Source organism: Dendrobates tinctorius, unplaced genomic scaffold (assembly GCF_039654945.1).
Source record: "Dendrobates tinctorius isolate UK_male_01 unplaced genomic scaffold, ASM3965494v1 ptg000011l, whole genome shotgun sequence".
NCBI lineage: Eukaryota > Metazoa > Chordata > Amphibia > Anura > Dendrobatidae > Dendrobates > Dendrobates tinctorius.
In genome coordinates this window covers 109,911,128-111,045,199 of record NW_027361679.1, presented here as the reverse complement: position 1 = coordinate 111,045,199, position 1,134,072 = coordinate 109,911,128, and the positions used below count along the sequence as shown (strand labels likewise).

At 44.4% G+C, this 1,134,072-nt stretch overlaps 3 protein-coding genes and 1 long non-coding RNA gene across 4 annotated transcripts; 2 read left to right on the top strand and 2 right to left on the bottom strand.

Annotated features, from left to right (window-relative positions):
- The first annotated feature begins 101,617 nt into the window (after nucleotides 1–101,617).
- Nucleotides 101,618–109,093, top strand: LOC141100499 (uncharacterized). The gene is made up of 9 exons (XM_073589060.1): nucleotides 101,618–102,211; nucleotides 102,364–102,447; nucleotides 102,662–102,682; nucleotides 102,897–102,911; nucleotides 103,006–103,089; nucleotides 107,649–107,749; nucleotides 107,940–108,111; nucleotides 108,603–108,798; nucleotides 108,908–109,093. Exons 1-9 carry the CDS (start codon nucleotides 101,977–101,979, stop codon nucleotides 109,014–109,016), a joined length of 1,017 nt encoding a protein of 338 aa, XP_073445161.1. The 5' UTR covers nucleotides 101,618–101,976; the 3' UTR covers nucleotides 109,017–109,093.
- A 74,766-nt stretch (nucleotides 109,094–183,859) lies between these two features.
- On the bottom strand, nucleotides 183,860–190,258 carry LOC141100266 (uncharacterized). The gene is made up of 3 exons (XR_012234663.1): nucleotides 190,086–190,258; nucleotides 188,645–188,719; nucleotides 183,860–184,079 (listed from the first exon to the last, which is right to left on the bottom strand). It is a non-coding gene; the product is annotated as an uncharacterized lncRNA (long non-coding RNA).
- Nucleotides 190,259–324,329: 134,071 nt separating this feature from the next.
- On the top strand, nucleotides 324,330–363,489 carry ISYNA1 (inositol-3-phosphate synthase 1). The gene is made up of 11 exons (XM_073546142.1): nucleotides 324,330–324,435; nucleotides 329,176–329,296; nucleotides 335,803–335,964; nucleotides 336,391–336,520; nucleotides 336,855–337,048; nucleotides 347,794–347,943; nucleotides 348,694–348,909; nucleotides 358,789–358,953; nucleotides 359,371–359,484; nucleotides 361,281–361,498; nucleotides 363,041–363,489. The coding sequence occupies exons 2-11, from the start codon at nucleotides 329,183–329,185 to the stop codon at nucleotides 363,264–363,266; spliced, it is 1,689 nt and encodes a 562-aa protein (XP_073402243.1). The 5' UTR covers nucleotides 324,330–324,435; nucleotides 329,176–329,182; the 3' UTR covers nucleotides 363,267–363,489.
- A 64,331-nt stretch (nucleotides 363,490–427,820) lies between these two features.
- Nucleotides 427,821–952,569, bottom strand: SSBP4 (single stranded DNA binding protein 4). Its single transcript, XM_073546131.1, has 18 exons — nucleotides 952,301–952,569; nucleotides 842,532–842,604; nucleotides 793,689–793,750; nucleotides 754,663–754,747; nucleotides 543,936–544,025; nucleotides 461,471–461,554; nucleotides 459,314–459,373; nucleotides 458,659–458,725; nucleotides 450,255–450,325; nucleotides 450,074–450,141; nucleotides 449,937–449,982; nucleotides 448,205–448,240; nucleotides 447,905–447,959; nucleotides 443,298–443,368; nucleotides 442,760–442,838; nucleotides 434,189–434,217; nucleotides 433,646–433,747; nucleotides 427,821–432,539 (listed from the first exon to the last, which is right to left on the bottom strand). Exons 1-18 carry the CDS (start codon nucleotides 952,354–952,356, stop codon nucleotides 432,510–432,512), a joined length of 1,164 nt encoding a protein of 387 aa, XP_073402232.1. The 5' UTR covers nucleotides 952,357–952,569; the 3' UTR covers nucleotides 427,821–432,509.
- Between the last annotated feature and the right edge of the window lie 181,503 nt (nucleotides 952,570–1,134,072).

Sequence of the window (1,134,072 nt, the reverse complement as noted above, 5' to 3'; positions counted from 1 at the left end):
GACAAGGTGGGATACAGCAGGATGTTTCTCATTTAGCTACTGAAAAAATATTATTTAGAATTATTTATTATTTAGAATTCTATACTTGTGCATGGAGCACAATAGAAGCCGTGCACAACACACTTGTAGAACATGTGCCCTGCTGGCTTTCTGTGGCCAAAAAAAAGTGCTGGAAGGTAAATTTACCAGCCACACTGGACACTATCTAGCTACATTATCAAACATTTTTGATAAAGGATGACTCGAGCGTTTGAAATAAGTAATTATATCTTGCCAAGTGAACTTTGTCATTGCCATGGTTTTTTTTCTTAAGACGCAATTTCTATTAAATTTTTGGATTCAAAGAAGTTGGAACAAACCCATCTCCTTTCTCTCATCAGTACATAAATCTGAAACTGCTCTCACATTTTTGCACAGCTTTTAAGAAACCATTCCTTCACTTTCAAAAGGGGCAAACCTATTCCTGCTCCCAAAAAAAGGAATAATTTTTGGTAAATAACTTTTGGTTAAAAAGTCAATGTTCAGTTTGCAAACAGAAAACCTATTGATAATCCCAAAATAAGGATATTTTTTGCACTGCTTAAGATCTCGCTCCCTCTCTTTTCAAACAGTGAACCTTTTTGCTTCCAAAATTGATAAGTGTTTAAGGGAATCTCTCACCATGTTTTTACTACCTGATCTGAGACCATCACAATCTAGAGAGACAGATTCTCGTTGCAGTGATGTCCCTTATTAGGCTGCCTAGTGTAGTTTTGATCTCCTGTTAAACAGTGATTTTATTTCTCGGGGACTAGTAAACCTGCTGCCATATAGTTCAACCATGCCCTTACCACTGATTGGCAGGTTTGGTAGCTTTCTACCTATACTGTACACAATCAGTGGTGGTGGTGGGGGGGTTATGCAGAACTCTGCTGCAGATCTATCAGTTGTCTGTGGAGAAAACGGTGATTTCTATCAGAATGACAGGACCAGGAAAGATATTTGAACAAATTATTAAACAGCATGTATGTAAGTAGTTGGATAAGAATACAGTAATTAACCAGAACCAGCATGAGTTGGTAGGAAACAAGTTATGTTCGACTAATCCAATTTCCTCCTTTGATGGAATCGCTGACTGGGTGGAGCAGGGAAATGCGGTAGATATAGTATCTCAACTTCAACAAAGCATTTTATAAAGTATCTCACACTGTCCTTATTGAAAAAAATGACCAAATATGGGATTGACGAGGCTACGGTTAGGTGGATTCATAAGTGGCTCAGTGATCGTCCTCAAAGACTGGTAATAAATGGTTTCACATCCAATTGTTTCAAGTGTAGTACCACAAGGCTCTGTCCTGGCTCCAGTGTTGTTCAACATTTTTATAAATGATATGGGAACTGAATGTAAACAAAATATTTTCACACTATGCAAAGCTAGAAGGGATAGCTAATACTAGAGAAGACAGAGAAAGAATTCAGAAATCTCCCGATAAGTTTGATCAATGGGCAGCGACTAATAGAATGGTATTTAACAGGGAGAAATTCAGACTTCTACAAGAAAAACGAAAATTATATCTATAAAATGGGAGTAATAGACCTAAGCAACAGCACGTTTGAAAACGACTTGTGTTTACTAATAGATCACAGACTGCACATGAGTCAACAGTGTGATGCAGCAGCAAAAAGGCAAATGTAGTTGTAGGATGTATTAAGAGAAGCAAACTAGATCACGTAAAGTAATTATCCCCCACTTACTCCTCCTTGGTCAGGCCTCACCTGGAATACTGTGTACTGTTCTGGGCACCACATGTAAAAAAAAAAGACATTGAAAAACGAGCAAGTACATAGAAGAGTGACCAGGATGGTGAGTGGCCTGCAAAGTATGTCATACAAGGAACGGTTAACCCCTTAGTGACAGAGCCAATTTGCAGCTTAATGACCAGGCCTATTTTTCAATTCTGACCACTGTCACTTTGAGGTTATAACTCTGGAACGCTTTAAAGGATCCTGCTGATTCTGAGATTTTTTTTGTGACATATTGTACTTCATGTTAGTGGTAAAATGTCTTCGATATGACGCGTTTACTTAAAAAACGGAAATTTTGCCGTTTTCAAACAAATTTTTATGCCCCTAAATCAGAGAGATGTCACACAAAATACTTAATAAATAACCTTTTCCACATGTCTACTTCAATACAATTTTGAAAACCACATTTTTTTTGTTAGGAACTTTTAAGGGTTAAAAGTTGACCAGCGATTTCTCATTTTTACAACAAATTTTACAAAAACTTTTTTTTTTTAGCGACCCCATCAAATTCGGAGCGGTCAATATGACAGAAAATATCCAAAAGTGACACCATTCTCAAAACTGCAACCCTCAAGGTGCTCAAAACCACAATCAAGAAGTTTATTAACCCTTTATGTGCTTCACAGGAACTGAAGCAATGTGGAAGGAAAAAACATTTAACTTTTTTTTTTACAAACCTTTTACTTCAGAACCAATTTTTTTTATTTTCACAAGTGTAAAAAGAGAAAATAAACCACAAAATTTGTTGTGCAATTTCTCCTGAATGCGCAATACCTCATATGTGGGGGTAAACCTCTGTTTGGGCCCATGGCAGAGCTCGGAAGCGAAGGAGCGCCGTTTGACTTTTCCAATTCAGAATTGGCTGGAATTGAGAATGGACGCCAGGTCGTGTTTGGAGAGCCCATGATGTGTCTAAACAGTGGAAACCACCCACAAGTGACACCATTTTGGAAACTAGACCCCTAAAAGGTCAGATTAATACATTGTGAATACAGTCTAAAAAACTGTTGGCCAGTATAGCCCCTTGTCTCAAAATCATGTAGTCTTTGCAGAACTCTAGGATTTAGGGCATTCTGCTGATGTCTTGAGAAAAACGGCCCATAGACTAGAATATGAACGCCGAGTTATTTTCTAGGAACAGACTTTCTATTGCTGACCCAGTTGGTAACCTCTTTGGACTTGGTTTCCTTAGAGTTGCCTATGAGAGAGTGCCACGCCAGTTTATGGGCAGGATCTGGTTTTGTGTTCACTTCTATGGGGTTGATCTGGAATACAAGACACGGTGAATAGATAGGAGCGGTGCGATTTCTAGAGTGAAAAGGGCTCATATGGGTGCCCTCAAAGCAAACCTATATGGAGGATATACCTGATTTGGTAAGGATGTAGGAGAAGCTTGCAGTTAATCGGTTGCGTTTTTGATCAATTAAATTTTCCACCATTGACAAGTGTTCATGAAAATGGATCACATTTCCGAAGACGTGCGCCGGGGCTTGTATGCCAGTTCTTGTAAGTTAAAGGAGCTTTGCACTAGTTGGCTCCTTTTACAAGACACAATTTGCTTGTTGTGTAGCAGACTGAAAAATAAAGAACATGGCTTTAATAGATACTGGATATTCAAAGCCTCTCTGTCAAGCTCAAGGGAGTGAAAAGCTATTGAAACCCTTTGGCTTTGTGCCTGTTGGTAATATGGCCTTCTTTTTACATACCCATTCAAGCCCAGCCACATGCCAGCCTTCTGCCTGATGAATTTGCTTTGTACAGGGGTAGGAGATAGAGAATGCCTTCACCAGGTTTTACAGATGCTGTATATTTTATTAAATATTTGAATCCCATTGTACACTATATTAAGCAATCCTAAAAAAAAAAAAAAGTCATATCAAGTGCAAACAAGTCAGGTGATACATGACTTCTAGTGTTTTAAACGGTGGTTCTTGTGTATTCCCTTATGCCAATAATAGTTCTGCACCACCATGTTTCATAGTAGGCATGCTAATTTTTAGATGGTATCTTGCTCATATTTGCCAGAAAAAGCAATCATTCTTTCCCATAATTAATAAAAATGAAGTACCTTTTACACCAATATGGCCCATATCCTTTGCCTATTACCTGTCCTCGCTGCATCCTGTACCTTTGCCCTGCATGGGTGCCTATCACTTCTGGTACAGGTGAGTGGCAGTAGCACAATGCAATTTCATTATCACTGATGTAATCTTTCATGAGACTGCTTAGTAGGGGCATAAATCCTTCCATGTAACACAACCTACCGGGCCCTCTGTAATGTGTTGAATGACCTGTGATTGGATCTGTCTCATCTTCCATTCTGCAGGAAAACAATAGCTTCGTATCCTGTTATGGATTTAGGCAATATTTAGCGCCACATAGTCAGGTTGGCTCTTCTGAAATGTGCATATAATCTCTAGCTTTAGTACAGTAGTCCTATTAATGCCTAATCTCTTGTGTCCTAATTTGTGACGTGGACGTACTGTGTGAGCGGGTCATTGCTCATAAATAAGTCAAGCCCTGTATACATGTTGGCAGTGCTCCGTTTCTACTTAGTGTCTTGTGATGGCCTACGGGAAAATATTGTCATCCACTATGGGTGCTGCTTTGTATAAAGGAAAACATTTGGAGCAACAGAAGTTTCTGGTAGTATTCATGTCACTTTATTAGTATTCGTGTTGCTCCAGTTGTGTTTTTCCTGAAAAAGCGGTGTTTGTAGCAGGGCCATGGAGTCAGTAATCCAAACTTCTGACTCTGACCCCACAGCAATGGTCTCTACTGAGCATGTATATAAAATGCAGCACAGATTCATCTCAAGTAAAAGCCGAGATCCTTAGAACAGGAACAGAACATAGGACATTTCAGAACTTTCCCAAATTATGGAAACCTTTACAGCCCATCCTGCACTGTAGTACTGTATCCAATGTATTATATTAGAGGTGTCAGTCCATTTTATACCGACTCCACCAAAATGCACACTGCCTCCGACTCCTCATCCCTGGTTCGCAGTGTATTACAATATTTTGGTGTATTCACTTGGTTTTTTGACATGACTGATTCGGAGATTGGGACCCATCCATGGCACAAGCGAAGAACATTGATACGCGCTGAGTGCATGTACTAGCAGACATTCACAATCTCTGTTAAAGGAATGTGTTGTTAGAAAATGACCTATTTGCATCAAGTTTTTATGCTAAACAATATTTAAGCTTTTTATTTCAATTTTTTAATGTCACTTTATAAAAAAAAACGACTTTTTACACTGATCTATGGGCTTCAAAATGTACTGAGTAGTGATGAGGGAACATGCTCGGATAAGGTGCTATATCCGAGTGTCTTCAGCGTGCTCGAATACGATGTTCCGAGTCCCCGCGGCTACATGTTTCACGGCTATTTGGCAGCCGCAACACATGCAGTGATTGCATAACAAACAGGTAATCCCTACACGTGTTGCTGCTGTCAAACAGCCGAGACATGCACACACGCTGACTCGGAACATGGTATTCAAAGACACTCGGATAACACCCAAGCATGCTCTGATAACATCTTATCGAGCATGTCCACTCATCACTAGTACGGACACATCTTGTTCTGTAGAGGTCACTTTTCATCAGTGATTGGGTATGATCACAGTAATTTAATATAATCTAGGTCATTTTTGGCATGACGTATTCCAGGAGGCAGCCATGCTTGAACCCAACTGGCGACCGTGCTATCCACTATTTTAACTTGTGTGATTACTTTTTCAAGAGTTTACGAGGAGATTCACAATTAAATCACAATTTGGATGACATGTACACTTTGGCATCATAGCTGAGGCCCTAAGTGGCTTATGAATACACCATATGATCACTAGCAACACCAATATAATCAGTAATTCCAATAACTGAATGCATTAGGCATGTGGTGTTTTTTCTTTATTTTTCCTTAATGAGTACAACATACGATTAATCTAATGGCTTCCTTGAAACCAACCTGAAGAGTATTGCTGGTGTGAACAATACGTTGCGTTCTTGCGGTCACGTTTGTCTGGCTCCCCTCAATTGGCTCTATGGAGAGACGCTAATTGCGGGCACGTGACGAAACTATGCAAATCACATACATGTGACCACTGGGAATAATGACCGCGTGTACCGCACAGAGTGACTGCAGACTTTTGTCCCAAGCCTGGACAACCCCTAATAAATCTAAAATGTTTTAGAGATTAGTTCCGTGTTTAGGAGTACTGAATCAGAGGGCTAAGTATTGCAATACTCTGCATTGTCTATGAATACCGGCGTCGGATGCTTGGCCGGTCCAGGCATTGGAAATTTCCACTGTCTAATGAGATGCTGCTAACTAGTCCTGGAAATTTCCACCAGCATCCTCCATTCAGCTTCTCATTAGCCATTCTGACAGATTCGAGATTCTTCACCCCCAACAACAGTATCACACTGCTCTGGAATCCAACTCCTAAGCAGACACCATTTCTCCCAGAGATATTTCACTGCCAGTATTACACACTTTACACAAGTGCACATTGTGATTATAATGCAAGTCATCTTAAAACGGAACGGTCAGTTTATAAACCTTTTTTTTTTTTTTTTTTTTATATTGCAGGCTTTGAATAGTGTTGCTAAAAGTTTTACAAAGTGGTGGTTACACTAACTTTGACATACATTGAGGAAACTAAGTATTTGATACACTGCCGATTTTGCAAGCTTTCCCACCTACAAAGAATGGAGAGGTCTAATTTTTATTGTAGGTACACTTAACCTGTGAGAGACAATCTTAAAAATAAAAAAAATCCAGAAAATCACATTCTATGATTTTACATGATTAATTAGCATTTTGTTGCATGAAATAAGTATTTGATGCAATAGAAAAACAGAACTTATTTGGTACAGAAACCTTTGTTTGCAATTACAGAGGTCAGACGTTTCCTGCAGTTCTTGACCAAGTTTGCACACACTGTAGCAGGGATTTTGGTCCACCCCTCCAAGCAAATCATCTCCAGATCTTTCAGGTTTAGGTGCTGTCACTGGGAAACATTGAGTTTCAGCTCCCTCCAAAGATTTTCTATTGTGTTCAGGTCTGGAGACTGTCTAGGCCACTACAGGACCTTTAAATGCTTCTTATGGAGACATTCCTTCGTTGGCCCAGGCTGTGTGTTTCAGGTCATTGTCATGCTGGGAGACCCAGCCTCGACACCTCTTCAATGCTCTTACTGAGGGAAGGATGTTTTTGGTCAAAATTTTGCAATACATGGGCCCCTCCAGCCTCCCTTCAATACTTTGCAGTCATCCTGTCCATTTTGCAGAAAAGCACCCCCAAATTACGATAATTCCCCCACCATGCTTCACAGTTTGGATAGTGTTGTTGGGGTTTTACTCATCCCCCCCCATTCTTCCTTCAAACACGGCGAGTGAAGTTGATACCAAAAAGTTCTATTTTGGTCTCATCTGACCACATGACCTTCTCCCATACCTCCTCTGGATCATCCAGATGGTCATTGGCCAACTTCAAACTGGCCTGGACATGTCCTGCTGTGAGCAGGGGGGCCTAGTGCACCCTACAGGATTTTAATCCATGACAGCGTAGCATGTTACTAATGGTAATGTTTGAGACTCTGGTTCCAACTCACTTCAGGTCATTGATCAGGTCCTTTCATGTAGTTCTGGGCTGATTCCTGACCTTCCTCAGAATCATTCTTACTCCATGAAGTAAAATCTTGCATGTAGCCCCAGACCAAGGAAGATAGAAAATGCAAGAAACAAGTTAAATGTCAAACAATGGTGCCAACAGTTGTCGCCTTCTCACCAAGCTGCTTGCATATTGTCATGTAGTCCATCCAAGCCTTGTGTAGGTCTACAAGTTTGTTCCTGGTGGCCTTAGATAACTCTTTGGTCTTGGCCATGGTGGAGAGGTTGGGGTGCAATTGAGTGTGTGGAGAGGTGTCTTTTATACAGGTAACCAGTTCAAACAGGTGCAATTAATACAGGTAATGTGTAGAGTAGGAGGGCTTCTTAGTTTTTCTTTAACGGGTCTGTGAGAGCCAGAATTCTTGATGGTTGGTAGGTGATCAAATACTTATTTAAATGCAATTTAATTATTTAAAAATCATACAATGTAATATTCTGGGTTTTTTTTTAGATTCTGTGTCTCACAGGTGAAGAGTACCTATGATAAAAATTTCCAGACCTCCATTCTTTGTAGGTGTGAAAACTTGCAAAATCTTCAGTGTTTCAAATATTGATGGACGAGACCACACAGGTGGCTGACCCACCTCACCTAAACTCCATTGCAGTGGCTGCCCTTTTTTTCAGGCAAGATGTCGGGGTTTTTTTTTCTCCCACTAGTTTAATTGAGTAATATACAAAGCATATAATTAGTTGCTAAGGCTAAATAAAAAAGGAAAGGAAAATACATAAGCACTTTGCAATCAGCTATTTCATATCTTCTTAAATACATACGTGTGAAATGAAACCTATGACAAATGTGTTAGTCAGGCTAATAATATTGGAGGATACAGATCTTGTGATTACAGCTAGTGTAGTTACTGACTGAGGGATAGCCCACTAATGAAAGACTGAGCAGTGTATATGGTAAGGGCTGATGCACATCACATATTCCCAGCATATGTGCTATTAATCTCGCTGTGGCCGGCGTCCATAGGATACTCAGATTTCTACTATACATCAATACTTTAGTGTTGCTGTATATAATTTAAGTGATCGGATGATCCCAGGTTTAAGACCCCCAAGGAGACTACAAAATGTTAAAAAACCACAGGTACAGCAAAAATAAAACAAAATCCTCTTCTCCCACATTAAAAATTAGCGAAATACATTTTTTAAAAATGTATCGTTGCGTCCAAAACATGCGGATATTGAAATATAAAGGTAATTAACCTGATTGGGTCAACTCAAAAAAAAAAAAAAAATATGAATGACAATGAGTTATGACTCTTCAAAGAAAATTAGGAAAAATGAAAGCCTACAAAAAAATGCAAAACAATCACTTGTCATGAATAAGGCTTCTCCTAAATATTTTGATATGACATTTCATCAAGAATCCCAAAATGACATCATTCAGGAACTTGAACCAGGGGTATTTGTAAGATCAAGGATAGATGGAACTGTGACCACCTTCCGGAAAGTCTGAATGATTGGACCATCTCATATCGTATGCCTAGCACTTGTACATGCACACTTAGGCTGCGTTCACACGTTGTGTTTTTTTTGCGGCGATTTTCCGCTGCAAAAAACCTATCCCATACAATCCTATGAGATTCCGTATTGCTGTGCTAATGCTGCGGATTTTACCGCTGCAGAATCGCATCGCGGTAAAATCCACAGCATGCGCATTCTTTTTGCGGAATCGCGGTGATTCCGCACACACAGGATTGCATTGATCTGCTTTTCACATGTGGCTATGCCGACCATGCGCAAAGTAAGTGGATCATGTGCGGATGGTACCCAGGATCTGGAGGAGAGGAGACTCTCCTCCAGGCCCTGGGTACCATAATCCTGTAAAAAATAGAATAAAAATAAAAAATAGTGATCTCACCCTCCGGCAGCCCCCCGAAATCCTTCCCGCCTCTCGCCACGCTCCCGGCATCTTCCGGTCCCAGTAATGCTTTGCGCAAATGACCGCGGTGATGTCGCACTCTTCCGAGTGTGACGGCATCTCAGGTCCTTCGCGCAAAGCATTACTGGGACCGGGAGTGCCGCAGAGCAGATTGGGGGCCGTCGGAAGGTGAGAATAATATATATATTATTTTTATTATTTTAACATCCTACCTATCACATTCCAAGAGATGCTAATTGCTTGGAAATGCGCAAGCGAAAAATGTTTGCAAAACGCTTGTTTTCCTTGGGAAAACGCATGCGAATTTGCATGCGTTTTACCGACAGCGGAAATGTTGTGGAAATGTCCACAGCATTTCTGCAACGTGGGTACATAGCCTTAATGTAGTCAGTGAATAGCAAGAACCCAATCTCAGAGGGTATCTGTTACAGAAAAAAAAATCAGTGTAATCTGCAAATATTTTCTTTCTTTTTAGAAAAATATGAAAAATGTTAATTTTTTTTTTTTTTTAACTTTTAAACAAGAGAGAGAAGCTGTTTAGCCGCAATGAAAATTTACAGTTATTCAGATTACTCAGCCATGTGTCTCAGCAGCTGGTTGATTAGCGGTGCCTGAAACGGTCATGGCCAGGATCTGTGTGACAGATTCCAAAAGCAGCAGCTGACAGCACTTCAGAAACGGGATGCACTTTCAGAATCCACAGGACCCAATTGGAGAATACATATCAAAAAATAGAGAAGAACAGCATACAATCCGGGTATAAAAAAAAAAAAAACGATTAACTCTTTGTTTTGCCATAATGGAACTTTTTCAAGACCTAGATTGGATGCTTTTTTTTTTTTTTTAGGAACTGTGTGACATGCATCTTCTTTAGCTAGAACTACATCCAGAGTGAGGAGATGAAAGGGCGAGTGGTCTATATGTAACATTGGCCTACGGCACCAAGAGATCTTATCCAGGCCATGAAAAGGGTTTTACATTGTTGCACCAAAGGTTTAAACTGATTGTTGCTTATCTACACAGGAGCGTACATACCGGGTGAGTCATAAAGGACGGACGTTTTTAAACTAATCATAAAATCGTTAAATATTTATTAAATATAAATGTATTCACAGATTTGGTTACGTATACTAATAGCATTTGACAAATTCAAGTGTGGAAAACAACATCTGCCATGTGGTGGCCATTATCAGTGATGCATTTCCAAAGGCGTTCTTGGAAGTTGGCATCAACACGTTCCAACACAACTCTGTCGATTTGGGCAACTTCCACTCGAATAGCTTCCTTCAGTTCTTGTAATGATCGAGGCTTAAGCTTGTATACACATGATTTGAGGTGACCCCATAAGTAATAATCGCACATGGACAGGTCTGGGGACCTAGGAGGCCAATTAATATCGCCAAACCTGGAAATGATGCGACCAAGGAAGAGAGGGCGAAGAACGTTCATTGTTGCTCCGGCTGTGTGGGCCGTTGCCCCATCTTGTTGAAACCACACACTAGAGATGGGGATATGTTGCCGTCGTAACTCAGGAACAAAGAAGTTATTTATCATGGCGATATAACGTTGTGAGTTCACGGTAACAGTATTGCCATTATCGCCTTCGAAAAAGTACGGACCGATCACGCCATATTTGCCCATAGCGCACCACACCGTTACCTTAGGGCTGTGCAGCGGTACGTGCCGTTCGTGGAGCCCCCGGTGGTCGTTTGTTCATTAGTGTACCTCGTGTACGGAGTGCTTCAACCCAACGTAGGATAGTGTTACGAGCGGGAACAGCTTGATTTCTGTGAATATTGAAATGACGCCGAAACTCACGCTGAACGGCTGTGATACACTCATTATTCTTGACAAAACTGTCGTACGCAAAAACGCGATGTTCTATCGTCCACGGCACCATAGCTTAAACTGAAACTAAAATAAAAACAATGCTTTCACCTCACAAACATAACCCCGCCTCCCGCACATCTCTACCTCCACCTGGTGGTGAGTTATAGCCACTTCAAATACATCCGTCCTTTATGACTCACCCGGTATAAATCTCGATGCTCAAAAGCTAAAGTCCTAGTTGATCACCAATGTCCTTCTGACCCCCACCCCAAGAAGAAAAAAGTAAAAAAGTTGGAGATTGGGCGCGGTCATTGCACTTAGATGCAGTTAGAGAAGGATATTGTGTCACTACTCACGGATAAGGCATGAAGGGTAGTCAAGAGGTCCGAGGTCAAAAGCCAAGAGATTACATCATGGACTGAGGGGTGAGACAAAGGTGTAGTCCGGCGGAAATGGTCACAGGTCAATATTCCAAGAAGGTAGCGGATCACGACAAAAAGGGCAAGGCAAAAGAAGGGCCAGCACAAATCCTAGATTGAGCAGCAAAGATCATAATTCCAGACAAGGAGCACAGAGCAAGCACAAACCTCATGAGAAATGCTACAATTGGCAGCTATCAGAGGCAGAGAGCTTTGGTTAAATAACGAGGTAATTATTGTGGACAAGAGACACATGGATTAAGCCCCTGCACACCCTGATCCAGCTAGACTTGTCACTCCAGACACTGACATCTCCGCATGCCCCAGCATCCGATTGGAAGGCTGAGCTGTCCACCACCATACTGACAGCTCAGCACACCCCATTCCTAGATTGGACGCAGAACTGTCTTTCACTGCGTCCAGATACTCAAGTAGGAATCGTGACAAACATACCTCCCAACTTTTAACCCCTTCATCCATGAGCCCATTTTTTTCACTTTCCTTACCAGGCCAAATTTTACAATTCTGATCAGTGAAGTACTTAACGGGGTGAAGTACTTTTAGAAAAGTGATGTCCCAAACAACTGGATAGAAGTAAAACAAAGCCAATACCCATCCTCCTCAAATCCAGTGCAAGGCTCCCAGCTGCTGTTTCCTTCTCGGTGTTTCGGCTGCAGCGGTGAAGGCACGTTTGACAGCACACATCACAGCTGCAGTCAGTCCCTCAGCTCGGAGGCTTGTGCAGTCTGTCAATAAAGTTGCTAAGTTCAGTGATTGGCTGCATGAGTGAAGTGTGTTGTTTGACATCACTGCAGCAAACAGAACACAGATGGCAGCAGCGGTGGGTGGCTGGCATTGGACCCAGGAAAAGAGAGTTCTGTTTTTTTCTTTTTAATAGTATCCAATCACTTGGGTACCACTTTTCTAAAAAGGAAGACCTTTTTACAATTATCCAAAAGATCAGCATTAGGGTAACTGCTACCCACCTGTCTTTGTTGACATAGCTACAGCAGTCACATTGAACTACAGCATGTGACCACTGCAGACAGTCTGCTCCGCCTTAGCATGACTGCTTTACCCAGTGACAGGCTGTAGGTGTAACATGATGTAGACACAAGAGTGTAGTACTAATAGCGGCAGACCACGTGATCCATATGGGGCCTGGGCAACTGCTCGGCATTGAAGATGTTAATGATATTGGCTTACTGAGTAAGGAGATACATTTACAAGAAGGGTGTAACGGAACCATCGGTGCTGATGGACCATTCAGCCTGTGCATTTTGCTCACTAGATCGTGCCTGGTGAGTGGAATCTCAGTCCACACACTGCACAGAGTAGAGCAGCACATTGGGTGAATGGGGCGAGCAAATTTATATTTCATCAGTAAATTCTTGTTTGGGCCTGCATATTGTGTCATGGACTCTGGGAAGATACAGTGTGTGAAGGCAGAAAAACCTTGAAAAAACACAGTGAAACTGTCCATATAAATACTGCAAAATTTTATTGATACAAAATTATCATGACAAAGACACCACAACAATGGGGTAGACTAAAAAGTGACAGGTACAATACACCGCACATACTAAGACAGAAGGAGTATCCTGGTTAATAAGTATGTGACCACTCATAATTCCCTAGCATGATAATGAGGGGAAACCATATAGGGCACATGCATAGATAACCAACAGCAATAAACATAGTAATTCAAAAATCTCAATCCTATGTGCACCATATGGATATCCAAGGTATTAACATCACACCCACAATGGGCAACGATAGATGGTGGACATACCCGATGGAGGTATTCAGGATACCCCGCTGTCTCCTGCCATCCCAGACACTCATTTCAGCACTTTCCTTCCTCAGGGGGCGTGAGGGCATCATACTGTGTGTGGTGGACACTAGGGCCATCATAGTGTGTTTTGGGAGTGATTGAGGACTTCAATGTGTGTGGGACACTGCATTGTCAAACTGTTAGTGGCATTGTGGCAACAACGAACTGTTTGGAGCATCATACATTGCTTTGGGCACTGTGGGGTTATCATACTGAGCATTTAGGGGGTACCTTTGGGGAAATTCATGATCGTGTTATCATACAGTGTGTGGAGGTAATTTTGATGGTATACTCATAGTGGGTAAAAAAAAAGGTGCTTCCATACGGGCAAAATTACTGTAAGGGCAGAGTCACACTGCCATATTTCTTCTGCGAGAATCGCATCGTAAAACTCGCACCGGCTGTTGGCTCTCCTGATCTCAGCTTGACAGCTGCATAGTAATCCATCAGGCTGTCATGCTCAGGTCAAGAGAGGTGCCGGCCAGTCCGTGCAGTGCGATGCGATTATCGCACGAGAAATATGGCAGTGTGTCTCTGCACTAAGTGTCGCAGTACATCTCCTGATCTTCAACCCCTTCACAACATTTGATGTATAGGTACGTCATGGCAATCGTGGGCGGCACAGGAACTGTCACCGCACGATTGCCACCAGGAGCTCGGCTTACATAATAGCCGAGACCCAACTCTCTCTATAGGGAACCCCCGACGTAAGATTCCCTATAATGAGGCAGCTAGAGACACTGGACACCGTCTGATCTGTGATCCAGTGGTGTCCATCTTTTTTAGGATTGCATAAAAGTGCCATCGGCTACAGTTTTGTGCACTTCTGTAAAGGACACCGCGGAACAGGCCAGACAAAGTCCAAAGTAACCCTGCTGCCTCATAATAGGGAATGGATCCCTCGGGGGTTTCTTCTGAATCACGTCACTTGGAGATTTAGATGGAAACCCCAAAGTGCGTGCTCAGCGTAGAGTGCCGGATAACTGTGATCTCAAACATTATGTAAAATGTTCCTAATAAAAGCTTCAACTCAATCTACAAAAAAGCAAGTCCTCACTCAGATCCCTTATCTGTTGTTAACAGAAATATAGCGTGCTTCTATGTTACTGGTAGCACAAAAGCTCCGGAAAAGCGAAATGGCTCCTCACCCGCCCAAAGAAATTTAGCAAATTCTGCGCTCTCAAATCCAAATGCCCCCCTCCCTTCTGAGCCCCACAGCGTACCTAAACCACAGTTAACAATCACGGTTGGCATCTCTGTAGCGATGAACGTCAGCTTAATTTAAGGGTGCATGTCTCTAGAAGGAAGAGTTGGGCATAATATATGGGTACTACAATGTACGGTCAATACAGTGGCAAATTTGCAATTTTCACCCATGGAGTCAAAATTGTCACTACATCTGTAGATAAATTCCCAGAGGAGTGCAATTTCCAAAAATGTGATAAACAATGGGAGACAGGGAAGGGAGAGACAGTTCACTACCTGTTGCAGCAAAGTCCTGCTGTACACGTATGGAAGGGCCCGGGATGCAGCTGGTGGAATGGACAAGATATTGGAAACCAAAAAAATAAATAAATTTGAATTTTTTTTTTTGTTTCTATAATCTCTACATGGTTTTACATAAGTTCAGCTTTGAATGCATTTCCATTATTAAGTGTTTGTGTGTTTACTCTTTGTCCTTTGTGTGTATTATACCGTATAAGCCGACCCCCCCCTAATTTTGACACAAAAAGCTGGGAAAACTTATTGACTCGTGTATAAGCCGAGGGTGGAATCCATAGACTTTGCCCCCATATGCTGCTCCATAGAATAGGCCCCCATATGCTGCCTCATAGAATATGCCCCCATATGTTGCCTCATAGAATATGCCCCATATGCTGCACCATAGAATATGCCCCCATATACTGCTCCATAGACTATGCCCCCATATGCTGCCCCATAGTGTATGCCCCCATATGCTGCTCCATAGAATATGCCCCCATATGCTGCCCCATAGAATATTATTATTATTTATTGTTATAATAATAATATGCACCATATGCTGCTCCATAGTTTATGCCCCATATGCTGCTCCATAGAATATGCACCAATATGCTGCTCCATAGCCTATGCCCCCATATGCTGCCCCATAGAATATGCCCCCATATGCTGCTCCATAGAATATGCCCCAATATGCTGCTCCATAGAATATGCCCCCATATGCTGCTCCATAGAATATGCCCCCCATATGCTGCAAAAAAAAGCAGTGAGCAGCGATGGACCGGGGGACAGGTGAATATCGCTATACTCACCCATCCTGCCGCAGTCTCTGCAGCCTCGCTCGCTTCTCCACTGTCTCCCTTCCCTTCCTGTCTTCAGCGGTCACGTGGTACCGCTCATTACCACTCATGAATATGCGCACCACGTGACTGCTGAAGACAGGAAGGGAGACAGTGGAGAAGCGAGCGAGGCTGCAGAGACCGCGGCAGGACAGGTATGATCTCTGACACCCCTGCCAACCCCCAGGTATATGACCCGTGTATAAGCTGAGGGGGACTTTCAGCCCAAAAAAATGGGCTGAAAATCTCGGCTTATACACGAGTGTTTTTATTCACTTTTATTACTTCCCTACAAACATGCTCGATTTCTTCTTCCTGTAATTTCCAAAATGGTGCCACTTGAGGGGGATTCGACTCTTCTGGCACTTAGGGGCTCTGTATATGCAGTCCGCAAACTATTCCACAATAATTTCTTCACCAAGATTCATATCACGCTCCTTCCCTCCAGTCTCGCTGCGTGGCTAAACAGTATTGTATAGCCACATTTAGGGTATTTCAACATTCAGCAGCAATTATGACAAATTTTGGTGCCATTTTTTACCCATTTCCCCTTGTGACAATGTAAAATCTGGGGGCTAAAACAAAACTTGTGGAGCCGGAGAGACCATGGAGGAGAGAGAACAGTCCTGAAAGTTTGATTTCTATGAGCCCTACCATCTGGGCTGAAGTGAATGGGCGAGCCATTCGTTGCTTGTTTGATACTGGTTTGCAAGTGACCACCATGCTGGAAGCGTACTTTAGATGTCATTTTCCAGAAGTGTCGCGGCCAGAGTGGGGCCCAGTGATCAGACTGATGGCTGCCAACCAGTTGCCCATCCCAGACGCATGGGTGGTCTGGATGGAGATTAAACTGTGCAGAAAGGATATGAGCCGAAAAGGAGTCATGTTAGTGGACGGAGATGTCGGCAGTGTGCCTGTGGTGACTCTCGGGATGAACGTACTGAAAGGAATCTGAACTCTCCTGATCAGTGAAAGAGGCCTTTCTGGACCGTTGGCACCCATGAACCCCCCAGAGAAAGGCATTTCAGCAACTGATACGGACTGCCCAGGAAACGTCAAGTGAACGAAAAGTTCTGGGAAAGGTGATGATTCCTGCAGCTGCTAAACTCATTCTGCCACCCAGTCAGACTGTGCTCACATTGCCATTACGAGCCTGTATACCTCTCGAGGGGGTGGAAGTGCAGATAGAGCCAACATTGGTGGATCAGGTACCCCAGGACTCCTCTTCGCTTGGACATTAGCCACAGTCCATGATCGTAACGTTGTGGTGCGTTGTGTCAACCTGGGAGAAGATAAACTTGCCCTCCCATCTAAGAGTGAAGTGGCCCAGGTGCTAGGAATGCCGGAAGAGTTGGTGCAACCGGAGGCTGTACAGCTGGCAGCAATGCAAGATCCATGAACCTTAGCTGTTACAAAGACACCGGAGCATCCTCTTAGAAACATGAAGGAGGGTCGTCGAATCTTGTAGCAGATGCGGGCCGAATTGACGGGACTCTCGCCGCAACAGGTGGAAGCTGTAATAGAGCGCTACCAAGAGGTCTTCACTCGCCATGAAGATGACTTCGGGTGCACCCAGGCTATTGTAGCAAGATCCCCACGGAAATGCTGCGCCAGTCCGGGAAAGATAACAGATACTGCCTCAGATTTTCATGGAAGTGAAGGAAATGCTGGCTCACATGTTGCAGAGCGGAGTCCAAAGGTAGAGTCAGATCCTGTGATCAGCTCCCATTGTTCTAGTTCAGAAGAAAGACAGAACACTGCGCTTCTGCGTTGACCATAGACGATTGAATGCTTGTACGGTGCGGGACTCCTACCCATTGCCCAGAATTTGCTTTGGGAAAGGCAAAGTATTTTTCTTCCCTGGATACTGGCAGTTGCCCATGGCTGAACACGACCGGCCAAAGACGGAGTTCATACTGCCCACGGTATTGTTTGAGTTTAATAGGTTGCCCTTTGGCCTGCTCACGCTCCCGGGACATTTCAACGGTTGATGGAAAGATGCTTGGGTGACTTGAATTTCAAGGCAACACTCACCTATCTTGATGATATCATTGTCTATGCGGCCACGTTTGAAGAACAAAGGCTGGAGCAAGTGTTTAGTCAGCTGCAGAAGCACAGCCTGAAAGTGAAACCACAAAAATGACACCTTTTTCGCAAACAAATTGAGTACCTGGGACACATCGTATCCACTGAAGGAGAGAGACCGGCGCGAGAAAAGATAGTTGTGCAAGAATGGCCCACCCCGAAAACGGTAAACGATGTTTGGGCCTTTATGGGGCTTACAGGGTACTACTGAAGGTTTGGAAAGAATTTCGCCCATCTCGCCAATCCGCTGCTGGAATTACTAAATGGAGTGGCATCTGGTTCGAAGAATCGAGCTATGCAATGGGGAAACAGCCAGGTGGAAGCTTTCAGAGCCTTGAAAATGGCCTTGACCGAGGCCCCAATACTTGGGTACGTGGATTTCTCACAGCCCTTCATCCTTCACACTGATGGAAGTCTACATGGTTTGGGAGTCATTCTATCACAAATGCAGGAAGGAAAAAAACAAATGATAGCCTATGCAAGCCGGTCTCTTCACAACTCTGAACAGAATCTGGATAATTACAGCTCTTTCAAGTTGGAACTGCTGGCGTTGGTGTGGGCCATGATCGAAAAGATTGCGGAGCATTTGTCGGGGTCCAAAGTCCTGGTGTGCACTGATAATAATCCTCTGGCCCACCTAGAAAATTGGTGGCCTTGGAACAACGGTGGGTGGCCCGCATGGCGAAGTATCTGTACAAGATAGCTTATCGGGCCACCAGTCTCAGGGAAGTGCCTGAGCCTGAAGCAACAGAAATGGCAGCGTCATCGGACCAAAATATTCTCCCACCTCCTATCAGTCAACCTGAACTACGCCGGTCAGCGCAAACGACAGCTGGAGTAGCTCCCACTCGTTATGGACAAAACCAATTTATTTGGCAACGAATTATTCAAGGAGTGGAGGAATGTGAACGATTGCTGAAGGAACTCTTGCCCGTGGAATGGCAAGTTAAAGGAGGGGTAAGAGTGTAAGGAGGAAGGCCGGGCTGTGGGGTACCTGTGCAATGCCGGGTCCGGAACTGTCGGAGTTTTCAGTATTGCCGGGGGGAATGAATGGGGAGCCGGACAGGACTTGAGAAGAAAGATCCAGCTCAGAAGTGTAATAAAATCCAAAGCTTTATTTCAGATTCAAGTATAAAATCCAACAAACCCGACCGGGAGACCCGGAGGAAAGGTTGCCCATGGGAGACTGGACACGTTTCGAACAACTTGGCGTGTTCTTAGACTCAGTATGTCTCCCATGTGTGAGTAATGAGTATAAGAAGTCAATACACAGGTGTTAAACATTAATGACAAAAATTTGAAATAAGAAATAAAGGAAAAATATAAAAACAATTAATAATACAGCATGAACTCCCTTTTGAGATTTAACCCCATAGGGACTCGAGTGTCCAATAAAAGAGTCCATAGGGCTTTTCTATCACGCAAATGTCTCTCCCTGTTACCCCCACGTGGATGATTAGCAATATGTTCGATTGCAAAAGTGTTAAAATGGGAAATATCCCTGTTATGAGACATTATAAAGTGTTTAGAAACATTAGAAATATTGCGGGTAGTAGGGTGAATAATATCATAAATATGTTCCCGTATACGATCTTTTAATTTTCTGATCGTAGAACCCACATATTTTAATTTACATTTTCGGCACTCAATAATGTACACAACATATTCTGCGTTGCAATTCAAAAATTCATTAATATTAAAATTTTTATTTATGATGGGGTTACAGAAAGTGGTGGTCTTAATTGAATGTGAACACGTTTTACATGGAAATTGTCCACAATTGAAATCACCCTTTATGGACAACCAATGACTTTTACCCCGCTTTTGTTGTTGGCAATAATAACTGGGAGAAAGAAATCTACCAAGAGTGGGGACACTTCTCGAAGCAATCCTCACACCATGTTCTAAAATATTGTCCATTATGTGATCACTCCTAAGGATGTAAAGATTACGTTTTATTATATCAGAAATCGGTTTGAAAAAAAACCGCTGTGTGTGAGTACTAAAGTAGGACTTTTATTCTGATAACTGGTGTTATTTTTGGAAGCATTAGATAAAGGATCAGTAGTTGTAACAGTCTGATCCAGATCAAGCAAAGAACTACCTGATTTGTTTTTAGCAATATTTTGTGCTCGATCCAGACACCAACCAGGATACTTGCATTCTCGTAATCTGTCACAAATGTTTTTACTTTCCTGTTCAAATGAAGACTGATCACTACAATTGCGCCTGGCCCGGGTGAGTTCCCCTCCCGGAATAGACCTTAGGCTGGAGTCACACACAACAATTAAATCGGACGAATGCAATGCGATAAAAAATCGCATTGCATTTGTCCCAATATTATTCTATGGTGCTGCTCCCATCATGCGTTTTTTTGTCGGATCCGTTCCTCGGACCAAGACAATCGCAGCATGCTGCGATTGTCACCGATTTTCGGATCGGACTCGCCAATGCAAGTCACATTTATATATGTATTTCTAATTCATACAGTTCATCATAGCAGAATAGCCGCTGAAACATTTGTCGGCTTTTGGAAAATCATTCTCCTACCCGACATGAAATGACACATGGTTTACATACAGTTAACCATTTCATTTCATGGTTTTTTTTAGATGTCTATCACTAGTAATTAGATGAGGGTTTGTGGGTTAAATTTTGGAGTTGTAGGGGTTAATTTAAGGGGTTAATTCGCTGTTAAAAATTACGGGGACTCCCTGCAGCCTCAGTGACGTTAGCGGGTGTCCCCGCAATTTTATACAACGCATTAACCCCTTAAATTAACCCCTACAACTCCAAAATTTAACCCACAAGCCCTCATCTAATTATTAGTGATAGACATCTAAAAAAAAAACATGAAATGAAATGGTTAACTGTATGTGAACCATGTGTCATTTCATGTCGGGTAGGAGAATGATTTTCCAAAATCTGGCAAATGTTTCAGCGGCTATTCTGCTATGAAGAACTGTATGAATTAGAAATATATATATATATAAATGTGTCTATATGACATATATATGTGTATTCTATGTGTCTAGATCTATTCATTCTTTGTGTGGGGAAACCTGTCATTGGGCTCCATTATATGTCCATTTTGCTAGCCTGCGAGAAAATCTCGCCAGACGGATGTCAAACGGATGCTTAGATGCGAGTTAAATCACATCATCACACGAAATTCGGCTGACAGACGGATCCCTGGTGAAGAAACCTTTGTGCGATTTCGGTCCGTCAAAATTGGACCGATTTTTTTTATCGTTTAGTGTGACTCCAGCCTTATCGATTATTTCCAAGGTGGTTTTATCCCACCAAATACGGGTTTCATCAAGACTTAGTTTTTCAATCTCCTGCATTAATTTCAAAGCATTGGGAGAAGTGTCCGCATTTGTATGCATTAATTGAAAAACTTGTGCTCCACGTTCCTTTCTGATAGCACCAGCGGTAGGATCCATGGTCAAAAAAGGAGTTCATACAAAACAATGTGGCAACCTTTCCATTCAATTTATGGGGATGCACTGTTTGACTAACATGCAATCCATAAAATGAGACCGAAGAGTCTATATGCAAAAGGGAGCACGAATTAAACAGAAGCAGCAAGCATAGAAAAAATGATTCAGCTCACCCTTTGAATGTCTCTGAACCTTCGAAGCACAGTTTTTTCTACAACAGACAGGAGTTTCAATGGGAGCCAAATTCTCCCCATCTGTTGCAAACTTAGTCATGGCTTGGTGGGAGGAATTATACATCCTTAATACAGAAAATCCATTTTTGAATAACATACAATATTATTCTAGATTCATTGATGACCTATTGTTGGTTTGGAAGGGAGATCAGGCAGCTATTTCTTCCTTCATCGATTATCTTAATTCTAATTAATTGAATCTTAAATTTACCTATAATTTTGATAAGGAATCTATTTGTTTTTTTAGATCTCCGTTTAGTTGGTATACCTTTCAACACGGTTACTAGCTCAGCATACCGCAAATCAACTGTGGGCAACACAATTTTGCATGCGGAGAGCTTCCATCCTGTTCACACAATAAGGTCTATTCCGGTGGGGGAACTCTCCCGGGCCAGGCGCAATTGTAGTGATCAGTCTTCATTTGAACAGGAAAGTAAAAACATTTGTGACAGATTACGAGAATGCAAGTATCCTGGTTGGTGTCTGGATCGAGCACAAAATATTGTTAAAAACAAATCAGGTAGTTCTTTGCTTGATCTGGATCAAACTGTTACAACTACTGATCCTTTATCTAATGCTTCCAAAAATAACACCAGTTATCAGAATAAAAGTCCTACTTTTGTACTCACACACAGCGTTTTTTTTTTTCAAACCGATTTCTGATATAATAAAACGTAATCTTTACATCCTTAGGAGTGATCACATAATGGACAATATTTTAGAACATGGTGTGAGGATTGCTTCGAGAAGTGTCCCCACTCTTGGTAGATTTCTTTCTCCCAGTTATTATTGCCAACAACAAAAGCGGGGTAAAAGTCATTGGTTGTCCATAAAGGGTGATTTCAATTGTGGACAATTTCCATGTAAAACGTGTTCACATTCAATTAAGACCACCACTTTCTGTAACCCCATCATGAATAAAAATTTTCATATTAATGAATTTTTAATATGCTGTGTACATTATTGAGTGCCGACAATGTAAACTAAAATATGTGGGTTCTACGATCAGAAAATTAAAAGATCGTATACGGGAACATATTTATGATATTATTCACCCTACTACCCGCAATATTTCTAATGTTTCTAAACACTTTATAATGTCTCATAACAGGGATATTTCCCATTTTAACACTTTTGCAATCGAACATATTGCTAATCATCCACGTGAGGGTAACAGGGAGAGACATTTGCGTGATACAGAAGCCCTATGGACTCTTTTATTGGACACTCGAGTCCCTATGGGGTTAAATCTCAAAAGGGAGTTCATGTTGTATTATTAATTGTTTTTATATTTTTCCTTTTTTTCTTCTTATTTCAAATTTTTGCCATTAATGTTTAACACCTGTGTATTGACTTCTTATGCTCATTACTCACACATGGGACGCATACTGAGTCTAAGAACACTCCAAGTTGTTCGAAACGCGTCCAGTCTCCCATGGGCAACCTTTCCTCCGGGTCTCCCGGTCGGGTTTGCTGGATTTTATACTTGAATCTGGAATAAAGCTTTGGATTTTATTATTCTTCTGAGCTGGATCTTTCTTCTCAAGAAACTGCCCTATATATCATCTGACATGGACGTGATCTGTGCTTCGAAGGCTCAGAGACATTCAAAGGGTGAGCTGAATCATTTTTTCTAAACCGGTCAGGACCCATGAGTCGAGTGTCGGGCGTCTGTGCTCCGAGCCTCTCGCACAGAGAGAATCGGAGCACAGCTGCGGAGGAGGTCCACGTATATCACACATTACTCGGATGATATCTGAGTCATGTGCGTTGTCTCACTCGTACCCATAGGCTTATATGGGTGTGAGTGAGCCAATACTCAGCGATTTCACTCGCACGTTAAAAACGGCCGAGAAAAAAATGCTGATGGGAGCTGCCCCATAGATGAATATTGGTCAGAGTGCTATGCGATGGCGATGTTTTATCGCATACCACTCATCCGTATTCATTGCTAGTGTGACTCCGGCCTTACTCTGAACTTTGTCTGGCCTCTGTTCGACGGTGTCGTTCTTTACAGAAGTTCACAAAACTCTGGCCAACAGCCGTTTTATGCAATCCTAAAAAGACGGACAGCGCCGGATCAGACGTCAGAAAGTGCCTCCATACGCATCATTATAGGGAATCTTCTGCCTGTGGTTGAGCTCTTGTTTTTTGCGGGATGAGTTGACATTTTATTGGTACCATTTTTGGGCACATTACATTTTTTGATCGCTTTCTATTCTGAGTTTTGGAAGGCAGAATGTACAAAAACCAGTAATTCAAGAATTTTTTTTGAGGGGGGGAGGTGTGGTGTTTATCATTCTGCGCGTGGTAAAATTGATAAGGCAGTTTTAGGGTATGTGCACACGTTGCAAATTAGTCTGCGGAATTTTCTGCACAAAATCTGCATCTCTTGGCAGAAAACGCAGGGGAAAACACTTGCGGATTTCATGCGGATTGTAATGTGTGTTGGTGTGCGGATTTGTTAGGCAGTTATTTGATCTGTGGATTTTCTCCCTTGTGCCTCTGTGGAGAGAGAGAGAGAGAGAGGATCAGCAAAAAGAATTGACATGCCACAGAAAACAAAACGCAGCATGTGCACAGAAATTCAAAATTTACCATAGACTAACATTGCCTGTGCACTACACTGCAGATCTGATGCAAATCCGCACATCAACAAACGCTGCGGATCCGCATCAAAATCTGCAACGTGTGCACATTCTTCGGGTCAGTACGATGACAGTGATTACTCACTTATGTTTTTTTATGTTTTGGAGCTTTTAAGCAAAACTATTTTATTGAAAAAATAATTATTTATTCATTTCTTTATTCTGAGAGCTATAACTTTTTTTATTTTGTCACTGATAGAGCTGTATGATGGCTTATTTTTTGCGGGAGAAGATAACGTTTTCAGTGGTGCCTTGTTTATTTATATCCATCTTTTTGATTGCATTTTATTCCACTTTTTGTTCAGCGGTATGATGATAAAGCATTGTTTTCTGCTTTGTTTTTTATTTAATTTTTTTTATAATGTTCACTAAAGGGGTTAAATAGTTTGACAGTTTTATAGGTCAGGCCATTCCGGATGCGGTGATACCAAATATGTGTACTTTTTTTTTCATACGAGCACTTTTGGGTACAATTTTGTTTTTGATTTTCTTTAATTTATTCTGACAATTATTTGAAAAAGAAAATTTAATTTTTTTAACTTTTTTTTTTTTACTTTGTCCCACTATGGGACTATAATTTGCAGGCTGATTGCTTGTATAGTATAGGGATGCAGCTGCATCCCCATGCTGTGAAAACTGTCAGCTCTGCACTGACAGAGAAATTTTCTGATCATGCAGTGCTCATGATCAAGCAACATTCCTAGCTCTGGTGACCCTGATGTCATCATGACGACATCGGGTCACCATGGCAATGATCGGGACCCGCGCTATGCAGAAGGGTTTCCGATCCAAGGGCAGGGGGGCTGTCATCCTTCTGCCTGCTACAAGAATGCTGCGATTGCATTCGATAGCAGCTTTTAGGGGGTTAAAGTGCCGGGAACAGTGCGGGACGGCTCCTGGCACTTAATGCCGGGTGTCAGCTGTCACAATCAGCTGACAGCCAGCGGCAATCGCATGCATGTTGGAACATCCCATGTCTCTCTGGTTTGACTTTCCATTTTAAAGCATTGGAGATCATTTTAGCTGAACAGTCTATCATTGTCTGCACTGCATTATAATATTTACCCTCTCCAATCAACTTTTTAATCAAAGTACACTGTTCTTCTGAACAATGTCTCAAACTACCCATATTTCTCAGTCTTTCAAGGGGAATTGCATGTACAACATGTCCTGCCTTCACCATTAAATAAGGGCCACCTGATCCACACCTGTTTCTTCACAGAATGATTAACTTCACTATTTGAACTCCACACTGCTAAGATTTTGAACACTTTGATTAGTTATTCTAACACACAGACTCAAAAACATACAAATCATGAATGCTGAGTCTGTTGGTTTTCCTAGAATCTACTGCACCAACTGGTAAATTGTTTGACATGTGGTATTATAATTTATACCAAAAACAGTGATTAATCAGGTTAGTCATATTGGACTGCTATTATTTTGAATAGTACTTTACATGCTTAAGGCAAAACTTAATGCAGAAACACCGACAAACAAGCAACAACTGATGCCGTGCGCGCTGGGTTATGTTCGCTGTTTTTTCTGTATTCATAGTGATTGATTAGGCTGCTGTGCACACACAGCAGCCCAGCCCTGCCCCAGAGCTCTAATTAATTGTGCACCTGTATCTGGGCCTGTATTGCCTTTCATCTGTGATTGCTGGTAGGGAGACTGTGGAGGTTAAACCTGAGATGTCTGTCTAGACCTGGTTGGCCTTTATCTGCGCTACCCTTTCCTGGCTTCATGGGAGTGATTCAGAAACGTTTCAGGTACAGTGTGCATTTGATATGGTCTTGCTTTTAATTCATTTAGGAGGCCGTAATGGCACAGCGAATATAAAAAACGTAGAGTAGGACTGCCCCATATGAGATTGCCTTGGCGTGGTGGGGTAGCTCAAATGATTGATCAATTTTTTTGCTAAATATCTCATTTTGAAATACAGTTAGAAATTAATATGTGCATATGCACTTTATGAATTGCGTTCTGACTACAAGCAGCGCTGGCTTCTCTCCTATTTTTACTTTAAGCAACAACTGATGTCTGGTACCGTAAGGCTATGTGCACACGTAGCAGAAAATTTCTGCTGAAAAACCTGACTCCCTTCCCAGAAACTGCGCGTTTTTTCTGCGCGGTTTTTGTGCAAAAAATGCGCGGTTTTCATGTGTTTTTTCCGCGCGTTTTCAAGACGCATAGAACTAGCCAGAAATGCGGAAAAATCAGCGAAATTAATGAGCATGCTGCGTTTTTTTCGTGGTAAAAAACGCATCAGTATGCACAGAATGGGAAGCTTATTTTTAGTGGTTTTATTGGAAAATCTGCTAAAAATACAGCTAAAAAACGCTGTGTGTGAACACAGCCTAAAGGCGAGCGTTTGGTGACGTCCATGGCTTCAAGACTTCAGGCAGTCATTGTATGCAAGGAATTCTCTACAAACTATTAAAATTGAACATTTTATGGTAAATTTAATTTGTCCAATTACTTTTGAGCCACTGAAATGAGAAGGCTTTGTAGGAAATTAGTTGCAATTCCTAAATACTTTATAGGAAATTGTTGTTCAGTCCTTTTAGTTCAAGCTGAAAGTCTGCACTTCAATTGCATCTGTTTCATTGTAAGTGAATAGTGGCATAAAGAGCCCAAGTCATGAAGATTCAGTCACTGTACAAATATTTCTGGACTGAACTATGTATGTACAGTGGGGAAAAAAAGTACTTAGCCAGCCACCAATTGTGCAAGTTCTCCCACTTAAAAAGATGAGAGGCCTGTAATTGATATCATAGGTAGACCTCAACTATGATTGTCAAAATGAGAAAACAAATCCAGAAAATCACCTTGTCTGATTTGGCAAGATTTATTTTGCAAATTATGGTGGAAAATAAGTATTTGGTCATTAAGAAAACTTCATCACAATATTTTGTTATATATCCTTTGTTGGCAATGACAGAGGTCAAACGTTTTCTGTAAGTCTTCACAAGGTTGTCACACACTGTTGTTGGTATGTTGGCCCATTCCTCCAAGCAGATCTCCTCTGGAGCATTGAGGTTTTGGGCCTGTTGCTGGGCAACACAGACTTTCAAATCCTTCCAAAGGTTTCTATGGGGTTGAGATCTGGGGACTGGCTAGGACACTCCAGGACCTTCATATGCTTCTTACAAAGCCACGTCATTGCCCTGGCGATGTGCTTGGGATCATTATCATGCTGAAAGACCCATCCATGTGTCATCTTCAATGCCCTTGCTGAAGGAAGGAGGTTTGCACTCAAAATCTCACAATACAAGGCCCCATTCATTCTTTCATGTACATGGACCAGTCATCCTGGTCCCTTTGCAGAAAAAAAGCCCCAAAGCATGATGCTGCCACCCCCATTCTTCACAATAAGTATAGTGTTCTTTGGATGCAACTCAACATTCTGTCTCCTCCAAACATGACGAGTTTTGTTTCTACCAAACAGTTCTACTTTGGTTTCATCAGACCATATGACATTCTCCCAATACTCTGCTGGATAATCCAAATGCTCTCTAGCAAACTTCAGACGGGCCTGGATATGTACTGGCTTAAGCAGGGGGACATGTCTGGCACTGCACTATCGGAGTCCCTGGTGGCATAGTGAGTTACTGATGGTAGCCTTCTTTACGATGGTCCCAGCTCTATACAGGTCATTCACTAGTTCCCCCCGTGTGGTTCTGGGATTTTTGCTCACCGTTCCAGATTGAGGGAGATTATCAGTGGTCTTGTATGTCTTCCATTTTCTTATTATTGCTCCCACAGTTGTTTTCATCACATCAAGCTGTTTGCCTATTGCAGTTTCAGTCTTCCCAGCCTGGTGCAGGGCTACAGTTTTGTTTCTGGTGTCCTTCGAAAGCCCTTTGGTCTTCACCGTAGTGGAGTTTGAAGTGTGACTGTTTGAGGTTGTGGACAGGTGTCTTTTATACTGATAACAAGTTCAAACAAGTGCCATTACTACAGGTAATGAGTGGGGGACAGAGGAGCCTCTTAAAGAAGAAGTTACAGGTCTGTGAGAGCCAGAAATCTTGCATGTTTTAGGTGACCAAATACTTATTTTCCACCATAATTTGCCAAATAAATCTTGCCAAATCAGACAGGGTGATTTTCTCAATTTTTCTAATTTTGACTCTCATAATTGTGATCTACCTATGATGTCAATTACAGGCCTCTCTCATCTTTTTAAGTGGGAGAACTTGCACAATTGGTGGCTCACTAAATACTTTTTCCCCACTATATGTGCATGTTTCATCCCATGGTTCTGTCCATGTACGATATACTATTAGTCTAACTGGTCTTCCATTAATCAGTCAGATTGTTATAATAACATATTGACCCTGTGAAAAAAATCAGTTGTCTGCAATGACAACCATGCACATTAAAGATGGGGGTGGGGACGTCAACCAAAACAATCATTTATTGGGTAAAACCTTAAGAACAAATAGTCGCTTTAGCTGATATATCAGGCTGTCCTTGTTTGAAACTAAGTTGAAAGAAAACTTCTAGTAAGGTGGCTTGTCACCTGGTGTCACAAAACATATATGGCCAGCTTGGTGGCTCAGTGGTTAGCACTGTTCTTTGCAACATCGGGTCCTGGGTTCAACCCACCAAGAACAACATCTACAAGGAGTTTGTATGTTCTCTCTGTGTTTGCGTGGGTTTCCTTCGAGTTCTCCAGTTTCCTCCCACACTCCAATGACAGAGAGTATGGATTGTGAGCCCCAATTCGGACAGAAATGGTGATTAACCCCTTAACCCCCAAGGGTGGTTTGCACGTTCATGACCGGGCCAATTTTTACAATTCTGACCACTGTCCCTTTATGAGGTAATAACTCTGAAATGCTTCCATGGATCCCGGTAATTCTGACATTGTTTTCTCGTGACATATTGTACTTCATGATAGTGGTAAAATTTAATTCATATAACTTGCGTTTGTGAAAAAAATGGAAATTTGGCCAAAATTTTGAAAATTTGGAATTTTCCAACTTTGAATTTTTATGCTCTTAAATCACAGAGATACGGCACACAAAAAACTTAATAAGTAACAATTCCCACATGTTTACTTTACATCAGCACAATTTTGGAACCAAAATTTTTTTTTGTTAGGAAGTTATAAGGGTTAAAAGTTAAGCAGCGATTTCTCATTTTTGCAACACCATTTTATTTTTACGGACCACAACACATTTGAAGCCACTTTGAGGGGTCTATATGATAGAAAATACCCAAAAGTGACACCATTCTAAAAACTGCACCCCTTAAGGTGCTCAAAACCACATTCAAGAAGTTTATTAACCCCTCAAGTGCTTCACAGGAATTTTTTGAATATTTAAAAAAAATGAACATTTAACTTTTTTTCACAAAAAAAATACTTCAGGTTCAATTTTTTTTATTTTACCAAGTGTAAAAGGAGAAATTGGACTGGAAAAGTTACTGTGCAATTTGTCCTGAGTACGCTGGGGGGGAACCACTGTTTCAGCGCATGACAGAGCTCAGAAGGGAAGGAGCGCCGTTTGACTTTTTCAATGCAAATTTGGCTGGAATTCAGATTGGATGCCATGTCACGTTTGGAGAGCCCCTGATGTACCTAAACAGTGGAAACCCCCCACAAGTAACCCCATTTTGGAAACTAGATCCCCCAAGGAACTTATCTAGATATGTGGTGAGAACTTTGAACCCACAAGGGCTTCACAGAAGTTTATAAGGTACAGCGGTACAATTAAAAAATCATATTTTTTCCACAAAAATGATCTTTTCACCCCCAATTTTTATTTTCCCAAGGGTAACAGGACCCTAAAAGTTATTGTGCAATTTGTCTTGAGCACGCTGATACCCCATATGTGGGTGTAAACGACTATTTGGGCGCATAGCAGAGCTCGGAAGGGAAGCAGCGCCATTTGACGTTTTTGGCTGGAATTGAGATTGGACACCATGTTGCGTTTGGAAAGCCCCTGATGTACCTAAACAGTGTAATCCCCCCACAAGTGACCCCATTTTGGAAACTAGACCCCCTAAGGAATTTATCTAGATGTGTGGTGAGCACTTTGAACCCCCCAGTGCTTCACAGAAGTTTATAACGCCAGGGCATGAAAATAAAAAAATCGTATTTTTTCCACAAACATGATAATTTAGTCCCCAATTTTTTTATTTTCCCAAGGGTACCAGGAGAAAATGGACTCCAAAAGTTGTTGTCCAATTTGTCCTGAATACACCGATACCCCATATGTGGAAGAAAACTACTGTATGGGCACACGACGGTGCTCGGAAGGGAAGTAGTGATGTTTTGGAATGCAGACTTTGATGGAATGGTCTGCGGGTGTCATGTTGCCTTTGGAGAGCCCCTGATGTACCTAAACAGTGGAAACCCCCCACAAATGACACCATTTTCGAAACTAGACCCCCTAAGGAACTTATCTAGATGTGTGGTGAGCACTATGAACCCCCAAGGGCTTCACACAAGTTTATAATGCCCGGGCGTGAAAATAAAAAAATCGTAGTTTTCCACAAACATGATCATTTAGTCCCCAATTTTTTTATTTTCCCAAGGGTACCAGGAGAAATTGGACCCCAAAAGTTGTTGTCCAATTTGTCCTGAGTACGCTGATACCTCATATGTGGGAGAAAACTACTGTATGGGCACACGTATGGGCTTGGAAGGGAAGTAGTGATGTTTTGGAATGCAGACTTTGATGGAATGGTCTGCGGGTGTCATGTGCGTTTGGAGAGCCTCTGATGTGCCTAAACAGTGGAAACCCCCACAAGTGACCACATTTTGGAAACTAAACCCCCCACGGAACTTATCTAGATGTGTGGTGAGCACTTTGAACCCCCAAGTGCTTCACAGAAGTTTATAACGCCCAGGCGTGAAAATAAAAAAAATCATTTTTTTTCCCACAAAAATGATATTTTTGCCCCCAATTTTTTATTTTCCTAAGGGTAACAGGAGAAATAGGACCCCAAAAGTTGTTTTGCAATTTGTCCTGAGTAGGCTGATACCCCATATGTGGGGATAAAACACTGTTTGGGCGCATGGCAGAGCTTGGAAGGGAAGGAACACCATTTGACTTATTCAACGCAGAATTGGTGGGAATTGAGATCAGACACCATGTTGCGTTTGGAGAGCACCTGATGTGCCCATACAGTGGAAACCCCCCAATACTAACTCCAACCCTAACCCCAACACACCCCTAACCCTAATCTCAGCCCTAACCCTAGCCCTAACCCTAATGGGAAAATGGAAATAAATACATTTTCTTTTAACTCTATTATTTTTCCCTAACTAAGGGGGTGATAATGGGGAGTTTGATTTACTATTTATGGCGGTTATTATTTTTGGCAGCTGTCACACGCTAAAAGATGCTTTTTATTGTAAAAATAGTTTTTGCATCACCACATATTGAGAGCTATAATTTTTCCATGTTTTGACCCACCGAGTCATGTGAGGTCATGTGAGGTCTTTAAGAAAGAATAGAGGTACAGAGAGATGCATAAAGTGCATGTATACTAATGCCAGAAGCCTCGCCAACAAAATGGAGGAATTGGAGTTAATGTTGTTGGAACATAATTATGACATGGTGGGGATATCTGAGACATGGCTGGATGAGAGCCACGACTGGGCGGTTAATTTACAGGGCTATAGTCTGTTCAGAAATGACCGAACAAATAAGCGAGGGGGAGGCGTGTGTTTATATGTAAAATCATCCTTAAAACCCATCCTTCGTGATAATATATATGAATCTAATGAAAATGTAGAGTCCCTGTGGGTAGAGATAAGGGGAGGGGGAAAAATAATAAATTACTGATAGGGGTTTGTTATAAGTCTCCAAAAATAATGGAAGCAACTGAGAATATCCTCATAAAGCAAATAGATGAAGCTGCGACTCAAGGAGAAGTCATTATTATGGGGGACTTCAACTACCCTGAAATACATTGGGGAACCGAAACCTGCAGTTCCAGCAAAGGTAATAGGTTTTTGACTACTATGAGAGACAATTACCTTTCACAACTGGTTCAGGACCCAACAAGAGGGGGGGCACTGCTAGACCTAATATTAACCAGCAGGCCAGACCGCATATCAAATGTAAGGGTTGGGGGTCACTTGGGTAACAGTGATCACAAATTAATAAGTTTTCATGTATCCTTTAATAAGATGTGTAGTAGAGGGGTTACAAGGACACTAAACTTCAGGAAAGCAAATTTCCAACGGAAGAGAGATGATCTTGGTGCAATTAACTGGGACGATATCCTGAGACATAAAAATACACAAAGAAAATGGGAGACGTTTATTAGCATCCTGAATAGGAGCTGTGCACAATATATACCGTATGGGAATAAACATGCGAGAAATAGGAAGAAACCACTATGGCTAAATAGAGCTGTAAGGGGCGCAATAAGGGACAAAAATAAAGCATTTAGCGAATTAAAGCAAGTAGGTAGTGATGAGGCATTAACTAAATACAGAAGATTAAATAAATTCTGTAAAAAGCAAATCAAGACAGCAAAGATTGAGCCAGAGAAAGTAAAAATAATCCCAAAATATTCTTTAACTACATAAATAGTAAGAAACTAAAAAATGATAGTGTTGGCCCCCTTAAAAATAGTCTGGGTGAAATGGTGGATGAGGATGAGGAAAAAGCCAATATGCTAAATGACTTTTTTTCAACAGTGTTTACACAAGAAAATCCCATGACGGATAACATGATCAGGGATAAAAAATTCTCTGTTAAATGTCACCTGCTTAACCCAGCAGGAAGTACGGCGGCGTCTAAAAATCACTAAAATTGACAAATCCCCGGGCCCGGATGGAATACACCCCCGAGTACTGCAGGAATTAAGCACAGTCATAGATAGACCATTATTTTTAATCTTTAAAGATTCCATAATAACAGGGTCTGTACCACAGGACTGGTGTATAGCAAATGTGGTGCCAATATTCAAAAAGGGGACAAAAACTGAACTTGGAAATTATAGGCCAGTAAGTTTAACCTCAACTGTGGGTAAAATCCTGGATGGTTTTCTAAGAGATACTATACTGGAGTATCTGGAGAAGAATAACCTCATGACCCAATATCAACATGGGTTTACAAGGGACCGTTCCTGTCAGAATAATCTGATAAGCTTTTATGAAGAGGTAAGTTCCGGACTGGACCAAGGGAATGCAGTGGACGTGGTGTACATGGACTTTTCAAAAGCTTTTGATACGGTGCCACACAAAAGGTTGATACATAAAATGAGAACAATGGGGATAGGGGAAAATATGTGTAGGTGGGTTAAGAGCTGGCTCAGGGATAGGAAACAAAGGGTGGTTATTAATGGAGCACACTCAGACTGGGTCAAGGTTAGCAGTGGGGTACCACAGGGGTCAGTTTTGGGCCCGCTTCTTTTTAACATATTTATTAATGACCTTGTAGGGGGCATAGAGAGTAGAATTTCAATATTTGCAGATGACACTAAACTCTGCAGGGTAATCAATACAGAGGAGGACAATTTTATATTACAGGAGGATTTATGTAAACTAGAAGCTTGGGCTGATAAATGGCAAATGAGCTTTAATGGGGATAAATGTAAGGTCATGCACTTGGGTAGAACGAACAAGATGTATAATTATGTGCTTAATTGTAAAACACTGGGCAAAACAGTCACTGAAAAAGACCTGGGTGTATGGGTGGACGACAAACTCACATTTAGCGGCCAGTGTCAGGCAGCTGCTGCAAAGGCAAATAAAATAATGGGATGCATTAAAAGAGGCATAGATGCTCATGAGGAGAACATAATTTTACCTCTATATAAGTCACTAGTGCGACCACACTTAGAATACTGTGTACAGTTCTGGTCTCCGGTGTATAAGAAAGACATAGCTGAACTGGAGCGGGTGCAGAGAAGAGCGACCAAGGTTATTAGGGAACTAGGGGGTCTGCAATACCAAGACAGGTTATTACATTTGGGGTTATTTAGTTTGGAGAATCGAAGGCTTAGGGGTGATCTTATTACAATGTATAAATATATGCGGGGACAATACCAAGAGCTTTCTAATGATCTTTTTACTCTTAGACCTGTGACGGGGACAAGGGGGCATCCTCTACGTCTGGAGGAAAGAAGGTTTAAGCATACTCACAGACGCGGATTCTTTACTGTAAGAGCAGTGAGACTATGGAACTCTCTGCCATATGATGTTGTAATGAGTGATTCCCTACTAAAATTTAAGAAGGGACTGGATGCCTTTCTTGGAAAGAATAATATTACAGGGTATATACACTAGTTTCCTTAATATTGCGTTGATCCAGGGAGCTAGTCTGATTGCCGTATGTGGAGTCAGGAAGGAATTTTTTTCCCCAATGTGAAGCTTACTGTTTGCCACATGGGTTTTTTTTGCCTTCCTCTGGATCAACATGTTAGGGCAAGTTAGGATAGGATATGGGTTGAACTAGATGGACTTAAAGTCTCCCTTCAACCTTAATAACTAAGTTAATGTCTTATTTTTGGCGGGACGAGTTGACGCTTTTATTGGTACCATTTTCGGGCACGTGACATTTTTTGATCGGTTTTTATTCTGATTTTTGGGACGCAAAATGAACGAAAACCAGCGTTTCATGAATTTCTTTTGGGGGGTGCGTTTACACCGTTCCGTGTGTGGTAAAATTGATATAGCAGTTTTATTCTTCGGGTCGGTACGGTTACAGCGATACCTCATTTATGTCATTTTTTTATGTTTTGGCGCTTTTATGCAATAAAAACAATTTTATATAAAAAATAATTATTTTTGCATCGCTTTATTCTGCGAGCTATAACTTTTTTATTTTTTCTCTGATGATGCTGTGTAGCAGCTCGTTTTTTGCAGGACAAGATGACGTTTTCAGCGGTACCATGGATATTTATATGTGTCTTTTTGATCGTGCGTTGTTGCACTTTTTGTTCGGCGGTATGATAATAAAGCATTATTTTTTGCTTCGTTTTTTATTTTTTATGGGGTTCGCTAAAGGGGTTAACTAATGGGACAGTTTTATAGGGCAGGTCGTAACAGACGCAGTGATACCAAATATGTGTACTTTTATTGCTTTTTTTGTTTTTTTTATTTCCAAAAAATGTATTTATTAGGGAAATTTTTTTTTTAAATTTATTTAGCGATTTTTTAAAAATTATTTTTACTTTTTTTTTTTTAACTTTATTAGGTTGTCCCAGGGGGAACACCACTGTCCTGTGACAGATCGCTGATCTGTCACATCACAGATCACTGTGACAGATCAGCGATCTGTCACAGGCATTGAAGAAGACTTCCTCTTGCCTGCCAGCTCCCTGCACGCCCCTGAAGGTCCCCGTCGCCATCCTGGATTCGGGGACCTGCAGGGAAGGAGACCCCCGCAGCAGCGCTGCACATTGCGCTTCTGTGGGAGGCTCAGGGAAGCACGGAGGGAGCCCCCTCCCTGCCGATGCTTCCCTTTAACCCCCGGTACACCGCGATCGTGTTTGATCCCGGTGTGCAAGGGGTTAACGTGTCGAGGGCGGTCCGTGACCTCCCCTGACACATTGTGCCGGGTGTCAGCTGTGATAATCAGCTGACACCCGGCCGCGATCAGCGGCGCTCACTACGTTGGCGCCGCTGATCGCTGTGACTTACTATCCCGTCCCTGGGAATTACGTCCCAGGGCACATGGACGGGATAGTACGTTACATGGCAGTAAGGAGTTAATGTAAAGTGCTGCGGAATATGATAGTGCTATATACACAATGCAAAATAATGAAGTATGGGCTAAAGTGTATGTGGCCATTGAGCATTACAATTGTTGATTAAATAATTATTCAGCCAGCAATATACTTTAATGTGCATGAGCACAGTGCCTTTATGAAGCTGTTTCACTTGCCATCTAATGACTGTCAGCTACTTCACACTGTGTTTAATTGCTAATGTAAGGCACATGTTGAGTATTTGCTTGCAGAAATTTCTGCGAGTTTTGCATCTATTGGCAGGACAATTGCTGAGGCAAAAACAGGCATTTTTTCCTCGTTTTTGTATGCGTTTGTTGTATGCGTTTTTGTAAAGCAATGAAGGCTTTTTTTTTAGCTAAATAAAGATATTTAAAAAAAAAGTGTTGTGATGTAACTTCTTGGTTCAACACCACCTTTTTCATGCTGATGCAGTGGCATCAGGGTAATGGGATTGGGGCTTGGTGTCAGCAGCTGTGATTGACACCTAGCCCAAGGCTTCATAATTAAAAGGTGTCAGCCCAACACACTCATTACTAAGCTGGTAAGTAAACACAAACATACAGTTGTGGACAAAAGTATTGACACCCCTGCAATTCTGTCAGATAATACTCAGTTTCTTCCTGAAAATGATTGCAAACACAAATTCTTTGGTATTATTATCTTCATTTAATTTGTCGTAAATGAAAAAACACAAAAGAGAATGAAGCAAAAAGCTAAACATTGATCATTTCACACAAAACTCCAAAAATGCGCCAGACAAAAGTATTGGCACCCTCAGCCTAATACTTGGTTGCATAACCTTTAGCCAAAATAACTGCGACCAACCGCTTCCGGTAACCATCAATGAGTTTTTTACAATGCTCTGCTGGAATTTTAGACCATTCTTCTTTTGGTAAACTGCTCAAGGTCCCTGATATTTGAAGGGTGCCTTCTCCAAACTGCCATTTTTAGATCTCTCCACAGGTGTTCTATGGGATTCAGGTCTGGACTCATTGTTGGCCACCTTAGAAGCCTCCAGTGCTTTCTCTCAAACCATTTTCTAGTGCTTTTTGAAGTGTGTTTTGGGTCATTGTCCTGCTGGAAGACCCATGACCTATGAGGGAGACCCAGCTTTCTCATATTGGGCCCTACATTATGCTGCAAAATTTGTTGGTAGTCTTCTGACTTCATAATGCATGGCACACAGTCAAGCAGTCCAGTGCCAGAGGCAGCAAAGCAACCCCAAAACATCAGGGAACCCCCACCATGTTTGACGGTAGGGACCGTGTTCTTTTCTTTGAATGCCTCTTTTTTTCTCCTGTAAACTCTATGTTGATGCCTTTGCACAAAAAGCTCTACTTTTGTCTCATCTGACCAGAGAACATTCTTCCAAAACGTTTTAGGCTTTTTCAGGTAAGTTTTGGCAAACTCCAGCCTGGCTTTTTTATGTCTCGGGGTAAGAAGTGGGGTCTTCCTGGGTCTCCTACCATACAGTCCCTTTTCATTCAGATGCCGACGGATAGTACGGGTTGACACTGTTGTACCCTCGGAATGCAGGGCAGCTTGAACTTGTTTGGATGTTAGTCGAGGTTCTTTATCCAACATCCGCACAATCTTGCGTTGAAATCTCTTGTCAATTTTTCTTTTCCGTCCACATCTAGGGAAGTTGGCCACAGTGCCATGGGCTTTAAACTTCTTGATGACACTGCGCACGGTAGACACAGGAACATTCAGGTCTTTGGAGATGGACTTGTAGCCTTGAGATTGCTCATGCTTCCTCACAATTTGGTTTCTCAAGTCCTCAGACAGTTCTTTGGTCTTCTTTCTTTTCTCCATGCTCAATGTGGTACACACAAGGACACAGGACAGAGGTTGAGTCAACTTTAATCCATGTCAACTGGCTGCAAGTGTGATTTAGTTATTGCCAACACCTGTTAGGTGCCACAGGTAAGTTACAGGTGCTGTTAATTACACAAATTAGAGAAGCATCACATGATTTTTCGAACAGTGCCAATACATTTGTCCACCCTCTTTTTTATGTTTGGTGTGGAATTATATCCAGTTTGGCTTTAGGACAATTCTTTTTGTGTGTGACGAACAGCACGAACCGCCGTTCGCCACTTACGGGCGACTAACGGGGGTCCCGCTGCCACCAAAACGCGACGGACAGCGGACCCTGTGTCACCACTATGTCACAGTCCCACCACTGACACGGGTGTATCAGCGGACGGAGGGACGAGACACAATGCTGGCACATGGCTATCACAGGCACAGTTGGGGCTTATCTTAGTTATCCCACCACTGGCACCATGTGACAAAAATATCCAGCAAGCTACTCTCGCTCTACAATTTGCCGCAGGGGGAGTTTAATTTGCATGCCCCACCACTGCTATCAATCTTCCAAGTACTGCGGGGATTTATGTATATCCCACTTTCTCAGTTCCACTTTGGAACTCGCAGCTCTCCGGCGCCCCCCCTTACCCTCAGGTCAGTCAGGGAACTGCACCTAGGATAATTAGTCGCCGGACGGACTGCCTGTTGTGAACCGGCAATTAGGCTTCTGCAGTAAGGGAATTATCAATGCTGTGGCCGCAGCCCCTTATTCAGCAATATAAGACCCTTCTGTGCTGCCAGCAAGCCGCAATAGCCGTTCACAACGCGCTGCCACCAGTCACGGTTACTTAATTCACAGTGTTAAATTAAGAGGGTCCCTGGCAAACCCCTTGAATTAGTAGCGATTATCTATCAAAGGCGTATAGTTTGATTCTTAGAGCATGGAGACAGGCTAAATATTAAATCATTTATTTTCCGAAAGAGGACAGTGATTACAGATAAAAGTTGCTATAAAATTTAGACATAAAATATGTACATTAGACAAGTATAAAACAAAGTGGATGAAAGAAGAAGGTACACTCACACTCAGTCAGTTGTTGTTAGGCATCCCATGTGGCTTTAAGGGGGGTGGAGGCGGAGCTGCACGTCTCCACTCATCTGGGTTCTGCTCAGCACGAGGATTGGAGCTCTTCTGAGCTGGTTTTGCCAGGGAATGCCTTATAGACTTTCCTATGTGACATCACGGAGAGATGCATTCTGGGTTGATCCCACCTCTCTCATCCAAGTTAGGTTTTGGCTACAAAACTTAGATTAGCTATAACTTTATGGGAGAAGCTGGTATGGACTCATCAGTGGTATCATGTTTCCCAGCGTAATGAGCCTATCAAGAAAACATCAAACATCTATGCGATATGACCATCCATTTGGGCGCAAATCATATCTCAGGTTCTCGACATGTTAGGACTTCGGAAGTGACACTGTAGCGGAGCTGGGACCGCTCGGATCACAGAGATATGGTTATTATATCTCTATGTTATAGGGCTTTCGCAGGGCAGGCTCTTAAAGGTTTACTTCTAACTCCTGATTTCAAACAAAGAGTTTTCCTTTCCCGCACTTTTTTTCCCTCTTTCAGCTGAGGCTGAGAGAAGCCAAATGGTGTGGCAGGAAGTTGATTTATAACACCTGGGGGGGAAAGGAAGCTGCTGCAGTGTGCAATGTAACTGAGACACTGGCAGGCAGCTTCTTACAAAATGGAGGATTTTTAGCACATTGCAACAGAAAACATATCTTGCAGACATTGTACATCACACCTCCCCCCTTAAGAGGGCGCTAAGAAGGCATTACCTCTCGGTAATCGGCCATGCGCACCTCAGCGGGTTCGCCCCGGCGGGACAACCCATCAGCATTGCCGTTTTCACTGCCCTTCCTGTGTTTTACAGTAAAGTCGTACTGTTGAAGGGCAAGGCTCCAGCGGAGCAACCTTCCATTGGTTCCGGACACTGTGTGCAACCAGCTCAGAGGGTTGTGGTCAGTTACCACCGTGAAGGCGCGCCCGTACAGGTAGGGCTGCAAACGCTGCAGTGCCCACACCATGGCCAGACACTCCTTCTCGATGGTCGAGTATGCCACTTCCCTCGGCAAAAGTTTCCGGCTCAGATACAACACGGGGTGCTCTTGGTCCCCCGAATCGACCTGGCTAAGCACAGCACCGAGGCCAAACTCGCTGGCGTCGGTCTGTACCAGAAACGGGCGACTGCTGTCGACTGCTCTCAACACTGGAGAGTTGCACAGGGCTGCTTTCAAAGCTTGGAAAGCCGCCTCACAGTCATCTGTCCAGTTGACTGTTTGGGGTAGCCTCTGCTTGGTGAGGTCAGTCAAGGGTTTGGCAAGGGCGCTATAGTCCTGTACGAACCGCCTATAGTACCCTGCAGTGCCCAAGAAGGACTTCACCTGTTTCTTGGTCCTGGGGGTGGGCCAGGACACGATTGCGTCCACCTTTTCTGGCTCCGGACTCATGGAACCCCCGCCTACCCGGTGCCCCAGGTAGTGGACCTTGTGCATGCCTATCTGGCACTTCCCCGGCTTGATGGTCAGGCCTGCCTGGTGAAGATGCTTGAGCACCTCCTGGAGGTGCTGAAGGTGTTCCTCCCAGGTGGAACTGAAGACGGCAATATCGTCTAAGTACGCCACCGCGTACTCCTCCAGTCCCCGAAGCAGGTGGTTGACCATCCGCTGGAAAGTGGCAGGGGCATTCTTCATGCCGAAGGGCATGACCGTGGACTCGTACAGCCCAAAGGGGGTGATAAAGGCGGATTTCTCCTGCGCCTCAGGGCTCAGGGGAATCTGCCAGTATCCCCGACTCAAATCCATGATGGATATGTAGTTGGCGTTTGTCAACCGCTCGAGCAGATCCTCGATGCGCGGCATCGGGTGGGCATCAGAGGTTGTGATGGCGTTGAGCCCCCTGTAGTCCACGCAGAACCGGGTGGTCCGATCCTTTTTAGGCACGAGGACTACAGGTGAAGCCCACGCGCTTTTTGACCGTCGAATCACCCCCAGCCTTAACATCTCATCGATCTCTTGGCGCATGACTTGTTGCACTGTTTCAGAGATCCGATAAGGTGTTCGCCGTAATGGGGCACGATTCCCGGTGTCCACCTCATGAACCGCTAACTCCGTCCTCCCCGGTTGGTTGGTGAACACGGGCCGGAAGAGTTCCAGGGTGGCCATCAACTGCAACCGCTGGGACACGGTGAGCGAACCACTTATCTCCTTGTCCTCAATGGACCCATCGGCCTTGGCCTGGGCCAGCATGTCCAGGAGGGGATCTTCCTCCCCATCCTCGGGCAGGTTGCAGACCGGTAGGACCCAAGCTTCACGTTCGTAGTGCGCCTTCAGCATGTTGACGTGAAAGGCCTTGCGCCTACCCCGAGTATGGTCAAGCGTGACCACGTAGGTGACCGGGTTGAGCTGTTGGTGGACGACGTACGGGCCTTCCCAGGCTGCCTGAAGCTTATCCGTTGGTACAGGGACCAGCGCCCACACCTTTTGACCCACCTGGTAGGTCCGCTCCCGGGAGTTCTGGTCGTACCAGCGCTTCTGGTCAGCCTGAGCCTGCGTCATGTTGTCATGCACCAACTGCGTCAAGGTCTGCATCTTGTCACGGAAGCGCATGACATAATCCACGATGGACACTTCTGTGGGGTTTGGCTCATCTTCCCAGGATTCTCTTATCAACCCAAGGGGTCCCCGGACTCGCCTGCCATACAGGAGCTCGAAGGGGGAGAACCCGGTCGAGGCCTGCGGAACTTCTCTGTAAGCTAACAGCAGGTGTGGGAGGTACCGCTCCCAGTCGCGCCCTTGGGTCTCAACCAGTATGCGGAGCATCTGTTTGAGGGTACCGTTGAAACGTTCACACAAACCATTAGTCTGTGGGTGATACGGACTCGATACCAGGTGCGTCACCTGCATTTTCTCACAGAGAGCCTCCATTAGGCGAGACATGAATTGGGGCCCTTGATCGGTAAGCATCTCCCTGGGAAATCCTACTCTTGAAAAGATGGTCACCAGTGCGTCAGCCACCTTATCTGCCCTGGTTGAAGACAGAGCTACTGCCTCTGGGTACCGGGTAGCGTAGTCTACCACGGTGAGAATGTATCGCTTTCCGGAGCTGCTGGGGACAGACAGCGGTCCTACAATGTCCACCGCGATTCTCTGGAAAGGCTCCTCTATCACCGGCAAAGGAATAAGGGGAGCCTTAAGAGCAGGCCCCGCCTTACCCACTTTTTGACAGGTGGCGCAGGAGCGGCAGTAGTGTGTTACATCTGTCCCCATCTTGGGCCAATAGAAGTGTTGAGACAGCCGTGCCTTTGTTTTGCTGATCCCCAAGTGTCCAGCGAGTGGAATCTCATGGGCAATCCGCAACAACTCAGTTCTGAACTGATAGGGGACGACCAGCTGTCTTTCCCTCAACCACTCCTTTTTAGGATCTCCGGGTACTGTCTCCCGGTACAACCTTCCTCGTTCCCAGAACACCTTCTCCTTATCAGACTCGGAGGTAGGCGTCTTGGCGAGACCTCTCAATTTCTCCAGGCTGGCATCTGAGTGCAGAGCAGCCTGGAACTCCATGCTGGAGGCTGCCAGAAGTGACGTCAGGGTCCCCTCTTTACTGGGACCCTCTGGAACCGGCTCTGGGTTCACCTCTGGTTCAGTCTCTCCTGTAGCAGCAGAGGTTCCAGAAGACGTTACCTGCGATCTGGGCACTCTGACTGCGTGTGACAGCTGCTATGTATGCTGTCTCCCTGGGGATTTCTACAGACCCACCAGCCGGTGCTGCCCTGGGCTCTACCTCCCCATCCACCCCCAACACTTCAGGAGCAGTGCTACTTATGGGCCAGTTACCTTCCTCGGTGGCACTGGTCAGCTGCATGGCATTACCTTCCTCATGGTCCCCATGCACCTCCCCATTTCCTTGAGCACCGTTGCTTACTCCTGCCAGGGGTTCCTCAGCCGTCTCACTCCGCAGAGTGACGGGGCTGAGCACTTCGGTACCTGTGGACACATCTACCGCTTCAAAGAAAGGGTTAACGGGTTCAGTCGGCACAGATACATCAACATCATCATCATCCTTCCTAGGAGAAGAATGGTTATCAGTTTGCTTTGGCACATTCACATCAGCATCATACCTGGGGAAAGAATGGTTGTTAGTTGCATCATTACTCATCAAGGCATTAGCAGGTAACACATTCAGTTTCCCCTCATCAACATCATCAGGGTTAACGTTACCCTTATTATCAGTTTGGGGAAGGGTGTCAGGGACATAGTATGCAACCATCCTCCCCAAGTCAGTCCCCAATAAAACATCAGTGAGCAAATTTTCAGACACTCCCACCTCCCTCAACCGGCTCCCGGCACCCCAATCAAGAAAGACCCAGGCCACTGGCAAGGGACAACGGGTGCCTCCAATCCCGGTGACAGTCAGGGTTTTCCCCTCAACAAACTCTTCAGGGGCCGCCAGTCCAGGACGGATGAGGGTTCATTCAGCCCCGGTGTCCTTGAGGCCTGTAGCAAGACGGGCCCCCACCTGAACAGGTTGAACGTTGTCGTCAGCCCTCCCAACCACACCTCCCACCAAAAGAACAGAGGCGTTGGGCCCGGGGGCCTTGGCTGGGGGGTTCTTCGGCCTATTCGGACAGGCGTAAAAGAAGTGACCAGGCCGCTGGCAGTGGTGACACAGGCGACTGTCAGTAGCCGGCCTGTTGTTGGCAACAGGGACAGGGCCTCCGGAGGGACGGCTAGCTGGGGCACTGGGGTTGGTTGCAGGCTTACCCCCTTTCCAGCTGGTGGCGACTGGCCTCCGCGTCTCGGGCTTCCGGTTGGCCTCGTAGTTGTCGGCGATCTGCGCCGCTTTCTCCGCGTTCGTTGGTTCGCGGTCCAGGATGAACTGTCGGACCTCAGCTGGGCAGAGATGCAGGAACTGGTCTTTGATCATCAGGTCCCGTAGCTGCTCAAAGGATTCAACGGACAGTCCATGGATCCACTGGTCAAAGTGAGTCCTGAGTCCTTGCACCACATCACTGTAGCTATCATGTGGGCCACGTTGGAGGTGCCGGAACTTCTTTCGGTATACCTCAGGTGTCAGCCGGTATTTGGCGATCAGCGCCTGCTTTATGGCGTCATAGTCGTCATCGGCTTCTGGCGGAAGAGAAGCAAATGCCTCCAGGGCTTTGCCTTTTAGCCCTGGGGTCAAGTACCTTGCCCATTGGTCTCTAGGCAGCTGGTACTGTCTGCAGGCTTTCTCAAAGGCTCGCAGAAACGTGTCCAAGTCCCCGTCCTTTTCCATCACGGGAAAATGCTCTGGCCGGGGTTTAGGAGTCTGGACGCTGCTGGGCTCACGGCTTCAGGCTGTGGGGGCATTCCCACCCCGCTGGAGTACCTCCAGTTCATGGGCCCTCTGCGCCTGGCGCTCGGCTCTCTCAGCCTCTGCTCGGCGCTCAGCTCTCTCAGCCTGGGCTTGACGCTCGGCCCTCTCAGCCTCAGCTTGGCGCTCACGTTCGGCTTGGGCCTCCTGCCGATATTGCTGGATCAGCCTCACCCGCCCATCACTGTCTTCGGCGGGGAGTTCGTCCAAGGCCATTTGCAGATAGGGGTCCACCCCGTTCTGGTTGAATGTGGGGCCAGCGCTCAGGAGTGGAGCCTCTGCTGCAGCCCCATTGCCACTTGGGCCAACTTCTGCGCTCGCTGGATTCTGGTCGTTGTCCAGCTGCACTAGAGCCGCGATCATTTGAGCTCTGTTTTTGTTCGTGGCGTCAAGGCCTTGGTACGTGCATAACCCAGCAAGAACTTCCTTTGTCTGCCGTTTGTACCAAGGTTCTCCTTTTGCCGCCATGGTTGCCAAATAAAAGATAGAAAAGAAAACGAAGAAAAAAGGAAGGGGATACTTGCACGTACACAAAAATGTCTCAGGACTAATAACCACTGAGTCTGTTCTCCAAAACCTATGATGCAGGATTCCCGCAGGAACCGTGCAGGTTTTTAGTGAGAGGACTGATTGCTCAAACCAAATCACTAATGCTCTAGGATTATCCCACCGCTCTGCCCTCAATATGTGACGAACAGCACGAACCGCCGTTCGCCACTTATGGGCGACTAACGGGGATCCCGCTGCCACCAAAACGCGACGGACAGCGGACCCTGTGTCACCACTATGTCACAGTCCCACCACTGACACGGGTGTATCAACGGACGGAGGGACGAGACACAATGCCGGCACACGGCTATCACAGGCACAGTTGGGGCTTATCTTAGTTATCCCACCACTGACACCATGTGACAAAAATATCCAGCAAGCTACTCTCGCTCTACAATTTGCCGCAGGGGGAGTTTAATTTGGATGCCCCACCACTGCTATCAATCTTCCAAGTACTGCGGGGATTTATGTATATCCCACTTTCTCAGTTCCACTTTGGAACTCGCAGCTCTCCGGCGCCCCCCTTACCCTCAGGTCAGTCAGGGAACTGCACCTAGGATAATTAGTCGCCGGACGGACTGCCTGTTGTGAACCGGCAATTAGGCTTCTGCAGTAAGGGAATTATCAATGCTGTGGCCGCAGCCCCTTATTCAGCAATATAAGACCCTTCTGTGCTGCCAGCAAGCCGCAATAGCCGTTCACAACGCGCTGCCACCAGTCACGGTTACTTAATTCACAGTGTTAAATTAAGAGGGTCCGTGGCAAACCCCTTGAATTAGTAGCGATTATCAAAGGCGTATAGTTCGATTCTTAGAGCATGGAGACAGGCTAAATATTAAATAATTTATTTTCCGAAAGAGGACAGTGATTACAGATAAAAGTTGCTATAAAATTGAGACATAAAATATGTACATTAGACAAGTATAAAACAAAGTGGATGAAAGAAGAAGGTACACTCACATTCAGTCAGTTGTTGTTAGGCATCCCATGTGGCTTTAAGGGGGGTGGAGGCGGAGCTGCACGTCTCCACTCATCTGGGTTCTGCTCAGCACGAGGATTGGAGCTCTTCTGAGCTGGTTTTGCCAGGGAATGCCTTATAGACTTTCCTATGTGACATCACGGAGAGATGCATTCTGGGTTGATCCCACCTCTCTCATCCAAGTTAGGTTTTGGCTACAAAACTTAGATTAGCTATAACTTTATGGGAGAAGCTGGTATGGACTCATCAGTGGTATCATGTTTCCCAGCGTAATGAGCCTATCAAGAAAACATCAAACATCTATGCGATATGACCGTCCATTTGGGCGCAAATCATATCTCAGGTTCTCGACATGTTAGGACTTCGGAAGTGACACTGTAGTGGAGCTGGGACCGCTCAGATCACAGAGATATGGTTATTATATCTCTATGTTATAGGGCTTTCGCAGGGCAGGCTCTTAAAGGTTTACTTCTAACTCCTGATTTCAAACAAAGAGTTTTCCTTTCCCGCACTTTTTTTCCCTCTTTCAGCTGAGGCTGAGAGAAGCCAAATGGTGTGGCAGGAAGTTGATTTATAACACCTGGGGGGGAAGGGAAGCTGCTGCAGTGTGCAATGTAACTGAGACACTGGCAGGCAGCTTCTTACAAAATGGAGGATTTTGAGCACATTGCAACAGAAAACATATCTTGCAGACATTGTACATCACATTGTGTTTTTTCATTTAAGACAAATTAAATGAAGATAATAATACCAAAGAATTTGTGTTTGCAATCATTTTCAGGAAGAAACTGAGCATTATCTGACAGAATTGCAGGGGTGTCAATACTTTTGGCCACAACTGTACACACACATTGTCACCAGCCTATGTAGAAGCATTAACAGAATGAATGTACATAGGCTGTAACTAAACAGCAACTATTAATTTTATAGAAAAAAAAATGAAGAAAAAAATGTTGTGGGCTCCTGCATAATTTTAATAACTGGCACAGGGAAAGCCGACGGCTGGGAAGGAGCCAATAGCCATAAAGGTTCCCAGTGAAAATAGTAGAAAAAGCTACTGACCAGACAAAGCAGGGATCACCATAATAATATAAATTTTATTACGGACACATGAACAACATCGGATAAAAACAATTAAAAGTCATACAAGTGACAATGCAAAAAACGCACACAAAGGGCTCGTAATAGAGCCTAACAAAGCACCCCCCTAGTGAGCAAAAATACCTGGCTTTATGGTTGCAGAAATGTATACCATATGAGTAATAACCTTTACTTTCTATTGTCAGTTGACATCAAGCCAACAGGTTAGTGATAGTGTATAAAAACCCTATAGTGATACTGTATAAAAAAAACACCCAGAATAAAGTCTTATTTGAAATAATGACACAGACTCCTTTAATAAATCTTAATTAAACCATACTCACCGAATGCCTAATCCACTGATGCCAACATTTGCTGCAACAAAAATAAGATAATAAACCACAATATTCCTCACCTGTCTAGAGTGAAGATAATCCACAATGTCCCACAATGATCCTGATTACTTTGAGAGCAGTCACTGATGTGATTGCTCTCAAAGACAGCTGGCGATACACTGCGGGAGCGATTACCTCCTGTCACTGTATCACTGAGCTAGTGTAGGGTCGGTGGGCCGAGCTGGGGGGTGGTCCCTCTCTTACCGCGCAGAGATGTAACAGAGACACGATGGAGGCAAATGTCGGGTACAACAGGTCCAAGTTTTATTCTCTCTTGCCGCCCACTTGACGGCCTCCACAGTACACCGCACTTCAATGCACTTCTTCACTTTACTTCATTCCCAAAGCCGCTTTCTGCACACCGTACTTTACACTGGGGACGTGTATGTATACACCGTCCCCTCTTTACTCTTTGACACTCCTGTCAGATCCGTCACTGTGGCCGCCTTAGGCCCGTAAACCAACAGTACTTTTACTGATCAGTCGTCTCTCTCAATACGGTATGCTTTACCTCAGTGCCTCGTCTTTTCTGCGGTACTTTCCTGTCAGGACCACCCCCCTGATGTTCTCTCTCCTCAGTCCCCCCTGCTTTGGTTTTCCTCAGAGTGCACAGACTGTCATAGTCCTCTTGTCACTTGAGCTCCCCCTGGGGACTGGAACTTTCTGGAACCCTCCCTCAAATTTATACCTTTCCTGGTTCCCTGTAACTCCGCCCCCCATGACCAACGGTTTCCTAAGCCCTAAGCTGATGTTAAGTCCTTTGCTCACACTCCTCCCTGCCCTCTAATGGTCAACCCAGGTACTGCACGTCCGCTACACTTTCCTAGCTGTTTCCCCATTGTAGTAACTGACAACTATCTGAACTGTGCAAACCTTTCCTTCTCTATACCGACAGGTCCGTCCGTCCGTCCGTCCGTCGGGTCACCTTCCCTACACTGCCATGAGAGGGTTCTCACACAGAGGTGCCGTAAGCGAGAGCAATGAAGCTGATCAGCTGATGAACTCCAGTGAACACTCTCACGGCAGCTCACGTGAGATCGCCATGGGACACTCGGGATTATGTGGACTACGGCAGACAGGTGAGTATATGGTGGTTTTATAATTTTTTTCTAGGAGACGAGAGCATCGGGGATTTGGTGTTAGATGAGTATAATTTTTTTTATTTGAATATGTATGGAATTTTATTTATTTATTTTTTTTAACTGTGAGCACAGTTACTGGCTGATGAGACTGCATCTCCCATCAGTGGCATCTGCTGCCACAGTTATCAGTGACAGCACAGCAGACGTAGCCCAATGGGAGCAGTAGTTTCATTGGCCAACACCAGCTGACCTGTCGTAAGCTTTTTACTGCAGGTCACCACTGTGGGGTCACACTGACATCTGACAGCATGACCCCGCAGCGCTCTGACAGTCTTACTGACTGTAGTGTTAACGTTGATAAGAACCTCAGCGCCAGTGTTTCCCATGCTGTCACACAGATGACAGCATGGGAAACTCCATAGGAAGTACATGAACAAAAACTCAGCAAATATCTCAAACTTAGAGGCTGTCCACTACTTTTACATTGATAGCCTACCCTCAGGCTAGGTCATTAATGTCTGATCGGCCAGGGGTCCAACAACTGACACTTCTGCCGATCAACTGTTATCGGTGGCAGCCGTCGGCTGGCCGGAAGTACTTACTTGTAGAGCTGGCAGTCTACTTCTAGTAGCTGGGGCTTGGTGCTGCACATTAGCTTGGTACATGAACAAAAACTCAGCAAATCCGCAAACATTCCTGCGGATTTAAATGACTCAATTGAAGTTGATGGGTGAAAAACGCTGCAGAAATGCACAAAGAATTGACATGCTGCAGAAAAATGCAAATACTCAAGGAAAATCACTGATCATGTGCACAACATGGGCTCACAGAGTGACGCCAGGGGTATCATATGTTTGCTTACAAATTTCTCTTTAAGACCGAACACCACATGTCTATGTATGACTGGGAGGCATATACCCTTTTCTCGGCTTCTGGAGGACGCACAAGTCGCAAAACGCTGCTGGAAATAGCTTCAATTATGCCGATTCCGGAAATATATTGGTCCTGTCCCTATTATTATTCTGTGATATTAAATTTGAGTTTGAATGAACAAAGAAACATTTACTTTAAGCAAAGCCGGATTTAACCGGTCAGGAGCTCACATCACACAAAGCTTGTTTCCCTGCAGGAAGGGGAGAGTGGACATTCAAAAAGGGAGAAAGAGGGGACTGGTGCAGCTGCGAGGGGGATGTTTGTGAGCTGTGCCTGCACATGGGGCTTCGCCTGTACACTGCACAAGCCTAATGGGGGAGTGGAGCAGCGCGGGCACTGGAAGCGAGAGGACGGCACACAGCAGGCATCCCTACAATGCCACCACTATAATACAGGACTATGTGCCCTGGTGACAGGATGGCACACAGCAGGCTCTGTACAATGCCACCACTATAATACAGGACTATGTGCCCTGGTGAGAGGATGGCACATAGCAGGCATCCCTACAATACCACCACTATAATACAGGACTATGTGCCCTGGTGAGAGGATGGCACACAGCAGGCTCTGTACAATTCCACCACTATTATACCGGACTATGTGCCCTGGTGAGAGGATGGCACACAGCAGGCATCCCTACAATGCCACCTCTGTAACACAGGACTATGTGCCCTGGTGAGAGGATGGCACATAGCAGGCATCCCTACAATGCCACCACTATAATACAGGACTATGTGCCCTGGTGTGAGGGTGGCACACAGCCGTCTCTGTACAATGCCACCAGTATAATACAGGACTATGTGCCCCGGTGTGAGGGTGGCACACAGCCGTCTCTGTACAATACCACCAGTATAATACAGGACTATGTGCCCCGGTGTGAGGGTGGCACACAGCCGTCTCTGTACAATACCACCAGTATAATACAGGACTATGTGCCCTGGTGTGAGGGTGGCACACAGCCGTCTCTGTACAATACCACCAGTATAATACAGGACTATGTGCCCTGGTTTGAGGGTGGCACACAGCCGTCTCTGTACAATGCCACCACTATAATACAGGACTATGTGCCCTGGTGTGAGGGTGGCACACAGCCGTCTCTGTACAATGCCACCAGTATAATACAGTACTACGTGCCCTGGTGTGAGGGTGGCACACAGCCGTCTCTGTACAATACCACCAGTATAATACAGGACTATGTGCCCTGGTTTGAGGGTGGCACACAGCCGTCTCTGTACAATACCACCAGTATAATACAGGACTATGTGCCCTGGTGTGAGGGTGGCACACAGCCGTCTCTGTACAATACCACCAGTATAATACAGGACTATGTGCCCTGGTGTGAGGGTGGCACACAGCCGTCTCTGTACAATACCACCAGTATAACACAGGACTATGTGCCCTGGTGTGAGGGTGGCACACAGCCGGCTCTGTACAATACCATCAGTATAATACAGGACTGTGACCTGTTGTGAGGGTGGCACACAGCCATCTCTGTAAAATACCACCAGTATAATACAGGACTATGTGCCCTGGTGTGAGGGTGGCACACAGCCGTCTCTGTACAATACCACCAGTATAATACAGGACTATGTGCCCTGGTGTGAGGGTGGCACACAGCCGTCTCTGTACAATACCACCAGTATAATACAGGACTATGTGCCCTGGTGAGAGGATGGCACACAGCAGGCTCCGTACAATGCTACCACTATTATACCGGACTATGTGCCCTGGTGAGAGGATGGCACAGAGCAGGCATCCCTACAATGCCACCACTATAACACAGGACTATGTGCCCTGGTGAGAGGATGGCACACAGCAGGCATCCCTACAATGCCACCACTATAACACATGATTATGTGCCCTGATGCGAGAGTGGTACACAGCAGGGTCCTTCCATACAATGCCACCAATATAATGTCGGACTATGTGACCTGGTGTGAGGATGACACACAACACGCTCCGTACAATGTCACCACTATCATACAGGACTATGTGCCCTGGTGTGAGGATGGCACACAGTAGGCACTGTACAAAGCCACCAGTATAATACAGGACTATGTACCCTGGTGTGAGGGTGGCACACAGCTGGCTCCGTATAATGCCACCACTATAATACAGTATAGGACTATACGCCCTGGTGTGAGGGTGTCACACAGTAGGCTCCGTACAATGCCACCACTATACTACTGGACTATGTGTCCTTGTATGAGGCTGGCAGACAGCAGGCGCCGTACAATGCCACCACTATAATACAGGACTATGTGCCATGGTGTGAGGGTGGCATACAGCAGACTCCGTACAATATCATCAATGTAATACAGGACTATATGGCCTGGTGTGAGGGTGGCAAACAGCAGGCACTTTACAATGGCACCACTATAAAACAGGACTATGTAACTAGGTGTGAGGGTGGCAAATAGCAGACTCCGTACAATGGCACCACTATAAAACAGGACTGTGACCTGTTGTGAGGGTGGCAAACAGCAGGCATCCGTGCAATGCCACCACTATAATACAGGACTATTTTCCCTGGTATGAGGGTGGCACACAGCAGGTTCCATACAATGGGACCACTTTAATACAGGACTATGTTCCATGGTGTGAGGGTGGCAAATAGCAGGTTCCATACAATGGGACCACTTTAGTACAGGACTATGTGTCCTGGTGTGAGGGTGGCACACAGCAGGCTCCGTACAATAGGACCACTATAATACAGGACTATGTGCCCTGGTGTGAGGGTGGCACACAGTAGCCATACGTACAATGCCACCACTATATTACAGGACTATGTGCCCTGTTGTGAGGGTGGCACGCAGCAGGCTCCGTACAATAGGACCACTATAATACAGGACTATGTGCCCTGGTATGAGGGTGGCACACAGTAGCCATACGTACAATGCCACCACTATATTACAGGACTATGTGCCTTGGTGTGAGGGTGCCATACAGCAGCCATACATACAATGGTACCACTATATTACAAGACTATGTGCCCTGGTTTGAGGGTGGCACACAGCCATCTCTGTACAATACCACCAGTATAATACAGGACTATGTGCCCTGGTGTGAGGGTGGCACACAGTAGGCTCAGTACAATGCCACCACTATATTACAGGACTATGTGCCCTGGTGTGAGGGTGGCACACAGCAGACTCTGTACAATGTCTAAACTATGATACAGGACTATGTGCCCTGGTGTGAGGGGGGCACACAGCCGTCTCTGTACAATACCACCAGTATAATACAGGACTATGTGCCCTGGTGTGAGGGTGGCACACAGCCGGCTCTGTAAAATACCATCAGTATAATACAGAACTATGTACCCTGGTGTGAGGGTGGCACACAGCCGTCTCTGTAAAATACCACCAGTATAATACAAGACTATGTGCCCTGGTGTGAGGGTGGCACACAGCCAGCTCTGTACAATACCACCAGTATAATACAGGACTACGTGCCCTGGTGTGAGGGTGGCACACAGCCGTCTCTGTACAATGCCACCAGTATAATACAGGACTACGTGCCCTGGTGTGAGGGTGGCACACAGCCGTCTCTGTACAATACCACAAGTATAATACAGGACTATGTGCCCTGGTTTGAGGGTGGCACACAGCCGTCTCTGTACAATACCACCAGTATAATACAGGACTATGTGCCCTGGTGTGAGGGTGGCACACAGCCGTCTCTGTACAATACCACCAGTATAACACAGGACTATGTGCCCTGGTGTGAGGGTGGCACACAGCCGGCTCTGTACAATACCATAAGTATAATACAGGACTATGTGCCCTGGTGTGAGGGTGGCACACAGCCATCTCTGTAAAATACCACCAGTATAATACAGGACTATGTGCCCTGGTGTGAGGGTGGCACACAGCCGTCTCTGTACAATACCACCAGTATAATACAGGACTATGTGCCCTGGTGTGACGGTGGCACACAGCGGGCTCTGTACAATACCACCAGTATAATACAGGACTATGTGCCCTGGTGTGAGGGTGGCACACAGCCGTCTCTGTACAATATCACCAGTATTATACAGTACTATGTGTCCTGGTGTGAGGGTGGCACACAGTAGGCTCCTTACAATGCCACCAGTATAATACAGGACTATATGCCCTGGTTTGAGGGTGGCACACAGCCGTCTCTGTACAATGCCACCAGTATAATACAGGACTATGTGCCCTGGTGTGAGCGTGGCACACAGCCATCTCTGTACAATACCACCAGTATTATACAGGACTATGTACCCTGGTGTGAGGGTGGCACACAGCCGGCTCTGTACAATACCACCAGTATAATACAGGCCTATGTGCTCTGGTGTGAGGGTGGCACACAGCCGGCTCTGTACAATACCACCAGTATAATACAGGACTATGTGCCCTGGTGTGAGGGTGTCACACAGTAGGCTCCTTACAATGCCACTACTATAATACTGGACTATGTGCCCTGGTTTGAGGGTGGCACACAGCCGTCTCTGTACAATACCACCAGTATTATACAGGACAATGTGCCCTGGTGTGAGGGTGGCACACAGCCGGCTCTGTACAATACCACCAGTATAATACAGGCCTATGTGCCCTGGTGTGAGGGTGGCACACAGCCGGCTCTGTACAATACCACCAGTATAATACAGGACTATGTGCCCTGGTGTGAGGGTGTCACACAGTAGGCTCCTTACAATGCCACTACTATAATACTGGACTATGTGCCCTGGTTTGAGGGTGGCACACAGCCGTCTCTGTACAATACCACCAGTATTATACAGGACAATGTGCCCTGGTGTGAGGGTGGCACACAGCCGGCTCTGTACAATACCACCAGTATAATACAGGCCTATGTGCCCTGGTGTGAGGGTGGCACACAGCCGGCTCTGTACAATACCACCAGTATAATACAGGACTATGTGCCCTGGTGCCTGGTGTGAGGGTGGCACACAGCCGGATCTGAACAATACCAACAGTATAATACAGGACTATGTGCCCTGGTGTGAGGGTGGCACACAGCCGTCTCTGTACAATACCACCAGTATAATACAGGACTATGTGCACTGGTGTGAGGGTGGCACACAGCCGTCTCTGTACAATACCACCAGTATAATACAGGACTATGTGCCCTGGTGTGAGGGTGGCACACAGCCGTCTCTGTAGAATACCACCAGTATAATACAGGACTATGTGCCCTGGTGTGAGGGTGGCACACAGCCGGCTCTGTACAATACCACCAGTATAATACAGGACTATGTGCCCTGGTGTGAGGGTGGCACACAGCCGGCTCTGTACAATACCACCAGTATAATACAGGACTATGTGCCCTGGTGTGAGGGTGGCACACAGCCGTCTCTGTACAATACCACCAGTATAATACAGGACTATGTGCCCTGGTGTGAGGGTGGCACACAGCCGGCTCTGTACAATACCACCAGTATAATACAGGACTATGTGCCCTGGTGTAGGGGTGGCACACAGCCGTCTCTGTACAATACCACCAGTATAATACAGGACTATGTGCCCTGGTGTGAGGGTGGCACACAGCCAGCTCTGTACATTACCACCAGTATAATACAGAACTATGTGCCCCGGTGTGAGGGTGGCACACAGCCGGCTCTGTACAATACCATCAGTATAATACAGGACTATGTGCCCCGGTGTGAGGGTGGCACACAGCCGGCTCTGTACAATACCACCAGTATAATACAGGACTATGTGCCCTGGTGTGAGGGTGGCACACAGCCGACTCTGTACAATACCACCAGTATAATACAGGACTATGTGCCCTGGTGTGAGGGTCGCACACAGCCGGCTCTGTACAATACCACCAGTATAATACAGGACTATGTGCCCTGGTGTGAGGGTGGCACACAGCCGGCTCTGTACAATACCACCAGTATAATACAGGACTATGTGCCCTGGTGTAGGGGTGGCACACAGCCGTCTCTGTACAATACCACCAGTATAATACAGGACTATGTGCCCTGGTGTGAGGGTGGCACACAGCCAGCTCTGTACAATACCACCAGTATAATACAGAACTATGTGCCCCGGTGTGAGGGTGGCACACAGCCGGCTCTGTACAATACCATCAGTATAATACAGGACTATGTGCCCCGGTGTGAGGGTGGCACACAGCCGGCTCTGTACAATACCACCAGTATAATACAGGACTATGTGCCCTGGTGTGAGGGTGGCACACAGCCGACTCTGTACAATACCACCAGTATAATACAGGACTATGTGCCCTGGTGTGAGGGTCGCACACAGCCGGCTCTGTACAATACCACCAGTATAATACAGGACTATGTGCCCTGGTGTGAGGGTGGCACACAGCCGTCTCTGTACAATACCACCAGTATAATACAGGACTATGTGCCCTGGTGTGAGGGTGGCACACAGCCGGCTCCGTACAATACCACCAGTATAATACAGGACTATGTGCCCTGGTGTGAGGGTGGCACACAGCCGTCTCTGTACAATACCACCAGTATAATACAGGACTATGTGCCCTGGTGTGAGGGTGGCACACAGCCGTCTCTGTACAATACCACCAGTATAATACAGGACTATGTGCCCTGGTGTGAGGGTGGCACACAGCCGGCTCTGTAAAATACCATCAGTATAATACAGAACTATGTACCCTGGTGTGAGGGTGGCACACAGCCGTCTCTGTAAAATACCACCAGTATAATACAAGACTATGTGCCCTGGTGTGAGGGTGGCACACAGCCAGCTCTGTACAATACCACCAGTATAATACAGGACTACGTGCCCTGGTGTGAGGGTGGCACACAGCCGTCTCTGTACAATGCCACCAGTATAATACAGGACTACGTGCCCTGGTGTGAGGGTGGCACACAGCCGTCTCTGTACAATACCACAAGTATAATACAGGACTATGTGCCCTGGTTTGAGGGTGGCACACAGCCGTCTCTGTACAATACCACCAGTATAATACAGGACTATGTGCCCTGGTGTGAGGGTGGCACACAGCCGTCTCTGTACAATACCACCAGTATAACACAGGACTATGTGCCCTGGTGTGAGGGTGGCACACAGCCGGCTCTGTACAATACCATAAGTATAATACAGGACTATGTGCCCTGGTGTGAGGGTGGCACACAGCCATCTCTGTAAAATACCACCAGTATAATACAGGACTATGTGCCCTGGTGTGAGGGTGGCACACAGCCGTCTCTGTACAATACCACCAGTATAATACAGGACTATGTGCCCTGGTGTGACGGTGGCACACAGCGGGCTCTGTACAATACCACCAGTATAATACAGGACTATGTGCCCTGGTGTGAGGGTGGCACACAGCCGTCTCTGTACAATATCACCAGTATTATACAGTACTATGTGTCCTGGTGTGAGGGTGGCACACAGTAGGCTCCTTACAATGCCACCAGTATAATACAGGACTATATGCCCTGGTTTGAGGGTGGCACACAGCCGTCTCTGTACAATGCCACCAGTATAATACAGGACTATGTGCCCTGGTGTGAGCGTGGCACACAGCCATCTCTGTACAATACCACCAGTATTATACAGGACTATGTACCCTGGTGTGAGGGTGGCACACAGCCGGCTCTGTACAATACCACCAGTATAATACAGGCCTATGTGCTCTGGTGTGAGGGTGGCACACAGCCGGCTCTGTACAATACCACCAGTATAATACAGGACTATGTGCCCTGGTGTGAGGGTGTCACACAGTAGGCTCCTTACAATGCCACTACTATAATACTGGACTATGTGCCCTGGTTTGAGGGTGGCACACAGCCGTCTCTGTACAATACCACCAGTATTATACAGGACAATGTGCCCTGGTGTGAGGGTGGCACACAGCCGGCTCTGTACAATACCACCAGTATAATACAGGCCTATGTGCCCTGGTGTGAGGGTGGCACACAGCCGGCTCTGTACAATACCACCAGTATAATACAGGACTATGTGCCCTGGTGTGAGGGTGTCACACAGTAGGCTCCTTACAATGCCACTACTATAATACTGGACTATGTGCCCTGGTTTGAGGGTGGCACACAGCCGTCTCTGTACAATACCACCAGTATTATACAGGACAATGTGCCCTGGTGTGAGGGTGGCACACAGCCGGCTCTGTACAATACCACCAGTATAATACAGGCCTATGTGCCCTGGTGTGAGGGTGGCACACAGCCGGCTCTGTACAATACCACCAGTATAATACAGGACTATGTGCCCTGGTGCCTGGTGTGAGGGTGGCACACAGCCGGATCTGAACAATACCAACAGTATAATACAGGACTATGTGCCCTGGTGTGAGGGTGGCACACAGCCGTCTCTGTACAATACCACCAGTATAATACAGGACTATGTGCACTGGTGTGAGGGTGGCACACAGCCGTCTCTGTACAATACCACCAGTATAATACAGGACTATGTGCCCTGGTGTGAGGGTGGCACACAGCCGTCTCTGTAGAATACCACCAGTATAATACAGGACTATGTGCCCTGGTGTGAGGGTGGCACACAGCCGGCTCTGTACAATACCACCAGTATAATACAGGACTATGTGCCCTGGTGTGAGGGTGGCACACAGCCGTCTCTGTACAATACCACCAGTATAATACAGGACTATGTGCCCTGGTGTGAGGGTGGCACACAGCCGTCTCTGTACAATACCACCAGTATAATACAGGACTATGTGCCCTGGTGTGAGGGTGGCACACAGCCGGCTCTGTACAATACCACCAGTATAATACAGGACTATGTGCCCTGGTGTAGGGGTGGCACACAGCCGTCTCTGTACAATACCACCAGTATAATACAGGACTATGTGCCCTGGTGTGAGGGTGGCACACAGCCAGCTCTGTACATTACCACCAGTATAATACAGAACTATGTGCCCCGGTGTGAGGGTGGCACACAGCCGGCTCTGTACAATACCATCAGTATAATACAGGACTATGTGCCCCGGTGTGAGGGTGGCACACAGCCGGCTCTGTACAATACCACCAGTATAATACAGGACTATGTGCCCTGGTGTGAGGGTGGCACACAGCCGACTCTGTACAATACCACCAGTATAATACAGGACTATGTGCCCTGGTGTGAGGGTCGCACACAGCCGGCTCTGTACAATACCACCAGTATAATACAGGACTATGTGCCCTGGTGTGAGGGTGGCACACAGCCGGCTCTGTACAATACCACCAGTATAATACAGGACTATGTGCCCTGGTGTAGGGGTGGCACACAGCCGTCTCTGTACAATACCACCAGTATAATACAGGACTATGTGCCCTGGTGTGAGGGTGGCACACAGCCAGCTCTGTACAATACCACCAGTATAATACAGAACTATGTGCCCCGGTGTGAGGGTGGCACACAGCCGGCTCTGTACAATACCATCAGTATAATACAGGACTATGTGCCCCGGTGTGAGGGTGGCACACAGCCGGCTCTGTACAATACCACCAGTATAATACAGGACTATGTGCCCTGGTGTGAGGGTGGCACACAGCCGACTCTGTACAATACCACCAGTATAATACAGGACTATGTGCCCTGGTGTGAGGGTCGCACACAGCCGGCTCTGTACAATACCACCAGTATAATACAGGACTATGTGCCCTGGTGTGAGGGTGGCACACAGCCGTCTCTGTACAATACCACCAGTATAATACAGGACTATGTGCCCTGGTGTGAGGGTGGCACACAGCCGGCTCCGTACAATACCACCAGTATAATACAGGACTATGTGCCCTGGTGTGAGGGTGGCACACAGCCGTCTCTGTACAATACCACCAGTATAATACAGGACTATGTGCCCTGGTGTGAGGGTGGCACACAGCCGTCTCTGTACAATACCACCAGTATAATACAGGACTATGTGCCCTGGTGTGAGGGTGGCACACAGCCGGCTCCGTACAATACCACCAGTATAATACAGGACTATGTACCCTGGAGTGAGGGTGGCACACAGCCGGCTCCGTACAATACCACCAGTATAATACAGGACTATGTGCCCTGGTGTGAGGGTGGCACACAGCCGGCTCCGTACAATACCACCAGTATAATCCAGGACTATGTGCCCTGGTGTGAGGGTGGCACACAGCCGTCTCTGTACAATACCACCAGTATAATACAGGACTATGTGCCCTGGTGTGAGGGTTGCACACAGCCGGCTCTGTACAATACCACCAGTATAATACAGGACTATGTGCCCTGGTTTGAGGGTGGCACACAGCCGTCTCTGTACAATGCCACCACTATAATACAGGACTATGTGCCCTGGTGTGAGGGTGGCACACAGCCGTCTCTGTACAATGCCACCAGTATAATACAGTACTACGTGCCCTGGTGTGAGGGTGGCACACAGCCGTCTCTGTACAATACCACCAGTATAATACAGGACTATGTGCCCTGGTTTGAGGGTGGCACACAGCCGTCTCTGTACAATACCACCAGTATAATACAGGACTATGTGCCCTGGTGTGAGGGTGGCACACAGCCGTCTCTGTACAATACCACCAGTATAATACAGGACTATGTGCCCTGGTGTGAGGGTGGCACACAGCCGTCTCTGTACAATACCACCAGTATAACACAGGACTATGTGCCCTGGTGTGAGGGTGGCACACAGCCGGCTCTGTACAATACCATCAGTATAATACAGGACTGTGACCTGTTGTGAGGGTGGCACACAGCCATCTCTGTAAAATACCACCAGTATAATACAGGACTATGTGCCCTGGTGTGAGGGTGGCACACAGCCGTCTCTGTACAATACCACCAGTATAATACAGGACTATGTGCCCTGGTGAGAGGGTGGCACACAGCAGGCTCCGTACAATGCCACCACTATAACACATGACTATGTGCCCTGGTGAGAGGATGGCACACAGCAGGCTCCGTACAATGCTACCACTATTATACCGGACTATGTGCCCTGGTGAGAGGATGGCACAGAGCAGGCATCCCTACAATGCCACCACTATAACACAGGACTATGTGCCCTGGTGAGAGGATGGCACACAGCAGGCATCCCTACAATGCCACCACTATAACACATGATTATGTGCCCTGATGCGAGAGTGGTACACAGCAGGGTCCTTCCATACAATGCCACCAATATAATGTCGGACTATGTGACCTGGTGTGAGGATGACACACAACACGCTCCGTACAATGTCACCACTATCATACAGGACTATGTGCCCTGGTGTGAGGATGGCACACAGTAGGCACTGTACAAAGCCACCAGTATAATACAGGACTATGTACCCTGGTGTGAGTGTGGCACACAGCTGGCTCCGTATAATGCCACCACTATAATACAGTATAGGACTATACGCCCTGGTGTGAGGGTGTCACACAGTAGGCTCCGTACAATGCCACCACTATACTACTGGACTATGTGTCCTTGTATGAGGCTGGCAGACAGCAGGCGCCGTACAATGCCACCACTATAATACAGGACTATGTGCCATGGTGTGAGGGTGGCATACAGCAGACTCCGTACAATATCATCAATGTAATACAGGACTATATGGCCTGGTGTGAGGGTGGCAAACAGCAGGCACTTTACAATGGCACCACTATAAAACAGGACTATGTAACTAGGTGTGAGGGTGGCAAATAGCAGACTCCGTACAATGGCACCACTATAAAACAGGACTGTGACCTGTTGTGAGGGTGGCAAACAGCAGGCATCCGTGCAATGCCACCACTATAATACAGGACTATTTTCCCTGGTATGAGGGTGGCACACAGCAGGTTCCATACAATGGGACCACTTTAATACAGGACTATGTTCCATGGTGTGAGGGTGGCAAATAGCAGGTTCCATACAATGGGACCACTTTAGTACAGGACTATGTGTCCTGGTGTGAGGGTGGCACACAGCAGGCTCCGTACAATAGGACCACTATAATACAGGACTATGTGCCCTGGTGTGAGGGTGGCACACAGTAGCCATACGTACAATGCCACCACTATATTACAGGACTATGTGCCCTGTTGTGAGGGTGGCACGCAGCAGGCTCCGTACAATAGGACCACTATAATACAGGACTATGTGCCCTGGTATGAGGGTGGCACACAGTAGCCATACGTACAATGCCACCACTATATTACAGGACTATGTGCCCTGGTGTGAGGGTGCCATACAGCAGCCATACATACAATGGTACCACTATATTACAAGACTATGTGCCCTGGTTTGAGGGTGGCACACAGCCATCTCTGTACAATACCACCAGTATAATACAGGACTATGTGCCCTGGTGTGAGGGTGGCACACAGTAGGCTCAGTACAATGCCACCACTATATTACAGGACTATGTGCCCTGGTGTGAGGGTGGCACACAGCAGACTCTGTACAATGTCTAAACTATGATACAGGACTATGTGCCCTGGTGTGAGGGGGGCACACAGCCGTCTCTGTACAATACCACCAGTATAATACAGGACTATGTGCCCTGGTGTGAGGGTGGCACACAGCCGGCTCTGTAAAATACCATCAGTAAAATACAGAACTATGTACCCTGGTGTGAGGGTGGCACACAGCCGTCTCTGTAAAATACCACCAGTATAATACAAGACTATGTGCCCTGGTGTGAGGGTGGCACACAGCCAGCTCTGTACAATACCACCAGTATAATACAGGACTACGTGCCCTGGTGTGAGGGTGGCACACAGCCGTCTCTGTACAATGCCACCAGTATAATACAGGACTACGTGCCCTGGTGTGAGGGTGGCACACAGCCGTCTCTGTACAATACCACAAGTATAATACAGGACTATGTGCCCTGGTTTGAGGGTGGCACACAGCCGTCTCTGTACAATACCACCAGTATAATACAGGACTATGTGCTCTGGTGTGAGGGTGGCACACAGCCGGCTCTGTACAATACCACCAGTATAACACAGGACTATGTGCCCTGGTGTGAGGGTGGCACACAGCCGGCTCTGTACAATACCATAAGTATAATACAGGACTATGTACCCTGGTGTGAGGGTTGCACACAGCAGTCTCTGTAAAATACCACCAGTATAATACAAGACTATGTGCCCTGGTGTGAGGGTGGCACACAGCCATCTCTGTAAAATACCACCAGTATAATACAGGACTATGTGCCCTGGTGTGAGGGTGGCACACAGCCGTCTCTGTACAATACCACCAGTATAATACAGGACTATGTGCCCTGGTGTGACGGTGGCACACAGCGGGCTCTGTACAATACCACCAGTATAATACAGGACTATGTGCCCTGGTGTGAGGGTGGCACACAGCCGTCTCTGTACAATATCACCAGTATTATACAGTAATATGTGTCCTGGTGTGAGGGTGGCACACAGTAGGCTCCTTACAATGCCACCAGTATAATACAGGACTATATGCCCTGGTTTGAGGGTGGCACACAGCCGTCTCTGTACAATGTCACCAGTATAATACAGGACTATGTGCCCTGGTGTGAGCGTGGCACACAGCCATCTCTGTACAATACCACCAGTATTATACAGGACTATGTACCCTGGTGTGAGGGTGGCACACAGCCGGCTCTGTACAATACCACCAGTATAATACAGGCCTATGTGCTCTGGTGTGAGGGTGGCACACAGCCGGCTCTGTACAATACCACCAGTATAATACAGGACTATGTGCCCTGGTGTGAGGGTGTCACACAGTAGGCTCCTTACAATGCCACTACTATAATACTGGACTATGTGCCCTGGTTTGAGGGTGGCACACAGCCGTCTCTGTACAATACCACCAGTATTATACAGGACAATGTGCCCTGGTGTGAGGGTGGCACACAGCCGGCTCTGTACAATACCACCAGTATAATACAGGCCTATGTGCCCTGGTGTGAGGGTGGCACACAGCCGGCTCTGTACAATACCACCAGTATAATACAGGACTATGTGCCCTGGTGTGAGGGTGTCACACAGTAGGCTCCTTACAATGCCACTACTACAATACTGGACTATGTGCCCTGGTTTGAGGGTGGCACACAGCCGTCTCTGTACAATACCACCAGTATTATACAGGACAATGTGCCCTGGTGTGAGGGTGGCACACAGCCGGCTCTGTACAATACCACCAGTATAATACAGGCCTATGTGCCCTGGTGTGAGGGTGGCACACAGCCGGCTCTGTACAATACCACCAGTATAATACAGGACTATGTGCCCTGGTGCCTGGTGTGAGGGTGGCACACAGCCGGATCTGAACAATACCAACAGTATAATACAGGACTATGTGCCCTGGTGTGAGGGTGGCACACAGCCGTCTCTGTACAATACCACCAGTATAATACAAGACTATGTGCACTGGTGTGAGGGTGGCACACAGCCGTCTCTGTACAATACCACCAGTATAATACAGGACTATGTGCCCTGGTGTGAGGGTGGCACACAGCCGTCTCTGTAGAATACCACCAGTATAATACAGGACTATGTGCCCTGGTGTAGGGGTGGCACACAGCCGTCTCTGTACAATACCACCAGTATAATACAGGACTATGTGCCCTGATGTGAGGGTGGCACACAGCCAGCTCTGTACAATACCACCAGTATAATACAGAACTATGTGCCCCGGTGTGAGGGTGGCACACAGCCGGCTCTGTACAATACCATCAGTATAATACAGGACTATGTGCCCCGGTGTGAGGGTGGCACACAGCCGGCTCTGTACAATACCACCAGTATAATACAGGACTATGTGCCCTGGTGTGAGGGTGGCACACAGCCGACTCTGTACAATACCACCAGTATAATACAGGACTATGTGCCCTGGTGTGAGGGTCGCACACAGCCGGCTCTGTACAATACCACCAGTATAATACAGGACTATGTGCCCTGGTGTGAGGGTGGCACACAGCCGTCTCTGTACAATACCACCAGTATAATACAGGACTATGTGCCCTGGTGTGAGGGTGGCACACAGCCGGCTCCGTACAATACCACCAGTATAATACAGGACTATGTGCCCTGGTGTGAGGGTGGCACACAGCCGTCTCTGTACAATACCACCAGTATAATACAGGACTATGTGCCCTGGTGTGAGGGTGGCACACAGCCGTCTCTGTACAATACCACCAGTATAATACAGGACTATGTACCCTGGAGTGAGGGTGGCACACAGCCGGCTCCGTACAATACCACCAGTATAATACAGGACTATGTGCCCTGGTGTGAGGGTGGCACACAGCCGGCTCCGTACAATACCACCAGTATAATCCAGGACTATGTGCCCTGGTGTGAGGGTGGCACACAGCCGTCTCTGTACAATACCACCAGTATAATACAGGACTATGTGCCCTGGTGTGAGGGTTGCACACAGCCGGCTCTGTACAATACCACCGGTATAATACAGGACTATGTGCCCTGGTGTGAGGGTGGCACACAGCCGGCTCTGTATAATACCACCAGTATAATACAGGACTATGTGCCCTGGTGTGAGGGTGGCACACAGCCGTCTCTGTACAATACCACCAGTATAATACAGGACTATGTGCCCTGGTGTGAGGGTGGCACACAGCCGGCTCTGTACAATACCACCAGTATAATCCAGGACTATGTGCCCTGGTGTGAGGGTGGCACACAGCTGTCTCTGTACAATGCCACCAGTATAATACAGGACTATGTGCCCTGGTGTGAGGGTGGCACTCAGCCGGCTCTGTACAATACCACCAGTATAATACAGGACTATGTGCCCTGGTGTGAGGGTGGCACACAGCCGTCTCTGTACAATACCACAAGTATAATACGGGACTATGTGCCCTGGTGTGAGGGTGGCACACAGCCGGCTCTGTACAATACCACCAGTAAAATACAGGACTATGTGCCCTGGTGTGAGGGTGGCACACAGCCGTCTCCGTACAATACCACCAGTATAACACAGGACTATGTGCCCTGGTGTGAGGGTGGCACACAGCCAGCTCTGTACAATACCACCAGTATAATACAGGACTATGTGCCCCGGTGTGAGGGTGGCACACAGCCGACTCTGTACAATACCATCAGTATAATACAGGACTATGTGCCCCGGTGTGAGGGTGGCACACAGCCGTCTCTGTACAATACCACCAGTATAATACAGGACTATGTGCCCTGGTGTGAGGGTGGCACACAGCCGGCTCTGTACAATACCACCAGTATAATCCAGGACTATGTGCCCCGGTGTGAGGGTGGCACACAGCCGTCTCTGTACAATACCACCAGTATAATACAGGACTATGTGCCCCGGTGTGAGGGTGGCACACAGGCGGCTCTGTACAATACCACCAGTATAATACAGGACTATGTGCCCCGGTGTGAGGATGGCACACAGCCGGCTCTGTACAATACCATCAGTATAATACAGGACTATGTGCCCCGGTGTGAGGGTGGCACACAGCCGTCTCTGTTACAATACCACCAGTATAGTACAGGACTATGTGCCCTGGTGTGAGGGTGGCACACAGCCGTCTCTGTACAATACCAACAGTATAATACAGGACTATATTCCCCGGTGTGAGGGTGGCACACAGGCGGCTCTGTACAATACCACCAGTATAATCCAGGACTATGTGCCCCGGTGTGAGGGTGGCACACAGCCGGCTCTGTACAATACCACCAGTATAATACAGGACTATGTTCCCCGGTGTGAGGGTGGCACACAGGCGGCTCTGTACAATACCACCAGTATAATCCAGGACTATGTGCCCTGGTGTGAGGGTGGCACACAGCCGTCTCTGTACAATACCACCAGTATAATACAGGACTATGTGCCCTGGTGTGAGGGTGTCACACAGCCGTCTCTGTACAATACCACCAGTATAATACAGGACTATGTGCCCTGGTGTGAGGGTGGCACACAGCCGGCTCTGTACAATACCACCAGTATAATACAGGACTATGTGCCCTGGTGTGAGGGTGGCACACAGCCGGCTCTGTACAATACCACCAGTATAATACAGGACTATGTGCCCTGGTGTGAGGGTGGCACACAGCCGTCTCTGTACAATACCACCAGTATAATCCAGGACTATGTGCCCTGGTGTGAGGGTGGCACACAGCTGTCTCTGTACAATACCACCAGTATAATACAGGACTATGTGCCCTGGTGTGAGGGTGGCACACAGCCGTCTCTGTACAATACCACCAGTATAATCCAGGACTATGTGCCCTGGTGTGAGGGTGGCACACAGCCGTCTCTGTACAATACCACAAGTATAATACAGGACTATGTGCCCTGGTGTGAGGGTGGCACACAGCCGGCTCTGTACAATACCACCAGTATAATACAGGACTATGTGCCCTGGTGTGAGGGTGGCACACAGCCGTCTCTGTACAATACCACCAGTATAATACAGGACTATGTGCCCTGGTGTGAGGTTGGCACACAGCCAGCTCTGTACAATACCACCAGTATAATACAGGACTATGTGCCCCGGTGTGAGGGTGGCACACAGCCGACTCTGTACAATACCATCAGTATAATACAGGACTATGTGCCCCGGTGTGAGGGTGGCACACAGCCGTCTCTGTACAATACCACCAGTATAATACAGGACTATGTGCCCTGGTGTGAGGGTGGCACACAGCCGGCTCTGTACAATACCACCAGTATAATCCAGGACTATGTGCCCTGGTGTGAGGGTGGCACACAGCCGTCTCTGTACAATACCACCAGTATAATACAGGACTATGTGCCCCGGTGTGAGGGTGGCACACAGGCGGCTCTGTACAATACCACCAGTATAATACAGGACTATGTGCCCCGGTGTGAGTGTGGCACACAGCCGTCTCTGTACAATACCACAAGTATAATACAGGACTATGTACCCTGGTGTGAGGGTGGCACACAGCCGGCTCTGTACAATACCACCAGTATAATACAGGACTATGTGCCCTGGTGTGAGGGTGGCACACAGCCGTCTCTGTACAATACCACCAGTGTAATACAGGACTATGTGCCCCGGTGTGAGGGTGGCACACAGCCGTCTCTGTACAATACCACAAGTATAATACAGGACTATGTACCCTGGTGTGAGGGTGGCACACAGCCGTCTCTGTACAATACCACCAGTATAATACAGGACTATGTGCCCTGGTGTGAGGGTGGCACCCAGCCGTCTCTGTACAATACCACCAGTATAATACAGGACTATGTGCCCTGGTGTGAGGGTGGCACACAGCCGTCTCTGAACAATACCACCAGTATAATACAGGACTATGTGCCCTGGTGTGAGGGTGGCACACAGCCGTCTCTGTACAATACCATCAGTATAATACAGGACTATGTACCCTGGTGTGAGGGTGGCACACAGCCGGCTCTGTACAATACCACCAGTATAATACAGGACTATGTGCCCTGGTGTGAGGGTGGCACACAGCCGTCTCTGTACAATACCACCAGTATAATACAGGACTATGTGCCCTGGTGTGAGGGTGGCACACAGCCGGCTCTGTACAATACCACCAGTATAATCCAGGACTATGTGCCCTGGTGTGAGGGTGGCACACAGCCGTCTCTGTACAGTACCACCAGTATAATACAGGACTATGTGCCCTGGTGTGAGGGTGGCACTCAGCCAGCTCTGTACAATACCACCAGTATAATACAGGACTATGTGCCCTGGTGTGAGGGTGGCACACAGCCGGCTCTGTACGATACCACCAGTATAATACAGGACTATGTGCCCTGGTGTGAGGGTGGCACACAGCCGTCTCTATACAATACCACCAGTATAATCCAGGACTATGTGCCCTGGTGTGAGGGTGGCACACAGCCGTCTCTGTACAATACCACAAGTATAATACAGGACTATGTGCCCTGGTGTGAGGGTGGCACACAGCCGGCTCTGTACAATACCACCAGTATAATACAGGACTATGTGCCCTGGTGTGAGGGTGGCACACAGCCGTCTCTGTACAATACCACCAGTATAATACAGGACTATGTGCCCTGGTGTGAGGGTGGCACACAGCCAGCTCTGTACAATACCACCAGTATAATACAGGACTATGTGCCCCGGTGTGAGGGTGGCACACAGCCGGCTCTGTACAATACCATCAGTATAATACAGGACTATGTGCCCCGGTGTGAGGGTGGCACACAGCCGTCTCTGTACAATACCACCAGTATAATACAGGACTATGTGCCCTGGTGTGAGGGTGGCACATAGCCGGCTCTGTACAATACAACCAGTATAATCCAGGACTATGTGCCCTGGTGTGAGGGTGGCACACAGCCGTCTCTGTACAATACCACCAGTATAATACAGGACTATGTGCCCCGGTGTGAGGGTGGCACACAGGCGGCTCTGTACAATACCACCAGTATAATACAGGACTATGTGCCCCGGTGTGAGGATGGCACACAGCCGTCTCTGTACAATACCACCAGTATAATACAGGACTATGTGCCCTGGTGTGAGGGTGGCACACAGCCGGCTCTGTACAATACCATCAGTATAATACAGGACTATGTACCCCGGTGTGAGGGTGGCACACAGCCGTCTCTGTTACAATACCACCAGTATAATACAGGACTATGTGCCCTGGTGTGAGGGTGGCACACAGCCGTCTCTGTACAATACCACCAGTATAATACAGGACTATGTGCCCTGGTGTGAGGGTGTCACACAGCCGTCTCTGTACAATACCACCAGCATAATACAGGACTATGTGCCCTGGTGTGAGGGTGGCACACAGCCGGCTCCGTACAATACCACCAGTATAATACAGGACTATGTGCCCTGGTGTGAGGGTGGCACACAGCCGTCTCTGTACAATACCACCAGTATAATACAGGACTATGTGCCCTGGTGTGAGGGTGGCACACAGCCGTCTCTGTACAATACCATCAGTATAATACAGGACTATGTGCCCTGGTGTGAGGGTGGCACACAGCCGGCTCAGTACAATACCACCAGTATAATACAGGACTATGTGCCCTGGTGTGAGGGTGGCACACAGCCGTCTCTGTACAACACCACCAGTATAATACAGGACTATGTGCCCTGGTGTGAGGGTGGCACACAGCCGTCTCTGTACAATACCATCAGTATAATACAGGACTATGTGCCCCGGTGTGAGGGTGGCACACAGCCGTCTCTTTTACAATACCACCAGTATAATACAGGACTATGTGCCCTGGTGTGAGGGTGGCACACAGCCGTCTCTGTACAATACCACCAGTATAATACAGGACTATGTGCCCTGGTGTGAGGGTGGCACACAGCCATCTCTGTACAATACCACCAGTATAATACAGGACTATGTGCCCTGGTGTGAGGGTGGCACACAGCCGTCTCTGTACAATACCACCAGTATAATACAGGACTATGTACCCTGGAGTGAGGGTGGCACACAGCCGGCTCCGTACAATACCACCAGTATAATACAGGACTATGTACCCTGGTGTGAGGGTGGCACACAGCCGGCTCTGTACAATACCACCAGTATAATACAGGACTATGTGCCCTGGTGTGAGGGTGGCACACAGCCGTCTCTGTACAATACCACCAGTATAATACAGGACTATGTGCCCTGGTGTGAGGGTGGCACACAGCCGACTCTGTACAATACCACCAGTATAATCCAGGACTATGTGCCCTGGTGTGAGGGTGGCACACAGCCGTCTCTGTACAATACCACCAGTATAATACAGGACTATGTGCCCTGGTGTGAGGGTGGCACTCAGCCGGCTCTGTACAATACCACCAGTATAATACAGGACTATGTGCCCTGGTGTGAGGGTGGCACACAGCCGGCTCTGTACAATACCACCAGTATAATACAGGACTATGTGCCCTGGTGTGAGGGTGGCACACAGCCGTCTCTGTACAATACCACCAGTATAATCCAGGACTATGTGCCCTGGTGTGAGGGTGGCACACAGCCATCTCTGTACAATACCACCAGTATAATACAGGACTATGTGCCCTGGTGTGAGGGTGGCACACAGCCGTCTCTGTACAATACCACCAGTATAATACAGGACTATGTGCCCCGGTGTGAGGGTGGCACACAGCCGGCTCCGTACAATACCACCAGTATAATACAGGACTATGTACCCTGGAGTGAGGGTGGCACACAGCCGGCTCCGTACAATACCACCAGTATAATACAGGACTATGTGCCCTGGTGTGAGGGTGGCACACAGCCGGCTCCGTACAATACCAACAGTATAATCCAGGACTATATGCCCTGGTGTGAGGGTGGCACACAGCCGTCTCTGTACAATACCACCAGTATAATACAGGACTATGTACCCTGGAGTGAGGGTGGCACACAGACGGCTCCGTACAATACCACCAGTATAATACAGGACTATGTGCTCTGGTGTGAGGGTGGCACACAGCCGGCTCTGTACAATACCATCAGTATAATACAGGACTATGTGCCCTGGTGTGAGGGTGGCACACAGCCGGCTCCGTACAATACCACCAGTATAATACAGGACTATGTGCCCTGGTGTGAGGGTGGCACACAGCCGGCTCTGTACAATACCACCAGTATAATACAGGACTATGTGCCCTGGTGTGAGGGTGGCACACAGCCGTCTCTGTACAATACCACCAGTATAATACAGGACTATGTGCCCTGGTGTGAGGGTGGCACACAGGCGGCTCTGTACAATACCACCAGTATAATACAGGACTATGTGCCCTGGTGTGAGGGTGGCACACAGCCGTCTCTGTACAATACCACCAGTATAATCCAGGACTATGTGCCCTGGTGTGAGGGTGGCACACAGCCGGCTCTGTACAATACCACCAGTATAATACAGGACTATGTGCCCTGGTGTGAGGGTGGCACACAGCCGGCTCTATACAATACCACCAGTATAATACAGGACTATGTACCCTGGTGTGAGGGTGGCACACAGCCGGCTCTGTACAATACCACCAGTATAATACAGGACTATGTGCCCTGGTGTGAGGGTGGCACACAGCCGTCTCTGTACAATACCACCAGTATAATACAGGACTATGTGCCCTGGTGTGAGGGTGGCACACAGCCGTCTCTGTACAATACCACCAGTATAATCCAGGACTATGTGCCCTGGTGTGAGGGTGGCACACAGCCGTCTCTGTACAATACCACCAGTATAATACAGGACTATGTGCCCTGGTGTGAGGGTGGCACTCAGCCGGCTCTGTACAATACCACCAGTATAATACAGGACTATGTGCCCTGGTGTGAGGGTGGCACACAGCCGGCTCTGTACAATACCACCAGTATAATACAGGACTATGTGCCCTGGTGTGAGGGTGGCACACAGCCGTCTCTGTACAATACCACCAGTATAATCCAGGACTATGTGCCCTGGTGTGAGGATGGCACACAGCCGTCTCTGTACAATACCACAAGTATAATACAGGACTATGTGCCCTGGTGTGAGGGTGGCACACAGCCGGCTCTATACAATACCACCAGTATAATACAGGACTATGTGCCCTGGTGTGAGGGTGGCACACAGCCGTCTCTTTACAATACCACCAGTATAATACAGGACTATGTGCCCTGGTGTGAGGGTGGCACACAGCCGTCTCTGTACAATACCACCAGTATAATACAGGACTATGTGCCCTGGTGTGAGGGTGGCACACAGCCAGCTCTGTACAATACCACCAGTATAATACAGGACTATGTGCCCCGGTGTGAGGGTGGCACACAGCCGGCTCTGTACAATACCATCAGTGTAATACAGGACTATGTGCCCCGGTGTGAGGGTGGCACACAGCCGTCTCTGTACAATACCACCAGTATAATACAGGACTATGTGCCCTGGTGTGAGGGTGGCACACAGTCGGCTCTGTACAATACCACCAGTATAATCCAGGACTATGTGCCCTGGTGTGAGGGTGGCACACGGCCGTCTCTGTACAATACCACCAGTATAATACAGGACTATGTGCCCCGGTGTGAGGGTGGCACACAGGCGGCTCTGTACAATACCACCAGTATAATACAGGACTATGTGCCCCGGTGTGAGGATGGCACACAGCCGTCTCTGTACAATACCACCAGTATAATACAGGACTATGTGCCCTGGTGTGAGGGTGGCACACAGCCGGCTCTGTACAATACCATCAGTATAATACAGGACTATGTACCCCGGTGTGAGGGTGGCACACAGCCGTCTCTGTTACAATACCACCAGTATAATACAGGACTATGTGCCCTGGTGTGAGGGTGGCACACAGCTGTCTCTGTACAATACCACCAGTATAATACAGGACTATGTGCCCTGGTGTGAGGGTGTCACACAGCCGTCTCTGTACAATACCACCAGTATAATACAGGACTATGTGCCCTGGTGTGAGGGTGGCACACAGCCGGCTCCGTACAATACCACCAGTATAATACAGGACTATGTGCCCTGGTGTGAGGGTGGCACACAGCCGTCTCTGTACAATACCACCAGTATAATACAGGACTATGTGCCCTGGTGTGAGGGTGGCACACAGCCGTCTCTGTACAATACCATCAGTATAATACAGGACTATATGCCCTGGTGTGAGGGTGGCACACAGCCGGCTCCGTACAATACCACCAGTATAATACAGGACTATGTGCCCTGGTGTGAGGGTGGCACACAGCCGTCTCTGTACAACACCACCAGTATAATACAGGACTATGTGCCCTGGTGTGAGGGTGGCACACAGCCGTCTCTGTACAATACCATCAGTATAATACAGGACTATGTGCCCCGGTGTGAGGGTGGCACACAGCCGTCTCTTTTACAATGCCACCAGTATAATACAGGACTATGTGCCCTGGTGTGAGGGTGGCACACAGCCGTCTCTGTACAATACCACCAGTATAATACAGGACTATGTGCCCTGGTGTGAGGGTGGCACACAGCCATCTCTGTACAATACCACCAGTATAATACAGGACTATGTGCCCTGGTGTGAGGGTGGCACACAGCCGTCTCTGTACAATACCACCAGTATAATACAGGACTATGTGCCCCGGTGTGAGGGTGGCACACAGCCGGCTCCGTACAATACCACCAGTATAATACAGGACTATGTGCCCTGGTGTGAGGGTGGCACACAGCCGTCTCTTTTACAATGCCACCAGTATAATACAGGACTATGTACCCTGGTGTGAGGGTGGCACACAGCCGTCTCTGTACAATACCACCAGTATAATACAGGACTATGTGCCCTGGTGTGAGGGTGGCACACAGCCGTCTCTTTTACAATGCCACCAGTATAATACAGGACTATGTGCCCTGGTGTGAGGGTGGCACACAGCCGTCTCTGTACAATACCACCAGTATAATACAGGACTATGTGCCCTGGTGTGAGGGTGGCACACAGCCATCTCTGTACAATACCACCAGTATAATACAGGACTATGTGCCCTGGTGTGAGGGTGGCACACAGCCGTCTCTGTACAATACCACCAGTATAATACAGGACTATGTGCCCCGGTGTGAGGGTGGCACACAGCCGGCTCCGTACAATACCACCAGTATAATACAGGACTATGTGCCCTGGTGTGAGGGTGGCACACAGCCGGCTCCGTACAATACCAACAGTATAATCCAGGACTATATGCCCTGGTGTGAGGGTGGCACACAGCCGTCTCTGTACAATACCACCAGTATAATACAGGACTATGTACCCTGGAGTGAGGGTGGCACACAGACGGCTCCGTACAATACCACCAGTATAATACAGGACTATGTGCTCCGGTGTGAGGGTGGCACACAGCCGGCTCTGTACAATACCATCAATATAATACAGGACTATGTGCCCTGGTGTGAGGGTGGCACACAGCCGGCTCCGTACAATACCACCAGTATAATACAGGACTATGTGCCCTGGTGTGAGGGTGGCACACAGCCGGCTCTGTACAATACCACCAGTATAATACAGGACTATGTGCCCTGGTGTGAGGGTGGCACACAGCCGTCTCTGTACAATACCACCAGTATAATACAGGACTATGTGCCCTGGTGTGAGGGTGGCACACAGGCGGCTCTGTACAATACCACCAGTATAATACAGGACTATGTGCCCTGGTGTGAGGGTGGCACACAGCCGGCTCCGTACAATGCCATCAGTATAATACAGGACTATGTGCCCTGGTGTGAGGGTGGCACACAGCCGGCTCTGTACAATACCACCAGTATAATACAGGACTATGTGCCATGGTGTGAGGGTGGCACACAGCCGGCTCTGTACAATACCACCAGTATAATACAGGACTATGTACCCTGGTGTGAGGGTGGCACACAGCCGTCTCTGTACAATACCACCAGTATAATACAGGACTATGTGCCCTGGTGTGAGGGTGGCACACAGCCGTCTCTGTACAATACCACCAGTTTAATACAGGACTATGTGCCCTGGTGTGAGGGTGGCACACAGCCGGCTCTGTACAATACCACCAGTATAATCCAGGACTATGTGCCCTGGTGTGAGGGTGGCACACAGCCGTCTCTGTACAATACCACCAGTATAATACAGGACTATGTGCCCTGGTGTGAGGGTGGCACTCAGCCGGCTCTGTACAATACCACCAGTATAATGCAGGACTATGTGCCCTGGTGTGAGGGTGGCACACAGCCGGCTCTGTACAATACCAGCAGTATAATACAGGACTATGTGCCCTGGTGTGAGGGTGGCACACAGCCGTCTCTGTACAATACCACCAGTATAATCCAGGACTATGTGCCCTGGTGTGAGGGTGGCACACAGCCGTCTCTGTACAATACCACAAGTATAATACAGGACTATGTGCCCTGGTGTGAGGGTGGCACACAGCCGGCTCTATACAATACCACCAGTATAATACAGGACTATGTGCCCTGGTGTGAGGGTGGCACACAGCCGTCTCTGTACAATGCCACCAGTATAGTACAGGACTATGTGCCCTGGTGTGAGGGTGGCACACAGCCAGCTCTGTACAATACCACCAGTATAATACAGGACCATGTGCCCCGGTGTGAGGGTGGCACACAGCCGGCTCTGTACAATACCATCAGTATAATACAGGACTATGTGCCCCGGTGTGAGGGTGGCACACAGCCGTCTCTGTACAATACCACCAGTATAATACAGGACTATGTGCCCTGGTGTGAGGGTGGCACACAGCCAGCTCCGTACAATACCACCAGTATAATCCAGGACTATGTGCCCTGGTGTGAGGGTGGCACACAGCCGTCTCTGTACAATACCACCAGTATAATACAGGACTATGTGCCCCGGTGTGAGGGTGGCACACAGGCGGCTCTGTACAATACCACCAGTATAATACAGGACTATGTGCCCCGGTGTGAGGATGGCACACAGCCGTCTCTGTACAATACCACCAGTATAATACAGGACTATGTGCCCTGGTGTGAGGGTGGCACACAGCCGGCTCTGTACAATACCATCAGTATAATACAGGACTATGTACCCCGGTGTGAGGGTGGCACACAGCCGTCTCTGTTACAATACCACCAGTATAATACAGGACTATGTGCCCTGGTGTGAGGGTGGCACACAGCCGTCTCTGTACAATACCACCAGTATAATACAGGACTATGTGCCCTGGTGTGAGGGTGTCACACAGCCGTCTCTGTACAATACCACCAGTATAATACAGGACTATGTGCCCCGGTGTGAGGGTGGCACACAGGCGGCTCTGTACAATACCACCAGTATAATACAGGACTATGTGCCCCGGTGTGAGGGTGGCACACAGCCAGCTCTGTACAATACCACCATTATAATACAGGACTATGTGCCCTGGTGTGAGGGTGGCACACAGCCGACTCCGTACAATACCACCAGTATAATACAGGACTATGTACCCTGGAGTGAGGGTGGCACACAGCCGGTTCCGTACAATACCACCAGTATAATACTGGACTATGTGCCCTGGTGTGAGGGTGGCACACAGCCGGCTCTGTACAATACCACCAGTATAATACAGGACTATGTGCCCTGGTGTGAGGGTGGCACACAGCCGTCTCTGTACAATACCACCAGTATAATACAGGACTATGTGCCCTGGTGTGAGGGTGGCACACAGCCGTCTCTGTACAATACCATCAGTATAATACAGGACTATGTGCCCTGTTGTGAGGGTGGCACACAGCCGGCTCCGTACAATACCACCAGTATAATACAGGACTATGTGCCCTGGTGTGAGGGTGGCACACAGCCGTCTCTGTACAATACCACCAGTATAATACAGGACTATGTGCCCTGGTGTGAGGGTGGCACACAGCCGTCTCTGTACAATACCATCAGTATAATACAGGACTATGTGCCCCGGTGTGAGGGTGGCACACAGCTGTCTCTTTTACAATACCACCAGTATAATACAGGACTATGTGCCCTGGTGTGAGGGTGGCACACAGCCGTCTCTGTACAATACCACCAGTATAATACAGGACTATGTGCCCTGGTGTGAGGGTGTCACACAGCCATCTCTGTACAATACCACCAGTATAATACAGGACTATGTGCCCTGGTGTGAGGGTGGCACACAGCCGTCTCTGTACAATACCACCAGTATAATACAGGACTATGTGCCCCGGTGTGAGGGTGGCACACAGCCGGCTCCGTACAATACCACCAATATAATACAGGACTATGTACCCTGGAGTGAGGGTGGCACACAGCCGGCTCCGTACAATACCACCAGTATAATACAGGACTATGTGCCCTGGTGTGAGGGTGGCAGACAGCCGGCTCCGTACAATACCAACAGTATAATCCAGGACTATATGCCCTGGTGTGAGGGTGGCACACAGCCGTCTCTGTACAATACCACCAGTATAATACAGGACTATGTACCCTGGAGTGAGGGTGGCACACAGACGGCTCCGTACAATACCACCAGTATAATACAGGACTATGTGCCCCGGTGTGAGGGTGGCACACAGCCGGCTCTGTACAATAACATCAGTATAATACAGGACTATGTGCCCTGGTGTGAGGGTGGCACACAGCCGGCTCCGTACAATACCACCAGTATAATACAGGACTATGTGCCCTGGTGTGAGGGTGGCACACAGCCGGCTCTGTACAATACCACCAGTATAATACAGGACTATGTGCCCTGGTGTGAGGGTGGCACACAGCCGTCTCTGTACAATACCACCAGTATAATACAGGACTATGTGCCCTGGTGTGAGGGTGGCACACAGGCGGCTCTGTACAATACCACCAGTATAATACTGGACTATGTGCCCTGGTGTGAGGGTGGCACACAGCCGGCTCCGTACAATGCCACCAGTATAATACAGGACTATGTGCCCTGGTGTGAGGGTGGCACACAGCCGGCTCTGTACAATACCACCAGCATAATACAGGACTATGTGCCCTGGTGTGAGGGTGGCACACAGCCGGCTCTGTACAATACCACCGGTATAATACAGGACTATGTGCCCTGGTGTGAGGGTGGCACACAGCCGTCTCTGTACAATACCACCGGTATAATACAGGACTATGTGCCCTGGTGTGAGGGTGGCACAAAGCCGTCTCTGTACAATACCACCAGTATAATACAGGACTATGTGCCCTGGTGTGAGGGTGGCACACAGCCGGCTCCGTACAATGCCACCAGTATAATACAGGACTCTGTGCCCTGGTGTGAGGGTGGCACACAGCCGGCTCTGTACAATACCACCAGTATAATACAGGACTATGTGCCCTGGTGTGAGGGTGGCACACAGGCGGCTCTGTACAATACCACCAGTATAATACAGGACTATGTGCCCTGGTGTGAGGGTGGCACACAGCCGTCTCTTTTACAATGCCACCAGTATAATACAGGACTATGTGCCCTGGTGTGAGGGTGGCACACAGCCGTCTCTGTACAATACCACCAGTATAATACAGGACTATGTGCCCTGGTGTGAGGGTGGCACACAGCCATCTCTGTACAATACCACCAGTATAATACAGGACTATGTGCCCTGGTGTGAGGGTGGCACACAGTCGTCTCTGTACAATACCACCAGTATAATACAGGACTATGTGCCCCGGTGTGAGGGTGGCACACAGCCGGCTCCGTACAATACCACCAGTATAATACAGGACTATGTACCCTGGAGTGAGGGTGGCACACAGCCGGCTCCGTACAATACCACCAGTATAATACAGGACTATGTGCCCTGGTGTGAGGGTGGCACACAGCCGGCTCCGTACAATACCAACAGTATAATCCAGGACTATATGCCCTGGTGTGAGGGTGGCACACAGCCGTCTCTGTACAATTCCACCAGTATAATACAGGACTATGTACCCTGGAGTGAGGGTGGCACACAGACGGCTCCGTACAATACCACCAGTATAATACAGGACTATGTGCTCCGGTGTGAGGGTGGCACACAGCCGGCTCTGTACAATACCATCAATATAATACAGGACTATGTGCCCTGGTGTGAGGGTGGCACACAGCCGGCTCCGTACAATACCACCAGTATAATACAGGACTATGTGCCCTGGTGTGAGGGTGGCACACAGCCGGCTCTGTACAATACCACCAGTATAATACAGGACTATGTGCCCTGGTGTGAGGGTGGCACACAGCCGTCTCTGTACAATACCACCAGTATAATACAGGACTATGTGCCCTGGTGTGAGGGTGGCACACAGGCGGCTCTGTACAATACCACCAGTATAATACAGGACTATGTGCCCTGGTGTGAGGGTGGCACACAGCCGGCTCCGTACAATGCCATCAGTATAATACAGGACTATGTGCCCTGGTGTGAGGGTGGCACACAGCCGGCTCTGTACAATACCACCAGTATAATACAGGACTATGTGCCCTGGTGTGAGGGTGGCACACAGCCGGCTCTGTACAATACCACCAGTATAATACATGACTATGTACCCTGGTGTGAGGGTGGCACACAGCTGGCTCTGTACAATACCACCAGTATAATACAGGACTATGTGCCCTGGTGTGAGGGTGGCACACAGCCGTCTCTGTACAATACCACCAGTTTAATACAGGACTATGTGCCCTGGTGTGAGGGTGGCACACAGCCGGCTCTGTACAATACCACCAGTATAATCCAGGACTATGTGCCCTGGTGTGAGGGTGGCACACAGCCGTCTCTGTACAATACCACCAGTATAATACAGGACTATGTGCCCTGGTGTGAGGGTGGCACTCAGCCGGCTCTGTACAATACCACCAGTATAATACAGGACTATGTGCCCTGGTGTGAGGGTGGCACACAGCCGGCTCTGTACAATACCACCAGTATAATACAGGACTATGTGCCCTGGTGTGAGGGTGGCACACAGCCGTCTCTGTACAATACCACCAGTATAATCCAGGACTATGTGCCCTGGTGTGAGGGTGGCACACAGCCGTCTCTGTACAATACCACAAGTATAATACAGGACTATGTGCCCTGGTGTGAGGGTGGCACACAGCCGGCTCTATACAATACCACCAGTATAATACAGGACTATGTGCCCTGGTGTGAGGGTGGCACACAGCCGTCTCTGTACAATGCCACCAGTATAGTACAGGACTATGTGCCCTGGTGTGAGGGTGGCACACAGCCAGCTCTGTACAATACCACCAGTATAATACAGGACTATGTGCCCCGGTGTGAGGGTGGCACACAGCCGGCTCTGTACAATACCATCAGTATAATACAGGACTATGTGCCCCGGTGTGAGGGTGGCACACAGCCGTCTCTGTACAATACCACCAGTATAATACAGGACTATGTGCCCTGGTGTGAGGGTGGCACACAGCCGGCTCCGTACAATACCACCAGTATAATCCAGGACTATGTGCCCTGGTGTGAGGGTGGCACACAGCCGTCTCTGTACAATACCACCAGTATAATACAGGACTATGTGCCCCGGTGTGAGGGTGGCACACAGGCGGCTCTGTACAATACCACCAGTATAATACAGGACTATGTGCCCCGGTGTGAGGATGGCACACAGCCGTCTCTGTACAATACCACCAGTATAATACAGGACTATGTGCCCTGGTGTGAGGGTGGCACACAGCCGGCTCTGTACAATACCATCAGTATAATACAGGACTATGTACCCCGGTGTGAGGGTGGCACACAGCCGTCTCTGTTACAATACCACCAGTATAATACAGGACTATGTGCCCTGGTGTGAGGGTGGCACACAGCCGTCTCTGTACAATACCACCAGTATAATACAGGACTATGTGCCCTGGTGTGAGGGTGTCACACAGCCGTCTCTGTACAATACCACCAGTATAATACAGGACTATGTGCCCCGGTGTGAGGGTGGCACACAGGCGGCTCTGTACAATACCACCAGTATAATACAGGACTATGTGCCCCGGTGTGAGGGTGGCACACAGCCAGCTCTGTACAATACCACCATTATAATACAGGACTATGTGCCCTGGTGTGAGGGTGGCACACAGCCGACTCCGTACAATACCACCAGTATAATACAGGACTATGTACCCTGGAGTGAGGGTGGCACACAGCCGGTTCCGTACAATACCACCAGTATAATACTGGACTATGTGCCCTGGTGTGAGGGTGGCACACAGCCGGCTCTGTACAATACCACCAGTATAATACAGGACTATGTGCCCTGGTGTGAGGGTGGCACACAGCCGTCTCTGTACAATACCACCAGTATAATACAGGACTATGTGCCCTGGTGTGAGGGTGGCACACAGCCGTCTCTGTACAATACCACCAGTATAATACAGGACTATGTGCCCTGGTGTGAGGGTGGCACACAGCCGTCTCTGTACAATACCATCAGTATAATACAGGACTATGTGCCCCGGTGTGAGGGTGGCACACAGCTGTCTCTTTTACAATACCACCAGTATAATACAGGACTATGTGCCCTGGTGTGAGGGTGGCACACAGCCGTCTCTGTACAATACCACCAGTATAATACAGGACTATGTGCCCTGGTGTGAGGGTGTCACACAGCCATCTCTGTACAATACCACCAGTATAATACAGGACTATGTGCCCTGGTGTGAGGGTGGCACACAGCCGTCTCTGTACAATACCACCAGTATAATACAGGACTATGTGCCCCGGTGTGAGGGTGGCACACAGCCGGCTCCGTACAATACCACCAATATAATACAGGACTATGTACCCTGGAGTGAGGGTGGCACACAGCCGGCTCCGTACAATACCACCAGTATAATACAGGACTATGTGCCCTGGTGTGAGGGTGGCAGACAGCCGGCTCCGTACAATACCAACAGTATAATCCAGGACTATATGCCCTGGTGTGAGGGTGGCACACAGCCGTCTCTGTACAATACCACCAGTATAATACAGGACTATGTACCCTGGAGTGAGGATGGCACACAGACGGCTCCGTACAATACCACCAGTATAATACAGGACTATGTGCCCCGGTGTGAGGGTGGCACACAGCCGGCTCTGTACAATACCATCAGTATAATACAGGACTATGTGCCCTGGTGTGAGGGTGGCACACAGCCGGCTCCGTACAATACCACCAGTATAATACAGGACTATGTGCCCTGGTGTGAGGGTGGCACACAGCCGGCTCTGTACAATACCACCAGTATAATACAGGACTATGTGCCCTGGTGTGAGGGTGGCACACAGCCGTCTCTGTACAATACCACCAGTATAATACAGGACTATGTGCCCTGGTGTGAGGGTGGCACACAGGCGGCTCTGTACAATACCACCAGTATAATACTGGACTATGTGCCCTGGTGTGAGGGTGGCACACAGCCGGCTCCGTACAATGCCACCAGTATAATACAGGACTATGTGCCCTGGTGTGAGGGTGGCACACAGCCGGCTCTGTTCAATACCACCAGCATAATACAGGACTATGTGCCCTGGTGTGAGGGTGGCACACAGCCGGCTCTGTACAATACCACCGGTATAATACAGGACTATGTGCCCTGGTGTGAGGGTGGCACACAGCCGTCTCTGTACAATACCACCGGTATAATACAGGACTATGTGCCCTGGTGTGAGGGTGGCACAAAGCCGTCTCTGTACAATACCACCAGTATAATACAGGACTATGTGCCCTGGTGTGAGGGTGGCACACAGCCGGCTCCGTACAATGCCACCAGTATAATACAGGACTATGTGCCCTGGTGTGAGGGTGGCACACAGCCGGCTCTGTACAATACCACCAGTATAATACAGGACTATGTGCCCTGGTGTGAGGGTGGCACACAGGCGGCTCTGTACAATACCACCAGTATAATACAGGACTATGTGCCCTGGTGTGAGGGTGGCACACAGCCGGCTCCGTACAATGCCACCAGTATAATACAGGACTATGTGCCCTGGTGTGAGGGTGGCACACAGCCGGCTCCGTACAATACCACCAGTATAATACAGGACTATGTGCCCTGGTGTGAGGGTGGCACACAGCCGGCTCTGTACAATACCACCAGTATAATACAGGACTATGTGCCCTGGTGTGAGGGTGGCACACAGCCGTTTCTGTACAATACCACCAGTATAATACAGGACTATGTGCCCTGGTGTGAGGGTGGCACACAGCCGTCTCTGTACAATACCACCAGTATAATACAGGACTATGTTCCCTGGTGTGAGGGTGGCACACAGCCGGCTCCGTACAATGCCACCAGTATAATACAGGACTATGTGCCCTGGTGTGAGGGTGGCACACAGCCGTCTCTGTACAATACCACCAGTATAATACAGGACTATGTGCCCTGGTGTGAGGGTGGCACACAGCCGTCTCTGTACAATACCACCAGTATAATACAGGACTATGTGCCCTGGTGTGAGGGTGGCACACAGCCGTCTCTGTAGAATACCACCAGTATAATACAGGACTATGTACCCTGGTGTGAGGGTGGCACACAGCCGGCTCCGTACAATACCACCAGTATAATACAGGACTATGTGCCCTGGTGTGAGGGTGGCACACAGCGGTCTCTGTACAATACCACCAGTATAATACAGGACTATGTGCCCTGGTGTGAGGGTGGCACACAGCCGTCTCTGTACAATACCACCAGTATAATACAGGACTATGTGCCCTGGTGTGAGGGTGGCACACAGCCGTCTCTGTACCATACCACCAGTATAATACAGGACTATGTGCCCTGGTGTGAGGGTGGCACACAGCCGGCTCTGTACAATACCACCAGTATAATACAGGACTATGTGCCCTGGTGTGAGGGTGGCACACAGCCGGCTCCGTACAATGCCACCAGTATAATACAGGACTATGTGCCCTGGTGTGAGGGTGGCACACAGCCGGCTCTGTACAATACCACCAGTATAATACAGGACTATGTGCCCTGGTGTGAGGGTGGCACACAGCCGTCTCTGTACAATACCACCAGTATAATACAGGACTATGTGCCCTGGTGTGAGGGTGGCACACAGCCGGCTCTGTACAATACCATCAGTATAATACAGGACTTTGTGCCCTGGTGTGAGGGTGGCACACAGCCGTCTCTGTAGAATACCACCAGTATAATACAGGACTATGTGCCCTGGTGTGAGGGTGGCACACAGCCGGCTCCGTACAATACCACTAGTATAATACAGGACTATGTGCCCTGGTGTGAGGGTGGCACACAGCCGTCTCTGTACAATGCCACCAGTATAATACAGGACTATGTGCCCTGGTGTGAGGGTGGCACACAGCCGTCTCTGTACAATACCACCAGTATAATACAGGACTATGTGCCCTGGTGTGAGGGTGGCACACAGCCGTCTCTGTACAATACCACCAGTATAATACAGGACTATGTTCCCTGGTGTGAGGGTGGCACACAGTAGGCTCCTTACAATACCACCAGTATAATACAGGACTATGTGCCCTGGTGTGAGGGTGGCACACAGCAGGCTCTGTACAATACCACCAGTATAATACAGGACTATGTGCCCTGGTGTGAGGGTGGCACACAGCTGTCTCTGTAGAATACCACCAGTATAATACAGGACTATGTGCCCTGGTGTGAGGGTGGCACACAGCAGGCTCTGTACAATACCACCAGTATAATACAGGACTATGTGCCCTGGTGTGAGGGTGGCACACAGCCGGCTCTGTAGAATACCACCAGTATAATACAGGACTATGTGCCCTGGTGTGAGGGTGGCACACAGCCGTCTCTGTACAATACCACCAGTATAATACAGGACTATGTGCCCTGGTGTGAGGGTGGCACACAGCCGGCTCTGTACAATACCACCAGTATAATACAGGACTATGTGCCCTGGTGTGAGGGTGGCACACAGCCGTCTCTGTACAATGCCACCAGTATAATACAGGACTATGTGCCCTGGTGTGAGGGTGGCACACAGCCGGCTCTGTACAATACCACCAGTATAATACAGGACTATGTGCCCTGGTGTGAGGGTGGCACACAGCCGTCTCTGTACAATGCCACCAGTATAATACAGGACTATGTGCCCTGGTGTGAGGGTGGCACACAGCCGTCTCTGTACAATACCACCAGTATAATACAGGACTATGTGCCCTGGTGTGAGGGTGGCACACAGCCGGCTCTGTACAATACCACCAGTATAATACAGGACTATGTGCCCTGGTGTGAGGGTGGCACACAGCCGTCTCTGTACAATGCCACCAGTATAATACAGGACTATGTGCCCTGGTGTGAGGGTGGCACACAGCCGGCTCTGTACTATACCACCAGTATAATACAGGACTATGTGCCCTGGTGTGAGGGTGGCACACAGCCGTCTCTGTACAATGCCACCAGTATAATACAGGACTATGTGCCCTGGTGTGAGGGTGGCACACAGCCGTCTCTGTACAATACCACCAGTATAATACAGGACTATGTGCCCTGGTGTGAGGGTGGCACACAGGCGGCTCTGTACAATACCACCAGTATAATACTGGACTATGTGCCCTGGTGTGAGGGTGGCACACAGCCGGCTCCGTACAATGCCACCAGTATAATACAGGACTATGTGCCCTGGTGTGAGGGTGGCACACAGCCGGCTCTGTACAATACCACCAGCATAATACAGGACTATGTGCCCTGGTGTGAGGGTGGCACACAGCCGGCTCTGTACAATACCACCGGTATAATACAGGACTATGTGCCCTGGTGTGAGGGTGGCACACAGCCGTCTCTGTACAATACCACCGGTATAATACAGGACTATGTGCCCTGGTGTGAGGGTGGCACAAAGCCGTCTCTGTACAATACCACCAGTATAATACAGGACTATGTGCCCTGGTGTGAGGGTGGCACACAGCCGGCTCCGTACAATGCCACCAGTATAATACAGGACTATGTGCCCTGGTGTGAGGGTGGCACACAGGCGGCTCTGTACAATACCACCAGTATAATACAGGACTATGTGCCCTGGTGTGAGGGTGGCACACAGCCGGCTCCGTACAATGCCACCAGTATAATACAGGACTATGTGCCCTGGTGTGAGGGTGGCACACAGCCGGCTCCGTACAATACCACCAGTATAATACAGGACTATGTGCCCTGGTGTGAGGGTGGCACACAGCCGGCTCTGTACAATACCACCAGTATAATACAGGACTATGTGCCCTGGTGTGAGGGTGGCACACAGCCGTTTCTGTACAATACCACCAGTATAATACAGGACTATGTTCCCTGGTGTGAGGGTGGCACACAGCCGTCTCTGTACAATACCACCAGTATAATACAGGACTATGTTCCCTGGTGTGAGGGTGGCACACAGCCGGCTCCGTACAATGCCACCAGTATAATACAGGACTATGTGCCCTGGTGTGAGGGTGGCACACAGCCGTCTCTGTACAATACCACCAGTATAATACAGGACTATGTGCCCTGGTGTGAGGGTGGCACACAGCCGTCTCTGTACAATACCACCAGTATAATACAGGACTATGTGCCCTGGTGTGAGGGTGGCACACAGCCGTCTCTGTACAATACCACCAGTATAATACAGGACTATGTGCCCTGGTGTTAGGGTGGCACACAGCCGTCTCTGTAGAATACCACCAGTATAATACAGGACTATGTACCCTGGTGTGAGGGTGGCACACAGCCGGCTCCGTACAATACCACCAGTATAATACAGGACTATGTGCCCTGGTGTGAGGGTGGCACACAGCGGTCTCTGTACAATACCACCAGTATAATACAGGACTATGTGCCCTGGTGTGAGGGTGGCACACAGCCGTCTCTGTACAATACCACCAGTATAATACAGGACTATGTGCCCTGGTGGGAGGGTCGCACACAGCCGTCTCTGTACAATACCACCAGTATAATACAGGACTATGTGCCCTGGTGTGAGGTTGGCACACAGCCAGCTCTGTACAATACCACCAGTATAATACAGGACTATGTGCCCTGGTGTGAGGGTGGCACACAGCCGTCTCTGTACCATACCACCTGTATAATACACGACTATGTGCCCTGGTGTGAGGGTGGCACACAGCCGGCTCTGTACAATACCACCAGTATAATACAGGACTATGTGCCCTGGTGTGAGGGTGGCACACAGCCGGCTCCGTACAATGCCACCAGTATAATACAGGACTATGTGCCCTGGTGTGAGGGTGGCACACAGCCGGCTCTGTACAATACCACCAGTATAATACAGGACTATGTGCCCTGGTGTGAGGGTGGCACACAGCCGTCTCTGTACAATACCACCAGTATAATACAGGACGATGTGCCCTGGTGTGAGGGTGGCACACAGCCGTCTCTGTACAATACCACCAGTATAATACAGGACTATGTGCCCTGGTGTGAGGGTGGCACACAGCCGGCTCTGTACAATACCACCAGTATAATACAGGACTATGTGCCCTGGTGTGAGGGTGGCACACAGCCGTCTCTGTACAATACCACCAGTATAATACAGGACGATGTGCCCTGGTGTGAGGGTGGCACACAGCCGGCTCTGTACAATACCATCAGTATAATACAGGACTTTGTGCCCTGGTGTGAGGGTGGCACACAGCCGTCTCTGTAGAATACCACCAGTATAATACAGGACTATGTGCCCTGGTGTGAGGGTGGCACACAGCCGGCTCCGTACAATACCACTAGTATAATACAGGACTATGTGCCCTGGTGTGAGGGTGGCACACAGCCGTCTCTGTACAATGCCGCCAGTATAATACAGGACTATGTGCCCTGGTGTGAGGGTGGCACACAGCCGTCTCTGTACAATACCACCAGTATAATACAGGACTATGTGCCCTGGTGTGAGGGTGGCACACAGCCGTCTCTGTACAATACCACCAGTATAATACAGGACTATGTGCCCTGGTGTGAGGGTGGCACACAGCCGTCTCTGTACAATACCACCAGTATAATACAGGACTATGTGCCCTGGTGTGAGGGTGGCACACAGCCGGCTCTGTACAATACCACCAGTATAATACAGGACTATGTGCCCTGGTGTGAGGGTGGCACACAGCCGGCTCTGTACAATACCACCAGTATAATACAGGACTATGTGCCCTGGTGTGAGGGTGGCACACAGTAGGCTCCTTACAATGCCACTACTAATTTTGGAACTGTGAACACTCCTGGTTGGGTCTCCTTCATGTGTGTTGCCTGTAGCAGTAGGCCTCCGATACTGTCAGTGCTCCCCTGTCTGTGAGTCAACTACCCATGTTACTATCCGTACAGTATTCTGACAGCGAAACAAAAACCAGACTCATCATAAACTGCACCGGGCGTACTAACACCCAAGTCAGTGCAGTTAGCCACTCTGCCAACGAATCAGACGAAACAGGAGAGCAAGCAGAGTTTAGCGTAAAAACATGAACAATCTTTATTAATATACACAAGAATAAAAGCGGCATAACAAACATAGACCATGTAAAGACACCAATGAATCCGGAATGCCCTGTACAGCTCCAAGCCTGCAAATGTTTTGGCGTTGCCGACCCACCGTTTCTGTTGTTGGAAGCCTATCACTGCGATGTGCACTGTGTGCCTCACTGCTGTCACGGGGAAAACCACGATCTAGATTGTCTTCCAGCATGTTTTGATACTGCAGCATGGGCGCGTCTCTTTCCAGGAGGGAAGCAACTGGCAAAATTTACTTTTGTATCACAGATAGAACACACTGGCAACCCAGTAGTCAGCACTATTTGGAGCCACAAGTACAGTAGGTACGGAAAGTATTCAGACCCCTGTAAATTTTCCACTCTTTGTTTCATTGCAGCCATTTGGTAAATTCAAAAAAAGTTCTTTTAATTCTCATTAATGTACATTCTGCACCCCAGGTTGTCTGATAAAAAAAAACAGAAATGTAGGAATTTTTGTAAATTTATTAAAAAAGAAAAACTGAAATATCACATGGTCATAAGTATTCAGACCCTTTGCTCAGTATTGAGTAGAAGCACCCTTCTGAACTAGTACAGTCATAAGTCGTCTTGGGAATGATGCAAGTTTTTCACACCTGGATTTGGGGATCCTCTGCCATTCTTCCTTGCAGATTCTCTCCAGGTTGGATGGTGAACATTGGTGGGCACTGGACAGCCATTTTCAAGTCTCTCCAGAGATGCTCATTCGGGTTTAGGTCAGGGATCTGGCTGGGCCAGTCAAGAATGGTCACAGAGTTGTTCTGAAGCCAGTCCTTTGTTATTTTAGCTGTGTGCTTAGGGTCATTGTCTTATTGGAAGGTGAACCTTCGGCCAAGTCTGAGTTCCAGAGCACTCTAGAAGAGGTTGTCATCCAGGATATCTCTGTACTTGGCCGCATTAATGTTTCCTTCAATTGCAACCAGTCGTCTTTTCCCTGCAGCTGAAAAACACCCCCATAGCATGATGCTGCCACCACCATGTTTCACGGTTGGAATTGTATTAGGCAGATGATAAGCAGTGCCTGGTTTTCTCCACACATACCACTTAGAATTATCACCAAAAAGTTCTATCTTCGTCTCATCAGACCAGAGAAACTTATTTCTCATAGTCTGGGAGTCCTTCATGTGTTTTTTTTAACAAACTCTGTGCTGGCTTTCATATGTCTTGCACTAGGGAGAGGCTTCCGTCGGGCAATTCTGCCATAAAGGCCCGACTGGTGGAGGGCTGCAGTGATCGTTGACTTTGTGAAACATTTTCCCATCTCCCTACTGCATCTGTGGAGCTCAGCCACAGTGATATTGGGGTTCTTCTTTACCTCTCTAACAAAGTCTCTTCTCCAACGATTGCTCAGTTTGGATGGACGGCCAGGTCTAGGAAGACTTCTGGTTGTCCCTAACTTCTTCCATTTAAGGATTATGGAGGCCACTGTGCTCTTGGGAACCTTGAGTACAGCAGAAATTCTTTTATAACCTTGGCCAGATCTGTGCCTTGCTAGAATTCTGTCTCTGAGCTCCTTGGCCCGTTCCTTTGACCTTATTATTCTCATTTGGTCTGACGCTGTGAGCTGTGAGGTCTTATATAGACAGGCTTGTGCCTTTACAAATCAAGTCCTATCAGTTTACTTAAACACAGCTGGACTCCAATGAAGGAGTAGAACATCTCAAGGAGGATCACAAGGAAATGGACAGTATGTGACTTTAAATATGAGTGTTTGAGCAAAGGGTCTGAATACTTATGAACATGTGATATTTCAGTTTTTCTTTTTCAATAAATTTGCAAAAATTTCTACATTTCTGTTTTTTTTTCAGTCAAGATGGGACGCAGCGTGTACATTAACGCCTTTCTGACATTTGATGTAATATTCCGTCCATGTGACCTGGGAATGTTTGACCATGGACGGACCGAAGTCTCGTTGATCGCATTAAAATTCTGGCGCCATCATCCTCAGGGTGTCGCCGCCCACTCGCACCCACCATTGCTGTGATTGGCTGTTCAATTCTGCACAGCCAATCGCAGCATTTCTAAGTGTTTAAGCCAATCAGATTGCTTGAAACACTGATGTCTGGGCCTAGGATCATGCACCAATCCTAGGCTGGTGCCTGGCAATGCCAGGCATTAACAAAAATGACTGATTGGCGCGATCGACGATCACATCAATCGCGCCAATCACAGGACACAGCTGCGGTGTAACCGTACTGTGCCCTGCTAGTGACCTGCCTAGGATCGGAGCTGTAAGAGCACCGATCCTAGGCCGGTGCCTAGCTATGCCTGCGTCACCAGGGCCAGCTCTGATTGGTGTGATCAACATCATTATCAATCGCATCAATGACAGGGCACAGTAGCGGTATGACCTGTCTGTAACCGCGCTGCAGGTCCACTAGCTGAGGATTCCTGCAGAGCGGTCACGCTACAGAATCTGCTGCTGTGCAGGGCCTTCTGGTGCCACAGAAGCGTGTGATACCACAATCTCTGCTGAACAAAGAAAGAAGACAAAACAGAAGAAAGTGTTTTGATCCCTGATCCCATTTATTGGTGACACAGTTCAACGATCAGCACTTGTGTCTGCTGTTTTCCACCTCACTTTGCGCCACCCCCAGGTGCACATTCAGCAACCGCCGAGCTTTGATTAGTGACACAGCTCACTCATCAGAGGTCATGACTGCTGTTTTACACTTTTCTTTTCACAGACATTTTTTTCTCCCTGGTTGTGCTTTTTTCTTTCAGACAAAAGTTTACACCAAGCACTATCCCCCCACACACAAACAGTTAAAAATAAAGTAATGACACTATCACCATATTAATAAAAAAGTCATCTCTCCTGTCCCATTCCTCCCAACAATGCTATTCAGTGGAGGAGGCATATGCTTTTCTTGCCTTGCTATTCAGCTCATGACTGCTGTTTTACACTTTTCTTTATCATCTCCTTTTGCGCCACCCCCGTGCGCACATCCCGCAGCCGCCGATCTTTGATTAGTGACGCAGTTCACTAATCAGAGCTCATGACTGCTGTTTTACACTTTTCTTTTCACAGACATTTTTTTCTCCCTGGTTGTGCTTTTTTCTTTTAGCTTTTTTTTTCAGACAAAAGTTTACACCAAGCACTATCCCCCACACACAAACCGTTAAAAATAAAGTAATGACACAATCACCATATTAATAAAAAAGTCATCTCTCCTGTCCCATTCCTCCCAACAATGCTATTCAGTGGAGGAGGCATATGCCTTTCTTGCCTCCGACACTGATAGCAAGGGAGAGGAACCCATATTTCTTTGTGTCTCAGATTTGTCATCCTCTTCCTCCTCATCTTCCTCCTCAGGTCCTGCTGAACTGCCTCACAGATGTCCCAGGAGAGAAGATGAAGAAGCGCCCACCATTCCAGAAGATGAACCAGCGCACCCCATTATGGACCCCGTATGAAACTCGCTCCCCAAAAAATATGAACCACTGATTCCTGATTTTGTGGCAGATTCAGGAATCATGTTTGACACCACCGGCCTCACAGAACTAGACCTTTTCAAAGTCTTCTTCTCTGAGGACTTTGTTAACCTCATGGTGCGCCAAAACTAACTTATATGTTCATCAATTTTTGTCACAAAACCCAGGTTCATCATTTTCTAACTGGTCTCCTGTAGACGCAGTTGAAATGATGCAGTTTTGGGGCCTGGTTCTTCACATGAGTACCCTGAAGAAGCTAGGACTTCGGCAATATTGGAGTGTTGATGTTTTATACAATACTCTAGTGTTCCGATTGGTCATGGCCGGGACACGTTTTGAGGCCATCCACAAATTCCTGCATTATACCGATAATGCGCAGTGTCCCCCACGAGATAACTCCAACTTTGACCGTCTGTTCAAAGTTCGGCCGGTCATCAAACACTTCAACAAAAAGTTTGCTGAAGTGTACGTGCCCCAAAGGGTCATCTGCATGAATGAGTCCTTAATTAGTTTTAAGGGAAGGCTCAGATAACGTCAGTACCTGCCCAGCAAGAGGGCCTGGTATGGAATTGAATTCTATAAGCTGTGTGAGAGTACCTCAGGGTACACCCACAGGTTTAGAGTTTACGAAGGGAAGGACACCCAGATTGAACCCCTGGAATGTCTTCCTGTCCTGGGAGTGAGTGTGAAAATTGCGTGGGATTTGGTGCACCCACTGCTGGATAAAGGTTACTGCCTCTACACGGATAACTTTTATACCAGCATCCCACTCTTCAAATCCCTGTCTGCGCGAGGTACCGCAGTCTGCGGTACTGTCCGCAAAAATCATAGACCTCCCAAAAATGCTAATTGGGCATATGCTCAGAAGGGGTGACAGCAGAGCCCAATGTACCGTCCACCTGCTGGTGGTCAAGTACAAGGACAAGAGGGATGTCATTTTCTTGACCACCTTACACGGTGATGGCAGCGCCCTCGGCACTGTACGAGGTATCTCTGCACAGGTCAGCAAACCGGACTGTGTACTGGGGTCCAACAAAAACATGGGGGGCATTGATCTCTCTGATCAATTCCACCAACCATACAGTGCTTTGAGAAAGGCCAAGGTGTAGTGCAAAAAGCTGGCCGTGCACATCGTACAGATGGCAATGCTCAACGGTTTCCTGCTGTCACAATGTGCAGGCCACACCAATATGTCATACCTTCAGTTACAAGTGGTAGTAGTTAAAGCCCTAATATTTGGCACTCAGGAAGGAGCGGGCCCCCATACTTCTGGAACTGAAGGTGTTCGTATGTACCAGGTCAGAATTTCCCAGGGGAGGTCCCTCAAACTGAAAAAAAGGTAAGTTGCAAAAAAGGTGCCAAGTGTATTACAAAAGGGGAATACGCAAGGACACTATTTATCAATGCAACACCTGCCCCAAGAAACCTGGCCTGTGTGTAAAAGAATACTTCAAACTGTACAACACCTCCATGCACTACTAATTTACTTAAATTTACATAACAGGAAACAGTAGATTAGTTCCAAAAAGAGGGCACTTGTTGGGCAATGCCACTGTTTAGGCACATCTAGATAAATTCCTTGGGGGTCTAGCTTCCAAAAAGGGGGCATTTGTTGGGCATTTCCACAGTTTTGGAACATCTAGATAAGTTCCTTGAGGGTCTAGATTCCAAAATGGGGTCACTTGTGGGGGGTTTCTATTGTTTAGGCACATCAGGGACTCTGCAGACAGAACATGACGCCCACAGACCATTTCATCAAAGTCTGCATTCCAAAACGTCGCTACTTCCCTTCCGAGCCCTGACGTGTGCCCAAACAGTAGTTTTCTCCCACATATGGGGTACCAGCGTACTCAGGACAAATTAGACAACTTTTGAGGTACAATTTCTCCTGTTACCCTTGGAAAAATAAAAAATTGGGGGCTAAAAAATCATTTTCATGGAATTTTTTTTTTCGCGGCCGGGCATTATAAATTTTAGTAAACCACTTGGGGGTTCAAAGTTCTCACCACACATCTAGATAAGTTCCTTAGGGGGTCTGGTTTCTATAATGGTGTCACTTTTAGGGAGTTTCTACTGTTTAGGCACATCAGGGGCTCTGCAAACGGAACATGACGCCCGCAGACCATTCCATCAAAGTCTGCATTCCAAAACATCACTGCTTCCCTTCCGAACCCCGACTTGTGCCCAAACAGTAGCTTTCTCCCACATATGGAGTACCAGCATACTCATGACAGATTGGACAACAACTTTTGGTGTCCAATTTCTCCTGTTGCCCTTGGGAAAATAAAAAATTGTGGACTAAAAAAATCATTTTTGTGGAAAAAAAAGTTGTTGTTTTTTTCACGGCCAGGCATTATAAACTTTAGTGAAACACTTGGGGGTTCAAAGTTCTCACCACACATCTAGTTAAGTTTCCTAAGGTGTCTAGTTTCCAAAATGGGGTCACTTGTGGGGAGTTTCTACTTTTTAGGCACATCAGGGGTTCTCCAGACGCTACATGGAGTCCGATCTCAATTCCAGCCAATTGTGGTTTGAAAAAGTCAAACGGCGCTCCTTCCCTTCCGAGCTCTGCCATGCACCGAAACAGTGGTTCCCTCCCACATATGGAGACAAATTGGACAACAACTTTCTCTGTCCATTTTCTCCTTTTACCCTTGTGAAAATAAAAAAAATTGTTGCTAAAAGATCATTTCTGTGACTAAAAAGTTAAATGTTCATTTTTTCTATCCACGTTGCGTCTGCGCCTGTGAAACACCTCAAGGGTTAATAAACTTCTTGAATGTGGTTTTGATCAGCTTTAGGGGTGCAGTTTTTAGAATGGTGTCACTTTTTGTCATTTTCTGCCATATAGACCCCTCAAAGTAACTTCAAATGTGAGGTGGTCCCTATAAAAATGGTTTTGTAAATTTTGTTATAAAAATCAGAAATCGCTGGTCAACTTTTAACCCTTATAACTTCCTAACAAAAAAATAGTTTCCAAAATTGTGCTGATGTAAAGTAGACATGTGGATAATGTAATTTATTAACTATTTTGTGTGACATATTTCTCTGTTTTAAGGGCATGAAAATTCAAATTTTGAAAATTACAAAATTCTCCAAAATTTCACCAAATTTCCATTTTTTACACAAATAAACACAAGTTATATCAAAGAAATTTTAACAGTAATGTGAATTACAATATGTCACGAAAAATCATTCTCAGAATTGCCAAGTTGTGTTGAAGCGTTCCAGAGTTATTACCTCATAAAGGGACAGTGGGGAGAATTGTAAAAATTTGCCCGGTCATTAACGTGCAAACCACCCTCTGGGGTTAAAGGGGTTAATGAGAAAAAAACTTTTTGGAATTTACCAAATGGCTGCAATGAAATGGAGTGAAAAATTTAAAGGGGTCTGAATACATTCCGTAAATACTGTATGTGACTCACGCATATATATAGTGTATGTGTATATGTCTGTTTATGTACACAATGTTAATGTAGACTATATAAAGTTCAAGAGCATAAACATTATGCTTGTAGTATATTTATAATGCAGGTGTATATGTTTGTGGCCTGTATAGTGAATGTGTAAATTTGTGAGTAGCACATATATGCTTTATGTTTATGTGTGTAGCAGATATGTGATGTACATGATGATTGCCTAGCCTGTATATAAAGTGTAGGTGTGTTTGTGGCCTGTGCAGTGGCGTAGGGTGGGGGGGCGGGGGGGGCGGTCCGCCCCAGGCGGCACGTGTGTGGAGGCGGTGCGGCAGCAGCAATTCCTCTCCTCTGTGGGAGAAGCGCAGAGGTACAGTGCAGCAGCAGCCAGCAGGACCTGTCCCGCCGCCTCATTTACATAGAATGTGGACATGTGATTTAGTGGAGGAACGTGACGGTGCAGTGGGAGTGATGTAGTGATGAACAGGTGAAGGCTCCGGGTGACAGTGCTGAGCCGAGGAGCAGTGAGTGATGACGTGATGGCTGGGAGCTGTGTGCAGGTGTCCTCCGCCATCCTCAGCACAGGTGAGTGGGGATTGCCCCCAGCCTGTGTGCGAGAATCACTGTCCTTCTAACCCACTGCCAATGTGAGGTCTGTGCTAGTCACCCACCTCAGCGCCGCCACAGCCACTGGGGGTTTTGTGAGGATGTGATCCCTTAAAAGGGATCCTGTCATGTTGAAAATGGTGTCTTATCTGCAGGTAGGGTGGTATAGACCAGGAGCTGGTCAGATGTGCATCTGTATGGGGCGATCTCCATAATAACTTGTATTTTATTCATTGACATCCCTGATGTTTGTGCAAGTCTGGTGGGCGGTCCTACTCTGTGATTGACAGTCCGACCTGTATTACTGCATGTGGATAGCTGTCACTCCATGCATAGGAAGGACCCATGTGTACAGACACCAAGGATTTAATGAATAAATACAAGCTATACTGGATCTGCTTCAACAAACCCATATATAGTTCTGCTCAGTGTGTGTGTGTATACAGTATATATATATAGTTTACCATTCTGTCCAGAGATCGGTCTGTGCATAGAATGTGATCAGTCCCCTTTAAGCGATTGTTTGCTTCTCAGCCCGGTGGTACACTAATTCCTCTGATCTTTTGTCAACATCACAATCCCAGATCACCAAAGCTAAAATGAATGACTGAAGAAATAGTTTCTATAGGGAAATGGTTAAATAATGTTTCCACCCAATGGGAACGCATGTACGGCCAAGTGCTCTACAGTGAGGATACAACAGAATCCCATTTATAAAGATGAGAACGTTCCCCGCCACTAGTGTTACACAGAGGACAGGAATTCCCATCATGGTAAACTATTTCAGCATGGAAATCCCCCGCACAGCGCAAGGTCATAAGGCCTCTCTGATGGACTCTGTACCAGGTCCGCTGGAGCGTTGGTGTGGCGCCCCTGAGGCTTCCGTCGCCAGAGGTACTGCACCTTCTCCTAAGGTGTGGTACCCCACCATCCAGGTAGGCTGGGAACTCCTTTCTGCATTCCAACACTTGCACCCCACACACAGGATAGTTCAGCAGGGACCCATCCATGCTTTATGCTGGAAAGGTCATAGGGTGCCTTTTGTAGTCCCTGGCTTCGTAACATGAGAGGTGCTGGGGAGGCGGGTGGAGTTAGATATAAAAGAGAGGGAAGGTGTAGGATTTCAGGTCAGTCTGACAGGTCAGTCTGGGGTGAGTCCCAGAGAGAAGGAGAGAGCAGGCTGACAGCGGGTCAGCCTGAGAGGAGCTCAAGGCGGAGGAAGGCAGTCAGTCAGGAGAGGCTGAGGACTGGTCTTAGTGGAACGAGCTCCTCAGGGAAGGAAGAGAAGGAGAAAGAGACGTAGACTGGAGACTACAGATTTCATAAGAGAGATAGAACAGATCGGAACGAAGGAGAACAGAAGGGTGGTGGGAAGCAGGTTGAGAAAGAGAGATAACCCTTCCAGTCCAGAGAGCACAAAGGCCGGGGCCCGGTCCCCGAGGTTGATTGGATCTTTATGTCCGGCAACAGACACCGGAGGAGTAGTGAGCCGCTAACGCCTTGCTCCCATCATAGACTTGGGACACAACAGCAATTGTATAGAGAGCCGGGACGCAGTGAGGAGTCCCCGAAGCAGGCTACAGCTGTCTGTCATACAAGTAAAGACTAGAAACACCTAGAGAGAGGCATTCCATTAACTAAGTACTAAAGGCGCATTGGAGGAGTCGTTCAGTAAGGTACATGTTGGCGGAGTGTGGAAGGGAGAATCCTATCCTGCCTGGAGGTTGGCTGGAGCCCTGACCTGGAGAACACAGTACGGAGGCAGGCAGTTGTGTGAACTGCAAACAGTGAGTAAAACTTTGGAACCGCACACCCTGGTGTTCTCCAGTTATTCCCGCACCACTACACCTGGGTACCAGCATCCATACCATTCTGTGCCTCTCCTCATCCATTGCACCTACACTGCCCTGGGACTACAGCTCCACCTGTGGGGAGCTATACCATCTCTGCAGCACCACACCATCAGTCCCAGCGGATCTGTATGCAGCGTTGGCTCAACATCTTACTTGCCAAACACCACGGGTGGCGTCACGAACTACCTAATAAACTATTACACCATTAACATCACCGCCATTGATATTGGGCGCCCAGGGCCACGGACTGGGGCACCGCTGCTGTGACACATTCCCGCCTTGACACCGGCCCGGTACCGAGTACCCTGCTGCCCTGGGTGTGCGAGGTCAGCCCATTGGGGGAGGTGATGGACTTTAGAGGTCATTCCCACCTTCCCTCTTCTGGAATATCCACAGGAATTGTCACCTGTACTGTAAAGTTTAGAGTAAATAAGAAGCCACTGTAGTGAGTGTTGGCCCCACCTGTGCATTATGAGACTATACAATATACATGCCTTGGAGGCGATGGTCACCTCTGGGACCTGGAGATGGGTGCAGCATCTGTCTCTATTGCGTCTGAATGTATCTCCAAGTTCACTTATAGGAGTTGTCTAATGAAGTTGACGGATGATTATATACCCTATTAATGCATATGAACATCATAGAGGAGGTCCTCACTTCGAACCCACCAACATGATGCAGCAGAGAGAGCCACTATATACAATTGATTTCCATTCTGATGGTTTTGAGTCATATATCCGCTATATCAGAATCATTATGAATGGATGCCATGTAATGGCATGGACCTGTCAGCTGAGTTCTGTGGCCACTGTAGTTGAGGGAGTCAGACAAGGCATTGTCTCTGGAACAACTCTTTTACATGTTAGAAAACTGTCGGCCGAGCTCTCGTTCCAGTCTAGGTGGTTACATTAGATTGGTGGTGGTATGTCTGGGTATTTTTCCAATGCACATGGCCAGCTTATCAGGTGTATGCTGAAGTTACATCTTTAATTTTCTTTTTGTCTGTGCATCAGTATGTTTGAAAAAAAAAAGTCTTTAAGCAAGGAAGATTTATTGTAGATATGTTCTCATGGAAATTTTCGAATTCTGAATGTGCTGGTTGTGAACAGAATGAAGCCTTAGGGCTCATACTCACTTGTGAGAGACTCGCACGATTCTCGTGCGAGTCTCTCGCATGAAAACCTGGCACTGCAATCGGCACTTGGACCGGAGCGTGCGGCTGCATAGAAATGCATGTAGCTGCACGCTCTGGTCCCAGTGCCAGCAGCAGTGCCTGGTTTTCATGCGAGAGACTTGCACGAGAATCGTTAGAGTCTCTTGCAAGTGACTATGAGCCCTTAGTTTTGACCCAATAGGTGACAAGGGAATTTCGGGCCATTACGAATGCACATAAAAATGGTATCGCTGAAAACGTCATTGTGTCACGTAAAAAATAAGCCGTCATACAGCTCCATTAGCGGAAAAATGAGTTATAGCTCTCAGAATAAAGAGCACCAAAACATAAAAAAAAGATATAAATGTGGTATCACTGTAATAGTACTGAGCCAAATAATAAAACGGCCTTATCAATCTTACCACACATGGAAAAGCCATTAGGTCTTCATCCAGCATCATCAAGCTAATACATACATATACATAGAGAACTGCAAGAAGTGCAATATCTTCATAGGTGTATAGAGGCCCATTTCCAACGACCATCAATCCAGTGTTCTTATGGTACTTTGTGTTTGCTAACTGTGTATGAAGGCTAATGGATAGTTAGAATACCCTTGAAAACCCTTGTGCAAGTATGTTAGCACAGCTGAAAACAGTTTGGCTGATTAGAGAAGCTATAAACCTGATCTTCCTTTGAGCTAGTTGAGAATCTGGAGCATTACATTTGTTGATTCCATTAAACTCTCCAAATGGCCAGAAAACGAGAACTTTCATGTGAAACTCGACAGTCTATTCTTGTTCTTAGAAATGAAGGCTATTCCATGCGAGAAATTGCCTAACAACTGAAGATTTCCTACAACGGTGTGTACTACTCCCTTCAGAGGAGAGCACAAACAGGCTCTAGTCAGAGTAGAATGAGAAGTGGGAAGCCCCCCTGCACAAGTAAGCAACAAGACAAATACATTAGAGTCTGTAGTTTGAGAAATCGATGCCTCACAGGTCCTCAACTGGCAGCTTCATTAAATAGTACACGCAAAACGCCAGTGTCGACATCTACAGTGAAGAGGCGACTCCGGGATGCTGGCCTTCAGGGTAGAGTGGCAAAGAAAAAGCTATATCTGAGACTCGCTAATAAAAGGAAAAGATTAATATGGGCAAAAGAACACAGACATTGGACAGAGGATGATTGGAAAAAAGTGTTAGGGACAGACGAATCCAAGTTTGAGGTGTTTGGCTCACACAGAAAAACATTTGTGAGACGCAGAGCAACTGAAAAGATGCCGGAAGAGTGCATGACGCCATCTGTCAAGCATGGTGGAGGTAATGTGATGGTCTAGGGTTGCTTTGGTGTTCGTAAAGTGGGAGATTTGTACAAGGTAAAAGGGATTTTGAATAAGGAAGGCTAACACTCCATTTTGCAATGTCATGCCATACCCTGTGGACACAGCTTGAATGGAGCCAATTTCATCCTACAACAGGACAATAATCCAAAGCACACCTCCAAATTATGCAAGAACTATTTAGGGAAGAAGTAGGCATCTGGTATTCTATCTGTAATGGAGTGGCCAGCGCAGTCAGCAGATCTCAACCCCATTGAGCTGTTGTGGGAGCAGCTTGACCGTATGGTACGCAAATAGTGCCCATCAAGCCAAACCAACTAGTGGGAGGGGCTTCTGGAAGCATGGGGTGAAATTTCTCCAGATTAGCTCAGCAAATTAACTGCTAGAATGCCAAAGGTCTGCAATGCTGTAATTGCTGCAAAGGGAGCATTCTTTGACGAAAGCAAATTTTGAAGGAGAAAATTATTATTTCAAATAAAAATCTTTTTTTCGAAACTTGTCAATGTCTGGACTAGATTTTAAATTCATTTGGCAACTCATTTGATTAATAAAAGTATGAGTTTTCATGGAAAACACAAAATTGTCTGGGTGACCCCAAACTTTTGAACGGTAGTGTATATCTATGTACATGATTATTGCCTAGCCTGTATATAGTGTAAGTGTATATATGTTTGTGGCCTGTGTATATAGTGAACGTGTAAATTTGTGAGTAGCATATATATTTATGTACATGATGATTGCCTAGCCTGTATATGTAGTGTAAGTGTATATATGTTGTACGTGTATACTGTATGTGTGCAGCATATATAAAGTGATTGTGTCCATGTGTACAGTAAGTATATTTATGTATATGTTACATGTTACAGAACCACTCAGCACCCAGAATATGTTGTGCAGTTATATGTATGTATAATAGGCTCCATGTGAAATGCATGTCCCTAATGCATCAGTTCACAGGCTGCGCCCCTGAGCAGAGGGGACACGATATTCTCCTTTTGTCCGCCCTCCCCCCACCTTTGCAATTCCCACAGTAAACATCGGCAGGTTCCGGCCACCAGTGTAACGGGGTCTACAAAAGGAGAATATCGTGTCCCCTCTGCCCAGGGGCGCAGCCTGTAAACTGATGCATTAGGGACAGGCATCTCACATGGAACCTATTATACATACATATAACTTCACAACATATTCTGGTTGCTAAGTGGTTCTGTAACACGTAACAGTATATATACAAAAATGTGTATATATGTGTATAGCGTATGCGTGATGTCTCTTCATATCTGTAAAAATCTACAAGATGAGGCCTGGAAATAAAACTCCTACAGCTTCAATTACAATGAATTCCCGACTATGAGACTAATGGTCCATTCCCAGTGACTGATCTGCCCATTGCCCAAGGGTTAAAAGCTCCCTGCATTTACCATGTGAATGGTGTGAACATACTATTCAGCCCTTCTGATATCTTATGTGTTCTGGACATTATTTCCATATGTGATGTGTGATACATATTTGTTTCCACTGGACTTCCTAATAGCTCATGTGTCACTGAGCATGATTTGCATATTCCTTATGACATCACTGTCCCTTTGTGATGTCATAAAGGCATCCTCTGGGCTTCCTAATAGCTCATGTGTCACTGAGCATGATTTGCATATTGCTCATGACATCACTGTCCCTTTGTGATGTCATAAAGGCATCCTCTGGGCTTCCTAATAGCTCATGTGTCACAGAGCATGATTTGCATATTCCTTATGACATCACTGTCCCTTTGTGATGTCATAAAGGCATCCTCTGGGCTGCCTAATAGCTCATGTGTCACTGAGCATGATTTGCATATTGCTTATGACATCACTGTCCCTTTGTGATGTCATAAAGGCATCCTCTGGGCTTCCTAATACCTCATGTATCACAGAGCATGATTTGCATATTCCTTATGACATCACTGTCCCTTTGTGATGTCATAAAGGCAGATTCCTATAAGACACTGTGTGAGGTTCTAAACTGCATCAGTGCTGTTTTCTCTTTGTGGGATACAGTTCTGTTTTCTCTGCGACTTAGCGACTAGCGACTACTAGAAGCGATTAGTTTGATTTTATTTCAAAATGTCTGGTTTTATCCAGACCAAACCATGGCTTTTCCAACTGTGCCTGGTGACATCTTTCCTCATTGGACCGTCTCTCGGCTGCATTCAATGTAACCGCAGAGGCGAAAAGGCTATGGAGAAGTTTAAAATTTACATAAATAGCCAAGTCAATGAAAACATTGATGAATTTGTGACCATCAAGCGGTATGCCAGATCTGCTGAACGAGCAGTGGTGCAATACCTGGAAGACGACGTTCAGATGCTGGGTAATTCTCTCATTCCTATTCACTACATTTCCTACATCTCTTCATGTAGGATGGATGGATGGATCTGACACCGATAATGATTGTATTTATTCCATTACAGATAATTTCGCCATATCAGAAATAGTGTCTGAATACAAGAGATGTGTGGACCTGATTGAGTTTTCGGACTTTACAGGTAAATTCTACATTTCCATGTAGATAAAAATTCACTTTCTGCTACTAATGCAAAATTGATAATAATGTGTTTTGGGGGCTGAGGTGGGGTAACACTAATAGACGGAGTCGCCTGTAATATCTGTCATTAATCCTTCTCTTTGTACATTGTAGGGGCCCAACTCCTTCAAACCGTCGGCCTTCATTTCCACCGGCTTTTACAGAAAGTGCGGAAAATTGTGGAGGAATATAACGACAGTAAGTGAGATATTTCTTCTTGCGGAGCCAGGCTGTGCCTGGAATAGAAGCATTTCCCCATGTCCCATGTACAGAGATCTCCCAATACTGATGTATTGGAAGTAATAGCAGTGCAAGAAGGGAATAGGTTTTATTTCTCCCCATTATATACTGTATTTATCTGCTCTTTTGGTTTTAATTAATAATTCTGCATTTCTTTAATTCTCTTTTATAGGCAGGTGCCCAAATAAGCATGGTAAGTTCTGATACAGTTCTACAAGCCTTTCCCAGCCTCCTGTAGAAATACTAGTAGACACCAACTCTAGGTTTCCCCATAGCCACCTGTACAGTCCTTCCTCTTATTTCCTTCTCCTCACTAGTCTGTAATGTCTTCCAGTCCGGGACATTACTGTTACTGTAGGAGTCTGACAGCCAAAACTTTCAGTAATTTGTCCTTTCTCATTTTTCAGGTGCAAACAGTTGTGGTAAGTCCATTTTATACTTGATTTCAGCCCTTGATTGATGTTATCATTGTCTGTATCATTAGAAGGTTTTAATACTGTCTGTGCATTCCTCCAGGTTTAATGATACAATCTGTTACCCACTGTGATACCTGCCTCAAGGAGAACATCATCTGTGCCGGTGGCCATGCAGAAAATCAAGGTACTTTAAAAAATTTATTTTTTTTAGTCAGAGAAAATATATAGGCCCCAATTCATCAAAGTCATCTTACCAGAATTCTGTCAGAAATGGCTTTGAAAATTCGCAAAAATTTTGAGCAACTCAAAATTGCATAAAAATGTTGCGACTTTTGGCGTTTTCATCTCAGTTCCTCCCAGAGCCACTAAAATGGTGAAGCTGGGGCAGGATGGGTGCGTGATGCCACAGATCATCTAATTGATGACTTACTGTGGTGTTCGTTACGTGGGACATCTTACTCCAGAGTTAGAGTTGTGGCGAGGTGCACAGAGGCACACACCACTCGTCAGACGCTCCTGATTCATTACACAAACAGAGAGCACAAAATGACAATTGTGCAGAAATATCCTGCAGTAAAACATATAACAGTAGTCAGCAAGTGCTGATAGAAAAGATGATAACAAATACAGGGTATTTAGTCGATACGTTTTTATGCTCCTGATTCATTAGTAGACATGCACCTCTTAATGAATGAGGAGCTTCCGACTCCTATAAGCGCCCTCCTTGATGAGTCGGAGCCATTGTTATATATGTAAATTATACTTGTAAAATATTTTCATTGCGCTCTGCCGGGAGAAAGCTGTGACTGCTGACTGGTTACTCACATATATATAGTACACGTGTATGTTGGACACACCTTGTGGTTGGCGCCTTCTGGGATCTCTGCGGCCCACACTGTAACACAGAGGCATATATTTATATAACACCCAGATATATAACACCCCAGATATAACGCCTGTACTAATCAGAGCCACTAATAAATATTATCTGGAGAGCTGATTAGATCCAGTAGCCGGATGGAGAGAATACTCCAATATATGGCGCCATTACAGCTCAGGTCACTGTCTATACGAGCAATGTTTCACGAGAGGTTAGATATTATAACAATGTACTTATGAGAAGAAGTAGTGACAACTTTCCTCTGACTGGATGATGGGATTTATTGTATGATGTCTCTTCTCTTCACAGAGTTCTTCGATGGATGCAGCTGTTTGTGCATTGGAAACAAATGTACCGGTAAAGTATCATCCTACGTCCTATATATACATCTAGATACCCTGTGTGCACAAGGATTAGGCAATTTTGTATTTTTCATTAATTTTCTAATGGAACAACTACAGCGCTGGCGGTCAATCCAAAAAGTTATTAAACCTGAAACCACAATATATAAGAAAAGTGAGGCTTTGTGTTTCTAAGAAGAATATCTATGTGTGCAGAATTATTAGGCAACTATGAAATATCAGTGAGCAATCTAGCCCAGCCTCTTCCTTACAAGAACTGCCATAAGCCTTCCATCCTTTTCCCTTACCACTGTTTGAAGAAAGTGTGTTCTAAAAATTGGAAGGACCATAGGTTTGGGAGTAGATTTTGAGCCCCTCTTCATTCTGAAAAAGTCCACAACTAGTAATACCAACCCATAGCAGTTCCACACCTCCAATCTGCTGGCATCTGAGTCAGAGTGAAGGTGTGTGCCAGTTACTGATCAAGACACAACATCAATCCATCTGCTTTGTCAAGAGTCACACCCATATCACCAGTCCAAATAATCTTTGGAAAATCTGTCTTCAGATATCTCTTGTCCTGGTCTTGAGGTTTCCACTTGTGTCTTGTGCAGTAGTGGTCTAGTTTTAGCTTCCCTTAGGCTGGTTTCAGACTAGCACATTGTACATGCAGCGCACGGCGCCGCTAAGCCCCGCCCCCTTCCTGCCCCGTCCGGTCATTTCCTCCTACTATCGCACACGGCTGCATGCGATCTGCACACCCTATCTTTAGCATAGGGTGCGCAGACCGTGCGCTGGCCGTGCGCTAGTAGGATTTTTGCGTGCGCTGTGCACTTTTGAAGATGTGCGCCGAACGCACCATGTTGCATTTTCGTGCGCTTGGCGCACCTTCAAAAGTGCGCAGCGCACGCAAAAATCCTACTAGTGCATGGCCAGCGCATGGTCTGCGCACCCTATGCTAAAGATTGGCTCCTGGTTCCTTCATATTTCCTTCTTCTCAAACCTTTGGCAGTTAATCTGCGCCTTTTTTTTCTCAACACATTTTCTGCAACTCTGTTGACTATTTGCAACAAAACTTTTGATGATTCTGTGATCACGCATCAATATTTTAGCAATTTTAGGAGTGCTGCATCCCTCTGTAAGACTTTTAACATTTTTTTTGCACCAGTTTGCCTGAGGAAAACAAGCTGCCTAATAATTATGCACAAATTAAGAGGGGGTTGATATTGTTAGTCCACATCCTCCCTCATTACACAAATACACATCCCCGGATCTGCTTCAGTTCTAGTGGCGTAACTAGAGTTCAATGGGCCTCAGTGTAAAATTTAGTCCTTGGACTCCAATTGCTTGTTGGTTAGTTGTATGAATCCTGTAGTGTCCCCCAACTGCTTGTTGGTTAGTTGTATGAATCCTTGTAGTGTCCTATGAAGGCAAATGTGGTTCTTTCATTTAATAATGTCTCCATCTTGGGATCCTTTCTGTTATAATGTGCGCCATCCTAGCTCCTTTATTTAATAATGGCCCTCATCCTACCTTATTTCTGTATTATTGCCCCCTCCAGACTTCTTTCTGTAATATAGTCTCCCAACCTGTCTCTTATCGTGAATAATGTCCCCCATTCTGACCCTTTTTCTAATATTGTCCCCATCTTGAGTACCATTATTTAATAACGTCCCCCATGATTGGACCCTTCATGGTACAATGCCCCATCCTGGGCATCCTGGAATAATGTCCCTTATCCTAGGCCGCTTTCCGGTACAATGTTTCCCATTCTTTGTAGGCACTGGCGTTGCTGATACAGTATGCCCCTGTTCAGGCTAATCAAGTTTATACAACATGTGATTTAAAATATTCATAAAAATGATGATATGGTCAAAATACTCAGTGGCCTAATAATTGTGCACACAGCGCAGTAAACCACAAGTTTCAGAAGACTTCCAATAGGCCTGAGATCATGTCAGACAATCTTGAAATGTCTGAATATGATTCCGAATAATTAGATTCCTACAGGCTCTATAAGCAGAATCTAAGGGTCCGTGTGTCGCCCATGTGCTGGTGACTGAGGTGGGGGTTACACATCAGGACATTATTAGACTTATTTTAATATAATAGAACATGTTTAATGCTAACTTCATATTTAATTGAATTCTTTTTTTATTATCAGATTTGAAAACTGGACTTTGGTGTTCTCCATGCAGAAACCAGGAGAAATATCTTTCTCAGACTTTAGACTGTGGAGGTGAGGAGATACTGTAATGTGACCAGTTACTTTTAGGTGTAGGCTCCAAATCATCAAAGTGTTTCAGTCAGAAATCTAATGCAAAAAACTGAAAAAAGTCACAAAATGTTTGCACCATGCGAGGTTGTGCAAAAATGTTGCAAGTTTTGGCAGTTTCCTGCCTGATTTGACCAGCTCCTCCAAAATGGACAGAACTGGGGTAGGACGGGGTTTGCTATATTCCTCAACATGACATATGGAAGGAGCTGTATTAGGAGACAAGCCCTTCACACATAGAACTATACTTTCAACACAGTTTCCATAAATCAATGGTAAAGAGAATTCTCAGTAATGTTATATCTTATCAGAGAAAACTGCTTCTTTTCCCACTTATAAGACACTTTTTCGCTTCCCCACTACCTCCTGAACTTGTTCATTCAAACAGTTCAAATCCATCTTCCTCACCCAAGACAGGGGACATGTTCACAGCCCATTATACTCTAAGTAGATGGGAGACAAAGGAAGAGTGAGGAGCAGGGAGAGAAACCGGGTAGAGATAGACACAGAACCATTTGTGCGGAGCTTTCTATCAAGTCTTTTACCTCACATCAGAGATTGATTCACATCCATACAGCTCAGCATTGCATTATAACTTCATACATGATCTTTCTGCTTCATACTGTGTGTAGAGCAGCAATACATCTAGTCTGCTCCCACCAGCTCAGAGTGGATAGCAGACTAAGGCTGGGTGCCCACGATCCAGAACTAGCAGCGCACGCTCGCTGTGTCCAAAGCGCTGCCTTCTATTAAATGCTGGTGAATCCGGATGTGCTCACTTAACCGTGCGGATTCAGCACATTCAATATATTTTATTGATGTAATTTCTCTTGCGGAAACTAGAGTTTTCTTAAGAAAAATTGACATGCTGCAGTCTGAAAAGACACGCCACATGTCATTCTTCACAGGTGAGCCACGAGCGTCTGTGGATGCATAGTGGACATTGGATTTTTTGAAATCCCACCCACTATGCTGTCACAGCTGGCCACTGCAGGCACGCAGCGTCAATCCCGCAGCATCTCGTGGATTGTGGGCTCATACCCCTAAAGATAGAGCCTGTAAAGAAGACAGTTTGTGACAAATGCAGGGTACAAGTCATATAATATCCAGATATAATGTTGTTCTTTCAGTTTATTCTGAAAAGTTGCTTGAAGTTATGTTGATCCTTCCCTTTAAATGCTTTAAGTAAAGGGAAAGAATAGCTAGATGATTTCTTATGTAATGTTTTTTGTTACTTTTTAATTTAGAGAGAAATATAGAAGTTCCAGAGGATGAAGATCTAATCCTGGACTGTAGATTTGTCTGGCATACCAGGCTAGAGCAGTCACGTAAATTAAAGTTCATTAGTGTAAGTATAAAGGCAGAATATCTAAAAGATACGGTTAAAAATCCTAGATGAGATTATAATAATGATTTTATCATTGTACACACGACCATAATATTTTGGCATTAATTGCCACATTAATAATAACAATGCTAGAAATAAGCTTAATGGTAAATAATTGTGACTTCTAAAACTCTGACATTTATCTTTCCAGGTTGTGCCGGTGAGTCTTCCATTTCCACACTTGCTTGAACTTGAATCAAGAGACATTGCGGAGCCCTATGTAGAGTTCAAGGGCATCCAGAAGATTGACGAAGGCATGTACAAGTGCACCACCATTCTGGAGTCTGATGTACCAGTCAGTACGATCACATATAATGTGAAAGGTGAGGACATATCATCACTGACACTGCTGAATGATAATATTTAGATATGTGGGATTCAGATCTATCTAGAGATGATTATTATGTACAGATCTACGACTCGATTCATCAAAACTTTTATACCAAAAAAGTGTCATAAAAGCGTTGAAAAGTGTCTAAACTTTGGCGCAACTCTGAGGGGTTCACAGGAGGACTGAGATGGCAGCCATTGAGGACATGCGCATGCCCCTGGCTGCAATGACTGGCAACTCATTGGCAGCCCACGATTAAGGCCTAAGGGCCAGTAATTGACAATGACATTTAAATGGTTAAACAGCAGAGATCGGAGCTAGCTCTTGCCGATGTATCTCCCGGGTATGGTGCGGGTTCAGCTCCTGAGCTCGATACATACATGGAGACCCAAAGTAGGAGGTACAATGGCATCCTATGTTGGGAAAGGGTTAATGTTCTATTCTTTAGATGGAATAAACTAATATATATTTCTGTTATTTTAGTTATCACAGGATCTGGAAGGACGACCGAAAAATACAAGCCTCGTCCTACACTTCCTCATGTGCTTGACCTCACCATGCCTCAGCCGACACCTATTAAGGACATGACTCCTGCTACGGACATGACACCTGAGAAGAAATCCCTGATAATATTCTTGGCGGTCAGCTGCATCATCATCGCACTGACTGTTGCAATATGGTATTTATCCTTTATAATCCACAAATAATAATTCTGTGTCTGTAGGAGAGATCTTACAGTTACGTGTATATAGCTGATATTACAAAGTATATACTGCTTTTTTTTTCAGCGTTTTCATCTGCATAATGCGGATTGTAGAATGGAAACATCAATCGGCTCAGGAAAAAGACCCGGGACAGAAGGCAGAAAGCCAAGCACCACCCTATCATCCTGTCTGATCATAGCCCAAAAAGAAAATTGCGCTGATCCAGGGAGCTAGTCTGATTGCCGAATGTGGAGTCGGGAAGGAATTTTTTTCCCCAATGTGAAGCTTACTGTTTGCCACATGGGGTTTTTTGCCTTCCTCTGGATCAACATGTTAGGGCAGGTTAGCATAGGATGTGGGTTATACTAGATGGACTTAAAGTCTTCCTTCAACCTTAATAATTATGTTACTATACAATTATACAATCTTTCCTTTCCCTATTCCCCTTCCTCAAAAATAAATTAGTGATTAACCATCTAATGACTGCGGCATTTCTATTCATTAGAGTCTGGATTCTTTACTCGGGGAGAAAAGCAATGATGGGGACAGGACGATCACTAATACCGTTGTCCTGTCTCCATCCACAGCACATGTTATCGGTGACACATCAGCTGGTTACACGGGGCGATGTGCAGCAAGGATTCTTCTACATGCACAAAAACCCAATTACTTGATGAAGGGACGGTGTTCTCATTCGTGGGGAGATTGCCGGCATGTTTGCATTGGCGACAATTGGGAACAAGTTTTCCTCTTATCATGTACAAGGGCCGTTACAGAGCTGAAGGCTAAGCAGTGGAAAGCAGAAGCATGTAGTTAGGAGTAAAGGGTAGAGTTGAGCGAAACGGGTCGAAAAATTTCAAAAGTCGCCGACTTTTGGCAAAGTCGGGTTTCATGAAACGAAACCCGACCCTAGGATGAGGTCGGCCACAAGGTCGGCGACTTACGCGCCAAAGTCGCGTTTCAAAAGTTTGTTTTGTGCTCTTTTTCAGCCAATCAGGATCCACAGACACTGTGGGCAACGTGATGACATAGGCAGGGGTCACCACCATCTTTCAGAAGGGCATGCAAGTGATTGGCTTGCTTTGGTGGGCGTCACAGGGGGTATAAAAGGGCGTGCACGCCGATCTCAGTATAGGGAGAGTTTGCTGCTGATTCTGTAGGGAGAGCGTTAGGCAGGGAAGAAGACAAAAAACTGCTTCTGCTGCTAGCGATTTGGCCTGCACAACACACCAGTCACTGTGTGTGCAGTGCAAGGGGAGGCTATATAGTGGTGTATCAGTGGTGTTGGTTGTTGGGCTGCCTTCTAAGGCTTCCCGACATTCCTGCATTGCTGTTTACTCACTGCTCCGCAAACTGCTTTTTTAAAAGCAATCCCAATTTTTTTTTTTTGTCCTGCTGAGAAGAAAAAAAAACTGCTTCTGCTGCTAGCGATTTGGCCTGTACAACACACGAGTCACTGTGTGTGCAGTGCAAGGGGAGGCTATATAGTGGTGTATCAGTGGTGTTGGTTGTTGGGCTGCCTTCTAAGGCTTCCTGACATTCCTGCATTGCTGTTTACCCACTGCTCCGCAAACTGCTTTTTTAAAAGCAATCCCAATTTTTTTTTTTGTCCTGCTGAGAAGAAAAAAAAACTGCTTCTGCTGCTAGCGATTTGGCCTGCACAACACACCAGTCACTGTGTGTGCAGTGCAAGGGGAGGCTATATTGTGGTGTATCAGTGGTGTTGGTTGTTGGGCTGCCTTTTAAGGCTTCCTGACAGGCTGGCATTGCTGTTTACCCACTGCTCTGCAAACTGCTTTTTTAAAAGCAATCCAATCTCCCTTATCCTCTAGTCACTTTTGTCACAGCTGTGCCATCGAGCCTGTGACATAGCGCTCAGATATCAGTGGGCCTCACACAATCCAAAAGTGTCCAGTGTCCACAAGTGTCTGCAGAAATTCAAAATCTCCCTTATCCTCTCGTCACTTTTGTCACAGCTGTGCCATCGAGCCTGTGACATAGCGCTCAGATATCAGTGGCCCTCACACAATCCAAAAGTGTCCAGTGTCCACAAGTGTGTGCAGAAATTCAAAATCTCCCTTATCCTCTAGTCACTTTGGTCACAGCTGTGCCATCGAGCCTGTCACATAGCGCTCAGATATTCATTGGGCCTCACACAATCCAAAAGTGTCCAGTGTCCACAAGTGTGTGCAGAAATTCAAAATCTCCCTTATCCTCTAGTCACTTTGGTCACAGCTGTGCCATCGAGCCTGTCACATAGCGCTCAGATATTCATTGGGCCTCACACAATCCAAAAGTGTCCAGTGTCCACAAGTGTGTGCAGAAATTCAAAATCTCCCTTATCCTCTAGTCACTTTGGTCACAGCTGTGCCATCGAGCCTGTCACATAGCGCTCAGATATTCATTGGGCCTCACACAATCCAAAAGTGTCCAGTGTCCACAAGTGTGTGCAGAAATTCAAAATCTCCCTTATCCTCTAGTCACTTTGGTCACAGCTGTGCCATCGAGCCTGTCACATAGCGCTCAGATATTCATTGGGCCTCACACAATCCAAAAGTGTCCAGTGTCCACAAGTGTGTGCAGAAATTCAAAATCTCCCTTATCCTCTCGTCACTTTTGTCACAGCTGTGCCATCGAGCCTGTGACATAGCGCTCAGATATCAGTGGGCCTCACACAATCCAAAAGTGTCCAGTGTCCACAAGTGTGTGCAGAAATTCAAAATCTCCCTTATCCTCTAGTCACTTTGGTCACAGCTGTGCCATCGAGCCTGTCACATAGCGCTCAGATATTCATTGGGCCTCACACAATCCAAAAGTGTCCAGTGTCCACAAGTGTCTGCAGAAATTCAAAATCTCCCTTATCCTCTAGTCACTTTGGTCACAGCTGTGCCATCGAGCCTGTCACATAGCGCTCAGATATTCATTGGGCCTCACACAATCCAAAAGTGTCCAGTGTCCACAAGTGTGTGCAGAAATTCAAAATCTCCCTTATCCTCTAGTCACTTTGGTCACAGCTGTGCCATCGAGCCTGTCACATAGCGCTCAGATATTCATTGGGCCTCACACAATCCAAAAGTGTCCAGTGTCCACAAGTGTGTGCAGAAATTCAAAATCTCCCTTATCCTCTAGTCACTTTGGTCACAGCTGTGCCATCGAGCCTGTCACATAGCGCTCAGATATTCATTGGGCCTCACACAATCCAAAAGTGTCCAGTGTCCACAAGTGTGTGCAGAAATTCAAAATCTCCCTTATCCTCTAGTCACTTTGGTCACAGCTGTGCCATCGAACCTGTCACATAGCGCTCAGATATTCATTGGGCCTCACACAATCCAAAAGTGTCCAGTGTCCACAAGTGTGTGCAGAAATTCAAAATCTCCCTTATCCTCTAGTCACTTTGGTCACAGCTGTGCCATCGAGCCTGTCACATAGCGCTCAGATATTCATTGGGCCTCACACAATCCAAAAGTGTCCAGTGTCCACAAGTGTCTGCAGAAATTCAAAATCTCCCGTATCCTCTAGTCACTTTGGTCACAGCTGTGCCATCGAGCCTGTCACATAGCGCTCAGATATTCATTGGACCTCACACAATCCAAAAGTGTCCAGTGTCCACAAGTGTGTGCAGAAATTCAAAATCTCCCTTATCCTCTAGTCACTTTGGTCACAGCTGTGCCATCGAGCCTGTCACATAGCGCTCAGATATTCATTGGGCCTCACACAATCCAAAAGTGTCCAGTGTCCACAAGTGTGTGCAGAAATTCAAAATCTCCCTTATCCTCTAGTCACTTTGGTCACAGCTGTGCCATCGAGCCTGTCACATAGCACTCAGATATTCATTGGGTCTCACACAATCCAAAAGTGTCCAGTGTCCACAAGTGTCTGCAGAAATTCAAAATCTCCCTTATCCTCTAGTCACTTTGGTCACAGCTGTGCCATCGAGCCTGTCACATAGCGCTCAGATATTCATTGGGCCTCATACAATCCAAAAGTGTCCAGTGTCCACAAGTGTGTGCAGAAATTCAAAATCTCCCTTATCCTCTAGTCACTTTGGTCACAGCTGTGCCATCGAGCCTGTCACATAGCGCTCAGATATTCATTGGGCCTCACACAATCCAAAAGTGTCCAGTGTCCACAAGTGTGTGCAGAAATTCAAAATCTCCCTTATCCTCTAGTCACTTTGGTCACAGCTGTGCCATCGAGCCTGTCACATAGCGCTCAGATATTCATTGGGTCTCACACAATCCAAAAGTGTCCAGTGTCCACAAGTGTGTGCAGAAATTCAAAATCTCCCTTATCCTCTAGTCACTTTGGTCACAGCTGTGCCATCGAGCCTGTCACATAGTGCTCAGATATTCATTGGGTCTCACACAATCCAAAAGTGTCCAGTGTCCACAAGTGTCTGCAGAAATTCAAAATCTCCCTTATCCTCTAGTCACTTTGGTCACAGCTGTGCCATCGAGCCTGTCACATAGCGCTCAGATATTCATTGGGCCTCACACAATCCAAAAGTGTCCAGTGTCCACAAGTGTGTGCAGAAATTCAAAATCTCCCTTATCCTCTAGTCGCTTTGGTCACAGCTGTGCCATCGAGCCTGTCACATAGCGCTCAGATATTCATTGGGCCTCACACAATCCAAAAGTGTCCAGTGTCCACAAGTGTGTGCAGAAATTCAAAATCTTCCTTATCCTCTAGTCACTTTGGTCACAGCTGTGCCATCGAGCCTGTCACATAGCGCTCAGATATTCATTGGGCCTCACACAATCCAAAAGTGTCCAGTGTCCACAAGTGTCTGCAGAAATTCAAAATCTCCCTTATCCTCTCGTCACTTTTGTCACAGCTGTGCCATCGAGCCTGTGACATAGCGCTCAGATATCAGTGGGCCTCACACAATCCAAAAGTGTCCAGTGTCCACAAGCGTCTGCAGAAATTCAAAATCTCCCTTATCCTCTAGTCACTTTGGTCACAGCTGTGCCATCGAGCCTGTCACATAGCGCTCAGATATTCATTGGGCCTCACACAATCCAAAAGTGTCCAGTGTCCACAAGTGTGTGCAGAAATTCAAAATCTCCCTTATCCTCTAGTCACTTTGGTCACAGCTGTGCCATCGAGCCTGTCACATAGCGCTCAGATATTCATTGGGCCTCACACAATCCAAAAGTGTCCAGTGTCCACAAGTGTGTGCAGAAATTCAAAATCTCCCTTATCCTCTAGTCACTTTGGTCACAGCTGTGCCATCGAGCCTGTCACATAGCGCTCAGATATTCATTGGGCCTCACACAATCCAAAAGTGTCCAGTGTCCACAAGTGTGTGCAGAAATTCAAAATCTCCCTTATCCTCTAGTCACTTTGGTCACAGCTGTGCCATCGAGCCTGTCACATAGCGCTCAGATATTCATTGGGCCTCACACAATCCAAAAGTGTCCAGTGTCCACAAGTGTCTGCAGAAATTCAAAATCTCCCTTATCCTCTAGTCACTTTGGTCACAGCTGTGCCATCGAGCCTGTCACATAGCGCTCAGATATTCATTGGGCCTCACACAATCCAAAAGTGTCCAGTGTCCACAAGTGTGTGCAGAAATTCAAAATCTCCCTTATCCTCTAGTCACTTTGGTCACAGCTGTGCCATCGAGCCTGTCACATAGCGCTCAGATATTCATTGGGCCTCACACAATCCAAAAGTGTCCAGTGTCCACAAGTGTCTGCAGAAATTCAAAATCTCCCTTATCCTCTAGTCACTTTGGTCACAGCTGTGCCATCGAGCCTGTCACATAGCGCTCAGATATTCATTGGGCCTCACACAATCCAAAAGTGTCCAGTGTCCACAAGTGTGTGCAGAAATTCAAAATCTCCCTTATCCTCTAGTCACTTTGGTCACAGCTGTGCCATCGAGCCTGTCACATAGCGCTCAGATATTCATTGGGCCTCACACAATCCAAAAGTGTCCAGTGTCCACAAGTGTCTGCAGAAATTCAAAATCTCCCTTATCCTCTAGTCACTTTGGTCACAGCTGTGCCATCGAGCCTGTCACATAGCGCTCAGATATTCATTGGGCCTCACACAATCCAAAAGTGTCCAGTGTCCACAAGTGTGTGCAGAAATTCAAAATCTCCCTTATCCTCTAGTCACTTTGGTCACAGCTGTGCCATCGAGCCTGTCACATAGCGCTCAGATATTCATTGGGCCTCACACAATCCAAAAGTGTCCACAAGTGTGTGCAGAAATTCAAAATCTCCCTTATCCTCTAGTCACTTTGGTCACAGCTGTGCCATCGAGCCTGTCACATAGCGCTCAGATATTCATTGGGTCTCACACAATCCAAAAGTGTCCAGTGTCCACAAGTGTGTGCAGAAATTCAAAATCTCCCTTATCCTCTCGTCACTTTTGTCACAGCTGTGCCATCGAGCCTGTGACATAGCGCTCAGATATCAGTGGGCCTCACACAATCCAAAAGTGTCCAGTGTCCACAAGTGTCTGCAGAAATTCAAAATCTCCCCTGTCCTATAGACACCTTGTACCTTGTTTTACATTACTATATAGTTTGTTGGATTTTGTCTACATTTCTACCAAAAATGAGGAAGGCTGGTGGAAGAGGCCGTGGAATTGGGCGGGGGTTGGCAGCTGGTAATGATGGTGTTGGTGGTGGATCTGATGGTAGTGGCAAGAGCAAAATAGGACCGAATGCAGGAGGTGTTGAGCCTGCGTCATCATCTGGCTACATAAGGCCTCGAATGCTTAGTTTTCTAGGAGTTGGCAAACCGCTTTTAAAGCCAGAGCATCAGGAAAAAGTTTTGTCTTACATTGCTGACTCAGCCTCCAGCTCTATCGCCTCCTCTTCTTCAGTTGTAAAAAGTAAAAGCACTGAGTCGTCATTGGAGGCTCATGTTCATGAACCACACCTTTCCTTGTGTCCTTCACCCCAACCAAGATTGAAGGATGACGCAGGCCATACTACTGATTACTCCATGGAGCTGTTTTCACATACCATGCCTGGATTATCAAGTGAAATGGTGAATTACCCAGGCCAAGATGAATCTGACATGGAGTGCACTGATGCACAGCCGCTGATGGATGATTCTGCTGGTACATTCACTCAGAGCACTACATTGTCCTCGCAGTGTACAGAGCCAGATTCTGACCCTGATGAGACTCAGGTGCCCCTTCCCGCACACTATACCACCATACACGGTGACACAGAGGAAGGTGCACATGACATAGAAGAGGAGGTGATGGATGACCCAGTTGTTGACCCAGATTGGCATCCATTGGGGGAAGAGGGTGCTGCTTCCAATAGCTCAGATGAGGAGCATCCACAGCAGACATCGACATCGCAACAGCTGTTATCTGGCAGGCCCGGAGCACTCCAAAGACAGGTTCCAAACATCAAAAGAGTTGCTGGACAGCTTGTCCAGAGGGTCAAAAGATCACAGCGTGCTAGGCCGCAAAATGTCTGCCAAAGTAGGAAGAGTGCAGTGTGGCACTTTTTTGACCAAAATCCTCATGATCAGGCCAAGGTTATCTGTAAGAAGTGCGCAAAGACCTTTAGCCGAGGGAAAAATCTGAAAAATTTGAATACCAGTTGCATGCTTAGACATTTAACCAGCATGCACTTGCAAGCGTGGACACAACACCAAACCTCAAGTGCCACATGTGCAACTGATCACAACGAAGGTAGTCAGCAACGCTACATTGTTTCCCCCACTGTAAGCCCACCGGTTAGCACAGCAGCAAATGTTGAGGTGTCGTTGCAAGGCCACAGCAGTCAGGGAATCCCACTGTTATATCAACAAAAGACTGATTCTAGGCCATCAGAAAGAACACCAACTCCATCACCATCATCAACCCTCTCTCAGTCCGCCCTGTCCACCGCTACTTCCACCATATGCAGCTCTCAAGTCTAGCTCACCCTCCCAGACACTATGAGTAGGTTAAGAAAGTACTCAGTCTCTCATCCGCGTACACTGGGTTTGAACGCCCACATTGCCAAACTAATCTCGTTTGAGATGATGCCCTTTCGGTTGGTGGAAAGCACAGCTTTCCGCGAACTCATGGCCTATGCAGTACCACGCTATGACCTACCCAGTCGCCACTTCTTCTCTCGCAAAGCCATCCCAGCCCTCCACCATCATGTGAAAGACCGCATTGTCCATGCACTCAAGCAGTCAGTGAGCGGAAAGGTGCACCTCACAACTGATGCATGGTCCAGTCGGCATGGCCAGGGCCGTTACGTGTCCATCACTGCGCACTGGGTTAATGTGGTGGATGCAGGGTCCACAGGGGACAGCGGTGGTGGGACAGTGCTGCCTAGCCCACGGTATAGGAAACAGTTGGCTGTAGGCGTTCGACCCTCCTCCTCCTCCTCCTCCAGAAGCGAAAGCTCGTCCACAGAGCGCAGTCGTACGAGCACTCCATCTGCAGCTGCCACTGTTGCACACGATGTGTCCCCCTATCGAGCAGCTAGTGGAAAACGTCAGCAGGCTGTGTTGCAGATGATGTGTTTGGGCAACAGACACACCGCCGAGGTGCTGGCCGAGTACTTGAAGCGACAAACTGAGTCATGGCTGGGCAGTGTACATCTTGAGGCAGGCAAGGTAGTTAGTGATAACGGCCGTAATTTTGTGGCAGCCATAGCCCTTTCAAAACTCAGCCATATACCTTGCTTGGCTCACACCTTGAACCTGGTGGTGCAGTGCTTCCTCAAAAATTATCCGGAGTTAACAGCCCTGCTCCAGAAGGTGCGAAGACTGTGCGCGCACATCCGCCGGTCGCCTGTACACTCCGTTCGTATGCAGAAGCTGCAGCGATTGCTCCACCTTCCCAACCACCGCCTCATTATCGACATTGCAACAAGGTGGAACTCCACCCTGCACATGGTGGAGCGGCTGTGCGAGCAGAGGCAGGCCATAATGCATTTGTGGGAGGATACACGGCCAGGCACTTTGAGAGCAGACATGGAGTTGACAGGTGTGCAGTGGTCGAAGCTGAAAGACCTCTGTAAAGTCCTTCAGTGTTTTGAGGAATGCACACGGCTGGTAAGCGCAGACGACGCCATCCTAAGCATGAGCATCCCACTTATGCGTCTGCTCATGCAAACTTTGACGCACCTTAAGGAGCAGGCGTCTGCAGCCAATGTTGATGAGGAGGAAGAGGAGGAGGGAATCCTTGATGACATTCAGCCATTGTCTGCTCAGGGACCTCTCCTGGACGAGGTGGAGGAAGAAGAGGAGGAGGAGGAGGATGATGGGGATGATTACTTAGGGGAGGAGGATGCATCTTGTGGGGCAAGTGAAAATGTTGGCGTGGCAAGGTCTGGTACAGGGTTTGTGCGTGACTGGAGGGATGTGGATTTGCCAGAAAGTGCTCCTCCAACCAGCACTCGCAGTGCATCATTGACATCGGGAACATTGGCCCACATGTCAGATTATGCCTTGCAGATCCTAAAAAGGGACCCACGCATTGCCAAAATGATGAACGATGACGACTACTGGTTGGCCAGCATCCTGGATCCACGCTATAAAGGCAAATTACAAAACATCATGCCACAGGAGAACCTTGACCTAATATTGGCTAATAAACAAGCAACTCTGGTAAATCGGTTGCTTGAGGCATTCCCAGCACACAGCAGCGGTGATGGTTCTCACACGAGCCGTACGGGCCGGGGGCAGCTTGGCAGAGGTGTTCGTGGTGCACACAGCAGAAGTGGCGTTGGAGACAGGGGTTTCATGACAATGTTGTGGACTGATTTTTCAAGTACCGCTCACACAACTGGTAATACTGCATCGATGGAAAGTGACAGGAGACAGCAGTTGTCAACTATGGTTACAAACTACTTTTCCTCCCATATCGATGTTCTCCCACACAGGTCATTCCCCTTTGACTATTGGGCCGCTAAACTGGACACCTGGCCTGAATTGGCACAATATGCCTTACAGGAGCTCGCTTGCCCAGCTGCAAGTGTGCTATCGGAAAGAGTCTTCAGTGCAGCTGGATCAATCCTGACAGAAAAAAGGACCCGTCTGTCAACCCAAAATGTGGATGATCTAACCTTCATTAAAATGAACCACACATGGGTTTCCAAGGATTTTGTCCCACCTTCCCCTGATGACACATAGGGTGACAGAAAAATGGCTTGCTTTGGTCCACCTCTTTCTGGGACTTGACCTATTTCACCTTTTGCATCAGCTGAATGTCCAACATCAACATATGCCACTTTCTAAAACTCCCTAACTGTGCTGCCTCCCCCCCCATGGCCGGGGTCACCACCTAGCGCACGACACCGTACGAGTGCCGTTGCCCTGGACAGGTGGGTAGGCCGACTCTTGGGCGCGGGCACTGGTACAGGGTCCTTCATAGTGCAATCAAGTGTCTCTGACGGTGGTGGTGCACACCGGCCGTCAGACACACCGCCGCACTATGAGGGGCCCAGTGCCAGTACCGACGCCCACGAGTGGGCCCCCCTTGCTTGGGCAGGGCCCCAGCATTTGCAATCTTTACCTCTCCCTGCTCCTCCGCTGTGTAGTCTGGGCCGTCAAATCCATACTGTGCCTGACACCGTCTGAGCCTGCCTCCTGATGTATAGACATATATTTTGAATGTGTACGCTATCCATACATGTTATCTGGGGATACGGTACCCTTTCTAACCTTTGTGCAATCACGTGCAATTCATACTGGGCCTAACACCGTCTGAGCCTGCCTCCTGATGTATAGACATATATTTTGAATGTGTACGCTATCCATACATGTTATCTGGGGATACGGTACCCTTTCTAACCTTTGTGCAATCACGTGCAATCCATACTGGGCCTAACACCGTCTGAGCCTGCCTCCTGATGTATAGACATATATTTTGAATGTGTACGCTATCCATACATGTTATCCGGGGAAACGGTACCCTTTCTAACCTTTGTGCAATCACGTGCAATCCATACTGGGCCTAACACCGTCTGAGCCTGCCTCCTGATGTATAGACATATATTTTGAATGTGTACGCTATCCATACATGTTATCTGGGGATACGGTACCCTTTCTAACCTTTGTGCAATCACGTGCAATCCATACTGGGCCTAACACCGTCTGAGCCTGCCTCCTGATGTATAGACATATATTTTGAATGTGTACGCTATCCATACATGTTATCTGGGGATACGGTACCCTTTCTAACCTTTGTGCAATCACGTGTAATCCATACTGGGCGTGAGAACGGCTGGCGAGCTGTTAAGCAAGCTACAGCACCTGTGGTTTGCACACGTAAGTTTTTCATTTTTTTCAGGAATGACGGTTAGGCCTAATTCCGGAACTGCGGTTGACCTGCACTTACTGGGAAATCATTGTTCGCGGGTAATAATTGTAATCAGTGATCCCCATCACTAACGTTGTTCAGCGGGTTATCTGCACCTGTAAGCGACAAACGCTGGCCTTTTCAGTGTAGCGCACATGCAGCCACGGACATGTAAGGGCATGACACACCAGTTATTGGCCAATCTCATGTGCCAGAGCCTCACGTGTCCCTCTAGTAAGCCGGACTCGGACCGCGGGGCATGACGGAGTCTCGTTCGTTAACGGAATTAAGCTTGCAATGTGTGCATCTGTTCTGTAGCTGGCATGGTTGAGGTTTCCCAGGTGGAGTCGAATTTAACCGTAGGCTCCACTCCTGGTGGTGCCCTTCTATACATTCCTTTAAGGTTCAGCTTTGCAACCATACTGCCCACGTAAAACAAACACTTTGCCTTCATGAACGCTGTTTGGAGGGTCATGACTCGTGGGAATAACGCCGCCCAATCAGTTAACCTGCTAGAGAGATCGTTCGTTGCTCCCAAGCATGACATCGCACTCCCTAGGAAGAAGGTAATGCCACTGTGGCGACCGTACTCCTGGGGGCGACACAAGTGCACTGATGCCCAGCCACTGCTCGATGAATCTGCTGGTACATTGACCCAGACCACTACATTCCCCTCGCACGCTACACGACCTGAATCTGACCCTGATGAAACTCAGGTTACCCTTCCCATATACAGTTCCATCTTACACGGTGACAAAGAGGAAGCTGCAGATGAAAGTGCAGGTTCGGCCCACCCGCCATCAGACACACCACCGTACTATCAGGGGCCCTGTGCCAGTGCCGTCGCCAACGAGTGGGCCCCCCCTGCTTGCTCAGGATCACAGCACTTGCAAAGTTGAAATACTGTGCAGTGAGATGGAAGATGGGGACGACGAGGAATCCAGACAAGTACAGGGATTCCCTAGCGAGGAGACTTATTTGATTGTTTTCAATGTTGGGACAGCAATTTTTGGGGAGCACTATACTCTGGAGAATGATAGATGGGGCCCACCATACACTGGAACATTCCAAAGGTGGACATCAGACACTGGAGCAGCATTTACAGGGCCCATTATACACTAGAGCATTAGAAATGGGGCCCATTATGTTTGGAGCATTATTTGGGCCCATAAGACAGTGGAGCTTCATCCATGGGGACCAACATATACTGTAGCATTATGTGGAGCTCATCATATACTGTTTCAAACATTATATGGGACCAATGATTCTGTATGGAGAAATAGATGGGCCTCGTCATGAGATGTAAAAAGTGAGGTATTTTTGATTGTACTATACCGCTACCGGGGGTCGGCGTCATGTTGCCTGGACAAACAGAGGTCTCTATGAGACCTCTATGGTTGTTCCAGGCATATGGCTTTCAGCGCCACCCGGTGGTCGGCGCTGAAAGCACAGCAGTAAATCTGCTACATATGGGCGATCTGCTCATCGCCCATATGTAGCAGAGCCGATCGGGTTGCGCAAGCTTCTAGACTCCTATGGAGGCAATTGAAGCATGCCAAAAGTAAAAAAAAAAAAATGTTTAAAAATAAAAAAAATTAAAAAAACCTAAAAGTTCAAATCACCCCCCTTTCACCCCAATCAAAATAAAACAGTAAAAAAAAATCACACATACACATATTAGGTATTGCCGCGTTCAGAATCGCCCGATCTATCAATAAAAAAAAGCATTAACCCGATCGCTAAACGGCGTAGCGAGAAAAAAATTCAAAACGCCAGAATTACATTTTTTTGGTCACCAAGACATTGCATTAAAATGCAATAACGGGTGATCAAAAGAATGTATCTGCACAAAAGTGGTATAATTAAAAACGTCAGTCCGGCACGGAAAAAATAAGCCCTCACCTGACCCCAGATCATGAAAAATGGAGATGCTACGGGTCTCGTAAAATTGCGCAAATTTATTTATTTTTTTTTTAGCAAACTTTGGAATTTTTTTTCACCACTTAGATAAAAGAGGACATAGACATGTTTGGTGTCTATGAACTCGTAATGACCTGGAGAATCATAATGGCAGGTCAGATTTAGCATCTAGTGAACCTAACAAAAAAGCCAAGCAAAAAACAAGTGTGGGATTGCACTTTTTTTGCAATTTCACCGCACTTGGATTTTTTTTCCCACTTTCGAGTACACGATATGGTAAAACCAATGATGTCATTTAAAAGTACAACTCGTCCCGCAAAAAATAAGCCCTCACATGGCCATATAAACAGAAAAATAAAAAAGTTATGGCTCTGGAAAGAAGGGGAGGGAAAAATGAAAATGTAAAACCAAAAATACCCCTGGTCATTAAGGGGTTAAGTAAGAAGAATTGATGCTTTTGGCATTCAAATGGGCACTGTAGGTGTGTTTCCTGTCCTCCTCTCACTGCCGACTTTTATTCCCCATTGACTTACATTGGGTTTCGTGTTTCGGGACGACCCCGACTTTTCCCCATAATCGGACGAACTTGCTCGACCCGACTTTTGGAAAAGTCGGGTTTCACGAAACGAAACGCGACCCTAAAAAACCAAAAGTCGCTCAACTCTAGTAAAGGGATCTAGAATTTTAAGTAACCATTTTATTTCAGATACCATCCATAAGTAGCCGCAATGTTTCAAAGGTTGAAAAAAGTTTAACCCCTTAGTGAGAGAGCCAATTTGCTACTTAATTTTTACAATTCTGACCACTGTCACTTTATTAGGTTATAACTCTGGAACGCTTTAATGGATGCTGCTGATTCAGAGACTGTTTTTTCATGACATATTGTACTTGATGGTAGTGGTAAAATTTATTTGCTAATACTTGCCTTTAGTTAAGAAAAAAATGGAAACATGGCAAAAATTTTAAAAATTTTGCAATTTTCTAAATTTTAATTTTTATGCTCTTAAATTAGAGAGATATGTCACACAAAATAGTTACTAAATAACATTTCCAAAATGTCTACTTTACATCAGCACAGTTTTGAAATTTTTTTTTCTTTTTTTAATATGTTATAAGGGTTAAAAGTTGACCAGCGAATTTCTCATTTTTACAACAAAATTTACAAAACCATTTTTTTTAGGGACCACATCACATTTGAAGTCAACTTAAGGGGTGTACATGACAGAAAATACCCAAAAGTGACACCATTCTAAAAACTGCACCCCTCAAGGTACTCAAAACCACATTCAAGAAGTTAATTAACCCTTCAGGTGATTCACAGGAACTGAAGCAATGTGGAAAGAAAAAATGAACATTTAACTTTTTTTCAGAACCATTTTTTTATTTTCACAAGTGTAAAAAGAGAAAATGAACACAAAATTTGTTATGCAATTTCTCCTGAATATGCTGATACCCCATATGTGGGGAGTAAACCACTGTTTGGGCGAACGTCAGAGCTCGGAAGGGAAGGAGCACCATTTAACTTTTTCAATGCAGAATTGGCTGGAATTGAGATTGGACGCCATGTCGCTTTTTTGAGAGCCCCTGATGTGCCTAAACAGTGGAAAGCCCTCAAAAGTGACACAATTCTGGATGCTAGACCACCCAAGGAACTTATCTAGATGTGTGGTGAGCACTTTGAACCCCCAAGTGTTTCACTAAAGTTTATAACGCAGAGCCGTGAAATAAAGAAATCATTTTTTTTTCCACAAAAATGATTTTTTAACCCCCAATTTTCTATTTTCACAGGGGTAACAGGAGAAATTGGACCCTAAAAGTTGTTGTGCAATATGTCCTGAGTACTCTGATACCCCATATATGGGAGGAATCACTGTTTGGTCGCATGGCAGAGCTCACAAGGGAAGGAGCGCCATTTTGGAACGCAGACTTTGATGGAATGGTCTGCGGGCATCATGTAGCATTTGCAGAGTCCCTGATGTGCCTAAACAGTAGAAACCCTCCAAAAGTGAACATATTTTGGAAACCAGGCCCCCAAAGAACTTACTGCATATACTTGAGTATAAGCCGACCTGAGTGTAAGCCGAGGCCCCTAATTCTGCCACAAAAATCATTGTGACATGACATCAGTAGGTTAAATATTTTTGAATATCCATATTGAATCAGGAGCCCCATATAATGCTCCATACACTTCATGATGGCCCCATAAGATGCTCCATACAAAATACGCCCCATATAATGCTGCACAAAGGTTAATAATGGCCCCATAAGATGCTCCATAAAATAATATGCCCCATATGCTGCTCCATAAAGGTTATGGCCCCCATAAGATGCCCCATAAAGGTTTCGACCCCATAAGATCCTTTTTAAAGGCTATAGCCCCATAAGATGCTCCATAGAATAGGCCCCATATGCTGCTGCATAAAGGTTATGTTATGGCCCCATAAGATGCTCCATAAAGGTTATGGCCCTATATGCTGCTCCATACAGGTTATGGTCCATTTGCTGCTCCATAAAAGTTTTGGCCCCATAAAAGGCTCCATAAAGGTTATGACCCCATAATATGCTCCACAGAATAGGCCCCATATGCTGCTCCATTATGGCTCCATAAGATGCTCCATAGAATAGGCTGTTGTGAGTTCATTTTCCCCTTCATTACCGAGGCCCGAGGAACTCCCTCTTCTGGTAAAGAAAGGTAGTGAGCCTGATTGTCAAACACCTGAGGCTGATGATTGTGACTGGCTGAGTGGAGTTACGGACTGGATATAATGCTGCCGATGCCCTTCTGCCCCGCGGGTGATTTCTCTGTGGGATCCTTGGAGACCAGTCTGAATTCCTGCTCCTCCAAAGCTAAGTTTGCTGCTCGGCCTTTTGCTTTTTGCTTTGACTTTGTTTTTTGCTTTGTTTTTCTGGATTTCTGCCATTCCCTGCTGGGGTGTGCTGAATTCATTTAGCTCTGTCTTCTGAAAATACCTGAGTGCTGATTCAGTTTTTGAAGCCTAGCTGCTTCAGGGCCTTTTTCATATCAGCTGGTTGGCTTATGTCTTTGATAGGGTTTTTGCAGATTGCAGACAGCAGCCTTCCTTTCCTTTCCTATCTAGGTAGTTTTGGGGCCCCGTCTTTGCTCAGTCTATCTTTCTGTCTGTGTTAGTATTTTCATCTTGCTTCACCGTCATTATATGTTGGGGGCTGCCTATTGCTTTGGGGTCTGCTCTGGGGCAGTTTAGATTTCCCCTTTCTTTCTTTAGGCTTATGTATTTCTCCGGCTGTGATCGAGGGGTCTAGGGCATCGTAGGAACCCCCCACGGCTACTGCTAGTTGTGTTGATAGGTTCAGGAGTCTGCAATCTGATAGTTGCCAACTTCTCTGGTTTTCTGGACTTAGCTTGTATAAGTGCTTTTGCCTCCTACGGTGACTCATTCATAACAGAATCACCCGCCGTACCGCAGATTCTAGGGTACTCAATAGCAGGAAAGAATTGTTAAAAAAAAAAAAAAAAAAAGTGTATATTTTTTCCTCTATATCTCTGAGGCCGTAGGGGGAATTTTTTTTTCTCTCAATGGAGATAAAGCAATTGTCTGATCGTGTGGAGCAGCTCGCTGCGGAAGTGCGGGTAATTTCCGCCTACCTTGCTCATTCACATGCTGCTGAACCAAAGATTCCTACACCTGATGTATTTTTTGGGGATCGGTCTAAATTTTTGAATTTCAAAAATAATTGTAAATTATTTTTTGCCTTGAAGCCTAATTCCTCAGGGAGCTCCGCGCAGCAGGTTAAAATTGTCATCTCTTTGCTGCGTGGCGATCCCCAGGATTGGGCGTTTTCTTTGAAACCAGATGATCCTATTCTGACTAATGTGAACGCATTATTTCAAGCTTTGGGGTTGTTGTATGACGAACCTAATGCCATTGATCAGGCTGAAAAGACCCTGCTGGCATTGAGCCAGGATCGTGATTCTGCAGAATTGTACTGTCAAAAATTCCGAAAGTGGGCAGTACTTACTACCTGGAATGATAATGCCTTGGCTGCTCTCTTTCGGAAGGGGTTGTCAGAAGCCGTAAAAGATACTATGGTGGGATTTCCTGTTCCCTCTGGTCTTGACGATTCTATGTCATTAGCCATTCAGGTTGATCGGCGTTTGCGCGATCGCAAAGCTGCACGAGAGGTGTTGCCACCTGTTGAACAAATGTCTGAACCTATGCAATGTGATAGTTTTTTCCAGAGAGCAGCATCAGGAGTTCAGAAGGCGTAATAAGTTGTGTTTTTTCTGTGGAGATGCCTCGCATATTATTTCTGTCTGTCCCAAACGAGAGAAACGCTTTGCACACACGTTTTCTGTTGGGGGTGTTCAACCTAAGTTTCTTCTGGCTATTACTCTGATCTGCTCCCTGTCCACATTTTCCGCCAAGGCGTTTGTGGATTCGGGAGCAGCCCTAAACCTAATGGACTTGGATTTTGCTAAACGTTGTGGATTTCCGATGACACCTCTGCAGACGCCTATCCCTTTGAGGGGAATTGATGCTACTCCTTTGGCTAAAAATAAACCCCAGTTTTGGACCCAGGTGGTAATGCGGGTCGCCCCAGACCATCAAGAAAATTGCAGATTTCTGGTGTTGCATAATCTGCATGATACTGTTGTTCTGGGGTTTCCCTGGTTACAGATTCATAATCCAGTTTTGGATTGGAAATCTGTGTCTGTGGTGAGTTGGGGTTGTCGGTGTGCCTTTAGTGAGGCTCCGGTGTTTTCCACCTCTCCTCAGTCGCATGATGTTCCTGATTATTTGGCGGACTTTTATGATGTATTTAGTGAGAATGAGTCTGCGTCTCTGCCTCCTCATAGGAGTTATGACTGTGCAATTGAACTGAGCCCGGGGTGTAAATTTCCCAAGGGTCGGCTCTTCAATTTATCTGTACCCGAGCACGAGGCTATGCGATCCTATATTAAGGAGGCGTTGGAGAAGGGTCATATTAGACCATCCTCGTCACCTTTGGGTGCCGGTTTTTTTTTTGTAGCCAAAAAGGATGGATCATTAAGACCTTGTATTGATTATCATTCCCTCAACAAAATTACTGTTAAATATCAGTATCCGTTACCCCTGATTTCTGATCTATTCTCCAGAGTTAAAGGTGCTTGCTGGTTTACCAAACTTGACCTCAGGGGGGCGTATAATCTTATTCGCATTAAGCATGGGGATGAATGGAAGACGGCGTTTAATACTCCGGAGGGACATTTTGAGTACCTGGTGATGCCTTTTGGGCTCACTAATGCCCCTTCTGTCTTCCAGTGCTTCATGAACGATATTTTCCGAGATTTTGTCGATAAATTTTTGATTATCTATCTTGATGATATTTTGATCTTCTCCAAGGATTGGGATTCTCATGTGGAACATATTCGGACTGTGTTCCGGATCTTGAGGGAGAATTCCCTGTATGTCAAGGGATCTAAATGCCTTTTTGGAGTACAGAGGATTTCTTTTTTGGGATTTATTTTGTCCCCGTCAACTATTGAAATGGATCCGGCCAATGTACAGGCCATTCACAATTGGGTTCAGCCCACTTCTTTGAAGGCCCTCCAGAAGTTTTTGGGTTTTGCTAATTTTTATCGGAAATTTATAGCAAAATTTTCTAGTATTGCCAAGCCATTGACTGATTTGACTAAAAAGGGTGCTGATGTGTTAAATTGGTCTCCGAAGGCTGTTTCTTCCTTTCAGGAGTTGAAGCGAAGATTCACCTCCGCCCCGGTTTTGCGGCAACCTGATGTCTCACTTCCATTCCAAGTAGAGGTGGATGCTTCTGAGATTGGTGCAGGAGCTGTTTTGTCCCAAAAGGATCCTGTAACATCTAAAATGAATCCCTGTGCTTTCTTTTCCCGAAAGTTCTCTCCATCTGAACGTAACTATGATGTGGGGAATAGGGAACTGTTGGCCATGAAATGGGCATTTGAGGAGTGGAGACATTGGTTGGAGGGAGCTAAGCATCAAGTCGTGGTCCTCACTGACCACAAGAATTTGATTTACCTAGAGTCGGCTAAGTGCTTGAACCCTAGACAGGCTAGGTGGGCCTTGTTTTTTACACGTTTTGATTTTGTGGTTTCTTTTCTTCCTGGAACAAAGAATGTCAAGGCAGACGCCCTCTCTAGGAGCTTCCTTGCTGATTCTCCTGTGGTGACCAAGCCTGCTACCATCTTAGGCGAAGGGGTAGTTCTTTCTGCCATCTCGCCCGATTTGAGACGTGCTCTGGAAGAGTTCCAAGAGGACAAACCTGAGCGTTGTCCCACTGGAAAGTTGTATGTTCCTGACCAGTGGAAGAAGAGAGTGATGTCTGAAGTTCATTGCTCTGCTTTGGCTGGTCATCCAGGTATTTTTGGTACTAGAGATCTGGTGAGTCGGTTTTTTTGGTGGCCCTCCTTGTCTCGTGATGTCAGGAATTTTGTGCAGTCCTGTGGGACGTGCTCCCGGTCTAAATCGTGTTCTCACTCTAGTGGGTTGTTGATGCCTTTGCCTGTCCCCAAGAGGCCATGGACCCATATTTCAATGGATTTCATCTCTGATATGCCTGTCTCTCAGAGGATGACTGTTATTTGGGTGATTTGTGATAGGTTCTCTAAGATGGTTCATCTTGTACCACTCCCTAAGTTGCCGTCTTCCTCTGAGTTGGTGCCCCTGTTTTTACAACAGGTGGTTCGTTTGCACGGGATTCCTGAGAACATTGTATCTGACAGAGGAGTGCAGTTTGTGTCTAGATTTTGGAGAACTTTCTGTTCCAGGCTGGGAATTCAGTTGTCCTTCTCCTCTGCTTTTCACCCTCAGACCAATGGGCAGACAGAGAGAACAAACCAGACCTTGGAGTCATATTTGAGATGTTTTATTTCTGCTGATCAGGATGATTGGGTTTCATTTTTGCCCTTGGCCGAATTTGCTTTGAATAATAGAGCTAGTTCTGCCACTTTGATGTCACCTTTTTTTTGTAACATTGGGTTTCATCCTCGATTTTCTTCAGGGCAGGTGGAGCCCTCTGCCTGCCCAGGTGTTGACACTGTGGTGGAGAGAATGCACCAGATCTGGGACCAAGTGGTGGATAAGTTATCTCTCTCCCAGGAGAAGGCCCAGCGGTTTTCCAACCGACATAGGACCATTGGTCCCCAGTTTAAGGTTGGTGATATGGTGTGGTTATCATCAAAAAATATTGCTATGAAGGTGGCTTCTCCTAAGTTTAAGCCTAGATTTATTGGACCTTACAAGATTGTGGAGATTATTAATCCGGTCTCTTTTCGTTTGGCTCTTCCTGTCACATTTAAAATCCATAATGTGTTCCATAAATCTTTGTTGAAGAGGTTTGTTGAACCTGTTGTTCCGGGGGTGGCACCTCCAGACCCTGTATTGGTTGAAGGTAACATGGAGTATGAGGTAGAGAAAGTACTGGATTCCCGTCTGGCTAGACGGAGACTCCAGTATTTGGTTAAGTGGAAGGGTTATGGTCAGGAGGATAATTCCTGGGTCTCCGCCTCTGATATTCATGCCAAACGATTGGTGCGTGCCTTTCATCGGGCTCACCCTGATCGCCCTGGTGGCATAGTTGAGGGTTCGGTGACCCCTCCTCAAGGGGGAGGTACTGTTGTGAGTTCATTTTCCCCTTCATTACTGAGGCCCGAGGAACTCCCTCTTCTGGTAAAGAAAGGTAGTGAGCCTGATTGTCAAACACCTGAGGCTGATGATTGTGACTGGCTGAGTGGAGTTACGGACTGGATATAATGCTGCAGACGCCCTTCTGCCCTGCGGGTGATTTCTCTGTGGGATCCTTGGAGACCAGTCTGAATTCCTGCTCCTCCAAAGCTAAGTTTGCTGCTCGGCCTTTTGCTTTTTGCTTTGACTTTGTTTTTTGCTTTGTTTTTCTGGATTTCTGCCATTCCCTGCTGGGGTGTGCTGAATTCATTTAGCTCTGTCTTCTGAAAATACCTGAGTGCTGATTCAGTTTTTGAAGCCTAGCTGCTTCAGGGCCTTTTTCATATCAGCTGGTTGGCTTATGTCTTTGATAGGGTTTTTGCAGATTGCAGACAGCAGCCTTCCTTTCCTTTCCTATCTAGGTAGTTTTGGGGCCCCGTCTTTGCTCAGTCTATCTTTCTGTCTGTGTTAGTATTTTCATCTTGCTTCACCGTCATTATATGTTGGAGGCTGCCTATTGCTTTGGGGTCTGCTCTGGGGCAGTTTAGATTTCCCCTTTCTTTCTTTAGGCTTATGTATTTCTCCGGCTGTGATCGAGGGGTCTAGGGCATCGTAGGAACCCCCCACGGCTACTGCTAGTTGTGTTGATAGGTTCAGGGGTCTGCAATCTGATAGTTGCCAACTTCTCTGGTTTTCTGGACTTAGCTTGTATAAGTGCTTTTGCCTCCTACGGTGACTCATTCATAACAATAGGCCCCATATGCTGCTGCTGCGAATAAATTAAAAATGACATACTCACCTCTCATCGATGGGGGCCAAGTGCCGGTGTCCTGAGCAGGCAGGGACACCGGCGCTATGGGGGACAGGTGCCGGTGTCGCCGCTGGCTCAGGGCCCTGGCACCTGCGATATTCACCTGTCCCCGTTCCACTCTGTCTTCCAGGTCCTCTGTCAGTGACTGTTCAGACAGCGGGCGTGCACTAACTACGTCATTGCGCCCTCTGACCTGAATGTTACAGCCAGTGGACATGGAGGACAGAGCTGCGCGCGGCGGTGGAATGGGGACAGGTGAATATCGCAGGTGCCGGGGCCCTGAGCCAGCGGCGACACCGGCACCTGATCCTCATACCGTCATACTCATCCCCTCCTGGAGCGGTCTCTGCAGCCCCTGCTGGTGCCGCAGCTCTTCCAGTGATCAGCGGTCACATGGTACCGCTCATTAAAGTCATGAATATGCGCATATTCATTACTTTAATGAGCGGTATCACGTGACCGCTGAACACAGGCACCGTAGGCCATGGGAGAAGCAGGGGCTGCAGAGACCATGCCAGGATGGGGTGAGTATGATCAGACCCCCACGCTCCACCTCACCCGCCGACCCCCTGGTATATGACTTGAGTATTAGTCGAGAGGGGCACTTTCAGCCTTAAAAAATGGGATGAAAATCTCGGCTTATACTCGAGTATATATGGTATCTAGATGTGTTGTTAGAATTTTGAACACTCAAGGGTTTCACTAAAGTTTATAACGCAGAGCCACGAAAATAAAAATCATTTTTTTCCACAAAAATCTTTTCGACCCCAAATTTTTATTTTCCCTAGGGTAACAGGAGAAATTAGACCCCCAAAGTTGTTGTGCAATTTGTCCTGAGTACGCCGATACCCCATATATGGGGTAAACCACTGTTTGGGCGAACGGCAGAGCTCTGAAGGGAAGGAGCACCATTTGGCTTTTTCAACACAGAATTGGCTGGAATTGAGATTGGACGCCATGTCGCGTTTGGAGAGCCCCTTATGTGCCTAAACAGTGGAAACCCTAACCCTAATCTCAACCCTAACCATAACCTTAACCACAACCCTAATCCCAACTCACTCCTGTCATGATCCAAACCGGGTTTGAATCCTGTCTGCCCCTTTTCCCTGGTCTGGTCTTGTCAGGTGTTAACTTTGCCTTGCCTCGTTTTGGTTTTAGGTTGGCTATTTCTCCCCGTTGCATCCTGCAGGCAATGACAGTTATTCTGTATATTTTGCCTACAGTGTGAGTATCTGACTCTGGTAGTACCCTGATTTTGTCCTGCTGCGCTTACTGACTTTGTCCGTGCCTGTTCCTTCATCTCTGCCCATCCCGTCTTAGTGTTTCCCTTTGTTTTTGGATTTCCCAGTGTTTGACTCGGCCTTGGCTCTGACCTGACTTTGTCTCTTGCTTCTGGTACTTCTGCTTTGGACTGGTATTGAGCCTCTGGCGCTGACTCTGTGCTTGTTTTTTCCCTTTGCACTGCGTGACAGTCTAGGTTTTGACTCTGCTTGTTTGACTACTCTGCAGCCACCTGGTGGTAGCCTCTCTGCAGTGCTGCAGGTCTGCTCTTGCAGACGTCCTGTCCTCCTTCCACTCTATTGCCATCTAGTGGAGCTTGCAGATACCTTCATAGCTGCAGCGTGACATTGTAACTGACCTATAACAGTTTCTTTTTTTTCTTTACTCTTCTCTATATGGATCCACTTTGCACGCTGGCGGATCAGGCGTCTAGTCTGATTCAAATGATGCAGGATTTGTCTGTGGAATATACAGCCCTGGCCACCTCCCATAATCAACTTCATAGAGAGCTCTCTGAGATGGTTAGGTCTTTTGGGTAATAGAACCCTGAATCTGCTTGTAAGCACTTGGAACCTATAGACATCTCGCTCCACTCTCCTGAACCCACGATCAGGCTCCCAGATACTTTTTACGGGGAGAAGGAGAAGTTCCGTACATTCAGGGAGAATTGTAAGTTGCTTTTCTCCCTTAGATCCCGATTCTCTGGGGATGAGCGTCAACGGGTGACGACAGTTATTTCATTACTCCAGGAGGGTCCTCAAATTTTGGCTTTTTCGCTACCTGCTACTGCCCCTGAACGTATGTCTGTGGATAGGTTCTTTGAAGATTGATTTTTGATGAACCAGACCGGGACGAGGTGACAGAATCATGGGTCTCTCCCAGGGTAAACTCACCGCTGAATGGTATTGCTGTAATGACCAGAGGTCCGAATAATATCCAGTGGGTCACAAACCAAGACTGAGGCAGAAATCCCAAGAGTCTTTACTCAAACAGCAGATAAAGTAGAACTTAGTATATGGAAGAAACAGACTGAAATACCCTTATACAGTACACTCACTCAACCGGAGCTGAAATCACTATGCCAATACAAGGTTCCCTGAAGAGTGTATTACACAGGGATTTGAAATAAATTTACCTACCAGAAAGGTCAATTCAGATACTCAGAGAACAGGTGTAAATAATTTCCTTCTATGACAGAATCACTGATTGGGTGGATCAGGGAAATGCTGTAGATATAGTATATCTTGACTTCAGCAAAGCATTTGACAAAATATCTCACACAATCCTTATTGAAAAAATTACTAAGTATGTGGGTCGCCCTCCCAGGGCTGTGGGGTACTCGGTACCGGGCCGGTGTCAGGGGGATGTGGTGTCACAGCGGCGGTGACCCAATCCGTGGCCCTGGGCGCCCAAATCAATGGTGGTTTATGATATAGTTTATGTGATAGTTCATGACGCCACCTGTGGTGTTTGGCAAGCAAGATGTTAAGCCAACGCTGCATGCAGATCCTCTGGGGCTGATGGTGTGTTGCAGCATAGATGGTGTAGCTCCCCACAGGTGAAGCTGTAACCCCAGGGCAGTGTATAGGCGCAGGCGGTGTGAGGAATGTTGGTACCCAGATGTAGCGGTGCTGACGGTGTTAGCGCACAAATGAATGGAACACACCAGGGCTTGTAGTTCCAAAGCTTTACTCACAGTCCGTGATACACACTGGTGCCTGCCTCTGTGCCGTGTCCTCCAGGGCAGATACTCAATCAACCTCCCGGGCAAGTCAGGATTCTCCTCTCCAACACTCCGCCAACATGTACCTTTCCTGAACGACTCCTCTATTGCGCCTTAAGGTGTGAAGAGCTCCAGTACTGTGGTACTCTGAAGTTCCTCCAGTCAGATGTTCCTAACAACTCTACTCGTATGGCAGACAGCTATAGCCTCTCTCGGGGACTCCCTTCTCCGGAGTCCTGGCTCTCTATTCAGTTGCTGTTGTGCCCCAAGTCTTAGATGGGAGTAGTGCATTTACAGCCTCCTACTCCACCGGTGTCTGCTGCAGAACCATATGTGTCCATACAACCTCAGGGACCAGGCCCCGGCCTTTCGCTGAGACCTATAGGCAGGGTTCCTCTTCCAACCCACAACTCCTCTCTGTTCTCCTACTCCTTCGTTCTGCACTGTTCCTTCTCTCTCTTATGGAAGCTTAGGTTGCAGTTCTACGTCTTTCTCCTTCTGTTCCTTTCCCGTGCCAGCCGGCTCAGGTCACTGAGGCAGCTGCAGCACTCCTTCCTCCATCCCTTCTTCCAGGGATCTTCACTCCTGTCTGAGTGACTTCCTACCCGACTGACCTTCTGTCAGACTAACCTGTAATTCTAAACCTTTTATATATCTAACTCCACCCACCTCCCAGCACATCTCGTGTTACGAAGCAAGGACCCACGAAAGGTGCTCTGCTACCCTCTAAGCATGGAGCCACAATGGGGTCCTGCTGAACTATCCTGTGTGTGGGGTGCAGGTGTTGGAGTGTGGAAAGTAGTTCCCAACTTACCTAGGTGGTGGGGCACTACACCTTAGGAGAAGGTGCAGTACCTCTGTGGCGACTGAGCCTCAGGGGCACCACACATGGAATGGACAAGGCAACTGTTAGGTGGATTTATAACTGGCTTAGTGATCGGACCCAAAGAGTGATCGTAAAAGGCTGCACACCAGTTGGAAGAATGTCTCAAGTGGGGTATCACAGGGCTCTGTCCTTGGCCCTGTATTTTTCAACATCTTTATCAAAGATTTAGATGAAGGAATTGAGGGTAAACTGATTAAATTTGCTGATGACACAAAGCTTGGAGGGAAAGCTAATACTAGAGTAGAGAGAGAGAGGATTCAAAAAGATACAAAACTGGATCAGTGGGCAGCAACTAACAGAATGGTTTTTAACAGGAAAAGATGCAAAGTACTACATCTGGGCAATAAAAATGAAAAAAGCATATACAGAATGGGAGGAATAGGGCTAAGCAACAGAACATGTGAAAAAGACTTGGGAATACTAATAGATCACAGACTGAATATGAGTCAACAGTGTGATGCAGCAGCAAAAAAGGCAAATGCAATTCTAGGATGTATTAACAGAAGCATACAGTCTAGATCACGTGAAGTCATTATTGCCCTCTACTCCTCTTTGGTCAGACCTCATCTGGAATACTGTCCAGTTTTGGGCGCCACATTTTAAAAAAGACATCATCAAACTGGAGCAAGTTCAGAAAAGAGCGACCAGAATGGTGACCGGTCTGCAAACCCTGTCTTATGAGGAAAGGTTGCAGAATTTGGGAATGTTTAGCTTGCAAAAGAGAAGACTGAGGGGAGACTTAATAACTGTCTACAAATATCTCAAGGGCTGTCACATTGTAGAAGGATCATCTTTATTCTCATTTGCACAAGGAAAGACTAGAAGCAATGGGATGAAACTGAATGGGAGGAGACACAGATTAGATATTAGAAAAAACTTTTTGACAGATAGAGTGATCAATGAGTGGAACAGGCTGCCACGAGAGGTGGTGAGTTCTCCTTCAATATAAATCTTCAAGCAGAGGCTGGACAGACATCTGCCTGGGATGATTTAGCGAATCCTGCTTTGAGCAGGGGGTTGGACCAGATGGCCCAGGAGGTCCCTTCCAACTCTACGATCCTATGATTCTATATCAAGGGACCCCCTGGAATGGCACACTGAGTATAACCTACACAAATCTACAATAACAATACATAGAAATATAATACAAAGGTTCTTAAGCCCGTCAACTAGGGATACCCGGGTATCTATGACTAGGGTACCTTTAACCTGAGGTAAGTCTCTTCTCAGGCACATAGATTGCATAGGCTGCAGCCAGTCACAAATCTTCGGCATCAATCAGTTGCAGCAACACAAGGTTCCTCGTCTTGTCGACTGGTGCTGAGCCCAAAAGCCGGTAACTTATATTTCTGTAGCCTCAAGACGCCGTCTCTCTTCCTGTAGTCCTCACAAATTCTCCTAGAAGCAATACGCCTTTTTCTGTATAAAATGTCTGTCCAATATTGCTTCTCAGCTTATCACAACAGGGACCCCACAGAGCTCTACAGTCACACAGCTCTCAGGAACGCTCAGTCTTTGTTCCACAGCAAGGTCTCAGGCTCCCAAGATGAAGGGGTTGCAGTAAACAGTCTCTTACAGCGTTCAATCTCTTTTATTCTCACAAGCTGCTCCACACACACAGTGTCTCTCGCGGCAGTCTCTCTTGATCTTCTGGAAGCTTCCCTTACAGCTCTAGACAGCCGACACTAGGCCCCACCCCCAGCACACACAGATTCCCGGGCACTCACAGCACCTGCTCTTAGCTGCAGCAGGCAAACACCACAGGGTCTTAGGGCTCTCGTGGTGTAATCACAGTTCACCCTCTTACATTGCTCTGAGTTCAGGCGGTGGTCCACCTAAGTGACCTGGAACAACTCTGCGCTAAGATGTCAGTTCAGGAGAGGACTGTTGAATCATCTCAAGGACACTCTGGCTCTTCACCCATCACCTAGCTCATTGGAGGAGGCTATGACTCAGGCCATTCATATGGATCAGAGGTTGCCGGAGAGAGGTGTTATGCAGCGAGAGGTTCCTATACTTCTAGCTAATTCTGATGTGGCACCATATACTGAACCTATGGAGGTTGGGGTCACCAACCTTAAAGAGGAGGAGAGGAGGCACCAATGAGAGGGGAGACTGTTTTACTGTGGAAATGCTGGACATTGGAAAAAGGATTTCCCCTCTTGCCCACCGACTGACAAGCTGCCAAGTCTGGGTGATCATTGAGGAGGTCGCCCAGACTCTCAGGTACCTTTTCCTCATGTCAAAAAATGTTGTTAGAGGTAGTACTTTGTTATGGGAATTGTTTCACACCCACTTTGGCTTACGTGGACTGTGGGTCCTCCATGGACTTCATTGACTCACGGTTGGTGTCCAAGTGTCAGATAGGGACAATTAGGCTTGAAACAACAATTGAGATCATTGCTAATATGCTGGTTAAGAATATTGTGAAATTAGTCTGGGAGGAGTTTCTCCTCAAGGTGGGTTCCTTGCATCAGGAACACATCTCATGTTATGTTCTCGACAATCTTCCAGCGGGACTGGTGTTGGGATTCCCATGGTTACGATTACATAATCCTGTGATTGACTGGGAATTTCGGGATATTGTGAAATGGGGTCCTAATTATTCTAAAGGTTGTCTTTCTGCTATTCTGGTGTCATCTGTTAATCTGGAGGGTATTCCGGAGTATCTGAAAGATTTTAAGGATGTGTTCTCAGAAAAGGGGCTGAGGTTTTGCCGCAACATCGCTCCTATGATTGTGCTATCAATCTAGTTCCGGGTGCTAAATTGCCCAAGGCCCGTCTTTGCAATCTTTCCGGCCCGGAACGTTCCGCTATGAAAGAGTATGTCTCTGAAAGTTTACGTAAAGGACACATCCGTCCCTCTGTCTCTCCTGTGGCTGCTGGATTCTATTTTTTTTAAGAAAAAAGATTGTGGTTTATGCCCTTGCCTCGATTTTTGAGAACTTAATAAGATTACGGTGAGAAATACCTATCCTCTGCCGCTAATCCCTGATTTTTTCAACCAATTGTCTGGGGCCAAGTGGTTTTCCAAGTTAGACCTCTGGGGAGTGTATAATCTTACCCGTATTCGGGATGGGGATGAGTGGAAAACAGCATTTCTCACCTCTGAGGGTTTGTTTGAAAACTTGGTTATGCCCTTTGGTCTCACTAATGATTGCTCTGACTTCATTGGGGGCTTTGTGGTGATATATTTAGAGGACATCCTGGTATTTTCATCTGACAAGGAATCTCACATGGGTCATCTGTGTGCAGTTCTTCAGTGGTTATGGGAAAACTTCATATTTGCTAAACCTGAGAAGTGTGTATTTTTTGTCCAAGAACTGTCCTTTCTGGAGGTAATTCTGTCTGCTAAGGGGTTTCGCATGGACCCTGGAGAGGTACAGGCCATTGCTGATTGGGTGCAACCAGGGCCGGCCCGAGAGATTACGGCGCCCTAGGCGAAACTATTTTGTTGCGCCCCTACTATTCTTGGCAGTAGATGAAAACTTGGGATATAAATTTAGGAGCAAAATAAACCACAACAACAATGATTAATTAACTCTCTCCTAACTCTTTAATCTTCTGAGAAGTTGTATAGGACAAATATATACAAAGTAATCAATAACACAAAACAAAAATGACCATAGGTAATTAAAATTTTTGTTTCCTTGCCTTTTTTTTTTTAAAAGGATGACACTAAGTCACCGAGATTAATTTGTTTAGCAACTTCAGATTCTATCGAAATTGTTGCCAACCCAACCAACCTCTCTTGCGTCATATTTGCCCTTAAATATGTACACTTTTCTTTCCATCCCTAAAACTTTTTGCCTTTTGAAAAGATTTTTTATAATTTTTTCTATTTTTTCTCTGGCGCCCTCTTTGGGTCGGCGCCCTAGGCGGCCGCCTAGTTCGCCTATACGTTCGGGCTGGCCCTGGGTGCAGCTCATATACCTTAAAGGTCTTCAGCGTTTTCTGGGGTTTGCCAATTACTATCGTAAATTTGTTAAAGGGTTTTCTCAGGTGGTCAAACCTCGCATTGATCTCACTCGTTAGGTAGATGATCTTAAAAACTGGTCGGTCCTGACAGTTGCAGCCTTTTCTTCATTGAAAAAATGTTTACCCCTTTAACCTATTTAGAGAACACCATAAAAAAAAACCACAAGACAAAAACCAATGCTTTCTCATCATACTGCCAAACCAAAAGTGGAATAAAACATGATCAAAAAGAAAAATATGAATAAAAAAGGTACCACTGAAGACGCCATCGTGTCCCGCAAAATACAAGTCATCTACATCTCCATCAGCAAAAAAATAAAAAATTATTGAACTCAGGATAGAGTGATGTAAAAATAATTATTTTTCTAAAAAACTGTTTTTGTCTTAAATCGCCAAAAGATAAAAAAGCAAATGTGGTATCATTGTAATCATACTGACCCAAAGAATAAAGCTGTCTTATCAATTTTACCACACGTGGAATGACATAAAAAAATCTTGAATTGCTATTTTTTGTTCATTCTGCCTCCCAAAATTCAGAATAGAAGGCGATCAAAAATGTCATGTGTTTGAAAATGATAGCAATAAAAAGCTGAAGTCGCTCCGCAAAAAAAACAAGCTCTCACATGACTCTGTGGGCCAAAATATGGAAAAATTATAGCTTTCAAAATATAGCAAGTTTTTGCAATAAAATAAAGAGATTTCAAGTGTGTGACAGCAGCCAAACATAAAAATGATATAAACCTACTATCTCTGTAATTGCAACGATCCGAAGAATAACAACGCCATATCACTTATACTACAGAAGGAACAGCATAAAAATAAATAAAACCAATTCTTCACATGCTGTTGATTTTTTTCATTTGTCTCCCAAAGATCGCACTAAGGCTCGGTGCACATTTATCCTGCACTCTGCAATGAGCGCTTTCACCTGGGTTTCCGTGTAAATCTCTGAAATACTTAATTCAGACAGAATTCCCAGCGGAAAATTCCCTATAATAAGGCTGATGGAGACACTATTGACACTGTAGGACCTGTGATCCGGAGATGTCCATCTTTTTAGGATTGCATAAAAGTGCCGTTGGCTAGTTTTGTGCACTTCTGAAAAGAAGGACACCTCTGAACAGAGGCCCAGAGGGAGTTCAGAGTAACTCTGCTGCCTCATTATAGTGAATGGATGCCTCAGAGTTTCATCTGAATCACGTCACTCACAGATTTAGATGGAAACCCCTATGTAAGTGCTCAGCGTAGAGAGTCGGATAAATGTGATCTCAAACATTATGTAAAATGTTCCTAACAAAAGCTTAAGCTGAATACACAAAAAAGCAAGCCCTCATTCAGTTCCGTCATCTGCTAACAGAAATATAGGGGGCTTCCACATTACTGGTAGCACAAAGGCTTTGGTAAAGCTAAATGGTTCCTTGCCCTCAAAAAAGAATCCTCAAATTCTGCACTCCCAAATGCAAATGCCCCCCTCCCTTCTGTGCCCCACAGTGTACTTAAACCACATATAGCATTCACATGTTTGGCCTTTATGAAGCAATGAGAGCCCTCCTAACTTACGGGGGCATGTCTCCAGAAGCACGAGCTGGGCATAACGTACTGGTCACTACAGCTTACTGGCGACTACAACAGCAGTTTGCAATTTTCACTTGGCAACATTCATTGCTGTTTATTTTTGGAAAACACCCATGAAGTCAAAATCTTCACTACGCCTGTAGATGAATTCCCAAAGGGGTATAATTTCCAAAATGGAGTTACTTGAGGGGGAATTCTGCTCTTCTAGCACTTAAGGGCTCTGTATATGCAGTCCGTAAACTATTCTAGGAAAATGTGTTCTTCAAGAGGCAAATAACGCTCCCTCTCTGACGAGTCTCGCCGTATGGCTAAGTAGCACTGTATAGCCACATATGGGGAATTCATCTAAGGGTGCAGTGATCATATTGACGTCACAGGTGTGTCACGGAATTTTATATCATTGAGCAGTGAAGAAAAAATAATTATATTTTTACCACCAAAACTTTGTTTTTGCCCCAGATTTTACATTTGCACACAAGAAGTGGATAAAAATTGCACCATAATTTGTCCCACAATTTCTACTGAACGTGGCAATTCCCCATATGTGGCTATAGAGTACTACTTAGCCATATGGAGAGACTCGTCACTCGGCACCACACCTCAAATCAAATCCAGGCCTTTTATCTGCTTAATAGAGAATGATATAACGAAGGGATTGCCCACACCTGTCCATGAAATAAGCTTGGAGTCAATTGTCCCTTTAAAAACAGGGTGGCACATGTTAAGGAGCTGAAACTCCTAAACCCTTCATCCAATTTTAATGTGGATAGCCTCAAATAAAAGCTGAAAGTCTGAACTTCAACTGCATCTGAATTGTTTTGTTTAAAATTCATTGTGGTAATGTCTAGAACCAAAATTAGAAAAATGTTCTCTGTCCAAATATATATGGACCTAACTGTAGGATAGATATATATACATAGAATAGATGGTTGAATAGATGTCAGTGACATATATATATAGTATATATATATATATATATATATATATATATATATATATACCGCACACTGTGTGCAGAATTATTAGGCAAGTTTTATTTGAGAGGATTCGTTTTATTATTGAACAACAACTGTGTTCTCAATCAACCCAAAAGAGTCATAAATATCAAAGCTTAATATTTTTGGAAGTTGGAGTGTTTTGTTTTTTTTTAGATTTGGCTATCTTGGGAGGATATCTGTTTGTGCAAGTAACTATTACTGTGCACATTTATTAGGCAACTTAATAAAAACCAAATATATACCCATCGCACTTGTTTATTTTCACCAGATAAACCAATATAACAACACAAAATTTAGAAATAAACATTTCTGACTTTCCAAAAAAATAAAAAATCAGTGACCAATATAGCCACCTTTCTTTACGATGACACTCAAAAGCCTTCCATCCATAGATTCTATCAGTTGCTTGATGTGTTTACGATCAACATTGCATGCAGCAGCCACCACAGCCTCCCAGACACTGTTCCGAGAGGTGTACTGTTTTCCCTCCCTGTAGATCTCACATTTTATGAGGGACCACAGGTTCTCTATGGGGTTCAGATCAGGTGAACAAGGGGGCCATGTCATTATTTTTTCTTCTTTTAGACCTTTACTGGCCAGCCACGCTGTGGAGTATTTGGATGCATGTGATGGAGCATTGTCCTGAATGAAAATCATGTTTTTCTTGAACGATACCGACTTCTTTCTGTACCACTGCTTGAATAAGGTGTCTTCCATAAACTGGCAGTAGGTCTGGGAGTTGAACTTCAATCCATCCTCAACCCGAAAAGGTCCCACAAGTTCATCTTTGATGATACCAGCCCATACCAGTACCCCACCTCCACCTTGCTGGCGTCTGAGTCGGAGTGGAGCTCTCTGCCCTTTACTGATCCAGCCTCGGGCCCATCCATCTGGCCCATCAAGAGTCACTCTCATTTCATCAGTCCGTAAAACCTTAGAAAAATCAGTCTTAACCCCTTCCTGACATCAGACGTACTATCCCTTCCATGGGACCCGGGCCCCTATGCCCATGGATGGGATAGTACGTCAACCGCGATCAGCGGCGCCCATGTGGTGAGCGCCGCTGATCGCGGCCGGGTGTCAGCTGATTATCACAGCTGATACCCGGCACTATGTGTCAGGGGCGGTCATGGACCGCCCCCGACACGTTAACCCCTTGCACACCGCGATCAAACATGATCGCGGTGTACCGGGGGTTAAAGGGAAGCATCGGCAGGGAGGGGGCTCCCTCCGTGCTTCCCTGAGCCCCCCACAGCAGCGCAATGTGCACCGCTGCTGCGGGGGTCTCTTTCCCTACAGACCCCTGAATCCAAGATGGCGACGGGGGCCTTCAGGGGCCTGTAGGGAGCTGACTTCCTCAGTGCCTGCAAAGCGCAGGCATGAGGAAGTCTGCAGAACTGCCTGTGACAGATTGCTGATCTGTCACAGTGATCTGTGATGTGACAGATCAGCGATCTGTCACAGGACAGTGATGTCCCACCTGGGACTATGTAATAAAGTTAAAAAAAAAAAAAAAAGTGTTACAATAATTTTTAAAAAAATCCCCAAATAAATTAGAAAAAAAAAAAATATTCCCCCAATAAATCCATTTTTTTTAAATAAAAAAAAACACAATAAAAGTACACATATTAGGTATCGCCATGTCCGTAACGACCTGCCCTATAAAACTATCCCATTAGTTAAGCCCTTTAGCGAACCCCTTAAAAAATAAAAATAAAAAACGAAGCAAAAAATAATGATATATTATCATACCGCCAAACAAAAAGTGCAATAACGCGTGATCAAAAAGACGCATATAAATAGCCATGATACCGCTGAAAACGTCATCTTGTCCCGCAAAAAACGAGCTGCCATACAGCATCGTCAGCGAAAAAATAAAAAAGTTATAGCTTGCAGAATAAAGCGATACAAAAATAATTATTTTTTATATAAAATAGTTTTCATTCCATAAAACCGACAAAACATAAAAAAACATAAATGAGGTATCGCTGTAACCGTACTGACCCGAAGAATAAAACCGCTTTATCAATTTTACCGCACGCGGAACGGTGTAAACGCACCCCCCCAAAAGATATTCATGAAACGCTGGTTTTTGTTCATTCTGCGTCCCAAAAATCGGAATAAAAAGTGATCAAAAAATGTCACATGCCCGAAAATGGTACCAATAAAAACGTCAACTCGTCCCGCAAAAAATAAGACCTCACATGACTCAGTGAGTCAAAATGCGGAAAAATTATAGCTCTCAATATGTGGTGATGCAAAAACTATTTTTACATTAATAAGCGTCTTTTAGCGTGCGACAGCTGCCAAAAATAAATACCGCCATAAATAGTAAATCAAACCCCCCGTTATCACCCCCTTAGTTAGGGAAAAATAATAAAATTAAAAGAAAATGTATTTATTTCCATTTTCCCATTAGGGTTAGGGCTAGGGCAAGGGTTAGGGCCAGGGTTAGGGCTAGGGTTAGGGTTAGGGCTAGGGTTAGGGCTAGGGATAGGGTTAGGGCTGAGATTAGGGTTAGGAGTGTGTTGACATTAGGGTTGGAGTTAGAATTGGGGGTTTCCACTGTTTGGGCACATCAGGTGCTCTCCAAATGCAACATGGCGTCTGATCTCAATTCCAGCCAATTCTGAGTTGAAAAAGTCAAATGGTGCTCCTGTCCTTCCAAGCTCTGCCATGCGCCCAAACAGTGTTTTACCCCCACATATGGGGTATCAGCCTACTCAGGACAAATTTCAAAACAATTTTTGGGGTCCAATTTCTCCTGTTACCGTTAGGAAAATAAAAAATTGGGGGCAAAAATATCATTTTTGTGGAAAAAAATGATTTTTTTTATTTTCATGCCCGGGCGTTATAAACTTCTGTGAAGCACTTGGGGGTTCAAAGTGCTCACCACACATCTAGATAAGTTCCGTGGGGGGTCTAGTGTCCAAAATGGGGTCACTTGTGGGGAGTTTCAATAGTTTAGGTAGATTAGGGGCTCTCCAAATGCACATGACACCCGCAGACTATTCCATCAAAGTCTGCATTCCAAAACGTCACTACTTCCATTCCGAGCCCCGACGTGTGCCCATACAGTAGTTTTCTCCCACAAATGGGGTGTCAGCGTACTCAGGACAAATTGGACAACAGCTTTTGGGGTTCAATTTCTCCTTTTTACCCTTGGGAAAATAAAATAATTGGGGACTAATTGATCATGTTTGTGGAAAAAAATATGATTTTTTTATTTTCATGCCCGGGCATTATAAACTTCTGTGAAGCACTTGGGGGTTCAAAGTGCTCACCACACATCTAGATAAGTTCCATGGGGGGTCTAGTGTCCAAAATGGGGTCACTTATGGGGAGTTTCAATAGTTTAGGTAGATCAGGGGCTCTCCAAACCCACATGACACCCGCAGGCCATTCCATCAAAGTCTGCATTCCAAAACGTCACTACTTCCCTTCCGAGCCCCGACGTGTGCCCATACAGTAGTTTTCTCCCACAAATGGGGTGTCAGCGTACTCAGGACAAATTGGACAACAGCTTTTGCGGTCCAATTTCTCCTGTTACCCTTGGGAAAATAAAAAATTGGGGACTAATTGATCATGTTTGTGGAAAAAATACGATTTTTTTTATTTTCATGCCCGGGCATTATAAACTTCTGTGAAGCCCTTGGGGGTTCAAAGTGCTCACCTTACAACTAGATAAGTTCCATAGGGGGTCTAGTTTCCAAAATGGGGTCATTTGTGGGGGGTTTCCACTGTTTAGGTACATTAGGGGCTCTCCAAAGCAACATGAAACCCACAGACCATTCCATCAAAGTCTGCATTCCAAAACGTCACTACTTCCCTTCCGAACCCCAACGTGTGCCCATACAGTAGTTTTCTCCCACAAATGGGGTGTCAGCGTACTCAGGACAAATTGGACAACAATTTTTGCGGTTCAATTTCACCTGTTACCCTTGGGAAAATAAAAAAATTGGGGACTAATTGATCATGTTTGTGGAAAAAATATGATTTTTTTATTTTCATGCCCGGGCATTATAAACTTCTGTGAAGCACTTGGGGGTTCAAAGTGCTCACCACACATCTAGATAAGTTCCGTGGGGGGTCTAGTGTCCAAAATGGGGTCACTTGTGGGGAGTTTCAATAGTTTAGGTAGATCAGGGGCTCTCAAAACGCACATGACACCCGCAGACCATTCCATCAAAGTCTGCATTCCAAAACGTCACTACTTCCCTTCCAAGCCCCGACGTGTGCCCATACAGTAGTTTTCTCCCACAAATGGGGTGTCAGCGTACTCAGGACAAATTGGACAGCAACTTTTGGGGTCCAATTTCTCCTGTTACCCTTGGGAAAATAAAAAAATTGGTGACTAAAAGATCATGTTTGTGGAAAAAATACGAATTTTTTATTTTCACGCCCGGGCGTTATAAACTTCTGTGAAGCACTGGAGGGGTCAAAGTGCTCACCACACATCTAGATAAGTTCCTTGGGGGTCTAGTTTCCAAAGTGGTGTCATTTGTGGGGGGTTTCCACTGTTTTGGTACATCAGGGGCTTTCCAAACGCGACATGGTGTCAGATCTCAATTCCAGCCAAAAACGTCAAATGGCGCTGCTTCCCTTCCGAGCTCTGCCATGCGCCCAAATAGTGGTTTACCCCCACATGTGGGGTATCAGCGTACTCAGGACAAATTGCACAATACCTTTTAGGGCCCTGTTACCCTTGGAAAAATAAGAATTGAGGGTGAAAAGATCATTTTTGTGGAAAAAATATGATTTTTTAATTGTACGTCTGTATGTTATAAACTTCTATGAAGCCCTTGGGGGTTCAAAGTTCTCACCACACATCTAGATAAGTTCCTTGGGGGGTCTAGTTTCCAAAATGGTGTCATTTATGGAAGGTTTCCACTGTTGTGGTACATCAGGGGCTTTCCAAACGCGACATGGTGTCAGATCTCAATTCCAGCCAAAAACGTCAAATGGTGCTGCTTCCCTTCCGAGCTCTGCCATGCACCCAAATAGTGGTTTACCCCCACATGTGGGGTATCAGCGTACTCAGGACAAATGGCACAATAACTTTTAGGGTCCTGTTACCCTTGGGAAAATAAAAATTGGGGGTGAAAAGATCATTTTTGTGGAAAAAATATGATTTTTTAATTGTACCGCTGTACGTTATAAACTTCTGTGAAGCCCTTGTGGGTTCCAAGTTCTCACCACATATCTAGATAAGTTCCTTGGGGGGTCTAGTTTCCAAAATGGGGTCACTTGTGGGGGGTTTCCACTGTTTAGGTACATAAGGGGCTCTCCAAACGTGACATGGCGTCCAATCTGAATTCCAGCCAATTTTGCATTGAAAAAGTCAAACGGCGCTCCTTCCCTTCTGAGCTCTGCCATGCGCCGAAACAGTGGTTCCCCCCAACATATCAGGTATCAGCGTACTCAGGACAAATTGCACAATAACTTTTGCAGTCCAATTTGTCCTGTTACCCTTGGTAAAATAAAAAAAAATTGAACCTGAAGTATTTTTTTTGTGAAAAAAAGTTAGATATTCATTTTTTTTTTAAATATTCAAAAAATTCCTGTGACGCACCTAAAGGGTTAATAAACTTCTTGAATGTGGTTTTGAGCACCTTAAGGGGTGCAGTTTTTAGAATGGTGTCACTTTTGGGTATTTTCTATCATATAGACCCCTCAAAGTGGCTTCAAATGTGATGTGGTCCGTAAAAATAAAATGGTGTTGCAAAAATGAGAAATCGCTGGTCAATTTTTAACCCTTATAACTTCCTAACAAAAAAAATTTTGGTTCCAAAATTGTGCTGATGTAAAGTAAACATGTAGGAAATGTTACTTATCAAGTTTTTTGTGTGCCGTATCTCTGTGATTTAAGGGCATAAAAATTCAAAGTTGGAAAATTGCGAAATTTTCAAAATTTTCGCCAAATTTCCATTTTTTTCACAAATAAACGCAAGTTATTTGAATGAAATTTTACCACTTTCATGAAGTACAATATGTCACGAGAAAACAATGTCAGAATCACCGGGATCCATAGAAGCGTTCCAGAGTTATGACCTCATAAAGGGACAGTGGTCAGAATTGTAAAAATTGGCCCGGTCATGAACGTGCAAACCACCCTTGGGGGTGAAGGGGTTAAGATATTTCTTGGCCCAGTCTTGATGTTTTATCTTATGTTTCTTGTTCAAAGGTGGTCATTTTTCAGCCTTCCTTACCTTGGCCATGTCCCTGAGTATGGCACACCTTGTGCTTTTTGATACTCCAGTAACGTTGCAGCTCTGAAATATGGCAAAACTGGTGGCAAATGGCATCTTGACAGCTTCACGCTTGATTTTCCTCAATTCATGGGCAGTTATTTTGCGCCTTTTTTTATCAACACGCTTCTTGCGACCCTGTTGGATACTTGCCATGAAACGCTTGATTGTTCGGTGATCACGCTTCAAAAGTTTGGCAAGTTCAAGACTGCTGCATCCCTCTGCAAGATATCTAACAATTTTTGACTTTTCAGAGTCCGTCAAATCTCTCTTCTGACCTATTTTGCCAAAGGAAAGGAAGTTGCCTAATAATTAAGCACACCTTATATAGGCTGTTGATGTCATTAGACCACACCCCTCCTCGTTACAGAGATGCAAATCCCCTGATTTACATAATTGGCAGCTGGCTTTCAAGCCTATACAGCTTGGAGTAGGACAACATGTACTGTATAAAAAGGATGATGTGAGCCAAATACTCATTTGCCTAATAATTCTGCACACAGTGTATATATAATGTATATGTATTTATATTACATAAATACAAGAAAAGCTGGCAATTCATGGGCCAGTGTACTGTAAAATTACTGCAGGGAGCCGACAGGATAGAAGAGATCGATTACACACAGTAAATACAAATAGAATAGGTAGATATATAGATGTCAGTGTCATACAATTAGTACAGTGTGTGCAGCTTACTATACATGTATGTAATTAATAGACTATTTTTGTCACGGTCCTGTTAAGGTCGGCGTGCAGCCACCGCTGAGCAAGGACTCACCCACACTGCAGAGGGGCCCGGGGTCAGACACGGCCGGATAGTTCAGGCAAACAGGACCTGGAGAAGCTAAAGTCAGTAAGCAGTGAAGGACCTATGGTCATGTGACTGCAAGGGGGCGGAGCTTAGCGTCCTGCTGTCAGAGATAGGCAGAACAATAATACAGGAATTCTCAAAGTCAGACAAACCGGGTCATACACAGAGATAACAGTAAAGTACCAGGGATGAGACAGAACGGAGAGTCGGGGCCAGGCAGTGGTCAAAGCCAAACAGACCTAGAAGGTACCAAGCAGAATCCAACAAGCAGTATCCAGAGAACAGACTGTCATACACAGAGTATCAGATAAACAAGAACACAGCACAACCACACTCATATAACTGACGGGGATAGGAGCTTCCTGAGGCTATAAGAAGCCTTTCCCAGAACCAGGGAGAGGCCACAATCATAAGCCCCAGGTGTGCAGGTAAGCCTGCACTGGGATCACAACCTTTAACCCCAGAAATGCCAGTCATCAGCACTGGTTCCAGACATTAACCCCACATGTGCAAGTCAAACCCGCACTAAGATCATGATAGTACCCCCCTCTCACCGGGGGCCCTTTGGACCACCAGGCTTGCCCGGGTACTTAGCATGGAAAGCCCACAACAGGCGATCAGCATGCATCAACCGGGCCGGTACCCAGGACCTGTCTTCCGGTCCATACCCCTTCCAATGAACCAGGTACTGTACCGACGCCATACCATCCTGGAATCTACGTTATGACCAACCTCGTATCCCACCTGCTCCTCGACCAAAACTGGAGGAGCAACGGACTCGGAGTCTCCCCGGACTGCTTCAAAAGGTTTCAGTAGAGATTTGTGGAAGACGTTAGGGTCTTGAAAGAGGGTGGAAAGCACAGCCTATACACCACTGTATTGATTTTTTACACAATCTTGTATTGGCCAATGAATTTGGGCCTCAACTTGGCTGAAGGAACCTTCAACTTAATGTTTCGCATGGAGAGCCAAACCTTGTCTCCAACCTGAAACGTGGGCCCTGGTGTTCGTTTCCTGTCCGCGAAAAACTTATACCTGCCATGAGACCTAGATATACTCCGCTGGACTTCTGCCCACGTATTCTGTAATCGCTGAACAGAGCCCTCAGCCCCGGGACACCCCGAGTCCAGATGAGAAAACTCACCAAAATGAGGACTGAGCCTATAATTGATCAAAAAAGGAGTCATACCCGTGGATTGACTCACCTGACTATTGAAGGCAAATTCAGCCAACGCCAGTGCATCGCACCAGTCATTCTGTCTAGCAGAAGTTAGACACCTGAGGATCTGTTCCAGGGACTGATTAGTGCGTTCCGTCTGACCATTGCTCTCAGGACGGTATGCAGACGAAAAGGACAGAAACATCCCTAATTTTTTGCAGAAAGCACGCCAAAACTTAGCCACAAACTGCACACCACGACCAGACACCACATTCAGGGGTACTCCATGCAACCGGATCACATGCTGCACAAACAACCTGGACAACGTCTCAGCTGATGGTAGTGCAGGGATACAAAATGAGCCTGCTTAGAAAAGCTGTCCACCACTACCCATACCACCGTATTACCCTTAGATGGGAGAGATTGGTGACAAAATCCAAGGATAAAGTGAGTCCATGGTCTTTCGGGCACTGCCAAGGGCATCAGCTCCCCTGCCGGCCGGCTATGAGAGCTTTTAGAACGAGCGCAGACCCCAGAACCAGCAATGAATTTTTTTATGTCCGAACCAAGGGTAGGCCACCAAAAGATCCTAGCCACCGCCAGACGCGTGGCTGAAATACCAGGGTGAGCACTCAGCTTGGATTCATGGAACTCCTGCAAGAGTTTCAGGCGAAGTTGCTCTGGGACAAACAACTTACCCCCCGGCTTGGCCGCCGGAGCCCGCGACTGGGCCCCCTGAATCTCCCGTTCCAATTCAGAAGAATGGAGGACGGTTGCTCAGGGGAGACACCGGCTGAAAACTGCGCGATAAGGCGTCAGCCTTTACATTCTTAGACCCTGGACGAAATGTAATAGTAAGCTGAAAACGGGAATAAAAGTGACCAACGGGCCTGTCTGGGCGTTAGTCTTTCAGCAGACTCAATGTATGACAAATTTTTGTGATCCATGATCACTGTAACCGGGTGACTGGCCCCCTCCAAAAAGTGCCTCCATTCTTCAAACGCCAATTTGACTGCAAGAAGCTCTCTATTGCCTATGTCATAATTTCTTTCCGCAGCAGAGAACTTCTTGGAAAAGAAAGCACATGGCCTGAGGTTGGTTAGAGTGGCAGGCCCTTGGGACAACACCGCCCCCACCCTCACCACGGAGGTGTCCACTTCCACGACGAATGGTTTGGAGGGATCTGGCTGTACTAACACGGGAGCAGACATAAACCTTCTTTTCAGGGTCGCAAAGGCCTCACATCAGTTTCTCACATCTGCACCTTTACATGTAAGATCTGTGAGTGATTTGACCACCTGTGAAAACCCCCGAATAAATTTGCGGTAATAATTGGCGAACCCCAAGAAGCGCTGAAGACCCTTAAGGTCTCGGGGTTGCACCCAATCCGCAATGGCCTGCATCTTCTTGGGGTCCATGCGAAAACCCTCACAGGACACAATTAATCCCAAAAAAGTCAATTCTTGAACAAAAAACACACATTTCTCCAATTTGGCATACAGATGATTTTCCCTCAGTCTTTGGAGAACGGTTCGTACATGATTCAGATGAGATTGACTGTCGGGAGAGTATATCAGAATATCGTCTAAGTAAATGACAACAAAACGACCAATGAGATCCGAGAATACCACGTTGATGAAATTCTGAAATATGGCTGGGGCATTGGTAAGACCAAACGGCATGACTAAATTTTCAAACAGTCCCTCGGTCGTGAGGAACACGGTTTTCCATTCATCCCCCTCCCGGACCGTTATCAAATTATATGCCCCCCGAAGATCCAGTTTGGAGAACCATTTTGCCCCTGAAAGTTGGTTACACAAATCGGGAATCAACGGAAGGGGGTACGTACTTCGTACAGTAATCTTGTTGAGTTCACGAAAATCGAGACAGGGACGTAAACCGCCATCTTTTTTCTTTACAAAAAAAAACCCTGCCGCCACAGGTGAGACTGAGGGATGTATGTGTCCTTTGAAAAGACTCTTAGCAATGTAATCTTTCATGGCCAAGCGCTCAGGACCAGACAAATTACACTGTGTTCCAAATTATTATGCAAATGATATTTTTCTCTGATTTTCCTAAGTAGTCGGTACAATTGACAGTCAGTCTAATAAAAGTCATCACCCGTTAGAGTATGCATCGAATTTTATTGAAGAAACCTCCCAATGATAACAGTATAATCTCCAAAATGAATAAAAGCTCAAATTGCACTGTTCCAAATTATTATGCACAGTAGAATTTCTAAACATTTGATATGTTTTAAGGAACTGAAAATGCTCATTTGTGGAATTTGCAGCATTAGGAGGTCACATTGACGGAACAAAAAAGCTATTTAACTCCAAAACATCCTAACAGGCCAAGTTACATGTTAACATAGGAACCCTTCTTTGATATCACCTTCACAATTCTTGCATCCATTGAACTTGTGAATTTTTTGGAGAGTTTCTGCTTGTATTTCTTTGCATGAAGTCAGAATAGCCTCCCAGAGCTGCTGTTTTGATGTGAACTGCCTTCCACCCTCATAGATCTTTTGCTTGATGATACTCCAAAGATTCTCTATAGGGTTGAGGTCAGGGAAAGATGGTGGCCACACCATGAGTTTATCTCCTTTTATGCCCATAGCAGTCAATGACTCAGAGGTGTTCTTTGCAGCATGACATGGTGCAGTGTCATGCATGAAGAGAATTTTGCTCCTGAAGGCACATTTCTGCTTTTTATACCATGGAAGACAGCTGTCAGTCAGAAACTCTATATAATTTGCAGAGGTCATTTTTACACCTTCAGGAACCTTAAAGAGCCCTACCAGCTGTTTCCCCATGATTCCGGCCCAAAACATGACTCCTCCACCTCCATGCTGATGTCGCAGCCTTGTTGGGACATAGTGGCCATCCACCAACCATCCACTACTCCATCCATCTGGACCATCCAGGGTTGCTCGACACTCATCAGTAAACAAGACTGTTTGAAAATTAGTCTTCATGTATGTCTGGGCCCACTGCAACCATTTCTGCTTGTGAACACTGTTTAGGAGTGGCCGAATAGTAGGTTTATGCACCACAGCAAGCCTTTGAAGAATCCTACACCTTGAGGTTCGAGGGACTCCAGAGGCACCAGGAGCTTTAAATATCTGTTTGCTGGATTGTAATGGCTTTTTAGCAGCTGCTCTCTTAATCCGATGAACTTGCCTGGCAGAAACCTTCCTCATTCTGCCTTTATCAGCACAAACTTGTCTGTGCTCAGAATCAACCACAAATCTCTTAACAGTACGGTGATCACGTTTAAGTTTTTGGGAAATATCTAATGTTTTCATCTCATGACCAAGGCATTGCACTATTTGATGCTTTTCAGCAGCAGAGAGATCCGTTTTCTTTCCTAAATTCCTTGAAACCTGTGCCCTGCTTAATAATGTGGAACATCATTCTTAAGTAGTTTTCCTTTAATTGGGCTCACCTGGTAAACTAATTATCACAGGCGTTTGAGATTGATTTCAGTGATCCAAAGAGCCCTGATACACAATAGCATCTATGAGTTTATTTGTAAAACAAAAAATTACATCTTTAAGACACTTAAATCCAATTTGCATAATAATTTGGAACGCAGTGTAAACAGACAGGCTTTAGGCAATTTAGCCCCCGGGATTAAAGCTGGAGTCACACATAGCGACTTACCAGCGATCCCGACAACGATATCAACGTGTCAGGATCGCTGGTAAGTCACTATGTGATCGCTGGTGAGCTGTCACACAGACAGCTTCACCAGCGATCAGCACAGCGACGCCGAGCGCGCTGTGTCGCTGTGTTCGTTAGTTATCAGCGCGCTGATGCAGTGAGCTGGTAACTAACGTACACATCGGGTATCCAAGGGACGTGCGTCTCTTAGATACCTGATGTGTACATTAGTTACCAGCTCCCTGCATCAGCGCGCTGGTAACTAACGTACACACCGAGTATCTAAGGAACGCACGTCCCTTGGATACTCGATGTGTACATTAGTTACCAGCTGATCGCTGGTCTCCCGCCTGTTACACGCAGCGATGCGTGCTGGCCAGCGGGAGATCAGCGACGAAAGAAATGTCCAGAGGTTTCTTGCAGCGATCAGTGATACCGGCAGGGGGGCCGGTCGTTGATCGCTGTCACACACAGTGATCTCGCTGGTGAGATCGCTGTTGTGTCACAAAACTTGTGACTCAGCAGCGATCTCGCTAGCGAGATCGCTATGTGTGATGAGGCCTTAACTCGATAGCGCAGTCAAAGGGTCTATGTGGTGGCAACGTCTCTGCCTCGCTTTCAGGGAAGACATCTTCGAATTCTTTCAGGTACTCCGGAATACCTTCCAGCTCGACAGATGACACAGATACTGATTTAACAGGTTCAACCAATAGTGCAGACTTATCACATAACATCGAGTCATTAAACCCCCACTGAACAATCTCCCCAGTTTTCCAGTTAATGACTGGGTTATGGCATTGTAACCAGAGCATGCCCAACACCAAACCTGCTGGTAGATTGTCCAGAACCAAACAACTTAAGTTTTCCACATGGGTAGCGCCCACTTTGAGCGAAAACAAGTCAGACATAAAGAGAATTCCCTCTTTAGTGAGGGGGGAGGAATCAATGGCCACCACTTTGATCGGAACCTTAAGTCTAACTGTCCCTCTCTTACAGCGTGTGATCAATTGGGAGTCAATAAGATTGACGAATGATTCGCAGTCCACAAAAGCTGTAGAGGGAAAAAAGCAACCGTCCACTAACAGTTCCACATGAAGCAACACCTTAGAAAATGAGGAAAAGGGTACCTGAGGGTCTGAGTAGTCTCCCCGCTGACTACCCAGACCTAGTCGTTTCCCGTCGGTTTTACCACAGTAGAAGCATAACTGCTTTTCTCTCCGGCGTTGTCTCTCCTTTTCCTTCAGGGAGAGAGCCCCTTCGACCATGAGCACAGAAACAGTCTCTTTTCCCACTAAGGAACAATGGAGTCTCCACCTGCATCACCCCCATGGCCCGCAGCCTGTGGTCCATCCGGACGGCCTGGGTCATGGCGTCCTCGAGTGAGTTAGGTGGGGAATGTAATGCCAAGGCATCCTGTAACCGCTCGGACAAGCCTCTGCGAAAGAGTCCTCGGAGTGCGTCGTCGTCCAAAGAGACCTCTGCGGCCCAGTGGCGAAATTCTGTACAAAACCACTCAGCCGAATGTTTCCCCTGACAGACACTCATCACCATGTCCTCTGTCAATCGCACTCGGTCCGGCTCATCGTATATGTGCCCGAGGGCCTCAAAAAACGCATTCACAGACACTCTCTCAGGGGCAGTGGGAGGAAGGGAGAAAGTCCAAGCTTGTGGGGACCATCTTACTAAAGACATAATGACCCCAACCTTCTGACTTTCATCCTCAGAGGAACGTGGCCTCAAACTAAAGAAGAGTTTGCACCCCTCCATGAAGACCCTGAACTCCTTTTTGTTCCCAGAAAAGAAGTCAGGCAGTTTAACAGGTGGTTCGGGGGACACCAAAACAACATCACTCGCCCCAGCCCCCAGAGACCCAGCAGCTAAAGCCCCCCGCACTGTCTCAGAAACCTTCTGCTGAGAACGAGCCAGAGCTTCCTGCTCCAGAGATAAACCCTGAAACATCTGACTCAGATTTTTCATTTGTTCAGCCAGAGATTGTAAGGGATCCATATTTCTCAGCAGAGAAAAAAAAACCCAAAAACTTAGCGGTCAATTACAATGTCACGGTCCTGTTAAGGTCGGCGTGCAGCCACCGCTGAGCAAGACTCACCCACACTGCAGAGGGGCCCGGGGTCAGACACGGCCGGATAGTTCAGGCAAACAGGACCTGGAGAAGCTGAAGGACCTACGGTCATGTGACCACAAGGGGGCGGGGCTTAGTGTCCTGCTGTCAAAGATAGGCAGAACACTAATACAGGAATTCTCAAAGTCAGACAAACCGGGTCATACACAGAGATAACAGTAAAGTACCAGGGATGAGACACAACGAGAGTCGGGGCCAGGCAGTGGTCAAAGCCAAATAGACCTAGAAGATACCAAGCAGAATCCAACAAGCAGTATCCAGAGAACAGACTGAGTCGTACACAGAGTATCAGATAAACAAGAACACAGCACAAACACACTCAGGGGTCACCACACTATGCCAAGGGCAAAAGTATAACTGACGGGGATAGGAGCTTCCTGAGGCTATAAGAAGCCTTTCCCAGAACCAGGGAGAGGCCACAATCATAAGCCCCAGGTGTGCAGGTAAGCCTGCTCTGGGATCACAACCTTTAACCCCAGAAATGCCAGTCATCAGCACTGGTTCCAGACATTAAACCCACATGTGCAAGTCAAACGCACACTGAGATCATGACAATTTTTAGGAAAAACAAACGGCGTGGGCTCCCGTGCAATTTTTATAACCAGCAGAGGGAAAGGCAATGGCTGGGGGCTGATGTTTTTAGCCTTGAAGTGGGGTAATACCCATGGAGCTTCCCAGGCTATTACTATCAGTTCACAGCTGTATACTTAGCCTTTTCTGGCTATTAAAATGGTGGACACTAAAAAAATGATGTGGGGTACCCCTATAATTAGTAACCAGCAAAGGCTATGCCGACAGCAGTGGGCTGAAATTAATAGCCTAGGAAGGGACCATGGATACTGGTCTCCACCCCAGGCTAAAAACATCAGCCCTATCAGCCCCAGATAAGGCACTACTGGCAACTAGTCTCGCTCTTCCCACTTGCCCTGTAGTGGTGGCATAGTTGGAGGGGTGGTTAATGTCACCTTTGTAGTGTCAGGTGACATTAAGCTCCGAGGTTAGTAATGGAGAGGTGTCAATAAGACACTTTAATAACCCATAGTCACATTGTAAGAAAACACAGACACTCAGAAAAAGTCCTTTAATTGAAAGAAAAAGACTCCTTTAACAATCTTAATTAAACCATAATTACGACCTTGCCTATTCCCCCAATGCCAGCATCATCTGCAAAAGAGGGAAAAAAAAGCAACATTCCTCACATTTCCGCAGAAATGCTTTTAATCCATTTCTCCCATGACGGGTCTAGGTCTGCTACACCTAGATGGCAGGCTGCATGATGCGTCCATACAACCTGTCATTCAGCAGACACTGAGCACTGTGTGCTCAGTGTCTGCCTGTGAACTACTATTCCCTGTCTGAGAGCACCGCGAGCATGAGAAAGTTCTCCTGCTCGCAGTGCCATCTGACAGGTCCTGCGAGTTCGCGGCCAATGAACTCAGCTCACCTATGTGACATTGGCACAAGCAGACTCCTTACAATGCCACCACTATGATATTGGACTATGTGCCCTGGTGTGAGGTGGCACACAGCAGGTTCCGTACAATTCCACCACTATAATATCGGACTATGTGTCCTGTTGTGAGAGTGGCACACAGCAGGTTCTGTACAATGGCACCACTATAATACAGGACTATATACCCTAGTGTGAAGGTGACACACAGCAGGCTACACACAATGCAGTCACTATAATACTGGACTATGTGCCCAGGAGTGAGGAGGGAACACAGCAGGCTCTGTACAATGGCACCACTAAAATACAGGACTATATGCCCTGGTGTGAGGGTGGCACAAAGCAGGCTCCTTACAATGCTGCCACTATAATACTGGACTATGTGCCCAGGAGTGAGGATGTCACACAGCAGGCTCCGTACAATGCCACCACAATAATACCAAACTATGTGCCCTGGTGAGAGGGTGGCACACAGCAGGCTCCGTACAATGACACCACTATAATACAGGACTATGTGCCCTGGTGTGAGGGTGGCACACAGAAGGCTCCGTACAGTGTCTCAACTATAATACTGTGTTATGTGATCTGGTGTGAGGGTGAGATGCAGCAGACTCCGATCAATGCCACCACTATAATATAGGACTATGTGCCCTGGTGTGAGGATGGCACGCAGCAGGCTCTGTACAATGTCACCACTATAATGCAGGACTATGTGCCCTGGTGTGAGGTTGGCACACAGCCGGCTCTGTACAATGTCACCACTATAATGCAGGACTATGTGCCCTGGTGTGAGGTTGGCACGCAGCAGGCTCTGTACAATGTCACCACTATAATACAGGATTATGTACGCTGTTGTGAGAGTGGAACACAGCAGGCTCCGTACAATGCCACCACTATAATACCTTTCTATGTGCCCTACTGTGAGGGAGGCACACAGCAAGCTACACACAATGCCACTACTATAATGCAGTTCTATGTGCCATGGTGTTATGATGGCACACAGCAGGGTCCGCACGATGTCACCACTGTAATACCGGACTGTATGCCCTGGTGTGAGGGTGGCACACAGCAGGCTTCGTACAATACCACCACTATAATACTGGCCTATGTGGCCTGGTGCGAGGGTGGCACACAGCAGGCTCCGTAAAATGCCACCACCATAATACCGGACAATGTTCTCTGGTGTGAGGGTGGCACACAGCAGGCTCAGTACAATGGGGCCACTATAATACAGGCCTATGTACACTGGTGTGAGGTTGGCACACAGCTGGCTCTGTACAATGCCACCACCATAGTACTGGACAATGTGCAGTGGTGTGACGGTGGCAAACAACAGGCTCCGTACAATGCCACCAGTATAATACAGGACTATGTGCACTGGTGTGAGGGTGGCACACAGCAAGTTACATACAATGCCGCCACTATAATACCAGACATGTGCCTTGGTGTGAGGGTGGCACACAGCAAGCTACGTACAATGCCACCACTATAATACCAGATATATGTGCCCTGGTGTGAGGGTGGCACACAGCAGGCCCTGTACAATGCTATCACTGTAATACAGGACTATGTGCCCCGGTGTGAAGATGGCACGCAGCAGCCTTCGTACAATAGCACCACTATAATACTGGACTATGTGTCCTGGTGTGAGGGTGGCCCACAGCAGGCTCCGTACAATGCCATTACTATAATACCGGACTATGTGCCCTGGTGCGAGAGTGGTACACAGCAGGTTCCTTCCATGCAATGCCGCCACAAAAATACCGAACTATGTGCCCTGGTATGAGGGTGTGAGGATGACACACAACAGGCTCCATACAATGCCACCACTATACTACCGGACTATGTACACTGGTGTGAAGATGGCACACAGCAGGCTCAGTATGATGCCAACACTATAATACAAGACTATGTGCCATGATGTGAGTGTGGCATACAGCAGGCTCTGTACAATGCCACCACTATAATACCAAACTATGTGCCCTGGTGTGGAGGTGGCACACAGCTGGCTCCGTACAATGCCACAGCTATAATGCAGTATAGGACTATGTGCCCTGGTGTGAGAATGGCAGACAGCAGGCTCCGTACAATGACACCACTATAACACAGGACTATGTGCCCTGGTGTGAGGGTGGCACACAGAAGGCTCCGTACAATGCCATCACTATAATACAGGACTATGTTCCCTGGTGTGAGGGTGGTACACAGAAGTCTCCATACAGTGTCTCAACTAAAATACCGTGTTATGTGATATGGTGTGAGGGTGAGACACAGCAGGCTCCGATCAATGCCACCACTATAATACAGGACTATGTGCCCTGGTGTGAGGGTGGCATACAGCAGTCTCCGTACAATGTCACCACTATAATGCAGGACTATGTGGCCTGGTGTGAGGGTGGCACACAGTAGGCTCCATACAATGCCACTACTATAATGCTGGACTATGTGCCCTGGTGTGAGGGTGGCACTCAGGCTGCGCACAATGTCACCACTATAATACAGGATTATGCACGCAGGTGTGAGGGTCAGAGACAGCAGGATCCATACATTGCCACCACTATAATACCAGACTATATGGTGTGAGGGTGTGACACAGTAGGCTCCTTACAATGTCACTACTATAATACTGGACTATGTGCCTTGGTGTGAGGGTGGCACACAGAAGTCTCCGTACAATGTCACCACTATATTGTGGGACTATGTGCCCTGGTGTGAGGGTGGCACTCAGCAGGCTCCGTACAATGCCACCACTATAACACTGGACTATGTCCCCTGGTGTGAGGGTGGCACACAGCAGGCTCCGTACAATGCCACCACTATAATACCGGACTATGTGCCCTGGTGTGAGGGTGAGACACAGCAGGATCCATACATTGCCACCACTATAATACCAGACTATATGCCCTGGTGTGAGGGTGGGACACAGCAGGCTCCGTACAATGCTACCACTATAACACAGGACTATGTGCCATGGTGTGAGGGTGGCACACAGCAGGCTCCGTACAATGTCACAACTAAAATGCAGGACTAAATGCCCTGGTGAGAAGATGGCATACAGTAGGTTCCATAAAATTCAACCACTATAATACAGGAATATGTGCCCTCGTGTGAGGGTGGCGCACAGCAAGCTACGCACAATGCCATCCTCAAGATTACGCAAAGCTTCCCTCTCGATGTCGCTTAAAGATTTCGACGGTCGACACCGGTCATGGGGTTTTCTAAGCAGAAGCTTATGGGAAAACAGCTGAAGGTCTTTTAGAGCTGTAAAACAATTAAATTGATTAGTAGGTGAAAATGTAAGACCTCTGCTTAAAACTTCTAATTGAGTGTCTGACAGAACGTGCTGAGAGAGATTCACTACCTGTAATCCTCCCTGGGATCCAGTCTGGTTAGGCCCGCCCCCGGATGCCTTATTTTTGGATAACTGACGAGTAGTGTTGAGCATTCCGATACCGCAAGTATCGGGTATCGGCCGATATTCACTGTATCGGAATTCCGATACTGAGTTCCGATACTTTTAGCATATCGAATAGCGGAATCGGAAGTTCCCATAATGCTATGAGCCAGTTTGATTTAATCTCAGCCAATGACAATCCTCAGAAGTGTGGGCACATCCTGTTAGGCATGTAGGCATGTTAACTAATGGCATGGCTGTGATTAGCTGCTGAAATGATGTCATGATGCACTATAAAAGCCGCCGCCGCCGCCATTTCAGGTTCACTCTGCTGTGAATTCAGCTAGGGACAGGCTGCTGTTCAAGGCTATGAGGGACAGTTAGAGATAGCAATTTGCTATATAATATTGTGCTTTACCCAGGTTCCATAATCCACCACTGTAGCTTTCTTTTGCCTAGCAGCAGTGTTCACAGCTGTCTGCAAGGGCTGTGTGACTGCAGCTGACGCTGTGTAGTGTGTCCTGCAGCCACGTCTGGTTGTAGGCCGCTCAGCGTGCCTCACTGCCTCACACATATTTTTCTTTTATGGCAGCTCATTTTTTCTCCTATTAGTGTGCATCCATCCGTATCCATATACGGTGGTTGCAAACACTCTAGGAGTACACAGCGGAGCCTTTCTGCAGCCTGTCAGTGCTAGTGCCCACTTAGCTGCACTGTTCACGGCTGTCTGAGAGGTCTCTGACTGTGTGTGAGTGCAGCTCACACTGTAGTGTGTCCTACAGCTACGTCTGGTTGTAGACCGCTCAGCGTGCGTCACTGCCTCATACATATTTTTGTTTTATTACAGCTCATTTTTCATTCTCCTATTAGTGTGCATCCATCCGTATCCATCTACATTGGTTGGTTGCAAACACTATATAGGAGTAGATTGAGGAGCCTTTTTTCTGGCTTGTGCCCTTCAGCTGCAGCCAGATTAGTATTACCCTATTTTTTGGAGCCTCATCTTTTGCATTGTAGGTTACCTTCCTGCATTGTAATAGCTCCAAAAAGTTTGTGATACTATCGCTTTCAAATCTTTGGTCACATCCTTTTAGTTTTTTTGAAAAAAACAAAAACAAAATAAAGTTCACCAAACACTCCATTTGACAGTTGTGTAGGCCACACTAGCTCATATTAAAGTGTAGTCCACACATTTTATAAAATTAGTGTTTCTTATACCTGTTAGCAGCTGTTCAGGAATAAGCACAATAAGACCCACCTTTGTACTTTTCTGCCTATCTTTATCAGTCTACCAAGATGAAGAAGGCAGGTTCCACCTCCTCTCAGGGCCAGAGCACTGAAGAGCAACCATCTGTCTCTTCACCACCTGCCAAATTGCCCAGGCAGTCAGAGAGCCCTGGACAGGAGCCATCACAGTCTCTACTTCTGTTCTCTGAATCTGTTGGCTTGGAAAGAGGGGGCCAGCCAAGCAGCATTCAAGAATGTGAAGAAGAGGGAGTATGCAGTGATGCACAACTGCTTTGTCCCTCTGAATCTGAAGAGGCGGGTGGACCAGTGCCTATGGTCAGCACACCTCAGTACGCATCAGATGATGACAAGACTCAGGTGCCACTTTCTGGTGTGTACGGTGCTGGCGAAACTGCCCAGGAGAAGCAGGTGTTTGAAGAGGGGAGTGTAGATGATGAGGCCCTTGACCCATCATGGCGTGAGGAACAGGAAGGTGGTGGGAGCAGCTCTGAGAAAGAGATTCCCCGAACGGCCAAAACAGGAGGGAGAGGGAGGGGGCAGACTTGGTTGCCTGTAGCCTCCACTTTGGCACCCGTTAGGAGCATTCCTCTTTCAGAAGCCAAAAAAGTGCCCTCCCAAGACTTGCAGTGCGTGGTCCTTTTTTGACACAGTTGCAGATGACATTTGCTTTGTCAAATGCAAGCTGTGTCATCAGAAAGTCAAAAGAGGGAAAAGTGTCAGCAACCTCAATACCACAAATATGTGGAAACATGTGCGGACCAAGCACGTGGTGGAGTTATAGAGACACACTGAAGACGTAGGCCAACCTACAGCACCACCTACCACCTCTTCAGCTCGTGTTGTAGCTTCTTCCTCCAGCTCACACACAGCTGGTTCGGCTTCCTCACAGGATCGCCATGGAAGAACCTCTGGCACTGTTGTCCAGAGACCTAGTGACATTCCACCCACAGCACCACGTTCCCGTTCATCCTCACACTCCCAGGCCACTCTACAGCCATCGGTAGCACAGGCATGGGAGAAAAGGCGGCCATACTCGGCAAACCATCCCCGAGCACAGGCTCTGAATGCTGGCATTGCCAAATTACTGGCCCTTGAAATGCTCTCATTCAGGCTGGTGGAGACTGACACCTTCCGGAACTTCATGGCATTGGCAGTCCCACAATACACTGTGCACAGCCGCTTTTATTTCAGCAGGCAAGCCGTCCCTGCCCTGCAGAAACATGTGGAGGCAAACATAAAACATGCGCTACTAAACGCCGTCAGTAGCAAGGTCCACCTGACCACCGATGCGTGGACCAGTACCCATGGACAGGGACGATACCTTTCCCTCACTGCCCATTGGGTCAATGTTGTGGAGCCGGGTACAGATCTTGAGAGTGGCGCTGTACGTGTTCTGCCAACTCCAAGGATTGCAGGAATCCAGTCTGTACACATTGACTCCTCCTCATACTCCAGTTCCTCAGAATCAGCGCTGCAGGAGTCTGTTACAACCGATATGAGCACAGCCGTGGCCAAGTGTCAACAGGCCGTACTGAAATTAATTTCTTTGGGGAATCGAAGCCACACAGCGCAGGAGCTCTGGAATGCCATCAAGCAGGAGAGCGACGTGTGGTTTCTGCCAGCGAATCTCCAGCCAGGCTTGGTAGTGTGTGACAGTGGCCAAAATCTGGTGGCAGCTCTGGGCCTAGGCAACCTTACTCACATCCCATGTCTGGCACATGTGCTCAACTTGGTTGTGCAGAGCTTTCTGAGGGACTATCCGGATCTTGATGCACTGCTGCACAAGATCCGCATAGAGTGCGCTCACTTGCGGCGTGTCAGCACGGCAAGATCGCGCATTGCAGCTCTGCAGCGCCGATTACGCCTTCCGGAACATTGCATCATATGTGACCTACCCACCAGGTGGAATTCAACGTTACATATGTTGGAGCGGTTGTGTGAGCAGCAGGAAGCAGTAATGGAGTACCAGCTGCATCAGGCGCAAACAAGTCGCACTGTGCGCCGGTCACACTTCAGCACCACTGAGTGGGCCTCTATGAAGGACTTCTGCCTCGTTTTGCGTGCCTTCGAAGATTCCACGCAGATGGCAACTGCAGATGATGCACTAGTCAGCATGAATCTGTCCCCCTTTTCTGCCTGCTTCAAAAAACACTGCAAGCACTAAGGGAGGAGGTTTTAAATGAGGTGGAGGATGAGGAGTCACAAATGCCATCTGCTTCTGGACAGTGTGCGCTACGTGGTTCCTCAAAAAGGCCTAGGCAGAGGACACATTGTGAGGAGGATGAGGAGGAGTCAATGGAGGAGGAAGACTTCTCTCCAGAGGAGGGAGGTACACAATGCTCTAGTCAGTATGTACAGTGAGGGTGGGGTGATGCAGAGCAGGCAGAGATGACGCCTCAAGCAGGGGTCAGCGTTTCTTGGGCAGTTGGGAGTCTGCAGCACATGGTTGATTTCATGCTGCAGTGCCTGAGAAACGACCGCCGCATCGCCCACATTCTCAACACGGCTGATTATTGGGTGTACACCCTCCTAGATCCTCGCTACCGGGACAACTTACAAAGCCTCTGAACACCGTTGAACCGGGAGCATAAAATGCGGGAGTACCAAGACACACTGGTGCAGTCCATCATGTTCTCCATTCCACCCGAGAGCAGTGCTGCTAGTGCTTTACAAAGCAGCTCTGTGCGTCGAGGCAGTGGAGGAAGCTCTGCACAAAGAGGGAGCAGAGGCAGCGCCTCAGCACAAGGCAAGACCAGTATGGCCCAAATGTGGCAAAGTTTTGTGTGCCCGCCACAAATGTCTACACTATCACAGACGGCTCCAGTCAGCAGGAGGCAACGTTTCAGTCAGATGGTGACAGACTACATGTCTTGCTCTGTCAGTGTACTCCCAGACGGCTCTTCCCCCTTCAAGTTTTGGGTCTCCAAGCTGGATACATGGCCAGAGCTTAGCCAGTATGCATTGGAGGTGCTGGCTTGCCCTGCTGCCAGTGTATTATCGGAACGCGTCTTTAGTGCCGCAGGTGGTGTACTAACAGACTGTCACACGCGACTATCCTCCGATAACGTTGACCGGCTTACTTCTCTGAAACTGAACAAGGCCTGGATCTCGCCAGAATTTGCCAGTCCTCTTCCAGAATAAATAATTGGTTGGCAACAGTATCCAGGTCTCCTGTTGTGTTTCTACCACCTGAACTGTAATCCCTGGGCTTCACCACAGCCAGTTGTAGGCCTCAGCCTGCTGCATGATTGATCCTGGGCGTCAACACAGCCAGTTGTCGCTTGGAAGTGCCGTCTGCACAGAAAAAAACACTAGCTCCTGTGTTAGTGGGGTTCAGTAACGCCAGCTGCTCCCCTGCTGTGTGGACAGCAATATCTCCTGCTGCCTCCTCATTCACACTACTACTGATTTTTAACCGTGCTCCACTTAGGCCTCTGGCTCCACTGTCTCTAGTATTTCCACTGGCTTCCAACACCACCAGTTGCTGCTCAGAAGTGGCGTCTGCACAATCCACACTTGTTCCTGTGTTACTGGGGCTCAGTCACGTCAGTTGATCCCCTGATGTGTGTCCGGCAATGTCTCCTGCTCTGTCCACATTCCCATTACTAGTAGTGGGAATGTGGACAGAGCAGGAGACATTGCCGGACACACATCAGGGGATAAACTGACGTGACTGAGCCCCAGTAACACAGGAACAAGTGTGGATTGTGCAGACGCCACCTCTGAGCAGCAACTGGCGGTGTTGGAGGCCAGGGGAAATACTAGAGACAGTGGAGCCAGAGGGCTAAGTGGAGCACAGTTACAATCAGTAGTAGTCTACAACCTATATAAAACTTGCTGCAATTAGGCCTCAGCCTGCTCCATGACTGATCCTGGGCTTCAACACAGCCTGTTGTTGCTCCGAAGTGCCGTCTGCACAGAGAGAAACACATGCTCCAGTGTTAGTGGGGTTCAGTAATGCCTGCTGCTCCCCTGCTGTGTGGACGGCAATATCTCCTGCTGCCTCCACATTCAAACTACATCACATATAAAACTTGCTGCAATTAGGCCTCAGCCTGCTCCATGACTGATCCTGGGCTTCAACACAGCCAGTTGGTGCTCGAAAGTGCCGTCTGCACAGAGAGAAACACTAATAGTAGTGGGAATGTGGACAGAGCAGGAGACATTGCCGGAAACACATCAGGGGAACAGCAGACATTACTGAACCCCAGTAACATAGGAACAAGTGTTGATTGTGCAGACGCCACTTCTGAGCAGCAACTGGCAGGGTTGGAAGCAAGGGGAAATACTAGAGACAGAGTGGAGCCAAAGGCCTAGTTGGAGCACGTTTAAAATCAGTAGTAGAATCATAGAATCATAGAATCATAGAATCGTAGAGTTGGAAGGGACCTCCTGGGCCATCTGGTCCAACCCCCTGCTCAAAGCAGGAATTCGCTAAATCTTCCAAGTCAGATGTCTGTCCAGCCTCTGTTTGAAGACTTCCATTGAAGGAGAACTCACCACTTCTCGTGGCAGCCTGTTCCACTCATTGATCACTCTAACTGTCAAAAAGTTTTTTCTAATATCTAATCTGTGTCTCCTCCCATTCAGTTTCATCCCATTGCTTCTAGTCTTTCCTTGTGCAAATGAGAATAAAGTTGATCCTTCTACAATGTGACAGCCCTTTAGATATTTGTAGACAGCTATTAAGTCTCCTCTCAGTCTTCTCTTTTGCAAACTAAACATTCCCAAATCCTGCAACCTTTCCTGCAACCTTTGCAAAACCAGGGGAAGAGTCTTGAGGAGATCATTTGCATATTCCCAGTGCCTTCTGGGATAAGTGAAGAGTCTCCGCGAGCTCAACGATCACTGGGTTTTGGCCGTTGCAGCTGAAAAGAGGAAATCGGAAAACCAGGAGAAGAGTCTTGAGGAGATCATATGCATATTCCCAGTGCCTTCTGGGATAAGTGAAGAGTCTCCGTGAGCTCAACGATCACTGGGTTTTGGCCGTTGCAGCTGAAAAGAGGAAATCGGAAAACCAGGGGAAGAGTCTTGAGGAGATCATTTGCATATTCCCAGTGCCTTCTGGGATAAGTGAAGAGTCTCCGCGAGCTCAACGATCACTGGGTTTTGGCCGTTGCAGCTGAAAAGAGGAAATCGGAAAAACCGCGCGCCGAATTTTGGCTCATCTTTCATCGTTTTTAAGAAATCTCAAGATGGAAGAGGCCAGGAGCCATTTGGTGAGCTGCATTTCTTGCTACATGTTCACAGATTTACCAGTGGAAAAGCCAAACTTCACATGCCACAAATGCAAGCTTGTGTCCCTGTTGGAGGAAAAGTTGCAAACTCTCGAAGAGAGGTTAGCTACGTTGAAGATCATTAAGGAAGGTGAAGAGTTCTTGGACAGAGCAGAATTATCTCTTCATGTTACAGAAAGAGAAGAAATTCGAAGTGCACCTGAAGAAACAGAGGAATGGAGACATGTGACCCAAAGAAGCAGGAGGATCAGGAGGCAGTCAGCACCCATACTGCTCAGAAACCAGTACCAGGCTCTCACGCAGGAAAACGATGAAGAAATACATCAGGATAAGACTTTGCCAACAAACAGCAACCTTGTACGACTTCAGAGTCCTCCTGGATGTAGAAAGAAAAATGTTGTGAAGAAGAAACGGAGAGTGGTGGTCATGGGGGATTCCCTGTTGAGAGGAACAGAGGCCGCTATCTGCAGACCGGATATAACTTCAAGAGAAATGTGCTGTCTTCCAGGTGCAAAAATTAAAGATGTGTCTGACAGGATATCAGGACTCTTCAGACCTACAGATGACTACCCATTCCTGCTACTACATGTGGGGACAAATGACACCGCAAGAAACGACCTGGAAACCATCTGCAGAGACTTTGAAGACTTAGACAAGAAAGTGAAAGAACTGGGAGCGCAGGTGGTCTTCTCTTCCATCCTCCCAGTGGATGGCCATGGAACAAGGAGGTGGAAAAATATTCTGCAGGTGAACAACTGGCTACGTCGATGGTGCCGTCAGCAACGATTTGGATTTCTGGATCACGGAGTGAACTATTTATACGATGGACTACTTGCTAGAGATGGGGTGCACCTTACGAAGACTGGAAAGCATGTATTTGGAAGTCGCCTTGCTACACTTGTAAGGAGAGCTTTAAACTAGAACAACATGGGAAGGGAAGCAAAAGACCAGAAAAAGCCATACACCTGACAAATGCTATTGAGAACTCTGCTATTAGAAGTGGAAAGGAAGAACAAAGACGAAAGAATCTAATTAATAAAAATATTGGAGAAAGAGAAACCAATCACAAACTAAAATGTTTCTATTCTAATGCACAAAGCATGGGCAACAAACAAGGAGAATTGGAACTACTAACACAGGAAAATAAATATGATGTCATTGGAATCACTGAAACTTGGTGGGACAATACACATGATTGGAATACAAGACTAGAAGGATACAACTTATTTGCAAGAAACAGACTTGATAAACGAGGAGGAGGAGTCACATTGTATGTTAGAAACGCGTATATCTGCACAGAGATTGAAGCTTCAGAGACTGGGAGTTCTGTGGAAACTGTTTGGGTAAGAATACAAGGACAGAACAATGGAAAGGACACCATTGTAGGCATTTACTACAGGCCGCATGTGCAAGCTGAAGATATGGATGAACTCTTTATGCATCAAATGGCCAAGTTCTCCAAAAAATATGACATAGTTGTCATGGGAGATTTCAACTATCCAGACATTTGTTGGGAATCTCTCTCAGGCAAAACTAACAGGTCAAGGAAATTCTTATCCTCTCTTGCTGACAACTTTATCTTCCAAAAGGTAAGGGAGAAAACAAGGGGAACTGTTACCTTGGATCTAATCCTTATAAACAGGGAGGAAATGGTTGAGGAGGTAAAAGTGGCTGGGACCCTAGGAGGTAGCGACCATGCTATTTTAGAATTTTGGATAACTAGAGGCGGAAGACCTGTGAAGACTCAGACGTCAAGGTTAGATTTAAGAAAGGCAGATTTTAAGGGATTCAGAAAGAGAATTGGAGGGATCCAATGGCTGGATATCCTTAAAGACAAAAATGTCCAGGAAGGATGGAAAATCTTGAAATATGAAATTCTCAAAGCACAGTTGTTAACAATTCCGAAAAGAGGGAAGAATAGGAAGCATTTAAGGAAACCAGGATGGATGAACACAGAACTTAAGCACATGCTAAAAAGGAAGAAAAAAATGTTTATAAAATGGAAAGAGGGAGGCATATCTAAAGAAGAATATAATGCTGTCTGCAGAACCTGCAGGGCACAAATCAGATTATCTAAAGCTGAAAATGAATTGAGGCTTGCAAGAGATGTCAAAAGCAATAATAAAGGATTTTGGGGATATGTCAAAAGTAAAAGAAAAGTCAAAGATGCTATAGGATTTTTACAGGATGAAAATGATGAAATGGTAAGACAGGATGTTGAGAAGGCTGAACTTTTAAATTCCTATTTTGCATCTGTTTTCTCTCAGAAAGGAAATGTAACATCAACTGTTATTCACTGTCCTATTAAGGGAATAGAAGAATCCAGGATATCTATAAACAGAAAGATAGTGAGGAAACACTTAGCTAACCTAAATGAATTCAAGTCTCCAGGTCCAGATGAATTACACCCCAGAGTACTGAAGGAGATAGCAGAAGAAATTTTTGAACCCCTCTCCATAATCTTTGAAAATTCTTGGAGAACAGGAGAAGTGCCAGAAGACTGGAGAAGAGCAAATGTTGTTCCTATCTTCAAAAAGGGGAAGAAGGTGGACCCAGGCAACTATAGGCCGGTGAGTCTGACTTCTATACCAGGAAAGATCTTTGAACAAATTATTAAACAACATGTATGTCAATACCTGGATAAGAATAAAGTGATTAAACAGAGTCAGCATGGGTTTGTAACTAATAATGCAATAAAACTAAAGGAACAAAAAGCGCAATAGGGTCTTATCCGGGTTATTGTTAGAAGAATAAATTAGAATCTACTCACCCTTTTCAGGAGAGGTTCAGGAATATAAGATCCGTAGTCAGCTTGCTGCACGTCCAAAGGTCAGCTCTGTGACCGTAAAACTTCAGATTCTTTGGAGTAAATTCATGGACTTCAGTGCGCTGCTAGACAAATTCACTTATCCAGGTTATGAGAAAGATTAACCGCTTATTTACAAACGCGTTTCAAAGTGTATATCACTTCTTCATCAGGGGTGACATGATGTCATATAGGAAGGGAAGTACAGGCTCATACTGTATATAGGAGGCTATATGCGGCCTCATACTGTATATAGGAAGCGATGTGCAGGCTCATACTGTATATAGAAGCTATATGCAGCCTCATACTGTATATAGGAGGCAAATACTGTATTCAGGAGGCTATATGTGGCCTCATACTGTATATGGGAAGCGATATGCAGGCTCATGCTGTATATAGGAGGCTATATGTGGCCTCATACTGTATGTAGGAGGCTATATGCGGCCTCCCACTGTATATAGGAGGCTATATGCGGCCTCATACTGTATGTAGGAGGCTATATGCGGCCTCATACTGTATATAGGAAGGGAAGTACAGGCTCATACTGTATATAGGAGGCTATATGCGGCCTTATACTGTATATAGGAAGCGAAGTACAGGCTTATACTGTATATAGGAGGCTATATGCGGCCTCATACTGTATATAGGAAGCGATGTGCAGGCTCATACTGTATATAGAAGGCTATATGCAGCCTCATACTGTATATAGGAAGCAATGTGCAGGCTCATACTGTATATAGGAGGTAAACACTGCATTCAGGAAGCTATATGTGGGTGCTCATACTGTATATAGGAGGCTATATGCGGCCTCATACTGTATATAGGAAGGGAAGTACAGGCTCATACTGTATATAGGAGGCTATATGCGGCCTCATACTGTATATAGGAAGCGATGTGCAGGCTCATACTGTATATAGAAGCTATATGCAGCCTCATACTGTATATAGGAGGCAAATACTGTATTCAGGAGGCTATATGTGGCCTCATACTGTATATGGGAAGCGATATGCAGGCTCATGCTGTATATAGGAGGCTATATGTGGCCTCATACTGTATGTAGGAGGCTATATGCGGCCTCCCACTGTATATAGGAGGCTATATGCGGCCTCATACTGTATGTAGGAGGCTATATGCGGCCTCATACTGTATATAGGAAGGGAAGTACAGGCTCATACTGTATATAGGAGGCTATATGCGGCCTTATACTGTATATAGGAAGCGAAGTACAGGCTTATACTGTATATAGGAGGCTATATGCGGCCTCATACTGTATATAGGAAGCGATGTGCAGGCTCATACTGTATATAGAAGGCTATATGCAGCCTCATACTGTATATAGGAAGCAATGTGCAGGCTCATACTGTATATAGGAGGTAAACACTGCATTCAGGAAGCTATATGTGGGTGCTCATACTGTATATAGGAGGCTATATGCGGCCTCATACTGTATACAGGAAGGGAAGTACAGGATCATACTGTATATAGGAGGCTATATGCGGCCTCATACTGTATATAGGAAGCGATGTGCAGGCTCATACTGTATATAGAAGGCTATATGCAGCCTCATACTGTATATAGGAGGCAAATACTGTATTCAGGAGGCTATCTGTGGCCTCATACTGTATATGGGAAGCGATGTGCAGGCTCATGCTGTATATAGGAGGCTATATTCGGCCTCATACTATATGTAGGAGGCTATATGCGGCCTCATACTGTATTTAGGAGGCTATATGCGGCCTCATACTGTATGTAGGAGGCTATATGCGGCCTCATACTGTATATAGGAAGCGAAGTACAGGCTCATACTGTATATAGGAGGCTATATGCAGCCTCATACTGTATATAGGAGACTATGTGCAGACTCATACTGTATATAGGAAGCGAAGTACAGGCTCATACTGTATATAGGAGGCTATATGCGGCCTCATACTGTATATAGGAAGCGATGTACAGGCTCATACTGTATATAGGAGGCTATGTGCAGACTCATACTGTATATAGGAAGCAATGTGCAGGCTAATACTGTATATAGGAGACTATGTGCAGACTCATACTGTATATAGGAAGCAATGTGCAGGCTCATACTGTATATAGGAGGCTATATGCGGCCTCATACTGTATATAGGAAGCGCTGTACAGGCTCATACTGTATATAGGAGGCTATATGCGGCCTCATACTGTATATAGGAAGCAATGTGCAGGCTCATACTGTATATAGGAGGCTATATGCGGCCTCATACTGTATATAGGAAGCAATGTGCAGGCTCATACTGTATATAGGAGACTATGTGCAGACTCATACTGTATATAGGAAGCAATGTGCAGGCTCATACTGTATATAGGAGGCTATATGCGGCCTCATACTGTATATAGGAAGTGATGTGCAGGCTCATACTGTATATAGAAAGCGATATGCAGGCTCATACTGTATATAGGAGGCTATATGCGGCCTCATACTGTATATAGGAAGTGATGTGCAGGCTCATACTGTATATAGAAAGCGATATGCAGGCTCATACTGTATATAGGAAGCAATGTGCAGGCTCATACTGTATATAGGAAGCAATGTGCAGGCTCATACTGTATATAGGAGACTATGTGCAGACTCATACTGTATATAGGAAGCAATGTGCAGGCTCATACTGTATATAGGAGACTATGTGCAGACTCATACTGTATATAGGAAGCGATGTGCAGGCTCATACTGTATATAGGAGGCTATATGTGACCTCATACTGTATATAGGAGACTATGTGCAGACTCATACTGTATATAGGAAGCGATGTGCAGGCTCATACTGTATATAGGAGGCTATATGCGGCCTCATACTGTATATAGGAAGCAATGTGCAGGCTCATACTTTATATAGGAGGCTATATGCGGCCTCATACTGTATATAGGAAGCAATGTGCAGGCTCATACTGTATATAGGAGACTATGTGCAGGCTCATACTGTATATAGGAGGCTATATGCAGACTCATACTGTATATAGGAAGCAATGTGCAGGCTCATACTGTATATAGGAGACTATGTGCAGGCTCATACTGTATATAGCAGACTATGTGCAGACTCATACTGTATATAGGAAGCAATGTGCAGGCTCATACTGTATATAGGAGGCTATATGCAGACTCATACTGTATATAGGAAGCAATGTGCAGGCTCATACTGTATATAGGAGACTATGTGCAGGCTCATACTGTATATAGCAGACTATGTGCAGACTCATACTGTATATAGGAAGCAATGTGCAGGCTCATACTGTATATAGGAGGTAATTCAAAAGCAGGAAATATCCAGCTACAGATCCAGGGAAAAATTGTTAAAAAGAAAAAATGAAGGAGAGCGATAAAGTGGCGCCTGTGTAAAAGGTTTTGTAACTGCTGCGACTCTAGATACCAACCACAAGGAAATCGAAAGGATTATAAATATTTGTGATAAACTCGCGCTGAAAAAACCAAGATGTGGGAGAAAAGCTAGTCACTTATTAATGAGACAAATAGAAGAATATTTAATAGGTAAAACCTGACAAGAATAAACAATAAACTGCAGTTAGCCCAATCGTGGGGATAAATGGCTGAGAAATAAATAGTGATTAGTATATCTTAATGAATATATTGCAACTCGCCCAGTACAAAGCTGTGAAAAAAATGGTAGTTAATGGAAATTTTAAGTATTGCACTGAAACAGTTGATTATCCAAGGAGAGATGGCATGTACCCGAATAGAATTCTCCTAGAAGTAAAGGGTTAATATGTACATAGAACACAATTGGGTGAAAATATTAAATGGTCATAAGCAATATGTCCCGGACCTGAAGAAAGAAGCTGAGTTTTCCGAAACGCATTGGTTTCGGCCCTTTTTGCCACCCGTATCTCCATCTAGCAGCAGTTACGCGGCACCACGTGATCCACCGCGTCACACAGGTCCTGCTCCTACTGCACATCTGCCGGGACGCAGCTATCGACCAGAGTGACCGGATCCCTGCCGACAGCTGGAGCGCAGGAGCGCTGGTCTCACACTACACCTCGGCATATTGCCGCATCTCCCAGGTCCGACCTTTACTGCACCAGCCAGAACGCAGTCACCGGATTCTACGCAGACCATCGGAGGTATTGTGAGTAGCAACACTCACATACAACTATATATGGTGAAATCACCTTGTACTGTTCAGCGCGCTATTTCACAGGGCACGAGCCCTCCACTCATTGGAGAAAGTACTTGGTGTATCCGTCATCGGCCGGGGCAGCTCTCCCCACGGCTATAGACATTGGACTATTTTATGAATGCAGGTTTATACCAAGCATTAACTATGGACTAAGGATATAATCACACTCTTTATGCTGGGACATATTGCTCATGACCATTTAATATTTTCACCCAATTGTGTGTTCTATGTACCTATTAACCCTTTACTTCCTGCCGCTCTTATTTGCAGCCTCTAGGAGAATTCTATTCGGCTACATGCCATCTCTCTTGGTTAATCAACTGTTTGATTGCAAAACTTAATGGAAATAGTAACTACCATTTTTTTTCACAGCTTTGTACTGGGCGAATTGCAATATATTTATTAAGATATAATAATCACTATTTATTTCTCAGCTATTTATCCCCACGATTGGGCTAACTGCAAATTATTGTTTATTCTTGTCAGGTTTTACCTATTACCGTATATACTCGAGTATAAGCCGACCCGAGTATAAGCCGAGGCACCTTCTTTTGCCACGAAAAACTGGGTAAACTTATTGACTTGAGTATAAGCCGGGTGTGCATTGACCACTTATCCCTATCGTGGTATGCATGGTTCCCCCGTCCCTGTCATTGTATGCATGGCTCCTTATCCCCTATCTTTGTATGTATGATTCCTGTTAAGAAAAAAAACATCCTATTTACCTGCCTGCGCTCCGTCGGTGGCACTGCATCTTGTTCCGGCCATATAACACGGATAATTCTTGGTAATGACAGTGAATATTTAGAACATTCATTACCGTGCACATTATACACATTATACATTCCTGCAGCTCAGTGGCGTAGCAACTGTTTGTGGCGCCCGGGGTGGTCGAAAAATTTGCCGCCCCTTTGGTCGTTGATATTCCGGAAGCATCCGAAGAGCCCACACTACACTCAAAGATCTAAATTTTAGTCTACTACTAACTCTTCTGTTATTAATTCTAAATTTCTAGACTTTCATCTTCTTGCAGTTCTCTATATATATTTAGATATATGTATGTACTAGCTTGATGACCCTACTGAACCTCCACCACTGCCCTGCATAGAGCCGCACCATAAAACAGTGTAAGGAGACCCACGTGTCCTCCCCCTGCACAGACCCACAGTACACTCCCTACAGAGCCCTCATGTTCTCCCCTTGCACAGCCCCCCCGTGTACCCCCCTGCACAGCCCCCCATGTCCTCCCCTACACAGCCTCCCCATGTACCCCCCAGCACAGCCTCCCATGTCCTCCCCTACACAGCCTCCCCATGTACCCCCTTGCACAGCCCCCCCATGTCCCTCCTACAGAGCCCTCATATTCTCCCATACACAGCCCCCATGTCCTCCCATGCACAGCCCCCCATGTCCTCCCCTGCACAGCCCATGTCCTCCCCTACAGAGCCCCCCCATGTCCTCCCCTACAGAGCCCCCTCATGTCCTCGCCTACAGAGCCCCCCATGTCCTCCCTCTACAGAGCCCCCCCATGTCCTCCCCTGCACAGCCCCCATGTCCTCCCCCTACAGAGCCCCCCCATGTCCTCCCCTACAGAGCCCCCCTATGTCCTCTCCCTACAGAGCCCCCCTATGTCCTCTACCTACAGAGCCCCCCATGTCCTCTCCCTACAGAGCCCCCCATGTCCTCTCCCTACAGAGCCCCCCCATGTCCTCCCCTGCACAGCCCCCCATGCCCTCTCCCTACAGAGCCCCCCATGTCCTCTCCCTACAGAGCGCCCCATGTCCTCCCCTGCACAGCCCCCCACGTCCTCCCCCTACAGAGCCCCCCATGTCCTCCCCTGCACAGCCTCGCCATGGTCACCTATCTGCACAGCCCCCCAATTCCCAGTATCCCTCCTCCCGCCCTCACCTGCCGGTTGCCGGCTCCGTTCAGCAGCGGCGTGCTCTCCCCAGCCTCCTCCAGCTGCTCCCGGCCGGACCACGACACCCTGTTGGCCACTTTGGCCATGCTCCGTGCTGTGCGGCCGCTCCGCTCGCTGTTTGGGCATGTGACAGCCGGAGCCTCGGCAGATCCCACGGTCATGTGACTGCCAATCTACAGCGCTGCAGCGGGGTCATACCAGGAACGCACGCCCGAGGCATGACGGTTAATGTAGTCCTACAGTGTTACCATAGCAACACGGCTGCTGGGGCCTTTCCTAAAAGCAGCCGAGGAGCTGTCATGCTGCGGACCGCCCCCCCCCCACGCTACTCCAGTGCTGCAGCTATGGGTCCCTGTTATCAGCCATTCATAGGCCAGGACCAGCCCTCAACATAAAGGGGACACAATTATAACACTGAGCACAATAGTCAGGGGGCCCGTGAGACCACCCCCTGACATCAGCAGAGACCTGTGCAGTGGCTGAAGAGTTAACCACCCCTCGGGAATCTGCAGAGCTTCATTATACATCAGTGCCAATGTTCACTACAGGACTGGCATTGTATTCATTAACCAGATGGCTCAGGATGAACTCCAGGCAAGTATCAGAGACTCCACAGCGGAAACTCCAGATCTCATCCAGGGCTTCCTGGTGCCTGATCAGTAGGCAATGAGGTCCCTGTATCCACAATAATCCTTGGAGAAACAATTGTCCAGCAGACCCAGCAGCCCTATAACTGGTAAAACCATCCTTTTTACCTCCCTGGTGGCTTTGCAGCTCGTTCTGGCTGCCCGAGCCTGCAGCTCTTCCTGTCGAGTGATCACGTGGTACTGCTCATTAAGGTAATGAATATGCGCTCCACGCCTAAGGGAGCGGAGAGGCGTGCAGGCATGTGAGTATGGTGTGCTGGAAACTGGTGGCCTCTGTGACCTGCTGCTCCCCTCCTCTCCCGGCTTTCTGGGACCGTGACTCGTGTATAAGCCAAGGGGGGTGTATTCAGCACAAAAAAAGTGCTGAAAAACTCGGCTTATACACGAGTGTATACGGTAAATATTCTTCTATTTGTCTCATTAATAAGTGACTACCTTTTCTCCCACTTCTTGTTTTTTTCGAGTCTATCAAATATTTAAAAGCAAAAAATATAGAATCATTGAATCGTAGAGTTGGAAGGGACCTCCTGGGCCATCTGGTCCAACCCCCTGCTCAAAGCAGGATTCGCTAAATCATCCCAGTCAGATGTCTGTCCAGCCTCTGTTTGAAGACTTCCATTGAAGGAGAACTCACCACTTCTCGTGGCAGCCTGTTCCACTCATTGATCACTCTAACTGTCAAAAAGTTTTTTCTAATATCTAATCTGTGTCTCCTCCCATTCAGTTTCATCCCATTGCTTCTAGTCTTTCCTTGTTCAAATGAGAATAAAGTTGATCCTTCTACAATGTGACAGCCCTTTAGATATTTGTAGACAGCTATTAAGTCTCCTCTCAGTCTTCTCTTTTGCAAACTAAACATTCCCAAATCCTGCAACCTTTCCTCATAAGACAGGGTTTGCAGACCGGTCACCATTCTGGTCGCTCTTTTCTGAACTTGCTCCAGTTTGTTGATGTCTTTTTTAAAATGTGGTGCCCAAAACTGGACACAATATTCCAGATGAGGTCTGACCAAAGAGGAGTAGAGGGAAATAATGACTTCACGTGATCTAGACTGTATGCTTCTGTTAATACATCCTAGAATTGCATTTGCCTTTTTTGCTGCTGCATCACACTGTTGACTCATATTCAGTCTGTGATCTATTAGTATATATATATATTGAAAAAATGTTCAAAAAACCATAAAGAAAATGATGTGTCAGACTTTCTCTTGATGAAATATTTCACTCTGCGGTGGATTAGGCTGTGAAGCTGGTGAAAATACCGGGAGGAAAGGGCTTCAGTGACATGACTACTGAAGACGGAAACACCCTTCAGCAAGTGAAGAAGAGGATGAGGAACAGTTTGAACAACGGGTTTAAGAAGAGGAGGAGGCTGGCCTAACACTTGATCGACTTGTAATCATGGTCATAATGGGCAATGTACTTCATCGATTGGCTGAGGAATAGGACCTCCGTATGGTTCATAAGAAGCAGAACCAGCATCTCTCCATGACTATGTTCATCACTCGAACAAGAGGTTGGTTACGCATTTAGTGGTAGTAAAAGTTACAGATGAGGCTGAAGATACTACTGCCTCACCTGAAGAAGCTCCTGATGAAGTGGTGCCAATAGGAGAGCTGTAATGCTCTTCCATGCTGTGCAGTACAGTACTGTACATTCATCCCATTTTCATCACCTTCAATCATCAGTACTACACAGCTAATTCATCATCTTCATCATGTAGAATTTGTTTAAGAACATAAGTAGTGTTTATAAAAAGGTGCAAAAGGTTAATAAGGAACTGGGGCCGATTAATAAGGGACTGGTAATGGTAAATAAGTGTGTGGGAGGGGTTTGTAAATCCTTAAAATATATAAATGCTAAAACAAATGTAAGGTTCTTACTTGGCGGATTTTCAACTATGGTGTTGCAGGTTTAGAATGTAATGCCCGCGATTGTGTAGGATTGCTGTGGATTATATTCACTTTTTGCAGTGGTTTTGAGGCTCTTTTTAAGGCAGATTCCAGGCAGAATTTAAAACCAATTGGGGGCAATATGAAAATAACACCTGACACCAGATTAAAAGGGGAGAAGTTGACTCAATCTTTGCAGTGTATGTCTCTGTGCCACACTAAGCATGGAGGACATAAAGAGAAGATGAGAACTGTGAGGACTTGAGAACCAAAATTATTGAAAGATATCAACAATCTCAAGGTGGGGCGTGGCTATGCCGTGAACGGGAGAGGACGCTGGCTAGGAGAGCTCCTCATCATCCTGCTGGATCCTGGACCCTATATAAGATATAGTTTGTGACACCACCTGTGGTATTCGGCAAGGGATAGCCGACGCTGCTTAAAAAGACCACTGAGGCTGATGGTGATGCAGCAGAGTTGGTACAGCTCTCCACAGGTAGAGCTAAGTCCCAGGGCAATTATATTATAAAAGATGGTGATGATGGATGTAATGCAGGGCTGAGGTGATGCAGGAAATAAACAGGAGAACACAGCGGGTTGCAGTCTTTACGCTTTTACTCACATTTTGAGTTGCAAACCAGGGCACTGAGTACAGATGGTAATGGAGATCCAGCCAGCCTGGAAGCAATTTAGGATCCACTAAGCCAGATGGGTTGGAGGCCTCCTTTCTGCGCTGTCCCATGAGGTCTAAAGCTATGCTCAGTCCTCTGTTCCTTACGGTTCTTTAGTCCTTGCCTGTATGGCAGGCAGCTTGAGCCTTTCACAGGTGTCACTCCTTCGTGATGGCTCTGGCTCTGGTATGCTGCTGTGCGTTCAGGTGTGTGATGAGGTCAGGAGGCCTGCAGTCTCCTGCCATCCGGATTTGGCTGCTGGGACTGTTGTACCCGTGCAGCCACGGACTCTGGCGTCCAGTGTCAAGCGTTCTTCGCTGGGGTGAGCTTGGTCACAGCTCCAAACTTAATGTGTATGGCGGTGTAGCACTATAGCACCTTATATTACTGGGTCATATTATAGTAATTTATATCTTGGCATATTTTAGTATACATAAACTTTCATTTGTATTTATCCCTCATATTTTGCAGTACTCTGCAATTCATCCATAGCACTGCAGTACTTTTTGTAGATCATTATTTCTTGGTTATACTTGTATATTCATTTATTTTCAATGTGCATTGTATGTTTTGTCCTCTAGCACTTTATAGTACTGAATCATTTACAGTGGATTTAATTCTATATCTTGCAATACTTTTCACTTTTGCACAATTTTTGTTTTACAGCACTATAGCACTTTTTAGTGCAATTTTTAGAATATTATGGTAGTACTTTCCACAATATTATTGTCTACACTATATATTTAACTTACACATTATTAATAGAAAAAAGTTTTTTGAGCGATATATTATATTTAAAATCCCTCTCTCTCTCTCGCTCCAGAATTCTGTTTCTTTAATTCCTACAGCAAGGCTGCTACAACGGATCAGTCATAAAAACGGATCCAGTGCATCAGTTTTTTGCAATATACGCAGGATCCGTCCACTTGACGGATCTGAACACTTTGACGGATTGTGACTGATTGCAAAAGACTGGAGTGTGAAAGGGGCCTTAAGAAGCGAGATGTGGATGAGAAAAGGCGGTGGATCCGTTAATTGATGGAATCCGCCAACGGATCCTCCTTTTTATACTGAGCATGCCCGAATGAATGTCCTTTCATGATATTTAACCCCAAATCCCATTCTGGCAGCTAAATCTCTCTCTCTCTCGTGAAACAGGCCTTACTTTAAATTTCATGCACTAGCGTCTAAAGCGGATCCGTACAAAAAACGGATCCAGTTGCATCCGTTTGCCACAAAACGGAAACGGATCCGTTTTTGCACACTGGCGGATTTTGACTAACGCCAGAAAACTGAAGTGTGAAACAGGCCTGACTCAGAGAAGAGGTCACCTATAAGGTACCAGGATGTACATTTTTAGCTATAGGTACTGACTGCGTCTCATCAGTACTATGGTTCCTGTATAGTCCACAGTCTGATAAAGACTGATAACTCCCAGCATCTCCTTACCATTGTTAAGGACATACTGGGAGTTGTAGGTTCATGAGGTACAAATGTATATGGGCCTGACTTAGAAGGATTCAGCTCATCAGTTATTAATCACATGATGTCATAGACCTAATGGAAAAGGGAAGAATTAGCTGGGTAGAAATGCAAAATGGGCGCCTTCGGCTTCATCTGCCTTGGGCACCCAAAATACTTTGTTTCGGCCCTGGTAACGGATAAAGCAAAATCCTACATGACCTATCAGTGTTCTACGATTTGGGTTGAGGACACTTATTGTATGTGGGCTGGTGAATTTTGTGTGCCAGGGCTGCTTTTTAGTCCCAACTCGGCCCTGAATCCCCTCGTGTATCTGAATGGGAGGAAGAGTGTGAACTTGTGCTAATTGTGCAGTCACACTTTGTCATCTCTGCTCCGTCCTGTCTTCCAGCGCAGGGTTAAATTGCTCTGACTTCATATCTGGCTTCATGGCTTGATCATAGATGCTGGATCCTGATCCCCAACAAAATCTCACCAACCGAAGATTGTGAAAGAAACACACAAAACACTTTTATTGGATGTTAAATTGACCGAATTTTAATACAAATCTCATCATTATTATTTCTTTCAGTGTCTGAAATTTAGAATCAGCCAATTACTATGAAAGAGACACTGAAAATGGCAGAACCCCCGACTCACGAAGAGTCACCCCCCAGCACTCAGGAGAGGAAAAACCCCCTGTGGTGGAAACCTCTAGGGAACCATGGCTGTAGGATTGCCCTTCCCTTGGGCTTAGAAGGTTAGTGCCAACATGTAACAGCAAATTGTACCTGAATTTGTACATTTTGTCATATTTGTTTTGGAGAAGCCTAATGCGACCTCTCCAGGCCGTACACATAAAGTGAAGGCGGCGAGTACTGGACGTGAGGGAGATCTGGCTGCAACATCTGTCACCCCATTGATCTGGCTGGCTAGGCGGTATGGCTGATCTGGCTGGCTAGGCGGTATGGCTGATCTGGCTGGCTAGGCGGTGTCCCCTTCCTCCCATTGTGGAGTGATGAAGCTCCAGGTCTCCAGACACATCAAGTATGGCTCCGTCTACGGCTGAATGACTTGTGGTTCTGGAATCTTCTCCTGCATCATAGATGCATGTGTTTATGACATCAGCGCAGTTGCCATAGTTATCACAGGTGTTTTATACTGTGGTTTCATTGGCTAGAAAGTCCCTCTCAGTGTTCCAAAGAATTAACCCTTGAATGACTGGTATTGTGCCTTTCTCCAGAAGCCTGTAAAATAAACTTGTCACTAGACAGGACCATTATCATTATTATATTTTAAAGTTGCCCCAACCAAAGTCTAATAAGTGAGCGCATCTAGAGTTGATGTATAACAAGCGCAATCATTCCATTAAGCCCTACTAAATACATAAATGCACAATATGAGAACAGAGCAGTCTCATTGAAAATTAATGATACCAAGGTAAATGCAGTTAGATATGGGATGCTATATAGGGGCTCATATTGTATATAGGAGCTATATGGGGACTCACACTGTATATAGGAGGCAATATGGTGGCAAACAATGTATTCAGGAGGCTATATGTGAGTGCTCATACTGTATATAGGAGGCTATATGGGGACTCACACTGTATATAGGAAGCGATGTGCAGGCTCATACCGTACATAGGAGGCTATATGTGGCCTCATACTGTATATAGGAAGCGATGTGCAGGCTCATACTGTATATAGGAGGCTATATGCGGCCTCATACTGTATATAGGAAGCGATGTGCAGGCTCATACTGTATATAGGAGGCTATATGCGGCCTCATACTGTATATAGGAAGCGATGTGCAGGCTCATACTGTATATAGGAGGCTATGTGGGCTCATATTGTATATAGGAAGCAATGTGCAGGCTCATACTGTATATAGGAGACTATATGCGGCCTCATACTGTATATAGAAGGCTATATGCGGCCTCCTACTGTATACAGGAGGCTATGTGGGCTCATACTGTATACAGGAGGCTATATGTGGGTGCTCATACTGTATATAGGAGGCTATGTGGATGCTCATACTGTTTATAGGAAGCGTTGTGCAGGCTCATACTGTTTGTAGGAAACGATGTGCAGGCTCATACTGTACATAGGAGGCTATGTGGATGCTCATACTGTTTATAGGAAGCAAAGCGCAGGCTCATACTGTACATAGGAGGCTATATGTGGGTGCTCATACTGTATATATGAGGCTATATACGGCCTCATACTGTGTATAGGAAGTGATGTACAGGCTCATACTGTATATAGGAGGCTATTTGCAGGCTCATTCTGTATTAGGAGGCAAAAACTGTATTCAGGAGGCTATATGTGGGTGCTCATACTGTATATAGGAGGCTATATGCGGCCTCATACTGTATATAGGAAGCGATGTGCAGGCTCATACCGTACATAGGAGGCTATATGCGGCCTCATACTGTATATAGGAAGCGATGTGCAGGCTCATACTGTATATAGGAGGCTATATGCGGCCTCATACTGTATATAGGAAGTGATGTGCAGGCTCATACTGTATGTAGGAGACTATGTGGGCTCATATTGTATATAGGAAGCAATGTGCAGGCTCATACTGTATATAGGAGACTATATGCGGCCTCATACTGTATACAGGAGGCTATGTGGGCTCATACTGTATATAGGAAGCGATGTACAGGCTCATACTGTATATAGGATAAAGTACAAATATATCCCAAATACTGGAAAAAATTCTTCAAATGCTTAACTCACTGGAAATATAATAGCAAAAAAAGTCTCATAAATGAGCTATTAAGCATCACAAGAGATCAAAATTGGAGTTTTTCAAGCTAAATAATTTATTTAGAATAATTAACAGAGCATAAATGCTAAATGCAAGTTACAGCAGACATAAACACAATATAATTAAACCAGCACCTTGACAGTTAATAAAGTTTTTATCTGTATAAAACATGTAGTTTCTTTGCTTTCCTTTCACAAATAGAATGCATAGTAAACAGCAAACTCCCCATTTACATAATATGTATGCCCAGATAAGGTTTTGCATACAATAAGTGCCCAGAGTAAACTGCTGAATATAAAGTGCATAAGTGCCTTGTATCAAATAAGCCTGGTAGGCGTTAAGTGTACACAGAGTAAAAACTGTCTATACAAATTCCAGAGTAAGATACAAGGACAGCATTAGAAAGTAACAACTTACATGTGCTGTGTATGTCGCTGTAAAACCTGCCGCCCCTACGCGCGTTACGCCGCAGCTTCCTCAGGAGGCGTGGTTTACAAGTGGCCCGAATCTAGTTTATATAGTGCGGTCAACCAATAAACCGCTTTCCCTAATAAAGCTTGTAAAATTCAGGACCTGCGCTGTAGTGTCCACAATGACATCAATAGTATCCAGTTCTAAACGTCCACAGCATTATCGGCGCATGCGCTGTTGAGTCCCCACTATGAACAGCGAGTCTATCATCAGCATGAAAGCGGCTCAAGCTGCAAAACAGCCAGAGACAGCCACATACCAGACTGAGCACGTCAGAAGGCTCCTAGGGAGGACAGAACTGGGCATGCGCTCAAGTGAGGACAAGAAAATAAAATAATTATGAAGAATAATAATCACTATTTAAAGTGATAGCAAGTGTTGAAAGCGAGGGGATAAAACATAATGATGCTGAAATAATTATAGCGGTGTGTATGAACCATTAAAGTGAATATGCCTGACATAGAGTGCAAAGGCACACACATATGTGTCAATTATAAGCACACTATGCAAGCAATAAAATTTTTTTTAACAATTAGCATAATGTGTATGCAGGCTATATGAAAGTGTATGTGCATCATATAACTATAACAACTATATATCATGTCTCTGTTAAAAAACAAATGTACATAAAAATAACACATGGCATTCAATACATACATCAAATGTCATATATCATAAAGTAATTATACACACAATTATGTATAATGCATAATACATAGCACAAATACACAAAGAAACTTGTAAAAAAATAAAAAATGAGTGAAAAAAAAAATATAAAAATAAAACAAATAAAAATGTAAATGAAATAAACAAATAAAAAAAGAAAAAATGAATAAAAATGTGAACAAATAATATGAAATATTGAAGACCCAATGGGTACGAAAAGAGCCGTAGATTTCTTGTGAGAGAAGTGTTTCTTCAAAAAATCTTGAAACGCCCTCAACAATGAATTCCATGCCAGATCATATATTGCGATGCGAAGATAGAGAACTGGAGTATAAGCACAGGAAAAAATAATTAAAAACAGAAAACTGAAACCAAGACTAAAAAGATACCCATACGATTTTTACAGAAAGGACCCAAAACCATTACTCTCATTCAATCATTTTTTTTTGATACTCTATATAGGAGGCTATGGGCAGGCTCATACTGTATATAGGAAGCTATGTGCAGGCTCATACTGTATATAGGAGGTAAACACTGCAATCAGGAGGCTATATGTGGGTGCTCATACTGTATATAGGAGGCTATATGCGGCCTCATACTGTATATAGGAAGCTAAGTACAGGCTCATACTGTATATAGGAGGCTATATGCGGCCTCATACTCATATACTCATACTCATATATAGGAAGCTAAGTACAGGCTCATACTGTATATAGTAAGCGCTGTGCAGGCTCATACTGTATATAGAAGGCTATATGCAGCCTAATACTGTATATAGGAAGCGAAGTACAGGTTCATACTGTATATAGGAGGCTATATGCGGCCTCATACTGTATATAGAAAGCGATGTGCAGGCTCATACTGTATATAGGAGGCTATGTGCAGACTCATACTGTATATAGGAGGCTAATACTGTATTCAGGAGGCTATCTGTGGCCTCATACTGTATATGGGAAGCGATGTGCAGGCTCATGCTGTATATAGGAGGCTATATGCGTCCTCATACTTTATGTAGGAGGCTATATGCGGCCTCATACTGTATATAGGAGGCTATATGCGGCCTCATACTGTATGTAGGAGGCTATATGCGGCCTCATACTGTATATAGGAAGAGAAGTACAGGCTCATACTATATAAAGGAGGCTATATGCGGCCTCATACTGTATATAGGAAGCGATGTGCAGGCTCATACTGTATATAGGAGGCTATATGCGGCCTCATACTGTATATAGGAAGCGATGTGCAGGCTCATACTGTATATAGGAGGCTATATGCGGCCTCATACTGTATGTAGGAGGCTATATGTGGCCTCATACTGTATATAGGAGGATATATGCGGCCTCATACTGTATATAGGAAGCAAAGTACAGGCTCATTCTGTATGTAGGAGGCTATATGCGGCCTCATACTGTATATAGGAAGCGATGTGCAGGCTCATACTGTATATAGGAAGCAATGTGCAGGCTCATTCTGTATATAGGAAGCGATGTGCAGGCTCATACTGTATATAGGAGACTATGTGCAGACTCATACTGTATATAGGAAGCGCTGTGCAGGCTCATACTGTATATAGGAGGCTATATGCGGCCTCATACTGTGTATAGGAAGCGATGTGCAGGCTCATACTGTATATAGGAGGCTATATGTGGGTGCTGATACTGTATATAGGAGACTATGTGCAGAATCATACTGTATATAGGAAGCGCTGTGCAGGCTCATACTGTATATAGGAGGCTATATGCGGCCTCATACTGTGTATAGGAAGCGATGTGCAGGCTCATACTGTATATAGGAGGCTATATGCGGCCTCATACTGTATATAGGAAGCAATGTGCAGGCTCATACTGTATATAGGAGACTATGTGCAGACTCATACTGTATATAGGAAGCAATGTGCAGGCTCATACTGTATATAGGAGGCTATATGTGGTCTCATACTGTATATAGGAAGCAATGTGCAGGCTCATACTATATATGGGAGACTATGTGCAGACTCATACTGTATATAGGAAGCAATGTGCAGGCTCATACTGTATATAGGAGGCTATATGCGGTCTCATACTGTATATAGGAAGCAATGTGCAGGCTCATACTGTATATAGGAGACTATGTGCAGACTCATACTGTATATAGGAAGCGATGTGCAGGCTCATACTGTATACAGGAGACTATGTGCAGACTCATACTATATATAGGAAGCGATGTGCAGGCTCATACTGTATATAGGAGGCTATATGTGGCCTCATACTGTGTATAGGAAGCGATGTGCAGGCTCATACTGTATATAGGAGGCTATATGCGGCCTCATACTGTATATAGGAAGCGCTTTGCAGGCTCATACTGTATATAGGAGACTATGTGCGGCCTCATACTGTATATAGGAAGCAATGTGCAGGCTCATACTGTATATAGGAGGCTATATGCGGCCTCATACTGTATATAGGAAGTGATGTGCAGGCTCATACTGTATATAGGAGACTATGTGCGGCCTCATACTGTATACAGGAGGCTATGTGGGCTCATACTGTATATAGGAAGCAATGTGCAGGCTCATACTGTATATAGGAGGCTATGTGCAGACTCATACTGTATATAGGAAGCAATGTGCAGGCTCATACTGTATATAGGAGACTATGTGCAGACTCATACTGTATATAGGAAGCAATGTGCAGGCTCATACTGTATATAGGAGACTATGTGCAGACTCATACTGTATATAGGAAGCGATGTGCAGGCTCATACTGTATATAGGAGGCTATATGCGGCCTCATACTGTATATAGGAAGCGCTGTGCAGGCTCATACTGTATATAGGAGGCTATATGCGGCCTCATACTGTATATAGGAAGCAATGTGCAGGCTCATACTGTATATAGGAGACTATGTGCAGACTCATACTGTATATAGGAAGCAATGTGCAGGCTCATACTGTATATAGGAGACTATGTACAGACTCATACTGTATATAGGAAGCGCTGTGCAGGCTCATACTGTATATAGGAGGCTATATGCGGCCTCATACTGTATATAGGAAGCGATGTGCAGGCTCATACTGTATATAGGAGGCTATATGCGGCCTCATACTGTATATAGGAAGCAATGTGCAGGCTCATACTGTATATAGGAGACTATGTGCAGACTCATACTTTATATAGGAAGCAATGTGCAGGCTCATACTGTATATAGGAAGCAATGTACATGCTCATACTGTATATAGGAAGCGCTGTGCAGGCTCATACTGTATATAGGAGGCTATGTGCAGACTCATACTGTATATAGGAAGCAATGTGCAGACTCATACTGTATATAGGAAGCAATGTGCAGGCTCATACTGTATATAGGAAGCTATATGCGGCCTCATACTGTATATAGGAGGCAATTCAAAAGCAGGAAATATCCAGCTACAGATCCAGGGAAAAATTGTTAAAAACAAAAAATGAAGGAGAGCGATAAAGTGGCGCCTGTGTAAAAGGTTTTGTAACTGCTGCGACTCTAGATACCAACCACAAGGAAATCGAAAGGATTATAAATATTTGTGATAGACTCGCGCTGAAAAAACCAAGATGTGGGAGAAAAGCTAGTCACTTATTAATGAGACAAATAGAAGAATATTTAATAGGTAAAACCTGACAAGAATAAACAATAAACTGCAGTTAGCCCAATCGTGGGGATAAATGGCTGAGAAATAAATAGTGATTAGTATATCTTAATGAATATATTGCAACTCGCCCAGTACAAAGCTGTGAAAAAAATGGTAGTTAATGGAAATTTTAAGTATTGCACTGAAACAGTTGATTAACCAAGGAGAGATGGCATGTACCCGAATAGAATTCTCCTAGAAGTAAAGGGTTAATATGTACATAGAACACAATTGGGTGAAAATATTAAATGGTCATAAGCAATATGTCCCGGACCTGAAGAAAGAAGCTGAGTTTTCCGAAACGCGTTGGTTTCGGCCCTTTTTGCCACCCGTATCTCCATCTAGCAGCAGTTACGCGGCACCACGTGATCCACCGCGTCACACAGGTCCTGCTCCTACTGCACATCTGCCGGGACGCAGCTATCGACCAGAGTGACCGGATCCCTGCCGACAGCTGGAGCGCAGGAGCGCTGGTCTCACACTACACCTCGGCATATCGCCGCATCTCCCAGGTCCGACCTTTACTGCACCAGCCAGAACGCAGTCACCGGATTCTACGCAGACCATGGGAGGTATTGTGAGTAGCAACACTCACATACAACTATATATGGTGAAATCACCTTGTACTGTTCAGCGCGCTATTTCACAGGGCACAAGCCCTCCACTCATTGGAGAAAGTACTTGGTGTATCCGTCATCGGCCGGGGCAGCTCTCCCCACGGCTATAGACATTGGACTATTTTATGAATGCAGGTTTATACCAAGCATTAACTATGGACTAAGGATATAATCACACTCTTTATGCTGGGACATATTGCTCATGACCATTTAATATTTTCACCCAATTGTGTGTTCTATGTACCTATTAACCCTTTACTTCCTGCCGCTCTTATTTGCAGCCTCTAGGAGAATTCTATTCGGGTACATGCCATCTCTCTTGGTTAATCAACTGTTTGATTGCAAAACTTAATGGAAATAGTAACTACCATTTTTTTTCACAGCTTTGTACTGGGCGAATTGCAATATATTTATTAAGATATACTAATCACTATTTATTTCTCAGCTATTTATCCCCACGATTGGGCTAACTTCAAATTATTGTTTATTCTTGTCAGGTTTTACCTATTACCGTATATACTCGAGTATAAGCCGACCCGAGTATAAGCCGAGGCACCTTCTTTTGCCACGAAAAACTGGGTAAACTTATTGACTTGACTATAAGCCGGATGTGCATTGACCACTCATCCCTACCGTGGTATGCATGGTTCCCCCGTCCCTGTCATTGTATGCATGGCTCCTTATCCCCTATCTTTGTATGTATGATTCCTGTTAAGAAAAAAAACATCCTATTTACCTGCCTGCGCTCCGTCGGTGGCACTGCATCTTGTTCCGGCCATATAACACGGATAATTCTTGGTAATGACAGTGAATATTTAGAACATTCATTACTGTGCACATTATACACATTATACATTCCTGCAGCTCAGTGGCGTAGCAACTGTTTGTGGCGCCCGGGGCGGTCGAAAAATTTGCCGCCCCTTTGGTCGTTGATATTCCGGAAGCATCCGAAGAGCCCACACTACACTCAAAGATCTAATTTTTAGTCTACTACTAACTCTTCTGTTATTATTTCTAAATTTCTAGACTTTCATCTTCTTGCAGTTCTCTATATATATATATATATGTATGTATTAGCTTGATGACCCTACTGAACCTCCACCACTGCCCTGCATAGAGCCGCACCATAAAACAGTGTAAGGAGACCCACGTGTCCTCCCCCTGCACAGACCCACAGTACACTCCCTACAGAAAATTAGGAAGGGGAAAGGGAAATTTGTGCTCACCAAAATAGTCCTATAAGCCGGTCGTGCCTAGGGATCAAATGGCTGACCACCATGTGTTGCAAACATGAAGAGAGAAGGATGTCTCTGAGGAAGAACCTGGTGTAAGGTTCGAAACGCGTCAGGCGTGGGGGTCTGTTTTCCCCTTTATGGTTTTATCATGAAATTATGTGAATAAAACTCATCACTCCCTACAGAGCCCTCATGTTCTCCCCTTGCACAGCCCCCCCATGTACCCCCCTGCACAGACCCCCATGTCCTCCCCTACACAGCCTCCCCATGTACCCCCCCAGCACAGCCTCCCATGTCCTCCCCTACACAGCCTCCCCATGTACCCCCCCACACAGCCCCCCATGTCCCTCCTACAGAGCCCCCATATTCTCCCATACACAGCCCCCATGTCCTCCCATGCACAGCCCCCCATGTCCTCCCCTGCACAGCCCATGTCCTCCCCTACAGAGCCCCCCCATGTCCTCCCCCTACAGAGCCCCCCATGTCCTCCCCTACAGAGCCCCCCTATGTCCTCTCCCTACAGAGCCCCCCTATGTCCTCTCCCTACAGAGCCCCCCCCATGTCCTCTCCCTACAGAGCCCCCCATGTCCTCTCCCTACAGAGCCCCCCATGTCCTCTCCCTACAGAGCCCCCCCATGTCCTCCCCTGCACAGCCCCCATGTCCTCTCCCTACAGAGCCCCCCATGTCCTCTCCCTACAGTGCGCCCCATGTCCTCCCCTGCACAGCCCCCCACGTCCTCCCCCTACAGAGCCCCCCCATGTCCTCCCCTGCACAGCCTCACCATGGTCACCTATCTGCACAGCCCCCCAATTCCCAGTATCCCTCCTCCCGCCCTCACCTGCCGGTTGCCGGCTCCGTTCAGCAGCGGCGTGCTCTCCCCAGCCTCCTCCAGCTGCTCCCGGCCGGACCACGACACCCTGTTGGCCACATTGGCCATGCTCCGTGCTGTGCGGCCGCTCCGCTCGCTGTTTGGGCATGTGACAGCCGGAGCCTCGGCAGATCCCACGGTCATGTGACTGCCAATCTACAGCGCTGCAGCGGGGTCATACCAGGAACGCACGCCCGAGGCATGACGGTTAATGTAGTCCTACACTGTTACCATAGCAACACGGCTGCTGGGGCCTTTCCTAAAAGCAGCCGAGGAGCTGTCATGCTGCCGCGCCGCCCCCTCACACGTGCCGCCTGGGGCGGACCGCCCCCCCCCCACGCTACTCCATTGCTGCAGCTATGGGTCGCTGTTATCAGCCATTCATAGGCCAGGACCAGCCCTCAACATAAAGGGGACACAATTATAACACTGAGCACAATAGTCAGGGGGCCCGTGAGACCACCCCCTGACATCAGCAGAGACCTGTGCAGTGGCTGAAGAGTTAACCAGCCCTCGGGAATCTGCAGAGCTTCATTATACATCAGTGCCAATGTTCACTACAGGACTGGCATTGTATTCATGAATCAGATGGCTCAGGATGAACTCCAGGCAAGTATCAGAGACTCCACAGCGGAAACTCCAGATCTCATCCAGGGCTTCCTGGTGCCTGATCAGTAGGCAATGAGGTCCCTGTATCCACAATGATCCTTGGAGAAACAATTGTCCAGCAGACCCAGCACGCCCTATAACTGGTAAAACCATTCTTTTTACCTCCCTGGTGGCTTTGCAGCTCGTTGTGGCTGCCGGAGCATGCAGCTCTTCCTGTCGAGTGATCACGTGGTACTGCTCATTAAGGTAATGAATATGCGCTCCACGCCTAAGGGAGCGGAGAGGCGTGCAGGCATGTGAGTATGGTGTGCTGGAAGCTGGTGGCCTCTGTGACCTGCTGCTCCCCTCCTCTGCCGGCTTTCTGGGACCGTGACTCGTGTATAAGCCAAGGGGGGTGTATTCAGCACAAAAAAAGTGCTGAAAAACTCGGCTTATACACGAGTGTATACGGTAAATATTCTTCTATATGTCTCATTAATAAGTGACTACCTTTTCTCCCACTTCTTGATTTTTTCGAGTCTATCAAATATTTAAAAACAAAAAATATAGAATCATAGAATGGTAGAGTTTGAAGGGACCTCCTGGGCCATCTGGTCCAACCCCCTGCTCAAAGCAGGATTCGCTAAATCATCCCAGTCAGATGTCTGTCCAGCCTCTGTTTGAAGACTTCCATTGAAGGAGAACTCACCACTTCTCGTGGCAGCCTGTTCCACTCATTGATCACTCTAACTGTCAAAAAGTTTTTTCTAATATCTAATCTGTGTCTCCTCCCATTCAGTTTCATCCCATTGCTTCTAGTCTTTCCTTGTGCAAATGAGAATAAAGTTGATCCTTCTACAATATGACAGCCCTTTAGATATTTGTAGACAGCTATTAAGTCTCCTCTCAGTCTTCTCTTTTGCAAACTAAACATTCCCAAATCCTGCAACCTTTCCTCATAAGACAGGGTTTGCAGACCGGTCACCATTCTGGTCGCTCTTTTCTGAACTTGCTCCAGTTTGTTGATGTCTTTTTTAAAATGTGGTGCCCAAAACTGGACACAATATTCCAGATGAGGTCTGACCAAAGAGGAGTAGAGGGAAATAATGACTTCACGTGATCTAGACTGTATGCTTCTGTTAATACATCCTAGAATTGCATTTGCCTTTTTTGCTGCTGCATCACACTGTTGACTCATATTCAGTCTGTGATCTATTAGTATATATATATGTTGAAAAAATGTTCAAAAAACCATAAAGAAAATGATGTGTCAGACTTTCTCTTGATGAAATGTATCACTCTGCGGTGGATTAGGCTGTGAAGCTGGTGAAAATACCGGGAGGAGAGGGCTTCAGTGACATGACTACTGAAGACGGAAACACCCTTCAGCAAGTGAAGAAGAGGATGAGGAACAGTTTGAACAACGGGTTTAAGAAGAGGAGGAGGTTGGCCTAACACTTGATCGACTTGTAATCATGGTCATAATGGACAATGTACTTCATCGATTGGCTGAGGAATAGGACCTCCGTATGGTTCATAAGAAGCAGAACCAGCATCTCTCCATGACTATGTTCATCACTCGAACAAGAGGTTGGTTACGCATTTAGTGGTAGTAAAAGTTACAGATGAGGCTGAAGATACTACTGCCTCACCTGAAGAAGCTCCTGATGAAGTGGTGCCAATAGGAGAGCTGTAATGCTCTTCCATGCTGTGCAGTACAGTACTGTACATTCATCCCATTTTCATCACCTTCAATCATCAGTACTACACAGCTAATTCATCATCTTCATCATGTAGAATTTGTTTAAGAACATAAGTAGTGTTTATAAAAAGGTGCAAAAGGTTAATAAGGAACTGGGGCCGATTAATAAGGGACTGGTAATGGTAAATAAGTGTGTGGGAGGGGTTTGTAAATTCTTCAAATATATAAATGCTAAAACAAATATAAATTTCTTACTTGGCGGATTTTCAACTATCGTGTTGGAGGTTTAGAATGTAATGCCCGCGATAAGTGGGGGCATCATTGTGTAGGATTGCTGTGGATTATATTCACTTTTTGCAGTGGTTTTGAGGCTCTTTTTAAGGCAGATTCCAGGCAGAATTTAAAACCAATTGGGGGCAATATGAAAATAACACCTGACACCAGATAAAAAGGGGAGAAGTTGACTCAATCTTTGCAATGTATGTCTCTGTGCCACACTAAGCATGGAGGACATAAAGAGAAGATGAGAACTGTGAGGACTTGAGAATCAAAATTATTGAAAGATATCAACAATCTCAAGGTGGGGCGTGGCTATGCCGTGAAAGGGAGAGGACGCTGGCTAGGAGAGCTCCTCATCATCCTGCTGGATCCTGGACCCTATATAAGATATAGTTTGTGACGCCACCTGTGGTATTCGGCAAGGGATAGCCGACGCTGCTTAAAAAGACCGCTGAGGCTGATGGTGATGCAGCAGAGTTGGTACAGCTCTCCACAGGTAGAGCTAAGTCCCAGGGCAATTATATTATAAAAGATGGTGATAATGGATGTAATGCAGGGCTGAGGTGATGTAGGAAATAAACAGGAGAACACAGCGGGGTGCAGTCTTTACGCTTTTACTCACATTTTGAGTTGCAAACCAGGGCACTGAGTACAGATGGTAATGGAGATCCAGCCAGCCTGGAAGCAATTTAGGATCCACTAAGCCAGATGGGTTGGAGGCCTCCTTTCTGCGCTGTCCCATGAGGTCTAAAGCTATGCTCAGTCCTCTGTTCCTTACGGTTCTTTAGTCCTTGCCTGTATGGCAGGCAGCTTGAGCCTTTCACAGGTGTCACTCCTTCGTGGTGGCTCTGGCTCTGGTATGCTGCTGTGCGTTCAGGTGTGTGATGGGGTCAGGAGGCCTGCAGTCTCCTGCCCTCCGGATTTGGCTGCTGGGACTGTTGTACCCGTGCAGCCACGGACTCTGGCGTCCAGTGTCAAGCGTTCTTCTCTGGGGTGAGCTTGGTCAAAGCACCAAACTTAATGTGTATGGCGGTGTAGCACTATAGCACCTTATATTACTGGGTCATATTATAGTAATTTATATCTTGGCATATTTTAGTATACGTAAACTTTCATTTGTATTTATCCCTCATATTTTGCAGTACTCTGCAATTCATCCATAGCACTGCAGTACTTTTTGTAGAACATTATTTCTTGGTTATACTTGTATATTCATTTATTTTCAATGTGCATTGTATGTTTTGTCCTCTAGCACTTTATAGTACTGAATCATTTACAGTGGATTTAATTCTATATCTTGCAATACTTTTCACTTTTGCACAATTTTTGTTTTACAGCACTATAGCACTTTTTAGTGCAATTTTTAGAATATTATGGTAGTACTTTCCACAATATTATTGTCTACACTATATATTTAACTTACACATTATTAACAGAAAAAAGCTTTTTGAGCGATATATTATATTTAAAATCCCTCTCTCTCTCTCGCTCCAGAATTCTGTTTCTTTAAATCCTACAGCAAGGCTGCTACAACGGATCAGTCATAAAAACGGATCCAGTGCATCAGTTTTTTGCAATATACGCAGGATCCGTCCACTTGACGGATCTGAACACTTTGACGGATTGTGACTGATTGCAAAAGACTGGAGTGTGAAAGGGGCCTTAAGAAGCGAGATGTGGATGAGAAAAGGCGGTGGATCCGTTGCCAACCGTTAATTGACGGAATCCGCCAACGGATCCTCCTTTTTATACTGAGCATGCCCGAATGAATGTCCTTTCATGATATTTAACCCCAAATCCCATTCTGGCAGCTAAATCTCTCTCTCTCTCTCTCTTGAAACAGGCCTTACTTTAAATTTCATGCACTAGCGTCTAAAGCGGATCCGTACAAAAACGGATCCAGTTGCATCCGTTTGCCACAAAACGGAAACGGATCCGTTTTTGCACACTGGCGGATTTTGACTAACGCCAGAAAACTGAAGTGTGAAACAGGTCTAAGAGAAAGAAAAGACTCAATCAGAGAAGAGGTCACCTATAAGGTACCAGGATGTACATTTTTAGCTATTGGCACTGACTGCGTCTCATCAGTACTATGGTTCCTGTATAGTCCACAGTCTGATAAAGACTGATAACTCCCAGCATCTCCTTACCATTGTTAAGGACATACTGGGAGTTGTAGGTTCATGAGGTACAAATGTATATGGGCCTGACTTAGAAGGATTCAGCTCATCAGTTATTAATCACATGATGCCATAGACCTAATGGAAAAGGGAAGAATTAGCTGGGTAGAAATGCAAAATGGGCGCCTTCGGCTTCATCTGCCTTGGGCACCCAAAATACTTTGTTTCGGCCCTGGTAACGGATAAAGCAAAATCCTACATGACCTATCAGTGTTCTACGATTTGGGTTGAGGACACTTATTGTATGTGGGCTGGTGAATTTTGTGTGCCAGGGCTGCTTTTTAGTCCCAACTCGGCCCTGAATCCCCTCGTGTATCTGAATGGGAGGAAGAGTGTGAACTTGTGCTAATTGTGCAGTCACACTTTGTCATCTCTGCTCCGTCCTGTCTTCCAGCTCAGGGTTAAATTGCTCTGACTTCATATCTGGCTTCATGGCTTGATCATAGATGCTGGATCCTGATCCCCAACAAAATCTCACCAACCGAAGATTGTGAAAGAAACACACAAAACACTTTTATTGGATGTTAAATTGACCGAATTTTATTCCAAATCTCATCATTATTATTTCTTTCAGTGTCTGAAATTTAGAATCAGCCAATTACTATGAAAGAGACACTGAAAATGGCAGAACCCCCGACTCACGAAGAGTCACCCCCCAGCACTCAGGAGAGGAAAAACCCCCTGTGGTGGAAACCTCTAGGGAACCATGGCTGCAGGACTGCCCTTCCCTTGGGCTTAGAAGGTTAGTGCCAACATGTAACAGCAAATTGTACCTGAATTTGTACATTGTGTCATATTTGTTTTGGAGAAGCCTAATGCGACCACTCCAGGCCGTACACATAAAGTGAAGGCGGCGAGTACCGGACGTGAGGGAGATCTGGCTGCAACATCTGTCACCCCATTGATCTGGCTGGCTAGGCGGTATGGCTGATCTGGCTGGCTAGGCGGTATGGCTGATCTGGCTGGCTAGGCGGTGTCCCCTTCCTCCCATTGTGGAGTGATGAAGCTCCAGGTCTCCAGACACATCAAGTATGGCTCCGTCTACGGCTGAATGACTTGTGGTTCTGGAATCTTCTCCTGCATCATAGATGCATGTGTTTATGACATCAGCGCAGTTGCCATAGTTATCACAGGTGTTTTATACTGTGGTTTCATTGGCTAGAAAGTCCCTCTCAGTGTTCCAAAGAATTAACCCTTGAATGACTGGTATTGTGCCTTTCTCCAGAAGCCTGTAAAATAAACTTGTCACTAGACAGGACCATTATCATTATTATATTTTAAAGTTGCCCCAACCAAAGTCTAATAAGTGAGCGCATCTAGAGTTGATGTGTAACAAGCGCAATCATTCCATTAAGCCCTACTAAATGCATAAATGCACAATATGAGAACAGAGCAGTCTCATTGAAAATTAATGATACCAAGGTAAATGCAGTTAGATATGGGATGCTATATAGGGGCTCATACTGTATATAGGAGCTATATGGGGACTCACATTGTATATAGGAGGCAAACACTGTATTCAGGAGGCTATATGTGGGCTCATACTGTATATAGGAGGCAATATGGTGGCAAACAATGTATTCAGGAGGCTATATGTGAGTGCTCATACTGTATATAGGAGGCTATATGGGGACTCACACTGTATATAGGAAGCGATGTGCAGGCTCATACCGTACATAGGAGGCTATATGTGGCCTCATACTGTATATAGGAAGCGATGTGCAGGTTCATACTGTATATAGGAGGCTATGTGGGCTCATATTGTATATAGGAAGCAATGTGCAGGCTCATACTGTATATAGGAGACTATATGCGGCCTCATACTGTATATAGAAGGCTATTTGCGGCCTCATACTGTATACAGGAGGCTATGTGGGCTCATACTGTATACAGGAGGCTATATGTGGCCTCATACTGTATATAGGAAGCGATGTGCAGGCTCATACTGTATATAGAAGGCTATATGGGGACTCACACTGTATATAGGAGGCAAATACTGTATTCAGGAGGCTATATGTGGGCTCATACTGTATATAGGAAGCGATTTGCAGGCTCATACTGTTTATAGGAAGCGATGTGCAGGCTCATATTGTTTATAGGAAGCGATGTTCAGGCTCATACTGTACATAGGAGGCTATGTGGATGCTCATACTGTTTATAGGAAGCAATGCGCAGGCTCATACTGTACATAGGAGGCTATATGTGGGTGCTCATACTGTATATAGGAGGCTATATGCGGCCTCATACTGTATATAGGAAGTGATGTACAGGCTCATACTGTATATAGGAGGCTATGTGCAGGCTCATACTGTATATAGGAGGCAAAAACTGTATTCAGGAGGCTATGTGGGTGCTCATACTGTATATAGGAGGCTATATGCGGCCTCATACTGTATATAGGAAGCGCTGTGCAGGCTCATACTGTATATAGAAGGCTATATGCAGCCTCATACTGTATATAGGAGGCAAATACTGTATTCAGGAGGCTATATGCGGCCTCATACTGTATATAGGAAGCGAAGTACAGGCTCATACTTTATATAGGAGGCTATATGTGGCCTCATACTGTATATAGGAAGCGATGTGCAGGCTCATACTGTATATAGAAGGCTATATGCAGCCTCATACTGTATATAGGAGGCAAATACTGTATTCAGGAGGCTATCTGTGGCATCATACTGTATATGGGAAGTGATGTGCAGGCTCATGCTGTATATAGGAGGCTATATGCGGCTTCATACTGTATGTAGGAGGCTATATGCGGCCTCATACTGTATATAGGAGGCTATATGCGGCCTCATACTGTATGTAGGAGGTAAAAACTGTATTTAGGAGGCTATATGTGGCTTTATACTGTATGTAGGAGGCTATATGCGGCCTCATACTGTATATAGGAAGCGAAGTACAGGCTCATACTGTATATAGGAGGCTATATGTGGCCTCATACTGTATATGGGAAGCGATGTGCAGTCTCATACTGTATATAGGAGGCTATATGCGGCCTCATACTGTATATAGGAGGCTATATGCGGCCTCATACTGTATATAGGAAGCGATGTGCAGGCTCATACTGTATATAGGAGACTATGTTCAGACTCATACTGTATATAGGAAGCGAAGTACAGGCTCATACTGTATATAGGAGGCTACATGCGGCCTCATACTGTGTATAGGAAGCGATGTGCAGGCTCATACTGTATATAGGAGGCTATATGCGGCCTCATACTGTATATAGGAAGCAATGTGCAGGCTCATACTGTATATAGGAGACTATGTGCAGACTCATACTGTATATAGGAAGCGCTGTGCAGGCTCATACTGTATATAGGAAGCGATGTGCAGGCTCATACTGTATATAGGAGACTATGTGCAGACTCATACTGTATATAGGATGCGCTGTGCAGGCTCATACTGTATATAGGAGGCTATATGCGGCCTCATACTGTATATAGGAAGCGATGTGCCGGCTCATACTGTATATAGGAGACTATGTGCAGACTCATACTGTATATAGGAAGCAATGTGCAGGCTCATACTGTATATAGGAGACTATGTGCAGGCTCATACTGTATATAGGAGGCTATATGCGGCCTCATACTGTATATAGGAAGCAATGTGCAGGCTCATACTGTATATAGGAAGCAATGTGCAGGCTCATACTGTATATAGGAGGTAATTCAAAAGCAGGAAATATCCAGCTACAGATCCAGGGAAAAATTGTTAAAAACAAAAAATGAAGGAGAGCGATAAAGTGGCGCCTGTGTAAAAGGTTTTGTAACTGCTGCGACTCTAGATACCAACCACAAGGAAATCGAAAGGATTATAAATATTTGTGATAAACTCGCGCTGAAAAAACCAAGATGTGGGAGAAAAGCTAGTCACTTATTAATGAGACAAATAGAAGAATATTTAATAGGTAAAACCTGACAAGAATAAACAATAAACTGCAGTTAGCCCAATCGTGGGGATAAATGGCTGAGAAATAAATAGTGATTAGTATATCTTAATGAATATATTGCAACTCGCCCAGTACAAAGCTGTGAAAAAAATGGTAGTTAATGGAAATTTTAAGTATTGCACTGAAACAGTTGATTAACCAAGGAGAGATGGCATGTACCCGAATAGAATTCTCCTAGAAGTAAAGGGTTAATATGTACATAGAACACAATTGGGTGAAAATATTAAATGGTCATAAGCAATATGTCCCGGACCTGAAGAAAGAAGCTGAGTTTTCCGAAACGCGTTGGTTTCGGCCCTTTTTGCCACCCGTATCTCCATCTAGCAGCAGTTACGCGGCACCACGTGATCCACCGCGTCACACAGGTCCTGCTCCTACTGCACATCTGCCGGGACGCAGCTATCGACCAGAGTGACCGGATCCCTGCCGACAGCTGGAGCGCAGGAGCGCTGGTCTCACACTACACCTCGACATATCGCCGCATCTCCCAGGTCCGACCTTTACTGCACCAGCCAGAACACAGTCACCGGATTCTACGCAGACCATGGGAGGTATTGTGAGTAGCAACACTCACATACAACTATATATGGTGAAATCACCATGTACTGTTCAGCGCGCTATTTCACAGGGTACGAGCCCTCCACTCATTGGAGAAAGTACTTGGTGTATCCATCATCGGCCGGGGCAGCTCTCCCCACGGCTATAGACATTGGAATATTTTATGAATGCAGGTTTATACCAAGCATTAACTATGGACTAAGGATATAATCACACTCTTTATGCTGGGACATATTGCTCATGACCATTTAATATTTTCACCCAATTGTGTGTTCTATGTACCAATTAACCCTTTACTTCCTGCCGCTCTTATTTGCAGCCTCTAGGAGAATTCTATTCGGGTACATGCCATCTCTCTTGGTTAATCAACTGTTTGATTGCAAAACTTAATGGAAATAGTAACTACCATTTTTTTTCACAGCTTTGTACTGGGCGAATTGCAATATATTTATTAAGATATAATAATCACTATTTATTTCTCAGCTATTTATCCCCACGATTGGGCTAACTGCAAATTATTGTTTATTCTTGTCAGGTTTTACCTATTACCGTATATACTCGAGTATAAGCCGACCCGAGTATAAGCCGAGGCACCTTCTTTTGCCACGAAAAACTGGGTAAACTTATTGACTTGAGTATAAGCCGGGTGTGCATTGACCACTCATCCCTACCGTGGTATGCATGGTTCCCCCGTCCCTGTCATTGTATGCATGGCTCCTTATCCCCTATCTTTGTATGTATGATTCCTGTTAAGAAAAAAAACATCCTATTTACCTGCCTGCGCTCTGTCGGTGGCACTGCATCTTGTTCCGGCCATATAACACGGATAATTCTTGGTAATGACAGTGAATATTTAGAACATTCATTACTGTGCACATTATACACATTATACATTCCTGCAGCTCAGTGGCGTAGCAACTGTTTGTGGCGCCCGGGGCGGTCGAAAAATTTGCCGCCCCTTTGGTCGTTGATATTCCGGAAGCATCCGAAGAGCCCACACTACACTCAAAGATCTAATTTTTAGTCTACTATTAACTCTTCTGTTATTATTTCTAAATTTCTAGACTTTCATCTTCTTGCAGTTCTCTCTCTCTCTATATATATATATATGTATGTATTAGCTTGATGACCCTACTGAACCTCCACCACTGCCCTGCATAGAGCCGCACCATAAAACAGTGTAAGGAGACCCACGTGTCCTCCCCCTGCACAGACCCACAGTACACTCCCTACAGAGCCCTCATGTTCTCCCCTTGCACAGCCCCCCATGTACCCCCCTGCACAGACCCCAATGTCCTCCCCTACACAGCCTCCCCATGTACCCCCCCCTGCACAGCCTCCCATGTCCTCCCCTACACAGCCTCCCCATGTACCCCCCCGGCACAGCCCCCCATGTCCCTCCTACAGAACCCCCATATTCTCCCATACACAGCCCCATGTCCTCCCATGCACAGCCCCCCATGTCCTCCCCTGAACAGCCCATGTCCTCCCCTACAGAGCCCCCCCATGTCCTCCCCTACAGAGCCCCCCCATGTCCTCCCCTACAGAGCCCCCCATGTCCTCCCTCTACAGAGCCCCCCCATGTCCTCCCCTGCACAGCCCCCCCATGTCCTCCCCCTACAGAGCCCCCCTATGTCCTCTCCCTACAGAGCCCCCCTATGTCCTCTCCCTACAGAGCCCCCCCATGTCCTCTCCCTACAGAGCCCCCATGTCCTCTCCCTACAGAGCCCCCCATGTCCTCTCCCTACAGAGCCCCCCCATGTCCTCCCCTGCACAGCCTCGCCATGGTCACCTATCTGCACAGCCCCCCAATTCCCAGTATCCCTCCTCCCGCCCTCACCTGCCGGTTGCCGGCTCCGTTCAGCAGCGGCGTGCTCTCCCCAGCCTCCTCCAGCTGCTCCCGGCCAGACCACGACACCCTGTTGGCCACATTGGCCATGCTCCGTGCTGTGCGGCCTCTCCGCTCGCTGTTTGGGCATGTGACAGCTGGAGCCTCGGCATATCCCACGGTCATGTGACTGCCAATCTACAGCGCTGCAGCGGGGTCATACCAGGAACGCACGCCCGAGGCATGATGGGTAATGTAGTCCTACAGTGTTACCATAGCAACACGGCTGCTGGGGCCTTTCCTAAAAGCAGCCGAGGAGCTGTCATGCTGCCGCGTCGCCCCCACACACGTGCCGCCTGGGGCGGACCGCCCCCCCCCACGCTACTCCAGTGTTGCAGCTATGGGTCCCTGTTATCAGCCATTCATAGGCCAGGACCAGCCCTCAACATAAAGGGGACACAATTATAACACTGAGCACAATAGTCAGGGGGCCCGTGAGACCACCCCCTGACATCAGCAGAGACCTGTGCAGTGGCTGAAGAGTTAACCAGCCCTCGGGAATCTGCAGAGCTTCATTATACATCAGTGCCAATGTTCACTACAGGACTGGCATTGTATTCATGAATCAGATGGCTCAGGATGAACTCCAGGCAAGTATCAGAGACTCCACAGTGGAAACTCCAGATCTCATCCAGGGCTTCCTGGTGCCTGATCAGTAGGCAATGAGGTCCCTGTATCCACAATGATCCTTGGAGAAACAATTGTCCAGCAGACCCAGCACGCCCTATAACTGGTAAAACCATCCTTTTTACCTCCCTGGTGGCTTTGCAGCTCGTTCTGGCTGCCGGAGCCTGCAGCTCTTCCTGTCGAGTGATCACGTGGTACTGCTCATTAAGGTAATGAATATGCGCTCCACGCCTAAGGGAGCGGAGAGGCGTGCAGGCATGTGAGTATGGTGCGCTGGAAGCTGGTGGCCTCTGTGACCTGCTGCTCCCCTCCTCTGACGGCTTTCTGGGACCGTGACAGGTGTATAAGCCAAGGGGGGTGTATTCAGCACAAAAAAAGTGCTGAAAAACTCGGCTTATACACGAGTGTATACGGTAAATATTCTTCTATTTGTCTCATTAATAAGTGACTACCTTTTCCCCCACTTCTTGATTTTTTCGAGTCTATCAAATATTTAAAAACAAAAAATATAGAATCATAGAATGGTAGAGTTTGAAGGGACCTCCTGGGCCATCTGGTCCAACCCCCTGCTCAAAGCAGGATTCGCTAAATCATCCCAGTCAGATGTCTGTCCAGCCTCTGTTTGAAGACTTCCATTGAAGGAGAACTCACCACTTCTCGTGGCAGCCTGTTCCACTCATTGATCACTCTGTCAAAAAGTTTTTTCTAATATCTAATCTGTGTCTCCTCCCATTCAGTTTCATCCCATTGCTTCTAGTCTTTCCTTGTGCAAATGAGAATAAAGTTGATCCTTCTACAATGTGACAGCCCTTTAGATATTTGTAGACAGCTATTAAGTCTCCTCTCAGTCTTCTCTTTTACAAACTAAACATTCCCAAATCCTGCAACCTTTCCTCATAAGACAGGGTTTGCAGACCGGTCACCATTCTGATCGCTCTTTTCTGAACTTGCTCCAGTTTGTTGATGTCTTTTTTAAAATGTGGTGTCCAAAACTGGACACAATATTCCAGATGAGGTCTGACCAAAGAGGAGTAGAGGGAAATAATGACTTCACGTGATCTTGACTGTATGCTTCTGTTAAAACATCCTAGAATTGCATTTGCCTTTTTTGCTGCTGCATCACACTGTTGACTCATATTCAGTCTGTGATCTATTAGTATATATATATATATTGAAAAAATGTTCAAAAAACCATAAAGAAAATGATGTGTCAGACTTTCTCTTGATGAAATGTATCACTCTGCGGTGGATTAGGCTGTGAAGCTGGTGAAAATACCGGGAGGAGAGGGCTTCAGTGACATGACTACTGAAGACGGAAACACCCTTCAGCAAGTGAAGAAGAGGATGAGGAACAGTTTGAATAACGGGTTTAAGAAGAGGAGGAGGTTGGCCTAACACTTGATCGACTTGTAATCATGGTCATAATGGGCAATGTACTTCATCGATTGGCTGAGGAATAGGACCTCCGTATGGTTCATAAGAAGCAGAACCAGAATCTCTCCCTGACTATGTTCATCACTCGAACAAGAGGTTGGTTACGCATTTAGTGGTAGTAAAAGTTACAGATGAGGCTGAAGATACTACTGCCTCACCTGAAGAAGCTCCTGATGAAGTGGTGCCAATAGGAGAGCTGTAATGCTCTTCCATGCTGTGCAGTACAGTACTGTACATTCATCCCATTTTCATCACCTTCAATCATCAGTACTACACAGCTAATTCATCATCTTCATCATGTAGAATTTGTTTAAGAACATAAGTAGTTTTTATAAAAAGGTGCAAAAGGTTAATAAGGAACTGGGGCCGATTAATAAGGGACTGGTAATGGTAAATAAGTGTGTGGGAGGGGTTTGTAAATTCTTCAAATATATAAATGCTAAAACAAATGTAAGTTTCTTACTTGGCGGATTTTCAACTATCGTGTTGGAGGTTTAGAATGTAATGCCCGCGATAAGTGGGGGGATCATTGTGTAGGATTGCTGTGGATTATATTCACTTTTTGCAGTGGTTTTGAGGCTCTTTTTAAGGCAGATTCCAGGCAGAATTTAAAACCAATTGGGGGCAATATGAAAATAACACCTGACACCAGATAAAAAGGGGAGAAGTTGACTCAATCTTTGCAATGTATGTCTCTGTGCCACACTAAGCATGGAGGACATAAAGAGAAGATGAGAACTGTGAGGACTTGAGAATCAAAATTATTGAAAGATATCAACAATCTCAAGGTGGGGCGTGGCTATGCCGTGAACGGGAGAGGACGCTGGCTAGGAGAGCTCCTCATCATCCTGCTGAATCCTGGACTCTATATAAGATATAGTTTGTGACGCCACCTGTGGTATTCGGCAAGGGATAGCCGACGCTGCTTAAAAAGACCGCTGAGGCTGATGGTGATGCAGCAGAGTTGGTACAGCTCTCCACAGGTAGAGCTAAGTCCCAGGGCAATTATATTATAAAAGATGGTGATGATGGATGTAATGCAGGGCTGAGGTGATGTAGGAAATAAACAGGAGAACACAGCGGGGTGCAGTCTTTACGCTTTTACTCACATTTTGAGTTGCAAACCAGGGCACTGAGTACAGATGGTAATGGAGATCCAGCCAGCCTGGAAGCAATTTAGGATCCACTAAGCCAGATGGGTTGGAGGCCTCCTTTCTGCGCTGTCCCATGAGGTCTAAAGCTATGCTCAGTCCTCTGTTCCTTACGGTTCTTTAGTCCTTGCCTGTATGGCAGGCAGCTTGAGCCTTTCACAGGTGTCACTCCTTCGTGGTGGCTCTGGCTCTGGTATGCTGCTGTGCGTTCAGGTGTGTGATGGGGTCAGGAGGCCTGCAGTCTCCTGCCCTCCGGATTTGGCTGCTGGGACTGTTGTACCCGTGCAGCCACGGACTCTGGCGTCCAGTGTCAAGCGTTCTTCGCTGGGGTGAGCTTGGTCACAGCTCCAAACTTAATGTGTATGGCGGTGTAGCACTATAGCACCTTATATTACTGGGTCATATTATAGTAATTTATATCTTGGCATATTTTAGTATACGTAAACTTTCATTTGTATTTATCCCTCATATTTTGCAGTACTCTGCAATTCATCCATAGCACTGCAGTACTTTTTGTAGAACATTATTTCTTGGTTATACTTGTATATTCATTTATTTTCAATGTGCATTGTATGTTTTGTCCTCTAGCACTTTATAGTACTGAATCATTTACAGTGGATTTAATTCAATATCTTGCAATACTTTTCACTTTTGCACAATTTTTGTTTTACAGCACTATAGCACTTTTTAGTGCAATTTTTAGAATATTATGGTAGTACTTTCAACAATATTATTGTCTACACTATATATTTAACTTACACATTATTAATAGAAAAAAGCTTTTTGAGCGATATATTACATTTAAAATCCCTCTCTCTCTCGCTCCAGAATTCTGTTCTTTAAATCCTACAGCAAGGCTGCTACAACGGATCAGTCATAAAAATGGATCCAGTGCATCAGTTTTTTGCAATATACGCAGGATCCGTCCACTTGACGGATCTGAACACTTTGACGGATTGTGACTGATTGCAAAAGACTGGAGTGTGAAAGGGGCCTTAAGAAGCGAGATGTGGATGAGAAAAGGCGGTGGATCCGTTGCCAACCGTTAATTGACGGAATCCGCCAACGGATCCTCCTTTTTATACTGAGCATGCCCGAATGAATGTCCTTTCATGATATTTAACCCCAAATCCCATTCTGGCAACTAAATCTCTCTCTCTCTCTCTCTCTCTCTCGTGAAACAGGCCTTACTTTAAATTTCATGCACTAGCGTCTAAAGCGGATCCGTACAAAAAACGCATCCAGTTGCATCCGTTTGCCACAAAACGGAAACGGATCCGTTTTTGCACACTGGCGGATTTTGACTAACGCCAGAAAACTGAAGTGTGAAACAGGCCTGACTCAGAGAAGAGGTCACCTATAAGGTACCAGGATGTGCATTTTTAGGTATTGGTACTGACTGCGTCTCATCAGTACTATGGTTCCTGTATAGTCCACAGTCTGATAAAGACTGATAACTCCCAGCATCTCCTTACCATTGTTAAGGACATACTGGGAGTTGTAGGTTCATGAGGTACAAATGTATATGGGCCTGACTTAGAAGGATTCAGCTCATCAGTTATTAATCACATGATGTCATAGACCTAATGGAAAAGGGAAGAATTAGCTGGGTAGAAATGCAAAATGGGCGCCTTCGGCTTCATCTGCCTTGGGCACCCAAAATACTTTGTTTCGGCCCTGGTAACGGATAAAGCAAAATCCTACATGACCTATCAGTGTTCTACGATTTGGGTTGAGGACACTTATTGTATGTGGGCTGGTGAATTTTGTGTGCCAGGGCTGCTTTTTAGTCCCAACTCGGCCCTGAATCCCCTCGTGTATCTGAATGGGAGGAAGAGTGTGAACTTGTGCTAATTGTGCAGTCACACTTTGTCATCTCTGCTCCGTCCTGTCTTCCAGCGCAGGGTTAAATTGCTCTGACTTCATATCTGGCTTCATGGCTTGATCATAGATGCTGGATCCTGATCCCCAACAAAATCTCACCAACCGAAGATTGTGAAAGAAACACACAAAACACTTTTATTGGATGTTAAATTGACCGAATTTTATTCCAAATCTCATCATTATTATTTCTTTCAGTGTCTGAAATTTAGAATCAGCCAATTACTATGAAAGAGACACTGAAAATGGCAGAACCCCCGACTCACGAAGAATCGTCCTTCAGCACTCAGGAGAGGAAAAACCCCCTGTGGTGGAAACCTCTAGGGAACCATGGCTGCAGGACTGCCCTTCCCTTGGGCTTAGAAGGTTAGTGCCAACATGTAACAGCAAATTGTACCTGAATTTGTACATTGTGTCATATTTGTTTTGGAGAAGCCTAATGCGACCACTCAAGGCCGTACACATAAAGTGAAGGCGGCGAGTGCCGGACGTGAGGGAGATCTGGCTGCAACATCTGTCACCCCATTGATCTGGCTGGCTAGGCGGTATGGCTGATCTGGCTGGCTAGGCGCTATGGCTGATCTGGCTGGCTAGGCGGTATGGCTGATCTGGCTGGCTAGGCGGTATGGCTGATCTGGCTGGCTAGGCACTATGGCTGATCTGGCTGGCTAGGCGGTGTCCCCTTCCTCCCATTGTGGAGTGATGAAGCTCCAGGTCTCCAGACACATCAAGTATGGCTCCGTCTACGGCTGAATGACTTGTGGTTCTGGAATCTTCTCCTGCATCATAGATGCATGTGTTTATGACATCAGCGCAGTTGCCATAGTTATCACAGGTGTTTTATACTGTGGTTTCATTGGCTAGAAAGTCCCTCTCAGTGTTCCAAAGAATTAACCCTTGAATGACTGGTATTGTACCTTTGTCCAGAAGCCTGTAAAATAAACTTGTCACTAGACAGGACCATTATCATTATTATATTTTAAAGTTGCCCCAACCAAAGTCTAATAAGTGAGCGCATCTAGAGTTGATGTGTAACAAGCGCAATCATTCCATTAAGCCCTACTAAATGCATAAATGCACAATATGAGAACCGAGCAGTCTCATAGAAAATTAATGATACCAAGGTAAATGCAGTTAGATATGGGATGCTATATAGGGGCTCATACTGTATATAGGAGCTATATGGGGACTCACACTGTATATAGGAGGCAATAGGGTGGCAAACAATGTATTCAGGAGTAGTGTTGAGCATTCCGATACCGCAAGTATCGGGTATCGGCCGATACTTGCTGTATCGGAATTCCGATACCGACATCCGATATTTTTTCAATATCGGGCATCGGAATCGGAAGTTCAAAGTTGATTGACAGCCGAAATGACGTCATCATGATGCGCGGTGTGTGCGCATCATGATGCGCCGTCATTTCGGGCCTTCCGGGGGTCTCTGCCGGCCTGCCGGGGGGCTGTGCTACATACATACTACATACATACTACATATATACTACATGCATGCTACATACATACTACATGCTACATACATACTACATACATACTACATGCATGCTACATACATACTACATATATACTACATGCATGCTACATACATACTACATGCTACATACATACTACATACATACATACTACATGCTACATGCATGCTACATACATACTACATGCTACATACATACTACATGCATGCTACATACATACCACATATATACTACATACATACTACATGCATGCTACATACTACATGCTACATACATACCACATATATACTACATACATACTACATGCATGCTACATACATACTACATGCTACATACATACTACATATATACTACATGCATGCTACATACTACATGCTACATACATACCACATATATACTACATGCTACATACATACTACATACATACTACATGCATGCTACATACATGCTACATACATACATACTACATACATACTACATGCATGCTACATACATACTACATGCTACATACATACCACATATATACTACATGCATGCTACATACATGCTACATGCTACATACATACTGCATACATACTACATGCATGCTACATACATACTACATGCTACATACATACCACATATATACTACATACATACTACATACATGCTACATACATACTACATGCATGCTACATACAATACATTCATACAATACATACATAGACATACAGTACATATAACATAGAGTAACATACTTACCAATACTTGTCACATTGTTCCCCGAAGCCATTGTCGTCTACGGAATAAATATTAACATAACAAACCACAAAAATACTCACCCATGATCCGAAGCAGTCCACGAGTGTGTCCCACGACGATCTTGGGTAGAGAACTGCAGCATCAGGAAATTCCCACACAGCTTTTACCATAAAGTGAGACTAGGGATTTTTTTTTTTTAAGTGGCGGAGGAATACAGTGCGGAAGGATACCTACCTTCCGTCATTGGATTCCTGCAGCCCGTAGAGAGCGGCAGCATCAGCTGATGCTGCAGTTCTCTACCCAAGATCGTCGTGGGACACACTCGTGGACTGCTTCGGATCATGGGTGAGTATTTTTGTGGTTTGTTATGTTAATATTTATTCCGTAGACGACAATGGCTTCGGGGAACAATGTGACAAGTATTGGTAAGTATGTTACTCTATGTTATATGTACTGTATGTCTATGTATGTATTGTATGAATGTATTGTATGTAGCATGCATGTAGCATGTATGTAGCATGTATGTGGTATGTATGTAGTATATATGTGGTATGTATGTAGCATGTAGTATGTATGTAGCATGCATGTAGTATGTATGTAGTATGTATGTAGCATGCATGTAGTATATATGTAGTATGTATGTAGCATGCATGTAGTATGTATGTAGTATGTATGTAGCATGTAGTATGTATGTAGCATGCATGTAGTATATATGTAGTATGTATGTAGCATGTAGTATGTATGTAGCATGCATGTAGTATGTATGTAGTATATATGTGGTATGTATGTAGCATGTAGTATGTAGCATGCATGTAGTATGTATGTAGTATATATGTGGTATGTATGTAGCATGTAGTATGTATGTAGCATGCATGTAGTATGTATGTAGTATGTATGTAGTATGTATGTAGAATGTATGTAGCATGCATGTAGTATATATGTAGTATGTATGTAGCATTAAAAACAAAATCAGTGTGCATAAAAATGCACAGGATGACATCACCACCTGGTGACCCTCCCAGCAAACAAATACACCAACTCCAATAAATTATGCCATGACAAGAGAAACTGGAGTGCACGGTGACAACAAGAAAGATACTTTTTTGTATAAAATTATAAATGTTTATTTATGCATACAAAATATATAAATAATTATACATAGTAGGATAGTGCACCAAGGAGCATACAAGCAAAACACAAGGGCCACCCCTCTGGCAAAGCAATCCTATTGCAAGCAAATACTCAGGTCAAGTGACCAAAAGAAAAAATGTATAAGAGGCAAGTCAGGAAGTTCCCATCATGAACCGCAATGTTACCGCGATATATCCTGAGTAGCCAAATTAAATAAATAAATAATACCGCTTACCGGGATCTAGGAAGCCAGAGAGGGAGCCCCAGGTGCCTAATGTCCACCCCCTACGCGCGTTTCGCGGGCTCTGAAGCCTGCTTCCTCAAGGGGATAGTGAGTAGTGAGGAATAGGACCTTAAAATAGCTCATGTGATGGGTCACGTGATGCAGATGAGCCAATAGCGGTGGTTTGTGACGGCGCATGCGCGGTGTGCGCGCCAGGTCCTCCACACAGCCCGGGCGTCATGCCATCTCATGCACAAACAGGACAGCAACTATCCCGCTGTGCATGGAGGCATAGAGACGCCCTGCAGCCAGAGGACACAGGCGCCCACCACCGCGGACGCGCACAACCACCCTGGCTCAACAAAATCTGCCGCCAAAAATATAATAATACAAGTGGGTGAACCCAAAGGTACATAATACACATAAAGGCAGATAGTCCGCCCCAGTAATAATGTAACAAAATAAACACCCAAAAATAATAAGAAAAGGGTACAGAAAAAACAAAGCAGAAAAAACAAATAAAAATAAATACACCAACAACAATACAATATAGACAATAAATAATACAAAATGATATGAGGCTCAACAGATATATATAAATAAAAACAGGCTGCAGAGAGGGTGAGGAAGGAATCATCACAATACATCCATCTGTTTGGGTTTTTTTTCTCTTTTCAAAAGTTCTGCAACCGTTTCAGATTTTGGGAGTTCTAAATATATCACAAGTTGAAAGATAAGGAATCCTATAATCACACAAAAAATTCAAGAAGTTAAAAACAATAAAATAAAAACAAAATTGAAACAAGGGACATAAGGCAGTGATAGAACCAGCAGATGACGGACATAGGCCATTTATACAGAAACTAGAAATCATAGGAAAGGTGCAAAACTAAGATGTTCATTTAGGCCTTTAGGGGCCATAGTGTCCAACTAAACAATCCAACGAGTCTCCATCTGGGCCAAAATCTTTTTATAATTACCCCCTCTAATCCCCAGATGGAGAATATCAATGCCACGTATTTTGAGGGACCCCGCATCACAATTGTGGTGGGTTTTAAAGTGGAGCGGGATTGTTTTTAATTCCGAGGGATCCATGACTGCTTTTGCAGCGCCAATATCACGGACATGTTCGCGCACCCGTACACGCAGTTCCCTTGTTGTCAAACCAACGTATATCCTGGGGCAGCCACAAGTGGCATAATAGACCACATTAGTGCTGCCGCAGGAAATACGATGGCGAATGTCAAAGGTGCGTAAACAATCCGAAGCGATGAAATTTGTACTCCGTTGGACATTAGCGCATGCAAGGCAGTGGCCACAGGGAAAAAAACCCGGAGTTGGACCACGAGAGCTGAAAATATTACGAGTTGCCGGAACATAATGACTCTTGACCAATAAATCGCCCAAATTTTTGGAACGTCAGGATGTCATTGCGGGGAGGTCACCCAAAATGGACTCAAGAACCGGATCAGCTTTTAAAACATCCCAATGCTTAATGAGAATCTGTCGCATGTTTGTCCATTGATGGTTAAAAGTTGTAATAAATCGAATGGGACCATCAAGTCCAACTTTATCTTGGCCCTTCTTGGAATGCAATAGAGTGTTACGTGGAGTTTTCCTGGCCCGATCATATCCTTGTTTGATAGATCTGCCACTGTAACCCCGGGCCCGAAAACGTTGTTTAAGGTCGGCAGCCTGGGCCTCAAAAAGGACATCGGAGGAGCAAATGCGCCTCACTCTTAGGAACTGTCCAACCGGGACGGCCCTAATGGTAGCTGGATGATGTGCAGATTCTGCATGAATCAGAGAGTTAACCGAGGTGGGCTTCCTGAACACATCCGTCCTGACCCGACGTGAGGGGTCAACCTCCAAAGATATGTCCAGGAAGTCCACTCTAGTACTACTATGATGGTAGGTCAATCTAATATTGAGAGAATTTTGATTAAGTTGATTCATGAAGTCTCCGAGCTGCTGCACCGTCCCGTCCCACAATATCAAGATGTCATCAATATAGCGAAGCCAGCACAGCACATGGGAAGCGGCCGGCACGCCCGCGTCGCCAAAAATATGTCTCTCCCAGGAACCCAGGAAGAGATTTGCATACGCGGGCGCACAGGCCGCGCCCATGGCCGTGCCCCGCCTCTGGAGGTAAAAGGCATATTTGAATACAAAAAAGTTGTGGGACAAGACATAGTGCAGCAGCTCGAGAACAAGATCGCACAAAGGGCCATCCAGGTTGGAGGCCCCCAAGAAGAGGCGCACCGCATCCAAGCCGTGAGTATGGTCAATGCAGGTGTAAAGTGACTCCACGTCAGCCACCACAAAGATGGTCTCATGTTCCACAAGGATGCCGTCAACCCGTGCCAGAACGTCCGTTGTGTCACGAACAAAAGATGGCAGGGTCTCTACAAGGTTTCAAATAAAAATCAATAAATTTGCAGACCACATCACATAAGCCATCAATTCCCGACACAATAGGACGCCCCGGGGGGTTGAGGGCATCCTTGTGGATCTTAGGTAACAAGTAGAACGTCGGCACCTTTGGATTGGAAACAACCAAACCATCAAGAACTTTCTTGGAGATAATATTGGATTCATAAGCCTCAAATAAAATCTTTTGAAGCTCAATTGAGAAGGAAGCCATGGGATTTGATGTTAATTTAGTATAAGTACTTGAATCCCTAAGTTGCCGAAAGGCTTCACGTTCATACTTATCACAAGGCCAGACGACAATGTTCCCTCCCTTGTCTGCAGATTTAAAGACAACGTCAGGAAGAGCCCGCAACTGCTGGATTGCCTGACGCTGTTTCAATGTTAAATTATCAAATCTCTTTCTAGTGGATAATTTCTTAAAATCATCCATGACGAGTTTTGTAAAAATCTCGATAGCTGGACTCAGAGACAAGGGAGGGAACCTAGCCGATCTGGGCAATAATGCGACAGGGAACCTACTTGTCTGGGGTGCTGCCTGTTCCTCAAGTAGGTCTTCAAGATCATGTAAGGCTTCCATCTCAAGAGTATTCAAAGATGCCGACGTTTGACCACGATGATGTAATTTTCTCAATAATAATTTACGAGAAAATAATTGTAAATCTTTCAAAGCTGTAAAAAAATTAAATTGGTAAGTAGGTGAAAACGAAAGACCTCTGCTGAGTATATCAATCTGTGCCTCAGTCAAAACATGTTGAGAGAGGTTCAATACCTGTGGTTTATTACGAGATCCATTTTGAGTAGACCTCCCACTCGACGTCTTGCTCTTTGTAAATTGGCGTATGTAGCATGCATGTAGTATATATGTAGTATGTATGTAGCATGCATGTAGTATGTATGTAGTATGTATGTAGCATGTAGTATGTATGTAGCATGCATGTAGTATATATGTAGTATGTATGTAGCATGTAGTATGTATGTAGCATGCATGTAGTATGTATGTAGTATATATGTGGTATGTATGTAGCATGTAGTATGTAGCATGCATGTAGTATGTATGTAGTATATATGTGGTATGTATGTAGCATGCAGTATGTATGTAGTATGTATGTAGTATGTATGTAGCATGTAGTATGTATGTAGCATGCATGTAGTATATATGTAGTATGTATGTAGCATGCATGTAGTATGTATGTAGTATGTATGTAGCATGCATGTAGTATACATGTAGTATGTATGTAGCATGTATTATGTATGTAGCATGCATGTAGTATGTATGTAGTATGTATGTAGCATGCATGTAGTATATATGTAGTATGTATGTAGCATGCATGTAGTATGTATGTAGTATGTATGTAGTATGTATGTAGCATGTAGTATGTATGTAGCATGCATGTAGTATATATGTAGTATGTATGTAGTATGTATGTAGCATGTAGTATGTATGTAGCATGCATGTAGTATGTATGTAGTATATATGTGGTATGTATGTAGCATGTAGTATGTAGCATGCATGTAGTATGTATGTAGTATATATGTGGTATGTATGTAGCCTGTAGTATGTATGTAGCATGCATGTAGTATGTATGTAGCATGTAGTATGTATGTAGCATGCATGTAGTATATATGTAGTATGTATGTAGCATGCATGTAGTATGTATGTAGTATGCATGTAGCATGTAGTATGTATGTAGCATGCATGTAGTATATATGTAGTATGTATGTAGCATGTAGTATGTATGTAGCATGCATGTAGTATATATGTAGTATGTATGTAGTATGTATGTAGCATGTAGTATGTATGTAGCATGCATGTAGTATGTATGTATGTAGTATTTTTTTTTTTTTTTACATTTAACACATTAGCCGGATGATGGGACTACTACTGTCCCATCATTGGCTAATGTGTCAATCACTGTCATGGTAGAAGGCATCGCCCGATGGGACTTGTAGTCCCATCGGACGATGCCTGCACAGACCCCCGGACATCAGCACAACCCCACCGGCAGGCCGGCACAGCCCCCCGGCAGGCCGGTACAGACCCCCACAGGGTGCACAGACCCCGGGCAGTCCGCACAGCCCACCGGCAGGCCGGCACAGACCCCCGGCAGGCCGGCAGAGACCCCCGGAAGGCCCGTACAGACCCCCGAGAGGCTGTACAAGGGCAGGAAAGGGTTTTTCCAATTCCGATACCGGAAGTCTCATAGACTTGAATGGGACTTCCGGTATCGGCATCGGCAATACCGATACTTTTTTTAAAGATCGGCCGATCCATTCCGATCCGATATTTTGAAGTATCGGACGGTATCGCTCAACTCTATTCAGGAGGCTATATGTGAGTGCTCATACTGTATATAGGAGGCTATATGGGGACTCACACTGTATATAGGAAGCGATGTGCAGGCTCATACCGTATATAGGAGACTATATGCGGCCTCATACTGTATATAGAAGGCTATATGCGGCCTCATACTGTATACAGGAGGCTATGTGGGCTCATACTGTATACAGGAGGCTATATGTGGGTGCTCATACTGTATATAGGAGGCTATATGTGGCCTCATACTGTATATAGGAAGCGATGTGCAGGCTCATACTGTATATAGGAGGCTATGTGGGCTCATATTGTATATAGGAAGCAATGTGCAGGCTCATACTGTATATAGGAGACTATATGCGGCCTCATACTGTATATAGAAGGCTATATGCGGCCTCATACTGTATAAAGGAGGCTATGTGGGCTCATACTGTATACAGGAGGCTATATGTGGGTGCTCATACTGTATATAGGAGGCTATATGTGGCCTCATACTGTATATAGGAAGCGATGTGCAGGCTCATACTGTATATAGAAGGCTATATGGGGACTCATACTGTATATAGGAAGCAATGTGCAGGCTCATATTGTATATAGGAGACTATGTGCAGACTCATACTGTATATAGGAGGCAAATACTGTATTCAGGAGGCTATATGTGGGCTCATACTGTATATAGGAAGCGATTTGCAGGCTCATACTGTTTATAGGAAGCGATGTGCAGCCTCATATTGTTTATAGGAAGCGATGTGCAGGCTCATACTGTACATAGGAGGCTATGTGCAGGCTCATACTGTTTATAGGAAGCAATGCGCAGGCTCATACTGTACATTGGAGGCTATATGTGGGTGCTCATACTGTATATAGGAAGTGATGTACAGGCTCATACTGTATATAGGAGGCTGTGTGCAGGCTCATACTGTATATAGGAGGCAAAAACTGTATTCAGGAGGCTATATGTGGGTGCTCATACTGTATATAGGAGGCTATATGCTGCCTCATACTGTATATAGGAAGCGATGTGCAGGCTCATACTGTATATAGGAGGCTATGTGGGTTCATATTGTATATAGGAAGCAATGTGCAGGCACATACTGTATATAGGAGACTATATGCGGCCTCATACTGTATATAGGAGGCTATATGCCGCCTCATACTGTATATAAGAAGCAATGTGCAGGCTCATACTGTATATAGGAGACTATGTGCAGACTCATACTGTATATAGGAGGCAAATACTGTATTCAGGAGGCTATATGTGGGCTCATACTGTATATAGGAAGCGATTTGCAGGCTCATACTGTTTATAGGAAGCGATGTGCAGGCTCATATTGTTTATAGGAAGCGATGTACAGGCTCATACTGTACATAGGAGGCTATGTGGATGCTCATACTGTTTATAGGAAGCGATGTGCAGGCTCATACTGTACATAGGAGGCTATGTGAATGCTCATACTGTATATAGGAAGCGATGTGCAGGCTCATACTGTAAATAGGGGCTATGTGCAGGCTCATACTGTTTATAGGAAGCAATGCGCAGGCTCATACTGTACATAGGAGGCTATATGCGGCCTCATACTGTATATAGGAAGTGATGTACAGGCTCATACTGTATATAGGAGGCTATGTGCAGGCTCATACTGTATATAGGAGGCAAAAACTGTATTCAGGAGGCTATATGTGGGTGCTCATACTGTATATAGGAGGCTATATGCGGCCTCATACTGTATATAGGAAGCGATGTGCAGGCTCATACCGTACATAGGAGGCTATATGTGGTCTCATACTGTATATAGGAAGCGATGTGCAGGCTCATACTGTATATAGGAGGCTATGTGGGCTCATATTGTATATAGGAAGCAATGTGCAGGCTCATACTGTATATAGGAGACTATGTGCAGACTCATACTGTATATAGGAAGCAATGTGCAGGCTCATACTGTATATAGGAAGCGATGTGCAGGCTCATACTGTATATAGGAGACTATGTGCAGACTCATACTGTATATAGGAAGCGCTGTGCAGGCTCATACTGTATATAGGAGGCTATATGCGGCCTCATACTGTGTATAGGAAGCGATGTGCAGGCTCATACTGTATATAGGAGGCTATATGCGGCCTCATACTGTATATAGGAAGCGCTGTGCAGGCTCATACTGTATATAGGAGGCTATATGCGGCCTCATACTGTATATAGGAAGCAATGTGCAGGCTCATACTGTATATAGGAGACTATGTGCAGACTCATACTGTATATAGGAAGCAATGTGCAGGCTCATACTGTATATAGGAAGCGATGTGCAGGCTCATACTGTATATAGGAGACTATGTGCAGACTCATACTGTATATAGGAAGCGCTGTGCAGGCTCATACTGTATATAGGAGGCTATATGCGGCCTCATACTGTGTATAGGAAGCGATGTGCAGGCTCATACTGTATATAGGAAGCGATGTGCAGGCTCATACTGTATATAGGAGGCTATATGCGGCCTCATACTGTATATAGGAAGCGCTGTGCAGGCTCATACTGTATATAGGAGGCTATATGCGGCCTCATACTGTATATAGGAAGCAATGTGCAGGCTCATACTGTATATAGGAGCCTATATGCGGCCTCATACTGTATATAGGAAGCGATGTGCAGGCTCATACTGTATATAGGAGGCTATATGCGGCCTCATACTGTATATAGGAAGCGCTGTGCAGGCTCATACTGTATATAGGAGGCTATATGCGGCCTCATACTGTATATAGGAAGCGATGTGCAGGCTCATACTGTATATAGGAGGCTATATGCGGCCTCATACTGTATATAGGAAGCAATGTGCAGGCTCATACTGTATATAGGAGACTATGTGGAGACTCATACTGTATATAGGAAGCAATGTGCAGGCTCATACTGTATATAGGAGACTATATGCGGCCTCATACTGTATATAGGAAGCAATGTGCAGGCTCATACTGTATATAGGAGACTATGTGGAGACTCATACTGTATATAGGAAGCAATGTGCAGGCTCATACTGTATATAGGAGTATAGGAGGCTATATGCGGCCTCATACTGTATATAGGAAGCGATGTGCAGGCTCATACTGTATATAGAAGACTATGTGCAGACTCAAACTGTATATAGGAAGCAATGTGCAGGCTCATACTGTATATAGGAGGCTATGTGCAGACTCATACTGTATATAGGAAGCAATGTGCAGGCTCATACTGTATATAGGAGACTATGTGCAGACTCATACTGTATATAGGAAGCGATGTGCAGGCTCATACTGTATATAGGAGGCTATATGCGGCCTCATACTGTATATAGGAAGCAATGTGCAGGCTCATACTGTATATAGGAGGCTATATGCGGCCTCATACTGTATATAGGAAGCAATGTGCAGGCTCATACTGTATATAGGAGACTATGTGCAGACTCATACTGTATATAGGAAGCAATGTGCAGGCTCATACTGTATATAGGAGGCTATGTGCAGACTCATACTGTATATAGGAAGCAATGTGCAGGCTCATACTGTATATAGGAGACTATGTGCAGACTCATACTGTATATAGGAAGCAATGTGCAGGCTCATACTGTATATAGGAGACTATGTGCAGACTCATACTGTATATAGGAAGCGATGTGCAGGCTCATACTGTATATAGGAGGCTATATGCGGCCTCATACTGTATATAGGAAGCAATGTGCAGGCTCATACTGTATATAGGAGGCTATATGCGGCCTCATACTGTATATAGGAAGCAATGTGCAGGCTCATACTGTATATAGGAGGCTATATGCGGCCTCATACTGTATATAGGAAGCAATGTGCAGGCTCATACTGTATATAGGAGACTATGTGCAGACTCATACTGTATATAGGAAGCGATGTGCAGGCTCATACTGTATATAGGAGGCTATATGCGGCCTCATACTGTATATAGGAAGCGCTGTGCAGGCTCATACTGTATATAGGAGGCTATATGCGGCCTCATACTGTATATAGGAAGCAATGTGCAGGCTCATACTGTATATAGGAGGCTATATGCGGCCTCATACTGTATATAGGAAGCAATGTGCAGACTCATACTGTATATATGAAGCGATGTGCAGGCTCATACTGTATATAGGAGGCTATATGCGGCCTCATACTGTATATAGGAAGCAATGTGCAGGCTCATACTGTATATAGGAGGCTATATGCGGCCTCATACTGTATATAGGAAGCAATGTGCAGGCTCATACTGTATATAGGAGACTATGTGCAGACTCATACTGTATATAGGAAGCAATGTGCAGGCTCATACTGTATATAGGAGGCTATGTGCAGACTCATACTGTATATAGGAAGCAATGTGCAGGCTCATACTGTATATAGGAGACTATGTGCAGACTCATACTGTATATAGGAAGCAATGTGCAGGCTCATACTGTATATAGGAGACTATGTGCAGACTCATACTGTATATAGGAGGCTATATGCGGCCTCATACTGTATATAGGAAGCAATGTGCAGGCTCATACTGTATATAGGAGGCTATATGCGGCCTCATACTGTATATAGGAAGCAATGTGCAGGCTCATACTGTATATAGGAGGCTATATGCGGCCTCATACTGTATATAGGAAGCAATGTGCAGGCTCATACTGTATATAGGAGGCTATATGCGGCCTCATACTGTATATAGGAAGCAATGTGCAGGCTCATACTGTATATAGGAGACTATATGCAGACTCATACTGTATATAGGAAGCGATGTGCAGGCTCATACTGTATATAGGAGGCTATATGCGGCCTCATACTGTATATAGGAAGCGCTGTGCAGGCTCATACTGTATATAGGAGGCTATATGCGGCCTCATACTGTATATAGGAAGCAATGTGCAGGCTCATACTGTATATAGGAGACTATGTGCAGACTCATACTGTATATAGGAAGCGATGTGCAGGCTCATACTGTATATAGGAGGCTATATGTGACCTCATACTGTATATAGGAGACTATGTGCAGACTCATACTGTATATAGGAAGCGATGTGCAGGCTCATACTGTATATAGGAGGCTATATGCGGCCTCATACTGTATATAGGAAGCAATGTGCAGGCTCATACTGTATATAGGAGACTATGTGCAGGCTCATACTGTATATAGGAAGCAATGTGCAGGCTCATACTTTATATAGGAGGCTATATGCGGCCTCATACTGTATATAGGAAGCAATGTGCAGGCTCATACTGTATATAGGAGACTATGTGCAGGCTCATACTGTATATAGGAGGCTATATGCGGCCTCATACTGTATATAGGAAGCGATGTGCAGGCTCATACTGTATATAGGAGGCTATATGCGGCCTCATACTGTATATAGGAAGCAATGTGCAGGCTCATACTGTATATAGGAGACTATGTGCAGGCTCATACTGTATATAGGAAGCAATGTGCAGGCTCATACTTTATATAGGAGGCTATATGCGGCCTCATACTGTATATAGGAAGCAATGTGCAGGCTCATACTGTATATAGGAGACTATGTGCAGGCTCATACTTTATATAGGAGGCTATATGCGGCCTCATACTGTATATAGGAAGCGATGTGCAGGCTCATACTGTATATAGGAGGCTATATGCGGCCTCATACTGTATATAGGAAGCAATGTGCAGGCTCATACTGTATATAGGAGACTATGTGCAGGCTCATACTGTATATAGGAAGCAATGTGCAGGCTCATACTTTATATAGGAGGCTATATGCGGCCTCATACTGTATATAGGAAGCAATGTGCAGGCTCATACTGTATATAGGAGACTATGTGCAGGCTCATACTGTATATAGGAAGCAATGTGCAGGCTCATACTGTATATAGGAAGCAATGTGCAGGCTCATACTGTATATAGGAGGTAATTCAAAAGCAGGAAATATCCAGCTACAGATCCAGGGAAAAATTGTTAAAAACAAAAAATGAAGGAGAGCGATAAAGTGGCGCCTGTGTAAAAGGTTTTGTAACTGCTGCGACTCTAGATACCAACCACAAGGAAATCGAAAGGATTATAAATATTTGTGATAAACTCGCGCTGAAAAAACCAAGATGTGGGAGAAAAGCTAGTCACTTATTAATGAGACAAATAGAAGAATATTTAATAGGTAAAACCTGACAAGAATAAACAATAAACTGCAGTTAGCCCAATCGTGGGGATAAATGGCTGAGAAATAAATAGTGATTAGTGTATCTTAATGAATATATTGTAACTCGCCCAGTACAAAGCTGTGAAAAAAATGGTAGTTAATGGAAATTTTAAGTATTGCACTGAAACAGTTGATTAACCAAGGAGAGATGGCATGTACCCGAATAGAATTCTCCTAGAAGTAAAGGGTTAATATGTACATAGAACACAATTGGGTGAAAATATTAAATGGTCATAAGCAATATGTCCCGGACCTGAAGAAAGAAGCTGAGTTTTCCGAAACGCATTGGTTTCGGCCCTTTTTGCCACCCGTATCTCCATCTAGCAGCAGTTACGCGGCACCACGTGATCCACCGCGTCACACAGGTCCTGCTCCTACTGCACATCTGCCGGGACGCAGCTATCGACCAGAGTGACCGGATCCCTGCCGACAGCTGGAGCGCAGGAGCGCTGGTCTCACACTACACCTCGGCATATCGCCGCATCTCCCAGGTCCGACCTTTACTGCACCAGCCAGAACGCAGTCACCGGATTCTACGCAGACCATCGGAGGTATTGTGAGTAGCAACACTCACATACAACTATATATGGTGAAATCACCTTGTACTGTTCAGCGCGCTATTTCACAGGGCACGAGCCCTCCACTCATTGGAGAAAGTACTTGGTGTATCCGTCATCGGCCGGGGCAGCTCTCCCCAGCTCTCCCCACGGCTATAGACATTGGACTATTTTATGAATGCAGGTTTATACCAAGCATTAACTATGGACTAAGGATATAATCACACTCTTTATGCCGGGACATATTGCTCATGACCATTTAATATTTTCACCCAATTGTGTGTTCTATGTACCTATTAACCCTTTACTTCCTGCCGCTCTTATTTGCAGCCTCTAGGAGAATTCTATTCGGGTACATGCCATCTCTCTTGGTTAATCAACTGTTTGATTGCAAAACTTAATGGAAATAGTAACTACCATTTTTTTTCACAGCTTTGTACTGGGCGAATTGCAATATATTTATTAAGATATACTAATCACTATTTATTTCTCAGCTATTTATCCCCACGATTGGGTTAACTGCAAATTATTGTTTATTCTTGTTAGGTTTTACCTATTACCGTATATACTCGAGTATAAGCCGACCCGAGTATAAGCCGAGGCACCTTCTTTTGCCACGAAAAACTGGGTAAACTTATTGACTTGACTATAAGCCGGGTGTGCATTGACCACTCATCCCTACCGTGATATGCATGGTTCCCCCGTCCCTGTCATTGTATGCATGGCTCCTTATCCCCTATCTTTGTATGTAAGATTCCTGTTAAGAAAAAAAGCATCCTATTTTTCCTGCCTGCGCTCCGTCGGTGGCACTGCATCTTGTTCCGGCCATATAACACGGATAATTCTTGGTAATGACAGTGAATATTTAGAACATTCATTACTGTGCACATTATACACATTATACATTCCTGCAGCTCAGTGGCGTAGCAACTGTTTGTGGCGCCCGGGGCGGTCGAAAAATTTGCCGCCCCTTTGTTCGTTGATATTCCGGATGCATCCGAAGAGCCCACACTACACTCAAAGATCTAATTTTTAGCCTACTACTAACTCTTCTGTTATTATTTCTAAATTTCTAGACTTTCATCTTCTTGCAGTTCTCTCTCTCTCTCTCTCTATATATATATATATGTATGTATTAGCTTGATGACCCTACTGAACCTCCACCACTGCCCCTACACAGACCCACAGTACACTCCCTACAGAGCCCTCATGTTCTCCCCTTGCACAGCCCCCCATGTCCCTCCTACAGAGCCCCCATATTCTCCCATACACAGCCCCATGTCCTCCCATGCACAGCCCCCCATGTCCTCCCCTGAACAGCCCATGTCCTCCCCACAGAGCCCCCCCCATGTCCTCCCCTACAGAGCCCCCCCATGTCCTCCCCTACAGAGCCCCCCATGTCCTCCCTCTACAGAGCCCCCCCATGTCCTCCCCTGCACAGCCCCCCCATGTCCTCCCCTACAGAGCCCCCCCATGTCCTCCCCCTACAGAGCCCCCCCATGTCCTCACCTACAGAGCCCCCCTATGTCCTCTCCCTACAGAGCCCCCCTATGTCCTCTCCCTACAGAGCCCCCCCATGTCCTCTCCCTACAGAGCCCCCATGTCCTCTCCCTACAGAGCCCCCCATGTCCTCTCCCTACAGAGCCCCCCCATGTCCTCCCCTGCACAGCCTCGCCATGGTCACCTATCTGCACAGCCCCCCAATTCCCAGTATCCCTCCTCCCGCCCTCACCTGCCGGTTGCCGGCTCCGTTCAGCAGCGGCGTGCTCTCCCCAGCCTCCTCCAGCTGCTCCCGGCCGGACCACGACACCCTGTTGGCCACATTGGCCATGCTCCGTGCTGTGCGGCCTCTCCGCTTGCTGTTTGGGCATGTGACAGCCGGAGCCTCGGCATATCCCACGGTCATGTGACTGCCAATCTACAGCGCTGCAGCGGGGTCATACCAGGAACGCACGCCCGAGGCATGACGGGTAATGTAGTCCTACAGTGTTACCATAGCAACACGGCTGCTGGGGCCTTTCCTAAAAGCAGCCGAGGAGCTGTCATGCTGTCGCGCCGTCCCCACACACGTGCCGCCTGGGGCGGACTGCCCCCCCCCCACGCTACTCCAGTGCTGCAGCTATGGGTCCCTGTTATCAGCCATTCATAGGCCAGGACCAGCCCTCAACATAAAGGGGACACAATTATAACACTGAGCACAATAGTCAGGGGGCCCGTGAGACCACCCCCTGACATCAGCAGAGACCTGTGCAGTGGCTGAAGAGTTAACCAGCCCTCGGGAATCTGCAGAGCTTCATTATACATCAGTGCCAATGTTCACTGCAGGACTGGCATTGTATTCATGAATCAGATGGCTCAGGATGAACTCCAGGCAAGTATCAGAGACTCCACAGCGGAAACTCCAGATCTCATCCAGGGCTTCCTGGTGCCTGATCAGTAGGCAATGAGGTCCCTGTATCCACAATGATCCTTGGAGAAACAATTGTCCAGCAGACCCAGCACGCCCTATAACTGGTAAAACCATCCTTTTTACCTCCCTGGTGGCTTTGCAGCTCGTTCTGGCTGCCGGAGCCTGCAGCTCTTCCTGTCGAGTGATCACGTGGTACTGCTCATTAAGGTAATGAATATGCGCTCCACGCCTAAGGGAGCAGAGAGGCCTGCAGGCATGTGAGTATGGTGTGCTGGAAGCTGGTGGCCTCTGTGACCTGCTGCTCCCCTCCTCTGCCGGCTTTCTGGGACCGTGACTCATGTATAAGCCAAGGGGGGTGTATTCAGCACAAAAAAAGTGCTAAAAAACTCGGCTTATACACGAGTGTATATGGTAAATATTCTTCTATTTGTCTCATTAATAAGTGACTACCTTTTCTCCCACTTCTTGATTTTTTCGAGTCTATCAAATATTTAAAAACAAAAAATATAGAATCATAGAATCGTAGAGTTTGAAGGGACCTCCTGGGCCATCTGGTCCAACCCCCTGCTCAAATCAGGATTCGCTAAATCATCCCAGTCAGATGTCTGTCCAGCCTCTGTTTGAAGACTTCCATTGAAAAAGAACTCACCACTTCTCGTGGCAGCCTGTTCCACTCATTGATCACTCTATCTGTCAAAAAGTTTTTTCTAATATCTAATCTGTGTCTCCTCCCATTCAGTTTCATCCCATTGCTTCTAGTCTTTCCTTGTGCAAATGAGAATAAAGTTGATCCTTCTACAATGTGACAGCCCTTTAGATATTTGTAGACAGCTATTAAGTCTCCTCTCAGTCTTCTCTTTTGCAAACTAAACAATCCCAAATCCTGCAACCTTTCCTCATAAGACAGGGTTTGCAGACCGGTCACCATTATGGTCGCTCTTTTCTGAACTTGCTCCAGTTTGTTGATGTCTTTTTTAAAATGTGGTGCCCAAAACTGGACACAATATTCCAGATGAGGTCTGACCAAAGAGGAGTAGAGGGAAATAATGACTTCACGTGATCTAGACTGTATGCTTCTGTTAATACATCCTAGAATTGCATTTGCCTTTTTTGCTGCTGCATCACACTGTTGACTCATATTCAGTCTGTGATCTATTAGTATATAGATATATTGAAAAAATGTTCGAAAAACCATAAAGAAAATGATGTGTCAGACTTTCTCTTGATGAAATGTATCACTCTGCGGTGGATTAGGCTGTGAAGCTGGTGAAAATACCGGGAGGAGAGGGCTTCAGTGACATGACTACTGAAGACGGAAACACCCTTCAGCAAGTGAAGAAGAGGATGAGGAACAGTTTGAACAACGGGTTTAAGAAGAGGAGGAGGTTGGCCTAACACTTGATCGACTTGTAATCATGGTCATAATGGGCAATGTACTTCATCGATTGGCTGAGGAATAGGACCTCCGTATGGTTCATAAGAAGCAGAACCAGCATCTCTCCATGACTATGTTCATCACTCGAACAAGAGGTTGGTTACGCATTTAGTGGTAGTAAAAGTTACAGATGAGGCTGAAGATACTACTGCCACACCTGAAGAAGCTCCTGATGAAGTGGTGCCAATAGGAGAGCTGTAATGCTCTTCCATGCTGTGCAGTACAGTACTGTACATTCATCCCATTTTCATCACCTTCAATCATCAGTACTACACAGCTAATTCATCATCTTCATCATGTAGAATTTGTTTAAGAACATAAGTAGTGTTTATAAAAAGGTGCAAAAGCTTAATAAGGAACTGGGGCCGATTAATAAGGGACTGGTAATGGTAAATAAGTGTGTGGGAGGGGTTTGTAAATTCTTCAAATATATAAATGCTAAAACAAATGTAAGTTTCTTATTTGGCGGATTTTCAACTATCGTGTTGGAGGTTTAGAATGTAATGCCCGCGATAAGTGGGGGGATCATTGTGTAGGATTGCTGTGGATTATATTCACTTTTTGCAGTGGTTTTGAGGCTCTTTTTAAGGCAGATTCCAGGCAGAATTTAAAACCAATTGGGGGCAATATGAAAATAACACCTGACACCAGATAAAAAGGGGAGAAGTTGACTCAATCTTTGCAATGTATGTCTCTGTGCCACACTAAGCATGGAGGACATAAAGAGAAGATGAGAACTGTGAGGACTTGAGAATCAAAATTATTGAAAGATATCAACAATCTCAAGGTGGGGCGTGGCTATGCCGTGAACGGGAGAGGACGCTGGCTAGGAGAGCTCCTCATCATCCTGCTGGATCCTGGACCCTATATAAGATGTAGTTTGTGACGCCACCTGTGGTATTCGGCAAGGGATAGCCGACGCTGCTTAAAAAGACCGCTGAGGCTGATGGTGATGCAGCAGAGTTGGTACAGCTCTCCACAGGTAGAGCTAAGTCCCAGGGAAATTATATTATAAAAGATGGTGATGATGGATGTAATGCAGGGCTGAGGTGATGTAGGAAATAAACAGGAGAACACAGCGGGGTGCAGTCTTTACGCTTTTACTCACATTTTGAGTTGCAAACCAGGGCACTGAGTACAGATGGTAATGGAGATCCAGCCAGCCTGGAAGCAATTTAGGATCCACTAAGCCAGATGGGTTGGAGGCTTCCTTTCTGCGCTGTCCCATGAGGTCTAAAGCTATGCTCAGTCCTCTGTTCCTTACGGTTCTTTAGTCCTTGCCTGTATGGCAGGCAGCTTGAGCCTTTCACAGGTGTCACTCCTTCGTGGTGGCTCTGGCTCTGGTATGCTGCTGTGCGTTCAGGTGTGTGATGGGGTCAGGAGGCCTGCAGTCTCCTGCCCTCCGGATTTGGCTGCTGGGACTGTTGTACTCGTGCAGCCACGGACTCTGGCGTCCAGTGTCAAGCGTTCTTCGCTGGGGTGAGCTTGGTCACAGCTCCAAACTTAATGTGTATGGCGGTGTAGCACTATAGCACCTTATATTACTTCGTCATATTATAGTAATTTATATCTTGGCATATTTTAGTATACGTAAACTTTCATTTGTATTTATCCCTCATATTTTGCAGTACTCTGCAATTCATCCATAGCACTGCAGTACTTTTTGTAGAACATTATTTCTTGGTTATACTTGTACATTCATTTATTTTCAATGTGCATTGTATGTTTTGTCCTCTAGCACTTTATAGTACTGAATCATTTACAGTGGATTTAATTCTATATCTTGCAATACTTTTCACTTTTGCACAATTTTTGTTTTACAGCACTATAGCACTTTTTAGTGCAATTTTTAGAATATTATGGTAGTACTTTCCACAATATTATTGTCCACACTATGTATTTAACTTACACATTATTAATAGAAAAAAGTTTTTTGAGCGATATATTATATTTAAAATCCCTCTCTCTCTCTCGCTCCAGAATTCTGTTTCTTTAAATCCTACAGCAAGGCTGCTACAACGGATCAGTCATAAAAACGGATCCAGTGCATCAGTTTTTTGCAATATACGCAGGATCCGTCCACTTGACGGATCTGAACACTTTGACGGATTGTGACTGATTGCAAAAGACTGGAGTGTGAAAGGGGCCTTAAGAAGCGAGATGTGGATGAGAAAAGGCGGTGGATCCGTTGCCAACCGTTAATTGACGGAATCCGCCAACGGATCCTCCTTTTTATACTGAGCATGCCCGAATGAATGTCCTTTCATGATATTTAACCCCAAATCCCATTCTGGCAGCTAAATCTCTCTCTCTCTCTCGTGAAACAGGCCTTACTTTAAATTTCATGCACTAGCGTCTAAAGCGGATCCGTACAAAAAACGGATCCAGTTGCATCCGTTTGCCACAAAACGGAAACGGATCCATTTTTGCACACTGGCGGATTTTGACTAACGCCAGAAAACTGAAGTGTGAAACAGGCCTAAGAGAAAGAAAAGACTCAATCAGAGAAGAGGTCACCTATAAGGTACCAGGATGTACATTTTTAGCTATTGGTACTGACTGCGTCTCATCAGTACTATGGTTCCTGTATAGTCCACAGTCTGATAAAGACTGATAACTCCCAGCATCTCCTTACCATTGTTAAGGACATACTGGGAGTTGTAGGTTCGTGAGGTACAAATGTATATGGGCCTGACTTAGAAGGATTCAGCTCATCAGTTATTAATCACATGATGTCATAGACCTAATGGAAAAGGGAAGAATTAGCTGGGTAGAAATGCAAAATGGGCGCCTTCGGCTTCATCTGCCTTGGGCACCCAAAATACTTTGTTTCGGCCCTGGTAACGGATAAAGCAAAATCCTACATGACCTATCAGTGTTCTACGATTTGGGTTGAGGACACTTATTGTATGTGGGCTGGTGAATTTTGTGTGCCAGGGCTGCTTTTTAGTCCCAACTCGGCCCTGAATCCCCTCGTGTATCTGAATGGGAGGAAGAGTGTGAACTTGTGCTAATTGTGCAGTCACACTTTGTCATCTCTGCTCCGTCCTGTCTTCCAGCGCAGGGTTAAATTGCTCTGACTTCATATCTGGCTTCATGGCTTGATCATAGATGCTGGATCCTGATCCCCAACAAAATCTCACCAACCGAAGATTGTGAAAGAAACACACAAAACACTTTTATTGGATGTTAAATTGACCGAATTTTATTCCAAATCTCATCATTATTATTTCTTTCAGTGTCTGAAATTTAGAATCAGCCAATTACTATGAAAGAGACACTGAAAATGGCAGAACCCCCGACTCACGAAGAATCGTCCTTCAGCACTCAGGAGAGGAAAAACCCCCTGTGGTGGAAACCTCTAGGGAACCATGGCTGCAGGACTGCCCTTCCCTTGGGCTTAGAAGGTTAGTGCCAACATGTAACAGCAAATTGTACCTGAATTTGTACATTGTGTCATATTTGTTTTGGAGAAGCCTAATGCGACCTCTCCAGGCCGTACACATAAAGTGAAGGTGGCGAGTACTGGACGTGAGGGAGATCTGGCTGCAACATCTGTCACCCCATTGATCTGGCTGGCTAGGCGGTATGGCTGATCTGGCTGGCTAGGCGCTATGGCTGATCTGGCTGGCTAGGCGGTGTCCCCTTCCTCCCATTGTGGAGTGATGAAGCTCCAGGTCTCCAGACACATCAAGTATGGCTCCGTCTACGGCTGAATGACTTGTGGTTCTGGAATCTTCTCGTGCATCATAGATGCATGTGTTTATGACATCAGCGCAGTTGCCATAGTTATCACAGGTGTTTTATACTGTGGTTTCATTGGCTAGAAAGTCCCTCTCAGTGTTCCAAAGAATTAACCCTTGAATGACTGGTATTGTGCCTTTCTCCAGAAGCCTGTAAAATAAACTTGTCACTAGACAGGACCATTATCATTATTATATTTTAACCCCTTCCTGCCATCCGACGTACTATCCCATCCATGGGACCTGGGCCCCTATGCCCATGGATGGGATAGTACGTCTCAGCGATCAGCGGCGCCCACGTGGTGAACGCCGCTGATCGTGGCCGGGTGTCAGCTGATTATCACAGCTGACACCCGGCACAATGTGTCAGGGTCACGGACCGCCCCCGACACGTTAACTCCTTGCACACCACGATCAAACATGATCGCGGTGTACCGGGAGTTAAAGGGAAGCATCGGCAGGGAGGGGGCTCCCTCCGTGCTTCCCTGAGCCCCCCACGGCAGCGCAATGTGCAGCGCTTCTGCGGGGGGCTCCTTTCCTCCGGGCCCCCGAATCCAAGATGGCGACGGGGGCCTTCGGGCGCCTGCAGGAAGCTGGCTTCCTCAGTGCCTGCAAAGCGCAGGCATGAGGAAGCCTTCGGCACTGCCTGTGACAGATCGCTGATCTGTCACAGTGATCTGTGATGTGACAGATCAGCGATCTGTCACAGGACAGTGATGTCCCACTTGGGACTATGTAATAAAGTAAAAAAAAATTAAAAAAAAAGTGTAAAAATAATTTTAAAAAAATCGCCAAATAAATTAGTAAAAAAAAAAAATATTCCCCAATAAATTTATTTTTTGAAAATAAAAAAAACAAACAATAAAAGTACACATATTAGGTATCGCCGCGTCTGTAATGACCCGCCCTATAAAACTGTCCCATTAGTTAACCCCTTTAGCGAACCCCTTAAAAAATAAAAATAAAAAACGAAGCAAAAAATAATGATTTATTATCATACCGCCAAACAAAAAGTGTAATAACGCGCAATCAAAAAGACGCATATAAATATCCATGGTACCGCTGAAAACGTCATCTTGTCCCGCAAAAAACGAGCCGCCACACAGCATCATCAGCGAAAAAATAAAAAAGTTATATCTCGCAGAATAAAGTGATGCAAAAATAATTATTTTTTATATAAAATAGTTTTCATTGCATAAAACCGACAAAACATAAAAAAACGACCTAAATGAGGTATCGCTGTAACCGTACTGACCCGAAGAATAAAACCGCTTTATCAATTTTACCGCATGCGGAACGGTGTAAACGCACTCCCCCAAAAGAAATTCATGAAACGCTGGTTTTTGTTCATTCTGCGTCCCAAAAATCGGAATAAAAAGCGATCAAAAAATGTCACGTGCCCGAAAATGGTACCGATAAAAACGTCAACTCGTCCCGCAAAAAATAAGACCTCACATGACTCGGTGGGTCAAAATGCGGAAAAATTATAGCTCTCAATATGTGGTGATGCAAAAACTATTTTTACAATAAAAAGCGTCTTTTAGCGTGCGACAGCTGCCAAACATAAAACATGCGCTGTTGAGTCCCCACTATGAACAGCGAGTCTATCATCAGCATGAAAGCGGCTCAAGCTGCAAAACAGCCAGAGACAGCCACATACCAGACTGAGCACGTCAGAAGGCTCCTAGGAGGACAGAACTGGGCATGCGCTCAAGTGAGGACAAGAAAATAAAATAATTATGAAGAATAATAATCACTATTTAAAGTGATAGCAAGTGTTGAAAGTGAGGGGATAAAACATAATGATGCTGAAATAATTATAGCGGTGTGTATAAACCATTAAAGTGAATATGCCTGACATAGAGTGCAAAGGCACACACATATGTGTCAATTATAAGCACACTATGCAAGCAATAAAAATTTTTTTAACAATTAGCATAATGTGTATGCAGGCTATATGAAAGTGTATGTGCATCATATAACTATAACAACTATATATCATGTCTCTGTTAAAAAACAAATGTACATAAAAATAACACATGGCATTCAATACATACATCAAATGTCATATATCATAAAGTAATTATACACACAATTATGTATAATGCATAATACATAGCACAAATACACAAAGAAAATTGTAAAAAAATAAAAAATGAGTGAAAAAAATATATAAAAAAAACAAATAAAAATGTAAATGAAATAAACAAATGAAAAAAGAAAAAATGAATAAAAATGTGAACAAATAATATGAAATATTGAAGACCCAATGGGTACGAAAAGAGACGTAGATTTCTTGTGAGAGGAGTGTTTCTTCATAAAATCTTGAAACGCCCTCAACAATTAATTCCATGCCAGATCATATATTGTGATGCGAAGATAGAGAACTGGAGTATAAGCACAGGAAAAAATAATTAAAGACAGAAAACTAAAACCAAGACTAAAAAGATACCCATACGATTTTTACAGAAAGGACCCAAAACCATTACTCTCATTCAATCATTTTTTTTGATACTCTATATAGGAGGCTATGTGCAGGCTCATACTGTATATAGGAAGCGATGTGCAGGCTCATACTGTATATAGGAGGCTATGTGCAGGCTCATACTGTATATAGGAGGAAAACACTGCATTCAGGAGGCTATATGTGGGTGCTCATACTGTATATAGGAAGCAATGTGCAGGCTCATACTGTATATAGGAGGCTATATGCGGCCTCATACTGTATATAGGAAGCGATGTGCAGGCTCATACTGTATATAGGAGGCAAATACTGTATTCAGGAGGCTATCTGTGGCCTCATACTGTATATGGGAAGCGATGTGCAGGCTCATGCTGTATATAGGAGGCTATATGCGGCCTCATACTTTATGTAGGAGGCTATATGCGGCCTCATACTGTATATAGGAGGCTATATGCGGCCTCATACTGTATATAGGAGGATATATGCGGCCTCATACTGTATGTAGGAGGCTATATGCGGCCGCATATTGTATATAGGAGGCTATATGCGGCCTCATACTGTATATAGGAAGCGAAGTACAGGCTCATACTGTATATAGGAGGCTATATGCGGCCTCATACTGTATATAGGAAGCGATGTGCAGGCTCATACTGTATATAGAAGGCTATATGCAGCCTCATACTGTATATAGGAGGCAAATACTGTATTCAGGAGGCTATATGTGGCCTCATACTGTATATGGGAAGCGATGTGCAGGCTCATACTGTATATAGGAGGCTATATGCGGCCTCATACTGTATGTAGGAGGCTATATGCAGCCTCATACTGTATATAGGAAGCGATGTGCAGGCTCATACTGTATATAGGAAGCAATGTGCAGGCTTATACTGTATATAGGAAGCGATGTGCAGGCTCATACTGTATATAGGAAGCAATGTGCAGGCTTATACTGTATATAGGAAGCGATGTGCAGGCTCATACTGTATATAGGAGACTATGTGGAGACTCATACTGTATATAGGAAGCGCTGTGCAGGCTCATACTGTATATAGGAGGCTATATGCGGCCTCATACTGTGTATAGGAAGCGATGTGCAGGCTCATACTGTATATAGGAGGCTATATGCGGCCTCATACTGTATATAGGAAGCAATGTGCAGGCTCATACTGTATATAGGAGACTATGTGCAGACTCATACTGTATATAGGAAGCGCTGTGCAGGCTCATACTGTATATAGGAGGCTATATGCGGCCTCATACTGTATAATAATAATAATAATAAATTTTATTTTTATAGCGCCGACATATTCCGCAGCACTTTACATTTCAGAGGGGATTTGTACAGACAATAGACATTACAGCATAACAATAATCACATACAGTAGATTATAACAAATACCAAGAGGAGTGAGGGCCCTGCTCGCAAGCTTACAGTCTATGAGGAAAGAGGGAGACACGAAAGGTGGGTGGTAACAGTTGCTCTGATTGTATGGACCAGCCATAATGTTAAGTGTGTAACAGTACAGACACAGAGGGCTAATGGATGCATAAAGCATGTGGGAACATGATGCTGGGAACCTGGTTATGGTAAAACTTTTGGCTCTGCCACACAGGGATAGGTTAGGTTAATGTGTTGAGGCGATAGGCCAGTCTGAATAAATGCGTTTTCAGGACACGCTTAAAATTGTGGGGATTGGGGACTAATCGTATTGACCTGGGAAGTGCATTCCAAAGAATTGGCTCGGCACGTGTAAAGTCTTGGAGACGGGAGTGGGAGGTTCTGACTATTGAGGATACTAACCTCAGGTCATCAGCAGAACGGAGGGCGCGGGTAGGGTGGTATACTGAAACAAGGGAGGAGATGTAGGGTGGTGCTGAGCCATGGAGGGCTTTGTGGGTGAGGGTAATAAGTTTATACTGAATTCTGGAGTGGATGGGTAGCCAGTGTAATGACTGGCACAAGGTAGAGGCATCGGTGTAACGATTGGTGAGGAATATGATCCTGGCTGCAGCATTCAAGACAGATTGGAGAGGGGAGAGTTTGGTAAGAGGGAGACCGATTAGAAGAGAGTTACAATAGTCGAGACGAGAATGAATAAGAGAAACAGTAAGAGTTTTTGCAGAGTCAAAAGTAAGAAAAGGTAGAATTCTAGAAATGTTTTTGAGGTGCAGATGACAAGAGCGAGCCAGTGATCGAATGTGGGGGGCAAAGGAAAGCTCGGAATCAAGTATGACCCCAAGACAGCGGGCATGTTGCTGGGGAGTAATAGTGGAACCACACACGGAATTGGCAATGTCGGGTGTAGGTACATTAGTAGCGGGAGGAAACACCAGGAGTTCAGTCTTTGACAGGTTCAGTTTCAGATATAGTGAGGACATGATATTAGACACAGCGTTTAGACAATCGCCAGTGTTTTCTAGAAAGGCTGGCGTGATGTCAGGAGAAGAAGCGTATAATTGGGTGTCATCAGCATAGAGATGGTACTGGAAACCAAATCTACTGATTGTTTGACCAATAGGGGCAGTGTACAAGGAGAAGAGGAGGGGGCCTAGAACCGATCCTTGAGGAACCCCAACAGTAAGGGGAAGGTGAGAGGAGGAGGAACCGGCAAAAGAAACAGTAAAGGAGCGGTCGGAGAGATAGGAGGAGAACCAGGAGAGAACGGTGTCCTTGAGGCCAATGGAATGGAGCATAGTGAGGAGGAGCTGATGATCCACAGTGTCGAATGCTGCAGAGAGATCCAAGAGAATTAGCATGGAGTAATGACCATTTGATTTAGCTGTTAGCAGATCATTAGAGACTTTAGTGAGGGCAGTTTCAGTGGAGTGTAAAGAGCGGAAACCGGATTGGAGAGGGTCGAGAACAGAGTTTTCTGAGAGATAGCGGATAAGACGGGAGTGGACCAGGCGTTCCAGGAGTTTAGAGATGAAGGGAAGATTAGAGACAGGTCTATAGTTAGCGGCACAGTTTTGGTCGAGGGATGGTTTTTTAAGTAGTGGATGTATGATGGCATGCTTAAATGAGGAGGGAAAAATACCAGAAGAGAGAGAGAGGTTAAATATTTTAGTTAGGTGAGGGGTGACAGCAGGGGAAAGGGACTGGAGGAGATGTGACGGAAATGGGTCACTGGTGCAAGTAGTTGGGCGAGAAGATGCAAGGAGCCTGCTTACTTCTTCTTCTGTGACTGGTTCAAAATCAGAGAGTGAGTTAGATGCAGTGGGGGAGGGAGGACAGTGCATGGTATGAGGGGATTTGGAGATAATTTCCTGTCGGATCTGGTCAATTTTTTCTTTGAAGTAATTGGCCAGATCGTCAGCTCGGAGCTCCGTGGTTGGGGCCTGTACTCTTGGATTGAGTAGAGAATGAAAAGTGTCAAAGAGACGTTTCGGGTTATTGGACAATGAGGTGATGAGGGTGTTGAAATAGGTTTGTTTGGAGAGGTGAAGGGCAGTGTTGTATGTTCTAAGCATAAACTTAAAATGGATGAAATCTTCGTGTAGATTGGATTTTCTCCACAGACGTTCGGCGCACCTGGAGCACCGCTGCAGGAAACGTGTTTGCACCGTGTGCCAGGGTTGTCGCCGTCTGTGTTGTGGTGTTCTATTTATAGGGGGTGCAAATTCATCCAGGGCACTTTGACGTGTTTCATTGTAATGCTTCAATGCAGAATCAGGACATGAGAGGGAGGAGATAGGGGCCAATGAAGACTGCAAGTTCTTCAGAAGTTTCTGGGTGTTAATGGCCTGTATGTTTCTATAAGTCTGAACAGTGGGGGTGACCTGAGCAGCCTGGCAGTTCTTTATAGAGAATGAAAGAAGATTGTGGTCAGAGAGCGGGAGAGGGGAGTTTGCAAAATCATCCACTGCACAAAGCCGAGAGAAGACCAAGTCGAGGGAGTTTCCGTCTTCATGCGTTGGAGAATTAGTAAGCTGCGAAAGGCCAAATGAGGAGGTTAGAGATAAAAGGTGAGTAGCAGATGGGGAGAGGGGAAGAGCAATGGGGATGTTGAAATCTCCCATGATGAGGGTAGGGATGTCACAGGAGAGAAAATGTGGAAGCCAAGTGGCAAAATGATCCAGGAACTGATGGGAGGGGCCGGGAGGACGATACACCACCGCCACTCGCATGGAGAAGGGGGTGTAGAGTCTGACGGCATGGACCTCAAAAGAAGGGAAGACAAGTGAGGGTACTTGAGGGATAACCTGAAAGGTACATTTTGGTGATAGGAGCAGACCAACGCCTCCACCAGCTCTATTGTCTGATCTTGGGGTATGAGAGAAGTGTAGCCCCCCGTATGAAAGAGCAGCAGCAGCGGTAGTATCTGACTGCTGGATCCAGGTTTCAGTAAGAGCCAGGAGGTTAAGAGAATTAGAAAGGAAGAAGTCATGAATGAAGGAGAGTTTGTTACACACTGAGCGAGAATTCCAAAGTGCACAATTAAGAGAGACAGATGGCATGCAGGGAATATTAATAAGATTAGAGGGGTTTCTGAGTGTAGCAGTGGGGGGGTTTGACTTTCTATAACATGGGGGACCAGGGTTGGGAGCAATGTCTCCTGCAACTAGGAGAAGGAGGATAGAAAGAGTGAGCAGATGGTTAAGTGATTTGTGAGAGCGTCTCTGGTGTTGAATGGTGGGACTGCCTGGATCTGTGCAATTTAACAATGTGAAAAGAGCATGAATGCTATACATAGGAGAGGAAAGAAGCGAGGGGCCAATATGGATGGAGTGTGGAGAGTTAATGCCAGGGCGGTGGATGTGTGTGAATGCAGCGGCCAGGATATAAATTACACAAATGCATATGGTATATATTTGTTGTACTCCAAATGTACAGGGAGTAGATGTATATAAATGTCTTACCTGTCTCCTGCCCAGTCTAACTGTCATGTTATAACTGCCAGAAGTACTTTGATACATGTACTTCGATTACATGTGCATAAATGCCACCCCTGCATACATGCTCCCCCTAGCTAGGTCTGAATATATAGGAGGTTAAGGCTAAGTTTTTTTTTTTTTTTTTTGTTTTTTTCTATTTTGGCTCTCTCTTCTCGTTAATCAATCACACTAAATTGAGACACCAGGACCCAATAAAATGTTGTGGTCAAATAAACACATGTCCAGCACTACATGGATCATAAAGCACTTTGAAAAGTTTCTTGACCTCACAACATAAGGGGACAAGCAGAGTAAGTTGAAAAAAACTATATACCAGATATAAGCTTGCAGAGTTAAAAACACATAGATAGCATTCAGGATTAACTGCTTGCTGACATTGAATGGAGACACAGGAGTGGATTCAGAGCAGAGATTGGAAAAGCTGGTTACCAGATATAAGCTTGCAGAGTTGAAAACACATAGATAGCATTCAGGATTAACTGCTTGCTGACATTGAATGGAGACACAGGAGTGGATTCAGAGCAGAGATTGGAAAAGCTGGTTACCAGATATAAGCTTGCAGAGTTGAAAACACATAGATAGCATTCAGGATTAACTGCTTGCTGACATTGAATGGAGACACAGGAGTGGATTCAGAGCAGAGATTGGAAAAGCTGGTTACCAGATATAAGCTTGCAGAGTTGAAAACACATAGATAGCATTCAGGATTAACTGCTTGCTGACATTGAATGGAGACACAGGAGTGGATTCAGAGCAGAGATTGGAAAAGCTGGTTACCAGATATAAGCTTGCAGAGTTGAAAACACATAGATAGCATTCAGGATTAACTGCTTGCTGACATTGAATGGAGACACAGGAGTGGATTCAGAGCAGAGATTGGAAAAGCTGGTTACCTGTATGAAGAGAATAGAGATGCGTGTCACATTCATCCATGTTATAACTGCCAGAAGAACTTTGATACATGTACTTCGATTACATGTGCAAAAATGCCACCCCTGCAATATATACCCCTGTATATAGGAAGCGCTGTGCAGGCTCATACTGTATATAGGAGACTATGTGCAGACTCATACTGTATATAGGAAGCAATGTGCAGGCTCATACTGTATATAGGAGGCTATATGCGGTCTCATACTGTATATAGGAAGCGATGTGCAGGCTCATACTGTATATAGGAGACTATGTGCAGACTCATACTGTATATAGGAAGCACTGTGCAGGCTCATACTGTATATAGGAGGCTATGTGCAGACTCATACTGTATATAGGAAGCAATGTGCAGGCTCATACTGTATATAGGAGGCTATATGCGGCCTCATACTGTATATAGGAAGCAATGTGCAGGCTCATACTGTATATAGGAGGCTATGTGCAGACTCATACTGTATATAGGAAGCAATGTGCAGGCTCATACTGTATATAGGAAGCAATGTGCAGGCTCATACTGTATATAGGAGACTATGTGCAGACTCATACTGTATATAGGAGGCTATATGCGGCCTCATACTGTATATAGGAAGCGCTGTGCAGGCTCATACTGTATATAGGAGGCTATATGCGGCCTCATACTGTATATAGGAAGCAATGTGCAGGCTCATACTGTATATAGGAGACTATGTGCAGACTCATACTGTATATAGGAAGCAATGTGCAGGCTCATACTGTATATAGGAAGCTATATGCGGCCTCATACTGTATATAGGAAGCTATGTGCAGGCTCATACTGTATATAGGAGGCTATATGCGGCCTCATACTGTATATAGGAAGCAATGTGCAGGCTCATACTGTATATAGGAGACTATGTGGAGACTCATACTGTATATAGGAAGCAATGTGCAGGCTCATACTGTATATAGGAGGTAATTCAAAAGCAGGAAATATCCAGCTACAGATCCAGGGAAAAATTGTTAAAAATAAAAAATGAAGGAGAGCGATAAAGTGGCGCCTGTGTAAAAGGTTTTGTAACTGCTGCGACTCTAGATACCAACCACAAGGAAATCGAAAGGATTATAAATATTTGTGATAAACTCGCGCTGAAAAAACCAAGATGTGGGAGAAAAGCTAGTCACTTATTAATGAGACAAATAGAAGAATATTTAATAGGTAAAACCTGACAAGAATAAATAATAAACTGCAGTTAGCCCAATCGTGGGGATAAATAGCTGAGAAATAAATAGTGATTAGTATATCTTAATGAATATATTGCAACTCGCCCAGTACAAAGCTGTGAAAAAAATGGTAGTTAATGGAAATTTTAAGTATTGCACTGAAACAGTTGATTAACCAAGGAGAGATGGCATGTACCCGAATAGAATTCTCCTAGAAGTAAAGGGTTAATATGTACATAGAACACAATTGGGTGAAAATATTAAATGGTCATAAGCAATATGTCCCGGACCTGAAGAAAGAAGCTGAGTTTTCCGAAACGCGTTGGTTTCGGCCCTTTTTGCCACCCGTATCTCCATCTAGCAGCAGTTACGCGGCACCACGTGATCCACCGCGTCACACAGGTCCTGCTCCTACTGCACATCTGCCGGGACGCAGCTATCGACCAGAGTGACCGGATCCCTGCCGACAGCTGGAGCGCAGGAGCGCTGGTCTCACACTACACCTCGGCATATCGCCGCATCTCCCAGGTCCGACCTTTACTGCACCAACCAGAGCGCAGTCACCGGATTCTACGCAGACCATCGGAGGTATTGTGAGTAGCAACGCTCACATACAACTATATATGGTGAAATCACCTTGTACTGTTCAGCGCGCTATTTCACAGGGCACGAGCCCTCCACTCATTGGAGAAAGTACTTGGTGTATCCGTCATCGGCCGGGGCAGCTCTCCCCAGCTCTCCCCACGGCTATAGACATTGGACTATTTTATGAATGCAGGTTTATACCAAGCATTAACTATGGACTAAGGATATAATCACACTCTTTATGCCGGGACATATTGCTCATGACCATTTAATATTTTCACCCAATTGTGTGTTCTATGTACCTATTAACCCTTTACTTCCTGCCGCTCTTATTTGCAGCCTCTAGGAGAATTCTATTCGGGTACATGCCATCTCTCTTGGTTAATCAACTGTTTGATTGCAAAACTTAATGGAAATAGTAACTACCATTTTTTTTCACAGCTTTGTACTGGGCGAATTGCAATATATTTATTAAGATATAATAATCACTATTTATTTCTCAGCTATTTATCCCCACGATTGATCTAACTTCAAATTATTGTTTATTCTTGTCAGGTTTTACCTATTACCGTATATACTCGAGTATAAGCCGACCCGAGTATAAGCCGAGGCACCTTCTTTTGCCACGAAAAACTGGGTAAACTTATTGACTTGACTATAAGCCGGGTGTGCATTGACCACTCATCCCTAACGTGGTATGCATGGTTCCCCCGTCGCTGTCATTGTATGCATGGCTCCTTATCCCCTATCTTTGTATGTATGATTCCTGTTAAGAAAAAAAACATCCTATTTACCTGCCTGCGCTCTGTCGGTGGCACTGCATCTTGTTCCGGCCATATAACACGGATGATTCTTGGTAATGACAGTGAATATTTAGAACATTCATTACTGTGCACATTATACACATTATACATTCCTGCAGCTCAGTGGCGTAGCAACTGTTTGTGACGCCCGGGGCGGTCGAAAAATTTGCCGCCCCTTTGGTCGTTTGATATTCCGGAAGCATCCGAAGAGCCCACACTACACTCAAAGATCTAATTTTTAGTCTACTACTAACTCTTCTGTTATTATTTCTAAATTTCTAGACTTTCATCTTCTTGCAGTTCTCTATATATATATATATATATATGTATGTATTAGCTTGATGACCCTACTGAACCTCCACCACTGCCCTGCATAGAGCCGCACCATAAAACAGTGTAAGGAGACCCACGTGTCCTCCCCCTGCACAGACCCACAGTACACTCCCTACAGAGCCCTCATGTTCTCCCCTTGCACAGCCCCCCATGTACCCCCCTGCACAGACCCCCATGTCCTCCCCTACACAGCCTCCCCATGTACCCCCCCAGCACAGCCTCCCATGTCCTCCCCTACACAGCCTCCCCATGTACCCCCCCACACAGCCCCCCCATGTCCCTCCTACACAGCCCCCATATCCTCCCATACACAGCCCCCATGTCCTCCCATGCACAGCCCCCCATGTCCTCCCCTGCACAGCCCATGTCCTCCCCTACAGATCCCCCCATGTCCTCCCCCTACAAAGCCCCCCCATGTCCTCCCCTACAGAGCCCCCCTATGTCCTCTCCCTACAGAGCCCCCTATGTCCTCTCCCTACAGAGCCCCCCATGTCCTCTCCCTACAGAGCCCCCCATGTCCTCTCCCTACAGAGCCCCCCCATGTCATCCCCTGCACAGCCCCCCATGTCCTCTCCCTACAGAGCCCCCCATGTCCTCTCCCTACAGAGCGCCCCATGTCCTCCCCTGCACAGCCCCCCATGTCCTCCCCCTACAGAGCCCCCCCATGTCCTCCCCTGCACAGCCTCACCATGGTCACCTATCTGCACAGCCCCCCAATTGCCAGTATCCCTCCTCCCTCCCTCACCTGCCGGTTGCTGGCTCCGTTCAGCAGCGGCGTGCTCTCCCCAGCCTCCTCCAGCTGCTCCCGGCCGGACCACGACACCCTGTTGGCCACATTGGCCATGCTCCGTGCTGTGCGGCCGCTCCGCTCGCTGTTTGGGCATGTGACAGCCGGAGCCTCGGCATATCCCACGGTCATGTGACTGCCAATCTACAGCGCTGCAGCGGGGTCATACCAGGAACGCACGCCCGAGGCATGACGGTTAATGTAGTCCTACACTGTTACCATAGCAACACGGCTGCTGGGGACTTTCCTAAAAGCAGCCGAGGAGCTGTCATGCTGCCTCGCCGCCCCCTCACACGTGCCGCCTGGAGTGGACCGCCCCCCCCACGCTACTCCAGTGCTGCAGCTATGGGTCCCTGTTATCAGCCATTCATAGGCCAGGACCAGCCCTCAACATAAAGGGGACACAATTATAACACTGAGCACAATAGTCAGGGGGCCCGTGAGACCACCCCCTGACATCAGCAGAGACCTGTGCAGTGGCTGAAGAGTTAACCAACCCTCGGGAATCTGCAGAGCTTCATTATACATCAGTGCCAATGTTCACTACAGGACTGGCATTGTATTCATGAATCAGATGACTCAGGATGAACTCCAGGCAAGTATCAGAGACTCCACAGCAGAAACTCCAGATCTCATCCAGGGCTTCCTGGTGCCTGATCAGTAGGCAATGAGGTCCCTGTATCCACAATGATCCTTGGAGAAACAATTGTCCAGCAGACCCAGCACGCCCTATAACTGGTAAAACCATCCTTTTTACCTCCCTGGTGGCTTTGCAGCTCGTTCTGGCTGCCGGAGCCTGCAGCTCTTCCTGTCGAGTGATCACGTGGTACTGCTCATTAAGGTAATGAATATGCGCTCCACGCCTAAGGGAGCGGAGAGGCGTGCAGGCATGTGAGTATGGTGCGCTGGAAGCTGGTGGCCTCTGTGACCTGCTGCTCCCCTCCACTGCCGGCTTTCTGGGACCGTGACTCGTGTATAAGCCAAGTGGGGTGTATTCAGCACAAAAAAAGTGCTGAAAAACTCGGCTTATACACGAGTGTATATGGTAAATATTCTTCTATTTGTCTCATTAATAAGTGACTACCTTTTCTCCCACTTCTTGATTTTTTCGAGTCTATCAAATATTTAAAAACAAAAAATATAGAATCATAGAATGGTAGAGTTTGAAGGGACCTCCTGGGCCATCTGGTCCAACCCCCTGCTCAAAGCAGGATTCGCTAAATCATCCCAGTCAGATGTCTGTCCAGCCTCTGTTTGAAGACTTCCATTGAAGGAGAACTCACCACTTCTCGTGGCAGCCTGTTCCACTCATTGATCACTCTAACTGTCAAAAAGTTTTTTCTAATATCTAATCTGTGTCTCCTCCCATTCAGTTTCATCCCATTGCTTCTAGTCTTTCCTTGTGCAAATGAGAATAAAGTTGATCCTTCTACAATGTGACAGCCCTTTAGATATTTGTAGACATCTATTAAGTCTCCTCTCAGTCTTCTCTTTTGCAAACTAAACATTCCCAAATCCTGCAACCTTTCCTCATAAGACAGGGTTTGCAGACCGGTCACCAATTCTGGTCGCTCTTTTCTGAACTTGCTCCAGTTTGTTGATGTCTTTTTTAAAATGTGGTGCCCAAAACTGGACACAATATTCCAGATGAGGTCTGACCAAAGAGGAGTAGAGGGAAATAATGACTTCACGTGATCTAGACTGTATGCTTCTGTTAATACATCCTAGAATTGCATTTGCCTTTTTTGCTGCTGCATCACACTGTTGACTCATATTCAGTCTGTGATCTATTAGTATATATATATATTGAAAAAATGTTCAAAAAACCATAAAGAAAATGATGTGTCAGACTTTCTCTTGATGAAATGTATCACTCTGCGGTGGATTAGGCTGTGAAGCTGGTGAAAATACCGGGAGGAGAGGGCTTCAGTGACATGACTACTGAAGACGGAAACACCCTTCAGCAAGTGAAGAAGAGGATGAGGAACAGTTTGAACAACGGGTTTAAGAAGAAGAGGAGGAGGTTGGCCTAACACTTGATCGACTTGTAATCATGGTCATAATGGGCAATGTACTTCATCGATTGGCTGAGGAATAGGACCTCCGTATGGTTCATAAGAAGCAGAACCAGCATCTCTCCATGACTATGTTCATCACTCGAACAAGAGGTTGGTTACGCATTTAGTGGTAGTAAAAGTTACAGATGAGGCTGAAGATACTACTGCCACACCTGAAGAAGCTCCTGATGAAGTGGTGCCAATAGGAGAGCTGTAATGCTCTTCCATGCTGTGCAGTACAGTACTGTACATTCATCCCATTTTCATCACCTTCAATCATCAGTACTACACAGCTAATTCATCATCTTCATCATGTAGAATTTGTTTAAGAACATAAGTAGTGTTTATAAAAAGGTGCAAAAGGTTAATAAGGAACTGGGGCCAATTAATAAGGGACTGGTAATGGTAAATAAGTGTGTGGGAGGGGTTTGTAAATTCTTCAAATATATAAATGCTAAAACAAATGTAAGTTTCTTATTTGGCGGATTTTCAACTATCGTGTTGGAGGTTTAGAATGTAATGCCCGCGATAAGTGGGGGGATCATTGTGTAGGATTGCTGTGGATTATATTCACTTTTTGCAGTGGTTTTGAGGCTCTTTTTAAGGCAGATTCCAGGCAGAATTTAAAACCAATTGGGGGCAATATGAAAATAACACCTGACACCAGATAAAAAGGGGAGAAGTTGACTCAATCTTTGCAATGTATGTCTCTGTGCCACACTAAGCATGGAGGACATAAAGAGAAGATGAGAACTGTGAGGACTTGAGAATCAAAATTATTGAAAGATATCAACAATCTCAAGGTGGGGCGTGGCTATGCCGTGAACGGGAGAGGACGCTGGCTAGGAGAGCTCCTCATCATCCTGCTGGATCCTGGACCCTATATAAGATATAGTTTGTGACGCCACCTGTGGTATTCGGCAAGGGATAGCCGACGCTGCTTAAAAAGACCGCTGAGGCTGATGGTGATGCAGCAGAGTTGGTACAGCTCTCCACAGGTAGAGCTAAGTCCCAGGGCAATTATATTATAAAAGATGGTGATGATGGATGTAATGCAGGGCTGAGGTGATGTAGGAAATAAACAGGAGAACACAGCGGGGTGCAGTCTTTACGCTTTTACTCACATTTTGAGTTGCAAACCAGGGCACTGAGTACAGATGGTAATGGAGATCCAGCCAGCCTGGAAGCAATTTAGGATCCACTAAGCCAGATGGGTTGGAGGCCTCCTTTCTGCGCTGTCCCATGAGGTCTAAAGCTATGCTCAGTCCTCTGTTCCTTACGGTTCTTTAGTCCTTGCCTGTATGGCAGGCAGCTTGAGCCTTTCACAGGTGTCACTCCTTCGTGGTGGCTCTGGCTCTGGTATGCTGCTGTGCGTTCAGGTGTGTGATGGGGTCAGGAGGCCTGCAGTCTCCTGCCCTCCGGATTTGGCTGCTGGGACTGTTGTACCCGTGCAGCCACGGACTCTGGCGTCCAGTGTCAAGCGTTCTTCGCTGGGGTGAGCTTGGTCACAGCTCCAAACTTAATGTGTATGGCGGTGTAGCACTATAGCACCTTATATTACTGGGTCATATTATAGTAATTTATATCTTGGCATATTTTAGTATACGTAAACTTTCATTTGTATTTATCCCTCATATTTTGCAGTACTCTGCAATTCATCCATAGCACTGCAGTACTTTTTGTAGAACATTATTTCTTGGTTATACTTGTACATTCATTTATTTTCAATGTGCATTGTATGTTTTGTCCTCTAGCACTTTATAGTACTGAATCATTTACAGTGGATTTAATTCTATATCTTGCAATACTTTTCACTTTTGCACAATTTTTGTTTTACAGCACTATAGCACTTTTTAGTGCAATTTTTAGAATATTATGGTAGTACTTTCCACAATATTATTGTCTACACTATATATTTAACTTACACATTATTAATAGAAAAAAGTTTTTTGAGCGATATATTATATTTAAAATCCCTCTCTCTCTCTCGCTCCAGAATTCTGTTTCTTTAAATCCTACAGCAAGGCTGCTACAACGGATCAGTCATAAAAACGGATCCAGTGCATCAGTTTTTTGCAATATACGCAGGATCCGTCCACTTGACGGATCTGAACACTTTGACGGATTGTGACTGATTGCAAAAGACTGGAGTGTGAAAGGGGCCTTAAGAAGCGAGATGTGGATGAGAAAAGGCGGTGGATCCGTTGCCAACCGTTAATTGACGGAATCCGCCAACGGATCCTCCTTTTTATACTGAGCATGCCCGAATGAATGTCCTTTCATGATATTTAACCCCAAATCCCATTCTGGCAGCTAAATCTCTCTCTCTCGTGAAACAGGCCTTACTTTAAATTTCATGCACTAGCGTCTAAAGCGGATCCGTACAAAAAACGGATCCAGTTGCATCCGCTTGCCACAAAACGGAAACGGATCCATTTTTGCACACTGGCGGATTTTGACTAATGCCAGAAAACTGAAGTGTGAAACAGGCCTAAGAGAAAGAAAAGACTCAATCAGAGAAGAGGTCACCTATAACAGTGGTTTTCAACCAGTGTTCCGCGGCACACTAGTGTGCCGCGACACATGGTCGGGTGTGCCGCGTGTCCGCATGGCTAATTTACATGCAATGCAAATTAGCCATGTGGAGGCAAGCAGGGAGGCGGGTCGGAGAGGCAGCAGTCTCGTGTTCCTGTGTCGCTTCCTCCCTGACACAGCAGTCAGCGGCGCGGCTGGATGACATCATCATTCAGCCCCGCGGCTGCTGTGCCAGTGAGAGGAAGCTGCCGGTGAGGAGAGGTGAGGGGTGTGTGTGTGTGTGTGTGTGTGTGTCTAGGTGAGAGGTGTGTGTTTGTGTGCGTGTGTAGGTGAGTTGATGGATGTGATGAGAAGCAATGATGGGAGTCATGGAGAAGGCGGTGATGGGGAGAGGGCAATGGAGAAGGCGGTGATGGGGGTGATAAGAAGGCGGTGGTGGGGAGAGGGCAATGATGGGGTTGTCGAAAGGGCAATAATAGGGTGGTGGGGAGAAGGAAATGATGGAGGTAGTGGAATGGGCAATTTCTACATGAAGGGGATTATGATGGGGCATATTACTACAAGAAGGTGATAATGATGGGGCATATTACTAAAAGAAGGGGATAATGATGGGGCATATTACTAAAAGAAAGGGATAATTATGTGGCTCATATACTGCAATATAAAGGGGTACAATGAGAAATACTATGGCCATGAGGCTGGAGTACAAGCGCCAGCTCATATACTATATATATATATGGTATATGCTGATAATTATGTGGCTCATATACGTGGGACTGTATGTATATATGGGAATACTGAGTGAGTAAAAATACATTTAGAATCTATATTATTAACTATATGTATAATATGTACTGTTTAGTGTCATTTTGTGCCATTTTGCTTGGTGGTGTGCCCCGGGATTTTTTACGTATAAAAAGTGTGCCACGGCTCAAAAAAGGTTGAAAATCACTGACCTATAAGGTACCAGGATGTACATTTTTAGCTATTGGTACTGACTGCGTCTCATCAGTACTATGGTTCCTGTATAGTCCACAGACTGATAACTCCCAGCATCTCCTTACCATTGTTAAGGACATACTGGGAGTTGTAGGTTCGTGAGGTACAAATGTATATGGGCCTGACTTAGAAGGATTCATCTCATCAGTTATTAATCACATGACGTCATAGACCTAATGGAAAAGGGAAGAATTAGTTGGGTAGAAATGCAAAATGGGCGCCTTCGGCTTCATCTGCCTTGGGCACCCAAAATACTTTGTTTCGGCCCTGGTAACGGATAAAGCAAAATCCTACATGACCTATCAGTGTTCTACGATTTGGGTTGAGGACACTTATTGTATGTGGGCTGGTGAATTTTGTGTGCCAGGGCTGCTTTTTAGTCCCAACTCGGCCCTGAATCCCCTCGTGTATCTGAATGGGAGGAAGAGTGTGAACTTGTGCTAATTGTGCAGTCACACTTTGTCATCTCTGCTCCGTCCTGTCTTCCAGCGCAGGGTTAAATTGCTCTGACTTCATATCTGGCTTCATGGCTTGATCATAGATGCTGGATCCTGATCCCCAACAAAATCTCACCCACCGAAGATTGTGAAAGAAACACACAAAACACTTTTATTGGATGTTAAATTGACCGAATTTTATTCCAAATCTCATCATTATTATTTCTTTCAGTGTCTGAAATTTAGAATCAGCCAATTACTATGAAAGAGACACTGAAAATGGCAGAACCCCCGACTCACGAAGAATCGTCCTTCAGCACTCAGGAGAGGAAAAACCCCCTGTGGTGGAAACCTCTAGGGAACCATGGCTGCAGGACTGCCCTTCCCTTTGGCTTAGAAGGTTAGTGCCAACATGTAACAGCAAATTGTACCTGAATTTGTACATTGTGTCATATTTGTTTTGGAGAAGCCTAATGCGACCTCTCCAGGCCGTACACATAAAGGTGAAGGCGGCGAGTACCGGACGTGAGGGAGATCTGGCTGCAACATCCGTCACCCCATTGATCTGGCTGGCTAGGCGCTATGGCTGATCTGGCTGGCTAGGCGGTATGGCTGATCTGGCTGGCTAGGCGCTATGGCTGATCTGGCTGGCTAGGCGGTGTCCCCTTCCTCACATTGTGGAGTGATGAAGCTCCAGGTCTCCAGACACATCAAGTATGGCTCCGTCTACGGCTGAATGACTTGTGGTTCTGGAATCTTCTCCTGCATCATAGATGCATGTGTTTATGACATCAGCGCAGTTGCCATAGTTATCACAGGTGTTTTATACTGTGGTTTCATTGGCTAGAAAGTCCCTCTCAGTGTTCCAAAGAATTAACCCTTGAATGACTGGTATTGTGCCTTTCTCCAGAAGCTTGTAAAATAAACTTGTCACTAGACAGGACCATTATCATTATTATATTTTAAAGTTGCCCCAACCAAAGTCTAATAAGTGAGCGCATCTAGAGTTGATGTGTAACAAGCGCAATCATTCCATTAAGCCCTACTAAATGCATAAATGCACAATATGAGAACAGAGCAGTCTCATAAAAAATTAATGATACCAAGGTAAATGCAGTTAGATATGGGATGCTATATAGGGGCTCATACTGTATATAGGAGCTATATGGGGACTCACACTGTATATAGGAGGCAATGTGGTGGCAAACAATGTATTCAGGAGGCTATATGTGAGTGCTCATACTGTATATAGGAGGCTATATGGGGACTCACACTGTATATAGGAAGCGATGTGCAGGCTCATACCGTACATAGGAGGCTATATGTGGCCTCATACTGTATATAGGAAGCGATGTGCAGGCTCATACGGTATATAGGAGGCTATGTGGGCTCATATTGTATATAGGAAGCAATGTGTAGGCTCATACTGTATATAGGAGACTATATGCGGCCTCATACTGTATATAGAAGGCTATATGCGGCCTCATACTGTATACAGGAGGCTATGTGGGCTCATACTGTATACAGGAGGCTATATGTGGGTGCTCATACTGTATATAGGAGGCTATATGTGGCCTCATACTGTACATAGGAAGCGATGTGCAGGCTCATACTGTATATAGAAGGCTATGTGGGCTCATATTGTATATAGGAAGCAATGTGCAGGCTCATACTGTATATAGGAGGCTATGTGGGCTCATATTGTATATAGGAAGCAATGTGCAGGATCATACTGTATATAGGAGACTATATGCGGCCTCATACTGTATATAGAAGGCTATATGCGGCATCATACTGTATACAGGAGGCTATGTGGGCTCATACTGTATACAGGAGGCTATATGTGGCCTCATACTGTATATAGGAAGCGATGTGCAGGCTCATACTGTATATAGAAGGCTATATGGGGACTCACACTGTATATAGGAGGCAAATACTGTATTCAGGAGGCTATATGTGGGCTCATACTGTATATAGGAAGCGATTTGCAGGCTCATACTGTTTATAGGAAGCGATGTGCAGGCTCATATTGTTTATAGGAAGCGATGTGCAGGCTCATACTGTACATAGGAGGCTATGTGGATGCTCATACTGTATATAGGAGGCTATATGCGGCCTCATACTGTATATAGGAAGTGATGTACAGGCTCATACTGTATATAGGAGGCTATGTGCAGGCTCATACTGTATATAGGAGGCAAAAACTGTATTCAGGAGGCTATATGTGGGTGCTCATACTGTATATAGGAGGCTATATGCGGCCTCATACTGTATATAGGAAGCGATGTGCAGGCTCATACCGTACATAGGAGGCTATATGTGGCCTCATACTGTATATATGAAGCGATGTGCAGGCTCATACTGAATATAGGAGGCTATGTGGGATCATATTGTATATAGGAAGCAATGTGCAGGCTCATACTGTATATAGGAGACTATGTGGGCTCATATTGTATATAGGAAGCAATGTGCAGGCTCATACTGTATATAGGATACTATATGCGGCCTCATACTGTATATAGGAGGCTATGTGGGCTCCTACTGTATATAGGAGGCTATATGCAGCCTCATACTGTATATAGGAAGCGATGTACAGGCTCATACTGTAAATAGGGTAAAGTACAAATATATCCCAAATACTGGAAAAAATTCTTCAAAGGCTCAACTCACTGGAAATATAATAGCAAAAAAAGTCTCATAAATGAGCTATTAAGCATCACAAGAGATCAAAATTGGAGTTTTTCAAGCTAAATAATTTATTTAGAATAATTAACAGAGCATAAATGCTAAATGCAAGTTACAGCAGACATAAACACAATATAATTAAACCAGCACCTTGACAGTTAATAAAGTTTTTATCTGTATAAAACATGTAGTTTCTTTGCTTTCCTTTCACAAATAGAATGCATAGTAAACAGCAAACTCCCCATTTACAAAATATGTATGCCCAGATAAGGTTTTGCATACAATAAGTGCCCAGAGTAAACTGCTGAATATAAAGTGCATAAGTGCCTTGTATCAAATAAGCCTGGTAGGCGTTAAGTGTACACAGAGTAAAAACTGTCTATACAAATTCCAGAGTAAGATACAAGGACAGCATTAGAAAGTAACAACTTACATGTGCTGTGTATGTCGCTGTAAAACCTGCCGCCCCTACGCGCGTTACGCCGCAGCTTCCTCAGGAGGCGTGGTTTACAAGTGCCCCGGATCTAGTTTATATAGTGCGGTCAACCAATAAACCGCTTTCCCTAATAAAGCTTGTAAAATTCAGGACCTGCGCTGTAGTGTCCACAATGACGTCAATAGTATCCAGTTCTAAACGTCCACAGCATTATCGGCGCATGCGCTGTTGAGTCCCCACTATGAACAGCGAGTCTATCATCAGCATGAAAGCGGCTCAAGCTGCAAAACAGCCAGAGACAGCCACATACCAGACTGAGCACGTCAGAAGGCTCCTAGGGAGGACAGAACTGGGCATGCGCTCAAGTGAGGACAAGAAAATAAAATAATTATGAAGAATAATAATCACTATTTAAAGTGATAGCAAGTGTTGAAAGTGAGGGGATAAAACATAATGATGCTGAAATAATTATAGCGGTGTGTATGAACCATTAAAGTGAATATGCCTGACATAGAGTGCAAAGGCACACACATATGTGTCAATTATAAGCACACTATGCAAGCAATAAAAATTTTTTTTAACAATTAGCATAATGTGTATGCAGGCTATATGAAAGTGTATGTGCATCATATAACTATAACAACTATATATCATGTCTCTGTTAAAAAACAAATGTACATAAAAATAACACATGGCATTCAATACATACATCAAATGTCATATATCATAAAGTAATTATACACACAATTATGTATAATGCATAATACATAGCACAAATACACAAAGAAAATTGTAAAAAAAAAAAAGAGTGAAAAAAAAATAAAACAAATAAAAATGTAAATGAAATAAAGAAAAAAAGAAAAAATGAATAAAAATGTGAACAAATAATATGAAATATTGAAGACCCAATGGGTACGAAAAGATACGTAGATATCTTGTGAGAGGAGTGTTTCTTCATAAAATCTTGAAACGCCCTCAACAATTAATTCCATGCCAGATCATATATTGCAATGCGAAGATAGAGAACTGGAGTATAAGCACAGGAAAAAATAATTAAAAACAGAAAACTAAAACCAAGACTAAAAAGATACCCATACGATTTTTACAGAAAGGACCCAAAACCATTACTCTCATTCAATCATTTTTTTTTGATACTCTATATAGGAGGCTATGGGCAGGCTCATACTGTATATAGGAAGCTATGTGCAGGCTCATACTGTATATAGGAGGCTATGTGCAGGCTCATACTGTATATAGGAGGTAAACACTGCAATCATGAGGCTATATGTGGGTGCTCATACTGTATATAGGAGGCTATATGCGGCCTCATACTGTATATAGGAAGTGATGTACAGGCTCATACTGTATATAGGAGGTAAACACTGCATTCAGGAGGCTATATGTGGGTGCTCATACTGTATATAGGAAGCGATGTGCAGGCTCATGCTGTATATAGGAGGCTATGTGCGGCCTCATACTGTATGTAGGAGGCTATATGCGGCCTCATACTGTATTTAGGAGGCAATATGCGGCTTCATACTGTATGTAGGAGGCTATATGCGGCCTCATACTGTATATAGGAAGCGAAGTACAGGCTCATACTGTATATAGGAGGCTATATGCGGGCTCATACTGTATATAGGAAGCGATGTGCAGGCTCATACTGTATATAGAAGGCTATATGCAGCCTCATACTGTATATAGGAGACAAATACTGTATTCAGGAGGCTATCTGTGGCCTCATACTGTATATGGGAAGCGATGTGCAGGCTCATGCTTTATATAGGAGGCTATATGCGGCCTCATACTGTATGTAGGAGGCTATATGCGGCCTCATACTGTATTTAGGAGGCTATATGCGGCTTCATACTGTATGTAGGAGGCTATATGCGGCCTCATACTGTAAAAAGGAAGCGAAGTACAGGCTCATACTGTATATAGGAGGCTATATGTGGCCTCATACTGTATATGGGAAGCGATGTGCAGGCTCATACTGTATATAGGAGGCTATATGCGGCATCATACTGTATATAGGAGGCTATATGCGGCCTCATACTGTATATAGGAAGCGATGTGCAGGCTCATACTGTATATAGGAGACTATGTGCAGACTCATACTGTATATAGGAAGCGCTGTGCAGGCTCATACTGTATATAGGAGGCTACATGCGGCCTCATACTGTGTATAGGAAGCGATGTGCAGACTCATACTGTATATAGGAGGCTATATGCGGCCTCATACTGTATATAGGAAGCAATGTGCAGGCTCATACTGTATATAGGAGACTATGTGCAGACTCATACTGTATATAGGAAGCGCTGTGCAGGCTCATACTGTATATAGGAGGTTATATGCGGCCTCATACTGTATATAGGAAGCAATGTGCAGGCTCATACTGTATATAGGAGGCTATATGCGGTCTCATACTGTATATAGGAAGCAATGTGCAGGCTCATACTGTATATAGGAGACTATGTGCAGCCTCATACTGTATATAGGAAGCGATGTGCAGGCTCATACTGTTTATAGGAGGCTATATGCGGCCTCATACTGTATATAGGAAGCAATGTGCAGGCTCATACTGTATATAGGAGGCTATATGCGGCCTCATACTGTATATAGGAAGCAATGTGCAGGCTCATACTGTATATAGGAGACTATGTGCGGTCTCATACTGTATATAGGAAGCAATGTGCAGGCTCATACTGTATATAGGAGACTATGTGCAGACTCATACTGTATATAGGAAGCGATGTGCAGGCTCATACTGTATATAGGAGGCTATATGCGGCCTCATACTGTATATAGGAAGCAATGTGCAGGCTCATACTGTATATAGGAGGCTATATACGGCCTCATACTGTATATAGGAAGCAATGTGCGAATTGCAATATATTTATTAAGATATACTAATCACTATTTATTTCTCAGCTATTTATCCCCACGATTGGGTTAACTGCAAATTATTGTTTATTCTTGTCAGGTTTTACCTATTACCGTATATACTCGAGTATAAGCCGACCCGAGTATAAGCCGAGGCACCTTCTTTTGCCACGAAAAACTGGGTAAACTTATTGACTTGAGTATAAGCCGGGTGTGCATTGACCACTCATCCCTACCGTGGTATGCATGGTTCCCCCGTCGTTGGCACTGCATCTTGTTCCGGCCATATAACACGGATAATTTTTGTTAATGACAGTGAATATTTAGAACATTCATTACTGTGCACATTATACACATTATACATTCCTGCAGCTCAGTGGCGTAGCAACTGTTTGTGGCGCCCGGGGCGGTCGAAAAATTTGCCGCCCCTTTGTTCGTTGATATTCCGGAAGCATCCGAAGAGCCCACACTACACTCAAAGATCTAATTTTCAGCCTACTACTAACTCTTCTGTTATTATTTCTAAATTTCTAGACTTTCATCTTCTTGCAGTTCTCTCTCTCTCTCTCTCTCTCTCTATATATATATATATATATGTATGTATTAGCTTGATGACCCTACTGAACCTCCACCACTGCCCTGCATAGAGCCGCACCATAAAACAGTGTAAGGAGACCCACGTGTCCTCCCCCTGCACAGACCCACAGTACACTCCCTACAGAGCCCTCATGTTCTCCCCTTGCACAGCCCCCCCCATGTACCCCCCTGCACAGACCCACATGTCCTCCCCTACACAGCCTCCCCATGTACCCCCCCAGCACAGCCTCCCATGTCCTCCCCTACACAGCCTCCCCATGTACCCCCCTGCACAGCCCCCCCATGTCCCTCCTACAGAGCCCCCATATTCTCCCATACACAGCCCCCATGTCCTCCCATGCACAGCCCCCCATGTCCTCCCCTGAACAGCCCATGTCCTCCCCTACAGAGCCCCCCCATGTCCTCCCCTACAGAGCCCCCCCATGTCCTCCCCTACAGAGCCCCCCATGTCCTCCCTCTACAGAGCCCCCCCATGTCCTCCCCTGCACAGCCCCCCCATGTCCTCCCCCTACAGATCCCCCCCATGTCCTCACCTACAGAGCCCCCCCATGTCCTCTCCCTACAGAGCCCCCCCATGTCCTCTCCCTACAGAGCCCCCATGTCCTCTCCCTACAGAGCACCCCATGTCCTCTCCCTACAGAGCCCCCCCATGTCCTCCCCTGCACAGCCTCGCCATGGTCACCTATCTGCACAGCCCCCCAATTCCCAGTATCCCTCCTCCCGCCCTCACCTGCCGGTTGCCGACTCCGTTCAGCAGCGGCGTGCTCTCCCCAGCCTCCTCCAGCTGCTCCCGGCCTGACCACGACACCCTGTTGGCCACATTGGCCATGCTCCGTGCTGTGCGGCCTCTCTGCTCGCTGTTTGGGCATGTGACAGCCGGAGCCTCGGCATATCCCAGGGTCATGTGACTGCCAATCTACAGCGCTGCAGCGGGGTCATACCAGGAACACACGCCCGAGGCATGACGGGTAATGTAGTCCTACAGTGTTACCATAGCAACACGGCTGCTGGGGCCTTTCCTAAAAGCAGCCGAGGAGCTGTCATGCTGCCGCGCCGCCCCCACACACGTGCCGCCTGGGGCGGACCGCCCCCCCCCACGCTACTCCAGTGCTGCAGCTATGGGTCCCTGTTATCAGCCATTCATAGGCCAGGACCAGCCCTCAACATAAAGGGGACACAATTATAACACTGAGCACAATAGTCAGGGGGCCCGTGAGACCACCCCCTGACATCAGCAGAGACCTGTGCAGTGGCTGAAGAGTTAACCAGCCCTCGGGAATCTGCAGAGCTTCATTATACATCAGTGCCAATGTTCACTACAGGACTGGCATTGTATTCATGAATCAGATGACTCAGGATGAACTCCAGGCAAGTATCAGAGACTCCACAGCGGAAACTCCAGATCTCATCCAGGGCTTCCTGGTGCCTGATCAGTAGGCAATGAGGTCCCTGTATCCACAATGATCCTTGGAGAAACAATTGTCCAGCAGACCCAGCACGCCCTATAACTGGTAAAACCATCCTTTTTACCTCCCTGGTGGCTTTGCAGCTCGTTCTGGCTGCCGGAGCCTGCAGCTCTTCCTGTCGAGTGATCACGTGGTACTGCTCATTAAGGTAATGAATATGCGCTCCACGCCTAAGGGAGCGGAGAGGCGTGCAGGCATGTGAGTATGGTGTGCTGGAAGCTGGTGGCCTCTGTGACCTGCTGCTTCCCTCCTCTGCCGGCTTTCTGGGACCGTGACTCGTGTATAAGCCAAGGGGGGTGTATTCAGCACAAAAAAAAGTGCTGAAAAACTCGGCTTATACACGAGTGTATACGGTAAATATTCTTCTATTTGTCTCATTAATAAGTGACTACCTTTTTTCCCACTTCTTGTTTTTTTCGAGTCTATCAAATATTTAAAAACAAAAAATATAGAATCATAGAATCATAGAATCGTAGAGTTGGAAGGGACCTCCTGGGCCATCTGGTCCAACCCCCTGCTCAAAGCAGGATTCGCTAAATCATCCCAGTCAGATGTCTGTCCAGCCTCTGTTTGAAGACTTCCATTGAAGGAGAACTCACCACTTCTCGTGGCAGCCTGTTCCACTCATTGATCACTCTAACTGTCAAAAAGTTTTTTCTAATATCTAATCTGTGTCTCCTCCCATTCAGTTTCTTCCCATTGCTTCTAGTCTTTCCTTGTGCAAATGAGAATAAAGTTGATCCTTCTACAATGTGACAGCCCTTTAGATATTTGTAGACAGCTATTAAGTCTCCTCTCAGTCTTCTCTTTTGCAAACTAAACATTCCCAAATCCTGCAACCTTTCCTCATAAGACAGGGTTTGCAGACCGGTCACCATTCTGGTCGCTCTTTTCTGAACTTGCTCCAGTTTGTTGATGTCTTTTTTAAAATGTGGTGCCTAAAACTGGACACAATATTCCAGATGAGGTATGACCAAAGAGGAGAAGAGGGAAATAATGACTTCACGTGATCTAGACTGTATGCTTCTGTTAATACATCCTAGAATTGCATTTGCCTTTTTTGCTGCTGCATCACACTGTTGACTCATATTCAGTCTGTGATCTATTAGTATATATACTGTATATATTGAAAAAATGTTCAAAAAACCATAAAGAAAATGATGTGTTAGACTTTCTCTTGATGAAATGTATCACTCTGCAGTGGATTAGGCTGTGAAGCTGGTGAAAATACCGGGAGGAGAGGGCTTCAGTGACATGACTACTGAAGATGGAAACACCCTTCAGCAAGTGAAGAAGAGGATGAGGAACAGTTTGAACAACGGGTTTAAGAAGAAGAGGAGGTTGGCCTAACACTTGATCGACTTGTAATCATGGTCATAATGGGCAATGTACTTCATCGATTGGCTGAGGAATAGGACCTCCGTATGGTTCATAAGAAGCAGAACCAGCATCTCTCCATGACTATGTTCATCACTCGAACAAGAGGTTGGTTACGCATTTAGTGGTAGTAAAAGTTACAGATGAGGCTGAAGATACTACTGCCTTACCTGAAGAAGCTCCTGATGAAGTGGTGCCAATAGGAGAGCTGTAATGCTCTTCCATGCTGTGCAGTACAGTACTGTACATTCATCCCATTTTCATCACCTTCAATCATCAGTACTACACAGCTAATTCATCATCTTCATCATGTAGAATTTGTTTAAGAACATAAGTAGTGTTTATAAAAAGGTGCAAAAGGTTAATAAGGAACTGGGGCCGATTAATAAGGGACTGGTAATGGTAAATAAGTGTGTGGGAGGGGTTTGTAAATCCTTAAAATATATAAATGCTAAAACAAATGTAAGTTTCTTACTTGGCGGATTTTCAACTATCGTGTTGGAGGTTTAGAATGTAATGCCCGCGATAAGTGGGGGGATCATTGTGTAGGATTGCTATGGATTATATTCACTTTTTGCAGTGGTTTTGAGGCTCTTTTTAAGGCAGATTCCAGGCAGAATTTAAAACCAATCGGGGGCAATATGAAAATAACACCTGACACCAGATAAAAAGGGGAGAAGTTGACTCAATCTTTGCAATGTATGTCTCTGTGCCACACTAAGTATGGAGGACATAAAGAGAAGATGAGAACTGTGAGGACTTGAGAACCAAAATTGTTGAAAGATATCAACAATCTCAAGGTGGGGCGTGGCTATGCCGTGAACGGGAGAGGACGCTGGCTAGGAGAGCTCCTCATCATCCTGCTGGATCCTGGACCCTATATAAGATATAGTTTGTGACGCCACCTGTGGTATTCGGCAAGGGATAGCCGACGCTGCTTAAAAAGACCGCTGAGGCTGATGGTGATGCAGCAGAGTTGGTACAGCTCTCCACAGGTAGAGCTAAGTCCCATGGCAATTATATTATAAAAGATGGTGATGATGGATGTGATGCAGGAAATAAACAGGAGAACACAGCGGGGTGCAGTCTTTACGCTTTTACTCACATTTTGAGTTGCAAACCAGGGCACTGAGTACAGATGGTAATGGAGATCCAGCCAACCTGGAAGCAATTTAGGATCCACTAAGCCAGATGGGTTGGAGGCCTCCTTTCTGCGCTGTCCCATGAGGTCTAAAGCTATGCTCAGTCCTCTGTTCCTTACGGTTCTTTAGTCCTTGCCTGTATGGCAGGCAGCTTGAGCCTTTCACAGGTGTCACTCCTTCGTGGTGGCTCTGGCTCTGGTATGCTGCTGTGCGTTCAGGTGTGTGATGGGGTCAGGAGGCCTGTAGTCTCCTGCCCTCCGGATTTGGCTGCAGGGACTGTTGAACCCGTGCAGCCACGGACTCTGGCGTCCAGTGTCAAGCGCTCTTCGCTGGGGTGAGCTTGGTCACAGCTCCAAACTTAATGTGTATGGCGGTGTAGCACTATAGCACCTTATATTCCTGAGTCATATTATAGTAATTTATATCTTGGGCATATTTTAGTATACGTAAACTTTCATTTGTATTTATCCCTCATATTTTGCAGTACTCTGCAATTCATCCATAGCACTGCAGTACTTTTTGTAGAACATTATTTCTTGGTTATACTTGTATATTCATTTATTTTCAATGTGCATTGTATGTTTTGTCCTCTAGCACTTTATAGTACTGAATCATTTACAGTGGATTTAATTCTATATCTTGCAATACTTTTCACTTTTGCACAATTTTTGTTTTACAGCACTATAGCACTTTTTAGTGCAATTTTTAGAGTATTATGGTAGTACTTTCCACAATATTATTGTCTACACTATATATTTAACTTACACATTATTAATAGAAAAAAGTTTTTTGAGCGAAAAAAATGTTTAAAAAAGTTTTTTGAGCGATATATTTTAGCACTTAGCATTTTTTTTTACATATTTTTTATTTATTTTTTTCTGGTGCTGATATTATACAAATTTTGGCAAGATGTATTGATTTATTTATTGTATGTATTCAGATTTTATATTTTAGCACTTAGCACTTTTTGATATATATTTTTTATTCTATTTTTTGTGTTTATATTATACTAATTTTGGCAAGATGTATTGATATATTTATTATTCAGATTTTTATGTCATCACATTATAATTTGGTATACAATATATATATTTATAATTTTGGCTTTCCATCATTTTTTCATGCTGGATCCGTTTTTTTCTCATAGACTTGTATTAGTGACAGATTTTGACGGATGGCCACACGTTTCATCCGTCGTCCAACGGATCCGTCAGAAAATCTCTGTCCGTCGGCCGGAGACAACGGACAGATGAACGTTTTTTGTGTACGTCGAAAAGTCGGATAGCGACGGATTCCGTCTTTTAAAACTGAGCATGCCCGGAATCATTTTTCTTCCTTTATTTTAACCCCTGCGGCTGCTTTTTCTATTCTGGCACAAAATCCCTCTCTCTCTCTCTCGCTCCAGAATTCTGTTTCTTTAATTCCTACAGCAAGGCTGCTACAACGGATCAGTCATAAAAACGGATCCAGTGCATCAGTTTTTTGCAATATACGCAGGATCCGACCACTTGACGGATCTGAACACTTTGACGGATTGTGAATGATTGCAAAAGACTGGAGTGTGAAAGGGGCCTTAAGAAGCGAGATGTGGATGAGAAAAGGCGGTGGATCCGTTGCCAACCATTAATTGACGGAATCCGCCAACGGATCCTCCTTTTTATACTGAGCATGCCCGAATGAATGTCCTTTCATGATATTTAACCCCAAATCCCATTCTGGCAGCTAAATCTCTCTCTCTCTCTCTCTCTCTCGTGAAACAGGCCTTACTTTAAATTTCATGCACTAGCGTCTAAAGCGGATCCGTACAAAAAATGGATCCAGTTGCATCCGTTTGCCACAAAACGGAAACGGATCCGTTTTTGCACACTGGCGGATTTTGACTAACGCCAGAGAACTGAAGTGTGAAACAGGCCTAAGAGAAAGAAAAGACTCAATCAGAGAAGAGGTCACCTATAAGGTACCAGGATGTAGATTTTTAGCTATTGGTACTGACTGCGTCTCATCAGTACTATGGTTCCTGTATAGTCCACAGTCTGATAAAGACTGATAACTCCCAGCATCTCCTTACCATTGTTAAGGACATACTGGGAGTTGTAGGTTCATGAGGTACAAATGTATATGGGCCTGACTTAGAAGGATTCAGCTCATCAGTTATTAATCACATGATGTCATAGACCTAATGGAAAAGGGAAGAATTAGCTGGGTAGAAATGCAAAATGGGCGCCTTCGGCTTCATCTGCCTTGGGCACCCAAAATACTTTGTTTCGGCCCTGGTAACGGATAAAGCAAAATCCTACATGACCTATCAGTGTTCTACGATTTGGGTTGAGGACACTTATTGTATGTGGGCTGCTGAATTTTGTGTGCCAGGGCTGCTTTTTAGTCCCAACTCGGCCCTGAATCCCCTCGTGTATCTGAATGGGAGGAAGAGTGTGAACTTGTGCTAATTGTGCAGTCACACTTTGTCATATCTGCTCCGTCCTGTCTTCCAGCGCAGGGTTAAATTGCTCTGACTTCATATCTGGCTTCATGGCTTGATCATAGATGCTGGATCCTGATCCCCAACAAAATCTCACCAACTGAAGATTGTGAAAGAAACACACCAAACACTTTTATTGGATGTTAAATTGACCGAATTTTATTCCAAATCTCATCATTATTATTTCTTTCAGTGTCTGAAATTTAGAATCAGCCAATTACTATGAAAGAGACACTGAAAATGGCAGAACCCCCGACTCACGAAGAATCGTCCTTCAGCACTCAGGAGAGGAAAAACCCCCTGTGGTGGAAACCTCTAGGGAACCATGGCTGCAGGACTGCCCTTCCCTTGGGCTTAGAAGGTTAGTGCCAACATGTAACAGCAAATTGTACCTGAATTTGTACATTGTGTCATATTTGTTTTGGAGAAGCCTAATGCGACCTCTCCAGGCCGTACACATAAAGGTGAAGGCGGCGAGTACCGGACGTGAGGGAGATCTGGCTGCAACATCTGTCACCCCATTGATCTGGCTGGCTAGGCGGTATGGCTGATCTGGCTGGCTAGGCGCTATGGCTGATCTGGCTGGCTAGGCGGTGTCCCCTTCCTCACATTGTGGAGTGATGAAGCTCCAGGTCTCCAGACACATCAAGTATGGCTCCGTCTACGGCTGAATGACTTGTGGTTCTGGAATCTTCTCCTGCATCATAGATGCATGTGTTTATGACATCAGCGCAGTTGCCATAGTTATCACAGGTGTTTTATACTGTGGTTTAATTGGCTAGAAAGTCCCTCTCAGTGTTCCAAAGAATTAACCCTTGAATGACTGGTATTGTGCCTTTCTCCAGAAGCCTGTAAAATAAACTTGTCACTAGACAGGACCATTATCATTATTATATTTTAAAGTTGCCCCAACCAAAGTCTAATAAGTGAGCGCATCTAGAGTTGATGTGTAACAAGCGCAATCATTCCATTAAGCCCTACTAAATGCATAAATGCACAATATGAGAACAGAGCAGTCTCATAGAAAATTAATGATACCAAGGTAAATGCAGTTAGATATGGGATGCTATATAGGGGCTCATACTGTATATAGGAGCTATATGGGGACTCACACTGTATATAGGAGGCAATATGGTGGCAAACAATGTATTCAGGAGGCTATATGTGAGTGCTCATACTGTATATAGGAGGCTATATGGGGACTCACACTGTATATAGGAAGCGATGTGCAGGCTCATACCGTACATAGGAGGCTATATGTGGCCTCATACTGTATATAGGAAGCGATGTGCAGGCTCATACTGTATATAGGAGGCTATGTGGGTTCATATTGTATATAGGAAGCAATGTGCAGGCTCATACTGTATATAAGAGACTATATGCGGCCTCATACTGTATATAGAAGGCTATATGCGGCCTCATACTGTATACAGGAGGCTATGTGGGCTCATACTGTATACAGGAGGCTATATGTGGGTGCTCATACTGTATATAGGAGGCTATATGTGGCCTCATACTGTATATAGGAAGCGATGTGCAGGCTCATACTGTATATAGAAGGCTATATGGGGACTCACACTATATATAGGAGGCAAATACTGTTTATAGGAAGCGATATGCAGGCTCATATTGTTTATAGGAAGCGATGTGCAGGCTCATACTGTACATAGGAGGCTATGTGGATGCTCATACTGTTTATAGGAAGCAATGCGCAGGCTCATACTGTACATAGGAGGCTATATGTGGGTGCTCATACTGTATATAGGAGGCTATATGCGGCCTCATACTGTATATAGGAAGTGATGTGCAGGCTCATACCGTGCATAGGAGGCTATATGTGGCCTCATACTGTATATACGAAGCGATGTGCAGGCTCATACTGTATATAGGAGGCTATGTGGGCTCATATTGTATATAGGAAGCAATGTGCAGGCTCATACTGTATATAGGAGACTATATGCGGCCTCATACTGTATACAGGAGGCTATGTGGGCTCATACTGTATATAGGAGGCTATATGCAGCCTCATACTGTATATAGGAAGCGATGTACAGGCTCATACTGTATATAGGATAAAGTACAAATATATCCCAAATACTGGAAAAAATTCTTCAAAGGCTCAGCTCACTGGAAATATAATAGCAAAAATAAGTCTCATAAATGAGCTATTAAGCATCACAAGAGATCAAAATTGGAGTTTTTCAAGCTAAATAATTTATTTAGAATAATTAACAGAGCATAAATGCTAAATGCAAGTTACAGCAGACATAAACACAATATAATTAAACCAGCACCTTGACAGTTAATAAAGTTTTTATCTGTATAAAACATGTAGTTTCTTTGCTTTCCTTTCACAAATAGAATGCATAGTAAACAGCAAACTCCCCATTTACATAATATGTATGCCCAGATAAGGTTTTGCATACAATAAGTGCCCAGAGTAAACTGCTGAATATAAAGTGCATAAGTGCCTTGTATCAAATAAGCCTGGTAGGCGTTAAGTGTACACAGAGTAAAAACTGTCTATACAAATTCCAGAGTAAGACACAAGGACTGCATTAGAAAGTAACAACTTACATGTGCTGTGTATGTCGCTGTAAAACCTGCCGCCCCTACACGCGTTACGCCGCAGCTTCCTCAGGAGGCGTGGTTTACAAGTGCCCCGGATCTAGTTTATATAGTGCGGTCAACCAATAAACCGCCTTCCCTAATAAAGCTTGTAAAATTCAGGACCTGCGCTGTAGTGTCCACAATGACGTCAATAGTATCCAGTTCTAAACGTCCACAGCATTATCGGCGCATGCGCTGTTGAGTCCCCACTATGAACAGCGAGTCTATCATCAGCATGAAAGCGGCTCAAGCTGCAAAACAGCCAGAGACAGCCACATACCAGACTGAGCACGTCAGAAGGCTCCTAGGAGGACAGAACTGGGCATGCGCTCAAGTGAGGACAAGAAAATAAAATAATTATGAAGAATAATAATCACTTTTTAAAGTGATAGCAAGTGTTGAAAGCGAGGGGATAAAACATAATGATGCTGAAATAATTATAGCGGTGTGTATGAACCATTAAAGTGAATATGCCTGACATAGAGTGCAAAGGCACACACATATGTGTCAATTATAAGCACACTATGCAAGCAATAAAATTTTTTTTAACAATTAGCATAATGTGTATGCAGGCTATATGAAAGTGTATGTGCATCATATAACTATAACAACTATATATCATGTCTCTGTTAAAAAACAAATGTACATAAAAATAACACATGGCATTCAATACATACATCAAATGTCATATATCATAAAGTAATTATACACACAATTATGTTTAATACATAGCACAAATACACAAAGAGAATTGTGAAAAAAATAAAAAATGAGCGAAAAAAATATATAAAAATAAAACAAATAAAAATGTAAATGAAATAAACAAATAAAAAAAGAAAAAATGAATAAAAATGTGAACAAATAATATGAAATATTGAAGACCCAATGGGTACGAAAAGAGCCGTAGATTTCTTGTGAGAGGAGTGTTTCTTCATAAAATCTTGAAACACCCTCAACAATGAATTCCATGCCAGATCATATATTGTGATGCGAAGATAGAGAACTGGAGTATAAGCACAGGAAAAAATAATTAAAAACAGAAAACTAAAACCAAGACTAAAAAGATACCCATACGATTTTTACAGAAAGGACCCAAAACCATTACGCTCATTCAATCATTTTTTTTTTGATACTCTATATAGGAGGCTATGTGCAGGCTCATACCGTATATAGGAAGCGATGTGCAGGCTCATACTGTATATAGGAGGTAAACACTGCATTCAGGAGGCTATATGCGGCCTCATACTGTATATAGGAAGCAAAGTACAGGCTCATACTGTATATAGGAGGCTATATGCGGCCTCATACTGTATATAGGAGGCTATGTGCAGGCTCAACAGTAGTAGTATAGTATAGTAGTCTACAACAGATATTAAACTTGATGAAATTAGGCCTCAGCCTACACCCTGATTGACCCTGGGCTCCAACATCGCCAGTTGCTGTTAAGAAGTGTCTTTGGCATGGGTACTCCCTCCTGCCCAGCCTGGGTCCAGCACGCCTGCTGTTTCCGGGTAGTGTCAACGTCACTTTGCCACCAATACGTTGTCCTGTCGTGTTGCGGTCGGGTTAGCCGAGTCTATGGTGCCTGCAGTTTAGGTGCTTCCTATGTGAGCTGCGGGTTCTGGTAATAAAGGCTGGTTCCGTAGTTCCAATAGGACAAGCACCCCCTGTAGGACTGTGGGTTTCGGTAACTGCGGCAGGCTCGCGGCCTTGCAACTTTGTTTTTCATGGGTACCTTCTGCTAGCCATCCGGGTTCCAGCACCGTCAGCTGGTCCTCGCAAGTTCCATTTGCTCTTGCAGTTTCTGCTACCCATCAGGGTTCCAGCACCGTCAGCTGGTTCTCGGCAATGCCTTTGGCCTAGGTGCCTCCTTCTTGGTATCCGAGTTCCAGCAACGTCTGCTGGTCCTTGGTAGTGCTTTGTAGCACATGTACCTACTGCTTAGTAACCGTGTTCCAGCACCGTCAGCTGGTCCACGGTTGTGCCATTGGCTCTTGTTCCTTCTGCTGCCCTTCCGGGTTCCAGCACCGTCAGCTGGTCCTCGCTAGCTCCATTGACTCTTGCAGCTTCTGCCACCCATCCGGTTTCCAGCACCGTCAGCTGATTCTCGGCAGTGCCTTTGGCCGAGGTGCCTCCTTCTCGGTATCCGAGTTCCAGCAACGTCTGCTGGTCCTTGGTAGTGTTTTGGAGCACAGGTACCTCCTGCTTAGTAACCGTGTTCCAGCACCGTCAGCTGGTCCACGGTTGTGCCATTGGCTCTTGTTCCTTCTGCTGCCCCTCCGGGTTTCAGCACCATCAGCTGGTCCTCGCTAGTTCCATTGGCTTTTGCAGCTTTTGCTACCCATCCGGGTTCCAGCCCCCCCTAGCTGGTTCTCGGCAGTGCCTTTGGCCTAGGTGCCTCCTTCTCGGTATCCGAGTTCCAGCAACGTCTGCTGGTCCTTGGTAGTGCTTTCTAGCACAGGTACCTACTGCTTAGTAACCGTGTTCCAGCTCCGTCAGCTGGTCCACGGTTGTGCCATTGGCTCTTGTTCCTTATGCTGCCCCTCCGGGTTCCAGCACCGTCAGCTGGTCCTCGTTAGTTCCATTTGCTCTTGTTTCTTCTGCTAACCATCCGGGTTCCAGTACTGTCAGCTGGTTCTCAGCAGTTCCTCAGCCTTCTTGTACCTTCTGCTACTTTTCCAAGTTCAAGCTTGGAAATGGTTTTTGGTTCTCACTGTGGATCTCCCTGACGACGACCCTGAAGACGATGACCCTGAAGACCACACCGAAGAAGACCAAAAAGATGACCCTGAAGAAGATGACCAAGAGCTCAAAGAACATGAAGACAACCACCAAGATGCAGAACAACAAGAGACAGAAGACCAAGAAGCAGAAGAACAAAAAGCAGAAGAACCAAAATCAGAAGAACATTAAGCATAAGGCTAAAAATCAGAGCAAAAGATATTATCTAAATTATAAGCAGAAGAAGACTAAGCAGTGTATGGGGGTGAGTCCGTTCCTCCTCGTGGTGCCCCTGGAAAATGCCTGCTGCTGCAGGCCAAACTGAACGCGGACAAATCCTGTTGTAAATCTTTTGTGACAGGCAGAAAGGAAGGTGTAATCTTCAAACTTTTATAGATAACAACTACAGGAATGACTGTCACAAATAAGAATATGATGAAGAAGAATAGGAAGAAGATGAAGAAGTAGAATATGAAGAAGAATAATAGTTGAATAAGAAGAATATGAAGAATGTAAAAAAAAGAATAATAGGAAGAAGGTGAAGAAGAAGAAGAAGATGAATAAGGTGAAGAAGAAGTTGATGAAAAAGATGCTGCTGCTGAGGATCATGAAGGAGAAAGTGTGGGAGAAGTAAAAAAGAAGGTGAAGAGCATGGATGTAGTGAAACATACATATCTGACAAAATATAAAAGAGGTTAACATAGTCAATATCTTTGTAACTCCGAACGTCTTAAAAAAAAAAATAATTCTTGCTATTCCATTTGATTGGGCTAAACCTCTATGCCTTTAATGTCTCCTCCACCTCCCCCAATACTTTCTACATTATTCTTAGTTGTTTTTCTTCATGTAGAATTAACCTACAAGGAAAGAAAGGTTTTTTTTTAATTCCGATATTTCGGTCCCATTGACTTGAATGGGACTTCCGGGATCGGAATCAGCGATACCAGATACTTTTTGGATATCGGCCGATCCAATCCGATCCGATATTTCTCAATATCGGATGGTATCGCTCAACACTACTGACGAGTCGTGACCTGCTTGTTTCTGGAGTTATGTGTCGAAGTGCCCTCTTTTTGTGGGGGAATGGAAGTTGATCCCTCATTAGTCGACACGTGTTGATGGACCTACATGCTTTATTACTACAGTACTTTTAACCATGAATGGTTTAATATGAGGAAGATCCTCATTAAACATTGGAATGTTCTAAACACCGAACCCTCTCTGGGCTCCTCTCGGGGTGACCTGCCCTCCATGACCTCTAAAAATCTAAATGACCTACTGGTTAGGAGCCACTATGTCCCTACTCCTAGGGCACTGTTTGGAACTCGTGGACCCGTTCCAGGCTTTTTTACGTGTGGCCATTGCCTTGCTTGCGCCAATGTCCTGCGCTGCTCCACTTTCACATCCTCTGATGGGGTTAAAACTTTTGACATACGCCGGCGTTTATCCTGTGGTAGCACCAATGTCATTTATTATGCCACGTGTGGCTGCCCCAGGATATACGTCGGGCTTTCCACGAGAGAACTGCGTATACGTGTTCAGGAGTATGTGCGGGACATTGGCGCAGCAAGGTTTGTTTCCGATTCCTCGGATCTGAAGACAATACCTCGTCATTTTAAGGATCATCATAATTGCGAGGCCGGAACACTCAGAGTCCGGGGAATCGATATCCTCCATTTGGGCATACGGGGTGGTGATAATCGGAAGCTACTGGCCCAGATGGAGGCTAGATGGATCATTAGATTTGACACCATGGCGCCTAAAGGCCTAAATGAGTCCTTAAGTTTTGCCTCCTTTTTATAGCGTGTTGTATTCCTTAGTTGGATACCCATCTTTTTAAGTTTGTCCTCTTTTTTGTGTTTTAACTCTTTATTCTTTTTGTAGTTATTTCAGTACTTTTGATGGCTTCAGGACCTTCATCAAGTACCTCTGTGACGTCATATCCATGGCCTAGGCACAGCATTATTGTACCTCTTTTCGCATAATGTACATGTGTATATGTTTTCCATTTTAATGTGTGTGTAATGCTTAACTCTGCCTTTGAATTTTATGTAATGCACAATGTATATTAACATGACTGTACCTAATGGAAGATGATATGTACTTGGGTCACCCTCCCTGGGCTGTGGGGTACTCGGTACCGGGCCGGTCTCTCAGATGGGAATGTCACAGCAGCAGTGACCCGGTCCGTGGCCCTGGGCGCCCATATAAAAGGGGTTGAATTGGGAATAAAATCTATAGATGAATAGTTCGTGACGCCACCAGTGGTGTTCGGCAATTAAGATGTTAAGCCAACGCTGCCTGCAGATCCTCTGGGACTGGTGGTGTGGTGCAGCCAAGATGTTGAAGCTCCCCACAGGTGGAGCTGTAGTCCCAGGGCAGTGTAAAGGGGATGATAACGGGGAGACGAGGATGGTGCAGAAATGTAGCAGTGTTGAGGATGCTGGCGCCGGAATGAATGGAGGACACAAGGGCTTGTAGTTCAAAAGCTTTACTCACAGTCTGTAGTACGTACAGGTGCCTGCCTCCGTGCGGTCTCCTCCGGGTCAGCGGCCCAGGTAACCTCCAAGCAAGATGGAATGCTCCCTTCAAACACTCCGCCAACATGTGCCTTCCTGAACGTCTCCTCTATAGCGCCTTTGAGTGAAGTACTCCCAGTACTGAGTTACACTGGAGTTCCTCCTGTCAGATGTTCCCTAGAACTATACTTGTACGGCAGACAGCTGTAGCCTGCTTCTGGGACTCCTTACTCCTAAGTCCCGGTGTAGGGTTCAGCAGGTTCGCAGGATGCAGTGACGAGACACGAGACTGAGTGTGGTTTGTGGAATAAACTTTTTAACTGTAGCCGCTGGGCTATATTGAGCAAACCAAAACTAGTCCACGCAGGGACTCAACAATCCTAACAACATTTCCTTATTGTAATGCGATTAACCCGGTTTGCCCGGGTGCTATAGGCCACGTATGACCAAACTACGGGTCCTTATCTCCTATATTAAACTTATCCTTCCAGGGGATCTGTTTGGGATCACAAGGGTGGCCGCGCAGGGGTCGCTGATGCGGCTGCCTGGACACCTCTATATTCCGGGACGGAACTGGGCTCGACAGGCCCTGAAGAGGCGATACCGGTGGGGCGCAACAGGCCCTGAAGAAACGATGCCGTTGGGGTGCAACAGGCCCTGAAGAAACGATGCCGGTGGGGTGCAACAGGCCCTGAAGAAACGATGCCGGTGGGGCGCAACAGGCCCTGAAGAAACGATGCCAGTGAGGCGCAACAGGCCCTGAAGAAACGATGACGGTGGGGCGCAACAGGCCCTGAAGAAATGATGCCGGTGGGGCGCAACAGGCCCTGAAGAAACGATGACGGTGGGGCGCAACAGGCCCTGAAGAAACGATAACGGTGGGGCACAACAGGCCCTGAAGAAACGATGACGGTGGGGCGCATCAGGCCCTGAAGAAACTGTGCCGGTGGGGTGCAACAGGCCCTGAAGAAACAGTGCCGATGGGCGCAACAGGTGTCTCCTTGTGGCTCTCGTCTCACCGCGGAGTTATGACGCAGTCTCTAAATATAACTGTTCACCAACCTCTGCTCAGGGTCCCTTGGCAAACCGGACGGGGGCCTCTACGGCCGCCTGTAGCGAGATCGCGTCCCCAGGGGCCGGTGAAGACAGGGCCGCAACTGTGGGAGAAGGCAGGGGGCAGTGTCCTGACCGCTGTAACGGAACGGTCCGTAGTTGCAGCGCTCACTGGAGGTCGCTGACTTGTCACAGCAGGGAGGGAAACAGCAGGGGCGGCTGTATGTGACCGTATCAGGGGAGCGGCCGCCGGTGAAAGTCTCTCACGTGTCACTTGTCGGTGAGTGCGCAGCTTTCCTTTTACAGACCCCTGTCGGTCTCTCCAGAATACACCATCTGCTCCCTCGGTCCTCTCTGTCTCACCCGGCTTCCTGCCTGTTGTCCGGCTCTCTGTCAACTGCCACTTCAGCGCGCCCCCTGCTCCCTTTAAGCTTGCCCCGCCCCCTGCTTCCCTGACAACTTCAGTCAAGTCTCTCCTTTTACTGTCCTCCCAGTATCGTTCCCTCAGGAACCCTGATGGCGGCCCCCTGGGTACCTGCTCATTCACTGTCTGGGAGTCCTCCTCCCCACACTCCTCCACCCTGTAAGCTCGCCAGTCCTCGGGCGAGGGCCTTAGTCTATTGAGCTCGGTCTGTAGGGGTTTCAATGTTTGTTGCCAAATGAATTGATCTTGCTCATATTGTTCGGGGGGTTTGCCGGCTGTTGACCGCTCAGAGCGTCTAAGTTCAAATGGGGTAGAGTCATCAGGGGTGGTGAACATTGGTGGGCTGGTTGGTGCAGGCGGGCTAATTGTGTCAGATGATTCATTACTGCGTGGAGGGCCTCCGGGTCCTGGGAGGCAATCTTCGTCGTCGTCTGGGTCCCAACATACGGAGACTGTTCGGATGTTGACGGGGTAGGCTCCGGTTGCTTCGGGTCGGAGGAAGTACATGGGCGTAACATATTATGATGCACAACACGAGTGGGCAGTGTTTCATCCTCCTCAGGTCGTATTTCGTACACCGATAAGGACTTTCTTCCCAACGCGGCTCCAGTTTGTTTTGGGGGCGTTGATCTAGCACAAGCAACCAGTCCCCACTTTGGAGGTGAGGAGTCGGGGTTGTATTTTTCCCTGGTGCTCCCAGTCTCGGAGCTTGGTGTGTACAATTCGGTGAAGCGTTTGCAGCCGATGACGATGATTTCGGACCCAAGACGACACCCCAGTCCAAGGCTGAGGTTCTTCAGGGTCTAACTCCACCTCCGTGATCCCTTTACCTTCTCGCCCAAACAACAGGGAATAGGGGGTATAGCCAGTCACTCAATGTACCCTATTGTTATAGACCCAAACTAATTCGGAAACATATTCGGGCCAACGGGCCTTCTTGTCACTCTCCAGAGTGCGCAACATCTGAATCAATGTCCGATTAAATCGTTCACAAGCCCCATTCCCTTGTGGGTGATACGGTGTGGTCCGGGATTTGTCAATTCTATAGAGGTGATGTAATTCTTCCATGACTTTTCCCAAAAAGCATACTCCCTGATCAGAATGTATTCGTTGAGGACAGCCGTATACTTGTAAAAAGTTTCTACAATTTGCGGAGGCAGCCGACTCCGCGGTCTGGTCTCGAGTAGGGGTGACCACAGTGAACTTAGTGAAATGATCTACCATAACGAGACAGTGTTCTTATCCCTGAAATGCGGGCCCAATGGTCAAATAATCCACCATCAGGAGCTCAAGAGGCGCTGAGGTCACAATAGTCTGTGTTGCGGCTCGCTGAGCGGGTGGTTTGGCTAATTCCTACAACCGTCAGGTCTGTCAAATTTCGTCCACAACAGCCGGCAAGCGCGGGTGGTAAGCTTTTTGTTGCAGCCATTGCAAAGTTTTTTAGTTCCGAAAAGGGCCCCTTTTTCATGAGCCTCCCGAGCCAATACGTGAAGTTGGGATCCTGGCGTAACCACCTGCCAAACCGTCATTGAGGTTGTTTGTGATGTTATTTTACGATACAATAATCCCTTTCGGATAACCAACCTCTCCCATTGTCGCAGCATAAGCAACAGGTCTTGAGGCAAATTTTGCTGTTGAGAGTCAGTGGGTAATTGTCCAGCGGCGACCCATGTCCTGAGAAGGCCAACCTCTTCGTCTTCTTGTTGCTGCTGTATCCACTTATCCCAGGATTGTTCCAGTATGTCCCTTGGGGTCTCAGATGAAGATATCTTTTCATTGCCAGGTGTGAGCACGGTAGCAGTGAGAGTGAACGGGATTTCCTCCCCTTCCAATTCTTCGTCTCGATCCTGCCCTGGAGTTGTATGTCGAATCCTGGAGAGGGCGTCTGCATGGACATTCTCGGCCCCTCTTTTGTAGATAATATTATAGTTGTACTTCGCCAACCGTGCCACCCATCTTTGTTCCAGAGCCCCCAATTTGGCATTTTCCAGATGAGCCAGCGGGTTGTTGTCAGTTCGCACTACCACCTCGGAGCCCGCTAGGTACTCTGCGAATCTCTCCGTCATAGCCCACACCACTGCGAGGAGCTCGAGCTTAAAGGAGCTGTAATTGTCAGGGTTATGCTCGGAGTCATGGAGTGAGCGACTTCCATATGCGATCAACCTCTCCTGGCCATCCTTAACCTGTGACAACACAGCCCCCAGCCCGTGAAGACTCCCGTCAGTGTGCAAGATGAACGGTTGAGAGAAATCCGCATTAGTCAACACTGGGGCATCCGAGAGTGCAGCCTTGAGGTCTCGGAAGGCCTCTTCCTGAGGCTGTTGCCACTGGATTATTCGCCCATTGGCCCCAGCGGGAGCCCCCTTCAGTAGGTCGTGCAGGGCTCGAGCTCGACATGCAAAATTCTATACGAAGCGACGGTAATATCCGGCTAACCCCAGAAAAGCCCGCACATCTTTCACCGTCTCGGGGGTAGGCCATTCCTGGATAGCAGCAACTTTCTTCCGGGATGGCCTCACACCCTCTGCCGAAATGACATGACCCAGATACTCAATCTGAGAGCGAAATAGGTGGCATTTCTGAGGCTTCACCTTCAACCCGTACTTTTGCAACCGGCTGAGTACCTGTCCCAACCGCTTCAGGTGGTCCTCGAAGGTGGCGGCATAGACAATGATGTCGCCCAGGTAGATCAACGTGGCCTCAAAATTGAGATCTCCCAGACATCGCTCCATCAATCGCTGAGAGGTTCCAGGGGCGTTGGCCATCCCAAACGGCATCCGATTGAACTCAAACAGTCCCATGGGCAATATGAATGCCATCTTGGCCCTATCTTCTTCTGGCATGGGCACCTGCCAGCACCCACTGGCCAAGTCCAGGGTCGAAAAATATGTTGCCTTCCCCAAGGCGGACAGGGATTCTTCTATGCGGGGCAGTGGGTATGAGTCCTTAATAGTGCAAGCTTTCAGTTTACGATAATCCACACAGAATCGTAGTGTACCATCTTTCTTCTGGACCAACACGATTGGGGCCGCCCAGGGGCTTTGACTTTCCCGTATCACCCCTTTTCGCAGCATTTGGGCTAGCAAAGTTTTCACCTCTTGATAGAGTTGTGGCGGAATCTGTCGATATCGTTCCCGGATAGGGGCCGCTCCTGCTGTGGGGATTTCATGAGTGATGGCAGTGGTACACCCAAAATCGTCCTCATGACTAGCAAATACCTCATGGTACTGTCCCAGCAATGATTTTACCTGTGAGAGTTGGGCCGCAGTTAATCCAGAAAGCTCGGCCCGCATCTGCTCCAAAATATTTCGGCTCTTCTCTTGTGCCGAGACTTTGTGGGCCTGTAAGGTTCGTATATTGTTACTTCCCAGGGATCCTTGGGGTTTACTCGTAATTGAACCGCCGGAGCTGGCAGCACTTCTACTAAAGACCTTACTAGCTTGGCCAGTACAGTCTGTGCTTTCAGAACGGTGTCTCGGTCTTCAAGGTTAACGCAGCGTACCAGGACGGCTCCTTTTTGCACGGTAGCCAGGGAACGGACCACCAGTATGCCAGGAGGTAAGCGCTCCGAGTGACACGGCTCCACCTGCACCTCCACGCCCTCCAAGGGTATCGGGGCTCCAATGGGCAGGGACACCACAGTCTGACCAGGAGGTAACACAAGCAGGGGAGTTGCTGGCGTGATGACCTTACCCAAAGCCTCGCCTTCCTGGCGGTCCTGATGTACCTGTGCTCCCCGCACCAGCTGCTGGAATACCTGTCCCTGGGCTGTGCGAGAACCCCACTGCTTCAGTATCCTCTGTGTAGGGTCAATGAGCAGTAGGTTGCCGAACTCTCGTAGCACATTCATGCCTAGGGTGGCGGGGTGTTGCTTATCAGCTTCTCCTTGAGTCAGTACCACCCCTCTGCGACCAAGGGATTTACCGCACAGCGTCACTTGCACCCACACCACCCCGGCAACTGGGACCGACAGTTGGTTGGCAGCTACTAGTCTGATCACGGGCCCCCACTGAGGCCTTGCTACTTCCGGGAAGTTCTGTTGAAAGTACGTTGCGGGCATAGTGGTTACTTGTGACCCCGTGTCCACCAGGCACCGGACGGCCCGGCCCTCCACTTCTGCCCAAACCACCGGACATTTTGCTACCAAATCTTCGGGACTTCCACCACCCCTAGTTGTGGTTTTCGGCTCCGAGCGGCGTACCCCCAGCCCGGAGCCCTTTAGTTTAATGGCCGCCGGGGAGGGTATCTCCCACGCCGCGGACACTCTCGGGCAAAGTGGCCTGGTTCTCCACACTCAAAACACCGGGCCTGTGTGCGCTGACCACCCCGCGGGGAGCGTGATCCCCAAGAGCCGGAGTTAAAGCTAGGTCGTCCAGTCCCGGTCTCGGTTCTTCTCTTTACTTCGGCCAACTCGCCCTTAATACTTTTCAGCTCTTGCTTCATCTCTTCCACCCACTGAGGCTCCTCGACTACACTCGTGGAGGCCTCCACACCTCGGACTTTCCCCACGGGAACTGGCATACCTTGCTTCAGCTCTCGAGCACGTGCCTGACTCCCCACCTCTGCAAAATCTATTCGGGGATTCATTCTGATCTGTTCCCGCAGTGCCTGTTGACTAATGGATCTCACAAACCAGTCACCAGTAAGTCACGTAGGGTAATGTCAACAGGTCCTGCCCCTACCCCATCCTTTCTTTCTATAGCCGTATGCAATTCTTGAAGGACATTCATATACTCTGTGATCGTCTCCCCACATATTTGCATTCAACTAAACAACCGAGTTCTTAACCGGGTCCCCATGGGTCTGGTCTACTATCTGTAACACTTTTTCAAAAGTGTTGCGGTGCCCCGGAGGTTTCAACATCACTGACCTCCGCGCCTCCCCGTCCAGTGCCATGAGTGCCACCTCGGCCTCCACATAAGGGGTCATTGGGTGCATCTGAAAGAGCCCCCGCATCCGCTCTATCCAGCTCCATAACATAGTATTGGAGTCAGAAAATCTAGGCAGGTTGTTCAGCATGGCCCCCAATGATATGCCGGTACGGTGACCCTCATCATTTGTAGAGTGTACAGCTCTACCCTGATCTGGGACACCACTGTCTGTGCTCGGAGACTGCATCCTGCCGACTACGCCAAGTGTAGGGTTCAGCAGGTTCGCAGGATACAGTGACGAGACACGAGACTGAGTGTGGTTTGTGGAATAAACTTTTATAAAACTGTAGCCGCTGGGATATATTGAGCAAACCAAAAGTATTAACAACACACTAGTCCACGCAGGGACTCAACAATCCTAACAACACTTCCTTATTGTAATGCGATTAACCCAGTTTGCCCGGGTGCTATAGGCCACGTATGACCAAACTACGGGTCCTTATCTCCTATATTAAACTTATCCTTCCAAGGGGTCTGTTGGGATCACAAGGGTGGCCGCGTAGGGGTCGCTGATGCGGCTGCCTGGACGCCTCGATATTCCAGGATGGAACTGGGCTCGACAGGCCCTGAAGAGGCGATACCGGTGGGGCGCAACAGGCCCTGAAGAAACGATGCTGGTGGGGCGCAACAGGCCCTGAAGAAACAATGCCGGTGGGGCGCAACAGGCCCTGAAGAAATGATGCCGGTGGGGCGCAACAGGCCCTGAAGAAACGATGCCGGTGGGGAGCAACAGGCCCTGAAGAAACAATGCTGGTGGGGCACAACAGGCCCTGAAGAAACGATGCCGATGGGGCGCAACAGGCCCTGAAGAAATGATGCCGGTGGGGCGCAACAGGCCCTGAAGAAACGATGCCGGTGGGGAGCAACAGGCCCTGAAGAAACAATGCTGGTGGGGCACAACAGGCCCTGAAGAAACGATGCCGATGGGGCGCAACAGGCCCTGAAGAAACGATGAAGGTGGGGTGCAACAGGCCCTGAAGAAACTGTGCCGGAGGGGCGCAACAGGCCCTGAAGAAACGGTGCCGGAGGGGCGCAACAGGCCCTGAAGAAACGGTGCCGATGGGCGCAACAGTTGTCTCCTTGTGGCTCTCGTCTCACTGCGCAGTTATGACACAGTCTCTAAATATAACCGTTCACCAACCTCTGCTCAGGGTCCCTTAGCAAACTGGACGGGGGCCTCTACGGCCGCCTGTAGCGAGATCGCGTCCCCAGGGGCCGGTGATGACAGGGCCGCAACTGTGGGAGAAGGCAGGGGGCAGTGTCCGGAACGGTCCGTAGTCGCAGCGGTCACTGGAGGTCGCCGACTTGTCACGGCTGTATGCGACCGTATCAGGGGAGCGGCCGCCGGTGAAAATCTCTCACGTGTCACTTGTCGGTGAGTGCGCAGCTTTCCTTTTACAGACCCCTGTCGGTCTCTCCAGAATACACCGTCCGCTCCCTCGGTCCTCTCTGTCTCACCCGGCTTCCTGCCTGTTGTCCGGTTCTCTGTCAACTGCCACTTCAGCGTGCCCCCTGCTCCCTTTAAGCTTGCCCCGCCCCCTGTTTCCCTGACAACTTCAGTCAAGTATCTCCTTTTACTGTCCTCCCGGTATCGTTCCCTCAGAAACCCTGTTGGCGGCCCCCTGGGTACCTGCTCATTCACTGTCTGGGAGTCCTCCTCCCCACACCGGCTCACTATCAAGGTTGCTGTTGTGCCCTCAAGTCTTAGATGGGAGTAGTGCATTTACAGCCCACTACTCCTCCGGTGTCTGCTACAGGACCCTTAGTATCCATACAACCTCGGTGACCGGGCCCCGGCCTTGCGCTTAGAACTTCTAGGCAGTGTTCTTTCCTAACCCACGTCCTCTGTTCCCTTTTTCTCCTACGTTCCGTACTAGTCTTTCCTTCTTATGGAGGATCAGGTGTCTATTCAATGTCTGTCTCTCTTTCTTTCCTTTCCCGTGCCAGCAGACCCAGGTCACTGTGATCTGCTGCAGCACTTCCTTCTCCCATCCTTCTCCCAGGGATCTTCTCTCCTCCACACTCCACTGACTGACTGCTGAACTCCTAACCCTTCCCGCTCTTTCATGTATTCTAACTCCACCCGCCTCCCAGCACGTTTCGTGTTCCAAGCAGAGAGCCACCAAAGTGCTCTGCAACACTCCAAGCAGGGAGCCGCAATGTGGCTTTGCTACACTACTTTGTGATGATGGGTGCAGGTGTTGGAGCAAGGTCAGGAGCCTCCAACTTACCTGGATGGTGGGGTACCACACCTCAGGAGGAGGTGCAGTATCTCTGTGGCAACTGAACCCTCAGGGGCGCCACATTCTCCTGCCTTATTGTGTATTCTTTGGGATTCTTTATTGTACCACTTGATGAAATGATTTGTTCCACACCATAATATGCTTAGTATTCTTTATGCATTTATGTGCTTTAATGTTATGAATGAGTCACCGGAGGAGGAAAAAACAAAAATGCAAGCTAAGTCCAGAAAACCGGAGAGGTTAGTAGCTAGCGGATTGCAGACCCCTGATCCTATTCACAACAACTAACAGTAGCCGTGGAGCATTCCTACGGTGGTCCTAGACGCCTCTTCACAGCCGGAGAACTAAATAAGCCTAAAGAAAGAAAGGGGAAATCTAAACTGCCCCAGAGCAGACCCGAAAGCAATAGACAGCCCCCAACATGTGTTGTCGGTGAAAACAGATGAAAACACAAACACAGATAGAAAGACAGGCAGAGCAAACGATGGGGCCCAACTAACTAGATAGGGCAAAAACCCTACCAAAAATGTCCCAACACGTCTGATAGGAAGAACGGCCCTGAATTCACTAGACTTCAAAATCCCTATATCAGCACTCCGATATATTCTGAAGACAGAGCAAAAGAGATTTAACCGATCAGGGACAAAAATGGAAATTCAGCAGAGGCCCAGCCGGGGCTGGCAGAACACAAAACTAAGCACATCAGACAAAATCTCATGGAACAATAACAGAGCAAAACTTAGCTTTAGAAGACAGGAACTGAACTGGAGGCCAGAGCTCAGAGCAGAGAAATCACCAGCAACCCTACAGGGCGTCGGCTGCCTTATATCCACTCAGAGATTCCGGATGTCCAATCGCAATCCACCTGTTCAGGTGACAGGTTTCTCCCATCCAAATCAGTTTCACCACCTCCTTTCACCAGCAGAGGGAGTTCATCGGACATCAAAGGTGAACGAGAAAATGAGCTCACAACACTTTAACCTTTTACTGACTGTGCTATGCAAATGTGGCACCCCCAGTAGTATGGCCGCCACAGTGGCTTTGCCTTCCTCCAGGGAGGGTAATGCCAGGCTTGGAAGCAGTGAAGGGTCTCTCTCGCAGTTAACCTATACATGCAACACAGTTCCACTCCACGCCAGCAGGGGGGATTCTGAACCGTAATTGAAGGAAGGAGTGCTCTCTGAGTGCAAGGAGGAAGTAGTGGTTAGTTAGTGTGAGGAGGGTAAGTGTGCAGACGTGAGGACGAAGCACGGAGATTGAGCGGAGAGGAAAGGCTCATCTCCAGTGAGAGCGCATGAACTGGAGCCTGGTCTCCACGGTTGTATGGATACTAATGGCACTGCAACAGACACCAGAAGAGTAGGAGGCTGTAAATGCACTACCCCCATCCAAGACTCGGAGGCACAACAGCACGGAGTGAGCCAAGAGAGGAATAGCGGCTACAGCTGTCTGCCATACGAGGAGTGATAGTAGAAGAGAATTAGGAGGAACTTCAGTGTAACTCGGTACTAGGAGTACTTCACTCAAATAAGTGCTAGGAAGGAGACTGCACAGCCCATCTGCTGAGAGAGAATCCCTGAGCTGCTTCCAGGCTAGCCTGCTCCGGTACCATCTGTAATCAGGACCCTGGACTGCATTTATCAAGTAAAGGTACAGAAATTGCACCCCGCTGTGTCTTTGTCTGCTTTCTACCCTTCCGGCACCGCTACATCCCCGTGCCAACCACATCTACACTGCCCTGGGACTACAGCTTCACCTGTGGGGAGCTTTTACATCTTTGCTGCACCATACCATCAGTCCCAGCGGATCTGCATGCAGCGTCGGCTTAACACCTCCCTTGCCGAACACCACAGGTGGCGTCACGAACTATTCATTTAATCAATTACATTTCACCATTTCAATTTCCCCATTACTTGGGCGCCCAGGGCCACAGACTGGGTCACCACTGCTGTGACACATCCCGCTGACACCGGCCCGGTACCGAGTACCCCACAGCCCTGGGAGGGTGACCCAATTTGGCGGCACGAACAGGATAACGGAGCCCAGTACCCCCCGGGTCCTGTGTGCCAGAGACTGTTGTGTGCTATAGACTGTGTGCGAAATTGGCACCATTGCTGGAATTATCCCGCTGATTGGCGCGCGCAGGAAGAAAAGGGGCAGGCTTTCATGGGAGGAGCCTGCCACAAAGCACGAAGAAGTGAAGTGCCACGCTGGAAGAGAGGACAGAGCGAGACGTGGGAGGAGCTGAGGCCTAGAGCCCGGAGCATCGGGCCTGCGAAGCGGCCGCCGGTAAGCTCACACATCCCCCGGCCCTGGCTAACGTTAACTAGGGGGGGAAGCGAATGTCTGCGCCACGCAGCAGTGCAGCGGCGGACGCCGCCACCAACCGCTGAGCGCCGCAAGATGATGGATCCAATGTGGCTGCGGCTCCGATAGCTCCCACCGCAGCGGTCCCCATAATGCCGTTGTCCATGCCCTACATACCGGGAGTGGCCTGGCTACTGCAGTACTCGGGTGAGTCACATACCCTGACTGAATTTAAAGAAAGACTGTGCAGTTTGTTTGAGGTGTATCCTCTATCTGAAAGCCAGAAGGTGAACATCCTGATTGGGCAGCTAACAGGTGCAGCACAGAGAGAAGTAAAAGCCTGGCAGGACACTGATAAAGAGACTGTTAAAAAATTCCTGGCTAAGCTAAAAAGCACCTTTGACACTGCAGCTGAAATCAAGATGAAGTTCTTTGGATGTAAACAGAAAGTGCAGGACAGCATAAGGGACTATGGTCTTAACCTGCAGGAGGCGCTGCGAGCAGTTAAACAAATTGATCCTGACAGTGTGAAAGAGGAAGACAAGCTGTTAAAGGAACAGTTCATTGAAGTACTCCTATCCAGTACCCACAGAGTACAGCTGCGCATCATAACCCTACAAGACCCTGACCTGGACTTTGCTGATTTTAAGGACAGGGCTATTCGGGTACTGCAGGAATCAACTGACAGCCATCCAGCACCCCCTAGGCGCCCAGCGATCACTTACCATCAGGAAGTAACATCTTTTCCATCCATCCCTGTGGAGGCTGATGCACAGACTCTGGATAAAGATCCAACTGAAGAGCTGCGTCTTCAGGTCCAGGAGTTGACCAAGGGTATGGCTGCACTTACTAAAACCGTGCAGTCCCTGCAGGTGGCCTCCAAAGAGAAAATCCAGCTTTCTTCCAGTCCAGAGGATGTCCCGTGGCTCCGGAAGAGGAGAACCCCGCCACTCCGAGGGAGGAGCAACGACCGCTATGACCAGGACGGACATCCCATCTGTCGTCGCTGCTACAAGGCAGGTCATCTTGCAAGATTTTGTCCTTTAAATGAGCAACCCCTGGGGCAGAGAGCCAACCCCCAGGAGTAGGACCACAAGGCCCAAGGAACTGGCGAGCCAAGTATGTTGGAGGGAGACCGATCCTTCCAGTGGTGATTGACAGCATCCCCATGAACGCTTTGCTGGACACTGGCTCCCAGGTGACCACTATGCCCTATATCCTTTATAAGAGGTATTGAGCTGACTCTGAACTCACCCGTGGCCCAACTGATGAACTAACAGTAGTTGCCAGTAATGGTCAGTCTTTACCACAAGTGGGATGTAAAGAAATTACTGTTAAAGTGGGGAGGGTGGAGTTGAAATCTCAAGGTCTGATAGTTGTGGATATTGATCGACGAGAATGTAATCCCATGATGACTCTTGGTACAAATGTAATTGAAAACTGTCTGTCCGAGGTTATTGTCTTGTTGCAACAGGTGACTGAGACTGCTGGTTCCAGTGAACAACGAGTCCTGCAGAAGGAGATCAAGACCCTGATGCAAAGACAACAGGTAGAACTCTCTGGCGGAGAGATTGGTAGTGTCAGAGTGAGTGATGCTTTCCCCATTGCAATACCCCTCAGATGTGAAATGCTGATTTGGCAGCCATAGGCCTCAGAGGGAAGGATCACCAAGCATTGGTAGAACCAGTATATTCTGATGGCAGGCCCACTGTCCTGACAGCCAGAGGGGTGGTTGATGTACGTAAAGGGAGACTACCTGTACACCTTTTGAATTGTGGGGAGGAGGAAGCCACAATACCTCAGTACGCCACAGTTGCTAAGCTGCTCACTGTTAGTAATAATGCAATGCAGGCAGCAGAGCCCTTGGTCTCATACGACCAGGTGGAGGACAATGGCTCTGGAAAGCAGCTAGAGAAGTGGTGCCAGCAACTGCAGGTGGGGACTGACTCTACACCTTCATACCAGAAAAATGGGGTTTATAGGGTGACCCAGGAATATGAGCGGGTATTCAGTAAATGTGGCGCCCCCAGGAGTATGGCCGCCACAGTGGCTTTGCCTTCCTACAGGGGAGGGTAATGCCAGGCTTGGAGGCAATGATGGGTCTCTCTCGCAGTCAATCCATACATGCAACACAGTTCCGCTCCAGGCCAGCAGGGGGAACTCTGAACAAGGATTAAGGGAAGGAGTGCTCTCTGAGGGCCAGGAGGAAGGGGAGTTAGTTAGTCTGCGGAGGGTGAAGTGTGCAGACATGTAGAGAGCTGCTGGAGGTTGAGCTAGGAAAGGAGAGCTCCCTCGCAGCAAGCGCACAAGAACTGGAGCCTGGTCTCCACGGCTGTACGGATACTAACGGTCCTACAGCAGATACCAGAGGAGTAGGAGGCTGTAAATGCCCTACTCCCATATAAGACTTGAGGCACAACAGCAGCTTGGATAGAGAGCCAGGACTCCAGAGAAGGGAGTCCCCGAGAGAGGCTACAGCCGTCTGCCGTGCAAGTAAGGTTCTTGGGAACATCTGACAGGAGGAACTTCAGAGTAACTTAGTACAGGAGTGTTTCATTCAAACAAGCACTAGGAAGGAGACTGCACAGCCCATCTGCTGAGAGAGAATCCCTGAGTTGCTTCCAGGCTAGCTTGCTCCGTTACCATCTGTAATCAGGACCCTGGACTGCAGTTATCAAGTAAAGGTACAGAAATTGCACCCCGCTGTGTCTTGTCTGCTTCCTACCTTTCCGGCACTGCTACATCACCGTGCCATCCACCTCTACGCTGCCCTGGGACTATAGCTTCACCTGTGGGGAGCTTTTACACCCTTGCTGCACCCTACCATCAGTCTCAGCGGATCTGCATGCAGCGTCGGCTTAACACCTCCCCTGCCGAGCACCACAGGTGGCGTCACAAACTATTCCATTCCACTTAAACTACATCACATTCCACCATTACTTGGGACCCAGGGCCACGGACCGAGTCACCGCTGCTGTGACACATCCCACTGACACCGGCCCGGTGCCGAGTACCCCACAGCCCTGGAAGGGCGACCCAATTTGGCATCACGAACAGGATTACGGAGCCCGGTATCCCCGGGTCCTGTGTGCCATAGACTGTGTTTGTGTAAAAGACTGTGTGATATTGGCGCCAATTGCGGCCAATGCTGCGCTGCTTGGCGCGCGCGGGAAGAAAGAGGCGGGCCTTCATGGGCGGAGCCTGCCACAGAGTGCGAAGAAGTGAAGTACTGCGTGGGAAGAGAGGACAGCGCGCGAGAGGAGGAGGAGGTGAGGCCTACAGCCCGGAGCGTCAGGCCTGTGAAGCTCCCGCCGGTAAGCTCCCAGAACCCCCCGGCCCTCGCTAACGTTAACTGGGGGGGGAGAAGATGTCCGCGCCAAACGGCGATGCAGCGGCAGGCGCCGGTGCCAACCCCGCAGCACCGCCAGGAGGAGCGCCTGCCACAGCGGTCTCCATAATGCCGCTATCTATGCCCTATATACCGGGAGTGGCCTGGCTACCGAAGTACTCGGGTGAGTCGCATACCCTGAGTGAATTTAAAGAGAGACTGTGCAGTTTGTTTAAAGTCTACCCTCAGTCTGAAAGCCAGAAAGTGAATATCCTGATTGGACAGCTAACGGGTGCAGCACAGAGAGGAGGTGAAAACCTGGCAGGACACTGATAAAGAGACTGTTGCAAAGATCCTGGCCAAGTTTAGGAGCACCTTTGACATTCGCACTGCAGCTGAAATCAAGATGAGGTTCTTTGGCTGTAAACAGAAGGCGCAGGACAATATCAGGGACTATGCTCTCAACCTGCAGGAGGCGCTGCGAGCAGTTAAGCAAGTTGATCCTGACACTGTAAAGGAGGAAGATAAACTGTTAAAGGAGCAGTTCATTGAAGGACTCCTATCCAGTACCCACAGAGACCAGTTGCGTATTATAACCCAGCAAAACCCTGATCTGAACTTTGCTGATTTTAAGGACAGGGCTATTCGGATACTGCAGGCGTCCACTGACAGCTGTCCAGCGCCCCCTAGGCGCCCAGCGATCACCTACCATCAGGAAGCAACATCTTTTCCTTCCATCCCTGTGGAGGCTGATGCACAGACTCTGGATAAAGATCCAACTGAGGAGCTGCGTCTTCAGGTCCAGGAGTTGACCAAAGAAACGGCTGCACTTACTAAAACCATGAAGTCCCTACAAGTGTCCTCCAAAGAAAAGATGCAGCTTGCTTCTAGTCCATAGGAAGTCCCGTGGCTCCGGAGAAGGAGAACCCCGCCACTTCGAGGAGGAAGCAACGATCGCTATGACCAGGACGGACGTCCCATCTGTCGTCGCTGCTACAGGGTCGGTCATCTTGCCAGATATTGTCCTTTAAACGAGCAACCCCTGGGGCAGAGGGCCAACCCCCAGGAGTAGGATCCCCAGGCCCAAAGAACTGGAGAGCCAAGTATGTGAGAGGGAGACCAATCCTTCCTGTGGTGATTGACGGTATCCGCAAGAACGCTTTGCTGGACACTGGCTCCCAGGTGACCACGATGCCGTACATTCTGTTCAAGAGATATTGGGCTGATTCAGAGCTTACCCATGGCCCAACTGATGAACTGACAGTAGTTGCTAGTAATGGTCAGTCTTTACCGCAGATAGGATGTAAAGAAATTACTGTCAAAGTGGGGCGGGTAGAGCTAAAGTCTCAAGGTTTAATAGTTGTTGATATTGACTGACGTGAATGTAATCCCATGATGACTCTTGGTACAAATGTAATTGAAAACTGTCTGTCCGAGGTTATTGTCTTGTTGCAACAGGTGGCTGAGACTACTGGTTCCAGAGAACGAGTTCTGCAGAAGGAGATCCGAGCACTGATGCAAAGGCAACAGGTAGAACTCTCTGGCAGAGAGATTGGCAGCGTCAGAGTGAGTGATGCTTTTCCCATTGCAATACCCCCCAGATGTGAAATGTTGGTTTGGTGTCGGGCAGCTATAGGTCTTAGAGGGAGAGATTACCAGGCATTGGTAGAACCTGCATACTGCGAGAGCAGGCCCACTGTCCTGACAGCCAGAGGGGTGGTTGACGTACGAAAGGGGAGAGTACCTGTACGCCTTTTGAATTGTGGGGAAGAGGAAGCCACAATACCTCGGTACGCCACAGTTGCTAAGCGGCTCACCGTTAATAACAACTCTTTGCAGGCAGCAGAACCCTTGGTCTCATCCGATCAGGTGGAGGACAATGGCTCTGTGAAGCAGCCAGATGAGTGGTGCCAGCAACTGCAGGTGGGAACTGACTCTACACCTTAATTCCAGAAAAATGGGGTTTACAGAGTGACACAAGAGTATGAGCGGGTATTCAGCAAACACCCACTAGATTTTGGGCATGCAAAAGGGGTTCAACATCATATCCCCACTGGAGACCATCCACCCATAAAGGAGAGGTACAGACCTACAGTATACCCCCAGCACAATACCAGTGTGCTAAGAGTATATTGAGGGAGATGAAGGAGGCAGGGGTCATCAGAGACAGTTGTAGCCCCTGGGCAGCTCCAATAGTGTTTGTAAAGAAAAAACGATGGTACCATGAGAATGTGTGTTGATTACAGGAAAATTAACATCATTACACATAAAGATGCCTACCCATTACCTAGAATTGAGGAATCATTGGCTGCACTTAAAACTGCTAATTACTTTTCCACCTTGGATCTCACTAGTGGATATTGGCAGGTTCCCGTGGCAGAGGCAGATAAGGAGAAAACATCATTTACCACTCCCATGGATCTCTGTGAGTTCAATTATATGCCATTTGGGCTCTGCACTGCTCCAGGAACATTTCAACGGCTGATGGAGTGCTGCCTGGGACACATGAACTTTGAGACGGTCCTGTTGTACCTGGATGATGTCATTGTTTTCTCCAAAACCTATGAAGATCATCTGGAGCACTTGGCTGAAGTGTTTGAAGCTTTGTCCAATTTTGGCCTGAAGGTGAAGCCCTCCAAGTGCCACCTCCTGAAGCCCAAGGTGCAGTACCTCGGTCATGTGGTCAGTGCAGAAGGTGTGGCACCAGATCCTGATAAGGTCACAGTCATCCGGAACTGTCCGAAGCCCAGCAACCTTCATGAAGTGCGCCAATTCCTTGGATTGGTAGGCTACTACCGAAGATTCATCAAGGGCTTTACTGAAATAGCCACCCCTATGCAAAATCTCCTGGTGGGGCAGTCCAAGAAGACCAAACAGAAAAATTCCACCTTGGAGTGGATTGAAGAGTTGGAAAGGTCCTTCACCAGGTTGAAGATGGCTCTCACAGGAGACGAAGTCTGGCCTACCCAGATTATGACAAACCCTTTGTGCTGTACCCAGATGCCAGCAACATGGGACTAGGAGCAGTACTGTCGCAGGTACAGAATGGGAAAGAAAGAATGATCTCCTATGCCAGCAGGAAGCGGCGCCCCACTGAAAGGAACCCTGATAATTACAGTTCTTTCAAGCTGGAGTTCCTTGCCATAGTCTGGGCTGCCACCGAAAGGTTCAATTATTACCTAGCCTCCGCCAAGTTCACTATCTTCCCGGACAACAACCCGTTGATGCATTTGGACACTGCAAAACTAGGTGCACTGGAACAGCGATGGATGGCTCGGCTATCGAACTATGAGTTTACTATCAAGTACCGGGCAGGGCACAAGAATGCCAATGCTGATGCGCTGTCCAGAATGCCTAACCTACCTGATGCAGGAGAAGACCCTGAGGCTCTTGAAGAGATAGAGTTACCTCCCTTCCACCGGCCACTTGCGGCCCAACGTGCTCAAGGAGTGAGGAACCGACGGTCTGGCTTGAAGGAGGTCACCCTGAATCGGTTGCCCCATCATGATTGGGCAGAAACGCAAGATAGTGACCCGGCAATCCGCCTGGTGAAGGAGCTGCTGACATGAGCTGACTCACGTCCAGAGTCGGATGCTCCTGAAGAAACTCAGCTGTTGTGGAAGGAGAGAGGCCGGCTGTTCATTTATGAAGGGAAGCTGTGTCGGAGGAGTATCAATGCCCGCACTCATGAGCTGGTTTGGCAGGTGATAGTCCCAAAGAGAGAGGCATCAATGGTCCTGGAAGCATACCACAATGGAGCTGGACACTTCGGATGGAAGAAGTTGGAAGTATTGCTCCGAGAGAGGGTCTACTGGGCTGGTATGAGCAAAGCCATTGAGAGGTGGTGCCGGGAGTGTGGACAATGTAACCTGCGCAGAAAGGATCAGGACAGCCAGAGAGCTCCTCTACAGCCAATCATCACCAAACAGCCCCTTGAGTTGGTAGCCTTGGACCATGTGAAGCTGGTTCCAAGCCGGTCAGGCTACATCTATGCACTTACCATTGTGGACCACTACTCAAGATTCCTGGTAGTTGTACCTGTCAAAGATCAAACAGCCAGGACAGCAGCCAGAGCATTCCAACAGCACTTCTGTAGACCACATGGGTATCCTGAAAGAGTGCTGACAGATCAAGGTCCAGCTTTCGAGGCAGAGGTGTTCCACGAATTCTGTAACCTGTATGGTTGTAAGAAGATTCGGACAACGCCGTATCACCCACAGACCAATGGCATGTGCAAGAAAATGAACCAGGTAGTGTTGGATCTCCTGAAGACTTTGCCCTTGGAGGAGAGGAATCTGTGGCCAGAGAAGTTGCCCGATCTGGTGGACCTCTACAACCATATCCCAGTGAACTCCACCAACTTTACCCCAGCCTATTTAATGAGAGCAAGACCTGGTAAGCTGCCTATTGACTTAGACATGGGAGTCCCGACACCTGAAGTGGCATCCCCACATGCTGATTGGGACACGGAGAGGCAGCAACAGTACCAGTGAGTTCAAGAATGCGTGGAGAAGAGTCTGGCTCAGGCAAGGCAAAAGCAGGAGAAGCTTTACAATCAAAATGCACCTGCCGTTCCTTTGTCGCCGGGGGAGCAAGTCTTGAAAAGGAAGAGAAGATTGCACAAGTTGGATGATCAGGGGGAAGCTGAACCTTATACCATTCTGCCCTCGAACTTTGATAATACTAAGGTATGCCTTGTTAGTAAAGATGGAGGAGAGACCTCAGCAGCGGTATCGAGAGATCATTTGAAGTTGTGTACTGACCAGTTGAAGGAAAGGAAAGAAGTGCTTGGAGAATTCCCTGCGAATTGGACTAGAGTGAACAATGCTATAGTGGTGCCAGTGTTGCTGTTTCCCCAATTGGTAGCACAGGAAGATGTGACTCAAGAGAATCAGGAAAATTGGGTAGCAGATGCCACACCAGCAGTGGAGCCAGAGAACCCTCGCCCTGCCAGTGGTGAACCTGTTGTACCTTTGGTGAATCTAAGAAGTCACAGTCAGTCTAATATCCCTGTGTTACATAGATCCCCCAGTAGTGTATCCAGTACATTACCCACTACACCAGTCTTACGCAGGTCTACCCGCACCACACAAGGTATACCACCCCTTAGATATCGCATATAAATAAGTGAAAGTAATGTTCACCTGTACCTGTAAATATGTAACCGTTCTCAAGTTTTGTGCCTACAGGTAACCTGTAAGAGTTTCCTTTCGAATTTGTTTTATGGACACTGAACCACAGGACTTGTGTGTGGTCAAAAACTTTCACCATTTGCCCAGGAATGGACCATGGACATTGATGCTTGGACTTGCCATCATAGGACCATTTTTGAAGCACTTGGTTTTTGTACATTTTTCATTTTTAAATTTTGTACAATTCTTATTGGGTAACTGTATATATGTTCAACTGTTTTCATGTGTTCCTGTTTTGTTCAGCCCAGGAGTGCTGACTTGCACTAGGGGGAATGTGGCGCCCCCAGGAGTGTGGCCGCCACAGTGGCTTTGCCTTCCTCCAGGGGAGGGTAATGCCAGGCTTGGAGGCAATGATGGGTCTCTCTCGCAGTCAATCCATACATGCAACACAGTTCCACTCCAGGCCAGCAGGGGGAACTCTGAACCAGGATTAAGGGGAGGAGTGCTCTCTGAGGGCCAGGAAGAAGGGGAGTTAGTCTGCGGAGGGTGAAATGTGCAGACATGTAGAGAGCTGCTGGAGGTTGAGCTATGAAAGGAGAGCTCCCTCCCAGCGAGAGCGCAAGAACTGGAGCCTGGTCTCCACAGCTGTACGGATACTAACGGTCCTACAGCAGATACCAGAGGAGTAGGAAGCTGTAAATGCCCTACTCCCATCTAAGACTTGAGGCACAACAGCAGCTTGGATAGAGAGCCAGGACTCCGGAGAAGGGAGTCCCTGAGAGAGGCTACAGCTGTCTGCCGTGCAAGTAAGGTTCTTGGGAACATTTGACAGGAGGAACTTCAGAGTAACTTAGTACAGGAGTGCTTCATTCAAACAAGCGCTAGGAAGGAGACTGCACAGCCCATCTGCTGACAGAGAGAATCCTTGAGTTGCTTCCAGGCTAGCCTGCTCCGTTACCATCTATAATCAGGACCCTGGACTGCAGTTATCAAGTAAAGGTACAGAAATTGCACCCCGCTGTGTCTTGTCTGCTTCCTACCTTTCCGGCACTGCTACATCACCGTGCCATCCACCTCTACGCTGCCCTGGGACTATAGCTTCACCTGTGGGGAGCTTTTACGCGCTTGCTGCACCCTACCATCAGTCTCAGCAGATCTGCATGCAGCGTTGGCTTAACACCTCCCTTGCCGAGCACCACAGGTGGCGTTACAAACTATTCCATTCCACTTAAACTACATCACATTCCACCATTACTTGGGCGCCCAGGGCCACGGACCAGGTCACCGCTGCTGTGAAACATCCCACTGACACCGGCCCGGTGCCGAGTACCCCACAGCCCTGGGAGGGCGGCCCATAAACACCCCCTAGATTTTGGAAAGGCAAAAGGGGTTCAACATCATATCCCCACTGGAGATCATCCACCCATAAAAGAAAGGTAGCGGCCTATACCCTCAACACAATACCAATGTGCTAAAGGTATGTTGAGAGAGATGAAGGAAGCTGGGGTTATCAGAGACAGTTGTAGCCCCTGGGCAGCTCCAATAGTTTTTGTAAAGAAAAAGGATGGTACCATGAGAATGTGTGTTGATTACAGGAAAATTAACAGCATTACACATAAAGATGCCTACCCATTACCTAGGATTGAGGAATCATTAGCTGCACTTAAAACTGCTAACTACTTTCCACCTTGGATCTCACTAGTGGGTATTGGCAGGTTCCCGTGGCAGAGGCAGACAAGAAGAAAACAGCATTTATCACCCCAATGGGTCTCTGTGAATTCAACTATATGCCATTGGGGCTCTGCACTGCCCCAGGAACATTTCATATGAACTTTGAGACAGTCCGGTTGTACCTTGATGATGTCATTGTTTTCTCCAAGACTTATGAAGACTATCTGGAGCACCTGGCTGAGGTGTTTGAAGCCTTGTCCAATTTTGGCCTAAAGGTGAAGCCTTCCAAATGCCACCTCCTGAAGCCCAAGGTACAGTACCTCGGTCATGTGGTGAGTGCAGAAGGTGTGGCACCAGATCCTGACAAGGTCACAGTCATCCGGGACTGGTCGAAGCCCAGCAACCTCCATGAAGTACGCCAGTTCCTCGGACTGGTAGGCTACTACCGGAGATTCATCAAAGGCTTCACTGAAATAGCCACTGCTATGCAAAAACTCCTGCTGGAACAGTCTAAGAAAGCCAAACAGAAGAATTCCACCTTTGAATGGACTGAAGAGTTGGAAAGGTCCTTCACCAGATTGAAGATGGCTCTCACAGGAGACGAAGTTCTGGCCTACCCAGATTATGACAAACCCTTTGTGTTGTATACTGATGCCAGCAACGTGGGACTGGGAGCAGTACTGTCGCAGGTACAGAATGGAAAAGAAAGAGTGATCTCCTACGTCAGTAGGAAGCTGCGTCCCACTGAAAGGAAACCTGACAACTACAGTTCCTTCAAGCTGGAGTTCCTCGCCATAGTCTGGGCTGTGACTGAAAGATTCAAGCATTACCTAGCTTAAGCCAAGTTTACCATTTTCACGGACAATAACCCGTTGACTCACTTGGACACCGCAAAACTAGGTGCACTGGAGCAGCGATGGATGGCTCGGCTGTCTAACTATGAGTTTACCATCAAGTACCGGGAAGGGCACAAGAATGCCAATGCTGATGCGCGGTCCGGAATGCCTAATCTGCCAGATGCAGGAGAAGACTCTGAGGCTCTTGAAGAAATAGAGTTACCTCCCTTTCATTGGCCAATTGCAGCCCAACGTGCTCAAGGAGTGAGAAACAGACGGTCTGGCTTGAAAGAGGTCACCTTAACCCCTTGCCTCACCATGACTGGGCAGAAACGCAAGATAGTGACCCTGCAGTCTGCCTGTTGAAGGAACTACTGTCACAAGCTGACTCACGCCCAAAGTCGAACGCTCCTGAAGAAACCCAGCAGTTGTGGAAGGAGAGAGGTCGGCTGTTCATCTATGAAGGAAAACTGTGTCGGATGAGTATCAATGCCCGCACTCATGAGCTGGTCTGGCAAGTGATAGCCCCAAAGAGAGAGGCGTCAATGGTCTTGGAAGCATACCACAATGGAGCTGGACACTTCGGATGGAAGAAGTTGGAAGCATTGCTCCGGGAGAGATTCTACTGGGCTGGTATAAGGAAGGCCATTGAGAAGTGGTGCAGGGAGTGTGGACAATGTAACCTGCGCAGAAAGGATCAAAGCAGCCAGAGAGCTCCTCTACAGCCAATCATCACCAAACAGCCACTTGAGTTGGTAGCACTGGACCATGTGAAGCTGGTTCCAAGCCGGTCAGGCTACATCGGTGCTCTTACCATCGTGGACCACTACTCAAGATTCCTGGTAGTTGTGCCTGTCAAAGATCAAACAGCCAGGACAGCAGCCAGAGCATTCCAACAGCACTTTTGCAGACCACATGGATATCCCGAGAGAGTACTTACTGATCAAGGTCCGGCTTTCGAGGCAGAAGTGTTCCAGGAATTCTGTAACTTGTATGGTTGCAAGAAGATAAGGACAACCCCTTATCATCCACAGACCAATGGCATGTGTGAATAGATGAACCAGGTAGTGATTGACCTACTGAAGACCTTGCCCTTGGAAGAGAGGAATCTGTGGCCAGAAAAGTTGCCAGATCTGGTAGACCTCTACAACCACATTCCTGTGAATTCCACCAACTGTACCCCAGCCTATCTAATGAGAGCAAGACCTGGTAAGCTGCCTATTGATTTGGACATGGGAGTCCTGACACCTGAAGTAACGTCACCAGATGCTGACTGGGATGCAGAAAGACAACAACGGTACAGAAGAGTTCAAGAGTGTGTGGAAAAGAGTCTAGCTCAGGCAAGGAAAAAGCAGGAGAAGCTTTACAACCAACATGCACCGGCAGTTCCCTTGTCTCCAGGAGAACAAGTCCTCAAGAGGAAAAGAAGGTTTGCTAAATTGGATGATCAATGGGAAGCTGAGCCTTACACCATTCTACCCTCAAACTTTGACAAAACCAAGGTGTGTCTTATTAGCAAAGATGGAGGAGAAACCTCAGCAGCCGTATGAAGAGATCATTTGAAATTATGTCCTGACCTGTTAAAAGAGAGAATGGAAGAGCAAGATAACATCCAACCCATAGAAGAAGAAGAGAAGGTCAGCACAATACTTGGAGAATTCCCTGCAAATTGGGCAAAAGTAAATGATGCTATAGTGGTGCCAGTGTTGACCTTTCCCCAACTGGTAGCACAGGAAGAAGTGACTCCAGAAAATCCTGAGGATCAGGAAAATCAGGCAGCAGATGCACACCAGCAGTGGAGCCAGAGAACCCTCGCCCTGCCAGTGGTGAATCTGTTATACCCATGGTGAGTCTAAGAGTTCCTAGACAATCTAGTATCCCTGTGTTATGTAGAAACACCAGTATGGTAGCCAGTTCAACACCAGTAGTTAGCACCAGACAACCAGTGGGATCCCCAGTCACACCAGTGTTACGCAGGTCTACCCATGCTACACAAGTTATACCACCCATCAGATATCGTGTATAGCTAAGTTTATGTGAATGTTGAAATTGTGTATATATGTAACTGTTTTCAAGTTTTGTGCCTACAGATAATCTGTAAGAGTTTCCTTTGAATTTTCCGGCTTTGTTTTTATGGACATTGTACCACAGGACTTGTGTGGTCACCAATTTGTATATAGTTCACCATTTGCCCAGGAATGGACCATGGACATTGATGCTTGGACTTGTCATTATAGGACTATTTTTGGAGCTTGTGGTTTTTGTACATTTTTCATTTTTCTAAATCTTGTACAATTATATTTGTTATTTGTTTATATGTTTTTCATCAGCCCAGGAGTGCTGACTTGCACTAGGGGGGAATGTGGCGCCCCCAGGAGTATGGCCGCCACAGTGGCTTTGCCTTCCTCCAGGGAGGGTAATGCCAGGCTTGGAATCAGTGAAGGGTCTATCTCGCAGTTAACCTATACATGCAACACAGTTGCACTCCAGGCCAGCAGGGGGGATTCTGAACCGGAATTGAAGGGAGGAGTGCTCTCTGAGGGCCAGGAGGAAGGAGTGGTTAGTTAGTGTGAGGAGGGTGAAGTGTGCAGATGTGAAGAAGCGCGGAGATTGAGCGGAGAGGAAAGGCTCATCTCCAGTGAGAGCACATGAACTGGAGCCTGGTCTCCACGGTTGTATGGATACTAATGGTCCTGCAACAGACACCAGAGGAGTAGGAGGCTGTAAATGCACTACCCCAATCCAAGACTCGGAGGCACAACAGCACGGAGTGAGCCAAGAGAGGAATAGCGTCTACAGCTGTCTGCCATACGAGGAGTGATAGTAGAAGAGAATTAGGAGGAACTTCAGTGTAACTCAGTACTAGGAGTACTTCACTCAAATAAGCGCTAGGAAGGAGACTGCACAGCCCATCTGCTGAGAGAGAATCCCTGAGTTGCTTCCAGGCTAGTCTGCTCCGGTACCATCTGTAATCAGGACCCTGGACTGCATTCATCAAGTAAAGGTACAGAAATTGCACCCCGTTGTGTCTTTGTCTGCATCCTACCCTTCCGGCACCGCTACATCCCCGTGCCAACCACATCTACACTGCCCTGGGACTACAGCTTCACCTGTGGGGAGCTTTTACATCTTTGCTGCACCATACCATCAGTCCCAGCGGATCTGCATGCAGCGTCGGCTTAACACCTCCCTTGCCAAACACCACAGGTGGCGTCACGAACTATTCATTTAATCAATTATATTCCAATATTTCAATTTCCCCATTACTTGGGAGCCCAGGGCCACGGACCGGGTCACCACTGCTGTTACACATCCCGCTGACACCGGCCCGGTACCGAGTACCCTACAGCCCTGGGAGGGCGACCCACTTATGTGCATCACATGGGTCCCCCATTAGAGCCTTTATACAGCTCAATTAATTGCCTTTCACGTTGTCGGCATTTAGACTCTTTTTATATATACATTGCCTTTCATATATTCACAGTGCTGGCTGTGCGCGTGTGCTGTGCTATGTCCCTGATCCTCCTGTGCCCGGGCGTCTCTATGCCTCTGACTCGCGCCGGGGCTCCTCCCCCGTTCGCTCGTCATGATGCATGACGTCTTGTACACTTCAGGTCCTGGGACTTTCACCGTGCATGCGCCGCTAATGCCAGCACTCATTGGCCCATTCAGACCATGCGACTGATCATGGGGGATATTTGAAGGTCCTTTTTCACATCAGCGTCACTCCCTTGATAAAGCGGCGTTGTGAGCCAGCGAAACGCGCGTCGGGGGTGGACATTCGGACGGGGGACTCTCCTATTACTGCCTCCTTACCCTGGTAAGCTCCTGTGTCATACACATAACTTTGATGGGAATTTTCACTAGCGTTACTATGGGTCTTAGCATGGGTTCTCATACTGGGGGGTGTTACTCCATGGGATTTTTCACTGCCCATATCTGACTTATACATGTCAGTCCTCCTCCTTCTTCTTCCGCATTTGTACTGATCTTGGATTGCATTACGTATTATGTATTGTTACGTTCTATGTGTGATTTTATATGCTCAATATTTAATAAAGCTTGTTACTTTTTTACATACTTTATCACCTTTGACTCCTATTTTTCTCATGATGTTTGACATGTTTTTGGAGTGGGTGTAGTTCTTGTATTGGGACAGTCCACTATTGTGTGAACTTGTTTTCCCATTTTTCATGTGTTAACATGCAGCTGGAGGTGTTTTCACTGTTAAGGATTAAACAGCGAGGACAGCAGCCAAAGCATTTCAGGAATACTTTTGTCGACCTCATGGATATCCTGAACAAGTACTTACTGACCAAGGCCCAGCTTTTGAGGCAGAAGTGTTCCAGGAGTTCTGTAACCTATACGGCTGCAAGAAGATCAGGACAACACCGTACCATCCACAGACATATGGCATGTGTGAAAAGATGAATCAAGTGGTAATTGACCTCTTGAAGACCTTGCCCCTGGAAAAGCGAAATCAATGGCCAGAGAAGTTGCCGAATCTGGTGGATCTATACAACCATGTTCCCGTAAACTCCACCAACTGTTCCCCAGCCTATTTGATGAGAGCACGACCAGGCAAGTTACCCATCGATTTGGATATGGGAGTTATGACATCTGAGACAACATCACCAGATGCAGACTGGGATACAGAGAGGCAGCAGCAATACCGCAAGGTGCAAGAATGCTTGGAATGAAGTTTTACCCAAGCAAGACAGAGACAGGAAAGAAATTATAATCAGCATGCCCCTGCAGTTCCCTTGTCATCAGGAGAACAGGTCCTAAAGAGAAAGAGGAGGATGCACAAATTAGATGACCAATGGGAGGCTGAACCCTACACCGTCCTACCTTCAAAATTTGATAATACCAAGGTATGCCTCATAAGTAAGGATGGAAGAGAAACCTCATCAGCAGTGTCGAGGGATCACCTGAAGCTGTGCCCTGACCAACTAAAGGAAAGGCTGGGAGAGCAAGACAACCTTCAGCCCATGGAAGAAGAGGAGAAAGAGATCAGCACCATACTCGGTGAGTTCCCTTCAAATTGGACAAAGGTGAATCAAGCCATTGTAGTTCCTGTACTAATCTTTCCCCAGCCTACTGCACCTGAAGTAGAAAGAGACTCAAGACTAGTTGGCTCCAGTAACAGATGCCACATCAGCAGAGGAACGCAAAAATCTGCCCCCTGCTAGCAGTGAATCTGTCAGACCCCTGGCAGTTGCCCAGTTTACCAACATCAACAACAGGCATGGGTCGCCCCTCACACCCAGGGCAGTGGGGTACTCGGTACCGGGCCGGTGTTAGGGGGAATGTGTGTCACAGCAGCGGTGACCCGGTCCGTGGCCCTGGGCGCCCAATATCAATGGTGGTGATGTTAATGGTGTAATAGTTTATTTGGATAGTTCGTGATGCCACCCATGGTGTTTGGCAAGTGAGATGTTGAGCCAACGCTGCATGCAGATCCACTGGGACTGATGGTGTGGTGCAGCAAAGATGGTGTAGCTCCCCACAGGTGGAGCTGTAGTCCCAGGGCAGTGTAGGTGCAATGGATGAGGAGAGGTGCAGAATGGTATAGAGGCTGGTACCCAGGTGTAGCGGTGCTGGAATAACTGGAGGACACCAGAGTATGCAGTTCCAAAGCTTTACTCACTGTTTGCAGTTCACACAAATGCCTGCCGCCGCACTTCAGGTCAGGGCCCCAGCCAACCTCCAGGCAGGATAGGATTCTCCCCTCCACACTCCGCCAATATGTACCTTACTGAATGACTCCTCCAATGCGCCTTTAGGTGTGAAGCACTCCAGTACTTAGTTACCCTGGAATGCCTCTCTCTAGGTGTTCCTAGTCTCTACTTGTATGACAGACAGCTGTAGCATGCTTCGGGGACTCCTCTCTGCGTCCCGGCTCACTATCCAGTTGCTGTTGTGACCCAAGTCTATGATGGGAGTAAGGCGTTAGTGGCTCACTACTCCTCCGGTGTCTGTTGCCGGACATAAAGATCCAATCAACCTCGGGGACCGGGCCCCGGCCTTTGCGCTCTGGACTGGAAGGGTTCTCTCTCTTTCTCAACCTGCTTCCCACCGTCCTTCTATTCTCCTTCGTTCCGATCTGTTCTATCTCTCTTATGGAATCTGTAGTCTCCAGTCTACGTCTCTTTCTCCTTCTCTTCCTTCCCGTGCCAGCTGGCCCAATTCACTGGGGCAGCTGCAGCACTCCTTCCTCCATCCCTCTTCCAGGGATCCTCACTCCTGTCTGAGTGACCTCCTTTCTCTCTCACCCTCTGTCAGACTGACCGACTGACTGACCTGAAATCCTACACCTTCCCTCTCTTTTATATCTAGCTCCACCCGCCTCCCCAGCACCTCCTGTGTTACGAAGCCAGGGACCACAAAAGGCATCCCATGACCTTTCCAGCATAAAGCATGGATGGGTCCCTGCTGAACTATCCTGTGTGTGGGGTGCAGGTGTTGGAATGTGAAAGGGAGGTCCCACCCTACCTGGATGGTGGGGTACCACACCTTAGGAGAAGGTGCAGTACCTCTGCGGCGACTGAAGCCTCAGGGGCGCCACAGGCACATTAAACCAAATTAGGCCATTAAAGGTACCCATGCTGCGTAGATCTACCCATAGTACAAGAGGTGAGATCCCAGCTCGGTGTAGGAACTAAAATGCAAACAGTAAATGTAAATCTGAAATGTACATAAGTTAATAATGTTTATAACTGCAACCGTTAAGCTTATGTGCCTACAGAGACTCTGGAAGAACTTTTGAGCTATCCTTTTGACTTGTTTTAATGGACAATGGGTCACTGGACTCGTTGTGACCAGGACAATACCTGTAAATAGTTAACCACCTTGCTCAGGAATAACCAAGGGACAATGACGCATAGACTAATCATCACTTGGACTATTTTTGAATTTGGTTTTTGTAATTTTTGCTTTTGAGACTTTGTAAAAAATCATTATGGTTTACTGTTATAATGCTTTTGTTTCCTCAGTCCCGGAGTACTGATTTTTACTAGGGGAAAATGTGGCACCCCAGGAGTCCGGTTGCCACAGTGGCATTGCCTCCCTCCCGGGGAGGTGATGACATGCCTGGAAGCAGAGAGGAGTTCCCTTATCTTGTAACCACTACACACAACAGTTTCCTACTCCAGACCAGAAGGGGGAGCTCTGAACCCTGTTTTAGGGGAACAAATAGTTTGCAATGTTCAAGAAACAGTGCCTCTCATATTGAGAAGATTAGGTAAGAATTGTTTACTAAGCATTACAAAAATTTTTGTATATTCCTGTATTTGTCAAACTTTGTTTTCTTGCAGCCCGCGGACATGCTGTGTTTAATGGGGGGTATGTGGTGCCCCTGAGGGTTCAGTCACCACAGAGGTACTGCACCTCCTCCTGAGGTGTGGTATCCCACTATTCAGGTAGGGTGGAGACACCTGACCACACTTCAACACCTGCATCCCACACAACATAGTAGTGTAGCAAAGCACCCTTGGTGGCTCCCTGCTTGGAACACGAAGCGTGCTGGGAGGCGGGTGGAGTTTAGTTTGCACTAAAAGAGCGGGAAGAGGATAGGAATTAGTCAGTTAGTCACAGGAGTCTGACGAGGTCAGTCTGTGAAAGGAGATCCCCTGAGTGTGATGGATGAAGGAAGTGCTGCAGCCGACCTCAGTGATCTGGGTCCGCTGGCACAGGAAAGGAACATTAACAGAAAGTCTGACTCTCCATAAGAAGGAAAGCATTAGTACGGAACATGAGGAGAAGAAGGGAACCAAGGATCAGGGTTAGAGGAGAACCCTTCCCAAGTTCTAAGCGCAAGGCTGGGGTCCGGTCCCCGAGGTTGTATGGATACTAATGGTCCTGCAGCAGACACCGGAGGAATAGAAGTTGTCACTTTATTCCCACACCAGACTTGGGGGCACAACATCAACGTGTGTGAGCCGGGACTAGGTAGTAAGGAGTCCCTGAAGCAGGCTACAGCTGTCTGCCGTACAAGTAGAGTTCATAGAAACATCTGACAGGAGGAACTCCAGTGTAACTCAGTACTGTGAGTACTTAACTACAGGCGCTAAGAGGGAGACGTTCAGAAAAGGCACATATGTTGGTGGAGTGTTGGAAAGGAGTACTTCATCTTGCCTGGAAGTTGGCTGAGCTCCTGACCCGAAGGACGCGGCACGGATGCGGGCTCTAGTGCCACAACAGACTGTGAGTAAAGCTTTGGAATTACATGCCCTGGTGTCCTCCACTTATTCCTGCGTCAATCTGCCCAGCGCTGCTACATCCCCTGCGCCCGACACTACATCATCTAAGTGTCACTTCACCTACTCTGCCCTGGTACTACAGCCCTGCCTGTGGAGGGCTATAACATCATTGCTGCGCCACACTATCTGTCCCAGAGGATCTGTCTGCAGCGTCGGCTCAACATCTTCCTTGCCGAACACCACAGGTGGCGTCACGATTCAATCATTCATAAACTCTAATCATCATAAGCAAACTGAACATTTCCCCCCTTTTACATTGGGCGCCCAGGGCCTTGGGCCGGGTCCCAGCTGCCGTGATATCTCCCAATGAAGCTCATCGGGCCTGGTACCGAGTACCCCACAGCCCTGGGAGGGCGACCCACAAGTACCAAGGACTGTAGAGAACAGAGGACCGAGTATAGCTTCAAGCTGCAGGGACCTCAGACACTAGTGCAGAAAAGAGGCCTCCAACAACACTTGGTTCAAGGGACCCTGATCTGCTTCCAGGCTGCTGGATCTTCATTTCCATCTGTACCAGTGCTTCGGTCTGCACCTCAAGCCTTCAGTAAAAGGAACAGTAACTCTTCTGTCTGCAGTTATTGATCACCCACGCAGCCCTGCACTACAGATATCCACCATCCTGCACTTACACTGCCCTGGGGCTAAGCTCTGCCTGTGGAGAGCTGAACCAACTCTGCTGCATCACCACCAGCCCCAGCGGTCTGTACAAGCAGCGTCGGCTAACACCTTTATTGCCGAGTACCACAGGTGGCATCACAAACTTATCTACACATAGACTTTATTCTTCATCAGTTCTTATTTTTCATGGACACTCAGGGCCATGGACTGGGTCACTGCTGCCGTGACACATCCCTTTAAGACACCGGCCCGGTACCAAGTTACCCACAGCCCTGAGGGGGTGTTCCATAACTCCTTAAGGACAAAGACAATTTTCATTATATGTTTGCATTTTTCACTCACCGTCTACAAAGTTTCACAACTTTTTTATTTTATCAGCATAGCCGTATGAGGTACAAGTTGTAGTGTTGAATGGCACCATTTATTTGACCATATAATGTACAGGAAATGGTGAAAAAAAGCAAGTCATGTGTTGTTTTTGTTTAACAGTAACTCTTTTGTTTGTGTCACCAATTTTCCAGACCTGTGTTTTTTTATTTTTCCAATAATTGAGCTATATGAAAGTTTGTTTCTTGTGTGGTGTGAATGTTTTATAGACAGGGACGCCATCAGGGCATGACTGCCCTTATTGCTGTATGGGGCCCTGTGAACAGCAGTACAGAAGGGGGCCTGCAGGTCAGGGGCCCCGATCCTGTGCTTCTAGCCATTGGGCTCCAAGTGCTGTGCGCTGCGGCCGGGCCCCAAGTGCTGTGCGCTGCAGCCAGGCTTGCGGTGCGCCGCGCACACATCGGCAGAGCCGCCACAGCGGCCAACATCAGAGCTGCCTGCAGAAGTGGAAGCACTGAAGGACCTGTGGTGATGTCATCATTATCACAGGCCTTCACCACTGATCAGCTCTGCCCCCTGATCACATGACGATGATGCCACCACAGGTCCTTCAATTCACACAGCACTGCAGCAGCTGCATCTTCGCCACAGGAGCGTGGCCAGGTAAGAAGAAAGTTTTTTTTTATTTTATTTAATTATTGAAAGCAGCCAATATGTTTCCCTGGCAGGATGGAGACACATGGACCATGTGTCTCCATCCTGCCAGGGCAGATTGGAGGCACATGGGCAGATTGGAGACAGGGTGGCAGGATGGAGACGGGCTGGATAGAGACGGGGCATGATTGGAGACAAGGGGGCAGGATTGGAGATACAGGGGGCATGATTGGCGGCACAGGGGGCAGAAGTGAGACATGGGGGCAGGATTGGAGATACAGGAGGCATGATTGGAGGCACAGGAAGCAGAATGGAGTCACAAGGGGCATGATTAGAGGCACGGGGCAGGATTGGAGGCATAGGGGTCAGGATTAGAGGCACAGGGGCATGATTGGAGACACGGGGCAGAATGGAGACACAGGGCAGGATGAAAGACATGGGGGCAGGATTGCAGACACTGGGGGCATGATTGGAGACCCAGGGGGCAGAATGGAGATACGGGGCATGATTGGAGACCAAGGGGGCAGAATGGAGATACGGGGCAGAATGGAGATATGGGGCATTGTAACGATAATGTAAAATATGACGTAAGATTCCCCTGAGTATCACATTGCAGAATTTTCTATTCACATACTGAGCTCTGCTATGTCAGTGGGGAGGGCTTGACCCCCCTGTTCTTGTCCCTGTGTGCCTGTCACACATTGCAGCTTTGTGTGTCCTCTGCCTGCATCTCTCCACATACACTCCTTGTAACGTGAGACTCCAGTGTGTGATCCACTCACTCTTTCCTGTCCCCCATCCTTCTTCAGGAAGGTCTTAATTAGCAGAAAGAATTTCCTTTGTCTCTTCTCCACCATGTGAGTACCTCTCATGGACAATAATGAGAATCTAATCACTTGGTCATAGAACGCCGCCAGATTATGATAGAAATATGAAAATGACATATTGGGACGTGCTCCGATCGGGTTTCACTACAGTGGTTCTTGCTAAATTCTTGCACCAACAGAACCAGAGAAATGGATTTCTCCTGAACAGAGCGGAATAGACAGCTAGCGTTTGATGTCATTACAAAGCTAATTTCAATATAAGATGAATGATGGTTCTGCCGATATTCTGCTAGGTTCTCAAGCCCAGATAAGATGGTTATAATTTTTCAGAACCCAAATCTGTACTTTGAGAAAGGGGATGACTGTCACAAGCTAACTCCTTTAGTGATGTCACAAGCCCAAAGGTATAAGGTATTTTCCCCTACCCCTCCCTCATTCTAGCTTGGGATGCCATGGCAATAAGATCTCAAATGAATGGTGATGCCTGGCTTCGCCTCCCCCCAGCATGGTTCTGCCTGAAATGATCTAAGCAATATGTAAGTCTATCTCTGCTTTTTACATCCCTTTTATTTGTATTTGTGGGTTGCCTTCCCAGGGCTGTGGGGTACTCGGTACCGGCCCGGTGTCAGGGGAATGTGTCACAGCGGCAGTGACCCGGTCCGTGGCCCTGGGCGCCCAAGTAATGGGGGTTGTAGTTAATGGAATGGAATAGTTCGTGAACCCACCTGTGGTGTTCGGCAAGGGAGATGTTAAGCCAAAGCTGCAGACAGCTCCGCTGGGACAGATGATGTGGTGCAGCAGTGATGGTATAGCCCTCCACAGGCAGGGCTAATGTCCCAGGGCAGTGTAGCGGTGCTTGGCACGGTGATATAGCAGTGCCGTAAGGATAGGAAGCAGACAAGACACAGCAGGGTGCAATTTCTGTACCTTTACTTGATAGCTGCAGTCAAGGGTCCTGATTACAGATGGTATTGGAGCAGGCTAGCCTGGAAGCAACTCAGGGATTCTCTCTCACAGATGGGCTGTGCAGTCTTCTTCCTAGCGCCTTGTGGTGTGAAGCACTCCAGTGCTTAGTTACTCTAGAGTTCCTCCTGTCAGATGTTCCCAAGAACCTCACTTGCATCGCAGACAGCTGTAGCCTCTCTCGGGGACTCCTTTCTCTAGTCCTGGCTGCTGTTGTGCCTCAAGTCTTATATGGGAGTAGGGCATTTACAGCCTCCTACTCCTCTGGTATCTGCTGTAGGACCGTTAGTATCTGTACAGCCGTGGAGACCAGGCTCCAGTTCTTGCGCTCTCGCTGTGAGGGAGCTCTCCTTTCCTAGCTCAACCTCCAGCAGCTCTCTACACGTCTGCACACTTCATCCTCCGCAGACTAACTGATCATTCCTTCCTCTTGGGCCTCAGAGGGCACCCCTCCCCTTAATCCTGGTTCAGAGTTCCCCCTGCTGGCCTGGAGTGGAATTGTGTTGCATGTATGGATTGACTGCGAGAGAGACCCATTATTGCCTCCAAGCCTGGCATTACCCTCCCCTGGAGGAAGGCAAAGCCACTGTGGCGACCATACTCCTGGGGGCGCCACATTTGCATTGTACATTCTGTTATTGTCTCATAACATAAAACCTTTTTATCTTCTGTAAACACTGCCCATCTTTTGGGAATAAACTATACATTTATTAGTTCTGTCTCCTTGCTCTGTGACGAATTCACATGCCTATAAGTTAATTACGCTACTAATTTGGGTTTGCTTCGAACCCCTCTATTAATTTTAAATATTAATAAGAGAAATCTGAAACTGGTGGCAGCGAAGTGTGTTCTGGCTAGGTGGGTAGTGCTGGCAGTGACTGAGTGGGTTTTATAAGCTGATTGTATGGCTGAGGCCAAAGCATTTACTGTATAACTCCCTCACTGCAAGCGGGCCTAATAGCCATTGCACAACAAGTAGTCCATCCGGTGACTAATTATCCTAGGTGCAGTTCTCTGACTTACCTGAGGGTAAGGGGGCGCCGGCGAGCTGCGAGTTCCAAAGTGGAACTGAAAGTGGGAAATACATAAATCCCGGCACCTTGTGATACAGTGTGGCAGCGGTGGGATAGCCAAAATACACCCCCTGCAGTAAATTGTTAGGGCAAGACTAACTTGCTGTTTTCATCACATTGTTGGCAGCGGTGGGATAACTAAGATAAGCCCCCCTGCACATATGATAGCCGTGTGTGGCCAAAGGTCATACAAACCCCTTTTCGTGACAGACATGATTGGAGACACGGGGCAGAATGGAGATACAGGGCATGATTGGAAACACAGGGGGCAGAATGGAGATATGGGGCATGATTGGAGACACAGGGGCAGAATGGAGACATGGGGCATGATTGGAGACACGAGGCATGATTGGAGACACAGGGGGCAGAATGGAGATGCGGGGCATGATTGGAGATATGGGGCATGATTGGAAACACGGGGCATGATTCGAGGCATGGGGCAGAATGGAGATATGGGGCAGAATGGAGACACGGGGCATGATTGGAGACACAGAGGGCAGAATGGAGATACGGGGCATGATTGGAGACACGGGGCATGATTGGAGACACAGAGGGCAGAATGGAGATACGGGGCATGATTTGAGACACGGGGCAGGATGAAGGACATGGGAGCATGATTGGAGACATGGGGCAGATTGGAGACACAGTGGGCACGATTGCAGACAAGGGGCAGAATGGAGATACAGGGCATGCTTGGAGACACAGAGGGCAGAATGGAGACACGGGGCATGATTGGAGACATGGGGCAGGATGAAAGACATGGGGGCATGATTGGAGACACTGGGGGCATGACTGGAAACACAGGGGGCAGGATGAAAGACATGGGGGCATGATTGGAGACAGGGGGCAGGATTGGAGACACTGGGGCAGGATTGGAGACAGATGGGGCAGGGTTGGTGACAGATTGTGCAGGATCATGGGGCAGGATGGATATGATGGAGACAGATGGGGCAGGATGGGGAGATCATATGGGGCAGAATGGATACTCATGAGGGCAGGATGGGAGAACATATGGCTGAAGCCAGTAATGAGAAGAAAGGGGGGCCAGGATGGGGATATTGTTACCATAGGGGCTAATTAAGGGATATTATTACTGCAGTGATGTATTTATTTTATTTTTTGAGTATACTGTTTTAAATGGGGGGGAGGTCCTGTTACTGTGTAGAGTTATACTATGTCGCCTTTTTTTCTTCATGTGGTGTAATGTAGAAGTTGGGGAAAAAATAAGTAATGTGATTTGCAAGTTGAGCTCTAGATAACTGTGTTATTTCCTGCAGAGACAAGTCCTGGCTGGAAGAAGTGATAGCAGTCTGTGCTGGATGAAAAATGAAAAGCAAAGATGAAGGACTTCACCTAGAGACGTCACTGGTGAGTCAGTGTGTTACCTGTACACTGACACTGTACACTGTATACTGTATACAGAGGTCCTGTGTATAATGTCACCAGTGATCAATGTATTACTTATACATTATATACAGGGCTCCTGTGTATAATGTCATTGATCACTGTATTACCTGTACACAGACACTGCGTACTAAGTACAGATCTCCTGTGTACAATGGCACTTATTGTGATAGTATTGTGTTTTTTTATTACTGATCAGTATTGTAGTATTCATTCACTATGTGGTGGTAATATGTGGTCTGGTCATGGTGTGGCGGTATTTGTTCCTTGTATGTGATATTATTAGGTCACTGTGGTGGTAATATGTGGTCTGGACATGGTGTGGCGGTATTTGTTCCTTGTATGTGATATTATTGGTCATTTTAAAAATTGAAAAATAGACAAAAGTATATCTAAATTGTATTGCATATTTTAACAAATATTTAATAGGTTACAGTAGAGTAGAGCTTGGCCAAAAACGTCTACCGTGTCATGGAGGCGGCTTAAAAAATATTTTGGCCAAAACAAAAACTGCCGGCTATATGTGTGATCTGGTGATGGGAACTGTTAATGTGTGATTGGTGAGAAGTGGAGTTTTTCCAAGTGAGAGCGATGGGACTGTGGACAGTTTGAGGGGTGGTGGAGGCGGGGCTGGGGTGGAGCCTGGGCGGAGTCTCAAGGGGGCCCCCGAAAATTTTGCCAGTATGGGGCCCCGAAATTCCTAGTGGCAGCCCTGTTTATAGATACCAATTTGGGGTAAGTACCATGTTTTGATTGCTGTTAATTAAAATGTTTTAGGGAGGTGTGACCCAGAAAAAATGCAATTCTGGTATTTTTGTTTTCTCTTTATGGTTTTTATCATACAGGTTAATAAAGTTTATATTTTGATAGACTGGATTTTTACAGACGCAGAAATACAAAATGTTTAATTTTTTTCTTATAATGTCTTGATTTTTAATGGGCAAAAGGGTTAACATTTTAATCTTTTTAAAACGTGTTCAATTGCTTACTTTATCTCTTTAGTTTCCTAAAGCCATGGTTCCACATAGCGTAAATACAGCTGCGTTTACCTGTAGACTAGAAACACGTCACCTCTTCTGTATTTATCACTCACTCCTGGTTTTGGCTTACAAATACTGATGGAAAATACTCCCCAAATACTCAGTGTGCATGTGGCCTAAAAATGCTGTTGAATTGTATGTAGGCTTCTAAAGGGAGCTTGGAAAAAAAAAAGCATGCAAAAAACAAACACATTTTTTCTTATAAACCTACAAGAAAAATATTAAAGGATGCTTCATATCTGCAATCAGAAAACACCTTAAGTAAAGGGGAAAAGAGAGCAATAGAATGCAGGAAAACCTCAATAATCAAAGCAGATTGTTATTGCGTAGTGTAGTGCAGACACTTGCAGAAAAATAGGCAGCATGTAGGCTGCGTTCACACGTCGCTTTTTTCGCGTTTTCGCAGCGGTTTTTAATGCGTGATTTTGCCGCAAAAATGCAAAAAACAGCATCCCATGCAATCCTATGGGATTCCGCAATGCTGTGCTAATGCTGCGGATTTTCCCACGGCGGAATCGCATCGCGGTAAAATACGCAGCATGCTCATTATTTTGCGGAATCGCAGCAATTCCGCCCACATAGGAATGCATTGTTCTGCTTACTTTCATTTGGCTGTGCCCACCATGCGAAAAGCAAGCAGAACATTTGCGGATGGTACCCACTGTGCGGATGAGACTGTCCTCCGGGCTCTGGGTACTATATCCCTGTAAAAAAAATTAAATTAAAAAATCGGGTTATATTCACCTTCCGATGTCCCGCGCAGCATCCCCAGGCTTTAGCGATACACGCGGCAGCTCCCGTTCCCAGTAATGCATTGCGGTAATGACCTCTGCTGCCGTCGCTGTCTCACGACACTGTAGCGGTCTCGCGAGACCGCAAAGTCATCAAAGGTCATTGGTGCAAAGCATCACTGGGAACGGAACCTGCCGGAGCATCGCGGAGGCCTGGGGACACTGCGCGAGACATCGGAAGGTGAATATAACCCGATTTTTTTTTTTTATTTTTTTTTTACTATTGTTAACATTATATCTTTTACTACCGATGCTGCATAGGCAGCCTCAATAGTAAAAAGTTGGTCACACTCGTCAAACACTATGTTTGACAAGTGTGACCAACCTGTCAATCAGTTCTCCAAGCGATGCTACAGATCACTTGGAAAACGCTCGCATTCTGCAAGCTAATTATGCTTGCAAATCGCTAGTTTTTCCGTGGGAAAATCGCAGGAATTTAAAATTTTCCAGATTTTCCCGTGGAATGGAATTCCGGAATTCTCGCGGTAACTTCCGCGGGAGTTCCGCTACGTGTGAACCCAGCCTTACACTGCATATTAACACATCCTCACAGGACTTGAACCTGCAATTGTCTAATGGCTTAGACCAGTGGTGGGGAATCATTTTTCTGCCAAAGGCCATTTGGATATTTATACCATCCTTCGGGGGGGTGTACAAACTCCGCCCACAAAGTACATCCTGACTCTGGCACTGCTTCCATGACTTAATCTTTCATTGCATGCCCTTCAATGTTCAGTAGTGAACACTGCGTGTGTGTGCGCTAACAGAGCAAGAAGAAGTTAATGAGCTTGTGGCAATCAAAATAAAGCTCCCTGCCCAAGAATGCAGTCCCTGAAAATCTGCTCGGGGGCCTGATAGAAGGTCATCGAGGGCCGTAAATGGTCCTGGAGCCTGAGGTTCCCCACCCCTGGCTTAGACTGTGTTCATATGTAGTATAAATGCTGACCTCAATAGGCTTTGATGGGGAGCCTTGAAAAGCACTTGTAATAAAGAACAGTTACAGTATTAAGTGCATAATCGGTAGTTTTATTTACTAACATTAAAATGCTGCTTCAGATATGCACCAGGAGTGCATGAAAAAAACGAATGCAACAATCCAAGATGATGATTGCGCATTTTTTTGTGAACACCTGTGTGGTGCCCCTGAAGCTCAATCGCCACAGAGGTACTGCACCTCCTCCTGAGGTGGGGTGCCCCACCATCCAGGTAAGTTGGAGGCTCCTGACCACGCTCCAACACCTGCATCCAACACAATAGAGTACTTCAGCAAAGCCACATTGCAGCTCCCTGCTTGGAGTGTAGCAGAGCACCTTTCGTGGCTCCCTGCTTGGAACACGAAAAGTGCTGGGAGGCGGGTGGAGTTAGAATACATAAAAGAGTGGGAGGGTTTAGGAATAGAGGTCAGTCAGTCAGTCACTCAGAGAGGAGTGAGGAGAGAAGATCCCTGGGAGAGGGATGGAGGAAGGAGGTGCTGAAGCAGATCTCAGTGACCTGGGTCTGCTGGCATGGGAAAGGAAAGAAGGAGAAAGACATTGAACCGAAACCTGATCTTTCATAAGAAGGCAAGACTAGTACGGAACGTAGGAGTAAAAGGGAACAGAGGACGTGGGTTAGAGGAAGAACCCTGCCTAGAAGTTCTAAGCGCAAGGCTGGGGCCCGGTCCCTGAGGTTGTATGGATACTAAGGGTCCTACAGCAGACACCGGTGGAGTAGTGGGCTGTAAATGCACTACTCCCATCTAAGACTTGGGGGCACAACAGCAACATTGATAGTGAGCCGGGACTCAGGAGTAAGGAGTCCCCGAAGCAAGCTGCAGCTGTCTGCCGTACAAGTAGAGTTCTTGGGAACTTCTGTCAGGAGGCACTCCAGTGTGACTCAGTACTAGGAGTACTTCACACTTAAAGGCGCCATAAGAGGAGACGTTCAGAAAGGCACATGTTGGCGGAGTGTTGGAAGGGAGCATTCCATCTGGCCTGGAGGTTGATTGAGTCCCTGACCCGGAAGACATAGCACGGAGGCAGGTACCTGTGTGTACTACAGACTGTAAAGCTTTGGAATTACAAGCCCTGGTGTCGTCCATTCATTCTTGCGCCAACGCACCCAGCACCGCTACATCTGGGTACCAGCTTCTACACCGCTTGTGCCTCTCCTCTCCCCCTACATCTACACTGCCCTGGGGCTACAGCTCCACCTGTGGGGAGCTTTACCATCTTGGCTGCAAACACCACCAGCCCCAGAGGATCTGCATGCAGTGTCGGCTCAGCATCTCACTTGCCGAACACCACAGGTGGCGTCACAAACTATTCATTTACATTCCATCATTTCCAATCTCCCCTGTTTATATTGGGTGCCCAGGGCCACGGACCGGGTCACCGCTGCTGTGACACATCGCGCCGACACCGGCCTGGTACCGAGTACCCCACGGCCCTGGGAGGGCGACCCAACTTGGCGTCACGAACAGGATGACGAGACCCGATGCCATCGGGTTCTGCGTGTCTAAGACTTAACCCCTTCCTGACATCCGACGTACTATCCCGTCCACGGTACCCGGGCCCGTATGACCGTGGACGGGATAGTACGTCTACCGCGATCAGCGGCGCCCACGTGGTGAGCGCCGCTGATCGCGGCCGGGTGTCAGCTGATTATCACAGCTGACACCCGGCACAATGTGTCAGGGGCGGTCACGGACCGCCCCCGACATGTTAACCCCTTGCACACCACGATCAAACATGATCGCGGTGTACCGGGCGTTAAAGGGAAGCATCGGCAGGGAGGGGGCTCCCTCCGTGCTTCCCTGAGCCCCCCACGGCAGCGCAATGTTCAGCGCTGCTGCGGGGGGCTCCTTTCCAGATCGCTGATCTGTCACAGTGATCTGTGATGTGACAGATCAGCGATCTGTCACAGGACAGTGATGTCCCACCTGGGACTATGTAATAAAGTAAAAAAAAAAAAAAAAAGTGTAAAAATAATTTTAAAAAAATCGCCAAATAAATTAGTAAAAAAAAAAAATATTCCCCAATAAATTCATTTTTTGAAAATAATAAAAAAAAAACAATGAAAGTACACATATTAGGTATCGCCGCGTCCGTAACGACCTGCCCTATAAAACTGTCCCATTAGTTAACCCCTTTAGCGAACCCCTTAAAAAATAAAAATAAAAAACGAAGCAAAAAATAATGATTTCTTATCATACCGCCAAACAAAAAGTGTAATAACGCGCGATCAAAAAGACGCATGTAAATATCCATGGTACCGCTGAAAACGTCATCTTGTCCGGCAAAAAACGAGCTGCCACACAGCATCATCAGCGAAAAAATAAAAAAGTTATAGCTCGCAGAATAAAGCGATGCAAAAATAATTATTTTTTATATAAAATAGTTTCTCGTTCGCCTTATTGGGGGACACAGAGACCTTGGGTGTATGCTGCTGCCACTAGGAGGCTGACACTATGCACAAAAAAAGGTTAGCTCCTCCTCCGCAGTGTACACCCCACCGACCGGCAGAGAATTCCTCAGTTTAGCTTAGTGTCAGTAGGAGGTCACGGAGGTGGACACAGGTCTTTTATTAGACCCATATCTACCTCGTCGTGCGTCGTTCCTTTTCAGGTTCTACGGAGGGATACAGAGTGAAAAGTCACATCTGTACTCCCACATGGAGTCTGCAAGTACGGCGTGTACTGCCACCCCGTATCCTTGCAGTTCTCCGCGGCAGGACCAGCCAGACGGACGCCGACACCAAGACGTGCCAGCGACCCCAGGGGTCCTTGTCGCCAGTCTCCCTCCCACTCGCCTACCAGAGCCTGTCGGTTGGATGAGACGCAAGACTTCTTCAGACAGGTAACGGATCGTGGATGGGTGAGTATTTTTTTTTTAATTTATTTACCTGGCTGCCCATTCCCGACGGTCGCCTCTTCAATGGTCACAGGGGAACCCCGGTTGTAGGCGCTGCGGTCGCTCGCAGTCGCCACAAGGCTATAGGCAGCTCAATCTTGCTGGACATCCCCCCCTTCCCCCCCCCCTTCTGGGGACAGGGAGCACAGGGTTTTTTCCCATTGGGAGCGGCTTGCGACTGCGGCGTCCCACTTTTTCGGACCTCCGCGCCGACCCCCTGCTGACAGGCGGCCGCCGCAACTAATTTAGGCCCCGGCTTCAGTTCGGGCCTACCGCTGCGTTGCGGCCACGCCCCCCGCCCCTTTCTTCTAAGCGGGCTTCTCTCCCGCTCTTCCCAGGCCCTCCCACCGCCTGTCCTTCACCTGCCCAGCCTGTTATTGGCTAGAGGGCGGTGAATTGTTAACCCTGCGTGGTGCTCCGCCCTCCCTCCTCTCCTGAACGCGCGCTTTTTCTCAGGAAGGCGCCATTTTCCCAGCCTGTTAGCCGGGCACCAGCTCCTCACTGGATAGCATCTTCTCCAGCTGGTTTTTTTCAGGAGGTCTGTCGGCCGGATTTCGCTCTGACCTGCATCCACTGACAGGTCGCAGAGCGTCGCTTCTGGGGACACCGGACCGTGAGTAGCTCTGCACTGCAGACTGACCCTTCTCCGCCCTCTGTCCCCCAACCTTCCGGCATTACCTCAGCTTTTCACTATGTCTAACTCTAAGTCTGATCGTACCCGCTCTACCGCCCCCCCCTGCACTTTAGTCAAGTACTTTGCATGTTCTTCGTGCAATCGCAAACTTCCCTCAGGCCAGTCCACTCCCCTCTGCCTGGATTGTAGCAATCCAATCCAGCCTGACGCCGCTCAGGAGCCATCCATAGCCCCAGTGGTGAGTGAGCCCCCCATGCCGGGCTGGGCCTCCTCGCTATCTCAATCAGTGGCAGACCTCACCAAGGTGTCTCAGTCCCTGGTGGCCGTTCTTGATAAGTTGCCCCTGGACTCTTCAGCAGGGCCAAGCAGGTCCCAAATTGTTCCATCTGAATCAGCCAGCGGTAGTCGCAAAAGACCCAGGCAAGATTCCCAGCCGGAATCCTCTCCTAGTCCCATCTCACCGCATAGCCCTTCTCACCAGCCTCCCTCTCGGGCCTCCTCTCCCGAGTCAGGGGAAGCGCTTTCGGACAGGTCATCTGAGGGGATTTTAGAGCTGGATTCAGACCAGGATGCAAGCATGAAGGTCACAGTGCAGGACCTCATTGCTGCGATCCATCATACCTTCGATATTGCTGACTCCCCTGCGAAATCCTCAGATCAGGAGGTTTCGTTCAGACGGGCAGAAACTCCTTCCAGGGTTTTTCCTTTCCATTCCGAGTTTGGGAAAATTTTTACCAAGGAAAGAGAGGATCCGACCAGACGCTTTCAAAGAGGAAAACGTCTCGGCATACTCTACCCATTTGCTAAGGAGCTCACGGACAACTGGTCGGCCTCTCCCTCGGTCGATCCGCCCGTGTCCAGGCTATCCAATAACACGGTTCTCCCGCTTTCAGGCGTGGCGTCCCTAAAGGATTCTAATGACAGGATTATAGAATCCCTGGCGAAGTCTGCCTTTGAAGCGGCTTCAGCGGCGGTGTGTCCAATCTTTGCTTCATCCTGGGCAGCAAAGGCCATAGCCACGTGGGCAGACGACCTTCGTCAGGGCATCTTAGATAAGGCGCAACCGGAGCATTTGGCCAATCTCGCCAATCAGATCTCCCATGCTGGGGACTATCTTCTCTCCGCTTCCTTGGATGCTGCATCCTGTGCAGTTCAGGCGTCAAGCAACGTTGTTGCAATTCGACGTACAATTTGGCTAAAGGCATGGCAAGCGGACTTGTCTTCTAAAAAGTCCCTCACTAACCTGCCTTTTCAGGGGGTGCGCCTCTTTGGGTCCCAATTGGACCAGATTATTAAGGACGCCACCGGAGGCACGAGTTCACTCCTCCCTCAGTCCAAGCCTCGCAGACCCCCTCTAAGGCGTCAGTTTCGACCCTTTCGGACTTTCCGCCGTTTCAATACGGCGGACAACTCCTCCAGCCAACAGAGACCGCAGGCTCGCCAGGAGAGAAAGAAAGTTTCCTTCAGACCCACTCCTTCCTGGCGACCCCACTCCTCCCAGGGCAGACCGTCCAGATCTAGATCTGTACGGTCTACTTCAGCATGACTATCATCGGGCACGCGAGGGGCCTTTCCAATTGGGAGGTTGACTTCTTTCCTTCAGGGACGTTTGGCTGGCCGCCGTGGAGGACGCCTGGGTCAGGGAGGTCGTATCCTCAGGATACAAGATAGAGTTCGTCTCTCTCCCACGGGATCGTTTCTTCGAATCCTGGCCTCCAAAGGATCCAGCCTTGATCCCGGGGTTCTCTACGGCTATCGCCGCTCTCCTCAGTTCCGGGGTGATTGTGCCCGTTCCCAAATCGGAGCGCTTCACGGGGTTCTACTCGAACCTGTTTGTAGTGCCGAAAAAAGACGGCGCAGTTCGACCCATCTTGGATCTCAAGCTGCTCAACAAGAAAGTCCGCCTTCGCCACTTCCACATGGAGTCGCTTCGCTCGGTCATCGCCTCCATGGAGGAGCAGGAATTCATGTGCTCAATAGACATCCAAGATGCCTATTTACATGTTCCAATTTTCTCCGGACATCAGAAGTTCCTGCGCTTTGCGATTCGACAGCACCACTACGAGTTTGTCGCACTGCCCTTCGGTCTTGCCACCGCTCCCAGAGTCTTCACGAAGATCATGGCTGCGTTGATGGCTTTGTTGAGAGTCAGAGGCCTCGTTCTTTTCCCGTACCTAGACGATATTCTGATCAAGGCTCCCTCATTCCAACAGGCTCACCAAAGTTTGTCAATCGTCCTGGACACTCTTTCCAATTTCGGGTGGATCGTCAACAGGAAAAAGTCCTGTCTGGTTCCTACCCAACTCCTGGTCTTTCTAGGTCTTCTGTTCGACACTCGTCGGTCAAGGGTCTTTCTCCCACAAGAAAAGATTCTCTCTCTGCAGCAGGAAGTACGATCGCTGCAGACCTCGCGATTCCCATCCCTCCGTACAGCCATGAGGTCCTGGGAAAGATGGTGGCGGCGATAGAGGCAGTTCCCTTTGCCCAATTTCACGCCAGGCCTCTCCAGCAGGCCATTCTATCAAAGTGGAACAGGTCGCCTCGGTCCCTGGATCGCCCTCTCCATCTTTCTTACCGGATCAAGCGGTCTCTCAACTGGTGGTTGTCGTCACCTCTCATTCTATCGGGTCGATCCTTCCTTCCCATTCACTGGCAGATAGTAACCACAGATGCCAGTCTCCTCGGTTGGGGTGCTGTGTTCCGCAACCACACCGTTCAGGGTCGATGGTCGGATCGGGAATCAGCGCTGCCGATCAACGTTCTGGAGATTCGAGCGATCCATCTTGCTCTGGTCCACTGGGAAAGACTCCTCAAGGGACTGCCGGTACGGATTCAGACAGACAACGCCACAGCGGTGGCATATGTCAACCGCCAAGGGGGAACACGGAGTGTCTCAGCCCTGGCGGAGGTGTCCAAGATTCTTCGTTGGGCGGAGATTTCCGTTCCGACAATTTCCGCGGTTCACATTCCCGGCGTAGACAACTGGGCCGCCGATTTTCTCAGCCGCGAGGGTCTCGCGGCGGGAGAATGGTCCCTACATCCGGAAGTGTTTCATCTGCTCTGCCTTCGGTGGGGAACCCCGGATGTAGACCTCATGGCGTCTTGCCTCAACAGGAAACTCCCACAATTCGTGTCCAGGTCTCGGGACCCTCTGGCAGTGGGCGCCGACGCCCTGGCCGTTCCTTGGTCCCAGTTCGAACTTCCCTACCTGTTCCCTCCTCTGCCTCTTCTTCCCAAGCTGTTGAAGAAGATCAAGGCAGAAGGACTTCCGGTCATTCTCATCGCCCCGAATTGGCCCAGAAGGTCTTGGTTCGCGGACATTGTCAACCTTCTCGCGGACGCCCCCTGGAAGCTTCCAGACAGAACAGATCTGCTGTCTCAGGGTCCGATTTGCCACCCCAATTCTCGGCCGCTCAATTTAACGGCGTGGCTGTTGAGACCGAGGTTCTGAAACGAGCAGGATTTTCCGACCACGTAATTCAGACCATGATCCGAGCCAGAAAGCCATCATCTTCCAAGATTTACTACTGTACTTGGAAGGCCTATTTCACTTGGTGTGAGACCAATGACGTCGCGCCCATGTCCTTTTCGCTCCCTTCAGTCCTAGCGTTTCTTCAGGCAGGATTGGATGCGGGGCTTGCCCTCAGTTCCCTGAAGGGTCAAGTTTCGGCGCTGTCCATTCTGTTTCAGAAAACGTTGGCTTCCCGTCCTCAGGTTAAGACCTTTCTTCAGGGCGTGGCTCACACGGTCCCGCCGTACCGGGCGCCCGTGGATCCATGGGATCTTAATCTGGTTCTTGAGGTTCTCCAAGGTCCGCCCTTTGAACCCCTCAGGGATATTTCCCTTTCTCTCCTTTCTTGGAAGGTAGCCTTTCTGGTGGCCATCACCTCCGTCCGGCGCGTGTCGGAATTGGCAGCTCTTTCGTGCCGCTCTCCCTTTCTGGTTCTCCACCAGGATAAGGTAGTTCTGCGGCCTCCGCCCTCGTTCCTTCCGAAGGTGGTGTCCTCGTTTCACCTCAACGAGGATATCGTGCTACCGTCCTTTTGTCCGAATCCAACTCCTCCCCGAGAGCGGTCCTTGAACAAGCTGGCCCTGGTTAGGGCGGTAAGAGTCTATCTGTCTAGGACGACTTCCTTGCGAAAGACAGAGTCTCTTTTCATTATCCCTGATGGAGCGCGGAAAGGTCACCCGGCGTCAAAGGCCACCATTGCTCGCTGGATCAGATCGGCTATCCTGGAAGCCTACCGTGTTAAGCGTCGCGGAGCCCCTCCGGGTATCAGGGCCCACTCTACTCGGGCAGTGGGTGCCTCCTGGGCGGTGCGCCACAGAGCTTCTGCACTGCAGCTTTGCAAAGCTGCAACATGGTCATCGGTTCACACGTTTGTGAAATTCTACAGAGTCCACACCTACGCTTCGGCGGACGCCAGCCTAGGTAGACGGATTCTGCAGGCCGCGGTGGTGAGTCCGCTGGCCTGATGGAAGTTTGTTTCACACCCCAGGGACTGCTTTGGGACGTCCCAAGGTCTCTGTGTCCCCCAATAAGGTGAACGAGAAAACAGGATTTTGGGTTGCTTACCGTAAAATCTGTTTCTCTGAGCCTTCATTGGGGGACACAGCACCCTCCCATGTTTTACAGCTCCTGTTCTTACTTTGGTTGAATGGTTACAGTTGAGTTGTTTATGTTGTCAACCTATTCTGTTACTTCTCCTACTGCTTTCTCACTAACTGAGGAATTCTCTGCCGGTCGGTGGGGTGTACACTGCGGAGGAGGAGCTAACCTTTTTTTGTGCATAGTGTCAGCCTCCTAGTGGCAGCAGCATACACCCAAGGTCTCTGTGTCCCCCAATGAAGGCTCCGAGAAACAGATTTTACGGTAAGCAACCCAAAATCCTGTTTTTCATTGCATAAAACCGACAAAACATAAAAAAACGACCTAAATGAGGTATCGCTGTAACCGTACTGACCCGAAGAATAAAACCGCTTTATCAATTTTACCGCACGCGGAACGGTGTAAACACACTCCCCCAAAAGAAATTCATGAAACGCTGGTTTTTGTTCATTCTGCGTCTCAAAAATCAGAATAAAAAGCGATCAAAAAATGTCACGTGCCCAAAAATGGTACCGATAAAAACGTCAACTCGTCCCGCAAAAAATAAGACCTCACATGACTCAGTGGGTCAAAATACGGAAAAATTATAGCTCTCAATATGTGGTGATGCAAAAACTATTTTTACAATAAAAAGCGTCTTTTAGCGTGCGACAGCTGCCAAACATAAAAACCGCCATAAATAGTAAATCAAACCCCCCGTTATCACCCCCTTAGTTAGGGAAAAATAATAAAATAAAAAAAATGTATTTATTTCCATTTTTCCATAAGGGCTAGGGCTAGGGTTAGGGCTAGGGTTAGGGCTTGGGTTAGGGCTAGGGTTAGGGCTGAGATTGGGGTTAGAAGTGTGTTGGGGTTCGGGTTGGAGTTAGAATTGGGGGTTTCCACTGTTTGGGTACATCAGGGGCTCTCCAAATGCAACATTGCGTCTGATCTCAATTCCAGCCAATTCTGAGTTGAAAAAGTCATATGGTGCTCCTTCCCTTCCAAGCTCTGCCATGCGCCCAGTGTTTTACCCCCACATGTAGGGTTTCAGCCTACTGAGGACAAATTGCAAAACAATTTTTGGGGTCCAATTTCTCCTGTTACCCTTAGGAAAATAAAAAATTGGGGGCAAAAATATCATTTTTGTGGAAAAAAATGATTTTTTTATTTTCACGTCCGAGCGTTATAAACTTCTGTGAAGCACTTGGGGGTTCAAAGTGCTCACCACACATCTAGATAAGTTCCGTGGGGGGTCTAGTGTCCAAAATGGGGTCACTTGTGGGGAGTTTCAATAGTTTAGGTACATCAGGGGCTCTCCAAACGCACATGACACCCGCAGACCATTCCATCAAAGTCTGCATTCCAAAACGTCACTGCTTCCCTTCCGATCCCCGACGTGTGTCCATACAGTAGTTTTCTCCCACATATGGGGTGTCAGCGTACTCATGACAAATTGGACAACAACTTTTGGGGTCCAATTTCTCCTGTTACACTTGGGAAAATGAAAAAATTGGGGACTAATTGATCATGTTTGTGGAAAAAATAAGATTTTTTTATTTTCATACCCAGGCATTATAAACTTCTGTGAAGCCCTTTGGGGTTCAAAGTGCTCACCACACATCTAGATAAGTTCCTTAGGGGTTCTCGTTTCCAAAATGGGGTCATTTGTGGGTGTTTCTACTGTTTAGGTATATTAGGGGCTCTCCAAAGGCAACATGACACCCGCAGACCATTCCATCAAAGTCTGCATTTCAAAACGTCACTACTTCCCTTCCGAGCCCTGACGTGTGTCCCTACAGTTGTTTTCTCCAACATATGGGGTGTCAGCGTACTCATGACAAATTGGACAACAACTTTTGGGGTTCAATTTCTCCTGTTACCCTTGGGAAAATAAAAAAATTGGGGACTAATTGATCATGTTTGTGGAAAAAATACGATTTTTTTATTTTCATGCCCTGGCATTATAAACTTCTGTGAAGCCCTTGGGGGTTCAAAGTGCTCACCTCACATCTAGATAAGTTCCTTAGGGGGTCTAGTTTTCAAAATGGGGTCATTTGTGGGGGCTTTCCACTGTTTAGGTACATTAGGGGCTCTCCAAAGGCAACATGTCACCCGCAGACCATTCCATCAATGTCTGCATTCCAAAACGTCACTACTTCCCTTCCGAGCCCCGACGTGTGCCCATACAGTAGTTTTCTCCCACATATGGGGTATCAGCATACTCAGGACAAATTGGACAACAACTTTTGGGGTCCAATTTCTCCTGTTACCCTTGGGAAAATAAAAAAAATGGTGACTAAAGATCATGTTTGTGGAAAAAATACGAATTTTTTATTTTCACGCCCGGGCGTTATAAACTTCTGTGAAGCACTGGGGGGTTCAAAGTGCTCACCACACATCTAGATAAGTTCCTTGGGGGGTCTAGTTTACAAAATTGTGTCATTTGTGGGGGGTTTCCACTGTTTAGGTACATCAGGGGTTTTCCAATCGCGACATGGTGTCCGATCTCAATTCCAGCCAAAAACATCAAATGGCGCTGCTTCCCTTCCGAGCTCTGCCATGCGCCCAAATAGTGGTTTACCCCTACATGTGGGGTATCAGCATACTCAGGACAAATTGCACAATAACTTTTAGGGTCCTGTTACCCTTGGGAAAATAAAAATTGGGGTGAAAAGATCATTTTTGTGGAAAAAATATGATTTTTTAATTGTACCGCTGTACGTTATAAACGTCTGTAAAGCCCTTGTGGGTTCAAAGTTCTCACCACATATCTAGATAAGTTCCTTGGGGGGTCTAGTTTCCAAAATGGGGTCACTTGGGGGGGTTTCCACTGTTTAGGTACATCAGGGACTCTCCAAACGTGACATGGCGTCCGATCTGAATTCCAGCCAATTTTGCATTGAAAAAGTCAAACGGCGCTCCTTCCATTCTGAGCTCTGCCATGCGCCGAAACAGTCGTTCCCCCCCACAAATCAGGTATCTGCGTACTCAGGACAAATTGCACAATAACTTTTGCAGTCCAATTTCTCTTGTTACCTTGGTAAAATAAAAAAAATTGAACCTGAAGTATTTTTTTTGTGAAAAAAAGTTAGATGTTCATTTCTTTTTAAATATTCAAAAAAATTCCTGTGACGCACCTAAAGGGTTAATAAACTTCTTGAATGTGGTTTTGAGCACCTTAAGGGGTGCAGTTTTTAGAATGGTGTCACTTTTGGGTATTTTCTATCATATAAACCCCTCAAAGTGGCTTCAAATGTGATGTGGTCCTAAAAATAAAATGGTGTTGTAAAAATGAGAAATCGCTGGTCAACTTTTAACCCTTATAACTTCCTAACAAAAAAAATTTTGGTTCCAAAATTGTGCTGATGTAAAGTAAACATGTGGGAAATGTTAGTTATCAAGTTTTTTGTGTGCTGTATCTCTGTGATTTAAGGGCATAAAAATTCAAAGTTGGAAAATTGCGAGATTTTCAAAATTTTTGCCAAATTTCCGTTTTTTTCACAAATAAACGCAAGTTATTTGAATGAAATTTTACCACTAACATGAAGTACAATATGTCACGAGAAAACAATGTCAGAATCACCGGGATCCATGGAAGCGTTCCAGAGTTATGACCTCATAAAGGTACAGTGGTCAGAATTGTAAAAATTGGCCCGGTCACCCTTGGGGGTGAAGGGGTTAAAGTTTTCGACTGTAAAATGAACATTAAAAATGGCCGCTGGCGCGGTGAAGAAGGGCGTGATAACATGGGAGGTCCTAAGAAAAGAACGCGAACTGTCTTGTGCCTCCTCTGCCTGAATTACTATGCAACGGCAACATGGCCCACCCCCCGAGGGGTTCGTATACTGGCTTGGTATGGAGGAGTTGGAAGAAGATGACGCCCCCAGAAGGAGGAGCGGAAACCAGTGGCGGGAAAGAAGCCGAGACAGGAAGAAGAACACCATGATGGAAAGGGAAAAGAAGTCAGAAGAACGGGGGGAGGGGAAGCCACTCGCCCATAGGCCGCCCCTGCGGAGGCTGCGACCGCTGATACATCCCCTGCAGCGCCCGCCACCACCTCACAGCAGATATTGCCATTGGATGAGCCCCGTCCGGAGGAGGTATATGAGGCTTCCGGAGCAGAATAGGGGGCCGGGAGGGCGTCCCCATCTGGACCGGGCGTGGTTGCACATGCCTCCACCGACGGCCCCGGCAGAAACCGGCCTTGCCCTTGCCCGAATCCAGCTGTGATCCACCCCATCGGCAACTCCGGGAGTTGCAGCTGCCGCCGTCCACTACCAGGTACCGGAACCGCAGCTGGGAGCGCAAGGTATGATTACCGCTCCGGACCTGACCCTGGTGTTAGGAGCGGAGCCAACGAATAGAAATGGCCCAATTGACCTCTGCCGGCGACCCCAGACTGCGGTGCCGCTAGCTGAGGTCCCGATGGACACAGAGGAATTGGACCTCGTGGTAGCAGCGTCAACACCGGCTGAGTCGCCGACCGCAGCCGAAGTGCAATGACCACGCTCCAACACCTGCATCCCACACAACACAGTAGTTCAGCAAAGCCACATTGCGGCTCCCTGCTTGGAGTGTAGCAGAGCACCTTTCGTGGCTCCCTGCTTGGAACACTAAACGTGCTGGGAGGAGGGTGGAGTTAGAATACATAAAAGAGCGGGAAGGTTTAGGATTGGAGGTCAGTCAGTCACTCAGAGAGGAGAGAAGATCCCTGGGAGAGAGATGGAGGAAGGAGGTGCTGCAGCAGATCTCAGTGACCTGGGTCTGCTGGCACGGGAAAGGAAAGAAGGAGAAAGACATTGAACCGAAACCTGATCTTCCATAAGAAGGCAAGACTCGGGCCCGGATTGGCAATATAACCAACCGGGCATTTTCCCGCTGGGCCGCTGTCACGTGGGCCGCGGGTGGCCGCTTGCCAGCTGCTGCGGCCACTGTTGCTCTTGCCGCCGGGTGATAGTTTCAAGTTCCTCCCGCACTGCAGGGAGCTAAGCCGCCACGCCCCCCCCCACACGCACCCCATCCTCGCCTTAGCATGAGACCCCCTCCCCCCCGCAGCCACTCACAGCGTCGCACTCGCTTGCCTGCTCGCTCTGTTCTCAGGACCTGTGATGAGGTCACAGGAGGGGAGGAGTCAGGGGGTCACATGATCAGGAGCCTTTGTCCAGACCCCCGATCATGTCACCCCTGACTCCGCCCCTCCTGTGACCTCATCACAGGTCCTGTGCGCTCAGCCTTGCCTCTACCGTCTGCAAGACTCTGCTTTGCTGTTGTCATGGTGCTGGTTGAGGTAAGTATGTGTGGGGTCAGGATTTACAGTGTGGATGTAGCAGAGCTGTGTGTGTACGAGGTGTACGAAGCGGAGCCGTGGGTGTACGAGGTGTACGGAGCGGAGCCGTGTGTGTACGAGCTGTACGGAGCGGAGCAGTGTGTACGAGGTGTACGGAGCGGAGCCGCGCGTGTACGAGGTGTACAGAGAGGAGCCGCGTGTGTACGAGGTGTACGGAGCGGAGCCGCGTGTGTACGGAGAGGAGCCGTGTGTGTACGAGGTGTACGGAGAGAAGCCGTGTGTGTACGAGGTGTACGGAGCGGAGCCGTGTGTGTACGAGGTGTACGGAGCGGAGCCGTGTGTGTACGAGGTGTACGGAGAGGAGCCGTGTGTACGAGGTGTACGGAGCGGAGCCGTGTGTGTACGAGGTGTACGGAGCGGAGCCGTGTGTGTACGAGGTGTACGGAGCGGAGCCGTGTGTGTACGAGGTGTACGGAGAGGAGCCGTGTGTGTACGAGGTGTACGGAGAGGAGCCGTGTGTACGAGGTGTACGGAGCGGAGCCGTGTGTGTACGAGGTGTACGGAGCGGAGCCGTGTGTGTACGAGGTGTACGGAGCGGAGCCGTGTGTGTACGAGGTGTACGGAGAGGAGCCGTGTGTGTACGAGGTGTACGGAGAGGAGCCGCGTGTACGAGGTGTACGGAGAGGAGCCGCGTGTACGAGGTGTACGGAGAGGAGCCGCGTGTACGAGGTGTACGGAGAGGAGCCGCGTGTACGAGGTGTACGGAGAGGAGCCGCGTGTACGAGGTGTACGGAGAGGAGCCGCGTGTACGAGGTGTACGGAGAGGAGCCGCGTGTACGAGGTGTACGGAGAGGAGCCGTGTGTGTACGAGGTGTACGGAGAGGAGCCGCGTGTACGAGGTGTACGGAGAGGAGCCGCGTGTACGAGGTGTACGGAGAGGAGCCGCGTGTACGAGGTGTACGGAGAGGAGCCGCGTGTACGAGGTGTACGGAGAGGAGCCGAGTGTACGAGGTGTACGGAGAGGAGCCGCGTGTACGAGGTGTACGGAGAGGAGCCGTGTGTGTACGAGGTGTACGGAGAGGAGCCGTGTGTGTACGAGGTGTACGGAGAGGAGCCGCGTGTACGAGGTGTACGGAGAGGAGCCGCGTGTACGAGGTGTACGGAGAGGAGCCGCGTGTACGAGGTGTACGGAGAGGAGCCGCGTGTACGAGGTGTACGGAGAGGAGCCGCGTGTACGAGGTGTACGGAGAGGAGCCGCGTGTACGAGGTGTACGGAGAGGAGCCGTGTGTGTACGAGGTGTACCGAGAGGAGCCGTGTGTGTACGAGGTGTACCGAGAGGAGCCGCGTGTACGAGGTGTACCGAGAGGAGCCGCGTGTACGAGGTGTACCGAGAGGAGCCGTGTGTGTACGAGGTGTACGGAGAGGAGCCGTGTGTGTACGAGGTGTACGGAGAGGAGCCGTGTGTATGAGGTGTACGGAGCTGAGCCGTGTGTATGGAGTGGAGCCATATGTGTACGGGATGTACGGAGCGGAGCCAAGTGTGTACAAAGCATACAAAGCTGGCTTTTCCCACGGACACAAGAGTACACGGCGGAGCCCCAAGGAGCATTTTAAAACACACACATTACGTTCCACCTGAAGTGATGTGCTGGAAGCTGACCGGAAATTAGATAATTTCTTGAGGAGATTGTGACGGAACCAGGAATGCTTCAGATCCATCACCGTGTCCTCCTCCGACAGCGCAGACAGCAGGATCGCCTTGGAATCGGGGATGCCGGCCATGTGAGCGGATCATGATAGGTCCTGCATCGGGAGGCTCAGGTGGGCACTACAATGGGAGCCGGGCTGCTATAGTATCTTTATAGAATCTTTCTTTATTTCTTTCTCTGTTCTTTCATTCTCTGTTCTGTCTTTCCCTCATTTTCTTTCTCTCTCTGTTCTTTCTTTCTCTCTCTGTTCTTTCTTTCTCTCTCTAATCTTTCTTTTTTCTCTCTCTGTTCTTTCTTCCCCTTTCTTTCTTTTTCTTTCCTCTCTTTCTCTGTTCTTTCTTTCTTTTCTTTACTTCTTTCTTTCTCTCTCTGTTCTTTCTCTGTCTCTCTCTGTTCTTTCTTTCTTTCCCCTCTTTCTTTCTCTCTCTGCTCTTTCTCTGTCTCTCACTGTTCTTTCTTTCTTTCCCCTTTCTTTCTCGCTCTCTCTGTTTTCTTTTTTCTCTCTCTCTCTGTTTTCTCTCTTCCTTAGTGCCAGTCAGTGTGCCCATAATGCCAGCCACTGTGCCCTCAGTACCAGTCAGTGTGATCAGCAGTGCTAAATGGGTGCGATTAGGTGTGGACATGGGTGTGACTAGTTGTGAAATGGGTGTGGCTGGGCGTGGCCAAAATTTGCCGCAGTCTTTGTCCATCTTTCCCTTCTTCAAAAGTTGGGAGGTATGATAGGGGCGGCTATAACCAGGGGGTCTGGTTGCCCAATGGATAGCAGTTCTGCCAGGAATTCTGTAATCATGCATACAAAAGGGGACAGAGATTTGGGAGGAGTACTGTACCTAAAAGCAATAAATAGGACTGAGCTAAAATACTGGGCACAGCTGTGACTACATGTTATATAGTCGTGTTAATCTCCTCTCACTTCTTGTAAACTACAAGTGTACAAAGATATTACATAGTCACAATGTGACTAGTGGGCCTGTGTAACTTCAAATGCCAGGGCTGAATTTTAGTCCCAGTCCGGCCCTGGCAAGACTAGTACGGAACGTAGGAGTAAAAGGGAACAGGACGTGGGTTAGAGGAAGAACCCTGCCTAGAAGTTCTAAGCGCAAGGCCGGGGCTCGGTCCCTGAGGTTGTATGGATACTAAGAGTCCTACAGCAGACACCGGTGGAGTAGTGGGCTGTAAATGCACTACTCCCATCTAAGACTTGGGGGCACAACAGCAACATTGATAGTGAGCCGGGACTCAGGAGTAAGGAGTCCCCGAAGCAGGCTACAACTGTCTGCCGTGCAAGTAGAGTTCTTGGGAACATCTGTCAGGAGGCACTCCAGTGTAACTCAGTACTAGGAGATCTTCACACTTAAAGGCGCTATAGAGGAGACGTTCAGAAAGGCACATGTTGGCGGAGTGTTGGAAGGGAGCATTCCATCTGGCCTGGAGGTTGAGTCCCTGACCCGGAGGGCACAGCATGGAGGCAGGCACCTGTGTGTACTACAGACTATGAGTAAAGCTTTGGAACTACAAGCCTTGGTGTCCTCCATTCATTCTTGCGCCAACACACCTGGTCCCGCTACATCTGGGTACCAGCTTCTACACTGCCTGCGCCTCTCCTCTACCCCTACATCTACACTGCCCTGGGACTACAGCTCCACATGTGGGTAGCTTCGCCATCTTGGCTGCAACACACCACCAGTCCCAGAGGATCTGCACGCAGCGTCGGCCTAACATCTCACTTGCCGAACACCACAGCTGGCGTCACAAACTATTCATTTACATTCCATCATTTCCAATCTCCCCTGTTTATATTGGGTGCCCATGGCCAAGGACCCGGTCACCGCTGCTGTGGCACATCCTGCTGCCACCGTCCCGGTACCCCACGGCCCTGGGAGGACGACCCACCTGCAGAAATCACCCTGTGCCATGATAACCCAACGGTGCCCCGTGATCACATCACAGAGGGCCAATGGGAGCTGTTGCGTGCGAGCGCCGGCAACTGTTCATTTATATGAAGCTTGTGCTGTATTCACACATGGTTTTTTTACCACGATGTTTGTAAAATGGCTGTGTAAAGAAAAAAAAAGCAACAAAACGGTGGGGAGTTTGAACGTTATCATAACAGACGAGAACTTCAGCCTCGTAGATGACAAGGGGTTTCTGAAATCCCATTTTCTTGCTCATAAAGCAGCGTGAGGTGGCCATTTATGACACTACTACATGTCCGCTTTTATTACGGCGCTTCCCTCAGAGAAGGTTCTGGAAGGTCTATCCGCCATGAGACCTGACAATGATTAATGGTGATGTACAGCGCCCTTTCCCTCACTGCACTGTGCAGACGTCTGTCATCACAGGTCCCCCTCCTCAGGGCTTGTATTGGAGGAGGGCGGGGGGCGGCCATGTGCCTAGGAGGAGGGGAAGGGGAGGGCTGCAGGCAGGGTGGCAGCAGCTGCAGACGTGGGTCACTAGTAGGAAGCTCCAGCTCAGCCGGCATCTTCTCACAACTCCAGGTGAGTGCCCGGAGGCTCCAGGTCTCCTGCCCAGTCTGAGAGCAGCAGGACTGGGGATATACAGTAGTAGGATGGCAGTGAGTGGCTTCCATGTCTGTCAGGCTGCTAGTACCAGGCATGCTGGCAGAATGGATGGAAGTGGGGAAGATGGCTAAACCTACACCGACTTCAGCCTTGCCCCCTGTGCCAGCTCCAGCTGTAGGTGCCGGCATCACCCTCCTAATGCTGTGGACTGGGTGTAGGATTAAAGCCCACACACACTGTAGATGTCCCCCAGCCGCTGTCGCTCCGTCGCCTCCATACACAGGAGCGCCTATGTATCAGTGGTTTTTTCCTGAAACATGTTTTTATAGTATTTTATAAACGTTTTGTGGGGGATTTTCTATTTCTCTTAACTCCATTAAAGGAGTTTTCTAAGGCCATGTGCACACGTTCAGAAATGCTGCAGAAATTTCCACACCTCCCCTCCGCGGGGAAAACACATGTGGAATTTGCATGCGTATTCCCGCTAAACACTCGTGTTTTGCAAGCGTTTTTAGCTGGCAGAATGCTTGCGCTTTCCAAGCGATTTGGAGCATCGCTTGGAAAAGTGATTGACAGGTTGGTCACACTCGTCAAACATAGTGCTTGATGAGTGTGACCAACTTTTTACTATTGATGCTGCCTATGCAGCATCAATAGTAAAAGAATGTTAATAAGAAAAATAAAAAATATTGTTATTCTCGCCTTCCAACAGCCCCCAATCTCCTCAGCAGCGCTCCCGGTACGTTGCGTTCCCAGGGATGCTTTGCGCGAAGGATCTTTGTGACGTCACGCTCGCGAGAGCGCTACATCATCAGAGGTCATTCGCGCAAAGCATCACTGGGACTGGAAGATGCTGGCAGCATGGTGAGAGGCGGGAAGGACTCCGGGGGCCATCAGAGGGTGAGTATATCCCGATTTTTTTATTTTTATTCTATTTTTTACAGGATTATGGTACCCAGGGACTGGAGGACAGTCTCCTCTTATCCAGACCCTGGGTACCATCCGCACATGAAGCGCTCACTTTACGCATGGTGGGCATAGCCACATGTGTAAAGTGAGCGTTTCAATACATTCTGCTGAAATAATGGACATACTGCGGATTTTACCGCTATGCGATTCCGCACAAAGAATGATTATGCTGTATGTTTTTCTGCTATGCGATTCCGCAGTGGAAAAATCCGCAGCATTAGCACAGCGATGCGGAATCCCATAGGATTGCATGGGATGCGTTTTCTTAGCTTTTTCGCAGCGGAAAAACACAGCGAAAATGCTAAAAAAAAGGCAACGTGTGCACTTAGCCTAACAAGGTTCATTGAATCATAGAATCATAGAATCATAGAATGGTAGAGTTGGAAGGGACCTCCTGGGCCATCTGGTCCAACCCCCTGCTCAAAGCAGGATTCGCTAAATCATCCCAGTCAGATGTCTGTCCAGCCTCTGTTTGAAGACTTCCATTGAAGGAGAACTCACCACTTCTCGTGGCAGCCTGTTCCACTCATTGATCACTCTAACTGTCAAAAAGTTTTTTCTAATATCTAATCTGTGTCTCCTCCCATTCAGTTTCATCCCATTGCTTCTAGTCTTTCCTTGTGCAAATGAGAATAAAGTTGATCCTTCTACAATGTGACAGCCCTTTAGATATTTGTAGACAGCTATTAAGTCTCCTCTCAGTCTTCTCTTTTGCAAACTAAACATTCCCAAATCCTGCAACCTTTCCTCATAAGACAGGGTTTGCAGACCGGTCACCATTCTGGTCGCTCTTTTCTGAACTTGCTCCAGTTTGTTGATGTCTTTTTTAAAATGTGGTGCCCAAAACTGGACACAATATTCCAGATGAGGTCTGACCAAAGAGGAGTAGAGGGAAATAATGACTTCACGTGATCTAGACTGTATGCTTCTGTTAATACATCCTAGAATTGCATTTGCCTTTTTTGCTTCTGCATCACACTGTTGACTCATATTCAGTCTGTGATCTATTAGTATACCCAAGTCTTTTTCACATGTGCTGTCACTTAGCCCTATTCCTCCCATTCTATATATGCTTTTTTCATTTTTATTGCCCAGATGTAGTACTTTGCATTTCTCCCTGTTAAAAACCATTCTGTTAGTTGCTGCCCACTTCTCCAGTTTATTTAAATCTTTTTGAATCCTCTCTATCTCTTCTCTAGTATTAGCTATCCCTCCTAGCTTTGTGTCATCAGCAAATTTAATCAGTTTACCCTCAATTCCTTCATCTAAATCATTGATAAAGATGTTGAACAATACAGGGCCCAGGACAGAGCCCTGTGGTACCCCACTTGAGACATTCTTCCAACTGGATGTGCAGCCATTTACGACCACTCTTTGGATCCGATCACTAAGCCAGTTATGAATCCACCTAACAGTTGCCTTGTCCATTCCATACTTAGTCATTTTTTCAATAAGGATTGTATGAGAGACTTTGTCAAATGCTTTGCTGAAGTCAAGATATACTATATCTACAGCATTTCCTTGATCCACCCAATCAGTGATACCGTCATAGAAGGAAATTAAGTTAGTCTGACATGACTTATTAGTTACAAACTCATGCTGACTCTGTTTAATCACTTCATTCTTATCCAGGTATTGACATACATGTTGTTTAATAATTTGTTCAAAGATCTTTCCTGGTATAGAAGTCAGACTCACCGGCCTATAGTTCCCTGGGTCCACCTTCTTCCCCTTTTTGAAGATAGGAACAACATTTGCTCTTCTCCAGTCTTCTGGCACTTCTCCTGTTCTCCAAGAATTTTCAAAGATTATGGAGAGGGGTTCAAAAATTTCTTCTGCTATCTCCTTCAGTACTCTGGGGTGTAATTCATCTGGACCTGGAGACTTGAATTCATTTAGGTTAGCTAAGTGTTTCCTCACTATCTTTCTGTTTATAGATATCCTGGATTCTTCTATTCCCTTAATAGAACAGTGAATAACAGTTGATGTTACATTTCCTTTCTGAGAGAAAACAGATGCAAAATAGGAATTTAAAAGTTCAGCCTTCTCAACATCCTGTCTTACCATTTCATCATTTTCATCCTGTAAAAATCCTATAGCATCTTTGACTTTTCTTTTACTTTTGACATATCCCCAAAATCCTTTATTATTGTTTTTGACATCTCTTGCAAGCCTCAATTCATTTTCAGCTTTAGATAATCTGATTTGTGCCCTGCAGGTTCTGCAGACAGCATTATATTCTTCTTTAGATATGCCTCCCTCTTTCCATTTTATAAACATTTTTTTCTTCCTTTTTAGCATGTGCTTAAGTTCTGTGTTCATCCATCCTGGTTTCCTTAAATGCTTCCTATTCTTCCCTCTTTTCGGAATTGTTAACAACTGTGCTTTGAGAATTTCATTTTTCAAGATTTCCCATCCCTCCTGGACATTTTTGTCTTTCAGGATATCCAGCCATTGGATCCCTCCAATAATCTTTCTGAATCCCTTAAAATCTGCCTTTCTGAAATCTAACCTTGACGTCTGAGTCTTCACAGGTCTTCCGCCTCTAGTTATCCAAAATTCTAAAATAGCATGGTCACTACCTCCTAGGGTCCCAGCCACTTTTACCTCCTCAACCATTTCCTCCCTGTTTATAAGGATTAGATCCAAGGTAGCAGTTCCCCTTGTTTTCTCCCTTACCTTTTGGAAGATAAAGTTGTCAGCAAGAGAGGATAAGAATTTCCTTGACCTGTTAGTTTTGCCTGAGAGAGATTCCCAACAAATGTCTGGATAGTTGAAATCTCCCATGACAACTATGTCATATTTTTTGGAGAACTTGGCCATTTGATGCATAAAGAGTTCATCCATATCTTCAGCTTGCACAGGCGGCCTGTAGTAAATGCCTACAATGGTGTCCTTTCCATTGTTCTGTCCATGTATTCTTACCCAAACAGTTTCCACAGAACTCCCAGTCTCTGAAGCTTCAATCTCTGTGCAGATATACGTGTTTCTAACATACAATGCGACACCCCCTCCTCGTTTATCAAGTCTGTTTCTTGCAAATAAGTTGTATCCTTCTAGTCTTGTATTCCAATCATGTGTATTGTCCCACCAAGTTTCAGTGATTCCAATGACATCATATTTCTTTTTCTGTGTTAGTAGTTCCAATTCTCCTTGTAACCAATAGATCTTGGAATAGTAAGTTCCACAATCAGATGTGATTTAATTGTTCCTGTGCTGAAATAATCTTATAAATGTGCTCCTGCTGTGTACTGTGTAATGGCTGTGTCTCACCGTACAGGGACATGGTCAGGGCAGGGAAGGAAGCAAAAGAGAGTATACAGACAGGACAGCACAGAATCACAGCTGATTATTTCTGGGAGGTAAAACATTGTTTAAAAACAGGCAGGGAAATATTTAACTTCACAGAAGGTCTCAGCTGTGATCCCAAATAAAGCGTGCACCTCTTCATAAGAAGTGTCTGACTCCAGCAGACCAGCCTGGATGAATCGGAGCCCTAGGTGTCTATGAATATAGTGGTCATGGGCATACTTCTAGTGTACATATGTATCCGATATACAGCCTCACATCGTTTCCATCTGTATTTTTGTCTAAAGTTGGAATTTCTCTTTGCTTTTTCCTCCCCCACCACCCCTGAGTTGTCCCCTTGGGCTGCTACTATTTCTATTGTCATGACAAGGACTATGGTTTCCTGTACAAAAGCATTTACTATAGATGTTTCATTGTCTGAATTTTTTTCTCCTTAAGATTAAGAATGGCAGAAAGGTTCAAGATTGAAAGCCCCAATGTACGATATTTAAAGGATCTTATAGAAGCAGATTACAGCTATAATACCACCCAAGTTTATGAAGAAAATGAGGTTACCAAGGTAATACCTGAAATCTCATGTAATGTAAAAGAGTTGATCACTCGTTATGGTAAGCGATAGGATAAGATGTCTAGCCACCGGAGGAGATGAAAAAAAATAGTTACCATGCAGTTAATGGGACTCCGGTGACACTTTGGTGCTGTCATTTTACACAACTTATTCAGCATTTAAAGGGAACCTGTCATGTGAAAAAAAAGGTGTTAATCTGCAGGTTAATCGCATTCTGAGCCTTCCTGGTGCCCATACTTAGAGCCCTGCTGCCAGGAGGAAATAAACTTCAGTAGCATTCGGCAGTCAGTCACAGGGGTGGCACCGGCACTGGTACAGTAGACTCTCTGTATGTAACCACGTCCCCCTGCACTGACAGCGGCTCTTCATTCAGGTTGGCTGTCAGTCAGTGCCGGGGACGCTCTTTATACACAGCACGGTGACTGAACCCACACTTGCGCCATTCCTGTGACTTACATTGCCTGGGGGAATAAAGCTAATTTCCTCCTGGCAGCGGTTCTCTAAGTGCAGGCATCGGGCAGGTTCAGAATGTGATTATCCAGCAGGTTAATAGGGTTTTTTCACGTGACTGATTCCCTTTATCGCCTGGTTGCAAAATATTACAAATTATTAGCTGAAATAAGCAGTCCCTCAGATATCTCGAAATATTTAGACCACCATTACAGTTATGCAAACTTGTTGTTTTCAGTTATCCATCTGCAGTGTATCGGTGCCCCTCCAGCATGTTATTCACAAGAGAAACAGGGTCAAGCTTATTTTAATATCAATTTCCATAACTTTTGTCTTCCATGGAGATGATCCTTTGCCAGAGGTGATCATGGCTTTCTGCCATCTTGGCCTGGTTGAGCATTTAGGCTATGTGCCCATGTTAGCATTTTTAAACGCTCAGGAAACTGATCCCCTTTCCAGAAAACGCGCGTTTTTGACGCGCGTTTTCTGGGAACAGTGAGGAAGGGTAAAAACGCTCAGCAATGCGGAAATTAATGAGCATGCTGCGTTTTTAGCCGCTAAGCGATTCCTGAGCATTTAAAAACGCATGCATTGGCAGAAAAAGTCAAAAACGCATGCTAATTAATTTGAAGCTTATTTTAAGCGTTTCTGCAGCGTCTGAGCCGGCACAAACGCTGCGGAAACGCTTAAAAAAAACGCAACGTGGGCACACAGCTTTATATGTATGGGATAGCTGAGGGAGAGAGCTATCACCAATAATCATGCAGGGTGTGTAGGCACTTTTAATGTTCTGTTCACAACAGCATAATATTTTCTTACTTATTTTATTGTATGAACGGTTCCAAATAGAGGTGAACAAATTCATTCACAGAACCCTGGTACAGAGGCCACTGGTTGGGAGTACTGTGACACACCTCTTGTCTGCTGGCATTTTTGTATCCTCTTTTGGTCAGCTAGCCTGGCGTGACGTCATTTTTTGCAGCAAGATGTGCACACAGCATTGTGCCAGACTGGCAAAGAGAGGAGCCGGAGATGCAGGCAGGTTCGCATTGCGCTTTCATCCAACAGCCATAGAATATTGATCTGGCCACGAGACCGGGAGTCACGCAAATTTATTCACTGATCTTTAGTTGCAACAGATCTTTTGTGTAGGAAAACTAATGGTTCCTCTGATGAGATAGTTGGGTTTCTTGTGGGCCACTACCAGAAAGTGCCTATATATCTTGGGTTAGCTCAACACTACTTTTGAACCAACCTTGCTGTCTTCTGTCATTTGAGACCCAGAATATGGAATTTTGACAGAACTCCAAACGATTCATTAATTATTGTCGAAACTGAATCCTAAATCTGAAACTTTGGACTTTTTTTTTCTGGTGGTCTGCATCTTTTAAGGTGAATACAACAACTTAAAGAGAGTCTTTCTGTGGGACCATCCAATCTCTGCTGCTATCAACATGGGCATGCAGATCATAGAATGTTGAATAAAATGATACTTTCACATCTGCAATCTGATGTCGTATTTCAGAGAAATCCATGTTTTTCTTATGTAAATAAGCTTTTAATATCTATGGGCCGGACACTGATCTGCATGAGAATCTGTGTCCAGAGATTATTTTAAATGAAAGTGTGAGACATGTGGATCAAAAGAGCTGACTGTCGGTCATTACATGCCTCGCACTGATAACTTCCCCTTTCATATATAATAATCCCTGGAGGCAGATTCTCATGCAGATCAGTGTCCAGCCCAGATCATTTACATATGAGAAGAATGTGGAATTCTCTGGAATAAGGGTCCCGTAACACATAGCAACGCCCCAACAATCTCGTCAATGGTACGACCTGGTAAGGATCGCTGGTACGTCGCTACATGGTCGCTAGTAAGCTGTCAAACAGGCAGATCTACTCAACGACGCAGTAATGATATGGCGATCCGTATAACGACCTCGGCGGAAGATTGGGACCTTGTCACACAGCAGCTATTCTGACGACTCAGACGTCGATAGGCGTGCTTTAGCTTTGCCTCTTCCACGCCCCTCTGCTCCGATTGGTGGCCACTTCTGCGCTATCACTACGCAGTTTGCTTCAGCGACCTTGTCTGAGTGCTCTATTTATTCGTGGATCCATAGTCACTGACGCGGGGACACGCGATTATTATAACTGTACATGTTAAATGTTATGATTGCATATAATTGATAGCTGACCTATAAAAGGAAACGCTACAAAGATCCTAATTTGAGACCACCAATCGGAGCTGAGGGGGCGTTGAAAAGACAAAGCAAAATCACTCCTGAGTTCTGAGTCGCCAACGAGGTTGCTCATCGTTGTTATGGCGTCAAATACAGCGATGCATGCTGGCCAGCGGGACACCAACGATCAAAAAATGGCCTAGGACATTCGAGCACAATCAACAATATCGCAGCGGGGGGCCGGTCGCCGCTATGTGTCACACGTAGCGAGATCGTTGGCGAGGTCGCTGTTGCGTCATAAAGCCTGTGACGTTTCAGCGATCTTGCTAACGATCTCGCTATGTGTGAAGTCCCCTTTAGACATCGGATCACAGATATCTAGGTATCATGTTATTCAGCTTCCTATGGCCTACATGCCCATATAGACTCAGCACAGAATAACCCTATTGAATCAATCTCAATCAACCAAATTGTGTTAGAGAAGCCAAGTGGACAGTAGGTTAAACAAAGTATGGTAGTTAGAAGTATTGTTGCTTACCCATAGTGAGGGAGATTAAAGGGAATCTGTCACCTACTTTTGGCGGGCTATTTAAATGAGATCTGTCCAGTCCGATGGGCGGTGTTTCCGATCTTTGCCACCTCACCATCCTTGGCCGCCGTCCGCAGTTTTTTCATGAATAGGAGTAGGTGTCCGCCATCTTTCGCGTGTGCGCTAAGCATTCTTGGCTCACGCACGCCCAGTATGCTTTGCCGAACTGCGGGCAAAGCCAAAAAGCCTGACTGCGCATGCGCCGGTTAACTAGGCCCCGGAACACAGCAAAATACTTCCGGGGCTTAGTTAACCGGCGCATGCACAGTCAAGCTTTCGTCTTTGCCCGCAGTTGGGCAAAGCATACTGCGCGAGCCAAGAATGCTTAGCGCACGCGTAAAAGATGGCGGACACCTACTCCTATTCATGAAAAAACTGCGGACGGCGGCCAAGGATGGGGAGGCGGCAAAGATTGGAAACACCTCCCATCAGTCCGGACAGACCTCATAGCCCTTCAAAAGTAGGTGACAGATTCCCTTTAAAATGTGCTCACCACGCTGCCCTGACGCGCGTTTCACGCGACACTTTTTCAAGGGGAGATATCATATGATTTGTGCCAATTAGAGCTGCTCATGGGCGCTGCTGCTCATGTCATTAGCCTGCTGCCGCCATCACGGCGGCGCACGCGTGTCGGGTCAATCAAGCCCAGTGATGTCATAGACACGCGCGTCGTACAGTGTATAACCAGATGGAGCAGGAGGGCATGGCCACTTGGCTTCTCTCAGTAGGGTTATTCTGTGCTGAGTGTTGCTTTGCACATTGGATTCTCGATGCTCTCCACATTTTTTCCTCTTAATTAGACTCTTCTATAGTTAATGATTTATTTTTTTAATGTGAATTTTTCTATAAACTATCTATTAAATGTTAATGGTGGTTTATGGCTACGCTGCCGGTTTTCTATTTTTTGCGATCTAATCACTAGACTTTCTGTCACAGCCGGTGGCTGTAATTGCAGGCCACGGTGATGTCTACGCTTGAGCATTGTCACACAGATCCAGTGCTTCTTCCACTGGTGAAGCTAGACATGCTTTCATAAATAAAATATGACCTCTATCACAGCATCACTGAGCTTGTCTCACATTTCCTCTGCTGATCGGCTACATTTAGTGGACAAGCTTTCCAGTTGATGGAGGAAGAAAACATCAGCATACCATTTGATAACCCCATTAAATGTGTTTGAAACAGCAAGATATACAACTTTAATAAACTTCGATTAACACTGTGGTCTAATCTGAAAATCTCAGTGCGCATTCCCCAGCACCAACTCTGTCTTGTGCTCCAAATTCTGCCATTGTGGATGCATAAACCAATAAGAGGGTGCAATAAAACGTCATGCTTAAAAATGCTAACAGTTTACAGATCAGATTTTTGGGTTTTTTTTGCTACTTTTGGGGACAATATGAAAGGCAGTGTTAAAGGGGTTATACGGAAGTTATCACTTGGTGACCTATTGTAGAATGTATAACCAATGTGAGATTGGTTGGCACCCCCAGTGATCAGCTGAAAACTGCACTTCATGAGATTGACAGATCATGTCTTCTGTGTGGCTGAGCCACTGGCCTGATTCAGACAGCTTCCGAGCAGCACCTGCACGCTGTATAGGAATTTACAAGCGTGCGCTCCTTGCCTAGTAAACCAGCCATGGCAAAGGTGGCTGGTAACTTGGTTAACAATTTGAAAAATGTAAAATAACCCCCCACACACACACACTTTATTCTTGAGAACCAAGAGGCGTTTTAATCAAGTTAGTTGCTTGTTTTTGCAATTGCTTTGCAATTTTAATCACTTAAGATCATGAGACAACCCCTTTAATCTCCTGCTGGAAGATAAACCATATTCAGCAGCGACCACAAAGCCATAGAAGAGGCTGTTATGTTCATTATCTACATCCGACTGCTTCCAGTGCTGATTTCAGATGACTGCTGGGGGTCCAACACATGACTTCTCTACCAATCTTATACTGATGACCTATTTCATGGATAGGTCATCAATAGGGATGAGCGGACTGGTGGAAGTTCTGGTTCTGGTAACCGACCTGAACTTTATTTCAAAGTTTGGCCCAGGTACCAGAACAGTATGTGAACTTCAACCAGAACCTGAACCCCATTGAAAACAATGGGGACCCGGACTGTGGAGATGATTTTTCACTCTCATTCTCCCACTCTCACCCCGGAACTACGAACATTGCAACGGACATCCGGGGAAAATCCGTGATCAGCATTTAGCACCGGACAGTTACTGTCTGGTACGAATGCCTAACTTGCAAGTTCGTGTTTGCTCATCTCTAGTCGTCAGGTATTCAGTCTCAGATAATCCATTTAAGAGTAGGGAACTCTGATAGCACTATTAATAATCAAGTCTTCCACTGTAGTGGGGAGCACACTGGTTGCACGAGGAATAATGCAGTACTATTAGTAATGACATCACTTTGTTAATACTAGTAATATCTGAGGACAATTCTTGATTATTGGGAGACTCTACTGATAAAGGGTCACCTTCACTTCTAAGCATACTACTTAATTTCTGACAATGAGCTCCTTCTTTCACTACAGGGCAAAATGGTCATTGGTTAATATGGGCACCTGTGACCCATGATACACATAAACAGAGCCTCGTGGGTACCATTCAGTAACCGATGAACACACTAGAATGCAAAACGCTCATTAGCTGCTTCTGTGACAAAGGTATCATGTAACTGTGTGACAGCAGCCTTAGCTAACCCATGACTGCTTTCCTCTGTAGTAAGGGGGCGCTCACTGACTAGTCAAAGGCGCCTGTATTTATTAATGAGCACCTTCTTTTACTACAAGGAAAGCGCTCATTGTAGTCTTGTAGGGGCTGGCCTGGCAATCGGCTGTGTTACTAAAATGGAAGACTGGAGGCAGAGTGGGCTGCATGCATGCTGGGGTGTTATGCTATCTAAAGCTTTAGGTATTCTTTTTTTACACTTTGGAACCAACTTAATGTCGAAAATACTACAGGTCATCTTTTGATAGCAGCACACCCAACATTGGGACTGGGGAACAGCTAAGTTGCACATTCATGCTCATTTTGTGGTTTATCATTTAAACCTACACGTACATGTATGCTTCTGCCATCATTTGATGCATGTGTTGGACGCTCCTCTTGGCTTTATCTGTCAATTATTTTGGCTAAATGTAAAGCTAAAAAGCTTTATACAGCAGACTTTATGTACACCCGTGCTCCATGTTTCTCCTGCAGACCGCAATTTCATTTTTCCTTGTCATAAATACGCAACATCTTGCCCACAGGTCAAACCATGTTCCACCAAGTTCACTTTCAGGACAGAAAGAAAAGTACCCAAACTTGGAGTTATGTTGGTTGGCTGGGGCGGAAATAATGGGACCACGGTTACCGCAGCAGTATTAGCCAATCGATTGGGGATGTCGTGGATGACCAAGACAGGAAAGAAGGTACTGTATGATACAGAAATATTTAATTTTACTGCCCAAAACTGTAACACTTCTTATGCGGTAACCTCAGCAAGCATAAAGGCTTCTAAGTGTATAACTAGGCAAGGCCTACTAGTAATGTAATATAACAGGCATGCACAATCACTTTAATGGGGCTACGCTGGCCCCAGGAATGGTATGTCATAGGTCACAACAAAAATGCATGTATGCACATACAGGGTTTGAGACAGTGCTACGTGTGATGTGAAAACTGCAGTAGTCCTGAAAGACATTGCACTGCACTATCAGGTTTCCTCTGCTAGTGATAAGATTATAGAAGGCTTCATACAAGTTTATTACTCTCTGTGTGAGGTTATTGAGTGCAGGGACATCTGGTGATACTCTGTCTAGATGAACCGATTTGACTCGTATGAATTCTATTTTTAGGTTGCCAACTATTATGGTTCATTATTCCAGTCCTCCACAGTCAGTTTGGGCTGTGGACCTGATGGAGATGTACATATTCCTTTTTGTGACCTTCTTCCCATGGTACACCCTAATGATATTATCTTTGATGGTAAGTTGTGGTTGGTCTGCTTTTTTGCATTCCATCAATCACCCAATCAAATTCAAGCTTGCATATTTCAGGAGTAAATTTGAAACGGTAAGAAGTGATCGAGTTGTTGATTTTGACAACACGACGCGTCATCATCCCCACCTATGAGACATTTGTGGTATATTCTGTCAATCTGCCTTTTAGATCTCCAAGGGAAATACACATTACTTACTCAAGCAAGATACTTGTTCAACTCTAGATTGGAGCCAAATGTTGCATAAAAGTGGATTTCTGCTCTAACAAATACTTTAAATGTAGTAAATATATACGTTTATATTTATTTGGAAAAATATAGGTTGGGATATTTCATGTTTAAATCTGGCTGATGCTATGAAGAGAGCAGAGGTTCTAGACTGGCAACTCCAGGAACAATTGAGACCTTACATGGAAAAGATGCAGCCGCGACCTTCAATTTACATACCGGAGTTTATTGCAGCCAATCAAGAAGACAGAGCAGATCATGTTATCCATGGCACCAAAGCTGAACAGGTAAGTAAAGCCCTACCCATCGGAAAACATGTGCAGGGCAGAATGACACCTAGTATGGATGACAAACAAAAGGCAGCACCACGTAATCCCACCCAAACGACAGCAATCAGGCAATGACACATAAGCCCAAAATGCATGTATAGAAAAAGGATGCATCTGGGCTCCAAGACCAAACATTAGAATTTCATGCCATATCTAATCTATACTCATTTTTATAGAAAAAGGGTGTATCGCAGCACTCCAGTTGGGACATAAATAAATCTTTTATTACATTGCAAAATAGGTAGCAGCGTTTCGACTCATTTCGAGCAGAAACACTGCTTTCTGTTTTCTTTGCATTGGAATAAAGAATTTATGTACCAAGTGGAGTGCTGCGATACACCCTTTTTCTATAAACTAGTTTAGATAAGTATGGCATTTCATTCTAATGCTTGCTTTTATTCTTAATAAATGTAGTGAGCTCAACTCCTTGCATCAAAAGCTTTCACAGGTCAGGCACAGCTACCTGAGTGGATAAGCTGCAATACCAGACTCAGTCCAGGGACAATCGTAGCTGTGTCTATGGTAAAAAGCCAACCCTTTAACTTCTTAACAATTGCCAATATGCATTAAAACGGCGACCGCTAAGGCACCTTATTCCCTCATCGCTGTTTTAAAACAGCAATCAGGATTAAGCCTATAGCGCCCCCCAGGGTCTGAAAATTTTCCAATCGCTATTATTCAATGAATAACATTGATCACGTAAAAAAAAAGTGTGCTATTAAAATAATTTCTCTCCCTTCTGACATGATATTCATATCAGAGGAGAAAGATGCTATGTCCTCCAAACCACCACCGGTACCTCCGACAATCCCCCAGGCCCCTCCTGCTCCATCCCTGGCCCTCCGCTTCCTCTTCATGGTTAAAGAAATGGCGGGCACATTCGCAGTGCGCCCACCAAGATCTGCTGGCCGGCAACAGCAGGGATTTTTCTTATTGCTGCCGTTTGATCACTGTGATAGGGTCTATCACAGTGATCAAAAGCCAATAATTAGTATGTCATCCCCCCCTCTATGTCATCCACTTAGTCAGATTATTTTTTTTATTTTATAATTTTTATTTATTTCACTCTTTGCAGTTAGGGTCAATAATTAGTATGTCATCTTCCATCTGTCATCCCCTAAGTCAGAATATTTTTTTATTTTATAACTTTTATTTATTTCATTCTTTGCAGCTAGGGTTGGGCTTAGGTTAGGGTTTTTACAAAAGTGAAGGAATAAAAAGAAAAAAATTATGACGATATGACTAGTGTTGAGCGCAAGTGCTCGCTGATCAAGTTTGCATTGGGGTCACTCGAGCATCCGCAATACTTGGTGCATACTGGAGCACCACAATTCAAACTCGAGTAACAAGCACTTGCACTCAACACTAATGACGACATATTCAATATGACGACCTAATTTTATCTAATTCTATGTAGTATCTTTGGGTTAAGAATCCTCACTATACACCTGGATAAAATCCTTGAGGTGTCTAGTTTTCAAAATGTGATCACTTATGGGGGTATCCACTGTTTAGGCACATCAGGGGCTCTCCAAACATGTCCACTCTCGATTCCAGCCATTTTTATGTTCAAAAAAGTCTAACAGTGCTGCTTCCCTTCCGAGCCTTGCGTGTGCCCAATAAGTAGTTTCCCCCCCACATATGGAGTATCGGTGTACTCAGGAGAAATTGCACAAAAATTTTGAGGTCCATTTTCTCCTTTTATCCTCAAAAAAAAAATTCTGAAAAAATGTAAATATTATTTTTTTCCCTCCACATTCCATAAATTCCTGTGAATCACCTGAAGGGTTAATATACATGTGCCCACCTTTTTTTTTTTTTTCTTTTCAGGAAGAGGAGGCAGAGGGCCATGGGGACATAGCTGGAGGGACTGTGACATGGCAGAGGTACTGAGTGGGGGTCTTGGGGACCTCATTTCTCTACTCTGACCTGTGCATCATGTCAGGAAAGAGATAGAGGGCCTTGCGAAAGTATTCAGCCCCATGGAACTTTTCAACCTTTTCCCACATATCATGCTTCAAACATAAAGATACCAAATGTAAATTTTTGGTGAAGAATCAACAACAAGTGGGACACAATTGTTAAAGTTGAACAAAATTTATTGGTTATTTTAAATTTTTGTGGAAAGTCAAAAACTGATAAGTGGGGCGTGCAATATTATTCGGCCCCTTTAACTTAATACTTTGTTGCGCCACCTTTTGCTGTGATTACAGCTGCATGTCGCTTGGGGTCTCTATCAGTTTTGTACATCGAGAGACTGAAATTCTTGCCCATTCCTCCTTGGAAAACAGCTCGAATTCAGGTTTGATGGAGATCGTTTGTGAACAGCAGTTTTCAGCTCTTTCCACAGATTCTCGATTGGAGTCCGGTCTAACACCTGGATACGTTTATTTGTGAACCATTCCATCGTAGATTTAGCTTTGTTTGGGATCATTGTCTTGTTGGAAGACAAATCTCCGTCCCAGTCTCAGTGTCTTTTGCAGACTCCAACAGGTTTTCTTCAAGAATGGCCCTGCATTTGGCTCCATCCATCTTCCCATCAATTTTAACCTTCTTCCCTGTCCCTGCTGAAGAAAAGCAGGCCCAAACCATGATGCTGCCACCACCATGTTTGACAGTGGGGATGGTGTGTTCAGGGTGATGAGCTGTGTTGCCTTTATGCCAAACATATCGTTTGGCATTGTTGCCAAAAAGTTTGATTTTGGTTTCATCTGACCAGAGCATCTTCTTCTACATGTTTGGTGTGTCTCCCAGGTGGCTTGTTGCAAACTTTAAGCAACACTTTTTATGGATATCTTTGAGAAAGAGCTTTCTTCTTGCCACTCTTCCATAAAAGCCAGATTTGTGCAGTGTACGACTGATTGTTGTTCTATGGACAGACTGTCCCACCTCAGCTGTAGATCTATGCAGTTCTTACAGAATGATCATGGGCCTCTTGGCTGCATCTCTGATATGTCTTCTCCTTGTTTGAGATGAAAGTTTAGAGGGACGGCCGGGTCTTGGTAGATTTGCAGTGGTATGATACTCCTTCCATTTCAATATGATCGCTTGCACAGTGCTCCTTGGGATGTTTAAAGTTTTGGTAATCATTTTGTAACCAATTCCGGCTTTAAACTGCTCCACAACAGTATCACGGACCTGCCTGTTGTGTTCCTTGGTCTTCATGATGCTCTCTGTGCTTCAAACAGAACCCTGAGATGATCACAGAGCAGGTGCATTTATACAGAGACTTGATTACACACAGGTGGATTATATTTATCATCATTAGTCATTTAGGACAACATTGGATCATTCAGAGATCCATAATGAACTTCTGGAGTGAGTTTGCTAAACTGAAAGTAAAGGGGCCGAATAATATTGCACGCCCCACTTTTCAGTTTTTGACTTTCCACGAAAATTTAAAATAACCAATAAATTTTGTTCAACTTCACAATTGTGTTCTACTTGTTGTTGATTCGTCACCAAAAATTTACATTTGATATCTTTATGTTTGAAGCATGAGATGTGGGAAAAGGTTGAAAAGTTCCACGGGGCTGAATAAATTCGCAAGGCACTGTAAATGTTTTTAATAGCGAGCACACTTTTTTTTTATAAATTGAACAGCGGCTGTCACGTGATCAGGGACTGGAAAAAAACAGCCCTGATCGTGTTCTCCAGGGTCTCAGGTAACCCCGATAGCTGAAACCCTGGGCTATTTCCTGATCCCTGTTTTAAAACCGCAGTGAAGGACTAAGGCCCTTTAACGGATGCCGTTTTAGGGTGTGTGCACACTTTACGGATTCTGCTGCGGATCTTTCCGCGCAGATTTGTCAAAGTCCGCAGGTCCGATGACCTGCGGTTTATCTGCGGATTTACTGCGGATTAGCCAGCGGTTTTCCCCTGCGATTTGACACCTGTCATGGAGCAGGTGCCAAACCGCTGCGGAATCCGCACAAATAATTGATATGCTGCGGATTTAAATCCGCGCTGAAAAATCCACAACGTCTGCACTGCGTTTTCCATTTTAGATTGACTAAAACGGTACTGTACAACGCAGCAGAAACTGCTGCGGATCCGCAGGGCCAAATCCGCTGCGGATCCGCAGCAGAATCCGCAACGTGTGCACACACCCTTAATGCGTATCTGCAGTCGATAAGGGGTTAATTTAAAGTCTGAAAATTGTGAAATTTTCAATATTTTTTTTGTCAAATTTTCAATATTTTCATAAATATATGCAAATCATATCTATTAAATTTTATCACTATCGTGAAGTACAATATGTCATGAAACAACAATCTCCGAATCAGTGGCATCCGTCGAAGCGTTCCAGAGTCCTAACAACATAAAGTGACAGTGGTCAGATTTAAAAAATTTGGTCTGGTCATTAAAGGGAACCTGTCAGAAGGATTGTGCACAATAATCTACAGACAGTGTCAGGTTGGCACCGTTATACTGATTAAAATGATACCTTGGTTGATGAAATCCGTCTTGTGGTTGTTGTGTAATATTTTTCATTTTTGAGTTAATGATATGCTCGTGCTCTGGGGCGGTCTGTGGGGGGTCTGCATGTGCTGCTGTGTATTTAATTATTTTCTTTGATGGTATCCATAAATTCATTAAAAAAAAAATCAGTTTGAAAATCGGCGATCTGATAGCCGCTACTGATCAAGCGCTGGTGGCGCCGGTTTTAATTGCCTCCTCCAAGATGTCGCCGCCTGCGCAGTATCATCTATTGGATTGCTGATAGATGCTACTGCGCAGGCATCGGTGGCACCATCTTGGAGGAGGTAATTTTTTTCTCTAGCGAGATGGCAATGCCGGCACTTGCGCAGTAATAGCTATCGGATCGCCGGCGCTATTTTGAAATTGATTTTTTTGTATGAATTTATGGATACCACAAAGGAGAAGAATTAAATACACATAGATGCGATCATGCTGCGGTGTCGCCTGTCTGCAGACCCCACCGCCCTGGAGCAAGGGCATATCATAAACTCAAAACTGAAAATGAAGATTAAGTAACTACCATAAGGGTATGTGCACACGGTGCGGATTCTGCTGCAGATCCGCAGCGTTTCTGGCCTTGCGGGTCCGCAGCAGATTTAGGTGCGTTGTACAGTACCATTGTTTTCAATGGTTAACTGGAAAAGTGCACATGCTGCGGATTTTTCCGCGTAGTTTTGCTGCTGTTTACAATCCGCAGCATGTCAATTCTTTAGTGAAGAAACGCTGCAGTTTCACATCTCATCCATTATGAGGTGTAAAACCGCAGGGCAAAACCACAGGACTTTAGTCCTGCGGATTTATCTGCGGTTTTTACTTCAAAATCCGCAGAGCCAAAAAACTCAGTGTGCACATAGCCTAACACGGATTTCATCAGCCAAGGTATCATTACCAAGGTATCATTAATCAGTATAACAGAGCCAGCCTGACACTGTCTGTAGGTTACTGTGCACATTCCTGCTGACAGGTTCCCTTTAAGTTCAAAATTAGCTCCATCACTAGGGAGTTACAGGAAATGCTTTACCAGGCCTTTAATGCTGCTGACTTCAGTTGTTGCCTATTTGTGGGTCTTTCTGCCTTAAGCATGTGAAATGCATGCTTAAAGGGAATCTGTCACCCCTTTTTTGAGATATCATGTAATGATATCATTCAATTGTGTGTCACATAAGGATTCTCTTAGTACTTTTGCTTCCCCCTGACCCCGCACCTTTCATGCATAAGTACCTTTTTTATATCGCTTCAGATGTATGTAAATTGCCGCCGTCCGGTCGGTCCGATGGGCGGGGCTTATTCGGCTACTCAGGCATATGAAGACTTCCGGGTCATAGACGCAGGGAAAAATACGGGCGCATGCGCAGTAACGATTATATGCTTTGCCCACAGTTTGGTAAAGCATACTGCGCAAGCTCCGGAGGCCTTTGCAGTGCGCAAGCGCTGAAACAATAAGTGAACTCAGGAAGAAGAAAGAAGAAATGCGTAGAGCAAGACGGGGGGGAGCAGGCGAATAAGCCCCGCCCAGCGGACCGGACCACGGCAGTTTACATACATCTGAACCAATATAAACAAGGCATTTATGCATGAAAGGTGCGGGGTCAGGGGAAGCAAAAGTACTAAGAGAATCCTTATGTGACACACAGTTGAATGATATCATTATATGATATCTCAAAAAAGGGGTGACAGATTCCCTTTAATAGGGTTGAATCTGGTTATTGACTCAGACATTGCAGAATACTCCACTTCTTTGCTTTAAAAAAAAAAACCCCTGGGTTACTTTTGTGGTATGTTTTAGGTCATTGTCAATCTGTACTATAAAGTGTCAATCTGAGCAGAAAATATGGCCCTGTACACTTGAGAATTAATCCGGCTGCTTCTGTCTTCAGTCACATTATCAATAAACACTAGTGACCAAGTGCAATTGGAAACAAAGCATGCCCAAGCCATCATACTTGACTCCACCATGTTTTACGGAGTATGTGGTGTGCTTTGGATCTTGAGTAGTTCCACTCCCTCTCCATACTTTCTTCTGCCCATCATTTTGGTAAGGATTGATCTTAACTTGATTAGTCCAAAAATGCTTTTCCAGATCTGGACTGGCTTCTGTAGATATTTTATTGGCAAAGGATTCTGTCATCACCCATCACTGTTATCTTGCGATGATGTCCAGGCCTTTTTGAGTTCCCAAGCTCACTAGTGCGGTGCGCTCTTTTTTTAAATTTTTTTGCAGCGTGTACCAAACTGTTTATTTGGCCGCTACTAACATTTATTCAATCCATCCGATTAGTCTGAAAAAAAAAAAGGAAATGAATGCTGGAAAAGGAAATGCAAATGAAATCAACTCCAGACCTTTTATCTGTTTAATTGATGATGGATTAATGAGGGAATAGCCCATGCAACCCATTTAAAGAGCATTTGAGTTAATTTTTTTGCTCCCTTGAAAAAGAGGCAGCTACATATTAAAAGAGCTGTAATTCTTAAACCCTTAGGGTATGTTTCCACGGTCAGGAAACGTTGCATGTGTGACACTGCGTACAGACGCAGCGTCAAACACGCAGCGCCCAGATGTTACAGCATAGTGGAGGGAATTTCATGAAATCCCATCTCCACTATGCGTTAAAAGACGCAAGTGGCAGACCCGCGTAAACGGACATGCGGCCTGTCTTTCTAGAATGCAGCATGATTGTTTACAATGCGGCGACCCTCTGCCGCCGCATTGTAAATTTCCCATAGACAATCATTAGATGTGGTAAAACCGCATCTAATGATTAGTCACATGCGTAGTAACTGCGTAAACGCAGCTTACTACACACGTCTACTAATTAACATAAGATCTTACCTGTCCCGCCGCAGGAAGTACGCGTCCACAGCAGTTCTCACGATAACTTAGCTTATCGCGAGAACTGCCGTGTTATTGCGAGAACTGCCGTGCACGTGATCGGGGGTTTTTTCTGGTCACTAGGCTAGTTCTCATGGTCAGCTGACCGTGAGAACTACATTGTAGAATAGATGATCGCCGGAGATCTCCGGTGGTCATCTACAAGCTCTGCTATATCTGGACGTCATGCATCCTGATGTAGCAGAGCTGGACTCGTCGTGGGACACTCGTGATTAAATGGACTACGTCGTAACAGGGAGTATTTGTGTTGGTTTGTTGTTGTTTTTTTTTTTTTTTTTTTCACGTGATATATGGCTTCACTTGGATTTGGGCGTGCAATAAAAATATGGAAATCTGTGTAGTCTTTTATTTCATTAAAATACTTTTTTCCGGCTGTGTCTTTTTTTTTAACCCTTTAACTATAGGATTAATAATGGATAGGTGTCTTATTGACACCTCTTCATTATTAACTGGGCTTAATGTCACCTTACAATCAAAGATGACATTAATCCCTTACTACTCCATATGCCACCGCTGCATGGCAGTGGGAAGAGAGAGGCTAAGCTCCGGAAATCTTAGAGATGCGCCATTTCTGGGGCGGCTGAGAGCTGGTGTTTGTAGCCAGGGGGGGTCCAATATCCATGGACCCTCTCTAGGCTATGAATATCAGCCTGCAGCTGTCTGCTTAGGCTTTCTGGCTATAAATTATAGGGGAACCCCATGTTGTTTTTTTTTTTTAATTTATATATTTAAAAAAAAAGGAAAGGACATTACATATTAGGTCAGGGTCAGACATGCGAGAAACTTGCACGAGTCTCGCATGTCAATACTCGGCACTGCCGCTGGCACTTGGACAGAGTGTGCAGCTGCATGTATTTCTATGCAGTCGCACGCTCCGGTCCGAGTGCCGGCGGCAGTGCCTGGTATTGACATGTGAGACTCGTGAGAGTTTCTCGCATGACTGATTCCAGCCTAACACAGATTTTGTGTGTGTGTCTTTAATTCTTTATGTAGGAAATGACATCACAATTCTTTTTTTTTGTTAAATAGTATATATTTAGGTTACAAAAAACGCATGTAAAAAAACGCATCAAAAACGCAAGTGACCTACCATGACCTCAGATGCAGATTTGGTGCAGATTTCACCTGCTTCAAATCCTGAGCCATTCATGACTGTGGAAACATACCCTTACTCCAATTAGGATGTGCATATGATTAAGGCCACGTGTACAGTACACATCCAGCATTTAGTCAGTATTTTACATCAGTATTTGTAAGCCAAAACCAGGAGTGGGTGATAAATCCAGAAGTGGTGACGTGGTTCTATTATACTTTTCCTCTGATTTTTCCACTTCTGGCTTTTGCTTTCAAAACACTGGCGTAAAATACTGACGAAATACTGAACGTGTGACCATGGCCTAAAGCTGAGAGTCTGCCCTTTAAAGGGAACCTGTCGGCAGGATTGTGCACAGTGTCAGGTAGGGTAGGCAAGTTATACTGATTAAAATGATACCTTGGTTGATGAAATTTGTCTTGTGGTTGCTCTTTACTCTTTATTTTCAGTTTTGTAATAATGATATGCTTGTCCTAAGGCGGTCTGGGGTATGTGTGCTCTGATTAGGTATTCATAATGGTAATGAAAGAAGAAATGATCCAGCTGAAGTGCTCTGGTGATTTATTGAGTGCTGTTCAGACTCTGAACAGCACTCAATAAATCACCAGAGCACTTCAGCTGGATCATTTCTTCTTTTATTACTGCTGTGCGGCCAGGGCAGGGCCGGATCCGAGTCTGAGGTGCGGTGAGGTCAGACGTGGGTGAGCTGGTCTTTCAAACCAGGTATTCATAATGCAGACTACTGACAGGTCACTGAACTCTGTGACCTGCCTCTTGTTTGCTTAATAAATATATGTACATAAATTTTAAAAAAAAACCTTCTGCAGATGCTCTGCAGCAAAATCGCATGTTTTATGTACCAATAAAATGTTTCATTCAAGTTATTCAGCTAGAGGAAGGGAAAAAAAACTCAGTTTGAAAATGGTGCTTCCTGCGCAGTAGCTGCTATCAGTGTCTATAGCTGTGATCCAAGCTGCTACTGCGCATGCGCCAGCGGCACCATCTTACTGGAGAAGGAAATAAAATTCCTCCTCAAGATGGTGCCGCCCCCGCCTGTGCAGTAGTAGCTCTTGGCTATCTCCAAGAGCTGCTACTGTGCATACGCTGACGGCGCCATCGTACTGAAAAAGAAAGAAAATATTCCTTCTCTTAAATTCGTCCTAGTGGCCAGTGTGAAACTTGCAAGGTATCGTACTTTGTTATTATAAAAAAATACTTTAACATAAAAACCTCGTTTAAGCAATAGGTCATTTTCTGTGACACATTCATTTTAACAAGTTGGATTAAAATTTGTTTCATACTTAGGAAATTTATATGTGTTTATTATTTATTGTGTAGGATTGCCTTTATCAACCACAGTTTAATTCCGTGTCTTATGGCTTTGTCAATTCTTTCTGCAGATTAGAAACCGCAGCAAATCCGCACGGAAAAATCCGCACCGTCTCCACAGCGGTTTCCATTTCCCATAGGATATTATGGTACTGTACACCGCAGCAAAAACTGCTGCGGTTCCGCAGGGCTAAAACCGCAGCGTGTGCACACACCCTTAAGCTATGTGCCCACATTGCAGAAATGCTGCAAAATTGTCCGCAGCATTTCCACAACTCCCCGCAGCGGGTAAAACGCATGCAGAATTTGCATGCGTTTTCCTTCAAATCACAAGCGTTTTAAGCTTGCAGAATGCTAGCGCTTTTCCAAGCGATTTGAAGCATCGCTTGGAAAAGTGATGATTGACAGGTTGGTCACACTCGTCAAGCATAGTGCTTGATGAGTGTGACCAACTTTTTACTCTTGATGCTGCCTATACAGCATCAATAGTAAAAGAATGTTAAAAAATAATTAAAAATAAAAAATATAGATATACTCGCCTCCAGGCGGCGATCCCGATCCTCAACGGCGCTGCCGGCAAGTTCCGTTCCCAGGCGTGCTTTGCGAGAATGACCTTTGATGACTGCCACATGCATAAAGTGAGCGTTTCAATGCAATCCTATGGCAGAGGAATCGCTGCGATTCCGCAGAATTAATGGACATGCTGCGGATTTTTCCGCTATGTGATTCCGCAGCGGAAAAATCCGCAGCATTGGCATAGCAACTGCGGAAAAAACTAAACGTGAGCACACAGCCTTAGTTTACTTTATTGATTGCTGTATAAATCATTACTATGAAATTGCACAGCACATTATTAAATTTCTTTGTTATTTATCAATATTTGTACTTTGTTTCTCACTTTATATGTAGGTCCAGAAAATTCGTGAAGACATCCAAGAGTTTAAGAGAACCAGTGGAGTAGACAAGGTTATTGTTTTGTGGACCGCAAATACTGAAAGGTTCTGTGATGTGATCCCCGGGGTTAATGATACTGCTGATAACTTGCTGAAGGCCATTGAGGTGAGTGCTCTGTGAGTCTTCTGGGCAAAATTCTGACAAGCAAATAAAATAGTCCCATGTGTCAGGAATCAGGACAACACTTGTGTAGCTTGTCCGAGAATACTGATGGAACAGGGATGCCACGCAACCAAGAAAGTGTTACCGCTACATAAGATGGCCATATCTTTCTTCATAATCTAACTCCGTTTAGGAAGAAAAGCTTCTGCTGCTGTCAGCTTTCCCGTCTGTTCCATGCTAGAAGCATACGCAGAATTTCCTGCTCTGTATGTATGAAATGGGACACCTCTTTTCTATGTATGTGGGTGGGGAAAATATGTAAGCCGCTTCGTTCCTCCCCATCACCTCGTGGTGCTCCGGTATCTGGTTGGCTCAGAGAGATGATGCCATTCATGCTGCTGTCTCTGCATTTCCTTCCTAAGGGTCAGGTTTCATCACACTGGTGCTCTCCCCAGACCTCTGTACTGCTCGCTGCTTGACACGTCACTCGACTTGCATAGGAAAATGTGTGCAATCAACAGCGATTAACACAACCTCGGGGTGATAAGACTTTTACACAAGAACACTAGTCTACCACTGAACTTTCCCTTACCTAACCACGTACTAGTTACTTAATAAAGTAATCGTTATGTAGTAATATTGCGCTCATTATACAATGGCATGAATTGGATGAATGCTTCTCAATCAGTGATTTTTGCTCACTTCTTGCTAGCTTCTTACTGATGTTCATTTCTGGTTTCTTCCCTTACACAGCTTGAACTTGAAGTCTCCCCCTCCACAATGTTTGCAGTGGCCAGCATTTTAGAAGGCTGTGCCTACATCAATGGTTCTCCTCAAAACACGTTTGTTCCTGGGGCGATTGAACTGGCTGTGAGGCACTCTGTCTTTATTGGCGGAGATGACTTTAAATCTGGGCAGACCAAGATTAAGTCCGTTTTGGTGGATTTTCTTGTCAGTGCCGGATTGAAGGTAAATATGTGCTCCGAAATATTGTTAGACTTAAGTTTGTGTGCAGCTTTTTTGCCTTTTTTTCAAATATGACCTCTGAAAAAGAGGCATTCTTCTAGTATGTAGAAGTAGACTGAAGCCCTTTACTGAAGGAGGTTTAGCTAAAATAAACTTTCTCACCCAAGAGGGATTGAGATGGATGTAACGAGTCAATGTCCTATCATTTAATGTCATATAAACCAGACTAGAGGGTCAGATGTTGGGAATATGCTATTAGAAGCTCTTCAGGCCATCCTTTCATAGCGTTTTGGAGTGTAGGAATGTATTTTACATATTAATCTGAGTCAAAGCCTCAATATGAGGAAGTATTCTTCAGTGATATATTCAGGTTAAGTTCCCCAGCTCGGCTGCCTTTACCTTTCCACATCTACAAAACAACACCGACAAAGGCTATGTTCTCGTTGAGTTTTTTTCAAGAGTTTTTGGAGCAAATCCTCTTCAGAATCCCCCTCAAAAACTATTGAAAACTCTTACAATTCATTTTTATGGGAAATCCACTTTGCTGCTCACATGAGTATTCTCTTTTACTTTTCTTTTTTCCCTCTGAAGAGGTTTTGAAAAGCTGGTGGTGAAAGTGCTTGTTACTTCTATAAAGAGGACTCTGAAGGAATGGAAGGGTTTGCAGCTTTTTGATTGGACAGTGGCTCGTTTGGAGAGGATTACTTCAAGAGTTAATTTGACACACATTTTCTTTTGTTTTAATCAGGCATTTTTCAAAACCTCTTCAGGAAAAAAGCAAACAAACTCAAACTCCTGATATGAACACAAACATAGATTTTCTACAGAAGTGAATTGAGTTTCCCAAGAAATTTTGAAGAATTTTTTGAGTCCATTTTGGAGATAATCCTATAAAAAAAAAAAAAAACGCCGAATGGTTGAAAGAAGTAAGCAGACAATTGTTCTGGTCTGTTGTTGTTTTGTTTTTGAACGTTTTGTCAAAGTTTTCACTTAAAAAAAAAAAAAGAGGCTAGTATTTTCTTCATTGCTTAATATTGTAAAAAAAAAAATCTCTGAAAACAGCTAAGAAAAAAATAATTTTACAAAAAACAGCATCAGGAATATTAGCCAACTACTTCAAGAAATATTAACAAAACGATAACACAATTGTTTCAGGATTAAACCCCTTCACGCTGCAGCCTATTTTCGGTTTTGCGTTTGTTTTTTGCTCCCCTGCTTCCCAGAACCGTAACTTATTTTTCTATCAATATGGCCATGTGAGGGCTTGTTTTTTGCGGGACAAGATGTACTTTTGTACAGCACCATTGGTTTTACCATATCGTGTACATTAAGGCTATGTGCACACTCTGCGGATTCTGCTGCGGATCCGCAGCAGATTTGGCCCTGTGAATCCGCAGCAGTTCCACAGACATTGTACAGTACAAGGTTAGCCAATGGGATTTCAAATCCGCTGTGCACATACTGCGGATTTTTCCCTGGTTTTAAATCCGCAGCATGTCAATTCTTTCTGCGGATTCCGCAGCGGTTTCCACCTGTTCCATTGTCCAGTTGTCAATCCGCAGGGGAAAACCGCTGGCAAATCCGCAGGTCACTTTACCTGCGTTTTTACCTGCAAATCTGCGCGGAAAAATTTGCAGGTGAATCCGCAGCGTGTGCACTCAGCCTAAAACAGGAAAAAATTCCAAGTGCAGTGAAATTGTAAAAATTGTAGTGTTTCTTATTTATTTATTTTTTTTTACCATGTTCACCAAATGCTAAAACTGACTTGCCATTATGATTCTCCAGGTGATTACAAGTTATTTTTCGTGATCTGGGGCTGGGGAGGGGGGTTTATTTTTTGCATGCTGAGCTGACGTTTTTATTGATACCATTATGGTGCAGATACGATCTTGTGATCGCCCGTTATTATATTTTAATGCAGTGTTGCGGCGACCAAAAAAAAACGTAATTCTGGCATTTTTCTTTATCGCCTTATTGGGGGACAGAGATTACCATGGGTGTATGCTGCTGCTGCTGCTAGGAGGCTGACACTATGCAAAACATGAAAATTAGCTCCTCCCCGGCAGTATACACCCACTGACAGGCACCAAGTACCCCAGTTTGTGCTTAGTGTCTGTAGGAGGCGGACCGGACTCTCCCCAGATCCGCATTTAACTTCCTTTTTCCTTTTTAGGGTTTTGTTGTGTGCATTAATGTTTTCCATTTATTTTTCAGATTCGGCATCGGGAAACAGGAATCATCATCAGATCATCCTGCTTTCCCATATCAAGCGGCTGAGCGAGCAGTGTGGTGTTACCCACATCGCAACTCTCAGTACCGCAGGCAGGACCTTTCCCCTATCACCCTCGGGTGCTAGGGCTGATGACAGGTGGCCGGTCCTAGCCGATTCCCCTCCTCACCCCTCTCCCGGGACAGGGCTGAGAGGAAGACGGCGGTCACCAGCGGTGACGTTTCCCCCTCTAACAAGAGATTGGCGCCGTCTTCTGCACCGTGCGGACATGGTGCGGGTACAGAGGATTCTTTCTCCCAGCGGCCTGCTCTCTATTCGTGGGCCCCTGCGGTCATCCTCTTCAGGGACGTCAGGTAAGCTGTCTGAATGTCCCCGCCAGCCCTGCATTCAAGCATGGACCAAATCTGATCCTGCAGCCGTCCCACAGGCTCCTCTAGTAGCCCCCCGGTTTCAAACTCCCGCCCTGCATTCATTCCACCTGGAAGCTATCATGGTCGGCGCATCGGGTACATCTCCACCGCCCCTGTTTGAATTTCCCACCCCCCTTTCTGCTTCAGACGCGCGCCTCTCTCTCTCTCTCCATTGCTAATCACTGGGGGGGTTCAGCAGTGGGGTCCGCGGACAGCGGTGGTCCCGGTACCTTTATTAGCTCTGCGGCCTCGCGGGCCCCGGGTGCGCCGCTGGTTATTAGACTCGGGTAGGAAACGCGGTGTTCACTTTCGCTTTCACTTTGAAAGCTCCCTCCTCCCGTTCTGCGCGTGCTTCCTTCGTGCCTTTTTTGCCCATCACAGGGCTGCTTTCTCCTTGGCGCCGTCAGCCTTCCCCTCCTAACTGCGCCTCCTCGGGTCTTTATCCAATCACGCAGTGCTGCCGTTAAGCCCCGCCCACCGCTATCGGTAACCTGGCGTTCTGCTGATATCGTTCTCTCCCTTCAACGGATCTCTGCTTGGGGGACACAGCGGCGTCCTGCTGCGCATCTGAACCTCGGTAGGCCCTGCTCTATTTTCCTGAGGCCACTATTAGCTCCCCGCGGCAGTTCCTTATCAGATTCTTCGCACATACTGCCTCAGAGTACACATATGCCCAACCCTGCAAGGGCTCTCTGTTCCAGACCCATCGCTATTCACTACGCCAGCGCGCGCTGTAAAAAAAAAAGTGGGCATCAGGTCAGTTGTCTCCCTTCTGTCCATCCTGCAGCCCTTCTATTATGTCTGCCCCTCAGGAGCATACCGAGCCCCGTAATGAGAGCACTCCCCCCTCCCCTAGAGTGGGCCGTTGCTATGTCTCAGTCAGTCTCTGACCTGACTAAAGTCTCTCAGTCCCTGGTCCAGGTCTTAGAACGTTTACCTCAGCTATCTACAGCCACCTGTGCGCCGACCGCCTCTCACGGTGAGTCGCCCGCATCTGACCGCGACCTTCAGACGGACAGACCGGGTAGGAGTTCTAGGAAGCGGGCTCTCTCCGGCTCTTCTTCCAGCTCACAAGGTCCTTCCGCTTCTCCCAGGCTACGTTCCTCGTCTCCTTCATCAGAAGACGACCTTAGGTGAGACGATGATTCCCAATCGGGATCTGACTCAGAGGCAGACAAAATGTCTAAAACACGAGACATGGTTGATAGTCTCATATCGACTATTTTCCAAACATTCAAAATAAAACAGGAAAAAGCACCTCTTCAGGAATGCTCTGTTTCCTTTAAGCGAGCGAAACCTCCCTCTCGAACCTTTCCTAATCACAAGGAGTTCGATATTTCCTTATCCAAACACTGGGAACACTCTGAGAAACGTTTTTCAGGCCACAAGTACTTGGATGTGCTATGTCCCTTCAATGAGCATCTACTCACAAAATGGACCAAAGCTCCCGAAGTAGATCCACCAGTTTCCCGTCTCTCCTCTAAGACGGTTCTATCCCTTCCGGACAGGGCTTCACTTAAAGATCCAACAGACAGACAGAATCGCTGGCTAAGTCAATTTTTGAGGCATCCGGCGCCTCTCTGTGTCCTATTTTCGCCTCCGCCTGGGTGGTGAAAGTCATTTCAGCTTGGGCCAAAATTCTTCGCAAGGGCATCTTAGCTGCAGCCCCGCAGGATGAGCTGGCAGATCTAGCAGACCAAATTAATCATGCGGGTAAATACCTTTTGGCCACCTCCTTGGACGCGGCCAGGTGCGTAGCAAGAGCTAACAGCAACATTGTAGCCATACGCTGCATCCTTTGGTTGAAGTCATGGAGTGCGGACACCACTTCTAAGAAGTCGCTCACCAATCTGGCATTTCACGGCTCTAGGCTCTTTGGCGCCATGCTGGATCAGATAATTTCGGATGCCACTGGTGGTAAAAGTACCTCCCTTCCGCAGTCCTGGCCTAGAAGGTTTTTCAACAGAAAAGCTTCTCGGCCGTTTAGGTCCTTTCGCCCCTTCTCTTCCACAGAAGGTTCATCCCAGCAGGACCGGCCCTCCGCTTCCAGAGACTGGAGAAAACCATCATATAAACCCGCTCCCCACTGGAGATCAAGAGGTCAGCCCTCCAGGCTCCTGGTCCGGCAGATTTTCATCCAAGTGACGGGTCACCCCCACCTGGAAATTCTTCCAGGGTGGGAGGCAGACTTTCCTCTTTCAGGGACGCATGGCTATCCGTTGTTGACGACGCTTGGGTCAGGGAAATCATCGTATCCGGTTACAAGATCGAATTTTCCTTCCCCCCCCAAACGGACGCTTCTTCTTGTATCGTCACCCAAGACAGCGGTCCCAGATTCCAGGGTTCCTTCAGGCCGTCTCCTCCCTTCTTTCCGCCGGACTTATCGTTCCCGTTCCTTCAAACGAACGGTTTTCAGGTTTTTACTCAAATCTCTTCGTAGTCCCGAAAAAAGACCGCTCCTTTCGTCCAATCTTGGACCTCAAGTTGCTCAATCGCCACGTGAGGTTCCTCCACTTCAAGATGGAGTCCCTGCGCTCAGTGATAGCCTCAATGGAACCCAGAGAGTTCCTCTGCTCTGTGGACATTCAGGATGCCTATCTTCACATCACTGTTTGTTTGCAACATCAAAGATACCGCTGCTTCGTGATTCAGGAAAATCATTATCAGTTCACAGCCCTTCCCTTCGGCCTAGCCTCCGCTCCCCGTGTTTTCACGAAGGTGATGGCGACAGTCATGGCCATCCTTCGCTCCAGGGGGATCCTCATCATCCCTTATCTGGACGATCTCTTGATCAAGGGCTCGTCCCGCCAAGACTGCCTTCAGAGTCTTCAGATAACCCTGGATACTCTCGACCGCCTCGGATGGATAGTCAACAAAGAGTCCATCCTGCTCCCTACTCAGCGTCTGACCTTTTTGGGCATGGAATTTGACACGAATCTAGCCCGGGAAAAATTTTCAGCCCTTTGCAAGGGAATCCGATCTCTGAAACGCTCAAGGCCAATTCCCCTTCGGTCCTGAATGAGGACCCTGGGGAAGATGATAGCCTGTGCCTTTCGCACAATTTCACACTCGCCCTCTCCAGCTGTCCCTCCTTTCAGCCTGGGACAAGATCTCTGGATCGCCCCATTCTCCTGCCTCTCAGAGTAAGGCAGTCCCTGACTTGGTGGACATTACTATCGTCAGTTGTCCAGGGAAGGTCCTTTCTACCGCCTCAGTGGAAAGTCATCACCACGGATGCCAGTCTTCTAGGATGGGGAGCAGTTTTCCATCGGAAAACGACCCAAGGGCACTGGAACGCCCAGGAGACTCTGCTTCCCATCAACCTTCTGGAGATCAGAGCGATCTTCCTTGCCCTACTCTGCTGGCAGCCTCTTATGGGCAAACCAGTCCGCATTCAATCGGACAACGCCACGGCCGTGGCGTACATAAACCATCAGGGCGGTACTCACAGCAGGCAAGTAATGACAGAAGTGGCAAAAATTCTGCGTTGGGCAGAGCGTTATGTTCCGGCGATCTCCGTCGTCCACATTCCAGGGGTGGAAAATTGGGCAGACGATTTTCTAAGTCGCCAGGGCCTAGCGTCAGGCGAATGGTCCCTTCACCCCACAGTTCTTCAATCAGATTTGCCAGCGTTGGGGCACCCCAGACGTCGATCTCATGGCATCGCGGATGAATCACAAAGTTCCTTGCTTCGTAGCCAGGTCCAAGGACCTTCTAGCCGTCGGTTGCGACGCCCTGGTAATTCCATGGTCCCAGTTCAGATTTCCTTACCTGTTCCCGCCCCTTGCCTTGATCCCAAGGGTGGTAAAGAAGATAAAATCAGAAAGCATCCCAGTAATTCTAGTGCCTCCAGACTGGCCAAGACGCCCTTGGTACGCGGAACTGGGGAACATGCTCGCGGACGTTCCCTGGAGGCTTCCAGATCTTCTCTCTCAAGGCCCCCTTTACCACCAGAATTCTCAGTCTCTGAGTTTAACAGCATAGCTATTGAGGCCGCGATTCTGGGAGAATCAGGTTTTTCCAACCAGGTTATCCAGACCGTGATCAGAGCTAGGAAACCAGTCTCCTCTCGCATTTACCATCGGTACTGGAAGGCTTTTTTCCGTTGGTGCGATGATAACAATGTTTTCCTGTTGTCTTTCTCCATTCCATCCATTCTTGGCTTCCTCCAGTCCGGCTTAGATGCGGGTCTGTCCCTCAGTACCCTCAAGGGCCAGGTATCGGCTCTGTCGATTCTTTTCCAGAGGGATCTGGCCCCCTTACCGCAAGTTAAAACCTTTCTCCAAGGAGTCACCCACGTGGTGCCTCCTCATCATTCTCCAATAGATCCGTGGGATCTCAATCTCGTTCTTGGCGCTCTTCAAAAGGCGCCGTTCGAGCCTATTCAGGACATCCCTCTGTCCCTTCTCTCATGGAAGGTAACCTTTCTGATCGCCATTACATCCATTAGGAGAGTTTCTGAGCTGGCGGCTTTGTCCTGTCGTTCCCCGTACCTAATCCTCCATCAGGATAAGGTCATTCTGAGAGAGAGCCTTGCGGGTCTACCTTGCCAGGACGGCTTCGTTTCGTCAATCCGATTCCCTGCTTGTCATCTCTGAAGGTAGCCGAAAAGGGCTTCCGGCATTCAAATCCACTATTGCTCGCTGGATTCGTTCTACCATTCTGGAAGCTTACCGCCTTAAGGAGAAACGGCCCTCTCCGGGAGTGAGAGCCTACTCCACCCGGGCTGTAGGGGCTTCTTGGGCGGTTCGACACCAGGCTTCAGCTTTACAACTTTGCAGAGCCACGACCTGGTCGTCTTTGCACACGTTTGCGAGGTTCTACAGGGTTCATACCCAGGCCTCGTCTGATGCAGCTTTTGGTAGGAAGGTGCTGCAGGCGGCGGTAGCTCGTCGGCCGACCTAAGCCCTTCCTTCTCGTTCCTTATTGCTGTCCCCACCCTCGGGACTGCTTTGGAACGTCCCATGGTAATCTGTGTCCCCCAATAAGGCGATAAAGAATGAGGGATTTTTGGGTTCTTACCGTAAAATCTCTTTCTTGGAGCCTTCATTGGGGGGACACAGCACCCTCCCTGTTTAAGTTGTACCGTGTTGGGTCTTCGAGTCCCTTGTTGGGTTGGTGCATATTTTGAGAGTTTTGGTTGCTTCTCCTACTGCTTTCTCACCAACTGAGGTACTTGGTGCCTGTCGGTGGGTGTATACTGCCGGGGAGGAGCTAATTTTCTTGTTTTGCATAGTGCTAGCAGCAGCAGCATGCACCCATGGTAATCTGTGTCCCCCAGTGAAGGCTCCAAGAAAGAGATTTTACGGTAAGAACCCAAAAATCCCTCTTTTTTTGCTACACCGTTTACCGATTGGGTTAATACTACTTTTTGTACATTGATATATTGGGCGATTCTGAACTTGGCAATACCAAATATGTGCTTTTTTTTATTGTTTTATTTTGAATGGGGTGAATGGCGGATGATTTGAAGTTTTATATTTTTTTTTTATTTTTTTTTAGATTTTTAATAAAACTTTTCACTTGCTTCAGTAGTCTCCATGGGAAGTTGGGATCTTCTGACCGCCTCTGTTGCACAAAGGCGAAGATCAGATCTCCTGTGTATGTAGCAGAAATTCTCACTTGCTATGAACGCTGACCATAGCAATCCGACAATGATAAAAACAGGGGTCTGCTGCAGACCCTGGGTTGTTATGCCAACCCATCGGCGACCCGCGGTCATGTGTGACATAGGCGCCGATGGGCAAGATTAGTGAGGGGCTTCCAGCACCATCACATTAAATGCCGCTGTCAGAGATTGACAGCGGAAAGATGTGGGCTCAGCGCCATAGCCCACATCAAAGGGAGAGACACGACATGTGCAGTACATGTATAACGCATGTCATGAAGGGGTATAAAAGAAAAAAAAGGGCAATGTTTCCTGAAGCAGATTCCACTTGAAAACCTCATCGTTTTCGCCTCCCTGAAAAATCATTGTGTGAACAATCTGACACACATCCGCCAAACGAATGTTCCTACTATATCCAGCTTGTCTTATCAGGCTTCCAGTCACCTGGCGAACGAGCAGACTATTAAACGAGATCTAAATTCGTTGTTCTATCTTGAATCTGAAGAGCATGCCAGAGAAGAAACTGAGAGAAAACGTTATTTGGTAGCACAAACACCTCTTTGAGCTGTTGAAAGCTCTTACAACTCCCCCGTCAAACAACTGATAAGGCAGCATGATTTAGGGTTAGAGACCCTGATTCCAGCTATGTCACTTGCTGGGCTATTTGGTGTCATTTTGATACAATCCGTTTTCTCCTTCCCCTGACAGCACCACAGAGAGAGGGTATTTCATTGCCTTTCCTCGCCGCCTCGTTGTTCCGCCCGCGATTACTGGGCCCGCCGGCATTGAACTGTAGTGAAGTTCAATGTCGTCCGGGCCCGTGGGCTGGAGTAGCTGAACAAAGAGGAACAGCTGCCGAAGCCCCTTGAGATGGGCCCGGATAAATGTCCTTGGTGGGGTTGCATATGGCCCACGGGCCATAGTTTGAGGACCCCTGATTTAGAGTGTCATTTCCTAGTAACAAGTTTCACATAAGGTAACAAATGGTGAGACTGAGAAAGTGAATTCTAGGACTGACGTGACCATTACTTTATGCATGAAGTAGCCTGCCAAGTATTTTAGGCAGCATGAAATACGGACATTACCATAAACTATGGGTGCTCTGATATGGTACAGCATCCCATAGAAGACATGGTTTTATTATGTCTCGGGCACAGGAAGAAAGGTCTCCTCAGCTCTCCCACCCGCTTGTTGTCTCTGCCAGGCTCAGTTATTTAATAGGTCATCAAATTAAAACTATGTTTTTTTCAAATATAAGTCTAATGTGTGTGTAATAAATATATTTTCACATTTATATAACTAGCTTTTGTTTGCTATAGAAACTACAAGTGTGATTCCAGCCTTTTCCTTTGGATAGAGGATAACTTACTGATTTGTGTGGGTCTGATTTCTGAGACCCCAGCACTCTCAAAACTGTGCTCTTCAGAACCCTGTCTTAAAAGGAACAAAAGTGCACATATGCAATCCACTCTGTGCCAGAGCCCTGTTCTCAGCGGGTGGACCCCCCAGCAAGCCTAAGCCAGTCCCTATCTTCTAGCCTTCAATTATGTGACTGCCCCTTTATGGAGTTTTGCAATATGCGTGACACTACAGAACTTCTCCATGACTTTCTTTTTTTTCCATGAATGAAACAGACGGTTTCCATAGTGAGCTATAACCACCTGGGTAACAATGATGGGAAGAACCTTTCTGCTCCTCAGCAGTTCCGCTCCAAGGAGATCTCCAAAAGCAATGTTGTGGATGACATGGTTCAATCAAACCCTATTTTATATGGAGCAAATGAGAAACCAGACCACTGTGTGAGTACTTCTTCTCGGCAGGGCTATCCCTTGTCTTCTTCTCTGTAACAGTTTGATCTTTGTTACAATAAAATATTTCTACTCCTGATATTGAATCTTAAATACTGAGTGCCCATGGACCAATGTAATGAATACTACATTTCAGCCAGTACCCTGTTCCAGCTGTTCCTGCTCTTTTTCTTGTACTTCGGCTGTCGTGTCGGACTGTTAGGCACTAGACAATTGACATTTACCTTTAGGCCTCCTAGTACACCAGCTTTACTTGTTCTTTCATTTCCTAACCATGGAAGGTTTTTTTTTTTTTTTTTTTTTTTTTGCTAGTTCACCATTTCCATGATAACATTTTGCTCCACCTACCAGTAGCGAAGTTGTGTTGTGTACTTTTTATAATATTCCATGTCTTTTGTCTGTGTCTAGGTGGTTATTAAGTATGTCCCGTATGTGGGAGACAGTAAAAGAGCAATGGATGAGTATACATCCGAAATCATGATGGGTGGAACCAACACCATTGTTATTCACAACACTTGTGAGGTAAGACTTGTAATATTCGTCTTGTTGACTTCCGTTTTAGAAATTTGTAATATGTTATGTTGTAAAGCAACTGCAAGAACGTCTATAGTAATGGTACCTATGTAGGGGAAACAGAAATTCCTTTCTGTATCTAAACGTCAATGCAAATCTCATAACATGTAGTAGTAGAAGTCTTTTCACCTCATTGAGGGTTGTAGTCAGAAAATGACAGTACATGGGTAGAACCTGTCGCCTTCCATTTTATTCATCTTAAAGGGTCTGTCTTGTTGTTTTGTAAGGACAATTCTTTGCTGAAGAGTAGCATGCCCAGTGATCTGCATTTTACTGCAGATACGGTTACTCTAAAGGCCCCGTCTCACTTAGCGAGATCGTTAGCGAGATCGCTGAAACGTCACAGATTTTGTGACGCAACAGCGATCTCGCTACATGTGACACATAGCGGCGACCGGGTCCCCGCTGCGATCTCGCTGATTGTGCTCGAATGTCCTGGGCCATTTTTTTGATTGCTGGTGTCCTGCTGTCCAGCATGCATTTTTGTGTTTGACGCAGACGAGCGGCCTCGTTGGCGACTCAGAACTCAGGGACGCAGGCGGGAGTCGTCAAAATAGCTGTTGTGTGACAAGGTTCCAACGACCGCCGAGGTCGTTTTACGGATCGCCGGATCGTTGCTGCGTCGCTGAGTAGATCTGTCTGACAGCTTACTAGCGACCATTTAGCGACCTTACCAGGTCGTATCGCTGGTGCGTCGCGTAGTGTAACGGTACCCTAACCCATAGTGCTGAGCTGTAACTACCAAGGAAAGGGACACATCTTTCCCTGTACTGATATTTTATTTAAAAAAAGTAATAATTTTGTACTTTTTTGGTATTTTTTATTGTGGGCTTTTTTATATGTATATTTATTTGCAAAAATATAATTTGATGAGCTTTTTTTTAGCCTCATAGAAAAGTTTATGAAAAAATTGGTAAAAAAAGAAACACCTAGAAAAAAAGTGGGACAAATGCTACAAAGCACATCATCAACAAAAAATGTAATAAACCCTCACTGTTATTTCCTTTGTAATTCCAACTGAGGTCTGGTTTTGCTGAAAATTGCTGAGTATGAGGGCACTATACGAGTACAGGGGGAGGGTCACTGAGTATGAGGGCACTATACTGGGGGAGGGTTCGCCTCGTATGAGGGCACTATACTGGAGGAGGGACCTCCAAGTATGAAGGTAGTATGCTGGGGGAGGGTCGCTGAGTATGAGGGTGCTATGCTGGGGGAGGGTCGCAGAGTATGAGGGCACTATGCTGGGGAGGGCCACGGAGTATAAGGGTACTATACTGGGGGAGATTCTAATCATATCAATTTATGCTGGATCCTATGCCATCATTTTTTTTGAACGTTGGAGGACCCAGTATTTTTTTTTTTTTTTAAGTGCTAAATAGATTTATTTTTGTCTGTAAAATCTTTCCCAACCCATGGTTATGCAGAAAACTGCTAATCTATTCCACTGTTAAAGTAGATTTGACCTCCTTTGTTCCAGGAATCTACAGACCCCCATTTGTAGTGAGGACGTATAGTAGCAATATAGCATTACCCAGTATGGTGGCAAAACCTCTTCGCCAGTGTGCAACCACAATGGTCATTCCCAGCTTTTGTCATGCATTCACGTTCCATACAGACAGCTAAATAATTCAGGATCACCTGTCCGTCTTTAATAGCTTTCACGATGTCACAATCATGTTTTCTGTTGCTATAAGTTTTTTTGAAAGTACTTACCACTTTTTTTATGACTTCTATTTTTTTTTTAGGATTCCCTTCTCGCTAGTCCTATTATCCTAGACTTGGTAATCCTTACTGAGGTTTGTCAAAGGATATCTTTCCGCCATGAAAAAGATGAAGATTTCCAGACTTTTCACAGTGTCCTCTCCATTCTCAGCTTCCTCTGTAAAGCCCCTCTTGTGCCGGAAGGAGCCCCAGTAATTAATGCTCTTTTCAGACAAAGAAACTGCATTGAGAACATCCTGAGGTATTGTGTAAGCTCTTTCTGTATTAAAGGGCTTGTCTCCTCATGTATTTCCAGATCTCCCTAGCGTCCCTGCCACCTGCTTGTTGAGAGCGGTGCTCTCCTGCCTTAGCAATATTTTTGCTTTTCTGATGCGAATTGTGCTCTCGTGATGCTGTAGCAGAGGCAGCTTTGCAGCATGGAGGAGTGCAATAGCACTGAAGGCAATTCGGACAGCTTCAGCCCAGTGCTTACAAGCTCTATTGGAAAGAGCATGTAAACACAGCACTAGTTCTTTACAATTTTACCCACTTTAGATGGTTAAATGTAAACTACTTTTTTTTGTATTTGTGGCAAAAGGGTGGCAAACCCCCAATTATCTACTGCAAAATGAACAATCCAGTAAGAAATCTGACTCTTTGCATCCTCCAAATTTATACCAACAGAGCTCAGATTAAGTCTTGTTAGTATTCCCTGGTAAAGTCTTGAGATGGCAAATATTTCATTCATTGTTTGTGCAATAGCTTCATCCGGACATATGTTTTTATTACTAAGTGCACTTTAGTATGGTTTAACTGGGATATGAATTTTTGTTTCTTTTTTTAAATTCTTAATGTAATTTTCAAAGAATATCATATAAAATGAATTGCAGCACTAACCAGAATATAAAATCTAGAAGACTTAAACATAAAATTACAGCAGGTAGGCATGTGGAATACAGAGAATATGGACAACAGCTGTTTCGCGCCTGATCCGCATTTCTTCCTGGTCCCAAAAGCACGAAATGGTGGTTGTCCATATTTTCTGTATTCCACATGCCTACCTGCTGTCATTTTATGTTTTTTGAATAAAGTCCTCTGGATTTTATATCCCGATAAGTGCTGCAATTCATACTATAGCATATGCTTTGCAATTGCTCTCTAGACTTTTCTAATACCATTGCTGAGCACCACTGAAGTGTGTACGGGGCTAATGTCTCCTAATATGTGGTGATCCGGATTTTCTTGCAATTGAGTTAATATTATTTTCATTTGCTTCTTTCTTGAAGTACCACTCTGAGGTTTTGTTATATACCCCCACCAGATAGGTAACATTTGTTCCCTGTATGTAGTAAAATACTTGTCAGTGGCTGTCTTCTACTGTTTCCAGTGCCGCTATCTTCTGACCACAGCCCTGAATGGCTGGAAGTCACTGTTGATGGTTACCATTACGATCTCACTGGCTGTGTACGTCTGAGAGCCTTATTCTGAGTCTCATTGTCTTACATTGAGGAGTGACTTGGGTCCAGCCAGCAAATACTGGAGTGCTCGGGCCTGTCACAACTCTGGTCAATTGGTTCAGAAAAGGACCGGAGCAGTGCCAGGAATAGCAGTAGATGGCGACTGGACAGTATTTTACTAACGACCGGGAACTTGCATTACTGATACCTATCTGAGGGTGAAATAAGAAAAAAAAACTGGTACATTAAGGTGACCTGTCCATACTGGGAGCAAATGTTTTACCTCCTATGCCTTGAAGTCGTGCCTATTCCATCTATGACATTCAGGAACTGTGTTTTTGTTCCAGGGCTTGTTTGGGTCTACCACCTCAGAATCATATGATGTTGGAGTACAAGATGCAAAGAAGTTTTATAAATCTCAAGAGATCCAGCCAAGTCTTAAGTTCTTGTCCTGTATCCAGTAAGAAAGGACCTGGCCAGGTTAATGGCTTTTATTACCCAGGCATGAAAAATGGCCACTGTAATGGACTGGAACAAACTGTGACCACCAGTGACACAGAGATAGAGAATTAGTTAAGGTCCACAAGTTGTTTTAGAATTTATCAATATGGACCCTTATGGAAGATTATTACCATAGAAGTTTGGGGTTCAAAATACGATTGCACTGATCTTTTCTACATTAGATCTTGTCAGTTGTTTGATATGATCTAGTTACTAAAATTTTGCACTTATTTCAGGTTAATATCCATATATTATTTTAATGATAACATAGGTTAATAAAACTAACTTCAAGCAACTTTGGTTGATGTCGTGTGATTGAACTACACTTATTACCCCGATAACTGAGACGTTATATATAAATAATTATTCGGACTATAAGACGCACCGGACTATAAGACGCACTCCAAATTTTCCGAAGGAAAATGGGGGAAAAAAATTAAGGCGTCAAAAGGGGGTCCGTCTTACAGTCCTGAATTCAGCTTAACCTGCAGTGGGGGGGGATCGGCAGCGCTGGTGGCAGCAGAAGTCTGGTGATTCTTCCAGTGGTTGACGCTGCAGGGCGATGATCTCGCTCTCATCCCAGCCTGGTGCGGCGGTGCTCGGTGGTGTGGGGGGCTCTGGCGACATTTTCGGATGTCCGATGCTACAGGGCGATGAATGGTGTGGATGGTGCAGCTGTGCTCAGTGGTGTCGGGGGCATCGGTGACATTTTCTGAAAGCCCAGAGCCCCCACACTTCGATTGCCTCGATGCTGTGGCCTCTGGGAAAATAGCCGACATCTCAATCTGCGCATGTGCCGCCTCCGGCGGCCATTTTCCCGGAGGCCAGATTGATTCCCCAGGCGCAGATTGAGATTTCGGCAACGACATCTTATCCCGTGATCTCGGGAGATGAGATTTCGGAGCCGAAAGCTCAATTTGTGCATGCGCCACCTCCGGTGGCCATTTTCCCGGAAGCCACAGCATTGAGGCAATAGAAGTGTGGGGGCTCCGAGCTTTCAGAAAATGTTGCCGGAGCCCCCGGCACCACCGAGCAACATCACACCATCATTGCCCTGCAGCGTCGGACCAGGACCACCGGAAGAATCACCCGAATCCTGCTGCCACTACGCTAAGTGTAAGTACCGTACATTCCGATTATAAAATTCATCCCTGTTTTTCCCCCCAATTTTTTTTTGGGGGGGAAGTGCGTCTTACAGTCCGAAAAATACGGTAGGTTGCTAGAAAGACAAAATGAACCCCACATGAGAAGAAACCAAGCCAAGTCACCCCGATGTGACAGTCTTACCTTACAGGGAATATGTCTTCCTGAACCCATATGTAAGTCAATAAGCTCTATAGGTGCAGCAGATGCCAAATCTTTATACTGAACACAATCCTGATGAGAACAAAACCAGATTTTCCATTTGGTACCTCTTCCGCTGTCATCAGTTTGGGCCTATTGGAGTTTGCAGACATGCTCATTCGATATACTTGTGTAAACCAAGCGTGGTCTGAACGTTGCCTTATTTTGCAGGTAGCCAATATACCCAGGTCCTCATTTTGATGTGTAGCTGTATTTAGACTAAATCATACATGGCTACACTTTTACTACTGCCTTGAAGCAATAGGATGTGTTCACATATTCAAGGCCAGTTTTTCATTTTTTTCCCTGCAGATTGCACAGATCCAGTTGTATTGCTATCAGATGTGAAGAGTAAATGCACCTTTACATTTTTTCTTTCCATACGTCCACATTACAAGTAGAGACAAAACTTTGTAATATGCCACTATTTGTCTCCTGCTCTGATCAACCACTTTCAACGAGTGATACGTTTACACATGTATCCTATAAAAGCCTATTCAGAGGGACAAGTATGGCACCATACTAGAAATACAGAAAGTGTTATTCCTCATATACACACTCCTCATCTGACATCTCTGATTATTCTCAAAAGTTGCGCTTTAAGGCCTCATTCAGACATTCATGAATTTTCTTGACTGTAATAACACGGACCGTTGTTCATAAATGATTTGGATCAGAATGTCCTCAGTGTTTGGTCAGTGACAGATTTTTTTTACCATCAGTGTTTCATCAGTGATTTTCACTGAAGAAAAATAAACTGCAAAGCTTCTACATTTTGCAATATGAATCCTGAATAGGACACTGATGCCATCAGTCTGCCATCTGTGATTTTGAGGGACCCATAGACTTGTATGGGTAATTTGATGCATCACTTATTTAAAATGGGATATGTTGCTGTATTTTTTTTAGACATGTGACCAGCCCTCTAGACTATAAGGGGTACATGTTCTATCTGTGAAAAATATAGAACACGTTCATGACTCATGGACATCTGAACGAGGCATCTGAATATGTATGTATTTTTTTTTAATGCATTTATTTTTGGTTAAAAATATTTTCTTTAAATTGGTTTATTTCAAACTTTTGCACCGTTTGCCTACTTCCATCTCTGGCCTCAATTGATCAAGCCGTTTCCGCTAGTTTTCTGGTTTACAATTGCTTGAAATGCTGACTTGGAGAGGCACAGAAATGTTGCTTCCTTTTGCATTGACCAACTCAACCAGCTTTTTGGAAAGTTTGCGTAGCCTGTTGGTGGTGTGGCAAAGCATATCCAACAAGCTCATTATAATTTAGTGACGTAAATTATTCCAGAAATGTATTCTGACTGCATTGCAGCTAAAAAATGTGCCAAATTCATTAAGAGGTTGCAATACAAGGTAACTGGTGCACAGCCTATACTGTGTGCCATGGTGCTACATCATGTGTCATAGGAAACCATAAAATAGAAAGAAAAAGATACACACCTGAAATATGCAAAAAAGTTTTATTAACATGAAACAACATACAAAGCCTTAAAACCGTGAAAACCGCACGCACGCAAGGATCCACAAAAGATCCATCCAAGGATACTACAAAGTGAGATAGGGCACATGCTGATGAACAATAAACAATCATGCAGTTAACCACAAATGCACGGCCACATATGTGTGCATGGCTAAATAATGTATATATGCAATAAATCACAGCAATTGTACAAAGCCAAATAATGAGAACTGGTACACAGATGGAATGGTCTTTGCCTAATACAACACACTAATGACCATAACCCTCAAAGCCACTCTAGAGCAGATAAAGGCCAATGATGAATGTGGGAGCTGACTATATAGTAGCACAAGCAAGTCCAAGGGGAGTTATAGAGCTGAAATAAATGCATCTGCCAGATCATGAAAAGCAGAAGGATCAAAGCCCTGCAATGCTAGGGGGGGTCACACATGATGAAAATCAAGACATGAGGGAAAGCAATGGTGGGAAATATAAAGCAGGAGAGCCCATGTGTGCGGAGTCACACCCCACGCGTATCGCTGTGTCACAGCATCAGGGGAAGTGTGGGGAAACACCAGGTGGAAAGAAGAGGGGAATATATATATATATATATACACACACACACACACACACACACACATAGTGGGTACAGAAAGTATTCAGACCCCTTTAAAATGTTTCATTGTAGCCATTTGGTAAATTCAAAAAAGTTCATTTTCCTTCTCATTAATGTACACTCTGCACCCCATCTTGACTTAAAAAGAACCAGAAATGTAGAAATGTTTGCAAATTTAATAAAAAAGAAAATACGAAATCACTTGGTATTCAGACCCTTTGCTCAGTATTGAGTAGTAGCACCCTAGTACAGCCATGAGTCTTCTTGGGAATGATGCAGCAAGTTTTTCACACTTGGATTTGGGGATCCTCTGCCATTCTTCCTTGCAGATCCTCTCCAGTTGCGTCAGGTTGGATGGTGAACGTTGGTGGACAGCCATTTTCAGGTCTCTTCAGAGATGATCAATTGGGTTTAGGTCAGGGATCTGGCTGGGCCAGTCAAGAATGGTCATAGAGTTGTTCTGAAGCCAGTCCTTTGTTATTTTAGCTGTGTCTTTGGGTCATTGTCTTGTTGGAAGGTGAACCTTCAGTCACGTCTGAGGTCCAGAGCACTCTGGAAGAGGTTTTCATCCAGGATATCTCTGCACTTGGCCACATTCATGCTTCCTTCAATTGCAACCAGTCGTCCTGTCCCTGCAGCCGAAAATCACCCCCATAGCATGATGCTGCCACCATCATGTTTCACTGTTGGGATTTTATTGGGCAGGTGATGAGCAGTGCCTGGTTTTCTCCACACATACCACTTAGAATTATCACCAAAAAGTTCTATCTTATTTCTCATAGTCTTTGAGTCCTTCATGTGTTTTTTAGCAAACTCTATGCAGGTTTTCATATGTCTTTCACTGGTTAGCACTGCAGGGCCGGGTCCAGGGTTCAATTCCACCAAGCACAACATCTACAAAGAGATTGTATGTTCTCCCCATGTTTGCGTGGGTTTACTTCAGGAAAGGCCGATTTTAGACAAAGTGGGGCCCCAAATGCTCGCATATTGCTCCATCACACAAACATTTCTGTTGCATTTACATGCACTGAGTTCAGGCCACTAAACAACAATATTGAAGTCGTTCGACGCTTGTTTCCCATGCTCTTTATGGTATGTGCACACGTTCAGTAATTGGCAGCGCTTTGGAAGCAGCACATGTCCGCTGCCGGCTATTGAATGCAAGTGAATACGCATGTATCACTGAACCGTGCGGATTCACCGCGTCCAATACAATCTATGGGTGAAATTTATAAATTGACATGCTGCGGTCTGGAAAGACGTGCCACATGTCTTTAAATTGCTGTAGAGATAATTGCGTTATGCTATATAAGTGAGTAAAATACAGAAAAACGTAATTTATACCGCATGCCAAACTATGATGACAGTTCTTACACAAACTCTACTCACTTTTCAAAGAGAAGGCGAAGCCGGCCTTGACTGGCGCAAAAATATGAAACGTCAAATAATGTCTGTGGAAGCAGATGAGGTCATACAGGACCAACGTCCCTTCTATCGCTGGAGCCACAGTTATAATGTAGAATACCCACCTTCAAAGCTTTTAAAGTGGATATATACAATGTATGTGTGTGTGTATATATATATATATATATATATATATATATATATATATACACACACACAATTGTGCTCAAAAGTTTACGTACCCCAGCAGAATTTTTGCTTTCTTGGCCTTTTTTCAGAGAATATGAATGATAACACCAAAACTTTTTCTCCCCTCATGGTTAGTGGTTGGGTGAAGCCATTTATTGTCAAAGTACTGTGTTTTCTCTTTTTAAATCATAATGACAACTCAAAACATCCAACTAACCTTGATCAAAAGTTTACATACAGTGTTGATTTTGGCCTGATAACATGCACAGAACTGAGCACTTGAGATCTCCCCAGAGTGGCTCAATGATATTGAGGTCAGGAGACTGAAATGGCTACTCCAGAACCTTCACTTTGTTCTGCTGTAACCAATGACATGTCGACTTGGCCTTGTGTTTTGGATTGTTCTCATGTTGGAACGTCCAAGTACGTCCCATGCACAGAAGCATTTGCTGATAACGTGCTGCATTCATCTTTCCTTCAACTTTGACCAAGTTTCCCGTGCCTTTGTAGCTCACACATCCCCAAAACATCAGCAATCCACCTCCATGCTTTATAGTAGGAATGGTGTTCCCTTCATCATAGGCCTTGTTGACCTCTCTCCAAATGTAACGTTTATGGCTGTGGCCAAAAAGTTAAATTTCGGTCTCATCACTCCAAATTACCTTGTTCTAGAAGTTTTGAGGCTTGTCTTTGTGCTGTTTTGCATATTGTAGGCAAGACACTTTGTGGCATTTGCTCAGTAATGGCTTTCTTCTGGCGACTCAATCATGCAGCCCATTTTTCTTCAAGTGCCTCCTTATTGTGCATCGTGAAACTTTCACACCGCTAGTATTCAGAGAGGCTAGTATTTCAGCTGATGTTATTTGTGGGTTTTTCTTTGCATCCCGAACAACTTTCCTGGCAGTTGTGGATGACATCAGAGCCCCTGATTTTCCATTTGTTAATCACAGTTTGAACGCTGCTGACTTGCATTATCAATTCCTTGGATATGTTTTGTATCCCTTTCCTGTTTTATTTAAACTACCCTTTCCCATAGATCCGTTGACTATTATTTTTTTTTCCCATGACTCACAATTCAGAAATGTCAGTGGCTGGACGAAAGATGCAAGAGCCTGTCTGGATCCCATAAACTCAGCTTTTATACACACACGCTGATAAGTAAACAGGTCACAGGTGAGAATGTTACCTGTTACCTTTAGTAGCCAGTCAAGCCCATTTGTGTCAACTTCTTTGCATGTTATCAAACCAAAATCATCAGGGTATGTAAACTTTTAATCAGGGTCATTTGGATGTTTTGGTTTGTCAGTATGATTTTAAAAGAAAACACAGTAGTTTGACAATAAATGGCTTCACCCAACCACTTACTATGAGTGGAGAAAAAGTTTTTGTTTTAGCATTCATATTCAAAAAGGCCAAGAAAGCAAAAATTCTGCCGGGGTATGTAAACTTTTGAGCACTATTCTGTGTGTGTTTATGTATGCATGTGTATGTGTACATATATATATATATATATATATATTATACTGCTCAAAAGTTTACATACATATACAGCTCTGGCAAAAATTAAGAGACCACTGCACAGTTTTATAAAAATGAGCTTCTCTACATGTCTGACAGTCATTCCATGCCATGTCAGTTGAATTCCAACCAGAGTACACCTCATGCTACTTAATGTGCTTCTGATTAGGTGATCTCCTCAACCAAATCTTATTTAACGAAGAAAAGTATAAAAAACCCTGCTGTGGTGTCCACAATCCTCTTGCAATAGGACAAGCTGGATGGCAAAACAAGTGCTAGTAATATCCCAAAAGTAATAGGAATGAAAAAATAACTTATAACCATGCCAAAGGAGTTGAAAAGAAAAGTCTTGAGTGAGGAAAAGAAGGGCTCAATTCTGGCTTTACTAGCAGAGGGATACAGTGAGTGCCGTGTTGCCTTCATCCCTAACATTGCTAAGATGGCAGTCCATTACAACATGGTCAAGCAGCAGACATTGGGGCAATTAAGCTATAGACCGGCAGAGGGCGAAAATGACTCTCCACTGACCGGGATGACCATCTTCTTATGCGAATGTCACTCAGCAACCGCAGGATGACATCAAGTGACCTACAAAAGTAATGGCAAATGGCAGCTGGGGTGAAGTGCACGGCAAGAACAGTTCATAACAGGCTCCTAGAGGCAGAGCTCAAGTCATGTAAAGCTAGAAAAAGCCTTTCCTCAATGAGAAGCTAAGGAGAGCCAGGCTGAAGTTTGCCAAATACCATAAAGATTGGACCACAGAGGACTGGAGTAAGGTAATCTTCTCTGATGAGTCTAATTTTCAGCTTTCTGGTCCTCTAATGGTTAGACGGAGACCTGGAGAGGGGTACAAGGTACAGTGTCTTGCTCCCACTGTGAAATTTGGTGGAGGATCGGTGATGATCTGGGGATGCTTCAGCAAGGCTGGAATTGGACAGGTTAATCTTTGCGAAGGATGTATGAATCAAGCCGCATGCAAGGTTATCCTGGAAAAACAGTTGATTTCTTCTGCTCAGGCAATGTTCCCCAACTCTGAGGACTGTTTTTTCCAGCAGGAAAATGCACCATGCCACACAGCTAGGACAATCAATGTGTGGACAAAGGACCACCACATCAAATCCCTGTCTTGGCCAGCCCAATCTCCAGACCTGAATCCCATTGAAAACCTCTGGAATGTAATTAAGAGGAAGATGGATAGTCATAAGCCATCAAACAAAGAACTGCTTACATTTTTGTACCAGGAGTGGCATAAGGTCGCCCAAAAGCAGTGTGAAAGACTGGTGGAAAGCATGCCAAGACGCATGAAAGCTTTCATTAAAAATCATGGCTATTCCACAAAATATTGATTTCTGAACTCTTCCTGAGATAAAACATTAGTATTGTTGGTTCTAAATGATTATGAACTTGCTTTCTTAGCATTATTTGAGGTCTACAAGCACTGCATTTTTGACCATTTCTCATTTTCTGAAAATAAATACAAAATTTATTGTTTGGAAATTCGAAAATATGTTGTCAGTAGTTTATAGAATAAAATAATATGCAAATTACCTCTTCAGGGAAAAAGAGGACTTGAACTCTGTAGCGCCACCTGTTGGTAGTAGCGATCCTACAAGTCACTATCAACCCTTTAACGAGTCTTGTAATATGACTTAGGATAAAAGCCAAATCAGAATCTCAATTTGCAGACACGTTTTTTTTAAAACCATTCAGGTTAGCTGTAAACAACTCAATATAAGCTCATCAACTTAAACGTTGTTGTTTCAACTCTCATCATCATGGTTCATATTTATTTTAGTATAACAAACCAAGGGTATACACAAAAGACATCCTGAACATCAATAAACATCACTAAAATTCACTGATATTTGATCAGGAGCTGCCATTTTTAAAATTTCCAGACACACTCTGCATCAGAACCACCACCCCCTTCGCTGTCTAATTTATAAATCAAGTATAATCTAGAAAGGATCAGCCCGACACACTTATTCACAGATACATGCTTCTCTTTGAAAATTCCTAAATTCCTCACATCCCACAAACTCTGTATCACACAAGTCATAATTAACTCTAAGATTCTATTTTTCACACGACCACATGCACCAATTCCAAACATTGCAACACGCCAGTCAATAAAACTCACATCCGCTAACTCCTTACACAACCCACCTACACACTTCCACACACTGCACGTGTAATCACAGTCCCACATAGTATGCCACACAGTCTCACATCCACCATATCCTTCACTCGGGCACACATCAGTTCTGGTCAGACCTCGTCTCTTCTGAACCTGTCGCACCGGCAAAATATTGTGCAAGGACATCCATACAATATCCCTTTGTCTATTAGACATCCCGTGCGTTCCCAAACTCTTCCATGCAACCGAAACTTCATTCCCTCTCAACTCCACAAAATTACATTCCACATCATTCTTACGTATTATTTTCATCACATTCTTAGCCATTCTAAAATCATTCATCGGCACACTCAGTAAATCATGCTTCCTCACAAACTTCTCAATCACCCCATACCAGACCGGACACTGGAAAGCAACAGGCACTCTTTCTCCAACATAAGCCATATAACATCCAACCAGCAGAATAACTTGCCAGATACGCTCCCTTATTTCCTTTATTCAGCAAAATAACAACAGTTTTGATATACTGAAGCCCCAGAAAAATCTCAATGCTTGGAAAGGCCATGCCACCATGGTGACACGTCTTAAAAAGACTTTCTCTCTTAAGATTCTCTATTTTACTGCTCCAGAAAAAAGTAAAAACTAACTTTTTCACTCTTTTTATTTTCCTACATGATGGTGGAAAAACTGTTGCAATAAAAAGCAAAATCGGAAGAATCACCGCTTTTATGACCAAAATCTTACCACTCAAGGTCGTCTCTCAGTCGCCAAAAATGTAACTTGTGCTCTATGCGCAATCCACACTCCTCCCAGCTCTCCTTACCTTCCAAGTCCTTAATAAATAATACTCCCAGCACTTTGATAGCACCCTCCTCACACTTTACCCCCTCCATTTTAACCCTGTTATCCCCAAAACATTTAAAACTACATTTATTCCAATTCACTCTAAAGCCAGATGCACCACAGAAAAACTCCAGAAGCAACTTAACCCTACTCATAGACGCAACACTTTCACTCACAGCCACAGCATCATCCATATATCCAAGAATTTTCACATGTTTCCCACCACTCCCAGGTACCAACAAACCTCGCATCATTTTATCACGTCTCACCACGCACAAAAAAGGTTCAATCACACACACAAACAAGACAGGCGATATGGGACACCCCTGCCTTACACCAGACATAATATTCACTTTCTCACTCAACCACCCATTAACAAGAAACTCACTTGACACACAATCATGCAAAGACATTATCCCATTCACAAATTTTTGAGGAAATCCCATTCTCTCCCGAACTTTAAACAAAAACACATGCGAGACCCTATCAAACGCTTTCTCAAAATCAATTGACAGAACCATACACTTCTGTTTCCTTCCCATGCAGTCTCCAATCAAATCCCTTAATAACAATAAGTTATCACTCATACTTCTTCCAGGCACAGCACACACTTGATCCTCATCCACAACATTACCAATTACCTCACGCATACGATTCGCCAACAATTTGCTATAGATTTTGTAATCTGCGTTCAGCAATGTTATAGGTCTCCAATTCTCTAAACACTTTCTCTCACCTTTCTTATGCACAAGCACAACCACCCCCTCTTTCATTGATTCGCACAACTTACCACTCTCCCACATATACTTACATATCTCAGTCAAATCAGCACCCAGAAAATCCCACACCTTCACATAGAATTCTACCGGCAATCCGTCTTTACCTGGAGTCTTATTCTTTTTAGCACTCTTCATCACATTTTCTACTTCTTCCATAATTACGTTCTCATTCAAAATATTACATTCTCCACTATCCAACTTGTTCTCTAACCCATTCAGCACTTCTGAAACAAGACCAGAATCAATCCATTTTTTATCATATAACTTACTATAGAACCTATTCACCTCCTTTATCACATTGTCACCTGACACACACAAACCATTCCTATCCAGGATTTTATCCATATCAGCCTTTCTCCCATTCATTTTCTTAAAAAAACCTCGTGCACTTTTCATCTTTCTCAAGATGTTCTATTTTGGTGCAATAGATGATTTCTTTCCCGTTTTCATCCATAACACGCTTTAATTCACTCTTTGTCTCAGCCAGCAGATCAGACACATCCATCCCACTTTCTCCACACTTCCTTAACCAGTCTAAACGCCTGTTTAAATCATTAAATCTACTCCGATAAATAGCAGCTTTTTTATAGCCCCATTTTTTGAAGAATTTTTTGCAACACACCTTAACCCAGTGCCACCATTCCAGCACACACGCAAAATCCCTCTTACATAAACTCCACTCTTAAGAATAAAGTATAAATTCATTCATCACATCCTCATCTTCTAGCAATCTTACATTCAGCTTCTAAACCCCACCCCCATACACACGGTCATCAATCGCACTAAACACACCTCTCAAACACTCATGATCAGGAAAAGGTACAGCACTTTGTTCAAAATTCATACACAACATATTTTTGGAAAACAACATTTTATCTATCCTGGATGCAATACCACCCCTATCAGCATGGTACGTTGGCGGTGGTGGGATGCCGAATTTCAGGGCAGCAGCATCTAGAAGGGAAAAATCAGAAATAAGATTGGATAACTTTTTACCAGTTATGTCACAATTCCCTTCTGTGATGCAATTAAAGTCTCCAACTAAAACTGTAGGCATTTTGCCCGGAAGAAACAAACTTAATTTTTCCAAAAAAGCCAGACGCTCCTTTTTCCTGTCGTGTCCTGATGGACAGTACACATTAATAATTCTAGCTGGCCACACCCTATAGCTAACATGTGCCATTATACATCTACCCAACTCTACCATCGTGTAGCTATCTAAACTAATCTCCCTGTTACCCCTTAATATCCCTACACCATCATTCCTATTAACACATGAGCCAGACCATACATGCTGTCTGTAAGGCCAGTCCTTATCGCTTGGAGCATCCACAAACCCACATTCCTGAAGACAAAAGATGTGAGCGTTCATCTGTTTAATATAATCTAGAACGATTGCCCTCCTGAATTTGGATCTAATTTGCCTGACATTCAGGGACGCGATGCCCCAACCAGTTGGGGAGCCATAACATGACTGTGTTATTTACATGACGACAAATACGCCACTTCCTCTTCAGCCGTTTTCGTCTTCCATCTGGAACTGCAACTCTTCGAATCTGTTTACGTCTACGGGAATGCCTAAAAAAGCATTGGTGTCAGGAGAGAAGACATTCTGAGGGTAACTACGTTCACTCACCGGACTTAAACCAACTTCACCGGGGTCTGCCTAATCCGTTCTGGGCTTCTTACAGGAAGTTCCAGGCTCCTCAGCCTCAGAGGACCTCGCAAGAGTTAAGTCACCTTGATCTCCACAACTGGCCAACTCCTCCTCAGTAGCAAGCCAAGATACACTGGGGGTATTGCCAAGAGTACTCTCCAACTCCCCCTCCCCACAGACATCAGACTGATGAGGGAGCTCACATTCAACATCAGCAACTCCCAAAACTGCCACCTCTGGGCTGGGAGACTCCGTTTGGGGCAGGGCCTCCTCATGTGCATCCATGATTTCAGGTTCCTCAATAAGATCCAGGTCTGAAACCTGTGGAATGTCAACAACAGCAGCAGGGGGCGCAGCTGCCCCACCTGAGACCTCAGCGTAAGACCTAGGACTGATCCTGGCCTTACAGTCCCGATACTTATGGCCCTCCTCACCACAAGCATTACACATAACAGGATTTGTGCAGCCTTTTGCCATATGGCCAGAAGCATTACAATTCCTGCAAGTTGGCATCTCCTTGCAACTATCCCGGGTATGCCCGAAATTTTTACACCTCCTGAAATACATCGGGGCATCTGGAAAGAACAAAAAAACACTATTTTTCCCAATTGAAAAATTAAGAGGGGGGGGTAATGGATGCCTCCTGGGCCTTGGGGATCCATCCCAAATCTTACAAAAAATTTGTACTTCCCGGTCCAGAGACCTTCTCCATTCAGGACCCTGTGGGAGTGCTGAACATAAATGCAATGTCTTTTCAAAAATAAAGCAATGTCCTCCAGGGAAACAAAAGGGTTGTGCATGAAAACTACAAGTGGGATATCTCCCTTAGCGTACAGCACAGTAAAGGTAAGACATTCCAGCAAAGGATTTGCAACTCCATTTTTCAGGGCAGTAAACAAATTCTGGCACGCCACCATAGAAGATAGCACCAGTACATACCTGCCTTCTCTCCTAAACTCCTGCAGGCATATTATATCGGACTTCCGAATCTTCAGGATGTCATAAAACACCATGTTGATCAAATATCCCAGGGAAAAATGCAGCTTCTTATCTTCAGCGATGTCAATCTTGAATCCATTTTTGACCCGGCTATCACCGGTCCCAGAGAATTGAAGTCGGACTCCCATCATCCACAACTCCAAGGATCTCCACCCCGAAACCTCCTGGTTATCTCTCAAAAGCAGCAACTGGCTTAAGCCACCAAAGTGGCGATGCCGGAAGGCCAAGAGACAGCACTCAAGGTATTCAGGAAACTCTGTACCTCGTCAGTGCAAAGTATGAGAACTAGAGATGAGCGACTTTGCCTTTTTTTAGGGTCAAGTCGGGTTTCATGAAACCCGACTTTCGCAAAAGTCGGGTCGAACGAAATCGGCCGACTATAGGGAAAAGTCAGGGTCCGACTGAAACACGAAACCCAATGCAAGTCAATGGGGAAGCAAAGTCGGCAGGGAGTGGAGGACAGTAAACACACCTACAGTGCCCATTTCAATGCCAAAAACATCAATTCTTATTACTAAAGCTTGTCAACCTTAATTTACTTCATAATAATAGTTACGCATTGAAAACTGGGGGTTATTTGGCTAAAGTTGTGGGGGGTAGGGCTGGCTCCAGGTTTTCATGTTCCCTGGGCCAAAGAGTGTCAGTGCGCCCCTTTAACACATACCACAACTCATGATGCTCCGATACGTCACAGAAATATAGGTATAGTATAATCACAAATACTTCACTGCTTACATGACATGACTGATGTATTTTAAATTGTACAATAGCTCAAAAAAAGGACAGTATATTACTCAATACAGTATTATGGCCACCACATTGTGCGCCATGCAGAATAATGAGCCCCATATATTTCTCCATACAGAATAATTGGTCACTCACATATAATGTTCCATACAGTACATGATAAGCTCCACATAATGCTCCAGTATATGATGGGCCTCATGGATGATGCTCCAGTGTATGATGGACCCTAATAATGCTGCATATATAATGGGCTCCATTTCTAATGCTCCAGTGTATAATGGGCCCCATAAATGCTGCTCCAGTGTCTGATGTCCCCAATCTGGAATGCTCCAGTATATGATGGGCCTCATGGATGATGCTCCAGTGTATGATGGGCTCTAATAATGCTCCATATATAATGGGCCCCATTTCTAATGCTCCAGTGTATCATGTGCCCCATAGATGCTGCTCCAGTGTTTGATCTGCCCCATTTATAATGCTCCAGTATATGATGGGCCTCATGGATGATGCTCCAGTTTAATATGGGCCCTAATAATGCTCCATATATAATGGGCCCCATTCTAATGCTCCAGTGTGTAATGGGCCCTGTAAATGCTGCTCCAGTGTCTGATGTCCCCAATCTGGAATGCTCCAGTATATGATGGGCCTCATGGATGATGCTCCAGTGTATGATGGGCCCTATTAATGCTCCATATATAATGGGCCCCATTTCTAATGCTCCACTGTATAATGTGCCCCATAGATGCTGCTCCAGTGTCTGATCTGCCCCATTTATAATGATCCAGTATATGATGGTCCCCATGGACAATGCTCCAGTGTGTTATGGGCCCAAATAATGCTCCATATATAATGGGCTCCATTTATAATGCTCCAGTGCATAATGGGCCCCATAAATGCTGCTCCAGTGTCTGATGTCCCCAATCTGGAATGCTCCAGTATATGATGGGCCTCATGGATGATGCTCCAGTGTAATATGGGCCCTAATAATGCTCCATATATAATGGGCCCCATTTCTAATGCTCCAGTGTGTAATGGGCCCTGTAAATGCTGCTCCAGTGTCTGATGTTCCAAATCTGGAATGCTCCAGTATATGATGGGCCTCATGGATGATGCTCCGGTGTATGATGGGTCCTAATAATGCTCCATATATAATGGGCCCCATTTCTCATGCTCCAGTGTATAATGGGCCCCGTAAATGTTAGAAACACGTATATCTGCACAGAGATTGAAGCTTCAGAGACTGGGAGTTCTGTGGAAACTGTTTGGGTAAGAATACAAGGACAGAACAATGGAAAGGACACCATTGTAGGCATTTACTACAGGCCGCCTGTGCAAGCTGAAGATATGGATGAACTCTTTATGCATCAAATGGCCAAGTTCTCCAAAAAATATGACATAGTTGTCATGGGAGATTTCAACTATCCAGACATTTGTTGGGAATCTCTCTCAGGCAAAACTAACAGGTCAAGGAAATTCTTATCCTCTCTTGCTGACAACTTTATCTTCCAAAAGGTAAGGGAGAAAACAAGGGGAACTGCTACCTTGGATCTAATCCTTATAAACAGGGAGGAAATGGTTGAGGAGGTAAAAGTGGCTGGGACCCTAGGAGGTAGCGACCATGCTATTTTAGAATTTTGGATAACTAGAGGCGGAAGACCTGTGAAGACTCAGACGTCAAGGTTAGATTTCAGAAAGGCAGATTTTAAGGGATTCAGAAAGAGAATTGGAGGGATCCAATGGCTGGATATCCTTAAAGACAAAAATGTCCAGGAAGGATGGGAAATCTTGAAAAATGAAATTCTCAAAGCACAGTTGTTAACAATTCCGAAAAGAGGGAAGAATAGGAAGCATTTATGGAAACCAGGATGGATGAACACAGAACTTAAGCACATGCTAAAAAGGAAGAAAAAAATGTTTATAAAATGGAAAGAGGGAGGCATATCTAAAGAAGAATATAATGCTGTCTGCAGAACCTGCAGGGCACAAATTATCTAAAGCTGAAAATGAATTGAGGCTTGCAAGAGATGTCAAAAGCAATAATAAAGGATTTTGGGGATATGTCAAAAGTAAAAGAAAAGTCAAAGATGCTATAGGATTTTTACAGGATGAAAATGATGAAATGGTAAGACAGGATGTTGAGAAGGCTGAACTTTTAAATTCCTATTTTGCATCTGTTTTCTCTCAGAAAGGAAATGTAACATCAACTGTTATTCACTGTCCTATTAAGGGAATAGAAGAATCCAGGATATCTATAAACAGAAAGATAGTGAGGAAACACTTAGCTAACCTAAATGAATTCAAGTCTCCAGGTCCAGATGAATTACACCCCAGAGTACTGAAGGAGATAGCAGAAGAAATTTTTGAACCCCTCTCCATAATCTTTGAAAATTCTTGGAGAACAGGAGAAGTCCCAGAAGACTGGAGAAGAGCAAATGTTGTTCCTATCTTCAAAAAGGGGAAGAAGGTGGACCCAGGCAACTATAGGCCGGTGAGTCTGACTTCTATACCAGGAAAGATCTTTGAACAAATTATTAAACAACATGTATGTCAATACCTGGATAAGAATGAAGTGATTAAACAGAGTCAGCATGGGTTTGTAACTAATAAGTCATGTCAGACTAACTTAATTTCCTTCTATGACGGTATCACTGATTGGGTGGATCAAGGAAATGCTCTAGATATAGTATATCTTGACTTCAGCAAAGCATTTGACAAAGTCTCTCATACAATCCTTATTGAAAAAATGACTAAGTATGGAATGGACAAGGCAACTGTTAGGTGGATTCATAACTGGCTTAGTGATCGGACCCAAAGAGTGGTCGTAAATGGCTGCACATCCAGTTGGAAGAATGTCTCAAGTGGGGAACCACAGGGCTCTGTCCTGGGCCCTGTATTGTTCAACATCTTTATCAACGATTTAGATGAAGGAATTGAGGGTAAACTGATTAAATTTGCTGATGACACAAAGCTAGGAGGGATAGCTAATACTAGAGAAGAGAGAGAGAGGATTCAAAAAGATTTAAATAAACTGGAGAAGTGGGCAGCAACTAACAGAATGGTTTTTAACAGGGAGAAATGCAAAGTACTACATCTGGGCAATAAAAATGAAAAAAGCATATATAGAATGGGAGGAATAGGGCTAAGTGACAGCACATGTGAAAAAGACTTGGGTATACTAATAGATCACAGACTGAATATGAGTCAACAGTGTGATGCAGCAGCAAAAAAGGCAAATGCAATTCTAGGATGTATTAACAGAAGCATACAGTCTAGATCACATGAAGTCATTATTTCCCTCTACTCCTCTTTGGTCAGACCTCATCTGGAATATTGTGTCCAGTTTTGGGCACCACATTTTAAAAAAGACATCAACAAACTGGAGCAAGTTCAGAAAAGAGCGACCAGAATGGTGACCGGTCTGCAAACCCTGTCTTATGAGGAAAGGTTGCAGGATTTGGGAAAGTTTAGTTTGCAAAAGAGAAGACTGAGAGGAGACTTAATAGCTGTCTACAAATATCTAAAGGGCTGTCACATTGTAGAAGGATCAACTTTATTCTCATTTGCACAAGGAATGACTAGAAGCAATGGGATGAAACTGAATGGGAGGAGACACAGATTAGATATTAGAAAAAACTTTTTGACAGTTAGAGTGATCAATGAGTGGAACAGGCTGCCACGAGAAGTGGTGAGTTCTCCTTCAATGGAAGTCTTCAAACAGAGGCTGGACAGACATCTGACTGGGATGATTTAGCAAATCCTGCTTTGAGCAGGGGGTTGGACCAGATGGCCCAGGAGGTCCCTTCCAACTCTACAATTCTATGATTCTAAATGCTGCTCCAGTGTCTGATGTCCCGAATCTGGAAAGCTCCAGTATATGATGGGCCTCGTGGATGATGCTCCAGTGTATGATGGGCCCTAATAATGCTCCATATATAATGGGCCCCATTTCTCATGCTCCAGTGTATGATGTGCCTCATAGATGCTGCTCCAGTGTCTGATCTGCCCCATTTATAATGCTCCAGTATATGATGGTCCCCATGGACGATGCTCCAGTGTGTTATGGGCACAAATAATGCTCCATATATAATGGGCTCCATTTCTAATGCTCCAGTGTATAATGGGCCCCGTAAATGCTGCTCCAGTGTCTGATGTCCCCTATTTGGAATGCTCCAGTATATGATGGGCCCCATTTTTAATTAAGCCAGGCATGGTATGTGAAAAGAGCTCCATGGAGTAATCTGAAGTGTGTGCTGCCGCATCCTTCACTTTTGGGATGGGTGAAGGACACAAGGAAAGGGGTTGCTCATGACCAGAAGCCTGCACTTACGACTCAGTGCTTGCATTTTTTTAAACTTCAGAAGAGGAGGCGATAGAGCTGGAGGCTGTTTCAGCAATGTAAGGCAAAAACAGTTCCTGATGCTCTGGCTTTAAAAGCAGTCTACCTACTCCCAGAAAACGGAGCCTTCCAGGCCTTCCAGAGCTACACCATGACGCAGGCTCAACACCTCCTGCCTTAGCTGCTATTGTGTTTTTGGCACTACCAGCAGATGCACCACCACCACCATCAGTACCATGTGGGTCCCCCCACGTCCACGTCCTCTTCCACCATACTTCCTCATGTTTTGGAAAATGGACCCAAAATACCAGCAGATATATGGTACTGTATCAGAAGTGTACAGCTCTATACAGTCTAGGCATAACAGTAAATCTCCGTATATACTTCATGAGTCATACACAGACGCTCACAGGCTCAGTATGGATTACCCAATAAAATAAAAAGTTGAAAAAGGGTACAGTATCACCAGATACAAGGTATATATAGTATAGTTTAAACATTCTGAATTTCCGTAAACATTTCAGGAGGCAGACACAAACGCTCTCAGGCCCAGTAAGGATTACTGTTGTGAATTCACTTTCTGGCCTACCTCTGGTTGCTGGTGAAGGTAGTGGAGATGGTTGTATTGACAGAGGGGTCGCGAGTTCTCTTTCCGGGCTCCCTCTGGTGGTTACAGGAGGTAATGGAGCTGATCTAATTAACAGAGGCCTGCCACCTGATAATGAGAAGAACGATTGGACATTGGGAGTTTCTGACTGGATTTAAGACAGCCGACTCCCTCTATCCCTGCTGATGATTTTTCCTGCCTCCTGAGGTCTTAGTTTCCAGCTCAGTTCCTGCATGCTCAAGCTAAGTGTTCTTTTGCTATTGTTTACATTTGATTTGGTTTTGTCTATTCCAGTTTTGTGTGGTCAGCTAGCCCCGGCTGGGGCTGTGCTGAATTTCCATCCTTATGTTACTGCTTGTGCCAGTTTGTTTTTGTCCTTTATTAGATTGGCCTCTCTTTGCTCTGTTTCCAGAATATACCAGACTGCTGATATAGAGGGCGAAGTCTAGTGACTTCAGTATTTTTTTACAGACGTGTTGGGCATTTTTTGCAGGGTTTGTTGCGTGATTGCAGACAGTTCTTTCCTTTCCTGTCCTGTCTAGTTAGTTTGGGCCCCATCGTTTGATCAGTCTATTTTCCTAGCTGCGTTTGTGTTTTCATCTTGTCTCACCGACAATATATGTTTGGGGGCTATCTATTCCTTTGGGGTCTGGTCTAGGGCAGTTTAGATTTCCCCTTTCTTGCTTTAGGCTTATTATTAGTTCTCCGGCTGTGACGAGGCATCTAGAATCATCGTAGGTACGCTCCACGGCTACTGCTAGTTGTGTGGATAGGATCAGGAGTCTGCAATCCGCTTAGTCACCAACCTCTCTGGTTTTCTGTGGCTTAGCTTGGTCTTGCTTTCCTCCTTGGTGACCCAATCATAACAGATTACACAAGAATATGAAAATCTGTAAATGGGTAATGTAACACAAGCGTACAGCTGTATACAGTGTTGGGGTAATCGTAAAGCTCCTAATATATTGCCGGAGTAACAGACAGGCTCATTATGGATTACACCAGAATCTAAATTGCTCAAAAGGTTACTGTATCAGAAGCGTACAGCTGTATACAGTGTTGGCCAAATTTGAAATCTCGGTATATATTTCCGGAGTCACCCTCAGACGCTCACTCAGTCTTGGTTGGACCATAATAAAAAATGTTGTAAAAAAGTACTGGATAACAAGATAGCAAGTATATATCTTATAGGGTACAATTGAAATCTCTGTATACATAGTCCCGTAGTCACTCTCAGACGCTCACTGAGTATGGATTTGACCGTAATACTAAATGTCGAACAAAGGTACTATATAATAAGATATATAAGAGTATAGGGTAAAAATTGGTATCTCCGATTCACCGTATATATAGAAGGCGTAAACCACACACGCTCACTCACTATGGATGATACCGTAACACAAAATTTTGAACAAAGGTACTGCATCAGCACATACCGGGTGTATCCAGTCTAGGAGTAATTGTAAATTTCCGTCTATACTTCCGGAGTCAGACACAGACACTCACAGGCTCACTATGTATTACACCAGAATTTAAAAAGTAGAAAAAGGGAAAGGTAGTCGAAGCGTACAACAGTATACAGTGTTGTGGTACTTTTAAATCTTCGTATACATTTCAATCTCAGTAAGCCAGTCCAGACTCTCCGCTACTGGAAACTACATGGATACAAGTACAGATGGAAAGTCGAGTGTTAGCAGAAATTTGGAAATTACTCATCGCGGGAAAACCTCCCGGTAGAAGTTGCAGAGGCGATGCAGACCCTCAATTACTGTGTCTGTGGAGATAGCGAAAGCAGTTCTTTGTGAAGAAAGGGTTGCTTTATCGCAGTAGCATGGATCACATCACCGTTACTCGTCTCCATCAAATTGTGATCACAGGGAGAGATGTAGACATGGTCCTAACTGCCTTTCATGATGTGTCTGGTCATTTTGGAGTGCAAAAGACAGAAGCCACAGGCCGTAGGTGATTCTATTGGATTGGCATGAGAGGAGACATTGAAAAATGGTGGCAGGAATGTCACACGTCTGTGACTATCACAACTGTGAAAGGTGATCATAAAGCACCACTGCATCTGCTTGTAAGTTGATGTCCATTACAAATGGTAGCCATTGATCATCTGAAGGTAGAGGCCAGCAGGACAGACTATAGCTACATCTTAACCATCATCAATCAATACACCAAATTTCTAGTGGCCGTCCCTGTGAAGGATTTACTGCCCAGACTACACAGCGGAGGAGCACGGAGAGGTACTGTAAGTATTGCAACTTGCAAGTGCTGTGGCCATGACCAAGCAGGGGGGAGCACACTCGTGGTCGACGGTACTGGCACAGGGTCCCTCATAGTACGCTGGTGTATCTGACGGCGAGTGGGCCCCCCACCATCAGAGACACTGTATTGTACTATGAGGGGCCCTGTGCCAGTGCCGTCGGCCATCAGTGGGCCCATCCACCTGTTCAGAGCAACGGCACTTGCCCGGGTGCGCCAGGTGTTGACCCCAGCCGTTGGGGGGGTGTGGGCAGCCCACTTAGGGAGGTTTAAAAAAATGGCATATGTTGATGTGTTGGCTGGACATTCAGCTGCTGCAAAGTGCAGAATTGGGCAAGTCCGAGGAAGAGGAGGACAAAAGCGAAACAGTTTTCTGGTAACCTATGTGTCATCAGGGGAAGGTGGGACAAAATCCTTTGAAACCCATGCATGGTTCAATTTAATGAAGGTTAGATCATCAACATTTTGTGTTGACAAACGGGTCCTTTTTTCTGTCAGGATTGATCCAGCAGCACTGAAGACTCTTTCAGATAACACACTAGCAGCAGGGTAAACGAGCTCCTGTAAGGCATATTGTGCCAATTCAGGCCAGGTGTCCAGTTTAGAGGCCCAATAGTCAAAGGGGAATGACCTGTGAGGGAGAACATTGATATGGGAGGAGAAGTAGTTTGTAACCATAGCTGACAACTGCTGTCTCCTGTCACTTTTAATCGATGCAGTATTAGCAGTCGTGTAAGCGGTACTTGAGAAATCATTCCACAACATGGTCATTAAACCCTTGTCTCCAACGCCACTTCGGCTGTGTGCACCACGAACACCTCTTCCATTGTGCCCACTACGGCTCGTGGGAGAACCAGCACCGCTGCTGTGTGCTGGGAAAGCCTCAAACAAACGGTTTACCAGAGTTGCTTGTTTGTTAGCCAATATTATCTCTAGGTTCTCCTGTGGCATGATGTTGTGTAATCTGCCTTTGTAGCGTGGATCGAGGATGCTGGCCAGCCAGTAGTTGTCATCCCTCATCATTATGGCAATGCGGGGGTCCCTTTTTAGCATCTGCAAGGCATAATGTGAGCCAATGTTCCAGGTGTCAATGCTGCACTGCCACTGCTGGGTGGAGGAGCACTTTCTGGCAAATCCACATCCCTACAGTTGTGCACAAACACTGTACCTGACCTTGAACGCCAACATTTTCTCTAGCCCCGTGAGAAGCATCCTCCTGCCCAAAATAATCATCCCCCTCATCCTCCTCCTCCTCCTCTTCTTCCTCCACCTCGTCCAGGACAGTTCTCTGACCAGACAATGGCTGACTGTCATCAAGGCTTCCCCCCTCCTCCTCCTCTGCTGCAGACGCCTGATCCTTAGGGTGCGTCAAACTTTGCATGAGCAGATGCATAAGTGGGATGCTCATGCTTATGATGGTGTCGTCTGCGCTTACCAGCCGTGTGCATTCCTCAAAACACTGAAGGACTTTACAGAGGTCTTTCATCTTTGACCACTGCACACCCGACAATTCCATGTCTTCCCTCAAACTGCCTGCCCATGTATCCTCCCACAAATGCATTACAGCCTGCCTCTGTTCGCACAGCCTCTCAAACATGTGCAGGGTGGAGTTCCACCTTGTTGCAACGTCTATGATTAGGTGATGCTTGGGGAGGTGGCGCAATCGCTGCAGCTTCTGCATACGAGTGGAGAGGATGTTTGAGCAACGGATGTGCGAGCACAGTCTTCGCACCTCATGTAGCAGAGATGTTAACTCCGGATAATTAATAAGGAAGCACTGCACCACCAGGTTCAAAGTATGAGCCAGGCAAGGTATGTGTGTGAGTTTTGCACGGGCTATGGCTGCCACAAAATTGCGGATGTTATCACTGACTACCTTGCCTGCCTCAAGATATAGACTGCCCAGCCATGACTCAGTTTGTCGCTGCAAGTAGTCGGTCAGTACCTCCGCGGTGTGTCTGTTGTCGCTCAAAGACATCATCTTTAACACAGCCTGCTGACGCTTACCACTAGCTGTTCGATAGTGGGACACCTCATGTGCAACACTGCCAGCTGCGGATGGAGTGCTCGTGCGACTGCGCTCTGTGGATTTCACTGATGGAGGAGGAGGGTCGAACGCCTACAGCCAACTGTTTCCTATACCGTGGCCTAGGCAGCACTGTTCCACTGCCGCTGTCCTCTGTGGAGCCTGCATCTACCACATTAACCCAGTGCACAGTGATGGACACTTAACAGCCCTGGCCATGCCTACTGGTCCATGCATCTGTTGTGATGTGCACCTTTCCACTGACTGTTTTAGTGCATGGACAATGCGGTCTTTCACATGCCGGTGGAGGGCAGGGATGGCTTTTCAAAAAAAGAAGTGCCGACTGGGTAGGCCATACCGTGGGACAGCGTAGGCCATGAGCTCGCGGAAAGCTTCGCTTTCAACCAAACGGTAGGGCATCATCTCTAATGAGGTTGGTTTGGCAATGTAGGCGTTCAAACACAGTGTACGCGGATGAGAGGATGAGTACTTTCTTGTCCTACTCAGAGTGTCTGGTAGGGTGAGCTGGACTGGAGAGCTGCATATGGGGGAAGTAGTGGTGGACCGGATGGAGTGAGAGGGGGTTGGTGATGGTATTGGTGGTGATGGCCTAGATTCAGTGTTGTGTTGCAAAACCATTGTGATTCCCTGACTGCTTTGGCCTTGCGACGACACCTCCACATTTAGTGCTGGTGGTGTGCTTAACGGTGGCGGTGGTCTTACAGTGGGGGAAGCGATGGAGCGTTGCTGGCTACCTTCAGTCGGAGCAGGTGCACATGTGCTACCTGAGGTTTTGTAGTCCGTCCACACTTGCAAGTGCATGTTGATTAAATGTCTAAGCATGCAACTGGTATTCAAATTTCTGAGTTGTTTACCTCGGCTAAAGGTCCTTCCGCACTTCTTACAGGTAACCTTTGCCTCATCAGTTGGATTTTGGACAAAGAAGTGCCACACTGCACTCTTCCTACTATGGTATACATTTTCTGGCCTTGCATGCTGTGCTAAGTTGACCGTTTGGCCAAGCTGTCCTGCAACTCTTTTAGTTTTTGGTCCACGTTTTTGGACAGCTACGGGCCTGCCAGATAACCGCTGCTGCGATGTCATTGCCTGCTGCGGATCCTTCTACTTATCTGAACTATTGCCAGCGCCACCCTCCTGCCCCAATGGATGCTAATTTGGGTCAAGAACTGGGTCATCCATCACCTCCTCTTCGAAGTCATCTGCACCTTCCTCTTTACCTTCCTCTGTGTCACAGCGTAAGGTGGTATAGTATGCGGGAAAGGGGCACTAGAGTTTCGTCAGGGTCAGATTCTGGCCTGCGGCCTCTTCCACCATACTTCCTCATGTTTGGGAAAATGTAACAAAAATACCAGCAGAGAGATGGTACCGTATGAGGAGCGTCCACCTGTGTAAGGTGTATTAAAAAAATTAAATCTACATATATATTTTGTTAGTAACAGACACTCTCACAGTATGTATTTGACCGTAATCCAACAAGCAGATATACGGAACTGTATCAGAAGTGTACAGCTGTATACGTTTTTTGTGTGACTAACAATATCGGTATATGTATTTACGGAGTGTCACACAAACACACGCTGACTCTGTATAGATGTGACTGTAATGCGAACGGCAGATATACAATACTGTTTGAGAATCGGACAGCTCTATACGGTGTGTGTATGGAAAATTGTCAATCTCCGTCTATTTTTATACGGACTGACACATGCTGTCTCTGTCTAGTTTTGACCGTAATCAAACAACAGATATACGAAACTGTTTGAAAAATGGACAGCTCTCTAAGGTGTAGGTCTGGAAAAATGGAAAATCTCCTCGACTTGTTTTTCCAGAGTCACACCCAGATAGCTTCTATTTGTCCGTGATACAAGGCGGTACACGCTAGTGTGTGAGGAGCGTACACCGCTATACGGTGTCTGTATGGAAAATTGTCAATCTCCGTCTATTTTATACGGACTGACACACGCTGTCTCTGTTTAGTTTTGACCGTAATCAAACAGCAGATATACGTAACTGTTTGAAAAGCGGACAGCTCTCTAAGGTGTAGGTCTGGAAAGATGGAAAATCTCCTCGACTTGTTTTTCCAGAGTCACACCCAGATAGCTTCTATTTGTCCGTGATACCAGCCGGTACACGGTAGTGTGTGAGGAGCGTACACCGCTATATGGTGTGTGAAAAAATGAACGCTCTGTAACTCACCAGAACAAAATAATAAAAGTTGGAGTGCTTTGAAAAAAGCAGTTTGAACAGCAGTGTGAACATAGCAATGCACCTAGCAGGTAGCCTTAAAAGGCAGCCTAATCACCACCAGCGCTGCTGCACACAACAAAAATCCTCCCCTTTCACTGCACACTAACTGTACAGTGAAAAGCGCTATCAGCAGAAGCAGTTTTGTTTTTCTTCTTCCCTGCCTAACGCTCTCCCTATTCAGCATCAGCAGCAGCACCTCTCCCTATTCTAAGATTGGCAGAAGTTAGATGGCATTCGGCGGTCACGGCCTTTTATACCCACTGTGACGCAACACAAAGCCAGCCAATCACATCAATGCCCTTCTCTAAGATGGTGGTGGCCGCTGCCCATGTCATCGCGTTGCCCACAGTGTGCATCCTCCATCATTGCACGGCGAATAAGCCTCCTTACCTTGACAAGACAAAGCTGTCATGTCACTCTCCACAAGGAGAAACCTTACCCCTTAGAATAAAATAGCAATTTACATTTTACTAAAAATTATACCTATAAAGGGAAAAATCAGACAAACTGAAAATGATGCAGTGGTCTCTTAATTTTTGCCAGAGCTGTATATCTTTGTCCATCTTGAGATTTACTCAATCATGTAATATTACATTACCCCATCAGTGGTTACCCTAGGAGAATGCCAACAGGTACTAATTGACTAGGGTGGACAATTCACATTTATTGTAGGCTAAGCTGCTGGAATAAATTTTTTTTGACTTAAGGGAGTCAAAGGTTTTTTTTGCCACAACACGTTTCACACCGTACGGGCATCTTCAACAAGTGACATTTGATTGCGATAGAGAGGTCCAATAGTGTTAAAGTGGGTCTTTTAACCGACTTTTAGCCACTTAGATGCCCCTCTCATGGCATTTAAGGGGTTAATCGGCCCCGATCACTTCCAAAGCCAGTCTGGGCCAGTTCCTCAGCTGTCATTTACAGCTCTTACCTGTGGGATTTTTGCTTGCTGGGGGGCGCTATTTACTTATTTATCACCACTGATTTAAAACAGCGATGAGGAAAAAGGCCCCTTAAAGAAGCACGTTTTTATCCTGTTAATATATTGCGGTCATCATATTATATAGCACTGTGTACTTACAATTGCTCATTTTCCCTTTCTACCCAGATAATTCTTCTCTTCCTTCTCTTCTCCATTAGGTCTATAACAACATGTGATTAATAACTGAGGAGCTGAATCCATCTAAGCTCTATGTAGAAGCAGGTAGTCTCTTTTCCCTGCATGAGTCATTCCCCTCTTCAACCCCTGACCCAACTGTTCTACTCCCCTGACACTGACAGTTTGATCTGAGTGACATTAGCATAATCGAAGCCCTGAGAATGAGCCCTAAAACTGAGCGTGCCATGTTACTGCAGTATTGATGAACCAAGAAAGTGAGAGTGGTAGTCTCAGTATGTACATGCACTGATTCAAGTGATGGAGGGAGAAAGAGATAGGATAAGATTGGCAACTGCAGAGTTCGTGAGACTTTGAAATGATTGATCCATGATATACTGCAGTATAGTAATTACCCCATTTTTTCTATCATCTTAAAACCACTGAAAACCATGATGGCAGTACCCGTGATCCTAGTTTTCCTTCTGAAGAAAATGGCAAAATCAAGGCTAGTCTGTCTAAGAAGGTTTGCTTCCTGGCTTGTGCAGCTGTCAACGAGCCATAAGTGACATCCTTTTGCATTTTGTTTTGTAAAGTGTGCATGTAACAAAAATGTAATTTTTCTTTTTTTTTTTGCATACTTGTTTTCATAGTTCAATTTATACCAGTGCATTCCATACCAATACAGTGCCCTGTCTAGCTTTCGGGATGTGTACTTACCTAGCAATTCTTGTCATATCCTTCTTGGAAAATGGAGCTTGTATAAAAAAAAAAAAAATAAAAGTAAAAAATAATAATTTTAGAAAAAAAATTAAAGGACTTGTACTTTTTGTATATCTATTTCTTGGACACTTTATTGGGGCACACAGGAACCATGGGTTTTATGCTGCCACCTGGAGGTTGAACACTAAAAACACAGCTTCTAAAAAATACAGGACTTCTCACCAACGGGCTATGCTTGCTACTTAGTCTTCAGTCTACATCTTTGCGGAGCTCTTACATTTGTGTCTAGGGATGCACGTCTTAGTGTACTCGGGTATGGACTGCTTTAATATGTCCCAAGGTTGCTGTGTCCCCCAATGAATCATCCGAGAAACAAAGATTTTTGGTACTCAGCATAAAATCTTTCTCATAGCCTTCATTGGGGGAGACAGCACCCTCATTTTTTGGGGGGTCTTGGCTTTGCTCCTCATACTGCTTTTGCATTAACCGAATAGCAGAGTGTCAGTGCCCAAATGTAGTCTGTCAGGGAGGAGTCAGCTTTTTTCCAAGCTGTATTCTTAGTATCAGCCTCTAGGTGGCAGCATATAACTTATGAATCCTATGTCCCAAAGGCTGTGAGAAAGAGATTTTACTGTGAGTACCAAAACTATTCATTTTACAAGTGCAACTTAGCAACTAAACTGTGGGCTTTTATCACACTTGGAAGCTTTGTACCTTATATTGGTTGTTTCATCATCGTTTTTGGCCAGGGTCATTTAATTTGCATATTTAAAAATCTAACAAGACATTACACTTAACCCCTTCACCCTGAAGTCTGTTTTCACCTTCCTTACCAGGCCAATTTTACAATTCTGACCACTGTCCCTTTATGGGGTCATATCTCTAGAACGCTTCAATGGATCCCGGTGATTCTGAGATTATTTTCTTGTGACATCGTACTTCATGGTAGTGGTAAACTTTTATTGATATGACTTGCATTTATTTGTGAAAAAAAAGGAAATTTGGTGAAAATTTTAAAAATTTTCAAACTTTTAATTTTTATGCCCTTAAATCGGAGAGTCATATCACATAAAATAGTTAAACAATAAGGGTTAAAAGTTGACCAGTGATTTCTCATTTTTACAACAAAATTTACAAAACCATTTTTTTTAAGAGACCACCTCATATTTGAAGTGACTTTGAGGGGCCTATATGACAGAAAATACGCAAAAGTGACATCATTCTAAAAACTGCACCCCTCAAGGTGCTCAAAACCACATTCAAGAAGTTTATTAACCCTTCAGGTGCTTCACAGGAATTTCTGGAATGTGAAAGGAAAAAAATAAACATATACTTTTCTTTCATAAAAATTTTCCTTTAGACCTAATTTTTTTTTACTTTCGCAAGGGTAACAGGAGCTGGACCATACATTTTGTTGTGCAATTTCTCCAGAGTACACCGATACCCTATATGTGGGGGAGATCTACTGTTTGGGCACACGACAGGGCTCGGAAGGGATGGAGCGCCATTTCACTTTTTGAATGTAAAATATGGTGGAATAATTAGCAGACGCCATGTCACATTTGGAGAGCCCCTGATGTGCCTAAACAGTGGAAACCCCCCCACAAGTGAGCCCATTTTGGAAACTAGACCCCTTAGTGAACTTATCTAGATGCGTGGTGAGCACCTTAAACTCCCAGGTCCTTCGCAGAAGTTTATAACGTTAAGCTGTGAAAATAAAAAAAACACCTATTTCCCACAAAAATCTTTTTTAGCTCCAACTTTTGAATTTTCACAAGGATAAATTTCTCCTGAGTTCACCGATATCCCATATGTGGTCAAAAACTACTTTTGAGGCACTTGTTTGAGGGTGCCATGTTACATTGGCAGAACGCCCCATAAGTGACCTCATTTTACAAACTAAGCCTCTCAATGAATTCATCTAGGAGTGCACTGATTATATTGACACCATAGGTGTGTCACAGATTTTTATACCATTGAGCAGTGAAGATAAAATAATTTAATTGTGTGTTAAGGGCCTTTCACACATAGCAAGATTGCTAGCGATATCGCTAAAGCGTCACCGATTTTGTGACGCAACAGCGATATCGCTAGCGATCTCATTTTGTGTGACACGTACCTGCGATTGGCACCCCGCTGGATATTGCTGATCGCGCTGGAATGGCCTGGGCCATTTTTTCATCGTTGGTGTCCCGCTGGCGCCGACTAGCGACGCATGGACGCAGGCAGAAGTCGTCATCATCGCTGAGTGACAGGTAAGAGCGACCCCCGACGGGTCCCTTATCGCTGCTGCATCGCTGGTGAGATCTGCCTGTTTGGCAGCTCACTAGCGACCATTTAGCGATGCACCAGTGATCCTGACAAGGTCATATCTTTGTCAGGATCGCTGGTGCATCTCTAAATGTAACGGGACCTATAGCCGCAGGTTTTACATTTTCATACATTTTCATACTGAGAAATCATAACTCCCAACTTTTAAAGAAGGGAAAGAGTGACAAAGGCTGCGGCGTGCACATTGGCAAATTTTAGGCCAAGCCCCGACCACACCCATTTCACAATTAGTCACACCCATGTACACGCCCCAATCGCATCCATTTAGCACTGCTGATCACACTGACTGGTACTGAGAGCACAGAGGCTGGCATTATGGGCACAGTGGCTGGTACTCTGGGCACACTGACTGGTACTGAGGAAAAGAAAGAAAGAACAGAGAGAGAAAGAAAGGAGAGAGTAAAAGAGAAAGAAAGAAAATAGAGAGAAAGAATGAACAGAGAGAGAAAGAAAGAACAGAGAGAGAAAGAAAGAGAACAGAGAGAGAAAGAAACAACAGAGAGAGAAAGAAACAACAGAGAGAGAGAGAAACAACAGAGAGAGAGAAAGGAAGAACAGAGAGAGAAAGAGGGGAAGAAAGAAAGAAAGAACAGAGAGCAAAAGAAAGAAGAGAGAGAGAAAAAAGAAAACAGAGAAAGAAAGAATGGACAGAGAAAGAAAGAACAGAGAGAGAGAGAAAAAGGAAGAACAGAGAGAGAAAGAAAAAGGGGTAAGAAAGAAAGAACAGAGAGAGAGAAAGAACAGAGAGAGAGAGAAAGAACAGAGAGAGAGAAAGAAAGAAAGAAAGAAAGAACAGAGAGAGAAAGAAAGAAAGAAAGAAAGAAAGCAGAGCCTCCCGATGCAGGACATATCATGATCCACTCACATGGCCGGCATCCCTGATTCCAAGGCGATCCTGATGTCCGTGCTGTCGGAGGAGGACACTGTGATGGATCTAAAGCATTCCCTGAATTGCCTCCATGGTTCCGTCACAATCTCCTCCCGAAATTACCTCATGTCCAGTCAGCTTCCAGCACATCACTTCCGGTGGCACGTCACTTGTGAGTTTTAAAGGGCTCCTCGGGGCTCTGCCGTGTACTCCTGTGTCCGCGGGAAAAGTAAGCTCCCGTCCGGGACAGCGGAGCAGACTTTCAAAATCGGTCCTGCTGGACTGTACTGTTGTACACGCACGGCTCTGTACACCTCATACACACATGGTTCCGCTTTTTATGCTTTGTACACACATGGCTCCAGTCCATACACCTCGCACACACACGGCTCCAATCAGTAAACACACATGGCTCCACTCTGTAAACCTTGTACACATGCGGCTCTGTTCCACTGCGTACGCACAGCTGGCTCAGCTCTGTACACTTCACACACACAGGGCTCCATTTTGTACACCTCGTACACACGTGGCTCTGCTCCGTACACACACACGGCTCCGTACACCATACACACATGGCTCCGCTCTGTAGACCTCGTACACACATGGCTCTGCTCACCCTGTAAACCCCTCCTGACCCCACATATAAACTTCCCCTCATCCAGCACCATGACAACCAGCACAGCAGAGTCCTGCATACACTGAGGCCCTTGATAATGTGATGTGATCCCTGACTCCTCCCCTCCTGTGACCTCATCACAGGTCCTGTGCGCACAGAGCACCCCAGCGATGTCATTGCTGGGATTTATCAGTGACTGGCTGTGGTGGGTCTCTCTGGGAGGGCGAGGAATGGATGGGGTCCGTGCATGGGGGTGGGGCGTGGCAACTCAGTGCAGTGTGGGGAAAATAAGCTTCCTCCCAGGACAGTGGGACAGGCAGTCAAAATCGGGACTGGATCCGGGACGGTTGGGAGGCTTGAGAAATGGGTAAAAATGCCACCAAAATGTGTGCCACAATTTCTACTGAACGTGGCAATACCCCATATTGCTCTGCAGTACTGCTTAGCCATACGGATAGACTCGGAAGTGACAGAGCGCTATTTGCCTCCTGGAGCGCAGATTTTCCTAGACTAGTTTGTGGATTCCATATATAGAGCCACTACGTGCTAGAAAAGCAGAATCCCTCCATCAATTGACCCCATTTTGGAAATTGAGAATTTATCTAGAGGTGTAGAGGTGTAGTGATGATTTTGCCTCCATGGGTATTTTCCGGAAACAGGCAGTAGTGGATGTTGTTGAGTGAAAATTGCAAACTGCCGTCGTAGTGACCAATACATTGTAGTGCCCAGCTCATACTTCTGGAGACACGCATCTGTAAATTATGCGGGCTCTCATCACTACAGAAATGCCAACTATGTGGGTGCTAAATGTGATTTAGGCACACTGGGGCTCAGAAAGGAGGGGGGCATTTGGATTTGGGAGCAGAGAATTTGCTGAATTTCTTTTGGGGGGGGCGAGGAGCCATTTCGCTTTTCTGGAGCCTTTGTTCTACCAGTAACATGGAAGCCCCTATATTTCCGTTAACAGATGACAGACCTGCGTGGTCACTTGCTTTTTTGTGGATTGAGTGGAAGCTTTTATTGGGAACATTTTACATAACATTTATGATCATACTTATTCAGTGCTCTACGCCGACCACTTAGTTTGGGGCTTCCATCTAAATCTCTGAGTGATGTGACCCCCTATGGATCCATTCACTATAATGAGGCAGCTGAGTTACTCTGGACTCTGTCTGGCCTCTGTTCAGCAGTTTCCTTTTCAGAAGTGAAAAAACTGGCCAACGGCACTTTTATGCAATCCTAAAAAGGCGAACACCACCAGATCACAGGTCCTATGGCACCCACAGTGCCTCCATCTGCCACATTATAGGGAATCGTCCACCAGGGGTTATGTCTGAATCATGTATTTCAGAGATTTACATAGAAACCCCGGTGTAAATGTAAGGGGAAGGAATTAACTAGGCATGTCTCCTCCGTGAAGGGATAATAGTGTTGTTTCTGGTGACAGGTTCCCTTTAAATTGTATTAAAGATCCAAAAATTATCCTTTTTTGGGAAAATGCATGCATTGCTGTTGTTTATACACTGGTGGATCATGTTTATACACTGGTGGAGCAAACCAAAGAAGCTGTTACATTTTCACACAGGGTGGTTCAAAAATTATCCCTTTTTGCAGAATATCAAGAGCTTTTTTCCTTCCATAATGAAGAAGCAATTGCCGTTCACAAGCTATCCAAAAATTATCTCTCTAGTCTCTCTATTAGGGAAATAAAATAGGCATACTGTTTTGAATATGAAAATGCAATGGGCCCTCAACTAGGAATGAAAAAAAATCCCTTTTCTGGGATCCACAGCAGGTTTGCTATTCATAAAATAACTAAGCAAGTGCAAAGGCTTCTTATTAAGCCATCCCAAAATTAGCCTTTTTTTTAGTGAGTAGGAACAGATTAGCTGTTTTCAAAGTGAAAAAACAATGGCCCTATTTTGGGAGCTGTTTTATGTTTGTTTATCCTCGAGAGTATTTTTCACATCAAGTTTACAGTCTATCACTATAAAACCCATTGGCCAGGCAACCAGGCGATATGTAAATGGCGTGACTGTGCAGAGGAAGTGATAGCAGGAGATATTGCACATTGGAGGATTAGCACTGGGCAGGCAAGGAGTACCAGTTTAGGGTCCGCAATAACAGCCCTGGCATCATCAGTATGGTCTGTCACTATGAAACACAATGAGCAGCCAGGGGATGTGTGGCTGGCTTAGCCCTGCAGTGGCAGTAGTAGAAGCTGAAGAATTAGGATGGCATAGGCAAGGAGATTGGCAGTTTAGTGTCAGCAACAGCAGCCTCAAAAGCAGTAGAACAGTGTAGCAGATAGACAATGGACAAGGAGACAGATGGTAAAGCCGAGCTAATAGATCATAGGTGAATGAAAGTTGGAATTATTCCATGCCTGATTCATTTTGACAAATGTTAGGTTTTCCACTCTTGTGGCAGATAACCTGGTCCACTTGGGTGTAACAAATCCACTGGGTGAGCTGAACAACTTCTATAACATTAAACTAGAAGTTATACTTGACAATAGACCAATAGGAAACTGGTCCAGTTCTTGACACTGGTTCAATGTTTTTACTCGGAAGTTCATGGGATTGGGGCTCATGGTACCTGCCTGAGAAGAGACACAGTCTTGGTATGGCTGAACCTTGCTGTTTATGTATTGTGGGTCTCTGATGAACTGCATCCAGTTGTCACAATATGATAAAACATATGGTCGTGTCAAACTGTAGCGTTGCTGTTGCTCCTGCCTTAGCAGCTTGCTGTAGCCCTAACTCTGGAACAGGCAGGGGAACATTGCATTTGCATGGATTGCAGTGGGATCTGCTGATCAGTTGTGCAAGCAGCAGACAGCAGGCATCCGCTCAGGGCAAGCAAGTAAATTTAGACTCCCTTCTGGACGCCGGGAAAGAAATCCCTCATTTTGCATTTATAGCAAGGGTCTAAAAATATGGCTATCCAATAGTCATCCTTAAGCTTGATGTTAATAATACATCTGTCATTCCACAAGCATTTTAGCATAGAGTTTGCCATGCTCACCGTGGCATGTGTCATGTTTTGGTTAACATGTAAAGTTTAATCCATGTCCAAAGCTTTCTTGACACACTTACCCAGCCCAGAAAAAGATATGAAATCAGCCAGAAATAGTAACAAGGTTCACATGATTGACAAAAAGGATAATTCAACAACAGCATGCTCGTAATATTGGTCTGGTGTGTTCATGCCTCCAATTTGTCAATTTAAACAGATTTGGCAAAACAGCCCTGCCCAGTTGAATAAGAGTCAGTGATAAGCGGTCATAAAGGAGCGCTTAGGAAGCAACCCAAGGGCAGACAAGGATGTCAGGTCTCCACCGCAGCTCCACCTGATGAAGACGGATCCTCCGTTGAAATGCGTTGTGGTTTAAACACATCTCTTGTCTGAGTCTCTTTCTTGCGCTCCTAAGACCGTTTTCCATTTTCTCACTGCACAGTTGAATGTCTCAATTTACTATAACAATTTGTTTAAAAATTTTGGGTTAAAGCTCATTAATTCCCCCTGGCCAAAAAAGACCACATACAAACAAATGCCAGAAGGTAGGAACACCACCCAAAAATCCTACAACATACTACAGTATAATTGCCAAACTGGAATATTAAAATAGGTATTCCTAAAATAAAACATGTGTAACCGTGTATAGTTTTTTGGGGGTCGGTGGGAGAGGGTTTTGTGTTTTCTATCCCCCCATGTTAGCATAAATAGTGTAATCCAAAAAACCTAGGTCGCTACGTATGGAAAGTAACATGCTGCAACAGACAGCAGTATTATTATAGCGCCAGTGAATGTTAAATGCAACCAACAAAACAGTTGCAAAGCCTTAATCTTTGCTTTTTGTTCTATGATTGCATACACCTGTACAGTATATATATATATATATATATATATATATATATTGTACATACATTTTTATTTTAGCTATCCTCCTTTCAACAAAAATGTAGCGCAAGTTCTGAAACCCTAAAATGATACATTGTGAAATAGCTACTCATAGGTTCCTAACTGGAAATGAAATGTGTCAAAAGCATGCAGTATTGTGGGCTGTAGGTTGTATAGTTGAAAAATTTGACCTTTCTTTAGAAGAGGCAAACCTTCCCCCACAAACAACCTTGTGTCTATACAAAAAAGGACGGGATGAAAAAACTAGCAAGATTCACATCCCAAAATCAAGCACCTGTATTCCGATAGCATGTATATGGCCGGGGTCTCACTTTCGAGTGCAATGCGAGAAACTCGCACGAGTCTCTCGCCTCAATACCCGGCATTGCTGCCGTCACTCAGGACCGGAGTGTGCGGCTGCATGTATTTCTATGTAGCTGAGCGCTCCGGTCCCAAGTGCCGGCGGAAGTGCCGGGTATTGAGGCGAGAGACTCGCTCAAATTTCACAAGTGTGACCCTGCAAGTTTGACCCCGGCCTATGGGTTTAATACTGGACTATAACAGCAACAAAAAAACAAACTTTTTTTTTTTTTTTTTTACTATTATCGCACTTTAGAGGTAGACAGTCTAAATTTCTGGATTTCAGAGACTATTCCTTAGGATGTAAAAAAAAATGTCTTACATTTTCTGTGACACAGCCTTGTTTTCAGTATTTTGTGCAGTTGCAAAAATAGCACTCGGTGGTTGAATGAAAGCTACAGGATAAGGTCTAAGCATAGGCTAGCCCTTTTATACCGCATGTGTTATCGCCCCATGAATTGCTGCGCTAAACCATATGATGTGTTGGCTGCAGGTCATTATGAGGAAGTCGACGTGGCGGCGCATGACGCAAAGTATTCATATTTTCAGGAATTGGTGACTTTCACAAAGTTGATTCATAATTGATCATCTGCAGAATGATCCGCTTATCTTTTTTGTATACATTTTGGCCCTCCCATGCACCCTATCTAGCACAGTTGATTCCATATTTTTCAAGAGTTGGTTAAATGTGGCTAAACAATTTTTGTAAACTTTATACTTGTGTCCAAATTGCATGGTAAATGAAAAATCTATGATGTTGTAGTGTGAGAGGGAAAAAAAGCACTGTTGGCACCAGCCATCCCAGCAGTTGTAGTATTAAATACAGGTCACAATTGGCCTCCTTTTCCTCTGTCAAGAGTATTAGTGAGAAGAAAGAGGATGGCGTAATGGAATTTATGTTACATCAGTCGTCGCACCCACAGACTGATGTTCGGCTCAGTCCACCTCCTCAGCTGCCTATAACATGCAACAGCCAAAAATGTGTCTCCAGTAGTATTTCTATGCACCACAGTCTGTGTGCGTTCTTGGCCAACTTCCCATCAATTTGCCAGCATATCCAAAAATGAATTATTTCCAAAGCACTGGAGCAATCAATACGGTGCCTTATAAATAACTGATTTATGCTACAGCCAAAATAGAGCATGAGTTACTTTCAGATCCACCATTAGCAGCTGATGATGAACATGTGTCCCCTAGTGAAGCCCTTAGAAGAGGCTAGTAAATTTGTTAGTAGGGACAACTGTGGCATCATTGATGTCATCCCGTTTATGTTTATCCTGGAAAAAAACAATTGCCTGGATGCAACGACATATGGAAGAACAACAGCAACTTGTACAAGTTAATCGCTGCCTGGTGCTATTGAGGACCCAAAGGGCTATGTTACATGCAGCAGGATGGGAGAGGGAGAAGTTGCACCCAGGGGTGGAGGGGGGTCCACTACCACCAGCAACTACTCTAGCTGGATGTGCATATGAGGACGTACATTCAGCTCAAATGTATTGCGGTGCAGGGAACCCACCAGCTCCCTACGATGCGATATACGCCGCCAGCCAATCAGAGGTTGGTAGCTGACGGTGTGCCTGTGACTGGGGGCACAAGGCAGTGACGTCATGCACCATAACAGGGATGCTGAAGACAGCTGCTGACTCCCGCTCCAGCTGTAGAAAAAGACCCCACACTGTTGTAAAGGAAGGGACAGGACTGTAGTCGTGATCTGAATAACCGCAATATCTATGTCCAGTCCTTCCTCTACAGAAAACTGTACTCTTCTCTCCAGCATACCTGGATCTCCGGATTCAACTTTCTCTGGGCACTTCCCAGGCGACACCGGTCCCTCTTTCAGGTGACCCCCAGCAATGGAGATGCAGTCCAAGTTAACTTTAACACTTTCCTTACTGAGTACTTCACACGTTACATCCACAGTTGGTACATTGTGACATTTACTGGTTTCCTTATCTTTCCCTTTCTGGCTGTCGCTTCTGTGCAGTACACGCCTGGACCGGACCGTCCTAGACTGCTCCAGCCACAAAAAAAAACCCCTCCTGGATTCCTGCAATATGTACAGCATCCAAGAACTTGCTCAACGCTTTCAAGGGTTAACTTTGGAAGTAGCCAGCATGCAACAGCACGTGAGTAATTGCCCTGGAGCACGCTTTGATGAACCTAAGTTAGGACTACCTGAGTTTTTTATGGTAAACGGCAGGAATTTTTTACGTTTAACAATGCATGTTTGCTATATTTTAGGCTTAGACCTACAATAGATCCTCAGGGGATGAATTTCAGCAGCTGGGGATTATCATGTCTTTATTGCAAAATGAACCCCAAATTTGGGCATTTTCATTACCTCCAGAAGGGGGCTGGAGGGGGCACAGCCTAAAGGAAGCCCCCCATGACTGCAATGGGCGGGTAAGTTTTTGAACTTGTTATGGCCGGGTAATAGTGATTGGCTGGGATGGGCCAGGGGAGGGGTTTGGGGTGGGGAGGCAGCCTGGTCAGGGGAAAAAGTGCGGGAAAAGCCACACTTCACCAACGTAACTGAAGGAGAGAAGACCCTACCTTACGGACAGCAACCAGATGGAGACCGTGGAGCAGCTGATGGCCAGACTTCAGGAGGCAGCCCGGTCCAGGAGGGGAGGATGGCTTCAAACCCAGCTTTCCTCCCTCCTCAGAGCAAAAGACCTTCCAGGGACCAGCCGGCGAGGAAGAAGGACCAGACCCCCAGAAAGGCTGTCACCGGAGGTGACGCGGCGCTGCAGGCGACGGCTGCGGAGCCCCTCCAGGGACCCTGCGGGCGGCGCAGGCACTGGGGTCGCTTCCCCTCCTAGCGCCCGTCCCGGCAGGAATCCGCTCAGCCGGCCTGTGGGCGCTTACAGCCGGAGAACGGAGGCCGCCCAGGAGCAGGAAGCAAGACCGGATGTGACGTCGCAGGCGAGAGACGAATCATCGCGGGGCCCAGCAGCGTCCAGCCGGCCCCAGGGAGACGGAGCAGGCCGCGGCAGGTCTGCTTCCACACGGGGGGGACGGCAGCGGGCAGCGACAGGAAGGACGGCGGCTGTTGGAGTGGCGGCAGGTACCCCCAGGGATGAGGACTGCTCCGGGGTGCCTGGCAGTCGGGGCGCCAGACGGAGTGGCGCGACGGGCGGGCAGGGGCAGCGAGGGGACGCCCTGCCTGGCCCCACCACGGCAGGGAGAGCAGAGGGAGCAGCGGGCGGGAGGGGGCAGCGGGAGGACGCCCCACCTGGCCCCAGCACAGCGCGGACGGCGGAGAGAGCGGCGGGCGGGAGGAGGCAGTTGGAGACCGCCCGACCTGGCCCCAACACAGAAAGGAGGGTAGAGAGAGCGATGGGCACCCCCGACCGGATGTCCGGCAGTCGGCTGGAGTGTCATACGGACCGGTCAGGCTGGTCCGGGTCTAGAGACCGTCGCAGATCCCGTTCAGGCGGGAGTTCAAGGGAGCGTCGGGATTCACGTGCTCGGGTCCCCCCTGGTGACGAGGAGGCCAGGGGCGCGGGCCTTGAGCAGCCGAGCGTGCTTCAGGATGACGGAAGGCGTCAGGATTCTGGATATCCGGCTGGCGGGGACACAGCACCCGCGCAGCTTGGTGAGTATGGCTCTATGTTTTGTTTGTTGCCCGCAGGGGCTGTATTACAAGAGATTGGAGATCGGATGGGAGATGTTAGGGAGCAGGGGGGGTGTAGGGGTCCTACCGGGGCTGAGGTGCCCGGACTGAGGGATATTTTAGATACTATGTCAAAAATATTGAGGAGAATGGAAGGGGGGGTAATTGGGGAGGCAGCTCCATCCCCGGCGGGGGCATGGTTAGCGGGGCGTGGTTCCGTCACTCAGTCAGTAGGTGAGGCGGTTCGCTCTGTGGAAGGTGACGAGGGAGCATCGGCGGGGGTATCTGTCTCGGTGCAGACGGAAACGGATAAGGGGGATAAGATAAAACTGGACGATAGGGCAAAGGGGGAGGTTTATGTGTGTTTTGAGGGGCCTCTGGGTGCCCATTTGAAAAAAGAGGTGAAAGAAAAGATTTGGCGTGACGAGTATGTTGAGATATTTTCCCTGTTTCCGTTAGAAAAATGTAATCTGAATAAGGGGAAAAAAGATGATAGTAAGAAAGAAGAGGAGGAAAAGAGGAGGTGGCGTTTGATTCCACAGACTTTTGTGAATTGGATGCAGGCATTCGCTATTTTGGCGAGTGTCATAGGTGAAAAGTCTCCGGATAATTGTTCTGGCTTGTTCTGTTATTTGGATGCTATTGGGGAGGCGCATCGTATATACGGGGGGCAGGCGTGGCTGCGATATGACGAGCAGTTTAGACAGAGGAAGGCGGAAAGGCCAGAGATAAAGTGGGACCAGAAAGATATCGGGCTGTGGTTGAAGGTGATGGCTCCAGTGAGGTATGGGCAGTCCTTTCACGGGAGCGGGGGCGGTAGTAGTCAGCCAGCAGGTCATGGAAGCGGTGGTCAGGCAACCCAGGGAGGAAGAGAAAAGTCAGGGACGTGCTGGCAATTTAATGATGGGCAGTGTAAGTATGGGACCAACTGCAAGTTCAGGCATGCGTGCTCCCACTGTAACGGTGGCTCCCACGGGGCTTCAAAATGTTTTAAGTAGGGGAAGGGTAAGCCAAACGTGGGTGACGGTCAAGGGGGAGAGCCCGGTGAGAGTTCAAAAGATGGCCCCCTTTCTAAATAGATACCCATCTAGGGCAGAGGCTAGTGTTCTTTGGCACGGTTTTGTTGAGGGTTTCAGGATTCCGGCTCCCGGCCATGTGGTTCCGCTTTCGTTTAAAAATTTGCGGTCGGCAGTAATGCATGCGGAGGTGGTTGATGCGAAGTTAAATAAGGAAGTGGAATTGGGCAGGATGGCGGGACCGTTCCCCGCGGCTCCAGTGGCGGGTTTGGTTGTTTCCCCATTGGGGGTAGTGCCAAAGAAGGAGCCGAACAAGTTTCGTTTGATTCAACATTTGTCTTACCCAAAGGGCTTGTCAGTTAATGACGGTATTGACCGAGAGTTGTGCTCAGTGGAGTATACCTCCTTTGATACGGCGGTGCATTGGGTGCGACGTTATGGGTCAGGGGCTTTGTTGGCAAAGACGGACATCGAGTCCGCGTTTCGGTTATTGCCGGTTCATGCAGAAAGCATTCCGCTGTTGGGTTGTTTTTGGGATGGGAATTTCTACCTTGATAGGTGTTTGCCGATAGGTTGTGCAATTTCGTGCTCGTTGTTCGAGATGTTTAGTACTTTTTTGGAGTGGGTGGTAAGGGATGTTGCGGGTGTGGAATCGATCATTCACTATCTGGATGACTTTCTTTTTATTGGTCCCCCGGATTCACCGTTGTGTAGGAATGCGTTGGCAGCCATGGTTTGGATGGCAGAGCATTTCGGGGTCCCGCTTGCATCAGAGAAGACGGAAGGGCCAAAAACCGTTAAGTTTTTTGGGCATAATCATCGATTCGGAAAGGATGGAGTGTCGTTTGCCAGAGGACAAGTTGTCATTGTTGAAACAGGAGGTGGATAGGATTGTGAAGTTGCGTAAAGTGACCCTGAAGGAGTTGCAATCAGTGTTGGGGCGTTTGAATTTTGCCTGTAGGATCATGCCTATGGGCCGCATTTTTTCTCGTCGCTTGGCAGGTGCGACGGCAGGAGTAAAGGCTCCGCACCATTTTGTTCGTTTGAATAAAGAGCATAGGGCGGACTTGTTGGTTTGGCAGCGTTTTTTGCAGAATTACAATGGTCGGTCACTGATGCAGGAGGAGGCATTGAGCAATTTTGATTTTGAGATTTATACGGATGCAGCGGGTGGTTCTGGTTACGGCGCCTACTGCAAAGGAAAGTGGAGCGTGGGGCGTTGGCCTCAGGCATGGAAGTTGCTGGGCCATACAAAAAACTTGGCATTGTTGGAACTGTTTCCTATTGTGGTGGCGGTTTTCGTGTGGGGTCCTATGTTTGCGAACCGGAAAGTGCGTTTTCATTGCGACAACGCCAGTGTAGTGGCGGTGATTAACAGCTTGTCGGCCTCTTCTCCCCCAGTGATCAGATTGGTTAGAGTTTTGGTTCTTCGCTGTTTGGAGTTGAATGCAGGGATTTCGGCAGTGCATGTGCCCGGTGTTACGAACTCAATAGCAGACTCTTTGTCTCGTTTTCAGTGGGGGCGTTTTCGAGAGTTGGCACCAGGAGCGGATGCCGCGGGCGTGGAATGCCCTTCTCAGCTGTGGAAGGTGATTTTGTAAGAGCGGGAAGACTAATCCGGGAATCATTATCGCAGCAGACCTGGTCGGCATACGAATCCTCGTGGCGAGTATGGCAGCGTTAGATGGCAGAATGGGATGGGGTTGATAGTGAGGAGGATAGGATGTTGGCGGTATTGTTTTTGGTTGGGAAGGCGGCCGACAGCGGTTGGTCCGCCGCTAAGGTAAACAAATTTGTGTCGGGCTTGGCTTTCGGTTTCAAGTTACAGGGGATGACGGACGTGACAAAGAATTTTTTGGTAAGACAGGCGTTAAAAGGCTTTCGTAGGGGTAAGAAAGTTTGTGATAAACGAAGACCTATTTCGTTTAATATGTTGGAAAGCTTAGGCAGAGTCCTGGAGGGTATTTGTACTTCAGGATTCGAGTTGGTGCTGTTTAGGTTGGCTTTTTCTTTGGCCTTTTTTGGAGCAATGCGGATTGGTGAGGTGGTGTCATGCAGCAAGGTCTCACCTGGTGGGGTGCAGGCAGAAGATGTGGAATTTTGGTCAGGGGGCATCGTTTTTTGGATCCGGCGTTCAAAAACTGATCAACTGGGTAGGGGCAGAAGGGTAGTTTTGGGGCGCATTGGTGGGGCACTAATGTGCCCAAGTAGTTGTTTGGAATCATATTGGAATGTGTGGGCAGGTAGGACGGGGCGTCTTTTGTGCCATGCGGATGGCACCTATTTGTCTCGCTTCCAGTTCATTGCAGGCTTGAAGAGGGGATTGTTGGAGTTGGGCCTTCCCCAGGACAGGTACAGGTCCCATTCTTTTAGGATCGGGGCGGCAACTGAAGCGGACAGTCTTGGTCTGGGGGCGGAGGCAATCAAAGGAATTGGCGGGTGGCAGTCGGATCGCTACTTACTGTATGTTCGACGTTAATAGGGGTTGTGGCTTTGTCCAGTAATTTGTTTTTCCATAATCTGTTATGTTTTCTCAGGTGGCGACCCCTTGCTTGCCTGGATATTTGGACATTCGTATGTGTATTGGGGTGCGCTGCGAGCTGATGCGAGGCCAGATGGTAGGCAGTTGGGTTTTAGGAGGGGACAGGTTCTGGTTCGGTGGTTGGGTTTTCGTGGTATGGTGTGGAGCAGGGTGTTCCCGGAATTTGCCAAGTCCGTCCGCCTGGACCAAACCCCCGACGTTATCGTCATACATGCTGGAGGTAACGATTTGGGGGTCAGGCCGGTGAGGGACTTAATTAGGGACATACGTTCCGATTTTTTAAGATTGTGGGCATCTTTCCCGGAAGTGTTGACTGTATGGTCGGACGTGGTTCCGAGGAAAAAGTGGAGGCAGGCGAGGTCTTTAAAGGGCATTAACAGGGCAAGGGTCAAATTGAATCGGGCAGTGTCGGGATTTGTGTCTAGGAATGGGGGCATTAGTGTCATGCACTTTGAGTTGGAGGCAGGTGTCGGTAATTTTTGGTTGGGTGATGGGGTTCATTTAAATTCTATCGGCATTGACCTGTGGGCATTGGCAATACAGGAGGGGATCGAGAGGGCCTTGGTGGTTTTGGGGCACTCACGAGCCTGAGGTGGTCAGGGCTGTTCGTGGTTGGCGGGGGGTGGGGTTCTTGGAGTTGACGGTGATTGGTCGGGGAAGGAGTTGGAAGTAATATTCCCGACAGTTTTAAAATTGTTATGGGGGATCTGGCTTTTTGGTTATGGGCTCTGGACGGGGTTTTTACCTCGGGAGCTCTGGTGGTGAGTCTCCCGGAACGAGAGTTACGGTGCCCTTGAGCTGGGTTGGACGGCTGAGGGTAACATGGTGGTTTAGTTTTTGGTCTTGGGCCAAAAAGGTTTTATAGCCAGATCTTTTAGCTCCAAGAACCCTCCCCTCATATTATTTGCATTTAATATTTGGATGTTTATTGTTAATGTTTATTGTTTGTTAATAAAATCGGCCGCTGTGGCCACAATTATCCAAAGAAAAAAATGGTAGTCTGTGTTATTTTAAGAATAGGGGATACTAGGAGTCGGGGAGGTTTTTTGGGAGAAGAGAGAAAAACTGGAGTCGCCATATGCGGTCATGATGATCCTTGTTGACATCAGTGGAAGCATTCTTTACTGCTATGGGGTTGTTATATGATGATCCTGATCGGGTCACAGCAGCTGAGGCAGAGCTCAAGGGCTTAAACAGGGTGCTGCTGATGCTGAAAGGTACTGCACCCTGTTCAGATGATGGACCGCAGAGGTCAGGTGGAGAGACCCAGCGCTCAAGAGTCAGTTTTTAGTAGGTTTGAGTGAAAGGCAGGGCCGGTTTTAGGCAAAGTGGGGCCCTAGGCAAAGTTTAAATTGGGGCCCCAAATGATAACATATAGCACATCACAGAAGCATTTCGATTGTATTTACATGTGCTGAGTTGAGTCCGCTAAATGAGTGTGATCGACAATACTAAAGAAGTCATTCAACACTTGTTTCCCGGCCTCTTTCCACCGTCTGAGAAAGAATGATGGGAACAGAACGATCACTAATGGATTGCTAAGGGTGTGTGCACACGTTGCGGTTTTTGCTGCGGATCCGCAGCGGATTTGGTCCTGCGGATCCGCAGCAGTTTCCATGCGGTTTACAGTACCATGTGAACCTATGGAAAACCAAATTCGCCATGCACATGCTGCGGAAAATTCCACACAGATTTGCTGCGGTTTATTTTCCACAGCATGTTACTTCTTTTTTGCGGAACCGCAGCTGCAGTGTACGTTCCGGGACATACAAATCAATCTCTCTCTCTCATCCGCACTGCCAAACCGCACTAGAACCTGCATCAAATCCACTGTACACATGCTAGGAATCCGCAGGAAAAATGCATGTGTTTTACCCTGCGGTTTTGGCCAAGATATATGGATTCTCTGCAGAAAAAGTCACAGACTAATCCGCAACGTGTGACACACCCTAACAGATCACCATACAGTATCATGTTATCAGCAGCACATCTACAGTTTACACCCCATAGTCCTCCATATAATATAATCTGCCCCATAGTCCTCCATATAGTATAATACACTCCTCAGTCCTCTATATAGTATAATAAACTTCTCATAGCCCTCCATATATTAAAATACACTGCTCAGTCCTCCATATAGTATAATACACTCGGCATAGTTCTCCATATAGTATAATGCACCGCCATAGTCACCCATAGTTCTTCATATAATGTATTCCCCATAGTCCTCAATACAGTATAACGCAGCCCACATATAGTATAATGCAGCCACCCCATAGAGCATAATGCAGCCACCCCACGGAGTATAATGCAGCCCCGCCATAAAATATAATGTAACCCCCATAGAATATAATGCAGCCCACCTCTTATAGTATAATGCAGCCACCCCTTAGAGAATAATGCAGCTACCCCAGAGTATAATGCAGCCACTCCACAGAATATAATGTAACCCCCATAGAAAATAATGCAGCCCCACCCCCATATAGTATAATGCAGCCCCTCCACAGAATATATGGCAACCCCCTCATAGGATATAATGCAGCCCCTTATATAGTATAATGTAGCCCCTCCATAGAATACAATGTAGCCCTCCTCATATAGTATAATGCAGCCTCCATCGAATATAATATAATACAGCCCCCCCATAGAATATAATGTAGCCCCAAATAGATTATAATACAGCCCACCTCCCCATAGAATATAATGTAGCCCCCTCATATTATATAACACAGCCTCCCCCTATAGAATATAATGTAAAATGTACCCCATGGTATATAACACAGCCACATAGTATATAGCCCAGCACCACATGCTATACAGCCCAGCCCACCATGGTATACAGCACAGCCCACCATGGTATACAGCCCACCATGGTATAATACAGCCCAGCATGGTATATAGCCCCCCAGAATGGAATAATACAGCCCAGTAGTATAATACAGCCCAGCATGGTGTATAGCCCCCCAGCATGGTATAATACAGTCCAGCATGGTATAATATAGCCCAGCATGGTATATAGCCCCCTCAGAATGGTATAATACAGCCCAGTATGGTATATAGTCCCCCAGAATAGTATAATACAGCCCAACATGGTAGAATATAGCCAAGCATGGTATATAGCCCCCCAGAATGGTATAATACAGCCCAGCACGGTATAATACAGCCCAGCATGGTATATAGCCCCCCAGAATGGTATAATACAGCCCAGCATGGTATAATACAGCACAGCATGGTATATAGCCCCCCCAGAATGGTATAATACAGCCCAGTACAGTATAATACAGCCCAGCATGGTATATAGCCCCCCTAGAATGGTATAATACAGCCCAGCAAGGTATAATACAGCTCAGCATGGTATATAGCCCCCCAGAATGGTATAATACAGCCCAGCACGGTATAATACAGCCCAGCATGGTATATAGCCCCCCCCAGAATGGTGTAATACAGCCCAGCATGGTATAATACCACCCAGCATGGTATATAGCCCCCCAGAATGGTATAATACAGCCCAGCACGGTATAATACAGCCCAGCATGGTTTATAGCCCCCCCCCAGAATGGTGTAATACAGCCCAGCATGATATAATACAGCCCAGCATGGTATATAGCGCCCCAGAATGGTGTAATACATCCCAGCTTGGTATAATACGGCCCAGCATGGTATATAGCCCCCCCAGAGTGGCCCCACAGTCCAACACTCACACTGATTTAAAAAAAAAAAACAAAAAAAAAAACACTCCTCACCTTCTCCTCGTGCCCTCGCTGCTGGCTGCTCCTGTCTCTTCCTGCTCTGTCTGGCACACAGTGAGAGCGCAATGACGTCATCGCGCCCCCGCTGTGTCAGAGGCAGAGCGGGGAATGATGGGAGAGGGAGCGTCAGCTGACGCTCTCTCCTCCATCACTGCCTCCTTCAATGCGGCGGAGGCGGGAGTCGGCGCTGGGGGCAGGCAGGCCCCCCTGCCTCACAAGGGCCCCATAGCGGCTGTGTGATGTGCCGCTGGCTGGGGGCCCCTGGAGGAGCAGGGGCCCTAGGCAGCTGCCTGGTCTGCCTGCCCCTAACGCCGGCCCTGGTGAAAGGGTTAAAGATTTACTTATTGCATACCCTGCATCTGCTACTTTGGAAACTGCTATGCAGTGAGCTATCCCTGTGGATAGAAGATTGAGAGACAGGCAGAGTGAAGACAGGGCTACTGCAGTGCTGGACCCGGTTTCTCAGGATGGCCCCGTAGACAGCGGGGAATCTATGCAACTTGGGGCGATGTCCTTCTGGTCCCAAGAGAGGGAGAGGAAGTTCTCTCAGGGGCTATGCTTGTATTGTGGTAAGGCTGACCATTTTATTAAGCAATTCGAGAGTCTCATAAGGAAAGAAAAAAAAAGGGGTCAGTCGGAGCAACACTCCCGTTCGTATTGCGTTTATACGGTCTGCAGCAGATGTATTTTTTGGTAATACCACCTATCGTGGTCAGTCCATTGATTTTCAGGTAATGGTGGATTGTGGTTTTGCACTTAATTTGATTGATCAACATTTTCTAGACAAATATAAGTTTGATTCTGAACCAATGTCTTCTCCTTTTCCTGTTGTGGCGATTGATAAAACTCCCCTGGAGCGTGGGTGCATTTCCCGAAAGGTCACCGGGCTCCCACTTATTGTGAATAGGGAATATCAGGAGTGTATAGACTTGTTTGTACTTGCTAAATTGCCTTTTCCAGTTGTCCTGGGTTTACCCTGGTTAAAGGTGCACAATCCTTTGCTGGACTGATCATCTGGTACTATAAGGTCCTGGGGTCAGGGGTGTTATGGTAAATAATGTAATATGAACATTGCTGCTGTTGTGAAGAGGGAGTTACCTGAACCCATTCAGGATTTTTGGAAGGTATTTTCAGAAGTTGAGTCACAAGTTCTACCACCCCATAGAGATTATGATTGCGCTATTGAGTTCGTCCCAGGTACTACACTCCCTAAGAGTCGTTTATTTAATCTGACGATTCCCAAGAGGGAGGCTGTTGTGAATTCGCTTTCTGGCCTACCTCTGGTTACTAGTGAAGGTAGTGGAGCTGGTTGTATTGACAGAGGAGTCGTGAGTTCTCTTCCCGGGCTCCCTCTGATGGTTACTGGAGGTAATGGAGCTGATCTAATTAACAGAGGCCTGCCACCTGATAATGAGGAGGATGACTGGAGATCTGGAGTTTCTGACTGGATTTAAGACAGCCGACTCCCTCTATCCCTGCCTTTTTTCCTGCCTCCTGAGGTCTTAGTTTCCAGCTCAGTCCCTGCATGCTCAGCTAAGTGTTCTTTTGCTATTGTTCACATTTGATCTGGTTTTGTCTATTTCAGTTTTCTGTGTTCAGCCAGTTCCGGCTGAGGCTGTGCTGAATTTCCATACTTATGTTACTGCTTGTGCCAGTTTGTTTTTGTCCCTTATTAGATTGGCCTCTTTTTGCTCTACTTTCAGAATATGCCAGAGTGCTGATATAGTGGGCGACGTCTAGTGACATCAGTATTTTTCTATCAGACGTGTTGGGCATTTTTTGCAGGGTTTTTTGCGTGATTGCAGACAGTCTTTTCTTTCCTGTCCTGTCTAGTTAGTGTGGGCCCCATCGTTTGCTCAGTCTATTTTCCTACCTGCGTTTGTGTTTTCATCTTGTCTCACCGACAATATATGTTTGGGGGCTATCTATTCCTTTGGGGTCTGCTCTAGGGCAGTTTAGATTTCCCCTTTCTTGCTTTAGGCTTATTTAGTTCTCCGGCTGTGTCGAGGCATCTAGGATCATCGTAGGTACGCTCCACGGCTATTGCTAGTTGTGTGGATAGGATCAGGGGTCTGCAATCCGCTTAGTTACCAACCTCTCTGGTTCTCTGTGGCTTAGCTTGGTCTTGCTTTCCTCCTCAGTGACCCAATCATAACAGTAGGCACTGTTTTGCCTGGTTCCATTTCTCCGTACCATATATCCCTGGGACAAAGAATGTTAAAGCGGATGCTTTGTCTTGTAGTTTCTCTACAGATGTTAATACTGAGAAGGAGGAATGTGTTTTGCAGAGAGGGGTAGTGGTGGCAGCATTGGGTTCTGAGTTGGAGAATAGCATCTTAGAAGCCAAGAATGCTGCACCAACGAACACTCCATATGGTAAATTATTTGTACCTAGAGCCTTGCGGAGTGCTTTGTTTGCTGAATGTCATGAGTCTCGCTTGGCGGGTCATCCAGGGATTTCGGAAACTAGAAAGTTGATCGGTCGAAGTTTCTGGTGGCCAGGGTGGCAAAGAGAAATCATCAAGTGGGTGCATCAGTGTACTGGGTGCGCTAGGTCAAAAGCCTCACATGCCCCGGCTGCAGGGTTGCTGTGCCCTTTGTAGGTTCCTAGTTCACCATGGACGCATCTGCCGGTTTCTGAGGGTTTTTCTGTCATCTGGGTTGTTGTGGACCGGTTTAGTAAGATGTGTTATCTGGTCCCATTTAATAAATTGCCCTGCGTCAAGACTCTAGCTAATCTAATAGCAGTGGCGTAACTACAAAATTATGGGCCCCGATGCGAACTTTCAAATGGGGCCCCCCATGCCAAAATACACACACATCTCCGCTCCATACACCTCATACACACGGCTCCGCTCCGTACACCTCGTACACACGCAGCTCCGCTACGTACACACACGGCTCCACTCCGTACACCTAATACACACGGCTCCACTAACCTCATTAACACACGGCTCCACTCACCTCGTACACACACGGCTCCGCTCCGTACACCTCGTACACACACAGCTCTGCTCAGTACACCTCGTACACACATGGCTGCGCTCTGTACACACATGGCTTCGCTCCATACACCTCGTACACACGCGGCTCCTCTCCGTACATCTCGTACACACGTGGCTCCGCTCAGTACACCTCGTACCCACACGGCTCCGCTCCGAACACCTCGTACACACGCAGCTCCACTCCGTACACACACGGCTCCACTCCATACACCTCGTACACACACGGCTCCACTCACCTCGTACACACACGGCTCCGCTCCGTACACCTCGTACACACGCGGCTCTGCTCCGTACCCCTCGTACACACACTGCTCTGCTCCATACACCTCGCACACACACGGCTTCACACAACTCGTATACACATGGCTCCGCTCCATACTCCTCGTACACACACGGCTCCGTTCCATACACCTCGTACACACGCGGCGCCACACAACTCGTACACACACGGCTCCGCTCCGTACACCTTGTACACACACAGCTCCGCTCTGCACACCCCATACACGCCATAGGGTCTTATCCAAGTAAGGTATCACTTTTTAAGTAGGAAGCTGCTCACCTGGCATTAGGTGGTTAAAGCACATGTAGGAAAGGCTGCCACAGATCCACAGGTCGGTCAACTACCTGACAATACAATACACTGCAGAGAAGATGTGGATTCCAGTCCGCGCTGCCCAAATAAAAGATTTCCAAGACGTAGTAACAGTTAAGAAGTGGTTTAATCGACGCGTTTCAGGGTGAATACCACCACTTCCTCAGCGAAATACCACATATATGGTATTTCACCGGCAGCGGTGAGATTAGACATCCCCTCGTCCTGGAGAATTAATCCAGTTTTTCATGTACCTTTACTGAAGAGAGTTGATATGCCAGATAAGAAGGCGATGCCGGCTATTCCTCCAATTGAGGAGGACGGCGAGTTTGAGATTTCACGCATTTTAGATTCCAGATGGCACAGAGGAAGGTTGCAGTATTTCGTTTCCTATAAGGGTTTCGGTTCCGAGGACAATTCCTGGGTGAAAGCTGAGGACGTCTCAGCCTCAAGGCTAATTAAGGCTTTTCACAGGAGATTTCCGAATAAGGCTCGGCCAAGAGGATCCGGAGGATCCTCGTAAAAGGGGAGGTACTGTTAGAATCTATTTCGTTTTGACCATCCGCCATCTTGTTGTGGTTTTCTGGCTGCTGGTCTTTTTCCTCTGGTGCAGGGTTTGTCTTAGGTCAGGTGATTGTATCATCCTTTATTACCCAGCACCTGCCTCCCAGTCCTCGCTGGACTACAGTGTTAATCTGCTAGTGTTCTGGCTTGTGCCTTGTTTGCTTTCTGTGTGTGATTTTGTGCAGTTCTGGGTTCTCTAGTTCTACCAGTTTTGTTTTTGGTTTTCCGTTCGGTTCTGCAGCTCCTGCTATTTTCCTACTAGGAGGTTACCTGTTTTTGTTTCTCAGTCCCTAGACTTCAGGGATTCCCTTCCACCCATACCTATAGGTCTTCATTTGACTTTAGTCTAGGAAACGTAGATGGGCCAGCTTCTCCCCTCTCTACCCTAGTCCTGAGTTGCAGATTCGTAACAGCAACTCAGCAGCAAAGTAAAGACTGACAGACTTTGTTGCTCATGCCTCTCCCTATGGGTGGAGATGCCTTAAGTACCCGATACCTCTTGGCAATAGGCTAGGGCCAAATTAGGGGTGTGCACTCTGTCTCTATAAGACTCAGGAAGTGCCGGCACCGCAACCTTAAGCATACAGCCAGGGAGTATACGGCAAGCAAGGACATGAAGCCCACAGCATGGAGCAGGCACTGGAGAGAACTCACAGCATGGCCTGGAGTGGTGAGTAAGATGAGAGATGGGAAGCCATGCAGTGATGCCGGCAGGGATGTTACATATTCGATACTATGCAATTGCTGTCACTGAAGCTAGATGCCCACACACATCTCCTGTGTTTGTCCAGAGTGTTGTATAGTAGTAATGAGCGAGTGTGCTCGTTACTCGAGTTTTCCGAGCATGCTAGGGTGTCCTCCGAGTATCTTGGGCATGCTCGAAGATTATGCTTCTGTCTCCGCAGCTGCATGATTTGCGGCTGGTGGACAACCTGAACACATGCAGGGATTGCCTGTTTGTTAGGTAATCCCCATATCTATTCAAGCTCTCTAGTAGCCACAAATCATGCAGCTGCGGGGACTCAAACATAATCTACAAGAACGCCCAAGATACTCGGAGGACACCCGACCATGCTCAGAAAACTTGAGTAACGAGCACACTTGCTCATCACTATTGTATAGCTATATTATATTGCAGCTGGAAATTGTAACTTCTTCAGGGTAAACAAGCATTAAACTGCTTTTAAAATAGGGATAATTCTTGCATGGCTTGTTGAAAACCAATTTCTTCTTATCTTGCTCCTGCTCCTCAAGTAAAGGGATAATTTTTGGATAGCTTGATAAAAATCATTTTACTAATAACAAATCTGTTGTGGGAAAAAAGGGGAAATTTCTCATGTTGCTAGCGGTGACGTCATGAAGGTTATGGCAGTTCGTCGGCTGGCTCACAGTGAACTGAGCTTAACAGTGACCGGCGGTGACCTCTATGACGGCTACCACTCCTCACTGAAGCCGCATCCAAAGCTCAGCTCAGTGTATTCTAAATTCATGGCTAAACAGTCGCATCATGCCACTGCTCAGCCATGCAATCCAAATGTGGCAGAGCTGGAGTTCTTTGTGGGACAAATAGATTGTTGTTGGACAGGTGATGAATATCGTGTTTTATTATTTTAATTTTTACGGTGATAAAGGGAAAAAGAGGGTGGGGTGTGTTTATTCCAAATAAAGGCATCTGTTTTTCTTTCAATTAAAGGACTTTATTCTTGCTGTGTATTTTTTTATAGTATTACTATGGGGTTAGTAATGGGGGCGTCTTATAGATGCCTCTCCATTTCTAACCCCTGGGTTTGATAGAGCAAGCCTAAGTGCCAGATCTTATGGATGCACCATTTCTGGGGGGGCTGAGGGCTGATGTTGTTAGCCTTGGGGGGGGCAATATCCCTGGCTCCTTCCCAGGCTATTAATATTAGCGCAGAGCTGTATGTTTAGCCTTTGCTGGTTAGAATTTATCGGGGACCCTATGTCATTATTTTTCTGCGATCCCTGTAAACTAACCAGTAAAGGCTAAGCAGACAGCTGTGAGCTGTTATTAATAGCCTAGGATCCTTTGGGTATATTGTCCCCTTTCCAGATTATTAACATCAGCCCCCAGCAGTTGGCTTTTCCTCTGCTGGTTATGAAAATTACGCTGGAGCACATGCTATTTTTATTTAATTATTTTACACACGATTTACACAGCGGTTGCTGAATACAACTCTCAGCATTGTCACCTGGTCACATTGATCTCAGGGAGACCAGGTGACAATGAACTGAGCTGCCTTCACCACTCGGTGCCTGGGAACAGTGTGAACTATACCACTTTCCCCAGGCGCCAGTACATGTCACACTTATGTGGCACACGGATGCCACACATATGTGACACTCAGACATGGATAGCTCTGGTACTGTTTTTTTCAGTACTGGAAATATCATGATGTGTGAAAGGGTCCTTAAACTGTGTTTCCATTAAAGAGCTCAGAAGGGGTTCAACACAGTCCTAGGAGACTTCAGAGTGTTAGAATTTTTTCTGAGCAATCAAAGACTTAACAGTACTGGCAAACTGTGGAGAATGGATTAGATGAAAATGGAGAAATGACAGGGCAGTCCAGAACATCAATCACAGTGTGTGAGTGTGACTGGAACAATCAGAAATGCCACCCATATGACTGAAAAACAAGGTTTCTGATGCAATTGCCTAAGGATAAAAAGCGTTTTATTTACAAATACTATAGTTGGATGTTTTGCTGGAGAACACCATGTTAGTGATGCATATTGCATGACTAATAAAACATTGGGGACAGTTTAGTATTGACAAATGATGATCTTTTATAGGAGGGGTAGGCAGTGCAGATAGAGACCTGTGCACAAATAATGACATTGGGGGTGGGGGTGGCATGGGAGGTGGGGTTAGAACAGTTAATAATTTAAGAAAGAATAGAGGTACAGAGAGATACATAAAGTGCATGTATACTAATGCCAGAAGCCTCGCCAACAAAATGGAGGAATTGGCGTTAATGTTGTTGGAGCATAATTATGACATGGTGGGGATATCTGAGACATGGCTGGATGAGAGCCACGACTGGGCGGTTAATTTACAGGGCTATAGTCTGTTCAGAAATGACCAAACAAATAAACGAGGGGGAGGCGTGTTTTTATATGTAAAATCATCCTTAAAACCCATCCTGCGTGATAATATATATGAATCTAATGAAAATGTAGAGTCCCTGTGGGTGGAGATAAGGGGAGGGGGAAAAATAATAAATTACTGATAGGGGTTTGTTATAAGTCTCCAAAAATAATGGAAGCAACAGAGAATATCCTTATAAAGCAAATAGATGAAGCTGCGACTCAAGGAGAAGTCATTATTATGGGGGACTTCAACTACCCTGAAATACATTGGGGAACCGAAACCTGCAGTTCCAGCAAAGGTAATAGGTTTTTGACAACTATGAGAGATAATTACCTTTCACAACTGGTTCAGGACCCAACAAGAGGGGGGGCACTGCTAGACCTAATATTAACCAACAGGCCAGACCGCATATCAAATATAAGGGTTGGGGGTCACTTGGGTAATAGTGATCACAAATTAATAAGTTTTCATTTATCCTTTAACCCCTTAGCGACAGAGCCAGTTTGCAGCTTAATGACCAGGCCAATTTTTACAATTCTGACCACTGTCCCTTTATGAGGTTATAACTCTGGAACGCTTTAATGGATCCCGCTGATTCTAAGACTGTTTTTTTGTGACATATTGTACTTCATATTAGTGGTAAAATTTCTTCGATAAGTCTTGTGTTTATTTATGAAAAAAATGGAAATATGGCGAAAATTTTGAAAATTTTGCAATTTTAAAACTTTAAATTTTTATGCCCTCAAATCAGAGAGATGTGTCACACAAATTTCTTAATAAATAACATTTCCCACATGTCTACTTTACATCAGCACAATTTTGGAAGCAAAATTTTTTTTTGTTAGGAAGTTATAAGGGTTAAAAGTTGACCAGCGATTTCTCATTTTTACAACAAAATTTACAAAACCATTTTTTTTAGGGACCACATCATATTTAAAGTCATTTCGAGGGGTGTACATGACAGAAAATACCCAAAAGTGGCACCATTCTAAACACTAGACCCCTCAAGGTGCTCAAAACCACATTCAAGAAGTTTATTAACCCTTTAAGTGCTTCACAGGAACTAAAGCAATGTGGAAGGAAAAAATTAATATTTAACTTTTTTTTGCAAAAAATTTACTTCAGAACCAATTTTTTTTATTTTCACGAGTGTTAAAAGAGAAAATCAACCACAAAATTTGTTGTACAATTTCTCCTGAATACGCCGATACCCTACATGTGGGGGTAAACCACTATTTCAGCACACAGCAGAGCTCGCAAGGGATGGAGCGCCGTTTGACTTTTTCAACGCAGAATTGGCTGGAATTGAGATCGGATGCCATGTTGCGTTCGGAGAGCCCTTAATGTGCCTAAACAGTGGAAACCTCCAACAAGTGACCCCATTTTGGAAACTAGACCCATTAAGGAACTTATCTAGATGTGTGGTGAGCACTTTGAACCCCCAAGGGCTTCACAGAAGTTTATAACGTAGAGCCGTGAAAATAAGAAATCTATTTTTTTCCACAAATATGATCTTTTCGCCCCCAAATTTTTATTTTTTACAAGGGTAACAGGAGAAATCATACCAGCACAGTTGTTATGCGATTTGTCCTGAGTACGCCGATACCCCATATGTGGGGGGGAACCACTGTTTGGGCGCATGGGAGAGCTCGGAAGGGAAGGAGTGCCATTTTGGAATGCAGACTTTGATGGAATGGTCTGCGGACATCATGTTGCGCTTGCAGAGCCCCTGATGGGCCTAAACAGTGGAAACCCCCCACAAGTGACCCCATTTTGGAAACTAGACCCATTAAGGAACTTATCTAGATGTGTGGTGAGCACTTTGAACCTTCAAGTGCTTCACAGAAGTTTATAACGTAGAGCCGTGAAAATAAAAAATCCATTTTTTTTCCACAAAAATGATCTTTTCGCCCCCAAATTTTTATTTTTACAAGGGTAACAGGAGAAATCATACCCGCACAGTTGTTATGCGATTTGTCCTGAGTACGCCGATACCCCATATGTGGGGGGGAACCACTGTTTGGGTGCATGGGAGAGCTCGGAAGGGAAGGAGTGCCATTTTGGAATGCAGACTTTGATGGAATGGTCTGCGGGCATCATGTTGCGCTTCCAGAGCCCCTGATGGGCCTAAACAGTGGAAACCCTCTACAAGTGACCCCATTTTGGAAATTAGACCCCCTAATGAACTTATCTAGATGTGTGGTGAGCACTTTGAACCCCCAAGCGCTTCACAAAAGTTTATAAACGCAGAGCCGTGAAAATAAAGTCTTTTTTTATTTCCACAAAAGTGATTTTTTAGACCCCAATTTTTAGACCCCCAAAGTTGGCAAATAGTGGAAACCCCTCAATTCTTGCTCCAACCCTAACCCCAACACACCCCTAACCCTAATCCCAACCCTAACCCTAATCCCAACCCTAATCCCTAATCCTAATTCTAACCCTAATTCTAGTTCGCCCTAACCCTAATTCTAACCCTAGTCGTGACCCGAGCCCTAACCCTAGCCCTAGCACAACCCTAACCCTAACCCTAGCCTAACCCTAGCCCTAACCCTACCCTAACCCTAGCCCAACCCTAACCCTAGCCCAACCCTAACCCTAACCCTAATGGAAAACTGAAAAAAAAAATATTTTCTTTATTTCATTATATTGGCCTATATAAGGGAGTGATAAACGGGGGGGTTATGTACTATTTTTCTTATTTTGATCACTATGATCGTTTATCATAGTGATCAAAATAATGCATGGAATCTGCCAGCCAGAGCCGGCAGATTCCCAGCGGGCGCACTGCGCATGCGCCCGCCATTTTCAAGATGGCGGCACCCATCGGAGGATGCCGGCGGGACGTGGGACCACCGGGAGGGGACGGAGGGCCACGGAGAGGTACCGGGAGGGGATCGGGGATCCTATTTCTCTCTCCTCTGATGTGCGATCACATCAGAGGAGAGAGAAATTAAATGTAAAATCGCGGCTTTTTTTTTTGCGGTCACCGTTATAGGGTTAATAACGGCGATCGCAAAAGTGGGGGTCGGTAAAAACCAACCGATTCATGTTCTCTGGGGTCTCGGCTACCCCTGGCAGCCGAGACCCCGGAGAAAATCCGACACTGGGGGGCGCTATTCACTTAAATCACAGCGCCGTGAATTAACGGCGCTGTGGTTTTAGTACCCTTAATTACCGCCGTTAAAAGGCGTATCGGCGGTCGTTAAGGGGTTAATAAGATGTGTAGTAGAGGGGTTACAAGGACACTAAACTTCAGGAAGGCAAATTTCCAACAGATGAGAGATGATCTTGGTGCAATTAACTGGGACGATATCTTGAGACAAAAAAAAGTACACAAGGAAAATGGGAGACATTTATTAGCATCCTGAATAGGACCTGTGCACAATATATACCATATGGGAATAAACATGCTAGAAATAGGAGGAAGCCACTATGGCTAAATAGAGCTGTAAGGGGAGCAATAAGAGATAAAAATAAAGCATTTAGAGAACTAAAGCAAGTAGGTAGTGATGAGGCATTAACTAAATACAGAAGATTAAATACATTCTGTAAAAGCAAATCAAGACAGCAAAGATTGAGACAGAGAGACTCATTGCCAGAGAAAGTAAAAATAATCCAATAATATTCTTTAACTACATAAATAGTAAGAAACTAAAAAATGATAGTGTTGGCCCCTTTAAAAATAGTCTGGGTGAAATGGTGGATGAGGATGAGGAAAAAGCCAATATGCTAAATGACTTTTTTTCAACAGTATTTACACAAGAAAATCCCATGACAGATAATATGATCAGGGATAAAAATTCTCCATTTAATGTCACCTGCTTAACCCAGCAGGAGGTACGGCGGCGTCTAAAAATCACTAAAATTGACAAATCCCGGGCCCGGATGGGATATACCCCCGAGTACTGCAGGAATTAAGCACAGTCATAGATAGACCATTATTTTTAATCTTTAAAGATTCCATAATAACAGGGTCTGTACCACAGGACTGGCGTATAGCAAATGTGGTGCCAATATTCAAAAAGGGGACAAAAACTGAACTTGGAAATTATAGGCCAGTAAGTTTAACCTCAACTGTGGGTAAAATCCTGGAGGGTTTTCTAAGAGATACTATACTGGAGTATCTGGAGAAGAATAACCTTATGACCCAATATCAACATGGGTTTACAAGGGACCGTTCGTGTCAGACTAATCTGATAAGCTTTTATGAAGAGGTAAGTTCCGGACTGGACCAAGTGAATGCAGTGGACATGGTGTACATGGACTTTTCAAAAGCTTTTGATACGGTGCCACACAAAAGGTTGATACATAAAATGAGAACAATGGGGATAGGGGAAAATATGTGTAAGTGGGTTAAGAGCTGGCTCAGGGATAGGAAACAAAGGGTGGTTATTAATGGAGCACACTCGGACTGGGGCACGGTTAGCAGTGGAGTACCACAGGGGTCAGCTTTGGGCCCGCTTCTTTTTAACATATTTATTAATGGTCTTGTAGGGGTCATAGAGAGTAGAATTTCAATATTTGCAGATGACACTAAACTCTGCAGGTAATCAATACAGAGGAGGACAATTTTATATTACAGGAGGATTTATGTAAACTAGAAGCTTGGGCTGATAAATGGCAAATGAGCTTTAATGGGGATAAAAAGACCTGGGTGTATGGGTGGACGACAAACTCACATTTAGTGGCCAGTGTCAGGCAGCTGCTGCAAAGACAAATAAAATAATGGGATGCATTAAAAGAGGCATAGATGCTCATGAGGAGAACATAATTTTACCTCTATATAAGTCACTAGTGCGACCACACTTAGAATACTGTGTACAGTTCTGGTCTCCGATGTATAAGAAAGACATAGCTGAACTGGAGCGGGTGCAGAGAAGAGCGACCAAGGTTATTAGGGAACTAGGGGGTCTGCAATACCAAGACAGGTTATTACACTTGGGGTTATTTAGTTTGGAGAATCGAAGGCTTAGGGGTGATCTTATTACAATGTATAAGGGCTTAGGGCTAAGTGACAGCACATGTGAAAAAGACTTGGGTATACTAATAGATCACAGACTGAATATGAGTCAACAGTGTGATGCAGCAGCAAAAAAGGCAAATGCAATTCTAGGATGTATTAACAGAAGCATACAGTCTAGATCACGTGAAGTCATTATTTCCCTCTACTCCTCTTTGGTCAGACCTCATCTGGAATATTGTGTCCAGTTTTGGGCACCACATTTTAAAAAAGACATCAACAAACTGGAGCAAGTTCAGAAAAGAGCGACCAGAATGGTGACCGGTCTGCAAACCCTGTCTTATGAGGAAAGGTTGCAGGATTTGGGAATGTTTAGTTTGCAAAAGAGAAGACTGAGAGGAGACTTAATAGCTGTCTACAAATATCTAAAGGGCTGTCACATTGTAGAAGGATCAACTTTATTCTCATTTGCACAAGGAAAGACTAGAAGCAATGGGATGAAACTGAATGGGAGGAGACACAGATTAGATATTAGAAAAAACTTTTTGACAGTTAGAGTGATCAATGAGTGGAACAGGCTGCCACGAGAAGTGGTGAGTTCTCCTTCAATGGAAGCCTTCAAACAGAGGCTGGACAGACATCTGACTGGGATGATTTAGCGAATCCTGCTTTGAGCAGGGGGTTGGACCAGATGGCCCAGGAGGTCCCTTCCAACTCTACGATTCTATGATTCTATAAATATATGCGTGGACAGTACAGAGACCTTTCTAATGATCTTTTTACTCTTAGACCTGTGACGGGGACAAGGGGGCATCCTCTACATCTGGAGGAAAGAAGGTTTAAGCATACTCACAGACGCAGATTCTTTACTGTAAGAGCAGAGAGACTATGGAACTCTCTGCCATATGATGTTGTAATGAGTGATTCCCTACTAAAATTTAAGAAGGGACTGGATGCCTTTCTTGAAAAGTATAATATTACAGGGTATATACACTAGTTTCCTTAATATTGCGTTGATCCAGGGAGCTAGTATGATTGCCGAATGTGGAGTCGGGAAGGAATTTTTTTCCCCAATGTGAAGCTTACTGTTTGCCACATGGGTTTTTTTTGCCTTCCTCTGGATCAACATGTTAGGGCAAGTTAGGATAGGATATGGGTTGAACTAGATGGACTTAAAGTCTCCCTTCAACCTTAATAACTATGTTACTATGTTTCTATGACAGGTTCCATTTAAGAATGCTGTTTTTCAAGCCAGTCTTAATGAAGTGCACTGGAGTATGGTGCAATTTCAGCTGTTTTGTGCTACCGCAAGACATCTACTCCAGTTAAAGACTGGAGTACATTTCTGTCATAATTTACGCCACTTTCATGAATTTGTTGGACTCTCTTGGGCATACATTGTCCAGGTTAAGCTCTACCTACTTTTCAAAAAGATAAAAGATTGGTGGGACTGGAGGTAAAATTCAAAAAGTGGCCATATTTTTGCAACACTATGAGCTGCACAAGCATTTTTGCAGCATTTTAAACAGTTTTACGCTGGAATTCTGGCAAAAACTGTTTGATAAACCAGCCCTTTTTTGCAAATAAATAAACAGTAATGAATCATAAAATATATTTTTTTTAAAGACCAAATATTTGTCAATGAGCATTACATAGTATAGTGGCTGGGCCTGGTACTGCACATCTGCCCCTTGCCATACCTGGTCGCAGCCGCTATACAGTTCACAGAGCAGTGCTGTGCAGTGCAGCTCCACAACTGATCACATCCGGCCGCCACTGGGAATAGCTGACTGGCGGAGTGCAGGGTGTTGCAGGATAGGGCAACAAAGTCAGGAAAAACCCCTTTAAAGACTGTCTCTACAGGGCCACATGTGACCCACGGTGAATTTTCATGCGGCCAGCGATCAGGTCCCCGGAGTCCGCAATCATTGAGCGGCAGCCGTATCCTGCCAGCTGCTGGTCCTTAACCCCCAAGTGCATGGTACGCAGCGTTCATTAAAGAATGATCAATCAAGGTGGGCGGAGTTAGCGCCCGGGTGGACAGGGATAGCGCCAAATGTGCTCCTGTCCTCCTGACCCAGAAGAGGAGCTGCTGCCAGAGAATCCAGAGCGATCTCTGTGCAGTGTGCCGGCAGCTTTGTGCCTGTCTGCTGGTGATTTCTGTGCCCGCAACGCTGTGCCTTTGTGCTAGTGATCTGTGCCCCTCAGCTACAGTGGGGAAAAAAAGTATTTAGTCAGCCACCAATTGTGCAAGTTCTCCCACTTACAAATATGAGAGAGGCCTGTAATTGACATCATAGGTAGACCACAACTATGAGAGTCAAAATGAGAAAACCAACCAGAAAATCACCTTGTCTGATTTGGCAAGATTTATTTTGCAAATTATGGTGGAAAATAAGTATTTGGTCACCTAAAAACATGCAAGATTTCTGTCTCTCACAGACCTGTAACTTCTTCTTTAAGAGGCTCCCCTGTCCCCCACTCATTACCTGTAGTAATGGCACCTGTTTGAACTTGTTATCAGTAAAAAAAAACCTGTCCACGACCTCAAACAGTCACACTCCAAACTCCACTATGGTGAAGACCAAAGAGCTGTCGAAAGACACCAGAAACTAAATTGTAGCCCTGCATCAGGCTGGGAAGACTGAATCTGCAATATGCAAGCAGCTTGGTGTGATGAAATCAACTGTGGGAGCAATAATAAGAAAATGAAAGACATACAAGACCACTGTAAATCTCCCTCAATCTGGGGCTCCACGCAACATCTCACCCTGTGGGGTCAAAATGATCACAAGAACGGTGAGCAAAAATCCCAGAACCACACGGGGGGACCTAGTGAATGACCTGCATAGAGCTGGGACCACCATAACAAAGGCTACCATCAGTAACACACTATGCCACCAGAGACTCAGATCCTGCAGTGCCAGATGTGTCCCCCTGCTTAAGCCAGTTCATGTCCGGGCATGAGAGCATTTGGATTATCTAGAAGAGTATTGGGAGAATGTCATATGGTCTGATGAAACCAAAGAAGAACTGTTTGGCAGAAACAAAACTTGTCGTGTTTGCAGGAGACAGAATGCTGAGTTGCATCCGAAGAACACCATACCTACTGTAAAACATGAGGGTGACAACATCATGCTTTGGGGCAGTTTCTCTGCAAAGGGACCAGGACAACCGATCCATGTACATGAAAGAATGAATGGGGCCATGTATCATGAGATTTTGAGGGCAAACCTCCTTCCATCAGCAAGGGCATTGAAGATGAAATGTGGATGGGTCTTTCAGCATGATAATGATCCCAAGCACACCGCCAGGGCAATGAAGGAGTGGCTTCGTAAGAAGCATATGAAGGTTCGGAGTGACCTAGCCAGTCTCCAGATTTCAACCCCATAGAATACCTTTGGAGGGATTTGAAAGTCCATGTTACCCAAAGAAAGGAGCAAAACTTCATTGCTGTAGAGGAGATCTGCATGGAGGAATGGGCCAACATACCACCAACAGTGTGTGCAAAAATTAAGAGACCACCACATCAAAACTCTGTCATGGGCAGCCCGTTCTCCAGACCTGAACCCCATTGAAAACCTCTGGAATATAATCAAGTGGATGACGGATAGTCACAAGCCATCAAACAAAGAAGAACTGCTTAAATTTTTGCGCCAGAAGCAGTGTGAAAGACTGGAGGAAAACATGCCAAGACACATGAAAGCTGTTTTTAAAAATCATGGTTATGCCACAAAATATTGATTTCGGGACTCTTCCTGAGTTAAAACATTAGTATTGTTGTTTCTAAATGATTATGAACTTGTTTTCTTTGCATTATCTGAGGTCTGAAAGCACTGTTTTTTTTTATTTTTGACTATTTCTCCTTTTCAGAAAAAACCCCCACACAATTTATTGCTTGGAAATTCAGAGACATGTTATCAGTAGTTTATAGAATAAAAGAACAATTTACATTTTACTAACAAATATACCTATAAAGAGAAAAATCAGACAAACTGAACATTTGGAAGTGGTCTCTTAGTTTTTGCCAGAGCTGTATAACAAAATATTGAGCTGAACTTTTGTTAATGACCAAATACTTATTTTCCACCATATTTTGCAAAATTAATCTTGCCAAATCAGACAAGGTGATTTTCTGGATGTTTTCTCATTTTGACTCTCATAGTTGTGGTCTACCTATGATGTCAATTACAGGCCTCTCTCATCTGTTTAAGTGGGAGAACTTGCACAATTGGTGGCTGACTAAATACTTTTTTCCGCACTGTATATGTCCCCTTGTGATCTCTATGCCTCCCAGCTATGTTCCCTCATGTGATCTCTGCGCCCACCTGTGATCTTTGTGGTCTCAGCTATGTGCCCCCCTGTGATCTCTGTGCCTCCCAAATATATGCCCCCTGTGATCTCTGTGCCTCCCAGCAATGTGCCCTCATGTGATCTCTGTGCCCCCCTGTGATTTGTGACCCCAGCTATATGCCCTCCCTGTGATCTCTGTGACCCATAGCTATATGCCCTCCTGTGATCTCTGTGCCTCCCAGCTATGTGCCCCCATGTGATCTCTGTGCCCCCTGTGATCTCTATGACCCATAGCTATAAGTCCCCCTTTGATCCCTGAGCCCTCCAGCTATGTGCCCCGTGATTTCTGTGCCCCCAGCTATGTGTCCCTCTGTGATCTGTTCCCCCTAGATCTCTATGCCCCCCACCTTTATGCCCCCTGTGATCTCTTTGCCCCCCATCTATGTTCACTCCTGTGATCTCTGTGGCTCCCAGCTTTGTGCCCCCCTGTGATCTATGTGCCCCCCGTGATCCCTGTGCCCCCCTGCTATGTACCTAGCTGTGATATTTGTGGTCCCATGTGATCTCTGTGCCCCCTGTGATCTCTGTCCCCTCCAGCTATGTGCCCCTCTGTGATCTCTCTGCCCCCCAGCTATGTGCCCTCCTGTCATTTCTGTACCCCCTCTGTGATCTTTGTGCCACCTCCTGTGATCTCTGTGCCCCACAGCTATGTGCCCCCCTCTGATCATTGTGCCACCCCCGGTGATGTGTTCCCCTGGTGATCTATGAGCCCTACCTGGTGTTCTATGTGCCTCCCCGGCGATGCCTGTCCCCCCAGTGCTGTATATCCCCCCTCTCCAAGTTCTGTATATCCCCCTCAAGGCTGTATGTGCCCCAAGTGATATGTATATGTATATATGTAAGTGATACATTTGCCCCAGAAGTGCTGTATATCCCACTGAGTACTGTATATTGCCCCAGTGCTGTATATCCCCCCACCTGTGATGTAAATATCCCCCAGTGATGTATGTGACCCCACTAGTGATGAATATTCCCCCCAGGGACATATATACCCTAAGTGCTGTCTGTGTTTCCTAGTGATGTATATAGCCCCTCTGTGATCTCTATTCCCCCCAGCCTCCATTGTGATGAATATGTCCCAGCATCTCCTGTGATGCCTTTGCCCCCCAGCCCCTCCTGTAATTTATGACACCAGAATCTCCTGTGATGCATATACAACAGACTCAATGTTTCCTATGTTATGTATGTACAGCAGTCCCAGCTTCTTCTATGTGACGTATATTCAGCAGTCCCGGTGTCTTCTGTGTGATGTATATACAGCAGTCCCTGTCTCCTATGTGATGTATATTCAGCAGTCCCAGCATCTTCTATGTGATGTATAGACAGCAGTCAGTGTCTCCTATGTAATGCTTTTATAGCAGTCCCATCGTCTCCTATCTGGTGTATATACAGCTGTCTCAGCGTCTCCTATGTGATGTATATACAGTAGTCCCAGCGTCTCCTATGTGATGTATATGATTTACAAGACTTATTAAGACTAAAAGTTGACTGCTCTCCTGGCCAACACAAACCTGGAAAAGCAGCTGTGAGAAGCAACATGATCAGTATCACCTAACATCACAGCTGCACCAAAAGGAAGCAGCTCCAATCGTCACATTAAGGGTGAGTTACCTTATTTAGTTGTTTGACTAAATATAACAGGGTTATTTTCAAGGTGATCATTTTTGTGTGGCCCCTGAATTATGGTAGAAATTTACAAATGGCCCCTGGCTGGAAAAAGGTTCCCCACACCTGGTGTAAAGGATGAGCAGGCTTTGGCAAGAGGCAAATTTCCATAATCTCCATGTCTGGCTCAGCTTGATTGACAGGTTTGCCTTTGCGCAAATTGGGACAAAGGAGTCATCTTCCCTTCGTTGTTTAGATTTCAAAACCTCCGAGTGAAGTATGGCTCCATTGCAGCCATTTTTGCTGAAGTGACAACAGAAGTGTAGCCTGAGGAGATCGTGTTTGTCTTCATTTTATCAATTAGTATTCCATAATTCAAACAAAGAGACTTCACTAAAATATATGAAAAAATTCAAATTACATTTATTGATGCAGTTTTGCTTTTTTTTCTTTTTTTGTTAAGCAACTTTCAGTCTAAAGAATTTTTACAATATAAAGAACATACAAATGACATGATGTACATTATATATATATATATATATATATATATATATATTTGTAGAGCCTACACTGGACAACTAAAATCTAGGACTGAATTCTAACCCTACGAGCAAAATACAAAGCAGGCTCTTTGAGAGAATGCTTTATATCCCAAATACTGTCATATCATATAAAGAACAAATAGCAGTACAATTTTATTTTTTTGTCTTTTAAATCCTGTCCTAATGTTACAGTATTTTACATCACACTAGAATAACGTAGACATTGCAGGAGGTAAAATAAAAGTATAAAAAATAAAGAATAGAAAGGGTGTGGGTCAATAGCATAATTCTGTACAAAGTTACTTTGGGATACAATAGAAAAAAAAATCCAAGAGAACAACAAAAAGAGCACAGACATCTTTTGCAATGAGGTCCTTTATGTTTAAATTTAAAAAAAACAAAAAAACAAAAACAAACAAAAAAACAAAAAAAAAACAAAACAAAATCCTTCATAAGAAAGTTAAAGTGTATTCTCTGTTCTTTACGAGACAGTTCATATTTCTCCTTAATTCATCCCTAACCCCTGCAGGTTCCAAAGGTTGGAGAATGTAAAAAGCTCCCACGTGAAGTATATTAAGAGTTACTTCATATCCTCGGCTTGTATGTTGCTTTTGTCTGCTCTGTAGCCTTGAAGGGGGCTCATAAGCCTGGTTTTATATTTCACAGTAGTATTACAGACCAAAAAGTCCCCCTCCAAGAGTCATAATGGAGGAGTTCCGGTATGAAACTGTATGTAAGATATGTAGTGCACATGTACTCATGCATATATCGGGAGCAAAATATGGGGTAGTGCCTCTCTTTTTTTTTTTATAGACAGAGGGCTCTTTCAATTTTTTGAAAACAGAAAAAATTGTATATAAATATATCCCAATAAGTATTTATATAATCGTAATGCTGTAGTGTGTAGACTAAGGTGGCACCGTGTCCCAACGGTGACAGAACGTGAACATTCAGTTATTTGAATGGAGGGAATCGTGGTCAAACTTTTGCCCTTCCTATAATTCGCCCATGACCATATCCAAGGTATTTCCCCAATAAGAACTGCAGCTTCTTGATCACAGTTGGCCTTGTAGGAAATATAAAGAATCAGATGAAAATGATCACATTCTCTCAGATATCTGTTCATTTTCGTGAGAGCCCACTTTTAATGACCAGATTAGGACAGGACTCCAAAAGATACATCTACTTGTGCTGAGGTTCTTATTCATTTTACTGATCCAAACATCACAGAATAGGTGAGATGCCTACATAACAATGGCTTTCAAACAACAGCAAAAAATATATGAGACTTATTTAAGATGTTATTGGGACCAACACAGACTTTACTGCTTGGAAGACACATGAATGGCTATTATACGGACCTCACGTAAAATAATCTACCAGTGATTCATTGCAACAGATTTTTCTAACCTGACTTTAAACCATGTGGACATTTACAATGAAAAAATAAAGTTCAATTACATTTACCAGCGATAAATCTGAAAACTCACTCCCTGTTTTATACCCAATCTGCAATTTTTCCTCATATTGACTCGGTTCCCAATATCTTTAGTATACACAATTGTCACTCAAGAGATAGAATTTCTACTGTTGCGTACTGGCCTAAAGAATATTGCTTCAGATATAACAGAAAGAAGGATAGCATGTCATCCTTTTCTTAGCTCTTGAACATGATCTAGTACATTTATTCATATAAAAACTACTATCATTGAGATACCATTTGGTAAAAATTGTGATAATATCCATTAGTGTGTTTCCATTGTTTTTTTTCCTAATTACATTGAGATGGAGGATCATGCTGAGATATCAGGATGTTATTATTATGTCACTATTTATTGCAGTAGTCACAGGTATGTCTGTGTATATTGTTTCAACAGCCTCCTCTATCCTATGTAAAATGAATTTGAAGAAAATCTGTCGTGTCTCTAAATGCTATGAACCTTCAGATATAGGGTTAATCTGCAGGTTAATAACGTTAAAATGCCTCCTTACTAAAAGCGTAGCTAACGGAAGAGTATGAACTATATTCCCTCCAGGAGCCGCCGGCTTTCAGTTATAGAGTCATGAAAGAAGCAGCTACAATCATTGCTCAGAGCATTGTGATCAGCAGCTGTAAGCATACCCAGCTGCTTTGATTGACAGCCCCCTCTGCACATATGGGCGGCAGAATGAGCTGTCTATCATAATGGGGAGCATGCTTATAGCCACCACTCACTGCGTACTGAGCGGTGACTATAGCTGCTCTGGGCAGGCCTCTATGACTGAAAGCCGGTGGCTCCCGGGAGGAATATAGTTAATTTTCTCCTGATAACTGTGCTTATAGTAAGGCAGACAGATGGCATTAGCCTGCAGATCAACCGTATATTTGCAAGTTAATAGTGTGTCAGACAATACAGATTCCCTTTAAAGTCCATGTACACCTTCTACACCTTTGCATCCAATCTTTTTATTGCTCCAATGCATGGAAAAGAAAAAAATGAAGCATCTTTGCAAGTAGTATTGATTCATTTATATATAGCTGTTATGCAGATTTACACCAATCAGCCACCAAGACCAATGACAGGACAAGTCAGTAATTGTTATTTTATGAGATTGGTAGGTTGTCCTAGACGGAAAGTAAACGATTCACTCTTGGTATTGATGTGTTGGAAGCATTTTAATTGGCAAATGCAAAGGCCTCCATACACATTATATAAAAGTCGTCCAAACCTGACAACTTTACCTGTGGATTGGCTGGACATCTGATGAGTAAGGGGGTCTCCTGACTCTCCCCCAATTGATTATATCAGCAGTTGGAATTCATTTACCCGATCCTTTAGTTCTGACGGTGGAAAAGCCACTTGCAGATTACTGTGGCTCGCCCACCTGCTAAGGTCAGCTCATCTGGTCTGACCTTACAGTGGAGCTACTATAGCGCAGCATTCTAAAGACATCAATGCTGGCTCTGAAAGAAAGCGTCAGAAATCAGGCGCCTATAGCATCTGTAGTACAGCCAGACATCCAGGCCTGATTACCAGATCATTAACCAAAAACCAACAGAATCCTAGATCCATGTTATACGGTTAGTTTGAGCCACATGTCGAGCAGAGATTAACAGCTGGAATACGGAAATTTAAATGTGCTGCATTTTTGGCAAATGGTTTCATCTTATGCCTGATCAATGCATGGAAAACAGATGGGCTTTTTACAAATTAATTGAGGGAGTTGTCAAAAAAGTGGACCCCAAATACCGTAAGTTACGTAAAATATCAAACACAGAGGTGCTCACATCTCCTTAGGTCCAGCAGTCCGCTGCTGCTTTAGTCTGTACTGGTGACGTCATATCAACAGCATCCATCACCGCTACAGCCTATCAATTAACTCAGCAGATGGTGCCATCTACCATGGCATAGTCAATGAGCGTAGTGCGTGCTGTCAACATGTCGTCACTGCTGCTGCCAAACCACTGAGACACCAGTCGCTGGACAGGGGGAGAGCTGAGTATCTGCTATATTATTTTAACTATTTTATGTTTGTGGTCCCCTTTTCTTAGAAGTTATTTGTGAGAAACTCATCCATTTCTTTTCCATGACAATGGAAGTCAATTGTTCCAGTAATGTGCAGATAAAGGCATAGAAAAATACACCACCACTTGCCATTAGGAAATGTTTGGGTGCAGGGGCCCATTTCGGTCTCTACTGTGTATAAAGAAATGCTTCATTTTCAGTTACACTAGAATCCATAATATGCTTGGGTTACATTGGGTCACAACACTTTACTCTATTACGTATGCATCTGTTTTCTTCATATTCCTCTAAGCATGTTATTTAGTTTTTAACAAAAGACCCATGTTGTACAGAGAAATTCAGGAATATTTTGTCCACGGAGAACTTTCCAGGTGATGCAGAGGTGGTGTGGCAGACATCAGGAGGTGATCGTAGAGCCAGTATTCATGTTGCATGACGCACTTTGCTGATGGGACTTTGTGGGTTGCTATATTATGTACACCGCAAGGAGGTGAGATAACAGGAGGTTGGGTCAACACATGATCCAGTAAGTAAAAAGAAATGTAATAATAAATAAAATCAGAAACTTGCACAGATATAGGTTTTAAACTCTTCAATGTCAGAAGGTTTTTTTTTCCTGGCACAAAAGAATCCCACGATTCATGGTAAGTCTTCTCCTCCGAAGCCAAGCTAGAATTCTTGACAGATTTTAGTTCTACGAGTTGATGGTTCATCCAATTACTTTTCTGACAGTTGAGCCCCAGTTTCGAGAGTTGTGTTTCAATGTCATGGAATGATCTCTTGTCTTTGTTAGTTGGGATTTGGCAGAAGAATAAGAAAGAACTTCACAAGGTCGTGGCTGAAATGTCCTTCTGTCACACCACTGTCATTGCGGAGATGCCGTTCACCTGCTCTGTAAGGATTCATAGTGTCTGTAGAGGAGCCTGGAGGGTGGGAACTTTCCTGCTTTGAAATATACAATGTACTACTTTGTAATCCTCCCTGCTTGGACACGGACAGTTCTCCACGTGAGAGGCTCAATGCACTGGTGTATATGAGGATATCACACACTCATAGTCATGCTGGGCGAATACTGTGAGGAGAAGAAAACATTGTCACTTACATGGAAGAAGTCTCTAGAACTTACATACAAGACGCGGAGAGAAGACATCCTCTGCTCTTCTTATTATTATGCGGATGGGGGTCTTACAAGTTCCCCCACATCTACCGATTTCTATTGTGGAATTCACACCAAAAATCTGCAATAATTAACCCACTCTAAAAGGTAAGATAAGAATTTATTTTTAATGGAAATTACTGACACTAATGTACTGATATTACTGACGACTGAAATTAAATTTCATAGATATTCCTACCTGGATATACTTGCATGTGACAAATGAATTAAACTATTACCTTTAGGCTTTAAAATGGATGACCATGGTTGCAAAGTCCTATTACAGTAGGCAGAGGAGCGCTGGGGCAAAAACTAACAGATACATTTTAGTTTTTATAGAAAGGTGCCTAAATATGGAGCCTCATTGCTTTCTCTAGAGTCATAGCGAGGCTCTCCACTGTGCACTGATCAGATTGGACTTAAAGGGAATGTGTTGACAGGTCTCTGATACCGAATCTGAGAGGAGGATAATGTAGGAGCAGCGATGTATCACTTCCTGGGACATTATTATTAGAGGACTAATAAACCTGCTGCTAGGCAGTCCTCCATATTGATGAGCTCTGTGTAAGTCTGCCCCCACCACTGATTTTCAGCTTTCTGCCTATGCACAGTGTACACAGGAAGCTGCCAATCAGTGGTGTGGGTGGGGTTAAACAGAGCTCAGCATTCAGAGAACTGCTAGATCTGAAGCAGAGAAAACAATGATTTTATCAAAATTGCATCAAGCAGCCCAGTGATACATCGCTGGAATCGGGGCTTTTTCCCCTATGTGATTCTGTTCTCAGATGGGTGAGACAAACCCTGGTGGCAGATAACCTTTAATGCAATCAAGTCTGGATAATCTCAGATTTGTCTATGAAGCCGGGTTCATCACATCACTCTTCTAGTCTGCCAAATAATGGCATGAAGCTCCTGAGAACATTGCTGGTGCTTTTAGGAGGACCTGTATCCTGACAACTGCACACGCCGTTGTCCTATTGTGTGAGCCTGTTTGGCATCTAATGGAACTGTGGAACACTTACGCTTTCACTTTGGAAGGGGTTTAAGAAATTCCCGGCCATCTCTCCGTCATCACGAGGCGTCCCTGGAGGATTATTCATCCCTGCCATGTTATTTGGAGAATTCTGGAAATAAAATAGGGAAACAAAAAGAATGTTTAGGTAACGCAGTAAGTAGTACAGAAGGACACACTTGTAACATATCTTATAAGACCACTCGACAGCCTGTCGCTAATCATTTGGAATACTTTTGAGAAACTTGTGAGAATTACAATGTTCCTTACAAGAATTGACAGTACTGACGGTACTGTTTGCAATATTTTCTTCCTTACATCCCAGTAGCCTGTTGGTGTCTAGCTCCCAACCATCAAGCAGATAACATGAGTTAATCTATGGCCTGAAATGATTGTCTGCTCTGACAAAATAAGGCAAAACATTGAGTTCTACCAGAGTTTGTTATTTTACACAAGTTCTATTGTTTAGAGACCACTTTACTTTTTTAAAAGTGAAGCCCTCCAATAACTCCTGTCATGCACAAGGTCCTGTATACAAATATTTCTGTAATACCTTTGGCAACACATCCATATCTCCAGAGCCTGTAAAGAGAAAAAAAGATGATGGTCAACACATTGAATTAAGAATTACAGACTTAGAATTAGGCCGGGGTCACACTTGCGTGAGTCTCTCGCATCAATAGCCGGTACTGCTGCCGGCACTCGGACCGGAGTGTGCGGCTGCATGTATTTTCTCGCATTGCACTCACAAGTGTGACCCCAGCCTTAGGCTGAGTTCACACGTGGCGTTTTTTTCGCGTTTCCGCGACGGTTTTAACCGCGTGATTTTGCCGTGAAAAATAAGCATCCCATGCATTCCTATGGGATTCCGCAATGCTGTGCTAATGCTGCGGTTTTTATCGCGGCGGAATCCCTTCTTGGTAAAAAACGCAGCATGCTCATTAATTTCGCGGAATCGCGGCGATCCCGCACCCATAGGAATGCATTGTTCCGCTTCCTTCCCGCATGTGGCTGTGCACACCATGCGAAAAGTAAGCAGAACATTTGCGGATGGTACCCACGGTCCGGAGGAGAGGAGACTCTCCTCTGGGCTTTGGGTACCATATCCCTGTAAAAAATAGAATTTAAAATAAAAAATATTGTTATTCTCACCTTCCGACGTCCCGCGCAGCCTTCCCGCCTCTCTCCACGCTCCCGATCCCAGTAAGCCTTTGCGAGCGATGACGTCCATTCTCGCGGGATCGCGAAGTCTCGCGGTCATTCACGCGACGTCATCGCGAATGACCGCGAGACGTCGTGATCCCACGAGAACGGACGTCACCGCGGTAATTGTCGCAAAGGATTACTGGGATCAGGAGCATGGAGAGAGACGGGAAGGCTCCACGGGACGTCGGAAGGTGAGAATAACAATATTTTTTTAATTATTATTATTTATATTCTATCTTTTACTACTGATGCCGCATAGGCGGCCTCAATAGTAAAAAGATGGTCACGCTCGTCAAACACTGTTTGACGAGTGTGACCAACCTGTCAATCAGTTCTCCAAGCGATGCTACAGATTGCTTGGAAAACGCTAGCAATTCTGCAAGCTAATTACGCTTGCAAAATGCTAGTTTTTCCGCGGGAAAATCGCGGGAATTTAAAATGCGATTTTCCCGTGGAATGGAATTCCGGAATTCTCTCGGTAATTTCCGCGAGAGTTCCACTACGTGTGAACCCAGCCTTAGAATGAATGTAGGTAGTGATTAAAATACAGTTTAAGATCGGACTCCCACAGATATAAAACCCAGCAATACGTCTTCTTTAATTGTGGCATTCTCATTCTGACATGTTGCATCTTGGAAATCAAAACTTTACTGAATTTCCTAAATCCCAATTTATATAATTTGACTAAGTATATATTATAAAATAACATTTTCTTGCCTCCTGATGAATTGCCTAAATATTAGGTGATGAAACGCGTTGGGACAGTATATGTTGTTGTCTTGGAACAGTAGCAGAAATGAAGGTTATCTCAGAAACCATCAAAAAGTTCTGTATCACTAAGTTCGATTAGCACATAAAGAAAGACCATGAGTATGATAAAGCAATCCGCAGATCTGCAGCACTTTATGTACTTGTTAACAGTTTCCTGGTAGCGACAGATCTACATTAACCCCTTTACCACCGAAGGTGGTTTGCATGGCAATGACCAAGCCAAATTTTACAATTTTGACCAGTGTCACTTTATGTGGTCATAACTCTGGAATGCTTCAACAGATCCCACTGATTCTGAGACTGCTTTTTCATGACATATTGTACTTCATGTTAGTGGTAACATTTCTTACATATAACTTTTGTTTATTTGTGAAAAAAACAAAATTTGGCAAAAATTTTGCAATTTTCCAACTTTGAATTTTCATGCCCTTAAATCACGGAGGTATGTCAGACAAAATAGTTAATAATTAACATTTCCCACATGTCTACTTTACATCAGCACCATTTTGGAACCAACTTTTTTTTGTTAGGAAGTTATAAGGGTTTAAAGTTTACCAGTGATTTCTCATTTTTCCAACAAAATTTACAAAACCATTTTTTTAGGGACCACCTCACATTTGATGTCACTTTGAGGGGTCTCTATGGCAGAAAATACCCAAAAGTGACACCATTCTAAAAACTGCACCCCTCAAGGTGCTCAAAATCACATTCAAGAAGTTTATTAACCCTTCAAGTGCTTCACAGGAATTTTTGGAATGTGGAAAAAAATGAACATTTAACCTTTTTGTCACAAAAAATTACTTCAGATCCAATTTTTTTTATTTTGACAAGAGTAACAAGAAAAAAATGGACCCCAAAATTTGTTGTGTAATTTCTCCTGAGCATGCCGATACCCCATTTGAGGGAGAAAACCACTACTTGGGCACACGGCTGAGCTCGGAAGGGAAGGAGCACCATTTGACTTTTTGAATGCAAAATTTGCTGGAACAATTAGCAGACACCATGTGGAGTTTGGAGAGCCTCTGATGAGCCTAAATAGTGAAAATTCTCCACAAATGACACCATTTTGGAGACTAGACCCCTCTGGAAACTGATCTAGATGTGTGGTGAGCACAATGAACCCCAAGGTGATTCACAGAAGTTTATAAAGTTGAACCATAAAAATAAACAAAAATCAAATTTTTCCCCACAAATATGTTTTTAGCATAAAAATGCATTTTCATAAGGGTAGCAGGAGAAAGCATTTATCTTTTTTTCACAAAAAATTACTTCAGATCCAATTTTTTTTTATCTTGCCAAGGGTAACAGGAAAACATGGACCCTAAACTTTGTTGTGCAATTTGTCCTGAGTATGCCGATACCCAGTATGACGGAGAAAACTAGTGTTTGGGCACATGGCAGGGCTTGGAAGGGAAGGAGCGCTATTTGATTTTTTTAATGTAAAATTTCCTAGAATCTTTAGCGGATGTCAGGTCCCAATTGGAGAGTGCCTGATGTGCCTAAACAGTGGAGACTCCCCACAATTGAGCCCATTTTGGAAACTAGACCCCTCAAGGAATGTATTTAGATTCATGGTGAGCACTTTGAACGCCAAGGTGCTTCAGAGAAGTTTATAATGTTGAGCCGTGAAAGTAAAAAAAAAAAAAAAAAAATCACATTTTCCTCACAAAATTATTGAGGGCTAATAGGAAATTTTTTTGAGAAAAACTGAGGTCCATTTTTTCCTGAGTGCGCAAATACCCTACATGTAATTGTGAAATATTTCAGTTCAAAGCTCTGAAAGCAAGGAGCGCCAGATTTTACGGTTATGGTTTTAGGTGCCATGACCCACTGGGAGAGCCCATGAGGTGCCAGAACACCAGAATCCCCATAAGTGACCCCATTTTACAAACAACACCTCTCAATGTATTGATTTAGGGGTGCAGTGATCATATTGACACCACGGATGTGTCACAGAATTTTATACCATTGAGCAGTGAAGAAAAAATAACTACATTTTCACACAAGAAGTGGGTAAAATGGCACCATAATTTGTCTCACAGATTCTGCTGAACGTGGCAATACCCCATTTGTGGCTGTACAGTACTAGGTAGCCATTCGGGAGACTTGGGAGAACGGAGCGCTATTTGCCTCCTGCAGCGCAGATTTTCCTAGAAGAGTTTGTGGACTCCATATAAAGGGCCTCTAATTGCTAGAAGAGCAGAATTCTCCCTCAAGTGACCCCAATTTGGAAATTTCCTTTTGGGAATTTATCTACAAGTGAAGTGCCAATTTTGACTCCATGGGTATTTTCCAGAAACAAGCAGCAATGAATTTTGCCGAGTGGAAATGGCAAATTGCCATTGTAGTAACCAGTACGCTGTAGTGACCAGTGCGTTGCAGTCACCAGTGCTTCTGGAGACATGAACCCATAAGTTAGGTGGGCTCTCATCGCTTCAGAAATGCCAAACATGTGAGCGCTAAATGTGATTTAGGTACACTGTGCAGCTCAGCAGGGAGGGGGCGCATTTGGATTTGGGAGCGGAGAATTTGCTGACTTTCTTTTGGAGGCTTATGGAGCCATTTTTTTTCAGAGCCATTGTACTACTGATAACGTGGAAGCCCCCAGTATTTCCATTAACAGATGACAGACCAGAGTGTAGACTTGCTTTTTTTGTTGATTGAGTTGAAGCTTATATTGGGAACATTTTACATAACGTTTGGGATCACATTTATCCGGCGCTCTATGCTGAGTACTTACTTACTTTGGGGTTTCCATCTACCTCTCTGAGTGACATGATTCAGAAGAAAACCCCCAATGGATCCATTCACCATAATGAGGAATATGTCAAGCAATGTCAGTGTATAGCAATAATGGCACTTCAAGCAATTAGACAACAAAAAACCAGACCAGTATACAGTGGGGAAAAGAAGTATTTAGTCAGCCACCAATTGTGCAAGTTCTCCCACTTAAAAAGATGAGAGAGGCCTGTAATTGACATCATAGGTAGACCACAACTATGAGAGTCAAAATGAGAAAGCAAATCCAGAAAATCACCTTTGTCTGATTTGGCAAGATTTATTTTGCAAATTATGGTGGAAAATAAGTATTTGGTCATTAACAAAAGTTCATCTCAATATTTTCTTATATATCTTTGTTGGCAATGACAAGAAAATATATATCACCACGCTGAAATATCGGCTGGTTGTATAGGCACTACTACAACCACTACCGATAATTTAGTAAAATTAGTATTCGCATGTACTGACGGTGGTGGTATAGTGTGCCGAGGGTTCAGAGAGCTGGACCTGCAGCATGGCAGGATTTGTGCTGATATCAGTGTTGTGGTATGCTGTGGACCCCTGACTGACACATTGTTGTGAAGCAAATGAGCAAAATAAATTTGTTAATTGAGCACTTACTTGTGTTGTCGGTGGTGATACACTAACAGAGCCTTTTTTCTATTGATAAGTATTTATTGTTCCCCAACCATTTTTATGAAATGGGTTGTTAGAAGGTGTACTTCTGTTGCACATGTGCTATACTCAAGTGCTACTACAGGAGACCCAAGCCTTAAGATGGGCAGTGGCCCGTGTAACAGTGGACGACTGCACTGTGCTTGCCCCCCAGGCTAAAATTTGCCAGCCAGCCCTTGCCCATAGTTGTGGTCTACCTATGATATCAATTACAGGCCTCTCTCATCTTTTTAAGTGGGAGAACTTGCACAATTGGTGGCTGACTAAATACTTTTTTTCTCCACTGTAAATACTTGGCCAGACGACGCGATGCATGTATAAAAACTTGATATTTTATTTAGCATTCCATAAAACAAAAAATTGAAAAATATTAAAAGACACAAACGAAGCTTACACAAAGTACCCTGTAGGGGGAACCCCAGCACTATCCAGCAAATGTAATGGTAAGTAAAAATAAATCCTGCACCAGAGCCCTGTAATTGGGTGGATGTCCTGAACTCAGCGATGAAAATAATTAGTACAAATAGAAGAGAGAATCATAAATCAGTCAAATCATAAAAATGAAAGTAGCTGTTCAGGAGCAAGGGCACAAATAGTAAGCCGCAGTACCTTGAACACTTGGACCACAATGGAGGTGATAGCGGATAGTCCAGGCGTTCCCCCTTACCTCCAAGGGTACTGTGGCTTACTATTTTCTATTTGGCATTACATTTATGCCACCAGTGGGGCTTACTATAGCCTCTTCATGTATCTTTAGGTGCAGATTTGTTTGGAGATGCTGTTGGCACCCATCCACCTTATTCACTCCTTATACTTTGTTCTCTTGGCTGCACCTATATCCTACACTACATATTACTGTGTCCTTGCTCCTGAACAGTTACTTTCATTTTTATAATTTGATTGATTTATGATTTTTCTCTTCTATTTGTACTTATTATTTTCATGGCTGAGTTTGGTCTGGTTTTTTGCTGTCTTTAGTGAGGCAGCAGAGTTACTCTGGACTCCGTCTGGCCTCTGTTCCACGGAGTCCTTCTTTTCAGAGGTGCACAAAACTCTGGCCGACGGCACTTTTATGCAATTCTAAAAGGAGAGACAATGCAGGATCACAGGTGCCTCCATCTGCCTCATTGTAGGGAATATTCCGCTGGGGGTTCTGTCTGAATCACGTGTTTCAGAGATTTACACGGAAATCCAGGTATAAGCGCTCAGCGCAGAGCGCAGGATAAATGTGCGCCGATCCTTACTGCGATCTTTGGGAGGCAGAATGAAAAAATCAATAGCAGGTGAATAATTGGTCTTATTTATTTTTCATGCCGTTCTTCGTGCGGTATAAGTGATTAGGCGACTTTATTCTTCGGGTCAGTGCAATTACAGCAATACCAGATTTATTTTGGGTTTTCATGTTTGGTAGCTGCCACACACTAAAAGATGCTATTTTTTGCAAAAACTAGTTTTTTGCATCACCACATTTTGAGAGCTAAAATTTTTCCATATCTTGGCCCAGAGTCATGTGAGGTCTTATTTTTTGCGGAACGAGTTGACGTTTTTATTGGCACCATTTTCTGAAACATGATATTTTTTTTTAGGGGTTGGCGGGGTTATGCCGTTCCCTGTGTGAGAAAACTGATAAGGCAGCTTTATTCTTTGGGTCAGTATGATTACAGCGATTCCTAATTTATATTTTTTTATGTTTTAGCGCTTTTACACAATAAAAACTGTTTTATAGAAAAAAATAATTATTTTTGCATCACTTTATTCTTATAGCTATAACTTTTATATTTTTCCTCTGATGGAGCTGTATAAGGCAACGTGCACACGCTGCGGAATGGGGTGCGGATTTGGCTGCGCGGATTTTGTAAAATCCGCAGGTGAATCTGCAGGTCAAAAGACCTGCGGTTTTACCTGCGGATTGCTCTGCGGTTTTGCCCTGCGGTTTTTCATCTCCTCAATGGAGGAGATGGCAAAACGTAGCGGAATCCACAGAAAGAATTGACATGTCAATTCTTTCTGCGTTTTCAAAACTGCAGGAAAACCGCGCAGAAAAAGCCGCACCGTCTGCATTGCGGTTTTTTATTCCCATAGGGAATAATGGTACTGTACACCGCAGCGGCCAAATCCACTGCGGAACCGCAGCAGAATCCGCAGCGTGTGCACACACCCTGAGGGCTTATTTTTTGCGGGACAAGAAGATGTTTTCAGCGGTACCATGTTTATTTATATCTGTCTTTTTGATCATGTGTTATTCCACTTTTTGGTCGGCGGTATGATAATGCATCATTTTTTGCTTTGTTTTTTATTTAATTTTTTATAGTGCTCACTAAAGGGGCTAACTAGTGGGACAGTATTATAGGCCAGGTCATTGCGGATGCGGCAATACCAAATATGTGTACTTTTATGGTTTATATTTTTTTCATACAAATTTATCTGTAGCTACAATATCTTTTTTATTTTTTTATTATTATTTTAGATTTTTTTTTTCTTTTTTTAAATATTTTTACAATTATTTTTTTTTTTTTTTAATTTTTAAACTTTTTTTTAAACTTTTTTTAATTTGTCCCACTATGGGACTATCATTTTTTGCAGGCTGATCTCTTGTACAGCATGAGGATTAAGCAGCAACCCCATACTTTGCAAACTATCAGCTCTGCACTGACAGTCGTCAGCATGGAGATCGGCACCCCGCGTCACAGCAGGGTCTCCGATCCAAAGGCAGAGCGGGTTAAACTCAAACAAATACATCATGAAGCTATATTACTATGATATATCCAATATTTTTTCTTAAAGCAGTAGCCTAAATTAATAGGATGCGTATTCTTACAAATATTCTGCTTCCTTTACACATTTTATCAACATTCAAACACAGTTGATTTTTTTGTCGTTCCCAGAAATACACACTTTACTGTTGCTTCATAGTTTAATTGAAGTGTTACAGTTTTTTTTTTCAACTGGCAGATGCTTTTTTTTTTTTAATTGTTTTGCTTTTTTTTTTTCACCATTGGTGTCAAGAATGAAAAAAATACAATAAAATGCTATATTGGTGCAATTTTTGAAAACAAAAAGAAAAAAAATTAGATTTCAATGTGAAATTATATTTTTAGAATGACTTACATCTTGCATGTGGAAAAAAAAAATGATGAAAATGATGTATATGTAACTATAGGTTTCTGCACTCTTGCTGATGAAATGCAGTTAGACTCAAGGCCACTAGGTGTCACTATAACAATACAGTATGCGACTTCAAACCTGCATGTAGCCCACAGACGTACTACAACATCCAGATACATAGAAGTATTTCATGACATTTCATTTTCTCCAGGGGTTTGAAATCACACCATAGCTATAACTCTTTCCTGTTTGCGATCTTTTTTTTTTCCCTTATGACTGTTTTAAGAAGACTGGAAAGTATCTCTTGCGAAAACACATATATATATATATATATATATATATATAAATAAAATAGATTTTTTGCTATGATCTTTCATCTGACGTTTCTGTAAAGATATATATGTATGAACGGCACACAGTACATTTGTTCTGATTGATGGAGAAAACCTGCATGGTCTTCATTGTTACATACTCTTCTCTGATAAACAGGTACATGCCAACACATTTTCCTTAGCTCAAATTTTATTTTTTTGATCATTAAATACAAAGTTGAATGCATTTAAATGTATTTCATAAATGAACCCACCTAATGATCCATTCATATGATGGGGTTCCATTGCACCCATTCCTCCCATTGGGCCATCAGGACCAGGACCCATTGGAAACTGGAAAAAAACCCGAAACACTGGTCATAAACAAGTATGAGAACATCACACACCTATAGTATCCACACAGTTTCTCGCAATGGGGACGTGAAACAGGATAATGCAAAAACTGAAGCTGAAGACCAAAACGTATGTCAGTATGAACAATTTTGGCCATGACTGTACAGTTCTAAGAATATGCCTAATTGCAATATATTATTATAATATCATTACTACAGTATATTGAATCATTTATTCACAATAATAATGTAATCCATAGTAATACTTTGATATGATCCCTCTTGTAGGAACCCAAAGATCTGTTGCCTTTGGTGTTCAGCTACTATGATGATGATGGTAATACACAAGAGCAGAGATCTGACACATTCACATCAACAGTCCCGCAGCAAGAATACAAGAATAGTCTGCGATGAAATAGTCCTGCGTGAATTTATACATCCAACTGTTCACTTCACTTACACCTGGCCTGCTCCCGCCAGGTCCTATTGGGTTCATCATTGTGTACATGTTCTCACTGGAGTTTGTGGAGTCTACAAAAAAAAAAAAAACACGCCGGAATAAAAAGCAAAATCCATTACATGGTTTCCATTGTACAGTTACACAAATTTCTAATCCACTTTGTATTCGACGACAAAGCAGATCTCTTGAAAATGGGGTACACAATTGAAGGAAGTAGCAAAACCTTTCATTATACAATGAATAAACTTTATGAAACAAGAAGAAAATTCTTACCCACTCCGTTGTGATGAATAAGATAATAAAATAATCTTTGCTTATACTAATTAATATCATTAATAAATAATTCTCAGGGTTTAGGTGGTTACTATACATAAATAGAGATATATACAGTAGAATGCAAAAGTTTAGGCACCCCTGGTCAAAATTACTGTTATTGTGAACAGTTAAGCAAGTTGAAGATAAAATGATCTCTAAAAGGCATAAAGTTAAAGATGACACATTTGTTTTGTATTTTAGGCTAGAAAGTAATACACATTGTCATTTTTTCACATTTTAAAAACTATAAAAAGAAAAATGGTCTGATGCTAAAGTTTGGGCACCTTTGGAGATTTGTGTGCTCAGATAACTTTGACCAAGGTTTCAGACCTTAATTAGCCTGTAAGGGATATGGCTTGTTCACCCTCAATGTTAGGAAAAGCCAGCTGATGCAGATTCCACAGGTTTAGAAACACATAGCCTCCTCTAACCTTGTGCGAAAAAACAGCCACCATGGGTTCTTTTAAGCAGCTGCCTAGCACTCTGAAAATGAAAATGGTGGAGGCCCACAAAGCAGGAGAAGGCTATAAGAAGATAGCAAAGCATTTTCAAGTTGTCCTTTCCTCAATTCAATATGTAATTCAGAAATAGCAGTTTACAGGAACAGTGGAGGTCAAGATAAGGTCTGGAAGGCCAAGCAAAATTTCAGAGAGAGCTGCTTGTAGGATTGGTAGAAAGGCATATCAGAAGCCCCACTTGACTGCAAAAGACCTTCAGAAAGATTTAGCAGATTCTGGAGTTGTGGTAATTGTTCTACTGTTCAGAGACACCTTATCAAATATGGCCTTCATGGAAGAGTGTTATGAATGAGTCACCGAAGGAGGAAAAAACAAAAATGCAAGCTAAGTCCAGAAAACCGGAGAGGTTGGTAGCTAGCGGATTGCAGACCCCTGATCCTATTCACAACAACTAACAGTAGCATTGGAGCGTGCCTACGGTGGTCCTAGACGCCTCATCATGGCCGGAGAACTAAATAAGCCTAAAGAAAGAAAGGGGAAATCTAAACTGCCCCAGAGCAGACCCCAAAGCAATAGACAGCCCCCAACATGTATTGTCGGTGAAAACAGATGAAAACACAAACACAGACAGAAAGACAGGCAGAGCAAACGATGGGGCCCAACTAACTAGATAGGAAAGGACAGAAAAGATGCTGGCTGCAATCCGCAAAAACCCTACCAAAAATATCCCAACACGTCTGATAGGAAAAACGGCCCTGAAGTCACTAGACTTCAAAATCCCTATATCAGCACTCCGATATATTCTGAAGACAGAGCAAAAGAGATTTAACCGATCAGGGACAAAAATGGAAATTCAGCAAAGCCCCAGCCGGGGCTGGCTGAACACAAAACTAAGCAAATCAGACAAAATCTCATGGAACAATAACAGAGCAAAACCTAGCTTTAGAAGACAGGAACTGAACTGGAGGCCAGAGCTCAGAGCAGAGAAATCACCAGCAACCCTACAGGGCGTCGGCTGCCTTATATCCACTCAGAGATTCCGGATGTCCAATCGCAATCCACCTGTTCAGGTGACAGGTCTCTCCCATCCAAATCAGTTTCACGACCTCCCTTCACCAGCAGAGAGAGTTCATCGGACATCAAAGGTGAACGAGAAAATGAGCTCACAACAGAAGAGTCATCAGAAGAAAACCTCTCCTGCACCCTCACCATAAAATTTAGCATCAGAGATATGCAAAAAAACATCTAAACAAGCCCAATGCATTTTAGAAACAAGTCCTGTAAATCATTGAAGTTAAAATAAAACTCTTTGGTCGCAATGATCAAAGGTATGTGCAGAGAAAAAATTGCATAGAATTTCAGGAAAAGAACATTTCTCCAACCATTAAGCATGGGGATGGATCAATCATGCTTTGGAGTTGTGTTGCAGACAATGGCACAGGGAACATTTCACAGGTAGAGGGAAGAATGGAGTCAATGAAATTTCAACAAATTCTTGATGCAAACATAACACCATGTGTAAAAAAGCTGAATTTGAAAACAGGATGGCTTCTACAAATGGATAATGATCACACACATCAAAATCCACAATAGACTACCTCAAAAGGCGATAGCTAGAGGTTTTTCAATGGCCCTCACAGTCCCCCGATTCGATCATCATTGAAAATCTGTGGCTAGCCCTCAAAATAGCAGTGCATGCAAGACGACCCAGGAATCTCACAGAAATGGAAGAATTTTCCAAGGAAGAATGGATGAAAATCCATCAAACAAGAATTGAAAGACTCTTGGCTGGCTACTAAAAGTGTTTACAAGCTGTGATATTTTTAAAAGGGAGTGCTACTAGGTACTAACTATGCAGGGTGCCCAAACTTTTGCATTGGCCTATTTTCCTTATTGTAATTTTTAAAATGTAAAAAATGACAATATATAATTTTTTTGGCCTAAAATACAGAGAAAATGTGTCATCTTTAACTTTAGCCTTTTTAGAGATCATTCCATCTTCAACGTGCTTAATTGGTCACAATAACAGTAATTTTGACCAGGGGTGCCCAAACTTTTAAATGCCACTGTATTTCATGCGTAATGACCCAAAGGGGGCCATTACAAATGTTTCTGCATTCATAGGAGCCTGTGGAATAATTCATGCTTCAATGTATTGCTTAATGTCATTCTGTTAGATTTAATGTAAGTTATTGCTCTGTAATACCACTGGAGACCAGTAGGTGGTGTTATAAGGTTTGGCGAGGGACTGTATTGGAGGATGTCTGACCAACAACCTCTATAGGCTGGTCAATACGTTGACCAGAGAGAGTGGCCAGTTGGAGGGAGTAGGGCCCGACTAGAGGTGAGTAGTAGGTTACAAGGGTGGCTAGGATTGAGTACCTTGCCAGGAAGCCTTTTCAGAGCCCTGACAACCAAGAGCTGACAGCAGAAGAAATATAAATGCACATGCCTGCATTATTCAGAGAATCTAAATAGAGACACCAAACAGGTCTGGACACTGGCGAGTGGCACTCAGCATCCTGCCCGCTATAGTAGTAGTCCAAGAGACCGAGGGTATAACACGAAAAACCCTAAAGCTTCAGAGCCCATCGTAGAAAGGCCAAACCTCAGAGATTTGCCAGAGTATCAGTCATGTTGCCATCTAAATGCTGAAGAAACTGTGAATCACTGATCTGTTATCCAGTAAAATGCTTAAACTGTTCATAACAAGGTCTGGTCTGCCTTTTTCCTACCTCTAAATGATCTAGATGCACCCTTGGAACAGGTCTGGAGCACGAGGAACCAGGTAGGAGCACCATGATACCCCAAACTGCACACCACAGAATAGCCATACACCTGCTTGGCACCTACGTCTGGGTCTAATAGTGCCTCCTGGCTCTACTACTTGGGTGTGGCACATGGAGATATCCATTTTCACCAAAATTACCTGTTTATAACGAATTTATGCACAGAAATTTCTGCAATGAATTTTCTGTTTGAGAATTCATCCTAATAAATATGTATTATATAAGGAACCCATCAGACATATAACGCTCTCACTGTGTTGTGTAGTTCCATGGATTATACACATGACCAAGTACTAAAAAATCATCAAGATAAAAACTGCTGAGAAAACTTCCCGTTGTCTTTTATGACGTCCAGGACTGACTTTCCATTCCTTTTTGCTCCTGTTCTTTGTCCTTGGTGACCTTATTTCTCCAGACACATCCCAAAAGCAGATGGGAGAAGTCAATTCCTGGCCAAATGATCAACTATGAGGCCATGGATATGTTTTGGGAGGACAAGCCTTGTTGTCTGTAGTACGACTGTTCGGATTAGGCTTTGTCAGGAGAACATTTGTTGGCGGTGTTCTCTGAGTTTTGTGCACCTGAACAATCTGCTCTTGTACCACTTGTTATTCTATCATATTTTTTTCTACAGAAACATAAGTGTTGGTTAAGTGCTAAGCTGCTCTGTGCAAAATAATGCTGAAAACAGTAGTAAATTAATTACAATCATAAAAATACTGGTGGAGAACTTGGACACAATTCTCTTTTGGGAGGTCAACATCTGTTTTACCTCTGAACTGGAAAACAGACAGGCTAGACCTATGCTTCTTGGCTGATATGGAAAGTACTTCTGAACTGTGTAACATATACTAAACAAAGCAAATAATGTCAAAAACCATAATGACATACAGCTCTAGAGTATTGACTGTATGCTGCAAGGCCCAACACAACATCTTTCTTTTTTGTAGCATTCTGTAGCATTGTCATCCATATGAAACACAATAGTCCATGTAAAAGAAATAACATGGCACAATGATAAAAAGTGTACATATATAAAGTTTACCTCCGGGACTGGGCATTATAGGTGTGCCAGGTGGGCCCCCGCCACCCGGAGGACCCTAAATTAACATATAAACATAAGAACTGTTATTAATATGAGCAAGATGAATAAATCTATAAAGATCTAAAATTTTTCTCAAATTATGTCAACTTGAAAAACTGCAATGCTGGTACAGTGGCAAGAAGCTTGTATAACACCACCCCAATGGAACCAATATGGCCTCATTAACAAAAGTGTCAAATTGAAAAATAAAAACATAAAAAGTGAACAAACAAAAAAACCCAAACAATTAAAATCTCTCACCACGTAGTTTCCTGGTGAAGATGATGAATATGCTATCTGAATATGAAGAAAAGTAGAACTAGTGAGACGTAAAGTACACTAACAATACGATTCCTGCAACTGTGACACGAGTTTTAAAATGACAAAGCATAAGGGAGAACTCTACCCTTCAATGACATTTTACATCTTGGCACAATACAAAGAATACAGCTATTATGTTAAGCCTGACAGCAAAATTTTCATAAATTTTGAAAGCAGCCATGTGTATATTTAACACAGTGGTGTAACACTAATAGCGGGAGACCACATGGTCACTATGGGACCCATGATTTGGGGTGGGAGGGGGTCTTGATCTAGAACACTCCCACCACTTAATGTCTCAATTTCAACAGTACCTGCATCCTCACTTATAGGAGTGGAGGGAGAACTGTGGGGACATCATATTCTGGGAGAATCACTATGGGGGGGTCTAATAATGTATGTGAAGGCCTCAAAATATGTGTGTATAGGGGAACTGTGGAGACATCATACAGTGTCAGGCAGAACTGTAGGGCATCCTGGTATGCTGAGGCCACTATGGGAACATCATACTTTTTGAGGGGCACTGTGGCAACATCTTACTGTATTGGGGTTACAGTGGGGTATCATCGGGTATCATACTGTGTGATTTTTGGGGTCATCATACTCTATGGGGGACATGAAAGGTTGAAAGGTGTATTGTAGTGGCTGAAAACACTAAGATTCTTCAATAGGGCCAAGCTATTGTTTAAATGCCACAATACATGTTCCTCCCCCTTTCTTTAAGTTTGGGAGGTATGGACTTCTAGGACTGTGCCCTGATTGTACACTTCCCAAAATATATATCACCAGAACTATGGACAGACAATGAGTTGGCATTGTTACAACAGTTCCACTGTGAATTATGAATCTCGAAGACATTTCTGAAGTATAATACTGTCTGTAACAGAGGATTAATGATAAGTAATGCTACGTGTTTACAAAGTTATTCATCCTCTTATAAGTTAATGATAAATTGTTCTTCAAAAGTGGATATACCTATTAGGCTGGGTTCACATCAGCTTTCAGCCACACGTCAGCAGCTCATTTGGGGTCTCTATCTGAAGCCCTCAAAAACAGGATTCAGCCACATCCTTCGACGGGGCCATTTACTTTAATGAAGCAGATGGTGTCACTTTGCGTTCCGTATGACCTTATTTTTGTCAGAGTCTGCCTTTTTTCAGGGGAGCACAAAAATGCAGTTGACCACATTTTTGTGCCCGCCTGAAAAAGACAAAAACTGACAAAAATAAGGCCAGACATAGTACATATTGACTCATTAAAGTCAACAGCCCTTTTCGAAGGATATGCTTCAATCTTGTTTTTGAGGGCTTCAGATGGAGGCCCAGACGGAGCCACTGACATGTGGCTAACACATGATGTGAACCTAGCCTCATTTATTTCATGTGTTTTTTTTATCTACTTAATCAAACAAAACTTTTAGAATTGACTATATGGGAAAGAAACTAATCTACTGAGATAACATCTGCCATTTTAGTGCATAAGAAAAAGAATAAATGATATAGACTACTGTAAACATTTCTATATGAACTGTAAGTTGTAATTTAAGCTCAGTCACAAAATTCAAGTGGACATTTTGTTGCCTCATCTTGGCTCTTTATTCGACCACCTTTGTTTTCATAGTGAGCTAGCTGAAATGTGATTTAGGATTGTTTCAATAGTCTCAATTGCTTACCGAATTAGCATTAGGGTTTGGCCAAGGACCTCGTCCTCCTGGGCCCCTATAAAAAAACATGAATCATTTTTTGAGATAAAGAAAGGTAACACATCTCACAACATAAAACCAATGAAACCAAATGTGAATGTGCCTACATGTTCATTCCAGGCATTCCAGGTCCACCTAATGAATTCGGAGGAGGTCTCATTCCACTGCCGTAATTCTAGGAGACGAAGAATCGATTTGTAAAGAGGAAAATAATCTTTATTTAGTAGTAGCAAGCAGAGAATGTTATAATATCATATTTCAAAACAAGGGTTACACTAATAAGATTACCTGAGGTCCCATGCCTGCCATGCCTCGTGGTGGGTTCATTCTTTGCATGGGTCCTCCCATGTTTGGATGACCTAGAAAAGAATCAATGATCAAAAAAATGAAACCATTATGTGGCATTTATACATACCTATATACATGGGAAATGTATTGAAATCATATAAACCATTCAATTAAATGCCTTAAATATTTAATTAACTTATTTAGCTCATGTTTTGAGGAAGGTACAGATATTATATAGAAATATATGAAATGATAAAAATATATAACCCAAAATGTAATCCATACAAAAAAGAATACTAATCATAATAATACAGGTAAGGCTGCTTTTACAGTTACCGTGTTTTAGCGAGTCGATTTTGCGGCCCCAATAGATTTCTATGGGGCCGCAAAATTGTCCCACAAAAATTCCACGGTGCGCCGTGTGCCATACGGCCGTGAGGGCCGTTTTTGCGGCCTTGATAAAAGATCGAACTTGCTCGATCTTTTATAAGGTGTACGGCCACGGCCCCCATTGTAAATCAATGCGGCCGCAAAAACAAAGGGAATTTTGTTTTTGCGGTGCACCATGACTTCCGGTTTGGCGGAACGCAGTTTTTCTTTTCCAATACTATTTCCATAGTATTGGAAAAATGAAAGACATCGATCCGCAAGCTTTTTTGCGGTCCGTTATTGTGGCAGACCGTAAAAAATGGGGTGATATGGCTCGCAATAACGGGCCGCAAAAAAAGCGGTAAGTGTAAAAGTAGCCTAACAAAACACAAAAAGTAAAAACTCATTAAGATTGATTCAAATTATGTAAATAAAGCAATGGCAGGTATACCTTTTTTCTACTTTACAGGAGAGACAAAAAAACAAATCTATACTGCACAGTATATTTAGTTTTTTACAAGTTAGTTGAATCAATGGATGACAAGCCTTTACAGTGACATAAGTCGTAGCCTTTTCTTGGAGGTATACTTTGGAAAATCTGCCTGATGTATACCTTTGAGTCAGTCTTTAGCAAGCCTACATACAGTAGGTGAAGGAAGACAGCAGCTTATGGAGATTTGAACCTAGTATAACGTTTATATGGAAAAAGTAAACCCAAAGGGAAATAAAAAGAAATCAGCTCAAAACTATACATAAAAAATTGAACTCAATGGAAGATACCAAAATAGGACCACCGGCTCTTGGCTGTGTGGAGCTGGTCAGTTCTTTGTGGGGTCATAACTCTTACATTACGCAACAGTAATATACACTCTATCAGTTATGTAATCAACCCATTATTATGCCATCTGAAGTAATCTAGTGCACGTTCTATGAATACAAATCAGGCGTATGTGGGCGGATTATTGGCGCATAAAGTCTACAGCGTTTTACAGTAACAGGAAAGTGGAAGCGTTTCAACTCTCTCTCATCCACATTCTGGGGGTTTGTTTCTTTTCGTTATTTTTAAGTTCACGGAAAGTGTTTTATGCTGCGTTTTTTGGCAGCATGTCAACATCTGCTTTAGAAACGCACCTTTTTGTTATGAAGTTTACTCATTTATTCCAACAGGTACCCTGTATCCACAGGTTAAATGGCCGGCTTGGCATTGTTTTATTTGCACTGTTTCAGTAACAAACATGCATGAATAAGTACAGCAAATAGATGCAAACTTAAGATTTAGAAATACTGCAAATTTCAGAGATCCATGTCCATAAAGTGTACCACATCTGCAACACGTGAACATGGCCTTTATATAAATATATTACGAGGCCCAAAAATCCAGAGAGCTGCAACATTTTCCCAGGGTTGCCATTTGGGCTCATGCACACTGACCAAGCCGGGAACACAGAGTTGGTGTGACGGTGCACGTAGGCAATCATAAACCATGTGTGCTAACGTACAATTTGCTGTTACCCCGCGGGAGAACACCTCAATTCATATAGCATGTCATAGCGAATACATAGTATCATCTTCTTAGAATGACTTTGTCCCTTGCAGCCAATTAAAGCATACATTATGGGGATTTCTGCTCAGAGCGAAAGTCTATCTGCAGTAATAGTAAAGCCACCAATCGGCTTTCAAGATTGAGTAGTTAATGATAAATCTGCTGGCACTAAATTGTGAGTTACTAGGGCAGTTAACAGGGAGAAGATTGGCAGTAGGACAAATGGTCACAGCATACAGAAAAGAGCAAGATACGTGGTGTCTCTAGCAATGCAACAAGAGAATACCCTGATCTATCATGGCTCTGGATCTTGATAGAACCTTGCACATATTACATATTAAGGCTGGTTTCACATTAGCGTTTTTTAGCGCAGCGCATCGTGCGCGTCCATGCGCATGCATCATGCGCCCCATGTTTAACATGGGGGCGCATGGTTTAGCGTTTGCACGCGTTTGTATGCGTTTTCGTGCGCATGCATTTTTTTGTAGTGTGCGCCTAGGCGCGCCGGACGCAACCTGTTGCATTTTTGGTCTGTCCAACCTGTGTAAAAAAAACGCATGCGCACGCTTGCGCATGGAATGCTCCAAAAAAAAATCACATTACAGTCTATGGGAATGCAGGCGTGCGCATGGATTTGCGCACGCCTGCATTTACAATCGCATGCGTTTTAAGAGATAACATGGCTAGAAACTGGTTAAAACGCATGCGCCTAAAAAAGAAAACACATGCAAAACGCATGATGCATTTTTTGCATGCGTTTCTATTGCGCACGAAGCGCAGTGCTAAAAAACGCTAATGTGAAAGTAGCCTAAATCAGAAGAAATATGGAGGAAGAGTAGCGCTGGAGCACAGTAGTGAAAATGAGCTACTACCCTCACTTTTGACCTGTGATATCGTTAAGTGTCTCCCTAGAAGCTATAATGGTGCCATAAAAAACAATGCAATACCATATAGAGACATGGCTAAAAGTGTTGGCACCTTTAAAATTGTTCCAGAAAATGAAGTATTTCTCCTAGAAAATCATTGCAATTAATCATGTTTTGTTATACACATGTTAATTTCCTTTGTGTGTATTGGAACAACACATAAAAAAACAGAGGGAAAAAAAAAACAAATTGGACATAATTTCACACAAAACCACCAAAAACAGACAGGCAAAATTGTTGGCACCTTTCCAAAATTGTAGGTAAACAACTTTGTTACAAGCATATGATGCTTGTCCAAACTCACCTGTGGCAAGTAACAGGTGTAGGCAATATGGAAATCACACCTGAAACCAGATAAAAACTGGAAAAGTTGACTCAGTCTTAGCATAGAGAACTTGAGAACCAAAATTGTTGAACAATGTCAACAATCTCAAGGTTTAAAGACCATCTCCAGAACTCATGATGTGCCTCTTTCCACTGTGCGTAACATAATTAAGACGTTTACAACCCATGCTACTCTCCCTGGCCGTGGACGGTAGAGAAAAATTGATGAGAGGTTGCAACGTCTGAATGATCGATAATCAACCCCAAATTCCAAAGAAATTCAAGCTGTCCTGCAGGCTCAGGGGGCATCAGTGTCAGAGTGAACTATCCATTGACATGTGAATGAAATTAAATGCTATGACAGGAGACCCAGGAGGACTCCACTACTGACACAGAGACATAAAAAAGCTAGACTGCAGTTTGCCAAAATGTACATGAGTAAGCCAAAATCCTTCTGGGAAAGCTTCTAGTGGAGAGATGAGACCAAGATAGAGCTTTTTGGTACAGCGCATCATTTTACTGTTTACCGAAAATGGAATGAGGACTACAAAGAAAAGAACACAATACCTACAGTCAAATATGGCGGAGACTCAATTATGTTTTGGGGTTGTTTTACTGCCTCTGGCATGGGTGCTTTGACTGTGTGCAAGGCTTCTTGAAATCTGAAAATTACCAAAGGATTTTGGGTCTCAATGTCAGAAAGCTGGTTTTGCGTCCTAGGTCACAGCTTTTCCAGCCTGACAGTGAACCCAATCATACTTCAAGAAGATACGGATAGAAACAAAGGGCTGGTGAGTTCTGAAGTGGCCAGCAATGAGTCCGGATCTAAATCCCACTGAACACCTGTGGAGAGATCTTAAAATTGTTGTTGGGAGAAGGCACCCTTCTAATATGAGAGACTTGGTGCAGTTTACAAAAGAAAAGTTGAGAGGTATAAGAAGCTTGTTGATGGTTTTAGGAAGTGACTGGTTGCAGATATTTATTCCAAAGGGTGTGCAACCAAATATTAAGCTGAGTTTGCTAACAATTTTGTCCAGACCATTTTGGGGGTTTGTGTAAAATCTGTCCAATTTCTCCTTTTTTCTCTGTTTTTTGTATGGTTCCAATACATGCAAAGGAAATAAACATGTTTATAACAAAACATGTGCAATTGCAGTCATTTTCTGAGAGAAATGCTTCCTTTTCTGGAACAATTTCAAGGGTGCCAAGTGAAAATCTCATGATAATCTTTGATTATATATGTAATGCACTGATACAAAAAAATTGCATTTCTCAATGTCAGATACCTGATGTCAGGCAAACTAGGTTCCCACCAGTTATACTGGGATGGGTCTAAGATGTGTCACAGACAGAACCCCTAGAACAACACTATATGTAAGTGAGACCCTTCTCATGTTCCTAGTAGTGTATTCATTATACTTACTCTACACATGGAAGCTGGCCAAACCTCAGCAGTAGTTGAAGCCATTAGAGCAGGTAGAAAAGGGCACATTATGTGGTCTAAACGGCTGTGAATTTCCATTGCTGGTGCCAGCTGCTGAGCAGTGCCTCACAGGAGAGGTAATGGGACGCCGGCTCCTCCTGCTACCTTTTCCCAAGCAAAGTTAAAGTCACCATATGGTGTTAAAGCAGCGTTCAGTGATTCTAATTCATGTACTTAGAATACACTACACAAGTGCCCCTTAATGGCAGAGAAGGCCTGTCTGGGGAGTGCTCAGGGAGAAGCCTTCTCTGCTTTGAAAGGCTGCTGTAAAATGCAGCCCTGGGCTTGGTGGCAGCATAATTATTTTTGCACTTTGTCCTTTTGTGTGTCCAGCACTAATGAGCCACTGGCGGGAGAGGAAATATGAATCGTAATGCAGAGTGGAACATTAGAGCATTGTCACAGGTTCTCCTTGGATGTCGAAGTAAGGTCCATATGAGGAAAGATCTTAAGCATGAATGATGCCTTGTGGCATAATCTCCCAACACGTAGCAACATAGGTATTAAGCACACACATACATGTGCCTATAGATACATAGATATTGTATATACAGTGGGGCAAAAAAGTATTTAGTCAGTCAGCAATAGTGCAAGTTCCACCACTTAAAAAGATGAGAGGCGTCTGTAATTTACATCATAGGTAGACCTCAACTATGGGAGACAAACTGAGAAAAAAAAATCCAGAAAATCACATTGTCTGTTTTTTTTTCATTTTATTTGCATATTAAGGTGGAAAATAAGTATTTGGTCAGAAACAAAATTTCATCTCAATACTTTGTGATATATCCTTTGTTGGCAATGACAGAGGTCAAACGTTTTCTGTAAGTCTTCACAAGGTTGCCACACACTGTTGTTGGTATGTTGGCCCATTCCTCCATGCAGATCTTCTCTAGAGCAGTGATGTTTTTGGCTTTTCGCTTGGCAACACGGACTTTCAACTCCCTCCAAAGGTTTTCTATAGGGTTGAGATCTGGCGACTGGCTAGGCCACTCCAGGACCTTGAAATGCTTCTTACAAAACCACTCCTTCGTTGCCCTGGCGGTGTGCTTTGGATCATTGTCATGTTGAAAGACCCAGCCACGTTTCATCTTCAATGCCCTTGCTGATGGAAGGAGGTTTGCACTCAAAATCTCACGATACATGGCCCCATTCATTCTTTCATGTACCCGGATCAGTCGTCCTGGCCCCTTTGCGGAGAAACAGCCCCAAAGCATGATGTTTCCACCACCATGCTTTACAGTAGGTATGGTGTTTGATGGATGCAACTCCGTATTCTTTTTCCTCCAAACACGACAAGTTGTGTTTCTACCAAACAGTTCCAGTTTGGTTTCATCAGACCATAGGACATTCTCCCAAAACTCCTCTGGATCATCCAAATGCTCTCTAGCAAACTTCAGATGGGCCCAGACATGTACAGGCTTAAGAAGTGGGACACGTCTGGCACTGCAGGATCTGAGTCCATGGTGGCGTAGTGTGTTACTTATGGTAGGCCTTGTTACATTGGTCCCAGCTCTCTGCAGTTCATTCACTAGGTCCCCCCGCGTGGTTCTGGGATTTTTGCTCACCGTTCTTGTGATCATTCTGACCCCACGGGGTGGGATTTTGCGTGGAGCTCCAGATCGAGGGAGATTATCAGTGGTCTTGTATGTCTTCCATTTTCTAATTATTGCTCCCACAGTTGATTTCTTCACTCCAAGCTGGTTGGCTATTGCAGATTCAGTCTTCCCAGCCTGGTGCAGGGCTACAATTTTGTTTCTGGTGTCCTTTGACAGCTCTTTGGTTTTCACCATAGTGGAGTTTGGAGTCAGACTGTTTGAGGGTGTGCACAGGTGTCTTTTTATACTGATAACAAGTTTAAACAGGTGCCATTACTACAGGTAATGAGTGGAGGAAAGAGGAGACTCTTAAAGAAGAAGTTACAGGTCTGTGAGAGCCAGAAATCTTGATTGCTTGTTTCTGACCAAATACTTATTTTCCACCATAATATGCAAATAAAATGAAAAAAAACAGACAATGTGATTTTCTGGATTTTTTTTTCTCAGTTTGTCTCCCATAGTTGAGGTCTACCTATGATGTAAATTACAGACGCCTCTCATCTTTTTAAGTGGTGGAACTTGCACTATTGCTGACTGACTAAATACTTTTTTGCCCCACTGTATATAAGACTCTATTAATTAAATTCATTAAATTTGGTTGCCACTTGCAGAAGCTACAAGGCCCTGCTGCTGACAACTTAACTTATAGTCAAGGCTACCCTCTCAGCACAGAATGGCTGTTCAAACCAAGTACAGGCGCTCGGTGCAGAAAGACGTGGCCAAACATTTAAGTACACCTCCCATCTCCATCCTCCCCTCTTTGATTGAGAGCTCTGGCTTCATAGGGCCACAGAAGAAAGGAGATAGATGGAAAACCAGCAGGTGGGAAGGTCTGGCCGAGCCATGGCACACTGATCCGCTTGTCCTTGGTTTGAACAGTCATTCTATGCTGACGGAGTCCATTCAAGGGAATGTTCATAACATAAATAACAAAAAGCAAACGCAGTCATGAATGACATTTAGGATTCATTTCCATTTGGCGGTCATGGTGAGGCAGTGAAGTATACTTTTGATGCCCTGCAAGAACTATAGCAAGGACATATAAAGGAATATTTTCCTAGAACTTTGACATGAAAATGTTTCTACTAAAAACCACAGCTACTAGGACCACTATTACTACACTGCCAATTATTTGTGTTATATATCTTTAATAGTGACCCCAGGCCTCAGGGATTCGGTCCAGATATTATCTTTTTAAAATCCTGTAGTGCCCGAGGGATCAAATACTTATTTCTCACTGCAAAATGCAAATAAATGTATATAACTTATAAAATGTGATTTTCTGGATTTTATTTTTGATATTCTATGTCTCAATCTTAAAATTAAGCTACTCTTAAAATTATAAAATTATAGACTGTTCATGGCTTTGTCTGTAGGCAAACTTACAAAATCAGCAAGGGATCAAATACTTATTTCCTTCACTGTGTATGTACATAAGTTAATAAACCCGATCAGTAAACACCATAATGACTAAAAAAAAAAAAAAAAGTCAGAAATGTGTTTTTGGATAGCCACAACTCTGTGAAAAATGCAACAAGAAGCAATCAACATGTTATATCTACTCCAAAATGGTATAAAAAAAAAAACAGCTTGCTTGGCAAAAAAAGCCCTAAAACAGCTCCCTCAACCAAAAATAAAAGCTAAACAGATTACAGAAAATGGCTGTACAAGCAACATTTTTGGGTGGAATTTCCAAACTATTTTCACTATTTAAAAAATAAATAAAAAAACAGAAAAACTATAAAGGTTTGGGATCACTGTAATCATACTCACCTGTGTAGAATCATGTTCTTGAATTATTTCTACCAATCAATGAAAACCGTAAAAACAAAACCAAAAAAACAATTGGAGAATAGATTTTCTAGCTCAATTTCACTACACTTGGAAGTTCCCCCCCCCATTCTCTAGAACATCAAATTGCCACTCAAAACTACAAGTCATCCCTCAAAATACAAGCTCTCATGTCTCTATGTTGAAGGAAAAATCAAAAGGTTTCGGCTCTTGGAAGAAAAGGGAGGAAAAGCTTAAAACTTAAAAACGCAAAATCACTTGTGAACAAGAAGGGGTTAAAGAAAAGTGCATTATGACTGGATCAGCTATGTTTATGAGCACAGGTAAGAAAAAAAAGAAACAATATTCTATATACACATATATGTCAATGTACCTTGTGGTCGTGTGGGGTCCATGGAATTTGGCAATAGGGGCTGTGAACCTGGGACTCCTACAGGGGGCTATAAACCAAAAAATCATATATTACCATTTATTTTTAATAAACTTTCAATGTAAACATCTTAAATCTAAAAAGCAATGAACACAGCCATTTTTCTCAAAGTTTCCTTAGACTATGACTGGAAGGGATTGTTTTTGTATACCACCTCTCACCTTTATTGTCAGGAGCGTTTGTCTCAGCAAACACCATAGGAAAAAGATAGTAGAAAACTAAAGTTCTAACACGTTGAAACTGGGATGAATGATACATGGGGTATAAAATTGGAGAAACCAGAAAGACCTGCTCCAGCTTATTTAGCAAACTTTCCGTTAGTTGAATGAACGTGGAGCATGGATAAATAGGCCACCAATCTGAGGTCAAAGTAATGTCGTTTTAGACTCCATGTGTCTTGTATAAATTAGGGCTAGCATCATTTTACTGTATGGAATAGCATAGCACACCTCCATACTTCCATACAAAGATATCTAGAAGCAAGAATATAACCCCATGGTGTGAGCTTATGGGAGTTGGATGCCGGTAAGCTGTAATATTAAAATCAATGAGTGTGATATGAAAAAAGCCGAAACCATTTTAATTGTTCTGAACAAACCTGATTTGGCATTCTTAGGGAAGGTCGAGGGCCACCAGGATACCGAGGTGACATAAATGGCTGCAAAATAAAAGGAAATATGGTTAATTGGGATATGTAGGTTATGTTTGAGAGTTATGCATATAATATGCTAACATAAAATTACCTATTGTTTAAATTTTTTTTGGTACATGTATTTTTTAGAACACCACACACATATATATGTGTGTGTGTGCTCTCTAAAAAATATCTGTATATATATATATATATATATGTATATATATATATGTTATACAGCTGGTGAAATATTGAACACATCACCTATTTTCTAAGTAACTATATTTCTAAAGGTGCTATTAACATAAAATTCTCACCATATGTCTGTAACAACCCATCTAATCCACACAGGCAAAGAAATCAAACCGGAGATATCCAGAAATTAAGTTATGTATAATAATGAGAAATGACACCGGGGAAAAAGTATTGAACATGCTTACTGAAATGTACCGTAATTAACACTTCGTACAAAAGCCTTTGTTGGTGATGACAGCTTCAAGACGCCTCCTGTATTGAAAAACAAGTCACATGCATTGCTCAGGTGTGATTTTGGTCCAATCTTCTACACAGTCTTCAAATACTGAAGTTTCTGTGGGCTCCTTCTATGAACTTCCATAAATTTTCTATTGGATTCAGGTCAGGTGATTGGTTGGGCCATTCTTACAGCTCTATTTTCTTTCTCTGAAAACATTTGAGAGTTTCTTTGCCTGTGTGTTCAGGATCATTGTCTTGCTGAAATGTCTACCTTCGTTTCATCTTCAACATCCTGGTAAATGGAAGATGATTTTTATAAAGATGGTTCTGGTGCAATTCTTTTCACTCCTTTGTCTGAAATCTTGTGCGGATCACCTGGTAGTGGCTGGTTTACGGTGAAATCATTTTATTTTCACTTCCTGATTATGGCCCCAATAGTGTTCCCTGGAATTTTCAGCAGTCTAGAAATTTTTCTGTAACCAATGCCATCAGTACATTTTGCAACATTAAGGTCGCAAAGGTCTTGAGACAGATCATTGGTTTTACCCATCATCAGATTTTTCTTTTGTGGCACCTTGGTTATGAGGCACCTGGTCTCATGACTTTCCATGATATTTTGCACCTCTCTTTCTTCATGTTCAATACTTTTTCCCTGCTTCATTTCTCATATTACACATAATTTAAATTATGGACATCTATGGTTTGATTTCTTTGCCTGAGTGGATTGAATGAGTTGTCACTGATATTTGGTAAGGTTCATGTCAAGAGCACATTCAGAAATCTTTTTACTGAGAAAATTGGTGACTTGTTCAATACTTATTTCACTCACTGTATATGAATGGAGTTATAGAAAATTCAATTTGTGTAAAAAAAAAGTTTTTCATGCCTTCCATCATATTTATTATGTTTTTTTAGACATATTCTGCCCTTTGCCCGATAAGAGGCATGTCTTCACTGAGATGTAGCCAAATGTGTACAAATTTCTGACCAATAAAAACAACTAATAAGTAGGGTAAATACAGACTATACAGTATAAAGATGCAGAAAATTTATCAAAAATCATGAACTACTTTAAAAAATCACATACTACTGATAAATATGCACCTAACAAGGAAAATGACCAAGTCTGGATGTAATCATAATGTGATTTTTTTTTTCATCACACTTCGTTTGGGGGAGTTACCAACTAGACATGTGCCCATCATTATTCATATTTTTTGACCACCAACCATAAAAAGTAAACATTATAAGATATTATTGTATGTCTGGCTTACGACTAAGGACGGTTGCCTTTCAGAATTTGAACAACTTAACACTGCCCTGCCAAGCTTACTGGAAATAATGTGCTTCCACCAGGCAAAAATAAAACTTGCAACTTTGTCCCTTTCAGTATTAAAGTAATTGAGATCAACTCAGTTGGGAAAGACGTGTAATTAAAAATATGCTCATAGCTACCATGAAGATGGAGGGAGGAGATTGATTGCTTTGTGACCACAGCTAGATAAAGTCATAATGTTCCAGTTATTGCTGTTGAGAACGTCATTCTTTAGGCATGCCCACCCATAATTGCCCAAGTTATTATAAATAGCCCTCACTTCTATAAGCTAAAAGCCTTGGAATGAAAAGTTTGACCTTGCTTGCCATTACCTGACTATGTGGACCTATCATTGGGTTATTGGGGTTGTGCGGAGGTGGTTGTGCATGAGGTGATGGCTGAGAACCGGGAGGACCCTATAAGACACAAACAAATATGCTCATGATCATTACATGTTTAGAATAATACAGGACACACAAACAGTGAAAAAAACATGCAGTATATCTCGTTCATAAAGAGATAGCAGTTGTATACCCTGTAAAGAAGTTCTGTACTGTAATGCAAAGCAAGCATAAAAGGACTGAGCTGCCAAGGATTAATAAGGAAAATTCTATTAAAGAGTGTTTCCCACTAAAAACATTTATCATCTATCCACTAATATGTTTTAAATCACTTGGGGTCTGATCACTGACACCCCCACTGATACTGAGTGATCATGCATATGAACTACCTTTTATTCACACAGGGGACTATAAGACCCTAGTTCTCAGGATCAGTGAGATTCCCAACTGTTGGACCCACAGCGATCATACATTTATACCTATTCCATCAATAGGTTATATGTATGTAGTGAACACACCTTTAAGAAAAAAGTACAACATAGATTATGATAGGACATTGTCATAGGCAACTAACACCTCTTCCCATTGAATGATTTGGTGTTACTGTGCAAAAATCAACCTTCCTTGGTTGGGTCCTGTCCTAACACTACTTGTTTGGGGTATAGTACTTCCAAATGTGGGCTTTCTGATAATTGGTAATTTTTTCATCTTCCACTTTACTTTAAGGTCGGGTTCAGACAAGCATATGAAAAATCGTTCGATTTTCATCCAGAAAAAACAGAGGATTTGCAACCGTATGGCATCTGCGTGTCATCCAGATGTCCATTTTTTCCATCTATATGGTATTTGCTTTATACACTCATCAGAACGAGCCCCAAAGACGTGCATTTAATTCTGGCTTCATAAGGAAAAGAAAAAAAAAGCATTACATAAGTTATATAATTCTGAGCCCAAAATATTTGGGACATTAATGTGAGCGAGAAACAGCTTGTAGCTTTCTGGAGCAAGTGTAATAATGGCTACATGCACAATCTAACATTTCACTTCTCTACGAGAACACATTGTAGATACCACCACACGCTATGTCTTGTCAGGTTACTCGAAAACTACGACATACATTAGTTGTAGAATGGTAAGGTCTGAAGTCTTTAGAAATCAAGCTGTTTCTAATTGCAGGAAGAAGAGCAGCTCTGGACGAAAAACTGCTCTTCCAACAAGTGACAAACTGGGCAGAAGAGCAGGAAGTTCTGGAGAGCTGATAAAAGGTGCATCTTCTTGGGAAAAGTCACCCTTAAAATATCTGAGGAGTCTTGTTTAAAGATATCCTGGCTTTATGTTGTCCATGCCAGGTACATGATCATTCCCATCTAAATCAATCACATAACGTAAAATGTCTAGAAGCAATGAAAAGCGCTAGTGCAAGGAGATGTCATAAGCCTGGGCTTGGCTGAGGATGTGAATTAATGATTTTTCTCTAACATTGGAAGTCTGAGGTGTCACCTTAGACCCTACGCTCAGCAAGGCTTATACTCATTAATGGAGGCCATATGCTTTGCACATTACTTACACATCTGATTGTGACGCGAAATAGTGTCACCATAACTGTACTAACCATTCAGCAGCTGGAAGAACAGGTATCCATCTAACCCTACCACAAACACCTTCTCTGTCTCCATCCTCCCACTCACGGAGAGCCTCTACCAGCCCATTACTCACTTATGTGTGAAGCAGGGAAATGCAGTTGGATTGTTTTTCAGCATTCTAAAAATTTACAGAGCGATATAATAAGGCGCTGTACGTGACCGAAAAGGGAATGCATTGCTGATACACAGAATAGCATCCTGTATTAGTTTGTCCTAACCTTTGCCTACCATGGGTGATTGACAGGCCACTGTATTTTTCTGCAGTTTTGGAAAATGGTAGATTATTTTAAGTTATGCCGTGTGAATAAAAGGTGAGGGATATCAGAAATCATTGCCTTTTATGCACAAATATAATAATAGTAAATTAATTAATTAATTAAAGGGAGTTTGTCACTCTCATAACTTGATTAAAACTACTTATACAATTATATCGCGGATTTAGCCTCTATAAAATGAATCCCTGTAGTATAGTTTTTGCTTGCTTGGTTTTTCAGCAAAGGAGTTGTATGCAAAGGAAGAAGCCTCTGTGCACCCTTGGCATGGACAATGGCCCAGTGCACCATTCTGCAACTCAATTATTATGTCACGCACCACCTCTTATGTTGATTGACAGCACTCACCCAGATCGAGAACTGCCTGAAATTAAACTTTGGCACGGTGCGTGCGCACTGACACTGCAGGATCACAGCAAACGTACGTACATAAAGTCAGTGTGTGCACAATCTTATCCTTCTCTCCTGTTTGCAGCACAGGCTCGCTGCATATATTGGTATCATTGGAGCAAGCAGTAGTTACGGACAGGAGAGAGAGATGAAAGAGCTGCCTGCAATTCCTGCAGTGTCAGTGCGCATGCACAGATCCAGGGACTCAGTTTAGGCAGCACGTACGCTGGGTAAGCGAGCACTGTCAATCAACATATGAGGAGCAGCACATCATGGAGATTGTGGGGCAGAACACCACTTCTGTACAGTTGAAATTTCATCTACAAATCAATTTTTTATGTTATTAGTAAATCGCACTTCTATGACAAACTCTACATTGCAAATCCCCATTATGTGATACAAAGTACATGAAATATCACTGCAGTCCATTTTCTTTATTTCCCATTTTGAAGCACCAATCTTGTTGCTTACATACCGCTGGACAGGCCCCTGGTCCTTCCCTGGCCAGGACTGGAGGAGTTCAATGGAGTTGTGAGTGGCCGGGTGCATCAAAGATTAGTGGCTCCATTAACTTTTGCCTGGCCAGGTTTGTGCATCCGTAGGAGGATTGGGAACAAAGTCCTCCATTCTGGCAGGCACACTGCTCTTTAAATAATCACTGATCCAAAGGGAAGCTGATCACTTTTATAGACCGGAAAACCTTTTTAATAGAATTGCTCAAGTGCAATGCATTTTCTATGGTATATTGTTTGCAAAAGTTTAGAAAAAAAAAGTAGCCAATGTTATGCTGCATGGCTGACTGCTTCCCGGTCACCTGGAGTTAAGTTTCCAGAGGACTTCACCCTAAATAATCAGCAGGATCCTGAGAAGAAATCTCTACTACTGCCCAGCCCAGTCACTCCGCTAGAAGAATTTCAATGCAACTGAGTGTTCTCATCTGACATCTTGCGGCTTTTAAAACTATTTATTGCCTGAGGTGTAGGCATTTTACATCTGGTACATAAGGGGTTACCATAAAAGCATTGGCTTTGATATTTAATAATGCTTCTTCCTGCTGCCTTGCAATTATCGTCCAGGGCTAATAAGAGACATATGGCAGTCGCTGGTTTGAGTCTTTGAGTCCAATCCCGCTAGGTACCAGCCCCGCCAATCGCATTTAGGCAAAAAGAAGGGGGATAAATGAAGCAATTAATAAAATCATTTTCTATCCAGCTAAGGAGATAAATGTTTGGCATAGTCACACTGGCCATCTATATGCACTAGCTGGGTATGCAGCAATAGATGGCACTGCAGCACTTCTCTTTTCTGTAGGACAGCGCTGGAAAAAAAATCTTACTTCCACAATTCTGACAGCAACAAGTTTGTTGAGATTTAGTTCTGCTTCTTCCTTTCTTTTCTGTCTATAATACACCATCAAATAAAACATGCCATGATTTAGCCAGGTGTACAAGCCAGAGTGGCGGACCAAGGTCCAGTCCCTTCATTATAGCCCGTCCTCCCTTATACCGCCTAGGAAGAGCTATAATCACACCATGACATATAATAACTGGGAAATGTAAAAATTACAGCTGCAGAAAAGGAGTAAAACTAGGCAGTGATAAGATGTAAGATGTCAGTGTTATAAAGGCAAAGATCCACCTTTCGCGCAAGATGAACGCTATACAAGTAAAAAGTGCACAATAGCTATAGAATATGTCTATGTTCCCTAGGTCAATCAGCTACATTTTTCGCATTGTGCGGCTATATCATTCTTCTTGGAAACCAGAAACAAGCTGATCAGTTTCTTAAGGCCGGGATCACACATGCGAGAAACATGGCCGAGTCTCGCATGTTAATACCGGGCACTGCCGCCGGAACTCGGATTGGAGCGTCTGGCCGCATAGCACTACATGGAGCCGCACGCTCCGCTCCCGAGAGTCAGCAGCAGTGCCCGGTATTAACATGCGAGACTCGGCCGTATTTCTCGCATGTGTGATCCCGGCCTAATAGATTATATTGTGACTTTTTAATTACGATGACAGGCAGTGGTAATGAGACCCACAATCAGATTTAGACACTCATAGTACTAAATGGAAAAAGAAAATGAAGAGCTATGAATAGTTTACAGATGGGAACAGGGGGTGTTTTCCACAATAAAATGAACAGAATTAATAAAAACAGTAAAACAGATAAATAAGGGTGATATATATATCACAGAGATGCCATATTTTTCATTTGCTGATTGTATATTGAATGTAAATCAGAGGTCAAGACTCACTATACTCAAAGCCTATGGCGAAAAAAGCCACTAAACCAGTACAATGTACCAGTTTTTGGATCTGCACTGGTTGAAGAAAGCAGTATTATAATAAAAGAGCAGCTAATTTCATTGATAAAGATATGGAAATATTCTGAAGGTCTTCAATGCTGGAGATGAAGTAGTGATTGTGGTGGACAGAATAGAATACTTTGCGGATTTAAGCCGACCATACACATTAGAAGGCTATTGGCCTAATGGTCAGATGATTGTTTGGCCGACTGTCTCTCTCATACACAGGAGAACTCATTCATCCAAGTGCTCTGGCCTTCTCTATGAGAAAGCCATCTACAGACATTTCTGTGGGTGGCTTATCTCTGGAAGAACAAAGCAATCGGCAGTCTGAAATCTGACATGCCCAATCAACCTAAAAGCCCCGTCTCACATAGCGAGATCATTAGCGATCGCAGATTTTGTGACGCAACAGCGACTTCGCCAGCGATCTCGCTACGTGTGACACATAGCAGGGACCGGGCCCCCCGCTGCGATGTCGCTAATCGTGCTCGAATGTCCTGGGCCATTTTTTGATCGTTGGTGTCCCGTTGGCCAGCATGCATCACAGCATTTGACGGCAACGAGTTACCTCGTTGGCGACTCAGAACTCAGGGAAGCAGGCGTGAGTCGTCAGAATAGCTGCTGTGTGACAAGGTCCCAACCACCGCCGAGGTCGTTATATGGATCTCCGGATCGTTGCTGCGGCGTTGAGTAGATCTGTCTGTTTGGCAGCTTACTAGCGATCATTTAGCGACGTACCAGCGATCCTTACCGGGTCATATCGTTGTCGGGATCGCTGGTGCGTTGCTTAGTGTAACGGCAGCTTAATCATCAGCTGGCAGGGGCTGCCACAGACATTATAGTATTGGCCGAACCCATCTAGATCAGTGGCTTCAGATGACCTTGCCACGGCATTTGTCCACCATAAAGGCAGATTGCAAAAAAATAGAGTATACAATATATACCACCCGGCAGATGGGAAACAAAAAAAAACACACTTTGGGCCTCTGTCTAGTGAATTGGACCAAATTGCGGGAGATTTTCCTGACATGTTGTTCGGCTAAGTGCATGAATTCCATGTGCAGTTTGCCTTAACTCCACATTTCACATAAATAATGTTGAACATATCATTTGTGAAGCCTGTGAAAAGGGGGCCCAATATGTTGGGGGGTCATGTCTTACATTTACATGGAACATAAGATGAGCAGCAAAAGTGATTAAAATATATTTGTAGCAGAATTTGTGATAAAATCCTCATATTTTACACACAGATTTGGAATGTTTTTCACCCTATGCTTGCAAGGCATGAACCCCACAGTGGAAATCTCAAGTTTTATCGGATTTTGATGAGAACATCATCCGAGTTTCATCAGTTTTTCTTGTTTGCAAAAAAAAAACAATTCCCACCCTCAGATCAATATCACACGTTTCTGCGATTTTGCACAAACTACTATGGTAGGCAAAAAAAACCATGGACATGTGAACAGCCCCATAGGTCGTCATACGAGGGTACATTTAGAATCCATGTAAAAGATTGCGCTAATCATTTTCACTGCTTACAAATCGACTGAGTTCACACAGGCACATGAAAAAAATTTTGCGTTTTTCATCCAGAAAAAACTAACGATTTTTGATGTGCATTGTCATTCATATGGGATCTTTAGGACATCAATATTTAAAACATGATGCATGACCAAATACAGTTTCCTATGTCAATAATTCTATTGGATCCAATAAGAACGCATGCCGTACGGATAGTGTATGTATGTTATCCATTTTATTTTGAGCACCGATTGACATATAACTAAAAGACAAGTGCTTGGTTTGATTTTCTTCCAGTTTGTCCTTGTGGAAAAAAACCCTTATATGAAGTAACATACTCATTGGTCCATTTCTCACAGGAATAGAAAAACCATTGTGTGAACATATTCTTACCGAGGTGGAACATAGGAGTGTTCATTGTGAGATGTTGGAGGGGCCATACATGGTTATTGCACAGGGACCTTCTGCTGTTTGTTTCTGACCCTGATATAATGGAGCTTTCTGGCTATCTGACGTTTCGAAGAGGCTTTGATGATTGGAACATTTCTTTTGAAGGCATTAAATAATTAATTACATTTCAAAACTGTTTTTCTGCACAAAATCTTCCACCCGTTGGTAGGAGAGCCATCGCTTCACTTGCATTTCACAGAAACAGTGGCTTGTTTCCTAAAACCCTACTGCAGGCTTAGTCAGGTGTGCCCAGTTAATTATAGCAACAGTTGCAGATGGGACGCAGCATGTCTGTGTCAATGTTCATTGTAGAGGCGTGCGCTGCCACCGCCGGAGAGCCTCCACAGGAGCTACATTTCCAGCCAGAGAGACAATGACAGTCATACAACTGAGTACACAGCAAAACTCAAAGAACCAACATTGATCTCAGGATTTGATAGCCATTGCCATTCTCTGTGCTCGCCTAATGCGTGCATGCTCTTTTCTGTCACAGGCTTCAGATTTGTAACAAATAATGAGAAAATATTTTAGAAGAAGGACCCATGAGCACCTTTGTTTCCCATTGTCAAAGCCCCATGCTGCTTAAACCTCACCCGTATGGGTGGCCAACCACCCAGCATTTTTAAAAGTAATGACCACACAATCATGCAGCTACTGGGCTCCACATGCTGGCACGCTTTCAATGACATGCAGCTACTGCAGCATGGAAACCTGGCCTTATCAGTTTGTACAAAACATGAATTCCTTTAGGATTAGGATAAAAAAGGGTCTTTCATTTATTGCTATGAAATAATCATATAGGTAAGCTATGGCAATGCTCTACACATGGGGGTAAGAGACATAGGTAATCAAACGTTTTCCACTGTGGCCTCACCATATGTAGTGGAGGTCCATGCTGAAATAAAAATCTCATGGTATGATGACCTCCACATAGTATGATGTCCTCCAAAGCTCCCTCAAACAGTATGATGGCACCCACAATAAAAAAAATAAGTATTACCTTCCTTGCCTTGTTCCACCGCTGTACTGCTCCACTGTGTGCATCATGTGGACTAATACCCTACGCCGCAGGTGAGATCTAGGGAAATCATTGCGTCTTTTGCTCTTAAACTCAGGTTCCCTGTTTCATCACTGTGTTCAACAATATCTGCATCCTGAGGATGCAGATAATATTGAAATTGAATAGCCAGAAAAGGGGATTGCGGTGACATTCTGCACCACATTTGCATCAAATGATGGGGGTACCGCAGGCTGGACAGGAACTGCCAAAGGGCTGGATGTTGCACAGGCCAGATAGGAACAACGAAAGCTCTGGGCTGCTGGTTGCACACATGGGTAGTAGAGCTTTAAAATAAGTAAAGAATTAGTCAGCTATGGCTGCAACCGTAGGAAGGACAATGCAGCATATAATCATTTCTATGGCGATTGCCTCCCAAGCTGCACTGTTATGATTGAGTCACCGTAGGAGGCAGACACAAAAATAGAAGCTACGTCCAGAAAACCAGAGAAGTTGGCAACTATCAGATTGCAGACCCCTGAACCTATCAACACAACTAGCAGTAGCCGTGGGGGGTTCCTACGGTGCCCTAGACCCCTCGATCACAGCCGGAGAGCTAAATAGCCTAAAGACAGAAAAGGAAATCTAAACTGCCCCAGAGCAGACCCCAAAGTAAAAGACAGCCCCCAACATATAATGACGGTGAAGCAAGATGAAAAAACACTCACACAGATAGAAAGATAGGCTGAGCAAACGATGGGGCACAAGCTAACTAAACAGAACAGGAAAGGAAGGTTGCTGTCTGCAATCTGCCAAAACCCTATCAAAGACATAAGCCAACAAGCTGATATGGAAAAAGACCCTGAAGCAGCTAGGCTTCAAAAACTAAATCAGCACTCAGGTATTTTCAGAAGACAGAGCTAAAGGAATTCAGCCCACCCCAGCAGGGAATGGCAGAAATCCAGAAAAACAAAGCAAAACAAAGTCAAAGCACAAATTCAAAAAGCCGAGCAGAAAACTTAGCTTTAGAAGAGCAGGAATTCAGACTGGTCTCCAAGGATCCCACAGAGAAATCACCCGCAGGGCAGAAGGGCGTTGGCAGCCTTATATCCAGTCAGTAACTCCACTCAGCCAGTCATCATCATTAGGCTCAGGTGTTTGATAATCAGGCTCACTACCTTTCTTTACCAGAAGAGGGAGTTCCTCGGGCCTCAGTAGTGAAGGGGAAAATTAACTCACAACAGTACCTCCCCCTTGAGGAGGGGTCACCGAACCCTCAACCACGCCACCAGGGCGATCAGGGTGAGCCCGATGAAAGGCACGCACCAATCTTTTGGCATGAATATCAGAGGCAGATACCCAGGAATTATCCTCCTGACCATAACCCTTCCACTTAACCAAATACTGGAGTCTCCGTCTAGCCAGACGGGAATCCAGTACTTTCTCTACCTCATATTCCATGTTACCTTCAACCAATACAGGGTCTGGAGGTGCCACCCCCGGAACAACAGGTTCAACAAACCTTTTCAACAAAGATTTATGGAACACATTATGGATTTTAAATGTGACAGGAAGAGCCAAACGAAAAGAGACTGGATTAATAATCTCCAAAATCTTGTAAAGTCCAATAAATCTAGGCTTAAACTTAGGAGAAGCCACCTTCATAGCAATATTTTTTGATGATAACCACACCATATCACCAACCTTAAACTGGGGACCAATGGTCCTATGTCGGTTGGAAAACCGCTGGGCCTTTTCCTGGGAGAGAGATAACTTATCCACCACTTGGACCCAGATCTGGTGCATTCTCTCCACCACAGTGTCAACACCTGGGCAGGCAGAGGGCTCCACCTGCCCTGAAGAAAATCGAGGATGAAACCCAAAGTTACAAAAAAAAGGTGACATCAAAGTGGCAGAACTAGCTCTATTATTTAAAGCAAATTCGGCCAAGGGCAAAAATGAAACCCAATCATCCTGATCAGCGGAAATAAAACATCTCAAATACGACTCCAAGGTCTGGTTTGTTCTCTCTGTCTGCCCATTGGTCTGAGGGTGAAAAGCAGAGGAGAAGGACAACTGAATTCCCAGCTTGGAACAGAAAGTTCTCCAAAATCTAGACACAAACTGAACTCCTCTGTCAGATACAATGTTCTCAGGAATCCCGTGCAAGCGAACCACCTGTTGCAAAAACAGGGGCACCGACTCAGAGGAAGACGGCAACTTAGGGAGTGGTACAAGATGAACCATCTTAGAGAACCTATCACAAATCACCCAAATAACAGTCATCCTTTGAGAGACAGGCATATCAGAGATGAAATCCATTGAAATATGGGTCCATGGCCTCTTGGGGACAGGCAAAGGCATCAACAACCCACTAGAGCGAGAACACGATTTAGACCAGGAGCACGTCCCACAGGACTGCACAAAATTCCTGACATCACGAGACAAGGAGGGCCACCAAAAAGACCGACTCACCAGATCTCTAGTACCAAAAATACCTGAATGACCAGCCAAAGCAGAGCAATGAACCTCAGACATCACTCTCTTCTTCCACTGGTCAGGAACATACAACTTTCCACTGGGACAACGCTCAGGTTTGTCCTCCTGGAACTCTTCCAGAGCACGTCTCAAATTGGGCGAGATGGCAGAAAGAACTACCCCTTCACCTAAGATGGTAGCAGGCTTGGTCACCACAGGAGAATCAGCAAAGAAGCTCCTAGAGAGGGCGTCTGCCTTGACATTCTTAGTTCCAGGAAGAAAAACCACAAAATCAAAACGTGTAAAAAACAAGGCCCACCTAGCCTGTCTAGGGTTCAAGCGCTTAGCCGACTCTAGGTAAATCCAATTCTTGTGGTCAGTGAGGACCACGACTTGATGCTTAGCTCCCTCCAACCAATGTCTCCACTCCTCAAATGCCCATTTCATGGCCAACAGTTCCCGATTCCCCACATCATAGTTACGTTCAGATGGAGAGAACTTTCGGGAAAAGAAAGCACAGGGATTCATTTTATATGTTACAGGATCCTTTTGGGACAAAACAGCTCCTGCACCAATCTCAGAAGCATCCACCTCTACCTGGAACGGAAGTGAGACATCAGGTTGCCGTAAAACCGGGGCGGAGGTGAATCTTCGCTTCAGCTCCTGAAAGGAAGAAACAGCCTCCAGAGACCAATTTAACACATCAGCACCCTTCTTAGTCAAATCAGTCAATGGCTTGGCAATACTAGAAAATTTTGCTATAAATTTCCGATAAAAATTAGCAAAACCCAAAAACTTCTGGAGGGCTTTCAAAGAAGTGGGCTGAACCCAATCATAAATGGCCTGTACCTTGGCCGGGTCCATTTCAATAGTTGACGGGGACAAAATAAATCCCAAAAAAGAAATCCTCTGTGCTCCAAAAAGGCATTTAGATCCTTTGACATACAGGGAATTCTCCCTCAAGATCCGGAACACAGTCCGAATATGTTCCACATGAGAATCCCAATCCTTGGAGAAGATCAAAATATCATCCAGATAGATAATCAAAAATTTATCGACAAAATCTCGGAAAATATCGTTCATGAAGCACTGGAAGACAAAAGGGGCATTAGTGAGCCCAAAAGGCATCACCAGGTACTCAAAATGTCCCTCCAGAGTATTAAACGCCGTCTTCCATTCATCCCCATGCTTAATGCGAATAAGATTATACGCCCCCCTGAGGTCAAGCTTGGTAAACCAGCAAGCACCTTTAACTCTGGAGAATAGATCAGAAATCAGGGGTAACGGATACTGATATTTAACAGTAATTTTGTTGAGGGCACTATAATCAATACAAGGTCTTAATGATCCATCCTTTTTGGCTACAAAAAAAAAAACCGGCACCTAAGGGTGACGAGGATGGTCTAATATGACCCTTCTCCAACGCCTCCTTAATATAGGATCGCATAGCCTCGTGCTCGGGTACAGATAAATTGAAGAGCCGACCCTTGGGAAATTTACACCCCGGGCTCAGTTCAATTGCACAGTCATAACTCCTATGAGGAGGCAGAGACGCAGACTCATTCTCACTAAATACATCATAAAAGTCCGCCAAATAATCAGGAACATCATGCGACTGAGGAGAGGTGAAAAACACCGGAGCCTCACTAAAGGCACACCGACAACCCCAACTCACCACAGACACAGATTTCCAATCCAAAACTGGATTATGAATTTGTAACCAGGGAAACCCCATAACAATAGTATCATGCAGATTATGCAACACCAAAAATCTGCAATTTTCTTGATGGTCTGGGGCGACCCGCATTACCACCTGGGTCCAAAACTGAGGTTTATTTTTAGCCAAAGGAGTAGCATCAATCCCCCTGAAAGGGATAGGCGTCTGCAGAGGTGTCATCGGAAATCCACAACGTTTAGCAAAATCCAAGTCCATTAGGTTTAGGGCTGCTCCCGAATCCACAAAAGCCTTGGCGGAAAATATGGACAGGGAGCAGATCAGCGTAATAGCCAGAAGAAACTAAAGTTGAACACCACCAACAGAAAACGTGTGTGCAAAGCGTTTCTCTCATTTAGGACAGACAGCAATAATATGCGAGGCATCTCCACAGAAAAAACACAACTTATTACGCCTTCTGAACTCCTGACGCTGCTCTCTGGACAAAACTCTATCACATTGCATAGGTTCAGACATTTGTTCAACAGGTGGCAACACCTCTCGTGCAGCTTTGCGTTCGCGCAAACGCCGATCAACCTGAATGGCTAATGACACAGAATTGTCAAGACCAGAGGGAACAGGAAATCCCACCATAGTATCTTTTACGGCTTCTGACAACCCCTTCCGAAAGAGAGCAGCCAAGGCATTATCATTCCAGGTAGTAAGTACTGCCCACTTTCGGAATTTTTGACAGTACAATTCTGCAGAATCTCGACCCTGGTTCAATGCCAGCAGGGTCTTTTCAGCCTGATCAATGGCATTAGGTTCGTCATACAACAACCCCAAGGCCTGAAAAAATGCGTTCACATTAGTCAGAATAGGATCATCTGGTTTCAAAGAAAACGCCCAATCCTGGGGATCGCCACGCAGCAAAGAGATGACAATTTTAACCTGCTGCGCGGAGCTCCCTGACGAGTTAGGCTTCAAGGCAAAAAATAATTTACAATTATTTTTGAAATTCAAAAATTTAGACCGATCCCCAAAAAATACATCAGGTGTAGGAATCTTTGGTTCAGCAGCATGTGAATGAGCAAGGTAGGCGGAAATTCCCCGCACTTCCGCAGCGAGCTGCTCCACACGATCAGACAATTGCTTTATCTCCATTGAGAGAAAAAAAATTCCCCCTACGGCCTCAGATATAGAGGAAAAAATATACACACCTTTTTTTTTTTTTTTTAAATTCTTTCCGGCTATTGAGTACCCTAGGATCTGCGGTATGGCGGGTGATTCTGTTATGATTGAGTCACCGTAGGAGGCAGACACAAAAATAGAAGCTACGTCCAGAAAACCAGAGAAGTTGACAACTATCAGATTGCAGACCCCTGAACCTATCAACACAACTAGCAGTAGCCGTGGGGGGTTCCTACGGTGCCCTAGACCCCTCGATCACAGCCGGAGAGCTAAATAGCCTAAAGACAGAAAAGGAAATCTAAACTGCCCCAGAGCAGACCCCAAAGTAAAAGTCAGCCCCCAACATATAATGACGGTGAAGCAAGATGAAAAAACACTCACACAGATAGAAAGATAGGCTGAGCAAACGATGGGGCCCAAGCTAACTAAACAGAACAGGAAAGGAAGGTTGCTGTCTGCAATCTGCCAAAACCCTATCAAAGACATAAGCCAACAAGCTGATATGGAAAAAGACCCTGAAGCAGCTAGGCTTCAACAACTAAATCAGCACTCAGGTATTTTCAGAAGACAGAGCTAAAGGAATTCAGCTCACCCCAGCAGGGAATGGCAGAAATCCAGAAAAACAAAGCAAAACAAAGTCAAAGCACAAATGCAAAAAGCCGAGCAGAAAACTTAGCTTTAGAAGAGCAGGAATTCAGACTGGTCTCCAAGGATCCCACAGAGAAATCACCCGCAGGGCAGAAGGGCGTTGGCAGCCTTATATCCAGTCAGTAACTCCACTCAGCCAGTCATCATCATTAGGCTCAGGTGTTTGATAATCAGGCTCACTACCTTTCTTTACCAGAAGAGGGAGTTCCTCGGGCCTCAGTAGTGAAGGGGAAAATGAACTCACAACACTGCACCTTTCAAACAACTAAGGGGTGCTCTGCTATTATTAGCTTAGGAAACAGGTACGCACCTACAGTGGGGAAAATAGGTATTTGATACACTGCCGATTTTGCAAGTTTTCCCACCTACAAGGAATTAAGAGGTCTGTAGTTTGTATCATCGATACACTTCAGCTATGAGAGACAGAATCTTAAAAAAATTCAGAAAATCACATTGTATGATTTTTACATAATTAATTTGCATTCTATTGCAAGAAATAAGTATTTGATACAATAGAGAAACAGAACTTAATATTTGGTACAGAAACCTTTGTTTGCAAATACAGAGGTCAGACGTTTCCTGTAGTTCTTGACCAAGTTTGCACACACTGCAGCAGAGATTTTAGCCCACTCCTCCATACAGATCTTCCCCAGAACTTTTAGGTTTCTGGGCTGTCGCTGGGCAACATTGAGTTTCAGATTTCTCCAAAGATTTTCTATTGGGTTCAGGAGACTGGCTAGGCCACTACAGGACCTTGAAATGTGTCTTATGGATCTACTGCTTAGATGCCCTACCTGTGTGTTTCAGGTCATTGTCATGCTGGAAGACCCAGACATGTCCCATGTTCAATGCTCTTACTGAGGGAAGGAGGTTATTGGCCAAAATCTCTCAATACATCACCCCATCCAGCATCCCTTAAATGTGGTGCAGTCGTCCTGTCCCCTTTGCAGAAAAGCACCGCCAAAGTATGATGTTTTCCCTACCATGCTTCATGGTTGGGATGGTTTTCTTGGGGTTGTACTCATCCTTCTTCTTCCTCCAAACATGGCGAGTAGAGTTGATACCAAAAAGTTCTATTGTGGTCTCATCTGACCACATAACCTTCTCCCATGCCTCATCTGGATCATTCAGATGATCATTGGTGAACTTCAAATGGGCCTGGACATGTGCTGGCATGATCAAGAGGTCCTTGTGTGCCCTGCAAGATTTTAATCCATGATGGCGTAGTGTGTTACCAACGGTAATGTTTGAGACAGTAGTTCCAGCTCACTTCAGTTCACTGACCGGGTCCTCCCATGTAGTTGTGGGCTGATTCCTGACATTTCTCAGAATCATCCTTACCCCATAAGGTGAGATCTTGCATGGAGCCCCATACTGAGGAAGATTGACAGTCATCTTGTGTTCCTTCCATTTTCTAATAATTGTGCCAACAGTTGTTACTTTCTCACCAAGCTGCTTGCCTATTGTCCTGTTGCCCATCATACCCTTGTGCAGGTCTACAGTTTTGTCCCTAGTGTCCTTAGACAGCTCTTTGGTCTTGGCCATGGTGGAGAGGTTGGAGTGTGATTGTGGGTGTCTTTTCTACAGGTAACGAGTTCGAACAGGTGCAATTAATACAGGTAATGAGAGCAGAGTAGGAGGGCGTCAAAGAAAAAAATTAAACAGGTCTGTAAAAGCCAGATTTCTTTCTGGTTGGTAGGTGATCAAATACGTATTTTATGCAATAAAATGCAATTTAAGTATTTAAAAATCATACAATGTGATTTTCTGGATTTTATTTTTAGATACCGTCTCTCACATTTGAAGGGTACTTACGATAAAAATTACAGACCTCTTTATTCTTTGTAGGTGGGGAACCTTGCAAAATCGATAGTGTATCAAATACTTATTTTCCACACTGTACGTTTATTTCACAGAGGAAAATATAATGAATAGCACTCTAGAATCATTTATTCTATCTTTGATTTCTTAGCTTAGCTTCTTTTCTAGGCTAAATAGACTAGAATAGGGAGCCAGGCTTGTCTTTATGCATGGAGTGTACAAATACAGTCGGTTATAACAAGACAAGTCTAAAATACCAAAATGTCACAAAGTCAGTCCCTAAACCAGAACTGAAAATACATGTTCTGTCAAAGGGAACATGTCTTAGGCATGGCTTTCTACAAGTGGTTGCATGATTTTTTAAGGATTAAAAACACATCTCATGAACCTAGCCCCCTTCCACTATGCCAAGTACACTTTTTTCAGAAAAGTGGCAAATGGGAAAAAGGTTGAAAATGTTTTGTGCAAATTTGTTTTGCAGCTGAAAAGCATAGTTGATTTTGGTTTTACATGCAGTTGAAGCAAAGTTAGACCTAAGTCTACTGGCCAAATGTATGTCTGGACAGTAGAAGTGTATAATCATGGAAGATGTATATGTCAGAAAATCCCATGATTAACTTGGCACACACCAATGCTTGAGCACGACCTGTACTGTATATACTGATGAAGCAATGAAGCTTCTACACGTGCATTTTCGAGAACACAAATTACAAGCCATATGGTTTATCTCTCTCCGCATTATTATATAATTCTGAAGGAATTCTGCAGTGAACACACCAAGAGTCAGATGAGGCAAACAAGTCTAGATACAATATGACCGTCTTAAAGAGGTTGTCTCAAAAGTCTTTTACACTTCTATTCCATTAGGATGCCAACTGCTACTAAGCATAATCCTGCTTTCTGTAAGAAGCGACTACGAGAATGTTAAATGCCCGTGTAAGAAATCTCTTCTGGAGTGAACCTACGATTTCGGTATGATATCTGATTGGGAGCTGTAAGCTACATCCGTTAGGGAATGTTACCTTCTCTTATTTTCCCAGAGACCTCATACATACAGTAGTAATTAAAGAGAGATGGTTACATTGCAGTAATTTATCGTAACGACTCAGAAAGGAAGAAAATTCACATACACAACTGTATTCTCAGTGGGTATTGCTGATTCGCAAAATGAAGGTCACAATTTTAAATCCATTTCATCTAGTCAGGGTCTTCTCTAGCGTACTACCAGACACAGTCTCAAAGCCTAGTCTAGGGAAGGGAAAAGGACTGCAAACCTGGTCTCCTAATTAGTAACTAAACTAGGAGTAGTTTACTATCTTTTGGAGAAAAACATCTCTTTCTCTACTTTTCAGCACTTTTTGTCTCCCTGATCTGAGCATTCATTCTGAAAAACCACTGTATTCACATCTTTTGACAATCTTACACTCGCCCCTATAAAGCCCAAAGGTAGGGTAGGGTGAAAAGCTCAACGAGAACCTGCCCATGCTTTGAGTGCAGGAGAAAACGTCTAAAAATGCAGAATTCAAGCCATTTAAAGGCTAGAAGTAGAGGTATTCCTCTTGTACACACGTGACAGCTCATTCTGAAAAGACACAGGAAAGTGAGGGAACACTTTGAAGGAATTGTCTGGTCACAAGATTTGTATTTCAAATATCAGGAATAAACTATGGTGCAATTGTGTAAAAGATTGTCTCAGACTTAAATGGGCTGTCCGGTCAGATATTGATGACCTATCCCTCTGATAGGTCATCAATATGAAATCAGTGAGGGTCCGACACCCGACACAGCACCATTTAGCTGATCGGGGAGGGTGCTAGGTGTATAATCCTCACTGATCTGATATTGATGACCTATGCAACGGATAGCTCATTGACATCTTTTGATCGGACAGCCTCTTCAAGTTTTAGACAATTTTCTATGGAATTGTACAAAAGTGTGTACTTGATAAGTTTTAAAATTGCTTCTCGTTTTTAAAGCGCTGTTCAAATTGCATTTGACCCTCCATTGGGTTTTTTACTACGTGTGTGTGTAGTATTGACACATCCTGAACACATGTAAAACCAAGTGTGAAAACACTCTACAAATCTATTAAATAACAATACAAAACCTCAGCAAAAGAAAAGTAGAAATATTTAAAGGGTTCTTTGGGACTTAAATATTAGTGGCATACCCTATGGATAGGCTACCAATGTTTGATTAGTGGAGTCCAATTTCCATAACAATAAGGGATGCATGGCGCTCCGGTCATCAATGTTAGTGTCCCAGAAAACCCCTTTAAATGCACTTCTGAAAGCACTATAGTACATGCTTGAAAGCACATCCTTACTGATTTTCCCCCTTCAATAAAGGGGTTAACAGAACATAATTTTACATAAACAGACTAGCAAATAATGTTTTCCATTTAAGGACTCTTAATAAATTAATACTGCATGGAATACCAACAAAATATAGCTACCCATTCAGTACTATTTAAAAGGATAGATTTTGTAAGGTAACCACTTAGGCTGTTAAATATTTTACGAAAGGTCATTTTTGGACGGATGTATTACACTATAACAGCTGTCAAATAGCTTCTAATGGAATCCTGGCGATCTCCTGAGACACGGATGAGGAGAATAGTAAGGGGAGGAGAGAAGAGCCAATCAGGGAGGAGGGAAGGCATTGATGAATGGAATCTGGACCATTAGGAGGAATAAACAAGGTAATTACAGAGCAATGGTTTACCTAAGAGGCTTGATATTCCACAATTAACGATTGGACTTTGGGGCATTGAACATGGGACTTCAATGTGGTCTTTGAACCTATGCTTACTATTCCTAATGAAAACTTCCCACAAGGCATTTACTGCAAGAAAAGCCTACTAATGGTGCTGAGGCATCTCATAGTTTCCAAAAGGTGTTACTACTTGTGGCTTTCCTATTCAAAATAAGAAAAACTTGATTTAATAATTTTATGTGTCTACTGTGAGTATGGCCACTTGTGGAATGCTTGTTATGAAACTTTAGCACATACAGAAACCATAATATAAAGGACTGAGATGCTAAACTTGTAACCAAACCAACTTAGAACACGTTACTCTAAACCCCACCATAGAAAAAAAAGTACAAAATAAATTCACTAATGCAGTAGTCGGTCAAGTTACTCATATATTTTAGGTCGATCATTGTAACTTGAGACTACAACTCAATGGAAACCTAGTTTGGCTTTAGAATCATTTGAATCATCAAATTGTTAACCAAAGATATAAATACTAATGAAAAATAAGGAGATAACTAATACAAGTAAAGCAGGTCACAGTTTCATTGTTTATAAAACTGAAATAAAATAAAGAACCATGGAGTTCGGCCTATTTTTCTAATTTCCCCATATGAAAGAAAAAAATTCCATCCTGACTCCAGATAAACATCCCATCAGAAAAATCTAGTATCCATAATTTCTAATAATTATTTAAGAAAAGCGTCCAAACACTACACTTTTAGTTAATCGACTATCACAACATTTTGTGGTAGAGAGTTCTACAGCTGACTGCTCTTACAGTAGAGAATAACATAAGTTTGGAAAGAGAAGCTTGAAGCTGTAAAATACTGTGATGCCGACAGGAGCTTCTTCAGGTCCATGTACAGAACCCAGAAAAAAGAGTAGCTCATTTGAAGACAGGTAGCTCTGGCTGGCTCCATTTGCTTAATCACAAGTGTTTTTAATGATAAAATGCCCATGGTGATTAGGTGGATCTGCCAGCCAACAGTATGTGCCCGAGATCAGCACTAACTTGTGGCGTTATTTAGTTCCTGAGTCTTATATAGTGCCAACATTTCCGCAGTGCTGTACAGAGGGTTGTCCTCACTTCCATCAGTCCCCGAGTCACATATTAGTGAAGTTATTTATGCAATCCCCTAAGGCTATGTCTCCACGGTCAGGAATCTCTGCGCTTTGGATGCAGATGATACCCCGCTCCGCCCAAAGCGCTGCCCCTTGTTGTACACACGGTGATTCTGTATGTGCTCATTGAAAACATCCGGAATCACCCCATCCTATTCATAGACTGTTATTTATCTTGCGGAGACAGAGCTTCTCCGCAAGATAAATAGACATGCTGCAGTCTATAAAGACGTGCCGCATGTCTGGTTACGCAAGGATGCCGGATGCGGCTGTACATGCATAGTGGAGACAGAATTTCATAAAATCCCCTCCACTATGCTGTAACATCTGGACGCTGCGGATATACGCAGCGTCCAATCCGCAGCAAATACTGAAGGACTCCGGACCGAGGAAACATAGCCTAACCAAGGTGGAGATTATCTTTAAAGACATTCAATGGATCTGGTTCAATATTCTTTTCCTGGGATTACAGAATTGGAATGAATAACATTTGTGTGAACTTGCAATTAATAAAACAGACACACAGCTAAATTATGAAAGACGTCACCCAGTGGACTATCAGCCACCTGCTTGCCCTGTCTGACCTTCCAGTTGTATTCTGAAATAAAATAAAATTAAACATGTGAAGAAATCCAGGAACGCCAGTAATGAATCCAGCAGATGAAACAGAAGGAACATGGCCAGGCTGTGAAATGAAAGCAATATCCAGAGCTGCAGAAAAAGGCTTCTAGCTTGGCTCATTCTCTGTTTGTGCGCTGGTGATTGCATTTACGCGGGACACTCAATCCATTAAGTAACGTGTGTAATTAGATATATAGACACTGGCAAGCCGATGACAGATTGACCTCAGCTACATTGTTCATTTTCTTTATACTCTTACAATACCGTATACACGTGATGTTGTAGATTCTCCAGTTGGATTACATTAGGAGTCATTACTACTAGTGGTCCATTATGTCCTACAGTAAGTCCTTCAGTGCACCTAGATATATATATCCAAACACGATGCAAGAGGCAATTACTGTGTGGACAGCAGTGCTGCCATATATGCCAAAACACCACAAACATGAATCTTTCTGGCAGCAAAATGTGACAAATAATGCCAACACATTAACGTGATGGGAAGCCCCATTCTCGCCATTTAGGATGAGCTTTCATCTTGAGGCACACTTCTGTTTCGGTTGGGTAGCCAAATACATTCTAACATACTTGAGCCATGAAGTAGTATTTATAACTGGATATAGGTATATAAATATGGAAGCCAGCGACATAAAACCTCATCAGCCAGAACGGCTCTCCACATACTTTCTATGTCGCTGAAAGGGCTGGTCATGTCTTCACTCTGTTCTTCTACTTAGACTAAGCATGTCCTGAGCCCAATTAATCCCTGCCTCATCTCAAGCATTGGTATGTGACTACAGGGATGCGGCACTTGGCCAAGTTATATTGTCTCCTGCCTCAGATGGTTGGAAATCTTTCTCTCTATGATAGGTTTTCTGACTGCATATCATATTCCTCATGAAGACCAAATTTTGACAAGATACAACAATAATTACCGTACATTTGATATACCGCATGGTATATCTACAAGGAGTTTGTACGTTCTCCCTGTGTTTGGTGGGTTTCCTCCGGGTTCTCTGGTTTCCTCCCACACTCCAAAGATATACCGATATGGAATATAGATTGTGAGCCACAATGGGGACAGTGATGGTGATGACATCTGTAAAGCGCTATGGAATTTAATTACGGTAAATAATAGATGGTATACAGAAATTACTGTTCACACATGGCGTACATTTTTACTAAGATTTTGGTGAAAAAAAAGATGTAATGTGAATTGAATGCACAGGGATAAATCTGCAGCAACTTAGTAGCATTTATACAAATAAATTTAGATTAGCGGTAATTTTATTTTAGCGGATTCTGAAAATCCCACAGCAGACCTGTCCTGATTAGATGCTGCCCTAGAAATCAAACCAGCACAAATGTTCCTGTTCTTGGAAAAAGGTGGACAATGGTCATCAGTATGGAAGGTCGTGGTAAGAGCGGTTTGGATGTTGACTCTAAAGCCAAAGCCACATTTCTAGATTCAAACTGGATACTGACTAACGGAAAGTACACGAAAAAAATGAATTGTTTCGACAGGTTTTTGTAGACATGTAAGAATATTATATTGCTTGTGGACCACTAATGATTTCCAAAATGAGCTGTAATGCTCTTACAGGGGCAGAAATCTCCAATAGGACCTAAAGTAGTTTGAGGGCTTTATAGTTTTGTAACACATAATAAAGGATCAAAAAAGACGTCCTGTATAGCGTATATTACACTTTGCTGACACCATAACATTTTAGGGTATAGAAGACTTTCTGCATCAGTTCTCCCATCCTGAAGAGTTAGAGGACACGACGGACTGTAAATCATTGTGCGTTGATTATTTGATAGACCGAACCATGCTATGGATATAAAGTGCACATATCCTCACCATATCGTATTGCGTTGACTTCAGAAACCCCTTCTCTACATTGCTCGTAAAACATCAATGCATGTTAAATGACACCCCTCTACTATTCTCACCTATCCAGTTGCAAATGCACATCCCCTGCCAATAGTATACTGGCATGGCTCCACCTTGGTATTGGCTGTGCTAATCCCACTCAATTAGTACAAGATGTCACAATGAGAAATAGTAATGTCTCCGCTACATTTACTCAGTGTATGCTGATTAATTTGTTGCTAGTAATTAAACGGTGTTGTAGGAAATCTGATCCGTTAACTAATGGAATACCACAACAATCATAGCCTTATAGCTGGCAAAGCAGAATTAGGGCCGGTTTTAATTGCTTTACTCACAGGTTCTTTTTAATAAATACAGCCTTGTCCTGACGGGTGAAGCAGATGCCGCCTTTACTATTTTACAGCACATCTGCCTCCACTGCGGCACATTAATAGCGACGTATGATCACACACCAATTGGCCTTGACTGATGCCGGTTACCTTAACTCCTTGTTCAGAGGACACCACTGATAGGCCTAATTTTTATTGTATAGCAGTTCTTTTCATACTATATAGAGGAAACAGTCCAAAATACTTGTATACTAATGCTCCAATCTCTACAGGTTTAGGTTGACTGGAAATGCCGTGTGTATGGGAAAAGTTATGGGTCCATATTTATCCCAGCAAGTGTACCTTTTTGGTTCATTGTGTAGGGCAACATGGTGGCTCAGTGGCTGGCACTGTTCTTTGCAGCGCTGGGGTCTTGAGTTGAAATCCCACCAAGGACAACATCTGCAAAGAGTTTGTATCTTCTCCCCATGTGTGGGTTTCTTCGAGGTTCTTCGGTTTCCTCCCACACTCCAAAGACATGCTGATAGGGAATTTATATTGTGAGCCCCAATGGGGATAGCAATAATGATATCTGTAAAGTAGTGTGGAAATAATGGTGCTATATAAGTGAACAAACAAGTTCCTATTCAAGGAGCTAATAACAGCTGATCGTTGGGGGTGTCAGACCTCACCAATCTCGAGGAGAGGTTATCAATATTATATGGCCAAACGACCCTATTAACCATTCGCACCAGAAATCAGAGCCATTTGCACCATGCACATCGGTTTGTAAAAGTGAAGGGATAAGCGCACATTGTCCGCGTGTCCAGGATTTTAAACATATTTTAGAATTGTGATTTCAAAGTTGAAAATGAGAAAAAAAAAGTTTCATCTCAACTTCTCACAAACACTGGGATGGTGCAAAACTGCTGTAGTGATGTACTTACATCCAGCCCGGATATTTCTCTTGGTCTTAAATATATAATTGTTATTATTACTAATAATTATAACACTTCAATTAAAATATTCATATACCTAAAAAAAAAAAAGAAAACATTAATGAATCTTAAACCAAATCTAGAGGGACGTAATTGTGAAGGATTGGAAACATTTACTTCATGTTCCAGCTCGGAATTAAAGGACATTTTAACACTTGTTAAGCTGCAAATTTCTAACTGATGACTACTCCTACAGCAATAGTGCACAGAATTCTATCGCCAGCAATGAAAGTGGTCCTTGATAATAATTATTAAGTTTCTATAGTGCCAACCTATGCCAAAGCACTGTAAATGATATATGATGTGGTCATCCCATAGTCTAATGTTTGTTAGGCGGCTTCTTCATGCACACGTTTTGTGTGTTATATAGTGACTTTAAAAAATGCAATTCATTTTAAAAGCTATTCATAATGTTTTTTTCCAATAATTTTTGGTGGCAAACTTTATGTTATTACATTTGGAACATGCATTTTTTGAGAATATACATTCAAAATGCTGCAAAAAAACATAAGTAGAACTGACAAAAGGAGATTCCAATGGAGGCATATCTCGTTTCGTTGCACTCCTGGCGCTGGCTAAAAAAAACATAATAAAAAAACTCCATATTTGAACCCAACCTAATATTCTCCCATATAGTGATATATTCCGGCATGTGTGTCCTGCTGTATTTAGGCTTAGCACTTGTTGCATTAGTTGCCAGTAGCTAGAAATAAGGGCCAAAAAAAATCTGACAAAAAAGGGCTAAAATCTGCCATAAGCAGCTTTCCTACGTACCTTTGTAATCTCCCGTACTCTCATCTTGTGAGGTGTTCTGTAAGCCAAGCTGCCATGATACATGCTAACAAGGGGTGATTAAACAGGTTGTCCACTACTTTTACACTGATGCCCTATCCTCAGGATAGTTTATCAATGTCTCATCGGCAGGGTTCGACACCCCAACCGATCAGCTGTTATCAGTGCCAGCTGCTGGCCGGAAGTACTTAATTGCGGAGCTTATTAAGTAAGTAAGTAAGATGAGAAAGCTTGGGTTAGGGGAAAATGTGTGTAGATGGGTAGGTAGCTGGCTTAGTGATAGAAAACAAAGGGTGGTTATTAATGGGGCATACTAAGATTGGGCCAGGGTTACTAGTGGGGTACCACAGGGTTCTGTATTGGGCCCCCTACTATTTAATATATTTATTAATGATCTAGTGGATGGCTTACACAGTAAAATATCAGTATTTGCAGATGATACAAAACTATGTAAGGTACCGAATATACTCGAGTATAAGCCGACTCGAGTATAAGCCGACCCCCTAATTTTGCCACAAAAACTGGGAAAACTTATTGACTCGAGTATAAGCCTAGGGTGGGAAATGCTCCATCGATTATTCCCCCATATAGTGTCCCCAGAAGAAGCTCCATAGATTATTCCCCCATATGCTGCCCCCATAAGAAGCTCCATAGATTATTCCCCCATATGCTGACCCCATAAGAAGCTCCATAGATTGTTCCCTCATCTGCTGACCCCATAAGAAGCTCCATTGATTGTTCCCTCATCTGCTGACCCCATAAGAAGCTCCAGATTATTCCCCCATAGGCTGCCCCCATAAGAAGCTCCATAGATTGTTCCCCTATATGCTGACCCCAGAAGAACCTCCAGATTATTCCCCCATACGCTGACCCCAGAAGAAGCTGCAGATTATTCCCCCATATACTGCCTCCATAAGAAGCTCCATAGATTGTTCCCCCATATGCTGACCCCAGAAGAAGCTCCATAGACTATTCCCCCATATGCTGCCCCCATGCTGCTGCTGCATGTAAAAATAAAAAAATGACATACTCACCTCTCTGTTGCTGGGTGTCAGGTGCCGGTGTCACTGCTGGCACCTGAGATACTCACGTGTCCTGTGTCCATGGCTGCTCACCGCTATCTGCCGCATCATCAGTCAGTGACGTTCAGACTGCAGGGGGCACGGCGCACACTAACCACGTCACCGTGCCCTCTGCTGTCTGAAGTCACTGACCGATGACAGCAGCAAGCAGCCATGGATGCAGGACAGGTGAGTATCGCTATACTTACCCGTCCTGATGCTGTGTCTTGAGCCCCCAGCTTCTCCCCGTGCTCTCTCTTCCTGCCTTTAGCGGTCACGTGGTACCGCTCATTAAAACTCATGAATATGCGCATATTCATGAGTTTTAATGAGCGGCACCACGTTACCGCTGAAGGCAGGAAGGGAGAGCACGGGGAGAAGCTGGGGGCTCAAGACACAGCGTCAGGACGGGTAAGTATGACCTGACACCCCCGCCCCCCTTTCCCCCTCCGACCCCCTTTGTATATGACTCGAATATAAGACGAGAGGGGGACTTTCAGCTCAATTTTTTGGGCTGAAAATCTCGGCTTATATTCGAGTATATACAGTAGTTAACACAAAGGAGGACAGCTTGCAACTACAAACAGATTTGAGTAAATTGGAGAATTGGGCTGAAAAATGGCAAATGAGGTTTAACACAGATAAGTGTAAGGTTATGCACATGGGAAGGAGAAACAGATGCTACAATTACTTACTAAATGGGAAACTGCTGGGAAAACAGACATGGAAATAGACTTAGGCATCTTAGTCAATAAGAAGCTAAATTGGAGTGCTCAGTGTCAGGCAGCTGCCACCAAAGCAAATAGGGTCATGGGATGCATTAGAAGAGGTCTGGGGACACGAGATGAAAACATAATTCTCCCTCTGTACAAATCACTCGTCAGACCACACTTGGAGTATTGTGTGCAATTTTGGACACAGGTGCTCAAGAAAGACATTACTGAACTTGAAAGGGTTCAAAGGCGGGCTACTAAAATGATAAATGGAGTTGGTTCACTACAATACCCAGAAAGGTTATCAAAATTAGGTCTATTTACTCTAGAAAAGAGAAGACTCAGGGGAGACCTAATATATATGTACAAGTATATCAGAGGCCAATACAGAGATCTCTCCAATGAACTGTTGGTACCAAGGACTGTGACAAGAACAAGGGGGCATTCTCTTCGTTTGGAGGAAAGACAATTTCTGCACCAGCATAGAAGAGGGTTCTTCACGGTAAGAGCAGTGAGGCTCTGGAATTCTCTTCCTGAGGAAGTGTTGATGGCCAACTCACTGAATGAATTTAAGAAAGGAATGGATGCTTTTCTTGTGAGTAACAGTATAGAAGGTTACGAATAACAGAATATTATAGGTAGATGGTTGACAGAGCATAGGGGAAGGAACTTTTTTCCCTATGGAGAAAATTGGCTTCTACTCTGTGGGTTTTTTGCCTTCCCCAGGATCAACAATGCAGAACAGCTGCACTAAAAATAGGCTGAACTAGATGGACATAAGGTCCTTCAGCCTTCAAAACTATGTGCAGTAACAAGCCCTGGGCACTACAAGTAGATGGCCAAGCTCCGGAAGTAAGCACTGGCCATTATAACAGATAATCGGTGGGGGTGCCGAGTGCCAGACCCTGGCCGAAAAGACATTGATGCCCCATCCTGAGGATAAGGCATCAGTGTAAAAGTAGTGGACAACTTCTTTAACTAAGCAAAATGCATGCATTGTACCAAAAATATATGCTATTGACTGTCATGATTTTAAATAGTCTTTTCAGTATACAGATGTAATCTCTATGACTAAGGCTGGTTTCACATTTGCGTTTTTTTTCGCGGTATTTTAGCGCTAAATAGCGCATGCGTTTTTTTTCCCTATACTTTGCATGGGATGCGCTTATGTGCGCATACACATGCGTTTGTACGCGTTTTTCCTCGCATGCGTTTTTTTGCAGTATGCGCTCGGGCGCACAAAATGCATCCTGTTGCATTTTTTGGGCGTCCGACTTGCCTCAAAAAAACGCATGCGCGCAATGCGTTTTTTTACAGCAAGACACCCATTATAAGTCTATGGGTGCGCATATGTGCGCATTGGCATGCTTATGTATGCGTTTTTTTGCACATGCTTTTTTTTTGTTAACCATGGAATTTAGGGGTTTGGGTTAGAGTTAGGGTTAGTTAAGGGGGTTTAGGGTCAGGGTTAGGGTCAGGGTTAGTTAGGGTTTAGGGTTTGGGTTAGGGTTAAGTATGGTTTGGTTAAGGGTCAGGGTTAGGGTTAGGGTCAGGGTTTGGGTTAAGGTCAGGGTTAGGGTCAGGGTTAGGGTTAGGGTCAGGGTTAGGGTTAGGGTCAGGGTTAGGGTCAGGGTTAGAGTTAGGGTTAGGGTCAGGGTTAGGGTTAGTAAAGTCATGGTTTGGGTTAGTGTGAGGGGCCACCTAATGTTGGAAAAAAACGCAAACGCGGTAAAAACGCACTAAAGACGCATACAAACGCATAAAAACGTTGCTTTTTTTGGTGGTGTCCACTTGTTGTACTAGTTATAAACTTCTTTTTGGTGGTGTCCACTTGTTGTACTAGTTATAAACTTCTTTTTGGTGGTGTCCACTTGTTGTACTAGTTATAAACTTCTTTTTGGTGGTGTCCACTTGCTGTACTAGTTATAAACTTCTTTTTGGTGGTGTCCACTTGTTGTACTAGTTATAAACTTCTAAAGTAAAAAAAAAAAAGTCTATATAAAGGAGGTGCCTGCCAAAACTCTGCCACTACTACACTGACAGATTGGAGAGCAGACAGTCACCAAGGAACCCATCTTCTATCAGCGTCAAGAATGTGAGTATATTACATTATATGCCTGTCCTTTTAAATTATGTATGTACTAATGATTTTTATTATTTTTACATGCAGTATGTCTTCAGAATCCGAATATTCCCCATCGCGGCAGGAATTGGCGCAAGCAGACCGTGAGGCGATTATTTTCGTGCATCTGGTAAGTATATCTGCTGCTACTCCAAATCTCTTACGTTTTTTTCAACTTTTTTAAGACATCATCATCATCATCTTCTGTGGACGGGACTAGTGAGGGCGAAGAGCAGGAGCAGCGAAGCCAAGTCCCGGTGGTGATACGGAATGTATGTATCAAATGATTTGTAATGTTCTTTATTTTTTATCTTCTATTTTTACTCTTTTTTATGTTTCTTTTTTTTGTAACTTTTTATTCAATTTAAATTTGATTATTCTAATGAATGTGTTTTGTCTAGGTTCCACAACGGGATGAAGACGTCTACCTGGATAATGAGCAGCTCATCAGCCTGGTCCAGGAGCGTGCGCCGTTGTGGGACAGCTGTGACCGGCTGTACAAGGACAATGTGGTGACCCGGCGGCTATGGAATGAGGTGGCCGCAGCGTTGATGGATGGCTGGGACAGCGCCACAGCATCCTCCAAAAAGGCGTTTAGTGAGTATTTCCCTGCTCTGTATTGTGCCGCAGTGACTATTGTCCTTGACGGCACTGTTGGGTTTCGTGCTAGGTACAGTGGGGAAAAAAAGTATTTAGTCAGTCAGCAATAGTGCAAGTTCCACCACTTAAAAAGATGAGAGGCGTCTGTAATTTACATCATAGGTAGACCTCAACTATGGGAGACAAACTGAGAAAAAAAAATCCAGAAAATCACATTGTCTGTTTTTTTTTTTCATTGTATTTGCATATTATGGTGGAAAATAAGTATTTGGTCAGAAACAAAATTTCATCTCAATACTTTGTGATATATCCTTTGTTGGCAATGACAGAGGTCAAACGTTTTCTGTAAGTCTTCACAAGGTTGCCACACACTGTTGTTGGTATGTTGGCCCATTCCTCCATGCAGATCTCCTCTAGAGCAGTGATGTTTTTGGCTTTTCGCTTGGCAACACGGACTTTCAACTCCCTCCAAAGGTTTTCTATAGGGTTGAGATCTGGAGATTGGCTAGGCCACTCCAGGACCTTGAAATGCTTCTTACGAAGCCACTCCTTCGTTGCCCTGGCGGTGTGCTTTGGATCATTGTCATGTTGAAAGACCCAGCCACGTTTCATCTTCAATGCCCTTGCTGATGGAAGGAGGTTTGCACTCAAAATCTCACGATACATGGCCCCATTCATTCTTTCATGTACCCGGATCAGTCGTCCTGGCCCCTTTGCAGAGAAACAGCCCCAAAGCATGATGTTTCCACCACCATGCTTTACAGTAGGTATGGTGTTTGATGGATGCAACTCAGTATTCTTTTTCCTCCAAACACGACAAGTTGTGTTTCTACCAAACAGTTCCAGTTTGGTTTCATCAGACCATAGGACATTCTCCCAAAACTCCTCTGGATCATCCAAATGCTCTCTAGCAAACTTCAGACGGGCCCGGACATGTACAGGCTTAAGCAGTGGGACACGTCTGGCACTGCAGGATCTGAGTCCATAGTGGCGTAGTGTGTTACTTATGGTAGGCCTTGTTACATTGGTCCCAGCTCTCTGCAGTTCATTCACTAGGTCCCCCCGCATGGTTCTGGGATTTTTGCTCACCGTTCTTGTGATCATTCTCACCCCACGGGGTGGGATTTTGCGTGGAGCACCAGATCGAGGGAGATTATCAGTGGTCTTGTATGTCTTCCATTTTCTAATTATTGCTCCCACAGTTGATTTCTTCACTCCAAGCTGGTTGGCTATTGCAGATTCAGTCTTCCCAGCCTGGTGCAGGGCTACAATTTTGTTTCTGGTGTCCTTTGACAGCTCTTTGGTCTTCACCATAGTGGAGTTTGGAGTCAGACTGTTTGAGGGTGTGCACAGGTGTCTTTTTATACTGATAACAAGTTTAAACAGGTGCCATTACTACAGGTAATGAGTGGAGGAAAGAGGAGACTCTTAAAGAAGAAGTTACAGGTCTGTGAGAGCCAGAAATCTTGATTGCTTGTTTCTGACCAAATACTTATTTTCCACCATAATATGCAAATAAAATGAAAAAAAAACAGACAATGTGATTTTCTGGATTTTTTTTTCTCAGTTTGTCTCCCATAGTTGAGGTCTACCTATGATGTAAATTACAGATGCCTCTCATCTTTTTAAGTGGTGGAACTTGCACTATTGCTGACTGACTAAATACTTTTTTTCCCCACTGTATATTCTAGCAGGAAACCCAACATTGTCATCGGGCTCTACAGTGACTGCTTTGAGTATTGTATTGCTATATTGTGCCGCAGTGACTGTTGTCCTTGACGGCGCTGTTGGGTTTCGTGCTAGGTATATTCTAGCAGGAAACCCAACAGTGTCATCGGGCTCTACAGTGACTGCTTTGAGTATTGTATTGCTATATTGTGCCGCAGTGACTGTTGTCCTTGACGGCACTGTTTTTTTTTTCCCAACAGTGGACAAAGTCCAAACACCTTGGCGTTCGATCAAGGACCGCTTCAACAGTGATGTTCGTACTGAGGGCCAGGTTCGCAGTGGATCTGCGTCAAGGACCAGAACTAGATACCGTCACTATCACGCGTTGCAGTTCCTAAGACCGGTCCTTGCCACGAGATCGTAAGTATTATAAATTTTGGGTTTTTATTTTTATTAATCTGTGTTTTTCTAATCCACAGCTGATGCTTCTTGTAAAGGCATGGTAGTAATGATTTTCCTTTCTTCCACAGCACCTGGAGCAGCACCCTGCAACCTGGCCCTGGAGCGGTCCTTCCTCGGACGTCCTCTGACCCGTCCCAGCCATCCGACAGCCAGGAAGCACCTTGCAGGTCAGCCACACACACAGTTGGTGACCAGGAAGCTGGGCCATCAGGTGTTCCCCTGTCCCAGGTCTCTGCCACTGGTTATGCGGGCACTACCCGCCAGCGGCAGAGGGCCTTGGACAGGAATGTCTTGCCCGAGTTTATGCATTTGAGCGAGGCCTTTAATTCCAGCCTCAAGTCGCTGTCCGACAGAGTTGAAAGCGGTTTTGCACTCATGGAACGTGGTTTTAACCACTTTGAACACCGCTTCAATTCTGTAGAACAGCGCCTTGACCGTCTGGAGGCTGACCTCAACAGACCAGCACACCATTTTTTTAGTAAGATTGAAAAGGGCATGGCGGAACACCTTAGTCCTGAGCAACAGCTGAATGTGCTGCAGGCCTGCAACAATGCTTTCTTGCAGGCTATGCAGCATAATCGGTACGGTCAGCAGTCAGTGGTGTCATTTCCACCTGTGCCACCATTGACTCGCTTCACCTCACTACCGACTTGTGCTGCATACCACTGCACGGACACCTCTATTCAAAGCCAGGACACCCACCGTTACACCACCACAAGTCTGAGTGCAGCTGGTCACTTCACCGACACCACCATGGCAAGCGCTGCTCCTGTCTGGAGCACCACCTCCACTCCCATGCATGCGTGGAGCTCAGCCACCACTAGGCAAACATGGAACAGCCCTGCCGCTACAACAACATGTAGTAGCCCTGCCACCACCACTCCGCAAACCTGGACCATCACTGCCGCCACCAGTCCTCCTGCAAGGACGAGCACTGCCAACCAAGAGCAGCAGCAGCAGCCACCTCAGCAGCAGCAGCAGCCACCTCAGCAGCAGCCACCTCAGCAGCAGCCACCTCAGCAGCAGCAGCCACCTCAGCAGCAGCAGCAGCCACCTCAGCAGCAGCAGCCACCTCAGCAGCAGCAGCCGCCGCCACCTCAGCAGCAGCAGCCGCCACCTCAGCAGCAGCAGCCACCTCAGCAGCAGCAGCAGCAGCCACCCCAGCAGACGGGGGACCTACACTCAATATTTGCCCCAAGTTCAAGGCGAAATCTATCAAGGCGGGCATTGGAGCAAAGTCGGTCCAGGCACACAAGCCTACGGCGACATGCCATTACAACAAATGTACCTGAACAGATTTCCTCTCCTCCAAGTGTTCCTAGTTTAATTCCCTTAACTGGACTACCTTCCCCCACAAGTTTTGTTGCCCCTTCCCCTCAAACACCGTCTTCAACTGCAAGTGTTGCATATTCCCTGCACACCCCCAAATTGAAACCATCTGCCCCCAAACGCCGGAAAAAATAATTTTTTTGTTTATTTTTGTGATTAAAAATAAATTTTCATTTGTGGTTCACCATTACAAAGTTTGATTAATGTTGTTTGCGCCGCTCACACACACTGATGGGTAAATACATGTTAAAAAACAACCCAAGGCCTAGTATAGTCATATGTGAAATAACACGGACTAGTATAGTCATACCAAGGCCTAGTGTAATAACTCTAGTTTTACCAACTATAATCTAAACAAACTGTTGAAACTTGTCAAGTTTCACCAGTTTGTTTTTCGTGAAACAAGATCCTAGTTGGTAAAAATCGAGTTATTACAGTAGGCCTTGGTATGACTATACTAGGCCGTGGTATTTCACATATGACTATACTAGTAGGCCCAAGGCCTACTATACTCATATTTGAAATACCACGGCCTAGTATAGTCATACCAAGGCCTAGTGTAATAAATCGAGTTTTACCAACTAGAATCTGGTTTCATGAAAAACAAACTGTTGAAACTTGTCTATTTCTACACTACCACAATTTTAAATAAAAGTTGGAATTGAGCTGATTACATTCATCCACTCAATGCTGACTTGTATTCCCCATTGACTTTCATTGGGGTTGGGTTTTGAAAAAATCACATACTTTTTTTTCAACTAGTTGGACAATTTTCTCTTGAAAAAAATTGGTTTCCTGATTCATGGCCTGCAGCTTTGCTCGTTCCAATATATTTCCGCAGACTAGCAATGCTGCATTTTAACTCATATGTGTATTTACCTGCCCAGGTGTGTGAACATCAAAAACTTCAGTTATACATGGGAAGTTTTTTATTTAATTGGAGTTTAAAAAATATAGTGCACTCAGTAATGGTATCAAATAAGGTTTTTTATTACCATAAACAAACAAAAACATTCTTACACCATTTCATCTTGCCAGTGCACCCGTCCTACATCAGAAATAAAGTAGGCCGCAAATTGGTCCCTCATTTGGCCAACTTCAACGGATGACCTGAGAGGGTGCTGAGTGAATTCAGGCAATGGGTTAGGAGCATCATCGTCCAGTTCAAAGGTCGGGTGCTCTTTAGCCATCACAAAGTTATGTAGAACCACACAGGCCTTCACCACCTCATCGACTGTTTCAAGTTTAAGATTAATGGCCGTGCCCAGAATTCGCCATCTGGAGACAAGAATCCCAAAAGCACACTCGACAGTTCTTCTGGCCCTGGTCAGCCTGTAATTAAATATTTTTTTGGTGTGGTCCAAGTCCCGGCTGGAGTAGGGTTTCAGTAAGTTTCCACACATTTGAAAAGCCTCATCGCCAACCATTACAAAGGGCAGTGGCGGAGCTTCGGTGTGAGGAAGAGGCCGTGGCATAGGGAAATTAAATTGGTTGCCATACAACCTCCGGCCCATGTCTGAGTTTTTAAAAGCCTGTGAGTCATTACCACGTCCAAATGCTCCAATGTCCACTGCTACAAACATACATCCGGCATCCGCAATGGCCATGAGTACTATTGAAAAGTACTTTTTGTAATTATAGTACTCAGATCCCGTTCTTTTGGGTTTGATGATCCGTATGTGTTTACCATCAACAGCTCCCAAACAGTTGGGGAAATTGCATACTGTCCAGAATTTGTCAGCAATTTCCATCCACTTTTCAGCGGTGGGCAGGGGCATAAATTCTGGACAAAGAACATTCCAGAGAGCCCGGCAGGTCTCTGCAACAATTCCAGACAAGGTAGAGATTCCAATACGGAACTGGAAGTGTAGTGAAGATAGGGTTTCTCCAGTTGCCAGGAATCTGTGAACAGAGAAAGAAGTTAAATTAATATTTATGTATATTATTTTAAAACACTATAAAATAAAATATTAGTACATTCACGAAAACTAATTACCCAAGGTTTTGAATATTAAATTTTTAAAAAAAAGCAATCAGACTGCACCCTTTGGTTTTTAAATATTACGTACCGTAATGTCACCAGTAGCCGTTCCTCAGGAGGAATCGCACGACGGAGCTGTGTGTCCTGTCTCCGGATGGATTGTTGGACACGAGCAAGCAAATCCCTGAAACTTTCTTGGGACATCCGGATATAATCTGTAAATTTCTCCGGGTTTGCCTGGAGCTCGCTGTAGAGGGTGTGGTATGCCCCACGGCTCTCCCGGAGTTCAACAATCGGATGTATCCACATACGCCGCCGCTGCCGTCTTCGCTGCCTCTCTCTCTTCCTTTGTTCATGGCAAGCAACTGCATACGCCTGAGCCATCGCGATATCCAAATCCAAGTTGAAGTGAAAACTCTTCCAGCGCAGATCCATGGTCACGAGAAGAATCAAGCAAATGTGAAGAATACTGTAGACAGGGTCTATATATTAACATACCACACCCACAATGAAGTCCCATTGGTCTTGTGTGTTGTTGAATGGTTTGTTTTTCTTTTTTGGGGGGTTTTTCCAAAATCTGTAAAAAAACGCAAACGCACAAAAAACGCATACAAACGCACAAAAACGCTGCGTTTTTTTCCTGCATGCGCATAAAAATGCTTGAAAAAAATGCAGCGTTTGTATGCATTTGTATGCGTTTTTTCTATGCGTTTTTTTGCGCTAAAAACGCACTGGAAAAAAAAGCAAGTGTGAAATTAGCCTAAGGGCGGTATCTGTGCCAGAAACGCGGCACAAATGAGAGTTTGGACAGCAAGAAAGAGATTTTAATGATATTGGAATAAAGAAGTTAAAATAGTGATTTTATACATACAAGTGGATAATCTGCTATGTTTATCAATTTTCGCATATAGCTTAAAATGCTGGTCCAGAGGACGGCAAAAACCCCATTGGGCAGACATTAATAGCTCCATATTAGGGGAAAAATTATTTCCTGATCCCATTGGAAAATCGGACTAGTTCCCTGAGTCAACGTCCCATCACAGAATCTAGTGCCCGTAACCTGTAATATTATATTTATCAAGAATGGCATCCAGGACCTAGTCAAATTTTAGGAGTGAAATTTGTGCCAGTTCGGCAAACATTCTTCACCCATTTTTATTAATTTGGTACAAAGTCCGCCAGCACAAATAGAAAGACAAGACCAAAAAAAAACATAAAATAAAAATGCATATGATGTATCTGGGACTAGGGTCCCATACGTGGCAGACTGGTTGCATAAGCTTCTGTGACTTGATGGAACCCTTGTCAAACAATTCATGCCTACACCACAGACAGCATAAATTGCACAGTAGCTGCATGATTGCAGGTATATTATTGTTTGCAATGCTACGCCGTTTCAGAGAAAATATACTTTGAAGATCTGGCCGGGGACCATAGCTGGAGATGAGACTAGTGTGGTTTTTTTGGTCGTCTCCTCTCAGCACCACTACAGGTGATTGACAGGTCCTCCTTTGCTGGTACGTAGGGAGAGACCTGTCAATCTCTTCTGTCTACCCTGGTAAGAGCTGGACGAGGGGGAAGCCGGCTCTACCTTACTCTTCTTTCAGGCTATGGTCCTTGGCCAGATCTTCAAAGTATATTTTCTCTGAAATGCTGGAGCGAATAATGGACATGTAATTGGGCAGCCAGTCTACTACTCACCATTAATTGCCTTTAACAAGCATTCAAGGTTGCGTCTACCTGAAAATATTTATTGTACTCATTTATATGGCACCATTACACTCCACGGCACATTACACACAATTCCAAAGTCAAATTTAAGGTTCTCCTGCAGCATGTGTGTCCAGTACAACACATCCTATTCAGATGAGCGAATCACAAATATTTATGCCTTTAAACTTTTTGCACAATATACTTTTACCATTGTTTTTTGATGATCTATTAACCAAGTTGAGCATATCTGGAAAAGGAACTGAACGTATCTGTAAGGCTGGACAGTGCTGTATTATAGTATAATAATAATGGATATTATTATTATTATTTTATAATTCCTGTAATCTTCCTATACAGTAGACTGCAGGTAAGGGATAGCAACTGAGAAAGTGATGTATTCCCTCCAGATAGCGAAGCCTAAAGAAAAACAATGACCTCATCATCACTATGAAAATGGGGTAATATCTGCTTTAAATGCAGCTCTGGAAAATTCACCAATGTCCCCTACCGTCATAGTCATCACTTTTTGTGGCTGCGAAATGCAGATCACTTTAAGAGCTGAGCTGCAAATACCTTCTCTCTGAATCCTCCTAAACCACAATTTGTCCCCTCAGGACGCTGAGCCGCTGTGTTCCGGGATCACTTCTCCTGCAGAGCGTTGGCTCCTGACACGGATCTTAAGCTGATACAGCTGGGGCTTCTATTTTTTTAATGTTGATCAACTAAAATGGACCAATACATGGTAGAATATCCATTAAGATGAGTGTGATATGCTTTCACAACACAATCACAATTACCACGGCAGGAAATATGATATAATTCATATCTTAAATTAACTCTTTGATTACGTGCCTTAGGCTGGGGTCACACTTGCGTGTGTAATGCGAGAAACTCGCGTGAGTCTCCTGCATCAATTCACGGCACTGCCGCCGGCACTCTGGACCGGAGTGTGCGGCTACATAGAAATACATGCAGCCGCAAACTCTGGTCCTGAGTGCTGGCGGCAGTGCCAGGTATTGATGCGAGTTTCTCGCATTACACACGCAAGTGTGACTCCGGCCTTAGGTTGCATTCACACATCCATTTCCATTTTTATATCCATCAAGAACTTGTATTTCTCTGTGAATTATCCTCTTTGCCTCCATTTGCATTTTTTTTCAAACACTTTTAAAAACGGAAGTAGGTAAATTAATGTTTTTACCACTGATATTCAGCAATTAATGAATTACAAACTTGATGACAAACACAAGAAAACGTCTATCTTATATTTTCGTAAAATTCTCATAGAGTCGAACGGTAGAGTCTGGTCAGTAACAATGGATCAGAATAAAATACAATGGAACCAACAATTTACCAATAAGGCACTGTTCACATCTATGTTGGTTATTTTAATTTATGTCAGGCTCAAAGACCCATACTAATTATTATTATTATTATTATGCATTTATATAGCGCCATTTATTCCATAGCGCTTCACATGTGAAAATGGGAAATATAGACAAGTATAATAATCATGTGTAAAACAAGGGACACACAGTACATAAGGAGAGGGGACACTGCCCGCGAGGGCTCACAGTCTACAGGGATGGGTGAGGATACAGTAGGAGAGGGTACAGCAGGTCGTGCGGTGGTTCAGTAGACCGAGGATCATTGCAGGCTGTAGGCTTGTTGGAACAGGTGGGTCTTCAGGTTCTTCTTGAAGGTTTCCGTTGGTGGCGAGAGTCTGATGTGTTGCGGCAGAGAGTTCCAGAGTATGGGGGAAGCACGGGAGAAGTCTTGCATGCAGTTGTGGGAAGAAGAGATAAGGGGAGAGTAGAGAAGGAGATCTTGAGACGATCGAAGGTTGCGTGCAGGTAGGTACCTGGAGACCATGTCACAGATGTATGGAGGAGACAGGTTGTGGATGGCTTTGTATGTCATGGTTAGGGTTTTGAATTGGAGCCTCTAGGCAAGAGGAAGCCAGTGAAGGGCCTGAAATAGGGGGGAGGCTGGGGAATAGCGGGGAGACAGGTGGATTAGTAGGGCAGCAGAGTGTAGGATGGACTGGAGTGGTGGCAGAGTGCTAGAGGGGAGGCCAGAGAGTAGGAGGTTGCAGTAGTCAAGGCGGGAGATGATAAGAGCATGCACTAGTGTTTTTGTGGTTTCGTGGTTGAGGAATGAGCGGATCCGGGAAATATTTTTGAGTTTGAGGCGGCAGGATGAGGCGAGCGCTTGGATATGTGGTTTAAAAGAGAGTGCAGAGTCGAGGGTCACCCCAAGGCACCGAGCGTGCAGGACTGGGGAAAGAGAGCAGCCATTGACATTGATGGATAGGTCTGGTGGAGGGTTAGAGTGAGATGGGGAAAGATGATGAATTCTGTTTTGTCCATGTTCAGTTTGAGAAAGCGAGAAGAAAAGAAGGCTGAGATAGCAGACAGACATTGTGGGATTACAGTCAGTAAGGAGGCGAGGTTGGGTCCAGATAGGTAGATCTGCATGTCATCGGCGTAGAGGTGATACTGCAAACTGTGGGATTCTATGAGCTGTCCCAAGCCGAAGGTGTAGATGGAGAATAGTAGGGGTCCTAGGACAGAGCCTTGAGGAACACCGACAGACATGGGGTGAGGTGAGGAGGTGGTGTGTGAGAGGGAGACACTAAATGTTCGGTCTGTTAGGTATAATGAGATCCAGGATAGGGCCAAGTCTGTGATGGCAAGAGATGAGAGAGTCTGTAGCAGGAGGGAATGGTCTACGGTGTCAAAGGAAGAGGACAGGTCCAGGAGAAGGAGGACAGAGTAGTGTCGCTTGCTCTTGGCGGTTAGTAAGTCATTAGTGACTTTAGTTAGGGCAGTTTCAGTTGAGTGATGCGGTTGGAAGCCAGATTGTAACCAGTCAAAGAGGGAACAGGAGGAGAGGTGGGAGGACAGTTCAAGATATACATGCTGTTCCAGTAGTTTTGAGGCGTAAGGGAGAAGAGATATCGGGCGATAGTTGGACACAGAGGATGGGTCAAAGGAGGGCTTTTTGAGGATGGGTGTGATTGAGGCATGTTTGAAGGATGAGGGAAAGACACCATTTGTAAGTGAAAGGTTGAAGAGGTGTGTTAGAGATGGGATGAAGACTGTGGTCAAGTTAGGGATGAGGTGGGACAGGAGTGGGTCGAGGGCACAAGTGGTGAGGTGTGATCTTGACAGAAGGGTCGAGAGCTGATCTTCTGTCATGGTGGAGAAGCTGGCTTTTGCAGAACAGGGCTGAGTGGCTAAGAGGGGCAATGGGGGCTGAGGCCAAAGTTTTGTCTGATCGTGTCGATCTTCTACTTAAAGAAGGAGGCAAAGTCTTCAGCAGAAATGAGAGGCGAGGGAGGAGGTGCTGTGGGATGAAGTAAAGAATTGAAAGTGTTGAAGAGTTGTTTAGGGTTGTGAGACAGGGAGGATATGAGAGATGCGAAGTAAGTTTGTTTTGCGGCAGAGAGCGTGGACTTAAAGCTGGCAAGGGACTGCTTGTATGCGCTGAAGTGCTCGGTAGAACGGGTTCTCTTCCATCTCCGCTCAGCGGCCCTGGAAACCCGTCGTAGTTCTTTGGTCAGGCTGATCAGCCAGGGCTGCCTGTTGATTGTTCGAGTTTTGCTCTGCGTGAGGGGGGCAGTCGAATCAAGTGTTGCTGTTATTGTGGTGTACTAATAAGCTTTATAGGAATCTATGAAGCTGTCCACTAAGTTCCAAGGTCAAGCATGGACAGTACGGGCAGAGCATCCACTAGGAATTTCGGGGCCCCCTTGAGAGTCCGACCAGGCTCCACCCCTTGAACCATCCACAGTCCCAACACCCTCTCTTGGAAAAATTCCACTTCTGCACCAAATCCTGACCAATCACACATTTACAGTTCCAAAACACCACATACATAACCAGTAGCTTTTGTTGTGGCTAAAAATTTTTTTAATCCGCCACTATGACAAGGTAGACTCTTTTGGCCGGGCTTTACTCTACTGTAACTTACTAAACATTTGTTAAACTATCCAATAAAATTAAGATATATTTTTATTTATTTTTCTATTTTTATAATGACCAATAATCTCATAAACAAGGAACAAATACTGCCACACCATAACCAGACCACATATTACCACCATATGGTGACCAAATAATACCACATACAAATAACAAAAACAGCCACACCATGACCAGACCACATATTACTACCACATGGTGACCAAAAAAGAAACAAATACCACCACACCATGTCCAGACCACATATTACCACCACAGTGTGACTAATAGCACATACAAGGAACAAATACACACAGTAGATCTCTATATAGTGTTAGTGTACAGATAATACAGTGAACACCAGTGACATTATACACAGGAGCTCTGTATATAGTGTCAGTGTACAGGTAATACAGTGATCACCAGTGACATACACAGGTGCTCTGCATATAGTATACAGTGTATAGTGTCAGTGTACAGGTAACACACTGACTCACCGGTGATGTCAATAGTTGAAGTCCTTCATCTTCGCTTTTCATCCTCATCCAGCGGACACCGCCATCACTTCTTCCACCCAGGACTCGTCTCTGCAAAAAAAAACACAGTTACCTAGAGCACATTCCCCAGTTTCCCCCAACCTCTACACTATGCCAAATGAAGTAAAAAAGCGACCGTGTCACCATATACAGTAACAGGACATCTCCTCCCTCTACACTGAAACAGCATCCTCAAAAATAATATCTTTTAATTCACCCCTACAGTAATAATATCCCACATTCCGGACCCCACGTGTCCTCCCATTCTGCCTCATGTCTCTCCATACTTCCCCTAAGTCTCTTCATATTGCCTCCATAGTCATCCATAATAGTATAATGTACCCCATAGTCATATATAGCAGTATAATGCACCCCCATAGTAGTATAATGTACCCCATAGTCATATAAAGTATAATGCACCCACATAGCAGTATAATGCACCCACATAGAACTATAATGCACACACATAGAAGTATAATGCACCCACATAGAAGTATAATGCAACCCCATAGCATTATAATGCACCCTATAGTACTACAATGCAGCAGCCCCATAGGAGTATAATGCAGCAGCTCCATAGGAGTATAATGCAGCAGTCCCATAGTATAATGGACCCATAGCATAACACAGCAGCCCCATAGCAGTATAATACACCCATAGTATAATGCAGCAGCCCTATAGTATAAAGCAGCAGGCCCATAGTACAATGCAGCAGTCCCATAGTATAATGCACCAAAGAAAAAAGGTCAGCTCACCCCTCAATCCATCCAGGAGCCCGAGCACGGAAGATCTGCAGTGCAGCAGGATTAGTAATCGATAGAAGAGTGAATCCAGCTCTTGGTTCCTTAGAAATTCATCTTTTATTGGAGTAAAATAATTTTTTAAAATCCAACTTCTTAATTACAGCATCGTGTCACCAACATCCCCAGGGATACATAAGCATCGTTTGGTGACACGATTTCTAAGGAACCAAAAGCTGGATTCACTCTTCTGTCCATAGGAGTATAATGCACCCCATAGTATAATGCAGCAGCCCCATAGTATAATGCACCCATAGGAGTATAATGCATCCCATAGTATAATACAGCAGGCCCATAGTATAATGCACCCATAGGAGTATAATGTACCCCATAGTATAATACCGCAGCCCCGAAGCACTATAATGGACCCTATAGTACTATAATGCAGCAGCACCATAGGAGTATAATGCAGCAGCCCCATAGCAGTATAATACACCCATAGTATAATGCAGCAGCCCCATAGTATAATACAGCAGATCCATAGCAGTATAATGCACCCATAGTATAATGCACCCCATAGTATAATGCATCTGCTTTGCCCTTCCCCATGGTAGTATAATGCACCCCCATACAGGTATAATATGCCCCATACTGCGGCTTTACAAAAACAAATTTTTCCTTACCTGGCCGAGCTCCAGCGATGTCCTTCCCCAAAATCCGGCAGAGGCGCGCAGCGTCGTTCCGGCGAATGACAGTGATGTCATACGTCGGCGACTTGCGCGCTGATGTCAGCTGCCGGCCTGTGATTGACTGGCAGCTGTTAACTGTTGCCGTGCGGGAGGAATCTCTTACACGGCAACAGATTTTAACTGATCATGCGTCGGACGATGCGTGGTCAGTTACTGAAGCGGCAGGACCCTGCTGCTCGGGCCCAGTGAGCAGAATAGAGGGCCCCATACGCCAGTAAGGGCAGTAATGCCCTGATGGTGGCCCTGAATGCGGGAGCCCAACTACACCAGTAATAAGCTTGTCGGAAACTGGCCTATATCAAGGATTCCCTTACAATTGTAGTGGTTCTTAAGTTGTCATTCCACTGTTTCTTTCATTTAGAGATTCATGATAACTCCCCAAGTAGCGTCATACATCGGTATGGTCAGTAACTCAACTGTAGCCTTTGCATTAGCTCGCTATGCCAAACGGACATTCCTTGAGAGTTAGTTCAGTGCACTGTCTGCATTAGCAGAAGACGCCTGCAGCTGTGGGGATCAATGATATTACTATTGACAGATCAGGATGTGTCAGAAACATGTCGAGTTTCATTAGTTTGCAAGAAACTTGTATTTTTAGAATTTAAAGGACAGGGGTTGAAGTTGTATTTTGATGGCTAAAGGCTTAAAAATGATTGGCCAACCCCTTTAAACTATGCAAATCATACCAGTTTTTCAAATGGAATAATTTGTGAATGGTCTTAGGTAAAAGAAAACAAGAAAAGAAATCTGAACATCTGGGAACATCCTGATAAATATGTAACTGCAACATCAAGACCGGCACGCTGGGCCTGAGCTATTGACTTTACTTCGCCCCGGGTATCCAGTCACTCACAGACTCAGCTATGTAGATTGTATGGTCACCGACTCTGACATCAGTGATGACAGACATTGCTCATCTATCCCCTGTTCCTAAGCTGCCGGCGTACCTCAAGGCACATTATCTGCAGAAGTTGAGAGCCCGAAAGTGATGAGGTGTCTGCTTGCCTGCAATATGCTACTGTTGCCAGCCTCAAAGGGGATATTCTAGTAACGCAATACTTATCCCCTATACACAAGATAAGGGATAATTATTAGGGCCAGTTCATATGGCAGCTCTTCAAGCAGAAGTTTGGAGTAGACAGCCATGCCAACATTCTGCTGAATATCCACAAAGGCCGCTTCCTTCATGCCTCCCATTGTTCTCTATGGGAGACAGCGATGAGGATTGCAGAATAGCGGGCTTCAATTAATTTCATTAAGAAAAATAAATAAAAATATACCTAAAAAGAGTATTGGGTATTTTAAGAAGTTTTTAATAGGTTAGAGTAGAGAACCAAAAGAGTCTACCATGTTGTGGTGGTGGCCTAAAAAATCTTTAGGCCAAAACAAAAGCTGCTATGTATGTGATATGTTGCTCGATGGGAACGGTTAATGTGTGATTGGTGAGGACGTGGTGCAGAAGTTTTAGCATACAGTAACACAAACGCTCACATAGCTTGCTTCTATTATCTTAATGTTATTTTCTGATCTGATGGTTTAATCTTTCATCCCAGGAAAGGAAAAAACTAGGCATCAGAGTGTAGTTCCACCCAGACATTCTTTTGCAAGGTACTCAGTGTCATGTGATGTAACATTAAGCAGCGCAGGATAGGCAGCGATACATAGAATTGAGTGCTAAGAAGTCAAGTCAGGATAAGAAATACTAGCAAACTGTGCTCCGCTCAAAAGAACACACTGTGCCCAGCTAATAACTATGAATGTAACTTACGCTACAAAATTCTGCGTAATGCCACCGAGAACTGTTCTAGAATGGTGTGGTTAGACTGACAACAGTGGCACAGGCAGATATGGATGCCTTTAGTGTAAGCAGTCAGGAATATGTGTGACACTTTGTACCCGGAACCATTTCTATTCCTTGAACAATAACGGTCTGTCAGTCCGTCATACCTTGCAAATCAATCTGTGCTACACTATACCTTTGATGTCCTCTTCTCTGGAACAAACAGCTCCCATTAATGAGTGCATTGTATGTAGGAGTTTCCCCTTTGCATGATTGCAGCTTTTAGGGTAGGTTACTTGCTGTCCTTAAAGCAGGTGTGGGGATCCTCTATAACCTTTTCTCCGGCCCCCAGTCAGATTCCTAGGGGCCACAGCTGTGTTTTGATGGTGACCGATCTTTTAATTTCTCCTTGCTCTGTGAACACAAGTACGCAACGTTCACTACTGCACACTGAGGCGCGTGCAATGAAAAATTGAGTCTTGACACCAGTGCCAGCAGCGTCAGGACGTACTTTGTGGGCGGAGTAAGTGCACAGTTTGTACAGCCCCCCGAAGTATGGTGTAAATATGCAAATGGCCCTTGGCAGGAAAAACATTCCCCACCCCTGGCTTAAAGAAATCAATTGAATATAGTCTAATTGGTAATAATCCTGGGAAAAACATGCAAATTATTTTCTCCTGGAAGGGAAGGAAATTATTTCTCAATTGCCTCCTATTAGAGATCATTTCTATACATGCTTGTACAGGGTTGATCCAAAGAGTACAATAAGAAGAGTAAGTATGCCATGAAATTACTGATTTTATCATATAAAAAAAATCACTATAAATTTAATTATGCAGTTTAATGTGGCACAGTGCACACAACTCGTTCAGCTGTTCTTTTGGGACACTTGAGCTTAGTCTACATTGGTGAGATTTAGGGCAGGTTCAGAAGGTCCTATCAGAACATGTGTCTGTCAGGTCCACAAATGGTGGATATGAATGGCTCTGCATGCACATAGTGGATGGTTGCCTGATATTTACATGCATTAGTCTGGTATGTAAAATGAATGATTATTATTCACATGGACCGTTGACTTCGTCAATAATCGCTGGTGTTCACTGGCTTCTAAGTTATCATTGGCGCAAATGAGCCATCCCCATGGACAGCATGCTGACCAAAAACATGGCTGTTTGAACCCATCCATTGGGTCATAATGATGTGAAATACCGTACATACTCGTGTATAAGACGAGATTTTCAGCCCATTTTTTTGGGCTGAAAGTCCCCCTCTCGGCTTATACACAAGTCATATCCCTGGGGGTCGGCGGGGGAAGGGGAGCGAGGGTGTCAGAGATCATAGTTACCACCCGGCGCGGTTTCTGCAGCCCCCCGCTTCTTCACGGTCTCCCTTCCTGCCTTCAGCAGTCATGTGGTACTGCTCATTAAACTAATGAATATGCACATATTCATGAGTGTAATGAGCGGTATCACGTGACCGCTGAAGGCAGAAAGGGAGACCGTGGAGAAGCGGAGCTGCAAAGACCGCGCCGGGGGGGTAAGAATAGCAATATTCACCTGTCCCTGGTCCATCGCTGCTCACCGCTGTCTGCTGCATCCTGCCCATGCCCATGTGGGAAAATATATGTGGGCATGACCTCTAGACCACTAAAAATCAGAATCAGAGAACACTATAGGGACATTAAAAATGCTCTCGAGACAGAAAATGACACCACTCTTAAACCAGTTCCAAGACATTTTAAGCTGTTCCATGACAGCAATCCTAAATTGCTTAAAGTGTGTGGTATAGATAAGGTCTTTATTGATCAGCGTGGTGGCGATTGGAGGAAAAAACTGGCCCAGATAGAAGTTGAGTGGATATATAGATTGGATACAGTACAGCCCAATGGACTTAATGAGGTTCTGAGCTTTGCCTCTTTCTTATAAGTGGTATGGTTAATTCATTTGGTTTATGTGTTTTTAATTATATTTTATTGTCAGTTTTATTGTAGTGCATCATATCTTTTATATTTCTATGATCTCTCCGTGGTATATATGGGCAAATTGACCGTGGCACTGCTGATTCCAGTATGGAGATTGATTATTCGTCGAGCCGCAACAAGTACTGGATTTTGAAGAGAAACTGCTCCCACCCATGGGAAATCTGGATGATCAGTGGTCCCTTGGAAGCATGATGGACATCTGGAGGATATCTATTCATTGACCCTAATATATATACTATTCACATTGTATATGTGAGGAGATATAAGGTTCTGTCTGGTTGTTACATTGTTATGATGTTTGTAATTAATCCTAGTAGATCATTCTTATTCGATAGGTACTGGGAGACTCTAGTGATTTGTGACATCAGGATTCGACATATTATTGCAAAATGAATGAGGGGTTAATTTGTTTACATGAAACCTAATTCCCTTTTTACATTAGTAACTTTGGGCATGGTATGTCTGGTGTCATTTTACTTATTGACCACGAGTGTCTCCGATGGATGTATCCCCTAATATGGGAAATTATGGCTAAGTGAGTTATTATTATTTATTTTCACGGATACTTGTTTTCTGTGGAATTAAACATGCTGTTGTGATGCATCTGTGTCCAGGAATGAAGTGAAAATTTTTCCCCCCCTTCCCCTCCCCCCTCCCCCTCCTTTAGGCACCATACATTATAATAATTTAGCTATGTATCATGTGTGTGTACAAAAATATTGCCTGTTTATGGAGGGAATTCCATGGATAACGGCATTGGTTATATGATGACAATTAGCCTCTCTTTATTTTATCTCATTTTTCCTTATTTTCTCCTTCTTAAAAAATTCCCCTCCCCACTGCTTCTTTCCAACACACTAGTGTCCCATGCACTCTCGGCGGGTATGTGTTCGCTGGATGCCGGAGCCACCCCTCTGCCTTGACACGTCGGGCGGAGGAGGGGCTCCGTAGTCTGCGACGTCATCTCGCAGCGTGGTGGGTTACCTTGGAGACGCGTCTCCTGTGGTTTGTCTCTGCCGCACTCACATCATGACGTGTCTGATGGGAGGTGGCTGGGCGGCCGTGGGACGCGCAGCGGGATGACGTCACACGCCGGGCACTGTGTAGCTGTGCCTTCACACATGTGAGTGATTTTTGTGATTATGCTCTTATATATGTGGCCCGGAGAGTCATCCAGCCATACCTACTCACCCCCCAGGACGAAGCTAAGGCGAAACGCGCGTCGGGGACTTCAGTATCACAAGGTCATATACTTATTACTTTGCTATTTCTTAGAGGATAGTTGCATTACATTCAGGGGACGGGACTAGACCATGGAGGAACCTTATGAGCCAGTCTTTTCCAGCTATCTATGCTGGTAATTCGGTGTTAATCATCTTTAGTAACTTTCATTCCATTTTTCTACAGAGTGTTATACCTTTTGACAGGCATTTGACTATATGATATTAAGGCCTATATATATTTTTGGTATGTTGGTTATTTTTTCATATGGCATTATTGTCTATACTACATTGTGTGCTCTCTGATAACATTCATTACTACATAATTTATGTGCATAGATGAGATCTAGCATTATAATTGTATATTCGGCAGAGAGCTCACATATGTATTTTATGACATATCTTTAGTGGTTTTCCTATGCAGCCTTAATTCTATACATGTTAACATCATGATACTTTTTACTTATTTTTCACACCAAGTATATTATACTGTGATTTCTCTTTGATGTACAAGTATCCCTTGATGCAGCTCTAGACACTCGTTTGAGACATATGTAATTGTGGTATTTAATTGGCTATCCATCTCCCTTTTTATAATTGTTTTTTTGTATCAATCAAAATAAAGCTTTGTGTATTTTATGGCTATATGCTTCCTGAACTTGTTTGAGATATATATACCTTTTGGGGAGCGCCATTTTTTGTAGGCCAAAATTTGTTGAGTTATATTTGTCACATGGACAGCATACTGACCAAAAACATGGCTGTTTGAACCCATCGATTGGGTCATAATGATATGAAATACCGTATATACTCGTGTATAAGACGAGATTTTCAGCCCATTTTTTTGGGCTGAAAGTCCCCCTCTCGGCTTATACACAAGTCATATCTCTGGGGGTCGGCGGGGGAGGGGGAGCGAGGGTGTCAGAGATCATACTTACCCCCCGGCGCGGTCTCTGCAGCCCCCTGCTTCTTCACGGTCTCCTTTCCTGCCTTCAGCGGTCATGTGATACTGCTCATTAAACTAATGAATATGCGCATATTCATGAGTGTAATGAGCGGTATCACGTGACCGCTGAAGGCAGAAAGGGAGACCGTGGAGAAGCGGCGCTGCAAAGACCACGCCAGGGGGGGTAAGTATAGCAATATTCACCTGTCCCCGGTCCATCGCTGCTCACCGCTGTCTGCTGCATCCTGTGTCAGTGATATTTAGGCAGCAGAGGGCGCTATGACATGGTTAGTGCGTGCTGCGCCCTATGCTGGCTGAACAGTCACTGACACAGGATGCAGCAGACAGCGGTGAGCAGCGATAGTCCCCGGACAGGTGAATATCTCAGTTGCTGGGTCCTGAGCAGGCATTTTTTTTTGCAGCATATGGGGGCATATTCTATGGAGCAGCATGTGGGGCATATCCTATGGAGCAGCATATGGGGGCAGCATATGGGGCAGAATATGGGGCATAGTCTATGGAGCAGCATATGAGGGCATATTCTATGGGGCAGCATATGGGGGCATATTCTATGGGGCAGCATATGGGGGCATATTCTATGGGGCAGCATATGGGGGCATATCCTATGGGGCAGCATATGGGGGCATAGTCGATGTGGCAGCATATGGGGGCATAGTCGATGGGGCAGCATATGGGGCATAGTCTATGGGGCAGCATATGGGGGCATATTCTATGGAGCAGCATATGAGGGCATAATCTATGGAGCATCATATGGGGCATAATCTATGGAGCATTTTATGGGGGCATAATCTATGGAGCATCTTATTGGGGCATAATCTATGGAGCATCTTATGGGGCATAATCTATGGAGCATCTTATGGGAGCATAATCTATGGAGCATTTTATGGGGGCATAATTTATGGAGCATCATATGGGGCATAATCTATGGAGCATCTTATTGGGGCATAATCTATGGAGCATCTTTTGGGGGAATAATCTATGGAGCATCTTATGGGGCCATAAACTTTATGGAGCATTATATTAGGCATATTATTCTATGAAGCATCTTATGGGGGCATTATTAACCTTTGTGCAGCATTATAATGGGTGTATTTTGTATGGAGCATCTTATGGGGCCCATCATGAACTGTATGGAGCAATATATGGGGCTCCTGATTCAATATGACTATTCAAAAACATTTAACCTACTGATGTAGGATTAATTATACTTTTATTGGTATCTATTTTTATTTTTTAAATTTACCAGTAGCTGCTGCATTTTCCACCCTAGGCTTATATGTGAGTCAATAAGTTTTCCCAGTTTTTGTGGCAAAATTATGGGGGGTCGACTTATACATGGGTCAGCTTATACACGAGTATATACGGTAACCAAAAAAGTTGAAGCATGTCAATATGAAATATGAATGGCAATAACGCTTCTGGATATTAGAAAAAAGATAGACACATAATTTGGCCAATTCATGCATGCCCAGCAGCCATCGACAAGGCGGTCTCAAATTTGCTGGGTCCTACATGTCTAGTGTGAATACCTCTCTAAGACTGAAGTCTACATAGCTGGAAAAATCCCAGTATGTAGCCAGCGCTCCCGTATAGAGATTCTCATAGGTGTTATATATAAATATCTGCTTTATTGAGGTAATAAAAATTACAGGACAATGCGTTTTGACTCCTACACCCTGGAGTCTTCTTCAGGTCATTAAAAATAAAATAATATGTAAAGATCAGCCACACTCTCTTTTTATACATTGAACTTCCAAAGGATTTTTGACGGCTTACGGACACGGTCCCCATTGAAAATCAATGAGGCCGCAAAAACAACGGAAGCTTGCCGACTGATTTGATTTTGCGGTACACCATGAAGACTGTATTTGCGGAATGGCGTATTTTTACTAGGACACTCCCATGTAGTTCCTGTTTATCACTTTGAAGTTTACCACTCCATGCCTGCAGAGACACAAGATACAAGATGGGTCTAGAGAGAATCATCGTTCTTGTTCAGGTATGTAGGGGTGCTTAAAAGCCCCCATGCCCCTCGTTGTAGAGGAGTGTAGGGGAGGCTGCAGATTATTATGGGGGACCGTGGGTACTGTTGTTTTTTGCTGTGACGGGGACCATCCAGAAATGAGAGGAGGTGTTAAAAGATAGAAAAATAGCGGTGGCAGAGAGTGTAAAAGCAGGGTGGCAGAGGTAAAAGAGGGGTTGCATAGAGTGCAAAAGAAGGGTTGGCAGAATGTGCAAAAGAGGGGTGGCAGAGTGCAAAATAGGGCTTGCATAGAGAAGATTTTTGCGGCCTGTTTTTGTGGAATACCGTGAAAATTACGGCAATACGGCCCGCAAAAAAGACCCGGATGGATAATTTAGATGTCCATGAATAACAATCACTTTACGGAACAAAGCACATGGATCGTCCATGCTTCTCCTAACCTGCATTTGATAACCTCATAGGCATTTACAAGGCTGTTGAATTTAGATTGGGAGACTCATGGCCAGTCGGAGCATTACAGTGCCGACATGGACCGTTATTCCCATGTCTGAATTTGCCCCGTATCTCAGCAGTGAATTTGAGGCCACATGACTAGTTAGTTACCTTTCACTATGTAATGGATTCAGCTAAATGTCATATTCCATAATAAAACATAGTTCAATCTCAGGAAAACTGCTGGTATTATTAAATTATAATTGTCACATGTGTAAAAATATCTTTATTATGTATATTTACAATTAAAGGTTAAGAAATATCAGCAAACCTCTTTGTGTGGACCGTTGTTCTTTGAGGAATCATTGTGCTCTATATACATAATGGTTAATCATAAATCAGAATGTTACACTGTTAACATTACATTAGCTCTTTGAGCTATTAAAATAAAACATGATCTTCAAAATGACCTTAACAAGTTCCTCTAAACTGGTGGAGCTGTTGAAATCTAAAAAAAAAAAAAACCCAATGCAGAACTGGGAGTAAGGCAACACAATGACAACCTTGCATGTTCTGGATACAATGTAGTGTGTTCACAGGTCAAAGAAAGAGAATTTGTATAAACTGTGAATAACAGAAGAGAAGAGTAGACCAGATCCTACTTGAAGAATATTGTGAGCCAGGTTCACAAAGAGAACAATTACAATTTCTCTATCAATATGACTATAATGTCTATACTTATAGAAACATGAAAGGCAATCTTGGTCTTCTACAAGAATTACAACTAGGTAAATGTGACCCCACTGTCTGTGTTAAAGCCACACCACCTACTCTAAACAGTCCTGGTTATATGAATGGCATCAAAGGAGGTGACAGCTAGACAGACGGGAGATGTGGAAGACTGAATATGGTATTACCGTGAGGAGCACCAGGGAGCCCATTACTTGGGAGGATCATGTGGGATTATTTGAGAGATATTTCAATTTTTGCTCTACCTGTCCCTCGTGTGTCTCCCCATGTGTAATGAATGGTATCTGAATTGCAGCTATTTCTCTCCACTATTCCTAGCATTCATTCATTCATTCAAAGGAAGGCTTTCAAAGAAAAGCGGCCTTTCCCCTACTCCTATCTGCGTCCCTCTAACCCTACGGGAAGCAGCCGCATGCCCATTTCAGCGTGATGGCTTTCACAAAAAAGAACTTCCAGCCTCTGATCTGCTTTGAAGCCAAGTCTGGTTAGCTGGGGCATCGCAGCTTAACTGGAGGGGAAGACACAGCACTTCAGTAACTTACAGTACATCAGTATATGCTGAGCGGGGAACGGTCAGGTTCAGGGTGTAGGGAAGGATGTAAATGAGGAGATCTCAAATGTGGGACCTTTTCTATGCACAATCTTCGCTCACCTTATCATCTGTGAATATGTCGACTAATAACTGCTACTTTTTGCATTATTATTATTAATAATATAATTTATTGGAACACAAAAAGAGAATAAAACAAAGTAATTCATCCCTTCTTACTTTAGCTATGTTACTTACCTGACAACTACCAACACCGATTACCAATTCACTTTCATCAGACATATTATACAGTAGCGTACTTGCTTCATGTGACATTTCTGGATAAGCTGTCTTGTGTATACTTGAGGAATAACACAATTTCTGGCAATTATATAACTTGTTACTGCATTTCTACCAGTTCCCCTCTGCATGCCCCATCTCTAATTTTCAGTTGTCTCTGAGTTAGTGGGTGAAGAATAGCTGCTAGGATACCACCCATACACAGACATAAAGGATTCTTGTTCTCCTGCCTTTATAAATATAAAGTATTGTTCATTTAGTTTCTATCTTAGGTTTTGTCTGTTTAACCCCTTAAGGACCATGCCACTTTGTAGGTTAAATACCAGGCCTTCATTTTGAAATCTGACCACTGTCAATTTATGTTGTTTAAGCTCAGGAATGCTTTAATGGATCCCACTGATTCTGAGATTGTTTTTTCGTGACATATTGTAATTCATGTTAGTGGTAAAATTTCTTCGATATAACTTGCGTTTATTTATGAAAAAACGGAAATATGGCGAAAATGTCTAATATTTTGCAATTTTCAAAATTTAAATTTTTATGCTGTTAAATCAGAGATATGTCACACAAATTACTTAATAAATAACATTCCCATATGTCTACTTTACATAAGTACAATTTTGGAAACAAAATTTTTTTTTTGTTAGGAAGTTCTAAGGGTTAAACTTTGACCAGCGATTCCTCATTTTTTCAATAAAATTTACAAAACCATTTTTTTTAGGGACCACATCACATTTGAAGTCACTTTGAGGAGTCAATATGACAAAAAATACCCAAAAGTGACACCATTCTAAAAACTGCACCCCTTAAGGTGCTCAAAACAACATTCAAAAACTGTATTAACCCTTCAGGTGCTTCACAAAAAGATCATTTAACTTCGGGCACAATTTTTTTATTTTGTCAAGGGTATCCGGAGAAATGAACCACAATATGTGTTGTGCAATTTCTCCCGAGTACACTGATACCCCATGTCTGGAGGAAGACCATTCTTTAGGCGCACAGCAGGGCTCGGAAGAGAAGGAGCGTCGTTTGAGGTTTTGAATGTAAAATTGGATGGACTCAAGAGCGGACGCCATGTCGCGTTTGAAGAGCCCCTGATGTACCTAAACAGTAGACACCCCCCCACAAATGACACAATTTTGGAAACTAGACCCCCAAGGAAATTATCTAGATGTGTGGTGAGCACTTTGAACCCCCAAGGGCTTCACAGAAGTTTATAACGTAGAGCCATGAAAGCTATAATTTTTCCATATTTCGGCCTACAGAGTCATATGAGGGCTTATTTTTTGTGAGACGAGTTGACGTGTTATTGGTACCATTTTCGGGCACATGACTTTTTTCATCGCTTTCTATTCCGATTTTTGTGGCGGCAGAATGAACAAAAACCTGCATTCAGGAATTGTTTTTTTTTCTGCATTCCGTGTGTGGTAAAATTGGTAAGGCAGTTATTCTTCGAGTCACTACGATTACAGCGATACCTCATTTATATAGTTTTTTTTATGTTTTGGCATTTTTACACAATAAAAACTTTTATAGAAAAAAATAATTATTTTAGCATTGCTTTATTCTGAGAGCTTTAACTTTTTAATTTTTCCGCTGATGGAGCTATATGGAGGCTTTTTTTTTGCAGGACTAGATGGCGCTTTCAGTGATACTATTTTTATTACCATTCGTTTTTTTTAATTTAGTTTTATTTCACTTTTTCCAAGTGGTATGATGATACCACTTGGAAAAAGAATAATTTGCTACTTTTTTGTGTTTTTTTTTTACGGCGTTCACTGAAGGGATTAACTATTGTGACACTTTTATAGATGGGATTTTTACGGACGCAGCAATACCAAACATGTGTCCTTCTTTTGTTTCTTTAATTTTTTTTACATAAAAATGTGTATTTATTAGTGGATTTTTTATTATTTATATTATTTTTTTATATTTTTTTTACATTTTCTTAAAAAATGCTTTGTTTTTTACCTATTCCCTTTATGGGACTTTCACTTTTTCCACTTTGATTGCAGGTATAATGGATTGCAGTGCATTAGCCTATGCTGAAGGCTTCTGACGCCATGCTGTGAGCATGCTCTCAGAGGCTTCCCATAGCTTGATGACCATGGCAGAGATCGGGCCCCGCGATGGCATCACAGGGACGCCAATCAGAAGGCAGAGGGGGCTCCCGTCCCTCTGCCTCCCTCCTGAACGCTGCTATCAAGCTGGAAAGCAGCAATTAGGGGTTTAACAGCCAGGGGTGGCACGGACGCCGCTCCTGGCAGCTAGTGCAGAAGCTCAGCCACTGGCAGTGCTGTGCTCCTGCACTGATCGGGCGGGAGATGCTGATATTTCAGCATTTGCTGCGCGGTCATGCTGTGATCGGTAAGTCAGATTGACTGACCGATCACAGTGTTCTGGGTGTGGGGACCGACGGCATGGGTCCCTGCACCCGTTGCCATGCCTCTCAGCTATTATAGACAGCTGTCGGCACTGAACTACCATGGCGTGGAGAAAGATGGTCAACTTTATTAAAAGGTGTGTGCCTCTCAAGGAATTTTGTGTGTCTTGTACCCATTGTGCACCACTGAATGAAAAGTACTCCAGTCAGGGCCTGAATTACATATCCTTAATTTACGTTACTTTAATGGTATAAATTATAACGATTTTGTTTGGGCGCCCTCGGTCATGCCCATCTATGTAAACTCCGTCCACCTCCCAAAAGTTTGTGGAGCTGTCAGGGATTGTCATACAAGCGTAAAATGTCACATTATTTACAAGTTGGGCAAAGATTTTGCAACATTCCAAATAGGTTGCCACAGAATTCTGAAAACAACTGACGCATCGGCCCTTGTACACTCATGTTTGTATGTTATTTATTCAGGTACTCCGGATTTTTCTCAAACTTTCTTGGGAAACTTACACTTTGAAAACAGTGAGTCCTGCTGGGGTCAGAGACTGATAGCAATGAATATACTGGGCTATAAAGTAATGGGAAATTAATAGAAATAAATAAAAATAAATCGTAATAAAAATATAGTTTGTAAAAAAAAAAATTAACTGCACCATGGAATTTAATTACTTACAAAGAAAAGCTGACCAATGCAGGTAGACACTAAAATATGTTAGTTTATTACGCTGTATAAGAAGCTAAACATTACATTTACCAATACAAGGTAGGTTATTACTGTGGCGCCCCTGAGGCTCAGTCGCCACAGAGGTACTGCACCTTCTCCTAAGGTGTGGTGCCCCACCATCCAGGTAAGTTGGAGGCTCCTGACCACGCTCCAACACTTGCACCCCACACAATAGAGTAGTTCAGCAAAACCACATTGCGGCTCTTTGCTTAGAGAGTAGCAGAGCACCATTGGTGGTTCCGTGCTTGGAACACTAAACGTGCTGGGAGGTGGGTGGAGTTGAGAACACATAAAAGAGAGGGAAGGTTTAGGATTACAGGGCAGTCTGACAGGAGGTCAATGAGGAAGGAAGCCACTCAGAGAGGAGTGGGGATCCCTGGAAGAGGGATGGAGGAAGGAGTGCTGCAGCTGCCTCAGTGATCTGAGCCAGCTGGCACGGGAAAGGAAAGAAGGAGAAGGACATTGAACTGAACCCTGAGCTTCCATAGGAAAGAAAGACAAGTACGGAACCTAGGAGTGAAAGGGAACACGGAGGACGTGGGTTAGAGCAAGAACCCTGCCTAGAAGTTCTAAGCGCAAGGCCGGGGCCCAGTCCCCGAGGTTGTATGGACACTAATGGTTCTGCAGCAGACACCGGTGGAGTAGTGGGCTGTAAATGCACTACTCCCATCTAAGACTTGGGGGCACAACAGCAATTTGGATAGAGAGCGGGGACTCAGGAGTAGAGAGTCCCCGAAGCAGGCTACAGCTGTCTGCCGTACAAGTAGAGTTCTTGGGAACATCTGTGAGGAGTAACTCCAGTGTAACTCAGTACTAGGAGATCTTCACACTTAAAGGCGCTATAGAGGAGACTTTCAGGAAAGGCACATAAGTTGGCGGAGTGTGGAAGGGAGCATTCCATCTTGCCTGGAAGTTGACTGAGTCCCTGACCCGGAGGACACGGCAAGGAAGCGGGCACTACAGACTGAGTAAAGCTTTGGAACTACATGCCCTGGTGTCCTCCATTCCATCCTGCGTCCGCCTACCTGGCACTGCTACATCCCCTGCGCCGGACACTACACCATCTAAGTGTCACTTCACCTATTCTGCCCTGGGACAACAGCTCTGCCTGTGGAGGGCTATAACATCATTGCTGCACCACACCATCTGTCCCAGAGGATCTGCATGCTGCGTCGGCCTAACATCTCACTTGCCGAACATCACAGGTGGCGCCACGAACTATTCCATTAACTACATTCCACCAGTCACATTGCATCCCCGCCATTACTTGGGCACCCAGGACCACGGACCGGATCACCGCTGCTGTGACACATCCCCCTGACACCGGCCCGGTACCGAGTACCCCACAGCCCTGGGAGGAGGGCGACCCATTACACTCTAAATTTTTACAGAAATCTATTGTATCGGATTATTCCTTCACTGTTCTGCCAATAGCCAGTTAATTTATGTAGTTCGAAGACACTTTTCAACATTAGCGACAGATCCATTTATTCCTGTAAGTTGTAAGCTTGGACCTCAAATTGAGTTCTTGGGAATTTGGAGGTCAAGACTTTGATTTTTTTCCTGAATAATGTGTGCAAACAGAGCTCATTGCACTGCTTAAAAAGCCTTGCCATAAACAGGTGTACTTGGTATGTCTACAACAATGTTTAGGTAGATGGTTGGTGTCAATATAACATCCACATTGATGTCAGCCTCAAGTTGCCTCCGTTGACTATAGTGTATGTGTGGCGTTTCTATAGTGTATGTGTGGCGCCCTGCGTCTTTATTGCAACAAAAGAGTTAAATATGTACTGTTTGGTATGTGTTTTGTGAGCAATGGGAACTTTCTCTGCTAGAGACCACAACACACACACACACAATTCGCCTCACTCCCTTACTTGTCTGAAGCTTAGAGTTTGGCAGACATGCCCTAACTGGGAGGGGGAGGAGTCGAGAGTTGTTGTTTTTCTGTGAATGAGAAGAAGAACGCTCCTGGAAGCTATGATGACATGTGGTCCCTCCGGCAGTAAATCTAATAAGAAGCATCAGGGAATCAGCCCCTAGGCCATTCATGCTTTCAGAGCAGGGTGGTAAGCTGATAGACTGTGTGAGTCTATACAACCACCAGCAGAGTGTTTTCCCAGGAAAGACTGCAGAAAACTAGGATCAGTGAAGGATTGTGCAAGAAGAGCTTCACACAGGAACCAAGCTGCAAGTTGCCTGAGAAGGAAAACACAGTGAGTAGAGGCTATACTAGAAGTTCCAAACTTTGGGAAGCCTTGGTCTCTGAAGGGATTAGAATAGCAGGAAGCTTACTCTGAGTCACAGCAGAGAGAAGGATAACTCCCATTCTCCAGAGCAGACTGCAACCTGGTGAGAGTTGTAATATCTCCTCTGAACTGCACCTGAACTACAGTAAATGATAAAGTGACTTTCCTTGTCTCCTGCCTTATTACTCCGTGCCTTCTACTTCCATCACAATCTCTGAGGGCCAGCTCTGGTTGGAGAGGGTTAAACATCTGCACCGCCATCACCATCTACTCCCCCAGGGATCATCTGCAGTGCCGGCTATACTACAGTTGAACACTCCAACTGGCGTCATGAATCACTACATAAACGTTATCCCAAATCAATACTCCCCTTTTACATGACCGCCTGGGGCCACGGACCGGGTCACTGCCACTGTGACACATCCCTTTAAGACGACCGGCCTGGTACCGAGTATCCCACGGCCCCTGGGGCGTGTCATATGCTAGTGAAATCTTTTCCCCCAGTTAAACACATGATGACAAATAAGTTCACATGATGTCCAAAAAAGACATGGGTCATCAGATTAGGGCACCATCTTCCATTGGTCAATGGCTTAACATGAACACTCTAAGAGTTTTAGGTTGTCTCATATCCAGTAACGTACAAGGCACTGGGTGACATTTTTTCCTTTCTCAGCTAGCATTTACTTTTTTCAGCATTTTGATCTACAGTAACTTTACTTCGGAATCGCACAAGAAGGAACAGCTTTCACTCCCTGTGTGCATCAATCAGCCAAAGCTGCCCATGATCCTGTTGCCACCTCCCCATATTTTCTTCCCTAGGTCACTTTTAGTAAGCACAAATCACTAGAATAGGGGTTCCCTACCTGTAGCTCGGGAGCCACATGTGGCTCACGGTCCCATGAATTGTGGCTCTCGGCTGTCTGCCAGCTTGGTGCATTAGCTCCAGGTCTAGTAAACTGGTATGATGAGCACATCTCAAAATAGTGAATTTTGTGAGTAGCCCTGTGCAGAAGAGCAGATCTGGATGCACATATACTGGCCTTAAAAGTTTCCAATTAATTTAAGTATGGTATACTGGAGACAGGATGATACTACCTGTGAGAAGTGGTGCCTGAAGCTGGATGTGACAGTGTGTTGGGAATGCTGGATGGGAGAATACTGAATGGGGGTATTGTGACAAAATGATGACAGACATCAATGGCTCCATCAACAACTATGCTTGAATCTTGTTTTCCAGGCCTTTAGAAAAAAAAAAGGTCATCCACTGACACGTGGCAAAAATGTGATGTGAGCCTGGCCTTATTAAAACTTTGCCCTTGTCAAGTCAGTCAGACATTGTCCACTTTTCCTGCTACCAATATATTGATTTCAAGAACTCACTACTTGCTGCCTCAAATGCCAAACACATTTATAAGCCTCATTGTCACAAGATTGTCAGTTCTTCACTATTCCTATGTGTTTAATGCATCTTTCCATAGAGATGAATAGCTCCAAGTTTCTTGTAGGCTTGATTGGCTGAGTACAGCCAGTCCCATATGTCTATGCCCATGGTTCTAGGCCGTGCCCACCTATTCTACACATTGTGAATCACAATTCACCTGACCACCTTATTTCTCTTCGGAGAACCTTAAGCCAGAAAACAGTATTTCCTGAACATCTCGGAGTTTCAAGCATTGTCTGAGTCCCCTTCAAGCACACCCAATAAACCACAGTTTCCCAGGGCCGGCCCTCATTTTTCCTCCTTGCTGCTTCAGAAGCTGGTAACAATTAAAGAGATTTTTTTGTGCCGAGGGAGAGAGAAGAAATAAAAAAGGGAGAGAGAGAAATCTGAGGGAATACTAAGAACAACCAACCCCCCTCCATCTTCACAGCAGAGATTTATGGCCAGCTGCACCGCTGAGTCGAGATGGAAAAAAAAAATAAGCTGGAAGAAGAGGCCCAGGTACTCGTAGAGGGGGAATATACCAGAATGCTCACATATATGTATACATCAATACAGCATCTATCATAATGAGCCTATATTAGTAAATTAGCTCATTGCTTGCAGTATTTATTAGGTTCAACGTCAGTACATAATTTATGGTTTCACATTGTAGCGGGGCTGACACTCATAGCTTGGGGCCCCTGTGCAAGAAATATGTCTGGGACCCCCTCATTTTATGGCGACAAAGCTACATATGTCACGGTCACGTGTGTCTGGACGCAGCGAGTACCGCAAGGCGAACCCATCTGACACACGTGACCCTGGATACACCGCCTCCAGTTGGGCGAATTTAAATAATAGGACGTGCAGCTGGATACACCGCCTCCAACTGGCGAATTTAGGTATTACACGTATATATAAAGTAGTCTGGAAACCCCGCCTCCAGAGGCGAATTTAAACAATAAGGGAAACCTTGGAAACATTAACAATGGTGTGCCTTGCGATAGGGAAAAGGGAAGTGGAGACCTCCTGAGCTCCCCTGAGCCAGTGTCCCTGCACTCCTAACGTTCCCTATGCCGCTTCCGCACCGGGCGACGCACAGGAACCTAAAAACCCTGACTCGCCCTGCACCTAAACCCTCACTAGGGAATTGGTCGGTGCGGAAACTAATCCCACCACTGCACTAAACACACATGAGGAAAAATGACAATACAGGGGAAACCCCACTTAGCTTTGTTCTGTTGCATACGCTCCTAGCAACAGAGCCCACCACCTGTGTGCATCTTCTCCTCTACCCGGATCCATCACCATAACTGGATCCTTCACCATAGTGCAGCCTTGGAGCAGAGTCCACCACCAATTGCAGAAGTCCAGTAACAGAGTCCCAAAGATGAGTTCAGCTCATGCCCAAAAAGTCAAGCATGCTTGAGTCCAGCTCTCAGCAGCAAAGTCCCGCATGCTGAGTGCAACTCTCTCCATAGTCGTCACTCCACCAAGCCATGCAAGCACTTCCTGCCAACACCATAAACTGTGACTCCACCACGCCATGCCAGCCCTTCTTGCAGACCACATAGCTGCCATTCGTCCCCTCTGGCTGGGCTGCGCAGGACTCATGTTCAGCTCCTTCTTTCACCCAGGCTTCCTTGTGAATGACTAACACACAATATCACCAACAGCGATTGAACCCACCTGAACTCTTTTAAAGAGCCTCACACCTGATTTATAATTACGTGCACTAAACCAAAGAAACTAAAGTGCACTACCACTCACCACCACCGGGGCAACTTAGAATGAACAACACCACGTGTAATAATTCTAATGGCCACCGGGGGCAATCACATCACTTTGGAACCTAGCCAAAGGAAAAAAAAGTTCACTTATCCATTTAAACTGTCAGATCCACTCTGGATCATGACAACATATATATAAATATATACACTATATACATACATATATATATATACTGTATATACACACATACATATAGCCACACACACATATACATGTGTATGTAGCATATATATTACATAGTCTTCTTTATTATGCATATTGCAGTCCCTTATTATAGAGTGCCCTCTCTTGTAATGTACAGCACCGTCCCTTACATATTGGATTATATAGAGCCCTGTTTTTTATTACATACCATCCTCTATTGTTAGTTGTATAATGCAATGATGGCTGATGGAGCATGGGAAAGCTTCTTTTCTAATTGAGGAGCTGATTGACTGGTCGTCTGGTCACCGGCTCCTCCACCAGCAATCATTTTATATCTAACAATGGAGGGGACTACGTAATAAACAAGGGCGCTGTGAATAACAAAAATAACAAGAATACACTATGTAAGAGACAGCACTGTATATAACAGCAAAGGAATCTAGATAATAAGGGACGGCATCATACACAACTAGGGAAGATGGTATGTAATAAGGGTCGGTGTTATACACAACAAAAGAGAAAACTATGTAACTAGAGATGGTGTTATACATAACATATATCTATACTAAGGGACTGTGCTATACATAAAAACTGACTACACTATATACTGAGGGATGACGCTATACATAATAAGCAAGTATACTATATACAAAGGGAAAGTGCTATACATAATACTTGAGTACACTATATTCTAAGGGGCTGTGCTATGTATAATAAGTGATAATAACGTCATCCTCCACCTCCCCCTGTTCCTAAATTCATTATAGATCCCCCTTCCTCCTATCCCAATCCCCCACACCCCTCATTGCCCTCCTCCCCCTGCATCCTATTATTGTCCTCTCCCCACCCCCATCATTGCCCTCTTCACTATCTCCATCATTACTTTCTCCCCCAACACCCCCATCATTGCCCATTCCACCACCTCCATCATTTACTCCTTCCCCACCACCTTCATCATTGCGCTTTCCACCATCATTGTCCTTTCCACTACCATCATCATTGCACATCCACCACCTCCATCATTTCCTCCTCCCCACCACCCCCATTATTGCCCTTTCCACCAAGACAATCGTTGTCCTTTCCACCACCACCCCATCATTGCCCATTCCACCACTTCCATGATTGCTTTCTCCTCCACCACCCCATCATTGTCCTTTCCACCACCTCCAACATTGCCATCTCCCCCACTATCCCATCATTGCCCATTCCACCACCCCCATCACTGTCCATTCCACAACCTCCATCATTTCCTCCTCCCCACCACCTTCATCATTGCCCTTTCCACCATCATTGTCCTTTCCACCACCACCCCCATCGTTGCCCTTCCCACCACCTCCATGATTGCTCTCTCCTCCACCACCCCATCATTGTCCTTTCCACCACCTCTCCATCATTGCCTTCTCCCCTATCACCTTCATCATTTCCCCCTTCCCTATCACTCACATCATTGTCCTTTCCACTGCCATCATCATTGTCTTCTCCCCCAGCACCGCCATCATTGCCCATTCTATCACCTCCATCATTTCCTCCTTACCACGATCCCCATCATTGCCCTTTCCACCAAAATCATCATTGTCCTTTCCACCACATCCACCATTGCCTTCTCCCCCACCACCACCATCATTGCCCATTCCACAACCTCCATCATTTCCTCCTCCCCCACCACCCCCATTATTGCCCTCCACCACCCCATCATTGTCCTTTCCACTACCTCCATCATTGCTTTCTTCCCCACGACCCCCATAATTGCCCTCTCCGTCACCCCCATCATTGCCCTCCCCTCCACCTACACACAAAAGATACACACAGCACCATTCTCGCTTCTGCACGTTTCCCCGCAGCGCTATACACACACACACACACACACACACACACACACACACACAGCACTTCTCTGCACGCTCTCCCACAGCCACAGCCTCACTGTCAGCTTCCACTCACAGCCGCGGCACTGAATGATAATGTCATCCAGCCATGCTGACTGCTGTGTTGTGAGAAAATGGAAAACGGTCTTAGGAGTGCAGGAAAGAGACTCAGACAAGAGATGGGTGTAAACCACAACGCGTTTCGACGGAGGATCCGTCTTCATTAGGTGGAAGTCCTCCGTCGAAACGCGTTGTGGTTTAAACCCATCTAAGACCGTTTTCCATTTTCTCATTGCTCCTATACTCCATTGGAGGTTTTTGGCTGGAGCTGCAGTGGAGACCTGACATCCTTGTCTGCCCCTGGGTTGCTTCCTAAGCGCTCCTTCATGACCGCTTATCACTGACTCTTACTGACTGCTGTGTGACACAGGAAGCGTGGGCAAGAAGCAGGATGGATCACTGCAGCTCCACTGCCATTTTCTCTTGCAGGCAGAGGAGCTGCAGGGATTGCTCCCTGCCCGCCACACATGAGGGCAATCTGGGTGGGATAAACAAGCCAGATTGTCCTTATTATTAGCCTCCCTGCAAGGGCCCCCCTCCACCTCCGAGCCCCGATGCAGTCACACCGGCTGCACAAGCGGTGTGTCCGCCCCTGCATTGTAGCATGTGCTAATATGCATGTCTCACACTGGTAGCAAAAGTGTTGTAGCGTTTTTATTGTCTGTACAAATGCTCACTTAATTGTAAAGTGCTGTGGAATATGTTAGAGCTATATAAATACAAATTATTACTTTATTTTCTGCCTCTAGCTTCTCCTCCCTCCATAGAACTTTATGAGCACCAACTGCCATCTCCTGTCTCAGTAACGCGAGAATCTGTCTTCACTGAACATAGATCTTAACCATGAAATGACAGCGAGAGATCAGTCCAGGAGGACAAAGAAGCGGAATTCTCTGATAAGATATATTACTGTGCTATTGATTTATGAAATAGAGATTAAACAAACGGTTATGCTTTAAGCAAATGGTAATAAACTCTGATGCCATGTTTTGGGACCATGGTGACAGGCAAAGCAAGCCTTGTCCCCAACAAACAGACATAAAACCCAATTTGAGAACATAAATGAATCAGACAATGGTATGGTGACGGCTCTGTGCCATCTATAGGTCTCAGCACAATGTTCTTGCAATAAACCAGGGTTGAAAAGAGAAAGAAGAACCAAGAAGAGCAATTGTCTAGTAATTCTGAGGCTTAAATACTGTACTGAAATAATGATGTAGGAGTTCAAGATTGTAAAATAAGCATTTAACCTCTCGCTGCACTCATTAACCCCTCCACTATGTAATGGCAAGAAGATACAAAGCAACACAGCGAGAAGAGACAGCAAAGACTCTTCCCCATCTCCAAGCCTACTGTCCCTGTGCTTGTGAAGCTCCGACAAGCACTGTCTGATAATCCTGTTTGGAGAGGTCTCCCGCTCGCTGATATATACCCTTTGGGATACAAGAGGGCTTAGCACTGCTTGATTTAGACTACATGGCCAGTCTTTAAATGCTTCACTTGCTGAGGGAAAAAAAAGCCCAGCTTAATACAGCTGTCTTGAATCCTGTCAAACAGCATTTGAGCAATGTGAGCGCGGACACGGGAAGAGGATGGGAACGAAGAAGGCACGGTATAATGTGTTAAATGGGAATGCAAAGATTCCAAAATCACACTGTTACACTACGATCAGATGTATTAATATATTTCTCCTTACTACAGTGGCTTGCAAAAGTATTCACCCCCCCCCCCCCCGTGGCTTTTTACCTATTTTGTTACACTACAACCTGTGTTTAAATATTTTTGTACGTGCTGCATCAGCACTACATAGTTTGTTTGCTTCCCAATACAAAGAAAACCAAACGTTCACCGTCAGCTGGAGGCACGTTGTTCACATGAACTGATGCAAATCCTCAAAAAAACAGTGAAATTCCAGGTTGTGAGGTAGCAAAACACAGAAAATGCCAAGGAGGGGGTGAATCCTTTCGTAAGACACAGTATATGAGGCTTTTTAACTGATATTCGTCTTTATTGTGGAGGAGGTGCACAGAGCTGCTTGGAGGTTGTGGTGAGCCATTCTAAGCTTGCGTACAGGCTCGGACTGGCTCACAGGGGAGAAGGGGATTCCTCTGGTGGGCCTCCCACATAAGAAAATCTTGGCACAGTGCACATTTACTGCACTATTTGCCGAAAAAATAAGCATAGAGCATCTCATTTATTTATCAAACTACCCATTTTATTATACTAGGAAGCATATGCAGACATTACAAAAAAAGAGTAGCAGCAAAAGGTGTAGTATCCTACTTCCCCAGTCAATGATATTTGCATGTGGCTGAAGAATGAGCTCCCAGAATCAATGTTACTGGTGGGCCCTTGGCACCCCAGCACGACACTGCTTGTGTTTATAGGAAAGTAACACTTTAACCCCTTAAGGACTGCATATACGCGTAAAAATGGCGGATGCTAAGGGGCCTTATTTTCTCATACCAGTTTTAAAACGGCGATTGGGAATAAGGTAATAACTCCCCCCAGAGTCCGAAAATCTCCAGGGTCTCAGCTACCGGGGGAGGCTGAGACCCTGAAAGCACAAACAGGGCCAGTTTTTACAATACCTGATCGCCACAATTCAATTAATAACGGCAACTACGTAAAAAAACATCTGGTGTAAAAATAATTTCTCTCTCCTCTGATAAGATCTAACATGTCAGAGGAGAGAGAAATGATGTCCCCAGGCCCTGCACGGTACCTTAGTACCAGATTCGCGATCCCCCCAGCCTCCCTCATCCTTCTCCTGAAGCACAACCTCTTGCATAAGTGAAAATATTGGGGCTAAAGCAACATTTTAGAGGTAAATATTCACAGCTAAAAACATCCACGAATGGTTAAGAGGAAAACATTGGACTATTCTGAAGTGGCCTTCTATGAGCCCTGACCTAAATCCTATTGAGCATCTTTGGAAAGAGGTGAAACATGCCGCCTGGAAAAGGCAACCTTCAAACACGAGACAACTGGAGCAGTTTGCGCTTGAGGAGTGGGCCAAACTACCAGTCGAGAGGTGCAGAAGTCTCATTGACAGTTACAGGAATCGTTTGATTGCCTCAAAAGGTTGTGCAACAAAATATTAAGTTAAGGGTACCATCATTTCTGTCCAGGTCTATTTCATGAGTTATTTATTTATTTTTTATACTAGATTATGGCCCGATGCTATCGCATCGGGAGGATGCGATATCATCACACCTCTTGCCATGTTAACCCTCAACACACACTGCTCTCACCGTTCACCATCTCCACTCACTCTTTCACTCCACATACGACCCCTTCTCTCACTCCGTCTCTCATACTCACGCAGTCATCGCCGCTGCTCCACGATCCCCGACATATTCTTCCGCCGGCGCCATCCTGGATCCAGACGTTGTCCACGCCGGCGACATGTTCTTGCAGCGACGCCATCTTGAGTATTGCGGGATTTCGCCGATACAAAATAGCATCGCCGCAGGAACACCTGTGAAATGCGCAGACGCTGCACCTGTGAAAAGCGCGCCCAGCACCTGTGAAATGCGCAGACGCTGCACCTGTGAAAAGCGCAGACACTGCACCGGTGAAATGCGCAGACGCTGCACCGGTGAAATGCGCAGACGCTGCACCTGTGAAATGCACAGATGCTGCACCGGTGAAATGCACAGACGCTGCACCGGTGAAATGCGCAGACGCTGCACCTGTGAAAAGCGCAGATGCTGCACCTGTGAAAAGCGCGCCCAGCACCTGTGAAATGCGCAGACGCTGCACCTGTGAAATGCGCAGACGCTGCACCTGTGAAAAGAGAAGACACTTCACCTGTGAAAAGCGAGCCCAGCACCTGTGAAATGCGCAGACACTGCACCTGTGAAATGCGCAGACGCTGCACCTGTGAAAAGAGCAGACACTTCACCTGTGAAAACCGAGCCCAGCACCTGTGAAATGCGCAGACGCTGCACCTGTGAAATGCGCAGACGCTGCACCTGTGAAAAGCGAGCCCAGCACCTGTGAAATGCGCAGACGCTGTACCTATGAAATGCGCAGACGCTGCACCGGTGAAATACGCAGACGCTGCACCTGTGAAATGCGCAGACGCTGCATCGGTGAAATGCGCAGATGCTGCACCGGTGAAAAGCGCGCCCAGCACCTGTGAAATGCGCAGCCGCTGCACCGGTGAAATGCGCAGATGCTGCACCTGTGAAATGCGCAGACACTGCACCTGTGAAAAGCGCAGACACTGCACCTGTGAAAAGCGAGCCCAGCACCTGTGAAAAGCGCAGACGCTGCACCAGTGAAATGCGCAGACGCTGCACCGGTGAAATGTGCAGACGCTGCACCTGTGAAATGCGCAAACGCTGCACCGGTGAAAAGCGCAGACGTGCGGCGCTTAGAAACCCGATGTTTACCTTGGTTACCAGCTCCCTGCACCAGCACACTGGTATCTAAGGCACACAGCGACGCGAACGCTCGTCATCGCTGGTGCTGATTGCTGGTGAAGCTGCCTGTTTGGCAGCTCACCAGCGATCATGTAGCGACACACCAGCAATCCTGACAAGTTCATATCATTGTCGGGATCGCTGGTGAGTCGCTATGTGTGACGGGGCCCTTACTCACAGACAGTTATGCCTGAGCCCAAACAAGTAGATGATAGAATTTAAGACAGTGAAGCAATGCTTGGCTTGTTGCAGTTAAAATACTTAATTGTCATAAATTTCAATGGAAGCTAATACAGCAATTATATAGCTTAAAGGGAACATGTCACCACTTTTAAGTTGTCAATTTATTAAACACTTACATTCCTCATTAAAGGGAATCTGTCACCACTAGAGTTGAGCGACTTTTGGTTTTTTAGGGTCGCGTTTCATTTCGTGAAACCCGACTTTTCCAAAAGTCGGGTCGAGCAAGATCGTCCGATTATAGGGAAAAGTCGGGGTCGTCCCGAAACACGAAACCCAATGTAAGTCAATGCGGAATAAAAGTCGGCAGTGAGAGGAGGACAGGAAACACACCTACAGTGCCCATTTGAATGCCAAAAGCATCAATTCTTCTTACTTAAGCTTGTCAACCTTAATTAACTTCATAATACAAGTTACGCACTGAAAAATGGGGGTTATTTGGCTAAAGTTGGGGGGTAGGGCTGGCTCCAGGTTTTCATGTGCCCTGGGCGAAAGAGCGCCCCTTTAACACATACCACAACTCATCATGCTCCGATACGGCAGATAAATAGCGGTATAGTACAATGAAAAATACCTCACTTTTTACATCTCATGACGAGGCCCATCTATTTCTCCATACAGAATCATTGGTCCCATATAATGTTTGAAACAGTATATGATGAGCTCCACATAATGCTACAGTATATGTTGGTCCCCATGGATGAAGCTCCACTGTCTTATGGGCCCAAATAATGCTCCAAACATAATGGGCCCCATTTCTAATGCTCTAGTGTATAATGGGCCCTGTAAATGCTGCTCCAGTGTCTGATGTCCACCTTTGGAATGTTCCAGTGTATGGTGGGCCCCATCTATCATTCTCCAGAGTATAGTGCTCCCCAAAAATTGCTGTCCCAACATTGAAAACAATCAAATAAGTCTCCTCGCTAGGGAATCCCTGTACTTGTCTGGACAGGTGCTGTAGCTTGCTTAACAGCTCGCCAGCCGTTCTCACGCCCAGTATGGATTGCACGTGATAGCACAAAGGTTAGAAAGGGTACCGTATCCCTGGATAACATGTATGGATAGCGTACACATTCAAAATATATGTCTCAGGAGGCAGGCTCAGACGGTGTCAGGCCCAGTATGGATTGCACGTGATTGCACAAAGGTTAGAAAGGGTACCGTATCCCCGGATAACATGTATGGATAGCGTACACATTCAAAATATATGTCTCAGGAGGCAGGCTCAGACGGTGTTAGGCCCAGTATGGATTGCACGTGATTGCACAAAGGTTAGAAAGGGTACCGTATCCCCGGATAACATGTAAGGATAGCGTACACATTCAAAATATATGTATCAGGAGGCAGGCTCAGACGGTGTTAGGCCCAGTATGGATTGCACGTGATTGCACAAAGGTTAGAAAGGGTACCGTATCCCCGGATAACATGTATGGATAGCGTACACATTCAAAATATATGTCTCAGGAGGCAGGCTCAGACGGTGTTAGGCACAGTATGGATTGCACGTGATTGCACAAAGGTTAGAAAGGGTACCGTATCCCCGGATAACATGTATGGATAGCGTACACATTCAAAATATATGTCTCAGGAGGCAGGCTCAGACGGTGTTAGGCCCAGTATGGATTGCACGTGATTGCACAAAGGTTAGAAAGGGTACCGTATCCCCGGATAACATGTATGGATAGCGTACACATTCAAAATATATGTCTCAGGAGGCAGGCTCAGACGGTGTTAGGCCCAGTATGGATTGCACGTGATTGCACAAAGGTTAGAAAGGGTACCGTATCCCTGGATAACATGTATGGATAGCGTACACATTCAAAATATATGTCTCAGGAGGCAGGCTCAGACGGTGTCAGGCCCAGTATGGATTGCACGTGATTGCACAAAGGTTAGAAAGGGTACCGTATCCCTGGATAACATGTATGGATAGCGTACACATTCAAAATATATGTCTCAGGAGGCAGGCTCAGACGGTGTCAGGCACAGTATGGATTGCACGTGATTGCACAAAGGTTAGAAAGGGTACCGTATCCCCGGATAACATGTATGGATAGCGTACACATTCAAAATATATGTCTCAGGAGGCAGGCTCAGACGGTGTCAGGCACAGTATGGATTTGACGGCCCAGATTACACAGCGGAGGAGCAGGGAGAGGTAAAGATTGCAAATGCTGGGGCCCTGCCCAAGCAAGGGGGGCCCACTCGTGGGCGTCGGTACTGGCACTGGGCCCCTCATAGTACAGCGGTGTGTCTGACGGCGGGTGTGCACCACCACCGTCAGAGACACTTGATTGCACTATGAGGGACCCTGTGCCAGTGCCCGCGCCCAAGAGTCGGCCTACCCACCTGTCCAGGGCAACGGCACTCGCACGGTGTCGTGCGGTAGGTGGTGACCCCGGCCATGGGGGGGGAGGCAGCACAGTTAGGGAGTTTTAGAAAGTGGCATATGTTGATGTTGGACATTCAGCTGATGCAAAAGGCGAAATAGGTGAAGTACCAGGAAGAGGTGGACCAAAGCAAGCCATTTTTCTGTCACCCTATGTGTCATCAGGGGAAGGTGGGACAAAATCCTTGGAAACCCATGCGTGGTTCATTTTAATGAAGGTTAGATCATCCACATTTTGGGTTGACAGACGGGTCCTTTTTTCTGTCAGGATTGATCCAGCTGCACTGAAGACTCTTTCCGATAGCACACTTGCAGCTGGGCAAGCGAGCTCCTGTAAGGCATATTGGGCCAATTCAGGCCAGGTGTCCAGTTTAGCGGCCCAGTAGTCAAAGGGGAATGACCTGTGTGGGAGAACATCGATATGGGAGGAAAAGTAGTTTGTAACCATAGTTGACAACTGCTGTCTCCTGTCACTTTCCATCGATGCAGTATTACCAGTTGTGTGAGCGGTATTTGAAAAATCAGTCCACAACATTGTCATGAAACCCCTGTCTCCAACGCCACTTCTGCTGTGTGCACCATGAACACCTCTGCCAAGCTGCCCCCGGCCCGTACGGCTCGTGTGAGAACCATCACCGCTGCTGTGTGCTGGGAATGCCTCAAGCAATCGATTTACCAGAGTTGCTTGTTTATTAGCCAATATTAGGTCAAGGTTCTCCTGTGGCATGATGTTTTGTAATTTGCCTTTATAGCGTGGATCCAGGATGCTGGCCAACCAGTAGTCGTCATCGTTCATCATTTTGGCAATGCGGGGGTCCCTTTTTAGGATCCGCAAGGCATAATCTGACATGTGGGCCAATGTTCCCGGTGTCAATGATGCACTGCGAGTGCTGGGTGGAGGAGCACTTTCTGGCAAATCCACATCCCTCCAGTCACGCACAAACCCTGTACCAGACCTTGCCACGCCAACATTTTCACTTGCCCCACGAGATGCATCCTCCTCCCCTAAGTAATCATCCCCATCATCCTCCTCCTCCTCCTCTTCTTCCTCCACCTCGTCCAGGAGAGGTCCCTGAGCAGACAATGGCTGAATGTCATCAAGGATTCCCTCCTCCTCATCAACATTGGCTGCAGACGCCTGCTCCTTAAGGTGCGTCAAAGTTTGCATGAGCAGACGCATAAGTGGGATGCTCATGCTTAGGATGGCGTCGTCTGCGCTTACCAGCCGTGTGCATTCCTCAAAACACTGAAGGACTTTACAAAGGTCTTTCAGCTTCGACCACTGCACGCCTGTCAACTCCATGTCTGCTCTCAAAGTGCCTGGCCGTGTATCCTCCCACAAATGCATTATGGCCTGCCTCTGCTCGCACAGCCGCTCCACCATGTGCAGGGTGGAGTTCCACCTTGTTGCAATGTCGATAATGAGGCGGTGGTTGGGAAGGTGGAGCAATCGCTGCAGCTTCTGCATACGAACGGAGTGTACAGGCGACCGGCGGATGTGCGCGCACAGTCTTCGCACCTTCTGGAGCAGGGCTGTTAACTCTGGATAATTTTTGAGGAAGCACTGCACCACCAGGTTCAAGGTGTGAGCCAAGCAAGGTATGTGGCTGAGTTTTGAAAGGGCTATGGCTGCCACAAAATTACGGCCGTTATCACTAACTACCTTGCCTGCCTCAAGATGTATACTGCCCAGCCATGACTCAGTTTGTCGCTTCAAGTACTCGGCCAGCACCTCGGCGGTGTGTCTGTCGCCCAAACACATCATCTGCAACACAGCCTGCTGACGCTTTCCACTAGCTGCTCGATAGGGGGACACATCGTGTGCAACAGTGGCAGCTGCAGATGGAGTGCTCGTACGACTGCGCTCTGTGGACGAGCTTTCGCTTCTGGAGGAGGAGGAGGAGGGTCGAACGCCTACAGCCAACTGTTTCCTATACCGTGGGCTAGGCAGCACTGTCCCACCACCGCTGTCCCCTGTGGACCCTGCATCCACCACATTAACCCAGTGCGCAGTGATGGACACGTAACGGCCCTGGCCATGCCGACTGGACCATGCATCAGTTGTGAGGTGCACCTTTCCGCTCACTGACTGCTTGAGTGCATGGACAATGCGATCTTTCACATGATGGTGGAGGGCTGGGATGGCTTTGCGAGAGAAGAAGTGGCGACTGGGTAGGTCATAGCGTGGTACTGCATAGGCCATGAGTTCGCGGAAAGCTGTGCTTTCCACCAACCGAAAGGGCATCATCTCAAACGAGATTAGTTTGGCAATGTGGGCGTTCAAACCCAGTGTACGTGGATGAGAGACTGAGTACTTTCTTGACCTACTCATAGTGTCTGGGAGGGTGAGCTGGACTTGAGAGCTGCATATGGTGGAAGTAGCGGTGGACAGGGCGGACTGAGAGAGGGTTGATGATGGTGATGGAGTTGGTGTTCTTTCTGATGGCCTAGAATCAGTTTTTCGTTGATATAACAGTGGGATTCCCTGACTGCTGTGGTCTTGCAACGACACCTCAACATTTGCTGCTGTGCTAACCGGTGGGCTTACAGTGGGGGAAACAATGTAGCGTTGCTGACTACCTTCGTTGTGATCAGTTGCACATGTGGCACTTGAGGTTTGGTGTTGTGTCCACGCTTGCAAGTGCATGCTGGTTAAATGTCTAAGCATGCAACTGGTATTCAAATTTTTCAGATTTTTCCCTCGGCTAAAGGTCTTTGCGCACTTCTTACAGATAACCTTGGCGTGATCATGAGGATTTTGTTCAAAAAAGTGCCACACTGCACTCTTCCTACTTTGGCAGACATTTTGCGGCCTAGCACGCTGTGATCTTTTGACCCTCTGGACAAGCTGTCCAGCAACTCTTTTGATGTTTGGAACCTGTCTTTGGAGTGCTCCGGGCCTGCCAGATAACAGCTGTTGCGATGTCAATGTCTGCTGTGGATGCTCCTCATCTGAGCTATTGGAAGCAGCACCCTCTTCCCCCAATGGATGCCAATCTGGGTCAACAACTGGGTCATCCATCACCTCCTCTTCTATGTCATGTGCACCTTTCTCTGTGCCACCGTGTATGGTGGTATAGTGTGCGGGAAGGGGCACCTGAGTCTCATCAGGGTCAAAATCTGGCTCTGTACACTGCGAGGACAATGTAGTGCTCTGAGTGAATGTACCAGCAGAATCATCCATCAGCGGCTGTGCATCAGTGCACTCCATGTCAGATTCATCTTGGCCTGGGTAATTCACTATTTGACTTGATAATCCAGGCATGGTATGTGAAAACAGCTCCATGGAGTAATCAGTAGTATGGCCTGCGTCATCCTTCAATCTTGGTTGGGGTGAAGGACACAAGGAAAGGTGTGGTTCATGAACATGAGCCTCCAATGACGACTCAGTGCTTTTACTTTTTACAACTGAAGAAGAGGAGGCGATAGAGCTGGAGGCTGAGTCAGCAATGTAAGACAAAACTTTTTCCTGATGCTCTGCCTTTAAAAGCGGTTTGCCAACTCCTAGAAAACTAAGCGTTCGAGGCCTTATGTAGCCAGACGATGATGCAGGGTCAGCACATCCTGCATTCGGTCCTATTTTGCTCTTGCCACTACCATCAGATCCACCACCAACACCATCATTACCAGCTGCCAACCCCCGCCCAATTCCAAGGCCTCTTCCACCAGCCTTCCTCATTTTTGGTAGAAATGTAGACAAAATCCAACAAACTATATAGTAATGTAAAACAAGGTACAAGGTGTCTATAGGACAGGGGAGATTTAGAATTTCTGCACACACTTGTGGACAGTGGACACTTTTGGATTGTGTGAGGCCCACTGATATCTGAGCGCTATGTGACAGGCTCGATGGCACAGCTGCCTGTGACCAAAGTGACGAGAGGATAATGGAGATTTTGAATCTCTGCGCACACTTTTGGACACTGGACACTTGTGGATTGTGTGAGGCCCACTGATATCTGAGCGCTATGTGACAGGCTCGATGGCACAGCTGTGACCAAAGTGACGAGAGGATAATGGAGATTTTGAATCTCTGCGCACACTTTTGGACACTGGACACTTGTGGATTGTGTGAGGCCCACTGATATCTGAGCGCTATGTGACACGCTCGATGGCACAGCTGCCTGTGACCAAAGTGACGAGAGGATAATGGAGATTTTGAATCTCTGCGCACACTTTTGGTCACTGGACACTTGTGGATTGTGTGAGGCCCACTGATATCTGAGCGCTATGTGACACGCTCGATGGCACAGCTGCCTGTGACCAAAGTGACGAGAGGATAATGGAGATTTTGAATCTCTGCGCACACTTTTGGACACTGGACACTTGTGGATTGTGTGAGGCCCACTGATATCTGAGCGCTATGTGACACGCTCGATGGCACAGCTGCCTGTGACCAAAGTGACGAGAGGATAATGGAAATTTTGAATCTCTGCGCACACTTTTGGACACTGGACACTTGTGGATTGTGTGAGGCCCACTGACATCTGAGCGCTATGTGACACGCTCGATGGCACAGCTGCCTGTGACCAAAGTGACGAGAGGATAATGGAGATTTTGAATCTCTGCGCACACTTTTGGACACTGGACACTTGTGGATTGTGTGAGGCCCACTGATATCTGAGCGCTATGTGACAGGCTCGATGGCACAGCTGTGACAAAAGTGACTAGAGGATAAGGGAGATTGGATTGCTTTTAAAAAAGCAGTTTGCGGAGCAGTGGGTAAACAGCAATGCCAGCGTGTCAGGAAGCCTTAAAAGGCAGCCCAACAACCAACACCACTGATACACCACAATATAGCCTCCCCTTGCACTGCACACACAGTGACTTGTGTGTTGTGCAGGCCAAATCGCTAGCAGCAGAAGCAGTTTTTTTGTCTTCTTCCCTGCCTAACGCTCTCCCTACAGAATCAGCAGCAACCTCTCCCTATACTAAGATCGGCAGAAGTAAGATGGCGGTCGGCGTGCACGCCCTTTTATACCCCCTGTGACGCCCACCAAAGCAAGCCAATCACTTGCATGCCCTTCTGAAAGATGGTGGTGACCCGTGCCTAGGTCATCACGTTGCCCACAGTATCCGTGGATCCTGATTGGCTGAAAAAGAGCGCAAAACAAACTTTTGAAACGCGACTTTGGCGCGCAAGTCGCCGACCTCGTGGCCGACCTCATCCTAGGGTCGGGTTTCGTTTCATGAAACCCGACTTTGCCAAAAGTCGGCGACTTTTGAATTTTTTCGACCCGTTTCGCTCAACTCTAGTCACCACTTCTGACCTATTAATATGGGCATATAGGTTACAGACTGCTGAGGGGAGTGATACCTGTATGTCTCATATCACATGCCTTGTTGTGGAGAAATCATCTTTTATCACTTTATATAAATGACATCTTCCAGGCTCCGGGGCGGACAATGCCTAGACGATAACTCTGCCCCCAGAGATTATTATATAGAAAGGGGATTTACCAGTGTGATGGCTGCTTTTTGCTCTCCTGATCTCACTGCAGAGCTGTGTGTGATTATACCTGACACATATGCAGGTTCCTCTCAGCTTTAGCTTCAATCTCACAGGCAGAAGGGGTGTAATATTGTTGCAAAACAGCAAAGCTCAGAAAGAAGCAAAAAATGTGTTTGCAACTAGACAAATTTAATTTCTCTTGTTCTGTGTTAGTTACTTGTCTTACACTGATAACTCCCCCTTCATGTACAATAATCTCTGTAGGCAGAGTTATCTTACAGGAAACATCCTCCCCGTAGTCCTGAACAGCTCACTTACATATAAGAAAAACATGGATTTCTCTGGAATAAGACATCAGATCGCAGATACCAAGATACTATTTTATTCCGCTTCCTATGACCTGAGTGCCCATGTAGATGACTTAGGAGGGACAATTCTACTGACAGATGTCCTTTAAATAAAATCTCTGGAAAATTATTTTTATATACCTCAGTGTTATATCAATCCTCTGTGATTCCTCCAAGAAATGTAAGAATAAATTGACAACTTCATGCAACCATTCCCCTTGTTAAAAGTTTGTGCATACAGTATACTGGACAGTATCAAATAACCAAATGGTAGCACTCAGTAATCAATTTGTAGATGGAATAACAGAGGAGTAGCACCATAATAGTCTTTTTTACACTGTGAATACCATGTAAAAAAAAAGATTGCTAAAACAGACTTGACAGGAAGCGAAAACTCACTTTAGTATCTCCCATTTGTCAGTCTAACAAAGCCCCTTATTATGCATAAGCTATCAGCGATAAAATGTGATTAGCAGGAGACAGAATGGCAGGTGGTACATGACTAAACTCATACTTGGCATGGCTTGTTTGTTAGTAAACTATATGTTTGTCTGATATTGAACTTAAAGGGAACCTGTCACTAGATTTTCCCTATGGAAACTAAATCCACCACCTTTAAGTTGCCATGAACAGCACTCCACCAACCTGTTTATTAGAGCCCACTTTCCCCAAATAAAAAAAAAAAAGCCTTTTATAATCCTCCGGTCCAGTCCTTTGGAAGTTGGTGCTTGGCACCTCCTCTATCTCCACAAATGCTGTCCTCATTGCCTTGTCTTTTTCATCATCCTGTCTGTTCATATCTCACGCCCATTCTGACTTAGATTTTCAAAGTAGCTATACCAGTCTCAACAGGTCTAAGATATCAGATTAATCCCTTTCCGACATTGGGCGTAATAGTACGCCCACGTCGGACTCCCCGTTTGGTGTGGGCTTCGGCGCTGAGCCCGCGCCTTTTCAGGCACATAACAGCTGATCTTTACAGCGGAAATGTGCTCGCAACAGCCGCGGGTGGAATCGCGATCCGTCTGCAGCTGTTAACTATTTAAATGCCGTTGTCACTCTCTGACAGCAGCATTTAATTTTTGAGTTTATTGGAAGCGAGTCGCTAATCCTGCCCATCAGTGACTCCGTCACATGATCGCGGGTCACCGATGGGACGGCAAGACAACCAGAGGTCTCCAGTAGACCTCTATGGTTGTCATTGCCAGATTGCTATAAGCGCCACCCCGTGGTCGGCACTCATAGCAAGTGAGCATTTCTGTTATACACAGGCGATCTGATCATCACCTGTGTGTAGGAGATCAAAGTACTGCAGCTTCTAAAAATGTTTTTAAAAATATAAAAAAAATAAAAGTTCAAATCACCTCCCCTTTCACCTCAAATAAAACAATAGCAAAAATTAAATATACACATATTTGGTATTGCAGAGTTCAGAATCGCTGATCTATCAATATAAGAATTAAACTGATCCCTAAATGGCGTAATGAGAAAAAAAAATGCCAGAATTAGTTTATTTTAGTCACCGCTACATTGCAATAAATTGCAATAACGGGCGACCAAAAGATTGTATCTACACCAAACTGGTAATAATAAAAATGTGAGCTCGGCAGCAAAAATAAGCCCTCACCCAGCCCACTGAAATAAAAAAGAACCTAGACATGTTTGGTGTCTGTGAACTCGTAACAACCTGGAGAATCAAAATGGCAGGTCAGTTTTAGCATTTAGTGAACATGGTAAAAAAAAACAACAACTGTGGAATAGCACTTTTTTGCAATTAAGCCACACTAGGAATTTTTTTCCCATTTTCTAGTACATGAATGTTAAAACCAATGGTGTCGTTGAAAAGTACAACTTGTCCCACAAAAACAAGCACTCACATGGTCATATTGATAGAAAAATATAAAAGTTACGGCTCTGGGAAAAGGGGAGCAAAAAACAAAAATTCAAAAACTGAAATACACCTGGTTGTTAAGGGGTTAAGCTTTAAAATTTCGTTGTAAGCCTGTAAATCAAGAAATAATATGGTAACACTTCTACAGTTCATTATCCATAAAGGGGTTATGCAGGATTTATTTTTTTTCCATTGGACTAAATAGTTATTGGAAGGAAATTGTTAACTGCCTACCTGTTCTGCTGTGCTATGATTTCTCCTGGTGGCAATCCTCCAACTTCCTGTGATATCAGATAGCCAGAGCAGCTCTTTCTCTTCCACTCTGTCGATGGGGTGTCACTGCCAACGTCATCTTTGGTTGACAGCCAGTTCAGCCTAACGCTGCAGGGAGACAGCTGTCAATCAGCATAACAGCAGCAGTGACTACCAGTCGACAGAGCAGAGTTGAAGAGAAGGAATTGCTTTTTTAAAAAGACATCACAGGAAGTAGGAGAACCACTGCCAGGAACGGTCTTGGGAGAGAACGTGCTCAGCATATCAAGCAGGTAGTTTAGCAACTACCTGCCAATAAGTGCTTAACTACATATAAAAATGAGCTAATTGATTGTGGCTCATTTAAATAATTAGAATCATTTAGATAATTACAATGTCGTCATAACCCTGTTCGGGTGCCCATACGTGATTTGAATGTGGGGCAGTAATGTGTTTCCTGGTTAAACTGCACTCAGTTTTGAAGCACCATATTTTGCAGTTTATAAGATGCACTGGATTATAAGACGCATCCCAAATTTAGAGGTGAAAAATAGGAAAAAAACTTTTTTTTTAATAAAATGGTGGTGCTTCTTACAATCCAGGTGTCTTATTGCTTACCGGGGTTGGTGACTGCGGTGAAGCAGGATCCCAGGGTCGCTGCTGGCGGAGGCAGGAGTGTGGCGACGATGCGGACCCCAGACTGGTGGGAGAAAGAGGTGTTCGGATGTGAGACGCTGCGGGTGTCCAGTGGTGCAGGGGCTCCGCCAACGTTTTGTGAAAGCCCAGAGCCCCCGCACTGTTTACTATGCGGGGGACTCTGGGAAAATGGCTGCTGGGGCGGCAAATGCGCAGATGCAGATTTTGGAGCTGAGATCTCATCTCCCGAGATCTTGGTGACGAGATCTCCACCTGCACATGCGCCGCATCCGTGGCCATTTTCCTGGAGACATCGCGTAGGGGCAGGCGCGGATGGAGATCTTGGCTTTCCTCCATTGGCGCCTGCACCGAATGAGAAGCCGGAAGTCGGACCCTGGAAGAAGAAGGGCGGCCACTGTTTGCTGCCGCCACAGGGCTACCTCCCACCTCTGTACCACCACCACTCGCCGCCGTACCACCACCGCAGGACAACCACTCGCTGCTGTACCACCACCGCAAACCACAGGACCACCGCACCACCACCAGCTCCAGGCCCGCAGCATTGACCCCTCGGAAAGAACAGTGTTCGGTTTATAAGATGCATCCCCATTTTCCCCCTAAATTACGGGATAATAAAATCCGTCTTATAATCTGAAAAAATACGGTATTTTTTGCCATGCAACAAGTTCAGGTGAAGCACAATTCTAATGTCTATACCCTCAAACGTAACTCATCTATTACTAGGAGAATACAAGAAGGCTTAGGGTATGTGCACACAACCGTTTTTAAGGCGAATTCCGCATAGAACCCACCTGAAAACGTGCTAAAAAATGACAAAAAATAATGAGCATATGTACTGCAATGATAAAACGACACTGCTGGGCTCAGGTTCCGTCTTTTGTCACTTCTTATAACTGCTTCAAGCTTCGAAAGCTGTGAATCATTTTCTTGTACTGTTTAACATGTATAACTGTTTGAGATACATCTGGTCCTCCTCCACCAATCTCCTCATTTTAGTCAATGTAAAGGGTAATTCTGCCTTCTACTCATCAGCATGATATTGAGGAAGGTCAGAAGAATAAATAATACAGGGTAAGGTCCAATGGACAGAGAATGAAGGTACTTTAGTGGCCTGCTTGTTAAGCCAGCTTACACAGTAGGTGGCTGTTGGCCATTTGATGCTTTGGCCGATCGTTTCGCAGGCAGTCTTCTTGGCTGGCTCTCCCATACACAGGAGCGCTTATTTGGGTGAGTGTGTCTATATTTTTCATGAGAATGCGTCCCTTATGTCCGAGAGAATAGATCAGTCGTCAGTCCGAAATCAGACATCTCCCCTTCTGATCAGTTGTTTAAGTGCTGCATACACATTAGACTGTCGTCCGGATCCGTCAATATCGTTGGGTTTGGCCGACAATAGTCTAATGTGTATGAGGGCCTTCAGGCACTGAAAGTTTAGATAACTCCTAAGAATATTAAGTAAATGTGGTGGCTAGCTTAAGATGAGACCCAATCACAGAATATAATACTTGTTTTGCAATTTATATATCAACTTTTATCACAGACAGAAAAGCTAAGAGGTTAATATGCATTTCGTCCCGCCTGTCAGGTCTACTTTCTTCTAGGAAAGTGGCAATCTGTAACCATACTTACTGCTGGTCGTGCAGGAAATAACAGGAGGCAGACGTTCCAAGCAGACACCGCTTCACTTTATCGATTGTTGGCACACAGGCTTATCCAGCAGCCAGAGAGTCTACATGAAGATAAGCTTGCGGGATGCTTTGGAAAGGCTTTGCTTTCCATGAACTATGTGGTAAACAAGCAAAGGGTTAGTGGCACCTGTCCATTGCGTGTTAATAGACTGTGCATGGAGGGGAAACAGGAATCCCCGGAGTGAATCCATCCATTACCGCACAAAGGCAATAATCCTCTTTGATTAAATGCCATAAGAATACAGAGTACCTCTGTCTTTATTTGTTTCTTGCTACCACTATTACATTTTTAGAAACATTTTGTAGGTACAAGGATATGTGCACACGTTGCAGATTTGCTGTGGATCCGCAAGTGTGTGACCAACCAATGTAATTCAATAGGAAAAAAAAAAGCTGTGCACATGCTGCGGAAAGTTCTGCACGGAAACCGCAGCGGTTTATTTTCCGCAGCATGTCAAATCGCAAAGAATTTGCACAAAATCCATACAAAAAACGCACAAAATCCGCAAAAAAAGGCGTGGAGAGATGCAGATTCCGTGCAGAAAATTCCGCAGGCAAATCTGCAACGCGTGCCCATACCCTAAAGGTCTGGACAGTCACTTTTTTTTTTACATGGTCTTCTTTTCCTGTACACGAGACAAAGAAGTCGTAATGCATTTTGTATTAGTATTTACTTGTAATGTCACTGCCATATATTAGGAAGGTAAGAATGTATTTGGAAAATGCTTTAGGCAAAAATAATAAAACAATGCAAATTGCCATTTCAATAATGTGGATACATGAATTTTAAGGACTACAGCAATTTGCTGAAATATTCTTTAAATGGAAGACAGTGCCTCTTATTTTTGGCCTTCATTGTATTGTGATGCACTGGTGTTTCTCTTCTATGTTGTTTGTTAGGTAGACATAAACTGTATTTAATGGCACCATTGTCATCAGAGCTGACTCTAAATTTTTGCCTCAGGCGGCAGAAAAATTAAATGGTGCTTCTACATGTCGCCTCAAAAAAAAAATCATTAGTAAAAAATCAACACAAAAGAAGAAATCTAACATTATGCTTCTGAAACGAGAAAGGTTTTTCTAAATGACCAGATAGTTTCAGTGTTTGATATGTCTGCAGTCAGGATACCCCTCTATTTCCAGCTTCAACAGGTCATCAAGTGACCTCTCATGTCATTTACATATTTGAGGACAACAAGACTCTCATCCACTTCTCTCAATAGAATATTGAGTGATACAGATGAGAGTCTAGTCGGCACATGACCACTAGTATACACATCAGATCTGAGGATATCTGTCTGTCCATGTCATGTAATAGCACAAGAGCAATACAAGAGGATCTTTTTCACCTGACAGGGCAGAAAGAAAATGCATGTTTTTTTGTAGACCGTATTTAATTGACTTTGAAAAGTCAAAATTGTGAAAAAGTCTTACAGAGGGATGCAACACTATTACAATTGGGGTGTGATCACAGAACCATCAAAAGTTTTGTTGCAAATAGTCAACACGGTCAGAAAAACACGGTAATAAAAAAAGCTGCCAAAGATTTGAGAAGAATCAAATGTGAAGTGACCAGGAACCCGTTATCCTCCAGTGCTGTCATACTCCAAAACTGCAACCTTCCTGGAGTACTCAGAAACACAAGGCACTCCCTGCTCAGAGACATGGCCGAGGTGAAGAAGGCTGAAACCGGACCACCACTGAGCAAGGCACAGAAGGATAAACGTCAAGACAGGGCTAAGTAATATTGTGGACTACCTATGGTGCAATGGGCACCTAATTTGTAATTTTACTTTTAAGATTCTTTTCTTGAAAAGTAGGCCACACATTTTGGAACAAGTATGCTTCTTCTCGTGGAAAACTGCCCGATGTAGACGTATGCCTATTTCGATCTGTAATTTGCTTTGATGGACTCCTTTAAGAGAAGTTGAATCTCCGCTTTAAGTTGAAGAGAACAATGAGGATCGATGCGTGATATCCAAATATGAGCTCCATAATTGCCATATGCAAGTAATACTAGCATAATAAATCTATACTGGCACACAAGTGTTGATGAAACAAAGATAATTATGGGACTAGCCTCTTGACTAGCTAGTACATAGCCAGGAAAGCATGTACACTAAATGTGCTGATCAGGTTACATTAACCAAAGAGAGGCCGCCAGATTGACCATGTGGCTTCCTTTGCATCAGAATATATCAGTAGACGGCACAACAACGATTACATACTCTCCTGGCTCTTGAATAGACAGAATCCAGTAGAAAAATGATACCTTAATCGTCTAAGAGTGCCAGTGCTACTGAATGTCATCCGTCACACAACTGAATGATTAATCTGTTACAAGGATGCTATAATAACCTATGGCTGACATGATACCATTCATTAACAACCATCGACAATATATCACTAATATATGTTAACCACTTGCTGCCATAGGATACTATTATTGGGGGTGGGTATATGGAGCACACTAAGAAGCTGATCCCACTCCATGCATGGTGGCACTGGCTAGCTCTGATCACTACTGTTTAACCCCATAAACATTGTCACGTTTCCAGTGGCATGCCTTCCCCCCTTCCCCATAATTAGGGGGAAGGTTATGTTAATATGGTAACTACTACAAATAAGTTTTTTAAAAACATTGAAAAATATAAAAGTTTTGATACCCCTTTTCCAACTTTGAGAATAAAGAAATGAAAAAAATATTTAGTATTGCCACATCTGTAAAAGATTGATATATCAAAATGTTTTATTAACTCACACAGTACACACCGTAAAAAGAAAAAAAAAATTGAAGTTCAGAAATGCTGCTTTTTGGTTAGAGGTTACCACACATCACTCAAAATATGTAATAACAACATCATATAGACCCCAAAATGGTACCAATAAGATTGCCAGCTTGCCATGCAAAAAAGCTCCAAACAAACATTGATAAATTAAATCGAGAATTAAAACATTATGGATCTTAAGCTTTTTAGTATGAGTAGAGAAAAATGCTTTTACCTGAAAGAATCCTGGTGGCATGGGTCCTCCTGGCATTCCATCATTCGGAGGCATGTTGCCCATCACAGGACTAGGAGCAGCAGCTGCACTCTATGGGAAACCGAGAAATAAACTGCCATCAAAATAATGTATCTTCCCAAGTGAAGTCAGATATGCAGTTGGTTACTTGCCTGTACACTCCTTCCAGCGGGAGACCAGTGACCAAAGAAAAGTCCAGAGGTTTCCCAGAGCGATCAGCGATACCGGCAGGGGGGCCGGTCGCTGATCGCTGTCATACAGCGATCTCGCCGGTGAGATCTCTGTTGTGTCACAAAACTTGTGACTCAGCAGCGATCTCGCCAGCGAGATCGCTATATGTGATGGGGCCTTAAGTGTTTTAACACTGAAAACTAGGATGTGAAAAATAAGGGGAGGCCCTACAGCAAAATTGAACGGAGCTCATTATGTCTTTTAGACCGGAGGAGTTGATGATTATTCGCATACCACACTACTTAAATCTTATGTTTTCCGGGGAAAAAGTTTGAAATAACCCCTTGCCTGCTTTCCCTTTTATACAGCAAGGATACTCAACCTGAGCTGGGCCACCCTCTAGTATCCCAACAGGATGCCACTATGGTTCATATGCCTTGGACCTGAGGGGATCCAAAAAAGAATCTGGCACTCAACTTAGTAATATATAGGTGATTTATTCCCAGACAGTGGTACAGTATAGCACGACAAAACGTTTCGGTCAATTTACAAGACCTTTATCAGTTGCCGTGGGCGGTAAAGCTGAATGATTCAGTCTGGGTAGTAGCATTGGTGGATGCAGCCAAAAGTTCTGAGCTGCAGCGGTGGACACCGTTTCACATGTACCATTGATTTATGAAAAAAAAATAGTCTGACACCATATAGACGTTTTATTGCCTAAATATACTGCCATTTTCAGAAAAAGTTCTCTCAACTAGCCAAACTTGTTTATTAATAATCTGTTTGGCCGTCATCTGCTTATAAATCTGTAGGGTTTTCCCTTGCAGACCTTGGGATTATGAGGGCATTCTAGCTTATAAGTGATAATAGCAATTTTTAAGAATGTATTAATTAAGCAATCTCCATAAAGTTAAAAAGTTAAAAATAGTTACCATCCTCAAAACTATAATGTGACAAAATGACTAAACTTATTCTATTTGTCGCCAATGCCTGATGGCTACACTAGCCAATGTTTGTCTGTCTTTCATGTACTGAGTGCTCCTCACTCCTCTTTCCCCATTTTTCAGAGTGGATGATGAACTCAGCAGGCACGAAGGAGGGGAAGAAGTGGCTCATAAGTGGAGAAAGAAGATTTTTCTAATAAGATATAGTTAATACTTTATAATATTCACTTGTATTATATGTTTATGCAAAGTATGCTGAAATGACTATAAATATTTAAAGGGAATATGTCACCTACTTTTGGCGGGCTATTTAAATGAGGTCAGTCCGATCCGACGGGCTGTGTTTCCGATCTTTGCCGCCTCCCCATCCCTGGCCGCCGTCCGCAGTTTTTTCATGAATAGGAGTAGGTGTCCGCCATTTTTCACGTGTGCGCTAAGCATTCTTGGCTCGTGCACGCGCAGTATGCTTTGCCCAACTGCGGGCAAAGCCGAAAAGCCTTACTGCGCATGGGCCGGTTAACTAGGTTCCGGAACACAGCAAAATACTTCTGGGGATTAGTTAACCGGCAGATGCATAGTCATTCTTTTAGGCTTTGCCCGCAGTTGGGCAAAGCATACTGCGCGTGCGCGAGTCAAAAATGCTTAGCGGACATGCGAAAAATGGCGGACGCCTACTCCTATTCATGAAAAAACTGCAGACGGTGGCCAGGGATGGGGAGGCGGCAAAGATCGGAAACACCGCCCATCGGACAGGACCAACCTCATTTAAATAGCCCGCCAAAAGTAGGTGACAGATTCCCTTTAAGGGTATTAAGGGTATGTGGAGTCACATGCTTGTAATGTATGTAAAATATGTATGATATATATATACAGTTGAAACCAGAAGTTTACATATACTATATAAAAAGATACATATGCATGTTTTTCTCAATATCGGACATGAAATCAGAATAAACCTTTCCCGTTTTAGGTCAACTGGTATTACCATAATTATTAATATTTGCCAAAAGTCAGAATGATGAGACAGAGAGAGAGAGAGAAAGAGAGAATGTTTCAAGGAATTTTTATTACTTACTGTAAAGTCAAAAGTTTACATGCACTAAGATTACTATGTCTTTAAACAATTCTGGACTGCCCATGTGATGGTGTTATGTGTTTGGAAGCTTCTGCACACCTAAAACACACTTCTTTTTGGTGTAGCATCATGGGAAAGTCTCCAGATATCAGGAAGAAAATTGTGGAATTTCACAACTCTGGCTCATCCTTGGGTACAATTTCAATATACCTGTAGTTGCCTCATTCATCTGTACAAACAATTATACACAAGTACAAACAAGATGGGTATGTCAAGCCATCATACCACTCAGGAAGGAGACAGGTTCTGTGTCCCAGAGATGAACGTGCTTTGGTCCGACATGTGTATACCAGCCCAAGGACAAAAGCAAAAGACCTTGTGAAGATAATGGCGGAAGCTGGTAAGATTGTGTCAATATCCACAGTGAAATGAGTACTGTATCAACATGAGCTGAAAGGCCACTCTGCCAGAAAGAAACCATTACTCCAAAAGAAACATAAAAAGCCAGATTAATGTTTGCAAATGCACACAGGAACAAAGACCTTAATTTTTGGAGACATGTCCTGTGGTCTGATGAAACTAAAATTGAACTTTTTGGACAGCATCATATTGTGGGGTTGTTTTGCTGCAGGAGGGACTGGTGCACTTCACAAAATAGATGGCATCATGAGAAAAGAAGATTATGTGGCAATACTGAAGCAACATCTCAAGATATCAGCCAGGAAGTTAAAGCTTGGATGGAAATGGGTCTTCCAACTGGACAGTGACCCGAAGCATAAAGCTGAAAAGGCAGATGTGAGCAAAGCGACCTACAAACCTGGATTAGTTACACCAGTTTTGTCAGGAGGACTGAGCCCAAATTCCGTCCAACTATTGTGAAAAGCTTGTGGAAGAATATCCCAAACATTTGACCCAAGACATTCAGTTTAAGAGAACTGTTGCCAAATAATAATCAAATGTATGTGAACTTTTGACTTTGCAGCAAGTAATAAAAATGCCTTAAAACACTCTCTCTCTTTCATTATTTTGGCATTTGGCAAATATTAATAATTATGGTGATACTAATTGACCTAAACTGGAAAGGTTTATTCTGATTTCATGTCCGATATTGAGAAAAACATGCATGTGTGTCTTTTTATATAGTGTATGTAAACCTCAGATTTCAACTGTATATATATATATATATATATACATATACTGCTCAAAAAAATAAAGGGAACACTTAAACAACAAAATATAACTCCAAGTAAATCAAACTTCTTTGAAATCAAACTGTCCACTTAGGAAGCAACACTGTTTGACAATCAATTTCACATGCTGTCGTGCAAATGGAATAGACAACAGAAGGAAATTATTGGCAATTATCAAGACACCCTCAATAAAGGAGTGGTTCTGCAGGTGGGGACCACAGACCACATCTCAGTATCAATGCTTTCTGGCTGATGTTTTGGTCACTTTTGAATGTTGGTTGTGCTTTCACATTCGTGCAACCCACACAAGTGGCTCAGGTAGTGCAGCTCATCCAGGATGGCACATCAATGCGAGCTGTGGCAATAAGGTTTGCTGTGTCTGTCAGCGTAGTGTCCAGAGGCTGGAGGCGCTACCAGGAGACCGGCCAGTACACCAGGAGACGTGGAGGCAACAACCCAGCAGCAGGACCGCTACCTCCGCCTTTGTGCAAGGAGGAACTGGATGAGCACTGCCAGAGCCCTGCAAAATGACCTCCAACAGGCCATAAATTTGCATGTGTCTGCACAAACGGTTAAAAACCGACTCCATGAGGATGGTCTGAGGGCCCGATGTCCACAGATGGGGGTTGTGCGCACAGCCCAACACCATGCAGGACGCTTGGCATTTTCCACAGAACACCAGTATTGGCAAATTTGTCACTGGTGCCCTGTGCTCTTCACAGATAAAAGCAGGTTCACACTGAGCACATGTGACAGATGTGACAGAGTCTGGAGACGCCGTGGAGGGCAATCTGCTGCCTGCAACATCCTTCAGCATGACCGGTTTGGCAGTGGGTCAGTAATGGTGTGGGGTGGCATTTCTTTGGAGGACCGCACAGCCCTCCATGTGCTTGTCAGAGGTAGCCTGACTGCCATTAGGTACCGAGATGAGGATCTCAGACCACTTGTGAGACCATATGCTGGTGCGGTTGGTCCTGGGTCCCTCCTAATGCAGGACAATGCCAGACCTCATGTGGCTGGAGTGTGCCAGCAGTTACTGCAAGATTAAGGCATTGAAACTATGGACTGGCCCTTCCTTTCCCCAGACCTGAATCCAATTGAGCACATCTGGGACATCATGTCTCGCTCCATCTACCGTCACATTGCACCACAGACTGTCCAGGAGTTGGCGGATGCTTTTGTCCAGATCGGGGAGGAGATCCCTCAGGAGACCATCTGCCGCCTCATCAAGAGCATGCCCAGGCGTTGTACAGTAGGGAGGTCATACAGGCACGTGGAGGCCACACACAATACTGAGCCTCATTTTGACTTGTTTTAAGGACATTACATTCCACTTTAAGTTTGTGTGTGACTCCAAATCCAGGCCTCCATTGGTTAATAAATTTGATTTCCATTGATGATTTTTGTGTGATTTTGTTGTCAGCACGTTCAACATTGTACAGAACAAAGTATTCAATGAGAATATTTCATTCATTCAGATCTAGGATGTGTTATTTGATTGTTCACTTTATTTTTTTGAGCAGTGTATATATATATATATATATATATATATATATATATATATACACACACACATATATAGGTAAAAAAATACACTCCGCTATGGGGGGAATATGCAGTATATATATCATATTGAGGTATCTTACTATTTTTGTAAATGTATCACTATTTCTGCAGACTATAAGTGCCACAATAACTATGTTGTCTCTGTTAAATTCTTCTATGGCTTATTGGCTCCCTGGCACCTGCAGCTCCTCCTCACAGACTGACAATCATCATAACCGTCCCTCACATAATGGCTTTACATCAGGAATTCTAGGATACACATTCAGGTAATTGAAGGGTTACAGCACAGCGAGACAGGATATTTTATTTAAGCATATCTTTCAGCTGAAGACATCCTCTCCAGGGGAAACCGTTTGGCACGATCCTAACTGCTGAAGGGCGGAAGTGTTTAACCAAAGTTGTGTCTTGTTACTATGACAACAACCGACTTCCAACCGTTTATCAAACTTGGCACAAAAGTCACATTCCCTGAACAGCAAGTCCTGTCATTTAAGACTGCACTTCCCTCAATGTGAGAGCTGCAAGTCTCAGAAGTGGGCAGGTCACTTGGCATATGGCGTTCTCACAGATTACTTTGTACAACACTCCTTTCCCAGATTATTAATCCATTGTAAACAAGGCCTAGTGCAAAATCTGTGTCTGGGCCTCTAATTGTCCTTCACAATGGCCTTCTACATGTATACATAAAGACCATCTACATGACAGAAGAAGACTGGATCCTCTGTGACACTGACAGGTGACACTAGGATGATAGACATTTGCTGTTGTCACCTAATGAATGCCTGGACTACATGCAAAAAGCACACAAAAAGTCTTTATAAATTGAAGGCTAGAGGAGTACTGGCTTCAGACATCATGATTTCAAGTAGGAATTATCATGGTAAACTAGTTTCCAGTTAGCACTGTGAATTAGACAATGTAAGGAACAAGACTACAACATAACATCAGACTCATGAATTTCAGAACATTCGAGCAACACAACTCAAAAATTATTGAATTGTGTCAACATGAAAGGGAAATGTGCCTAAAAAATAAAAAATTACTACTGGAAAAAAATCCAAATCTGCAGCATGTTTAGTCATGAAGGACTTTGCCTGCATGGATTTCAAAGGAAAGGCGCACAAGACTCCTTTTAGGCATGTGCAAACCTGCAGAGTTTTCAGGAGGTAGACGCTTCAGGGTGCAACAGTGTCTTTTGTCCCGAAACATTTTCCTTTTGCAATTTTTCTGCTGTTTTCTGAGCATTTTTTGCGATGCCCTTAGCTGCCAGCACTTTTTTTAACTTGTATTGTGGAGATTAGTGACCGGCTTCACCTGAAAAATGGTCAGGCCATTTTTTTTTAACCTCTTCAAGTCTTTGGAAACCTGAAGCAATTAAAAGAAGCTCAAAAGACTGAACATATGAAGAGCCAGTCGTTTTTAAATATAAATGCATATGTTCTTCCTTTTTAGCGTTTAGTGCTTTTTCAGGTGGGACAAGGAGCGTACCAGCCTGAGCAGACATTGCGTGCACATGCTCTAAGTCTTGCATATGTCTACTATTTGTTTTTTTGTTTCTCAGCTCTTGTACTCACACTACAGAAAGTCACACAAATGCTTTTGGTTGCAGGACTCATCTAAGATTCGCTGTAATGTGACACATGCCCCATGTAGCACGAGTCTTAAACTTGCCGTTCCCAGAAGACAATTATCCTCCATGTTATCATTGAGCTGACAGCTATTTTGCCGACTCTTCCAATCAATAGTCACACTCAGCTCAGCCAATTAGATCTCACCATTTTCTGTACATTTTTGGCTGTGGAACAATACTGCCCAAAAAATGTCCCTAAACCATTCCATTTTTAAGTTTCCAAGGTTTCAAAAATAGGAATACATCTTAAAAACAGCGGAAGTAATAATTTGCCAAAAATGAGTACAAAAGTGAGCGTGGTTTAAGGCCTTGTTCATGGACTTTGCCCATTCTCTCCTCTAGACGCTATTCTGGTGGTGGATTAATATAGCATACGAAGGAACCTGCCTCATTGTATTTTTCTTGTGGATTCCATTTGTATCTGTGATAGAAAAAAATCTCAAAGTAAAAAGTCAAAATTATATCAATTTGTATGAAATCAATGCTGCAAAGATGAAAAAGACACAGCACCTGCTAGAGCAATATACCCAATACAAGGTCTAGAGATAGGTGGATTAGTGGGGGACGCGCTCACCATCTGGGTTTGTGCAATTACAGGCACAGCTCTGGTAGAGGCTGCTCCTTTCCTGAGCAATGGTGGACAAACAGCACCGCAGGATACACAACTATATAGAAAAAAAGTACATGGGTGCTGCTGATAATGACCGTCCAGAGAATAGGAGATGTAGGAAAGGTTCCTTTATTACTAAGATATATCCAGCCTACTCTTTTTAATAACGAATTGCTAACTTGGTCAGGTCGTAATGTATGATTGGTGTTTTTTTTGTTGCTTTTTATTGTACTTACTGTGTACCCCCGCTATGCTAATTAGGCCAAAGGGCACCATATTTGGAGGCTTTTTTTAATTTATTCCACATACATATGCACTTTGGCCTGATGAAGACACCAATTTGGTATGGAAACATGTAACCTGAATATCTTACCAATAAATGAATCTTGACTATTTCTTTTATTGCACGGATGCCATTATCAACAGTGCCCATATGGTGCATTTATGTAACATCCAAAGAATATGGAGATACATGGATTTTTTTTGGAAACATGATTCTGTAAAGGGACAAGAGATATAACAGAGAACTCATCAGTGTGTGGTGTGCCATAGATGTGAATCCTCTATCATGTAAAGTGCTGCGGAATATGTTAGCGCCATAGAAATAACATTATTATTATTATTAGTCCTATAAATACATAGTAATGGAACATGTGCCATATTTATGAATACAGATTGATTATTCTCAGTGGGAGAAACAAAATAGTAATCTTGTCGTTATTATGATACCTTTTGATAGCTAACAAAATAAAAAAAAGTGATTTTACAATATAAGAATATATATATATATATATATATATATATATATATATACACACACACATATATAAGACTATATTGTGCCTGCCTACAGCTCTTACCAGTTTCCTTTTTTTTTATTAAATTAATATACAATATCTTTACACTGAACAACAGCGAATGGAAAAGGTGCTTAACCTGAATTGTTCCGACAAACACTACATAGCACACCGCCTTCCAGCCAAATGATACCTCTAATTTCTAGAAAGATACTATTGATATGTGCACTTCTTTACGAAGAGTCAGTTGACAATCGTCAACACACAGGATTCAAAAAAAGAACGTAGCAGACGTAATATCCAAATTTTATGTGCCGAAAATAATCGGAAGTAGAATTTAGTTGGGTGTTTTCAACAAATGCTGGGAATATAAGGGTTAAGCTGCTTAAAATTCAGATATTGCCCGACTGCCGTCATTGCTCCTCTATCACCTCCTTCTCTGCTTCCACATCGCACAGGCCAAGGGAGAAAAGTACCTTGCTCAGCAAAGCCTCCTGCATATCAATGAGCTTAGATTCAGCAGAGAGAGGGGGAGAGCATCGGGTGAGGTGATGGTAGAGAGAAGATGGGGGGAGGGGAAAGAGAGAAACACAAGCCACTGGGGGGAGGGGGAGTTGAAGAATAATATGGATATACCGTGAGGTGCTGAAAAATAAAGATCTTTCACTCTAGACGAGGGTCAGTACTAAATAAAAAAGAATAAGATGAAAGAAGTGATACAAATAAGGTAGACACCAATGCAACAATTTTTTCCCCAAAATAAATTACGTAACTTAATATTAATTTGGTCGTAATTTGAAATATTGGAGCGTCCTGTAAATAAAACAACTGACGAGATCATGTACTGAACATTTACAACTAACATGGTTACTGAGAGTCTGCATCTCATAGAACATTCATGCTGCCAACAATACGTAACGGTTGGAGCCTGGAGGGCCATTTTAGATCATTTTTAGAAAACTTGAAACAATTATCATTATGAGGGCCCAAAACGTAACGAACGAGAGAACTACATTGGGGCAACCAGATATAAGATGGTGTCTGCAAATGTATACAGCAGTGAACTCTCTACATGGGATACTTTCAACCATCATTGGCCAATTTTTACAGTGCCAAGTTTCATATAGTCAGATTATGTATGAAACACGGCCATTAATGTCAACCGTTTAGAGACCCTACGACTAGGAGTACAAACAAAAGTCAGCTGGTGGTTACATTTAATTCTGCCTCTTGTTGGATACAGCCAATGCGGCCCTGGGAAATATGCCGTTTACATTGAATAAAATAATCCATCATTTTGCATTGAGTTATATTTTGCTCCACGTGAGTCATTTCAAATACATTTCCAGACATGAATACTGAAGATCGGAGTGCCAATCCTTTGGTTTTCACTTAATACTAGCTAGGAAAAACAATTTTATGACAATGTTGTACACATTGTTACTTCCATAACTGCTTCTATGGAAAAGTGACAACTTCAAGAGAACAAGTCAAATGGGCTCAACCTAACGGCACAGCATAACGTGACTGAAACAGAAAAGCAATACGTCGCAAAGAAACACGAGAACCGCAACAAGTACATGAAAATGCAGAGACACTGTGTACACAGCACCAAGTCTAACATGCTATAACGGTACTTGACCCATGCATGCATTTCTATCTGTGAGCAGGGTATCAGTAGGGTTAATGTCTGTATTTTTTTATCCATTTTATGTTGTCCCTTGAACTTTTATGGTTCTGCTACAGACAAACTTAACTTGGCTCACAAGTGGAGATTTATTTGAAGTGATGGCTGGCGGAAAACATGCTGCCAAGATCTGTTTCCAATATGGTTAATGAAAACCAGGCATGTAAGGAGTTACAGCAGACACTGCTTCCATTGGGTGTGCCTACGCCAAGATGCACTGCTAATGATATGTGGGGAGCAGCTTATCCTGAGGGAGCAGAGATGAGAGAAAACATTGCCTTTCTTATAGACTGCATACAACAGGTTCAAGCACAAGGTTAGCCCATCCGCACTGATAATTATGGTTCCTTAATAAGAAATGAAGCAGCCATGGGAAAAACAATGCCTACATAGTTTTAGACTATTTATTCCTGCTCAAAAATTGATTGATGCAAATTTAGGCTAGAATGCTCACTCTATACAACTATACTTCAACGCAACGTAACAGAAGAATGTACAAATGTTTTCAATAACAGACTAGGATCATTCATGGTTTGGCACAGTTTTCATACATCTCTTCAGAGCAGAGAGGAAAAGTATACAACAAAATATTAGACTTCTCTTGTATTGTACCCAATCGTTTCAGTAATAAACATGGTCTAACGATGCTTGTTCTTGAACATATATAAGTTCTCAAAAACAAAAAAGAAACAAGAACAGCTGTTCGTAATAGGAACAGGTACTGAAAATGTACTATGTCATTGAAAAACTGTCAGTCCCTGTTCACACAGCATTTCTGCAGTGATTTCTGGTGATTCTGTCTGACTCAATATATTCGTGCTAGGATCTATTAGATGCTGTGTTATGCTTGTAGTGAAGAATATTGCAGTGACACTGTCCTATGTAGAAACACCTTACAGGAAGCAGAACATCCGAAGAAAGTTCCATACATAGCGCAACAGTGTCTCCAGGGCCAACACTGCCAAGCGATGACCTCGAAGATGATATGTAGGGGGTGGAGAGTATATGGCGCCAAGTTAAACTGTGGTGTGAGAGTCGTGTTCTCCTAACTAACCAACTAACCTTCTGCCTAATACAAGCATGTGAAATGTTCATGCAAAGTTCTGAGAATTGGGACAATCATTTAAAGGGAATCTGTCACCCCTTTTTTGAGATATCATATAATGATATCATTCAATTGTGTGTCACATAAGGATTCTATTAGTACTTTTGCTTCCCCCTGACACCGCACCTTTCATGCATAAATGCCTTGTTTATATCGGTTCAGATGTATGTAAACTGCCACGGTCCGGTCCGCTGGGCGGGGCTTATTCAACTGCCCCCCCCTGTCTTGCTCTACACATTTCATCTTGTGTAGACCAAGCCAGGGAGGAAGGAGCAGTTGAATAAGCCCCGCCCATCGGACCGGACAGCGGCAGTTTACATACATCTGAACCGATATAAACAAGGCATTTATGCATGAAAGGTGCGGGGTCAGGGGGAAGCAAAAGTACTAAGAGAATCCTTATGTGACATATAATTGAATGATATTATTATATGATATCTCAAAAAAGGGGTGACAGATTCCCTTTAAGGTAAAGTACTGCACCGGGAAAGGTCAGAGAGGTCCGGCGCCTGCCCACTGCAGTACTCTGCTATGACCTCAAAAGGGCAGATAAAGTATGCTTGCGCAGGAGCCACGGCTGAAATAAGAAGGAGGATGTCATCGCTAGAAGATGGGAGGCGCCGGACCGGACCATGACACCCATCGGACCGGACCCCCCGGGTGAGTATAATATTACTTGTTTTTCTTATCTTTCAGGTTACATCGGGAGCTTATCTACAGCATTACAGAATGCTGTAGATAAGCCCCTGATGGCGGTGGCCGCAGCTCATAGAGGAAAAATGGGGTGACAGATTCCCTTTAAAATGTACCTGAGTTACATTTTGTCATAAGGCAAATAACCCCTAACTAAGGGTCTACTGTAAATAAAATATAACTTTTATTTATTAAATTTATAGAACTAATGTGCAATATTAAAAACACAAGGCTTGTATTGGCCACGAATAGAAATCTTTTTTTGTCCCGAGTTGCAATTTATATTTTAACCGCTTCCCGACCGCCCACTGTAGATAAACGTTGGCGCTTGCTGGGCTTTGTGCAGCGTCGACGTTTATCTACTGTCGGCAGTTTTGTGCCCCCCGGGACCCCCACATACCTTACAATGCGGGGATCCTGGTGCACAATGCATGCTGGGACCCACGACGTCATCGAGGCCTGATTGGTTCAGGTCCTGATGACGTCAGCGTCACAGCAGCCAATGGGAGCGATCGCTGGGAAAGCTGCTTGTTTCCCAGAGATCTCACTCATTGTAACGCGGCTTCTCCTCTGATCTCACACTGACAGATGATCAGAGGTGAAGCAGCGTTACTGTGTGACTAGATCGCTGCCTGGCACAGCTGATCGCTGCCTGGCACAGCTGTGCCAGGCAGCGATCTTGTCACACAGTAATGCTGCTTCACCTCTGATCATCTGTCATTGTGAGATCAGAGGAGAAGTCGCGTTATTATGTGCCAGGCAGCGATCTTGTCACAAAGTAACGCTGCTTCTCCTCTGATCATCTGTCAGTGTGAGATCAGAGGAGAAGTGGCGTTACTATGAGTCAGATCGCAGGACAACGATCTTGTCACAAAAATAAAAAAAAATAAAGAAAAAAAAAGCAGGTACACAGGTTAGGGCTAGGGTTAGAGTTAGGGCTAGGGGTAGGGTTAGGGCTAGGGTTAGGGCTAGGGCTGGGATTAAGGTTATGGGTGTGTTGGTGTTAGGTTTGTGGTTAGGGTTATGGTTAGGGCTGAGATTAGGGTTAGGGGTGTGTTGGGGTTAGGGTTGGAATTAGAATTGGGGGTTTCCACTGTTTAGGTACATCAGGGGCTCTGTAAATGCAATATGACGCCCGCAGACCATTCCATCAAAGTCTGCATTTCAGAATGTCACTACTTCCCTTCCAAGCCCCACCGTGTGCCCAAACAGTAGTTTTCTCCCACATATGGGGTACAAGCGTACTCAGGACAAATTGGACAACAACTCTTAGGGTCCAATTTCTCCTGTTACCCTTGTGAAAATAAAAATTGGGGGCTAAAAGATCATTTTTGTGGAAAAAAAATGATTTTTTTTATTTTCACGCCTCTACATTATAAACTTTACTGAAACACTTGGGGGTTCAAAGTGCTCACCACACATCTAGATAAGTTCCTTGGGGGGTCTAGTTTCCAAAATGGGGTCACTTGTGGGGGGTTTCCACTGTTTAGGTACATCAGGGGCTCTGCAAACGCGACATGACACCCGCAGACCATTCCATCAAAGTCTGCATTTCAGAAGGTCACTACTTCCCTTCCGAGCCCCACCGTGTGCCCAAACAGTAGTTTTCTCCCACATATAGGGTACCAACGTACTCAGGACAAATTGGACAACAACTTTTGGGGTCCAATTTCTCCAGTTACCCTTAGGAAAATAAAAATTGGAGGCTAAAAGATAATTTTTGTGGAAAAAAAAAGATTTTTTTTATTTTCACAGCTCTACATTATAAACTTTAGTGAAACACTTGGGGGTTCAAAGTGCTCACCACACATCTAGATAAGTCCCTTGGGGGGTCTAATTTCCAAAATGGGGTCACTTGCGGGGGGTTTCCACTGTTTAGGTACATCAGGGGCTCTCCAAATGCGACATGGCATCCGATCTCAATTCCAGTCAATTCTGCATTGAAAAAGTCAAATGGCACTCCTTCCGTTCTGAGCTCTGCTGTGTGTGCAAACAGTGGTTTAGCCCCACATACGGGGTATTGGCGTATTCGGGAGAAATTGCACAAAAAATTTTGTGGTTCATTTTCTCTTTTTACACTTGTGAAAATAAAAAAATGGTTTTGAAGTAAAATGTTTGTGAAAAAAAGTTAAATGTTTATTTTTTCCTTCCATATTCCATTCATTCATGTGAAGCACCTGAAGGGTTAATAAACTTCTTGAATGTGGTTTTGAGTACATTGAGAGGTGCAGTTTTTAGAATGGTGTCACTTTTGGATATTTTCTGTCATATTGACCCCCAAACTCACTTCAAATGTGAGGTGTCCCTAAAAAAAATGGTGTTGCAAATTTTGTTGTAAAAATGAGAAATCGCTGGTCAACTTTTAACCCTTATAACTTCCTAAAAAAAAAATAATGTTTCCAAAATTGTGCAGATGTAAAGTAGACATGTGGGAAATGTTATTTATTAACTATTTTGTGCGATATCACTCTCTGATTTAAGGGCATAAAAATTAAAAGTTTGAAAATTGCAAAATTTTCTAAATTTTTGCCAAATTTTGATTTTTTTAACAAATAAGCGCAGATCATATCTAAAAAATGTTACCACCACCATGAAGTACAATATGTCATGAGAAAACACTGTCAGAATCAGTAGGATCCGTTGAAGCGTTCTAGAGTTATGACCTCATAAAGTGACACTGGTCAGAATTGAAAAAATTGGCCCGGTCACGAAGGCAAAAACAGGCTCAGGTGCGAAGGGGTTAATAGTCATGATTTACAGCAGTAAATAAGGGAGGGCTTTCAATTGTATTCATAGGCAATTGGTACAAATTGTAAAAGACATGGGTAATCCTATCCGGGGGTACAATTACTATTGAAATGTGATCTGTAGTAATTCCTTTCAGATTCAAAAAGAAGATTTCTCACGTGGGTCAGCCTGTTCCTCAAAGGAATAATTATTCAGTTCTAAGATATTAGTAGCTGGCACTACTTATATATACCATTAATATATGCAATGCAACTGCAGCCTCATTCCCCTGAAGACGCCAGTAATGGTGAAACATGTTGGGGAGGTTTATTTACTGCTGTAAACCATGACTATTAAAATATAAATTGCAACTCACTGTGTTGGTCAGTTTTTTCTGTTTGTAGCAAACTCATGTGACATGTGCACTCCCACACCCAATTCCAGCAGATTCAGGTGGTTTTAACTAGCTGGTTCCTTCCTACCCCATATATTGTAGGCTTTTTAGTCCAAGAGAGGTGACTTATCAGGACAGGGACCCAACTATAAGGTACGTGTGAGATATGGAAAAATGGTATTAATATCATTTTGATATCTGATTGAATTCTCAGAAGCTGTTTGGCCCCAGAATACTTGCTCCAAACTCAGCCCCCACCTTTGGCATTCCTCCAGACCAATGTTTTTTTTAAACTAGCCCAAGCAAATAGGCCTTTGAAGCTCTCTCCAGGGAGGGCCGAAAGGCATAGACCCTGTGTCTCCCAGCCCCAAGCTGCGCAATTATCACAGGGGTGAATTCTTGTGCAGGACCAGCCAGCTTGAGTCTTTTGTTTGACTCAAGCCACATGCAGACATTGTGGCACCACAGATTTCAGCACACAGGCTCTGAGATATTGAATCTGGAAAATGACCCATAATATCAGAATGCAATATCTCAGAGCCTAGCCGAGCACTTAATCGGAATCAGCAGTCCTTCCTCCACATGCCAGTGCCCTGCAGCCACCTTTAGAACTCTGCGCTATTGAGTTATAAAGCATAGCTACCAGGACTTACATACGGTAGGCATATTTGGTCTCCCTGCACAGATAAAATCCAGCAGAATCCAGTGGCACCACCACTGTATTAGTATAACCCTCGGGCAGAAAGTTATGGCATCCACGGTTCTGCCTGGAAAATCATACTCTCAGATATGGGAGGAGGGAGGCTGCCCAGCCCAGTGACTAGCGCAGCATGTGGGAGGGAGCAGCCTTGGTGATAATAGGCAGCTCATCATTTTGGACTCAGTCTTTCTACTAGCAGGAGACCCGTTAGCTGACGCAGCTAGAGAATCTCGTAACAAAGATTTGGACCTGCGATCCATCAGCGCCTTCCTGTAGTCACATGCTACATAACACAGTAATTGCAATCTATCTGTACCCTACCCTTGTACTTCACACCTGACTGGATATTTGTATATTTGCTTTTGTAAATACAGTATATACACCTTTATTTTTCTAGTGCGCCTTTCGGCAATTAAATATAAAATTAATCTTGGGCTGCTCTTTTATCTCGATTCACGAATCCCCACATCTGCACGCTCAGTTGGTACGCTACCCGGGTTGGTTTCTGACCCGATATAAGCCTGTTGTTGAAAAGTGGGCTTATATTGTCCCTTGGATACCCGATGTGTACGTTAGTTACCAGCAGATCGCTGGTCTCCCGCCTGTCACATGCAGCGATGCGTGCTGGCCAGCGGGAGACCAGCAACCAAAGAAAAGTCCAGAGGTTTCCCAGAGCAATCAGCGATCCCGGCAGGGGGGCCGGTAACTGATCGCTGTCACACACAGCGATCTCGTTGGTGAGATTGCTGTTGTGTCACAAAACTTGTAACTCAGCAGCGATCTCGCTAGCGAGATCGCTCTGTGTGACGGGGCCTTAAGAGTGCGCATTTATTATTCATGGTATACATCTTAAAAAAGAAAAGGCCTTTATTAAAACTAAATTTCTATATGACAGCTAGGATATTGATGCTTTACATAAATGATCACATGACCCTCAAACTCTATATGAACTAACCACATCTAGGAATAAGTTGAGAGCGCTCCTAGACCAAACGTATGTGGCCTTTTGTGATGATAATTGCCAATTTGTGTTTTGTTTATAAATATTCAACCAAACTTGGCAGTGCATTAGTTAAATTTTTGCACCTAGGGAAGCAAATACTTTTGTCCCTTTTCTCAAAATCTCATCAGGCAATACACAGCATAAATTAGAAGACATTAATAATATTCTATGAAGATTTTTACAGACTATTAAAAACTTTAGTTTAGAGGCTCAATGGCAGACATTCTGAAAGCAGAGCTGTCACAAAGAGTGGATATATACTGTATATTAAGGAAGTCCTCTAAGCCCTACCTACTTTGTCATAGAAAGACTTCACTTCTTTACAGTAAGATTACACAATATCAAAAACTGAATTGGCCATTATGGCCTCCCCAGGTTATTGAAGCCTGCTTTTACAAAACGTTTGCCTCTTAATTGTCTCCTTTCATGATTAAAGTCTGCCTTATCAGCAGAAGCCATATTTATGTAAGCAGAAGGATCGGGCTGGGGGTACCTTTCTTGCGCCGGGTCCAGAACTGTTGGGGCTGTCTCCTCTGTTGTCAGGGGGAAAGCTTAAGGAACCGGAACAACATTTTCATTTAGTAGCGAGAGGCGTGGCTAACTCAGGGAGAGCTGAGCATGTGAAAGCAAGCAGATTTGGCGGGAACAGACAACGTGCGGCAGGGAGAAGTGAGTGCTCCATCCCTGGAGCACAGTAGCAGCATAGGCCCACGCCTGAGAATCCCTGCAGCCACCCACACAGACTGTGGACAGAGATGTGGTGTGTGCCCTTTGGTTCTCGCAAATCAGTGTGCCAAATGCTCCTGCCTGCTCGTGCCGCACTTGTGCCGCTTAAGAGAGACTGGGTACGTGACTGAACTATGCCCCGACTCTCCAGTCCATATCCGCCGAGCCATATTGGGCTCAGACTGTGTTGCAGCCTGTACGTTGCCCACAACCACAACCTCTGGACTACGGACCCTTCGTAGGGTATCAGAGACGAACTGTTGCCATCAAGACTTCAATGGATCCTCGCTTACATCAGGACTTCACCGGATCAAGCCTTCGCTGACCGCTGTCAGCGCCATCGCTCTGCATCATTGTATACGCCACCTGGAAGTTGTCTGATCTGATAAGTTATACCTTAAGAACTTGTTTCAGCTTTATCACCGGTGTTTTTCACTCTCCTTATTCTCAGTTGTTTCCCCAAATACTTTAATACTCCTTCAAAACTGCTTAACTCACTGCGTGGAGTATATCCCTGTTAAAGTAAATAACCCTTGATCTATCTCTTGTCTATCACTGCATCCTGCAGTCTGCTCCCATTTAGCCCACAGACTTTGTTGGCCGCCATCATGGTGCTCCCTAAACTGTGCAAGCTCAAATCTGCATGTAGATAAACCCATATTACTTGTCAGCATTGATATGAAATTGTTTGTTAAGATAATTGCAAGTGAATTGACTCTTCTTCCACAAATGATACAGATGAATCAGGTAGGCTTTGTAATAAAAAGAGAAACACACATTAATAATGACAAAATGCTCCTTTTGATATTTGCTGAAGAATGCTCAATCCCAGGGTGACTGGTCTTGACGGAGAAGGCTTTCAACAGGTTCCATTTATCATGAATCAATTCTGCCCTGGAACAGAAAGGTGTTGGTCCAGCACTATCAAGCAAGATTATGTCTCACTATACAGGGCATACTTTTGAGATAAGATAAATGGATTTTACTCCTCCCCACTATCTGTTTCCAATGGAACCATGCAAGGGTTTCCTTGTCCCCCCTCTTGAATGTCATTGGAATGGAACACCAAGAGGTGGCTATCTGGAAATCCCTTGATATTTCTGGCATCAGGATCTGAAATGATTAGAAAGGAGCAGATGACCTTCTACTCTATATTACTAACCCAATGGTGTTCTTGCCTCTTGCTATACAGGAATTTAAGCGTTTTGCCAGGTTCATAAATTTTAAAGTCAATTAATCTAAAACTTAGGCACTGATGTCACTCTGCCTCCCAATATAATCCTTAGCGTTGAGACATCTTTCTCCTTTAAATGGCAGATTAAAGCAATTAAGTATCTGGGGTTGTAAATTTTGACTGACATTGTCAATATGGCCTCTCTTAATTATCCAGCCCTTCATTAGCGCGCACTCTTTGAACTTTAAGTATACAACAGACAACATCTGCCTTGGTTTGACTGTATAATGTAAATGCAGTAAAAATGAACACAATATCCAAATTGTCCCCATTCGAGTCTCAGAAGATCCAAAGTACTATCTGAAAGTTTATATGGGACAAGTTAAAACCTTGTCTTGGCCACAAGACCCTATCTTGTCACTAATCAAGGGGAAAGCTGGACCACTTCTCCCTATACCACAGATGGTCAATTCTGATGACACCAATTGATTGGTTTTATAATAAAATGACAAGCAGTGGGTGCATGTTGAATGTAGCATATCACCTCATTACAATTGGCGCCTGGGATTACAAGTGATGATATTCCTCCTTGTTCTGACCTTCCACTTTTATCCCATCATTTTTTTTTCATTTAGGATAAGATGACGGTTCGTCAATACATGTCACATAGGCCCTGGGTTATAACCCTCATTTTCGATAACCCAGTGCTTCCTAATGTAGGAAGACATTACTGTTTCTTAATCTGTTCTTCCTCTTCGTTCCAACATGAGGTTTCGTCAAATACCCCAGGAATTTCTGTCCTTGCCCCAATTTCTGATCTAAAGAGGGTCTGCACAGGGAAACAATATCCTGCTTTCAGTATTTTCATCTTCATCATTTCTTGAAATTTTTTTTAAGAAGCATCGGTAGGGCTACACCCTCTAATTTGAATTGGTTATACTGCAACTTACCATCCTCTCATGTAACATCTTTTTGCTATGATCTTATCGTAGGGACCAATGAGCTTGAATCCTCCCTAAATAAGCTCATGGACCCTGGCATTTGTTTGTCAGCAAATAATCGGCAAAAAATCTTTATCTAAACTATACATTTTTCAAAATTTGTCAAATTTTTAGATATTTTCATATTAAACACAAATTTTTGCTTGTTTACAATGACAGTGAGAGGCCAGAAGACTGAATGTCTAATTTCACGTACTCCTGCACTGATTAGAAGGACATCTTCCTCTTATTAAGAAGTGCAAGTTTTTGTTAGCACTGCAGAGGTTAAACTGTTTAACATAGATTCTCTGAAGCTTTCCTGCTTGGATGATCTAAAGCTATTAGTATTGGCCACTTTCCTCTGCTATACATACTTGCCTTTGGCAATCTGGATTGCCAATTTTAAGTCTTGTACTGCCTGATGAGGAGTGGAGGAGTCGGTTGTTGGTAGACGTGTTTGGAGTATTGTTCTGTGACTGTTGCTTGTAGTTTTTGGCTGTGTGTAAATCCTCTTGCTCTACTATTTTGGTTTACATACCTTTTCTCTCCAGTGTTCCCCTCTGTTGTCTGAGCGCATATTTGTACGATTGATATTTTTCCTTTTTCCCTGTACGTCCTTCCTTGTTGGTCTGGTTTGTGTATATTCATACACTATTACTCCCCACTTCCTTGGGAGGGGGAGGAAGACAGATATACAGTTGGTTCAGCAAGGTACGTAGCCCTATCATCTTCACCATCAGAAGTAACCTGGAGAGCAGAAATAGCTAGGGTGCCCCTAGCATTAAGGCCCCTTTACATTTAGCGATGCACCAGCGATCCCGACAACAATACGACCCGGTCAGGATCGCTGGTGCATCGCTAAATAGTCGCTAGTGAGCTGCCACACAGGCAGATCTCACAGCGATGCAGCAGCGATACAGCGGTCGTTACTTACCTTTTAGACGCGGCGATCCTGACATCCTCCCGTCCGCGTCCACGTGTTGCTCGTCGGCACCAGCAGGAAGCCCAGCAGGAAGTGCCCGACGAGAAACGGAGCTGCGCGATCTCGCGCGATCAACGACAGACAGCGGGGGAGCCGGGCGGAGGTAAGTATCACACAGTAAGGAATCACATTATATCTCATGTAACATCATAATGACTAACAGATATCTCCCTACACAATTATTATACTCTTACTGCACTACCTGTCCTCAGTATATTATAACCTGTGCAGTAAGAGTATAATAATTGTGTAGGGAGATATCTGTTAGTCATTATGATGTTACATGAGAAATAATGTGATTCCCTACTGGTAGAACATTGCTGCCATTTACTATTTTTTCTGTATTAAGTTATACTTATCTGTATACTTACCTTGTCTGGCCTGTTTGAACCGGAATCTCCTTTTATTGTGGTTTTTAATGTTTGGCCTGTGTGCCTTAATAAAATATTATATTTTATGGCATTACTTCTTTGTCTGTTATGATATTTGTGTTATTTTAAAGTGCCATTTTTGGTAGACCTCACTATTTAGGATAAATATACCATTAACATAAAGTTCAATGTGTAATAAAAGCATAAAATATTTAGAAACATTACGACATAAAGTGACACATGTCAAGTTTGAAAAATTTGGCCTGGTAAGGAAGGTGGAAACTGGCTTCAGTGGTAAGAGATTAAAGATGGCCCTATTTTTTAGATGCGGTTAAATAGATATCTTCTGTCTGCCCCACCCCACTTATTCTATTTCTATTTATCTTTCTTTCTTCCCCGAATTACTTTCTTTCTTTCTTTTATTTCCCTGGCTTGTGTTTTGCCTTTTTTATTAGCCTAGCATAGAATTACATAAAACAACTATTCTCAGCTGGAATGTTGATTTATTATTTAATTATTGCACTGCTTATTGTGAATATATCATCTTGCAATATCCTATATTTGATACATTCTTGTTGATGATACCTTTATGTCCTTGCATTTTTATCCCACTATGTGCACTCTTTGGTCAGGTTGTTTGCTTGTACTTTCAGCAAAGATGTACAGTACTGTGCAAAACTTTTAGGCAGGTGTGGGAAAAATGCTGCAAAATAAGAATACCGTATATACTCGTAGATTTTCAGCACATTTTTTTTGAGCTGAAAATTCCCCCTCGGCTTATACACGAGTCATTGTGAAAAAAAGCCAGCGGGAGAGGGGGAGCTGCGGCAGGAGAAGGTGGCTGGGACATCATACTCACCCTCCTGTGCCGTTGCTGAATGTCCCCTGCATCCTCCATTGTCCCAGGGCTGACAGCTTCTTCATGTCTTCAGCGGTCACATGGTACCGCTCATTATGGTCATGAATATGGACACGACTCCACACCTATGGGCGTGGAAGTATATTCATGACCTTAATGAGCAGTACCATGTGACCGCTGAAGACAGGAAGAAGCTGTCAGCCCTGGAACAACAGAGGATGTTCAGCAACGGCACAGGAGGGTGAGTATGAAGGAGGAGGACGGGGGAGCATGGAGGAGGACTGGGGGAGGACGGGGAGCACAGAAGAGCACAGAGGAGGACTGGGGGAGGACGGGGGAGAACAGAAGAGCACGGAGGTGGACGGGGAGCACAGAAGAGCATGGAAGAGGACGAGGGAGCACAGAAGAGCACGGAGGAGGACTGGGGGAGGACGGGGGAGCACAGAAGAGCTCGGAGGAGAATGGGGGAGCACAGTAGACCACGGAGCAGGACTGGGGAAGCTTGGAGGACGGGGAAGGACAGGGAGCTGAGCCAAACATAGAAGGATGGGACAGGGGAGCCAAGCCATGCATACTGGGAGGGGGGAGAAACACACAGAGCAGGACAGGGATGAGGGGATAATGCAAACCCGGCTTATACTCGAGTCAATAAGCTTACCCAGTTTCCCGTTGCAAATTAGGGGCCTCGGCTTATACTCGAGTACATAAGGCACTTTAAAAAATAAAAGAGTTCATAGTTTATTTTTATAAATTAAAATGAAAAGGGAATGAACAAAATAGAAATCTAACTTAAATCAGTATTTGGTGTGACCACCCTTTGCTTTAAACAACATCAAAACATCAATTCTTTCAGGTATACTTGCACAGATTCTAAGGAACTCAGTTGGAGGTTCTTCGAAACAGTTTGGAGAACTAACCCCAGACTTTCTGTGGATGTAAACTTGTACATGTCCTTCTGTTTTAATCCCAGAAAGACTTGATGATGTTGAGATCAGAGTTCTGTGAGTGGCCCTATAATTAATTCCAGGACTCCTTGTTCTTATTCATGCTGAAGATAGTGATTGATGACATTGGTTGTGTGTTTGGCGTTAAGTTCCTACTGTATAATAATTTTGGAACCAATCAGACAAATCTCTGATGGTATTGCATGATGGACAAATATCTGCCTGTATTTCTCACCAGTGAGGACTCCAAGAACAGGGCAACTTTGAGGACTGTGGATGTAGTTGTTGGTCAAGGAAACTTAGAGCAGCAAATTAATGACATATTATGCTTACTTCTCTTCAAAATCAGAAGATGTCCAGCAGTATCATCAGCACAGAAACAGCAGCAACCAGTGGGAACCAGCTTGCTCAGAGAAGTCTGGCCAGAAATGGTCTTCATGGAAGAATTGTAGCTATAAACCATACCTTTGACATAAAAACAAGGCCTAGTGTCTCATCTATGCATGAAAACACAGGAACTGCAGTGTAGAAAATTGACAGCAAGTCCTCTGAGTTGAGTTAAAATTTTAAATATTTGGATACACTAAAAAGCAGATCTAGCGTCTGCAGGCAACAGACAAGGATGGTGGAAGTACCTTACAAGTTCCTCAATGCTGAAAAATACAAGCAGATACTTGTCCTTCATGGAACACCATCAGGGAGGTGTCTGATTGGTTTAATTTTTTTTTTAAGTAGCAGGACAACAACCCCAAACATGAATCGTTAAGGATTTCTTAATGGAAGTGCCATTTTTCTAGGCCTATCATAATAGGTTGAACTCCAAACATGAAGCCATTGTGATAAAGAACCATGTTCAGTATGAAAAAAGCCATTGGAGTGTTGATATGGTCCCACAGAGCCCTAATCTCAAGATCACTGAATCTGGTAAGCATGAAGAGACAGAAAGATGTCTGTAAGAATCTTCCTCTTGAATTCCTGAATTCCTTGAAAGACTTTGCACAAGTGAGCCTAGAAGAATTGATGATTTCATGAGGTTTAGAAAAGTGTGGTAAGTGTTCACACAAAATATTGATTTGATTTAGATTTTTTTTACTCACTCTGTTTTCATCTTAATTGATAAAAAATAAACTCTTAACAATTCTATGCTTGATAGCAATTTGTCGCATTTTTTATACCTGCCTACAACTCGTGCACAGTACTGTAAATTACTGAAGTACTGTCTAATGCTTTACATTTGTATAAGATCTTCCATTTCTGATAAAAAAAAAAACTGTTTATAGGAAAAAAATAATATCTAAATGCTAAACTATATGGGTTAATTACCAACTATTTACTTTTCTCCACGCTTGCTCCTTTTTAGGCAGACCTGTGATGTGTGACTACAGCTTAACTACAGTGCCAAAAGGGTGTTGGATGCAGTCTAAGTCACACCTACTGTCTTGTAATTGATTCAGCCTGGTTCTCCTTCCTCCCAAAACCCTGCCTCATGTTTATAACATGGGTCTGCTATGGGGAAGATAGTGCAAGGAGAGCTTCTCTAAAGGCCCCGTTACATTTAGCGATGCACCAGCGATCCCGACCACGATACGACCCGGTCAGGATCGCTGGTGCATCGCTAAATGGTCGCTAGTGAGCTGCCAAACAGGCAGATCTCACTAGCGACTCAGCGATGCTCGGCGGTCGTTACTTACCTGTCAGACGCGGCGAGGGTGATGTCTTCCGCCCGCGTCCATGGAGATCAGCGATAGCCAGCGGGGGGCCCGTCGGAGGTGAGTGTCACATGTAGCGATATCGCTAGCGATATCGCTATGTGTAACAGGCCCTTTAAAGCAAGAGCAGAATGAATCTGAAGTATAGATTACTTAATCACCTAGGAGCCAAAGATGATCATTATCTTTTTCACTCCACAGCCCATAAATTTAGACGAATGATCCCTGTTAAAAGTGAGCCTGCAGGGTTGCTTTAAACCCATATCTTGGGCCTGACATTGTCATATGATCTTTTTTCATTCACTTCCTACATCAAACATATACAACATGACTACATTGTTTGGCCAATAACTTTTGATGCAACATTTGATGCAACTGTTGCATACATACAGTTGTGGCCAAAAGTATTGACACCCCTGCAATTCTGTCAGATAATACTCAGTTTCTTCCTGAAAATGATTGCAAACACAAATTCTTTGGTATTTTTATCTTCATTTAATTTGTCTTAAATGAAAAAGCACAAAAGAGAATGAAGCAAAAAGCAAAACATTGATCATTTCACACAAAACTCCAAAAATGGGCCAGACAAAAGTATTAGCAACCTCAGCCTAATACTTGGTTGCACAACCTTTAGCCAAAATAACTGCGACCAACCGCTTCCGGTAACCATCAATGAGTTCTTACAATGCTCTGCTGGAATTTTAGACCATTCTTCTTTGGCAAACTGCTCCAGGTCCCTGATATTAGAAGGGTGCCTTCTCCAAACTGCCATTTTTAGATCTCTCCACAGGTGTTCTATGGGATTCAGGTCTGGACTCATTGCTAGCCACCTTAGAAGTCTCCAGTGCTTTCTCTCAAACCATTTTCTAGTGCTTTTTGAAGTGTGTTTTGGGTCATTGTCCTGCTGGAAGACCCATGACCTCTGAGGGAGACCCAGCTTTCTCACACTGGGCCCTACATTATGCTGCAAAATTTGTTGGTAGTTTTCAGACTTCATAATGCCATGCACACGGTCAAACAGTCCAGTGCCAGAGGCAGCAAAGCAACCCCAAAACATCAGGGAACCTCCACCATGTTTGACTGTAGGGACCGTGTTCTTTTCTTTGAATGCCTCTTTTTTTCTCCTGTAAACTCTATGTTGATGCCTTTGCCCAAAAAGCTCTACTTTTGTCTCATCTGACCAGAGAACAATCTTCCAAAACGTTTTAGGCTTTTTCAGGTAAGTTTTGGCAAACTCCAGCCTGGCTTTTTTATGTCTCGGGGTAAGAAGTGGGGTCTTCCTGGGTCTCCTACCATACAGTCCCTTTTCATTCAGACGCCGATAGATAGTACGGGTTGACACTGTTGTACCCTCGGACTGCAGGGCAGCTTGAACTTGTTTGGATGTTAGTCGAGGTTCTTTATCCAACATCCGCATAATCTTGCATTGAAATCTCTTGTCAATTTTTCTTTTCCGTCCACATCTAGGGAGGTTAGCCACAGTGCCATGGGCTTTAAACTTCTTGATGACACTGCGTACGGTAGACACAGGAACATTCAGGTCTTTGGAGATGGACTTGTAGCCTTGAGATTGCTCATGCTTCCTCACAATTTGGTTTCTCAAGTCCTCAGACAGTTCTTTGGTCTTCTTTCTTTTCTCCATGCTCAATGTGGTACACATAATGACACAGGACAGAGGTTGAGTCAACTTTAATCCATGTCAACTGGCTGCAAGTGTGATTTAGTTATTGCCAACACATGTTAGGTGCCACAGGCAAGTTACAGGTGCTGTTAATTACACAAATTAGAGAAGCATCACACGATTTTTCGAACAGTGCCAATACTTTTGTCCACCCTCTTTTTATGTTTGGTGTGGAATTATATCCAATTTGGCTTTAGGACAATTCTTTTTGTGCTTTTTCATTTAAGACAAATTAAATGAAGAAAATAATAACAAAGAATTTGTGTTTTCAGTCATTTTCAGGAAGAAACTGAGTATTATCTTACAGAATTGCAGGGGTGTCATTACTTTTGGCCACAACTGTAACTTTGATTCAACCGTTGCACATGTAATTGTCTAAAATAAGTTTAATCGGTAACACATGAATGTGTTATTTTAAGTTAAAACATACATATCATTTCAGGTAATTTTACTAAATAAGCTGCAATGTGTGTACATGAGGAATAACTATTTCTGGCCTTTATACAACTTGCATTCTACATTTTTCATCACTTTTCCCTATAATCTTCAGTTGTTTCTGAGGAGTACACAGAAAGATTCCTGCTCTTCTTTCCATGTTTAGGACAAGTTCAGAAATACAATGCAATAGTAGTAGGATAAAATACATAATACAGCAGTACTGAGCCCTGCAGCTGTGAATCCAGCTTGGGGCTGAGTTAAATTACGCACTAACTGCAGTACCCTGCTCCTCCACCTCTCCATTGAATAGAATAAGAGATATAACCTGAAATCTCATTGTGTTGGCAGGCTAATTTGAATGATTTGAGCTCTTTCAGAAAGGATGGTGAGTTCAGAAGTCGGGGAAGAAGTGGCTGTGAGAATCATGTGGGAATAGTGGATGAGGGCAGGTATATCTCGCCCAGATTCCTTTCCTATGTGGCCAGTATCGCACCTGCTTGCTAATGAATAATGGGAGGTGGATATAAAAGCATGCAAGGTGGTTGTGTGAGTGTCTCAGCCTGGGAACACAGAGAGCCTGTCTGTGTGAGAGACACACGTGAGTGGAAGCAGTGCCCACTGCAACTGTGGTTTGGCTGGACGGGAGAAGCCCGCCAGTTGGTAGTTAGGTTGTCCATTGTTTAGTTAGTGCCGGACAGGCAAGGATTTGTTTTATGTTTTATTTCCTTTTGCATTGCTTTCACCGTTAATAAACCTGACCCAGGGTCAGTTATACACGAATCCCAGCTCTGCGCCTGAGTTTTATGCTGAATGCACGTGACCTTTGACCCCAGCAAAGGCGATCCCGGAGTGTTTTATCACAATGTGGTGGAGAATGCGGGCATCACGTTGCAAGCATGAGCATGGAGGACGTGGTGAAAATGCTGGTACAGTCCACCGCCGTCCAGCAAGAAGCTAATCGGGTGATGATGGCCCAGCTGAAGGAGTTGGTGGACATGACAGTTACCGATCGTTCGCTTCTCCAGTAGGTGGCGCAGCGCTTGGCAAGCTTACCTGAGCTTAACCTGGAAGCCGAGTCGAGAGTGATTCACGTGAGTCGGTACTGGCAGAAAATGACGACCGAAGATGACGTCGAGGCATACCTGACCACGTTTGAACGGACGGCGGTGAGAGAAAAATGGCCGAAGGCACGATGGGCCGGCCTGATTGCCCCGTTTCTTTCCGGTGAGGTCCAAAAGGCTTATTATGACTTAGAGCCTGAAGCTGCGCAGGACTTTGACAAACTGAAAGCCGAGATCTCGGCCCGGCTGGGAGTGACGACCGCTGTCCGTGCACAGAGAGTGCATCAATGGACTTATCAGCCGGATAAACCACCGCGGTCCCAGATGTTCGACCTGATCCACGTGACGAAGAAGTGGCTACAACCCGAGGTGTTGACAGCGCCAGAGATAATCCAGAGAGTCATCATGGACAAGTACCTGAGAGCTCTACCGCCAGCCCTGAGGAAGTGGGTAAGCCATGGAAATCCTACGACGGCAGATCAACTGGTGGATCTGGTTGAACGTTACTCCGTGGCGGAAGGACTCCGAGACGACGCTACCCCACCTCGTTCTTCATCATCTCCACGTGGAACCGGTAAGACTGTTCCAGGGAGTAGGGGAGATGGAAAAATCCCTAAGACAGTGGGGGAGGAAAACGGGACTGCCCGCACTGTGAGGCAGAGAGTAACGAACTATGGTCTAAGCATGGGGCCCGTTAGGTGTTTCCGCTGCCAAGAGATGGGACATATTGCTGCAAACTGTCCGGTCACTACTGAACCCATGCAGTGCGGCGTCACAGACTCTAAAAACCGCATGTCTATGGTTGCACGGGTAGTGAGTGTGAATGCCGGTCAAAAGGATGTGGAAAAACACTTGTGTGATTTAACTGTTGATGGCAAAAATGTGGTGGCATTGTTAGACTCGGGAAGTGTGGTGACTCTGGTTAAGGCCAGTCTGGTGTCAGCCCCGACTGGACCATCAGACAAATTTTCTGTAACGTGTGTGCATGGAGACACCTGTTCGTACCTCACCACGGTCATATGCATTACTACTTCCTATGGGTCTGTGCAACATAAAGTGGGACTCGTCCCGGCGTTATTGCATGATGTTATCCTGGGCCGGGATTTTCCCCACTTCTGGCAATTGTGGGAGAATCAGTTGATGCCCTCGGGTAATAGTGTACATGATTCTTCTCCCAGGGAGCGTGTGGGTCCCGAACCCCTGGAAGAGGTCTCCCCGGAAGACTCGGGGGAAGAGTCTGCGGGAAATGACCTGCAGTTCCCGTTTTCAGTCATGGCGGGTGATACGGAGGAGACCGGGGAAGAGGAGGAGGCCGACAGCCGTCCACCTCCCCGTTTGCCGGATTTGGAAGTTTAGAAAGATGACTTCCAAAGCAAGCAAATAAAGGATCCTACCCTTTCTCAGGCTAGGACAAATGTAAAAGTGATAAACGGGGTACCCGTAGAACCTGGCTCTAGGCTGGCATATCCTTACATGGTTCTGGAGAATGATTTACTCTATCAGATAGAGAAAAAGGGGGAAGGTATGGTGCAACTATTAATCGTGCCAAAACCCTACCGGCGGCAGGTGCTGGACCTGGCCCACGGACATGTGATGGGAGGTCACCTGGGAGTCCAGAAAACCACCGAAAGGATATTACACTGTTTTGTTTGGCCAGGCATGCATCACGATATTCGTCTATATTGTGAGTCTTGTCCTGACTGCCAAGCCTCTGCACCTAAGCCCCGGTTCTGTAGCCCTTTGGTACCCCTACCTATTATTGAAGTCCCGTTTGAGAGGATTGGGATGGATTTAGTTGGACCCCTTCCACGGTCTGCACGTGGACACCAACATATCCTGGTCATCTTGGATTATGCCACTCGTTACCCGGAGGCCATCCCTTTGCGTAACACGGCCACCAAGACGATTGCCAAGGAACTGGTGCATGTGTTTAGTCGGGTCGGTATACCAAAACAGATACTCACCGACCAGGGGACCCCCTTTATGTCCAGGGTAATGAAGGAGCTCTGCCGATTGTTACAAATCGAACCGTTACACACATCCGTGTATCACCCTCAAACAGACGGGTTGGTCGAACGGTTCAATAAAACTCTGAAGCAGATGCTGAGAAAGGTGATAGACAAGGATGGGAAGAACTGGGACTATTTACTTCCGTATTTGCTTTTTGCCATAAGGGAAGTACCCCAGTCTTCCACGGGATTCTCGCCTTTCGAGTTATTGTACGCCCGACGTCCTCGCGGACTGTTAGACGTTGCAAAAGAAACCTGGGAGGGTCAGGTCACTCCGTTTAAAACAGTGATAGATCACGTCACACAAATGCAGGACCGTATTGCGGCTGTTATGCCTATCGTCAAAGAACACATGATACAGGCTCAAGGAGCCCAAAAAAGAATCTATGATAGGGGCGCCAAGATCCGTACGTTTGCACCCGGAGATAGGGTGTTGATCCTGGTCCCCACGGTGGACAGTAAGTTCCTGGCAAAGTGGCAGGGCCCCTTTGAGATCAAGGAAAGGGTTGGTGAAGTAAACTACAAAGTATACCAGGCAGGTAAACGGAAACCTGAACAGATTTATCATGTAAATCTGATAAAGCCCTGGAAGGATCGGTCTGCCTTGTCAGCGGAGTTGGCCCGTCCTGTCTGCTCGCATTCCGTACCGGAGGTACGGGTTGCAGAGACTCTCTCGGAGCGGCAAAAGACTGAGGTCAGGCAGTTTCTACTTCACAACCAAAAGTTTTTCTCAGAAAAACCCGGGCAGACTATGCTAATGAAACATGACATCGTAACGGAACCTGGTGTCACAGTTCACGTAAAGCCCTACCGAATCCCGGAAGCGCGCCGTGAAGCCGTTTCCCGAGAAGTGAAGGCAATGTTAGAGTTAGGTGTCATTGAGGAATCGCACAGTGCTTGGTCCAGCCCGATAGTGCTAATTCCTAAACCGGACGGCACCATCCGGTTCTGCAATGACTTCAGGAAACTGAATGTGGTCTCAAAATTTGATGCCTACCCTATGCCCCGGGTCGACGAGTTAATAGATCGGTTAGGAAAAGCCCGGTATATTACGACCCTAGACCTAACAAAGGGGTATTGGCAGATCCCTCTGGCGGAGGCTGCCAGAGAAAAGACGGCATTTGCTACCCCAGAAGGTCTATTTCAGTATGTGTATATGCCGTTTGGACTACACGGAGCACCGGCGACCTTCCAGAGACTGATGGATCGAGTCCTGAGGCCACATAGACGGTACGCTTCGGCCTATTTGGACGACATTGTCATTTACAGCTTGGACTGGGAGACTCATCTCCAGAAAGTACAAGCTGTGATTGACGACCTGTGGGAGGCAGGTCTGACCGCGAACCCCAAGAAATGTCACATCGGGCTAGAAGAAGCCCGGTATTTGGGGTATGTAATTGGGAGGGGTGTTGTTAAACCCCAGGTTGATAAGATTCAGGCGGTTCAGGACTGGCCACAACCTGTCAACAAAAAGCAGGTGCAAGCCTTCCTGGGGATCGCCGGCTATTATCGCCGGTTCATACCCAATTTTGCAGCCATCGCTACCCCTCTGACGGATCTTACAAAAGGGAAAGACTCCGTCATGATTAAATGGAGTTTAGCGGCTGAAGAAGCCTTCCATAGCCTAAAACGGGCACTTTGCTCTCAACCAGTACTGGTGACTCCGGACTTCCGCAGCGAGTTTGTGGTACAAATGGATGCCTCTGATACCGGTATCGGGGCCGTACTCTCACAAGTGAGGGACGGAGTGGAACACCCAGTCCTCTATCTCAGCAGGAAGCTGAATAAACACGAGCAAAGGTATGCAGTCGTAGAAAAAGAGTGCCTCGCCATTAAGTGGGCTCTAGAGGCCCTCAAATATTACCTGGTGGGCCGAAAGTTCAGGCTGATCACTGACCATGCCCCTCTCAAGTGGATGCACTTGAACAAGGAACGGAATAGCCGGGTGACCCGGTGGTTCCTTGCCCTGCAGGCCTACACTTTTACGGTGGAGCACCGCCCAGGGGTACAGATGGGGAATGCAGATGCCCTGTCCCGAGTGCACTGTTTGGCGGGTGTCATTGCTCGACCAGAGTAGTCTGAGCAGAGGGGGGGATATGTGAGAATCATGTGGGAATAGTGGATGAGGGCAGGTATATCTCACCCAGATTCCTTTCCTATGTGGCCTAGTATGGTCAGTATCGCACCTGCTTGCTAATGAATAATGGGAGGTGGATATAAAAGCATGCAAGGTGGTTGTGTGAGTGTCTCAGCCTGGGAACACAGAGAGCCTGTCTGTGTGAAAGACACACGTGAGTGGAAGCAGTGCCCACTGCAACTGTGGTTTGGCTGGACGGGAGAAGCCCGCCAGTTGGTAGTTAGGTTGTCCATTGTTTAGTTAGTGCCGGACAGGCAAGGATTTGTTTTATGTTTTATTTCCTTTTGCATTGCTTTCACCGTTAATAAACCTGACCCAGGGTCAGTTATACACGAATCCCAGCTCTGCGCCTGAGTTTTATGCTGAATGCACGTGACCTTTGACCCCAGCAAAGGCGATCCCGGAGTGTTTTATCACATGGCTTATACATGGAGAAAGAATCTGATGTTTATGGTTAGATATATTACAAAGTTGCTAATATTTGGTACTGATTTCTACAAAGTTTGCTGAAACAACAGTGACCAGTTCTACATTACAATGTTAAAAGCAGAAATGGAAAAATATATGGTTGATTAAACCTTGCATTACAACTGGAATTATTGGCATTACCGACGTTTACGTTTTAATGTGGTCAATGATGTAATATAAAAAAATGTAACTTTCCGTTAACCGGTAGTTTAGATGCAACATTCATATTTAGCTATGACATTGTAAGGTGCAATAGTCATGGCTAGAGTTGAGTGAATATGTTCGGAATCTGAATTTGCTATATTCGTGCAATATTGGTACCACAATCGTGCCGAATTTATGTTTGATGATCGGTTCCGAACATATTTGTTTATTTCTACTCCCATTGACTCCAATGACGTTTGGCAGTGTTCGGCAAATATTGCAAAAAGACTATTCGGCACTGATCATGATGGGAACCGAATTTAGAAAACTTTGCTCAACTCTAGTCATGGCCTTCAACAGTTGCGACCTGGGATAATGTAGCGCTAATATGATAATGCCACATATTTTTGCAATTATTTTATGAGGAGCTTTAATTTTACTGATCAATAGAGTATATTGCAAGCAATGAAAATGCATTCCTTATAGCATTGCATGTTCAGCGTTTAGTAAGAAAACACATATTAATAGGGCATTGAGTATATGGCTTAATAGTGATTATGCAAATAAATAACTTATTAAAAACGCAGGCAAATTGCACTTAAATGTGCGGATCACTGATATAACGAGAAGAATGCCAACATCAGAGTTTTGGAAAACAAGAAACATATAGAAGCAAATATAGCAAAAAAGAGAACTGAGGATCAAGAGCGTATATGTAATCTACTACTCATAGACAAGACACATTGTCAAGGTACCGAGACCTTGAATAAAATTAGGAAGAAAGAAACATAGTCTGGTGATAATCAGATAAACACACTATAATGACCTTGAACTTCTAAAAGAGATTCAATGGGATTATACTACTGTATGTTGCTCTATAACATATATCTGAAGCCAGCAAGGTGACAAATGAATTGGGTTTATATGATGCCAATATATTAAGATGTCTTTAACAGTAGTAAAAAAAATTCCTAAGACATAATTCCAATTACAATTGAAGATGGAGGTCACTTGCAGGTTACTAAGAAGCATTAGAAGAATAAAACGGTGACCTTCTATTCATCCTCATTCACATTCAATAGATAGAACGTCAGGAACACAGTATGACGTGGCTGACAGTGACAAAGTCGCCATCTAATAAAAGCGCAAAAAGAGTATCATGAAAGTTTAAGATTGAGTAATGCAAAATAGGCAACAGGGAAAAGATATCAGATATGTCACGTGGACCCGTCCTGTGTGACGCGACCAGCAGGCCGGTAACTAGAACAACAGGACGCGGCACGTGATACTGTCCTGTGTGACACGGCTCGCAGGCCGGTAACTAAAACAACAAGACAAAGAGAAGGGAAACAGTTACAACGGTGGGCCCTGCAATAGGGAAAGGGGACGTGGAGACCTCCTGCACTCCCCTGAGTCAGTCTCCCTAACGCTCCTAACGTTCCCTATCCCGGTTCCGCACCGGGCGCCGATCAGGAACCTGACACCCTAGCACACCCTACGCCTATTCCTTGCTGGGTGGCGCAGGCACTGGTCCCACCGCTCTACTAATACACACTAAGGAAAAACACAAACAGGGAAACACCACTTAGCTTTACTCTGTTGCACTTGCTCCTGGCAACAGAGTCCACCACCAGCATGCAGCTCTCCTCCTGAATCGCTGCCACCAAGCTCTGTCAGAGCTACAAGGAAATCCCATATGACTCCTTTCACACCAGGCTAAGACAGTGCTGCAAGGAACGCTCTCCAGCTCCTTCCTCCACCAAGGATGGTTGAAATGAACACTATCACCAACACTGATTGCAACACCTGTGACTCTTTTATAGCAGAGCCAGCAATCACACCTGCATTATAATCATGTGCACTTAACTAAAGAAACTAGAGTGCAATGATGCTCACCACCACCGGGGCCAACTTAGAACAAACGACACCATAGTGCAATAATCCTAATGGCCACCGGGGGCAAAAACCAACCTTAAGCACAGCTTAGGAAAAAAAAAAGGTTACTTGTGCTTTTTATATGTCCTGATCCAGCATGGATCATGATAAGATATACAGGTACAATGGGGAAATGTGTGTTGTGTCCACAAGGAAAGCTGGGAGATTTCAGCTCTGGTGATGACTAAAGAATACAAATACAATATGTTCTGTAACGGAGGATCAGTATAAGATAAACGATTCTATATGCAAACTGGTGCCTAAAGTAATCATCTTCTATCTCAGTGGCTTTGCAGAACCTCATGGTGTCACGGCATAACTGGTTTCGCTATCACAGCTGTTTTGTGCTTTTCTTCTGCACAGTCTTTACTGTTGAGATGTCATAATAAGTTGGCTTGGGGTCTTCCTTGCGTTTTTCTGCAGGTTGTCCGCATGACTTCCTCCCAACCTTGTAGCAGTACAGGTCTACAATTTTTTCCTCTTCCCATGTGTGCCAAAATTCATTGATCACGGTACCTGGGCCGCGCTTGCAGAAATGAAGAATCTTCAATGGTATAAAATGAAAGTTTTCATTACACTGGTCTGGTGCCTGACTGGTGTCTCTTTCAATGTAAAATATAATTTCGTACAATAAAAAAAACTTTTTGAACCATCAAGGGTTCTTCATTTCCACAAGCTCAGCACAAGGTACTGTGATCTCTCCAGTAAAGTGAATTGCTATCTGGGAGACTTTTTCCTCCAGCCACAAGGCTACGGATTCTAAGGCTCTTATAGGTGTTGTGTCCCTAAACAACCATTCCAGGTGACCACTACCATCACTCTCACCCTCTCTCATTTATTTTGCAATATTACCCTACTGTACACTTCTGTCCCAACCAGACCACAGCAAAATTCATTGATTTTTAATTTATATTGGGGTCTGATGTATTTGGAGTTTTACTTGATGAAGGGCTATTAGGTTGCAGTTGTTTTTGGTGTGTGGCCTAGAGAAAAGTGAAGCATATATAACTTGGCTAAAGACTTGATAGTCATTTAGGGTTTCCAAGAGTCATTAGTTTTTTGGGGCTCAAAAAAAACCAAAGAGAAAATAGACTCATAAAAAAAAAATCACTTTTATTCTAATAGTTAAAAGTATAACACTCATAAAATCTTTCCAACAATTACTACTTAGTACTTGGAAACCAATATACCATACTTTTTACTTTTGTAATAGTGTTTTGGAGGCCATATATTGATAACTGAGGCCTTTTGCGATAATATACACACTTATTTTGTTTTTCTTTCTCTTGTCTGTGCTGTCATCTTTTTGTAATATAGGGGTTTAATAGGACATTCAGGGATATCGACGTGGAGCGGGGGCACCGTATCGTGACTTTTAGGGTGTCAACCTCTGCTGTCAGGTAGGGTGACTGATAGGGAACTGTAGGGAATTGATAGTTCCCACTATTGTGTACATACATTTATTGATGTGTAACCCTGTATGGCCCTAATCGATTGCACCTCTATTGTTAGAAAGATTTTTATGAGTGTTATACTTTTAAATATAAGAATAAAAGTTATTTTTTAGGAGTCTCTCTGTTGTTTTTTTTAAATGTTGAGGCTATATTTTTTCATTTACGCTTGGTTTTTTGGCCGCCCCCTGACCTGAAGAAGGGAACCACTTCAGAAGTGAACATTTAAAAAATATCCAGTTATAAGCAGAAAATCTCAGTTGTCATAATTAACCCTGCTATTGTACCTACTTATTCTATTTTCTGACAGCAGGTAACTGAAGTATAAAGTGTTTGTGGTATGGTCATCAAAATTTAAGGGCCCTTATTCCTCCATCTGACGTGTCGGGAAACATGCAGAATGTCTGTTTATGCTTTAAGGTTTGCTCTCTTAACTCCAATGCTCTAGCTCGTTCCCACAAGTTTCTAAGCCTGAAGAACACAAGAACTGGAGGTGACAGGACAAGGAGGGTGGTTGGGAAGTCAGGATCTCAACCTGCTCTGCTCTGCAGCTGGGCAAGTGCTTGACATACAACAGACAAGGTTATCCACACACAGAACCAGAATATATTATTGTCTTTCTCCATGCAGAGTCCTTTGTATCTTTGTGTCCTGCTCCCACACACTCTCCAGGATGCCTCCTCCGCTTTCAGCTCTACAGCTCTGGATACAAACCAAGCAGTGTTTATATGGAATCTTTTCAGCAGCTTGTGCTGTTTCTGTTGCACAAAAATGCAGAATTCCCTTAACACTTTCAACGTATCCTAAATTAATTATAATCTATGGCAGATGATGTAAATGTAATTTTATTATCAGGAAAAATATATATTTACTATTGTGTGATAACCAGAAAATGTAAAAATACAGTTACAGGAAAATAGAAAAAAGTAATTTCATTAATCAAAACCACTGAGGATGATACAGAGATCTAATGGCTTTTTATTGAAATATTTTCATAACCCATTTTAGGGCAATAGGTCCTAGGGAGAAACATCTTCCAAGGCCTAGTTGCCTGAAGAATAAAATCTGCTACTGAATGTTCTATGCTACTTCAAGCTGGTTACAGTTTTTGTCCCATAATATTCTATTAATGGACTTCAATAATATTGTTAACCCCTTTACCCCCAAGGGTGGTTTGCACGTTAATGACCGGGTCAATTTTTACAATTCTGACCACTGTCCCTTTATGAGGTAATAACTCTGGAACGCTTCCATGCATCCCGGTGATTCTGATATTGTTTTTCTCATGACATATTGTACTTCAAGTTAGTGGTAAAATTACATTCACATAACTTGCGTTTATTTGTGAAAAAACACAGAAATTTGTCGAAAATTTTGATAATTTCGCAATTTTCCTACTTTGAATCTTTATGTCCTTAAATCACAGAGATATGGCACACAAAAAACTTAATAAGTAACATTTCCCACATATTTACTTTACATCAGCACAATTTTGAATCCAAAATTTTTTTTTGTTAGGAAGTTATAAGGGTTAAAAGATGACCAGCGATTTCTCATTTTTACAACACCATTTTTTTTTAGGGACCACATCACATTTGAAGCCACTTTGAGGGGTCTATGATAGAAAATACCCAAAAGTGATAGCATTCTAAAAACTGCACCCCTGACGGTACTCAAAACCACATTCAAGAAGTTCATTAACCCTCCAGTTCATTTTTAAAATGTTTAAAAAAAAATGAACAGTTAACAGTTTTTCACAAAAAAATTACTTCAGGTCCAATTTTTTTATTTTACCAAGGGTAACAGGAGAAAATAGACTGAAAAAGTTATTGTGCAATTTGTCCTGAGTATGCGGATACCTGATATGTGGGGGGGAACCACTGTTTCGGCGCATGGCAGAGCTCGAAAGGGAAGGAGCGCCGTTTGACTTTTTCAGCGTAAAATTGGCTGGAATTGAGATCTGACGCCATGTCACGTTTGGAAAGCCCCTGATGTGCCTAAACAGTGGAAACCCCCCCACCAGTGACCCCATTTTGGAACTTATCTAGATATGTGGTGAGAACTTTGAATTCCCAAGGGCTTCACAGAAGTTTATAACGTACAGCCGTACAATTAAAAAAATCATAATTTTTCCACAAAAATGATCTTTTCAACCCCAATTTTTATTTTCCCAAGGGAAACAGGACCCCAAAAGTTATTGTGCAATTTGTCCTGAGTACGCTGATACCTGATATGTGGAGGTAAACCACTGTTTGGGCGCATGGCAGAGCTCGGAAGGGAAGGAGCACCGTTTGATGCAAAATTGGCTGGAATTGAGATCGGGCGCTATGTCGCGTTTGGAGAGCCCCTGATGTGCCTGAACAGTGAAAACCCCCAAGTGACCCCATTTTGGAAACTAGACCCCCCAAGCAACTTATCTAGATATGTGGTGAGCACTTTGAACCCCCCAGTGCTTCACAGAAGTTTATAACGCTCGGGCATGAAAATAAAAAAATCATATTTTTTCCACAAACATGATCTTTTAGTCCCCAATATTTTTATTTTCCCAAGTGTAACAGGAGAAATTGGACCCCAAAAGTTGTTGTCCAATTTGTCCTGAGTACACTGATACCCCATATGTGGGAGAAAACTACTGTGTGGGCACACGTCAGGGCTCGGAAGGGAAGTAGTGATGCTTTGGAATGCAGACTTTGATGGAATAGTCTGTGGGTGTCATGTCATTTTTGGTGAGTCCCTGATGTGCCTAAACTGTGTAAAGCCCGCACAAGTGACCCCATTTTGGAAACTAAACCTCTCAAGGAACTTATCTAGATGTGTGGTGAGCACTTTGAACCCCCAAGCGCTTCACAGAAGTTTATAAAGTAGAGCCATAAAAATAAAAAAAATCATATTTTTTTCCCCAAAAATGATATTTTTGCCCCCAATTTTTTATTTTCCCAAGGGTAACAGGAGAAATTGGACCCCAAAAGTTGTTGTGCAATTTTTCCTGAGTAGGCCGATACCCCAGTGTGGGACAATATAATGAAGTGTCAGATCACTGCAGCGATCTGACAGGCATTAAGGAGGCTTTCTCAGCGCCTGCTCTCAGCAGGCACAGAGAAAGCCCCCTTCCTGCAGGACCCCGAAGGCCCCCGCGGCCATATTGGATCCAGGGGCCTGCAGGGAGGAGGCCCTCGGAACAGCGCGATCACATCACGTTGTTCCGAGGGTCTCAGGGGAGCACACAGGTAGCCCCCCTCCCTGCGCAATTTTTCCCTGTGCCCCCGGTACACTGCAATCATATTTTATCGCAGTGTGCCAGGGGTTAATGTGCTGGGGGGCGGTCTGTGACCGCTCCTGGCACATAGTGCCGGGTGTCAGCTGTGACACCCAGCCGCGATCAGCTCCCCTGTGAGCGCCGCTGATCACGGTGACGTACTATCCCATGCCCGGTCATACGGGCCCGGGTACCATGGACGGGATAGTACGTCAGATGTCAGAAAGGGGATAAAGGATTATTTTTAAAGTCACAATGTGATCTTATAATAAATGTATACATATATTTATTAATTTGTGCCAATATAACTCATTTTTAAATCTTCCCAATTTTTCACGTCAACGCCAAAGGATGCCCCTCCAAGCTCTGATTACCTTCCAGTTTATATTGGAACCGTCTTGCTAGAGTTCTAAGACTCCTGCTTGATCATGTACAGTACAGTGCTTTTCCGCTTGCTTACTACCAGCATAACTCTTCTCTGCTTCCACCTCTGAGGGAGTGTATTCTACATTTTGAATACACTATTTGCACGCTGTTTGTGTACAAGACACTGCCTGCATTCATTTACATAAGGCCAGGGTCACACTTGCGAGTGAGATGAGAGAAACTCAAGGCACTGGCGCCGGCACTCGGACCGGAGTGTGCGGCTGCATGTATTTCTATGTAGCCACACACTGTGGTCCTGAGTGCCGGCGGCAGCGCCAGGTATTGATGCGAGAGACTCGCGTGAGTTTCTCGCATCACACTCACAAGTGTGACCCCGGCCTTACTGTTATAGCTGGTTTTGTAGCAGAGATCAACTCTCCTGCACTCATCGACAATGGAGCTTGTAATTACTAGGCAATGCAGAGTTGAGCGGTGTCGCTTTCTGCTGACAAATTAGTTATATGAAAATGCAAATGCTGCACTATTGAAGCATATGACAGAGGATTATCTTTTTGCCATAAGCATCAAGTGAGCACCGTCGGTAGTTTCGCATCACTGATCGGTCAGGCAATAAACCTAGCTCAACTCTCCACCACCTAATGACTACAAGCTCTGTTGTAGAGGAGTGCAGGAGAGTTATGCTCCGAGACAGACCAACTAACAATTACGTATAAACACACAAGCAGCTATACTGAGGTAGATGGCAAAAGATAACATCAGCCAGGAATGGATCTATACATGAGTAGAGAGTGCACAAAGCATAAGGTGAATTTTACACTTAAATTAGCTTGATGATAAGCTGGAGAAGTGGAGCTGGTAAGGAGCACAGAGGAGAGTGGGATGGGGACCGCACCAGTAAGGAAAAGCAAACTGCTGCTGATAAAATATAGTTTTAGCAGTGTAAGTATAGTATTGCCCATTCAGCCATGTGAAGCTGGAAGCACAGAGATGCAGATAAAATATACAGTGCCTACAAGTAGTATTCAACCCCCTGCAGATTTAGCAGGTTTGATAAGATGCAAATAAGTTAGAGCCTTCAAACTTCACACAAGAGCAGGATTTATTAACAGATGCATAAATCTTACAAACCAAAAAGTTATGTTGCTCAGTTAAATTTTAATAAATTTTCAACATAAAAGTGTGGGTCAATTATTATTCAACCCCTAGGTTTAATATTTTGTGGAATAACCCTTGTTTGCAATTACAGCTAATAATCAACTTTTATAAGACCTGATCAGGCCGGCACAGGTCTCTGGAGTTATCTTGGCCCACTCCTCCATGCAGATCTTCTCCAAGTTATCTAGGTTCTTTGGGTGTCTCATGTGGACTTTAATCTTGAGCTCCTTCCACAAGTTTTCAATTGGGTTAAGGTCAGGAGACTGACTAGGCCACTCCAACACCTTGATTTTTTGCTTCTTGAACCAGGCCTTGGTTTTCTTGGCTGTGTGCTTTGGGTCGTTGTCTTGTTGGAAGATGAAATGACGACCCATCTTAAGATCCTTGATGGAGGAGCGGAGGTTCTTGGCCAAAATCTCCAGGTAGGCCGTGCTATCCATCTTCCCATGGATGCGGACCAGATGGCCAGGCCCCTTGGCTGAGAAACAGCCCCACAGCATGATGCTGCCACCACCATGCTTGACTGTAGGGATGGTATTCTTGGGGTCGTATGCAGTGCCATCCAGTCTCCAAACGTCACGTGTGTGGTTGGCACCAAAGATCTCGATCTTGGTCTCATCAGACCAGAGAACCTTGAACCAGTCTGTCTCAGAGTCCTCCAAGTGATCATGAGCAAACTGTAGACGAGCCTTGACATGACGCTTTGAAAGTAAAGGTACCTTACGGGCTCGTCTGGAACGGAGACCATTGCGGTGGAGTGCGTTACTTATGGTATTGACTGAAACCAATGTCCCCACTGCCATGAGATCTTCCCGGAGCTCCTTCCTTGTTGTCCTTGGGTTAGCCTTGACTCTTCGGACAAGCCTGGCCTCGGCACGGGAGGAAACTTTCAAAGGCGGTCCAGGCCGTGGAAGGCTAACAGTAGTTCCATAAGCCTTCCGCTTCCGGATGATGCTCCCAACAGTGGAGACAGGTAGGCCCAACTCCTTGGAAAGGGTTTTGTACCCCTTGCCAGCCTTGTGACCCTCCACGATCTTGTCTCTGATGGCCTTGGAATGCTCCTTTGTCTTTCCCATGTTGACCATGTATGAGTGCTGTTCACAAGTTTGGGGAGGGTCTTAAATAGTCAGAAAAGGCTGGAAAAAGAGATAATTAATCCAAACATGTGAAGCTCATTGTTCTTTGTGCCTGAAATACTTCTTAATACTTTAGGGCAACCAAACAGAATTCTGGTGGTTTGAGGGGTTGAATAATAAATGACCCTCTGAATAAACTTTTCACAATTTAAAAAAAAATTAAACAAAGAAATAACATTCTTTTTTGCTGCAGTGCATTTCACACTTCCAGGCTGATCTACAGTCCAAATGTCACAATGCCAAGTTAATTCCGAATGTGTAAACCTGCTAAATCTGCAGGGGGTTGAATACTACTTGTAGGCACTGTACACGGGTACAAGACTTTTTGGGCTCAGTCTGTATATTAGCATTAAGTATTCATTTACCATGCTTTGTGAAAAATAATGTGATTGTGGCAATAACCCTTTAAACTAACCAAACAAAGTATGGCATGTGGCATGTACAAAATACTGGTTCATATAGGACTGTTGCTACAAACAAAGTACTATATGGAAAATCAGTTTTACCATCGAAATATCATTAGAAGCAGTTCTAGATAAATGATCTTAGATAGCTTTCTGGATAAATGCACTGTGCAAGCATTTGTAATTTTTCAACTCAATGTGGTTTCACTATTCTTCCAAGTACGTGGAAAAATATAGCAAAAGCGCACTTGTTGGACTTGTTGCAGTTTCACAATATTTTATGCCCCCAAAGCAGAATGGCTCTTTACTGTGAAGTAAGGTTGGTACCAGTCTAAACATACCCCTAGATCTGATTGATAGTGGTTATAAGTCCCAACTGTCCCGTATTTGAGGACTCAATTCCACCATCCTGACACGTGAGGGCTTTTGTACAGAAAAGCTTTGATTCTGCGCTTAATAATATAGCAGTGCTTTTTTTAATGCTTTTATTAAAAAAATGCACCAGAACCGCAGAGTTCAGCAGCGTCTTAAGATGCACAGAGGGCGGAGATTTCATGGAAACACATCCATTTTGCGGCTTCACATTTGCACCAAAACGCATCAAATAAGGGGGAATGCCCTATTGCAGCAATAATCAGAGAAGATTGTCATTGTGTAGTTTGGTGTGGACATTTGCAGAACACAAAAGAAAACACAGTATTTCTGGAACATGAGAACACAACCTTACAGACACAAAAAAGCCGGATGTCATATAGTGAAGCTACATAAAGGTGAGAAAGTTCTGGCGGCCCCGACTGTGAATGAAGGAACAAAATAATCCACAGGTCCCAACTAGAGATGAGCAGGATGCACAGATGATGTTCAGCCCTGGCTAGCCAAAGCTACGCTGGGGAAACCGGAAGGTAAGAGATTTGCCTTTAGTCCAGCCGTCAGGTACCACTGACCTGCACTCTGGACCAGTGATCCGTGAATTGATACACTCATCTCTAGTCCAAACTGTCCCGGATACAGTCCCGGATTTGGGTCTATACCTTAAAGTCTTGGGCGTCTTCTGAATTTCCCTCACTTGCTAGCGCCCCTCTGACATTTTCCCCTGCCAGGGTAAAAAAATGGTAAATGTGCGTGGATTGGGGGTGTGACCAAAATTTGCCGCAACGCATAATTTGTTCTTCTTTCTGTTTTTCAAAAGTTGGGAGGTATGGTAGTGGTGTAAGGTGATGTGTAGAGTTGTACAGCTCCCGCACTGCGGCTGGTTTTGGTAAAGAAGTGGTCTGGTGCTGAAATGCCTCCTTCCCTTATCTAGAAAATTCCACGTACCTCTCTCCAATGTATGAAATTGGCACAATTAAACAAAACAACATCTGAACATATCCTAGTGACATAACTGCATTACATAAGGGAAATGTTACATATAATTATTCAATCTTTTAAGACACAATCACAGGTAGGTTTTGAACATTTGAAGCCAACACTGGAGAAATGTAGCAATGTTTTGCTTGCATGTAGAGAGCCAAGAATGTCAATCAATCAGAACTTTACTTTCAGGATTATTATTTTGCAAATAACATTCACTTTTAATACTTCAGCATACATCTCCCACTGTGTCTTCAATATCCAAAATCAGCACGGATCTACAGCTTCAACCTCCTTTTCAGATAATGTCTGATTTAAAAAAAAAAAAAAAAGAAAAAAAACACATCATCAAACCAGAATCGGTAAACTGCCTGTAAAGTTAATCATCGAAGACTAATATCTCTCAGATGTATTTGCATACAGTTAGAACACAAGTTCAAAATTAGATTATAAGCTCTTGGGGCAGCAACTTAGCACAAAGCGTGTATCATGATGCTGGCAATACAAAACCCAGCACACACGGTCAATCTGATTATTCAGAGATAATACAAGTGTTTCAGAAGAAGGATAATGCTATTCTCCAAGGATGGCACAGAATAAGTGCTGGAGGGGTTAATCCGTGTCTAGAGACTCATTTGCAGAACGGCTCGCCCGCTTCACACCACCGGTTGCTATGGAGACCATGGCCCCGGCTGGCTTTTCCGAGCGCTCCGTTCAAGCCGGCCGCCCGTCAATCACACAACATATAGTTTGTGGGAATTAATAAAACGTAGAGGGTAAAGGTGATTAAATACATGAGGAAAATACTTTAAAATTAACCGTGGAGAAGAAAAAGCAAAGTATTCCAGAGCTCGTTGCTTCGAACACTGTTTATTCATATTTTGAAAGATATGTCACATGCTAACGCTGCGGCGGCAACACTCACATGTTGGTTTCTCTCGTGGGATAGTTTACAAGCAATTGCATAAAATGCTTGGAATACATTGTGGTGGTAAGATGTACCAATGTACCAACAGCATAGGCAAGACCAATGTGGCTTACTCCGCTTCGGTAGGTCACAAGCTATGGCCGGCAGAATCGCTAGGTGCCAGAGTTAAAAGCACAAATTCAAAGAATGCTTACATGGCCATCATCATTCCTAAAGATATGTAACATAATTTCCTAAAATCAAACAAATTATGGTTATGAATGTTTATTGCTTTTTTATCTACCATTAACATGATTTTTGCCTAAAAAATCCTTGGCACAATTAAAAAGGTTGGCCACTACTGTACAAGCCCTTATTAATGGGTTGAGAAAATATATTATACTTATATCCCCTCCATGACCAGTTCTGTGACTCCCACCAGTCTGCTGGATGAACATCTGGCAGGGGCGTAACGTGAGCGCTGCAGGCAGTCAGCGGCCTGCAGATCTAGATGGAATAGTGTTCCCAGAGGACAGTCGGAGATTGACATGCTGACTACTGAGGAATGAAGCTAATTTGGGGGGTGAGTAACAATTATTTATTTGGGCTCATTTATAGGGGTTGTCCACTACGTTAAGGAAATCGAGAAACCTCAATTACTTAAGTAACTTCTCAAATAGAGTGATACATTTTCCAACAAAGGGAATTTCAGGAGCTAATTTTTCTCAAGTGGACAAATACACACTATGGCCAAATTAATGGGTTCACATTTGTTAATCATTGAATTCCGATTTTTCTTTCCATCTTAATCACACAGATGTATTCACTGATTTTAAGAGTATTACTTGGTTAGGAAGCGACTGGCAACATGTCTAAATATTCCATAATCAACTATGAGTGGTATTATTGAAAAGTGGAAACTTATGGGACCACAGCAACTCAGCCACAACGTGGCAAATCAAGTCAAGTTACAGAGCACTGTCACCGAGTGCTGACATGCTTAGTACATAAAAGTCGCTAATGCTCAATAAATTCAGAGTTTCCTTGCCATTATCAGCTCAAAAACTGTACACTGTAAGCTTCAAAGCATGGATTTTAAGCAGCTGCATGCAAGCCTTACAGTACATCACCGAGGAGAATGCCAAATATCGAATCGAGTGGTGTGAAGTGTGCATCCACTGGACTCAGAAGCATTGGAAATGTTCTTTGGAGTGACAAATCACACATCTCTGTCAGTCTTACAGATGAGCCTGGGTTTCAATAATGACAGGAGAACATTACCTGCCTAACTGCATTGTTCCAACTGTAAACTGTGAAGTTTGTCGGAAAACAGCAGAAGGCATAAAACATGGTCCATAAAGGTTAGGTTAGGAGTGCTGGATGTCAAAGAACTTGACTTCAAACCCATCAAACATTTTTGGGAAGAATTAATAAGGAGATTGAGAACCAGACCCTCTTATCCAACATTAGTGTCTGACCTCTCAAATGCTCTTTTGGATGAATGGGCGAATATGCCCATATACACACTCCAAAATCTTGAATAAAGCCTTCCCAGAAGTGTGAAGGCGTTATTAGTAGAGATGAGCAAATTTGTTTGGATTTGGTTCCGAATATGATCGGAATCGAATATTGTTTTTGCAAAGTTCGCCAAACACAGCTGAACGTCATTAGAGTCAATGGGGGAAGAAATTACCGAATATGGTCGGAACAGAACAGAAGACATATATTCGGCACAAACAGTGTTTGTATATGGCCCGAATATCCGAATATCTCAAAATCAGATTCGGGGCCAAAATCCGACTAAATTCGCTCATCTCCATTTATTAGGTGCAAAAGGAGTTTCTAAATCCATATGCCTAAGGATAAAGCATGGGAAGTCATAAAAGTTCCTGTAGGTATAAGGCCTCATTCACACGTCAGTATTTTTGCATCAGTGTTCATATGCCAAAGCCAGGAGTGGAACTTACAAAGAAAAACTATAATTGAAATATTGACACCTGTTCTGTGTTTTGGAGACACTCCTGGTTTTGGTATACAAATACTGATGCAAAAATACTGATGTATAAATAAGGCCTTATATTTAATGCTCCCCAAGAAAATGTAAATATACAAATTGCCTTTTCGGAGGGGAAGAGCACAGGATCTCTAGTGTTACCTAATGAAGGCAACAGAGAAAATAATACACCAGAGCAGAAGTGTTACTAAAGACCGTTTCATAATAGAATACATATTCTGGTTGAATGACTTACACGTATTCATATTTATCCATTTAAAACTTTCTTGGAGAGTGAAAATATGATAATATAATTTACAACTATTTGCAGAACACATACAGCGAAACCTCTCAAAAAGACTTCCTCTGTGAGAAGAACACCACTTTCATCTTGACATGGTTTTCTGTGAAAGATTGGAAATTGTGGTGTAGTGACCACTGTGTCCGCTAGGGGGTGCTGTGTGGGTGTCCCAGGACGGACGGATAGCCTTGTCCAGAGTGGTAACAGGAGCAGGGTGCTAAAGGATCGTTATATATCTCAATGTGGGTGGCCTTGGGATGGAGGCTTGATTATGTGCTGATCAGCAGAGCTGATCTTTCATTCCAATGTGTCAGGGAGAAGCCTTCAGATGATTGATGAGACGGGCGGGATCAGTCATCTACAAATCCACCCAGGGGTGGGTCTAGAATGCCATACTAAAGAATGTATGAGTGCTTGTAGGACCAGTGATGAGGTCATAGCCATGTGACCCAGTGGGCGTGGCTACGGACCATATAAGGTGGCCAGGGTAGGTCACATGAGTGAATGCTGGGACCCGGTTGATCCGTATGAAAGGTCTCGTCTGGGCTGACATGAGATTGACTGAAGGAAGATGGGTCTGCCTTCCTGTACACGTGAGACGTGTGTGAGAGTTCCCTGGAGGGAATGAATGTCTGCACTGAGAAGCAGCCATGAGGTAAACCTGGACAGGGGATATAACTCTGAGGCTAGAGAACCTGTGTACTGGACATTGCACAACCTGTGTGACCACATGCTTAACAGAGCGAAGCTCTGTCATGGACGCTATGCTGTTTATATGAACTTTCTGTTGCTGTTCCTGGTTTATGATGCCTAATAAACCGCATGGACTGTTGGAGTTATGCTAAAAACCTGTGCCAGATGTGATTTATTGGCTGCCAAGCGAGTGTCCCAAACCTTGAATGACCCTACCTTACAAAATATATAGTTTTTTTATGGAATTCACAACGAAAATTTAGAAAAACTAACTGTGTACAAGACCATTTTTACTATAACTATGCATGGTCGTGTAGTAACGTGTGCCGACTGGGGGTGGTCCCTTTCCGCCACGGACAGACTGGAAACAGAAGCCGATGTGCGTTCAACAGGTCCTCTTTATTGGCCGTCCTCCTGACGACCACAGCAACACGACAGCTTCCGTACACACAGGCCCGAGTACCCTGCACCTTTTTCTTTCTCCTAAAGTGACATCCCTCGCGTGTCATGTCGGACGCTGTTCACACCACAGCATCCGGCAGGCAGAGGTAGTTCCACCTCCAGCCACTATAGCCTCAGTGGCGCCGGCCTGATCTTCAGGCTCTCGGGGGTTAATCCTGCTGGAGACCAGGTTGGATGGTTAGTCACGCCCACGGTCTTTAAATAGTCATGCTGGCCTATGGGCGTCGCCGATTATAGCTTGTGTTTCATACCAAGTGGTTCCGGTCTGGAGTGGAGGTGTTCAAGAGAGAGAGATTCATATCTGGTGTCGTATGATCCGTCGTTATCCTTTCTCCTTCCCATATTTGTGTTTAGTTGTGCCCTGTTCACATTACTGTTTATTCCTGTGTGTGTGCGGCGCAGTGCAGTTTAAGTTCTCCCTGTCTGTCATTATTTGTGTGGGAGCTTTGGTGGTGACTTCTCACTGGGTGGAGGGTGGAGGGTTAAGTGCAGGGCTGAGCAGGAGATAAGGAAAGGTCAGAGGCTCAGGCATTTGCACCTTCAGCAAAAACCCTGGGTTGAGGGTCAGACAGGGTTTCCCCTAGTAAAGGGACACCACAGGGGCCCCGGGTATTTCAGCCTTAGTTGAACTAAGCCCCCGTGACATTATAATCGGCCCACATTTTTTCAGGAGTCCATGGATCCATTAGATTCCATAACCCGCCAGTTGGCGGCGCTGTCCATACAGGTCTCCGAGTTGAATGGGGCAGTTCAGCAGCAGGGCCTGGTAGTAGCAAAGGTGCAAACGGCATCTGCAGGTATCGGTGCAGAGCCGAAGTTTCCGCTGCCAGAACGATTTTCAGGCGATCGCAGCAAATTTGTCGTATTTCGGGAGGCCTGCAAATTATACTTCCGCATGCGGCCAATATCCTCAGGTAATGAGGCCCAGCGAGTAGGGCTGGTGTTGTCATTACTGAGTGGTGACCCCCAAGCATGGGCATTTTCCTTACCACCTGACTCTGCTACATTTCATTCGGTCGATAATGTTTTTTCTGCCCTCGGGCTCATTTACGATGACCCTGACCGACTGGCTCTAGCGGAATCTAAAATCCGCGCCCTCCGCCAGGGGGAGCGCTTGGCAGAAGACTATTGTTCGGAATTTCGCCGCTGGGCTGTAGACACACAGTGGAATGACCCAGCACTGCGGAGCCAGTTTATTCATGGGGTATCAGGGAGGGTGAAACAAGCCCTCCTGATGTATGAGACTCCGGCATCATTGGAGTCTGCCATGAGTTTGGTGATACGTATTGATCGCCGTTTTCGTCAGGGGGCACAGGAGACGCTACCTCTGGGGGAAAACAGAGGTGCAGGTGTGGTTGAAGTAGATGAGTCCCCTGAACCTATGCAGATTGCTGGCGTGGCACAGGTTCAGCCTCGCGCTCCGGGAGTCTGGAAGTCCGGAGCATGTTTCTACTGTGGTAAAGGAGGTCATTATGTTAATGTTTGCCCGGTACTACCTAAGAGGGTCACACCGGCGGAAAACTGTTAAGCTCAGAGGGTATGGAGGAGACCCAACTGAGCGTATGCATATCCTCCATGATGGTATCTCAATGTATGCTCCCTGCCAAGGTTATTGTCGCCGGCAGAGAGCTACCTATATCAGTGTTTGTGGATAGCGGTTCTGCCACCAATCTCATAGATGAGGAGTTTGCACACACCGCCGGGTTTAAGATTGAAAAACTTCCTCACCCCATACAGGTGGTGACCATTAATGCTGTTCCCCTCCCTCAAGGGGAGATTACTGAGTTTGTGGCAGAGGTGAAACTCCACATTGGGGTCCTACATTCTGAGTCGGTTACATGTAGGGTCCTCCGTAATCTCCCAGCTCAAATGGTCCTGGGTTTTCCATGGCTGTCCAGGCACAACCCGGTAATTGATTGGAAAACTCAGGACATAGTACAATGGAGTGGTTTCTGCCAAGACAATTGCTTGGCCACATGTGTGTCCGCCGTGACGCCCAGCCTGCCGGAGGCTTTGCAGGATTTCGCGGATGTTTTCTCTGAGAAGGGTTGCTCAGAACTGCCTCCACATAGAGCCTATGACTGTGCTATTAGGTTAAAACCCGGGGCCAAATTACCTAAGGCCAGGATGTTTAATATTTCTGGTCCTGAGAGACAAGCTCTGAAAGACTACATCGCGGAGAGTCTGAGCAAAGGTCACATCCGGCCTTCGTCCTCGCCTGTAGCCGCGGGGTTTTTCTTCATTAAGAAGAAAGATGGGGGGTTACGCCCGTGTCTGGATTTCCGAGAGTTAAACCAGATTACTATCCGTGATCCCTACCCAATGCCGTTGATCCCGGATTTGTTCAACCAGGTAGCGGGGGCAAAATGGTTTTCCAAGCTGGACCTCAGGGGGGCGTATAACCTCATAAGGGTCCGTCAGGGGGATGAGTGGAAGACGGCGTTTAACACTCCTGAGGGTCATTTTGAGAGTCTGGTTATGCCGTTTGGGTTGACCACCGCGCCTGCCGTTTTCCAACATTTTATTAATGATGTCTTTGCTCATGTCCTGGGGAGATTTGTGATTGTATACCTGGATGATATCCTCATTTATTCTAGCGATTGGGACACTCATTTGCAGCATGTTAGGCAGGTGTTACAGTTGCTCCGGGAGAACCAGCTCTATGCTAAGCTGGAAAAATGTTTATTTTTTGTCCAGGAGTTGCCCTTTTTGGGATATATTGTGTCCGCAGCTGGTTTTAAAATGGACACCGCTAAGGTGCAAGCGGTGTTGCAATGGGAGAGGCCGGAGAGTCTGAAAGCACTCCAGCGGTTCCTTGGGTTTGCGAATTATTATAGGAAATTTATAAAACACTTTTCGACTGTCGCCAAACCGCTCACGGACATGACAAAAAAGGGTGCCGATCTGGCGAACTGGCCTGAGGTGGCTATACGTGCATTTGAGCGTCTGAAGAATAGTTTTGCTTCAGCCCCCATTCTGGTGCAACCAGACGTGTCTAAACCTTTTGTGGTAGAGGTTGATGCGTCGGAGGTGGGAGTGGGGGCAGTACTGTCTCAAGGCTCGTCCTTGAGCGAGATGCATCCATGCGCCTACTTCTCCAAGAAGTTGTCGCCGGCCGAACGGAATTATGATATCGGCAACAGGGAGTTGTTGGCCATCAAACTGGCTTTTGAGGAATGGCGACACTTCTTGGAGGGGGCGGCTCACCAGGTCACAGTTATCACCGACCATAAGAATCTGCTCTACCTGGAGTCGGCCAAGCGTCTGTCTCCTAGGCAGGCTCGCTGGGCATTGTTTTTTACTCGTTTCAATTTTCTTGTGACGTACCGTCCCGGGGCTAAAAACACCAAGGCGGATGCTTTGTCTAGGTGTTTTCCGGGGGGAGAACCTCGGGAAGAGCCGGTACCCATCCTCCAGAAAGGGGTAGTGGTCTCGGCTCTCACGACTGAGGTAGAGGCGGAGATTGCCGAGGCCCAAGAGGAGGTACCACCAGGACTTCCCGCCAACAAATCATTTGTACCCCTGCATCTTCGGCCTAAGGTGTTGAAGGAACACCACGATTCGGTACTGGCTGGTCACCCAGGGGTGAAGGGCACCTTAGAGCTGGTATCGCGTCGTTTCTGGTGGCCCAAAATCCGGCAGGACGTGGTCTCGTACGTGGCAGCTTGCATCACGTGCGCTAGGGCTAAGTCACCCCGAACCCGTCCTGCTGGCACGCTACAGCCTCTGGGGGTACCCAATAGGCCATGGACAGAAATCTCCATGGATTTTATCACTGACTTGCCAGCCTCGGCAGGGAACACGGTCATCCTGGTGGTGGTTGACCGTTTTTCAAAGATGGCGCATTTTGTGGCGTTGTCCTCTTTGCCCAATGCTAAGACGTTGGCTCAGGTATTTGTGAAGGAGGTGGTCAGACTCCACGGAGTACCGTCTGACATAGTATCTGATAGGGGTACGCAATTTGTGGCGAGGTTTTGGAAAGCTTTTTGCTCAAGGTTGGGGATCAAGTTGTCACATTCATCGGCGTTTCATCCACAGTCTAATGGACAAACTGAGCGCATGAACCAAAATCTAGAACAGTATTTACGATGCTTTGTGTCCGACAACCAGGAGGAGTGGTCTACTTTCCTTCCTCTGGCCGAATTCGCATTAAATAATCACCGCCAAGAGTCATCAGGAGAGTCTCCATTCTTTTGTGTGTACGGTCAACATCCTCAGTTTTGTACCTTACGTCAGGGTGACTCCGGGGGTGTCCCGGAGGAGGATCAGCTAGGAGCCCAATTGTCATCAGTCTGGAGGCGGGTGAAACAGCGTTTGTTGAGCATGAGTGCCAGGTACAAACGGGTGGCTGACAGTAGACGCGTGCCAGGTCCGGACCTGTGTGTGGGTGAATGGGTGTGGTTAGCTACGAAGAACATAAAACTCAAAATCCCTTCTTTAAAACTGGGTCCAAGGTTTATTGGGCCTTTTAGGATTTCTGCCATCATTAACCCAGTAGCTTATCGGTTGGAACTTCCCGCGGTGTACAAGATACACAACGTGTTTCACAGGGCTTTATTGAAAAAGGTGGTAGGCTTGGTGGACACGACGCCGATGCCACCTCCAGTCATGGTGGATGGCGAGTTAGAGTTCGAGGTCGCCAAGGTAGTGGACTCTCGAGTAGTACGCCATACTCTTCAGTATTTGGTGCACTGGCGGGGGTATGGTCCAGAGGAGAGGTCTTGGGTTCCAGCCTCAGACATACATGCGGATCGGCTGGTCAGTTCTTTTCACCGTCGTCATCCGGACAAGCCGGGTCCTATGAGTCTTGAGGGCCCTGGGGTCCCTCGTAGAAGACGGGGTACTGTCATGTCGGACGCTGTTCACACCACAGCATCCGGCAGGCAGAGGTAGTTCCACCTCCAGCCACTATAGCCTCAGTGGCGCCGGCCTGATCTTCAGGCTCTCGGGGGTTAATCCTGCTGGAGACCAGGTTGGATGGTTAGTCACGCCCACGGTCTTTAAATAGTCATGCTGGCCTATGGGCGTCGCCGATTATAGCTTGTGTTTCATACCAAGTGGTTCCGGTCTGGAGTGGAGGTGTTCAAGAGAGAGAGATTCATATCTGGTGTCGTATGATCCGTCGTTATCCTTTCTCCTTCCCATATTTGTGTTTAGTTGTGCCCTGTTCACATTACTGTTTATTCCTGTGTGTGTGCGGCGCAGTGCAGTTTAAGTTCTCCCTGTCTGTCATTATTTGTGTGGGAGCTTTGGTGGTGACTTCTCACTGGGTGGAGGGTGGAGGGTTAAGTGCAGGGCTGAGCAGGAGATAAGGAAAGGTCAGAGGCTCAGGCATTTGCACCTTCAGCAAAAACCCTGGGTTGAGGGTCAGACAGGGTTTCCCCTAGTAAAGGGACACCACAGGGGCCCCGGGTATTTCAGCCTTAGTTGAACTAAGCCCCCGTGACATCGCGGTTCTATCGCTGTGGCTGCCCTAGGCCTACAACCACAGCGCTTCGCCTGTCCGAGTCGTCCATCTGGTACCCCGGGTGTCTTCTGTCCTGCGGCTATCCTGTCAGGGCCACCCCCCCTGACTGTCTCGCCTTCCAGTCCCCTCCGGAGCTCTTCCTCTTTCAGTCTCTTCCTCCTTCAGTCTCTTCTTCCGCTAAACTCCTCCTCCTGGACTGGCTCCCTTCTGAAACTCTCTCTCCCCTTTTTATTCCCCTGCCTGGGAATTCCCTTCTTGAGTACCCGTAACTCCGCCCACCATGACTTTGCTGGTTCTTAAGCCTTAGCTTCTGTTAAGTCCTTTCCCTGCTTCCTTTTGTCTCCCTCTAGTGGCCAAACCTTAGTATTGCACCGTCTCCTTTTCCTGCTGTTCTTTGTCTCCCCCAAGTGGCCATAACCCAGTACTTCACCATCTTTCACTATTTCTAGCTGTCTCCCCACATGTATATACAGATTCACTTCAAGTATGTTTACTGCACATTTTCCATTCACTGTTCCTTTTCAGACAGGTCCATAGGTCAGTCCACTTCCTTACAGTCATCTTACTAAGTTCTTACTACATTTCTTTTAACCATAACCTGAATTGGATCGCTCTATGCCTCTCTTCCCTAATGGCTTGACTTACTGTGAAGGACTTCTCCAGCACTGACATATCAGAGCAATTTATTTGACTTTAGGCCTCTTTCACACTTCAGTTTTTTGCATCAATCAAAATCCGCCAAAAGGATGGATGGCGGATCCATTTTAGTACTGATGACAACGGATGCCACCTGTCTGTTTTTTTGACGGATCCGACAAATGAAGAATTTTAAAGGAATTGCAGCCTGGAAAAGGAGAGAGAGAGAGAGAGAGAGAGAGAGAGAGAATTTTTTTTTTTGTCCGGCACCCAGAAAGAATTTCGGGTTAAATGAGTGTCTGGAGGATCCGCCAGAGAAAAAAACGTTGCAAGCTCCGTTTTGAAATCTTTGAGGATGATGACGGACAGCAACTTTTGGCGGATCCTCAAAAAAAACAGATGCAACGGACAGCAATCCGTCACAATCCGCCATTAATGGAAGTCAATGGGGGAAAAAAACGGATCCTCAAAAGAAAATTGAGGATCCGTTTTTTTCAAAACCTGGCAGATTGTGACTGATTGTAAAAAACTGAAGTGTGAAAGAGGCCTAAGACCATTCAATGGCCTAGAAAACCAGCTAGGTCATCATCATTAGAGTTCTCAACCTGATTGCATGTTTATTGTTCTCGTGCTTTGCACTGTTTTGCTTCTGTAATTAATATGCAAAAAAAAATCAAAATGAAATTACAGTAATCGCTACAGAGTATTAATGGAATTCCCTGCTTACAATCTGTTTCAGTACAAAAAAGTTTCTATTATGTAGGAAATTTGCCCTAAAAGCCTGTACCCCCTATTTTTTTTTAAACAAGAAGACCTGATCTCACCCTTCTGGAAGAAAATATGTTAATGAACCGTGATTGGTCTTCTTTTGCCCCACTCTTGTCAGCAGTACAGAAACAGGCCTATGTCACAAACACCAACATTCCCTAAGCATTCCCATCTAGCCTGCTGTGTCCGCTCTGGTAGTTAACGAGCGATTAATTGAAAGGGATTAATGGGACTAATTAGGAATTCACAACAGGAACATGAGTAGGCAAAACACTTACATATAGGTAGAAAGCGCTTGGCGAAAGAACTATTAGGTGTATTGCAAATGGTCTATTGTACTTGTTTTGGTAAAGAAAAAAGTTCAGATAAATCAGTTTATATTCTTCAACATTCATTGATGTGGCTTTCAGACATGTTCATAAATCTACATACAGTGGGTACGGAAAGTACTCAGATCCCTTTAAATTTTTTACTCTTCGTCTCATTGCAGCCATTTGGTAAATTCAAAAAAAATCATTTTTTTTCTCATTAATGTACATTCTGCGCCCCATCTTGGCTGAGAAAACAGAAATGTAGAAATTTTTGCAAATTTATTAAAAAAGAAAAACTGAAATATCACATGGTCATAAATATTCAGACCCTTTGCTCAGTATTATTATTTATTATTATAGTACCATTTATTCCATGGCGTTTTACATGTGAAAAAGGTATATATAATAAAAAACAAGTACAGTAATCGTAAACAATACAAGTCATGACTGGTACAGGAGGAGAGAGGACCCTGCCCACAAGGGCTCACAATTTTCAAGATTGAGTAGAAGCAGCCTTGTGAGCTAGTACAGCCATGAGTCTTCTTGGAAATCATGCACAAGTTTTTCACACGAGGATTTGGGGATCTTCTGCAATTCTTCACTGAAAATCCCCTCCAGTACCGTCTGCTTGGATGGTGAATGCTGGTGGACAACCATTTTCAGGTCTCTCCAGAGATGCTCAATTGGGTTTAGGTCAGGGTTCTGGCTGGGCCAGTCAAAAATGGTCACAGAGTTATTCTAAAGCCACTCCTTTGCTATTTAAGCTGTGTGCTTAGGGTCATTGTCTTGTTGGAAGGTGAACATTCTGCCAAGTCTGAGGTCCAGAGCACTCTGTAAGAGGTTTTCATCCAGGATATCTCGGTACTTGGCCGCATTCATGTTTGCTTCAACCAGTCGTCCTGTCCCTGCAACTAAAAAACACCTCCATAGTATGATGCTGCCACCACCATGTTTCACTGTTGGGAATGTATTGGGCAGGTGATGAGCAGTGCCTGGTTTTCTCCACACAAACCGCTTAGAATTATTGTTATAAGCAAGTACGAGGATGCAGTAACACAAATGCTGCAGAACAGAGTTTAACTATATTTATTCTCTTAACAGTAAGGATCAGTAGCAGGGAGATAACAGGGAAAAAGGAAATGCAACAGTTAAACGTTATAATGAGTGGTTAAGTAGACAGTCTTTTGTTAACAGTTTCACTTATCGTGGCTTCACAGCTCATCATTTGCTGGAGGTCCCAAGAATAGTGGAACTTCTGGCGGCAGCAGGCAGTCTCCGGTTTTACCCGCTGAGCCCCTAGTCCATATAACTGTGGAGCAAAAGGATAAAACTCTCCGCAAAGTTCAACTCGGAACGTGTCTCTCTGGGCAGCCCCAGTCACCTGAATAGCTGCTCTGTGTGCCAGCCGACACCCAGATGTCTGCGGTGCAATGCTCTGCCTGGAGCACGTTACCCTGTGTGCCCGCCGATATCAGTAAGTCTCTCATGTATTCGCCCCGTCTTTGCATGCTGCGGCTTAACATACCCCTCACTGAGGCTGTGATCTGCACCTGCTCAGCATTCTGGCAGGAAGAGACCCTTCGTTCCTGCGCAGCACCTTTTTGCTTCCTGCCCCTGGTCATGCCCCCTTCACCTAGGTTACCATCTCGCTCCGGCTGTAATTGCACTGCCTCCAACAACAGGAGGCGCGGCCCCAACATTTCCGGACCCGGTACTTCAGCAGCCCGGTCCTCCCTTCTACATTATCACCAAAATTCCTTGGCCCGTTCCTTTGACCTCATGATTCTCATTTGGTCTGACATGCACTGTGAGGTCTTATATAGACAGGCTTGTGCCTTTACAAATCAAGTCCTATCAGTTTACTTAAACACAGCTGGACTCCAATGAAGGAGCAGAACCATCTCAAGGAGGATCACAAAGAAATGGACAGCATGTGACTTAAATATGAGTGTCTGAGCAAAGGGTCTGAATACTTATGACCATGTGATATTTCACACGCTCATCACAAGCACCTTTAAAAATACATTTACTTAGAAAATTGGTAACGTTTTCAATACTTATTTCACACGATTATAGACCTGAAAGTTCAGAGCTCAGCATTTTTCCTAACAAGTGAACACATACCCTTTCAGAATACTATCTGATTGTTTAAAGCATTGTTAAAGCCTTAAGGCACCTTTACATTAAGCGATGCACCAGCGATCCCGACAACGATACGACCCGGTCTGGATCGCTGGTGCATCGCTAAATGATCGCTAGTGAGCTGTCACAGGCAGATCTCACAGCGACATAGCAGCGATCTAGCGGATGATACTTACCTTTCAGACATGGCGATCCCGACGTCCTCCCGCCCGCGTCCACGCATCGTTCATCGGCGCCAGCAGGAAGCCCGGCAGGAAGCGCCCGACAAGAAATGGAGCTGTGCGATCTCGCACGATCAGCAACGGACAGCGGGGGAGCCGGTCGGAGGTAAGTATCACACATAGCGATATCGCTGCTGCGTCACCAAATCGGTGATGCTTTAGCGATATCGCTATGTGTAAAACCCCCTTTACAGTTTCTGTATCTCGGTCTCTTCTTGCCTCTGTCATAGTTGAGCAAGCTGTGATTTCTCTGACAAAATGCAGCTGATAACTCTCCTCGGAGATGTGTAACTACCGTATGTGAATACTACTTACCTGCTCAGACCACTAATTCCTTTCCAAGGTCAGGATGAAAGTTAGCAAGACTGGAAAAAACAACTTAACTATATATAGACTACACAAGATTTGTCTGTAGTCTCTACACAAGAAGAACTGACAACCATAATCCTAAGGACCTGAAGTATATACAATCAGAAACCCACTATACCATAACTTAACAGTAAATATCAGGTGTTTTATGTGTACAAATCTATATGGAATCATCTAATAAATGAATAACTTAAAAACCAACAGTGGCCACTTGATAAATGTCAGTCTGTCTGTGCGAATCTAACAAGGACCTAGCCTAAATTCAGATCAACCCAAACTAGGAAAACATTTTTAATCAAGACTGCAGTATACCTACGAAATTAATCTACATAGAAAGTTATGTAATTTAGCAATCACTTTTTGTATTACTTACTGTATCTTGTACTTATCCTGTATTAATGTCCAGAGGTGCCCTCACAGTTCAGCGGATCGCCATTGGAAAGAGTCAAACAAGCTCATTGTTGTTCACACACCTAACATAGCTGAGCCCCTCTGGTAGAGTATAGAGTAAATCTAATCATGCATGTACAACACACATGAAGAAGAGTTATTTTACCCAACAGAAGCATGTGCTTGGCTGAGTGTGCATACTTATTCCAGTGAGGAAAAGAGAATAAGTGACTGCCAAATGCCCCTTACATGGGAACAAAGGATTAAATCAATTGAACTCTGGCATATCAAATTTTTGTTTCCGCTGGTTGGCCTACACACATTAGATTGATGGTCAAGTCCATTAAAATAACCAATTTTGGCTGCCATTTATCTAATCAGGAGATCATCTTACTGTACAGTGACAAGTGTACTGTAATGGGAAGAGTTTTAAGCAGGTGTGTAAAAGATACTGTAAAGTAAGAAAGCTTCTTAAAATAGACGTGTTAATAGTTTATTATTAGCAATTAACAAAATGCTAAGCAAATGAATGAAAAAGAAACCTAAAAGAAATCAACATTTGGTGTGACCACCTTTTCACCTTTAGCATGAAAACATCAATTCTTCTAGGTACACTTGCACAATTTTTGAAGGAACTTGGCAGGTAGATCGTGTCAAACATCTTAGGAAATTAACCACATATCTTCTGTGGATGTAAGCTTTATGCTTCTGTCTTTTCAGTGAATTTGACACATTCCTGCTTCAGAATAAATTTGGAGCCAATGAGATGCCTCCCAAATGGAATTGAATGAAGGATAAGTATATGTCCTTACTTCTCAACATTTATGACATAATTCATTTGGACCAAATTTCCAACTCTTTTTGCTTAAATGCGGCCCCAACGTTCAAGGATCCTCCTGCATGCTTCACTATTGCTTGCAAACACTCATAATTCTACGACTCTCCAGCTCTTCGGTGACAATATGCCTTCTGGTTTTGCCAAATATTTAACATTTTGACTCCTCAGTCCAGAGTACTCTCTGCCATTTTTCTGGACTCCAATTCTATTGTTCTCATGCACAGTTCAGTCTCTTAGCCTTGTTTCCATGTTAAAGATATGGCTTTTCGGTTGCAATTTTCCATGAATTCCACTTCTATGGAGACTTCTCTGAACAACAGATTGGCAATGCAAGGTCTCAATGCTTGCTGCCAATTCTGAGCTAATGGCATTGCTGAACATCTTCGGATTTTGAAGGGAAGCATGATGCATCTTTCATGTGCTGCACTAAATTTCCTTGGTAACCACTGCATAAACGTATCACTTTACTCAACCTTGCCCATTTCTTGGTGTCCTCAATGCTGATAAATACAGGCAGATACTTATCGATCATGCACCATCATCAAGAACGTGTCCGATTGGTTCCAAATTTATTCTGCAGCAGAATAAACTCAAACAGACAGTACAGGAAATGTCCATAAAGAACTGCTGCGTAATGAAACACAATAAGTCCTTGAAATGGTGATATGGCCCCACAGGGCCCTGATCTCAATATTATCATGAGTGTGAGGGATTAATGAAGGGATAGAAGGATATGTACAAGACTACATCTACAGAAGAAGATCTGTGGTTAGCTCTCCAAGATATTTAGAACAACCTCCCTGCTGAGTTTCTTGTGTGCAAGTGTACTTAGAAGAAGTGATGCTGTAATGCTGTTTTGAAGGCAAAGGGAGGTCACACTAAACATTGATTTGATTTACATTTTGTTTATGTTCATTTCCTTTCCATGCTATTTGTTATTTGATACAAAATAAACTATTAATATTTTTATTTTTTAAAACATTTTTACTTTGCAACATGTTTTCCACCCCTGCCTAAAACCTTTGCACATGACTGTATATATGACGCATTTCCCAGAAAACATAGATAAAAATAGGCTGGGGAGATAATGAAGCGCAAATAGGGTCTTATCTGGTATAAAGGAGAAAAAAAGAGAAAAATGGTTTATGCTCACCTTGTGGGATTGTGACAGTCCTGTTTTATTCTGTGAGCAGAAAGCTGCTGTGGATACATTGAGGCAGATAACATGTAGACCAATGGAAAGATGGATCTGAAATTGCGCTACCAATCTCCCACCAGAAAGGACAGAGGAAGGTATTTGGAAGTGATTTTTACTGCTTAACGTGTTTCGAACCATACAATTCTTCATCAGAACAAACAACTATATTCATATCTATTATATACTTACCTAAAATTGTCTGTCATCCACTTCTGTCCGGACGTCCTCAAATCCCACAATCCACCGCGCCGCACCAGAAGTACGCCGACCGCCATATTGGAATACCTAAGTGATGGGTATTCCAATATGGAACCTGCTGGTGGTACCAGGCCCTTCCGCAGTACCACCAGCGGGACACCGCTGGGACACCCATGCCGGACCCCACACCGCTGCTGCTGGACCTGCCGCTGGACCCCGCCAGGACCCGCTGCCGGACCCCCACTAGGACCCGCCGCCTGACTACACGCGCCGGATCCCGCCGTTGCCTGCCCACCCACCTCCATGCAGTCACAGCCGGCAGGAAAAACGGTGGTTTGTGGCCTGTGATGGAGATGAGGTGGTGTCACCCTCTGGTGGTGCCGCAACCCATGTTCAGTACAGGCAGCAAACCACAGTCTTTCCTGTCAGCTGTGACTGCACGGAGGAGGGTGGGCAGGCAGCAGCGGGACACACACCCCACACACACACACTGCCCTCCCAATGCGATAGCATCGGGCACACATCTAGTATATTCATATACAGTGGTCTGTGCTGATGAAGAAGTGTTGTATGCTTCGAAACCCAAATGAAAACCACTTCCAAATACCCTTCACTGTCCTTTCTGGTGGGAGATTGGTAGCGTGATTTCAGATCCATCTTTCCATTTGTCTACATTTCCCAGAAAAGACAGAGCACAGAAAGTGAGCCCAGAGTGAGAGATATTAGATCTTAACCCTGCAGAATTGTAATTTCAGCTCTGGACTATAATCCAGGCTGTACCACAGCATTGGTGAAAAAAAATACCAGAAATGGCAAATTTGCAGTTTCATAAATTTATGTAAACTATATGTCACTTGTGAGATGTGTTTTAAAGTTGGACGTCCACTTTACACCTATAGTGCTCAATGCGGTAGATCCATTGTTTCAACCTGCACAAGAAATAAAACCGAGGGTGCTTAGTATGATATTAGGATTACTGTTATTTAAATCTTACTTGCTGAAATAAGCTGCCAATGGAGAGCATGGGTTAACTGCATTAACACAACTGCTGTGACCCATATTTACAGGAGCTTTATAAAATGATTCTGCTATCTGGCTTTTGTCATCCTTTAGTAGGTCACAGCATAGTGACTGTGGCTTAAAGTTAACAAAAACAGATTAGTCTACTTGCTTGTTTAAATCCCCCCTCTTAAACTTCTCCAAAGCCAGACAGGAGATAAAGTAAGTGACCTTCCAGATTGAAGACAGCAGCTCCACTGAAAATAAGTTACTTGAGATAGCTCTGGTGTGTAAGACATGAGCTGAAGAGTTGACGTTTGCTGCCAGCAGGGAAAACATTAAATCTCACATACTAGGCATTCAACAAGAGGGCTTTACATACTGTACGGAATTATGTGATGTCAGGGATGAGACACCCAAAACAATAGATCAGTGGAGCTAGAAGTCATATCTGAACATCTGCCAAAAAATAGGCCAATCTATCAAATTAGCTATATAACTATGAATTAAAGGGGTTGTCCAGGCTTGGGATCAAAGTCTGCAGTCACTCTACATGACTACAGACTGGTGAATAGTGACAGCATATGCACAAGCTGTTGCAATTCCTTAATATTGATGGTGCATGGTGCAAGTGGGCGGCCAAGTGCCCGTATTTATGCAATTGGGTTTCTCTCCATAAAGGTTTATTGAAAGAAGCGGAGGAGAATGTTGTCAGAGTATGATTGCAAGAATGTAAATCGGATAGATGCAGTCACATAACCACCCTCTTGCATTAGGAATACTGGGGAATCGTGAAAGCAAGCGCACCACACGCTGTCACAGAGCGACAGCACACTTATGTCTCTATCTGTTGTCTTATCATCCATCAATCTATTATCTATCTCATATCCATCTATCCCATATATATATATCAATCTATCCCATATCATTCTCATCTTGACTATTGTAACTTCCTTCTAATCATCGGTCTCACTCTTACCAATCTCTCCCCCCTCCAATCTGTCTTGAATGCAGCTGCCAGGATCAAATTCCTCGCCAATCGTTACACCGATGCCTCTACCTTGTGCCAGTCATAACACTGGCTACCCATCCACTCCAGAATCCAGTACAAACTTATTACCCTCACCCACAAAGCCCTCCATGGCTCAGCACCACCCTACATCTCCTCCCTTGTTTCAGTATACCACCCTACCCGCGCCCTCCGTTCTGCTGATGACCTGAGGTTAGCATCCTCAATAATCAGAACCTCCCACTCCCGTCTTCAAGACTTTACACGTGCTGCGCCAATTCTTTGGAGTGCACGTCCCAGGTCAATACGATTAGTCCCCAACCCCCACAATTTTAAGCGTGCCCTGAAAACACATTTATTCAGACTGGCCTATCGCCTCAACACATTAACCTAATCTATCCCTGTGTGGCACAGCCAAAAGTATTACCATAACCAGGGTCCCCGCGTCATGTTCCCACATGCTTTATGCATCCATTAGTCCTCTGCATCCGTACTGTTACACACTTAACATTATGGCTGGTCCATACAATCAGGGCAACTGTTACCACCCACCTTTCGTGTCTACCTTTTTTCCCTCATAGATTGTAAGCTTGCGATTAGGGCCCTCATTCCTCTTGGTATCTGTTATGATCTATGTGATTATTGTTATGCTGTAATGTATATTGTCTGTACAAGTCCCCTCTGAAATGTAAAGTGCTGCGGAATATGTCAGCGCTATAGAAATAAAATTTATTATTATTATTATATCTCCATCTATCTCATATCTATCCATCTATCCCATACCTCTCCATCTATCCCATATCTATCCATCTATCCCACATCTCTCCATCTATCCCATACCTCTCCATCTATCCCATATCTATCCATCTATCCCACATCTCTCCATCTATCCCATATCTATCAATCTATCCCATACCTATCCATCAATCCCATACCTATCCATCTATCCCATATCTATCTATCTATCTATCCATCATCCATCAATATATTATCTATCTATCTCATATCTATCTATCCCATATATATATATACATATATTATATATATATATATATATATATATATCTCCATCTATCCCATATCTATCCATCTATCCCATATCTATCCATCTATCCCATACCTCTCCATCTATCCCATATCTATCAATCTATCCCATACCTATCCATCTATCCCATACCTATCCAGCTATCCCATATCTATCCATCTATCCCATATCTATCTATCTATCTTTCTATCTATCCCATATCTATCTATCTATCAAGAGAAAATGGAACAGCACAATCCAAAATCTTCAGGTGCACAGGCCTCCCAAGCAATTATCCCAAAAGTCAAAATTCACATATGAAAAAACTGATGGCAGCACTGTTGACTACAGAGAGCAATCTGACATGACTGTTCATCTTTGTCAGTGGGCAAACTTACAAAATCAACAAGAGATCAAATACTTATTTCCCCAACTGTATACGAAACCTCCCAGATGCTCGGATAACACCCTAAGACGTTATCCGAACAATGCTCACTCATCACTAATTGTTAAATAAAATATAGTATGTTGTATAAATGCTATATTATATAGCAGGGGTCCCCAAACTGTAGCTTGGGAGCCACATGTGGCTCGCGGTCCCATGAATTGTGGCTCGCGGCTGTCAGCCAGCTGGGTGCATTAGTTCCAGGTCTAGCTAACAGGCATGAGGAGCACATCTCAAAATGGTGAATTTTGTGAGTAGCCCTGCACAGAAGAGCAGATTTGGATGCACATTTACTGGTCTTAGAGGCTTCGATGATTCTTAAGTATGATATGCTGGAAACAGGATGATACTACCTGTTGGAGGAGGTGCCTGAAGCTGGATGTGACAGTGTGTTGAGAGTGCTGGATGGGAGAATACTGAATGGGGGAATTGTGGGGACCACTGGATCTTGTTATACGGCTTCTGATGGATTTCTGTGGAAAAGCTTTGGTTATCATTATACCCGTAATGGGGGCTCTGGTTGCTACTACTGTGAGGGGGGAGGGAGCTGGATGTGGCTCATGACCCTCTCACAGAGCTGAAGGTGGCTCTCTAGGTCAAAAAGGTTGGGGACCATTGTTATATAGTATAGTCTATAGATGCTAATTTAAATATCTTATCATATAAATTAGCCTTTATCCCCATTGATGGTGTTTTTGTCTGGCTGGGAACCTCTTTTAGAAAAAGTACCGCATATCAAACTATTGCATCTCACTATTTTTAAAGTCTTTAATAGTGACTTCAATAAAATGAGCCTTCTTTTCGATGTAAACTGTCTTAAGCCACATTATATGGAAGCGACCACTTTTAAGAATATAACTTTCTGAAAGCAAAGCCCTAAATAGCTGCTGTCACATTGATGCTGATCGGCAGGGCTGTGATGGGCACAGAATGCTCCCTTCCCATGCCTGTTTGTGAGATTGCTCTCTGTAGCACTCTGATGGGGTGGGCGTGCGTTACGTGTCCAAAAGACCAGGACATTAACCCCCAGTAGCACTGAATCTTTGCTTAGTGAATATACATGTAACCTTTCTTTAAAGCACTCCATGTCAATGCCTTTAAAGGTCCGATACGCCAAGATGTGGAATAAAATCGCTAAAGAATATTGAGGGATATCTCTCTTCCAAAGTTGTATCTTTATATGTCTTAATGTCTTAATAGCTGTATATCCCTAGGGTAGAAGTAGAAAGTTCAGCAGCCAGGGAGCACCTGGAAACCATGGAAGGTACAAGATGGTAGAAAGAAATAACCCACTAAGGTATGCCCTTAGTTTTCATTTAACAGTCATTAGGCGTCTCATTAGCTGCCATGTAATAATTACAACACATGCTGAACAAATTATTTTCCCATCCATCCATGTAGACAGTAAAGTATTACCATACAGAATAGTATCACGGTAATATTCTAGGAAGGTGCTTTAACCCCTTCCCGATGGGAAATTTTTCATTTTCTCACTTTCATATTTTTTCCTCCCCAAAGCCATAGATTTCATATTTTTTTCTGTCGACATAACTGCATAATTATTTTTTGCAGGATGAGTTGTCCTTTTTAAAGACACCATTCTTTTAACATTCAATGTACTGGAAAACGGGAAAAAAAATTCCAAGTGTGGTGAAATTGTGATAAAAATGTAATTCCGCCAGTGTTTTTTAAGATTTTGTTTTTATGGTGTTCAATCTGCAGTAAAAATGACTCTGAAACCTGATTTTGCAGGTCAGTATAATTGCGACAATACCAAACTTGCATAGGTTTTTTAATTTTTTTACGTGGTGAATCAATATTCAGAAGTTTGTAAAAAAAAAATTTCTTTGGCTTGTGTTACAAATTTTCCAAGACACTCAACTATTTTTTTTTTCTGTCAGTTTAGCCGTGTGAATGCTTGTCTTTTACATGACAGTTTTATTGATACCAGTTTGGGGTACATTCAACATTTGTATTGCTTTTTCATTACATTTTTTTAAGGAGCAGTGGTGAGCTAAAAACCTCAATCTTCCCATTTAGATTTTTGTTTTTAATTATGGCTTTTATTGTAAGGTTAATTATTATATTTTGATAGACCAGAATTTTACAGACGCAGCAATATCTAACATGTTTATTTTCTGTTTGCTTTTCTTTTGATTAGAGAAAAGGAAGGTGATTTGAATTTTTAGATATTTCTAAACTTTTAAAAACTTTTTAGTCCTTTTACGGGGACTTGAAATTGCAGTTGTCTGATCGCTTATACTATAAACTGCAGTACTGTTGAATTGCAGTGTATAGTGAAAATCTCAGTCTCTTTTGTAGCTCAACGTGAGGCTGTGCTTCATAGGAGGACCAAGATGACAATGAGAGACAACTTCAGCAGGCTCCAAAGTTGCAATAGTAACCCGCCGGTCGTCTGTGATTGAGTCATGATGAGTGTGGATGCGTGTGAGCACTGACACACGTTCCATTTAAATGCCATTGTTAGGGATAATCTCTGGCCATGACTGTTTAACAGAAATGTGGGCACTATAATATGTTCGGTATTTGCCTATTGTGGCAAGAGCTTAGCTCCTGAACCCTCACCACAGATGCCGAATGTGAAATATATCCATCATATGCCCTGTGTGGAGAGACGTCAGCTCCTGAGCCCTCTCCTATGTGATCATCTTTGCAATCAAAGGGTTTAAAGATACTAACTTTCCCTGCAAAAGGAATTTTCTCAGCTATGCTGCTATACTTCTGCAGAGTCCCAGGTCCTTCTCTGACAACTGGCTTTAGGAAAAGTGACTACCAAGTAGGAACTGCAATACTCAACTTAAAGGGAACCTGTCACCAGGTTTGGCCACTGCATTTCAGGGCTTATCTACAGCATTCTGTAATTCTGTAGAAAAGCCCACTGAAAGATAAGAAAAATAACTTTCATTATACTCATCTATACTCACCCGGGGGCGGTCCGGTCCGATGGGTGGTGTAGGTCCAGGTCCATCACCTCCCATCTTGCAATGCTGCCCTCCTGCTTGCTTCACAGGCTCCCCGGCATCGCTCTTCTGCATAGGCATACTTATCTGCCTTGTTGAGGGCAGAGCAAAGTCCTGTAGTGCACTGGGCCTCTCTGACGTTTCCCGACATCTGCGCACTGCAGTACTTTGCTCTGCCCTCAACAGGGCAGATAAGTACACCTGAGCAAGCGCGCGATGTCGGGAGCCATGCAGGAGGGCGGCAATCATAAGAAGGTGGGAGGTGCCGGACCCGAACCTGCGACACCCATCGGACCGCCCCCCAGGTGAGTATAATAGAGCTTATTTTTCTTATCCTTCTGGTCGGATCGGGGGCTTTTCTATAGCATTAAACAATACTGTAGATAAGCCCTGAAAGGTGATGGACGTATCTTTTATCAGCTAAAACTGCTGACAGGTTCGCTTTAAGGTTGGACGTACAAATTGGTACACACTTTGAACAGCAGGTGGTGCTATACCATGTAAGTAAATGTCCTAACCTTTAACTGGAACTTTTAATTGACACGTAAGTGGCAATTATTGCTCATCGTTATGATCTGTACAGAGTGTATTATTTAATGGTAAACCCTTCATTTCACATCTTTTTAGTCAAGTAAGAAAGCTTTTACTATTTGGTACATAGTAAAGCTTTTATTTTATAATTTCTTCTGCTGAAGGAAGGGACAGAAAGAAATAAAAAGAATCAAAGCTAGACAAGCAGTGGGATTTACTTCTCAATATAATGCAGTTTCATTGTAAAAATAGTTCTAATCGCCTGGTTTTTAATTTATGTCAAAATCAGAGCCACAGGAAATGGTGGAAAAAATGCCATTTTTAGCAATTATTATGATTCTTCTTCTTCTTATAATTATTATTTTTATTATTATTAATAAAAACAACACCATTGTATTAAAGATATTAATAACCAGTTTCGATCATACCGGTCTACATTACATTTACTGTCAGCCATGGATTGGTATTTTGTATCATCCCATAGAATTCTTGCTATAGGTAATATTTCTCAAATAAATACTTGCAAATGAAATAGCCATCGTCCCATTGCCCTGTAGCGGGCATCGTCAGATCCGGTAGTTTCAGATTATGACCGGTGAAGGGACTATGACATTACACATTAGGGGGTCTTCATGAACATCCATTATACTTAAAGACAATTCTTTTTGCTTTCTCCATACTCAAAGTGATTAGTGTATTCTACGGTAGCCAAACCATAGTGACCAATATATGATTTCTGATTCTCATAGAAGCAACCGCTGCTTGTTGCTTTTTGTTTTGGAGTAGATTAAGTAAATTCTAACCAACCTTCAACTTTGTAGCCACTTGCAGAATATATGTGTGAATTCCTCTGACTATTCTGTGAAAAGAGTTAATAGTGATATATTAACAGGCGACAATGTACAAAGTGGACTCTACGTTCTCACGCTGATCCTGAGTATTGGTCATCGAATATACAGGATGCTAAAAAATTCAGACTGCTCTCTTTTTTTTTTTTTGTAAAAAAGAAAGAATTAGAAACGCTTCAGAAGAGAAACTCTTCCAGTCCACGTGGCTTTACATACATTAAAAAAAAAAAAATGAAAATAAAACATAGAAATGGGGTAAGAATGACTGGGGTGTACTCACTCATTCATTTTTTATTTAAACTTTGAAAGTGGGATTTGGTTAAGGGTTTAAAGAGCTCCTCGAAAGTTTACTCGTTATTTTATTACAAACTCTGCTCAGAAAGATAGACGGCTCTAGAATAAAATCATCCACAAACAAAAGGGTATTTCAGGTCATGGTGAGAAAATGGTGACCTAATTTGAAATTGCTTTGTTCAGCTGACTGGCGATCATCAGAGCTTCAACAGACATCATATTTCTTTGTCTGGACACACTAACTAGTGAAAAGACTTGCAAAATAAAAAGTGAAAAGATCACCTCTAGCTGTTTTTTGTTTGCCCAGAGGCACAGACTCTTGGAATGGCAGCCGTCTGACTAGCCGGAGGAAAGTACGAGGTCTCGAAATGCTGGCTAACTTTAAACCTTTAATCTCTTTTTCAACACCCGCAGAACTTTTTCTCTCCTATCTGCACTTGCTTTGTCCCGTTCTCTGTTGATTGGCATGTCAACAATCACGTTGGCAAATAAGCAGTGAGGCTTAGGCCATATAAAAGACGCGACACTCCCTTGGCTAAACCTTCGGAAACTTTATATGTGTGGTATTTATGCCTTGTATGTCTTAGCGAAACCAGAGTAACAGAAGACCTAAGGGGCATTTACCCTGCACAATTACCAAGAACGAGCGTTCCTAGGAAGGTTCGCTTCCCGATAATCGGCCAGAAAAAGAAGGCTGCCGATCTCCCAACAAATAAGCAATTCGTTCGTCAAGTGAAATGATTTTATCCTTGGCTTAAATCCTTGTACCACATCATCCTGCAATGACAACAGTACAACATGACAGTACTACAACCATATAAATGAATGTCAGCTAAAGTCAACTAGTGGAGGATCTTCTATTAGAAATAGTTCTATCATAAAAGATATTGCCTTTATACTTTTCAATTAAAGAAACCTGTCATACCGTACATGACGTCCTATATCTAAGTCCTTGCTCTTGGATTGGTAGTCCAGAAGGCGGTCAGTCAGTGAAATGGTCCGCCCACTGGACTCTAAAGCATAGGACTAAGATATACATGAAGAAATTGCATGCTATTGAATCCTTTCCACAAGCCTATATATCAGTATATGTCATGATTACCGTAATTGCTGATGAAGGCTTGATACATGTGAGCATTTTTTCTGTGTCTAATCTTTAGGATTTAACCTTTTTCAACACTGTATGCTAATATTTTCTTTATTATATAGTGAGACCATTTTGCCCCACACTCCACATGTTGCAGGTGAGCTGGATTAAGCTCATCAATCACTGATGCACACAGGACTAACTCCTAAGCAAAGAAAGAGCAGGGATTTAGATGAGTAAATTACAAGGTATACAGAATCTTTTCCCATAATACTATATATCCCCTCAGCGTCTCTTGCTACAAATCAGACATGATATTCAACATAGTGTCCTGATGTTACGATGATGTTACAACAACACTAAACGGGTTCTTGTGTGAACACTCCAACATCTTAAACTACATGAATAAGCTGTCGGACTTTCCTTCTAAGGACTAGAGATGAGCAACTTTGCCTTTTTTCTAGTCGAGTCGGGTTTCATGAAACCCGACTTTCGCAAAAGTCGGGTCGAACAAAATCGGCCGATTATCGTGAAAAGTCGAAGGCCGACTGAAACACGAAACCCAAAGCAAGTCAATGGGGAAGCAAAGTCGGCAGGGAGTGGAGGACAGGAAACACACCTACAGTGCCCTTTTGAATGCCAAAAGCATCAATTCTTATTACTGAAGCATTTCAACCTTAATTTACTTCATAATACTAGTTACGCACTGAAAAATGGGGGTTATTTGGCTAAATTTGTGGGGGGGTAGGGCTGGCTCCAGGTTTTCATGTGCCCTTCATGTGCCCTGGGCCAAAGAGCGCCCCTTTAACACATAGCACAACTCATGATGCTCCGATACAGCAGAGAAATAGCGGTATAGTACAATGAAAAATACTTCACTTTTTACATCTCATGACTGATATCCATTTTAAATTCTCCAATAGCTCCAAAAACGGACAGTATATTACTCCATACAGTATTATGGCCACCGCATAGTGCGCTATACAGAGTAATGAGGCCCATATATTTCTCCATACAGAATCATTGGTCCCATATAATGTTTGAAACAGTATATGATGAGCTCCACATAATGCTACAGTATATGTTGGACCCCATGGATGAATCTGCACTGTCTTATGGGCCCAAATAATGCTCCATATATAATGGGCCCCATTTCTAATGCTCTAGTGTATAATGGGCCCTGTAAATGCTGCTCCAGTGTCTGATGTCCACCTTTGGAAAGCTCCAGTGTATGGTGGGCCCCATATATCATTCTCCAGAGTATAGTGCTCCCCAAAAATTGCTGTCCCAACATTGAAAACAATTAAATAAGTCTCCTCAAATAAGTCTCCTCGCTAGGCAATCCCTGTACTAGTCTGGGCGTACAGACGTGATGTCATTGCGCTCTCTGATCAGAATATCACTGTGAGGAAACGCGAAGATGTCATGGCAATGGAGCAGGGAGAGGTAAGTATTTCACCTTTGCAAGTGCTGTAATCCTGAGCAAGCAGGGGGGCACCACTCGTTGGCGACGGCACTGGCACAGGGCCCCTCATAGTACGGCGGTGTGTTTGACGGCGGGTGGGCCGAACCTGCACTTTCATCTGCACCTTCCTCTTTGTCACCGTGTAAGGTGGTACAGTATATGGGAAGGGTAACCTGAGTTTCATCAGAGTCAGATTCTGGCTGTGTAGAGTGCGAGGGGAATGTAGCGGTCTGGGTCAATGTACCAGCAGAATCATCTAGCAGTGGCTGGGCATCAGTGCACTTGTGGCGTCCCCAGGAGTACGGTCGCCACAGTGGTATTACCTTCCTCCTAGGGAGTGTGATGTCATGCTTGGGAGCAACGAAGGATCTCTCTAGCAGTTAAACCAACACACAACACATTTCCCACTCCACGCCAGCAGGGAAACCTCTGAACATGACTGCTGAGGAGCTGCTCTCTGTGGTTGGGAGGAGGTAATTTAGGCCATTCTGTGCAGGGAAGGGGAAGTGTGTGGATGTGAGAAGAGGAGCTGGTGGATGAGCAGAGTTAAGGCTCACTCCTAGCTGGAGCGCATGGTCTGGATTCCGGTCTCCGAGTTTGTAGGGACACTGACGTTCCTGCAGCCGAAACTGGAGGAAGTAGCAGTTGTAAATGCTCTGTACACAACTAAGGCTCGGAGGCCCCAGCAGCGACGTGTGGGAGCCAGAAGGAAAAGGCTATGGCTGCCTGCCATACGAGAAAGTTCCAAAAGAGAGTCAACAGGGGGAACTTCATTGAACTCAGCACTGCGAGTACCTCAGATAAGCGCTAGAACGGAGGCCACACTACCTATCTGCAGAGAGAGAATTCCAAATTGGCTTCCAGGCTGACCAACTCCTTCTCCATCTGTACTCTGGGTCCTGGATGGCACTTACCAAGTACAGGTAAAGGAACTGCACGACTGTGTCTGTCATCTTTCTCCTGCGCCTGGCACACGGCTCTGCTACATCCTGCACTGCACACCATCTACCAACTCTTTCATCTGCCCTGCGACTACGGCCCTACCTGTGCAGGGCTTCTACATCTTAGCTGCACTGCGACATCTGTCCCAGAGAAGCGACACTGCAGCGCTGGTCAATCTAATCAGAAACCACAGGTGGCGTCACGTATCATTCACATATAAACGTAATTCACCCCTTTGCATGGACACCCAGGGCCACGGAATGGGTCACCACCACCGTGACACATCCCTGTGAGACACCGGCCCGGTACCGATTAACCCCACTGCCCTGGCTGGCCACCCACACTTCATGTCAGATTCATCTTGGACTGGGGAATTCACGATTTGACTTGATAACCCAGGCATGGTATGATAGAGAGAGCTACATGGACTAATGTGAAGTGTAGCCTGCTGCATCATTCACTTTGGGTGGGGGTGCAGGACACAAAGAAAGGGGTTCTTCCTGACCAGGAGCCAGCACTTGACCACTCAGTGCTTGCATTTTTTTGAAACTTCAGAAGAGGAGGGCATATTTGCTGGAGTCTGTTTCGGCAATGTAAGCCAAAACCAGTTCCTCATGCTTCGGCTTTAAAAGCGGTTAACCTACTCCCAGAAAAGGTAGCCTTCCAGGCGTTCCGGAGCCAGACCATGACGCAGGCTCAACACCTCCTGCCTTAGCTGCTATTGTGCTTTTGCCACTACCAGCAGATGCACCACCACCATCAGCACCAGCTGGCCCCCCCACACCCACGTCCGTGGCCTCTTCCACCAAACTTCAAAATTTAGCACAAAATAGACACAAAATAACATCAGATATATGGCACTGTATCAGAAGCGTACATATCTATTCAGTCAAAGGATAATTGTCAATCTCCATATATATTCCATCAGTCACACAGAGACGCACACAGGCTCAGTATGGATTAGACAAGAATATAAAAAGTAGACAAAGTGTATAGTATCATCAGATAGCAGGTATATATAACATAGTTTAAACATTAACAATGTACGTCTATATATCAGGAGTAGTGTTGAGCCACCCCGCTAGTGTTTTGGTTCATCGCACAGGAGGCAAGTTCGTCGAATGTTCGTCGAACCACATTGAAAACAATGGCAGGCAAACACAAACACATACAAACAAATAGAAAACAATTACAAAACACCTTAAAAGGTGTCCCAAAGCCGAAAAAATGCTCAGAAGACAAAAATTAACATATGGAAAAGGGCAACTACATTTAGAAAAGAGGTGGAGGAGTAAAAGGAGGAGGTGGAGGAGACAAAGATATAGGCTTGTCATGCCCTTATGAAGTCAAGAAAGGCTAGAATAAAAATGTAAAATACAAACCAAAAAAAAAAATTCTGAAATCGAACACGATCATATACCGTCGGACTTCCCACCAATAAATTATGCCAACTGGCGATCGGGCGGTGTTATTCCCACGAACCTCCAAACAGCGTCCATGAAGGCAAAGTGTTTGCTTTCCGGGGGCAGAATGCAAAGCTGAACCTTAAAGGAATGTCCAAAAGGGCACCACCAGGAGTGGACCCTGCGGCTTAATTGGACTCCACCCGGGAAACCACAACCATGCCACCTCAAGAAAAGATGCACACATTGAAAGTTTTGTCGATTCTGTGTGTGGTGTGGTATGCCCGTTTGTAGTTGTGCTAGCGATTTGTCAGCTTTATTCCGTTAACGAACGAGACTCCGGTATGCCCCCGCGGTACGCGTCAAGCTTACTAGAGGGATACGCGAGGCTCTGGCACGCGAGATCGAGCAATAACAGGTCTATCATGGCCTTACATGTCCGGGGCTGCATGCGTGCTACACTGAAAGGACCAGCTTTTGTCGCTTACAGGTGCAGATAACCCGCTGAACACCGTTAGTGATGGGGATCTGTGATTCCAATTATTCCCCGCGAACAATGATTTCCCAGTAAGTGCAGGTTAAACCCAATTCCTGAATTAGGCCTAACCAGCATTCCTGAAAAAATGCAAAAAATTACGTGTCCAAACCACTGGTGCTGTAGCTTGCTTAACAGCTCGGCAGCCGTTCTCAGGCCCAGTATGGATTCGACAAGATTCTAGAAAGTTGATAAAGGGTACAGTTTCATCGGATAACACGTATATATGTAGCATAGTTTACACATTAAAAACCTATGTCTATATATCAGAAGGCAGGCTCAGACGGTCTCAGGCCCAGTATGGAGTAGACGTGAATGGACAAAGGTGAGAAAGGGTACCGTATCACTGGATAACAGGTATGTATAGCATATTTTACACATTAAAAATATATGTCTATAGATCAGGAGGCAGACTCAGACGTTCTCAGGTCCAGTATGGATTTGACCAGATTGTACAAAGTTGAGAAAGGGTACATTATCACTGGATAGCAGGTATACATAGTATAGTTTAAACATTTAAAATCTCCGTGTTCTCAGTATGGATTAGACAACAATCTAAGAAGTCGAAAAAAGGAAATGTATTTGAAGCGTACACCAGTATACACTTTTGGTGGTATTTTTTAATCTTCATATATATTTCTGTCTCAGTAAGAAAGTCCAGACTCTCCGCAATAGGAAATGAGATGCATACAATTACTGACATAAAGGCTAGTGATTGCAGAAATCTAGGAATTACTATTCACGGGAAAAACTTCCGTCACAATTCTCAGAGGCGATGCGGACCCTCAATTAATTAGTTTGTGGAGACAGCAAAAACCTTTCCTTGTGAAGAAAGTGTTGCTGTATCGCAGTACCGTTGATCCCATCGCCGTTATTCATATCCATCCAATTTTGATCACAGGGAGAGATGTAAACATGGTGCTCACTGCCTATCATGATCTGTCACGTAACTTTGGAGTGCAAAACACAGAAGCCACAGGCCATAGGCGATTCAATTGGATTGGCATGAGAGGGCACATTTAAAAATGTGCGCTGGAATGTCCCACGTCTGTGGGTAGGAAAACTGTGAAAGCTGATGAGAAACCACCACTGCATCTCATTGTGAGTTGACGTCCATACGAAATGGAAGCCATTGATCATCTGAAGCTAGAGCCCGGCCAGCGGGACAGGGCATAGCTACGTCTTAAACATCATCTTCTATCAGTTCACCAAATTTGTAGTGGCAGTCCCAGTGAAGGATTTGACAGCCCAGACTACACAGCGGAGGAGCAGGGAGAGGTAAACATTGCAAATGCTGGGGCCCTGCCCAAGCAAGGGGGCCCACTCGTGGGCATCGGTACTGGCACTGGGCCCCTCATAGTACGGCGGTGTGTCTGACGGCGGGTGTGCACCCCTACCGTCAGACACTTGATTGCACTATGAGGGACCCTGTGCCAGTGCCCCCGCCCAAGAGTCGGCCCACCCACCTGTCCAGGGCAACGGCACTCGCACGGTTGCATGCGCAAGGTGGTGACCCCAGCAATGGGGGGAGGAGGCAGCCCAGTTAGGGAGGTTTAGAAAATGGCATATGCATTCACCTGCTGCTAAAGGCGAAATTGGTCAAGTCCCAGGAAGAGGGGGACCAAAGAAAGCCATTTTTCTGGCAAGCTAGGTGTCATCAGGGTAAGGTGTGACAAAATCCTTGGAAACCCATGCATGGTTCATTTTAATGAAGGTTAGATTATCCACATTTTGGGTCGAGAGACGGGTCCTTTTTTCTGTCACGATTGATCCAGCAGCACTGAAGACTCTTTCCGATAGCACACTTGCAGCTGGGCAAGCAAGCTCCTGTAAGGCATATTGTGCCAATTCAGGCCAGGTGTCCAGTTTAGCGGCCCAATAGTCAAATGGGAATGACCTGTGAAGGAGAACATCGATATGGGACTAGAAGTAGTTTGTAACCATAGTTGACAAGTGCTGTCTCCTGTCACTTTCAATCGTTGCAGTATTACCAGTCGTGTGAGCGGGACTTGAAAAATCAGTCCACAACATGGTCATGAAACCCCTGTCTCCAACGCCACTTCTGATGTGTGCACCACCAACACCTCTTCCAAGCTGCCCCCCGGCCCCTACGGCTCGTGTGAGAACCATCACCGCTGCTGTGTGCTGGGAATGCCTCAACCAACCGGTTTACCAGAGTTGCTTGTTTGTAAGCCAACGTCAAGGTTCTCCTGTGGCATGATGTTTTGGAATTTGCCTTTATAGCGTGGATCCAGGATGCTGGCCAACCAGTAGTCGTCATCATTCATCATTTTGGCAATGCGGGGGTCTCTTTTTAGGATCTGCAAGGCATAATCTGACATGTGGGCCAATGTTCCCGGTGTCAATGATGCACTGCGAGTGCTGGGTGGAGGAGCACTTTCTGGCAAATCCACATCCCTCCAGGCACAAACCCTGTACCAGACCTTGCCACGCCAACATTTTCTCTTGCCCCACGAGAAGCATCCTCCTCCCCTAAATAATCATCCCCATCATCATCCTCCTCCTCCTCTTCCTCCACCTCGTCCAGGAGAGTTCCCGGAGCAGACAATGGCTGACTGTCATCAAGGCTTCCCTCCTCCTCTTCCTCATCATCCTCGGCTGCAGACGCCTGCTCCTTAATGTGTGTCAAAGTTTGCATGAGCAGACGCATAAGTGGGATGCTCATGCTTATGATGGCGTTGTCTGCGCTTACCAGCCGTGTGCATTCCTCAAAACACTGAAGGACTTTACAGAGGTCTTTCAGCTTCGAACACTGCACACCTGTCAACTCCATGTCTGCCCTCAAAGTGCCTGCCCGTGTATCTTCCCACAAATGCATTACGGCCTGCCTCTGTTCGCACAACCACTCAACCATGTGCAGGGTGGAGTTCCACCTTGTTGCTACGTCGATAATTAGGCGGTGCTTGGGAAGGTGGAGCAATCGCTGCAGCTTCTGCATACGACTGGAGTGTACCGGCGACCGGCGGATGTGCGAGCACAGTCTTCGGACCTTCTGGAGCAGGCCTGTTAACTCCGGATAATTATTGAGGAAGCACTGTACCACCAGGTTCAAGGTGTGAGCCAAGCAAGGTATGTGTCTGAGTTTTGAAAGGGCTATGGCTGCCACAAAATTCCGGCCGTTATCACTAACTACCTTGCCTGCCTCAAGATGTAGACTGCCCAGCCATGACTCAGTTTGTCGCTGAAAGTAGTCGGCCAGTACCTCCGCGGTGTGTCTGTCGCCCAAACACATCATCTTCAACACAGCCTGCTGCCGCTTTCCACTAGCTGATCGATAGGGGGACACCTCGTGTGCAACACTGGCAGCTGCAGATGGAGTGCTTGTGCGACTGCGTTCTGTGGACGAGCTTTCGCTTCTGGAGGAGTAGGAGGAGGAGGGTCGAACGCCTACAGCCAACTGTTTCCTATACCGTGGGCTAGGCAGCACTGTCCCACCACCGCTGTCCCCTGTGGACCCTGCATCCACCACATTAACCCAGTGCGCAGTGATGGACACGTAACGGCCCTGGCCATGCCTACTGGACCATGCATCAGTTGTGAGGTGCACCTTTCCACTCACTGACTGCTTGAGTGCATGTACAATGCGGTCTTTCACATGAAGGTGAAGGGCTGGGATGGCTTTGCGAGAAAAGAAGTGGCGACTGGGTAGGTCATAGCGTGGTACTGCGCAGGCCATGAGTTCGCGGAAAGCTGCGCTTTCAACCAACCGATAGAGCATCATCTCTAATGAGATTAGTTTGGCAATGTGGGCATTCAAATCCAGTGTACGCAGATGAGAGGATGAGTACTTTCTTGTCCTACTCATAGTCTCTGGTAGGGTGGGCTGGACTTGAGAGCTGCATATGGTCGAACTAGCGGTGGACATGGCGGACTGAGAGAGGGTTGATGATGGTGATGGAGTTGGTGTTCTTTCTGATGGCCTAGATTCAGTCTTTCGTTGCAATAACAGTGTGATTCCCTGACTGATTTGCCCTTGCGACGACAACTCAACATTTGCTGCTGGTGGTGTGCTAACCGGTGGGCTTACAGTGGGGGAAACAATGTAGTGTTGCTGACTACCTTCTTTGGGAGCAGTTGCACATGTGGTATGTGAGTTTTGGTAGTCCGTCCACGCTTGCAAGTGGATGGTGGTTAAATGTCTTAGCATGCAACTGGTATTCAAATTTCTCAGATTTTTCCCTCGGCTAAAGGTCTTTGCGCACTTCTTACATATAAACTTTGCCTGATCATTAGGATTTTGTTCAAAAAAGTGCCACACTGCACTTTTCCTACTATGGAAGACATTTTGAGGCCTTGCACACTGTGCTATTTTGACTGTCTGGCCAAGCTGTCCTGCAACTCTTTTGGTTTTTGTAACCTGTTTTTGGACTGCTCCGGGCCTGCCAGATAACAGCTGTTGTGATGTCGATGCCCGCTGCGGATGCTCCTCCTCCTCTTCTGAGCTATTGGCAGCGGCACCCTCTTCCCCCAATGGATGCCAATCTGGGTCAACAACTGGGTCATCCATCACCTCCTCTTCAATGTCATGTGCACCGTCCTCTGTGTCACCGTGTATGGTGGAATAGTATGCGGGAAGGGGCACCTGAGTTTCATCAGGGTCAGATTCTGCCTCAGTACACTGCGAGGACAATGTAGTTCTCTGAGTGAATGTACCAGCAGAATCATCTATCAGTGGCTGTGCATCAGTGCACTCCATGTCAGATTCATCTTGGCCTGGGTAATTCACGATTTGACTTGATAACCCAGGCATGGTATGTGAAAACAGCTCCATGGAGTAATCCGTAGTGTGGCCTGCCGCATCCTTCAGTTTTGGTTGGGGTGAAGGACACAAGGAAAGGTGTGGTTCATGACCATGAGCCTCCAATGACGACTAAGTGCTTTTATTTTTTAAAACTTCAGAAGAGGAGGCGATAGAGCTGGAGGCTGAGTCAGCAATGTAAGCCAAAACTTGTTCTTGAATCTCCGGCTTTAAAAGCGGTTTACCCACTCCCAGAAAAGGGAGCCTTTGAGGCCTTGTGGAGCCAGATGATGATGCAGGCTCAACACCTCCTGCATAAGGTGCTATTTTGCATTTGCCACTACCAGCAGATCCACCACCAACACCAACACCATCATTACCAGCTGCCAACCCCCGCCCAATTCCACGGACTCTTCCACCACACTTCCTCATTTTTGGGGAAAATGTACCCAAAAAAACCACCAACTATATGGTACTGTAAAACAAGGTACAAGGTGTATATAGGAGTGGGGAGAATTTGAATCTTTCTAGACTTCAGGACACAGTTGGATTCTGTCAGGCCCTGTTTATATTACACCGCAATGTGACAGGCAGATTCTGGATGGTGTAAGAAAGGTGTATAGAGGACTGTGGAGAATTGGAATCTCTCTAGACTTCAGGGCACAGTTGGATTCTGTTAGGCCCTGTTTATATTACACCGCAATTTGACAGGCAGAAATTGCCTAGTGTATGACAAACTACAAGGTGTACATAGAATTGGGCAGAATTGGAATCTCCCTAGAGTGTAGGTCTGTAAGAACGGACAAACTCCTCGGCTTTTCCTTACAGAGTCACACACTTAGATAGCTTCAATTTGACTGTGATAACAGCCGTTACACGATACTGAGAGAGGAGCGTGCACGTACACCGCTGTACGGTGTATGTAAAATTGTCAAGCTCCGTGTTTTTGTATACGGACTGATACACACTGTCTCTCTCTAGTTTTGAATGTAATCAAACAGCAAATATACTAAACTGTTTGAAAAATGGACAAAACTATAAGATGTAGGTCTGTAAGAACGGACAAACTCCTCGACTTTTCCTTACAGAGTCACACACGTAGATAGCTTCAATTTGGCCGTGATAACAGCCGCTACACGGTACTGAGAGAGGAGCGTGCACGTACACCGCTGTACGGTATATGTAAAATTGTCAAGCTCCATGTCTTTGTATACGGACTGACACACGCTGTCTCTCTCTAGTTTTGAATGTAATCAAACAGCAAATATACTAAACTGTTTGAAAAATGGACAAAACTATAAGGTGTAGGTCTGTAAGAACAGACAAACTCCTCGACTTTTCCTTACAGAGTCACACACTTAGATAGCTTCAATTTGGCCGTGATAACAGCCGTTACACGGTACTGTGTGAGGAGCGTGCACCGCTGTACGGTGTGTGAAAAAATGAATGCTCACTACCTCACCAGGACAAAACAATACAATTTGGATTGCTTTTAAAAAAGCAGTTTGAACACCAGTGTGCACACAGCAATGCAGCTAGCCTTAAAAGGCTGGCTAATCACCACCAGCGCTGCTGCACCAAAGCAAAAATCTTCACCTTTCACTGCACAGTAACTACAGTAAAAAGCGCTAGCAGCAGAAGCAGTTTTTTTTTCTTTTTGCCTTTCTAACGCTCTCCCTACAGAATCAGCTGCTGCAGCAGCTCTCCCTATTCTGAGATCAGCATGAGTAACATGGCGGTCGGCGTCCCCGCCCTTTTATACCCCCTGTGACGCCACACAAAGCAAGCCAAGCACTTGCATGCCCTTCTCCAAGATGGTGGTGACCGCTGCCTATGTCATCACGTTGCCCACAGTGTCCGTTCTTCCTGATTGGCTGAAAAAGGGCGCTAAAGCATCTTTTGAAACGCGACTTTGGCGCTAAAGTGGCCTCGTGACCTTGTGGCCGACCTCACGCTAAGGTCGGGTTTCGTTTCATGAAACCCGACTTTGGCGAAAGTCGGCGACTTTTGAATTTTTTCGACCCGTTTCGCTCAACTCTACTAAGGACATTAAAAGAGGTTGTGGTGATGAAACCCCCTTTGAAGACTATTTCACTCCACTTGGAATGTCATTGTTACATTACTAAAGTACTAGTTATAAGTCTAGTTCAAATGGAACTTGTTAAAGGGGTTGCCAGGTCTAGAATGAAAAGTCTACAGTCACTCCAGTGCTAACTGTGAAAACGCCACTGACTGATACATTGGCCAGTGGCTTACCAGGAATAACAATGCGTTTGTCAGTCTAAAATCGGACATGTTCAATCCACATCTATCTCTCTCAATCTCTGAACATGCAATATCGGTGGGTTCAGCTAACTTTAGTACAAGTTGTATAGGAGCCTTCTCCCACTCTTTGTCTTGTTCCCATTTTTGCTCTCTTATCTTACTCACATTCCTTTTGCCTTTCCCTTCATTTTCATTTGTCACATGTCCACCTGACCTGCATCTAAGAGTCAGGTCTATGCATCTATGCAAGTCAAATCCGCACTGCGATGTTGCTGTAGCTGCACTGCTGCTTAGTTGCATTAGATTTCCAGTCCTTTAGCTGTCCTGACCTGTGGGCTGGACAGGAACAGCCAAAAAGCATAATGTGGCCTATGAACCACAATTTGCCCAGGCCTGTTCAAGATTAATAGAGTCACTTTGGAAAGGGTACATTCCATTCATACATCCAACATCCTATTCTGTAGTAGCCAAATACCCTTCTGTATCTGCAAAGACATACATACAGTGGGGAAAAAAAGTATTTAGTCAGTCAGCAATAGTGCAAGTTCCACCACTTAAAAAGATGAGAGGCGTCGGTAATTTACATCATAGGTAGACCTCAACTATGGGAGACAAACTGAGAAAAAAAAATCCAGAAAATCACATTGTCTGTTTTTTTTTCATTTTATTTGCATATTATGGTGGAAAATAAGTATTTGGTCAGAAACAAAATTTCATCTCAATACTTTGTGATATATCCTTTGTTGGCAATGACAGAGGTCAAACGTTTTCTGTAAGTCTTCACAAGGTTGCCACACACTGTTGTTGGTATGTTGGCCCATTCCTCCATGCAGATCTCCTCTAGAGCAGTGATGTTTTTGGCTTTTCGCTTGGCAACATGGACTTTCAACTCCCTCCAAAGGTTTTCTATAGGGTTGAGATCTGGAGACTGGCTAGGCCACTCCAGGACCTTGAAATGCTTCTTACGAAGCCACTCCTTCGTTGCCCTGGCGGTGTGCTTTGGATCATTGTCATGTTGATAGACCCAGCCACGTTTCATCTTCAATGCCCTTGCTGATGGAAGGAGGTTTGCACTCAAAATATCACGATACATGGCCCCATTCATTCTTTCATGTACCCGGATCAGTCGTCCTGGCCCCTTTGCAGAGAAACAGCCCCAAAGCATGATGTTTCCACCACCATGCTTTACAGTAGGTATGGTGTTTGATGGATGCAACTCAGTATTCTTTTTCCTCCAAACATGACAAGTTGTGTTTCTACCAAACAGTTCCAGTTTGGTTTCATCAGACCATAGGACATTCTCCCAAAACTCCTCTGGATCATCCAAATGCTCTCTAGCAAACTTCAGACGGGCCCGGACATGTACAGGCTTAAGCAGTGGGACACGTCTGGCACTGCAGGATCTGAGTCCATAGTGGCGTAGTGTGTTACTTATGGTAGGCCTTGTTACATTGGTCCCAGCTCTCTGCAGTTCATTCACTAGGTCCCCCCGCGTGGTTCTGGGATTTTTGCTCACCGTTCTTGTGATTATTCTGACCCCACGGGGTGGGATTTTGCGTGGAGCACCAGATCGAGGGAGATTATCAGTGGTCTTGTATGTCTTCCATTTTCTAATTATTGCTCCCACAGTTGATTTCTTCACTCCAAGCTGGTTGGCTATTGCAGATTCAGTCTTCCCAGCCTGGTGCAGGGCTACAATTTTGTTTCTGGTGTCCTTTGACAGCTCTTTGGTCTTCACCATAGTGGAGTTTGGAGTCAGACTGTTTGAGGGTGTGCACAGGTATCTTTTTATACTGATAACAAGTTTAAACAGGTGCCATTACTACAGGTAATGAGTGGAGGAAAGAGGAGACTCTTAAAGAAGAAGTTACAGGTCTGTGAGAGCCAGAAATCTTGATTGCTTGTTTCTGACCAAATACTTATTTTCCACCATAATATGCAAATAAAATGAAAAAAAAACAGACAATGTGATTTTCTGGATTTTTTTTTCTCAGTTTGTCTCCCATAGTTGAGGTCTACCTATGATGTAAAATACCGACGCCTCTCATCTTTTTAAGTGGTGGAACTTGCACTATTGCTGACTGACTAAATACTTTTTTTCCCCACTGTATAAACACATGGGCCATGCACACAGTGAACAAGTCTGTAGGACAGTGTTCACACCACCAAAAGACTGAAATACAGAAAAACACAGTATAACAAACGTATAAAAATACTCTGTTGTAAAAAAGTAACCGTAAACAGCAAGTGCTAGTAAAAAGATGATAACAAACAGGGTATTTGGTTGATACGTTTTTTGCTCTGATATGGGTATACCTTGGCATTTGGTAAAAGCGGCTTAGATGTATACTTATTGTTACAGGGCTGGCGGAACGCACCAAATAATAAAGCTGAAATAATATATAAGGTGCGTTCGCAGCCCAGGGCCCACCGTGCAGAGGTGACCAACTGCTGCTGAACAATGTGGAAAAGGCGTGTAGGAGGAAAGCCGGACACCAGTGGGTAACCACTGAGCCGGTGCTAGCAGGCACGAGCTCCATTACTTCACGTAACACGTACCAGCCGGCGAACAACCGCAACCTGTTAGCGTCACAGGTCACGGTGGTGTGAACCACTGCTTGCAACGTGTGCAGTGTCCGCCCTAACGGACGCCACTAACCAGCCTAACAAATGGTGCTGGAAAGTGCACACACGGCGCACGGTGCTACTGTAGCGGACGCTGCGGTAGCAGTGGCCAAGGAGGCCTATACTGGCCGACACCAGGTAGATGTGGAGCAACACTGCGGCGCTATGCAGTGCTAGAGCTAATGTGCTGACTCTAATTCCTTACCCTAACTCATACGTAATATCCAAGGAGGGGGGAATTATAATGCATCAGTCACCAGGCTCATTCATCCATCATCATACATACACTAAATACATTAGCCTCAGAGTCTATCATAGCGCATGGCGGGGCGGCCATGTGAACCTTTTATAGCCGTGCCCTTCCGGGACCTTCCTGATCCTCCTGATCGACCAATCAGAACTGGAGAAGGACCTGAGCATGTGACTACTGAACCCCAATGGGAGATCGTCTCATGAGCATGCTCAGTGGACCGAAGGAAAGACTTAGACTCTGGAGTCTTTTGCTGCTGGCCAGGCTGCATTGCCATAACTGGACCACAGGTGGCGGCAGCAGCAACCGAACCCACAATGCTGGTGTGGACAGAACGCCGGGATCGTGGAGACTGCTGAGCAGGCTCCACTGCGGCTGGAGGGGAATGGGAGACCGCTGATGGCAAGGCTCGGGATTCCCGCTGTGCAGCGCCCGGAACCCGACGCCTAACACTTATATAGTGAGAGCATTTAGCTATAATGGGTCCCATTTTAAAAGTAAGTTCTTTCCAGGTTAGCCATATCTCATTTTAATGAACAGTGATAACTTTTTTGGTCCCTTCTTGACAGGCCCTACAGTATGAGCAATTATAACAATGGAGTCTTAACTAAAGAATCATGGAAAGGAGAAAAGGATCAAACAAGTGCCTTGGTAACCCCAAGAGGTTACGGGTGTCAGATTGTTGGCCATCATCCTTTTGAATCTTTTCTATAGGGACCCTCACCTCTATGTATGACTTTGCCTATTATCGTTATCACGTAGATCGCGAATCTTCACTAAACAACAGATAAACACTACAGAGTTCTACATTTTCTTGAAAATGGTAGACTTCACAATTCCCCCACCCTTCAAATCTGTAGTTTACACGTAGCAAAGCTCTGCCAGATCTATCACAGCAGACAAGGAAGAAAAGTGGGGAGGCTGGAGGCGCAAACAATGAGCACCACAGCCCTCCCCCCCGCTTCTCCTCGTCAGACCCTGCAGTTCATTTCAGGAGTCAGTGACTTATTTAAATGAAATATGACTAATCCTCTCTCTGACAGATGTCACCAATTTAGCAAGCGGCAGCGGCAGGGGAAGCGGCTTCATTTGCAAACGGCCCCTCCATAATGATTAGATGGGCAGGGATGTGTCAGGACTGGGAGGCAGACTAAACTTCCTCGCTCTGTGGACAAAATTATTTAACCTCATCCATCCTGGGAGTCTGGGCAACTGGTGATGGCTTTTAATGAGTGAGATTCTGAGCAATGCAAGCAGTTTATATTATGTAAAGAGAGTATAGGATTCTTCATATTTATACATAATTAGGTATGGTACATGGGATTCAGGTAAAGAAGAAAAAAATATGATCCTAATCTTAAATCCAGTATTAACACACTTCCTCCCAGAGCAAACAATGGCTGTACTGGAAGCTACCAGTACCCTAACTGTTCGGCCTTGCAAAAAGTGGTGAGACTTTATTTTGATGACTTATTGGAAACATATCCAAACTGCAGAATTTGAGGTTAATGTAAAAAACATAAAAATATGCTTTTTATGTGTGATTCTCATCCTGTATGCACAGAATGAAATATTTTCCAATCGCAATATAATGGACTTTATTTATGCATAGTAGGTGTATAAAACATTAATTGATACCAGACCGACAAGCAGGAGGGATTTCCAAGCACTGCCATAAAACCATAAGTATGTGAGCTGTGGGATAACACAGTATGTGAAAGTATATAAATGCCGAAATGATAACACATTGGTGATGGTGCAATCTGTATACACACTGCATACTCCAACTGGATTCCCAGATCTTGTGTTTCTCTATCCTAAAATGAGCAGACTGCCACTCAGCCTGGCTAAAGAGCTCTCGGCTTCCGCAGCTCCCATGGCTGCCATATCCTGGGCTGTTAGTCTTACTTTGTATTCAGAGCAGCACTGCCATAAGCACATTGTTATGCTGTTGCAGGATGGATGCCTTCCTACCAGGTCCTATATGCATATTACACTGCGTGTCTGCCTTATCATTGCGGACTACAAAGTTATATCAGCATTCTATTCATCTGCAAGCTTTACGTACTTTTACGAGTCTATAAACTCTGCTTTATGCTATATGCTGGAGTACACTGGGCCTTTTTGCTGAAGTCTAAGCCATCACATCCACGGACATGCTAGTAATGAAATACCCTTCAATATCCCAAACAATAAGCTAATGTAACTAAACAGCATTGCAAGAATCTGTATTGTGAAAAAAAATCACAAACATTTATACAGGAAGACACCAACAATCCCTGCCAAATATGCCATGCAACATCCGAAATGTAAAAAAGAAGGGAAGCGTGCTTTGGAGATATTTATCTCACAATAGTGGCAACGTTTCAGACCTCAGGGCTCCTTCCTCAGACTTGTTGGTTGAAAACACAGCTTTTAACATGAAACCTCCAAGGCATATATCATTAAATACTACGGGGCAGATTTACTGACTGCCTAAAATTTAGATTGATAAAAATCTTTACCTTTATAAAATGTTCCAAAATGTATACTAAGGGACTCATGCTGCTAGATAAGTATAGTCCATTTTAATTGGTTGTCCACTAATAGGACAATCCCTTCTTGAACTAAGTGTTTGGCCTCTATAAAATAATAAAGCTTATACTTGCCTCCCATTCCAGCACCGTTCCAGCTGTGTCTGCACTTGCTCTCCCCGGGGCTCTCGTGCGGTGATGTGACACGTGACCCAATCAGCGCTGGCGTCACTGTACCCACCTACGTACGAATTGAACATGAAGAGGAGGACAGGGCTGTAGCTGACCCTAGTTTCCTCTTTATGTTCAGTCCATATGTAGGTGGGGACAGTGATGCCAGCTTTGATTGGGCACTGGACTCACGTGTCACAACACTGTATAAGAGCCCCGGGTACAGTGAGTGCTGACTCCGCAGAAATGGCGCCAGTATGGGAGGTGAGTATATGCTTTTATATTTTACTGGGGACAAACATTTAGCTCAAGAGTAGTGGAAAACCCCTATAAGATTTTAGACATTTTTGCCTAACTTTATACCACCTTTTAGATGGCTTTCTTTGCACCCTTAATTTGAACCATAATTTGGCAGCATACTGCAGAAATAAAGCCATCCCCTTTTCCCACAAACCCATCCCACTTCTAGATAGGTCACCAACATTGGGAAATGTTGCCGGTGGTCGGTGCGGTGAGCGCCAGTGGTCGGCGCTCAAAGCAAGCCTGCAATTCTGCTACATACAGGTGATCTGATCATCTCCTGTATGTAGCAGAGCCGATTGGCTTGTGGCAGCTTTTAGTCTCCCATGGAGACTAGTGAAGAATGCCAAAGGTAAAAAAAATGCTTTTAAAAATATTAAAAAAAATAAAATGCAAAAGTTCAAATCACCCATTTGCCCCATTCAAAGTAAAACAATAAAAAAATAAAAACATACACAAATTTGGTATCGCAGTGTTCAGAGTCGCCCGATCTCTCAATATAGAAAAGAATTAACCCGATTGCTAAACGGCGTAATGAGAAAAAAAGTAAAAACGCCAGAATTACTTTTTTTGGTTGCTGCAACATTGAATTAAAATGCAATAACGAGCTATAAAAAGATTGTATCTACACCAAAATGGTATCATTAAAAACATCAGCTCGGCGCACAAAAAATAAGCCCTCACCTAAAACCGAGATCACGAAAAATGGAGACACTATGGGTATCGGAAAATGGCACAATTTTTTTTTCTTTAAACAAATTTTAGAATTCATTTTTATCCATTTAGATAAAAAAGAACCTAGTCATGTTTGGTGTCTATGAGTTTGTAATAACCTGGAGAATCATAATGGCAGGTCAGTTTTAGCATTTAGTGAACCTAGTTCAAAAGCCAAATGAAAAACAATTGTGGAATTGCACTTTTTTTGCAATTTCACCGCACTTGGACTTTATTTCCCATTTTCCAGTACACGATACGGTTAAACCAATGGTGTTGCTCAAAAGTACAACTTGTATCGCGAAAAACAAGCCCTCACATAGCCATTTTGACTGAAAAATAAAAAAGTTGTGGATCTGGGAAGAAGAGGAGCAAAAAACGAAAAAGCAAAAACTAAAATACCTTTGGTTATGAAGGGGTTAAAATACTGGAAAAATAGACGTCAGAAAAAACCCACATATTAAAAATTGTACATAGGTCATAGCATAGGAGAGGGTTAGGCTCTATAGTTCCTAATTTAATCCTGAGGTACCCTTACCTCTCTGCGGAGGTTGGCACCCTAGCGTAGACGATATGGCGCTCCCACTCACAGTGGACTGACCTTTATTTGTCCCTAAAAGACCCTAACTCCTTATTTAGGCACCAAAAACACCCAGTGATAAATGTGATGAATCCTATAAAGGTAGATAGTGAGAGGAAATTAGTCCTTTGATAGAGGTTATTAATAAGGACTGTAAGGTAGCGCTGTCATTCGGGTAGGGGATACTCGCTTGGCAGCCAAATAATCACATCTTTCACGGGTTTTCCATAAAACAATCCAGTCCACACGGTTTATTTAGGCATCATAAACCCACAGCAGCAACATAAAGTTCAGATTAACAGCATAGCGTCCATGACAGAGCTTCACTCTGTTATCCCTGTGGTCACACAGGTTGTGCCATGTCCAGCACAGAGGCTCTCTTAGCCTCACAGTTATATCCCCTCTCTGGGTTTACCTCATGACTGCTTCACCACGCTGCAGACATCCATTCCCTCCATGGAACTATCAGGCACGTGCAGCCATTAATACAGCGTTCACTTGCTGTCAGGAAGACAGCCCCATCTCTCTCAGACGGGACCTTCCAAAACGGACCAACCATGTCCCAGCATTCACTCCATGTGACCTACCCTGGCCACCTTCTATGGTCCGTAGCCACGCCTACCGGGTCACATGGCTATGACCTCTTCACAGGTCCTTCAACCACTCACACACACTTTATAATAGCGTTCTTAAACACACCCCCTGGGTGGGTTTGTAGGTAACTTGTTTACGCCCGTCTCACCAGCTACCTGGAGACTTCTCCCTGACACACTGGAACGAAAGATCAGCTCTGCTGATCAGCACATAAGCAAGCCTCCATCCCAAGGCCACCCACCTTGAGATACATAACGATCCTTTAGCACCCTGTTCCTGTTACCACTCTGGACAAGGCTATCCGTTTGTCCTGGGACACCCACACAGCGCCCCCTAGCGGACACAGTGGTCACTACACCACAGGACATATATATATTATAGGCAAGTAAAGGTTGTTAATTAGTACATATGTGTATTTATGTCATAAAGTCAATATAAATTATGAATAAAGTCAATATATATCATGAATGCCATGCATAAATAGCTCCCATGCCCATAATATTTACAATATCATAATGTCCATGATGCTAAAATTGAAAGGCAGAAGAGGGAGATAATGGGATTTTATCCCTCTATGTCCCTCCATTTGCAGCAGATGTTCTCATAATACAATAAAATATGATCCACACTCATCTGTATCTTATCTCAAATTAGTCGAAATATTAAGTTGAGGGTGCCAACAATTTTGTCCGGCCCGTTTTGGGGTTTTTGTGTGAAATGATATCCAATTTGCCGTTTTCCCCTCTGTTTTTTGCGTTGTTTTAATAAACACAACGGAAATGAATGTGTGTATAACAAAACGTGTAATTGTGTAATTGCACTCATTTTCTGGGAGAAATTCTTCATTTTCAAGGGTGACAACACTTTTGGCCATGAATGTAGATAATAGTTGAGAATTCATCTTTCAGCATCTGTTTAGCATCTTTTGGTGGGAAAATGAACATGGCAAAGCTATGGTTTTTTTTTTTTGCTTTTTTTTGTAGTCATGGCATCCTTTTTTGTAACATTTTATCTTTTAAGCGATTTGTCCAAAACACAACTGTGTTTAAATAAGTAACCACCTTTCACTGCATACAATGCCAATGATTTGCTGCAAGTCTTGTCAAGTATTTAGAGGGTTAAATAGCTAGATGTAATTTCCTTTCTTTAGCATTTGATTTGCTAGAAGAGTCTTGGTCTGTTGAAGCGTTTGATGCCGCTCTACCCTGACCCTCTCCTTACAGGATTTCCTCCGGACTTCCTGTCTGCTTTGGGTCTCCGTTACAGGGATGACCCATGAGGTCTGCCAAGTGTGCCATAACACAGTCCGTGTTTAAGGGGCCACAAACCTTTTCTCCTCAATAGTTCCAGAGGCTTCTGGTGAAACAAAAGTCAACACGTTCCATAGTAATAGAGAGCAATGTGTATATTACAAGCCCTTGTTACGTTAGCAGTATAGTAGCTATTGATAACCTGCCTATCTAGGAGGATCATGGAAACTCATCATTCATAGTGGGCATTATTGAAATGATTAAATCAAATCTATCACAACCAAAATCAGGATTAGTATAAATGTTTTTCCTATTTTAATCTAGTTTATGACAACTGATGCCTGTGTTAATTACATAAAGGGATATGATTTAGTAGATACTGTGTATTTAGAATAAAAGGACATCCATTTCCTCACTGTGGACAATAAAGAGAATTATATCATGGCCTGATTACACTAAATTTCCTAGCAAAGTATCTTTAGAGTAACGTGGTAAAACCAACAATATGCAAATCACAATAAAGGAAGTTCTCATAATGGAATAAAGGAAACTGTAATACTGGTTGCCAATGGAGGAAACATTGAGGGATTGTGCTGTGGTTCTTGGTAAGCAAAATTCAAAATTGCTAAATCTATTAGAAAACATGAAGTCCCTCATTAAACACCCACTTAGACAGGCCGATCCAGGCTGTTACATGAATGCTGACTGACAATATACAAACCGATGAGACATTGCTTACTGGCCAACAAAATGGTGGTGGGGACAGAGCAGTCACTAATGCAAATGTTTGCTCCCCACACATTATCATGTTATAGTCAGCACATCCCCTGTTTATATGGGATGATGTGCTGCCAATAATGATTTTCATGGTTGTATGGAGCACAACACTGTTTCGTCAGGTGCATTCAATGGAAGATTGCCAACAGATTGCCTCAACATATCCCAGTACATATACAGAGGGTGAAGGATCCACATTATCTTTCAATATTTTTGCTGAGTTTAGCGATCGAAAGTGTATAAACATCATCTCTTAGTTTTCAAACAATTTTATCCTTGCAGACCTGTGTAATAGTTGTATGGATGCCTTAATCTGGCTCTGTAGGTTCTTTACTGCCTGGACTGATTTGTTAGGCTTATAAATGTAGAAGAGTACTATCCTGAAAAACAACAGCACAACTAAAAGTGGTAGCAATACGTTACTATTTCTCATCGATAAAGGCCCATCCAGATGGGTCAATATCGGCCAAGCCAAGGAATGCTCATTCCTGCCTCTCAGATTTTCTAAACAGGACAGTTATCACCTGACAATCAAGCAAAATGCTTGTTCACTAGATGCAACGATTTTAGACTGGCTTAAAAATCATTGTTGTAGGCAACAGATCATCCTGTGTAAACAGGTGATATGCTGCTGATCCTTTGAGCCAAAAATAATTGTTCTTAAAATTGGCTCGTACTCAGCCTGGGTAAGCACAACTGCCTATAGACTTGTATGTAGCCTTTGGTGGTCGCCACTGGGTCATGTATATGGGCGACATTGAATCACCATTTGATTTTCACAGGCAGACTGAAAATATAGCATTAGTTTCTATAACCAGTCTGAGCAACTTTATCATTTCCATGCACAATGGCCCTATCAGTAGTTACATGGAATACGTTTGCAAGTATTCAGAATGTAAAACATATTTAGCAAGTTGTAATTTAAAATGATAGCTACCAATTGGTTTCCAGACATTTTAGCCTGATGCTATGTACTTATTATCTAAGGCTGTGTGCACACGCTGCGGATTTTGCTGCGGTTCCGCAGCGGTTTTGGCCGCTGCGGACCCGCAGCAGTTCTTGCTGCGGTGTACAGTACCATGATTCCCTATGGGAATCAAAAACCGCAGTGCAGACGGTGCAGATTTTTCCGAGCGGTTTATCTGCGGTTTTCAATCCGCAGAAAGAATTGACATGTCAATTCTTTCTGCGGATTCTCCTGCGGTTTGCCATTTCCTCCATTGAGGAGATGAAAAACCGCAGGGCAAAACCGCAGAGCAATCCGCAGGTAAAACCGCAGGTCTTTTGACCTGCGGTTTCACCTGCGGATTTTACAAAATCCGCGCGGATGAATCCGCACATAATCCACAGCGTGTGCACACAGCCTAATACAGTTCTTAGGAGAAATAAAATGCTGAATATACTGCTTTATTTGTATTTATTGTTCCAAGCCGTATCCATCCGAGTGCAGAAGAGCCCTATCCAACTTGAGTAGTTTGGAACATCACCTTCTAGAAAAACTACAAGGGCTTTTCAGCTCCGGGACTTCTAGGGGACATGAGTCAAATTTAGGAAACACAACTGTGTCTTGTTAGTTGGTTTCAGATGTTAAAAGCTTTGGCGCTGTCTCTTTTTAATTACAAACATTTCCGCACTTGGAATTCGGGCCCTAGGAAAGGGAAATAAAAGGCTGTGCTATGGATCGTAGATGATGGGTGGGCTGCAATCTTAACTATTTGATATCTGCCTGGGAATGAGACCTTTATAGCTTGTCTTATGCTTGTAGAGATGCTCTTGCGTAATTTAAAGGGAATCTGTCACCCCATTTTTGGCTTATGAGCTGCGGCCACAGCCATTAGGGGCTCCTGCGCAGGAGCCGCGGCAGAAGTAAGAAGAAAGACGTCATCGCTAGAAGATGGGAGGACCCGGACCGGACAGCAACACCCACCACACCCGTCCCTGCCCCCTGGTGAGTATAATCTAACTCGGTTTTCTTATCTTTCAGGTTACAACTGGGGCTTATCTACAGCATTACAGAGTGGCCACAGCTCATAGGCCAAAAATGGGGTGACAGATTGCCTTTAACCAGGCAAATGGAGGATGTCTCCATGGAATAGGTTACCTTATTTACAATATTATGCAAAGAAATGAGAAAGAATTTCACTAATGTCCTTTGCTCTTCACTAGAAACTTCATAGAAAGGATGATAAAGAATATTCCAAATTAATAAAAATAACAGTCAAATGGGCAGTATTTTTAAGGCTCTATAAAATGATTTACCTCCTAATATTTGTTCCTATGACTTTTAGATGTAATCTGCGATCTTCGAAAAGTGCAAGTAATTGTTCACCATCTCTAGTTGAAATGTACTAGTAGTGAGCGTGATTCCTTAAAGGTGTTGCGTACAATGGGATCTAAACTATCAACAGGGAAATATTCCCCCCAAAAAAGAAACAATCTGCCTTCTTGTGGCTCCGTTCAGGAAGCAGGACACCATGTTTAATTGGCGGCAACCTGATTAGCTAACTACAGAAGTAAACAGAGATTGTCTTTAGTGAAGCTGCTTCCAATCTGCACATTGGATCCATGGGCTTTCTCAGGGGCAGGCTCTCCCTCCTGTTGTAAATGTATACGGCCTGTCAGTGTAGCATCAGTGGGCAATGAAGGAGGTATAACTGCGGTAATGTTGTCTACACAATAGCACAGCCTCTTTAGGGATGCTATCAGAAAATGGCCTATTATTTAAATAAAGTTTTTGTGTTAAACACCTTTCTAACTATTTTGGCAATGGTTATATTTTTTTTTTTACTTCATATTTGTACTGGTTCTTTTCCAATAGGTTTTAGGCAAGAACAAATCCGTTTCTGATTGTTGGATACCATATATTACATTCGTGTAAATTTTATAGAAGTCCTATGAAACTTCCATATCCCAAACATGCTTGGTAGGAGAAAGGTAACTTAGATAATATGAAGGTTTCTGTGGCATAATCAAATTGGAGAGGTTTGATAACACTCATGATTTATAATTGGAACATCACATCAATCTAAACCATGTACCCAACTTTAGAATTGGGGTGTCTTGGATGTGGTTGTCCAGCCATAAGCTATCAGGGTAGGTGTCTAGATGTTCATCAGCTGGAGAGCCACAATTTGCAGAACACTGCTTTTAAGTAAAAAACAGGGATCAGCTATAGGGGTCACAAGGGTCGAAACTGCAACCAAGCCTGGAAGAAAGGTGTGTAAAGGTGGCTTTACTGTTAGTTGGTAATATTATTTTTCTAGTGCTACAACAGTGATCATTATAAATGTTAGGTCACCAGGGAGGCATTACTATTGTGTGGGAACACATAGGGGGTACTCTTATAGTATGGGGCATTTTACTGAGGAGCACCATCACTATGTGGAGTCTAAAACAGATATTATTACTTTTTTTTGTGGTATACACAATTGGGTCAGAAGCAGCATGGGAATTGTGTAAGGTTACTAGAAATGCCAAAGATGTCATGACTGTGAACATATGTAGAAAAATAGAGAGCGAACAGCACTCCACAGGGTATTAACTCAGGACAATGGAAATTAATAAGGTCAAACTCTCGACTGCTGGAGTTATTCTGGGAGCATAACATCCAAAAGCAATTGTAAAGGAATGGTTGGTGGGCGACAATTGGAACTCTCCGATCTGCTAAGTCAGGTTCAGTTAAAACATGGTACAATGCTGAAAAGGAAAGCCAAGGACTTGCTTGGTATGCACCTTACCCCCAAAAAGTCAGAACTTGTTCCGTGGGTAGATGACTTTATTAAGGTGTAATAAAGATAGTATTTTTCTGAACAAACCACCCCCATCATCAGGTATATAATACCAAATATATATTTTGGTGTGACATAGCCGAAGAAGACGGATGTTTGTCACTAAAACACATAGACCCCAATTCATCATTTTTCTTTTACTTTTTTGTCATGACAAGAACAAAACCCATTTTTTACCTTGTGTCAAATTCATAGTGTGTACTGTTTTGATGAATTTTGAGCCGAAACAGGCGACTAATACTTCAGGATAAAAAAGGAAAGTGACTTAAAAAACACCAAAATATATATTTGGTATATACCTGATGACAGGGGTAATGCATCCTGGAAAATTGTCTGTGTTACATGTTTAATAAAAGATTCTACTTATGGAACATGGAATAAGGGTACCGTCACATTTAGCGATGCACCAGCGATCCCGACCACGATACGACCCGGTCAGGATCGCTGGTGCATCGCTAAATGGTCGCTAGTGAGCTGCCAAACAGGCAGATCACACCAGCGATGCGGCAGCGGTCGGCGGTTGCTACTTACCTGTCAGACGTGGCGATGAAGACGTCCTCCCGCCCGTGTCCATGCGTCGCTCGTCGGCGCCAGCAGGAAGCGGCCGACGAGAAACGGCCCAGGACATTCTCACGCGATCAGCGATCGACAGCGGGGGAGCCGGTCGGAGGTAAGTATCACACATAATGATATCGCTAGCAATATCGCTGCTGTGTCACAAAATCGGTGACGCTTTAGCGATATCGCTAGTGATCTCTCTTAGTGTGACTGGGCCTTAAGAGCATTACTTCAAGCACCAGACCCCTTTTGAAGCAACCAGTTTGCTCTTAATATTTAATCTGCACAAGAGAGTGAAATCAGCTGCCTTATCCTTGTGAACACTTTCTCCTCAGCTAATGAAAAGATCACTGAAATGATGTAAGCAGGTCATTTTGTGGCAGGAGTGAAATTCAGTGGATTCTGTGTAGAATGGCAATAACCAAAACAGGGAGGTGAATTTGCAAATGTGGACATATAATCCCTTAAAAATAATCTTTATAAAAACACCAATATACCAATGTAACATACATTATAAAAAAGGTTGATATACCATAATGTTCAGGACCATTGATCTAGATGTTAATGGTTAACTGTATAGTCTGGTAATTTAACACACATAAAACCTTATAAACCAGAAAAAAAGGATTCTATATCTTTCTAGCTGATAGCCTTAACTGGTACTGCCTAGCCATAAAGGTTGGCACCCTAAAAGATATAAGATATGGCGCCCTAGCTCGGTGACTGCTCTCTCTATCTTCCCCTATAATGCCCTATTATGGTAAAATATAGGAGAGGCAATAGAAATGAAAGAGAGACTATAAATGTTAAAGGTAATCAAAAACCCACTATGATAGACACTAACTATATCTCTTAACAAAGTGCTTGTAAAAAGAGTTACAATATATATGAAATAGGGAACTTATCCTATAGCTGCTGTACCTCAACGCGTTTCTCCGACCACTCTGTTCATCAGGAGGCTTGAAAAATGGATGTATGATATAGAACTCATGATAGCAGAAACCACTGGATAATTCTGGCATGGCTGATGATTATCATACAGGGTGCCCGTGACAGGGCATCTGCATTTCCTTGTGCCTTCCCAGCACGATGTTCCATCGAGAAACTAAAGTTTTGCAATGATAGAAACCATTTGGTGACTGGAACATTACTCTCATTAGCATTTCTCCTCAAGACCAAAGGTGAAAGGTCCTTTACCAAGTGAAACTGTCACCTGAGTAAACAAAAACATGGGGACTCCAAGGCTCACTTAATGGCCAAGCACTCGTCCACTACGCTATAATTTTTTTCTGCTGAGGTAAGTTTCCTACTCAAGTAGGTGACCAGATGCTCATCTCCATTCACCTCCTGTGACAGAACCACTCCTAGGCCTATCTCAGAGGCATTTTTTTGCACGATAAAGCCTTTCTTGAAGCTGTGGCTGGTGAGGATGGGCTGTCCGCACAACGCCAACTTCATGGACTAGAATGCTTCCTACGCCTGAAGGTCATGATCTTCAAGGAGATCGGACAAGGGTGCCAATCTTACAACAAAATTAGGTATAAACCATCAATAATAAGCAATGATGCGGAGGAACGCTCTTACCTGTTTTGTAGTAAGAGGCCAAAGCCAGTTCTGAATGGCCTCAATATTGTTTATTTGCGGTCTGATATAGCCACGGCCAATCACGTAACCCAAGTACCGGGCTTCCTCGAGATCCATTGCATATTTTTTTGGGTTCGCTGTCAAGTCCGCAACGCGGAGTGAATCCACTACTGCTTGCACCTGACACAAGTGGGGATACTAGTCAGTACTATAGAAGAGAATATCATCCAAATATGCCGACGTATACTTCTGATGAGGCTCTAAAACAATGTCTCTGGAATGTGGCTGGTGCCCATGTAAATCATAAGGCAAGACAACATAGTGATAGAGACCCTCTGGGGTAACGAAGGCAGTCTTTTCTTTCACAGACTCTGTCAGAGGCACCTGCCAGTAACCCTTGGTCAGATTGGACGTTGTGAAGTACTGGGCTTGCCACAGTCTCTCATCTATCTCATCTACCTGGGGCACTGGACAAAGGTAAAATTTTTACACCTCATTCAATTTCCGAAAATCATTAAAAAATTTTAAAGATCTGTCCGGCTTTGGAATCAGTACTGTTATGATGAGTCACCGAAGGAGGAAAAAACAAAATACCAGCTAAGTCCAGAAAAACCAGAGAGGTTGGCAGCTAACGGATTGCAGACCCCTGAACCTATCCACAACAACTAGCAGTAGCCGTGGCGGGTTCCTACTGTGCCCTACACCCCTCGATCACAGCCGGAGAACTACATAGCCTAAAGACAGAAAGGGGAAAAACTAAACTGCCCCAGAGCAGACCCCAAAGCAATAGGCAGCCCCCAACATATAATGACGGTGAAACAAGATGAAAACACAAACACAGATAGAAAGATAGGTTGAGCAAATGATGGGGCCCAAGCTAACTACATAGGACAGGATAGGAAAGCTGCTGTCTGCCATCCGCAAAAACCCTATCAAAATGAGCCAACCGACTGATAGGAAAAACAGGCCCTGAAGTCGCTAGGCTTTAAAAGACTATATCAGCACTCAGGTATATTCTGAAGACAGAGCAAAAGAACAACAGATCAGAGACAAAAATGGAATTCAGCTCACCCCCGGCCGGGGATGGCAGAACTCCCAAAAAACAAGGCAAAACAAAAACAAAACTGAAGAGTACAAAGCAGAGCAGAAAAACTTAGCTTTGAGATGCAGGAATCAGACTGGTCTCCAAGAATCCAGCAGGAAAATCACCAGCCAGGAAGAAGGGCGTCGGCAGCCTTATATCCAGTCCTTAATTCCAGCCACCCAGTCATCATCTAGCTGCCCAGGTGTTTGGTAATCAGTCTCACTACCTTCCTTCACTAGAGGAGGGAGTTCATCAGACCTCAATGGTGAAGGGAAAAATAAACTCACAATAGTACCTCCCCCTTGAGGAGGGTCACCGAACCCTCATCCATGCCACCACGGCGATCCGGGTGAGCCCGATGAAAGGCACGCACCAATCTTTCGGCAAGAATATCCGAGGCAGAGACCCAGAAATTATCCTCCTGACCATAACCCTTCCACTTAACCAAATACTGGAGTCTCCGTCTAGCCAGACGGGAATCCAGTATCTTCTCTACCTCATATTCCATGTTACCTTCAACCAATATAGGGTCAGGAGGTGCCACCACAGGAACTACTGGTTCAACAAACCTCTTCAACAAGGACTTATGAAACACATTATGAATTTTAAATGTGACAGGAAGAGCCAACCGAAAAGAGACCGGATTAATAATCTCCAAAATCTTGTAAGGTCCAATAAATCTAGGCTTAAACTTAGGAGAAGCCACCTTCATAGCGATATTTTTTGATGACAACCAAACCATATCACCCACCTTAAACTGGGGACCAACGGTCCTACGCCGGTTGGAAAACCGCTGGACCTTTTCCTGGGAGAGAGACAACTTATCCACTACTTGGTCCCAGAACTGGTGCATTCTCTCCACCACAGTGTCAACACCTGGGCAGGCAGAAGGCTCCACCTGCCCTGAAGAAAATCGAGGGTGAAAACCAAAGTTACAAAAAAAAGGTGACATCAAAGTGGCAGAACTAGCTCTATTATTTAAAGCAAATTCGGCCAAGGGCAAAAATGAAACCCAAACATCCTGATCGGCAGAAATAAAACATCTCAAATACGACTCCAAAGTCTGGTTTGCTCTCTCCGTCTGCCCATTGGTCTGAGGGTGAAACGCAGAGGAGAAGGACAACTGAATTCCCAGCTTGGAACAGAAAGTCCTCCAAAATCTAGACACAAACTGAACTCCTCTGTCAGATACAATGTTCTCAGGAATCCCGTGCAAGCGAACCACCTGTTGCAAAAACAAGGGCACCAACTCAGAGGAAGATGGCAACTTAGGGAGTGGTAGAAGATGGACCATCTTAGAGAATCTATCACAAATCACCCAAATGACAGTCATTCTCTGAGAGACAGGCATATCAGAGATAAAATCCATTGAAATATGGGTCCATGGCCTCCTGGGCACCGGCAAAGGCATCAACAACCCACTAGAGCGAGAACAAGGTTTAGACCGGGAGCAAGTCCCACAGGACTGCACAAAATTCCTGACATCACGAGACAAGGCAGGCCACCAAAAAGACCGACTCACCAGATCTCTAGTACCAAAAATACCTTGATGACCCGCCAATGCAGAGCAATGAACTTCAGACATCACTCTCTTCCTCCACTGGTCAGGAACATACAACTTTCCACTAGGACAACGCTCAGGTTTGTCCTCCTGAAACTCTTCCAGAGCACGTCTCAAATCGGGCGAGATGGCAGAAAGAACTACCCCCTCGCCTAAGATGGTAGCAGGCTTAGTCACAACAGGAGAATCAGCAAGGAAACTCCTAGACAGGGCGTCTGCCTTGACATTCTTAGTGCCCGGAAGAAAAGAGACCACAAAATCAAAACGTGAGAAAAACAAGGCCCACCTAGCCTGTCTAGGATTCAAGCGCTTGGCCGACTCCAGGTAAATCAAATTCTTGTGGTCAGTAAGGACCACGACTTGGTGTTTGGCTCCCTCCAACCAATGTCTCCACTCCTCAAATGCCCATTTCATGGCCAACAGTTCCCGATTCCCCACATCATAGTTACGTTCGGATGGGGAGAACTTTCGGGAAAAGGATTCATTTTAGATGTCACAGGATCTTTTTGGGACAACACCGCTCCTGCACCAATCTCAGAAGCGTCCACCTCCACCTGAAACGGGAGTGAGACATCAGGTTGCCGCAAAACCGGAGCAGAAGTGAATCTTCGCTTCAGCTCCTGAAAGGAAGAAACAGCCTCCGGAGACCAATTCAGCACATCAGCACCCTTCCTAGTCAAATCCGTCAATGGCTTGGCAATACCAGAAAAATTAGCTATAAATTTCCGATACAAATTAGCAAAACCCAAAAACTTCTGGAGGGCCTTCAAAGAAGTGGGCTGAACCCAATCATAAATGGCCTGTACCTTGGCCGGGTCCATTTCAATAGTTGACGGAGACAAAATAAATCCCAAAAATGAAATCCTCTGTACCCCAAAAAGGCATTTCGATCCCTTGACATACAGGGAATTCTCCCTCAAAATCCGGAACACAGTCCGAACATGTTCCATATGAGAGTCCCAATTCTTGGAGAAGATCAAAATATCATCCAGATAGATAATCAAAAATGTATCCACAAAGTCTCGGAATATATCGTTCATGAAGCATTGGAAGACAGAAGGGGCAATAGTGAGCCCAAAAGGCATCACCAGGTACTCAAAATGTCCCTCCGGAGTATTAAACGCTGTCTTCCATTCATCCCCATGCTTAATGCGAATAAGATTATACGCCCCCCTGAGGTCAAGCTTGGTAAACCAGAAAGCACCTTTAACTCTGGAGACTAGATCAGAAATCAAGGGTAACGGATACTGATATTTAACAGTAATTTTGTTGAGGGCACGATAGTCAATACAAGGCCTTAATGAACCATCCTTTTTAGCCACAAAAAAAAACCCAGCACCCAAGGGTGAAGAGGATGGTCTAATATGACCCTTCTCCAATGCCTCCTTAATATAGGATCGCATAGCCTCGTGCTCGGGTACAGATAAATTGAAAAGCCGACCCTTGGGGAATTTACACCTCGGGTTCAGCTCAATTGCACAGTCATAACTCCTATGAGGAGGCAAAGACGCAGACTTATTCTCACTAAATACATCATAAAAATCAGCCAAATAGTCAGGAACATCATGTGACTGGGGAGAGGTGGAGAAAACAGGAGCATCACTAAGGGCACACCGACAACCCCAACTCACCACAGACAAAGATTTCCAATCCAGAACCGGATTATAGATTTGCAACCAGGGAAACCCCAGAACAATGGCACCATGCAAATTATGCAACACCAAAAATCTGCAATTTTCTTGATGGTCTGGGGCGACCCGCATTACCACCTGGGTCCAAAACTGAGGTTTATTCTTCGCCAAAGGAGTAGCATCAATACCCCTCAAAGGGATAGGCGTCCGTAGAGGTGTCATAGGAAATCCACAACGTTTAGCAAAATCCAAGTCCATCAGGTTCAGAGCTGCTCCTGAATCCACAAAAGCCTTGGCGGAAAATGTGGACAGGGAGCAGATCAGAGTAATTGCCAGAAGAAACTTAGGTTGAACACCACCCACAGAAAACGTGTGTGCACAACGTTTCTCTCGTTTAGGGCAGACAGAAATAATATGCGAGGCATCTCCACAAAAAAAACACAGCTTATTAAGCCTTCTGAACTCCTGACGTTGCGCCCTAGACAAAACTCTATCACATTGCATAGGTTCAGACATTTGTTCAATAGGTGGCAACATCTCTCGTGTAGTTTTGCTTTCACGTAAACGCCGATCCACCTGAATGGCTAATGACATAGAATCGTCAAGACCAGAGGGAACAGGAAATCCCACCATAGTATCTTTTACAGTTTCTGACAAACCCTTCTGAAAGAGGGCTGCCAAGGCACCATCATTCCAGGTAGTAAGGACCGCCCACTTTCGGAATTTTTGACAGTACAACTCTGCCGAATCCCGACCCTGGTTTAATGCCAACAGGGTCTTTTCACCCTGATCAATAGCATTAGGCTCATCATACAACAACCCCAAGGCTTGAAAAAATGCGTTCACATTATTCAGAATAGGATCATCAGGTTTCAAAGAAAACGCCCAATCCTGGGGATCGCCGCGCAGCAAAGAGATGACAATTTTAACCTGCTGCGCGGAGTTCCCCGACGAGTTAGGCTTCAAGGCAAAAAATAATTTACAATTATTCTTGAAATTCAAGAATTTAGACCGATCCCCAAAAAACACATCAGGAGTAGGAATCTTTGGTTCAGCAGCATGTGAATGAGCAAGATAGGCGGAAATTCCCCGCACTTCAGCAGCGAGCTGCTCCACACGATCAGACAATTGCTTCATCTCCATTGAGAGAAAAATTCCCCCTACGGCCTCAGAGATATAGAGGAAAAAATATGTACACAAAAAAAAAAAAAAAATTCTGACACTTTTTTTTCCTTTTTACAATTCTCTCCTGCTATTGAGTACCCTAGGATCTGCGGTATGGCTGGTGATTCTGTTATGATGAGTCACCGAAGGAGGAAAAAACAAAATACCAGCTAAGTCCAGAAAAACCAGAGAGGTTGGCAGCTATCGGATTGCAGACCCCTGAACCTATCCACAACAACTAGCAGTAGCCGTGGGGGGTTCCTACGGTGCCCTAGACCCCTCGATCACAGTCAGAGAACTACATAGCCTAAAGACAGAAAGGGGAAAAACTAAACTGCCCCAGAGCAGACCCCAAAGCAATAGGCAGCCCCCAACATATAATGACGGTGAAGCAAGATGAAAACACTAACACAGATAGAAAGATAAGTTGAGCAAATGATGGGGCCCAAGCTAACTACATAGGACAGGATAGGAAAGCTGCTGTCTTCCATCTGCAAAAACCCTATCAAAATGAGCCAACCGACTGATAGGAAAAACAGGCCCTGAAGTCGCTAGGCTTCAAAAGACTATATCAGCACTCAGGTATATTCTGAAGACAGAGCAAAAGAACAACAGATCAGAGGCAAAAATGGAATTCAGCTCACCCCCGGCCGGGGATGGCAGAACTCCCAAAAAACAAGGCAAAACAAAAACAAAACTGAAGAGTACAAAGCAGAGCAGAAAAACTTAACTTTGAGATGCAGGAATCAGACTGGTCTCCAAGAATCCAGCAGGAAAATCACCAGCCAGGAAGAAGGGTGTCGGCAGCCTTATATCCAGTCCTTAATTCCAGCCACCCAGTCATCATCTAGCTGCCCAGGTGTTTGGTAATCAGTCTCACTACCTTCCTTCACTAGAGGTGGGAGTTCATCAGACCTCAATGGTGAAGGGAAAAATGAACTCACAACACAGTACAATGGGACTAGCCCACTGTTATGAATGAGTCACCGGAGGAGTAAAAAACAAAAATACAAGCTAAGTCCAGAAAACCGGAGAGGTTGGTAGCTAGCGGATTGCAGGCCCCTGATCCTATTCACAACAACTAACAGTAGCCGTGGGGTGTTCCTACAGTGGTCCTAGACACCTCGTTCACAGCCGGAGAACTAAATAAACCGAAAGGGGAAATCTAAACTGCCCTAGAGCAGGCCCCAAAGCAATAGACAGCCCCCAACATGTATTGACGGTGAAAACAGAGGAAAACACAAACACAGACAGAAAGACAGGCTGAGCAAACGATGGGGCCCTCACTAACTAGATAGGACAGGAAAGGAAAACAACTGTCTGCAATCACGCAAAAACCCTGCCAAAAATAATGTCCAACATGTCTGATAGAAAAGGCACTGAAGTCACTAGACTTCAAAATCACTATATCAGCACTCAGGTATATTCTGAAAACAGAGCAAAGAGCTCAACTGATCAGAGACAAAAATGGAGTTCAGCCAGTCCCAATCAGGGCTGGCTGAACACAAACACTAAGTAAACCAGACAAAATCTCATGGAACAAAAGCAGAGCAAAAACTTAGCTTTAGTAGACAGGACTAAACTGGAGGCCAGAGCTCAGAGCAGAGAGGATCACCAGCAACCCAGCAGGGCGTCGGTGGCCTTATATCCACTCAGAGATTCCAGATGTCCAATCACACTCCACATGTTCAGATGACAGGTTTTTCCCATCCAAATCAATTTCACTAACTCCTTTCACCAGCAGAGGGAATTCATCGGACATCAAAGGTGAAGGAGAAAATGAGCTCATAACAGTACCTCCCCCTCGAGGAGGGGTCACCGAACCCTCATCCACGCCACCAGGGCGATCAGGATGGGCCCGATGAAAAGCACGAACCAAGCTTTCGGCATGAATATCGGATGCAGAGACCCAAGAATTATCCTCCTGGCCATAACCCTTCCACTTAACCAAATACTGGAGTCTCCGTCTAGCCAGACGAGAATCCAGTATTTTCTCAACCTCATATTCCACATCACCTTCAACCAATACAGGGTCAGGAGGTGTCACCACAGGAACTACTGGCTCAACAAACCTCTTTAACAGAGACTTATGAAACACGTTATGGATCTTGAATGTAACAGGAAGAGCCAATCGAAAAGAGACCGGATTAAGAGTCTCCAAAATCTTGTAAGGTCCAATAAATCTAGGTTTAAACTTTGGAGAAGCCACCTTGATAGAGATATTCTTTGATGACAACCAAATCATATCACCCACCTTAAACTGGGGACCAATGGTCCTATGCCGGTAGGAAAACCGCTGGGCCTTTTCCTGGGAGAGAGACAACTTATCCACCACTTGGTCCCAGATCTGGTGCATTCTCTCCACCACACTGTCAACACCTGGGCAGGCAGAAGACTCCACCTGCCCTGAAGAGAATCGAGAATGAAACCCAAAGTTACAAAAAAAAGGTGACATCAAAGTGGCAGAACTAGCTCTATTATTTAAAGCAAATTCGGCTAAGGGCAGAAATGAAACCCAATCATCCTGATCAGCAGAAATAAAACATCTCAAATAAGATTCCAAAGTCTGGTTTGTTCTCTCCGTCTGCCCATTGGTCTGAGGGGGAAACGCAGAGGAGAAGGACAACTGAATTCCCAGCTTGGAACAAAAAGTCCTCCAAAATCTAGAAACAAACTGAACTCCTCTGTCAGACACAATATTCTCAGGAATCCCATGCAAGCGAACCACCTGTTGCAAAAACAAGGGCACCAACTCTGATGAAGATGGCAACTTAGGGAGTGGTACAAGATGGACCATCTTAGAGATTCAATCACAAATCACCCAAATAACAGTCATTCTCTGAGAGACAGGCATATCAGAAATAAAATCCATTGAAATATTGGTCCATGGCCTCCTGGGCACCGGCAAAGGCATCAACAACCCACTAGAGCGAAAACAAGGTTTAGACCGGGAGCAAGTCCCACAGGACTGCACAAAATTCCTGACATCACGAGACAAGGCGGGCCACCAAAAAGACCGACTCACCAAATCTCTAGTACCAAAAATACCTGGATGACCAGCCAATACGGAGCAATGAACTTCAGACATTACTCTCTTCCTCCACTGGTCAGGAACATACAATTTTCCAATGGGACAACGCTCAGGTTTGTCCTCCTGAAACTCTTCCAGAGCACGCCTCAAATCGGGCGAGATGGCAGAAAGAACTACCCCCTCACCTAAGATGGTAGCAGGCTTGGTCACAATAGGAGAATCAGCAAAGAAACTCCTAGAGAGGGCGTCTGCCTTGACATTCTTAGTGCCCGGAAGAAAAGAGACCACAAAATCAAAACGTGAGAAAAACAAGGCCCACCTAGCCTGTCTAGGATTCAAGCGTTTGGCCGACTCAAGGTAAATCAAATTCTTGTGGTCAGTAAGGACCATGACTTGATGTTTAGCTCCCTCCAACCAATGTCTCCACTCCTCAACAGTTCCCGATTCCTCACATCATAGTTGCGTTCGGATGGGGAGAACTTTCGGGAAAAGAAAGCACAGGGATTCATTTTAGATGTTACCGGATCTTTTTGGGACAAAACAGCTCCTGCACCAATCTCAGCAGCGTCCACCTCTACCTGAAACGGGAGTGAGACATCAGGTTGCCGCAAAACCGGAGCAGAAGTGAACCTCCGCTTCAGCTCCTGAAAGGAAGAAACAGCCTCTGGAGACCAATTCAGCACATCAGCACCCTTCTTAGTCAAATCAGTCAATGGTTTGGCAATACCAGAAAAATTAGCTATATTTACGATAAAAATTAGCAAAACCCAAAAACTTCTGGAGGGCCTTCAAAGAAATGGGCTGAACCCAATCATAAATGGCCTGTACCTTGGCCGGATCCACTTCAATAGTTGACGGAGACAAAATAAATCCCAAAAATGAAATCCTCTGTATACAAAAAAGGCATTTCGATCCCTTAACATACAGGGAATTCTCCCTCAAAATCCGGAACACAGTCCGAACATGTTCCACATGAGCGTCCCAATCCCTGGAAAAGATCAAAATATCATCCAGATTGATGATCAAAAATGTATCCACAAAGTCCCGGAAAATATCATTCATGAAGCACTGGAAGACAGAAGGGGCATTAGTGAGCCCAAAAGGCATCACCAGGTACTCAAAATGTCCCTCCGGAGTATTAAACACCGTCTTCCATTCATCCCCATGCTTAATGCGAATAAGATTATACGCCACCCTGAGGTCAAGCTTGGTAAACCAGCAAGCACCCTTAACTCTGGAGAATAGATCAGAAATCAGGGGTAACGGATACTGATATTTAACAGTAATTTTGTTGAGGGAACGATAGTCAATACAAGGCCTTAGTGAACCATCTTTCTTGGCCACGAAAAAAAACCCAGCACCCAAGGGTGAAGAGGATGGTCTAATATGACCCTTCTCCAACAACTCCTTAATATAAGGTCGCATAGCCTTGTGCTCGGGTACAGATAAATTGAAAAGTTGACCCTTGGGAAATTTACACCCAGGGCTCAACTCAATTGCACAGTCATAACTCCTATGAGGAGGCAAAGACGCAGACTTATTCTCACTAAATACATCATAAAAATCAGCCAAATAGTCAGGAACATCATGCGACTGGGGAGAGGTGGAGAAAACAGGAGCGTCACTAAGAGCACACCGACAACCCCAACTCACCACAGACACAGATTTCCAATCCAAAACTGGATTATGGATTTGCAACCAGGGAAATCCCAGAACAATGGTATCATGCAAATTATGCAACACCAAAAATCTGCAATTTTCTTGATGGTCTGGGGCGACCCGCATTACCACCTGGGTCCAAAACTGAGGTTTATTCTTTGCCAAAGGAGTAGCATCAATACCCCTCAAAGGGATAGGCGTCCGCAGAGGTGTCATAGGAAACCCACAACGTTTAGCAAAATCCAAGTCCATCAGGTTTAGAGCCGCTCCCGAATCCACAAAAGCCTTAGCAGAAAATGTGGACAGGGAGCAGATCAGAGTAATTGCCTGAAGAAACTTAGGCTGAACACCACCCACAGCAAATGTGTGTGCAAAACGTTTCTCTCGTTTAGGGAAGACAGAAATCATATGAGAGGCATCTCCACAGAAAAAACACAGCTTATTTCGCCTTCTGAACTCCTGACGTTGCGCCCTAGACAAAACTCTATCACATTGCATAGGTTCAGACATTTGCTCAACAGATGGCAACATTTCTCGTGTACTTTTACGTTCACGTAAACGCCGATCAGCCTGAATGGCTAATAACATAGAATCGTCAAGACCAGAGGGAACAGGAAATCCCACCATAGTATCTTTTACGGTTTCTGACAAACCCTTCCGAAAGAGAGCTGCCAAGGCACCATCATCCCAGGTAGTAAGGACTGCCCACTTTCGGAATTTTTGACAATATAACTGCAGAATCCTGACCCTGGCTCAATGCTCAACAGGGCTTTCTCAGCTTGATCAATAGCATTAGGTTCATCATACAACAACCCCAAGGCTTGAAAAAATGCGTCCACATTAGTTAGAATAGGATCATCAGGTGTCAAAGAAAACACCCAATCCTGGGGATCACCGCGCAGCAAAGAGATGACAATTTTAACCTGCTGCGCAGAGCTCCCCGATGAGTTAGGCTTCAAGGCAAGAAATAATTTACAATTATTCTTAAAATTCAAAAATTTAGACCGATCCCCAAAAAACACATCAGGAGTAGGAATCTTTGGCTCAGCAGCATGTGAATGAGCAAGATAGGCGGAAATTCCCCATACTTAAGCAGCCAGCTGCTCCACACGATCAGACAATTGCTTAATCTCCATTAAGAAAATTCCTCCTACGGCCCCAGAGAAAAAGAGGAAAAAATATACATAAAAAAATTCCTGACACTTTTTTTTTTTTTTTTTTACAATTCTCTCCTGCTATTGAGTACCTTAGAATCTGCGGTATGGCTGGTGATTCTGTTATGAATGAGTCACCGGAGGAGGAAAAAACAAAAATACAAGCTAAGTCCAGAAAACCAGAGAGGTTGGTAGCTAGCGGATTGCAGACCCCTGATCCTATTCACAACAACTAACAGTAGCCGTGGGGTGTTCCTACAGTGGTCCTAGACGCCTCGTTCACAGCCGGAGAACTAAATAAACCGAAAGGGGAAATCTAAACTGCCCTAGAGCAGGCCCCAAAGCAATAGACAGCCCCCAACATGTATTGACGGTGAAAACAGAGGAAAACACAAACACAGACAGAAAGACAGGCTGAGCAAACGATGGGGCCCTCACTAACTAGATAGGACAGGAAAGAAAAACAACTGTCTGCAATCACGCAAAAACCCTGCCAAAAATAATGTCCAACATGTCTGATAGAAAAGGCACTGAAGTCACTAGATTTCAAAATCACTATATCAGCACTCAGGTATATTCTGAAAACAGAGCAAAGAGCTCAACTGATCAGAGACAAAAATGGAGTTCAGCCAGTCCCAATCAGGGCTGGCTGAACACAAACACTAAGTAAACCAGACAAAATCTCATGGAACAAAAGCAGAGCAAAAACTTAGCTTTAGTAGACAGGACTAAACTGGAGGCCAGAGCTCAGAGCAGAGAGGATCACCAGCAACCCAGCAGGGCGTCGGCGGCCTTATATCCACTCAGATTCCAGATGTCCAATCACACTCCACCTGTTCAGATGACAGGTTCTTCCCATCCAAATCAATTTCACTAACTCCTTTCACCAGCAGAGGGAGTTCATCGGACATCAAAGGTGAAGGAGAAAATGAGCTCAAACAGCCCACTCACTCCTGGACTCCTCAATAATTCCTAACTGGAGCATTTGCTTCACCTCAGCTGCAATTTCTTGCATTTGGGCCTCGGGCACACAAAACGGTTTCATTTGGATCCTTACCTGAGGCTTGGTGACAATGTCATATTGGAGCACAGATGTCCGACCGGGAAGTTCTGAGAATACATATTCTACTGCACTAATTTCCAATTCTCCCATCGCTGCTGTTTAGAGAGAGCATTGCTTATCTTTACCTCGTTCCCTGCGTCCTCTTGGGCCGGTGGCGGCAGGTCCACAGTCGATACAACCGGAGGTGCATCTGTAACCACACATTCCCTGTCTTTTTACGCTTTTAACAGAATTATATGATATAGCTGCTCAGGTTTCCTCTTCCCGGACTGATAAACCCTGTAATTCACCTCCCCAACATTTTCCTGGATTTCATAGGGCCCTTGCCACTTGGCAATGAGCTTACTTTCTGCTGTGGGCATTAAGTTAAGACTAATACCTGATTTCCTTTTTTAAAACACCTAACTGTGGCCTTTCTATTATACGCTCAGCTCTGCGCTGCCTATAGGCATCACCACTGCGATGCAGTCTGGCATACATGCCACGTGCTATACTACGCTTTTATGGGGAGTAGGCTCCTGTTTCCAGATCTCATTGGCTATGTCCAGCAGACCATTGGGATGTATGCCGTAGTAGCTTGAATGGTCAGAACCCCGTTGAAGACTGTGATACCTCTCGGACTGAAAGCACTAAAAAGGGCAGTAACATATCGTAATCCCTCACATCTTTGGAGACCACATTTTTGAACATAAATTTTTCAACTAGACCATTGGTCTGTGGATGATACACGGACATGCACAATTGTTTAATCTGGAGCAGCTTGCACAGTTCCTTTGCCACCTTGGACATAAAAGGAGTCCCCTGATCTATAAGGATCTCCTTAGGTAGCCCAAGGTAGCAGAACACAGGAAACAGACTGGAGCCATTATTTTACTAACTGCATCAAGTCATATGCCTGACATTTAGCAGGTCGGGTCTACACAAAGGACCACTGGTACATTCATTCTTCCCATACATACGTATTAACCCCCAGTTGGGCAAGGATCTCATCTTTGAGTTTCCTATAGTACTCAACATCCTCCTGGCTTAGATCAAAGTAAGCCTTCTGGGCATCTCCCATCAGGAAAGGGGTTACCAGCCCACTGGGAACTCTGCAAGCTCTCTCGCTTCGTTGTGTGTTAAAGCATGGTGAGGAAAGCTTCCATGTTGTCCTCCGCACTGATCTTCCTCAGCGCTGAGCTGACTTTGTCCCGGGCTTCGGGACAAACCAGGGTCAGTGGTGGGGGCGTCTCTCAAAGGGATGCAATCTGTTGCATGAATCAGGTTGTTATCCTCCGGTTCACAGATGTATCGTCCGTAACAATTCATATTAATCTGTTGCCGTGGGCGACCACACCACCGTATCACTCATGGATGCGCCAATGGCTTTGATCCATCTGGCCCTGACCTGTCTAAGGCCTCACACAGACCTGGTTTACACAGAGGTCCAGCTCTATTGCTTGCATAACCAATACTGACACACCCAAACTTTAACTGAAAATTTAAATGGAAAAAGTGGACATGATCCACTCCCAAGAGTGGAGGGAGAGATCCATCCCACTTACCAGTACTACAGATCGCTCCAAAAATAAAAGCCCATGTCAGGTTTTCCTAAATTTAACCTTGTCAAATAGGTTGACAATGCCCACACTCTTATTTTGCATTGTAACCACAGCTGCGACTGTAATTACAGTGCTCTTCAGCGTGTTCAGTATTTTTCAATGCACATCCTGGGGGGTCACATAACAACCCTCGTTTACGATCCCCCTTCACTGCCTCACACCCTGCAAAAACTGAAGCAGAAAACTTTTTGAAAACAAGCATTTATGTCAGTCTCGAATCTTTTGGCAATAACTGTAGACGGTCAGCTAACAGCTTTCTCCCTATAAATTGAAAGTGAAATTCCAATGGCCGGATACTTCTCTCTCCAGACAACATCTGTTGAGAGAAAGGAGGGGAGATCCAGATAAAAAAATGAGACTGATGGCCACTTGTGCCCATATTGCAGGGTTCGGATGAGATTAGCCTAATGTGTATTCATGGCTTAAAACAATCTTTGCAATAATATTAAAGAAGGGAGGCTTAATTTATTAAGCCTAATGAAATATATAGTAATGACTTTCATACTAATACTGATGAATTTCTATAGTGATGTTAGAAAGAACCCTTTGGACACAGTATTACAACTCACACCTGAATCTGACCACATCAGGACCATGTATGTCATAAGAACAGTTAGGAGGCCTGTGTTTTTTAAGTGCCTGTCCTTTCTATCAACCCCATGCCTTTCCCTCCCCCTTCCTTTGTCTATTGTTTATCCAGATCTAACTAACCCTGGGCGGGCCGAGGGCGCCTGATGCCTCACACAGTCCCAGAGCGGGCTCCGCTTTTCCATATTCAAGTCAGCGGCTGCTATGGCAACCGGGCCTAAACCTGCCAGCTGACCTGCGAGGCAGACTGGCTTCTGAAGCAGTATGTCTCCGTTCAGGAGAATCTCATTAATTCTAAAATAGAAATCATTTATGCATACAGCGTGCATACCCCCCTCCTTTTCTAAAAGGAGCAAAGATTTTTCTTTCTGTTTTTTTCCTATTTTTTGGGAGAATTACATATATATGTCTCCTAGTAGCAAAAATGATATCTAGCAGCTATATTCTAGTATGAGCAATGTATCTGTATGCCTCGGCCAAATAAATTGTAATATTGCGTGTAAAAGTGAGGCTAACATACAGCATTCTGAAATATGCTGTGTGCAATAAGGGCGCCAGTGACCTTTACCCTCATCCTAGGGCTTTTCAGTCAAAAAAGAAAAATCTTGCAGAAGTACTCCAATGACTATAATTTGTATTCACTTATTTCGGCTTATGTGCCTCATAGCCACCTCTAATCAATGGAGTGCTGCAACACCTTTGTTTGATATGTATATTGTATATACTTTGTGCACAATCGTCTCATGCTATCAGCCTCAGACTTGCATCTGTATTCTTTGTTACTTCTTTCCATTTCTGTCATCATTTTAAAGTTATAGTTCTTATCAGCTTTCAGATTTTAAAACTTAAATTTTTGGGTAGATATATATATATATATATATATATATATATACACACATATATATATATATATATATATATATATATACAATGCAGCAAGACTAAGAATCGTTTTCACTAGTGATAGCCATCTTGATAGCCGTGCTTGCCATTGTAAGACACGGATGGTTGAAGAAACAGAGCAAGCCATCTATGCCGAGGAGTGTAAATGATTCTTCACCGCTCTCTTGTGACACAGTGCCATACATAAGCCAGTTATAGCTAGTTAATTGCCTGAATCCTTTTGGATAAAATATCAATCTGTAATATCCTCTGACAAAACTGGGCCAAGAGGCAGGACGAACAACCGACAGCTGACTGATGCAACAAGGCTTGAAGAATTGAGAAATTAAATAAACACACACCCACTACTATATATATATATACACATATATACACACACACTGTATATATATATACACACATATACATACACAGGGGTGTAACTACCACGGCCACAGCTGCGACGGGGCCCGGAGTGCTTAGGGGCTCGCTTGCGAGATTGCACTTTGAAGGTGAGCTGTGTAGAGGGCGTGTCAGGGGAGTAGCAGTCTCTGGGAGCTGCAGCCGCTCATTGGCTGTGCAGCTCCGTGCTTTGATTGGCTGCTAGGCTGCAATTGGCCTGACGCTGATTGGTTCATTAGGGCAGCGAAGGCGTGCATTCAAGAGCGCGCTCAGTCCCTGAGGCAGGCTAGAAGGTGGAAGGCGCGCATTCAGGAGCGTGCGATGGCTGTTCTGTAAGCACAGGACCTGTCATGAGGTCACAGGAGGGGAGGAGTCAGGGGTCACATGATCAGGGGCCTCAGTGTATGCAGGACTCTGCTGTTCAGGTTGTTATGGTGCTGGATGAGGGTAAGTTTCTGTGTGGGGTCAGGAGGGATTTACAGGGTGGATGTAGCAGAGCGTGTGTGTACAAGGTGTACAAAGCAAAGCTGTGTGTGTGTACGAGGTGTACGGAGCAGAGCCGTGTGTATACGAGGTGTACGGAGCAGAGCCGTGTGTGTACAAGGTGTACGGAGCAGAGCCGTGTGTGTATGAGGTGAACAGAGCAGAGCCGTCTGTGTACGAGATATACAGAGCGGAGCCATGTGGGTACAAGGTGTACAGAGCGTAGCCTTGTGTCTACCAGGTATACAGAGCGGAGCCATGTGTACGAGGTGATGTGTGCGGAGCCGTGTGTATGAAGCGGAACCGCGTGTGTACGAGGTGTACGGAGCGGAGCCGTGTGTGTGCAAAGTGTACGGAGTGCAGCTGTGTGTGTATGAGGTGTACGGAGCGGAGCGTGTGTGTACGAGGTGTACGGAGCGGAGCGATGTGTGTACAAGGTGTACAGATCGGAGCCGTGTGTGTACGAGGTGTATGGAGCGGAGCCGTGTGTGTACGAGGTGTGCAGAGCGGAGCCATGTGTGTACAAAGCGGAGACGCGTGTGTACGAGGTGTACGGAGAGGAGCCATGTGTGTACGACATGTACGGAGTGGAGCCACATGTGTATGAGGTGTGCGGAGAAGAGCCGCGTGTGTACGAAGTGTGCAGAGCGGAGCCATTTGTGTACGAAGCGGAGCAGCGTGTGTACATTTCTTCTGTGTTGTTGCTATCTGTGTGTCAAGAGTGGGAGAAGAGGGTTGCATTGAAAATTTAACACAATGGGCAGCACTTTGAACACATTTTATAAGTGGTAATAAACTTGTAAATAACTCATGAAAGAATAAAGTTATGTTAAAACCAAGCATACCATTGTTTTTCTTGTGAAATCCTCAATAAGTTTGATGTGTCACATGACCCTCTTCCCATTGAAAAAAATAAAGTTGGATCCAAAATGGCCGACTTAAAAATGGCTACCATGGTCACCACCTATCTTGAAAAGTTTCCCCCCTCCTATATACTAATGTGCCACAAACAGGAAGTTGATATCACCAACCATTCCCATTTTATTTAGGGGAGGGCAGTAACATCACAATGGGGGCAGTTTTGTGGCGCTGGGGGTGGCGGCCCACCCACTTCCGTGCAGTCACATCCGGCAGGAAAGACGGTGTTTTGCGGCCTGTGCTGGAGATGGTACGCGGCGCCACCAGGGGGTGGCCGCACCCAATCTCCAGCACAGGCCTCAAGTCGCGGTCTTTCCTGCTGTCTGTGACTGCACGGAGGTGGGTGAACAGGCAGCAGTGGGATCCGGCGCGTGTAGTCAGACGGTGGGTCCTGGCGGGGGTCCGGCGGCGGCATTCCTCTCATTACACTCTCTCATTACACCCTATCATTATACTCCCTTCATTTCACCCCTCTAGTTATACCCCCTTTTTACACCCCTTTCACAGCCTCATGATCGCAGCAGCAGCCTGGGTCTGAGTGGCAACTGGGATCCGAGCGGCGGCTGGGATGCAAGCAGAGGCCGGGATCCCAGCGGTGGTCGGGATCACAGCAGCGTTCGGGATCGAAGCAGCAGCCTGGATCCGAGCGGCGGTTGGGATCGCAGCGGTGGTCTGGATCTGAGCAGCAGCTGGGATCCCAGCGGTGGTCGGGATCGCAGCGGCGGCCTGAATCTGAGCGGTAGCTGAGATCCCAGTGACGGTTGGGATCGCAGAAGCGGCCTGGATCGAGATTGCAGCAGCGTTCGGGATCGCAGCTGCGCCCTGGATCCGAGCGGCATCACTTGGATGTTCCAAAATGGCGGTTGGCGTACTTACTTGATTTTGTAAGTTTGCCCACAGACAAAGACATGAACAGTCTATAATTTTAAGGGTAGGTTAATTTAACATTGAGAGATAGAATATAAAAAATAAAATCCAGAAAATCACATTGTATAAATTTTATAAATTTATTTGCATTCTGCAGTGAGAAATAAGTATTTGATCCCTCGGGCAAACGAGACCTAATACTTGGTGGCAAAACCCTTGTTGGCAAGCACAGCAGTCAGATGTTTTTTGTAGTTGATGATGAGTTTTAAACACACATATATACCCACTGCAAATATTACACTACAGCTATTTCAATGCTGAATAGTGTATACATAAAGTATTCAGACCCCTTTAAATTTTTCACTCTTTGCTTCATTGCAGCCATTTGGTAAATTTAAAAAAGGTCATTGTTTTCTCATTAATGTACACTCTGCACCCCATCTTGACAGAAAAAAAACCCAGAAATGTAGAATTTTTTGCTAATTTATTAAAGAAAATCCGAAATATCACATGGTCATAAGTATTCAGACGCGTTGCTCAGACACTCATATTTAAGTCACATGCTGTCCATTTCCTTGCGATCCTCCTTGAAATGGTTCTACTCCTTCATTGGAGTCCAGCTGTGTTTAATTAAACTGATAGGACTTGATTTGGAAATGTACACACCTGTATACATAACACAGGCGAATGTCAAACCAAATGAGAATAATGAGGTCAAAGGAACTGGCCAAGGAGCTCGGAGACAGAACTGTGAAGAACTTTGGGACCACCAGAAGTCTTCCTAGACCTGGCCATCCAGTCAAACTGAGCAATCGTGGAAGAAGAGCTTTGGTGAGAGAGTCAAAGAACCCAATGATTACTGTGGCTGAGCTCCAGAGATGCAGTAGGGAGATGGGAGAAAGTTCCACAAAGTCAACTATCACTGCTGCAGCCCTCCACCAGTTGGGCCTTTTTGGCAGTGGGGCCTGACGGAGCCTCTCCTCAGTCCAAGACATATGAAAGCCCGCATAGAGTTTGCTAAAAAACACATGAAGGACTCCCAGACTATGAGAAATAAGATTCTCTGGTCTGATGAGATGAAGATAGACCTTTTTGGTGATAATTCTAAGCAGTATGTGTGGAGGCACTACTCATCACCATCCCAATACAATCCCAACAGTGTAACATGGTGGTGGTGGCAGCATCATGCTATGGGGGAGTTTTTCAGCTGCAGGGACAGGACGACTGGTTGCAATTGAAGGAAACATGAATGCGGCCAAGTTCAGAGATATCCTGGATGAAAGCCTCTTCCAGAGTGCTCTGGACCTAAGACTTGGTCGAAGGTTTACCTTCCAACCAGACAATCACCCTAAGCACGCAGCTAAAATAGCAAAGGAGTGGCTTCAGAACAACTCTGTGACCATTCTTGACTGGCCCATCCAGAGCCCTGACCTAAACCTAATTGAGCATCTCTGGAGAGACCTGAAAATGGCTGTCCAGTGCCCACCAATGTTCACCATCCAACCTGAGGGAGCTGGAGAGGATCTGCAAGGAAGAATGGCAGAGGATTCCCAAATCCAGGTGTGAAAAACTTGTTGCATCATTCCCAAAAAGACTCATGGCTGTACTAGCTCAAAAGGGTGCTTCTACTCAGTACTGAGCAAAGGGTCTGAATACTTATGACCATGTGATATTTCAGGATTTCTTTTTTAATAAATTTGCAAAAATGTCTCGTTTCTGGGTTTTTTCAGTCAAGATGGGGTGCAGAGTGTACATTAATGAGAAAAAAAGGAATTATTTACCAAATGGCTGCAATGAAACAAAGAGTGAAAAATGTAAAGGGGTCTGAATACTTTCCGTACCCACTGTACACACATATACGTCTAGCTAATTGCTACACTGTAGGCAAGCAATGTAATTCTAATACTACTTTTCCTACATAATATATGGCAGGTCTGGGGTCACACTGCGTTATGGCAGTCCGTTAAACGGACTGCATCACACCACGGTGTAACGCAGTCCGTTAACGCTGCCATAGACCCCCATTACGTGGTGCATCGCGACGCACGCCGTAAAGCGGCATGCGTTCGCGACGTGCCGTCATTCACCGACGGAGCTTCGGATGCGAGCTGCAGCGTCTGAGGCTCAGTCAACGCTAGCGCTGATGAAGCATCAGCGCTAGCGGTATAGCATAATGCATATCGCGTTATGATATAGCGTTAACGCAGCCCGTCAACACTATGCGTTGAACGGGCTGTGTTAACGCTATGTGAACCTAGCCTTAGAATTTGAACTTTGGAATAGTCCATCTCAGTTTATCTTACCTTGACATTTACAAATTGTATTACAAAAAAATGAATACATTGCATAATGGAAAAACTTTTTGAAAGATTGTTATCCATATATATATACAGAGTGCACTCATTTAAATACACATGGTCTGGTAGGCTTTACATACAGAGCCAGTTATAAATTATCATACACAAAGAGGTTTAAAGAAATACTTAAAAGGGTATTCCTTTCTTTTACATTTAGGGCATATCCGAAAAATATGCCGGAAATGTATAGTAGATGCGGGTCTCATTCGCATTCATTTGGACAGGAATTCCAAGCATGTCTCAATCACCAGTGTGCAGTGCGGCTCCATTCTCAAGATTGATGTGGATCTCACTGGTGGGACCCGTATTTGTATTTTCTATAGATTTATGTCATAGCTTGTGGAAACGCCACAAATGTATGAGAGTGGGAAAGTTGGGACACGTTAGTGGGATCTTTTAAGCCTTTTTGCACATGGCACTGAAAGGAAACACTCATTAGGAATAGGTTTTAACTCGGAATACTATATTATATTAAGTTCCTTTATCTTACAATGGTGTTGTTTGGATGATGGTAAGAACAAGGAATGTATGTAAAACATTTCCTATTTAACTAATTATCTAATTATCTGGGTTAGGAAAAATTTAAAGTTGCATTCTAAAATAAGTCACACTTTTTATGGTCTATAAAAGAACATTCCTGAAATCACATTTATTATTCAAAATGGACAGTGAAAAGAGAGGACTATCCTTATGTCCAAATCTCTGTCCATGGTACTGAAAGGCAAAAGGGGTCACAAAGGCCAATAAGAGTCATTCAACCCTGGTCAGATGCACCCTGCCACATGCAGATGGATCAAGGCCACAAAAACAGCAGATGAATAGTATGCAGATGAACACAATAATAAAAATAGAAAATAGAACACATACATACTCCTAAGCATTGAAATTGCAACAACAAGAAGGAAAAGTCGTGGAATTATGAAAATCACCAGAAAAAATAGAAACAACATTTTTGAAGCATCTTATTTTATTCAGCATTCAGAAAAACACTTACTCATATCTCTTGGATGCTATCAATGAGGTTACTCATAGTTGTCTGGTTCTTCCACACTGAATACACTAGAGAATGCAAATCATCAAAATCTGACAATGTATTGAAACCCCCCTTGTCTTTTTACCTATTTTGCTACAATACAACCTGTGTTTAAATATTTTTGTAATCCAATTTGTGTGTGATGCATCAGCACTAAATAGTCTAAGTTGGTGAAGTGAAGTGAGAAAAAATATAGGCGTAAATTAAATTTATGGGATCAAAGAACTAAAAATTGGAATGTGCATATGTACTCACCCCTAATGCAATGAAGCACCTAAAAGTTTCTGGGCAAGCAATTACCTTCGTAAGTCACATGCTTAGTGAAAAGAAGCCCAACTGTGTGCAATCTAAGTGTCACATGGTCTTCCAGTATATACACACCTTTTCTGAAAGGCCACAGAGACTGCAACACCATTATGCAAGAGGCACAGCTAACCAAACACCATGAAGACCAAGGAGATCTCCAAACAAGCCAGGGACAAAGTTGTTAAGAAGTACAAGACACTTTGCAGTATTTTTTGTTAATTATTCTAATTTACTGAGATAATGACTTTTGGCTTTTCATTGGCTGTAAGCCATAATCATCAATATTAACAGAAATAAACACTTGAAATAGATCAATCTGTTGGTAATGACTGTATATCATACAGTTGTGGCCAAAAATATTGACACCCCTGCAATTCTGTCAGATAATACTCAGTTTCTTTCTGAAAATGATTGCAAACACAAATTCTTTGGTATTATTATCTTCATTTCATTTGTCTTAAATGAAAAAACACAAAAGAGAATGAAGCAAAAAGCAAAACATTGATCATTTCACACAAAGCTCCAAAAATGGGCCAGTCAAAAGTATTGGCACCCTCAGCCTAATACTTGGTTGCACAACCTTTAGCCAAAATAACTGCGACCAACCGCTTCCGGTAACCATCAATGAGTTTCTTACAATGCTCTGCTGGAATTTTAGACCATTCTTCTTTGGCAAACTGCTCCAGGTCCCTGATATTTGAAGGGTGCCTTCTCCAAACTGCCATTTTTAGATCTCTCCACAGGTGTTCTATGGGATTCAGGTCTAGACTCATTGCTGGCCACCTTAGAAGTCTCCAGTGCTTTCTCTCAAACCATTTTCTAGTGCTTTTTGAAGTGTGTTTTGGGTCATTGTCCTGCTGGAAGACCCATGACGTCTGAGGGAGACCCATCTTTCTCACACTGGGCCCTACATTATGTTGCAAAATTTCTGACTTCATAATGCCATGCACACGGTTAAGCAGTCCAGTGCCAGAGGCAGCAAAGCAACCCTAAAACATCAGGGAACCTCCGCCATGTTTGACTGTAGGGACCGTGTTCTTTTCTTTGAATGCCTCTTTTTCTCTCCTGTAAACTCTATGTTGATGCCTTTGCCCAAAAAGCTCTACTTTTGTCTCATCTGACCAGAGAACATTCTTCCAAAACGTTTTTAGCTTTTACAGGTAAGTTTTGGCAAACTCCAGCCTGGCTTTTTTATGTCTCGGGGTAAGAAGTGGGGTCTTCCTGGGTCTCCTACCATATAGTCCCTTTTCATTCAGACGCCGATGGATAGTATGGGTTGACACTGTTGCACCCTCGGACTGCAGGGCAGCTTGAACTTGTTTGGATGTTAGTCGAGGTTCTTTATCCAACATCCGCACAATCTTGCGTTGAAATCTCTTGTCAATTTTTCTTTTCCGTCCACATCTAGGGAGGATAGCCACAGTGCCATGGGCTGTAAACTTCTTGATGACACTGCGAACGGTAGACACAGGAACATTCAGGTCTTTGGAGATGGACTTGTAGCATTGAGATTGCTCATGCTTCCTCACAATTTGGTTTCTCAAGTCCTCAGACAGTTCTTTGGTCTTCTTTCTTTTCTCCATGCTCAATGTGGTACACACAAGGATACAGGACAGAGGTTGAGTCAACTTTAATCCATGTCAACTGGCTGCAAGTGTGATTTAGTTATTGCCAACACCTGTTAGGTGCCACAGGTAAGTTACAGGTGCTGTTAATTACACAAATTAGAGAAGCATCACATGATTTTTCGAACAGTGCCAATACTTTTGTCCACCCTCTTTTTTATGTTTGGTGTGGAATTATATTCAATTTGGCTTTAGGACAATTCTTTTTGTGTTTTTTCATTTATGACAAATTAAATGAAGATAATAATACCAAAGAATTTGTGTTTGCAATCATTTTCAGGAAGAAACTGAGTATTATCTGACAGAATTGCAGGGGTGTCAATACTTTTGGCCACAACTGTATATGCGTTTTACTTTTTGTATTGAAGAACTGAAATAAATTGATGATATTCTAATTTTGTGAGAAGTACTTGTATATCAAGTAACAGGAAACAGGGAAGCAGTTAAACAGCTGGGAAGAACAATACCTTACTGCCTACTAGAGGAAGCCAGAATTGACTGAACACTCTACATATATGAATAACACAATGCATTTTATTGTAAGATTTCTAGAAAAGTTTTGTAGGCTCATGAAAATGGACACGGTTGAGGAAATATACAATCATACTATTAATTACAAAACAGTGCAAAATTATATTCATCTGCTTCTTATTTTATATTATTCCTATTTGTTATTACGACAGCAGAAAATTACAGTCATTAACCCTTTCTCGACATATGGCGTAAATATAATGCTCTACAGGAGCTGCATTACCCCCAAAAAAATCTATATACGGAGCTGCAATCGCGCAGACTCATGCTGAGCACTGCCGCAATCGGGTGCAGGTGTCAGATCTATGTGAGAGCTGACACTCTCCAGCAGCGCTGACAATCTGTGACATCGAGGAGTATTGCAGAGGGAGTGAGCTCCTTCTCTGCTTCCTTCGGCACAACGAAAAGTAATCGCGTTGTGCTGACGATCTCCCTTCCGGGTCCTGCAGGGAAGGTGGCCTGTGAGCTCCTGCAGAAGAATTGCAGTTTAAAAAAGAATAAGTAAAGATTATTAAAATGTGAAAATATAATAAAAAAACCCAAATAAAGAACAAAAAAAAAATATATATATTATTCCAATAAATATATATATTTTTTTACATAAAAGTACACATGCCGTGTCAGGAATGACCCGACCTATAAAACTGTCCCACTAGTTAACCCCTTCAGTAAGCACCGTAAAAAAAGAAATAAACTATGCTTTATCATCATATCGCCGAACAGTGCAATAAAACTAACTCAAAAAGACGAATGTAAATAAAAATAGTACTGCTGAACATGTCATCTTGTCCTGCAAAAAAGCTGCCATAAAGCTTCATCAGAGGAAAAAGGAAAAAGCTGTAGCTCTCAAAAAAAAACGATGCAAAAATAATTATTTTTTCTATAAGATAGTTTTTATTGTGTAAAAACGCCAAAGCTTTATCAATTTTACCACGCGTGGAACTGTATAGAGATAAAAAAACAATTCCTGAATTGCTGGCTTGTGTTCATTCTACCTTTCAAAAATCGTAGCAGAATGCAACCAAAAAATGCCCAAAAATGGTACCAAAATATGGAAAAATTATAGTGGTGTAAATATGGCGATTTAAAAACTAGTTTTTGCAATAAAAAGCGTCTTTTGGTGTGTGACAGCAGCCAAACAAAAACCGATATAAATCTGGTATCGCTGTAATCGCACCGACCCAAAGAATAAAGTTGTCTAATCACTTATACCGCACAAAGAACGGCATAAAATATAAATAAAACCAATTCTTCACATGCTGTTCATTTGATCATTCTACCTCCCTAAGATCGCAGTAAGGCTTGGCTCACATTTATCCTGCGCTCTGCACTGAGCACTTACACCGTGGTTTCCGTGTAAATCTCTGAAATATGTGTTTTAGACGGAACCCCCAGTGGAAGATTCAAAAATAATGAGGCAGATGGAGGCACTGTGGACACCGTCTGACCTGTGGTCCAGCGGTGCTCATCTTTTTAGGCGAGCATAAAAGCGTGGTCTGCCACAGTTTTGTGCACTTTTGAAAAGAAGGACACCGCTGAGAAAGAGCCCAGAGTAACTCTGCTGCCTCAATACAGTTTCATCTACAACGTCACTCGGAGATTTACATGGAAACCCTAACGTAAGTGCTCAGTGTAGAGTGCTGGATAAATGTGATCCTAAATGTTATGCAAAATGTTCCCAATAAAAGCTTCAAATCAATCCACAAAAAAAGCAAGTCCCCACTTAAGTCCATCATCTGTCAATGGAAATATAGGGGGCTTCCACATTACTGTTAGTACAAAGGCTCTGAAAAAGCGAAATGGCTCTTCACCACCCAAAAGAAATTCAGCAAATTCTGCTCTCCAAAATTCAAATACTCCCCCTCCCTTCTGAGCCCCAGTGTGTCTAAACCACATTTAGCAACCACATCTTTGGCATTTCTGTAGTGATGAAAGCCCGCCCAATTTAAGGGTGCGTGTCTCCAAAAGCAAGAGCCAGGCATAATGTACTGGTCACTTCAACGAACTGGTCACTTCAACATACTTGTCACTACAATCGCAGTTTAGCAATTTTCACTCAGCAACATCCACTACTGCTTGTTTCTGGAAAACATCCATGGAGTCAAAATCGTCACTACACCTGTAGATAAATTCCCAAAAGTGGTACAATTTCCAAACTGGGGTCATATGAGGGGGATTCTGCTTTTCTTAGCACTTTGGCTCTGCATAGAGTCCACAAACTATACAAGGAAAATCTGTGCTCCAGGAAGCAAATAGCGCTTCACCCTGCCTGAGTCTTGTCGTGTGGCTAAGCAGTACTGCTCAGCCATATATAGGGTATATTTACATTCAACAGAAATCGTGGGACAAATTTTGATGACATTTTTACCCATTTCCCAGTATGAAAATGTAAAATCTGGGGCTAACACACAATCTTGGTGGTAAAAATGTTAATTATTTTTTAGTTCATCACTGCCCAAAATTCTGTGACATACCTGTGGTATCAATATAATCACTGCACCCCTAGATGAATTCAATGAAAGGTGTAGTTTGTAAAATGGGGTCACTTATGGAAGGGTTCTGCTGCTTTGGCACCTCAGGGGCAATTCCATTGTGATATTGCACCCTCAAACCAGTTACTGCATGTGAACTGTAAGATGGTGGTCCTTCCCTTCTGAGCTTTGCAATGTGCCTCAAAAGTAGTTTTCAACCACATATGGGGTATCAGTGTACTCAGGAAAAAATGGACCACAAAATTCATTGTACAATTTCTCCTATTAACCTTGAAAAAATTCAAAATTTGGAACTAAAAAACATTTTTGTGGGAAAAATGTGATTTTTTAAATTTTCACGGCTCAATGTTATAAACTTCTGTGAAGCACCTGGGCTTTCAAGCTGCTCACCACACATCTAGAAAAGTTCCCTGGGGGTATAGTTTCCAAAATGGTATCACTTATGGGGGGGTTTCCACTCTTTAGGCACATCAAGGGCTCTCTAAACGAAACATGGCGTCGACTAATTATTCCAGCAAATTTTGCATTCAAAGAGTCAAATGGCGCTCCTTCCCTTTCAAGCCCTGTCGTGCACCCAAACAGTTGTTTTCCTCCACATATTGGGTATCAGTGGACTCAGGATTAATTGCACAACAAATTGTATGGAGCAATTTTTCCTGTTACCCTTGTGAAAGTAAAAAAAAAAATTGGGTCTAAAGGAAACTTTTTTTGAAAAAAAGAAAGTTAAATGTTTATTTTTTCCTTCCATATTCCACTAATTCCTGTGAAGCACCTGAGGGGTCAATAAACTTCTAGAATGTGGTTTTAAGCACCTTGAGGGGTGTAGTTTTTAGAATGATGTCAGTTTTTGGTATTTTCTGTCATATAGGCCCCTCAAAGTCACTTCAAATGTGATGTGGTCCGTAAAAAAAATGGTTTTGTAATTTTGCTAAACTTTGCTAAATTTTGCTAACAAAAAAATTTAGGTTTCAAAAAATGTGCTGATGTAAAGTAGACATGTGGGAAATGTTACTTATTAATAACTAATTAAAATTTGCGCTTAATAATGAACCTCTTTAGCTTGTAGTGACCTAAAAAATACACACAAATGAATTGGATTGCTCCAAGTTAGAGAGGAAACCGTGTTTTTTCCGAAACTAGTCTCAGAGGAATTGGTCCACTGTGCTCCCTGTAATCTATCACGTGACCGGTGACATCACGAAGGTCCTGTTGGCTCATCTCATGCCACAGCTTAACATCGTGCACACTGCACACCGGCGCGCTGCTGGAAGAGGGGAGCGTGGAGTGTCTGTCACCAGCCGGGACACCACTCCTGAAGAGCCGTGGTATTAACCCACATTTATCTGGCAAATATAATTCAATCTGACTTCACATCAAGACACACAGCGCTCTTTACTGGTCCTCTGGAGTCCAGACATTTTCTCAGATTACACCTTAAGATAATAACTACCTAACTTGGAGCAATCCAAATCATTTGTGTGTATTTTTTAGGTCACTACAAGCTAAAGGGGTTCATTATTAAGTGCAAATTTTAATTATTTATTTATATTTTATTGATCACATTGGTGGTGTGTGTTCCTAATTTGCAGCAAGTGTTCCTCTCTCTTTTCTACAGTTACTTGCGCCACCTACAGTCTATACTAAATGTTACTTATCATCTACTTTGTGTGACATCTCTCTGATTTAAGGGCATAGAAATTAAAAGTTTGAAAATTGCAACATTTTCAAAATCTTCACCAAATTTCCGATTTCTTCATAAATAAACGCAAGTCATATCAAAGAAATTTTACCACTATTATGAAGTACAATATGTCCCGAAAAACACGTCTCAGAATCAGTGGGATCCATTGAAGCATTCCAGAGTTATTACTTCATATAATGACAGTGGTCAGAATTTAAAAAAATTGTCCTGGTCAGGAAGGTGAAAACAGGCTTCAAGGTGAAAGTGTTAACCTTGCATAGTGATCGCCACTGATCAATGTCCAGAAATGGACAATTTAGCTAGTAAGTTGACATGAACATTTGATTCAACCCTTCCCTATTCCTGAATGAATTGTTCAGTGATCCTAATTTTAGAAAAAAATATTTTAAATGACCTTTTCTTTGATCCTAACTTATTATCCAGAAAGGAGAGCAGCTACTTTACAAAGCTCGAGGAACCCAACAAGTCCGTGGAGTACATGGCAGGAGGTGCAGGAGAACTGTACATTTGCTGCTGAGTGTCCACACATTATAGTTGATCATTGGGGATTTTTTTGTTTTGTTAAAAAAAAAATCACTTTAATCACTGTGGCAGTACTAGATGATCTGTTTTGTTAATTTTGTAGAATTATTTTTTAAATCCCATAGGATAAAAACCGACATTAAAACAACATAGGCCAAAAATAGAATAGCAATACCCCAAAACGTGCCTCTTTGCCCCTTTTCTCTTCACACTGTACACTGCGGATTTTAAGTGCAACTCATCTAGCTGCTACTTGCAGAAGTATTCTGATGACTCTGCAATAGTAGGCCTCATCACAGGAGGAGATGAAAGAGAGTACAGAGATACTAACCAAGCTTTTGTGGAGTGGTGTCAGAGGAACCACCTTAGGATTAATTTCGGGAAGACCAAGGAATCGGTGGTGGACTTTCGCAAGGGAAAAAATCCACCAGTAGTGGTGAACATTCAGGGAAATGACATTGAGATAGTCGACACCTATAAGTACCTTGGTGTGATCCTCAATAATAAGCTTGACTGGGCCCATCACTTGGATGCAGTGTACAGGAAGGGCCACAGTAGGCTTTATCTGCTCAGAAGGCTGAGAGCCTTCAGAGTTAGGGGGGCACTCCTTGCATCCTTCTTCAACTCTGTTGTGGCATCAGTCATCTTCTTTCGTGTGGCGTGCTGGGGTAGTGGCATATCAACCAGGGACAGGAATAGGCTGGACAAACTGATTAGAAGGGCCAGCTCTGTCCTGGGATGCCCCCTTGATCCAGATCAGGAAGTAGGCAACAGGAGGATACTGGCCAAGGTGAGCTACATGGCGCAGAATGATTCCCATCCCATGCATGAGACCGTGACAAAGATGTGCAGTACTGTCAGTGACCGGCTACTTCATCCTAAATGTGAGAGGGAGCGCTATTGAAAGTCCTTCCTTCCTGCTGCAGTTAGGGTGTATAACCAGCACTGTCCAAAACGGAGAACGACCCAAACAGTGAACTGATAGATCCAAAGTTGTGATAGTCCGGTTATATCTTTTTTTTTTTTGTATATGTACCTACCTACTGTCAATGTAATGCCTTTATGCATCTGTATCTGTACTTGTTCCTGCCTTGCTGCTGTAATGCTCTGGATTTCCCCATGGTGGGACGATTAAAGGATTATCTTATCTTATCTTTGCATGTTACCATTGTCAGACACCTTAGAACGAACATATTATTAGCAACACAGCAACATCATATTCACACAGTTAAGGACTGAGACTATCCGATTCCTATTAACAGAGGAGAAAGCTTGCAATCATGAACATTCAACGTTGATGTGGTCTGTGGTCATAAGACAATTGAGAGGAGCTAAAAAAAGGCAAAAAAAAAAAGTCAAAAATACTCTAAAATTGGACCGTCAGAATGAGCTCACTGACAGATTCCCAGTGAACCCATTAAGCAATAAACATTGTAAAACAAAGGATATAGAAGGCCAATGATTCAAAAATTTAATGAAACCAAATTTCAAAAAAATATTTTTTTTGCTTAAAGTAAAAAATAATCATCGGTACATGATTTGGAAATAAATGCATTCTAGAACTACTACTTGTTTAAGAAATACTTAGATGGTTGACATTTAAGCACACGGAATGGTTGTAAGAAGCACATATTGTTATCATATCGGTTTGGTAATACATTTTCCCCTCCCATCTTGTTTCTTCATGAGCTGTCAATACTAAATAGGTTTCCAGAGGAACGCAGTCGAGAGCGGTGGCTCCCTGCCGAGGGTAATGTTGGGCTAGCGGGGCAATGCAGCAAGAGAGAGACACGTCTTGTATCCCAGGCAACGATCCGGTAAGCACACTGCAGCAGCATGGTACCGACAAAATGACATTTGTCACTTGTGAAGTTGTGAAATGCCTAATGAAACATAAGGGCTTCCGACTGCAGCAGCATGCTGGTAATAACAGCCTGATTGGAAGGTTTCCTTCTGGAGGTTGCCTACATGTGGACGGAGGAAGTGGCAGATCTGCAGGAAAGTAGATATCTGGAGTGTGGGCAGGAAGAAATACACACCAACATGGGACTGTTACATAGGTACATAGGTTGTAAAAAGACCTAGGTCCATCAGGTTCAACCTTTCTCCACCAATGGTTCATTTGTCACTAATTTAACTTTAACTCACAACGTTATGTGTATAGAGGAAATCATCCAGCCCTTTTTTAAAAGTCGTCTACCATTACTACCTCTTGTGGCAGGGCATGCCACAGTCTGACTGCTCTAACTGTAAAGAACCCTTTCCTATTTAGCTGCCGGAATCGCCTTTCTTCCACCTGTAATCGGGGCTCCCTAGTCCTTAGTATGGTCTTTGGAAGGAATAAGTCGTGTACCAGTCCTTTGTACTGACCACACATATATTTATACATGTAAATTTCATCTCCTCTGAGGTGTCTTTTTTCTAAGCTAAACAAGCTCAAATTTTCCAACCTTTCATCAAATGAGAGGCCTTCCATCCCTTGTAATAATCTAGTTGCTTCTGAACTAATGAATATCCTTTTGAAATTGTGGAACCCATATTCTAGATGTGGCCTCACCAGTGATTTATAAAGTGGTAACAATACGTTGGGATCACAGGATTTTATCTCTCTTTTTATTAATCCTGAAATCTTGTTTGCTTTTGTGGTTGCTGCTTGACATTGAGTAATGCTGCTCAACTTACTTGCAACTAGAGATGAGCGAATTTGTTTGGATTTTGTCCCTAAATCTGATTTTGACATATTCGTGCCATATTCGAACACTATTTGTGCCAAATGTATGTTTTATGATCGGTTCTAACCATATTCAGTAATTTCTATTCCCATTGACTCTAATGACGTTCGGCTGTGTTTGTCGAATATTGCAGAAGCAATATTCTATTCCGATCGTATTCGGAACCGAATCCAAACAAATTCGCTCATCTCTACTTGTAACCAGAATACCCAAGTACTTCTCCTGTTCTGTAGTCCCTAGTATACTCCCATTTAATGTATATGCAGCAATAGGATTACTCCGTCCTAGGTGCATTACTCTACATTTATCTACATTAAATCTCATTTGCCAAGTGTTTGTTCATTCAGTCATCTTATTCAGATCGTTTTGCAATATTGTAATGTCAAGGTCAGATTTTAATATCCTACATAGTTTGCTATCATCAGCAAAGAGGTAGTAATGGCAGACACTATAACAGCTTTTATAAAAGAGCTGGATGATTTCCTCGATACACATAACATTGTGGGTCATAGTTAAAGGGAATCTGTCACCCTTTATATCCTCGATTAGCTGCCGGCATAGACATCGGGGGCTTATCTACAGCATTACAGAATGCTGTAGATAAGCCCCTGATGTCTATGCCAGCAGCTGCAAAGCCAAAAAAAGGGTGACAGATTCCCTTTAGGCTATGTGCCCACGTAGCGTTTTAAAACACTCACTAAAAACTGGACTCCTTCCCAGAAATCGCGCGGTTTTTTCCGCGCGATTTCACCGCGATTATGATTGCGATTTTGCCGCGATTTTCGTGTGCGATATTCAAGCACTTTCCAAGCGATTTGAAGCATCGCTTGGAAAGTGATTGACAGGTTGGTCACACTCGTCAAACATAGTGTTTGACAAGTGTGACCAGGTTTTTACTATTGAGGCCGCTTATGCGGCATCAATAGTAAAAGATAGGATGTTAAAATGCTAAAAAAAAATAAAAAATCGGGGTATATTTACCTTCCGGCGTCCCGCGCTGCATTCCCGGGCCTCAGCGTTCCCAGTAATGCCTTGCGAGACCTGTGATGACGTAGTCTCGCGTTGCTATAGCGATCTCGCGAGACCGCTAGAGTCACGCGAGACTACGTCATTACAGGGCCTTGCCGCAAGGCATTACTGGGAACGCTTAGGCCGGGAATGCAGCGCAGGACGCCGGAAGGTAAATATACCCCGATTTTTTATTTTTTATTCTTTTTTTTACAGGGGTATGGTACCCAGGGCCTGGAGGACAGTCTCCTCTCCTCCATGCCGTGGGTACCAACCGCACAAGAGACGCTTAACTTCCCGCATGGTGGGCATAGCCACATGCGAGAAGCAAGCGATTCTCATGCATTCCTATGGGTGCGGAATCGCGGCAATTCTTTGCGATTCCGCACAAAAGAATGAGCATGCTGCGATTTTTTCCGCAATGCGATTCCGCCGCGGAAAAAAGCGCAGCATTAGCACAGTATGTGCGGAATGCCATAGGAATGCATGGGGGGCGTTCTGTACACGATTTTTAAGCGTTTTCGCAGCGTTTTCGCGCTGAAAATCGCGGCAAAAACGCTTAAAAATCGCTACGTGGGCACATAGCCTTAAGGATAGTTAGTGTACGAGAGAGAGAGAGAGAGAGAGATAAATAGAGAGAGAGACAATTTTCAGGCTCAAAAGTTTGGGTCCTCATTGTTTCTGGTACCAGAACCTGAACTTCCATGGCCCCGCTCATCACTAGTAGTAAGGGTATGTTCACACAATGTCTTTTAAACTGAGGTGAACTTTCCAAGATTTTCACGCAGAAGACGTTTTAAGAAACGCATTTCTTTTTCTGAAGTGTTATTAGTGTGCTATATTTAGTCATTTCGCATTTTTTTGGAAGGGTTTTCCCATTGACTTGTATTGCAAATTACAGCCCACGTTACAAGTGGACAGTGCCAAAGAAATAGAAATGTCCTTTCTTTTAACCTCTTGGTGTATTTAGAAACCTGAGGTGGTTAAGAATCGTCTGTTTTTGGCCATCAGTAGTTTTTTGAGCCATTCCATTGCCTTGTGTCATGAAGTACAGAGCATGTTTAGAGCTGAAAATGCCTGAAAAATTGTCAGCTCAGTTTTATTACCTGCTAGGCACTCTTTGGAAATTTGAAGTAGTTAAAAGATGCTCCATGGACTGAACATACGGACAGCGAGTCGTTTTTCACATAGTTTTCACATAATTTCATTCTTTTGATATAGATAAAGCTGAATCCATTTTTGACCCACATGGCATTTTTACCAAAAGCCAGCACGCTCTTGACAATATGTTTTTTAGGCCATTTTGACACACACAATTTGATTAAATCTGGACCAAAAACTAATTGCTTGTATTAGCAATTTTCCGGTTTTCTATTTTTTTTAAAGTATTAAATGGGGTTGTCTGCTCTGAGCAATCTCTACTTGCCAGAAGAGTCCTTTGAAAATAAGCAAATTGGAAAATGTCTTACTGGAGGCATCCACAGCAATCATCTGTGATTTGTGGGGAAACTTGAGTAAGTTTACAGTTCTCACTCAAATCACTTGAAGTGTAATGCACAAGACAAGTCCACCAAAGCAAACATACAGTAGATACTCTTTATAACCTCTTTCTACCTTAGACTAGGTATGAAGATCAAGAACAGAGTATGCCACTCTACTTCCCCTCCAAATTCACTAATGAGTTATATGAAAAAGGATTGAGAGATTAAGGGTTTGTTCCCACAATGTGTACTTTCTGTGGAGTGCCAATACAGTGCTAGCTATATAGACGATGTTCTAACAAATCCCATGCCCACATTGTGGAGAACTTCTTCATAAAAAAATCTGCAGTATGTTAATTCCTTGAGGGGAATTCATATTGGAAAAGAAAGAGAAATTTAAATCAAATCAATATTTGGTGAGATCATGGTTTGTCTTCAAAATTGCCTTCAATTTTCAACCATGCATCACTATTGCCTGCACACTATTATTCTACTCTCCAGCCCTTTGGCAAACTGCTTTCTGTTACAGTCATATATTTTAAAATGTCATTTATAAGTCTAGAGCACCTGCAACCATTTTTCTAAGATTTTATGCTTAGTTGAGTCACTTGGCCTTATTTTTTATGTGGAATGTATGGTTTTCGGCCACATTTCTGCCATGATGACCACATTTGGCCAGACTTCTCTGAACAGTAGATGGATTTAGCTGGGTCCCACTGGTTGCTTGCCAGTTCTGAGTTGATGGCACTGCAAAACATCTTCAAATTTCAAAGAGAAGTAAGCATGATGTTTTATTTTCTTCTGCTGCGTTGATCCTCAACGTTGCCCATTTCTTGGTGTCCTCAATGTTGACAAACACATGCAGATACTTATCAATCATGCAATACCGTCAGGGAGGAGTCTGATTGGTTTCAAATCTATTCTGCAGCAGGAAAATGATCTCAAACATACAGCAAATGTCATGAAAAATTAGGTTCAGCATAAAGAAGAACAAAGTTTCCTAGAAATGATGATGATATGGTTCCCACAGAGCCCTGATCTCACTATCAAGTCTGCATAAAATTACATGAAGGAGCAGAATGATTTACGCATTCACAAAAGATCTGTGGTTATTTCTCTAAGATGTTTGGAACCACCACTCTTCCAAGTTCCTTCAAAAACTGTGTGCAAGTGTATCAAGAGGAATTAACATAGTAACATAGTAACATAGTTATTAAGGTTGAAGGAAGACTTTAAGTCCATCTAGTTCAACCCATATCCTATCCTAACTTGCCCTAACATGTTGATCCAGAGGAAGGAAAAAAAAACCCATGTAGCAAACAGTAAGCTTCACACTGGGGAAAAAAATTCCTTCCCGACTCCACATACGGCAATCAGACTAGCTCCCTTGATCAACGCAATATTAAGGAAACTAGTGTATATACCCTGTAATATTATACTTTTCAAGAAAGGCATCCAGTCCCTTCTTAAATTTTAGTAGGGAATCACTCATTATAACATCATATGGCAGAGAGTTCCATAGTCTCACTGCTCTTACAGTAAAGAGTCTGCTCTGCGTCTGCGAGTATGCTTAAACCTTCTTTCCTCCAGACGTAGAGGATGCCCCCTTGTCCCCGTCACAGGTCTAAGAGTAAAACGATCTTTAGAAAGGTCTTTGTACTGTCCCCGCATATATTTATACATTGTAATAAGATCACCCTTAAGCCTTCGATTTTCCAAACTAAATAACCGAAAAGTGTAATAACCTGTCTTGGTATTGCAGACCCCCTAGTTCCCTAATAACCTTGGTTGCTCTTCTCTGCACCCGCTCCAGTTCAGCTATGTCTTTCTTATACACCGGAAACCAGAACTGTACACGGAATTCTAAGTGTGGTGGCACTAGTGACTTATATAGAGGTAAAATTATGTTCTCCTCATGAGCATCTATGCCTCTTTTCATGCATCCCATTATTTTAGTTGCCTTTGCAGCAGCTGCCTGACACTGGCCACTAAATGTGAGTTTGTCGTCCACCCAGACACACAAGTCTTTTTCAGTGACAGTTTTGCCCAGTGTTTTACAATTAAGCACATAATTATACATTTTGTTCATTCTATCCAAGTGCATGACCTTACATTTATCCCCATTAAAGCTCATTTGCCATTTATCAGCTCAAGCTTCTAGTTTACATAAATCCTCCTGTAATATAAAATTGTCCTCCTCTGAATTGATTACCCTGCAGAGTTTAGTGTCATCTGCAAATATTGAAATTCTACGCTCTATGCCACCTACAAGGTCATTAATAAATATGTTAAAAAGAAGCGGGCCCAAAACTGACCCCTGTGGTACCCCACTGCTAACTGTGACCCAGTCCGAGTGTGCTCCATTAATAACCACCCTTTGTTTCCTATCCCTGAGCCAGCTCTTAACCCACCTACACATATTTTCCCCTACCCCCATTGTTCTCATTTTATGTATCAACCTTTTGTGTGGCACCGTATCAAAAGCTTTTGAAAAGTCCATGTACCCCACGTCCACTGCATTCCCTTGGTCCAGTCCTGAACTTACCTCTTCATAAAAGCTTATCAGATTAGTCTGACATGAACAGTCCCTTGTAAACCCATGTTGATATTGGGTCATGAGGTTATTCTTCTCCAGATACTCCAGTATAGTATCTCTTAGAAAACCCTCCAGGATTTTACCCACAGTTGAGGTTAAACTTACTGGCCTATAATTTCCAAGTTCAGTTTTTGCCCCCTTTTTCAATATTGGCACCACATTTGCTATAAGTCAGTCCTGTGGTACAGACCCTGTTATTATGGAATCTATCCCATCCGGGCCCGGGGATTTTGTCATGGTCACGTGTGTCAGGACGCAGATGATGCCGCAAGGCGAACCCATAACACACGTGACCCTGGATACACCGCCTCCAGTGGGGCGCATTTAAATAATAAAAACGTGCAGGTGGATACGCCGCCTCCACCTGGCGAATTTAGGTATTACACGTTATACATACAATAATAAAATAATAAAGAGGGAACCTGGGAAACTATAACATTGGTGGGCCCTGCAATAGGGAAAAGGGAATTGGAGACCTCCTGAGCTCCCCTGAGCCAGTGTCCCTGCACTCCTAACGTTCCCTATGCCGGTTTCGCACCGGGCGCCGCACGCGTACCTCAACGCCCTTGCTCACCCTGAACCTAAACCCTCACTAGGGAATGGGTTGGTGCGGAGACTAATCCCACCACTGCACTAATAACACACATGAGGAAAGAGACAATACAGGGGAAACACCACTTAGCTTTGCTCTGTTGCGTGCGCTCCTAGCAACAGAGCCCTCCACCTGAGTGCATCTTCTCCTCCACCTGGATCCATCACCATAACAGGATCCTTCACCTTAGTGCAGCCTTGGAGCAGAGCCCAACACCAGTTGCAGCTGCTTAGAACCAGAGTCCCAAGGATGAGTTCAGCTGCTGACACGAAGTCGAGCATGCTTGAGTCCAGCTCAGCGGCCAAGTCCCACATGGTGAGTGCCACTCTCCATAGTCGCCACTCCACCAGCCCATGCAGACACTTCCCGCTGACACCATCACTGCGACTCCACCACGCCATGCCAGCCCTTCGTCCAGACACCATAGCTGAAACACATCCCCCCTGGCTAAGCTGCGCAGGACTCCTCACCAGCTCCATCCTTCCTCCAGGCTCTCCAAAAACAGAGTGACCACAAACTCACAATATCACAGGCAGTGATTGCACACCTCTAGCACACCTTTATAGGGTGTAACACCTGATACATGATTAAGTGCAGAAAACCCCAAAGTGTAATACCACAACCACCACCGGGGACAGTCAAAACACCTTTGAACTTAACCAAAGTAAAAAAAGTTCACCCAGTGATTTAAAACTGTCAGATCACTTCAGATCATGACAGTACCCCCTCCTTAATGAGGGGCCTCTGGACCCTCAAGACCACCCCTCATTAGGGAAAAACCTACAGCGGGGACGCCCAGACCCTGAGTTCACCCCACCATTACCTGACACTTCAGGTTTATGACAAACGCACCGCTGGTATTGGCAATAAAGTTCATTTTGGAGGCACCACTCATCTCCACAGCGCCGACCTGGGGAACGAGTTTATGTATGTGTATGTTTGTTTGTTATGAGCTGATCAGGCTCCACAACACACTTCCACAAGATGTTTTTTGGTGGCACACATACACGCTCGTTCACACACAGGTCCAGACCTGAACGTTTATTACACACATTCGTTTGTCAAAAAATTGGTGAACTCATTCAGGACCTGATCACAGAGGCGTCCCCCTGTGTCACCATACTCACACCCCCGCTATTCACCAAGGGATCACCACCCTCCAACCCTCTTCACCATGAGGTCTGCGCCTCCCAGGGTTGGTTTAATGGCGAGGGTTGAGATTTGTCCCTACTCCCCCGCAGCACACCTGCTGCTCACACCAGGAGGAGAGGGAACGCATATGGAGGAAATATACACTCACTGGCCGCCTCCACACGGCCAGGAGGGGCGGCTTTTACGGTGGAATTTGAAGATTTGGCTTAAGCCCCGCGGACTCTACACCAGTCTGCTCATCACTGGAACGCACCCCTTCACCTCGGGGAACACCAAGCAGCTCCGTGGGGCACCATTCCTCCCACCTGCCTGGGTACGCCCACGTGCATGAGCAAGTCCCGCTCCCCAGCAGCGACTCTAGGGGGCTTTAGCCAGACCGCAGCCGCCAATTTTGATTTCCTGGTTACCTGAGCAGAGGCCCCAGACCGTGATAACTGCTGCTGCAGCGGCTCTAAACACCTTGCCGCTCCCCACTCACATCAGTGAGGCCCGGCAGCAATTACTCAGCGGTCTCCACATGGCCAAAGCTCACCAGAAAAAAAACTGTAGGGCCTGTGATAATGTCAAGATCACGTGTGTCCGGACGCAGATGATGCCGCGAGGCGAACCCATAACACACGTGACCCTGGATACACCGCCTCCAGTGGGGCGCATTTAAATAATAAAAACGTGCAGGTGGATACGCCGCCTCCACCTGGCGAATTTAGGTATTACACGTTATACATACAATAATCAAATAATAAAGGGGAACCTGGGAAACTATAACAATGGTGGGCCCTGCAATAGGGAAAAGGGAATTGGAGACCTCCTGAGCTCCCCTGAGCCAGTGTCCCTGCACTCCTAACGTTCCCTATGCCGGTTTCGCACCGGGCGCCGCACGCGTACCTCAACGCCCTTGCTCACCCTGAACCTAAACCCTCACTAGGGAATGGGTCGGTGCGGAGACTAATCCCACCACTGCACTAATAACACACACGAGGAAAGAGACAATACAGGGGAAACACCACTTAGCTTTGCTCTGTTGCGTGCGCTCCTAGCAACAGAGCCCTCCACCTGAGTGCATCTTCTCCTCCACCTGGATCCATCACCATAACAGGATCCTTCACCTTAGTGCAGCCTTGGAGCAGAGTCCAACACCAGTTGCAGCTGCTTAGAACCAGAGTCCCAAGGATGAGTTCAGCTGCTGACACGAAGTCGAGCATGCTTGAGTCCAACTCAGCGGCCAAGTCCCACATGGTGAGTGCCACTCTCCATAGTCGCCACTCCACCAGCCCATGCAGACACTTCCCGCTGACACCATCACTGCGACTCCACCACGCCATGCCAGCCCTTCGTCCAGACACCATAGCTGAAACACATCCCCCCTGGCTAAGCTGCGCAGGACTCCTCACCAGCTCCATCCTTCCTCCAGGCTCTCCAAAAACAGAGTGACCACAAACTCACAATATCACAGGCAGTGATTGCACACCTCTAGCACACCTTTATAGGGTGTAACACCTGATACATGATTAAGTGCAGAAAACCCCAAAGTGCACTACCACAACCACCACCGGGGACAGTCAAAACACCTTTGAACTTAACCAAAGTAAAAAAAGTTCACCCAGTGATTTAAAACTGTCAGATCACTTCAGATCATGACAGATTTGTCAATTTTAGTGATTTTTAGACGCCGCTGTACTTCCTGCTGGGTTAAGCAGGTGACATTTAATGGAGAATTTTTATCCCTGATCATGTTATCCGTCATGGGATTTTCTTGTGTAAATACTGTTGAAAAAAGTCATTTAGCATATTGGCTTTTTCCTCATCCTCATCCACCATTCATTTTGTTTTGAAGGTAAAGGGTGGCTGGTCACATTAAAACTTTATTTGATTCAGATCTCACTTAGGTTCATTTACTTTGCATTTTCATATTTTTTAAAAATAAACTATTAACAATTCTATATTTAAAAACATACTTTGCAGATTTTTTTCCCACACCTGCCTAAGTTTTTCCACTGTACTATATAACACATGCAGATTTTGCAGCAAATACTGTAAATGCAGATATGAAAATATTCTGTGAACAGATCTTAAAAAAATTAAAAAATAAATAAAAATGTGTGAAGGAAACCATAGGAGTGTTTTACTTGCTGATTTGACCGATTGAAATCTGTTGAAGGAGTGAATGATCCTGGACAACCTTGTTAGTTTACCGTACATGATGATATATTGTTACATTGTAAACCTCTGAATGGTTATAAATAGGAATGAGCGGACCTGTGGATGTTCGGGTTAGCCGGGTTAGGCTGGTCTTTTTTTTAAATCAGGTTCGGAACCCGAACTTGACCCTGGACCCGGAACCCCATATAAGTCACTGGGGACCTGAACTTCTGTGCAGTAAAATGGGCAGAGTAAGGGCTAGCAAGGGGGAGTGCAAAAGGAAGCAAAATGTTTGTAAGAGCAAGACAACTGCCCTGCAAACAAACGTGGATTGTGAAATGACTTAAAGGGGTTCTGTCACTATAGCACCTTAGCAAAATAGGAAGTGAATGAATAACAAAATTTTTAACAGTACCCTTACAGAGATTGAAGCTTGCTACTGCCAGTCCAGTAAAAATTTCACCCACAGAGCATGAGTCACAGTATAACCAAAGAAGCTGATTAAACATTTCATCCAAAGAGCATTGGGCACAGTACCGCCACAAAAACTGATTAAAAATGTCACCCACCGACCATGAGATACAGTACCCCCACAGAAGCTGAGTAAAAATTTCACATCTACCCAACAGATCCCAAATTTCAGCTCCAGTAGCGTAAGTTACAGCAGTCGCCAATGAAAAGCTGCTGCTAGTATGATTTTTGTATCGAGCTGGCGGTTCGCCCTGAGACTTGCTACCGGCGGTCACAGCCCCTTTTCCTTGGGATGCCTGCTCTAATGCTGCTACCTAAGGGTCCCGAAGGACCGAAGTGTTTACCTTGAAAAAATTATTGTTCAAAGCAGGCAACCACGTCTGAGAACTCTTGTTAGGGATAATGGATTGGTACTCTGTTTATATATTCTTGTTTGTCGGAACTGGGGCCATGATTAAGGGACCTGATGGAACACAAAGTAAAGGAACTGGAGGCACTTTCAGCCATCCAATCTCAAACTGCCTGTACTTGTTCCGCCTCTCTCAATTAGTAGAGCGGTACTTAGGCCTACGAAATTACGCAGAATGTAAACATTGCGCAGTGCACACATGATTTTGTCCACAACATTATCATGGGGCACAGTAACCCCACAGAAGTCGATAAAAACTGTCACCCCCTGACCAAAGGGCACAGTACCTTCACAGAAGCGGATTACAAATTTTACCCACCGGTTCCTCGCATGGAGAAAGCAAGATAAATAGTGCTCCATACAGTATAATAGCCTCACATAGAGTTTCATATAGTATAATGGCCCTACATAGTGCTCCATATAGTATAATGTGCCTCATTTGGTGCTCCATACAGTATAAGGGCCTCACATAGTGCTCCATACAGTATAATGGGCCTCATTTGGTGCTCCATACAGTATAATGGCCTCACATAGTGCTCCATACAGTATAATGGGCCTCACATAGTGCTCCACACAGTATAATGGCCTTACATAATGCTTCATACAATATAATGGGCCTCACATAGTGACCCATGCAGTAAAATTGTCTCACATAGTGCTTATTCAGTATAATGGCCCCACATAGTTCTCGGGTAGGCTAACATGAAAAAACCCCAAGTGTTGAGTAGATACAAAATATAACTTTTACTATTAATTTTAAAAAGAGGGACAAACAACATATACAAACACCACACTAGAAAGTGCACACTGCGTTCACTCTATAGATAAACCCTGACCTGAATGCCTGCCTACCTGTGGAGGTTGGCACCCTACACACAACCAATAGGAGAATGGCGCCCCCGCTCAAGAATGGCTCACCATACTGTCCTATTATGCCATATAGACAAGGGACATAGTTCTTCATACAGTATAATGGGCCCTATATATAGTGCTCCATAAAGTATAATGGCCCCACCTTGTCCTCCATACAGTTTAAAAGGGCCCCACATAGTGATCCATACAGCATAATGGGTCCACATATTCCTCTATACAGTATAATATGCCCCACATTTAAAAAAATAATTCTCACCTTTGCCTGTTCCCTTTCTGCTCTGGTCTCTTCATGATGTCTTGAAATTCTCTGCAAATCTCAGTATAGTGGGCGTTATCGTGTCTGTTGCACTGAGGCATTAGACGCAAAGGGGGAATGATGGGAGAGTGTGTCAGCTGACGCTCCCTCCTCCATCGTTGCTGTCAACAGTATGGCATCAAGGGTCAAATGTGGCCCGCGGGTCAGAGTTTTAAATAGGTGCTCTAAATGTTATTTTACAAATAAAAAATCACTTTAATACAATCATACTAATGTGTGCAACTCATGCCTTAGATTGAGCAGAGATTTTATGGATATCACGAAGTACGGTCCTTGCGTCTACTGTAAGTGAGGTCCCATGCATTTCAGAATAAGATAAAGTATATACAGTTAATATAAAATCAGATATATTTGTAAACCCTGCCATATATTTAAACTTTTCTCATGGAAAAGGGAGGGTTTCCATAATAATCATAGTGGACAGTGAATTTTATTTATGGTTTGTTTGCTCTGTAAGACTAACACAATAACCACTGCAGGAGTAACCTGTCAACCAGCCTGTGTACACAATCTGTATCTACACACTTATGTCTACTTCTGGGTAGCAAAAATATAATCTACAAGAAGATATATACCAGGGACGTGGTTATCATTCACAAAAGAGCAGCCACCATCTGCTGATGATTGGAGACTACATGGACAAATTGGTTGGTAAGAAAACAAGCTATTTGTTGCCAGGATGAACATCATATTCAGGCCGATGATACCTTTCTTAATCAAAGGTGTGTGTCATGTCCATAATGAATGAATATCTTGTCACATACAGTGTCTTGCAACAGTATTCACCCTCTACCCTTAGCTTTTTACCTATTTTGTTATATTAAAACCTGTGTTTAAATATTGTTGTTATCCGATTTGTGTGTGATGCATCAGCAGTAAATAGACAAAGTTGGTGTTGGTAAAGGGAGAAAAAATAGGCATAAATTAAATTTATGGGATCAAAGAACTAAAAATTAGCATGTACATATGTATTCACTCCCTTTTGCGATGAAGTCATCAAAAATTTCTGGTGCAAGCAATTACCTTCATAAGTCACATGCTTAGTGAAAGGAAGAGTCACATGGTCTGTCAGTTTATACAGTACCTTTTATGAAAGGCCACAGAGGCTGCAAAAGAGGCACCATTAACCGAACACCATGAAGACCAACAAGGTCTCCAAATAAGTCAAGGACAAAGTTGTTGAAAAGTACAAGTTAGGGTTGGGCTATAAAAAAATATCCCAATCTCTAATGATTCCCTGGAGCACCATCAAATCCATTATTATCAAGTGGAAAAAACATGGTCCCACAATAATTCTGCCAAGAGAGGGCCACCCACCAAAACTCTCAGCCCGTGCAAGGAGGGTATTAATTAAAGAAGCAGCACAAAGACCAAAGTTAACCTTGAAAGAGCTGCAGAGTTCCCAAGCAGTCATGACTCACCCATATTCTGTGTGTGGGTGAGAGGTCATGTGCCAACTTGTCTCAACCAGGTGCTCTCTTTAGAGTTTAGCTGGCACATGACTACAAGTGTGGAAATCACATTACCACCTATCTGCTCAGGGAATTCTAGAGAATGGCGTCAGTCTGCGTATCACCAATTGTCCTTATTAGGCAGCTGACAATCACATAGACTGACTGCAGACTTTTTCTTTTAAGACAACCCTTTAAGTATAATAAGCCACATATGCAGAGCTGACATTGTGATAATTTATGATAATAAATCTAACATTAACTATCAAACACTTCACTAAGCACTAAATACAGACTTCATGTACACAGATCAATATAGCCCAATCCAGTTATGGCTTAAGGGCCTGTCACACTAAGCGATATCGCTAGCAATATCGCTATAACGTCACTGGTTTTTGTGACGTTATAGCGATATCTCTATGTCTGATACTTACAGTACCTCCGACCGCTCCCCCGCTGGTTATCGCTGATTGCGCGAGAACATCCTGGGCTGTTTCTCGTTGTCAGCTTCCTGCTGTGACGACGAGCGTGGAGCCGGGCGGGAGGACGCAGGATCGCCTGGTGTGACAGGTAAGTAGCGACCCCCGTCCCCAGCGATGTCGCTGGTGAGATCTGCCTGTGTGGCAGCTCACTAGCGACCACTTAGCGATGTACCAGCGATCCTGACCGCGTCATATCGCTGGTCGGGTTCGCTGGTACATCGCTAAGTGTGACAGTACCTTTACAGGGAGCAGGGGACCCAGCATAGAGACATACAATGTTCAAATGTTAATAAATTACACAAGATTTGCGTCACACAAGCTTTCCTGTTGACTTTTTGGTCATTGATTAACCAAGCAGTAGCCCAATTCTGGAGATAAGCAAGTCAAATTCAACAAAGCCGTGCCCAAAAAGGATGCAATACATTAATTACCAATGCTAGGGCCAAACAGAGTAAAGGTCATCCTAGGAAGACAAAGTGTGATGAATTAATTCAATTTATCAGTCATTCAGTAAAGACAATGGTGTAAGATTTCCTTCTAGCAAATAGCACACAATAGCTGTATAAGTAGCCTATAACATTATGCCTGAAAATCTTACATCTCAAACCACCTTCTGACATTTTTTCTCTATTTTATTGCATTGCTATACTTCATATCCAATTTGTACCCAGTATTTTTACTTACAGTCGTCACTAATAAAAGGTCAAATAAGAAGGGTTTTTAGCCATAATATCATAGTTCAATAATCAGATCATTTTTAAATTTAACTCTTATTGTCACATTAATGTTATAGCATAGCCATAATATGCCATTAGAAAAAAGGAGCATTGTAACAAAGGGGACCCAAAAACAATAGATAGCCGCTTGTTCATCCGGCAACTGTCGGCCCAAATACACATTCCATTCAGCCGATATTCTAATGTATATGGGGGACTTACAAGGAAAGATGATGTCGAGGGAGATAAGGATTTGGCATGTCAGATTTCAAAGTCTAGCTGCAGCTCTGTCATAGAGAACACAGGTGTGTGGCAGAGAGCACACTCAGTGTATAGAGGACACGGGAGAGGAGGCGGCAGTTATCAGGCAGTTTGGTACATGAAGAAGGCCGGTGAGAGAGGCTGGCAGTTTTGTACAACAATATAAAGTGACATGTAAAAGTTTGGGCACCCCTAGTCACAATTACTGTTATTGGGAACAGTTAAGCAGTTAAGTTGAAGATGAAATGATCTCTAAAAGACCTAAAGTTAAAAATGACACATTTCACTTGTAATTTAGGCAATATATATATATATACATACACTATATATATATATATATATATATATATATATATATATATATATATATATATATATATATATATATATATATATATATATATATATACATACATATACACACACACACCGTGCCATTGGCTGCAACACAACCCCAAAACATGACTGATCCACCCCCATGCTTAATAGTTGCCAAGATGTTCTTTTCCTGAAATTCTGTGCCCTTTTTCTCCACGCATACCTTTGATCCTTGTGGCCAAAGAGTTCTATGTTAACCTCAGCGGTCCACAGGACTTGTTTTCAAAATGCAGCAGACTTGTTTAGATGTCCTTTTGCATACTTCTGACACTAAATTTTATGATGAGGACGCAGGAGAGGTTTTCTTCTGATGACTCTTCCATGAAAGCTATATTTGTGCAGGTGTTTCTGAACAGTAGAACAATGTACCACAACTCCAGAGTCTGTTAAATCTTTCTGAAGTTCTTTTGTAGTCAAGCGGGGGTCCTGATATGCCTCTCTAGCAATCCTATAAGCAGATCTCACAGAAATTTAGCTTAGTCTTCCAGACCTTATCTTGACCTCCATTGTTTCTGTTAATTGCCATTTCTTAATTACATTTCAAACTGATGAAAGGGCAACTGAAAAACTCTTTTATATCTTTTTATATCCTTCTCCAGCTTTGTGGGGCTCCACCATTTCAATTTTCAGAGTGCTAAGCAGCTGCTTACAAAATCCAATGGCTGCTGTTTTTTTGGCGCTGGGTTTTCATAGAGCTGAGAAATTTGTATCATCTGGCCTTTCCTAATGATGACTGTGAACAAGCCATAAACCCAACAGGCTAATTAAGGTCTGAATCTTTGATCAAAGTTATCTCAGCACAAAAAATTCCAAAGGTGCCCAAATGTTTGCATCAGTCCATTTTCCTTTTTGCAATTTTTAAAATGTAAAAAAATGACAATACATATTTTTTTGCCTAACATACAAAGGAAATGTGTCACCTTTAACTTTAGACCTTTTAGAGATCATTTCATCTTCAACTTGCTTAACTGTTCACAATAACAGTAATATTGACCAGGGGTGCCCAAAATGTTTACATCCCACTATAATTAACATTTAAAAATCTTTTCAAGCCCCTTGCCAATAAAGATGTAACAATAAATTCTAGATAGGCTGCAGTATAGGTGTAGGGAAGTGGACTGACCTATGGACCTGTCTGCAGCAGGAAGGTAAATGTACAATGTGCCATAAAAGTGCTTGACATGTACTGCTGTATATGTATGTGGGGAGACAGGTGGAGACAGTAGAGGATGGTAAGATACTGGGTTTGGCCACTAGGGGGAAACCAAGAACAGCAGGAAAAGAAGACGGTGTAGTACTGTAATTTGGCCACTAGATGGAAGCAGGGAGCAGTAAGGAAAGGGCTTACCAACAGCTTAAGGCTACGAAACCGCAGAGTCATGGAGGGCGGAGTTACAGGAGCTCTAGAGGGGAATTCCCAGGGAGGGGAATAAATAGTGGCAGAGAGTTCCAGAAGCAAGCCAGTCCAGGGAGCGGAGCTCAGGAGAAGACAGAAGGAAGAGGCGGACAGAGAAGATGCTCCGGTAGGGACTGAGGAGAGAGATGGTCAGGGGGTGGCCCTGACAGGAAAGTCGCGGACAGAGAAAGCCCCGGGGGTTCCAGATGGACGGACTCGGGCAGGGGAAGCGCTGTGGCCATGGGCCTAATGTCAGCCACAGTGAAAGAATCGCGAGTGACATCACTGTAAAAGGAAAAAGAAGAAAAGTGAAAGGTACCCGGACCTGTGCGTGGAAGGTGTCGTGCAGCTGCTGTGTGGTGCTGCGTGCAGCTGGTGTGTGGTGCTGCGGTCATCGAGAGGGCGGCCAATAAAGAGGACCTGTTGAACGCACATCAGTCTCTGTCTCGCGGGCGGCGAAAAAGGGACCACCCCCCGGTCGGCACACGTATCTACATAGGTGTAGTGTGTACGGATGACAGGTTGGACTGAGAAAACAGATGGGCAAAAACAGACATGCACAATTAAATTAAAAAATTTTATACATTTTTTAAAACTTTTTTTTAAAATTTTTAATAAAATTCAACACATTCCCAAAATTTACTCTATAAGGAATGCTATTTAAGTACATGAACACAAAGCCAGTACCAGCAATAAGGCACTATGTGGTGTGTGTAGATGTAAAATTTAACTACTAAAACGGTGTGCAAAAAAAATAATTTGTGACACAAAGGTAGACAGTTGCAGTTAAAGTGAACCTGTCCCCAGAAAAAAAACTGGCAGATATAGGGTTAATCTGCTGGTTAACCTGCGCAACACCTGGACTTACTCACACGGTGTGGGGAGAAAATAAACTTTATTCCCCCCGGCAGCATTCCTGTTTCAGTCACGAGATCAGTGCTGGCGCTGGTTCAGTCACTGCTCTGAGTGACTGAATTTTCTTCCCACAGCGTTCAGGTAAGTACAGGCACTGGGAAGGTTCACAACACTATTAACTGTTAGGGACGGCGGAAAGCACTAAATAATAAATAATAATAAGTGCGTTCGCCGCCCGGGGTTCACCGTGCAGTAGGTGTTACACTGCTGCTATGTAATGGCAGACACACTATATGGCGGTATAACGCACGCGGTTTGAACGTTCCCCGGAGTGGGCTGGCCGATCTCTGTTCCTTCAAAGAGGCCCGAAGTGTTAAATACAAAGGCTGAGCCTGTTAAGGTCACAGGGCTCAGAGAAATGCAACCGCGGACACCAAGAAGAGCTGCTGACTGCAGCGCAGCGACAGACACTGCCGCTATACAACAATGCCCGGTAGCAGGCGCACTGTCGGACGCTAGCACTGTGGAGGAAGTGCACTGTGGCCTGTGGCTTGCCACTGACTGGCGCTGACTCTATCACTAGTTCCCTATACACACTCGTAATATTAGAGGGAGTGGAATCTTAATGAGTCATTTGCAAGTCCATACATCCATCATCATTCACACAGTAAGCAATTAGAGTCTATACTAGCGCATGGCCGAGCGGCCATGCGAACCTTTTATAGCCAGGACCTTCCGAAAGCTTCCAGATCTCTGAGATGGACTAATTAGATCTGGAGAAGGACATGGACATGTGACTCGCGATCTCCAATGGGAGATTGTCTCGTGAGCATGCTCAGTGGAGCGACAGAAGGACTTAGCCTCTGGAGTGGTTTGCTGCTGATCATCCTGCATTGCTATTGCTGGCCCAAAGGTGGCAGCAACAGCCAGACCCACAGAGCAGGTCTGGGCAGAGCGTCGGGAACAACGGGACTGCTGAGCAAGCGCCTCTGCGGTCGATGGGGAATGGGAGACCGCAGAATGTGAGGCTCTAGATTCCTGCTGTGCCGCTGTAGGAACCCGACGCCTAACATTACCCCCCCTAGGGCCCCCGACCCTTCAAATCCATCAAATAAATTTTTTTGCCACGTACCACCCTGCGTCCCACAATGGCATTGACCTCAGACTCGTCCGAAGACAAGTCTGATGTCCCGGCAGATGACTCGGAAAACAGGTGTCATGGTTAGGACATGGTTAATGTCCTGTTCCCACAGGGTTAACTTTTGCCGGCCTCTATTTGGATCTGGGAGGGGTATTTATACTCACTCCAGACTAGCATTCTCTGTCAGCTATACTGTTATTCTGGCTGTGTGTCTGGCCGACCCCCTGGTGTGCGTGTATTCTGCATTGCTTGTTTGATTCCCGTGTGTGACCCGGCCTGTTCCCTCACTCTTTACTCCGTCTCTCGTTTTGGTACTATTGTCTTCTCCGTTCTGACCTCCTGGCTTGGCTATTGTTACTCCGTTGCAGTTTGTCCCTATTGTACCATCCATTGCCCGTTCTGGTTTTCTGATCTATTGCTATGTTCTGACTATTCGCTCTGTCTAACCCTTTGGTACTGTCCTGCTATCTCGTGCTTTGACCCGGCTTGATCTGGTTTCTGTCTCTGTCTATGCCCCTTGGTAACATTATCCTGTTGTTACCTTTCTAGGAGTTTCCCTGCAGCTCCTAGCTCTGTGGAGCTTAGGCCACGCCCCCAGCAGTCACGTGCTTCAGGTCCTGGAGCATGCATCGTCACTGCTGTTGCCCGCTCCACAGGTATCTTTGAGCACTGTTTTTGTACTCAGGACACGCGCACTGGCTCAGTGAGCAAGTGCAGTGCGGTGTTCCTGACAACAGGGACATGTGAACAGGTTTGAGAAGGGACATGTGGAAGGCGTTAGAGATGGCTAAGTCGCCAGGAGCAAAAGTTGGAGCGGGGCGCCGATGTGTGTCGGCGGGCGCCTTCATTCTCTCCTTAGAGGCTAGAATGGCATGTGGGGTGCGACCCAAACTGTCGCGAACCTCCATTGCCTGGTCTGCCACCGGCAGCGGATACCGTAACCCAGCCGGTCTCTGCTTAGAGGACCTGCTCCGAGCACAAGAGGCACATGCCTGAATGTATTTTTTAGTGTCCCGAGCCCTGTGCGGCCACCAATAAGACCATGCCAGGAGTTCAGTGGTCCGCTTGTAGCCAAAGTGACCACCCACCCTGGACGCGTGTGCCCACGCGAGAACCTTGAGCTGCAGGTGAGGCGGGACAAAGGTCTTGCCCGGCGGCACTGACCCGAGGGCGACCGGAGCCACGGCCCTCAGATTCCCAGTGGGGGCACGGAAAGATCCGCGGGCACTTCCGCAGAGGCTACTTGGATGCTGCCCCCCATGCACCTTCCCACACAGCCCTTGCTCCATCCCAGTATTCTCCCCGAGGATGACTCTATATGAGGGGAATGGCAACGGAGCCAGGGAACCCCGAGGAGCACTTGGTCAATGCCCTCTGGCATAATGAGCAGAGACAGCGTCTCATGGGGAGATGGTGGAATTGAGAGCCTAAGGGGTGCTGTCTGGTGGGTAATCTGGGATGATAGGGTCAAACTGTTGACCACCCTGATGGGCACGGGGCGAGGAAGTGGCACCAACGGGATAGCGTGCTGTTGGGCGAAGGCCAAGGACATAAAGTTCCCTTCTGCCCCGGAGCCCACCGTGACCTCTACCTCCCAGGAGGAAGCATCGCTATCTAACGTCCCTTGGAATGCCGGTTTGGGGGAGAAGGCCTCCATAGCAAACAGACCCCCACCCAATACCACTGGACACAACCGTTTTTTAGACCGCTGCGGACACCTGTTAGCCTCTGGAGTGATTTGCTGATGAACAGCCTGCATTGCTATTGCTGGCCCAAAGGTGGCAGCAACAGCCAGACCCACAGAGCAGGTCTGGGCAGAGCGTCTGGAATGACAGGGCTGCTGAGCAAGCTCCTCTGCGGTTGATGGGGAATGGGAGACCGCAGAATGTGAGGCTCTGGATTCCTGCTTTGCCGCTGCAGGAACCCAACGCCTAACAATTAACACTTCTGTGACCCTTGTCTGTGCCTGCCTGACCGCGGAGGTTGGAACTCTAAGGTAACACAATGGCGCTTCCACTCGACAGTGGCTTACCATGAATGTCTTTAGCAGTTCATTAAGGAGAAAAGCAATCACACACAAAACAACTGCAATCAATGCAAACTACAGCAAAATGAATCAATCAAACAAAGTTTATAACCAGCAGGAAACACCAGCAGGGAAAGGTATTTAAAGCTGCACCCAAAAGGTGAAAGGACAGACAAACAGAATAAATGAAAACCACGTGTTACCCAAAACCGACAAACAAAGATAACAGAACTAAAACGTGCAAAGAAAAGGTGTATCTGCTGTGGCTCAGCGGAAAGAGACACCGACCACAGAATAAAGAGTTTGAATCCAAAAGCATGACATTAGCACTCCATGATGTTTAGAACGAACACCCTGCAGAGTTCCTTCAAACACTGTGTGTAAGTTTACCTAGAAGAATTAATGGTTGATCTTTTGCTTTGCATTTTGTTAACTGATAAAAATAAACTATTAACACTTCTATATTTGAAATCATTGTTACTTTCCTCATCTTTATCACATCTGCCTAAAATCTTTGCCCATTGCTGTATATTTTGCTATGACTATGTCACTGTATACACATAATTGGTGTTAGCAGCAAGGGTAATTAATAAATCTGTAAAATAAAAAATGAAGACATGGTGGTTTGCAGGAAAGCTCAACATCCGCCTATTAAAGTATGTCTGCATGGAATGCCTTCCAGTTATATCAAGTGAAAATATGGAATTTTCATATGCTTTTGCAACTAAGCGCTCAAAGCAGTTTACAAGAACAATGTCCAAAAAGCTTTGTGTGATTTAATGTTTAACAAAGCCAGGTTTCACTTTAAGGTCCAGCTTCCAACAGTGAGGTTATCCTGGCATGACTCCATACTCTGAAATGGTTGACACGCATAGAGCAAAAGAAGAGCCAGCGGGGATGATCAGGAGCACAGTTGCTGGCTTCTGCACAACCACCTCCTGCTCGTCCCTCCAGCCTGCTGCAGTAATGGTGTCCAGATGTGACTGGCCCGCTGCAGTACATGCTGGCAGCCGGGAAGATGGCCGAGTTCTTGCCAAATAACGCTTTACTTGTTCCTCTGTAACAAGTAACTGTTGTAAGCGCCCCACATTTACATTGTGCTATAGCTTTTTTCACAACCTACTTAACCAGATTTCCTTTCTGTATGTATATTTAAAATAAATTGCTCATTTTAGTACGTTGGCCTTCAGGGCTAATTAATATGATTCTTTGGATGATTCTTGTTGATGACGGTTTTTCGATCTGAAGCATAGTATACATTTTATTTCCTTATTTAAGATGAGAGAGGCCTGTAATTGACATCATAGGTAGACCACAACTATGGGAGTCAAAATGAGAAAACAATTCCAGAAAATCACCTTGTCTGATTTGGCAAGATTTATTTTGCAAAATATGGTGGAAAATAAGTATTTGGTCATTTAAAAAAGTTCATATCAATATTTTGTTATATATCCTTTGTTGGCAATGACAGAGGTCAAACGTTTTCTGTAAGACTTCACAAGGTTGGCACACACTGTAGGTGGTATGTTGGCCCATTCCTCCATGCATATCTCCTCTATAGCAGTGATGTTTTGAGCCTGTCGCTGGGCAACACAGACTTTCAACTCACTCCAAAGGTTTTCTATGGGGTTGAGATCTGGAGACTGGCTAGGCCACTCCAGGACTTTCATATGCTTCTTAAGAAGCCACTCATTCCTTGCCCTGGCGGGCAAGGAATGGCGGTGTGCTTGGGATCATTATCATGCTGAAAGACCCATCCACGTTTCATCTTCAATGCCCTTGCCGATGGAAGGTTTGCACTCAAAATCTCACGATACATGGCCCCATTCATTCTTTCATGTACACGGATCAGTCATCCTGGTCCCTTTGCAGAGAAACAAACAAACAAAGCATGATGTTGCCAACCCCATGCTTCACAGTAGGTATGGTGCTCTTTTGATGCAACTCAGCATTCTGTCTCCTCCAAACATGACGAGTTTTATTTCTATCAAACAGTTCTACTTTGGTTTCATCAAACCATATGACATTCTCCCAATACTCTTCTGGATGATGCAAATGCTCTCTAGCAAACTTGAGACGAGCCCGGACATGTACTGGCTTAAGCAGGGGGACCTGTCTGGCACTGCAGGATCTGAGTCCCTTGTGGTGTAGTGTGTTACTGATGGTAGCCTTTGTTACAGTGGTCCCAGCTCTATGCAGGTCATTCACTAGGTTCCCCCGTGTGGTTCTGGATTTTTGCTCACCGTTCTTGTGATCATTTTGACACCACGGGGTGAGATCTTGCGTGGAGCCCCAGATCGAGGGAGATTATCAGTGATCTTGTATGTCTTCCATTTTCTTATTATTGCTCCCACAGTTGATTTCATCACATCAAGCTGCTTATCTATTTCAGACTCAGTCTTCCCAGCCTGGTGTAGGGCTACAATTTTGTTTCTGGTGTCCTTCGACAGCTCTTTGGTCTTCATCATAGTGGAGTTTGAAGTGTGACTGTTTGAGGTTGTGGACAGGTGTCTTTTATACAAATAACAAGTTCAAACAGGTGCCATTACTACAGGTAATGAGTGGAGGACAGAGGAGCCTCTTTAAGAAGAAGTTACAGGCCTATGAGAGCCAGAAATCTTGAATGCTTTTAGGTGACCAAATACTTATTTTCCATCATAATTTGAAAAATAAATCTTGCCAAATCAGACAAGGTGATTTTCTGGATTTGTTTTCTCATTTTGACTCTCATAGTTGTTGTCTACCTATTATGTCAATTACTGGCCTCTCTCATCTTTTACTGTAAGTGTGAAAACTTGCATAATTGGTCACTGACTAAATACTTTTTTCCCCACTGTACATATTTACACACATACATGTATCATGTGGACAAAAGTATTAGGACAAACTTCTTAATCATTTAATTTGGACTGTTCAATCAGTCCCATGGCCACAGATGTATAAAATCCAGCACCCAGCTATGCAGTCTGTATTCAATTGTGAACTAATGAGTAATACTAAAGAACTTACTGAATTTGAGCAGGTACTGCAATAAAATGCCCCCATTGTAATAAGTCAATACATGAGATTTCATTCTAAATATTCCACAACCATCAACTGTGAGTGGCAGTATTATTGAATAGTGGAGGCATTTAGACACCAAAGCATCACGTAAAGTTAAAGAGTGGGGTCACCAAGGGCTGAGGCATTCAGTGCATAAACGTCACCAATACTCGGCTGACCCAATAACTTCAGAGTCCCAAACCTCCCCAGGCATTAACAACATCACAACAACCGTGCACAGGGATTATCATGGAATGGGATGGGTTTTCATGGCTGAGCCTAAACCTTGCATTATCAAGCACAATGCCAAGATGAAGTGGTGTAATGCATGCTGCCACGGGACTCTGGGGAAGTGGAAATGTGTTCTGTTCCGTGGTGAATTGCACTTCTTTATCTGGACAAGTCTAGGTTTGGCAAAGGCCAGGGAAATGTTAATTGCATGACTGCATTGTGACAGCTGTAGAGTTTAGTGAAGGAGGGATAATGCTATGGGGTTGTTTTTCAGAGGTTGGCCTAGGCCCTGAGGTTCTAAGAAAAGAGAATCATAAAACGTCAACATGCCAATCACGTGGAACAATTATATGCTTCCAACTTTACAGGAACAATTTGGGGAATTTTCCTGTTACACCATGACAGTGCCCCCGTGCACAATGTAGGGTGTTTCCTCCCTCTACTAACCTACCTCTGCCCGACATTGCCATTTCTGTGTGTGGTTCCACCATTACTCCCCAGCAACATGCTCGCTGTCTTGGGGATATACTTGATTCTGAGCTTTCATTCACCCCCCCACATCGGATCACTGGCTCGCTCTTGTTATCTGCACCTAAAAAACATTTCTAGAATTCGACCTTTTCTTACTTTCAACTCTGCAATAACTCTTACTATTTCTCTTATTCACTCTCATCTGGACTATTGTAACTCTCTTCTAATCGGTCTCCCTCTTACCAAACTCTCCCCTCTCCAATCTGTCTTGAATGCTGCAGCCAGGAACATATTCCTCACCAATCGTTACACCGATGCCTCTACCTTGTGCCAGTCATTACACTGGCTACCCATGCACTCCAGAATCCAGTATAAACTTATTACCCTCACCCACAAAGCCCTCCATGGTTCAGCACCACCCTACATCTCCTCCCTCGTCTCAGTCTACCACCCTACCCGTGCCCTTCGTTCTGCTAATGACCTGAGGATAACATCCTCAATAATCATAACCTCCCACTCCCGTCTCCAAGACTTTTCACGTGCTGTGCCAATTCTTTGGAATGCACTACCCAGGTTAATACGAATAATCCCCACAGTTTTAACCGTGCCCTAAAAACACATTTGTTCAGAATGGCCTACCGCCTCAACGCATTGACCAAACTATCCCTGTGTGACCCATTCAAAATTTTTACCATAACCAGGCTCCTTGCATCATGTTCTCACATGCTTTATGCATTTAATAGCACTCTGGGTCTTTACTGTTACATACTTAGGCCGATAACCGGTTCATGCAGCATTCCATGAACACCCCTATTCTTACACTATGGCTGGTCCAAACAACTAAAGGGCCTGTCACACTAAGCGATATCACTACCAATATCACTCGAACATCACTGATTTTGTGACGTTATAGCGATATTGCTAGCGATATCACTATGTCTGATACTTACCTCCGACCGACTCCCCCACTGATTATCGCTGATCGCGCGAGAACGTCCTGGACCGTTTCTCGTCATCAGCTTCCTGCTGGGTTTCCTGCTGTGGAGACAAGCAACGCGTGGACGTGGGCGGGAGGACGTCTTCATTGCCTCGTCTGACAGGTAAGTAATGACCCCCGACCGCTGCTATGTCGCTGGTGAGATCTGCCTGTGTGGCAGCTCACTAGCGACTACTTAGAGATGCACCAGTGATCCTGATCGCTGGTCGGGATCGCTGGTGCATCGCTATGTGTGACAGTACCTTAAAGCAATTGTTACCATCTACCTTTTGTGTCTCTCCTTTTTCCTTATAGATTGTAAGCTTGCAGGGTCCTCATTCCTCTTGGTATCTGTTCTTATCTGTGTTTGTTATGCTGTAATATCTATTGTCTGTACAAGTCCTCTCTATAATGTAATGTAATGTAAGTGCTGTGGAATATGCTGGCGCTATAGAAATAAAATTATTATTATTATTAGGGTCCATTAAGCCATTGCTGGGTGAGTTTGATGTGCAAGAACATGTCTGGCCTGAACAGCGCCCTGACCTCAACCCATCCAACACCTTTGGGATAAACTAGAACAGTGATTCTGCGGCAGGCCCTCTCATCTAACATCAGTAATTGATCTCACAGTTACAGTACTGGATGATTGGGAAAAATTCTTACAGACACTTCAAAATCTTGTGGAAAGGCTTCTCAAAAGAATGAAAGCTGTTAGAAGAGAATTGAGAGAAGCAGGTTGAGATTAGTTTGCACATGACGTATGCAAATATCGTGCATGTGATCAATTGACCAGGCACTTGCATGAGAAATACAGGGGAATCATAACAGTGTACATGTTACACACTTTTATTACTTGACAGTCTGTAGTGACATCAATTGACTGCAGACGTTTCATTTCAGCCTGGACAAGTCTTTTAACAGCTCAAACAATGATGTGATAGATGGGTAAATAAATTCTAAGAAGCAGTGCATACTTTATGAATGCTTTATGGAACTAAAAATGATGCTTGTGATAATTATGTCTGCAGATATTATGACTGGCATATGGCTGCAACCAAAGGTCAAGATCTGGCAGGTGTCAGACATGATGCACAGTTATAAAAACCACAGAGCAGAACAAAGAACAATCATGGTATTCTTTTGGAAACTAGAATTTACACCTTTTATTATTTATTCCACTATCATGCTCAGTTTTAGTGTCCCTTTTCCTTAATATAAGAGATTATGCACGTCACATGCTGTCATAAATGCGGGACGCCCTAGAATAAACCACAGTGTATTTTTACTCTAACTCTTTCTGTTAGTGTACTTTTACTTTAACAGAATTTTTTTTACAGAAATTGTATTTCAAATTAAAAGGAAGCTGTCATAAGAAACAATATTTATATTTAACTATAATGATATTCTGCAGGTAAGTACCGTTTTAAACATGTGCGGCAGTCTAGCTGAATGTTCGGCTGCAGGGAGAAAATGGGAGTTATATTCTCCCTGCAGCTGCTCGCTTCCAGTCATCAGGGAGGCACAAGGGACTGTGAGCAGTCAGCGCTCTACAAGCAGTGAGAGCACTGTAATATATACTGTAAAATAAATTGGCCAGTCACATCTGGATATCATTACTGGAGCAGGCTGGAGGGATGGGGCAGAGGTGGATGTGCAGAAGCCAGCGACTACGTCAGCTGAGTAACATGTCAGTCAAGGAGTGTACAGAGCACTGACATCTGTCAGCCCCCGGAGACACCCACGTGACTGGAAGTGAGTGGCTACATGGAGAGTATAACTTCATTTTCTTCCTGCGGCCAAACATTAAGCCTAATATGCTTAGATTGGTATTCACCTGTAAATTAGCACTATGGCTAAAGGTTCATATTGTTTTTGTTTTATGACAGGTTCCCTTTAATTTGAGATGTCATCATTGAAAGTGTGAAAAAAAAAAACCCCCAGTAGATAGTAATAGCAATAAATATATCACAGTGCCTTTAAGTCGTTTTCTAAAATCACTTTAAGAGAAGAGTAGATTTCTAAAACACAGTAACTCAAGCGCATTCTGCAGATTTCACACTGCCCCGCTCAGGGAATTCGCAAGAAGAGAAGTATCCAGAGGAAATGCCAATAGAATGAATGCATGGCCAAATGAAAATGCTTGAGATTCAATCTACGTAGTCAGAGACTATGGAAGAAAAACGAAAACATATTACATAGGCAAGGGTGATCTCAGGATATTTTCCAGAAATACATGCACTGTTAGTTAATTTTTTTTTTCCATTACCAGCCTCAAGTGTGTCTGAAAGAGCTTGAGAAAGCGGTATGTGAAAGGACAGAGACCACAGTGTTGTGGGATAGTTGGTTTGTTGATCTAGCCTAGAAGTAACTTACAGCTCTATCCTTCTGAAATTTAGTTGATGTGTACATATATTTACATCATGTATTATATACAGCTTAGAGCTCCTATAAGCCTAAGTAGACTACATGGTGGGACAACGTGTACTTACCATAGAGGCAGATCATGTAGCTGCTATGTGACCCTCGGAGACAGGGAGCAGGAGTGTAGCCAAACCCTTACGGATGACCACACAACATTTCTTCATGTCTATAAATTTCATCTATAATGGAATCAATAGAACAGAGTACGTAGTATAACAGTACATAAGGGCCTATGCCTAACATTATAAAGGGCCAAACCAGTTCATAATCAAGGACACTCCCATTAGAACTTTATCCACAAAAAACAGCCCCCCGAGCAAGCCCACACTAAACGCGCTTTGGGGCTAGTGACATACTGTTCTAAGTGGGGACTATGGGTAATATTTAATAGAGCCACTTTATTTCTTATCTCAATGTATCCTTAAAGTGGTGTACACACCTTTAGTTATTACTGAGCACTTTTGCCATCAATACGATACATTTTTCAATTATGAAATTATAAAAAAATTGGATATATGGACATTGGAGATTTATTTAAGTGGATTTATGTAGTTTGATGCAACGGATTATATGAGCATGCTCCTTTCTGCCCGTGCTGCACCCGCTTGTGTAAAGATGGCAAAGGCCTCAAAATATTTGATCAACTTCGCATCACGCAAAAATATTGCGACATTTAAAGTGTTTTCTGGTGTAAAAACTTTGTTGAAATGGCCTCATAATTTTTTAATCCCTGGTGCTCTAGCGCAGTGAAGTGGTGAATGTCACTAAAACTGATGGTTTAGAAAAGGTTTTGGGCAGTGAAAGGGCTAATGTTGTAGGAACTGGTGGTCTAGGGCAATGAGTGGATTAATTCCAGTATTCTTGGTGGTCTAAGATAATGAATGGGTTAATGAAAGCATCCATGATGGTCTAGAGTAGTCAGAGGAAAAGTTTAATTATCTCTGGGTGAAGGCAGTCGAATGATTAATGTTGCATATCTGTGCTGCAGATGTGTCCAATGACTTCTCACCTCTACAAGCTCCACAATTCTACAAGCTCACCTCTACAAGCTCCACAATTCTACATGCTCACCTCTACAAGCGCCACATTTCTACAAGCTCACCTCTACAAGATCCACAATTCTAGAAGCTCACCTCTACAAGCTCCACAATTCTACAAGCTCACCTCTACAAGCTCCACATTTCTACAAGCTCACCTCTACAAGCTCCACAAATCTACAAGCTCACATCTACAAGCTCCACAATTCTACAAGCTCACCTCTACAAGCTCCACAATTCTACAAGCTCACCTCTACAAGCGCCACATTTCTACAAGATCACCTCTACAAGCTCTAGAATATTGTGATTGGGCAGAGTCACTCAGAAGTGCTCTACTCCTATGATTCCATGATTATTTTTCACAGGAGAGGTGACAACTTTGTGATCGATGATGGGTTCTAGTGCTGGGTCCCCCATTGATCCATAAAACAAGGCTCTAGAGTACTTTTATGAATGAAGCAATGGCAGTTTCACTAACTGTCTGTGTACTGCTGGAAATAGATGAGCTTTGTACTTCATTATGTTTAGCTGTCCCATAGAAAGGAAGAGGCATGCAAGCAAGGCCATTACTCCATTCAGTCGAGGCACTTCGGAGTCCATCTCTCTGGACTAGTGTGGTTTCCAATGGTGGGAACCCCAGTGACTGGCAAGTTGTCACCTTTCCTGTGCACAGGTGATAACTTGCTACTTGCTAGGATAGTAATAATTACTTTAGGGATGCCAGTGAATATGTTGAGGGTGTGTGTATGGGGATCTAAAGCAACTGTGAGCATTGGGACCCCTATGACCATGACACAGTAACAGACTCAGCACTGGCTTATCGTAAATCAATTTAAAGGAGCTGTCTAGGCAAAAATAAAAGTTCCTCAGAAAAACATTCCATGACACGATGCTCAAATCATCTGACTGCTGCAGCCAGTCAAAGGTCACTGCGGTCCTGCTGAAGTGGCCTGTGCTGCACCCATGTGAGTGTAGGTAGGCAAGTATCTCTTACTTTGTACTTTGTCTTTCTATACATCCATGCCCCCTAGGAAAGTTTTATTTTTGCCGGGGATAACGCTTTTTCCATACATTTTCACATTTATTAGGAAATAAATTTGCAGTAAATTGGTACAAAGTTCATTACAATTAGTTTCAACAGTGTGATGCAGCAGCAAAAAAGGCAAATACATTTCTGGGATGTATTTACAGAAGCATACAGTCTAGATCACATGACGTCATTATTTCCCTCTACTCCTCTTTGGTCAGACCTCATCTGGAATATTGTGTCCAGTTTTGGGCACCACATTTTAAAAAAGACATCAACAAACTGGAGCAAGTTCAGAAAAGAGCGACCAGAATGGTGACCGGTCTGTAAACCCTGTCTTATGAGGAAAGGTTGCAGGATTTGGGAATGTTTAGTTTGCAAAAGAGAAGACTGAGGCTAGTTTCACACTAGCTTTTTTTTGCAGCGCGTTTTTCCCGCAAAAAAACGCATTGAAAAAACGCATACATAAGCATACAACTGCTGCGTTTTTTTCAAGCATTTTTATGAGCATGCATGAAAAAAACGCAGCGTTTTTATGCGTTTGTATGCGTTTTTAGCGCGTTTTTACCGCGTTTGCGTTTTTTTCCAACATTTTTAGGTGGCCCCTCACACTACCCAAACCATGACTTTACTAACCCTAACCCTGACCCTAACCCTAACCCTAACCCTTAACCAAATCATACTTAACCCTAACCCTAACCCTAACCCTGACCCTAACCCTAACCCTGACCCTAACCCTGACCCTAACCCTAACCCTGACCCTAACCCTAACCCTGACCCTAACCCTTAACAAAACCATACTTAACCCTAACCCTGACCCTAACCCTAATCCTGACCCTAACCCTAACCCTAACCCTGACCCTAACCCTTATCCAAACCATACTTAACCCTAATCCTGACCCTAACCCTGACCCTAATCCTTAACAAAACCATACTTAACCCTAACCCTGACCCTAACCCTAACCCTGACCCTAACCCTAACCCTGACCCTAACCCTTAACCAAACCATACTTAACCCTAATCCTGACCCTAACCCTGACCCTAATCCTTAACAAAACCATACTTAACCCTAACCCTGACCCTAACCCTAACCCTGACCCTAACCCTAACCCTGACCCTAACCCTTAACAAAACCATACTTAACCCTAATCCTGACCCTAACCCTGACCCTAACCCTTAACCAAACCATACTTAACCCTAACCCTGACCCAAAACCCAACCCTAACCCTGACCCTGACCCTAACCCTAACCCTAAACCCCCTTAACTAACCCTAACTCTAACTCAAACCCCTAAATTCCATGGTTAAAAAAAAAAAACGCATATGCAAAAAAACGCTTACATGAGCATGCCAGTGCGCACATATGCGCATCCATAGGCTATAATGGCCATTTTTAGCGCAAAACGTGCGCATATGTGCGCATGCGCTTTTTTGCAGGGCCAAAAAATGCAACATGATGCGTCTGGAAAATCCAATCGCACACCCCAAAAAAACGCAGCGCATGAAAATCGCATACATGCGCTTACAAGCGCGCAGGTATGCGCACCCATGTTAAATATAGGGGAAAAAACGCATGCGCAGGTTAGCGTTTTTTTCCAGCGCTAAAAAACGCAAATGTGAAACCAGCCTGAGAGGAGACATAATAGCTGTCTACAAATATCTAAAGGGCTGTCACATTGTAGAAGGATCATCTTTATTCTCATTTTCACAAGGAAAGACTAGAAGCAATGAATGGGATGAAACTGAATGGGAGGAGACACAGATTAGATATTAGAAAAAACTTTTTGACAGAGTGATCAATGAGAGGAACAGGCTGCCACGAGAAGTGGTGAGTACTCCTTCAATGGAAGTCTTCAAACAGAGGCTGGACAGACATCTGTCTGGGATGATTTAGTGAATCCTGTTTTGAGCAGGGGGTTGGACCAGATGACCCAGGAAACCCCTTCCAACTCTACCATTCTATGAGATGCTAGTTCAATGGTGGCAATCAATACGGCTGCAATTTTTGCTGTAACATTTGCACACATAGCTGTTGTATTATAACTGAACTGAAAAATACTAATTTCCTCGCAAGCATAAAAAAAAAAAATTGCAGTAGCTAAGATTGGCTACTAATCTACCTTCTGATTCACCACTATATTTTCAGTTTTAGGTTCTAAAAGGTAAGGTCTTGTTCACATGCTACTTTTTCAGTGGAAAAAACGCAGCGTTTTACAGTATCAGGAGAGGAAATGAGATATCTGAAATCCCATGAAATCTCAAGTACATGCTGAATATTATTTCCTTGCAGATTTGACCCATCCAAGCATTTATTTCAAATCTTCCCCGTTTTTGCAGCGTTATTCAAATGAATGGGGAAAAAACAAAAGTAAAAATACAAAAAACTAAAGCAAAAAAAAAGCAACAAAAATGGACATACTTTATGCAGCATTTTTCCTCCCAACACTAATTTTTGCTACAGAAAACCCCGCTACAAATCTCAACGTGTTCACAGACTATAGTGTTATTAACTATTAGTATTAAAAATTTACTCTAAAATCAAAACAAATCACAAGATATTTGCCAGTCATTCAAATGGGAGTATAAAGAGAAAAAAAAAGCTATATGATACATAATAAAAATATTGAAAGAGGTATAGCGGTGTTTTATTCTGTGCACCTCAGCATTTCTGCAGAGGCAACATGAAGGGGAAAACACGATGTAAAGCATGAGTTTCACCTCATTGGTCTTCATGAGATATAATATTAAAAAATATATATTAATAAGAATAAAAAGGAAAAAATGATGTACTTTATTATGATTATTATGGGAAAAGTTAATCAAATGGAAACCTCATATTTATTATTGCAGTAATCTTTTTTTTTTTTTTTTGTAAAAAATAGATAACACTTTAGAACTGTATGAATTGAAGAGAAGTTTCTACTAAGCAGGAGTTTTACTATTTTTACAATGTAGCATAAGGTGGTTATTAGCGATTAGAGTTGAGCGACTTTGGTCGGATCGGGTTTCATGAAACAAAATTTGTTTCAGATGAAACTGGTCCGACTAGGGCAAAAAAAGTCGGAGTTTCGTCCGAAACCCGACCCCAATGCAAGTCAATGGGGATTAAAAGTCGGCATTGAGTGGATGAATGTCATCCGCTCAATGCCGACTTTTATTTCCCATTGACTTGCACTGGGGTCGGGTTTCGGACGAAACTCCGACTTTTTTTGCCCTAGTCGGACCAGTTTCATCTGAAACAAATTTTGTTTCATGAAACCCGATCCGACCAAAGTCGCTCAACTCTATTAATGAGTCAAAGTTGCTTAAGCTCAGTAGGAAGCTACAAGTGCACGGCCCTACCCAGCAACAAGGAACGTTATAGAAGTCACCACTGTTCAGACCCACCAGGTCTCGCTCAGCATGACCCAGAAGTGGCTGTTTGCAAAAACTATGGATCCTCAGAAAGAGCACGGAGGATTCAATGAACTTCGCTGGATTCGCTTGGACTACGTCAAATTCAGCAGACTACGTCAGACCTGCGTGGGATTTTTATTATTTTTTTTTAAATAAAGTGGTGAATCAGGGAAAGTGTTGTATTGTCAGGCGTCTTGCCGAACAAATGGTCATGTCCATGTGTGAAAACACGAACATGTTCGCAGCCCCATAGATGATGATGGGTGTGCATGTGTCTCCGATGCATATGAAAACAGATGCCACACATACCAGAAACACGGATGGACAGCATGGTATAGAGATGCAGAAGCTGAGTAAAATGACATATAGGCTTGTTGGAAAAGTTTCAGTGTAACTGGTATACTGTTTCTTGAAATCCCTGGAGTTTGTATGCATATGAATCCAGTAGGTGGTCTTAAGTGGGTTTTACACATAGCGATATCGCTAAAGCGTCACCGATTTTGTGATGCAGCAGCGACATTGCTAGCGATATCGCTATGTGATACTTACCTCCGACCGCTGCCCCGCTGTCTGTCGCTGATCGCGCGAGAACGGCCGGGTCCATTTCTCGTCGGGCGCTTCCTGCTGGAGTCGACGAGCGACGTGTGGATGCGGGCGGTAGGACGTCAGGATCGCTGCGTGTGACAGGTAAGTAACGACCGCTGCTGCATTGCTGGTGAGATCTGCCTGTTTGCAGCTCACTAGTGACCATTTAGCGATGCACCAGCGATCCTGACCGCGTCGTATCGTGATCGGGATCGCTGGTGCATCGCTAAATGTAAAGGGGCCTTTACTCAGTGATTGACAGTCATACAGAAAGTCTGTCAACCACCCACTGAGCCCATATGTATACAAACTCCAGGGATTTCAATGAATAAAATACAAGTTTAAAGAAACTGTTCCAACCAAAATGTATATCAATGTCATGAGCTCCTCCTGCTCTATAACATCCTGCCTGCAAATCAGATACCATTTTCAACATGATAGGTTCCTGAAAGGGTAATATTTCTACTGTATGTTCATAAGGGTTTTGAATGACAGAAAAGCCTCAGTAGATTCATTTTCATGCTTCATGGCATTGTCAAAAGGTGTTCTATAGGTGTACTTTCATATTATGCCCTATTAGGCATATCAGTCTACCACCCTACCCGTGCCCTCCGTTCTGCTGATGACCTGAGGTTAGCATCCTCAATAATCAGAACCTCCCACTCCCGTCTCCAAGACTATACACGTGTTGCGCCAATTCTTTGGAATGCACTTCCCAGGTCAATTTGATTAGTCCCCAATCCCCACAATTTTAAGCATGCCCTGAAAACTCATTTATTCAGACTGGCCTACCGCCTCTACACATTAACGTAATCTATCCCTGTGTGGCACAGCCAAAAGTTTTTACCATAACCAGGTTCCCCGCATCATGTTCCCACATGCTTTATGCATCCATTAGCCCTCTGTGTCTGTACTGTTACACACTTAACATTATGGCTGGTCCATACAATCAGGGCAATTGTTACCACCCACCTTTCGTGTCTACCTCTTTCCTCATAGACTATAAGCTTGCGAGCAGGGCCCTCATTACTCTTCGTATCTGTTATGATCTATGTGATTATTGTTATGCTGTAATGTCTATCGCCTGTACATGTCCCCTCTGAAATGTAAAGTGCTGAGGAATATGTCAATGCTATAGAAATAAAATTTATTATTATTAGGCTTGTATCACCCATCCATGTTTTGGGGCCTTAGGAGGGACCTTGATGCATGGATTGGCTGTCGGTATCCTGACCTGAACTTAACAACCTCATAAGCATATTTGAGACAGTCCATTTCGGTTCAGGAGACCCGGGGTCAGTCCATGCATCAAAGTCCCTACTGAGACTGCAAAACAAGGCTGTATGATATTGTCAATAGGCACACTTTTTAGCTAAGGCTATGTGCACACGCTGCGGAATGGGGTGCGGATTTGGCAGCGCGGATTTTGTAAAATCCGCAGGTAAATCTGCAGGTCAAAAGACCTGAGGTTTTACCTGCGAATTGCTCTGCGGTTTTGCCCTGTGGTTTTTCATCTCCACAATGGAGGAGATGGCAAACCGCTGCGGATTCCGCAGAAAGAATTGACATGTCATTTCTTTCTGCGGTTTCAAAACCGCAGAAAAACCACGCGGAAAAATCCACACCGTCTACACTGCGGTTTTTTATTCCCATAGGGAATAATGGTACTGTACACCGCGGCAAAAACTGCTGCGGACCCGCAGCGGCAAAATCCGCTGCGGAACCGCAGCAGAATCTGCAGCGTGTGCACATACCCTTAGATTGCCCTGGAAAGCAGTTACTGATGACTGGAAAACAAGAGATATTTTCTTGGCTTCCATGGTAAACTTTACAGTACTTAAGACATCTCTTTTGGACAAAGCCAAAATAAATGGATAAGCGTCACGTTGGACTATATTATCTCTTACCACCGTTACACCATCACTACGCAAACTGTCTCTTCAGAGAGGAAGAGGACCAGAACATGACACCTTCATGAGAACCAGTAGTGAAAAACAAACCACTGGGTGAACATGAAAGGATCCAAAGTTTTGGAGGACAAACCAATTTTTTGAGAAATATCCCACAGTATAGTCTCATCAAAATATAATTAATTTATTACTATCTGCTTTGTGATGGATCATTAAGGTGCCCATTAACTAATGATGGGTCACTCAGGTTTTCATTTAGCTTTTTTGTATAAAATAGTAGCTCCAATATCAGACATAACCCATGGACACGAGTGGCGCTCTTCCTGAAAAATAGATATTTTTTTAATCTCAACACATCTTTAATACACAATGCAATAAAAACCACAGTAAAATCTCGTAATTAAATTCCTAAACAACAGATACCTCGCACTGTACATGTCTGAGCCACAAAGTACATAAATGCATACACATCAGCATGTGATTTTCTGCATATACACACACATTGGCATAGGGTACGATGACTGATTCCCTCTGTAATACAATGTGACATTCGGAAAGAAAGAAATCGCCTCCTATATCTGACAGACTTAGTCAAAAGCTGTGAAAATAAAGGGAAAAACACCGGTCTTCCGGTTATTTCATGCAATTTGTTGTCATGTTGCAGATATAAAAGGTCCTTTGTCTTCATGCTGCCGGCTGGTCTCAGTCTCAGAAGCGTGCCTGACTATTCCCACTGGGCTGAGGCTGGATCCTGCACTCCGTTCCTATAAAATTATTCATGCGCTTAGTGGGTCTCCAGCAGAAAAGCACTGCACAGCGTAGGCCATGAAATATTAATATCTCCTGTAGCCCTGCAACAGAGCATGCTCACAGGCCCGAGGGCAGGTGGGAGGGTGGGAAAGAAGGGCTGAAGGTGAGTCGGAAGACAAGAGAGACACAGGAGCAGATTCCATGCTGGGGTAGCAGTGAGGAACCGTGATAAAGTTTATTGTGGGATGCTAATGGTTAAAGAAACGTGACTTTTTGCCATCTTCAATTTGTAGAGGCAGCGAGGAAAGTGGTACAGTTTCAAGATTATGGATGAGGTCTACTAAATTATTGCATATTTATGGACATGGTTGGGGCTTATAACACCGGTCTAGTCACACTGGTAAGCCACATATTGCTTATTACAAATGACTAGGGCACTCATATGTCACTTTAGTGAGACTTTCTAGTCTCTCTACAATAAACCACTGACCGTGAAAGTTGATATATCCGACGCCCATTCCAAGCCCTCTTCCCAATGTCCTTGCACTGTGTAGGACTCTCCGTGGCTAGGAGCTCTCTAGTGCATGAACAAAGTGAGTTTTGGCTAATCGGTTAGCAAACAACAAGGTTTGCAAATCAGGAAAAATTGGCTGACACAATTTGCATCTCCAGCCACAATATTAATTATGACAAACTATAGATATCGATTAGTACAGAGCCATTCTCTACATGCAAACTACTTCCCTATGTAAGTAGCCTATGTATTAAGAATTCATGTCATTATGATATTGCTGCATTCTTAGAGCTAAATCTTTTCGATTTTTTTTTCATCAATGCACTTGTATAATGCATTGTTTATGTTGGATGAGTTGTATTTGTTGATAGCACAATTTTGGGCTACTTCTTTTAAGTGGAGAATGAAAAAAAACAAAACAACAAAACATTAATTCCATCATTGAGAATCTGTCATCAGGTTTTTGCTACCTCATCTGAGAGTTGCATAACGTAGGGGCAGAGACCCTTATTCCAGTGATGTGTCATTTACAGGCAGCTTCAGTTCAGTGAATATTGGGCTCTGTATAACCCACACCCCTGATTGACAGCTGTCTGTGTACGCTGAAAACTGCCAATCAGTGGTGGGGCGTTGCTATTCAGAGCTCATGAATATGGAGGACTACATGGCAGCAGGTTTATTAGTCCTCTAGTGATAATCTCCTGCTGATAAAATAGTGATTTCATGAAAACTAAGTAAGTGACACATCACTAAAATCAGGATTCCTGTCTCTACATTATGCTGCTCTCAGATGTGACAAACACCTGGTGACAGATTCAAAGGGAATGTTTCACTGATTCATGCTTCCCAAACGGTGGACATCCACTTCACATAAGTGGGCATCCATTTGCAGCAGGACACTTGCATTTTGCAAACATAATTTCGCCCATCAATATGTTTTTAGAAGTAAACTCATGAACGAACAAACTCATGCAGATGCTGTTATTGGATTCATCCAGATTGTAACCTCCGACCCAAGCATTGCAGTTGAAAAGTGCTACCCTCTGAGCTACCATGCTGCGGTATTGGGAATAGTACGACAAGTGGCACACTTTAGCTCATACCGCCACACAGGGTAGCTAATTCTGCTGTGTATATCTTATTTTAGTGAAATACCATAGTGCCAGAGGCAGGGAGGTGCACAGGTTTGCTGCCTTTATCATACCTTCCAACTTTTGAAGAAGGGAAAGAGGGACAAAGGTTGCGGCCCGTGCAGCGCGCCGTGGCAAATTTTAGGCCATGCCCCAACCACACCTATTTCACAACTAGTCGCACCCATTCAGCACTGCTAATCACACTGACTGGTACTAAGGGCACAGTGGCTGGCATTATGGGAACAGTGGCTGGTACTGTGGGCACACTGACAGTTACTGAGGAAAAGAAAGAAAGAAAACAGAGAGAGAGATAAAAAAGAAAACAGAGAGAGAAAGAAAGGAGAGTGAAAGAGAAAGAAAGAACAGAGAGAGGAAGAACAGAGAGAGAAGAAAGGACAGAGAAAGAAAGAACAGAGAAAGAAGGAAAGAAAGAACAGGAGAGCGAAAGAAAGAACAGAGAGAGAGAAAGAAAAGGGAAAGAAAGAACAGAGAGGAAGAAAGAGGGGAAAGAAAGAAATAACAGAGAAAAAGAAAGAAAGTGAAAGAAAGAAAGAACACAGAGAGAAAGAAAGAGGGGACAGAAAAAAATAACAGTGAGAGAGAGAATGAAAGAACAGACAGAGAAAGAAAGAGGGGAAGAAAGAAAGAAAGAAAGAAGGGAAAAAAAGGACAGAGAGAGAACAGATAAAAAGAAAGAACAGAGAGAGAGAAAGTAAGAACAGAGAGAGAAAAAGAAAGGAAGCACAGAGCGAGAAAGAAAGAGGGGAAAGAAAGAAACAAAGAAAGAACAGAGAGAGAGAAAAAAAAGAAAACAGAGAGAGAGAAAGAAAGGAGAGCGAGAGAGAAAGAAAGAACAGAGAGAGGAAGAACAGAGATGAAAGGACAGAGACAGAAAGAAGAACAGAGAGAGAAAGAAAGAGAAAAGAAAGAACAGAGAGAGAAGGAAAGAAAGAAAGAACAGAGCGTGAAAGAAAGAACAGAGAGAGAGAAAGAAAGGAGAAAGAAATAACAGAGAGAAAGAAAGAGGGGAAAGAAAGAACAGAGAAAAAGAAAGAGAGAGAAAGAAAGACCTCGTACACCTCGTACACGTGTGGCTCCGCTCCGTACACCTCATACACACGTGGCTTTGCTCCGTACATCTTGTACACACATGGCTCCACTCTGTACACCTCGTACACACATGGCTCCACTCCGTACACCTCGTACACACATGGCTCCACTCCGTACACCTCGTACACACACAGCTCTGCTACATCCACACTGTAAACCCCTCCTGATCCCACACAGAAACTTCACCTCATCCAGCACCATGACAACCAGCACAGCAGAGTCCTGCAGAGTGCAGACACAGAGGCCCCTGATCATATGACCCCTGACTCCTCCTCTCCTGTGACCTCATCACAGGTCCTGTGCGCACAGCCACAGAACAGCCTAGGACATCACTGCAGGCTGCGGTGGGTCTCTGTGGGAGGGCGAGGGTAGGGTCGGTGCATGGTGGAGAATGGCGGCTCAGTGCACTGCGGGAAAAATAGAGTCCTGGGCGGGACATGGGTGGGGGGGTCCAAAACAGGACTGTCCCGTGAGAATCAGGACGGATGGGAGCTATGTATACAGGTCTCAGTGGAAGTCAGCTATACAGGCCTCTGTAGAAGTCAGATATACAGGCTTCACTAGAAGTCAGCTATACAGGCTTCAGTAGAAGTCAGCTATACAGGCTTCTACTGATGCCTGTATAGCTGACTTCTACAGAGACCTGTATGCATAGCTCCCAACCGTCCCGATTCTCGCGGGACTGTCCCGTTTTTGACTGCAGAGCATAGCTTTCTTCACTGTTTTAGGTCACACTTATTTTCAATGACTAAGACCACAGCAGAGTGCAGCATTATAGGCCTCAGCTCCCCCACCGACTAGCTGAAATCTGTGCCGGAATCAGCTGCATATAAGAGATTTATGGAGAGGGAAACAGTAGCACTGAACATTGCTGATTTTGCTCATATTAAAATGGGAGATTATATAATATGACAAAAATGATTAATGGTAGTCTGACATTTTGAACCCCCATCAATCCTGTGAATGAACGGGATACAACGCTTTCCTTATGTTACTCCGAGCCACAGGACAGTACAATGTTTCAGGACACCCGGATGTATGAGGAACTGTTGCATAGCTCCATTCACTGGAGAGTAAAACAGTGAAGGTAATACAGCACTAAATAAGGTTTGGCTCGTTCATTCTAAGGGCACCTTAATTTGAAGTCAGACGACCCTAACAACTAGAAAGTAATGACATATCTTACCGATATGCCATCGCTTTATAATAATAATAATACATTTTATTTCTATAGCGCCGACATATTCCGCAGCACTTTACATTTCAAAGGGGATTTGTACAGACAATAGACATTACAGCATAACAATAATCACATAGATTATAACAGATTTATAAGTGGTATTCGCTGACTTTTGTAGTGCCAAATGCAGCAAAATGAATTTTGTGCATAGCAAAAAATGGTCATTATTTTTGTCTTCACCTTATCTACAACATTGTTAGTGCAAATATTTCACAGATTGCAAATTGCTGCAAAAGTACACAAAAATATCTGGTGTACAAAAAAATGATTCCACTGGGAACCGGAGTACATATGCGGAAGCATTTTGTGACTTTTCCAAAGGTCGCAAATAATGAATCAGGGGAAAACATCTGGAAACCCTAAATCTCACTCAAAAAAAAAAAAAAAAAAAGACACAGGCGGAGACATATAAAGTAGACATTAAAAAAATCCGCAAACGAAAGGAAGAATTTGGTGCAAATAAAAAAAAGGTGAAATACACCATTAGGCCGGTTTCACACGTCAGTGGCTCCGGTACATGTAGTGACAGTTTCCTCACGTACCAGAGACACTGACACACGTATGCAGATGTCAGTGTGTTTTCACAGACTGTGTGTCCGTGTGCAAAATACGCTGACATGTCCGTTTTTGTGCAACAGCACGGATCACACGGACCCATACAAGTCAATGGGTCCGTGTAAACACGTACTGCACATGGATGGCGTCCGTGTGCGTTTTTAGAAGTCATAGGGTTAACACTGAAACCAATTTTTTCAATACACGGACAGCACATGGATCACACACGGATGGTACACATGGACATACGGATAGTACACGGATCACACACGGATGGCCTACGTATCCACACGGACAGCTCCGGTACAGGTTTTTACGGTACCGGAATTATCTGGACTTGTGAAACTGGCCTAAAGTAGACAAAAAAAAGGCACAAATGCAATGATGAATCGGCCCCATAGGGCTGCTCTTGCTCATAAAGAGAAAACTGTCCACCAGTTCCACTAAGTCTAAGGCTGGTATCACATTTGCGTTTTTTTTCGCGGTATTTTAGCGCTAAATAGCGCATGCGTTTTTTTTTCCTATACTTTGCATGGGATGCGCTTATGTGCGCATACACATGCGTTTGTACGCGTTTTACCTCGCATGCGTTTTTTTGCGGTATGCGCTCGGGCGCACAAAATGCAACCTGTTGCATTTTTTGAGCGTCCGACTTGCCTCAAAAAAACGCATGCGCGCAATGCGTTTTTTTACAGCAAGACACCCATTATAAGTCTATGGTGAGCATATGTGCGCATTGGCATGCTTATGTATGCATTTTTTTGCACATGCGTTTTTTTTTTTACCATTAGTTTAGACAATGGAATTTAGGGGTTTGGGTTAGAGTTAGGGTTAGTTAAGGGGGTTTAGGGTTAGGGTTAGGGTCAGGGTTAGGATCAGGGTATAGTATGGTTAAGGGTTAGGGTTAGGGTCAGGGTTAGGGTTAGGGTTAGGATCAGGGTATGGTTTGGTTAAGGGTTAGGGTTAGGGTCAGGGTTAGGGTTAGGGTCAGGGTTAGGGTCAGGGTTAGGGTTAGGATCAGGGTATGGTTTGGTTAAGGGTCAGGGTTAGGGTTTGGGTTAGGGTTAAGTATGGTTTGGTTAAGGGTTAGGGTTAGGGTCAGGGTTAGGGTTAAGTATGGTTTGGTTAAGGGTTAGGGTCAGGGTCAGGGTCAGGGTTAGGGTCAGGGTTAGGGTTAGTAAAGTCATGGTTTGGGTTAGTGTGAGGGGCCACCTAATGTTGGAAAAAAACGCAAACGCGGTAAAAACGCACTAAAAACGCATACAAACGCATAAAAACGCTGCGTTTTTTTCATGCATGCTCATAAAAATGCTTGAAAAAAAACGCAGCAGTTGTATGCTCTTGTATGCGTTTTTCAATGCGTTTTTTTGCGGGAAAAACGCGCTGCAAAAAAAAGCAAGTGTGAAACTAGCCTAACACAAATAATATATTTTATTTTAAAGATATTAAAGTTGTAGCTCAACTTTAAAATAAAATATACCCTCAAGTCAACCATATTTTGGGAAGGCCATTTGCAAGGTAATTAACTCAAGTTCAGAAAAAGAGTACAAGAGCTATATCTCTGCACATTTATGCTTAGCGTGAATCTATATATATGATCATCTTATCATGTCTGTCTGTAACCAAAATCCTGCGTCGCTGATTGGTCATGGCCTAACTGTCGCGACCAATCAGCGACAGTCGCTTAGGCCTCTTTCACACTTCAGTTTTTTGCATCAGTTCAAATCCGCCAAAAAGGCAGACAAGCGGATCCGTTCTCAACTGATGTGAACGGATGGCACAGGATCCGTTTTCAGACGGATCCTGAAAATGAGGAAATTTAAAGGAACCGCTGGCCGAGAAAAGGAGAGAGAGAGAGAGAGAGAGAGAGAATTTTTTTTTTTTGTCCGGCACCCAGAAAGAATTTCAGGTTAAATGAGTGTCTGGAGGATCCGCCAGAAAAAAAAACGTTGCAAGCTCCGTTTTCAAATCTTTGAGGATGGTGACGGACAGCAACTTTTGGCGGATCCGCAAACAAAACGGATGCAACGGACGGCAATCCGTCACAATCCGCCAGTAATGCAAGTCATTGGGGAAAAAAAACGGATCCTCAAAAGAAAATTGAGGATCCGTTTTTTTCAAAACCTGGCGGATTGTGACTGATTGTAAAAAACTGAAGTGTGAAAGAGGCCTTAGTCGTCGCGGCAACACACCACATCGCTTATTGTACAGGCACATTACAGCCGTTAAAGGCATCACTGCTGCGGCGCTCATTACACAGGCAGTCCTGTACATATACAATACATTAGCTAACAGCAGAACAGTGACTGCAGCTCTGGGTGTAACTTGCCTACAATACATTAGGTAAGAGTAGAAAAGTGACTGCAGCTCTGGGTGTAACTATAGTACAATACATTTGGTAAGATCTGAACAGTGACTGCAGCTCTGGCTGTAACAGGAGTATAATACATTAGGTAAGAGCAGAACTATGACTGCAGCTCTGGGTGTAACTGGACTACAATACATTAGATAAAAGTAGAACAGTGACTGCAGCTCTGGGAGGAACGGGAGTACACTACATTAGGTAACAGCAGAACAGTGACTGTAGATCTGGGTGTAACTGGAGTACAATACATTAGGTAAGATCTGAACAGTGACTGCAGCTCTGGCTGTAACAGGAGTATAATACATTAGGTAACAGCAGAACGGTGACTGCAGCTCTGGGTGCAACTGGACTACAATACATTAGGTAAAAGCAGAACAATGACTGCAGCTCTGGGAGTAACTGGAGTACAATACATTAGCTAACAGCAGAACAGTGACTGCAGATCTGGGTGTAACTGGAGTACAATACATTAGGTAACAGCAGAACAGTGACTGCAGCTATGGGTGTAACTGGAGTACACTACATTAGGTAACAGCAGAACAGAGACTGCAGCTCTGGGTGTAACAGGAGTACATTAGGCAACAGCAGAACAGTGACTGCAGATCTGGCTGTAACTGGAATAGAATACATTAGGTAACAGCAGAACAGTGACTGCAGATCTGGATGTAACTGGAGTACACTACATTAGGTAACAGCAGAACAGAGACTGCAGCTCTGGGTGTAACAGGAGTACATTAGGCAACAGCAGAACAGTGACTGCAGATCTGGCTGTAACTGGAATAGAATACATTAGGCAACAGCAGAACAGTGACTGCAGATCTGGCTGTAACTGGAATAGAATACATTAGGCAACAGCAGAACAGTGACTGCAGCTCTGGCTGTAACTGGAATAGAATACATTAGGTAACAGCAGAACAGTGACTGCAGCTCTGGGTGTAACAAGAGTACATTAGGTAACAGGAGAACAGTGACTGCAGATCTGGGTGTAACTGGAGTACAATACATTAAGTAACAGCAGAACAGTGACTGCAGCTCTGGGTGTAACTTGAGTACCATACATTTGGTAAGATCTGAACAGTGACTTCAGCTCTGATTGTAACAGGAGTATAATACATTAGGTAAGAGCAGAATGGTGACTGCAGCTCTGGGTATAACTGGATTACAATACATTAGGTAAAAGCAGAACAGTGACTGCAGCTCTGGGAGTAACTGGAGTACAATACATTAGATAACAGCAGAACAGTGACAGCAGCTCTGGGTGTAACTGGAGTACAATACATTAGGTAACAGCAGAACAGTGACTGCAGCTCTGGCTGTAGCTAGAGTAAAATACATTAGGTAACAGCAGAACAGTGACAGCAGCTCTGGGTGTAACAGGAGTATAATACACTAGATAATGGCCCGATTCTATCGCATTGGGTATTTTAGAGTCTCTGTTAAAATAAAAAATATTTATATACTCACCTTCCGACGGCCCCCGGACCGTCCCTCCACTCATCACGCGCGTGGCATCTTCCGGTTCCAGTAATGCTTAGTGAGAAAGGCTGAAGATGACGTCACTCTCGCGAGAGCGCGACATCATCATCAGTGTTTCGCGCAAAGCTTTACTGGAACCGGAAGATGCCGGGAGCGTGGAGAGGAGAGAAAGAGTCCGGGGGCCATCGGAAGGTGAGAATATCACTATTTTTTATTTTAACAGAGACTCTAGAATACCCAATGCGATAGAATCGGGCCACCATCTAGTAGACATATAAACATGCTTAAATGGATTTCCAATGTATCTGCTCTAAATTCTGACCACCACAAGTTGACACTCCTGGTTATGCAGCTCCAGTGTAATGTGGCTGCCCCACCTGCAGCTTCAGCTCATTGAAAACTACAAACGGGATCATCATTTTAATTAGGTTTTCTTAATCAACCATTGCAGATTTAAATAATCTCAAGGTTTCTCTGTGGGAACAGAGCCAATGGAGCAAAATGGAGGAATATTAATTGTCTTAGAGATTTAGATAGCTGTGTTTGTAGGGAGCAGATACAATGGCATCAGAAATGTATAACATGATTAGAGGCTTCAAGTCTGATTGAAATGAGTAGGTGAACAAGAATATAAACTGTAACCATACAGAGTGGAAAAATGTTTCCATTTACTGAAATTTGCCTCAGTGGCTACAGGTATTTGTAGGGACACACACATTTTAATTTCAGGAAATAGAATTTTTAGGCTAAAGCCCCCCATACACATTAGACTTATGTAGGCCTAAACCAGGTTTGGCTGACAGTGTGATGTGTATAGCCACGAACAATTTATTGTTAGAAAAATATTGATCGGCACATCTGATTTTGGACTGCTGATCGCATTGTCTCCTGGAGATGACCCACCACCAGGCATGTATTGGGAAGGCTCTCTCATAGAGAACACAGTGCTTGATTGCTTGACTGAACAAGCACTCATGTATGGGAGAGCCGAGAAGACCGCCGGACAATTAGCCAAACCATAGTTCAGCAAGCAGCCATCTAATGTGTATGGCTGACTTAAAGAAGTTATCCACTGCTTGGACAACTGCTTCTCATACCCCACACTTGGCCCCGATAAAATAAAAAAGATTATACTCAACTCCCATCCCATTGGCATTCTACACTCATGTTTCCGGTGTTCTCAAGTGGTTGTTATGACTAGTGTTGAGCGATGCCACCCGATATTGAAAAATATCGGATCGGATTGGATCGGCCGATATGAAAAAAGTATCGGGTATCGCCGATTCCGATCCCGGAAGTCCCATTCAAGTCAATGGGACAGAAATATCGGAATTAAAAAAAACCCTTTCTTGCCTTGTACATCCTGTTCGGGAGGGGGGAAGAGTGTGGGCGGTGCGTGGGCGGACACTGTGCGTGTCTGTGTGTGCGGGCGGGCTCTGTACGGGCCTCTCGGGGGTCTGTACAGGCCTGTCCAGGGCCTGTGCCGGCTGCCGGTGGTCTGTATGGGCATCTCGGGGGCCTGTGCCGGCTGTCGGTGGGTCTGTGACGGCTGCCGGGGGCCTGTGCCGGCTGCCGGTGGTCTGTACGGGCCTCTCGGGGCCTGTGCCGGCTGTCGGTGGTCTGTGCCGGCTGCCGGGGGCCTGTGCCGGCTGCTGGTGGTCTGTGCGGGCCTGCCGGGGGTCTTGTGTGTATGCAGGCATCGTCCGATGGGACTACAAGTCCCATCGGGCTATGACTGCTACAATGACAGTGACTGACACATTAGCCAACGATGGGACAGCAGTAGTCCCATCATCCGGCTAATGTGTTGAATGTAAAAAAAAAAACCAAAACATACTACATACATGCTACATATATATTACATTCATACAACATACATACATACTACATACATGCTACATATATGCTACATTCATACAACATACATACTACATACATGCTACATATATACTACATTCATACAACATACATATATACTACATACATGCTACATATATGCTACATTCATACAACATACATACATACTACATACATACTACATATATACTACATTCATACAACATACATACATACATACTACATACATGCTACATATATACTACATTCATACAACATGCATATATACTACATACATGCTACATTCATACAACATACATACATACCACATACATGCTACATATATACTACATTCATACAACATGCATATATACTACATGTATACTACATTCATACAACATACATACATACTACATACTACATACATGCTACATACATACTACATTCATACAACATACATACATAGCACATACATACTACCTACATACATACATACATGCAACATGCTACAGACATACAACATACATACATACTGCATACATGCTATATACATACTCCGTACAATACATACATATAGACATACAGTACATATAACAGAGTACATACTCATCATCACTTGTCACTTTGATCCCCGAAGCCAGTGTCATCTGTGGAAAAATATGAAAATAACAAACAATATACTCCCTGATCCACAGAAAGCCACGTGTGTCCCACGCCGATCTCCCGTGGAGAACAGCATCAGCTGATGCGATCGCTCTCTAGGGGCTTCAATAATCCAATGACGGGAGGTAGGTATCCTTCCGCACTGTATTCCTCCGCCACTGTAAAAAATTACAGTCCCATCGGGCGATGCCTGCTACAATGACAGTGATTGACACATTAGCCAATGATGGGACAGTAGTAGTCCCATCATCCGGCTGTGTTGAATGTAAAAAAAAAAACATACTACATACATACTACATATATACCCCCCGGCAGGCCCGCACAGACCATCGGCAGCCGGCACAGGCCCCCGAGAGGCCCGTACAAACCACCGGCAGCCGGCACAGGCCCCCGGCAGCCGGCACAGACTACCGAGAGGCCCGTACAGACTACCGGCAGCAGGCACAGGCCCCCGAGAGGCCCGTACAGACCACCGGCAGCCGGCACAGGCCCCCGACAGGCCTATACAGACCCCCGAGAGGCCCGTACAGACCACCGGCAGCCGGCACAGGCCCCCCGAGAGGCCCGTACAGACCACCGGCAGCCGGCACAGGCCCCCGACAGGCCTGTACAGACCCCCGACAGTTGGCACAGACCCCCCGCAGTTGGCACAGACAGCGCATCATGATGCGTACAGACCGTGAATCATGATGACATCATTTCAGCAGCCAATCACAGCCACAACAGTGGCTCATTGCATTATGGGGACTTCCGATTCCGGTATCCGATATTGAAAAAATATCGGTACTCGGTATCGGAATTCCGATACAGTGAATATCGGCCGATACCCGATACTTGCGGTATCGGAATGCTCAACACTAGTTATGACACATAAGCCAAGCGCCCACTATCTCCTTCTTCGGACAAAAAGGAGGAGATCAAGAGGAAGCCAGGGCTGCAACTGCTCTCTCACTTCCTATTGATCTTCGATTCATACAAAGTCAGAGAAAGTGACGCCAGTGCTGATTGGGCGCCGGGCTCATGTGTCATAACAACTGGACAAGAGCCCCTGGAACGCGAGTGTTTGACACAACTGGAACGGTGTCGGCCCGGGAGGAGAGTTTGTTTTAATTTTATTGGAACCAAACATTTAGATAAAGAAGGGGTTGTTCTAGTAAGTGAACAACCCCCTTAAGTAAGGTCTTTTTTATGCTAACAGGGTTGATTCTACACTAGTCAAACCTCATTCATAAAGCCTCACTTTTAGAATAAAATCCACTTGTGTAATAAAGCAGTTCTTTTTTTTACATTTTCATTGTGGATTTGCAGTATGTTATAATAATAGAATTTGACAAAAGACAAGGATCATAATAATCCAATATATGTGTGTGCCTGTGTCAAGATGACATTTCAGCTAGTATGATGCTTTGGGAAAGATTATTTAGCTAATAATGCCATTCATAATTCTCTACAACATAAAGTAATTGATACTGAAAACAACATGACTCTGTGACCACGGAATTGTATATTAAGCTTCAAAATGTACTCATTCTGTAACGCAAGTTAGGCATTTCTGCCTGGAAAATAGTAAAATGGTACCCCTACCATCCCTGACATGGACATGGAAAAGGTTGGATCTGCCCAAATTCTACCCTTTTCACCGGAGTTAATTAGGTTCTAACACCTCCTCATAGATGATGCCCTCCTGAGGCAGATCCATGTGCAGCAGGCCTCTGGCTGGGCTTACCTTGGAGGGGCATGACTAAGTGACTACTTGGCCTACGCTAGAGCCTCTGATGATGACAACAGGCCAGGGTAGTCACTAGATACCACTCCAGCTGGAGCAGAGCGGTGCATGGGGTGAGTAGGGCGGCGATTACAAGTCATGCAATTCACCGGCGTGACACAGAGTTTCTTCAACTTAGAACTACTTATTATGGAGTTACTCTAAAAATTCAAATGCCTAATGGAGGAACAGTAGCGCCCCCTATATATCTAGTGGGAGCAGTTTTGCAGCTTTATACAGCTTAGAGGTTGTATGGAGTCATAATACAATAGTCTTAATTTGCAAGGCTTCTTGAGATGATGACATGATGAGAGGTGATGGACATTTTATAGTGAGTTCCATTTGTGCATATTATCCAACCATTTACAATTGCATTGTGCAATATACCGTATATATTTTTTATGTAAATGGTACCTTATGGATACTATAGATACTTTATGTCTGTTAATTTATGCTAATAGATCCATACTTTTTCTGTAAGACTACCTAAGCTAGACAAATGACACTTTTTTTTAAATTCTTCTCTGGTCAAATTCCCCACAAGAATGAAAAGAGTTAAAATATTCTGGTCATATTTTTTTTTAGAAGTGAAGTCTCCATTTCCATTATCGTCCCTTTACTCCTTTTATCCCTCTTTCTAACCTCTTTCCTTTCTGTTGGCAAGGGGCCATTTTAGTTTTCACCCAGCAAAATTGTCTCCCGATTCCTTCTGCCAAGGAAAAAGAGAGGCAGACAGCGGGATGGGGAAGGTATGTGTCGAGACCGGCGATTTGCTAAAGACACTTGGCTACAACCCAGACATTAACCCAAATAATTCTGAAAGCCTTGAAAAAGAGTAGATTATCTCCTGCTGGCAGCTCTAAATTTATATACATTGTATGTGCCATAATCATGTCCTACACTTCAATGGGCCCTGATATGGGAAGAATTTTCATCAGTACCCCAAAATTGCAATTTTCAAGAAAGTAACTCAAAACTTTTCACAAGGTGTGAACACGCAGTAAAGGCTATGTTATTACGTGATAATTTAATCTCCATGACTGGCCCACAAGATTTCCAAGATGTACAGAGCCCCAACAGTCAGTAATAAGTATGGAACAATTGTATAACCTAGTATTGGTAGCAGCTCTACACATCAGATCATTTGTGTACTCTCACCTATGGAGGATCCACTGATCTAATGGACATTAAAGGGAACCTGTCACCCCCCAGGCGTTTTTAAGTAAAAGAGCCACCTTGTGCAGCACTAATGCTGCATTCTGTCAAGGTGGCAATTTTACTTACTGTCCCTTCCACTGCAGAAATAATCGTTTTTAAAATTGTTCAAAAATACCTGAATTTTGACAGGGGGGCAGGCCTTTCCCCCTCTGACAGACGCCTCACATCTATCAGTCATTTTGTATTTGGCGCCGCCTCCTCAGTATTCTTTTGAAATGCTGGCGCCTGCGCTGTACTATAGTTTCGTGGGCATGCGCAGTTAGCACTGCCCGATGTGCCCGTGCTCTCAGATCATATTCTGGCCGCCTTCATATCGCGTGGCCACAGATCCCGCCCCGCAGTTGCTTATGATTTATTCACACTGCGGGGCTGGGAATCTTGGGCATGCACAGTAGTTCTCTGCGGCTCTCATGCCCAAGATTCCCAGCCCCGCAGTGTGAATAAATCATAAGCGACTGCAGGGCGGGATCTCTGGCTGCGAGATATGAAGGCCGGGATGTGATCTGAGAGCACGGGCACGTCAGGCAGCGCTAACTGCACATGCCCACGAAACTATAGTACAGCGCAGGCGCCAGCATTTCAAAAGAATACTGAGGAGGCGTCGCCAAATACGAAATGACTGATGGATGCAAGGCGTCTGTCAGAGGGGGAAAGACCTGCCCCCTGTCAAAATTCAGGTATTTTTGAACAATTTTAAAAACGATTATTTCTGCGGTGGAAGGGACGCTAAGTAAAAGAGCCACCTTGACAGAATGCAGCATTAGTGCTGCACAAGGTGGCTCTTTTACTTAAAAACGCCTGGGGGGGTGACATGTTCCCTTTAAGGGTCCCAGTAATCCCCCCCATATATGAAGTTTATTGTAAATGCCATACAAATACAAAGTTTTGCCGGCAGGATATACAGTAACATGAAAAACGAAAGGACAAATAATGGCCAGAAAATGGTGATAGATTAAAAGATGAGAAAAATAATGAATATTATCCACTACGTGGAGCCTTTATTGTTTTCACTGAGATGTACGACATGAAGTCACAAAAAGAGTAAACCATAGAAACAGATGCTACACTTTAGTTTCATGTAAAACTGTAGACACGCCAGGTCAACAACAGATTCACAAGGTAGGTTGTAGCCTTTTAGTAGGTCAATCTTAGTGGACTGCGTAATGCACACAACAGGCAAGACCGGCTACAAGTGAATTTATGGGAAGATTTTTGAACATTTTTAAGTACAGTTCTCTAATATTTAGGAGCTGGGGGAAATAAAAAACAAGGGAAGCCTTTTAGAATAACAAATGACACCCATGGAAGTTGGCTAATCGTTTGTGTCAGTGCTTGGCCTTAATTTTAAGGAAACAGGGCATAAACTTCAGTATCGCTTTGGGGGAAATTAGAAGTTGTCCATCTTTACAAGCGAGCAGAGTCTTCAATAGCCATAGTTACTGAAGACCCACATCTATCTCTAAGGCATTCGTGCAATGTGTTTCATGGAGCATTATGGCTCAGAGGAGTTGCTGCTTACTACTGTTTTTACAATGACGGGGGACAGAGGAACGAATAGGTAAAACTCTGGTTAACCCCTTCCTGGCCAAGCCTGTTTTTTTTATTTTTGCCCTTTATTTATTTCCTCCCCTGCTTCGAAAAGCCATAATTTTTTCATTTCTTCAGGTGCCATACCTGTGTAAGGGCTTGTTTTTGTTTTATTTTGGCAGGAAAAGTTGTAATTTTGGATGACACAATTCACTTTACCATATAATGTACTGAAAAAAAAACGGGAATGTAATAACAAGGGGGATACAATGGTGGAAAAAAAAACTCGGTCAAATTTTGCATTCTACTTTTTATTTTGTTTTTCCAGTGTTCCGTGTGCAGCACAATTGACTTGGCAACATGATTCTTCAGGGTGATTTGACATTTTATTTATATTTTATTTATTTAATTTTTTATTGACTTTTTACTTTTACTTGAACCTATTGCAGTATATACTAGAAATAACCATTTCCCATGAAGCCCAATCACATGCTGGCAGTAATTTGCAATGCCCTCTTGGGAGATTCATATGCTTCCTGGTCACATGAGATAAGCTGCTGAAGCCCATAGAAAGGGAACACACGAAAGCTTCAGAAGAGTGGGTTAAGAGGCTAAAAGGTGTGAAAATTATAGTCCAAAGATTTTTTTTTTTACAATCCGTGTGATAACCCCTTTAAGGGCTTGTGTGAAGAACCTTGTCTGTTCAGATTGCCCAATGAGTCTACAATATGGAAACCAAAACTTGTGAGTCTGCAGTACGAGATGTAATGAATGTCTCTGTACGAACAGCTATAGGGCCACAACTAGAGGTTTCACACCCGAAAGACAAATATTAAAGTAATTTGCCAAGTTGGCAATATTGTTTCACTGCATTAAGACACATTGACCAGCAAACAAGTGCTATGTCTGCAGTTTTATATGGAAAAAATATAATCTGCATCTAAAGAGCTGGTTTCGAGCATGTTCTTCTGGCTCGTTGGTTGACTTTGCTGTAGGAGATGGATAGAGGCAGACTAACGGATGGTGTGGAATGATCCACGGGGAATAACTCTAAGCAGAGATTTGTAGAGGATCAATAGTGCTCGGCAATAGGAAGCCATCCTTGGTTCATTGTAATGGATGGCCTGGAAATCTTGGCAGGGTGGAAGAGCTGAGCTTGTGTGTGTGTTCAGATTGAGAAGTAATTGATTTCACACTGCAATGCGCAATATTATATTGCTATTGTACTAACACAGTCAGGATCTAGTTCCTACATGTAAAGAGATACAGTAGTAAATATACCTTTATCGGTCTTTATGTAAAACACCAAAAAAAATCAGAGATATTTGGAAATGTGCAATCTGCAGATGGAGCCTGGACTTGTTGATGAATATATAGCTGAAACATTGCATATGTCTCTCCACCAGCTTTCCTTATTACTGCCAAGCAAGTTCTATTGGCTTTTGGTCAAATATTTATCTCCCTGCTGGTAAAATACCAGCTTTGTGGCCACAACTTCTTCTTAAATAGCACACATGCTGCGGCCACAGTTAGTCCCCACAGGAGGACCATTAGATCAGTCAATTGATTATTCACTTTAATACATCTAGTTATAGAACACAGTATTGCCAAAGCCTTAAGGAAGAAAATCACTTTTTCATCCTAAAAAACAGAAAATTCTCTAAATGTGGCAATATCTACAATGTAGTACAAAATTGCTTACCAAACAAACACAGATCCTCTCTTTACTGATAAAACACATGTGATACCTGCTTCGTAACAACGTTTTCCACTAATCTGGTTGGAACAGATCATATTCATGGACTGACACATAGATGTTGAAGAACATGTCCAGTGACTTCAGATGAAAACGCTTCTTTCAGTGTAGTGTAACTTTAGCTGTTATTATATGCTGGGGTTTGAAGTTTCATTCATGGTCAGCCATTTTGAAAGCTTTGGGAGTGGTCTCTAGTCACCCAAACTTTGCCATCTGAAAGCTCTGGGAGTGGTCTTAGTCACCCAACCTTTGCCATCTGAAAGCTTTGGGAGTGGTCTCTAGTCACCCAACCTTTGCCATCTGAAAGCTGTGGGAGTGGTCTCCAGACACCCAACTTTTGCCATCTGAAAGCTGTGGGAGTGGTCTTAGTCACCCAACCTTTGCCATCTGAAAGCTTTGGGAGTGGTCTCTAGTCACCCAACCTTTGCCATCTGAAAGCTGTGGGAGTGGTCTCAAGTCACCCAACTTTTGCCATCTGAAAGCTGTGGGAGTGGTCTTAGTCACCCAACCTTTGCCATCTGAAAGCTTTGGGAGTGGTCTCTAGTCACACAACCTTTGCCATCTGAAAGCTGTGGGAGTGGTTTTAGTCACCCAACCTTTGCCATCTGAAAGCTTTGGGAGTGGTCTCTAGTCACCCAACCTTTGCCATCTGAAAGCTGTGTGAGTGGTCTTAGTCACCCAACCTTTGCCATCTGAAAGCTGTGGGAGTGGTCTCTAGTCACCCAACTTTTGCCATCTGAAAGCTGTTGGAGTGGTCTCTAGTCACTCAACCTTTGCCATCTGAAAGCTGTGGGAGTGGTCTTAGTCACCCAACCTTTGCCCTCTGAAAGCTTTGGGAGTGGTCTCTAGTCACCCAACCTTTGCCATCTGAAAGCTGTGGGAGTGGTATCTAGTCACCCAACCTTTTCCATCTGAAAGCTGTGGGAGTGGTCTTAGTCACCAAACCTTTGCTATCTGAACACTGTTCTCAGTAAGACTGGACGACTATACATATAGATATAAACCTTCTCTAATAAGACAGATGATAGAAGGTTCAGGCATGTAGAACTTTAATACCTGATGTTATTGTACTCCTGGGAAATAAGCAGAGAGTCTGGTGATATAGCACTTTACCTCACTGCCTCCTTTCCAACTCTTAGATTATTGTAGAATAGGGACGGAGCTACTACACTAAGGATGTCAGCCATCATACCGACTGGGAACAACGACACAAGTCCTTTTTTTCAGTTCCATTCAGTTAAATGGAGGTTATGACCTTGGCAAAAACAGAAAGTAATACATGCAATTTTCAAATAAAAATACAATGAGCAAAACCGATGAATAAACATCTATAAAATGTGCTTTAAAATATGACTAATTTTCTGTGCGTTATCATTTGATCTTCCTTTTTGCCCAGTATCGCAGAAAAGACGATGATGGAATGAGAAGACTCTTCACTGCACTCCCTAAAAGAGATGAACAGTCACACTTAAAGTGAAGAGTGCATTTTATCTCCTTTCTGCATTTATAAAGCCAGACCTTGTTACACAAGGGTACATTGTACTTCTTCATCCTAAATGTATTAATTAGAATTGACTTCTATACTTATGTATTATTTATGTGTTGTTCCACATATCCTCATGTGTCACCTCCTGATTAATAGTTCAGAACTCTTACTGCTATTATTTAGTCCCCGTGATTTAGGATTCCAGTATGAATAGCTGTAATATTTGTGTATAGCGGTCATTGAGCGGAGAATGTGGTATTCCTATAGCCCTGCTAAATATATGGCTGGGAATCACATATGTTATCCTTAGCTGATGTATTCTTCCTGATAACAATGCTATAGATGTACAATGTGAAGAGAACTCTTAGATACAAGAAGACTATTGTCCAGTATCAGATACGAGAATTGTACGGCTTGTTTTAATATAGCATGGCACTATAAAATGTTTTCTGCTATAGACTACACGTGAAGGACTTGGAAAAGGGAAAAAGTTTGTCCCCTAAAAGTTAGAACAAGACTGGTGACTCAGATCAATAGGAATGAACTGTTCTCTCCAATCTCCATGTCCTCTGTTGCACTCCTCCACTTGGGATCCGTCTCCGGACACGAGGGATACGTGAAGATAAATGACCTAATCTGTGATTCACAATCTCTCCCTCTTGATACATTATCTTTATTATGCATATTCATTATATATCACTCCATGGGAATATTGATTTTATATAATGTATAATGTTTAATTATGTATGCACAGAAACAAATTACTTTAAGAATATTTTCCAAATCAGCTTGCTGAAAGGGAATCTGTCACCACATCTGACCTATTAATATGGGCATACAGGTTACAGACTGCAGAGGGGAGTGATACCTGTATGTCTCATATCACATGCCTTGTTGGGGAGAAATCATCTGCGATCCCTTTATATAATTGATGTCTTCTAGGCTCTGGGAAGGACTGACCCCTCTTTCAGACAAATCAAATATCCTAATAAAGTGAGAGAGCAGCCACAGCTCTGAATTCCTCTGGATGTCAACTTCGTCAGAAGGAGGAGACAGTGAAGCGGACATTGACTGGTCACTGAGATCACGTGACATAATGTCATGCAAGCCCTGGTAGAGCCGACACTGCTGTAACAGCACTGGCATTGGTGAGTATAGGTGTATATGTGTATAGGTGTATAGTATATGCTCCCCTTTTTACCAGAGCCATAACTTTTTTCTTTTTTGGTCAAAATGGCCATGTGAAGGCTTGGTTTTTGCGGGGCGAGTTGTATTTTTGACCGACACCATTGGTTTTAGCATATCGTGTACTGGAAAATGAGGAAAATATCCAAGTGCGGTGAAATTGCAAAAAAGTGTAATTCCACAGTTTGTTTGTTTTTTCACCATGTTCACTAAATGCGAAAACTGACCTGCCATTATGATTCTCCAGGTCATTACGAGTTCATAGACACAAAAAATATCTAGACTCTTTTTTATGTAAGTGGTGAAAAAAAAAAAAATTGTGCCATTTTCCGATACCCATTGTGTCTCCATTTTTCGTGATCTCGGAAAGGTGTGGCCTCAGCGCTGGAGCCCACACCAAACAGGAGGAGTCCGACATCGATGTACTATGCCCGATGTCGGAAAGAGGATAATAGCCCATAAATATGTATCAGAATAAAGTATGTTATTTGTGGCATCTTTACTGTTTCCATCACATATTATACATACATGTAAACATATACAGATGTATAGGGCGATACCAGCCTTGCAGCGCTGGCATCCTGGGTTCAAATCCCACCAAGGACAACATCTACAAGGAGTTTGCATGTTCTCCCTGTGTTTCCGTGGGTTTCCTCTGGGTTCTCCGGTTTCCTCCCACACTCCAAAGACATACTGATAGGGAAAATAGATTGTGAGCCCCATTGGGGACAGCGATGATAATGCTGTTAGTGATATTTAAGCAAACATAAGAAATAATAAGTAAAAGGCTACAACCAATATGTTTGAGGACAGTCACAATTCCAACTACTAAAATGATAAGAACATTTCATATGCCTCACTTCGCAATGAGGAATATTAGTCCATGAGAACAATTACCTGTAAAATGTGCATGACATGTTAATGAAATGCTTGCTACTGCAGGGCTGTCACCCTTCTATTATTTTAGCAATGTGTTATTTTGTCGCACTGTTTACACATGCTCTACACTTAATTGACACAGTAGCTCTCATTTGCTTTGATCTAAATTAATTGGTTAATGGTCTCAATTTACTCAATTAGCTGAATTAGGCTGGATACGGTCTTGTGCTCCTCGCTTATTTCTACAGGCTTTCTAATTTGGAGGTCGGACACTGGGAAAATGGTCCATCACTCATGTATGGATTGAAGACAGCGGGTGACAAGACAAGAGAGACTTGTTCACCTCAAGCACATGTACAGGAGTGCAAGGGCAAATACTGTACTATCAACGTAAAAAAGGACAAGAGCAACAAGATCTATTGAAAGAAACAGAAATCAACAGTAACTTAAAGCTTCTGAGGATCAATATGCTAAGCTTGCCCAGCAGCACTTTTAGAACAATATAACAAACCTCCTTGAATGTCCTCTGGAATTCTTAAGCCTCACCCCATACACATTCGACTGACGTCAGTCGAACCAACAGATATCAATGGGTTCAGTAGACAGTTTAATTTTTATGGAGGAGCCCCAAGCCTCCCCACGATGATGATGGAGGAGGTAAGGATCTAGTATATTCGATTTTGGACTCCTGATTTCTTTGTTCCTTAAGGGATAACCAACTGCTTTGTATGTATGGCAGCAGCTGCCTCATAGAGAAGACAGGAGTGCTCCACAAAGCAGGTGCAAAGGAAGTTCTCCTGTGTATGGGAGAGTCAGTGTTAGGAACGGCGGAACGCACTAAATAAAAATTATAATAAAGTGCGTTTGCCAGGCAAGCAATAAGGCGGAAATGCGCACGTGGGTTAAACGTCACCCAGGTGCGCAGAGCAATCTCTGTTAAGTCACAGAGGTGCCAACAAAGACAAATACAATAAATCTGAGCCTGTTGGAGTCACAGTACTCAGAGTAAATGCACACACGGTATCTGGTCACAGGAGCAGAGCCAAAGACAGCGGAACTGCGTCTGTCTAGACCTACCGTGCGTGCGACGTCGCAACTGTGGACGCCAAGGAGGGCTGCAACTGCAGTGCGGTGTAGGACACTGCCGCTAGATGACAAAGTTAGTATGCAAGCGCAATGTCGGACGCTAGCAACTGTGGATGATGTAGTAGTGGCGCGCTGGCGCTGACTCTAAGCTTAGTCCCTGTCCACATACGTAATATCAGAGGGAAGGGGTTTCAAATGAGTCATTCACCAGAATCATACATCCATCATCATTCACACAGTAGCAACTAGAGACTTCCAGATCTCCTAGATGGACCAATGAGATCTGGAGCAAGACCTGAGCACATGACTCCCGATCTCCAATGGGAAATCGTCTCATGAGCATGCTCAGTAGGATAACAGAGGGACTTGGCCCCTGGAGGGATTTGCTGCAAGGCAATCTCCTCTGCGGTAGATAAACAGCAAGAGACTGCAGAATGTAAGGGTCTGGGTTCCTGCAGAGCAGACGCAGAAACCTGACGCCTAACAGTCAGAGGAGAAAGCTGCTGGCCGAACCATGTGCTGAACCATCGTTCCGGAAACAGCTATGTAAAATGTAAGTTTTAGGGCTCATACTTGAGAATCATGCGAGCCTCTTGCAAGGGAACCCGGCACTGCTGCTGGCACTGGGACCGGAGCGTGTGGCTGCATAGAAATACATGTAGCCGCACGCTCCGGTCTGAGTGCCAGCGGCAATGCCAGGTTTTCATGCGAGAGACTCGCACAAGAATCGTGCGAGTCTCTCGCAAGTGAGTATGAGCCCTTAGGCTAGCTTTACATGCAGTGTGGCAAATTTATTAAAATGTTTAAGTCTCAGACATTGCAAACTTAGACTATATAATCTTAAAGTACAACAAATTTAACAAAGTGGTTCATGCTATTTAATTGATCTGTCTAATTTTAACACTATACGTTTACACCACCCATAGTTGGCTTACTTTATGCCACAAATCGGTGCTACAATTCTGGCACATTGCATCTCACATTTAGCCACACCTCCTTTTGATAAATCATACCCCTTTTTTACTGGGGCCACACACCTACTAATTATTAAAACAAGCGCAAGTCATAAATTGTATCTAAAACGCAACATAAATATGATACTTGCGGGACGTCATTTATGCATCACCCTGCAATGATGACAATGCACCACCCTGGCTAATCAAAAGCCACGCTGAGAATGCCAGCTGGACCGGAATCCCGCAAATCGATACAAACTCTATATCAAATCATGAAAGACAGTCTTGTGGTGCGAAATTCTGGTGCATTTAACTTGATAAATATGCCCCAAACTGTTTCCAAGAACTGCCATTCCTTTGGTGGATTTTATTTACGGCACTCTTGTTTTGCATTTTTCTTGTGACCAAATGTTACGTTGAATTCTCCATTGTTATATAAAACACAATATATACAATGCGCCTTTCTCAGCATTCCTTCTGTCTGACTATTTTCCTGGTGTTTTTTCCCATAGACTTCTCTATAGGACCTTAAAAAATGCAATGAATAAACACGTACACAATCTAATAAAATAAAAAAATGCCAACAATAGCATTTGTAAAAAGCGCTATGAAAAAAAGTGTGAAATTTATTTTTTTTTCCAATCGTTTGAAAACACTGAGAAAAAAGTGTGCATGAAGGAGGGACATACGGGAACCAGCGTCTATGGTAACAAACATCATGCCACATAGGCCACAAAAGAAGGAAACAGTGGACTGGATTGTCTGTAAATTCTAATATTAATAACCATACATGTAATAATTCCAATATAATACTGCATGGTAAATATCAGATAAAATATCAGTATAGGATCTTCTATGGCATTAAGTGCATGTGCACACAACGCCTTTTATCAGGCAAATTCTGCCGCCGAAACCGCCTAAAAAACTATGAGAGAACGCACAAAAGAATGACCATAGGCATTTCTATGTAAAAACCACTTGCCGTGCATATGTTTATGCTTTTTAATGTCTTTTAACCCCTTAAAATTTTTAAAAATGACTAGCAATTAAAAAGTGACATGTCCATTTTTCTGCCATTTTCCTTTTGAAAGTCGCTCTATACAAGTTCAGGTCAGTAGGAAAGCTCAAAAGATACCCGAAAGATGGCTGGTCGTCTTTTGTAGCGCTTTGCCATTGGCTTCCTCAGACATTTGTAAGAACTGAGGCTTAGGTGGATATTGGTTTTCACTGGGGGTCATGGGTTCATATCTAAGCAGGAGGAATATCTGCCTAGGGTTTATACGTTCCCTTTGTTTGATTGTATTTCCTATCAGAACGTTTATTTGCTTCCTATGAAATTGACAAAAGTATCTTTGTGCCTAAAATAGGGCAAGTAGATTATGTACCCCACTAAATAGTGGTGCGGTGGGTGTATAGCAGGAGAAAAATGGTGAAGCCCGTAACATTTCACAAAAAAAGATACATATTGGTCGTTTTTGGGCAAATGCATTCTTTGGGTTGTGCATCCTTGTGGCTAATGAATATGGGATCTAGGGGTCTACTTGGTATGCCGATATCCAAGGGTCTACCTGGTAGATCCGAACTAATTGTGGCATAAGCTAACAACACATACAAAATAAGAAAGAACAAGTCGCTCTATTTCTCAATATATCTAAGAGTAATAATGAAGGACACACAAGACTACAGAAGCCGCCAAGTTCAAAAGGTATGACACTACCATATTCTGCTAGAACTCAATTGTCAATAAAATATAGAATATCCCCCCCACTGTAATAAAGAAATAAAATAGAATGATTCCAACAATAAACCCGCAGAAAGTTTCAATAACAAAATGCAGAACAATACACAGATTTATTGTGCGTTGTGTCGGAGGAGAAGCTATGGGAGGGAGGGACGCGGGGCGAGGGAACAGCCATACTGGGGAAGGAGGGGTCCTTGGGGGATTAGCCCTCCAGTACCATCATGAGTATAAAAATAGGTCACATCTATTCTACATGTCACTGCCTGGTGAGGATAGTGCTGGCAGGGAATTCATTTAACCCTGGAGGTCCCAGGCTGCCTCCGCAGAAGGAAGCCTATTTTTCATTTTCCCTTGCAATGTCAAGTGACTTAGGAAACAATAACAAATTTATTTAAGTCATAGAAAAAAAGGGATAAAATAAGAAAAATAAATTTCAGCCTTAATCAACAAAAATGTATATGACTCAATATATATAATTATATATGGCCTTTCTATCACTACTGTAACTATTTTAATAATCTACCATAACAAAAATAATCTATATTATGGATGTGATAATTTCTCAGCCTCCTAATATTTTCAGATTGGAAGGAACCTTGTGTAGTTATCCTGTAATGCTTAATGAACAGAGAGAGTGCATGACAAATCAGTACTATATATCACATTGTACATTTGCACAAGTTTCCATACAGGTCTTATGTGCACGACATGCACTTTCTAATCAATTCCTCCAGGTATCCCAGGAGCAGCACCTACTGTATACTCCTCAGCCCATCTAAAAACATCAATCTGCAAAAAATCTAGCAAAAAAAATAATCATAAAAACTACGAAGAATCGGAACTTTGGGACCAAATTTAGGCTTCTATTCCAATATCACAAATTGGTGTATGATGCTATTTATTGACTTCATTCAGGCTTCACGCTAGAGTAGGACAAGAGTAACTCCCATCAGAGAAAGAATGGTATAAAATAACAAAAGAACTTACTAAACTGTAGCCTGTTCACCATTGGTGTTCTTATTTTACAGTGATAACAAGCTGTTTACCCACAAGACTGCTGCAGCTGATCAATGGTTCAGTCGTGTTGTGTGGAGCGCACTAGAAATTGTCTGCGTCATAGTTACAGTGGGGAAAATAAGCATTTGATACACTGACTATTTTGCAAGTTTTCCCACCTACAAAGAATGGAGGTCTGTAATTTTTTATCATAGGTACTCTTCACCTGTGAGACACAGAATCTAAAAAAAACAGTAAATTACATTGCATGATATTTAAATAATTAAATTGCATTTTATTGCACAAAATAAGTATTTGATCATCTACCAACCTGCAAGAATTCTGGCTCTCACAGACCTGATAGTTTTTCTTTAGGAATCCCTCCTACTCTGCACTCATTACCTGTATTAATTGCACCTGTTTGAACTTGTTACCTGTATAAAATACCCCTGTCCACACACTCAATCACACTCCAACCTCTCCACCATGGCCAAGACCAAAAATCTGTCTAAGGATACCAGGGACAAAATTGGGATGGGCTACAGGACAATAGGCAAGCAGCTTGGTGAGAAGGCAACAACTGTTGGCACAATTAATAGAAAATGGAAGAAACACAACATGACTGTCAATCTTCCTTAGTCTGGGGCTCCATGCAAGATCTCATCTCGTGGGTTAAGGCTGATTCTGAGAAAGGTCAGAAATCAGCTCATAACTACACCGGAGGACCTGAAGTGAGGTGGGACCACAGTCTCAAACATTACCGTTGGTAACACACTATGCTGTCATGGATTAAAAATCCTGCAGGGCTCGCAAGGTCTCCCTGCTCACTCCAGCACATGTTCATGCCCATTTGAAGTTGACAATTACCATCTCTATGATCCAGAGGAGGCATGGGAAAAGGTCATGTGGTCAGATAAGACCAAAATAGAACTTTTTGATATCCGTGTTTGATAGAAGAAGGACAAGTATAACCCAAAGAACACAGTCCCAACCATGAAGCAAGGTGGGAGGAAACATACTTTGGAGGTGCTTTTCGGCGAAGTGGACAGTACGACAGCACCGTATTGAAGGAAGAATGGATGAAGTGATGTATAGTGAGATTTTGGCCAACAACCTACTCAGTAAGAGCATAGATGCTGGGTCTTCCAGCATGACAATGACCAGAAAAACACAGCCAGGGCAACTAAAGAAGTGGCTTCGTACGATGAATTTCAAGGTAGTGGAGTGGCCTAGTCAGTCTCCAGACCTGAACCCGATAGAAAACCTCTGGCAAGAGATGAAACTTAATGTTGCCAACGACAACCCCAAAACCTGAAAGACCTGGAGATGATCTGCATGGAGGAGTGGGCCAAAATCCCTGCTGCTCTGTGTGCAAACTTGGTCAAGAAGAACAGGAAATGTCTGACCTCTGTAATTGCAAAGAAAGGTTTCTGTTCTTCTATTGTATCAAATACTTATTTCATGCAATAAAATGCAAAATACTTATGTAAAAATAATGTGATTTTCTGGAATTTTTTTTTAAAGATTCTTGCTCTGACAGTTGAAGTTGAAGTACGATAAAAATTACAGACTTCTCAATTCTTTGTAGGTGGGATAACTTGCAAAATCAGCAGTGTATCAAATACTTATTTTCCCCACTGCAGCTGCAAGTGAGTAGCACTTACTCTATATGTTGATCTACCCCAGGGCTATACACAGGGCCACTCCTGTTGGCATAGTCTCTCCCAGGTGAGAGAGACTAAATTACTTACATAAGAATCCCTCCAGTGAACAAAGAAAGAGCAAAGATTGTCACGGCACAGATTAGCAAAAAAGTTTTTATTTGTGGGGTAAAGAATGAAGTGAAGAATACCTTTCTACAAGGTGTAAATAGATAAGCACAGCACACCAGTGGTGGTCTGAATGCTGATGCCTGACTGAAGAGGTGTGCCACGTCAGACATGGCAAGGAGACTAGTGCCTCAGTGTGAGGGACAAATACAGATTGCCAGACAAATTAGCAGCACATTACTGTCAAGAGAAGCAACCAGGAGAAGGGCTGAAATAAGCATTAATAGTATGTTATTGCATATTAAGAGTGACACAGAAGCTGAATGAAGGTGAAGCTGCTGAGGAGATTGCCAGCAAGCTGTTTAAAGTGTTTAAGTGCAAGCCACACATTGTTGTTTATATCAACTGTGTACCCTTATTTAAGCCATTGCCTCTAATAAGTATGTTTTTTAACCACAAAACAAATTGCCTTTAAAAAAAACTCTGCAACCATCAAGTCTGTTGCCTCTTTGAGAGAAAAATTGTTCCTGAACTGTCCCTGATGCAAGATTGCATTTCTTTTACCATACCTGAGTGGGGAAACCAAATCACTCCAGCTACTGAGGATTGCAAAAGCCTATTTTTCTTAAAGGGACATGTCACCCAAACACAGTTTAATACTTTTATAGGCATGGCAACTTAATGTATAACTCTTTTGTTATTTTATACAATTTCCTCTCTTTGGTCACATTTTGTAGAATCTAGAAAAATCACTTTAAATAACTTAGATGAAGCTTGCAAATTAAAAAAATGTATGTGATTACAACAAGATGGCAGTGTACATGAGTAAGGGTTCATACTCACTTGCGAGAGACCCGCACGATTCTCGTGCGAGTCTCTCGCATGAAAACCTGGCACTGCCGCCAGCATTCGGACCGGAGCGTGCGGCTGCATAGAACTACATGTAGCCGCATGTATTATGAATGGGTCACCGAGGAGGATAGCAGGAACAGGCTAAGCCACCAGAAGACCAGAGAGGTTGGTAACTAAGCGCATTGCAGACCCCTGATCCTATCCACACAACTAGCAGTAGCCGTGGAGCGTTCCTACGATGCCCTAGACGCTTCGTCACAGTCGGAGAACTAACTAAGCCTAAAGACAGAAAGGTGAAATCTAAACTGCCCCAGAGCAGATCCCCAAAGGAATAGACAACCCCCAAACATATATTGTCCGCGAGACAAGATGAAACGCAAACACAGGCAGAGAACAGACTGAGCAAACGGTGGGGCCCAAGCTGTCTAGACAGGACAGGACAGAAAAGATACTGTCTGCAATTACACACAAAACCCTAAAAAAGTCCAACACTTCTGATATACAAAAAACCTGAGGTCACATGATCTCACCCCCGCTAGATCAGCACTCTGGTATTAACTGGAAGCAAAGCAAAAAGATAACAACATATCAGGGGACTGAACAAGCTGCAACATATGAAGCAGGACCCAGCGCTGACCCCAGCAGGGAGCTCGCTGAACCCTAGCAACAAAAGCAGAAAGAAGCAAAAGAGGCAAAACCAGATTAGATGCAAAGGATTAGCAAAAGAATCACTTAGCTGAACAATGCAGATCAGGCAGGGGACAAAAGAACTCCAAATGGGAGAAATCACCAGCAACCTCCAAGAGCAGCCAGCTCAATTATTTGCTCCCTGCCAGTAATCACAGGTTTCCAATTATCGTCATCAAGTGGGGAACTTCCATCCACCTGGCCAGCTCCACTACTCTCAGCAACCACCAGAGGGAGCAGAGGGATCTTCGGCTCAGAACTCCTAGCAAGAGAATTCACAACACGCATGCTCCGGTCCCAGTGTCGGCGGCAGTGCCAGGTTTTCATGCGAGACACTCGCACGAGAATTGTGCGCCTCTCGTAAGGATGTATGAGCCCTTAGGAAGAGGAAAATGGCAAGTATAATGATAGCAGGCTTGTAGAAGCAGCACCTGGGATGAATCTCCATCTGTAACAAGTAAGACAATATTAATTCCATTTAGTTACTACAAAAAACGTACTGGTCACTAGGTTCTAAGAGCACTATGAAGTGTTTAGTTTTCTCTGGAGACGTACTTTAACTGAATTATCGTCTATTTAACAAAACATCAACCAAGTTTGCGAATGCCTAATATTTGGAAAAATGTTATTATTGGGGATTTCTGAAATTGCAAAAAGTAATGTATGGTTTTCTTCCAGAAACAGAACCACTCTTTAGTGGATATTTATTACAGCTCATCCCCATGCTCGTTAATAGGGCTGAGTTGCGAGTATCAGATATAACTTTTGTAAAGAGTTAACAAAAATGTATGAAAAAGAAAAAAAAAATCAATAGTGAAAATACAAAACGATCTCATTCATGGGATGGTAAGAATGTGTCACATACAATAATGTTTGATGTCTGACAGCATCAACTGCCAGAAATAGACTTCCCATCTCATGCAGCTGGTGACCATGTAGATTGAAAAGTACAAGGTAAATGATCAGTTGGACATTCAGGTCTAGTGAGCCGCTAACATTCAGAGGTCAGTTATAGTGTTGGAAAATAAATGTTTGCTACAAGCATGTCATATAGTGTTTTCTGATCATCATGTTCATCTGCATATTATTCCCACTTGACACAATGACTTCCTAATGGTTCACAACATCAGTGAGATGACACGCTGTCTGGTTATGTTATCTCTGCAACAGGGCCGGACTGGGACTAAAATTCAGCCCTGGCATTTGAAGTTACACAGGCCCACTAATCACATGGTGACTATATAATATCTTTGTACAGTTGTAGTTTACAAGAAGTGAGAGGAGATTAACACGACTATATAACATGTAGTCACAGCTGTGCTCAGTATTTCAGCTCAGTCCTATTTATTGCTTTTAGGTACAGTACTCCTCCCAAAGCGCTGTCCCCTTTTGTATGCATGATGACAGAATTCCTGGCAGAACTGCTCTCTATTGGGCAACCAGACCCCCTGGTCATAGCCGCCCCTATCATACCTCCCAACTTTTGAAGAAGGGAAAGACGGACAAAGACTGCGGCGCGCGCAGCGCCCCGCTGTAAATTTTGGCCACGCCCAACCACACCCATTTCACAACTAGTCACACCCATGTCCACACCTAATCGCACCCATTTAGCACTGCTGATCACACTGACTGGTACTGAGGGCACAGTGGCTGGCATTATGGGCACACTGACTGGCACTAAGGAAGAGAGAAAACAGAGAGAGAGAGAAAAAAGAAAACAGAGAGAGCGAGAAAGAAAGGGGAAAGAAAGAAAGAACAGTGAGAGACAAAGAAAGAACAGTGAGAGACAGAGAAAGAACAGAGAGAGAAAGAAAGAGGGGAAAGAAAGAAAGAACAGAGAGAGACAGAGAAAGAACAGAGAGAAAGAAAGAAGTAAAGAAAAGAAAGAAAGAACAGAGAGAAAGAGAGGAAAGAAAAAGAAAGAAAGAGGGGAAGAAAGAACAGAGAAAGAAAAAAGAAAGATTAGAGAGAGAAAGAAAGAACAGAGAGAGAATGAAAGAACAGAGAAAGAAAGAAAAAGAGAGAAAGAAATAAAGAAAGATTCTACAAAGATACTATAGCAGCCCGGCTCCCATTGTAATGCCCACCTGAGCCTCCCGATGCAGGACCTATCATGATCCGCTCACATGGCCGACATCCCCGATTCCAAGGCGATCCTGCTGTCTGCGCTGTCGGAGGAGGACACGGTGATGGATCTGAAGCATTCCTGGTTCCGTCACAATCTCCTCAAGAAATTATCTCATTTCCGGTCAGCTTCCAGCACATCACTTCAGGTGGAACGTCATGTGTGTGTTTTAAAATGCTCCTCGGGGCTCCGCCGTGTACTCCTGTGTCCGTGGGAAAAGCCCGCTTTGTATGCTTTGTACACACTTGGCTCCGCTCCGTACACATATGGCTCCACTCCATACGTACACGCGCGGCTCCTCTCCGTACACCTCGTACACGCGCGGCTCCTCTCCGTACACCTCGTACACGCGCGGCTCCTCTCCGTACACCTCGTACACGCGCGGCTCCGCTCCGTACACCTCGTACACGCGCGGCTCCTCTCCGTACACCTCGTACACGCGCGGCTCCTCTCCGTACACCTCGTACACGCGCGGCTCCTCTCCGTACACCTCGTACACGCGCGACTCCTCTCCGTACACCTCATACACGCGCGGCTCCTCTCCGTACACCTCATACACGCGCGGCTCCTCTCCATACACCTCATACACGCGCGGCTCCTCTCCATACACCTCATACACGCGCGGCTCCACCTCGTACACACACGGCTCCTCTCCGTACACCTCGTACACGCGCGGCTCCTCTCCGTACACCTCGTACACGCGCGGCTCCTCTCCGTACACCTCGTACACGCGCGGCTCCTCTCCGTACACCTCGTACACGCGCGGCTCCTCTCCGTACACCTCGTACACGCGCGGCTCCTCTCCGTACACCTCGTACACGCGCGGCTCCGCTCCGTACACCTCGTACACGCGCGGCTCCGCTCCGTACACCTCGTACACGCGCGGCTCCGCTCCGTACACCTCGTACACGCGCGGCTCCGCTCCGTACACCTCGTACACGCGCGGCTCCACTCCGTCCACCTTGTACACGCGCGACTCCTCTCCGTACACCTCATACACGCGCGGCTCCTCTCCGTACACCTCATACACACACGGCTCCACCTCGTACACACGCGGCTCCGCTTCGTACACCTCGTACACACACGGCTCTGCTACATCCACACTGTAAATCCTGACCCCACACATACTTACCTCAACCAGCACCATGACAACAGCAAAGCAGAGTCTTGCAGACGGTAGAGGCAAGGCTGAGCGCACAGGACCTGTGATGAGGTCACAGGAGGTGCAGAGTCAGGGGTGATATGATCGGGGGTCTGGACAAAGGCTCCTGATCATGTGACCCCCTGACTCCTCCCCTCCTGTGATCTCATCACAGGTCCTGCGAACAGAGCGAGCAGGCAAGCGAGTGCGACGCTGTGAGTGGCTGCGGGGGGGAGGGGGTCTCATGCTACGGCGAGGATGGGGGGCGTGGCGGCTTATCTCCCTGCAGTGCGGGAGGAACTTGAATCTATCACCGCCATGCCCGCAGAGGGCCGGCGGCAGGAGCCACAGTGGCCGCAGCAGCTGGCAAGCGGCCAGATGTTCGGGCGCTGCTGCCCGCGGCCCACGTGACAGCGGCCCAGCGGGAAAATGCCCGGTTGGTTATATTGCCAATCCGGGCCTGCTCTGCAACTATCATCTTGAGAACATGGTGCATTCGTTGGTTTGGTATTGGCTGGACACTGCCAAATTATACAGCCAATATTCATCTTCTTTTAGAATTTTTGCTGCTATAAAGAACCGGCCGGGAAGTCCAACTACAGAAGAACCTAAACCAGTATATGAACAGAACAACTCGCCAAAACAAGGTGATCACGATAGCACTGACCACATTACGGAATTGAGCACAACGAGAATTGTAGTGTGACAACTTTTTATGCTTAAAGTTCTTCTATGATCGGAATACCCCTGTAAGGAGGCTAGTTGGTGAAAGCCATCCACATATATTGCTCATGAATAAATGCACTCCATGCATAAAGTTCAATATTGTGGCACTATATAATTCCTGGCTAATACATAGGACCTTCTTGTTGCTATAAATGAAGCTGACGAGAGACGTATCATTTTGTCCTAACAATATGCCAAATAATAAAACCATATAAAAGAAATTACGCTTGTCTGAGAGCTTGAGAAAATAAATTGATAAAAGGAAATGTTATAAAATAAAGAATCAAACATTACTCATATATAACCCAATTCTCCAGCAACAAAGCCCCACCATGTTTATTTGCGAGGACCAATGTGCCATACATCCCCATGATATTCTGCAGCTAATCACTGGCTTCAGGTCATTGCATGAAAATGAACAAAGACTATCAGGGAACACAAGACTATTGGAGCTACAGCAGCAGAGTCTGCGGGGGGTCCCAGACAGACTACAACCTAGCATAGTCACTACGTCTAGGAATTGTTTGTGAGATCGCACCAACCACTGATATATCAATACCTCCATGTTTCTGGGGGTTCCTGCACATGCTAGGCTTCTATGCCTTTACAGATGCACCCCTAACTTGTGATAGTTTGCTAGATGTTCACACTTCCATCTACCACAATTCTCTACCACTTTACCTTGGATTACCCACACGCAAATTCAACTTGACAGTAACTTTACTGATTACAACTCAATAATTTGGTGATGAGCATAACTACAGATGCTGATCTCACATTATTTCTCCAGTAGACATGGTCTTGGCCTTACTAGAGGTTCCATTATCTGTCATCGCAATCCTCGGATTCACCGTCGGCCCTCCTGACCTGATCATGACAGCTGCATAGAAATACATCACGCTGTCACGCTCAGGTCTGGAGAGCCGACGGTCAGGATCAGTCTGAGGATTGCGATGTGATCCTCATCTGTCTTCTACCATATAGGTCAACTCAGAGATATTGCATATACATTATATAACTTGTTATTGCCAGGGTTGTAGCATGGGTTCTTACATGACTCAATATTTTATAATCATATTACTTTTCAAGAACACTCTCTAAGCAAACAATGTTGCTCGAATGACTGATGTTGCAATCATTGTGGTGGGTCCCTATCTCTACGGGCTCATTCAGACGTCAGTTTTTCTTATACGAGTGCTATCCGTGTTTTTCATGGATAACTTTGATACCTAAGATAGCGTATGGAGCTGTGCACGTGTCTGATTTTTTACTTGGCCAGAGTGGTCCATGGATAATCACAGAGACATGCCTGGTTTTGATATTTGATATGGTTTTGACAGAAGATTGACTCTCCACTCTACTCTCAAGATCACATCTCACCACCTGTGCACTCGACCCGATCCCATCCCACTTCATACCAAACCTCACCACAGTCTTCATCCCAACCCTAACCCATCTCTTCAACCTATCACTAACAACTGGTGTTTTCCCCTCAAGCTTTAAACATGCCTCCATCACACCTATCCTCAAAAAGCCCTCTCTTGACCCATCCTCTGTATCTAGCTATCGCCCTATATCACTTCTCCCCTACGCCTCCAAGCTACTGGAACAACACGTCTACCTTGAACTGTCCTCCCATCTCTCTTCTTGCTCCCTCTTCGACCGCTTACAATCTGGCTTCCGGTCACACCACTCCACTGAAACTGCCCTTACTAAGGTCACCAATGACCTCTTAACCGCCAAGAGCAAGCGACACTACTCTGTCCTCCTCCTCCTGGACCTGTCGGCTGCCTTTGACACAGTGGACCATTCCCTATTATTACAGACCCTCTCATCCCTCGGCATCACAGACTTGGCCCTATCCTGGATCTCATCATACCTAACAGACCGGACATTCAGCGTCTCCCACTCACACACCACCTCCTCACCTCGCCCCCTATCTGTCGGAGTCCCACAAGGTCCAGTCCTTGGGCCCCTGCTGTTCTCTATTTACACCTTTGGCCTGGGACAGCTCATAGAATCTCATGGCTTTCAGTATCATCTTTACGCTGATGACACACAGATCTACATCTCTGGACCAGATATCACCTCCCTACTAAACAGAATCCCTCAATGTCTGTCCACTATTTCATCCTTCTTCTCCGCTAGATTTCTGAAACTCAACATGGACAAAACAGAATTCATCATCTTTCCCCCATCTCACGTGACCCCCCCTACGAACCTATCAATTACAGTAAATGACTGCCCACTCTCCCCAGTCCCACAAGCTCGCTGCCTCGGAGTAATCCTTGACGCTGATCTCTCCTTCAAACCACATATCCAAGCCCTTTCCACTTCCTGCCGACTTCAACTCAAAAATATTTCACGAATCCGTTCATTCCTCACCCAAGAATCTGTAAAAACCCTAGTCCATGCCCTCATCATCTCTCGCCTTGACTACTGCAACCTCATGCTCTGTGGCCTCCCCTCAAACACTCTCGCACCCCTCCAATCTATTCTAAACTCTGCTGCCCGACTAATCCACCTGTCCCCCCGCTATTCCCCAGCTTCTCCCCTCTGTCAATCCCTTCACTGGCTCCCAATTGCCCAGAGACTCCATTACAAAACCCAAACCATGACATACAAAGCCATCCACAACCTGTCTCCTCCATACATCTGTGACCTCGTCTCCCGGTACTTTCCCGCACGCAACCTCCGATCCTCACAAGATCTCCTTCTCTACTCCTCTCTTATCTCCTCTTCCCACAATCGCATACAAGATTTCTCTCGCGCATCACCCCTACTCTGGAACTCTCTACCACAACATATCAGACATAGAAGTCTATGGGACTTCCGGTATCGGAATAAGAAAAACCCTGTTTTTGCCTTGTACAGCCTCTCTGGGGTCTGTACGGGCCTTTCGGGGGGCTGTGCCGGCCTGCCAGGGGGTCTGTGCAGGCTCCGGTGGTCTGTGCCGGCCTGCCGGGGGGCTGTGCCGGCCTGCCGGGGGGGGCTGTGCAGGCTCCGGGGGGCTGTGCCGGCCTGCCGGTGGTCTGTGCAGGCTCCGGTGGGCTGTGCCGGCCTGCCGGGGGGCTGTGCCAGCCTGCCGGTGGTCTGTGCAGGCTCCGGTGGGCTGTGCCGGCCTGCCAGGGGGCTGTGCAGGCTTCGGGGGTCTGTGCAGGCATCGTCCGATGGGACTACAAGTCCCATCGGGCGATGCCTGCTACCATGACAGTGATTGACACATTAGCCAATGATGGGACAGTAGTAGTCCCATCATCCGGCTAATGTGTTGAATGTAAAAAAAAAATAAAAAAAAAATTACATGCTACATTCATACTACATATATACTACATGCATGCAACATGCATACTACATATATACTACATGCTACATACATACTACATATATACTACATGCATGCTACATACATACTGCATGCTACATACATACTACATGCTACATACATACTACATGCTACATACATACTACATGCTACATACATACTACATATATACTACATGCATGCTACATACATACCACATGCTACATACATACCACATATATACTACATACATACTACATGCATGCTACATACATACCACATACATACTACATACATACTACATACATACTACATACATACTACATGCTACATACATACTACATATATACTACATGCATGCTACATACATACTACATGCTACATACATACTACATATATACTACATGCATGCTACATACATACTGCATGCTACATACATACTACATACATACCACATATATACTACATACATGCTACATGCATGCTACATACATACTAAATACATACTACATACATACTACATGCATGCTACATACATAACACATATATACTACATACATACTACATACAATACATTCATACAATACATACATAGACATACAGTACATATAACATAGAGTAACATACTTACCAATACTTGTCACATTGTTCCCCGAAGCCATTGTCTTTTACGGAATAAATATTAACATAACAAACCACAAAAATACTCACCCACGATCCGAAGCAGTCCACGAGTGTGTCCCACGACGATCTTGGGTAGAGAACTGCAGCATCAGCTGATGCTGCCGTTCTCTACGGGCTGCAGGAATCCAATGACGGAAGGTAGGTATCCTTCCGCACTGTATTCCTCCGCCACTTAAAAAAAAAAAAAGTCCCTAGTCTCACTTTATGCCATTGCTGTGTGGGAATTTCCCACGCAGCAATGGCATAAAGTGAGACTAGGGACTTTTTTTTTTTTCTTAAGTGGCGGAGGAATACAGTGCGGAAGGATACCTACCTTCCGTCATTGGATTCCTGCAGCCCGTAGAGAACGGCAGCATCAGCTGATGCTGAAGTTCTCTACCCAAGATCGTCGTGGGACACACTCGTGGACTGCTTCGGATCGTGGGTGAGTATTTTTGTGGTTTGTTATGTTAATATTTATTCCGTAAAAGACAATGGCTTCGGGGAACAATGTGACAAGTATTGGTAAGTATGTTACTCTATGTTATATGTACTGTATGTCTATGTATGTATTGTATGAATGTATTGTATGTAGCATGTATGTAGTATATATGTGTTATGTATGTAGCATGTAGTATGTATGTAGTATGTATGTAGCATGCATGTAGCATGCAGTATGTATGTAGCATGCATGTAGTATATATGTAGTATGTATGTAGCATGTAGTATGTATGTAGCATGCATGTACTATATATGTAGTATGTATGTAGCATGTAGTATGTAGCATGTATGTGGTATGTATGTAGCATGTAGTATGTATGTAGCATGCATGTAGTATATATGTGTTATGTATGTAGTATGTATGTAGTATGTATGTAGCATGCATGTAGTATGTATGTAGTATATGTGGTATGTATGTAGTATGTATGCAGCATGCAGTATGTATGTAGCATGCATGTAGTATATATGTAGTATGTATGTAGCATGTAGTATGTATGTAGCATGCATGTAGTATATATGTAGTATGTATGTAGCATGTAGTATGTATGTAGCATGCATGTAGTGTGTATGTAGTATTTTTTTTTTTTTTTTTAACATTTAACACATTAGCCGGATGATGGGACTACTACTGTCCCATCATTGGCTAATGTGTCAATCACTGTCATGGTAGCAGGCATCGCCAGATGGGACTTATAGTCCCATCGGACGATGCTTGCACAGACCCCCGGACATCAGCACAGCCCCCCGGCAGGCCGGCACAGCCCCCCGGCAGGCCGGTACAGACCCCCACAGGGTGCACAGACCACCGGCAGGCCGGCACAGCCCCCCGGCAGGCCGGTACAGACCCCGGGCAGTCCACACAGCCCCCCGGCAGGCCGGCACAGCCCCCCGGCAGGCCGGTACAGACCCCGGGCAGTCCACACAGCCCCCCGGCAGGCCGGCAGAGACCCCCGGAAGGCCCGAAATGACGGCGCATCATGATGCGCACACACAGCGCATCATGATGACGTCAGGCTGTCAATCAACTTTGAACTTCCGATTCCGATGCCGACTTCCGATATTGAAAAAATATCGGAAGTCAGTATCGGAATTCCGATACAGCAAGTATCGGCCGATACCCGATACTTGCGATATCGGAATGCTCAACACTAGTAACCACCGATCGACCAAACCGCTGCACGACCAGCTCTACCCTCGCCTACTGTATTATCACCCATCCCTTGAAGATTGTGAGCCCTCGCGGGCAGGGTCCTCTCTCCTCCTGTACCAGTTATGACTTGTATTGTTTAAGATTATTGTACTTGTTTTTATGTATACTCCTCCTTACATGTAAAGCGCCATGGAATAAATGGCGCTATAACAATAAATAATAATAATAATAATAATATGAGATTGGATCAAAATTGGCAATTCAAGTCTATGGATCTGGGAAAATATCGGACTGCCCTAGGATGACATCTGACAGCAAAAAAAAGGTGGAGAAACTCTTTTTTTATGCACGTACGAGAAAAACTGATGTCACTCAAACCACAATCTGATTAAACTTTGATCAAAATATTCAGTCCATTTGTCACATATGTGGATAATACGGACGTCTGAATGAGCCGTAAGGTTAAGCCATCACTATTAAAGTCTTGCAAAGACCTTTAAGGCCTTATTCAGACATCCGTGATATTTCTTGTGAGTGTGAGGGGGTGGTTGAAGATTCCCACTCCACACCCCTTCTAAAAAATATTTTAATAGATATGATTACCTGTGTAAGCATAAAATATGTTTTGGGTGTTTTAGCCACTAGACGGCAGCGGTTTGCAGATTCATATGACAGTCACGTGTATGTCATTTGGCACACAGGGAGATAACCAGTTTAAGCCGCCCCCAGCGACAGTTGGAAAACTGAAGGATGACTGAGAGTTGCAGGTGGCCATCTTGGAGTGCAGTTAGTAAGAGACAGAAGTGACAGGAGCACAAGAGAATTAGGAAGAATGGGTGTGTGTAGTGTGCTAGGAACTGGTCAGATTACTGAGGAAAGGTGCAACTGTTCCTGAGATTCCTGTCAGAGAAGAAGACTCACGTTGGAGAGATGACTACGGTTGGATTCAGAGTTAGATTCCACCCAAAGCATCTGGTGTGACATGAATGGCCTTCTGCTAGCCTGTCAGGGAAAAACTGAGCTCTGGGTGACAAGCCCAGGATCCACTCCACGGTCTCCCAGCTAAACTGCCGTTCAGACGATTAGACAGCCACTTCTGTGTTCAGTTAACGGCCGGTAACTCCTGAGCTCAGGTCCCACCACAGGAATCCCGGTGGGAGTGTGCACGCAGACTTTAGAGAGAGTTTGGTGCCAAACCTAAGTTCACAGATAGAGACATTGTTTGCTAAGTGAGCTGTTTGAACCTTAGCTAGATACTCCCCTCAGTGAGTAAGCTTGTGTATAGATAACATCTCATAATTGTAATTTTAGAGAATTTATAAGTTTGTAAATCTTTGCGCTGCACCGCTGCAGGTGCCGCCTCTTGCACTCATCTTAATTACACCCTTGCGCTGGGTAACTCCCGATTACCGCATTTGGCAGAACCACAAGTCAGGCAAATTATAGTATACCCCATAGAACATACTGGGCCTATCGGTTGTACAGCGCAGGGGTCCTAGCTGATCCAGGCTAGGTGTACGTGTAATAGTTAACTGTGTTTCTTTCTTGCTATTTCCGGGGCAACACAGTTTTCATTGTTAGTAAAAACTAGTTCCGTAACAAATTGCCTGGTCATGTTCTTTGTCCTCGGCCCGCTGTATTCTGATCAAACTCTGATCAAGATAGTCAGTGCATTTGTCACATATATGGAAAATACAGACGTCTGAATGAGCCATAATGGTATGCCATCACTATTAAAGCCTTGAAAAGCCCTTTAAGGCCTTATTCAGACATCCGTGATATTTCTTGTGAGCAAAAACACGGACCATTGTTGACCAGTTCTTTGGATCTGAGTTTCATCAGTGTTTGATCAGTCTCAGTTTTTACAATAGGAATCAAAATAAATAAATTACGGTTCTCCTATCCTTTGTTAAAAGCAGACAGAACACAGATTACACACTGATAGGTCATTTTTATCCTTGACTTGGATCAAAAAGGAACTCACAATAGAACACGGACATGTGAACGGCCCCATAGAATATAATGGGTGCATGGTCTAACCCTGAAAATCACTGATAGAACACGTTGGTAATTGATGTCTCAATGAGACCTGAGTTGTATCCCCGTAGGATACGTTTAAAAAATGTACAGAATGTGGTGAATTGTTATGTGAGCAGTTATGTTAAGCCTTCAATTGTTTTTATAAAAATGAAATAGCAAATATGGAATATGTGTGATTCATTAATGGTATGTAGTGCCTATTGTGCAAGACAGCCAAACACGGAATGACACCTCGTTGTACTATATCTAACATCTCATCGTGTGTTCTAAGCTAAGTGTAGAGTGTAAAAAACACCTCAATAAGGTACATTCATGAGCTTTATATGGGGACATGGGAAACAAGTCACATCCACTGATCCAGCGTAACACTCAAGCTGTGACCATACACAGTGTCTGAGGAGCAGGACTGCGCCTTTGCAAAAACAATATCTCTCAGATTCAGTAATATGTTTGTGGTCTCAGGAGTGAGGTTTTTCTGCAGCACACAGTGGGCTCCTCTCTTTCTTTTGTGCCCCCGCCTGCTCCTGCATGTCCCCAGTTTATTCAGTCCCTGCTGTTACCACTGATCTGCCAGCTGCCACTGTGAGTCTGTTTCCCCCTTCTCTGACATAGCCATTACCTCCCAGTTTGATCAGTATCACAGCAACAACACCAAACGGTTCCCCTGTTGGCAGAGCGCTCCCGCGTGCCTCTCTGCCCGTATTTGTACAATGCAATGTCATGACACTGGGAGGCCTGCCTCAATTTCACGTTTTGTACCAAATGGTGCCCCCGCTTTGATGCTCAGAGCAGGAGGCAGGGGGTGCCTCCAGGCAACTTGGTTTTAGCTGTACTCTGATGTTTCTCTAGAAATCAAATGCTTGGGTGAGCATCTTGAAACCAAAGCAGCTCTGCCGTACCCCAGCAATGCTGAAAAATTGCTGTCTATAAGATCTAATATTTAAGTATTGAAGAAGAATTTGTCAGCTAGCCTACAGAATGCCATAACCATGTTCTAAATTCACTGAATTTTGTACGACCCCATTCGAAATTCCAACTTCCTGATCAGAAACTGTAGGTAATTGCTCGCAAAAGCCAAAGTCATCGTCTGAAAGTGCACCATAAAATCTTGGGATACCGTTGGCGTTAGTGACATATAATGATGAAAATACGGCAGATTTTTGGACATCAGATTTACTAGGAATCTAGATCCTTCTGCATTTGGTGGGTGATATATGTGTTATAATAAATACTTCTTCATTTATCCATAGCAATGGCTGGTAATTCCTTTTTCTTCAGACTTGTAGAAATGATCTACAGTATATGTGACTTACATATACAATGATCTGTTTCTTTGCAGACAGAATAACATTTCAAGTATAATGTGTGATAGCAAGTCACATTCATGCCATCAGATGCCTGAAGAGCATTTCAAGGTCAGGAGCGTTTGTGCCGGCCAGATGCACTTTGTTACCTGTACCCAAAGTACTAGCAGTTTTGCAATATCGTCTTGGACAAACACAGCACTCTGTATCTTTCCATCATCTGAAATCATTCCATCTGGGACAGCGGCCAGTTCTTGAGCGAGGAAAATCTTAGAAAATCCTGTACACAACTGATGGCATTAACCCTGCCACAGCCACATGTGCCAGCAATCAGAGCTTTTTAAAGGCTTCACTGCTAAGGCCTAAATCCAAGTTCTCTAACATCTACAAATAAAGGGATGCTATTTTTTTCATTATGATGCCAGTGTTATACATTCTACAATATAGGACAGCGGTTTGTCAAATGCAATCAATTTTATAGGATAATAGAGCAAAAATGAAGGCGGGTGCAACAACTACTGTATATAGGTGGTCTAAACATTTGGAGAAAGGAAGGAAGGAAGAATCAGAGAAAGAAAGAAAGAAAGAAAGAAAGAAAGAAAGAAAGAAAGAAAGATTATCCTAATGATCTGCGCTCACTAAATTTGTCAAAATTTTCATACCAGTAGTTCAGGGATTTGAAATCAAGCATTCTGGTCACCATTTTGCATCAATATTTGTAAACCCAAACCAAGAGTGGGTGAAATTCACAAAGGTGGTATACATATTTCCATTATATTATCTCTGTCGGTTTCACGCCTGGTTTTGGCTAAATAATTACCAAAATCCACAAGTATGAAAGTCAGAATAGAAAATGAGTTAATCGCTTTTAAGAACCATGAAAAAAAGCCTAACTTGATAATATTTTGAAATGAGTTGTCATTATGCAGCATTAATTGCACTAACTGGACTAAGACTAGCTGCATCAAAAATTGAGTACAGGGTGGACATCAGCATTAGGAAAAATCATTCGGTACTACCCATAAGACCTTGGTTTTCACCCCTAGTGTAAAATATGCAGAAGACCACTGTGCTGCTTTGAGCACTACTAGTCATCACTTCTGTCCAGGCAACTTGTAGTGATGCTGCAGTACCACACACAGCCTTAGGACAAGAGTGGTGCTGTTTCTAGGGCGAAAGCACACTCTTTGTTGAGATGTCAGATAACTTGTGCATCCGTTTCTTTAAAAAAGAAAATGACATGAAGATGTTAAAATCACTATATGTGCTGGTCTTTTAGCCACCACATTCAGAGGAGACATTAGCACAAATTATTCCACAGGCATGCGGAGATTCGCTCCCATGGCACAGCAAGAGAATCCTTGCCTGTAATACATAGCAACTCCTTGGAACCAAGCGCACATGATCTTTAATGTAATCCTGCTACGTAAGGAGAGCTGAATCCCCTCTGTATCTCCTGCATTTAGTGTGGCAGACACCACAAGGTGACCTGTTGTGTGAGATCATTCTTTCTACTCTTCTTGAAGTCAAGCAAAGGCAGTGAGGAGTATCTATGATTTATTTGTCATATTTTTTCTAGTCTGTGAAATGGTTCACTAAATTTATAACCACGGTTTGCAAACATATGTACGGTACTCATGTGGTCATAATTATAGAAATATTACAAAAGGTGGTGAGGAAAGCCTTCTTGCTCAGTCCTGGTATGGAAACAATCATAAAAAAAAAAAAAATTCTATCTTCAATCTGGAAAAAATGGCGAATGAGGAACTGACAACTCTCCTGGCATGTCAATTTTAGTAAATACATTTACCCTTGATCAAATAATTCTTCATAAAAAAATTGAAAATCCTCAGCACCATCTGCAGAAATGTCTGTGTTAGGGCACATTTAGGCTGAGTTCACACGTAGCTTTTTTTTGCGTTTTCGCGGTGTTTTTAAACGCGTGATTTTGCGAGTTCCGTTCCCAGGGATGCCTTTGCGACAATGACCTTTGATGACGTTGCGGTCTCAATGCAGGAATGAATGTGTCGTATGGATTTATGTCTTTTTACATCAATTAAGGAATTTGCTTCTAAGACCTTGTGGGGGCATCACAACACAGAACCAAACCGCAATCAGAGGACAATAAAACATTCACTCCTTATCTATGAACTGGTCCTATATTTATGTCTATCCCTCTCCCATAATGACAGTTCTGCTTCACGTCACTTGTATTATCTATTGCATTTTTTCTGTGCTGTGTTGTGCATAAATATGTGATTCTTCAGATGTTGTATTAGTCTAGCCTGATGAAGAGACCTGAGTAGTCTGGAAAGCTTGCAATTTGTTACCATCTTTTCAGTTAGCCATTAAAAGGTATCAACCACTGAGGACTCTCAATTCTGAATATTTTTCCCTTATATACAAGTCATTATACAGGAAAGAATGTTTCTAAACATTGTCTTCCTGTAAATGCCAATTTATTGCCAATTTTGAAAGTTTTATTGTCAGTTCTTAAAGTGGAGTAAAAGTGTGACACCATTGTTATCAGCAGCCATATGTGAGTCAGATATGCTTCCAGGGGTCTTCTCCATGCTGTTCTCCTTCAATTCAACACTTTTTCCATCCATTTCAACAATTTCACTGCCCCCAGACCTCATTGCAGGGTCTGTTGGAAAAATGCTTGGATTTCCAATTGAATCTCATTATACTGGTTACTCGAATTGAGAATCCGAGCATCAGGAATGGCTTGGTTCGAGTAACGAGCATTCAAGCATTTTAGTGCACACTGATCTCTAGTGATATTCGACTACAGCTTTATTTAATTGAGACTGATGGAACGTCTATATCAATCATGTTCTATGAAAGTGAGCAAAGTGGTGGTCTATAATGTTCTTCATTCCGATAGGGGACTTCAAAACCAGTGATCTTATGATTGATGAGGGCTTATTGGTCGGATGCCCAACAATGATACATTAATTGCCTATCCTGTGGTTAGCAGAGAGGCTCTCTGTATGACATGACCCCACCCTATACATTAAGTAACATGGCAAAAACATTGTTTATAAGAAGAAAGGGGAAATTAAATAAATGTATGTCGTCTACTTTAAAATGTCAAGATCATAATATTTTTGAAGGTAAAAAAGTGAACCCCTACAAATGACATTTCTGAAGCCATTGATTATTTCTTTGCTGTCAACCTTATGCTTCTGCAGAGTTGGTGATATTATGTGAAAGGCAAATTTCTCTCCAGAGGGAGAATAATTGCCTGTGGGACTTTTCTTTGCTTTTCTTTGTCCTGCCACAAAATTTTAGTCAACTATATAGCTGGAGGTGGTGAATAAAACATTAAATAGTGGTGAACTATATAGAAGCAGTTATATGAAGGTCTGTGATTCTGCTCGTGGATAATAACATAAATGTGACATATTAAAAGAGTAACACCATTTAGACTGTGTGATCAGGTATCTGTTTCTACTGAAAACCCATCATACTGAAGAGGCGGTTGAAACAGTCAGTATCACAGCCAAAAGCTAAATTAGTCCGTGAAACTTCATGAAAACACAGTGAAACTTACATTTTCCTAAAATAGGTTTTCACCTATTTCAAACCTTATCTCTGTGCCAGCAAAATAGCAATTTACCTCCAAATACATTCCAGAAATTGCTCTTTTGAAATCGAAATCTTGGTTACAAAAATTAGATTTGTGTAACAATCTGTGCCCATATTAATGGGAAACCTGTCTTCAACAAACATCTTAAAGTAGGACTATGTGTCCATAAATATCAGAATGCGCAATACTCTGTGCCCCACTTAAGCCACTTGATGGCTGAAAACCATTCAATTAATTCTACATAGAAATCTAAAAAGTAGAATGTTAGTGTGATACATTATTCATTCAAAGTGTCTCTCTTAAATTCTAAAAGTGTCAACATATTTTAGAGAACTAGAAGGGAGGGCTGAGTGACCCACATTTCTTTCCTGTACCCAGCAATATGCTCTTTTCCTAAAGTTTAGAAAATACTAGAAATGATCACGCTTGATAGAAAATTGACAGCAAATCGAGATGGTTCGTTCTGACAAACAATTATGATCAGTGATGATCAGTAAGACATCTAATATAAATATGGACAACGTTTTTTTTTAAATACTTAAATGCTTTGCAGGCTCTCAATTTTTTAAAAATCTTAAAGTTGATATAAATGTCTCATGATTGGGAATCAATATTATAATATGTTGCAGCAGTTACGTTTGACTAAGGAAGTCAGGGCTCAGGAGACAAACGGTGGATGCCGAGTCAGTGTAGGAGAGACTTTGCACAGCGCCTTCCTCCATTTCTTACCCCTGGTCAGCTTTACCCGTACATTTTTTGCTGCATCCGCAGGACTATATACAACTCTGTCGCCCACATTGGACTCTCCTTATACTCCAGGCACATATAGCCTTACCTCCATTTCGTTTCTCACAGCAGTCGGGCTGATGAAGGTCCAACTGGGACCGAAACGTCCTGTTATTATGACTGCATATTAAAAATTCTGGACTTCTTTACCATAAGTTGAGTGCCAAGTTTTTCTTATTATTACTTCTTGGGTTTTGGAACCTACTTGAGCACCCTCCCAGCAGTGCTACGATTTATTTCCTTAGGGCTCAGGAGTTAACTCAATCCAATAAATGGGTCTGTCTGTTAAAATAAAACCCTTTATTTGTCCTAATAAGCCAAGACATACTGAGATAAGAGAAGGAAATTCCTCACTCTTTACTCTAGAGAACTTAAGAGGATCATAGAAATCAATGGATGGCTATTGATGTTAATGAGTGCCCTGAAATGAACTGCCGCCACTGAAAGAGGTAGAGGTAAGGGTTTTCCCAGTAAGAACTGCGGAGGATGAAGTTCACAGAAATGGGTCCCGTAAGGACCAGCTTATCCCCAGACTCTTAAATAGGAAGCGTCCCATTAATTCCAATCTTATAGTTCATATCAATCAGCAAGCTTGAGCAGAAAAGGGTTACCACAAATATATTCAATGTACAGATATAACAAACCGCAATGGCTACGAAAATAAAATCACATACATTAAATAAGTGTTTTACAATGTGTCCTAGGTAAGGCCAGGATCACAAAGAATTGTAAATGGCTGCTTGCGCTTTTTAATGCTGAGGTATTAAGTGCAGGAAGGGTTAACTGAATACATGGCTGGTAACTGCTGAATTTTTAACCAAGCTTCCATGGGAAACATATTTCCTGAACCACTGAGGTTCCAATTAAACCGAGAGCCCACAGCCTGCCCGCTAGAATATATGTTCGGCCTGAATCATACACAAATGTGCCACAGCCAAGTACAATAGCCGCACGCAACAGGCTTTCCTTGGCTCAGATTGCCGCTTCTTTTTTTTTTTCTTAAGACTTTCCAGCTGTTTTTCTATGTTCAACCAGAGTCTCATAAAAGATCAGTAAAATGTTGTTAAATTGGGGGAAAATACCAAAAGAAAAGTGTGTTACATTTTAGCGAATCAAAGAGTCTTGGAAAAAAAAAAAGAAGTAGAAATCATTTTGAATGTATTTTCACTAAACCCTTCAATTATTGTCACCATTGGGTATTCCACGTATGAGAAACTGGCATCTGCACATAATGTATCCTACACACGACACAAAGGCAGCATTTTTCTTCATCATCCAATGTTAATTGTATTGTAAGACAAGAGCAACCATATGAATCATTTAAAGAACAAAAGGTTCAGAGGGTAGAAGCAGGGTGTTAACTTACATAGTCGTGGAACGCCTTTGCTTCACTGGAGTGTTCACAGGTCTCTCGTCTGTCAGGTGCTGCACAGTACAAATCCCAAAATACGCTGTGTAATGTCAAGGAGAGAAATAAGTTAGGGCTAAACGTAAAAAAACACAGCTGAATCTCATAGCTATCCATGACCCATTAAAGTGCTAAAGTTGTATGGTAATGATTGGTTACCCCACAAAACACTGCACATCATCATAATGTAATGACAGTATTGGCTTACTAACAGAAAGTAGTAACTTACTAAACTCATTACTGCGGCAAAGTAAAAACTGCCCAATTCAAAAGACGATGTGGATGAAATTAAAAGCTTTCATTGGATCCAAACTTTGCTAAAAATCACGTACGTATAACTAGGCTGACCAAAGGTGGTCATAAACATTAAATTAGTCGTCTCAAGTTGTGTGGCTCGCGACCACAGTTTTGTGGCTCACTGATGACCATATACACTGGTTACATTAGAGCATCCACATTGACAATATTGTAGACATACACTATAGGGACCAAATGTATTAGGACACACTTCTTAATAAAGTACAGCGCCAAGAGTAAGGTGCACCGAATACGGACTCTAAAGCAAGTGGAAAGGGGTTCTATGACGTGACTAACCTAGATATCTGATGGACAAATATGGGTTTGACAAATAATCAATAGCTGCCTCATTGCATTATGCTAACTGTAAAGTTTAATGATATGGGGTTGTTTTTCATGGATTGGCCTAGGACCTTTAGATACTTCCTGAAGCAGCTTTTACTTGTATAATGTAAGCCTATAGAGCCTGAGAATATGTGTCAGAATGATGCCCCAAAGGCTTACATTGTAAAAGAGACTTCCGGCTCACGCATAGAGCATAGCATGATCTAGATGGTCTCAACAGCAGGGACATCGTTCAGAAGCGGAGCGGCGCTGAATGCCGGTGAAGACGATGATAGGTTAATATATTAACACATTGACACTACAGTTCATGCACATCTATACAGGTTTAGGGAAAAAAAGTTAAAGGGAGGGCTTCTTTAATCCAATGGTTATTAAAATTAGCTCTTCTCCAGAAACAAAACTCTTCAGTGCCACCTATTGGAGGTAGCTCAACTTCAATATCAATATCTGACCCTTTAAAAAACCTTGCCACATGGCTTAGATTTTAATTCAAACCAGAATCTTCTACAAAAAGCAATAGATACCTATTTACACATAGCGGTTTCGTATTTTTTGCCTCTTGACAGAGCAAAGAAGAGTGTTGATTGGCAAGTTTCTTAAAAAACTTTTTAACAAAAAAGTCATGGCATCACCACCACTGTGATAATAAATAAAGCTGGACCAGCGGAAGATGAGCAATGCTGATTTACTTATTTTTACCTATAACAAGCCTAAAGATGTTAAAAAAACCTAATCTTACAAAACCCCTTTAAATATTCTGCCAAATAATTATGAAAAAAAGGTTTTAGAACTTAACAAATGACACTTTTCAGGCAACCTCTGAAAAAATCCACTAGGATAAAATAAAAGTTTTCTGGTAAAATGAGGAAATCAGTCAGGTTAGTAAAATAACCCCACAATACCACTCAGGGCTTAGCATGGGACAACTTAAAGCTTCCAAACCGCGCAAACCTCTTCCAAGACATACTGAGCCTACAGGATTTGCCAAAACTACTCTGCATTTTTCTAGTTCTTGGTTCCAGGACCATTGCCTACCAATATGTTAGACTTGGATATTTCCTTATTTTATTGAGGAGACTTTTTTCAAAGTATTATATTCGTAGCCACAAAAAGTGATAATCCAGTTATCTAGCACACCAAGAGTTACGTATTACATTTTAGAAATGTAATTAAAATCTACTCACAACATTTTTCTTTGACCAGATTTGTGAAACTATGTAGACATTAATTAAATGTATGATTGAGCCTGTGTTCTTAAATATTAACTATTATTTTAAATACTAAAAGTAGCATTACTATTAAATTAATTATACATGTATATCCAGAGAAGGATTTTATCAATGGTTAGGCTAACAATGAATGAATCTATAAAAGACTGTACCAAAAAGTTTTCATCAGATTCAACAAAGATTTAACTTTACTTCAATGTCAAATGTACAATGAAGAAATTCTGAAAAATTGTAAATTTATGATATTATTATTATTAGTCAGTATGTTGGAAAATAGTTTTCTGTTGAGATCACAAGTTTAAATCATGTCTGCCAGGCTTACTGGAGTAGTGGCTTGAGGGAGAAAATTAGGTTATATTCTTCCTGCAGCTTCATTTCCAGTCATTGGGGCGGCACAGATAATCCTATATAAAGAGTGCAGCTGTAATCACACCTGGCAGACTGACTGCCACTAGTGCATAGCACACTGCAGATCAATGTGTTGGGGAGGGATTACAGCTCTGCTTACTATATAGGAGTGGTGACCTTAACAGCAGCTGCACCACCGCAATGACTGGAAGCAGTAGACTGAAGGGAGAATAAAACTTTACTATCTCCTTGTAGCTGCTGCTGAAGTAAGCTAGTCAGGTAACTGCTATTGACCTGCACATTGTCAGTGGAGGTGACAAGTTTCCTTTGATAGAAAATCACCTTGTGAACAATTGGCCACATTGGAAGAAAAGTATTGCTAAACGGAATCATTAGTTTTAGAGTATTATGAAGAGGGCTAAATATAATATACAGCACTGGCAAAAATTAAGAGACGACTGCACAGTTTTATAAAAATCAGCTTCTCTACATGTCTGACAGCCATTCCATTCCAGTGTCAGTTGAATTCCAACCAGAGTACACCTCATTCTACTTAATGTGCTTCTGATTAGGTGATCACCTAAACAAATCTTATTTAATGAAGGAAAGTATAAAAAACCCTGCTGTGGTGTTCACAATCCTCTTGCAATAGGACAAGCTGGATGGCAAAACAAGTGCTAGTAATGTCCCAAAAGTAATAGGAATGAAAAAAATAACTTTTAACCATGCCAAAGGAGTTGAAAAGAAAAGTCCTGAGTGATGAAAAGAAGGGCTCAATTCTGGCTTTACTAGCAGAGGGATACAGTTAGCGTCATGTTGCTTCCATCCTTAACATTTCTAAAATGCCAGTCCATTACAACAAGGTCAAACAGCAGACATTGGGGAAAACAAAGCTACAGACCGGCAGAGGGCGAAAACGACTCTCCACTGACCGGGATGACCGTCATCTTATTTGAATGTCACTCAGCAACCACAGGATGACATCAAGTGACCTACAAAAGGAATGGCAAATGGCAGTGGGGTGTCGTGCACGGCAAGATCAGTTCATAACAGGCTCCTAGAGGCAGGGCTCAAATCATGTAAAGCTAGAAAAAAACCTTTCATCAATGAAAATCAAAGGAGAGCCTGGCTGAATTTTGACAAAGACCATAAGGATTGGACCATAGAGGACTGGAGTAAGATAATCTTCTCTGATGAGTCTAAATTTCAGCTTTGCCCAATACCTGGTCCTCTAATTGCTAGACGGAGACCTGGAGAGGCGTACAAGCCACAGTGTCTTGCACCCCCCTGTGAAATTTGGTGGATGATCAGTGATGATCTGGGGATACTTCAGCAAGGCTGGAATTGGGCAGGTTAATCTTTGCGAAGGACGTATGAATAGAGCCGCATACAAGGTTATCCTGGAAAACAGTTGATTCCTTCTGCTCAGGCAATGTTCCCCAACACTGAGGATTGTTTTTTTCCAGCAGAACAATATGCCATGCCACACAGCTAGGTCAATGTGTGGATGAAGGACCACCACATCAAAACCCTGTCAGGGGCAGCCCAATCTCCAGACCTGAACCACATTGAAAACCTCTGGAATATAATCAAGAGGAAGATGGATAGTCACAAGCCATCAAACAAAGAAGAACTGCTTAAATTTTTGTACCAGGAGTGGCATAAGGTCATCCAAAAGCAGTGTGAAAGCCTGGTGGAAAGCATGCCAAGACGCATGAAAACTGTGATTAAAAATCATGGATATTCCACAACATATTGATTTCTGAACTCTTCCTGAGTTAAAACATTAGTATTGTTGTTTCTAAATTATTCTGTTCTTGATTTCTTAGCATTATTTGAGGTCTGTAAGCACTGCCTTGTTTTGTTATTTTGATCATTTCTCATTTTCTGAAAATAAATACAAAATTTAGTGCTTGGAAATTCGAAGACATGTTGTCAGTAGTTTATAGAATAAAAGAACAATTTACATTTTACTCAAAAATATACCTATAAAGAGAAAAATAAGACAAACTGAAAATTTTGCAGTCATCTCTTAATTTTTGCCAGAGCTGTATATTTTTGGTTGCAGCGGCTAGAAATTTGCTCCATGTATTTCTTTTATGTGAATTCGTAAAATGCTTTTTTCTTATAATTAGCTTTTTCAAAAACATAACAAGGATCAGCCAACAAATAAGCAAACACGTTTTTGATACCAGATCACAGCTTTCATGTAAGTTTAACACTTATAGTTAAAAGCAGCACATCTTCCCATGTAAACAAAGGATGTGCAGGATGTTTTCTGATCTAATATATAAAGCTGAATTTGTGTGTGTGTGTGTGTGTGTGTGTGTGTGTGTGTGTGTGTGTGTGTGTGTGTGTATGTATGTGTGTATGTCTGGGATTGGCATCTGCACCGTCGCAGCTACAGCCCCAAAATTTTGCAGAGTCACACGTCTGGACCCCGAGAGCCTCATAGGCTATGTTGTGAGGTGAAATTTTAACCCCACATGTTCCAATTCACCAAACAATTTTGCCCCTAGGTACATAATGGGGAAAAAGTGTATGTGCGTATGTCCGGGATTGGCATCTGCACCGTCGCAGCTACAGCCACAAAATTTTGCACAGTCACACGTCTGGACCCCAAGAGCATCATAGGCTATGTTGTGAGGTGAAATTTTAACCCCGCGCATTCCAATTCACCAAACAATTTGGCCTATTGTTCTTATCATTTCTATGGTGTTATCGTCATTCTGTAAAGCTGGAAATAACACAATTTATTACCGTGCCAACACAGACCACCCTCTGACACAGACTGCAGGGGGAGCCCAGTATCACACAGGATAGGATTAGATACACAGCTCAGCAGCCAGTATCACACAGGAGAGGATTAGAACTCTGCAAAGGAATACGTGGATTTCGTCCGCGCTGCCCAAATGATGAATTTCCAGAAGGTTAATAAAGTTTGACAGTGGTTTATTCTATGCGTTTCAAGATTTTTTGCAACCTCTTCTTCAGGATCTGCAGCAGCCCTGATCTATACATGCTTTGAATACCTACTACTAGGTGAGCAGTTTTCTTTCAAACCGCTTACTTTATTTGGGGGATAAGACCCTATATTGCGCTTGTGTCTCCCTCTTTCCTCACAATAACAGGAGAGGATTAGACACATGGCTCAACAGTCAGTATCACACAGGATAGGATTAGATACACAGCTCAGCTGTCAGTATCACACAGGATAGGGATAGATACACGGCTCAGCAGATGGTATCACACAGGATAGGATTAGATACACTGCTCAGCAGTTAGTATCACACATGATAGGATTAGATACACAGCTCAGCAGTCAGTATCACACATGAAAGGATTAGATACACAGCTCAGCAGTCAGTATCACACAGGAGAGGATTAGACACATGGCTCTGCAGTCAGTATCACACAGGATAGGATTAGATACACAGCTCAGCAGTCAGTATCACACAGGATAGGGATACACGGCTCAGCAGACAGTATCACACAGGATAGGATTAGATACACAGCTCACCACACAGTATCACACAGGATAGGATTAGATACACGGCTCAGCAGTCAGTATCACACAGGATAGGATTAGATACACAGCTCAGCAGTCAGTATCACACAGGAGAGGATTAGACACATGGCTCTGCAGTCAGTATCACACAGGATAGGATTAGATACACAGCTCAGCAGTCAGTATCACACAGGATAGGAATAGATACACGGCTCAGCAGACAGTATCACACAGGATAGGATTAGATACACAGCTCACCACACAGTATCACACTGAAAAGTATTAGATACACGGCTCAGCAGACAGTATCACACAGAATAGGATTAGATACATGGCTCTGCAGTCAGTATCACACAGGTTAGGATTAGATACACGGCTCAGCAGTCACTATCACACAGGATAGGATTAGATACACAGCTCAGCAGTCAGTATCACACAAGAGAGGATTAGACACATGGCTCTGCAGTCAGTATAACACACAATAGGATTAGATACACAGCTCAGCAGTCAGTATCACACAGGATAGGAATAGATACACGGCTCAGCAGACAGTATCACACAGGATAGGATTAGATACACAGCTCAGCAGATGGTATCACACAAGATAGGAATAGATACACTGCTCAGCAGTCAGTATCACACAGGATAGGATTAGATACACGGCGGAGCAGTCAGTAACACACGATAGGATTAGATACACAGCTCAGCAGAAAGTATCACACAGGAGAGGATTAGGTACACAGCTCAGAAACATGATGTGCCAAAGGAGAGGACATTTTCATTCCAAGAATTCTACTCATTCCATCTGATTTGTTTTCTGATTTTAAATGCCTCCAGTTTCCAGTTCAACTGCTATTTGCAATGTCCATTAACAATGCTCAGGGACAGTCCTTGAAAGTAGTAGGGATCGATTTACAATCTCCATGCTTTTCTCATGGTCAACTTTACGTGGTCTGTTCAAGAGTTGAAAATGCCAAAAATCTATTCATCTTTGCACCGAAAGGAAAAACCAAAAATCTTGAATGAGTTAAAAATAAAATACTATCAATACTTGGGTAATCATTTAGTTAATTTGTGTTGCAAATCTGTAGTGTTGAATATTTGATGTGAAATGTTTTTATGTGCAATATAATCATTATAATTTGTTATAACTAACCACAATTGGTTACTATGTCCAGGCAACGCCAGGCTCTTCAGCTAGTTCACTATAAAAAAACGTATAAAATTACATACCTCAATAAGAATGGGGAGAGGGAGGGAGATCTTAATGAAACATACATAAGATATTTGCATACATATTATATTATAAATTATTATAATAGATTCACAAACTCCTAAAAATCCAGTAGGTTATCCACCATGGTTTTATATGTCATGTCTTCTAAATTTCACATATTTCTATTTCACACCTTTTTTTTAATATTATCTGGAAATATACAATTTTCCCCCTTAGATCATTTCTAGAACTGGTAATCACTCTAGAAATACACCATAACGTGTAACTATCATATCAGGAGAACTTATAGTAGAGTGTGTGTGTGTCTGCATCTGGCTCCTCCCTCCTCGCCTTCCCTCTACATAGAATATTAAACGCACCAACAGTTATCTCAATAATAGGAAAATCTGTGTTCACTGAAGACATATTTTACCCATGAACTGAGAATATTTAGAATGGAAGATGGAAGGGCCAGCCTTAGCTAAGGCAAGAGGGAACATTGGCAACTGCCCAGGACTCCTAGCCCCATTAGGGCCCAAAGCAAAATCTTAACTACTATTAAGTGAGTTAATATGTGGCTGCCTGACTTTATTATCAGTGCAGTTTTCAAGGTTAGAATTGTAGAAGAACTTTTGTTGACATCATGTCATGTAACCCTGTGAAAGTAAGGAAGAAATGAAGAGGACAGAACCTGATATATCTTCTACATTGTGGGTATATTTGTGTGCAAAATGCTATGTGTAGCGCTGGCGTCTCTGCATGCTGCTCCTCTTCCCTGGCACAGAAGCCAGTTTACTCATTGCCGCAGAGTCTGTCCCGCACTTCCTACTTTCTCCATGTCTGCTGGTTCCTGGGGTGCGCACATGGCATGCAGATTCCCAGGCACTGTGCTTAGGGCACACACACACTCCCTCTTTCTTAAAGGGACCGCACGTGCTGTACTAAAGTGTCTCCAGCCAATGGCTGGAGGACACCTACTGTTTAATGCACCTCCTCCAGCATGGAGGTGCCTGAGCATCGTGGTTTGTTAGCCCATAGTACACTTGCTAGTTTTCAGATCCCCAGTACCCGTCAGTCAATCTGCCTGCCCGTACTTCCTTGTCTATTTCAGTTTCAGATGATCCAGTCCGCACCTGCCAGTTCTCATCTGTACATCAGCCGGTCCAGTCTGCACCTTCCATTGCTCATCTGTACATCAGCTGGTCCAGCTCACCCCCAATAGTCTCATCTGTATATCAGCCAGTCCAGTCCGCACCTGCCAGTTCTCATCTGTACATCAGCCGGTCCAGTCCGCACCCACCAGTGCTCATCCGTCTACCAGCTGGTCCAGCCCACACCTGTCAGTCCTTCTGTATACAAGCTGGACCAGCCTGCACCTGCCTGTGCCTATGTGTACACCTGCCTGTCCCATTTGTATCCATGGTCCCTGTGTTCTTTCAGTGCCTGCCTGCATCTGTAATAAAGTGCTGTGCACCGCGGCATACACCTTTGCACTGGGAGCATTCCTGGAGTTCCACAGCTGTCTAACCTGAATGGCTGTGCAGCTCCAGCTCCCTATGTATTTTTTGGGCATCTGGTAAGGTGACAGCACGGACGCGATGACATCATCGCATACATGCTGGCATAAACGGTGCCACTGGTCATTTCCAGGACACCAGAAGTAGAGCTACACCTGCGGGGGCTCGTCAGTGAGCTAAGTATGAAAAATGTTTTTTTTTCTTTATAAAATTAATTAAATGGGTGAGGGGACTGCAAATGATGAAGTGAGGAGGGAGGGGGACTGCAAATGATGAAGTGAGGGGTACTGCAAATGGTGAAGTGATGTGAGGAGGGGAACTGCAAATGATGAAACGAGGGGGGCAGACTGCGAATGATGAAGTGAGGGGGACTGCAAATGATGAATTGAGGGGTGAAGGGGGACTGCAAATGATGAAGTGAGGAGGAAGGGGGACTTCAAATATTGAAGTGAGGGGAAGGGGACTGCAAATGATGAAGTGAGGAGGGAGACTGCAAATTATGAAATGGGGGAACTGCAAAAAATGATGAAGTGAGGGGAGATAGGAGACTGCAAATGATGAGGTGATGGAGTGGAATGCAAATGATGAAGTGGGGGGGAGGGACTGCAGATGATGAACTGAGGGTAGGGGACGGGAGACAGCAATTGAATTGAAGGTGGGGGGTGGGGAGAGCAAATAATGATGAATTTTGAGGGTGGGGGAGTAACTGATGATACATTGAGACAGGATGGAGGACAGAAAATGATGATAAACTGAAGGTGGGGGACAACAGAATGTGGGGTAGAAGTGGTGTTTTTTCAAGAGTGGTCAATGGGATTGTGGAAGGTTTGAGGTGTGGAAGCGGAGCTGGGGTGGAGTCTTGGTGGTATCTCAAGGGGTTGATCCTAAATGATATCATTCTATCCCCATAATTCTTTGTCAGCCTGTGTAAAGAGGGCAGAAAACAAGTGCCAAATGAATTTTATATAGTAGATCACAACTCAATTAATGGTCTGAAAATGGCTTGCACCCTAAATATTTAAGTATAGTTGTGCATTTGGGACCCCACATTTAACTTCGTCCAGGGGTCACACTTAATCTTAAATTTGCCATGTGTTTAGGAAAAGAAAGAAGGTGATTTCTCTAATAAGATATATTACAAAGATTCTTGTTTTCACATTTAATTTTCACATCTATACTATTGATTGATGGAGGAAAAACATTAAAATGAAGGTTACATTTTTCAATTTTAGACATCTGTAAATGTTTAAAATGTCTTGATTTAGTGTGGATTGAGAGGTGTCCCTGAGGTCCGACATAAACGACTGGTTTGGGAATACCTTTTAAATGCTTTCTTATCACACCAATAGCCAAAAAATAAGTTAAGTACATGTTGTCAGTTACCATAATTTGCATGAGAACCTGAAAGCAATGGTTCAATTCCCCTCAATTATAGGTAAAGAACACATAGTGAGATCCATAAGTGGGCTAATTGATTTATTTAAATTCAGAATTATCTGATATAGAAATTGAAAATAGGTTTTATAAACCTGAAATCTCCTATAAGAGCTCCTTTAAGTAATCATAAAGGTGAAAACCTAGGAACATCACTAGTGCATCTGACCAGTATCTGTGGGTTCCATGGTCTTTGAATCAAATCATACTTCATTATAGCTTTTTATAATATAACCAGCTCATTACAAAAAAGGCAGTATGGAAAAATCTTATAGGTGACCATGATAAATATTACTACATGTCAAATTTTTATAGTCTCCAAACCCCAGTGTTGTAACTTTTGATGTTAGGCGAGGGTCTTACCCTGTTCAAAATGTAATAGGAAATGATTTCACTTCCTCAGACATAGCTGGAGAGAGCTAAAAAATATGCTATATCCCAGCAGTGTACCAATAAATAATTTCAAATACATGTCTGCTTCATAATCGATGGGTCCCCTGTGTGGAGAAGGGACCATAATTTACGAGAGTTTCTCCATTGTAGTCAGAATATAGACAGGTCACAGCTTCTCTCCAAGGCAGTATGAATAGCTCTAGGCTCCCAAGAGTGAAATCAAACACAGGAACAGAATACAGAACTTACACTTTCAAATAGAGACTGCACACATTATGTTGTGAATTGTAATTTGTTTAATTAAAGTTACTGAAAGCCATTATTCATCAGGCTTGTCATATGGTCATCAGTCTAGAATACCCTATCTGGTCCGGTTGGAGGAATATCTCTTGGATGTGCACAGCAACAGCTTGTAATTTACTTGTCTTGAATGATAAATTTTCTCCATGTAGATAAAATAGGATGTAGTGTTTCCAGTTAAATATGCTTTCCATTTACAGATAAAGATTTCAGTAGCAGACTGGGATTCTTAAGGCATACCAGAAGAGATTATTTGGGGGGGTTCATCCTTAAGCTAAACAGGAGCCTGTCCTTCATAGTACGGTAAATTTTTTAAGGACTAAAATGTAAAATTTTCAATAAGAAATAGATCCTAGTGGTGAGTGAATGACACCAAATCAGGTTGGCTTCTGGTAGACATTTTGTAGCTTTTATTGTATGAGAGTCTATGAACCTGGGTTCACCCATATCTACATCATAAATGCCATCACAATTATGAAAATGTACATACTGTATTGCCAAATTCAGCTAGGTACATTGTGGCATAGGACAAGGAAAACTTCTATAAGGCTATTAAATAGATCACATTGTTTTCTGATTCTCAGTAATAGCAACTTGATTCACAGCAAATTGAAACACTGCAAAGCCTCCAATTGCCCTGAAAAGATTCTGAGGTCTCCTTTGCTGTATCCAACCCTTTGAAGCTTCTTAACCCAAACACAGCCTTACTAATGTCAAAGTGATCTTACCACAGAAATGGTTTATAACCTGGTAATAACCAACAATACATTTAATCATGCTGTGCACTGCCAAACTTCATAGTTTTAAAATTAAAAAAGGGAACAAAAATCATCCCTTTCAGCCATTTGTAATCAGACACAGCATTCTGTGCAGAACACTGACTCAAACTGCCGATGTTGCTGTCAGAGGTAACATCTCCCTATTAATATGCTTGCCGAAGGCAAAGGAAGCCAACTGTGACCTGTGTTTGGTCAGTTGTGATAGTGATGCTTCTGCTAATGGCTCTCATCTTTGAAGGCCAGATTTGCACATCCATGTGTCCATGTGTCATGGTCCAATTAAACCCGTAATGGATCAAATAGCCACAGACTGTGACACAAAGTTGTGTGCATGCGGACTTAGCCATTGTATGTTTTCATTTTCTTTTACACTACCATGTCTATCACCACTTTTTATTTTACCATACATTTTATACACCACTATCATTAACTTTTGACAACCCTTTCAATCCATACCAAAAAGGAAGGAAAAATAAATGCTAGGTAGGTGAGTTCACATATAGAAAGCAAAATGTAGCAGCAGGTCACAGTATAGGTGTGGCGTGAATAGTTGTCAATTCAATTGAACAGTTAAATGTCTATATTTTTTTATTCATCTTTCAATTTTATTCTATCAAAATTCAACCCCTTCCCAAAAATGATGTAATCAAAAATGCTAAGTAGGTACACATGTAAACAGCCTGCACCTGTAAAATTTGACAGTAAAACAGATGTGCAAAATATTGTTTGCTGCATGCACACTTTGGATTTTGAAGACTTTTTTTGCATTTTTAACAAGCATTTTTTTTTGCACTATAAAGGAGGTTGCACCAGAAAAGGAAAAACTCGTTACAATCGCTTGTGACAAGACAGCACACTGTCTCTGACTGACAAGGAATTCAGATTGTTTTTTTCTGTAAACAATATTGTGCTGCCTTGCTGCTGCTTTTAGTGTGTTATGAATGAAGAAGAAATTAAATTGTAATTCAAATGCACCAAGATAGATGTCAGTTACACCATATCACTGGTCATGATAAATCAAACTACTTTCATCTTTCAGCTCATACTCATCTGCGAGGAAAACGGATGAGTGCAATCCGATAAAAAATCAGATTGCACTCTGACCAATGTTAAGCTATGAGTCCCTGTTCATCTGTTATTTTGTTCTCAGCTGAAATCAAACTGAGAAAAAAAAAAATCGCAGCATCCAGTTTACACACTGATGTCCTTTGAAAAGCCGGCAATTCATCTGCCGAATACAATAAAATCACAGTGTGACCCAACAAAATAGAATAGCTAGAATAGGTATATACACATAGAATACATAGATATAAACACGTTAGTCACATATATAATTAGTACAGGTCTTGTGTAGCTTACTATACATGTATTTTATTACTGTAAAAATTATTTTCTGAAAAAATGGCGTAGGATCCCCCGACATTTTATTAACTAGCAGAGGGAAATCAGAAAGCTGGGGGAAGATGTTTATAGGCTGGGAAGTGGGGTAATATCCATGGAGCTTCCCAGGCTATTATAGCACCACTCAGCTGTATATTTAGCCTTTCTTGGTTATTAATATGGGGACCCCCCCAAAAAAATGACGTAAGGTCCCCCTATAATTATTAACCATCAAAGGCTAGGCAGACAGCTGCAGGGTGATATTAATAGCCTAGGAAGGGGCCATGGATATTGGTCCCCTCTCAGATTATGGATATTGACCCTATACTGCTGGATGGCAAGCTGTATAGTTGCATCACACAACAATGCAGCCTACCATCTAGATCTTGCAGAGCTAGATGTTACAAATTGATCATTATCTTCTCAGCAGACAGGTGAGAAATAAGATTGTTTATTATTTTAATTCTGTTACAGGGGACATTGGCTTCAGTGAACTTGGCGATGACGTGAGTATGGTTTAATTTGGATTCAATAAAGGAGTCTGTTTCATTCTTTTTATTAAAAGACTTTATTCTGAATGGTTTTTTTTATACAATATCACTATGGGGTTAGTAATGAAAAGGCTACTTATATAGCTGAGAGCTGATATTAATAACCTTGGAAGCTCCATGGGTATCGCACCCTTCCCTGGCAATAAACATCTACCCCCAGCTGTCCACTTTCCCTCTGCTGGTTTATAAAATGTCAGGGGGATCTCACATCATTTTTGTCAGAAAATAATTTAGTAAGTATAAAAATATATGTACAGTAAGCTACACAAGCACTGTATTAATTATGTATGTGACTGGCATCTTTATATCTATCCATTCTATCTGTATATACCTATTCTATTGATTTTATCCTGTCATGTCACGCTGTGATTTCACTGTATGCGGCAGATGAATTGCCGACTTTTCAAAGGACATAGGGGATCCCATGCTTTTTTTTTAAAGGAATTTATTTAAAAAAACAAGCAGTTAACTACACACAAAGCACTGATTATATATCTCACTCACATATTTATATCTATCTATCTGTATATCTATCTGTATATCTATCTAATCTTCCTCTCTCGCTCTATATATATTTTGGTGTAGTGACCACTGTGTCCGCTAGGGGGCGCTGTGTGGGTGTCTCAGGACAGGCATATAAGCATTTCCAGTGTCCTGATAGATGTAGGATGCTGAATGATTGTGATGTATCTCAAGGTGGGTGGCCTTGAGATGAAGACTTGTGTATGTGTTGATCAGCAGTGATACTGCTGAGGTTTTGTGCCAATGAGTTAGGGAGAGCTACCTACAAATCCACCCAGGGGTGTGGCTAGAACGCCATAGTAAAGAATGTATGATTGCTTGTAGGACCTGTGATGAGGTCATAGCCATGTGACCCGGTGGGCATGGCTACGGACCATATAAGGTGGCCAGGGTAGGTCACATGAGTGAATGCTGGGACCCGGTTGGTCCGTATGGAAGGTCTCGCCAGACCGACTATGCTTGGAAGATGAGTCTGCCTTCCTGCCTGACAGCACGTGTGTGAAGTGGCTGTGAGTAATGGCGACATGTGAGAGTTCCCTGGAGGGAATGAATGTCTGCACTGAGAATCAGCCATGAGGTAAACCCGGACAGGGGATATAACTCTGAGGCTAGGGAGCCTGTGTACTGGACACTGCACAACCTGTGTGACCACAGGATAAGCAGAGTGAAGCTCTGTCATGGACGCTATGCTGTTGTTATGAACTGTCTATTGCTTTGAGGGTTTATGATGCCTAATAAACTGCATGGACTGTTGGAGTTATGTTAAGAAACCTGTGCCGGATGTGAATTGTTGGCTGACAAGCGAGTATCCCCTACCCGAATGACAGCGCTACATAACAATTGGTGGAGAATGCTATGGGCTATGCTGTAGCCCTGTTGCTAGGTGCAATGGACGAGGTCTGCAGAAATTGGTTGCTAAGGGCAATGATTTCCAAAAGCACATGTTGCAGTGCTGGAAACGCTGAGCCAGGAGGGCTGACGGTCTTGAAAGCCGTGTGATATGCTGACCGGGGTCAGAGAAAGAGACTGGATTGCTATAGGGTGCCTCTGTGGATATGAGGTACCCGAGGACCTGTGTGGCCGACACAGGTAATGGACAGATGTTCGTGTTGTACTGACTGGGGTCAGTGAGAGCGACTGTGTACCAGGAGGGTTCAGTGAGCAAGGTCCTGGAGGGTCAGTGTTGGGAGGTTCTGGGAGAAGAATCGGTTCCCTGGAGCACGTGGTATGACCTTGGACCTGGTGAGGCGTAAGTGTTGGACAGTCTCAGGTGGAGACGGATGTCCTGAATAGCACACGCCGAGCCCCTGGACCTGGTGAGGCCGGTGTGTTGGGAAACCCTAGGAGGAGGGTCGGCTCCCTGAATAGCACCCGGTGCGCCCTGTGTGTTGGACGGTCTCAGTAGAGGAGACGGACGTCCTGAAGAGCACACAGACAGGACATGTGAGTTGTGTTGCATGTGTGTTTTTTTTCTTATCCCTTTCAAGTCAGCCTGCGGTGACTCAGTGGGGTTAAAGAAGGTGACAAGCGGCTTGCTGTAACTCGGCGGGGTTACGAAGGTGACAGGAGACTTGCTGTAACTCGGCGGGGTTACGAAGGGGACAAGTGGCTACCTGTAACTCAGCGGGGTTACGAAGGTGACACCAGCAGCTGTGTGTGAACAGCAGCCGGAGGTGTCGGAAATCGGTGACAGCAGAAGCTGTGGTGGTGCCAGCAAGGACTTGTGTGGTATCGTAAAAGACAAACTGTTTTTGGTGTGAACTGTGGTCTAAGGAGACCTGTAGAAAGGACATGGGAAAATCCCAAAAGGGGGCGGTGGCCCAAATCGGGGTGGTAGCCCAAAAGGGGGTGGAGTCTCAGAGGGGGCGGTGACCCAAATCGGGATGGTAGCCCAGAAGGGGGTGGAGTCCCAGAGGGGGGCGGTGACCCAAATCGGGATGGGACGGAGCTGCCGCTGCCCGTCTTGGCAGAGGGTTGTGAAGAGATGAGATCTCGCGAAGTTGGGGAGCTAAGAACTGAAGAAGACAGTCACCCAGTCGGGTCAACTGTAGTGAGGGAAGTGTCCGTGGTAAGGCCAGAGCCTCCAGGCCAAGAAGAGAGCAAGGCCAAGACCTTCAAGTCTGTGATTGATGTGCCCGAGGACATGCAAGAAGCCTGTGCTGAGGAAGGTGTGCATGAGGCTTTTAAAGAGGCGGTCAAGGCGTGTAAGGTGCACCTGAGACTCGGCAGTTGGTCATAATATCAGCCAGAGAAGATGCAGCAAACCGGGTAGCTGTCCTGAAAGAGATGCATTTGCAATGTCTCCACGTCAAACAGTTGGTCAGGCGGAGTAATATGAAAGCTGCTCGACGCCTAGAGTTAGCAAGGGAGGCTATGGATAGGCTGGGTTTGCAGAAAGATGTAGGCCCGGTACCCAAAAGTCTGATTGGGAGAATCATTGGAAACTCAGGAAGGTAATGCAAGACCTTGTAAATGTCTCCGGTGTGGTGAGGGTGAGGATTCCTCCTGATGATGAAGACCAGGTATCCAGTGAAGAGGGTAAGATCCTCATCATGGTGGTTGGCTCCGTGGAAAGCCTGAGAACCTTTCGGATGCTCTTGGAGTATCGAGTGGGGTACCTGCAAGAGATTGAGCAGTTGAGGCTGGACCGTCTGCTGATCAATAAAGAGGTATGGAACACCAGGTGGCAGCCGCCTGCAACCCAAGATGTAAGGACCCGAAGGGTTACTCCAAGTAGTGACATGGCAGATGGCCAAAGAATGTCAGGGAGTGGCTGTTCGACGGGCTGTACGAGGCTGTGAGACCTTAGTTCCTGTGAGATGCTGAATGGGTCACAGTCAGGCCAGATAGTAGGCTCGATTAAGACTTATGACCGCACCAACCGGGAGAGCCGGTCAGTGAGAGAAAGGAGTGTGGTCACTAAACAGTGTCTGATGATGCAGACAAACTGTGACTGGAGGGCCAAAGATCAGGGCCGATACTCTGACCGCTGGGGGCGGGGGAGGCCTAACGTAGAGATGAGGCCGTATGACAGACGGAGATGGTTCTCTCGACCTGTGGGGCAAGGTGTAATGAGTGCCCGGTAGCGAGATCCTGGGTTAATGTTGTGTGTTCAACCCCACAAGTTTGAACAGAGGAGGGAGGTATGTGATGTAGTGACCACTGTGTCCGCTAGGGGGCGCTGTGTGGGTGTCCCAGGACAGGCGTATAAGCATTTTCAGTGTCCTGATAGGTGTAGGATGCTGAATGATCGTAATGTATCTCAAGGTGGGTGGCCTTGAGATGAAGACTTGTGTATGTGTTGATCAGCAGTGATACTGCTGAGGTTTTGTGCCAATGGGTTAGGGAGAGCTACCTACAAATCCACCCAGGGGTGTGGCTAGAACGCCATAGTAAAGAATGTATGATTGCTTGTAGGACCTGTGATGAGGTCATAGCCATGTGACCCGGTGGGCGTGGCTACGGACCATATAAGGTGGCCAGGGTAGGTCACATGAGTGAATGCTGGGACCCGGTTGGTCCGTATGGAAGGTCTCGCCAGACTGACTGTGCTAGGAAGATGAGTCTGCCTTCCTGCCTGACAGCACGTGTGTGAAGTGGCTGTGAGTAATGGCGACGTGTGAGAGTTCCCTGGAGGGAATGAATGTCTGCACTGAGAATCAGCCATGAGGTAAACCCGGACAGGGGATATAACTCTGAGGCTAGGGAGCCTGTGTACTGGACATTGCACAACCTGTGTGACCAGAGTTTAAGCAGAGTGAAGCTCTGTCATGGATGCTATGCTGTTGTTATGAACTGTCTATTGCTTTGAGGGTTTATGATGCCTAATAAACTGCATGGACTGTTGGAGTTATGTTAAGAAACCTCTGCCGGATGTGATTTATTGGCTGCCAAGCGAGTATTCCCTACCCGAATGACAGCACTACCTCACAATTGGTGGAGAATGTTATGGGCAATGCTGTAGCCTTGTTGCTAGGGGCAACGGACGAGGTCTGCAGAATTCGGTTGCTAAGGGCAATGGTTTCCAAAAGCACATGTTGCAGTGCTGGCAACGCTGAGCCAAGAGGGCTGACGGTCTTGAAAGCCGTGTGATATGCTGACCGTGGTCAGAGAAAGAGACTGGATTGCATTAGGGTGCCTCTGTGGATATGAGGTACCCGAGGACCTGTGTGGCCGACACAGGTAATGCACAGGTGTTCGTGTTGTACTGACTGGGGTCAGTGAGAGCGACTGTGTACCTGGAGGGTTCAGTGAGCAAGGTCCTGGAGGGTCAGTGTTGGGAGGTTTTGGGAGAAGAATCGGTTCCCTGGAGCACGTGGTATGACCTTGGACCTGGTGAGGCGTAAGTGTTGGACAGTCTCAGGCCTGTATTGGGATGTGGGACAGTCTGTCCATAGGACAACAATCAGTCGTACATTGCACAAATCTGGCCTTTATGGAAGAGTGGCAAAAAGAAAGACATTTCTCAATGATATCCATAAAAATTGTTGTTTAAAGTTTGCAACAAGCCACCTGGGAGACACACCAAACATGTGGAAGAAGGTGCTCTGGTCAGATGAAACCAAAATCGTACTTTTTGGCAACAATGCCAAACGATATGTTTGGCGTAAAGGCAACACAGCTCATCACCCTGAACACACCATCCCCACTGTCAAACATGGTGGTGGCAGCATCATGGTTTGGGCCTGCTTTTCTTCAGCAGGGACAGGGAAGATGGTTAAAATTGATGGGAAGAAAGATGGAGCCAAATACAGGACTATTCTTGAAGAAAACCTGTTGGAGTCTGCAAAAGACCTGAGACTGGGACGGAGATTTGTCTTCCAACAAGACAATGATCCCAAACATAAAGCAAAATCTACAATGGAATGGTTCACAAATAAAGGTATCCAGGTGTTAGAATGGCCAAGTCAAAGTCCAGACCTGAGTCCAATCGAGAATCTGTGGAAAGAGCTGAAAACTGCTGTTCACAAACGATCTCCATCAAACCTCGCTGAGCTTGAGCTGTTTGCCAAAGAAGAATGGGCAAGAATTTCAGTCTCTCGATGTACAAAACTGATAGAGACATACCTCAACCGACTTGCAGCTGTTTTCACAGCAAAAGGTGGCGCAACAAAGTATTACGTTAAAGGGGCCGAATTATATTGCACGCCCCATTTTTCAGTTTTTGAATTTCCACAACAATTTAAAATAACCAATAAATTTCGTACAACTTCACAATTGTGTTCCACTTGTTGATTCCTCACCAAAAATTTACATTTGGTATCTTTATGTTTGAAGCATGATATGTGGGAAAAGGTTGAGAAGTTCCAGGGAGCCGAATACTTTCGCAAGGCACTATATATATATATACACATACAGTCATATGTAAAAGTTTGGGCACCCCTATCAATGTTAACCTTTTTTCTTTATAACAATTTTGGTTTTTGCAACAGCTATTTCAGTTTCATATATCTAATTACTGATGGACTCAGTTATATTTCTGGATTCAAATGAGGTTTATTGTACTAACAGAAAATGTGCAATCTGCATTTAAACAAAACTTGTCCAGTGCAAAAGTATGGGCACCTCAACATAAAAGTGACATTAATATTTTGTAGCTCCTCCTTTTGCAAAAATAACAGCCTCTAGTTGCTTCCTGTAGCTATTAATGAGTTCCTGGATCCTGGATGAAGGTATTTGTGACCATTCCTGTTTACAAAACAATTCCAGTTCAGTTAAGTTTGATGGTCGCCGAGCATGGACAGCCCGCTTCAAATCATCCACAGATGTTCAATGATATTCAGGTCTGGGGACTGGGATGGCCATTCCAGAACATTGTAATTGTTCCTCTGCATGAATGCCTGAGTAGATTTGGAGCGGAGTTTGGGATCATTGTCTTGCTGAAATATCCATCCCCTGCGTAACTTCAACTTTGTCACTGATTCTTGCACATTATTGTCAAGAATCTGCTGATACTGAGTTGAATCCATGCGACCCTCAACTTTAACAAGATTCCCGGTGCCGGCATTGGCCACACAGCCCCAAAGCATGATGGAACCTCCACCAAATTTTACTGTGGGTAGCAAGTGTTTTTCTTGGAATGCTGTGTTTTTTAGCCTCCATGCATAACGCCTTTTTGTATGACCAAACAACTCAATCTTTGTTTCATCAGTCCACAGGACCTTCTTCCAATATGTAAATGGCTTGTCCAAATGTGCTTTTGCATACCTTAGGCGACTCTTTTTGTGGCGTGCTTGCAGAAACAGCTTCTTTCGCATAACTCTCCCATACAGCGTCTCCTTGTGCAAAGTGCGCTGTATTGTTGACCGATGCACAGTGACACCATCTGCAGCAAGATGATGCTGCAGGTCTTTGGAGGTGGTCTGTGGATTGTCCTTGACTGTTCTCACCATTCTTCTTCTCTGCCTTTCTGATATTTTTCTTGGCCTGCCACTTCTGGGCTTAACAAGAACTGTACCTATGTTCTTCCATTTCCTTACTATGTTCCTCACAGTGGAAACTGACTGGTTAAATCCCTGAGACAACTTTTTGTATCCTTCCCCTGAAAAGCTATGTTGAATAATCTTGGTTTTCAGATCATTTGAGAGTTGTTTTGAGGAGCCCATGATGCCACTCTTCATAGGAGAATCAAATAGGAGAACTACTTGCAAGTGGCCACCTTAAATACCTTTTCTCATGATTTGATACACCTGGCTATGAAGTTCAAAGCTCAATGAGGTTACAAAACCAATTTAGTGCTTCAGGAAGTCAGTAAAAAGTAGTTAGGAGTGTTCAAATCAAGAAAATGATAAGGGTGCCCATACTTTTGCACCAGCAAATTTTGTTTAAATGCAGATTGCACATTTTCTATTAGTACAATAAACCTCATTTGAATCCAGAAATATAACTGAGTCCATCAGTAATTAGATATATGAAACTGAAATAGCTGTTGCAAAAACCAAAATTGTTATAAAGAAAAAAGGTTAACATTAATAGGGGTGCCCAAACTTTTACATATGACTGTATATATACAGTGGGGAAAAAAAGTATTTAGGCGTCTGTAATTTACATCATAGGTAGACAAACTGAGAAAAAAAAATCCAGAAAATCACAGTCTGTTTTTTTTTCATTTTATTTGCATATTATGGTGGAAAATAAGTATTTGGTCAGAAACAAGCAATCAAGATTTCTGGCTCTCACAGACCTGTAACTTCTTCTTTAAGAGTCTCCTCTTTCCTCCACTCATTACCTGTAGTAATGGCACCTGTTTAAACTTGTTATCAGTATAAAAAGACACCTGTGCACACCCTCAAACAGTCTGACTCCAAACTCCACTATGGTGAAGACCAAAGAGCTGTCAAAGGACACCAGAAACAAAATTGTGGCCCTGCACCAGGCTGGGAAGACTGAACCTGCAATAGCCAACCAGCTTGGAGTGAAGAAATCAACTGTGGGAGCAATAATTAGAAAATGGAAGACATACAAGACCACTGATAATCTCCCTCGATCTGGTGCTCCACGCAAAATCCCACCCCGTGGGGTCAGAATGATCACAAGAACGGTGAGCAAAAATCCCAGAACCACGCGGGGGGACCTAGTGAATGAACTGCAGACAGCTGGGACCAATGTAACAAGGCCTACCATAAGTAACACACTATGCCACCATGGACTCAGATCCTGCAGTGCCAGACGTGTCCCACTGCTTAAGCCTGTACATGTCCGGGCCCATCTGAAGTTTGCTAGAGAGCATTTGGATGATCCAGAGGAGTTTTGGGAGAATGTCCTATGGTCTGATGAAACCAAACTGGAACTGTTTGGTAGAAACACAACTTGTCATGTTTGGAGGAAAAAGAATACTGAGTTGCATCCATCAAACACCATACCTACTGTAAAGCATGGTGGTGGAAACATCATGCTTTGGGGCTGTTTCTCTGCAAAGGGGCCAGGACGACTGATCCGGGTACATGAAAGAATGAATGGGGCCATGTATCGTGAGATTTTGAGTGCAAACCTCCTTCCATCAGCAAGGGCATTGAAGATGAAACGTGGCTGGGTCTTTCAACATGACAATGATCCAAAGCACACCGCCATGGCAACGAAGGAGTGGCTTCGTAAGAAGCAGTTCAAGGTCCTGGAGTGGCCTAGCCAGTCTCCAGATCTCAACCCTATAGAAAACCTTTGGAGGGAGTTGAAAGTCCGTGTTGCCAAGCGAAAAGCCTAAAACATCACTGCTCTAGAGGAGATCTGCATGGAGGAATGGGCCAACATACCAACAACAGTGTGTGGCAACCTTGTGAAGACTTACAGAAAACGTTTGACCTCTGTCATTGCCAACAAAGGATATATCACAAAGTATTGAGATGAAATTTTGTTTCTGACCAAATACTTATTTTCCACCATAATATGCAAATAAAATGAAAAAAAAAACAGACAATGTGATTTTCTGGATTTTTTTTTCTCAGTTTGTCTCCCATAGTTGAGGTCTACCTATGATGTAAATTACAGACGCCTCTCATCTTTTTAAGTGGTGGAACTTGCACTATTGCTGACTGACTAAATACTTTTTTTCCCCACTGTATATATATATACATACACACACTCAGTTGTGCTCAAAGGTTTGCATACCCACCCTGGCAGAATTTTTGCTTTCTTGGCCTTTTTTCAGAGAATATGAATGATAACACCAAAACTTTTTCTCCACTCATGGTTAGTGGTTGGGTGAAGCCATTTATTGTCAAACTACTGTGTTTTCTCTTTTTTAATCATAATGACAACCCAAAACATCCAAATGAGCCTGATCACAAATTTACATATCCCTTTTCGTAATACTGTGTATTGCCCCCTCTAACATCAATGACAGCTTGAAGTCTTTTGTGGTAGTTGTGGATGAGGTTCTATATTTTCTCAGATGGTAAAGCTGCCCCCACTCTCCTTGGCAAAAAACTTCCAGTTCCTGTAAATTCCTGGGCTGTCTGGCACACTTGAGATCTCCCCATAGAGGCTCAATGATATTTAGGTTAGGAGACTGAGATGGCCACTCCAGAACCTTCACTTTGCTCTGCTGTATCTAATGACAAGTCAACTTGACCTTGTGTTTTGGATCATTTTCATTCATATTCTCTGAAAAAAGGCCAAGAAAGCAAAAATTCTGCCGGGGTATTTAAAATCATGAGCACAACTGTGTGTGTGTATATATATATATATATATATATATATATATATATATATATATATATATATATATATATATATATATATATATATATATATATACACACAGATATACACATACAATATATATATATATATATAAAGCTCAATGTGGGTGTGTATGTATGTATGTGTGTATGTCCAGGATTGACATCCGCACCGTCACAGCTACAGCCACAAAATTTGGCACAGTCACACGTCTGGACCCCGAGAGCATCATGAGAGGCAAAATTTTAACCCCGCGCATTCCAATTCACCAAACAATTTTGCCCCTATTTATATAATGGGGAAAAAGTGTATGTATTGGCATCTGCACTGTCGTAGCTACAGCAACAAAATTTTGCACAGTCACATGTCTGGACCCCGACAGCATCATAGGCTATGTTGTGAGGCAAAATTTTAACCCCACGCGTTCTAATTCACCAAACAATTTTGTTCCTATCTACATAATGGGGAAAAAGTGAAAGGAAAAGTGTTGGAGGCAAGTTGACAGCTGCCAGATGTGAACAAGGGGGAGTTAAAGAATGAGAGCGATGGCGCCAAAGAGTATATACCGTACAGTTGCTAAGGTGGGGCCCTGACATGGGATACTCACCACACACGGGGATATGAACACACACACATGTGTTTCAACACATATACCACCCTCAGCACACATTTCACCACACATATACCAACTTCGCACATAAAAGTCGAAACACAAAAGTCGCCACTCAAAACTCGCCACGCTGTCCCAGAGCTGTTTAAAAGATGAAAAATGAGCTGTGATTGGTTGCTATCAGCAACAGTTTTCTTTGTAGACAGTTGTGGTAACTGAGGCCTATTATTCAGATCATTTCTATGGTGCTATCGTCCTTCTGTAAAGCTGTAAATAACACAATTTATTACCGTGCCAACACAGACCACCCTCTGACACAGACTGCAGGGGGAGCCCAGTATCACACAGGATAGGATTAGATACACAGCTCAGCAATCAGTATCACACAGGATAGGATTAGATACACAGCTCAGCAGTCAGTATCCCACAGGAGAGGATTATATACATGGCTCAGCAGGCAGTATCACACAGGATAGGATTAGATACACAACTCAGCAGTCAGTATCACACAGGATAGGATTAGATACACAGCTCAGCAGTCAGTATCACACAGGAGAGGATTAGATACACAGCTCAGCACGCAGTATCACACAGGATAGGATTAGATACACAACTCAGCAGTCAGTATCACACAGGATAGGATTAGATACACAGCTCAGCAGTCAGTATCACACAGGATAGGAATAGATACACAGCTCAGCAGACAGTATCACACAGGATAGGATTAGATATGCAGCTCAGCACACAGTATCACACAGAATAGTATTAGATACACGGCTCACCAGACAGTTACACACAGAATAGGATTAGATACACGGCTCAGCAGTCAGTATCACACAGGATAGGATTAGATGCACGGTTTTTATGTGCAATATAATCATTATAATTAACTCATTAAATCATTATAACTAACCACAGTTGGTTACTATGCCCAGGCAACGCCGGTGCTCTTCAGCTAGTGTGTATATATATATATATATATATATATATATACATATATACATACACACACACAGTATATATCTTGAGAACTATGTGTAAATTACATAGAGAATTGCTGTATGTGAAAGCTATTGTTAAGTTCGCACTGTATTCGAATGTAAGTCGGGTGCTAGGTGTAAAAAATCGTACTCACATGAAAATTGCATGACACTTTCATGACACTCGCCTGACTTTTCTGGACCAAAATCGGCCTTTTTTTTCACATTGATGGGTATGAGCACTTACACTGCTGCTAGAACCTTGCTTATTCCCTCCCCCCACCATCAATGGAATCTCTGCATTATTCGCAGATTACCACACTCTTCTTTACTGCTGCGACTATACAAAATATTACTGTTTGGAGACTCTGTCCAATGTTTTGGGGCATTCTCTTCCTTGCTGCCGATCTGTGAGCTCTGATGTCCTCTCACTATTCTAAATCAACCTAAAATGGGTGCTGCATTCTCTGCCTGAGCATTTATTCAGGCTATGATAGTCCCTAGGGAATGGCTGCTCCTAAGGTAATGTGAGCTTTTTATGGCCAATGCCATCTTCTGCAATATGTAAAAAGGCGGCGGGCATTTTATTTTGCAATTTGTGCAATTCGAACTGTAAATTGTTTGTATTCGCCAGGTCAAGCAAATTTCGACATAATTCAATTTGGAGAAAACATATTTGCTCATCTCTACTGTGTAAAGATTAATTTAGATTAACAAACATTATTTTACTTATGTGAATAAAGTTACATTACCCCCATTGTGGCCAGTTGAGAAATACTGTGAATAATAGTAATTATTATCTGAAGTTATATTGCTGAGCACAAAAAGGCCCATTCCAACAAGAAAAGTGAGATTTATATTAATAATGCTTTCCCAGACATGTAGTAAGTGACCTCCAGTGATGACAAGGTAAAACTATAAAGAGATTCATTTAGGAGGTCAGAGACTAGAAGAAAAGCAAATCGTAGCAAATGAGACGGCACGGCAGATTGTCAGGTTACTAGAGTAACACCATGTAAGACATTCTGCAGAGCAGTGTCCTCTTTATCATGTACAACACTGCGCACCCAGAACAGCACGTTTTCACCTCAATGGACCCACTATGTATGAGCTATACAAATAAATGTGCCGGACTGAGGCAGCACAGCTGGAGAATAAAAAAAAATCTTCAGCTATGCCCCTGTCCCTGTGTTAAGCAGTCAGCTTCGCAGCCAAGAATAGCGATTGCTAGGACAACTTAAAAGAAAATCATTCCACCATGTGACATAAGGTATCTTGTACTACTCACTGATCTCAGTGATGAGTTTTCAACACAAGCACACCAGGTATGTGCCTTAAGAAGGACAATAAATGAAAGTTATATTTAGGATTTTTGAAGTCTTTTATCTTTACAGTATATTAGTCTTCCTAAACACTCATTATTAGTGGCATACCGCAAATGGTGACAGACCATGTGACCATTATGGGGCCTGTGAGACGGGAGGCCCAAAGCCAAAGCTGGCCCTCCCCCTAGCCGGGATCACACATACAAACTGGATGCCAATACAGTTGCAAGCAATGATGAAAGAGGCAGTCTCCCTCCTCCATCATTCTTCCTCTGCATCTGAGGTCTCAGCGCCGGGCGCGATGACATCACCGCATGGCTGGAAATGAGAAAGAAAGGTGAGTAATGTATTTTTTTTAAGAGTATATTGTGGTGGCTATAATAGTGTATTGAGGTCTAAGGGGTGCATTATAGTATATGAAGGACTATGGGGAATTGATTATACATTATGGAGGACTATGGGGTGCATTAATCTATATGGAAGATTATAGGTGGTGCATTATACTATATGGAGAACTAACTATGGGGAGTGAAGTATACTATATGAAGGACTATGGGATGTATTATACTATATGGAGGACTATAGGGTGCATTATATTATATGGAGGACTGTGGGGAGTACAGTATAATATATGGAGGCTATGGAGTGCATCTTAACCCCTTAACCCCTTCATAACCCAGCTTATTTTGACCTTAATGACCTGGCCATTTTTTGCAATTCTGACCAGTGTCCCTTTATGAGGTAATAACAGGAACGCTTCAACGGATCCTAGCGATTCTGAGACTGCTTTTTCGTGACATATTGGGCTTCATGTTTGTGGTAAATTTAGGTTGATAATTTTTGCGTTTATTTGCGAAAAAATCAGAAATTTGGCAAAAATTTAGAAAATTCCGCAATTTAAGTTTTGAATTTTTATTCTGTTAAACCAGAGAGTTATGTGACACAAAGTGGTGACTAAATAACATTCCCCACATGTCTACTTTACATCAGCACAATTTTGGAAACAAATTTTTTTTTTGTTAGGAAGTTATAAGGGTTAAAAGTTGACCAGCGATTTCTCATTTTTGCAACAAAATTTACAAAACCATTCTTTTTAGGGACCACCTCACATTTGAAGTTACTTTGGGGGTCTATATGGCAGAAAATACCCAAAAGTGACACCATTCTAAAAACTGCACCCCTCAAGCTACTCAAAACTACATTCAAGAAGATTATTAACCCTTCAGGTGTTTCACAGGAACTAAAGCAACGTGGAAAGAAAAAATGGACATTTTAATTTTTACAACAAAAATTTTCTTTTAGCATCAATTTTTTCATTTTCTCATGGGCAACAGGATAATATGGATCCTAAAATTTGTTGGGCAATTTCTCCTGAGTACACCGATACCTCATATGTGGTCATAAACCACTGTTTGGGTACATGGCAGGGCTCAGAAGGGAAGGAGCGCCATTTGACTTTTTGAATGGAAAACTGTCATGGTATCTGGAATTTTGGTCTGACAAGCAAAGGGTTAATGTCATGGTATCTGGAATTTTGGTCTGACAAGCGAAGGGTTAATGCTTGGAGCCTCTCTTTGGTCTCAGGGAGGGTATTTATGGCCACAGGCGAGCAACCTTCCCTGTCGTTTATACTTCATACCTGAGTGTGTCCGACCCTGCCTTTGCTAAGTGCCTCTCGCCTGTTTTCCGTGTTTGTTGTGTGTATGACCTGGTCTGGATTTTGGTTTCTGTCTCTTGGCCTTCTGATTTTGTACCGTGCAGCCCGACCCGTGTTTCTGATCTTTGGCTTCCCAAGACTACTCTCTGACTTTCTGATTTTGTAACGTGCAGCCTGACCGATGCCTGACCTCCTGCTTCCCTGACCATTCTTGTTCTTCCTGACTCTGTACCGCATTGATTCTCCTGTGTATGACTTCTGGCTTGCCCGACCATCGCTACTGTGTAAACTCCTGGCTTTCTGAGCCCTCTGCCTGTCACTTCAGCGTCCCTGCGATAAGCTCCGCCCCTTCTGACGTCACAGGTCACATGGTGCTAGGTCCTACAGCTTCTGAGTGCTTCTGTAAGCGCTCCGCCCCCTCCACAGGTCCTGCGGTATTCCAGCCTGTGTTGCTGACAGCCCCGTGGTCCTAGTTCCTACGCCGGGACCGCTGACCGGTCACGCTACCCTCCTGCAGATAAGGGTAAGCGTGATATTAACATGCTGGAATATTTAGCGGTTGCCATGTCACGTTTGGAGAAGCCCTGTGTGCCTAAACATTGGAGCTCCCCCCATAAGTGACCCCATTTTGGAAACTAGACCCGCCAAGAAACTTACCTACATGCATAATGATCACTTTGAACCCCCCCAGTTGCTTCACAAATTGATCGGTAAAAAAAAAGTACTTTTTTTCACAAAGATTTTCTTTTAGCCTCAGTTTTTTCATTTTCACATGGGCAACAGGATAAAATGGATCCTAAAATTTGTTGGGCAATTTCTCCTGAGTACACCGATACCTCATATGTGGTCATAAACCACTGTTTGGGCACACGGCAGGGTCCGGAAGGGAAGGAACGCTATTTGACTTTTTGAATGGAAAATTATCTCCAATCGTTATCGGACACCATGTCGCGTTTGGAGAGCCCCTGTGTGCCTAAACAGTGAAATCCTCCCACAAGTAACACCATTTTGGAAACTAGACCCCTTATGGAACTTATCTAGATGTGTGGTGAGCACTTTGAACCCCCAGGTGCTTCACAGAAGTTTATAACGCAGAGCAGTGAAAATAAAAAATCATTTTTTTTCCTTTTAGCACGCTATTTTTTATTTTCACAAGGGTAACAGGAGAAATTGGACCACAAAAGTTGTTGTGCAATTTGTTCTGAGTACACCGATAGCCCATATGTGGGGGGGGACCAATGTTTGGGAGCACAGCAGGCGTCAGAAGGGAAGGAGCGCCATTTGACTTTTTGAAATGAAAATTACCTCTAATCGTTAGCGGACACCATGTCGTGTTTGGAGAGCCCCTGTGTGCCTAAACATTGGAGCATCCCCACAAATGACCCCATTTTGGAAACTAGACCCCCCTAAGGAACTTATCTAGATGCATATTGAGCACTTTGAACCCCCAAGTGCTTCACAAAAGATTATAACGCAGTGCCGTGAAAAAAAAAATATTTTTTTTCCTCAAAATTATTTTTTAGTGCACAATTTTTTATTTTCACAAGGGTACCAGGAGAAACTGGACCCCAAAAGTTGTTGTCCAGTTTGTCCTGAGTACGCTGGTACCCCATATGTGGGGGGGGACCACTGTTTGGGCACACGTCGGGGCTCGGAAGAGAAGTAGTGACATTTTGAAATGCTGACTTTGATGGAATGGTCTGCGGGCATCATGTTACATTTGCAGAGCCCCTGATGCACCTAAACTGTGGAAACTCCCCACCAATGACCCCATTTTGGAAACTAGACCCCCTAAGGAACTTATCTAGATGTGTGGTGAGCACCTTGAACCCCCAAGTGCTTCACAGAAGTTTATAACGCAAAGCAGTGAAAATAAAAAATCATTTTTTTTCCTCAAAAAATGATTTTTTAGCTCGCAAAGTTTTATTTTCACAAGGATAACAGGAGAAATTTGACCCCAAAAGTTGTTGTCCAGTTTGTCCTGAGTACGCTGATACCCCATATGTGAGGGGAACCATTGTTTGGGCGCACGTAAGGGCTGAGAATGGAAGTAGTGACGTTTTGAAATGCAGACTATGATGGAAAGGTCTGCAGTCGTCGTTACGTTTGCAGAGCTCCTGATGTGCCTAAACAGTAGAAACCCCCCACAAGTGACCCCAATTTTCGAAACTAGACCTTCCAAGGAACTTCTCTAGATGTCTGGTGAGCACTTTGAACCCCCAAGTGCTTCACAAAAGTTTATAACGTAGAGATGTGAAAATAAAAAAATCATTTTTTTTCCACAAAAATAATTTTTTAGCCCCCAATTTTTTATTTTCCCAAGGGTAACAGGAGAAATTAGACCACCAAAGTTGTTGTGCAATTTTTCCTGAGTACGCTGATACCCCATATGTTGGGGTAAACCACTGTTTGGGCACACGTCGGGGATTGGAAGGGAGGGAGCACCGTTTGACTTTTTGAACGCAAAATTGGCTGGAATCAATGGTTGCACCATGTCGCGCTTGGAGACCCCCGATGTGCCTAAACAGTGGAAACACCTCAATTCTAACTCCAACTCTAACCCCAACACACCCCTAACCACAGACCTAACCCCAACACATCCCTAATCCCAACCCTAACCCCAACACACCCCTAACCATATCCCTAACCCCAATTCCAATTCTAACCCTAATTCCAACCCTAACCCTAATTCCAACCTAAACCTAGTTCTAACCCTAACCCTAATTCCAACCCTAACCCTAATTCCACTCTAACCCTAATTCCACCCTAACCCTAATTCCAACCCTAACACTAATTCCAACCCTAACCCTAATTCCAACCCTAACCCTAGCCCTAACCCTTACCCTCTTTCCAACCCTAACCCTAACCCTCTTTCCAACCCTAACCCTAAGCCTAATGGAAAAATAAAAATAAAAATAATTTCTTTATTTTATTAGTTGTTCCTGCCTATGGGGGTGATAAACAGGGGGTTTATTTACTTTTAATTCTATTTTGATCACTGTGATAAACTCTCACAGTTATCAAAATAGAATGAATGAATCTGCAGCCGGCGGGCGCACTGCGCATGCGCCCGCCATTTTCCGAGATGGCGGTGCCCATGAAGCAGGACCGCGGGACACCGGGAGCAGGAGAGGGACATCAGAGGTATCAGGGGGTGAGGGGGGGTCAGAAGGTGGGGGGAGCCTAGAGAAGGGGGAGAGGAGCAGATGATGATGGCAGCGGCACATTGCCGCCATCAGTCGGTATCAGGGGCCGATCGCCCCGTGAATCGGTGGGGGGGTCGGATCACGATCTCCAGCCATATCCGATGCTACTGCAGCATCGGCTGTTATGAGCTCATTTTCTCCTTCACCTTTGATGTCCGATGAACTCCCTCTGCTGGTGAAAGGAGGTAGTGAAATTGATTTGGATGGGAAAAACCTGTCATCTGAACAGGTGGAGTGTGATTGGACATCCGGAATCTCTGAGTGGATATAAGGCCGCCGACGTCCTGCTGGGTTGCTGGTGATCCTCTCTGCTCTGAGCTCTGGCCTCCAGTTTAGTCCTGTCTACTAAAGCTAAGTTTTTGCTCTGCTATTGTTCCATGAGATTTTGTCTGGTTTACTTAGTGTTTGTGTTCAGCCAGCCCTGGTTGGGACTGGCTGAACTCCATTTTTGTCTCTGATCAGTTGATCTCTTTGCTCTGTTTTCAGAATATACCTGAGTGCTGATAGTTATTTTGAAGTCTAGTGACTTCAGGGCCTTTTCTATCAGACGTGTTGGACATTATTTTTGGCAGGGTTTTTGCGTGATTGCAGACAGTTGCTTTTCTTTCCTGTCCTATCTAGTTAGTGAGGGCCCCATCGTTTGCTCAGCCTGTCTTTCTGTCTGTGTTTGTGTTTTCATCTGTTTTCACCGTCAATACATGTTGGGGGCTGTCTATTGCTTTGGGGTCTGCTTTGGGGCAGTTTAGATTTCCCCTTTCTTTAGGCTTATTTAGTTCTCTGGCTGTGAACGAGGTGTCTAGGACCACCGTAGGAACACCCCACGGCTACTCTAGTTGTTGTGAATAGGATCAGGGGTCTGCAATCCGCTAGCTACCAACCTCTCCGGTTTTCTGGACTTAGCTTGTATTTTTGTTTTTTCCTCCTCCGGTGACTCATTCATAACAATCAGCCATGGCTGGATTGTAATATTTCATCAATTTTCATTGATGAAATATTACTATAGCTCTGATTGGCTGTTTCACTTTTAACAGCCAATCAGTACAATCGTAGCCACGTGGGGGCGAAGCCACGCCCCCTGTGGTGAAGAACAAAGCTCCCTGTATCTGCGGGTCAGGTGACCTTTCAGTGACCCCGGTCACCCGACCCGCAGGGGGGCTTTAAAGTCATGACGCTACATAGGCATCATGGGTCGTTTTGGCACAACTTTTCATGACGCCTATGTGGCGTCAAAGGTCATGAAGGGGTTAATGACTGCCAATACATCTTTTTACTGACCTGAGATATAAGAGAATAGCCTCCCCATACAGGTTACAATCCAGTTTCTGTCGACTGTCCACTATAGCTGACAACTTGCTGCATTAGCCACGATCAGTGTTTGCACCATCCAAATCTGTTTAACCCCTTAGATGCTGCTGTCAATAGTGACTACATCATATAAATGGTTAACAGAGTGTGGAGGCTTCCTCTTTATCCCTATTGGTGCCCTCAGATCATGATTGTGTGGTCCTGATGTTTGCCATGGCAATTCACGACCAAATAGAGACCTTAGAGTCTGCCGGCTGTTGTAACCTGTTCAGAAGTTAGCAACATTTAAGTGGTAAAAATACACATTTGCATTTCTGTCATGACACTTTCCATTAAACCTGAAAATCACTTGAAGGATTAACAAACTACCTGACTGCAGTTTTCAATATGTCAAGGGGTGCTGTTTTTAATACTGTATCACTTTTGGGGGTTTCCCAACATATGGGATCCCCAAAGTCACTTCAAATCTGGATAGGTCCCTAAAAAAATAACTTTTGTAAATTACCATGAAAAAAATGACAAATTACGGCTACATTTTTAAACCTCCTAAAATGCTAACAAAATAAAAGGAAATTTTACAAATGTTGCTGATGTAAAGCAGGCATGTGGGAAATGTTATTTATTAATGTTTTGCTGTGGTATGATGTCTGGATTAAAAGGAAAATCATTCAAAGTTTGAAAATTGCTAATTTTTTTTACATTTTCTCAAATGTCTGATATTTTTTATATACAAACACAAAACATTTCGACCTAAATTTACCATTATCATAAAGTATAATGTGTCACAAATAAAACAATCTGAAAATCACTGGGATTTGTTGAAGCGTTCCACAGTTATTACCACATAAATTGACACTGGTTAGATTTCAAAAATTTGCCTCGGTCTCTAAGGGGGTATATGGAGGACTATGGGGTTCACCTATGAATTGTAGGGGTAATCCAAGATTAGAGAAAGATAGCTGCTTTCTTACAGAACAGTACCACACTGTTGCAGCTCAGTTCCACCAAAGTAAAGGTAACTGTGCTGTAATGTTCCACTGTTTCTGAAAAAAAGCATCAATGTTTTCTAAAACGTGGAAAATCGCTTTAACCTCAACACGACATTTGACACAAGTTTACGTCAAGGACCAGTGCCAGCACAATCGCCGCCGGGAGGCAGATGGAGACACTGTGGATGCCATCTGGTCTGTGATCCAGCGGTGTCTGTCTTTTTACGTGTGCATAAAAGCGCGGTCGGCCACAGTTTTGGGCACCTCTGAAAATAAGAACACCAATGAACAGCGGCAAGACGGAATGGATCCCTCGAGGTTTCATCTGAATGACATCATTTGGAGATTTAGATGGAAACCCAGTTGTAAGTGATCAGTGTAGAGCACAGAATAAATATGATCCAAAATATTATGTAAAATGATCGCAATAAAAGCTTTAACTTAATTAACAAAAAAGAAAGTCTCAACTCAGGTCCGCCATCTGTAAATACAAATATAGGGGGCTTTCACGTTACTGGTAGTAGAAAGGCTCTGGAAAAGCACTATGGCTCCTTGTCCCACAAAATTAATCCAGCCAATTCAACACTCCTAAATTCAAATGCCCCCCTCCCGTCTGAGCCACACAGTGTGCCTAAACTACATTTAGCATCTACATATTTGGCAGTTCTGTAGCAGTGGGAGACCGCTTAATTAAAAGGTGCATGTCTCCAGAAGCAAGAGCTGGACACAAAGTATTGGTACTACTGTGTACAGGAACTACACTGGCAGATTTGTAATTTTCACTCGGCAACATTCACTGTTGCTTCTTTATGGAAAACACCCATGGATTAAAAACGTCACTATGTGAGATAGCAGATACACAGGATGCAGTGATGAGCAGGAGGCAGAGCAAGAGTTAAAGGCTTTATTACAGGGGTACTCCATGCAGGGAGACAATGAGTTATGAGGGGAGTAAAACTGAGTATTATATCAGGGTAAGAACAAATGTTTATGAAACGGGAAAACTTATCAGTCTGATGGTTTCCAGGCTGTGAAAGCTTGAAATCCCACGGTGGCACCACAAGTGACGCGTGAAGTCTCTGGCATGATCCTGAAGAAAGTTGAGGCACTGTCTCCTGACGAAAGCGGCATATCCTGACTCTCCTAAGCGAGTGTCAGGAACACCGCACTGCACTTGCTCACTGAGCCAGTGCACGTGTCCTGAGTACAAAAACAGTGCTCAAAGATACCTGTGGAGCGGGGCAGCAGCGGTGACGATGCATGCTTCAGACTATCAGGACCTGAAGCACGTGACTTCTGGGGGCGTGACCTAAGCTCCACAAAGCTAGGAGCTTCAGGGAAACTCCTAGAAAGGTAACTACGGCACAAGTTACCAAGGGGCATAGACTGGGACGTAAACCAGATCAAGACGGGTCAAAGCACGAGATAGCAGGACAGTACCAAAGGGTTAGACAGAGCAAATAGTCAGGACGTAGCAATAGATCAGAAAACCAGAACGGGCAATGGACGGTACAATAGGGACAAACTGTAACAGAGTAACAATAGCCAAGCCAGAAGGTCAGAACCGGAGAAAACAATAGTACCAAAACGAGAGACGTAGTACAGAGTGAGGGGACAGACTGGGTCATACACGGGAATAAAACAAGCAATGCAGTATACACGCACACCAGGGGGGTCAGACACACAGCCAGAATAACAGTATAGCTGACAGGGAATCCTAGTCTGGAGTGAGTATAAATACCCCTCCCAGATCCAAAGAGAGGCTGGCAAAAGTTAACCCTGTGAGAACAGGACATTAACCATGTCCTAACCAGGACAGCGAGGACCTGTGGTCCAGGGGCGACATACGTGATATGGCGTCATCTGTGGTACTGCCGAAGCGTGACTCACTTCAGTGGCAGAGACAGAGGTGAAGCTGCCTGGCTCTGTATGATTTGCCTGGTAAGACTTAGGCCGCGCTCCCGCAGCAGTCAGCGAAATGGTGCGAGAAGGATTCTCAGTGACCGGGATGAGTGGGCACACAGCTACACGTTGCTCACAGTCAGTGTGCGCATAGGCTGTGGAACTATCACACGGGCCTGGACTGTCGCGTCGCTCCACGGAGAGTGAATCAGCCTTCTCCTGCAGCATACTGTCTTCATGCCAAGTCTCCCACTTTCCTGCGCACCGAACCTTTTCTTCCTGACACGCCCCCTGCTGTCCGGGTCAGAAAGCTTTTCCCCCGACAACAATGATGACAGCCCCAATAGTTCCAGAGCCGACAAGAGAGGTACCACCGGCCTGATCCATCTTCCTACAAATACTCCTATAAATTCCCAGAGGGTGTAATCTCCAAAATGGAGGCACTAGAGAAGGAATTCTGCTTTTCTGGCACTTAAGGGCTCTATATATGGAGTCCTCATACTATTCTACGTTAATTTGTTCTCCAGGAGTCAAATAACACTCCGTCACTCCCGAGTCTCACCATTTGGCTAAGTAGTATTGTACAGCCACATATGGGATATTGCCATATTCAGAGGAAATTGTGTAACAAATTTTAGTGCCATTTGTACCCTTTTCCCTTGTGAAAATGTAAAGTTTGGGGTTAACACTAAATTTTTACAATAAAAATGTAATTATTCTTTCTTAATCGCCCAACAGTATAAACTTCTGTGAGGCACATGTGATGTCATCATGTGGTGTTCTGACACCTCAGAGGCTCTGCCAATGTGACATGGCACCCTCAAATCATTCCAGCAAAATTTCAACTCCAAAATGGGCTTTGCACTCTGCATGAAAAGTAGTTTTCGACCACATATCAGGTGTTGGCATACTCAGGAGAAATTATGTAACAAATTCTACCAATCATTTTCTCCTGTTATCCCTTTTGAAAATTAAAAACTTGGGCCAAAGCAACATTTTGGTGGAAAAAATGGTAATATTCCATACGTTTAGCCTAATGTTATAAAATGACGTGAATCGCCTGAAAGTTAAAAATGCTCACTGCACCCCAAGATGAATTCCTCAAGAGGTGTACTTTCCAAAATGTGGGGTGTTCCACTATTTACGCACATGATGGGCTCTGACATGGTGTCTGCTATCTAATCCAGGCAATTTTGCGCTCCAAAAGTCAAATCAGGAGAAATCGAACAACAAAATTTATTTTTTCATTTTCACATCTCAACATTGTAAAATTAAGTGAAGCACCTGTGGGTTCAAGGTGCTCGCCACAGCTTTAGAAAAGTTCCTTGAGGGGTGCAATTTCCAAAATGCAGTCACTTGTGGGGAGTTTCACTATTTAGACACATCATGGGCTCTGAAAATGGGATATGGCATCCACTATCTATTTCAGCCAATTCTGCACTTCAAAAGTTAAATGGGGCTTCTTCCCTTCTGATCCCTGCCGTAAGCCAAAACAGTAGTTTTCCACCACATACAGTATGTGGTATTAGCGTACTCAGGCGAAATTGAACAACAAATTGTACTGTCCATTTTCTCCTGCTACTCTTGTGAACATGCAAAATTTGTGGCTGAATCAACATTTTTTGAGGGAAAAAGTAAGATTTTCATTTTTTTCCTTCCACGTTGCTTTACTTCTTTAATGTGGTTTTGAGTACTTTGATGGGTGCAGTGTTCAAAATGGTGTCACTTTTGGGTATTTTCTGTCATATAGGTCCCTTAAAGTTAGGTTTGTAAATTTTGTTGGGAAATTTACAATTTCCTTATCAACTTTTAGCTCTTCTATCTGCCTAACAATAAAAACATATGCTGACGTAAAGTAGATGAGGTAAATTTATTATTTATTAACTATTGTGTGCAATATAACTATCTGGTTTAAGGGCATACAATTTACAAGTTTGAAAATTGTGACTTTTTCAAACTTTTCACCAGAATTCCGATATTTTCACAAATGCAAAAAATATTGGCCTAAATTTACCACTAATATGAAGTTAAACAAATAACGAAAAAACAGTCTTAAAACCACTGACATATTTTAAGCGTTCTAGAGTTATTACCACATAAAATGACAGTAGTCAGAATTGTAAAATTTGGCCTGTCAGGAATATGAAAACAGGCTCGGCAATGAAGAGGTTAAAAGAAAAGTCCAAAAAGTGATTGCACTGTGTGCAGTCTCTGATGTAGAATACCCAAGGGAAAATCACTGTTATCAACTGCCCCTTCAGGTACTTTCATAGACATTACACAGTGTATTAGTTTTGTCTGTATTGTTTATGCATTCCTCAACACTGAAATTGCAAGACCAAAAAGGAAAAGTCGTGGAATTATTGAAATCACAGGATCGATTATATGCATGAGCGATATGGGCAGAAATACATGCACTTACATGCATTGACATGCTAAGAATGAGGTTAAATAATGGTCAAATGAGAAATATTATGCCATGCTGAATGCACTTGGGGGCACTAATCATCGAGATCCACTGGTGACAGCTCCCTTTTGCAATTGCCGAACAATGATGTCCCAGAATTTATTATGTGAGAAGTCTGGAGACACTGCAGGCCATGGTAGCACATTCAGGCTCAGCAGGCTGCTCACAGTAGCATGAACAACATTCAGATTGGCAATTTTTTTGTTTAAAAATGGCTCTTGAGGCACTTTTGAGAATTGCCTGTACCACTGGCTCCACAACCAAATCATTGTAACGCCATGCTTTTTATGGATCTGGAATAAAGAGTGATCCAGCTACAATAAATCATGTGACACCACACTATAATGCCAGAAGTAGGACCAGTATGACTCTCCCTTGTGAAGGGTTCTTCATGCTGTTGCCAATGTGATCTCCAAATCAATCTCTGGCAATCATTGCATCCAAGGCATCCTCCATTCCAGCCTCGATCTGCATCATGATAGCCTTAGAGAGAGATAAAATGAGGTCAATGGAAAACATGTAGCCAGACATCTGGCTCATCAATGTTGTGGAAATGCTTTCTGATGATTTGTGCAGATGTTATTTGACACCTTAGGCTTGGTATGATATATCCTATTTCACTTGAAGTATAGAATGGATCAATAGTGGAACCAGTGATATGGCCATTTTGAACACGACACTAGGCCACATGTTCCTTGAGCTTCTGTAAGCAGCCTAAGTAGACTTGCTTCACACCGAGCACATCTGGGACATCATTGGTCGACAATTGCAAAGAAAGCTGCCATCATAGGAACTTGATGTTTTGCTCAAGTGCATGCAGCATGGCAGAACATTCCTCAGACAGATATTAATAACCTTATTGATGACATGCTAAGGTGTGTAAGAGCTTTTAATTTTGTGCATGGTGCTCATACTCAATATTAATTAAACGCAGAGGTTGTCAAAACATTTTGTTTAAAATATTTTTCATAATTCCGGTAATTTTCCTTCTTGGTATTGCAATTTTATTGTTGAGGAATGTAAAAATGCTATGTACACTTTTAAAAATATAAAACAAAATAAAAAATATTACCAACTTTAACTATATAGAGTTTGCTTTAAGTCTGCAGATATTAAGACAAATAAATGTAAGCGAAACATCCACAAAATTATAAATTATAGAATTTTTCTAATCAAGACAATTGACTTCATTTCTTTTATTTTGAAAAGCATTTGTGCAATACAACTTTGGTTGCAATTGAAAATGTAGCTAAAAGCTTAAAAAATATGATTTTCCTATGTGTATGTGTTCTACAGTCACATAAGTTGGTTGTGTGATAGAATGGGCTAAGTAATGTCCTGTATACGATTTAGAAAACTATTGCAAAACAAAAAGACATAATATGTCCTATACCTAAAAAATACCTTAAAAGTAATAACACTAGAAATATCAAAGATTATAGCATTTCTATACAATTTTCCCCATTAAAACAGTTAGCATAAACCTTGTCTTATAAATGCAATAGAAATAATGGTTAAAATATTGCAAAAAAAAAAAAACAACTTACCACCACCAAGAGTGTAAAAACCCAGGAGGTTCTCCTAATGTGATATTTTTTTCCCATCGTATCTATAAAAAAAAGACACTATGTTAATCAAACAACCAAAAACCATCCAAAGTAGTTTAACAAAAATGCATAGTAGATGCTAAAAAACAGTACTATAAAGTTACACATTACACAAAACAAGATGATACAGTGTGCTGTGCAGGGAAAATGGGATGAAAACACACTGAAAACTTCCATAAATTAGTTGTCCCTGTCCTAATGGACCTCATAGAGTGAGGCCCTGTTTGGTGCACTCTCGATTATTTGAATGGGTGCCATGTGGTACACCTGTATATTGCAATGTGTGTCGGCCCATCCGTTACTTCAATGATAGCCGCTGATTGACTGATGGCTGAGGCAATCATTTTTATGTAAAAAGGATTTAAACAGAACAGCAGGGTGAACGTTGCCGCAAAAATCAACTATGTTTAGTACTTGCCACATAAACTTTCATTAAAGAAATAGTTCTAGGAAATGTTTGTAGAGGAAACTGCACCAGTGGAAAAATCACAGTACTTCATTGAAAAACATTTTTAGGTGTATTCCAAAAATCCAAGTATCTTCTTTCCACAAAAATTATTTTCATTGACACCAGTGTACACACAGGAAAATTAGCAATGTTTCAGCCACACAGGGCCTATGTCAAGCCAAGAAAAAATGTAACGTACATTTTTTTGGCTTGACAAAGGCCCTGTGTGGCTGAAATATTACTAATTTTCCTGTGTGTACACTGGGGTCACTGAAAATAATTTTTGTGGAAAGAAGATACCCGATGCCTTGGAGTTTTGGAGGACGTTCAATTTTTAGAACCTAGTGGAGGGGTTGTACCAAGGACACGAATTGATGCATGGGATACACCTTGTTTTAATAAAGATTTTTTGATTTTTAGACTTTGTTGGAGTCATACGGAGACCATTTACACAGCATGCCGTGGTTTTAAAAACAGGGGGGAAAAAAATTAAATTAAGTTTCATGTGACGAAGGTCTATGATTTTTAAGCCTCCGGATATTGTTTCTATTCAACCGCAGCAAACAGAGTCTTTGAAAATAAGAAGTTAAAACACAAAGGGTTGATTCTCTATTGCTTTAGTGCCTGTATTTTGTCTAGGTTTGGATGTTTCTCACTTTTTTTCTTCATTTGCACCGAACTCTTCTTTTATTCTGCGCTCTTTTTAAGTCTATTTTATATGTGTTTGCATGTTTTTTTAAAGTGAACCTGTCACCCCCTCCAGGCGATTTTAAGTAAAAGAGCCACCTTATGCAGCACTAATGCTGCAGTCTGTCAAGGTGGCTCTTTAATTTAGGGTACCTTTCACCGCAGAAATAGTCTTTTTTAAAATTGGTCAGACGTACCTGATATTTGACAGGGGGGCAGGTCTTTCCCCATCTGACCGAGACGCCTCACATCCGTCACTCATTTCTTCTTGCGTTGTTTGCTCCGCCTCTTCATTTTTCTTTTTAAATCCTGGCGGGCGCCAGCGCTGTAATATGTATTCTGGGGCATGCGCAGTGACCGCTGCCCGTCCTCTCTCATGACTTCCTAGACTTCCTATCGTATGGCCAGAGATCCCACCCCGCAGTCGCTTATGATTTATTCACACTGCGGGGCTGGGAATCTTGGGCATGCGCAGTAGTTATCTGTGGCTCTCATGCCCAAGATTCCCAGCCCCGCAGTGTGAATAAATCATAAGCGACTGCAGGAAGGGATCTCTGGCCGCGTGTCCACGCAGGCGCGATAGGAGGGCCAGGAAGTCATGAGAGAGGATGGGCAGCGGTCACTGCGCATGCCCCAGAATACATACTACAGCGCAGGCGCCAGCATTTGAAAAGAAAAATGAAGAGGCGGAGCAAACAAAGCAAGAAGACATGAGTGACGGATGTGAGGCATCTCGGTCAGATGGGGAAAGACCTGCCCCCCTGTCAAATATCAGGTATGTCTGACCAATTTTAAAAAAGATTATTTCTGCGGTGGAAGGTACCCTAAATAAAAGAGCCACCTTGACAGAATACAGAATGCTGCACAAGGTGGCTCTTTTACCTAAAATCGTCTGGAGGGGGTGACAGGTTCCCTTTAAGTTCACACTTGTACATGGAGTTTAGAGTTTAAAAAAAGGTTAAAAAGCAATGATAAAGACCATTTTAAACTTTGCCCAAAATTAATGAACTGTGCACGCCATTGTATATAATTTGATCCAAAAAATGGCAACGAATAAAGACAAAAACGAAAAGTAACCTAAATAACCCTACAAACGTATATTGGAAAGTTATTGAAGGTTTTCTTATCCAACCCTAAAACTTTATTTACACACAGCCAGAAAGTCACTTTTAACGATGGAGTAATTTTGTCATTAACAAGTCTATCTACTCACAAAATTCCGAATCAAGTAAAAAAAGCGAGATCTGGAAGGAAGTTGCACAAGCGTGCTCCTTTCTTCACCATTTCCTTTCTACTTGTATTACAAGGATAATGGAGGCTTTATGCTAGCTAAAAGCAGGTAATAAGGAAAGTAATGCAGTTGTCCTATGGCGGCTGATCTGCACAGGTCCCCGCTGCGAGTACAAGTGTTATGAGCAGGTAATGTTAGCTTAGAATGGCAGCACTCTGCTGGGTATCACACCTATTACTTCCCTCATACAAAGTGGGAATTAGACCCTTCTGCCACATACCGCACTTAAATATTACAGGTAGAGCAGAGTGCTTCACATCACAACAGAGTAAGAGTGTCGTGGCGTTAAAATAATGGCTTCTATTTATACCCAGGCTCTAACTGCAAATTCCCTTTTTTTAACTGTAAACTGGATCAGCCACCATTGTAGTGAGACCATCAGAGTTCCTTACAAGAAACCTACAGTAAAAATAAAATCAGAGGACTGCCCCGGAAACCATAGCATTTTGGATTTCCAGACAATAATGCCAACACTGCGTTTTCCCATGCGGATTCTGACGTATGTTCCACAAAAACGTCAGTATGAAAACTGTCCACAAAGTGACAATTTTGGTTTGCAGTAGAAAAACAGCTATTCACTGCGGAGTGAAGATGAACACTTTCCTGGAGGACATGGAAGTCAAATACATCTGTATTTTGATTGTATATTGTCTATATACACTGCTCAAATAAATTAAGGGAACACCAAGATACCACATCGTAGATATCACTGAATGAAATATTGCAGCTGCAAATCTTTATTCATTACATAGTGGCATGCGTTGAGAACAAGAAAACATAAAAATGATCAAGGTAAATCAAAATTAATATTCCATGGAGGTCTGGATTTGGAAGGATACTCAAAATCAAAGTGGAAAATCAAATTACAGGCTGATCCAACTTTAGTGACAATGCCTCAAGACAAGGAAATGATGCTCAGTAGTGTGTGTGGCCTTCACGTGCCTGTATGACCTCCCTACAATGCCTGGGCATGCTTCTGATGAGGCGGCGGATCGTCTCCTGAGGGATCTCCTCCCAGACCTGGACAAAAGCATCCGCCAACTTCTGGACAGTCTGTGGTGCAGTGTGACGTTGGTGGATGGAGCGAGACATGATGTCCCAGATGTGCTCAATCGGATTCAGGTCTGGGGAATGGGCAGGCCAGTCCATAGCTTCAATGCCTTCATCTTGCAGGAACTGCTGACACACTCCAGCCACATGAGGTCTGGCATTGTCCTGCATTAGGAGGAGCCCAGGGTCAACCGCACCAGCATATGGTCTCACAAGGGGTCTGAGGATCTCATCTTGGCACCTAATGGCAGTCAGTCTACCTCTGGCGAGCACATGGAGGGCTGTGCGGCCCTCCAAAGAAATGCTATCCCACACCATTATTGACCCACTGCCAAACAGATAATGCTGAAGGATGTTGCAGGCAGCAGATCTCTCTCCACAGCGTCTCCAGACTCTGTCATGTCTGTCACATGTGCTCAGTGTGAACCTGCTTTCATCTGTGAAGAGCACAGGGCGCCAGTGGCGAATTTGTCAATCCTGGTGTTCTGTGCCAAGCATCCTGCACAGTGTTGGGCTGTGAGCACAACCCCCATCTGTGGACGTCAAGCACTCAGACCATCCTCATGGAGTCAGTTTCTAACCGTTTGTGCAGACACATGCACATTTGTGGCCTGCTGGATGTAATTTTGCTGGGCTCTGACAGTGCTCCTTCTGTTCCACCTTGCACAAAGGCTGAGGTTAGCGGTCCTGATGCTGGGTTGTTGCCCTCGTACAGCCCCCTCCAGGTCTCCTGGTGTACTGGCCTGTCTCCTGGTAGTGCCTCCAGCCTCTGGACACTACGCTGACAGACACAGCGAACCTTCTTGCCATAGCTCACATTGATATGCCATCCTGGATGAGCTGCACTACCTGAGCCACTTGTGTGGGTTGTAGATTCCGTCTCATGCTACCACGAGTGTGAAAGCAAAACCAACATTCAAAAGTGACCAAAACATCAGCCAGAAAGCATTGGTACTGAGATGTGGTCTGTGGTCCCCACCTGCAAAATCACTCCTTTATTGAGTGTGTCTTGATAATTGCCAATAATTTCCATCTGTTGTCTATTCCATTTGCACAACAGCATGTGAAATTGATTGTCAATCAGTGTTGCTTCCTAAGTGGACAGTTTAAGTTCACAGAAGTTTGATTTTCTTAGAGTTATATTCTGTTGTTTAAGTTTTCCCTTTATTTTTTTGAGCAGTGTACATACAATAAGTCATACACGCACATATACATTGATATCCACAAGTATGTAATGACATGCATACACACATAGATTACACTTATATGCAGCATTTATATATTATATATTTATCTAGGCCTATACACATTTATATCCACAAATATGCATGCTTATATATACACGCATACATGTGCAGCGGATGTAAAAAGTCTACAAACCCCACTCTGACTCACAGCTTGGCCGAGATAAGAGACTAGCGTCCCATTACGTCTGGCCCCTTCGTTTTTCTTTTTCGCCAGTATGGATCCTGTTCACACGCTTTGTGACCAGGTGGCAAATTTAATGCAGATGACTCAGGATCTGGCGAAGGATTGTCAGAGTCTGGAGTCATCGCAATATCCGTTGCAGGGTCAGATAAATAACTTGATGAAGACCTCACATAGCCCTCCACTGCTGGCAGTGGCTGTAAAGTCAGTACTCTCTGATGTACAGGTGGTCTCTCCCGAACTTGCCATATTCCTCCCTGATAAATTTTCGGGAGAGAAAGACCAGTTTAGGGTATTCAGGAAGAGCTGTAAGTTATTTTTTACCCTGCGCCCCCCGGTCATCAGGGGAGGAGTTCCAGCAAGTGGGAATAATCATGTCCCTACTGTGAGGGGGTCCTCAGACCTGGGCATTTTCTTTGTCCCCACAAGCCCCAGAATGGTTTTCTCTTGATGCCTTTTTTGACAGTTTAGCTCTGATATATGATGAACCTGACAGAATCCAAGTCACGGAGGCTAGGATCATGAACCTGGCACAGGGGGATCCCACAGCTGAAGACTAATGTACTGAATTCCGGCACTGGTCCACCCAAGCTCTGTGGAACGATGCTGCTTTCAGGTGCCAGTTCCAAAGAGGCCTTTCCGAGACACTCAAGAAAGCTCTGCTCCTCAATGACGCCCATTATTCTCTGATGGAGGCTAGGACTCAGGCCATACGAATGGACCGCAGAATCCGTGAGAAACATGATGAACAGCAGGCCGCATGTACTACTTCCCTGGAGCAGGTCTATTTACCCGAGGTTAGAGTTGCCAGTCTTCAAGTTGCGGAGAGAAGACGGAGACAAGATCTTGGACTTTGTCCATACTGTGGCCTCTCTGGACATTTTCTTAAGAATTGTCCAACTCATCCTCAAGCCACCAAACCATTGGGAGAACATCTGAGTCTGGGTGACGACCGAGGAGATCACCCAGACTCCCAGGTACATTTTTCTTCCTTTGATAAAATATAGATAAATACGATGGATTACCTTCGAGAACCAGATGTTATCAGCATCTGCTGCTAACTTTATTGATTTGGGACTGATTCTGTAATCATGGTTTTCATCCCCATTTTGGTGAATTTTCTAGGATCAGTTCTGAATGCTCTGGGGTGGAGGTCGCCGTACAGAGACTTGTGGATGTCTGGAGGGAGGTTGAGAAGAATATTGGGACTGCTCAGATTTGCCAAAAATGAAAGGCCAATAGAAGACGTTTGGTGGGTCCTGTTTTTAAGACTGGGGATAAGGTTTGGTTGTCTTCTAGAAACATTAAACTTAAATTGCCGTCGGCAAAGTTGGGTCCAAAGATCTTTGGTCCATATGAGATCCACATCTGGTACAGAGGCATGCTGAGCTGTCAGTGTGTTGATTGACAGCTCGACTATCCAATCTGAGACTATGAGGCGTCAGCTGTCTCAGGTGTTCATTATTTCAGTTAACGGCCATGCTTCTTAACAGAGTTGTGTTTCCCAGAACACCACCAGAAGTACATTCATCTTGTGACATTTGTGCTGTGCTTTCCTATGCCTTGAGTTCTGTATGCATGATCTCTTGCCTGACCTTGGACTTTGTTCTGACCATCCGCCTGTTTAACCCCTTCAGCTCTGATCCGTTATCCTCCCGCTACTCTGACCTCAAAACGTTACCTGACTATGCTTTTGTCTCTTCCTTCTGTTTATGATGTACCCTCCTAGCTTCTGACCTTGAACTCCTTGACCACTCTGACTCACGGCTTGGCCGTGAGACGTGACAAGCATCACAAAAATTGTGTGGTGAGAAGTGACAAGCATCACACATAAGTGTGAATAACCTTTAATAAATGGCAATGCGGATGTGTTCAGAATTACCCAATCACATTGAAACTCATGTTAAATAGTAGTTAGTACACAGCTACCATTTACAGAGATACTGATTAACACCAAATAAAGTTTAGCTCTTCTAGTATTGTTTTCCCAACATTTTCTTAGATACATTTCAAAGCCAAGGTTTGTAAACAGCTTACAACATAGTAAAGGGATCGAATTGTTGAAAGTTATCTGCTAAGAAATTTCCAAGGCATTAGATATACCAAGAAACACTGTAAAGAGAAGGTCATCAAGAAGTTGCTTAAATTTGGCACAACAGTGACTTAATTTAGAAGTGGACGTCACTCAAAAATTGGTGAAAAGACAAGAAGGGTATTGTTCTAGGAGGCTGCCTTCACGGTTCCACCCCTCAGGGTGTCTGGGATGCAGATACTGACAGCTCGGCCATCCAATCCGGTACAGGGGCGCGCTGAAGCTGTCAGTGTGTTGAATGACAGCTTGATTAGCCAATCTGTGACTGGGAGACGTCAACTGTCTCAGGAGTTCACTATCCCGGGTAATTGGGTAATTGCAATGTCTACTTAACTGAGCAGCTTCTCCCAGACCACTGCCAGGCGTACAATCATAGAATCACAGAATCATAGAATCGTAGAGTTGGAAGGGACCTCCTGGGCCATCTGGTCCAACCCCCTGCTCAAAGCAGGATTCGCTAAATCATCCCAGTCAGATGTCTGTCCAGCCTCTGTTTGAAGACTTCCATTGAAGGAGAACTCACCACTTCCCGTGGCAGCCTGTTCCACTCATTGATCACTCTAACTGTCAAAAAGTTTTTTCTAATATCTAATCTGTGTCTCCTCCCATTCAGTTTCATCCCATTGCTTCTAGTCTTTCCTTGTGCAAATGAGAATAAAGTTGATCCTTCTACAATGTGACAGCCCTTTAGATATTTGTAGACAGCTTTCAAGTCTCCTCTCAGTCTTCTCTTTTGCAAACTAAACATTCCCAAATCCTGCAACCTTTCCTCATAAGACAGGGTTTGCAGACCGGTCACCATTCTGGTCGCTCTTTTCTGAACTTGCTCCAGTTTGTTGATGTCTTTTTTAAAATGTGGTGCCCAAAACTGGACACAATATTCCAGATGAGGTCTGACCAAAGAAGAGTAGAGGGAAATCATCTTGTGAGGTTTGTGCTCTGTGCTCTCCTGTGCCCTGTGTTCTGTTTGCTTGATCTGTTGCCTGACTTTGGACTTTATTCTGACCATCCACCTGTTTAACCCCTTCCGGGGTACCTGAAGGACTTTGGAAAAGTGTTCTCGGAAAAAGAGGCGGAGATACTACCTACCCATCGTCCCTATCATTGTGCTATTTATCTTATTCCTAGCGCCAAGTTGTCAAAAGCTCGCCTTTACAATTTGTCGGGGACTGAACAAGCCGCCACGAAAGAATATATTAACGAAAGTTTACGGAAGGGTCATATCTGTCCTTCATTCTCCCCATTTTCTGGGGTGGCTGAGAGCTGATGCTTTTAGCCGGGGGGGGGCAATATCCATGGCCCCTTCTGAGGCCATTAATATCAGCCCTTAGCTGTCTGTCTATCCTTTGCTGTTTAGATTTTATAGGGGAACCCTATGTCAATTTTTTTTTTCAGCTGTGCATTGAAATTAATAGCCTGGGAACCTTTGTGGCTTTTGTATCCTTCCCAGAATATTAACATCAGTCCTCAACTGTCGGCTTTCCCTCAGCTAATTATAAAAATTACACGGAAGCTCACACAATTTTTTTTGTATTTTTTTTCTTTAAATTTACAGTTTCTGTTTGGTTACAGCCTATGTAGGTTCATTCTGTTGACACTCCTCCATAGGCTAGTGACAATGCATGTGTGCTTGTATGTGTTTGTGTTTACTTACCAGTTTAGCAATGAAGGCGTCTGGCTGACACCTTTTCATTACTAAGCCTAGGGCTTGGTGTCAATGACAGCTGCTGACACCAAGCCCTAATCCCATTACTCTGATGCTACTGCATCAGAATGAAAAAGGTGGTGTTGAACCAAGAAATTACATCACAAAACGTTTTTTAATACCTTTATTTACCACAAAAAGCCTTCATTGCTGTACAAAACCACATGCAAAAATGCATGTAAGGCTAGTTTCAGACTAGCGTTTTTTGCCAGCAGCGCACGCCGCGCTAAGCCCCGCCCTGCACGCAAAATTCTACCAGCGCATGGTCAGCGCACGGTCTGCGCACCCTATGCTAAAGATAGGGTATGTAGATCGCATGCAGCCGTGTGCGATACTAGGCGGAGATGACCGGAGGAGCAGGCAGGGGGCGGGGCTTAGCGGCGGCGTGCGCTGCTGGTAAAAAACGCTAGTCTGAAACTAGCCTAAGAAACACATACAAAATCGAGCCAAAAAAGCACCAAAATTCACAGCAAAACTCATGTTTTTTCTGCAGCGTTTTGGCTACCAAGAGATGCAGAAATCTTGCAGAAATTTCTGGAAAACAATACTCAACGTATGCACAAAGCCTAATAAATTTTGCACATACTAAGACTGACTGGCCTAAATTGTCTGAGAATTAGACAGTTTGATAAATTTGCCCAATTATCTTCCTGCAAGAGTTTTTCTTCTTTATTTCCATTTCTGAACTCCTTACCATTTCTCTCTACAACTAAAAGAACTTCGTGTCTGTTAAACACTTCCTGCACCCTTGTAGGCTTTTCTGTGACATTTGGTTAAAGCATGTAATGAACGCAACATTTTCATAACCATACCCACTTTTACAGTCTAAAACTCTTCCTAAAAGTGCATCTGGATGATGGTTCTCAGTTTGATGACAAACCAACATATCTCTGCTCATGGGAATATTTCAGGAAATGCTGCTAACCGAAGAGGTATGGGATGCTTTTGCAGTACCCTGAGGGTTTTCCAACTCTTCTGGCCGACTGGGAATTCTCCCAATTTTTCTGGAGCCAACATGAAATTCTGATAGAGTTGGAAAGTGTGAGTAAAAGGTCACAATAATACCCATGTATTATTTTGGAAACATGCCAGATTAGCAAAATTTCGTGATTTTTCTTTGATCTGTATTTGGTCAAACGCTACTATCCTTCACAGCAGATTGGCTAATTATTTACTACATTCGGAAATCGGAACATCAAAAAAAAAGTTGATATTATACAATTCACATGTTACACTATTTGTATGGATTTTAAGATCAAGGCAGGAGTATCTAAAAATGATTGTATTTATATCAAACAATTCTGTGTAAAGATTGACAATGCTTATCTACAGACGTTAATCTTTATAGTCGGCTTGTATGTCAATCTCTTAAGAAAAACAGCACAGCACAAGCTTAAACACTAATTTTGCTATAATACACTGGGCTAAAATATTTAACTTTAAAAGGAATCCAAGGTTTTCACCCCCAAACTATTTATATGCACATGTAGCTTTTTCAAAGACAAGTCCAGCAATACCTTTACATGGCCTGTCCATTCCTCCGTTACTGAGAAATCAGCATTTCAATTGATGTATAAATGAGTCTGTAGATCTGAAGCCTCTGTCACTCCAGCTCTATTCTCTTCTTAGTGCCGCCTCCTCGTGTTTGACTGACAGCTCCTGTGCCTGAAGACACATCATATAGGCTGTAAGTCAAGCAGGAGGAGGTGGGATGGCACTGGGTGGGGAATAGACCTGGAGTGACAGTGGCTTCGGATCTACAGCTTCATTTACATACAAATGATGATTTCTCAGTAATGGAGGAACAGACTGGCGATGAAAAGGTATTGCTGGACTTGTCTTTGAGAGAGTTACACACACATATAAATAGTTTGGGATATGAAATCCTGCTGACAGATTCCCTTTTAAAGTAAGCATACTACCCAAACCCACTTCCCCCACTAGGGGGAAGTTAACACTACAAATATATAGTAAACCATACTGACCTCACACGCTATTGATTGTGTGAGGATCAAGGAGAGTTTGAATACATGAATAAAAATAAAATTCTAGTCTTTATTGAAACAATTTAAAACACATATACATCAAAAAGGTGCCTCAAACCAAACTAGGGGGGAGCAGCCGCAGTCTAAGAAAAATATAATGTTAGCTCAAAGATATTTTAGTAAATATTACTGGAAAGCTAGAGCAATCAGACAGAATATATGCACACCTTATCATACTATGCGGATTTCAAAGGGGAACTAAAAGGGAGTAGGAACAGGGCATATGGCAAAAGTGCATAAAATTCGAGGATTGATATTTATCAATGTTTCTAAGATGTAGCCATTTGCTCACATGGGAGATATATTAAATATACACCCCTGTATTAATAACAAGTTTGCATATTCCCACTAATGCTGTTCCTAATTAGACTCCACCACGGTATAGATTTGCATAGAACTGATTACACATATTGTATGACATAATAAAGAGATAGCTAGCATCATGTAGGTTTCGAAAAATATGTATTATCTAAGTATGGAGATCACAGCTGGCAAGGCAATGGTGACCGCACGCTACCTCCCCTAACCCCGACGCACGTTTCACAGATGCTTCTTCCTGGGGATGCATCTTATGGTTTACAGATTCCCTTTAAGTAGTGAATCTCCACATTTTTATCGTTAACTGGGAAGCACTTAATAGATTGAAAAAAATGTGTGCCGATCTGCTTTAACCCTTTAACGACCTTAGACGTATCCATATGTCCAGGTTGGAAAGTACAGAAGCTGTGCGCACACTATCACCGCCGGGTGTCCAGCTGACATGACAGCTGACACCCGGCACTCACTGCCGGGAGCGGTGCCCACTTCTGGCAGTTTATCCCCTAAATGCTGCAATAGATATCAGAGCATGGTGTAATAAGCTTGTATGTCAGTGCGGAACTGACTGTTTATAAAGCTTACCAATGTGATCAAAGTGAAAAAAGTGAGACTAAGTAAAAAAAGTAAACAAAAATTGCAAAAATACTTTTTTAAAAAATCACCAAATAAATATAAAATATATTGTACCCATAAATGTTTGTGAAAAAAAATAAACAAAAAAGTACACATATTTGGTATTGCCCCATCCTGAATGACCCACCCTATAAAACTATCCCACTAGTTGACCCCTTGAATGAAAACCGTAAAAAAATCAAAATAAAAGGCGAAAAACAATTCTTTATTAGCATATCACTGAACAAAAAGTGGAATAAAACGTGATCAAAAAGAAGAATGTAAATAAAAATGGTATTGCTGAAAACATCACCTTGTCCAGCAAAAAAACAAACTGCCATACAATTTCTTCAGCGGAAAAATTAAAAGTTATAGCTCTCAGAATAAAACTATGCAAAAATAATTCATTTTTTATAAAATTGTTTTTATGGTGTAAAGGAGCACAAACATAAAAAGACAGAAATGTGGTATCGCTATAATCGTACTGACCCAAAGAATAAAGCTGCCTTATCAATTTTGCCACACGCAGAATGGCATAAAATAAAAACAATTCTTGAATTGCTGGTTTTTCTTCATTCTGCCTCCCAAAAATCGAAATCGAAAGTGATCAAAAAATGTCATGATAATTTACATATTGGTGAATGGCAAATAGACCCTAACTAAAGATTCTGAGATGAATAAAATATAACTTTTAATGATTAAATTATAATAGTAATAATAAGGATGTGCTCTTTAAATATACAGAGTCCACATTAGTTATTAGTGTCGATCTTGATTTATTGGTTATACAAAATGGACACAGTTCCATCTCATGCAGTATAAGGTTAGCTGCTGAGGGCTATTACGGTACTTAAAGGATAAGTATTAAAAAATTCCTCCCTGATATTATATAAATCCAACATTGATAGGTGATCTCACATGGGGGTAGGCATTATTCAATTAGTATTCAGTAGTTTCACTGGCTAAATAGCCTTTATGAGTAAGTATTGTTCAACACTTCCCCTTGTCAAGCCTATCTACAGCTTTTAGGATATTAATAGTAAATAGGATTATTGCCTTGGTGGCCGCGGACCACTCTTATGGCGTTTTACAATAATGTGGACTAACTGGTCTAAAAACATACAGTTGCCCCTCCGACATGTTTCGCCATTACTGGCTTCTTCAGGGAACTGAGGCTGATGTAAATGCTCAGAGTAGAGCCCAGGATAAATGTGATCCCAAACGTTATGTAAAATGTCCCAATAAAAGCTTCAACACAATCCACAAAAAAAGCAATTTCCAACTAAGGTCCATCATCTGTTAGTGAAAATATTATACAGGAAAGATGTATATCTTTGTACCGTGTTAGCCAGTGGATAGAAAAATATTCAGGATTGAGAGTCCTCAGTAAACTGAGGACTCTCAATCCTGAATATGAAAATATTATGGACTTCCACGTTACAGGTAGCACAAAGGCTCTGGAAAAGCGCTATGGCTCCTTACCTCCCAAAAGAAATTATCCCCAGAGTGTGCCTGAACCACATTTAACGTCCACATGTGTCATGATCCATGCTGGATCAGGACTGTTAAAAAGCACAGGTGACCTTTTTTTTTCCTAAGCTGTGCTTAAGGTTGGTTTTTGCCCCGGTGGCCATTAGGATTATTGCACTGTGGTGTCGTTTGTCTCCACGTCCCCTTTCCCTATCGCAGGGCCCACCATTGTAACTGTTTCCCTTCCCTTTGTCTTGTTGTGTTAGTTAACTGCATGCGAGCCGTGTCACACAGGACAGTATCACGTGCCGCGTCCTGTTGTTCTAGTTATCGGCCTGCTGGTCGTGTCACACAGGACGGGTCCACGTGACATGTTTGGCATTTCTTAAATAAGAAACCACTAGGTACAACAAATTCATGATAATGTAATCATGTAAAGGCATACCTGTGTCCTAACTGGCCCTGGAAGCAATTCCAGAAGATAACATATTGTATTCTTCAAATATAACAACCCTTTTATTAATACAAATAGCGGAGAAAATAAGTATTTGATTCATTGCCGATTTTGCAAGTTTTCCCACCTACAAAGAATGGAGAGGTCTGTATTTTTTTTAGCATTGGTGCAATTCAACTGTAAGAGACAGAATCTAAGCCTAAAGACCACAAAATCATATTGCATGACTTTTAAATAATTAAATTGCATTTTATTGCATTAAATAATTATTTGATCACCTACCAACCAGCAATAATTCTGGCTCTCACAGACTGTTGTTTTTTCTTTAAGAAGTCCTCCTACTCTGCACTCATTACCTGTATTAATTGCACCTGTTTGAACTCGCTACCAGTATAAAAGCACCTTTCCACACTTAATCAATCACACTGCAACCTCTCCACTTAGGCCAAGACAAAAGAGCAGTCTAAAGACACACAGGAGAAAATTTTAGTCCTGCACAAGGCTGGGATGGGCTACAGGACAATAGGCAAACAGTTTGGTGAAAAGGCTACAATTGTTGGCACAATTATTATGAAATGGAAGAAACACAAGATGACTGTCAATCTTGTTTGGTATGGGTCGTTGTGGAGACACAGCACTGTATCTTAATTAACCAGATGACTATTTTTAGCAAACCAAGAAGAATATGCTGTTATCTATACTTTTGATTGTGTAAGCCTGTAATATTGACTTGTAAGCTGATATTTAAAATAAAATAGTGTGCGCTTATCTTTGATGACTAGTGATGTTTGCTGATTTGCTAATTATGCATTGTGTTATAGAGTTTGTTGACTCCGTAAGCAGAGAGGGAAAAATAATGCAAACAGAGTACATAACCAGTAATGCTACTTCATCTCATCACCATTGTTCCTCTTATCTGTGAGGTTGGACTGAAGGAGACTTGTTAGAGGACACTCTATAGAGGGAGACAGAGAGAGAGACAGCCAGAGATTCTGCCAAAACATCCTAACGACCAAAGGACCAAAGACAGGACTGCAGTCAATTCATCATGGCCCCATCACGAGGGACACGGATCTATCATTCTACAGGATACAACCGAGGGGTTTTTGGCTCCAGTTGGAAGAATACAGATCTGCTCCATTGACCATCGCTGATCCATGGATACGTTTGGAGAAAGCCAGGATTGGGACCCGCTGGTCACCTGGCTCCATGGAAATGTGTCTCTTTGATCAACTGGCCTTGTACTTTGGATGGACTAGATGGGCTGTCATCTTCCTACATTTGTCATTAACTCCTCTCTGTGTGCATGCCACAGGTGTAGTAACGACCCTGGGAGCTATGAAGTAACAGCTCCTATTATCCCGGCAAGTCAACGGAAGGGTGAGACTCTGTAATGTGCACCATCTTGGGTTATTTTGCTAGGACTGTTCTACGTGTTATCTACCTGTTTTGTGGTTCAATAAATTATTGCCACACTGTTTTACCTTCACCCTGTGTTGTCTGAGAAGCATTACGCCCATGATAAAAGGAGGGCGGGTGTTCGGCAGGACAATCAATGGTCCAAGTGGTTCTGGTTAGTGAACCCGGGGCGCCCGCCGACCTCCCGTGTCTCCACAGTCTCTATGCAAGACATTGGCTCGCGGGATAAGGATGATTCAGAGAAAGGTCTGGAATCAGCCCAGAACTACATAGGAGGACTTTGTCAATGACCTGAAGATTAACATCCTGCAGGGCATGCAAGGTCCTCCTGCTCATGCCAATGTCAACATGCATTTATATGCTGCATGTGTATCAAATCAAACTAAGCTCAATTTTTGTGTTTTTTCATGCCAGCACAGGTCCAGGCCCATTTGAAGTTTGCCAATAACCTTATAGATGATCCAGGGTAGGCATGGGAGAAGGTCAAGTCGTCCAATGAGACCGAAATAGAACTTTTTGGTATCAACTCCTTTAACTATGTTTGAAGGGAGAATAAGGATGAGTGCAACCCCAAGAACAATGTCCCAACCGTGAAGCATGATGGGGGAAACATCATACTTTGGGGGTGCTTTTCTACAAAGGGGACAGGACGACAGCACTACATTGAAGGGAGGATGGATGGGCTCATGTATCGTGAGATTTTGGCCAACAACCTCCTTCCCTCAGTAAAATCATTGAAGATGGGTCATGGCTGGGTCTTCCAGCTGACAATGATCCAAAACACACAGCCAGGGCAACTAAGGCAAGGCTCTGTAAAAAGGTTTGGATTGGCATATCCAGTCTCAAGACCTGAACCCAACAGAAAATCTCTGTATGGAGCTAAAACTCAAGGCTGCCCAGTGACAGCCCCAAAACCTGAAAGATCTGTGAAGATCTGTATGGAGGAATGGTTCAAAATCTCTTGCAGTATGTTAAAACTTGGTCAAAAACTACAGAAAACGTCTGATCTCTGTAATTGCAAACAAAGGTTTCTGTACCAAATATTAAATTCTGTTTCTCTATTGTATCAAATACTTATTTCATGCAATAAAATGCTAATTAATTATGTAAAAATCATGTGATTTTCTGATTTTTTTTTAAGATTTGGTCTCTCGCAGTTGAAGTGTAACTATGATATCAAGTACAGACCTCTCCGTTCTTTGTAGTTGAGAAAACTTGCAAAATCAGCAGTGTATCAAATACTTATTTTCCCCACTGTAAAATTGTGAGTAGAAAATGACAAAGACAATATTACAAGATGATCACAGCAAAGAGCAGGGCTGACACACACATCTGGTGCAAAATAATTAAATTAAGAGACTCACACAATCACAATGTAAAGTCTTTAAGATGGCAGAAAGACATGTACATGAGTCCTTATAACAGAGTATCTGACATGGACATGTTAACAATCCTACATTAATGGAATACATTACAAGTCACAACATATGGTAAGCGAATATACACACATAATTGTGGAGATCAAACAGGCCATACCAATCAAAAAAAAAAAAAAAAAAAAAGAGGTCAGCCCAGGAAAGAAACCACGCATATAACCTACACGCGTTTCTCTTATCCATATGCTTCATCATGGAAGGATGGTTTACCATTCACCTGACAGGACCTTTTATCGTCACAGCAACTGGGCATGTGACTCATGTCCAATGAGTATGATAGAAGTAGCAAATGAGCGCTCCACCTCCTGCGTCACTATCCCATCCCCACTGGCGTCAGGCACAGAATGCATGCGCGGGGGTGTTGACACATCACCATAGCTTCCGAACATGTCCAACACACCTCTGAGACACTGTGGAGAGTGAAGACGCCAGGCGGGAGGCGGACATATGCGCACATCATAGCTACAGGCACTTAAACAGAGAAGATGGCCCCATAGTTCAGAAGTACAAAGAAAAATGTGAATAAAACAGGGATTACAGTAGTATGGTAAATATACATGACGTTAAACCACATGGTGAGATATCTATTAAGTCCGTATGAACTATTTAGCAGTAAAAGAATTCTTCCTGATGTAACATTATCCTCAATATTGATTACCTTCACCCTTGTGCGGTTTACATCAATTAGTACAGCAATCAGTGGTATTTTCACCAATATCCCACATTGTCCCTGATTTCAAATACAAGGCTATTTCCAAATTACATCTATACAGGGTGGCTCTCAGGGAAAAGGAAGACCAATCAAAGAACATATAAATACAAATAAAAAAAAATTAAATATCAAAAATGAAAATGTTTTCCTATTATATACAAAGGAAAGGAACAAGTAAAGGCGAGTGGTAGGTGTCTTCAGGAAAGGTGCAAAGCTGATTATTTCATTTAGTCTTTGGAAGGGCCATGGTCGTTAAGGTAGTCATCCAACGGGTTTCTTTTTGGGCTAGTATCTTTTTAAGGTTTCCCCCTCTAATGCCCCCATGTACTACATCAATACCACGTACTGAGAATTATGTATGTCTAAAATGTCGTGGCAGTATTTTTAAAGTTGAAATATTAGCCACTGTCCTGACCGCGCCAATGTCTCTCACGTGCTCTCTGACTTGGATTCTCAGCTCCCTAGAGGTCAAACCAATATATACCTTGGTGCAACCACATGTCACATCGTATACCACATTGGTGGTACTACAAGATATATGTGGCGCCCCTAAGGGTTCAGTCGCCACAGAGGTACTGCACCTCCTCCTGAGGTGTGGTATCCCACTATCCAGGTAAGGTGGAGACACCTGTCCACACTCCAACACCTGCACCCAGCACAGACACTTTAGAAGCGGGTGGAGCTTAGACTGCACAATAGAGCGGAAGAAGGTTAGGAAGGGTCAGTTAGTGAGAGAAGATCCCCGGAGAGGGATGGAGTGAAAGCAAGTGCTGCAGCAGACTCATGTGATCTGGAGCTGCTTGCATGGGAAAGAGCAAGAGAAAGCCTAATTCTTCAGAAGGAAGATAGATTAGTGGGGAGAAGAGAACTGAGGACAAGGGTGAGAGCAGAACCCTTCCTTAAGTTAAAGCGCATGGTCCGGAGTCCGGTCTCCGAGGTTGCATGGATACTGAAGTTCCTGCAGCAGAAACTGTAGGAATAGAAGTTGTCACCACTTCATTCCCACCTAAGACTCGGGGGCACAATAGCAACGTGTGTGAGCCGGGACCTGAGAGTAGGAAGTCCCCGAAGCGGGCTACTGCTATCTGCTGTACGAGTGGAGATCCAAGTAACATCTGGAAGGAGGAACTTGAGTTTAATTCACAACTACAAGTACTTCAGTTTAGGCGCTACTGAGGAGACGTTCAGGAAAGGTGTACTCTATCTTGCCTGGGAGTTGGCTGTGCCCCTGACCTGGAGGACACGGCACCGAAGTGGGCACCTGTATACGCAACAGACTGTGAGTAAAGCCTTGGAACTACAAGCCCTTGTGTCCTCCACTTATTCCTGCGCCACTCGTCTAGCACTGCTACATCTCTGTGCCTAACACTGCACCATCTACCTCAACACCTATTACTACTGCCCTGGGACTACAGCTCCACCTGTGGGGAGCTTCAACATCATTGCTGCACCCACACCATCTGTCCCAGAGAAGCAACCCTGCAGTGCTGGCTGGCCAAACTGACCAGAAACCACAGGTGGCGTCACAAATCATCTCAATAACTTTATCCCCGTCACTCTACCCCTTTTGCATTGACTGCCTGAGGCCACGGACTGGGTCACTGCCACTGTGACATCTCCCATTGAAATCAATGGGCCCAGCACCGAGTACCCCACGGCCTCTGGGGGTGAGTCATATATATTGGTTAATTTTATATTGGCATTTGCTATCAACGGAGCTAAATGTAACAGAGCAGGAGACATTGGTGCAAGCCAGACAATGGCCTCAGGAAAAACATCTCTGAACAGGGCGTCGGGATCCAAATGAATTCTGTGTACAAGGAGCATATTGACTGTTGGTAAAAAGGCTTTTGAGGTTCTTAGATCATCTTGACATCATCATAGGAGCATCTCCAAGACATTTGGCAAAACAGGGTTCAGTTACTAAATTATGGCACTCCTTCCCTTCTGAGTTTTGCACTGTGCCTCAAAAGTAGTTCCTGATTACATGTAGGGTATTGGTGCACTCAGGAGAACTTGCACAACAAACTTAGAGGTCCATTTTTCTCCTACTAGCCCTTATAAAAATGAAACATTAAGCGGCTAAAACAACATTTTAGAGCTAAAAATGTAATAATTCTTTCTTCACCGCCCAATGGTATAAATTTCTGTGAGGCACATGTGGTGTCAATATGCTCAGTGCACCCCTAGATGAATTCATTGAGAGGTGTAGTTTGTAAATGATGTCACTTATGGGGAATTTATGCGGTTCTGGCACCTCAGGGGATCTGCCAATGTGACATGGCACCCTCAAACCATTCCAGCAAATTTGAACTCCAATATGGTGCTTCTTCCCTTCTGAGTTTTGCACTGTGCCTCAAAAATAGTTTTTGACCACAAAGGGTAAATCTGTGTAATCAGGAGAAACTGAACAACAAATTATAGTGTGCATTTTCTCCTTTTACCTTTCTTGAAATGCAAAATGTGGGGCTAAAAGAACATTTTTGTGGGAAACGCAATTTTTTTATTTTCACGACTCTACGTTATAAACATCACTTGTAGGGGGTTCCACTGTTTAAGCACATCAAGTGCTGTCTAAACGCAACACAACATCCGCTAAAGTTTCCAGACAATTTTGGGTTCAAAAACCCCCTCCCTTCTGAGCCCTGCCATGCGCCCAAACAGCAGATATCCCCCACTCAGGAGAAATTACACAATTTTAGAGATTCATATACTCCAGTTACCCTTGTGAAAATGCAAAATTTGGGGCTAAAACATTTTTTGTGGAAAAAAAATGGGATTTTTTATTTTCACGGCTCAAAGTTATAAACTTCTGTGAAGCACCTGAGGGTTCAAGGTGCTCACCACACATCTAAATAAGTTCCTTGATAGGTCTCGCTTCCAAAATTGGGTCACTTGTGTTTTTTTTCACTGTTTAGGTTCTCCAGGGGGCTCTCCAAACTTGACTTGGCAACAAGCTCTCGATTCCAGCCAATTTTGCGTTCAAAAGTCAAATGGTGCACGCCTTCCCTTCCGAGCCCAGCCGTTCACCCAAACAGTAGTTTTCCCTCACATAAGGGGTATCGTAGTGCTCAAAGAAAATTGCACAACAATTTTTGGGGTCCATTTTCTCCCGTTACCCTTGTGAAAATAAAAAAAATTGGGGTCTAAAATAAAACTTTTGTGAAAAAAAGTAAAATGTTAATTTTTTCCTTCTGCTTTGTTTCAGTTCCTGTAAAGCACCTAAAGGGTTGATAAACTTCTCCAATGTGGTTTTGAGTATCTTGAGGGGTGCAGTTTTTAGAATGGTGTCACTTTTGGGTATTTTCTGTCATATAAGCCCCTCAAAGTCACTTCAAACGTGATGTGGTAATTAAAAAAATGATTTTGTACATTTTGTTGGAAAAATGAGAAATCATTGGTCAACTTCCTAACAAAAAAAAAATTACTTTTCAAAAATTGTGCTGATGTAAAGTAGACATGTGGGAAATGTTATTTATTAAATATTTTGTGTGATATAACACTCTGGTTTAAGGACATAAAAGTTAAAAGTTTGAAAATTGCTAAATTTTCGCCAAATTTCAGATTTATTCCCAAATAAACGCAAGTCATATCAAACAAATTGTACCACCATCATGAAGTACAATATGTCAAGACAAAAAATCTCACAATCAGTGGGATCGGTTGAAGAGTTCCAGAGTTATTACGACATAAAGTGACGATGGTCAGAATCGTAAAATCTGGACTGGACAGGAAGGTGATAATAGGCTTGGAGGGTGAAGGGGTTAAAAACATAAACCTGTGCCCAAACTCTGCCTAAAAAAAAAATAGTGCACGCGTTCCTTTGCATTAGCAGCTGCTGGCTCTTGTTCCTGCCAACCTCAATGAAGTGCTTTTACTACTTAGAAAGACGATAAACAAGTACTTTCCAAAGGTCCAGGAGGTCTTAGCACCACTTGTTTGTCTCATAAAGTTCGGCAGTTTGGAATGAGCTGACCTTCATCGCTCAGTAAAAGCCTGCAGGAAGAAGGTTAACTGTAGGTAAGATCAGCCTTTCTGGCTATGGTTAGGTGTCAACACTATAACAAGAGCTGCTGGCAGCAAATACAAGGCAACCATAGCACATTGCTATGTGGAAGGACTATTAAAGACAAGCAGGTACGAACTGGGGCGGAAATTCAGTTCTGGCATTAGAAATCACACAGGCCCATTCTGCCCCTGCCCCGATCACCAGATGGGATATATTTCTAATATTACCCTGAATGGAGGAAAGGAAGATATACTCCAAAACCAATATTTCTAATGATACCCGTGGTCTGATGGGGTAAGTGATGGAGTCAATGACTTTGTGCTCAATCACAACTCATAACAGTATGGGCATCTTTAGAAAACCAATTCTGCTAACAACATAGTAGACAAGGTGGCCCACAACCAGACAGGCCCTTCTGGCATTTGCCAGAATTGCCAGATGGCCAGTCGGGCCCTGAAGACAAGGTATACACAACTAAAAAATTAAATGAAACCTGTGTAGCCGGCTCACAGAAGAAGCTATTAGAATGAGAAAATTAAGTTATATTTTCCCTGCAGCCACTCCCAGTCATCGGGGCGGTGCAGGGAGCCATTACAGTCACCGCTCACTACAGTGACCATGGCTGTAATCAGTCTCTGGCACCTTGTGTGACAGTCTGCTCTGCAGTGTGTGTGCATCATCTGAGCAGTGCTGGCTATCAATCAATGTGTCATAGATTACACAGCACTTATTATATAGTGAGAGGTGAATCCAACAGCTACCTGCACCCCTTCTATCACTGCAAGTGAGTGGCTGCAGGGAGAATATAACTTAATTCTCTCCCTGTAGCCTCTGCTCCAATAAGCCAGCAACGCAGGATTAAAATGATATTTTACCTGCAGATTGCCCATATATCTGCAGGTAAATACTGTTTCTGGATGTGACAGTTTCCATTTAAAGTGCTCATACAAAGAGTAAATCTGGCAGAACCTATTTTGGTAGGACCGGCTGACCATCTAATGTTTATGAGGATGTCAGGATTCTACAGGTGCTTTTCACAATATTAGAACATCATCAAAAAGTGAATTTATTTCAGTTCTTCAATACAAAAGTGAAACTTAAATTTTACATAGAGTGATTACAAACAGAGTGATCTATTTCAAGTGTTTATTTCTGTTAATTTTGATGATTCTGGCTTACAGCCAATGAAAACAACCCAAAAGTCATTATCTCAGTAAATTAGAATAATTTAAACACCAGCTTGAAAAATGATTTTGAAATCCGAAATGCTTGCCTACTGAAATGTATGTTCAGTAAATGCACTCAATACTTGGTCGGGGCACTTTTTTCATCAATTACAGCATCAATGCGGCGTGGCATGAAGGCGATCAGTCTGTGGCACTGCTGAGGTGTTATGGAAGCCCAGGTTGCTTTGATAGCAGCCTTCAGCTCATCTCCATTGTTGGGTCTGGTGTCTCTCATCTTCCTCTTGATAATACCCCATAGATTCTCTATGGAGTTAAGGTCAGAAAAGTTTGTTGGCCAATCAAGCATAGTGATACTGTTGTTTGTAAATCAGGTATTGGTACTTTTGTCGGTGTGGACAGGTGCCAAGTCCTGCTGGAGAATGACATTTCCATCTCCATTAAGCTTGTCGGCAGAGGGAAGCATGAAGTGCTCTAAAATGTCCTGGTAGACGGCTGTGCTGACTGTGGTCTTGATAAAACACAGTGGACCTACACTAGCAGATGACATGGCTCCCCAAACCTCACTGATTGTGGAAACTTCACAGTAGACCTCAAGCAGCTTGGATTGTGTGCCTCTCCGCTCTTCCTCCAGACTCTGGGACCTTGATTTCCAAATGAAATGCAAAATGTCTTTCCTTGTGGAGTGTGTTAATGACTGCCTTCTGGACATCTGTCAAGGCAGCAGTCTTCCCCATGATTGTGGAGCCTACTGAAACAGACTAAGGGACCTTTTAAAACATTTAGGAAGCCTTTGCAGATGTTTTTTGTTAATTATTCTAATTTACTGAGATAATGACTTTTGGGTTTTCATCAACAATAACAGACATAGAATCATAGAATCGTAGAGTTGGAAGGGACCTCCTGGGCCATCTGTTCCAACCCCCTGCTCAAAGCAGGATTCGCTAAATCATCCCAGTCAGATGTCTGTCCAGCACTTGAAACAGCTCACTCTGTAATGACAATATATATTAAGGTATAGGAGTTTCACTTTTTGTATTGATGAACTGAAATAAATTAACTTTTTGATGATATTCTAATTTTGTGAGAAGAACCTGTATATACTTTGTTCTCACTATAGATAAGCAGTCACTTAGCAGGGTCAAGAACTGGCTTTTTCCCCTCTGTGCATTGGTTATAGCCGAAAGTAGTGTGAATGTGTGTGGTTGGAAGCAATACCGGTCTGGTTATGATAATACGTATGGCTACATAATAATGCTAAAGATTTTATGTGTATTCAAGCAGATCTACATGAACCAATCATGAGCCAGTATCTGTATAAGTACACATACAAAATACTACTAGGGTGTCGAAACAGAATACAAGAAGGGTCAGATCGTGAGGAAAATTTAGGAAGACAGAACAGGGAACAGTTAGAAACAATAGGCCAGTCTTAAAAGATGTATTTATAGGGTACACTTAAAACTGTGAATAGTGGAAATTAACCATATTGTCTGGGTAGTGCATTCCAGAGAACTGGCAAAGCACGAGAAAAGTCTTGATGATGGGAATGAAGATTACGAAGAATGTTAATCTTAGATTAGTTGCAGAATGGAGAGTGCAGGTAGGTTGGTAGATAGAGAAGAGAGTGGAGATGTAGGGTGGTGCATCACTGTACTGAGCTTTGTGTGTGTGTGTTGTACTCTATAACATACAGGCAACCTGTGCAATGACTGAAATAGGGAGGAGACCTCGGTGAAGTGGCCAGATAAAAATATATGAATGGCTACTGCATGCGAATAGATTGGAGAGGGGAGGGTTTAGTAAGTAGTATCCATTATAGTCTACAGAGCTATTTACACACATGTCCGTGTTTTTTCACGGAGCGTGTGTCCATGCAAAACTCACGGAGACATGTCCATTTTTCACTGGTATCACGAATGAAAGTACCAATACAAGTCTATGGGTCTGTAAAAAACACGCACAGCACATGGATGGTCTCCATGTTCTGTATGCATATAACATTAAAATGTACTGGGGAAGCTTTGTCATCTATGTATTTTTCCATCTGTGAAAAACACTAATGAAACTGATAGTAAAAACGGACACACGAACCTAACATTGATGACATACGGATCCAAGACACTAATGACACCAGCACCAGTTTTCGTGTACGTGTTTAAATTGTAAAATGGTAACATAGAATTCTGACGATTGAAAGCAATTCTTTCCCTCTTATTGCTAGTTTGTTGACAGATTGTTGGCCATGTTTTTGGCATGTGTAGCAAGTTTGACACTTAATGAGTGTTAGAAAGGATAACATTTGAAGCATAATCTTAAACGTAGCGCAGTAAAATAATACTGCACTTCCTACCCTATATAGGAATAAAGGGTACGAAACGTTTCAGTTTGTTGTTATTTACTAACTTTAGGGGGGGATTACACTGCTCTTGGAGAGAAGAGTCAACCTGAGAAGCCCCCTTTCTAATCTTACACAGGTCTTTCGTACTGGAACACCTATTTTTGGCTACATGTACTGTCCAGAATAAAGAATTTATAAATGTAGCAATCAATATAAGAGGGGCATTATATGCATGAAAAATCGTAGTCACAGGACTTCCCATTATGATAAATGTCTACAGATATAGCTTATAGAACTAACCCTGGACACGAACACTTAAATGAAGATGTCAGGCTAAATAGTGAAACAATTAAATGCAAGAGAACAGAATGTCACAGTAACAGTATGTATTGACACCAGTGGATGTAACGCCATAAATGTGTAAGGTAGGTATGCACATACTGACTGCAGGCAATACATTTGTAAATGCAGAAAGAACAACTGTTAAATATCAGGTGTGCTATGCAGTAACATGATAAACTAATACCATATATTAGGTATATTAGGTACATTAGTGTCAAACTAAGGCAGATGAATTTGGTCAGGAAAAGCTGCCCCTCACCCCGACGCACGTCTTGCCACAAGCTTCTTCTGAGTGCACTTGTGGTAAAACGTGCGTCAGGGTGAAGGGACGCTTTTTCTGCTGCATTTGGATGTCTTGATTTGACAATAATTTACCTAATATACCTAATGTAACGTATTAGTTTCTTGATTGTGTGTGTGACTGGCATACTGGCATCCATTGGTCATGTTTATATTTCCTTATTGGTTAGCATACCTGATCTCCACACATCTATAGGTGCTTCTGTTTAGCACAAGTACTAATCAGTGCTATCACAATATTAAGAATCATTGATTACCTCAAATTTAGTGATTTTTGTGTTACTGCATAGCACACCTGATATTTAGCAGTTGTTCTTTCGGCACTTGCAATAGTACTGCCTGCAGTCAGTATGTGCATACTTACCTTACATATTTATGGTGTTACATCCATTGGGGTCAGTATATACTGTTACTGTGACATTCTATTTGTTTTTTTAATTAGCATATCTCCCAGAGGAGCATTGTGGCTTTAAGTCTCCTCACCTCGACATGCTTAGCATGTCATTCTCCGCAAGGATAAATGATACTTCTTGGATATCGGTCAGACACCTCTCTCACAGCCAAACCAGATCAGACACTTTTCACTGACGCGGGGCAATACCCCAAAACACAGTGTCTGCAAATTGAGATTCTGGCTTGGCTTTTATCCTAAGTCATGTAACAAGGCTCGTTAAAGGGTCAACATTGACTTCTAGGATTGCTACTTCCAATAGGTGGCACTAGAGTTCTAATTCTCTTCCTCTCTGAAGAGACAATTTGCATAATTAGCATTCTATTTGTTTGCATTTAATTGTTTCACTATTTTGCCTGACATCTACATTTCAGTGTTCGTGTCCAGGGTTAGTTCTATAAGCTATATCCTTCAGCATACTTTTGGTCTAGCGTCCCCTTCATGAGGCAGTCTCTATTTTATGTATTCTAGTGATTTTATTATTTTATTTATAAATGGATCCTTCTTTATTCTGGACAGTACCTGTAGCCAGAATAGGGGTTAAATTAGTTGTGCTGAAGTGCCATTGTATATGTTTGGACGTACTAATAATTGATATACAGGTCACTTGTAGCCTCAAAGCCGGATCTTCTGGTACACGTAACCTTGGCTTAGTGCATTTTTCACTAATAAGTGTTTCTACACTCTGGATTAAGGCAGATTATAGAGATCTAAGATTCTAGGGAACGATAAAAAAAACATTACATTTCTCAATGTAATTGAATAATGTTTTACCTACTTCTGAACCTAGCGTTTATAAAATATTAATGTTTGGAGTCACATTCTTTTAATTTTTGCCAATAGGTTACTTGTTAGGAAAAATGGATTATAATATATTTTGTTCTTATGCCGCCCCCATACCAGATTCTCAGTCGATTGATTAATTTGAACATGGTCAGACTGGATAATATCCAGTTTTTGGTCAACCCTGTAAAACCATTGCAGTGTCTTGCCCAATGTCCAATCGAACATAATCATGGATTTTATAGATAAGACTGTCAGTTCTGCTCATCAGATCACATTTCCCAACATATATGATAATGATTATCTTAATTCCAAGAGAATCTTTAGGCTGAGTTCACACGTAGTGTTTTTTTCTGCGTTTTCGCGGCGGTTTTAAACGCGCGATTTTGCCGCGAAAATGCGAAAAATAAGCATAGGCAGCATCAGTAGTAAAAAGTTGGTCACACTCGTCAAACACTATGTTTGACGAGTGTGACCAACCTGGCAATCAGTTCTCCAAGCGATGCTCCAGATCGCTTGGAAATCGTTAGCATTCTGCAAGCTAATTACGCTTGCAAAACACTAGTTTTTCCGCGGGAATTTAAAATGCGATTTTCCCGCGGAATGGAATTCTGGTATTCTCGCGGTAATTTCAGCGAGAGTTTCGCTACGTGTGAACGTAGCCTTATTGAAAAACTGGGTCCATTAGGGGAACAAAGAGAGCAATTGGGTTCAGTTGATTAAGGCAGGACAAAATGCTCCACCATTAGGCCTAAATGTTTGTCAGATTATTAGAATCATTACAACAATGAATTAAAAATGCAGTTTCCTAACAATCAGGACAAGAGAGAAAAGGACAGAATAGGTTCACGTTTAGTCGAATCCTGGGGAAAAGCTGGTTTTGAAGAAGGCTAATAGTGAGTGGGATTACCAATTTCCAGAATCGGTGGTGAGATTGAAGAGTTAGAAAGAAGAGGGTGGAGTAGTTGCAAAATCATTGGGGGTGACCTCTATTTCATCAGAATCCAGACCCGCTAGCAGAATACCCACCTCTACCTATAAGTACAGTACATGGTAATAGGGTAAGGTTTTTTTTTGTAAAGTCTTCATCTGTCACAGCTAGTTAATGTCTGGGAATGTAATTATTATATATGCATATTGAATCCCTAGAGGAGTATAGTAACCTCTCTGGTAGTGGAAAAACGGAGTGTTTAGAGGTAATGTTCCCAAATACGTTTTAGTAACACTTTTTTGTAAAGGGAATGGGGAACCACAGTACACTTGACAGATTTGTCACCTCTGAGTTGGCACAATTTGACTGGGAATTCTACTCCGGTGCTACCATATTATAACCTGGCCTTCCTCACTGTATTATTAATGTTTTATATGCTTCATTTTTTGAATTACCGGTACCTATTGATTATCTGATGTTATGATGGTTATTTATGAAGGAAGATGATGTGGCCATTTATTATCCACTGCCAAGCAGCATGTTCAGTGAGTTGTGCAAGAATAATTTGGTGGTTTTCATTTAAACCCTTATTTACACTTGCCGATTTCTACCAATAAATGAGTAGCGATCAACTATATAAAAGTCGATCGCCGTTTGTTCAATATCCCATTGACTTAGGCCACCAAAACTGTATGGGGAGAGAATCAACTTTAACATAATAGTTTTGTCCCAATTCAGCATTCATGTTGTTGGGGCGATATGCTGCCGACAACAAAGATTTTCATGCTGGGATAAACAATCCGATCAGCTTAATCTGAAGCATGTTTACACGGGCTCAAGCCAACTGTTTAATATCTTAGTCAATCTTAGTTAAGAACTTACAGTAGTAATAATGCATTATTTCATCTTTTGCATTCGCAATTGTCTTTTCTATAAATCACATATTTGCATATTATTTTTCAGCTAATGACATTAAAAATATTGTTCCATGTGTATAATGTTTTTGCGTTTTGCAGATAGAAGCACTAATGAATTGCGGTCCATTAATATTGAAATATTATTATGAAAAAGCATTCATAGGACTGCTCGTTTCATGATAATCTTTCAATATTTACAGGCTGCCAATCAGCTGATCAATGAGTAAGACGCTAATTGGGTGATTGGCAGCCTATTTGCGCTTGGTGCTGCACAATAGATCATTATTTTTGGCAGCACATCACCCTGTGTAAACAAGATCTGTGCTGTCAAGAATAATGACAGCCTAGGCACACTAAGCAATCTTTAATAGATAAGTCATGCTGGTGGGTGTGGACCCACTGTGCTGCGGACTGGGGAAAGCCTGGAGGGGTGTTACTAAGTGATAACCTGGTTCTTCATTAGAGACCTCATGGTGTGGTTGGAGGTGAGCCGCAGATGGTTGCCAGGTACCACTTCAGGACAGACCCCGAAACCGCAGCAGCTGATTCCAAGGGAACAGGGAAGAAAGTATGGACTCGAAGTTCTGGTAGGACAGGAACAGGAACACGGCCAGAATGGATATTGGAGCTGGTTCAGACGGAGTGGATTTAGGACCGTCGGACAGACTCAGGGTCCAGACAGGACAGATTCAAGGTAAAGGAACTGATTCAGACAGGATAAGGTTCAGGAATAGGTTTCCGTTACAAACAGGATGGGTTCAGGAACGGGGACCTGACAACGAACTTAGCAGATTGAAAACTTAACACTGATGCACAGGTCCTGGGAAAAGGAAGCCATGGCAGAGACCGGAACAGAGCAGCTGTGACGGTAAGCATGTCAGCGTCCCTGCCAGGAGGTGGAAGACTCATGCAGGGATGCTGGCACTGGCATTACAACAGCTTTCAGTATCCATCTTTAACAGTATGCTACTAGAATGTGGGTTGTGCCAAGTTGTTAATCATTTATTTTTGAAAAGTGACAGAATGTCTGAAGGCTCTAACACAGATGTAAATGTAGCCTATGATTTTCCTCTTGTATTGAAAATTGTGGTTAATCAATTGTAAGTCCAGTCTTGTTGTTGTTATGGATCTGCAACTCAGGACTAGGACAGAAAGGGGAGAAGCTGACACTGCACTAGGACTAGGCTGAAGCCCTACAATGGCGTTGGCGACCTATTCCTTGTGAATAGATCCACCAACGTTTCCTAAGCTAAACTCAAACGAAGACCTAAAGGTAGGGGGAAGGGTATCCCTGAAATGAACTAGGGACTGGGAACAAAAACAGGTAACCTACTAGTAGGAAAATAGAGGAAGCTGCAGAAACGAAAGGAAAACCAAAAAACAAGGCAGGCCGAACTAGAGATCCCAAAACTGCACGACATCAAACACAGAACGGCATCAAAGCTCCTAGCCAGAACTCTAGCGTATTAACACTGTTGTCCAGCAAGGACTGGGAGGCAGGTGCTGGGTAATAAAGGGTGATACAATCACCTGACCTCAGACAAACCCAGCACCAGGGGAAAAAGACCAGCAGCCAGAAAACCACAACAAGATGGCGGATGGTCAAAACAAAATAGATTCTAACAGGTTGTCACCTACACAAAGTCAGCACAATGGATCTGTAGTTGGCATTGTTGCTTGGCAACATTGAGAACCTGGATTTGATCAAGACCAGGACAACATTAATTTGTGTACCATTATATTTTAGTGTTGTGACTGTCCTCATTTATCACCCTTTTTGGTTCTATAAAGTGAAATCGTAAGAGTATTACTAAACTAAGCTAGAGAAGGAAGCCCAGTGTGATAGTAAGCCGTGATTTTTAATGAAACTCATTAGTGTCATGTGTTCACACTAAATTTAACAAAATTTTCAAAAATACATCACCCAGTCACATCTTTGTTGTAATGGCATGTTGCTTGGCATGCATTCGATTAAATTGAATCCATGCACTCAGATCAGATCCTGCAAATCCCAAATTAGTTGAAGCGCAATTTAAACGATTCATTCCTAAATTATAATGAGCGAAAGGCCACTTAGTATCAATAACGTCTGCCTAGAAGCAGCAGGAAGGGATTAAGACCAAATGGAAAAACATGCATCTGGATTAGCAGTTTCATTGACCTGCTGCCTAAAACTTGTCTAAGTCCTTTAGCAAATGATCACCTTGGCAAACAGGCTGCAGTGTGGTAATGGACTATAATGATCTGTGAAGCATAGGATAGTAATCATTAGTAGGACTTCTAACCAATCATTCATTAGTAACAATTACTTCTCTGCAATAATGAATCCACCCAAGAAATCATTACTCTCTGGGAGTAGACACACTATCTCATAACAAATCAAAATTTTCAGACAGGATAACGTTTATCTCACTGGACTGCCAGCAAGAAGTGTATTGAACCAACTGTGAACTCAAGACCTTTCTTATTAAATTACTATACCGTAATCTCAGAAGAAAAATAAAGAGATTGGGTATACGAGTGATGAACTACACTGCTTACATCAGATGCAAATAATCAGACTATCTGTATTTAAATTTAAATCAATAAATAAAACATTTTACATTTCGGGAAAAAAAAATCCAAAAACTAAAACGGAGACATAGTAAAAATTTTCACTATACAAATTTAATTTTTGACATAAACAATGTAAAAAAAGTCAGAATTCCATGAGTTATGTCTTCTATTGACGCATATGTTTAGTCAAGCTTTAGATTTGAAAAACTGAAAATATGAGAGAAACCCTAGCAGATTGTATTATTTCCCTGTTCAAACAGTTTCATGTTGGTATTACATGCAGGATCCAAATCAGGTTATTGTATCACTGATCCAATGATGTGACCTTTTGGCTCATATGAGCCTATTTCAGGATTGCTGTAACACTGACAATACAGTAATATTAAAACTGAACCTTGAAATCACAGATTACTAAATTTAAAGGTGCCCAGAATCCTTAGCTAGCTGTCAGCTGAATGGCTAATTCTGTACAACGTAGAGATGGCGGGTCGATTTGCGGGACTCTGGACTATCGGCCAGGTCTGACAGCTGAAAGAGAGTCTTGGGGATCCCCAGCATGGGTTTTGATTAGCCTGGCTGGTGTAACGTCATCTTTTCTCTAGTTCAGCTAATCAAAAGTCTCAAAGGTGATCCCAGTAAATAGGAGATTCGTGAACAGTTAGAAACTACTGACCTAGCTATGGACTGGAGCCCTGAGAATCGATATGCTCTTCCTGATTCCTTCAAACGCGTGAATTCTCAACACGGTAGAGCTTCACGTGTTCTATATGGGGACAGGAGTATAAGCCATTGCTAGAGACCTGTGACTCAATCTTCCCTATCCTTCTCTTCTCCAATATAGTCTGGGGAAAGTTGACCCCCATACAGATAAAATAGTCACTCAAAGTGGTCAGTTTGGCATACCGTAATCTAATAATTATGGAAGACTTAAGGCTTTGTTCACGTATGCATTATGGAAAAACCCACAACACTCTGCCAGATCTACTGTACTATATGAAAACCACCTACGGTATGTCTTACAGACCCCATTGATTTACAAGAGTCTAAACTAAAGTCTGAAAGTTAGTTTGAAAGGTTTTTTCTTTTTAAGAGGTGCCACATTACAGCAATTTAATGAATATATCCTTAAAACATATCAGCAGCATGGGCTCATGGGAGACAAGTCCTTTCAAACTGATGTAATCAGGCTTTTTAGCGAGGTAAGGTTCAAGCTGGCCCTGGGTGATTTTGCGGATCTTGCATGTATTTTGACATTTCATACTGTACCACAAAAAAGGCTAGTATATAATGTGCAAATTCTGGACTGAGACTTGAGTAATTAAATGGTTAATCACTGACTGAAGAATATTAACAATATTTTAAAATTGAGTCACTGTTACCATTGGGGAACCACAGGAGTCAGTATTAAGGCTGCGTTCACACGTCGCTTTTTTTAGTGTTTTCGCGGCGGTTTTTAACACGTGTTTTTGCCGCGAAAACGCGAAAAAACAGCATCCCATGCATTCCTATGGGATTCTGCAATGCTGTGCTAATGCTGCAGATTTTCCAGTGGCAGAATCGCATCGCGGAAAAATACGCAGCATGCTCATTAATTTTGTGGAATCGCGGGAATTTCGCCCACATAGGAATTGCATTGTTCTGCTTACTTTCCGCATGTGGCTGTGCCCACCATGCGAAAAGTAAGCAGAACATTTGCGGATGTACCCAGGGGGTGGAGGAGAGGACTCTCCTCCTGGCTGTGGGTACCATATCCCTGTAAAAATTAGAATAAAAAATAAAAAATCGGCTTATATTCACATTCCGGCGTCCCGCGCTGCCTTCCCGGGCCTCAGCGATGCTCCCGTTCCCAGTAATGCCTTGCGAGACCTTTGATGACGTCGCGGTCTAGCGATACTGTAGCGGTCCCTATTCCTCGTGAGTATGGCGAGACCGCGACGTCAAAGGTCTCGCAAGGCATTACTGGGAACGGGAGCATCGCTGAGGCCCGGGAAGGCGGCGCAGGGTGCTGGAAGGTGAATATGACCCGATTTTTTATTTTTTTTATTATTTTTAACATTAGATCTTTTTACTACTGATTCCGCATAGGCAGCCTCAAAAGTAAAAAGTTGGTCAAACTCGTCAAACACTATGTTTGACGAGTGTGACCAACCTGTCAATCAGTTCTCCAAGTGATGTTACAGATCGCTTGGAGAACGTTAGCATTCTGCAAGCTACAAACGCTTGCAAATTGCTAGTTTTTCCGCAGGAATTTAAAATGCGATTTTCCAGCGGACGGAATTCCGGAATTCCTGCGGACATGTGCATATAGCCTCAGCCCTAGTTCTTTCAATATGTTTATTAATGCAGTGCAAAAAAGAAACAAAATCAAGGCTGCCTAAAAACGAACAGAAATATGTAACCAGGCCTTCGTCCTGCATTATCTCCTTCTGGTCACAGGAGACATGGGTTGTTTAATTTAGACACATCAGGGGTCATACGGATTGCAGCTGTTTTTGTGAACCTGCCTGGTGTCCCTGAATAATTAAAGTCTAGAGATAAAGGGTCATGTTAGTTATGTTGACTATGCTCAAAAATGTGTTTGTAAAGTATGGAAGCTTATAAAAGGTAAAGTAGAGAGTCACTAGAGATGTCCATAAATCAACATAAAGAATCGTCTACATACAGTCCCGGGCTCTAAGGATATAAATTAGTATCTACGTATTTCACTGCTACGCTGAGGGCCACAACTCCATTTCATTTGAAAATACAAAGTCTAAAATATTTATCCCGCCACATCAGGAGGATTTATCACGTTTGTTTTTGGAGGACAGTTTTAATATTTAACACATCCCATGATCTTTTGCTTGAAATCATCCTAGAATGTATGTTCAGATTGATTGCAAGGTACTGGTATATGCACAAAAAGACCAGAGACATGGCATAATAAATGGACATCTAAATAAACACAAACTGTGCTGTATGTATATAATTGTAAGTACACTAGCTTTATCCAGGGCCAGACTGGCCATCTGGCAATTCTGGCAAATGCCAGGAAGGCCTGTCTGGTTGTGGGATGCCTTGCCTGCTAACAGAACCAGTATTCTCAAGACACCCATTCTCTTAAGAGTTGTGACGGAGCACAAAGTCGCTGACTCTGTCACTTACCCCAGCAGGCCATGGGTGTCATTAGCAATATTCATCTTATATCAAATCTTGCTTTCCTCCATCCAGGGTAATATTAGTAATATATCCCATCTGGTGCTTGGGGACTGGGACAGCATGGGCCTGTGTGATTTCTAATGCCAGGGCTGAATTTCAGTTCCAGTCTGTACCTGGCTTTATCCGTACATTTACTAACATTACCCCTCGGGGTCAGTAACTCAAGTGGTGTTCGTGGGTATATTAACAAAAACCACGTTAGAGGGAAAATTTGAATATGGCCGATTCCAAGCGCATATCTTTCTTTAACTCTGCTTCCATGTTATAAAGCTATATTTTTATACACATGTATTAACCATGTAGTATTTGTAGCAACATTATTATGTTGAATTTCTGAGCAACTATGTTAACCTGTTTGACAAATAAAGCTTTAAAGCAGTTGGACACTTGATCTTTATTTTATCTGATATGTGGGGGACTTGATTTTGTGACCCCTACGATTATACAAGTATGGCAGATTCTTCTCCTGCTCTTGTTAAGCCCCCGTTACACACTGCGATATCGCTAGCAATATCGCTGTAAAGTCACCGATTTTGTGACGTAGCAGAGATATTGCTAGCAATATCGCTGCATGTGATACTTACCTCCGACCGGCTCCCCCGCTGGTTATCACTGATCGCGCGAGAAGCTCCTGGACCATTCCTCGTCGGTCACTTCCTGCTGGGCTTCCTGCGGCGCCGACGAGCGAGGCGTGGAGCCAGGCGGGAGGACGCAGGATCACCTCGTCTGACAGGTAAGTAGCGATCCCCGTCCCCAGCGATGTCGCTGGTGAGATCTGCCTGTGTGGCAGCTCACTAGCGACCACCTAGCGATGCACCAGCGATCCTGACCGCTTCATATCGCTGGTCGGGATGGCTGGAGCATCGCTAGGTGTAACGGTACCCTTAGTGCAGATTTCCTCACATACTGACCAGTTCTTCTGTCCATTCAATGGCTGCTGGTGGAGGAGCAAGTGACCAGACCTGCCCATCAGCCTCCAATAGAAAAGCAGCTTTCCCATGTGATCTGTATTACAATTGGAGGAGGCTGATGGACAGGTCTGGGTCCCTCTATCAGCAGCCACTGTATGGAGAGAAGTGCTGGTCAGTATGTAAGGAAACCTGCACTAACAAGAGCAGGAGGAGAACCTTCCATAACTCTATAATAGTAAGTCTATATAAAAACACGTCACCGAGACAGCTGAAAAAATAGAGATAAAATGGCCAAGCATGTTAACTAATCCTGCACCCAGCAATCTACAGTGCACCACAACAAAATGAAGTACAAAAATTATTTTAGCTATAATTACATGCATTTGAGTAAGAAAAAATTGTCCCCCAAAAGTGAACATTGAGTGGTCATTATATGTGGTCATTATATGTCACTGAATGGTAGCATTATTAGAGTGGTCAGAGTTTGTTAACTTAAGATGGGGAACATTATTATACGACAGGGAACGTTAATTCAGGAAGGGCCCGGGACAGGGAACATTATTACAAGAGGGCGCCCAGTCAGGAAACATTACAGAAAGGGGCCTAGGATGGGGGGACATTATTAGAAGGAAGAGCCAAGGACATTACACATTTACAGGATGGGGGGACATTATTAAATGATGGGAAACATTATTACAAGATGGGGGTCAAAATGGGTCATTAATAATGTCCTCCATCCTTTCTCCATCCTGTAATAAAGGATGGGAAACATTATTATAAGATGGGGGTCAAAATGGGATCATTAATAATGTCCTCCATCCTTTCTCCATCCTGTGATAAAGGATGGGAAACATTATTACAAGATGGGGGTCAAAATGGGGTCATTATTACAGGATGGGGAAAGAATGGAGGACTTTGTTAAAGGATGTGGGCCAGTACAGAGGACATTATTACAGGATGGGGGCCATTATTACAAGATAGGGGTCAGGATGGGGGCCAATATTACATTACGGGACAAGGATGGAGGGACATTATTACAGGACGGGGCAAGGATGGGGGATATTATTACAGGATTGGATGACATTATTACAGGATGGGGGACATTACTACAGGAAGGGGGCCAGGATGTGGGAAATTATTAGAGGACATTATAAGGATTGGGGTCATTATTACAAGATGGGGCTCAGGATAGGAAACATTATTACAGGACGGGGGCCATTATTACAGGACCACAGCCAAATATGGGGGACATTATTACAGGATGAAGGACATTATTACAGGATAGGGCCAGGATGAAAGACATTACTAAAGGATGGGAGTCAGAACAGGGATATTATTAAAAGAAAGGGCCCGGAATAGGGAATATTGTTATTAAATAAAGGGGAACATAATTACTAGATGGAGGCCAGGATGGGGAACATTACAGGAAGGGAGACATTAATATCGTATGGGGGCCAGGAGAGTGGATGTTAGTACTGGGTGGGGTCCAGAATGAGGAACATTATTAAAGGGAATCTGTCACCTGAATTTGGCGGGCTATTTAAATGACTTCTGTCCGGTCCGATGGGCGGTGTTTCCTATCCATTCATGCGCAATGCAATCTTGCCTCACGCACGTGCAGTATGCTTTGCCCAACTGTGGGCAAAGCCTAAAAGTATTACTGCGCATGCACCGGTTAACTATGTCCCGGAACACAGCAAAATACTTCCGGGACATAGGATCTTTTTCTCTTCTTTTCATTATTACAGGATCCCGGACATTACTACAAGAAGGGGGCCCAGGATGGGGCGCATTAATAAAGGGCCCAGGTTTGGGGACAATATTACAGGATGGATACAATATTACAGGATGAGGACCTGGATGGGTGACAATTATAGTACGGGAATCAGAATGACGAACATACTGTCATGATCCATGCTGGCCATGATCAGGCCATTAGGAGTATTGCATTGTGGTGTCGTTTGTTCTAAGTTTGCCCCCCGGTGGTGGTGAGCGTCATTGCACTCTAGTTTCTTTGGTTACGTGCACATGATTATAATGCAGGTGTGATTGCTGGCTCTGCTATAAAAGAGTCACAGGTGTTGCAATCAGTGTTGGTGATAGTGTTCATTTCAACCATCCTTGTGGAGGAAGGAGGTGGAGAGCGTTCCTTGCAGCACTGTCTTAGCCCTGGTGTGGAAGGAATCATAGGGGATTTCCTTGTAGCTCTGACAGAGCTGGGTGGCAGCGATTCAGGAGGAGAGCTGCATTCTGGTGGTGGACTCTGTTGCCAGGAGCAAGTGCAACAGAGTAAAGCTAAGTGGTGTTTCCCTGTTTGTGTTTTTCCTTAGTGTGTATTAGTACAGCGGTGGGGCCAGTGCCTGCGCCACCCAGCTTCCTAGCACGGGATAGGTGTAGGGTGTGCTAGGGCGACAGGTTCCTGATCGGCGCCAGGTACGGAACCGGCATAGGGAACGTTAGGGACACTGACTCAGGGGAGTGCAGGAGGTCTCCACGTCCCCTTTCCCTATCGCAGGGCCCACCGTTGTAACTGTTTCTCTACCCCTTGTCTTGTCGTTTTAGTTACCGGCCTGCGAGCCGTGTCACACAGGACAGTATCACGTGCCGCGTCTTGTTGTTCTAGTTACCGTCCTGCTGGTCGCGTCACACAGGACAGGTCCACGTGACACATACATTATTAGTGTATGGAGGCAAGTGGGGGGCATAATTATAGGAGGCCAAATAGGGGACAATATTACTCTCTGGGGGGCCAGAATGGGGGACACTATTACTTTACAATGGGGGATGTTATTATTCCGCATTGTGGCCCATACATCATAAAATTATTAATCTATGGAGCCACAATATAGTATGCTCCAACTGTATTGAGGAACAAAAGAGATTATTTTACTGTATGGGGGGCAGAAGTTGTGTAAGTTACTACTGTAGGAGTGATCAGTCAGATATATGTGTGTTATTTTCTGCAGAGATGAGTCCTGGCCGGAAGAAGTCGTAGCGGTCTGCACTGGATAAAGAAGAAAAGAAAAAATAAATGACTTCTATTTGAAATTGGTAAGTCACTAGATTTACCTGTACAAATTTTGGAAAAAACTTGGCACTCAGAGAGAAAAGTGACAAAAACAAAATGTTCCATTTATTGCATCCAGAATTAGCGTTAAACGTTTTCGGTCCACATCCGGACCTTCATCAGAATGGATATGAGAAGACTGGGTTTAATGTCTTGTTATGGATCTTCTGTTTTTTACAAAAAGTCCAGGGAGAAATCCAAGTAGCCTGGATGCCTGGTGGAGCTAGCATGAGTGCCAAGTTTTTTCCACAATTTGTACTACGGGATGGATACCCTACTTGAGCACTACGGTTTTGGTGATGATGTGAGTGCCGTGTCTGTTGCTTCTTGTAGAATTACATGTACATTACACTTAAACAATCTACAGAGCTCCTGTATATAACCGTCACTGGGGGTAATATTAGTATTAGTGATGTGGTTTTTGATAATGGTCAATATGGTGATATTATTTATTTACAACGTAGTAATATGTGGTCTGGTCATGGTGTGGCAGTATCTGTCCCTTGTTTGTACAACCCCTGGCAAAAAATATGGAATCACGGGTCTTGGAGGTTGTTCATTCAGTTGTTTAATTTTGTAGAAAAAAAGCAGATTACAGACATGGCACAAAACTAAAGTCATTTCAAATGGCAACTTTTTGGCTTTAAGAAACACTAAAATAAATCAAGAACAAAAAATGTGGTACTCAGTAATGGTTACTTTTTTAGACAAAGCAGAGGGAAACAATTATGGAATCACTCAAATCTGTGGGAAAAAATTATGGAATCACCCTCTAAATTTTCATTCCCAAAACTAACACCTGCATCAAATTAGATCAGCTAAATTAGATCAGATCATTTAGTCTGCATCTATAAAGGAGTGATCACACCTTGGAGAGCTGTTGCACCAAGTGGACTGACATGAATCATGGCTCCAACACGAGAGATGTCAATTGAAACAAAGGAGAGGATTATCAAACTCTTAAAAGAGGGTAAAGCATGACGCAATGTGGGAAAAGATGTTGGTTGTTCACAGTCAGCGGTGTCTAAAATCTGGCTAAAAGAATCACTTTTGTGAAAAAAAAAAGTTTTTTATTTTCACGGGCTCTGCATTATAAATTTCTGTGAAGCACTTGGGGGTTCAAAGTGCTCACCACACATCTAGATAAGCTCCTTAGGGGGTCTAGTTTCCAAAATGGGGTCGCTTGTGGGGGGTTTCTACTGTTAGGCACGTCAGGGGCTCTGCAAACGCAACATGACGCCTGCAGGACATTCCATCAAAGTCTGCATTCCAAAATGGCGCTCCTCCCATCCGAGCTCTCCCATGTGCCCAAACAGTGGTTCCCCCTCACATATGGAGTATCAGCGTACTCAGGACAAATTGTACAACAACTTTTGTGGTCCAATTTCTCCTGTTACCATTGGGAAAATAAAAAATAGCGGGCTAAAAAATTATTTTTGAGGAAAAATTTTTTTTTTATTTTCACGGCTCTGCGTTATAAACTTCTGTGAAGCACTTGGGGGTTCAAAGTGCTCACCACACATCTAGATAAGTTCCTTAAGGGGTCTAGTTTCCAAAATGGGGTCACTTGTGGGGGATTTATAATGTTTAGGCACATCAGGGGCTCTGCAAAGGTAACATGAAGCCCACAGAACATTCCATCAAAGTTTGCATTCCAAAATGGCACTCCTTCCCTCCAAGCTCTCCCATGCACCCACACAGTGGTTCCCCCACACATATGGGGTATCGTTGTACTCAGGACAAATTGCAAAACAACTTTTGTGGTCCAATTTCTCCTGTTAGCCTTGTGAAAATAAAAAACAGCAGGCTAAAAAATCATTTTTTAGGAAAAAAAAAGATTTTTTATTTTCACTGCTTTGTGTTATAAACTTCTGTGAAGCACTTGGGGGTTCAAAGTGCTCACCACACATCTAGATAAGGGGTCTAGTTTCCAAAATGGTGTCACTTGTGTGGGGTTTTCACTGTTTAGGCACATCAGGGGCTCTCCAAATGCGACATGGCATCCAATCTCAATTCCAGCCAATTCTGCATTGAAGTCAAATGGCCCTCATTCCCTTCTGAGCTCTGCCGTGAACCCAAACAGTGGTTTACACTCACATATAGGGAATGGGCGTACTCAGGACAATTACCTAACAACTTTGGGGGTCTAATTTCGCCTGTTACCCTTGTAAAAATAAAAATTTGGGGGTAAAAAGATCATTTTTGTGGAAAAAAAAATATTTTTTATTTTCACGTCTCTACGCTATAAACTTCTGTGAAGCACTTGGAGGTTCAAAGTGCTCACCACACATCTAGGTAACTTCCTTAAGGGGTCTAGTTTCCAAAATGGGGTCACTTGTTGGGGGTATCCACTGTTTAGGCACATCAGGGGCTCTCCAAATGCAACATGGCATCCGATCTCAATTCCTGCCAATTCTGCGTTGAAAAAGTCAAACGGTGCTCCTTCCCTTGTGAGCTCTGCCGTGCACCCAAAAAGTGGTTTACCTCCACATATGGGATATCGGCATATTCAGGAGAAATTGCACAAGAAATTTTGTGGTTCATTTTCTCTTTTAACACTTGTGAAAATAAAAAAAATTTGGTTCTGAAGCAAATTTTTTGCAAAAAAAAGTTGAATGTTAATTTTTCCTTCCACATTGCTTCAGTTCCTGTGAAGCACATAAAGGGTTAATAAACTTCTTGAATGTGGTTTTGAGCACCTTGAGGGGTCCAGTTTTTAGAACGGTGTCACATTTGGGTATTTTCTGTCATGTACACCGCTCAAAATGACTTTAAATATGATGTGGTCCTTAAAAAAAATGGTTTTGTAAATTTTGTTGTAATAATGAGAAATCGCTAGTCAACTTTTAACCCTTATAACTTCCTAACAAAAAAAAAAATTTGTTTCCAAAATTGTGCTGATGTAAAGTAGTCATGTGGGAAATGTTATTTAGTAAGAAATTTGTGTGACATATCTCTCTGATTTAAGGGCATAAAAATTTAAAGTTTGAAAATTAAAAAATTTTCAAAATCTTCGCCATATTTCCGTTTTGGCAGGCACATGCACTGTGCGCTCGCCGAGATATACCGACCGGTACCCGGCAACAGCAGGGAATTTTTCGTATTAGTGGTTCCTTTTGATCACTGTGATAGACCCTATCAAAATGAGGTTAGGGTTGGGCTTAGGGTAATGGTTGAGCGACTTGACAACTAGCATTGAACGCAATTGCTCACTACTCAAATTTGCATCGGGTGATATGCCCCGATTATCACGGGTGCTCAGGTGACATGCTCGAGTCCCCACCTCAAATGTTTTGCTGCTGTTAGACAGCCAAAAATAACATGCGGGGAATGACTGCCGGACATTCACGGGCAATCCACACATGTTTTTTCTGGGTGTCTAACAGTTGTGAAACATGCGGAGCAGGGGCTCGACCACGTCACCTGAGTACTTGATGCAAACTTCAGTAGTGAGCACTTGCGCTCAACACTAATAACATATTCAATATGATGACCAAGTTTTATCAAATTCTGTGTCGTACGTGTGGGTTCAAAATACTCACTAGACTCTTGGATAAAATCCAGGGTGTAGTTTCGAAAATGGGGTCAGTTGTGGGGGGGATTACTGTTTAGGCACTTTCGGGGCCCTGCAAATGTGACATGGTGCTTGACATCTTTTTTAGCCAAATTTGTGTTTCAAAATTCAAATACTGCTCCTTCCGCTCTGAGCCCTGACGTTTGTTCGAAACACAACTTATTGACTACAGGTGGGATATCGTTGTGCTCGTAAGAAAGTGGGTGAAAAACTTTGGGATTCAAATTTTGGTGTTACCTCTTGCAAAAGTGAGAAATTTGGGGCTAAAGCAAGATTTTAGAGGTAAAATTGTATTTTTTTATCATTCCACTTTGAATTAATTCCTGAGTAGCAACTGAAATTAAACATTTTCCGACAACAGTTTTGACTGCGCGTTTTTTAGAATGGTATCACTTTTGGGAAGTTTCCAATATATAGCCCTACAAAGTCCATTTACATCTGAATAAGTCCCTAAAGAAATAGGTTTTGTAAATTTGTTCAAAAATGAAAAATTGTTGCTAAAGTTTTAACCCTTCTAACTTCCTAACAAAAAAACAATGTTTAAAAAATCATGCAGATGTGAAGTAGACATGTGAGAAATGTTATTTATTAATTATTTTGTGTGGTATAACTATCTGATTTAAGGGTCTAAACATTTCAAGTTTAAAAATTGTGCGAAATTATCATTTTTTTGTCAAATTTTTGATATTTTCATAAATATACGCAAATTGACCAAAATTTACCACTAACATGATGTACAACATGTCACGAAAAAACAATCTCAGAAACAGTGGGATCCGTTGAAGCTTTCCTGAGTTATTATCACATAATGTGGCTCATTGAGCTAAAGAGACAGAATTAAGCTTCTGATTCAAATAAGTTAAGGATTTTATTTGAGAATTTGCATTTTCCCCTAATTTTACAGACTACAATAGATCAAATCAGAAATCTATAATCCATGTACAAGCTATATCAATGTGCTGTTAAAAGGATATATGACTACATTTAGATAAAGTAAGCATAATATGTGTTTGCTAACTTCACTGTTTTCCAGCATCATACTTTATATAATATACAGAACATGTATATAGCAATCTACCATAACTGCTGGCAGTTGGAAGAATTAAATTTTAGTTTATGTAACTCCACTGCCTTAAACAAATAAACTACAAAAGCAGAAGGCAGGATTTAGGACAGAATGAGAGCTTAATGCACTGATCTTAAACATCTGGATAGGATGTGACCTGAATGTCTGCTCTTAATCTCTTCCATGTGCCATGGATAACAATACATGGTATTCGGCAACAGCACTACAACTGTGTTTCTTGCAGTTAGCCTTTCGACCACTTTATTCTGGCAACTTACATCGAGGAAAATACTGACTCCCCTTCACTATGTGCTATATTGGCCTTAAGGATACGGCTTTCTCTTGATTTTCCTGCTCCTCTGCTCCTTCCCCTACCACTTCAGAGTATCATATACTGACTCTTCCGTCTGTCCTCTTCCCAATACTGTCAAAGTTCCTTAGTGTTCAGTCCCAGGTCCCCTCTTCTTTTCTCTCTATACATTCCCCACTGGATAAGCTATCGGCAGATTTGGCTTTCAGTGCCATCTCTTTGCTGATGACAACCAATTATACATATCTTCTCCTGACTTCTACTCCAAAACATTACTGACTGGTGGCTTGTTGTCTTTAACACCATGCCCTCTCTATCTGGAACTGAATCTTTCCAAAACTAAAAAAAAACTCTTGTCTCAATTCTAGATTAACCTGATTAAACTTAATATATCCATTTGCATGTGTGGTACTACGGTAAATAATACGCGCTAATACCTTCTTGGGTTAGATTTGCCTAAGATCTTCTGTCCCTCCCTATATCCAGTCATATACAGTGCCTACAAGTAGTATTCAACCCCCTGCAGATTTAGCAGGTTTACACATTCGGAATTAACTTGGCATTGTGACATTTGGACTGTAGATCAGCCTGGAAGTGTGAAATGCACTGCAGCAAAAAAGAATGTTATTTCTTTGTTTAATTTTTCTTTAAATTGTGAAAAGTTTATTCAGAGGGTCATTTATTATTCAACCCCTCAAACCACCAGAATTCTGTTTGGTTCCCCTAAAGTATTAAGAAGTATTTCAGCCACAAAGAACAATGAGCTTCACATGTTTGGATTAATTATCTCTTTTTCCAGCCTTTTCTGACTATTTAAGACCCTCCCCAAACTTGTGAACAGCACTCATACATGGTCAACATGGGAAAGACAAAGGAGCATTCCAAGGCCATCAGAGACAAGATCGTGGAGGGTCACAAGGCTGGCAAGGGGTACAAAACCCTTTCCAAGGAGTTGGGCCTACCTGTCTCCACTGTTGGGAGCATCATCATCCGGAAGTGGAAGGCTTATGGAACTACTATTAGCCTTCCACGGCCTGGACAGCCTTTGAAAGTTTCCTCCCGTGCCGAGGCCAGGCTTGTCCGAAGAGTCAAGGCTAACCCAAGGACAACAAGGAAGGAGCTCCGGGAAGATCTCATGGCAGTGGGGACATTGGTTTCAGTCAATACCATAAGTAACGTACTCCACCGCAATGGTCTCCGTTCCAGACGAGCCCGTAAGGTACCTTTACTTTCAAAGCGTCTACAGTTTGCTCATGATCACTTGGAGGACTCTGAGACAGACTGGTTCAAGGTTCTCTGGTCTGATGAGACCAAGATCGAGATCTTTGGTGCCAACCACACACGTGACGTTTGGAGACTGGATGGCACTGCATACGACCCCAAGAATACCATCCCTACAGTCAAGCATGGTGGTGGCAGCATCATGCTGTGGGGCTGTTTCTCAGCCAAGGGGCCTGGCCATCTGGCCCGCATCCATGGGAAGATGGATAGCACAGCCTAACTGGAGATTTTGGCCAAGAACCTCCGCTCCTCCATCAAGGATCTTAAGATGGGTCGTCATTTCATCTTCCAACAAGACAACGACCCAAAGCACATAGCCAAGAAAACCAAGGCCTGGTTCAAGAGGCAAAAAATTAAGGTGTTGGAGTGGCCTAGTCAGTCTCCTGACCTTAACCCAATTGAAAACTTGTGGAAGGAGCTCAAGATTAAAGTCCACATGAGACACCCAAAGAACCTAGATAACTTGGAGAAGATCTGCATGGAGGAGTGGGCCAAGATAATTCCAGAGACCTGTGCCGGCCTGATCAGGTCTTATAAAAGACGATTATTAGCTGTAATTGCAAACAAGGGTTATTCCACAAAATATTAAACCTAGGGGTTGAATAATAATTGACCCACACTTTTATGTTTAAAATTTATTAAAATTTAACTGAGCAACATAACTTTTTGGTTTGTAAGATTTATGCATCTGTTAATAAATCCTGCTCTTGTGTGAAGTTTGAAGGCTCTAACTTATTTGCATCTTATCAAACCTGCTAAATCTGCAGGGGGTTGAATACTACTTGTAGGCACTGTAAATGCTCATCTCACATGCACCTCTCATTTTAGGGCTATGCATACACATATTTTAGATGGTGATTGACTGAGGCTATTAGGAATGAAATATGTCTGGCAGCACGGTGGCTCAGTGGATAGCACTACAGCCTTGCAGCACTGGGGTCCTGGGTTCAAATCCCACCAAGGACAACATCTGCAAGGGGTTTGTATGTTCTTCCCGTGTTTGCATGGGTTTCATTCAAGTCCTCCGGGTTCCTCCCACACTCCAAAGACATACTGATAGGGAATCTAGAATATGAGCCCCAATGGGACAGAGACAATAATGTCTGTAAAGCGCTGTGGAATTAATGGCGCTATATAAGTGAGTAAAATAAATAAAAAATACTTTTCCTGGTGTATAGAGACAGGTGTTATGCAGATACTGATGCAGCAAAGTTTTTGCAGGCACCATTTTAAGATACACCAGTCCCTTATTCACTACTGATCATTGCAACAGTTAGCTCCTTGTTGTGTTTGTTCATAGCCATTCACTTTTTCCTGAGCAAATTTGTAACTCGATTGGACTTGTGGAGTAATATGTGTTGCAAAATTGAGTAAAGTGGGTCTCTTTGTGGAGACAATAAAACATTTTGTACATTCACCAAAAAGAAAATCATAGATTTCTATGTATAATAAAGGCTGTGTTGAGGTACTTAGTGGGTACACCAAATTTACAGTTATACAAGCTGTACACTGACTGCTTTACATTGTATCAATGTGTCAGATCCTCAGTGCTGTCCCATGAAAAGATGTAATAAAATATTGTAGTGTAGTAACCACTGTGTCCGCTAGGGGGCGCTGTGTGGATGTCCCAGGAGAAAGGATGAATGGCAGAATACTGAATGACCGTTATGTATCCCAAGGTAGGTGGCCTTGGGATGGAAGCTTGAATATGTGGGTTGATCAGCAGAGGCACTGCTGAGCTGTTGTTACACTGTGTCGGCGAGAGCTATCTACAAATCCACCCAGGGGTGTGTTTAAGTGTCATAATAAAGTATATGTGTATGAATGCTTGAAGGACCTGTGATGAGGTCATAGCCATGTGACCCGCTGGGCGTGGCTACGGACCATATAAGGTAACAAGAGTAGGTCACAAGAGAGAGCGCATGGATCTGATTGGGCCATGTGGAAGGTCCCGGCAGGCCTATGTGGAGGAAGGTGTGCTACCTTCCTCAAGACCACGTGCTGAGGCTGCTGACCTGGTGAGGCCTGTGGATATTGGCTGTATGTGAGGACGGATAAGCCTCCTGTGTTTGCTGAGGCTCCAGGACTGTGACTGAAATCATGGACACTTATGTTTGCTTTCGCCTGAGCTGAAGGCTATTCCTTGTGTTATGTGCTGCTTTATGGGTTATGAAGCAATAAACCCTGTGAACTTTTAAAAGGAACGTGCCTCCTGATTGACTCCCATTGCTCCTGAGCGAGTTGAATCAGTAAAATATTTGCAAAAATGTGAGAGGTATACTCACTTTTATGATATACTGTATATAAGAAGCATAGAGAGTTACACAATATTGTTAAAAGTGCCACACTTGGACATTCAAAGCTTCTGAAAATAATGCTGACTGTAGGAGGTAACATACAATGTCTGTTGTGAAGGATTACATTCCCCTATGCAAGCCAGAATACAGCTCTGGCAAAAATTAAGAGACCACTGCAAAATTTTCAGATTGTCTGATTTTTCTCTTTATAGGTATATTTTTGAGTAAAATGTAAATTGCTCTTTTATTTTATAAACTACTGACAACATGTCTTCGAATTTCCAAGCACTAAATTTTGTATTTATTTTCAGAAAATGAGAAATGGTCAAAATAACAAAAAAATGCAGTGCTTGCAGACCTCAAATAATGCTAAGAAAACAAGCTCATAATCATTTAGAAACAACAATACTAATGTTTTAACTCAGGAAGAGTTCAGAAGTCAATATTTTGTGGAATAACCATGAGTTTTAATCACAGCTTTCATGCGTTTTGGCATGCTTCCCACCACTCTTTCACACTGCTTTTGGGTGACTTTATGCCACTCCTGGTACAAAAATGTAAGCAGTCCTTTGTTTGATGGCTTGTGACTATCCATCTTCCTCTTGATTATATTCCAGAGGTTTTCAATGGGGTTCAAGTCTGGAGATTGGGCTGCCCATGACAGGGATTTGATGTGGTGGTCCTTCATCCACACATTGATTGACCTAGCTGTGTCGCATAGCGCATTGTCCTGCTGTAAAAAACAGTCCTCAGAGTTGGGGAACATTGCCTGAGCAGAAGGAATCAACTGTTTTTCCAGGATAACCTTGTATGTGGCTTCATTCTTATGTCCTTCGCTAAGATTAACCTGCCCAATTCCAGCCTTGCTGAAGCATCCCCAGATCATCACCGATCCTCCATCAAATTTCACAGTGGGTGCAAGACACTGTGGCTTGTACGCCTCTCCAGGTCTTTGTCTAACCATTAGACAACCAGGTGATGGGCATATCTGAAAATTAGACTCATCAGAGAAGATTACCTTACTCCAGTTCTCTATGGTCCAATACTTATGGTCTTTGGCAGACTTCAGCCTGACTCTCCTTTGCTTTTAATTGATGAATGGCTTTTTTCTAGCTTTACATGACTTGAGCCCTGCCTCTAGGAGCCTGTTACGAACTGTTATTGCCGTGCACTTCATCCCAGTTGCCATTTGCCGTTCTTTTTGTAGGTTACTTGATGTCATCCTGCAGTTGCTGCATGACATTCAAATAAGATGACAGTCATCCCGGTCAGTGGAGAGTCATTTTTGCCCTCTGTCAGTCTGTAGCTTTGTTGTCCCCAATGTCTGCTGCTTGACCTCATTGTAATGGACTGCCATCTTAGAAATTTTATGGATGGAGGTAACATGACGCTCACTGTATCCCTCTGCTAGTGAAGCCAGAATTGAGCCCTTCTTTTCCTCACTCAAGACTTTTTTTTTCAACTCCTTTGGCATGGTTAAAAGTTATTTTTTCATTCCTTTTTCTTTTGGGATATTACTAGCACTTGTTTTGCCATCCAGCTTGTCCTATTGCAAGAGGATTGTGAACACCACAGCAAGGTTTTTTATACTTTCCTTCGTTAAATAAGATTTGGCTCAGGTGATCACCTAATCAGAAGCACATTAAGTAGAATGAGGTGTACTCTGGTTGGAAATCAACTGACACTGGAATGGAATGGCTGTCAGACATGTAGAGAAGCTGATTTTTATAAAACTGTGCAGTGGTCGCTTAATTTTTGACAGAGATGTATATCATTTACACCTTTACAAAACTATATTCAACACATAACTATGCAACATGCTGTTTTGGTTTCTTTACAAATTTTGTCTGGGGTCTAAAAATACAAACCACATGGAGTAGACAAAGAGGGGAGGATAGTCCCTCAATCCTATACTGTACTTATCTAGTCCCTAATGCAATTTTGGACTTGAAGCTTAACTATTTTTGTTCTTCTACAGGTGATATTGATATCCTCTGTGTTTCAATGTAGATCAATGCTCAAGATAGTTAAGCCTGGAACTGCCTACATGGCTTTGTCATCTCATGCCATAAAAGTTCTGTGCAACATGGATTCTTACCTCTGACAGGAAAGTCTGTGCAGATTTCTGAGCTCCTACATGTAGTAAATACTCATACACATATAAAGCTAATCTGTAAAAGAAAGAAAAAAAAAGCATTAGCATAAACAGAAGTAAAATGAAATGGATTAATCATTATGTATATTAAGACTGTATATGAGTAAATGTATAAAAAACAAGAGAACTACAACTATCATGGAAAGAAAAATGAAAGCGTAACAACTGACGGTAGAAAATCTAGCATGATGATATATGTTGCATGACAAGTATCTTACGAGGCTTATAAGTAACATAAGAAAGTACTTTAATCTGACAAAAAAACTTATTCGACTGATAACTATGAGCTCCACCCACTGTCTCTCCATACACAAGCATGTCCAGCTCAGCCAATTGAGCATGTCTTCCAAAAGAGCACACATGTCAAACTCTGGCCAACAGGGTGAGTGTATTTGGCATGCTATATGTTGATTCCTCATTTATTAATAAGGTGGTGACCTCTTTGTTTAATTTCCCTTGATTTGTTATATTGGTGGTTCTCTTCTACTGCCTTTTTAAGTGTTTGCACACCGTTGATATTTATCATGAATTTAGAAGCTATGGAGTTGGCCTGGAAGACCCAGGCTGAGGGTGTTTTTGTACTCGTAATGAAGTGGTTCTTGATGATTCATTTCATAGTATCTCTTTGTGTTGCATTTTTGTGCGCTCGGCGCAGCGCCAAAAGGGCGCAAGGGCCGGAAAAATCAGACTAGCGCATGGCCAGCATACCCAACGCTAAATATAGGGTACGCTGATCGCATGCAGCGTCATGCGATCATAGGAGGAGCTGACCGGAGGAGGCGCGGCCGGGGCAGAGCTTAGCGGCGGCCCTGCGCTGCGCCTCCTAATGCTAGTCTGCGGCACAGACGGGGCAGAAGGAAACACACCAAGACGCACGAAGAATATGGGACGATACAGAGAGTGGTCACCGAGTTTCAAGCGAGTGACTCGACACAACAACCGACGGTGATGGGAGAGCATAATCAGCAGGGGCCAGAACAAGACATGGCACTGGGTGTGTTGAGGATCATTAATCTTACTTCATATGTGTTGTCAACCATGGAGAGGTCAGTACTGTTAAAGGGTCTTTCATTTTCACCCATGAACATGCTGGATAAGTTTGAACTGACTAAAGATCTTTTCCTCTTTTGTAGGCAGCTGACTTTTAAAATGCTATATCAAAATCCGTCAAAAATTAATGATGTATCCGATAATGATAGGCAAGTACTTCGGGACCTCCTTGATCTCTTGGAAGAAAATGAACATAATGATGGGAGGCGAAAATTTACAGGTAGGTTGCCTTCTCAGGCAACTCCCTCATTTGCACTCTTCCCAGCCATACAAATCTTCTTTGAGAAGACTAGTAGAGACATTCAAAAATTAAAACTAAATAAACATGGTCATAATAACTTTTCAAAGGGAGAGAGGAGGGCGCTATCTGCCTTAAGGAATAATGATACATTTGAGATCAAGCAGGCTGACAAAGGGGGAAATTTGGTCCTATGGCCTAAGGATATGTATATGGATGAGGCCAGGCGACAATTGACTAATATTAAACATTATCAAGCCCTTCCCTCTGATCCCACAGAGATTTTCAAATCTCATCTAGATAGACTACTCTGTAGGGCATATCAATATGGGATAATAGATAAAAAAGAGAAGGACTTTCTAACAGTAAAACATCCAGTAGTACCAACATTTTACATGGTGCCCAAAGTTCACAAATCCCTGCAAAAACCACCTGCGAGACCGATTGTGTCGGGTATAGGAGGATTATACGAAAGGTCATGTGTATATGTTGACTTTTTCTTGCAGCCTATAGTACAGGGACTGGACTCATACATTCGTGACTCGGCACATCTTATCCAGTGCCTGGAACCCTTGGAACTTCCGGACCACATCCTTCTGGCAACTTTAGATATCGAGGCATTATACACGAGCATAAAGCATGACATAGGTATTTCGGCTGTAGAGTATTTTTTGGATTTGTTCTCAACAGGGCACAGGGGACATGATACCTTTGTTTTGGATCTTTTGAGGGAAGTACTTGAAAAAAACTATTTCATTTTTGATAGAGTTTTTTATAGGCAAGTCTCGGGTACCGCTATGGGTGCCAGATGTGCACCATCGTATGCAAATCTGTACATGGGATGGTGGGAAAATACTCAAGTGCGGACAAAATCAGCCTTCCAGTGCCATGTGCATGGATGGTACCGCTTTATTGACGATATCCTCATCCTATGGACAGGCTCGAGGGTAGAATTTGATTCTTTTGTTGAGGAACTTAATGACAACAGCTGGAATATACGTTTAACCTCCTGTGTTTCCAACAGCTCGGTGAATTTCCTTGACTTGAAAGTTATGATTCAAGATAATAAGATAAACACGACACTTCATCGGAAGAGTACAGCGACGAATAACTTTCTTCATTACAAGAGTTTTCACCCAGCCCACTTGCGTAATGGGATCCTGAAGGGACAGTTCTTACGATTAAGGAGGAACTGTAGTCGGCTGGAGGATTTCCAAAAAGAATCTCGTGCTCTAACGGAGCGTTTCCTGGAACGTGGTTATCCACGAAATACGGTGTCTAGAGCGTATGAATATTCAAGGAACTGCACGAGAGAAGACACCCTGAGGCCTAGGGTGAGAACTAATCTAAGCACAATAAATTTAATAACCAAATTTAATAATCAATGGGGTGATATTTATAGAATTTTGAACAACAATTGGGATATTCTTTGTAGTGAGAATAAACTAAAGAATTTTATCTCTGAGAGGCCTAGGATGATAGCAAGGAGAGCAACAAACCTTAAGGACTACCTTACGAATAGCCATTTCAGACGTTCCAAAACTAAAATCAGATGTGGTAATTCCAACAAGGGATCATTCCCTTGTGGTAATTGTACAGTATGCCCACTGATGATTGCAACTAGGGGGCTTTCAATACCAGGTATACCTATACAGGTCCAGTCTAGGGCATATTTCAATTGTCGTTCGCGCAATTTGGTCTATGCACTGGTTTGTGGTTGTAATAAGGTGTATGTGGGTCAAACCACACAAGAGTTGCGCAGGAGAGTTCAACAACATCTCTCTAATATAGCCATGGCTAGAGTTGATAAAACTAAAGAAAAACAGATCACATCTGTGGCAGCTCATTTTTTGGAATGTCATGGTGGTAGTCCAAAGTCCCTTCGAGTCATGGGGCTGGAAGGAGTTCAGACAAACATCAGGGGAGGTAAAATTACAAATGAGCTATTGAGGCGTGAAGCCAGATGGATCTTTGAACTCAAAAGCTTGGCTCCAGGGGGTCTAAATGAAGAGCTGCTGTATACAGGGTTCTACAAAGAGAGTTAACTTACTATCTTCTTATCTCCTTTGATGACCAGTTTACAGTTGATCTAGATACACTGATTCCTCCCGTGAACCCCCAGCCCCATGACGTTTTCTTTTCTTTTGTTTTGTCCGTAGGGCTCTAGGACTGGGATCCAAATCTGGGAGAATACCTTCTGAAAGATACGTGATGATGAAGTTGATTGGGATAGAACAACTACCAATTCGTTACATCTTGGATAATATTTGGACATTTAAGACTAATTATCTTGTGATGATTATGTTTCTTATTGGTGGTACACAAGTTGTGGTCTAGTCCTTGTATTATATTGGAACTTCATATGGATGTACCTTTGATACTAAAATAACTCATGTTCATGTCTGACTCAAATGCTCTGTGTCTTAATATGTTGGTCATCAACATCTGCAGGAGAATTTTGTGCAGATGGTTAGCTTCTTCAGGATTAGCTAAGTAACCCTGTTAAGTCTATATCTATATGGGGTGATATCAGAGCCTGGTTTCTGAGTGATTTAAAATATAGGAGGGTGCTTGATTTCATCAAGATAAATTATGAACATATAAACACGTAGACTTCACAATTATATCTGATTTGAATAACCTGGTGACTATATATGATTTTCCCTATATTTCCATGGAGCTTCTAGCAAGGGCTACTGGGTCTGGGTGTTATGTTGTGTGAACAGATATATTTTTACTGTCATGTTGTGCCAGTGTCTAGACCACTTTTTGACACATTACATTGTGGTTGTATTCACACTATGCGTCATCTTATGGTAGCGCTTTCAGCGCATTAAGCCGTGGTGCTAGCAAGGGTTATTAAATCTGGGTGTCATTATAATGAGTGAACAGATATATTTTTACTGTCGTGCTGTGCCGGTGTCAAGACCACTTTTTGACACATTAAATTGTGGCTGTATTTACACTATGCGTCATCTTATGGTAGCACTTTTTGCGCATTAAGCCGTGGTGCTAGCAAGGGTTATTAAATCTGGATACCGTTATATTGAGTGAATAGATATATTTTTACTGTCATGATGTGCCAGTGTCTAGACCACTTCTTGACACATTATATTGCGGCTGCATTCACACTATGCGTCATCTTATGGTAGCGCTTTTTGCGCATTAAGCCGTGGTGCTAGCAAGGGTTACTAAATCTGGATATCGTTATATTGAGTGAACAGATATATTTTCACTGTCATGCTGTGCCAGTGTATAGACCACTTCTTGACACATTATATTGCGGCTGTATTCACACTATGCGTCATCTTATGGTAGCGCCTTTAGTGAATTAAGCCGTGGTGCCAGCAAGGGTTATTAAATCTGGATATCGTTATATTGAGTGAATAGATATATTTTTACTGTCATGATGTGCCAGTGTATAGACCACTTCTTGACACATTATATTGAGGCTGCATTCACACTATGCGTCATCTTATGGTAGCGCTTTTTGCGCATTAAGCCGTGGTGCTAGCAAGGGTTATTAAATCTGGATATCGGTATATTGAGTGAACAGATATATTTTTACTGCCATGCTGTGCCAGTGTCTAGACCATTCTTTGACACATTACACTGTGGCTGTATTCACACTATGCGTCACACCGATGCCTCTACCTTGTGCCAGTCATTACACTGGCTACCCATCCACTCCAGAATTCAGTATAAACTTATTACCCTCACCCACAAAGCCCTCAATGGCTCAGCACCACCCTACATCTCCTCCCTTGTTTCAGTATACCACCCTACCCGCGCCCTCCGTTCTGCTGATGACCTGAGGTTAGTATCCTCAATAGTCAGAACCTCCCACTCCCGTCTCCAAGACTTTACACGTGCCGCGCCAATTCTTTGGAATGCACTTCCCAGGTCAATACGATTAGTCCCCAATCCCCACAATTTTAAGCGTGTCCTGAAAACGCATTTATTCAGACTGGCCTATCGCCTCAACACATTAACCTAACCTATCCCTGTGTGGCAGAGCCAAAAGTTTTACCATAACCAGGTTCCCAGCATCATGTTCCACACATGCTTTATGCATCCATTAGCCCTCTGTGTCTGTACTGTTACACACTTAACATTATGGCTGGTCCATACAATCAGGGCAACTGTTACCACCCACCTTTCGTGTCTACCTCTTTCCTCATAGACTGTAAGCTTGCGAGCAGGGCCCTCACTCCTCTTGGTATTTGTTATAATCTAGTGTATGTGATTATTGTTATGCTGTAATGTCTATTGTCTGTGCAAATCCCCTCTGAAATGTAAAGTGCTGCGGAATATGTCGGCGCTATAAAAATAAAATTTATTATTATTTATTATCTTATGGTAGCACTTTTAGCACACTAAGCCGTGGTGCCAGCAAGGGCTGTTAGATCTGGGGGTCGTTATATTGAGTGAACAGATATATTTTTACTGTCATGCTGCGTCAGTGTCAAGATCACTTTTTTGACACATTACATTGTGGCTGGATTCACACTATGCGTCATCTTATGGTAGCGCTTTCAGCGCATTAAGCCGTGGTGCTAGCAAGGGTTATTACATCTGGGCAGGCCTGGATTGGCAATATAACCAACCGGGCATTTTCCCGCTGGGCCGCTGTCATGTGGGCCGCGGGCGGCAGCGCCCAAACATCTGGCCGCTTGCCAGCTGCTGCGGCCACTGTTGCTCCTACCGCCGGCCCTCTGCGGGCATGGCGGTGATAGATTCAAGTTCCTCCCGCACTGCAGGGAGATAAGCCGCCACGCCCCCCCACGCACCCCATCCTCGCCGTAGCATGAGACCCCCTCCCCCCCCGCAGCCACTCACAGCGTCGCACTCGCTTGCCTGCTCGCTCTGTTCGCAGGACCTGTGATGAGATCACAGGAGGGGAGGAGTCAGGGGGTCACATGATCAGGAGCCTTTGTCCAGACCCCCGATCATATCACCCCTGACTCCGCCCCTCCTGTGACCTCATCACAGGTCCTGTGCGCTCAGCCTTGCCTCTACCGTCTGCAAGACTCTGCTTTGCTGTTGTCATGGTGCTGGTTGAGGTAAGTATGTGTGGGGTCAGGATTTACAGTGTGGATGTAGCAGAGCTGTGTGTGTATGAGATGTACGGAGCAGAGCCATGTGTACGAGGTGTACGGAGCGGAGCCGTGTGTACGAGGTGTACGGAGAGGAGCCGTGTGTGTACGAGGTGTACGGAGCGGAGCCGTGTGTATGAGGTGTACGGAGCGGAGCCATGCGTGTACGGAGCGGAGCAGTGTGTACGAGGTGTACGGAGAGGAGCTGCGCGTGTACGAGGTGTACGGAGAGGAGCCGCGCGTGTACGAGGTGTACGGAGAGGAGCCGCGCGTGTACGAGGTGTACGGAGAGGAGCCGCGCGTGTACGAGGTGTACGGAGCGGAGCCGCGCGTGTACGAGGTGTACGGAGCGGAGCCGTGTGTATGAGGTGTACGGAGCAAAGCCACGCGTGTACGGAGCGGAGCAGTGTGTACGAGGTGTACGGAGAGGAGCCGCGCGTGTACGAGGTGTACGGAGAGGAGCCGCGCGTGTACGAGGTGTACGGAGAGGAGCCGCGCGTGTACGAGGTGTACGGAGCGGAGCCGCGCGTGTACGAGGTGTACGGAGCGGAGCCGTGTGTACGAGGTGTACGGAGCGGAGCCGTGTGTACGAGGTGTACGGAGCGGAGCCGTGTGTACGAGGTGTACGGAGCGGAGCCGTGTGTACGAGGTGTACGGAGCGGAGCCGTGTGTGTACGAGGTGTACGGAGCGGAGCCGTGTGTGTACGAGGTGTACGGAGCGGAGCCGTGTGTGTACGAGGTGTACGGAGCGGAGCCGTGTGTGTACGAGGTGTACGGAGCGGAGCCGTGTGTGTACGAGGTGTACGGAGCGGAGCCGTGTGTGTACGAGGTGTACGGAGCGGAGCCGTGTGTGTACGAGGTGTACGGAGCGGAGCCGTGTGTGTACGAGGTGTACGGAGAGGAGCCGCGTGTGTACGAGGTGTACGGAGAGGAGCCGCGCGTGTATGAGGTGTACGGAGAGGAGCCGTGTGTACGAGGTGGACAGAGCGGAGCCGTGTGTATGAGGTGTACGGAGCAAAGCCACGCGTGTACGGAGCGGAGCAGTGTGTACGAGGTGTACGGAGAGGAGCCGCGCGTGTACGAGGTGTACGGAGAGGAGCCGCGCGTGTACGAGGTGTACGGAGAGGAGCCGCGCGTGTATGAGGTGTACGGAGAGGAGCCGTGTGTACGAGGTGGACAGAGCGGAGCCGTGTGTATGAGGTGTACGGAGCAAAGCCACGCGTGTACGGAGCGGAGCAGTGTGTACGAGGTGTACGGAGAGGAGCCGCGCGTGTACGAGGTGTACGGAGAGGAGCCGCGCGTGTACGAGGTGTACGGAGAGGAGCCGCGCGTGTACGAGGTGTACGGAGAGGAGCCGCGCGTGTACGAGGTGTACGGAGAGGAGCCGCGCGTGTACGAGGTGTACGGAGAGGAGCCGCGCGTGTACGAGGTGTACGGAGAGGAGCCGTGTGTACGAGGTGTACGGAGCGGAGCCGTGTGTACGAGGTGTATGGAGCGGAGCCGTGTGTACGAGGTGTACGGAGCGGAGCCGTGTGTGTACGAGGTGTACGGAGCGGAGCCGTGTGTGTACAAGGTGTACGGAGCGGAGCCGTGTGTACGAGGTGTACGGAGCGGAGCCGTGTGTGTACGAGGTGTACGGAGCGGAGCCGTGTGTGTACGAGGTGTACGGAGAGGAGCCGCGTGTGTACGAGGTGTACGGAGAGGAGCCGTGTGTACGAGGTGGACAGAGCGGAGCCGCACGTGTACGAGGTGTACGGAGAGGAGCCACGCGTGTACAAGGTGGACGGAGTGGAACCATGTGTGTATGGAATGGAGCCATATGTGTACGGGATGTACGGAGCGAAGCCAAGTGTTTACAAAGCATACAAAGCGGGCTTTTCCCACGGACACAGGAGTACACGGCGGAGCCCCGAGGAGCATTTTAAAACACACACATGACGTTCCACCTGAAGTGATGTGCTGGAAGCTGACCGGAAATGAGATAATTTCTTGAGGAGATTGTGACGGAACCAGGAATGCTTCAGATCCATCACCGTGTCCTCCTCCGACAGCGCAGACAGCAGGATCGCCTTGGAATCGGGGATGCCGTCCATGTGAGCGGATCATGATAGGTCCTGCATCGGGAGGCTCAGGTGGGCACTACAATGGGAGCCGGGCTGCTATAGTATCTTTGTAGAATCTTTCTTTATTTCTTTCTCTCTTTTTCTTTCTCTGTTCTTTCATTCTCTCTGTTCTTTCTTTCTCTCTCTAATCTTTCTTTTTTCTCTCTCTGTTCTTTCTTCCCCTCTTTCTTTCTTTTTCTTTCCTCTCTTTCTCTCTGTTCTTTCTTTCTTTTCTTTACTTCTTTCTTTCTCTCTCTGTTCTTTCTCTGTCTCTCTCTGTTCTTTCTTTCCCCTCTTTCTTTCTCTCTCTGTTCTTTCTCTGTCTCTCACTGTTCTTTCTTTGTCTCTCACTGTTCTTTCTTTCTTTCCCCTTTCTTTCACGCTCTCTCTGTTTTCTTTTTTCTCTCTCTCTCTCTGTTTTCTCTCTTCCTTAGTGCCAGTCAGTGTGCCCATAATGCCAGCCACTGTGCCCTCAGTACCAGTCAGTGTGATCAGCAGTGCTAAATGGGTGCCATTAGGTGTGGACATGGGTGTGACTAGTTGTGAAATGGGTGTGGTTGGGCGTGGCCAAAATTTGCAGCGGCGCGCCGCAGTCTTTGTCCGTCTTTCCCTTCTTCAAAAGTTGGGAGGTATGATAGGGGCGGCTATGACCAGGGGGTCTGATTGCCCAATAGAGAGCAGTTCTGCCAGGAATTCTCTAATCATGCATACAAAAGGGGACAGAGATTTGGGAGGAGTACTGTACCTAAAAGCAATAAATAGGACTGAGCTGAAATACTGGGCACAGCTGTGACTACATGTTATATAGTCGTGTTAATCTCCTCTCACTTCTTGTAAACTACAACTGTACAAAGATATTATATAGTCACCATGTGACTAGTTGGCCTGTGTAACTTCAAATGCCAGGGCTGAATTTTAGTCCCAGTCCGGCCCTGCATCTGGGTGTCATTATAATGAGTGAACAGATATATTTTCACTGTCATGCTGTGCCAGTGTATAGACCACTTCTTGACACATTATATTGCGGCTGTATTCACACTATGCGTCATCTTATGGTAGCGCTTTTAGCGCATTAAGCCGTGGTGTTAGCAAGGGTTATTAAATCTGGGTGTCGTTATATTGAGTGAACAGATATATTTTGTGGCTGTATTCACACTATGCATCATCTTATGGTAGCGCTTTTAGCGCATTAAGCTTTGGTGCCCGTGCTTGAATGTACTGATGTGATACATGATTTTTGCTATATCCCCAAGATGCTTCCAGCAAGGATTTAATCTGAGTGAACAGATAAAAGCTTATTATTACTGTCATGTTGTGCCAGCGTCTAGACCTTTTTTTTTTTTTGGGCTTTATTCACACTATGCGTCATCTTATGGTAGCGCTTCCAGCGCATTATATTGAGTGCACAGATATAAAGTTCATTATTACTGTTATGTTGTGCCAGTGTCTAGACTATATATATATATTTTTTTTTTTTTTTTGACACATCAAATTGTGGCCTTATTCACACTATGCGTCATCTTATGGTAGCGCTTTTAGCGCATTATATTGAGTGCACAGATAAAGTTTATTATTACCGTTATGTTGTGCCAGTGTCCAGATTGTTTTTTGACACATCAAATTGTGGCCTTGTTCACACTATGCGTCACCTTATGTTTTGGTGCTTGTGCTTGAATGTATTGATGTGATATATGATCTTAATATAAGCTCCTGCACACTGATGGGAGCAGGACGCTGTTTCATTAAACTCAGATCCGATCTACCTTTCTCCCCCACTCTGAAACTCAGCTGGTAAGAGTGATTACTAATTGGATAGGTATATAAAGGACTTCAACAGAACATCACACTGACCTTGAGAAAGACACATCACTGTGTCGATACGCGTGGGTTTGGGGGTCCCATGTAACCTACCCGGTAGCTTGTTCATCCTCAGAAACCAGGTGATATCATGCTAGGGAAAGGGACTTGTTAATGTATGTTTATTTGTGTTGGCAACATGATAAGCATTCAATTTTCTGTCCATGGTATATGTAGAATTTCTATGTAACCATAGTAGTTATTGATAATATGGTACTTTTTGATTTAAGGTCATGATTGTCATTACAATTGATTTGATAGACCCTAGGTTATGGTAACTAGCAGATACCTGGCACTATACTGTATGGTTGGTCTTGGGACCCTTAGCATTTAACTATTTATCAAAATGACCCATTGTCTCTGTTTTGTTATTAATGTCTGGTTGTTCAGACTTTAATTGTTTTTAACCACAAAGTGTCTGTTTGTTGTGTCCATTAATAAAATTGATACTTTTTTCATATCTTTGTGGTGATCCCTATTTGTGTGCATATACTTTCTTCTTTTCATGTGTTCTCATGTCAATCCATTTATATGCACTAGGTGATCCCACCTAAATTGATATTGTGGTTGGTGCCCGTTTATTCTATATCTTGTCAGTCCTAATGCTAGTCTGAAAGTAGCCTTAATGAGAATATTAAAAGTATGAATGTCAAACTGAATACATGTGACTCCCAAAAGCTTGTTTTAACATCTTAAAGATACTATTGATCGCTTTGAGAGAGACATTATAAAGGCAAAAAACACAAATTTGTCAGTGATAAAACAGATTTTGACAATAAACAAGCATTCGAGTGGTCACATCATGGCAATAGGAAGCCTCTAAAATCTGATACGAGCAAAGGCCTGCAATCTGTGTCTGTGGATTCACAAACGGGTGACTTTTTATCCTCAGAAGCAAGCAACCTGGAAGGCGCCATAGGAAGGGTCGATGAAAATCCTCTAACTCAAAGAAAGAGAGGTTGTCGCTAGAAAGATTGGCCTCCAGCCTACAAGAGGGAGGTGAGATGGAACAGTCCTCCGTGATTGACATACTTCCACAAGGTGAGACTCAGGCCTTTCGCGACCTTCTGGACCTACTTGAGGAAAATGAGGTATCAGGTTCTTCCCTCGGATCCAACGGCTGTACTCAAGAAGTTAAATCGACTCCTCCTTTCTGCGGTTCACCATAACATACCGACAAAGAAGGAGTTTGATTTCCTTATGACAATGCGTGTGGTTGGCCCAACCCTATACATGCTTCCAAAAGTTCATAAATCCCTGCAGGAGCCGCCAGGTTCTTATATTCAAGATTCTTTGCACCTGATTCGACAACTGGATGAGATGATGGTTCCATATAACACCATTCTTGTAACCATAGATGTTGAATCACTTTATTCCTGCATTGACCTTGGAGTTGAAGCAGTTTCCTATTTTTTTGAACCAGCAAATCTCAGTGAATTTTTTGGATTTAAGGATCAAGAAAGAAGACAACCAAATACGACGGCGACAAAGTCTTCCCCATTACTCCAGATTTCATCCCCCCATTTGCACAACAGCATCCCAAAGGGACAGTTCCTACAAGCCAAGAGAAACTGTAGTTCTGTGACTGAATTTAAGAATCAAGCCAATGACCATCCATCCATCAATGTGACTACCGTCTATAACAACCTATGGCACGACATCCATCAAATCCTGTGAACGAATTGGGACATTTTTCTGAGTAAACAAAGACTCAGGCCCTTTCTTTCTGACACCCCCAAATTGGTGGCAAGAAGGGCCAGAAATTTGAAAGACTGTTTGACATCTAGCCATTTTAAACAGCCAATGAACAAAACAGATTAAATCAAAATTATACACTAATTGCCGGTCTTGAAATGTTGTATATCTCACCATCTGCCAGTGTCTAAAGAGCTATGAAGGCCAGACAGGTTGGGAACTTCGACACAGAATACAGCAACATATCTCCAATATTGCGAAAGAAAAAGGTGATAGAGAAAAAGTTTTGGTTCACATTTCTTCACGGTGTTTCACTGGAACCTTCTGGATTCATCCTCACTCAACTGGCACATGATGTTTTTCCCTGGACTTATTTGTGTATAACCATGGAACCTACTGGCTTTCTTCACTTGCATACATTTTGACACTGTACTTTAGAGTCATTTTACATGTTGTGCTAATGAACTAAACAATAGTTCTATTACTGTTCTATAATGATGGAACTTACTGGTTTTGCATATTTTCAGCACTATGCACTTTTGAGCTATTTTGTGTGCCAGCCAATTATACAAGAGCTATACAGCTGCTTTTCTAGCACCTTTATATTCAGTGAGCACTGACTATAGCAAGCATAATTTGTATATTTGTTTTTTTTTTTATTTTATGCATATATTCTTGCACACAAAAATGTTCAACTGTTTGATACTAGTTGGCCTCACCTACAACTTTATCATGCTTTCTTTTACATGGGAATTGAGTGGCATTTCTATTACTTACTTTACTTCTAAGCACTTGATTTGGTGGCCTTTTTATAAACCTCTTTCTATCTATTTTTCCTTATTTTATTGTCAATAGAGCGTACGGGATTATATTCCATGACAAACGCAATACATGTGTTTTTGTACATGTATCAGCCGTCATACTTACAAACGTGTGCCTTACCTTATACGTACTTAAAGGGAATCTTTCACCGGAAGATGGCGGCCTATGTAAATGGCTTGTGTCCGGTCCGATGGGCGGTGTTTCTTCTTTTTTTCTCCACCCCATCTGTGGCCCCCAGTCAGCAATCTTTTCCAGAATTCTAGTAGTTCTACTCCATAGTTTGCGCAAAGCAAAGCAAACTTGCTTCGCGCACGCGCAGTATGCTTTGCCCAACTGCGGGAAAAGCCGAAAATCATTTCTGCGCATGCGCCGGTACACTATGTCCCCGGAACACAGCAAAATACTTCCGGGACATAGTGTACCAGCGCATGCGCAGTAATGATTTTTGGCTTTACCCGCAGTTGAGCAAAGCATACTGTGCGTGCGTGAAGCAAGATTGCTTTGCGCATGCATGAACTATGGAGTAGAACTACTAGAATTTCAGAAAACATCGCGGACGGGGGCCACGGATGGGGTGGAGAAAAAAAGAAGAAACACCGCCCATCGGACCGGACACTGGCCATTTACATAGGCCGACAACTTCCGGTGACAGATTCCCTTTAATTGGATGTTTATTTGTTGCAAATAATATATACTCAATGATGTTTTTGGAATGTGCACTTCAATTTTTATTTTTCTTGGCGTCTCCTTAGTATTTCTGGGCGTATCCATCTAATTGCTTACTTTTGACTAGGGTGCATGTCTGCGTGGCGCCCCTGATGGTCAATGTATTGATATATGTGCAGTTTGTACATTAATGGATGCACTTTTCTTGGCCTCTTGAATACATGTCTACGTTTGCCCAGCGGTTTTGAATACTGCTCAAATGAATGAGCTTGGTGTAATATACACCACACGCAATCGCAATACATATTTTGCATGACTAGGTTTGCTATTTCGGTCGGGTAGCTCACATTACCCGTATGCACAGTATTTATTGTATGAATAGGTTCTCTGTTTCTGTATAATAACTTGCATGTCATTTATTTCTAGCCCTACCTGAAAGAGGATATCCAGGACTTTCCTGTTGACAGGGCGGGACTACTGATATTATGTTGATTGACAGCTGGCTTCCGCTGCCTAATTGGGGAAATTGGGAAAGGCAATGTAGAGTCTATTATACTGTATGGAGGACTACATGGGACTATTACACGGTGTGGAAGGCAATGCAGGGCTCATTAAACTGTATGAAAAGCAATGCAGGGCACAAGTTTTTAATCTTGGCCCTCTGTGTATTTGAGTTTGACATCCCTGCAATAGAGGGAAAAGTCCCAAATCCTGTGTATTGGTGAGACATGCTGACAAATCTTTGGCCTGTATCTGTACATATATATGTTGATGCTATTGAAGTTGGGGGCACCTGCCATGATAAATGTTATGTTTATGACCAGAGTAAAGGGCTTGTGTGGAGAAAACAAGTTATCACCTATACAAAGGATAAGTGATAAATGATTGATCTGAGGGGGGGGGAGGGGGGTCCAACCACTGAAACCGCATAAATCAATCGTTACACATGCTCAACCTCTGCCCCATTCATTCTTTGTGTTTTCCCTGGTTAACCCCTTCAATGGCAATTTGTTCTAGAGGAAGAAAGCCCTAGTAACGTGCACAAACACTACCTCGCTATTATAGAATAGTTACTGGAGAAAGGCAAACAGTATACAAGCAGTATATGTGCTGATTAGAGGATCAAGTAGGTTGAAAAATAGCTCAATGCACTGACATTAATCAAGTGATGCAGCAAATGTAAGAGAAAGCCCTATCGGACATGATAGACCTTCGACAACTAACAATGTACTTAGTGGTAAATACCAAGGACTCTAGGGTTAGTACTGCAACATACTTTTTGCCACACAGTTAGCCATCAGTTATCTACCCTGAGAACTTCGTAAGCGTTTAGGCTCTGATCAGCCGAGTGTGTATGTTTAAGGTCTTATTAATTGTTTAATTATTATTATTGCTTGTATGCCAAAATCAAGGGGTGAAACTTACAGAGAAAAATTATAATGGAAAGATTGACATCTGTCCCTTGTTTCAGAGACACTCTAGGTTTTGGCAAATGCTAATGAAATACAGATCAAAAGTATTGATGTCTAAATAAGGCCTAATAGGTGCCATGCCTCATCAGACCCGGATTGCTCCGTATTGTTCTAAAATAAGCAATATAGACTTTTTTTATTTTAGTTAGCTCATCAAGTGTACCAGTGGCTATTAGGTTTGCCAAGTTAGGCTACATTCCCACTATGAGCTTTTTGGTACGTTATTGATGTTGCAGAATTTCTGCATCTACTAGATTGCTTGTATTTTTCCAGTGTTTTGTTATGTGCTTTTATCACATTTTTGCCTCTTTTTGGTGTGTCATGATTTAAAACAAAAAAAAAACTGCTTTGGTTTTGATACTTCTTGGTATTTGGCTTTAACCCCTTTACCCCCAAGGGTGGTTTGCATGTTAATGACTGGGCCAATTTTTACAATTCTGACCACCGTCCCTTTATGAGATAATATGAGATAATAACTCTGGAAATGCTTTCATGGATCCCGGTGATTCTGACACTGTTTTCTCGAGACATATTGTACTTCATGATAGTATATAACTTGCGTTTGTGAAAAAAACGGAAATTTGGCGAAAATTTTGAAAATTTCACAATTTTCCAACTTTGAATTTTCATGCCCTTAAATCACAGAGATATGGCACACAAAAAACTTAATAAGTAACATTTCCCACATGTCTACTTTACATCAGCACAATTTTTGTAACCAAAATTTTTTTTGTTATGAAGTTATAAGGGTTAAAAGTTGAACAGTGATTTCTCATTTTTTACAACAAAATTTATAAAACCATCTTTTTTGAGACCACATCACATTTGAAGTCATTTTGTGGGGTCTACATGATAGAAAATAACCAACAGTGACATCATTCTAAAAACTGCACCCCTCAAGGTGCTCAAAGCCACATTCAAAAAGTTTATTAACCCTTCAGGTGCTTCACAGGAATTTTTGGAATGTTTTAAAAAAATGAACGTTTAACTTTTTTTCACAAAAAATTTATTTCAGATCCAATTTGTTTTATTTTACCAATGGTAACAGGAGAAATTGGACCCAAAAGATGTTGTACAATTTGTCCTGAGTACGGTGATACCACATATATGCAGGTAAACCACTGTTTGGGTGCATGGCAGAGCTCGGAAGGGAAGGAGCGCTATTTGACTTTTCAATGCAAATTGGCTGGAATTGATATCGGATGCCATGTCACGTTTCAAGAGCCCCTGATGTGCCTAAACAGTGGAAACCCAAACACAAGTTACACTACTACTGTATGGGCACACGTTGGGGCTCGGAAGGGAAGTAGTGACGTTTTAGAATGCACACTTTGATGGAATGGTCTGCGGGTGTCATGTTGCGTTTGGAGACCCCGTGATGTGCCTAAACAATGGAAACCCCCCGCAAGTGACCCCATTTTGGAAACTAGACCCCCCAAGGAACTAGATGTGTGGTGAGCACTTTGAACCCCCAGTGCTGTACAGAAGTTTATAATGTAGAACCGTAAAAATAAAAAATCATATTTTTTTCACAAAAATGATCTTTTCACCCCCAATTTTTTGTTTTCTCAAGGGTAACAGGAGAAATTGGACCCCAAAAATTGTTGTGCACTTTGTCCTGAGTATGCTGATACCCTATATGTGGGGGTAAACCACTGTATGGGTGCATGGCAGAGCTCGGAAGGGAAGGAGCGCCGTTTGACTTTTCAATTCAAAATTGGCTGGAATTGAGATTAAATGCCATGTCGCATGTGGAGAGCTCCTGATGTGCCTAAACAGGGGAAACCCCTCAATTCTAACTCCATCCCTAACTCCAACACACCCCTAACCCGAATCCCAGGCTGTTATTTTTGCAAAAGGAGGATCTACGAAATATTAATGTCACTTTTATGTTGAGGTGCCCATACTTTTGCACCGGTCAAATTTTGTTTAAATGCAGATTGCACATTTTCTGTTAGTACAATAAACCTCATTTGAATCCAGAAATATAACTGAGTCCATCAGTTATTAGATATATGAAACTGAAATAGCTGTTGCAAAAAACAAAATTGTTATAAAGAAAAAAGATAATATTAATATGGGTGCCCAAACTTTAACATATGACTGTATAATAAAGCGTTTAAAGAAAAATTCGGCACTCCCAAATTTGTGATGCAAAAATAATATACAGAATTTTATTGACAAATTATCCACTGTAGACAAAAACTGTTGACGTTTCAGCCAATTCTAAGGCTGTGTGCACACGCTGCGGATTATGTGCGGATTCATCCGCGCGGATTTTGTAAAATCCGCAGGTGAAACCGCAGGTCAAAAGACCTGCAGTTTTACCTGCGGATTGCTCTGCGGTTTTGCCCTGCGGTTTTTCATCTCCTCAATGGAGGAGATGGCAAACCGCAGGAGAATCCGCAGAAAGAATTGACATGTCAATTCTTTCTGCGGATTGAAAACCGCAGATAATCCGCGCGGAAAATTCCGCACCGTCTGCACTGCGGTTTTTGATTCCCATAGGGAATCATGGTACTGTACACCGCAGCAAAATCCGCAGCGTGTGCACACAGCCTTAGGGCCCCGTCACACGTAGCGACTCACCAGCGATCCCGACAACGATATAAACTTGTCAGGATCGCTGGTGTGTCGCTATGTGATCGCTGGTGAGCTGTCAAACAGACAGCTTCACCAGCAATCAGCAACAGCGACGCAAAGGGGGGGCGTCGCTGTGTACGTTAGTTACCAGCGAGGATGCAGGGAGCTGGTAACTAAGGTACACATCGGGTTTCTAAGCGGCATGCGTCACTTAGAAACCCAATGTTTACCTTGGTTACCAGCGCACTGATCGCTGGTCGTTGGTCTCCCGCCTGTCACACGCAGCGATGCGTACTGGCCAGCGGGAGACCAACGACCCAAAAAAATATGGTGTGGGAACGCCTCTATTCTTGATAACCAGCCTTGCTAACGCTGATAGCTGATGGCTGCAGCTTCCAACTGTGAGTTTTGCCTGGCTGGTTATCAAAAATACAGGGGAACCCACGCAGGTTTTTATTTTTTTTAATTATTTTACAGCGCAGGAGCGGCAGATTAATACTCCCATCAGAAGCACCTGCTCTCATTGTTATTAGCGGCAGCAGGCGTCGGCTGATGGGAGCTGTAGTCCCATCCGCAGACACCAGTGACCAGAGGTAAGCTTTATACCTCCTATCACAGCTGAGTGCTCAAGCTGTCTTTTAACAGCATGGGAACCGCGGCACTCTGACTGGCGGGGATGGTTTCAGCGCCGATCAGAAGCGTTGTTTGCCGCACTGTACAAACACTGTATAGTCGGGCCCTCCATTCAGGTGAATGGGGTTCGGACCCGCTGCTCAGTGTCTGCTGGATGACAGGCTGTAAGGACGCATCATGCAGCCTGCCATCTAGAGCCGAGTGTGAGGTCACATCCTGCTGTCTTTGACTTTTCTGCAGCAAATATGCTGCAAAAAATGTCAACCTGCGTATTTGCAGCATCTTTTCACCATCCATTCGAGTCAATGGGTGAAAAATGCTGAAAGAAGTGACATGCTCTATGTAACAAAAAATGAAGCAAAGCACAAAATCCTGATGACAAAAAAAACAATGTGTGTGCATGAGATTTCTGAAATCTCAAAGGCTTTGCTGGCACTGTAAAAAGAAGCTGAAAATTAGCATTAAAAAAAAAACCAACCAAAATCGCCCAATGGGAACATGTCATGCTTTAAATAAAGCTGCATTGTTTTTGATACTCCTTTTTGCTTTGACAAAACTTTATTGTTATACTAAGGTGCGGATTATACAGTATGTATTTTTGATGTGGTTCCGTTGAGGAAATGCACTAAAACACGTGCAGATTTTAGGAATCTAATGTAAGTCTAGGGGGTAAATCTGCACAGAAAACACTATGCACCCGCAAAGGAAATTGACATGTGATGGCTGGATGGTAGTGAGGCCATAGTGAAATTGAAATTCTGTTGTGGTTATCCACATTTTATGGAGCTCTGTTCTAAATTTGGTGATATATCACCACAGCTGCCCCAATTGCTATAAAGCTACTTTGGGTCATGCATGTTTGCTGTAATACTACGGGCATATAGCCCTAATTTTTATTGAAGTATATAGAACAACGCAACTACAGGAATTTTTCTCCGAATATGAGGCAGTTTCGCCTCTTGGGGTTTCCTCTGAATCAAGATGTTAGGTTATAGGTTGAATTTGCGGGACCTATGTCTACTTTTAACCTTAAAACTAGGAACCTTTCTATGTAATGTAATGTAGGATCCTAATTGTGCCCGCAAGACTGAAGTGAGTGTACACCGCCATCCTACACTTGCTTCAACCCTGCTATTATATACAACCACCGGTAATCCACATAGATAGATAAGATAAGCAAACACAACAAAAATGTCATGAAATTACATTATTATAAATTAATCTTCATATAACAATCCTAAAACGTGTAATGATGATAACATGTTATATATATATATATATATATATATATATATATATATATATATATATACATATATATACATATATCACAACGAGGAATCCTGTCCTAGTTCTCCCCAGACATTTATTAGCATTATGAAAACATGCCTGTGGATCTACTGTGATCCCTTTGGAGCTGAAGGGGTTGACGGTAAGAAAGCAATACATCAGCAAAGTGTTTTCATCTCAATTAACCCAGTTTTGCAAGCATTAAGGGCTAATACAAGGAGGAAGAACAGTTCATTTCTATAATGGTCTCACTGGGAGACTGTCCATTAGATGCAGCTTGCTGTACACTTAAAATATATTGCATACTAGAGTTCATGGTTGTCTCTTCATACCAGATTTACACTTTAGCGGACATCTGCTATGAACTCACAGACTATTCTCAGTAAAGAAAGGGATGCACATGAAGACTTTCATAGACAGTAATATGCATGCCATACAGTACTACAAGGCAAGAACACTTTTTATTAAAATATTAGCAATGATGGCATTATATAATCATCTATTATAAGCTTAGAAAATAATGAGTGACTACCCAGAGAAATAAACCATGGCGAGTACATAGTCACCAAGACATGACATATATATAACAGTTTTATATAAGTTATAGTTTATAATAAATGGGTAAAACAGGGTTGGGGAGTTTTTATTTTAAATAAAGGGATTTACTCTGCGTTTTTTAACATAAACTTACGGGGTTAGCAATGGTGGCATCTTATAGGCGCCTCTCCATTACTAAGCCCTGGGCTTGATGACAGCTGAAATTACAAAGCTGAAATCAATCTCACAAATATTACCCAACTTGCCACAGCATCAGGGCAAGCGGGAAGAGCCGAGGCCAAGCTCCAGATTTGGCACATCCTATGGATGAGCCATTTCTGGGGCAGCTGAGGGCTGATGTTTTTAGTTTGGGAGGAGTCCAATATCCATGGCGCCTTCCCAGGCTATTAATATCAGTCCACGGCTGTCGGTTTAGTCTTTGCTGGTTAGTAATATAAGGTAGTTACACCTTTTACTAACCAGTAAAGGCTAAGAAAACAGCTGTGAGCTGTTATTGATAGCCTGGGAACCTTTACGGATACTTGACCTTTTCCCAGAATATTAACATCAGCCCCCCACCTTTTGGCTTTCGACAGTTGGTTAGGAAAGCAAAGAGGGACCCCACACTTTTTTTTTTATTCATTTAATACACAAACAGTGCGTGCTGACTCCAACTCCACACGTATGTTGCACAAGGATAGCACCAGTACTAGTTTTTCCAGTACCGGTAATATAAGGACTTGTGAAGGAGGCCTTATATCACATTCAAGTATATCATGGCACCACTGTGTTGGTGCACAAAAGAAGGTTCCCACACCAGAATAGATACCAGAAAAAAATTTTTGCCACTCAACTTTTTGTCATAAGCGAAGAGTTTTATTTACAGTCACATATAAACGTTTCGGCTGTAACAGTAAGCCTTCATCAGTACACAAGACTGCTCTTGTTCACTAAACTGCTGAACGTTAAGATAGGGAGCCACCTGTCACACTAGCGGTGGATTCCGTGTACTCTCCAGGTCACACGGCGCCACCACCCACCAACGAAACCGCTATTCATTTAATTACATGTACATGAACAAGGCCATCCATATTTTCATACTTGTTCCTGAGGCCGCTTAGCTACATCTGAGTCCATTCCATCCCCATAGAAGATTGATTCCACTATTTTTCATTTGCTGTGGACACTGATCTAGCGTCCCCTCTCTCTTAGGTCTCTAGGCCTCGTAATCCAGTGTCCATGGATGGCACATTACTTACTCATGACTACCATTATTACAGTGGCTCCCTATCTTAACGTTCAGCAGTTTAGTGAACAAGAGCAGTCTTGTGTACTGATGAAGGCTCACTGTTACAGCCAAAACGTTTATATGTGACTGCAAATAAAACTCTTCACTTATGACAAAAAGTTGAGTGCCAGAAATTTTTTTCTTACATCACATTCACACATTCAGCATTTGGTCAGTTTTTTAGCTCAGTATTTGTAAGCGAAAACCAGAAGTGGGTGAAATATACAGAAGTGGTGACGTGTTTCTATTATACTTTTCCTCTGATTGTTTCACTCCTAGTCTTGGCTTACAAATACTGATGTAAAATCCTGACCAAATACTCAATGTGTGTAGTTCCAATGATGAGCTTTTGATGCGCTTTTGACACTGCATGTTTTTGCTGCATAAAAAGCACAGCGTCTTACAGTTCTAGCAAAGTGGATGGAATTTCTAGAAATCTCCTGCCCCCTGTGCTTCTTTTTAACGCAGTGTAAACTGACCTGTGGTGTATTTTTCAAATCAGCAGCATGTCAATTTCTCTTGGGGATACGCTGAGTTTTCTGTGCGGATTTTCTGCATAGATTTATGTTAGATGCGGAAAATCTGCACACATAAAAAACACATAGTGGTTTTTAGCGCGTTTCTGCCTCGGAAATGCATCAAAAACGCATATAAGTCGCACCTAAGTATAGCAATAAAGTTTTTTCTAAGCAAAAAAGCAGGAAGTATCAAAAACAAAGCAGCTTTATTTAGAGCATGACGCACCAGAGACAAAAAAGCAGTGTCAAAAACATGACAAAAACACAATGAAAAAACGCAAGTAACTGAATTTAAATAATAGGTGCAGAAATTCTGCAACATCAAAAACGCACCAAAACTTCACTGTCGGAACGTAGCCTAAGGTTACGTTTAGTGTTGAGCATTCCGATACCGCAAGTATCGGGTATCGGCCGATACTTGCTGTATCGGAATTCCGATACCGACATCCGATATTTTTTCAATATCGGATGTCGGTATCGGAATCGGAAGTTCAAAGTTGATTGACAGCCTGACGTCATCATGATGCGCGGTGTGTGCGCATCATGATGCGCCGTCATTTCGGGCCTTCCGGGGGTCTCTGCCGGCCTGCCGGGGGGCTGTGCAGGCTCCGGTGGTCTGTGCCGGCCTGCCGGGGGGCTGTGCCGGCCTGCCGGTGGTCTGTGCAGGCTCCGGGGGGCTGTGCCGGCCTGCCGGGGAGCTGTGCCGGCCTGCCGGTGGTCTGTGCAGGCATCGTCCGATGGGACTACAAGTCCCATCGGGCGATGCCTGCTACCATGACAGTGATTGACACATTAGCCAATGATGGGACAGTAGTAGTCCCATCATCCGGCTAATGTGTTGAATGTAAAAAAAAAAAAAAAATTACATGCTACATACATGCTACATACATGCAACATGCATACTACATGCAACATGCATACTACATGCATGCTACATACATACTACATATATACTACATACTACATGCATGCTACATACATACTACATGCATGCTACATGCATGCTACATGCATGCTACATACATACTACATGCATGCTACATACATACTACATGCATGCTACATACATACTACATGCTACATACATACTACATGCTACATACATACTACATATATGCTACATACATACTACATATATACTACATACATACTACATACATACTACATACATACTACATACATACTACATACATACTACATACATACTACATGCATGCTACATACATACTACATGCATGCTACATACATACTACATGCATGCTACATACATACTACATATATACTACATGCATGCTACATACATACTACATGCTACATACATACTACATATATACTACATGCATACTACATACATACTACATATATACTACATGCATGCTACATACATACTACATGCTACATACATACTACATACATACTACATGCTACATACATACTACATATATACTACATGCATGCTACATACAATACATTCAATACATACATAGACATACAGTACATATAACAGAGTAACATACTTACCAATACTTGTCACATTGTTCCCCGAAGCCATTGTCGTGTACGGAATAAATATTAACATAACAAACCACAAAAATACTCACCCATGATCCGAAGCAGTCCACGAGTGTGTCCCACGACGATCTTGGGTAGAGAACTGCAGCATCAGCTGATGCTGCCGCTCTCTACGGGCTGCAGGAATCCAATGACGGAAGGTAGGTATCCTTCCGCACTGTATTCCTCCGCCACTTAAAAAAAAAAGTCCCTAGTCTCACTTTATGCCATTGCTGCGTGGGAAATTCCCACGCAGCAATGGCATAAAGTGAGACTAGGGACTTTTTTTTTAAGTGGCGGAGGAATACAGTGCGGAAGGATACCTACCTTCCGTCATTGGATTCCTGCAGCCCGTAGAGAGCGGCAGCATCAGCTGATGCTGCAGTTCTCTACCCAAGATCGTCGTGGGACACACTCGTGGACTGCTTCGGATCATGGGTGAGTATTTTTGTGGTTTATGTTAAGTTAATATTTATTCCGTACACGACAATGGCTTCGGGGAACAATGTGACAAGTATTGGTAAGTATGTTACTCTATGTTATATGTACTGTATGTCTATGTATGTATTGCATGAATGTATTGTATGTAGCATGCATGTAGTATGTATGTAGCATGCATGTAGTATATATGTAGTATGTATGTAGTATGTATGTAGCATGCATGTAGTATGTAGCATGCATGTAGTATGTATGTAGCATGCATGTAGTATATATGTAGTATGTATGTAGCATGTATGTATGTAGCATGTAGCATGCATGTAGCATGCATGTAGCATGCATGTAGTATGTAGCATGTATGTAGTATGCATGTAGTATATATGTAGTATGTATGTTACATGTAGTATGCATGTTGCATGCATGTAGTATATATGTAGTATGTATGTTGCATGCATGTAGTATATATGTAGTATGAATGTAGCATGTAGCATGTATGTAGCATGCATGTAGTATGCATGTTGCATGTAGTATATATGTAGTATGTATGTTACATGTAGTATATATGTAGTATGCATGTTGTATGTATGTAGCATGTATGTAGCTTGTAATTTTTTTTTTTTTTACATTCAACACATTAGCCGGATGATGGGACTACTACTGTCCCATCATTGGCTAATGTGTCAATCACTGTCATGGTAGCAGGCATCGCCCGATGGGACTTGTAGTCCCATCGGACGAAGCCTGCACAGACCCCTGAAGCCTGCACAGACCACCGGCAGGCCGGCACAGCCCCCCGGAGCCTGCACAGACCACCGGCAGGCCGGCACAGCCCCCCGGCAGGCCGGCACAGACCACCGGAGCCTGCACAGCCCCCCTGGCAGGCCGTCACAGCCCCCCGGCAGGCCGGCACAGACCACCGGAGCCTGCACAGACCCCCTGGCAGGCCGGCACAGACCACCGGAGCCTGCACAGACCCCCCCGGCAGGCCGGCACAGCCCCCCGAAAGGCCCGTACAGACCCCAGAGAGGCTGTACAAGGCAAAAATAGGGTTTTTCTTATTCCGATACCGGAAGTCCCATAGACTTGAATGGGACTTCCGGTATCGGAACCGGCGATACCGATACTTTTTTTTTTTTTTTTTTTTTTAAGATCGGCCGATCCATTCCGATCCGATACTTTGAAGTATCGGACGGTATCGCTCAACTCTAGTTACGTTCCTTTTGGTGAGTTTTTGACCTATTTTACTTAATGGGTTCAGAAAATCTGCAACATCAAATACACATACTTTTATATATTGACTCTAAACAATGTATTAGTTAAAAATGGCTGAAACTAGGATGGAACTCTGAAGTACAAAGTATGTAATTTGTTTTACACGTATCTCACAGACTTTAATAGCAGAATATCATCTGCAAAATGGTTGAGAACTGACTATGCCCTGGGTCTCATGGATGAGCGACACAAAGCCATTTTTTAAAATTGATGCGTGTATGGATCAGAAAACTCCATGGGTCCGTGTACTATTCGAGAAAAGACGAACAGTTTAGGACGTGTCACAAGGCTGTGCCAATGTAGCCTTCCTCAGAAGTCAGCGTTTCTTCAGTATTTCTAAGCAAAAAACGGGAAGTGGAACCTACAGAGAGAAAACTAGAATAGGGTTACTCACAGATCTTCTCAGTTTTGGATCCCCTCCTGGATTTGGCTTACAAATACTGATGAAACACTGACCACACAAATGATGTGTGATTGGGCAACATCTAGTACAAACACCTAAGCAGAGTAATAGGAATGGGATATGGTAACCTTAAAAAGGTCCCTTCACAGAGGCATGTCCACATGGGAAGTTACTGTCTTTTTAAGAGTTTATGCAGGTTTTTGACACCTAGCCAATTAACTCCAAATTTAGCATTAAACAGAGGTTAATGAAGTGTATGGAAAGCTCCTGTTCAACCAATTAACTTTTTTATGCAAATTTTGCAACTTTTATGCCACTGTGATATAATACAAGAAAGCAATGAGCCTAATAGAAATTTTAGAAAATTAGCTATCTGACCATAAAAGAATGTCCGTCCTCGTGTACGCACACTTATTACAACTCCACAAAACCGCCGAGCTGTAGGGAGCTATAATAGGGTACATAGACTTTAGATTTCTTTGGGTCCTATTGTACGTCTGTATGATGCCAATTTTACTTTATCGGCATGTTTTTTTTCTTTTGGATTTATATTTATCAGACAGATAAAGAAATGTGGAAATCATGGCATGTTATGTGATGCTATTTTACTGAGGCATTTTCCTTTGAAATTAGTACATGTGGGGATAGTGACTACCTGTTTGCCACAGAGGAGAGAAAGACCAAACACATGTAAAAAAAAGCAAACAAACCAATGCTTAGCGACAGAGACAATTTGGTACTTCATGACCAAGCCAATTTTTACAATTTTGACCACTGTCATTTTATGTGGTTATAGCTTTGGAATGTATCCCACTGATTCTGAGTCTGTTTTCCATGACATACTGTACTTCATGTCAGTGGTAAAATTTCTTCAATATAACGCGTTTATTTATGAAAAAAAACGGAAATTTAGCAAAAATTTACAAAATTTTGTAATTTTCAAAATTTATTTTTTGTGCCCTTAAATCAGAAAGTGGTGTCACACAAAATAGTTAATAAATAACATTTCCCACATGTCAACTTTACATTAGCACAATTTTGGAAACATTTTTTAGTTAGGATGTTATAAGGATTAAAAGTTGACCAGTGATTTCTTATTTTTTCAACAAAATTTACAAAATGATTTTTTTTTTTTTTTTAAGGACCACCTCACATTTTAACTGAGTTTGAGGGGTCCATATAACAGAAAATACCAAAAATTGACACCAATCTAAAAACTGCACCCCTCAAGGTGCGCAAAACCACATTCAAGAAGTTTATTAACCCTTCAGGTGCTTCACAAGAACTAAAGCAATGTAGAAGGAAAAAATGAACATATTACTTTTTTCTCAAAAAATTTACTTTGGAATCTTTTTTATATTTTCACAAGGGTATCAGGATAAAATGGACCACATAATTTGTTGTGCAATTTCTTCTGAGTAGACCGATACCCCATATGTGGGGAAAAGCCACTGTTTTCTGCATGGCAGGGCTCAGAAGGGAGGGAGCACCGTTTGACTTTTTGAACACAAAATTGTCTGGAATCAATGGAGGCACCCCTGATGTACCTAAACAGTGGAAACCCCCAATTCTAACTCCAACTCTATCCCCAACAAACCATTAACCCTAATCCCAACCCTAACCATAACCCTAACCACAACCCTATCCCCCAACACACCCCTAACCTTAATCCCAACCCTAATCATAACCCTAACCACAAACCTAACCCTAACACACCCCTAACCCTAATCCCAATGCTAACCGTAATTCCAACTCTTGCCCCAACCCTAAGTTTAGCCCAAACCCTAATCCTAACTTTAGACCCTATCACAGTGATCAAAATGAACAAATAGGGAAAATTTCCTATTGCTGTCAAGTGCTGGCTGCAGATCTTGGTGGGTGCACTGCGCATGCGCCTGCCATTTTATCCCGGAAGAAGACGCCAGCGGCCCGGGGAACTTCGTGTGGGGGTTGCAGGGACAACGGAGGTACCTGGGGTGGATTGGGAGACTCCATTTCTCTCTCCTCTGATGTGCGATCACAATAGAGTCTCCAATAGGGTTTGAAATATCGCTGTATGGTCAGTAAAGAAGCCACAGACTTTTAGATACTAGATGTCAGCCCCTCATTTTGTGCTAATGAGTGATTGATGATTGAATAACGATTGAGCAATTGTCACCGTAATGTAGCTGTACACATTTTAGTCAGCATTCGCATTCTGCAGTCATTGGTCAATGCAGTTAGAGGCAGGTGCTGGCTTGTTAACGCAGCCGGTACCTGCAGCGTACAGCTCCTGAGCTGACTCCGTAAGTCACCAGCACCCAATGTATGATCCACATAAATGCACCTGCCGGGAAGGGGTTAAGAAGGGAAGCTTTTTCTGCCCGACTGAATAACCACCACTGGAAAGGAGTGCAAATGGAGCTCAAAGTTTGCATTATGTAATTCAATGGCACCATCAGGAGCTCATGTGAATCCCATTTTCTGAGGAATCAAATAGAATCTCTGGACTGAGACATAGACGCACTGCAAAATGCTATGTGAACAGGCACTTGGTGGCATTTGAAGCTCTTTTCTTCACACTTTCCATTATACAGCATTTTTAAATACTTGGGAAAAAATAAAATGAAAATAGCTCATTGTTAAAGGGAAACTGTCACCAGGTTTTTGCCACCTAATCTGAGAGCAGCTTAATTTGGAGTCAGAGACTCTGATACAAGTGAGGGGTCACTTGCTGCAGTTTTGATAAAATCACTGATTTATCAGCAGGAGATTATCATTAGAGGGCTAGTAAACATGCAGTCAGGTAGTCATCCATATTCATGAGCTTGATTTAGCCATGCCACCACCACTGACTGGCAGCTTTCTGCCTATACACAGTGAACACAGAAAGCTGTTAATCAATGGTGGAGGTAGGGTTACTCAGAGCTCAGCCTTAAGAGAACAGATAGACCTGCAGAAGGTAAAACTGTGATACATCATTGGAATCAGGGTCTCTGCACCTACATCATGCTCCTCTTAGATCAGGTAGTAAAAAACTGGTGGCAGTTTTCCTTTAAGAAGGTGGACTTTTTGTATATTTCATTATAGATGTTAACGTAATGTCTGATTCTTTTTATCTAAAAAAGTAATATGAAAAACAAATTGAAAAATTCCATTAAAAAATAACACCGCAAAATTGCTGTGTGTGATTTCAGATTGAGGACAAATTAAAATATCTTTATGTTCATCCGAAGGTTCAGAATCTGATAGACATACCAGGGGTGGACATACTGTATATCATGGAATCTTAGAATGGTAGAGTTGGAAGGGACCTCCTGGGTCATCTGGTCCAACCCCCTGCTCAAAGCATGATTTTTTAAATCATCCCAGACAGATGTCTGTCCAGCCTCTGTTTGAAGACTTCTATTAAAGGAGAACTCACCACCTCTCGTGGCAGCCTGTTCCACTCATTGAACGCCCTCATTGTCAAAAAGTTTTTTCTAATATCTAATCTGTGTCTCCTCCCATTCAGTTTTATCCCATTGCTTCTAGTCTTTCCTTGTGCAAATGAGAATAAAGATGATCCTTCTACAATGTGACAGCCCTTGAGATATTTGTAGACAGCTATTAAGTCTCCTCTCAGTCTTCTTTTTTGCAAGCTAAACATTCCCAAATCCTGTAACCGTTCCTCATAAGACAGGGTTTGCAGACCGGTTACCATTCTGGTAGCTCTTCTCTGAACTTGCTCCAGTTTGTTGATGTCTTTTTTAAAATGTGGAGCCCAAAACTGGACACAATATTCCAGATGAGGTCTGACCAAAGAGGAGTAGAGGGAAATAATGACTTCACGTGATCTAGACTGTATGCTTCTGTTAATACATCCTAGAATTGCATTTGCCTTTTTTGCTGCTGCATCACACTGTTGACTCATATTCAGTCTGTGATCTATTAGTATACCCAAGTCTTTTTCATATGTGCTGTGGCTTAACCCTATTCCTCCCATTCTGTACATGTTTTTTTTTTTCATTTTTATTGCCCAGATGTAGTACTCTGCCTTTTTCCTGTTAAAAACCATTCTGTTAGTTGCTGCCCACTGCTCAAGTTTATTTAGATCTTTTTGAATCCTCTCTCTCTTCTCTAGTATTAGCTATCCCTCCTAGCTTTGTGTCATCAGCAAATTTAATCAGTTTACCCTCAATTCCTTCATCTAAATCTTTGATAAAGATGTTGAACAATGCAGAGCCCTGTGGTACCCCAATTGAGACATTCTTCCAACTGGATGTGCAGCCATTTACGACCACTCTTTGGGTCCGATCACTAAGCCAGTTATGAATCCACCTAACAGTTGCCTTGTCCATTCCATACTTAGTCACTTTTTCAATAAGGATGGTGTGAGATACTTTGTCAAATGCTTTGCTGAAGTCAAGATATACTATATCTACAGTATTGGGACCCTAGTGGTAAGGGGACTCACTTTCACCTCTAAAGTATCATGCATCTCCTATCAAAGACACATTATTGGACAGAAAAGGGCCCATATTCTGTTCTTGCACAGGCGCCCCCTTCGGTCTTTCTCCGCACTTAAGACATAATCACCACTAGAGTGCAGGCTTTTTTGATGGCCCACTCACTTCCAGGATCTCCAGCAATGTATACCTATAGAGCCTCCAAATAATTGATAAAACACATTATAATCTGCTTTTAAATTCACTGCTCAGTTATGATTTAGATTGGAAACTGAGAGAAAGATTTTGTTTTGTGTGCAGTCTATAACTATCTAAAATACATCAGAGTTTCTCCCAAAACACTATGCGATCCTTGGAAACACCAGGTAGTTGCCAAACATAACTGGCACTTCCACGAGACAGATTTCATGGCTGCACATTCGAGTCACTGAGAAGGTTGAAAAAGAAAAGTGATTTGGGCTGGCCATATTCTTTTTACAAGTAGGGATTCAACTGTGTGTGTAAGCCGCCAATGTCAACAGCAGAAGTAAACAGAATAAATCACCAGAAACACTGGCTCGCTGAGCTACAGGATGGAGCCTTCTCCGGAGCCAAGACCACTGTATCGTCAAATAAACAAATAGTCATGTGGGGAAAATGTGTCCAGAGAGTGTCCTTAATAAAGAGAAGTCATTCTAAGTGACATCTTAGTCCAGTAGGTATCAAAAATAAATAATGGGGATGACTGACTGTAAAAATAAACAAGACTTGCTATTCATTTTTAGGAATAGTTTTTAAGACTTGTGACTTGAGCATATGATATATACTGTATCTTCATTGTGCAGTTTGTTAAACCAACAGTTAAATGTTTTCTTCCACCACTCATAATAGGGGATTCATCCTGACATAAAGGAGGGGCTGATACATTATTGTGTTTTTCCACTGTTTTTCATTTGCAAATGCGCCTTAATCTTCTTTTAATTTGATCCTTTTTTAAAGTCTTCTTTTATGTGTTTGCATGTTTTTTATGTTTGTCATTGCGACCTGAGTTGGGGGTTTCCAGATATTTTCATTTGATTCAATTGCATGCACGTTTAGTCCAGTCTTTCCTGAAGAGAGTTTATGTACACCTGAATTTTTTGTTAAAGGGTTGTGACATTTTAGCAGAACATGTGACTTTTTGTTTTACAAAAATTGCAAAGAAGTTTAACCACTTCCGTTCCGCCAATAGACTATAAACAGCCAGCATTGATGTTCTAAAACGTCACATCATGATATAGCATCTTCATGAGATCATGCATCTCTCAGACACAGATGGACTTCCCATAGAGAAGGCAGAGATGGATTATTATCTTTATCGTCACGATCACTTTATAGACAGTGCTGAAGCACTGCATATACAGTATTTAAAGCACTGACAGTGCTTCCTTCACCAGGCCCAATGGTCATGTTATTTCTGGATGTAGGGAGGGAGCAGATATTGCTATGTGCAGCCAGAAGGCTGCATTTCCCCAGTTATAGGGAAAATTAGATTAAAAAAATAGAAAAATATTTAATTTTTGAAATGCACCCCCCCCCCCACACACATTTTTTTTGTGACCTTATGGGGCAGAATTTATTAAATAAATGAAACATGAATAAATAAAATTCAGGAAAAGAATAAATACATAAATAAAGAGCGGCTACCAATCCAAATCACTGTTACTAGCCTTAGCCGTGAATAAAAACGTGCCTCATATACAAAATAGTTGTTACAGAAAAAGGATAAATAACTTGGGTCCCTGCTCTTAATAACAGGTTCTAGTTTCTAAGAGTTAGGCTACAGTCACACTTTCAGTAGTATTTGGTCAGTATTTCACATCAGTATTTATCAGCCAAGATCAATAGTAGGTCAAAAACCAGAAGTGGTGACGCGTTTCTATTATACTTCTCCTCTGATTATTCGTCACGTGGTTTTGGTTTACAAATACTGATGCAAAATACTGATCAAATACTGATAGAGTGACTATAGCCTTACAATTCAAACAGCATAGAAAGACTCTCCTGAAACATAACTTTTAAGATTGCTAATAAAATAGCACACATTTAGCTTACATGAATGGCCAATAATCCTGATGCCTTTAAACTGCATGTGATTTACCGACGAACTAAATGAAAAAGTGCATAGAAAATGTGTTGATGACACCTATTTGAGCCATAGGGACATCCAGTTCTGTAAGATTCCAGGTGTCCCAGGGTCCAGTTTTCACCTCTATTTACCCTGTCGTCTCCTGTGTGTTTGCTCGCGCCCTCACAGTGGCAGTACGCAAGTGTGGCTTCAATAGTAGCCCCAGAAAAAATCCCTCCCGATCCGTTTCTTTCTCAATAATGAGATGTCATCAGGGGCATGTAATTGTAGAGGGAAGTAAAAAGAAAGAGGCCTATGTTTCTCCAGAATGCATTGCCTAAGTTTCCATAAAGTTTTTAGTGACATTAATGAAAATATATTCTAAACAGGAGTATCCTACAATGGTAGGTATCTCCTAGAGAAAGTGCAGAATTAAAAAAAAAATGGAGTATGAAAATACCATAAAACTTAGGCACCATTTATCATGAGGAACAAAGATACAAAAATTATTTGAATATCCAAACAAAATTTAAGCAAAGATGGCTACCAATCAGAAGTAGTATGTGAAAAAGTGTAGAAGTACTTATTAAAATATAACCTTTAATAGTTATTACTATTAAATATAGAGCCCTTTAAACAAAACAAAATCAATGAAGACAATGACAATACAATGCACTTAAAATCACACAAAAACATCACTTCACCATAGTGATGAACAAATGCATACCAGGTGTTAGGGTCGGCGGAATGCACCAAATATAAATAATAGTAGGTGCGTTCGCTGCCCGGGGTCCACCGTGCGGTAGGTGACAAGACCGCTGCTGAACAATGGCAGATGCACCTAGTAGGTGCGGGACTGCGCTCGGGTCAACGTCACCCAAACGCTAAGGGCGACTCCGTACAAACACAGAGTCGCTTGGAGAACACTAAAGCAAAGGCACAGGCCCTGTTAGCGTCACAGAGGCCTGCGTGTGACATCGCAGCCGCGAACACCAATAGTTGCTGCTACTACAGCGCAGCGGCAGAGAAAAGCCGCAAGCGTCGGCGCCGAGGACCGGGCGCCGACGGACGCTAGTGTAGGTGTGGAGCAAGTGGCGTGTAGCTTGCCACAACCCTGGAGCTGACTATTCACACTCGGTCACCACTCGTAATATCAGAAGGTAGGGGTTTCATAATGAGTCAGGCACCAGTCCATACATCCATCACCATACACACACAGAATAATATGCTACACTAGCGCATGGCCGAGCCGCCATGCGGGCTTTTTATAGCCATGCGCTTCCGGGACCTTCCAGTACTTTGGGAAGGACCAATCAGATCTGACATAGGACCTGCACATGTGACCCCTGCTCTCCACTGAGAGGACAAGTTGCGGGCATGCCCAGTAGCACGGCACGAGGACTTAGCCTCTGGAGCAGTTCCCTGCAAAGCAGGTTGCGCTACCATTGCTGCACCAGAGGTGGCAGCAACATCCAGGCTCACAGAACGAGTCTGAGGGGAATGCCTGGCTCGCCGTGATTGCTGAGCAGGAGTCTGAGCGGTCGGAGGAGAATGAGAGACCGCAGGATGTCTGGCTTTGGATTCCCGCTGTGCAGTGCCAGGAATCCGACGCCTAACATTACCCCCCCTCCTAGGGCCCCCCCCTCTGAGCCTCACTGCGCTCAAAGGCCGTGATCAGGAGCGGTGCATGAATGTTTTCCACCGGCTCCCAGGTCCGAGCCTCGGGCCCATGACCCTTCCAGTCCACCAAGTAAAATTTTTTGCCACGGACAAACCTGCGGCCCACGATGGCGTTAACCTCAAACTCATCAGACGATAAGTCTGATGACCCGGCAGATGACTCAGAAAACCGGACCATGTGAACTGGTTTGAGGAGGGACACATGGAACACGTCCGAAATGGCCAAATGTGGAGGTAGAGCCAGGTGGTAGAACACCGAGCTAAGTCGCTCGAGGACCTTGAATGGTCCAATGTATCGCGGTGCGAACTTGGGAGACTCGACCCGCAGTTTAATGTTTCGGGTGGATAGCCATACCATGTCGCCAGGGGAGAAGCTTGGCGCGGGCCGCCGATGCGTGTCGGTGGACGCCCTCATCCTTTCTTTAGATGCCCGGATAGCATCCTGAGTGCGATCCCAAATGTCCCGGGCCTCCACTGCCCAGTCTGCCACCCTGGAGTCGGTGGAGGACACTGGCATCGGGACAGGGACGCGTTGATGTTGACCATAGTTTAGGAGAAAGGGTGTCTGACCAGTGGAATCAGCCACCGCATTGTTTAGGGCAAATTCAGCCCAAGGTAGCAAGGATGCCCAGTCATCCTGCCTGGCAGAGACAAAATGCCGTAAATAGGTGACCAAGGTCTGATTGGCTCTCTCGACCAAGCCATTCGTCTCGGGATGGTAAGCGGAGGATAGATTTAGTTCGATGCTGAGTAAACTGCAGAGCTCCCTCCAAAACCGAGACGCAAACTGGGGACCGCGGTCACTCACGATTTTGTCCAGCATGCCATGTAAACGGAATACGTGCTTAATGAACAAGGTGGCCAGACCTCGAGTGGAAGGCAGGCGTGCGAGTGGCACCAGATGCACCATTTTGGAAAAATGGTCTGTGACCACCCAGATGACCGTACTGGGCAGGACAACTATGAAATCCATGCCAACCATCTCCCAAGGCCTATCCGCCACTGGCAGGGGAAACAGCAGCCCCGCCGACCTCTGTCTAGAGGGTCTTGTTCCGAGCACACGAAACACATGCTTGCACGTATTCCTTGACATCTCGAGCCATATGTGGCCACCAATATGACCTTGCCAGGAGTTCGGCGGTCCGTTTATTACCAAAATGGCCACCCACCCTGGAGGCATGTGCCCAGGCGAGGACCTCCGGCCGTAGCTGAGGAGGCACCAAGGTCTTGCCCGGTGGTACCGACTCGAGAGCAACTGGAGCCACGGTCGTAAAACTCTTCGGCGGGAGAATTAACCGAGGCTCAGCTTCTCCTTCTTCCGCTGAGACCACTGAACGTGAGAGAGCATCCGCACGGACGTTCTTCTCTCCAGAGAGGTAGTGGAGGGTGAAGCGGAATCGGGAAAAGAAGAGCGACCACCTGGCCTGACGGGAATTCAGGCGTTGGGCCGTCTGTAGATAGACCAGGTTTTTATGGTCCGTATATACAGTACCTGAAAGGGAAACCGGGCTCCCTCCAGGAAATGTCTCCACTCAGAAAAAGCCAACTTCATGGCTAGCAGCTCCCTGTCGCCGATGGAGTAATTTTTCTCCGCCGGTGAGAAGGTCTTGGAATAGAAGAAGCAGGGATGCTTCCGACCTTGAGCATCCTTTTGATAAAGGACTGCTCCTGCACCGACGGAAGAAGCGTCTACCTCAAGGATAAACGGCTTATCCACATCGGGATGATGTAATATGGGAGCGCCAGCAAAATGTGATTTATAGCCGAGAAGGCCTTGGAGACATGTTCTGACCAAGCATTGGGGTTAGCTCCTTTCTTGGTGAGAGCAACCAAAGGAGCCACCAGTGTGGAAAAGTGTGGTATGAACTGGCGGTAGTAATTCACGAACCCCAAAAAGCGCTGCACCGTTTTGAGGGAATGGGGTTCCTGCCAGTCCATTACCGCTTGTAGTTTGGCAGGATCCATGGCCAGCCCCTGGGCCGAGATGATATAGCCCAGGAACGGCAAGGACTCCTGCTCAAACTGGCACTTCCCCAGCTTGGCAAATAGCGAGTTCGCCCGCAGACGGTCGAAGACCCTGCAGACGTGTCTCCGGTGGGTGGTCAAATCTGGCGAAAAGATGAGTATGTCATCCAGATAGACCACCACCGAGGTAGAGAGCATGTCGCGGAAGACGTCGTTGACAAAATCTTGGAAGACAGCTGGCGCATTACAAAGGCCAAAGGGCATAACCAGGTATTCATAATGGCCATCCCTGGTATTAAAAGCTGTCTTCCATTCGTCTCCTTCGCGAATGCGGATCAGGTTGTATGCACCCCGCAGATCTAATTTATTAAAGATCCGGGCCCCCCGCAACCTGTCAAATAACTCTGAGATCAACGGTAGGGGGTATTTGTTTTTAACCGTGATAGCATTGAGACCTCGGCAGTCAATGCAGGGGCGTAACTCTCCGTTCTTCTTCTGTACGAAGAAGAACCCTGCACCAGCCGGTGACACAGATTTTCTGATGAAACCCCTAGCCAGGTTCTCCCGGATATATTGGGACATAGCCTCCGTCTCAGGGAGTGATAAGGGGTAAACACAGCCTCGGGGAGGCTCCGTGCCTGGCAGGAGATCAATCGGGCAATCATAGGAACGGTGCGGCGGGAGCGTCTCCGCAGACTTCTTAGAGAAGACGTCCGCGTACTGGTGGTAGGGTTTGGGGAGCGCGGAGAGATACGCAGGCACTTCAGTGGAAGCCACCTGAACGCTGCCCCTCAGTCACCTTCCCTCACAGTCCTTGCCCCAGCCCAGTATCCTCCCCGAAGCCCAGTCAATATGAGGGGAGTGGCAACGAAGCCAGGGAACTCCGAGGAGCACCTGATCGATGCCATTGGGCATAATAAGCAGGGACAGAGTCTCCTGATGTGAGGGTGAAATAGAGAGTACGAGTGGGGCTGTCTGATGGGTCACCTGAGATGGTAACGGTGCCCCATTTACCACCCTAATGGTCAGAGGTTGGGAGAGTAACACCAGAGGCATAGCGTGTCTCTGGGCAAAAGTCGAGGACATAAAGTTCCCCTCGGCCCCGGAATCCAGGGTGACCTCTGCCTCCCAGGTGGAGGACCCACTATCTAACGTACCCCGGAACACCGGTTTGGGTGAAAAGGGTCCCACCTTGGATTGACCACTACCTACGGCCACTGAACGTGGTCGTCTTTTCGGCCGCTGAGGGCATGTGCCAGCCGAGTGGCTAAACTGTCGGTACTGATAACAGCGCACAGAGCTTCGCATCGGACGCGACTTAGTGCCGGTGCGAGACACCTCCATAGGCTCAGAGGAAGGGAGCTCCTGTGCGGGATATATCAGCGGCTCGGTAAAGGTGGGAGCCAAATTAACCCTACGTCTGGATTGCGCTCGTTCCAACCCGCGCTCCGTGAAGCGGAGATCAATGCGGATGGAAACGGCGATCAACTCCTCCAGACTTGTGGGAATTTCCCTAGTAGCTAGAGCATCTTTTACGTGCTCAGCCAGGCCTCTCCAAAACACCGGGACCAACACTTTGTCCGGCCACTCTAACTCGGAAGCCAGTGTCCGAAACTGGACAGCATGATGGCTAACCGAAAGTGACCCTTGTGTTAAGGATAACAGTTGGAGAGCCATATCGTGTGTGACCCGTGGTCCCAAGAAGACTTGCTTCAGAGCCGCGAGGAACTGAGCAGCTCCCTGTACCACGGGATCATCACGTTCCCACAATGGCGTGGCCCACTGTAATGCCTGGCCAGACAACAGGGAGACAATAAATCCCACCTTAGCCCGCTCTGTAGGAAACCGTGCAGCCATCAACTCCAACTGAAAGGAGCACTGACTAACGAATCCCCTACAGGAGGCACTATCACCCGAAAACTTATCGGGGAGCGGGAGGCGAGACATTGTCGGCAAGGGCAAAAGTGTGGGCGCATGTGAGACAGCCTCAGCGACTGTCTGAGCAGCAGCTAGCGCAGCATTCGCAGCTGAGTTGGTGCTCTCAATAGCCGCCAACCTGCTCTCCAGCTGCCGAATGTAGCGCTGCAGCTGCTGCACGTCTGCCATTGCCAGACAGACCCTGGCGCTAGTGTAATGTTAGGGTCGGCGGAACGCACCAAATATAAATAATAGTAGGTGCGTTCGCCGCCCGGGGTCCACCGTGCGGTAGGTGACAAGACCGCTGCTGAACAATGGCAGATGCACCACCTAGTAGGTGCGGGACTGCGCTCGGGTCAACATCACCCAAACGCTAAGGGCGACTCCGTACAAACACAGAGTCGCTTGGAGAACACTAAAGCAAAGGCACAGGCCTTGTTAGCATCACAGAGGCCTGCGTGTGGCGTCGCAGCCGCGAACACCAATAGTTGCTGTTACTACAGCGCAGCGGCAGAGAAAAGCCGCAAGCGTCGGCGCCGAGGACCGGGCGCCAACGGACGCTAGTGTAGATGTGGAGCAAGTGGCGTGCAGCTTGCCACAACCCTGGAGCTGACTATTCACACTCGGTCACCACTCGTAATATCAGAGGGTAGGGGTTTCATAATGAGTCAGTCACCAGTCCATACATCCATCACCATACACACACAGAATAATATGCTACACTAGCGCATGGCCGAGCCGCCATGCGGGCTTTTTATAGCCATGCGCTTCTGGGACCTTCCAGTACTTTGGGAAGGACCAATCAGATCCAACAAAGGACCTGCACATGTGACCCCTGCTCTCCACTGAGAGGATAAGTTGCGGGCATGCCCAGTAGCACGGCACGAGGACTTAGCCTCTGGAGCAGTTCCCTGCAAAGCAGGTTGCGCTACCATTGCTGCACCAGAGGCGGCAGCAACATCCAGGCTCACAGAACGAGTCTGAGGGGAATGCCTGGCTCGCCGTGATTGCTGAGCAGGAGTCTGAGCGGTCACAGGAGAATGAGAGACCGCAGGATGTCTGGCTCTGGATTCCCGCTGTGCAGTGCCAGGAATCCGACGCCTAACACCAGGGAATCGTTGCATACAATTATGTAGCTCAAACCCTTAGAATAATCCAAAGAGCTGGATCCAGTCTAATATCTATTGCTCAGACTAGTTAGATCAATGCCCCTATTTAAAGACAAATGCAATCTGTAAAAAGAAACAATCTCACTCGTGTTGCTCCTCATTATACTAGATCATGTTTTGTTGACCTTATCAGGACCCTGATTTCCATTTAGGGAAGGGGAGGTGCACACACTTCTGTCCGTACTTTACCCCAACAAAGGACATTATATGGGATCCATCATACCGTAACCCCAAAGTTTCCGACGCGTTCCAATAGTCAGATCATCAGGGGAATTTAGACTTTTGAAAGATAGTAGGGGTTTTATCTAATGTGGTGAGTATAGGCCCATCATGAACATGATATTGACCATGAACCAAAGTTCTCTGATTTGTTTCCCCTTCCCTCTTTCCGCCATCCCTTCCCTTCTCTCCCCCCCACCCCTCTCCCACATTATGCAGACAATGAGTCTACTATGTTATCATTATTATAATATAATAAAATGTTTTGGAAAAATATAGGCCCATATATAGAGAGCTATATGTACCATTTTCTTCTATTATCCCGTTTGAAAATTAAAAACTTGGGGCCAAATCAACATTTTTGTGGAAAAAAATTGTAATTTTACATTGACTTTGCTCAATATTATACAATTCTGTGAATCTCCTGAGGATTAAAAATGCTCACTACACCCCTAGATGAATTCCTCAAGAGATGTAGTTTCCAAAATGGGGTCACTTGTGGGGGTTTCTGCTGTTTTGGCATGTCAGGTGCTCTTCAAATGTGACATGGCATCTGTAGTCTATTCCTGCCCAAATTGCACTCCAGAATTCAGTTGGCGCTCCTTCCATTCCGAGCCCATGCTGTTTGGCCAAACAGTAATTTTGCATCACCTATGGGAAATTGGTTTACTTAGGAGAAATTGGACAACAAATTGTATGGTCCATTTTCTTCTGTTACCCTTGTGAAAATAAAAATTTGGGGCTGAAGCAACATTTTTGCGGGAAAGTTTCTTTTTTCATTTTCATGGCTCAACGTTATAAAATTCTGTGAAGCACCTGTGGGTTCAAGCTGCTCACCACACCTCTAAATAAATTTCTTGAGGGGTGCAGTTTCCAAAGTGAGGTTATTTGTGGGGGGTTTCCACTGTTTAGACACATCAGGGGCTCTGCAAACACCACATGGCATCCTCTATTTATTCCTCCCAATTTTGCTTTCCAAAAGTCAAATGGTGCTTCTACCCTTCCGAGCCCTGCCCAAACCTACCCAAACAGTAGTTTTCCACCACACATGGGGTATAGGCGTACTCATGAGAAATTACTCAACAAATTCTATGGTCCATCTTCTCATGTTACCATTGTGAAAATGCAAAATTTGGGGCTAAAGCAATAATTTTGTGGGAAAAGTAACATTTTTTTTCTTCAACATAGCTTTAATTCCTGTGAAGTACCTTAACTTATTAAATGTGGTTTTGAGCACTTTGAGGAGTTCAGTTTTTAAAAGGTGCCACATTTGGGCATTTTCTGTCAAATAGGCCCCTCAAAGTCAATTCAAATGTGATGTGGTCCCTACAAAAATTGATTTTGTACATTTTGTTGGAAAAATTAGAAATTGTTTAGAAACGTTTAACCCTTCAGTGAATAACGGCGATCACAAAAAAAAAAAGTGTGCAGGATGCTTCAATGATTTCCGTGTCAGAGGAGAGAGAAATTTTGCACCCGAGACTCTCTAGTACCTCTGCCATCCCCTGATCCCTCCTGATCAGTCCCCAAGCCAGGCTTCATCTTCCTGGAGGAAAAAATGACGGGCACATGCACAGTGTGCCTGCCGAGATCTGCCGGCCAGTGTCTGGCAACAATAGGAAAATTGTTCCTATTGGTTCCTTTTGATCACTGTGATAGACCCTACCGGGGGTAGCCGAGGCCCCAGAGAACATGATTCAGGTCAGTTTTTACTTTTACTGGCCCCATTGTTGCGATAGCCGTTAACAGTATAACTGCGACCGCAGAAAAAAAAAGTCTGATTTTCAGATTCTATTAAGCAAAGTCTCACAATTTTTTGACATTTTCATGTAAAACTCAATCAGTTGTAATCATGCATATTAATATGTAACTACAATAAACATATGGTGTCTATACTGTAAAAAGTCACATCATGTACATATCAATACATACATGCGCCAGAGTATACAACATACAGTGTACATGCCATAAAGAAGTAGCGGGCTTCAGTGACTGTATTCAACCAACCAAGTATCTCAAGTCATATCTCAAGGTTCGTTAAAGGGTCGATAGTGACTTGTATGATTGCTGCTTCCAACAGTTGGCACTATAGAGTTCAATTCCTCTTCCTACCGGAAGAGGCAATTTGTGCATTCAATCACAGACTTTAGGAGCTCAGTCTTATCTTCTGAAACACCACACTCACACCTAAGGTACAGATAGTGATGGCTTATTGTCAATGAAATATTTAAAAATCTTTCTTAACCTCACATTTTATTTGTAGGTAAAATAGTAAAGATTGGGTGGCGAAGAAATTCAGCATTCACCATAAGCTGGCGACAGAGAAACAGTACCATGTAGCACATTGAAGGGTGCAGCATAAACCCGGTAATGTCAAACCTGCCTCCCTGCCTACTCCCCGGTCTTAAGTCAAAGCTAAAGTGTAGGCTACCATGTGAGAATACATCAGGAGGGGGATGGGTGTTATCAGAGGAGAACAAGCAGTTTCTTTGATTGCCAGGAGCTAGAAATAAACATATTACTGTTGGTAGTAGAGCATGAAATGGCAGTAGGAAACGCTAGGTGACCAGGAATTACGGAAAATCACCTATATCCCAGGTGCTAGTGTTGGGCAGGATTAAGCCTAAATCTGAGGTAAAGGAGGTCAAATATATATGGGCCTCCTTTATAATAATCTACTAAATTATAAAAGCCTAAATCTTGGTGCCCAAGGTCATTAGGCGTCTTTTATATCAGTATATACTATTTACACTATATAGCCTAATTGTTAAAAAACTGCAAGTGAAAAATTGGACGGTGAGTCAACTATTGCCGAAATTTAAAGATCAGAAAGTATATCTGTCATCAAAGGGGAAAAAAAATATTGAAGTGAAGGATCACCTAGTTGGGTGTTGGGTCTGTAACTTGTGATCCCGACTATATTTTAAAAAAAAACACACATTTCAAGCTAAAAGGCAGTTAAAAGTTGCCAGGCACAGCAAACAGCCTGCTCAAATTCTGCTAATTGGAGCTGTACAATGGGAGCTTTTACCACCCATTTACAATGTCCTTTTTTAAGGTGTCTCTTGATGAACGCAGTTTCTTGTAAAGTAAACTGAAACTTCTTGCATTCAGTAGATGTGAATTTTTATGGTAAACCTATGAGAATAAAAATTCAAATGGAAGCAAAATATTTTGGCCTGTAAGGTACAAACAGTCTTTACTCAGGGACAGGTTAAATGGTATATATAGGATAGTGGATAAATCACTGATCGCTGGTGTTCAACACTGCGACCTTCGGTGATCCCGATAATGGGGCTCTGAAACCACGAGATCAAGGCTATGCAGAGCCAAATGCAGTGTGTTGTATTTGCTTATTTGAGACAGTCCATAAATAATTAATTTGTGGAGTCCCCTTCTAGGGATTGCCTCGAGTCCCATCAGTAAGGGTACCGTTACACTTAGCGACGCACCAGCGATCCCGACAGCGATATGACCTGGTAAGGATCACTGGTGCATCGCTAAATGGTTGCTAGTAAGCAGTCAAACAGACAAATCTACTCAACGATGCAGTAACGATCCGGCGATCCGTATAACGACCTCGGCAGTCGTTGATACCTTGTCACACAGCAGCTATTCTGACGACTCACGCCTGCGTCCCTGAGTTCTGCGTCACCAACTAGGTCGCTCGTCGGCGTCAAACACAGCGATGCATGCTGGCCAGCGGGACGCCAATGATCAGAAAATGGCCTGGGACATTCGAGCACAATCAGCGAGATCGCAGAGGGGGACTGGTCGCCGCTATGTGTCACACGTAGCGAGATCGCTGGCGAGGTCGCTGTTGCGTCACAAAATCTGTGACGTTTCAGCGATCTCGCTAACGATCTCGTTATGTGAGACGGGGCCTTAAGACCCCCAGTGATAAGTAAGTTATAGGAAAAATCTATTCTGGTCATGTCATGACACACGCAGAACAAACAATTGTACCGTAAATCTACCAAACACTTTACCCAACTTTTCATCACAAAACAGGAGAGATTTCAAACCATTTGAAGTAAATAAAAGTCCTTCCCAAATTGACCACAATCAGTGATCCATAAAGTCATGAGAAATTGCTACAGAAAATATATTTAAATAAATATTGTATAGCTTTTTATTATACAATAAAATAATCTGTATTTGCTGAATTAATATCTCTTTAATAATTAATATAGTCAAGATTTTTTTTGTTTGTTTGTTTTTTTTTGCCAAGGATTATCCACTACTGGTCAGCACCTTATTAAATGCCTCAGAGTGCTGCACAAACCAAAAAACAAACAAAACACCTTTCCTTATATTTCAGACTGGTACCACTCCTCTACTCTCCGGCGTGTGTACCCCACCAATATCCTGGCATAAACAATGTAAGGTGACAATAAAGGTCACTGATCGGCTGCAGCCTTCACTATTCCACATGAGCAGAAGAATCCTGCTTTCTTCCACTTGCACATAATAGTGAATGCTAGAGTTGAGCGAAACGGGTCGAAAAAATTCAAAAGTCGCCGACTTTTGGCAAAGTCGGGTTTCATGAAACGAAACCCGACCCTAGGATGAGGTCGGCCACGAGGTCGGCGACTTACGCGCCAAAGTCGCGTTTCAAAAGTTTGTTTTGCGCTCTTTTTCAGCCAATCAGGATCCACGGACACTGTGGGCAACGTGATGACCTAGGCACGGGTCACCACCATCTTTCAGAAGGGCATGCAAGTGATTGGCTTGCTTTGGTGGGCGTCACAGGGGGTATAAAAGGGCGTGCACGCCGACCGCCATCTTACTTCTGCCGATCTTAGTATAGGGAGAGGTTGCTGCTGATTCTGTAGGGAGAGCGTTAGGCAGGGAAGAAGACAAAAAAACTGCTTCTGCTGCTAGCGATTTGGCCTGCACAACACACAAGTCACTGTGTGTGCAGTGCAAGGGGAGGCTATATTGTGGTGTATCAGTGGTGTTGGTTGTTGGGCTGCCTTTTAAGGCTTCCTGACACACTGGCATTGCTGTTTAGCCACTGCTCCGCAAACTGCTTTTTTAAAAGCAATCCAACCTCCTTTATCCTCTAGTCACTTTTGTCACAGCTGTGCCATCGAGCCTGTCACATAGCGCTCAGATATCAGTGGGCCTCACACAATCCACAAGTGTCCAGTGTCCAAAAGTGTGCGCAGAGATTCAAAATCTCCATTATCCTCTCGTCACTTTGGTCACAGGCAGCTGTGCCATCGAGCGTGTCACATAGCGCTCAGATATCAGTGGGCCTCACACAATCCACAAGTGTCCAGTGTCCAAAAGTGTGCGCAGAGATTCAAAATCTCCATTATCCTCTCGTCACTTTGGTCACAGGCAGCTGTGCCATCGAGCGTGTCACATAGCGCTCAGATATCAGTGGGCCTCACACAATCCACAAGTGTCCAGTGTCCAAAAGTGTGCGCAGAGATTCAAAATCTCCATTATCCTCTCGTCACTTTGGTCACAGGCAGCTGTGCCATCGAGCCTGTCACATAGCGCTCAGATATCAGTGGGCCTCACACAAGCCACAAGTGTCCAGTGTCCAAAAGTGTGCGCAGAGATTCAAAATCTCCATTATCCTCTCGTCACTTTGGTCACAGGCAGCTGTGCCATCGAGCCTGTCACATAGCGCTCAGATATCAGTGGGCCTCACACAATCCAAAAGCGTCCACTGTCCACAAGTGTGTGCAGAAATTCTAAATCTCCCCTGTCCTATAGACACCTTGTACCTTGTTTTACATTACTATATAGTTTGTTGGATTTTGTCTACATTTCTACCAAAAATGAGGAAGGCTGGTGGAAGAGGCCGTGGAATTGGGCGGGGGTTGGCAGCTGGTAATGATGGTGTTGGTGGTGGATCTGATGGTAGTGGCAAGAGCAAAATAGGACCGAATGCAGGAGGTGCTGACCCTGCGTCATCGTCTGGCTACATAAGGCCTCGAACGCTTAGTTTTCAAGGAGTTGGCAAACCGCTTTTAAAGGCAGAGCATCAGGAAAAAGTTTTGTCTTACATTGCTGACTCAGCCTCCAGCTCTATCGCCTCCTCTTCTTCAGTTGTAAAAAGTAAAAGCACTGAGTCGTCATTGGAGGCTCATGTTCATGAACCACACCTTTCCTTGTGTCCTTCACCCCAACCAAGATTGAAGGATGACGCAGGCCATACTACTGATTACTCCATGGAGCTGTTTTCACATACCATGCCTGGATTATCAAGTGAAATGGTGAATTACCCAGGCCAAGATGAATCTGACATGGAGTGCACTGATGCACAGCCGCTGATGGATGATTCTGCTGGTACATTCACTCAGAGCACTACATTGTCCTCACAGTGTACAGAGCCAGATTTTGACCCTGATGAGACTCAGGTGCCCCTTCCCGCACACTATACCACCATACACGGTGACACAGAGAAAGGTGCACATGACATAGAAGAGGAGGTGATGGATGACCCAGTTGTTGACCCAGATTGGCATCCATTGGGGGAAGAGGGTGCTGCTTCCAATAGCTCAGATGAGGAGCATCCACAGCAGACATCGACATCACAACAGCTGTTATCTGGCAGGCCCGGAGCACTCCAAAGACCGGTTCCAAACATCAAAAGAGTTGCTGGACAGCTTGTCCAGAGGGTCAAAAGATCACAGCGTGCTAGGCCGCAAAATGTCTGCCAAAGTAGGAAGAGTGCAGTGTGGCACTTTTTTGAACAAAATCCTCATGATCAGGCCAAGGTTATCTGTAAGAAGTGCGCAAAGACCTTTAGCCGAGGGAAAAATCTGAAAAATTTGAATACCAGTTGCATGCTTAGACATTTAACCAGCATGCACTTGCAAGCGTGGACACAACACCAAACCTCAAGTGCCACATGTGCAACTGATCACAACGAAGGTAGTCAGCAATGCTACATTGTTTCCCCCACTGTAAGCCCACCGGTTAGCACGGCAGCAAATGTTGAGGTGTCGTTGCAAGACCACAGCAGTCAGGGAATCCCACTGTTATATCAACGAAAGACTGATTCTAGGCCATCAGAAAGAACACCAACTCCATCACCATCATCAACCCTCTCTCAGTCCGCCCTGTCCACCGCTACTTCCACCATATGCAGCTCTCAAGTCCAGCTCACCCTCCCAGACACTATGAGTAGGTCAAGAAAGTACTCAGTCTCTCATCCGCGTACACTGGGTTTGAACGCCCTCATTGCCAAACTAATCTCGTTTGAGATGATGCCCTTTCGGTTGGTGGAAAGCACAGCTTTCCGCGAACTCATGGCCTATGCAGTACCACGCTATGACCTACCCAGTCGCCACTTCTCTCGCAAAGCCATCCCAGCCCTCCACCATCATGTGAAAGACCGCATTGTCCATGCACTCAAGCAGTCAGTGAGCGGAAAGGTGCACCTCACAACTGATGCATGGTCCAGTCGGCATGGCCAGGGCCGTTACGTGTCCATCACTGCGCACTGGGTTTACGTGGTGGATGCAGGGTCCACAGGGGACAGCGGTGGTGGGACAGTGCTGCCTAGCCCACGGTATAGGAAACAGTTGGCTGTAGGCGTTCGACCCTCCTCCTCCTCCTCCTCCAGAAACGAAAGCTCGTCCACAGAGCGCAGTCGTACGAGCACTCCATCTGCAGCTGCCACTGTTGCACACGATGTGTCCCCCTATCGAGCAGCTAGTGGAAAGCGTCAGCAGGCTGTGTTGCAGATGATGTGTTTGGGCGACAGACACACCGCCGAGGTGCTGGCCGAGTACTTGAAGCGACAAACTGAGTCATGGTGGGCAGTGTACATCTTGAGGCAGGCAAGGTAGTTAGTGATAACGGCCGTAATTTTGTGGCAGCCATAGCCCTTTCAAAACTCAGCCACATACCTTGCTTGGCTCACACCTTGAACCTGGTGGTGCAGTGCTTCCTCAAAAATTATCCGGAGTTAACAGCCCTGATCCAGAAGGTGCGAAGACTGTGCGCGCACATCCGCCGGTCGCCTGTACACTCCGTTCGTATGCAGAAGCTGCAGCGATTGCTCCACCTTCCCAACCACCGCCTCATTATCGACATTGCAACAAGGTGGAACTCCACCCTGCACATGGTGGAGCGGCTGCGCGAGCAGAGGCAGGCCATAATGCATTTGTGGGAGGATACACGGCCAGGCACTTTGAGAGCAGACATGGAGTTGACAGGCGTGCAGTGGTCGAAGCTGAAAGACCTTTGTAAAGTCCTTCAGTGTTTTGAGGAATGCACACGGCTGGTAAGCGCAGACGACGCCATCCTAAGCATGAGCATCCCACTTATGCGTCTGCTCATGCAAACTTTGACGTACCTTAAGGAGCAGGCGTCTGCAGCCAATGTTGATGAGGAGGAAGAGGAGGAGGGAATCCTTGATGACATTCAGCCATTGTCTGCTCAGGGACCTCTCCTGGACGAGGTGGAGGAAGAAGAGGAGGAGGAGGAGGATGATGGGGATGATTACTTAGGGGAGGAGGATGCATCTCGTGGGGCAAGTGAAAATGTTGGCGTGGCAAGGTCTGGTACAGGGTTTGTGCGTGACTGGAGGGATGTGGATTTGCCAGAAAGTGCTCCTCCACCCAGCACTCGCAGTGCATCATTGACACCGGGAACATTGGCCCACATGTCAGATTATGCCTTGCGGATCCTAAAAAGGGACCCCCGCATTGCCAAAATGATGAACGATGACGACTACTGGTTGGCCAGCATCCTGGATCCACGCTATAAAGGCAAATTACAAAACATCATGCCACAGGAGAACCTTGACCTAATATTGGCTAATAAACAAGCAACTCTGGTAAATCGGTTGCTTGAGGCATTCCCAGCACACAGCAGCGGTGATGGTTCTCACACGAGCCGTACGGGCCGGGGGGCAGCTTGGCAGAGGTGTTCGTGGTGCACACAGCAGAAGTGGCGTTGGAGACAGGGGTTTCATGACAATGTTGTGGACTGATTTTTCAAATACCGCTCACACAACTGGTAATACTGCATCGATGGAAAGTGACAGGAGACAGCAGTTGTCAACTATGGTTACAAACTACTTTTCCTCCCATATCGATGTTCTCCCACACAGGTCATTCCCCTTTGACTATTGGGCCGCTAAACTGGACACCTGGCCTGAATTGGCCCAATATGCCTTACAGGAGCTCGCTTGCCCAGCTGCAAGTGTGCTATCGGAAAGAGTCTTCAGTGCAGCTGGATCAATCCTGACAGAAAAAAGGACCCGTCTGTCAACCCAAAATGTGGATGATCTAACCTTCATTAAAATGAACCACGCATGGGTTTCCAAGGATTTTGTCCCACCTTCCCCTGATGACACATAGGGTGACAGAAAAATGGCTTGCTTTGGTCCACCTCTTCCTGGTACTTCACCTATTTCGCCTTTTGCATCAGCTGAATGTCCAACATCAACATATGCCACTTTCTAAAACTCCCTAACTGTGCTGCCTCCCCCCCATGGCCGGGGTCACCACTTACCGCACGACACCGTGCGAGTGCCGTTGCCCTGGACAGGTGGGTAGGCCGACTCTTGGGCGCGGGCACAGGCACAGGGTCCCTCATAGTGCAATCAAGTGTCTCTGACGGCGGTGGTGCACACCCGCCGTCAGACACACCGCTGTACTATGAGGGGCCCAGTGCCAGTACCGACGCCCACGAGTGGGCCCCCCTTGCTTGGGCAGGGCCCCAGCATTTGCAATCTTTACCTCTCCCTGCTCCTCCGCTGTGTAATCTGGGCCGTCAAATCCATACTGTGCCTGACACCGTCTGAGCCTGCCTCCTGAGACATATATTTTGAAGGTGTACGCTATCCATACATGTTATCTGGGGATACGGTACCCTTTCTAACCTTTGTGCAATCACGTGCAATCCATACTGGGCCTAACACCGTCTGAGCCTGCCTCCTGAGACATATTTTGAATGTGTACGCTATCCATACATGTTATCCAGGGATACGGTACCCTTTCTAACCTTTGTGCAATCACGTGCAATCCATACTGGGCCTAACACCGTCTGAGCCTGCCTCCTGAGACATATATTTTGAATGTGTACGCTATCCATACATGTTATCCGGGTATACGGTACCCTTTCTAACCTTTGTGCAATCACGTGCAATCCATACTGGGCCTGACACCGTCTGAGCCTGCCTCCTGAGACATATATTTTGAATGTGTACGCTATCCATACATGTTATCCAGGGATACGGTACCCTTTCTAACCTTTGTGCAATCACGTGCAATCCATACTGGGCGTGAGAACGGCTGGCGAGCTGTTAAGCAAGCTACAGCACCTGTCCAGACAAGTACAGGGATTCCCTAGCGAGGAGACTTATTTGATTGTTTTCAATGTTGGGACAGCAATTTTTTGGGAGCACTATACTCTGGAGAATGATAGATGGGGCCCACCATACACTGGAACATTCCAAAGGTGGACATCAGACACTGGAGCAGCATTTATAGGGCCCATTATACACTAGAGCATTAGAAATGGGGCCCATTATGTTTGGAGCATTATTTGGGCCCATAAGACAGTGGAGCTTCATCCATGGGGACCAACATATACTGTAGCATTATGTGGAGCTCATCATATACTGTTTCAAACATTATATGGGACCAATGATTCTGTATGGAGAAATAGATGGGCCTCGTCATGAGATGTAAAAAGTGAGGTATTTTTCATTGTACTATACCGCTATTTATCTGCCGTATCAGAGCATGATGAGTTGTGGTATGTGTTAAAGGGGCGCTCTTTCGCCCAGGGCACATGAAAACCTGCAGCCAGCCCTCCCCCCCCCACAACTTTAGCCAAATAACCCCCATTTTTCAGTGCGTAACTTGTATTATGAAGTTAATTAAGGTTGACAAGCTTAAGTAAGAAGAATGGGCACTGTAGGTGTGTTTCCTGTCCTCCTCTGACTGCCGACTTTTATTCCCCATTGACTTACATTGGGTTTCGTGACGACCTCGACTTTTCCCTATAATCGGACGATCTTGCTTGACCCGACTTTTGGAAAAGTCGGGTTTCACGAAACGAAACGCGACCCTAAAAAACCAAAAGTCGCTCAACTCTAGTGAATGCTCCAGCAGACCAGCAGTTGCTGATTATATCTGGGGACACAGATATATCGGGGGACACAGTGCTGAGAGAAGAGGAGTGGTGCCAGTATGGGAGGTAAGTATAGAATTTTTTTTTACTTTGTGCAGCACCATGACAGTAATAGACAACTCCTTTAACCCCTTTACTCCCAAGGGTGGTTTGCACGTTAATGACTGGGCCAATCTGTACAATTCTGACCACTGTCCCTTTATGAGGCAATAACTTTGGAACGCTTCCATGGATCCCACTGATTCTGACATTGCTTTCTCGTGACATATTGTACTTCATGTTAGTGGTAAAATTTCATTCATATAAGTTGCGTTTACTTGTGAAAAAAAATGGAAACATTTCCCACATGTTTACTTTACATCAGCACAATTTGGGAACCAAAATTTTTTTTTGTTAGGAAGTTATAAGGGTTAAAAGTTGACCAGCAATTTCTCATTTTTACAACATCATTGTATTTTTAGGGACCACATCACATTTGAAGTCACTTTGAGGGGTCTATATGATAGAAAATACCCAAATGTGACACCATTCTAAAAACTGCACCCCTCAAGGTGCTCTTAAAACCACATTCAAGAAGTTTATTAACCCTTCAGGTGCTTCACAGGAATTTAACTTTTTTTCACAAAAAAATTACTTCGGTCCAATTTTTTATTTTACCAAGGGTAACAAGAGAAATTGGACTGCAAAAGTTATTGTGCAATTTGTCCTCAGTACGCTGATACCTGATATGTGGGGGGAACCACTGTTACGGCACATGGCAGAGCTCAGAAGGGAAGGTGCGCCGTTTGACTTTTTCAACACAAAATTGGCTGGAGTTCAGATCGGATGCCATATCACGTTTGGAGAGCCCCTGATGTGCCTAAACAGTGGAAACCCCCCACAAGTGACCCCATTTTGGAAACTAGACCCCCCCAAGGAACTAGATGTGTGGTGAGAACTTTGAACCCCCAAGGGCTTCACAGAAGTTTATAAATGTACAGCCATACAATTAAAAAATCATATTTTTTCCACAAACAATCTTTTCACCCCCAATTTTTATTTTCCCAAGGGTAACAGGACCCCAAAAGTTATTGTGCAATTTGTCCTGAGTACGCTGATACTCCATATGTGGGGGTAAACAACTATTTGGGCACATGGCAGAGCTCAGAAGGGAAGTAGCGCCAATTGAGTTTTTTTGGCTGGAATTGAGATCGGACGCCATGTCGCGTTTGGAAAGCCCCTGATGTGCCAAAACAGTGGAAACCCCCCACAAATGACATCATCTTGTAAACTAGACCCCCCAAGGAACTTATCTAGATGTGTGGTGAGCACTTTGAACCCCCAAGTGCTTCACAGAAGTTTATAACGCCCAGGCGTGAAAATAAAATAATCTTATTTTTTCCACAATCATGATATTTTAGTCCCCAATTTTTTATTTTCCCAAGGGTAACAGGAGAAATTGGACCCCAAAAGTTGTTGTCCAATTTGTCCTGAGTACACTGATATCCCATATGTGGGAGAAGACTACTGTATGGGCACACGTCGAGGCTCAGAAGGGAAGTAGTGACGTTTTGGAATGCAGACTTTGATGGAATGGTCTGCGGGTGTCATGTTGCCTTTGAAGAGCCCCTGATTTGCCTAAACTGTGGAAACCCCCCACATGTGATCCCATTTTGGAAACTAGACCCCCCAAGAAACTTATTTAGATGTGTGGTGAGCACTTTGAACCTCCAAGTGCTTCACAGAAGTTTATAACGTAGAGCCATAAAAATAAAAAAACATTTTTATCCACAAAAATGATATTTTTGCCCCCAATTTTTTATTTTCCCAAGGGTAACAGGAAAACTTGGACCCCTAAAGTTGTTGTGCAATTTGTCCTGAGTAGGCTGATACCCCATATGTGGGGGTAAACCACTGATTGGGCACATGGCAGAGCTTGGAAGGGAAGGAGCACCGTTTGACTTTTTGAATGCAGAATTGGCTGGAATTGAGATCAGACGCCATGTTGCGTTTGGAGAGCACCTGATGTGACGAAACAGTGAAAACCCCCCAATTCTAACTTCAACCCTAACCCCAACACACCCCTAACCCTAATCTCAGCCCTAACCCTAGCCCCAACCCTAAGGGTATGTGCACACGTTGCGGATTCTGCTGCGGATTCAGTATCTTTATATTCAATGGCAAATGAAAAACGCAGTGCACATGCTGCGGATTTAAATCCGCAGCATGTCACTTCTTTGTGCAGAATCCGCAACGGTTTGACACCTGCTCCATTACCAGGTGTCAAAACGCAGGGGAAAACCGCAGGCTAATCTGCACTATATCCGCAGGTAAAACGCAGGTCATTTGACCTGCGGATTTAGCCAAATCTGCGCGGAACAATCCGCAGCAGAATCCGCATCGTGTGCACACAGCCTTACCCTAGCCCTAACCCTAGCCCTGGCCCTAATGGGAAAATGGAAATAAATACATTTTTTTTTATTTTATTATTTTTCCCTAACTAAGGGGGTAATAAAGGGGGGTTTGATTTACTATTTATGTCGGGTTTTTATGTTTGGCAGCTGTCGCACGCTAAAAGACGCTTTTTATTGTAAAAAAGTTATTGCATCACCACATATTGAGAGCTATAAGTTTTTCATATTTTGGGACAGTGAGTCATATGAGGTCTTATTTTTTGTGGGACGAGTTGTCGTTTTTATTGGTACCATTTTTGGGCACATGACATTTTTTGATCGCTTTTTATTTAGATTTTTGGGATGCAGAATGAACAAAAACCAGCATTTCAAGAATTTCTTTTGGGGGATGCGTTTACACCGTTCCGCATGTGGTAAAATTGATAAAGCAGTTTTATTCTTCGGGTCAGTATGATTTACAGAGATATCGCATTTGTGTCTTTTTTTTATGTTTTGGCGCTTTTATGCAATGAAAACAATTTTATATAAAAATAATTATTTTTGCATCGCTTTATTCTGTGAGCTATAACTTCGTTTTTTGAGGGACAAGATGACGTTTTCAGCGGTACCATGGATATTTATATTCGTCTTTTTGATTATTGCACTTCTTGTTCACTGGTATAATGATAAAGCATTGTTTTTTGCTTCGTTTTTTAAGGGGTTAACTAAAGGGGTTAACTAGAGGGACAGTTTTATAGGTTGCATCATTACGGACGCGGCGATACTAAATATGTGCATTTTTATCGTTGTTTTATTACAAAAAAAGAATTTATTGGGGAATTTTTTTTATTTATTTGGGGATTTTATATAAATTATTTTTACACTTTTTTTTATTTTTTTTTTTAACTTTATTATATTGTCCCAGGTGGGGACATCACTACACTATAAGGTGTCAGATCGCTGATCTGACAGGCGCTGCTGCTTGTTTCCTCGTGCCTGCTCTCAGAAGGCACTGTGGGAGCCTCCTCTCTGCAGGCCCTCAAAGGCCCCCGCGGCCATATTGGATCCGGGGGCCTGCAGGGAGAAGACCCTCGGAGTGACACAGCACATCGTGTCGCTCCGAGGGTTTCAGGGGAGCACAGAGGGAGCCCCCTCCCTGCGCGCTTCTCTCCTATGCCCCCGGTACACTGTGATCATGTTTGATCGCAGTGGGCCAGGGGTTAATGTACCGGGGGTTAATGTGCCCCGTGAGCGCCGCTGATCACACTGGATGCACTATTCCATCCTTGAGACTTAGGTCCCAGGTCACATGGACGGAATAGTACGTCCAATGTAGGTAAGGGGTTAAGGGCATTCAAGATAATGTATTGGCCACCATTCACATGACTTCTTCCACATTGAGGCTAGACAAGACCGATTTTCTTGATTATGCTAATCACACTCTGATCAGAGTGTGTTCAGAGTGTGTTCAGAGTGTGTTCAGAGTGTGTTCAGAGTGTATTAGTGTGTGATCAGAGTGTTACCAGAGTGTGATCAGATTATCAAAGTGTGATCAGAGTGTGATTAGAGTGTGATCATAGTGTGATCATAGTGTGATTAGAGTGTGATTACAGTGTTATTAGAGTGTGATCAGATTTTCTGTGAAGCATTAAAAAAAAAATTCTCCATCTTCTCCATTCTGTCAGTTTATGAAAAGCTGACCACAGTCAGATGTCATCTCAGTGTGGTCTGATGTTTTCCATGGATCCATAGACATGAATGGGTGAGTGCTATTCGATTATCAGAGGCAACTCGTATATATTGCGATTTTTTTCCTCAGACCAACTCTGTTCAAGAAAAAAAATTGGACATGTTCACAGCCTCATTGAACAACATGGAGACGAGTGCTAGCACTCATCCAATTTTTACAGTCATGTGCACAAGCCCTAACAGAAAGAACAGTTTTTATGAATGAGACCCTTTGCATTTTTGTGGAAATTATTATTCTCTATTGCAGTTTTTGAGTTTATTGCATCTAAATCTGACTGAGCATTGATAATTGCCAACATTTATAAAGTGTAACGAAGATTAGGTAGCATTATACTGGTTCCCCTATCCTTCTACTCTGCAGGTTGATCTAAAAGACATGGCAAGTAAGTCACTGGCATTATGAGACATTTGGGGCTTTCCAGTTATTGGGTAATAAAGCTGCACATATTATCACACAGAAGAAAAAATGACCAAAAAAACATAATGCCGTGAAACATTTATTACAAGCACAAGTTGGACTGCACTGCCAAATCTGATTTATTTAGACGTCGCAATCAGCCTGAAATCTAATGTTTCCAGGCCCATGTTCATAAAACATTGCCAGCTAATCTTCAATTATTAAAGAAAACAAAAATAAAACCGTTTAAAAAAAAAAATCAATCTCTTCGTGCCAAAAGGATACACTTTATTGCAACTTGAATATACACAGAGAGGAAGGAAACACGCCGGTGTGGAACACTTTCTGTAAGCGACACTCCAGGAAATGAGCTTCAGAACTGGCCAGCACTTCTACAACTGTGAAATCCCTGCTCCTGTTTCTGGCATCTACTCCTCGCACTTGTTATAGATGGACGCTGAATAGGAATCAGGCATGTGCTGTGGAGATCACTCAGTTTTATACAAGCAGATGCGTGTGGAGACTATATGGTGGTTGGAAGAGACCCTGCACCCTATAGAACGTAAACATAAGCTCTCCATGTGCATCTTCTATAAGGTGCCTCTAAGCAATGCTTCTATGGAAGAATACCTCCATTATTATCCATCTATTGAAGAAAATAATGTATTATACCCATGTGAATAAGGTCTAAGTCTAATGAGTACAACTACATTGGTTTTTGTAGGGCCAATTTATTGACCTACATGGAAATGTGCTCATTGAACACTTTTTTAAAGAATTACTTTGGTGCTTGAATGTTTGTGAAAGTTCAGAATTTTCCATATTTCTGTCTAAATTTGACCTAAAACTAAGATTTTCACACAAGTCTTCAAAGTAGATAGAGAGCCAAATCTAAAACAATAAGTTAAAGTCACAATTATTAAATAAGGACAATTACCCAATATCACGTTTGAGAGTGGCAAAAGTAAAAAAGTAGAAGTGTTCATAGCAGGATGCCACTGGTCTCCAAGAGAACATTGGTGCCTGTAACGGGGTCTACCCAGGCTGGGGTACCTCTTTCAGTACCACCCCGTGTTTTCGGAGGTCCGCTCCGCGTTGGCTGGAGTCTGAATGAATGACGCTGGCTGGAATTCCTTGGTTACATGGGCGCATATAAAAGATCACTGCTTCTCCACGTATTTCCAGTCTGACAACACTTTACTCACAGGACACAGAATATATCACACAGATACAGAGTGCAGGCCAATAGAAAAGCGGCAGGCCAGACATGCATTACAAAAGCCGCAGGTGGCCGGAGCCTGACGATGTTTACTGTGGGAATTACAAAGTTGTGGGGAGGGCGGACAAAAGGAGAATATCGTGTCCCCTCTGCCCAGGGGCGCAGCCTGTGGGCTGATGCATTAGGGACATGCATCTCACATAGAACCTATTATACATACATATACAGTGGGGAAAAAAAGTATTTAGTCAGTCAGCAATAGTGCAAGTTCCACCTCTTAAAAAGATGAGAGGTGTCTGTAATTTACATCATAGGTAGACCTCAACTATGGGAGACAAACTGAGAAAAAAAAAATCCAGAAAATCACATTGTCTGTTTTTTTTTCATTTTATTTGCATATTATGGTGGAAAATAAGTATTTGGTCAGAACCAGCAATCAAGATTTCTGGCTCTCACAGACCTGTAACTTCTTCTTTAAGAGTCTCCTCTTTCCTCCACTCATTACCTGTAGTAATGGCACCTGTTTAAACTTGTTATCAGTATAAAAAGACACCTGTGCACACCCTCAAACAGTCTGACTCCAAACTCCACTATGGTGAAGACCAAAGAGCTGTCAAAGGACACCAGAAACAAAATTGTAGCCCTGCACCAGGCTGGGAAGACTGAATCTGCAATAGCCAACCAGCTTGGAGTGAAGAAATCAACTGTGGGAGCAATAATTAGAAAATGGAAGACATACAAGACCACTGATAATCTCCCTCGATCTGGTGCTCCACGCAAAATCCCACCCCGTGGGGTCAGAATGATCACAAGAACGGTGAGCAAAAATCCCAGAACCACGCGGGGGGACCTAGTGAATGAACTGCAGAGAGCTGGGACCAATGTAACAAGGCCTACCATAAGTAACACACTACGCCACAATGGACTCAGATCCTGCAGTGCCAGACGTGTCCCACTGCTTAAGCCTGTACATGTCCGGGCCCGTCTGAAGTTTGCTAGAGAGCATTTGGATGATCCAGAGGAGTTTTGGGAGAATGTCCTATGGTCTGATGAAACCAAACTGGAACTGTTTGGTAGAAACACAACTTGTCGTGTTTGGAGGAAAAAGAATACTGAGTTGCATCCATCAAACACCATACCTACTGTAAAGCATGGTGGTGGAAACATCATGCTTTGGGGCTGTTTCTCTGCAAAGGGGCCAGGACGACTGATCCGGGTACATGAAAGAATGAATGGGGCCATGTATCGTGAGATTTTGAGTGCAAACCTCCTTCCATCAGCAAGGGCATTGAAGATGAAACGTGGCTGGGTCTTTCAACATGACAATGATCCAAAGCACACTGCCAGGGCAACGAAGGAGTGGCTTCGTAAGAAGCATTTCAAGGTCCTGGAGTGGCCTAGCCAGTCTCCAGATCTCAACGCTATAGAAAACCTTTGGAGGGAGTTGAAAGTCCGTGTTGCCAAGCGAAAAGCCAAAACATCACTGCTCTAGAGGAGATCTGCATGGAGGAATGGGCCAACATACCAACAACAGTGTGTGGCAACCTTGTGAAGACTTACAGAAAATGTTTGACCTCTGTCATTGCCAACAAAGGATATATCACAAAGTATTGAGATTAAATTTTGTTTCTGAACAAATACTTATTTTCCACCATAATATGCAAATAAAATGAAAAAAAAAACCAGACAATGTGATTTTCTGGATTTTTTTTTCTCAGTTTGTCTCCCATAGTTGAGGTCTACCTATGATGTAAATTACAGACGCCTCTCATCTTTTTAAGTGGTGGAACTTGCACTATTGCTGACTGACTAAATACTTTTTTTCCCCACTGTAACTGCACATCATAATCTGGGTGCTAAGTGGTTCTGTAACACGTAACAGTGCCCATCTGCAGTTTGTTAATGATCACCTGGACAAGCCAGAAGGCTACAGAAACTGCATTGTGATGAACCAATATAGAGTCTTTTGGTTTAAATAACAAGCGTTATGATTGGAGAAAGGAAAACCTCATACGTACTGTATGTGTGAAACACGGTGGTGGTAATATCATGGTAACATGATTCTCTGTTTTGCTGCATCTGGGCCAGGATGTCTTGCCACCATAGATAAAACAATGAATTGTCAATTATACCAGACAATTATCAAGGAAAATGTCAGTACACGTGTCCATGAGCTGAATCTCAAGAGAACGTGGGTCATGCAGCAAGACAATGTCCCAAAGAAAACAAGTCGTTCTACATAAGAATGTAGAAAGGATAATAAAGATAACGTTTTGGAAAGAACAAGTGAAAATCTTCACAGTAATCTTATAGAAGTGTTGCAAAGCAAGTAGTTCATGGGAGAAAACTCGCCAACATAACAAAACTAAAGTTTTGTAGAGAGGAATGGGTTAAAATTCCTCCAAACCGATGTGCAGAATTAATCAACAATTACCGGAAACATTTAGATGCAGTTATTGCTACACAAGGGAGTCACACCAGATATTGAAAGCAAAGGGTCACATACTTCTGCCACTCGCAGACGTGTGATATTGGATTATTTTCCTATTTAAAAAAAAAAATACAAAGTTTAATATTTTTTCTTTTTTTGTTTTAGTTTTCTTTATCTACTTTTAGGCCTTGCGTTAAAACGTGAGGCTGTTTTAAGTCAAATTTATCCAACAATATAGAAATTTCTAAATTGTTCACAAACTTACCAGCACTGCTGTATATCTGCGCATGGCTATATAGTGATGATCATGGCTTGGTAGCTGGACAGTGGATTGAATCAAGGCAATATATGCATGAACCTGCTATGTACTTTCCCTATATTTCTTCATTACTTGTTTTCTTATTAGAATGCATGAAAAAACTCACCTTGTCATAAAACTTCAGAGAAAACAACAACTTATTTTCTAAATCTTATCAGCTATATTATACATCTAGAGATTAGATACACCAATTTACAAAAATATGAATCTTCGCGACACTCTCTCTATATATTGGTGAAAATTGGTGAGAATTTTTTTGTTAACATCAACACTCAATGCGTATATATTCCTTATCTTCAATTCAACTTTATATTCCAGTGTTGCTTTATGGAGTAACAATATCCTTTTACCATGTTAGCCAGTACGTAGAAAAGACGAAAATTGAGAGTCCTCAGTAGCTGATACCTTTTAGTGGCTAACTGAGACGATGATGACAAGTAGCAAGCTTTTGAGACTACTTAGGTCTCTTCATCAGAAAACCTAAGTGGTCTTGAAGCTTGCTACTTGTCATCATCGTTTCAGCTAGCCACTAAAAAAAACTATCAACTACTGAGGACTCTCAATTTTCTCTTCGCTAATGATATGTTCTAACAGATTTGTTGTATAAAACTTCAGTGACTGTTACAAATATCATAATGGGATTTTTAAACTCACTTGCTACAGAAAAAAATTGAGATTTATGGAGAGATTGTATGGTTTGGGCAAGATATGCACATGGACTAAGGTCTGGTTGAAGCAAGATGTAATTGATTGGTAGGGATGAGCGGACCCATGGATATTCGGGTTCAGCAGGTATGACGAACATACAGTTAAAAGTTGGAGACCCTGAACACAATACAAGTCAATGGGAACCCGAACTGGAAAATGGCTGTAAAAAGGTCGTGGTAAGGGTTAGGGGGCTGCAAAAGGAAGCAAAATAGGGGTAAGAGCAGAACATTTGCCCTGCAAGCAAATATGGATACAAAAATGACTTAAATCCCTTAAATTAGTCAGTAAACATTGAGTCAATTAGTTTACCTAACAGACTGGACAGAATAAATAGAATGGTGTGTTGCTAGACAACACACGGTCCAAAAACAATGCAAGTCAATGTAAAATATTCTTATCAATGTCATGTATAAATATCCATCCATTCACTGAAACCCACCCAGAGTTAAATCACATTAGTAAGAAAAGCAGACAGCTGTGAGCTGTCTCTTGTGTGTCATGTTGGGCTATTGGTTGTACAGGGCAATATACATCCTGAGTTTAGTCACTTAAAAAACACACTCTTATTTTTTAGTAACTCTGTGGATATCAGGCCACTTATCATACAGCAATACATGAAATTTTTGGTGGAGTCAATCTGTCATTTTTTTTCCAATCTTTGTTCCTGTACTCTATGTATAATTCATGTATGTGGTATTTTAATGTTATAAATAAACGGAATTTTTATAAACATACTTTGATGACATGCCCTTGTGATTTGGTGTTATGAGCGGTGGAACGCACTAAATAAATTTAAAATAAAGTGCGTTCACCGCTCGGGGTCCACCGTGCAGTAGATGGGGTAACCGCTGCTAAAAGAGGCAGGACACTCAGGCGGTAATGTTCAGAGGGTTTTAGCTGCACTCTGTGCACTAAAGCAGAATCTGTTATATGCACAGAGCTGCCAACAAAAACATAAATACCGCTGAGTCTGTATAGCGTCACAGACTTCAGCGATGTGGACACGGTATTAAAGGTCACAGAAATAGCCTTAAACACCAGGACTATCCCTTATAGACCTACCGTAAAAAAATAAGGTACGAGGTGTCGCAATTGCGAACACCCGGGAGGCTGCAACCGCAGTGCGGCGTGAACAGAGCCGCAAGCAAGGCGCTGCAAAGACGCTGGCGCAATGCAGGACACTTAGCTGCTGCAAAAGGTATCGCTGGAGCGCTGCTACTGGCGGCTGCCCAATCACTCACACAATCGTAATATCAGAGGGAAGGGGTTTCATAATAAGTCATTCACCAGTCCAAGCATCCAATACCAAACACACAGCAGCAAGTATGAAAAATACTAGCGCATGGCGGAATAGCCATGCGCATTTTTTATAGTGACCGGGACCTTCCGGAAATCTCCAGAGCCCTGAGCTGCACCAATGGAATCAGGAGCAGGACCTCAGCACCTGACTCCTGAACTCCAATGGGAGCTCATTCCAGGAGCATGCTCAGAAACTGGCTGAAAGGACTTACCCTCTGGAGACAAATGTGAGGATCTGGATCTCTGCATAAGTATGGCAGGACACAGATTCCTACCATCTGGTGCTTTCAATAAGCTACCAGATGGTGGATTTCTATTATGTGTTCTTATTTTATCATTTTTCTGAAATTGGCAATTTTGTGTTTAATAGTAAGAAAAGCAGACAGCTGTGAGCTGGTGCTTTTATTCTGGGAAGGGGCCAAAATCCACGGATCTTCCCAGTCTATTAATATCACCTCAAAGCTGTTTGTGTAGCCTTTACTGGTTATTAAAAATAGGGGTTAAAAAATAATGTGCAGTATCCCCTATTTTTAATAACCAGCTGAGGGACAGCAGACTGCTGAATGCTGGTGTTACTATTCTGGGAAGGGACCAATATCCTTAAATGTTCCCAGCCTATAAATATCAGCTCACAGCTGTCTGCATAGCCATTATTGGATATTAAAATGGGGGAACCCCAAAACAAATTATCTGGGGTCTCCCCTATATTTAATAACCAGCGAAGGCTATGCAGATAGCTGCACGATGATATTAATAGGTTGAGAAAGGATCATGGATATTGGCCACCTCCCAAACTAATAACACCAGCCGTCAGCCGACCCAGAAATGGTGCTTAGTCTCAGCTCTTCCCGCTTGCTCTGGTGCATTTGCAAGTATGATAATTGCTTTGTGTATCTATTTTATGTCCGCTGACATCAAGGGGTTAATAATGGAGAGGAATCTATACGACACCCCCATTACTAACCTTGTAGTCAAAAGTAAGAAAGACACACACAAACGTCCTTTAATTGAACAAAACACCCCCTGACAAATTCCCTCTTTTAGCCATTTATTAAGATAAAATTAAAAATCAAAATATCTAAGTAATTCTCAGCTGTCCGCCTTTAATCCAATACTCCATCCAGATGCAGCACTGACTGGGGACATCAGTAATGTGACCTCTCAGCACAATTAGCCAGAACACACTGACAGAAGCTTGTGAATCAGGCTAGTGCGACGAGTGATGACGTCACTAAGAATATCGCAGTTCATAGCTGCTGAACTGCGGTAGCCTTACTGAGATCATCTCAGTTCACAGATGTTGGTTCTCACGAATTTAGAACAAGTGCCGGACTAATAAGCAATTGCTCATCAGTTTTGCACTTGTACTGAACTTGTGAAAATAATAATGATAATCTTTATTTTTATATAGCGCTAACAAATTCCGCAGCGCTTCACAGTTTGCACACATTAGGATCCCGATGCCTGTGAACTTAGGTGACCTCAATAAGGTTACGGCTGGGGTGACTATCATACTGTGAGTTGGGTTTTGGTGACCATCACACAGTGTGGGGGGCTTAGGTGACCATATAACTTTGTGGAGTTTTATGGGACCATCATACTCTATGGTGGCCACGGAAGGGTATTATAGTGGGTGAAAATACTAAGAGGCTTCAGTAGGGGCAAAATAACTGTTTAAGTACCACAATACATATGCCTTAAAAAGTTGGGAAGTAGGCCCTTCTGTGATTGTGCCTATGAGCCATAATAGATCTAATGCTATGGAGCCCTGTGAATTCTATGTATGAAACCTGCATATGAGCATTATTACACTACAGAGGCACTGAGGGTCATTATTATAATGAGTCACAATGGGGCATTGTAATCATTAAAGGGAGCGCATAGGATGCATAGGATATTGTTACAAGGAAGTAGAGATGGGAGAACCCGAACAGTAAAGTTCGGTGTCTGTAATGAACACCTACTGTTCGGTCGTGGACACGGAACACGGACTTCACTAGGAAGTCTGCGTTACTGTTCAGGTTTGGCTGCCCGAACACCGGGTGTTTGTCGCGCTGTCATATGCATTACAGAGCAGCAAACACTGCTTCTGATTGGCGGTGAAATCATCGCCGCAGGTCTGAACTGCCGTGGCCATTGTTCTCAAGGTGCTAGCGAAGATCTCACAGAGGTCATGGCAGTTCAGCACGGCAGGGAAAGCAGCCTCAGTGACCGGAGGTAACCTCGATGACATCACCGCCGGTCACTAAGGCTACGCTCGCAGCAGTTCAGTCACCAGTGGTTCTCAGCCTGGACGGTCGAATCTTGCCACTGTCCAGATTGAAAACTGTTTTTCTCCCAGACATGAATTACAGCGTGGGACAGAACGACGGATAGGTGAGTGATATTGTTTTTTTTTTTTGTTTTTTTTTAGTTTTATTACAGGAGAACTAGGGCTTTGGTGGAATTAGGCGTTTGGTGAACATAACTGTGTTTGTTAAAAATGTGTTGTGTTTTGTTTTATTTCTAATAAAGGACTTTATACTTGCTGTGTCTTTATTTACCATACAACTATCGGATTAGAACTGGAAAGGTATCTCAATCGCCTCTCCATTACTAAGCCATAGGCTTGATGTCACCTGACAATACAAAAGTAACATCAACCCCACAAACATTAACCTTACTTGCCACCGCCACAGGGCAAGTGGGAAGACCTGGGCAAAGTGCCAGAATTGGCGCATTTAATTGATGTGCCTTTTCTGGACAGCTGCGGACTGCTATTTTTAGACGGGGGGGGCCCTTTACCAGCCTGAGAATACCAGCTCCCAGTTGTCTTTTTTAAATTATCTATTTAAATAATTTAAAAAAACAGCGTGAGGACCCCTCTATTCTTGATAACCAGCCTTGTTGAAGCTGGATCCCAGAAACTCACTCAACTTTTATGCACACACTGATTACAAGCAAACAGGTCACAGGTGAGGATGTTACCTTTAGTTGCTAGACAAACCGATTTCTCTCAACTTCTGTGCATGTTATCAGGCTAAAATCACCAAGGTATGTAAACTTTTGATCAGGGTCATTTGGATGTTTTGGGTGGTCATTATGATTTAACAAGAGAAGAACAGAAGTTTAACAATAAATGGCTTGACCCAACCACTAACCATGAGTGGAGAAAAAGTTTTGATGTTACCCTTCATATTTTCTGAAAAACAGACCAAGAAAGCAAAACTTCTGCCGGGGCAAGTAAACTTTTGAGCACAACTGTAAATATATATATATATATATATATATATATATATATATATATATATATATATATATATATATATATATATATATATATATATATACACACACACACTGTGTATATGTATATATATATATAGCCAATCTGGGGAACAGGGCAGCATGAGCTTGTGTGCTTTCAAATGCTAGGGCTGGAGTTTAGTCCTAGTGTGACACTGACTGGGGATACAATAATAACCACCAAGAAGTAGCCAAAAATACAAGTAAAATGATGGGGCTGACATGGACATATTTCTGCCCATAAGAAGTGATAATGAATGATAGAAGTCCATTTGTGCTTGTTTAAGGTCCTTTTACATAGTCCAATGCAATCTGTATGGGGACAAATGATCATTAATATCGGTCAGTCAACTTACAGTCGGCAGCACATCCCATTTAAGCTGCGGAAAACAGTTATTTTAGGGCTTGAATGAACAATCCAATGAATGAACAAGCATTTTACTCATTTGTCAGCAGTTAGATACTATAATCTTATGAGATGAGTCTTCATAAGATTATCGGTCTGTGTAAAGGAGCCTTAGAAGACCAAACAAAAGAGAGCGTTCTCACCACATGAATCATCCACTGACATACAATAGAAGTACAAAGTAGATGAAGTAGTAGAAAAATTAATTCTACATATGCTAAGATAGCACTTATACAGATACAGCAATTCTTAACATAACACAGCTCATTAAGTTATGTCAGAGGGGTGTAACTCTTAAGGGTGCAAATATATAGGCAGACTACGGCAATTAACCACTTCATGAGCTAGCCAATTTTAACCTTAATGACCAGGCAAAATTTTTTAAATCTGTCACTTTATGTGGTAATTACTCTGGAACGCTTCAACGGATCCAGTGATTCTGAGAATGTTTGTTGATGACATGTTGTACTTCATGATAATGGTAAAGTTTGTTTGATATGACTTGCGCTTATTTTTGAAAATATGGGAAATTTGGAGAAAATGTTTATAATTTTGCAACTTTCAAACTTTTCATTCTTATGTCCTTAAATCAGAAATCTGTGTTACACAAAAACACTTAATAAATAACATTTCTCACATGGTTACCTTACATCTGCATCATTTTTTACACATTTTTTGTTGTTAGGAAGTTAGAAGGGTTAAAAGTTGACCAGCGATTTATCATTTTTCCAACAAAATTTACAAAATCAATTTTTAGTCACATTTGAGGTGACTTTGAGGGGCATACATGAAAATACCCAATGTGACACCATTCTAAAACCTGCACCCCTCAAAGTCCTCAAAATCACATTCAAAAGCAATGTGAAAGGAAAAAATAAACATTTTACATTTAACAAAAATTTCACTTTAGCCCCATATTTTTTATTTTCACAAAGGTAACAGGAGAAAATGGACTCCAAAAGTTGTAGTAAAAATTCTCCTGAGCACGGCGATACCCCATATGTGGGGGAAGACTACTGTTTGGGCGCACGGCAGGGTTGGAAATGAAGGAGTGACGTTTTGGAACATAGACTTTGTTGTTATGGTCTGTGGGCGTCTTGTAATGTCTGGAGAGCCCCTTGATGTGCCTAAACAGTGGAAACCCCCCACAAGTGACCCTATTTTGAGAACTACACCCAGTTTACTTTTTGACCACTTTTTATTCACTTTTTTGTGATGAAAAAGTGAAATTTTTGCCATGTTTTTTATATTTTTTTACAGCATTCACCATACGGAATAAATAACATGCCAGATTTACAGAACAGGTCGTTCCAGATGCAGCGATACGAATTATGTGTTTTTTTGCTTATTCTTTATCACAAACGCTGTGCTTTAAGTGTCGAAACGTCTTTTCATGATTTGTGTGCTTTTATTGTGAGGTTTTTTTTAACTTTTTTACGTATTTTATCTTTTTCACTTTTTTACTTACTTCCACTGTGGGACAGGTATAATTATTATTTTGATTACTGGTCTCATACACTGCATTACTCGTGTACTGCAGTGCATAGGTCTGTCGGCGCTCCACTGACTCAGCCAATGTACCCTGGAGTCATCACATGACCTGAGGGTGCCATGGCAACCATCGGCACCCGTGATGGTTAGAAAGGGGGGGGTCTTGTAAACCCCTTGTAACCAATGAAATACTGCTATCGCGATTGCCTGTGGTATTTAAGGGGTTAATTGGCTCTGATAGGTTACAAAAAACGTCCGGGTCCGAAACCGCAGGATGTCAGCTGTCAAGTTCAGATGCACACTTATTCCTGATTTCCATTTTAAAACGGTAATCAGGAATAAGACCGCCGCTTTAATGGGTATCACCAGTCATTAAGGGGTTAAAGGATCACTGATCAGCTACAGACAAGCTAATCAGTGCTCATCTAATAAACTTCCTTCATTAATATTATGGTTCTGCACACATAGATTATCATTGTTCTCGGCAGCACATGTCCCAGAGGATGATGTGGTGTCAGGAACAGAGGAAAAGAAAGTCAAAAATTATTTCGCACAACAAATGATCATGTTGCTCTTTCGTCGGATGATTGGCTGCCTGTTTAATAAGGCCAGTAATGATAAAATGAGTGCTCCTAGGGGTATTAGATGAATTCCCCCCCCGGATTACACCGCTTTAAGGGAATCTGACACTAGATTCATGCAGCCCGACTCACAAGCTACATGATTCGGAGCCCGAGTTAGTGACTTCAGCCAAGACAAGAAAGCTGCAGAGGGACCATAGAGACAAACAGTAGTCAATTGTGGACCCTGGCCAGTCTCTCCCCACCCCACTCTAGTTGATTGACAGGTCTCTCACTAAGTAAATACATTGGATAGATTTGTCAATCAATTTAAACACGTGAAGAATATAAAACATCTCTAGGAATTGCCTTCTGAGACCGACAGCATCTTTTGAAGGGAAACCATAACCAGCATGAATCAGAGCCTTACTGCACGACTGCAGCCAGATTTTTCTCTGAAACACTCCGGCATTCCAGAGTAAGTATAGTTAGTAAAATTGGCTGGGACCATAGAGAGACGAGACTAGTCTGTCGTTGCCTCCAATGTTTGACAGGTCTCTCCCAGAGTGAGAAAACAAAAATGTCCTCATCATTGAGGTGAGAAACATCAGAGCCCCGTTTTTGCAGGTAAAATCTAACATCAGATTTAGAAATTGTTTGCAAACTTGTTTCTAGAATATGTGCAATATGTTATGGGATTTATATAGAACTGCATCGCAAATGACTAAAATTATGAAAATACAAGCAAACGGTAGAAGTTTTACATATTTGGACTCAACAACTTAATGTCACGACTGGAGAACCCCTTTAAGTCTCAGATTGTCGGGATCCGACAACCTGCACCCCCCACCGATCAGCTATATTCAATGTGATGCGGGCGCTTCCGCGCGATGTACCTAGTCAAGAACTCATGTGTAGTATTCAGCAAATACTCAAAGCACTAGCTATTAGTAGGCATCAACAAAGCTGCTTTTTCGCTAAGGCATCTATAACACCGCTTTTCACATACTGCAACTCAGAGAGCAATATGCAATAATGGGTAAATGCCAGGAGAGCACCTAATAGTCTCATTCTCACCACACTGATTACTTGAGTTTTTGTAGCCATTTCTTTGTCTTAAACTACTATACAATAAAAGGTCTAGTGTGAGTGGCATCAGCCTTCTTCATGTGAATGCTCCCACTGGATCTAATTTACCAAGTAAATCAGCTCCAGTAGTAAAAAGTAGGCTTCTTAACCAGCTCAAGACTGGGCCATTTACCTCCATTTCTAACTAGTCATATTTTTGGGTTTCTTCATAAATGAGCTGTAACATTTAATCTCATTCAGATATTCAAGCAATTTTTTTTCACGATACATGGAGCTTAATTTTTATGTGACAGTAATAGTCAATGCTGTTTGCTGATTATGGGAAATATTGGTAGGAAAATACAAGAAATAGGTGTTTGTTTTAACCATTTTCTATGACCAAAAATTACCACTAAAATATATTAAAAATTTGCTGCCCTTTCTGTTACAATTATGTTTGTATGTTGGATATACTTCAATATTTAAATATTTTTATTTTAATCCAGCCTCTCCACAATGGCCAAGAACAAAGAGCTGTCTAAGGACACCAGGAACAAAATTTTAGACGTGCACAAGGCTGCGATGGGCAATAGTACAATAGGCAAGCAGCTTGATGAGAATGTAACAACTGTTGGCACAATTAATAGAAAATGGAAGATACACAAGATGCCGGTAAATCTGCCTTGGTCTGGGGCTCCATGCAAGGTCCTGCCTCGTGGGGTAAGGGTGGTTCTGAAAAAGGTCATGAATCAGTCCAGGGCTACATGAGAGGACCTGGTCAATGACCTGAAGAGACATGGGACCAGTCTCAAACCTTACCATTCGGGACACACTATGTCGTCATGAATTAAAATCCTGAAGGGCACGCAAGGTTCCCCTGCTCATGCCAGAACATGTCCAGTCCCATTTGACATTTTTCAATAATCATCTGGATGATCCAGTGGATGCATAGGAGAAGGTCATGTGGCCAGATGAGACCAAAATAGAACTCTTTGGTATCAACTCCACTCGTCATGTTTGGAGGAAGAAGAAGGTTGAGTACAATCCTAAGAACACCGTCCCAAATGTGAAGCATGGTGGGGGAAATCTCATACTTTGGGAGTACTTTTCGGCAAAGGGGACAGGACTTCTGCAATGTATTGAAGGGAGGATGGATGGAATCATGTATCGCAAGATTTTGGCTAACAATCTCTTTCCCCCAGAAAGAGCATAGAGATCGGTTGTGGCTGGGTCTTCCAGCGTAACAAAGACCTTCAGAAATATACAACCTGTGCAACTAAGGAGTGGCTCCGTAAGAAGCATTTCAAGGTCTTGAATGACCTAACCAGTCTCCAGACATGAACCCAAAAGAAAATCTTTTGAGTGAGCTGAAACTAAATGTTGCCCAATGACAGCCCTAAAACCTGAAAGATCTGGAGAAGCTCTGTATGGATGTGTAGGTCAAAATCCCTGCTGCAGTGTGTGCAAACTTGGTCAAGAACTACAGGAAACGTCTGACCTCTGTAATTGCAAACAAAGGTTTCTGTACCAAATATTAAGTTCTGTTTTTCTATTGTATCAAATACTTATTTAATGCAACAAAATTCAAATTAATTATGTTAAAATCCTACCATGTGATTTTCTGGATTTTTTTTTTAAGATTCTGTCTCTCACACGTGAAGTGTACCTACGATAAAAATGACAGACTTCTCCATTCTTTGTAGGTGGGAACACCTGCAAAATCAGCAGTGTATCAAATACTTATTTTCCCCACTGTAATAAATGGTAAACTGGTGTTGCCAAAATCAATGGGTTGACCATTTTTACTCTATGAATTAAAGAATTAAGACAATAGCTTACCTCAACATTGTTGCACTGTAACGTACATGTTTTTGAGTGGTAGTAGATATTACTACTATCTGTCTCACATTGATCATTTCAGTTGTGTAACATAACGCTGCTCAATCTATAAGTTCCCATTCATTTAACTAAACTTCTACACAATCCGTCATACAATGCGTTTCCTCCATAAAGTATATTCCAAATTATTAATTGAAAAAAATGCAGCCAGTGAGCATGCTTTCATAATCACTGAATGCTTCCAAAGGGAAGGATAAAGCCATAATTACAAAGGAACAATAAATACATCTGGTCTGGAAGGCGGGATTGACCCCTTTCATTCTAAATAGGCCCCTTTGTCTTTGCGGAAGTGTTATTGTTAGCAGGGGAATGCTAAGAATCTCTACAGCGTAGGTCTTTCGGTATATATTTCCCTGAAAGAAAAGTAAATACCAGCACGGGCCCCTGAGAAGCTTCATTTCTTTATTCAAAGCTAGGACATGAAACGTATAAGTGCCTTCATGATATTTAGTATTAATTCTAGAAAACGTTAAGCTATTGACCTAATAATAGAAAACTAATTTCATTTACCGGTACTTGACGTAATTTCAATAACTCTGCAAAAGATCTATTTCTGGGGGGGGTGCAAATGAAGATACCCTAAACCAGCAACTTGGTGTACTGGACTGACTGTGGGGTGTGTAGTGAATAACGCAAAATAAGTCTATGAGATGCATAGTAGAAAACATATTTTATGCGTGAAAGAAATTAATTAGATAGTATAGACCATGCGTTCAGCTTCAGGCGCCACTCCGTATCATTTTGCTTACTTATTTTCCCAAGGAAACACATTTCTTTTAGATACATTTACTACTTACTTTTTTTATAAAATGTAAGAAATAATAATAAACTTTAATCTTTTATGTATTTAAAAATTGCTTTCATTTTTTAAACATTTTTAATCCTATCAAAGTGATTTTAATTATTAATCTATACACTGAACACATATATGCAGGTTCAGACTGGCCCACAGGAGGACAGGAGAATCCTCCGGTGGGCCCCTGAGCAGGAATGGCTCATCAACCACTTATGTGAGCAGTAATTGGCACAATATACAGTACTTGAGTCACCATATACAGGAAAGGGCAGCATCTTATTAAGCTAACATATATGCAGGTTCAGACTGGCCCACAGGAGAACAGGAGAATCCTCCGGTGGGCCCCTGAGCAGGAATGGCTCATCAACCACTTATGTGAGCAGTAATTGGCACAATATACAGTACTTGAGTCACCATATACAGGAAAGGGCAGCATCTTATTAAGCTAACATATATGCAGGTTCAGACTGGCCCACAGGAGAACAGGAGAATCCTCCGGTGGGCCCCTGTGTAGGAATGGCTCATCAACCACTTATGTGAGCAGTAATTGGCACAATATACTTGAGTCACCATATACAGGAAAGGGCAGCATCTTACTATGCTAACAATTAACTCAGTTTATTGCTATAGAATTTTGTTAATAAGGATAAAGTCATATTTGCATGTAGACAAAAAGTGGGGCCTTGAAGTTGATGTTACTGGTGGGCCCTTGGCACCCCAGTCCGACACTGCATATATGTGTCAGTAAATACGCCATGTATGATTAGAGGCTGTTAAGACATTTACAAACATGCTATAACAAAAATATTTCATGGACCCTGGACTGTCTATCTACACAGGGGCGGACATGTTATTGGAGCAATATGTGCAGAGGTAAAGTGGCCACTACCATGCCCAAATCCAGTAGAGTTGTGCTTTATGACAAGTAATGGGCCCATATAATGTTCTTGAACAGGGGCCCAATTCTGTCTGTGTCTGCCACTGTGTCTACATAAGGTATGGGCAACCATTGCATCACTGGGAAAGCTCCCCTTCACATGTACAGTACATTGCAATTTATTATGGACCACTAAGGGGCTAATGATAGATTGGACGTCTCTCTAATATCAGCAGTAAGATAACCAGGGAGGTTATGATTGGCAGCCACATTGCTGCTGTCAATCGTCTGCACCACTGCTGTGCCTGCTCTCTCTCAGTGTCCTAATTCTGCGTACTTATTCTATTTTTTCATTTTTTAAGAGCTTTCCAACAGGTTGAGCGTCGGGATGTGTTAGCAGATTGTGGCACAGACACAAGGAGCTATTACGGGCCACATAAAATAGATTTTGATATTAAATCAGACCGATTTCTAGAATATATATGTAGCCAATCAAGAAGGCTCAGGAGAGGGCGACTTCTCAATAGTCCACGTACAGCTCCCCACATCCGTAATACTGCGGAAAATCAAGTATAGGTACAGAATTCCTTTTTGTGGGTCGGCACTTGTATCTTAACGAAGAAAAAAATTGCAGATAAAAATAATAAGGCCCTTCCGTCTGTATTTTTCTGTAAGGATCGGAAAATCAAGCGCCGTATTTACACCCTTTGCATTCAATTCGCAGAAGGCAAATTGCCATCTAAAGCGGTCTCCTGTGGCTCAGAGCTATATTTAATGTTGCTTGTGTTGGTGGAAATACTCTGCTCAGCCGCAGAGATCGCAAAGGAACAGCAGCCAGGAATATTTGATTGCGGATTTAACCAATTTGGTGCTGAATGGTTAAAACAGCTTCATTTTTAGCAGTAAAGCAATCGCTTGCTTGCCATATTTATGGAAGAGCGAATAATTTAGTTAGGATTTAAAGGTAGTAGAAACCTAATAGTCATCAGCTCTCATTGTCAGCTGTCAATATGAAGAAGCTATGTGTACCTAAAAGCGCTTGCTGATTATTGAAATCCTTAAATATATGGTATATCCTTTTGCATTGATTTTCGAAGAACTGAATTAGCCTAATGTGGTGCAACTTTCTATCGTTTGTCAATTAAATCTAAGAAGTATCATTTCTCCTTGTGGAGAATGACATGCTAAGCATGTCGAGACGAGGAGACTTGTGTACATGAGATTTCTGGTTTGTTGGTACTGTAATTTGCAGCTTAGAATTTCCATAAAAAATACAGCAAAAACACAACGTGTGAACAAAGCCTAAACCATTTGTTATCCACCATGGCAGAAAATGGGTGCTGCAACAACTAAGAAAATTCTTAGGAAGTAAGGCATCTGTTGAGATGAAACTTTCTAAAGATAAAAGGTCCCAATTCATCAAGACTGCCTTTTTTTCGAGGGTGTAGAAGAAAGGGTATAGTGGATTCAGGCGCTCCTGGTTCATAAAGAGATGTGCGCTACACCAGAAATCTTACTCCAGTTACTGACTTGAGTAAGATTTCTGGCATAGGGAATGCCACAGTTCATGAAGAATTAGACGAGCTGTGGTGTCACGCCGCGGCCGTGCCCTTGTCACACCCCAACTTTGTCCATTTGCCAGAGCTGGGAGAAACTGACGTGACAACGGCAAAAGTCAAACCTTTCTGAGCATGCATCAAAATTTCCGACTTTTCAATGTAATTTACCCCAGAATTCCGGCCAGAGTTTCCTTTCCTTGCCTGGATAGCTACATAAAAACATTTACAATAAAGACATTTACCCAAAATGTCCTGTCCCCAGTCAAAAACCATCTGAAAATACTGCAAAAATGGCAGACTACATAACACACAAGAATAAAATGAAAAACATAGCAAAAATAAAACGCACTTTGGTGATATTTTGTGGGTGTAATTCCACGATCTGACACGTTCAAGTTATTATAGAAAATAAAATCACAAGTGTTTTATGAAACGTAGCTTCCGTTCATGTCTTTCTCAATGGAGGCTGATCCTCGTATTTGCATGGGTTTCTTCTGGGACCTCCGGTTTCTTGCACACTCCAAAGAAACACTGTTAGGGAATTGTTAGGGGACAATGAGGCTAATATTTGTACAACACAGAGGAATATGGTTGCGCTATATCACCAATGCATAATAAATAATAAATAATTGGGGAAAAACTTCCCAAACATTACACAACTTGAAAAGAAGCTATATCCTCAGGAAAGCTTCCATTATACAGTATAAATATGGACCAGAAAGTCTAACTGCTGGAATTAGTTATTTTATTGAGTTATTCCAGTATAATATTGAATTTTCCATACCATTCACATTGTATGGATGATTTGTACGTGGAAATATAAGGGACAAAATTCCAAGAGATTTTTGATGGATACTTTGCAGCAAAGTATGTATTTCACAATGACAAATGTCTTTGCTTATGAGAATGTTGGATGACACAGATCAATGGGGGCATCAGCTGTCATCTTGGACCAACATAGACTTTCAGAATGAAAGGGCTCCATAAAGCACTCGCACCTTTTTGGCACGGCTCATAGATTTATATTCTAATCGTACTGTGGCTGAGCTATGCTGTATGCATAAGTCCTATGGAAATGAATGGCAGATATGGAAACAGCATTGCTCAGCAGCTCTGGGTGGCTCCTTAGCTTCATCTCCAGAGGTTAGATCACACATGGATAATTCCAGTTTCAGCCATGAAAGCCTGAGAAGGGAATAACCTTTTTGAATTGACCTTTGCTTAGAGTCTTCTGTCAAATTTCTAAAATGCCAGCAATTTTATTCTGTAAATCAGTGGTTCTCCAATATCAAAGGTACCTTTTGTGATCTTCTCATGTGAATCTATGTCATGTCTGATAGAGGTTGTCAGGGACTTACATATTAATGAAGAGATAACCTGCAGCATTCAACAGCAGACACAATCAATGTATGGAGCTGCGAGGTTCCACGGCATACTTTGCCTGAGTAACAGCTCGCTCAGCAATGCATAGATGCAGAGCCGGCTGTCAGTCAATATTGCCAGTGCGTGTTTACAGCCGCCGCTCTCTGTATAATGAATGGTGACTGACTTTGCGCCGGCATACCTGAATGACTGAAAGCCAACGGCTCCAGGGAGAAATAAAGTTCATTTTCCCCCGGGTACCACAATTTCAGTATAGTGGCCAGGCACCTTCATAACCCTATTAACCTGCAAGTTAATAGGGAAATTTGATCCAACTGATTCCCTTTAAATACCATGTAAGAATCCCTGAGTTCCCCAATTCTGCTGCTATCTTCCCTTTTGCACTCTGATACTCCATTGCAGATACATACATATCTGTGGCTTTTGGAGCCCAGTAGGTGAAATCTTTGCTTTTAGACCAGCTGGATGTTTCTTCAAAGTCTTTTCTAGGGGTGTGTGCTTTCACTCCGTCCTCCCAAGAGTGAGAGACAGTGTCTTTGAAGGAGGGGTGAAAGCACACGCCCAGTTGTTCTGTAAGGAGAAATTTCACATACTGTGCTCCAAAAGCAACAAATGTGAATATCTCTACAATGGAATGACAGTGCAAAATGGAAAAGGGAAGCAGAATTGGGAGAACTCAGGCATTTTTTCAAGGCATGGAACTCTGGCAGGTCTTCTTTAAAGTCCTTTTTACTGATTTGCTCCTTTAAATGTATGTGCATGAATGGACAAAGTTTCTGATGGAAAGAAGAAGGGAACAGAAAATGATTGTTATTTTACCTCGATATACTGAAAAACTGAGAGGCTTTGCAGTAGCACCGCTTCCATTTCTTTCTAAGTGGTATCAGTTACCATAAACAAACTGTATAGAATCTAATCCTCTTTTCTAAAACACACTTGGGATAAGTTCATAACGTCCTTACAACTAGAATGCTCATATAACAGGAATTACCCAGGGACCTGGTGGCAGTGAATGATAGAGCTGTAGAATAAAACTAGTACTTTGTGAAAACTCACTGCCCTGCCCGGCAATTTAAAGATTGTGCTCACTTTTGCAGCCATGTGTGGCATTTTTATGAGAAACATAGATACACCGTTGCACAAAGCATTTGCAGCAATTTTCAAGTTAGCTCTGTCTTTATTACCGTAGCCAGCCTGAGCGTCCCTTCTCCATTTAATTTAGTCTTCGAGCCATTAAGAAGATAAGACTCAATTATTTCGACAACCCTACGTCAGGGTAAAGCTGAGCATACATGAAAGCTAAACAGCCTGGGCCTACGTAGGCACTAGGGTCCATGACGTGACTTCCAGAGCTTACAATCTAAGAGCTTGGAAAGAAAACGGAGACTTCACTGCAAACAGCAGAAACTCAAAGTCATGAACGATAAAGGATGTCTTTTGTTTGCCGCTAATGTTCTTGGCCACCGGATGTATACAAGATCGATTTTAACTCATGCATTATTAAACGACTGAAATTTGATGCTTTGGAGTTCAGAGCTATTTTTCTTGCGTGCCTTTTTCCTGCAAGGTGCTTCGTTTTTCAGGATATTGTAAATTAAATTAAAAGCAACCATAAAATTGAAACTAGAAATGCACGTATTGTCTTGTCTTTTCAGGTCCTCCTATGTATGTTTTTCCTGGTGGTCATCTATCAACAAGTATGGTACTAAAAATTCTTATTTTTTTATTATTGTTTTATGGGATATGTCCCAATCACAGATCATGTGATAATAGTTTATATATATATTTTACATATAATTCCTAAATAAACCAAGTGAAAGGATTGAAAGTTTTTGCTTTCCTAAGCAGTTGTGTGCATGCGACTTCATGAAACTACCGTAGTTGGAGACATCAGCTGTTGGGTGGCCTCATAAACAAATTACAAAATGAAGGACAATGTCAAGGTAGCCAGTTTATGGACTCCCAAGAGGGGTAGCCAATATGAAAATACAAGGCCACATGGAATATAATAAGGCCGGAGGTCAGTAAGGTTTTACCTTTCTATTTAGGACTGAATAGCAGAGCACACGGTTTTCCCCTCAAGGCGATTTCAAGCATTTTTTGATATCTATTCCATTTATTGTGTGTAGGAAAGTAAAAGCTCGATACGCAGGTCTAACCTTTTAAGATTTCAGTCTCATTTTTGATTTGCCATAACAAAATAACATGCTTATTAAGGTGTAAAATATGGCAATTCATTTTTCCAATAGTATGGTTATTTGTAGCGGGTTCCTGGAGCACAGGTGGGACAGGAATGTAAGGATTACAAGAAATTCCATATATAATGAGCACCATAGGCTCAGAGACTTGCAAAATAACAACCTGAGCTACTTTACTCATCCTTTCCAGGTCCAGCAATGTCTCTCTGCCGCCTGCTTCAGTTTTTGTTGACTGGCTGTAGTGGGGACGTCACATCTACACTGCTCGTAACTGCTGCAGCCAATCACTGGGCTCAGTGGCTCTTCTGAAATAGACGGCAAGAGACCCTGAACCCAGTAATTGGCTGCAGGGCAGTCAATGTGATATCACTGCTGCAGCTGACCGAAACAGCAGCGGAAAAGCATCACTGATCCAAGAACGGTTCCAGCTCAGTTTATTTTTGCAGTCTCTGACCACTGGTGGAAGGAAAGTTAAAATAGGACAATCCCTTTAAGATACATATATACCTCTTATAGGTCATCAATTTTAGATGGTGAGCTGTCTGGCTTCCACCAGCCTCCCCAATCACATTGCGGGGGCCATGGCGCATAGATGGTGGCTGTGAATGGTACTACATATTCTGTCCCTTACAAGCGATTAGGAGAGCTGTGCCAATTTTGGTGCTTTGCTGTCTCTTCAATCTCCTGATTGTGGGGGTCCTCGGATTCAGTCCCCCATGAATATCAAATAAAGTACTTCTTTGGGTACAGCATTAACTTGAATGTGCATAAATGTCTCCCGTGTCAGAACCTCTGAGAGTCTCGGTGCAGTGGGAAAACACCACAAGTAGGTGGAAAAAAGGCAGGAGAGTAGGAGAACACATTGAATGAAAGGTTGAGAAAAGGCTCTGAAGGGACTAAGAAATTAAAATAAATTGAAGAAAAAAAAGCCCAGTTCATTTTACCAGAAATAAAGGGGATCTACAAAGGGGCTTTGGCAAGGATGTTGCCCTGTAAGGTGGCAAATGTCGTAGTATCTGCCCATGTGGTTATTATTGGTCACGAGTGAACTCTATAGCGTGAAAATTAATTTTCAGAATTCTTTAAATTACTGGCTTTTGCCAACCAGTCTATGTACTGGGAATTACATTAATTGTATTTTGCAGCAAAGAAAGATAATAATTTAGATTTGACAGTCAATGTGTACAGTCAACATCAAATGTAATATTTTATCATTTGACAGCCTTAGGCCACCCTTTCTCTGGGTCTCTAAATGCTTTTTGGAGCTGGGGTTGAATTATCACTTGTTTCTCGGCTGTATTATACAGATAGGCAGCACGAGCAGCCGAGTGACCTATGGACAAGAAGCACAGGCACTCGAGAAATATGCTTTACTATCAGCAAACCACAACACATAAACTTAGTATCAAGGCAGTTCTACACTGGAAACTTTTTAGTTCAATAATTTCTTTGTATTTTTTCTTGAACTTAAACATTGAGAAAAAAAACAGACAAAAATAACATTGCCTTATTGCTCCATATTCAATAACATGACATATGGACGGTAGCAATTTGCAAAATTTGACTTTCTCTGCTTGGTTTCCAGCTGACTCATTGGATGCAGAGAAAAGTGCTCTTGTGAATAAGCCTTTTGGCTTGGGAATCACTTGTTATTGCCCGCTGCTCTCCCCCTTTCATAGCCTAGAAAATATGACGTCCGTGCTCCTTTTGTTGTTCATTCCCAATAGCTAATTGAAAATCTGAGTTGTGATGCATTGCTTACAAAATGTTCTCTGCAATAAACTGCAGGAGGAGAGCCATGTAAGATACAGTCATGCTATGTAATATTTAGTATAATGATAAGTCTTGTAGCATCTATACCGAGGGGGCACAACCTGCTTCCAGGGAGCCACAGGTAGTCAGAGGTACCACCTGCTCAATAATGCTGTCCATGTCTGAGAGGAGTGGCATGTATCGTGGGAACACGCATAGGGAAATACTAATGTTGCACTGTGTGACCACCTCTTTGAATCCCTTTGACAGAATACCCCTTAATGTTTTATGGTGGCCCTTGTGTTTGCTTTAATCTGAAAATTTAACATTGGGACTAAAAAAGGTAACAAATTCCCGATCTAGAGAATACAGAGTTGAAAGCTTTTGTCCCTAAAAACAAAATCTAGAATAGAACTTTCCACCTATAATGTGCCATTTATAATTCTGGTGTATTATTAGTGACAGAGGGTATTTGAGCCTACTCGTGCACGAGAACTCTGGCGCAACTGATACCTCTGCTCCCCAGTCTTTCACCTGTTCCCGCTGGTGGCCGTGTAAGGGTGTGAAAGGGAATGTCATACGCCTCTCCCCCTAAAGACAAGGTATGCAAGGACTGAATTTAAATAGGCGTTGTGACGTGGTTTTATTATATCACTAATTGAAACAGTTAATGTAATGTATTGTAAATAATATGTAGTGTTGTAAGGTACTGATGCTGCTGTGTAAATAATGTAAAGTTAATGCCTATTGTGTGTAACATGCACTCAGCTCAGGTGTAGGGAAAGTATAGCATACAGTTTAGAGTTTAGGACATAGAGCAGATTAGACAGTGATAGGTACTGTAAGTATGATATGCTTAGTGCATATTGTTAGAAGGTAGTGACTGTAGATAGCAGATAAAAGGATAAAGTTTGCCCAGCAACAGACTACTCGGGCAGACAAAGTAAAGAGACAGTTAATGATTGGTTCAGCCCAAAGTGGGAAAGGGTTGGAGCCTGTAAAAGGCAACCACTTCATGGTGTAGTCATCAGTGAGTTTGTTGGTGACAGTTGCTTGGAGTAGTTCAAAGTGCAGTCGGCTGTTAGCAGAAGCAAGTACAAGTTATGCTAAGCAGTATGAGGCCTTACCAAACTCCCTGTGAATATTCCCGCAATGTCCAGAGCTCAAGGCTCGAGGTGTTGGCTATGGAGAGCACTGACACCCCTTCTTTACGTAGGAAGTGAGGGAAAGGTTATGGATATTGGCAATTCTGTGGGGCCTGACAGAAAATCTCTGGGGCTGACAGAAACTGGTATAGCAGGGATAATTCAGGCAGGAATAAAAATTAAGTGGGAATTTTTCTGTGTTATTAGAACAAGAAATGGAGAGTGATGTGCCTATACTGCATGATACAAACTGATGTACTTCAACTGTCAAGTAAACTGTTAAATGTTGAAACTAAAGGGGTGTCCCCTGACTTGAGTGTGGCTGTTCCAGAGTACGCAGAACTGAAGGCAGCAGAGGAAAGTGGGTGTAATGCACCCTACAGGGGCACTGTGTTCCACCCCAGAGTCCGGCTGCCATAGTGATATTGCCTCCCTTAAAGGGGTGATGTCATGCCTGGAGGGAGGAGGGGGGTCCCCATGCCAGGTTACACAGTGTACATGACAATTCCTGCTGCAGGCCAAAAAGGGGAGCTTTCTTATAAATTCTGGCCAGCAGGTGGGGTTAGTGAGTCAGTAAGAAGACAGCTGAGAGAGTAAACAAGAGCGTTGTCATGGAAATGAGAGCAGTTGGAGCTCATGACAAGACCGTTAGAGACAGTGGGAGTTGGTCTGTGGAGAGGGAAGGGACAAGAGCAGAGACAAGGGGCTCTAGGGGAACTAAAATTGCATATAGCTGACCCCAGAGCGGAGCGCTGATAAAAAAAGGGACGCCAGAGTCCTTGGCTGGGCAGGAGCTTACGCCCTGACAGCCGAATCTGGAGTGCAGGGGACTGCAAGTTCCTTGGCCACACCGAACACCTGAAGGCACGGCAGCAGACCAAGAGCGCGAGGCTGTCCGTAAAAAGGACAGTGCCCGTGATATAGGCTCATGCTGTCTGCCATACAGGTTAGCAATCATGCAGGAGAGGGCCGCAGCTTAGCTGCAAGCAGCAGGGACCCGAAAACAGCGCAGAAGGAGGTCCCCAACCCCACCTGGCAGGGTGGGTCCCCTGAATGCCTCCAGGCGAGCCGGCCTCAATCCATCATCTGTATGTGGTACCTCAGATTGCATTTACGTTCAAGTAAAAGGTAAAGAAAACCGCACCTCTGGGTCCTTCACTTTTCCTCTGCACCCCAACGTTCACCACCATCTGAACAATCAAATATATTTTCCCTGGGGCCCCGCTCTACCCTTGAGGAACTGAACCATCTTTGCTGCGTCACCAACAGCCCCAGTGGACCAAAACCGGTGTCGGCCGCCCATTGCCGAACGCTACGGGTGGCATCACGACCAAACAACACATAATTATCCTCTATTTTAATTACTGGACACCCAGGGCCACGGACCGGGTCACTGCCACCGTGAAATCCCCTTTAAAGAACCTGACCGGCCCGGTACAGAGTAACCTAAGGCCCTGTGGGTAGGGATGAGCGCGTATACTGAGGTACTCGTGGTACTCGAATCCTAGCGAGTAAATTTCACTACTCGCCTCGCAATATTCAGATCTCCCGCCCGGCATGTGTTAGCCAATCACAGTAAAGCCGCTGCCTTCTTTGTTGTGGCATTACTGTGATTGGCTGGCCGCACAGCCCCACTGTATCGCTGGGGCCCCTGGAGAGCAGTAGCATCAGCTGATGCGGCAGCTCTACACAGGAGATCGACGTGGGACCATCATTATTAATGGGATAATGGCAGAAAGGTGAGTATAGGTTGCTTTCTTATTTTAATTTTTTTTATAGGTGATCGATGGCTTCGGGATATTAGGTGTGTGCAGTGAGTATGTACTCTATGTTATGTGTTGTATATTATGTGTATGTACTGTATGTTGTATGTTCTTTATGGCTTTTTTTTTTTTACATTCACATTAGCCGGATGATGGGAATGCTACTTTCCCATCATCCGCTAATGCTGTCACTGTAGCGGGCATAGCGGGATGGGACAAGTAGTCCCATCGGACGATGCCCACACAACCCGCACAGCACCGGTCCAGCCTGCACAGGCCCCGCACAGCACGGGCAGAAGCCGGCACAGCCCCGCACCGATTCGGCAGAGACCGGCACAGCCCCACACACACACAGCCCCACAGACCCCAGCACACATTCTCCACGCACACATAGTCTCTGCCCACACACAATCTCTGCCCATTACTTGCATTTCCCATAGACTTACATTGGACTCGCTACTCGTTACGAGTACCCGAGTATTAGGAGCTACTCGTAACGAGTACAGCGAGTCCGAGTATTACACTACTCGCTCATCCCTACCTGTGGGGCACTCCAATAGCACACAAGAGACTGGTACATGAGTTATTTGTTATTTCCAGGGCTTGGGAATGCAGTTTCTCGACCATGACTGCCGCCCTGTGCACCTTACAGCCGGATGTGATCAGTGGCAGAGTGGAACAGCACAGATCCATCAACTATATGGTGCCTGCAGATCCACTCCTATTGATTTGAATATGGGTGGATGGGCAGTAACCGGCAATGGCCACTATGCAGTTGATGCACTTGTGCTGCGCAGCTCCACAACTGATCACATCTGGCTGCCCTTGGAGCGAGGATCAGCTGATAGTCAGGGGTTCTGAACGATCTGGTATTGATGATCTATCATAAGTACAGGCAATATGAAAAGTAACGAACAACACCTTTAAGTGTACAAACCGCTTACTTTAAATACAGTAAAATCATTATGGCTAACATTTATAAAAAAACAGTCCAAACATTAAGCTATTGAGATCACTTTTGCTTATAGCCTTCAAAATTTGAGCCCAAGTAGAGGTATTGGCAATATTACCGCGCTGGTTCGCACAAGTTTTCATACATGACACCCATTACTACTGGAGGTATTACAACAGACGCTTGTGAATATGTCCATAAAGTGCTTAAGAGGACGACATACATTACATTACACACAGCCTGAGTTTTGTGCACATTTTCACAAGGGATCTCTTTCATTTGAACATAATAAATAAGCTGGAATATAAATTAATTTGTAGTTATCTGAGCAATTAGAAGAAAAAAATCAGAGAGAAGCATGATCACGTGTCAAGCAGAAGGGGTACTAACAACAATGAATACTAGCTATTGTTCTTTCATCCTAGGGCTACTGGGGTCAGATTCTGGGCAGTGTTATCCTTTTTAACGTGCCAGGTGGCCATTTATACAGAAGACACCCAATAGGCCCTCTGAAAGACTATGAACACTCCCCATAACTCGCTGTCATGAATTCCTTCTGACTCCATGACCTATCCCATGGTCCTCTCACAAATGTCTACAGGGGGCCCTGATCTTTGGATATTGCTTTACCATATTGTAAAGCTAAAAAAAGGGACATATTTTTTTATTTCACTATACCTTAAATGACATAGTAAAGCTTTTAGTTCTTGTATACCAACAGTGGTGAGAAAAGTATTTGCCACTACTGAATTCATTTCTATCCTTAAATGTATACTTAAATGTAATATAATATTAGATAAAAGAATATAACAGTTAACTATTTCATTCATTTAAAAAGAAAACATAGAAAAACTGCATTTGAGTCTGTGAATGTACTACTAATGCTTCCAATAATTTTAGATCGAAATCTCAGAATTGAATAGTCGCCACAATGTTTTCTCGGGAACACTCTGCCACAGTCTGTAGAACTTTCTTCAGAAGACGAAGTCTTCTATGAAATTTTAAAGCTCTAAAACTACATTAAGTGGAACATGTCACATGAAAAAATGCAGCTATGGGGTTAATGTGCAGGTTAATAGCGATCTGAACCTGCCTGGCACCCGTACTTAGACCCCCACTGCCGGGGGACAATGAGCTTTATTCCTCCAGGCAGCGTAAGGGTTTCAGTCATGGGAGTTGCATCGAGCAGGTTCAGTCACTGCTCTTTGTATAGAGACCAGTGGTTGTAACCGGACCCCCGGCACTAAGTGACCTGTCACTCAGTGCCTGAGTGCTTCTTCACTTTCGACTGCTGGCAGGTTTTGTTTTAGTGTTTTTCAAATTTATTTTGGGTTCCCTTTCTCAGGGTAAAAAAATGTGCGGATCCAGCACCAAAACGCGTTGGAATGATAAAGAACCATTTTGCAACAGAAAAGGACTCTCATTTACGGGAGAGCAGCCCATTCACCTTAATATAGTCCTTCTCTACTATTGTTCAACTGGAAGTTTTTCTCTTCCAGTAATGGGCCGCTGTCACAGTTACACGCACCTACATGGGTTTTACCTTCACACAACACTGCCAGGAGAGCTCATACTCCCGCCTTTCACAATCCTTACCAGGCGATACTGCATGTGCGCTTTGGTCTTCTAAACAGTTCTTCAAAAAGATTTCCAGACATCTTTTTAGTCTTCCCATTGACTTGTATAGAAAAGTATAGAGAGTCTTCAGAGCGGAATATGCAGGAACAATAGTCAGGTCACTTTTAGCTGCATGGCATTATTGGGAACCTGAAGCCATTAAATGGTGAACAAAAGCCTGAATATATGAACAGCTAGTTATTTTTCCATAGAAATTCATATGTTCCTTCTTTTGACCGTTTTCTGAGTGCTTTTTATAAGGCGGATTTGAATTGAACTCCACCTATAAAAAGATGTTGTGTGCACATGTTCCAAGTCAAAACTGAAACTGTGTGGACAACACGGTCCCTATTCTTTCCGGGATGAAACAAATACAGCAAATGGTAGCATAAAGTGGAGGCAATGCATTGTTGCCATAAAGAGTCAACAATGAGTCAGAACAGAGAGCGACATGAGAGGGGCTCTTCTTTTGGTCATCCTTGTATTATGCGCATATGCAGATGGCTATTCGTCTGTATTATAAAAAACAGTAGTCTCATCTTCAAGTACCATCAAGATTTACTCTTGGGATTTCTTCCCTTAGTTACAGAAGAGTTATAATATTAACATACATGGAGTTCTTGAATTCCCCAAATATTGTCTTTTAAAATACTGTTCATACAGTTCCCTAAAATATTCCATATAGGAGTTTTCCCAAGAACAAAAGTTCATTTTAATCAATAGACCTTGCAATAATAATACCTTCCACAATTGGATTTGTTTAAATAAAATGTCCCTGTGCTGAGATAATCTTATGAATGTGCCCCTGCTGTGTAATGGCTATGTCTGAACGGGCAGGGACATGGTCTGATCATACCACAGCTCCTGGGCAGGAGAGAGGATACAGACAGGACAGCATGGGATGACAGCTGATTCTTTCTTTGAAGTAAAATGTGGTTTAAAAACAGGCAGAGGAATGTTTCAACTCACAGAAATAATCATCTGTGATCCCTTTCTATTCGGTCTGTACACTCTCTTTTGCTTCCTCCCCTGCCCAGGAGCTGTGGTGTGATGAGACCTTGTTCCTTTGCGGTCAGACACAGCCATTACACAGTACACAGCAGGGGCACATTTAGAAGATTATCTCAGCACAGGAACATTTTATTTAATCATATCCAATTGTGGAAATTATAATTCCAAGATGTACTGATTAAAATGAACTTTTGTTAGTGTAAAAACCCCTTTAAGGTTGATAATATTATCCACGTATCCATAATGTTCAATAATCAGCTATGGCTGACGAAACGTTTTTTATTCTGATAATACTAAAATACTAGTGGAAAGCGTAAATTCTTCCAATATTATTATCAGATCAAGCATGTCCTCGCCCTACATTGTTATCAATTCTCTATTTGTATTCCATTACATGAATGGCGAGTGGCAAAATTGCAATGAATTTCAACCCTTTCGTGATAATTGATCTACGTTTTATACTAATCAATACGCTTTGTCAATTACAAAAAAAAAGTAGAAATGAAATGACTTAAAGCTCAGAGAACCATGACGCATCCTGAGAATAATTCAGTCTTTTTACATTAGTCAACAAGTGGGCAAGCTTTAGAGTCTGCAGCTTTAAACAGGCAGAATGGTACATGGCACCTCATGCCGTTCAGTCGGCAGGTCCATCGCTATCATGCTGTTTTATACCAAGAACATGTGATATATTTTGTTTCCCGCACAGGGGGAAAAAAAAACTGTTCAGGAGCAGAAAATATCCCTCACTAGAAATGATTTGCCTCCCATGGTGTAGAAAATATAAGGAAGGCTTAAGGCGTATCGGAATAGAAATTCTAGCCTTTAAAACTTTCCTACTGAGTTTTTTATTGTGCAGGTGATCTGGCTATCTGTGCCTTTCCAAGCTCAAAGTATCACTGTACATCAAATACAGATTAATGGAATTTTTCCATACATTTTTAATTCATCTATTTTTAGGCGATTAGCGACTCATAGAACATAGAATTTTTGATCCTTTTAAGTGAAAATGCTTCAAATGACTGTCCATTAGATACGTGTGAATTATAGTTATTCATCCAGAGACAGTTTTACAAAATATCTTGCTTACTGTGCATCAGTGATGCCACACAAAATACAGAATTGCATTTTTAATGTTTAGCCATAGCTCTTCCAGCTGTCTTCTGGGACCTATGATATTGATGCGCTATCTTTCGCAAAGGTTGTCATTTCTAATTTCAGTAGGGATCCACTTCTAGCACTGCCACCAATTAGATAACTGAAAAGCTCTTATCCTTTGGTGAGTATCACGTCCATTCTTTTAAGAAGCGCTCCCATTAAATTTTTTTATTTACACAACACAGCACAATTCCCAGTGTTGACTACAGAGGAAAAAAAAAAAAAAAAAAAAAAAAAAAAAAAAAAAACACACATGGCAAACAAGCAGCGTTTCCAACATGAAACAATGCAATGATGACAAAAGAAAAATTTGTCACAGCTGACCCTGTTCCCCACCCCTTCGCAATATCCTTTGCACATGCTCATTAGATGCTTCATTACTGCTAATTTAAAGTGAATTTCCTGAAACTACAGAAATTTAGAATTTAATAAAGCCACAGTATTCAGTGTCTAATTTAATTGCAGGATTTCTGTGTTTTATTGTTAATAAAGGTTGTGACATGAAAAAAATATTGCTAACATTCAAAAAAAATAGATTTAACACAAAAACCTGATTTGAACAATAGGTTATTCTCTGATAACACATTCCTTTTAAAGTGATTCTTGGAGCACATCTAAAATGATTTCGAGAAAGTACACAGAAATATTGTCTAACTTAAAGTATACTCTGTTGTCTTTTGCCAAATGTAGAATCTTCACCAGTACGATTTTACCATTGTATAAAGGAGGGTTCCCCGACTCCAGTCCTCAAGGCCCACCAGCAGATTATGTTTTCAGGATTTCCTTAGTATTGCTCAGGTGATAATTGCTTCACCTGTGCAATACAAAGGAAATCCTGAAAACATGATCTGTTGGTGGGCCTTGAGGACTGGAGTTGGGGAACCCTGGTATAAAGGATTAGCCTATTTACAATTATGCTGGGTTGTCAGGTAAGCGTCACGTCCCCCTGGGAGACATGAAGTTAGACCATCATGGTCTGGAAATGAAACATAGGTCTTCTTAAGAGTTGATGATTCATGTCTTATTTTAAAAGGATTTGGTTTCAAGAGGGTTAAGGACTCTTTTCTTGTTGGCCGAGACCATACAGCCTGGTTGTTCTAAGCTGCAATTACTTATCATTTATTCCCTCTATATACACTGACTCTGGGTGGTTAGTCCCTGCCGGTGAAAGATTTGTCTTCCTGTGCTGAGTGCTAAAGCTAAGTGGTTGAAGTGGATTTATTCTAGTAGTGATCTGTAGTTTGCTGTAGTATATGTATTTATCTCCTGGTCCTTATTCCCTTTTAGTTTATTCCTCCCTATCCTCCTCCCTAGTGCTGGTTTGTGCTTTTGTATGATAGAGGTTTTCTGTGATCCGTGTTTTGTCTTTGTGTTTTACTTACCGCACTTTTCTGTCTCATGCCTCATGGGGTGGGGAGTGGATAGATTAGGGTTTAGCAAGGTCAGAGACCCAGGCCTCCCTACCTTCAAGAGTACCCAGGGACAGGGATAGCTAGGGTCCCAGTTCCAGGGACAGTTTGAGGCCCTTCTCCCTTACCAAAGACCATCACAGTGTGACAGTAAGCTTGTTGTTAATCAAATTAAGGACCTGCTTTAAAAAAAAAATAACAAAATTTCTTGTTATGATGAAATATAAAAATGAAAGACTTTCACTGTAATATACAAGGATTTGATTTTATACAGCAGCAACAGGACAGAACAATTGAATAACAAGGAAAAGTAATGAGTCAGGAATAACCTACAGAATGTTCTAATCATTCTATTTTTTAACTGATGTGTATATAACCTAATTACCGTATATACTCGAGTATAAGCCGACCCGAGTATAAGCCGACCCCCCTAATTTTGCCACAAAAAACTGGGAAAACTTATTGACTCGTGTATAAGCCGAGGGTGCACAGTGAGTGGCCTCAGTTATCTGCAGTGTGTGGCCCCAGTTATGATGCACAGTGAGTGGCCCCAGTTATGATGCACAGTGAGTGGCCCCAGTTATATGCAGTGAGTGGCCCCAGCTTTTCTGCACAGTGAGTGGCCCCAGTTATGATGCACAGTGAGTGGCCCCAGTTATGATGCACAGTGAGTGGCCCCAGTTATGATGCACAGTGAGTGGCCCCAGTTATGATGCACAGTCAGTGGCCCCAGTTATGATGCACAGTCAGTGGCCCCAGTTATGATGCACAGTCAGTGGCCCCAGTTATGATGCACAGTCAGTGGCCCCAGTTATGATGCACAGTGAGTGGCCCCAGTTATGATGCACAGTGAGTGGCCCCAGTTATGATGCACAGTGAGTGGCCCCAGTTATGATGCACAGTGAGTGGCCCCAGATATGATGCACAGTGAGTGACCCCAGTTATGATGCACAGTGAGTGGCCCCAGTTATGATGCACAGTGAGTGGCCCCAGTTATCTGCACAGTGAGTGGCCCCAGCTTTTCTGCACAGTGAGTGGCCCCAGTTATCTGCACAGTGTGTGGCCCCATCATGTTGCTGCTGCCGTTGCCTCCCCTACAAAAAAAAACAAAAACCTGTATGCTCACCTCAGTCGCTGCCCCCTGCTCATCAGCGTTGCGCTCTGCAGTGACTGTGCAGGCAGAGAGCGCGATAGCGCCCTCTGACCTGAATGTCACTGCAGAGGATGCAAGACAGCAGAGCGCAGGGACAGGTGAATATGGCTCCCAACCCCGTTCATACTCACCGGGTCCTGGCGCTTGTCTCTGCAGCTCCCCTGCTTGTTGTTCCATGTTGTCGGCGCTGCTCTCTTCCTGGTTCAGCGATCACGTGGCACCCGCTCATTAAATATGCGCATATTTAATGAGCGGGTACCATTTGACAGCTGAATCAGGAAGAGAGCAGCGCCGACAACATGGAACAAGCAGGGGAGCTGCAGAGAAGGGTGAGTATGATCTGACACCCCCGCTCCCCCTCCCCTGCCGATCCCCCTCGGTATATGACTCGTGTATAAGCCGAGAGGGGGACTTTCAGCCCCCCAAAATGGGCTGAAAATCTCGGCTTATACACAAGTATATACGGTATATAATTCATATACCAAAAAGATGCTCAGAAGATTTCGGGGCTGAATATTTGCATCATATCTAGCATACCTAGCTCACAAAAGCAAATGTGATCACTTCCGAACTTTTCACCATACTGTTGGGGTCTTTAAATCCAACATATCTCTCAATATTACACAACTTTAACCTGCATAAACATTTTAATGTTTCATTATGAAATCTATGCATGAAGAAATCTGCCTGGAAACAATGGCAAGTTCATTAACATTTAAACTACCGCATGTTTCATAATACCTATAACTACCATTAGGGGTCATTTTGACCCCCATTCAAAAGTATTGACTCTGGAGTAAAAATAACTTTTTTGTTGCCAACAAATTAAAGAATTAACTTAGTAGGAACAGTGTTAAGATCAAGTACAGCACGCATTTTCCTTTTACATGGTCATAGCATGCAGTGTCCAACAGTTAACACAAACAGTACTTTCTTCCACTTTCCCAGTGCATTTTCCACAAACTGGTTTGTTACAGCTTGCGCAAGTTTTAGTTGTTTTGTTTTTGTTGCATCTTCCAACTCCACATTTTCGACGCTTGCGGATTTCTTGTCCTTTTGTTTGTGGTTCAGACATTGCGGATGATAGGCCCCTTCTTCTGACTCATTTTCAGATAAATTCTGAAGACATTTCAAAATTTCATCACTTGTCAGACCCCTCTGCTTACTCATGCTTCAAATATACGTTGCAAAAAGGGACTTGTAAGATCGCAGAAGTAATAAAACAACACTGTACAAACATGCAGAGTTGTAGCTTCAACTGTAATGTTTGCTACTGAAGTGCAGACAGAAATCGCTACAAGAGACATGGATCAAACATGTTTAGACAAAACAAAATGCTGAATCATCCCTGATATGCAAAGATACAATTACACTCTACAACTAGGGAGAAGCACTGTGATTTTCTGTACTCTGTAATATTAGGTGACTTGCCTACTACTACTTTTATGTATGGGGTCAAATTGACCCCTTCAGTACTTATAGGTATGAATTGTTAAATCCGGGCACCTGGAAAAATTACAATTCATTTTTGTGTCCTAAAATATACACTACCATGAATAAATAAAAGTCACAAAAAGTCAGAACTCATTTGTTAAAAGTTTACAAATTATAGGAAAAAGAAATAGCAAAAGGGTCAAAATGACCCCTCCGGTAGTTCTAGTGTTAAAGGACACTCATAATAGGATGTGAGAACACATTCAGACTTGAGTTTTTAATAGGCACTTTTTTACATGGCATTTAATTGGACTTGTGCTTTAACTAGGAGTAGCATTTTGCATGGACAATGTAAGACATTTTGTCTTGCCAATAAATAATGCAGCAAATATGGACTGTTTTTAAACTAATACAAAAGTAAGCAGTCCAGCTAATATGTTCTTTCCATACCTGCAACCTTCACCCTGTCTATCACAATCTGCAGTTTTACACATGGTTTACTACCATGTAGTTCAGCTTCTCTTTAGCCTCTGCATTTTTGTTTCCTCTATGGTCTATGATTCTCATAATGCATTACCCCATTATTACATGGTCAACTAGAGCCATTATTATCCCATCCTGCTATGATAATGCTGTGATTTTCCTTTTCTATATAGTCTCCTAGATTAGCTAATATATTTAGAGAAAGAGTAAGGAAGACAAAACTGTAAACTACTACATAACAATTGTCAGATAGGGGCTGTGCAACCATCATCATTATCTGTGATAGGACCTTTGGTCTTCCCCTGTTGAGAATTTTAGTAGTAAAGTCCATGCAACTGCATCATGTAGACAGTTCTAATGACTGAGATGGTGACCCACTTTAAAGAATATAAAGAACCTAAAGCCATGTAATTCTCAGGAAGGGGAGCTCCATGATATCACATGACCCAACTGTGAAGAAGTATATAATGAATTTTCGAGTAGTATTACCTTATTACTTTGTTGCTTTCTATCCTCTATACATTTTATATATTAGAGGAGTGGTGACAGACAGAATAAAAAAAATAAACAAAAATGCTATTCCCTTCATCACAAGTTATCTAACACAGCACATGCTATTCCTATTATTGATCCAAACTACATTTTATACTTTCATTGGTCTAACTACTGTATAAAAATACTGGAGCAGGTCTTGAATTCTCCTTTTTTTCCACAAAAAGTTTAAATGGCTGTCATAAGAGCATGCCTAAAAGCTATCTATCATGAGCACCTGATACACTGGCTCTACTAAGCACGCGAGTGTTCTGTATGATGAGTGAGGAATAAGTTGCTGTTGTAAAACTCTAACAGAGGACGCACCAGGAGAATAAAAGTATCCAGGGCTGAAATTCATCTTGCCTAGTGATCCTTTCCTCAAACCCCCTCTATGGGGGGAGAGTTGTGAGGCCCCATACAAATTGGTTGATGCATTATATAAGATGCGTCGTACAAGCAACGCAATTATTCTGAAATGTTAGAATTGACACAAAGCTGTGCTGTATCATATACCAAGAAGTCTGTAGAGGAAAACTCTCAAAAAGAGATCAGAAATTGATGTGTCCATTTTTTTTTTAAAGGACATCAGTCAAGCTCTCATTCCACAAAGCACCGACCTTCTGGCGCAGATTCACAATGCCTCATGGCTAGCAGAATGAAAAGGCTCCTTCACACACATGGCCTGAGTTAGCCAGGCTGCTCCCACTGGGATTCTATGGCTGGAGTTGAATTGGGAGCAATACACAAGCATGCAAATACTATTCATATGCAAATGAACCACATTCATATGCTAATGAGGTATATGTCTTGTCATTGTCACATAAGGCGATCTGGATTTGCTTGGGTTCCCCTGAGGACAAGTTTTAATCCCTTTCCTCTATTACTCACCTGTTTTGAGATGACCATTCTTACATTATTATGAAAATGTTTGTTTTAAGGAACACGAAAATAATACATTTAGCTTAAAATTATGCATTTGTTCCTACCATTGATAAAACACTAGATCTTTATAGCAACAATATGCCCTTTGCATCTGTATGTTTCAGGCGCAGGGATCATTGCTATCAGGACCAAATAAATCAATTCTTTCGGAGTCTCAAAAATTGAAAAATATACGTTTATTTTTTTCTTCCCTCTAATGACTATAAAGCAGGAAGTTTATTAAGAGGGCGAGTTTAGGCTGCATATCATATCTACTCAGTGAGCATGGCCATTTTTCTTTAGAAATATTCTACACCTAGTAGAACCGAGGGCTGTGAAGTCGGTAAGCCCAGGTTCTGACACCGGCTCTGACTCCTTCATTAATGACCATCAATTAGAAGTAACCAATCTACTGTAGTAAAATGGTAACCTCACTGCATGAGTTTTTTTCTTTAAAAAAAATAGTGTCTTATATTGCTAGAGTATAAAATATATTTATATTATTCACATTTCTAAACTTGCCTAAATGCCTGTGAAAGATAATAAATTAAGTAACTAATATTAATAACAAACTAAATTTTTCAGATTATAAGACACACTTTTTTCCCCCAAATGTAGCTTAGCGGGGAGGACAGGTGCAGTGGAGAGGGGTCACAGGAGTCAAGGTCGCTATTTGCAGTAGGCCGGTGGTGGCAGGAGTTGGGGTGATGCTGCAGGCCCTGGGCTGGGACATCTCAATCTGCACATGCACCACCTGCGACCGCCATTTTCTCAAAGACTGCCGCAGGGAAATCAGTGGGAAGTGCAGAGAATCTGCTCATCGCCAACATTTTCTGAAAGCCCAACGCCACACAGCTTTGCACAGCTGGGACTCCCACTCCTTGCATAGCCCCTCTCATGACACCTCCAGCTTCCTGCAGCAGCGACCCTGCAGCCGCCCCTGGTAAACTACCGTAAAATTGAATTGTAAGGCGCACCACCATTTTATTTAAAAAAAAATCCTATTTTCTTCCCCAAAATGCATCTTATGGTCCGGTGTTCTTGCAGGCCGCAAAAAATGGTACTCCGATGAGCCAAAGGATAACAATGTATTGAACATTTGACTTTCAGGATCCATATCTCACCATCCACTACTGCTTCGAACGTGAGAATACCATCATTTTATAGACAATCACCTTGGCTATCTCATACATATAGTGGGAACGGAAAGTATTCAGACCCCTTTACATTTTTCACTCTTTGTTTCATTGCAGCTATTTGGAAAATTCAAAAAAGTTATTTTTTTTCTCATTAATGTCCACTCTGCACCCCATCTTGACTGAAAAAAAAACAGAAATGAAGAATTTTTTTCAAATTTATTAAAAAAAGAAAAAATGAAATATCACATGGTCATAAGTATTCAGACCCTTTGCTCAGTATTGAGTAGAAGCATCCTTTTAAGCTAGTACAGCCATGAGTCTTCTTGGGAATGATGCAACAAGTTTTTCACACCTGGATTTCAGGATCCTCTGCCATGCTTCCTTGCAGTTCCTCTCCAGTTCCATCAGATTAGATGGTGAATGTTGGTGGACAGCCATTTTCAGGTCTCTCCAGAGATGCTCAATTGGGTTTAGGTCAGGGCTCTGTCTGGGCCAGTCAAGAATGGTCACAGAGTTGTTCTGAAGCCACTCCTTTGTTATTTTAGCTGTGTTCTTAGAGTCATTGTCTTGTTGGAAGGTGAACTTTCGGCCAAGTCTGAGGTCTAAAGCACTCTGGAAGAGGTTTTCATCCAGAATATCTCTGTACTTGGCTGCATTCATGTTTCCTTCAATTGCAACCAGTCACCCCCATAGCATGACGCTGCCCCCACCATGTTTCACTGTTGGGATTGTATTGGGCAGGTGATGATTAGTGACTAGTTTTCTCCATTCATACCACTTAGAACTTTTTGATGATAATTCTATCTTCAGACCAGAGAATTTTATTTCTCATAGTCTGGGAGTCCTTCATGTGTTTTTTAACAAACACTATGCGGACTTGAGAAGAGGCTTCCGTCGGGCCACTCTGCCATAAAGGCCCGACTGGTGGTGCTCCCATTTCCCTATTGCATCTGTGGAGCTCAGCCACAGTGATCTTGGGGTTCTTCTTTATCTCTCTCACCAAGACTCTTCTCCCACAATTGCTCAATTTGGCTGAACGGCCAGGTCTAGGAAGACTTCTGGTGGTCCCAAACTTCCATTTAAAGATTATGGGGGCCACTGTGCTCTTAGGAACCTTGAGTACTGCAGAAATTCTTTAGTAACCTTGGCCAGATGCTACAATTCTGTGTCTGAGCTCCTTGGCCAGTTCCTTTGACCTCATGATTCTCATTTGGTCTGACAGGCACTGCGAGCTGTGAGGTCTTATATAGACAGGTGTGTGCCTTTATACCTAGTCCTATCAGTTTAATTAAACACAGCTGAACTCCAATGAAGGAGTAGAACCATCTCAAGGGGGATCACAATTAAATGGACAGCATGTGATTTAAATATGAGTGTCTGAGCAAGGAATACTTAAGACCATGTGATATTTCAGTTTTTCTTTTTTTATAAATTTGCAAAAATTTCTACATTTCTGTTTTTTCAGTCAAGATGGGGTGCAGAGTGTACATTAATGAGAAAAAATGAACTTTTTTGAATTTACCAAATGGCTGCAATGAAACAAAGAGTGAAAAACGTAAAGGGGTCTGAATACTTTCCGTACCCACTGTAAATTTGACATGCAACTATTTTGCATATGATTAGTTATTAGTCAAGTGTTGATCAAAAAGTCATGTGTCCCAAAATGGTATAAGAAAAACAAATCCTCATACAGCTCTGTAAACAAAACAAAAATATTTATTACTCTTTTCATTTAACTCCTTAAGGACCACTGATACGCGTAAAAATGGCAGCTGGTAAGAGGCCTTATTGCTTCATCGCAGTTATAAAACGGAGACTGAGAATAAGAGAATAGCACCCTGGGGGTAGCCGAGACCCTGGATATCACGATCAGAGACTTTGTTTTCAGTCCCCGATCACATGATCTAACATGTAAGAGGAGAGAAAAATGGAACCACCAAACCCGACCCGCCTCCTCTTGTTCCCAAAGAAAAATGGCGGGTCCTTCCATAGTCCGCCCGCCCAGATCAGCCATTGGACATCCGGCAACCGCAAAGATTTTTTCTATTGATTCCTGACTTTTGATTACTGTGGTAGACCCTATCCCAGTGATCAAAAGCCCAATAATTTGTAAATATGGCAGCACTTGGACTGCGCCTTGCTGTGCACCCCCTTGATCATCCCCTGTATCATCCACCTAAATAAATTAATTTTTTTACCTTATAAAAAATTTTTTTCCTACTTTGACTTTGGTCTTAGGGGTAAGCTAAGAGTTAGGATTAGCGTTAGTTAGTTAGTTAAAAGAAATGACGATATGACAACATATTCAATTTGACGACCTAATATTATCAATTTCTGTGCAGTACCTGTAGGTTCAAAATGCTCACTATACGCCTGGATAAAATCCTTGAGGGGTGTAGTTTCCAAAATGGGGTCACTTGTGGGGAGTTTCTTTCTGCTGCTTAGGCCCCTTAGGGCCCCTACAAATGCTACATGGTGACCACAATTTCTCTCATCCAAATTTGTGTCCCAAAATTCAAATATTTCCCCTTCCATTCTGAGCCCTCCCATTTGTCCAAACAGAACTTTTTGACTACATGCGGGGTGTCGCTGTGCTCGTAAGAAAGTGGGTAACAAACTGGAGCACCCTCTTTCTGGAATTAACTCTTGTAAAAGTGAAAAAATTGGGGCTAAAGCAACACTTTAGAGGTCAAATTTAAATGTATTTATTTTTATTCCACTTTTCATTAATTCCTGTGTAGCACCTGAAGGGTTAAAACACTTCCCGTCAACAGATTTGAAGTATGTGACGGGTGCGGTTTTTAAAATGGTACCAAAGTAATTTAGTGATGCAAAAGTAGTAAAACATTAAAAAAAATATATAAATTGGATATCTCTTGAATTATATCGACCCTTACTATTAAAATATATAATTATTTATCCCCTACGGTAAAATTGATGCTTATAGTTCATCCAGCTAAAAAAAAAAAAAAAAGTGATCAGAAAGTCAAATTTACCCCAAATGGCACCAATGAAAGTCACAGCTTCTCCCACAAAAAAAACAAGCCATCGTATACAACTCTTTCTATATAAAAATAAAAAAAGTTATGGGTGTCAGAATATAGGAACCTCCTAAAATGATGTTGGGGTGAGGATTACGGAAATCAGTATGTATTTTAACGTAAAAGTTGTAATACATAAAAAGCTACATTTTCTATCATCATCATATCGACCTACAGAATAAAGTTGACAAGTCAATTAAACTGAATAGTGAATGACGTTTGAAAAAAAAAAAAAAAAGAAAATTCCAGAATTGCTGTTTCTTTTCATTCCTCCTCCCAACGTCTGTAATAAAAAGTAATCAGTCAAATGTACCATAAAATGATCTTGTCATACAAAAAATAAGGCTTCAGAATTTGGTGAAAGAAAAACAAATGATTTTGCTTTCAACAGGGAATTTGTTATCGTCATAATTGTATTGACCAACAGGGTAAAGTTAACACAGAACGCGAATAGGGTGAAATGCTTCTCAATAAAAAGTTAATAAAAATTAGGCAATAAGTTATATGTACCCCCAAATGGTGCCACTGATCACGCATCCAGCAAAAAACAACCCTTTGTTATAGCTACTTAGTTGAAAAAAAATATTATAACTCTTGGAATGTAGTGCTGAAAAAATGAAGAAAAAAAAATGCTTTGTCCTAATGGCTTAATAGGACCGAGTCCTTAAGGAGTAAACCTCTGAATGCCCATGTGTGCAGGTGTAAGGGGGTGAGATATAATGTCTTTCATGCTTCCCTTCCCTCTGATTGTCTTCTGGTTCTTGATGTTTACAAATGTGTTTTATGATAATTGCCTGCGGTACTGCTACATACAGTATATATCTATGTTATCTATGTACTACCGCTCATCGTTTATCGTATTGCCACAAGTATGTGTTACAATTTTATAGAAAACTGTAATATGTTGCTGTGTATTCCTGTATTATAGTATTGCATGTATTATGTGTCTTTTGTACATGTTGTACAGTTAGGAAAAGTTAGTCCATCCTTTCTTGGGGCATTAGAGGGCACTCTTAATACATAGTTTACATAGTTTCCCCATAGACCGTGTAGATGTAATTATGTTGTGGGCCACTAGATGGGGGTATACTAGTGGGGCCTCATAGGATGTTTATAGAGGGTTAATTGTAGGAGGGGCTGCTGGGAGATAAGGTTAGTGCTGAAGAGTAGTTTAGTCAGATGGGGCCAGGGAGCCCAAGTGTCCACATGGGCTATAGGCCCGGACAGCTCGCCAGCCACTTAACGTTAAGTCGTTATGGCCCACATTACCCACGGCCACTGCGTGTCTTAGCAGTGGGCCAGAACAGGAAAAGAAAGATGTGGCGTCTTATCGCCTGGGCTAATGCTTTTAGGGCAGAAGTTTACTGCACTAAGGAGATGAAGGAAGTTGGAGCTTCGACGAGATCTGTACAGACGGGCCGGATGCTTCACCGGGGGTCACCAAACGTAGTGACTGATGAATTTGTGTCTGGGGCGAAACAGACTGAAGGAAATGTCATTCTAGCGAGGTCAGGCCAGGAAGGAATTGGGAAGCAGTATAAGATGGTCTGGTCCGGGCGTGTACTGCACAGTAGTGACAGCAAGTAAGGGAAAGATGAGGAAGCAAGCAAATGTGATGATATACCAACTGTGGATGTAACGTGCAAAATCCTAAGCACAGAAAGTGTTAAAGTTGACTTGGACTGTGTCTCCATTGATGGGGGTCTCCTAGAAGAGGGACCATCATGGCTTGGGAAGTGCCCGGGTGAAGCTGAATCTGGAGATGCAGGTATGCCGAGGAGAAGAGTTTTGTTTCATGTAGGGGAAGGACTGGACACAACTGCTACAGTAATACAGGTCACGACTACAGTCCTGTCCCTCCCTTACACAGGGTTCAGGGGCTGAGCTCCCTTAACAAGGAGCTGATGCCAACTGCTTTACATATCCAGCATCTGTCTCTACCAGAGGCATGGCTCCCATGATGGGTTACCATGGCAGCAGAGGTTAAAGCCCCTGTCGCTGCCATTTTGGTACTCCTGCGAAGCGCAGCCACAGGCTAAACTTCATAATGGACTGCAGTTTTCATTATATACTACACTAAGGCAGTATATAGTAGAGAGAGCAAAACATTAGACCAGGGAGGTGAGCAACATGCGGCTTGAGATGCAATTTTGTGCAGTCCCCAATCATATGGATAAAATCTTTGTCTAACAGGTTACCATTATGTGAGCAGCCACACACAGAAGAGTAGAGGCAGGACCTGAGGAGCAGAGACTGGCAAGCACTAATGGTGCTCGGTGTAACTATTTCTGGATGCCTCAGAGAAGTTCTGAGAAGAGCGACCAGGATGGTGAGTGGACTGCAAACCATGTCCTACGTGGAATCGTTAAATGATCTGGGAATGTTTAGCTTGCAAAAAACAAGGCTAAGAGGAGACTTTATAGCTGTCTAGAAATATCTGAAGGGCTGTTACAGCATAGAGGGATCATCCTTATTCTCATTTGCACATGGAAAGACAAGAAGCAATGGGATGAAACTGAAAGGTAGAAGATACAGATTAGACGTTAGAAAAAAACTTTTTGACAGTTAGGGTGATCAATGAGTGGAACAGGCTGTCATGAGAGATGGTGAGTTCCCCTCCAATGGAAGTCTTTAAACAGAGGATGGACAGACATCTGTCTGACATACAGTTAGGTCCATATATATTTGGACAGAGACAACATTTTTCTAATTTTGGTTCTAGATATTACCACAATGAATTTTAAAATAAACAATTCAGATGCAGTTGAAATTCAGACTTTCAGCTTTCATTTGAGGGTATCCACATTAAAATTGGATGAAGGGTTTAGGAGCTTCAGCTCCTTAACATGTGCCACCCTGTTTTTAAAGGGACCAAAAGTAAATTGGACAATTGACTCCAAGGCTATTTCATGGACAGGTGTGTGCAATCCCTTCGTTATGTCATTCTCAATTAAGCAGATAAAAGGCCTGGAGTTGATTTGAGGTGTGGTGCTTGCATTTGGAAGGTTTTGCTGTGAAGGAAACAAGCGGTCAAAGGAGCTCTCCATGCAGGTGAAACAAACCATCCTTAAGCTGAAAAAACCCATCCGAGAAATTGCTACAACATTAGGAGTGGCAAAATCTACAGTTTGGTACATCCTGAGAAAGAAAGCACTGGTGAACTCATCAATGCAAAAAGACCTGGGCGCCCACAGAAGACAACAGTAGTGGATGATCGCAGAATAGTCTCCATGGTGAAGAGAAACCCCTTCACAACAGCCAACCAAGTGAACAACACTCTTCAGGAGGTAGACGTATCAATATCCAAATCTACCATAAAGAGAAGACTGCATGAAAGTAAATACAGAGGGTTCACTGCACGGTGCAAGCCACTCATAAGCATCAAGAATCAAAAGGCTAGACTGGACTTTGCTGAAAAACATCTAAAAAAGCCAGCACAGTTCTGGAAGAACATTTTTTGGACAGATGAAACCAAGATCATCCTCTACTAGAATGATGGAAAGAGAAAAGTATGGCGAAGGCGTGGTACAGCTCATGATCCAAAGCATAACACATCATCTGTAAAACACAGCGGAGGCAGTGTGATGGCTTGGGCATGCATGGCTGCCAGTGGCACTGGGTCACTAGTGTTTATTGATGATGTGACCCAGGACAGAAGCAGCCGAATTAATTCTGAGGTATTCAGAACCATACCGTGTGCTCAGATCCAGCCAAATGCAGCCAAACTGATTGGTCATCGTTTCACACTACAGATGGACAATGACCCAAAACATAAAGCCAAAGCAACCCAGGAGTTTATAAAAGTAAAGAAGTGGAATATTCTTGAATGGCCAAGCCAGTCAGCTGATCTCAACCCAATTGAGCATGCATTTCACTTGTTAAAGACTAAACTTCAGACAGAAAGGCCCACAAACAAACAGCAACTGAAAACCACCGCAGTGAAGGCCTGGCAGAGCATCAAAAAGGAGGAAACACAGCGTCTGGTGATGTCCATGAGTTCAAGACTTCAGGTAGTCATTGCCAACAAAGGGTTTTCAACCAAGTACTAGAAATGAACATTTTATTTACAATTATTTAATCTGTCCAATTACTTTTGGTCCCTTTAAAGACAGGGTGGCACATGTTAAGGAGCTGAAACTCCTAAACCCTTCATCCAATTTTAATGTGGATACCCTCAAATGAAAGCTGAAAGTCTGAACTTCAACTGAATCTGAATTGTTTTGTTTAAAATTCACTGTGGTAATGTCTAGAACCAAAATTAGAAAAATGTTGTCTCTGTCCAAATATATATGGACTTAACTGTAGTTTAGGGATTCATGCATTGAGCAGTGGGTTTGACACGATGACCCTGGAGGCCCCTTCAAACTCTAACATTCTATGATTCTATAATCAGGAGAATGGGATCCTGTCATCCGTTCGGCACGCCAGAAAGTAGTACGTGCATTAGTCAGGTGGTCTTCCAAGACTGTGAGGCTCCACTGTAGTTTATGGGAGTTGTGAAACATTAGGCAATAAGCACATAACCCATGACCTATTGTAGAGAACCATGTGCATGCATCACCTCTTTCTTTATTTAGGGCCTATTCACACAGCTTTTTACGAGGATTTTACTGCAATACCAGATTAACAAATGCTCTCTGCCATTAAAAAAGGGTTTATTTGTATTCGTCTGAATAAACTTGGGCTTTTAAGTTTAAAACATGTGAATATGATGTATCTAGGTCTTTTTTCAGCCCATATATAAATAATACATTTTCATACTGTTAGATAACAGCTAAATAGATTCATCTTTCAGCATCACTGGAAAGCTGGGTAGCAAACTATATGGAACTGTGGTAGAGATCTGCTTAAGGCCGTGGTCACACTTGTGAGAAACTTGCGCGATTCTCTCGCCTCAATACCCAGCTCTGCCGCCGGCTCTTAGGACTGGTGTATGAAGCTGCATGTCTTTCTATGTAGCTGAGCGCTCCTGTCCCGAGTGCCGGCGGTAGTGCCGGGTATTGACGTGCGTGACTCGCGCAAGTTTCTCGCCTCAATACCAGCACTCAGGACCGGATTGTGAAGCTGCATGGCTATCTATGTAGCTGAGCGCTCCGGTCCCAAGTGCTGGTGGCAGTGCCGGGTATTGAGGCGGAGTGAGTTTCTCGAATTGCAGTTGCAAGTGTGACCCCGGCCTAATATTAAATCTACCAAGATAAATTCCAAAATTGTGGCATTGCTAGACCTTCCAGGAAACCTGAGAAAGCTTTGTAACCGCCACACATCCTGACAAAGGAGAGAATGCAACACTTGTGGAGTTTTCCCTGCACAGCAGTGCTTTCCTACCTTCTGGTCGGGCTGGGAACTGCAGTTGTCTCTATTACCTTGACTAGGGGGTCGCTCTATAGTTCCATGCACATCTTGGAAGATGGGGAAGCTGAGCAAGGAAAACAACATGAAGGGAGTATGTCACTGCATCTAGTAAAGACATGTCATAATAGCTAGCGGCACATTGGTGATGTGTGAACAGGACACTTCCTTTAATGAAAGCAAATCTGTCAGGAGATTTCACAATGTAAACTGCGTATTTAATTAAATAAATACCTTAGATCGGAAGAGGCTGGTGTACTTACTGATAAATTGATGTCAGATTGCTTGTATGATTCTAATACTAAGTTGAACATTTTTCAAAGATAATACAGTCAGCCCAAGTAGATTTTCACAATAAGTACATCAGCTTCATCAGGGATATGAAATCCATTTCATGATGTATGCAATTTGAATTCTCAACTAATAAGCCTGCTTACAGTGGGGTAGGGTGAAGCTGTATTATCTCCGCACATCTATCTACATTTATATTAAGGTTATGGTGCTCGTTAAGAATCGGACTTGGGTTTTGCCAGATTCTCTCTATTTTCTGAGATATTTAATTCTTACTACAGTAGAATTCTGGCTTCAAAAGGTGGCTTTTATAGCATTGTAAGCCTGCAAATTGAAATTATATGGGATATTTCATCAGTTACCTAAGACCCTGTAAAGGGTCAAAAGATCAAAAGATATTGCATTTGTTATCACACACAAGTTGCATTGTGGGAATGCATTATTTTCATGGATGAATTATCTCAAAACTAGAAACAACACTGCAAAAGTGATGAGACTTTTTAATTCAGCGCCCTCAAAATACGCTAAATCCATTCAAAAATCCTTGGCACCTGAAAAAATTTTTTTTTTAGACCTGAGTAATCACTGGCAATTTGCTCCTGGGAACCTAATTATTAGGGTAAGTTCACACAAGCCTTTTGGTTCAAGTGCTGAAAAAATGGACAGCACACAGACCAAAGTTATTCAATGAGGTAGTGAAGATGAGTGACTTTTTTCACTTACTGAGTATGAGTGTGAACAAACAAAAATCACAGCATGCACTCATTAAACCCATCACAGAATTCAATCTATGGGTAGGATTCCATATGGAGCCACATTACAACATCCGATTTTTACGGATACCTTACAACTCTGTAACATCAGGAACTGCAGGGCTGTGTGCACACGTTGCGTTTTTGTGACTTGCAGATTCAGATCTAGAGCATGTCAATTCTTTCAGAGATTTTGGTACAGATTTCACTCATACTAATGAATGGGGAATAATCTAAACCAAAAACACAGCAAAACACTCCTTTTGCAGCTGCAATTTTCCTGCCAAGAGATGCAAAAATGGTGCAGAAATTTCCGTACCAAAAACTTTGCGTGTGCACATAGCCTTAATGGTCTTGTAAGTGATTATTAATTGCTGCCGTAAAAAACTGATTCCGTACAGACAGCACACGTATGACAAGTGAGGAAAATGTCATCCAAGTTTTCTGGATGAAACTCTGAACTAGCAAATTTTGCAAACTATAAGATGCACCCCAAATTTTGGTAAGGAAAATAGGGAAACAATTATTTTTTAAAATAAAACGGTGCGTCTTATAGCCCCATTTTACGGTAGCTTATCGGGGGAGTTGGCGGTTGCTGCTTCAAGAGGCGGCAGAAGGGGGGCGATGCTGTGGGCCTCGGAATGGGAGGAAGGGGTATCCAGGCATTGCAAGGCTGGATATGTTAGGAGAGCCCAGGGCGCGCAGCCTCAAAGCGCCTGGACACCCAATCCTCCCAGCCCGGGGCCCGCAGCATTGCCCCACTCCTGCCGCAGCCTCCTAAAGCAGCGACCCTGCCTCCTGTAAGGTTATGTGCACACGCTGCGGATTCTGCTGCGGATTTGGCCCTGCGGATCCGTAGCAGTTTCTGCTGCGTTGTACAGTATCAATATAATCTATGAAAAACAAAAAACGCTGTGCACATGCTGCGAATTTTTCTGCGTGGATTTGCTGCGGGTTCAAATCCGCAGCATGTCAATTCTTTGTGTGGAATCCGCAGCGGTTTCACACCTGCTCCATTGTAGAGGTGTGAAACTGCAGGGCTAAACCGCAGGCTAATCCGCAGGTCTTTTGACCTGCGGATTTACCTGCGGATTTTGCAAAATCCGCGCGGAAAAATCCGCAGACCGATCCGCAGTGTGTGCACATAGCCTAACACGGCTCCACCGCAGCCGCCCCTGCTAAGATACCTTTGGATTCTAAAACGCACCCTCATTTTCCTCCCAAATTTTGTGGGAAAAAGTCTCTTCTTAGATTCCGAAAAATACAGAATTTTATATGCTCATGTTAACTCAGCCTACAGGGGATCCTAAAACACAAGCCCCGGTTTGGTATCAGTATACATGACAGAATCAGAGGATTATTAACTAAGCGAATCTACTATAAGTGACCAAACCAGCTAAATAAGTATTACTTCGTCGCCAGCATTATAATATCTCACCATGACCATTCGCTTCGGATTTGAACTACGGTATTAGTTCATCTAAAACAAGTATTCACACTTCGTCACATCCAGCATTATCAGATGGTTTTCACAAAATCACAGTTTTTAAGCCACTAGTGGTGAGACAGGGTTTACGTCTACCAGCTTTCGGCTTCTGTAGGATGTTGGTACAGTCAGAGAGGTGCCTTCATATTATACAATCTGCTATTAAACAAGAGCACTCAATTAATCCTGAAGATTTTAGATAGTTCTTACTTCACCAGATTATGGCTTGAAATTTTCTGTTTTTTATTTTTTTCATGTAAAGTCAGATTATTTAAAAGGATATAATCTTACTGGTCAAGAAGACTAGCTTGTAAAGCTGAACAATTGATAAGTAACAAGACTCTTTTCTGTTCCGGTGTTAGGTTCCGTAAACAAGATTAGATTCGGATAATACGGTATATGCAACATAAACTTAATTTTGGAAGAAAATGATTCTCCCTTGGTAAGAAAGTCTAGATGCACTAATGTTGGACAACTAGAAGTCCACTCCTACACGATTGTACATCTATGCTGGCCTAGGAGCCAAGTACCGGTACATACTGTCCTTAGTATGATGGTAACCAGTTTGTGTAATCTCACAATTTGGCAGTATGAGCTGAGAACTGTTGGGTGGAGTCTTTTGTCATAACGCAATATTGTCACCACTTGATAGGAATAGTTCTTGATCATATTTACTTATATACACACACATCATATTCCACAGCGCTTTAGAGATATTGTCATCAATGGTCTCACAATCTAGATTCCCAATCAATATGTCTTTGGAGTGTGGGAGGAAACCTGAGAACCCAGAGGAAACCACACAAACACGGGGAGAACATACAAACTCCGTGTAGATGTTGTTCTTGGTGGGATTTGAACCTAGGACCCCAGGGGTGCAAAGCAAAAGTGCTAACCACTGAGCCACCAAGCTGCCCAGAACTCAGATGAGCTGAAGAAGAAGACCTTTGGCTCAAAGAATTGTTGGTAAATTAGTGGTCTGGCACAGAAGCGGTCTGGACGAGAACTGGAAGGGTTGCCTGGTAGGGACAGTTTGGTAAAAATTAAAGCTGGGAACATGACATAAGAGAGCAGGGCATGGGTTACTCTCTGGCACACACAAGAACTAGGCATGGGGTGACGTAGCACTCAGGAGAGTTTGAGAATAGTAGTTTGGAGATCTGGGAAGGAGTCATGTTGCACACAAGGATGTGAGGGCTCATACTCAGTTGCGAAAGACTAGCACGAGTCTCTCGCATGAAAACCTGGCACTGCAGCCGGCACTCAGACCGGAGCGTGCGAGTCTCTCGCAAGTATGAGCCCTAAAAAATAATTTTTGCCATTGATAAAAAAAAAGACTTCTACTGCTCACTAAGGGCCTCAAAAAAAGGGAACTCACAGTGGTCAATAAATTTAAAAAAATCTTTTGAGTCTAGCTATTAAATAATTTCATATGGTGTTACCAGAAAAGCTTAAGGTTTTGTGAGGGTTTAAGATATTATAAGTAGAATCACTGTCATGTGGTTTAAAGTATTCAATAGATTCCATTGCTAATATTTATTAACGCTGTATGTAGTTTAGACATGTCCCAAATATCTGACATTGCTGACCTTAGCCGGAACCTGTGGACTACGGAGCCTGTGATGCAAGTGGCAGAGGTGAAGATCAAAAACAGAGAACCGGTTGTGGACTTTAAAATCTGGAATCTGCTCATTGTTTCGTGAATCTTCACCATTAAGTATGGGAGAAGCAGGGGGCTAATAAAGTTGGATGACCAATGTCAAAATTGGGGAAAAGAGTTGGTCAGATCTAGTAATGCCATAGATTTACAATAACTCAAGTAATATGTATTCAGCAGCCACGTGCATCAGCCACCATTGGGGGGGAAGTGTCCAGATATGGTTTACAAGATCACTCCAACAGTTTTATACAACCAGTAGGAAACATTTACCTTTTCTCATAGCTACACATAGTTTACATGTTTTCTTATGTGCTCAATGTAGAAGACAAGGTCAGCATTGGACATATACTTTGTGCTGCAGGACACATTGACCTTGTCTTCAGCTCTGACAACTGCGATGATAACTTGGGATTGTTCGACAACTTTGCAGAACTATCCCTTACTTACCAGAATCATAGCATCTGAGTGTTCATTGAGTGTACACCATCTCCACTGAAGGGCAACGTGTGATGAGTGGCCATAACTGTGACACTAGAATACCACCATTGCTGTTCTTACCAACACGGTTACATAGAGCAACTGCACCTACAAACCAGGCCAATACAATGGGGCATGGCAAGATGTTATTGGGAAAGTAAAGGTTATACTTGGAACATAAAAAAATTAAATAAATTCTTGTGTTTACGAACATTTATTCTCAGATTAAACAAGTTATACAGACACACATTCAGGAACAGGCTATATGGCGCTGCACACCCTAGATTCCAAATATAATGCCCCCACAGCACGGCATAACGCACACACACTTGGCAAGAAACAGCAGAAGGGAAGATAAATAAGCCAGCTAGGAGGATTTCAGTTTTTTCCTAACCTGCTGTGACAGTTCACACAGATACAGTTCCCCAAAACTTTTTACACTTTATAAACTACACCAAGAAAGGAAAGAAAGATGATGTCAGCGCCAGCAGGAAACATAAGAGATGGCATAGGTGTCCCGATGTGAAAGGGTGACAAAACAGCTACCCCAATAACAATGTATCACATGACACAGAAAAGGTCTAAAACTATATGGCGGTATGTATACAAACATACAACCCCATGTATAGGTGTTCTGTATACAAACATACAACCCCAAGTATAGATGTTCTGTATACAAACATACAACCCCAAGTATAGGTGTTCTGTATACAAACATACAACCCCATGTATAGGTGTTCTGTATACATACAACCCCAAGTATAGGTGTTCTGTATACAAACAACCCCAAGTATAGGTGTTCTGTATACAAACATACAACCCCATGTATAGGTGTTCTGTATACAAACATACAACCCCATGTATAGGTGTTCTGTATACAAACATGCAACCCCAAGTATAGGTGTTCTGTATACAAACATACAACCCCAAGTATAGGTGTTCTGTATACAAACATACAACCCCAAGTATAGGTGTTCTGTATACAAACATACAACCCCAAGTATAGGTGTTCTGTATACAAACATACAACCCCATGTATAGGTGTTCTGTATACAAACAACCACAAGTATAGGTGTTCTGTATACAAACATACAACCCCATGTATAGGTGTTCTGTATACAAACATACAACCCCAAGTATAGATGTTCTGTATACAAACATACAACCCCAAGTATAGGTGTTCTGTATACAAACATACAACCCCATGTATAGGTGTTCTGTATACAAACAACCCCAAGTATAGGTGTTCTGTATACAAACATACAACCCCATGTATAGGTGTTCTGTATACAAACATACAACCCCATGTATAGGTGTTCTGTATACAAACATACAACCCCATGTATAGGTGTTCTGTATACAAACAACCCCAAGTATAGGTGTTCTGTATACAAACAACCCCAAGTATAGGTGTTCTGTATACAAACATACAACCCCATGTATAGGTGTTCTGTATACAAATATACAACCCCAAGTATAGGTGTTCTGTATACAAACAACCCCAAGTATAGGTGTTCTGTATACAAACATACAACCCCATGTATAGGTGTTCTGTATACAAACATACAACCCCATGTATAGGTGTTCTGTATACAAACATACAACCCCATGTATAGGTGTTCTGTATACAAACAACCCCAAGTATAGTTGTTCTGTATACAAACAACCCCAAGTGTAGGTGTTCTGTATACAAACAACCCCAAGTATAGGTGTTCTGTATACAAACATACAACCCCATGTATAGGTGTTCTGTATACAAACATACAACCCCATGTATAGGTGTTCTGTATACAAACATACAACCCCATGTATAGGTGTTCTGTATACAAACATACAACCCCATGTATAGGTGTTCTGTATACAAACATACAACCCCATGTATAGGTGTTCTGTATACAAACATACAACCCCATGTGTAGGTGTTCTGTATACAAACAACCCCAAGTATAGTTGTTCTGTATACAAACATACAACCCCATGTATAGGTGTTCTGTATACAAACATACAATCCCATGTATAGGTGTTCTATATACAAACATACAACCCCAAGTATAGGTGTTCTGTATACATACAACCCCAAGAATAGGTGGTCTGTATACATACAACCCCATGTATAGGTGTTCTGTATACAAACATACAACCCCATGTATAGGTGTTCGGTATACAAACATACAACCCCAAGTATAGGTGTTCGGTATACAAACATACAACCCCAAGTATAGGTGTTCGGTATACAAACATACAACCCCATGTATAGGTGTTCTGTATACAAACATACAACCCCATGTATAGGTGTTCTGTATACAAACATACAACCCCAAGTATAGGTGTTCTGTATACATACAACTCCACATATAGTGTTCTGTATATAAACATACAATCTCACGTATGGTGGACAGTATACAAACATACAACCCCACATATAGTGTTCTGCATACAAACATACAACCCCATGTATAGGTGGTCTGTATACATACAACTCCACATATAGTGTTCTGTATACAAACATACAACCCCACATATAGTGTTCTGTATACAAACATTCAACCCCACATATAGTGTTCTGTATACATACAACTCCACATATAGTGTTCTGTTTACAAACATTCAACCCCACATATAGTGTTCTGTATACATACAACCCCATGTATAGGTGTTCGGTATACATACAACCCCACGTATAGTGTTCTGTTTACAAACATACAACCCCATGTATGGTGTACAGTATACAATCCCACGTATGTGTACAATATACATAGTATACAAACAACCCTACTTATGACTGTTCTGAATACAAATATATAACCCCACATATAGTGTTCTGTATACAAACATACAGCCTCACGTATGGGTGTTTTGTATACAAACATACAACTCCATGTAAGGGTATACAGCATACAAACATACAATCCCAAGTATGGTGTTCTGTATACAAACATACAACTCCACAAGTATGGTGTACAGTATACATACTATACAAACATACAACCCCACGTGTAGGTGTTTTGTATACAAACATACAACTCCATGTATTGGTGTTTTGTATACAGACAACCTCACGTATGGTTTACAGTATACAAACATACAACCCCACGTATGGTGTACAGTATACATACAAACAACCACAAGTATGGGTGTTCTGTATACAAAAATACAATTCCATGTATTGGTGTTTTGTATCCATACAACACCACTTATTGTGTACAGTATACATAGTATACAAACATACAACCCCACATATGGCTGTTCTGTATACGAACATACAACCCCATGTATGAGAGCTCTGTATACCAACACACAACCCCACGTCTAGTGTTCTGTATACAAACATACAGGCGTACTATATGTCAATCAGATCATCCAAATCTGTGAAATCTACTCCATAAAGGCAAGGAATCTTATAAGAAATGATATGTAAATCCATATTCTTAGAGGAATTATTGTCCTGAGCTTGAGAAGCCCAGAAGGAGGCAGAGGTGGAGTGTCAGCTTTGTCTTGCCACAATGACAATCGAGTTAACCAGTTCTTGCCCATTCTGTGCCTCACAGCCCGGCCAAACAATCCCTCGCCCCAGTGATGGGACTGTAAAGCTTTGGGGTGCCGGTGTCCACGGTGGAGATGCTAAGCAGGCTGGGAAGGGTGATGAGCTGTGGTGGGCTCATGAAGGGGTCATTGTCCCAGCTGTCCCTGTGCTGGGCTATAGATGGGGGTGGGATGCCATGGAGGCATGCTGAGGAGCAGGGACAGAGCCCGGCAATTTACACACAAGGGGCATTCTCCAAAAACTGGAGTTTACATGTAGGGGAACAGCATAGGAACTTGCCAGAGTGGCTGCAGCCAAAAATAAGGAGGGAATTTCAAGAGTGCAAGTAAGTTGGTGTAGAAAGCCCCAGCCGGCACCCTCAGCAGCTGTGCCCACCCAGCCCCACACAGCAGGGGCCACAGTGGGAAAAGTTTGCAAGTCCCTGAGAAAGTGGTGAGCGCAGACCCTCCATGGTGCCAGTCCAGCAGAGATGCCAGCCGTGCCCAGGACTGGCAGGACGGAGCCGGCGGGCTGTGAAGAAAGCAATGAATGGCACTTACTTTTCCCTCGCCTGGCTATCAGAAGGGACAGTGGATCCTTTCCCTTTGGCATACATGCTTGTTTGAGACTTTTCCTACTCAACACCTGTCAAAGGAAGCAGCCAGCAATGCTCTCTCTATCTCCATAGCTACCCCTTCAGTTTTTTACATCCCAAAGCATTGGCCACAAATCAGGCACATTTTCTAATGGGGGATCTTGAAACAGCCAGAGCTTTTTTTTTTCTTCTTTTTGTTCAGCTGTTCCAGGAATCGGGCACTTCCCCCGCCCTGATGAGAAGGCAGCGTGTGTGATGGAGGAGAGCGTGTGTTTCTGCACTCTTAAAGGGGCGACGCCACAGCCGGGACCTGATCGCTGCTTGCTCTGCTGTCTACCCTGCTGGCTTAAAGGGGCCGCATGCCATAGGCAGGACAGTGACGGACATCAGCCTGGAAGTGATCTCCAAGGTGTCACTCCAGGCTGGAAATATAGAGATAGGCAGCACAATCCTGCCAGGGTCCGAAACGTGGCATTTGCCAGCCAAGCACTAACATATTAATTAAGCCATTAAGGGGAATCTGTCACCAGGTTCTTGCCACCCCATCTGAGATCAGCATGATCTGGGGTCAGAGACCCTGATTCCAGTGATGCAGGGGCGGACATATCATAGGTGCAAGAGGTAATGGGGCCACTATCACCTCCATAGCTAGTGGAATTGTGCATGCACAGGGGCCTTCTTCTGTCTGTGTCCGCCACTGCAGCGAGGCATCACTAAGGGTGTGTGCACACATTCAGTATTTGGTGAGTTTTTTACCTACCAATTTGTAAGCCAAAACCAGGAGGGGGTGAAAAATGCAGAAGTGGTTCAAATGTTTCTATTATGCTTTTCCTCTGACCGTTCCACTCCTGTTTTGGCTTACAAATACTGGGGTAAAAAACTCACCAAATACTCAATGTGTGCACATAGCCTAACGGCATACCTCCCAACTTTTGAAGAAGGGAAAGAGGGACAAAGGCTGTGGGCGCGTAGCGCATTGTGGCAAATTTTATGCCACACCCATTTCACAACTAGTCTCACCCGTGTCCACGCCCCGACCGCACCCATTTAGCACTGCTGATCACACTGACTGGTACTGAGGGCACAGTGGCTGGCATTATGGGCACAGTGGCTGGTACTGTGGGCACACTGACTGGTACTGAGGAAAAGAAAGAACGAAAGAACAGAGAGAGAGAGAACAGAAAACAGAAAGAAAGAAAGGAGAGAGAAAAAAAGAAAAGAGAGATAGAAAGAAAGAAAGAACAGAAAGAGAGAGAAAGAAAGGGGAAAGAAAGAAAACAGAGAAAGGAGAGAGAGAGAAAGAGAAAGAAAGAACAGAGAGAGAAAGAAACAAAGCGAGAGAAATAAAGAACACACAGAGATAGAAAGAGGGGAAAGAAAGAAAGAACAAAGAGAGAAAAAAGAAAACAGAGAGAAAGAAAGAACACAGAGAGAAAGAAAGAGGGGAAAGAAAGAAAGAACAGAGAGAGAGAAAGAGGGGAAATAAAGAAAGAACAGAGCGAAAGAAGGAAAGAACGGATAGAGAAAGAACAGAGAGAGAAAAAGGAAGAACAGAGAGAGAGAAAGAAAGGGGAAAGAAAGAACAGACAGAAAGATGGGAAAGAACAGAGAGAGAGGGAGAAAAAAGAAAACAGAGAAAGAAAGAACACTGAGAAAGGAAGAACAGAGAAATAGGGGAAAGAAAGAAAGAACAGAAAGTGAAAGAAGGAAAATAGAGAGAAAGAAAGAAACAAAGAAAGAAATAACAGAGAGAGAAAAAGAAAGAGGGGAAAGAAACAAAGAATGAACAGAGACAGAAAGAAAGAAAGAAAGAAAGAAAGAACAGAGAGAAAGAGAAAGGAACAACAGAGATGGAGAAAGAAAAGGGGGAAGAAAGAAATAACAGAGAGAAAGAAAGAGAGGAAAGAAAGAAACAGAAATAACAGAGAAAAAAAGAGGGGAAAGAAAGAACAGAGAGAGAAAAAGAAAAAAGAATGAACAAAGAGAAAAAAGGAAGAATAGAGAGAGAGAAAGAAAAAGGGGAAAGAAAGAAGAGAGAAAGAAAGAAGGGAAAGAAAGAACAAAGAGAGAAGAAAACAGAGAAAGAAACAACAGAGAGAAAGAAAACACAGAGAATGAAAGAACAGAGAGAAAGAAAGAGGGGAAAGAAAAATAAAGCAAAAACAGAGAGAGAAAGGAAGAACAGAGAGAGAGAGAGAGAAAGAGGGGACAGAAAGAACAGAGAGAGAAACAATGAGGGGAAAGAACAGGGTGAGAAAAAAGAAAACAGAGCGAGAGAAAGAAAGAAAGGAAGGAATGAGAGAGAAAGAAAGAACAGAGAGAGAGAGAAAGAGCAGAGAGAGAGAGAGAAAGGAAGAACAGAGAGAGAAAGAAAGAGGGGAAAGAAAGAACAGACAGTGAGAAAGAAAGTGGAAAGAAAGAAAAAACAGGGAAAGAAAGAACAGAGAGAGACGATCAAGTGGTGGAGAATACTCCGCGTTTCCTGAACACTCTGAAACAGGTTTTTTTTGGGACGTCGAGTCACCCATGATACGGCGCTCCAAACTGCTGTCACTGACACATGGCTCGTCTATGGTCAGCCATTTTGCAGTCCATTTCCGGACTTTAGCATCTGAGCCTGAGTGGCTGGACAAAGTCCTTATCTCGGTATTTTAAAGGGGACTGGCTGACCATGTGAAGGACACTTTGGCCAGTAGGGAGATTCCTGCCACATTGGAGGAGCTAATAGCAGTGTCAACTCGCATAGACCTTCGTTTTAATGGGCGAAGGTTGGAGCGAGCCCAGTGTAGGCAGAGGTTTTGGCTGGCTCCCACGTTCGCCAAACCTCTGGAATCTCCAGTCCAGCCATCCGAACCACATGAGGTCATGGAAGTGTCACATACGAGATCTAAGTCCCGGACCGCTCGTGCATTCATGGTCTGTCATGTCTGCCGGCAGTCAGGACATCTTGCCTCCAGATGTCCTCAGCGGTCGGGAGAACTTACCTGTTTAGTGATCATAGGAGGTGGATCACTAGACACACTGGCGTTTTCCTCCAAGCTGTCCTTCAAGGGGACAATTCCCATTAGCCCATCCACTCATATGGTAGAGCTATGTGTGGATTCTGGGGCGGAGAGGGCAACTTTATGTCTTCTGCCTTCGCCCAACAGCATGCAATTCCTCTGACGATGCTCGCCAAACCAGTGACTGTACGAGTGGTAAATGGGTCGACACTACCCTCACAGATAACTCATCAGACTATCCCATTTACTCTATCCATGTCTCCAAATCATCAGGAGATCATTTCCCTGCTAGTCATTCCCGAGGGAATTGATGAGGTCCTCTTAGGGATACCATAGTTACACTACCACTCCCCTCATATAGCGTGGTCCTCAGGGTGAATTCTGGGATGGAGTAAATCCTGTGAGGGAAGATGTCAGAGGGAGTGCATTCAGGTTGCTACTACAGAGGTACCTGCAGATCTTTCCTCTCTCCCCAAACACTATTGGCCCAATGGGATGTGTTCTCCAAGAAGGCTGTGGAGACCCTTCCGCCTCACTGCCCCTATGACTGCCCTATTGACCTCTTGCCTGGTGCTGATCCTCCCCGGGGTCGAGTCTATCCACTATCCTGGAGATGGAGGCAATGACTCAGTACATCCAGGAGAATCTGGCAAGAGGATTCATTAGCAAGTCAGTGTCACATGCAGGGGCGGGGTTCTTCTTTGTGCAGAAGAATGGAGAACTACGTCCAAGCATAGATTCCCTATATGTAACCCCCCTTCTCATGTACAGCACCATGGAATCAATGGCGCTATATAAATAAATAATAATAATAGATTACAGGGGTCTTAACGCCATCACCGTTAAGAACAAGTACCCTCTGCCCTTGATATCTGAGCTATTTGATAGGTTGAGGGAGCGAGGGTTTTTAATAAACTTGATCTGCGGGGTGTTTTCAACCTGATTCGCATCCGTGAGGGGGACGAATGGAAGACGGCATTAAATATGAGGAACGGCCACTACGAGTATCTGGTGATGCCCTTCGGGCTCTGTAATGCCCCTGCTGTTTTCCAGGACTTTGTAAACGATATTTTCCGGGACATGCTCACCACCTCGGTCGTAGTCTATCTGGATGTTATTCTCATCTACTCTCCAGATATAGACTACCACCGGAGAGATGTTTGCAAAGTCTTTGACCTCCTACGGGCAAACTCCCTCTATGCCAAGTTGGAGAAGTGTGTATTTGAGCAGGAGCCAATGCCTTTCCTGGGCTATATCATCTCCACCCAAGGATTGGCTATGGATCCTGCCAAGCTACAGGCTGTGATGGACTGGCAGGAATCCCATTCTCTCAAAGCGGTGCAGTGCTTTATGAGGTTCATTAACTATTATAACCAGTTCATTCCCCACTTCTCAACTTTGGTAGCTCCCTTGGTAGCCCTCACCAAGAAGGGAGCAAATCTCAAATTGTGGTCGAAGGAGGTGTCCAAGCACTTCCTCTCTATTAAGTCCCACTTGGCTAGCGCTCCCATTTTATGTCGCCCCGATGTAGATAAATCATTTATAATGGAGGTAGATGCCTCATCCGTTGGTGCTGGAGCAGTCCTGTTCCAAAAGGATGCTCAAGGTCGGAAGCATCCTTGCTTCTTTTTCTCCAAGACCTTCACACCGGCGGAGAGAAATTATTAAAATCGGGGACAGGGAGTTGCTAGCTATGAAGTTAGCCTTCTCGGAGTGGAGACACTTCCTGGAGGGGGCTCGTTTTCCCTTCCAAGTTTACACCAACCACAAGAATTTGGTGTACCTACAAACCTGTAATGAATGGAAACGGAGGCAGAAATGGTGAAGTTCACATTCATTTTTATTTTTAAAGTGGAACCTCGGGACCACGGTCCGGGGGGCTCCGAAGGGGGCGTGACTAGTGAGCCCAGGGTACCCGTAGTAAAGCCCCTCAAACAGGGCCAGAATGGAATACCCGGAGGACACAGGTGCTACCTCCAGTTAGACACCGAACACATGGCAGCTGTCCCAGCGGGACCAAAAGGGATAACAGTAGTTACAGCAGAGTCCGTAATGAGATGGGTCCTGGATCCGGGTAGTTGGTAAGGAGTCGGTTCCATTGACTTTCACACAATCCTTGGACTCGGATGGCTGTTGGCGGAACGGAATGGCTTTTGCTCAGATGGTTACAGATATAACCAGGAAGCACAGGATACTGATACTCTGTGGAGACAGATAGCATTAGACAATGCACAGAGACTGCATTGCAGAGAGGCCAGAAATAACAGCCAGTGCGCTGCCATTGGTTAATTGCATTTTTTTAATAATGCACATCATCCCTTTAAGAAGGCAGGAGAGTGGGCGGGCGTGCCCTAATAGCCTTAGCTACAGATCTCCCCACAGGGAGCCAGGACATGGAGGCAGGAGGGAGACCTGAACGCTGAGCAGCAGCATGAGATCCAGAGGAGGCCGGCTGCCGCCCAAGGACAGCACGTAAGGCTCGAGGTGAGTGCCCAGAATGAGGGGCAGTGGCACACCTGGACGCAGTGCTAGGACGTGGACCGAGTGTAACAAAACTGCTCAGTGGCTAAATTCTCGCCAGGCTAGATGGTCCCTGTTCTTCTCCCGGTTCCATTTCACCCTCCATTTTCTCTCTGGGGAGAAGAACATTCGTGCTGATGCTCTCTCCCGCTCTGTAGTGTCATCAGAGGAGGAGGAGCCTCAGTTAATTGTCCCTTCTGAGAGCCTGAGGACCGTGGCCCCGGTTTAGTTTGAGTCTGTGCCCCTGGGCAAGACTTTTGTACCACCTAATTTGCGACCGGAGGTTCTCTCTTGGGCTCACTCATCCAGGGTGGGTGAACATTTTGGTACCAAGAGGACATCCGAGCTTCTGGTGAGGACGTACTGGTGACCGCATATGGCCCGTGACGTCGGAGACTATGGCCTGCTGGGCTACTTTACCCCCTACCGGTGGAGGACAAGCCCTGGGAAATGGTCGGAAAGGACTTTGTGGTGGGTTTACCCAAGTCCCGTAGCTGCACAGTCATCTGCGTAGTTACCAACCATTTTTCTAAAATGGTGCACCTGGTGCCCCTTCTGCGGGTATCTTCTGCACTGGCCTTGGCGGCGTTGTTCATTAAGCACGTTTTTCGCCTACATGGTATGCCTGAAAAAATTGTCAGCGACCGGGGTCCTCAGTTTGCGTCTCAGTTCTGGAGAGAGCTTTGTCGCCTACTCAGCATTGAGCTGAATCTCTCTTCAGCTTATCATCCCGAGATGAACGGGTTGGTAGAGAGGGCCATCCAGACCCTGGTCACATACCTGCGACATTTTGTTTTGGCCAGGCAGGATGACTGGGCATCCTTGCTACCGTGGGCGGAATTTGCGCTGAACAACGCCGTAGTCGACTCTACTGGACAGACCCCATTCCTCCTTAACTACAGCTAGCATCCACGTGTCCCTGTGCCCATGCCCATGTCATCCACAGACTCTAGGGTGGCAGACTGGGCAGTGGAGGTATGTGACATTTGGGACCACACACAGGATGCTCTCCGGGCCTCCAAGGAGAGAATGAGTGTCTCCGCTGATGCACACCGGCGCCCCGCTCCGACCTTTGCTCCTGGTGACTTAGTGTGGCTCTCCGCCCATAACATCAGGCTGCGAGTTGAGTCCACTAAATTTTCCTCGCTACATAGGTCCTTTCAAGGTCCTGGAACAGGTCAACCCTGTTGTTTATCGTCTGGCCCTTCCCCCATGCCTAGGTATCACCAACACCTTTCATGTGTCCCTCCTGAAACCTGTAAACATGTACCGATTTTCCGAATCATCTGCCGGGACATCGGGTTCGTCCACGGACGAATATGAGGTGAATGCTATTGTGGGATGCAAGGTGGTACGTGGCAAAAAGTACTATCTGGTGTATTGCAAGGGTCATGGCCCAGAGGAAAGGACTTGGGAAACTATTGAGCACATTCGTGCTCCTCAGTTTATTGCAGCTTTTGAGCGTAGCGAGGCCCAAGGCGGGGCAATGTTAGGCGTCGAGTTCCCGCCACTGCACAGGCGGAATCTCAAGCCATGTCCTCTGCAGTCTCCCATTCTTTTGCAGCCGCAGAGGTTCCTGCTCAGCAGAGACGTCGCTCCCAGCATCTTGCTCAGGCTAATGCTATGCGTTTGGTTGCTGATGCTGCCGCCCAAGGTTCAGCTATAGCATCCAGCAATAGAGTTGAGCGACTTTGCCTTTTTTTGGGTCGAGTCGGGTTTCATGAAACCCGACTTTCGCAAAAGTCGGGTCGAACGAAATCGGCCGTTTTTTGTGAAAAGTCGAAGGCCGACTGAAACACGAAACCCAATGCAAGTCAATGGGGAAGCAAAGTCGGCAGGGAGTGGAGGCCAGGAAACACACCTACAGTGCCCTTTTGAATGCCAAAAACATGAAATCTTATTACTGAAGCTTTTCAACCTTAATTTACTTCATAATATTACTTACGCACTGAAAAATGGGGGTTATTTGGGTAAATTTGTGGGGGGGTAGGGCTGGCTCCAGGTTTTCATGTGCCCTGGGCCAAAGAGCGCCCCTTTAACACATACCACAACTCATGATGCTCCGATACGGCAGAGAAATAGCGGTATAGTAATGAAAAATACTTCACTTTTTACATCTCATGACTGATATCCATTTTAAATTCTCCAATAGCTCCAAAAACGGACAGTATCTTACTCCATACAGTATTATGGCCACTGCATAGAGCGCTATACGGAGTAATGAGGCCCATATATTTCACCATACAGAATCATTGGTCCCATATAATGTTTGAAACAGTATATGATGAGCTCCACATAATGCTACAGTATATGTTGGTCCCCATGGATGAAGTGCACTGTCTTATGGGCCCAAATAATGCTCTCTATATAATGGGCCCCATTTCTAATGCTCTAGTGTGTAAGGGGCCCTGTAAATGCTGCTCCAGTGTCTGATGTCCACCTTTGGAATGCTCCAGTGTATGGTGGGCCCCATATATCATTCTCCAGAGTATAGTGCTCCCCAAAAATTGCTGTCCCAACATTGAAAACAATTAAATAAGTCTCCTCAAATAAGTCTCCTCGCTAGGGAATCCCTGTACTAGTCTGGGCGTACAGACGTGATGTCATTGCGCTCTCTGATCAGAATATCACTGTCAGGAAACATGGAAGACGTCATGGCGGAGGAGCAGGGAGAGGTAAGTATTTTAACTTTGCAAGTGCTGTGATCCAGATCAAGCAGGGGGGGGCCCACTCGTTGGCGATGGCAGTGGCACAGGGCCCTCATAGTATGGCGGTGTGTCTGACGGCGGGTGGGCCGAACCTGCACTTTCAGCTGCACCTTCCTTTTTGTCACCGTGTAAGGTGGTACAGTATATGGGAAGGGTAACCTGAGTTTCATCTGGGTCACATTCAGGCTGTGCAGAGTGAGAGGGGAATGTAGTGGTCTGGGTCAATGTACCAGCAAAATCATCTAGCAGTGGCTGGGCCTCAGTGCACTTGTGGCGCCCCCAGGAGTACGGTCGCCACAGTGGCATTACCTATCTCCTAGGGAGTGTGATGTCATGCTTGGGAGCAATGAAGGATCTCTGTAGCAGTTAAACCAACACACAACACATTTCCCGCTCCAGGCCAGCAGGGAGACCTCTGAACCTGACTGCTGAGGAGCTGCTGTCTGTGGTCGGGAGGAGGTAAGTTAGGGCAGTCTGTGAAGGGAAGGGGAAGTGTGTGGACGTGAGAAGGGGAGCTGGAGGATGAGCAAAGTTAAGGCTCACTCCTAGCTTGAGCGCATGGTCCAGATTCCGGTCTCCAAGTTTGTAGGGACACTGACGTTCCTGCAGCAGAAACTGGAGGAAGTAGCAGCTGTAAATGCTCTGTACCCAACTAAGGCTCGGAGGCCCCAGCAGCGATGTGTGGGAGCCAGAAGGAAAAAGCTACGGCTGCCTGCCATACGAGAAATGTGACGCCTCTGGCTAATACGTCCAAGAGTGGACCCTCTGGATCGCGGATCCGGAGCCCCTGGGCCGAGCACACCTGGTGAAGACCGACCCCTGTACAGGGATCGTTAGGGGCAGGACCGCAGGGGGCGGAACCGCGACGGCCGGAGCCAGCAGGGACGACTCGGAGGACTGGCAGACAGAGCAGGAGTAGCGAGGTGGAGGGCAGTAGGAAATGGCTGGAAGCCTACAGGAAAGGTACAGCGAGGACCACAGGAAGGAGACAGGCAGACAGACACGGACCAGGAACAGGGCAGACAAAGGAACAGCAAGGATAGGCAGGGTACACAGAAGAAGGTAGGGCCGATGGGTGCTGCAAGTCACAAACAATCATCAGGCGCCCTCAGAATAGAGCGGACGCCTGATATATGCGGAGACCGGAAGTGCGCCCTACAGACCCTCCCCTAGCGACGCCCCCTGCCAACGGAAGAGGCCGGGGGAACGCGCGTGCGCGGCCTAAGGCCGTCGCGGTTACCCGCAGCAGAGCGGCAAGCAGCGCGGAGGAACGCGCGAACCGGGGGGCGCAGGTGAGAGGAAGCTGCGGCGGGCACCGCCGCTAAAGGGGCATCGGCGGGCACGACCGCCGATGTCACAGTACCCCCTCCCATATGCCCTCTCCTTCTGAGGTTGGTTAGAAATCTTTTCATGATAAGGGGGGCATCGACATTCTCTCGGGGCTCCCAGGACCTCTCCTCTGGGCCAAAACCCTTCCAGTCGATAAGAAAAAGAGTCTTACCTTTGACCCTTTTCATAGCCAGGATGTCCTTTACTTCAAAGACATTGTCAGAACAAATTGGCGAGGGAGGGGACATGGAGGTTGGTTGGAACCGATTCAAGACCACAGGTTTAAGGAGCGAGATATGGAAGGCGTTAGGGACCCGGAGTGACGCCGGCAACCTCAATTTGTAGGCTACCTTGTTAATGCGCCCAAGTACTTCAAAAGGCCCGATGTACCGAGGACTTAATTTGTAAGCAGGGACTTTCAGGCGGATATGTTTGGTAGAAAGCCAGACTTTGTCCCCGGGCTGGTACGGGGGTAGATCCCTTCGTCTTTTGTCCGCGTGTTTCTTAATTCGGACGTTGGCTAGCTCGAGCGCCTCTCTGGTCTCCTTCCAAATTTGCGAAAACTCCTTGGCGAGAGTGTCTGCTGCAGGAACTCCAGACGATGCGGAAAAGGGCAATGGAACCCCAGGATTTAGCCCAGTTACCACAAAGAACGGTGTCTTGGACGTTGATTCGCTGGAATGATTATTATGAGCGAATTCCGCCCAAGGTAGAAGAGAGACCCAATTATCCTGATGGGCGTTAGAAAAGTGGCGTAGGTAGGTGGTCAGAATTTGGTTAATCCGTTCCACTTGGCCGTTGGTTTGAGGATGATACGCTGAAGAGAAGTCGAGAGACGTGCCCAGGAGCCGACAGAGGGCCCTCCAGAATCGGGAAGTAAACTGGACCCCTCGATCGGTCACGATTCGCAGAGGGAGACCATGTAGCCTGAACACGTGGTGGATAAAGATTTCGGCCAACTTTGGGGCAGATGGCAGTCCGACCAAGGGAATAAAGTGGGCCATCTTGGAAAAGCGGTCAGCGACGACTAAGATGGTAGTACACCCAGCCGAGCGAGGCAGATCAGTCACGAAATCCATGGCGATTTGCTGCCAAGGAGCCTCTGGGACAGGCAACGGATGAAGGAGGCCGGAGGGGAGAGTCCTTGGAACCTTGTTCTGAGCACAAGACCTGCAGGAGGCTACAAAGTCCTTTGCATCCTGGTGGAGAGAGGACCACCAGTAATACCGGGAAAGAAGCAAAAGAGTCTTCTTAATCCCAACGTGCCCAGCAACCTTGGAAGAATGTCCCCAGCGCAGTACTTCCAGGCGTTTGTTTGGAGGGACGAAGGTCTTGCCAGGCGGAGGGTTAGAGAAACTCACGGGGGCCACGGAGATAACCTTAGCCGGCTCGATGATATATGATGGATCCTCCTCCCTCTCCGGAGGCTGCAAAGACCTGGAAAGCGCATCGGCTTTGATGTTCTTACTGCCGGGCCGGAAGTGGAGCTTAAACTCAAAACGGGAAAAATACAGAGCCCACCTGGCTTGTCTGGAGTTGAGACTCTGGGCAGATTGCAGGTAGGCCAGGTTCTTGTGGTCCGTGAAGATAGTAAAGGGGTGCACCGCCCCCTCGAGCAGATATCGCCATTCTTCCAGCGCCATTTTAATGGCCAATAATTCCCGGTCCCCAATGGAGTAGTTGCACTCCGCCGGAGAAAAGGATTTGGAGAAGAACCCGCAGGGGACAAGACGTCCAGATGGAGCCTGTTGGGAGAGAACTGCCCCAGCTCCAGTGGAGGAGGCATCAACCTCCAGAATGAAGGGCCTACTGGCCACTGGACGGTGTAAAATCGGAGCAGAAGCAAACGAGCGTTTCAGGGCAAGAAAGGCGTCCTCGGCTTCAGAGGGCCAGACGTTAGGCTTCGTCCCCTTACGGGTCAGGACCGTAATGGGCTTGGTGACTGTAGAGAAGTGGGGTATAAACTGCCGGTAATAATTAGCGAAGCCGAGGAAACGCTGGATGGCCTTTATGCCAACCGGACGAGGCCACTGGAGTACCGCGGACAGCTTGTCCGGATCCATCTTAAGACCGGAATCCGTGATGATATACCCCAAGAAGGGTAACGCTGTTTGCTCGAAGAGGCACTTCTCGATCTTGGCGTAAAGACGATTTTCTCGAAGGCGCTGCAGGACCATGCGTACACTTCTCCGATGGGAGGAGAGGTCGGTCGAGAAAACGAGGATATCGTCCAAATACACCACCACGCAGGAATAGAGTAGGTCTCGGAACACCTCATTTACGAATTCCTGAAACACCGCTGGAGCATTGCAGAGACCGAACGGCATGACCAAGTATTCATAATGGCCGTCCCGGGTATTGAAGGCTGTCTTCCACTCGTCCCCCGCTCGGATTCGGATTAAGTTGTAAGCTCCCCGCAGATCCAACTTCGTGAAGATTCTGGCCCCCCTCAGCCGGTCGAAGAGTTCAGGAATCAGCGGGAGCGGGTACCGGTTTTTAACCGTGATGTTGTTCAGACCCCGGTAGTCAATACAGGGTCGCAGGGACCCATCTTTCTTCCGGACGAAGAAGAAACCTGCGCCCGCAGGGGACGAGGACTTCCGGATGAACCCCTTGGCCAGATTTTCCTGTATATATTCCGACATAGCCGAGGTCTCTGCTGGGGACAAAGGATAAGTTCTCCCTCTGGGAGGAGTGGCACCAGGAACTAGGTCGATAGGGCAGTCATAGGAGCGATGAGGGGGTAAGGAATCCGCCTCCTTCTTGCTGAACACGTCGGCAAACGTGTGATAGGGTGCGGGTAAGCCCGGGAGGTCGGCAGGCTTCAAGCATGGACGAGGACGCGTGAGAGCCCGTAGGCAGTGCTCCTGGCAGGAGTGCCCCCAACGGAGAACTTCCCCAGAGCGCCAGTCAATCACAGGCTCGTGCCGTCTGAGCCAGGGCAGTCCTAGGAGAACAGCATGGGCTAGTTGTGGCAGGACATAAAAGGCTATCTTTTCGAGGTGGAGAGCTCCGATTTGAAGATCTACTTCGACGGTAATCATGGTGATGAGTCCGGGTAAAGGTTTACCATCAACGGAGGAAATAGCGCGAGGGTTCTTCAATACCAACACCGGAATCTGGAGTTTGTCAACCTCCTCCTGGCGGATGAAATTACCGGCAGCACCCGAGTCCACATACGCCTCCACAGACCCACGCCCCCGACCTGTAATTAGCAAAGCTGAAAGAGTAAGGGGAAGAGAGGAATTTTGATCACCTAGGGGGTCCTCTCTTACCTGACCTAGGTGGAGGCATTTCCCGACCTCTCTGGCTTCTCTGGACAGGAACGCACAAAATGGTTGGCCCCTCCACAGTACAGGCAGAGGCCCTTGGTCATCCTCTCCCTGCGGCGTTGCTCGGACAGTCTGACACGATCAACCTGCATAGGCTCAGGAGCGGCGCTAACAGGAGATACAGGGAAGCGGGGGACAGGAGCCTGATACAGCCTAAAGGACCTTCTCTCTCCGACTGCCTCTCGAGCGCGCTCCTGAAAGCGTAGGTCTATGCGAGTGGCCAGCGAAATAAGGTCCTCCAGAGTGGTGGGGGTGTCTCGCCCGGCAAGCTCATCCTTGATCTTACTGGAGAGGCCTCTCCAAAAGGCTCCCACAAGAGCCTCATTGTTCCACCCTAACTCAGAAGAGAGGGTCCGGAAGCGGATGGCGTATTGCCCCACTGTGAGGGAACCCTGGCGGAGGTTAAAAAGGGCCTCAGTGGAGGATGCTAAGCGACCCGGTTCATCGAATACCTTGCGAAAGGTTTCTAAGAAGGTCTGTAAATTTAGCACTACGGGGTCATCTCTTTCCCACAAGGGGTTCACCCAGGACAGGGCCTCACCCTCAAGATGGGACACAACGAACGCCACCTTGGCGCGGTCAGTAGGGTACTGAAGGGGGGCAAGCTCAAAATGTAGCCTGCATTGATTTAAAAAACCCCGGCATAACTTGGGATCTCCGCTGTACCTGGGGGGTTTACCCAGACGGGGAGCCGGAGTAGAGGCTACATCCGGGGAGGAAGTTGCAGCGGCAGCAGAGGATTGCAGGGCCAGCAATCGGTCATCCACGGATGCCATGTAACCCAAGATGTGGGATTGGGCGTCGCGCTGCTGCGCGAGCTCCTGTTGAAGGCTGACTAAGAGGGGAGCGTGTCCGGGGTCAGAGGTCTGCAGGGCGGACAACCGGGTGTCCATAGACTTCATAAAGGACATTATCCGGTTCTGATTTTCACGAAGGAAAAGCAATTCCTTTTGTGTGGCGGCTGCGGCACCGGCGGGATCCATGGCCTGATGATACTGTGACGCCTCTGGCTAATACGTCCAAGAGTGGACCCTCTGGATCGCGGATCCGGAGCCCCTGGGCCGAGCACACCTGGTGAAGACCGACCCCTGTACAGGGATCGTTAGGGGCAGGACCGCAGGGGGCGGAACCGCGACGGCCGGAGCCAGCAGGGACGACTCGGAGGACTGGCAGACAGAGCAGGAGTAGCGAGGTGGAGGGCAGTAGGAAATGGCTGGAAGCCTACAGGAAAGGTACAGCGAGGACCACAGGAAGGAGACAGGCAGACAGACACGGACCAGGAACAGGGCAGACAAAGGAACAGCAAGGATAGGCAGGGTACACAGAAGAAGGTAGGGCCGATGGGTGCTGCAAGTCACAAACAATCATCAGGCGCCCTCAGAATAGAGCGGACGCCTGATATATGCGGAGACCGGAAGTGCGCCCTACAGACCCTCCCCTAGCGACGCCCCCTGCCAACGGAAGAGGCCGGGGGAACGCGCGTGCGCGGCCTAAGGCCGTCGCGGTTACCCGCAGCAGAGCGGCAAGCAGCGCGGAGGAACGCGCGAACCGGGGGGCGCAGGTGAGAGGAAGCTGCGGCGGGCACCGCCGCTAAAGGGGCATCGGCGGGCACGACCGCCGATGTCACAAGAAAGTTCCAAGAGAGAGTAAACAGGGGGAACTTCATTGAACTCAGCACTGCGAGTACCTCAGATAAGCGCTAGAATGGAGGCCACACTACCTACCTGCAGAGAGAGAATTCCAGATTGGCTTCCAGGCTGACCAACTCCTTCTCCATCTGTACTCTGGGTCCTGGACGGCACTTACCAAGTACAGGCAAAGGAACTGCACGACTGTGTCTGTCCTCTTTCTCCTGCGCCTGGCGCACGGCTCTGCTACATCCTGCACTGCACACCATCTACCAACTCTTTCATGTGCCCTGCAACAATGGCCATACCTGTGCAGGGCTTCTACATCTTAGCTGCACCACAACTTCTGTCCCAGAGAATCGCCACTGCAGTGCTGGTCAATCTACTCAGAAACCACAGGTGGCGTCACATATCATTTACCTATAAACGTAATTCACCCCTTTGCATGGACGCCCAGGGCCACGGAACGGGTCACCACCACTGTGACACATCCCAGGGAGACACCGTCTCGGTACCGATTAACCCCACTGCCCTGCCTGGCCACCCACACTCCATGTCAGATTCATCTTGGACTGGGGAATTCACGACTTGACTTGATAACCCATGCATGGTATGATAGAAAGAGCTACATGGACTAATGTGAAGTGTGGCATGTTGCATCATTCACTTTGGGTGGGGGTGCAGGAGACAAGGAAAGGGGGTTCTTTCTGACCAGGAGCCAGAAGAGGAGGGCATATTTGCTGGAGTCTGTTTCGGCAATGTAAGCCCAAACCAGTTCCTCATGCTCCGGCTTTAAAAACGGTTAACCTACTCCCAGAAAAGGTAGCCTTCCAGGCGTTCCACAGACAGACCATGACGCAGGCTCAACACCTCCTGCCTTAGCTGCTATTGTGCTTTTGCCACTACCAGCAGATGTACCACCACCATCAGCACCAGCCCACGTCCGCGGCCTCTTCCACCAAACTTCCAAATTTAGCACAAAATAGACACAAAATAACATCACATATATGGTACTGTATCAGAAGTGTACAGCTCTATTCAGTCAAAGGATAATTGTCAATCTCCATATATATTCCATCAGTCACACAGACACTCCCAGGCTCAGTATGGATTAGACAAGAATATAAAAAGACAAAGTGTACAGTATCATCAGATAGCAGGTATATATAGCATAGTTTAAACATTAACAATATACGTCTATATATCATGAGTAGTGTTGAGCCACCCCGCTAGTGTTTTGGTTCGTCACACAGGAGGCAAGTTCGTCGAATGTTCGTCGAACCACACTGAAAACAATGGCAGGCAAACACAAACACATACTAACACATACAAAACAATTACAAAACACCTTAAAAGGTGTCCCAAAGCCAACAAAATGCTCAGAAGCCAAAAATAACATATGGAAAAGGGCAACTACATTTACATAAGAGGTGGAGGAGTAAAAGGAGGAGGTGGAGGAGACACAGATCTAGGCTTGTCATGCCCTTATGAAGTCAAGAAAGTCTGGACTAAAAATGTAAAAACCAAACCCAAAAAAGCAAAATCTGAAAACAAACACGATCATATACCGTCGTACTTCCCACCAATAAATTATGGGAACTGGCGATCGGGCGGCGTTATTCCCATGAACCTCCAAACAGCGTTCATGAAGCCAAAGTGTTTGCTTTCCGGGGGCAGTATGATTGCAAAGCTGAACCTTAAAGGAATGTCCAAAAGGGCACCACCAGGAGTGGAGCCTGCGGCTTAATTGGACTCCACCCGGGAAACCACAACCATGCCACCTCAAAAAAGATGCACACATTGAAAGCTTTGTCGATTGTGTGTGTGTGTGGTGTGGTATGTCCGTTTGTAGTTGTGCTAGCGATTTGTCAGCTTTATTCCGTTAACGAACGAGACTCCGGCATGCCCATATGGTACACGTAAAGCTTACTAGAGGCATACGTGAGGCTCTGGCACGCGCGATCGAGCAATAACAGGGCTTTCATAGCCTTCCATTCCGGGGCTACATGCGCGCTACACTGAAAGGACCATCTTTTGTCGCTTACAGGTGCAGATGACCCCGCTGAACACCGTTAGTGATGGGGATCTTGGATTCCAATAATTCGCCGTGAACGATGATTTCCCAGTAAGTGCAGGTCAACAGCAATTCCTGATTTCGGCCTAACCGCCATTCCAGAAAAAATGCAAAACATTACGTGTCCAAACCACAGGTGCTGTAGCTTGCTTAACAGCTCTGCAGCCGTTCTCAGGCCCAGTATGGATTCTACAAGATTCGAGAAAGTTGATAAAGGGTACAGTTTCACCGGATAACACGTATATATGTTGCATAGTTTACACATTAAAAACCTATGTGTATCGATCAGGAGGCAGGCTCAGACGGTCTCAGGCCCAGTATGGATTAGACCAGATTGTACAAAGTTGAGATAGGTTACATTATCACTGGATAGCAGGTATATAGAGCATAGTTTAAACATTTAAAATCTCTGTGTTCTTTGCATGGATTACACAACAATCTAAAAACTAGAAAAAAGGAAATGTATTTCAAGCGTACACAATGATACACTTTTGGTGGTATTTTTAAATCTTCATTTATATTTCTGTCTCAGTAAGACAGCCCAGACTCTCTGCAATAGGAAATTAGATGTATACAATTATTTACCTAAAGTCTAGTGATTGCAGAAATCTACGAATTACTATTCACGGGAACAACTTCCATCACAATTCTCAGAGGCGATGCTGACCCTCAATTAATTAGTGTGTGGACACAGCAAAAACCTTTCTTTGTGAAGAAAGTGTTGCTGTATTGCAGTACCGTTGATCCCATCGCCGTTACTCATATCCATCCAATTTTGATCACAGGGAGAGATGTAAACATGGTGCTCACTGCCTATCATGATCTGTCACGTAACGTTGGAGTGCAAAACACAGAAGCCACAGGCCATAGGCGATTCAATTGGATTGGCATGAGAGGGAGGGCACATTTAAAAATGTGCGCTGGAATGTCACACGTCTGTGGGTAGTAAAACTGTTAAAGCTGATGAGAAACCACCACTGCATCTCATTGTGAGTCGACGTCCATAAGAAATGGAAGCCATTGATCATCTGAAGCTGGATCCCGGCCAGCGGAACAGGGCATAGCTATGTTTTAACCATCATCTTCTATCAGTTCACCAAATTTGAAGTGCCAGTCCCAAGTGATGGATTTGACAGCCCAGACTACACAGCGGAGGAGCAGGGAGAGGTAAACATTGCATATGCTGGGGCCCTGCCCAAGCAAGGGGGGCCCACTCGTGGGCGTCGGCACTGGCACTGGGCCCCTCATAGTACGGCGGTGTGTCTGACGGCGGGTCTGCACCACCACTGTCAGAGACAATTGATTGCACTATGAGGGACCCTGTGCCAGTGCCCGCGCCCACGAGTCGGCCCACCCACCTGTCCAGGGCAATGGCACTCGCATGGCGGCCATTGGGGGGGAGGAGGCTGCCCAGTTAGGGAGGTTTACAAAATGGCATATGTTGATGTGGGACATTCACCTGCTGTTAAAGGCGAAATTGGTCAAGTCCCAGGAACAGGCGGACCAAAGAAAACAATTTTTCTGGCAACCTCCTTGGAAACCCAGGCATGGTTCATTTTAATGAAGGTTAGATCATCCACATTTTGGGTCGACAGACGGGTCCTTTTTTCTGTCAGTATTAATCCAGCAGCACTGAAGACTCTTTCCGATAGCACACTTGCAGCTGGGCATGCGAGCTCCTGTAAGGCATATTGTGCCAATTCAGACCAGGTGTCCAGTTTAGCTGCCCAATAGTCAAATGGGAATGACCTGTGAGGGAGAACATCGATATGGGAGGAAAAGTAGTTTGTAACCATACTTGACAAATGGTGTCTCCTGTCACTTTCAATCGATGCAGTATTACCAGTCTTGTGAGCGGGACTTGAAAAATCAGTCCACAACATGGTCATGAAACCCCTGTCTCCAACGCCACTTCTGATGTGTCCACCACCAACACCGCTTCCAAGTTGCCCCAGGCCCCTACGGCTCGTGTGAGAACCATCACCGCTGCTGTGTGCTGGGAATGCCTCAACCAACCGGTTTACCAGAGTAGCTTGTTTGTTAGCCAATATTAGGTCAAGGTTCTCCTGTGGCATGATGTTTTGGAATTTGCCTTTATAGCGTGGATCCAGGATGCTGGCCAACCAGTAGTCATCATCGTTCATCATTTTGGCAATGCGGGGGTCCCTTTTTAGGATCTGCAAGGCATAATCTGACACGTGGGCCAATGTTCCCGGCTTCAATGATGCACTGCGAGTGCTGGGTGGAGGAGCACTTTCTGGCAAATCCACATCCCTCCAGTCACGCACAAACCCTTTACCAGACCTTGCAATGCCAACATTTTCTCTTGCCCCACGAGAAGCATCCTCCTCCCCTAAATAATCATCCCCATCATCATCCTCCTCCTCTTCCTCTTCTTCCTCCACCTCGTCCACGACAGTTCCCTGACCAGACAATGGCTGACTGTCATCAAGGCTTCCCTCCTTCTCTTCCTCCTCATCAACCTCGGCTGCAGACGCCTTCTCCTTAATGTGCGTCAAAGTTTGCATGAGCAAACGCATAAGTGGGATGCTCATGCTTATGATGGCGTTGTCTGCGCTTACCAGCCATGTGCATTCCTCAAAACACTGAAGGACTTTACAGAGGTCTTTCAGCTTGGACCACTGCACACCTGTCAACTTCATGTCTGCCCTCAAAGTGCCTGCCCATGTATCCTCCCACAAATGCATTACGGCCTGCCTTTGTTCGCACAGCCGCTCAACCATGTGCATGGTGGAGTTCCACCTTGTTGCAACGTCGATAATTAGGCGGTGCTTGGGAAGGTGGAGCAATCACTGCAGCATCGGCATACGACTAGAGTGTATCGGCGACCGGCGGATGTGCGAGCACAGTCTTCGAACCTTAAGGAGCAGGCCTGTTAAATCCAGACAATTAGTGAGGAAGCACTGCACCATCAGGTTCAAGGTGTGAGCCAAGCAAGGTATGTGTCTGAGTTTTGAAAGGGCTATGGCTGCCACAAAATTCCGGCCGTTATCACTAACTACCTTGCCTGCCTCAAGATGTAGACTGCCCAGACATGACTCAGTTTGTCGCTGAAAGTAGTCGGCCACTACCTCTGCGGTGTGTCTGTCGCCCAAACACATCATCTGCAACACAGCCTGCTGACGCTTTCCACTAGCTGATCGATAGGGGGACACCTCTGTCAACTGCGGATGCAGTGCTCATGCAACTGCGCTCTGTGGACCAGTTTTCACTTCTGGAGGAGGAGGAGGGTCAAACCCTAGGCAGCACTGTGTCACCACCGCTGTCCCCTGTGGACCCTGCATCCACCACATTAACCCAGTGTGCAGTGATGGACACGTAACAGCCCTGGCCATGCCTACTGGACCATGCACCAGTTGTGAGGTGCACCTTTCCACTCACTGACAGCATGAGTGCATGGACAATGCAGTGTTTCACATGAAGGTGGAGGGCTGGGATGGCTTTGCGAGAAAAGAAGTGGCGACTGGGTAGTTCATAGCGTGGAACTGCGTAGGCCATTAGTTCGCGGAAAGCTGCGCTTTCAACCAACCGATAGGGCATGATCTCTAACGAGATTAGTTTGGCAATGTGGGTGTTCAAAGCCAGTGTACACGGATGAGAGGATGAGTACTTTCTTATCCTACTCATAGTCTCTGGTAGGGTGAGCTGGATTTGAGAGCTGGATATGGTGGAAGTAGCGGTGGACATGAGAGAGGGTTGATGATGGTGATGGAGTTGGTGTTCTTTCTGATGGCCTAGATTCAGTCTTTCGTTGCAATAACAGTGTGATTCCCTGAATGATTTGCCCTTGCGACGACAACTCAACATTTGCTGCTGGTGGTGTGCTAACCGGTGGACTTACAGTGGGTGAAACAATGTTGCGTTGCTGACTACCTTCTTTGGGAGCAGTAGCACATGTGGTACGTGAGTTTTGGTAGCCCATCCACGCTTGCAAGTGCATGGTGGTTAAATGTCTTAGCATGCAACTGGTATTCAAATTTCTCAGATTTTTCCCTCGGCTAAAGGTCTTTGCGCACTTCTTATAGATTATCTTTGCCTGATCATTACGATTTTGTTCAAAAAAGTGCCACACTGCACTCTTCCTACTAGGGAAGACAGTTTGAGGCCTTGCACGCTGTGCTTTTTTGACCGTCTGGCCAAGCTGTCCTGCAATTTTTTTGGTTTTTGTAACCCGTTTTTGGACTGCTCTGGGCCTGCCAACTAACAACTGTTGCGATGTCGATGCCCGCTGCGGATGCTCCTCCTCCTCTTCTGAGCTATTCGCAGCGGCACACTCTACCCCCAATGGATGCCAATCTGGGTCAACAACTGGGTCATCCATCACCTCTTCAATGTCATGTGCACCTTCCTCTGTGTCACCGTGTATGGTGGTATAGTATGCGGGAGGGGGCAACTGAGTTTCATCATGGTCAGATTCTGGCTCAGTACACTGCGAGGAAAATGTAGTGCTCTGAGTGAATGTACCAGCAGGTAAATCTAGCAGTGGCTGTGCATCAGTGCACTCCATGTCAGATTCATCTTGGCCTGGGTAATTCATGACTTGACTTGATAACCCAGGCATGGTATGTGAAAACAGCTCCATGAAGTAATCTGTAGTGTGGCCTACCGCATCTTTCACTTTTGGTAGAGGTGAAGGACACAAGGAAAGGTGTGGTTCATGACCATGAGCCTCCAATGACGACTCAGTGCTTTTATTTTTTAAAACTTCAGAAGAGGAGGCGATAGAGCTGGAGGCTGAGTCAGCAATGTAAGCCAAAACTTGTTCTTGAAGCTCCGGCTTTAGAAGCGGTTTACCTACTCCCAGAAAAGGGAGCCTTCGAGGCCTTGTGGAGCCAGACAATGACGCAGCCTCAACACATCCAGTATTAGGTGCTATTTTGCTTTTGCCACTACCAGCAGATCCACCACCAACACCATCATTACCAGCTGCTAACCCCCACCCACTTCCATGGACTCTTCCACCACACATCCTCATTTTTTGGAAAAATTTACCCAAATTTACACCAAATCTCTGGTACTGTAAAACAAGGTACAAGGTGTATATAGTACTGGGGAGAATTGGAATGTCACTGTAGAATTCAGTCAGGCCCTGTATATTTAACACCGCAATATGACAGGCAGATTCTCTATGCTGTTAGAAGGGTGTATAGAGGACTGTGTAGAATTGGAATGTCTCTACACTTCAGGACACTGAGGGATTCAGTCAGGCCCTGTTTATTTAACACCGCAATATGACAGGCAGATTCTCTATGCTGTTAGAAGGGTGTATAGAGGACTGTGTAGAATTGGAATGTCTCTACACTTCAGGACACTGTGGAATTCAGTCAGGCCCTGTTTATTTAACACCGCAATATGACAGGCAGATTCTCTATGCTGTTAGAAGGGTGTATAGAGGACTGTGTAGAATTGGAATGTCTCTACACTTCAGGACACTGTGGAATTCAGTCAGGCCCTGTTTATTTAACACCGCAATATGACAGGCAGATTCTCTATGCTGTTAGAAAGGTGTATAGAGGACTGTGGAGAATTGGAATGTCTCTACACTTCAGGACACTGTGGGATTTAGTCAGGCCCTATTTATTTAACACTGCAATGTGACCGGCAGAAATTGCCTAGTGTATTACAAACTACAAGGTGTATATAGAATTGGGCAGAACTGGAATCTCCCCACAATGTAGGTCTGAAAGAATGGAACAACTCCTCGACTTATCTTTACAGAGTCACACACAGATAGCTTCACTGTGGCCGTGATAACAGCCGTTACACAGTACTGAGAGAGGAGCGTGCACGTACACCGCTGTCCAGTGTATGTAAAATTGTCAAGCTCCGTGTTTTAGTATACGGACTGACACACGCTGTCTCTCTATAGTTTTGAATGTAATCAAACAGCAAATATACTAAACTGTTTGAAAACCTGACAAAACTATAAGGTGGAGGTCTGTAAGAACGGAACAACTCCTCGACTGACTTATCCTTACAGAGTCACACACAGATAGCTTCACTGTGGCCGTGATAACAGCCGTTACATGGTACTGAGAGAGGAGCGTGCACGTACACCGCTGTCCAGTGTATGTAAAATTGTCAAGCTCCGTGTTTTAGTATATGGACTGACACACGCTGTCTCTCTATAGTTTTGAATGTAATCAAACAGCAAATATACTAAACTGTTTGAAAACCAGACAAAACTATAAGGTGGAGGTCTGTAAGAACGGAACAACTCCTCGACTTATCCTTACAGAGTTACACACAGCTTCACTGTGGCCGTGATAACTGCCGTTACACGGTACTGAGAGAGGAGCGTACACCGCTGTATGGTGTGTGAAAAATGAACGCTCAGTAACTCACAAGGACAAAACAATAAAATCTGGATTTTCTACAGTTATAGACTCCATTGCTTACTTCTTAACAGGATCATGTTATTGATTTAAATCTTGTCTCACTATAGATGTCCTGAAAATTATAGCGATAGGAGCAGTCTTGGTAGGTTTGATGTCTTTTCTTTTACTTTTATGTGTATTTCTGTTTCTTTTCCTTCCATGAGCCATATTTCCTAAATACCTTGTTCCGTCCTCCCTACCACTTGTGCACATATCAATACTTGTTTCTTCTGTTATTGATATCTTCATGGATTGATTATCTGTAGTATCTGATTTTATATTGTATATACTTTTGTCGACTTTGAAGGTTACTGATGAAGGCTAGTTGATACAGCCGAAACGTCTATATTTGTGACTGCAAATAAAAATTCTTCATCTTTGCAACAAGTTGAGTGCCAAAATTTTTTTGATTATTCTATACTGGTGTGGGAACCTTCTTTTGTGCACTGACACAGCTGTGCCATGTTATACTATTGACAGCCCCTGATAGCATCCTCCTCCATCTCACAATTCATTATGGCACTATCAGGGACTTATTTGGCAGTGGTTGAGGAGGGGGTACGAGGCTTAGGACGCTTTAAAATAAATTGAAAGGTAGGAGAAGACACTGTCAGGGACTTGAAATAAATTAGGAGCTGGCAGAGGATGATCAGTACCTGATAGCGTCTTTCCCACAAATTCGTTATGATGTTATCAAGGACTTATAATGAATGGTGGGGACACAGAACTGAGACTAAGGCTATGTGCACATTGTCAGGATTTGCAGGAGAAAATTCTGCTGGATATCATATCCTAATGTGTTGGCAGGAAGAAAGTTATGTAAAATACATGTATTGTTTTCCACAATTTTGCTACATATTTTTCCCCATTAGTACGGGTGAAATACACTGCAAGAATTGACTTTATGCAAATTTTAATCTGCAAGGAAAAAATAAGCAACGTGTGCATGAGACTTCAGGGATCTCATTCACTTTTCCTGTACTATAAAACCTTGCATATATTCCGTGTGCACATAGCCGCACAGTTAATTGGGGAGAGTTACAGACTGAATAATTTATATTATTGGGTGGTGGAGATTATAGTTAATGGAGGGAACAGTGGTGCTTATTTATATTTTGATTGGTTCGTGGCTAATAGTATATTAACCCCTTCCCGACATGCGCCGTACATATACTGCTCTGCAGGAGCTGCATTCCCACAAAGAGAAGTATATGTGCGGTAGATTGATCTCACGGCCTCACGCTGAGTGCCGCGGCAATCAGGTGTGAGTGTCAGCGCTGTGTGAGAGCTGACACCCTGCAGCAATGCCCATGATCGGTGCTAGCACCGATTGCGGGTGTTTATTCCCTCTGATGCCGCTGTCAATAGTGACAGTGACATTGAGGAGATTGCACAGGAAGTGGGCTCCGAGTGCTCCCATCAGGACAACAATGGGACAGCGTTGTCCTATTGGTCTCCATGTAGGCCACCAGCTGCAAGATGGCCACGGAGTAATTCAGGGAAGGTGACTTGTGAGTGTCTGCTCAGCGCAGAACCTGAAACTCCTCCTTTCCTGCCTGTCAGATTCTGATCTGATGCTCTGCAGTGCAAAACTAGTACTGTTGGAGTGGAAAAGGGTATCTCCACATTGTTCTCAAGAGAAGACACCATGAGTTAATTGGCTCTTCTCCCAGAGACCTCCGTGACACTGCTGCAGGTACCTAGGGTGTAGGGGTGAGAGTTTCCCTTTAAGTCAAACATGTCAGAGTTCTGACTGTCAGGGTCCTGTCAGCGCCGGCATGCAGCCTCCGCTGAGTCGGGACTCACTCGCACTGTAGGGGGGCCCCAGGTCAGGTACAGCCGGAAAGTACAAACAGGACCTGGGGACGCTGAAGTTTAGCAAGCAGAGAAGGACCTACGGTCATGTGACTGCAAGGGGCGGGGCTTAGCATCCTTCTTCCAGAGATGGCAGGACACTAAACAGAAATACTCAGAGTCAGGCAAAACGGCGGTCATACACAGAGATAGCAGTAAAGTACCAGGGATGAGACAAAACAGATAGTCGGGGCCAAGCAGGGGTCAAAACCAAACAGACATAGAAGGTACCAAGCAGAATCCAACAAGCAATATCCAGAGAACAGACCAAGTCGTACACAGAGTATCAAGCAACCAGAACACAGCACAAACACACTCAGGGGTCACCACACTATGCCAAGGGCGAAAGTATAACTGACAGGGATTGGAGCTTCCCAGGGGTTTAAGAAGCTCTCCCAGGACCAAAAAGAGGCCACAATCATTAACCCTAGGTGTGTAGGTCAAAACCTGCACTGAGCTCCAGGCATTAACCCCTGCCATGCAGCTCAAAAACCTGCACTGGGATTATGACAGTACCCCCCTCTCAACGGGGGGGGCCTCTGGACCCCCAGGCTTCCCCGGGTACTTGACATGGAAAGCCCAAACCAGGCGATCTGCATGTACAGAGCGAGCAGGGACCCATGAGCGCTCCTCTGGTCCATATCCCTTCCAGTGGACCAGGTACTGCAAAGAGCGGCGCACCCACCAAGAGTCCACAATATGTCTGACCTCATACTCCAATTGACCCTCCACCAGCACTGGAGGGACAACAGGCTCGGAGTCCTCTTTGACAGACCCTACAGATTTCAACAGAGATTTATGGAACACATTGGATATTTTTAAGGAGTCGGGGAGACGCAACCTATATGCCACAGGGTTGACTATCTCCCTAATCTCGTACGGACCAATGAACTTTGGTCCCAACTTAGCTGATGGTACCTTTAAGTTGATGTTACGGGTGGAAAGCCAAACCTTCTCTCCCACCTAAGACATGTCTCCCGATGCTCTCTTTTTGTCAGCAAAATATTTGTACCTCCCCTGGGACCGAGAGATATTACGCTGGACTTCAGCCCAGAGATTTTTTAACCGTTCAATGGACCCCTCTAACCCTGGACAACCGGAATCCACCCGTGAAAACTCCCCAAAATGTGAATTAAACCCATAGTTAATCAGGAATTGGGACATGTTGGTGGACTGACTTACCCAGTTGATTAAAGCGAATTTCGCCAACGGTAACGCATCACACCAATTCTCCTGTCCGGCGAAGGTCGGACACCTGAGAATTTGTTCCAGGAATTGATTGGTGCGTTCTGTCTGACCATCACTCTCCAGGTGATATGCCGATGAGAAGGAGAGTGAGATGCCCAATTGCATACAGAACACCCTCCAAAATTTGGCCACAAACTGCACACCTCTGTCAGACACAACATTCAGGGGTACCCCATGCAATCGGACCACATGCTGCACAAACAACCTTGACAATGCTTCTGCTGAGGGTAATGCTGCCAAGGGAATGAAATGGGCCTGCTTAGAAAATCTATTCACCACCACCCAGATCACGGTATTGCCCCTGGAAGGTGGAAGGCCGGTAATAAAATCCATGGAAAGATGAGTCGATGGCCTATCAGGAACCGGTAAAGGTATGAGTTCCCCAGCCGGCCGGTTATGCGAGCTTTTGGAACAGGCACACACGCCACAAGCAGAAACAAATTTCTTGACATCAGACCTTAGTGAAGGCCACCAAAAACCCCTGGCTACTGCCTCTCTAGTGGCCGTGATACCTGGATGAGCACTCAGCCTAGACTCATGAAACTCCTGCAGATGTCTAGGCCGCAATAAATCTGGAACAAACAATTTATCCCGTGGCCTGGTTGCCGGACCTAGGGCCTGAGCCCTTAGAATTTCTTGTTCTAACTCAGATGAGACCCCCATCACCACCACCCCTGGGGGAAGAATGGAGGACGGCGGCTCAGGGGGAGACACTGGGTCAAAACTTCTGGACAGGGCATCCGCTTGAACATTTTTGGACCCCGGTCGAAAAGTAATGGAGAACTGAAATCGTGAAAAAAAATGACCAACGGGCTTGTCTAGGAGTAAGCCTCTTAGCAGATTCAAGGTATGCCAAATTTTTGTGATCCATGACAACCGTGATAGCGTGAGCCGCCCCTTCCAAAAAGTACCTCCATTCCTCAAACGCCAGCTTGACCACAAGAAGTTCTCTATTGCCTACATCATAGTTTCTCTCAGCTGAAGAGAACTTCTTGGAGAAGAAGGCACAGGGTCTGAGATTGGTAAGGGTGGCTGGACCCTGGGACAGCACAGCCTCCACTCCCACTTCAGAAACATCCACCTCCACAGTGAATGGTTTGGACGGGTCTGGTTGTACCAACACCGGGGCGGACATGAAACATTTCTTAATAGCAGAGAAGGACTCCTTAGCGAGTACAGACCAATTTTTTACCACAAGTTTAACAGGATCCTGAAGCCTGACTGTCCCTATCTTATTAAGAGTCATAATTTTGGTATCAATCAGGTTCACAGCAGAACCACAGTCAACAAAAGCAGTAGTCTGAACCGGACCATTACCAAGTTCCAGTTCCACCTGCAGCACCATTTTTGCACGTGAGGAAATTTGTACCTGACTACTACCCAGACCTAGTCGTTTCCCGCCATCTTGGAGGATGATGGACAGGAGGGACAGTCCTTCCAGTGTCCAGATTCCCCACAATAGAAGCACAACTGCTTCTCCCGGCGGCGTCTTCTTTCCTTTTCCTCACAGGTGACAGCGCTCACCTCCATAGCCACAGGAAGAGTCTGGGTCTCATCTCCACTGGAGAATAATGATGTTTCCAGTTGCATAACGCCTCTAGCCCGCAGTCTGGGATCCATGCGAACAGCTTGGGTCATGGCATCCTCCAGGGAGTCAGGTGGAGGATGGAGTGCCAAGGCATCCTTCAGACGTTCACACAGGCCTATACGGAACAGCCCCCGAAGGGCAGCATCACTCCAAGAAATCTCGGCTGCCCAACGTCTGAATTCAGTACAGAACCACTCGGCCGAGTGCTCCCCCTGAAAGACACTCGTCACCTTATCCTCAGCCAAACGCTCATCATAAATAAGCCCTAAGGCTTCAAAAAACGCATCCACAGACATTCTCTCAGGGGCAGAAGTGCCCAGGTTTGTGGGGACCCCCTAAGCAGGAAGATAACCACCCCCACCCTCTGTTTCTCATCCCCAGAGGAGCGGGGTCTCAAAGAGAAAAAGAGCTTACAGCACTCCCTAAATGCTCTGAATTCATCTTTTTTACCAGAAAATGTATCTGGCAATTTAACCGGGGATTCAGGTGGGACTAAAATGACATCTCTATTCCCCACCTGCTGAAAGCCTGCGGAAAGTACCCCCTGAACTGAGTCCTCAACCCGCCGTTGGGACTGGGCCAGCGCTTGGTGTTCCAAACTAAGCATCTGCAGTGACTGAGTCAAGCATTTCACCTGCTCAGATAAAGCACACATTGGATCCATGCTGCAGAAGTGAGGAGAGAAAAAAAAATTCAAGGTCAGTTATAATGTCAGGGTCCTGTCAGTGCAGGCATGCAGCCTCCGCTGAGCAGGGACTCACCCGCACTGTAGGGGGGGCCTGGGGTCAGGTACAGCCGGAAAGAACAAACAGGACCTGGGGACGCTGAAGTTTAGCAAGCAGTGAAGGACCTACGGTCATGTGACTGCAAGGGGCGGGGCTTAGCATCCTTCTTCCAGAGATGGCAGGACACTAAACAGAAATACTCAGAGTCAGGCAAAACGGAGGTCATACACAGAGATAGCAGTAAAGTACCAGGGATGAGACAGAACAGATAGTCGGGGCCAAGCAGGGGTCAAAACCAAACAGACATAGAAGGTACCAAGCAGAATCCAACAAGCAATATCCAGAGAACAGACCAAGTCGTACACAGAGTATCAAGCAACCAGAACACAGCACAAACACACTCAGGGGTCACCACACTATGCCAAGGGCGAAAGAATAACTGACAGGGATTGGAGCTTCCCAGGGGTTTAAGAAGCTCTCCCAGGACCAAAAAGAGGCCACAATCATTAACCCCAGGTGTGCAGCTCAAAACCTGCTCTGGGATCATGACACTGACCTTGCAAGTGATAGGTTGCTCTGATCGTCCAGGATAACATACACCCTTGTGGTTTTCTCTGGTCGACCCTTGGGATACACATTCACCAGGCATACCTTCGCTCACGACTTGTCCCAGAGGCCTTCTCCACAAACTTCTGTGCATGAAGAAGATATTGAGATAGAACTCACTGTTTGAACATCATCCTCCCCGCCTTGCCTTGTGGTGGGGGAAGGAGTAAGCTGTGCAATGTTAGATTGGGATGGGTGGAGCGCTTACACATGCTCCTCGCTGTCACACTCCAAACACTTAATAGATGTTTTGCAGTAACGTATCCCAAAGTTCTTCAGAAGCTCCTTGCGTTCCTGGAGTGGTTTCTTTCTGAAGCCAATTCACTTCTTTTAAGGGGTGAGGTTTCTTGTGAATGGGACACATGATTAGGATTCTCAACCTTCTCACCTTTGTCGCTCTTATCTTGTGATACTGAAGGTGTGGGAAGAACATCAGTCTTCTTGATGGACATTGGAGCTTGGCGGTTCCTGTAGTTAAGACGTGGACTGTCGTGATTAGGAGATGAAACAGGGTCGCTGTGTTCTCCATAGGAAAAACTTGGATCGGTCTTACACTCTGCAATATTTTCGATGAACTCGCAGAAGTAGGAAAATGGAGGGAAGGAGACTTGGTTTTCCCTTTTGTATTTTGATCCAAGAATGGCCCACTTATTTTGGATATTGGGTGGCAGCTTGGAAACTATTGGGTTTACCCCATGAGCAGTGTCCAGGTAGCTGAGGCCAGACAGGTACGGGTCTGCTTTAGCCAGCTGAAGCTTTAACAGGAGGTCGCTGAGCTCTTGGAATCTTGTACTGTCCTTATTAGATACCTTTGGAAAATCCTCTAGTCGCTTGAACAGGGCCTTTTCTATGGCCTCAGGACTGCCATAGCTTCTTTCTAGCCTCTTCCATGCAGCGGTGAGACCCGCAATGGGATTACTGGTGTGGACAGATTTAAGTCTCTTGACCCGATCCGTGGATTGTGGCCCAAGCCACCTGATTAGCAGGTCTAGCTCTTCAGTGGCGGTGATCCCGAGGTCACTGATTGTGGTTTTAAAGGTGCACTTCCAACCCCTGTAGTTCTCAGGTTTATCGTAAAACTTTGTAAGACCGGTCTTAGTTAGATCACACCGAATCATATACCCTGCAAGGCCGATCATATCAGCATTCTCCGATTTTGGAAGGACCGTCGCAGGCTGGATAGCATTGTTCCTACAGTCTGTGCTTTGACCTGGGAATGCAGGTACATATGGGGCAGCGTAAGCGTTCAGTCCATTAACTGGCTTAATGAGCTTAGTTTCTGCCAAACATGGGACTGGAATTGTGTGACTGACCGGAGTGTGGTGACATGCCTGCATATTTGCCTGCACGAATGCTTACGTGTATAAGATTTGGTGAGGAGCGGGTATCCGGTATATTTCGGTGCACAGAGGAGGATCAGGATGCAAGGTTGGCAGCGTATTGTACTGACCTTGGGTGCAGGGTGCAGGATGCGGGTAAACACTCTGTGTCCTGTTGTCTAAAGGGCATGTCACACTAAGAGATATCGCTAGCAATATCGCTATAACTAGTGACGTTATAGCGATATTGCTAGCGATATCTCTGTGTCTGATACTTACCTATGACCGGCTCCCCCGCTGGTTATCGCTGATCGCGCGAGAACGTTCAGGACTGTTTCTCGTCGTCAGCTTCCTGTGGCGCTTCCTGCTGTGAGGACGAGCGACGCATGGAGCCGGGCGGGAGGACGCAGGATCGCCGTGTCTGACAGGTAAGTAGCGACCCCCGACCCCTGCGATGTCGCTAGTGAGATCTGCCTATGTGGCAGCTCACTAGCGACCACTTAGCGATGCACCAGCGATCCTGACCGCGTCATATCGCTGGTCGGGATCGCTGGTACATCGCTAAGTGTGACAGTACCTTAAGGGGAGCATCTGTGCAGTCAGGAAGGATTGCAGGAGCAGGGGTAGTGCTGTATTGGCTTTGTACATAGTCTCTAGTACACTTAAGAGGGTCTTCAGTATCAAAATCACTTAAACTGATGCTATCTCTTTAGCTCCCACTGATGGCTTGTTCCAGGACCTTTAACCTTGTCATGGCTATGGCGTGTTCACGTTCCTTCTCTAGGGCCTCTATTCTGTGCACTGCTTCGGCTGCCTGTATTTTCATCTCAGTTTCCTTTTGAACGAAGGCAGCTTATATTTTAGTGGCCTCGGCTTCTGCACATGCTTTTGCGATCTGTTCGCTGAGGGTTGAAGATTTTGAGGAGCGTGACTTAGATGATCGCATTGACTGTCCGGCTGAGCCAGAAATACAAGATGACATCTCGGCTATTAGCGCGATTCTTGCCTCTGTCTTGGCTTTTATGTCACGCACCATGTTTTCTCTCTCAGAGTTAAGTTGTTGGAAAGCTTGTAGCTCTTAGCAGTTAACTAATGGATTAAGTCTCTTTAACACTGAGATATACTGGTCTGCTATTTTTGCATAACGTTGATAGTCTGAACACAGTTGTGCAAGGGTTCCCTCTGGTGATCGTTGGAGAGAAGCAGGCTGAGACAGACTGTATGTGAATCAGCAGTTTTTGCCATAGCTCTGCTGTAGCACGGAGAAGATCATGTTTACTGGATTCTAGATTCTCCCTTATTTTCCATGTTGGCTTTGTGGGACGTCTAGCCTTCTCACTAAATGGAGGATCAAGTTCTATGCACACTTCCTCTAACAATGGGTCTGGCAGAGACCGTGTAGTCATTCCTTCAGACATCCTGATTCACAGGGAGAAGGGGAGGTGTATAGTCTCTTATATGCAGAGAGCGGATGCTCTGCAGGAAGTTCAGTAGCTTTATAGAAGCTGTGGGCTTTACAGATGAATCCGGTAAGTCGTTTTTACTATACTGTCCCCGGGGCCTGTGGCTGCAAATATGGCTCTGTGAGATGCTGAATCTCTTCACCTTACTTACAATTGGCGACGGTCACAGATAGCTCAACTCAGCTGCAGGCAGACATGTTATGAAGAATCCAGAAGAGACTTTGATTTCTTTAAGAATTCTTGTTGAATGCATACATGGAGAATGAGACACAGGGGGAAGAAGAAGGAGGAAGTGACATCACACCCAGAAGAGGGAGACAGGGAGACGGAAGCGACAAACTTGATGGAAAACATAGCAACAGTAAATAATATGAGAGACTGCAATACAGCATGTAAAATGCACAGGACAGTCTGTAAAATGTCTCATTCATGGGACATAACAGATAAATACCCCCCATAAATTGCTGCACAAGTGTTAATGGTGGCCCAAGAAGATGCTCCATAGATAAATACCCCCCCATAAAATGCTGTACAAGGGTTAAAGATGCTCCATAGATGAATACAGCCCATATATTACTGCTGCTGCCGCTGCTGCAATAATAAAAAAAAAAAAAAACATACCTCTCGTTGCTGGTGGCCAGGTACCAGTGTCCTGAGCAGGCGGGGACACTGGCGTGCTATGTGGGACAGGTGCCGGTGTCACTGCTGGCTCAGGCCCCTGGCACTGGTGATATTCACCTGCCCCCGTTCCATCGTCGTGCGCCGCTCTGTCTCCCGGGTCCTCTGCAGTGACATTCAGCAGAGGGCGCGCACTGACTACGTCAACGTGCCCTCTGACCTTTACATCACAGTCTGAGGACGCGGAGGACAGAGCGGCGCGCGGCGGTGGAACGGGGCCAGATGAATATGGCTCCCCCGTCATACCCCCTTCTGGCGCACGGTCTCTGCAACCTCTCTTCTCTTCCATAGTCTCGGCACCGCAGCTCTTCCAGGTTTCAACGATCACGTGCTACCGCTCATTAAAGTCATGAATATGCACATATTCATGACTATAATGAGCGGTAACAACTGACCGCTGAACGCAGGAAGAGCTGCGGCGCCGAGACCATGGGAGAAGAGAGGCTGCAGAGACCGCGCCAGGAGTGGGTGAGTATGATCTCTGACACCCCTGCTTCCCACTCCCCCTCCCTCACCGACCCCTGTATATGACTCGAGTATAAGCCGAGAGGGGCACTTTAAGCCTTAATAATGGGCTGAAAATCTCGGCTTATACTCGAGTATATACGGTAAATAATAAAAATATTGGAGAAACAGAAACCAATCACAAGCTAAAATATTTCTGTAGAAATGCACAAAGTATGGGCAGCAAACAAGGAGAATTGGAACTACTAACACAGGAAAAGAAATATGATGTCATTGGAAATACTGAAACTTGGTGGGACGATACACACGATTGGAATACAAGGCTAAAAGTATACAACTTATTTGTAAGAATCAGACTTGATAAACGAGGAGGAGGTGTCGCATTGTATGTTAGAAAAGCATATATCTGCACAGAGTTTGAAGCTTCAGAGACTGGGAGTTCTGTGGAAACTGTTTGGGTAAGAATACAAGGACAGAACAATGGAAAGGACACCATTGTAGGCATTTACTACAGGCCACCTGTGCAAGCTGAGGGTATGGATGAACTCTTTATGCATCAAATGGCCAAGATCTCCAAAAAATATGACATAGTGGTCATGGTAGATTTCAACTATCCAAATTGCCTCTTCAGAGAAAAAGAGGACTTGAACTCTATAGCGCCACCTGTTGGTAGCATTGCACGGCGAATAAGCCTCCTTAAATTGACAAGCCAAAGCTGGCATGTCACTCTCCACAAGGAGAAACCTTACCCCTTAGACTTCAACTATCCAGACATTTGTTGGGAATCTCTCTCAGGCAAAACTATCAGGTCAAGCAAATTCTTATCCTCTATTGCAGACAACTTTATCTTTCAAAAGGTAGGTGAGAAAACAAGGGGATCTAATCCTTATAAACAGGGAGGAAATTGTTGAGGAGGTAAGAGTGGCTGGGACCCTAGGAGGTAGCGACCATGCTATTTTAGAATTTTAGATAACTAGAGGAGGAAGACCTGTGAAGACTCAGACTTCAAGATTAGATTTCAGGAAGGACAGATTTTAAGGGACTCAGAGACTTGGAGAGATCCAATGGCTGGATATCCTTAAGGACAAAAATGTCCTGGAAGGGGTGGAAAATCTTGAAAAATTAGATTCTCAAAGCACAATCGTTAACAATTCCAAAAAGAGGGAAGAATAGGAAGCATTTAAGGAAACCAGGATGGATGAACACAGAACTTAAACACATGCTGAAAAGGAAGAAAGTAATGTTTATCAAATGAAAAGGAGGCATATCTAAAGAAGAAAATAATGCTGTCTGTAGAACCTGCAGGGCACAAATCAGATTAGCTAAAGCGGACAATGAATTAAAGCTTGCAAGCGACGTCAAAAGCAGTAAAACAGGATTTTGGGGATATGTCAAAAGTAAAAGAAAAGTTAAAGATGCTAGAGGATTTTTACAGGATGAAAATGATGAAATGGTAAGAAATGATGAGTAGACCAAACTTTTAAATTCCTATTTTGCATTTGTTTTCTCTCAAAAAGGAAACATAACATCAACGGATCTTCACTATCCTATTAAAGGAATAGAAGAATCCAGGCTATCTATAAAGTGAGAAAACCAAAAACAAAACACAAAACAAATAAAACACAAAACAAATATCCTGGAATAAAAAAGTAAAAAATATACTGCAAAAATTGCATGAAGGTAGTAATAATAGTAATAATAAGGGTATTTAGTTAACATAATTTTGATCAAAATTTACTTTTAAATTACTTTAATTTACTTTTTCTGCTCAGACCCAGTTTCTCATTTGTTTCATTGTGCATAAAAGGGTGTGACCGCCCTGTTTCTGAGTTGGAAAATCCATCCTGTCTGGCCTACACTACTACTGGTGGTTCAGTCTCTCTGTCCTTGTTCACATTTACATCACTTGACAAGTGGAAAGGTTTTAAAATACAAGAGTTAGGACTGTCCCATGGGGGTTGCCTTGATGTGGCGGGATGGCTTCTACATTATTTTGGTCAAAATTATGTTAACTAAATACCCTTATTATTAAGGAAGAAGTGTGATGTACTTCGAAACGCGTTGGGAAATAAATGGTTAATCTCTCTACATAACCTGGATGTGATACTTTGTCTAGCAGCGCACATAAGTCCAAGAATTTTATCTTCAAAAATTGGAAGAAGGTCGACCAAGGGAACTATAGACTGGTGAGTCTGACCTCTAAACCAGGAAAGATGTTTGAACAAATTATTAAACAACATGTATGTAAGTACCTGGATAAGAATGAAGTGATTAAAAAGAGTCAGCATGGGATTGTAACTAATAAGTCATGTCAGACTAACTTAATTTCCTTCTATGATCTCACACAATCCTTACTGAAAAAACGACTAAGTATGGAATGGACAAGGCAACTGTTAGGTGGATTCCTAATTGGCTTAGTGATCTGACCCAAAGAGTGGTCGTAAATGGCTGCACATCCAGTTGGAAGAATGTCTCAAGTGGGGTACCACAGGGCTCTATGTTATTCACCAACTTTATCAATGATTTAGATGAAGGAATTGAGGGAAAACTGATTAAATTTGCTGATGACACAAAGCTAGAAGGGATAGCTAATACTAAAGAAGAGAGAGAGGATTCAAAAATATATAAATAAACTGTAGCAGTGGGCAGCAGCTAACAGAATGATTTTTAATAGGGAAAAATGCAAAGTGCTACATCTGGGCAATATAAAAATATGAAAAAAGCATATGCAGAATGGAAGGAATAGAGCTAAGCGTTATGAATGGGAAACCGAGGAGGAAAAAAAGACAAGCTAAGTCTCAGAAAACCAGAGAAGTTGGTAACTATGCAGATTGCAGATCCCTGATCTTAACCACACAACTAGCAGCAGTCGTGGAGCGTTCCTACGTTGGTCCTAGACGCCTTGTCACAACCGGAGAACTACATAAGCCTAAAGCAGGAAAAGAGGAAAACTAACTGCCCCAGAGCAGACCCCAAAGGAAAGGCAGCCCCCCCCCATGTATTGACGGTGAAACAAGATGAAAATACAAACAAAGGCAGGAAAATAGGCTGAGCAAACGATGGGGCCCGGCTAACTAAAAAGGACAGAAAAGGAAAGACACTGCCTGCAATCTGCCAAAAAAACCCTGCAAAAATATTGTCCAACACTTCTGATAGCAAAATTAACCCTGAAGTCACTAGACTTCTAAACCTATATCAGCACTCTGAAATATTCTGAGACAGAGCAAAAAAGAAGACAATCTAATAAGGGACAAAAAGCAGATTGGCAAATACTGATTAATAGGAGTGGAATTTCAGCATAGCCCCAGCAGGGGCAGGCTGATTACACAAAAAACTGAATTGACCAACAAGCACAAGTGTGAACAATAGCAAAAAACAAACTTAACTTGAGAAGACTGGAAGAGAGCTGAAGTCCAGGACCTGAGAAGCAGACTGAATCACCAGCACCCGGATAGGGCATCGGCTGTCTTATATCCAGTCTGATACTCCAGAGATCCAATCGTTATCTTCCTCATCAGGTGCAAATCACTACCACTTAAACCAACCGCACTACCTCCTGTCACCACCAGAGGGAGAACGGAAGGGGAACTCAACTGGTGGAGCTGAAAATTACTTCATGACAGCTAAGTAACAGTACATGTGAAAAAGACTTGGGTATACTAATAGATCACAGACTGAACATGAGTCAACAGTGTGATGCAGCAGCAAAAAGGCAAATGCAATTCTATGATGTCCTCTAGAAGCATACAGTCTAGATCACGTGAAGTCATTATTGCCCTCTACTCCTCTTTGGTCAGACCTAATCTGGAATTCTGTGTTCAGTTTTGGGCACCACATTTTAAAAAAGATATAAACAAACTGAAGCAAGTTCAGAGAAGAGTGACCAGAATGGTGACGTGTCTGCAAAACCATGTCCTATGAGGAACAGTTACAGGATTTTGGAATGTTTAGCTTGCAAAAAAGAAGACTGAGAGGAGACTTAATAGCTGTCTGCGAATACCTCAAGGGCTGTCACATTGTAGAAGGATCATCTTTATTCTCATTTGCACAAGGAAAGACTAGAAGCAATGGGATGAAACTGAATGGGAGGAGACACAGATTAGATATTAGAAAAAACTTTTTGACAGTTAGGGTGATCAATGAGTGGAACAGGCTACCACGAGAAATGGTGAGTTCTCCTTCTATGGAAGTCTTCAAACAGAGGCTGGAAAGACATCTGTCTGGGATGATTTAGTGAATTCTGCTTTGAGCAGGGGGTTGGACCAGTTGACCCAGGAGGTCCCTTCCAACTCTACCATTCTATGATACTATGATTTTTACATCAACTATTCGAGTAAATCTGAACATTTTGTAATGAAAGTAATGTTATTAACCTTACTTTCAAATTATGGGTTAAAAATCTTCTTTAAAACTCAGTCTTGTTAACATTTTGGAAATTGTTGGCTAAGAAATTGTTTTGGAAAGGAGTTAGAAAATGTTCAATTATGCTGAGCACTGTATTTATACAGTATATCACATAGAATACACTGAGACTGCTGTGTATACATCACACAGGATACACTAAGTCTTCTGTGTGTGCATCACAGCAGGATACACAGAGGCTGCTGTATACATCACATAGAAGACACTGAGGCTGCTTTTTATATTAAATAGGATACACCGGGGATGTTGTATTTACATTACATTGGAGACACTGAGGCTAATGTATATAAATCATATAGGAGACGCCGAGACTGCTATATATACATCACATAGGAGAAACTGAGGCCACTGCATACATTACATAAGAAGCACCGAGGCTGTTATATAGTCCACATAGAAGACACCAAGGCTGCTGTGTAAATCACATAGGATACAATGAGGCTGCTCTACATATATCCATAGGATACACTGAGACTGCTGCTGTATACATCACAAAGAAGACATTCATGCTGTTGTGTATACATCACGTACAAGTCACAAAGGGTGCTATACACTACATTAAATATACTGAATCCTCTGTGTAAATTACATAGAAGGCAATGTGGCTCCTGTATACAGTACATCACATAGAAAACACAGAGGCAGCACTCAAACATTGCAAAAAAAATTATATGTCACCGGAGAAATCAAATTTATATGATTTCTCCAGTGATATATAATTTCTTTGCAGTGTTTCACCTTTTTATCATATTACTGTGTAGCACATGCTTCCCAACTCCCTGGCAGCGACGCTGACTTACCACCACGGCTCTCCTCTTGCACTTCCTTCTACTCCTTCTCTGGCTGCTACCCAGGGTCTGCGCACAGTTTGCAGATCCCTGAGCTCTGTGCATAGGGTGCACGCTCCTTCCCTCCTAAAGGGATAGCACGCGGAGCGCGTCATCCTAAAGTGTTTCCAACCAATGGCTGGAAGACACTTATTATTTAAGGCACCTCAACCTGATGGTTGGTGCCTTAGCAACATGGCAAGTCTGTTCCCAAGTTGCTGGCTAGTTCTCATGTACCCAATACCTACAAGTACCCGCTAGTTCCACTAATTTCTGTCAGTACCTGCTTGTTCTTGCCTTGCTCCTGCCTGACTTTGCTGGTGCCTTCCAGTGTACCTGCTTGTGCCCATCTTTAGATCAGCTGTACCCACTTGCTCCTGCCTCTGCCCACCTGCATACCAGCCGTACCCGCCTGCACATGATTGTGCCCACTTGTTTATCAACCGCACCCAACTGCACCTGCCTGTGCCCACCTGTATACAAGCCCTACCTGCCGGAACCTGCCTATGCCCATATGAATACCAGCTGTACCTGCCTACACCTGTACATGCCCACCTGTATACCAGCTGAACATGCGTGCACCAGCCAGTGCATGCCTCTACCAGTTGTGACCGCCTGTACCTACCACTCCTGGGTTCCTGCCGTGCCTGCCTGTACCAGCTGAGCTTTCCTTGTTGCCCATTCCAGCATTCTGTCCCTTGGGGGTCAGCTGCTGTGCATCTGAAGTCAGTCCTGCTGTAGCACCTAGTTACACCCCTCTCGACTCTCCTCAGATCGCGGTGCAGTGGTTCCATCACTCCCGTTACATTTTTCTGTGTATTTTTGTATTTTATTTATATACATTGTGGTACATTCACCTGTGCGCTTTACTTATTTATATTGTTCACAGGTCATATTTTAAATAAATGACTCTTTTTTATACTCATCTTTAATTGTTTTCTTCATCACATATTCGCACATTTGTGATGCTTCTCCTCATGCACTCTTTGCTTACATTTTTCTGATTTCTTTCTTATCACATCCTTCCTTAATTGAATTTTAATTATGTTTATTCCCCATTCCACTCACATGGTCTTCTATTCACTACATTTACTTTTCTGTATATGATATATTTCTGCTTTATTATTTAATTAGTATGTGCACATTCACCCATTTCACTTCTTACACGACTGTCTATCACTCACATATTATATCTATCTTTCTTTCTTTAATTCTCTCATATTTTTTCTCTTTTTCCTCTGTATTCTACCTCAGATAATCCATTTCTTGCACCTCATGCCTTTATTTTCCTTCTCCCATGGTTCTTATTATTTGCCCTCACTTCCTGCTGACATGCATGCACTGTCCCACAGTTGTGCATACCTATTTCCCGCTGCGTCATATTTAGGTGGCAATGCTGATCATGTGACCAACTCCAGCTTTTGTCATCCATGACGCAGCTGGCACTCTGCTCCCATGACCTGTACCGCCCTCCGGCTGAAGCGGAGGCCTATGTGCCCGCCCTGCTTCAAAATTTATTGCATGTGCCACCAATCAGCGGAGGTTAGTGGATGGCACTACTCCGTTCGCCAATGGGAATATAAATTAAATTATATCCCCTGCTGGTCTGATGCCATCTCCTAACGAAGGCTTGCACCATTGAGGCTGGCATCTTTCCAGTATGACTGCATACGGGTAGGCCCCATTATTATTTTTCTGTATGCATCGGTCTAACTTTATGTGGAATTTGTTCTCCCTAATACATTTACATTTTCCACCTATACCAGATTATAATCCGGATCATTTATTTGGTTTTGCAGTAATCTATTGTACTTTGTACAAATAAAGGGCATAACCCACCCTTTCTGAGCTTAGTATTTAATCTCCATAGGTTCCCATTGATGAGGGCCTCCATTGAGGTCCTATTCTGCTCTATTAGTTAGGACCGTCCCGATGGGTAAAACATGTCGTGGCGCGATGGCTTTTTTTGATCAAGATAACATTAACTAAGTACACTGTTATTTACATGTATTGTTACTTTTTACTTGCTGTAGGGTATAAAAATCCAAGATCACCTCCAATTGGAGTACAGATCAACACCAGAGCATTTCAAATGGTAAAATATAATTACTTTTATTAATACAAATATCAAAACATTAAAAGACATACAAGTTTCCAAGATCAGTGCAAAAAGAGAGGGACCTGCAACTCCCATTATATGTATTTTTCTGCTGCATGGTATAGAACCTCATAGCTACTAAGCAGTCAGTTGATGTATGCTCCTGGAAAGCTATACTATAAATGTCTGCTGTTTACTCAGACATGCAGAGTATAGTGACTACACAGCACAAGCTTATCGGTTCAGATAAACCAAAGTTATAAAATAACATCCATGGTATACCTATGTAAACTAGTTAGCATTAGAGCTACTGAGGCCATTACCTGAATCCTGGCAGCGTTAATAAAAGTCCCCTGGGAGAAAAATCCCTCCACCCCAAAATACATATAATGGGAATTGCAGGTCCCTCTCTTTTTGCACTGATCTTGGAAACTTGTATGTCTTTTAATGTTTTGATATTGGTATTAATAAAAGTAATTATATTTTACCATTTGAAATGCTCTGGTGTTGATCTGTACTCCAATTGGAGGTGATCTTGGATTTTTGTATTCATTTGTGGTGAGCATTACTCTTGATAATTTGGCTAGGGTAGTAGTTGCTGTAGGGTATGTAGGATATATGCTTGTTTTGTTTCTTTCTCCTTTGCTTTTGTCTGATAAATGGCCATAGTGTGAACGTGCTCTTACACTTTACATATATACCAGCTTATAGTCTGGCTCATTTATTTGGTTTTATATTCACAGTAAATACTTACCTACGTTGACCCCTCCTAGTCCGTTAGCTGTTGTAAGGATTTGTGCATTTTTTGGGTAAATGTATGAAATTTGCTTGCATGTTCTTTGAAGGGAACTGATGACTTTGGGCATTGTAGGCATCGTGAAAACCCACTCTGAGCGGCCATATTGGAAAAAGGTGGCCAAATGTGTTTTTTTACACAACTTTTAAACTGATTTTATTTAAGTTTTTTGTTGTAAAGATCTTTTTAAACTAATTTTTTTTATACTGTACTATTTTTTCATAAACTCAATGGTTTTCTTACAAATTGCCATATACTATTTTAATGCTGGTTTTTAAATGACATTAAAACTTTTGATTGTTTTCTGATTTATTTAAAAGATATTACTTATATTCCTTCTTTTCCAGGTGGTGAGATGTTCCTAAACTTTGTTATATTAAGTATTTAAGAATTCACCAAGCTTTCAATATGAAAAGAAGATTTAAACAGGGTCTTTTCCGGTATAAAGAAGATAAAACAGAAAAACAGTTTATGCTCTCCTTGTGGGGTTTTTGACAGTCACAACTCCTGGTTTAGCCTGTGAGAGCAGAAGGTTGCTGTGGATACATTGAGGTAGATAAAATATAGACAGATCTACCACCAGACTATGAAAGGACAATGAAGGATGTTTGGAAGCGTTTTTTATTTGTCAACACGTTTCGAAGTGTAGAACACTTCTTCATCAGGACAAACCACCATATAATAGTTTGTCCTGATGAAGAAATGTTCTAAGCTTCAAATGCGTTGACAAATAAAAAACGTCTGGTGGGAGATTGGCAGCGCGATTTCAGATCCATAATAATAATCTTTATTTTTTATATAGCGCTAGCATATTCCGCAGCGCTTTACAGTTTGCACACATTATCATCACTGTCCCCGATAGGGCTCACAATCTAAATTCCCTATCAGTATGTCTTTGGAGTGTGGGAGGAAACCCATGCAAATACGGGGAGAACATACAAACTCCTTGCAGATGTTGTCCTTGGTTGGATTTGAACCCAGGACCCCAGCGCTGCAAGGCTTGCAGTGCTAACCACTGAGCCACCGTGCTGCCCATCCATCTATTTGTCTACAGATACAAACTGGGAACAGTGCATCTTCTGCCAGGCAATGAATAATGAGAAACTTTCTTGTTCTGCTGAGTGGAAAACACTGAATGTGGCAGTTGGGTATGAATCTGTTGAGACAAATCTTTGGCTCTTTAAGCTGTAGAGAGCCTTCCTGCAGAAATCGGATCGCTGCAAAGATTGGATGATGGTAGTGACTTAAAGGAAACTTGTTTGAAGAAAAAAAGCAAAGTGTCACAGAAAATGTAGCTTGCGTTCCAATAAAAAGCAGGTTGATAGCACAACCCAACGATGGCAGAAGAGAAAGAACTTGGTTTGTTCAGCAGGAGACAGTTCACACCAGTTAAAAGTGGATGTTTATAGTCCGCCTTCAACAAGTTGTTGCGCTCTTGGATCCCTATGTAGCCAAGCCACAAAGGAAAAAGTATGCTTCTTTTGTAATAATGATGATCCCCAGATAAAGAACAAGTCCCATTCACTAGCCACAACTTTTAGAGTTGACAATAAAATAAGGACTTGTGCTGCTAACCTGAAAGAGGATGTTCTTATAGCAAAGTCGCAAAGCTCTTATTATACCCAGTTTGACTGGCAGACAAGAATACATAAGAGTGTGATGGCAGAGCTGATGACCTTTATTGAATCGACCTTGAATTGAATTTATTGATGACCTTTATTGAATTTATTGAAGAGCGATGGCCTTTATTGAATCAAGTCTAGTGAGAGAAGATGGGACTCCAGTTTTTAAACTCAGCGATCTGAAGCATTTTTATAACAGAAGAATGAAGCGAACTGGAGAAGTGAAAGCGAATATTCACTCAACTAGACTGAAAGAGCAGATATTAGGTAACTTTCCCAAGCTTGAAGCATGCCCAGAAGGTTGTGACATATTAATGGTTCTAAATAAAGATGTTGGGCACTTTTTATGTTGGATAATGAATCTGAAACAGTTATACTTGCTTGTGCTGCAGGGATACTGCAAAGAGATATCCTTCAACACAAACATTTTCACTTTAACTCCTTCACAATCTTGAACATATCCATACATCCAGGTCGGCAGGTACTTAGCTACCTTGGACGTATGGATACATCATATCTTTAATGTGGCACCAGGGGCAGACATACTGCCGGTGCAGCCGCATCAGGGCCTGGAGGTGGAGGGGGGCCCCTGCAGGGCTGCTAATAATAAGGGCAATCTGGCCTGTTTCCCTGTTCCTGAGGCTCCAGGGGCCCATGGCCAGACTGCCCTCTGAAAATTTTTTATTATTGGGCAGCAGAGAATATAGTTAATGGGGGCACAGTGTTGCTTATCAATTTATATTTTTAATGATGGGGTACATATATTCAGGGGGGAGACACATATAAGGAGAAGATCCGGACCAGGTCTACCTACTCCGTGACGGATCTGGAACTGTCGGGGCTGTCACCCAGGTTTCACGAGAGAAAGCTTAGGGCCCCGGACTGACCTCTGCACCTAGGAGTAGGGAGCATGGCTAAGATAAAAGGGTGACACCACGCAGAAAAATCAGTTGGTTGCCACGGGAATGTGCAGCACGCAGAAGGGCAGGGTCAGGGCTTCTGTAAATAAACCAACTGCTAGAGCAGGAATAAACCAGCAGAGGCTAATAGCTGCTAACAGAGACTGCTGACAATGATGTACCTGGTCCCTGCTGACAATGCTGACCGTGAGTGACAGGACGCCCAGTCAGGACATCAACACGGGCACGCACCGACAGGAGAATTGGGACACCCGCTGTGAGGAGTTTCCCTTTGTACCCGAGTCGAGTCGCTCGTTGTCCCTGTACGCTGACAGGGGGAAAGACTGTGCTCTGTCCGGCTCGTCGTTTCCTGACACACCGATCACCAACCGGACCACAAGGAATCACCGTCGCCGCCAGGAGCCAAGACGTCATCTTTTCCAGGACTACACCGGACCACGAGGAATCACCGCCGCTGCCAGGATCCAGGACACTATCTTTTCCAGGACCATACCGGACCTCTTATGCGCCACTGCTTTGGTGTCAACATCCACATCCTGAACTAACCGCATTCTGAAGTCATCTGGCTGATAATTTTGCTAATCTTGAACTTCCTTCCCTATTCTTCACACCTGTTTCCCCTGGGTTACGTACCCTGTGCCCCTTTATACTGTTTTCCCTGTTTTCTCCCTGAGAGGAGTATACCTGTTAAATTAAACCCCACGTTAACCCTTGCTCTGCCTCAGACCCGTTACTGCATCTTAGTACCTGCTCACATATACAATGTATGTGACCTTATTATTTTCAGGGCTGCGACGATCATCATGAGAAGCACCTGTATATATAGCTTCTTCTACTGTTATGTACAGCACTGTCTCTTACATTGTGTATTCTTGTTATTTTTGCTATTCATAGCGTCCTCTTTTATTACATACACTGTGTTCCAAATTATTACGCAAATTGGATTTAAGTGTCATAAAGATGTAATTTTTTGTTTATCAAATAAACTCATAGATGGTATTGTGTATCAGGGCTCTTTGGATCACTGAAATCAATCTCAAATGCCTGTGATAATTAGTTTACCAGGTGAGCTCAATTAATGGAAAGCTACTTAAGAATGATGTTCCACATTATTAAGCAGGGCACAGGTTTCAAGGAATTTAGGAAATAAAAAGGATCGCTCTGCTGCTGAAAAGCATCAAATAGTGCAATGCCTTGGTCAAGAGATGAAAACATTAGATATTTCCCAAAAACTTAAACGTGATCATTGTACTGTTAAGAGATTTGTGGTTGATTCTGAGCACAGACATGTTTGTGCTGATAAAGGCAGAATGAGGAAGGTTTCTGTCAGGCAAGTTCATTGGATTAAGAGAGTGGCTGCTAAAAAGCCATTACAAACCAGCAAACAGATATTTAAAGCTGCTGGTGCCTCTGGAGTCCCTCGAACTTCAAGGTGTAGGATCCTTCAAAGGCTTGCTGTGGTGCATAAATCTACTATTCAGCCACCCCTAAACAGTGTTCACAATCAGAAATGGTTGCAGTGGGCCCAGACATACATGAAGACTAATTTTCAAACAGTCTTGTTTACTGATGAGTGTCGAGCAACCCTGGATGGTCCAGATGGATGGAGTAGTGGATGGTTGGTGGATGGCCACTATGTCCCAACAAGGCTGCGACGTCAGCAAGGAGGTGGAGGAGTCATGTTTTGGGCCGGAATCATGGGGAAACAGCTGGTAGGGCTCTAAGGTTCCTGAAGGTGTGAAAATGACCTCTGCAAAGTATATAGAGTTTCTGACTGACAGCTGTCTTCCAAAGTATAAAAAGCAGAAACGTGCCTTCAGGACCAAAATCCTCTTCATGCATGACAATGCACCATCTCAGGCTGCAAAGAATAACTCTGAGTCATTGACTGCTATGGGCTTAAAAGGAGATAAACTCATGGTGTGGCCACCATCTTCCGCTGACCTCAACCCTATAGAGAACCTTTGGAGTATCATCAAGCAAAAGATCTATGAGGGTGGGAGGCAGCTCACATCAAAACAGCAGTTCTGGGATGCTATTCTGACTTCATGCAAAGAAATACAAGCAGAAACTCTCCAAAAACTCACAATTTCAATGGATGCAAGAATTGTGAAGGTGATATCAAAGAAGGGTTCCTATGTTAACATGTAACTTGGCATGTTAAGCTATTTAACTCCAAAATATCCTTTTTGTTCAGTGAATGTGACCTCCTAATGCTGCAAATTCCACAAATGAGCATTTTCAGTTCTTTAAAACATACCAAATGTTTAGAAATTCTAATGTGCCTAATAATTTGGAACAGTGCATTTGGAGTTTTTATTCATTTTGGAGATTATACTGTTATTATTGGAAGGTTTCTTCAATAAAATTTGATTTATACTCTAACCGGTGATGACTTTTATTAGACTGACTGTCATTTGTACCGACTATTTAGGAAAATCAGAGAAAAATATCATTTGCATAATAATTTGGAACACAGTGTAGTCCCCTCTCTTGTTAGAATATAAAATGACTGCTTATGGAGCAGTCAGAGACCAGAAGACCAGTCCATCAGCTACTCCATTATAAAATAAACTTTCCCATGCTCCATCAGTAGTCTTTGCAATATATGTCAAACAAGGCAGGATGGTATGTAATAAAGACAGGGCTCTATGTATTCCGATATGTAAGGGAGGAAGATGTACATAACAAGAGAGGGCATTTTTTAATAAGAGACTGCAATATACATAAAAAAGGTGACTATGTAAGATACAGGTGCTTCTCACAAAATTAGAATATCATCAAAAAGTTAATTTATTTCAGTTGTTCAACGTAAAAAGTGAATCTCATATATTATATAGTCATTACAAACAGAGTGATGTATTTCAAGTGTTTATTTCTGTTAATGTTGATGATTATGCGCGCTGTTTTCCAGGACATTTTTTGTCCCTCCTGTCTATTTCCTCCCCTCTCCATCACTCAGTGTGTGCATCCTACAGTCTACGAGCTACTGATCAGACACACATCACTGATTAACATCTGTACTTGCTTTCGGCAAGGACTTTTTTCCTGTCTGTTTTTTTATCCCCTTTTTGCACCACATCTGTGCGTGCATCCTACAGCTGTCAAGCGCTGGTCGGTGACTAACATCGCTGACCGGCCTCTGGTGTTTTTTTTGTGTGTGAAAAAAATAATCAAAAGAAATAATTTAGATTAGTTGATAGGACTAGATTGGGGACAGTAAAAATATACTCGTAATCAGTGTCTACTACAGTATTTTTTACTGAATACAGGTTAGTGTAAGATAGTTGCGGGCACTCAATAATTTTTTTTTTCCTGACGTCTGTTTAGTAAGTTTGTTTTTTATTTTATTAAATTTTTGTTTTTTTAAAAAATTTGCATCTACTTCTTTTTAGAATCTTTTCCTTTTTTTCTCTTCTAAATAAAAAAGCTTACACCAAACACTAACACACACCTGAATAAAATATTAAAAACACACACAAACACCAAATAAGTGAAAAAAATGTCTCCCTTGTCGCAATCACTGTATACAGCAGAGAAAGCACATGCCTTCCTTTCCTCTGACACTGATAGTGCGGGAGAGGATCCCAACTTCCTTTATTGTTACAACTCTTCCTCCGACTCAAGTTATATTGAACTGCCACGCAGACGCTCCAGGACAGAAAATGAACCAGCTCCCACCGTTAGTGACCCCGTATGGACCTCAACCTCTGAAAATTATGAGCCACTGGCCTCACATAAATAGACTTTTTCAATGTGTTTTTCTCTGAGGATTTTTGAAACCTCAAGATGGCCGAAACAAATTTGTACGCTCAGCAACTTTTGGCTCAAAACTGCTCTTCATCATTTTCTACCTGGATCCCTGTAGACGTAGTAAAAATTATGACATTTTGGGGCCTGGTCCTTCACATGGGGTTTGTGAAGAAGCCAGAACTTTGCCAATATTGGAGTGTTGACGTTGTATACAATGCACCAATGTTCTGCATGGCTATTACCCGTAAATGAGTTGAGGCAATCCACAAATTTTTGCATTACAATGATAATACACCATGTCCTCCCCAAGATTACCCCGACTTAGACGGACTGTTCAAAGTTCGGATGGTTATTGATCACTTCAGCAACAAATTTGCTGAGATGTTTTTTCCCAAAAGGGAAATCTGTGTAGATGAGTCCCTAATAAATTTCAAGGGGAGGGTAAAATTCCAGCAATACCTGCCCAGTAAGAGGGACAGGTATGGAATTAATCTCTACAAGCTATGTGGGAGTGCATCGGGGTAGACCCACAGGTATAGAGTTTATGAAGGAAAGAACACCCGGAATGTCCCCCTGTCCTGGCAGTGAGTGGTAAAATTGTGTGGGATTTGATGCAAATACTGATGGACCATGGTTACAAGGACACTAAACTTCAGGAAGGCAAATTCCCAACGGATGAGAGATGATCTTTGTGCAATTAACTGGGACGATATCCTGAGACATAAAAATACACAAAGAAAATGGGAGACTTTTATTAGCATCCTGAATAGGACCTGTGCACAATATTAACCATATGGGAATAAACATGCGAGAAATAGGAGGAAACCACTATGGCTAAATAGAGCTGTAAGGGGTGCAATAAGAGATAAAAATAAAGCATTTAGAGAATTAAAGCAAGTAGGTAGTGATGAGGCATTAAATAAATACAGAAAATTAAATAAATTCTGTAAAAAGCAAATCAAGACAGCAAAGAATGAGACAGAGACTCATTGCCAGAGAAAGTAAAAATAATGGCAAATTATTTAACTACATAAATAGTAAGAATCTAAAAAATTATAGTGCTGGTCCCCTTAAAAATAGTCTGGGTGAAATGGTGGATGAGGATGAGGAAAAAGCCAATATGCTAAATGACTTTTTTCTACAGTATTTACACAAGAAAATCCCATGAGGGATAACATGATCAGTGATAAAACAAATTCTCCATTAAATGTCACCTGCTTAACCCAGCATTAAGTATGGCGGCGTCTAAAAATCACTAAAGTAGACAAATCCCCGGGCCCGAATGGGTTACACCCCCGAGTACTGCAGGAATTAAGTATAGTCATAGATAGACCATTATTTTTAATCTTTACAGATTCCATAATAACAGGGTCTGTACCACAGGACTGGCGTATAGCAAATGTGGTGCCAATATTCAAAAAGGGGACAAAACTGAACTTGGAAATTATAGGTCAGTGAGTTTAACCTCTACTTTGGATAAAATCCTGGAGGGTTTTCTAAGAGATGCTATACTGGAGTATCTGAAGAAGAATAACCTCATGACTCAATATCAACATGGGTTTACAAGGGACCGTTCCTGTCAGACTAATCTGATAAGCTTTTATGAAGAGGTAAGTTCCGGACTTGACCAAGGAAATGCAGTGGACGTGGTGTACATGGACTTTTCAAAAGCTTTTGATACGGTGCCACACAAAAGGTTGATACATAAAATGAAAACAATAGGGATAGGGTAAAATATGTATAAGTGGGTTAAGAGCTGGCTCAGGGATAGGAAGCAAAGGGTGGTTATTAATGGAGCACACTTGGACTGGGTCACGGTTAGCAGTGGGGTACCACAAGGGTCAGTATTGAGCCCGTTTCTTTTTAACATATTTATTAATGACCTTGTAGGGAGCATACAGAGTAGAATTTCAATATTTGCTGATGACACTAATCTCTGCAGGGTAATCAAAACAGAGGAGGACAATTTTATATTACAGGAGGATTTATGTAAAGTAGAAGCTTGGGCTGATAAATGGCAAATGAGCTTTAATGGGGATAAATGTAAGGTCATGCACTTGGGTAGAACAAACAAGATATATAATTATGTGCTTAATTGTAAATCACTGGGCAAAACTGTCATTGAAAAAGACCTGGGTGTATGGGTGGACAACAAACTCACATTTAGTGGCCATTGTCAGGCAGCTGCTGCAAAGTCAAATAAAATAATGCATTAAAAGAGGCATAGATGCTCATGAGGAGAACATAATTTTACCTCTATACAAGTCACTAGCGTGACCACACTTAGAATACTGTGTACAGGTCTGGTCTCCGGTGTATAAGAAAGACATAACTGAACTGGAGCGGATGCAGAGAAGAGCGACCAAGGTTATTAGGGAACTGGGGGGTCTGCAATACAGGTTATTACACTTGAGGTTACTTAGTTTGGAAAAACGAAAGCTTAGGGGTGTTCTTATTACAATGTATAAATATATGAGGGGACAGTACAAAGACCTTTCTAATGATCTTTTTACTCTTAGACCTGTGACGGGGACAAGGGGGCATCCTCTACGTCTGGAAGAAAGAAAGTTTAAGCATAATCACAGACGCAGATTCTTTACTGTAAGAGCAGTGAGACTATGGAACACTCTGCCATATGATGTTGTAATGAGTGATTCCCTACTAAAATTTAAGAAGGGCCTGGATGTCTTTCTTGAAAAGTATAATATTACAGGTTTTATACACTAGTTTCCTTGATATTGTATTGATCCAAGGAGCTTGTCTGATTGCCGTATGTGGAGTAGAGAAGGAATTTTTTTCCCCAATGTGTTGCTTACTGTTTGCCACATGGGTTTTTTTTGCCTTCCTCTGGATCAACATGTTAGGGCAGGTTAGGATAGGATATGGGTTGAACTAGATGGACTTAAAGTCTTCCTTCAACCTTAATAACTATGTTACTATGTTGCCTCTACGTAGATAAATTTTATACCATCATCTCAATCTTCAAGTCCCCAAATCAGAGAGACCTCCCTAGGATGCTAATTGGGCAACTGTTCAGAACGGTTGAAAGCAGAGCTAAATATAGCGATAAAATGATGGTGGTCAAGTACAAGAACAAGATGGGTGTCCTTTTCTTGACCACCATATATGGTGATGGCAGCTCCTCAACCACTGTACGAGGTACCTCTACACAGGTCAATAAAAAAGTCTGTGTACTGGAGAACAAAAACAACATGGAGGGATTTGATCTTTCTGATCAAATCTTCCAGCCATACAGTGCCATGAGAAAAGCCAAAATGTGGCACAAGAAGCTGACCTTACACATCGTACAGATGGCAATGTACAACGCTTACTATTACGATGTGCAGGCCAAACCAGTACATACCTTCAGTTCTAGGAGGCAGTGATCAATGCTGTAATCTTTGGAATTCAGGAAGGAACAGGTTCCAATACTTCCGGAACTCAAGGTGCTCGTATATTACCAAGTCAACATTTCCCCGGTGAGGTCCCTCAGTCTACAAAGAAAGGAAGATTGAGAAGAGGTGGCGAGTTTGTTATAGAAGGGTTTATATGCAAGGACACTACTTATTGATGTGACACCTGCCCCAACAAACCTTGCCTGTGTATAAAAGAATGCTTCAGACTGTGCCACACATCTATGGACTACTAAATTCATTTCTGACTTATACAACTCACGTATGCCAACCTAACGTACACTACACAGCTCACGTATGCCAACCTGATGCACTCTACACAACTTATGTGTGCCACTACATTATAAAATACATATACCAGGAAACACTAGATCAGTTTCAAAATGGGGTCACATGTCGGGGGGTTTCCACTGTTTAGGCACATCAGGGGCTCTCCAAACACGACATGGCATCCGCTCTCGAGTTTACCAATTTTGCGTTCAAAAAGTCAGTGCTTCTTCCATTCCTATCCCTGCCATGATCCCAAACAGTAGTTTTCACCCACATATGAGGTATTGGCGTACTCAAGAGAAATTGACAACAATTTTTAAGTCCAATTTCACCTGTTACCATTGTGAAAATAAAAAATTTGGGGCTAAAAGATAATTTTTGTGGAAAAAATTTGATTTTTTTATTTTCACAGCTCAATGTTATAAACTTTGTTAAGCACCAAGGGGGTTCAAGGTTCTCAACACACATCTAGATAAGTTCGACATGGCGTTCGCTTTCATTTTTTTGCCAATTTTGCATTGAGATTGTCAAATGGTCCTATTTTCCTTCCAAGTCGTGTCGTGCACCCAAACAGTAGTTTTCCCCCATATATGGGACATCAACAAACTCAGGTGAAAATGCACAATCATTTTTTGGGTTCATTTTCTTCTGTTACCCTTGTCAAAATAAAACATCTGTGGCTAAAAGATAATTTTTGAGGAAAAAAATAGATTTTTTAATGTCCCTATGTTATAAATTTCTGTGAAGTACCTGGCAGTCAGGGTGCCCACCGCCCATCTAGATAAGTTCCTTGAAGGGCCCAGTTTCCAAGATGGGGTCACTTTTGTGGGATTTCCATTGTTTAGACTAGTGTTGAGCGACTTTTGGTTTTTTAGGGTCGAGTTTCGTTTCATGAAACCCGACTTTTCCAAAAGTTGGGTCGAGCAAAATCGGCCGACTATAGGGAAAAATCGGGGTCGTCCCGAAACACGAAACCCAATGTAAGTCAATGGAGAATTAAAGTCGGCAGTGAGAGGAGGACAGGAAACACACCAACAGTGCCCATTTGGATGCCAAAAGCATAAATTCTTGTTACTGAAGCTTGTCAACCTTAATTAACTTCATAATACTAGTTACGCACTGAAAAATGGGGGTTATTTGGCTACAGTTGTGGGGGGGAGGGCTGGCTCCAGGTTTTCGTGGGCCCAGGGCCAAAGAGCGCCCCTTTAACACATACCACAACTCATGATGCTCCGATACGACAGAGAAATAGCAGTATAGTACAATGAAAAATACTTCACTTCTTACATCTCTTGACTGATATCCATTTTAAATTCTCCAATACCTCCAAAAACGGACAGTATATAACTCCATACAGTATTATGGCCAGCGCTTAGTGCGCTATACAGAGTAATGAGGCCCATATATTTCTCCATATGGAATCATTATTCCCATATAATGTTTAAAACCGTTTATGATGAGCTCCACATAATGCTACAGTATATGTTGGTCCCAATGGATGAAGCTCCACTGTCTTATGGGCCCAAATAATGCTCCATATATAATGGGCCCCATTTCTACTGCTCTAGTGTATAATGGGCCCTGTAAATGCTGCTCCAGTGTCTGATGTCCACCTTTGGAATGCTCCAGTGTATGGTGGGCCCCATATATCATTCACCAGAGTATAGTGCTCCCCAAAAATTGCTGTCCCAACATTGAAAACAATTACATAAGTCTCCTTGCTAGGGAATCCCTGCACTACTCTGAACGCCTTGTCGTCCCCATCTTCCATCTCACTGCACTTGGCTGTTTAGGCCCTCCCACCGGCAGAGACACTTTTGCGTACTATGCGGTGCCCTGTGCCATCACCCATGAGTATGCCCCCCACCTGCTCAAGGAACCTGCACTTTCATCTGCACCTTCCTCTTTGTCACCGTGTAAGGTGGTATAGTATGCGGGAAGGGGAATCTGAGTTTCCTCTGGGTCAGATTCTGGCTGTGTAGAGTGCGAGGGGAATGTAGTGGTCTGGGTCAATGTACCAGCAGCAGCATCCAGCAGTGGCTGGGCCTCAGTGCACTTGTGGCGTCCCCAAGAGTACGGTCGCCACTCTTGGCATTGCCTTCCTCCTAGGGAGTGTGTTGTCAAGCTTGGGAGCAACGAAGGATCTCTCTAGCAGTGAAACCAACACACAACACATTTCCCACTCCAGGCCAGCAGGGAGACCTCTGAACCTGACTGCTGAGGAGCTGCTCTCTGAGGTCGGGAGGAGGTAAGTTAGGGCACTCTGTGCAGTGAAGGGGAAGTGTGTGGACGTGAGAAGGGGAGCTGGAGAATGAGCAGAGTTAAGGCTCACTCCTAGCTGGAGCGCATGGTCCGTATTCCGGTCTCCGAGTTTGTAGGGACACTGACGTTCCTGCAGCAGAAACCGGGGGAAGTAGCAGCTATAAATGCTCTGTACCCAACTAAAGCTCGGAAGCCCCAGCATCGACGTGTGCAAGGCAGAAGGAAAAGGCTACAGCTGTCTGCCATACAAGTAAAGTCTGAGGAACATCTGTTAGACAGGAGGCGTTTCAGTGAACCACAGTCCTGTGAGTGCTTCCCCCACAAGCGCTAGAAAGGAGACGTTCAGGAAGGTACATGTTGGCGGAGTGTTGGAAGGGAGCTTTCCATTCTGGTCGCGGAGGTTGGCAGAGGTCCTGACCCGGAGGACACAGCACAGAGGCAGGCATCTGTGTAACCTGCAGACTGAGTAAAGCTTTGGAACTGCACGCTCTGGTGTCCTACAGTTATTCCAGCACCGCTACATCTGGGTACCAGCACCTACACTGCCTGTGCCTTTCCCCTATCACTACATCTACACTTCCCTGGGACTCCAGCTCCACCTGTGGGGAGCTTCACCATCTTTGCTGCACAACACCATCAGTCCCAGAGGATCTGCATGCAGCGTCGGCCTAACATCTATGTTGCCGAACACCACAGGTGGCATCAAACTATCTATATAAACTCTTTACCATTATACCACGCCATTTACATGGGCGCCCAGGTCCACCGTCCGGGTCACCGCTGCTGTGACACATCCCACTGACACCGGCCCGGTACCGAGTACCCCACAGCCCTGGGAGGGCGACCGATATGCCGACTGCTGATCGGACGGCGTTATTCCCACAAACCTCCAAACAGCATCCCTGAAGGCAAAGTTTTTGGTTTTCGGGGGCAGTATGATTGCAAAGCTGAACCTTAAAGGAATGTCCAAAAGGGCACCACCAGGAGTAGAGCCTGTGGCTTAATTGGACTACCCCCGGGAAACCACTACCATACAAGCTACAGAAAAGATGGACAGATTGCAAGCTTTGTCGATTCTGTGTGTGGTGTGGTATGTCCGTTTGTAGATGTGCTAGCGATTTCTCAGCTTTATTCCGTTAACAACCGAGACTCCGGCATGGCCCCGCGGTACGCGTCAGGCTTACTAGAGGGATACGCGAGGCTGTGGCACGTGAGATCGAGCAATAACAGGTCTAGCATTCCAGTACATGTCCGGGGCTGCATGCACGCTACACTGAAAGGACCAGCTTTTGTCGCTTACAGGTACAGATAAACTGCTGAACTCCGTTAGTGATGGGGATCTGGGATTCAGATTATTCCCCGCGAACGATGATTTCCCAGTAAGTTCAGGTCAACCGCAATTCCGGAGTTAGGCCTAACCGTCATTCCTGAAAAAATTACGTGTCCAAACCACAGGTGCTGTAGCTTGCTTAACAGCTCGGCAGCCATTCTCAGGCCCAGTATGGATTCAACAACATTGTAGAAAGTTGATAAAAGGTACAGTTTCACCGGATAACACGTATATATGTAGCCTAGTTTCCACATTAAAAATATATGTCTATAGATCAGGAGGCAGACTCAGATGTTCTCAGGCCCAGTATGGATTTGACCAGATTGTACAAAGTTGAGAAAGGGTACTTTATTACTGGATAGCAGGTATATATAGCATAGTTTAAACATGTAAAATCTCCATGTTCTCAGTATGGATTACACAGCAATCTAAAAAGTGGACAAAAGGAAATGCATTTGAGGCGTACATAACTATATACTTTTGGTGTTATTTTTAAATCTTCATATATATTTCGGTCTCAGTAATACAGTCCAGCCTCTCCGCAATAGGAAATGAGATGCATACAATTAGTGACATAAAGGCTATTGATTGCAGAAATCTAAGAATTATTATTCACGGGAAAAACCTCCGTCACAATTCTCATAGGCGATGCTGACCCTCAATTAATTTGTGTCTTGAGACAGTGAAAACATTTTTTTTGTGAATAAAGTCTTGCTGTATCGCACTTCCGTTGATTCCATCACTGTTACTCATCTCAATCCAATTTTTATCACAGTGTGCCATGTAAACATGGTGCTCACTGGCTATCATGATCTGTCGCGTAACTTTGGAGTGCAAAAGACAGAAGCCACAGGCCGCAGGTGATTCTATTTGATTGGCATGAGAGGGCACATTTTGAAATGTGCGCCGGAATGTCACACGTTTGTGAGTAGGAAAACTGTGAAAGCTGATGATAAACCACCACTGCATGTAATTGTGAGTCGACGTCCATAAGAAATGGAAGCCATTGATCATGTGGAGCTAGAGCCCGGCCAGCAGGACAGGGCATAGCTACATCTTAACCATCATCTTTCAGTTCAATCAATTTTTAGTGGCAGTCCCTGTGAAGGATTTGACAGCCCAGACTACACAGCGGAGGAGCAGGGAGAGGTAAACATTGCAAATGCTGGGGCCCTGCCCAAGCAAGGGGGGCACACTCGTGGGCGTTGGTACTGGCACTGGGCCCCTCATAGTACGGCGGTGTGTCTGACGGCGGGTGTGCACCACTACTGTCAGAGACACTTGATTGCACTATGAGGGACCCTATGCCAGTGCCCGCGCCCAAGAGTCGGCCTACCCACCTGTCCAGGGCAACGGCACTCGCACGGTTTTGTGCACTAGGTGGTGACCCCGGCTATGGGGGGGCCACCCACTTAGGGAGGTTTACAAAGTGGCATATGTAGATGTGGGTCATTCAGCTGCTGCAAAAGGCGAAATAGGTCAAGTTCGCGGAATAGGAGGAGGACCAAAGCAAGCCATTTTTCTAGCAACCTATGTGTCATCAAGGGAAGGTGGGACAAAATCCTTGGAAACCCATGCATGGTTCATTTTAATGAAGGTTAGATCATCCACATTTCGGGTTGACAGACGGGTCCTTTTTTCTGTCAGGATTGATCCAGCTGCACTGAAGACTCTTTCCGATAGCACACTTGCAGCTGGGCAAGCGAGCTCCTGTAAGGCATATTGTGCCAATTCAGGCCAGGTGTCCAGTTTAGCAGCCCAATAGTCAAAGGGGAATGACCTGTGCGGGAGAACATCGATATGGGAGGAAAAGTAGTTGTTAACCATAGTTGACAACTGCTGTCTGTCACTTTCCATCGATGCAGTATTACCAGTTGTGTGAGCGGTCCGTGAAAAATCAGTCCACAACATTGTTATGAAACCCCTGTCTCCAACGCCACTTCTGCTGTGTGCACCACAAACGCCTCTGCCAAGCTGCCCCCGGCCCGTACGGCTCGTGTGAGAACCATCACCGCTGCTGTGTGCTGGGAATGCCTCAACCAACCGGTTAACCAGAGCTGCTTGTTTAGTAGCCAATATTAGGTCAAGGTTCTCCTGTGGCATGATATTTTGTAATTTGCCTTTATAGTGTGGATCCAGGATGCTGGCCAACCAGTAGTCGTCATCGTTCATCATTTTGGCAATGCGTGGGTCCCTTTTTAGGATCTGCAAGGCATAATCTGACATGTGGGCCAATGTTCCCGGTGTCAATGATGCACTGCGAGTGCTGGGTGGAGGAGCACTTTCTGGCAAATCCACATCCCTCCAGTCACGCACAAACCCTGTACCAGACCTTGCCACGCCAACATTTTCACTTGCCCCACGAGATGCATCCTCCTCCCCCAAGTAATCATCCCCATCATCATCCTCCTCCTCCTCTTCTTCCTCCACCTCGTCCAGGAGAGGTCCCTGAGCAGACAATGGCTGAATGTCATCAAGGATTCCCTCCACCTCTTCCTCCTCGTCAACATTGGCTGCAGATGCCTGCTCCTTAAGGTGCGTCAAAGTTTGCATGAGCAGACGCATAAGTGGGATGCTCATGCTTAGGATGGCGTCGTCTGCGCTTACCAGCCATGTGCATTCCTCAAAACACTGAAGGACTTTACAGAGGTCTTTCAGCTTCGACAACTGCACACCTGTCAACTTCATGTCTGCTCTCAAAGTGCCTGGCCATGTATCCTCCCACAAATGCATTATGACCTGCCTCTGCTCGCACAGCCGCTCAACCATGTGCAGGGTGGAGTTCCAACTTGTTGAAATGTCGATAATGAGGCTGTGGTTGGGAAGGTGGAGCAATCGCTGCAGCTTCTGCATACGAATGGAGTGTACAGGCGACCGGCGGATGTGCGCGCAGTCTTCGCACCTTCTGGAGCAGGGCTGTTAACTCCAGATAATTATTGAGGAAGCACTGCACCACCAGGTTCAAGGTGTGAGCCAAGCAAGGTATGTGGCTGAGTTTTGAAAGGGCTATGGCTGCCACAAAATTACAGCCGTTATCACTAACTACCTTGCCTGCCTCAAGATGTACACTGCCCAGCCATGACTCAGTTTGTTGCTTCAAGTACTCGGCCAGCACCTCGGCGGTGTGTCTGTCGCCCAAACACACCATCTGCAACACAGCCTGCTGACGCTTTCCACTAGCTGCTCGATAGGGGGACACCTCGTGTGCAACAGTGGCAGCTGCAGATGGAGTGCTCGTACGACTGCGCTCTGTGGACGAGCATTTTCTTCTGGAAGAGGAGGAGGAGGAGGGTCGAACGCCTACAGCCAACTGTTTCCTATACCGTGGGCTAGGCATCACTGTCCCACCACCGCTGTCCCCTGTGGACCCTGCATCCACCACATTAACCCAGTGTGCAGTGATGGACACGTAACGGCCCTGGCCATGCCGACTGGACCATGCATCAGTTGTGAGGTGCACCTTTCCACTCAGTGACTGCTTGAGTGCATGGACAAAGCGGTCTTTCACATGATGGTGGAGGGCTGGGATGGCTTTGCGAGAGAAGAAGTGGCGACTGGGTAGGTCATAGCGTGGTACTGCATAGGCCATGAGTTCACGGAAAGCTGCGCTTTCCACCAACCGATAGGGCATCATCTCTAACGAGATTAGTTTGGCAATGTGGGAGTTCAAACCCAGTGTATGCGGATGAGAGACTGAGTACTTTCTTGACCTACTCATAGTGTCTGGGAGGGTGAGCTGGACTTGAGAGCTGCATATGGTGGAAGTAGCGGTGGACAGGGCGGACTGAGAGAGGGTTGATGATGGTGATGGAGTTGGTGTTCTTTCTGATGGCCTAGATTCAGTCTTTCGTTGATATAACAGTGGGATTCCCTGACTGCTGTGGCCTTGCAACGACACCTCAACATTTGCTGCTGTGCTAACCGGTGGGCTTACAGTGGGCGAAACAATGTAGCGTTGCTGACTACCTTCTTTGTGATCAGTTGCACATGTGGTACTTGAGGTTTGGTGTTGTGTCCACGCTTGCAAGTGCATGCTGGTTAAATGTCTAAGCATGCAACTGGTATTCAAATTTTTCAGATTTTTCCCTCGGCTAAAGGTCTTTGCGCACTTCTTACAGATAACCTTGGCCTGATCATGAGGATTCTGTTCAAAAAAGTGCCACACTGCACTCTTCCTACTTTGGCAGACATTTTGCGGCCTAGCACGCTGTGATATTTTGACCCTCTGGACAAGCTGTCCAGCAACTCTTTTTATTTTTGAAACCTGTCTTTGGAGTGCTCCGGGCCTGCCAGATAACAGCTGTTGCGATGTCGATGTCTGCTGTGGATGCTCCTCCTCCTCATCTGAGCTATTGGAAGCAGCACCCTCTTCCCCCAATGGATGCCAATCTGGGTCAACAACTGGGTCATCCATCACCTCCACTTCAATGTCATGTGCACCTTCCTCTGTGTCACCGTGTATGGTGGTATAGTGTGCGGGAAGGGGCACCTGAGTCTCATCAGGGTCAGAATCTGGCTCTGTACACTGCGAGGACAATGTAGTGCTCTGAGTGAATGTACCAGCAGAATCATCTATCAGTGGCTGTGCATCAGTGCACTCCATGTCAGATTCATCTTGGCCTGGGTAATTCACCATTTCACTTGATAATCCAGGCATGGTATGTGAAAACAGCTCCATGGAGTAATCAGTAGTATGGTGTTATGATGAGTCACCGAAGGAGGAAGAAACAAAATACCAGCTAAGTCCAGGAAAACCAGAGAGGTTGGCAGCTATCGGATTGCAGACCCCTGGACCTATCCACAACAACTAGCAGTAGCCGTGGGGGGTTCCTACGGTGCCCTAGACCCCTCGATCACAGCCGGAGAACTATATAGCCTAAAGACAGAAAGGGGTAAAACTAAACTGCCCCAGAGCAGACCCCAAAGCAATAGGCAGCCCCCAACATATAATGACGGTGAAGCAAGATGAAAACACTAACACAGATAGAAAGATAGGTTGAGCAAATGATGGGGCCCAAGCTAACTACATAGGACAGGATAGGAAAGCTGCTGTCTGCCATCCGCAAAAACCCTATCAAAATGAGCCAACCGACTGATAGGAAAAACAGGCCCTGAAGTCGCTAGGCTTTAAAAGACTATATCAGCACTCAGGTATATTCTGAAGACAGAGCAAAAGATCAACAGATCAGAGACAAAAATGGAATTCAGCTCACCCCTGGCTGGGGACGGCAGAACTCCCAAACAACAAGGCAAAACAAAAACAAAACTGAAGATTACAAAGCAGAGCAGAAAAACTTAGCTTTGAGATGCAGGAATCAGACTGGTCTCCAAGAATCCAGCAGGAAAATCACCAGCCAGGAAGAAGGGCGTCGGCAGCCTTATATCCAGTCGTCAATTCCAGCCACCCAGTCATCATCTAGCTGCCCAGGTGTTTGGTAATCAGCCTCACCACCCTCCTTCACCAGAGGAGGGAGTTCATCAGACCTCAATGGTGAAGGGGAAAATGAACTCACAACAGTACCTCCCCCTTGAGGAGGGGTCACCGAACCCTCATCCATGCCACCAGGGCGATCAGGGTGAGCCCGATGAAAGGCATGCACCAATCTTTAGGCATGAATATCAAAGGCAGAGACCCAGGAATTATCCTCCTGACCATAACCCTTCCACTTGACCAAATACTGGAGTCTCCGTCTAGCCAGACGGGAATCCAGTATCTTCTCTACCTCATATTCCATGTTACCTTCAACCAATATAGGGTCAGGAGGTGCCACCACAGGAACTACTGGTTCAACAAACCTCTTCAACAAGGACTTATGGAACACATTATGAATTTTAAATGTGACAGGAAGAGCCAACCGAAAAGAGACCGGATTAATAATCTCCAAAATCTTGTAAGGTCCAATAAATCTAGGCTTAAACTTAGGAGAAGCCACCTTCATAGCGATATTTTTTGATGACAACCAAACCATATCACCCACCTTAAACTGGGGACCAACGGTCCTACACCGGTTGGAAAACCGCTGGGCCTTTTCCTGGGAGAGAGACAACTTATCCACTACTTGGTCCCAGATCTGGCGCATTCTCTCCACCACAGTGTCAACACCTGGGCAGGCAGAAGGCTCCACCTGCCCTGAAGAAAATCGAAGGTGAAAACCAAAGTTACAAAAAAAAGGTGACATCAAAGTGGCAGAACTAGCTCTATTATTTAAAGCAAATTCGGCCAAGGGCAAAAATGAAACCCAATCATTCTGATCGGCAGAAATAAAACATCTCAAATACGACTCCAAAGTCTGGTTTGTTCTCTCCGTCTGCCCATTGGTCTGAGGGTGAAACGCAGAGGAGAAGGACAACTGAATTCCCAGCTTGGAACAGAAAGTCCTCCAAAATCTAGACACAAACTGAACTCCTCTGTCAGATACAATGTTCTCAGGAATCCCGTGCAAGCGAACCACCTGTTGCAAAAACAGGGGCACCAACTCAGAGGAAGATGACAACTTAGGGAGTGGTACAAGATGGACCATCTTAGAGAATCTATCACAAATCACCCAAATAACAGTCATTCTCTGAGAGACAGGCATATCAGAGATAAAATCCATTGAAATATGGGTCCATGGCCTCCTGGGCACCGGCAAAGGCATCAACAAGCCACTAGAGTGAGAACAAGGTTTAGACCGGGAGCAAGTCCCACAGGACTGCACAAAATTCCTGACATCATGAGACAAGGCAGGCCACCAAAAAGACCGACTCACCAGATCTCTAGTACCAAAAATACCTGGATGACCAGCCAATGCAGAGCAATGAACTTCAGACATCACTCTTCCTCCACTGGTCAGGAACATACAACTTTCCACTGGGACAACGCTCAGGTTTGTCCTCCTGAAACTCTTCCAGAGCACGTCTCAAATCGGGCGAGATGGCAGAAAGAACTACCCCCTCGCCTAAGATGGTAGCAGGCTTAGTCACAACAGGAGAATCAGCAAGGAAACTCCTAGAGAGGGCGTCAGCCTTGACATTCTTAGTGCCCGGAAGAAAAGAGACCACAAAATCAAAACGTGTGAAAAACAAGGCCCACCTAGCCTGTCTAGGATTCAAGCGCTTGGCCGACTCCAGGTAAATCACATTCTTGTGGTCAGTAAGGACCACGACTTGGTGTTTGGCTCCCTCCAACCAATGTCTCCACTCCTCAAATGCCCATTTCATGGCCAACAGTTCCCGATTCCCCACATCATAGTTACGTTCGGATGGGGAGAACTTTCGGGAAAAGAAAGCACAAGGATTCATTTTAGATGTCACAGGATCTTTTTGGGACAACACCGCTCCTGCACCAATCTCAGAAGCGTCCACCTCCACCTGAAACGGGAGTGAGACATCAGGTTGCCGCAAAACCGGAGCAGAAGTGAATCTTCGCTTCAGCTCCTGAAAGGAAGAAACAGCCTCCGGAGACCAATTCAGCACATCAGCACCCTCCCTAGTCAAATCCATCAATGGCTTGGCAATACCAGAAAAATTAGCTATAAATTTCCGATAAAAATTAGCAAAACCCAAAAACTTCTGGAGGGCCTTCAAAGAAGTGGGCTGAACCCAATCATAAATGGCCTGTACCTTGGCAGGGTCCATTTCAATAGTTGACGGAGACAAAATAAATCCCAAAAATGAAATCCTCTGTACCCCAAAAAGGCATTTCGAATCTTGACATACAGGGAATTCTCCCTCAAAATCCGGAACACAGTCCGAATATGTTCCACATGAGAGTCCCAATTCTTGGAGAAGATCAAAATATCATCCAGATAGATAATCAAAAATTTATCCACAAAGTCTCGGAATATATCGTTCATGAAGCACTGGAAGACAGAACGGGCATTAGTGAGCCCAAAAGGCATCACCAGGTACTCAAAATGTCCCTCCGGAGTATTAAACGCCGTCTTCCATTCATCCCCATGCTTAATGCGAATAAGATTATACCCCTCCTGAGGTCAAGCTTGGTAAACCAGCAAGCACCTTTAACTCTGGAGAATAGATCAGAAATCAGGGGTAACGGATACTGATATTTAACAGTAATTTTGTTGAGGGCACGATAGTCAATACAAGGCCTTAATGAACCATCCTTTTTAGCCACAAAAAAAAAACCCAGCACCTAAGGGTGAAGAGGATGGTCTAATATGACCCTTCTACAATGCCTCCTTAATATAGGATCGCATAGCCTCGTGCTCGGGTACAGATAAATTGAAAAGCCGACCCTTGGGGAATTTACACCCCGAGTTCAGCTTAATTGCACAGTCATAACTCCTATGAGGAGGCAAAGACGCAGACTTATTCTCACTAAATACATCATAAAAGTCAGCCAAATGGTCAGGAACATCATGTGACTGGGGAGAGGTGGAGAAAACAGGAGCATCACTAAGGGCACACCGACAACCCCAACTCACCACAGACAAAAATTTCCAATCCAGAACTGGATTATGGATTTGCAACCAGGGAAACCCCAGAACAATGGTATCATGCAAATTATGCAACACCAAAAAGCTGCAATTTTCTTGATGGTCTGGGGCGACCCGCATTACCACCTGGGTCCAAAACTGAGGTTTATTCTTCGCCAAAGGAGTAGCATCAATACCCCTCAAAGGGATAGGCGTCCGTAGAGGTGTCATAGGAAATCCACAACGTTTAGCAAAATCCAAGTCCATCAGGTTCAGAGCTGCTCCTGAATCCACAAAAGCCTTGGCGGAAAATGTGGACAGGGAGCAGATCAGAGTAATTGCCAGAAGAAACTTAGGTTGAACACCACCCACAGAAAACGTGTGTGCACAAAGTTTCTCTCATTTAGGGCAGACAGAAATAATATGCGAGGCATCTCCTCAAAAAAACATAGCTTATTAAGCCTTCTGAACTCCTGATGTTGCGCCCTAGACAAAACTCTATCACATTGCATAGGTTCAGACATTTGTTCAACAGGTGGCAACATCTCTCGTGTAGTTTTGCGTTCACGTAAACGCCGATCCACCTGAATGGCTAATGACATAGAATCGTCAAGACCAGAGGGAACAGGAAATCCCACCATAGTATCTTTTACAGTTTCTGACAAACCCTTCCGAAAGAGGGCTGCCAAGGCACCATCATTCCAGGTAGTAAGGACCGCCCACTTTCGGAATTTTTGACAGTACAACTCTGCCAAATCCCGACCCTTGCTTAATGCTAACAGAGTCTTTTCAGCCTGATCAATAGCATTAGGTTCATCATACAACAACCCCAAGGCTTGAAAAAATGCATTCACATTATTCAGAATAGGATCATCAGGTTTCAAAGAAAACGCCCAATCCTGGGGATCGCCGCGCAGCAAAGAGATGACAATTTTAACCTGCTGCGTGGAGTTCCCCGACGAGTTAGGCTTCAAGGCAAAAAATAATTTACAATTATTCTTGAAATTCAAGAATTTAGACCGATCCCCAAAAAACACATCAGGAGTGGGAATCTTTGGTTCAGCAGCATGTGAATGAGCAAGATAGGCGGAAATTCCCCGCACTTCAGCAGCGAGCTGCTCCACACGATCAGACAATTGCTTCATCTCCATTGAGAGAAAAATTCTCCCTACGGCCTCAGAGATATAGAGGAAAAAATATGCACACAAAAAAAAAAAAAATTCTGACCCTTTTTTTTCCCCCCCTTTTTTTTTTTTACAATTCTCTCCTGCTATTGAGTACCCTAGGATCTGCGGTATGGCTGGTGATTCTGTTATTATGAGTCGCCGAAGGAGGAAAAAACAAAATACCAGCTAAGTCCAGGAAAACCAGAGAGGTTGGCAGCTATCGGATTGCAGACCCCTGGACCTATCCACAACAACTAGCAGTAGCCATGGGGGGTACCTACGGTGCCCTAGACCCCTCGATCACAGCCGGAGAACTATATAGCCTAAAGACAGAAAGGGGAAAAACTAAACTGCCCCAGAGCAGACCCCAAAGCAATAGGCAGCCCCCAACATATAATGACGGTGAAGCAAGATGAAAACACTAACACAGATAGAAAGATAGGTTGAGCAAATGATGGGGCCCAAGCTAACTACATAGGACAGGATAGGAAAGCTGCTGTCTGCCATCCACAAAAACCCTATCAAAATGAGCCAACCGACTGATAGGAAAAACAAGCCCTGAAGTTGCTAGGCTTCAAAAGACTATATCAGCACTCAGGTATATTCTGAAGACAGAGCAAAAGAACAACAGATCAGAGAAAAAAATGGAATTCAGCTCACCCCCGGCCGGGGATGGCAGAACTCCCAAAAAACAAGGCAAAACAAAAACAAAACTGAAGATTACAAAGCAGAGCAGAAAAACTTAGCTTTGAGATGCAGGAATCAGATTGGTCTCCAAGAATCCAGCAGGAAAATCACCAGCCAGGAAGAAGGGCGTCGGCAGCCTTATATCCAGTCCTCAATTCCAGCCACCCAGTCATCATCTAGCTGCCCAGGTGTTTGGTAATCAGTCTCACCACCCTCCTTCACCAGATTAGGGAGTTTATCAGACCTCAATGGTGAAGGGAAAAATGAACTCACAACAGTATGGCCTGCGTCATCCTTCAATCTTGGTTGGGGTGAAGGACACAAGGAAAGGTGTGGTTCATGAACATGAGCCTCCAATGACAACTCAGTGCTTTTATTTTTTACAACTTCAGAAGAGGAGGCGATAGAGCTGGAGGCTGAGTCAGCAATGTAAGACAAAACTTTTTCCTGAAGCTCTGGCTTTAAAAGCGGTTTGCCAACTATTGAAAACTAAGCCTTCGAGGCCTTGTGCAGCCAGACGATGACGCAGGCTCAACACCTCCTGCATTCGGTCCTATTTTGCTTTTGCCACTACCATCAGATCCACCACCAACACCATCATTACCAGCTGCCAACCCCCGCCCAATTCCACGGCCTCTTCCACCAGCCTTCATCATTTTTGGTAGAAATTTAGACAAAATCCAACAAACTATATAGTAATGTAAAACAAGGTACAAGGTGTCTATAGGACAGGGGAGATTTTGAATTTCTGCACACACTTGTGGACACTGGACACTTTTGGATTGTGTGAGGCCCACTGAATATCACAGCGCTATGTCACAGGCTCGATGTCGCAGGTGTGAAAAATGTCACTAGAGGATAACGGAGATTTTGAATTTCTGCACACACTTGTGGACACTGGACACTTTTGGATTGTGTGAGGCCCACTGAATATCACAGCGCTATGTGACAGGCTCGATGTCGCAGGTGTGAAAAATGTCACTAGAGGATAACAGAGATTTTGAATTTCTGCACACACTTGTGGACACTGGACACTTTTGGATTGTGTGAGGCCCACTGAATATCACAGCGCTATGTCACAGGCTCGATGTCGCAGGTGTGAAAAATGTCACTAGAGGAGAACGGAGATTTTGAATTTCCGCACACACTTATGGACACTGGACACTTTTGGATTGTGTGAAGCCCACTGAATATCACAGCACTATGTCACAGGCTCGATGTCGCAGGTGTGAAAAATGTCACTAGAGGATAATGGAGATTTTGAATTTCTGCACACACTTGTGGACACTGGACACTTTTGGATTGTGTGAGGCCCACTGAATATCACAGCGCTATGTCACAGGCTCGATGTCGCAGGTGTGAAAAATGTCACTAGAGGATAACGGAGATTTTGAATTTCCGCACACACTTATGGACACTGGACACTTTTGGATTGTGTGAAGCCCACTGAATATCACAGCACTATGTCACAGGCTCGATGTCGCAGGTGTGAAAAATGTCACTAGAGGATAATGGAGATTTTGAATTTCTGCACACACTTGTGGACACTGGACACTTTTGGATTGTGTGAGGCCCACTGAATATCACAGCGCTATGTCACAGGCTCGATGTCGCAGGTGTGAAAAATGTCACTAGAGGATAATGGAGATTTTGAATTTCTGCACACACTTGTGGACACTGGACACTTTTTGATTGTGTGAGGCCCACTGAATATCACAGCGCTATGTCACAGGCTCGATGTCGCAGGTGTGAAAAATGTCACTAGAGGATAACGGAGATTTTGAATTTCTGCACACACTTGTGGACACTGGACACTTTTGGATTATGTGAGGCCCACTGAATATCACAGCGCTATGTCACAGGCTCGATGTCGCAGGTGTGAAAAATGTCACTAGAAGATAACGGAGATTTTGAATTTCTGCACACACTTGTGGACACTGGACACTTTTGGATTGTGTGAGGCCCACTGAATATCACAGCGCTATGTCACAGGCTCGATGTCGCAGGTGTGAAAAATGTCACTAGAGGATAACGGAGATTTTGAATTTCTGCACACACTTGTGGACACTGGACACATTTGGATTGTGTGAGGCCCAGTGAATATCACAGCGCTATGTCACAGGCAGAAATTGGCTAGTGTATGACAAACTACAAGGTGTATATAGAATTGGGCAGAATAGGAATCTCCCTAGAGTGTAGGTCTGTAAGAATGGAACAAGTTCTCGACTTATCCTTACAGAGCGACACACAGATAGCTTCACTGTGGCCGTGATAACAGCCATTACACGGTACTGAGAGAGGAGCGTGCACGTACACGGCTGTCCGGTGTAAGTAAAATTGTCAAGCTCCGTGTTTTTTAAGTATATGGACTGACACACGCTGTCTCTCTATAGTTTTGAATGTGATCAAACAGCAAATATATTTAACTGTTTGAAAGCTAGACAAAACTAGAAGGTGCAGGTCTGTAAGAACGGAACATGTCCTCGACTTATCCTTAGAGAGTGACACACAGATAGCGTCACTGTGGCTGTGATAACAGCCGTTACACGGTACTGTGTGAGGAGTGTGCACCGCTGTATAGTGTGAAAAAATGCACGCTCAGTACCTCATCAGGACAAAAAAAAAAAAATTGGGATTGCTTTTAAAAATGCAGTTTGCAGAGCAGTGGGTAAACATTAATGCAGCCATCAGGAAGCCTTAGAAGGCAGCCTAACAACCAACACCGCTGATCCAGCAAAATATAGCCTCCACTTGCACTGCACTCACAGTGACTGATGTGTTGTACAGGCAAAATCGCTAGCAGCAGAAGCAGTTTTTGGTGTCTTCTTCCCTGCCTAACGCTCTCCTTACAAAATCAGCAGCAGCAGCAGCTCTCCTTATTCTGAGATCAGCATGATTAACATGGCGGTCGGCGTGCACGCCCTTTTATACCCCCTGTGACGCCTACCAAAGCAAGCCAATCACTTGCATGCCCTTCTGAAAGATGGTGGTGACCCCTGCCTATGTCATCACGTTGCCCACAGTGTCCGTGGATCCTGATTGGCTGAAAGAGTGCAAAACAAACTTTTGAAATGCAACTTTGGCGCTTAAGTCGCCGACCTCGTGGCCGACCTCATCCTAGGGTCGGGTTTCGTTTCATGAAACCCGACTTTGCCATAAGTCGGCGACTTTTGAAATTTTTCGACCCGTTTCGCTCAACTCTAGTTTAGACGTCCACTAATTATTCCAGCAAATTTTGCATTTAAAAAGTTAAATGGCGCTCCTTCCCTTCTGAGCCCTAAAGTGTGCTCTAACAGTAGTTTCCCCACATATATTGGCTACAATGTACTCAGGAGAAATTGTACAACAAATTTTGGGGTCCATTTTCTCCTGCTACCCTTGTGAAAATAAAAAAGTGTCTTTTTAAGTAAATTTTTTGCGAAAAATGTTAAATGTTCGTTTGTTCAATGTTGGTTCAACCCAAACCATAAAATTTGGCAACAGATTTGGTAAAACAATCACAAAATTGCCAACAAGGTTCACAACAATTCCTCAAATTCCTCCCAACAAAATGAAAAGCTCTCTGCAAAAAAACAACTTGTTCCGAATGCTTCTCAACTGAGTTGGTGTCCACAAATAGTGACAGTGAATACAATTGGTGTGATCATGTAGCCAGACTTAGAGATATCAAGGGAACTAAAGAAGAAAGTAGCAATAATGCAACCTGGGCTGCATTTAACAGTCAAAAGGAAAATGGAAATAAATTAACAGAGGCAACTGCTCTTCTTCCCCTCTTCAAAGATGACTCCAAGTCTGTTGCTATATTACGAGTCGACACACCATGAACCTCATTAAATAAGCAACCACCATTAATGCAGGACAGTCTCCTGTTATAGCATGTGACCAGCCACTATTTAAAATAATGAAACAAACACTGTGGACTTAGTCTGGAAGATATGGTGAGGACAAATTTGTCATCCTCCTTGGAACATTGAATATGATGATGTACCGTATCTCCTAAAATGCTCAGGAATTTTGTTAGAGAACAGTAGCTGGACTGCAGCTTTAGAAAAAGCCAAAGTGGCAACCACAGGGACTGCAGTTTTATTTGTGAGTGCTACCCATGTAAAGAATACCTTACATATGACAGCATGTGCTCTGTTCAAATTTAACTTGAAAGTGTAAAAATAATTTTTGAAGAAAACTATGAGCCTGATGTTATTGAACAAGATTATTGTTTGTCTCAAGAAGAAACTATCTTAAATTTCACTTTTGGAACCTCATTCATTAAACATAGCTGGACTTGTTTGCTTGGGACCAAGAAATACACAAGGGTGATATAAAGAACTATGTAGCAAATTTGAACAAACTGCAGTTGCTGTTTCATGCAATGGATTACCACATCTATGCAAAGGATGTTGCCGTGCACATCTGGGATATGATGTTTCTGGAGAATATGCTACCAAAGGTTTGGCTAGAGTTCCTTACAGGAAAATTTACTGTTAACAAAACAGATCGATCATTTTCCAATATGCCCATTGATGACGCAAATGAGCAGAATAATGCTATAATCAAAAGTACTGGAGGTGCTATAGGTTTGACTAAAACCCAGATGCTTCAGGGTATGTTTCCACTGTCCGTAAACGCTACGGTTTGACGCTGCATACATCCGCAACGTCAAACTCACAGCGTCCAGATGTTACAGCATAATGGATGGGAGTTCATGAAATCCCATCTCCACTATGCATTCAGAAACGCAGGTGGCAGACCGCAGCGTCCAGCTGTTACATCATAGTGGATGGGATTTTAAGAAATCCCATCCCATGTCCACTAAGCGTTTAAAGACACAGGTGGCAGACCTACGTAAACAGACATGCAGAGTGTCTTTATAGACCGCAGCATGTCTATTTACGATGCGGAGACGCTCAGTCCCCGCAGTGTAAATTTCCCATAAACTATCATTAGATGCAGTAAAACCACATTTAATTATTAGTCACATGCGTAATAACTGTGAAAACACAGCTTACTATGCATGTGTACCAATTTAAATAATGTCTTACCTTGTGACACCATCGGAAGTTCACATCCACTGCAGTTCTCACGATGACTGAGCTGACCATGAGGACTGCAGTGCAGGTGACTGCCGGATATAGAGTTCTCGGGTGGTCATCTACAGGCTCTGCTGTGTCTGGATGTCAGGCTGAGCCAGGCATCCAGATGTAGCAGAGATGGAGTCGGCATGGGACACTCGTTATTTAGGACTATGTCCGACAGGAAGTATTTGTGTTGGTTTATTTTTTTTCAGGAGATCGAGGGTGTCACATGGATTAGGTGTACAATAAAAAGGGAAAACTGATGTGTTTTATTTCAATAAAATACTTTATTATGGCTGTGCCTTTTATTTTACATGTAACAACTATAGGATTAGTAATGGATAATTGTCTTATAAACGCCTCTCTATTACTATGCCATGGGCTTGATGTCACCGGACAATACACAGGTGACATCAACCCCACAAATATTACCCCACTTGCTACCGCTACAGGGAAAGTGGGAAGAGCCAGGTAAAGTGCCAAAATTGGCCCATCTTTGGATGCGCCAATTGTGGGGCTGCTGCGGGCTGTTATTTTTAGGCTGGTGAGGGCCAAAATCCATGGGCATCGCCAGCCTGAGAATGCCAGGCAGCACCTGTCTGCTGTTTCCTTGGCTTATTAACAAAAAAAAGGTGACCCCCATGCTGTATTTTTTGGAGGGGATCCCACTGTTTTTGCTAAACATCCAAGGTAAGCAGACTGCTGCAGTGTGGTACTATCAGGCTGGTAAGGTTCATGGATATTGGATCCTTACCAACCTGAAATACCAGTCCCAGTAGTCTGCTTCACTCTGCTGGTTAACAAATAGACCATTTAAAAAAAAAAAAAAAAAATATTTAGTAAAAAAAAAAAAAATGGAAAGTACATTACATATTTCTGACCTCTCTCTGCTTTCAGGAATTTCCTGTGTCACGTACTTCCGGACACAAGATTCAACATATGTAAATTAGTACACATGGATAGTACGCTGCATTTCCGCAGTTAATACGCATGTGACTAATAATTAGATGCAGTCTAAATGCATCTTATGATAGTCTATGAGAAGTTTACGCTGCGGGGACTGAGCCTCTCCGCATCATAAATAGATATGCTGCGGTCTGGAAAGACGCCCCACATGTCCGTTTATGCAGGTCTGCCACCTGTGTCTTTGAACACATAGTGGACATGGGATGGGATTTCTTAAAATCCCATCCACTATGATGTAACAGCTGAACGCTGCGGGTTTGATGCTGCCGATGTACACAGTGTCCAACCTGCCGCGTTTACTGACTGTGTTCACATACCCTAATATATCTGACAGGAAATCACTTTTTTTTTTCCTTCCCAGAAACCAAAAAACGCATGTAATGAAAAAACGCTTCAAAAGCTCATCGAAAACACAGGTGACCTGCCAGTGACCTCAGATGCAGATTTGGTGCAGATTTCACCTGCGTCAAATCCTGAGCAAATACTGAGCCAATCCTGACCATGCAAACATACCCTTACTCCGATTGATGGTTTGTGGACCAGAAGTAGCATGCACTGTTAACCCCTTTACCCCCAAGGGTGGTTTGCACATTAAGTCCCGGGCCAATTTTTACAATTCTGACCACTGTCCTTTTATGAGGTAACTCTGGAACGCTTCCATGGATCCCGGTGATACTGACAGTGTTTTCTTGTGACATATTGTACTTCATGTTAGTGGTAAAATTTAATTGATATAACTTGCGTTTATTTGTGAAAAAAATTGAAATTTGGCGAAAATTTTGAAAATTCTGCAATTTTCCAACTTTGAATTTTCATGCCCTTAAATCACAGAGATACGGCACACAAAATATTTAATAAGTTACCTTTCCCACATGTTTACTTTACATCAGCACAATTTTGGAACCAAAATTTTTTTTTAGGAAGTTATAAGTTTTAAAAGTTGACCTGCGATTTCTCATTTTTATAACCCAATTTTATTTTAGGAACCACATCACATTTGAAGTAACTTTGAGGGGTCTATACGATAGAAAATACCCAAAAGTGACACCATTATAAAAACTGCACCCCTCAAGGTGCTCAAAATTACATTCAAAAAGTTTAATAACCCTTCAGGTGCTTCACAGGAATTTTTTGAATGTTTTAAAAAAAATGAAGATTTAACTTTTTTTCACAAAAAAATTACTTCAGGTCCAATTTTTTTTTTATTTTACCAAGGGTAACAAGAGAAATTGGAGGGCAAAACTTATTGTTCAATTTGTTCTGAGTATGCTGATACCTGCTATGTGGGGGTAAACCACTGTTTGGGCACATTGCAGAGCTCGGAAGGGAAGGAGCACTGTTTGACTTTTTCAACGCAAAATTGTCTGGAATTGAGATCGGACATCATGTTGCATTTGGAGAGCCCCTGATGTGCCTAAACAGTGGAAACCCTGCACAAGTGACCCTATTTTGAAAACTAGACCCCCAAGGAACTTATCTAGCTGTGTGGTGAGCACTTGGAACCCCCAAGTGCTTCACAGAAGTTTATAACACCCGGGCGTGAAAATATTTTTTCCACAAACATGATCTTTTAGTCCCCAATTTTTTTTTATTTTCTCAAGGGTAACAGGAGAAATTGGACCCCAAAAGTTGTTGTCCAATTTGTCATGAGTACACTGATATCCCATATGTGGGAGAAAACATGTTGGGGCTCGGAAGGGAAGTAGTGATGTTTTGGAATGCAGACTTTGATGGAATGGTCTGTGGGCGTCATGTCACGTTTGGAGAGCCCCTGATGTGCCTAAACAGTAGATACTCCCCAAAAGTGACCCCATTTTGGAAACCAGACCCCCAAGGAACTTATCTACAGTTGTGGCCAAAAGTATTGACACCCCTGCAATTCTGTCAAATAATACTCAGTTTCTTCCTGAAAATGATTGCAAACACAAATTTTTTGGTATTATCTTCATTTAATTTGTCTTAAATGAAAAAACACAAAAGAGAATGAAGCAAAAAGCAAAACATTGATCATTTCACACAAAACTCCAAAATGGGCCAGACAAAAGTATTGGCACCCTCAGCCTAATACTTGGTTGCACAATCTTTAGCCAAAATAACTGCGACCAACCGCTTCCGGTAACCATCAATGAGTTTCATACAATGCTCTGCTGGAATTTTAGACCATTCTTCTTTGGCAAACTGCTCCAGGTCCCTGATATTTGAAGGGTGCCTTCTCCAAACTGCCATTTTTAGATCTCTCCACAGGTGTTCTATGGGATTCAGGTCTGGACTCATTGCTGGCCACCTTAGAAGTCTCCAGTGCTTTCTCTCAAACCATTTTCTAGTGCTTTTTGAAGTGTGTTTTGAGTCATTGTCCTGCTGGAAGACACATGACCTCTGAGGGAGACCCAGCTTTCTCACACTGGGCCCTACATTATGCTGCAAAATTTGTTGGTAGTCTTCAGACTTCACAATGCCATGCACACGATCAAGCAGTCCAGTGCCAGAGACAGCAAAGCAACCCCAAAACATCAGGGAACCTCTGCCATGTTTGACTGTAGGGACCGTGTTCTTTTCTTTGAATGCCTCTTTTTTCTCCTGTAAACTCTATGTTGATGCCTTTGCCCAAAATGCTCTACTTTTGTCTCATCTGACCAGAGAACATTCTTCCAAAACGTTTTAGGCTTTTTCAGGTAAGTTTTGGCAAACTCCAGCCTGGCTTTTTTATGTCTCGGGGTAAGAAGTGGGGTCTTCCTGGGTCTCCTACCATACAGTCCCTTTTCATTCAGACGCCGACGGATAGTACGGGTTGACACTGTTGTACCCTCGGACTGCAGGACAGCTTGAACTTGTTTGGATGTTAGTCGAGGTTCTTTATCCAACATCTGCACAATCTTGCGTTGAAATCTCTTGTCAATTTTTCTTTTCCGTCCACATCTAGGGAGGTTAGCCACAGTGCCATGGGCTTTAAACTTCTTGATGACACTGCGCACGGTAGACACAGGAACATTCTGGTCTTTGGAGATGGACTTGTAGCCTTGAGATTGCTCATGCTTCCTCACAATTTGGTTTCTCAAGTCCTCAGACAGTTCTTTGGTCTTCTTTCTTTTCTCCATGCTCAATGTGGTACACACAAGGACACAGGACAGAGGTTGAGTCAACTTTAATCCATGTCAACTGGCTGCAAGTATGATTTAGTTATTGCCAACACCTGTTAGGTGCCTGTGATGGCCGTCTGCGAATCTGGGCTGCAGTGGGGACAGCACCCCGAGTAACCCCGAGACCCTTAACCCCTATACAGGGATCTGGAATTGTAGCAAGGCCCAGGAGGTAGCTGTCTAGATTAGCAGTGGACCAGAGCAGGACGGCCACCAAGGGGTCAAAACTAAAACCCGTAATCAAGGTCAGGATGCAGGAGTCTGAGACTAGGGCGCCGCAGAGGCACGTAATCAGCAGACAGAAGGAGAGTCAAAAGTCCAGGCCAGGGTCAGTAAAACCAGGAGGGCAGCGAGGTACAGAATCAGCAGGCAGAAGGAGAGTCAGGAATCCAAGCAAAGGTCAGCATCAAAAAGTCGGAAGAGAGGCGGAGGTACAAAAACGGCAGGCAATAGAATGGTCAAGAATCCAGGCTGAGGTCAGAGTATATACTATAGCAATTCACACAGTAACACGCAGGGGAACCAAGAATATATCCGGCGGCTTGCAAGACCAGTCCCCAGGTATTTGAGGGATCAGGTCCTCCCTCACAGGTTCCCGGCCCGATGATGTAACCAGGACCACCCCCGGACCAGGCCAGATGGACATGCAGTAAGCCCTACATGACTGACAGAGGGGCGGAGCCTGCGCCCACCAGATGCCTGCGCAGGAGCCCCCTCTCTGCCACCACCCTCACCCTGGAGCGAACCACGGCGCCTCCCAGTGGCTGAGGCAGGAATAGCCGTCCCTGAGTCCGACGGCGACGTGACGGTCCGGCGCCCCCGAGTGGCCGAGACCGGAACTGCAGGCCCTGAGTCTGGCAGTGACGTCCGGCGCCTCCTAGTGGCCGACGCCGGAACAGCAGGCCCTGAGTCTGGCTGCGACGTGACAGTGCCACAGGTAAGTTATAGGTGCTGTTAATTACACAAATTAGAGAAGCATCACATGATTTTTCGAACAGTGCCAATACTTTCGCCCACCCTCTTTTTTATGTTTGGTGTGGAATTATATCCAATTTGGCTTTAGGACAATTCTTTTTGTGTTTTTTCATTTAAGACAAATTAAATGAAGATAATAATACCAAAGAATTTGTGTTTGCAATCATTTTCAGGAAGAAACTGAGTATTATCTGACAGAATTGCAGGGGGTGTCAATACTTTTGGCCACAACTGTAGATGTGTGGTGACCACTTTGAACTCCCAAGTGCTTCACACAAGTTTATAAAAATAAAAAATATCATATTTTTTTCCACAAAAATGATATTTTGGCCCCCAATTTTTTATTTTCCCAAGGGTAACAGGAGAAATTGGACCCCAAAAGTTGTTCTGCAATTTGTCCTGAGTAGGCTGATACCCCATATGTGGGGGTAAACCACTGTTTGGGTGCATGGCAGAGCTTGGAAGGGAAGGAGGACCGCTTGACTCTTTCAGCGCAGAATTGGCTGGAATTGTGATCAGATGCCATTTCACGTTTGGAGAGCCTCTGATGTGCCTGAAAAGTGGAAACCTCCCAATTCTAACTCCAACCCTAACCCCAACACACCCTCAACCCTAATCTAAACCCTATCCCTAGCTCTGACCATAACCTTAGCCCTAACCCTAGGCCTTGCCCTAAACCTAATAGGAAAATGGAAATAAATATATTATTTTTCCCTAAATAAGGGGGTGATAAAGGAGGGTTTGATTTACTATTTATAGCAGGTTTTTATGTTTACAAATTACAGAAAACTGACGGCACATCTAGAACTAATCTGAACAGGTGCATACCAAAAAACAGCTTACATATCAAAATGAGGAAATGGTTGCACTCAATTGCATTAAGGCATATCAATGTGAAATACAAGAAGTGTGAATAGCATAATGGCTTTTGAAATGTAGGAAAAACACATGAGATACTTAGCACAAAATTTGGCCAAAAAATGTGAGCCCATTCATCAACGTCAAGGTGATCTCGCTGAATGGGTCCCTGACCTGACTGCCTAATGTGAACACTTACCTCTGGCTAATAACTTGGTAAAGCCTGTATTTATAGGAAGGTTGGAACCAAGTGTGATTGGATGGAATTAAAATCACAGCATGGTGAAGGGCAGAGTGCTCAGTCAGAAAGCTAACATACAAATTACAGAAAACTGACGGTACATCTAGAACTAATCTGAACATGTGCATACCAAAAAACAGGGTTTTTATTTTTGGCAGCTGTCACACGCTAAAAGACACTTTTTATTGCAAAAATTAGTTTAAGAGCTATAATGTTTCCATATTGTGACCCACAGAGTCATGTGAGATCTTATTGTATTTTTTGCGGGACGAGTTGATGTTTTTATTGGTACCATTTTTGGGCACATGACATTTTTTGATCGCATTTTATTCTGATTTTTGGGACGCAGAATGAACAAAAAACAGCAATTCATGAATTTCTTTTGTGGGGGGGTGTTTACACCATTCCGCATATGGTAAAATTGATAAAGCAGTTTTATTCTTCGGGTTAGTATGGTGACAGCAATACTTCATTTATTTCATTTTTTTATGTTTTGGAGCTTTTATTTAATAAAAACAATTTTTTATAAAAAATAATTATTTTTGCATCGCTTTATTCTGCGAGCTATAATTTCGCTGATGACGCTGTATGGCGGCTCATTTTTTGCGGGACAAGATGACGTTTTCAGCGGTACTATGTTTATTTATATCTGTCAATTTTGATTGCGTGTTATTGCACTTTTTGTTCGGCGGTATGATGATAAAGCATTGTTTTTTGCCTTGTTTTTTTTAAGGGGTTCACTAAAGGGGTTAACTAGTCGGACATTTTTATAGGGCGGGTCGTTACGGACATGGCAACACTAAATATGTGTACTTTTATTTTTTTTTATTTACAAAAAAAAGAATTTATTAGGGATTTTTTAAATTATTTATTTAGGATTTTTTTAACATTATTTTTACACATTATTTTTTTTATTTATTTTTTTTTTACTTTGTCCCAGTGTGGGACAATACTATATAGTGTCAGATCACTGATCTGACACTTTGCAATGCACTGTGTCAGATCAGCAATCTGACAGGCAGTGCAGGAGGCTTCTGATCAACCCACCTCCCTGAAAGACACGGAAGGCCCCCATGGCCATCTTGGATCTGGGGGCCTGCAGAACCCGGAAGGCCCTCGGAACAACGTGAGCACATCCCGTTGTTCCAAGGGTCTCAGGGAAGCAAGCAGGGAGCCCCCTCCCTGCACGATTCTTCCCTATGCCCCGGAACACTGCGATCATGTTTGATCGTAGTGTGCTGGGGTTTAATGTGTCAGGAGCGGTCCATGACCACTCCTGGCACATAGTGCCTGGTGTCAGCTGTGATAATCAGCTGACAACCCGCCGCGATCAGCTGCGCTCCCCCCATGAACGTAGCTGATTGCGATGACGTTCTATCCTGTCCATGGTTCTACGGGCCTGGGTCACCTGGACGAATACGTCATCTGTCATAAAGGGGTTAAAGAGTTAATTAATCAAATAAATGCTTTTGAGAAACTTGAACACCTTTATCTTGAAGAAGTTTCAGCAAAACAAAGGCAATTCTTAGGGCAGAGACACACTGCCATATTTTTTGCGCGAGAATCGCATAGTAAAACTCGCACTGGCTGTCGGGTCTCCTGACCTGAGCTTGACAGCTGCATAGTAATCCATCATGCTGTCAAACCATCGTCGGGGTGGACACTTCAGCACGTTTGGTACTTACTGTGCTGGCAGCTGCTTCTTCCCTGGGGATCAAAGGATGGAAGGCAGAGCCCAGAATAATTTCAAACAGTTCAGCTTTATTGTCTTCCGGACACAGAACTTCCAATACACCATTTGCACACTCGACACGGTACCAGCAATACATCTTCTACAGCAACACTTAGCTTCTTCAGCTACACCAGAATGGACCACAAAGTGACAGCGGAACGAGGAGCCTGGTGAAAATGGCACTTTGACCGATCTCCCTGGTACCGACTTCAGTCCATGGAAATACTCGTCTACTAGGTCGTCCACCCCCTTTTGGTTATCCTGTCCATGCACTCGCTGGTGGCCTACTCGACTACTTCATCAGCTCCCAGATTCTGGCTGATGCTTCCACAGTGATTCATCCACTGACTTCTCTATTTCATCAGCTCCCAGACTCAGACTGACAGCTCCCCAGTGACTCATCCACTGGCTTCTTCTATGCTGCAGATAACATACACTTCTTCTCTGCTCTGCACAATTCTCCCACATCTACTCTGGATGTCCTGGGATTCATTTCATGCTTTTCTGTGGCAGCTCAACAGCTTAGTAACAGAGAAGTCCAAGTAGCACATTCTGACTATAATCAGGAAATCTCTCTCACTAGTTCCCGGCTACCACTCCCACATTTAACCCTGAAGTGAACTACAATTGAGCTCTATTCTTAAGTGTGCTCATAACGCACAGATATATAAATAGAAGACATTCAAATATGGCAATCATGTATAAGCAAACAGTAATATCAACATTTACAGGGATAGGCCGTGACCCACTAACAATGCTTTCATGCTGAGGTCAGGAGAGGTGCCAGCCAGTCCATGCAGTGCAATGCGATTATCGCACGAGAAATACGACAGTGTGACTCCAGCCTTATAAAGAGTTCATTACCTTGCTGCCACAGTTAGAGAAATGGGAAACCCATTTTCATATTCAAGTGAATATTTGTTGATTCTGGACACAAGGGATATTGTGGGTAAGGATATTGAGCAATCTATTAAACAATTAAAAAAGAATGGAACCATTTTAAGCATGGACTTCTTCAAAAATTGGCTAGTCAGCTGGGAAAAACCCGTTCATGCACCCATCACCCGAAACAGGATTCTGATATTTAGTTCAAAGTAAGTGTAAACAAGATCTCAAGCTGTAGGACAACTAAGACCTTAAAATAAGACCGTAGTTTGTTTCTAAAGTTGTACTTTGCTTGTCAAATTTGAGATGGAGACATAAATAATTTCTTCTGTCATGAAAATAATATCTACCCTCCATCTCTATCAGATAATGGGTCAATAAACCGCAGAGGTAAGTCTGATCTAATGAAGTGTTTGGAAACTACACAGATGACAGATGAAAATGACATTAATGTGAACAACTGTAGTGTTGACTTGATCATATTTGATGGTTCTTCTCTTACATCATTCATTACACCAGAGAAGAATACCACATTCACAGAATGCAGTCAGAAAATTAGCAAATTCATTGAAAACCAGTTTGAAAGCCCAACAGTGTTTATAGTCGATAAAGTGTTTAACTCATGAAAGCCAGACAGCCTCAAGCAAACTGACAGGGCAAAGGGAGGAAAATGTGTCTATCATTGAGTTGCGATCACAAAGGTTGTTCCTAAGAATTGGCCCCACTTTCTCAAAGATCAAAACAAGCAAGTACTTTTTAACCTGCTAGTTACCCAGATGGCATCAGCACCATACTAAGGAAAGGTCATTGTGACTTTGAATGAAACGATTCTTTGTCTTCAGATCCTCAAAAATGTACAACAGACAATGAACGTTTCGCGCTTAACTTGCGCTTCTACTGGTCCATTTTCATATTTTCTCTTTTCATATTCTCTTTTTTAAATCCTTGCACCTACATCCAGACTTCCAGCACTGCCGCTGTTCTAAATGAAATTAAAATAAAAATGGACTGATGTATCTTCAGATGGGGTGCAGAGTGTACATTATTGAGAAAAAATGAACTTTTTTGAATTTTCTAAATGGCTGCAATGAAACAAAGAGTGAAAAATTTAAAGGGGTCTGAATACTTTCTGTACCCACTGTATATGTATACAAACATCTATTTATCTATCTATCTAAATAACAAGATATAGGTGCAGCACTATATCTTTTTTGGATCTATATATCTATCTATTAGTGATGAGCGAGTATACTTGCTGCTCGGGTTTTCCCGAGCATGCTCAGGTGTCCTCCCAGTATTTTGGCGTGCTCGAAGATTTAGTTTGTGTCGATGCAGCTGCATGATTTGTGGTTGCTAGACAGCCTGAATACATGTGATGATTGCCTGTTTGTTAGGGAATTCCCACATGTATTCAGGCTGTCTAGCAGCTTTAAATCATGCCTCTGCATCGACATAAACTGGTTTATTATGGGACAGCATAAATCATAGCAGGGTTCAGCAAAATAAACATGGCCTTTTTGACATAACAGCAAAACAAAAGATAAATCACAGCAAGTCCTTCTGTGTGAGGGGTTCGCTCGCTCAGATCACCATGTGTCTTTAGCTCTTCCTGGAGCCACGTCTGGATACTCTCCTCTCCAAACACAACACAGAAAAAAAAAAAAACAGTGGCTGAACAATTAACTTCCCAGGCACACCCTTGGGGTGGAGATATGGTGAGTAGGCATCCTGTCCGTCTTTGACCTAATCACCTAAAATCCAGTCCCTTATCATGACTGGTTAACCTCTTCAGCACACAGCATGCTGGAGAGAAATTTATGGGTTTCAGATCACGGAACTAAGCAATCTTCGTGACTAGTGTTGAGCATTCCGATACTGCAAATATCGGGTATCGCTTTTACAATATCGAATACCGGAATTGGAAGTTCCCATAATGCAATGAGCCAGTGTTGTGGCTGTGATTGGCTACTGAAATGATGTCTTCATGATGCGCGGTCTGTGCGGGCCTGCCGGGGGTCTGTGCGGGCTGCTGGGGGTCTGTGCGGGCCTGCCGGGGGTCTGTGCGGGCCTGCCGGGGCTCTGTACGGGCCTGCCGGGGGTCTGTACGGGCCTGCCAGGGGTCTGTGCGGGCTGCCGGGGGTCTGTGCGGGCCTGCCGGGGGTCTGTGCGGGCCTGCCGGGGGTCTGTGCGGGCTGCCGAGGGTCTGTGCGGGCCTACCGGGAGTTGTGTGTGCGTGCAGGCATTGTCCGATGGGATTACAAGTCCCATCGGGCTATGCCTGCTACAATGACAGTGATTGACACATTAGCCAATGATGGGACAGTAGTAGTCCCATCATCAGGCTAATGTGTTGAATGTAAAAAAAACAAAAAAACATACATACTACATACATACTACATATATACAACATTCATACAACATACATACATACTACATACTACATACATACTACATGCATATATACTACATTCATACAGCATACATACTACATACATACTACATATATACTACAATCATACAACATACATACATACTACATAATACATACATACTACATATATACTACATTCATGCAACATACATACATACTACATACATACTACATATATACTACATTCATACAATATACATACATACTACATATATACTACATTCATACAACATACATACTACATACATACTACATATATACTACATTCATACAACATACATACATACTACATATTACATACATACTACATATATACTACATTCATAAAACATACATACATACATACTACATATATACTACATTCATACAACATACATACATACATACTGCATACATACTACATATATACTACATTCATACAACATACATACTACATACATACTACATATATACACCATTCATACAACATATATACTACATATATGCTACATTCATACAGCATACATACATACATACTACATACAACATACATACTACATACATACTACATACAATACATTCATACAATACATACATATAGAAGACATACAGTACATATAACATAGAGTGCATACTCACCATCACTTGTCACTTTGATCCCCGAAGCCAGTGTCATCTCACTGTAAAAAATATTAAAATAACAAACAACCGATATACTCCTGATCCGCAGAAATCCATGAGTGTCCCACGACGATCTCCTGCAGTGCATCACTGAGAGGTTACTATAGTTCACTGGTCTCACTTTATGGCAAAAGCTGCGTGGGAACTTTCTCACACAGCAATGCCAAAAGTGAGACTAGGGACTATTTTTTTTACAGTGGTGGAGGAATACAGTGCGGAAGGATACCTACCTCCCGTCATTGTATTCCTGGGGCCCCTAGAGAACGGTGGCATCAGCTGATGCTGCTGTTCTCCATGGGAGATCGTCGTGGGACACTCATGGATTTCTGCGAATAAGGGAGTATATCGGTTGTTTGTTATTTTAATATTTTTTACAGATGACACTGGCTTTGGGGATCAAAATGACAAGTGATGGTGAGTATGTACTCTATGTTATATGTACTGTATGTCTATATGTATGTATTATATGAAAGTATTGTATGCAGTATGTACAGTATGTAGTATGTATGTAGTTTGTACTATGTATGTATGTATGTTGTATGAATGTAGTATATATGTAATATGTATGTAGTATGTATGTTGTATAAATGTAGTATATATGTAGTATGTATGTAGTATGCATGTATGTTGTATGAATGTAGTATATATGTAGTATGTATGTATGTTGTATGAATGTAGTATATATGTAGTATGTATGTTGTATGAATGCAGTATATATGTAGTATGTATGTATGTATGTTGTATGAATGTAGTATATACTGTATGTAGTATGTATGTAGTATGTATGCATGTATGTATGTTGTACGAATGTAGTATATATGTAGTATGTATGGTTTTTTTTACATTCAACACATTAGCCGGATGATGGGACTACTATTGTCCCATCTTTGGCTAATGTGTCAATCACTGTCATTGTAGCAGGCATAGCCCGATGGGACTTGTAGTCCCAACGGACGATGCCTGCACACACAACCCCCGGCAGGCCCACACAGACCCCTGGCAGCCCGCACAGACCCCCGGCAGGTGCGCACAGACCCCCGGCAGGCCCGCACAGACCCCCGGCAGGCCCGCACAGACCCCCGGCAGGCCCACACAGACCCCCGAGAAGCCCGTACAGACCCCGCCCGCACACACAGACACGCACAGTGTCTGCCCACGCACCGCCCACACTCTTCCCCCCTCCCGAACTGGATGTGCAAGTAAAGAAAGGGTTTTTTTTTATTCCGATATTTCTGTCCAATTAACTTGCATGGGTTTCCGGTATCGGAATCGGCGATACCCAATACTTTTTGGGTATCGGTCCGATCCAATCCGATCCGATATTTCTCAATATCGGAAAGTATCACTCAACACTATTCGTGACACATATCTCCCCTCACATACAGTCCCAGTGACCCTGTTACACTATGTATCTATAATCAATTTATATAAAAGCCATAACAATGCTATTATACACTCTCTGACAGAAGTTATGTCGCTTATCCATGTTATGTAAATAAAAGCTTATAACCTGACGTTAAATTTATCCATTGGTTGTATAAATTATTCTTTTGAAAGCTGAAACCCTCCGAAATGTGGTTTAGGTTAAGAAAATAAATTGCCATCAATGCAGAAATATTTATCATTTAATGGACACAGAATAGTCAAATTTTGGCAAGACAAAAGTTTTGTCGCCTGGTCATATCATGCACCCAATCCTTGTTTACATCCTCACCTGTGCTCAGTAAATGATCGGTTAATTAGTGGGCGTGTATAAAAAGAAATCCAGCACCCCAGACCTTCACTTGAGCTGCAACTTGAGCTCTGACAACATGCCAAAAATTCACCCTGCGACTAAATCCTGGATTATCAAGAGGCTGAAGACCAGATCCACTGCAGAGGTGGCTGGCACCTTTAATGTGTCTCAGTGTCAAGTACAAAGAATTAAAAAAAGATTCGAAGAGACTGGAGATGTGTTTGACAAGCCCAGGTCTGGCAGACCCCGCAAGACAATTGCTCAGGAGGAACGTTTGTTGGTTAGAAAATCCAAAGCAAGCCCCTCTTCCACTGCAGCAGAGCTCCAACAGGCCTGGTCACCTCAAGCCCCTGTGTCAACTAGAACAGTTTGTAGGATTCTGTCTTGAAATGGCCTCCATGGTCGAATCAGTGCACAGAAGCCAGCAGTAAACAAAAGGCAAATAAAAAACCATGTGGTATTTGCAAAGTCCCACAGCCTGCTAAACAGATGGATGCTGAAAAAGTGTCAGAAGGTGGATTTCTCTGATGAATCTTCAGTATAATTACACCACAGCCACCGCAAATACTGCAGGAGACCTACTGGAGCCCGTATGGATCCAAAATACACCCAGAAAACAGTTAAATTTGGTGGTGGAAAGATCATGGTCTAGGGTTACATTCAGTATGGGGGTGTGCGAAACATTTGCAAGGTGGAAGGCAATATCAATAGCCTAAAATATCAAGAAGTATTAGCTACCTCTTATATTCCAAATCATAAAAGGGGTCAAATTCTGCAGCAGGATGGCGCTCCATCTCATGCATCCATCTCTACAACAAAGTTCCTCCAGGCAAAAAAGATCAAGGTGCTCAAGGACTGGCCAGCCCAGTCACCAGACATGAACATCATTGAGCATGCTTGGGGTAGGATGAAAGAGGAAGCTTGGAAGACAAAACCAAAGAATCTAGATGAACTCTGGGAGGCATGTAAGACTGCATTCTTTGCTATTCCTGATGACTTCATTAATAAATTGTATGAATCATTGTTGAACCGCATGGATGCAGTCCTTCAAGCTCATGGAAGTCACACAAAATATTAAATATGACTCTAATAGCACCACAACTTCATTCACCAATGTTATGCAACATATATTTGTATTTTAAGTTAATTATTTGTTTGAATATCACATTACTTTCTCTGGCTGACAAAATTTTTGTCTTGCCAAAATCTGACCATTCTGTGTCCATTAAATGATCAATATTTCTGCATTGATGGCAATTTATTTTCTTAACCTAAACCACATTTCGAAGGGTTCACCTTTCAAAAGAATAATTTATACAACCAATGGATGAAGTTAACGTCAGGTTATAAGTAGTGTTGAGCATTCCGATACTGCAAATATCGGGTATCGGCCGATATTCGCTGTATCGGAATTCCGATACCGAGTACCGATATTTTTACAATATCGAAATACCGGAATCGGAAGTTCCCATAATGCAATGAGTCAGTGTTGTGGCTGTGATTGGCTGCTGCATACATACTACATATATACTACATTCATACAACATACATACTACATACATACTAGATATATACTACATTCATGCAGCATACATACATACAACATACATACTACATACATACTACATACAATACATTCATACAATACATACAGTCATATGTAAAAGTTTGGGCACCCCTATTAATGTTAACCTTTTTTCTTTATAACAATTTTGGTTTTTGCAACAGCTATTTCAGTTTCATATATCTAATAACTGATGGACTCAGTTATATTTCTGGATTCAAATGAGATTTATTGTACTAACAGAAAATGTGCAATCTGCATTTAAACAAAATTTAATCGGTGCAAAAGTATGGGCACCCTTATCATTTTCTTGATTTGAACACTCCTAACTACTTTTTACTGACTTCCTGAAGCACTAAATTGGTTTTGTAACCTCATTGAGCTTTGAACTTCATAGCCAGGTGTATCAAATCATGAGAAAAGGTATTTAAAGTGGCCACTTGCAAGTAGTTCTATTTGATTCTCCTATGAAGAGTGGCATCATGGGCTCCTCAAAACAACTCTCAAATGATCTGAAAACAAAGATTATTCGACATAGCTTTTCAGGGGAAGGATACAAAAAGTTGTCTCAGAGATTTAACCTGTCAGTTTCCACTGTGAGGAACATAGTAAGGAAATGGAAGAACACAGGTACAGTTCTTGTTAAGCCCAGAAGTGGTAGGCCAATAAAAATATCAGAAAGGCAGAGAAGAAGAATGGTGAGAACAGTCAAGGACAATCCACAGACCACCTCCAAAGACCTGCAGCATCATCTTGCTGCAGATGGTGTCACTGTGCATCGGTCAACAATACAGCGCATGCATAACGCCTTTTTGTATGACCAAACAACTCAATCTTTGTTTCATCAGTCCACAGGACCTTCTTCCAAAATGTATCTGGCTTGTCCAAATGTGCTTTTGCATACCTCAGGTGACTCTGTTTGTGGCGTGCTTGCAGAAACGGCTTCTTTCGCATCACTCTCCCATACAGCTTCTCCTTGTGCAAAGTGCGCTGTATTGTTGACCGATGCACAGTGACACCATCTGCAGCAAGATGATGCTGCAGATCTTTGGAGGTGGTCTGTGGATTGTCCTTGACTGTTCTCACCATTCTTCTTCTCTGCCTTTCTGATATTTTTCTTGGCCTGCCACTTCTGGGCTTAGCAAGAACTGTACCTGTGTTCTTCCATTTCCTTACTATGTTCCTCACAGTGGAAACTGACAGGTTAAATCTCTGAGACAACTTTTTGTATCCTTCCCCTGAAAAGCTATGTCGAATAATCTTTGTTTTCAGATCATTTGAGAGTTGTTTTGAGGAGCCCATGATGCCACTCTTCATAGGAGAATCAAATAGGAGAACTACTTGCAAGTGGCCACTTTAAATACCTTTTCTCATGATTTGATACACCTGGCTATGAAGTTCAAAGCTCAATGAGGTTACAAAACCAATTTAGTGCTTCAGGAAGTCAGTAAAAAGTAGTTAGGAGTGTTCAAATCAAGAAAATGATAAGTGTGCCCATACTTTTGCACCGGTCAAATTTTGTTTAAATGCAGATTGCACATTTTCTGTTAGTACAATAAACCTCATTTGAATCCAGAAATATAACTGAGTCCATCAGTTATTAGATATATGAAACTGAAATAGCTGTTGCAAAAACCAAAATTGTTATAAAGAAAAAAGGTTAACATTAATAGGGGTGCCCAAACTTTTACATATGACTGTACATATAGACATACAGTACATATAGCATATAGTACATAGTCACCATCACTTGTCACTTTGATCCCCGAAGCCAGTGTCATCTCACTGTAAAAAATATTAAAATAACAAACAACCGATATACTCCCTGATCCGCAGAAATCCATGAGTGAACCACGACGATCTCCTGCAGTGCATCACTGAGAAGTTACTATAGTTCACTGGTCTCACTTTATGGCAAAAGCTGCGTGGGAACTTTCTCACACAGCAATGCCAAAAGTGAGACTAGGGACTATTTTTTTTACAGTGGCGGAGGAATACAGCGAGGAAGGATACCTACCTCCCGTCATTGTATTCCTGGGGCCCCTAGAGAGCGGTGGCATCAGCTGATGCTGCTGTTCTCCAAGGGAGATCGTCGTGGGGCACTCGTGGATTTCTGCGGATCAGGGAGTATATCGGTTGTTTGTTAATTTAATATTTTTTACAGATGACACTGGCTTCGGAGATCAAAGTGACAAGTGATGGTGAGTGTTATGGATGAGTCACCGAAGGAGGAAAAAACAAAAATAATAGCTAAGTGCAGAAAACCAGAGAAGTTGGCAGCTATCGGATTGCAGACCCCTGAACCTATCCACAACAACTAGCAGTAGCCGTGGGGGGTTCCTACGGTGCCCTAGACCCCTCGATCACAGCCGGAGAACTAAATTAGCCTAAAGACAGAAAGGGGAAATCTAAACTGCCCCAGAGCAGACCCCAAAGCAATAGGCAGCCCCCAACATATAATGACTGTGAAGCAAGATGAAAAACACTAACACAGATAGAAAGATAGGTTGAGCAAATGATGGGGCCCAAGCTAACTAAATAGGACAGGATAGAAAAGCTGCTGTCTGCAATCCGCAAAAACCCTATCCAAAAATGTACCAACAGACTGATAGGAGAAACAGGCCCTGAAGTTGCTAGGCTTCAAAAGACTATATCAGCACTCAGGTATATTCTGAAGACAAAGCCAGAGATCAACAGGTCAGATACAAAAATGGAATTCAGCTCACCCCCGGCCGTGGATGGCTGAACTCCAAAAAAACAAGGCAAACAAAACCAGAACTAAAGTGTACAAAAGGCAGAGCAAAACTTAGCTTTGAGAAGCAGAAATCAGACTGGTCTCCAAGAATCCAGCAGGAAAATCACAGGCAAGGCAGCAGGGCGTCGGCTGCCTTATATCCAGTCATCAGTTCCTGTGACCCAGTCATGATCTACCGGCTCAGCTGTTTGGTACTCAACCTCACTACCTTCCTTCGCCAGAAGAGGGAGTTCATCAGACCTCACTGGTGAAGGGAAAAATGAACTCACAACAGTACTTCCCCCTTGAGGAGGGGTCACCGAACCCTCATCCATGCTACCAAGGTGATCAGGGTGAGCCCGATGAAAGGCACGTACCAATCTTTCGGCATGAATATCAGAGGCAGAGACCCAGGAATTATCCTCCTGACTAGAGTTGAGCGACATTTGGTTTTTTAGGGTCGCGTTTCGTTTCGTGAAACCCGACTTTTCCAAAAGTCGGGTCGAGCAAGATCGTCCGATTATAGGGAAAAGTCGGGGTCGTCCCAAAACACGAAACCCAATGTAAGTCAATGGGGAATAAAAGTCGGCAGTGAGAGGAGGACAGGAAACACACCAACAGTGCCCATTTGAATGCCAAAAGCATCAATTCTTCTTACTTAAGCTTGTCAACCTTAATTAACTTCATAATACAACTTACGCACTGAAAAATGGGGGTTATTTGGCTACAGACTGTGGGGGGGGAGGGCTGGCTCCAGGTTTTCATGTGCCCTGGGCGAAAGAGCGCCCCTTTAACACATACCACAACTCATCATGCTCCGATACGGCAGAGAAATAGCGGTATAGTACAATGAAAAATACTTCACTTTTTACATCTCATGACGAGGCCCATCTATTTCTCCATACAGAATCATTGGTCCCATATAATGTTTGAAACAGTATATGATGAGCTCCACATAATGCTACAGTATATGTTGGTCCCCATGGATGATGCTCCACTGTCTTATGGGCCCAAATAATGCTCCAAACATAATGGGCCCCATTTCTAATGCTCTAGTGTATAATGGGCCCTGTAAATGCTGCTCCAGTGTCTGATGTCCACCTTTGGAATGTTCCAGTGTATGGTGGGCCCCATCTATCATTCTCCAGAGTATAGTGCTCCCCAAAAATTGCTGTCCCAACATTGAAAACAATCAAATAAGTCTCCTCGCTAGGGAATCCCTGTACTTGTCTGGACTCCTCGTCGTCCCCATCTTCCATCTCACTGCACAGTATTTCAACTTTGCAAGTGCTGTGATCCTGGGCAAGCAGGGGGGGCCCACTCGTTGGCGACGGCACTGGCACAGGGCCCCTGATAGTACGGTGGTGTGTCTGATGGCGGGTGGGCCGAACCTGCACTTTCATCTGCAGCTTCCTCTTTGTCACCGTGTAAGATGGAACTGTAAATGGGAAGGGTAACCTGAGTTTCATCAGGGTCAGATTCAGGTCGTGTAGCGTGCGAGGGGAATGTAGTGGTCTGGGTCAATGTACCAGCAGATTCATCGAGCAGTAGCTGGGCATCAGTGCACTTGTGTCGCCCCCAGGAGTACGGTCGCCACAGTGGCATTACCTTCTTCCTAGGGAGTGTGATGTCATGCTTGGGAGCAACGAAGGATCTCTCTAGCAGGTTAACTGATTGGGCGGCGTTATTCCCACGAGTCATGACCCTCCAAACAGCGTTCATGAAGGCAAAGTGTTTGTTTTACGTGGGCAGTATGGTTGCAAAGCTGAACCTTAAAGGAATGTCCAGAAGGGCACCACCAGGAGTGGAGCCTACGGTTAAATTCGACTCCACCTGGGAAACCTCAACCATGCCAGCTACAGAACAGATGCACACATTGCAAGCTTAATTCCGTTAACGAACGAGACTCCGTCATGCCCCGCGGTCCGAGTCCGGCTTACTAGAGGGACACGTGAGGCTCTGGCACATGAGATTGGCCAATAACTGGTGTGTCATGCCCTTACATGTCCGTGGCTGCATGTGCGCTACACTGAAAAGGCCAGCGTTTGTCGCTTACAGGTGCAGATAACCCGCTGAACAACGTTAGTGATGGGGATCACTGATTACAATTATTACCCGCGAACAATGATTTCCCAGTAAGTGCAGGTCAACCGCAGTTCCGGAATTAGGCCTAACCGTCATTCCTGAAAAAATGAAAAACTTACGTGTGCAAACCACAGGTGCTGTAGCTTGCTTAACAGCTCGCCAGCCGTTCTCATGCCCAGTATGGATTACACGTGATTGCACAAAGGTTAGAAAGGGTACCGTATCCCCGGATAACATGTATGGATAGCGTACACATTCAAAATATATGTCTCAGGAGGCAGGCTCAGACGGTGTCAGGCCCAGTATGGATTGCACGTGATTGCACAAAGGTTAGAAAGGGTACCGTATCCCCGGATAACATGTATGGATAGCGTACACATTCAAAATATATGTCTCAGGAGGCAGGCTCAGACGGTGTTAGGCCCAGTATGGATTGCACGTGATTGCACAAAGGTTAGAAAGGGTACCGTATCCCCGGATAACATGTATGGATAGCGTACACATTCAAAATATAAGTCTCAGGAGGCAGGCTCAGACGGTGTTAGGCCCAGTATGGATTGCACGTGATTGCACAAAAGTTAGAAAGGGTACCGTATTCCCAGATAACATGTATGGATAGCGTACACATTCAAAATATATGTCTCAGGAGGCAGGCTCAGACGGTGTTAGGCCCAGTATGGATTGCACGTGATTGCACAAAGGTTAGAAAGGGTACCGTATCCCCAGATAACATGTATGGATAGCGTACACTTTCAAAATATATGTCTCAGGAGGCAGGCTCAGACGGTGTTAGGCCCAGTATGGATTGCACGTCATTGCACAAAGGTTAGAAAGGGTACCGTATCCCCAGATAACATGTATGGATAGCGTACACATTCAAAATATATGTCTCAGGAGGCAGGCTCAGACGGTGTCAGGCCCAGTATGGATTGCACGTGATTGCACAAAGGTTAGAAAGGGTACCGTATCCCCGGATAACATGTATGGATAGCGTACACATTCAAAATATATGTCTCAGGAGGCAGGCTCAGACGGTGTTAGGCCCAGTATGGATTGCACGTGATTGCACAAAGGTTAGAAAGGGTACCGTATCCCCAGATAACATGTATGGATAGCGTACACATTCAAAATATATGTCTCAGGAGGCAGGCTCAGACGGTGTTAGGCCCAGTATGGATTGCACGTGATTGCACAAAGGTTAGAAAGGGTACCGTATCCCCAGATAACATGTATGGGTAGCGTACACATTCAAAATATATGTCTCAGGAGGCAGGCTCAGACGGTGTTAGGCCCAGTATGGATTGCACGTGATTGCACAAAGGTTAGAAAGGGTACCGTATCCCCGGATAACATGTATGGATAGCGTACACATTCAAAATATATGTCTCAGGAGGCAGGCTCAGACGGTGTTAGGCCCAGTATGGATGGCACGTGATTGCACAAAGGTTAGAAAGGGTACCGTATCCCCAGATAACATGTATGGATAGCGTACACATTCAAAATATATGTCTATACATCAGGAGGCAGGCTCAGACGGTGTCAGGCACAGTATGGATTTGACGGCCCAGATTACACAGCGGAGGAGCAGGGAGAGGTAAAGATTGCAAATGCTGGGGCCCTGCGCAAGCAAGGGGGGCCCACTCGTGGGCGTCGGTACTGGCACTGGGCCCCTCATAGTACAGCGGTGTGTCTGACGGCGGGTGTGCACCACCACCGTCAGAGACACTTGATTGCACTATGAGGGACCCTGTGCCAGTGCCCGCACCCAAGAGACGGCCTACCCACCTGTCCAGGGCAACGGCACTCGCTCGGTGTCGTGCGCTAGGTGGTGACCCCGGCCATGGGGGGGGAGGCAGCACAGTTAGGGAGTTTTAGAAAGTGGCATATGTTGATGTTGGACATTCAGCTGATGCAAAAGGCGAAATAGGTGAAGTACCAGGAAGAGGTGGACCAAAGCAAGCCATTTTTCTGTCACCCTATGTGTCATCAGGGGAAGGTGGGACAAAATCCTTGGAAACCCATGCGTGGTTCATTTTAATGAAGGTTAGATCATCCACATTTTGGGTTGACAGACGGGTCCTTTTTTCTGTCAGGATTGATCCAGCTGCACTGAAGACTCTTTCCGATAGCACACTTGCAGCTGGGCAAGCGAGCTCCTGTAAGGCATATTGGGCCAATTCAGGCCAGGTGTCCAGTTTAGCGGCCCAATAGTCAAAGGGGAATGACCTGTGTGGGAGAACATCGATATGGGAGGAAAAGTAGTTTGTAACCATAGTTGACAACTGCTGTCTCCTGTCACTTTCCATCGATGCAGTATTACCAGTTGTGTGAGCGGTATTTGAAAAATCAGTCCACAACATTGTCATGAAACCCCTGTCTCCAACGCCACTTCTGCTGTGTGCACCACGAACACCTCTGCCAAGCTGCCCCCGGCCCGTACTGCTCTTGTGAGAACCATCACCGCTGCTGTGTGCTGGGAATGCCTCAAGCAACCGATTTACCAGAGTTGCTTGTTTATTAGCCAATATTAGGTCAAGGTTCTCCTGTGGCATGATGTTTTGTAATTTGCCTTTATAGCGTGGATCCAGGATGCTGGCCAACCAGTAGTCGTCATCGTTCATCATTTTGGCAATGCGGGGGTCCCTTTTTAGGATCCGCAAGGCATAATCTGACATGTGGGCCAATGTTCCCGGTGTCAATGATGCACTGCGAGTGCTGGGTGGAGGAGCACTTTCTGGCAAATCCACATCCCACCAGTCACGCACAAACCCTGTACCAGACCTTGCCACGCCAACATTTTCACTTGCCCCACGAGATGCATCCTCCTCCCCTAAGTAATCATCCCCATCATCATCCTCCTCCTCCTCTTCTTCCTCCACCTCGTCCAGGAGAGGTCCCTGAGCAGACAATGGCTGAATGTCATCAAGGATTCCCTCCTCCTCTTCCTCCTCATCAACATTGGCTGCAGACGCCTGCTCCTTAAGGTGCGTCAAAGTTTGCATGAGCAGACGCATAAGTGGGATGCTCATGCTTAGGATGGCGTCGTCTGCGCTTACCAGCCTTGTGCATTCCTCAAAACACTGAAGGACTTTACAAAGGTCTTTCAGCTTCGACCACTGCACACCTGTCAACTCCATGTCTGCTCTCAAAGTGCCTGGCCGTGTATCCTCCCACAAATGCATTATGGCCTGCCTCTGCTCGCACAGCCGCTCCACCATGTGCAGGGTGGAGTTCTACCTTGTTGCAATGTCGATAATGAGGCGGTGGTTGGGAAGGTGGAGCAATCGCTGCAGCTTCTGCATACGAACGGAGTGTACAGGCGACCGGCGGATGTGCGCGCACAGTCTTCGCACCTTCTGGAGCAGGGCTGTTAACTCCGGATAATTTTTGAGGAAGCACTGCACCACCAGGTTCAAGGTGTGAGCCAAGCAAGGTATGTGGCTGAGTTTTGAAAGGGCTATGGCTGCCACAAAATTACGGCCGTTATCACTAACTACCTTGCCTGCCTCAAGATGTACACTGCCCAGCCATGACTCAGTTTGTTGCTTCAAGTACTCGGTCAGCACCTCGGCGGTGTGTCTGTCGCCCAAACACATCATCTGCAACACAGCCTGCTGACGCTTTCCACTAGCTGCTCGATAGGGGGACACATCGTGTGCAACAGTGGCAGCTGCAGATGGAGTGCTCGTACGACTGCGCTCTGTGGACGAGCTTTCGCTTCAGGAGGAGGAGGAGGAGGAGGAGGGTCGAACGCCTACAGCCAACTGTTTCCTATACCGTGGGCTAGGTAGCACTGTCCCACCACCGCTGTCCCCTGTGGACCCTGCATCCACCACATTAACCCAGCGCGCAGTGATGGACACGTAAAGGCCCTGGCCATGCCGACTGGACCATGCATCAGTTGTGAGGTGCACCTTTCCGCTCACTGACTGCTTGAGTGCATGGACAATGACTGGGTAGGTTATAGCGTGGTACTGCATAGGCCATGAGTTCGCGGAAAGCTGTGCTTTCCACCAACCGAAAGGGCATCATCTGAAACGAGATTAGTTTGGCAATGTGGGCGTTCAAACCCAGTGTACGCGGATGAGAGACTGAGTACTTTCTTGACCTACTCATAGTGTCTGGGAGGGTGAGCTGGACTTGAGAGCTGCATATGGTGGAAGTAGCGGTGGACAGGGCAGACTGAGAGAGGGTTGATGATGGTGATGGAGTTGGTGTTCTTTCTGATGGCCTAGAATCAGTCTTTCGTTGATATAACAGTGGGATTCCCTGACTGCTGTGGTCTTGCAACGACACCTCAACATTTGCTGCTGTGCTAACCGGTGGGCTTACAGTGGGGGAAACAATGTAGCGTTGCTGTCTACCTTCGTTGTGATCAGTTGCACATGTGGCACTTGAGGTTTGGTGTTGTGTCCACTAGAGTTGAGCGAAACGGGTCGAAAAAATTCAAAAGTCGCCGACTTTTGGCAAAGTCGGGTTTCATGAAACGAAACCCGACCCTAGGATGAGGTCGGCCACGAGGTCGGCGACTTACGCGCCAAAGTCGCGTTTCAAAAGTTTGTTTTGCGCTCTTTTTCAGCCAATCAGGATCCACGGACACTGTGGGCAACGTGATGACATAGGCACGGGTCACCACCATCTTTCAGAAGGGCATGCAAGTGATTGGCTTGCTTTGGTGGGCGTCACAGGGGGTATAAAAGGGCGTGCACGCCGACCGCCATCTTACTTCTGCCGATCTTAGTATAGGGAGAGGTTGCTGCTGATTCTGTAGGGAGAGCGTTAGGCAGGGAAGAAGACAAAAAAACTGCTTCTGCTGCTAGCGATTTGGCCTGCACAACACACAAGTCACTGTGTGTGCAGTGCAAGGGGAGGCTATATTGTGGTGTATCAGTGGTGTTGGTTGTTGGGCTGCCTTTTAAGGCTTCCTGACACGCTGGCATTGCTGTTTACCCACTGCTCCGCAAACTGCTTTTTTAAAAGCAATCCAATCTCCCTTATCCTCTCGTCACTTTGGTCACAGGCAGCTGTGCCATCGAGCGTGTCACATAGCGCTCAGATATCAGTGGGCCTCACACCATCCACAAGTGTCCAGTGTCCAAAAGTGTACGCAGAGATTCAAAATCTCCATTATCCTCTCGTCACTTTGGTCACAGGCAGCTGTGCCATCGAGCGTGTCACATAGCGCTCAGATATCAGTGGGCCTCACACCATCCACAAGTGTCCAGTGTCCAAAAGTGTACGCAGAGATTCAAAATCTCCATTATCCTCTCGTCACTTTGGTCACAGGCAGCTGTGCCATCGAGCGTGTCACACAGCGCTCAGATATCAGTGGGCCTCACACCATCCACAAGTGTCCAGTGTCCAAAAGTGTACGCAGAGATTCAAAATCTCCATTATCCTCTCGTCACTTTGGTCACAGGCAGCTGTGCCATCGAGCGAGTCACATAGCGCTCAGATATCAGTGGGCCTCACACCATCCACAAGTGTCCAGTGTCCAAAAGTGTACGCAGAGATTCAAAATCTCCATTATCCTCTCGTCACTTTGGTCACAGGCAGCTGTGCCATCGAGCGTGTCACATAGCGCTCAGATATCAGTGGGCCTCACACAATCCACAAGTGTCCAGTGTCCAAAAGTGTACGCAGAGATTCAAAATCTCCATTATCCTCTCGTCACTTTGGTCACAGGCAGCTGTGCCATCGAGCATGTCACATAGCGCTCAGATATCAGTGGGCCTCACACAATCCACAAGTGTCCACTGTCCACAAGTGTGTGCAGAAATTCTAAAACTCCCCTGTCCTATAGACACCTTGTACCTTGTTTTACATTACTATATAGTTTGTTGGATTTTGTCTACATTTCTACCAAAAATGAGGAAGGCTGGTGGAAGAGGCCGTGGAATTGGGCGGGGGTTGGCAGCTGGTAATGATGGTGTTGGTGGTGGATCTGATGGTAGTGGCAAGAGCAAAATAGGACCGAATGCAAGAGGTGCTGACCCTGCGTCATCGTCTGGCTACATAAGGCCTCGAACGCTTAGTTTTCTAGGAGTTGGCAAACCGCTTTTAAAGGCAGAGCATCAGGAAAAAGTTTTGTCTTACATTGCTGACTCAGCCTCCAGCTCTATCGCCTCCTCTTCTTCAGTTGTAAAAAGTAAAAGCACTGAGTCGTCATTGGAGGCTCATGTTCATGAACCACACCTTTCCTTGTGTCCTTCACCCCAACCAAGATTGAAGGATGACGCAGGCCATACTACTGATTACTCCATGGAGCTGTTTTCACATACCATGCCTGGATTATCAAGTGAAATGGTGAATTACCCAGGCCAAGATGAATCTGACATGGAGTGCACTGATGCACAGATACTGATGGATGATTCTGCTGGTACATTCACTCAGAGCACTACATTGTCCTCGCAGTGTACAGAGCCAGAATCTGACCCTGATGAGACTCAGGTGCCCCTTCCCGCACACTATACCACCATACACGGTGACACAGAGGAAGGTGCACATGACATAGAAGAGGAGGTGATGGATGACCCAGTTGTTGACCCAGATTGGCATCCATTGGGGGAAGAGGGTGCTGCTTCCAATAGCTCAGATGAGGAGCATCCACAGCAGACATCGACATCGCAACAGCTGTTATCTGGCAGGCCCGGAGCACTCCAAAGACAGGTTCCAAACTTCAAAAGAGTTGCTGGACAGCTTGTCCAGAGGGTCAAAAGATCACAGCGTGCTAGGCCGCAAAATGTCTGCCAAAGTAGGAAGAGTGCAGTGTGGCACTTTTTTGAACAAAATCCTCATGATCAGGCCAAGGTTATCTGTAAGAAGTGCGCAAAGACCTTTAACCGAGGGAAAAATCTGAAAAATTTGAATACCAGTTGCATGCTTAGACATTTAACCAGCATGCACTTGCAAGCGTGGACACAACACCAAACCTCAAGTACCACATGTGCAACTGATCACAAAGAAGGTAGTCAGCAACGCTACATTGTTTCCCCCACTGTAAGCCCACCGGTTAGCACAGCAGCAAATGTTGAGGTGTCATTGCAAGGCCACAGCAGTCAGGGAATCCCACTGTTATATCAACGAAAGACTGATTCTAGGCCATCAGAAAGAACACCAACTCCATCACCATCATCAACCCTCTCTCAGTCCGCCCTGTCCACCGCTACTTCCACCATATGCAGCTCTCAAGTCCAGCTCACCTTCCCAGACACTATGAGTAGGTCAAGAAAGTACTCAGTCTCTCATCCGCGTACACTGGGTTTGAACGCCCACATTGCCAAACTAATCTCGTTTGAGATGATGCCCTTTCGGTTGGTGGAAAGCACAGCTTTCCGCGAACTCATGGCCTATGCAGTACCACGCTATGACCTACCCAGTCGCCACTTCTTCTCTCGCAAAGCCATCCCAGCCCTCCACCATCATGTGAAAGACCGCATTGTCCATGCACTCAAGCAGTCAGTGAGCGGAAAGGTGCACCTCACAACTGATGCATGGTCCAGTCGGCATGGCCAGGGCCGTTACGTGTCCATCACTGCGCACTGGGTTAATGTGGTGGATGCAGGGTCCACAGGGGACATCGGTGGTGGGACAGTGCTGCCTAGCCCACGGTATAGGAAACAGTTGGCTGTAGGCGTTCGACCCTCCTCCTCCTCCTCCAGAAGCGAAAGCTCGTCCACAGAGCGCAGTCGTACGAGCACTCCATCTGCAGCTGCCACTGTTGCACACGATGTGTCCCCCTATCGAGCAGCTAGTGGAAAGCGTCAGCAGGTTGTGTTGCAGATGATGTGTTTGGGCGACAGACACACCGCCGAGGTGCTGGCCGAGTACTTGAAGCGACAAACTGAGTCATGGCTGGGCAGTGTACATCTTGAGGCAGGCAAGGTAGTTAGTGATAACGGCCGTAATTTTGTGGCAGCCATAGCCCTTTCAAAACTCAGCCACATACCTTGCTTGGCTCACACCTTGAACCTGGTGGTGCAGTGCTTCCTCAAAAATTATCCGGAGTTAACAGCCCTGCTCCAGAAGGTGCGAAGACTGTGCGCGCACATCCGCCGGTCGCCTGTACACTCCGTTCGTATGCAGAAGCTGCAGCGATTGCTCCACCTTCCCAACCACAGCCTCATTATCGACATTGCAACAAGGTGGAACTCCACCCTGCACATGGTGGAGCGGCTGTGCGAGCAGAGGCAGGCCATAATGCATTTGTGGGAGGATACACGGCCAGGCACTTTGAGAGCAGACATGGAGTTGACAGGCGTGCAGTGGTCGAAGCTGAAAGACCTTTGTAAAGTCCTTCAGTGTTTTGAGGAATGCACACGGCTGGTAAGCGCAGACGACGCCATCCTAAGCATGAGCATCCCACTTATGCGTCTGCTCATGCAAACTTTGACGCACCTTAAGGAGCAGGCGTCTGCAGCCAATGTTGATGAGGAGGAAGAGGAGGAGGGAATCCTTGATGACATTCAGCCATTGTCTGCTCAGGGACCTCTCCTGGACGAGGTGGAGGAAGAAGAGGAGGAGGAGGAGGAGGATGATGGGGATGATTACTTAGGGGAGGAGGATGCATCTCGTGGGGCAAGTGAAAATGTTGGCGTGGCAAGGTCTGGTACAGGGTTTGTGCGTGACTGGAGGGATGTGGATTTGCCAGAAAGTGCTCCTCCACCCAGCACTCGCAGTGCATCATTGACACCGGGAACATTGGCCCACATGTCAGATTATGCCTTGCGGATCCTAAAAAGGGACCCCCGCATTGCCAAAATGATGAACGATGACGACTACTGGTTGGCCAGCATCCTGGATCCACGCTATAAAGGCAAATTACAAAACATCATGCCACAGGAGAACCTTGACCTAATATTGGCTAATAAACAAGCAACTCTGGTAAATCGGTTGCTTGAGGCATTCCCAGCACACAGCAGCGGTGATGGTTCTCACAAGAGCAGTACGGGCCGGGGGCAGCTTGGCAGAGGTGTTCGTGGTGCACACAGCAGAAGTGGCGTTGGAGACAGGGGTTTCATGACAATGTTGTGGACTGATTTTTCAAATACCGCTCACACAACTGGTAATACTGCATCGATGGAAAGTGACAGGAGACAGCAGTTGTCAACTATGGTTACAAACTACTTTTCCTCCCATATCGATGTTCTCCCACACAGGTCATTCCCCTTTGACTATTGGGCCGCTAAACTGGACACCTGGCCTGAATTGGCCCAATATGCCTTACAGGAGCTCGCTTGCCCAGTTGCAAGTGTGCTATCGGAAAGAGTCTTCAGTGCAGCTGGATCAATCCTGACAGAAAAAAGGACCCGTCTGTCAACCCAAAATGTGGATGATCTAACCTTCATTAAAATGAACCACGCATGGGTTTCCAAGGATTTTGTCCCACCTTCCCCTGATGACACATAGGGTGACAGAAAAATGGCTTGCTTTGGTCCACCTCTTCCTGGTACTTCACCTATTTCGCCTTTTGCATCAGCTGAATGTCCAACATCAACATATGCCACTTTCTAAAACTCCATAACTTTGCTGCCTCCCCCCCCATGGCCGGGGTCACCACCTACCGCACGACACCATGCGAGTGCCGTTGCCCTGGACAGGTGGGTAGGCCGACTCTTGGGCGCGGGCACTGGCACAGGGTCCCTCATAGTGCAATCAAGTGTCTCTGACGGTGGTGGTGCACACCCGCCGTCAGACACACCGCTGTACTATGAGGGGCCCAGTGCCAGTACCGACGCCCACGAGTGGGCCCCCCTTGCTTGGCCAGGGCCCCATCATTTGCAATCTTTACCTCTCCCTGCTCCTCCGCTGTGTAATCTGGGCCGTCAAATCCATACTGTGCCTGACACCGTCTGAGCCTGCCTCCTGAGACATATATTTTGAATGTGTACGCTATCCATACATGTTATCCAGGGATACGGTACCCTTTCTAACCTTTGTGCAATGACGTGCAATCCATACTGGGCCTAACACCGTCTGAGCCTGCCTAATGCTGTATAGATATATATTTTGAATGTGTACGCTATCCATACATGTTATCCGGGGATACGGTACCCTTTCTAACCTTTGTGCAATGATGTGCAATCCATACTGGGCCTAACACCGTCTGAGCCTGCCTCATGCTGTATAGACATATATTTTGAATGTGTACGCTATCCATACATGTTATCCGGGGATACGGTACCCTTTCTAACCTTTGTGCAATGACGTGCAATCCATACTGGGCCTAACACCGTCTGAGCCTGCCTCATGCTGTATAGACATATATTTTGAATGTGTACGCTATCCATACATGTTATCCGGGGATACGGTACCCTTTCTAACCTTTGTGCAATGACGTGCAATCCATACTGGGCCTAACACCGTCTGAGCCTGCCTCATGCTGTATAGACATATATTTTGAATGTGTACGCTATCCATACATGTTATCCGGGTATACGGTACCCCTTCTAACCTTTGTGCAATGACGTGCAATCCATACTGGGCCTAACACCGCCTGAGCCTGCCTCATGCTGTATAGACATATATTTTGAATGTGTACGCTATCCATACATGTTATCTGGGGATACGGTACCCTTTCTAACCTTTGTGCAATGACGTGCAATCCATACTGGGCCTAACACCGTCTGAGCCTGCCTCATGCTGTATAGACATATATTTTGAATGTGTACGCTATCCATACATGTTATCCGGGGATACGGTACCCCTTCTAACCTTTGTGCAATGACGTGCAATCCATACTGGGCCTAACACCGTCTGAGCCTGCCTCATGCTGTATAGACATATATTTTGAATGTGTACGCTATCCATACATGTTATCCGGGGATACGGTACCCTTTCTAACCTTTGTGCAATGATGTGCAATCCATACTGGGCCTAACACCGTCTGAGCCTGCCTCATGCTGTATAGACATATATTTTGAATGTGTACGCTATCCATACATGTTATCCGGGGATACGGTACCCCTTCTAACCTTTGTGCAATGACGTGCAATCCATACTGGGCCTAACACCGTCTGAGCCTGCCTCATGCTGTATAGACATATATTTTGAATGTGTACGCTATCCATACATGTTATCCGGGGATACGGTACCCTTTCTAACCTTTGTGCAATGACGTGCAATCCATACTGGGCCTAACACCGTCTGAGCCTGCCTCATGCTGTATAGACATATATTTTGAATGTGTACGCTATCCATACATGTTATCCGGGGATACGGTACCCTTTCTAACCTTTGTGCAATGACGTGCAATCCATACTGGGCCTAACACTGTCTGAGCCTGCCTCATGCTGTATAGACATATATTTTGAATGTGTACGCTATCCATACATGTTATCCGGGGATACGGTACCCTTTCTAACCTTTGTGCAATGATGTGCAATCCATACTGGGCCTAACACCGTCTGAGCCTGCCTCATGCTGTAAAGACATATATTTTGAATGTGTACGCTATCCATACATGTTATCCGGGGATACGGTACCCCTTCTAACCTTTGTGCAATGACGTGCAATCCATACTGGGCCTAACACCATCTGAGCCTGCCTCATGCTGTATAGACATATATTTTGAATGTGTACGCTATCCATACATGTTATCCGGGGATACGGTACCCTTTCTAACCTTTGTGCAATGACGTGCAATCCATACTGGGCCTAACACCGTCTGAGCCTGCCTCATGCTGTATAGACATATATTTTGAATGTGTACGCTATCCATACATGTTATCCGGGGATACGGTACCCTTTCTAACCTTTGTGCAATGACGTGCAATCCATACTGGGCCTAACACCGTCTGAGCCTGCCTCATGCTGTATAGACATATATTTTGAATGTGTACGCTATCCATACATGTTATCCGGGGATACGGTACCCCTTCTAACCTTTGTGCAATGACGTGCAATCCATACTGGGCCTAACACCGTCTGAGCCTGCCTCATGCTGTATAGACATATATTTTGAATGTGTACGCTGTCCATACATGTTATCCGAGGATACGGTACCCTTTCTAACCTTTGTGCAATGACGTGCAATCCATACTGGGCCTAACACCGTCTGAGCCTGCCTCATGCTGTATAGACATATATTTTGAATGTGTACGCTATCCATACTTGTTATCCAGGGATACGGTACCCTTTCTAACCTTTGTGCAATGACGTGCAATCCATACTGGGCCTAACACCGTCTGAGCCTGCCTCATGCTGTATAGACATATATTTTGAATGTGTACGCTATCCATACATGTTATCCGGGGATACGGTACCCCTTCTAACCTTTGTGCAATGACGTGCAATCCATACTGGGCCTAACACCGTCTGAGCCTGCCTCATGCTGTATAGACATATATTTTGAATGTGTACGCTATCCATACATGTTATCCGGGGATACGGTACCCTTTCTAACCTTTGTGCAATGACGTGCAATCCATACTGGGCCTAACACCATCTGAGCCTGCCTCATGCTGTATAGACATATATTTTGAATGTGTACGCTATCCATACATGTTATCCGGGGATACGGTACCCTTTCTAACCTTTGTGCAATGACGTGCAATCCATACTGGGCCTAACACCGTCTGAGCCTGCCTCATGCTGTATAGACATATATTTTGAATGTGTACGCTATCCATACATGTTATCCGGGGATACGGTACCCTTTCTAACCTTTGTGCAATGACGTGCAATCCATACTGGGCCTAACACCGTCTGAGCCTGCCTCATGCTGTATAGACATATATTTTGAATGTGTACGCTATCCATACATGTTATCCGGGGATACGGTACCCTTTCTAACCTTTGTGCAATGACGTGCAATCCATACTGGGCCTAACACCGTCTGAGCCTGCCTCATGCTGTATAGACATATATTTTGAATGTGTACGCTATCCATACATGTTATCCGGGGATACGGTACCCTTTCTAACCTTTGTGCAATGACGTGCAATCCATACTGGGCCTAACACCGTCTGAGCCTGCCTCATGCTGTATAGACATATATTTTGAATGTGTACGCTATCCATACATGTTATCCAGGGAGACTTATTTGATTGTTTTCAATGTTGGGACAGCAATTTTTGGGGAGCACTATACTCTGGAGAATGATAGATGGGGCGCACCATACACTGGAACATTCCAAAGGTGGACATCAGACACTGGAGCAGCATTTACAGGGCCCATTATACACTAGAGCATTAGAAATGGGGCCCATTATGTTTGGAGCATTATTTGGGCCCATAAGACAGTGGAGCTTCATCCAAGGGGACCAACATATACTGTAGCATTATGTGGAGCTCATCATATACTGTTTCAAACATTATATGGGACCAATGATTTTGTATGGAGAAATAGATGGGCCTTGTCATGAGATGTAAAAAGTGAGGTATTTTTCATTGTACTATACCGCTATTTCTCTGCCGTATCGGAGCATGATGAGTTGTGTTATGTGTTAAAGGGGCGCTCTTTCGCCCAGGGCACATGAAAACCTGCAGCCAGCCCCCCCCCCCACAAATTTAGCCAAATAACCCCCATTTTTCAGTGCGTAACTTGTATTATGAAGTTAATTAAGGTTGACAAGCTTAAGTAAGAAGAATTGATGCTTTTGGCATTCAAATGGGCACTGTAGGTGTGTTTCCTGTCCTCCTCCCACTGCCGACTTTTATTCCCCATTGACTTACATTGGGTTTCGTGTTTCGGGACGACCCCGACTTTTCCCTATAATCGGACGATCTTGCTCGACCAGACTTTTGGAAAAGTCGGGTTTCACGAAACGAAACGCGACCCTAAAAAACCAAAAGTCACTCAACTCTAGTGTCCACGCTTGCAAGTGCATGCTGGTTAAATGTCTAAGCATGCAACTGGTATTCAAATTTTTCAGATTTTTCCCTCGGCTAAAGGTCTTTGCGCACTTCTTACAGATAACCTTGGCCTGATCATGAGGGTTTTGGTAAAAAAAGTGCCACACTGCACTCTTCCTACTTTGGCAGACATTTTGCGGCCTAGCACGCTGTGATCTTTTGACCCTCTGGACAAGCTGTCCAGCAACTCTTTTGATGTTTGGAACCTGTCTTTGGAGTGCTCCGGGCCTGCCAGATAACAGCTGTTGCGATGTCGATGTCTGCTGTGGATGCTCCTCATCTGAGCTATTGGAAGCAGCACCCTCTTCCCCCAATGGATGCCAATCTGGGTCAACAACTGGGTCATCCATCACCTCCTCTTCTATGTCATGTGCACCTTCCTCTGTGTCACCGTGTATGGTGGTATAGTGTGCGGGAAGGGGCACCTGAGTCTCATCAGGGTCTGAATCTGGCTCTGTACACTGCGAGGACAATGTAGTGCTCTGAGTGAATGTACCAGCAGAATCATCCATCAGCGGCTGTGCATCAGTGCACTCCATGTCAGCTTTATCTTGACCTGGGTAATTCACCATTTCACTTGATAATCCAGGCATGGTATGTGAAAACAGCTCCATGGAGTAATCAGTAGTATATCCTGCGTCATCCTTCAATCTTGGTTGGGGTGAAGGACACAAGGAAAGGTGTGGTTCATGAACATGAGCCTCCAATGACGACTCAGTGCTTTTACTTTTTACAACTGAAGAAGAGGAGGCGATAGAGCTGGAGGCTGAGTCAGCAATGTAAGACAAAACTTTTTCCTGATGCTCTGGCTTTAAAAGCGGTTTGCCAACTCCTAGAAAACTAAGCGTTCGAGGCCTTATGTAGCCAGACGATGACGCAGGGTCAGCACCTCCTGCATTCGGTCCTATTTTGCTCTTGCCACTACCATCAGATCCACCACCAACACCATCATTACCAGCTGCCAACCCCCGCCCAATTCCATGGCCTCTTCCACCAGCCTTCCTCATTTTTGGTAGAAATGTAGACAAAATCCAACAAACTATATAGTAATGTAAAACAAGGTACAAGGTGTCTATAGGACAGGGGAGATTTTGAATTTCTGCAGACACTTGTGGACACTGGACACTTTTGGATTGTGTGAGGCCCACTGATATCTGAGCGCTATGTGACAGGCTCGATGGCACAGCTGTGACCAAAGTGACAAGAGGATAAGGGAGACTTTGAATCTCTGCACACACTTTTGGACACTGGACACTTTTGGATTGTGTGAGGCCCACTGATATCTGAGCGCTATGTGACAGGCTCGATGGCACAGCTGTGACCAAAGTGACTAGAGGATAAGGGAGATTTTGAATCTCTGCACACACTTTTGGACACTGGATGGCCACTTTTGGATTGTGTGAGGCCCACTGATATCTGAGCGCTATGTGACAGGCTCGATGGCACAGCTGTGACCAAAGTGACTAGAGGATAAGGGAGATTTTGAATCTCTGCACACACTTTTGGACACTGGATGGACACTTTTGGATTGTGTGAGGCCCACTGATATCTGAGCGCTATGTGACAGGCTCGATGGCACAGCTGTGACCAAAGTGACTAGAGGATAAGGGAGATTTTGAATCTCTGCACACACTTTTGGACACTGGATGGACACTTTTGGATTGTGTGAGGCCCACTGATATCTGAGTGCTATGTGACAGGCTCGATGGCACAGCTGTGACCAAATTGACTAGAGGATAAGGGAGATTTTGAATCTCTGCACACACTTTTGGACACTGGATGGACACTTTTGGATTGTGTGAGGCCCACTGATATCTGAGCGCTATGTAACAGGCTCGATGGCACAGCTGTGACCAAAGTGACTAGAGGATAAGGGAGATTTTGAATCTCTGCACACACTTTTGGACACTGGACACTTTTGGATTGTGTGAGGCCCACTGATATCTGAGCGCTATGTGACAGGCTCAATGGCACAGCTGTGACCAAAGTGACTAGAGGATAAGGGAGATTTTGAATCTCTGCACACACTTTTGGACACTGGACACTTTTGGATTGTGTGAGGCCCACTGATATCTGAGCGCTATGTGACAGACTCGATGGCACAGCTGTGACCAAAGTGACTAGAGGATAAGGGAGATTTTGAATCTCTGCACACACTTTTGGACACTTGATGGACACTTTTGGATTGTGTGAGGCCCACTGATATCTGAGCGCTATGTGACAGGCTCGATGGCACAGCTGTGACCAAATTGACTAGAGGATAAGGGAGATTTTGAATCTCTGCACACACTTTTGGACACTGGATGGACACTTTTGGATTGTGTGAGGCCCACTGATATCTGAGCGCTATGTGACAGGCTCGATGGCACAGCTGTGACCAAAGTGACTAGAGGATAAGGGAGATTTTGAATCTCTGCACACACTTTTGGACACTGGACACTTTTGGATTGTGTGAGGCCCACTGATATCTGAGCGCTATGTGACAGGCTCGATGGCACAGCTGTGACCAAAGTGACTAGAGGATAAGGGAGATTTTGAATCTCTGCACACACTTTTGGACACTGGACACTTTTGGATTGTGTGAGGCCCACTGATATCTGAGCGCTATGTGACAGGCTCGATGGCACAGCTGTGACCAAAGTGACTAGAGGATAAGGGAGATTTTGAATCTCTGCACACACTTTTGGACACTTTTGGATTGTTTGAGGCTCAATGAATATCTGAGCGCTATGTGACAGGCTCGATGGCACAGCTGTGACAAAAGTGACTAGAGGATAAGGGAGATTGGATTTCTTTTAAAAAAGCAGTTTGCGGAGCAGTGGGTAAACAGCAATGCAGGAATGTCAGGAAGCCTTAGAAGGCAGCCCAACAACCAACACCACTGATACACCACTATATAGCCTCCACTTGCACTGCACACACAGTGACTGGTGTGTTGTGCAGGCCAAATTGCTAGCAGCAGAAGCAGTTTTTTTTTCTTCTCAGCAGGACAAAAAAAAAAAATTGGGATTGCTTTTAAAAAAGCAGTTTGCGGAGCAGTGGGTAAACAGCAATGCAGGAATGTCAGGAAGCCTTAGAAGGCAGCCCAACAACCAACACCACTGATACACCACTATATAGCCTCCCCTTGCACTGCACACACAGTGACTGGTGTGTTGTGCAGGCCAAATTGCTAGCAGCAGAAGCAGTTTTTTTTTCTTCTCAGCAGGACAAAAAAAAAAAAATTGGGATTGCTTTTAAAAGAGCAGTTTGCGGAGCAGTGGGTAAACAGCAATGCAGGAATGTCAGGAAGCCTTAGAAGGCAGCCCAACAACCAACACCACTGATACACCACTATATAGCCTCCCCTTGCACTGCACACACAGTGACTGGTGTGTTGTGCAGGCCAAATCGCTAGCAGCAGAAGCAGTTTTTTTGTCTTCTTCCCTGCCTAACGCTCTCCCTACAGAATCAGCAGCAACCTCTCCCTATACTAAGATCGGCAGAAGTAAGATGGCGGTCGGCGTGCACGCCCTTTTATACCCCCTGTGACGCCCACCAAAGCAAGCCAATCACTTGCATGCCCTTCTGAAAGATGGTGGTGACCCGTGCCTATGTCATCACGTTGCCCACAGTGTCCGTGAATCCTGATTGGCTGAAAAAGAGCGCAAAACAAACTTTTGAAACGCCACTTTGGCGCGTAAGTCGCCGACCTCGTGGCCGACCTCATCCTAGGGTCGGGTTTCGTTTCATGAAACCCGACTTTGCCAAAAGTTGGCGACTTTTGAATTTTTTCGACCCGTTTCGCTCAACTCTACTCCTGACCATAACCCTTCCACTTAACCAAATACAGGAGTCTTCGTCTAGCCAGGCGGGAATCCAGTATCTTCTCTACCTCATACTCCATGTTACCTTCAACCAATACAGGGTCAGGAGGTGCCACCCCAGGAACTACTGGTTCAACAAACCTCTTCAACAATGACTTATGGAACACATTATGAATCTTAAACGTGACAGGAAGAGCCAACCGAAAAGAGACCGGATTAATAATCTCCAAAATCTTGTAAGGTCCCATAAATCTAGGCTTAAACTTAGGAGAAGCCACCTTCATAGCGATATTTTTTGATGACAACCAAACCATATCACCCACCTTAAACTGGGGACCAATGGTCCTATGCCGGTTGGAAAACCGCTGGGCCTTTTCCTGGGAGAGAGACAACTTATCCACCACTTGGTCCCAGATCTGGTGCATTCTCTCCACCACAGTGTCAACACCTGGGCAGGCAGAAGGCTGCACCTGCCCTGAAGAAAATCGAGGATGAAACCCAAAGTTACAAAAAAAAGGTGACATCAAAGTGGCAGAACTAGCTCTATTATTTAAAGCAAATTCGGCCAAGGGCAAAAATGAAACCCAATCATCCTGATCAGCCTAAATAAAATATCTCAAATACGACTCCAAAGTCTGGTTTGTTCTCTCCGTCTGCCCGTTGGTCTGAGGGTGAAACGCAGAGGAGAAGGACAACTGAATTCCCAGCTTGGAACAGAAAGTCCTCCAAAATCTAGACACAAACTGAACTCCTCTGTCAGACACAATGTTCTCAGGAATCCCGTGCAATCGAACTACCTGTTGCAAAAACAAGGGCACCAACTCAGAGGAAGATGGCAACTTAGGGAGTGGTACAAGATGGACCATCTTAGAGAATCTATCACAAATCACCCAAATAACGGTCATTCTCTGAGAGACAGGCATATCAGAGATAAAATCCATTGAAATATGGGTCCATGGCCTCTTGGGCACCGGCAAAGGCATCAACAACCCACTAGAGCGAGAACAAGGTTTAGACCGGGAGCAAGTCTCACAGGACTGCACAAAATTCTTGACATCACGAGACAAGGTGGGCCACCAAAAAGACCGACTCACCAGATCTCTAGTACCAAAAATACCTGGATGACTAGCCAATGCAGAGGAATGAACTTCATACATCACTCTCTTCCTCCACTGGTCAGGAACATACAACTTTCCACTGGGACAACGCTCAGGTTTGTCCTCCTGAAACTCTTCCAGAGCACGTCTCAAATCGGGCGAGATGGCAGAAAGAACTACCCCCTCACCTAAGATGGTAGCAGGCTTTGTCACAACAGGAGAATCAGCAAAGAAACTCCTAGAGAGGGCATCTGCCTTGACATTCTTAGTGCCAGGAAGAAAAGAGACCACAAAATCAAAACGTGTGAAAAACAAGGCCCACCTAGCCTGTCTAGGATTCAAGCGTTTGGCTGACTCCAGGTAAATCAAATTCTTGTGGTCAGTACGGACCACGACCTGGTGTTTAGCTTCCTCCAACCAATGTCTCCACTCCTCAAATGCCCATTTCATGGCCAACAGTTCCCGATTCCCCACATCATATTTACGTTCGGATGGGGAGAACTTTCGGGAAAAGAACGCACAGGGATTCATTTTAGATGTCACAAGATCTTTTTGGGACAAAACAGCTCCTGCACCAATCTCAGAGGCGTCCACCTCTACCTGAAACGGGAGTGAGACATCAGGTTGCCGCAGAACCGGAGCAGAAGTGAATCTTCGCTTCAGCTCCTGAAAGGAAGAAACAGCCTCCAGAGACCAATTCAGCACATCAGCACCCTTCTTAGTCAAATCAGTCAATGGCTTGGCAATACTAGAAAAATTAGCTATAAATTTCTGATAAAAATTAGCAAAACCCAAAAACTTCTGGAGGGCCTTCAAAGAAGTGGGCTGAACCCAATCATAAATGGCCTGTACCTTGGCCGGGTCCATTTCAATAGTTGACGGAGACAAAATGAATCCCAAAAATGAAATCCTCTGTACCCCAAAAAGGCATTTTGATCCCTTGACATACAGGGAATTCTCCCTCAAAATCCGGAACACAGTCCGAACATGTTCCACATGGGAGTCCCAATCCTTGGAAAAGATCAAAATATCATCCAAATAGATAATCAAAAATTTATCCACAAAGTCTCTGAAAATATTGTTCATGAAGGATTGGAAGACAGAAGGGGCATTAGTGAGCCCAAAAGGCATCACCAGGTACTCAAAATGTCCCTCTGGAGTATTAAACGCCGTCTTCCATTCATCCCCATGCTTAATGCGAATAAGATTATACGCCCCCCTGAGGTCAAGCTTGGTAAACCAGGAAGCACCTTTAACTCTGGAGAATAGATCAGAAATCAGGGGTAACGGATACTGATATTTAACAGTAATTTTGTTGAGGGCACGATAGTCAATACAAGGCCTTAATGAACCATCTTTTTTAGCCACGAAAAAAAACAGCACCTAAGGGTGAAGAGGATGGTCTAATATGACCCTTCTCCAACGACTCCTTAATATAGGATCACATAGCCTCGTGCTCAGGTACAGATAAATTGAAAAGCCGACCCTTGGGAAATTTACACCCCGGGCTCAGCTCAATTGCACAGTCATAACTCCTATGAGGAGGCAAAGACGCTGACTCATTCTCACTAAATACATCATAAAAGTCAGCCAAATAGTCAGGAACATCATGCGACTGGGGAGAGGTGGAGAAAACAGGAGCATCACTAAGGGCACACCGACAACCCCAACTCACCACAGACACAGATTTCCAATCCAAAACTGGATTATGGATTTGCAACCAGGGAAACCCCAGAACAATGGTATCATGCAAATTATGCAACACCAAAAATCTGCAATTTTCTTGATGGTCTGGGGCGACCCGCATTACCACCTGGGTCCAAAACTGAGGTTTATTTTTCGCCAAAGGAGTCGCATCAATACCCCTCAAAGGGATAGGTGTCCTCAAAGGCATCATAGGAAATCCACAACGTTTAGCAAAATCCAAGTCCATCAGGTTCAGAGCTGCTCCCGAATCCACAAAAGCCTTGGCGGAAAATGTGGACAGGGAGCAGATCAGAGTAATTGCCAGAAGAAACTTAGGTTGAACACCACCCACAGAAAATGTGTGAGCACAACGTTTCTCTCGTTTAGGGCAGACAGAACTAATATGCGAGGCATCTCCACAAAAAAAAAACACAGCTTATTATGCCTTCTGAACTCCTGATGTTGCGCCCTGGACAAAACTCTATCACATTGCATAGGTTCAGACATTTGTTCAACAGGTGGCAACACCTCTCGTGCGGTCTTGCGTTCACGCAAACGCCGATCAACCTGAATGGCTAATGACATAGAATCGTCAAGACCAGAGGGAACAGGAAATCCCACCATAGTATCTTTTACGGTTTCTGACGAACCTTTCCGAAAGGGAGCTGCCAAGGCATCATCATTCCAGGTAGTAAGGACCGCCCACTTTCTGAATTTTTGACAGTACAACTCTGCAGAATCCCGACCTTGGCTCAATGCCAACAGGGCCTTTTCAGCCTGATCGATAGCATTAGGTTCATCATACAACAATCCCAAGGCTTGAAAAAATGCATCCACATTATTTAGAATAGGATCATCAGGTTTCAAAGAAATGCCCAATCCTGGGGATCGCCGCGCAGAAAAGAGATGACAATTTTAACCCGCTGCGCGGAGCTCCCTGACGAGTTAGGCTTCAAGGCAAAAAATAATTTACAATTATTCTTGAAATTCAAAAATTTAGACCGATCCCCAAAAACACATCAGGAGTATGAATCTTTGGTTCAGCAGCATGTGAATGAGTAAGATAGGTGGAAATTCCCCGCACTTCCGCAGTGAGCTGCTCCACACGATCAGACAATTGCTTCATCTCCATTGAGAGAAAAAAAAATTCCCTCTACGGCCTCAGAGATATAGAGGAAAAAATATACACAAAGAAATTCTGACACCTTTTTTGTTTCTTACAATTCTTTCCTGCTATTGAGTACCCTAGGATCTGCGGTATGGCCGGTGATTCTGTTATGGATGAGTCACCGAAGGAGGAAAAAACAAAAATAACAGCTAAGTGCAGAAAACCATAGAAGTTGGCAGCTATCGGATTGCAGACCCCTGAACCTATCCACAACAACTAGCTGTAGCCGTGGGGGGTTCCTACGGTGCCCTAGACCCCTCGATCACAGCCGGAGAACTAAATTAGCCTAAAGACAGAAAGGGGAAATCTAAACTGCCCCAGAGCAGACCCCAAAGTAATAGGCAGCCCCCACCATATAATGACTGTGAAGCAAGATGAAAAACACTAACACAGATAGAAAGATAGGTTGAGCAAATGATGGGGCCCAAGCTAACTAAATAGGACAGGATAGAGAAGCTGCTGTCTGCAATCCGCAAAAACCCTATCCAAAAATGTACCAACAGACTGATAGGAGAAACAGGCCCTGAAGTCGCTAGGCTTCAAAAGACTATATCAGCACTCAGGTATATTCTGAAGACAAAGCCAGAGATCAACAGATCAGATACAAAAATGGAATTCAGTTCACCCCCGGCCGTGGATGGCTGAACTCCAAAAAAAACAAGGCAAACAAAACCAGAACTAAAGTGTACAAAAGGCAGAGCAAAACTTAGCTTTGAGAAGCAGAAATCAGACTGGTCTCCAAGAATTCAGCAGGATAATCACCGGCAAGGCAGCAGGGCATCGGCTGCCTTATATCCAGTCATCAGTTCCTGTGACCCAGTCATCATCTACCTGCTCAGCTGTTTGGTAATCAGCCTCACTACCTTCCTTCGCCAGAAGAGGGAGTTCATCAGACCTCACTGTTGAAGGGAAAAATGAACTCACAACAGGTGAGTATGTACTCTATGTTATATGTACTGTATGTCTAAATGTATGTATTATATGAATGTATGAATGTATTGTATGTAGTATGTGTGTAGTATGTACTATGTATGTATGTTGTATGAATGTAGTATATATGTAGTATGTATGTATGTTGTATGAATGTAGTATATATGTAGTATGTATGTAGCATGTATGTATGTTGTATGAATGTAGTATATATGTAGTATGTATGTATGTTGCATGAATGTAGTATATATGTAGTATGTATGTTGTATGAATGTAGTATATATGTAGTATGTATGTAGTATGTATGTATGCATGTATATTGTATGAATGTAGTATATATGTAGCATGTATGTTTTTTTTTTTTTACATTCAACACTTTAGCCGGATAATGGGACTACTACTGTCCCATCATTGGCTAATGTGTCAATCACTGTCATTGTAGTAGGCATAGCCCGATGGGACTTGTAGTCCCATCGGACGATGTCTGCACACGCACACAACCCCCGGCAGGTCCGCACAGACCCCCGGCAGCCCACACACACCCCCGGCAGGCCCATACAGACCCCTGGCAGGCCCGCACAGACCCCCGGCAGCCCACACACACCCCCGGCAGGCCCATACAGACCCCTGGCAGGCCTGCACAGACCCCTGGCAGGCCCGCACAGACCCCCGGCAGGCCCGCACAGATCCCCGGCAGGCCCGCACAGACCCCCAAGAGGCCCGCATAGACCCCCGAGAGGCCCGTACAGACCCCGCCCGCACACACAGACATGCACAGTGTACGCCCACGCACCGCCCACACTCTTCCCCCCTCCCGAACTGGTTGTGCAAGTAAAGAAAGGGTTTTTTTAATTCCGATATTTCTGTCCCATTAACTTGCATGGGTTTCCTGTATCGGAATCGGTGATACCCGATACTTTTTGGGTATCGGTCCGATCCAATCCGATCCGATATTTCTCAATATCGGAAAGTATCGCTCAACACTAGTTATAAGCTTTTATTTACATAACATGGATAAGCGACATAACTTCAGTCAGGGAGTGTAGCACTTTAATCAAATTTAGGAGATGGATACCTTGTATTGCCATATCTCTATTATTTGAGAAATAATGGAGCCTTTAATTATCTTATAAAGGCTGCATTATCCACCTTTTTAGCAACTATTTCATGTTCTGTGAGTTTGCCCCCCCAAGAAGCATCCTCCTCCCCCAAAATAATCATCCCCCTCATCCTCTTCCTCCTCCTCTTCCTTTTCTTCCTCCACCTCGTCCAGGACAGTTCCCTGAGCAGACAATGGCTGACTGTCATTAAGGCTTCCTCCTCCTCCTCTTCCTCCTCCGCTGCAGACGCTTGATCCTTAATGTGCGTCAAAGTTTGCATGAGCAGATGCATAAGTGGGATGCTCATGCTTATGATGGCGTCGTCTGCGCTTACTAACCGTGTGCATTCCTCAAAACACTGAAGGACTTTACAGAGGTCTTTCAGCTTTGACCACAGCACACCCGACAACTCCATGTCTGCCCTCAAACTGCCTGCCCGTGTATCCTCCCACAAATGCATTACAGCCTGCCTCTGTTCGCACAGCCTCTCCACCATGTGCATGGTGGAGTTCCACCTTGTTGCAACGACTATGATTAGGCGGTGTTTGGTGAGGTGGAGCGATCGCTGCAGCTTCTGCATACGACTGGAGTCTACGGGTGAGCGACGGATGTGCGAGCACAGTCCGCACCTTATGGAGCAGGGCTGTTAACTCCGGATAATTATTTAGGAAGCAATGCACCACCAGGTTCAAGGTGTGAGCCAGGCAAGGTATGTGTCTGAGTTTTGCAAGGGCTATGGCTGCCACAAAATTACGGTCGTTATCACTAACTACCTTGCCTGGCTCAAGATGTAGACTGCCCAGCCATGACTCAGTTTCTCGCTGCAAGTAGTCGGCCAGTACCTCTGCGGTGTGTCTGTTGTCACCCAAAGATATCATCTTTAAAACAGCCTGCTGACGCTTACCACTAGCTGTTCGATAGTGGGAAACCTCATGTGCAACACTGGCAGCTGCGGATGGAGTGCCCGTGCGACTGCGCTCTGTCGATGAGCTTTCGCTTCTGGAGGAGGAGGAGGAGGGTCGAACGCCTACAGCCAACTGTTTCCTCTACCGTGGGCTAGGCAGCACTGTCCCACCACCACTGTCTCCTGTGAAGCCTGCATCCACCACATTTACCCAGTGCTCAGTGATGGACACATAGCGGCCCTAGCCATGCCTACTGGCCCATGCATCTGTTGTGAGGTGCACCTTTCCACTCACTGATTGTTTGAGTGCATGGACAATGCGGTCTTTCACATGCAGGTGGAGGGCAGGGATAGCTTTTCTAGAAAAGAAGTGCCGACTGGGTAGGTCATAGCGTGGGGCAGCGTTGGCCATGAGCTCTCGGAACGCTTCCCTTTCAACCAAATGTAAGGGCATCATCTCTAATGAGATCAGCTTGGCAATGTAGGCATTCAAAGCCAGTGTACGCGGATGAGAGGATGAGTACTTTCTTGTCCTACTCAGAGTGTATGCTAGGGTGAGCTGGACTTGAGAGCTGCATATGAGGAAACTAGCGGTGGACATGATGGACTGCAAGGGGGCTGGTGATGGTGGTGATGATGGCCTAGATTCAGTCTTTTGTTGCAAAAACATTGTGATTCCCTGACTGCTTTGGCCTTGCGACGACACCTCAACATTTCTGTCACGGTCACGCTCGTGTCTGGACGCAGCGAGTACCGCAAGGCGAACCCATGACACCCGTGACCCTGGATACACCGCCTCCAGTGGGGCGAATTTAAATAATAAAAACGTGCAGCTGGATACGCCGCCTCCAACTGGCGAATTTAGGTAATACACGTTATATATACAGTAGTCTGGAAACCCCGGCTCTAGTAAGGCGAATTTAAATAATAAGGGGGAACCTGGGTAACATTAACAATGGTGGGCCCTGCGATAGGGAATAGGAAAGTGGAGACCTCCTGCACTCCCCTGAGCCAGAGTCCCTGCACTCCTAACGTTCCCTATGCCGGTTCCACACCGGTCGACGCACGCGTACCTCAAACCCTAGCTCGCCCTGCACCTAAACCCTCACTAGGGAATTGGTCAGTGCGGAAACTAATCCCACCACTGCACTAAACACACATGAGGAAAGATGACAGTACAGGGGAAACACCACTTAGCTTTGCTCTGTTGCGTACGCTCCTAGCAACAGAGCCCACCACCTGCGTGCTTCTTCTCCTCCACCCGGATCCATCACCATAATCGGATCCATCACCATAGTGTAGCCTTGGAGCAGAGTCCACCACCAGTTGCAGCTGCCCAGTAAACAGAGTCCCAAAGATGAGTCCAGCTTCTGCCAAAAAGTCCAGCATGCTTGAGTCCAGCTTTCAGCAACCAAGTCCAACATGCTGAGTGCAACTCTCACCATAGTCGCCACTCCACCAAGCCATGCAAGCACTTCCTGCCGACACCATATACTGCGACTCCACCACACTATGCCAGCCCTTCTTCCAGACATCATTGTTGAACTCCACCAATCCATGCCAGCACTCCTTGCAGACTCCATAGCTGACTCAACCCCTCTGGCTGGGCTGCCCAGGACTCTCATTCAGCTCCTTCATCACCCAGGCTTGCTTCCCAAATGACGAACTCACAATATCACCAACAGTCATCAAACACACCTGACACTCTTTTATAGAGCATCACACCTGTTTTATAATTACGTGCACTTAACCAAAGAAACTAAAGTGTAATACCACTCACCACCACCAGGGCAACTTAGAATGAACGACACCACGTGTAATAATTCTAATGGCCACCGGGGGCAATCACACCACTTTGGCTCCCAGCCAAAGGAAAAAAAAAGTTCACTTTGTACATCTAACCTGTCAGATCCATGCTGGATCATGACAATTTCTTGCTGGTGGTGTGCTTACCGGTGGGTTTACAATGGGGGAAGCAATGGGGCGTTGCTAGCTAACTTCAGTCGGAGCAGGTGCACAAGTGCTACCTGAGGTTTTGTAGTCCGTCGACGCTTGCAAGTGCATGGTGATTGAATGTCTAAGCGTGCAACTGCTGTTCAAATTTCGGAGATTATTCCCTCGGCTAGAGGTCCTTCTGCACTTCTTACAGATAACCTTTGCCTCATCAATAGGATTTTGGTCAAAAAAGTGCCACACTGCACTCTTCCTACTATGGTATAAATTTTCAGGGTTTGCACGCTGTGCTAATTTGACCATCTGGCCAAGCTGCCTGCAACTCTTTTTGCTTTTTTACCACGTTTTTGGACAGCTACGGGCCTGCCAGATAACCGCTGCTGCAATGTTGATGCCTGCTGCGGATCCTTCTCCTCTTCTGAGCTATTGCCAGCGGCACCCTCTTCCCCCAATGGATGCCAATCCGGGTCAACAACTGGGTCATCCATCACCTCCTCTTCAATTTCATCTGCACCTTCCTCTGTGTAAGGTGGTATAGTATGTGGGAAGGAGCACCTGAGTTTCATCATGGTCAGATTCTGGCTCAGTAGACTGCGAGGGCAATGTACACTGTGTTCCAAATTATTATGCAAATGATATTTTTCTCTGATTTTCCTAAATAATCGGTACAAATGACAGTCAGTCTAATAAAAGTCATCACCGGTTAGAGTATACATCAAATTTTATTGAAGAAACCTCCCAATAATAACAGTATAATCTCCAAAATGAATAAAAACTCAAATTGCACTGTTCCAAATTATTAGGCACAGTAGAATTTCTAAACATTTGATATGTTTTAAAGAACTGAAAATGCTTATTTGTGGAATTTGCAGCATTAGGAGGTCACATTCACTGAACAAAAAGGATATTTTGGAGTTAAATAGCTTTACAGGCCAAGTTACATGTTAACATAGGAACCCTTCTTTGATATCACCTTCACAATTCTTGCATCCATTGAACTTGTGAGTTTTTGGAGAGTTTCTGCTAGTATTTCTTTGCATGAAGTCAGAATAGCCTCCCATAGTTGCTGTTTTGATGTGAACTGCCTCCCACCCTCATAGATCTTTTGCTTGATGATACTCCAAAGGTTCTCTATAGGGTTGAGGTCAGGGGAAGATTGTGGCCACACCATGAGTTTATCTCCTTTTATGCCCATAGCAGTCAATGACTCAGAGGTATTCTTTGCAGCATGAGATGGTGCATTGTCATGCATGAAGATGATTTTGCTCCTGAAGGCATGTTTCTGCTTTTTATACCATGGAAGACAGCTGTCAGTCAGAAACTCTATATACTTTGCAGAGGTCATTTTCACACCTTTAGGAACCTTAAATGGCCCTACCAGCTGTTTCCCCATGATTCCGGCCCAAAACATGACTCCACCTCCTTGCTGATGTCGCAGCCTTGTTGGGATATAGTGGCCATCCCCCAACCATCCACTACTCCATCCATCTGGACCATCCAGGGTTGCTCGACACTCATCAGTAAACAAGACTGTTTGAAAATTAGTCGTCATGTATGTCTGGGCCCACTGCAACCATTTCTGCTTGTGAACACTGTTTAGGGGTGGCCGAATAGTAGATTTATGCACCACAGCAAGCCTTTGAAGGATCCTACACCTTGAGGTTCGAGGGACTCCAGAGGCACCAGCAGCTTTAAATATCTGTTTGCTGGTTTGTAATGGCTTTTTAGCAGCTCTCTTAATCCAATGAACGTGCCTGGCAGAAACCTTCCTCATTCTGCCTTTATCAGCACAAACATGTCTGTGCTCAGAATCAACCACAAATCTCTTAACAGTACAATGATCATGTTTAAGTTTTTGGGAAATATCTAATGTTTTCATCTCTTGACCAAGGCATTGCACTATTTGATGCTTTTCAGCAGCAGAGAGATCCTTTTTATTTCCTAAATTCTTTGAAACCTGTGCCCTGCTTAATAATGTGGAACATCATTCTTAAGTAGCTTTCCTTTAATTGAGCTCACCTGGTAAATTAATTATCACAGGCATTTGAGATTGATTTCAGTGATCCACAGAGCCCTGATACACAATACCATCTATGAGTTTATTTGATAAACAAAAAATTACATCTTTATGACACTTAAATCCAATTTGCATAATAATTTGGAACACAGTGTAGTGCTCTGGGTCAATGTACCAGCAGAATCATCTAGCAGTCGCTGTGCATCAGTGCACTCCATGTCAGATTCATCTTGGACTGGGAAATTCAGGATTTGACTTGATAACCCAGGCATTGTATGTGAAAAGAGCTCCATGGAGTAATCTGAAGTGTGGCCTGCCGCATCCTTCACTTTTGGTGGGGGTGAAGGACACAAGGAAAGTGTTAGGAATCTGTATCCTGCCATACATATGCAGAGATACAGACCCTCACATTTGTCTCCAGAGGCTAAGTCCTTTCAGCCAGCTTCTGAGCATGCTCATGGAATGAGCTCCCATTGGAGTTGAGGAGTCAGGTGCTCAGGTCCTGCTCCTGATTCCATTGGTTCAGCTCAGGGCTCTGGAGATTTCCGGCAGGTCCCGTACGCTATAAAAAGTGTGCATGGCCGCTATGCCATGCGCTAGTATTTTTCATACTGCTGCTGTATGTATGGTGATGGATGCTTGGACTGGTGGCTGACTTATTATGAAACCCCTTCCCTCTGATATTACGACTGTGTGAGTGATTGGGCAGCCGCCAGTAGCAGCGCTAGCGCCAGCGCGCTCCATCTAGTTCTCTCTCAGCAGCTAGCGTCCTGCATCGCGCCAGCGATATTGCGGTGTCTCCGCTGAGGCTCCGTTCTCACCTCGCTGCGTTTGCAGTTCCTCGAGCGTTCGCAGTTGCGATGTCTCGCACAGTCTGTGACCTAGAACAGACTCAGTGGTTTTGTATGCTTTAAGTGTGCAGCTCTGTGACCTTAACAGAGCTTGCTGTAGTTGCACTGGGTTCAGTTAACCCCGTGCACATAACCGCTACAGTGCTCTGCCTCTGTTAGCAGCGGTTTTTCCATCTGCCGCACGGTGGACCCCGGGCGGCGAACACGCTTATTTATATTTTTTTAAGTGTGTTCCGCCGCCGTAACATAATACTAGCGCCAGGGTCTGGCTTACGATGGCAGATCAACAGCAGCTGTTACAGCTTGTGCATCAGCTCGAGGCTCGTCTTGCTACCCTTGAGAGAGCTCTCGCAGCTTCGCAGGCCACAGATGCTGCTGTCCAAGCACTCACGGACGCGGTTGGGCGTATGTCCATGTCCGCCCTTGCACCGACAGTTACCCGCCTTCTGTTACCCGAAAAATATTCTGGGGATGGCGCCTCCTGTAGAGGTTTTATCAGCCAGTGCTCGATACACCTGGAGCTGCTGGCTGCTCAATTCCCTACGGAGCGGGCTAAGGTGGCCTTTATTGTCTCCCTACTGTCTGGCAAGGCGCTGGAATGGGCTACGCCTCTGTGGGAACGTGGTGATCCTGAGATTCGGACCGCTGCCAACTTGCTTACAGCCATCAGGCAAGTTTTTCTCGGTCCTCGGGTCACTCACGACACGTCTCTGCAATTATTCGCCCTTACCCAGGGGTCACTCCCGGTCAGCCAGTATGCTGTTCATTTTCGGACACTGGCGTCCGAGTTGGAATGGTCTGACAGGGCCTTAATCCCTGTCTTTTGGCGAGGTCTAGCAGAGCACGTGAAGGATGCTCTCTCTACTAGAGAGATCCCCACCAGCTTGGAGGAGTTAATCTCCGTCTCCTCACGGATCGACCTCCGTTTTTCGGAGCGCGGTATGGAGCGGGCGCACTCCAAACGCAAATCCGTTTCAGCTCCCAAATTTTTTGAACCTCTTGAGCTAGGGGAGCCAGAGGTTCTACTTCCTGAGCCCATGGAGATATCTCGTACCAACCTTAATTCAGACTCCGACCAGGAGTCCATTTGCGGTTGTCACCATGTTTGTGCGGTTTCTTCGGAAGCCGTCTCGCCGCAAAAGGTGGAGTCTGAACCGGTTATCGAGACTTTTGTGCCTCCTCATCTCAGGGCTCAGGTGCTCGCCTGGGCACATGCGCCCAACACGCACCATCATCGGGGCTATATGCAGGTCTCAAAGCTGCTGGCTGGTGCGTATTGGTGGCCCCATAGAGCTCGGGACATTAAAAAATTTATTCAGGCTTGCACCTTTTGTGCTCAGCCTAACCATCCCAGGCGGAGTGTGGCGACATCTGCCGACACCCGGCGGCGTGCCTCGGTCATTCCCGCTCCTGCCATCTCCCAGGTGTCCCTCTTGAAACCTAGTGACCTCGATTCCACTGATGCCTTCCAGGTGTCTCGGGTGACTGTAACACCTACCTGGACACCAAGCTCGCCCTCGGACGAGTTTGAGCCCTGTGCCATCGTAGGGCACGGGTCAGTCGCCCGGAAGGTTCAGGGAGGAGGGGGCCTTAGGAGGGGGGGTAATGTTAGGAATCTGTATCCTGCCATACATATGCAGAGATACAGACAATCTTTAATCTCTCCCTCTCCTCTGGCATTTTCCCCTCCTCCTTCAAACACTCTATCATTACTCCATTACTAAAGAAACCCACCCTTGACCCATCCTGCACAAACAACTACAGACCAGTCTCCAATCTCCCCTTCATCTCTAAACTCTTGGAGCGCCTGATATACTCACGCCTTACCCGTTACCTCTCCACTCACTCCCTCCTAGACCCTTCACAGTCCGGTTTCCGCCCCCTACATTCGACAGAAACTGCACTCATCAAAGTGACCAATGACCTTCTGACAGCAAAACGTAATGGTGACCATTCTCTGCTCATTCTTCTCGACCTTTCTGCAGCTTTCGACACTGTTGACCATCCTCTCCTACTCTCTAGGCTCCAGTCACTAGGCATTAAGGACACTGCTCTTTCCTGGTTCTCCTCCTATCTTTCCGACCGCTCCTTCAGTGTTCTGTTTTCTGGCTCCACTTCATCTCCTCTTCCTCTCACTGTTGGGGTACCTCAGGGCTCAGTCCTTGGCCCCCTTCTCTTCTCTCTCTATACAGCCCCAATTGGACAGACCATCAGCAGATTTGGCTTTCAGTACCATCTTTATGCTGATGACACACAACTGTACACATCATCCCCTGACCTTACCTCCGCTGTACTACAGAACGCCACTGACTGTCTGTCTGCAGTCTCCAACATCATGTCTGCTCTCTATCTGAAACTCAACCTCTCCAAAACTGAACTTCTTCTGCTCCCACCATCTACTAACCTCCCTAAATCTGACATTTCCCTCTCTGTGGGTGGCACCATAATAACACCCCGACAGCAGGTGCGCTGTCTGGGTGTTATGTTCGACTCCGATCTCTCCTTCACCTCCCATATACAATCTCTTGCCCGCTCATGCCGCTTACACCTAAAGAACATCTCTAGAATCCGCCCTTTTCTCACCATGGAAACAACAAAAACTCTCACTGTCGCCCTGATCCACTCCCGCCTAGACTACTGTAATGCTCTATTAATTGGCCTCCCTCTCACTCGACTCTCCCCTCTCCAGTCTATCCTTAATGCAGCAGCCAGGGTTGTCCATCTGGCTAATCGTTTCTCAGACGCGTCCGCTCTTCGCCAGTCGTTACACTGGCTGCCAATTCATTACAGGGTACAATTCAAAGTACTTGTTCTCACCCACAAAGCTCTCCACAGAGCGGCACCCCCTTACATCTCCTCCCTCATTTCTGTCTATCGGCCTAACCGACCGCTGCGCTCTGCAAATGACTTTCGACTAACCTCTGCCCTAATCCGTACCTCCCACTCCCGACTCCAAGACTTCTCCCGTGCTGCGCCAATCCTCTGGAATGCTCTACCCCAAAATATTAGGACCATCCACAATTTGCATAGTTTTAGGCGCTCGCTCAAAACACATTTGTTCAGAGCGGCCTATCACATTCAGTAATCAAAGTCATGTTTGTGTGTGTGTAGCCCATTCACTATCTCCATCTAACCCCCACCCCCTGAAGATGGCTGGACCGTCATTGTAAATACATCATTGTAAATACAAACCTGTGCTTTGTATCCCCCCCACCTCATTGTAGATTGTAAGCTCCACGAGCAGGGTCGTCTTATTTCGCTTTAATTATTGTATTGTTAACGTTGTTACTTATGACTGTTGTGTTTGAAACTGTTCAACTGTAAAGCGCTGCGGAATATGTTGGCGCTATATAAATAAAGATTATTATTATTATTATTATTACAGACCCTCACATTTGTCTCAAGAGGCTAAGTCCTTTCAGCCAGCTTCTGAGCATGCTCATGGAATGAGCTCCCATTGGAGTTCAGGAGTCAGGTGCTCAGGTCCTGCTCCTGATTCCATTGGTTCAGCTCAGGGCTCTGGAGATTTCCGGCAGGTCCCGTACGCTATAAAAAGTGTGCATGGCCGCTATGCCATGCGCTAGTATTTTTCATACTGCTGCTGTATGTATGGTGATGGATGCTTGGACTGGTGGCTGACTTATTATGAAACCCCTTCCCTCTGATATTACGACTGTGTGAGTGATTGGGCAGCCGCCAGTAGCAGCACTAGCGCCAGCGCGCTCCATCTAGTTCTCTCTCAGCAGCTAGCATCCTGCATCGCGCCAGCGATATTGCGGTGTCTCCGCTGAGGCTCCGTTCTCACCTCGCTGCATTTGCAGTTCCTCGAGCGTTCGCAGTTGCGACGTCTCGCACAGTCTGTGACCTAGAACAGACTCAGTGGTTTTGTATGCTTTAAGCGTGCAGCTCTGTGACCTTAACAGAGCTTGCTATAGTGCACTGGGTGCAGTTAACCCCGTGCACATAACCGCTACAGTGCTCTGCCTCTGTTAGCAGCGGTTTTTCCATCTGCCGCACGGTGGACCCCGGGCGGCGAACACGCTTATTTATATTTTTTTAAGCGTGTTCCGCCGCCGTAACAGAAAGGTGTTGTTCCTGACCAGAAGCCTGCACTGACGACTCAGTGCTTGCATTTTTTGAAACTTCAGAAGAGGAGGCGATAGAGCTGGAGGCTATTTTGGCAATGTAAGCCAAAACCTGTTACTTATGTTCTGGCTTTAAAAGCGGTTTACCTACTCCCAGAAAAGGGAGCCTTACAGGCCTTCTTGAGCCAGACGATGACGCAGGCTCAACACCTCCTGCCTTAGGTGCTTTTGTGCTTTTGGCACTACCAGCAGATGCACCACCAACATCATTACCAGCTGGCTCCCCCCACCCACGTCCGTGGCCTCTTCCACCATACTTCCTCATGTTTGGGAAAATGTACCAAATATACCAGCAGATATATGGTACTGTATCAGAAGCGTACAGCTCTATACGGTGAAGGGGAAAATTGTAAATCTCCATTTATATTTCAGGAGTCACACGCAGACGCTCTCAGGCTCAGTATGGATTACACAAGAATATAAAAAGCTGGTGTCACATTGTAGAAGGATCAACTTTATTCTCATTTGCACAAGGAAAGACTAGAAGCAATGGGATGAAACTGAATGGGAGGAGACACAGATTAGATATTAGAAAAAACTTTTTGACAGTTAGAGTGATCAATGAGTGGAACAGGCTGCCACGAGAAGTGGTGAGTTCTCCTTCAATGGAAGGTGTATATAGTGTTGGGGTAATTTTAAATCTCTGTATATATTTCAGGAGTCACACACAGACGCTCACAGGCTCAGTATGGATTAGACAAGAATATAAAAAGCTGAAAAAGGGTACTATATCAGAAGATACCAGGTGTATATAGTGTTGGGGTAATTTTAAATCTCTGTATATATTTCCGGAGTAACACACAGACGCTCACAGGCTCAGTATGGATTAGACAAGAATATAAAAAGCTGAAAAAGGGTAGTGTATCAGAAGATACCAGGTGTATATAGTGTTGGGGTAATTTTAAATCTCCGTATATATTTCAGGAGTCACACACAGACGCTCTCAGACTCAGTATGCATTAGACAGAGAATATAAAAAGCTGAAAAAGGGCACTGTATCAGAAGATACCAGGTGTATATAGTGTTGGGGTAATTTTAAATCTCCGTATATATTTCCAGAGTAACACACAGATGCTCACAGGCTCAGTATGGATTAGACAAGAATATAAAAAGCTGAAAAAGGGTACTGCATCAAAAGATACCAGGTGTATATAGTGTTGGGGTAATTTTAAATCTCTGTATATATTTCAGGAGTCACACACAGATGCTCTAAGGCTCAGTATGGATTAGACAAGAATATAAAAAGCTGAAAAAGGGTACTGTATCACAAGCGTACAGCTGTATACAGTCTAGGGGTAATTGTAAATCTCCGTATATATTTCCGGAGTCACACACATATAGTTAGCATGTATTTGCCCGTGATACCAGCCGGTACATGGTAGTGTGTGAGGAGCATACAGCTCTATATGGTGTGGGAAAAAATGAACGCTTGTTAAGTGTGCAGAAAAAAAGAATAAAAGTATTAGTGCTGTGTAAAAAGCAGTCTACACAGCAGTGTACACACAGCAATACAGCTAGCAGGCAGCCTATTAACCAGCTCTGCTGCTGCACAAAAGAAAATCTTCCCCTGTCACTAACAGGCAGCCTAATAACCAGCGCTGCTGCACACAACAAAATCCTCCCCTGTCACTGCACACTAATTGTACAGCACAAGTGCTATCAGCACAAGCACAGAATCACTTAACTGAAGCTGCCCTAACTAAAGTCACTAACGACTTACTAACCGCCAAGAGCAAGCGACACTACTCTGTCCTCCTTCTCCTGGACCTGTCCATTGCCTTCGACACCATGGACCATTCCCTCCTGCTACAGATTCTCTCATCTCTTGGCATCACAGACTTGGCCCTATCCTGGATCTCGTCATATCTAACAGACTGAACATTCAGTGTCTCCCTCTCACACACCACCTCCTCACCTCACCTCCTGTCTGTAGGTGTTCCTCAAGGCTCTGTGCTAGGACCCCTACTATTCTCCATCTATACCTTCAGCTTGGGACAGCTCGTAGAATCCCACAGTTTGCAGTATCACCTCTACGCTGATGACACGCAGATTTACCTATCTGGACCCAACCTCACCTCCTTACTGATCGAAATCCCACAATGTCTGTCTGCTATCTCAGCCTTCTTCTCTGCTCGCTTTCTCAAACTGAACATGGACAAAACAGAATTCATCATCTTTCCCCCATCTCACTCTACCCCTCCACCAGACCTATCCATCAATGTCAATGGCTGCTCTCTTTCCCCAGTCCCGCACGCTCAGTGGCTTGGGGTGATCCTCGACTCTGCGCTCTCTTTCAAACCACATATCCAAGCCCCTGCCCCCTCCTGCTGCCTCAAACAAATATTTCCCGGATCCGCACATTCTTCAACCACAAAACCACATAAACACTAGTGCATGCTCTTATCATCTCCCGCCTCGACTACTGCAACCTCCTCCTCTCTGGCCTCCCCTCTAGCACTCTGGCACCACTCCAGTCCATCCTACACTCTGCTGCCAGACTAATCCACCTGTCTCCCCGCTACTCCCCAGCCTCCCCCCTATGCCCGGCCCTTCACTGGCTTCCTATTGCCCAGAGGCTCCAATTCAAAACCCTAACCATGACATACAAAGCCTTCCACAACCTGTCTCCTCCATACATCCATGACATGGTCTCCAGGTAACTACCCGCACGCAACCTTCGATCATCTCAAGATCTCCTTCTCTACTCTCCCCTTATCTCTTCTTCCCACAACCGCATACAAGACTGCATACAAGACTTCTCCCGTGCTTCCCCCATACTCTGGAACTCTCTGCTGCAACACATCAGACTCTCACCATCAACGGAAACATTCAAGAAGAACCTGAAGACCCACCTGTTCCGACAAGCCTACAGCCTGCAATGATCCTCGGTCTACTGAACCACCGCATGACCTGCTGTACCCTCTCCTACTGTATCCTCACCCATCCCTGTAGACCGTGAGCCCTCGCGGGCAGGGTCCCCTCTCCTTATGTACTTGTGTGTCCCTTGTCTTACACATGTTTATTATACTTGTCTATATTTCCCCTTTTCACATGTAAAGCGCCATGGAATAAATGGCACTATACAAATGCACAATAATAATAATAATCACTTTTCTTTCCTGTCTAACTCTCTCCCTGCTGAGAAACAGCGGCAGCAACCTCTCCCTACGCTAAGATCAGCAGAAGAAAAATGGCGGTCGGCGGTCACGGCTTTTATAGCCACTGTGACGCCACATAAAGCAAGCCAATCACTGCAATGCCCTACTCTAAGATGGTGGTGGCCGCTGCCCATGTCCTCTCGTTGCCCAGAGTGTGCGTCCTTGCTCATTGGCTGAGAAAAGGTGCATGCAAGCATTATTGGAAACGTGACTTTGGCGGTCGGGTCGACTTCACGCTATGGTCGGGTTTCGCTTGGCGAAACCCGTCTTTGGCGAAAGTCGGCGATTTTTGAATCTGACCGACCTGTTTCGCTCAACTCTAGTGATAACCAGTGAGACTATCCTTTCTGTGTCACTTTTGCAAAAAAAAAAAAAAATGGTTACCAATATTTTTGCAACTAGAAGAACAAAAATTGAGAATTTTCATAATCTGCATTATTAATTTACTTTACACCTTACATTTAAAATAATTTTATTAAATTTTTTTGACCATATTATATTTTTGAAGTGGTATTGTCTCTTACTGGCTGTAGAATGAATTAACTGAGAATCTGTCAGTCAGCCTGCTATGATACTGATAATCTGACTAAAGGCCCCGTCACACTAAGTGATATCACTAACGATATCGCTTAAGCGTCACCGATTTTGTGACGCAGCAGCGATATTGCTAGTGATATCGCTATGTGTGATACTTACCTCCGACCGGCTCCCCCGCTGGGCCGTTTCTCGTCGGCCGCTCCCTGCTGGGCTGGGCTTCCTGCTGGCACCGACCAGCGATGCGTGGACGTGGGCAGGAGGACATCTTCATCACCGCGTCTGACAGGTAAGTAATGACCGCCGACCACTGCTGCATCACTGGTGAGATCTGCCTGTTTGGCAGCTCACTAGCGACCATTTAGCAATGCACCAGCGATCCTGACCGGGTCGTATCGTTGTCGGGATCGCTGGTGCATCGCTAAATGTGACGGTACCCTTAGGCTATGGTCACACTATCAGTATTTGTTCAGTATTTTTACTCAGCATTTGTAAGCCAAAACTAGGTGAGCAACAATCAGAGGACAAGGTATAATAAAAACAAGTGCACCAATTCTGCATGTTTGACCCACTCTGGGTTTTGGCTTACAAATACTGATGTGAAATACTGACTAAATACTGATAGTGTGGCCGTAGCCTAAGGCCGGGATCATACTAGAGTGAAATACGGACGAGTGAGAGGAGTTAAAACCATGCATTACACACGGACAAATGTTTCTCTATGGGGCAGCTCCCATCAGCCGTATATTTCTCGTCCATATTCTACGGTCCGTGCCAATTGTCAGCATTAGAGTTGAGCGAAACGGGTCGAAAAATTTCAAACGTCGCCGACTTTTGGCAAAGTCGGGTTTCATGAAACGAAACCCGACCCTAGGATAAGGTCGGCCACGAGGTCGGCGACTTACGCGCCAAAGTCGCGTTTCAAAAGTTTGTTTTGCGCTCTTTTTCAGCCAATCAGGATCCACGGACACTGTGGGCAACGTAATGACATAGGCAGGGGTCACCACCATCTTTCAGAAGGGCATGCAAGTGATTGGCTTGCTTTGGTGGGCATCACAGGGGTTATAAAAGGGCGTGCACGCAGACCGCCATCTTACTTCTGCCGATCTTAGCATAGGGAGAGGTTGCTGCTGCTGATTCTGTAGGGAGAGCGTTAGGCAGGGAAGAAGAAAAAAAAACTGCTTCTGCTGCTAGCGATTTGGCCTGCACAACACACCAGTCACTGTGTGTGCAGTGCAAGGGGAGGCTATATTGTGGTGGATCAGCGGTGTTGGTTGTTAGGCTGCCTTCTAAGGCTTCCTGACAGCTGCATTGCTGTTTACCCTCTGCTCTGCAAACTGCTTTTTTAAAAGCAATCCCAATTTTTTTTTTTGTCCTGCTGAGGTACTGAGCGTGCATTTTTTCACACCATACAGCGGTGTACGCTCCTCACACAGTACTGTGTAATGGCTGTTTTCACAGCCACAGTGAAGCTATCTGTGTGTCACTCTGTGAGAATAAGTCGAGGACATGTTCCGTTCTTACAGACCTGCACCTACTAGTTTTGTCTAGCTTTCAAACAGTTAAATATATTTGCTGTTTGATCACATTCAAAACTATAGAGAGACAGCGTGTGTCAGTCCGTATACTTAAAAAACACAGAGCTTGACAATTTTACGTACACCGGACAGCCGTGTACGTGCACGCTCCTCTCAGTACCGTGTAACGGCTGTTATCACGGCCACAGTGAAGCTATCTGTGTGTCACTCTGTGAGAATAAGTCGAGGACATGTTCCGTTCTTACAAACCTGCACCTACTAGTTTTGTCTAGCTTTCAAAAAGTTAAATATATTTGCTGTTTGATCACATTCAAAACTATAGAGAGACAGCGTGTGTCAGTCCGTATACTTAAAAAATACGGAGCTTGACAATTTTACGTACACCGGACAGCCGTGTACGTGCACGCTCCTCTCAGTACCGTGTAACGGCTGTTATCACGGCCACAGTGAAGCTATCTGTGTGTCACTGTGGAAGGATAAGTGGAGGACTTGTTCCGTTCTTACAGACCTACACTCTAGGGAGATTCCTATTCTGCCCAATTCTACATACACCTTGTAGTTTGTGATACACTAGCCAATTTCTGCCTGTGACATAGCGCTCTGATATTCAGTGGGCCTCACACAATCCAAAAGTGTCCAGTGTCCACTAGTGTGTGCAGAAATTCAAAATCTCCCTTATCCTGTAGTCACTTTTTTCACACCTGTGCCATCGAGCCTGTGACATAGCGCTCTGATATTCAGTGGGCCTCACACAATCCAAAAGTGTCCAGTGTCCACTAGTGTGTGCAGAAATTCAAAATCTCCCTTATCCTGTAGTCACTTTTTTCACACCTGTGCCATCGAGCCTGTGACATAGCGCTGTGATATTCAGTGGGCCTCACACAATCCATAAGTGTCCATTGTCCACAAGTGTGTGCAGAAATTCAAAATCTCCCTTGTCCTATAGACACCTTGTACCTTGTTTTACATTACTATATAGTTTGTTGGATTTTGTCTACATTTCTACAAAAAATGAGGAAGGCTGGTGGAAGAGGCCGTGGAATTGGGCGGGGGTTGGCAGCTGGTAATGATGGTGTTGGTGGTGGATCTGATGGTAGTGGCAAGAGCAAAATAGGACCGAATGCAGGACCTGTTGAGTCTGCGTCATCGTCTGGCTCCATAAGGCTTCGAAGGCTTAGTTTTCTAGGAGTTGGCAAACCGCTTTTAAAGCCAGAGCATCAGGAAAAAGTTTTGTCTTACATTGCTGACTCAGCCTCCAGCTCTATCGCCTCCTCTTCTGAAGTTGTAAAAAGTAAAAGCACTGAGTCGTCATTGGAGGCTCATGTTCATGAACCACACCTTTCCTTGTGTCCTTCACCCCAACCAAGATTGAAGTATGACGCAGGCCATACTACTGATTACTCCATGGAGCTGTTTTCACATACCATGCCTGGATTATCAAGTGAAATGGTGAATTACCCAGGCCAAGATGAATCTGACATGGAGTGCACTGATGCACAGCCGCTGATAGATGATTCTGCTGGTACATTCACTCAGAGCACTACATTGTCCTCGCAGTGTACAGAGCCAGATTCTGACCCTGATGAGACTCAGGTGCCCCTTCCCGCACACTATACCACCATACACGGTGACACAGAGGAAGGTGCACATGACATTGAAAAGGAGGTGATGGATGACCCAGTTGTTGACCCAGATTGGCATCCATTGGGGGAAGAGGGTGCTGCTTCCAATAGCTCAGATGAGGAGCATCCACAGCAGACATCGACATCGCAACAGCTGTTATCTGGCAGGCCCGGAGCACTCCAAAGACAGGTTCCAAAAATCAAAAGAGTTGCTGGACAGCTTGTCCAGAGGGTCAAAAGATCACAGCGTGCTAAATGTCTGCCAAAGTAGGAAGAGTGCAGTGTGGCACTTTTTTGAACAAAATCCTCATGATCAGGCCAAGGTTATCTGTAAGAAGTGCGCAAAGACCTTTAGCCGAGGGAAAAATCTGAAAAATTTGAATACCAGTTGCATGCTTAGACATTTAACCACCATGCACTTGCAAGCGTGGACACAAGACCAAACCTCAAGTGCCACATGTGCAACTGATCACAAAGAAGGTAGTCAGCAACGCTACATTGTTTCCCCCACTGTAAGCCCACCGGTTAGCACAGCAGCAAATATTGAGGTGTCGTTGCAAGGCCACAGCAGTCAGGGAATCCCACTGTTATATCAACAAAATACTGAATCTAGGCCATCAGAAAGAACACCAACTCCATCACCATCATCAACCCTCTCTCAGTCCGCCCTGTCCACCGCTACTTCCACCATATGCAGCTCTCAAGTCCAGCTCACCCTCCCAGACACTATGAGTAGGGCAAGAAAGTGCTCAGTCTCTCATCCGCGTACACTGGGTTTGAACGCCCACATTGCCAAACTAATCTTGTTTGAGATGATGCCCTATCGGTTGGTGGAAAGCGCAGCTTTCCGCGAACTCATGGCCTATGCAGTACCACGCTATGACCTACCCAGTCGCCACTTCTTCTCTCGCAAAGCCATCCCAGCCCTCCACCATCATGTAAAAGACCGCATTGTCCATGCACTCAAGCAGTCAGTGAGTGGAAAGGTGCACCTCACAACTGATGCATGGTCCAGTCGGCATGGCCAGGGCCGTTACGTGTCCATCACTGCGCACTGGTTTAATGTGGTGGATGCAGGGTCCACAGGGGACAGCGGTGGTGGGACAGTGCTGCCTAGCCCACGGTATAGGAAACAGTTGGCTGTAGGCGTTCGACCCTCCTCCTCCAGAAGCGAAAGCTCGTCCACAGAGCGCAGTCATACGAGCACTCCATCTGCAGCTGCCACTGTTGCACACGAGGTGTCCCCCTATCGAGCAGCTAGTGGAAAGCGTCAGCAGGCTGTGTTGCAGATGATGTGTTTGGGCGGCAGACACACCGCCGAGGTGCTGGCCGAGTACTTGAAGCGACAAACTGAGTCATGGCTGGGCAGTGTACATCTTGAGGCAGGCAAGGTAGTTAGTGATAACGGATGTAATTTTGTGGCAGCCATAGCCCTTTCAAAACTCAGCCACATACCTTGCTTGGCTCACACCTTGAACCTGGTGGTGCAGTGCTTCCTCAAAAATTATCCGGAGTTAACAGCCCTGCTCCAGAAGGTGCGAAGACTGTGCGCGCACATCCGCCGGTCGCCTGTACACTCCGTTCGTATGCAGAAGCTGCAGCGATTGCTCCACCTTCCCAACCACCGCCTCATTATCGACATTGCAACAAGGTGGAACTCCACCCTGCACATGGTGGAGCGGCTGTGCGAGCAGAGGCAGGCCATAATGCATTTGTGGGAGGATACATGGCCAGGCACTTTGAGAGCAGACATGGAGTTGACAGGTGTGCAGTGGTCGAAGCTGAAAGACCTCTGTAAAGTCCTTCAGTGTTTTGAGGAATGCACACGGCTGGTAAGCGCAGACGACGCCATCCTAAGCATGAGCATCCCACTTATGCGCCTGCTCATGCAAACTTTGACGCACCTTAAGGAGCAGGTGTCTGCAGCCAATGTTGATGAGGAGGAAGAGGAGGAGGGAATCCTTGATGACATTCAGCCATTGTCTGCTCAGGGACCTCTCCTGGACGAGGTGGAGGAAGAAGAGGAGGAGGAGGATGATGATGGGGATGATTACTTAGGGGAGGAGGATGCATCTCGTGGGGCAAGTGAAAATGTTGGCGTGGCAAGGTCTGGTACAGGGTTTGTGCATGACTGGAGGAATGTGGATTTGCCAGAAAGTGCTCCTCCAACCAGCACTGGCAGTGCATCATTGACACCGGGAACATTGGCCCACATGTCAGATTATGCCTTGCAGATCCTAAAAAGGGACCCCCGCATTGCCAAAATGATGAACGATGACGACTACTGGTTGGCCAGCATCCTGGATCCACGCTATAAAGGCAAATTACAAAACATCATGCCACAGGAGAACCTTGACCTAATATTGGCTAATAAACAAGCAACTCTGGTAAATCGGTTGCTTGAAGCATTCCCAGCACACAGCAGCGGTGATGGTTCTCACACGAGCCGTACGGGCCAGGGGCAGCTTGGCAGAGGTGTTCATGGTGCACACAGCAGAAGTGGCGTTGGAGACAGGGGTTTCATGACAATGTTGTGGACTGATTTTTCAAGTACCGCTCACACAACTGGTAATACTGCATCGATGGAAAGTGACAGGAGACAGCAGTTGTCAACTATGGTCACAAACTACTTTTCCTCCCATATCGATGTTCTCCCACACAGGTCATTCCCCTTTGACTATTGGGCGGCTAAACTGGACACCTGGCCTGAATTGGCACAATATGCCTTACAGGAGCTCGCTTGCCCAGCTGCAAGTGTGCTATCGGAAAGAGTCTTCAGTGCAGCTGTATCAATCCTGACAGAAAAAAGGACCCGTCTGTCAACCCAAAATGTGGATGATCTAACCTTCATTAAAATGAACCATGCATGGGTTTCCAAGGATTTTGTCCCACCTTCCCCTGATGACACATAGGGTGACAGAAAAATGGCTTGCTTTGGTCCACCTCTTCCTGGGACTTGACCTATTTCGCCTTTTGCATCAGCTGAATGTCCAACATCAACATATGCCACTTTCTAAAACTCCCTAACTGTGCTGCCTCCCCCCCCCATGGCCGGGGTCACCACCTAGCGCACGACACCGTGCGAGTGCCATTGCCCTGGACAGGTGGGTAGGCCGACTCTTGGGCGCGGGCACTGGCACAGGGTCCCTCATAGTGCAATCAAGTGTCTCTGACGGTGGTGGTGCACACCCGCCGTCAGACACACCGCCGTACTATGAGGGGCCCAGTGCCAGTACCGACGCCCACGAGTGGGCCCCCCTTGATTGGGCAGGGCCCCAGCATTTGCAATCTTTACCTCTCCCTACTCGTCCGCTGTGTAGTCTGGGACGTCAAATCCATACTGTGCCTGACACCATCTGAGCCTGCCTCCTGATGTATAGACATATATTTTGAATGTGTACGCTATCCATACATGTTATCCGGGGATACGGTACCCTTTCTCACCTTTGTGCAATCACGTGCAATCCATACTGGGCCTAACACCGTCTGAGCCTGCCTCCTGATGTATAGACATATATTTTGAATGTGTACGCTATCCATACATGTTATCCGGGGATACGGTACCCTTTCTCACCTTTGTGCAATCACGTGCAAGCCATACTGGGCCTAACACCATCTGAGCCTGCCTCCTGATGTATTGACATATATTTTGAATGTGTACGCTATCCATACATGTTATCCGGGGATACGGTACCCTTTCTCACCTTTGTGCAATCACGTGTAATCCATACTGGCGAGCTGTTAAGCAAGCTACAGCACCTGTGGTTTGCACACGTAAGTTTTTCATTTTTTCAGGAATGACGGTTAGGCCTAATTCCGGAACTGCGGTTGACCTGCACTTACTGGGAAATCATCGTTCGCGGGTAATAATTGTAATCAGTGATCCCCATCACTAACGTTGTTCAGCGGGTTATCTGCACCTGAAAGCGACAAACGTTGGCCTTTTCAGTGTAGCGCACATGCAGCCACGGACATGTAAGGGCATGACACACCAGTTATTGGCCAATCTCATGTGCCAGAGCCTCACGTGTCCCTCTAGTAAGCCGGACTCGGACCGTCGGGCATGACGGAGTCTCGTTCGTTAACGGAATTAAGCTTGCAATGTGTGCATCTTTTCTGTAGCTGGCATGGTTGAGGTTTCCCAGGTGGAGTCGAATTTAACCGTAGGCTCCACTCCTGGTGGTGCCCTTCTGGACATTCCTTTAAGGTTCAGCTTTGCAACCATACTGCCCACGTAAAACAAACACTTTGCCTTCATGAACGCTGTTTGGAGGGTCATGACACGTGGGAATAACGCCGCCCAATCAGTTAACCTGCTAGAGAGCTCCTTCGTTGCTCCCAAGCATGACATCACACTCCCTAGGAGGAAGGTAATGCCACTTTGGCGACCGTACTCCTGGGGGCGACACAAGTGCACTGGTGCCCAGTCACTGCTCGATGAATCTGCTGGTACATTGACCCAGACCACTACATTCCCCTCGCACGCTACACGGCCTGAATCTGACCCTGATGAAACTCAGGTTACCCTTCCCATATACAGTTCCATCTTACACAGTGACAAAGAGGAAGCTGCAGATGAAAGTGCAGGTTCGGCCCACCCGCCATCAGACACACCACCGTACTATCAGGGGCCCTGTGCCAGTGCCGTCGCCAACGAGTGGGCCCCCCCTGCTTGCTCAGGATCACAGCACTTGCAAGGTTGAAATACTGTGCAGTGAGATGGAAGATGGGGACGACGAGGAGTCCAGACTAGTACAGGGATTCCCTAGCGAGGAGACTTATTTGATTGTTTTCAATGTTGGGACAGCAATTTTTGGGGAGCACTATACTCTGGAGAATGATAGATGGGGCCCACCATACACTGGAACATTCCAAAGGTGGACATCAGACACTGGAGCAGCATTTACAGGGCCCATTATACATTAGAGCATTAGAAATGGGGCCCATTATGTTTGGAGCATTATTTGGGCCCATAAGACAGTGGAGCTTCATCCATGTGGACCAACATATACTGTAGCATTATGTGGAGCTCATCATATACTGTTTTAAACATTATATGGGACCAATGATTCTGTATGGAGAAATAGATGGGCCTCGTCATGAGATGTAAAAAGTGAAGTATTTTTTATTGTACTATACCGCTGTTTCTCTGCCGTATCGGAGCATGATGAGTTGTGGTATGTGTTAAAGGGGCGCTCTTTCGCCCAGGGCACATGAAAACCTGGAGCCAGCCCTACCCCCCAACAACTTTAGCCAAATAACCCCCATTTTTCAGTGCGTAACTTGTATTATGAAGTTAATTAAGGTTGACAAGCTTAAGTAAGAAGAATTGATGCTTTTGGCATTCAAATGGGCACTGTAGGTGTGTTTCCTGTCCTCCTCTCACTGCCGACTTTTATTCCCCATTGACTTACATTGGGTTTCGTGTTTCGGGACGACCCCGACTTTTCCCTATAATTGGCCGATCTTGCTCGACCCGACTTTTGGAAAAGTCGGGTTTCACGAAACGAAACTCGACCCTAAAAAACCAAAAGTCGCTCAACTCTAGTCAGCATACTACGCCCGTAGTACGCCAAAGCAAGTCTATGGGTGCGCAAAAAATACCCATTACACACGGACCACACGTGTGATTTGCGAGAAATACGCAGGTCTTTTGGCAGGTGGCAGGAAATGGGCCAATCCATCATCAGGAAGCTTAGACATGCTAATTAGCTCAAAAAGCGGTCCAAGCATCCAGGAAGTATGCCTCCACGGAGTCTTGCAGCGTCATGGCACCATACTTCCTCAATGTGGAGCTGCTGATTGTACTAGTGCAGGAGCACCTGGAAATCTGGGACCAACGTGATGTCCATTATGCCAACCGAGCAAGAAAGGAGGCGTCATGGAGGCGCATATGTCCCCAGATGTTCCACGATTTTGGTGATTGGCCACGTGAGGAGCAGCAGCAAATGAGTAAGTACAACCCAAAAAGTCTTTAAAATTACCTCACAAAAAAAATGGCATTTAGAAAAAAGATCCCCCCCTTCCTGTGCTTGGCCTTTTTGTCTCATGAGGCGTGTAGATTTTTATGTGATCCATTGTTTTACAATGACATAATTTGGCCCAGACCACATGCTCCTCATCCTCCTAGCCAACCAAGTTATTAAGCGTAGTTACTTGACCCCTGAACTATTGTGACCCTGTGTATCTGGCCTGGATGCCCCAATGATAAATGCCACCCTGGGTAGAAAGCACACCCTAGAAGGCCACATGCCTACGCTACTTGTAGCAAATTTTAGCAAGCAAATATGTGCTATTTAGAATATTTCCTGTCACAATGCAGTGGAAGATGTGATGAGATGCTGGCGCAGCATCCGTGACCAATACAGGTGGGAACGTCAGCAGTGGGCCAGGAGTGGTGATGCGGGCCACACAAAGCGAAAATATATTTATTATGATCGCCTCTCCTTCCTCGCTCCAATTCTGGGTCTGAGACCGTAAGTAGATACCTCACACCACATTACACAGATACTTTACAGGGACAAAACTAATGTTTAGAATTTTGGCTCTGTTCGATTTCATAACAGAACTCAGTCCAACCTTACGGAGAGAGAAACTGGCTCAGATACAGAGGCCATAATTGATCCTGTGGCTGGAGGAGAAGAGGTGGCTGGACTACATCCACAAGCAGGACAATCTGCTGCAGCACCATCTGCCATACAGGAGGAGCAGGGCAACATCAGCAGCAGCCCAACTGCCCAGATCCAGGGCTCCCCACAGCCTGCTGGACCATCCCGGCGAGGAAGAAGAAGGCACCAGATCCCTGCCCAAGATACCCCTTCCAATGTTGACACAGGGGTACTGAACTATCTGGCTAGAGTCAATAATGATGATGGTGAGGAGGCGTACTCACGCAGCCTGGCCCGCTATCTTCGGGCCCTCTCCCATGAGGTGAGGCTACGTATTCGAGGATGTTTTCAGATCCTGCTTGATGCAAGCACACACCCCAATACCCCATATGTGTTATTTGTATATCTGGAGAGGTGGCAGCTTTCCCCAAGGAATCTGATGCGCCTTAGACACCCCTCACACATGCTTGCTCAAGCAGGCTCTGAGGATCCTCAAATACGTGCGCCTACACCTCACCCCCTCCCTCCTCCTACCCAACCTTTCCCACAGCAGCCACATATGTCTGCCTCTAGCCAACCTCACCAATATGGCCACTTGTTCCCACCCAGTGTTGGAGGCTGGTCCCAACCTGGTTGGGGACGACATGGCTATTTTGGTGAGTATGAGCCACGGGCCTACCAACCCCAACAAGAGGCCCCTCTACAATTTCAGTCAGCCCACTACCCACCACAATCCCAGGAGGCAGTACACTACCCACATCATGGGCAACATTATGCCCCCACACAGGGCGATGGCCAAGTTGGCCAAAGTAGCCAGCAGCAAACACAGGCTGGTCTTCCGCCTTCTCCCTCCCCGACCTACCAAAATTTGTAATGTAGCCATTTTGGTCTTGCATAATGGTTTTGTTGTATTTTTGTTTTTCTGAAAATGTTTTGTTTCTAAATTTTCACATCTGCAAAAGGGCCACTTTGGGCCATTGCCACATTTATCATATGGCAATAATATGTTTTTCAAAACAAACAAAAATAAGGCAAAAGTAAACATTTGGCTACTACATTTTACGTCTCTGTCTCAATTATAAAAAAAGGTGTCAGCATACTAACATACGCTTATGAAGGCAATTAAACAGTCAGAAAATAATAAGGGGTTTTAATATATATTTAGACAGACATAAACAAAAAAATTATAACATAGACACAGCATGCTCTTGCCAAGAAGTTTCCCCCTCAGGTGACATAAAATAATTTGTGAAAATATCACGCACTTTGAGCCCAGAGAGCGGTCTACGTTGAGGGTTGATAGGTGGTCTTGCCCTACGCACATTGTCCGACCCACGCACAACACCAGCAGAGGAGGAACAATCGTGTTTCCTGGTGAAGTTATGAAGAACGACACATGCTTTGATAATTTCATTCACATTTTGTTCACTCAGCTGAATGGCAGACTGTAGGACCCGCCATTTGGCACAAAGAATGCCAAAGGAACACTCCACCAGTCGTCGAGCACGTGATAGGCGCAAGTTAAAAATTCTGCGCCGGTGGTCCAGGTTGCGCTGGGGATATGGCCTCATGACATTGCGCGTTAACTGAAACGCCTCATCTGCCACAAGGACATAAGGGATTGATTCTTGAGTGGAGCCTGGTAGCTGGCGTGGTGGGGGTAGATCCAACTGGCTGGTACGTAGCCGTCGACCCATAATGGAAGTATTGAAGACTCGAGAGTCTCCCGTCCTTCCATAGGCCCCAATGTCGACAATTATAAACTTGTATTGAGGGTCGGCCAGAGCCAACAATATAACAGAAAAGTATTGTTTATAATTGAAGAATTGGGAGCCAGAGTTTGGCAGCTTATGCACCCGGATATGTTTGCCATCAAGGGCACCAATACAATTAGGAAACTGGCATTCCTCCTCAAAGTCCCTTGATATCCTCAACCAGTCTTCTATCCTGGGCTCGGGCATGACGAGTTGATGGAGTCTTGACCATAATTGACTACATGTCGACCTGACTATGCCAGAAATGGTAGCTCTTCCAATGAGAAACTCATGGTGGAGGGCGGCATAAGACAGGCCAGTGGACAGAAAGCTGAAGAACAACAGAAATGGAACATTTTACAAGGGAAAAATAAGAATACCAGCTACATACATACAGTACATAACAAACTTTTTTTTTTTTTCATATCTACTAACACATTTTTTTTCTAGCATAATGACTACGTGATATTCAGTACATATTACACATAACATTCTGGTATGTAAGTTTAAATATGTGGGGACTAAGATGAGGGCAACAAAATTATTCACTCAAACCAAAGCAAAATATACATTGGGCAACACATCATGAACATAGAGAATGTGGTTGTGTAGTACATACCATAATGTGAGGAGAAGTCGCTCCTCTGCAGATATAGCTTTGCACATCCTTGTGTCCTGAAAGGTGATCCCAGGGCGCAGTGTCTCCAAGCGTAGATCAAATGTTGCAAGGCTCATGCGACAGTATTGGTAAAATTTTTCCGGATGATCCCGCAGAGAAGAATAGAGGCAGTGAAAATGATCTGAGTCGCTGCCTCAAAAGTAGATGGACCCACATGCGTCTTCTTCTCTGCGGATCCACTATCACTGGGTATGTTTGACCAAAGCAGCGTGACAAAAGCCAGTTGACGAGAACCTGCTCAGTTGTGTTGACTGTCTGCCAGGTTGCACATACAACACCAACACTCCTAGTCAAGGCAAGGTCACAAATGGACAGAATGGAGGCAGCCACCTGTTCCAGAGCCAATAAATAGGGTGCAGGCTGATGATTTAAATAGTTAGCAGGCCTCAAAACCGTTAAATGTCCATTTTGCAAGCCTGCGAGAAAATCTCAGCATATGGATTACATACGGATGCTGACATGCGCAAAATACGCGACCACACCTTGATTACGGATGACATACGGAGCACTATTTAGGGGACATTTCTCCATATTACGCATGTAAACTACGGACCGTATTTTGCGTCGCTTAGTGTGACCCCGGCCTTAGAGTTTTTAACTTTTATCCATTTTTTTAATGAGCTCCACTTGGCTAATTTGTGACCACGGGCCACATCAAAGTTGAATATGCAGGGAGAAAAAAGAACCTGTAAATTCAAACACTGGTACATTTTTTAATTCCCAAATACCACCTTTTAAGTAAAAAAAAATTGTTTCCAAAGGTGGTGCTCTCTATAGAAAAACAATGATTATCCTATTCTCATATACAGCACCATGGAACCAATGGTGCTTTATAAATAAATAATAATAATATTCATATAAAGACCATTCTCTCCTCCAAACTGTTTGTTTCCCTCACTCACAAACTGAATTATTCACTCTCATTCACAAGGTACTCATATTCTTGTTATCTTGAGCCGTGGAAGCGTTATGTTGAGCGCAAAACAGCCATTGTCCTCTTTCTCTTCCACGCATCCTCTACCGTCGCTTGTATGTCTCGTACAAAGGAATAACAGACTGATTTTTTAAAGGAATGGTGAGTCCCGCATTTTTCAATTTCTTCTGATAGATATTCTTGTTAAACATAAGAAGTGTTACCACAAACTAAGAAAAAATCAAGTTCTGTCAGAAATGACTGTATCTAAACACTGATGACAATGCACGGGAGGTACGAACTCAGCGCAAACTGAAAATCGAATGAATACTATTTGAATATCATTGCAAGCTTTCCAACTTAAATGTGTGCCAAGTATCAAAGTGATCCAATAGCTATAGTAATTTAACATTTGGAGTATAATTCCTGGGCCCCGATCAGTCCCGAGAACAGGGTTCTGAAAAGTCCCATCTGAATGGAGTGGAGGTCAACCATGTGCATCACCTCTTTATTTATTCTTAATGGGAGTGCAGGAGATAGCCAAACCCTCTCAACCTCAACCCAAAGGAGATAGCCTAACCCTCTCAACCTCAACCCAAAGGAGATAGCCAAACCCTCTCAACCTCAACTCCATTCACATGGGGCTGTTCAGAACCCTGTTTTTGAGATTGGGAAGGTGCAGCGGGCAGGAGCACACTGTCGGACCATTCTCTGAGATGGCTGTCAAGCTGACAGCCGGCTCAGATGGGAATGCAATTTAAATTCTGACCAGCGGATCACTGTGATGTCATCAGCGTGATCGGGTCATTTGATCATGCTGCTGATGTCACTCACCAGCATGCAGAGGCAAGAAAGAACATCTGTGGTAAGTGATTCAGTGGAGCGGAAAACACCGAAGATTCAGTGTAACGGGGAGATTTACTGGGGGGAGGGGATTTAATAGGTGGGACGGAAATTTAGTGTGGGAAAGATTTACTCTGTGTGGGTAAGATTTACTCTGCATGGGGGAGATTTACTCTGTGTGTGGGAGATTTATTCTGCAGGGATAGATTTACTCTGTGTAGGGGAGATTTACTGTTGGGAAGATTTAGTATGGTGGTGATTTAGTGTGGGGGAGATTTAGTGTGTGGAGATTTAGTATGGGGGTAGATGTAGTGTGGGGGAGGGGTGGGCGAGATTTAGTGTGGGGGGAGTGTCGAGGGAGATTTAGTGTGGGGTAGGGGTGGGAAAGATTTAGTGTGGAGGAAGGGGTGGGGAGATTTGAGGAAACAAGTTTGGAGAGCAAGGAAGGGACAGGCGTGGATACAATATGGGGAGTGGGAGAAATTTGAAGACACAGTATGAGGTGCAAGGGGGAGAAGGGGGCATTTATGATGAAACAGTATGAGAGAATTGGGAAGACACAGTATGGTGAGTGGGTAAGTGCATGAGGACACAGTATGAAGAGTATGGGGGGAATGAATGAGGGGGATGGGTGCAGACACAGCATGGTGAGTGGAAAGTGGGTGAGGATACAATATGAGAAGTGAGGGGGAATGTATGAGAGGGTGATGGGTGCACACACAATATGGTGAGTCGGGGTGGGTGCAGTATGAGGAGAGAGGGGGAATGTATGAGGGGGAGATGGGTGCAGACACTGTATGGTAAGTGGGGAGTGGATGCAGACACAGTATTTCGAGTGAGAGGGGGAATGTATACGGGGCTGGGCGTGGACACAGTATGGTGAGTGGGGGAATTGGTGCAGAGATAGAATGGGGAGAATTGGTGTATACACAGTATGGGGAGTGAAAGGGGTAATGTATGCAGACACAGTATGGGGAGCGAGTGGGGGCATGGGTGCAGACAGGGTATGGTGAGAGGGGGATGGGTGCAGAGTATGAGTGGCGAGGGGAAAAATGTATGCAGATACAGTAGGGGGAGCGAGGGTAATGGGATGTGTGCAGACACAGTATGGGGAGATGTGTGAAGAGACAGTATGGAGAGTGAGGTGGCAAATATATAAGGAGATCGCATGGTTAGCAGGGCGATTTGTGAGGAGACAGTATGAGGAGGGAGGGGGAAATATGTGAGGAGACTATTGAGGGGTATAGTGTGATGCGACGGTATTGAGGGAAAAAAGTGTAAGTAGGCACAGAATAAAGACTGAGCAGTTTGTGGGGGGGAGCATGGGGTGACAGTATAAGGGCACAGTCAGGATGGAGGGAGCCATATGTGCATGGAAGAGGAAGCACCAAACTGAATTCTTGCCCCGGTGCCAGAAAACCTAGATACACCGCTGTCTGTGACTCATCATTTTTATTAAGTCATCATCCCTCCAATTGTATTCTAAAACCTCATTAGCAAAACTTTTTTGTTTTCTGTGAATTTTAATCATGGCATGCTCTATGTAGTGGACTGAGACACGTAGCATTTATCTGTTTGACTCTTCTTGATGTTGATCAAATCAAATGATTTTGCCAAAAGGGCATTCTATCCAGTTTTTGAATGGGCCATTTTTTTGGATTTTATTATATCAGTTCTAAAAATATATATCATTTGGATGTTAAAAATAATTTTTGGTTCTTTTTTTTCTGCTGATATCTGAAGATCACCCACTGAAAACATTTTAAATTGGTTTCGACTTTCCTCTTAACTTATTTTATGTGTTGTACATACTTGGCGACAGGGCCAAGGCTACAAATAGCAATTCAGATTGGTGTCTCTTTTTTAATTCTTATTTTTATTTATTGGAATTTTTCTTTATTCATTTCTTAAAGACGTTGGGAAGGATATTTTAACATATTAGTAAGTTTTAGACCCAGTTAGGGGGGAAATTCAACCTTCTGCTATCTCATTATACCCAGTGATTAAATAATCACAAGGTCTGGAGGAATAAAAATTGTCAGTTCCTAATTTGTATACACAGCAATGGTAATAAACCAGGCATGGGCAAGCTCTGGCCCTTGCCTGTTTTTGTTGGATTCGGAAAAAGAGATAATCTAATAGCTGCATACATTGTCCCTTGATCCGCACTATGAGGCCGCCCTTCCACGCCCTGGTATCTTGATTTAATTGGAATCTGCATCCTCAAGATGCAGATACCTGTGAATATATTGTTAAAGGAGAGAGGTTCAGTCTGCATGCAGCAAAGAACAATACAGGGAGTGCACTGTGGAATCATGGGCAAGGCGAGTAGTATTTCTTTTATTGTCATTTACTTAGAGGGAATACGTGGAGACATTGAGCTATCATACCATTTGGGGGGCTGTGGGGGACCATGCTGGGTGTGGGGAGCTATGGGGGACTTCATAATGTTTGAGGAGCTGTGGGGACAATACTCTTTTTGAGGGCTGCAATGATATCATACTATTTGGGGGCCTGTAGGTACATTATAGTGTTTGAAAGGCTATGGGGTCATCATATTGTGTTGGGAATCAGACTGTGTTTGATTGATTCATACTGTTTGTAGGGGCCTGCATGATCCATATTACTGTTTGGAGGTTGAGGGGACATCATACTGTTTTGGGAGCTGTTGGGGCATCATACTGATTGCTGGGACTGTGGGGGATCATACTGTATGTAAGAAAGGTTTGTGGGGACATAATTCTGTTTGGGGGGCTGTAGGGACATCATGCTGCGTGGGCACATCATACTAAGTTTTACATTGTATGGTTTTGATTACCGTAGCTGCTACTGATAATAATACATACTATAATATGCCATATCGTAACATGTATAAGCTGTAACAGCTGTAAATACTTAATTCTGCTCTATATTAAGCAATAACATTAACATTAATAATAATAACCCCTTAAAGTCCATTGACGTGCACAGTCCGTCATGGGCGGTTGTAACTTACCACACCAGGACGGACTGTGCACGTCATCCCTTTGAACTGTCACTGCGTGTAAACACGCAGTGACAGTTCAGTGCCGACAGCTGTCTATGATGGCTGAGAGGCACGGCAAGGGCTTCAGGGACCCTTGAAGTCGGTCCCTGCACCCCTAGCGCTGTGACTGGTCAGTCAATCTGACTGACCAACAAACACAGCAGCGATCAGGCAGGAGAGGCTGAAATTTCAGCCTCTCCTGCCCTATCAGTGCAGGAGCTCAGCACTGCAGTGGCTGAGCATCCTGCACTGACAGCCAGGAGCGGCACTTCTGCTGCCCTTGGCTGTTAACCCCCTGAGTGCTGTGATCGAGCGCAATTGCAGTGTTTAGGGGGGAGACAGAGGTTAGGGGTCTCCCTCTGCCTCAGGTCTGTCATGATCCAGGCTGGATTATGACAGATTTTGCACTAGTAACCTTTTTTTCCTTAAGCTGTGTGCATAAAGATAGTTTTTCCCCCGGTGGCAATTAGGGTCATTGCACTGTGGTGGTTTCAGTTCTAGTTTTGCCCCCGGTGGCCGTTAGGGTCATTGCACTCTGGTTACTTTAGTTTAGTGCATGTGATTATGAAGCAGGTGTGATTGCTTGCTCTTACCTATAAAAGAGTTTCAGGTGGTTGCAATCACTGTTGGTAATAGTGGTCATTTCCAACCATCCTTGGTGGAGGAAGGAGCTAGAGAGAGTTCCTGGCAGCTCTGACAAAGCTTGGTGAAGTAGCAGCGATTCTGGAGGAAAGCTGCATTCTGGTGGTGGACTGCTGTTGGGAGCAAGAGCAACAGAGCAAAGTTAAGTGGTGTTACCCCTGTTTTGTAACTTTCCTTTTCTGTGTTTCAGTTCAGTGGTGGGATTAGTTTCTGCACCGTCCATTTCACTAGAAAGGGCTAGGTGCAGGGCGAACTAGGGTTTTTAGGTTCCTGATCGGCGCCCGGTGCGGAACCGGCCTAGGGATCGTTAGGAGTGTAGAGACACTGACTCAGGGAAGTGCAGGAGGTCTCCACGTCCCCGTTCCCTATCACAGGGCCCTCCATTGTATCAGTTTCCCTGGTGTTTCCCTTTATTATTTAAATTCGCCCTGCTGGAGGCGGTGTATCCAGTTATACGTATAATTCTGAAATTCGCCTGCTGGAGGCGGTGTATACGGCTGCACATTATGTTATTTAAATTCGCCCTGCTGGAGGCGGTGCATCCAGGGTCACGTGTGCCATAGAAATTCGCCCTGCTGGAGGCGGTGTGTCCAGTCACACGTTGACCATCACATTGTCGGCTTCCCTGTGATGTAATCGCGGGGCCCGACCTGTGTCATGATGACTTCTCCATAGACATAATACATTACAATTCTGGAGCATTGCAATGTATTATACTAAAAGCGAAAGTGAAAGTCCTATGAAGGGACAAGGTAAAAAAAAACATTTTTTTAAAAAATATGTAAAAAAAATATTAAACAATAATAAAAATAATTAAAAAATCCCCTAAAAATTCCTCTAAAAATACACATTTTTATGTAAAAAAAGAAATAAACAAAAAAATACACGTTTCGAATCACCGCGTTTGTAAAAATCCCTAGTTAACCCCTTCAGTGAACGCCGTAAAAAAACACAAAAAAGTAGCAAATAATACTTTTTCCAAGCGGTATAATTATACCGCTTGGAAAAAGTGCAATAACACGCGATCAAAAAGACGGATATAAATAAACATGGTACAGCTGAAAATGTCATCTTGTCCCGCAGAAAACGAGCTGCCATACAGCTCCATCATCGGAAAAATAAAAAAGTCATAGCTCGCAGAATAAAGTGATGCAAAAATAATTATTTTTTCTATAAAAGTTTTTATTGTGCAAAAAACACCAAAACATAAAAAAGATATAAATGAGGTATTGCTGTAATCATAGTGACCCATAGAATAGAGCTGCCATACTAATTTTACCACATGCGGAACGATAAAAAAAAAACAATTTCTGAATTGCTAGTTTTTGTTCATTCTGCCTGCACAAAAATCAGAATAGAAAGCAATCAAGAAATGTTATGTGCCCGAAAATGGTACCAATAAAAACGTCAGCTCGTCCCGCAAAAAACAAACCCACACATGACTCTGTCAGCCGGAATATGGAAAAATTATAGCTCTCAAAATGTGGTGATGCAAAAATTTCTTTAAAAAAATTCTTCCAAAAAAAGCGTCTTTTAGTGTGTGACAGAAGCTAAACATGAAGAAAGGATATAAATCTGGTATCGCACGGACCTGAAGAAAGTTGCCTACTCACTAATACCACACGCGGAACTGCGTAAAAAATAAAACCAATTCTTCACCTTTTGTGGATTTGTGTATTCTGCCTCCCAAGGATCGCAGTAAGGTGATCACAGTGGTATACCCCCACATATGGGGTATCAGCATGCTCAGGACATATTGCACAAGTTTTGGGGTCTAATTTCTCCTTTTACCCTTGTGAAAATAAAAACTTGGGGGCAAAAAGATCATTTTTGTGGAAAAAATATGATTTTTGTTATTTTCACGGCTCTACGTTGTAAACTTCTGTGAAGCACTTGGGGGTTCAAAGTGCTCACCAGACATCTAGATATGCTCCTTGGGGGGTCTAGATTCCAAAATGATGTCACTTGTGGGGGGTTTCCACTGTTTAGGCACATCAGGGGCGCTGCAAATGCAATATGATGCCCGCAGACCATTCCATCAAAGTCTGCATTTCCAAAACGGCGCTCCTTCCCTTCTGAGCTCTGCATGCGCCCAAACAGTGGTTCCCCCCCACATATGGGGTATCAGCATACTCAGGACAAATTGCACAACAAAATTTGAGGTCCTATTTCTCCTGTTACCCTTGCGAAAATAAAAATTTGTGAGCAAAAATATAATTTTTGTGGAAAAAAAAATTATTATTTTACTTTCATGGCTCTACGTTATAAACTTCTGTGAAGCACTTGAGGGTTCAAAGTGCTCACCACACATCTAGATAAGCTCCTTGGGGGGTCTAGTTTCCAAAATGTGGTCACTTGTGGGGGGTTTCCACTGTTTAGGCACATCAGGCGCTCTCCAAACGTGACATGGCATCCGATCTCAATTCCAGCCAATTTTGCGTTGGAAAAGTCAAATGGCGCTCCTTCCCTTCTGAGCTCTGCCATGCACCCACGTAGTGGTTTAACCCTTCATATGGGGTATCAGCATACTCAGGACAAATTGCACAATAACTTTTGTGGTTCTGTTACCCTTGGGAAAATAAAAATTGGGGGTGAAAAGATCATTTTTGTGGAAAAAATATGATTTTTTAATTTTATGGCTCTACGTTATAACCTTCTGTGAAGCCCTTGGGGGTTCAAAGTGCTCACCACACATTTAAATAAGTTCCTTGGGGGGGTCTAGTTTCCAAAATGGGGTCACTTATATGGAGTTTCCACTGTTTAGGTACATCAGGGGCTGTCCAAATGCGACATGGCATCCGCTCTTGATTCCAGCCAATTTGACATTCAAAATCTCAAATGATGCTCCTTCCCTTCTGAGCACTGTCGTGCTCCTAAAGATTGGTCTTCCTCCACGCATGGGGTATCAGTGTACTTAGGAGAAATTGTACAACAAATATTGTGGTTCATTTTCTCCTGAAACCCTTGACAAAATGAAAAAAATTGTGCCCAAAGATAAATTTTGAGGAAAAAAAGTTAAATGTTCATTTTTTCCTTCCACATTGCTTCAATTCTTGTGAAGTACCTAAAGGGTTAATAAACTTCTTGAATGTGGTTTTGAACACCTTGAGGGGTGCAGTTTTTAGAATGGTGTCACTTTTGGGTATTTTCTGTCATATTGACCCCTCAAAGTGACTTCAAATATGATGTGGTCCCTAAAAAAATGGTTTTGTAAATTTTGTTGTAAAAATGAGAAATCGCTGGTCAACTTTTAACCCTTATAACTTCCTTAAAAAAAAAAAATTTGGTTCCAAAATTGTGCTGATGTAAAGTAAAGATGTGGGAAATGTTATTTATTAACTACTTTTTGTGACAAACCTCTCTGATTTAATGACTTTAGGGGCATAAAAATTAAAAGTTTGAAAGTTGCAAAATTTTAAAAATTTTCTCCATATTTCAAGTCAAATGCAAGTCATAATGAAGAAATTGAACCACTAACATGAAGTACAATTTGTCACGAAAAAAAATCTCAGAATCAGCAGGATCCGTTGAAGCGTTCCAGAGTTATAAGCACATAAAGTGACAGTGGTCTGATTTCAAAAGTAAGGCCTGGTCTTTAACCTACAAAATGGCTTTGTCGTTAAGGGATAAAATATTAAGTTAATGTTAATATTCAGTAGAATTAATTTCAGCATTTTAGTTCATTCCCCCACACAACAGAGACACGTGGCCCCTCCGAAACATTGCTTGTCAACACCTTTAAAAAATCATGTCTGTCTGCTCTATGGGGAGTCTGCCGCCACAGTTGCATGCCCTCTTGCAAGCAGCTTACTCTGTATTAAAGTTGTAGAATGTCAGTGCAGAGTAAAGTATGGAACATCCGACAGCTTAAAGTCTATGGGCAGTCCAGAACTGCTTAATGTTATATAGCATGAAAAATCTGCCTGTGCACTTAGGCTGTTGTCTGTATATACTGTAGTATAGATTCTTTAAAGTGTACACTGTATATAGTGTACATTGTCTGTATATAGCGCACATTGTATTTAGCGTAGATTATCTCGTTATAATGTAGCTTGTAAGGATTATATAACTTAATTCAATCGATATACTTTAGATTATATATGAGTATATTGTATATAGCATAATGTGTTTATATTTAGCAGAGGTGGTTTGTTTAAAGAGCATAGATTTTATGTATAAAGCATAGATTGTATATCTCAGAAGCAGTAGCTGTGGCTGTTTTGAGGCCTGTGGATGGAGAGCACCACTTGATTGAGTTCCATTTTGCTTTTTCCTGTATGGTGTAAGCATTTGGAGCCATTCTACTCCTCACAGCCAATTTTTCCTAGCGTCACCCCATTTTTAGCCTCTGGGAATGGGTAATACTGCATACAGTTTTCATATGCATGCCAGGGAGGAGGTCCAGGAATATCAACATTTAAAAACGCCGATAGCTCATATGAGGTTTTATAGGAATGAGTGTTTATGATTATCCAATAAATTAAAAAACTATCAGCAATTGCTTATTTGTTTGGTGACTGGATCGTTTATGCTTGCACAATAATCATTTTTATAAACAGCACATCCCCTCATCTAAACAGGTTATGTGCTGTCAATAAAATCATAATTAGGGATGAGCGAATCCGAACTGTAGTGAAGTGAACCAGTAACGAACCCGTAACTTAGACTTTTAACAGGATGTCTGGTTTAATGTTCAGGTTTGGATGCCTAGTAAAGTTTGTTGAAAGGTTACAGTGCAGTCAATCAACAAGCTTTCAGGCTGTGGTCAGTTCTGGAGACATCACTGACATAAGAAAGTATTGGCATAGCTGTGATTGGCTGGTGCACCACATGACCCGACCTCTATAAATGCCGGATCATGAATGCCGTCTCCATTCTGCTCTGATTAGTGTAGGGACAGGACGCAGCTGGAGTGAGGGACAGAGCTAGACTGTGCATACTGCAAAAAAGCCTCTTTGTATACTCTGCATGTGTCTCACTGGGAGTACTGTGCCAAAAGGACGCTGTGTGTACACTGCACTCATACCTGTGGGATTACTGTGCCAAAAAACCTCTGTGTGTACTATGCAGCTCTGACTGTGCGAGTACTATGTCTTTAAGCCTCTGTGTGTACCCTGCACACCTGCCTTTGGGAGTACTATGTCTTTAAGCCTCTGTTTGTACTCTGCACCCCCCCCGTGGGAATACTGTGCTTTAAGTCTCTGTGTGTATTCTGCAACCACACCTGTGGTAGTGCTGTTCCAAAAAGCCTCTGTGTACTCTGCAACTGTGTCTATACGAGTAGTGTGCCAAAAAAATAAATCTACTCTGCTGCTATCTCTTTGCCATTTGTGGGCCAAACAAATAATTTTACTCCACCACTGTGTCTATACAAGTAGCCAGGGGCGGGCTTGGCTGGGTGGCTAAGAGGCAAATGCTTCCTGGGACGCTCCCCCAGCAGCTGTACAGGGCCGGCCGCACAGCAAATTGTGTGTGGCCGTGCCAGCTGTACAGTGGGGCTACACATAATGAAGTGGGGTTAGGGGGACTGCACATGATGAAGTGGAGGTAAGGGGGACTGCACAGGATGAAGTGGGGGTAAGGGGGACTGCACATGAAGTGAGGGTAAGGGTGACTGCACATGAAGTGGGGGTAAAGGGGACTGCACATGATGATGTGGGGGTAAGGGGGGCTGCACATGATGGAGGGGGAGTGGGGCTGCACATGATGAAGTGGGTAGGTAAGGGGGACTGCACATGATGATGTGGAGGTAAGGAGGACTGCACATGATGCCTGGGGGGTAAGGCCTCTTTCACACATCAGGTTTTCGCCGTCAGGCGCGATCCGGCGCTTTTGACAGAAACCGGATCCGGCGAAATGCAATGCCGGATCCGGTTTCCCCCCCATTGACTTGCATTTGCGCCGGATCGCGCCGGATGGCCATGCGTTTCATCCGGTTTTCGCCGGATCCGGCAATGTGTCGCAATGTGTCGCGATCCGGCGTCTGGAAAAAACGTCTACTGTAACGTTTTTTGTCTCCGGCGAAAAAGCCGTACCCGCCGGATCCGGCGCGTCCGGCTTTTTCACAAAATGAAAGCCTATGAGCCCCGCAATGCGCCGGATCCGGCGAAAGCCGGATCCAGTGGCCGGATCCGGTTTTTTTGGTCTGAGCATGCTCAGTAGCTCTGCCCACAGGAGATATATAAAAGCAAGACAATGGGACCCTCAGCCACACCCAACATGCCACCCAAGCCAAGAACCAGGAGCAGGAGAAGGCAGCAGACATCTGCAGCAGCAGCACCATCAGCACCACCCCAAATGGAGCAGCATGCTGAACGGGAGGGGAGTCCAGAAGCAGATGAGAGACGGTAATTATCAAATCCCCCATTCCTCCAAACTAGGGCCATGGAATATCAAGATATTCATTGGCCCTTTGTTTCTCTTTATTCAACAGCCGCCAAAGAGATGCAGCAGCAGCAGCAGCAGCAGCAGAAATGGCATCACTGGCAGCAGCAATACCCACAGCCATGGAGTCTGGCCATCAACAGGACAGCACATCTTCTTCTGGGAGCCCTCCCTCGCATCGTCAGCGTTTGATGGTAAATTTTTATTTCCAAAATCCATCATCTCTGTAATATATGTCTATTCATTGCCTTTTATTTCAAAACAGGAATCACAAGATGAAGAGGAGCTCCCAGAAGAAGAAGGAAGGGGTGGACAGACACCTGGAGTGGGCTCACAATTGGTAAGTTTTTTGCATTAAACGCAGAAACACAACATCACACTACACACAACACATAGAAAACAATGTTCTGCAGACCACACACAGCAAACAAATGCCTACATCCAAAGACATAACATTTTTTGTTTTCTTCTCTAGTCTTCCCAATCTGGTGCTCGGCCAAGAGGTCCTCGCAGTGCCTCCCAGGGTCGTCGGCGACAGCAACACGGCGGTCACCAGCGTGTAAGTATAAATATTTTTGCTTTGTTTTTTTGCACTTTTTATTTCATTTCTTTTGTGGAGGCTAATTATGTTATTTTTGTCTTTTTCTTTAACAGCCTTCACAGCGTGCTCCCGACTCTGACGGTGAGGATGGAGGGATTGATGTGGACCGCCTCATCGATCTCGTCAGAGAAAGGGAGCCGCTCTGGAATATGGCTGACCGCCGCCACGCTGACCTGATCATTACCCGACGACTCTGGGAGGAAATCTGTTCTCTCCTTGTGGGCCGCTGGGAGGACCTCGAAGCTCGGGCCCAGATTAAAGAGCGTAAGTATATACAGTAACGGTTGCTTGATGTAAACCAGTGTTTCCCGAACTCCAGTCCTCGTGGTCCCCACGGATCATGTGTTCAGGATTTCTATTTACTATGGAAATCCTGAAAACATGACCCCTGGGGACCATGAGGACTGGAGTTTGTGAAACACTGATGTTGTATACTAACCACTCCTTTCTCGTTTCAGGGAACAGAATTGTGAATCGGTGGCGGTCTGTGAGGGATCGTTTCAAGAAGGAGTTCAATAAAGAGATGCGGGCCCCGAGTGGATCTGGAGGACGCAGGAGCAAGTACAAGTACGCACAAGCCCTGTCGTTCCTCCGGGAAACAATGCTCACCAGAAGGTAAATATTACACACCACATGTGAAAAAAATGTTAGATGTAACTTTTTTTTTTCAGCCAGGGCCATACCATGTCAGTATTTTAATTGTTTTTTTTTCTCTTTATTCCACAGCACGATGAGCAGCACTCGGGAGCCTGCACGATTGGACCCTTCTGAGGCGATCCCTGAGGAGACCGGCACCGAGGGACACTTCGACCGCCCCGGTACATCTGCACCTTCCCAGCCTTCCCACACATTCGACCCATCTGTCCCATCCACCAGCACAGGAGCATCGTGGCCGCCTACATTACATGAAGCTGCTGGTGAGGAGATCGCTTTCCCTTTACCCCACCCTTCTGCCCCTGCCGCCTCTAGTACACCTGCGGGTACTGGGCGGCAGCGGCAGAGGGGTCAGGAAAAGAGTTATGCGCAAGAGTTATTGCATCTGAATGCATCTTTCCAGAACTGTCTCAAAGTCTTGTCAGAGCAAATCTCCGCAGGCTTTCAGCAGATCAACTCCAGCATTCTGGAGGTGAAGACACTTCTGCAAACCATGCATTCAGAAGCAAGATCTTCGCCAAACCACACCTTTTTCAGGTCTGTTGTGGAGCGCATGGCAACACTATCTCCTACCCAGCAGATGCATGTAATGCATTCGTGCCACGGTGCTCTACAGCAGGTTACCTCCCAACCTCCACCTCCCACCACTGTAGTTCCTCCACCTGCACCCCCTCCAGCCACTTTCCATCCTCCCCCTCCTATTACATCTGCACCCCCTCCAGCCACTTTCCATCCTCCCCCTCCTACTACATACCAGCAACCTGCCCAGTACCAGCAACCTCCCCAGTACCAGCAACCTCCCCAGTACCAGTCATCTCCCCACTTCCAGCAACCTGCCCCGTACCAAACTCCTTCCCCGTACCAAACTCCTTCCCCGTACCAAACTCCTTCCCCATACAACTTTACATCAACATCATCTGCTCCTACAGTCCCTGCCCAACCCTCCACTCCACCGCCCACCACCTCTTCTGCCTCCCACATGTCCACCCATTCTGTAGCTTTTTCCACACCTTCACCTCTAACTGTTCCTTCCCCACCACGATCCCAGTCCTCTCTCCACACACCCAGTGTCGAAGTGTCCCGCAGCCCCTCCAGCAGTATTTCCACCCCACAGTACACAGAATTGTAATGTGTGTTTTTTGTAATAAAAATGCCCATTGGGTTTAAAACCTTTATTAAAAAAGTTTTTTGCACTTTAAAAACATTTTACAAAAAAAAAAAAAAATTTAAATAAAAGTTAAATTATCGTTTCACAATGGTTGTCTGTCATTTCTTTCTGCGGCGAAGTATGTTTTAAAAAAAGGTTAAATACAGGGTATTTCAAAGGTAAAAAGGTATTCAAAACCAGGTATAACTGTGGGTAAATTTTAGCTTTTTGCCACAGTTGTGTTCCTGGTTGTGTTTGAAGCAAAGTATTTCACCTAAAAAGTTGTGTTTATTGTTGACAGTTTCCATCCAAAACACATAAAGAACTCTATTATCTATAGCCAAGCCATCAGATACAATCGTATATGTTCCAACCCCATGGATAGAGACAAACACCTTGGTCGCCTCAAAAAGACCTTTTTGAATCAGGGTTACCATCCAAGAACAATTGAAAACCAAATTACAAGAGCCACCAGATTGTCAAGGAATCACCTGCTACATTACAAAGCTAAAGAAGAAAATAACCGAGTGCCTCTAGTAGTCACCTACAACCCAAATCTGGAGGTGCTAAGGGGAGCTGCACGGAAATTACAACCTTTACTACAAAAAGATGCCCGATTAAAATCCATTTTTCCAGACCCCCCACTTCTGTGTTTTAGGCAGCCCCCAAATTTAAGAAGCATCATTGTCAGAAGCTCCCTGTCCTCTCCAACAGCTGGAGGAACCTTTCCTTGCAACCAGAAAAAATGTAAAACCTGTCCATTTATAATGACCACGGACAAGATAAAGATCCCCAATTCACATCAGGACTACAAGATCCCAGGTACTTTCACCTGCATTACATCTAATGTGGTGTACTTAATTATTTGTACTAAATGTCCAACTGGGGGTCTGTATGTGGGGGAGACAGGGCAAAAGCTTAGAACAAGGATGAATGCTCATCGTCACACAATAAGAGAAAAAAGAATGGATCTACCTGTGGCAAAACATTTCTGTATCCCTGATCACAGCAGCATGGATATGAAATTACTGGTATTGAAAGGTAACTTCACATCTCAGAGAGAGAGACGAGTTTGGGAGTACAAATTTATGACGAACTTTGACACTCTCAGTGCTGGAATGAATGTGTCGCATGGATTTATGTCTTTTTACATCAATTAAGGAATTTCCTTTTAAAACCTTGCGGGGCAACACAGAACTAGACCCCAATCAGAGGACCATAAAACATCCAGACTCCTTATCTATGAACTGGTCCAATGTTTATATTTATGTTTCTCCCTCTCCCATATTGATAGTTCTGCTTCACGTCACTTGTCTTATCTATTGCATTTTTTCTAGGCTGTATTGTGCATAAATATGTGACTTCAGATTTTGTATTAGTCTAGCCTGATGAAGAGACCTGAGTAGTCTCGAAAGCTTGCAAAGTGTTACCATCTTTTCAGTTAGCCATTAAAAGGTATCAACTACTGAGGACTCTCAATCCTGAATATTTTTCTATCCACTGGCTAACACGGTACAAAGATATACATCTTTCCTGTTTATTGTTGGTGATTTCCTACCAATGTACACAACTTTTGTTAAAAGGTGAAATACTTTGCATAAAACACAACCAGGTACACACCTGTGGCCTAAAGGTAAAAATAGTAAGACCATGACAAGATAGCCAACTTTGGTTGGCAAAGGTATATACTGTTGGTCCAGAAGGTACACAAGTTTAGGGCAAAAATCTCTCACACTCTGTCATCCCAGTGTACTCTGCCTTGAGGTGACATAAAGTATAGTGGAAAATTGTCCCTGAAACCGTCACAGAACTTCTAGTGGTAATATTTCCAATGACAACATCCATCTTCGCCAGTACTTGCTCTTCTCTCCAACCTGCACTTTCTTCTCTACAACCTGTCAAAGAAGGGCTGTAGGAACATGCTATATCTAGTTTTCCAGTAGCCAATCCCGTTCGGAAGGCCACAAGGGTCAATTTTAAAAACCGGATCCGGCGTAATCCGTCGAAAAACGGATAGAAAAACGGATAGAAAAACGGATGAACCGGATGAGACGGATCCGGTTTTGTCTGTCAAGAACAAGACGGATCCGGCAGAAAACCGGATCCGGCACTTCAGGTTTTACAAAACATTTGCCGGATCCGGCATTCCGGCACGACGCCGGATCGCGCCTGACGCCGAAAACCTGATGTGTGAAAGTAGCTTTAGGGGGACTGCACATGTTGGAGGGGGAGTGGGGCTGCACGTGAAGTGGGGGGTAAGGGGTAAGGGGAACTGCACATGATGAAGGGGGAGTAAAGGGGAATGCACATAATGAAGTGAGGGGTAAGAGGGACAGCACATGATGAAGGGGAGTGGGGCTGCACAAGAAAGTGGCTTGTAAGGGGGACTGCAAATGATGAAGTAAGGGGTAAGGGGGACTGCACATGATGAAGTGGGTGGCTAAGGGGACTGCACATGATGAAGTGGGTGAGTAAGGGGGGGGCTGTACATAATGATGTGGAGGTAAGGGGGACTGCACATGATGGAGTGGGGGGGAAGGGGACTGCACATGATGAAGTGTCTGAGGGGGGACTGCACATGATAAAATGTAAGGGGGATAGGGGGCTGCAAATGATGAAGGGGCACTGCAGATGAAGTGAGGGGGTGATAGGAGACTGCAATGGATGAAGTAAGGGGACTTTAAATTAAAGTGTGGGGACTGCAAATGATGAAGTGGGGGAGAGGACGGGGACTACAAGTGATGAATTCAGTGTGAGTGATGGGGCACAGCAATTTAATTGAAGGTGGGGTGGGGAGAGCAAATTATGAATTGAAGGTGGGGGTGGGGAGAGCAAATGATGATCTAGGGGAGAACAAATAATGAATTTTGAGGGTGGGGGAGTAAATGATGTATTGAATGTGGGGTAGAGCAGTTGATAATGAATAGAGGGTGGGAGAGAAAGACATGACAATGAATTGGGGTGGGAGAGGCACGTAAATATAATGAATTGGGGTTAGGGTTAGAGTGGGAGGTATATAGAGGTGGGACGTTGAGGATGAAGTGACTGGTAATGAATTGAGGGAAAGAGTACAGGTGCGAATTAATTTATATATTAAATGGGGAAAGTGGCTATTTATAGTTAGTGGGTGCACAGTGGTGGATTATAATTTATATTGGGAATGGTGGGTTGCAAAATAACCAATTATATATTGATCGTGGGTGCACCTCTGTATTCAGATGTGTAGTGTAGAAGAAAGGGAAAAGTGGGGAATGTGCTCTGGAAGTGGTGCTCTAAAACTGTTATTTTATGCAGAGATGAGTCCTGGCTGGAAGAAGTGATGGCGGCCCGTGCTGGGTGAAAAAGGAATGCAAAGATGAATGACTTCAGCTAGAGACATCACTGGTGAATCAGTGTGTTACCTGTACACTGACACTATACACTGTATAATATATACAGAGCTCCTGTGAATAATGTCACTGGCAGTGGTGATCACTGTATTACCTATACACTGACACTATATACAGAGCTCCTGTGTACATTATCATAGGTGATCACTGTATTACCTGTACACTGACAGTAAATACAGAGTTCCTGTATACAGTGGCACTTAGTATTGTGTTTTGTTTTTTTTAATTAATGAACAGTATTGTAGTATTCAGTCACTATGTGATGGTAATATGTTGTCTGGTCACGGTGTGATGCTATTTGTTCCTTGTATGGGGTATTATTCCGTCACTATGTGGTGGTAATATGTGGTCTGGCCAAGGTGTGGTGGTATTTGTTCCTTGTATGTGGTATTATTCGGTCACTATATGGTGGTAATATGTGGTCTGGTCATGGTGTGATGATATTTTTCCCTTGCATGTGGTATTAATGGTTGTTTAAAAAAAAAGTAAATTTATATGACTCATTCCTTAAAGAAAAATGCATAAATATATATTTATTTTTAATAGTTTAGAGTAGAGTACAGCACGGCCGAAAGAGTCTACCGTGTCGTGGTATCAGCTTAAAAACTATTTTGGTCAGAACAAAAGCTGCTGGTCATGAATGTGATCTGGTGTTTGATGGGAACTGTTAATATCTGATCTGACTATATTTATGGTGGAACTCGGGCCATAGCCCTATAAACACTGTATATATGTCCCAGATCTCTTTAGTAAGCTCAATTCTGCTCCGATATCTCTGTGGTAAGCTTTGTTCTGCTCCCATATTTCTGGTGTAAGCTCAGTTCTGCTCCAAATCCCAGTAGTAAGCTCAGTTCTGCTCCCTTTTCTCTGTAGTAAACTCGGTTCTGCTCCCTTATCTTTGTACTAATCTGGTTCTGCTGCCATATCTCTGTAGTAAGCTCGGTTCTGCACACATATCTGTAGTAAGCTCCGTTCTGCTCCCATATTTCTGGAGTTTTCTCCATTCTGATCCATATCTCTGTAGTAAGCTCGGTTCTGCTCCCATATCTTTGACGTAAGCTTGGTTCTACTCCCTTATCTCTGTAATAAGTTCGGTCCTGCTCCCTTTTCTCTGTAGTAAGCTCGGTTCTACTCTCATATCTCTAGAGTAAGTTCCGTTCTGCTCCCAAGTCTCTGGAGTAAGCTCCATTCTGTTCCCAAATCTCTGGCGTAAGCTCTGTTCTGCTCCCTTTTATCTGGAGTAAGCGCTGTTCTGCTCCCATATTTCTGTGGTAAGCTCTGTTCTGCTCCCATATCTCTGGAGTAAGCTCCGTTCTGCTCCCATATCTCAGGAGTAAGCTCGGTTCTGCTCCCATATCTCTGGAGTAAGCTCGGTTCTGTCACGCCACTCTCACCTGGGGCCGGGACTCTGTGCCCGACGTCACCACTTCCAGTGCTGCGACTGCTCCAGGGGTCCTGTTGGGTGTGCACGCATACCTCTCGCACTTAATCCTATGACTGCACTGTCTTGCTAGTGCGCATGTGCACTCCTCTCTGCCCTTACTGCAGCCACGCCATCTCTATGATCCTGGAGGACCTGACCCAGAAGTCTCAGCGCTCTTGCCCTATATCAGGCTGCCTCTTCCTCTGGGAGGCGCCTGATAATTGCTGTGCTTCCCTGCTTGGTCTGCTTGGTCCTGGCTTGGCCACGCTCTGTATTCAGGTCCCCTGCCTTGTATCCTGTCGTGCTTCTTAGCACATCCTCTGCCTTGCCTTGCACCTAGGCGCGCTCTCCCGCGTGCGCTCTGCTTTGCTCCATACCCGTGCGTGCTAGTCCGTACACGCCATACGCGCTCCGTGCTCTCGTGTGCATGCCTTGCACTACCCAGTACCCAGTGTGCCCTTGTGCACACACCTTGCACTGTCCTGAAGCCTCCGTACTTCCGTGCTCATGCCCTGTACTGTCCTGAACCCTCCGTTCTTCCATGCACACGCCCTGTACTGTCCTATACTTTGTCCCTGTGTCCACGCTACATGTTAAATGCTGCTGTCAATCTCCGACAGTGGCATTTAACATGACCGCACCAGAAGTGCATCACTAATCCCACCCATTGGCTCCCGTGTCACCCCCTGTGGTTGTCATTGTCGGAATGCTATGAGTGCTGGCCTGTGGCCCATGCTCTTAGCAGGTGAGCAATTTTGCTACACACAGCAGGGCTGAAACCCTGTGGTAAGTGTTAATTTCCCTGTGGGCTGCAGTGCTATCCAATGACCACAATATGTCACTGGGTCGCCCTCCTAGGGCTGTGGGATACTCGGTACCGGGCCAGAGTCAGGGGGATGTGTCACAGCGGTGGCCCTGGGCGCCCAAATCAATGGTGGTGGTTTTTGTGGTTAATGGAATAGTTCGTGATGCCACCCGTGGTGTTTGGCAAGTAAGATGTTAAGCCAACGCTGCTTGCAGATCCTCTGGGACTGATGGTGTGATGCAGCAAAGATGGTGTAGCTCCCCACAGGTGGAGCTGTAGTCCCAGGGCAGTGTAGGCGCTATGGATGAGGACAGGTGCAGGATGGTGTGGATGCTGGTACCCAGATGTAGCGGTGCTGAAGGTGTTAGCAACAGATGAATGGAGGACACCAGAGCTTGCAGTTTCAAAGCTTTACTCACAGTTCGTGGTACACACTGGTGCCTGCCTCCATGCCGTGTCCTCCGGGGTAGAGACTCAATCAACCTCCCGGGCAAGTCAGGGCTCTCCTCTCCAACACTCCGCCAACATGTACCTTTCCCAAACGACTCCCCAATGCGCCTTGTGGTGTGAAGCACTCCAGTACTTAGTTACCCTGGAATACCTCCTTTCTAGATGTTCCAGGAACTCTACTTGTATGACAGACAGCTGTAGCCTGCTCGGGAATGCTCCTGGATCCCGGCTCTCTATCCGTGTTGCTGTTGTGTCCCAAGTCTTGGATGGGACTAGTGCATTTACAGCCAACTACTCCACCGGTGTCTGCTGCAGAACCATAAGTGTCCATTCAACCTCGGGAACCGGGCCCCGGCCTTGCGCTGAGAACCTATAGGCAGGGTTCCTATCCAACCCACTCCTCCTCTCTGTTCTCTCTCCTTCTTCGTTCCATACTTGTCCTTCTCTCTCTTAAGGAAGCTTAGGTTGCAGTTCTACGTCTTTCTCCTTCTCTCCTCTTTCCCGTGCCAGCTGGCTCAGATCACTGAGGCAGCTGCAGCAATCCTTCTTCTATTCCTTTCCTCGGGAGCTCTTCCACTAAGACCAGTCCTCAGCCTCTCCTGACTGACTGTCTTTCCTCCGCCTGACCTCCCGTCAGACTGAACCTGTAATTCTAAACCTTCCCAATCTTTTATATGAATCTAAACTCCACCCACCTCCCAGCAAATCCAGTGTTCCATGCAGGGAACCACCAAAGGTGCTGCTAATATATAGGAGGAAGCGCACTGTGGTTGTGCTGAACTACCCTGTTGTGTGGAATGCAGGTGTTGGAGTGTGGAAAGAAGTTCCCAACTTACCAGGATGGTGGGGCACTACACCTTAGGAGAAGGTGCAGTACCTCTGTGGCAACTGAGCCTCAGGGGCGCCACATCACTGTCTTCCTTTTCAATCTTGTACAGAATGTAAGTGAAACGTGAAGTCTGCCCAGCCACATTGCAGGGAAAGGCATAGAGACAGTGTGAGTGTTAGCTAGAAATATGGCCCATAGTGGGATGGAGTTCTGGGGGATCTCTGGTAAAAGATCGGATCCATGTTAGTTAGGAACAGAAGTAGAAAGGAGCAGGAGGTGTCAGGAAGCAAGAAGAAGAAACGCGTGTGTGTGGCAAATACACGGGAATATGAGCAATGGTGCAAGCAGAACAATTTTATCTCAAGAGGCCAATTTGGGGACTACACTCTTTTTCAACTTCAACGCAGTAGCAAACATGTCGGGGCTGGGGATAGCCTTATCCACAAGGTGCATCCCGGAAACTCAGGATCGGGAACAATAGGGTGGTAGCAGGAGCTCCCTTACATGTAGGTTCCAGGTAAATTGAGTAACCCTTAGAGCCTGAACACTTTGCATTAATCTGTATTCCAAGAACTGTGCCTGTGTCCATCACCACTGGGAAAGTGCCATTGTATATGAGTGAAGAACAAGGAAACTGTTACATGTTATTCCCTGTATTTCAGAGTTGCTTTTAGTAAAAAGGACTCTGCATATTTAAGTTGGTGTGGCTTCCTTATTCTGAAGACTAAAGGAATTGGCGCAGTGGTAGGCAAATCTGATGTGAGTATAGAAATCTCACCCACCGAAACACTACAGCACACACCCCAGGACCCAAAGGTTCTCCTATATCTGTAGCGGGTAGGGGGAAGAAAATGTACCACTCACCCATGGCTACTACCCTGCCCCCTGTACAGGTGCAGAGTACACATAGCGGCTTTTTGGCACCATACTACCACAGCGAGGTTGCAGCGTACACACAGCAGCTTTTTAGCACAGTACTCACACAATTATGGGTGTAGAGTACACACAGCAGCTTGATGGCACAATACTCCCAACCTAACACTGTCCCTCACTCCAGCTGCGTCCCATCGCTAAAGTAATGAGAGCAGAATTGCGCCGGGACTTGTAATCTGGCATTTATGCAGGCTGGGTCACATAGTGTGCTGGCCAATCACAGCCATGCCAATACTTGGCATAACTGAGATGGCAACGGAAGTGACCACAGTCTAAAAAGCTTGTCGATTGGCTACACTGCATCCTGTCAATAAACTTTATTAGGCATTCGATCCCAAACAGCAAATCGGACATCCTATTAAAAGTCTGTGTACTGGGTTCGGTACCGGACACTAGGATTCTGATGTGGACCACGGTTTTCTCATCCCTAGAAACAAATGCCATTACTCATTATGAACTTGATGAGCGGCATTCTCCATGCTTCCATCCTGCCCCAACACCACCCAATTTGTCAGAAAGTCATCAAAAAGTCATACTACCACAGCGAGGTTGCAGCGAACACACAACAGCTTTTTAGCACAGTACTCACACAATTATGGGTGTAGAGTACACACAGCGGCTTAATGGCACAATACTCCCAACCTAACACTGTCCCTCACTCCAGCTGCATCCCATCGCTAAAGTAATGAGAGCAGAACTGCGCCGGGACTTGCGATCTGGCATTTATGCAGGCTGGGTCACGTAGTGTGCTGGCCAATCACAGCCATGCCAATACTTGGCATGACTGAGATGGCAACGGAAGTGACCACAGCCTAAAAAGCTTGTCGATTGGCTGCGCTGCAGCCTTTCAACAAACTTTATTAGGCATCCGATCCCAAACAGCAAATCGGATATCCTATTAAAAGTCTGTGTACTGGGTTCGGTACCGGACACTAGGATTCTGATGTGGACCATGGTTTGCTCATCCCTAGAAACAAATGCCATTACTCATCATGAACTTGATGAGCGGCATTCTCCATGCATCTATCCTGCCCCAAAAACATCCAATTTGTCAGAAAGTCACCAGAAATTGCAAAATCTTAGCGTAAATTCTGGTTGCACCAAAATTATGTGACTTTTCAAAGATTTTTATACCAGTATCTGGCATAAAAGCTTTCATGAATTGAGCCCTAAATGTATGTGGCGCAATACCTTAGCATTTGGGCCCTACTTTTCATTTTCCCCAGGGCCACACTTTATCTATGACCAGCCCTTTTTAGAACCTTGGTCTGAGCCATGTTCTCTGATATCTGAAAGGGAGTAATATTACATATTTGCTGTGAAAGCAATTAGCTACTCAGAGCCCTGTTGCAATTTATCTTTGTATCAATACATTCCAGCCAGTCTCAGCACTTGGAGAAATCTCAGGCATATATTTGCTGACAAGGTGAACTAGCAAACATAAAAAAAACAGTATGTGGATTCTGCATTACATAGAAATTGTATATTCTAGTCACAGCTTCCCCTCCGACCACAAGGTTTGGGGCAGACATGTATAGTCCTCTTTTTTCAAATACATACTCCCTCTGGCAATGTCTTGACTGTCTTTTTATTTAAAACCTCTGATTTCTGGCAGCTACAAAAATCTGCTTTTCTTATTTTAATAGGTAGGATCAGATTAACCCAAACACTATCCCCTCCCCCATCATTCCCTGCAGATGCTGCATGCTCTAATCTCTGCGGATTCTTCCAAATGTCCTCCTGGATGTTTAAGATATATGGAGATGTTGTTAGCAAGCAAAGCCACCATCTCAACAGGGGTGAGAATAAATAATCAGGATAATATGTGGATTTATTTTTCGGGTATAATTTCATTTAAAGTATAAATTATGAAAGACTGAGACAAGATGGGAAATGTACATGTGAAAGGACATTTATTTTGATAAATGCACACCATAGATGTTGCTTGTGTGTATTTTCCTCTGGTGTTGTGATATTTGATATTTCTTAATGTAAGACACAACTTCGAAGTAGTTTGCTACTGTAAGAATGCAAGTAATAAAAATAAAAACCGTATTGCTCTGATACGTTAAAGAGGTTGTCCGACAGGAAAATAATTTTTTTAGGCATGGATTTAAACATCCTATGATGCAATCTCTAGTGACCTGACCGCTGTAGCCAATCACAGGCTGCAGCAGTGTTGAGATTTCTGAATGGGCAGACACTACTTCTGGAGTAAGTGGAGAACTCTGGAGTAGCCTGTGCTGGATCCCCTAGGGGTGCTAAAGGGTGATATGCTTCCATTTGTTATTTTTAATCAATCCATTGCTAAAAAAATAGCTTACTGAGAACCCCTTTAAAAGGAACGTGTGATCATATAATTACCCATTGTTTAAATCAAGTTTTTGTTTTCAGTGTATTTTTCAACCTTTTTGGCAATCTTTTATTTCTGTCACGGATTTACTGCAACAGAGAGGAGCCAGAAGACCATATTGTGTGATTTCTCCTACTCCTGCACTGTTTAAGCACTTCATCTTCATATTAAATGGTAAAGGATTCTTTCTTATCAGTGCAGGGATTAGTCTGCTCAGTTGAGAGCACTTAGAAGCTTTCCTGCATTAAGGTTCTCGGCTGTTCATTGTTAGCCACTTCCCTCTTCTATATATTCTGGGCCGTGGCAAGCACTCATTGCCAGAGCAAGCTTCATGCTACATGGTTAGAAGATGGTGGTTTGTTGTTGTTTTTGCATGAGTGGTATTTTCATATATCCCTGTTTGTATTACCTTGTGAGTCTGGTTGGTGTATTATAGTACACTACTAATCCCCTCTTCCCTGGGTGGGAGAAGGGTACAGACTGAGGGCGGATTCAGGAGCTAATGCAAGGTAAATGGCCCCGGCGTTTTCAACATCAGAAGTGTTCCTGGGAAAAAGGAAAGCTAAGGCACCCATAGCGGTAGGGACAGAGAAGGAGCCTCTAGTCCCGAAATACCCTACAACAGAGTCATGACAATTTCCACATCTTTATCTTTATTGAAAATAAACATTTTAAATCTTGCAATTTTCACATTTGCCACTGGGACTATTCGACATTCATACTTCATTTTAATTCAGAAAATATACAGTGATTTACATAAATGAGTACACCTCTACAGATTTGTCAGAAAATATTTAGTTTCCTTTCAAACTCAACATTTTCTAAGGGATACCATAATACAAAATACTCCCACAAATGTGGGCCATTGGTTGCAAACAATATTTGTTGTTCTGCATACCCCAAAAAAGGCATTTTCCCAACAAATTCACTCAAGACTATGTTGCAAAACTTAATAAACCCAATAAGCGTCTTGGGAGCAAGCCTAATATTTTGAATACAAAATTCTAATTAATAAGAATTTAACCACAGGTAAATCTAATTATTAATTAAACATGTGTCCAGCAGATAGATGACTATAAAAGTCCTTACCTATCAAGAAAAAACATTTCTTATTTCATGCTGTCAGCAATGGCACCACATGGACGGAAAATTTCACAAGACCAGAGAAAGAAAATATTTTCTTTACACAAAAAAGGTGAAGGCTACAAGAAGATGCAAAGCTTTACTGTACTGTAGTAAAAGTGTTAAAAATATAACAACTACTATGTTATATTAAAAAATATAACTACCATGACTATGAGAGTCAAAATGAGAAAAAAAATCCAGAAAATCAACTTGTCTGATTTGGCAAGATTTATTTTGCAAATTATAGAGGAAAATAAGTATTTGGTCACCTAAAAACATGAAAAGATTTCTGGCTCTCATAGACCTGCAACTTCTTCTTTAACCCCCTATATTTACGCCTATGTCAGACTCCCTCCCTTTGATGTGGGCTCCGGCGGTGAGCCCACATCTTTCCCGGGACATGCCAGCTGTTTTGAACAGCTGACATGTGCCCGCAATAGCCGCGGGTGGAATCGCGATCTTCCTGCTGCTATTAACTAATTAAATGTCGCTGTCAAAAGCTGACTGCGGAATTTAAATGGCGCTTCTGGAAATCGTGTCGAAAATAAGCACACTGGTGACCCGCATCACGTGATCGCGAGTCACTGTTGTGTTGGCATGAGAACCCGAGGTCTCCTGGAGACCTCTATGGTTGTCAGTGCTGGATTGCTGAGAGCGCCACCCAGTGGTCGGCGCACATAGCAAGTCAGCAATTCTACTACATAGAGGCGAACTATCCATCGCCTCTATGTAGCAGAGCCGATCGTGCTATGGCAGCTTCTGGTCTCCTATGGAGACTTTTAAAGCATACCAAAAGTAAAAAAAGTGCTCAAAAATATCAAAAAATAAAAAAACATAAAAGTTCAAATCACCCCCCTTTCGCCCCATTCAAAATAAAACAAAAATTAAATCAAACACACACATATTCAGTATTGCCGCGTTAAGAATCGTCCGATCTATCACTAAAAAAATCGCTGAGCGGCATACTGAGAAAAAAAGTCAAAACGCCAGAATTATATTTTTGTGGTTGCCGTGACATTGCATTAAAATGCAATAACAGGCGATCAAAAGATTGTAACTGCACTAAAATGGTATCATTAAAAACATCAGCTGGTCGCACAAAAAATAAGCCCTCAACCAACCCGAGATCATGAAAAATGGAAACACTACGGGTATCGGAAAATGGCGCATTTTTTTTTTAGCAAAGTTTGGAATTTTTCTTCACCACTTAGATAAAAAAGAACCTAGACATGTTTGGTGTCTATGAACTCGTAATGACCTGGAGAATCATAATAGCAGGTCAGTTTTTGCATTTAGTAAGAGAACCTAGCAAAAAAGCCAAACAAAAACAAGTGTGGGATTGCACTTTTTTTGCACTTGGAATTTTTTTCCTGTTTTCTAGTACACGAAATGGTAAAACTAATGATGTAATTCAAAAGAACAACTCATCCCACAAAAAATAAGCCCTCATATGGCCATATTGATGGAACAATAAAAAAGTTATAGCTTTGAAAAGGAGGGAAGCGAAAAACGAAAAGCAAAACCGACAAAAGCTCCGGGGGTTAAGAGGCTCCTCTGTCTTCCACTCACTACCTGTAGTAATGGCACCTGTTTGAAATTGTCATCAGTATAAAAGACATCTGTCCACAACCTCAAACAGTCACACTCCAAACTCCACTATGGTGAAGAGGACTAAAGAGGTGTCGAAGGACACCAGAAACAAAATTGGAGCCCCGCACCAGGCTGGGAAGACTGAATATGCAATAGGCAAGCAGCTTCGTGTGATGAAATCAACTGTGGGAGCAATAATAAGAAAATGGAAGACATACAAAAACACTGATAATCTTCCTCGATCTGGGACTCCACGCAAAATCTCACCACATAGGTTAAAAATGATCACAAGAACGGTGAGCAAAAATCCCAGAACCACATGGGGGGGACCTAGTGAATGACCTGCATAGAGCTGGGACCACCGTAACAAAAGCTACCATCAGTAACACACTACACTGCCAGGAACTCAGATCCTGCAGTGCCAGACGTGTCCCCCTGCTTATCCGGGCCTGTTTGAAGTTTGCTAGAGAGCATTTGGATTATCCAGAAGAGTATTGGGAGAATGTCATATGGTCTGATGAAACCAAAGTAGAACTGTTTGGTAGAAACAAAACTTGTTGTGCTTGGAGGAGACAATGCTGAGTTGCATCCAAAGAACACCATACCTACTGTGAAGCATGGGGGTGGCAACATCATGCTTTTTCTCTGCAAAGGCACCAGGACTACTGATCCATGTACATGAAAGAATGAATGGGGTCATGTATCATGAAATTTTGAGTGCAAACCTCCTTCCATCAGCAAAGGCATTGAAGATGAAACATGAATGGGTCTTTCAGCATGATAATGATCCCAAGCACACCGCAAGGGCAATGAAGGAGTGGCTTTGTAAAAAGCATATGAAGGTCCTGGAGTGGCCTAGTCATGCTCCAGATCTCAACCCCATAAAAAACCTTTGGAGGGATTTGAAAATCTGTGTTGCCCAGCGACAGACCTAAAGCAAATTCGGCCATCTGTTTCCCCTGTGGCGGCGGGGTTCTTTTTTGTTAAGAAAAAGGATGCCTCGATTTTCGAGAATTAAATAAAATCACTATAAGGACCACTTATCCCCTCCCACTTATACCTGATTTGTACAATCAATTGTCGGGGGGCCAGGTGGTTCTCTAAGTTGGACTTCAGGGGAGCAAATAATCTCATCCATATGCGGGAGGGGAATGAGTCGAAAACTGCATTTCTCACCTCTGAGAGTTTGTTTGAGAATTTGGTTATGCCCTTTGGCCTGACTAACACGCCAGCAGTATTACAGAATTTCATTAATCATGTTTTCTCAGATTTTATTGGGCGCTTCATGGTAGTTTATCTGGATGATATCCTTATATATTCTTCTGATAAACAGAGTCACATGGGTCACCTCCGTGCAGTTCTCCAGAGGCTCAAGGGGAACTCACTCTTTGCCAAACTGGATAAGTGTTAATTTTTTGCTCAAGAATTATCCTTTTGTCTGCTGAGGGGTTTCCTATGGACCCTAGAAAGGTACAAGCTAATGTGGATTGTATGCAACCAGAGATCTCAAGGGTCTTCAGCACTTTCTGGGTTTCACTATAGAAAATTCATCAAGGGGTTTTCTCAGGTGGTCAAACCCCTCACTGATTTAACTCATAATGAAGGTGATATCAAAAACTGGTCAGCTCCCGCTTTGGCGGCACTTTCTTCTTTAAAAATCTGTTTCATGTACGCCCCCGTGCTGATTCAACCTTATTTGTCTAAACTGTTTATTGTGGAGGTGGACGCCTCGGAGGTGGGAGTGGAGGCGGTGTTGTCCCAGGGTCCCACCACGTTAACTAATTTGAGACCCTGTGCCTTCTTTTCAAAAAAATTTTCCTCTGTTGAAAGGAATTATGATGTGTGTATCCGGGAGTTATTGTCCATTAAATTGGCGTTTGAAGAATGGAAGCATTTTTTGGAGGGGGCTGTCCATCGTATCACTGTCATTACGGATCACAAGAATCTGTCTTACATTGAGTCTGCCAAATGTTTAACCCGGAGACAGGCGAGGTGGTCACTTTTTTTTCCTCGATTTCAGTTTTTAATCACTTTCAGTTCGGGGTCCAAGAATGTGAATGCTGATGCCTTATTTTGTAAATGAATGTAAACAAATAACTTTATTTCTTTCCTTTCACAGCCCATCCTTATCAGTTACAGCATCAGTATAGGGTTCCATACAGTTCACAACCATCACTTTCCCTGAACTCTTCCTTACATCTTTCAGTAGGTGCCCAGGTCGTACAGTTCCATCCGGTACTGCAGCATCCTCCCTGTTCAGCTTTACTAGGTTCAGGAGTTCCCTCATCCAGTTTGCCCCAGAAAAAAGGGGGTCTGCCCATGAAGTAAGCTGCCACATGATGAGCGCCCTGCGTCTCTGTCCTGCTGTGGCTTTGGCTACAGCCTCTGTTCCCATTGCTGCTGAGACTACTGCCCTTCTGGCCCACTGGCCCTGGAAGGCTGGGCTTCTCACTTAAACGCTGCGGAGGCAACCGCACTGTATGGGCTCTATGGCCCTACTGCTGTAGCTAGGAAAGCCCTCTATGTTATCCACGGTTGGCCCCTCCTAAATGGCTATTCCTATCCTAAGTTTACTAACGTGCCTCATCTAGTGGCATAATAAGGTTACTACACTCTCCCTAAAATACAGTATAGCATACATTCTAGCAGCATTATAAGGCAACAATATACAGTTGTGGCCAAAAGTATTGACACCCCTGCAATTCTGTCAGATAATACTCAGTTTCTTCCTGAAAATGATTGCAAACACAAATTCTTTGGTATTATTATCTTCATTTAATTTGTCTTAAATGAAAAAAACACAAAAAGAATTGTCCTAAAGTCAAATTGGATATAGTTCCACACCAAACATAAAAAAGAGGGTGGACAAAAGTATTGGCACTGTTCGAAAAATCATGTGATGCTTCTCTAATTTGTGTAATTAACAGCACCTGTAACTTACCTGTGGCACCTAACAGGTGTTGGCAATAACTAAATCACACTTGCAGCCAGTTGACATGGATTAAAGTTGACTCAACCTCTGTCCTGTGTCCTTGTGTGTACCACATTGAGCATGGAGAAAAGAAAGAAGACCAAAGAACTGTCTGAGGACTTGAGAAACCAAATTGTGAGGAAGCATGAGCAATCTCAAGGCTACAAGTCCATCTCCAAAGACCTGAATTTTCCTGTGTCTACCGTGCGCAGTGTCATCAAGAAGTTTAAAGCCCATGGCACTGTGGCTAACCTCCCTAGATGAGGACGGAAAAGAAAAATTGACAAGAGATTTCAACGCAAGATTGTGTGGATGTTAGATAAAGAACCTTGAGTAACATCCAAACAAGTTCAAGCTGCCCTGCAGTCTGAGGGAACAACAGTGTCAACCCGTACTATCCGTCGGCGTCTGAATGAAAAGGGACTGTATGGTAGGAGACCCAGGAAGACCCCACTTCTTACCCCGAGACATAAAAAAGCCAGGCTGGAGTTTGCCAAAACTTACCTGAAAAAGCCTAAAACGTTTTGGAAGAATGTTCTCTGGTCAGATGAGACAAAAGTAGAGCTTTTTGGGCAAAGGCATCAACATAGAATTTACAGGAGAAAAAAGAGGCATTCAAAGAAAAGAACACGGTCAAACATGGTGGCAGTTCCCTGATGTTCTGGTGTTGCTTTGCTGCCTCTGGCACTGGACTGCTTGACCATGTGCATGGCATTATGAAGTCTGAAGACTACTAACAAATTTTGCAGCATAATGTAGGGCCCAGTGTGAGAAAGCTGGGTCTCCATCAGAGGTCATGGGTCTTCCAGCAGGACAATGACCCAAAACACACTTCAAAAAGCACTAGAAAATGGTTTGAGAGAAAGCACTGGAGACTTCTAAGGTGGCCAGCAATGAGTCCAGACCTGAATCCCATAGAACACCTGTGGAGAGATCTAAAAATGGCAGTTTGCAGAAGGCACCCTTCAAATATCAGGGACCTGGAGCAGTTTGCCAAAGAAGAATGGTCTAAAATTCCAGCAGAGCATTGGAAGAAACTCATTGATGATTACCGGAAGCGGTTGGTCGCAGTTATTTTGGCTAAAGGTTGTGCAACCAAGTATTAGGCTGAGGGTGCCAATACTTTTGTCTGGCCCATTTTTGGAGTTTTGTGTGATCAATGTTTTGCTTTTTGCTTCATTCTCTTTTGTGTTTTTTCATTTAAGACAAATTAAATGAAGATAATAATACCAAAGAATTTGTGTTTGCAATCATTTTCAGGAAGAAATTATTATCTGACAGAATTGGAGAGGTGTCAATAATTTTGGCCACAACTGTACATACAGACAAATAGTATCTTTATAAACAAGGCAACATATGAGGAAAGGGAGTGGAGCATCACACGGTTCCAGTACACCCCTTACATTCTTCCTTTAACAATGGTTGTTCCTGACAATTCACTAGAAAAACTTTATTATTTACAAAGTATACTCTACGCAGGGAGGCAATTGAGGCAATATATACTGCTCAACATGAGCAAAATGTCTTTTGATGACGCATGAGTCCTTTCTCTTTTGAGGGGTGCCTGACACACAGTCCTCCAGGCACAAGCGCCACCTGGTGGCAAAAGAGTGGTCAAATGAGCCGAGTCAGAAACAGTAAGTAAAAGAAGTTCAAGAGGTCACATCAATACACGTGGTCATATACAAGCCAGAAGTCAGAGCCAGACGGGAGCAAAGATAACGAGACGTGGGACAATTAAACAGGTCAGAAGACAAGCTGGGTCACATACCAAGAGGTCCAAGCACAGGGAGCAAACACTAAGACAAACGGGGTGGCAGGAAAGGGAAGTCACGGGAACAGAGTAAACGGGCAGAGGACAAAACACGGTATCAAGGAGTCAGCTGCTCTACTGCTCTAGCCTTGGAGCATCAACTATCACTGTCATTGGTCTGCAGGCCACAACAGACTGAAATAGCCACACACAATCCAATAAGAGGCAGAGAAGGTTAACCCCCGCATGACCAGACCGGGGAGAGAATAACAAGAAGCAAACCCTGGCCTGGATCATGACAGCCGGCACTAGACTGGTTTTTTGAATCTTTTTACTTTCACCTGCAGAAGATTGAGGATAGCCTCATGGACCAGGAGCCGTGCAGCAGACCGAGTAACCAGGACCTTGGCTTGGGATCTCCCCAGGGTCTATACCCTGTTCCTTCAACCTGAGTATGGTGAGTGCATCAGTTTTACACTTTTATTTGTAATATTTTTAATATTGCGCTTAGATCGTGCATGGTGTTGTCCCTTTATATTCCCTATCCTCAGGGTATTTTATGAAAATTGTATACATTATATAAATGTATTTGCATTTTGCAGTGGGAGATAAGTGTTTAATCCCTTTGGCAAACAAGACCTAATACTTGGTGGCAAAACCCTTGTTGACAATCACAGCAGTCAGATATTTTTTATGTAGTTGATGATGAGGTTTTCGCACATGTCAGGAGAAATTTTGGTCCACTCCTCTTTGTAGATCATCTGTAAATCATTAAGATTTTAAGGCTGTCGCTTGGCAACTCTGAGCTTTAACTCCATCCATAAGTTTTCTACAGGATTAAGGTCTGGAGACTGGCTTGGCCACTCCATGACTTTAATGTGCTTCTTTTTGAGCCACTCCTTTGTTGTCTTGGCTGTAGGTTTTGGGTCATTGTCTTGCTGGAAGAACCAGCCACAATCCATTTTTAATGCCCTGGTCGAGGGAAGGAGGTTGTCACTCAGGATTTTACGGTACATGGCTCCATCCATTCTCCCACTGATGCGGTGAAGTAGTCATGAGCCCTTAGCAGAGAAATACCCCCAAAACATAATGTTTCCACCTCCATACTTGACAGTGGGGATGGTGTTCTTTGGGTCATAGGCAGCATTTCTTTTCCTCTAAACACGGCGAGTTGAGTTAATGCCAAAGACCTCAATTTTTGTCTCATCTGACCACAGCACCTTCTCCCAATCACTCACAGAATCATCCAGGTGTTCATTGGCAAACTTCAGATGGGTCTACACATGTGCCTTCTTGAGCAGGGGGACCTTGCGGGCACTGCACGATTTTAAACCTTTACAGTGTAATGTGTTACCAATGGTTTTTTTTGGTGACTGTGGTCCAAGCTGCCTTGAGATCATTAACAAGTTCCCCTGTGTAGTTTTAGGCTGATCTCTTACCTTCCTCATGATCAAGGATACCCCACGAGGTGAGATTTTGTATTTCTTCCATTTTCTTACTATTGTACCAACAGTTGTCTTCTTCTCACCATGCGTCTTACTTATGGTTTTGTAGCTCATTCTAGCTTTGTGCAGGTCTATGATCTTGTCCCTGACATCCTTATAAAGCTCTTTGGTCTTGCCCATGTTGTAGAGGTTAGAATCTGACTGATTAATTGAGTCTGAAGACAGGAGTCTTTTATAAAGGTGACTATGTAAGACAGCTGTCTTTGATACAGGTAACAAATTGATTAGTAGCGTCTAACTGGTCTTTCGGAGCCAGATAACTCTTAATGGTTGGTAGGGGATCAAATATTTATTTCCCACTGCAAAATGCAATTAAATTTATATAATTTATACAATGTGATTATCTGTGTTTTATTTTTGATGTTCTATCTCTCAATGTTAAAATTAACCTACCCTTAAAATTATAGACTGTTCATGTCTTTGTCAGTGAGCAAACTTAAAAAATCAGCAAGGGATCAAATACTTAACTCCCCCACTGTGTGTATTTACGATATATATATATATATATATATATATATATATATATAGACAGTGCTGTGCAAATTAATTGGGACAAAGCATTTTTTTTAAGTAAAATCGTAAGTTGGTTACCAGTCAGTGTGAGTGCCTGTACAAAGCAGTTAAAACTGGTTTGAATCACTGTCTGGTAACCAACTTACGATTTATCTTAAAAAAATGCTTTGTCCCAATTTATTTTCACAGCACTGTATGTATATATACATATACATATATATATATACACGTGGTCAAACCTATACTTTGCGAGCGATGACGTCCTATAGGAATGCATTTTTTTGCGTTTTCGCGGCAAAAACATGCGGGAAAATACCGCCGCGGAAACGCGAAAAAACAGTACGTGTGAACAAGGCCTAAAGGTGAACTTCAAGCTCAAGGAACACAGTGTCGGATCGCCCATCCGTCGTTGTATGAGCCAAAGTGGACTTCATGGGAGACGACCAAGGAGGACACCATTGTTGAAAAAAATCATAAAAAAGCCAGACTGGAATTTGTCAAACTACATGTTGACAAGTCACAAAGCTTCTGGGAGGATGTCCTATGGACAGATGAGACAAAAATGGAACTTTTTGCCAAAGCACATCAGCTCTATGTTCACAGACGGAAAAATGAAGCATATCAAGAATGTCATGATCCAAGTTGGATTATGACAGATTTTGCCCCCGGTGGCCATTAGGGTCATTACACTGTGGTCGCTTCAGTTCTAGTTTTGCCCCCGGTGGCCGTTAGGGTCATTACACTCTGGTTACTTTAGTTTAGTTGCCCCCGGTGGCCGCTAGTGTTATTGCACGTTCTTATGAAGCAGGTGTGATTCCCTGGCTCCTACCTATAAAGGAGTAGCAGGTGGTCTCACTCACTGTTGGTGATATTGCTCATTTCCAACCAAGTCTGGTGAAGGAAGGAACTACAGAGAGGAGTTCCTGGCAGCTCAGGTGTAATAGCTTCAGGCGGAAGTTAAATTCAGGTGTCGAGCTTCAGGGGTGAAGCTGAACTTTGGTGTCGTACTCTGTTGCTGGGAGCAATAGCAACAGAGCAAAGCTAAGTGGTGTTTTTCCCTGTTTGTTACTTTCCTTGTGTGTGTATTAGTGCAGTGGTGGGATTAGTTTCTGCACCGTCCAATTCACTAGAAAGGGATAGGTGCAGGGCTAGCTAGGGATTTGAGGTATCCAGCTCGTCGCCAGGTGCGGAACCTGCCTAGGGATCATTAGGAGTGTAGGGACAGTGACTCAGGGAAGTGCAGGAGGTCTCCACGTCCCCATTCCCTATTGCAGGGCCCTCCATTGTAATGGTTTCCCCGGTGTACCCCTTAACTCTATAGAAATTCACCTTGCTGGAGGCGGTGTATCCAGTCACACGTGACATTACAAAGAAAAGAACACTGTCCCTACTGTAAAATATGGTGGAGGCTTTGTTATGTTCTGAGGCTGCTTTGCTGCATCTGGCACATGGTGCCTAGAATCTGTGCAAGGTGCAATGAAATCTCAGGACTATCAAGGGATTCTAGAGAAAAATGTGCTGCCCAGTGTCAGAAAGCTTGTTCTCAGTCATAGGTCATGGGTCTGGCAACAAGATAATGACCCAAAACACACAGCTAAAAACACCCAAGAATGGCTAAGAAGAAAACATTGGACTATTCTGAAGAGGCCTTCTAGTAGCCCTGATCTAAATCCTATTGAGAATTATTTGAAAGAGCTGAAACATGCTGTCTGGAAAAGGCAACCTTCAAACACGAGACAACTAGAGCAGTTTGCTCTTGAGGAGTGGGCCAAAATAGCAGTGGAGAGGTGCAGAAGTCTCATTGACAGTTACCTGTCAATCAGTTCTCCAAGCGATGCTACAGATCGCTTGGAAAACGCTAGAAATTCTGCAAGCTAATTACGCTTGCAAAATGCTAGTTTTTCCGCGGGAAAATCGCGGGAATTTAAAATGCGATTTTCCCGCGGAATGGAATTCCGGAATTCTCGCGGTAATTTCCGCGAGAGTTCCGGTACGTGTGAACCCAGTCTTAATCTGTTTAGAAGTCACTCTGGGCTCTTTTGTTACCATTTGTATTATCCATCTCTTTGATTTGTCATCAATTTTCAATTTTGACCACATGTGTGTCAGTGACTAATTGTGGCTAGTTATAACAAATTATAATGATTATATTGTACATAAATTGTCGCTGTATGTCATCTCCTCCTGTATATATTGTATACCTGTGTGTCATTTCCTCCTGTATATAGTATATGTCTGTGTCATCTCCTCCTGTATATAGTATATACCTGTATGTCATCTCTCCTGTATATAGTATACACCTGTATGTCATCTCTTCCTGTATAGTATATACCTCTATGTCATTTCCTCCCCTGTATATAGTATCTATCTGTATGCCATCTCCTCCAGTATATAGTATATACTTGTATGTAATCTCCTCTTGTATATAGTATGTACTCGTATGTCATCTCCCCTGTATCTAATATATAAAGCTCAATGTGGGTGTGTTTGTATGTATGTATGTATGTCCGGGATTGGCATCAGCACCGTCGCAGCTAAAGCCATAAAATTTGGCACAGTCACACGTCTGGACCCCGAGAGCATCATAGGCTATGTTGTGAGGTGAAATTTTAACCCCGCGCGTTCCAACTCGCCAAGCAATTTTTCCCCTAGCTATACAATGGGGAAAAAGTGAAAGGAAAAGTGTTGGAAGCAAATTGACAGCTGCCAAATGTGAACAAGGGGGACTTAAAGAATGAGAGCGATGGTGCCAAACAGTATATACCGTACAGTTGCTAAGGTGGGGCCCTGACATGGGATACTCACCACACACGGGGATATGAACACACACAAAATGCGCCACACACTACCACATGCTTCAACACATATACCACCTTCAGCACACATTTCACCACACATACACCAACCTCGCCACATAAAAGTCGAAACACAAAAGTCGCCACTCAAAACTCACCACGCTGTCCCAGAGCTGTTTAAAAGATGAAAAATGAGCTGTGATTGGTTGCTATCAGCAACAGTTTTCTTTGTAGACAGTTTTGGTAACTGAGGCCTATTATTCTTATCATTATTTTCTATGGTGTTATCATCCTTCTGTCAAGCTGGAAATAACACAATTTATTACCGTGCCAACACAGACCACCCTCTGACACAGACTGCAGGGGGAGTCCAGTATCACACAGGATAGGATTAGATACACGGCTCAGCAGTCAGTATCACACAGGATAGGATTAGATACACAGCTCAGCAGTCAGTATCACACAGGATAGGATTAGATACGCAGCTCAGCACACAGTATCACACAGAATAGTATTAGATACATGGCTCAGCAGACAGTATCACACAGAATAGGATTAGATACAGGGCTCAGCAGTCAATATCACACAGGATAGGATTAGATGCACGGTTTTTATGTGCAATATAATCATTATAATTTATTATAACTAACCACAGTTGGTTACTAGGCCCAGGCAACACCGGGCTCTTCAGCTAGTATTGTATATACCTGTATATCATTTCCTCCTGTATATAATATATACATGTGTGTCATCTCCCCTGTATTTATATACTTGTATGTCATCTCCTCCTGTATATAGTTTATCTCCTCCTGTATATAGTATATACCTGTATGTCATCTCCCCTGTATATAGCATATACCTGTATGTCATCTCCCCTGTATATAGTATATACCTGTATGTCATCTCCAGTTTCCCTCCCATCTGTACAAGGTGAAGGTGCAGTGTCCCACAGCACAGAGCATTTCAGCGCGGTGGCTCTGCTCCCTCAGTGTAATACCAATTAGTTAAAAATTATAAAGTAGGACTAATTTAGAGTGGCATTAGTTGTAGCTGTATAAATAAGTTTAAAGTGAACCAGGCATTGTCAGAGTGACGCTGTTAGACCGATTAAAATTATACCTGGGTTGGAGATATCCATCTTGTGTTTCTTTTTTTAATCTGTGTTTGAATTTTTAAGTTAATATGATGCTTCATGCCAGACAAAGAGAAGTTCCTGATTCTGGGATCCCCCTGCAGTCTGTATCAGAGGATGGTCTGTGTCGGCACGGTAATAAATTGTGTTATTTCCAGTCTTACAGAAGGACAATAAAACCATAGAAATGATAAGAATAATAGGCCTCAGTTACCACAACTGTCTACAAGGAAAACTGTTGCTCATAGCAACCAATCACAGCTCAGCTTTCATCTTTTAAACAGCTATGGTGAAATGATAAATGCTTAGTGATTGGTTGCTCTGGGCAACACAGGCAGTGTAACCTGTTGTAGTCAAGAAGATGTACCTATGAAATATATATATATATATTAGATATTACATATATACTGTATATATTAGATGCTTATTATATGGGGCTGTGAGTGTGGCTATGTGAAGTGGGCATGGCTTGATATACACACACATACATACACTCAGTTTTATATATACACTAGCTGTAGAGCCCAGCGCTGCCCAGGCATAGTAGCTAACTATGGTTAGTTATAACAAATTATAATAATTATATCTATATATTGTGGTGTAGTGACCACTGTGTCCGCTAGGGGGCGCTGTGTGGGTGTCCCAGGACAGGCGTATAAGCATTTCCAGTGTCCTGATAGGTGTAGGATGCTGAATGATCGTAATGTATCTCAAGGTGGGTGGCCTTGAGATGAAGGCTTGCTTATGTGCTGATCAGCAGAGCTGATCTTTCGTTCCAATGTGTCAGGGAGAAGCCTTCAGATGATTGATAAGATGGGCGGGATCAATCATCTACAAATCCACCCAGGGGTGGGTCTAGAATGCCATACTAAAGAATGTATGAATGCTTGTAGGACCTGTGATGAGGTCATAGCCATGTGACCCGGTGGGCGTGGCTACGGACCATATAAGGTGGCCAGGGTAGGTCACATGAGTGAATGCAGGGACCCGGTTGTTCCGTTGTGGAAGGTCCTGCTGGGAGTTGGGGATTCTTTTCCTGACAGCACGTGAATACTGGGTTGAATGGCTGCACGTGCCTGATGATTCCCTGGAGGGAATGGACGTCTGCAGCATGATAAAGGAGCCATGAGGAAACCCTGACGTGGGTGAGATAACTGAGGCTGAAGAGCCTGTGCATGCATAACCTGTGTGACCACAGGGATTACAGAGCTGAACTCTGTCATGGACGCTATGCTGACGTTATGAAGTTTATGTTGCTGCTGTGTGTTTATGATGCTAAATAAACCGCATGGACTATGATTGTTTATGGAAAACCTGTGCCGGATCTAGTTTTGTGGCTGCTAAGCGAGTATCCCCTACTTGAATAACAGTGCTACCTTACAATATATAAAGCTGAGTGTAGAGCCCCGTCCAGTCTGCATAGCCACATTCGCTATAATATCCCACATCATCCCGTCAGCCGGAGCTACCGGACTACTATCCCTAATATCCCACATCGTCCCGTCAGCCAGAGCCACCGGACTACTACCCCTAATATCCCACATCATCCCGTCAGCCAGAGCCACCGGACTACTACCCGTAATATCCCACATCATCCCATCAGCCTGGGTCAGAACCAGAACACTGAGTGGAACAGTCCTAACTTCCATACGGGGATTCCTTTAAGAGAGGCCTGGCGTCAGAACCAGAGCGCTTAGTGGATTTGCCCTGACTTCCATACCAATGATCCCTTTAATAGAAGCCTGGGGTGAGAATCAGAGCGCTGAGGGATTTACCCTAACTTTCATACCGGAGATCCCTTTAAGAGAGGCCTGGGGTCAGAACTTGCTGTAACAAACTTGATGAGTAAAGCTTCAGCATGTGTAGCATCAATGGCTTCATCTGTTCATTTTCCATAGACAAATCCATGGACCACAGCAAGGACATCTCATCATATGTAATAGTCTTTTGTCGCTATAGTATCACTGCTCTGTCAGCCCTGTGATATTACTTTTGCTCTTGCCGTGACCCATCGCATTGCATTATATCTTGTTACATTTTATATTTGAAAAGAATCAACAAGCAAAACAATGCAAGATTGATTTGTACAATATAAATGCTATCAATGATATAAGGTAAGTGAAGTAATCTATTTAAAGATAACCTTTCACAGTTTTTTTATTTTAACCCCTTCACGACCAGAGCTCCCCTTCTTCCCAGAGCCATAACTTATTAAATTTTTTTTTCAAACTCTTTTTGTTAGTTTAAAACAGTATATATCAAACCAATAGCATCATAGAATCCATGTCAAGTTGTCTTTTCCATTCTATTCAATATGACATTATTGTCAAAACAATAAACTTATCCAAACTCTACCTATTCTGTAATCCCTCCCCTTAATCCCCCCTCCCACATCTCTGCGTACATCCATAAAAATCTAGAGTTTATAGAATCGGGATATGTCCATCAATACATTTGAGGAGATACCATCTGGTGTCCTTCAGCTGGGCTCTCAGTCTATCTTTGATAGCTGGTGATAACGTAGGAGTAGGAATAAGAAAAGACCAAGTCGTGAGAAACTTCCCCGTTAGTCTCTCACTGTCGATTAATGTTACTAACCAATCCATTTTGAATAGGAACATTATTTTGGTCTGTATTAGTGATTGGGATGATATGTTTGGGTTCAACCAATGGTGTATTATCCTCTTCCTAACTACCGAAGCCCATATTACCAAAATTGCTTTTATATATTTGAGCAGAGATTGCTGAGATTCCACTAGCATATTAAAGATTGCCCATTGCGGTGTAATATGAAAGGTAGTTTGTAGTTCTACATGTATCCTATGCTACAGATCTTGTATTCTTGGACAACTCTACTGGTGATGGAGGATGTCTGTGCTGTGTGTTCCACATTTTGAGCATGTATACAATGTTGTAGGTGTCATTTTGGCCTGCATTGATGGAGTGATGTATGCCCTATGAAGAATCAATAAAGCCATGTCCGTGTAATTACTATAGGGGATAAATTTCTTCTGTGACATTGCAGCATCCAAAAAAGTCCCCGACTTCAAACCCTGGGATATCTCTCACCCATCTAGAAGGCCCGGTGACTTTCCCCTCCCAAGACCAATGCTGACGTAGTATGTAGTATATTTTGCTTGTTGAAACATTCTGTAACCTCAAGGTTTTAAGAAAGACCTCCATGTTATTCACCTGTGCTGTGTCTTTCCTGCCAGTAATATATTTTTGGGCTATACTACGTGCCTGAACGAAGAGGAATGGCCTTTGTCTAAAAAGAGGAAAGCGCTTGTGTTATTGTTTCAAAAAATAGTAGGGGAAATTCTGATCCAACATGTCAGCCACCATGGTGCATCCCTGTTTTGCCAAGGTTACATAATGTACAGGTGGACAATTATTCATAAATTTAGGATTGATTAGAAATGTCTGAAAGGGAGACATATCGCCTGTCCCTCCACAAATTTTTCTCCCTCTCCTCCATGTCAAAATAGTTTGTCACAAAACCGAGTGCTCCCTAATATCATCAGGGAGCTCATTGTTACCCAGATGAATCAGAGCGGTTAGTGACACTCGAAGGCTCAACTGTTGCTCCAATTGTACGTTGGCAAAGTGGGAGACCCCGCAAATCCAATCCACAATGTACCTAAAGTTAGCTGCCAGACTGTATCTTCTAATATCTGGAATAATAATTCCTCCCTCTCTTCTGGGCAATTGTAGCTTAAGCATCCCTATACACGTTCTTCCCTTCTCACCCCATATGAACCTCCTAAATGCTGCATTTAATTGTTTAATATCTGGTTGTGACAATAGCAGCGGAAGAGTTTGGAATAAGTACAGCAACTTTGGAAAGATGACCATTTTAATCAAATAGCATCTACCTGAAAAGGATAGTGCAAAACGTCTCCATGAGTTTAAAAGACCAATTATCAATGCTATATGTGGTGTAAAATTAGTTTTATATAACTTTGAAGGGTCTGCCGGGAGTCTGCTACGTCATCAGAGGTCATTCGCGCAATGCATCCCTGGGAACAGAACTTGCTGCCAGCGATAATAACTACCGGGAGGGCTCCAGGGGCCGCCAGAAGGTGAGTATATCCCTATTTTTTATTTTAATTCTATTTTTTTTACAGGGATATGGTATATATCCACATGCGTAAAGTGAGCGTTTCAATGCAATCCTATGGCAGCGGAATCAACGCGATTCTGCAGAAATAATGGACATGCTGCAGATTTTACCGCTATGCGATTCCGCAGCGGTAAAATCCGCCACATTGACACAGCAACTGCGGAATCCCATAGGAATGCAAGGGAATGCGTTTTTAAAGCATTTCTGTGTCCGCAAAAATGAGGCAGAAACGCTAAAAAAATGCAATGTGGGCCCACAGCCTAAGTGATTCCTAATACAAACGCTGACTCTTGGGCTTCATTCAGATGTCCTTTTTTCTCATGTATGGACCGATAATTTTGATCAAACTTTGACTAGACTAGATCAGAGTGTGGTACTATTAGCATCAGTTGTATTCGTATGTGTAGAAAAAAGTTTCTCCACATACTTGTTTACGACAGT

What these genes read in the sequence shown, in the direction of transcription:
- LOC141100499 (XM_073589060.1), top strand. Translation starts at nt 101,977, where the DNA reads ATGCCAGATCTGCTGAACGAGCAGTGGTGCAATACCTGGAAGACGACG. An exon ending in TGTGGAGGAATATAACGACA is followed by an intron (nt 102,448 to 102,661) that starts GTAAGTGAGATA and finishes TCTCTTTTATAG; the next exon opens with GCAGGTGCCCAAATAAGCAT. An exon ending in GTAAATTAAAGTTCATTAGT is followed by an intron (nt 107,750 to 107,939) that starts GTAAGTATAAAG and finishes TTATCTTTCCAG; the next exon opens with GTTGTGCCGGTGAGTCTTCC.
- ISYNA1 (XM_073546142.1), top strand. Translation starts at nt 329,183, where the DNA reads ATGGCAGAAAGGTTCAAGATTGAAAGCCCCAATGTACGATATTTAAAG. An exon ending in ACTTGCTGAAGGCCATTGAG is followed by an intron (nt 347,944 to 348,693) that starts GTGAGTGCTCTG and finishes TCCCTTACACAG; the next exon opens with CTTGAACTTGAAGTCTCCCC. An exon ending in ATGAGAAACCAGACCACTGT is followed by an intron (nt 358,954 to 359,370) that starts GTGAGTACTTCT and finishes GTCTGTGTCTAG; the next exon opens with GTGGTTATTAAGTATGTCCC.
- SSBP4 (XM_073546131.1), bottom strand. Translation starts at nt 952,356, where the DNA reads ATGTATGCCAAAGGGAAAGGATCCACTGTCCCTTCTGATAGCCAGGCG. An exon ending in CCCTAAGAATGCCAAATCAG is followed by an intron (nt 458,726 to 459,313) that starts GTTTGTTCAGAA and finishes TTTGGTTTATAG; the next exon opens with CCCCCTGTAGGAGTCCCAGG. An exon ending in TGGCAGGCATGGGACCTCAG is followed by an intron (nt 450,142 to 450,254) that starts GTAATCTTATTA and finishes TTCGTCTCCTAG; the next exon opens with AATTACGGCAGTGGAATGAG.